Source organism: Jaculus jaculus, chromosome 1 (genome assembly GCF_020740685.1).
Source record: "Jaculus jaculus isolate mJacJac1 chromosome 1, mJacJac1.mat.Y.cur, whole genome shotgun sequence".
In the NCBI taxonomy this organism is placed as follows: Eukaryota; Metazoa; Chordata; class Mammalia; order Rodentia; family Dipodidae; genus Jaculus; species Jaculus jaculus.
In genome coordinates this window covers 65,409,152-66,483,108 of record NC_059102.1, presented here as the reverse complement: position 1 = coordinate 66,483,108, position 1,073,957 = coordinate 65,409,152, and the positions used below count along the sequence as shown (strand labels likewise).

General features: G+C 40.7%; 3 protein-coding genes, 1 non-coding gene and 5 pseudogenes across 7 annotated transcripts; 5 read left to right on the top strand and 4 right to left on the bottom strand.

Annotated features, from left to right (window-relative positions):
• Positions 1-6,176: 6,176 nt before the first annotated feature.
• LOC123461674 lies at positions 6,177-16,320 on the bottom strand (annotated as a pseudogene).
• A 63,980-nt stretch (positions 16,321-80,300) lies between these two features.
• On the top strand, positions 80,301-81,094 carry LOC123457689 (annotated as a pseudogene).
• An 18,712-nt stretch (positions 81,095-99,806) lies between these two features.
• On the top strand, positions 99,807-100,549 carry LOC123457686 (annotated as a pseudogene).
• Positions 100,550-175,549: 75,000 nt separating this feature from the next.
• Gcnt1 (glucosaminyl (N-acetyl) transferase 1) lies at positions 175,550-219,321 on the bottom strand. 2 transcript variants are annotated; one of them, XM_045133370.1, is made up of 3 exons: positions 219,254-219,321; positions 180,473-180,685; positions 175,550-177,368 (listed from the first exon to the last, which is right to left on the bottom strand). In XM_045133370.1, exon 3 carries the CDS (start codon positions 177,229-177,231, stop codon positions 175,945-175,947), a length of 1,287 nt encoding a protein of 428 aa, XP_044989305.1. In that variant the 5' UTR covers positions 177,232-177,368; positions 180,473-180,685; positions 219,254-219,321; the 3' UTR covers positions 175,550-175,944. The 2 variants fall into 2 exon arrangements, with proteins under 2 accessions (XP_044989305.1, XP_044989308.1); XM_045133373.1 differs by lacking the exon at positions 219,254-219,321 and adding an exon at positions 219,044-219,143.
• A 16,478-nt stretch (positions 219,322-235,799) lies between these two features.
• Positions 235,800-236,017, top strand: LOC123458052. Its single transcript, XR_006635370.1, has one exon. It is a non-coding gene; the product is annotated as a small nucleolar RNA U3 (small nucleolar RNA).
• A 42,452-nt stretch (positions 236,018-278,469) lies between these two features.
• On the top strand, positions 278,470-289,545 carry Rfk (riboflavin kinase). The gene is made up of 4 exons (XM_004653098.2): positions 278,470-278,808; positions 280,003-280,154; positions 286,963-287,065; positions 288,760-289,545. Exons 1-4 carry the CDS (start codon positions 278,727-278,729, stop codon positions 288,888-288,890), a joined length of 468 nt encoding a protein of 155 aa, XP_004653155.1. The 5' UTR covers positions 278,470-278,726; the 3' UTR covers positions 288,891-289,545.
• Positions 289,546-315,523: 25,978 nt separating this feature from the next.
• Positions 315,524-812,204, bottom strand: Pcsk5 (proprotein convertase subtilisin/kexin type 5). 3 transcript variants are annotated; one of them, XM_045145561.1, is made up of 38 exons: positions 812,007-812,204; positions 765,878-765,982; positions 720,874-720,987; positions 677,756-677,899; positions 675,378-675,454; positions 634,274-634,362; positions 630,198-630,370; positions 598,205-598,417; positions 585,608-585,708; positions 554,247-554,350; positions 530,204-530,321; positions 528,258-528,446; positions 515,372-515,508; positions 508,232-508,375; positions 501,280-501,382; positions 496,453-496,646; positions 493,259-493,343; positions 491,650-491,747; positions 491,114-491,243; positions 490,336-490,451; positions 443,949-444,051; positions 435,756-435,892; positions 431,817-432,023; positions 430,253-430,321; positions 376,285-376,327; positions 372,964-373,100; positions 371,758-371,958; positions 367,398-367,469; positions 356,580-356,648; positions 353,921-354,116; positions 344,522-344,739; positions 342,236-342,472; positions 340,455-340,685; positions 338,103-338,280; positions 334,158-334,375; positions 324,012-324,127; positions 320,903-321,089; positions 315,524-317,256 (listed from the first exon to the last, which is right to left on the bottom strand). In XM_045145561.1, the coding sequence occupies exons 1-38, from the start codon at positions 812,202-812,204 to the stop codon at positions 316,856-316,858; spliced, it is 5,652 nt and encodes a 1,883-aa protein (XP_045001496.1). In that variant the 3' UTR covers positions 315,524-316,855. The 3 variants fall into 3 exon arrangements, with proteins under 3 accessions (XP_045001496.1, XP_045001506.1, XP_045001516.1); XM_045145571.1 differs by lacking the exon at positions 342,236-342,472; XM_045145581.1 differs by lacking the exons at positions 315,524-317,256; positions 320,903-321,089; positions 324,012-324,127; ... (13 more) ...; positions 435,756-435,892; positions 443,949-444,051 and adding an exon at positions 485,360-487,182.
• Positions 798,706-798,803, top strand: LOC123457959 (annotated as a pseudogene).
• A 27,538-nt stretch (positions 812,205-839,742) lies between the features above and the next one.
• Positions 839,743-839,835, bottom strand: LOC123458364 (annotated as a pseudogene).
• Between the last annotated feature and the right edge of the window lie 234,122 nt (positions 839,836-1,073,957).

The following is a 1,073,957-nucleotide window of genomic DNA, read 5'->3' as shown; positions in this document are numbered from 1 at the left end:
ATAAAATACATGCTTAGAGTAGGTAAGGTTCTGGGCTTGATTCTTCAGGGTCACACCACATACACAGGATTTAATATCATTTTAATCTCAGTTATTTTTTCTCTCTTAAATTATTTTTAACTTTCCTAACCTTAAAAAAAAAAAAAGCTGGGTGTGGTAGCGCATGCTTTTAATTCCAGTACTAGGGAGGCATAGGTAGGAGGATTGCCATGAGTTCAAGGCCACCCTGAGATTACATGGTTAATTCCAGGACACCCTGGACCAGAGTTAGACCCTACCTTGAAAAACTAGCAAATAAAAAAAAAAAATCAGACCTGGCTAATAATCAAACGTGAGAGGTGGAGATACAGCTCAGTTGGTGGAAAGCTTCAATCCCCAGCACTGCACAACGCAGGCATGGCGGCACACACCTGTAACCCCAGCACTCTGGAGATAGAGATAGGAAGTGCAGAAGTTTAAGGTCATTGTCAACTGCACTGTGAGTTCAAAGTCAGTTAGACATACATGAGACTCTGACTAAATAAACAAACAGATATACATTTATAATTCCTTGAAAATTGTTAGACTAGCCCAGTGAGAAGTTGCTTTACACAAAGTGAGATCCTGTTTAATAGAGTGCTTGCCTAACATGCGTGAAGCCCTAAGTTTCATTCCTAATACCACATAAACTGGAAATGGTGGCAATGGCCTATAATCTCAGCATTCTTAGTATATAAATAAACACAAAAAGTGAAATCTCCTTGTGATCTACGAATGAGTTTTGTTGGCTCTTATCTTCTACTCAAGGAAGAGGGGACTCAACGGAGAAGACTGAGAAGTACTCACAGGCCAGTGAATGCTGTGGACAGTTAGAGTCCTGCATAACTTTACCAAAATGGTGGAAACTGGAGCCGGGCGAGGTTTCCAGCACAAGAGGAAAGGACAGTAGGCTGAGTGGAATGAGGTGCATGGACTGTACACCACACAGCTGTAAGAAGAAATAAACACACATTCAGAGCAACACTAAATCACAGGGTAAAGTTGGAAAATTAAACACAAACTGAATATTCATAGCATAGTGTTATTTGCATAATTTCAAAACATATAAGTGCTAAACAAAGCTAGGCATTACGCAAAACCCATGTGTATTTAAGAATTTAGCATACTCTTTAGAGAGTGTATAGAGTATGAGATCAGGGATGACGTTGGGAACTTAATTTAAAATCTAAATAAAAATGAGGTTTTACGGGCTGAAGTTAAACTTGTTATAAATGAAGACAATTTAAAACTTTCAGTCATCAGACCCAGGACTTTAAGTGACAGATTGTGGAAAAGCTGCGTTAAGGCACTTGGCATTGCTGGGGTTGGCTGGGTCTGTGCAGCGGCAGCCAGGAACACCCTGGCTGCTTCATCCCAAATAGACGTGGAGCTTTTAACTTAGCTGACACACTGGTCTTCACACAGCTCTGGGCTTCATAGAGCGCCAAATGCCGCCTGAGTCTAATTCTCCCAGATAGTTTCACTCGTGTTTAACCAAGGTAACATTCTTTTCCAGACAAAATTAGGTAGTGTGTGCGTGTGTGTGTGCTGGCATGGAACCCAGGCACTCACCTGCCAGCTCTGCTTGCTTGCCTACAGTGACAGGAGGATAGTGTCAAGGATCTGTCTCTTATCACCTACCTGCCTGCTTTCCTCAGGATGGATTCTCTTGCTGATTCTAGAGCTTGCCAGAAGCCCCAGCTATTTATGTGAGATTCAAACTCGAGTAGTTTTAGGCCCTTCAGGCCTGGGAGATGAATTGCTCAGTGTTCCCTCCTATCTATTATCTATCATCATTAACTGGTCACAGTCCATTTTCACTGTCCATTCAGTTGTATCCTATAAAGTCAGCAGCTTGAATTAGTATACTCAGACCCATTGCTGCTGTAGGAAAGACAAGGTTAGGATCCTGTGAGCCCCTGGCCACAGCATTTCCATCAGCCAATCAACACATAAGCTCATTTCATATGCATTTTTGTTTAAGAACACCTAATTTAATATGTATTGTTATCTTGTTAGCACACTGAATTCATAGCCAATAGCATGACTATCTCCCACGACTGAACAAAAGTACATGTGTTTTGTCTGCAAGATGTGTCACAGGGGTGGGGATGTATCCTGATAGAGCATGTTCCTAGCATCTCAAAACCCTTAACCAGGCATGGTGGCACACACCTTTAATCCCAGCACTCAAGAGGCAGAGGTAGGAGGATCACCATGAGTTCCGGGCCACCCTGAGACTACATAGTAAATACCAGGTCTGCCTGAGCTACAGTGAGACCCTACCTTGAAAAACAAAAACAAAACCAAACAAACAAAAAACCCTGGGTTCAATGTACAGCACCAAAGCAGAACCACAGGCAAAAATTTAAAAAATATATTATAAAGACATGTCATAGCCCTCTTATATTTAATAGGTATCACTTTATCACTAAACTGGTGGGTCATTTTAAACAGTAAAATCATCAAAAAGCACAAAAAGGAGAAAAAAACACATCAAGCTAGATTGGAAGGGGCCTCATATATACACATGAAAGCTAAAACAAGAAGGCATAGCTCAGCCAGGTATGGTGGTGCAAGCCTTTAATCTCAGCACTCGGGAGGCAGAGGTAGGAGGATCACTGTGAGTTCAAGGTCACCCTGAGACTACATAGTAAATTCCAGGTCAGCCTAAACCAGAGTGAGACCCTACCTTGGAAAACCAAAAAAAAAAAAAAAAAAAAAAAAAAAAAGGCATAACTCACCTGTTTAACCCCAGATGGGGCATGTAACTCAGGCGACACACATTTTTCACTCTGTCCATGTCCAGAAATGACCCATGAAAGTGCCATTGAGTATTGATTTAAGGGATATAAATAAATACTAGTAAATGGACTTGTCAGAATGGAGTCCCTGGATATTGAAGATCTACTCTGTTCTATAACCTGGTAATTTATACTTACACTCAGTCCCTGTGGGACAGAAAGCTGTGTACACTAGCAGAATCTCTCACAGGTACAATCAAGGTGTTGTCCCAGGATCTCTAATAAGTTTCCATCAAGGTATTGGACAGAATCCGCTCCAAAGCTCCCTTTCCTGGCTTTTGGTAGGGTTTATTTTATTGATGGATGTAGGACTGCAGGCCTAATTCCTTGCTGCTTGTGTGAAGCTGCTATACAATGTAGCAACTTGTATGAGAGAGAGAAGAGAAAGGGAGAGAGATGGACAGAATAAACTAGTAAGATGGCAGGTACATTATTTATAATGTCATCACAGATATGACAACCCTAGCTTTTGTTTTATTGTTATTAGCAAGTCACTCAGACCACTCAGTGGGAGACAATTATACCAGCAGCAAATGCCAGGAGGTGTGTGTTGAAGGCCACCCTAAAAGCCTATCTTGTGCTGAATTTCTCTTTAAGCTCCTCTTTGTTCATATTGGTAACGAAGGTGCTTCTCCATGTTTCTCTTTCCCTTGGTTTTCCTTCTGTCTCCCCAAGACTTCAACTGACTATTCCCAACCTGGCTTTCAGTCTCAGTATTAAACAATACCTTCCCTTCTAAGTGTCTATGTCCTTTCTAATCTCCAAGGGGAAGAAAAAAAAAAAAAAAACCACTAAACTAAAACTGTCTTACACCTGAGCTGATGAGACTGTTTCCCTACCATGTATATTGGGGTTGAACCCCTGATTCTGCTTCCTAGCTGTATTTTTTTTTTGAATAATTGCTTAACTTTGAACCTGAGTTTCCCCATTTTAAAAAATTGGGTCAAATATTTATCTGCCACATTTATGTAATGATTAAATGGCTGCTAAATGTCCTTCACAGCCTTTAAATTTTTGTTTTTTATTTATTTATTTGAGAGCGACAGAGAGAGAAAGAGGCAGAGAATAGATAGAGAATGGGCACGCCAGAGCCTCTAGCCCCTGGAAAGGAACTCCAGACACATGTGCCCATTGTGCATTTGGCTAACATGGGTCCTGGGGAATCTAGCCTCGAACCAGGGTCCTTGGGCTTGACAGGCAAGTGCTTAACCGCTAAGCCATCTCTCCAGCCCCTTCACAGAGTTTAATACAGAAGAGTATTTTTTAAAAGTTCTCTTCCCTTCACCCTCCCACTCAGCCAGCCTTTCTCTGTTCATCTGCCAACATGTCGAAGTCCATTCCTAGCTCCACCTTTGGTTTCTGTCCACTATGTCAGCATCTCATTTCCTCCTTGTGCCTCATCCAAATAGACAAATTGCTTTAACTCTGGCCTCCATATTACTCCAACCCCTACCATACTCCTCCCTAGCACCTTCTAAACTAAGTCTCTTATCATTGTTGTTTGCATCTTAGTTTTAGTTTCTATTTAATGACAATCCCAAACATGCAACAACAGAGCTGCAAGTGTAACTTAGGAACATGGGACATATCAGAGACCCTAGGTTCAATTCCCAGTAGCAAAGGAGCAAAGGAAGATGAGAAGGAGAAAAGGGGGAAGGCGGGGTGGGGGGGGAGAGAAGGAAGACATTTATGAATGGATTGTTTACAGAATGCCTCACCACCTGCAAATATTTAGTGTATATTTCCTGTAAAGGCATTCTTTTCATCTATGAAAACCAGGAAATTAACAATGGAACATTACAACCATCTAGTCCTCAATAAATGTTCTTTGTAGCCAAAAGATCTGGCCCAATCACATTTCAACTTAGTTGTCACATCTGTTTGGCTTCCTTTAGCCTGGCATAACTCTTCAGTCTTTCCATGATTTCCACACCCTTGACACTTATGAATGTTACTCATAGTTATTCCATCCAGTGTCCCCTGACTTGGATTTGGCTGTTAGATTAAAGTTATTCATCTTTAGAAGTAGTTCTTCAGAACTGATTTATGATTTTTCTCGCTGTACCCTGTTGATGCTTACTTTGAACAGGTGATTAAGGTAAATTTGACAAGGCTTTCCCCACTGGGAAAAGTAGCTAGATTTTGAAATTAATATTTTATTAAGAAAGTGGTCTGTGTATATGTAGATAGCCTGTTGCCCATCAATTTTAATTTCTTAATTTATTTATATTAGCATGAACTTGTAGAATCCTACTTTATCCAATAAATTGTTAGTGGGATTATATATTTTTGTCTTCAGATTGTCCTAATCTATCAACTTCAGTCTGGCTTCTGTGAGCTTTGGTAAAACCTCACTTATCTTTGAGCAGTCCTTCACTCTGTCACATGATAGTCCAGGTGCAACTGTAATTTTCCCCAACCTCAGACTGGGACTCACCCATTTCTTTCTAGAGCTCTATTGGGATGTTCTCATTGCTAACCAAGAAGTCACTGCTCCTAGAACTGTTGGTAAGCCAAGCTAGAGAATATTCACAAACACACATGTACACACTCCAATCTTTATTTCTGCATCAATATTCTCAACCTCATTAGTCCACATTGACATTTCCCATCCTGCCTTTGGTACCTAAAGAAGGATGCACGCCAGTCCTATAGCCTGAAAACAAAACTGATACAAATGCCTCAGGCAATAAAGTAAGCCCTGGAGTTGTGGTAACTCTCCACAAAGCATACTTTTCAACAACCAGGTCTTTATTATAATACATACATATATATACATATAATCTCATGCTATATGTGTCTCATTGAATAGTCCTTCCTTTTCTGCCATTTAGTGTCCAAATCCACTAGGCTCCAGACAAACTGAAGCTGTAAATGCCATCTACTCCCACCATCTACTGCCTTCACAGCCAAGAAGCAAAGACCTTATGGAAGTTAATTCTGTGGCCAGAATAATAGAAGATAGATTTTTTTTTCAATATTTAAGACCTTTATTAACAGGTGCTTGCTTGCAGTTTGTGGACTTTTTTTTGGAAAAAATCAAGTTGTAAACTTTTTATTACAAATTAAAAGTGAAGTTCTTAAAAATCTCAACTTGACCAGATGTGAAACCATTTAAAAACCTTTAAAGGTATATTGAGAAAAACCAAGCTTTTTAAAAAAACACGTTTGTCATTACCAAAAAGAGACATCTTTAGGTAAAAATAATAAAAACTCCATGATGCTTAGTCAATGCAGATAGTTCTAGTTTATCTGGTCAATGGACAAAAAGCAAGCACTTAAGGTCTTCAGCTCCAATCTTTTGTTCATTTCTTATTGCTGGAATTTCATATTCATTTCTTCTTGTTGGATGACTAGAAGGGATGATGGTAAAGATGATAAGCCGGCATTTACTCAGCCCCGCCCTGCTCAGCCTCGGGAGCGGACGAATTTTCAGCTGGTGGATCGGCTGCTTTTGTCTCTTTGCCATCTTCTGGTTTAGGGTTCTCTGGGCACTTGCCTTGGTAATTGAAGTTGCGGCGGTACCGACGTTGAGGTGGCTGCTGACTTGGGGTGTCATCTCCTCGATTTTCCTTGTCCTCCTCATTGCCATCCTCTCTGAGCTGTCTTTGGGAAGGAGGAACCCTGCGGAATCGTGGTCTATAACCGCGATACATATTCTGTCCCACAGGCCTGCCTTACTTTCCTGCACCCTGGTTGTCAGCACCCTCCATCACTTCTCCCTGCACAGGAGGCTGGAAGACTGTGGTCTGCGCGCATAGGGCCTCTCATGTGGTCAGGTGGGAGCCTGGCCCGCGGAAGGGCCAGCGTCGTTGGGCCTGTCCTTCAGGAGCGCTCTCCATCCCTCATTCTTTACCCCACTCTCACTATTCTGGTAATTCTGGTAATTGCGTGGAAGCCCCCTACCACGTGGACAGCGTCTACAGTGGTTACGGTCTGCTGCACGTTTACTGCGATGACCTGGACCTCCACCGGGGCCTGCAGCATTGCCGCCTCCGCACCTTTTCTCCTTCAACATCAGACTGCAGTCTCTCCATCCCCTGCACTGCCAAGGTGCTTCCTGGGGTTACTCTTCTTTGTGGCAGTCTGGTGTGCAAATACATCTTCCTGTTGATGAAACCATATCCATCCCTGACATTGAACCATTTTACTGTTCCCAAAACCTTCCTTGCGATGACCTTGTTGTCCCCGCTGGCAGGCGCCACCGACGTGAGCCCGCCCGGGGTGCCCGGCTTGGTGTCGGCCGCGCTGAGGGCGGCGGGGGGCGGCGGGGGGCGGCGGCGGCTGCTGGGCCTCGCCTCGCTGCTGCTGGTCGCGGTGATGGTGACTGGCGCCGATCGAACTCGAAGGTAGATATTGATAGTATTCTTTCTGCCAAAGTTCTGAACCAAAAAAAAAAAGTTCTGAACCGTAAATATTAGAACTCCTGGTTTATTTTACGAGCAGGAATCATCTTGAATTCCCGTAGGCTTTGAGATCCGCACGTGAGAAATGGCCGTTGTGGCCGCAGTGCAGTAACTCTGTAGGACGCAGGAGAAGACGGACTCACAGCAGAGAGCCCGTGGCAGAGTGAGGTCGGCCTTAGAAGACCAGGCTCAGTGCCACAAGGGGTCAAAACACCAAGTTAGAAGGCTATGGAAAAACGTCCTACAAGGGAACACTTAATAATCAAATCCTTTCAGGAATCAAGTGATAAAACCCAACTCAAAGTTAATTTAAGTCAAATGAAAATTCAACTCATTTTAATAAAAGACCATGATCAACACTTGGTTTAACTTCTACAAATGATTTCATTTTGAAGCAGTATCTCTGGAGGGTTACTACCACACTCTGGAACTTGGGTTCCAGAGCTCATCTATTCAGCACTAGGAGAAGGTCAGTTTCTTCTCAGCAGTGCCACTGAGGAAAACTGGCCTTCTTTTCATTGGACTGGCGGAAGTTCTGACACTGATTAATACCTTTGTGTAGTAAGCCTCAACAGAAAAATGATTTCCAGAGATTTCCAATATAAAAGACATTTCCCTACTTTATGTTTGAAATTATTTTATCTTTATAAAAATGATTTTCAAGCTAGGTGTGGTGGTGTATGCCTTTATTCCCAGCACTAGGGAGACAGAGATAGGAGGATCGCCTTGAGTTCAAAGCCACCTGGAGACTACATAGAGAATTCCAGATCAGCCTGAGCCAGACTAAGACCAAAACTCATACTGGTTGCCCAAAGTTTTCTTTAAAAATACCTTTGTGTGGGCTGGAGAGATGGCATAGTGGTTAAGCGCTTGCCTGTGAAGCCTAAGGACCCCCATTCGAGGCTCAATTCCCCAGGACCCATGTTAGCCAGATGCACAAGGGGGCGCACGTGTCTGGAGTTCATTTGCAGTGGCTGGAGGCCCTGGCCCGCCCGTTCTCTCTCTCTCTCTCTGTATCTGCCTCTTTCTCTCTCTGTCACTCTCAAATAAATAAATAAATAAAATCTTTTAAAAATACCTTTGTGTGTTTTGCATGTGTGTATATGCATGTTGATAATGTAATATGGGCATGCATGTGTGGGGCATGCATGCATACGTGTATGTGTGCACATGGAGGCCTGAGTGTCTTGCTCAATTGCTTTCCACCATATTTTCTGAGACAGCATCTCTCCATGAACCTAGAGCTCACCAATTGGACTACAGCAGCTAATCATCAAGTCTTAGAAAAACAGACAGACAAAATCAAAACAGGAAGAAAAAAGTGAAGGTAAAAGCCATCCAAACCCACAACTCAATCATAACACCACGTTCAAACGATTTAGGGAAATTTTCTGGGTATATGTCTACAAAAACCACTTATACTTATAGAAAGATATCATGTACAGCTTATGTTCTTATGTCTTAACATATTTAAAAATCTTTTTAAATAACTTTCTAGAAACACCCCAAAATGATCCTGAGCCATAGCAATACATAGACATTGTTTAGGGCTGGAGGAGGAGTCACAACTGTATGCCCTTTAGTGAGCGCTCAGTGAGAGGGTGCTCATGCCTGTATGGCAGACTATTCCCTTGGCAGCCTTGAGCTTCCTCAGGCAGGCACTGAGGTCATTCTGGGGAGTAGCGTGAGGTGCTGGAAACTTGATTAGTGTTTGTGTCATTTGGGCTGCAAAGACTATAATTTGCAGCATAAGGAGGAGGAGGCCCTCATGGTCAGAAGAGCCTGGCTGCAGTTTGATCATAGAGGGGATCTTTACCTGAACTCACCAACATTTGGCTCTGAAAGCTTTTTGATCTTGATCATTCTGAAAGGTAAACAACACACACACAATTTTTTTTAAATTTTGTGTTTTCTCAAAACTAGTAAAACTAAGCACTATATATCTATATATATCTATATCTATATCTATCTATCTATCTATCTATCTATCTATCTATCTATCTATCTATGTATATAATTGTTGTGTTTTGTTTTCTTGAGGTAGTATCTCACTCTAGTCCAGGCTAACCTGGAATTCACTATGTAGTTTAAGGCTCACCTCAAATTCACAGCAATCCTCCTACCTCTGCCTTCTGAATGCTAGGATTAAAGAAGTGTGTCACCATGCCTGGTTATATATTTATTTTGAGTGCCTTTTGTTCTTTATTCATTTTTCAGTTGAAATAATCATTATTTGGGGAGGGCTAGAAGAGGCTCAGTGGTTAAGGTTCTTGCCTGCAAAGCTTTATGACCTAGGTTAGATCCAGCAGTGCCCACATAAAGCCAGATGCCAAGGGTAGCACATGTATCTATCTGGAGTTTTTCAGTTGCTGGAGGCCCTGGTGTGTCCATATTCATAATCTGTGTCTTTGCCCTTGAAAATAAATATTTTTTAAAAGAAATAGTCTTTTTTTAAACTGATTTGTTTGAGGTTTTCAGTTTGATAACTTGAATTGTTAATACACTTGCCACTTTGTAAGTTATCCCAGGCCACAAGTGCCCATTGACTACCAAGTACCCTTCCTGCACCCTTAGCACCGAACCAACAACTGTTCTTAGCAACAGACCCAGTCATTTCATTTCTCTGCTTCTTTTTTGTGTTGAGGTGCTCTGAGAATCAGAGGCCACAAGGGGAACCCTAGCTCCTAAATACATGTGCATGGCCTCTGGACGATGGAGCACACGCAGCTCAGCCAGTTGTGTTTCTTTGAGTTATGGCCAAGGACAGCAGTTCTGACCCAGGCAGTTCTGCTCCCTGCCTCATCCCCTCCCCCAAGGATGATGGGGGTAAGGATCCTTCTGTGGTAGGAAGCATGGCCATAGTGAAGAGCTGTGTACCTCACTTTTTCTTCTCGTTGATACTGGTATGCACAGAAAGCTCTAGATTCTGGTTTATAGAATTGTTACTTCAGTGTGTTTGTAGCCACAATGAGAAAAAAATAAAAGGTACAGTTGAACAACTGATTTGTTCCCATTTTTCTTCATGTAAAAGAAAACAGGAATACTTTGGAACTCCTTTGGGAAGGGGACGGACACCAAAGGCCAGCCACCCAAACTCAGTACTCTCTGAAGTCACATGGAATATTCTCTTCCCAAGATCCACCAATAAACACAGAAATAACTAATTAACACTGAAGACAAAGACAGAGTCATTCCCCAATGTTTCCAGTAAGTGGAGGTAGCTTATCCATAAAATAAACAATGTGGAAAAGACTTTCTTCAAATACCAATTCTGAGCCAACCCACTGTCCTCAGGTTTGGAGAAGGAACCATCAGCAAAGAAAATAAAATGGCACAAAATTCAGCACTTAAGAGATATGCTGTCTTTATAATTCACAAACAGTTCCCATTTTCCCTCTGGCCCCTATTCACCACTGTATAAAATGACCAAAGGGATCAAGTTACTGTCATTGCCATAGTGGATCAAGAAACATCTTTGACCACTATATGACTTTGAAATGGAAATCACTTAGGGTATTGTGGTAGTTTGAGTAGATGGCTCCCAATATATTCAGTGTTTTATTAGTTTGTAGTTTGCATCTGCAGCCACCTGGCTGGAGGCAGTGTCACTGGGCGGATCTTGAGGTGTGGCGGTGGGTTTGAGATTTCAATCTAAAGATATAAAAAGTGTGCCTAGTGGGAGTTCCTGAACTGTGCTGTGCTGTGTGGCTTTTGAGTTTTAGGCTGTGCTTCTCTCTGTGTGTTTGGTCCTGTGAAAACAGGCCAGCTCTTTCTGCCATTATGAAACTTTCCCTGGTCTATAAGCTTCAATAAATCTCTTCTTCCACAACTGTGCCTGGTCTGGAAGTTCATCTCAGCAAACCTGAAGCTGTCTGCTATAGATGCCAAGGAATGGAAACAGGGCTGGAGAGATGGCTTAGTGGTTAAGTGCTTGCCTGTGAAGCCTAAGGACCCCAGTTCGAGGTTCAATTCCCCAGGACCCACATTAGCCAGATGCACAAGGAGGTGCATGCATCTGGAATTCATCTGCAGTGGCTGGAGGCCCTGGCACACCCATTCTCTCTCTCTCTTTCTCTGCCTCTTTCTCTCTCTGTCACTCTCAAAAAAATAAAAATAAATTAAAATGAACAACAAAAAAATTAAAAAAAAGAAATGGAACCAAACAGAAACTCTTGCTATGTTTTGAATTATAATCTACCCAATTTGCATATACCTTGAAAAATAGATATAATGCATTTGTTATAAAAAATTCTGAATAATTATTAATACTCTTAACCAGCATTGTACTCTGCAAGCTATACAACTGGCCAGCCAAGAAAGATGTGCCCACTAGTGGAATGGTGACATGATTGTTATGGGGATAATCAGCTCCTCTCTGATTGGTTTAGAGGCTTGCTCCATGGGATAGAATTCAGCCCTAATATTGAAAATCTAGTCACAAGCCTATGGCAGGATGGTTATAAGCCCCAGGGGAGAAATTACTACTATTTGGCTAAGTGGACATGTTACGCCTACCAAATTACCTTCTAAATCTTCATATTTATGCCACTATATTAGTGCTATTCTTACTATTGATTAGAGAAGCTTCTCTTTTCAGATAGCCATGACTACTATAAAGACACAAAATTCCCTTTAGAGCAGAGAAGAAATGACAGTTGAGTTATCAGCATTGATGAGACATCTCTGTCTACTATACTTTTCCAAGGCTCAGGGATTACTGCAGAAGAGATGATGATAAGAATTTAACAGGCAAAGGATGGAGATAAGTGCTTAGAATGTTGTCTTCAAGACACAAAAGGGCAGGTACATACATGACCTCATAATAAATGTCATACCTTCACAAGACCTACATAATATTGGGCACTCATCAATATGTTGTCATGGATGAGGAAGAAGGCAAAAAAAAAAAAAAAAAAAAGAAAGAAAGAAAAGAAAGAAAGCCCTGCTGACATCAAAATAGAAGAGAAATTAGTTTGAAAGAAGGGGCGTAATGAAAGGGGTAATAGGGCTTTGATCAGAGTATACTTTGTATATGTATGGAGGTTGCCAATGTTAAAATACTAAATAAATAAAAATTGAAAAAAATTAAGTCCAAAATGTATATAAGGAAATTCCATTTATATCATGCATTCCTTGTTATTTTCATATGGCTCCAAATGCAAGTGGCTTAAGGAAATCCCATTGATGTAGCATGTTCTTAGTCTACAAGTCAATCAGGAAGAACTCAGGAGGAATGGCTTGTCTCCATCTCACATGGCATCTCAGGGAAGCTGGCCAGGGACTGGATAGAGAAGGCACTTTCACAGAGCCTGATTAACCTGGAAGGCAAGTTGTTTAAAATATTTCGAAAATTTGGGCCGGAGAGATGGTTTAGCAGTTAAGGCACTTGCCTGTGAAGCCTAAGGACCCATTCAACTCTCCAGATCCCATGTAAGCCACATGCACAAAGGTGAGGAAAGTGCAAGGTCACACATGCTCACTAGGTGGCACAAACATCTGGAGTTTGATTACAGTGGTGAGGCCCTGGCACACCAATTCTTCCCTCTTTCTCTATCTCTAAAACTAAAAAAAAAGTTAATAAAATTTAAACTATGAGATTTTTGAAGTTCAATACTATCAAGTGGCTTGTAAAAGAAAAGGAGAGTCATAAGTAAAAGGAATAAACAACTTCCTCACTTTCTAAAATACAATTTTTAAGAAGTTAAAAACATGACTGTCATACACAATGACTTGAGTACATATCAGATTTATTTACCTCATTTGTTAATTAAATTAAGAAATATGTTACTAATTAGAAGAACAGAATAGTGAGAGATAGCTAAGTATACAGGCTCATAGATCAGGAACTTTTTGCATGAATTATTTGTGAATAAAGGCCTATTTGTGAATCAAGTACTAATCAATACAACAATAAATTGTAATGGTTGGAATTATCATTCTCCTTATGAGAACCAATTGTATCTGTAATGAACCATATTTATATCTAGGGCAATTACCTCCATTCTTCAATGTAATTCATGTATGGATGGAGTTGTTTCCATAATAACCCTTGCTGTTCAAATGGGGTGCCTCCTAGGCCAGGGCAAAGAGGCTATCCCATTTATCAGTGATAGACTGAGAGAAGGATGGTGGCTCAACTGGAGCTCCAAAGACACAAATAGCTTATTTAGGGCCTTTATTAGAGCTACCATGTTCACAAGGGCAATTGAATCTGGAAGGCTCTAGTGTGAAGTTGCTGACAAATACTCTAGTAGAACCAACAGTTAAAAACAAAGAGGCAAGCCGGGCATGGTGACACACACCTTTAATCCCAGCCCTTGGGAGGCAGAGGAAGAGAAAGATCACTGTGAGTTTGAGGCTACCCTGAGACTAAATAGTGAATTCCAGCTCAGCCTGAGCTAGACTGACACCCTACCTTGAAAAACAAAAACAAAATAAATAAATAAAAAGCGGCAGACACAGAAGAGAAGAAAAAAGTTGAGTCCTGTAATCAGCTGTGAAGCCTGACTTTTCCATTGCACTAGTCAGTATGTTTCCTTTTGCTTTTGCGTTTTTTCTTTTCATCCATTAAAAAAAATTATTTATTTATTCATTTGAGAAAGAGAATGAGCATGCCAGGGTCTCTAGCCACTGAAAATGAACTCCAGACACATGCACCACCTTGTGCATCTGGCTTATGTGGGTAGTGGGTAATCAAACATGAGGCCTTAATCTTCGCAGACATGCACCTTAACCACTGAGCAATCTCTCCATCTCCTCTTCCATTTTTTGTAGGCTCTTCTTAACAGCCCAGGCTAGCTTTGAATTTGTGATCCTCCTGCCTCAGTTTCCCACGTACTGAAATTATGCATCTGTGCTCTCATGCCTGAAGAAATAAAGTTCTATTGTTTATAAACTTCCCACTGCAATAATATTGTTATAGCAACACAATGGACTAAGATATAGCCATTTACTAGGATTACAACACTAAATACTGGCATTACTAGGGACTCTTCTACTCCTTAGTACTATAATCTGTCTAACACTGCCTAGGAAATTTTGGTCTTTGGTAAATTGTAGTTATGACTATGATATTCATTGCTCAAGACCACATGGTCCAAGAAAAGGCAGGTGGCTTCACAAAGTCATGCTATTTACAAGAACTGGCATCTTTACCAGACACAATGGTGTTAGGCACATAGTGTCACCAAACACACAAATGTACACAATACATCAGTGCTAGAAATTGATGGTTAGGCTTTTCTGAAGTCCCTGTATCTACTACTAACCTTGGACAGCTCTTACTCAGAGAGCCTCATCTCCAGAGACTTCCACTTTTCTCTAAGATCATCCAGCTAAATCCACTTCCCCAAACAGGAGCCTGAATAGTGTTTCATAAAAGATCCCTGTGATTCTGTATTGGAACAGGAAACATACACAAAAAATTATTACCTGATGCCCACAAAACATTACAAGTTATTGCCAAAGCTCTTGGTTTCCCACCAGGAATAGATGATAAGACCCTATTGCTGAATGCTCCACATGCTTGGGCTGCAAGGTCACTGCAAAATCCTGCTGGAACTGAGCTGAAAACCTCTTCCGTGTTGACCAGCTATGGTTTTTATCAGTTTACAGAAAACTGGTAAAAAGCTATGCTGCATGCAATCCTATGGGAAAGAGAAGTCATCAGTGGAGATACTCAACAGTGGACACTGCAAGCCTAAAATTCGGCCAGCCAGGCCAAATGAGCCAACAGATGTACTACTGGTATGTCTGTTGTGGGGGAAACTAACCATTCTCTAACTGAACTGGAAGCCCGCTCCACAAGAGGGAATACAACCCTGATATTGAACACCTAGTCAAAAGCCTATGATGGAGGAGATCATGAGCACCAGGGGTATAATGCCTGCTGGTGTCTGGCTAAATGCATATATTATGCTCACCAAACTGCCATGTAAGCACAGAGGAGTGTTCACCACTGAAGCATCTCTATCACACCTTCCAAGGCTCAGGGTCCATTGAAGAAGAGGTGGCGGGAAGATTGTAAGAGCTGAAGGAAGGGTAGGAAAACTTGCAATGCAATGTTCTAGACAAAAAGTAGCCCGAATATTACCAGTACCTGGTATTAGTAGCTACACAAGACCCTCATAACAGGAGGAAAAGATGATGATATCAAGATGAAATAGAGACCAACTGAGAGGGGGAGTGCATATGATGGAAAGTGGATTTGTGAAGGGGAAAGTGAGGGAAGGGAGGGAAATGTCATAGTTTATTGTCTATAATTATGAAAGTTGTTAATAAAAAAGTTAAAAATCATTACCCACATGTGATAAGCAATCTTGATCCTGATCCTTGAACAACGATCCCTGCCTCCTGGTATTCATATCCATGTGCAATTTCTTCCTGGGTGTAGGCTGGACCTAGTGACTCACTTCTCACAAACAGAACACAGCAAAAGAGACAAAATGTCACTTCTAAAATTAGCTTATTAAACAACAGTAACTTTGTTGCTCTCTCTCTTTCTTGTTGCTCTCTCTCTCTTTCTCTCTTTCTCCCTTTCTCTTCCTTCCTCTCTGAAAGATGCCAGCTGCCATATTGAGAGCTTCCCCACAGAGAACCCCACATAACAAGGAACTGCTCTCCAGGACAACAGCCAGAGAAGACCCAAGGCTTGCCAAAACCACATGAGTAAATTTGGAAACAGATGGAGACTCCCCAAGCTATGCTTTGAGGTGTCTGGAACCCTAGCCAAACCTTGCATTGAGCCTCAAAAAAGACCAAGCCAGCTAGGCAGCTGATGCTTAACTCATATACTGAAAATAAAAGGCATTTCTCATCTTAATCCCTTAAGATTTGGGATAATTTGTTGTGAAGCGACAGATAACCAATGTACCACCTGCAAGATCACCAGCATAGTATTTCCTTGAAAAAAGTCAAATTTGAATCTCTTCCAGCCAGGCATAGGAGACAATAATAAATAGCTTGGTAAATAACCCCATGATAAACAAAAATTACCTGAAGTAAGTAATGCAGATAGAATTGGAACCACCACACAGGGATATTGCCCCCTTCTGTCCGTCGCCTACACTCTGCCCACATTGAAGAGCTGCCATGTCCTCTATGCTGAGTGGTAATCAACACTGCCCCTAACACAGGGAAGGAATGGGGTCTGGTGCTCAGGACACAGGTTTGAAGGCAGCTGCAGGGACAGAAGTTTCTAAATAGTTCCTTGGCTTCTCTCGATCCAATCTAGCTTTGCATGTTGGGCCACATCTGTAATCCAGCACTTGGGAGACTAATTCAGAGAAATTAAAAGTTCAAGGGCAGCCTGGGCTACATAGCAAGTTGGAGACAGAGACTATTAGGAACTGGAAAGAAGGGATGAAGGAAGGGAGGGAAAGAGGGAAGGAGGGAGGGAGGAAAGGAAAAGGAAAGAAGGGAGGAAAGGAGGAAGGAAGGAAGGAAGGGGAGTCAGTCCTATTCTATGACATCGAGAAAATAACAAGCTAATTTCAGCTTGGACTTCCAGGGCTAAAGGAACTTCTAGTTGAAAGTCCCCTAAAACTATGATCATTTTCTTACTGTGAGATACTGCCCTAAATTTAAAGATCCTGGGGTGGTGCAACAAAGGCTGCTTGCAGGAATGGAGCCTATACACAGGACCACAAAAAACTAGTAGCAGGAGAAGCTGGGCTCTTGGGAAAGTCTGGGCCAGTCTCTACGCATAGGGTGTCACCTCAGTCCCGCAGTGTCTGACATTAGGAGTGTGGTGAAAGACTTGGTATTTCAGAAGAAGTCTCATTGCTATTGGGTTCAATGTCAAGGACAACTGCTAAGGTACAACTTTGGATGAGGTGAATGGTTGGTCTGGGTTGATAGCATTCTGTGAACTCTGTGCATGTACAAGAGGATTTGAAATTGTTTTCTAAATAAAAACGTACTGACTTTCCATTTTAATTTGAATATGAAATGTCCCCCACAGGAGCTGCATTAAATCCCCAGCCTATGACACTATGTTGAGTGGTTCTGGAAAATGTAGGAGGTGGTGCCTGGCTGAAGAAAGGAGATGTGGGTCCTTCAGGTTACCTTGTCCCTGGTTCTTTTCTTTCTCTCCACTGCTTGTCCACCACGAAGTAAACAGCCTCTGTCACACGTTTCTGCTACCATGATGCTCTGCCCAAAACATAGAGCCCAGTGTCCAGGAGCTGCACCCTACAAAACCAGAGCCAAAAGAAATCTTTCTTCGAGTTGTTTTGGTCAGGCATCCTGTCACACACAGTAACATAGTCTAACCTTCCACCTTTACTCAATCAATGTGTTTTCCTGCTTTTGTAAGCCTTTTTATTTTCCCCATATGGACAAGAATTGCAAAGGCAGTGCTGGAACATGGCAAACTGGGCCATCTCTCTTGGACACTTCTTCGTCTCCATTTGGTAAGTTCTATACTAGATCCAGTGACTGTAGCAATTCAGTCTGTCACCACATCACATAGATGAGCAAAGGTGTGTGTTCAGCAGTTGAAGCCCTATAGGGATTCAAGACCTGTCTCTGGGTGTTTGGGCCTCCACCTCACCCTTGGTATGTTAAAAAGATCATTGCATGGTACTTATATTACCAGACTCCTCTGGCCCTTGTTTCTCTACCAAATGTGTGAGTGCCTATTTTGGAAATTCAATTTCCAAAGCTTGAGTTAAATGGGCTTCTAGCATCTGGTCAGGAACAGGATTTTGGGATTTATCTCTTCTGTCCACAAAAAAACAAAACAAAACAAAATACTTCTATTATAGAACTGAGGCCGTTCAGCAAGCAGCTGTCCCTGAAACTGGAGAGGCTGGTGAGCAGTGCAGAGTCACGGTTTAGCAGAATAGCAACTCAGGGGGCAGAACTCATACCTGGGTAGGAAAACCTTCACTACTAACCAACAGCTATGGGTTCAGTGTGCACAAGTGTGAAAGCTCAAAATTATAGGCAGAGACAAAGATACACTTCTGGCTCTTCTAGGAGCAGAAAAATATGGAGTACACCCATGTGGCTGTCCAGAGCAGCAGGAGTCCTGGTAGGCGCAAGCCCTCCTGTGAAATCAAACGTGCAAGCTTGTCAGCCTCTGTCTTTGCCCCACAGAGAACGCAGAGATTCAAGTGATACATGGGATGACGTTAGAGAAGAATCACACACCTGCCCAGCTCAGAGGGATCTGTCCACAGGAAGAGGGCAAGTAAGGATTCAGCTCCCCACAGAGCTGTCACAGGTGACTGCTCCCTGGAAGACTTTCTCACATCACCAATCAAGCCTACGTTACTGAACGCATCCTCCCCCAGCTATCTTCAGACTGGACATTTTCCCTTTGCCCCATAATCTCAAACCCTATATAAATGTCAGCTGTCTTGGCCATCTCTGATCCTAAGGCTCTCATGCCTGAGGCATGTAATACATTTTATATATTCTTCTGGTAAAAACACAAGTAAAAATGGGGGTAGAGAGATGGCTTAGCAGTTAAAGCACATGCCTGCAAAGCCAAAGTACCTAGGTTCAATTCCCCAGGACCCACGTAAGCCAAATGCACAAGGTGGCACATGCATCTGAAGGTCATTTGCAGTGGCTAGAGGCCCTGGTGCACCAATTCTCTCTCCCTCCCTTTCTCTCTCTCATTCTCTCTCTCCCTCTTTATCTCAAATAAACAAATAGAAATTAAACAAATTTAAAAAGTAAGTAAAAATGACTAGGGATGTAGTTCAATGGTAGATGCTTCACTAGCATGTGTAAAAAGCCCTGAGATGAACCTTGGTACTGCTAAACTAATAAACAAATTTGAGGCAGTTATAGAAAGGAACCCACATCCTTGAGTTTTATCCCCTGAGGCTATACTTGAGGCTCACAGTGAAGATCAGAGAAACATTTCCAGTGCTTTCTGCAGGGAGTAAAGCTATTTTCTTTTCTTTCTTTTGTTTTTGTTTTTGTTTTTCGAGGTAGGGTCTCACTCTAGTCCAGACTGACCTGTAGTCTCAGGGTGGCCTCGAACTCACCTCTGTCTCCCAAGTGCTGGGATTAAAGGCATGCAGCACCACCACCATGCCAGGCCATTTCATTTTCATTTATTTATTTATTCTTTCATTCACTCACTTACTTTTAGGCTTTGCTTTGAAGTAGGGTCTTACTATATAGTACTATAGCTGACCTTAAATTCTTCATCCTCCTGCCTCAGACTACTAATGCTGGGACCACAGATATGTGCCATCATACCTAGCTGTTATTTCTAAATATTCCAGAACATTTTGTTCTTCAATGAGGTCTGTCCTCAAGATAAAGGAGTACCTAAGGAACCTGAGGGAAGGAAGACACCCAACTACCAGCCCACTAAGTGGGTGGGGGCGGCACCAAACAAACGAAGAGGCCTTTGTAAAGGCCACAGCTCAGGGTCACAAGGCTCACATCACAGAAACACTGAGACCTACACGTCGGCCCACAGGACACTGTCCCTACTCACCACTACATCAATAGGGCTGCTGTGTGAGGACTTGGAACACAACTAAAATAATGCTTTAATAAGTCCCCAGACACCACTTGGACAGTCTCTAGGGAGGCCAGGACAAGAATACCACATGAAAGCTTAGTTTCTAACACCTGCAGTTACACAAACAGTAAGCTGAGCGTGTCACCTAGCCAGACAAACCAACCCTCACAACAATGGCCTATTTATAGAAGTTCCTTTAACTAAAGTAGTGATGCCCAGAAGTCACCCAAAAGAGAAAAAATTGTAAGCTGTGCTATAAAACAAAATGATGAATATGCAGTATTACAGAATTGATTATTATATTAAAAGTAGAAGTTAATCTTTCCCAACTCTGAGGTCTTTTCCACTTAATGAGAGCTAAAGGTTATTGTTTTTGTTTCGTTTTTTGTTGTTGCTTTATTTTTTTTCAAGAACTATAATACAAAAACTCTGGCAGGTGGACAGCTAGAGGGAAGCCAGGACTGGGACTAGGGCTTCCACCTGTCTACTCCTCACAGATGAAGGACAGAGCAGATGCTCTGGTGGCATTTTTATTACAATTTGCTGCGTGACCAGCTTCTTCTGTGGTGGGGGTTCCTTCTGTTTCTCCACTTGCTGAGAAAAAAATCCTACATCACAGGAATTATGGAAAAACAGAGACAACTTGGAACAGATTCAAACAAATGTCTCAGGTAAAGTAACTAGGTAAGAGTTAAAAGTTAAATACTCCTTGAGGTTTCATTTCTCTTTTAAATTCATGCCATCTCTCTCACAGGAGATAGAGTTGACTATGTAGATCCACAGAGGAAAGGTATATGTGTGTGTGTGTGTGTGTGTGTGTGTGTGTGTGTGTGTGTGTATATATATATATATATATATATATATATATATATATATATATATATAAAATGTGTATATATATATATATATACACACACACACACACACACACACACACATATGTTTTTATTTTATTTTTGTTTTGTTGTGTTGTGCTTTTCTCAGTGCTGGTGATCAAACCCAGGGCCTTGGGTATCCTTGGCAAGTGCTGTACCAATGAGCTGCAGTCGTCAGCCATACTTTTTTTTTCTTTTTTTTTTTTTTGGTTTTTCGAGGTAGGGTCTCACTCTGGCTCAGGCTGACCTGGAATTCACTATGGAGTCTCAGGGTGGCCTCGAACTCATGGCGATCCTCCTACCTCTGCCTCCCAAGTGCTGGGATTAAAGGCGTGCGCCACCACGCCTGGCAACCTTACATATTTTTTAACATTTAATACATTTAGTAAAGTTTATGATTGCCATGAAGATCATCTGATATACAGAAGTTATAAGACTGGAACTTTTAGGCTACATTTGTATATTATTTTTACCTTGTAAAGATAAAAACACCATAATAAAAAGCAAACTAAAATAATTGTCTATTTTATTGTATGACTTGCTTTTTACTTTATTGATAAACAGTTTTGTTCATTTATTCCACTAATATTTAATAGTTGAGTATTCTAGATATACTTATTCATGATCCTATTAAAAATTATAGAAGTGTCGGGCGTGGTGACGCACGCCTTTAATCCCAGCACTCGGGAGGCAGAGGTAGGAGGATCGCCATGAGTTCGAGGCCACCCTGAGACTCCATAGTGAATTCCAGGTCAGCCTGGACTAGAGTGAGACCTTACTTTGAAAAAGAAAAAAACAAAAAAAAATTATAGAAGGACATCATTTTGAGCTAAACTTTGGCACTGGACTCAGAAGGATTTGACTAAACTCAAAATATTCAATCATGCCACAGCTCCATGTCACCACACTGAATTCAAGCAAGCAAGCAACCCTTAGCTTCTGAGCCACTCTCCAGCCCCGAGTGGGCCAGATTCAGCATAACAATGTGTTCCCTCTGTCTTAATTATTATTATTATTATTTTGGTTTTCGAGGTAGGGTCTCACTCTAGCCCAGGCTGACCTGGAATTCACTATATAGTCTCAGGGTGGCCTTGAACTCACAGCAATCCTCTTACCTCTGCCTCCCAAGTGCTGGGATTAAAGGCGTGTGCCACCATGCCCAGCTTAATTCTTTTTTTTAAAAAAAATTTGTTTATCTTTATTTATTTATTTAAGAGTGACAGACAGAGAAAGAAAGAGGGAGAGAGAGAAAATGGGCATGCCAGGGCCTCCAGCCACTGCAAATGAACTCCAGATGCATGTGCCACCTTGTGCACCTGGCTTACATGGGTCCTGGGGAATCGAGCCTCGAACCAGGGTCCTTAGGATTCACAGGCAAGTGTTTAACCGCTGAACCATCTCTCCAGCCCCTCTATCTTAATTCTTACATAGAAAATGCACCCTAATGTTAACCAACAAGTTGCATTTCTCTAATTTCATTTCCTTGTCTTCTCCTTACAAGGAGAATAACTTTGAAATGCCCAGTCTGCATCCCCTGTTTTTGCCTTTTTCAGTTCCTCTGTCCCTATGCAACCTCTGCCCCTCCTATCTGAGCACTCATTCTACTTTAGGGAATGAAGCATTGTCTAATTCTAGAATCAAAAACATTTTTGTCCTTGGTCCTAAATTAAGTGCTGTGATACAGACAGAACACAGTTTTTGACCCGTGGAAAGTTAGTGTCTGGAAGGAGAGAAAACATATAAGCATGAACTGCCTGAATTGTCTCATAATGTAGTGCAGTGTAATCAAGGGTCAGACTTTGCCATTAACTAGATGTTGAGCATACCCCCCCCCCATTTCCCAATGGAGCTCATTTCTTTATATACAAAATGAGGAAAGTCAGGGAACTCTAGTTCAGTGGCAGAGCACTTTTCCAGCATGCACAAAGCCTTGTATTCCAACACTACAAGTAAAATGAAACAAAACAAAATGCCTCAGCAACATCACTTCCTGCTTGTCAGATTATCATAATTTTTTTCTTTTTCTTTCCCAAGGCAGGGTTTCACTTTAGCTCAGGCCAACCTGGAATACACTATGTAGTCTCAGGGTGACCTCTAACGCATCCTCCTACCTCTGCCTCCCGAGTGCTGGGATTTAAGGCATGCACCACTATATCCAGCTAGATTATCATAAATTTAAGGTAATCAACTTCTAGCATGACTCCATTAAGATTTTTTTGATAGATCAGCCAATCAGAACCAAGGCTGGGGCTCTTCCTGGTACACACATGTCCCTCCTGGGCCATGGAAAGTTTGAGAATGCTGTAGACATTGACCAGTGAAGAAGAGGGAACCAGTGAAGAAGAGGGAACACTAGCGGAGGGAGAGATCAAGACACTAGAAGTAAAACAACCTGAGCTATGATCAAATTCCCCAAACAAGTCATGGGGTCAGTCTTTGAAGGGTAAGTGTGATTGATGATTTAGATAAGCAACAGGAATCTGGAGGGAATATGCCATACATCTATATTTACACTGACATTTTGTGATTATTTTTAAATGCTTCCCTTTGCTGGGACAAGCTTTTTTTTTTTAACTGATTCAATAGAGCATAGCTACACTATGCTAATATTAATTGTATGGTATAGGTTTTCAAGCATGGGTTCAGTTTACAGCCATATGTTCCAGTTTGAGTAGAGGCAGACTGGGAATCTGGGAATCTGCCACAGTAGAGGAAAGAGGATGCCTGCCTTCAGAATCAGGGGATTGGGAAGAAAAGTAGAGTCTGGATTCTTTTCTGGGGGAACTTATTGCTCACATCACATAGATAAGGAGAGATAAATCATGGGAGCATAAATGTCACACGCCAAGTTTGAAAACTGTCATTATTATTGGTAAGATAATTACAGAAAGATAATGCCTTGTCTTTCTGTTATGTATAGCTTCCAGGAATGTCTGAGATCACAAAAACCACCAGGAGATAGTGCAATCTACATTTATGTACATTAAGGTCTATCTTCAAAATATAGTCTCTAGCCAATACAAGCACAGGGCCAGCTACATAATTTGTATATTATAGTGCAAAATAAAAATAGAGCCCCTGTTCAAAAATCATGGGAAACATACCATTAAACATATCAAGATAACAAGCTTCATAATTGGTATTTAATGTGATTCTATGTAGAGAAATGCTTTAAGTGTCCAGCATGGATTTACCATTTATTGTGTGTGTGTGTATGTGTGTGTGTGTGTGTTTCTATGTGTGTTCATGTGTGTCTGCAGATGTGCGCACTCAGTGAGAAGGCATGTGGAAGCCAGAGTAGAACACTGGATGTCCTCTATAGCTCTTCCACTTTGTTTCTTTGAGACAGTCTCTCCCTGAATCTGGAACTGCTGTTTTTAATCAAACTGACCAGTAAGCCCTCGCCATTCTCCTGTCTCCATTCTCCTCAGTGCTGGCTACAGGCATGGATGTCTAGCTTTCTACATGGGTGCTAAAGATCAAATTCAGGTCCTCATAATTGCCACCAAACATTTTTAATGCTGAGCCATCTCACCAGCTCCACCTTTCATCCTGTGTCAAGTGATACCACATTTGTTTATTTATTTATTGAAAGACAGGGGTCTTGCCATGTAGCCCAGGCTGATGTTGAACTTGCCCTGCCTCAGCCTCCCAAGTGCATGGGCTTACAGAAGTATACCACCATGGCAGCCAATTTTAAATGCAAACAAGATGAATATTCACTTGCAATGTGGAATTATTAGAATGACATGATTTCATTATGTTGTAACTTACCACATATGTAAAAAATAGTAGCATTGAACAAATCAAAGTAACTTGTTTTTAGCTTACAATGAGCATATATTGTACCAACCATTTGGGCCTTTCCACTTTCTGATGGGTAGAGAAGGAAAGCGACTTTCATTTTCCTTCTTTACTTTCAGCATAGTGAGTTGGACAACACAGGAAGTAACTCAAGGAATGTGATCACATTCTGGTTTGTTCATGTTTCCTAGAATACCACTACCTCTTTTTGTGTTTATAGCTACCTCTGGTGTCCATAGAAACCCAGCCTCTTCCGACCATTGGTGCCCTGGGCCATCCTAAGTCACAGACACAGCACTTCACCATGCACTGGCTCTGAACTATGCTCTTTCCCATCAGAATTTCGTACAGGGAGGGCATCTTCAACACTATGGAATGGGGTGGCAAGGAGATAGGAGAGTGGGGCAGAGGACAAGGTCCAGAAGGCTTTGAGCAGAGGTAGCAAATTAGCAAATGAAAACAAAATCAAACAACAAATGTTGGTGAGGATGTGGGGCAAATGGAGCCCTCATTCATTGTTGGTTGGAATGTAAACTTGTACAACCACTATGGAAATCAATATGGAGACTCATGAAAAAGATAAATATAAAGCAACCAACAGATCCAGTTATTCCCTTACTGGACATTTACTCTAAATGTTCCATGCTTCACTACAGAGATATTTGCTCAACCATGTTTACAGGTGCTCAATTCATAATAGCTAAGAACTGGAATCAACCCAGGTGCCCATCACTGGATGAATGGATAATGAGGTTGTGGTATAACTACATGATGGAATTCTACTCAGCAATAAGGAAAAACATGATAAAATGAAATTGGTAGGAAAAGTGATAGACTTGGAACAGATCACACTCAGTGTACACACACAATCACAGAAAGACAAACATGGCATGTTCTCACTCATCAGTGGTTCCTAACCTGAATTAGCTGGAGCTGCTGGCCTACCTGATAGGCAACTCATGGCCCAGACAAGAGGGATGGAAGGGCTTGGGGGGAGGGAAAGTGGAGATTGGGGGGGGGAATAAACACTAAATGAAACCCAAAATGGACTTGTACCATAATAACATTTATCCTTGAAGGTAGACTAATAGATTTAACCTTCAGTAGGAGTATGGGGGTTGCACCTGGAGAGGTGGGATGGAACCTAACCTTAAAAAATGTTTTTGAGGCTGGAGAGATGGCTTAGTGGTTAAGCACTTGCCTGTGAAGCCTAAGGATCCCGGTTCGAGGCTCGGTTCCCCAGGTCCCACGTTAGCCAGATGCACAAGGGGGCGCACACGTCTGGAGTTCGTTTGCAGAGGCTGGAAGCCCTGGCGCACCCATTCTCTCTCTCCCTCTATCTGTCTTTCTCTCTGTGTCTGTCGTTCTCAAATAAATTAAAATAAAAAAAAATTAAAAAAATATTTAAAAATAAATGTTTTTGAAGCCAGGCGTGGTGGTGCATGCCTTTAATCCTAGCACTCAGGAGGAAAAGGTAGAAGGATTGCTGTGAATTCAAGGCCACCCTGAGACTCCATAGTGAATTCCAGGTCAGCCTGGGCTAGAGTGAGACCCTACCTCGAAAAACCAAAAAAAGAAAAAAAAAAAACAAAAAAAAACTTTTTTTTTTGGCTCTGGCCTGTGATTCCCAGTACCAGAAATCAGTTCCATCAGTTCCTAACCACAACGAGCTATTAATCAGAGAGACCTACAAGGTCCCCAAAACAAGACAGACTGTCACAGCACTTGATTAACTACCTGTGATAAATACTGCGGACACAGAACATGGAGAGACCTGGCTGGAATCCAGAAGACAGCCAGGCCCCAGGCACTTAGCTCATGTAGTGCTTTCCACTTTGTTTCTTTGAGACAGTCTTTCCAGCACTAGATGAGCTACTGGGGTAAAGCGGCCAAAAACAGTGTGAGCAAGAAGAGGTCTAAGCTACTCAGAAGCAACCAGTATACACACCAGTGCAATGGTGGCACACAGCATCAGTGGGTAACCAATAACTTTCTGATTGGCCAAGAGATCCACTCAGTGGAAAAGGAGACATATCTGGAAGTAGGAACCAGGTCAGAATCCTAAGGAGACAAAAATTATGCTCTCCAATGACAAGCTCCCTCTAGTCTTTAGCTAAAAGAGGGGCTATAGCCATCGAATTCTCCCTAAATTATTAACACTTATCCAATGTAACCTATGCTGACTTCATTCTCTGTTGCAGAATCTGTTTGTCTTTTTCAGAAGGTAGTGATACCTAAGGAGATAAACCACCCCTCTCATTTCAGCCATGGCCCAGGCAAAACCACAGAGGATCTGGTGAGACAAGCAAGAGTGCTATTTCCATGGTGAACCTGACAATTAGCACCAGGGTGAAAGAAATAGATGCTGAGGATACTCAACACATATCAAAGCAGAGATCCAGAGGTTCCTAAAAGTTCATCACTGAAGTAGACATAAAACTCACCCACCAAGGCTCAGGGAGTTTTGCTGAAGGGGGGCAGAAAGATTGTAAGAGCTATTGGTTGAGATGTCATTCCCAGAGGCACTGCCTTGCCCCAATAACAACTGACTGCAGCATCCACAATGCATAACCCCCAACCCTATGGGAAATACCAGCAGCCCAATGAGGAGGGGCCCCAGTGGAATGGGATGAAGCAAAGGATGATACCAATACATGATGTGTCCATACTAAATATGTCTGTAATAAAAACAAATTAGCAGATGAGAAAAAGCTGTTGGCAAAAACCCAGGTGAACTAGAAGTGGCTGGAGACACTGATGCAGGTGCAAAAGCACTCTAGAGTGTGTGGCATGACTTTGAATCACCATAGCACTAAAACACACAACTGTAGGAGGAGATTTAAAATGCTAATGAGGGCTGGAGCAATGGCTTAGCTGTTAAGGCACTTGCCCGCAAAGCCAAAGGACCCAGGTTTGATTCCCCAGGACCCATGTAAACCAGATGCACAAAGTGACACATGTGTCTGGAGTTTGTTTGCAGAGGCTGGAGTCCCTGGTGTGCCCATTCTGTCTGTCTGTCTCTCTCCCAAATAAATAAAGAAGGCTAATAAAAAAAATCTTAAAATGCTAATGAAACATGTGATGCATGAAGATATATTTAGCAGATAGAGCATGTGTGAGAAGGTCCACACTATGCAAATGGCCCAAAAAGCTGTTGTAGTGTGATATAATGTAAGGAAAGTGTAAGAGAAAAGCAAGAGAAAATACTGGACTTGATCTCTACATAGAGACTGTTCATTGAGAGAAACAGCAAGGGGCCTCAGTTTTTCCACAGGATGAAACATTGGGCCAGGCTGGGGTGCAAGCTTATAAGGGTCATCCTAAGGAAAAAAAAAAAAAAAGACTGTACCAGCTTCAGGTCTAAGGGAAGTAGATGAGAAACTGTAGTTTTCTGAGCTAAGGGAAGTTGAGTTTATCATTTGGCATATACAGACCTGACAAGGCCATGCTTCTGAAGTTTCTTTATTGCCTGCTGGTCTTAGGGATAGTTATTAACTCTTTAGTTCCCACTAGTTTTCAGAGAAGCCTATTAACCCTTCAGTCTAGAAAGATACAAAAGATTGGGGAGAACTAGGGATGTGGAGGCATTTAGTGGAGGAATATGTGGGCAGGAATGGGGAATAGGGGTGGTGACTCATCTTCCAACTACTTCAAGCTTGGGGGTGGGCAGTAGATCTCTTAATGTGTCCCACACAGTTGGGTGGAAGTTGGAGTCTCAGAGGTTGATATTCAGTGGCCATGAGGAATTCAGTAAAGCGCTGTGAAGTTAAGGCTTGTATTCTGTCTTGGAGGAATTTGGTGAGGCATCTGTGTATGCAAGGATCAACTGAGAGGGTGAACGTTATCATAATCAGCAGAATAAAGTACATGTAATAGACAGGATAGGCTTGACTTGAAGAGAGTAGAGCTGTGAGGTTTTTTTAATTTGTAGTAATAGATACCTTAATTGGTCACAGAGAGATGTCAGGTCACATGTACAGAAATATTATTGGCCACTAAAAAGGCTATTATAGCCCAAAATATTATTGGTTCTGGATTGGTAACATTTATCTCTCCACATTCATTGTAGTCCACCACTGAAGTCTTAGTCATACAGGGGTGGCTTTGGGGAGTTTTAGCTTTCAATTTTCCATTTGCCAAACTTCATTTTTGTGCTCTGTGTACATAGTAGGCTATTATCCTGCATCAACCTTATGAATAGACAAGGAGGCAACTCTAGGGAAGTGATAGTGATCAGAACCATTAGGAAAGAAACACCTAGGTCATGTCAAATCTATTAGCCATTATGATCTAGTTATTATCTATGTATGAGATTTTTGCATGTGACATGGCATTTAGAGATGACATAAACTATATATATATATATAATATATAATATATATATATGTATATATGTATATATATATATATATATGTGTATGTGTGTGTATGTGTGTGATTTATTTGACAGAAATAGAGATAGAGGAAGAGAGACAGAGAGAATGGGCATGCCAGGGCCTCCAGCCACTGCAAATGAACTCCAGATGTGTGTGCCCCCTTGTGCATCTGGCTAACGTGGGTCCTGGGGAATCAAACCTGGGTCCTTCAGCTTCGCAGGCAAATGCCTTAGCTGCTAAACCATCCCTCCAGCCCTATATTTAGGGTAGAATAATAATAATAATATAGGAGGAGGGTAAGGAAGAAGGAATTGTTAACTTGTATGGGAGGTTAATTGGGATCTGTTCAAATATAAAGATTTGGTTTAGGTAAGATAAGAAGTATAAGAGATTAGTATTGAAGCAATATTAGGTTTGAAGGGTGTGTGTGTGTGTGTGTGTGTGTGTGTATGTGTGTGTTAAGTCTTTGATATAGAAAGTTTATGGTCCTTACTTACTTTCCAAAGATCAAAAAGTTTTATTTGACCAGGTGTGGTGGCACACACCTTTAATGCCAGCACTTGGGAGGCAGAGGTAGGAGGGTAACTGTGAGTTTGAGGCTACCCTGAGACTACATAGTGAATTCTAGGTCAGCCTGGGCTAGAGTGAGACCCTACCTCGAAAATCCAAAAACAAAGTCTTATTTTTAGGAGAACTAATGAAAGTACATTAGGCTGAAAGGCTAAAATTTTGATTAGTCTTGATGATTTGTTATTATCAGCTGATTATTTTATAATCATAATAAAATTGTTTTCTAGAATTATACTGGTTACATAATACAATGAAATATGTTTTGTAAAATTAGACTTAGTTTTATTTATTAAAATAAGTTTATAGCAAATACATAAAAGTCCTACCCAATGGGAAAACTTATAAGAATATAACATTTAAGAAATTTATTGGGCTGGAGAGATGGCTTAGCAGTTAAGTGCTTGCCTGTGAAGCCTAAGGACCCCGGTTCGAGGCTCGATTCCCCAGGTCCCACGTTAGCCAGATGCACAAGTGGGCGCATGCATCTGGAGTTCGTTTGCAGTGGCTGGAAGCCCTGGTGCACCCGTTCTCTCTCTCTCTCCCTCTATCTGTCTTTCTCTTTGTGTCTGTCACTCTCAAATAAATAAATAAAAAATGGAAAAAAATAAGAAATTTATTGCTATAAACAGGTGTCTTCTGTAAAAAAAATAAGAACATAGTTTTGATTTTATGTCATATTCAGATAGAGTTTAAATAAACAAACAAAACTAGTTAAAATATCTTGATCATGTTAACCTTGATATTGATATGGGAAACGAAGGCTTACGGAACTGTCATCAAAAATGGAGTGGAGAATCAGTCTATTTTCACATCAGTGTGAGTCCAGGAGAATCTCATCCAAAGCCTGTTAATTAGTAGAGAGATATCTGTAGCTGTGTTGTGGAGTTAAGAAGAAACATAAGATAATTTTGTACTAGCCAGAGCTGTCATACTATGGCCTTGAAATAGTACAAAAACTACAGCATCAGTACAAAAGACTATGTAGTATGAGGCATAATTAGCATGAAAGTTTATTACAGTACAAGACATAACTTTGGGCCAGAGGGCTTTAACTTTTGTTTTATTGATAATATGAGGTATGATATTATAAATAAATGTATCACCTTATTATAGAGAATTGCTTGAACTATGTAAACAATTAAGATAAGAGAAATACAGAGAAACAGCTTTTTGTAAGGTAGGCACATCTTATTTTTTTAAATGTGTAATACTTATAAATACAGGCAGAACACATCAAGTAAGACCGCATAAAGTTTTGGCATTTGTATTTGGTAACATCTTTGATTAGTTTAGATACCTGTGTGGGTACCAATTACCCCACAAATTGGAAGCAGAACAGCAGCATTTAAGATCATTTTTCTAGAGCAGGGAACATGAGTTAAGTACCAACATATCTATAAGCAATGAACGTAAGACATAAGAAATGAGACAATTATTTAAGAAAAACCTTGTTTGACACTGGGTATACATTGCTTAAGAATAAAGCCAAACCTGGTCATTGTTGAGCTAAATTAGTCTGATTTTAACATATACTAGAGGCATTATGATAGACATAAAATAATTTTTCATTAATTATCTTTAATTGGCCCATTTTTAAAATTTAATGTGAGGTAATATTTACAAATGGTAGATTATATGAAGCCCAGACAAATTATATTAACATTGTTTGTATATTGCAGGCTTTTCTAGGACAGGAGTAGTTTCCTCAGTTTTCCTAAGAACAAAGTTATAATAACTGAATCACCTTTTATAAGACTTATACAATAATCTCAGTGATAATATAAACAAAATATTGGAATTTAAAATTAAGAATTTCAGGCTAGGAATGTAGGACAGTGTTAGAGAATCTATTTAGCAGGTACAAGCAGCCCCTATGTTTGATTCCCAGCACAAGATTTACAAAGAATAAAAAGAGAGAGAAAAAAAAAAAAAGGGTTTCAAGAAGGTGACAGAAAAGCAGTAAGGCAAGCTTAGGGTCCTTTGGTGATTGTGTTTCATGAAGCCAGCACTGCCTAGGAGCTCATTTAAAGTGCAGGTTTTTCCCACCTCAAGCACTTCCAAGCCCACTGAATCATAATCTACCTCTTAACAAGATTTCCAGGTCGACAGATTTGGTTGTCCTGAAGTTTGGAAGCTCCAATCTAGTACAGACCTCAGAAGACTAGGGTGGATGGAAACCTACTCACTGCAAGCATGTGAAAGTGGTTCCTGACCAAACCCCTTCTCTGGGCCTCCTACAGTTCCCCAGGATGTCACTGACCCATATTACAGGCTGCGTTTTCTGAAAACCTATTTATAAATCTTGTTCTGAGCTAGTCTTGTGTGCTTTTCTGTCCAATGCCTTATATGGTCATAAAACTCTGCAAAAAAAAAAAACAAAAAAAAAACAAAAAAAAAAAACCTGTAATAAGAGCTTTTCTTTTAAAGGTAGGTTTTAGGAGGTAGCCAGAGGCAGAGTCCCTAAAGTATGACAGCCTCATTAACTAACATCCCAATATGTTGCTGAAATGCTTTTGTTACTTGATAATTCACATCTATTTACTATTTAAATTCCATTACTTTTCTGACTTTTTCTAGCTTCAACATTTCCCCCCAGTGGACAAGGATTCACTATAATCTTTCTACTCTTGTTTGAGATATTTCATGATGAAAATTTAGAAAAATAAAAATAGTCCTTTTCATTTAGCATACCAATAACTGGGGACTAACTCCACAATGCACGACCCATTTATATCAACAAGGAAGGTCTAATGGGAGGGGATAGATCATAGATGAGGCTAAACAATGGTACCAAACTGCCTGTATTTGGTGAAAAGAAAACTAATAAATCAAATTTTAAAAAAAAGAGTTAGGTAACATGCACATGTATTATCAAATTGTGCCCCACGAACATATACAATTTTATGCATCAATTTTTTTAAAAAAAATATGTATACATTATGGTACAAAGTTCTGTAGAAGGGCAGGCCCAAGATGCTGGCAATTTACAGTTTAGGAGTCCCTCATCAAATTGGAAACTTAAATTTCTCTTGAAGCTTCTCCCTAGATTTATAGTTTTGGATGAGCCTTAACATGATATCTGGGTTTGAGTTTGTTATACACTCTATCTACTGTTGAATTTTTCCATAATAAAAGTTCAGAAATACAGTAAAAAAGACTTAGGAAGAATCCCAGTAAGAGAGTAAAGTTGCATCGGACTATGGTGTTCAGACTGTGTACAATGTTATCTTTGTCCAACTCTTACACAGATATTTTCAGTGTGCTATAATGAGGAAGCCCAAATATACTATGCAAATATATTTCCCATTAAAAAAATCAATAAATAAATTCTTAAAAAAAATAGTCCTTTTCTGAAAATCTATAAAAGAAGAGAAAGAACAGAGGGGGGAAAGAAAATTTCTCTGACATTTAAGATGCCCCTAAGACTAATTTCATTAAAGAACTGTAGTCAACATTGGGAACTGTCACCTCCTTGTTTCACTTTTGACCTCAGGAGTAAAACTGAACCACCTCTCAGCAAAAATAGAATGGGCCCTCAGTTTATGAAAAGAGTTTTGACTGAACCTCAGGGTTGGAAGTCAGAACAGTGTTTCTTCTCTCCCTCTCCCTCTCCCTCTCTCTCTCTCTCCATTCTCTCCTGTGCTCTCCTCTCTTCATCTTGTCTTGTCTCTCCTCTCCTCTCCTCCCTCCCCTCCCCTCTCCTCTCCTCTCCTCTCCTCCCCTTCCCTCCCCTCTCCTCTCCTTCCTTCCCTTCCCCTTCCCTTCCCTTCCCTTCCCTTCCCTTCCCTTCCCTTCCCTTCCCTTCCCTTCCCTTCCCTTCTCTTCCCCTTTTCTCTCTCTCACATAATCCAGGCTGGCCTTCAACTCAGTATGTAGCCATATAACTTCTAATGGCCCTTCCTCTACCTCCCAAGTGCCAGAATTATAGTCATGTGCCACCATACCTGGTTTGTGCAGTACTGGTGATCAAACCCAGGGATTCGCACTTTACCACTGAGCTGTATTCCCAGCACCCAAGACAGTCTTGCACAGAAAATTCTGTTAGTTCCCCAACTAATATTTTATTATTAATTAATTTATTTATTTGAGAGAGTTTTTCATGTACCCTAACCAAGACTAAAACTAGTAAACCACAAAAAACAGTGCTGGAGAAATGGATTAGCAGTTAAAGCACTTGCCTGCGAAACTGAAGGACACAGGTTCTATTTCCCAGGACCCAAGAAGTCAGATGCACAAGGGGACACGTACTTCTGGAGTTCGTTTGCAGTGGCTGGAGACCCTGGAACACCAATTCTTTCTTTCTCTCTCTCTCTCTCTCTCTCTCTGCATTTTTTTTCTCTCTCAAATATTTTTTTTAAAATAAAAACAAAAGACTGCTTTGTGCTGCAGGCGAGGAAGAGAACAGAGGCAATGAGGGGTCTGACTCAGACGCTCTGAAAATCTGGGGCCTTTTAGCGGCTCCTCTTTTCCTGCCCCCAACCAAAGCTGTAGCAATGCAATTTGCTCCTTGTGGTTGAGTTTTTACTGCATTAACTATGTGCTATGAAGTATTTTCTTAAAATGGTCCTGCTTGCACAATGATCATATTGTTTTTTGAATTACCAGCTCAGTACATTTGGTAGCATGAGTGACAGGAACATTTTAAATTCATGGGAAATACAAAACGCCCTTTGTGGGAATTGGTTTCAGCTGCCGCCTCAGGTAACAAGAGTTGAGCTAAGTTTTCCTTCTTTTCCTTTCCTTATCCATTGATTCTCTGGCCAAGGTGCTATCGAGTAGCCTGGTGACCTGCAGGCCAAGGAGATGAAAAGCCAACTAATTCACCAGATGGAGAGTTGGACCGTGTCATGGGAGGCAGCTATCTTTCCTAAGCCAGATCAACATCAGATTCAAGCAGTCCTATTTTAACAACATGAAGGCATGGTGATCTGAGTGGGCCTGACAGGAGCTGGAGCCCGAGACAGAGAATTCTTCTGTGGCATTTCTCCAGGCCCCGGTCCTAAGACGATGGAAGCAGGAAAGATCCCACTGGCTGTGTTCTTGGGTCTTGTAGTTAGTCTTTCAAATCCTGCTTGAGGGCATAGCTCAGTGGCAGAGCACAAGCATTGTACAGGTGAGGTCCTGGGTTCCATCCTCAGCACCCCTGAAATTTGTATTTTTCACACCATACTCAAATTCTGTATCTGTCCTGAGCAATTTTAACTTCACTCTGAACCTCAACCTCTACCTGCAAAATAGGATCAATACTATCACCTATTTTATTGGCTTTCTGAGAGAAATGGCTGATGGGAAATACAGGGACATTATTATGAAGACTTAGTAATGGTAGTCATTGTGGTTTTTAAAAAAAGAAGCTAGGGGCTGGAGAGATGGCTTAGCATTTAAGAAGCTTGGCTGGCAAAGCCAAAGGACCCAGGTTTGATTCCCCAAGCCAGATGCACAAAGTAGCACATACATCTAGAGTTCGTTTGCAGTAGCTGGAAGCCCTGGTGTGCCCATCTCTCTCTCTCATAAATAAAATATTTTTTAAAGAAAATAAATGGGGACTGGAGAGATGGCTTAGCAGTTAAGGTGCTAGCCTGCAAAGCCAAAGGACCTCAGTTTGATTCTCTAGAACCCACATAAGCTAGATGCATAAGGTGGCACATGCATCTGGAGTTTGTTTGCAGTGGCTGGAAGCCCTGATGCACCCATTCTCTCTACCTATTTCTCTGTCTTAAATAAATCAGTATAAAATATTTTTTAAAAAAAATATAGGGAAGCTAGTACCTAGACATTTGGCTTCTGGTATTTCTAAAGAATATTAGGTCAACATTTCTCTCTTTCTCTTTCTCTCATTTTATGCAAAAGGTCTTACTATAGCTCAGGCTGGCCTTGAACTCTTGGCAATCCTCCTGCCTTAGCCCCTCAAGTGCTGGGATTACAGGCATGAGGCACTATGTCCAGCTCAAACATTGGCTCATTTCTTGAGAGGCCAAAGGTCTGTGCAAGCTACAGCCTTGGGTCATAAGTAGGCAGCAATACTTTTTCCTCAAGTTAACTATTTCCCTTTCTTCTTCCCATCTATTTTTCCCTTCCTTCTTTCAACTCCACTCTTTCCTTACCAAGCACCGTAAGAAGTCCTCTCACAGTCTTGACAATGAACAGTGCTCTCCGAGCTCCTGTGGGATCAAGCACACAATTACCCATTCCTCTTCTCTACCCTTCTCTTTTCTTGGCCCCTTTGGATAAGAAGTAATAAATTTTCTCTTCTTTTGCAGGTTCCATGACTTAAATCTATTAAAAAAATGGGTAGCGGACCGATTAATAGGAGGAAAAGCATCCAGAAGTATTGATGTGCAGAAACAGATGAGACCCAAAGAAAGAGACACTTAGCCAAGGTTTAAATAGTGTTTTAAACTACCAAAAGAAATACACTTGAAACTACTGGAGAATGGGTGGAAGTGGTAATGCAGGTTACAGAAAGAGCAAGAGAGGAAAATGCTCAAAATAAAGTTGTGTCATGATGCAGATAAAATCTTACAAGTACCAGTGATCAGAAAACCCCTCCAAGTAGGGCTTGTGTGGACCAAGTGTCAGACCTTCAATCTTTGCTTCCTGTAGAAAGATCTTTCTGAGGCAGATAGGATGAGCTTAGATATAAAAGTGTCTGTCAGTGTTTACTACATATGACTTTCTTCTTACAAAGGTACAAAAGGACAGCCCCACCATCCTTGTGTCTGCAGCATCACAGATCAGTCATTAGGAAATACACTTATATGAAATAGAAGAGACCTATTCTGATCTCCCTTAATTCTAACTCTGGTTAGAAATATTGAGGCTGGTTCAGCTTTGGTTCATGCTGGTTGCTAAAGGAATGGTAAAGTAAGAGAACAGGGTAGGAACCCCTAGACCTGGGACTTCCTTAGTAGAAGACAGGGTCTGGCTTTTAAAACTCACTTGAATGCACGATCTACGTAAGACAAACAGGTAATTTCCCAAAAGTAATCAGAAAGAAAGAAAGAACTACATAGTGAATTCCAGGCCACCCTGGTCTATAGTGAGACCCTACCTTAAAAATCCTATGAATATATATAGAAAGAAAGAAGGAAGGAAAGAAAGAAAGAAAGAAAGAAAGAAAGAAAGAAAGAAAGAAAGGAAGAAAGAAAGAAAGGAAGAAAGAGAGAGAGAGAGAGAGAACAAAATAAATTTGGATGTATTCTCTCTTTTTTGCATTCATTTATTTCTTTGCTTATCTGGCGTGTGAAGACCACTGGAAATGCAATCCTTTGCTGAACTTAAGCATGTTAGAGGCATGTGGTGAGTGTCATCACATAGGATCTGCTTAGAAAGCAGAGTAGATCAAGAATGTATAGTACTAAACATTCCACCATGTACAAGACAACCCAGCAAAGAATTATTGTGCCCCAAATGCCACTAGTACCAAGCTGGGAAATCCTTAGCATGAACAGAAAAGCCTTTTAAGGCCAGTTAGCCTGAAGACTTCCATTGAGTCAGAACCTTCTCTTCATCAGTACTAACTACAATGACCATACTCTAGTCCCACTCAACTAGACTATAAATTCAGGTATCAGCTCTTCCTGGAGGATCCCTGTCCAAGATCCTTTCACTTGCCAATCTCAAACAGTGAAGGAGTAGTTTCAAAATCAAGTTCATTTGGTCTGAATTTTCCAGTTGGGTTCTCCATATGTGACCTGGACTAACTATGTCACTGAACTAGAACCAATGCGACAGTTTCATGGGTAAATTGCTATGATGACTAAGAAGGAAAACCTCCTCTTACCTCTGGCTTCCAGTGATTCACTAACTGCTAGTGATTCTATCTTCTGACTTGTTTCCAGGGGTGATATCTCCTCTCCTGCCAACTACTGTCACTCAGCTAGTAACGATGTCATATAGTCCTGTAACCTCTTAACTGGTCAACTTTCTCAGACTAACCGGTTCAACTCTATCCCTCAGTCTGATTCTAGAAAAATCTATTTAAAATTCAAACCAGTATCAGTCCATTGTCTGAAAGCCTGCAGTGGTTCCTGGCCTTCATAGATGCCATGAACCCAAGCATATGAACATAAACTCATGTGTCGCCTACAAAAGTGTTTAACAATAGGGACACTGGGGCCTGGGTGAGCTGGAAGACTCACAGTCTGCTTAAAAGTACTTAGGTTTTACTCAAGGACTGTGCCAGTCAACAAAATATCATCTGTAGGCTAAAAGAAATCTATAAGCTATAAATTTGATACCTCAGAAAAGTCCCCTTCTGGTTGTGACGTAAATGTCTTTCCTGGCCTGACTTCTATTTTTGTCTCAGCTCCAGCTCCAGCCTGACTCATGCTTCAAGCCCAGCATCCCTGTCTGCTTGAGTCCCACTGCTTCCTGCCTTCCACTTCTGTTCATCTTCATTTTCCCATCTCCTGGTTATTTTTACCATACCTCTCAAGAAGCCTTCCTGGATCACCCACTACTGCTGGGTTGATCAACATTTGTCTTCTGTGACTATCAAACTTTATGCTGGCCTCTATCATTCCATCGATTACAGTGTCTTAAAATTATTTTTCTAGTCTGGTTTCTCCAAAGTATATCAATTCTCTTAAGATCAGGAATAATGTGACACTTGTACATGCCTGTGCCCATAATGACCACTCACCAAATATTTGCTGAACCAAATACTAACTGGAGAGTCCAAAAGAGTTCTGTCTGAATCCAGGGGTCATTATTGTTAGCTGGAAATTAGTTTAGTTGCTAGAGGTGGACTTCTGGTCAAGGTGGCCTCTGCCTAACCATGCCTCACCTCCCAGGGAAGGAAAGGTGGACGTAGAACCTGAGGAGAGAATTAGCCCAGTGCACCTCACCAGGACCCCAGCTGAAACCATAGAGTAACTGGGAAAATGAGCAAGAGTGCTACTTTCTTGGTGAACCTGGTATCAGCACAAGGGTGAAGGAGAGAGTCACAGAGAACAATCAACTCCTACCAAACCAGAGATCCAGAGACAGAGGCTCCCAAGACCTTATCACTGAAGTAGACCTAAAACAAATCCAACATGGCTCAGGGAAATTTGTGGAAGAGGGGACAGAAAGATTGTTAAAGCCACATGTTGGGGCATTATGCACAGAGACAGTGCCTCTTACCCATATCTGATGGCTAACTCCACAATACATGGCCCACATTCCCCAATGAGGAGGGTCCCTGCAGGGGAGGGGTAGGACAGGGAGGAAGCTAATGATGGTACCAACATGGCTGTATACACACTGTGTACATAACTAATAATAACAATAAAAAAAGATATTTAGTTGATGTGATTTCTAAGTGAGGTCTAGAAAATAGCCTGCCCAGGGCTAAGAGTGAGCCAGGACAACAGGTTGCAGAGAGATTAGGTATGTGACTTACAAATCTGGTTAGTCTTCTGAACAGGAGCCAGGAAGAGATGTCACTGTCCAGGAGAGACCTGCGGAGACCTCTCATGTCATTGTTTGGGTCCCTGGATTACATGACACACAAACAAGGTTTTTGAGAACAGTGCAGCAATGGAATGCTGCCTATCCAGACTGAAATGGACAGAGATGAGATCAAGCCAAGTGTGGTAGTTCACACCTATGGTCCTAGCACTACAGAGGGTAAGGAAGGGGAATCTAGAGTTTGAGCAGCCTGAGGTACATAGCAAGTTCCAGGCCAGCCCGGGCTGCATAGTAAGACCTTGTCTCCAAAATATATATAATAAAATAAGCTGGGCTTGGTGGTTGTGGTGGTTTGATTCAGGTGTCCCTCTTAAACTTAGGCGTTCTGAATGCTAGGTTTCCCAACTGATGGAAATTGGAAATTAAAGCCTCCTGGAGGCAGTGTATTGTTGGAGGTGAGCTTATGGGTGTTTTAGCCAGTTTCCCTGTGCCTCCTGTTCCTATTGTCCACCTTATGTTGGCCAGGGGGTGATGTCCACCCTCTGCTCATGTCATAGTTCTCCCCTGCCATCTTGGAGCTTCCTCCTCAAGCCTGTAAGTCAAAATAAGCCTTCCCCCCCCACAAGTTGCTTTTGGCTAAGTTATTTCTACCAGCAATGTGAACTTGACTGCAACAGTATTTTTGGTACTGAGAGTGGCATTGCTGCTAAACACCTGTCTGTGTGGCTTTAGCCTTTTGGAACTATTTTCAAGAAGAATGTGGAAGGATTTCAAACCTTGGCCCAAGAGACACCTTGTACTCCTGTAAGTACAGCTTGATGGATTCCTCTGGTCAGAGTTGCAAGACCTAAATGCAGTAAGAACTATGGACAGTGAGTTGGTCTTATGAGGGTGAAAAGGAGCTTTGGGCTGGGCTGGAAGCAGTTTGTGTGAGAAGCTTGATGTTATACCCATGTCCTGAGAAATTGTGCAGGGTGGCATTGCTTAGAAATAGAGTGGTATGTGCAGAGGGATATGGCACAGAAATGAAATCTTTGGCCTGAAATTTCAGCCCCTTCAGCTGCAATTGTATGAGAGATTACAACCTTTGAGATTGGGCCAACTGACCTGCACTGGGGCAACAGGAAAATTGTAGAACTTTTGAAGGGGCCTGAGTGCTCAAGGAGTATCCTGTTCTTCAAAGTCTGCTTTATTCCTCCCTGGATTAACAAATTAGCATCCTACTTGGTATTGTGGAGTGTAAGAAATGCAGAAAAGAGAGGGTCACTGAGTTTGCAATGTGGTCTTGTGTTTTGGAAATGGCCATGGGCAATGTGAAACAGGTTTTCTGGATGCCTGCCTAGAGACCCAATATTGCTGTGGATGAACTGTGGCTTGCAGTAGAGACTCAGTGGAGATGCTGGGACTACAATATGGCTACTAAGGAGAGCTGCCAGCCATGGATGAAGATTTCCAGGATTGTGAGTAGCCTAGTCTGGAGGGGTGGAATTAGAATACTAATTAGAATTGGAATTAGAAACTTGTTGATGGTTAGAATTATCCGACTTGGAGATTTGTTACTGACTGTGGTTGTTGGACTTAAAGCTACGAAGTTTGATGTTTGCCCGAGTTGTTTTAAATCTTGTTTTGGCTGAATATTTCTTTGCTATGACCAATGCCATCTTCTGCAGTGTGAATGTTTCTTCTGTGCCATTATGGGTTTTGGGGGGAATTTTGGTATTATGGCTCAGTTAAAAGATCTTGGACTATGAGGATGTATAAACAACATTGCAATTGATAAAAACTATGGTGATTTTTACAGTTGGATGAACAAATAGAATTTTACATGATGCATGGTTATCAGTTTATGGGGGCCAGGGGTGGAATGTGCTGGTTTGATTCAGGTGTCCCCCATAAACTTAGATGTTCTGGATGCTAGGTTCCCTAGCTGATAGCAATTGGAAATTAAAGCTCCTGGAGGCGATGTATTGTTGGGGGTGGGCTTATGGGCATAATAGCCAGTGTTTGACACACTCTCCTGTTCCTGTTGTCCACTTTATGTTGGCCACGGGGTGATGTCCATCCTCTGCTCATGCCATGGTTTTCCCTGCCATCATGGAGTTTCGCCCTCAAGCCTGTAGCCAAAATAAACGTCTTTTTTCCTACAATCTACTCTTGGTCTGACTGCAGCAGTGGCACACACCTTTAATCCTAGCACTGTGGAGGCATAGGTAGGAGGATTGTCATGAGTTCAAGGCCACCCTGAGATCACATAGTGAATCTCAGGTCAGCCTGGGCTAGAGCAAGACCCTACCTCTAAAAACCAAAAATAAAAATAAAAATAAAAAAAGTTTCTGAAAGGCACTGAGTAAACAGCTATGTAAGAAAACAACCCAGTAATAAATAGACAATAGACTTGCATAGACTCTCCAAACAAGACACACAAACTGACATTGGGTACATGAATCATCATAGAAATGTCAATCAAGACCACCATGAGAGATCACCTCACTAGTGTTATCTGAGTATTATCAAAAGGGAGAAAAAGCAACAAGTGCCTGTATGGATATGGGAAAGGAGAGCTGTGAAAAAGGGCAGCCATCATGGAAGACAGTGTGGAATTTTCTCCACATACTAAAAATATTTCTCAAAATATGTGACTAGTAACCACTCCTAGGCATTCATCTGAAAGACTTGATAAGCGAGCAATTGTTTTCACTTCAAAACTGTAGCATTTTTTCACCGTATCCTAGATATGAAAACTACCTGTTTGTGTATCAACAAACAAATAGATATAGAAAATGTCACTGTGGTAAATAAGATAGTCACAGAAGGACACATAGTACATAATTCTTTTGTTTGAGGCACCCAAAATAGTTAAAGGTAATACACAATAGAATGGTGGTTATCAAGCAGTTGGGGAGGTGACATAAGAAGCTGAGCAGATATAAAATTACAGTTATACAAGAGATCTCACATGACACAATGCCTATAGTTAACAGTAAGCTTAAGCGTGCAACTTAACACAGTGTGTGCATGGAGTTCAGGGCCTTCAATGCCAATTATACCTCATAAAGCTATAATGTTAACTATATATATTTTTAAAGTCTGTGGCTATGTGGGATGGCTTATCCACCAAAGACTTTCCTGCAGGGTGACTTGGCTATGCTCATTTCCTGACCGAGTCTCAATTATTAGAATTTGACCGGGTTCACCCCTCCTCAAGTAGCACTGGAAGCAGACACACACCCAGTGCAGTTAGATTTTTAGAGGTGATCTCAGGAAACATGGTTATGGAAGCAGGAAAGCAGGAAGGAGGGAGAAGGAGGCCTAAGGGCTGAACAATAGCTTACAAGGATTCTTGGAATCAGTTCAGATGTTTTGATGCCGGGTTCACTCCCCCATAACAAAGCAAGGAGCCAGGCTCTGTATTGATCAGTAATTAATAGACAACAGACTTGAATAGGCCAAGATACTTTATATATGTCTAAATGAAAACATATACTATTATGAGGAACTTTTTAAAGCATTGGTTTATTTATTTATTTGTAAGCAGAGAGAGACAGACATATATACAGACAGAGAGAGAATGGGCACTGCAGGGCCGCTAGACACTGCAAACAAACTCCACATGCTTTGTGTATCTGGCTTTACATGGATACTTGAGAACTGAACCCTGACCATTAGGCTTTGCAGGCAACCACCTTAACTGTACAGCTATCTTCTCAGCCCTATGAGGGACTTTTAAAATTCAATAATTAAAAACTTTAGAACTGCTACAGAGGTTTTTCCACAGTGAGCTCTCAAGAGACAATGCAACCAAAAATTTCACAACCAACCAAGGCTCCCTTCAAACTGTAAGGAAAAGATTGCTCAAAATATTTTAAATTTTGCTTGCTATAAAAATAATGCTAAGCCAGGTGTGGTGGTGCACACCTTTAATCCCAGCACTTGGGAGGCAGAGGTAGGAGGATCACCTAGGGTTCAAGGTCACCCTGAGACTACATAGTGAATCCCAGATCAGCCTGAGCTAGAGTGAGACCTTACCTTGAAAAACAAAAAATAAATAAATAAATAAATAATGCTGTTCTCAATAAACAAAAATTAAAAATAAATAAATAAAAGTGGGCTGGAGAGATGGTTAAGTGCTTGCCTATAAAGCCTAAAGACCCCTGTTCAAGACATAAAAGCCAGATACACAAGTATGCACATGTGTCTGGAGTTCATTTAAAGTGGCTGAAGGCCCTGGCACACCCATTCTCTATCTCTCTTTCTCTGTTGCTCTCAAATAAATAAAAATAAAAAATAAAATTTAAAGATGATGCTGATATTGAGCTTTATTAAGCTAAAAATGAAAATATTTTGTTCTTACATTAATCATGTTTCTAACATAACTGTTTGCTTACCCAAACCTCCACCTTATATAAACCAAGTCCTCATATTTAAAAACTTCAACTAATTGTTCTTATCTGAAGTAAAATGCCTGCTTTCCTCATTTATTGCCTTCATTTCTTTTTTTTAAGATTTATTTTTATTTATTTATTTATTGGACACAGAGAGAGAGAGAGTTCATTTACAGAAGCAAGAGACCCTGGCATGCCCATTCTCTCTCTCTCTCTCTCTCTCATACACACACACACACACTCTTTCTCTCTGTCTCTCACACACACACATACACACACACACACACACACACACACACACACACTTTCTCTCTCCTCATAAATAAATAAATTGCCAACCCACTATCTTCCTGTGTGTGACTTAACATCTCTGTGACAATCTGTGACACCCCCTGTTACAGTTAGGTTCACATTGCTGGCAAAAATCAATCACCTTACTAAGAGCAGCTCGTGGGGAAAAAAGGGTTTATTTTGGCTTACAGACTTGAGAGGAAGCTTCAGGATGGCAGGGGAAAACTATGGCATGAGCAGGGGTTGGACTTCTCCTCCTGGCCAACATAAATTAGACAATGAGAACAGGAGAGTGTGCCAAACACCGGCAAGGGAACACTGGCTATACTACCCATCGGCCACAGCTCCACCTCCGTGTTATGCTCCGGCCTCTTCTCTACCACGAACATTTCTCAGTAAACTCTACCTTCTCCAATCTCTAGCACACTTCTGCTTTTGAAAGATTTGGAAATTTTTCTTCCTCCTTTTCTGTAGTCTTTTGTGTTTGTTGATCTATCTGTCTATATTTTTCTTTTAATTTTAAAGTATTTTTATTTATTTACAAGGAGAGAGAGAAAAAAAATGCCAGGGGTCCAGACACATGTGTCTCCCTGTGCATCTGGCTTTATGTGGGAACTGTGAAATCAATGTCATGTCATTAGGCTCTGCAGGCAAATGCCTTAATGACTGAGCCATCTCTCCAGCCTTCTGTTGGTTTACACAGGTCTTAGTTATGTTGTCCATTCTGGCTTCAAACACATTTACCTCCTGCCTTGGCCTCCTCAATGCTGGGGTAACAGGCATATGCTACTACACTTGACTCTCTAGTGTTATTTAAAAAGGAAGCTCGTGCTTGCTTTGGCAGCACATATACTAAAAAGGAAGATACAGGGGACTGGAGAAATGGCTTAGCTATTAAGATGCTTGCCTATGAAGCCTAAGGACCCAGGTTAAGTCCCCCAGTACCCACGTAAGCCATATACACAAGGTGACACATGCATCTAGAGTTCATATGTAATGACTAGAGGCCCTAGCGTGACCATTCTCAATTATTCTCTCTCTTAATCTGTTTCTTTTTCTATCTCTTTCAAATAAATAAATAAATACATATTTTGAAAGGAAGCTAGGTATATTGAAACACAGAGAAGCATTAGAGTTCAATCTTCCTGGGTAATCTATATTAGACTGGTAGCATTTGTTCTTTTTTTGGTTTGGTTCTGTACTTAGTAATTTTTTATAACCCAAGAATAAATAAAAAGCAATTTAAATATGTAATAGACTCATAAAAATGCCAAATATAGTAAAGTGTGGTGTCAGGTACCTATAACCCAACACTTAGGAGGTTGGAACAGGAGGAGTGTGAGTTTGAGTTACACCATCAAGGGCTGCCCCAGAGACCCACACGTGTACCAGGGCTGTCAGAGGAATGCAAGGAGGGAACAAAGCCATAGTAAGTAACTGCATGCAAAAATTTTGCATTGTGCCGGGCATGGTGGCGCACACCTTTAATCCCAGCACTCGGGAGGCAGAGGTAAGGGGATCACCACGAGTTCGAGGCCACCCTGAGACTACATAGTGAATTCCAGGTCAGCCTGAGCTAGAGTGAAACCCTTACCTAGAAACACCAAACAAAACAAAAAAAATTGTATCATGCCTGTCCTGTGACAGGGCATTAAGAATGATTACAATTGTTTCCCACCACAAAGAAAAGGGCAACTGGAAAACGGCCTATGTTCTCTCTAAAATAGGCATAGCCAGAGAGATCCCAGAGGAAGTGCTTTTCTACACAGAATAAGAATTTTCACATCTGGCTCATAGTTGACTGTCTTAGTGGAAAGAAAACCTATGCTTTTGTTGCTGTTGTTTGTTTTGTTTTGTTCTAATTCTGTTTTCTGATGATACTTGCAGGTCATATCTTTTTGTTTTGAATATTTACATACTTGGCAGGCATGGTGGCACACACCTTTAATCCCAGCACTCAGGAGGCCGAGGCAGGAGGATTGCTGTGAGTTTGAGGCCAGCCTGACACAACAAAGTAAATTCCAGGTCAGCCTGGGCTAGAGTGAGACCCTACCTTGAAAAACTGAAAAGAAAAAAAAATAATGATAATGATGTTAGTTACATGCTATGGTCAATTGAATAGATGGCCCCCAATATATTCACTGTTTACAGTTTGCCATTTAGATCTGTAGCCACCTGGCTGGAGGAGATGTCATTGGGACCCTAAGGTGTGGTGGTGGATTTGAAATTCCAATTTAAAGATATGCAAAGTGCCTGTAGTTCCAGAAGTGTGCTATGGGATTTGGCTTGTGGCTTCTCTCTCTCTTTCTCTGCTTAGACTTGTGAAAGCAGTCCTGCTCCTTCTGCCATTATGGAAATTCTCTTGGAACTGTAAGCTTCAAATAAATATCCCTTCCTCCATAAATGTGCCTGGTCTAGAGGTTCATCTCAGCAACCTGTAGCTGTCTACTACACATACTTTATTCCCTTTTTCCTTATTTCCCTTATCTCACCTCTCATTTTTCTTATTAATGTTTATTTTTAATTTTCTTCTTTTCCTTTTCTTCCCTCCACTCCCTTTAATTCATTAATTGCATTCTCCCTCTCTTATTTATCTTCTTTCTCACTATTTCTCTTTTTTCTAATTATGTTTCATATTTGTCGCTTGTTTATTTTATTTTGAGTCTGGCCTTAAGCTTGCAAAACTCCTGGCTCACCCTCCTGAATGCTGGAACATCAGACATGCACCATAATGCCTAGCTTATTTCAATTAAAATTTGTTGTTGTTGTTGTTTTGGCTTTTCAAGGTAGGGTATCACTCTACTTCAGGCTGACCTGGAGTTCACTATTTAACAGTCTCAGGGTGCCCTTGAACTCAAGGTGATCCTCCTACTTCTGCCTCCCAAGTGCTGGATTAAAAGTGTGCGCTACCACGCCCAGCTGTTTTAAAAATATTTTTATGTATTTGAGAGAGAAGGGGCATGAATACAGGGCCTCTTGCCACTGTACTCAAACTCCAGGATCATGGTCCACTTTGTGTGTCTGGCTTTACATAGGTCATGGGGAACTGAATGCAGGCTGCAGGATTTACAAGCAAGTGCCTTTAACTGCTGAGCCATCTTCCCAGCTCTTGCCTTAAGTTTTAAAGTATTTAACTGGATCTTTTCTCTTTTGTTTCTCCTCATCCCTTGTTTTTGCTTTAAAAAAATTTCTACTTTTCAGTATTTTTTTATCTTTATTAAGTGACTAGTTTTAGTTAATTGTACATTATCTTTGCTCCTCTATTATTATTTGTATTGTGGTGATAATTGTTTTTAACTACTTATTATTTTATTTCTATATTTGGCTTTTCTATATATTGTGATTGGTGCTATAGTTTGCTTCTTTCTTATTGGTTCTGGGATACAGCCCAGTATCTTGACTGTATTATGTGTGTTATGCTACTGACCTACACCCGCAGCCCAGTTCTGAAATCTGTACTTCAATCCAGCTATGACTCAGTCCCTTCCAAACTCTGGTGAATGTTTCAACTTAAAGAATATGAGAGAGTGAGCCAGGCATGGTGGCACACACCTTTAATCCCAGCACTCAGGAGGCAAAGGTAGGAGGATTACCATGAGTTCGAGACCACCCTAAGACTACATAGTGAATTCCAGGTCAGCCTGAGCTAGAGTGAGACCCTAAACCAAAACAAAACAAAAAAAGAAAGAAAGGAATATGAGAAAGAAAAAGTTCCAGTTGGCCATTAAGTTTCCCTGTGATTATTGAAGTTTATGCACATAGATTAGTACTTCCCCCATGTTTGGTCAGAGAAAGTTCTTCTTGAAGTTTAAGGACTACTAGAGAGACTCTAAATGAGACATCCACATCACCCTTTTCTAAGGTGCAGAGAACAATGTGGAAAAGGGTAAAGAAAGAATATAAAAGCCAAATAATGGAGTTCTATGGAATGCTGTCTTCTAGAGATGATGCGGTTATTGCATTCATGACCTCATAGCAACTGTCATTATCTTAATGAGACTTGCACCATATTGGTCCCATTACATTCACCATGGATGGTGAAGTAGGGAATGAGGTACACATCCCTTCCTGATGAGTTATTGGCAATTAATGGTTGCTGTGAGAGAGACATTTTCTTCAATGGTGTAGTGTTGTAGTTACCTTCTCATTGCTGGAACAAACACCTGACCAGAAGCAGCTTATGGGAGGAAAGGGTTTATTTCAGGCTTAAAGATTCCAAGGGAAAACTCATCATGGTGAAGGAAGCTGTCTCACATTATCATACATCCACAGCAGAGAGACAAAGCCAACACCAGCAAGCATGAACAACCAGAGACCAAGTGGGCTCTGAACACACCTCGTAGGGCTGGACACAAGGTCCACCTCCAGTGACACACCTACTCCAGCATGGTTTTGTGTGCTGAGGACTAAGTAAGAAGCTTAATCAAAAATGCCTAAGGTGGGGCTGGAGAGATTGCTCAGTGCTTAGGACTCTAGCCTGCCAAGCCCAAGGACCCAAGTTCAATTCCCCAGAGCCCATGTAAGCCAGATTCACAAGCTGGTGTATGTGTCTAGAGTTCATTTGCAGGGGCTGGAGGTCCTGGGGCACCCATTCTCCACCCCCCCCCTCTCATTCTATTTTTCTCTCAAAAGATAAATAAAATATTTTAAAAATACCTAAGGCTATGAGGGACCTATATTACATTCAAACCACTGGATGTAGACAATGGTCAGTTACCCATCTCAAGCAAATACTTCTCCCCCATGCTTACGCAAGCAGTCCTAATTAAACTCAGTGGGTCTCTATTTCTCTCCCTCTTTCTCTCTCATACACACATACACAATGCATATATCAAAATATAAGAGGAACTAGTTGGGAAGAAGGGATTATGTGGGAGGAAGAAAGAAAAGAAGAAATGAGAAGGTAATGGGAGGCAATAATGATAAAAATACATTATATACATGTATAAATTTTTTCAATAAATAAAATGAAATAAAAAATACTTCTAGCTGGTAACTTGGCCCCAGGTGTGCAGGTCTCAACTTATAAACACAAGAAATATAGAAAATTAAGGTAACATGATTCCTCTGAAAGTTAATCCAATAATGATATTGAAATGGTTTAAATGATTATTAAAGAATTCAAAAGAATAATTACAAAAGTGATTAATAATTTTTTTGAAGTAGTGTCTTGCTCTAGACCAGGTTGACCTGAATTCATTATGTAGCCTCAGGCTGGCCTTGAACTCACAGTGATTCTTCTATCTTATCCTCTGAGTGCTGGGATTAAAGGCACATGCCACTATGCCCAGCTTTATGGTTAGCAAAATTTAAATGGATATGAATAAAGAGCTAAATGAAACAAGAAAGGCAATACATGCTGTAAAAGATCAAAGCAATAAAAATTTTTGAAAAACTTCAGCAAGAAACTTGGAAAGGAAAAAACTTCACATGAAAGCATCACAAATAGCTGGATCATGTAAAAAGCAGAATGTCATGACTTGAGGATAAGGTGATGAATTAGAACATTTAGATGGTATTTAAAAAATGGAAATTATGACAGAACATGAAAGACCTTTAGAACACAATTTAAAGGCAAAACATGTATATTTTCAACATAACCAGTATGCCAAAAAAAAAAAAAAAAACCACAGACTAAATGCATAGAAAGCTGTACACTGAGATAACAGAAAACTTCTCAAATCTTTAGAGAGGTGTGGGTGTTCAGGCACAGGAGGTATATTAGGCTCCAAACAGACATGACAGAAAAGAATCTTTCCATGTACTATTATCATGATAATGCCAAGAGTACTGATAGGAGCATATTAAAAGACGCAAGAAAGAGGTAAAAAGAAATCACTTTTAAATAATAGCCCATTAGAATGGCATCAGATTTCTCAGCAGAAGCTTCAAAGACCAAGGACAGCACAGAATATTTTTTAAGTTCTGAAAGAAAATAACTGCCAGTTCAAATTATTATGTCTAGCCAACTTAATCTTCAGAACCAAGGAAGTATAAAAACCTTCTAAAATAAGCACACACACAAAGAACACTAAGCCAGTATTATAAAAATATACTTAAATAAATTCTGCACACAGAAAATGTTAAATAAAATCAAGAGAACATGGGGAAGAACAAATCTCAGAGGAGTAAACAAAGCAAATGAAAATTAGGAAAAAATGGAAATAACTAGTACATATATTTCAACCTTAATCTTGAATATAATTCTCTAATTATAAGAAAAGTCTAGCTGAATGGCTATTTAGAAAGTCACAACTACTTGCTGTCTGCAAGAAACTCACAGAAAAATAGAAGTGTAAAGATGATAAATGATATTCCAAGAAAATGGAATCCAAAAGCATAAGGGGGTACCTGTATTAATATATGGCAAAACAGACAGTAAGCAAAAACCAATCATAAGAGACAATGCAAGGCTACTACATATTGACAAAGACAACAATCCAGCAAGAGAACAGAGCAGTTATAAATATATGTAGAGAAAATATTGGTATATCAATTTCAAAAAGCAGACACTACTAGACAGAAAAGGACAGACTCAATAATAGTGGGTTACTTCAGTACCTCATTATAACCATTTGATAAGTCATTCAGACCCCATAAAAAATGACAACAACAACAAAATGAAGAAACATCAGGATTAAACTACATTGCAGAACAAATGTACTTGACAGACATCTACAGAATATTCCATACAATGGCTACCTATCTTTTTCAGCAGCTCATGAAACTTTCCCCAAATAGATTCTACTTTATGGCTTAGAGCAATTCTTAACAAATGTAAAAAGTATAATTTATTGTGTTTTATAAGATCATAATAGAATGCAATCAGAAAGTAGTAGCAAACGGCAGGCATGGTGGCACATGCCTTTAATCCCAGTACTTGGAAGGCAGAGGTATGAGGATAGCCATGAGTTTGAGTCTACCCTGAGACTGCATAGTGAATTCTTGGTCAGTTTGGGCTACAATAAGACCCTACCTCAAAACAACATCAACAAAAGACATTAATAACAAGCAAAACTTCAGAAGATATACAAACACATTAAATTGAAACAATAAAGTAAATCATTGAAAAATAAAAGAATGTAAAATAAAATAAAAATATAAAACTCTGAAATAAATCAATGGATAAACCAGGGAGGATATTAAAAGTTTTCAAGAATTGAGACTTCTACATAAGATGGAAGACCAGAAACACTCTCAGTGCATGAAAATAAAGAGGAAAATCAAAATAAGAACTAAATCACAGTCAAGCCAGGCATGTCAAGTTCCAGGTCATGCACTTGACACAGCTCAGAGAGCTCAGCCACTCTCAGCCACAGAGCAAACTGCCTGGGGACTCCAGTATCTGGTGCAACTGGAAACACTAATCTGAAGTTGAAAGGTCCCCAGGAAAGCAAAGCTGCAGTGGTTTGAATTAGTTGTCCCCATAAACTCCTGTTTGTGAATGCTTGATTCCCAGATGATGGCAATTTGTAACTGGATCCTTACTGGAGGAAGTGTGTTTTGGGGAGCAGGATTATGGTTGTTATAGCCAGTTCTGCCTTGCCAGTGTTTGGTGCACTCTCCTGCTACTGCTGTCCACCCGGTGATGGCCAGGAGTTGATGTCCAGCCTCTGCTCATGCCACATTTCCCCCTTCCATCTTAGTTTCTTCTTATGTCTGTAAGCCTAAATAAACCCTTTCCTTCCATTAACTGCTTTTGGCTGTGTGCTTTGTGCAAGCAACCAGAAGGTAACTGCAACAACATGCAAACAACAGATTACGGGTTTGGAAACTTGAAATTAAGAGACTTCCAATACTAATCCTCCTTCCTCCATCCTGCCACAACCTAGAGAAGAAAGGAACTGCTTGCAGACGCTAGGTTCCCAGATTCCAGAGAAATGGTTCAAATTTCTGAAGCAAGAGAACTCCCCAGCAACAAATAACCAGGGAACTACCCACAACTAGGGCCTGGGTTCCAAAGAAAGGGAAGTTTGGAACTCTGTGCAGTGGGCCAACAGTAGAACAAAAACTATGAAGTTACAAAGAAACTGTCCATGAGAGGCAAGAGGGGACATGCTAGCAGAGGAGTCACCATTCTAGGAGCTGAGGAAATCCATAGGTGAGTCAAATATCAGGCCAGCAGTATTCTACTCAAGGGAGAAGGCTGAGGATAGAGACTGGTGCCCTGAACACAGATCTAGTAGAAGACAGCACCTCAACCCTATTGTAGCAAATTGTCCATCCAGTGAAACAGCAGCCTACAGAATGGGAGAAACTTTTTGCTAGCTATACATCTGACGAAGGAGTAATATCTAGATTATTTAAAGAACTCAAAAAACTAAACATCAAGGACACAAACAACCCAATCAAAAAATGGGTTATAAAGCAGGGCATGGTGGCGCACGCCTTTAATCCCAGCACTCAGGAGGCAGAGGTAGAAGGATCGCCATGAGTTCGAGGCCATCCTGAGACTACATAGTGAATTCCAGGTCAGCCTGGGCCAGAGTGAGACTCTACCTTGAAAAAAAAAAAAAAAAAAAAAGAACGGGCTAGGGAATTGAACAGAAAGTTTTTAAAAGAAGTAACACAAATGGCAAATAAATATTTTAAAAAGTGTTCTACTTCCTTTACCATCAGAGAAATGTAAATTAAAACTCCTTTGAGATTCCATCTCACTCTAGGCAGAATGGCTAGCATCAAAAAGTGAAAATAAATGACATCAATTTCTGATGGAGGTGTGGGCTCCCAGAAGCCATGAATTATAAATTCAAGTGCCAAGAATGAGATACGTGCAAATGAGTTGTGGGCACGGGAGCTACAGAGGTGCCTAAAACAATATGGGATATTGTCATTGGTCTTGATTGCCCACCAAACTAGACAATAAGTGCCTGTTGCTGGACAGAATTCATGCCTGACATAAATCTGGCCACAAGCCTATCGCTAGGCACATAGACCCTAGTGGGAAACCTATTACTATGGTTATGCTAAATGGACATGTGTGGATCCTTGGCTCCTCAGGGGACCATTGTGCACTAGCTCCCCGGAGGCATCCAGGCAACTGTGGCGTAGGGTCTTAGGCAGCCATGAGTGCGATGAGAAGAAACACCTGGGAGACAGCTTCAGAGAATAGCTCATTTGTCAGGGGACTGAATTTTTATGGGCAGTGGAGAGAGAGCATGGGAAGAGGGTCCTAAGGGGTTGGTAGGTTCAAAGGTTGCTTGCTGATGCTCAGTTGGCCTATAGGAGCATTCCAGCACAAAGGGAGAGAGTCAGGTGACCTATGTAGTTGTGGGAAGAGGTATAGGGTATGGGTCACAGGGGGATGGGGCTGTGTGAAGACTGCTGGCTGATACTATATAAGGAGTTTCCTAGGCAATTGGCCAAAGGTTACAGGGCTATGAGCAAAGTCTAAGTCTTATTTGGATGTCCAGCACCTCCCCCCCCCCCAGCTGCCGGGGCGGGGGGGGGGTGGCCCTACTTCCTGCAGATCTGGGGGCCAAGATTTGTCCAAGGGTCCAGGCTCTCTGTGACCCCTGAGAATGGCAGGGGGGAGCCTTCCTGCTGGTCTGGGACCTGAGATTTGTCAGGTGGTTCAGGCTGCTGTGACCTCTCCATAGCCTGGGGACTCTAATTGTGTCTGATAGCCTAGGCTTGTCTTAACCCTGGGCCCTGCCTATACCTGATAGAAATGTTAAACTGGCTTCTAAATATTTGTTCCCATAAATTAGTGCTTTTTTAAGCCTCCATCACAGGAGTTTCTTACTACAGTGTGCAGAAGTTAATGCAAAGATGCATAGCTACCTAAACTACTCAGAATAGGTGAAATCTATCTGTCTATATACATACACACACACACACACACACACACACACACACACATATATTTGGGTTTTTAGTTTGTTTGGTTTTTCCAGGTAGGGTCTCACTCTAACCCAGGTTCATCTGGAATTCACTGTGTAGTCTCAGAATGGCCTTGATCTCAAGGCAATCCTACTATCTATTCCTCCCAAGTTCTGGGACTAAAGGCATGCACCACCACACCTGGCTGTCAACTGGCCACATTTAAAGAGTAGATCTTAACATCATGGTGCATTCTAAGATCTTAGAAAACCAAAAACAAAACAAATGCAGAACCAGTAGAAGAAAGAAAGAGTAAAACTCAGACCTGAAATTAGTAAAATAGAGATTAAAAAAAGTACAAGTGACCTATAACTTATGAAACAGCTAACTCTTTTCATTTATTATTTATTTATTTATTTTGTGTTTTGAGGTAGGGTCTTACTTTAGCCCAGGCTGACCTGGAATTCACAATTCACTGGGTAATCTCAGGTTGGCCTCAAACTCATAGTGATCCACCTTCCTCTGCCTCCTGAGTGTTAGGATTAAGCAAGTGTATCACCACTCCTGGCAGAGTCTCCTAATTTCTACAAATGCAGCACAGCAATCCAATAATGGAACTTCTTTGATATAAATGGCACTGAAAACAAATGTATATTAATATGGGGAGGGGCAGGATATAAACCCTTTCTCACACCACACATACATCAGTTTTACAGAGATCAAAGATTTATATATCAGAATGAAAATTATAAAGCCTCTAGAAGAATACAAAAAGATATCTGCATGATCTTTAGTGAAGGCAATAGCAAGGGCAGATTTTGGTTCTTATTTGGTTTGGTGTTTTGTTTTGTTTTGCTTGTTTGTTTTTCGAAGTAGGGTTTCACTCTAGCCCAGGCTAACCTGGAATTCACTACATAGTCTCAGGGTAGCCTCAAACTCTTGGTGATCCTCCTAACTCTGCCTCCAGAGTTCTGGGATTAAAAGCATGTGCCATAATGTCTAGTTTGCTTTAACTTTTATTAATTTTTATTTTTATGGACAAGTTTCATAACTGTAGAAAATAAACCATGGTAATTCCCTCCTACTTACTTTCCCCTTTGCAACTCCACTCTCCATCATATCCCCTCCCCCTCTCAATCAGTCTCTCTTTTATTTTGATGTCATCATCTTTTCCTCCTACTATGATGGTCTTGTGTAGGTAGTGTCAGACACTGAGAGGTCATGGACATCCAGGCCATTTTGTGCCTAGAAGAGTGCACAGCAAGGAGTCCTACCCTTCTTTTGGCTCTTACATTCTGTCTGCCACCTCTTCAGCAATGGACCCTGAGCCTCAGAAGGTATAATAGGGATGTTTTTGTGCTGAGCTCTCCTCGGTCACTTCTCAGCACTATGACGCCTTCTGGATCATCCCAAAGTCATCATCTGAAAAGACAAGCTTCTCTAACCAAAAGTGAGGGTAACATTATTACATGGGGATGAATAGTAAGAGAAGTGCTTACTGGGAAGTTTGGTGAGCATAATATGTACATTTAGCCAGACACCCACAGATGTTACACCACTAGGGCTGATGACTTCCCTCATCATAGGTTTTTAGTATCAGGCATGTATTCCCTCCTCTGGAATGGGCCTCCAGTCCAATTAAAGAACAGTTAGTTTCCCCTATAACAGACATGCCACTATTGCACACATTGGCTCATTTGGCCTGGTTGACCAAATTTAAGGCTTGCAGTGTCCATTGCTCTTTGTCTCCACTGGTAACGTGTGTCTCTCTCATGGAGCTGCATGCAGCATAGTTTTTCTTTAGCTTTATGCCAGCTGGTCTACAGAGAAGAATTTTTCAGCTCAGCTTCAACAAGTTTTCTCAGTAACCTTGCATCCCAAGTATGGTCAGCCCACACTTACTGATTAAACAAAGTGGAACAAGGCTAATAAAATAATATTACTTCAATACCCACAGACCCAAGCCAGCAGACCCACCTAAAACACACCTGATTGTCTACACACCTTGTTTAAGGGAAGAAAGAATTGTGCCTGCAAAATCATATTCTGAAGTTTTAACTCCTGATCCATCATAACCTATGTTTGAAGCTAGGACCTTCATCATGCTGAAAGGTCTGACAGGATAGATAAAAGTGACACACAAAATAAAGGAGGGATGTGCATTTAGGAAAGAGGCCACCCAAGAACAGAATGAGAAGGCAGCTATGAATGAGAGACCTCAGCAGAAGCCAACACTGCCAGCCTCCTTCAGGACAGTGAAAAAATTTATGGCTTCTGGGTGGTTCATTGTCCAAAACAGTAGGTTTCCATATGACTTATTCATACCCTCTTAGATTTTGGTCAACCCTTCTCCCACCCTTCCTTTGCTCATTCTTCCCCTGACATCACTTAAGTCTTTCCACCCCCAATAATCTATACTTCTACTTACATATATACACTACCACCCCATTAAGTCACCCCACCCCCGCCTCCTTACTCACTTATATCTCCTTTCTAGTTTACTTGCCTTTGCTAAAGAGTTTTATTCCAACTCACATACAAGTCCAAACATTTTTAGCCAGGAACCTCAAGAAAGAAAACATGTGGTGCCTGGATTTCTGGGCCTGGGTTACCTCACTAAGTATAATACTTTCCAGATCCATCCATTTCCCTGCAAACTTAATAATTTTGGGGGGAAGGGGTCCTTTGTATACCCTGGATATCGATCTTCTGTGAGATGTATAGCTGGAAAAGATTTTCTGCCAATTTGTAGGCTGTTTCTTTGCTCTATTCACATTATCCTTTGCTGTACAAAAGCTTTGTAATTTCATAAGGTCCCAGTGGTTGATGAGTGGTGTTACTTCTGACCAATTTGGGTTATATTCAGAAAGTCATTGTCTATGCCAATATGTTGAAGCATTCTCCTACTTTTCCTCTAGCAGTTTCAGAGTTTCAGGTCTAATGTTAAGGTGTTTGATCCATTTGAACTTAATTCATGTGTGTAGGGAGAGATAAGGATCTATTTTTATCCTTCTAATATAGATATCCAGTTTTCTCAGCACCATTTGTTGAAGAGGTTGCCTTTTCTCCAATGAGTATTCTTGGCATTTTTATCAAAGAGCAGATGGCTATAGCTTTCAGGGCTTACATCTAGGTCCTCCATTCTGTTCCATTGATCTACATGTCTGTTTTTGTGCAAGTACCATGTTGCTATGGTTCTGTAATATAGATTAAAATAAGGTATGGTGATACCACCAACCTTATTTTTGTTGCTAAAATTTCTTTTGGATATTTGAGGGGTGTTTTGTGCTTCCAAATAAATTTTTGGATTGTTTTTTCTATTTCCATGGGGAATTCAATGGAATTTTAAATGGGGATTGCATTAAATGTATAGGTTGTATTTGTTAAGATTGACATTTTCACAATATTGATTCTTCTAATCCAAAAACCTGGGATGTCTTTGCATTTCCTAGTGACTTCTTTAATCCATCTCTTGAGTGTTTTAAAGTTTGCATTGTAGAGATCCTTCACTTCCTTGGATTGGTTTATTCCAAGATGTATTTATTTATTTATTTGAGACAGTTGTAAATAGGAATGATTCTCTAATTTCATCCTCAGCATGTTTGTTGTTACTATATAGGAAGACTACTGGATTCTGTGCATTTATTATGAATCCTGCAATATTGCTAAAAGTGTTTATCAGCTCTAACAGTTTTCTGGTACAACCTTAGGGTCCCTTATGTATAGAATCATATAATCATATAATCTGAAAATGATGATAACTATATTAAATAAAAGTGGGAACAGTGTACAACCTAGGCTTGTTCCTGATTTTAGTGGAAAAGTCTCAAGTTTTCCCCCATTTAGTATTATGTTGGTTGTAGGTTTGTTATAAATACTCTTTATAATGTTAAGCTATGATCCTTCTATTCTCAGTTTCTATAGGACTTTCATCATGAAGAGATGTTGGATTTTGTCAAATGTTTTTTCTGCATTTATTGAGATGATCATGTGATTTTTGTCCTTCAGTCCATTTATATAGTGTATTACATTTATCAATTTGTGTATGTTGAACCATCCCTGATTTTCTGAGAGAACACCTACTTGGTTGAGGTGAATGATTTTTTTTAATATATTCTTGTATTCTGTTTGCCAATATATCATTGAGATTTTCACATCTATATTCATGAGGGAAATTGGTCTATAATTTTCTTTTTTTGTTCTTTGTCTGGTTTTAGTATCAGGGTGATGCTGGCTTCATAGAAGGAGTTTGGTAAAATTCCTTCCTGTTATATATCATGGTGAAGTTTGAGAAGCATTGGTGTTAGTTTTTCAGTGAAGGTCTTCCAAAATTCACCTGTGAATGTATCTGGGCCTGGACTTTTTAGTTGGGAGATATTTAATTTTGGTAGCTCATATTAAACAAAGTAATCATCCATTTTTTTTTCAGATTTTCAAACATAGTGGAGTGTATGTTCTTAAAGTATGCCCTTATGATTTTCAGAATTTCTTTGATATTGTAATGGTGCTTTTTTATCTCTAAATTTACTAATTTGTATCGTATCTCTTCTCTCTCTCTCTCTCTCTCTCTCTCTCTCTCTCTCTCTCTCTTTCTCTCTCTCTCTCTCTGACTCTCTCGGTCAGATTCACTAAGGGTTTATCAATATTCTTTATCCATTCAAGGAGCAAACACTTTTTCTTGTTGATTCTTTGTAATTTTTTGTTTCTATTTCATTAATTCCTGCCATAATCTTTATTATTTCTCCCTTTCTAATGATTTTTTTGGTTTTCCTTGTTCTTATTTTCCCAAGGCCTTAAGGTGAAGCATTACTTGTGACCTTTTATAATTTAATATAGGCTCTTAAAGCAATGATTTATTTCCCTCTGCCTTCGTTGTGTCCCAAAGGCTTTGGCATGTTATGTTCAAATTATCATTTGTTTCTATGATTTTTTTTATTTCCTCCTTGATTCTTCATTGACCCATTTATTATTTAGTAGTGTATTTAGTTTAGTTTCCATGATTTTGTGTATGCTCTATAGTTTTCCTGTTTTTAAAAAATATTTTATTTAATTATGTATTTGAGAGAGATATGCAGAAATATGCATGGATAGAGAGAGAGAGAGAGAGAGAGAGAGAGAGAGAGAGAGAGAGAGGAGAATGGGCATGACAGGGCCCCTAGTCACTACAAACAAACTCCACATGCACGTGCCCTCTTGTGCATTTGGCTTACATGGGTCTTGGGGTAATTGAACCTGGGTTCTTTGGCTTCATAGGCAAGTGCCTTAAGTGTTAAACCATCTCTCCAGCCTCCTCTATAGTTTTTCTTGCTGTTGATTTGTAGTTTAATTACATTGTAATCAGATAGCATATAAGGAATTATATCAATTTTCCTGTATTTTTAAGGTTTGCTTTGTGACCTAATACGTGGTGGTCTATTTTAGAGAATATTCCATGTGCTGCTGAAAAGAATGTGAATTCTTCAGGATTTGATTGAAATATTCTATAGATATCTGTTAGGTTCATTTATTCTATGACCTCATTTAATCTAGATACTTTTCTGTTTATTTTTTTGCCTGGATGTCCTGTCAATTGATGAGAGTGTTGTGTGGAAGTCACCCACTACAATTGCATTTCATGTTATCTGTGAGCTGAATTCTAATAGTGTTTATTTGGTGAAATTGGTAGCCCCCATATTAGATGCATATATGTGTATAATTATAATGTACTCCTGTTGGAGTGTTCCTTTAACCAGTATAAAGTGACCTTCTTGCCGGGTGTGGTGGCACATGCCTTTAATACCAGCACTTGGGAGGCAGAGGTAGGAGGATTGCCATGAGTTTGTGGCCACCCTGAGATTACATAGTGACTTTCAGGTCAGCCTGGGCTATAGCAAGACCCTACCTCAAAAAACCAAAAAAGAAAAAATAAGTGACCTTCTTTATCTGTCCTAATTAATTTTGGTTTAAAGTCTACTCTATGAGATATTAGGATAGCTATACCTGCATTGAGGCCATTGATATTAAGAGTTATTATTGAAATGTGTGTATTTATTCTTGGTGTTCTTCTTATTTCTGTAGTTCTTGAAAATGCATAGTGAATTCTAGGCCAGTTCGGGCTAGAGTAAAATCGTACCTCAAAAAAAAGATCATTTACTCCCAACCAAGTAGGCTTTATCCCAGAGATGTAGGGATGCTTCAACATATGCAACTATGTAAATGGACCAAAGGACAAACATCCCATGATCATCTCAATAGATGTAAAAAAGTTATTTGACAAAATCCAACATCCTTTCATGGTAAAAGTCCTACAGAAACTGGGAACAGAAGGAACATAGCTCAACATAATAAAGGCTATTTATGACAAGCCTACAGTCAACATAATACTAAATGGGGAAAAACTTGAAACTTTTCCACTAAAATCAGGAACAAGCCTAGGGTGTACACTGTTCCCACTTTTCTTTAATTTAGTACTGGAAAGTCTTAGCTATAGCAATAAGGCAAGAGACACACATAAAAGTGACACAAATTGGAAAGGAAGAGATCAAGTTATCATTATTTGCAGATTATATGATTCTATACATAAGAGACTCTAAAGATTGTACCAGAAAACTGTTAGAGCTGATAAACAATTTTAAAAACATAGCAGGATACAAAATAAATGCACAGAAGCCACTAGTCTTCCTATATAGTAACAACAAATATGAAATCAGGGAATCATTTCCATTCACAAATGCCTCTTAAAAAAAAATAGATAAAGTACCTTGGAATAAACCTAACCAAGGAAGTGAAGGATTTCTACAATGAAAACTTTAAAACACTCAAGAGATGGATTACAGAAGACAGTAGGAAATGAAAGGACATCTCAGGTTCATGGATTGGAAGAGTCAATATTGTGAAAATGTCAATCTTATCAAAAGCAATCTACACATTTAATGCAATCCCCATCAAAATTCCAGTGACATTCTTCACAAAAATAGGAAAAATAATCCTAAAATTCGTTTGGAATCCCCCTAAAAACCTTGAGAAACCAAATCAACTTTGAGCAATAAAAATGAGGGTGGCAGTATCACCATACCTGATTTTAAGCTATATTATAGAGCCATAGTAACAAAAACATTATGTCACTGGCACAAAAACAGACACGTACATCAGTGGAACAGAATGGAGAAACCTAATGTAAATACAGGCAGCTACAGTCATTTCATTTGCAACAAAAATGCCAAAAATATTTATTGGAGAAAGAGCTTCTTTAACAAATGGTCCTGGAGAAAGTAGATATTTATATGTAGAAGGATAAATATAGAATCTTATCTCTCTCCATGTATAAGAATCAAGTCAAAATGGATCAAAGACTTTAATATCAGACCTGAAACTCTAAAGCTGCTAGAGAAAAAAGTAGGAGAAACACTTCAACACATTAGCTTAGGCAATGATTTTCTGAATATAATCCCAGTTGCTCAGGAAATGAAACAACTAATCAATCACTAGGACCTCATGAAATTAAAAAGCTTTGATACAGCAAAGGACAATTTGAATAGAACAAAGAGGAAGCCTACAAAATGGGAGAAAATCTTTGCCAGCTATACATCTGACAGAGGATTAATATCTAGGTTATATAAGGAACTCAAAAAGCTAAATAATAAGAAATCAAACAATGCAATTAAAAGATGGGCTATGGAACTAAATAGAGAGTTCTCAAAAGAAGAAATAAAGATGGCCTATAAACATCTAAAAATATTTTCTACATCCTTAGCCATCAGAGAAATTCAAATTAAAACTACTTTGAGATTTCAGCCCACTCCAATCAGAATGGCTATCATCAAGAAAACAAATGACAATAACTGCTGGCAAGGATGCAGAAAAAGAGGAACACCTCAACTGATTAATGAGTAATGAATGTGTGATACATTTATACAATGGAGTAAATTCTGTGGTAAATAAAATGAAATTATAAAATTTTCAGGGAAATGGATTGATCTGGAAAGGATTATACTAAGTGGGGCGACCCAGGCTCAGAAAACCAAATGCTGTATATTCTGTCTGTATGTGTATCCTAGCTACAAAGGTTTAGGCTTGTATGTGAGTCGCACTAAAAGTTGGTAGCAGAGGACAGTAAGTTAGAAAGGTGTATAAGGGAGAGGGAAGAAGAGAGGACTTAAGGGGATGGTATTGTATATATGTAAGTAGATGAACAGACTACGGGGGGTGGAATAGTCTAAGTGAAGTCAGGGGAAGAAAATGAATGAAGGAAGGGTGGGAGGAGGGGTAATCAAAATTTAACATAGTGTGGTGGTTTGATTCAGGTGTCCCCCATATACTTAGGTGTTCTGAATACTAGGTTCTCAGCTGATGGAGATTTGGGAATTAACACCTGGAGGTGGTGTATTGATAGGGGTGGTTTTATGGGTGCTATAGTTAGTTTCCCGATGCTAGTGTTTGGCACACTCTCCTGTTGCTATTGTCCACCTTATGTTGGCCAGGAGGTGATGTCTACCCCCTGCTCATGACATCATTTTCCCTGCCAATATGGAGCTTGCCCCTCTAGCCTGTAAGCCAAAATAAACCTCTTTTTTCCCACAAGCTGCTCTTGGTTGGGTGATTTCTACCAGCAGTGCAAACCTGGCTGGAACACATGGTCTGAATAAGCCATATGGAAACCTACTTTTTTGGACAATGATGTATACAGAAGCCATAGGATATTGCTAGAAAACTTTCAGTGCTAGGGATGGGATACCCTTCTGAGTATTTGCTTTTGGCCAGGGAGTTCCCTGATGTCCCAAAACATTCCAGGCCATTGCCAAGGCTCTTGGTTTCTCACCAGGAAAAAATGGTAAGTCCCTATTGCTGAAGACTCCACATGCTTGAGCTGCAAGGTCACTGAGAAATCAAGCTCAAGATGAGCTGGAAACCTCCTCTGTGTAGACCAGCTGATAGCTGGAATAAGCTATGCTGCATGCAGCTCCATTGGAAGGAGAAAAGCCATCAGTGGAGATAAACAACAGTAGACACTGCAAGTCTTAACTTTGGCCAGCCAGGCCAAATCAGCCAACAGGTGCAATAGTGATATGTCTGTTATGAGAGAAAGCAGCTGCTCTCTAATTGTGCTGGTGGCCCACTCCATGGGAGGGAATACATGCCTAGTACGGAAAATCTAGTCAAAAGCCTACAATGGAGGAGATCATGAGCCTTAGGGGTATAATGCCTGCTGTTGTTCAGCTAAATGCATATACTATACTCACAAAACCACTCTGTAATCACTTTTCTTAACATTCATGCCCATGTGTTAATGCTACTCTCACTTTTGGTTAGAGAAATTTCTCTTTTCACATGGTGGTGACCACTGGGATGACTCAAAAGGCACCATAGGGTGGTGAAGAAGTGACAGAAGAGTGTTCAGCACTGAAATATCTCTATCACACTTTACATGGCTCAGGGTCCATTGCAGAAGAGGTGGCGGAAAGAATGCAAGAGCCAAAGGGAGGGTACCACTCCTTACAATGCAACTGTCCAGATACTAAATGGCCTGGATCCCTATAACCTGCACAAGACCCTCATAATAGGAGGGGAAGATGAGGACATCAAAATAAAAGAGAGACCAGTTGAGAGTGGGAGGGGATATGATGGAGAGTGGATTTGTGAAGGGGAAAGTGAGGAGGGGAGGGAATTATCATGGTTTATTGTCTATAATTATGGCATCAATGAAAAATGTTTTTAAAAGGTTAATTAATTCAAATTTCTTCAAATTAACTGTTCAAAAGAACAATTCAATTAATTCAATCAAGAAATGGGCAAATGACTTGAAGAAATACTTCTTAGTAGAAGTACAAGTGGCCAATGAATAATTTAAAAAAAGAACAAAACTTCTACATCTTTAGCTGTTAGGAAAATGCAAATCAAAACCATAAGACAGTTTCTGGTCCTCTCAGCCAGAATGGCTATCCTCAATATAACAGAAAACAACTGCTGGAGGGGTGATGCAGAGAAAAAACAAGTCATCTACTTAGTGAAACTATAAATTAGTCCAGCTACTATGAGAATCAGGAAGGAGGTTCCTCAAATATCTAAAAGCAGAACTTTATGTTCTAGCTATACCACTCCTGGGCATACAGCCAATGAAATCAAATAGCATGCAACAGAAATACCTGCACACCCATGTTTGTTGTGGTATTGTTTTAGGTACTAATAAGGAACTGTGGTATGTATAAACAACAGAGTACAGGAAATCATGTAATTTGTACCAGAGAGATAAAGAGAGAGAGAGAAGGAAAGAGGGAGGGAGAGAGAAAAGAGAAGAAGGAAAGAAGAAGCGAGGAGAGGAGAGGAGATCTGGCAAACAAGCCAGGCCTGGAAAGACAAGAATCACATATTTTCTCTCATATGTAAAATCCAGTGGTGAGAGGGAGGAAAGGAACGCAAGTAGAAGGTGACTATTAGGGAAGGAAAGAAAGGAAAGGGTTGTAGAAGTAGGAAAGAAAATAAGAGGGTAAGAGGAAGACTATTATCAAAGTATATTATGTGTATGAAAATGCCACAAACCCTTCATTCTGTACAACTAACATATACTGGAAAAGATAGAAGGTCGCACTATGCAGAATTCATTCCTTTTACATAAATGTAAGCCTTAAAAAGCAAGGAATTTTTAGTTTCAGAGATCTCCTTGAGTAGGTAGGAGGTAAATACCATGATGCCTGGACAATAGGAGTAAAGAAAAGAGAAGTATCAAAAGTTGTTACTATGCTGTCAGAAGAGAGGAAATGTCCACATAGAGAAATAAGCAAGCTAAGGTATCACTGAATGCAGTCTCTTTCTCTTAACAAAGTTTAGAGTAAATGGTTCAACAAATGAGAAGTGGATTAAAGCAGAAGTTCTTTAAAGCACTTCCCTCTCTTACTGGGCTTCATGCTGCTGGCCCAGAGATCCCTTAATTGATTACCCTCACACATATGTGCAGCTCTGTGTACTGGGATATACTTTACTCACATCAACTTTGTAAATTATCAAGAAACTAGAATTTCCCTATTAAAAATTTGCACTAAGGAAGCTGGGCATGGTGGTGTATGCCTTTAATACCAGGATTTAGGAGGCAGAGGTAGGATAGCTGTGAATTCAAGGTTAGCCTGAGACTACATAGCAAATATCAGGTCAGCCCAGGATAGAGTAAAATCTTGCCTGAAAAAAAAAAAAATTGCATTAAGGCAGGGTGTGGTCACACATGCCTTCAATTCCAGCACTCAGGAGGCTAATGCAGGAGGATCACTGGGAGTATAAGGCCAGCCTGGGCCTACAGAATAAGTTCCAGATCAGCCTGGGCTAAAGTGAGATCCTATTTAGAATACCCCCTCCCCTCAAAAAACAAATATATTATAAGCCAGGCCTGGTGGCACAGGCTTGTACTCAGGAGACTAAGGCAGGAGGATCACAAGTTCAAGATCTGCCTGGGCTATGGAAATGAGCTCAATGCCAGCTTGAGCAACTTAATGATATAAATAACAAACAAACAAATAGTAAGAAGGCTAGAGATATAGTTCAATGGTAGAGCACTTGCTTAGCATGCATGATGCCCTAGGTTCAATCCCCAGAACCAAACAAAGTTGTATAACTTTAATATTTATTAACAAAATAGTTTCTTATAAAATATATTTACATAAATTTTTATAGTTTCCAAGACATTTCAGCATATCTTAATCTACTTAATCTTCATAAACTACCACTATTTTATGTAAGCAGAAAATGGGACTCAGGCATCATATTTATTGCTTAACCAATTAATTAATTTGCTTATCACTTCACTTACAAAGGAGTAAAGGTGGAACAGGCTTCCTACAGCTGGATAAATGAGGGCCTATGTCTAGAAGTTCTACATGGACTGCCTATCCACTGAAAATTTTTGTTCCTTAGTACTTGACGCTGAACCTAGGGATGGTCTCCCAAATCAAATGCCAGCACCTTTTTCAACCTAAGAGATAGATATGCATTTGTCATGGTGATGATTTGTGGCTAAAAATGAAAATGTTCCCCCTATTGTTTGTCCTCTTCCTCTCCATTTTTCTATGGGAACATTCACTCAAAGGCCAGGGGAGCAGAGTGCGTGGCGCATCTGTTCTGAGATGGAGATAGTGGCTCACGGCAGGGAATCGCTATTCAGGGTAAGAGGGATATCCATAACTAGGGACAACTTCTACAGACTATACCAGAACCTAAGTAGATAAGAGAGTCTCCAGGTAAGAGGGATGATCATGCCAGTCATGGGAAACCTAGCATGGTGAGGAGGGCATCCCCATCTAGGAAGAGAGTGCCCAGAATAGAAACAGACAGTCAACTTGGAAAGGACAGTCCAGAGGGGTATCTTGGGCTGAGTGGGCTCAGCAGGACTCTGTGTAGCTGCTATTGGGATCTGGAGAAGCAGCTGAGTCACCATGGCAGGAAGTGCCAAATTAGGTGGAGTCACAGCCCAAGAGGAAAAGAAAACCAACATATGGGCCTGTGGCCCTGGACAGGAAATTAAAAGCCTGGTGGAAAGAGGAGGATGCCTGCTTGGTCTTGAATGTGGTTTGTCCTCACCAAAACTCATGCTGAAGCTTCTTTTCCCAATAGAACAGTATCGAGGTCCTGAGAGATTTACTTCATGAATAGGTTAGTGTTTTTCTTGAGAGCTGGGGTGAGTTTACTGAAGATGGATTTAGTCTTGAGGAACTAGATTAGATACCATTGAGAAGGTTATTATAAAGTGAGTTTGGCTTCTTGGTTTCTTCCTTACTTCTTACTTTGTCTTGTGATCACTGTTTTGTACATGCTGCCATGGTGAGATGCTGTGCCCAGGAGGCACTAGCTAAACAGCAATACAAGTGCCATCCTCCAGGAGCTAAGCTAAACCTAGTTTCTCAACTTAGGTCTTTTGTTATAGCAACACAATATGGTCTAAGACAATGTTTATGTGGATTTGGGAGTTGATGGCATGTTATGGATTATCAAATTAAGAGTGGGGTAAGGACCATTTCAGCCTGGTAGTGGCAGGTTGGAGTGTGTGGAGTGGTGTGGATGCTCACAGGGTCAAGAGAGACAGTAGCCATGGTGGTTTGAATGTAAATATCCCCCATACCCTCAGGTGTTTGGCATGAACTCACAGCTTCCAATAGACAGTATTACGTTTGCATTTCTGTGGCAGAAACAATTTAGAAGAAAGGTTTATTTTGGCTCACAGTTTCAGAAGATTTGACCCATTGTAGTGGGAAGGGTGTGGTTTACATCATGACCAGCCAGAAAGCAGATAAACAAAATGCCGGCACTTACTTAAAAAGGCTTTCTCAGTCTGGCATGGGGGCATACTCCTTTAATCCCAGCACTGGTAAGGTAGAGGTAAGAGTATCACTGTGAGTTTGAGGCCATCTCAAGACTACATAGTGAATTCCAGCTCAGCCTGGGCTAGCATGAGCCCTACTATGCAAAATTAAAAAGTAAGAAAAGAAAAAGAAAGAGGTTTCCTCCTTTTTTTTTTTTTTTTATTTCCTTTCAGTCTATCTGGCTCCTAGCTTATGGAGATGGTGCCACACACATTAAGAGTAGGTCTACCCTCCTCAGTGAATTCCTTGGAAATCCTCCACAGACAGACACAGAGATGTATTCCAATAGCCTAGGCAATTCTAAATCTAGTCAAGTTGACAGTGAAGATTAGCCATGATAAATAAATAGATTTACTCATCTATTTATATGAAAGAATGTGCACATATGTGGGGATATATATACATATATATACATTCATATTAGAGTTACATACACAAATACATATATATTTCCTTCAGCTTTGTCTAATAAGAGAGCTTCTGATAGTCTTAAGTACAGCCCTAGTTTTATCTTCTAGATAAAATTCTCCACAAAATGGAGCAGTGCTTTTGGAAGAAAAATTCCAGGACTGAAGCAGGAAAGATAAGAGTATGAACTTTATATGCAAAAGGAAGGCAGTGCTGAGGCCATAGTAAAAGATAGTGGTCATCAAATAATTATCACAATGTACTATAATCTTCTTAATAAAACACCATCACCAGTTCTTGGTAATATAAATGTATAAATGAAAAGTTTAAAGAAAAATGGTATATTTGCATAGACCTTCCCACGCAGAATATTTTTACAACAGAAACTCTGTAGTTAGACTAACAATGAAAACAGTGGGCTGGCTGTGTGTGAAGGCACACATCTTTAATCCCAACACTCAGAGGCTGAGGTAGGAGGATCTCTGTAAGTTTGATGCCAATCTGAGAATACACAGTGAATCCCAGGTAAGCCTGAGACCCTACCTCAAAAAAAAAAAAAAAAGGTATCCCTAGTGGAGAGGGGTGGCAGATACCAATGTGATGGGAAATGGAAGTTATCAGCTCCTGATGAGGACAGGAATATGGGGTGAGAAATTCCTGCCAAACAATCTTCTAGCAAATCCAAATTGAGTGATTGCTACAAAATAATCAATTTATAATCAAATTTTAGGTATCTGTGCTGGCTGATTTTGGGTGTCGCATGACTGCATTGAGGAAAGCCTAGATGATTAATGAAGCATTCTTCTTATAAGAGTGTTTCCAGAGAAGTTTGTTGTCTGAGTCATTGAACTGAGCAGGGAAGACCTGCCCTGAATAGAGGTGATATCATTGGCTGGGGTTCCAGATGAAAGAAGAAGGGAATAGCCCTTTCCCCTTTCTTCTGGACTTGTACCAGAGTATTTCCAGGGCGTTCAGGCTATAGGCTTTAGACTAGGAGCTACGCTATCTGCCTCTGTCATTCTGAGACTTCTGATTTCCTGGGCTGACTCAGTATTGCTTCCCTAGCTCTCCAACCTACAGACAGCTATTGTGGGACTTTGCAGCCTCTATGATCTTATAGGCCAACCTAACAAATGCATGTCTATGTCAATATATCAATATATTACAAATTCGTCATATGTTCACATACATATATTGTTATGTTTCTCAGGGGAGCCCTAATACAACATCAAAATTCAAAAGATCAATGAAAGACTTAGGAATAAACCCTTGCACACCATAAGAAACTAACATGATTGACAACTAACTGCAAGAAGAGCTTCTCAAGTGTTACAGTGATGTCAGCAGACAGTTGATGGATCTGAAATGGAGTCTGGACTGGGTATAGTGGCACATGTCTTTAACCCCAGCACTCTGGAGGCTGAGGTAGGAGGATTGCTGTGAGTTTGAGGACAGCCTGAGAATAATTTCAGGTCACCCAGGAATAGAGCAAGATCCTATGTTGAACCCCCTCTACCCCTAAAAAGAATGGAATAGAGTCTGGGAATTAGTCAGTTGTAATGGAGAAATATTAATTTATAAATTTTAATGAATAGGTTATGTTTATTAGTGAAAGAATGTCCAGCGGGGGAGGGGGGAGGGAGGGTATTACCATGGGATATTTTTTATAATCATGGAAAATGTTAATAAAAGTTGAGAAAAAAACACACAAAAAATAAAAATAAATAAATAAATACAAAAAAAAAGAATGTCCAGGTTTATTTTTGTATTGTTTTGTTTATTGAGGTAGGGTCTCACTCTAGCCCAGGCTGACCTGAAATTCACTACATAGTCTCAAGGTGGCCTTGAACTCATAGCAGTCCTTCTACCTCTGTCTCCTGAGGACTGGAATTAAAGGCAAGCACCACCATGCCCTGCCCAGCATGTCCAGTTTTTAAAGGAAATATCCACTCAACTGTACAGGGAGCACATAATCTACTTATTGAATAGCTCAATGGCACAATATTTTTTGTATTGACCTTGCAATATTTCTGTAGGCTTGAAATTGTTCAAAATAGAACTTATATTAAAATAAAATCATAGCTTGTTTGTTGTTTGGGGTTCTAGAGATGAGACCTAGGGCTTGCACATACCGAGAACACCTTCCACTATTGAGCTACACCCCAATCCATACTTGTCAGTTTTAACAAAAACACCAGAAGAAAAGAAATCTCTTTCTATCTTCCAGCACACAAGAGATACTGTAATGGTGGCAGGAGAACATTAAGTGGTATCTAATCTGCACACGAGTGCTTTCCTCACAAAGAAGGGTTCTTTGCAGTGAGCTCCACACTCAGGTAGAGAAGAGACAGAGCTTAGCAGATCTTAATGCATATGGAGGCCTCAGGTGTTGTTCTGTTCCTCAGGCACCATGTACATTTTGTTTAGACACGTTCTCTCATTGCATTAGAACTTTCTAAGCAGGCAAGAGGGTCTGGCTAGTAGACCTTAGCAGTCTACCTGCCTAGTGCTGGGATTACAAACTCACACTACCATGTCTGGCTTTTTTCATATCTCATGTCTCTATACTTGCAAATCAAGCACTTGACACACTGACCTATCTCTTTATCCCTACAATAAGACTTTATGATTTATTTAGTATTATTAGATAATTGTTACATGTTACCTATGATATGATAATAAAAATGTAATGAATACACAACAGGTGCCGTGTGTGGTATGTCATTTTACTTAATCCTCCACTAAACCCAGGATAAGGAAGTATATTGTTCCGGTTTGTATAGGATGAAAAGTGAGGCTTGTGACAGGTTAGGATAACTCAAAATAACTTATAGTGGCTGAGGACCCATGTGGACTTGATCACTCAGCCTCAAAGCCTTAAAGCCTGCATGTCATCACTTTGTCCCTATCCTGCAGCACAGGCCAGCATCCATCTGCATGCTAGGACTATAGCCGTGTAAAAGGAGGCACATAAGTAGACTCAAAAGAACATAAAATGGGGCTGAAGAGATGGGTTTAAGGATTTTGAGGCACACATTTGCATGGGCATCTCTCCCCACATGCACCTACACATAACACATGAACACACACACAAGTCATATCAAAGAAAATAAAACAGCCAGGCATGATGGTATATGCCTTTAATCCCAGAATTTGGGAGGCCAGGGTAGGAGAATCACGGTGAGTTCAAGGGCTCTTACATTATTCTGCCACCTTTTTGGAAATGGACCCTGAATCTTGGAAGGTGTAGATAGAGATGTTTTGGTGTTGAGTACTCCTCTGATATTTTTGATTCATCTGAGAGTCACCACTATCTGAAAAGAGAAGCTTCTCTAACCAAAAATGAGAGTAGCATTAATATATGGGTATGAACATTAAGAGAAGTGATTACCAGGCAGCTTGGTGAACATAATATATACTTTTCATCAGACACCAGCAGGTGTTACACCCCTAGGGCTGATGACTTTCCCTGTCATAGGTTTTCAGTATCAGACATGTGATCCCTACCACTGAGCAGGCTTCCAGTCCAATTAGAGAGCAGTTGGTTTCCCCACGACAAACATGCCACTATTGCACCCATTAGCTCATTTGGCCTGGCTGAGCAAATTTAAGCCTTGCAGTGTTCACTGTTGTTTATTTCCTCTGATGGTTTCTGTCCCTTCTACAGAGCTGCATGCAGCATAGCTTCTTCCAGTTTTCTATCAGCTGCTCTACAGGGAGAAGGTTTTCAGCTTAGCTCCAACAAGATTTCTCAATGATCTTGTAGCCCAAGCATGTGAAGTCTTCAACAATAGGATCTAACCATCTATTCCTGGTGGGAAAGCAAGAGCCTCAGCAATGGCTTATAATGTTTTGGGGGCATCAAAGACTTCCCTGGCCAACAACTCACTGGAAGGTATACTAACACTGAAATTTTTTCTAGTAATAATATATGGGTTCTGGATGCACCATTCTCCAAAAAAGTAGGTTTCCATATTCATACCCTCTTAGATTTTAATTAACCTTTCCCCCACCCTTCCTTTACTCAGTCACTTCTCCTGACCTCACATAGGTCTTTCTACCCCCAGTAATCTGTTCTTCTACTTTCATATATAAAATACTATCCCCTTAAGTCTTCTCCTCTCCTCCCTCCTTTATAGCCCCTTTCTAACTTATTGGCCTCTGCTGCCAAGTTTTATTACAACTTACATTTGTAACTAGGATCCACAAGAGAGAGAACATGCAACACCTGGTTTTCTGGGCCCAGGTTACCTCACTTAGTATAATCCATTCCAGGTCCAGCAATTTCCCTGCAAATTTCATAATTTCATTTTTCTTTACCACTGAATAGAACTCCATTGTATAAATGTACCATATATTCATTATCCACTCTGAGGGACATCTAGTGAATTCACATTGTGAATAGAGTGGCAATAAACATGGATGTGCAACTTTCTATAAGGTAGTGAGATGAGTCCTTAGGATATACTCCTAGGAGTGGTATAGCTGGGTCATATCATAAACTTATGTTTAGCTATCTCAGGAACCTATACACTGATTGCCACAATGGCTGTACCACATTACATTGTCACCAACAGTATAAAGGGAACCTCTTTTTCCACATCCTCACAAGCATTTATTGTCATTTGTTTTCTTGATAATTGTCATTGTGACAGGAATGAGATGGAATCTAAAATTGTTTTAAATTGCATTTACCTGATAGCTAAGAATGTAGAGCTTTTTCTTTCTTTCTTTTCTTTTCTTTTTTTTTTTTTTTTTTGTGGAATTACAATCTTGCTCTAGCCTGGGCTAACCTGGAATTCACTGTGTAGTCTTAGGGTGACCTCAAATTCATGGTAATTCTCCTTCCTCTGCCTTCTGAGTGCTGTAATTAAAGATGTGCACCTAGCGAGAACCATTTTTTAGATGTTTATAAGCCATCTTTATTTCTTCTTTTGAGAGCTCTCTATTTAGGTTCATAGCTCATTTCTTTGTTCATTATGGATTTATTTATTTGAGAGCAACAGACAGAGAGAGAAAGAGCCAGATAGAGGCAGAGAGAGAGAAAGAGAGAGAGAATGGGCATGCCAGGGCTTCCAGCCACTGCAAATGAACTCCAGATGCGTGTGCACCCCCTTGTGCACCTGTATATCACCCCCTTTTTTCTTACTGGATTGTTTGATTTCTTATTATTTAGGATTTTGAGTTCTTTGTATATCCTAGATATTAATCTTCTGTCAGATAAATAGCTGGCAAAGATTTTCTGCCATTTTGCAAGTTGCCTCTTTATTCAGTGTCCTTTCTATATCAAAGTTTTTTTTTTTAAATTCGTAAGGTCCTAGTGGTTGATAAGTAATTTTACTTGTAGAACAACTTGGGTATATTGAGGAAATTCTTGCCTATGTCAATATTTAGAATGGTTTCACTTTCTTTGTCCTCTAGCAGTTTCAGAATTTCAGGTCTGATATTAAGGTCTGTGATGCAGTTGGACTTGATTCTTGTTGTAAAACTGATACATTTTCATTCTTTTACATATAGATCCCCAGTTATCCAGCACCATTTGTTAAAGAGGCTGTCTTTTCTTCAATGAGTATTTTTGGCATTTTTGTCAAAGATCAGGTGTCCATAGCTGCCCAGATGTACATCTGGGTCCTTTGTTCTATACCATTGATTGCCATGTGTGTTCTTGTGCCAGTACCATGCAGTTTTTATTACTAGGACTCTGTAATAAAGGCTAAAATCAGGTATGGTGATAACCACTAGCCTTATTTTTGTTGCTTAAAATTGTTTTGGATATTTCAAAGGGCTTTGTGCTTCCAAATGAATTTTAGGATTGTTTTCTCTATTTTTGTGAAGAATGCCATTGAAATTTTTATGGGGTTTGCATTAAATGTGTAGATTGCTTTTGGTAAGAGTGACATCTTCACAATACTGATTCTTCCAATCCAAGAGCATGAGATGTCTTTTGGTTTCTTAGTGTCTTCTGCAATTTCTGTCTAGAGCATTTTAAAGTTTTCATTGTAAAGCTCCTTCGCTTTCTTGGGTAGATTTATTCCAAGGTGCTTTGTTATTTTTTTTAGAGGCAATTGTGAATGGAAGTGATTTCCTGATTGCATTCTCAGTATGTTTTTTGTTAGTGTAGAGATAAGAAGACTGCTGGTTTCTATGTTTATTTTGTATCCTGATATGTTGTGAAAACTGTTTATCATCTCTAAGTTTGCTGGTAGAGTCTTTACTTTGATCTCTTCCTTTCCAATTTGTGTCACTTTTATGTGTGTTTTTGCCTTATTGCTATAGTGAAGACTTCCAGTACTATATTAAATAAAAATGGTACAATGGATACCCTTGTCTTGTTCCTGATTTTAGTGGGAAAGCTTCAAGTTTTTCCCCACTAAGAATATGTTGGCTATAGGTTTGTCATAAATAGCCTTAATTATATTGATATATGCTCCTTAAATTCCTAATTTCTCCTTATATTCCTAATTTACAATGAAGGGATATTGTATTTTTTTCAAATGCCTTTTCTGCATGTGTTGAGATGATCATGTAAATTTCAGTCAATTTATACAGCATATTACATTTATTGATTTGCATATGTTCAACTGTTCCTGCATCTCTGGGATGAAGCCAGGTCAGGGTGAATGATCTTTATGAAATATTCCTGTATTTTGTTTGTCAACATTTTATTGAAAACTCTTGCATCTATGTTCATGAAGGAGATTGGTCCATAACTTTCCATTTTTGTTCTGTCTTTGTCTGATTTTGGTATTAGGGTGATGCTGGCATTGTAGAAGGACTTTGGTAGTATTCTTTTCTTTTCTATTTTATGGAAAAGTTTGAGAAGCATTGGTGTGAAGGCCTGTTAAAATTAAGCTATGAATCCATCTGGGCCTAGACTCTTTTTTTTTTTTTTTCTGAGGAAGGGTCTCAATTCAGCCCAGGCTGACCAAGAATTCACTGTGCAGTCTCAGAGTGGCCTTGAACTCACAGCAATCTTCCTACCTCAGCCTCTCAAGGGCTGGGATTAAAGGCACCAACTTGAACACCACCTGTCTTGCACAAACGTCCTTACTTGTTTGGGGATTTTTTTTTTTCTTGGTCTTTTGAGGTAGGGTCTCACTCTGGCCCAGGCTGACCTGTAATTAACTATGTAGTCTCAGGGTGGCCTCAAACTCATGGCAATCCTCCTACCTCTGTGTTGCAGTCCGGTTTGCATTGCTGGTAGAAATCACCCGACCAAGAGCAGCTTCTGGGAAAAAGAGATTTATTTTGGCTTACAGGCTCAAGGGGAAGCTCCATGATGGCAAGAGAAACTGATGGCATGAGCAGATGGTGGACATCACCCCCTGGCCAATATAAGGTGGACCACAGCAACAGGAAGGTGTGCCAAACACTGGCAATGGGAAACTGGCTATAAAGCCCGTAGGCCCGCCCCCAACAATACACTCCCTCCAGGAGGCATTAATTCCCAAATATCCATCAGCTGGGAACCTAGCATTCAGAACACCTAAGTTTATGGGGGACACCTAAATCAAACCACCACATTCCGCCCCTGGCCCCCATAAACTGATATCCATACATGATGTAAAATATGATGCATTTAGTCTGACTTTAAAAGTCCGCATAGTTTTTTATCAATCCCAATGATGTTCATACATCCCCATAGTTCATGATCTTTTAACTGAGCCATAATACCAAAATATAACCTCAAAAAACCCATAATGGCACAGAATAAATATTCACACTGCAAAAGATGGCATTGGGCATATCAAAGAAACATTCAACCAATGCAAGATTTAAAACAACCAGGGCAAACATCAAACTCTGTAGCTTCAAGTCCAGCAACTCTAGGCAGTGACAAATCTCCAAGTCCGATAATTCTAACCAGCAACAAGTCTCTGGCATTCCAATTCTACCCCTCCAGCTAGGCTACTCACAGTCCTGGGAAACTTCATCGGGGCCGGCAGCTCCTCGGCAGCCATCTCATGGTCCCGGCATCTCCACTGGGTCTCCACTGCAAGCCACGGTTCATCCTCATGGCCCCATGGGGTCTCTATGCAGGCAACCAGCAAACCTGCTTCACACTGCCCATGGCCATTTCCAAAACAAGACCATGTTGCAAACTCAATGACCCTCTTTCCAGCATTTCTTATACTCCACGATACCAGGTAGGGTGCCAATTTGTTAATCCAGGGGGGAATAAAGCAGACTTTGAAGAACAGGACTCCTGGAACACTCAGGCCCTTTCAAAAGAGTTGACATTCTTTCCGTTGCCCCAGCACAGGTCAGCTAGCCCAGTCTCAAAGGGTGTAATCTCTCAGTTGCAGCTGAACGGGCAGCAGTTCACCCAAAGATTTTCCTTTCTGTGCCATATCCCTCTGCGCACACCAGTTCATTTCTACGCAAAGCAACCCTGCACAACTTCTCAGGACATGGGCACAAGAGCAAGTTTCTCACACACACTGCTAGCCCAGTCCAGGCAAAGCTCTTTCTCGCCCTCATAAGCCAAACCTCACAGTCCATAGTTCTTACTGCCTTCAGGTCTTTCAGCTCTGACCAGGATAGACCATCAAGCTGTACTTACAGCACTGCAAAGTATCTCTTAGGCCAAGGTTGCAACTCTTTCCACATTCCTCTTGAAAACCAGCTCCAAAAGGCCAAAGCCAGTCAGGTGTCTAGCAGCAACCCCACTCCTCGGTACCACTTTACTGTTGCAGTCCGGTTCGCATTGCTGGTAGAAATCACCCAACCAAGAGCAGCTTCTGGGAAAAAGAGATTTATTTTGGCTTACAGGCTCGAGGGGAAGCTCCATGATGGCAGGGGAAACTGATGGCATGAGCAGAGGGTGGACATCACCCCCTGGCCAATATAAGTTGGACCACAGCATCAGGGGGGTGTGCCAAACACTGGCAATGGGAAACTGGCTATAAAGCCCGTAAGCCCGCCCCCAACAATACACTCCCTCCAGGAGGCATTAATTCCCAAATATCCATCAGGTGGGAACCTAGCATTCAGAACACCTAAGTTTATGGGGGACACCTGAATCAAACCACCACACTCTGCCTCCCGAGTACTGGGATTAAAGGCATGCGCCACCACACCTGGCTTCTTTGATTTCTTTTCTTTTTTTTTAATTTTTTATTTATTTATTTGAGAGCGACAGACACAGAGAGAAAGACAGATAGAGGGAGAGAGAGAGAATGGGTGCGCCAGGGCTTCCAGCCTCTGCAAACGAACTCCAGTCGCGTGCGCCCCCTTGTGCATCTGGCTAACATGGGACCTGGGGAACAGAGCCTCGAACCGGGGTCCTTAGGCTTCACAGGCAAGCGCTTAACCGCTAAGCCATCTCTCCAGCCCCTTCTTTGATTTCTTTAAGCATAGGTATAATCATTTTATTTTGAAATCTTTGTCAGGCATTTCATCTAAAACAGTCTCACTGGAGGTCATTTCTGATGAATTTATAATTTTTGGTGGAATTTTATTATCTTCTTATTTTGTGGTTTTTGTATTATAATGTAGAGATTTTTGCATCTTGAGTTAAGTTGATGCTTGGTGTTTCTAATTATCTGAGTCTTGCTAAGTCTCTCCTGCTTCTCTGCTATGATTGATAATAACTTACACAACTTCACTTTTTCGTGTGTAGTTTGCTTTCTTTTCTGCTTATTTCCCTCCCCCGGCTGCTTTGGAGTGGCTACTATGCTGCCATCTTAGAAGTCAGCCTTCTGGATTTGGTAGCCTGTGTCCCCTTCTTCTAGCTTTAAGGGCTTTCTCAGTTTCTGCTTCTGTCTTTATGTCACCACCTTTTCTTGTTCTGACTGTTCCTCTTTGTAAGAGTCTTCTTGTCTATGGGATAATTCCAAATAGTCTACTCATTGTGAAAACATTAGCTTTTGGAGAGATTTCTCAGTGGTTAAAGTGCTTGCCTACAAAGCCTAGTGACTTGGATTCTATTCCCCAGTACCCATGCAAATCCAGATGCAAAAAGTAGTGCATGCATCTGGAGTTCATTTGTAGAAACTGGAGAGCCTGGTGAGCTCATTATATCTGTCTGACTCTCTTCTTCCTATCTCTCTCTCCACTTCCAAATAAATAAACAAAAATATGTTTTCAAAAAAAGCATTAGCTCTAATCACATCAACAAAATTCTTTTGGCCCTGTAAACAACATTCGCAGGCTCTAGGTACTAGGTTCATGGAAGGAGAGTATTATCAGTCTGCTACAAACACCACAAAGTTCTTAAAATCATTATGGAACAATGAGTGCACAAGAATATCCTATTGAGCTGGATGCCTCAGTGGTTAAAGATGCTTCCTGAAAAGTCTGCCAGCCCAGGTTCAATTCCCTAGTACCCATGTAAAGCAAGCTGTATGAAGTGGTGCATGTATCTGGAGTTTTCAGGGCAAGAAGCCCTGGTATGCCCATATACCATCTCACTCTCTCATTCACTCTGTCTCATCACAAATAGATAAATAAAAATATTTAGAAAGAAAGAAAAGTCAACAATGTAAAAAAGAACAGAAAGGTACTACAATAAGATCAATATTACATTGTAGAGAAGCTGATTAGTGGAGAATAGAGTCCAGAAAGATAGCTCCCATAAAAAATTTAACACTTGATAAAAGCCTTATTTCAACTAAAGGGGAAAAGGGTGAGTTATAATAAATGGTGCTGATATGACTGTCAACTCACAGAAATAAAGTGAAAGTAAGCCTCTAACTCACAAAAAACAAAAAATAGTGAAATCCACATAAAGAATGAAGGCTCAATTGCAAACCAAAGGGATGGGTGTTTGTGATCTACAGATGAGAGAGTTTCTCTCAAGACTGGAACTCCAGAGCTTTGCTTACTCATGGGCTGGAGAGGTGGCTCAGCACTTAAGGCACTTGCCTGATAACCCTAACAATCTGGGTTCAGTTCACTAGTACCCACATAAAGCCTATACCCAAAGAGGCCCATGCATCTGGAGTTGTTTGCAGTGGCTAGAGGCCTTGGTGCACCTGTTCTCTCTCTCTCTCTCTCTCTCTCTCTCTGTCAATCTCTCTCTCTCTCGCCCCCACCCCCGCAACCCCTTCTATATCTCTCTGTTTGAAAATAAATAGAATATTAAGAAATAAGAGGAGCTGGGCGTGGTGGCGCATGCCTTTAATCCCAGTACTTGGGAGGCAGAGATAGGATCACCATGAGTTCAAGGCCACCCTGAGACTACAGAGTTAATTCTAGGTCAGCCTGGACCAGAGTGAGACCCTACCTCAAAAAAAAAAAAAAAAAAGAGGACTTCACTCTTCCACTCTTCTTCTGAAAAGTGAAGGTGTATGATAAATTATCAACCACAGCAGAGAAGTAGGAGAGATCCATAGTGTCTGGAGACCACAGAAGCAGCAGCAGTGGTACCAGGTCTGCACAGTTGTGGTCACCAGGCTCAGCCTGAGCAGCAGGAAAAGCCAGGTGAGTGGATTTTTCACTCACACCAACCTCCTCAAAAATGCAAGAAACTGAAGGGGACCAGCTGAGTGGCTTGTGAGGAAGAGGATCACAGAGACCAACAGTACAACTTCAGCCACCATCCACAGCTCCCCCTACCCCCACTGCCAGCACAAGCCTCAGCAAGCACCATAGACCTAGGGAAGGGAATTCACCTACACAGTACCCAGCGCAGGCTATCAGAGCAGTGACCCACTGACCCAGCCAGCCTACCTGAGCCCACAGTACAGCAAAGAGGGATCCAAGAGGGCATGTAGCATAGCTGAGACCAAAGCCATCCCGAAAGGTAATAGGACATACTTACACCACATCAGTACCTGCCACAAAACCTAGTGTATAGACCTGTGTTGAAAGTGCTAAGTGCACCTTCCATAGCAGGGTAGTTTATGTGTTAAATCTGATGGATGGTTGGATTCACCATTCTTAAATAAGCTATATTTTGGGGTTGTCATTTGTTTCTTCCTGATTTATAGTGCCTTTGTCTCCTCTTCTGTCATCCATGAAGGCAGGGTCTATCTTGGTCACCAGCTGACTTGGAACCCTCTACAGACTAGAAATCTCAGCCTCCCAATGGACAGGAGTAAGGGTGTGGGGCAACACACATCCTTAGGGACTCTGACTTTGTTAGAGGATCTGTTTGTTTTAATATCCACTTTTACATAAATACCCTATGCTGGTTTTTATTGTATGTGTATATTGTTCAGTTAAATTTTAGAATTTTCCTGTATTTTGCTCTACCCAGCCTACTATAATACTTGCATAGTATAGCAGGCAAACCCAACACCTAAGGTCACTTTTGTTATTACTCTGAGAGTCTTTTAAGAGCCACTCCTAGCATCTTAAGTTCCTAGCCTGAAGATATATAACAATAGATTTATACATGTAAGCATACTATAGAGAATTAGAAAACCCAAGCATCAAACTAATCCAAGATGCAAAAATCTCTACATTATAATACAAGAAACACAGAAAAAAATCAAGGCAATATAATTCCACCAAAAATTATAAATCCATCAGAAATTACCTCCACTGAGATTTAGAGGAAATGCCTGAAAAAGATTTCAAAAGAATGATTATAACTAGGCTCAAAGAAATCAAAGAGGAAATAAAAGGAATCAAAGAAGACACAGGTAACCAATTCAATGAAATAAGGAGATCGATACAGGACCTGAGTAAGAAAATAGAAATAATAAAGAAAAACTACTCAGAAATACTACCATCAAAAACCATAGTAAATTGAATTAAAAAAAAAAAACAACTCTGTACTTTAGGGCTAGGGAGATGGCTTAGTTGTTAAGGTGTTTACCTATGAATCCTAAGGACCCAGGTTCAATTCCTCAGTACCCACATAGGCCAGATATACAAGGTGGCATATGCATCTGGTGTTTGCAGTGGCTAAGGCCTTGGTGTGTATTCTACCCCTTTCTTTCTCTCTCAAATAAATAAAATATTTAGAATTAAAATTAAAACAATTGGGCCAGGCATGGTGGTGCACGCCTTTAATCCCAGCATTTGGGAGGCAGAGGTAGTAGGATTGCTGAGAGTTTGAGGCCACCCTGAAGCGACATAGTTAATTCCAGATCAGACTGAGCAGGAGAAAAACCCTACCTTAAAAACCAATAAATAAATAAATAAAATAAAAGTAAATATTTAAAAAATTAAAACATTTATCTTCATCTGGGCATGGTGGCTCACGCTTTTGATCCCAGCACTCAGAAGGCAGAGGTAGGAAGATCACTGTGATTTCGAGGCTAACCTGAGACTGCACGCTGAATTCTAGGTTAGTCTGAGCTAGTGCAAAACCCTACCTTGAAAAAAGAAAATTATGGGAAAAGGCCAAAATGCAACAGCACCACGCAGCTCGGCCGCTCCTGTCCTCGCCATGAGGCTGCAGCAGGCACTGGTGTCCGGGAAGGTCTTCATCCAGACAGACTACAGCAGCGGCACACGCTGCCAGTTCCAGACCAAGTTCCCTGCCGAGCTGGAGAACTGGATTGATAGGCAATAATTTGAAGAAACAGTGCAGACTCTAAATAACCCTTATGAAGAAGCAGAGAAGCTTGGTGGCCAATCGTACCTTGAAGGCTGTCTGGCTTGTTTGACAGCATACACCATCTTCTTGAGCATGGAGACCCACTATGAGAAGGTTCTGAAGAAGGTCTCCAAATACATTCAAGAACAGAATGAGAATCCCAGCACTCGGGAGGCAGAGGTAGGAGGATCGCCATGAGTTCAAGGCCACCCTTAGATGACAGAGCTAATTCCAGGTCAGCCTGGACCAGAGTGAGACCCTACTTTGAAAAACAAACAAAAAAAAAGAACAGAATGAGAAGATACATGCTCCTCAAGGCCTCCTCCTGACAGACCCCATTGAGAGAGGACTTCGAGTTACTGAAATTACCATCTATGAAGACAGAGGCGTGAGCAGTGGAAGATAAACAATAGAATTACAGATCCCACCTCCAGCTGGGACCCTCGTCTGTCCACTGGCCAATGGCAGAGTGTCCCTACCTCCTCTCCAGAGCATCATTCCCTTGTATCTGCTGCCAGAGCCACGGTGCCATTTACTCCAAGGACTGACTTCCTCAAATGCCACACCCGGAGTGACCTCCAGTCACTCTGCATCCACTTTGTGTTTCCAAGTTGTGTTGACTTCTATCATTTGATTTGTTTCTGAACCCCGCCCACACACACACACACAAAATGAAGCAGTACACTTTTTTAAAATCCAAAGCCATTTAAAACCTACGCAGCTGTGAACCCATACAAGTTTACTTCCTACCAGAAAGTCAAGCATCACATGTTCTCTTTCATGTGGATCCTAGTTACAAATGTTTGGAGTTGTATGTGAGTTGGAATAAACCTCAGTAGCAGAGGCCAGTAAGCTAGACAGGGGCTATAAAGGAGGAAGGTATTGTATATATGTAAAGTAGAACAGATTACTGGGGGTGGAAAGACCTAAGTAAGGTCAGGGGAAGAGATCGAGTAATGGAAGAATGAGGGTGAGGGTTAATCAAAATCTAAGAAGGTATATAAATAAGTCATATGGGAATCTACTTTTGTGGACATTGGCTCATCCAGAAGACACAAATTCTTACTAGAAAATTTCCAGTGCCAGGGATAGGATACCTTCCAGTGTGTTGTTGTCCAGGGAGGTCCCTGATGCCCCCCAAACATTATAGGCCATTGTTTCTTGGTTTCTCACCAAAACTGGATGGTAAGACCCTATTGCTAAAGACTCCACATGCTTGGGCTGCAAGGTCACTGAGAAATCTTGTTGGAGCTGAGCTGAAAAGCTCCTCAGTGTAGACCAGCTAGCAGAAAGCTGGGACAAGCTATGCTGCATGCAGCTCCATGCAAGAGAGAAGTCAGCAGTGAAGATAAACAATAGTGGACATTGCAAGTCTTAAGTTTGGCAGGCCAGGTCAAATAAGCCAATGGGTGCAATAGTGGCATGTCTGTTATAGGGGAAACCAACAACTCTCTAATTGTATTGGAAACCTGCTCCACAAGAGGGAATACATGCTTGATACTGAAAACCTATTATGGCAGGAGTCATGATCCCTAGGGGGGTAATATCTACTGGTGTCTGGCTAACTGCATATACTATGGTCACCAAACTGCCATGTAAGCACTTTTCTTAACATTCATACCCATAACTTAATGCTACTCTCACTTTTGGTTAGGAAAGTGATGACCTCTAGGATAACTCAGAAGGCACTATAGTCCTGTGAAGAAGTGACAGCACTGGAACATCTCTATTACACTTTCAAAGGCTCAGGGTCCATTGCAGAAGGGGTGGTGGGAAGAATGTAGGCACCAAAGGAAGGATAGGACTGCACTCTTCCAGACACAAAATGGCCTGGATATCCATGACCTCACAGTGCCTGGCATTACCTACACAAGACCAGTATAATAGGAAGAAAAGATGATATTGTAATAAAAGAGAGACTGATGAGAGGGGTAGGATGACATATGATGGAGAGTGGAGTTGTGAAGAGGAAAGTGAGGGGAGAGGGAAATATCATGGTTTATTGCCTATAATTATGGAAGCAGTCCATAATAAAAAATTAAAAATAGAATAACTAAATAAATAAATAAAAGACCTACATATTTGAACACCTCTGAAAAACACTTCTGTGGAAGGTATGCTATACACAAAATCAAACAACATGGTTAAAAAAGTTTGCAGTACACAGGGCTTGGTAACTCATGCCTTTAATCCAAGCACTCAGGAGGCAGAGTAGGAGGATTGCTGTGAGTTCAAGGCCAGCCTGGGAGTACAGAGTGAGTTCCAGGTCAGCCTGAGGTAGAGTGAGACCCTAATTTGAAGAAACACAAACAAAATTTTTATGATGTCAAAGGCAAGCGTTAGCGCCCAGGCATGTGAGAGCTCCTCTGAACAGAAGCCAAGTGAGACAAACAAGTCCAGCCAGCAGCCTTCCATGGCCTGTGCTCCACTGCCTCTATTTTCTATCTTTCTTTCTATCTTGAAGAAAGGTTGCCTTAGCTTTAGGCAGAATTTTCAGAGTCCTAGAATGTTATTATTTTGAAATTGTTATCCATTAAAATCAGGGGAATGATGGCTTTACTGGTGACTAGTTAAAAAAAAAAAAAAAGGTTATCTTTTACTCACAGAGTTTTTACTTCTCTCTGGTATCTTTTGAACTGAATGAAAAAAAGAAGGTTTTATCCACTTGTTCATTTGGTTTGTTTCTTTCTTCTTAAGATTTGCTTAAAATTTTCCAAGAAGTGCTAACATTTTTTTTTTTTTTGTAATGAGACACAATATTACTTTACTTTGTGGAGTAATTCTACCATCTGAATTTCACATTTTAAAGTTGTTAGCTACAGTAGGTTGATTTTTTATTCAGTAAGCTTATGCTAGATTTGAAAGGAAAGAAATAATGACCCAGAGTTGGCAACACAGGAGGAAAATACAAGCTCATCATGTGTCTCAGACTGTGTGATCATTGTAACACTCAGGAAGGAAACTCTGCCTTGGTCTCCTCATGCATAAGTCCAGACTGAAGATAATGTGCATGTGCTGTGGATGCCTCTGTTGAAATCCAAATCTACAATCCAAAGAAAGACCCAGTGACAGCTGTGGTGATGAGTCAGCCAGAGACCTCAGCTTTCTTCAAATATGGTGTGGTCACAGAAAACAGAGGATGGGGCTGCAGGGTATCTGCTCCAAGACCACACTGGCTTCTTTTTGTTGTTGTTGTTTTTGTTTTTGTTTTTTCGAGGTAGGGTCTCACTCTGGTCCAGGCTGACCTGGAATTAACTCTGTAGTCTCAGGGTGGCCTTGAACTCACGGCGATCCTCCTACCTCTGCTTCCTGAGTACTTGGATTAAAGGCGTGCGCCACCACGCCTGGCTCACACTGGCTTCTTATCAAGTTCCTCACCCCACTTTGGAGAGCTGTCCTGGAGAGTACAGCATATTGTAAGATCACTACAAATGTTCTCCGTTACCATTTCAGTTCTCCATAAAGCCACGAGTCCTGAATCCAGACAGTGGCTATGTTTCCACGTCTCTTCCAGAGCATCACGTTGTCTCTGCTCTACACTATGAAGATCAAGCCTGCAGAGATGTTCAAACTCTCTATCAGAGATCGGATGTCACCAAGGAGCCTTGTGGGATGGGGAGGATCAGGGAAAACTATGGTTATGGTAAGACTCTATGCCTCTACTAGAGTATTTTGTTTTTTTGTGTTTTGAGCTGGGATCTCCTGCAGCTCAGGTTGGCCTTGAACTCACAAGGTAGCAAAGGATGGTCTTGAACTCCTGATCATTCTGCATATAACTCCTGTCTACTTCAGTTTTTTAAAATATTTTTATTTCCGGGCATGGTGGTGCACACCTTTAATCCCAGCACTTGGTAGGCAGAAGTAGAAGGGTTACTGTGAGTTCAAGGCCACCCTGAGACTACATAGCTAATTCCAGGTCAGCCTGGGCCAGAGTGAGACCCTACCTCAAAAAACAAATAAAAATACATACATATATACATACATATATATGTTTGTGTGTGTGTGTGTGTGTGTGTGTGTGTGTGTGTATATATATATATATATATATATATTTGAGAGACAGAGAGAGCAAGGAATGGAAAGAGAGAGTACAGGAGCATTAGGGCCCATTCCCACCCCAAAGGAACTCCAAATGCATGTGCCACCTTGTGAATCTGGCCTTACATGGGCACTGGGGAATTGAACCCAGGCTTTCAGCTCTACAAACAAGCACCTTTAACTGCTGAGCCATCTCCTCAGCTCTACTTCAGTTTTTTTTTTTTTTGTTCTGTTTTTTTATATAAAACAGGGTTGCCTATGTTTTTACTTCAAAACCCATAACTCTTTCAAGTCTGCAAGGACATTACAATTTTATTATCCTATAAGCATTCCAGCTTTTTAAAAAGACCCCTCCCAATTTCTTAGTACTCCTTTCTCATCCATCCTTAGACACCTGATCTCTCCTGGATGAAAGAAAGCATTTTCAAAGCCACATCTGTTTTAGCTCAATTACCGTGATGTATTTTACAGCGTGGGAAGCCCTTATACTCTGTGTCAGCACAAGAAGAGGACACAGTGGCTGGTATCGTGCTTCTGGCAGATGACTGAAGACTGTTTTCGCCACATGAGTGTTTCCTGGGCTGCTCAGGGAGGCCCTGCTTGGATGAGCGAGTGGCCTGAGCTGGCAGCCTTTCCCCTGACTCAGGGCTCTGGCTCACTCCCTGGACCTCTCTGAGTGCAGGCAGCCTTCAGAACCTCGGAGCAGACATGGGATAGACAGCTGGAGGGACTGAAGGCTGGCTTTGCTGGTGCTTCATCCTAATAAAGGAATGGCTGTGGTAGACATGTCAACTCTCAATGAGCCCTTTGTGCACACAAATTCCAGGGGTTTTATGAGCGATGGTTGCAGAGGGCTGCTTCCCCTCCAGCAGTTATGGTCAAAAGGTTACTGTTTCAACCAGTCCTGGCATTCTTCCAGAAAACTCATGGTCACATGCAATATGTGAATTTAGTAGACTATGAGAAAAGGAGATAAGAAAAAGCCAAGGAAATCCAAGAAGCCTTCGTTTTTTTTAGTGAGTGAAATGTTCTCGCTATCATAATCCTTGGTGACAAAACATTAAAAAGTGCAAAAAAAAAAAAATAAACCTAAAAATCACTGATTATTAGAAGAATGTATCTGTTACTTTCTCATTTCTGTGACAAAATACCTGCCCAGAAGCAATATAGGGAAGGAAAGGGGTTTACTTCAGCTTGCTGATTTAAGGTGGGGTCCATCAAGGCAAGAAAACCTTGGCAGAGGCAAGAGCCTGCATGAAGTGGCCACAGCAGGGAGGAAGCAGCGAGTGGTGAGCAATGCTGCTCAGCTAGCTTCCTCCTTTGTACACAAGCCAGAAGCCCTGGCCACCTGATCCCATTACCCACAGTTAGGGTGGGTCCTAATCTAGAAAATGCCTAGAAGACAAGAGATTTATTTCCATGGTGATTCTAAATCCTGTCAAATTGACAACTGGAGATTGACCATCACAAAAAGGATTCCTTTTTCTTTTATATTTATATAAAACAAAGATGCCTGAATTGAAGGACATTCGGGATGGGAGGGTTCTTTTAATTTTTTTAAGTCAGGGTCTCACAGTAAGACCTGTAAATGAGTTGTTCATGAAGTATGAGAGTCAAGAATGATTCTGACTATAGAATTTTATGAAGCCAGCTTCTGAAGTGGATGAAAATTTGGAAGCAAGCAACGGTGGAATTAAGCATGTTGTTTTGGAGGAGGATGTAGCTCAATGGTACAGAATATGCAGGCCCTGGTTCCAAACCCCAATACACACACACACACACACACACACACACACACGAGAGAAAGAGGAGGAGAAAAAGAAAGTTTTGCTTTGTTTTTGTTAAATTTCACTTGCTTAGTAAGCATCCAAATAAAGATGTTGTGGGGCAGTTGGCTGACTATGGGATACATTGGGCATAAGTTTGGGGTTTAATCACTATGAAACTAGGATTCAAAGTAGAATTTGGTGAGATCATCTGGGACGTGACTGCTGATTACTAAACTCAGGGCAGGGGAGCTCATGCCACTCTAGCCTGCCAGTGAGAGCTGACAGAGCATATCTTTTCAGCCCTCCATACAGTGATATCATGACAATGGCTTGAATTCAACCACAAAGGAAATAGTGACACCATAAAACTTGTCAAACAGTACACCTCAGAGTACATTTTTCCCCATCAAGGTACTTGTTAAACATTCACCAACACACCTTTGCTGGTGATCCTTGCATTTGGAAATCACTAAAACAGAAAAAGAGTATGAAAGATTGAGAAGGACTGAGACATGAATGAGGTAGGAAGAACACCGAGTAGTGTGGTGTTTCAAGCACAAGTCCAGAGATAACTATACTGTTTTGTTCTTTTCTCCCTTCACAAAGAATTTCAACACTTGCAGTAACTGGAACATAGCACATCTGGAAACATAAATCTTTTGTTGAAATTTTTATTCCATATTTCACTTAATGACTTTAACTTAACTCATATAAGCTCCAATGCTTTACAAAAAGGTCAATGAAAAAATATCTCAACATAAATAAATACTTAAGCAATTTCTGCATGTAGAAATATTGGCAAGGGAATCTGAGGGTGTCTTTTGAAAGCGATGGAGCCTTTCTTATCTCCTGGTTGAGAATTAAGATCTGCAGACCAGAGGATAAAGCTTACAGGTTTTTATGATTATAGATAGAACTTAAGGAATGTAAAAATAAGACCAGGTGTGGTGGTGCATGCCTTTAATCCCAGCACTCAGGAGACAGAGGTAGGTGAATTGCTATGAGTTCAAGGCCACCCTGAGACTACATAATGAATTTCAAGGTCAGTTTGGGCCACAGCGAGATTCTACCTCAAAAAACCAAAAGAGAAAAAGAAAAGGAAAAGAAATGGAAGAAAGATAGATCTCTTGGCCAATAAATGGTAAGAGGGGGACCCCAGAAAATGGGGAAGCCCAACCCAAGCTCTTTGAGACCATCTTTATGTCAGTCCCCTGGATGAGCTGCTGAATTGGTTTGTTTGTTCCTGCTGCAGTTGTCTGGGGTCAGATTCTGAGAGGGATTAGCCCTTTTATGCGGGGCTCCTTCCTGGTCAGGTAGTGCTGAAGGAAGGACCGGGCCTGTTGGTTCCTCTCTAGAGGTTGAGGGGATGATGAGCGTCAGACGACTCAGAAACCTCTCCTGGCCACTGGAGAAAAACCATACTGAGTCGGGAGTCTTTTCAAAGCAGGAACCCACAGAAACAACTCACTTTATTACTCTGAGCAGTTGTCTATATCATGTTTGGGATGAAGGCGGGGATTTTAGGATGGGGGAAGAGGTAAGGGCCAATAGTAAACTTTAACTATTGAAATGGTAATTACAATTGCCATGCAGAAGTAGCAGGCCAGAAGCCATTAGGTGTCTTGCTGATCCTTGCTGGCCAGAGACAGGTCACCAAACTTTAGCTAGATCAGGAAGTTCCACTAGGCCTCACATCTGGGCCTTTCAGAGCCCAACACCTTTACATTCTGCCCTCTCCCAGGAAAGGAAGAGATAGGAACAGAAGCATTTCCTCACCTCCTCTAGGAGATAAGAAAAAAGCCAGATTCTCCTTTCTGATATTTCTAACCTGTAGCAAAGTGGAGTGACCTAGTTTTTCACCCTACAGGCTTAAAGACATTCCATTTTTACTTTGGGGGCCCTTTACCCTGAAAATGCCTCACAATATCATTGATCTGGGCATGGTAACACTCACCTGCAATTCCATCATCATTTGGGAATCAGGTGGAGGATAACAGCAAATCTGAGGCCAGCATAGGCTACATTATCAAGGTCAATGGTAATCTAAAGTATCTAGCAAAATTCTACCTCAGAAGACAAATAAGCAATGAACCCCCCCCCCCAAGAAAAAGAAAGAAAAGAAAAATATATTAATTAACCATTGAAACCAAGTTTAAGAAATAATAGAGAATGTTAAAATGTATGCAATTTTTAAAATATCTTGAGCTGGGCATGGTGTCGCATTTCTCTAATCCCAGCAATTGGGAAGCAGGTAGGGAGATTGATGTGCATTCAAGGACAGCCTGGGACTACCAGGTGACTTCTAGGTCAGCCTAGGTTAGAGTGATATTTTGATTTGAAAAATTAAAATTAAATAATAAAAGATCTGAAATTTTTAAAATACCAACAAATTGAGGAACATCAGATCACACTAGCATGATAAATCATGGGGGCCACTGTTTAGGGGGAAAAAGAAAAAACAAAATAAAATTATTTTGGTTTCAGTTACAAAATTTAGCAATAAAATTTCTCTTTGCAATATCCCTAATTACATAATCATTAATTGGCTGCTTATGATTGACTGGGGTTGAGTTTGGTTTCAGTCTAATTGCAGGCTTTACCAGAAATGACACCAATTTCATTGTTTGAAGTTTAAATGACTAAGGCTAATTTGAAGGTCTAGTTGGTTTTGCTTACTCAAGATTTTTTCAGTCAATTTTTATGCCACTTTAAGAATTGCCTTCTTTAGGTATCATGGTGATGGAAAGAAATGACCACAGTACTCAGTACTGCAATATCTCTATCACACCTTCCAAGGCTCAGGGTCAAATGCGCAAGAGGTGGCAGAAAGAATGTAGAGCCAAAGGAAGGGTAGGACTCCATACAACATGCTCCTCCAGACATAAAATGGCCTGGATATCCATGGCCTCACAGTGCCTGACACTACCTGCAGAAGACCATCATAAAAGGAGGAAAAGATCATGACATCAAAATTAAAAGAGAGACTGATTGAGATGGGGAGGGGGTATGATGAAGAATGGAGTTTCAAAAGGGAAAGTGGGGGGGGGGAGGGGTATTACCATGGGGTACTTTTTATAATCATGGAAGTTGTTAATAAAAATTTGGAAGAAAAAAAGAACGATTTGCCTTCTTTGGATCATCTTGGCAGCAATCTGCTGGTGTTACCAAAAGAACACAGCAGTGACTGATGTTGGCTTAGTTATCAGAAGAAGTCAGGTAGATGTTGCTGTCTGTAGGTACTTGTGAGATCAGAGTTACAAGGACATTTAGTGATAACATAACTAGGGTGGGTTTCCTGAATTGTCTGATCTTGCTTCCAATCATTTGATATGCTTGTGGCTTCAGGAAGCACTTGAAATCCCTTGAGAGAATTCAGTTCACCCGTGTGTGATCACAATAACAAGAAGAGAACGATAGCACAGGACTGGAAATTCCTCTGAGCCACTTTAACTTAACCAATTGACTTAAGTCAATGCTTGTCTGAGGAAAACTCAGGATTTGGTCTGTAAGGTCCTATAAATTTTGGGCAACAATTGCTAATTTTTCAACACAGTCATATTTTTTATGAAGAAAAGCACAAACTCCTCCTTGTTAAATTGTTAAAGCATCACCAATACTATCTTAGACTATATTGTATTGTTTGGAGAGAACTCAAGGTATAATTTTATGCAAACATAAGAAAAACAAAGGTGAAGGAATATTTGGAATGTAAAGTTACTCTTTACCAGAAAGCAGCTAATCAAGAAAAGGTCTAGATATGAGTTTGAAGCATCTTTAAGACTCTTCATCTTAAAATGAAGAGGAAAGTAGCAGTGTGGTGGAGTTAACATCTCTGCTTCAATCACTGAGTTTTCCAGTGAACTCTGCAAATAACCCATGTAGCAGCAGACATGACAGTAGTCCCTACTTTTTTTTATTCTTATCTTTTTAATTCTTTTTTCTATCTCTTTTCTTCTCTCCTCTCCTCCTCCTTCCTTCTCTCTTTGTGTACACATGACACACACACTCATACATACACACAAACACACGAACAATTTTGTCCCCTGAGACTGGTTCAGACTCCTGCACATCCCTGCATATAGGCATTGAATCATTTAAGGAGCATTCCTCAAGCACTGACAGCCCTCTCCTCCTTTAGGCTAATACCATAATTGATAGATTACCAAATATCATCTTTTACAAGCTCCTTTTCTAGACTATCAACTCACTCCTAACTGAAAGACGACCAAGTCATTGCCTTAATAGCGTTTTCCACCTTACCCTCCCCTGTTCTTCCTGAACCATTCTCCAGCAGATTTTGGAACCACAGATCTGATTTAAAAAACATCTTATGGCAAAAGTCAAAACCACCCTCATCCCCAGACAGCAGTAACTTATGGCCCACAAGACTCGGCTTGACTCATACAGAGATACTGGTCAACCAGGTCACGGTTTGACCAAGACTGCTGGACCAGCCTGCAACCTGGTTCTTCTCTGTGTTTGCTCTGCACCCATGTGATGTTGGTGCTAGTGCCAACACCCCAAGGACAAGGCTGAAGTCATTGCTCCCTGTTCTCCTTCCCAATATGGTCACACTACAAATGCCCTACTTACTTCACCAGCACTTCTCTGTGGACTTTTGAAGTGAGTGGCTAAGCTTGTCTGGTGGAACCACCCAAAGTGGGACATTTGGCCTAAAACTTAGGTATGAGGTCAAAACTTTGCTATGAATTGAGGAGCATATGCAAAGATTATTCTGAAATTTAAAGTAATCAAGTTTCAGCTTGTAATGTTAATTAAAATGTTTAAAATAAATAATGATGTAGGAATAATAGCATGTGCCTGTAAACCCAGGATTCAGGAAACTGAGGCAAGAGAATAGCAAAGTTGAAGTCAGCCTCAGCTACACGGAAGGACCCTCTTTCAAAAATAAATGAATCATGAGCTGGGTGTGGTGGTGCACGCCTTTAATCCCAGCACTTGGGAGGCAGAGGTAGGAGGATTGCCATCAGTTTGAGGCCACCCTGAGACTGCAGAGTGAATTCCAGGTCAGCCTGTGCCAGAGTGAGACCTACCTCAAAAGCCAAAAAAATAAATCAGCCAGGCATGGTGACGCATGCCTTTCATCCCAGAGATGGGAGGATCACCATAAATTCGAGGCCACCCTAAGACTATATAGTGAATTATAGGTCAGCCTGGGCTAGAATTAAACCCTACCTTAAAAGCAAACAAAAATAAATCAATCAATAAATAAAATAATTGGGAAGGTGGCTCAGTAGGTAAAGACCTGAGTTTGGAGCTCCACCTCCCACATAAAAGCCAGACACAGTGCTGAGAATCTCTAAGCCCAGCACTGGGGAAACAGACACAGAGGAATCCCTAGAGCTTGCTGGCTAACTAGTTCAGAAGCACCAGTGAGTTCCTATCTCAAATAATAAGATAGAGAGTAACTAGAGAAGACACTGGTGTCAATCACCACTTTCCATACTTACACACCCACATACATGCATGCATGCACACACATGACCTGCACACTCATATGAATATGCATGAACATACAAGCACCCCCCCAAATAAACCTAAGCTAATAGCAGGGCTAATTTGACAATGGGTGAACTATAATTTTCTGTTTAAGAACAATACTTTATAGTCATTCCCATTTTAACCAAAATAATCAGTTACTTCTTTTTTATGAAATAATCTTAGTTTCACCAAACTTGGCTTGATTATTTATAATAATGGTAATTTTATGCATTTTTTAAAATTTATTTTTATTTATTTATTGGAAAGAGAGAGAGCAAGGGAGAGGAAGAGAATGGGTGCATCCGGGTCTCTAGCCACTGCAGACGAACTCCAGATGCATGAGCCACCATCTGGCTTACATGGGACCTAGAGAACCGAACCTGAGTCATTAGGCTTTGCATACAGACAAGCACCTTAACTGCTAAGCCATCTCTCCAGCCCTATGTGTATATTTTTAAATACGAAATTTAATTAGAGCTTTAATAACACCCAATGGGCTTTATTGACTTAATATTGGCCAACTATAGTATTATTGATTTTATTTTATTGTTTTGGGGGGTTTTTTGAGGTAGGGTCTCGCTGTAGCACAGGCTGACCTGGAATTCACTAATTCACTATGTAGTCTCAGAGTGGCTTTGAATTTACAGTAATCTTCCTACCTCTGCTGCTCAAGTGCTGGAATTAAAGGTGTGTGCCACCACTCCCAGTCTGTAGTTTTCTTTTTAACTTTTTTTTTCCTTTTTCTTTTCTTTTTGTTTTGTTTTGTTTTGTTTTGTTTTGTTTTGTTTTGTTTTGTTTTGTTTTTGAAGGTAGGGTCTTGCTCTGGCCCAGGCTAACCTGGAATTCACTGTGTAGTCTCAGTTTGGCCTCAAACTTATAAGGATCATTCTACCTCTGCCTCCCAGGTGCTGGTAATAAAGGGGTGTGCCACCATGCCCAGCTCTTATTCTTATTTTATTTTATTTTTGAAGTAGGGTCTCACTCTAGCCCAGGCTGCCCTGGAATTCACTCAGTAGTCTCAGGGTGGCCTTGAACTCACAGTGATCCTCCTACCTCTGCCTCCAAAGTTCTGAGATTAAATGTGTGCACTGCCACACCCAGCAATTTTTAACTTCTTTATTGATGATTTTTATACATGTACATAGTGTATATAAATCATAACCCCATTCCATTACTTTCTTTTGTTCCCCATTCCTCAATCCATCGAACCCCTTCTTCTTTCCAACTAGTACCTCTATATACTTTGATTTTTTTTCTTTTTCTTTTTCTTGCTTTCCTTACCATCTGTGACAGAAGGTTGGTGAGCCCAGTCTTCTGCAGGACTTGCAGATACCAACAATCACTGAGAGGTAATGAATGCAATGTTCTCTTCATGTCCAGAAGACAGCATGCCACAGCACTCCTCCCCATCTTCTGGCTCTTACATTCTTTCAGTTCTCTCTACCACATTGTTCCCTGAGCCATGGAGGGCATGGTAGGGACATCTCAATTAGTGCTAAACATAATATCCACTTGCTACAAGTGGCAGCTATAGTTTTTAAAACTATCTGAAAATGTATGAAGATGCTATGAGGAAACTACTATTTTTTTTTTTTTTTTTTTGTTTTTTTTCAAGGTAGGGTCTCACTCTAGCTCAGGCTGACCTGGAATTCACTATGTAGTCTCAGGGTGGCCTTGAACTCACTCACGGTGATCCCCTTACCTCTGCCTCCCAAGTGCTGGGATTAAAGGAGTGTGCCACCATGCCTGGCTACTACTTTGTATTCTTACCTAAAAATTCATTAAAGAAACATTTTGAGGGAAAAATCTATCTGGTAATTAGAAACATCACTTCAGACGTTTACAGACCTCTCCAGGGTAAGAAGCCAAGCTAAGGGTTTGCTTATATTCTGCAACAAGGGGAACAGATCCTGACTTAGAAAATACCATGATACAAATAAAGACATTTACTGAGAGCCCCCAAATTCTGGAGTGACCAAGCAAGAAGAAAAACATAAATGTTCCACTTTGTCTAAAAATTTATAAGCTATAGATGGCTAAGGAAAATTTTTAAAAAAGCTCTCTCAACTCTGAAAAGCAAGACATCAAAGAGCCAGCAATACTTCAAACAAGAAGACATAAAAATTATAATTACCCTAGTTTAATTCAGCCCCATATAATTAATTTTTACATTGCTTAATATGTGGTTAGCAGCTTTATGAATCCATAAGTATTCCATTAGAGTTGTCAGTCCTTTTTTAAAAATGAGTACCTTGCATTTTGTTTCACAGCTGCTCTCAAAATCTTTCAGGAGGGAAATTTGATGGTTTCTGTGATAACACTGTAAGATAATAATTAAATTTATAACATTACACCAGAATATGTCAGAATGTTTTATAATTTCTAGAACACACATATCAATCACAAATATAATTTAAAGGCAGGTTAACATCTCTTATTACTTCATACAGTTTAATATGAAATAAGTGTCATTAATTTAACATTTTAATGAATTAATTTTTGTCTTTTTTTTTTTTTTTTCCAAATTAGGGTCTCCTCTAGCTCAGGCTGACCTGGGATTAGCTATGTAGACTCAGGGTGGCCTCAAACTCATGGTGATGCTCCTACCTCTGCCTCCCGAGTGCTGGGATTAAAGGTGTGCAACACTATGCCTGACTGGGTGTTTTTCTTTTTAATATTTTTATTTATTATTTTTTATCAGAACGAGAGAGAGAGAACTGTCATGTGTAGCAGTCAGCTTCAGGTTCACTGAGATGAACTTCCAGACCAGGTACAGTTATGGAGGAAGGGATTTATTGAAGCTTACAGATCCAGGGGAAGTTCCATAAGTGACAGAAGAAGCTGGTCTGCCTTCACAGGTCCAAGCAGAGAGAGAGAAAGGAGCATAAGTCAAAAAACCAAAAGCCAACTTCCGGTTAAGATGGTGGCGGAGGTACCATGCCAAAGCAGCCTGGGGGGGTGGGGGAAGAACAAAAAAACTCAGCAAAATACACACTTTTTACTAAAAAGCAAGGTGTATAGGAAATTGAAATGGCAGTGGAGAAGTAGAAGAGATCCAGAGCAACCAGAACCTGCACAGGCCAGCAAAAGTGGCCCTGGCAGGTCTGCGGAATGCGGCGGTGGCAGCGGCGCACCAGAAAGCTGCCACGCTTGGCTTGAGCTCCCTCATATGATCCTAGCTACAGATGACTGGGCTTCTGCGTGAGAATGAAAATACTTGGTAGCAGAGGCCAGTAAGTTAAAAAGGAGATATAAAGGGAAGAGAAAGGAAGGGAGGAGGGTACTTAATAGGTTGGTATTGTATATATGTAAGTAGAATGATTGAGATGGGGAGGTAATATGATGGAGAATGGAATGTCAAAGGGGAAGTGCAGGGGGGGGAGGGTATTACCATGGGATATTTTTTATAATCATGGAAAACGTTAATAAAAATTGTGAGAAGATTAAAAAATAAAAGCCAAAACCAAAAGCCACACATCACACTTCAGGAACTCCAGCTAGGCACAGTTTGCATATCTTTAGATTGAATTCTGAAACCCACCACCACACCTTAAGATCCACCCAGTGACATTGCCTATAGCCAAGTGGCTACAGATGTAAACTACAAACAAATAAAAAACTAAATATATTGAGGGCCATCTATTCAAACCACCACATTCCACCCCTGGCTCCCAATAGATTTATAACCATCACACATTGTTAATTGTAATCAGTTAAGTTTCAAAGGTCCCCACAATCTTGAGCAATTTAAGATACTAAGACCTGTAAAATCAAACAAGTAAAACACTTCTAACATATAAAGGCACAGAGTAAACATTTTCAACTGGTATAAGGCATAGCAAGGAGAGACTAGAACAATGCAAACTCAACCACCATCAAACAAACATCAAACTTCGGCAGTTCAAGTTCAATATAACCAGAGACTGACAGTCTCCACATTTTCCAATTCTGCCCCTCCAGCTGGGTGGAGTAGCCGGGGAACACTTCCATCCCAGGCTAACAATGTGCTTTATGGTAACCCTTGCATAGTTCTGGTATTTCCAAAACATTTCAGGTCTTTGTGCAAACCACTACCCATCTTCCCAAGGCTCTTTCAAACTATCAAGGCATCAGGCCCTGCCTCATTCTGCATCTCAGCTCCTGGAACCATGTGCAATTCATGACCACTCCATGCATTTTTCAAGCTTCTGAAACCAATACCAGTTGTGCAGGACACAGCCATATTATTAATTCATGGACAAAACAAATCATAGCTTTGAAAAGCAGGTTCCTTCTCCAGTCAACTCTTTCCAAGACTTTGCATTTTTATAATAGTCTTTCCCCAAGCATCCTTTCCATTGTTTTAATGTAAAGCAATTGGACCATCTTCCTTAAGATTGCTAATGTGTTGACAATAGCAGGTTTAGTAACCTAAAATTAGTCTCTGTGCCAGTAAATTTAACTTGCTAGAGATTTTCCAGCTTAAAAACCTTAAATCTCTCAGTCCAATATCTTCAGCCAAGCACCTCAGTCCATTACAGATTTAACCTTGATCAAACCCTTTGGGCCTGGGCAGCAGGATGCAGCCTGCCCTTATGCCACTTGCCCAGTTCCAACAAAGTCCTTTGCAGTCTTTCCTTCCCCTTAGAAAGCTCATAAGCCAAGCTTCGAAGTTCAATATTGTCTGCCCTTTGAATTCTCAAACTCTCATCAGAATAGTCCATAAAATTTGGCTAACCACTCCAGAAGCCATCTTCATTTGCAAGTACTAAGTCCATGTCCATTTCCCCAAAACAAACTTTCCAAAAGATCAACATCCACATGGACTGGTTCATCTCAGTCCACTCCTCAGAACCAAGTTCTATAGCAGACAGCTTCAGGTTCACTGAGATGAACTTCCAGACCAGGTGCAGTTATGGAGGAAAGGATATTAATTGAAGCTTACAGATCTATGAGAAGTTCCATAAATGGCAGAAGCAGCTAGCTTGCCTTCACAGGTCCAAGCAGAGAGAGAGGGAGAGAAGCACAAGCCAAAAATCCAAAAGCCAAAAGCCACACAGGACACTTCAAGAACTCCAGCTAGGCACATTTGCATATCTTTAGGTTGAAATCTGAAACCCACCACCACAATTTAAGATCCACCCAGTGACATTGCCTCTAGCCAGGTGGCTGCAGATGCAAACTACAAACAAATAAAAAACTGAATATATTGGACCATCTATTCAAACCACCACAGCATGCCAGGGCTTCCAGACACAGAAATTGAACTCCAGATATGTGTGCCACCTTGTGCACATGTATGACCTTGTGCCCTTGCATCATGTTTTGTGTCTGGCTTACATGGGACCTGAAGAATCCAACATGAGTTCCTAGGCTTTGTAGGCAAGCACCTTAACTGCTAAGCCATATCTCCAGCCCTGTTGTTTTTTAAAAAAACATTTTTAATGTTTTACTTTCATTTATTTATTTGAGAGACAGAGAGAGGGAGAGAGAGAGAATGAGCACACAAGGGCATCCTGCCACACTGCAAGAGAACTCCAGACCCATGCACGACCTTGTGCATCAGTCCTATATGGGACCCAGGGAGTTGAACCGAGATCCTTTGGCTGTGCATCCAAGTGCCTTAGCCAGCAAGCATCTCTCCAACCCTGTTGTTTTGTTTTGAAGATAGGATCTCATGTATCCCAGGCTAAGAATGACCTTAAACTCCTGAACCTTTTGCCTCCACCTCCCAATAGGAATTATAGGTATGAGAAATCATACCCAGTGTACATTTTGTATGTGTGAGATATATGCTATGTATGCACACATGCAGAGGACATCAGGTGTCCTCTTTTGCTTTTCTGCCTTCTTTTCCTGAGACAGCCTCACTGAACCTGAAACTCTGTTTTCTGGTTAGATTGGCTGACCTGGAAACCCTACTGATCCTCCTATCTTTATATAAACAGTCATGCCCAGCTTTCTCAGTGGACAATAGGGATCAAACTCAGGGGCTCATGCTTGTTTAGCAAGTGTTCTTACCTGCTGAGCCCCCTCCTCATCCCACAGATAATGATCATATTGTGACTGTGGACTAAGGTTTAGGTGAATGACACATGTAACTTTTTTTACTACCAGTCTTTATCTTCTGCAGCCTTTGGCATTTTCTTTCATACTCGCTGAGACTTGTGTGCAGAACCAGTTACATTTAATTTTTGCTAATGACCTTGTCTGCTTTGAGGATCTAATCTTTAAGGGAAGTTTGTTGTGATAGATTAGGACATAACAGAGTAAGAAGAGACCAACAGTACAACTTCAGCCACCATCCACAGCTCCCCCTAGCCCCACTGCCAGCACAAGCCTCAGCAAGCACCATAGACCTAGGGAAGGGAATTCACCTACACAGTACCCAGCGCAGGCTATCAGAGCAGTGACCCACTGACCCAGCCAGCCTACCTGAGCCCACAGTACAGCAAAGAGGGATCCAAGAGGGCATGTAGCATAGCTGAGACCAAAGCCATCCCGAAAGGTAATAGGACATACTTACACCACATCAGTACCTGCCACAAAACCTAGTGTATAGACCTGTGTTGAAAGTGCTAAGTGCACCTTCCATAGCAGGGTAGTTTATGTGTTAAATCTGATGGATGGTTGGATTCACCATTCTTAAATAAGGTATCTTTTGGGGTTGTCATTTGTTTCTTCCTGATTTATAGTGCCTTTGTCTCCTCTTCTGTCATCCATGAAGGCAGGGTCTATCTTGGTCACCAGCTGACTTGGAACCCTCTACAGACTAGAAATCTCAGCCTCCCAATGGACAGGAGTAAGGGTGTGGGGCAACACACATCCTTAGGGACTCTGACTTTGTTAGAGGATCTGTTTGTTTTAATATCCACTTTTACATAAATACCCTATGCTGGTTTTTATTGTATGTGTATATTGTTCAGTTAAATTTTAGAATTTTCCTGTATTTTGCTCTACCCAGCCTACTATAATACTTGCATAGTATAGCAGGCAAACCCAACACCTAAGGTCACTTTTGTTATTACTCTGAGAGTCTTTTAAGAGCCACTCCTAGCATCTTAAGTTCCTAGCCTGAAGATATATAACAATAGATTTATACATGTAAGCATACTATAGAGAATTAGAAAACCCAAGCATCAAACTAATCCAAGATGCAAAAATCTCTACATTATAATACAAGAAACACAGAAAAAAAATCAAGGCAATATAATTCCACCAAAAATCCATCAGAAATTACCTCCACTGAGATTTAGAGGAAATGCCTGAAAAAGATTTCAAAAGAATGATTATAACTAGGCTCAAAGAAATCAAAGAGGAAATAAAAGGAATCAAAGAAGACACAGGTAACCAATTCAATGAAATAAGGAGATCGATACAGGACCTGAGTAAGAAAATAGAAATAATAAAGAAAAACTACTCAGAAATACTACCATCAAAAAACATAGTAAATTGAATTAAAAAAAAAAAAACTCTGTACTTTAGGGCTAGGGAGATGGCTTAGTTGTTAAGGTGTTTACCTATGAAGCCTAAGGACCCAGGTTCAATTCCTCAGTACCACATAGGCCAGATATACAAAGTGGCATATGCATCTGGTGTTTGCAGTGGCTAAGGCCTTGGTGTGTATTCTACCCCTTTCTTTCTCTCTCAAATAAATAAAATATTTAGAATTAAAATTAAAACAATTGGGCCAGGCATGGTGGTGCATGCCTTTAATCCCAGCATTTGGGAGGCAGAGGTAGTAGGATTGCTGAGAGTTTGAGGCCACCCTGAAGCGACATAGTTAATTCCAGATCAGACTGAGCAGGAGAAAAACCCTACCTTAAAAACCAATAAATAAATAAATAAAATAAAAGTAAATATTTAAAAAATTAAAACATTTATCTTCATCTGGGCATGGTGGCTCACGCTTTTGATCCCAGCACTCAGAAGGCAGAGGTAGGAAGATCACTGTGATTTCGAGGCTAACCTGAGACTGCACGCTGAATTCTAGGTTAGTCTGAGCTAGTGCAAAACCCTACCTTGAAAAAAGAAAATTATGGGAAAAGGCCAAAATGCAACAGCACCACGCAGCTCGGCCGCTCCTGTCCTCGCCATGAGGCTGCAGCAGGCACTGGTGTCCGGGAAGGTCTTCATCCAGACAGACTACAGCAGCGGCACACGCTGCCAGTTCCAGACCAAGTTCCCTGCCGAGCTGGAGAACCGGATTGACAGGCAATAATTTGAAGAAACAGTGCAGACTCTAAATAACCCTTATGAAGAAGCAGAGAAGCTTGGTGGCCAATCGTACCTTGAAGGCTGTCTGGCTTGTTTGACAGCATACACCATCTTCTTGAGCATGGAGACCCACTATGAGAAGGTTCTGAAGAAGGTCTCCAAATACATTCAAGAACAGAATGAGAATCCCAGCACTCGGGAGGCAGAGGTAGGAGGATCGCCATGAGTTCAAGGCCACCCTTAGATGACAGAGCTAATTCCAGGTCAGCCTGGACCAGAGTGAGACCCTACTTTGAAAAACAAACAAAAAAAAAGAACAGAATGAGAAGATACATGCTCCTCAAGGCCTCCTCCTGACAGACCCCATTGAGAGAGGACTTCGAGTTACTGAAATTACCATCTATGAAGACAGAGGCGTGAGCAGTGGAAGATAAACAATAGAATTACAGATCCCACCTCCAGCTGGGACCCTCGTCTGTCCACTGGCCAATGGCAGAGTGTCCCTACCTCCTCTCCAGAGCATCATTCCCTTGTATCTGCTGCCAGAGCCACGGTGCCATTTACTCCAAGGACTGACTTCCTCAAATGCCACACCCGGAGTGACCTCCAGTCACTCTGCATCCACTTTGTGTTTCCAAGTTGTGTTGACTTCTATCATTTGATTTGTTTCTGAACCCCGCCCACACACACACACAAAATGAAGCAGTACACTTTTTTAAAATCCAAAGCCATTTAAAACCTACGCAGCTGTGAACCCATACAAGTTTACTTCCTACCAGAAAGTCAAGCATCACATGTTCTCTTTCATGTGGATCCTAGTTACAAATGTTTGGAGTTGTATGTGAGTTGGAATAAACCTCAGTAGCAGAGGCCAGTAAGCTAGACAGGGGCTATAAAGGAGGAAGGTATTGTATATATGTAAAGTAGAACAGATTACTGGGGGTGGAAAGACCTAAGTAAGGTCAGGGGAAGAGATCGAGTAATGGAAGAATGAGGGTGAGGGTTAATCAAAATCTAAGAAGGTATATAAATAAGTCATATGGGAATCTACTTTTGTGGACATTGGCTCATCCAGAAGACACAAATTCTTACTAGAAAATTTCCAGTGCCAGGGATAGGATACCTTCCAGTGTGTTGTTGTCCAGGGAGGTCCCTGATGCCCCCCAAACATTATAGGCCATTGTTTCTTGGTTTCTCACCAAAACTGGATGGTAAGACCCTATTGCTAAAGACTCCACATGCTTGGGCTGCAAGGTCACTGAGAAATCTTGTTGGAGCTGAGCTGAAAAGCTCCTCAGTGTAGACCAGCTAGCAGAAAGCTGGGACAAGCTATGCTGCATGCAGCTCCATGCAAGAGAGAAGTCAGCAGTGAAGATAAACAATAGTGGACATTGCAAGTCTTAAGTTTGGCAGGCCAGGTCAAATAAGCCAATGGGTGCAATAGTGGCATGTCTGTTATAGGGGAAACCAACAACTCTCTAATTGTATTGGAAACCTGCTCCACAAGAGGGAATACATGCTTGATACTGAAAACCTATTATGGCAGGAGTCATGATCCCTAGGGGGGTAATATCTACTGGTGTCTGGCTAACTGCATATACTATGGTCACCAAACTGCCATGTAAGCACTTTTCTTAACATTCATACCCATAACTTAATGCTACTCTCACTTTTGGTTAGGAAAGTGATGACCTCTAGGATAACTCAGAAGGCACTATAGTCCTGTGAAGAAGTGACAGCACTGGAACATCTCTATTACACTTTCAAAGGCTCAGGGTCCATTGCAGAAGGGGTGGTGGGAAGAATGTAGGCACCAAAGGAAGGATAGGACTGCACTCTTCCAGACACAAAATGGCCTGGATATCCATGACCTCACAGTGCCTGGCATTACCTACACAAGACCAGTATAATAGGAAGAAAAGATGATATTGTAATAAAAGAGAGACTGATGAGAGGGGTAGGATGACATATGATGGAGAGTGGAGTTGTGAAGAGGAAAGTGAGGGGAGAGGGAAATATCATGGTTTATTGCCTATAATTATGGAAGCAGTCCATAATAAAAAATTAAAAATAGAATAACTAAATAAATAAATAAAAGACCTACATATTTGAACACCTCTGAAAAACACTTCTGTGGAAGGTATGCTATACACAAAATCAAACAACATGGTTAAAAAAGTTTGCAGTACACAGGGCTTGGTAACTCATGCCTTTAATCCAAGCACTCAGGAGGCAGAGTAGGAGGATTGCTGTGAGTTCAAGGCCAGCCTGGGAGTACAGAGTGAGTTCCAGGTCAGCCTGAGGTAGAGTGAGACCCTAATTTGAAGAAACACAAACAAAATTTTTATGATGTCAAAGGCAAGCGTTAGCGCCCAGGCATGTGAGAGCTCCTCTGAACAGAAGCCAAGTGAGACAAACAAGTCCAGCCAGCAGCCTTCCATGGCCTGTGCTCCACTGCCTCTATTTTCTATCTTTCTTTCTATCTTGAAGAAAGGTTGTCTTAGCTTTAGGCAGAATTTTCAGAGTCCTAGAATGTTATTATTTTGAAATTGTTATCCATTAAAATCAGGGGAATGATGGCTTTACTGGTGACTAGTTAAAAAAAAAAAAAAGGTTATCTTTTACTCACAGAGTTTTTACTTCTCTCTGGTATCTTTTGAACTGAATGAAAAAAAGAAGGTTTTATCCACTTGTTCATTTGGTTTGTTTCTTTCTTCTTAAGATTTGCTTAAAATTTTCCAAGAAGTGCTAACATTTTTTTTTTTTTTGTAATGAGACACAATATTACTTTACTTTGTGGAGTAATTCTACCATCTGAATTTCACATTTTAAAGTTGTTAGCTACAGTAGGTTGATTTTTTATTCAGTAAGCTTATGCTAGATTTGAAAGGAAAGAAATAATGACCCAGAGTTGGCAACACAGGAGGAAAATACAAGCTCATCATGTGTCTCAGACTGTGTGATCATTGTAACACTCAGGAAGGAACTCTGCCTTGGTCTCCTCATGCATAAGTCCAGACTGAAGATAATGTGCATGTGCTGTGGATGCCTCTGTTGAAATCCAAATCTACAATCCAAAGAAAGACCCAGTGACAGCTGTGGTGATGAGTCAGCCAGAGACCTCAGCTTTCTTCAAATATGGTGTGGTCACAGAAAACAGAGGATGGGGCTGCAGGGTATCTGCTCCAAGACCACACTGGCTTCTTTTTGTTGTTGTTGTTTTTGTTTTTGTTTTTTCGAGGTAGGGTCTCACTCTGGTCCAGGCTGACCTGGAATTAACTCTGTAGTCTCAGGGTGGCCTTGAACTCACGGCGATCCTCCTACCTCTGCTTCCTGAGTACTTGGATTAAAGGCGTGCGCCACCACGCCTGGCTCACACTGGCTTCTTATCAAGTTCCTCACCCCACTTTGGAGAGCTGTCCTGGAGAGTACAGCATATTGTAAGATCACTACAAATGTTCTCCGTTACCATTTCAGTTCTCCATAAAGCCACGAGTCCTGAATCCAGACAGTGGCTATGTTTCCACGTCTCTTCCAGAGCATCACGTTGTCTCTGCTCTACACTATGAAGATCAAGCCTGCAGAGATGTTCAAACTCTCTATCAGAGATCGGATGTCACCAAGGAGCCTTGTGGGATGGGGAGGATCAGGGAAAACTATGGTTATGGTAAGACTCTATGCCTCTACTAGAGTATTTTGTTTTTTTGTGTTTTGAGCTGGGATCTCCTGCAGCTCAGGTTGGCCTTGAACTCACAAGGTAGCAAAGGATGGTCTTGAACTCCTGATCATTCTGCATATAACTCCTGTCTACTTCAGTTTTTTAAAATATTTTTATTTCCGGGCATGGTGGTGCACACCTTTAATCCCAGCACTTGGTAGGCAGAAGTAGAAGGATTACTGTGAGTTCAAGGCCACCCTGAGACTACATAGCTAATTCCAGGTCAGCCTGGGCCAGAGTGAGACCCTACCTCAAAAAACAAATAAAAATACATACATATATACATACATATATATGTTTGTGTGTGTGTGTGTGTGTGTGTGTGTGTGTGTGTATATATATATATATATATATATTTGAGAGACAGAGAGAGCAAGGAATGGAAAGAGAGAGTACAGGAGCATTAGGGCCCATTCCCACCCCAAAGGAACTCCAAATGCATGTGCCACCTTGTGAATCTGGCCTTACATGGGCACTGGGGAATTGAACCCAGGCTTTCAGCTCTACAAACAAGCACCTTTAACTGCTGAGCCATCTCCTCAGCTCTACTTCAGTTTTTTTTTTTTTGTTCTGTTTTTTTATATAAAACAGGGTTGCCTATGTTTTTACTTCAAAACCCATAACTCTTTCAAGTCTGCAAGGACATTACAATTTTATTATCCTATAAGCATTCCAGCTTTTTAAAAAGACCCCTCCCAATTTCTTAGTACTCCTTTCTCATCCATCCTTAGACACCTGATCTCTCCTGGATGAAAGAAAGCATTTTCAAAGCCACATCTGTTTTAGCTCAATTACCGTGATGTATTTTACAGCGTGGGAAGCCCTTATACTCTGTGTCAGCACAAGAAGAGGACACAGTGGCTGGTATCGTGCTTCTGGCAGATGACTGAAGACTGTTTTCGCCACATGAGTGTTTCCTGGGCTGCTCAGGGAGGCCCTGCTTGGATGAGCGAGTGGCCTGAGCTGGCAGCCTTTCCCCTGACTCAGGGCTCTGGCTCACTCCCTGGACCTCTCTGAGTGCAGGCAGCCTTCAGAACCTCGGAGCAGACATGGGATAGACAGCTGGAGGGACTGAAGGCTGGCTTTGCTGGTGCTTCATCCTAATAAAGGAATGGCTGTGGTAGACATGTCAACTCTCAATGAGCCCTTTGTGCACACAAATTCCAGGGGTTTTATGAGCGATGGTTGCAGAGGGCTGCTTCCCCTCCAGCAGTTATGGTCAAAAGGTTACTGTTTCAACCAGTCCTGGCATTCTTCCAGAAAACTCATGGTCACATGCAATATGTGAATTTAGTAGACTATGAGAAAAGGAGATAAGAAAAAGCCAAGGAAATCCAAGAAGCCTTCGTTTTTTTTAGTGAGTGAAATGTTCTCGCTATCATAATCCTTGGTGACAAAACATTAAAAAGTGCAAAAAAAAAAAAAATAAACCTAAAAATCACTGATTATTAGAAGAATGTATCTGTTACTTTCTCATTTCTGTGACAAAATACCTGCCCAGAAGCAATATAGGGAAGGAAAGGGGTTTACTTCAGCTTGCTGATTTAAGGTGGGGTCCATCAAGGCAAGAAAACCTTGGCAGAGGCAAGAGCCTGCATGAAGTGGCCACAGCAGGGAGGAAGCAGCGAGTGGTGAGCAATGCTGCTCAGCTAGCTTCCTCCTTTGTACACAAGCCAGAAGCCCTGGCCACCTGATCCCATTACCCACAGTTAGGGTGGGTCCTAATCTAGAAAATGCCTAGAAGACAAGAGATTTATTTCCATGGTGATTCTAAATCCTGTCAAATTGACAACTGGAGATTGACCATCACAAAAGGATTCCTTTTTCTTTTATATTTATATAAAACAAAGTTGCCTGATTTGAAGGACATTCGGGATGGGAGGGTTCTTTTAATTTTTTTAAGTCAGGGTCTCACAGTAAGACCTGTAAATGAGTTGTTCATGAAGTATGAGAGTCAAGAATGATTCTGACTATAGAATTTTATGAAGCCAGCTTCTGAAGTGGATGAAAATTTGGAAGCAAGCAACGGTGGAATTAAGCATGTTGTTTTGGAGGAGGATGTAGCTCAATGGTACAGAATATGCAGGCCCTGGTTCCAAACCCCAATACACACACACACACACACACACACACACACACGAGAGAAAGAGGAGGAGAAAAAGAAAGTTTTGCTTTGTTTTTGTTAAATTTCACTTGCTTAGTAAGCATCCAAATAAAGATGTTGTGGGGCAGTTGGCTGACTATGGGATACATTGGGCATAAGTTTGGGGTTTAATCACTATGAAACTAGGATTCAAAGTAGAATTTGGTGAGATCATCTGGGACGTGACTGCTGATTACTAAACTCAGGGCAGGGGAGCTCATGCCACTCTAGCCTGCCAGTGAGAGCTGACAGAGCATATCTTTTCAGCCCTCCATACAGTGATATCATGACAATGGCTTGAATTCAACCACAGAGGAAATAGTGACACCATAAAACTTGTCAAACAGTACACCTCAGAGTACATTTTTCCCCATCAAGGTACTTGTTAAACATTCACCAACACACCTTTGCTGGTGATCCTTGCATTTGGAAATCACTAAAACAGAAAAAGAGTATGAAAGATTGAGAAGGACTGAGACATGAATGAGGTAGGAAGAACACCGAGTAGTGTGGTGTTTCAAGCACAAGTCCAGAGATAACTATACTGTTTTGTTCTTTTCTCCCTTCACAAAGAATTTCAACACTTGCAGTAACTGGAACATAGCACATCTGGAAACATAAATCTTTTGTTGAAATTTTTATTCCATATTTCACTTAATGACTTTAACTTAACTCATATAAGCTCCAATGCTTTACAAAAAGGTCAATGAAAAAATATCTCAACATAAATAAATACTTAAGCAATTTCTGCATGTAGAAATATTGGCAAGGGAATCTGAGGGTGTCTTTTGAAAGCGATGGAGCCTTTCTTATCTCCTGGTTGAGAATTAAGATCTGCAGACCAGAGGATAAAGCTTACAGGTTTTTATGATTATAGATAGAACTTAAGGAATGTAAAAATAAGACCAGGTGTGGTGGTGCATGCCTTTAATCCCAGCACTCAGGAGACAGAGGTAGGTGAATTGCTATGAGTTCAAGGCCACCCTGAGACTACATAATGAATTTCAAGGTCAGTTTGGGCCACAGCGAGATTCTACCTCAAAAAACCAAAAGAGAAAAAGAAAAGGAAAAGAAATGGAAGAAAGATAAATCTCTTGGCCAATAAATGGTAAGAGGGGGACCCCAGAAAATGGGGAAGCCCAACCCAAGCTCTTTGAGACCATCTTTATGTCAGTCCCCTGGATGAGCTGCTGAATTGGTTTGTTTGCTCCTGCTGCAGTTGTCTGGGGTCAGATTCTGAGAGGGATTAGCCCTTTTATGCGGGGCTCCTTCCTGGTCAGGTAGTGCTGAAGGAAGGACCGGGCCTGCTGGTTCCTCCCTAGAGGTTGAGGGGATGATGAGCGTCAGACGACTCAGAACCTCTCCTGGCCACTGGAGAAAAACCATACTGAGTCGGGAGTCTTTTCAGAGCAGGAACCCACAGAAACAACTCACTTTATTACTCTGAGCAGTTGTCTATATCATGTTTGGGATGAAGGCGGGGATTTTAGGATGGGGGAAGAGGTAAGGGCCAATAGTAAACTTTAACTATTGAAATGGTAATTACAATTGCCATGCAGAAGTAGCAGGCCAGAAGCCATTAGGTGTCTTGCTGATCCTTGCTGGCCAGAGACAGGTCACCAAACTTTAGCTAGATCAGGAAGTTCCACTAGGCCTCACATCTGGGCCTTTCAGAGCCCAACACCTTTACATTCTGCCCTCTCCCAGGAAAGGAAGAGATAGGAACAGAAGCATTTCCTCACCTCCTCTAGGAGATAAGAAAAAAGCCAGATTCTCCTTTCTGATATTTCTAACCTGTAGCAAAGTGGAGTGACCTAGTTTTTCACCCTACAGGCTTAAAGACATTCCATTTTTACTTTGGGGGCCCTTTTACCCTGAAAATGCCTCACAATATCATTGATCTGGGCATGGTAACACTCACCTGCAATTCCATCATCATTTGGGAATCAGGTGGAGGATAACAGCAAATCTGAGGCCAGCATAGGCTACATTATCAAGGTCAATGGTAATCTAAAGTATCTAGCAAAATTCTACCTCAGAAGACAAATAAGCAATGAACCCCCCCCCCCAAGAAAAAGAAAGAAAAGAAAAATATATTAATTAACCATTGAAACCAAGTTTAAGAAATAATAGAGAATGTTAAAATGTATGCAATTTTTAAAATATCTTGAGCTGGGCATGGTGTCGCATTTCTCTAATCCCAGCAATTGGGAAGCAGGTAGGGAGATTGATGTGCATTCAAGGACAGCCTGGGACTACCAGGTGACTTCTAGGTCAGCCTAGGTTAGAGTGATATTTTGATTTGAAAAATTAAAATTAAATAATAAAAGATCTGAAATTTTTAAAATACCAACAAATTGAGGAACATCAGATCACACTAGCATGATAAATCATGGGGGCCACTGTTTAGGGGGAAAAAGAAAAAACAAAATAAAATTATTTTGGTTTCAGTTACAAAATTTAGCAATAAAATTTCTCTTTGCAATATCCCTAATTACATAATCATTAATTGGCTGCTTATGATTGACTGGGGTTGAGTTTGGTTTCAGTCTAATTGCAGGCTTTACCAGAAATGACACCAATTTCATTGTTTGAAGTTTAAATGACTAAGGCTAATTTGAAGGTCTAGTTGGTTTTGCTTACTCAAGATTTTTTCAGTCAATTTTTATGCCACTTTAAGAATTGCCTTCTTTAGGTATCATGGTGATGGAAAGAAATGACCACAGTACTCAGTACTGCAATATCTCTATCACACCTTCCAAGGCTCAGGGTCAAATGCGCAAGAGGTGGCAGAAAGAATGTAGAGCCAAAGGAAGGGTAGGACTCCATACAACATGCTCCTCCAGACATAAAATGGCCTGGATATCCATGGCCTCACAGTGCCTGACACTACCTGCAGAAGACCATCATAAAAGGAGGAAAAGATCATGACATCAAAATTAAAAGAGAGACTGATTGAGATGGGGAGGGGGTATGATGAAGAATGGAGTTTCAAAAGGGAAAGTGGGGGGGGGGAGGGAGGTTATTACCATGGGGTACTTTTTATAATCATGGAAGTTGTTAATAAAAATTTGGAAGAAAAAAAGAACGATTTGCCTTCTTTGGATCATCTTGGCAGCAATCTGCTGGTGTTACCAAAAGAACACAGCAGTGACTGATGTTGGCTTAGTTATCAGAAGTCAGGTAGATGTTGCTGTCTGTAGGTACTTGTGAGATCAGAGTTACAAGGACATTTAGTGATAACATAACTAGGGTGGGTTTCCTGAATTGTCTGATCTTGCTTCCAATCATTTGATATGCTTGTGGCTTCAGGAAGCACTTGAAATCCCTTGAGAGAATTCAGTTCACCCGTGTGTGATCACAATAACAAGAAGAGAACGATAGCACAGGACTGGAAATTCCTCTGAGCCACTTTAACTTAACCAATTGACTTAAGTCAATGCTTGTCTGAGGAAAACTCAGGATTTGGTCTGTAAGGTCCTATAAATTTTGGGCAACAATTGCTAATTTTTCAACACAGTCATATTTTTTATGAAGAAAAGCACAAACTCCTCCTTGTTAAATTGTTAAAGCATCACCAATACTATCTTAGACTATATTGTATTGTTTGGAGAGAACTCAAGGTATAATTTTATGCAAACATAAGAAAAACAAAGGTGAAGGAATATTTGGAATGTAAAGTTACTCTTTACCAGAAAGCAGCTAATCAAGAAAAGTTCTAGATATGAGTTTGAAGCATCTTTAAGACTCTTCATCTTAAAATGAAGAGGAAAGTAGCAGTGTGGTGGAGTTAACATCTCTGCTTCAATCACTGAGTTTTCCAGTGAACTCTGCAAATAACCCATGTAGCAGCAGACATGACAGTAGTCCCTACTTTTTTTTATTCTTATCTTTTTAATTCTTTTTTCTATCTCTTTTCTTCTCTCCTCTCCTCCTCCTTCCTTCTCTCTTTGTGTACACATGACACACACACTCATACATACACACAAACACACGAACAATTTTGTCCCCTGAGACTGGTTCAGACTCCTGCACATCCCTGCATATAGGCATTGAATCATTTAAGGAGCATTCCTCAAGCACTGACAGCCCTCTCCTCCTTTAGGCTAATACCATAATTGATAGATTACCAAATATCATCTTTTACAAGCTCCTTTTCTAGACTATCAACTCACTCCTAACTGAAAGACGACCAAGTCATTGCCTTAATAGCGTTTTCCACCTTACCCTCCCCTGTTCTTCCTGAACCATTCTCCAGCAGATTTTGGAACCACAGATCTGATTTAAAAAACATCTTATGGCAAAAGTCAAAACCACCCTCATCCCCAGACAGCAGTAACTTATGGCCCACAAGACTCGGCTTGACTCATACAGAGATACTGGTCAACCAGGTCACGGTTTGACCAAGACTGCTGGACCAGCCTGCAACCTGGTTCTTCTCTGTGTTTGCTCTGCACCCATGTGATGTTGGTGCTAGTGCCAACACCCCAAGGACAAGGCTGAAGTCATTGCTCCCTGTTCTCCTTCCCAATATGGTCACACTACAAATGCCCTACTTACTTCACCAGCACTTCTCTGTGGACTTTTGAAGTGAGTGGCTAAGCTTGTCTGGTGGAACCACCCAAAGTGGGACATTTGGCCTAAAACTTAGGTATGAGGTCAAAACTTTGCTATGAATTGAGGAGCATATGCAAAGATTATTCTGAAATTTAAAGTAATCAAGTTTCAGCTTGTAATGTTAATTAAAATGTTTAAAATAAATAATGATGTAGGAATAATAGCAGGTGCCTGTAAACCCAGGATTCAGGAAACTGAGGCAAGAGAATAGCAAAGTTGAAGTCAGCCTGAGCTACACGGAAGGACTCTCTTTCAAAAATAAATGAATCATGAGCTGGGTGTGGTGGTGCACGCCTTTAATCCCAGCACTTGGGAGGCAGAGGTAGGAGGATTGCCATCAGTTTGAGGCCACCCTGAGACTGCAGAGTGAATTCCAGGTCAGCCTGTGCCAGAGTGAGACCTACCTCAAAAGCCAAAAAAATAAATCAGCCAGGCATGGTGACGCATGCCTTTCATCCCAGAGATGGGAGGATCACCATAAATTCGAGGCCACCCTAAGACTATATAGTGAATTATAGGTCAGCCTGGGCTAGAATTAAACCCTACCTTAAAAGCAAACAAAAATAAATCAATCAATAAATAAAATAATTGGGAAGGTGGCTCAGTAGGTAAAGACCTGAGTTTGGAGCTCCACCTCCCACATAAAAGCCAGACACAGTGCTGAGAATCTCTAAGCCCAGCACTGGGGAAACAGACACAGAGGAATCCCTAGAGCTTGCTGGCTAACTAGTTCAGAAGCACCAGTGAGTTCCTATCTCAAATAATAAGATAGAGAGTAACTAGAGAAGACACTGGTGTCAATCACCACTTTCCATACTTACACACCCACATACATGCATGCATGCACACACATGACCTGCACACTCATATGAATATGCATGAACATACAAGCACCCCCCCAAATAAACCTAAGCTAATAGCAGGGCTAATTTGACAATGGGTGAACTATAATTTTCTGTTTAAGAACAATACTTTATAGTCATTCCCATTTTAACCAAAATAATCAGTTACTTCTTTTTTATGAAATAATCTTAGTTTCACCAAACTTGGCTTGATTATTTATAATAATGGTAATTTTATGCATTTTTTAAAATTTATTTTTATTTATTTATTGGAAAGAGAGAGAGCAAGGGAGAGGAAGAGAATGGGTGCATCCGGGTCTCTAGCCACTGCAGATGAACTCCAGATGCATGAGCCACCATCTGGCTTACATGGGACCTAGAGAACCGAACCTGAGTCATTAGGCTTTGCATACAGACAAGCACCTTAACTGCTAAGCCATCTCTCCAGCCCTATGTGTATATTTTTAAATACGAAATTTAATTAGAGCTTTAATAACACCCAATGGGCTTTATTGACTTAATATTGGCCAACTATAGTATTATTGATTTTATTTTATTGTTTTGGGGGGGTTTTTTGAGGTAGGGTCTCGCTGTAGCACAGGCTGACCTGGAATTCACTAATTCACTATGTAGTCTCAGAGTGGCTTTGAATTTACAGTAATCTTCCTACCTCTGCTGCTCAAGTGCTGGAATTAAAGGTGTGTGCCACCACTCCCAGTCTGTAGTTTTCTTTTTAACTTTTTTTTTCCTTTTTCTTTTCTTTTTGTTTTGTTTTGTTTTGTTTTGTTTTGTTTTGTTTTGTTTTTGAAGGTAGGGTCTTGCTCTGGCCCAGGCTAACCTGGAATTCACTGTGTAGTCTCAGTTTGGCCTCAAACTTATAAGGATCATTCTACCTCTGCCTCCCAGGTGCTGGTAATAAAGGGGTGTGCCACCATGCCCAGCTCTTATTCTTATTTTATTTTATTTTTGAAGTAGGGTCTCACTCTAGCCCAGGCTGCCCTGGAATTCACTCAGTAGTCTCAGGGTGGCCTTGAACTCACAGTGATCCTCCTACCTCTGCCTCCAAAGTTCTGAGATTAAATGTGTGCACTGCCACACCCAGCAATTTTTAACTTCTTTATTGATGATTTTTATACATGTACATAGTGTATATAAATCATAACCCCATTCCATTACTTTCTTTTGTTCCCCATTCCTCAATCCATCGAACCCCTTCTTCTTTCCAACTAGTACCTCTATATACTTTGATTTTTTTTCTTTTTCTTTTTCTTGCTTTCCTTACCATCTGTGACAGAAGGTTGGTGAGCCCAGTCTTCTGCAGGACTTGCAGATACCAACAATCACTGAGAGGTAATGAATGCAATGTTCTCTTCATGTCCAGAAGACAGCATGCCACAGCACTCCTCCCCATCTTCTGGCTCTTACATTCTTTCAGTTCTCTCTACCACATTGTTCCCTGAGCCATGGAGGGCATGGTAGGGACATCTCAATTAGTGCTAAACATAATATCCACTTGCTACAAGTGGCAGCTATAGTTTTTAAAACTATCTGAAAATGTATGAAGATGCTATGAGGAAACTACTATTTTTTTTTTTTTTTTTTTTTTGGTTTTTTTCAAGGTAGGGTCTCACTCTAGCTCAGACTGACCTGGAATTCACTATGTAGTCTCAGGGTGGCCTTGAACTCACTCACGGTGATCCCCTTACCTCTGCCTCCCAAGTGCTGGGATTAAAGGAGTGTGCCACCATGCCTGGCTACTACTTTGTATTCTTACCTAAAAATTCATTAAAGAAACATTTTGAGGGAAAAATCTATCTGGTAATTAGAAACATCACTTCAGACGTTTACAGACCTCTCCAGGGTAAGAAGCCAAGCTAAGGGTTTGCTTATATTCTGCAACAAGGGGAACAGATCCTGACTTAGAAAATACCATGATACAAATAAAGACATTTACTGAGAGCCCCCAAATTCTGGAGTGACCAAGCAAGAAGAAAAACATAAATGTTCCACTTTGTCTAAAAATTTATAAGCTATAGATGGCTAAGGAAAATTTTTAAAAAAGCTCTCTCAACTCTGAAAAGCAAGACATCAAAGAGCCAGCAATACTTCAAACAAGAAGACATAAAAATTATAATTACCCTAGTTTAATTCAGCCCCATATAATTAATTTTTACATTGCTTAATATGTGGTTAGCAGCTTTATGAATCCATAAGTATTCCATTAGAGTTGTCAGTCCTTTTTTAAAAATGAGTACCTTGCATTTTGTTTCACAGCTGCTCTCAAAATCTTTCAGGAGGGAAATTTGATGGTTTCTGTGATAACACTGTAAGATAATAATTAAATTTATAACATTACACCAGAATATGTCAGAATGTTTTATAATTTCTAGAACACACATATCAATCACAAATATAATTTAAAGGCAGGTTAACATCTCTTATTACTTCATACAGTTTAATATGAAATAAGTGTCATTAATTTAACATTTTAATGAATTAATTTTTGTCTTTTTTTTTTTTTTTCCAAATTAGGGTCTCCTCTAGCTCAGGCTGACCTGGGATTAGCTATGTAGACTCAGGGTGGCCTCAAACTCATGGTGATGCTCCTACCTCTGCCTCCCGAGTGCTGGGATTAAAGGTGTGCAACACTATGCCTGACTGGGTGTTTTTCTTTTTAATATTTTTATTTATTATTTTTTATCAGAACGAGAGAGAGAGAACTGTCATGTGTAGCAGTCAGCTTCAGGTTCACTGAGATGAACTTCCAGACCAGGTACAGTTATGGAGGAAGGGATTTATTGAAGCTTACAGATCCAGGGGAAGTTCCATAAGTGACAGAAGAAGCTGGTCTGCCTTCATAGGTCCAAGCAGAGAGAGAGAAAGGAGCATAAGTCAAAAAACCAAAAGCCAACTTCCGGTTAAGATGGTGGCGGAGGTACCATGCCAAAGCAGCCTGGGGGGGTGGGGGAAGAACAAAAAAACTCAGCAAAATACACACTTTTTACTAAAAAGCAAGGTGTATAGGAAATTGAAATGGCAGTGGAGAAGTAGAAGAGATCCAGAGCAACCAGAACCTGCACAGGCCAGCAAAAGTGGCCCTGGCAGGTCTGCGGAATGCGGCGGTGGCAGCGGCGCACCAGAAAGCTGCCAGGCTTGGCTTGAGCTCCCTCATATGATCCTAGCTACAGATGACTGGGCTTCTGCGTGAGAATGAAAATACTTGGTAGCAGAGGCCAGTAAGTTAAAAAGGAGATATAAAGGGAAGAGAAAGGAAGGGAGGAGGGTACTTAATAGGTTGGTATTGTATATATGTAAGTAGAATGATTGAGATGGGGAGGTAATATGATGGAGAATGGAATGTCAAAGGGGAAGTGCAGGGGGGGGGAGGGTATTACCATGGGATATTTTTTATAATCATGGAAAACGTTAATAAAAATTGTGAGAAGATTAAAAAATAAAAGCCAAAACCAAAAGCCACACATCACACTTCAGGAACTCCAGCTAGGCACAGTTTGCATATCTTTAGATTGAATTCTGAAACCCACCACCACACCTTAAGATCCACCCAGTGACATTGCCTATAGCCAAGTGGCTACAGATGTAAACTACAAACAAATAAAAAACTAAATATATTGAGGGCCATCTATTCAAACCACCACATTCCACCCCTGGCTCCCAATAGATTTATAACCATCACACATTGTTAATTGTAATCAGTTAAGTTTCAAAGGTCCCCACAATCTTGAGCAATTTAAGATACTAAGACCTGTAAAATCAAACAAGTAAAACACTTCTAACATATAAAGGCACAGAGTAAACATTTTCAACTGGTATAAGGCATAGCAAGGAGAGACTAGAACAATGCAAACTCAACCACCATCAAACAAACATCAAACTTCGGCAGTTCAAGTTCAATATAACCAGAGACTGACAGTCTCCACATTTTCCAATTCTGCCCCTCCAGCTGGGTGGAGTAGCCGGGGAACACTTCCATCCCAGGCTAACAATGTGCTTTATGGTAACCCTTGCATAGTTCTGGTATTTCCAAAACATTTTCAGGTCTTTGTGCAAACCACTACCCATCTTCCCAAGGCTCTTTCAAACTATCAGGGCATCAGGCCCTGCCTCATTCTGCATCTCAGCTCCTGGAACCATGTGCAATTCATGACCACTCCATGCATTTTTCAAGCTTCTGAAACCAATACCAGTTGTGCAGGACACAGCCATATTATTAATTCATGGACAAAACAAATCATAGCTTTGAAAAGCAGGTTCCTTCTCCAGTCAACTCTTTCCAAGACTTTGCATTTTTATAATAGTCTTTCCCCAAGCATCCTTTCCATTGTTTTAATGTAAAGCAATTGGACCATCTTCCTTAAGATTGCTAATGTGTTGACAATAGCAGGTTTAGTAACCTAAAATTAGTCTCTGTGCCAGTAAATTTAACTTGCTAGAGATTTTCCAGCTTAAAAACCTTAAATCTCTCAGTCCAATATCTTCAGCCAAGCACCTCAGTCCATTACAGATTTAACCTTGATCAAACCCTTTGGGCCTGGGCAGCAGGATGCAGCCTGCCCTTATGCCACTTGCCCAGTTCCAACAAAGTCCTTTGCAGTCTTTCCTTCCCCTTAGAAAGCTCATAAGCCAAGCTTCGAAGTTCAATATTGTCTGCCCTTTGAATTCTCAAACTCTCATCAGAATAGTCCATAAAATTTGGCTAACCACTCCAGAAGCCATCTTCATTTGCAAGTACTAAGTCCATGTCCATTTCCCCAAAACAAACTTTCCAAAAGATCAACATCCACATGGACTGGTTCATCTCAGTCCACTCCTCAGAACCAAGTTCTATAGCAGACAGCTTCAGGTTCACTGAGATGAACTTCCAGACCAGGTGCAGTTATGGAGGAAAGGATATTAATTGAAGCTTACAGATCTATGAGAAGTTCCATAAATGGCAGAAGCAGCTAGCTTGCCTTCACAGGTCCAAGCAGAGAGAGAGGGAGAGAAGCACAAGCCAAAAATCCAAAAGCCAAAAGCCACACAGGACACTTCAAGAACTCCAGCTAGGCACATTTGCATATCTTTAGGTTGAAATCTGAAACCCACCACCACAATTTAAGATCCACCCAGTGACATTGCCTCTAGCCAGGTGGCTGCAGATGCAAACTACAAACAAATAAAAAACTGAATATATTGGACCATCTATTCAAACCACCACAGCATGCCAGGGCTTCCAGACACAGAAATTGAACTCCAGATATGTGTGCCACCTTGTGCACATGTATGACCTTGTGCCCTTGCATCATGTTGTGTGTCTGGCTTACATGGGACCTGAAGAATCCAACATGAGTTCCTAGGCTTTGTAGGCAAGCACCTTAACTGCTAAGCCATATCTCCAGCCCTGTTGTTTTTTAAAAAAACATTTTTAATGTTTTACTTTCATTTATTTATTTGAGAGACAGAGAGAGGGAGAGAGAGAGAATGAGCACACAAGGGCATCCTGCCACACTGCAAGAGAACTCCAGACCCATGCACGACCTTGTGCATCAGTCCTATATGGGACCCAGGGAGTTGAACCGAGATCCTTTGGCTGTGCATCCAAGTGCCTTAGCCAGCAAGCATCTCTCCAACCCTGTTGTTTTGTTTTGAAGATAGGATCTCATGTATCCCAGGCTAAGAATGACCTTAAACTCCTGAGCCTTTTGCCTCCACCTCCCAATAGGAATTATAGGTATGAGAAATCATACCCAGTGTACATTTTGTATGTGTGAGATATATGCTATGTATGCACACATGCAGAGGACATCAGGTGTCCTCTTTTGCTTTTCTGCCTTCTTTTCCTGAGACAGCCTCACTGAACCTGAAACTCTGTTTTCTGATTAGACTGGCTGACCTGGAAACCCTACTGATCCTCCTATCTTTATATAAACAGTCATGCCCAGCTTTCTCAGTGGACAATAGGGATCAAACTCAGGGGCTCATGCTTGTTTAGCAAGTGTTCTTACCTGCTGAGCCCCCTCCTCATCCCACAGATAATGATCATATTGTGACTGTGGACTAAGGTTTAGGTGAATGACACATGTAACTTTTTTTACTACCAGTCTTTATCTTCTGCAGCCTTTGGCATTTTCTTTCATACTCGCTGAGACTTGTGTGCAGAACCAGTTACATTTAATTTTTGCTAATGACCTTGTCTGCTTTGAGGATCTAATCTTTAAGGGAAGTTTGTTGTGATAGATTAGGACATAACAGAGTAAGAAGTTACGGGAATTAGTAGACTAAGCATATTTTTTTATGAATGCACTGCAAATACTCCTGTAGAGAGACAGTCTCAACAAGGTACACTACTGTGACCAGCCATGTAAGTTGTTTTGTGTGCAAACTGCCACTTCTAGTCCCCAGTTACCCTGTCTAGTGCTGGAAAGTGCTACATGAGCAACTGGGGGAAAATAGCCAAAAATAGTCTGCACACCCAGAGATCTCAGCTACTCAAAAGGAAACACCATGACACTATCTATGTACATGCCAATGCAGTAATGGCAAACAGCCTCAGTGGGTAACCAATAGCTTTCTGATTGGCTAAGAGATCTTCTCAGTGTAAAGAAACCCATATCTGGAATTGGGAGCCAGTTCCGAATCTTATGGAGACAAAGATATGTTCTCCATTGTCAAGCTTTCACTACTTTTTGGTGAAAAGAGGGGTTATATACGCCAAATTCTCCCAAATTAATAATGCTTATCCCATTTAACCTATGCTGGCTTCAGTCTCCATTGGAGAATCTGTTCTTCCTTTTTCAGAAGGCATCAAAACCTGAGGAGATAAACTACCCCTTGCACTTCAGCCAAGCCACAGTTGAAACCACAAAGGAATAGGGGAGACAAGAAAGAGTGCTGCTTCCATGCTGCTCCTTATAATCAGTGCCAGGGTGAAGGACCTTGAGGATACTCCACACATACCAAAGCAGGGATGAAGAGGCTCCTAAGAGCTCATCACTGACGTAGACTTAAAACTCACCCACCACGGCTCAGGGAATTTTGTGGAAGAGGGAGCAGAAAGATTGTAAGAGCCACAGGTGGAGACATCATACCCAGAGGTATTCCCTCCCCCCAAAATACCTGTCTTAGAAGTGGCTGGTGTTGAACAGAAAGTGAGTAGAATCAGTCTTTGGGACATACATGCTTTTTCTTTAAACTTTTTAATATAATTTTTTTGTGCATTTGTCTTTATGTAGGTACAGGGAAATCAAACCAGGACAGGCATGCTTTGCAAGGACGTGCTTTTAACTGCCTTTTCATACAATTTTTTAACCTTTTTCACTCAGTTTTTTATTTGTATACTTTTATTATTTTCTCTTTTTTTGTGGTAGGGTCTCACTTTATCCCAGGCTGATCTGGAACTCACTATGTAGTCCCAAACTGGCTTCAAACTCACAGTGATCCTCTTACCTCTGCCTCTCAAGTGGTAGGATTAAAGGCATGCTCCACCACACCTGACATTTTTATTTTTGTTTTGGGGGTTGCTTAGAAAATTGGTTTGCTTTTTTGGTTAGCAATGTTCACTTAAATAGTAATGTTCATAATAATGCCCTAACATAAGACAGACACATAGATACAAAGAGAACATATACTCATAGCAACTTTTACTGCCATTCCTTGTAGTTTTCTCACAGACAAACTGTACTTTATGAGAGCTGGGTGTGGAGGCACATGCGTTTTTAGTCCTAGCACTAGGAAGTTTGATGTAGAATTTCTGTGAGTTCGAAACCAGCCTAGGGCTACAGAATTCCAGGTCATCCTGGACTAGAGTGAGACCTTGCCTCAAAAAAAAAAAAAAAAAAAACCTAAAAGTTAATAATAATTTTTTTTTTTTAAAAAAGGAGCTTGGGAGATGGCTCAGTGGTTAAAGGCACTTGCTTGCAAAGCCTTCCAACTTGTGCTCAATACCCCAAACCACCCACATAAAGCCAGATGCAAATGGTGCATGCATCTGTATGTGCACACAAATAAATAATATATACATAATAATAAATACATAAATAAAATTTCCTTTAGTGTACTTACAATCAGAGTAATAATAGTACAGGCTGGGTGTGGTGGCACACACCTTTAATCCCAGCACTTGAGAGGCAGAGATAGGAGGATCACTGCAAGTTTAAGACCAGTCTGGAACTATAGAGTCCTAGGTTAGCCTGGGCTACAGTGAGACCCTATGTCAAAAGTAATAATAATAATGAAATAAATAGAAGACTACAGCACACAAAAACACATTAAGGGACTTCCGGCCAAGATGGCAACCATCTAGCTGCACTGCAGATCCTGGGGAAAGAAAGGCAAGATGTTAACAGTGCACTGGGTCTTTCAGGGGAGAGCAATCTCCAACAGATTGCCAGTGGGAGGGCACAGAGGGGGAAAAACAGGAAATCACTGATTCCCTCTCCCTCATCACCCCTCCCCAAACTAGTCCCCATATCCACGGCACCGCCTTGCCGATAGATCCCTGCATGTGGAAGCTTAGACTGCTCTGCCCGCTTGCTCACTTACTGCTCCAGCCACCACACATGCAGCGAGCCCAGGCCCACAGCAACGGCCACGCAAGCTCAGACTCTGTCTGTTGCTTGCACCAGCTCAGGTGCCATCCCCTACCTGTCTGCCATGCCAGCTGTCCCCCACTGTCCTGTTGTGGAGGAGGGCAGACTGCTTCCGGGTCCCAGTATTCCCCCGCCAGAGTTTGGGCTGCTTCAGCACTTGGTGCCTCAGTGTCCCTCCTAGCATGAGTGCAGGCAGCTTTGGTGCATTACCGCTTGAAAATTCAGGCAACTTTGGCTCCCCGGCCAGGCAGTAAATCAGGTAGCTTTGGCAAGTGACAGCCAAAGCCCAGGCTGCTTGGCAACTGCCTCAGGCTGCCTCAGATTCCCATTGTGCTTGAGCCCAGGCTGATCCACCCACCTATGTGCCCATACACTGTGATGGGCAGGCCACAGTGCAAAAGAAATAACATGAAAAATCACATGCAAGAAAATCCAGTTAGATCACCCAGTCCTACAATGAACATCTCTAATCAAAACATAGAAAAGTCATTAGGATCAGAACACCAAAATGAAGCTATGAGCAATGCAACCCTGACCAAGGTACTGGTAGAACTTGCAGAAAAGCAACAAAGGACCGATAATTGTGTGGATGCTGCCATCACTAGACTAGACCTAATAGATAAGAAAATGGAAGGAGTTCAAACACAGTTAAGAGATGTGAGGGAGAGTGGAAAAAAAAAAAAAAAGACCTCAAAAATCAGCTGGCCATGCTAAATGAAGACATAAAGAAATGCAAGGATGAATTCCAAGAATCATCAAGAAAATCAGAAAATGAGGTGAAAAGGGAGCTTGACAGAGGGATGGAAATTATACATAGAAAAGCACTAGAAAATGCAAACCTAAATGAACAAGTCCAAAACTCTCCAGTCAAGAATAGAGTCAGCCATGTGGAGGATAGAAACTCTGATCTGGAAGAAAAGATGGAAGAAACAGTTCAAAAGTTCAAAAATTTCAGTAAGTTCAAAAGTTCCTGTGAACAGAACATGAGGGAATTGTGGGATACACTTAAAGTTCCTTATATCAGGATCACTGGAACACCAGAAGGAGAAGAAATTCAGACCAAAGGCATGGAGAACTTACTTAACAAAATAATTGAAAAAAAACTTCCCCAGTCTCTTAAAAGAAAGGCCCATCAAGATACAAGAAGCCAACAGAACTCCAAACAGACTGGACCAAAGGAGAAACTCTCCAAGACATATTGGTATTAAAACATTGGAGAAAATTGGCATGGTTGGTTCATACTTAACATAATAAAGGCAATATACAAAGCTCCAAAGGCCCAAATAATACTTAATGGAGAGAGACTGGAGGAATTCCTATTAAGATCAGGAACAAGCTGGGTGTGGTGGTGCACGCCTTTAATCCCAGCACTCGGGAGGTAGAGGTAGGAGGATTGCCATGAGTTCAAGGCCACCCTGAGATGACAGAGTTAATTCCAGGTCAGCCTGGACCAAAGTGAGACCCTACCCCGAAAAAAAAAAAGATCAGGAACAAGACAGGGTTGTCCACTCTCACCTCTGCTTTTCAATATCGTATTGGACATTCTAGCTCAAGCAATAAGACAGGAGAAGGAAATAAAAGGGATACAATTTGGAAAGGAAGAAGTTAAGTTAGCTCTATTTGCTGATGACATGAGTTTATATGTAAGAGACCCGAGAGACTTCATCCCAAAACTCCTGAAGGTGATTAACTCCTATAGCAAAGTAGCAGGATACAAAATCAATGCACAAAAGTCAGTAGCCTTCTATATGCAAATGTCAAAGATACAGAGAAAGAAATAAGGGAAATGGTCCCATTTTCAATAGCAACAACAACAACAAAAAAAAACCTTGGAATAACATTAACCAAGGAAGTGAAAGATCTATGCAGCGAAAACATAAAAACACTCAAAAAAGAAATTGAGGAGGACTTGAGAAAATGGAAAGACCTCTCATGCTCCTGGATATGCAGAGTTAACATTGTGAAGATGGAAATCTAACCAAAGGCAATATATAGATTTAATGCAATTCCAATTAAAATCCTTAGTGTTCTTCACAGAGATAGAAAAAATGATCTCCAATTTCATATGGAAAGGCAGAAGGCCTCCAATATCCAAACATATCCTCAGCCAAAGAAATACTTCTGGAGGCATCACCATACCTGATCTAAAGCTATATTACAAAGCCATAGTAATAAAAACAGCATGGTACTGGCATAAAAACCGGAGTATAGACCAATGGAATAGACTTGAGGACCCAGACTTTGGGTCAAACAACTATAGCTAATTGATATTTGACAAAGTCCCTAACAATATAGGCTGGAAAAAAGACAGCATCTTCAACAAATGGTGCTGGACAAACTGGATAACCATATGCAGGAAACTGAAACTTGATCCACACACTTCACCATGCACTACACTCAAGTCCAAATGGATCAAAGTCCTCAATATAAGACCAGAAACTCGACTACTACTGGAAGAAAATTTAGGAAGTACTTCCCATGATATAGGAATGGAAAATGACTTCCTGAACAAAACCCCAGCAGCTCACGATCTTAAACAGTCCCTCAACCAATGAGATCACATGAAGCTGAAGAGTTTCTTTACAGACAAGCATACAATAAGCAAAGCCAATAGATTACCAACAGAATGAGAGAAAATATTTGTGGATTATCCAACTGACAGAGGCCTAATCTCTAGAAGCTACAAAGAACTCACAATGTTCATCATCCCTAATTATCAGAGAAATGCAAATTAAAACAACTATGAGATTCCACTTTACCCCAATAAGGATAACAAACATAAAAAAAAAAAATCAAATGAAAATAAAGGCTGGCAAGGATGTGGAGAAGTAGGAACACTCATTCACTGTTGGTGGGAATGTAAGATGGTACAACCACTTTGGAAAGCAATATGGAGACTCATGAAAAAGCTGACTATAGAGATACCAACAGACCCAGTTATTCCCTTACTGGGCACCTACCCTAAAACCTTCAAACCACAGGCCAGAGAGATTTGCTCAACCATGTTTGTAGCAACTCAATTTGTAATATCCAGGAGCTGGAACCAACCCAGATGTCCATCACTAGAAGACTGGATAACTAAGATGTGGTATATGTACATAATGGAATTCTATATAGCAGTAAGAAAAAAAATGACACAATGAAATTTGAGGAAAAATGGTTGAACTTGGAACAGATCATTCTCAGTGAACTTACCCAATCACAGCACCTAACCTGAATCTGCACAAGATGCCTTACATACCCAGCAAGCATCTGGTGGACTAGACAATAGGATGGGTGGGGAGGGGTGTAGGGTAACGGAGAGAGGCAGGAAACACAAATCTAGACCCAAATGGCAATGGTACATAAAATTCTACTCCCTAAAATGCAGACCAAATGGCTAAACCTTCACCAGGCCCTTAGAGGGAACACCTGACCCACAAGACCCTGGAGAGGGTATGATGAACACTGACCTTAATCTTCTATAGCCTCTCTCTCTCTCTCCTCTCTAACTCATGTATATTAGTTATCTTTTTCTTCCTTTTCTTAGTGGGCACTGACCTGTAACTCCTAGTACCAGCATGTGGCTATCATCCACAATGAGGTTTTAATCAGACAGACCTACAAGGTTTCCTAAAAGAAAGACAGATTTCTGTCCAAGTACTTGATGACCCACCAAAGGTTAGTGGTAAGACCCTACTACTGAAGACACCTTATGTGGTCAACACGTAAAATGGAATGGCATGGCTGGAAGCTAGAAGAGAGTCAGTCCCCAGACAGTCAATGTGTCTAGTGCCAGAAGGTGCTACTTGGGCGACTGGGGGAAAATGACCAATATCGGTCCAAGCAACTCATGGTCCAACCTACTTAGCAGCAAATAACCTGTTGTGATGCCCAGACAACTGTAATAGTGACACACAGCCATGGTGGGGAACCAACTGCTCTTGATTTGGCTAACTGATCCCCTCAGTGGTACAGGACCCATAGCTGGACATGGGAAACAGTCAGAACCATATCCAAATATAAGCTCACTCTCCATTATCAAGCTACCATCAATCATGGGCTACAAGAAGGCCTACTCCTATTAAATTCTCTATAAAAAAAGTAGGGGTTATCTCATTTGTCCTAACTTACTCTCCGTTGGAGAATCTGCTTATCTTTTTCAGACAAAAGTAGTTCCTAAGGAGAGAGCTCCCTCATCATACCTCAAAAGGGCCCTGCTGAAACTAAGAAAAATTGGTGAAACAAGCAAGGGTGCTATTTTCCTGATGAACTGGGTACCAGCACAAGGATGAAGGAGATCAACACACAGAAAACTCAACTCCTTCCAAATCAGAGATTCAGAGACCCAGAGGCCCCCAACACCTCATCACTGAAGCATACCAAAAATGAACCCAACATGGCTCAGGGAAATTTTGTGGAAGAGGGGGCAGAAAGAATGTCAGAGCCACATGTTGGAAAATGATATGCAGAGACATTTATCCTACCCATAACTGTGGGATAACTTCACAATGCATGACCCATATACTTCAACAAAGAGGGGCCAAGGGGAAGTCATAGGTCACGGATGAGTCTAATAATGGTGCAAAACTGACTGTATTTGCTGAATACAAAACTAATTAGTAAAGAAATTAAAAATAAATAATAAGGGCTGGGCAAATAGTTTAGTCAATAAAGTTCTTTCTTGGCAAACCTGAAAAAAAAAATGCATTAAGGGGGCTGGAGAGATGGCTTAGCGGTTAAACACTTGCCTGTGAAGCCTAATGACCCCAATTTGAGAATTGATTCCCCAGGACCCACATTAGCCAGATGCACAGGGGGCACATGCATCTGGAGTTCGTTTGCAGTGACTGGTAGCCCTGGTGTGCCCATTCTCTCTGTCTCTTTCTCTCTCTCTGCCTCTTTCTTTTGCTGTCTGTTGGTCTCAAAGAAATAAATAAAAATACCAAAAAAAATAATAATAATAATTGAAAAAAAACGTTAAGGGCTAAACAAAGGCTAAATGTGAAATTGCTCTAGAAGCATCATTTGTATGGTTCACTTCAAGATTCCTTTTGAAACATTATTCCTGTTGTGGCAGTAGTAAGAGTTGACGCCTTCTTTTATAATTCCCTATGGAGTCTCAGGGTTGCCTTGAACTCACATTGATACGCTTAGTTCTGCCTGCCAAGTGCTGGGATTAAAGGCATGCACGAGCACGCATTCCTGGCTCCTGCTTTCTTCCTTTCTTATTCTTTTTTTCTTTCTTTCATTTTACTTTTTGGCTTTCAAGATAGGGTCTCACACTGGCTCAGGCAGACCTAGAATTCACTATGTACTCTCAGGGTGGCCTTGAACTCACGGTGATCCTCCTACTCTGCCTCTGAGTACTGGGATTAAAGGTATGCACCACCATGCCTGGTTTATTCAATTACTTTAAAGAAAGCAGCAGGAGCTGGGCGTTCTATATATATGTGTGTGTGTGTATATATATATATTGTACTCACTTGCACTGTGGTCTAGCCATCTTTTCCCACCCCAGTTCTTACCCAATTCCCAGCAGAGTGAAAGGATTGCAGAGATATAGCAGTTGCATAAGAAAAGGGAAACCCTTGTATGCATGTTGTTTCAGAGGTTTGTGTCATCTTATAATAGCTCCCTAGGTTTGAGGTTGAGTCTTCCTTTTCTTCTGTCCACTCTTGCAACCAACTTAATCAAATGTGGCAAAATTTCAAGGGTTTCTAGGAGGAAACTTCTAGACCATGCCCCAGATACAATCAAAGGAGTGTGAAAAGATGCTACCAGCTGTTGCTCCCGGACCTCCACAGCCACATCCCCAGCATGACTGCAGCCAGTGCTGGAGCCAGTAGGCTGGAGAGAAGGCGCTCTTGCCCTGTAAGGCTACCTTGAAACACAGCACGAAGAAATCAGGAGAAGAGACCACAAGTTCTGAAGGATTCATTATTGTCCTAACTACTGCATTGTTTCATGTGTTCATTTATTCATTAAATAGTTACTGGGACCTACTATGTGCCAAGCATCATTTTCATTTCAGAAATATGATTGGAAGAGCAAAACACCTCGACGTGTAAGAAATCTAAGATTAAGGGCATATGAGGTGATGCTTGTCAACATCTTGACCTCTAAAATACTTAGTGCATAGCAATATCTACCTTACATGTAATGATGACAATTTTAAAATACACACAAAGAGTTGTGTGGCATCAAAAACAGGGTATGCAGGTGTTTCCATCAGGTTCGCATTGCTGACAGAAATCACCTGACCAAGAGCAGCTTGTGGGGGAAGAAAAGATTTTGGCTTATAGACTGAAGGGGAAGCTCCATGATGGCAGGGGGAAAAAATGGCATTAGCAGAGGGTGGACATCACCCCATGGCCAACATAAGATGGACAACAGAACAGGAGAGTGTGATCAACCCTGGTAAGGGGAAACTGGCTATAACACCAGTCAGGCCCCAACAGTACACTCCCTCCTGGAGGTGTTAATTCTCAAATCCCCATCAACTGGGGCTGTAGCACTCAGAACACCTAAGTCTATGGGGGACTACTGAATCAAACCACCACAACAAAGGATACATTTCAGCCTTTTATTATAATATGCCCTTCTTTTGTTCATGTATTTTGAAAGGTCCTACCTCAGTTAAGTGAAATCCTTCCAAAACTGTCATTAACCCTGACAACCAATGGTGTGCTTGGTTTGGTGCTTGTGCCCTGTGATTTTAAAGGCATGATTGCTTCCCGGCTATGAACTGGAGCGAGTCCCTAAAGCATAAGCCTCCTGCAATACAGTCAAGGAGCTTTGGAGAGCATTTAAATTGTCTGGGGAGCAGACATTTCAAACCTTGCCTGTGGGAAAGGTACCTGAATGTCTCAGGCACATGAGGCTATCTAAAAGCGAGGCCCTGAAGGCTTCCAGTGCACTCTTGTAGCATTTAGAGAATGTAAAATGCCGAGTCTTTGTCTTGCTATGATCCACTAAGTACTGGGTTATCATCAGTGCTCATCAGTTGGGATTTTCCAGTTTCTGCTAACTTGTGGTAAGATCTCAAGTTTAAGTAAATATTTATGTTTCCAAAAGTTACCTGGCATGGAACTTAATCTGGAAGGAGAAAGGGGGGATTTTTATTCCAAGGTACAAAATGCATTGTAGAGCTGGTTGCGTCATTTTCCCTGCCCCCACTTTTTAAAACTCTTTAGTACAGATGTGAAACAAGCCTGGCTTTATGCTTGCCCAAGGAATAACGTGGCTTTCAGCCAAAAAGTAAAAGGCAATAATTAAGTGTGAGGCAAAGAGCATTCTGGGAATATTGCTTTGTATCTCTACAGGTTAGTGGGATGGTTGTGTGAGTTCTTGAATGTTCCAGTTAAACAAATAACCAAGTAAAGAGGAGTTTTTGCTACAAAAACCTCTGACCAAATTAGAAACAGGTTTGATGTTCATCCAGGGAATTGTTTAGTCAGGTCCAGCCGACTCTGGAAGATTACTCAGAGCGCGTTTCTTCTCAAAGAGGCACAAGCAGAATCACACACCATATGGCAGGCTCTTTGAGTTGAACATATCAAGAAACTTACTGTTGTTTAGTGGGGCTTTATTCTTATTTTTAATTTTTTTTTCTTTTGGTTTTTTGAGGTTAGGGTCTCACTCTAGCCCAGGCTAACCTGGAATTCACTATGGAGTCTCAGGGTGGCCTCGAACTCATGGCAGTCCTCTTACTTCTGCCTCCCAAGTGCTGGGATTAAAAGGCACGTGCCACCGCTCCCTGCTTTGGTTTTGATTTATTTGCTTTTGTGTATGTTTGTGTGTATGGTGTGTGTCTGTATAGATCACAGGACAACTTTGGAGTGTTTCTCCTCTTCTTCCACTTTCTTGAGATGACAGACATGTGGGCTACTTGGTGTCAGGCTGTATGTGGATGCTAAGGATCAAGGTTTGCCACTGAGTGATCTCTGCAGCTCCACTGTGAGCTTCTTCCAGAGCAATTTGTGAAATGTTTCTGTTTCCTGATGTTGAGAAGGAATTCCTGTTTCAAAACTGTGACTGTAAGTTGATAAAAACTAAATCTTTGGATTGTTTTGGTGGGGAGAAAGAGAAGGACTCAGGAGCCAGAGCCCTCATTGGGATTCCAGAAAGTTTCCTGCAGGGAGTTCTAAATGGTGGTTTAGAGAAACACTCTGGCATGAGATTCCTGGAGCCACACTGTGTTGAGAGTTGGTCACTGTGGCATATCTGCATCGACCAAGCAGGAGGTAGGGTCAGTGGGGTAAGTCAAGTCGGACGTAGCTATCCCATAGGAAGTCATCAGAGGTCATCAGGAGGTGGTCACATATAGCAGGCATCTGGATGAACCACCTTGAGGAGTGTGAGGAAGTGGGAACTTGAAAACTATGTCAGGGGTGACTGTACTCTGGAGACTGAGACAAAAAGATCACAGACCAAGGCCAGCCTGGGCTATGTTTTCCTGTCTCAGGGAAACAAGTCAGGGAAACAAAGTCAAGGAAACAAGTCAGGGGGAAAAAAAAAGTGAATTATCCCTGATTCTGATACAATAAAGTCAAACTTCTATTCAAAATGGATATTAAGCAGCACAAAACTATAGGAATTTACCTCAGAGGGTGACTCTCCTCCCTGCTCAGAATTATACCTGAGATCACAAGCTTGAAAAGGCACAAATGCTGGCGGGGGGGGGGGGGGGGGAGGCGGAGTTCAGTGGTAAGAATAATTTGTTGTCAGAGCTTGAGGAGCCCAGTTCAATTCCTAGCACCCAGCTAGAACAGCCGGGTGTGGCCAGACATGCCTGTATAACCCAAGTGAGGGGGATACAGACGGGATGATCTCTGAGGCTCACTAGTCAGAGTGAGAAAAACAAAAACAGATGATTTTTGCATAACAACCTAGTACAAGCATGCATTTTCCATGATTTTGAGAGAAAGTAAAAACAAAAAAGAAAGATTAATAAAACAATACCCACCTTTCCAATGTGCATTACATTTTGATTCCCTTTCATTTTCTAGTGATGATTCTGAGCTACTGAAATTCATTTCCCAACCCATTAAATGTGTCATGAGGCAAAGTTTCGAAAGCACTGACCTACGCCTGTCATGCTAATGCTATGCCTCTTGGCAATGGGTTAGGGTTTAGCAATGCACAGAGGCTCGTGAGAGATGGGGGGATCTGCCAAGGATTTTTCTTCAGTTTTTCCTTCCTGCCTGAAGAGAAGTAAGATCTCATTAATCTGAATTTATGGACCAGAAGAATTCCGAATTGTTATTGGATCCACAAAATGTGTTATACATATATTAAGAAGCTGATTTTTCAAGCTACATGGGAAGATAAGGTAGTAGGCTCATCAAAACAAGTTTGTGTTTGTCTTAGTTTGTTGGAAGCAGGGTCTCACTCTAGCCCAGGCTGCTGACCTGGAACCAACTCACTCTGTAGCCCAGGCTGGCCTCAAACTCACAGTGATCCTCCTACTTCCAAGTGCTGAGGTTATAGGCATGAGCCACTACACCTGATTTCCCATCAACCAATTTTGAAGATGAAAAAGATAAAAGCCTCATGCTGTTAAGTAGCTAGTCTGATACTAGCAGGTCCTTGAGGATAGACCCTTCCCCCCCCCCCCCCCCCCCCGCTGTAATCAGCGGCTTGTAAAACCAGGAACTGGAACTGCAGGTGGTGGGGGCACAATTACTGGGCAAAGAATGAAATCCAAGTCTGTCTCTTGCACTGGGTGGGGACATAACATTCTTAACCACTCAAAGGATCATATGATCACAATGTAGCTCGGGACTTTCTGGTAAGGAGCAAAGTCATGCTACTGTTCCCTACCCCCGGAGTTAATACAAATATCAATCATCCTGAGCAGGAAAAATACTCCTCAATCTGGAGCTGGAGAGATTGCTTAGTGGTTAAGGCACTTGCCTGGGAAGCCTAAGGACCTAGATTGGATTGCCCCTAATCCATATAAACCAGATGCACAAGGTGGCACATGCATCTGGAATTTGTTTGCAGTGGCTAGAGGCCCTGGTGTATTCATTATCTCTCTATCTCTCTCTCATAAAAAAATATAAAATAAAATTTAAAAACAAATGCTATCTATTACAGACTTTAGAAAGGAACAGGGAGCCTACCTAAACATGGATGCTAACAAAAGGTCCTCTCTGGCCATTGTCCACTATCACCTACCAAAGTGCTTCCCTTCACAATGGCCCTTGCCCATGCAAACCTTTGAGAGTGTTATATCTCATTCTATAATAAAACCTGCCTTTCTTCTATACTATTCTCTGTATTCTTCTATACTATTCAACGGAGAACACAAGTACCAGAAAGCTAAAGTAAGCCAAAGCCAAGCTTTAGGGAACGTATTGGCGACACACACACACACACACACACACACACACGATTTCAACAGGCATCCTCTGAAACCATCCTGTTCCCACTCCCTTATGCCCTTCTATCCTTCCCTAATTCTTTCAACAGAAGGATCACTAAGACATTAACTGTTAAAGGACTCAGAATATCTGGTGGATTCTACAATACCCTTTTCCCTAGTTCTATAGTAAGCACAGCATATCAGCCAGCTTGCAGAAAAGTAATGCGGATGTCTGAAAAGATGGATGCCTAGAGAAGGAAAAGGGAGAAGCAAGCATGGAGGAGGAAGCACGCACAATCACATGGCCCTGCTGCCCCATCTCACCCTCCAGTACATGAACTTGCTGCCTGCTGTCACCTGCTGGTGCTCACCCCTGCTGTTCCATATCTCAATATGTTTATACTCTTTAGTTGCTCCTAAAAGTCCTCATGTCCCCAAGCCCCTCACCATAGAGCTCTAAGGGGAAAAGGCTACTCTATCTCCTTTAGGATCAGCTTTGAATGAACCTGATTCTTTCACCAACTCCTGTCTCCTGCTACGAGCAGCAGTGCATTTAAACCAATATATGGAAAGAACACTCAAAATTCAGTAGTAAGAAGGGGAAATGATGAACACATTTTAATAAGACTTTCACTGAAGAACTACAGGGCTGGAAATGCAGCTCAATGATAGAGCACTTGCCTAGCCTGCATAAGGACTTGGGTCCAATTCCAAGCACTGAGCGTGCACACACAGAGCACATGAAAGATTGTTAAAATCATTATGCATCATTAGGGAAATGCAAATTAAAGCCAAAGTGATATACTGTTATACTCTTGTTTTTAAGTATTTTTATTTATTTATTTAAGAGACACACAAAGAAAATATGGGTGTGCCAGAGCCTTCTACCCCTGAAGACTCAAAACACATGTGCCACTTTGTGTTTCTGACTTTACATGGGTACTAGGGAATCAAACCTGAATCATCAGGCTTTGCAGTCAAGTGCTTTTAACTGCTGAGCTATCTCTCCAACCCAAAAATATCTCTTTTTTTTGGTTTTGATTTTGGTTTTGGTTTTAGTTTTTTGAAGTAGGGTTTCACACTAGCCCAGGCTGACTTGGAATTCATTATATAGTCACAGGCTGTCCTTGAACTGATGGTGATTCTCCTACCTCTTGTTGTTTAAGGTAGGGTCTCATGAAGGTGAGGCTAGCCTTGAACCTATTATATAACCAAGGCTAGTCTTGATCTCCTAATTCTCCTTTTTCTACCTCCCAACTGTTGAGGATTGCCACTGTGTGTTGTCTCACTGGACCCATTTTACTATTATGAATGGCTTTAATAAAATGTCAGTGATAATATTAAGAATGACGAGAATGCAGAGCACTTAGAATTTGCTCATACTGCTCTAGTAGCTCAAAGTGATGCATCAGCCACTTCGACACAGTCAGACACACACTCACCATACAACTCAGAAATCACTCCTCTGGGGATGATTTTTTACCCAAGAAAAATATAAGTATGTGCACATACACATGCAGATGCGTACACACACAACCTGTAAACAAATGGGTTTTTTTTTTTTTGTTGTTGTTGCTGTTTTTTTGTTTTTTGGTTTTTCAAGGTAGGGTCTCACTCCAGCCCAGACTGACCTGGAATTCACTATGGAGTCTCAGGGTGGCCTTGAACTCATGGTGATACTCCTGCCTCTGCCTCCCAAGGGCTGGGATTAAGGCTATGCACCACCATGCCCAGCTGTAAACAAATGTTTATAGTAGATTTATTCATACTTGCCCCCAAATGGAAACAACCCAAGTATGATTTAACTAGTGAATAAACCAATAAATTGGTATGGGAGTATATATCTCAGTGCAAGGCCCTGAACATAACCTCCAGGATGACAGCAAAGAAATTGATGCACTCATGTGGGAGATCAAAATATGACTGTAGGAGACTGAAACATGCACCCCCCACATATGCCTCCTTGACCTAAGGACTGTTATGCAGAACTTGAACCACAGGACATGGTCTGCACAAAAAACAGAGCATCAGCCCTTTTAAGGGAATGCTATCTCTGTTCAGGAGATGAAGCTCATTCCAGTAATTAAATACATGATGCATGATGCATACATAATGAAATTCCAATAACTCAGTGCAGGCCAGGTGTGATGGCACACGCCTTTAACCCCAGCACCGGAGAGACAGAGGTAGGAAGATCACCATGAAGTTGAAGTTACCCTGGAACTACATAGTGAATTCCAGGTCAACCTGAGCTACAGTAAGACCCTACCTTGAAAAATAAAACAAAAAAAGAAAGGTTCATGGTTGGTACACAGGGGTGCCCTGGGAAGAAGAATTGCTCTGTTCCCCCAGGAAAGGTCAGAGCAATTGCTTTTAAAGCCCTTTCAAACCTCACCCTGTGTGTGCCTTCATTTGTCTCTACCTAAATTATATCCTGTATAATAAAACTATAGTCATCATTGTAATATTTTTGTGAGTTCTGTTAATTATTCTAGTGAATTACTGAACCTGAGGGGTTTTTCAAAAATATATATTTATTTCCACATAGTGTGTGCGTGTCTATATGTCTATTTGTGCCCAGGTCTCTTGCCACTGCAAATGAATGGCTATTCCTCTTTACATGGGTGGCTGAAGAATTGAACCTGGGTCAGCAGACTTTGTAAAGAAGAGCCTTTAACTGCTGAGCCATCTCTCCAGTCCCTTGAGGGGCTCTTGAGGCCCCTGGATTTGTACTCAGTTGATCACAGAGTAGGCAACCTGGTGCCCTTGACCTTGCAGCTGCATCTGCAACCAGTTGTGTTGGGGATGGCCCTAGTAAGGTCTGTGCTAACTGCGAGTGGGCAGAGCAGATGAGGTACAAGACAGCAATGTGCCCAGAAAGTGAAGTAAAATAAAAACAAGGAACCTTTGCAAAAGTAACTGGCCTGAAGTCTTCAGAACAAGCAATGTCAAAAACCCTGCACACATATACTCATGCAAACAAATACACACCTCATAAGCACATACACACATAAACACATATAAAGACTGGGGATGCATTATAGATTCAAGCATGTTAAGGAAACACAACAATGACAATATGCTGTGATCTGTAGATTTTGAACCCTATAAACAAATGAGGGCTAGAGCTATGGCTTAGCAGTTAAGGCGCTTGCCTGCAAAGCCAAAGGACCCAGGTTCAGTTCAGCAGTACACACATAAATCCAGATGCACAGGATGGCACATGCCTCTAGAATCCATTTGCAGTGGCTAGAGTCCCCCCACCCCCCACCTTTTCTCTTTCTCTCTCTCTCAAATAAATTAATTAACTATTTAGAAAAGAGCCAGAACACTGTGAGGAAGCTCCTCATTTTTAGAGTCCCACTGCTGGGTGTGGTGGCACATGCCTTTGATCCCAGCACTCTGGAGTGCTGAGTGTGAGGCCAGCCTGAGACTACAGAGCAAGTTACAGATCAGCTTGGGCTAGCATGAGACCCTACCTCATATGCCCCTGCTTTGTACCCTCACGGTGGTATTGAGATGGGGAAACCTTTGAGAGGCAGGCCCACTAGAGGGTAGGTAGATCATAGGAATCCTGTCATGAGAGAGGCTAAATGTGAAGTGGATTACTGCCAAAGCTGGAAGAGAGTCAGTCCCCAGATAGTCAGTGTGTCTAGTGCCATAATGTACTACATGGGGACTGGGGGAAAATGACCAATATCTGTCCAAGCAACTCACAGTCTAACCTTTTTAGCAGTAAATAACCATGGCACACAGCCATGGTGGGAAACCAACTGCTCTTGATTTGACTAACTGATCCCCTCAGTGGAAGGGGATCCATAGCTGGAGCTGGGAAACCAGTCAGAACCATATCCAAACATGAGCCCACTCTCCATTATCAAGCTACCACCAATTATGGGCTACAAGAGGGCCTACACCTATTAAATTCTCTATTAAAAAAATAAGGATTATCCCATTTGTCTGGTGCTAACTTTACTCTCCATTGGAGAATCTGCTTCTCTTTTTCAGAAAGATGCAGATCCTAAGGAGAGAGCCACCCCATCATACCTCAAAAGGGCCCCAGCTGAAACTAAGAACAATTGGTGAAACAAGCAAAGGTACTGTTTTCTTGGTGAACTGGATACCAGCACAAGGGGGAAGGAGACCGACACAGAGAAAAATCAACTCCTACCTAACCAGAGAGCCAGAGCCTCAGAGACCCCCAACACCTCATCCATGAAGCAGACCAAAAATGAAACCAACATGGCTAAGGGAAATTTTGCAGAAGAGAGGGCGGAAAGAATATCAGAGCCACATATTGGGTCATGATATGCAGAGACACTTATCCTACCCATAACTGTGGGCTAACTCCACAATGCATGGCCCATACACCTCAACAAGGAGGGGTTCAGGGGAGGGGGTAGGAAATGGATGAGCCTAACAATGCTACCAACCTGACTGTATTCACTGAGTACAAAACTAGTTAATAAAAAAGTTAATAAATTAAAAAAAGATATCCTCTTCACCAAAATATTATGTTGAGCACAATGTGAATGCATTTAATACCACTAAAATACACACCTAAAAGTGGCTAGTCAATTTTATGTTTATTTTACAATTGTTTGTTTGCATGTCTATGTGAACATGTATATCTGTGCCAAGGTCATTTGTTACTTATGAACACCAGATACACATACTCTTTGTGTCTGACTTTACATGAGTGGCTGGGGAATTGAACCCAGGCCAGCAGACTTTGCAAGAAAGTACCTCTAATCACTGAGCCATCGCCCTAGCCACCCACATTTTTTTAATGCTATGTCAGAATGTTTGTATCCAGTCATGCCCACTCTGTGCAGGGGGTGAAGCAAAGGTAAAAGCTACCTGGTGGGGATATTCTATTTGACTGGCATAGGGAGGAGAGTCAAGAAATGAGGCCTGAGACGAAGGCCCAGGCCAGAACAGGCACAAGCTGTGGAGTCATTGTTTCCCAGTTCCACAGGGACCCTGCTTTTTCTAGACTGTTCCTCTGGGCCTCAGTGGATGCTTTGTTAGCAGTGGTGTCTGTCAGGTCAATGCTTCAGTGTGTGAGCCTCCCCTACATCCCTCCCTCCTCTCCAGTGGGCACGCAGCCAGGAAAAGCTTGCTGATGTCAGTCCTAGTGTATGGGACCCAGGTGTCTGGAACATTTTTATTCTGTCTCATTTTTTTTTTAGTGGAAAGACTAGTGAAATTGCAAGGTGGGCACAGGTCCAGACAGAACATGCTCCTGGCTTGGCAGCTCCTGGGAGCAGCCTGCTTGGGTTCAAACCCAGAGCCAGGTTCTGCAATGGTCAGTGGCAGACCTGGCTGGGGTTGCTCTTGCCCTACTCCCGGCCAACTCAGAAGCAGGGCTATGGTAAGAAATGCTCTCTCATTGCTTAGTGGGTGTGTACAGTTGTCCAAGTAGCACATATTTCTTTTTGTCACCAGGAACAACTTTAGGATAAGAACAATTTTATATCACTTCTCAGTCTCACACTTACTTATCTACATATACCTTGTTTCCTTTCTCTTTCTCCCCTCCTCTTTTTGTTTTTAGTTTCTTTACTTTTCTATTCTCCTTCTCTTCCTCTGTCCCTCTTTCCCTTCTTTTACAGAGTGGTAAAACACACAATAAAGATTTACCATTTTGACTAATTTTTTTAAAATTATTTTTATTTATTTATTTGAGAGTAACAGAGAGAGGGGGGGAGGGGAGGGAGGGAGAGAATGGGTGCGCCAGGGCCTCTAGCCACTGCAAATGAACTCCAGATGCATGCGCCACTTTATGCATCTGGCTTACATGGGTCCTGGAGAATTGAGCCTCGAACCGGGATCCTTAGGCTTTATAGGCAAGCCCTTAACCACTAAGACATCTCTCCAGCCCCCACTAACTAATTTTTTAAGACAAGTTCTTAAGTAGTCCAGACTGGTCTCAAACTTCCTGAACTCTCAATTCTCCTGCCTCTACCTCCTCAGTGCTGAGATTGCAGACATATGAACTCAGGACTTCGTGCATGCTAGGTAAGCATTCTACCGACTGACCCATGTACCCAGTCCCATTTTTACTTTTCTTTTGTTGTTGTTGTGTTGTTTTGTTTTTCAAGGTAGGGCCTTGATCTAGCCCAGTCTGACCTGGACTTCACTATGTAGTTTCAGAGTGGCCTTGAACTCATGGCATCCTCCTACTTTGCCCCCCCCCCCCTCAAGTGATGGGATTAAAGGCATGCACCACCATACCTGGCCCATTTTTACTATTTTTAAGTGTGCAATTTAGGTGGCATAAAGTAACCTTATTTTTAAAAATTTCTTTATTGATTTATTTGAGAGAAAGAGAGTGAGAAAGAATAGACATGCAAGAACCTCCAGCCACAAACTCCAGATGCATGCACCACCTTGTGCACCTGGCTTATGTGGGTCCTGGGGAACCAAACCTGGGTCCTTTGGCTTTGCAGGCTAGCACCTTAACTGCTAAGCCTTCCCTCCAGCCAGTACCCTTATTTTTAATCCAAATGTTTGTTTGTTTGTTTAATTTTCCCTAAAAGTGTAATTCACAGAAATGATTGTTTTAAAGAGCAAGCTCTCTGGAAGGAACAATGAGAAAAAAAAGTACCCAGAGTTGACACTGTTTGTCAACCTGCACAGAGTAGTAATGACCATCACTAGTGACACAAATATTCACTCTGTCCTCAGACAGGAGCCTTGGAAGTTAATGGCTAATTTTCTTACTTGGAGGTAGCTTTTCTTACACACCCATGCACATCAGGCTTGAGTACATATGTGTGCATGTTCTCTCTCACACATACACACAAACCTGATCACACTCATAGAATGCACTCGCATATTCTACAAATATGACCAAGAACACTCTTTCTCTCATACACACAGAGGTCTGGGGTGTGTGTGTATGTAAGAAAGAGCATGCATGCACGTGCTCTGTCACTCTTATACGAGGGTATGTTCTGAGTGTGGTCAGTTCCTCTACCAAATCACCCACTGGGCTAAACCAGCTGGCCAGCAAGCCTCAGGGAGCCTCCTGTGTCAGCCTCCCCAGTACCGGCATTACAGGCACGCACTATCTTGACATTTTAAGTAGGAATTGGGGATCTTTGTGCTTCTGGGCCAACTACTTTACCAATTGAACAATCCTCCAGCCTCCAATAGTAGCAGTTTTTGCTACTTGTTTCAATTCTAGACTTACTTCTGAGTAGTATAGTCATGATCCCTTCAATATCTTCCTCTCTCTTCCTTCAAATATTGGTTATTTATGTCATTATTACTTTTATATTGTTAAGGTTTATAAGATGTATCATGGACTGAATTATAATTTATAATAATTAATTATAATTATACATATATATTATAATTTATATAACATACAAGGTCTCCCAAAATAAGACACACTTCTGTCAGAGCACTTTATTACCCACCAGAGGTTAATGGTAAGACCTTACTGCTGAAGACACAATATGCTTTTGGCAGGGAACATGGAGAGACCTGGCTGGAAACCAGAAGAGAGCCAGTCCACAGACAGTTAACCCACCTAGTGTTGGACGATGCTACATGAGCTATTGGGGGAAAGTGACCAACATGGTCTGAGCAACTCAAGGTCTAACCTACTCAACAGCAAACAACCTGATGTGATATTCACACAAAGGCAATAGTGGCACACATGTATAGTGGGTAACCAACCACTCTCAGATTGACTAACAGATCTGCTCAGTGGAAAGGAACCCATATCTGGAACTGAGAAACCAAGTCAGAATCATAGCCAGATAATTATTTTGCTCTCCAATATCAAGTTCCATCCATTAAATGCTCTCTAAATTAATGATGCTTATCCCATTTAACCTGTGCTGACTTCACTATCCAATGGAGAATCTGCTTCTCTTTTTCAGATGGGTGTGGGACCTGAGGAGATAAACGACCCAGCACACTTCAGCTCAGCCTCAGCTGAAACAACAGAGGAATAGGGGAAATGAGGTAGGGTATACTTTCTCAGTGAACTTGATTGTCCGCCCAAGGGTGAAGGACTAGACACTGAGGAGACTCAGCACCTACCAAGGCAGAGATCCAGAGGCTCCTAAGTGCTCATCATTGAAGTAGATTTAATAAACACCCAACATGGCTCAGGGAATTTTGCAGAAGAGAAAGTTTGTCAGAGCCACAAGTGGGAACATTATGCACAGAGGCATTATTTCTCCCACATAACTGACTGCTGCCCCCGCAATGCATTGCCCACAATCCCCATGGAGTTGACCTGCATCCCTAACCAGGAGGGCTTCTTCAGATAAGGGGCAAGGATGAGGGAAAGAATGGCACCAACATGTGTTGTTTACATACTAAGTATGTCCACAGTGAATAAAAATAAATTTTAAAAATCATAGGCTGGAGAGATGGGTTAGTGGTTAAGGCACTTGCCTGAAAAGCCAAAGGACCCAGGTTTGATTCCACAGGATCCATGTAAGCCATATGTATAAGTTGGCACATGTGATATGAGTTTGCTTACAGTGGCTAGAAACTCTGGCATGTGCATTCTCTCTCTCTCTCTCTTTCTCTCTCTCTCCCTCTGTCTTCCTTTATCTCAAATAAGTAAATAAACATTTAAAAGATATATTTTATATATTTGTATTTCTTCTTTTCAGAATTTACCTGCTCATTTCATTAGTACATTTATTGGCTGGCACTCTTGCGTTGTTTGTTTGCTTGCTTGTTTAGGTGTTTGGTTTTTACAGTTCTTTACATATACTACATATTAGCCCCTGTCAGAAGAATAGTTGGCAAGATTTCCTCCCATCATGGAGACTTTCTATTTGTCCTGCTGATAGTTTTCATAGAAAAGGAACTTCTTAATTTCAAGTAGTCTCATTTGTTGGTTCTTGGGAAGATTTTTTGTGCTATTGGAGTCCTTTTCAGAAAATCTTACACCTCTAACTTCCTGTGTATTCCCTGTTTTTGCCTAGCAGTTTCAGTGTTTCAGGAACTATTCAATGGTGTTTTTATTTTCATTAATTTCTAGGATTTCCTCTCTGATTATGTCTTCAACAAGCCACTGTTCATTCAATAGTGTAGTAGTTAGCATCCAGTTGTTTGTATAGTTCCTGAACTTTCTTCTATTGCTGTTGATTTATAGTTTTATCACACTGTGGTCTGATATAGGATATGTAGAATTTTTTTTTTTTTGGCATTTGTTAAGGCTTTCTATTGCAGTCTTAAGACCCTTTTCTTACAAGTTGTTTTCTGTGAATATGACACCTTCTTTCCATGTGTAAATGGAACTTTCCTTATTTCAGTCAAGTGTTTGTTCTTTTTTGACACCTTTGCATTTGCCTGTTTCTCTCTTCTTTTAGTTTCCTTTCCCAGGGCCTCAGCTGTTTTTCTCTTTGTTTCTTTGTGCATCTTTCTGAGAGGATTGTTGATACTGTTATGCTTTCTCAGTTCTGCCCATGTCATAGTTCCCCCATCAGATAACAGGTCTCAAGAGAGACTTGTCATTAGCAAAACCATCATCTTCTTCACTGTCCACATTGTATAAATGTCCTGGACATTTGCTAAGGGCCAAGTATGGTGCATGTCATCTGAGTACTTTGTCATGTCGCTGTTGGATAAACACCATGATATATGTTCCACTGTCACCCCATTTTAGTGATAATAAAATTAAGAAGCTGATAAATGACACAGAAGGCATTTAAACCCAGTTCCTCTGAAAGACCATCTGAGATTTTAATTCCTCTAGCACATTTATTTTCATGGGTGTTATTTCACTGCATTTCCCTTGGGCCCACCAAAGCTTTGAACAAAGAAGTACTGAAGTGACTTTGTTCACTTCTTACTAGTAAAACCAAGAAAGAAAATGAAAGAGAACATTTGTTTCTTTGCTTAAAAAAAATAAAGTTTAGAGAAACTTTATTAGCCTAAGAGAAGGAAAGAGGAGAAAGTACAGAGAGCTCCTGCCCTCAAGAAGGTAGGAAAAAGTAGAGCCCTGTGGTTTGTTTGTTTGTTTATAATCTTTTATTTCTTTATTTAAGAGACAGGGAGAAAGAGGCAAGAGAGAGAGAAGGAGAAAATGGGTGTGCTAGGGCCTCTAGCCACTGCAAATAAACTCCAGACACATGCACCTCCTTGTGCATCTGACTTATGTGGGTACTGGGGAATCGAACCTGGATTCTTAGGCTTTGCAGGCCTTAACTTCTAAGCCATCTCTCCAGCCCCCCTGTGTTTATTGTTGTTTTTTTAAATGAAGGATCTCACACATGCTAGGCAAGAGCTCTACCACCAAGCCATATGCAAGTCCTGAAAGGGAGCATGCTCTTTCATTTTTATAATAATAGTTTCAGGCATCCAAGTCATAGGGCACATGAAATCGCATGTAAAAGACAGGCAAGTCATTTGGCCTGGTAGTGTTGACTACCATCTGTCCTCCATGAATACTTCTACTCTAGAAAAGGGATGCTGATGATTTTCAAGGCTCTTGAGATGCAACATATACTCAGATTAAATGCACCGTACAATGCCTATATCTTACATCAGCTACTTATTTTGTTCTGATTCAAGTTTGAGGTTCATAGATTATAAAACTATTTTTTTGTTGTTGTTTTTTGTTTTTTGAGGTAGGGTCTCACTCTAGCCCAGGCTGACCTGGAATTCACTATGTAGTCTCAGGGTGGCCTTGAACTCACAGTGATCCTCCTATCTCTGCCTCCCAAGTGCTGGGATTAAAGGTGTGCGCCACCATGCCCAGAAATAAAAGTATTCTTTTAGTACAAATGGCCAATAAATACATAAAAATGTTCAAAATCCTTAGCCATCAAAGAAATGCAAAATAAGGCAACACTGGTATATCATCTCAGCTCAGTCAATAAATCAGACAACAGTAAATGCTGGTGAGAATGTGGATGGGGAAGGAAATCTTATTACACCATTGATGGGACTATTAACTAGTATGGACACTATGGAAATCAGTATGGAGAGTCCTTAAAGCATTAAAGGTACAACTACCATATGACTGAGCGATCCCTGTATATGCTTGGAAGGAATCGAAGTCAGCATACAGCAGCAATAACTGCATAGGCATTGCACTGTGGTACTGTTCACAGTAGGTAGATTTTGAGATTAGCTTAGATGTCTGTTGACACCCAAGTGAACAAAGAAAATGTGACATATATGCTCAGAACAAAATTATGTCATCTGTATGACAATGAACAGGAGATCATCAGGTTAAGTGGAATGAGCAAGATTAAAAAGGCAAACACCACATGTTTTCTTTCATATGTGAAATTTAGACTTAAATATGTATGTATGTATGTATATGTGTATATATACATGGATATATATATGTAGAAATGGGGATCAGTGAAAGAAGAGGGGGACAAGTGAGTGTAATGGGGTAAATATAAGCAAGGCACATGCTATCTATGTATGAAATCCATCATTTTGTACAATGAATGTATGATACTTTAAAAAAATCTATTTATTTATGCCAGGTGTGGTAGCACACTCCTTTAATCCCAACACTTGGGAGGCAGAGGTAAGATCATTGTGAATTCCAGGTCAGCCTGGACTACAGTGAGACCCTACCTCAAAAAAATCAATATATAAGAGGGAATGGGTACACCTGTGCCACCAGGTGCATCTGGCTGATGAGGGTTCTGGGAAATTGAACCTGGGTCCTTAGGTTTCCCAGGCAAGTGCCTTAACTGCTAAGCCACCTCTACAGCCCTACAATATTTTTTTTTAATTTTTTTTATTTATTTATTTGAGAGCGACAGACACAGAGAGAAAGACAGAGGGACAGAGAGAGAGAATGGGCGCGCCAGGGCTTCCAGCCTCTGCAAACGAACTCCAGACGCGTGCGCCCCCTTGTGCGTCTGGCTAACGTGGGACCTGGGGAACTGAGCCTCGAACCGGGGTCCTTAGGCTTCACAGGCAAGCGCTTAACCGCTAAGCCATCTCTCCAGCCCGCCCTACAATATTTTTAAAAGACTATTCTTCTACTTTGGTTTCCTTCTGCAGGTATGAAAGCAAACCCGGAGGATGGCTGAGGACCGCAGGTCTATTGACATTGCTCCCTTTTAGAGAAGCTGTTCAGCCCCTCAGCCTTTTTGCCTTTTACCAGCATGACATGAGCTAGCAATAGGAGAGAGGAAAGAACAGAGCTAAACTTTCCCTCCACACACAGCCTTTTGGGTTTGGGCTTGTTTTTAATCTGAGAGCAAACCCTGCTGGCTCCCTCCCAACAGGAGTCAAGAGAATGGTGCCTGGGGCTGCTGGGCAGAAAGGTGAGGTGGACTGACTCCCACTGGGCTTTTCTGAGCTCATTCCACAGGTCCACACTCCCTGGCTCTGCATCCCAAGCACAGCCTGGCCTCTGGAGTTAGGGAGAAAAACACAAACAAACAAACAAACAAACACCTGAAAGTTCTCAGGATTGATACACACATATTTATAGAAAACAGTAGCTTTCAAATTTTATGAGGAATCATTTTGAGCAGGTAGTTGATATCTTTTTCTAAAAGGAAAATTCATTTGAGGAAACAGTAATTGGATAACTTGATGAGCATGCTAGGGTTTTGTTTGCTTTTAAATTGAAATAATGAGATTAAGCATGACCAATGTACATAAAATTTTCCAATTTTAGTGAAAAGACCAGTTTGGATAAAACTCAACCAAAAGTCAGAAAGTGCCACAAACAAGGAAAAGGGGAAGAAGGTACTGGGGAATAAAAACAGAGGAAAGCAGTTGCCAGGGACAACTGTCCATTAGTCACAGTCAACAAAGTGCCTGGCTCCACAGTACTGTTAGAAACCTACCAAAAAGATTTTAATTTTCATTTAAATTCAGGAAAGAATGAATATATTTTAATAAACGTAACCTGGATTAGATCCATACTTATAGTAATTTTAAAATGCAACTTTTAATACTCTTTTTTTTAATGAAGGAAGGAGTCTGCAATGGAACAGTGCTCCGGGCCCTTCTGTGGCTCTGGTGGTTACTATGTTGACACAAAGGTCAGAAATCATGAGCATGTGTCACGTAAGGCCGTCAGCCCCACGAATACTAATGATGCCCACACTTCCCTGGCTGGGTCTTCGCTTTGCAGGGCCATAGCTCTCAGCCTCCGTGGAAAATTTTCCTAACTAATCTGGAAGCTTCTTTCCGCACTCAGTCACAAGGCCATCATCTTCCACTGCTCAGAAGACACCTCGCCAGCACAGCTCCAGCAGGCATCCACGTCAGCTTCTCTGTCCAGCGGTTGTTCCCATGATTTCATCCCTTCAAGGTTCCCAAACAACTCTGCGGAAGCTTCCATCCTGACCCAATGCTGGGCTGCACGCTCACGACTGGGGGCTGACAGGGCTGGGTCTGAAAATCTGGGCGTGCTTCTGAAGTCCTGAAATGATGTAGTTTATAGCTGCTGTCTCCCAAGGTCCGTGAGTACTTTGCAACTCTGTGTAATCTCTGTTCTCTGAGCCGGGGCTGAGGACGAGAGAATGCCCTGCCTTCTACTCCCTATTTATATCTGTGTCCCATGCATCCCGATGCGTTTTCCACCATTCCAGGAAAATGTACACATGCCACTCTGGTGCTGCCCCACACAATGTTGATATTTATTCTTGATTATCCTCCCCTCTACACACACACACACACACACACGAAAGGAGTAAAATCTTGCAAAAACAAGTACCAACTTTTAAATATTTCAAACATGGATATAGAGATACATAGCCAAGAAAGTACATAATTATATGACCTCCTTTTTACTGTTTTTCTAAGCTACTGCGGCCAATGTTGATCCATTATACCTAACAGAAAATGCACAAATCATCATTTCAGCCCTACACCTAAGAGATAAAGGAGGAAGATAAAGGCAGGAATGTTAAAGTTCAAGTGGCTGGCAGTACCAGGCACCTTCAGAGAAATGGCTAAGGAAATGGGTGAAGATCAGCTGGAAGGACAGTGAAGGAAATATTTTTATGTAATAAGAATACCTTAGATACCAGTACAGCCTGGAAAAGCTCACTTTCCTGAGAGACAAGTTCTAAATCTCACCCCTTAACCGCCTGCCTCCCTACTCCATCGCTACAGCCCCTCATAACCTCTCAGACACCCCTGAAACAACTGGGACACCATTAACACAACAGTCACCACCCAGCCTGCTACCTTCCCTTTGGGGGCCTTTGTATTTGATTAAAAAAAAAATAATAAGCATTGACATGCAGTGGGCAAAATCAAAAAATGCTAAATGACCAGGCGTGGTGGCACACGCCTTGAATTCCAGCACTCAGGAGGCAGAGGTAGAAGGATCACTGTGAGTTCGAGACCACCCTGAGACTACATAGTGAATTAATTCCAGGTCAGCCTGAGCTAGAGTGAAACCCTACCTTAACCCCCCTCCCCAAAGAAAGGCTAAATGTCTTGCAAGAATAGTTGTCAGTAGAAGGATTTTTCATTTCTCCAAAATTAACACCCCTATTAGTATATATTTCTTTCCCCATTGTGGAATTAAATTGAGGGAACTTCCACACAGAGAACAAAAGAAGGCACTCCTTCTGGGTTCCCCTTAGATCAGGGGTCATGGAGGAAATGTACTGGTCTTCAGTGTATAGGAAAGAAAGTCAGGAAACCTCACTGGAGCCTAGACCAGGATGAAGGGACACACAAGAAAGGCTAAGGAGTGTCTTTTCCTTTCTGAGATTCAGATGAGAATGAAGTTTAGGGCTGGAGAGATGGCTTAGCAGTTAAGGCATGTGCCTGCAAAGCCAAAGGACCCAGGTTCAATTCTGCAGTCCCCACATAAACCAGATGGGCAAGTACATCAGTCTGGAGTTCATTTTCAGTGGCTGGAGGCCCTGTGTGCCCATTCTCTCCCTCTCTCTCTCTCAATAAATAAATAAAAATACTTTTATAAAAGAATGCAGTTTATTGTGAATTGGCTGAAATAATTTAGTCATGCCCAAATCTTATGTTTCTGATGGGAAATAGTAGGCAGTAAAGAAATTTGAGGGGGTGATTTTTAGCTACACTCCCATAATCTCACTATTAAATTACAGGAAAAGCAAGTTCAGATCAAATTCTACCACCTATATAAATGTTTGTTATACAAACATCCATTAACTTATCACCAAACAGTTGGTACTGTCATTACGTGTGATAAAAATCCAGTTACATGGGCTGGGGAAATGGTTTAGTGGTTAAGGTGTTTGCCTGTGAAGCTTAAGGATCCTGGTTCAATTCCCTAGGACCCATGTAAGCCAGGTACACAAGGGGGAGCATGTGTCTGAAGTTCATTTGCAGTGGCTGGAAGCCCTGGCATGTCCATTCTTTCTGTCTCTTCCTTTCTGTTTCTCAAATAAATAAAAATATTTTTTAAAAATCTAGTTACACATGTTAAGCAGTGTTTCTAAGCAGCAGGCAACAGTTAATGATCAGGATTTCTTGCCTTCTAGCTAAAATCATTCAGAAATGTCCTTACCCCATTAGTTGAGAATAGGACAGTTAGTAATCTAGCTATATTTTGGGCCTTCCTAAATTCAAACACCCCCAATCATATATGATGTGATGATTTGATTCAGGTGTCCCCCGTAAACTTATGTGTTCTGGAAATTTGGAAATTGAATCCTTCCTCCTAGAGACAGTGTGCAGTTGGAAGTGGATTTATGAGTATTATATGAGTATATGAGTATTATAGAAGGAAGGAAGGAAATGAAAGACATGTGCCAGGGCCTCCCAAATCTGCAAATAAGTTCCAGCTGTACATACCACCTTGTGCTCCTGGCTTTATGTAGGTACTGGGAAATCAAACAGGGTCTTTAGGCTTTGCAGGCAAGTTCCTTAACTGTTGAGCTATCTCTCCAGCCCAGAATGAAACCTTTTTCTAATGTAATACTAGTTGATTACTCCTTGACTAAATATGGATTACTTAAGCTTGGGGCTTAACAGTAATAACACATGCAAAATATCACCATAAAAGTAAATATAAGCTACAGATCTCCAACTACTATAAAGAAATGTCTTCATATTTTAGAAAGAAGTGCAAACAGATTCTGGAATGGAAAATAATTCACAAAGAAAAGTTGAGCCTGGGGAGATGACTCAATGGTAAATGCTTGCAAAGCCTGCCTAGGTTCGTGTCCCCAGTACCCATGTAAAGTCAGATGCACAAAGTGGTACATGCACCTGGAGTTTATATGTAGCAAAAAGAGGCACTGGCATGCCTATAATCTTTCTGTCTCTCATTCTCACAAATAAATAAACATTAAAAAAACAAAAGTTACCTATTGGTTTGCACTCTACATGGTACAGGGCAGTTAGGGAGAAAAATGACTGAGCTTGAAAAATCAGTTAGACCAAAAGTGAGAGCTATGACCAAACAAAATGATCATGTCCCTGTAGAATTAGGGTGGGATATTTCAACTCTGCAACTTCTAACTTAAATGGAAGTATTTTTCTGCATCTTACACATGCATGCACACATGCATCTGAATGGTGTTCTGGTGCTGGTGTCTTGAACAGGTAACAGGATGGAACTTTCATAGTGGATTTTGCTTCTGTGGGTCTCCATCACTGGATTAGTGTAATGGCTATCTGTAACCTCTCCCCCCACCCCTCGTTTGTTTTGTTTTGTTTGTTTTTCGAGGTAGAGTTTCACTCTAGTCTAGGCTGACATGGAATTCACTCTATTCTCAGGATGGCCTTGAAATCACAGCGATCCTCCTCCCTTTACTTCCCAAATGCTGGCATTATATTTCTCATTTTTATTATACATTGGGGGAACAAGCTTTTCATAGCACCCCCTTTTTTGCTAAGACAATGGGAAACTAGATAATTTTTGGAAAAAGTGAAATATATGTAGCATTTGTATTATTCATCTCCTTTGCAGATTTAAAGTCTCAATACCACACTATATAGTGGTTAATGTCCTGAATGTTATCTAGGTCCATTTCTATCCGTAAAATAAGAATGTTATCTCATATGTCCCTGTTAAACAAAAGAGAGAGAGAAAAAAAAATGTGTGTGTATCTACTTTGTAAATTGTACAAGTAGTGCCTCTGTGAGCTTGCTCTGTTCTGAGCATAAATGGGAGAAGTGTACATTTGGATTATGCATAAAAGTGTTTTACATGATGAAAAATGGGTTGAGGGCTGGAGAGATGGCTTAGCAGTTAAGTGCTTGCCTATGAAGCCAAAGGACCCTGGTTTGAGGCTTGATTCCCCAGGACCCACGTAAGCCAGATGCAAAAGGGGGCACATGCATCTGGAGTTCATGTGCAGTGGCTGGAGGCCCTGGTGCACCCATTCTGTCTTTCCCTCTCTCCCTCTTTCTCTCTCAATCACTCTCAAATAAATAAACAAACAAAAATAAACAAAAAATTAAAAATGGGTTGATTCTTTAGAGAAATTACATCTACTTTTTGAGATATCCATCCATCTTGTTTCTATCCATTACATTTAAACCTCATATGGCAGCAACCAAGAATATTTGGTTAAGCAGGGTAACACCTATATTCAGTAGTTCTCAATTGGTATCTAGAGGGTAGAGGCCAGGAATGTTGCCAAACAGCCTACAATGCATAGAATGGTCTCCACCCACATAACCCAAAATGTCCATTTTGCACCTTTAAACTGGGCATTCTGCTACATGACTTTAATCCTAGCACTTGGGAGGCAGAAGAGGTAGGAGTTTCAAAATGAGTTTGAGGCTATCTTGAGACTACATAGTGAATTCCAGCTTAGCCCGGACAAGAGTGAAACCCTACCTCAAAAAAAAAAAAAAAAGAAAGAAAGAAAGAAAAGAAAAAGAAGTGAAAAGCACCTTTAACTGCATGTCATGATCTCAGGAGGTAATTTCTCGCTTTTGAACCAGCTTCTACTTTTACATAACAGAACAGTACTGGATCACTGTCTTCCTGTAGTCCCCTATCACATGGCTGTTATGTGGAAAGATTCCTAGGGAAGGTTTTTCTGTCTCCTGTCCCACTAGCTAATTGTTGCATATTAAGCCAAGAATGCAGTCGTTTTTAAAAATCAAATTTGGGCACATGCATATCTCTGTTTTTTTTCACTGCCCATCCCTATTTCCTTATTTGAACTTTATTTCAGTTCAGGGTTGTAGGAAGCAGGTGCACACTGACCTTGGAGAAGAGGGCAACAGGAACTACCTACGTGGACTCTCTTCTCGTTCTCCTTCTCTCCTAGTGAACAAAAGGAAGTCAACTTGCCAGAGACCTGCACTCTGTTACCTCATGGGAGAGATCAGTCCTGCTTTCAACTCAACTCAGTCACACACTGAGGTTCTAAGGAGAGGACACAGAAAGCCTGAAGATCAAATTTCCTGAGGAGAAATATGTGTGGCAGGATATAAAATGTCAGGACACTTTAATTCAGTGTAGCAGTTAGTGCTCAATTATGTTTTGTTTACCAAGAGAATTGTAAAAAGCTGAATTTAACTAAACATTAGAAAGTTATAGTAATTCTATATTTTTATGGGGTTGGTGATCAGGGGGGATTATTTTGAGGTTTTATTTTTATTGACAACTTCTATACTTACAGACAACAAACCATGGTATTTCCCTCCCCCATTTTCCCCTTCATAACTCTGCTCTCCATCATATCCCCTCCCACTCGCCATTAGTCTCTCTTTCACTTTGATGTCATCATCCTTTTCTCCTATTATGAGGGCCTTGTGTAGGTGTTGGTAGGCACTGCGAGGTCTTGGCTATCAGGCCAAGTTCTGTCCAGACAGTTGTATGTAAGGAGTGGTGCTCCTCCTTTAGCTCTCACATTCTTTCCACCACCTCTTCCACAATGGACCCTGAGCCTTGGAGGGTGTGAGATGTTTCAGTGCTGGACACTCTTCCATCCCTTCTTCTCAGCACTCTGTTGCCTTTTGGGTCATCCCAATGATTATCATCATGTGAAAAGAGAAGCTTCTCTAACCAGAAACCCACATAAAGCAGATGCACAAAGTGGTGTATGCATCTGGAGTCCATTTGTAGTGGCTAAAGACCCTAGAGTGCCCATGGTCTTTCTCTCTGCTTGCAAATAAAAGTAAATTAAAAAAAAAAAAAAAGATTAGCCAACCACCACAGCTCAGGGAATTTTTCAGAAGAGGGGGAGGAAAGATTGTAAGAGCCACAGGTTGTGATGCCATACCCAGTGCCATTGCCCCCCTCCCCAGTATCTGATTGCTGCTCTCACAACACACAACCCACAACCCAATGGGTTATACCAGCAATCCCACTGAGGAGCCTCCCAGTGGAATGAATGCTTACTAAATATAATGTTCTATGTGAATCCTGGAAATGCATAGCAGAGAGGACACAATGACCAACTACAGCAATTAATTTAACAGTTTGATATTCCTTTTTCTGTTAAAATATAGCTACAGATGGCCAAAAATGCAAAACCTATATCTAAAAAAGGACTGCCATATAAAACACACAAAGAATATTCAAATTCAACCATAAGAAAATAAATAAACAACCTGAATATGAAAATGGCTAAAAGACTTTAAGGATGACATTTCATGGAAGATGGCATATACATGGCAAGTGCATATATGAGATGATGACACACATGTCATTAGAAAGCTACAACTCAGGGGCTCGAGAGATGGCTTAGCAGTTAAGATGCCTGCCTGCAAAGCCTAGGGACCCAAGTTCAATTCTCCAGCACCCACATAATCCAGATGCACATGGTGGTACAGGCATTTGGAGTTTGTTTGCGGGGGCTAGAGGCCCTGGTGTGCCCATTCTTTCCTTTCTCTCTCTCTCTCTCTCTCTTTCTCTCTCTCTTGCTGCTTCTTTCCTCTCTGTCAAATAAATAAACATAAATAAATAACATTTTTAAAAAAGAAAGTTACAACTCAAAACAGTAAAACATACATACAATGCACAAATGAGATGATGGTACACATGTTACTAGAAAATTACAAGTTCAAACAGACAGTAAAACACTACTGTATACCTGTTAAAATGGAAGAATATAGAACACAGGTAACTCCAAATGTCAGGAAAGACTGGAGCCCCAAGAGTTTACATTCATTAATATGGGAATGCAAACTGGTACAGCCCCATTGAAAGATAACTTGGCAGATTTTTCTTTTTGTTTGTTTGTTTGTTTATTTTTTATTTATTTATTTGAGAGTGACAGAGAGAAGAAGAGGGAGAGAGAGAGAGAGAGCGAGGGAGAGACAGAGGGAGAGAATGGGCGCACCAGGGCTTCCAGCCACTGCAAACGAACTCCAGACACATGCGCCCCTTTATGCATCTGGCTAACATGGGTCCTGGGGAATCAAGCCTCGAACCAGGGTCCTTAGGCTTCACAGACAAGCACTTAACCACTAAGCCATCTCTCCAGCCCAACAAATTTTTCACAAAACTAAATATATTCTTGCAATACAATCCAGCAATCAGTATCCTTGGTATTTACCAACATCAGCTACATGTAGATGTATACACAAAACCTGGCACAGGTATGTTTACACTAGTTTTATTCACAGTTGCTAAAACTTGGAAACAACCAAAATGTTCTTAAGAAGATGAATGAAAAATTAAACTTTGAGGGCTGGAGAAATGGCTTAACAGTTAAGGTACTTGCCTACAAAGCCTAAAGACCTCGGTTCAATTCCCCAGTACCCACATAAAGCCAGATGCACAAGGTGGCACATGCCTCTGGAATTCATTTGAGTGGCTAGAGACCATTGTGTGCCCATTCTCTCTCTCTCCCTCCCTCTCTCTCTTTCTCTCTCTCTCTCTTTCTCTGTATCACTGTCTCAAATAAATAAATAAATATTAAAAAAAATAAACCGTGAAAGTCTGGGGAGATGGTTCAGCAGTTAAAGGTGCTGGCTTGCAAGGCTTGCCACCCTGGATTCGATTCTCAGCACCTACATAATATGAGGAGGGAAATATAAAATAATGACATCAAAATAGAAGAAGAGCTGGGGGTGGTGGCACACGCCTTTAATCCCAGCACTTGGGAGGCAGAGGTAGGAGGATCACTATGAGTTCAATCTGGGACTATATAGTGAATTTCAGGCAACAGTGAGACCCTGCCTCTAAAATAAATAAATAAATAAAAGAGGCACTATTTGAAAAGAAGAAAGGGTTCTGTGAAGAGGGGAAAGGACAAAGAAGGTTGGTGGGAAGGGATTGTGGCCAGGGTCCACTGTGTATGTGTATGGAGGTTGTCAATAAAAAGTTGAAAGAAGAAAGTAGAAAGAAAAAAAGAGAGAGAGAGAGAGAGAAAGAAAGAGGGAAGGAGAGAAGCGGGGAAGGAGGGCAGGGCCTACAAAATGGGAGAAAATTTTGCCAGCAAAACAAATGACAGGAAATTTTTTGTCACACACACAAAAATCTTTACACACCACTGAGGCACGGTGCCACACATCTGTAACCCCAACACTTGAAAAGTAGAGGCAGGAAGATGATCACAAAAGCCAGCCTAGTCTACATAGTGAGTTTGAGGCCAACCAAGCCTTACATAGCAAGTACAAAGTAAAAACAAACAAATAAACAAATTATACCATAAATAGTCCAATCAATAAATGGCCAAAAGAACAGTACAAGTGGGGCTGGAAAGATTGCCTAGCAGTTAAAGCATTTGTTTGAGGAGCCTAAGGACCCCTGTTCGATTCTCCAGGACCCACATAAGCCAGATTCACAAGGGGGCACATGCATCTGGAGTTTGTCTGCAATGGCTGGAGGCCCTGGCTCGCCTATTCTCTCTCCCTGCCTCTTTATCCCTCTGCCTCTTTTCTCTCTCTCAAATAAATAAATAATGAAATATTTTTTAAAGAAGAATAATACAAGGGCCCAGCAAATATATGCAAAAGTGTTGAACACTATTAGCCATCATAGAAATGCAAGTCAAAACTGTACTGAGATTCTATCTCTCTCCACTCAGAACACCAGTCATTTAGAAAACAAACAAGTCCTGGCTGGATGTGGGGCAAAGGAAGCCTTGTACACTGCTGGTGGGAATGTGAATTAGTCCAGGCACTGTGGAGAGCAGTATGGTGAGTCCTGAAAATGCTTCAAACAGAACTGCCATTTATATAATTCAGACCATCCGTGTCTGGGAATATGGCCAAAGGAATCTGAATTGGTTTATGTCAATTATCAACTCTTTGGATCTGAATAAAATCAGAAGCATGGCTTTAGGTGAATCTGTGAGGGTATTTCCAGGAAGGACTGACTGAGGGCTGAAGACCTTCTCCCATGGGCCACCAGATGCAGAGATCTGAAGAGAAAGCAGTGCTGTCTGACGGGCTTGGCCTCTTGCTGGAGAGTGTGTCCATCCTCTGCCACACTTTGCTGACATCTGACTCCAGCTTCTTTCACTGAAGACCAGTGTATCAGTTACCCTTCTCATTGCTGTGACAAAATCACCTGAGGAGAGGGTTATTCAGGCTTACAGTTCAAGGTTCCAGTCCATCACGAGGACGCTCGGCAGCCGCTCATGAAAGTCATATAGTCAGGAAACGGAACGTGATGAACACTCGTGCTCAGCTAGCTTTCGCCTCCTCATATGGTCTGGTGCTCTGGCACCTCTGGAATGCAGGAATGGTGCCACAGTTAAGGTGGCCTTCCCACCTCAGTCAGCCTAGTCAAGCTAATCCTCCAGCGGAAGGGCGGGAGGTTCACTTCGTGGGCGATTCTAGCTCTTGCGAAATTGACAATCACTCTAAACCATCACTAGCAGCAATTATCCAAGGTTCTTCTAGCCCTGCAGTACCAGATGGGGACTGCTGAGGCATGCATCCAGATTCAGGAAGCAGTAGTTCCCGGCTTCTCAAGCTCTCCAGTGCACACGTGACCACTGGACTGCGGTTCAGGCGTTTGCCTGCAAAAGCCAAAGGACCCAGGTTATTTATTACCCAGGACCCACATAAGCCAGATACACAAGGTGGGGCATATGTCAGGAGTTTTGTTTGCCGCAGCTCAAGGCTCCCAACGTGCCCATTTTCTCTCTCTCTCTCTCTAAAATAAGTAAATAATAATAATAATAATACTTTAAAAATCTGTTTCCCCCCCTCTCCCTCCCTCTCTCTCTCTCTCTCTCTCTCTCTCTCTCTCTCTCTCTCTCTCTCTCTGTTTTGTTTTCGTTTTTTTTTTTTTTTTTTGAGGTAGGGTCTCACTCAGTCTGAACTGGAATTCCCTAGATAGTCTCAGGGTCGCCTTAAACTCACTGCAATCCTCTGCCTCCCAAGTTCTGGGATTAAAGGCATGCACCACCGCACTTGGCACAGTAATCCAGACCCAAACGGCAATGGTACCATAAAATTCTACTTCCTAAAAGACAGACCAAATGGCTGAACCTTCACTAGACCCTTACAGGAAACAACTGAACCACAAGACACTGGAGAGGGTAGGATCAAGACTGACCTAAATCTCCTACATCTTCCCTCCCTCCCTCTCCCCCTCTCCCCTCTATCTCTCTCCTCTCTAACTCTTGTATATTAGTTATCGTTTTCCTCAATTTCTTAGTGGACACTGACCTGTAACACCCACTTCCAGCTTGGGCCTACCATCCACAATGAGCTTTTGATCAGAGAAACCTACAAGGTTTCCCAAAACAATGACAGACTTCTCTCAGAGTACTTGATGACCCACCAAAGGCCAGTGGTAAGACCCTATTGCTGAAGACTCCATACACAGCTGACGCGTAAAATGGAATGACATGGCTGGAAGCCAGGAGAGAGTCAGTCCCCAGACAGTCAGCGTGTCTAGTGCCAGAAGGCGCTACATAGGCGACTGGGGGAAATGACCAAGACCTGTCCAAGCAACACATTGTTTAACCTAATTAGCAACAAATAACCGGATGTGATGCCCACACAAGTGCAATAGTGGTACACAGCCATGGTGAGGAATCAATTGCTCTTGATTTGGCTAACTGATCCACTCAGTGGTACTAGACCCATAGCTGGAGCTGGGAAACAGGTCATACCCAAACACAAGCCCACTCTACAATATCAAGCTACCATCAATCACGGGGTATAAGAGGGCCTAAACCTATCATACTGTCTATCAAAAAAGTAAGTATTATCTCAATTTTCCGGATGCTAACTTACTCTCCATTGGAGAATCTGCTTCTCTTTTCCAGATAGATGCAGATCCTAAGAAGAGAGCTGCCCCAACATACCTCAAAAGGGGCCCAACTGAAACTAAGGACAACTGACAAAATAAGCAAGAGTGATATTTTCCTGTGAACCAGATACCAGCACAAAGGGGAAGGAGATCAACGCAGAGAGAAATCAACTCCTACCAAATCAGAGAGCCAGAGCCTCAGAGGCCCCCAACACCTCAGCACTGAAGCAGACCAAAAATGAACCCAACATGGCTCAGGGAAATCTTGTGGAAGAGGGGGCGGAAAGAATGTCAGAGTCACATGTTGGGTCATGATTTGCAGAGACATTTATCATACCAATAACTGGGGGCTAACGCCACAATGCACGACCCATTTTCATTAACAAGGGGGATCTAATGGGAGGGGGTAGATCACAGATGAGCCTAATTAATGGTATCAAACTGCCTGTATTTACTGAAAAGAAAACTAATAAATTAATTTAAAAAAAATAAAAAATAAAATAAAATAAAAACACTCTTTCTTTCTACAGAATTACTTTTTCAAAAAGATGAATGTAGCACTGGCACTTGTTCACAAAACAACTGGTCTGGGTTTAATTCCCCAGCATCTATGTACAGCCATATAAAAGGGTGGCATAATAGGGCTAGAAAGATGGCTTAGCAGATAATGCACTTGCCTGTGAAGCCTAAGAACCCAGGATAATTCTCCAGAACCCACGTAAACCAGGTGCACAGGTAGTGCATGCTCCTGGAATTTGCAGTGGCTGGAGGCCCTGGTGTACCCATTTTCTATCTGCCTCTTTCTCTCTCTCATAAATAAATAAGTAAATAAATAGGACTGGAGAGATGGCTTAGCAGTTAAGGTACTTGCCTGCAAAGCCAAAGGACCTTGGTTTGATTCCCCAGAACCCACTTAAGCCAGATGCACAGGGTGGCACATGCATCTGGAGTTTGTTTGCAGCGGATAGAGGCCCTGGAATGCCCATTCTGTCTCTCTCTCACTCCCTCTCTCTCTCTCTCTCTCTGTCTCCCCCCCATTTCTCCCCCTCTCTCTCTCTTAAATAAACAAATGTAAATAAATAAAAAAAAATTTTTAATTAAATGGCATAGCATCTGATATTCATTTGCAATGGCAAGACACACATACATACAAACAAATAAAAATACTTTTTTTTTAAAGAAAAGATGGATTGGCTGTAGAGATAGGATAGTGGTTAAGGTGCTTGCCTGCAAAGCCAAACGACCCAGGTTAGACTACCCAGGACCCACATAAGCCAGATGCACAAGAGGGTGTACACATCTGGAGTTCATTTGCAGTGGCTGGAGGCCCCGGAACACCCATGCTCTCTCTCTCTCAATCTCTCTCTCCCTCCCTCCCTCCCTCCCTCCTTGTGTATTTCTGTATATCTCTCTCTCAAATAAATAAATTATATATATATATATATATATATATATATATATATATATATATATATATAAATAAATATAAAATGGATGAATAAAGAAATTGTGACACATATAGATAATGGCATTTTGTTCAGCCATAAAACACTACAAAATAATGTTATTTACAGAAAAATGGATGGAACTGGAGATGATCATATTAAGAAAAATAAGACTCAAAAAGGTAAAACATCATTTTTTCTATGTGAATCCTAGATTATATATATATGTGTGTGTGTATATATATATGCACACACATACATAAACACATACATATACATATATACATACATGTGACATGAAAATAGAAACAGGCCTATTTTAGGAAAAGCAAGAAAGTTACTGGGAAGAGGATGTGGAGAGAAAGGAGGACATATGGAGATGAATGCAGTAAAAGTAGATGATATACTTGAAAGAAAAGTACAGTGAATGCATGCTAATAAAAAATATAAAATAGCCGTGCATGGTGGTGCACACCTTTAATCCCAGCACTTGGAAGGCAGAGGTAAGAGGAGTGCTATGAGTTCAAGGCCACCCTGAGACTACATAGTGAATTCCATGTCATCCTGGACTGGAGTGAGACCCTACCTCAAATAAAATAAAATAAAAAATATATAAATTAGGCCACGCATGGTGGCATGCACCTTTAATCCCAGCACTCAGGAGGCAAAGGTAGGAGGATCACTGTGAGTTTGAGGCCAACTTGAGACTACATAATGAATCCAGCTTAGCCTGGACTAGAGTTAGACTCTACAAAAAAAAAAAAAAGAAAGAAAGAAAGAAGAAAGAAAGAAAGAAAGAAAGAAAGAAAGAAAGAAAGAAAGAAAGAAAAGAAAAGAGGGCTGAAGAAATGGCTCAGCCTTTCCTTGGGCTGAAAGGATAGCTTAGTGGTTAAGTCATTTGCCTGCAAAGTTTAGATACTAGCCTGAAAAGCCAAAGGACCCAGGTTCAATTCCCCAGGACCCACATTAACCAGATGCACAAGGAGGCACATGCATCTGTAGTTCGTTTGCAGTAGCTGGAGGCCCTGGTTTGCCCATTCTCTCTCCCTCTCTCTGCCTCTTTCTCTGTCAAATAAATAAAAATAAAATTACAAAAAAAAAAAAAGCCTTTCCTTGGAAAGTCTGATGGCCTGGGTTCCATTTTTTAATACCCACATAAAGCCAAATGCACAGTGCACCTGGAGTTTGTTTGCTGAGGGAAGAGAGCCTGGTGAACTCATTCTCTTTCTTTCTTTCCCTCTCCCTCCCTCTTCCCTTGCCTTCCTCCCTAACTGCTTGCAAATATATAAATAAGATATTTTTTAGAAAAACAGAACTTAGTTCTCAAGGTATGGAAAAAAATGTGGTGGAGACTGAATGTATATTACTAAGTGAAGTCAACCAATCTAGAGGGCTGGGAAGTTGGCTCAGTGGTTAAAGGCACTTACTTGAAAAGGTTGTTAATCCATGTTCAATTCCCAAGCCACCCAACTAAGCTAAACACAAAAAATGGCACAAGTGCCTGGTGTTTGTTTGAAGCAACAACAACACACACATCAAATATTTGAAACTATGAGCCAAAATAACTCTTTCCTCTGAATACTTCAGGAGTATATCACAGCAGCCTAAAGCTGACTAATATAAACTCCCTTAAACAAAGACAGAACTTACTGACTTATGAGTAATGAGTCCTGGGTTTGGCTACTCAGAGTGCAAAACATAACTTTGGGCCAGGCATAGTGGTGCACGCCTTTAATCCTAGCACTCAAGAGGTAAGAAGTAGGAGGATCACTGTGAGTTTGGGGCCACCCTGAGACTACATAGTGAATTCCAGGTCAGCCTGGGCTAGAGTGAGACACACCTCAATAAATAAATAAATAAATAAATAAATAAAGATAACTTTGGGGCTGGGGAGCTGACTCAGTGGATTTTTGCTTGCAAGGCATGATGGCCCTGGTTAAAGTCAGATGCATAAAGAGCTGCCTGCCTCTGGAGTCTATTGGCAGTGGCAGGAGGCCCTGGTACACTCATAACTTTATCTGTGCCTCTCAAAAGTGAACAAACAAATAAATAATATTTTTAAAAAGACAGCTTCAGGCTGGTGAGATAGCTTAGCAGTTAAGAAACTTGCCTGCAAAGCCAAACAACCTCATTTTGATTCCCCAGAACTCATGTAAGCCAGATGCACAAGGTAGCACATGCAACTGGAGTTCATTTACAGAGTCTAGAGGCCCTAGCATGCCCATTATTTGCATTTATTTATTTATTTATTTATTTATTTATTTATTTATTTTGGTTTTTTGAGGTAGTGTCTTGCTCTAGCCCAGGCTGATCTGGAATTCACTATGGAGTCTCAGTGTGGCCTCGAACTCATGGCAATCCTCCTACTCTGCCTCCCGAGTGCTGGGATTAAAGGCGTGAACCACTATGCCTGGCTTATTTATTTATTTTAAGAGAGACATAAAGAAAGAGATCAGTAGAGAGGGAATGAGCATGCCAGGACCTCCAGCCAATGCAAACGAATTCCAGATACATGTGTCACCTTGTGCAGCTGGCTTACATGAGTCCTCGGGAATCTATCCTGGGTCCTTTGGCTTTGTAGGCAAGCACCTTAACTGCTAAGCCATCTCTCCAACCCAATAAAACAATTTTTAATACATTTTATTTATTTATTTGAGAGAGAGAGAAAATGAGCATGCCAGGGCTTCCAGGCACTGCAAATGAACTCCAAACACATGCACCCCCTATGCATCTGGCTTAGGTGGGTTCTGGAGAATCAAACCAGGATCCTTTGGCTTTTCGGGCAAATGCCTGCTAAGCCATCCCTCCAGCACCCTCCCCCCCATAAAATACTTTTCTGGAACGATAACTTCACAATACCCCATCTGTATTTGCCTGTGCTTCCTGGTGCTGGGTCATTCTCGCATTGCCTGAGAGAGGAGCACAGTAACCGGAACACCTCATTACTCTCGGTTCCCATGAAAGGAGAGCACCACAAACAGCCAGTGAGTGAAGAGAGAGATTGTTTCCCCAGGATACTGTTGTATCAGATAAGGTGATGATTAGGCACCAAGGGCCAAACCTCCCAAGTGAGTACTGTTCACAGGAGCCAAGAAATAAAATTAGGTGCTCAGAGAAACACGAGTGGTCCAAGCATGTGGGCAGAGACAACGCCATGCGGGGCCATGTGTACCACTTGAAGAAATCTGGACCTTTCCTTTTAGGCAAGAGAGAACCACTGAAACTGGGCATGAGTGTACAAGTCAAAATATTTGCTTTTGAAAGATGAGTCTGAAAGTGGGGAGATGCGGTGTGACTTGCAAAAATAACTCGACCTCCCTGAGCAGATTCAGTGCCTACATGTGTGGAATGTAGACAAACCAGTGCTCACAGTATAAAACCATGGTAGGAGTAAAATGAGCTAATATTCATCAAATGCTTAGAAGAGTTCTTGGAGTATAGTAAGAACTAAATATTTGTTGTTACAGCTATTGTTACTCTTGTTATTACTACCCTTGTTATTAGGGTTGACAAGTATGAGACTGGAGGCGTAGCATGGAGAAGCAAAACCACCGACAGCCCAGGTTGCTGTCTTCCTCAGCAGCTCTTTCTTATTCCTCAAAATGCCTGACCTGGAAGATCAAACTTGCAAATAGCTTCATTTTTCAGTCCAGGAATGAACAAACTAACTAACTAACTCTCTCTCTCTATTTCTCTTGTATGTCCTGCCATCCTAAAGTATTTCATCATGACTATTATCCAAGAGCCCACATTCACAGAACCTCTCCCCCCCCCTCTTAACTAGACTTCAAAAGCTCAGCTTGGCCTTCCTCCCACTGGAAGGCCACCAAGACTCTGAAGGTAGAGCCTCCTTCACTGCCGTGTGCAATAGACGCTGCTTTGTCTAGCCCAGGTTGTTTTGGTGGTAATTTCGGGAAGCCAGTGTTCAAGAGCAGGCAGCTCAGAAACTGGCCATAGTCCAGGTGAGGGATTATGAGGGATGAGCAGGGCCTGATGACAGGAGAGGAGCATTTGAATAGAAGTACTATGTAGGAGAGAGACTGGCAACTGGGATGGGGACAGAGGGTAAATGCTAGGATGCTCTTGAGCTCATAGCCTCAGTACCTGGGATGACTTGAGAGGATTTTGCAAAGTAGAAGCTACAAAGTCTGTTAAAGGCCATTCATTACATACATCATACTTGGAACCAGCTTTATCGAATGGATCCTGACTTCTAGCCATCCAAAACTGTGCTCTCAAAGACTCCTTCAGAGGCCATCTGACTGCAAATACTGTGGGTTAGGCAAACGTTCCATAAAGGGGTAACAGAATCCTCTCCTTATTCAGAGCCTATTGATGGAGAAGTCTCCTCCTGAAAGCACATCACCTGCCTGTGGCTAGGCCTTCTGTGTCCCATTCCCCTGCTGTTCTTTCTGTTTCTGTGTACAGGCCAGTTTCTAGAAGACAGACATGCTCATCATTATACCACCTCCAATTCAGATATAGGCCAATTTCTGAATTGCTAAGGCCACAAAATTGAATTCTACTTTCAAATGATTAGTGCAGATTATACTGAATATTACTGAGGAAAAATAAAACCATGAGGGCTGGAGAGATTACTTAGTGATTTAGGCACTTACCTACAAAGCCAAAAGACCTAGGTTCCCTTATCCAATATCACGTAAGGCCAGAGGCATGAGACAACACATGCACCTGGAGTTTGTTTACAGGGGCTAGTGATCCTGGCATGCCCATTCCCTCCCTATCTCTCTCTCTCTCTCTTCCTCTCTCTCTCTCTCTCTCTCTCTCTCTCTCTCTCTCTCTCAAATAAATAAATAAGAAAAAATTTGAAAATAAAAGCATTACTATCATCTCAGCTTCCTGTGCTCCCAAGTCCAGTGTCCCAGAAACTTTCAGTCCTAGAAATAACTGAGATGATCACCTATGATGAAGCAGAAAGCTAAAACTGCCTTTATTGCAGGGCATGGTGGAGCACACCTTCAATCCCAGCACTTGGGAGGCAGAGGTAGGAGAATTGCCATGAGTTTGAGGCCACCCTGAGAGTACATAGTGAATTCCAGGTCATCCTGAGCTAGAATGAGACCCTACCTCAAAAAAATTGCCTTTATTTATTAAGATATATTTTCTTGTTTATGAGAGAGAGATTATGGGTGTTTCAGGGCTTCCCACCTCTGGAAACAAACTCCACATGCATATGCCACTTTGTGGATCTGGCATTGTGTGTCCTGGAGAATTGAACCTGGGCTGTCAGGCTTTGTAAGAAAGTGCTTTTAGCCAATGGGCCATCTCCTTAGCTCTAAAATTGCCTTTACATTGTTCCTACTTGTGAAGTTCATGACTAAAGTAAGAAAAATGAACTAACCTTTCTGTGTTCTTCCCATGTGACATAGGATATCCTGGCCTGTGTGTATATTCTAAATTACATATATTCTACAAATTAAATTTATTTATTTATTTGCAAGCAGAGAGAGATAGAGAAAATAGATAGATAGAGAATGGACATGCAAGGGCCTCCACCCACTGCAAACAACTCCAGGTGCATGTGCCACTGTGCATCTGGCTTTACGTGATTACTGGGGAATCAAACTCGGGTCGTTAGGCTTTGCAGCCAAGTGCTTTAACTGCTGAGCCATCTTTCCAGCCCCCAACTAGGGGGCTCAAATTTAGTTTGAAAAAAAAAAGGAAAAATGGGGTCTGGGGTGATGGCTTAGCAGTTAAGTGCTTGCCTGTGAAGCCTAAAGACCCTGGTTCAAGGCTCGATTCTCTAGGACCCACGTTAGCCAGATGCACAAGGGGGCACACACATCTGGAGTTCGTTTGCAGTGGCTGGAAGCCCTGGCGAGGCCCATTCTCTCTCTCTCTCTTTCTCTCTGTATCTGCCTCTTTCTGCCCCTGTCACTCTCAAATAAATAAATAAATAAAAATGTTAAAAAATAAAAAAAAATGGCTGGGTGTGGTGGCTCACGCCTTTAATCCCAGCACTCGGGAGGCAGACATAGGAGGATTGCCATGAGTTCAAGGCTATCTTGAGACTACATAGTGAATTCCAGGTCAGCCTGGGCTAGAGTGAGATCCTACCTTGAAACCACCCCCCTCAAAAAACAGAAGAAGAAAAAAAGAAAAGAAAAATGAAAGTGCTTAAATAAACCAATTCTATACCTCATGGAACTAAAAGTGAACAAACTAAGACAAAAGAGAAAGGAAAGTGTGATCAGAACAGAAATATGTCAAGGCCAAAGGAATTAAAACAATGAACCTAAGAGATGGGTTTTGTTTTGTTTTTATGGATTTTTTTCAGGGAGTTATAAGCATGAAGAAACCCTTAGCTAGACTAAGAAAAACAATCATAAGCAAGATGAGATTCAGACATCCTGGGATGCTGAGATGTGCGCACGCAGCTGCCACACATTCCCACCATAATGGAGCCACCAACCACCAGAACCTCCCCACAATAGTGCGGGTTCACGCATTGGGACAGAATTCCTGCCTGGTACTGAAAACTCAGTGAAAAGTCTTCTGAGGTCCTAAACCTTAGGGCAAAAACTACTACTAGATGGCTAAATAGAAATATTATACCCGCAAACTATTCTCTAAATACTTATGTCTATGTCTATATATTAATGTTACTCTTATTTTTGGTTAAAGAAACTTCTCTTTGCAGATGGTGGTAACTACCAGGAGACTCAAAACTCACCAAAGTATTGAGAAGTGATAGTGGAGCAGTCAGCACTAAGTGAAACATTTCTATCACATTCTCCAAGACTCAGGGACAATTACAGAAGAGATGGCAGAAAGAATAGAAGAGCCAAAAGAAGGGAAGGAGTGCTTATAGTACTTACAGTACACAAAGTGGCTATGGTATTCATGGCCTCAAGATGCTGACACTGCCTACACAAGCCCAGTATAATAGGAGGGGGGAAATGTGACATTAAAATAGAAGGAAGACTAGTTAGAAAGAATTCAGTGGAGGTAGAATTTGGAAGGGGGTGGGGGGGAAGGAGGGGTGGTAGCGTGGGATGATGATCATGCTATATTGCATATATGTATGAAAGATGTCAAAAGTGAAAGCAAGGTCTGGAGAGATGGCTTAGCAGTTAAGGCACTTGCCTGCAAAGCCTAATGACCTGGGTTCAATTCCTCAGTACCCATTTAAAGCCAGATGCACAAAGTGGTGTATGCATCTGGAGTTCATTTGTAGTGGCTGGAGGGCTTATTGTGCCCATTCTGTCTGTCTCTTTCTTTCTCTCTGCTTGCAAATAAGTAAATAAAATTTTAAAAAATTTTAATGTTGAAAAATAATGAAATAAAGAAACAGTAATGTTGAAAACATTCTTTATGTTACTGAGTAGAATATGGTTGAGTGGATTTTAGTACATTCAGATCATGAATTTTTATACCATTGACAAAAATTCAATAATTTTTGGAGTGCTGTTCATGTTACATGAATAAATAAAAAATGCAATTTGCAAAATTAAGAATAAGACTAAAATAGAGAAATTCTTGTTCGGGCCTTTTTGAACTTAGAAATATAAATGATATTTGTGAAGGTGTTAACATCAGCTGCTGCACAGAGGAGACTAAGGTTTTACATTACTTATTCATTCATTCATTTATTGTTGAGGAGTGTGTGTGCTATGGCATCTGTAGGAGATCAAACTTGAAGTGCCTGTACTCCCCCCTCTTTGAACAGTCTCTTGCTACTTCAAACAAATTACAAAACTGCAGATGAACATCTGACTGCTGGCCCATGAGCTCTGGATTCATAGGGACCACTGGGATCACAGATGAATGCACTACTTTGAATCTGGCTTGATGTGGTGCTGTGGAAGTTGAATCTTTAAACAAAGGCCAGCAGGCTTTACAAGCAAGCACCTTTAATCACTGAGCCATCTGCCCAGCCCACAAAAGTCTTGTTGCTGTTGGTTTTTGTTTGTTTGTTTTTGTTTTTTTAAGGTAGGGTCTCATTTTGGCCCAGGATGACCTGGAATTCACTATGTAGTCTCAAGCTGGCCTTGAACTCACAGGGATCCTCCTACCTCTACCTCCTGAGTGCTGGGATTAAATGTGCGTACCACCATGCTTGGTTTTCTTGCCCCCCGCTCCCCACCAAGGTTTTATTTTTATATATTTATGCTACTGCTTTCTTATGAGGCGTAAAACTACTATTGTTTGAAAAAAAATCCAATAAAATGTTTAAAGGAAAAGAATCAAACAAATCCTAAAATATTATTGCTATAAAAGTAAAACACAAGATGAGGCATCGAAGCACATAGCTATAATACTAGCATCAGCAAAGAGGCAAGAGGTTCATCAAGGCTTTAAGGCAGATTGATGTAGAATTCCAAGCCAGCAAGGGCTACATAACAAGATCCAGTTTCAACACAAAGACAACTCTGTTTAGAGGTATATAAACCAGAAAGGGACTTAGTTACTCAATAGTATATCAAAGATATCTTTCTATGTTAATAAAAATATATCCTGTGTACGCTGTTTATTTTGTATTTTCTTCTCAGTAAAGTGGTGTCTATATGTATATATATATAAATATATATATATTATATATATATATATATATTCTCTAAATTATATGCATATATATAATTTAGAGAATTTTTAAAGCCAGGCATGGTGTGTACACTTTTATTATTATTATTATTATTATTATTATTATTATTATCAATTATTTGAGAGAGATAGAGAGGCAGAGAGAGAATGGGCACACCAGGGCCTCCAGCCATTGCAAACGAACTCCAAACGCATGCGCCCCCTTGTGCATCTGGCTTATGTGGGTTCTGGGGAATCGAACCCAGGTCCTTTGGCTTGCAGGCAACCACCTTAACCACTAAGCAATCTCTCCAGGACCTAGAGAATTTTTTCTCAAAAGCAATAAAGAGAAGACATATCTCTGAGAAAAGGTAAAATGTCTGGAACATATTTCTTTAGTTCATATACAGAGAAAATGTAGCTCACTACAGACCTAGAAAGGACTTTTCTTAATTACTTCTTTTCATTGCTGTGACAAAATACCTTCAAAAGGAAACTTGAAGAAAGTGTTTATTTTGGCTCACAGTATAGTCCATTCTTGTGGGGAAGACAGGGCAGCAGGAGCTTAAGATAGCTGCTCACATTACATCTGCATTGAGGAATTAGAGATGAATGCTGGTCTTATTTTCTCTCTCCTTTATATTCAGTTGAGGACCCTAGCCCATGGAATCATATCACTCACATTTAGAATGCATTCTCCCATTTCTGGTAATGTAATTAGACTCCTTCATAGACACTCAGAAGATTAACTATGACATGGCTCTAATGAAAAGCTGTCCTTCATAAAAGAAATTTATACACATCAACATTCAGCAATAGACACAGGCATTCCTATCTAATATCACCATTTCTTTCCCTAAGGAAATGGAAATTTAAATCTGACTCCTGGCCCAGACAGATGACCACAGGTGCCTGTTAGCTGGGGGACTCACCTACATGACAAGACAACCCTGGTTCATCATATGAAAACTTTTATACATCTTGTGCCACTTCCGTTTTGTATAGAAGGCTAAGCCCTGATTTCTTTGGTAAAGGCTGTATATAGTCTAGCCATATTGCCTCTCTTTTGAGTTTTATATTCTGATAGGAGGTATGGAATAAAATTTGTATGTTCTTTTACTTTTGTTTGTCAGTTTATTTTATAGAATAAAATTATCAAACCTTCAGAGGGAAGAATTTATTTATTTATTTGGGTTGGTAAAGAGACTATATAGCTTAAGCTGGCCTCAACTGTGGCAATCCTCCTATGTCAGTCTCCCAAGTGTTAGAATCATAGGAGTGAGTCACCATGCCTAGGAAAAGAGTACAATTGAAACTTTTCTACTATAATTCTGCAGAATCTCAAAGGCACATACGATACTATAAGTGAATAATTATATACTAACAAGTTAGATAATCTAGAAAAAAATGGACACATTCTTAGAAATATACAGCTTATCTAAGACTAAATAATGAAGAAATTGAAAACCTGAACAAATCAATAATGAGGAAGGAAACTGAATCCAAAATCAAAACTTCTAAAACAAAGAAGAGCCTAGACTTAATAGTTCCACAGGTGAATTTGACCAAACATTTAAAGAATCCATAATGATTTCAAACTTTTTAAAAGAAATGAAAGAGACTAGGACTGAACATATGGCGCAGCAAAGAAGACACTTGCCTGCAAAGCCTAACAACCCGGGTTTGATTCTCCAGTATCTACAGAAAGCCAGATACACAAAGTGGTGCATGCATCTGGACTTTATATGCATCGGAAGAAAGACAGATGGTATATAAACATTTGAATAAGTGTTCTACATCCTTAGCCATCAGGGAAATGCAAATTAAAACTACCTTGAGCCAGGCATGCTGGCGCACACCTTTAATCCCAGCACTCACTCCAGAGGCAGAGGTAGGAGTATTGCCATGCATTCAAGGCCACCCTGAGACTACGTAGTGAATTCCAGGTCAGCCTGAGCTAGAGTGAGACCCTACCTCAAAAAGAAAAAAAAAATAAAATAAAACTACCTTGAGATTCCATCTCTCTCCTATCAAATTGGCTACCATCAAGACAATAAATGTTGGCAAGGATGTAGTAAAAGGGGAACCCTTCTACACTGTTGGTGGGAATGTAATCTGGTACAGCCATTGTGGAAATCAGTGTGGAGGTTCCTGGGACAGCTAAAAATAGATTTACCATAGGATCCAGCTATAGGACTCCTAGGCATATATCCTAATGACTCTTCTTACTACCTTAGAGATACTTGCACAACCAGGTTTATTGCTGCTCTATTCACCATAGCTAGGAAATGAAACCAGCCTACATGTCCCTCAACAAATGAATGGATAATAAAGAAGTGGTACATTTACACAATGGAGTTCTATTCAGAGGTAAAGGAAAATGAAATCTGTAGGGAAATTGATGGATCTGGAAAGGATTATACTAAATGAAGTGGCCCAGGCCCAGAAAGCCAAAAGTCACATGTTCTCTCCTATATGTGGATCCTAGCTACAAATGTATAGACTTATGTGTGAGCTGGAACCAAAAATCAGTAGTAGAGGCCCATAAGCAATCAAGACTATAAGGGAGGGAGGAGAAAGAAGGTCCTAAGGGGATGGCATTATATATATATGTAAGTAGGCAAAGAACAGATTACAGGGAGGGGAAAGGCCTAAGCAAGGTCAGGGGAAGAGATTGTATGAAAGAAGGGGAGGGGAGGGGAGGGGAAGGGCCAATCAAAATTCAAGATATTCTGAATAAGACATATGAAAATCTACTTTCATGAATGACAGAACATCCAGAAGTCATAGATTATTACTAGAAAATTTTCAGCACCAGGGAAGGGATACCTTCCAGCGAGTTGTTGGCCAGGAAGGTCCCCATTGCCTACAAAACATTATAGGCTATTGCCAAGGCCCTTGGTTTCCCATGAGGAGATGGAAAGACCCTATTGCTGAAGACTTCACATGCCTGGGCAGCACTGTCACTGAGAAATCAAGCTGCTGCTGAGCAGAAAACCTTCTCTCCATATCCCAGCCAACTGAAAGCTGGAAAAAGCTGAACTGTATGCAGCCTTATGGGAGACAAAAGTCATCAGCAGTGAAAACAGTGGACACTGGAAATCTCAAGTTTGGCCACACAGGCCAAATGACTAAACTGTTGCAATAGTGGTATGTCTGTTCTGGGGGAAACCAACTGCTCTTAATTGGACTGGAGGCCCACTCTATGGGAGGGAATACATGCCTGGTACTGAAAACCTAATCAAAAGGCCTATGGCAGGGGAGGTTATGAGCCTTAGGGGTGTAAAGCCTGTTCTTATCTGGCTATATGCAAATATTTTGCTCGTGAAACTGCCCTGTAAACACTATGTTTAGTGTTCATATTCATATATTAATGCTACTCTCACTTTTGGTTAGAGAAGCTTCTCTTTGCAGATGGCAGTGACAACTGGGATGACCCAAAAGGCAACAGAGTGCTGAGAAGAGGTGATGAAGGAATGTCCAGCACTGAAACATCTCTATCACACCCTCCAAGGCTCAGCATGCATTTTCAGATGAGGTGGCAGAAAGAATATTAGAGCCAAAGGAAGGGTAGAACTGCTTAAAATGCAATTGACCAGAAAAAAATTGGATTTGATATCCATGACCTCACAGTGCCTAGCACTATCTTCACAAGACCCTCATAATAGGAGGGAAAAACGATGGCATCAAAATAAAAGAGAGATTAATGAAGAGAGGGAAGGAATATTATGGAAAGTGGAGTTGTGAAGGGGAAAGTTGGGGAGGTGAAGGAATTATCATGTCTAATTATAGAAGTTGTCAATTAAAAAAAATTATACATAGCCAAGTGTGATGGTGCACGCCTTTAGTCCCAGCACTCCAGATGCAGAGGAAGGGGAATAGCTTTGAGTTCAAGGCCACCCTGAGACTAGAGTGAATTCCAGGTCAACCTGAGCTAGAGTGAGCTCTTACCTCCAAAAAAAAAAACGAAAACAATACATAGGCATGATGGTACACGCCTTTAATTCCAGCACTTGGGAGGCAGAGGTAGGAGGATCACCATGAGTTCAAGGCCACCCTGAGATGACATAATGAATTACAGATTAACCTGGGCTTAAAAAAGAAATAAAAGGAAACTTGGAAAATCAGACCAATGTTTAAAATATTTAATCAGCCCAGTATTGTGGCACACACCTCTAGTCCCAGCACTCAGAAGGCAGAAGTAGGAGGATAGCTGTGAACTCAAGGCTACCCTGAGACTACAGAGTGAGTTTCAGGTCAGCCTGGGCTGGAGTGCAACCCTAACTTGAAAAGCCATATCAAACAAACAAATAAAATATTTAATCATCTAAAAGTAAAGTGTATTTTTCCATTTATGTTTATTGGTTTTTCTTCATGTATGTCTCACAATATTCAGTTTGTAAATAAATTTTATAGCTTGTTATCATAATGAATGGTAATAAATTGCCATTACCTTTAAATTATCTTTTTCTTAAATATATAAAAGCAATTTACAATATTCTATATTAAATTCAATATTTCAACATTATATTATATGCTAATTTCATGTTAATTTTTGGATCCCAGGGATCCAAAAACTTCTACTTGGACAATAATACTATCTGCAATAATGATGAATTTTCTTTCCCAGTAGTTTTTCTTTTCTTCTTCTCCTTCTCCTTCTTCTTCTTCTTCTTCTTCTTTCTCACTCTCTCTCTCCCTCTGTTATTTTGTAGTAGTGGGGATTGAACTTAGGGCTTTGCACATGCTAAGCAAGTGTTCTACCACTGAACTATACCCCAAACTCTCTATTTATTTTTTTTACATATCATTTATTTATTAGAGTCAGAGAGAGGAGAGAGACAGTGAGAATGAGAATGGGCATGCTAGGGCCTCCAGCTACTGCAAATGAACTCCAGTCGTGTGTGGCCCCTTGTGCATCTGGCTAATGTGGATCCTGGGGAATTGAACCTGGGTACTCTGGCTTTGCAGGCAAGCACCTTAACTACTGAGCCAGCCCTTCTTTTTGTTTTTAAATATTTTATTTATTTAAATTTATTTGACAGAGAGAAGGGAAGAGAGAAAGAAGTAGAAAGAGAGACAAAAAGGCATGTCTGGACCTCTAGCCACTGCAAAGTGCAGACACATAGGCCACCTTGTGCATCTGGCTTACATGGGTACTGGGGAATGGAGCCTGTGTCCTTAGCCTTTGCAAGCAAGCACCTTAAACACTAAGCCATTTCTCCAGCCCTCTTTTTCAGATAGGGTTTAAGTTGCCAAGCTGGTGCTGAACACACAAATAAGCCCAGGTAAGCCTAAGACTTGCGAATGTCCTGCCTCCCTCTCCTGAGTAGCTAGGATTACAGACCTGTGCCATGGGAACCAGCCTAAAATTTATTTCAAATTTAGGTCTTAATGTACCCTCAACCCCCCCCCCCATAAAAAAACCCTGTTGGTGTCATCACCTGCTGGTGCCAACTGAACCTGTTGAAGGTCCTGAGTGACTGGTGTCGAGGAATTGAACTGAGTGTGGAGCAGATCAACAAAACCAGAGGACTCCAAGAGATTTTCTGTGTAGGAACCTGGAGGCAGCAACTTGCAGGAATTTTATTAGAATATCTCCGCGTACAGAGTTCACGCAGAGTTCATGCAGATACGGCTTCTATAAAACAAAGTAGATGGCAACGTCCATATCTCAGAAGCAGGAGACATCTTTGGCTAACTTGAGGCTACAGACGAATATTAGACCACCCTAACAGCTGGAGCACAGATACCACAAACACTGTTCCCAGCATTCCGGGATCAGGCATAGGTGTCCTTCTCAAAACAGTGTCAGCAGAATCACAGTGTTCTGCAAACAGAATGCAACAGGCTAAAAACCATCTACACAACCATCCATGTCAGCATCCTAATAAAAATAAAGACCCCCAAACCTTGTGTACATAATAAACATGAAGTCTGATGGCAAGTAGGCACTTGCTTGTAATTCCAGCACATGCTTATAATTCCATGCTTGAGGCCAACTTGGAATACAAAGTAAGACTCTGTCAAAATACATAAATATTTAACTGGTGCTGACGGCATTCTCTGTTGGAGAATATGCTTCTCTTTTTCAGACGGGAGCTGGACCTGAGGAGATAAATGACCCAGTGCACTCCACCCTGGCCCCAGCTGAATCCAGAGGAATTGGGGAAATGAGCTAGAGAGCTGATTTCTTAGTAAATCTGATATCAGCACAAGGGTGAAGGAGATAGACACTGAGGACACTCAACACATACCAAACCAGAGATCAAGAGGCTCCTAAGTGCTCATCACTGAAGTAGACTTAAAATGCACCCAACATGACTCTTTTGCAGAAGAGGGGGTGGAAAGATTGTTAGAGCCACAAACTGGGACATTTTGCAGAGGGACACTTTGCAGAGACATTGCCTCCCCCTACCCACAATGCATAACCAACAATCCCCATGGGGTTGATCTACATCCCCAACGAGGAAGGCCTCATCAGAAAAAGGGGCAGGGAGAAGGGAAAGGATGGTACCATGTGTTGTTTATATACTAAACATTTCCATATCTAATAAAATAAATAAATAAATCTGGGACTGGAAGGTACAGCTCTGTGGTAAATCCTTAGTCTGCCTAGTAAGCATGAGGCCCTGGGTTTGATCGCCAGCACATGAAATTAATAATACAATCTCCTAAAAGTACGTTTGCAAAGTACTTGAGCTTTGAAAAACAGGGCTAAAACCCATCCATTCTGCCACTTTCTAGAATGCCACAATGACCCAAGAGGGATTGACAGGTCTGTCGTGATGAGATTTGGATGAGGCATTCAATATTTGGAGTGAGGATTCCCTTTTTCCCTCCACTGTGCTTCTTCTGTTCACGCCTCAGCAAGTGACAGATCCTGTAGTCTTTGCAGTCATTGAACAACCTGTGGAAAGCTATTCTCCACAAGTAGACACAAGCAGAGTCTATTGCCTTTGGACGCAATTCTGGCCTGTGGCGGTTTGAATCAGATGTCCCTAAAGAGACTCATGTGTTTTGAATGCTTAGTCACCAGTTGGTAGTAATTTGGGAGGTGGAGCCTTGCTGCAGCAAATGTACTGCTGTGGGCGGGCTTTGGCCCAGCTTGCCAGAGCTCATCTCACTTGCTGCTTCCTGCCAGCTGGTATGGCAAGACATGATGTCAGCCTCTGCTCTTCCATCCTCTCCCTGCCATGATAAAACTTCCCTTTGAGACTGTAAGCCAAAATCAACCTTTCCCTCCCAGCAGCTGCTTTAATTCGAGTGTTTTATCACTGCATGGTAACCACAATATAGCCATTCTATAGCATGCTTTTGAAAATTCTGTATCTTCATTTTTTTACATCATCTATCTTACTTTTTTTTTGAGGTAGGTGTCAGGTAGCCCAGGTTGAACTAGAACTCACAGCAATACTCCTAGCTCATTCACCTGAGTGCTGGGATTATAGGTATGCACTACACATGGAGCCTTCTATGTTTCTGTTCTGTGTCTTTCTCTCTTCCATCCCTTACCCTCACACATCTCTGCCATACATATATATGGTATTTTTTGAAGTTTTTAATATTTTATTTATTTACTTGAGAGACAATAAGAAAGAGGCAGATAGACAATGGACATGTCAGGGCCTCCAGCCACTGCAAATGAACTCCAGACGTACGCACCCCTTTCTGCACCTGGCTTATGTGGGTCCTGGGGAGTTGAGCCTGGGTCCTTTGGCTTTGTAGGCAAACACCATAAGCACTAAATCATCTCTCCAGTCCTTGATCATATTTTTTAAATTTTTTATTTATTTATTTGAGAGCGACAGACACAGAGAGAAAGACAGATAGAGGAAGAGAGAGAGAATGGGCGTGCTAGGGCTTCCAGCCACTGCAAACGAACTCCAGACGCGTGCGCCCCCTTGTGCATCTGGCTAACGTGGGACCTGGGGAACCGAGCCTCGAACCGGGGTCCTTAGGCTTCACAGGCAAGCATTTAACCGCTAAGCCATCTCTCCAGCCCCCTTGACCATATTTGTAATCACTGTTTGCAAATACATAAACTATTAACTTTATATTGATTGCTGGAAGCTAAGGAAAGAGGAATAATTTATGCAGACACAGAATTGGTTTCTGAATGGCTGATTTTAATATGACTGATTCATTCAAAACATAAAACTGATGGCAACAATATTTACCATGAAATTTATTATTTTGCGTTTATTTTGTACTTAACATAATGAAAATGATTGTCTTTAAAGCAATTGAAAAGGTTCAGTTCAATTGACACTACACATAAAATAAGAAAATGGCCCCTTTTTACTCAAATCACTTCAAGAGAAATTCTTCTAAAATGAATTCACTATCACGAATTGTACTTGACAAATAACACAAATACCAGTTGAAAAATGATAACATTCCTCATTTTCAAGACATGGTCTTAGAATAACCTAGGTAACTGCCATAACATAAAGAATCTCTTAAAATCAACTCTTACCTGTAACAAGCCATGTGTAAACCGTGACTGATTCAATAACTAGAATACTTCTACCCAAAACTCCAGATTACATAAATATAAGAACTTCTAATTTTATGTGTGAACATGATTCCTAAAGGTTTTCTATAAAAAACCTTAAATGTACAAAAAATTAGCATTTACTAACAATATGGAGTAATTTAAATAACTTTTCTCTCAAAGAACTTAAATTGTGCTCCTCTGGAGTATGTCACTGGTTTCACTTTCAAGTGTTCTTTTTAGTTCTTCAAGGTGTTTGTCTCAGTAGTATTTCATTTGCTTTATGTTATGCTGAAAAGTTTTAACAGTAAGGAATCTTGACTCTCAATGGGCAGCTAAGTGTACAATCCCTCTAAAGGCCTTATAGACAGGGTAGTATCCTAGAAAAACGAGGTAGCAGATACAAAATACAGTGGGATCACAGTTTTAATGTGGGGCTTTGGTACTCTAAATTTCTATTTTTTACATTTATGGTGACAAAAATTCCTCTAAACTTGCCATTTAAACAAATCAAATGCAGCCACACATAATAGCATCAAGGTAACATTGTATTGTATAATTAAATAGTTTTATTTCCAATTCTGATAAGTTTAAAACTACATCTAGTGTAAAACAAATAGGGATGAATGATAATAACTGGTGACTCCAATTCAGGTTTGCGTGATGTACTCAATATAACTTTCCTGTACATTTGCCAATATTCAAAATGAAAGAACCTGTTAGAAATCATAGTGGTTGGCATAGTACATGCCATTAAGCATCATTCATTTGAGGCTAAAAGAATGCCCCACATCAAGGTTGAAAAGCTTTCTACTGAAAGAAGCATGTAGGGACAAACGCTGGGCATCATTAAGAGAAACTAGAAACCAGCACACACCACAGCACACCCACCGCCACTGCCGTTGATATCTCCCCTGAGTTGCAAAGCAAACATGTTGCTATTGGCCCAACTCTGGCTGTTTGATTTCTTGGTGGACACAAAACAGCTTACTCGGTGACTCCTGTCTTCAAATGGTGATAAATGTTTGACAAACACTTCAGTAAAACACAAATGTTTTCTAACCGTGAGGAATAAAAAGTGCTTTTATAGCGGAATGCCTTACAACTGTCTGATAAGATGAATTTCTCTTAGACTACTGAAGTTAGCTATGCTTTATAAGTAAAGTTTGTGGCTTTTGATTCTTGTTTAAATGTTTGATACTAAATGACAAGTCTTTAGCATTCATTAGAACTCTGGCTGAACACTACCAACTTAGTAAAATCCTAAGATTTCAAAAAGAAATCTTCCTTTGAGATGACTGACAGAACTACAGTAACTATTCCTTGTCTTTTAGTAAAAGTAGCAGAAGGGGGCTGGAGAAATGGTGTAGCAGTTAAGGATCTTGCCTAAGAAGTCAAAGGACCCAGGTTTGATTCCCCAGGATCCACATAAGCCAGATGCACAAGGGCATATGTGTCTGGAGTTCGTTTGCAGTGGCTACAGAGTGCCCATTCTCTTTCTCTCTCTTTTCTCTCTCTGTGTGCTTGCAAATAAATAAATAAATTTTTTATAAAAGTGGCAGAAGCAAAAACTGTGCGCTGAGTTATACCAGTACTGAAACGGTCTGTAATTGAAAGCTCTCTCCTCGGGCCTTCTAATATGCACACTTCCCATGGCAGAGGAAAAGATGATGGATAGACAAAACTCAAAATCAAGGCCCAGGTCCTTTCAAACACAGGCATGATGACCTGAGGATGCCACCACCTTGGACACAAGAGGATCCAAATAGCAGAAAATGTAACTTTTTAGTACAGCACCAATTGTTGGTTTAAAAAATGTAGTGTGGGCCTTGGACATGGTCTGAATAGATTCCTTCTCCCCACCTTCCTGTCTAGTTCTCGGCACTGGATCACATCAGAAAATGAAGAAAGAGATGTAAGACCCTAAAAAATTTAAGATTTGTTGGGCCTACAGCCCAGATGCGAGGCCTAGTGGAACTTCCTGATCTAGCTAACGTTTGGCGGCCTGTCTCTGGCCAGCTAGGACTCAGCAGGATGCCCAATTGCCTCTGGCCTGCCACTTCCGCAAAAAGGTTAAGATTTCTGCGCCTGCACACTTAGAACCAATCAGTTCAAAAGTCAGGACAAGCTACTGGCCCTTACACCTCATCCTCTCCTGAGATCCCCGCCTTCATTCTCAACGCTAATAAACACCTGCCTGTTACAATAAAGTGGGATCCTGCTTCCACGAGTCTCCCAACAGTCCGGTGACTAGGAGGAGGTCTGGGCCGTGGACACTCTCCATCTCGCTCAGCCCCAAGGAGAGAGCGGCGGACCGGCTCTCCTACAGCCCTCCCTGCCGGAGGAGCCGGCAGATTTATACAGCTTGGTAGCATAGTCTACAGAGATGGTGGGAGGGGGCGGATACGGACAACAATCTTTGAAAAGTCTAGCTAAATTTCTTGTCCCCTTCATCCTCGAGGCAGCTATGTTGTCCAGCCTCGCCTCGAATGTCTGGCCTTAAACACTGCTATCTTGCCTTAGTCTGCCAAGTAGATAGGATTACTGACATGATGCCTTAAATTTTCTAATAACCTAAGGTGAATTTTTAGAAGTTAAATAAACTAGGAATTGTCCTTTCCTTTCTCTTGCAAACATATGTGCACTGTTATAAGCAAAAATTAAGGTAGAACTATAAATGTTCAGCTTGTATTTAGCTCCCTGATATGATACAGACACCACCCAACATTATGTTAAAGCAGACAGAAAATGATTTACAAGGATCATCTAGAGTAAATCAAGTTTTTATTCCAGCCAATGAGATAAATCTTAGCTTTATGATTATTTTTTGCTTACAAGTTTATTCATATCAAGAAAATTGTATTTAAAATATTTCAAAATAATTTTGGCACAAGTCAAATCTTGTCATTTTCTTAAGTCCCTGAGCTCCCTTACAGTCCTCATGGCAAGGCAGCCACCCTCCCTGGCCTCCCAGCCCCCCTAACTGCCCCTCACATTGACTGCACGGTTAGCCTCACCCAACGACTACACTCTGAGGAACGTGTGCAGCTTCTCCCACTGAAGACTTAGGGGTCTCACCTCAAAGAGGGCTCTATACAATACACAGCAGCAGATGGGGTACATTTTGTACACCTTTTTTATCCCTAAAATTCCCCACAGCAGTCAGTGTTCCAAAGTCTCCAGGGCTTTATGCCGCAGATGCTCATCCAAACAGTGGATGGCAAAGGGGTCGATATCCATATCAAACTTATTGGCAAAAAAGTGGTGTTTTCGCAGCATCCAGCTCAAGTCCCCAGCTCCAAAGATGCACACGGAGCGCACGTGGACCCCACTGCAGGGTGGGTAGGGGGCTCCCTTAGAAACATCACCTTCAAAGTACTGCCACTTGACAAACCTCACAACAGCATTCATGTCAGACAAGTCGTATTTGTGGCTTAAGGAGAGTGAGCCAGGGACCTCAGGGATCCTTTGGATAGTGGCCCAGAGGTACTCATCTGGGCTATAAGTGTCCTGCGCCCATTCCATAAATCTCTGGATGTTTTCATTCTCTAGCACATAGCCCACATATTCTCTACTGACCACAAAGTAGGCACTGCCTGAAAACAGAGGGGTTTGGAGTGGGGGCCGCACTTTGGCAGTCCCCATGTTCGTCAGCTTCCCATTCACAATGGCATAATGCTTTTTCCACCTTTCTTCTTTATTGGATGGCATCTTCTCCGTTTCTAGGTTGTTTTCTCCCATGAGTGACTTGAGCTTCCTGACAATCTCGAGGTTGGTTTTAATAGGAAAATCCATCCCACACAGATTGATCAAGTATCTCCAGCGCGCACTCATTCGGTAGAGGTCCTGCATGCAGTTGAGGTCGGCCTGAACTCGGCTCCATGATGCATAAACCACATTCTCCAACTGGCTGGCCACAAAGACGTTACTGAAACAGGAGGCAATGCCCTTCACCGCAGCTAAGAAGGTCTCCTCTGATTTCTTGTCCACGTGGATGCAGTAGAAATTCTGAGGCATGTAGATGGCCCTTAGGAGCCTGTCAAGCATTTCAATCTTGTGATGAACCACTATGGAATATGCAATTGGGAAGTTCGCTTCTTCTCTACTGAGGGGTTCTGTAATATATTTGCGCATCTTGATGAAAGAGGTGCAGTCGCTGGTCATGTTTATATAGTCATATGGTGTCCACCGAGGGCGTTTTCGAAATTTCACTGTTAGTATCTCAAGCTTCACCTTGTGGATTTCATCTCCATCACCCTGTAACACTTTAGTGCAATTAATATTGCTACTAGGATTCTCTCCAACAAGCTCCAAGTTTCTGACACTAACAAAGTCAGGCTTCTGATGAATTCTTAAAACAGAGAAAGTAATTAGAGAGAGAACAAGACCCATGAAGTAGTACTTGGCAGGATAAGAGAAAAGTCTTCTCCGCAACAAGTTTCTCAGCATCTCAAATGACAGTGAGCGACGTGCTTCTGTCAAGGGCAATATGCTGGGCCTCCCCTCCAATCTCCCTTCTGTCACAGCCTTAAGAATTGTCAGTCAGTTTATCAGAAGGGCAAAGCATCTTGAAAGGAGGGAAAGCACTAAAAGAAAAAGAAAAGACAAATGTCATGTATAAATACAATCACTTACAGAATCTTCCCAGGCTCCAAAGTATCCCCTTTGCCATGAGGCCTGATGTTTAAAACAAAAACAAGCTGGTTTAGTTGCAGGTGAATAGAGACAGCTTTGAAGGAAACACATGCTCCGAATATTGAAGCTACAAATTGACTGGGGAAGTAACCACCAAGTCTAGCATAAGGATATCCTAAAATATCTTGCGGTAAACATTCGACCTTCGGGTGTACTAACGTGCAAGAACCATGAACCTGAGCTACGTATTACTGAACTGTCTACACTTGGTCAGTTTGGGCTACTAGGCCAGTTCTGCCTGCCTTTTGCTGATTTAGGGATGCGGGCCACATATGGCAAATAAGGTGGAAGAAGTTCAAAATGGGCTGTGACTTTCCCAAGACTATGAAAGCAGAGCAATTCAATGGAGTTTTCAAAGTGGACTGGAAAGCTTAGCTAGCTGGGGAGATGGCTCAGCAATTAAGGTGCTTGCTCTGCAAGCCTGCTGACCAGAGCTCAAAAGTTTGAGCACCACCAAATACAAAGTGGCACGCATATCTGTAATCCTAATGCACCTGTAGTGATAGGAGGCAGAGCCAGGAGAATTTTGATGCTAGCATGGCCAGCTAATCTAATTTTCCCAGTAGGTGGAAGGAAAGGAAAAACACCTTGAGGTTGTCCTCTGAACTCTACACATACATCATGGAACACATGCATGCACATACATATGTACATACACACACACACACACACACACACACACACAGAATAAAGCCTGGCTGGAATGAGGCCAGATTTGGAACCGTGTTGGATTATCTCATTAAGAGTGCAGTTCTGTAGCTGGAGAGATGGCTTAGCGATTAAGGCACTTGCCTGCAAGGCAAAAGGACTCAGGTTCGGTTCCCCAGAACCCACATAAGCCCGATGCACAAGGGGGCGTATGCATCTGGAGTTTGTTTACAATGGCTGGAGCACCTGGCATGCTCATTCTCTCTCTCTCTCTACCTACCTATTTCTATCTCTCCAATAAATAAATGAAAATTTAAAACAAAGAGTGCAGTTCCAAGGCAGGCACTACAGGAAAACAATATATACAGTCCAAAATACATCTTTACATATCCTACATTGGCTATGATGAATTACACAAAAATAAAATATTTGGTAAAACAATACTTGACTTGTATATACGCTGTAACTTTTGTTTTTTTTTTTGTTTTGTTTTTTTTGGTTTTTTTTGGTTTTTCGAGGTAGGGTCTCATTCTGGTCCAAGCTGACCTGGAATTAACTCTGTAGTCTCAGGGTGGCCTTGAACTCACGGCAATCCTCCTACCTCTGCCTCCCGAGTGCTGGGATTAAAGGCGTGCGCCACCATGCCTGGCACACTGTAACTTATGAGAGACCCTTGTCTACACTCAAATTCTAGAAGGACAACCAATTTTTGCTACATAAAATTATTATTAACATGCAAATATTGTTGTATTTTTAGAAACAATTTTGTAACATAGCAATTGGTTCTGTAATAAATACTGTTCTAAAATAGAAGCTGGGTGTCGTGGCGCATGCCTTTAATTTCAGCAATTGGGAGGCAGAGGTAGGAGGATTGACATGAGTTTGAGGCCACTCTGAGACTACATCGTGAAGTCCAGATCAGCCAAGACTAGAGTGAGACCCTACCTTGAAAAACAATATATATATATATATATATATATATTATAATATATATATACTATATATATTATATATATATATAATATATAATATATATATATTACATATATATATATATACATATATATACATATATATATATATATATATATATATATATATATATATATATATATTAGGCTTCACAGGCAAGAGCCTTAACTGCTAAGCTATCTCTCAAGCCCTTTAGTAATATTTTTAAGGTAAGGTCTCACTATACCCCTGGCTGACCTTGAACTCACAGCAATCTTCCTACATCAGCCTAGGATTAAAGCCATGTGCCACTATGCCCTGCTTATTGTTATATTGTGGAGCCCATAGCCTTGAACCATTGATTTTCGTGGATCAGCCTCCCAAGTGATTGGATTGGGGTTTCAGGTATGCACTACCATACCTGGCTTGATGTTTATTTTCTTATTTTGTTTTGTGGCAAGGTCTCTGCTCTAGCCCAGCCTGACCTGGAATTCACTGTGCAGTCTCAGGCTGGCCTCAAACTCACAATGTCCTCCTACCTCTGCCTCCTGAGTGTTAGGATTAAAGATACAAACTACCAAGCCCAACTTGAATTTTTTTTTTCTTTTTGGCTTTTCAAGGTAACTCTAGCTACCATGGCCAGCTTGAAATAAGTTCTTGATACTAGAACCAACAATGACACTTTCAAATATTTCATCAGGAAGTAATTAACATCAAGAATAGAAATATAGGGCTGGAGAGATGGCTTAGCGGTTAAGCGCTTGCCTGTGAAGCCTAAGGACCCCGGTTCGAGGCTCGGTTCCCCAGGTCCCACGTTAGCCAGATGCACAAGGGGGTGCACGCGTCTGGAGTTCGTTTGCAGAGGCTGGAAGCCCTGGCGCGCCCATTCTCTCTCTCTCCCTCTATCTGTCTTTCTCTCTGTGTCTGTCACTCTCAAAAAAAAAAAAAAAAAAGAATAGAAATATAAGTAAGAATAGAAAAATAAGTAACCAGCTGGGCATGGTGGTACATGCCTTTAATCTCAGCATTTGGGAGGCTGAGGAAGGTTGCAGTAAGATGATCACCATGAATTCAAGGCCACCCTGAGACTACAGAATGAGTTCCATGTCAGCCTGGGCTAGAGTTAGACCCTACCTCAAAAAACAAAGAAATAGTAACTGTTCATCATGAGTAGTAGAGAACTTTAAGAAAAGCATCCCCCCCCCCAACCAAGGGGGGAAAAATTAGTGGTGATGCTTGTCTTTAGTCCCAGCACTGGGGAGGCAGAGATAGGAGGATCCTTGTGAGTTTGAGGCCACCCTGAGACTCCATAGTGAATTCTAGGTCAGCCTGGGCTAGAGTGAGACCCTACCTTTGAAAAAACAAAAAAAGGAAGAAAAGCACTTGGGGTTTTTACCATTTAGAATCCAGGGAAGTCTGGATCACTTTGTGCTCCTATTCCAGGTAACTTCCTGAGATGAGCGTTGCGTGCAGAGGAGTTGTCACTGCTGGGGACAGGCTCAGTGGTTAAAGGCTCTTGCTTTCAGAGTAGCTATCGTGATGCCAGGTCTTTTCCATGTGCCAGACATCCAGTGATCATGACATATCTCAGGTGGCTTTTTAAAGTACTCTGCGAAATAAAAAGAAGTGTGTGAAGGGACATGGATTATAGTAATCCCTGCATGCAGAAGGCTGGCTAGGAGACCGATCCTGAACATTTACTTTCTCCCCCTCATATTTCTAGTTCATTGATATCTAATCTTAAAATTCACTTCTGGGCTGAGAAGATTGCTCAGTGGTTAAAGGTTCTTGCAAAGCCCATCAGCCTAAGTTCAATTCCCCAGTACCCACATAAATTCAGGCATATAAAGTAGTGCAGGTGTCTGGATTTTGTATGCAGTGGCAGGAGGCCCTATTACACCCATTCTCCATCCCTGCCACCCACATACAATACACAGAAATATAGTTTTTAATTTCCTTCTCTGTAATTTTTTTCTAATATTGTTTATAAATTTTTGTTATGCTTTCTTCTTCTCCCTCACTTTTTTTTTAAGTTTACAGGTGTTATTACAGAGAGAACTTAAGAGAAGGAAAGCCAGGCATGGTGGCTCATACCTTTAATCCCAGCACTTGGGAGGCAGAGGTAGGAGAATTGCCCTGAGTTCGAGGCTACCCTGAGACTACATAGTAAATTCTAGGTCTGCCTGGATAGTAGCAAGACCCTACCTCAAAAAAAAAAAAAAAAAAAAAAAAAGAATTTAAAAGGAAGATAACTCATGTCCAAGAGGAGCAGGAACTGGGTTCTCACAAATGAGAAGCCCAGAACTGAAAAGAAGGAAGAAATGCAGAGCTCTTGTCCAAGGAGTCAAAAGGAGTCTGAGAAGCAGGCATCTACACTAGTATACACGTCTGTGCCAACCTACATGCAGACACAGAAGCAAATCCCATGAATGACTGTCAATCAAGAATCCATGCTCTTGCCGGGCGTGGCGGTGCACGCCTTTAATCCTAGTACTCGGGAGGCAGAGGTAGGAGGATCGCCATGAGTTCAAGGCCACCCTGAGACTACATAGTTAATTCCAGGTCAGCCTGGACCAGAGTGAGACCCTACCTCGAAAAACAAAAAAACAAAACAACAAAAAACAAAAAAGAATCCATGCTCTTGCTGAGCATGATGGCACATGCCTTTAATCCCAACACTTGGGAGGCAGAGATCGGATCTCAATGAGTTCAAGGCCAGCCTGGAACTACAGTTAGTGCCAGGTCAGCCTGAGCTAGAGTGAGACCCTATCTCAAAAGAACAACAACAACAAAAAAAAAAAAAACAGTTCTATGATCTGGGACTAGGGAGATAGCTCAGCAGTTAAGGAGCTGGCTTGCAAAGCCTAACAACCGGGTTTGATTCCCCAATATCCACATAAAGCCAGATGCACAAAGTGGTACATGCATCTGGAGTTTGTTTGCAGTGGCTGGAGGACCTGGCACACCCATTCTCTGTGTCTTTCTTCCATACATATATATCTTTCTTCTCTTGGTAGGTAGATAGATATAAATATGTGTGTGCATTTGAAAAAAAAAATCTATGATCAGACAAACTACTCAAAAACATTGAGAAATCAGTCACTCCTTGCTTAATAAAAACCAAGAATTCACACTAACACAAGTACTTTCCAAGGAATAACAAATGGAGCTGTCCTGGATGAAATGAAAGGATGCTACACAGTAACTGAAGTCTATACGGGGAAAAGGCAGTAGAAACAGAACACACATGAAAAATTAGAAGACACCACAAACATGTTTTCTTGTCACTTTTCCATCTGATTAAAGGACAAGTACAAAAACAAATAATGCTTTTGATTGTCATAGAAAGCTGACCTGGCACATGATGAAAAGTCTTCACAAATCATCTTGGCTTCAAGTACCAGAACATTCTCCTTAAAACTTGGTGAGGAGACAAAAAAACATGATTTCACAGAGAAAGGGATTTCCATGAAGAACAAAACTTTAAAAGAGAAACCTGTGCCCACATTACACTAGCAACTTAGGCACCAAAGAGTCTTAATTAAAGTGAGCCTACAACTTAATAAGAAATCAAAGTAAAGTGGACACAGTGGTGCACGCCTTTAATCCCAATATTTGGCAGAGGTAGGAGGATTGCTGTGAGTTCAAGGCCAGCCTGAGACTACACACTGAATTGCAGGTCAGCCTGGGCTAGACTGAGACCCAACCTGGAAAAACAAAGAAACAAAAACAAGAAAAAGAAATCAAAGGAATTCTTCCATAAGAAGAAAGGTGGCACCTGAAAGTGGTTATTAATACATGATTTTAAAAAGAAACAAGACGGGCTGGAGAGATGGCTTAGCGGTTAAGCGCTTGCCTGTGAAGCCTAAGGACCCCAGTTCGAGGCTCGGTTCCCCAGGTCCCACATTAGCCAGATGCACAAGGGGGCGCACGCGTCTGGAGTTCGTTTGCAGTGGCTGGAGGCCCTGGTGCGCCCATTCTCTCTCTCTCCCTCTATCTGTCTTTCTCTCTGTGTCTGTCGCTCTCAAATAAATAAATAAAAATTTAAAAAAAAATTTAAAAAAGAAACAAGACATGTAAGATTAAGTTCTAAAAAAAGATTATCCCTTTTTTTAATCATGGGCATTTGTGTGTGGGTGTGTGCGTGTATGAATGAGTGTGGGACCATGTATTCCATAGCATGTGTGTGGAGGTAAGCAACTTCAGATGTTGGTCCTCAACCTCTACCTTATTTTTGTTGTTGTTGTTGTTTATTTTTACTTATTTATTTCAGAGCAACAGACAGAGAGAGAGAGAATGGGCACACCAGGGCCTCCAGCCACTGCAAACAAACTCCAGATGCATGTGCCACCTTGTGCATCTGGCTTACAAGGGTCCTGGGGAATCGAGCCTTGAACCAGGGGCCTTAGGCTTCACAGGCAAGGACTTAACTGCTAAGCCATCTCTCCAGCCTTAATCTCTACCTTATTTGAGGCAGGCTCTTTGTCAGACTAAATGGCCAGAAAGCTTTCAATCTTTCTGTCTCTGCTGCCCATCACTGCCACATCTGGCATTGACATGGGTTCTGGGGTTACAAATGCAAGTACTCATGCTTCTAGAAAACACGTTAGCCCCAGCTTGACTCTGCCCTGTTTAGTAGTAGCAATAAGGAGAGCTAGTCAAGGAACGGGGACAAGAAGAGAAGTACTGGACAGGAGAGATGGCTCACTGATGGCCAATACTTCCTGTGCAAGCATAAAAGCCTGAGGTGGCCCGAGAGACAGCTTGAGTTTGATCCCCAGGACCCACATGAACAGCTGGTGTGGCCACACATGTCTAAAATCCCAGACCTAAGAGTAACAAGAGACTAGAGGGGGAAAAAATAAACAAATAGCAAGTTCTAAATACCAGTAAGAAACTAGAGACATCAGCTAAAGTGAGAATGGGCAGAAGAGAGATTGAGGGTGACAGTCCCCTCTGTCCTCCTCAAGTGAGCACACCTGGTGCAGGTTAGCACACAGGAAACTGCATGGGCACACACGTGTACATACACCACACACACCACATTACACACGTAGATTGAAAAGAGTAGCATCAAGTGTGTCACAAGTGGCATGTTTACACCATGAGTAACAGCCAGGTCAAGGTGAGGATGTGTGTGAGTACTCAATGGAATGGGAAAAAAGACACATGGAAGAGGACAGGGTCAAAGAAAGCTAGAAAAGCAGGTAGAAAGCAAGGGATGGGGAGGGGAGGGAATTATAATGGTTCATTGTCTGTAATCATGGAAGTTGTCAATAAAAATAAGTTTTAAAAAAAGGGGACCAATTGAACAAACTACATAATCCTAAACTGATAGGAGAAGAACAAGATCTATTTACACAACAGGATCTTCACTTGAATGCCTTTGAAGGAACCTATTTCCAGAGCATTTGGGTTTCCAACTCAAGCCTAGTAAAGACCCAAGGTTTCTTGTCTATAGGTGGTCCCCAGAAAAGGGGCTGAGAATGTAGCACAATGCCCTGAGTTCAATCACTAGCACTGCATAAAAGGTATGGTCATGTAGGTCTGTAATCCCATCACTAGGAAGGAAGATTAGAAGTTCAAAGCCATCCTCAGATACATAGCAAGTTCAAGGCCAGTCTGGGCTACATGAGACCCTGTCTCAAAAAAACGAAAGAAGAGAAAGAAGGGAGAGAATGAGGAATAGAGAGAAGAAAAGACTGAGGAAACAGACAAGCAAATTATATTGTTAGAGGACAGCCCAAGCAATACTTGCACCCCCACGCTCTTCTGCAATATGACCTCGCCAGTCCCCAATCAAGGAGTGGTCCATTTCCCTCACCTTTCAACGTGGTGGGCTTACAACTATGTCAAGCACAACAGTTTGGCAGGAATGATACTGACCAGTGAAACTAGCTCAGGAAACATGCAGTTTCCCCGGTTGCCTTGAATAATGGACTCTCTTGAAACTTCTTGCCTCTAGAACCAGCTTCTATGCTGAAAGAAGCCACGTGAAGAGATCAAACAAAGGTACTCCAGTCAACAGTTCCAGTCAACCCCAGTACTGGACGTGACTGGAAATACTATCAGATGACACTACCTTGATCCACAGAATAACAAAAGAATAAAATGGCAGTGTTGGATGTTACTATGCCCTGCCCGAGGTGGTTTGCCTCACAAAAATAGGTGAGTTGAACAGGAAACCACAGAATGCCTCGCCTGTAAAAATGGGCCTTGAATGCTAATTGTCATTGACTTCCAAAACAGAAATACTCAGTAGAAGGGGTGGATAATCAAAGTTGAGGAAAACACTCAAGAGTCAAGCAAATTGACAACTGATGGAAAAAGTAAGAGATAACTTATAGTAATTTAGAGACTCAGCTTAGGAAATCCATCACCTGAGTGACAGGAGCTCCAGAGCTGGAAACAAAGTTACTAATATTCCATACCATACTCCTCAGAAGCTGCTAGACCACGGGCTCCACCAGCCACCCGGACCTGGAACATCAGGAATCAGGGAGCAGATCTCACACACAAGAACAGAAAAGCAAATCCCAGAATATGATGAGGGGACATGGTGGGCTGTGTAAGAAGCCCACAGACAACCACATCATGTCAGAAGGTCCTGGAAACAATGTCTTCCAGAAAATAAAAATGTTGAAAGCCAACATTAACAACTTCAGATTTTGTGGTTGAACTTATAGAAACTACTTCGAAAACAAAGCAAATAAAGACAGAGACATAATTACAGATTCCAAAGCTACCACTGAGCCACACTCCCAGATCCTGCTGCCACTGAGCCTCACTCCCAGATCCTACTGCCACTGAGCCACACTCCCAGATCCTGCTAACACTGAGCCTCACTCCCAGATCCTGCTAACACTGAGCCTCACTCCCAGATCCTGCTGCCAATGAGCCACATTCCCAGATCCTGCTAACACTGAGCCTCACTCCCAGATCCTGCTGCCACTGAGCCACACTCCCAGATCCTGCTAACACTGAGCCTCACTCCCAGATCCTGCTGCCACTGAGCCACACTCCCAGATCCTGCTAACACTGAGCCTCACTCCCAGATCCTGCGGCCACTGAGCCACACTCCCAGATCCTGCTGCCACTGAGACTCACTCCCAGATCCTGCTAACACTGAGCCTCACTCCCAGATCCTGCTGCCAATGAGCCACATTCCCAGATCCTGCTAACACTGAGCCTCACTCCCAGATCCTGCTGCCACTGAGCCACACTCCCAGATCCTGCTAACACTGAGCCTCACTCCCAGATCCTGCTGCCACTGAGCCACACTCCCAGATCCTGCTAACACTGAGCCTCACTCCCAGATCCTGCGGCCACTGAGCCACACTCCCAGATCCTGCTGCCACTGAGACTCACTCCCAGATCCTGCTGCCACTGAGCCTCACTCCCAGATCCTGCTAACACTGAGCCTCACTCCCAGATCCTGCTGCCACTGAGCCACACTCCCAGATCCTGCTAACACTGAGCCTCACTCCCAGATCCTACGGCCACTGAGCCACACTCCCAGATCCTGCTGCCACTGAGCCACACTCCCAGATCCTGCTGCCACTGAGCCTCACTCCCAGATCCTGCTAACACTGAGCCTCACTCCCAGATCCTGCGGCCACTGAGCCACACTCCCAGATCCTGCTGCCACTGAGACTCACTCCCAGATCCTGCTGCCACTGAGCCTCACTCCCAGATCCTGCTAACACTGAGCCACACTCCCAGATCCTGCTAACACTGAGCCACATTCCCAGATCCTGCTGCCACTGAGCCTCACTCCCAGATCCTGCTAACACTGAGCCACACTCCCAGATCCTGCTAACACTGAGCCTCACTCCCAGATCCTGCTGCCACTGAGCCACACTCCCAGATCCTGCTAACACTGAGCCTCACTCCCAGATCCTGCTGCCACTGAGCCACACTCCCAGATCCTGCTAACACTGAGCCTCACTCCCAGATCCTGCTAACACTGAGCCACACTCCCAGATCCTGCTAACACTGAGCCACACTCCCAGATCCTGCTAACACTGAGCCTCACTCCCAGATCCTGCTGCCACTGAGCCACACTCCCAGATCCTGCTAACACTGAGCCTCACTCCCAGATCCTGCGGCCACTGAGCCTCACTCCCAGATCCTGCTGCCACTGAGCCTCACTCCCAGATCCTGCTAACACTGAGACTCACTCCCAGATCCTGCTAACACTGAGCCACATTCCCAGATCCTGCTGCCACTGAGCCACACTCCCAGATCCTGCTGCCACTGAGCCACACTCCCAGAGCCTGCTAACACTGAGCCTCACTCCCAGATCCTGCTAACACTGAGCCTCACTCCCAGATCCTGCTAACACTGAGCCTCACTCCCAGATCCTGCTAACACTGAGCCTCACTCCCAGATCCTGCTAACACTGAGCCACACTCCCAGATCCTGCTAACACTGAGCCTCACTCCCAGATCCTGCTAACACTGAGCCTCACTCCCAGATCCTGCTGCCACTGAGCCACACTCCCAGATCCTGCTAACACTGAGCCTCACTCCCAGATCCTGCGGCCACTGAGCCTCACTCCCAGATCCTGCTGCCACTGAGCCTCACTCCCAGATCCTGCTAACACTGAGACTCACTCCCAGATCCTGCTAACACTGAGCCACATTCCCAGATCCTGCTGCCACTGAGCCACACTCCCAGATCCTGCTGCCACTGAGCCACACTCCCAGAGCCTGCTAACACTGAGCCTCACTCCCAGATCCTGCTAACACTGAGCCTCACTCCCAGATCCTGCTAACACTGAGCCTCACTCCCAGATCCTGCTAACACTGAGCCACACTCCCAGAGCCTGCTAACACTGAGCCTCACTCCCAGATCCTGCTAACACTGAGCCTCACTCCCAGATCCTGCTGCCACTGAGCCACACTCCCAGGTCCTGCTAACACTGAGCCACACTCCCAGATCCTGCTGCCACTGAGCCACACTCCCAGGTCCTGCTGCCACTGAGCCTCACTCCCAGATCCTGCTAACACTGAGCCTCACTCCCAGATCCTGCTAACACTGAGCCACACTCCCAGATACTGCTAACACTGAGCCTCACTCCCAGATCCTGCTAACACTGAGCCTCACTCCCAGATCCTGCTAACACTGAGCCACACTCCCAGATACTGCTAACACTGAGCCTCACTCCCAGATCCTGCTAACACTGAGCCTCACTCCCAGATCCTGCTGCCACTGAGCCACACTCCCAGGTCCTGCTGCCACTGAGCCTCACTCCCAGATCCTGCTAACACTGAGCCACACTCCCAGATCCTGCTAACACTGAGCCACATTCCCAGATCCTGCTGCCACTGAGCCACACTCCCAGGTCCTGCTGCCACTGAGCCTCACTCCCAGATCCTGCTAACACTGAGCCTCACTCCCAGATCCTGCTAACACTGAGCCACACTCCCAGATACTGCTAACACTGAGCCTCACTCCCAGATCCTGCTAACACTGAGCCTCACTCCCAGATCCTGCTAACACTGAGCCTCACTCCCAGATCCTGCTGCCACTGAGCCACACTCCCAGGTCCTGCTGCCACTGAGCCTCACTCCCAGATCCTGCTAACACTGAGCCTCACTCCCAGATCCTGCTAACACTGAGTCACACTCCCAGATCCTGCTAACAATGAGCCACACTCCCAGGTCCTGCTAACACTGAGCCACACTCCCAGATCCTGCAAGGACCCAGGACCCATGTTCTGTGATCAGAAGAAAATACCAACTCCTGTGACTGATGCCTAGCTATACAAGTGTCCCAAGATTATGAGTCCAAAGCAGATTGATTATGTGATGAAGGAACAGGAAAGTCAAGCTATGTCTCCCTTCTTCAGACCTGTCACGCTACGGCCAAGTCTAGAAAAATCACTTAATGATGCTTGCTGAATGAATACAATCTCTGAGCTGCAGCTGGTATTTCTCTGTTAAGAGTGTAATATCGGCTGGGTGTGGTGGTGCACGCCTTTAATCTCAGCACTAGGGAGACAGAGGTAGGAGGATCGCCTTGAGTTCAAGGCTACCCTGAAACTACTTAGGGAATTCCAGGTCAGCCTTGGCTACCGCAAGACCCTACTTAAAAAAAAAAAAAAAATCCAAGCTGGATATAGTGGTATATATCTTTAATTTCAGTACTTGGGAGGCAGAGGTGGAAGGATCACTGTGAGTTCAAGGCCAATCTGGAACTCCAGAGTTCCAGGTCAGCCTGGGCTAGAATGAAACCTTACCTCAAAAAAAAAAAAAAAAATACACACACACACACACACACACACACACACACACACACACACACATATAAACAAGAGTTAATCATGGTGACACACACCTTTAATCCTAGTACTCAGGAGGCAGAGGTAGAAGAATTGCTGTGAGTTCAAGACCAACCCGAGACTATAGAGTGAGTTCCAGGTCAGCCTGGGCTAGAGTGAAACCCTACCTCAATAAATAAATAAATATTTTTTAAAAACCCAAAAAACACAAGAGTTAATCATGGTGACACATGCCTTCAATCCTAGTACTCAGGAGGCAGAAGTAGAAGAACTGCTGTGAGTTCAAGACCAACCCAAGACTACAGAGTGAGTTCCAGGTCAGCCTACTACAGAAAAATAAACAAATAAAATAAATACAGGGACTAGAGAAATGGATCAGCAGTTAAAGGTACTTGCTATCAGAGCCTGACAGCCCAGGTTTGATTCCCCAGTAACCATGTAAAGCCAGATAAACAATGTGGCATATGTATCTAGATTTCATTTACAGTGGCAGAAGGTCTGGTGTGTCCATACTCATTCTCTCTGTGTCTTTCTCTTTCACTCTCTCTCTCTCTCTCTCAAATAAGCAAAATTAAAATTTAAATATTAAAAAAGTAAAAACAAAACTAGACCTGGAAGTACTGGCTAGTAATACCAGCACTTGGAAGGCTAAGGAAAGAAGATCAGGAGTTTAAGGCCAGCCTCAGCTACATAGTGAGTCTTAATTCAGCCTTGCTACAAGGCTCCCGGCCTCAAAAGAAAACAAAACAGGGGGCTGTAGAAATGGCTTAGTGGTTAAGGTACTTGCTTGCAAAGCCAAAGGACCTGAGTTCAATTCTCATGTAAGCCAGATGCACAAGGCAGCACATGTGTCTGGAAGTTGTTTGCAGCAGCTAGAGGCCTTGGAGTGCCTATTCTCTATCTGTCTGCCTCTCTGTCAAGTAAATAAATAAAAATTAAAATTTAAGAGCTATCTTTAAAATATAAAGGAAAAACTTGCAACAATTGTGGGGTCCTAGATTCCATATCCAGTAGCACAGAAAGGAAATCAATATTTCTGTTTTGATTTTTAATGGAGTACATATCAAGATATCTAGTCCCCCAACAGAAGATATTTATAAATAAATAAATAAGTATATATATATATATATATACATACATACATACATATATATATAAAACGAGTATCTTCCTTCATCACTCTCCACCCACAACTCACTGATACAGCTAGTCTAGGTAACCGGTTTGCCCAGGAGATGCCCTTTTTCCACCTCAAGAGAGCTGGGATCACAGGCAGGCTGGCATTCACATGGGTGCTGCACACTCTGGTCTTCACACTTGTGTGCCCAGAGTTTTACCAACTCAGCCATCTCCCCAGCTCCAATAAAGTTTTTATTACACTAGTTTAAAGATAATGCAGGTTCCATATTCCTTATTTGAAATGCTTGGGACTAAATGTATTTTGCACTTTCGATTTTTTTTTTTCAGTTTGGAATATTTGCCATGGGGGGAGGGTACCCAGGTCTGAACAGGAACTTCATTTACGCTTTATTTTAAATGCACCTTAAACACACTGCCTGAGGTAATTTGGGTAATATTTTTAGTCTGCCTCTGAGGTCAGCTGTGGAATTTTCCCCTTGTGGTATCGTGGCAGGGCTTGACACAGTTCAAGTTTTATAGCATTGCAGATTTTGCATTTTCTTATTAGAGTTGCTCAATCTGTATTAAAATTGACTTTTACCTGTTTCCTTTTCTTTTTCCTCAAATACTGCTTCTAGAAAATTTCATGTGGTACACGTTGTCTTTTTCAGTGGATAATGGGGATTAGGAAGTTCTGGTAGCCATTGAGAGAACATTGCCTTCCATAAATGCAACTTGCTGTTCTGTACATCTCATGAACTAGGTGTTGTCTTTTTTGCTGGGCTGTTTTCAAGGCCATTGTTTACAACAAACCTTGAAAGACAAGACATGCTATTCTACTCCCCAACAAAAGACCAGTTTCCTTACTGGCTGGGACATCAAAAGGCTTAATAGTACAGAGCACTTCTAACATGCCCATAGGCCTGGGTTCTATTCCAGCAGTGCAGAGAGAGAGGGGGGGGGGGAGGTGAAGGGAGAGAGAGCATATGTGTTGCAGTCAGGTTCACATTGCTGGCAGAAAACACTCAACCAAGAGCAGCTTGTGGGAAAAACGTTTTATTTTAGCTTTCAGACTCAAGGGGAAGCTCCATGATGGCATGGGAAAACGAAGGCATGAGCAGAGGGTGGACATCACCTCCTGGTCAACATCAGATGGACAATAGCAACAGGACAGTGTGCCAAACTCTGGCAAGAGGAAGCATAAGCCTGCTCCCACAATACAGGAGGGCTTGATATCAGCTGGGTACATGGCATTCAGAACACCTAAGTTTATGAGGGACACCTGAATCAAACCAGCATGAATGAATGAATGGGAATGTGCACAGGACTGATTTGAGTTCCCTGCAATGCTCCCCCGTTCCTGCAGTCATCACCTAGCCATCTCCGCTTACCACTGACAACAGGGCTCAGGAAACCTACAGAGAGTAGAGGCTGGCTAGTATGTGCCTGTAATTCCAGCACTTGGCTGGTAGAACCAGGAGGACCAAAAGTTCAGGACCAGCTTAGGCTACATGAAACCTTGTTTCCAAGGAAAGATTGAAAGAGAAAGGAAAGAACAGGAGGGAGGGAAGAAAGAGAAAAGAAACTTATGGTGGAAAATGCTAGTTATTTGCTGCCATTCTTCCTACTCCTTCCCTGCTGGCCCAGGAGCCTTATGTCTTCTGCAGGATCCAAACCTGGAAGAGTCATGTTAGCTTTCTAGTATGGTAAAATCTAAAACCCCTCGTAGTTTGTGATACATTTGTTAAAACCTCTACTTTTTTGTTTGGTTTTGTTTTTTCGGCAGGGTTTCACACTAGCCCAGCCTGACCTGGAATTCACTACATAGTCTCAGGATGGCCTTGAACTCACAGAGATCCTCCTACTTATGCCCCACGAGTGCTGGGATTAAAGGTGTGTGCCACCACGCCTATCTCCAACATCTGCTTTTGAAAATAATGTGTGTGGGCAAAAATAATGTGTAGCTTATAACTCTGATTAAAATACTTTTGTTTTATTGCTGAAGACTCCACATACTTGGGCTGCAAGGCCACTGAAAAATCCTGCTGGAACTGAGCTGATAACCTCCTCCATATAGACCAGCTGACAGAAAGTTGGAAGAAGCCATTCTACATGTAGTTCAATGGGAGAAAGAGATACTACCAGTGAAGATACTCAACATTGGACATTGCAAGCCGTATAATTGGCCAGCCAGGGCAAATGAGCCAACGGGTGCAATAGTGGCACATCTGTCATTGTGGAAACCAATTGGACTGGAGGCCAGTTCCATGGGGGGTTGGGAATACATCCCTCATACTAAAAACTTAAAACAGGGGTAGTCATGAGCCCTAGTGGTGTAACATCTGCTGATGCCTGGAAAAATGTATATACTATGCTTATCAAACTGCCCAGTAAGCACTACTCTTAATATTTATACCCTTATATTAACGCTACTCTCACTTTGGGTAGAGAATCTTCTCTTTTCAGATGGCAGTGACCTTGGGATGACTCAGAAGGTATCATGGTGCTGGAAAGAAGTGACTGGAGTACTGAGTAACATCTCGATCACACCTTCCAAGACTCAGGGTCTAATGTGGAAGAGGTAGAGAAAAGAATGTAAGAGCCAAAGAAAGGGTAGGACTCCTTACAACATGCTCCTCCAGACACAAAATGGCCTGCATATCCATGACCTCACTGTGCCTGACACTACCTGCATAAGACCATCATAAGAGGAGGAAAAGATCATGACATCAAAATAAAAGAAAGACTGATTGAGATGGGGAGGGAATATGATGGAGAATCGAATTTCAAAGGGGAAAGAGGGGCAGAGGGTATTACCATGGAATATTTTTTATAATCATGGAAAATGTTAATAAAAATTGAGAAAAAAAATCTTTTGTTTTTCTAAAACAGGATTTGCTATGTAATCCAGGCAAGCCTCAAACTTGCCATCCTCTTGCCTCAGACTCCAAATGCTGGGATTACAGGTATGTGCCACTATGCAGGGCAAGGACTGAATATTTTTTTCACGTTTTAAGGTAGTGATGAAGTTAAGCATTATGACGATGACTAAAAGTCTTTAACATGACTGGTCTAGACCAGTATCCTTCTGTCTTCATAAGCACAACAGGAGTTGGAATGGCTTTGCTTCCCACATGTTTCTTTTCTTTTTTATAATTCTAATCAGTAGTCCTTTTCTCATTGCTATTACACACACACACACACACACACACACACACACACACACACACAGCAACTTCCAGAAGGAAGGAATGTTCAGACTCAGTTGGAAGGAAGGAAACTGTTGAGGCTCAGTTGGCAGATCAGCCATCGTGACTGGCAAGGGGTGACAGCTGAGGTGGAGTAAAGGAGCTGCTGACATCACATCCATCGCAGGAAACAGGCTCAGCTGGCTCCACTGCAACCCAATCAATAAATTTCCTCGGGCTGGAGAAATGGCAGTAAAGGCACTTGCCTAGAAAGCCAAAGGACCCAGGTTCAGTTCCCCAGGACCCATGTAACCCAGATGTACAAGGTGGTGGTGCATGCGTCTGAAATCCATTTGCACCAGCTGGAGGCCCTGGCATGCTTATTCTCTCTCTCTCTCTCTCTCACATACACTCTCAAATAAATAAATAAAAGCAAAACATTTAAAGAAAAAGTAACTTCCTCACAGATATACTCCCAGATGATTCTAGATTCTATTAAGTTGACAATTCATTTTCACCATTACACACTTTTCACTTAGTCATATATAGTATTTTAGGATATAAAATTTTAAATGTGGGCTGGAGAGATGGCTCAATGGTTAAGGTACTTGCCTGCAAAGCCTAAGGACCCAGGTTGGATTCCCTAATACTCACATAATGCTAGATGCACAAGGTGGCATATGTGCCTAGAGTTTGTTCATTGCAGTAGCTAGAGGCCCTGGCACACCCATTCTCTACCTCCTCTCTCTCTCTTCCTTCCTTCCTTTCTTTCTTTCTTTTTTTCTTTCTTTCTCTCTCTCTCTTTCAAATAAAATTTAAGAAAAACTAAAATACATGATGTGTAATTATTGTTTTCAATGTCCTCTTGCTAATTTTAAGTTAGATGAAATAAAGTAATGTTAGATTTTAACTGTGTATCACATGCAGAAGAAAAACTGGTTCCCCTTGTCTGAATTAGTAGAATAGAAAATTCTAAAATGTGTTTCACTTATTCATTATAATACTTAGAGAAATGTCACTTGAACAGTTACCCTTGCATTTCACTCTGTAGCTAGTAAGAATAGCACTCATTCCTTGCATTTCTTACCAAGGCACACGGAGGGACACAAGCAGCTGACTGCCTAGCCAGGGAGCAAACTTTGCCCTTTCTGCTCACACACCTAGCAAAAAAAGATGAGGCAGGCGCTGTGAATGCCACCCAGCAGAAAGAAGACACCCACAGGATTCAAGGTGTCCTCAATTACAGGCAACCTGAATCTCGCCAATGGGAAGGATTTAGGCTTGAGAAGAGATGAATGCATTCCCTGTTTGATGCCTGGTTGGGAAGCAGAAGCTGGTATAATCAACAGAGTTTAAGAGGAAGGTGAATAAGAGGTAACAGTTAATGCTCACTCACGTTGGGTAACCTTAACGTCTTCCTTCCCCTCACTGTCACTAAGTCTGTTTCTCACTGTGGTAAACAAGGTCACTTACTCACATACTTGCACACAAATGAAATGACTCATGAGAATGTGTCCACCCCAGGCGCAGGCTGCTGATAAGTTCTGCAAAGAGCAAGGACCACCTAATCGCTGCCCTGTCCCTGGATTCCCCAGGCTCACCCACCTGTAAAACGAGTCATGCTCAGCAAGCATAGAAACATGCGAGCCATTTTGGACAATGAAGGGATTGGGGAAAAAACCAAGACACTGTTCTGGAAATTTCCTTTCCAAACAGCAAGTCCACAGAAACCACCAGAACAGACTACACTTTTTGTTTACCTTCCAAATGTCTTCCTATACCTACAGACACACAGATAGTTTTGAGATGAGCTGAACCTGTGCTCTTAGTTTACAGTTCTCTTTAACCACACCCAGATCAAAAAGTGAAAGAGACCAGAGACTGGTTTGGGTGAGTCCTTTCCCATAAACCTGGACACATTACAATAACGAAATCAAGAAAAGGAAGGGCTGAGTGTTGTGGCACACACCCTTAATTCCAGCATTGGGAGGCAGAGGTAGGAGGATCTCTGTGAGTTCGAGGCCACCCTCTGTTCTTGAAAGGCTGAGGCAAGAGAATCAAGGTAGGAGAATTGCTGTGAGTTCCGATGCCACCCTGACACTACAGAGTGAATTCCTGGTCAGCCTGGGCTAAAGTGAGATTCATGGCCTTGCAAAGGGCCTCTCTTCACAGGGCCTCCTTTTCTGGGCCCCATCAAGGGGTTCCCACAATGGAACAAAGGATAGGGGCTTGAAGCCACCAGCTCCAGCTCAGAACTAATGTCAAGGTGGAAATGCGGAAACGCAGGGGCAGGTTCCCCTATTCAATGCATAAAAGGCCTCAAGACTTGGCACACTCTTGTGTTTTCTACAGCAAAGCCCATTGGAAGCCAGCCTCCTCCATTATTAACACCCTCAGTCAACATGCTCTTTGAAGTTAAAGTTTTGTGCTGCAAATATATAGGCTTTAACCATATCAACTTCATACACTTTCCTGAAATATATAGGAATACCCATGACTATGTAATAACAAAATAAAGATGGCATATTAATAGTTAAGCAAAGGACATGAGAAGCTTAATAATGTGGTCTATTCACACAGTAGGAACAGGGTGCAGCTCTCAAGAGGGATGAGATGCTGGTATGTGCTGCTACATGGATGAATCCTGAAGGCACTACGTTACCTGAAGCACACAGGTCACAAGGGACAGGTCCTATGCAGGTCTACTTATACAAGGTACTGTAGTAGCCAAATTCATACATGCAGAAAGTGAATGGGGGTGAGGGGTGGGGAGGGGAAGTCACTATCCAACAGGTGTAGAGCTTCTAACTAGGATTCCAAAAGGCTCTACAAGGTGACAGATCAGGACACAGCTCAGCCCTGTAAACAGACTCTCTCTGAATTTCCTCATCCCATCTGTGAATGGTTTTATACCCAGGGCTGTTTCAAGATGTGGCTGGCTCACAATTTGACTAGATACACTTTTAGACAGCTGAGTACAATCAAGTCAAAGAATGTCAGACTGTCTATAAATCTATCAGTTGCAGTGCTAGGGATTGGACATAGGGTTCTTGCTCAGGCTAGCAAGTTTTCTACACTGACCTAGACCCCTAGACCCAAAGTATGTTCCTCTGAAGTTATTTAAAATTCTTTTTAAATTTTTAATTATTATCCTTGGTTTTTCAAGGAAGGGTCCCACTCTAACCCAGGCTAACCTGGAAATCACTAGGTAGTCTCAGGGTGGTCTTAAACTCATAGCGATCCTCCTACCTTGAGTGGGTGCTGTGATTAAAGGCATGCGCCAACACCCCTGGCTTTAAGATTACTTTAACAGACATAGAAGGGAATTATTAGCAGAGTCTTATGACCCCAGGGGAGAAAAAAAGACTCTAAATGGGGGTTGGGGGAAAGACCTTTTGACTTCAGTAAAAACTCAGAGCTCAAGGCTGGGGTATAGCTCAGTACTAGAGTGCTTACCTAGCACACACAAGGCCCTCCGACACCAGGAAAAGAAAAGTCAGAGATCAGAAACAAAGATGGTTGCATCCTCCTGACTATTTCTACTTACTTACTTACTGCTGACTGTGCTTTTACTTATCGGGCCTAGAACGATCACCCTAACTTGCCTGAAGCCTGAGTAATAATGAAGCTTTCACAAGGAAACCCATCTGGGCATCAGGGTTCATTTGCAGAGGCTGACTGACAGACCCAGCGGAACTGCATCTACTTACATGCACACAGAAAAGTTTGCCTTTTTTCCCATGTGCATGTGTATGGTGTTCAAATATGTGTGAGTCCATGTGTGTGCAAATGCACATACACATGTGTGTGCGCGTGTAGAGGCCAGAGGCTGACACTAGGCATCTTACTTGACCATTCTCCACCACACTTTTCGAGACAGTCTCTCACGGAACCCACAGCTCACAGACTCCGCTTCATGTGCTGGCCAGTAAGCCCCCGGGAGTCTCCCCAGCACTGGAGTTACCAGTGAGTGCTGCCACTCCTGGCATTTTAGGTGGATGCTGGTGACCCAAATTCAGGCTTTTGTGCTTGCACAGCAAACATTTTACCTACTGAGCCATCTCTCCAGCCACAAAACAAGTAAGTTTTTAAAAGGAATCCTCGCGGGCCTGGGGAGATGGCTCAATGGATAAGGTGCATATCTTCCTGGGGCTAGAACCCAAGTTCAATCCCCAGTACCCACATAAAAATGCTAGGGGCAGTAGCCAGCCAGCCTAGTCTAACTGGCAAGCTCAGGGCCAGTAGGAGATGCTGTCTTAAAAAAAAAAGAAAAAGAAAAAGAAAGCTTTTAAGGGGGTGAGGGGCTGGAGAGATTGCTCAGCAGTTGCCTGCAAAGCCTAAAGCCTAACAACTCAGGTTTGATTTCCCAGTATTCACATAAAACCAGATGTGTGTAAAGTGGCCCATGTGTCTGGAGTTTGTTTGCAGTGGTTAGAGGCCCTGGCACACCTACCCACACACACATACGCTCTCTCTCTCTCTCTCTCTCCACTTAAAAATATTAATAAAAAGGAAAAAGAAAAAGAGGAATCTGACAAGAATGACACCTCAGTTCCTCTGGCTTCCATATGCACATGCACATACACACATACACATTAAAAATTTAAAAAGGAGCTTGAATTAAATTAAAAAAAAAAAAAAACATGAAAGGAATCCTCAACCTCATTATCATCACAGGCCAAAGAGCAGTACACACGCACAATCTTATTTTCCACTTCAAAATTTCAGCTTGTAGAATATTACACTTATTTAAAATCTAAAATTAGGCAATTCACAAGTCTGCATATGGCATCAGTTTTATGGAAACAAAATTCTAGACTGGAAAGTCAAAAGTTTACTTTGCCTACTTTGGGTTTTAAAGATAAGGCAACTGGAAAACATGTCAGAAACAATTCCTGTGCAGGGACATCAGCTGGCCCTGGTGTTTCCACCCTGAGGACCCAGAGCAGGAGGTACGTGCAATCCATCCTGTTTATCATGCAGACATTGGTCCTGGGGATCTGAACAAAGACAATTTTAAATATCCTGTGCCCCAACCCTTAGTTCCCAAAATGTTAAATGATAACTTCCAAGTCCTTTCTTCTATTTTGATTTCAGAGGCAGCCTCCAAATTCTATAGTTTTGATTTGGAGTGCTCTCATTCCAAATGAGGAGATATAGTGCTAACCACAATCAGAAGTGGTCTTTGCCTAATTCCCCCTAAATGTTCAAAGCTGAGCTCAGCCTCTTCCACATGGAACCTTCCATGAGTACCCACCACTCACTATTAGAGGTCATAGGGCTATCAGAAATGTGAAATCAAACAAAAATGTATATAAATCCTATGTTACTTCCTAATATGTGGTGTAAAGAGCTTGCTTAACCTCAACACTATATGAGTCAGTTGCAGGGTGACAGGATCGCAAAGTAAATAGCTTTCTCCTTGACTAAATGAGAGAATTTTCCTTGGGCCTCTTGGGGGAAATCTAGGTCATTTCATATTACTATAGGTCAGAAAAGTCAGAAGAGTCTGGCCTTTCCTCATCTCTACCCCCTTAGGGAGTCCATCCACTCCCTTCTGGGAAGGCCCTTCATAGAGGATTAAGATTTCTGGGAAGTTTGTTCTTTTCCAGAAATTCTGACCCCAGATACCTGAGGTCAAGACCACACTGGCTATACCAGCTGCCCATCCATGGGGCTCATATAAAATTTCTCAACCTGGGGGGATGGCTTAGCAGTTAAGGTACTTGCCTGCAAAGCCAAAGTCAATTCCCCGGGAACCACATAAGCCAGATGCACAAGTTGACACACGCTTCTGGAGTTTGTTGGCAGCGGCTGACAGCCCTGGAACACCCATTCTCTTTCTCTCTCAAATAAATAAAAATTCTCAACCTGCATCTCCAGGTGGGCTTCTCAAACCCTTCTTGCCTCCATGCGCCAGATCTCTGCTTCATTAAGTAAGCTCTATGCTATACTTAACCCTATCCTCTGGTCTGTAGTTCATTCATGGAATTCATAAGATGAGAAATCAGGGGACACCCAAATTGATTGGTGCATTGGTGAGGAACTCACAAATCCTGTGTCAATTAGTTTCCTCACCTGAAAAATGGAGATCGATCATGGGGCTGGGAATGTAGCTTGCCTTGCATGTTCAACCCACAGTGCCCACCCCGACCCCTGCAAATACCCATCTTATTTGATAAGGATTCGGTAACCTATAAAATGCTGACAGGGCAATACTCAGTACACAGAAGATGTGGGTCACTGTAAACTGATCCTTCAGTGTGCTCAGGGGTGCGCTACAGGCCAGGGATGGTCTTGGGCTCCTTCCCATCTCCCTCTACTCATTTTCACCCTAAAGCTAGCATAAGCTTATTTAAGTAGTAAAGACTAAAAAAAAAAAAAAACTAGGGGCTAGAGAGATGGGTCAGCACTTAAAGCATTTATCTGCAGAGCAGTGACCCAGGTTTGACTCCCCAGTACCCTAGTAAAGCCAGATGTCCAAAGTGGCACATATGGCCGGAGTCTGCAGTGGCAGAAGGCCTTGGTATACTCATTCTCTGTTGTCCTCTGTCTCTGTCTCCCCCTCTTTCAAATAAATAAATTAAAATATTTGAAAAAAATTCAATTATTGCAAACCACTCCTACTCCCCTCCCCAAAAAGCAGGGCACTCCTTGGATATTATTTGAAGCACCCAGCCTTCTAATTCAGTCTTTTCCAGAAAAGGAAACTAAAGTTCAGGACTTGGTTGCTGCAAATTACAGTGTCTCAGAGAGTGGAAAATGAATTCAAAGCACTCACTGTGAAGTTCTTAGAATGAGTCTTTAGAAAGAAACCCCAAACCACTGGCCTGGTATCAGCTAGTGTTCTCCTCCTGTCTTTGGGATTGCCTTCACTTTCCTCAACTTTGGTCGGAAAGGAGTAGCTGGATTAGAGAGGGGTCCCCAATTCCTGAGTGAGCAAGTACTTAAATGGTCTTTAGCAGATACATGATAGATGGTGCTTAGAAGGCTGACTGTGTCCTGGGCCAAGTAGACCTTTTTTATCCAGGGTGAAAGGGCAAATTTAAAAACATCTCATATTGACAGGTTTTGAAATTTGACCAATGAATGAACACTGAATATATTCAGGACTCAGTAGAAAGTGTTGCTTGTTTTTCTTCTTATGAGGAAGACAGCAAATGGATGGTGCTTGTACAAAGCAAGTACTCTGCATGTATTTCTATCAATTCTTATGTAGTTCTCATAATCACCATGTAGGTGGCTATTTTCATTCTCACATAACAGATAAGGAAACCTAGGCTTCTGCTCCAGTTAACCAGCAGTGAGGGAGGGCGGCCTCCCTGGGGAGCAAGAACAGACCCCTCTTTCTTTCCACATTCTTTCTTTCTGGCCAAGAGCCACACTGCAGCCAGTTATTAACAGCTTCCAGGCATACCTGGCCCTGCTTGCCCCACAGGCTTTCACTGAGCTCCTGAAGATCCCAGGTAAACATCACAACCTCTCCCCCTGGAGGAACCAGCTCTAAAACCCATCCACCAATCTCTTCAGCCCTCAAGGGACCTCTGTGATGTGGGCTGTGGAGGTGCCCTTTAAGTTGCACCAAACCTCAACTGACAAAATGCACACCCACCACTTTCATTTCAAAAATTACATTTAGATGTAGTTGCTAAATCATTTCTAACACCAAGAATGAAGTACTCAAGAGGTTTGTGAGAAGAAACGGTGTTTAGAGTTGTGATATATTCAGTATGCACAGGACAAGCTTATTGGTGGGGGTGGGGGAGCAAGCCTCCAAACATGTACATTGTGTGCAGCGGGTGGAAAAAAACACAGGAAGCACACAAACAAAACTATTCAGTGAGCACTTTTTTGAGGAGGGGAATATGATGTTTCTTCAACCTTTTATGATGCTTGAATTATAAATTTTTCAGTCTTTTTTTTTTTTTTTTTTTTTGGTTTTCAAGGTAGGGTCTCACTCTATCTCAGGCTGACTTGGAATACATTATGTAGTCTCAGGGTAGTCTCAAACTCATGGCAGTCCTCTTACCTGTGCCTCCCAAGTGCTGGGACTAGAGGCATGCGCCCCATGCCTGGCCAGTCATATTTAAAATTACAAAGGCACCAGTGCAGCAGCACTCCAATTTAATATATTTTAAAAATTATAATAAAGATTAATTATCAAAAGCAAAAAGGACATTCCCAATCCATTTTATATCCTTTGACTTCAATCCTTTCCCAGTAGTTCAGGGAATCCAACTGAGGATCTTATCTGTAGGGAGGGAGTACAAAGGAGACCTCTGACCCCGGGTTCACTCTTCATGGTCCCTCTGGCTCCTGTCTCTGATCACTGCAGTCTTACAGAATTCCTCAGGTAAGACACCAGCATGAATTCAGACCTCTACTTTTTTTCTTCAATTTACTTGGTATTAAAGAATCTTCATTGCTGTCACCACAGTTTAGATTGTTGTAGGGTTAACTATATTAAGAGCATTTCCAAATTGTATTGTTATGAACATGAGCTATGAATAATCTTTGTATACTCAGTGCCTTATTTTCTCTTAGTTTTAGATTTCCTTGGAATTCCCCATAGCAGTGTCCTTAAGTCAGTATTTGTAAGTCTCTGTCACTTGATTGCCCTCCAAACAGGCCACATATAACATGCCGTCACAGTAATAATGGTCGGCAGCCCTTCCTCTACACCTCCTCTACCGTTATCGTCATGGTATTCGGTGTCTGCACAGACAGTATGACTACTTCTGTCAACATTTCAACTGTAATATGGTAGACCAGTAAGGCTTCCTTCTGCACTCTTTGGATCACCCCAGCTAAATATCTTCTCTTGAGTTTGTTCACATGTGAGAAGCAAGAGTGTCAGAACAATGACCTTGGAAACTGGCCGGCCCCAGAGGAACCCTGGGAACCAGCATTCAACAGCTCAATATCCAGTGTGTTCTGAACATCTCTAAACTGCAATGCATTCTTTTTTGTTTTGTTTTTCAAGGTAGGGCCTCACTCTGGCTCAGGCTGACCTGGAATTCACTATGTAGTCTCAGGATGGTCTTGAACTCATGGTGACCTCCCATCTCGGCCTCCCAAGTGCTAGGATTAAAGGTGTGCATCACCATGCCCAGCTTAATGCCTTCTTTTAAAAAAAAATGTAAAATGGGCTGGAGAAATGGCTCAGTGGTTAATAGCGCTTGTTTGCAAAACCTGATAGAGATATTGAGGTTTAATTACTCAGCACATGGGTAAAGTACAAAGTGGCACATGTGTCTGGAGTTCATATACAGTGTCAGAAGGCCCTGGTGAACACATACTCATTCACATTCTCCCTCTCTCTCTCTCTCAAATAAATAAAAATGTAAGCTTATCTCTTTCACTGGTACAAAAAAAAAAAACATGAAAAATGCACATATTAATGTGCTATAAGGAGCTTATGATACAAGTATACATTGTAGAACATCAGCTTCTGCACTGGAAAAAAGTAATTTTAACCAATTTAATTATGAAAAATGATCATATATAGTTTCAGAGTTTAAATTTTTTATTTATTTTTAAAAAATATTTTATTTATTATTATTATTATTTATTTGAGAAAGAGGTAGATAGAAAGAATGGGCGTACTAGGGCCTCTAGCCACTTCAAATGAATGCCATATGTATACACCATCTTGCGCATCTGGCTTTATGTGGGACTAGGGAACCAAAGCTGGGTCCTTAGGCTTCATAGGCAAGCCCCTTAGCCACTGAGCCATCTCTCCAGCCCCAGGGTTTTTATCAATAATAAGTGAACTGCCAGGTGTGGTGGCACACACCTTTAATCCAGCACTTAGGAAGCAGAGGTAGGAGGATCACCGTGAGTTCAACGCCACCCTGAGACTCCACAGTGAATTCCAGGTCAGCCTGGGCTAGAATGAGACCCTACCTTGAAAAACCAAAATAGATAAATAAATAAATAATAATAGTAAGTGAAGCAAGTGTGGTGGTACATGCTTGAAATCCTAGCACTTGCAAGGCTGAGGAAGGAAGCCTGCTACAAGGTCAGGGCCAGCCTGGTCTACTGAGGGAATTCCAGGCCAAGCAGGGCTGTCCAGTATAGAGCCTGTTTCAAACCCTCCACAAAATAAACAATGCAGTGAAAGAGAACCCCTTCTAAGAATCAGCCATGCATCACTGTTTGTATTTCCCTCTTATTTAACCTTGATTCAAATCCTTTTGGTCTGCTTTGTTTCGTTTGGAGACAGAAGCTCTAGCTTTGTAGTGCAGGCTGGCCTCACTCCCAATCCTTCTACCTCAGCCTCCTAGGACAACAGATCAAAACTTTAAATCATATCTAAAGTCATCTTTTTCAAAATGACACACAAAAGAGAAGAATCTGTATTTCAAGTACATAATCAGATCATTCAATGCACTCAATTTTTAACATACTTCAATTTTAATAGCAAATATTTCAATGCATGTAATTTAATTCCACACCAAGGACAAATTCCTAGGCTCCTAGGAATTCCTAGAAAAAAATACTAGCACAAATAATGCATATTTCTGGCTCCCAAGGAATACAGTGGTAATTTGCTTCTGGGGGAAATTACAGACTCGGTCAATATAATTAAACACTATTTTTAGAACAATGTATCATTGTAGAATTGAAAAGAACTTGAGAGAGCTTAAGATCCTGCTGAAGTCTCCTGCCTTCAGAATGGTTACTGGGTCTTCTGGGTGTGGGCAGATTCTGCAGTCCAGAAAATTAAGAAAAACATAGACATAAAGAAACTAAAAGGAACCCAGCTATAGCACTCCTAGGCATATATCCAAAGGACTCATCTCATTTCCTTAGAAATACGTGCTCAACCATGTTTATTGCTGTTCAATTTATAATAGCTGGGAAATGGAACCAGCCTAGATGTCCCTCAACTGATGAGTGGATAATGAAGATGTGGCACATTTATACAATGGAGTTCTACTCAGCGGTAAAGAAAAATGAAGTTATGAAATTTGCAGAAAAATGGATGGACCTGGAAAGGATTATACTTAGTGAGGTAACCAAGGCCCAGAAAGCCAAGCGCCACATGTTCTCTCTCATATGTGGATCCTAGCTACAGATGATTGGGCTTCTGCATGAGAATGAAAATACTTAATAGCAGAGGCCAGTAAGTTAAAAAGGAGACATAAAGGGAAGAGGAAGGAAGGGAGGAGGGTACTTAATAGGTTGATATTGTATATATGTAATTACAATGATTGTGATGGGGAGGTAATATGATGGAGAATGGAATTTCAAAGGGGAAAGTGTGGGGGGAGAGAGGGAATTACCATGGGATTTTTTTTATAATCATAGAAAATGCTAATAAAAATTTAAAAAATAAATAAATAAATAAAATTTAAAAAAAAAGAAACTAAAGGGCCAGGCATGGTGGTGCACACACCTTTAATCCTAGCACTCAGGAGGCTGAGACAGGAGGATCACTGTAAATTACTGGCCACCCTGAGACTACATAGTAAATTCCAGGTCACCTTGGGCTAGAGTGAGACCCTAACTCAAAAAAAAAAAAAAAAAAACCCTGATACTACCTAAAAGGCTTTAGTATAAAGTTATTTCTTTCCATTGGTACAAGTTTTTTAAAATCCTGTAGTTTTGGCCATATTTCATATATTCAAGGAATTGAGAAGTTACATTATATTGTGTATAATTTCAACAATACACAGCAGAAGTCTGGGGGCTTAGCACTTGGCTACCATGCAGCAGGCTCTGATTTGGTCCTCAGCAACACACACACACAACCACACACAACAGTAAGATAAATATGTGTGGGTGTTCACCTATACTATATGGTATGTGGAGACTTGGAGCCTCAGGTAGGAACAGTTTTCTGGAATGGTCAAACACTGGCTAGGAGCAGCTATGGTAGAGGCTTCTTAGGGTTTTAAATTCCAAACCAAAGGTTCCGTGAATCAGCATAAGGAGTGTTAGAACTGGCCTCACTGGTGAATTCTATGACAGATGGGGGGGTGGGGCAGGGAGGTCATGCCCTATCCCTACTGAAGGATTAAGGGTATTGTACAAGGAAATTACATCAAAACTGCAACAAACTGGGCGTGGTGGTACATGCCTTTAATCTCAGCACTCAGGAGGCAGAGGTAGGAGGATCACTGTGAGTTCAAGGCCACCCTAAGACTACATAGTGAATTCCAGGGCAGCCTGAGCTAGAGTGAGACCTCGAGAAAAACAAAAGAAACACACAAAAATGCAACAAGCAAACAAGCCTGGCACAGCCCAGGACAGGCTTCCAGGCACATTCCTACATCCAGCTGCTGACTTCAGAACATTCTTGACCATTGGACTTCAACTCCACCATTCCTTGACTACTTCCCGGGAGGTGCAGTGGGAGGCAGACACTGCAGCAGTTTGGACACTTGCCTTGCCACGCTGGCCTTCACCTGCTCTAGCACAGCAGCCCTCACGCAACCAGAGCAGCTCAGGCTGGCTCTCAGCAAAACAAACTAACAAGCAGCACTTGACAAGCGAGATGTTGAAATCCATGTAAGCATGGATGCACCATGATTAAAGTAGCTTGAATAAAGGAAGGATTCATTTTATTTTGGTTTGGTTTATTTATTTCTTATTTATTTATTTATTTTGGTTTTTCAAGGTACGGTCTCACTCTAGCCTAGGCTGACCTAGAATTCACTATGTAGTCTCAGGGTGGCCTTGAACTCATGGCGATCCTCCTACCTCTGCCTCCCACGTGCTGGGATTAAAGGCGTGCACCACCACGCCCGGCTCCTCTGCTTATTTTGTAGTGGTATTAGGAATCAAAACCAACCTGGCACAGCTAGGCAAGCATCCCACCACTAAGCTGCATCCCTATCCTACAAATAGACTGTCACTGACAAAATATTTATCAGACATAACTGATATATTATGCATTATGGAATAATAAAATACACACATCCCAAGAAACACAAAACACTCTCCCTAGTCTTGAGTACTGATTTAAGTTGCCCAGCAATGATTCTTCTGCTCTACTGTCTGAAATGTATCATGAAAAAGATGCAATCTTAGTCTAACAAGCACGCATTTAAATCATTGTATGTTCATATGCGTATGCTTACATTCAAAAAGCATACATTTAGATATAAATAGGTGTGTGTATATATACACTCCATATATATAATTATATAGCTTAAAGTCATCTACACAAAAATACAATTTTGAATCAGTTATTGTTATTTTCTTGATACTAGAAACTGAACCTAAGGCCAGGCACATGCTAGGGAAGTGCTCTACCGCTGGCCTTGAATTAGCTTTGTTGTCACTGATGATCTTGAACTCCTGATCCTCCCGCTTCAGCCTCCTGAGTACAGGGATTATAGCAGGGCACCACCACACCCAGACCCAGTCCTCTTTGGAGCTTTCATTTTGAGACAGGTTCTCACTAAATTGTCCAGAATAGCCATGAACTCACTCAGTAGCCCAAGCAGGCTCTAACTTGTGATCATCCTGTTTCAGCCTCCTGAGTACCTAGAAATGCAGACCTACACAAGTTTTTAAACAATGACCTTGATAAGATTGAGGTAGGGTCTCACTCTAACACAAGCTGACCTGGAACTCACTCTGTATCCCTAGGCTGGCTGAACTCAAACACACAACAATCTTCCTACCTCTGCATCCTAGAGTGCTGCGATTAAAAGCCTGCACCACTATACTTGACCTCTCAGCTTTGTTTTCTTTCCTACATTCTGACAAACATACTACATACTGACAAATATCCAATCTAAGTCACAGGGGCTGGAGTTCAATGCAGTAGAATGGCTTTAACTGTACTCAGACACATTTTTTACTAAATGGCTCTCAACCTTGGCTATAAACTGGAACTACAGATAAGCTTTCAAAAAAATACTAAGGAAGGGGCTGGAGGGATAGCATGGTGGTTAAGGCATTTGCCTGCAAAGTCAAAGGAACCTGGTTCGATTCCCCAAGACCCATGTTTGCCAGATGCACAAGGGGGCGCACACTTCTGGAGTTTGTTTGCAGTGGCTGGAGTTTCTGGAATGCCCATTGTCTCTTTCTCTCTCTCTCCCTCTTTCTCCATCAAATAAATAAAAATAAAATATTTTTTTAAAAATACTGAGGAAGCCAGGCATAGTGGCACATGCCTTTAATCCCAGCACTTGGGAAGCAGAGGTAGGGTGATTGCCGTAAATTGGAGGCTACCCTGAGACTACATAGTTAATTCCGGATCAGCCTGGACCGGACCCTACCCTGAAATCGCCGAACCCCCCCACAAAGAAAGGCAGCTGGAGACCCTGCATTGCCCATTCTGTCTGTTTCTCTTCTCTCACTGTCTCTCTGCTTGCATATATAACTATATATATATTTAAATTCTCCAGTGTTCACCTCCACAAGCCTTACCTCAGATGAATTTCATGTCTATCAGAAAACTAAACTCATGCCAGGAATGGTAGCTCAAACCTGTAATCCCAGCACTTAAGAGGCAGACAGGAGAATCAAGAGTTCAAGACCAGCCTTGGCTATACAACAAAACCTTGTAGAGCATTATTGACTTTACTCATCAGGCATAAAAAGTTGGAAGGAGAGCTATCAAGCTACGAAATGAAAGAAGAAACTTCAATGCATATTGTCATTAACAGGGACACACACAGAGCTCCACACTGCCACCACACAGCCTGAGTTCTTTTCACTTTTCAGATACTGCCAGTCAAGTAGAAAGGAATTTCTGGACATGCCAATATGAAGCAGAGTTAAGTTTATTAAACATGATTTTTGAGGGCTAGAGAGATGGCTTAGGTGTTAAGGCATTTGCCTGTGAAGCCTAAGGACCCAGGTTTGATTTCCCAAAACCCATGTAAGGCAGGTGTACATGTTGGCGCATGCATCTGGAGTTCGTTTCCAGTGGCTAGAGGCACTAGTATGACCATTCTCTCTCTCTCTCTCTCTCTCTCTCATATAAATAAATAAAACGAATTTGCACTGGACCTTGTGGCACATGCCTTTATTCCCAGTACTTTGAAGACAGAGGTAGGAGGACTGCTATGAGTTTGAGGCCACCCTGGGACTACATAGTGAATTCCAAGTCAGCCTGGGCTACAGACCCTACCTTAAGACCCTACCTTAAGAAAGCAAAGATTTTTAGGGCTGGAGAGATGGCTCAGTGATTAGGACACTTGCTTGAAAAGCCTAACGAGCCAGGTTCAATTCCCCAGTACCCATGTAAAGCCAGATGCACAAAACGGCACTTGTATCTGGAGTCTGAAGTGGCCAGGTGCACCCATATACACTCATTCACTTTTCACACATACACGCACTCTGTCTGCTTACAAATAACTTTTTTGTTCAAGGCTGACCTGGAATTCCTACCTCTGCCTCCCAAGTGCTGGGATTAAAGGTGTACGCCACCACACCCAGCAATTTTTTTAATTAAAAAAGGAATTTTAGGGCTGGAGGGATGGCTTTGCGGTTAAGGCTTTTGCCTGCAAAGCCAAATGACCCAGATCTGATTCGGCAGGATCCATGTTAGCCAGATGCACAAGGTAGCACATGCGTCTAGAGGCCCTGGTGTGTCCATTCTCTCTCTCATACCCTCTTTATGTCAAATATATATATATTTATAGGATTTTTAGGGGGCTGGAGATACTGCTCAATGGCTAACAGTGCTTGCTTGCAAATCCTGATAATTGGGCTGGTGAGATGGCTTAGCGGTTAAGGCATTTGCCTGCAAAGGCAAAGGACCCAGGTTCGATTCCCCAGGACCCACATTAGCCAGATGCATAAGGGGACACAAGTATCTGGAGTTTGTTTGCAGATGCTAGAAGCCCTGGCATGCCCATTCCTTCCCTCTCTCTCTCTGTCAAATAAATAAATAAAAATTAAATTAAAAAAAATAATCCTGGTAACCCAGGTTCGATTCCCCAGTACCCATACAAATCCAAATGCACAAAATGGTTCATGAACCTAGAGTTCATCTGCTATGGCAGGAGGCCCTGGTACATACATACACACATTCTCTGCCAGGCGTGGTGGCACACGCCTTTAATCCCAGCACTCGGGAGGCAGAGATAGGAGGATCGCCGTAAGTTCGAGGCCACCCTAAGACTACAGAGTTAATTCCAGATCAGCGTGGACCAGAGTGAGACCCTACCTCAAAAAACCAAAACAAACAAACAAACATACACACATTCTCTCTCTCAAATAATATACACATATTTTTTAAGAATTTTTTCAATTTTTAAAAAATACTTTATTTTTATTTATTTATTTGACAAAGTGGGAGGGATGCAAGAAGGGAGGGAGAGAGACAGAGAGAGAGAATGGACACACCAGGGCCTCCAGCCACTGCAAATGAACTCCAGATGTGTGCCCCCCTCCTTGTGCATCTGGCTAATGTGGGTCCTGGGGAATCAAACCTGGGTCCTTTGGCTTTGCAGGCAAACACCTTAATTGCTAAGCCATCCCTCCAGGCCTTAAAGAATTTTTAACATAGATTTAAACACAGGGTTAACAAAGAGAGGCACTCGGGAAAAAAATAAAAAGATACACCCAAATTTATATATCTATGATATTGGTGGCTTCTGAAATTCTATCACCAAGGGTTATTAAGGGTGATTCCTAAGCATGGGCTAGGATCACCATTGGTCAGGTAAAACCTTAGGTTCCAAGGGATCCAGAAGAAGTTAAGATGTAAGCCAGGCATGGTGGTGCACACCTTTAATCCCAGCACTTGGAGGCAGAGGTAGGTAGAACATCATGAGTTTGAGGCCACCCTGCGAGTATATACTGAATTCCAGATCAGCTTGGACTAGAGTGAGACCCTACCTTGAAAACAAAGAAACAACAACAACAAAAAGGAAGATGTCTCTATGTAAAGCATCTTTATAGTAAATGTTAACTTTGACAGAATTCTTCATTCTTAGCTGACAAAAGGACTCTAGAATAAGGGGCCTTCCAATTTTCTGTTTCTCTACTCTGCCTCACATATGAGTAAGGGAAAGAAGCCTGTCTGAAAACATGACAAACTGCATGATCTCAAGTACAAGCCTGCTTGGAAAGTGCAAAGGATGAAGACAGCAGAAAGGCATGCAGTTGAGAGATTAAGAGAGAGATGACTAGGAAGAATGTTTCAGGCAGTGAAATGACATTGTTTGAAACAATAACAGATAACAACCCTCTCTGGGGATGCTGACAGAGAGATATGCACACGTGGGGACAGGAAGCACATGGGAAACCTGCTTCTGCTTAGTTTTGCTATGAACCTGAAACTGCCTTTGTATATGGTCTCTTTTGATTTCTTTTTAAGACAGGAAGCAATCTGTAGAAACCTTAGTTAGAGACTATTTCCAGTATTTAGGACTAAGATTAATGATAACCTGTCTGGCTTTTTGCTGGGGCATAACAAAATCATCTCAGAGTGGAGAACCCCTCCCCGCACCCCACCAGGCCCTGATAACCATGGCAATCAAATAAACACAATAATGTAATGATAGATGGGTCTCTGGTAATGACAATCCAGCTGATAATACTCCTTAGTAAAGGGAGGGAGGTGACCTGAGATTCCAAGCATTACTGCCTCCAGCTACACCCCTCACCTCCCCCAGCTGTAAGTGGGATCTAGAGTGTACAGGAAGTGAAAGGTGAGCGCCAGTGTCGTGACCGCCCCCATCCCATCCCACTCAGTTGTTCATGCCAGAAATTTCTGCATCATCCCTGTTACCTCCCCATCAACCATGTCCATCCTCCTCCTCCTAATACCAACTCAACTCGGCCACCACTCTTGGGCGACTGAAAGAGCATTGGGTGGCACTACTTGCTGTCACCCATTCTCCCCTCCTGGGTGGTCACATGCCTGCACAGGCTGTGCAACCAACTGGCTGAAAGGACTGAAGCTTCTGGGGCTGGTCTAGCTGGGTGTGAACAGTGTATCTGGTCAGGCTGGCTCTTGGGGAAAGCCTGTTCTGGTTTGCACAACAGCACCGTGAGTGCCAGCAGCTCCTGCCCCTCCAGACCATTCTCTAGGAAGTGCTCATCTGCAAAGGTCAAAAGCTTCGGTTTTCTGTTTTAAAAACCCTGCAGGTGAGTCTGAGCTGTGATCCAAACTGCTAGCCCAGGCCACCTGTGGCCAAGGAGACTATAAATGTAGCTCAATGGCAAAAAGCATGCTTAAACTGTATGAGTTTATTTTTTTTTCATGTGTATGTGTGTACGTGGTGTGTGTGCATGTTCACGTATGTACGTGCAGCTGCACATGCACATCTGTACACACACCCATGGAGGCCAGAGGTCCATGCCAAGTGTCTTCCTCAATCACTTTCCATCTTACTCTTTGAGACAAGGTCTCTCAGTGAACCTAACTAGAGCTGATCACATTACAATAAATCAGCTAGCCAGAAATCCCCAAGGACCCAGTCTCCACCTCCCAATGCTGGGATTACTGGCACACACACAGCACCTGGATTTTAGGTGAAGCTGGTGACCTAAGGTCAGGTCCTCATGTTGGCAAGGCAAGCTCTTTACCAATCAGGCCATCTCCCTGGTCCCTACGATGCTGTTTTTGAACTAGGCTGCATGGTTCTTGAGTATGGACTTTGTACATGACAGCATGGTGCTACAATGTCAAAAGGTTGGACACATCTGACTGTGGGTTCCTACTACCCACATTACTATATTATATCCAAGTCAAAAATCCTAAAAAAAAAAAAAAATGACCCAAAGACCCCATCCCAGCCACATTTCCCTCTTACTCCTCTGAGAAATTCATCCCTTAGTTGACCTGGTTACTTTATACTCATTTTTCAGATCTCCTGATAAATAGTAAAGCTCCTTACTTAGGGAGACCTTTCATAAGAAATCTTCTCCCCTATATCTGACCAGGGACCTATGCTCAGCTAAGACCTCAACTAACCCTCTGTGCTTTTTGAAGCACCACGTAAGATTGTGGTAACTATGAATGAGTGCCTGTCTCCTCCATCAGACAGGAGGATGCGTAAATGCACAGGCATTCACTCATGTTCGTCACAGCTGTTGCTCCAGAGTCAACAATGCCTGGCATCTAATATGCTGGGTAAATAGTTGTTCAGTAAATGCCTGAGTGAACAGGCAGGTGGCTCAGGTAACCAGAACCTTAAGGAACAATGTGACAACTGCTTTAACAAAAGAAAATTAATCATGGGAGGATTTCTTAGGAGCTTCCTGGTTGGAAGTAGAAGAACAATCAATGACTCACAAACTCCACATGGGGCTAGGGATACTGCTCGATGCTCCAGTGACTCCCTGTCATGAGGCCAGCCTGGTCCTAGAGTGAGTTCAAGATCAGTCTGGGCTAGAATGAGACCTTACCGTGAAAACAATGAGTGAATGAATGAATGACTAAAGGGGCTCATGGGCAGAAGTAGCGTCTCACATCTTGGATTTGCGGCTGAGATCACAGTCCTCAGCTCACCTTTGGACAAGGCTCTACCTGAGTCAGCTTCCCTGGTGTACAGCCTGTGCAGTCACTCACAGGGCCTCCCACTTGGCTTTATACTGTTGTCACCATCCTGAAAGTCTTACATTATTTCATTTGACTTCTGGAATGGCCAATAAATAAGCAACCCCTGATAAAGAACGCATCTTTAGGCCAGGCGTGGTGGTGCACGCCTTTAATCCTAGCACTCGGAAGGCAGAGGTAGGAAGATCGCCATGATTCGAGGCCACCCTGAGACTCCATAGTGAATTCCAGGTCAGCCTGAACTAGAGTGAGACCCTACCTTGAAAAAACAAGAAAAAAAAAAAAGAATGCATCTTTGCTGGGCATAGTGGTGTAATCCAGCACTCAGGAGGCAGAGGTAGGAGGATCACCATGAGTTCAAGGCCACCCTGAAACGACAGGATAAATTTCAGATCAGCCTGAGCTACAGTGAAACTCTATCTCAACTCCCCACCCCCCCCCAAGAAAAAGGGCAGGAGAGATGGCTTAGTGGTTAAGGCGCATGTCTGAGAAGCCTAAGGATCCAGGTTCAGTTCTCCAGGTCCCACATAAGGCAGTGGCGCATGCGTCTGGAATAGCTAGAGCAGTGGCTAGAGGCCTTGGCACAATCTTTCTCACTCTATCTTTCCCTCTCTTTCTCTAATAAATAAAAATAAATCTTAAAAAAAAAGAAAAAGAATGCATCTCTAGCTGGGTGTGGTGGTGCATGCCTTTAGACCCAGCACTAGGGAGGCAGAAGTAGGAGGACTGCTGTGAGTTTGAGGCCAGCCTGGGTCTATAGAATGAGTGCCAGGTCAGCCTGGGACACACTGAGGCTCTACCTTGAAAAAAAAAAGAATGCATCTTTCATAACCAGGGCTGGTTTTTGCATATTTTTCTAATCTGTTTGAGTTTATGTAATGCCTTTTGTGGTTATTTTGTTTCTTATTTTGTTATTTACTAATCAACCCAGGATAGCCTTTAATTATTTTTTGTTTTGGCCTTGAAGTATTGATGCTCCTGTCCCAGCCTTCTGAGTGCTTGGTAGACTGGTGTACACTGTCTAGTTTTGTTTGGGGCTCTGATCTTAAAGATTGTGCTGATTTTCCCTGAACAATAAGCATGGCCAATTGATATTTTATCACCTTAAAAAAAAAAAAAAAAAAACCTGAAGGGCTGGTGAGATGGTTTAGCTGTTAAGGCATGTGAAGCCTAATGACCCAGGTTTGATTCTCCAGGTCCCAAGTAAGCCAGATGCACATGGTGGTGCATGCATTTGGAGTTTGTTTGCAGTGGCTAGAGGCCCTGGAGCACCCATTCTCTCTCTAATAAATGAATAAATATAAATAAACTCTTAAAATTTTTTTAACCTGAAACAGTGAATATACTAGATGAAAAGACCAGAAACTACTTTAGTATTTCTTTTTCATTTTCAGTTTTTAATTTCAAACTTTATATGGTTTTACAAACACATTAAATGTGATATTTCTTCCAATTTAAATATGGCAGAGCACATCAGCCATTCACAGAGAATAGTAACTTAGTCCTCTTTATGATAAAAATGTTTTAAGGGCTTCCCTGCAAACACTAACAACCAGAGTTCGATTCTCCAGTCTCACATACAGCCAGATGCAAAGTGGTACATGCATCTGGAGTTTGTTTGCAGCTAGAGGCCCATTGCACCCATTCTCTCTCTCTCTCTGTCTCACTCCCTCCTCCCCCATCTTGCTTTCTGCTTGCAAACAAATAAATAAAAATTAACTTTAATCCCAGCACTCAGAAGGCAGAAGTAGGAGGATTGCTGTGAGTCCAAGGTCTACATAGTGAATTTCAGGTCAGCCTGGGCCAGAGTAAGACCCTAACTTGAAAACCAAAATAATAATAATAATAATAATTATATATATATATATATATATATATATATATATATATATATATAAAATACATATATATTTTAAAATGCCAGATGTTTAAATATATGGGTAACTTCTCTGGTAATTTAAGCTATGAAGAGTTGTATCTAACCTATAGCTCATAAACAATACCTATAGCATTTTCTTTTTGGTTTTGTTTGTTTGTTTGTTTTTTGGTTTTCTGAGGTAGGGTCTCACTCTAGCTCAGGCTACCGTGCCCAGCTAACACCTATAGCATTTTATACACGGGCCTGCTTGTCGTTTTCCTCAACCAGGGGTAGTACTCTTTCCCACAAAATCCTTGGAAGTATCTGGGGTAACTGAAAAGAGGGCTACTGACATCTACTAGGTACAGGCCAGAGGTGCTGCTAAATGCCCTAGAATGTACGGAAGACCACCTGCCACAGAAAGCTGCCTAGTCAAGCAAGGCCTGGGGCTTTCTACAGCTCAGTTCATGCAGTGTTTTCCTACCATGCATGAAGCCCTGGGTTTGATCTGAAGCCCACAAAAGCTGCCAGTGGTGCTGCATGTTTGTAACCCCAGCACTCAATAAGGTGGAGGCAGGAGGATGAGAAGTTGAGTCCTCTTTATCTGCCCAGAGACCTTAAGACCAACCTGGACTACAAGGAACCCAGTAACATAACAACAAACAAACAAAACACATGGCCAAAAAAAGTCAAAAGCACCAAGATTAAAAAATGCAGCTCTGGGGCTAGAGATAGTTTGATGGTTAAAGTGCTTGCCTGAGAAGTCTAAGGACCCAAATTCAATTGCCCAGGACTCATGTAAGCCAGATGTAAAAGGTGGAGTGTGCACCTTAGTTTGCAGTTGCTAGAGGCCCTGGTGTGCCCCTTCTCTCTCTCTCTCTCTCTCTCTCTCTCTCTCTCTCGCTCTCTCTCTCGCTCTCGCTCTCTCTCTGTCATGTGCCTAGTGTGCTCTCTCTGTCTCTCAAATAAATAAATAATTTTTTTAAAAAATGCAGCTCTGTGCAAGGCCACTGAGAAATCCTGCGAGAACTGAGCTGATAACCTCCCCCATGTAGACCAGCTGACAGAAAGCTGGAAGAAGCCATTCTGCATGCAGTTCAATGGAAGAGAGAGAAATCACCAGTGAAGATATTCAGCAGTGGAAACTGCAAGCCTTATATGAGCCAGCGGGTGCAATAGTGGCACGTCTATCATGGTGGAAAACAACTGAACTGCCCTCTAATTGGACTGGAGGGCTGCTCCATGGGAGGGAATACATCCCTGATACTGAAAACTTAAAACAGGGGGAGTCATGAGCCCTAGGGGTGTAATGTCTGCTGCAGTCTGGCTAAATGTATATATTATGCTTATCAAACTGCCCAGTAAGCACTTCTCTTAATATTCATACCCTTATATTAATGCTACTCTCATTTTTGGTAGAGAACCTTCTCTTTTCAGATGGCAGTGACCTTGGGATAACTCAGAAGGCATCATGGTGCTGGAAAGAAGTGACAGGAGTGCTCAGTACTGCAATATCTCTATCACACCTTCCAAGGCTCAGGGTCTAATGCGGAAGAGGTGGCAGAAAGAATGTTAAGAGCCAAAGGAAGGGTAGGACTCCTTACAACATGCTCCCCCCAGACACAAAATGGCCTGGATATTCATGACCTCATACCTCACAGTGCCTGACACTACCTATACAAGACTATCTCAAGAGGAGGAAAAGATCATGGCATCAAAATAAAAGCCAGACTGGTTGAGATGGGGAGGAGATATGATGGAGAATGGAGTCTCAAAGGGAAAGTGGGAGGAGGGAGGGTATTACCATGGGATATTTTTTATAATCATGGAAGTTGTTAATAAAAATTTGAAAAAAAAATGCAGCTCTGGCCAGTGTGGTGGTACATGCCTTTAATCCCAGCACTACAGAAGCAGAGGTAGGAGGATTGCCATGAGTTCAAGGCTACCCTGGAACTACAGAGTGAATTCCAGGTCAGCCTGAGCTAGAGGGAGACACTACCTCAAAAAACAAACAAACAAACATACATTACTCAATGCAGCTAAAATAGTACATACTTTATTTTTAAAAGTTAGCATTTGAGCCAGTTCATGTCTGTATTAGTACCACTCTGGAAGTTGAGGCCGTAGGATTCAGTTTGAGGCCACTCTGGGCTACATAGTGAGGCCCTGTCTCAAGCAAATAAACAGTCTAGTCAGAAAAGATTATTCCAAATAGCACTAATTTGTTTCCTACCACCTAGTTTCATGAAAACTATGCAATACCTACATCACAGTTCAAAGTTACTCATTCACTTGAGGATAATCATTATATATAAATAGCCTTGTCTAAGGCAGAGAGTAGCAAATAATGCAGAAATCAAATCTGATCTCCTGTGTTGAGGGGGAGGAAAGTAGGGGAGGAGAGCCAACATAACATCAAATTTGACATTTTCCCAAAAAGCCAAGTTTGAGGCTGAGATGTAGCTGAGTGAGTAGAGTGCTTACCTAGCATGCAGAAATGATGACTTTCCAGCACCACATAAACATGGCATGGTGGCACATGCCTGTAATCCCAGCACTTGGGAAGTGGAGACAGAAGGATCAAAAGTTCAAGGCCAGCCTAGGATACACGAATGAGACCTTGCCTCAAGGCAACAATAACAACAAAAATAAGACTTTCCAGCTACTTTTAGGGATAAATGAATAAACAGTAAGCAAGCATCTTTAACCTCTGAGCCATCTCTCCAGCCTAAAATAAAGAGTAGATACACTGGGCCAGAATTCTTGCATGGTAATCAGGTGAGGAGTGACCACTATCTGCCCAGACTTGACAAGGGCCCCCTCCAGCACACCTGGTCCCAAGCAAACACGCCTGCGCACTACTCTTCCAGACCTGTAGATAGATTTTGTGATCCCAGTTTTGTGAACAAGAGTTGCGAAAAAGTTTTGTTGCTGTTAAGCAACCAAGTTACAAGCAGAAGGGTAACTTGAGGTTATGGTAAACCAAGGATAAAGTGTGATTAATGAAGAATGCTCTTCGGTACAAACTGGGCAGAAACTAAGATGCTTCATGATCAGGTTGAAGGAGATGGCAGGTCATAACCATCATGACATGGAGGGAGGAGAAAACAAGCAACCTGCTTCATGTACCTACAAGCTACTCTTTTAGAGTAAATTCGTGGCATGACAGTGTTGCGTTTAAAACAAAGAAGTTAGCCATTTCTAAGAAAGCAAAACTACGATTTAGAAGGCCTGAGGGGTCGGCGGGGAGCAGACACTAAGTTTTTCTAAAAACTGAACTGAATGAAATCTGTTACCAATCTTCCGGCAGGAGGTCCAGTCTGCAACTACCTAAGGTCCTAGCAGGTAATTTACAGATCTTTAAAGACCGTTTAACCCTCCTCTTTCCTTCCATAAAACAAACCGGCCTTTCAAATTAACATGAAAATGTGGGCAACAGGCTGCAGGACTCCACATGACTCCTCCCAGAGTCACGAATTCAGACCACATTCCTCACTTCTCATCAACGTCCCACTGTGCTCTCCTTCCACTTGTCTCTGGTCTCTATATTTCAAACGCCGTGACACTGGGCGCGCAGGGCATCGTTTAGACGCATCTATCGGATGCCCAGTGTCTACAGAGCCCAGCTTGGCTGGGGAAGTCGTGTAGCAGGCAAGGGTACCCGTGCTTTGCTCTGCATGGAAGGGCGAGAATTGTGCAAAAGCTTCTTCAAAAAGCTAATAACCCGAAACTGGAAGAAACTGACTCAGAAATTGGCTACGAAAGAAAAGAAAGAAAGAAAGAAGGAAGGAAGGAAGGAAGGAAGGAAGGAAGGAAGGAAGGAAGGAAGGAAGGAAGGAAGGAAGGAAGGAAGGAAGGAAGGAAGGAAGGAAGGCTTGTTGCGTTTACAAACCACCTGTTTCCATGTCAGATACAACAGGCCGAGGGAGAGGAGACCCAACTGAATGAACTTCAAGTCCTTGGCCCCGGGAGATCGCGGTTCTCTGCTCGCCCTGGCCCTCCACGCCCGCAGCGAGCCACTCCGGCTGCTAAACTCTTACCGAGGTCAGGAAAGGAGGCCAGAGAGTGACTTCCAGCGTCCAGCGCCCCGGCGTCCCACCAGGGACCCGCGGAGCATCGATCACACCGACCCGACGTCCGCTCCCTCCCCGCAGCGCCGCGCCCTCTTCCCCGGCCGGACCCGCGCAAGCCGGCCTCCCGCCCCCATGCTCCCCGGCGCGGCCCGGGCCGCGCGGTCCACCCCGCGTTACCTGAGGCTGGCGACCGCCGAGCGCACCGCGCGCAGCCCCAGGCCGCTCCGAGCGCGAGGAGCTCGCAGCGCAGCCCGCGGCGCCTCCAGACCTCGCGGCCCGCGCCGGGCGCCCCGCCCTCCCCTCGCGGCCACGCCCCGGCCACGCCCCGGCCACCTGCGTCCCGGGCTGGGGGCTCCTGGCCGAGGTGAGGGCGCCCTCTGGGAACTACCGAGGTCCTCTTTCTTCCTACCTGCGTCCTGGCTTCTTGGTTCTCTGCCCGAGTGCTTGCGTGGGGTCTCTCACCCTCCCTCCCTCTCTTTCTCTCTCTCTCTCTCTCTCTCTCTCTCTCTCTCTCTCTCTCTCGCTTCCTCCCTTCCTCCCTCCCTCCCTCTCTCTCTCCCCCTCCCTCTCTCTCTTTCTCTCCTGTGTGTAGAGGGTTGGGGAGGAGGAGGAAGATGAACCCCTGGGCATCACACAGGTGCCCTACCGCTGAGCTGTACTTTCAGTCCTGTTCACCTAACTTTAACATGCATTGTTTTCGCAGGAAATTTAATGCCAAGATTCAAACAATTGAACTATCAACTTTTAGAGTAAGTCTTATCTGCTGGTTGGATATTATATACTATAAATGTAATTCATTTGTCTTTCAAATACCTTTGATCCCAGCACTTAGGAGGCCAAGGTAAGCTTGGAGTTGGAGGCCAATCTGGGGACTACATAGTGAGTTCCCCAGGCCTGAGCTAGAGTGAGACCATTCCTCAAAAAAATAAAGAAAGAGGGCTGGAGAGATGGCTTAGCGGTTAAGCGCTTGCCTGTGAAGCCTAAGGACCCCCGTTCGAGGCTCAGTTCCCCAGGTCCCATGTTAGCCAGATGCACAAGGGGGCGCACGCGTCTGGAGTTCGTTTGCAGAGGCTGGAAGCCCTGGCGCGCCCATTCTCTCTCTCCCTCAATCTGTCTTTCTCTCTGTGTCTGTCACTCTCAAAATAAATAAATAAATAAATTTTTAAAAAATAAAATTAAATTAAAAAAAAAGAAAGAAAGAGAGAGAGAGAGAGGGAGGGAGGGAGGGAGAGAAAAGAAAGAAAAGAAAAGAAAAGAAAAGAAAAGAAAAGAAAAGAGAAAGGAAGAAAAATGAAACAGTTGGTACTGATTCAGAAAGTGATTCTGGATAGTGTAGAGACTCAGTGAGGAAAAAAAAAAACACAGAAATCCTAGCCATTGTTTTTAACAATTTAAGGAATTGCTGAAATTGCTAACAGAGGTGTAGTCATACTATACGCTGTGATTGATACAATCATGCACATTTTATAAATGCTGCAATGGAACTATAGTGATAATTGCACTCAAGATATCCTGGACGAGTTTTCTTCCTACTCACACAGAACTCCAGTCATCTGTAGATAGGATCCACATAGGAGAGAGAACATGCGACATTTGGCCTGCTGGGCCTGTGTCACTTCACTTAGTATAATCCTTTCCAGATCCATCCATTTTCCAGCAAATTTCATAACTTCATTTTTCCTTACCGCTGAGTAGAACTCCATTATATAAATGTGCTATATCTTCATTATACACTCATCAGTTGAGGGACATCTAAGCCAGTTCCATTTCCCAGCTATTGTGAATTGAGCAACAATAAACATGGTTGAGCAAGTACCTCTAAGGAAATGAGATGAGTCCTTAGGATATATGCCTAGGAGTGCTATAGCTGGGTCATATGGTAGATCAATTTTTAGCTGTCTTAGGAACCTCCACACTGATTTCCACAATGGCTGGCCCAGATTGCATTCCCAGCAACAGTGTAGAAGGGTTCCTTTTATTGCCTGAGCAATTGGGCTTATATGGGTTATATTATTATGAGTGTTATAAACGTGTGTGTGCAGATGTGTGCAATCCAACACGTGTGTGGAGGCCAAAGGAAAACATTAGGCATCCTCTATGGTTCTTTTCCGTTGTTTCCCATGCCACCACCTCCCAGTTTCTGGGGTTAGAGGCAAGCACCACACCCCCAAACCAGTTTAATGCCTTCAGGAATGCCAGAAAGTTACTAAAAACACTTTGAATTTAAAGTCCTCTTAGAAACTATATCCAGATGCACGAGAAAGAGGCAGAGAGGAGGAATGTGGATACCAGGGCATCTAGCCACTGCAAACTAACTCCAGACACATGTGCCACTTTGTGCATGTGGCTGTATGTGGGTACTGGGGAGTCAAGCCCAGGTCGCTAGGCTTTGCAGGTAAGTGCTGCTATAGGGCCCAGTGTCACACAAGTAAGACCACTGACTCACAGAATGTGAGGCAAAGTTTTATTGGGTAAAAAGAAAAAGAAGAGAGTCAGTGTGTCAGGACTGCATCCCAGAGTTCGGGATCTCAAGATGCAACCCTGATCTGTTCAGAGTGTCAGCTTTTATTGGAAATAACCACATGATGTTTATAGTAAAAACAGGATTGGGAGTTAAACCACAAAGTAGCATACTGTTAAACAGGGGGTGGGGGGGCTATTACAAGAAGCCACAAGGCTATATAGGTCACATAGGCAGAACTGAGGCAAGAAACATTATATGCTATGTAATCACAAAATATTTAGAAACAAAGAGATCCTGGGAGGTCATGGTACATTGCACAGAGGGATCATCCCATTCCTTTCACATTTTATTTTCCAGTGCCTTAACTGTTGAGCCTATTCAGCCCCCCTCAAGATTAGGTTTCTTTCTTTCTTTCCTTTTTCTTTTTAGTTTTTCAAGGCAGGGTCTCACTCTAGCCCAGGCTGACCTGGAATTCACTATGTCTTTTCAGGGTGGCCTCAAACTCATGGCAATCCTCCTACCTCTGCCTCTCGAGTGCTGAAATTAAAGTCATACACCACTATACCTGGCCTAAGATTTATTTTTTTAAACCTTTTATTTTATTTTATTTGTTTGAGAGAGAGGGGTGCAGATAGAGAGAGAATGGACACACCAGGGCCTTCAGCCTCTGCAAACAAACTCCAGATGCATGTGCCACCTGTGCATCTGGCTTACATGGGACTTGGAGAATCAAACCTGGGTCCTTTGGCTTTGTAGGCAAGCACCTTAATAGCTAAGCCATATCTCCAGCCCAGATATCTTTTTTATATAAAAATAACTTTTATTTGATATATATAAAAATAATCTTTCAAAAAATATTTTAAGTATACACTTAACAAAAATATTCCCTGAGAAGCTTCTGTTTTTTAAGTCATGCCTCTCACTATACCTCCCTAGCCCAGATATCTTTTTAAAGAGGCCTTTAGGCCTGATGTAGTGGCACACAACTTTAATCCCTGCACTTGGAAAGCTGAAGTAGGAAGATTACCATGAGTTTGAAGTGACCCAGAGACTACATAGTGAGTTCCTGGACAGCCTGGGCTATAGGGAAACCCTACCTAAAAAATAAATAAAAGTGGAGGGGGGAGGATTTAACACGGGATTTTTTTTATAATCATGGAAAATGCTAATAAAAATTTTAAAAAATTAAATTAAATTAAATAAATAAATAACCCAAAAGAGGCTTTCAGTAAAAACTAGAAGAGGCAAACAGGGGAAAGTGTATGTTGGACAAGACCTGGCTATGCTGAGTTTGCTGTGATCTCTTCTGGGAACACATCTGATTGGCAGGGATTTCTATGTGGAAGACCAGGAAAGGGAAGGGAAAGTAGATGTATGCCTCTGAGAGCAAGGGTTACGGATGACAATCTCCGTGATGGCTGGGACTCCGGCACAGCAAAGGTGAGGGAGAGGGCAAGGGATAGAAGAACAAATGAACACCGAGGAGTGGCAGTCTGTGTGCTAAAAGGACAATAAAGCCATGTGTCTCACAAATTTCTTTCTTTCCCATCCCCCCCCCACCCAAGGATGAGCCCAATAATTCCCATGCTAACTGAAAAGTGACCCAGACATAGTAACTGTTTCATAAACTGCTTAGATGCTGCTGGCTTGTGGATGATCCATGAAGTGTGGCAGAGGTGCCCTCTGCTGGCAACACGCACAGTCAAATGTACACAGTTAAATACGAAAAACTCAGGTGCTGGGAGTGTGCAGACATTAAAGAATTTAGCAAGCCCTGCTGTTTTAGTCCGAGTCCTCTAGAGGAACAAAACTCGTAGAATGAATTGTACTAAAATGGAACTTATTGGATTAATTTAAGGCAGTCCAACAATAGCAGTTGCAGGCCTGAGGGTCAAGGAACCCAGTAGCTGTTCAGTCCACGAGGCTGGATGCCTCAGCAGTCCCGATCCGACACTGAAGGCCTGGAGAGACGCTGCTCTTCAGTCCACACTGGAAAGCAGCACCGGCAGCCAGGTGGGAGGAGGCGATCCTTTCCTTCCCAGAGCTTCCTTAGATAAAGCCCGCCTGGGAGAGGGGCTCCCCACTCTGGAGGAAGGGCTCACCGTGGGGGAAGGGTTCCTCCTTTAGTCCTTCCTGGAAGCAACCTCAGAGAGCCACTTATGAGGCAAGCGTGTGGCTTCCTAAACAGATCAAGTTGACACAAACTTAACCATCACAACTGCCTAATCGATTTGGTGTTCTACCTTGCACTTTCAGTTAGCACATTTTGGAAATCACTTCAGTTTACGGAAAACTGCTGGTTCTGTTCTCTGCACAGCAGAGGGCCTATATCACAATATTGAAATCAGTCCCTAAGGAGTATGAAGGCTTTTCTGAATATCTTCATATGTGTGACCTCTATGTGTAAAGTAGAGGGCTAGAAATGGTATTGCTTGGTGAGAGTTTAAAAATGCTTATCCTTTTGGCAAAGTTGATGGGCTTGTTGTGTGGTTTCCTTTAAGAGGGGAGATAAGAGCCCATCTGACACAGGTAACAGAGGCAAGTTTCCTAAACTTAGGGAAAAGCTGTAAGAACACCTCTAAGAAGCTTTCACACAGCAGGAAGAGACTCTTGCAGCAATCTCTACCAAGAGCCCAAGCTCCCTGGGTCCCATCAGATTCCTCAAAATATCTCCCACACTACAAAATGTCCTGGACATGCCAAATCCTTCCAGATAATCAGTGCTAGGGTGAGTTGAAGATAATTTCCTGGGGTACATTTTCTAGGTGGACATTAAACTCCCAGGCTTTGGGTTTCTAGTAACTGCTCATGTCTTCAACATAGAAATTGTACAAGTTACACTCTCACCAACAATATATGAACGCTCTGCTTCCACATACGCACCAAAAGAGGAAAGCAGAAACTTCTTTTTTTTCAATTATATATTTTGATTTATTTGCGAGAGAGAGAGAGAAAGAATGGGTGTGCCAGGGACTCCTGCCACTACAAAGAAACCCAAGACTCATGTGCTACTTTATGCATCTGGCTTTAGATAAGTAATGGGGAATTGAACCTAGGCCATCAGGCTTTGCAAGCAAGTTCTTTTAACCACTGAGCCATCGCTCCAGCCCTTCATTTTTTTTTTTTGTTTGTTTGTTTGCTTTTGGGTTTGGTACTGGGGATAAAATCCAGGCCCTCCTGTCTATGAGGTAAGCTGTCTACCACTGAGCTGTATCTCAAAGTCTCTTTGGCAATTCTAACAGGTTAATAACCAAAATATAGTGTTTAAACTTTATGTTTCTTTCATACTTAAGGTACCACATCTTTGTTTAAAGTGATAGTAGGAGATGTAGGCATTGTTGGGAAATGATAAGGCAGGGGCTTGGGGTGACAGAACCTCAGAGTGAATAGCTTTCTCTTAGCTAAACACAGGAATTGTCTCTGGACCTGTTGGGGCAAATCTAGGTCAGAAACTTCAGAAGGCCCTGGCCCTTCCTTATCTCTGCTCCCTTAGACAGTCCTACAAGGCCCGTTCCTACAAGGCCCTCCCTAGACAGTTAAGATTTCTTGGAAGATTGCCTTTTTCTAGAAGTCTTGACCTCAGACATCTGACAGCAAGACTGTCTAAACCAGGGGGCTCATATAGCCTGAGTCTCTTGAGGAAGCCTTCGCAAGGCCGTCCTGCCTCCCTCTTCTTTTATAAAGTCCCCACTCCTTAAAGCTCTCAGCTAGAGTAGAGCCTTTCTGAACCTTACCTTCTGGTCTGTGGATTTCATTCTTTGAATTCATAAGACAAGAATCTGGAGACATCCCAGAATTATCAGTGTGTTGCCATATACTGGTGCATACACAAGGAGCCCCCAACTTCCTGTATCAACAAGAGCAACCCTTCATTGGGGCCCTTGACCCTCAATCTCTGGTATCACTTTCCAATTCTCTGTCCTGCAACAACTCTCTTTCTCTCTCTTTATATATATTTGAGAGAGAGAATGGGTATGCCAAGGCCTCTTGCCTCTGTAAACAAATTCTAGATGCATGCAACACTTTGTGCATCTTGCTTTATGTAGATACTGTGGAATGGAACCTAGGCCATCGGGGTTTGCAAGCAAGCACCTACATTGTTGAGCCATCTCTCTTCAGCTCCCTAGTAGCCTAATTCTTTCCATCACTCCATCCTGCTGTTTTTCTCCCCTGAGTTTCCCTTTTCTGGAAAGAGCCACTTAGTATGTTGAACACTGTGACTGGTATGATTTCTGTCACAATTGTTTAACTATCCCTCTGGGGTCGCAGTAATCTTAGACGACTCCTAAATGCACGGGTGTTTCATAGTGTGCCACTCTGCTTTATAGAGCACTGACCTTAATTCACCCTGGCTGTGATCAGTGAGGAAAGAGCTACAGTTGTCACTGCACCTTGGACTCTTCACAGGCGTATAGCTGGGGTCTCCCAAATAACATGGAGGGGCCAAGAGGGCATAAATCTCCTCAGGAGTAGGACAAGGAAAGTCTGGAAGCATGTGATTGTCAGAACTGACTTTATCTGCAGCCTCTAGCCAAGGTGCTTGGCCATGCCTCTGGGGCAAGCCTGCTCCAGTAACTCTTGAGGACTTTTATCTGAACTATCTCACTGTCATCTCAGCCCCATCTTACACAATTTACACAAATACTTGAACCAATTCCTTCCTTACCTGGCTCCGAGCCTTGGCCTGTCCATCTCCCAGACCTCTTAATGATATATATCTATCTATATCTATATCTATAGATATATAGATATATATATAGATATATATATATACATATATTTTTTTTTTGAGGTAGGGTTTCACTGTAGGCCAGGCTGACCTGGAATTCACTATGTAGTCTCAGGGTGGCCTTGAGCTCACAGCAATCCTCCTACTTCTGCCTCCTGAGTGCTGGGATTAAAAGCATGCACCACCACACCCGGCTTTAGTTTCTTTATGCCTATGTTTTTCTTAATTTACTGGGCAGCAGAATTTGTCCACATTCGCGGTAATCCTCATACCTCTGCCTCCCGAGTGTTGGGATTAAAGCTCATCCCTGGCCTCTGATACAGAGCTGTCTAGCCTCAAGCCTCACAACTCATTGCTGTCTCTACAGTCCTTCCTGGCTACCTCACTTCATCCAGATTCATGCTGTTAAATCCATCTCGATTTCTCCTGGACAGCCCCTTCTATTTTACCCCTACTGTGGCCCCATTCTTTAACTTCCAGACTACTTCCATGTTTGGTTGCTATTTCCTCTCAGAGATTAAATATTTCATATAAGCATGTCCAACAGTCAGCCCTATCTTCTCCCTCCCTCAGTATTCCATCTTTCTTTCCCCCATCCATCCATCCATCCATCCATCCATCCATCCATCCAATTTCTCAGGCCAATAATCTTCATTCAGCCCTGTCTTGTCTGGCTTCCCCTCTCTCACACAACTTAATTCACCAACAAATGCTTTGACTGCATTTTTAAGATATATCATATCCAGATATTGATGATTTTGAAGCAGATTGGCCCTTAACATACAACCCAGTTCATAATCCCTTTCTACTTCTTTCACTGTCACCCTGAACGGATATGTCACTTCTGCCTCTGGCAAGCTTCTGCTTCCTCTCATGCCCCATAGAGCCTACCATTTACATAGCAACAGTAAGTATTTTTAAATGTATGAGAATACATGGACTCATGACTAGCTTTCCACTATAGGGTAAATGGCAGTGAGAGACAATGGTTCCCTCCCACCCAGTTCAGCCTGGCGGCCTTTCCACTCTGATTCCCATACACAGGCCTCCCTTTAGCAGCACATGAGCTTTTTCCATCTCAGGTTTGTCCTGGGTCTAGACTGAGCCCCAATGTAACTTTGCACTACATTCTATTTAAAATTGCAACTTCCCAGCTGGGCCTGGTGGCACAGGCCTATAACACCAGCTACTACGGAGACTGGGACAGGAGGTTTGCAAGTTAAAGGGCTGCATCTATTTTTAAAATACCCAAATTATTACTATTTTGAGACAGCCTCATGTTGACAAAAAAACACAGCTTTCATCTCAGTGAGGTTAAGAGATGGTTTACTCTGGAGCCAAGTATGAGTGACCATGGCCTCAAAACACAGATTCAGGTTGCTCCAAATACCATGTTCCAATGTGGTAACAGTTTCACAAAGTTTTTATAGCTGCAGAACCAAAGAGAGTCATAAATCAAGGTACTTTTCAAATCCATCGCTGGAAGCATTAGGTAAGTAGGTTACAATGGAGAAGTTTTGGGGTTAGTGAAAGCTAATGGTAATGTAGGTGAATACATCTGTTGCAGTTAACTTTGTGTTGGTAGACAAAGGTTTTTTTTAATTTTTAATTTTTATTTATTTGCAAGCAGAGAACTAGAAAGAAGAGAGACAGACAGAGAGAGAATGGGCGCGCCAGGGTCTGCAGCCACTGAAAACAAACTCCAGATGCATTCGCCCCTTGTGCATCTGGCTTATGTGGGCCCTGGGGAATCAAACCTGGGTCCTTTGGCTTTGCAGGCAACCATCTTACCTGCTAAACCATCTCTCTAGCCCAGATATCTTTTTTTGATTAAAAAAACTTTTATTTGATCTATATAAATAATCTTTCAAAAAATATTTTAAGTATATACTTAACAAAAATATTCCCTAAGAAGCTTCTATTTTTTTAAGGCATGTCTCTCACTATACCTCCTCAGCCCAGATATCTTTTTTTTTTGTGTGTGTGTGTGTGTATGTGTGTTGTTCTTGTTTGTTTGTTTGTTTTTAGGTTTTATTGAGGCAGGGTCTCACTGTAGCCAAGGCTGACCTGGAATTCACTACATAGTGCCAGGGTGGCCTTGAACTCATGGCAATCCTCCTACCTCTGCCTCGTGAGTGGAAGAAAGGGTTTATTTTAGGCTTATAAACTCCAGGGGAATGCCATCAATGGCAGAACAAGCTGGCTGATTTCCATAGATCCAAACAGAGATACCAACAAACAGATAGCAAATATCAAAATGCCAGAGAACCAACTGTTCTGAGCACATTTAGTAGAAGTGGACTGACGATACATCCCCAGTGACATGCCTCTTGTAGCAGGGTTCTCTCTGTGAGGGGCTCACGTTGCAAGTTCAATTTTAATAAAACAGCAGAGTCTATAAGGCCATACATTCAAAGAGCAAGCACAGAGGGGTCTCAGAAAGTGGGTTGCTGATCAGCACTCTGGATGGACAGGTGTTTATTTTATTTTATTTATTTATTTTAAAATAATTGTATTTATTTACTTACAAGCAGAGAGAGAGAGAGAAGAGAGACTGAGAAAATGGGTGCACACGGGGCCTCCAGCCCCTGCAAACAGACTCCAGATGCATGTACCACATTGTGCATCTGGCTTTAAGTGGGTACTGGGAAATCAAACTAGAGTCATTAGGTTTTGCAGGCAAGTGCCTTAACTGCTAAGCCATTTCTCCAGCCCTATTTTCTTTCTTTCATTTTATTTTATAAACATTTTATTTATGTATTTCAGAGGGGGAGAGATAGAGGAAGAAGCTGAGAGAGAGAGAGAAAGAGACAGAGAGAGTGTTTCAGGGCTTCCAGTCAATGCAAACAAACTTTAGAGGCATGTACCACCTTGTGCATCTGGCTTATGTGGATACTGGGGAATCAAATCTGAGTCCTTAGGCAGACAAGCACCTTAACTGCTAAGCCATCTCTCCAACCCACCCACCCCCATTTTAGTTTTCAATTTATCTATTTGTGAGAGGGGAGGAGAGAGAGAGAGAGAGAGATGGGTATCCCAGACTGAACTCCAAATACATGCACCATTTTGTGCATCTGACTCTACATGGGTACTGGAGAATCAAACTCCGGTTGTTAGCTTTTGCAAGCAAGCACCCCCAACCACTGAACCATCTCTCCAGCCCATATGCATTGTAGATTTCAAAAGTTATTTATTTATTTAGGTTTTGGGTTTTTTTTGTTGTTTTTTTTTTTTTTTGAGGTAGGGTCTCACCATAACCCAGGCTTGTCTGAAACCCTATCGCAGCCTCCCAAATGCTGAGATTACAGGCATGCATCACCTCACCAGCTCTGGATGTGTGATTATATACTGAGAACAAGTCTGTCCTTGGCTTTGCTCCCACCAAAAATGTCAAGGGGGTGGAAGAACCAGGAAGTTAAAAGAAGCAGGGCTAATTGTCAGTGGACATCTTGATGAATTAGGGCTTTTTTAAATTTTCAGCTTCAGAGTTTCCTGTTCTTTGGGCTCATTACCAACTGTGTGCAGAATTCATTATAAAACCCATGTGTCCTCAGAGTTGGCTACCTGCTCCACATGGGCATGTAACTATTTTCTCTTTTGTGAGCTTATACCCTAAGTAGCTATATACAAAATGGAGACTCTTTACTCTTAATTCCTATCAATTTTCTATGATAGTAACAAGGATGTAAGAGTGGCTATTAAGAGGACTGAAGATAACCCAAGATAATTTGGATCTGCATCATTCCAATTCTCCCCTGTAATAAAGTTCTAACCAGCGAATCATCTTCACAGAATCTTTAACATGGGTGTAGCTTTTCTGGGAATTTCATTTCAGGCTGGCTGCAGATTGAGTTCAAGGTCAGCCTGAACAACTTAGTGAGATCCTATCTTAGAATAAAAAATTAACAAGGGAGAACTGGAGAGATGGCCCCATGGTTAAGAAACTTGCCTACAAAGCCTCATGACTCAGGTTCAATTCCTCAGTACTCACATAAAGCCTCTGGCTATTCCCTCCCACCCTGTGCTTCTTACATTTTTCCTGCCCCCTCTTTCACAAAATTTCCTGAGCCTTGGAGGGCGGGCATTAAGAAAGACAATGTCTTCAACAAATGGTTTTGAAGAAACTGGATAGCCCCAGGTAGAAGATTGGATTTGGACCTCCTCATCTCATGTTGCACTAAAATCAACTCCAAATGGACCAAAGGCCAAAATATAAGACCTGAAACTTTTAAGTATACTAGAAGAGGGGCTGGAGAGATGGCTTAGTGGTTAAGGAGGTTGCCTGTGAAGCCTAAGAACTCCAGTTGTTACAATCCCGCAGATCCCATGTACAGCCAGATGCCACAGTGACACAAGTGTGCAATGCCATGCATGTCCACAAGGGATGTGTGTGTCTGGAGTTCATTCACAGCAGTTGAAAAGCCCTGGATCACCCATTCTCTCTGTCTCTCAAAATAAAAACAAAAATAAATATTAAATATGCTAGAAGAGAAGATATGGAGAACACTCCAAGATACAGGCATAGGAAAAGACCCTCTGAAGAAGACTCCAGTTGTCCAGGGAAGTAGGCAAATACTCAACAACTGGAACCTCATGAAAATAAAAATCTATTGTGCACATAAGCAAACTATCAACAGAGTTCATATACAACCTACTGTATGGGAGAAAATCTTCACTGGCAATAATGGTTTAATGTCTAGAACCTATAAAGAACTCAAAAACCTAAACAAACAACAAAAATAAATCAAGCACCTCACTCAAATAAATGGGGCAGGCAATTAAAGAGAGAGTTTTCAAAGGAAAAAAATATAAAATACATTAAACACCTAAAGAGATGTTCAACATCTCTACTTACCAGGGAAATGCAAATCAAAATGACTATGAGATTCCATCTGATTCTAATCAGAACGACAACCATCAAAAACTCAAATGACAGCACATGCTGGTGGGGATGTGGGGAAAGAGGAACCCTCATCCACTGCAGGGGGGAGTGAAAACTTGTACAGCCACTATGGAAATCAGTATGGACGCTCCTCAAAAGGCTGAAAATAGAACTACCATTAGATCCAGCTAAACCTCCTTTGGGAATATAACCTAAAGACTGTACGGTATACCACAGAGACATTTGCTCAACCATTTTTTATACTTTTTTATTAAAAATTTCTATGATTGTAAGCAGTATCCCATGGTGATTCCCTCCCTCGCCCCACTTTCCCTCCACTCTGTATCATATTCCCTCCCCCTCTCAATCAGTCTCTCTTTTATTTGGATATCATGATATTTTCCTCCTATTATGATGGTCTTATGCAGGTAGTGTCAGGCACTGTGAAGCCATGGATATCCAGGCCATCTTGTTTCTGAAGGAGCACATTGTAAGGAGTCTTACCCTTCCTTTGGCTCTTACATTCTTTCTGCCACCTCTTCTGCAATGGACCCTGAGCCTTGGAAGGTGTGCTTGAGATATTTCAGTGCTGAGCACTCCTCTGTCACTTCTTCTCAGCACCATACTGCCTTCTGAGTCTTCCCAAGGTCACTGCCATTTGAAAAGATAAGCTTCTTTAACCAAAAGTGAGAGTAGCACTAATATATGGGCATGAAAATTAAGAGAAGTGCTTACTGGATAGTTTAGTGAGCATTTTAGCCAGACACTAGCAGACATTGCACCCCTAGAGCTCATGACTACACCTGTTGTGGGCTTTCAGTATCAGGGATGTATTCCCCCAATGGAGCAGGTCTCCAGTCAAATTAAAGGGTGGTTGTTTTCCCCATAACAGATCTGCCACCATTGTACCCATTGTGCTCAACCATTTCTTTTTTTGTTTTTCTTTTTTGCTCAACCAACCATTTTTATTGCTGCTCTATTCACAATAGCCAAGAACTGGAAGCATCCCAGAGGCCCATCAATAAATGAATGGTTAATGAAGATGTGGTACACATACACAATGGAATTCTACTCAGCAGATTTGTAGGAAAAAGGAAGGACTTGAAAAAAATCATACTGAGCGAGATCACACAGGCTCAGAAAGATAAATGCTACATGATCTGTTTCATGTGCAGTTTATAACCTGGCCCAGTGTTAATTAATTATAAGCCACAATAGATACCTACAATATGGATATGGCATTAGAATGAAGATAAGAAAAGGGGGAGATAGTGAGAGAAGAGCTACGCAACAACAAATCAATGATCAGGAAAAATAAAAAAAAAGGCATGGAAAGGCCTCAGGTATAGAGGAAGGAGAGGGAGTATACATCAAACTAATGGCAACATGAATCAAACCCCGAATACCACTCTACAAGTTATTGCTCTTACTAAGGGTGAGGGGGCCTGAACAGAAGGGTTCCATAACAGGTAGAGAAAGCATTACCCTAGAATCATGGACACTGGCTGGTAATTCCCAGGACCAGAATTAGGTCCCTCCACCACACACAGTGAGCTCTTGGCCAGGGAGACATGAGGTCCCCAAAATAATACAGGCCATTGCCAAAAGACTTGGTTACCTGCAAAAGCTAAAAGATAAGTCCCTTTTTCTGAAGATACCACAGTCTGTGGCTGCAGGATGTCAAGTGATTATGGTAGAACTTAGAAGGAATCCAGTTCTCTTCTAGCTAGTCCTCATAGTGCTGGAAAGTGCGATTAGAACAGCTGAAGAATAACCATTGCAAACAGATTGATCAAGCAGGAGATCCTGCCAGTTACAAAATCAACCATCTGAGCAAGAAGTATACACGTGTGCAACAGTGGCACAAAGCCAATGTAGGTGATCAACTGCTCACAGATTGGACATGAAGCCCATTCAGCCATTCAGTGAGGGTGAACTCATATCTAGCTCTGGGAACAAAGTCAGATTCCCCAGGACAGGAAACCAACAGGCTCCAGAGAGAATCTCCACTGCTCTCTAACTAAGAAAAATGGATAGACACATCAAAATCTCTTTCTAATGACTAGGTTTGTCCCATTTTATCCAAACTGTTCTCACTTTAGGTTGGAGAATCTATTTTACAGATGAAGGAGAATATGGGAGAGAATAAGGATACATCAGTACATCAAGAAAAGAGAGTCAACTGTCTACCAGAAGACAGGTCACCTCCACCTCATCTGCCCAGGCACAGAAGTTATTACAGAGGAAGCAGTAACAGGAATACTGCTCTTAAGGTTAGCCTGAAAACCAGTTCCAGAGAAATGGCAACAGATAATGTGGTCAATCAAACCTCATGAAAACAGAGATCCAGACTCTACAGAGAAAGCAACACTAAACCAGATCTCTATCTTGTCCACTAAGGCTCAGGGAATATTGTAGAAGAGAGGGCAAAAAGACTGTAAGAGCCTCAGAGTGGGTGAGAATAGCCTAAGACACCATGTTTCTCTCATCCCTTCAGAGACTTACTGAGGCATCTTTGTCCTCACAATGAATACCAATAACCCTTCTGAACACTCTCAGCAGAACTGGGGCAGGGAGGAAGGGGTCTATGTGTGCAACCTTTTTATAAGAAGTCAATAAATTTAAAAAGAAACAGTGAAACCATTAAAAAGGGTTAAGAAGAGGGAGGAGAGCCAGAGCAGTCAGCTCCATATTGCTGCTCCATATATAACATCCAACCAGATACAGCTTATGAGAGGAAAGAGGTTTATTTCAGGCTTATAGCATCCAGGGGAAGTTCCATCAGTGATGAAAGAAGCTAGCTCATTCCATCACACATCAGCATAGCAGAGAAACAAAAACCAACACTAGCAAGAAGGAGCTGCCAGAGCTCAAATTGCTCTGAACATACCAGTAAGGCTGGACTCAACCACTAAGCCATCTCTCCAACCCTCCATTACTTTTAAATTCAACCTTGCTCAAACTCTTCAGACTCAGGCAGAAGGATGGAGCCTGCCTCTATGGGCAGTAGAACAGTCCCAACAAAGTTCTGTTGTCTTTCCTTCCCCTTTGGAAGTTCATAAACCAAGCCTCCAAGCATAATTTTCTCTGCATTTAGCATTTTCAAACTATCACAAGTATAGCCCATGAAACTTTGCTAACCACATTGTGAGGCTGCCTCAGTCCCAAGTTCCAAGTCCTTCCACATTCATTCAATATACAAGTTCCAAAAGATCAAAATTCACATGGTTAGGGCTGAAGAGATGGCTTAACATTTCAGGAACCTGCCTGCAAAGCCAAAGGACCCATGTTCAGCTCCCCAGGACCCATGTAAGCCAGATGCAAAAGGGGGTTCATGCATCTGGAGTTCATTTGCAGTGGCTGGAGGCCCTGGAGTGCCCATTCTCTCTTTCTCTTTCTACCTGCCCATTTCTGTATATCTGTCTGTCTCTAAAATAAATAAGGGAAACATTTTTTTAAAAAATCACATGGTCAGATTCATAGAATCAACAGCCCCACTTCTTGGTACCAAGTTACTGTTGCAATCATCTCCATGTTGCTGCAATAAACATGCAACCAGACACAGCTTATGGGAGGAAAGGGGTTTATGTCAGGCTTACAGCATCCAGGGGAAGTTCCACCAATAGTGGAAGAAGCTGGCTCATTCCATCATATATCAGCAAAGCAGGGAGGCAAAAACAAACACCAGCACACAAACTGCCAGAGCTCAAACTACTCTGAACACAACTAGTAGAGCTGTAGTCATATCCACCCCAAACCACACCTTAGGGTTGTACTCCAAGATCCACACCTAGTGACACCTCTTTCCTAGTAGGAGTCCACCCACTAGAGACTCAATATTCAAGTCTGACTCTATGGAGCCATACATTCAAACTACCTCATAACTCAAGTGCTATAATGTATGCTAGACATTCAGGAGACCCTGGGATCAATCCCCAATAACACACAAATATACCACATGCACACACCAAGTACCTACTTCCTCGGCCCCTTATCACTTTCATTGTTTGACTCTTCTACAGGACACATCAGCTAAAAGTTAAGGATAACAAGCTGGACATAGTAGCACATGCCTTTAATTCCACGACTTGGGAAGCCAAGGTAGGAGGACTGCTCTGAGTTTGAGGCCAGCCTTTGACTACATAATGAATTCCAGGTCAGCCTGGTTAGATTGAGATCCTATCCAAAAAAAATTAATAATAATCAGCCAGGTGATGATATACTCCTTTAATCCCAGCACTTTGGAGGCAGAGGTAGGAGGACCCCCTGTGAGTTCAAGGTCACCCTGAGACTCCATAGTGAATTCCGGGTCAACCTGGGCTAGAGTGAAACCTTATTTTAAAAAACCCAAATAATTATAATAATGATGATATGTACTACTGCCCCATCTAATAAATAGTATATATATGTACATAAATAATACATAAATAAGTGATAGATAGATAGATAGATAGATAGATAGATAGATAGATAGATAGATAGATAGATAGATTTTTTGAGGTAGGGTCTCACTCTAGCCCAGGCTGACCTGGAATTCACTATGTAGTCTCAGGGTGGCCTTGAACTGACAGAGACCCTCCTACCTTTGCCTCCTAATGCTGTGATTAAAGGCATGTGGCACCACACCGAGCCTCAAAAATACTTGTGTAAGACTATACTTTCAGGGATGACTTCTATAGTTTGTTACTAGAGAAGTTTCTCTGACTGTGTAGAGCACCAGAACCATGAGGAGAAGGTATAGGTAGCGTTCTTTCCCAAGCATGAAGCTGACTCTTGGTGCAGTTTTGCTGTAACTGCCACGTGCTATTGATGCTCATTCTGCTCTCCTTCAGGAGAGGTGGAGGGAGAGGATGCAGTCTGAGTTGGAGGAAAAGGAAGTACTTTCATAAGAGTGAAAGTCTTCTAGTTATTGTTATTGTCTGTTTAAGACAGAGGGTTTTTTTGGCGGGGGGGTCGAGGTAAGGTCACACTCTAATCCAGGATGACCTGGAATTCACTATGTAGTCTCAGGGTGGCCTCGAACTCACAGGGATCCTTCTACCTCTGTCTCCCAGTGCTAGGATTAAAGGTGTACGCCACCACGTTGGGCAAGACAGACAGAGTCTTACGTGTCCTAGGCTGGCCTGCAACTTAATATATAGCTAAGGATGACCTTAACCTTCCAATCTTGCTTCTACTTCTCAAGTGCTTGTACTAGAGTGTGAGCCCCACATTTGGTTTATGCAGTGCTGGGCATCAAAACCAGAGCTTTGTGCATGCTAGGCAAGCACTCTTCCAAGTGAGCTACATTCCCAGCCTTTAATTTTTTTTTGGTGGTCCTGAGGATTGGACCTAGAGCTTTGTATATGCTAAGCACTTTCTGTACAGCTGAGCTGTACTCCCAAGCCTTTTATTTTATAGGTTTCTTTTATTAAAAACTTACCTTAAAATAAAGGCCAGGCATGATGGTATACATCTTTAATCCTAGCACTTGGGAGGCAGAAGTAGGAGGATCTCTGTGAGTTCAAGGCCACCCTGAGACTAAATAGTGAATTCCAGGTCAGCCTGGGCCAGAGTGAGACTCTACCTCGAAAAACAAAACAAAACAAAAAGTACACATACACACACACACACACACACACACACACACACACATCATGGGTTGAAAAGATGGCTTAGTGGTTAAGGTGCTTTTGTGTGAAGCCTGAAGACCCAGGTTTAATTCCCCAGTACCCATGTAAGCCAGATGCACAAGATGGCACATGTGTCTGGATTTCATTTGCAGTGGCTGAAAGGTGGCACACCTTTCACTCTCTGCTTCTTTCTCTCAAACAAATAAAAAGTGATTTATTGACATCAGAGTGGCCATGGGATGGTGAGCAGCAGAGTCACCAAGGGCTAGTTAGTGGCAGACGGCGGAGCCCGCGGGCTCTGCCAGGCATGTAGACTCAGGCGCGTGACAGCAGCAATATCCATGCTTTTCTCATTTATAAACTATGGAAGTGGAACAAGAAAAGATGAACCTGAGTAAGGAATTGAGTCCAGACTCAGCCTCGTATCACTACTCAGCATGTCATGGAGATGAGACCTGGAGCTACCATCACCCTATATGGGGCCCAGCCATTTTAAATTCTGTGTATGCTTTTTAGAGATCATTTTTAACTTTCTGAAGTGCTTATGTGCATATTTTCTTGTATGCACTTTGTGAAGATTTCAAGGGGTGATGCCTGTTGTCCAGTATTTACATTGAATCCAGCCCAGTGCAGAGGGTCCAGGCCAGCGCTCAATGCTTCCACCTTCTTAATCTGCAGTGGCCACCAGGATTTTGAGATAAACTCAATACTGAGGACACCCAGTCCACGGGCCTGTGCTCCTTCTTCAAGACTCTTGGTTTGTGTCTGAACAGCAGCCATTTGGAGGTCTGAGTGAGAAGGTACCAGTGGCACACAGGCCCTGAGCCCATGTAGTCCGTGGTCAGCCGGAGCTCAGCGGGGTCCTCTATCAGTTGTCTCAAAGTCAGGCACCTGCCTTGAGTTTTGCCCTCACCTATTAGAGTAGCAGCAGCAGGAAGGGAGAGGCCGTACAGTCTTGTACTGGCTTCCAGAAGGAGCTGGGGCTCTTGTTTCATGCCGCCAGGAAGCTGCAGGGCTGTCTGTCCTGAGATTTCTTCAGCCTGTTGACTTTAGGGCCCGCCATCTCCTCTGGCCCTTGCTGGCTCCTCAGCACCCGTATGGCTTGGGGTGTGGTCTGGCTCCAGAGCTGTCATGCTGAGATGACCTGTCCCCAGGTGTCTGTGCAGGCCACCTGTGGCCGTGAGCACAGCAGGGACCTGCCTGAGGTCCAGAGAAAAGTAGTGTCTGGGATGTGGGTTATGCATCTGAACAAATGCAAGTGTTGACAGCTCCTACAGCAGCTGCTGCCAGACTCATGTAGAACACATGGAGCTTTGATATACATTCTTAATGTTTCATACTGTTACTATCTTGAAAATTTGTTAATTGTTGATGAAGGCCTTACTACTATTTTCAGATCCTTTCAATCAATAGACTTATTAAAAATGATTTATTTATTTAAGGCTGGAGAGATAACTTAGTGGTTAAAGTATTTGTCTGTGAAGCCTAAACACCTAGGTTCAATTCCCTAGTGTCTGGAGTTCATTTGCAGTGGCTGAAGGCCCTGGCATGCCCATTCTTTCTCTCTCTCTTTCTCAAATAAATAAATAAAAATAAAGTTTAAAATTCTGTTCTTGATGCATCCTCACATCTATAAATGTGCTATGCTTAAAAGCAGCTCAGATGGGCATAATGGTGCATACCTGGAACCCTAGCACTTAGATGCAGGAGGACCAGGAATCCAAAGTTATCATCTACTAGAGTTAGATCAAAGCCAGCCTAGACTCTATGAAATCCTTTCTTAAACAAAAGAAAGCAAAACAAGAATAAAAGCACGTAAAGAAGTAAGAAAGAAGTTCAATATTTAATGAATAAATAGGGGAATTGATTAATAAAAGGATCATTTCTATGGCTCTTTGCAGCTTCAGAGCCATTTTCATTTCTTTTTTTTTTTTTTGGTTTTTCGAGGTAGGGTCTCACGCTAGCCCAGGCTGACCTGGAATTCACTATGGAGTCTCAGGGTGGCCTTGAACTCACGGCGATCCTCCACCTCTGTCTCCTGAGTGCTGGCATCAAAGGCATGCGCCACCACACCTGGCCATTTCTTTGTTTTTAAAAATATTTTTATCTATTTGAGAGAGAGGATAAGAGAGAGCATCAGGGCCTCCTGCCACTGCAAACGAACTCCAGACACATGTGCCACTGGTGCAACTAGTTTATGTCGATACTGGGGACCATTAGGCTTTGCGGGCAAGCACCTGTAACCACTGTGCCATCTTTCCAGCCCCTACCCCTATTTTCCTTTCTTTCTTTGTTTTCGAGATAGGCTCTCACTCTGGCTCAGGCTGACCTGGAATTCATTCTGTAGTCTCAGGGTGGCCTGGAACTCACAGTGATCTTCCTACCTCTGCCTTCCAAGTGCTAGGATTAAAGGTGTGCACCACCACACCCGGCTTCCTATTTGCATGTCTTAATGCCCTCCAATAATTGTGAGAAAACACTTCACTAGTTTCTTTTTGGTACTAAAATTAACAAATTATCAAAACTGTCCTGACCTTAAACAGCACAGCTGATCATGTCACCCTCCTGTGGGTTAAAATCTGAAATGGTGCCTGGGCCAAAATGTCAGCAGGCTGTGTCCATCTGAAGGTTCCAGGAAAGGACGGGTCTTTTTCAACCCTTATAGGTGCCCACATCCCTGACTTCGTGACTTCCTCTCTCCACCTTCAAAACTAATAGTGGGCCTGGCAGTGGCGCACGCCTTTAATCCCAGCATCTGGGAGGCAGAGATAAGAATATTGCTGTGAATTCAAGGTCACCCTGAAACTACAGAGTGAATTCCAGGTCAGCCTGGACTAGAGTGAGACCCTACCTTGAAAAAAAAAAAAAAAACAGCAGTGGTTCCCGTCACATGAAGTCACAGCACCTCCACCCTGTGTTTAGGTCTTCTGAGATGGACACTGTGAAGAGTGAGTCCTGACGGAACAAGGGTGAGCTCTTTATGTGGACCATGACCAGGTGGGAACTATGTCCACAGCTCTGGGTCAGATTTCATTGTTTAAAAAATTTTTATACATATAATTTTATTTTGCAGTGCTGTAGGAATTTCATTCTAGACCAGGGGAGAAAAAGAAACAAAAAAGGATAAAGCTACCACAATGAGTAAATACTAAAGCTTTTCTACTTTTTAACAGGATTTCCATCTGCTAGATTTATTTTCATATACCCCCAAAACAGGCAAGATGCTTATCATATGGTAAAGATTATAGGTTTGCACTGAATGAAAAATTGCACACAGTCACTGTACATCGAGGTTGGAAAATTGTCCTGCGTGAAAAGTACCCTTAGAAATCATGTGAGTAAAAGAAACATTATCATGTTTAAGGAAAGATTAAAGTTCTCATAATGTGTCTTCTAAATGGAGGACATTCTTGGAGTCACTGAGATGCAAGCATTTCTGTTTCTCCCCTTCCCACTCATACTGTGTTTTTACCCAACAGCATTCATTAAAGCAAACAAATCCTTTTCTGAAGAGGGCTTAAGGAAATTGTGAACAAATAGCAAACTTTTGGCATTAACATAGGTTAACACACACCTAGCCTTTAGTAACATACATTAAGCATGTTTTTCTTGGACTGGTGACAAGATAACACACATGCTTGTTAACAATGTCAAAATGTTTAAAACTTAGGGCTGGAGAGATGGCTTAGAGGTTAAGCGCTTGCCTGTGAAGCCTACAGATCCAGGTTCAAAGCTCTATTCCCAAGGACCCACATTAGCCAGATGCACAAGGGGGTGCACACATCTGGAGTTTGTCTTCAGTGGCTGGAAGCCCTGGTGCGCCCATTCTCACTCTCTCTCTCTATCTGCCTCTTTCTCTCTGTTGCTCTCAAATAAATAAAACAAAACTAAACAAAAAAAATTTTTAAGTTTAAAATTCAGTGTCCAAGCAATTCCTAACAATGCTTTTGTAGCAATAAGCTCTCAATGGCATAGATTTTATGTAAATGCATTAAAAATTCAAGCTTGGCAAGTTACACCCAAGCAAGTTAAACTATATATGTAGAAAGTAAATGATAAATGCAGAATTAAGAGTCCTTCTGTGTTTTTTTTTTCCTTATAGCCTTAAAAAAGGACAAATTTTCTGAGACAGTCCTACAATATTAAACATTAGGTAACCACATGTGTTAGGAAACCTAACTATACAAACTGATTGTAAATACTCCAGATGACTTTCTAGTATTTAATACAATTCAGCTTCTTTCTCAAAGAAATAAATAATATTAAAAAAAAAACTTGAGCTCATACATGAAAAGACCTGGAGCTCAGTGGTATGTACTGTGCTTAGCACATTGTATGAGGCCCTGTGATCAATCTCCAGAACCAAAAGAGAAAAGAAATGAATACATGACGAGTCCTTTCCAATTGCCTGCATCACTCATTAAGATTTTCCAACTCTTTTCTGGCCCCAGGAATCCCCAAAGCATAATGCTTCATTTACTATTTCACAGGCCTTACTGGAAAGAGTCTGGTAGAAGGTGGCACCAAACCTTACCCACTTTAACAGTTTGTCTGTAGCCTTTCCTATGTGAATCACATTGTCTTTTGTGCCTCACATTTCCTGACTGTGAAATGAAAGTATAACTGGTTAGTGATCTGAAGTATTTTGAACAAAACTGTTATAACAACTTAAGACTGTGTATGATTTTGTTCACAACCTTGTCTGTGGTGATCAAACATTCTACACACTGGAATTACTTAGAGAGTTTTTTTTAATTAACTTGTTTTTTATTAACAACTTCCATGATTGTAAACAATATCCCATGGTATTGCCCTCCCTCCCCCCAACTTCCCCCTTTAAACTTCTCTCTCCATCATATCCCCTCCCCCCTCAATCAGTCTCTTTTATTTTGATGTCATGATCTTTTCCTCCTATTATGATGATCTTAAGTAGGTAGTGTCAGGCACTGTGAGGTCATGGGTATCCAGGCCATTTTGTGTCTGGAGGACGCACGTTGTAAGGAGTACTACCCTTCCTTTTGCTCTTACATTCTTTTCGACACCTCTTCTGCAACAGACCCTGAGCCTTGGAAGGTGTGATAGAGATATTGCAGTGTTGAATACTCATGTCACTTCTTCCCAGCACCATGATGCCTTCTGAGTCATCCCAAGGTCACTGCCATCGGAAAAGAGACAGTTCTCTACCAAAAATAAGAGTAGCATTAATATATGGGTATGAACATTAAGAGAAGTGCTTACTAGGCAGTTTGATGAGCATAGTATATACATTTAGCCAGACAGCAGCAGACATTATACCACTAGGGCTCATGACTACCCCTGTTTTAAGTTTTTAGTATCAGGGATGTATTCCCTCCCATGGAGCGGGCCTCCAGTCCAATTAGAGGGCAGTTGGTTTCCACCATGACAGATGTGCTGCTATTGCACCCGTTGGCTCATTTGGCCTGGGTGGCCAAATATAAGGTTTGCAGTGTCCACTGTTGAGTATCTTCACTGGTGATTTCCCTCTCTTCCATTGAACTGCATGCGGAATGGCTTTTTCCAACTTCTTAGAGAGTTTTTTTCTTTTTCTTTTCTTTTCTTTCTTCATTTTTTTTTTTTTTTTGAATCCCTGATACCAAGGTTTTACAGCATGGATTCTGATCTAACCAGTATGGGGTGTAGCTTAGGGTGGGATAGTTTCTCTTCCCAAATGACTCAGGGTGTAACAAAGCCTGAGAACCAGGCCCACACCCCAGTAGCTCTATACACGCCTCCTGTGGATAGATATGGCCCCCCAAGCCCCCTCCCCCATGCAGCCTTTCTCTGGGATCTGCTCTCAGAAACCAAGGCTACAGGACCAGGCCACACTGAAAACACTCAGCCAGAGAGGAACTCGAAAGCAACGCTGACTGTAGATCTCATCTGAACAAAATAGAACCTGAAGCCAGATGTGGTGGGACATGCCTTTAATCCCAGCACTTGGGAGGCAGAGGTAGGAGGATTGCCAGGAGTTCAAGGCCACCCTGAGGCTACATAGTGAATTCCAGGTCAGTCTGGGCTAGAGCAAGACCCTATCTCAAAAAGAAAAAGAAAAACAAAAATATTTTTAAAAACAGAGAGAGAGTAACAAAATAGAACATGATAGAATTCTAACCCAGGTTTCTTCTCTGCCAGTGTAAACTGGGGAAATGTAAATTGATGTCACCCTCATTCAGTGCCTCTCTGCAGCTCTGGTGACACCTGTGGACTGCAGGATCTTTTGTTCCTATGACAAACAAAGCCTTCCACCTCAATAGAATTCCCTCAATTTCCTTAAGATTGTATTAACTGGTGGGTGGAGATTAAAGTGCACTACTTTTAGAAGAAAAGGTCAGTGCAGGTGTGGAACCAGGAGGAAGAAGAGAAAGGATAAGCCAAGCAGCAATGTGGGAGCTGAGAACCAGCTCAGGGGCTGTTTCTCTGGCTTGGTCTTTAAGTGAAATCTTGGTAGCAAAGCTATACAATTCTCTCCTTCAAGGCCTTTCTAAAATCTTGAATGAATTTGAAATTCCTTATTAATATACAAGTTTAAGGAAGGTATTTTCTCAAATAATTCATAAATGAAAAAATGAGAGTTTGAATCACAGCATGAAGAGCACAATGCTTTAAACAATAAAAAAGTTTACGTCACCCCATTAAATGTTTCAAGGTAAATATTTAAAGTATAGCTTAAATGCATATCACGTGTCAACCTGCTTATGCACACACGTTTCAGTTCTTCACTGGCAAAAAAAAAAAAAAGAAAAAAGAAAAGAAGTGGGAAGGGGAAGTTAGAGTTAGCAGAATGCTGACAGAATTGCCAGTCGAACTGGGAGGGGGACGTAGTGCTTGCCTAGCATGCATGAGGTTCTATCCCCAGCACTGATGGGTCGAACGAATGGCGACATATCAGTTACCAGGAGAGTAGATTAGAACAGACCACTGACACTACCCAGAGTGCGTGACTGAGTAAGAGAAGCCCCACTCGTTAACAAGTTCCCAGTGATACAGAGCTACCTGTCTGGAGGCATCTTGCTCTGACTGCTGTCTCACAGTGTTCTCATAAAAATGATTTCATGTCATACAGTTTATCATTACTTATTTTCTGAAACATTAACAAGTGCTATAAGAAAAGAAAATCAGGGGCTGGAGAGATGGCTTAGCGGTTAAGGCATTGTCTGTGAAGCCTAAGGACTCAGGTTCAGTTTCCTAGGACATCTGGAGTTTGTTTGCAGTGGCTGGAGACCCTGGTGCACCCATTCTCTATCTCTCTCTCTCTCTCAAATAAATAAATATTTTTAAGAAAATAAAAGCCTGTGTTAGGAAAATTATGGATTAAGTAATTAAAATTCTTTTGAGAAACCAAAATCAATTACTATCTATATGCATACAACTTAGTCATTGTCTGTACTTACCTGACTTTTTTGCCCCAGGAAATTCAAACCCAGGAAGATGATATGGCAAATGGTGGTATTGTGTGTTCTTAGGAACTTACTGAAAACCCACTAAACACTAGGCTACTCAATTTAACTTTAATTGAATAAATACCATTTTCCCAGAAAATAGCCCGAAAAGATCATTTACTCTTCAAGACTGCTTGGAAACCCTCAGTCTGCTCTGCCCAGTTCTGGTCACCACAATGTCTGACCACTTGATTAGAGGGTTAGGACATTGTCATCAGCCAACCTCCTGACATCTAAAGGGTGGAGGGTTGGGGATAGAGTTCAATCATGTGTGAACAGTGATTAACTCCATCATGCCTACATAATTGTTGCAGTCGGGTTCACAATGCTGGCAGAAATCATCTGACCAAGAGCAGCTTTTAGGGAAAAAAGGGATTTTTTTGGCTTACAGACTTGAGGAGAAGCTCCATGATGGCAGGGGGAAACGATGGCATGAGCAGAGGGTGGACATCACCCACTGCCCAACATAAGGTGGACAGTAGCAACAGGAGAGTGTGCCAAACACTGGCAAAGGGACACTGACTATAATACCCATAAGCCCACCCCCAGCAATACACTGCTTCCAGGAGGCATTAATTCCCAAATCTCCATCACCTGGGAACCTAGCATTCAGAACACCTAAGTTTATGGGGGACACCTGAATTAAACCATCACATTCTACCTCTGGCCCCCATAAACTGATAACCATCCATGATGTAAAATGCAATGCATTCAGTCTATCTTTAGAAGTCCTCATAGTTTTTTTTTTTCAAGTTATATTTTTCTATTTTTATTTTAGTGAAATAGTCATTATTTGGTGTTTTCTATTTCAGTGAAAATATCACAATCCTTGATTATAATAATGCTCACATTAATAGCCTCTTCAAGCAGTCTTTTTTTTGTATTTTTTTTTTAATTTAATTTATTAGTTTTCTTTTCAGTAAATACAGACAGTTTGGTACCATTACTTAGGGAAATCTTGCGGAAGAGGGGGCGGAAAGAATGTCAGAGTTACATGTTGGGTCATGATTTGCAGAGACATTTATCATACCAATAACTGGGGGCTAACTCCACAATGCACGACCCATTTTCATTAACAAGGAGGGTCTAATGGGAGGGGGTAGATCACAGATGAGTCCTCATAGTTTTTATTTATCCTAATGATGTTCAAACATTCCCAGAGTTCAAGATCTTTTAACTGAGCCATGATACCAACCCCCCCAAACCCATAATGGCACAGAATAAACACTCATATTACAAAAGGTGGCACTGGGCACAGCAAAGAAATATTCAGCCAATACAAAATTTAAACAGGGAAAACATCAAACTCTGTAGTTCCAAGGCCAACAACTCTAGTCAGTGAAAAGTCTCCATGACTGATAATTCTAACCAGCAACAAGTCTCTGGAGTTCCAATTCCACCCCTCCAGCTAGACTACTCACAGTTCTGGAAAACTTCATCCAGGACCAGCAGCTTTCCTTAGCAGCCATCTTGTGGTCCTAGCATCTCTACTGGGTCTCCACTGCAATCCATGGTTCATCCTCATGGCCCCATGGGGTCTCCATGCAGGCATCCAGCAAATCTGCTTCACATTGCCCATTGCTGTTTCCAAAACACAGACCATGTTGCAAATTCTGCATTTCTTTCTTTCTTTCTTTCTTTTTTTTTTTTTTTTTTTGAGGTAGGGTCTCACTCTAGTGCAGGTTAGCCTGGAATTCACTATGTAGTCTCAGGGTGGCCTCGGACTCATGATGATCCTCCTACCTGTGCCTCCTGAGTGCTGGGATTAAAAGCATGCACCACCACATCTGGCACTTTTCTGCATTTCTTATACTCCACAATACCAGGTAAAGTGCCACTTTGTTAATACAGGGGGAAATAAAGCAGATTTTGAAGAACAGGGTACTCATTGGGCACTCAGGCCCCTTCAAAAGAGTCTACATTTTTCTTGTTGCCCCAGTGCAAGTTATCTGGCCCTATCTCAAAGGTTGTAACCTTTCATATAATTACAGCTGAATAGAAAGAAGTTTCAGCCTAAAGATTTTATTGCTGTGCCATATCCCTCTGCTCACAGCAGTCCATTTCTATGCAATGCAACCATGCACAAGATCTCAGGACATGGGCATAACAGCAAGCCTCTCACACAAACTGTTTCTATCCCAGTCCAGACAAAGTTTTCTCACCCTCACAAGCCAAACCTCACAGCCCATAGTTCTTACTGAATTCAGGTCTTTTAACTCTGACCAGAATAGTCCATCAAGCTGTACTTACAGCATTGAAGGGTATCTCTTAGGTCAAGGTTTCAAATCCTCCCACATTCCTCTTGAAAATCAGCTCCAAAATGCCAAAGCCACACAGTTGGGTGACTAGCAGAAAATGACACCACTCCTCAGTATCAACATTACTGTTGCAGTCAGGTTTGCATTGCTGGCAGAAATCACCTGACCAAGAACAGCTTTTGGGGAAAAAAGTCCTCATTTTGGCTTACAGACTTGAGGGGAAACTCCATGATGGCAGGGGAAAACAATGGTATGAGCAGGGGGGGGGGGCTATCACCCCCTGGCCCATATAAGGTGGACAATAGCAACAGGAGAGTGTGCCAAACACTGGCAAGGGGACACTGGTTATAATTCCCATGAGCCTACCAGCAATACACTGACTCCAGGAAGTATTAATTGCCAAATCTCCATCAGCTGGGAATCTAGCATTCAGAACACCTAAGCTTGTGGGGGACACCTGAGTCAAACCACCACAATAATCAAACTTCCATAAAACCTCTGTACATGGACACTCAGTGGAGCTTCCTGGTTGGTGATACACTGACATATGAGAAGGGAGATATGAAAGGTACTCTGTAGAGTGAAACTGTTGTGCCACACTGTGTTCTGTTGGTTGTACCGGTGAACTGCTGAGCCTCAGTGGATCACGGAAACATCCAAACCAGAAGAGAGTATGTGAGAAGTACACCTGGCCTGGGGCCAGCCAGAAAAGAGCAGTTCTAGCCTTACAGGAAACAATGTGGAGGAGTGAAAGAGGATACCAGTGTTCTACTCTAGCTTCAGCACAGTCACATTGGGCACACTGCATCTGCATACAAGCTCACACAAATGCACACACTATACATGCAAGCACATGCCACACACACCATTACAAATAAAAAAATATGATGCTGGATGAGCTCTTATACCATCAATGAAAATGAACTCAAAGTGATCAAACTTGAGCGAGGTATGCTGGGACATATCTGTAATCTTAGTACTTGGGACACTGAGGAAGGAACATTGCCACAAGTTCAAAGTCAAACTGAGCTACACAGCAAGTACCAGGCCAGCCAGGGTTATATAGTGAGACACTTTATATAAAATTAAAAAAATAAAAATAAAAGAATTGCAAGCCAGGGCTTATACCTTTAGTCCCAGCACTTTGGAGGCTGAAGTAGAATCTCTGTGAATTCAAGGCCAGTTTGAGGGTACAGAGTGAGTTCCAAGTCAGCCTGGGCTAGAGTGAATAGAGTGAAACCTTGCCTTGAAAAAAATAAAATAAAATAAAAATTTTCTAAAATCATAAAATGATTAGAGGAAAACAGGCACATTCTTCTTGACATTGAATTTGGTGATGAAAGCACAGGCAACAAAAGAAAACATGAACTGAGAATGTATCTTTGATAAGTGGGCCTCCAAACATGCTGGGGTTTGATACTCACCACTGCAGGAAACACTACATTCTACTTCACATGCCTTTAATACCCGTACTTGGGAGGCAGAAGTAGGAGGATCTCTGTGCGTCTGAGGCAAGGCTGACATGACAGAGTGAGTTACAGTCAGCCTGAGCTAGAGTAAGACCCTACCTTGAAAAATCCGCACCCGACTTCTGGTTAAGATGCTGGCGTAGGTAGCACGCCAAAGCAGCTTAGGGGGGAAAAGACCAAAAAAACTCAGCAAAATACACACTTTTACTAAAAAGTGAGGTGTATAGGAAATTAAAGTGGCAGCGGAGAAGTAGAAGAGATCCAGAGCATCCAGAGCCCGCACAGGCCGGCAAAAGCGGCCCTGGCAGCTCCGCCAACCACGGTGGCGGCGGCGCACCAGAAAGCGGCCAGGCTTGGCTCCAACCGCAGGAAAAGCCAGGTGTGGGAGCTTCCCCTCACACCGCGCTCTCCGCAACTCAGGAAACGTGAAGGGAGAGCAGCAGTGAGCAAGGGAAGAGCAGACCATGAGGTAGAAGAACACGTGGAACTGCGAGAGAACCAGAGCAGCTGTGGCTCCCTCCCCTCCCCCAACGCCTGAACCCAGCTCCAGTGAACAGAGCAGCGGTCCTGGGACCCGGCCATGCCAACTTGAGCCAACAGCTGGACCCAAGCAGGAGCAGAGTCCAGCAGCAACATCAGCAGCTCCGGCGCCAGTAATAATGGCCCCAGCAGTAGCAGATCCAGTAGCGGCAGCAGTGGCAGAACCAGCAGCAGCAGCTTCAGAGGCAGCAGCAGCAGTGGAACTAGCAGCCATATAACAGGATATAAAATAAATACACAGAAATCAGTAGCCTTCATATATGCTAACAACAAACACACAGAGGATGAAATCAGAGAATCACTCCCATTCACAATTACATCAAAAAAAATAAAGTACCTTGGAATAAACCTAACCAAGGAAGTAAAGAATCTCTACAATGAGAACTTTAAAACACTCAAGCGAGAAATTGCAGAAGACACTAGAAAGTGGAGAAACATCCCCTGTTCCTGGATTGGAAGAATTAATATTGTGATAATGGCAATCTTACCTAAAGCAATCTATACATTTAATGCAATCCCTATCAAAATTCCAAAGGCATTCTTCATGGAAATAGAAAAAACAATCCAAAAATTCATTTGGAACCACAAAAAACCTCGAATATCTAAAATAATACTGAGCAACAAAAATAAGGTGGGTGGTATCACCATACCTGATTTTAACCTATACTACAGAGCCATAGTAACAAAAACAGCATGGTACTGGCACAAAAACAGACATGTAGATCACTGGAACAGAATAGAGGACCCAGATGTAAGTCCAGGTAGCTATAGCCACCTGATATTCGATAAAAATGCCAAAAATACTCATTGGAGAAGAGACAGCCTCTTTAGCAAATGGTGTTGGGAAAACTGGATATATATCTGCAGAAGGATGAAAATAGATTCTTCTCTCTCACCATGCACAAGAATTAAGTCCAAATGGATTAAAGACCTTAACATCAGACCTGAAACTCTGAAACTGCTAGAGGAAAAAATAGGTGAAACCCTTCAACATATTGGTCTTGACAAAGACTTTTTGAATACAACCCCAATTGCTCAGGCAATAAAACCACAGTTAATCACTGGGACCTCATGAAATTACAAAGATTTTGCAGTGCAAAGGACACAGTGAAAAAAGCAAAGAGGCAACCTACAGAATGGGAAAAAATCTTCGCCAGCTATATATCTGATAAAGGATTAATATCTAGGATATACAAAGAACTCAAAAAGTTAAATAATAAGGAATCAAACAAGCCAATCAAAAAACGGGCTATGGAGCTAAATAGAGCATTCTCAAAGGAAGAAATACGAATGGCATATAAGCATCTAAAAAAATGTTCTACGTCACTAGTCATCAGGGAAATGCAGATTAAAACTACATTGAGATTCCATCTCACTCCTGTCAGATTGGCCACCATCATGAAAACAAATGATCATAAATGTTGGCGGGGATGTGGAAAAAGAGGAACCCTTCTACACTGCTGATGGGAATGCAATCTGGTCCAGCCATTGTGGAAAACAGGGTGGAGGTTCCTAAAACAGCTAAAGATTGATCTACCATATGACCCAGCTATAGCACTCCTAGGCGTATATCCAAAGGACTCATCTCATTTCCTTAGAAGTACGTGCTCAACCATGTTTATTGCTGCTCAATTTATAAGAGCTGGGAAATGGAACCAGCCTAAATGTCCCTCAACTGATGAGTGGATAATGAAGATGTGGCACATTTATACAATGGAGTTCTACTCAGCAGTAAAGAAAAATGAAGTTATGAAATTTGCAGACAAATGGATGAACCTGGAAACGATTATACTAAGTGCGGTAATCCAGGCCCAGAAAGCCAAGCATCAAATGTTCTCTCTCATATGTGTATCCTAGCTACAGATGATTGGACTTCTGCATGAGAAGGAAAATACTTAGTAGCAGAGGCCAGTAAGTTAAAAAGGAGATATAAAGGGAAGAGAAAGGAAGGGAGGAGGGTACTTAATAGGTTGGTATTGTATATATGTAGGTACAATGATTGAGATGGAGAGGTAATATGATGGAGAATGGAATTTCAAAGGGGAAAGTGTCGGGGGGGGGAGGGAGGGAATTACCATGGGATTCTTTTTTATAATCATGGAAAATGTTAATAAAAATTTAAAAAAGAAAAAGAAAAATCCACACACACACACACACCCCCAGCAAAAAAAATCGGGACTTTCTCTTTGTGCACCAAAGAACACTACGAAGACAGCAAAAAGACAATCCAGGGAATAAAAGAAAGGGTTAGCTAAATAATTGATAAAGGCTTAATATCTGGACTATCTAAAGAAGTCCTTTTGTTGTAGAAGTTCTCTGGAAAGATCACTCCAATGTCAGTATGAATGAAGGTAGAGAAGTTTTTTATGCTGGGGCCAAGGAGCTTGAGGTCGCCCTCCAAAGAAGCTCGAGCTGAGATTTTATTTTATTTTATAGTTTCTATAGCTAAGGGAAGAGGTAAGTGAACAAACAAGATGTGGCAATTTGTATATAAATCATTTTTATAGTCAGGCCACCAGAACAATGAACTCCATCTTACTTTATTTTAGCCTAACCTGTCTTTCCTTCTTATCACCCTTTCGGGCGCTTTCTGGCAGTTCCTTCTTTGGGATTTTTCCATCTGCTGGCAAACATAAGTTTTAGCTCCTCAGCAATTAACTTTTACACTAACTTAGTAAATCAGTTCAACTTCTAGCTTTTTTCTTTTTTTGTTTGTTTTTGTCTTTTTTTTTTTTTTGAGACTGGGTCTTGCTATGTAGCCTAGGTTGACCTAGAAATGACCTCCTTCCTCCTCCTCCACGATGCTGCTGTTACCCGTGTGTGCCATCCCAACCAGCTCAAACAACGTGATATAAGATGTGAGCAAGGAATGTGAACAGACATGTCTCCAAAGAGAATGAGCAGAGGAAAGACAGGGGTCATTAGCTTCCATGGACAGAAAACACCACCTCTTGCCATCAGAGTGTGGAACTAACACATGTGTTGAGAATGGACAGTAAGTGGAAGCCTTGTCCAGCTAGTAGGAGGATGTGCCAGCTCTGTGTTGCTGTGACCAAAGTGCCTGATGCAGGCTGGGTGGCCTGTTTTACTTACTGCGTCGCAGGCTTCATTCCATCATGGCAGAGAGGATGAATGCCAGCATTCAGCCTTTCCCCTTTGTGGACCCTCAGCTCCAGATGGGTCTGCCTTTCTCAGTTCCTCCTCTTTGGAAAGGTCCTCACAGACACAACTCTCCGAGTGCACTCACCATCCCCTGGGAGGTTGTAAATACAATCCAGTTGCTGCTGAAGGTGAATCATCATAGCAGGGCTTGGTGGCACATGTCTATAGTCCCAGAACCTGAGAGCCTGAGGCAGGAGGATTGCTACAACCTGGGTTACATAGTGAGTTCCAGGCTGGCTTGGGCTACAGAGTGAAACCCTGACTCAAATAGTAATTAGGGCTCTGTAGGCTGTTCCTCTCTTTTGAACTTCCAGTTCCCTGCTCTGACAAGCCCCCTCATCGCAGCCCATCTGGGATAAAATGGGGGTCGACTCCCCCTGGGCTCTCTACCTCCTCTTCTTCCACATGGCAGGGGCTCTCTGTACTTTCTTTTCTTCTCTTAATCTAATAAAGTCTCTCTAACCCTTAAAAGAGCACCAGGAGGGCTGGAGAGATGGCTTAGCATTTAAGAACACTTGCCTGCAATGCCAAAGGACCCAGATTTGATTCCCTAGGACCCACATAACCCAGATGCGCATGACGGCACATGTGTCTGGAGTCTGTGCACAGTTGCTGAAGGCTCTGTTCTCTCTCTTTCTCTCTCTCTCTCTCTCTCTCTCTCTCTCTCTCTCTCTCTCTTTCCCTCTCTCAAATAAATAAAATACAATGAAAGAAATTTTAATCTAGGAAAGAGAATGCTTAGTGCATGGTGAGGGGAATATATTAAAAAGCTTACTTTAAGCCTGGTGTGGTGGCACACACCTTTAATCCCAGCACTGGTGGGGGGGGGCAGAAGTAGGAGGATCACCATGAGTTCGAGGCCACCCTGAGACTACATAGTGAATTCCAGGTTAGCATGAGCTAGAGTGAGACCCTACCTCGAAAAAATAAAGCTTACTTTAGAGCTGGAGAGCTGACTTAGCAGTTAAAGCACCTGCCTGCAAAGCCTTAAGATCTATGCTTGACTCTCCAGATCCCATATTAGCCAGACACACAAAGGGGTGAGGCAAATGCAAGGTCACACATGCCCATTAGGTGGCACAAGCTTCTGGAGTTCAATTTCAGTGGCTGAGGTCCTGGCACACCAATTCTCTCTCATTCCTTCTCCCCCCCCGCCCTCTGAAATAAAAGTTTTTACTTTTCAAATTTTTTTTTTTAATATTTTGTTTATTTTTATTTATTTATTTGAGAGCAACAGAGAGAGAAAGAGGCAGAGAGAGAGACAGAGAGAAGGAGAGAATGGGCATGTCAGGGCTTCCAGCTACTGCAAACAAACTCCAGATGCACGTGCCCCCTTGTACTTCTGGCTAACATGGGTCCTGGGGAATTGAGCCTCAAACCAGGGTCCTTGGGCTTCACAGCTAAGTGCTTAACTGCTGAGCCACCTCTCCAACCCTAAATTTATTTTTATTGACAACTTCCATGATTGTAAACAATATCCCATTGTAATTCCCTCCTTTCCCCCACTTTCCTCTTTGAAACTTCCACTCTCCATCATGTCCTCTCCTCTTCTCAATCAGTCTTTCTTTTATTTTGATGTCATGTTCTTTTTCTCCTGTCATGACGGTCTTGAGTAGGTAGTGTCAGGCACTGTGAGGTCATGGATATCCAGGCCAGTTTGTGTCTGGAGGAGCAGGTTGTAAGGAGTCTTACCCTCAGTTTGGGTCTTACATTCTTTCTGCCACCTCTTCCACAATGGACCCTGAGCTTTGGAAGGCGTGAAAGAGATATTGCAGTGCTGAGCACTCCTCTGTCACTTCTCAGCACCATGGTACCTTGTAAGTAATCCCAAGGTCACTGCCATCTGAAAAGAGAAGAATTTATAATCAAAAGTGAGAGTAACATTAATGCGTGGGTATAAATATTAAGTGAAATGCTTACTGGACAGTTTGATAAGCATAGTATATACATTTAGCCAGATAGCAATGATGTTACACTCCTAGGGCTCATGACTACCCCTGTTGTAGGCTTTTAGTATCAGGGATGTATTCCCTCCCATAAAGCAGGCCTCCAGTCAAATTAGAGGGCAGTTGGTTTCCCCATAACAGACATGCCTCTGTTGTACCCGTTGGCTCATTTGGCCTGGCTGGCCAAATATAAGGCTTTCAGTGTCCACTGTTGAGTATCTTCACTGGCAATTTCTCTCTCTCCCATTGAACTGCAGGTGGCATGTTTTCTTCCAGCTTTCTGTTAGCTGATTTTCATGAAGGAGGTTTTCAGCTCAGCCCCAGCAGAATTTCTTAGTGGCCTTGCAGCCCAAGTATGTGGAGTCTTCAGCAATAGAGTCTTACCATCTATCCCTGGTGGAAAACCAAGGGCCCTGGCAATGGCCTGTAATGTTTGGGGGGCATCAGAGTCTTCCCTGGCCAACAACTCACTGGAGGGTATCCCATCCTTGGCACTGAAAATTTTCTAGTAACAGTTCACAGCTCCTGAGTGTTCCATTGTCCAAAAACGTAGGTTTCCATATGACTTATTTATATCCTCTTAGATTTTGATAAGCCCTTCCTCCACCTTTCCTTTATTCAATCTCTTCCCCTGACCTCACTTAGGCCTTTTCACCCCCATCAATCTGTTCTTCTACTTACATGTATACAATACCATTCTATTAAGTCCCCCCTCCCTCCATTTCTATTCCCTTTATATCTCCTTTCTTGCTTACTGAACTCTGCTATTGAGTTTTCTTCTACTTACATAAAAGTCCAATCATTTGTAGTTAGGATCCCACAAATGAGAGAGATCATGTGACATTTGGCTTTCTGGGCTTGGGTTACTTCACTAATCTTTTCCAGATTCATCCATTTTCATGCAACTTTCATAATTTCATTTTTTACTGCTAAGTAGAACACCACTATGTACATGTGCCACATCTTCATTATCTACTCATCAGTTGAAGAACATCTAGGCTGGTTGCATTTCTTAGCTATTTTGAATAAAAGCTTACTTTAAAATGTTAAAACAGGGCTGGAGAGATGGCTTAGTGGTTTAGATACTTGCCTGCAAAGCCAAAGGACCTTGGTTCCATTCCCCCCAGGACCCACGTAAGCCAGATGCACAAGGGGGCACATGCGTCTGGAGTTCCTTTGCAGTGGCTGGAGGCCCTGGCATGCCAATTTCCTCTGTCTCTCTTTCTGTCTGTGCCTCTTTCTGTATCTCAAATAAATAAATAAATAAATAAATAAATTTTTAAAATGTTAAAACAACAACAACAAAATCACAGAATTACTTTGGGTTTATAAATGTTATTTCTAGATTCAATTGAATGCAGGAGCATAAACAAATAATTGTATACTGTTTATAACAACACTGTTCACAACAGGACCAAACTGGAAAGCATCTCAATGCCCATCTTCAGCTGAACAAATGGAAATTGATATCCAGGCACAAATGGATAGTCACTTAGCCTTGAAGAGGAATAAAATCTTGATGTGTGCTTCAACATGGATAAATTTTGAAGACACTGCACTAGGTGAAAGAAAACAGGCACAAATAAACAAATATCACATTATCCCACTTATTAAGAGATACAATAGTTAAATACTTAGAGAAGCAGTTTAGGGGAGATAAGCAGGGCTCCAAACATAACAGTAAGGAATGTCTTGGAGCCTGTAGGGGGAGAATGTAGGTCATTTCTACTTTGCTACAACTCAGAAATGTCAGCATCTGGCCTTTGCTTATCTCTGCCTCATGGGGGAATCCTTTAACTCAAAGAAGCCACTTCCTGGAGAATTATGATTTCTGGAAAGATTGCTCTTTCCCACAAAACCTGACCCCAGAAACCTGATGTCAGGATTGGACTGACTAGCCTAGTTGCCCATTCAAGGGGGTTCACATAGAAGACCCCAAACTGAGTCTCTAGGTGGGCTTCTCATTTTCTGGGAATCTCCTTCGGCCCTATTCCTGTGAAAGAGCTCTGAATCAGGTCTTTCTCATAAGCATTTCTTCTATTAAAGCTCTCCATACTAAAGCTCTAATTTACAGTAAAATCTTTCTGAACTGTATCTTTTGCTCTGTAGATTTCAATTCTTTGAATTAATAAGACAAGAATCCAGAGGCCTCTGGCTCAATGGAAGTTTTGTGTGACTGTGATAATCTGGGAGTAACTGCCCACCTAAGAGCAAAAATAAGGCTCCAATGCTCTCAAAGACTCCCCAAAATTCTCCCCTCAATAGAATGTAGAATAGAGATTATGTGGGGCTAGGTAGCAGACCACAGAGAGTTGCTGATGATGGGGACAGAAGGACAGTGGGAGAAAGAACACCACGTCCTGACTTGATTCTCTCCCCACTCTGGTGCAGCCAGGGTGCCGGGCTCTAGCGTGCTGCGGCTGCAGTCACTGGCTTCCCCCGCCCCTGTCCGTGTTCCAGGAGCTGTCTGAAACTAGGTCTGCATTGAAAATGATTTCTGCAGCTCCATCAGGAGGTGCTTAGGTGCCTGTCAGCACATTTTCTGTAGAAAATGTTTCCTGACTGACATAAGGAAATCCATTGTCTCCCAGGTCATGAAAATGTGACTAGAAGAGACAGGGCATGTCCAGAATGGGTCTTAGATCTTGAAGACATAACGAAGTTTTCTGGTAGCTGCAGATGCTGTGTGATGAAATGCTATCACATGAGACATTGTTATAAATCTGGAGAGAAGTACTAGGATGAATATGGTGTTTCTTCTGTCATCCCAACTCTCAGATTCCTCAAGATTCAGAAGGGAACAGTAATATGAGTGAATTATCCTATGTGATAACACAGAAACTTCCTTTGAAAATATAAATTCCTCTCGGCATCCCACCTTTGAGGGCCTGTGATGCCAATGATCCAGTTTTCCCAGACAGCATTTACTGGATCTATATAGAAATTGCCACCTGTCTCAGAAAGTTCCTCTGACTTGTCCTATTTGTGTCTCTTCTTTGAGGTAGGAGCCAGAATGTGCCACATTGCATTAGTCATCTAAAAGATACCAGTATAATTCCAGAGAATCTGTGTAACTTCAGCAAAATGAGGAAACCCAATATCAGACGGTTGTTGAAGAATCTTTTCAAGTAAATATCTCAAGTATTAACACATCTCTGAATCGTTGTAGCTGCCAGAGTCATTTTTAAGGGGAAAAAAAAATGAAGTCACTGATTCAATAACTTGACGCACACATCAAGTGATGTACACATTAGTGAAACTAATACAGTTTTTTTAAAAAAAAATAACTTGGGCTAGAGAGATGGCTTAGTGGTTGTTGAAGTCAGGTTCATGTTGCTGGCAGAAAACACCTGACCAAGAGCAGTGTGTGGAAGGAAAGGGTTTATTTTGGCTTAGAGACTCTAGGGGAAGCTCCATGATAGCAGAGGAAACAATGGCATGAGTAAAGGGTGGACATCACCTTCTGGCCAACATCAGGGGACAATAACAGCAGGAGAGTGTGATAAATACTGGCAAGGAGAAGCTGGCTATAACACCCATTAGCCCACCCCCAACAATACATCACTTCCAGCAGGCTTCAGTTCCCAGTTGCCACCAGCAGGGAACCTAGCATTTAGAATACATAAGTTTATGGGGGACATTTGAATCAAACCACTTGATGGCAAAGCCAAAGGACACAGATTCAACTCCTCAGTAGCCACAAAAAGCCGGATGCACAAGGTGGTGGATGTGTCTGGAGTTCATTTGCAGTGGCCAGAGGCCCTGGTATGCCTCTCTCTCTCTCTCTCTCTCTCTCTCTCTCTCTCTTTCTCTCTCAAATAAATAAATTGTTAAAAAAAGTAACTTAAAGACTTGTCATTGCCAGTAATAGTGGCACATGCCCATAATCTAAGCACACAGGAGGCAGAGGCAGAAAGATCTCTGTAGTTCAAGGCCAGCTTTGGATACATAGTCAATGCCTGTTTCAAAAATACCAAGGACTAAAGAGATTGCTCAATGGTTAAATGCACGTTTTTGCAAAGCCTGATGGTCTGGGTTCAATTTTCCAGTACCAGGAAAGCCAGATGCACAAAGTGGCGCATGTATCTGGAGTTCACTTGCAGTGGCAGGAGGCCCTGGTGGGCTCTCTCTCTCTTTCTGTCCTTGCATAAATAAAATATTTTTTTAAAACGCCAGAAAGGAAAAAAGAGGCTGATAGGAGATAGGGAAAGAAGGGAGGGAGGGAAAAAGGAGAGAGGGAGGGAAGAGAATTTGTCATTAGCACTAATATTGGTTTTAATTGAGTGTGTGCGGCAATGAGTGAGGCAGGCCTTCCTCGGCATCAGTTTGTACTTCTACCAGCAGATGTGAAGCTGGGCGTGGTGTCAGTGCTGTAATCTCCACACTCAGGAAACTGAGGCAGGCGGATTACAAATTCAAGGCTGACTTGGGCTACATAATAAGGTGCTGTCTCAAATAAATCAAAACAAAACAAGAAAAAAGATACAGCCTTTGCCAACAAAGAAAAATATAGTTGTTTATTTTGTTTTAGGAAATTTGAGAGTTGTAGTTTCTGGGTGTTTTTTGTTGTTGGTGTTGTTGTTTGTTTATTTGTTTTCCACAGTAGGGGCTCACTCTAGCCCAGACTGACCTGAAACTTTCTCTGTAGTCCCAGGTTGGCTTCAAAAGTGAGTGATTCTCCTTCCTCTACCTCCTGAGTGCTGAAATTAAAGGCATGTATCAGGTATCCAGCTTAACTTCTGTTTGTATTTAAATTATTATTTTTTTTCTTGGTTTTTCTAGGTAGAGTCTCATAATATTTTTTATTGTGGAGCCAGTGCATTTGTTTATTAGTGCTGCTCTCTCAAAGTGCTGCAGACTGAGTGATTATCCATTATAAGTTTATCTTCTCACAGTTCTGCAAGGTACAGCTTTAGATCATAGTGTTGACAGCAGTGGTATCTGCTAAAGTCTGGCATGCAATGGCTGTCTTCTGTGTCTTCCCATGGTCTTCTTTCTGTGTAGTCTGTGTCCAAATTCCTTTCTCATATAAGGAAAGGTACCAGTCCTGTTGAGTTAGAGCCTACTGTGGTGGTTTGACTGTAAATATCCCCATTGACTCATGGGTTTGAATACCTAATCTCAAATTGGTAGTGCTGTTTCAGAAGGTAGTGAAACCCTTAGGAGATGGAGCCTTGCTGGAGTAAATGTGACACTGGGGGTGGCCCTTGAGGTGTTTTATCCCAGTCCCTTTTATACTTTACTTCTTTTCCACTGGGGTGAAGATATGACACTGGCTGTTTGCTCCTGCCATGCTTCCCCTGCCATGGTGAAAATTCTTCTACAAACTAAAAGCTGAAATAAACTCTGTCTGGTGAGATATTTTGTCCTCAAAGTTTGAAAGTAACTGACACATCCCTAGTAATCACATTTTAGCTTGACTACCTTTTTAAAGATCCTATTTCCAGTGGACCTGGTGGTATAGGCTTGTGATCCTAGAAATTTGGGAGGCTAAAGCAAGATGACAGTGCAGGGAAAGGGGGAAATGATCATGGGTATAAGAATATAAAGAGAGTCATGAATACTTCCCCAAAATTTGCTCTTATGCACATGCTGAACAATTTCTACATGCCTAAGGTAATCATAAATGGCTGGTGCCTCCTCAGTGAGTCACCAGGCCACCACCACTACCACTAACCTTCACAGAAAGAAGGGGGAGGGTAGTGGAACATTAAACAATAGTATTTGAAAAGCATTGAGTCCAGATGAAATTGATATGGTCCATATTATGAAGTATGAACCTATTTTGCAAAAATAAATATTAAAAATATCTTAGAGATATAGCTCAGTGACAGAAAGCTTGCTTAGCATGTGTGAGGCTCTATGTTTAATCCCTATGACTATAAAAATAATCTAAAACTACAAATATTGTCTTCTATTTACCTTTTGATATTTTTAAATATTTTATTTATTTATTCATTTGAGAGAGAAGAAGAGGGAGTGGCTCTGTTTCCTGCCAAGCTCCCGTCAGAGATTTTGTCCCTGAGTCCAGGCTCATTGTGATACCAGAGAATGGGGGGAAAGGTGTGGTTCACTGTGACCCTTGAGAATGGAGGGAGGAGCTACCCTGCCAGTCTGGTCCCGGAGATATGACTGCATATCCATATCCTGGGGCCTTCGTGCCAGACACCTCAGGTTTGCTTTTAACCTGGGGTCCTACCTGTGTCTGACAGTATCTTGCAGTGTATCCCAGGCTGGCCTCAAAATTGTAATCCTCCTGCCAATGTCTTTTTTGTGTGTGTGCACCCACAATTTTGGATGTCTTTTCTCAGGCACCATCCGCCTCCTTTGAGACAGGGTTTCTCATTGCCTTGGAGCTCAACAATTAGATCAGACTGGCTGGCCAGTGAGCCCCAGGGATTCTCATATCTCCATAGTCCCAGTTCTGGAAGTGTAGGTCCTTATGGTTGAAAAACAAGCCTTTTATCAACTAACCTATCGCCCCACCTCACCACACCCCACCTCCACCTCATTCTCTTAAGTTCTTGGATCTAGGGATACACCACCACACTTGGCTTCAGCGTTTAAATTTGTTGTTGTTTGTTTGTTGCAGTAGGGTCTCCCTGTAGCCCAGGCTGACCTGGAATTCACTAGGTAGTTCCAGGCTGGCTTCAAACTTACAGTGCTCCTCTTACCTCTGCCTTCTGAGTGCTAGGATTAAAGGCATGCACCACCCTGTGACTACACAGTGAATTCCAGGTCAGCCTGGGCTAGAGCAAAACCCTACCTAAAAAAAAAAAAAGTTTTATTTATTTATATGTTTATTTAAGAGGGAGAGAGAGAGAGAATGGTCAGGGCCTCTAGCCACTGCAAATGAACTCTAGGTGCATGTACCACCATGTGTACCTAGCTTACATGGGTACTGGGGAATTAGCTTTGCAGGCAAGTGCCTTACCTGCTAAGCCATCTCTCCTGCCCAGCATTTAGAATTTTAACAAGTATGGAAACCACGTGTCTGTATGTAGAACACTGGCTTATCATGTTAAGGCTTTAAATCTGATCCCTAACACTGCAAAGAAAAAAAAAAAGGTAAATCTCATACTAATGGCAGGTAAATGGTGTTTGTAGCATTTTAACCATAGATTCCACCTATTTAGTCACCTTTTCTTAGTTTGGTAGAGAAGTATTTTTTTGGTTTGCTTTGTGTTGTTTTTGTAGAGAAGCATTTTTCAGGGTGCCGGTCTTTTAATATATATGCATGACCTTATGTGACTATAGGAATCACAAAAGATCACATTAACATTCCAAGTTGGCACAGGATAGCCAGGCTTCATGGTTCACACCTATAATCCCAGTACTTGAGAGGTAGAGGAATGAGAGTCAGAAGCTTAAGATCATCCTCAGGTACATAGTGAATTTGAAGATAGTCTGGGTTACTTGAAATTTCATCTCAAAAAAACCTTGAAACCTCAAACTTACAGTGCTCCTCTTACCTCTGCCTTCTGAGTGCTAGGATTAAAGGCATGCACCACCAACCCGAAACAGCACAATCTATTTGTGGGGATAGTGTGTCACCAATCTGTCTCAGTGCTGACTTCTCCCAGGTGTGGCACAGTGGTTGATGGAAACAATCTAATTCTCTGACTCATTGATTCTCCATTTGCCCTTCCAACACACAAACACACAATTTTAATTTTTGTTTATTTATTTCCTATTTATTTATTTATTTTAAGGCAGGGCTTCCTTGTAGTCTAGGCTGACCTGGAATTTACTCTGTAGCTCCAGCTGTCCTCACATTTATGATGATCCTCTTACCTCAGTATATATGTATACTAAGGAGGGTAGCCCTCCCTGTCTGACCTGGAATTCACTACGTAGGCGCAGAGTGGTTTTGAACTCACGGCGATCCTCCTACCTCTGCCTCCCGAGTGCTGAGATTAAAGGTATCCACCACCACGCCCAGCCTTATTTTTTATTTTTAATTAATATTTAAAGTATTAGGTACCATTATGCCATTTTCAAACGCAATTTGTTTTCGCTAATCCTCTCCCACATCTCCGCATGCCCTCTTGTATTCTAATCCCCTCTCTGCTTTCATGCCCCACATGTCCTTTGGCCCCCTTACCCTTCCTCATTTCTTTTTACCCTCTGTGAGTCACCTTTCTAGCTTTTTAAGTTTTATCCACATTTGCCTTGTTTATATACATTCATAAATACTGCAAGCTAGATCCCACATATGAAGGAGAATATGTGGTTTGGGGATTTCTGAGTTTGGGTCACTTTTCTTAATATAACTCCTATTTCTAATATCTAATGTCAGTGACATTAAGGGTGTTAGTATGCCACCCAGTGGAGAAATGAGGGATGCAATTCTTATAGGATTAGATTTTTCTTATTTTGCTTTTTTTTGGTGATTGTGTTTTTAAGGTTGGGAGATGGCTCAGTGGCTAAAGGCACTTTCTTGCAAAGCATGATGGGCTAGGTTTGATTCTCCAGCACCCGCGTGAAGCCAGATTCACAATGTGGTACATGCTTCTGGAGTTTGCAGTGGCAAGAGGCCCTGGTGCAATCACACTTGGTTTCTCTCTCCCTCCCCTCTTGCTCTGCCTGTCTCTAGCTCTCTCAAACAAATAAAAATATAAAAGAAAATTGTACTTTTAAAATATGTACACTAAGTCAGAACATTATCCAATAGTTACAAAACTATTTTTTTTTTCAGAATTAGTATAAAATAGCAGTTGAAAGGCTGGAGAGATGGTTCAGTGGTTAAAGATTCTTACATGCAAAACCTGACAGCCTGGATTTGATTTCATAGCCCCAGATAGAGCCAGGTGCTCTGTCACGTACACATGGAGTCTGTTTGTAGTGGCTTGAGGCCCTGGTGTGCACATTCTCTTTCTCTCCTCTCTCCCTTTGCAAGTAAATAAATGAAAATATTAAAAACTGAAAATAAATTAAAAAGCAGTTGATTATTTTATAATTATGACAATTACTTAGGCTTGCAGTCTTGGCCAAGTGGGGCTGAAATCAACAGAAGATTTCAGAAATCGTCCTTTAAAAGCCACCTCGTTCCTATCTATCACGCTTAGCTCTGATGAGAAGGCCGGGTTAAAAAACAAGTCTCTGCCTTTATTCACTCTCTGGAGGCTTGAAGTGAACTTGGAAGCATTCATTAAACACCTTTCGGCTCTTGTCATTTACTTTTTCAACATTCATATAATTGTTTTCTTATTTATTTATTTATTTGAGAAAGACAGACAGAGAGAGAGAGGGAGCGAGAGAGAAAGAGAGAGAATGGGCACACCAGGGCTTCCAGCCACTGCAAATTAACTCCAGACACATGTGCCACCTTATGCACCTGGCTTATGTGGGTCCTGAGGAATCAAACCTGGGTCCTTTGGTTTTGCAGGCAAGTGCCTTAACTGCTAAGCCATCTCTTCAGCCCTACTTCTTCAACATTCAATTTCAACTGCACCCATTTCAACTTCGTCCTTTTCGATATTGCCTTAATAACATTATAACATCTAAATTCTTTTTTTCTCTCTTCTTGGAGGCTTTGTATTTTTAGAACAACAGCAAAATAAAATTCCGGTTTATTGTTGGACATTGTTTCACACATACATCAAACATGCCAAAAAAATAAACAGCAACTTCATAGACAAAAAAGGAAAAAAAGAAACCTTTTATCTTTGGCCTTCTTAACCATCTCATACAAACCAACGACCTTTAGTACAGCTAGGTGCATACACAAAAACAGTTACTAGAATGCTCGGAATAAAATTGGCTTTTTTTGTTTGTTTCTTTGTTTTTGCAAGGTTTTTTTCTTTTCTCCTTTGAAATTATAATGAGCATGGTCACACCACAAAGTCAGAAGTAGGACAAAGAACTCTTTAAAGGCTGGTCTGGTCATCCGTTATCATTAAAAATGGCTGACCCCTAACAATATGTACAAAAATATAAAATGTAAATAAAAATACAAACAAATTTTCCTTTTAAAGTACTTTTAAGAAAAAAAGCAGGGCCTCGGAAGTTTTGGTTTTCTCCTCCCCTGTTGCAAATTCTCACTGTGGTTTTGGTGGGGAGGTGAAGAGCGCGTCGGCGGCGGGCGGCGCTGCCCGTGGTTGGCGGGCGGGCTGCCTCTGTACTCAAGGGGACCACGTTGAGATTCTGAGACGGGACGAGGAGGGTGAATAGGTCACGGTGGCCTTTTTTCAATAACTTTTCCTGTTTTGCTGTCTAGTCATCCTCATTGGTCTTCTGCTTCTTGGTATCAACATCGTCATCCTCATCATCTTCAGCTGTCCGCTTGCACGTAGCTGCCTGCGCATCCTCACCTTCATCTCCATCCTCTTCCTCCCCATCACCTTCTTTCTTCCTCCTCCTCCTCTTCCTCCCCACCTTCTTCTTCTTCATCTACCTCATTGTCAGCCTCCTGTTCTGCCTCCTCCACAACTTCCTTCTTTTCCTTCAAATCATTGGTGGTGATCTCGGAGCTAGCGTCCACAGCCGCGCCTGACACGGTGGTCTTTTCGGCGCCCGCAGCAGCCGGAAGAGAAAGCGAGAGTTGGAAGACTGGCGGCCGGAGAGAGGGAGGGAAGGCAGGCGGCGGAGGCGTCTGCTGCGAGCGGAGAGACGGAGGCCGGGAACAATGCAAAGATGGCTTTTCCGAGCAGCCGGTTTGGAGTTTTTTTTGTTTTTTTTTTTAACTACTTTTGATGCCTGTGTCGTAAAGTATTTTATAGCCCTGTGTACTGACATGAGCTGCCATCAAAGACTGGGCACAAGGGAGACTCCACTGACAGGCTGCACCAACAAGGCTTCCCATGCATTTGCCACCGCAGAGACACCAAGTCCTTTCCCTTTCCAGTCATGGTGGTACTCACCTGTAATCTCAATACTCAAGACGATTTCAAGTTTGAGGCCGGCCAGGGCTACACAAAACATGTTTAAAAACAACAAAAAAATAGGGAAAAAGTCCTTTTCTTTTGTCTAGTCCTTTCTCTAAAAATTTGATGTTTGGGGGCTGGACAGATGGCTTAGCGGTTAATGCACTTGCCTGCAAAGCCAAAGGACCTTGGTTCAAATCCCCAGGACCCACATAAACCAGATGCACAAGGTGATGCATGTATCTGGAGTTCATTTGCAGTGGCTGGAGGCCCAGGCATGCCCAGTCACACACACACACTCTGCCCCCCCCCTCAAATAAATAAAATAAAAATTTGATGTTTTCTATGGAAGATTTATGTAACCTAGAGGTCTAGGTCGCTTCAAGAACAACTCATTCCCTGGGATCCTCCTGTGCGTACATCAGTAAGCTTCCACTAGTTCTTGGCTTATTAATCTTTCTTTTGTTCCAGAAGTTTGTAATAACTAAGAATTTAAGAACTCACTAGGATTGATGGAAAACTTACTTTCCTCCCCACACTGTCAACATGTGAATGTGTTCTCACTGAATAAATTTGCACTACCTAAAGTAAATTTCATAAGTTTTTGAACTACAAAACTATATTTGTGGTAGTAGGATACTGTTTTTATGCTGAAACTTCATGAGGACTTTTCATGTTTGATTTCAAAGGGGGAATTCTGAAGTCTTATAAAATCTCACTGCCTATTTACCTTCTCATTGCTGCACAAAGCACCCAGCAAAAAAGTCACAGGGGGTGGGGAGGTAAGAACTGGACATAGCATGTACTAGTGTAGGGTATGGAAGAAAGAATTCTGGTCCTTTCCACTGCTGCCCAGTAGCCTTCATTGACTTCCATCTAACTCTAGAATAAAATTGCCCTGCCCAAGGTTCTATGTCTAGGAACTCTGCATAATATAATATAATATAATATAATATAATATAATATAATATAATAAATATAATGTGACCTTTATCTTTCCTAACTAATGTTGCTTTGACATCTACCCCACTAGATATTAGGATAGCAACACCTGCTTGTTTTCTAGATCCATTTGTTTGAAATACCATTTTTCATACTTTCCATCCTAATATAGTGTCCATCTTTTATGGAAAGGTGAGTTTTTTGGAGACAACAAACAGAAGAATTCTGCTTTTTTTGTTTGTTTGTTTTGGTTGGTTTTTGAGGTAGGGTCTCACTCTGGCTCAGGCTGACCTGGAATTAACTATGTAGTTTTGCAGGGTGGGACTAATGGTGTGTGCCACTAGCCTGGCTGACTTTTTTCTTTTAAGGTAGGATCTTGGCCCTAGCCCAGGCTGTCCTGTGTTGGTTTGGAATGAATGTGTATATTGCTCAGTTGAATTTTAGAATTAGTCTCAGGGTGGCCTCAAACTCAAAGTCATCCCAAGCCTACCAAGTGCTAGGATTAAAGGCATGTACCACTATGCCCAGCTCTTTAGGACATTTATCATGAAAGGATGTTGGATTTTGTCAAATGCCTTTTCTGCATCTGTTGAGATGATCATGAGATTTTTGTCCTTCAGTCCATTTATATGGTGTATTTCATTTATTGATTTGCATATGTTGAACAATCCCTGCATCTCTGAACCCATTTAGGCCAAATATCTCAACCTCCCAGTTGATAGGGTTAAGTGTGTGGGGAAACACACACTGTTAGGGACTTTGGCTTTAATAGATGAACTGTTTGTTTTAACCCCACTGTTGCATAAATCTGGTCTGGAGAGATGGCTTAGCAGTTAAGGAGCTTGCCTGTGGAGCGTAAGGACCCATGTTTGACTCTCCAGATCCCACATAAGCCAGACACACAAAGGTGAGGCAAGCAGAAGGTTGCATATGCCCACTAGGTGACACAAGTGTCTGGAATTAGATTGCAGTGGCTGAGACCCTGGTGTGCCAATTCTCTCTCTCTCTCTTTTTGTAAATAAAAAAAATGAATTAGTTTATGACAGTCCAGCAATTGGAGTTTGCAGGCCTGCGAGTCAAGGAACCTGGTAGCTGCTCAGTCCATGAGGCTGGATGGCTTAGCAGTCCCAATCCGGCACTGAAGTCCTGGAGAGACTCTGCTCTTCAGTCCACACTGGAAAGCAGCAAGGAGGGAGGGGGGATACTTTGCTGGAGCCTCCTTAGATAAAGCCCCCACTGCTCTAAGAGGGGGCCGCACATTCTGGGGGAAGGGTTCCTCCTTTAGTCAATTCTCCCTGGAAGCAACCTCAAAGACCCACTTATGGGTAATGTCTGTGGATTCCTAAACAGATTAAGTTGACACAAAACTTAACCATCACAAGGGCTAAGCCTTATTCCCTTTTACAATGATGGCTTTTATAATAATAATGGCAGTGTGCTTTGCTTTTTGTAAAAAGTACTTTGTTTTTATTTTATTTATTAACTTGATTGAGAGAGAAAGAGAGAGAGAGGCACATAGAGAGAAAGAGAATGCGTAAGCCAGGACCTCCAGCCACTTCAAATGAACTCCAGATATGTGTGCCACCTTGTGCATCTGGGTTATGTGGATCCTAGGGAATTGAGCCTGAGTCCTTTTGCTTTGCAGGCAAGTGCCTAATTGCTAAGCCATCTCTCTAGCCCACTTAAAAAAGAAAAAAGGTCTATGTAGCCCAGGCTGGTCTGGAATTCCTGCCTTAGCAGGACCACAGGTGAATACCATCATGCCTGGCTAAAGTTATTAAATCAGCCAGGCAGTTTTTTAGTTTTCACACAGAATCTCATTTACTGCTCACAACACAATTAACATGCCAATTTTACTGAAAAGGACACTGAGATTCAGGCAATGTACAATGTCTAAGGTCACCCAGCTATTCGAAAGCCTGGATCCAAAATCTGGTTTATCCAGCTTCAAAGCACTCATAAGTGTAAGGTCTGTTTCCCATCTGTCCCCCTGCCCTTCCCATCTCTTCCCCCATTAGCCAAACTCAGAATAGGTCTGGGATTTGGGGATCACCTACTGCTCTTATGGTAATTGAGTATGCCTGAGCTGAGAATGGGGAATACCACATCCCTCTGTCCCCACTTCAGTCACAATCACCCAAGAGCCCTCCCTCACTGGGCAGTTTCCTTCCTTTTCTGCCCATAACCCTTCAAATCCCTCTTCCTCCTCTCACACAGGGCTCTGGAACTCTTTCCTCTTTTGCTTTGGATCATGCCATTTTTTTTGTTTTCTTGAGAAACAAGATCTCATATAGCCCAGGTTGGCCTTGCTGTGAGTTGAGGATGACCTTGAAATTCTAATCCTCCTGCCTCCACTTCCTGAGTGCTGGGAACACAGGGTGTCTTTGAAAGCAACAGAGCCTTTCTCAGTTCTTGATTAGGCTTTTAACTTTGGAGTTAGGTGGCCAGATGGTCTGTCACACAAAACTTCCACTGAATCAGTAGCCTGTAGGCTATTGTTCTTGTCTGTGAATTTGATGAAGGGGACCCACAAACCATAGAAGGTGAGGTTTAGAAATCTTTTATTATAAAGCTCAAGAGAAGAAGGCAGAACTCATGTAACAGGAGGGCCGGCCCAGGAATGGGATAGTAGTTACTAGGATTTGGTTTAGGAATGAAAGTAAAGCAGAAGGTTCCTTGAGTTGGGAGGGTCCCTAAGCAGATAATATACATGGTGACTTGGATCAAGGTTTTTTCTTTTTCTTTCTTTTTTTTTTTTGTGTAAGCTTGAAGATATAAATCAGGTATCTAGTTGGGGTGAGATTTAATGGTTTAGGAGCTTGATTGATTGGTGGATCAGGGAGAAGAGCAAAGACAAAAACAATAAGGCTTTACTGGATGGATTTGGGGATAAGCTGATCAGTCCAGTTCCCAAGTCAGGTGTCACACCTAGTTTCTAGAAAACGGGAACTTAACCAAACCCCTCCTTATGGGTTCAAGGACAGTCCCTGCTTAGTTAAGAAAACAAAACAAAAAACTGTTCACTTGAGATCTTGCTAACCTGAACAACCCAGTCAGCTTCTATCTCGTGTTATTCATCAACACCAGGGTTTAGGCAGTGCTGACGATCCACACGGGACCTCCTGCATGTGAAGAAGGCACGCTACCAACTGAGCTGCAGCCCAGGCCCTCAACTAGCTTCCCTCCTGCTTTTCTTTTTTCTTTCTTTCTTTCTTTCTTTATTTTTTTTTTAATTTTTATTAACATTTTCCATGATTATAAAATATATCCCATGGTAATTCCCTCCTTCCCCACCCCCACACTTTCCCGTTTGAAATTCCATTCTCCATCATATTACCTCCCCATTACAATCATTGTAATTACATATATACAATATCAACCTATTAAGTAGCCTCCTCCCTTCCTTTCTCCACCCTTTATGTCTCCTTTTCAACATACTGGCCTCTGCTACTAAGTATTTTAATTCTCATGCAGAAGCCCAGTCATCTGTAGCTAGGATCCACATATGAGAGAGAACATGTGGCGCTTGGCTTGCTGGGCCTGCGTTACCTGACTTAGTATAATACCTTCCAGGTCCATCCATTTTTCTGCAAATTTCATAACTTCATTTTTCTTTACCGCTGAGTAGAACTCCATTGTATAAATGTACCACATCTTCATTATCCACTCATCTGTTGAGGGACATCTGCTGGTTCCATTTCCCAGCTATTATAAATTGAGCAGCAATAAACATGGTTGAGCATGTACTTCTAAGGAAATGAGATGAGTCCTTTGGATATATGCCTAGGAGCGCTATAGCTGGGTCATATGGTAGATCAATCTCTAGCTGCTTTAGGAACCTCCACACTGTTTTCCACAATGGCTGGACCAGATTACATTCCCACCAGCAGTGCAGAAGGGTTCCTTTTTTTCCACATCCCCGCCAACATTTATGATCATTTGTTTTCATGATGGTGGCCAATCTGACAGGAGTGAGATGGAATCTCAATGTAGTTTTAATCTGCATTTCCCTGATGACTAGTGACGTAGAACATTTTTTAAGATGCTTATATGCCATTCGTATTTCTTCCTTTGAGAACTCTCTATTTAGCTCCATAGCCCATTTTTTGATTGGCTTGTTTGATTCCTTATTATTTAATTTTTTGAGTTCTTTGTATATCCTAGATATTAATTCTCTATCAGATATATAGCTGGCGAAGATTTTTTCCCATTCTGTAGGTTGCCTCTTTGCTTTTTTCCTTGTGTCCTTTGCGGTGCAAAATCTTTGTAATTTCATTAGGATCCCAGTGGTTAATCTGTGGTTTTATTGCCTGAGCAATTGGGGTTGTATTCAGAAAGTCTTTGCCAAGACCAATATGTTGAAGGGTTTCCCCTACTTTTTCCTCTAGCAGTTTCAAAGTTTCCGGTCTGATGTTAAGGTCTTTAATCCATTTGGACTTACTTCTTGTGCATGGCGAGAGAGAAGAATCTATTTTCATCCTTCTGCAGATATTTATCCAGTTTTCAAAACACCATTTGCTGAAGAGGCTGTCTCTTCTCCAATGAGTATTTTTGGCATTTTTATCGAATATCAGGTGGCTATAGCTACTTGGGCTTACATCTGGGTCCTCTATTCTGTTCCACTGATCTACATGTCTGTTTTTGTGCCAGTACCATGCTGTTTTTGTTACTATGGTTCTGTAGCATAGGGTAAAATCAGGTATGGTGATACCACCAGCCTCTTTTTTGTTGCTCAGTATTATTTTAGATATTCGAGGTTTTTTGTGATTCCAAATGAAGTTTTGGATTGTTTTTTCTATTTCCATGAAGAAAGCCTTTGGAATTTTGATAGGGATTGCATTAAATGTGTAGATTGCTTTAGGTAAGATTGCCATTTTCACGATATTGATTCTTCCAATCCAGGAACAAGGGATGTTTCTCCACTTTCTAGTGTCTTCTGCAATTTCTCGCTTGAGTGTTTTAAAGTTCTCATTGTATAGATTCTTTACTTCCTTGGTTAGGTTTATTCCAAGGTATTTTTTTTTTTTTTTTATGATGCAATTGTGAATGGGAGTGATTCTCTGATTTCATCCTCTGTGTGTTTGTTGTTAGCATATATGAAGGCTACTGATTTCTGTGTATTTATTTTGTATCCTGCTACATTGCTGTAGGTTTTGATCAGCTCTAACAGCTTGCTAGTAGACTCTTTAGGGTCCTTTATGTATAGAATCATGTCATCTGCAAATAATGATAACTTGATTTCTTCCTTTCCAATTTGTATCCCTTTTATGTGTGTCTCTTGCCTTATTGCTATGGCCAAGACTTCCAAAACTATATTAAATAGAAGTGGGGACAGTGGACACCCTTGTCTTGTTCCTGATTTTAGTGGAAAAGCTTCCAGTTTTTCCCCATTTAGTAATATGTTGGCTGTAGGCTTGTCATAAATAGCCTTTATTATATTGAGATATGTTCCTTCTATTCCCAGTCTCTGTAGGACTTTTATCATGAAGGGATGTTGGATTTTGTCAAATGCTTTCTCTGCATCTAATGAGATGATCATGTGATTTTTGTCCTTCAACCCGTTTATGTAATGTATTACATTTATAGATTTGCGTATGTTGAACCATCCCTGCATCTCTGGGATAAAGCCTACTTGGTCAGGCTGAATGATCTTTTTGATATACTCTTGTATTCTGTTTGCCAATATTTTGTTGAGAATTTTTGCATCTATGTTCATGAGGGAGATTGGTCTGTAATTTTCTTTTTTTGTTCTATCTTTGCCTGGTTTTGGTATCAGGGTGATGCTGGCCTCATAGAAGGAGTTTGGTAGAATTCCTTCTTTTTCTATTTCCTGGAAAAGCTTAAGAAGCAATGGTGTTAGCTCTTCCTTAAAAGTCTGGTAAAATTCAGCAGTGAATCCATCCCGGCCTAGGCTTTTTTTAGTTGGGAGATTATTGATAACTGTTCGGATCTACATGTTTGTTATAGGTCTATTTAAGTGATTAATCTCATTTTGATTTAATTTAGGTAGGTCATATAGATCAAGGAAATCATCCATTTCTTTCAGATTTTCATACTTTGTGGAGTATATGCTTTTATAGTATGTCCCTATGATTTTTTGAATTTCTCTGGAATCTGTTGTGATGTTACCTTGTTCATCTCTGATTTTATTAATTTGTGTCTCTTCTCTCTTTCTTTTGGTCAGATTTGCTAAGGGCTTATCAATCTTGTTTATCCTTTCAAAGAACCAACTCTTTGTTTCATTAATTCTTTGGATTGTTCTTTTTGTTTCTATCTCATTAATTTCTGCCCTAATCTTTATTATTTCTTCCCGTGTACTAATTTTTGGTTTGCCTTGTTCTTCTTTTTCCAAGGCTTTAAGGCGAAGCATTAGGTCGTTTACTTGCGACCTTTCTAATTTCTTAATATAGGCACTTAAGGCTATAAATTTACCTCTTAGAACTGCCTTCATTGTGTCCCAGAGATTTTGGTATGTTGTGTTCTCATTATCATTTGACTCTATAAATTTTTTGATTTCCTTTTTGATTTCTTCATTGACCCACTCATCATTTAGTAGTGTATTGTTTAGTTTCCATGATTTTGTGTATGCTCTATAGCCTTTCTTGCTACTGATTTGTAGTTTTATTCCATTGTGGTCAGATAGAATGCAAGGAATTATTTCAATTTTCCTGAATTTGTTAAGATTTGCTTTGTGTCCTAATATATGGTCTATTTTAGAGAATGTTCCATGTGCTGCTGAAAAGAATGTATATTCTGCAGCCTTTGGATGAAATGTCCTGTATAAATCTGTTAGGTCCATTCCTTCTATGACCTCATTTAGTCCAGATGCCTCTCTGTTTATTCTTTCCCTGGATGACCTGTCAATTGATGTGAGTGGGGTGTGAAAGTCACCCACCACCACTGTGTTTGGTGTTATCTGTGACCTTAGTTCTAATAGTGTTTGTTTGACGAATTTGGGAGCCCCCATGTTAGGTGCATATATGTTTAGGATTGTAATGTCCTCCTGTTGGAGTGTGCCCTTAATCAATATAAAGTGACCTTCCTTATCTTTTTTGACTAACTTCGGACTAAAGTCTACCCTGTCTGATATTAGGATAGCAACCCCTGCTTGTTTTCTAGGCCCATTTGCTTGAAACACCGTCTTCCAACCTTTCACCCTAAGATAATGTCTATCCTTTGTAGAAAGGTGAGTTTCTTGGAGACAACAAATTGTAGGATCCTGCTTTTTAACCCAGTCTGCAAATCTATGTCTTTTCGTTGGGGCATTGAGACCGTTGATATTAAGAGATATTATTGAAAGGTGTGTATTTATGTTTGCCATTTTTGTGTGTGTGTGTGTGTGTGTGTTACTGGTTCTACCTGTGCTCTCTTCTGTTAACTAGTATTTGAGTATAGCTTGTTTTTTCTAGGTTCCTTATATGTGTGCTTTTCCTTTTGTTCAGCATGGAGGATTCTATCAAGTATTTTCTGTAGAGCTGGTTTTGTCTTCAAATACTCCTTTAACCTGCTTTTGTCATGGAATGTCTTTATTTCTCCATCTATTTGAATGGATAACTTTGCAGGATAAAGTAACCTTGGTTGACAGTTGTTATCTTTCAGAACTTGGAATATATCACTCCAAACCCTTCTGGCTTTAAAAGTTTGTGTTGAATAATCTGCTGTAATCCTGATGGGCTTGCTTTTGTAGGTAACTTGATTTTTCTCTCTAACTGCTTTCAATATTTTTTCTTTGGTTTGTGTGTTTGGATGTTTGATTATAATATGGTGAGGAGAGGTTCTTTCTGGGTTTTGTCTGGCTGGGGTTCTAAAGGCTTCCTGTATCTGTATTGGCACCTCTTTCCCAATTTGGGGGAAATTTTCCTCTATGATTTTGTTGAAGATGCCTACTATGCCTCTGGAGTGGAGTTTTTCTCCTTCTACTATGCCCTGAATTCTTATATTGGATCTTTTCATAGTGTCCCGAATATCTTGAAATTCCCACTCATAATTTTCTATAAGTTTGTCTTTCTCTTTGTTGGACTGCATTAGGTCTGCCACCTGGTCTTCTAGCTTAGATATTCTGTCCTCTCCCTCATCCATCCTACTGGTGAGATTTTTCTACAGAGTTTTTTATTTCATTAACTATGTTCTTCATTGCTAGTAATTCTGACTGGTTTTTTTTTATTATTTCTATTTCCCTATTTATGTCTTGTATTGCCTTCTTTATTTCATTAAATTGGTGTCCTGCCTCTTCTTTGATTCCTTTGATTTCCTCTTTGATTTCCTCTTTAGTTTCTTCTTTGATTGTTTTCATGTGTTCTTTGACCTCTTTGAACATATTTATAATTATTCTTTTGAACTCTTTCTCAGGCATTTCCTCTAACTCTTTCTCACTGGGGGACATTTCTGATGCATTAATACTTTTAGGTGGATTTATATTGTCTTGCTTTTTAGTGTTTCTTGTGTTATAATGTATATATTTTTGCATCTTGGATTAAGTTAATGCTTGGATTTTCTAGCTAGCTGTGTATTCTTAGCTGTATCAATTGATTTGATGTAATATATTTTCAGGGTAGGACCTTAAGGCATTAGGTGTGGCTCTTCAGACTCTCAGAGTATCTACAAAGATGTTCTTAGGGGTTGAGTTTCCCTGCTTTAGGAGTATTCAAGCAGGCTGAGTGGAATAAAATACAGGTAGATTCTAAAATTTAACTAAACACTGTACACAATCAATCAAAAACAGTTCCGAGTATGTATGCAAGAGTAGTTATTATAATGACCAGATCCTCTATCAACAAAGAGGTTTAGATTTCTGGTCTGTTGAGGGATCCAAGTCAGCTTGTGACCAAGTGAGACCCTTCCCTGGTGCAATCCCAGTTACCTTGGGTGATTTTGGTCTCAGTCAAGTTGCTGCCTGGGTCGTCGGGCTGCTGTTCTGATTTCTGGAGCTGGGCACTTGCTTTTCCTACGGGGCAAACCGAGTAGCTGCTGCTGCCTCTGCTGCTGCCGTAGCTGGCCCCACCGGAGCCACCACCGCTGCTGAAGCTGCCGCTGCCATGTCTACCGCCGCTGCTCCCCCCGAAGCCGCTGCTGCGGGATCTGCCGCCGCTGCCGCTCCTGGGTCTGCTGCTGCTGGGGCCGCTGGTACCGGTGCTGGAGCCGCTGAAGTTGGTGCCGAACTCTGCTCCTGCTTGGGTCCCGCTGTCAGCCCAAGTTGGCGTGGCCGGTCCCGGGACGCTGCTGTGTTCGCTGGAGCTGGGTTCAGGCGTTGGGGGAGGGGAGGGAGCCGCGGCTGCTCTGGTTGTCTCACTGCTCCACGTGTTCTTCTACCTCGCGGTCTTCTCCTCCGCTGCTCGCTGCCGCTCTCCCCTCACGTTTCCCGAGTTGCGGAGAGCGCGGCATGAGGGGAAAATCCCGCACCTGACTTTTCCTGCGGCTCGAGCTGAGAGTCTGGCGGCTTTCTGCTGCGCCGCGGTTGCGGCGGTTGGCCAAGCTGCCGGAGCCGCTTTTCCGCCTGTGCAGGCTCTGGATGCTCTTTCTACTTCTCCGCTGCCGCCTCAATTTCCTATACACCTCACTTTTTAGTAAAAGTGTGTATTTTGCTGAGTTTTTTTGGTCTTTTTCCCCCCTAGGCTGCTTTGGTGTGGTACCTACGCCGCCATCTTAACCGGAAGTCCCTGCTTTTCTTTTCTTTTTCTTTTTCTCTCTTTTTTTTTTTTTTGAGGTTTCATTGTTAATGACTTGGAGTTCACCCTGTAGCCCCATGGCAATCCTCCTACCTCTGCCTCCCAAGTGCTAGGATTAAATGTGTGTGCCACCACGCCTGACTTAAAAATAAACTATTTTAAAAGGAGATGGAACATCTCACAAGAAAAGGTGTGGGGAGTATCATCAGATGCCCACCTGACATCGAAGGCAACCCTGTGCAGGTGTATGCAATAATGAATGCAGTCTCACGCCCTCAGAAGGAGACAGCATCATAGTGTGCTGAGAACTTCTTGTCAATGTAGTATGTTCTCAGGGTCTCCTCGGAGATCCTCTGCTTCATTTGCTCCATCTGCTCCCTCTGCTTCTCCCCCTTCCTCATCAGATGCGCTTCTTGGCCCGGTGGGTGGGCCACCATGCCCAGCCTTAATTGATTCTTTCTACAAATATGGACCTGGTGGTATACTACTATTGGGGAAATAAAGCAGCTTTGCCAGCAAAGTTCTTTTCTGTACCAGAATATGCATTCTCACTCTTATATACGTGTAAGGTAAAACAATGTAGCTTCAAAGCCTGGGCAGAATTTCATACAACTTTATGGAGGAAAATAGATCAATTAAAACTTCTCCTTGAGAGGATGCAACATGTTAGTTTTGTACCAGGGATATATCATTTGAGCAACCCCTCGGTTGCAAGGCCAGGTCTCTATTTGCTTTGTAGTAGAGGGCAAGCTAAAATCTCAGGTTTATTGAATTCTTAAGGACACACCCTAAAACTAGAAGCTGGGTGGAGAGGCAGGGCATTCTCTCTCAAGGAAAATTCCATCCAGGTAATCTCCCTGAGGCCATGGTCATGGACATGACAGGTTAGACTAGGGCAAGTCTCTGTAAGGCTCTGTCTCCTGGAGCTCACAGTCTTGCGGGTGGGGATAGGGACACTCCTGGTAAAGTGATCTTTGAGCTGAAATTGTGGAGCTTTGATAAGCATTTAAGGAACAAATGATGACCTGTGCCGTGGGTTTTTTTTATGGCGGTTCAAATGCAAACCCCATACCTGACCTTGAGTCTGTCTTAAAGAATTGAGAAAACACACTGAGAAGGATGATTTTTGTAAACCATTACATTTGTTCCATTCCAGGGGAGCTTAGGTGGTTGCAGTCAGGGTCACATTGCTAGCAGAAAACACCCCATCGAAGAGCAGCTTGTGGGAAAAAATTGTTTATTTTTGGCTTACACACTGGATGGGACGCTTCACCTCCTGACCAACATCAGACAGATAAGAGCAACAGAAGAGTGTACCCAGCACTGGCAAGAGGAAGCTGGCTATAATGTCCCTAAGCCAGCCCCCAATAATGCACTGCCTCCAGGAGGCTTTGATTCTTAAATTTCCATCAGCAGGGGACCTAGCATTCAGAACACCTAAGTTTATGGGGGACACCTGAATCAAATCACCACAGGTGGGGAAAGGAAAAGTCCAAGAACCAAAGGATGAGCAGTGGAAACATCCACGTGGTCTAAGAGTCCATGGGCCTAGGGAAAAACAAAATTTCTCTTTCCACGCTGGGTGAGAAGGACAACGAAACTTTACCTGTGGTGAAAACCTCAGGTGCTGGGAGATGAACAGTCCCAGGAGCTTGACAAGAGGATAAAACCCAAAACCCTGGTGAGCCAGTCTTTTTTTTTTTTTTTTTTTTTTGGCAGGTGGGGTGGGATAGGAGTCCTGGGCTGAATCTAGAAGGAGCTGGCAGCACACTTGGGAGCAGTATAGGGAAGGGCTGGGCTTGAACTCTGTAGATATCTGGCTGAATGTGTGACCTAAGGAGCATGGCTACAGGAAGTCACAGCAGGCCTCGGCCCCATAACCTCTGTCCCAGACCTGCAGGAGCGAGGCCCCGCTTGCTCACCCGCCCCCCCCCCCGCCCCCGCCCTCCAGGTCGCTGCCAGCCTAGACCCTTATAACCTTGGTCCCCAAGACCGGCAAGAGTGAGGCCACTCCCTCTCCCCAGCCTGGGGCACCTGGATGTCCTGATAAGACTTAGGTTTAGCTTTCCCCAAAGCCTTGTGACCTCTTGCCTCTTGCCCAACAAGTCAATGAGGTAGCAACCAGCAGCCTTCACACAGCCAATCCCCCTACTAACTGTACCCCATACCTTTTCCCGCCACTACTTAGACCCTATGACCCTTTCCGGCTCACCCATGACGTCACTACATGCTAATTAGGCATCAGCAGGACCTTTGAACTAACCAATCCCCTTATGACCCATGCCTACCATACCTCTTCCGGCTCTTTCACAAACGCTTACTAACCCATTCCCTTGGCACATAATCGAGCTGTTCTGTGAAGCTGTCTCTCCGGTGTTTCTGACTCCCATCCCCCCCACCGCACTCAGGCCGCTGAGACATAGCTCTGCAGTTGCCTGGCTGCCCCAGGAAACCAATGGGCAGCAGCTCCAGGGCGACCAGGAGCCACAGCAGCCCAAAATCAGTGTAATATTTCTCTAATGAGCCCTTTTCTAATTATCCCTGTCATTTCATTTAGTCAGGATATTTACTAAGGAAGTCTCGCTTGGCATCAGGATGATGATGATGATGATTTAAGGTAGGATCTTTAGCCCAGGCTGACCTGGAACACAGTGATCCTCCTATCTCTGCCTCCCCAGTGCTGGGATTAAAAGCGTGGTCTGGTTTGGCATCAGGATTAAAAATATTAAAAAAATATATTTTTATTTGGGCTGGAGAGATGGCTTATTTTGCTTGAGGCAAAAATAAAAGACCCAGGTTTTATTTCCCAGGAACCACGTAAGCTGGGATGTACAATGTGTGCCGATTCTGTCTGTCTCTCAAATACACAAAGAAAAATTGAAAAGAGAAAAAATCTTTATTTGCAAGCAGAGGTAGAAGACAGAGATGGTGCGCCATGGCCTCCAGCCCCTATATACGGACTCCAGATGCACCCGCCACTTGGTGCAGCTGGCTTTGCATGCGTACTGGTAAATCAAATACAGGGCTTTAGACTTTGCAGGCAAGCACCTTAACTGCTAGAACAGTGCTTCGGTGGTGGCCCAAGCCAAGGCGGAGGAGAGGGGTTCATGGCTGCGCATCTGCGCAAAGATTAGGTGACTGAGGCTGAACGGGGCGGTGCCAACACGCAGGAGGCTGAGGCAGGAGGATTGCCACGCATCAGAGGCCAGTCGGGATACGTAGGTAGCACTATGTCCGCCAAGATCGTGTAGTAAGTCTAGGTCTCATAAAAGAAACAATAGGATAGCAGAGTAGCAGCCGCAGCCACGGAGGAAGGGGGGAGGGGGAACCCGCGGCCGGGGGCGGGGCCACGTGATGGGGCGGAGCCAGAGTGGGCGGGGTCTACGGAAGCCGAGCAGGCGCAGGTTGCGGCCGCGGAAGCGCCCGATCCGCGAGCCGCAGGCTGTGCTGTCCCGCGCTCCTGCCCACCGCTGCGCTTTCTCCTGCCGTTGCTGCAGGTTCGGGTGCGAGTCTCCTTGCGGGTGGGGTTGTGAGGAACCGCTACGCACTCGAGAGTGTCCCCGGGCCTGTCCGGGGTGCCGGCGCCGTTCCTTCCTACGGCGGCTCCTGCGGCGGAGCGGACCGGGCAGCAGCCCGCGTCCCCAGCGGTTGACGACATGCGCAGCCTGCCGTACTTCTGCCGCGGCCAGGTGGTGCGGGGCTTCGGCCGCGGCTCCAAGCAGCTGGGCATCCCCACAGGTGAGCGGGGCGGGTCACGTGACGGCGGGGTGGGGGACGCCGGAGTGAGGTGACCCCTGTCCTCAGCCCCGCTGCTTTGGGCCGAGGACTTTGATCGCGTTGCTGGAGCTCCTCCCTGCTCCCCCGGGATCTGGGTGGAGATCACTGGAAGCCAGGTCTAGTCCCAAGATGCCCTTTCCACCTCCCTGTTGAGAGCTGGCCAAGCAGAGCTTGTTCCACCCTTGCTTTTTTAAACATCGGTTCATATGTAGTGATCAAGTGATGACACGGGCAGTCCGACCACAGCCGACTTTCATTTGGTCGGTCTACAATCCGTTTCAGTAACCAAAACTCTAAAAGTACATCCATGCGCTGTACCTTGACCAGTGAAATTGGTCTTTGGGCCTGGGTTTGGGGTTTGTGTGTGTGTGTGTATATATATATATATGTGTGTGTGTGTATATATATATATATATATATATATGTATATATGTGTGTGTGTATATATATATATATATATATATATATATATACACACACACACACACACACACACATATATATGTTTGTTTTGTTTTTTGAGTTAGGGTCTCACTCTAGCTCAGCAGCCTCAGGATGGCCTCGAACTCACAATGATGCTCCTATCTCTGTCTCCCAAGTGCTGGGATTAAAGGCCTGCGTCAGCACGCCTGGCTGGGTTTGTGTATTTTGAAGACTCTTCACATGACTCAATCTACTTAGGAAAGTGCAGAGGGCTTTTTGTTGTTTAATATTGACTGTTTCACTTTGTTATCCAAACTGTTGCCTAACTTGTGGACTCAATTGTTTTAGCCTCCTCAGTGGGACTAGAGGCATAACATTTGATGCACTTAATAGCATTTATTTCGTAACTTTTTTTTCTACTAAGTGATCTCTCTGTGGCTTTAAAAAATATTTACTTGAGAGAGTGAGTATGGTGTGCCAGGGCCTCTTGCCACTTTGTGCATCTGGAGAATCAAACTCAGACTGTCAGGCTTTGCAAGCAAGGGCCTTTGTGTGGCTTTTTTTCGCCTGTGCCTTATTCCAAGTCATGTATGTAAAAAGGGAAGAAATCCAAGCCCGTGGAAGGCATAGGGTGGTAATCATATTCAAAGGCCTAGAAACTGTGTGCATGTAATGGTTCAGGCTATTTAATAGGAAACAGGTAACCTTGAATGTTTCTTTACTTCTGTTTAGCAAATTTTCCTGAACAAGTAGTAGACAGTCTTCCAGCTGATGTGTCCACTGGCATTTATTATGGTTGGGCCAGTGTTGGAAGTGGAGATGTCCATAAGATGGTGGTGAGCATCGGATGGAACCCATACTACAAGAATGTTAAGAAGTCCATGGTAAGAATTGCATCGTGCTCTGACTAAACCTGGGAGGATGGTCTAGAGGAATTCTTTATTAAATGCATACAGAGCTCAGCTCATTAGCATATTTGAAGGATTTAAAAGTGAAATATATATTTAAAAAATCAAAAGTGAAGTATGGCCAAGCATACTGCAAAACCATCCTGGGTTATATAGCAATAACTAATTTCATTTCCTTTCTTTTTGAATGATACATTTTTTTCTCTCCTTTTTAAAAAATTTTTATTTACTTGAGACAGGATCATATGTAGCCCAGGCTGTTCTGGAACTCAGTATACAGTCAGGGATGACCTTGAACTTCTGATCCTTCTGCCTCTACCTTCTGAGTACTGAGATTATAGGCATGCACCACCATGGCCTGGTTAATTTGGTGCTGAAGATAGAACCTAGGGCTTTGTGTATGCTAGGCAAACATTCTACATCTCCAGTCCCTCCATCCTGTTTCCTATCGATCTAAAATGAATCTCCTGCTATAGAAAGCATGTAGTTGGACAATGTTTGTTCTACTAATCTCTTTGCCTTTTGTTTTGTTTTCGAGATAGGGTCTGGCTTTAGCCCAGGCTGACCAATCACCATATAGTCTCAGGGTGGCCTCAAAGTCACAGAGATCCTCTCACCTTTGCCTCCCCAGTGCTGTGATTAAAGTCATGCACCACTACACCTGGAGTTCTCTTTTGCTTGCTTTTTTTTTTTAAATTATTATTTAGTTAGAGAGGCAGGCCGACTAAGAGAGAATGGGTGTGCCAGGTCCTCTAGCTGCTGCAAACAAACTCCAGATGCACATGCCACTTTGTGCATCTGGCTTTACGTGGGTGCTGGGCAATCAGGATCTGGTTCTTTTGCCTTTGCCAGCAAACACCTTAACCGCTAAGCCCTCTCTTTGCCTTTTTTTTTTTTTTTTAATTTTATTTTATTTGAGAGTGACAGACACAGAGGGAAAGACAGATAAGAGGGAGAGAGAGAATGGGCACGCCAGGGCTTCCAGCCTCTGCAAACGAACTCCAGACGCGTGCGCCCCCTTGTGCATCTGGCTAACGTGGGACCTGGGGAACCGAGCTTCGAACCGGGGTCCTTAGGCTTCACAGGCAAGCACTTAACCGCTAAGCCATCTCTCCAGCCCTCTTTTTGCCTTTTTATTAGAGTTTAACATATTTATATTTAAAATAATTGCATGCAGAGCATGACTTGGAATTGAGGTCAGTCTGGATTACATCATGATATCTCCCCCCCCCCCCCCCCCCCGCAGTAAAAAACAACAGAAAAACAGTGATTGCTACTAAGGGATTTCCACATGCTGCTCCTTATTTTTTCATCTCCATGCCCTATAACGTTTTTCCATTTTTCATTATTACTTTGTGTATTAGATGGAGTTTGGTTATTTCCTTTTTTTCCCCCCAATATCTTTTTATTTATTTACTTGAGAGATAGAGAAAAAGAGAGAGAGAGAGAGAGAGAGAGAGAGAGAGAATATGGACGTGCCAGGGCCTTCAGGTGCTGCAAATGAACTCCAGACGTGTGCACCACTTTGTGCATCTGGTTGTATGTGGGTACTGGGGAGTCAAACCTGGGTCCTTTGGCTTTGTAGGCAAGCACCTTAACCACAAAGCAATTTCTCCAGCCTGGTTTTTATTTCCTTTTGAGACATGGGAGATGAGTAGATTTTTTTGTTTTGTATTTTTTCTGAGGAGGGTTCTCTCTCACTAGCTCAGCCTGACCTGGAATTCACTATGTAGTCTCAGAATGGCTTAGAACTCACAGCAATCCTCTTACCTCTGCCTCCCAAGTGCTGGGATTAAAGGTGTACGCCACCACACCCTGCCTTGAGTAGATCTTTTTGTCCCTCAAGTGCGGTGATGATGTTAGGTGTGTTCTAATACTATTGTAATTATTCATGTATTTACATTTATTGAAAATGAAAAGTGAGGTGCTTATTATCTTTTTTATGTTTTTTGTTTGTGAACAGACTGGCCTAGAGCTCACTGTGTAACTCAGAAACTCAAGCTTCCTGCCTCAGCCTTCTGAGTGCTACTCTTACAGGCAGGAGCTAAGCTGGTCTCAAAAGTGGGGTTTTAAAAAGCATTTCATAAAATTGAGTTTTTAGTTAATGTGGTTCAAGGAAAACTTAATTGCTTGCTGTCCTTGTTAAGATATTTTAACTGCTTATATTATAGGGCTAGTGCAACATGATTTTTTCTCTTGTCTTTGTTTTTGGTTTTGCATTGCTTGGGGTCACGCTGGGCCTTCCACCCAGGGCCACAAGCAGGCTAGGCAAGTACTCTACCATTGAGCTACCCCCCCAGTCCCTCTCCCTTTAAAATCATTTGAGTATAGTCTTTTTCTGCCCCACTGTTGTCCACAGCTTAAGTATTTTTTTTTGTTTATTTTTAGTTATTTATTTGACAGAGACAGACAGAGAGAGGAAGAGGCAAGGAGAGAGAGAGAGAGAGAATGGGCGCGCCAGGGCCTCCAGCCACTGCAAACGAACTTCAGACGTTTGCGCCCCCTTGTGCATCTGACTAACGTGGGTCCTGGAGAACCGAGCCTCGAACCGGGGTCCTTGGGCTTCACAGGCGAGCGCTTAACTGCTAAGCCATCTCTCTAGCCCTTAAATATTTTATTTGTTGGATTTGGGTTAATGTTTTGTCAGCCCAACTATGTAGTAAGAACAGACAGTGATTAAGTTCTTTGAGGAGTTAAGAAGTGCATCACACAGAGCTTAGTGCTGATGTATGTAACACTTTGCTTAGTGGTTCACTCTGAGAATTTAGAGTCCTGAAAATTATTTGTTGGAAGAAATAAGGAAAAGAATCGGTCAGATAACACAAAATGCTATTTTGTAGAAAGAGGAAGGAAAAGGGAGGAGAGGCCTGTCAGGTGACTAATCTTTATGAGCTACTCAGATAACAGAAATTATAACAGGGCATTTAAGAAAAGCCTTGGAATTCCTTTGATAGGAAAAACTTATATTTCAAGGCTGTCAATGCAAAAAAAGCGGGGCGTGGGGAGCTTTACCTAAAAAGGAATAAGAGAGTTTACTTTGGAACCAAATATGAGTAACCATATCCTGAGAACACAGAGATTTACATGACCTGAAATTACACATCCCAATGAGGTAACAATTTCATGAAGTTTTTCTGGTAATAGAACAAAGAAAGTCAAATCAAAACACTCCAGATACCTGGGTGGGTAAATCAAGAAGGCAGGCTCCAACAAAGCAGGGAAGTCTTCGCTGTAGGTCTCAGATGCTCTTCGATAACTTTCTTTGCTTTGGGGTTGGTGGAAGCTAAGGGTCTGTGTACATTCCCAAAAGATTGACATGGTCACAAAGATGAGTAACAGTTAAGGGGCCTATGATAGCCCAAGATAATGTGGCTTTGGGCCAGCAACATTCCAACTTCACAGGATCCAATCAGCCTTGAATTTTTTTTTTAATACTTTATGTATTTGTGAGAGGAAGAGAGAGTGGGAGTGAGGGAGGAAGAGAATGGGCACACTGGACCCTCTAGCAACTTCAAGTGCACTCCAACTGTGTATGCCACTTTGTGCATCTGGTGGGTACTGGAGAACCAAACCCAGGCATCAGACTTTGCAAACATGCATCTTTAACAGCTGAGCCATCCCTGTAGTCTCCGGCCTTGAATTCTATTATTTTAAATATTTGTGTATTTGAGACTGAGAGAAGCAGAGAGAAAGAGAGGGAGGGAGATAGAGAATGGGCATGCCAGGGCCTCCCATCTACTGCAAACAAACTCCAGATGCATGTGCCCCCTTGTGCATCTGGCTAACATGGGTCCTGGGGAATTGAGCCTCGAACCATTTAAACAAGAGAGAGAATGGCAACTAGAGACAGTGGGTGCACCAGGGCCTCTAGTCACTGCAGATGAACTCCAAAAGCGTGTGCCCCCTTGTGCATTTGGTTTACGTGGGTCCTGGGGAATCGAGCCTGGGTGCTTTGACTTTACAAGCAAGCACATTAACTGCTAAGCCATCCCCAGCCCATTATTTACCTTTTTTTTTTTTTTTCCAAAATTTTTATTTTTTCATTTGAGCGAGACAGAAGAGGCAGATAGAAAGAATTGGAGCCCCAAGGTCTCTAGCCACTGCTAACAGACTTCAGACGCCTGTACCACCTTGTGCATCTGGCTTACATGGGTACCAGGGAATCAAACCTGGGTCCTTAGGCTTTACAGGCAAGCAACTTAAATGCTAAGCCATCTCTCTAGTCCCGGTGTGGTTTTTTTTTTTTAAGATAACAAAACTTGCTTTAACCTAAAATGACATTTCCTTCCCCTTTTTGGTCTGATTCCTGTTTATTTTATTCTTAGTTATTTGTAAGCAGAGAGATATAGAAGAGAGATAGACAGGAGAATGGCTCACCAGGTCCTCCAGCTACTGCAAATGAACTCTAGGCATGTGCCTCTTTGTGTATTTGGCTTTACCATGGGTACTGGAGAATTGAATCCTGGTCATTAGGCTTTGCTGGCAAGTGCCTTAACTACCAAGAAATCTCTCCAGCCCCTGATTCCTATTTTTAGTGAATATAGTTAACCGTACTATGTTTTGTGTTAGGAGGTTAGGAAGAATAAACATGTTCTTGTATTTGGCTTATTGTAAGTAGATCATAATTTGTTGTTAACATATATTGTTTTTATTACTCTGAATGATTTTAGTTGTACCCTTGGGTTTGTGATAGGTATTTTAGTTTTAAGGATAAGTTCATAGGTTAGATATTCTAAAGTCACATAAAAATAGTCAATGTAAATGTTTCTTAATAGTTTACACGTAAAATTCCCATCATCCTGTGGCATTCTGTCAAATCCCATCCTCCTAGTCTAGACTTCGTTGTCAGAAGTGTTGGTCTCTTAGTTGAATTGCTCTTTCTGTTTATTTTTTTTTTTTAATTTTCTTTCTGGTTTTTTGTTTACTTGTTTTGTTGTTTGTTTGAGACAGGGTCTCACTTTATACTAACAAGCCAGCCTGGAATCCGCCAGGTAGCCCAGGCTGGCTGATACTGAACTATAGATCCTCCTGCCTCAGCCTCAGAGTGCCTGGATTATAGCTGTGCCCCACTCACTATGCCTAGCGTTTTCCTCTTTCTCTGTTTCTACTTTTGAGACTGGCTCTCTTTGTAGCCCAGGCTGACCTCTTAACCACCTTTTCTTTTTTTCACTTGTGTGGGCGTGTGTGTGGGTTGAAGGTTGATGGTAGGATGTCTTCCTCAGTAGCTCTTCAACTATTTTTTTTTAATGTTTTTTACATTTATTTGCAGAGAGAGAGAGAGAGAGAAAACGAATAGGTGTGGCAAAGCCTCTAGCCACTGCAAACAAACTTCAGATGCATCTTTGTTCATCTGGCTTTATATCGATACTGGGGAATTGAACCTAGGTTGTTAGGCTTTATAGGCAGACACTTTAACCACTGAACCAGCCCTCTATCCTTTGAGACAAAATCTCTCCCTGAGCCTGGAGATCATTAATTTGGCTAGAGTTGCTAGCCAGTAAGCCCCGGCTATCCTTCTGTCTCCACTTCCCAGCATGCTGCACTGTACCTGGCTTTTCCATGGGTGCAGGGGATGTGAACTTAGGTCCCCGTACTTGCAGGGCAACTCTTTACTGAGTGAGCCATTACTCCAGCCATTCTACCTCTTCTAGTCTGCCACTGCCTCCTCCTAAGTGCTGGGATTACAGGCACATGCCACCATACCCAGCCTCTTCTGCCTTTTGATTTCAAATGTATTCTTTTGGAGAATTTTCCAAATAAAATGATTTATCTGAGCTGAAAAGATTCTGCAACATATTTTATCTGTTTTATACATGAAATCATGCTAGATTGGTGATACAGCATACATTTTCTTTTACCTAGGGATGTATAAAGTTGAGATGGAAATTGGAGTGATAGGGCTGGAGAGCTGAGGTGGCTCAGAGGTTAAAAGCACTTGTGCTTACAAAACCTGTCTGTCCAGGTTTAATTCCCCAGCACCCATGTAAAGCTGGATGCAAACTGGCACATATATCTGTGATCCCAATGTGCCTATTACCAATAGGAGGTGTAACCAGGAGACTCCAGTGCTCTGCAGGCCAGCCAGTCTGCCATTCATTTGCCATCTGGCAGTTGGTTTGTGTTGGCAAGAGGCTGTCTCAAAGAAGGTGGAATACAGTCGCCTTGAAGTTGTCCTCTGACCTCCACACATTCAAGTGCATACAAAAGTAAAAATTAAAAAGAAAAAAACAACAGAAGTGATGGAGTAAGTTTTTAAACTTTTAATGAGGATTAAGATAATCCTCATTTAAATTTAAATTTAGTTAAAAAATTAAATTAAAGCTGGGCGTGGTGGTGCATGCCTTTAATCCCAGTACTCAGGAGGCAGAGGTAGGAGGATCCATGTAAATTCGAGGCCACCCTAAGACTCCATGGTGAATTCCAGGTCAGCCTGGGCCAGAGTGAGACCCCACCTCTTTTTTCTCTTTTCTTTATTTATTTAATTGAGGGAGAGAGAGAATGAATGAATGAGCATACCAGGGCTTCCAGCCCCTGCAAATAAACTGCAGACACATGCACCACATTGTGCATCTGGCTTATATGGGTACTGGGGAATCAAACCAGGATTCATAGGCTTCGGAGGCAAGTGCTTTAAATACTAAGTCATCTCTCCAACCCTCTTTTTTCTTTTTGATATAATAAAAACAAGATTTTTTTTTCATATATATTTGGATAACTGTCTTCCCTAGCCCTCTCCTAACCCCATTTAAGCCTGATTGTGACCTTTTAACCTTTTTATTTTTAGGAAACCCACATCATCCACACCTTCAAAGAGGACTTCTATGGGGAAATTCTCAATGTGGCCATTGTTGGCTACCTCAGACCAGAGAAGAACTTTGATTCTTTAGGTAAAACTTTTGTTTCTTTGTTTGAGGCAGGGTTCCATTTTATCCAGATTGATCTGGAACTCAATCTTTAGGCCAGGTTGGCCCCCAGCTCAAAGTGACCCTCCTCCCTCAGCTTAGATGTGAATCGCCATGCTTGGCTCTTTTTCTTTTTTGACAATTGTATTTATCTATATAATGTATTTTGATTTAGGTAAGATCTTTTTTTTTTTTTTCTTTTTCTTTCTTTTTTTTTTTTTTTTAATCCAGGCTGGCCTCGAACTCCTGATCCTCCTGCCTCTGCCTCTTCAGCATTCCTTACTGGCATGCACCACCACAACCAGCTTAGATAAGATTTTGTTTGGATCTCAATATTACTATACCTGTAAAGCTACTAGTAGTAGGAATGAGGGCAGGATTTAATTTCTTTGCCTTCCCTTCCCCACAATAACCACATGAGGAATTATTTTGCTCATTTCATAGATGAGGAAATTGTCACAAGGTTAATTAATTTATCTCAAATCTTTGCTTTGTTGTTTTTGTTGGCATGACAGAATGCCAGTTATTTACTTAGTTTGTGTTTCTGAAGGCTGGGAGCCCAAGAACATTGGGCGAACATATGCTCAACACCTGGTGATAGCATTCTTGCTGCATCAGTGGAAGAGTGTCACCAGGTGAGACAGCTGGAGTGCTTGGGAGAGCTTACTTTTCCATCATAGTCACTCCCTTGATAAGCCATTAACTGATTACACCTTCATGACTCCCTAAAGTTTCTACCTCCAAGTTCCTTCAATCTGTAGCTTTTTTTGGAGATAGGGTCTCACTCTATCTCAGGATGACCTTGAACTCACGGCAATCCTCCTACCTCTGCCTCCCGAATGATGGGATTAAAGGCATGTGCCACCACACCTACCTGTTCCCACTTTTACTTATTTATTTTTATATTTATTTTGTTTTCTGAGGCAGGGTTTCACTCTAGCCCATGCTGACCTGGAATTCACTTTATAGTCTCAGGGTGGCCTTGAACTCAAAGTAATCCACCTATCTCTGCCTCCCAAGTGCTGGCATTAAAGGTGTGCACCATCGTGCTCAGCCGGTCTGTAGCTTTCTTGATTGACACATGTCCAGCACATGAATTCTAAGAGACTACAAGTCACAGCAGGCAGGTAGTAAGTGACCTAGTCTAGCATCCCATCCATGGGTAGCTGGCTGAGAGGCATGGCATACACCTGCCATTCTCGGGCTTGGGAGGTGGAGAAGATGATCAGGAATTCAAGGCATTCTTGAGCTACACAGTCTCCATAGTGACTTCAGTGGCAGGCTGGGCTACGTGAGACTGTCTCAAAAAACTAAGAGGTCATGTTTGGGGCAGGGATAGAGGGAAGGGAAGAAAGCGAGCAAAAAAGCCTACAGTCTGGCTGTCTCTCTCAAATTGTATAAAGTTAATGAAATCTTTCAGAATGCTTGAAGTGTAAGAAACAGTAATCACCAAGCATTTGTTTGAAGTGTCATCAGTGCCTGTGGTATAGTGTGACAGTTTCAAACCTGTTGAATATTTTTGTTCCTAAGAGTAAGTAGCAAAGAGGAGAGGTGGCAAAACATTCATTTTACATCTACCTTTTACCAGAGACATGGCCTGTGAGTTTAGGAGAACCAAGGAATGGTAAAAACATACTTACAGCTTTTTCTTACCTTTGTAATGTGTGTTTTCTTTGCAGAGGCACTCATTTCAGCAATTCAAGGTGATATTGAAGAAGCTAAGAAACGACTAGATTTACCAGAGCATTTGAAACTCAAAGATGACAATTTCTTCCAGATTTCTAAAGGCAAAATTATGAATGGCCATTGATGAAATACTACCTTATTTATTCATTCACTGTTTGCTAAAATGTTGCTGTTCATAACTGCAGTCAAATCTTAGTTGTATTTTAAAATTTTTGTCCCATAGCTGTGAATTAGTTTAAACAGTACAAGGTAGTTTCTCTGTTAATTCTTCAACTGTTAAAATCTATCATGCTATAGTACTAAAAAAATTCACTTAAAAGTCAAGATTCTTTTTATGTTATATGTTCACGAAAATGAACCCAAGAAACATGTTAATTGTCTTATAATGGAAATACAAGAATATATGTAAGAAATATGGGTGTTCAGCAAGTGTGTCGAGGCCAACCTGGGGCTAGCGTCAATTCCAGGTCAGCCTATGCTAGAGCAAGACCTTACCTCCAAAAAAAGTCACTAATTTGAAATGAAAACTCTGGCTTCTTGTGGTAAAATACCAGTGTGTTTGTATGTATACAGAATCTGTTGCTAAACAGAGAGGGCCTTAAAAGTAAATGCATCTAAAAATGTAGCATCATTATTACAGACATGAAGATGTGCGTCGTGTGTCACTTGTTGCCCTTGTGAGGTCATCCACCCTAGTGTGTCTTTTTTGGGAGCTGCGTTAAGTTGAAGTGGCCTAGACGCTGTCAGAGTTTTTAAGACAGTAAATGATCTTGTTTTTGTATTGTGTTTTTAGCGTATTCTTGTCATTTAGCATTTTTCTTGACTTCAGCTCTTTTGTTTTAAGTGATTGTCTCCCCTACAGCCACTGGGAACAGCCTACAGTGTGCACCTCAGAGATCACCTGTGACTGTGCCAAACGTTCCCTCACTGTGCATGGTGGAAAAGTGCATCTCTGCCTTGCACTTTCAGAATCACATTCTCTCTCTCTCTCTCTCTCTCTCTCTCTCTCTCTCCCTCTCTTCCCCTCTCCCTCCCTCCCCCCCCCCTCTCTCTCTGTCATTTACAGGCTGCCTTTCTCAGGAGGTCCTGAGCACATAGCCATTAATTTGTATATACAACTTTCTTAAACAAAATGCTTTTTCCCCATAGGAAAACTGCTTATTAACTAAGTATGCCATGAAATGGAATTTTTTTTTTTAAGTTGTGGTTTTGTGTTCCAAAGCAAAATCTAAGCCTGGGTAGCTTTGTATTCATAGCTAAATCTAATTGAAGGTAGGTTTTCATTAAACTTTGTAATTCGGATTTTTCTTCTAACTTTTGGCTACTTGAGTCCTTTTTGTTTATATTGACAGAAATAGGGACTTGTGGGTAGTCAGGAACCTAGACTGCAGATGGCTTTGTGTCCCACGCGATGGTGCGCTGCATCAGTGCGCACGGGGCGTAGAGGCTTGCTGGGGGGAGGCAGCGGGGGAGGGTCGGCACTGAAGTGTGTGGAAGGTCATTGTGCAGATACATATGCATGTAATGTATGTGTATATATTTATGTGATGTCGACGGCCCAGGGCTTTCAAACCAAATGTAGACACCTAGTGCTCTGTACGTCCTCAGCCCTGAAAATTCATATTTTAATGTTGGAAATTTTATACTTGAAAAGTCTCAATTATCAGTGGCTTTATGGAGCAAAGTCCAAAGCATACAGAGAAAGTATAAAAACTGATATGTGCTGTTTAGTCTGAATAGTTTGCTGCTCATTGTGTTCTCATTAAGTGTGTTCACTGATGTTTCCTTACTTTTTGTTAAATAGCCATTGCTTTTGGAAATCATAATATGTTCTCGAGGGGTTGTCCGAAGTTTTAAAACTATACTACACCCGGTGTGGTGGCACACACCTTTGCACTTTTGGTCTTAGCACTCAGGAGGGTCACAGTGAGTTCAAGACCAGCCTGGGCTAGAGTAAGACCCTGCCCTGAAAATAAGTAAATAAATGAAAACTATGTTGATTATGTGTTTAGGAAATTGCAGTACCATCTTGATTAAACATTCTCGGGCCTTAAAATAAATCTTGACTCATGTTTTTTTCATTTTCATTTTTTTACTGTGTCAGGTTGAATCTTCTATATTTTTGTTTCTAATTTGTTGGCTGGTGGTTATTTTAAGGTGTGTTAAGGTCCTGAGTAGATCTATCTGGCTGTTATAGCACACACAGCAAAAAGCCTTGCTTCCAAGAACCCTACTTATCATTTCTATAGCAGGGTATCTGGGTATTTTGAAAGCTTTCAGAGAACTAGTGCTCAAGCCCACTTTCCAGGAATGAAAGTCCCTTTAGTTACAAGAGATAAAACAAGTGTCAGTAGATTTGGGTCCCTCATAGTACCCCTCCAAAACAGCTCTGTTGCCTTCATGACTCGTCATGACCCTATACACATTATTGCAGCGCAGCGCGCACTAGCCTATGTGATGCGTGCAAGCTCTCCTTCAGTTCTCGTCGCCAACACGCTCTTCCATGGTGAAGGCATAGCAGCTTGCAGTGAGGACAATTTTGTAGCAGAATTCTGATCAGGGATCTGATAGGTTTACTTTTCTGGTACACTTGCTATCTTGTGCTTGGGAAATAGATGTGAAGCTAGTACAGAAGTTTATTAGTAACTTTCACATTATGAGCAAATACAGAACCAGAAGCACCTTAGGGGAGGAAGGCTTTAGTTTGGCAGGAGTGCAAAGCAAAGCTGATCATATCCTCAGGCAGGAAGCAGAGACTGAATTGGAAGTTGGGCTGGGCTATAAAACCTCAAGGCTTGTCCCCAGTGACCCACTTCCTCCAGCCAGATTCCACCTCCTAAGATTCTATAACCTTCTTATTCTGTGCCACCAGTTGGGGATCAAGAGTTCACACACATGAACCTATGAGGGACATTTTACACTCAGACCACAAAACTCAGTCTTCACTTGAGGCTGAGCTAGGAAACAAATGGACCTTGTCAAAGATGGTGTTGCACAATGGTGTTCGCATTGCTGGCAGAAAACATCCGACCAATGGCAGCTTGTGGAATAAAAGGTTTATTTTGGCTTACAGACTTGAGAGGAAGCTCCATGCTGGCAAGGGAAAAACGAAGGCATGAGCAAATGGTAGACATCATTTCCTGGCCAACACCAGATGGACAACAGCAATAGGAGGGTGTGTCAAACACTGGCAAGGGGAAATTGGCTATAATACCTGTAACCCATCTCCAACAATACACTCCCTCCAGGAGGCTTTAATACCAAATTACCATCAGTGGGGGAACTAGCATTCAGAGCACCTATGTTTATGGGGGTGTCTGACCACACAGATGGTCTCATTTCATCCACAGCAAGAGTTGGCAGGAGCACTGGAGACTTAAATTACATAGGTGGCAGATGCAGATTCCTAGATGTAGAAATAACTAATACATGTAGAGTCTACCAAAAATAGTAATATGTAAGCTGGGTGTGGTGGTGCATGCCTTTAATCTTAGCACTCAGGAGGTAGGTAAGATTGCCTGGGACTATAGAGCGAGTTCCATGTCATCCTGGGTTAAGAGTGAGACCTTACCTTGAAAACAAAAAAGTAGTATGTAAAAATTGGGGAGTTGGCTTTCTTGTAGAGCCTGCTGGCCTGCATTCAGTTCCCCAGAACCCACATAAAGTTACATGCACAAAGTGGAGCATGAGTCTGGGAGTATGTTTGCATTGGCCAAGAGGCCCTGGTGCGCCTACAGTGTTTGCCTCTTGCAAATAATCTTCATATATATGTGAAATCCCAGGTACAGTAGCATGCACCTTTAGTCCCATCACTGGGGAAGTTAAGAAGATCCCTTTAAACCAGGAATTTGAGGAGACCAACACAGTGTTAGGTGTGTTGTTCTTTTCATGGGGTCAAAGAGTGTAACCTGTGTTACATAAAAATTGGGTAGGACTGGGTGTGTAGCTCCATGGCAGAGGGTGTGTTTAGCATGTTTGAGGCCCTGGGTTGGGTTCAATACCCAGCACCAACAAAAACTGTGTGGATGGTGTTGAAAACTTTGGGAAATACAGGGTGAACTTGGGTGTGTGTGCACAGGCATGCATGCACATGTATGTTTGAGACAGGGTCTTGCTATGTGTCTAGTCCAGGCTGGCCTGGAATTTACTACAATCCTGTATCAGATTCCCAGGGCCTGACGTGGGTACCACCATGCCTGGCTCCAATGGTGTATTTTTTGTTAGTGCTGGCGATCAAACCCCAGACCTCATGCATTTGTATATGTGCATTACCAACTGAACTTTATCCCTAGCCCCCTGAAAACTTGAAGTAATTGTGTTGGCATTGATTTTCTTAGCCATTAGTTTGAACTCTAGTTTGTTTTTTGTTTGTTTGCTTTTTTCAAGGAAGGGTCTTGCTTTAGCCCAGGGTGATCTGGAATTTACTTTGTTGTCTCATGCTGGCCTCGAACCCATGGCAATCCTTCTGCTTCAGCTTCCTGAGTGCTAGGATTAAAGGCATGCACACCATGCCTTCTTCCCAGTCAGAGACTAGCTGAATGTCACCATTAACCATACTTCAGAAGAAGAAACCGTTTGGGCTGTCAGTGGTAGTGAAGAGTCTTGGCAGAATAAGGCTTAGCTTCCTAAGTAAACTAGGTAAATTCAGATGGTATCTTGGTCTAATGCTTGTTTTCTTCATATGTATTTCCCTTCAACAGCTTACCCACAGGCAATGCATGAACTTTTGCCTGAATAATACACAGGAGTTCTGATGTGCAGCAACAAGCCTCAAAGTTGGAGTTGGCACACTGCCTTCCAGTGATACAGATTGTGCAAGGTGACATAGCATACAGACCAAAGATACTGAGAACAGACTCCATGCTAGTAAAGATGATGTCTTGTAAGAATTAGCCAGGATACTGACATGATGTCAGTAAGATTTAACAGTCCCTATATCACTTCATGGCTATAAGAGAAAATGAAATTTAATGGAGTTAGGGAACCAAAGATTTTAGAAATTCTATAGTATTAAGGGATGTCTGAAAGTGACAGAGCCTTTCTTGTTTCTTGGGTGGACTTTTGACTCAGGAGTTAGGATGCCAGATCTCAGTGACACAAAACTTCCACTGAATCAATACCCTCCAGGTCCTTGTTTTGTATTCAGTGAATAAAATCCACAGACCATAAAAGGTAAAGTTTAGAAAGATTTTATTATAGAACTTTTTTCACCACCAGTGGGTCCATTCTCAGTGTGGGCTTTTCTTCTTGGCCCACCAACCAATCAAGGGCCTCTACATACATTTAAACTTAACCAGTAGAGCTAATCTCAACTCAATGCGTAATTTATATCCTCAAGGTTATAAGACACCTGGATCCAACTCGCCGAATGGTTGCCCAGTTGGGACCCCTCCCAACTTGAGAGCTTTCTACTATCTTTCCTAAAGTGAATCTTAACTTGCCCATCCACCATATCTGCACTTGCTAATTGTTAGTCATACGACAATTGACTCAAGAGCCCTGGCTTGAGAGGCTCAGTTGTTCACAAAACTGGAACATTAGGACAGTAAAAGGATTAAATGAGTTGACCTGAGTCAGTGTGTCTAATGGCACCTGGAAAACAGTATGTTTTCATCAAGTGTTACAGTTTTGTGGGGATTTTTCCATGGCTAAAGATAGCATTGACATCTTAAAGGTACAACAAAATTGTTCCTAGGTTATTTTGCTCAGCCAATTTTGTTTAGCTCAAGGCAGCGATTTATGTGAGCAAATGCTACTTACTTAGGCATTAGCAGGCTTAGAGGCCATTAAAAATGGTCCCTCCTTCATGACCAGCTTTGCCCCTCTTTTAGATTTAAAATGTCAAAATGAAAGGGAAGAGGGTTTATTTAGGGCACTGCAAAGAAAGTTCTTCCTGGTCAAAGAAACAAAGTCTGGACCTTTATGGAGTCCTGACAATATAAGCAACTGAAAATTCAGGATTACAAAGACATACTATTGTCTCCTCCATTAATCCAACTGAGCCTGTCAATCAAATGTCCAAGAGATCACCTCTAAAGAAAGCTGATTCATCTGAAGACATGCTGAGGGGATAAGAGGAATAATTATCCCTTAATGAAGTTCTTCATTTGAAGCAGTTGAGCCTGCCTACTGTTCTGAGTTCTAACTGAAAAAGTCCTTTTCCTTTTCTTCCCCTACTTCTCTCTCCTTGACATAACAACCCAAACCCTAAGCATATTTGCCCTGACACTCTGGGCTTTCTTTAAATATATTTTTATTTCATTTTATTTAATATTTTTAAATTTTTATTTATTCACAAGCAGATAGAAATAGAAGAGAGAGCCGGGCGTGGTGGCGCACGCCTTTAATCCCAGCACTTGGGAGGCAGAGGTAGGAGGATTGCCATGAGTTCAGGGCCACCCTGAGACTACATGGTGAGTTCCAGGTCAGCCTGGGCTAGAGTGAGACCCTACCTCAAAAAAAAAAAAAAAAAAAAAAAAAGAAATAGAAGAGAGAGAAAGAGAGAGAGACACAGACATAATGGGCATGCCAGGGCCTCCAGAAACTGCAAACAAACTTGACACATGCCCATTTTGTACATCTGGCTGTATGTGGGTACTGGGGAATTGAACCTGGGTCATTTGACTTTGCCAGCAAATGCCTTAACCAATAAGCCATCTCTCTAGCTGTCATCTCACTGTGTTCTTAATAAGTCTCCTTTGCTTCCTTCACTCCTAATTGCCTAATTCTTCCTGGTCTTGATTGACAAGGACTTGAAGGTAAAATCTGCAACTGTACTCCACAGATATTCATGGGGAAGCTATTGCATACAGCTCTCTACTGTCTGGCGTGGAAGTTGTTACAGAGTGGAACACACAATCTCCCAGAGCAATTCCAATATTCCAATATTAAAAATTCAGTATTTTAATGTATTTCTGTTGTTCTCTGTGGTCTGTTCAGTGTGTTTCCATAGAAGTATCGGCAGCAAGTGGGACATGGAGATGGCATTCCTGGTTACTCTCAGCCCTAATCCATTAGTCCTTCCAGTAGCCTGAGGAGTCCTTTTCAGAGACCTCCACTCAAGTGAAATGCCAGGTTTCATGTCTCTGTTGCTAGAATGAAATTTTCTAGGAAGAGCTAATTGGTGAAGCAAAGTTGGAGACTTTATTCAAAGTAGAAAGAAGGGCTGGAGAGATGGCTTAACAGCTGAGGCACTTGCCTGCAAAGCCAAAGAACCCAGGTTTTTTTCCTCAGGTCCCACATAAGGCAGATGCACATGGTGGCACATGTGCCTGGAGTTTGCAGTGCCTGAATGCCCATTCTCTCTCTCTCTCTCCCTCCCTCCTTCCCTTTCTCTGTCTCTGCCTCTTTCTCTCTCTCAAACAAATACAAATATAAAAAATAAAATTTTTAAGAAGTAGAAAAGTGTTCCAGGAAAGAGAAAATGAGAGAAAAGCCCACCTGATAAAACAGGTGTGGGCTTCTCCAGAGTTAAAGTCACCAAGGAAAGAATAAGACATTCAGGAGTGTGGGTACAGCTCCTCAAAGAGTCACACTTACATGTCTGTGTATTAGATATGAGAGGTTTGGAGGCTCCCTAAAGGTTGCTAGGAATACCACTACGCCCTTCTCAAAATTGATCTAAGAGTGTAATATGGAACAAGACTTTAAAAAATTTCCCTAGTAAACAAAGTTGGAAGATGGATTTCTTTCTTTCTTTATTTTTTTAATGAAGTAGGGTCTTGCTCTAGTCCGGGCTGACCTGGATTTTACTATGTAGTTCAGGCTGGCCTTGAACTCATGGCAATCTTCCTACCTCTGCCGCTGGAGTACATGCTACCACACCCAGCTATAAAGTGGATTTTTAAAAAACTTATTTATTTATTCATTTATTTATTTTTTTTTAAATTTTTTTTATTTATTTATTTGAGAGCAACAGACACAGAGAGAAAGACAGATAGAGGGAGAGAGAGAGAATGGGTGCACCAGGGCTTCCAGCCTCTGCAAACGAACTCCAGATGCGTGCGCCCCCTTGTGCATCTGGCTAACGTGGGACCTGGGGAACCGAGCCTCGAACCGGGGTCCTTAGGCTTCACAGGCAAGCGCTTAACCGCTAAGCCATCTCTCCAGCCGAGAGAGACAGAGGAAGAGGCATATAGAGAGAGTGATTGCACCAGGGTCTCCAGTCACTGCAAATGAACTCCAGACATACGCACCGCTTTGTGCATCTGTCTTACATGGGTCCTGGGAATCGAACATGGGTCCTTAGGCTTCGCGGGCAAGCACCCTAACCACTAAGCAATCTCTCCAGTCCTGTAAAGTGGATTTTTGAGGGGTATTTAGATATAGAAGTGGGAAGTGCTAGGGACTTAAAGTTATAGATCATTATGTCCCTAAGTAAACACAATAGATTTATTGTCTTTGACAAGGTGTCTTTAGGAAAACATATATTGTCTCATGGGCCATCTGCTTTTATCAGTGGCACCTGAAGTTTCCTGGCTTTATCAGCAGAAAGGGCAAGGCTTTCTCTTACTTTTCTTCCCAAGTTAATTTTCCCCATCTTTCTATCAGGCCTCAGAAGGAATCAGGAACTCTCCTTACCATAGCTAGCTGGAGCAAGTAAGGGAATAACATGCCTACTTCCTTTCCAGTACCTTGGAGATGTAAAGGGCAGAATCATAGGAGATTTCTGTAAATGCCAAAGTTTTCAAACTTATTTGAGGAAAGATGAGTTTGCTATCTTGTGCTATTACATACAATTTATTTTAAAACTTTTCCTTTGGTTGGCGGGGGCGGGTTTTCCTCATTTCCTGCTCCTGGTATGTTCATCTTTTAGCATCTGAGGTTTTCACCAATGGCCAAGGTTTTAGCCTTCCCACCCTGGCAGCTTAGTTTAGAGAAGGATATAAATGGGCCCTTAGACCATGTGGATGTATCCTCTCCTCACCCTTTGGTTCTCGGACTAACCTCCCTTACCATTCCCCCTTCTTTGGTCCACAGACTCTCCTTCACCCCGCCTGAGTTCTGAATAACTATAATAATTCACAAAAATTTTTTAAAAGTTTCCTGGGGGCTGAAGCAAGGGCTTAACAGTTAAGTCAGTCGCCTGCTGGTAAAGCGAAAGGACCCAGGTTCAGTTCCCCAGTACCCACGTACAGAAGGTGGCGCCTGCATCTGGAGTTTGTTTGCAGTGGCTAGAGGCCCTGGTGTGCTCATTTTTGATCTGCCTCTCTCACACATAAATAAATAAATAAATAAATAAATAAATAAATAAATTATTGTAAAAGTTTCCTGGGCAGGAGAGGTGGCTCAGCAATTAAAGGTGCTTGCTGGCAAAGCTTGATGACCAGGGTTTGATTTCCCAGTACCCATATAAAGCCAGATGCACAAAGTGGCAATGCATGTGGCATGTCCTTCCCCTCTTCTCTCTCTCTCTCTCTGTCTCTTTCTTTCTCAAATAAGTAAATAAATAAAAATTGTAAAGAGCTTTATAGAAAGTTTGCAAGCAATGAGAAATGGTTCCACATACAGAGAAAAACAGTAAGAAGTAAGCTAACCAGCCCAGTGGGAAAGAAAGAAAAGCAGAGGATGTATGTGTTCTCTTGACTCTTTTACATAGTCTCCTCTTTCCATCCCGACATTCTGGGCACTCACCTTTGTACACAGAGCTCGGATGTCACAATCCCAGGAAGGTCAGGCCAGGTGACTATGCCCAGCCTTTCCTCCCATTCCCTGCCCTTCAAAACATGAAACGACATCCAAGTGGGTTACATGAGGAATTAACCACTTGAGAGTGTGTGGGGGGGGTGGGTGTGCAGAGACTGATTTGAAATGATTTAAAGCTCTCCTCAGTGACTTCCTGGAAGGAAAATAGAGCTGCACTTAGTGAGGCTCAGGGACAGAGAGACCGTATGTTTCCTACCTAACCACTTCCTTTACAAATGGCAGCAGGTGGCATGTCTGTTATGGGGGAAACTAACTGCTCTTTGATTAGATTGGAGGCCCACTTCTGGGATGGGAATGTCTACCCGATACTGAAAACTTAATCAAAACCATATGGCTGGGGAGGTCATATATTCTAGGGTGGGATTTACTACTATTAGATATATTATGCCTACCAAACTACCCTCTAACTACTTATATTTATGCCCATATATTATGCTGCTCCTACTTTTGGCTTTCATGGGTCTTGGGGAATTGAACCTGGGTCCTTTGGCTTTGTAGGCAAATGCCCTTAACCAATAAGCCATCTCTCCAAGCTTGCATTTGTCAATTCTTGGTATTATTTCCAGTGCTATTGGAGTCCTGTTCAGAAAATCCATGCCTGAGCCTACAGCTTGAAGTTTTTCCCTATATTTTCCTCCAGCAGTTTCAAAGTTTCAGGTGTTATGTTAAGTTTTTAAATCCATTTTTAACTGATTTTTTGTGATAAGAGGGATATGTATGTAGTTACATTCTTCTGAATGTGGAGATACAGTTTCCTTAGCACCATGTGTTTGGATGTCTTCTCCAATGTGTGTTTTTGATACCTTTGTCAAAAATTATGTGGTTTACCCTTTGGTTACAGGTCACCAAGCAATCAAGCTGCAAAGGAGCTGACAGCCTTCTCTCTACTGGTCAGCTGTCATAGTGTAGAACGTGCTATGCAGACTGCTTGGGGAGAAATGTCATCAACAATCTTAACCAGTGGCAGACCCTGTGAGCTACACAACTGACTAGCTAGGAAAGATAAGTCGTCTTGTGCAATAGTAGAATGACTGTTCTGTTGTGTCTGCATGTAGTGGGGAGGTGGTAAACACTTTCTGTTTAGATTTGTGGCCTGCTTCTCAGGAGAGAATTCATGCTTAGTACTATAATCCTGGTCAAAAGTTCAGGGCTAGGGAAGTCATAAGCCCTAGGTGGGAACCTACTAGTGCTATTATATTAAATAGACAGGTGATCAAACTGCCTTCTACATATTTATGCTTATACCCATCTAGTGCTGATCTCAGCCTCACTGAAGTTTCTTTCTGAATTGGACAAAGGTTAATGCAGACATATAGCTGGCAAAATTGCTAAAAATAAGTGACTATTGTATGCTCAGCCCCAAATAGGACGTCTACACTACTTCTTCCAATGCTCAGGCAACGTCATGGAAGAGTGAGTAGGAAGAATGTAAATGAGACGATGGGGAACAGTGCAGTGGAGTGCAGTCTTCTGGAGATAACATGACCATTAATTATACTCATGAACTCACAGCAGCTGTGGTTTCCTGCATAACACTGAAAAAAAGCAACATTTCATCATGGATGGGAAGTTGTTCACAATAGCCCCTTCCTTCCAGAGTAACCATTGGCAGTTAATGTTTATGGGGCAGGCGTGGGGGTGAGAAATAGTCATGTTCTTCAGTGGTGTATCTCCTGATAAGTGGCCCCATCTGTGGTGGTTTGAATGTATGGCTTCATATACCCAGGTATCTTTATTTTTAAAAAGAAACAAACAATTTATTTATTTGAGAGACAGAAGAGAGAGAGAGAGAGAGGGTGGGGGAGGGAGAGAATATGTACACCAGGGCCTCTAGCCATTGCAAACAAGCTCCAGACACATGTGCCACCTTGTGCATCTGGCTTATGTGGGTTCTGGGGAGTCGAACCTGAGTCATTTGGCTTTGCAGGCAAGTGCTTTAACCACTAAGCCATCTCTAATCCATCAATCTTTTTTTTTTTTTTTAATTAAGATTGTGCTTGCAACTTGAGTCTCCTGAGAACAGAGCCCTGCTGGAGAAATATGTCACTGGGTGTGGATCTTGCAATCTAGCCCTGCTAGGTGTATACAAAGCAGTTTGAGCTCTGGCTGTTTATGTTTGCTGGCCTCTTTCTGCTTGGATCTATGGGAGCGAACCAGCTTCTTTTGCCATTGATGGTGTTTCCCTGGAATCAATAAGCCTAAAGTACGCCCTGTCTTTCCATAAGCTGCTTCTGATCTGCTGTTTGTTCAGCAGTGTGAAGGTACCTACACCACCACCTATGCTCACATAAACAACCTTAATTTAACTCGGTGGCTACACACACACCCAAGACAAAAAAAAAAAAACGTAGGAAGGGAATTAGTTGGGAAGGAGAAAGGGTTTAGTGGGAACTGGAAGGGGATAAAAGGGGTTAATAAATGGGTGAATATAATCAAAATACATTATTTACACCATGAAATTGCCCAAAATACAAGTTTTTTTTTAAAATCAATTTCAGAATGAATCAAAGACCTTAATCTGCTAGAGGAGAAGATAGGAAAAACACTTCAAGATACAGGCATAGGCAAGAACTTTCTGAAAAGGGCTGTCATAGCATAGGATAGAATCTTGAGAGTTAAAAATGGGATTATATGAAATTGCAAAGCTTCTGCAAAGCAAGGAAAACAGCTGAATGCAGAGATAGTCCATCAATTGGGAGAAATCTTTGCCACACCACAGGGGGTTAATACCTAAAATTGATAAAGAACTCCACAAATTAAACACCCCATTCCTAAATTCTCTAATCAATAAATGGGCAAAAGAAGAGATACTTCTCAAAGGAAGAAATATACTGGACATGGTGGCACTTTTAATCCCAGCATTTGGAAGACAGAGGTAGAAGAACTGCTATGAGTTCAAGGGCACCCTGAGATACATAGTGAATGTGAATTCCAGGTCAGTCTGGGCTACAGCAAGACCCTACCTCAAAAAAAAAAAAAAAAAAAAAAGAACAGGAAGAAATACAAATGCTAACGAATATTAAGTGTGCAAACTCTTCAATCATCTGGGAAGTACAACATTAAATCCTTAAAATGCCATCTTACCAGTTAAAAGGCTATCAACAAGAAAACAAAGCTGTGGAGAGATGGCTCAGCGGTTAAGGCACTTGTCTGAGGAGCCTAATAACTGGGTTCAATTCCCCAGCACTCATATAAAACCAGGTGCAGAAAGTGGCACACACATCTGGAGTTCATTTGCAGTGGCTGCAGGCCCCGGCATGCCCATTTTCTCTTCTCTGTCTCTGTGAGTGCAAATAAATGTTAAAAAAAGAAAAAAGGAAAGAAAACAGGGCGAGATGCCTAAGTGGTTGGAATGCTTTCCTGTGAAGCCCAAGGACCCATTTTTCACTCTCCAGTTCCCATGTAAGCCAAATGCACAAGGATGAAGCAAGTGCAAGGTCACACATGCCTACTACAAGGTGAAAGCATCTGGAGTTCAGTTGCAGTGGCTGAGGTCCTGGTTCACCAATTCTCTCTCTCTCTCTCTCTCTCAAAAAAAAATAAAACAAATGGTAGTGAGGTTATTACAAGGAACAAGGAGCCCTTCTACACTGCTGGTATGCATGTTAATTAGTGAAGCCACAGCGAGAATTTGCTTGAGAGTTCCTCACTAACAAGAGTGTGGATGGGAGAATGCTCAGAGCTTAAAGATGCTTGCTTGGAAAGCCTGCCAGTGTGAGCTCAATTGCCCAGCTGCGTACATAAAGCCAGATGGGCATTTGTTTATAGAGCATGAGATGTCAGCACACACACATGCTCATACTTCACCGCCCTCCCCACAGTGGTAGATTCCTTGGGTGAAATGCTTGATGTCTTAGGTTTAATTCCTAACACCACCATCTATGTGTATAATACATACCTGTATACACATATGTGTAGGACATGAATGTACAAAATGGACTATGAGAGGGGGAAGAGCTTGGGGGAGGGGAACAAGACAAGATAATGGAATACATATGTCATGAAAGTATGAAGCCCTAGGTTGGATCCGGAAAATCCATGTTTAAAAAAGCCAGTCGTGGTGCTGCACACTTGCCATCTGTGGTGGTTTGATTCGGGTGTCCCCCATAAACTTAGGTGTTCTGAATGCTAGGTTCCCTGCTGATGGAGGTTTGGAAGTTAATGCCTTCTGGACGCAGTGTATTGTTAGGGGCGGGCTTGTGGGTATTATAGCCAGTTTCCCTGTGCCAGTGTTTGGCACACTCTCCTGTTGCTATTGTCCACCTTATGTTGGCCAGGGGGTGATGTCCACCCTCTGCTCATGTCATCATTTCCCCTGCCATCGTGGAGCTTCCCCCTTGAGCCTGTAAGCCATAATACACCTCTTTTTCCCACAAGCTGCTCTTAGTTGGGTGATTTCTACCAGCAATGCGAACCTGACTGCAACACCATCCAGCACTGTGAAGGCCAGTAGATCCATTGAGCTTTCTGGTCATCCAGTCTAGTCTATTTGGCCTGAGAGAGACCCTATTTAAAAAAAAGATGCACCAAAGCAGAAATCACAAAGCTGCTGAGAGCTCAACACTTAAGTAATCTTAAAACACCCCTACCAAGACTCCTGGAATTTTGTGGAAGAGCAGGAAAGAATGGAAGAGCCACAGGGTGGGAGAGAATATCCAGAGGCATTGTTCACCTTGGCCCCCATTACTGTCTGCTGCTCTCATAACTCATGACCCACAAGTCCATGGTGAATACTAGGAAGCCAACTAAGGGGGACCCTCAGTGGAGTGGGGGCAGGGAGGAGAGAAATGATAGTACCAACACATGATGTGTCCATACAAAGTTTCTACTTAATAAAACAAAAAAACCCAACATGGATGGCACCTAAGGAACAGCTGAGGTTTTACATGCACAGGCCACATGAACATACACATGCACAAGAGTTTGAGTTCAACCTAAATGACATAATAAGTTTAAAGCAAGCACGGGCTACAAGATGAGACCTTATTTCAACAACTCCCCCCACACACTCAAAAAAAAAAAAAAAGCAAAATAAAGTATTCTCCTAGTTTGGAGGCATAGAGCTATGATTACTTCTTTAAAAAGTTATTTATTTTATTTATTTGAAAGAGAGAGTCAGGTAGGGAGAGAGACAATGGGAGGCATAGAGCTATGATCACTTTAAAAATTATTTATTTAATTTATTTGAGAGAGAGAATGGAAGCAGGGCCTTCACCCACTGCAAATGAACTCCAGATCATGCACCACCTTGTATGTCTGGCTTATGTGAGTCCTAGGGAATTGAACCTGGGTCCTTTGACTTCGCAGGCAAGTGCCTTAACCACTAAGCAATCTCTACAGCCCTGTGATCACTTTTTAAAAAGCTTTTTTATTGACAACTTCCATAAGTGATTATGATTATAATACCTTACCACTCCTTTCTCCTTCTCCCAGATCACCCTTCCACTGAATCCCTTCTTTCCAACCACTGTCTCTTCTATTGGTTGTGACCACTTTACAGAAAGTGAGGTGTGAGACATTATTCTCCTGGGATGGAGGCATCAAGCTATGGCCACCTTACAAAGAGTGAGTTGTTGAAGATAATAGATTTTACTAGAGGTCAAAAAGCTCATCAGTGTATTCATTGAACTTGTGGTCCCTTCATTAAATTTTTTGAACACTTCAGTAAATGATGAATTTTGTTTTCTTCTGCTTTAGGAGTAAACACTGCTAGAGTTTCTGAAAGAGAGGTATCTTGTTTCGTAATCTGCTGAGAAATCAAGTAAAAATATCCAGTTAATTCTGGGCTAGAGTGAGACTATACCTCGAAAAATCAAAAAAAAAAAAAAATCCAGTTAAAAATCTGGTTACTTGAAACCCAGTCATTAGGAATGCATTTGCTTTTTAGAGGAGAAAAGCAAGTCATTGTTGGAAGATTGCTGGATGACTGTGTTTGGTTCCAGATTAGGTTTATAGAGAAGGGGTTAAGTTTCATTTTCTCTTCCTCATGGAATCTTGCTTCACAAATCCTATCGACAGAGCAGGTTCCCAGGAGGAAGGAGACTGAAGCAGCTAGTTCATCTGGAGGTGGAGGGGAAGTTAGCAGTTCCCGAACCGTCCACCAGGCATACTGCATTCATTCCCATGACAGCACCCAGCAAACTCCGGGGTCTGCAGGAAAGTTTCTCACATATAGCAGGGAATCAGAGCAGCTCTGGAACTTGCCCAAGACTGGCACTAGAAAGTGTCACACCCCCAAACAAAATGAGTAGGGGTTCTGACTTTGTAAAAGGAAGAGCTTCATTCTTAGGCATGGTTTATGAATGAACCTAATGAGATGGAGTTATTCAAGCAGCTCTTCAAGCTGGCACTGGCACAAGTACCAATGGGCTGGTGGAACTCTTCCACTTCAGATCTTCAGTGCCTTGGAGACAAAAGCATGAGGATGTGAGAAAACAAAGTATAGTCCATCAAAAGCACTCCTTAGCCTCACAAACTCTGAGGGGTATGGGTTTCCTTGTTTACTTGAAATTGACCTGTGATTTCAAGTTTCTGTGAAGCGTGTCCATCATTTCATATTATAGACCACAGGACAGTCAAGCTGGAGATCTGCTCCTTGCCATTGCTAAATTGCACAGATCAGCTCATGCTCCTCAAGTGCTTTCCTTACTTAGACCTCCAAAACCCTGAGCACCTGCATTCATTTGATTTTTTTTTAATTTCATTTATTTATTTTTTAATTTAACTTTTTTTTGACAACTTCCATAATTATAAACAATATCCCATGGTAATTCCCTCCCCCCCTCACTTTCTCCTTTGAAACTCCACTTCATCATATCCTCTCTTCCTCTCAGTCTTTGATGTCATGGTCTTTTCCTCCTATTATTATGGTCTTGTGTAGGTAGTGTCAGGCACTATAAAGTCATGGATATCCAGGCCATTTTGAGTCTGGAGGAGCACATTGTAAAGAGTCCTACCCTCACTTTGGCTCTTACATTCTTTCCTCCACCTCTTCTGCAATGGACCCTGAGCCTTGGAATTTGTGATAGATATAGTTCAGTGCTGAGCACTCCTCTGTCACTTCTTCTCAGCACCATGGTGCCTTGTGAGATATCCCAAGGTCACTGCCATCTGAAAAGAGAAGGTTTTCTAACCAAAAGTGAGAGTAGCATTAATATATGGGTATGAACATTAAGAGTAGTGCTTACTAGGCAGTTTGGTGAGCACAGTATATACATTTAGCCAGACAGCAGCATACGTTGCCCTCCTAGGGACTCATGACTACCCCTGTTATAGGTTTTCAGTATCAGGGATGTATTTCCGTCCATGGAGTGGGCCTTCAGTCGAATTAGAGGGTGGTTGGTTTCCCCATTAACAGACAAGCCACTATTTCACCTGTTGGCTCATTTGGCCTGGCTGGCCAAATATAAGGCTTGCAGTGTCCATGTTGAGTATCTTCACTGGTGATTTCTCTCTCTCTCCCATTGAATTGCATGCAACATGCCTTTTTCCAACTTGCTATTTACATGGAGAATGTTTTTTGCTCACCTCCAACAGTATTTCTCAATGACCTTGCAGCCCAAGTATGTGGAGTCTTCAGCAATAGAGGCTTACCATCTATTCCTGGTGGGAAACCAAGGGCCTCAGCAATGGCCTGTGATGTTTGGGGGGCATAGAGGACCTCCCTGACCAACAACACTGGAAGGTATCCCATCCTTGGCACTGAAAATTTTCTAGTAACAATCTATGGCTCCTGAGTATTCCATTGTCCAAAAAAAGTAGGTTTCCATATGACTTACTTATATCCTCTTGTATTTTGCTTAGCCCTATCTCCACCTTTCCTTTACTCAGTTTCTTCCCCTGACCTTGCTTTGGGCCTTTTCACCCCCATTAATATGTTCTTCTACTTACATATATATAATACAATCATATTAAGTCCCCCCTCCCTCCTTTTCTATTCCTTTTATATCTCCTTTCTAGCTTACTGGCCTCTGCTACAGAGTTTTCTTCCTACTCACATAGAAGTCCAATCATTTGTATCTAGGATCCACTATGAGAAAGAACATGTGACATTTGGCTTTCTGGGCCTGGGTTACCTCACTAACTATAATACTTTCCAGATCCATCCATTTTCCTACAAATTTCATAACTTTTTTTCTTTACCGCTGAGTAGAACTCCATTGTGTAAATGTGCCACTTCTTCATTATCCACTCATCACTTGAGGGACATCCAGGCTGGTTCCATTTCTTAGCTATTGTCAATAGAGTGGCAATAAACATTGTTGAACAAGTATCTCTAAGGTAGCAAGATGAGGATATATACCTAGGAGTGCTATAGCTGGGTCATATGGTCAATCTATTTTCAACTGTTTCAGGAACCTTCACACTGATTTCCACAATGGCTGGACCAGACTGCATTCTCACCAACAATGTAGAAAGGTTCCTCTTTTTTTGCATCCTCGCTAGCAGTTATGATCATTTGTTTTCATGTTGGTACCAATCTGACAGGAGTGAGATGGAATCTCAATGTAGTTTTAATTTGCATTTTCCTGATGACTGGGGATGTAGAACATTTTCTTTAGATGTTTACATGCCATCTGTATTTCTTTTTTCTTTCTTTCTTTCTTTTTTTTTTGAGAACCCTCTATTTGTTTCTTACAACAGCTTTGCCTCTTGTGTTCCAGAGGTTTCTTTCCCCTCTGAAGTGAAGCCTCACTCCACTGTGTACTGATTATCGGTACACATGTTTACCTTGAGGCCAAGCTCCTCAGAGAAAGCCTCTCTTCTTTACCTTTGTGTTCTACAGTTCAGCTTGCATAATCCATATCACTTTTTTTTTTTAAATTTCAGAAATATACTCAAAGTGGTAGCATACATAAATTTTTACTTCTTGTTTGTTATTACATGTAACTACTATACGGTATTTTTATTATCTTTGTAAACTTATTTTTAAATCATTGTAAAGAGCTTTTAAATTATGAAACACTGAACACTATTTTGTGAATGCTTTGATTTTGTTTGTGTTGTTTTCCACTGTGGATGAATTCAAGTAGAACAAACATTTAGAAGACAATATATTTTTCTAAACTGATTTAAAAATGAGCTTTATTGGCTATGGTAGGCAGAATCCTAAAGTAATCCCCGGAAGTAGGCAACCTCAATAAACTGAACACTGAGGACATGTCTTGTGTGTAGTCTTTTCATAATCAAAAAGAGATCATCCATGAGAACTTAACCTGATCCTCTGAAAATCAAGTGAGCTAGCAGGAGGCTTGAGAGTTTGAGGTGAGCCTAGGCCACATTGTGGGATTGAGGTCAGCTTAGACTACATAGCTGGACCCTATTACAAATGGGGTGGGGCTCCCCAGCACTGGAAGAAGGGAAAGTCTGAAGAGCTCAGAGTTAAAAAGGATTCAATGCACACTCACTGGCCATGACCAGGAGCCAGCCATGCACAAGCCTACAGAGCTGCTCCGAGGGGCTGAAGTGACCCCTGGTAAATAGCCAGAAAAGAAGCCCTGGTAAGATAGGCACAAGAAACAGACCCTACTCACACCTGAAGACTAGGAAAGCAATTCTCTCCCAGAGCCTCTGCTAAGAGCCCAGCCTTGCTAACATGTGACTTTGACTATTTATTTATTTTCAAGGAAGGGTTTCATTCTAGCCCAGGCTAACCTAGAATTTACTGTGTAGTCTCAGGGTGGCCTTGAATGTACAGTTATACTCCTACTTCTGCATCCTGAGTGCTGGGATTAAAGGCATGTGCCACCATGCCTGACTTTGTTTTTATTATTATTATTATTATTTTAAATTTTAATTTACTTGCAAGGAGAGAGAGAGAGAGAGAGAGAGGGCGGGGGCTGGGGGGGAAGCCAGGGCCTTACAAATGAACTCTGGATGCATGCACTACAGCTTTATTTGGGTAGTGGGGAATCAAACACCTTAACCACTGAGCAATCTCTCCAGCCCTGTGACCTTGACTTTAAAAGGCCCTGAGTAGAAAACACAGAGGAGCCCATCTGGGATTTTGACTCATGAAACTGTACAAATGTAAATGAATAAGTGTGTGCTATTCTTAAAATTTTTTTAAAATATTTATTTATTTAGAAACAGTCTTATGTACCTCAGGCTGGCTTGAACACCAAATATTCCTGCCTCTTCCCGAGGGCTGAGATTACAGATGCACACCACCACAGTGGGGTGATGCAGTGCTGTGGATTGCACCCAGGCCTTCATGCATGCTAGACAAACACTGTACCAACTGAGACACACTTCCAGCCACAAATGTTGTTTTTAGCAGTTTAATTTTTGGTAATTTGTTATACAGCCATGAAAAATGAATGCCTTAGCTTATTGTGCTGCCAAGCATAGTTGGTCCTTCATATCTTCAGGTTCTTGATATGTAGAAGCAATCAAGTGCTGATTGAAAAATATTCCTGAAAAAGTATATCTGTTCCTTAAATGTACCTACTTTTATTTTTTATTAGCACATATTAATTATGCACAATAATGCATTTCACCATGACATTTTCATGTATATATGTGATGTAATTTGATCATATTCTGTCTTCATTACCCTCTCTTGTCCCCATCTTACCCCCACTAATTCTTTCTCACCCAACTAGTCCCCAGAGATGATTAATCTTGATGGTCAACTTGATGGCAACAATTCTCGGAGCAAACTGTGAAGCAGTTTCTAGATCAGGTTACTTGAGGTGAGAAGATGCATGGAAATTGCAGGAGGCACTATTACCTATTCGGGCTGACTAGAAGAAGAATAGAGCTCAGCAAGAGCATTGATCGTTGTTTCTTGATGCTCCACTTCCTGAAGGCCTGCCTTCCCCACGATGATGGGCTGCAACCTCAACTGAGAGCCAAAGTAAACCTTAATCTGCTTTTGTTGGGCATTTTGTCACAGCAACCAGAATAGTAACAAATATGTCCCACTTATACTTCGTATTTTTTTTGGTGACCCATTACGTTTCATTAGGGTTGTTTGCAAGAACATGGGTGAGGGCTTGTCTACAGAAGCATGGGCAACTTATAGTGGGTCACCACTGAAGAAAATGTTTCTCTTTCTCTAAGCAACCATTAAGTGTCTCAGGGAGAGGTGGGGCTTCATGATCTCCTCCCTGACTCCAGGAGATGGTATTGATGGACCCAATCCAAGTCTTCTGGATGTAATCATAGGTGCTGTGAGTTCAAGAGTGCAATGGTCATGTCATGACTGGAGTGTTCCACAACACTTCTTCCTCCAGATCTTATATTCTTTCCACCCCATCTTCTGTGCTGCTCCTGGAGCCTTAAAAGGGTGATATAGATATTCTATTTATGGAAGGGCAGTCAACAGTCACTTATTCTCAGTACTTTGACCTGTTAGGAATCTCTGCAGTTCCTACTGCCCTTTGCAAGAGAAGGTTCTCTGACCAAAGCTAACAGCAATGCTAATTTATAGGCACAAACATTTAGAAGATGGTTTTTATTTATTTATTTTATTTTTTGAGAGCCATCTATTTTTTCTTTTTTTTAAATTAGTTTTATAGTCAGTGAATGCAGTCAAGTTGGTACCATTTTTAGCCTCCTCCATGTCCCACCCCCTCCCCCGGGCTCCTCCTTGTTGAGGTATATGGGTCATGCATTGTGGAGTTAGCCCACAGTTATGGGTAGGAGGAAATGTCTCTGTGTATCACATAATGGAGAGTGGGTTCATGTTTGGATATGGTTTTGACTTGTTTCCCAGCTCCAACTGCGGATCCCATTCCACTGAGGGGATCAGTTAGCCAAATCAAGAGCAGTTAGTTTCCCACCATGGCTGTGCTTCACTATTGCACTTGTGTGAGCATCACGACAGGTTATTTGCTGCTAGGTAGGTTAGACCATGAGTTGCTTGGACAGATATTGGTCATTTTCCCACAGTCGCCCATGTAGCACAGAAGGTGATTTTTAATGGTCACATAATGTCCACTAGCTTCTCCACTAGGATGTACGGTCTTCCCAACCATGGGCATTTGACCGCATTTACCAGATGTGAATTCCTCCTGTGGTGGGAGCCTCAAATCTAGTCATGCCACTATTGTACCAGTATGCACATTTTGCCTGGAAGGTCTGTAGTGCAGCAAAATATATGTTCTTAGGGGTTATTCTTCTATAATAAATATAGCATTACAACTATTTACATACAGGTTACATGGCATTGGCTGTTACAGTTAATTGAGAGATTATTTAAAGTTAACAGGAAGATGTGGGCAGATTTTATGCCAATATTATGCCATTTTATTTATTTAGATTTTTTTTTTTGAGACAGATGTATGCAACCCAAGTCGGCCTTGAACTTACTATGTAGCTCAGCTTTGCCTTAAACTCCTCATACTTTTTCTCTACCTCCCAAGTGCTGGGATTATAGGTATGCACCACTGTACCTGGCCATAAATTAAGGATCAGTACCAAGGATTGAACTCAGAGCACATAAATGCCAGGCAAGTGTTGTATCAACTGAGCTATATTCCCCAGCCCGTATTATGCCATTTTATTTTACTTGACTTTATTTATGCCAATTTTATGCATGTATATATTGTGTTTTGATCATAGCCCCTCCCATTACCTTCTCTTGTCCCTTCATCCCATCCACATTCTATTGAACTCCTATGTCTTCCCATCTAGTGCCAAGAGGATCATGAGTTCAAGGCCAGCCTACATATTGAGGTCAGTCTGGGCTACAATAAAACTGTGTCTCACCCCCAGTCTTACTAAGAAAAAGAAGAAATTATTACTGAAAGCTTTGAGGCATTATGTCATGGATTGGAGCCAGCATTGACCATGAGAAAGTCAGGCTGCTCAGAGAGGCTGGCTCTTGCCTGGCTGAGCAGCTGTCATCATAACGTTCAGTCTGCTGCAGTTGACTCGAGGGCACAAGGAAGGGCTAAAGAAAGTACATCTGCACTTGAGGATGAATGTGCTAGGGATGAAGGGGCTTATTTGCCTTCTGCACTCCTGTGGTGGTCCAAAATACTCTCAAAATTAGTACTGATTACTTGTATTTTTCTTTGCTGGTAGAGGTGAGCAAAGAGAGGGGAAAAAAAAAACAAAAATGAAAATGAAAACAGGACTAGAGTGATGGCTCTGCAGTTAAGATGCTTGCATATAAAGCCTAACAATCCAAGTTCAATTCCCCAGTACTCATGTAAAACCAGATACCTGGAGTGGCACATATGTCTGGAGTTTATTTGCAGTGGCTAGAGGCCCTGGTGCACCTACTCTCTCTTCTCTCTCTCTGTATCTTCTTGTAAATAAATAATAAGAAATAGTGCTGGAGAGTTGGCTTAGCAGTTAAGACGCTTGCCTGCAAAGCCAAAGGACCCAGGTTTGACTCCTCAGGACCCACATAGCCAGATGTACAAGGTGGTGCATGCATCTGAAGTTCATTTGCAGTGGCTGGAGGTCTGCGTGCCCATTTTCTCTTTCTCTCTCTGCTTATTTCTGTATCTCTCTCTCAAATAAACAAATAAAAATATTTTTAAAAAAGGAAGAAATAAAAAATCCACTTAAAAAATAAGGAGCCATTTTTAAAGATATATGTTTATATATTTGAGAGAGTATGAGGGAGAGAAGGAGAGAGCGCACCCCAGGGCTTCCTGACGCTGCACATGAACTCCAGATATATGCACCACTTTGTGCATCTTTTCATGGGTTTTACATGGGTACTGAGGAATCAAACATGAATAGTCAGGGTTTACAAATAAGTACCTTTAACTGCTGAGCCATATCCCTAGCCCTATCTGAGGTTTTGAAACAAGTTGATCTTGAACTCATGATACTCCCAGTGTTTCAGCCTCCCCAAATTATAGGCATGAGCCACCATGACAGTTTTTTTTTTTTAATTTTTTTAAATTTATTTTTTATTTATTTATTTGAGAGCGACAGACACAGAGAGAAAGACAGATAGAGGCAGAGAGAGAGAATGGGCGTGCCAGGGCTTCCAGCCTCTGCAAACGAACTCCAGACGCGTGCGCCCCCTTGTGCATCTGGCTAACGTGGGACCTGGGGAACCGAGCCTCAAACCAGGGTCCTTAGGCTTCACAGGCAAGCGCTTAATCGCTAAGCCACATCTCCAGCCCTTCTTTTTTTTTTTTTTTTGAGATAGGTTCTTATCCACCTGGCACTGCTTTAACCTCCTGAATGCTGAGATTACAGCCTGTGCCATAGTGCTTAGTTAGAAATGACTTTTACTACCAAGGTTGAACAAAATGGAATAAAAAAGAAACTGTTCAGCAATTAGTTCAGATGAGATAGGTAGTTGTGATGGACCTGACAGGTAGATTTGACAGGACAAAAAATTCATAATTGGCATTGCTTGCTTAGTCATTAGATGTTAAAAGGTGGAAAATTCCCCAGAAGTTTTGTTGTTTTGCATTGCTTACTTAGTATAGCACAATACTGATATGGATGAGGAACAAGGTAGCTTTTTCTGTGGACAGTCAGCTAGGGACTGGCCCAAACACACATGATGCTGCCCTGCCCTGTGCAGACTAGAACTCCAGTATGATTCAGTTTCTTCCAAGACTGCAATAAAGAGCACCTCCCTTGCTGATTCTTTGTGCACTTTCCCAGGCTTAGCACCTGTAGGTGGGCCATTCCTGAGTCAGTATTCCTTCTGGGCCCAATAACTAATCAAGATCCTTCAGATACATTGAGACTTTGCTATGAGGCACATTCTAATTAATGCTTAGTTCATATAAATGGACCTTAGCCAAGTCTTCACGTGAAAAAGATTTTTCTGGGTTTATTCTGCCCTTTTAGCCAGGTGGGAGGGATGGAATTTCTCTTAGCTTGGGGCTCCTTTTTCTTTTTTTCTCTCATATTTCACCTCTCCCTTACAGAGGGAGAAAGATTGAGATGGGTGGGTGGGGGGAGAATGGGTGCTCCAGGGCCTCTAGCAAATGAATTCCAGATCCTGTGCCACCTTGTGCATGTGGCTTACATGGGATCTGGAGAATCAAATCTGGGTCCTTAGGTTTCTCAGGCAAGCATCTTAACCACAAAGTCATCTCTCCAGCCCTGAAGAACTTTAACCACAGTCATATCTCCAGCCCTGAGGAACTTTTTAAAAAATTAGATATGAACATATTTTGTATGAAAACAACACATGTTGGTACTATCCTTTTCCTCCTCCCTGCCCCTTTTCTGAACAGGCCTTCATCATTGAGGATGCAGATCAACCCCAGGGGAATTATTGGTCATGCATTATGCAGGAAAGAGAGGCAATGTCTCTGTGCAAAATGTCCCAACGTGTGGCTCTAACAATCTTTCCACACTCTCTTCCACAAAATTCCCTGAACCATGCTGGGAACATTTTAAGTCTATTTCAGTGATGGGCACTTAGGAGCCTCAGGATCTCTGGATCTCTGGTTTGGTAGGTGTTGAGTATCCTCAGTATCTATATCTGAGCCAGGCGTGGTGGCACAAACCTTTAATTCCAGCACTCGGGAGGCAGAGGTAGAAAGATCATTGTAAGTTCAGGGAAACCCTGAGACTACAGAGTGAAGAACTTTCTTTTTTAAAATATATTTTATTTATTTATTTGATAGAGAGAAAGAGGTAAAGAGAGAGAGAGAGAATGGGCACATCAGGGCCTCTAGCCACTGCAAAAGAACTCCAGATGCATGTGCCCCCTTGTGCATCAAACCAGGATACTTTGGCTTTTCAGACAAACTCCTTAACCACTAAGGTATCTCTTCAACCTGTGAAGAACTTTTAAACATAAGGTTCACTAATATACTATAGCCCATTGGCCAAATCAGACCCACCACTTGTTACTGGACTTCTATTGTTGAAGCAAAGTAAAAAAATAATATTTCATATGTGACATTCAGATTTTAGTGTTCATAAGTAAAGTTTCACTGGAACATCGCTTACCCATTAATTTTGTACTAGCTTTATTCATATTATCATGGGAGACTGAATAGTTATAATAGAGACCTTTTCGCCTAAAAAGCTTGAAGTACATAAAAATCTGGTTCTTTCTAGAAAATATTTGTTGGGCCCTGTTTCAGGTACTTTACGGAAACACAAACATGGAGATTTACCATGTGAAATGTGTGTGTTTGTGCATTTCTACATATATATGTATATGATTTGTATTGATTGTCAATCTCTGGGCATATCTGTGAGGGAATTTGTAGGTTAATTGTGGTAGGAAGATTACCCTAAAAGTGGAATTCCATGAGCTGGGGGCCTAGAGTGTATAAAAAGGAGAAATTGAGCTAGGTGTGTGGCATATACCTTTAATCCCAGTACTTGGGGGCAGAGGTAGAGGGATTGCTGTGAGTTCTAGGTCAGCCTGAGCTAACTTGAGACCCTACCTTGAAAAAAAAAATAGAAACAAAAAAAAAAAAAAAAAGGGAGAAATTGAGCTGAGCACCATCATCATCTCTCTCTGATTCCTGACTGCGAATGTGATATGTCTAGCAGCCACATGTCTCTGCTCTATGTCTTCCCTGCTGTGATGGACTGAACCCATGAACTGTGGGCCAAAATAAACCCTTCTTTCCTTAAGTTGCTTTTGTTAGACATTTTGTCATAGCAACAGGAAAAGTAACTAATAAATATATGTAGACGTATGTATGTGAATTAAGATACTCTAGTTCTTAGAAGACTACTAATACAGAATAATCGACTTTAAAAAGTATATTTAGGCTATTTATTTTCCCAGTCTGCTAGTAATGTACACTTTATGGTCTTTATTTATTATTGATATATTTTTAGGTAGGATCTCACTCTAGCCCAGGCTGACCTAGAATTCACTGTGTAGTCTCAGGGTGGCCTGGATCTCATGGAGGAGCTCCTGCCTCTGCCTCCCAGGTGATGGGATTAAAGGTATGTGTCATCACATCTGGCTAGGGTCATTCTTATTGTTTGACTTGAGTAACTGTTTATGTACGTTGAACTACTGACCAATCCTCTTCGAAGCCTCAGGCTTCTTATAAGATAATGGAAATAATAGCATCAACCTGTTAGAGTTCATGTTAAGTCTGACGTAGACAAGATAAAGTAATTAGCTCAGTACCTGGTACATGGTAGGTGTGCAATAAATTTTATTACAATTATCATCATCTGAAAATGTCACTTTCACTTATTGTTATTCCACTCATAACATTGCCTATAACAAGGAATCCCACATGATTCTTCTTACATAATTTTAGAGTCATAAATCCTCCCTGTGTATTACTATCTTCAGAAGATAATCACAGCTTCATGAATTAAACAACAACAACAACAACAACAAAAGCTTAGGAGCCAGGTGGGGTGGCACACGCCTTTAATCCCAGCACTGGGGAGGTAGAGGTAGGATGATCACCATGCGTTTGAGGCTACCCTGAGACTATCTAGTGAATTCCAGGTCAGCCTGAGCTAGAGCAAGACCCTACTTCAAAAACTGGAAAAAAAGGGGAGGGGGTGCTTAGGAAGTCTGGAAATAAAACCATAGTGCTAATAATTGTGGAGCAGCTGTTTGGGAGCAGCTGTTTGCAGCTGGACTGTGGCATGTCAGGATTTAAAACAAAATAATGGTTCTTAGAGAGAATCCATGGTTCCGCGATGAGTTGGTGACAGAGGCTACTACTCTAACTTAGCAGCTAAACTCTTTATTTGGAGTGGATGAAATTCTTGTCATTTATGTTAGGTTGCTATTTCCAAGTTTTTCTTTTATTATTTCCTACCACGAAAACTCTTAGAAAATCACGAGGGTAAAACCCTTGGAAGCAGGGTAATTTCCTTCACGCTGGGCTGGCTGCCATCTGCCTTCCACCAGCGCCTGCTCTGCTCTCGTGGATCATTCCGGCCTCTGGGTTTCTGCAAGGAACCTGAGCCCAGTGAGCTCTGGTCTGTCCGCTATGTTGCCATTTTCCCTTCATTTCCTGGGAAGCCACCGGACAGACGTCCCTTCTGTTCACCAGCGGCAGATCTTCCTTAAAACACAACAGAAAGAGAGACCCCCACCCCAACAACTCTTGCACCCGCACCTCCCGCAAGCTAGTGAAAGTGAGGACAAAATTCCAGAAGGTAGCAGAGGTGTTCAACGTGGAAACCAAATGCCTCTAGGTCCTCTGTCCCATCTCCTTTTAAAATCACACAGGAAGCCGGGCGTGGTGGCGCACACTTTGAATCCCAGCACTCGGGGAGGCAGAGGTAGGAGGATCGCCGTGAGTTCAAGGCCACCCTGAGACTACAACCAGGTCAGCCTGGGCTAGAGTGAGACCCCACCTCGAAAAAACAACAACAACAACAACAACAACAACAACAAAAATCACGCAGGAGTTTCGACGAACCTCTCTTGTTTCCCCATCTCGCGCTCCGTGTGACTCGAGTTTTGGGGGAACGCCCCCGACTTTCACGCCCCGCGGCCGCCCGCTAGTAGGAGTAGCTCTCGTCGTCGTACTCCAGCTCGTCCGCTTCCTCCGCGCGCAGCAGCCCGTACTGGAACCTCCGGTAGACCGTGCCGTCCTGGCCCATGTACACGATGTCGTCCTCGTCGTCCGTGTCCGCGTCGCCGTCGCGGTCGCGGTACTCGATCACCTGGTCCTCCCCCAGGCCGCTGCTCTCGCCGCGGTACGAGGAGGAGGGCGGCTTGCCCGGCTCCCGCAGCTTCTCGTAGCCCGCCCGGCCCGCGGGCTCGGCGGGGCCTCGCGCCTTCCTGCGGACGAGCGCCGCGGCCGCCAGCAGCGCCAGCAGCGAGGCCGCCGACGCGAGCAGCAGGGCCGTCTTGGTGCCGCCCCCCGCGCCGGCCGCCCTCGCGGGGAGGATGCACTCGTCTGCGGAACACCGCCCGAAGCCGGAGGAGAAGGGAGAAACAAAATTAGAACACGCTGGCGAGGTAGGGAAGTTCACAGCTGTCTTTTACAGCCCTCACCGTCACTGCTCTCTGTACCCCACAAGAAACCCAGTCCCTCTTTGACGAAACCAACAAATGCTTCTAGAAAGGTCAGTGTGCCCTCCAAAGGGAACCTTTATCCCCGCGTCTCAAGGGCGAGTCTCTAAGGGTTCAGCCATATCACCTGATTCTTCCATACCCCGACCCCCGCCCCACCAGGGCTTATTTCATCCTAGGTCATGCTTTAGCTGTTGCTAAATGCAACTCTGATTCTGCCTAAGTTAGGGGGGTCTTCTCTCCAGCTTGCTTTTGGACTGGTCCGCCATGATTGGTGCCCGCTTCAAGGACAAAAGAGGATGCTTTTCAAAACCTAAAGACTCTTAACTGCCATCTGTGGCCTTAGAAATGACCTAGTCCAGTGTTTTTGGTAGTTACGGAAATTAAAGCGTACAGACAGTAGGGAATGTTCACATTGCCACGGACAAGACCTAGTTTGTTGAACAAATACAATTACAGTTCCATGTAGGAGTCTAGAGATGTGGGAATTAAAAGCTCTGACAGGCTAGGTCAGGTGTGCACTTTAAACAAGGAGGTACTCCATAAATGCCCATGAGCCACGTGGATTTGCCCCCTCTCCATTCTTTTATGAGAGACTCGTGGGGCATTCTACCCACTACCTTAGTGGATAATAGCACTGCGGCCAGATACAATGACTTGTTGCTGTTGTTGTTTGTTTGACTGACCTGAAATTCACTAAATAGTCTCAGGATGGCCTTGAACTCATGGCAATCCTGCTACGTCTGCCTCCCGAGTGCTGGAATTAAAGGTGTGCGTCATCATTGGCAGATACAATGACTTTTGCTCACTCAGTATTGAATCTCTTCTCTTCTCCCCCTTCCTCAGTCCCCTCTCCTCTCCCTCCTAAAAGGGTCCTACAAACATTCTCACAACAGAACTACAATCCCAGCTATTCGCTCACTCTCTCTTCGTTTCTTTTTTGGTAGTATTAAACAAATTTTCTTTTTCTTTCTTGTTTTTTTTTTTGTTACTGTTTTTTTGTTTTGTTTTTTGAGGTAGGGTCTCATTCTAGCTCAGACTGTAAACATTTTCTATTTCATTCTCATGGGATTTTACCCATCAATCATTATTATATATCATTATTGGGTTCATCATTACCAACATCAGCACAGAATTTTCTCCTGGAGGAAATATTCAAGCACCAAAGGGCTAGCCTGGCAGTGTGTGTGGTATATATACTGCCCGAAGCAGGAGAGTCAATACATGAACTTTGGCTTCACTTACTCTGATGCCGCAGTCACCTGGTACTATCCCTGATTGTAGGAAGGGTTAGGGCTAGTCTCTGCCACCAGGCTTCTTTGGAGTGAGGGTTGGAGCTCGCTGAGTAATGAAAGAGCAGGTAAGCTTGGGTATCTGGGTGTTTTATTTTTCCTGGTGCACGTGCTGGGCCAGCATTCTATCACTGACTACATCCCTGCCCAAGAGTATTTGGAGTATTGTAGAGTTGCCCCAGGTGGCTTGCCAAGAACCATAGAGAATCCAGGAAGCCTGTGTAAATGGTTCTTTCTGGAAACTGGCTTTCAGAAAGAAAACACACATCCAACATGCTTCTGGTTTCCTTTAAAGGTACCAGTACAATGAGGGCTGTTATTCTCAGCTGACACCGCTATGCCACCAGAGCCTGAAGGTAGGTTTGTATGTGGAACTAGGGAAAGCGGAAGAAGGGAAGGACTAGATTTTGGAAACATGATACTTGGAAACCAATTGAAAAGGCCAATATATATATATATTTTTTTGCTTGGAATGTCTAATAAAATTGTATCTTACTCTCTTCAAGGACTGTTCCCACTGCTTCTTTGGATAGGTATCTTAAGTTCATTCATCATGTTAGAACTTTGGCCACATAGGACTCTTTTCATTTATTTTCTGTTTATCTGCAACAGACTGTATCTATAACTGACATAATAAAATAGTCATCTTTCTTTGCAAAAAAAAAAAAATGGTTGTAGCAGGGATTTTCTTAAAAATAAACAGATTCCCACAAACATGAATGATCAGGAATAATACATCTGAACCCGAAAGAGCTAGGAGATTATGTATATAATTTTTTTTTTTTTGAGGTAGGGTTTCATTCTAGCCCAGGCTGACCTGAAATTCACTATGTCATCCCAGGCTGGCCTTGAACTCTGCAATCCTTCTACCCCTGCCTCATGAGTGCTGGGACTAAAGGCATGTGCCACCATGGCCAGCTGGGAACATAGTTTAAGAATATGTTTTCTGTTTAGAAGGGATCACCCCATTCAGGTTCTTTCTAAATCTTAACCAGCTAGAACCAAATACCTACATGAATGAGGATAAAAGACATTTGGGATTAGGGATTGGTTAAAAAGTCTCTTCTTAGCCTTCAATGAAAACTCATTTCTAAAATGTGTTAAATCTCTAATAAGAAGGCTAGAGTAGGTCTGACTTTGATAGAAAGAATTTTTAGTAGCATCAAGACAATATAGGCATCAGCCTTCTTGGTAACCAATTCTTTTCCTTTTTTTCCCCCTCAGGAACAAAGAAAAGAAGGAATAAAATAAATTTACAGATATTTAATTTATTTGCAAAATAAATTTACAAGTGCCAAATTCTAGACCTACTTAGGTTACAGTTTAGAGGGCAGCATAGTAGTAGAAAGCATGTAAGTTTTGCAGCCCAACAGGCCCATCCTCAAATTCCAAATGAGTGTTTTGTGCACATATGCATGTGTGCATATATGTATCTGTGAATTTTTTGAGACAGATTTTTATGATTCTGGCTGGCTTCAGACTTGCTGTATAGCTGAAGCCAACCTTGTATGCTGATTACCCTGCTCTACCTCCCAAGTGCTCAAGCATGGACCACCCAGTGCATATGTACCTCTCACCTGAGCCCAGCTCCACATGCATATCTTAGTACTGCTGTGGACTTGGGGATGCTAATCCAGACTTTGAACCTCTGACTCTGTGGAAAATGGAATCTACCTGTATTGAGGTTTGAACTTGATATGTTCCCCCCAAGACTTAGGAGCTCAGTTGCCAGCAGGTGAACTTTTGGAGAGTGGCCTGATGGCTGTGATCTAGTCAATGGATGCTTCCAGTGATGGATACAAAATAAGTTGAAATTATTCAGAGGTGATGAAAAGTAGGAGCTGGGTTCCACTTAGAGGAAGTCGGTCATGGGGACCATTCCCCCATGTGTCTTTTCAACTTCCTCATTCCTAGCTACCATGAAGTGAGTGAGTTGCCTCACTCTACCATGTGCTCTCATGATTTTAAAACTCGCCCTTGCCTAAAACAATAGGGGCATGTGATCATAGGCTGAAATCTCTGAAACCATGACCCAAAATATTTTTTTCCTCCTATAACTTGTTTTTCTCAGGTATTTACCCCACTGATGGAAAAACCAAGACATTTTGTGAACTGAGTTGATGGACATCCATGCACTCTGTAAAGAGATAGCCTTAATTGACTTTCCATCTTCTCCCCCCTGCTTTCACTGCCTTCTGAGGACATGTCATTCCTCTGTAGCCACTCTCCTGCCCTCACCTGTGCTGCTCTGGCAGTCACAGCACTCCTGGGAGGCGGCAGTATGGGAGGCGTTGCAACAGGGGAGACAGCGGCTGTCATCCATGTGTAGCAGCAGGCTGGCAGAACATACGGTGCAGTTCCTGGAACTGGGTCCTTTGCATTCCAAACAGCTCTCATGGCATTTTTTACAATTAAATATCTCTCCCTGTTAAGAACAGTAAAAAAGAGGCTCATTTTTTCATGCAGAGATAATAACAAGGCCTCGGAGTTGTGAAGTGGGAATTCCCTCTTGTCTCTATGAATCTGATAGCATGTGAGAGACAACAGAAATATGACATGATCTAGTCTCTTTTATCTCTGTTGGGCAAGAGACCTAACCAAATATGTGTAACTACATAAAACCATTGCTGGGCCCTGACCTCTAAGACTTATTAGGAACAATAGTAGAGCAATAGGCTTCCAAAATATTCTGTCAAAGGTGATAAGCTTCTGTACTCAAAGATCATCAAGGACTAGTTTTATCTGGGCTATACTATATAGACTTTCACAGGTAAAGCATTCCACATCATTTTCCACATTTCCAAAATAAGATATTTTACATGTAAATCAGTTCTTAATTTCTTTTGAAAATTTAAAAACCTGTGAGAAATGGGGTCATCACTCCCACTTGGTTTCATCATTAGCAGAGTTGTATGACAGTGATCCCCTTTTTATATTCTCCCATTCAATATATATAGCTCCCAGCTATTGTGTCACTAACACATAGGTGACACGTCAATTTCTACTTTGTTTCTTCTTTGTGTGGTGTGTGTATGGGGTCGGGGTCTTGCTATATAGGACGGGTTGGCCTCAAACTTACGATTTTTGTATCTCAGCCTCTTGAGAGCTGACAGTTTGCTCTTTTGATCAAATTACTGCTATGGGGCTGGAGGATGGCTTAGCAGTTAAGGTGCTTGCCTGTGAAGCCTAAGGATCCAGGTTTGGTTCTCCAAGTCCCACCAAATCAGATGCACTAGGTGGTGCATGTGTCTGGAGTTCGTTTGCAGTGGCTAGAGGCCCTGGTGCATCCATTCTGTCTGTCTCTCTCAATCTCTCTCTCTCTCCCACCCTCTCTTTCTCTAATAAGTAAATTAAAAAAAATACTGTTATGGTTTTCTTTGACCCATCATCCTACACTCATTTGTATTAGTTTGGCTTCTACTGTTACTTGATTCTGACTGCCCAGGCCCAAAATACAATTGGTGGTTGTAACTAAAGTAGTTAGAGGTCCACAGTGCAGAATCAGGCTTTGCCCCTGCCCCCACACAAAAGTTACTCCTTGTCTGGTTCAAATGTGGTTAGGAAAGATATCTCATTGTTCATCTATACTATGGTAAAATAAAAGATAGAAGGAGGTGCCGGGTGTGGTGCCTCACGTCTTTAATCCCAGCACTCAGGAGGTAGAGGTAGGAGGATTGCCATAAATTTGAGGCCACCCTGAGACTCCATAGTGAATTCCAGGTCAGCCTGGGCTAAAGTGAGACTCTACCTTGAAAAACAAAAAACAAAAAACAAAAAAAAAATGAAGAAGATAGAAGGAGGAATGAAAGGGCCATGGCCCCAGGGTAGAGCTTTTGCCTGGCATGTGCTACTGGATTTTATCTCCTCTGTTTCCAACAATGAATAAATAACTAGCAAAGAAAAAGAAAAGAGGGTTGGAGAAATTGTTCAGTGGTTAAAGCCACTTTCTTGCAATACCTGATGGCCTGGGTATGATTCCCCAGAATCTCACTTAAAGCCGGGTGCACAAAGTGGTACATGCATCTGGAGTTTATTTGTAAGTAGAAAGAGGTCCTGTCTCACTCATTCTGTCCCGCCCTCCCTCTCTCTGCTTAAAAATAAATAAAAATGTTTTAAAAGGTAAATATAACAAAGAACAAGTAAGCTATAAAAAGAAAAGAGAAAGAGTATGCTTTTAGGCTGGAGGGATTGCTTAGTGGTTAAGATACTTGCTCGCAAAGCCAAGGGTCCCAGGTTTGATTCCTTAGGACCCATATAAGCCAGATGCACAAGGTGGCGCATGCATCTGGAGTTCGTTTGCAGTGGCTGAAGGCCCTGGTGTGCCCATTTTACCTCTCTATCTGCCTCTTTCTCTTAAATAAATAAAATAATTTTTAAAAAATAGTTTTCAAAAGAGTAGCCTTTGCCTTTCAGAAACACCTTGGTGTATTAGAAACCACTGAAATATTTTCTCAGTTGCTGCTGCCAAATTGAATCCTAAGTTCAGTTCTGGCATTGTTACTTTCTATTCATGTGATCATTTGAAAAGTTATTCATTAGCTAGAGAGATTGCTCAGTGGTTAAGGTGCTTGCCTGCAAAGCCTAATGACCTGAGTTTGATTTCCCCAGTACCCACATAAAAGCCAGATGTCCAAAGTGGCACATGCATCTGGAGTCTGTTTGCAGCAGCTAGAGGCCCTGGTGTACCCATTTTCTCTTTCTTCTATCTCTCTCTGCTTGCAAATAAATAAATAAATATTTTTTTTTAAAAGAAAAGGTGTTCATTTCTCTGAATCTCACTTTCTGTGAAGTATAATTATGATGTTACAATTCAGAGAGTGTTTATTTGTGAATATGCTAGTTTGTTTAACTATAACCAGGGAAAGTTTGGAAATATAATCCCTAAGAAATGAGTAGATTTAAAAAATAAGCCATGGCTTCTGTGAAAGCAAGTAAATTTTGAAAATTCTGTGAAGAAGTAGAGGAAATGAAAGATCAAAATCACCATGATTGCTTCCTTGCTCAGATGTTTCTGGTTAGACAGATGAGAGAAGACTTTGAATTTCTGAGATAATAGTAGACTGGAATTTCTATAACCATGAATAACAATTGTGGGACTTGCTTGAGGCCTGACTTCTCTATTAGCTATCTTATATCTTTTCTATTAGCTATCCCAGATCTTTTCAGGTCCTGTGATCTATGTGAAAGTTATAGGTGAGCAGTACCATTATTTCATGATGTGATGGCAGGTGAGGTTAAAATATTAAACCCAAGCTGGAGTGTGTAGGAGTTTTAGGATCATTTTGATGGTCCAGAATGACATACAAGAATGAGGCTCAAGTTCCTGTCTGCAAGGGTTGGAGGGTACCTTAGCTTTCAGTACTTCTCCCTCTCTGTATTCCCCTGAGGGGCAGTCTGGGGTGCAGAATCCTCCCATGAGGTGGTAGCTCCACACACAGGACAAGCAATCCCAAAGCTCTTTTCCTGAAAGAAAAAAGAAAAACAATTCCATATAAGTTAGACCTCAAATTATGACCTGTGCTTCAGTGCCAGAACATGTGGATGTAAGGAATATGTCAAATAAATTGAAGCAGAAAGGTGATTGAGGACAGGACCAAAAACGTCTATAAACAAAGTGAAATCCTACAAATTACCCAATTTGTTCAATCTATGCAGATGCTCAGTTAGATACTGAGAATTGAAGATGAAAGATCTTGTATTACAACAAAAGACTCAGAAAATGAGAAATAATATGGGGAGTTTATGAAATTTAAGTGGCCAGGATACAGCTCAGAGTGCTTGTTGTAGCATGCACATGGTCTTGGGTTTGATCCCCAGCACTCTTCAGAGAAGTTACAAGACTTCCATTTGTCCTCCTGTTTATTGTCTTAACTAGTGGAGAGGACAGCAGAGATAGAGGCTGGTTGAATGGTCTCAATACTTAGTGGTGAGTAAATCATAAACATATGGTCCCTCCCAGCAAAGCAGTGCTAGATCTAGAGCTTGAAATTCTAGTCTAATGAGATTTTGTAAGCTTAGGATGGATTTCAATTGGTGGAGAGCTTGCCTAGTATGCATGAGGCTCTGGGTTTGACCTCTAGAACCACATAAAGTCAGGGGTGGTGCCCCATGTTTGTAATCCCAGCATTCAGGAGGTGGAGGCAAGAAGATCAGAAGTTCAAGGTTGGGGCTGGGGAGATGGCTCAGCAGTTAAAACTTAACAACTTGGGATTGATTCCTCAGTATCCACATAAAACCTGATGCACAAGGTGGTGCATGTATCTGGAGTTTGCTTGCAGTGACAAGAGGCCCTGGTATGCTCATATTCTCTCTCTCTCTCTGCTTGCAAATATATATATATATATATATATATATATATATATATATATAAAATTTCAAGGTCATCTTTAGATACAAAGTGAATTCAAGGCTATTCTGTCTATAGGAAACCCTGCCTCTGAACAAATGAACATTCTTTTAAAAAAGATGGTGCAGGGCTGGAAAGATGGCTTAGCAGTTAATGCACTTGTCTGTGAAGCCTAAGGACCCAGTTTTGATTCTCCAGTACCCACAGAAGCTAGATGCACATGGTGGTGCATGCATCTGGCATTCTTTTGCAGTGTCTGGATGCCCTGGCATGCCCATTCTGTTTCTCTCTTTTTCTCAAATAAATAAATAAATATCAAAAAGATAAAAACAAAACATATTGCAGATCATTTTGTCCAGGCTGCTTAATTTTGGGAGTGATGGTGGTGGCAGATATTTTTGAAACTCTTGGAATCTATAACCCTTTTTCTCAGAAATTTGACATACTGCCTATTTTTTTCTGCACAGACAAAGGACCCAAGTTCAAGTTCCAATGAACCACATAAACCAGATGTACAAGATGGCAATTGTTTCTGGAGTTCATTTACAGTGGCTGGAGGCCCTAGCATGTCCATTCTGTCTCTCCTTCTATCTACCTTCTTTCTCTCAAGTCAATAAATAAAAATAAAGTTAAAAAATCTTCTTGGCCTGGAGAGATGGATCAGCAGTTAAGGTGCTTGCCTGCAGAGTACAGTGATATGAATTTGATTCTCCAGTACCCATGTAAAACCAGATGCACGAAGTGGCACATGAATCTGGTGTCCTGGTGTACCCATTCTCTCTGTCTGTTTCTTTTATCTCTCTGCTCACAAATAAATAAATAAAATATCTTTATTTTAAAAATCTCCTTTTTATAAAGCTGGGTGTGGTGGCACATGCCTTTAATCTGAGCACTTGGGAGGCAGAGGTAGGAGGATCACCAAGAGTTCAAGACCACCCTGAGACTACATAGTTAATTCCAGGTCAGCCTGGACCAGAGTGAGATCTTACCTCAAAAAACCAAAAATTAAAAAAAACACTTTTTTTAAATGATAGGGCTACATGTAGCCCAGGCTGGCCTAGAATCCACTAAGTAGCCAAGGGTGATTTTTTTTCAGGAAAAGAAAGCTTTTAGGTTTAATAGATTTTTGGAGATGTGACTCAGATTCCATAAAGCAAAATCCAGTGTCTTTAGAGAATTATACAATTATTCCCCCAAAGAAACTTTGAACTCATTATAAGTCCCTGTGCCAAGAATGCCTTTGAACCTCTGATCTTCCTGCTTATTTACCCAAGAACTAAGATTATAGGCATGCTACCTCCAATTTATTCAGTGCTGAGTGTCAAATCTAGGAATTCATGTATGCAAGGCTGGTCCTATATACCAAATGAGATATGCCCCCAGCTTCATATTTTATTTAAGACATAATTTTTTATCTATTTGAGTGACAGAAAGAGGCAGATAGAGTGAAAGGGGGCTGGAGAATGGGCATGCCAGGGTCTCTACCTACTGCAAATGAACTCCAGATACATGTGCCACCTTGTACATCTGGCTTATGTGGGTCCTGGATAATTGAACTTGGGTCTTTTGGCTTTGTAGGCAAGTGCCTTAACTGCTAAACCATCGCTCCAGCCCCATATCTATTATTATTTATTTTATTGTATTTTTTGTTTTTTCAAGGTAGGGTCTCACTGTAGCCCAGGCTGACCTAGAATTAACTATGTATTCTCAGGGTGGTCTTGAACTCACAGCTATCCTCCTACCTCTGCCTCCTGAGTGCTGGGATTCAAGGCATGCACGACCATGCCTGACTGTATTTATTATTTTTAAGTTCATGAAAACCAAGGCAAAATCATAGTGCCAAGCCCATGATCCTCTCTTTCTTGTATTTGTTGTACTCCAAAGTACCAGGTGGGCTACCAAATCTGTAAATCCAGGGGTGAATAAAGCCATCTTTGAAAAACTGGACAATCAGCATTCAGTTTCCCTACTTTCAAAAGAATCTGCATTTTTCTTGCTGTCCTAATGCAAAACAGCTGGCCCAATCTCAATGGCTATAATCTCTCAAATAATTGTATCTGAATGGATGCTGTTTTGGTACATATTTTTTCATTTCTTTTTCTGTGCCATAGCTATCTGCTTACTGACCAGTCCATTTCTAATCAGTGCAACCCTGCATAAGTTCTTAGGACAGCAAGCCTCTGATACAAACTGGTTCTAGCCTAGTAAGGACAAAGTTCTTTCTTTCCCTCATAAGCCACCCTTACAGTCCATAGTTCTTTTTTCATTCAGGTCTTTCAACTTTGACCAGAATGGTTCATTAAACTGCCTTCGGCATTGCAAGGCATCTCTTAGAACAAGTTTCAAATCTGTGGTGGTTTGATTCAGGTGTCCCCCATAAACTTAGGTGTTCTGAATGCTAGGTTCCCAGCTGATGGATATTTGGGAATTAATGCCTCCTGGAGGGAGTGTATTGTTGGGGGTGGGCTTATGGGTTTTATAGCCAGTTTCCCCTTGCCAGTGTTTGGCACACCCTTCTGTTGCTGTGGTCCATCTTATGTTGGCCAGGGGGTGATGCCCACCCTCTGCTCATGCCATTGTTTTCCCCTGCCATCATGAAGCTTCCTCTCGAGCCTGTAAGCCAAAATAAATCTCTTTTTCCCAGAAGCTACTCTTGGTTGGGTGATTTCTAACAGCAATGCGAACCGGACTGCAACAGTAAAGTGGTACCGAGGAGTGGGATTGCTGCTAGACACCTGACTATGTGGCTACGGCCTTTTGGAGCTGGTTTTCAAGAGGAATGTGGAAGGATTTGAAACCTTGGCCTAAGGGATGCCTTGCAGTGCTGTAAGTACAGCTTGATGGACTGTTCTGGTCTGGCTGCAAAACCTGAATGCAGTAAGAACTATGGACTGTGAGGTTTGGCTTTTGAGGGTGAGAAAAAGCTTTGCCTGGACTGGGCTAGCAGTTTGTGTGAGAAGCTTGCTCTTATGCCCATGTCCTGAGAAGTTGTGCAGGGTTGCTTTGCGTAGAAATGAACTGGTGTGTGCAGAAGGATATGGCACAGAAAGAAAAATCTTTGGGTGAACTGCTGCCCATTCAGCTGCAACTGAGAGATTACAACCTATGAGACTGGGCTAGCTGACCTGTGCTGGGGCAACAAGAAGAATGTAGACTCTTTTGAAGGGGCCTGAGTGCTCAAGGAGTCCTGTTCTTCAAAGTCTGCTTTAATCCCCCCTGGATTAACAAATTGGCACCCTACCTGGTATCGTGGAGTATGAGAAATGCTGGAAAGAGGGTCATTGAGTTTGCAACTCGGTCTTGTGTTTTGGAAATGGCCATGGGCAGTGTGAAGCAGGTTTGCTGGTTGCCTGCATAGAGACCCCATGGGGCCATGAAGATGAACCGTGGCTTGCAGTGGAGACCCAGTGGAAATGCCGGGACCATGAGATGGCTGCCGAGGAGCTGCCGGCCCCGATGAAGTTTTCCAGGACTGTGAGTAGCCTAGCTGGAGGAGTGGAATTGGAATGCCAGAGACTTGTTGCTGGTTAGAATTAGCAGACTTGAAGATTTGTCACTGGCTAGAATTGCTGGACTTGAAGCTACAGAGTTTGATGTTTGCCCTGGTTATTTTAAATCTTGTATTGGTTGAATGTTTCTTTGCTATGCCCAATGCCATCTATTGCAGTGTGAATATTTATTCTGTGCCATTATGGGTTTTTTTGAGATTATTTTTTGGTATTATGGCTCAGTTAAAAGATCTTGAACTATGGGGATGTATGAACATCATTGGAATTGATAAAAACTATGGGGACTTTTAAAGTCAGACTGAATGCATTATATGTTATATCATGTATGGATATCAGTTTATGGGGGCCAGGGGCGGAATGTGGTGGTTTGATTCAGGTGTCCCCCATAAACTTAGGTGTTCTGAATGCTAGCTCCCCAGCTGATGAAGATTTGGGAATTAATGCCTCCTGGAGGGAGTGTATTGTTGGTGTATTGTTGGGGGCGGGCTTATGGGTATTAAAGCCAGTTTCCCCATGCCAGTGTTTGGCACACCCTCCTGTTGCTATGGTCCACCTTTTGTTGGCCAGGGGGTGATGTCCACCCTCTGCTCATGCCATCGTTTTCCCCTGCCATCGTGGAGCTTCCCCTGGAGCCTGTAAGCCAAATAAAACTCTTTTTCCCAGAAGCTGCTCTTGGTTGGGTGATTTCTACCAGCAATGCGGACCGGACTGCAACAAAATCCTTCCATGTTCCTCCTGCAAATCAGTTCCAAAAAGTCAAGACACATAGTCAGGTTTCTAGCAACAATGACCATCCAGTCTGTACCAACTTTCTGTTGCAGTTACCTCTGCATTGCTGGGAAAAACATCAGACTAGAAGCAGCATATGAGAACAAAATATTATTTTGATTTCCACACTTGGCAGGAAGTTCCATGTTGGCAGGGGAAAATATGACATGAGCAGAGGCTGGGCACCACCTCCGGACCAACATCAGGGGAGTGTATCAAATACTGGCAGTAAACCTCAAGATCCACCCCCAGTGACACACCTCCTCTAACAAAGCTGTACCTCCCAAATTGCCAGCAGCTGGGAACTAAGCATTAAAAATGCATGAGTTTATGAGGGACACTTAATTCAAACTACCACAACCTATTCCTAAATTTTATATCTATATGCTACAAAACCATAGCATAGAACACAATTCGCTAACCAGCAAAGCACAGTATAGAACAAAATTCAATAACCAGCAAAGGCTGTGTGTGGTATGTGAGGAAAGCACAGCAGAAGAAATTAACATCAAGGCCAGAAAACTCCAGCTGGGCAAGTACCAGCATGCCAGCCAAATACAGGAGGAGGCTGGAACACTGGCTCTCTTCCAGATGCAGTCAGCCTTCCACCAGTCGTCCCTGAATGCTGTCTTGGGGATACTGTGTAGATGAACCTAGGCTGGGAATGCACAAACTATTATCCGTAATTCATCAGGAAATTTCAACTCCAATTTGAAAGATGTAGTTTGCCAAACTGTGCTTATGACATCACAAATAATTTCTTCAATCCCTAAAAGAATCTCTAAAGATTGCTTCTGTCTTGCTTTGATGGGCCTTTGCTAAGAGACATTAACTTACCCAATGATGGTTGCCTGACCTTAATTAGAAATCAGCTGCCCTCCCCTAGCTCACTGTACAACTAATGGATTGGAACTGGGGCTATCTGTGTTAGCAAATGACAACAGTATTTTGTCTAGCAGTTTTTGTTGTAATAAAGGCCTCACTTTCAGTAATGTCAGAAACACCTCAATTTAAGAGAAAAATCTGATAAGATTATAAGGTTAATGGCAATGTCAGTCTTTGCTCATTCCCACCTCATTTCAATGAAGTCTTTTATTATGTTTTTTTAAATTCTGATTAGAAGTTATGAGTATCAATCTTATATGTCTTTGTAATGAATGAAGGGAATTCAGCTTTATTTCTGCTTGCTTTTTCTTCAGGGTGTTTATTATATTTATTATTAAATTCCATTGAATAAAGAAGGTGTTTAGTGGAAGGAGACAGGAATAGAGGGACAAAAGAAGATAAAGGAAGAGGACTGGAAAGATGGCTTAGGGGTTAAAGTGCTTGCTTGTAAAGCTTAAGGACATAGGACGGATTCCCCAGTACCCACATAAACCAGATGCACATGCATGTGGAGTTTACTTGCAGTGGCTAGAGGGCCTGGTGTGTCCATTCCCTCTCTCTCTCTCTCAAATAAATAAAATAATAGGAAGAAATTGTGATCAAAATATATTATATTCATGTATTAAAATTGTTAAGCTGGGTATGGGGGTGCATGCCTTTAATCCCAGCACTCAGGAGGCAGAGGTAGGAGGAACACTGTGAATTTGAGGCCATGCTGAGAGTACATAGTGAGTTCCAGGTCAGGCTTGGATAGAGCAAGACTCTACCTTAAAAACCCACCCAAAAAAATTGTCAATGAAAAGTTAAAATTTTTCAATAAAGATTTCAAAAAAAGAAGGGGACTCATTGATGGTTGATTATTACTGACTAGTCTGCTTAGGAGGGTACTTCTTTCAAAAGTTGGAGGTCACTGAGGATACTCAATGATAGGGTCATTCTGTACTAGTCCAACCCAACCTAATTCAACATATTATTTCATTTAAGTTGTTTTGTCTAACTTTGCTTTGTTTGAGAAAGGTTTTACTTTGTAGACCTGGCTAGCCTGGAACTCACTATGTAGGCTGCACTGTCCTTGAATTCACAGCAACCTTCTTGCCTCAATCTCCCATGTTCTGGGATTATAGATGTGAGATACCACAACTATTTTTTAAGTTTTTTGTCTTATTTTGATATGAAGCTTTACTTAAATATTTTTACTGTTTATTCGAGAGAGGGAGGGATAAACAGAAAGAGTATGGGTGCATGACCACTTCTTGGTGCTGCAAACAAACGGAAGGAACATGTGTTTCATTGTGTATCTGGCTTTACCAGGACACTGGGGAATTGAACCCTGGCCAGCAGACTTTTCAAGCAAGTGCCTTTAACCACTAGGCAATCTCCCCAGCTCTTTTTTGAGGTTTTGAGCTGCAACCATATGTGTCTCTTGAAAGAGTGGAGAGCGTGCAGTCATGGCTCCTTCACCTACTTTGTGTGGAGGTTACTTCTCTCATACCACCACTGCAAGAAGCAGCAGCATAGGGAACCATTGCATGGTGAGATCTGTATGGAGCTCCCTTGGTGGTGCTGCAAATGCTGCTTTTCAGGCAAATGCCTTAACCACTAATGCATCCCTCCAGCCTGAGTGGCACATTTCTTAATCCTAGCATTCAGTCAGCAGAGGCAGGGAGATCATCACAAGTCTGAGGCCAGTCTGGTTAACATAACATGTTCCAGGCTAGTCTTGGCTACTTAGTTGAGCTCCTGCCTATAAAAACAGAAACAAAATAAATAAAGAAATATCAATAAAAATTACACAGAGCCAGGCATGGTGGCACCCCCCCCCCCATTTAATCCCAACACTCAGAAGTCTGAGGTAGGTAGGATCACCATGAGTTTGAGGCCAGTCTGAGACTACATAGTGAATTCCAGGTCAGTGTGGGCTACAGCGTGACCTTACCTTGAAAATAAAAATCATGCTGGGTGTGGTGGCGCACAACTTTAATCCCAGCACTCAGGAGGCAAAGGTAGGAGGATGAATTTGAGGTCATCCTGAGAATACATAGTGAAGTCCAGATCAGCTTGGGATAGAGCAAAAAACCCTACCTCCAAAGATATTACACAGAATAAACTAACCTGTGCTTCAGGGACCTGGTCAGTTTAACTTGTATGAACTTTGATGGGCAACAGAGCAGAGTAAATGTTAGTTTAGTAAAACAGTATAACAAATGGATGAGTGGATACACAGAGTTCTAAGGGAACACCAGATTGCTGCCTGGGGAAGACCAAGCATGGGGGAGATGGAATTAGGAGATGGGACAGGATTTAGGGACAAATTGAGAGAGTGAGAAGAGTTTCTCCTATCTTTAGCACCTGGAAGTGTGGTTGAGCCATGTATCAACATGGGCAACATGGACTAGGGAGATGACTCAGTGGATAAAGCACTTGTATACAGTTCTAAGAATCAGAGTTTGGATTCCCAGCACCCACATAAATGCCAGGTGGGCTTGGCAGCTGGCCTGTAATCCCCTTACTCAAGAAGTAGAGGTAGAATCCCTGAGCAAGCTGGGTAGCTAGACTAGCTAAATCATCAAGTTTTAGATTCAAATGAGAGGACTTATCCCAGTAAATAAGGTCGAGAGTAACTGCAAAAGACATGTATGGTAGTTTGAATGAATGTCCCCCAATAGACTCAGGAGTTTTATTTAAGCTTGTAACTTGGTGTCATTGGGCGGACCATAGAGTCCAGCCCTAAGATGCGGGTGGATCTGAATTCCAGTGAAAAGGTGTGCGGAGTACTTGAGCTCTGCCTGGGGTTCTTGGAGAGTGCTCGCTTGTAGTGTTGCTAGTGGTGGTATTTCACTCTGTATGGACTTGTGAAAGGGGCCAAGGATGGAATGTGGAAGTTTGGATATTTCCCAAGAGACTCAGGAATTTTATTCAAGCTTGTAACTTAGCGTTTCTATGTGTGGATCTTAGGGTACAGCCTTAAGGTGTCGGGATGTATCTGGAATTTCATTCTAGTGGTACGCAGAGTGCTTGAGCACTGTCTGAGGCAACAACATGCCAAGTTGGCTTCTGGCCTCCATCTTCAAGTGCACATACCTGCCCGCCCCCACACACATATGCAAAAAATATACAAAAAGAGAGGGAATATGTGAAAAGATAACCCAAGAATGATGTGAGGTATTTGAAGTATCTTTTGGGCATCTAACTTGAGAGATTCATCCAGAAATTGGATGTTTGGAAATGAAGCTCATGAAAACCACTGGGAAGGAAAAGTAGCCATGGAAGCTTCAAGGCCTAGATAATAATGGCTGGATGTGGTGGCCCACTCCTGTAGTCCCAGCATGGAGAGGCAGACAGGAGGATTGTGTGGTCAAGGACTGAACTACATAGCAAGTCCCTGTTTCAAAAAAGAAAGGAAAAAAAAAAAAAACACAAAAAAAACTTCCCCCAGCCAACCAAACAAACAAAGAAAAATAATAACAAAACTTCAAACAAGCTCTCTCTCAGAGTGGCTTTGGCTTGCTTCATCTAAGCATTAGGCATCCCAGTCCCAGAGAGTAATAGTAACCCTTTTTTTTTTTTTTTGCATTTGCAGAAAGAGAGGGCAAAAATTCCTGTTTGGCATGAGCTGAGCTGCTGTACTCTACCACATATGGTCATGTTGCTCTGTCTTACCACAGGCCCTCAGCCATGGAGCAAGCTGACTGCAGACCTGAACCCTGAAACCCGAGCCAAAAGAAATCCTTCTTCCTTTAAATTGTTTTTCTTAGGAACTTCTCACAGTCACGAAGAATCTCTCTAATGCAGGTACAGAAGGAAGTTGGAGAGAGTGCCTGCCTGGGGGCTTGAGGAATAGGAATGTGAAGGGCAGCAAGGATGATGTGGAAGCGGAAGTGAACAGAGGTCGCTGCTGGGTAGGATTTTGCTAGGGGTAGGGAGGGAGGCGCAGGGCCGGGAGGAATTTTCCATTTGCATATGCAAACCATAGGTACACTCTTACCTTTGCATTCATTGCAAGTTGGATGGCATCTCTCACAGGTCTGAGTGTGTTGCTCTGCGTAGTAATGCTGTGGGCAGGTGCGGTGGCACTGTCCTTTGGAGCGGAGTAGAAAGAAAAAGGTATCGCAAGACAGGCAGTCTGTGGCCTGTGGGCCCTGGCATGACTTGCAGCTCTTGTCACACTTCTCACACTGACCACTGGTGCTTTCTCCATAATATCTGAAACCAAGGTAGGAGGTGGTAAAGATGGAATACAGCTGTCCCTCAGTATCTTCAGGAGATTGGGTAGGCAGACACCAAAATCCATATGTGCTCAAGTTCCCCTACATAAAATGATATTGTATTTGTACATTACCTATGTATCTCCTTTTGTTTTCAATCATTTCTAATTACTTACAGTACCTAGTACAATATGACAGCCATATAAATGTTATGCTGTATTGTTTCAGGAACAATGACAAGGAAAAGGTTCTGTACATCTGTAGTAACAGATGCATTCTTTTCTGACTATTTTCAGTCTTTAAGCACATCAGAAGTAGAGGACACAGAGATCTACTTGATTAAGCTCTGCTCCTAAATTGAATGTGGGAAAACCATGCTTAGAGAGAGTTCATTTGGAAATGGAGTAGACCTGGCCTTTTTATTCACCCTTACATATGTAGTTCATTACCAAGGTACTAATGAATTTAGTGAGTTTCAGTTTTCTTACCTGTACATGGGCGGTTACAACCCCTCCCTTACTATTTTTGAAGAATATGTTGGAACACTGAGGCAAAGACATGTCACAGTCATCATGTCTGGAAGTGGTTCAAGAACTATTCCCTGTCATTACTGCCCCTCTAGTTCAAATCCGAGCCTTAACCCATGCCAAGTGAGGTTCTGGAGTAGAAAATCTTTCCTTTGGTGCCATTTTATTTATTTTTTGAGACACTGTCAGTGTAAGTCAGGCTGGTCTTGAACTCTATGCAACACAGTTTGGCCTCATATTTGCAGTAATCCTCTTGCCTCAGCCTCCCAGGTGCTCAGATTAGAAATGTGTGCCAACATACCCAGTTTGCATACATTTTCACATGTATCTCTGAGTGATGGCTCCCACTTCCCAATTTTTTTTGTTTTGTTTTGTTGTTCAAGGTAGGGTCTCACTCTAGCCCAGGCTGACCTGGAATTCACTATGGAGTCGCAGGATGGCCTTGAACTCATGGTGATCATCCTACCTCTGCCTCCCAAGTGCTGGGATTAAAGGTGTGTGCCACCACGCCCAGCTCCACTTCCCAATTTTAAACCATCTTTAACTATGAGGTGATGTGATTGATGTTGACCTTTATATGACAAATAAAAGCTCCTTTGGAAAGATGTTCAGAGATGAAGTGTAACCTATAAGCACTCTCCATTAGGCTCTACTGTACTTCTGATGGCACTCTCCTTTTTTTTTCTTTTTTTGGTTTTTCGAGGTAGGGTCTCACTCTGGCTCAGGCTGAGCTGGAATTCACTATGTAGTCTCAGGGTGGCCTCGAACTCACGGCGATCCTCCTACCTCTGCCTCCTGAGTGCTGGGATTAAAGGTGTGCGCCACCACGCCTGGCTACTCTGCATTTTTTTTTGTTGTTTGTTTTTTCAAGGTAGGGTCTCACTCTGGTCCAGGCTGACCTAGAATTAACTATGTAGTCTCAGGGTAGGCTTGAACTCATGGCGATCCTCCTACCTCTGCCTCCCGAGTGCTGGGATTAAAGGTGTGTGCCACCACACCTGGCTGGCACTCTGCATTTTCACAAGCATTGTTGCATCCTACTAATCATGACAATGACACACTGGAGAACAGTGCTTAGGAGCTAACCCTCTGGGATAAGTCTGTGCCTTCCGATCTCAGCTGTACTGGTCAGGAGCTTGGGCCAGTCATGCAGCATCTTTGTGTTCCATGTTCCTTAGTTGTATGTGGAGCTAATATTACTACTAAGCAAGTGGTTACAATAGTGCCAAGAACATTATAAATAATGTATAGCAGTGTTAATTATAACCAATCCTCTTAGCAAAGCCTTATAAGTTAGCTATTATTATACCTGTTTTATAGATGTAAAACCCATGGCTCAGAAAATTTATATAATTTGCTTAAGGTCAAACAGGAGATAATATGAAAAACATTATCTGGTAAACCCAATATAATAATAGAATACACTGGTTAGAGGTAAACAAATATTTTCCAAATAAGAAAAAAAGAGTTTGAAGAAAGTTCTAGAGGCTGTGTGATTCATCTCTGGACCTCAGGGCATCAGCACATCCTTAGTCATTGACCTAGAAACTTAAAGGTTTCTCTTTGGCTTCTCTGTAGCAAAACCACTGACACAGAAGTCTTTATTTTATTTTATTTTTTGTGGTCTAAATCAGCTCTATGAATTAGTTGAAGATATATACCATGCCTAGGTAATGCTGAGCCCTGCCTCTGTCTAGCTGCCTGCCTGTCATCTTAGTGAGTCAGTTTGTACCCAGTGACCCAGTTTGTGGCATCACAAACCCATCACATCACATTCTGTGGCTACATGGAGAATAAGTACTTCAATTAACCAATTGGAAGATCAAAGTAGTTGAGAGAAGATGCAATGAAAAGAGATAAAAATAAAACATTTATCAGGGAAGCATCAGTTAGCCCCTTAATCTTGTCTGACGAGATCCTGTCTTCATAAGTGCACATGGCTGATGTTTTCTGAAAGCTTCTGAAGTGAGTGACTCTGTGCTGAGTATATGAAAAATAAGATATTTTCCCCACAGAAACATGATTTTCTTGGGTAGACTGGAATAAAGATGCACTCTTGAAGACCAAAGTATTTGAGAGACAATGAAATGAAAAAAGATAAAAATAAAACATTTATCAGGGAAGCGTCAGGTAGTCCCCTACTCTTGTCTGATGGGATCTTATCTTCATAAGCGCACATGACTGGTATTTTCTGAAAACTTCTGAGCTGTATGACTCTGTGTTGAGTATGTGAAGAATAAGATTTTTTTTTTTAACCCCAGAAACATGATTTTCTTGGGTAGACAGGAATAAAGATGTGCTCTGGAAGACCAAAGTATTTTTCTTAACATCTTATTCAAATGTACAAGGTACTCTTAAGTAAACTAACTAGGTGAATTAATGAATCAGGTACCTAGGAAATCAAGGCAGCATATAGTACTGACATGAATGTGTAAATTGAGATTGAAGGGGTGTGCCAATTTGGGTGAAAGCATTCAGGGAAGTTCCTTTGGTTCAAGTCTGAGACCTCTCAGCACCCTGGGTTACCAGTTGGGAAGGAGGAAACAGCAATATGGTCTTTGTTAATTTTTCTCAGAATGCTGGGGAGATGTGACCCAGTCAATTACCCAAATATACTCCTTAATATGCTTGAGACCAGACCTTCCGATAAACACACTAGCAGAGAAATATGCATGAAATGCTTTAATAACAGTTATTTTGGGCTGTTCCTGATAAGCAAATCTCTAATTTGTGTATTTATGGGAGGCCTGACAGGTTGGAGAATTGATGGGGTATAAATGGTGATATAAACGGAAATTGTTTCCTTTGGAAAATACATGTTCCACATGCATTGCTTAGATCTTGAGTATTCTGAATTAGATCACATCATGAAACTGAATAAAAAGAGGTCTCTGCTAATGGGTGTAGATGGTTTTGAGAGAAAGAGGGCACCTCTGCCCCTCTTGCTCATATCCTCTGGTCCTCAATGAGGTGGGCCTCTGGGACCATCAATTACTCAGTGACTCGTACAAGTGTGATGTGACATCTAACCTTGTATGCTTTATCATTGGGACACTTGGTTTCTCTTCTCCCTCTTCTGTCACTCCCTACCAGCCATGAAGTATCTCATTCTCTGGGGCTTAGTTTTCTCATCTTCAAGATGGGTTGACACCTGGAGTGGCTGTGGCATCTGCTTGGGGAGTATACTGAGCACCTTACCCATCTCTGCACTGAAGCAGGCACTCTTTGCCCAGCTGGAACCAGCCAGGTCGGCAGGAGTGGCACTGCATGCTGTGTCGCCCTTCGCAGGTCCTGCAAGAGCTGTGGCAGGGCACACACTGATGGCTGTCCTTCTCGGCATAGTAGCCCTCTGGGCAGTCTGCCACACAAGTCATGTCTGTTAAGGAAGGAGAAGAGTCACTTGACATCAAGCCTGACCTGAGGCTCCACATCTACTCTATTTTAGGGGACAGGCAGTATTGAGGAAGGAGGTGATGTCCAATGGGCTGATGGGTGTATTTGGGAGTGAAGACTTGACCATAAGGCCACCAGGGGAAAGAGAAAGCAGAAGTCAGAGTGGACAGGACACATTTGATAGATCAGAAAGCACAGGCTGCTAGCTATGGATGCTGTGAATGTTTCATTGCTATTGTGGAATGACAGGAAGCCCTGGCCCCAAACAGCACCTCTTTTCTTGCTTTCTACTGTTGTTATGACAAATTGCCATCAACTTGGAGGCTTGCAAACAGAGGTGGACAATCTTCCTATTATGTTGGCAAGAAATCCAAAATGAGTGCACAGAGCTTTGTTCCTTTTAGAGGCTGAAGAGAAATCTGTCCCTCCCCTTTCCCTTCTAGATAGTGCCTGTGCTTGTGAGTTCAGGATTCCCTCCTCCCATTTTAAGGGTAGCACCTTCTTTGCTTCTGCTTCTATCAACACATTATCGGCTACCAACTCTGTTCCCCTTGAATTTCTCTTATTTGACTCCTATGATCATGTTGGGCCCATTTCTTTAAGCCAGGAAAATATTCCCATGCCGATATCTTTCATTCGATTGTAGCTACAAAGCCTCCTTTGCCATGTAAAGTAAAGTATTTGCAGAATCTAGAAATGAGGATGTGACATCTTCAGGGGAGTGTTATTTAGCATATCACAATCTCCAAAAGTTTATCTAGTTTATAAATAGTCTGACTCTCATGGAGCAGGGTTGGGGGAGCAGAGAGTATGAGATGACAAGGCCAGGGCAAATCCTGTACTCAGCCCTAGGACTATCTTTGTGCTATATACCACTGCTAAAGTCTTAGCTCTAGTTAAATTTATCAAGCTTAAGGGAAGAGGGCCTTAGCTACTGAGGTTTCTTCCTCCAGGTAAGAAGGCATCTAGGTAAGAAGGCATCTGAGGTGACCATTGATGACAGCCTAGATTGAATACAATTAGGAGAGATGATTCTACGATGTAGGATGAAGTAATAGCTTTGCTTGGAAGGACTATTTTTATAAGAAAGTAACTATTGAAAGGAGGGTCACTGAGCAAATATGATGGATAATGAAGACTGTGTCTCCTATTGTGAAGTGGTCTGGAGTGGTATTGAGGATGGGTACTGATGCCTTGCTGATGATGTCTATCTTGCTGATGATGCCCCCCTTTGTTTTCTTTTAGGCCAGCATGCTGCTTCCCCATGGCTAGATGGGATTTGCTTCTTCAATCAGAAGATGTGGGCTGGGCTGGAGAGATGGCTTAGCAGTTAAGTGCTTGCCTGTGAAGCCTAAGGACCCCGGTTCGAGGCTCGGTTCCCCAGGTCCCACGTTAGCCAGATGCACAAGGGGGCACACGCGTCTGGAGTTCGTTTGCAGAGGCTGGAAGCCCTGGCATGCCCATTCTCTCTCTCTCCCTCTGTCTGTCTTTCTCCCTGGGTCTGTTGCTCTCAAATAAATAAATTAAAAAAAAAAAAAAACACAGGGGCTTGCATTCTTCTAAAGCATTCACCTTACAAAAGACAAGGAGTCAGCAGACACGCTCTAGATCGAGGAGCTAAAGAGACATGGAAGCTAAACTCATTTCTAACACTACACTGAACCTGCTCCTAATGGGTGCTGGGAACATTTTAATAGGAATAGGATGTTGAAAAATTGTATCAATCTAAATTTATCAAAGTTGACAACTGCCCTGTGGTAATGTAAGAAAGTGTCCATGTAGAAGGAAACACTGTAAAGTATTCATGGGAAAGGGACCATGATGTATCAAACTTACCCTCCAAAGCTTTGGAAAAAGGTAGATTGTGGATTAAGAAAATTATACACATACACACATATGCTTTTTTTTTAGAGAAAGAGAAGAGTGGTAGTTGGAGAAAATAAATCATAAAGTTTTCTAGTGGAAAAGTGGGTAAAGTGTGATGTTCTTTCTACTATTTCAAGGCTTGATTTTCTGTAGGTTTGAAAATTTTCCAAAGGAAAATCACAAATTACAAGAAAGAAGGACATGAATGTCCACTGGGCATCTGCCATCTTGCCTGGTGAGTTTCCAGAGTGAGAGACAAACAAAGCCATCTTTGGGGTGCTTGTAACTCACTGAGAAGAAGACTGTCCCTGGGGCAGGTGTGGCACTGGTGCTCGGAGGGCCCCGAGCAGCTCAAGCACTTCCTGTGACATGGCTGGCACCTGTGGGCCCCCTCATCCCAGTACTCGATGCTGGCACACTCGCTGGGAGGCACACAGGCCATGTGCTTGCTCATCTTCAGGCCTTCTGCACAGCTCAAGCAGGTCCAGGATGATGAGCAGGTTTGACAGGACTCGGGGCAATCTGCAGGCATGTGAGGGAGAAAGGCTGAGAGAAGGCCACAGCTAGGGCATGCTTCTGGAGAACAAATTCCATTCTCATGGAGACTTCTAGGGCTCTGTGCCTAGAGTGTGAGTAGAGCATTTTCTGCTTCTCTGTCTATGTGTCTCTCTTTCTCTTTTGTATGAGCATGAGCTTTTTTTTCTTTCTTGTTCTCTCCCCCACCCCCAACCCTGCCAAAAAGGTAGGGTCTCACTGTAGCTCAGACTGATGTGAAATTCACTGGGTGGTCTCAGGATGGCCTCAAACTCATGGCACTCTTCCTGCTCAGTCTCTCAAGTGAAAGGATTAAAGGCATGTGCCACCATGTCCTGCATAAGCATGCACACTTTTTAAGACAGGGTTTCACTGTAGCTCAGGATGACCTAGTACTCACTATATTACCCAGCTTGGTCTGGACCTTACAATCCTCCTGCCCCAGCCTCCCAATTGCTGAGACTACAGACTTGGGATGAAGTGTTCCCATTGCAAAATGAGAACAAATGGCTATTTGACTTTGTGTGTAACATTAGAGTGCTCTATCCTATAAAGGCCCCCTCAGACGTACCTCCGAGCCTATCAGTGGCTTAACACCTTAGCAACAATGTCTCATTTAGAGCAACTTAAAAAAAAAATTTATTGGGCTGGTGAGATGGCTTAGTGGTTAAGGTGCTTGCCTATGAAGCCCAAGGACCTAGGTTTGACTCCCCAGAATCCACATAAGCCAGATGCACAAATTGGCACATGCATCTGGCATTTGTCTACAGTGGCTAGAGGCCCTGGTGTGCCCATTTATTCTCTCTCTTAAATAAACAAATAAAATATTGAATAAAATATTTTATTTCATTTTGAGAGAGAGAGAGAGGTAGATATATAGAGAATGGGCATGTCAGGGCCTCTAGTCACCACAAATGAATTCCAGATGTTTGTGCCACCTTGTGCATCTGGCTTACTTGGGTACTAGGGAACTGAACCTGGGTCCTCATGTTTTGCAGGCAAGTGCCTAAACTGCTAAGCCATCTCTCCAGCCCTAGAGCACCTTTTGAAAGCTCATCATCTCTTGGAAACCTTTATATGAAGAATCTTTTTTTTAATTTGCAAGGAGAGAGAGAGAGAGAAGAGAAGAGACAGAGAATGGCCTCACCAGGACCTCCAGCCAATGCAAACAGACTCCAGATGCATAGGCCATTTTGTGCATATGGCTTTATGTGGGAAATCAAACCCCAGTCATTAGGTTTTGCAGGCAAGCGCCTTAACCATCCCACCAGCCCGCCAATCCTTCTGGTTGGGTAGTTCACATTCATTATCAGTAGGGTCCATGTGATCTATAGCTAGTGAAACTGGCCTGTTCAAAGCTTATGAATAATACATTAAAAACTAATTAGACTCCTTTCAAAACTGGCTTCCTTTAAGTAGGAAGGTTAAGGGTGGGCTGAGAGCTCTGGTGTGGGAAGTAGGCAGGCTCCAGAGCCTGTTTTATGTCAGCAGAAGGCTCCCTGGGTACCAGGCTTATCTGTGCAGCTGGGGATCCTTACCTCTGCAGTCCTCAGTGTCAACTTCATAGTAAGTTCCACTTGGGCACTCAGTCAAGCACAGTCCGCCATAAAGGACCATGGCCGCATCGGCACAGGCCTCACAGTCATCAGCCTTGGGGCCACTGCACTCCAGACAGTTTTCATGGCAGGGAACACACTGGTGCAAGTCTGGATAGAAGTGCTTGGGACAGAACTCATGACACTGGTCATTATGCAGGAAGAAGTCAGGCAGACATTCTGGGGAAAGGATGAGGGAGGAGGTTATCCCCTGGAGTGGTAAGAGGCACTCACTGGTCTTGTGGTGGGTTAGTCTGTTTCTCGGCTCTTGGGATCATTTGACCTGGCTCTACATTTGCTAGTCTTATTTGCCAGGGAATATTCTCTATGCTTATGAGCCCTGCTTTGGGAGGAGGAGGCCACATGTGCCTGATCAGATGATCTGTATTTGTGCGGAGAAATGGCCTGTTCCTCTCAGGTGCAAAAGGTCACAGTGCTGTGGGAGAGAGTGCTAGCAGATGCTGGCAGTATTATTTAGAGAGATGAAAAGCATGAGCAGATATTTAAAACTATGTCAAACACCCCAGGCTTCACTTCTATGGCAAGCAGTTTAAGAATTTCTGGATTAGTTAATTTTTCAATTCATTGATAGAGTAAAGAACAAATGTTTGATTAGCATGAAGAATGCATTGTAAGTTTATTTTGTATTCCTCTTTGTATTTGAGAAAGGATATGGGGAAACACCGTAAATCACACAAAGAGAATTCTTTGGATAGAAAAGCACTGAATATGTGAATCTGTCTCATTTTGGTGAGGAAATTGAACACACTTCTGGGGAGACAATTCAGGAGAAGTTTTCTCTTGTTCACAGTGTTACCACTATCTCAGTTTAAAGTTGCTTGACCTTTTCTTTTTTTTTTAATTTTTTTTGTTCATTTTTATTTATTTATTTGAGAGTGACACAGAGAGAAAGAGGCAGATAGGTAAAGAGAGAGAGAGAGAGAGAATGGGCGCGCCAGGGCTTTCAGCCACTGCAAACGAACTCCAGACGCGTGCGCCCCCTTGTGCATCTGGCTAACATGGGTCCTGGAGAATTGAGCCTCGAACCAGGATCCTTTGGCTTCACAGGCAATCGCTTAACCGCTAAGCCATCTCTCCAGCCCAACCTTTTCTTTCTTATCCTTATATCTGCATTTCTCTAATCACCTGTGTTCTTGTTTTTGAGACAGGATTTCACTATATAATCCAGGCCTTATATATATATATTTTTTTTTTGAGGTAGGGTTTTATTTTAGCCCAGGGTGACCTGGAATTCACTATGTAGTTTCAGAGTGGTCTCAAACTCATAGCAATCCTCCTACCTCTGCCTCCCTAGTGCTGGGATTAGAGTGCGCCACCACTCCTGGCTTTAGGCCTTAGGTTTTTGATTCTCCTGCCTCAAAGTCCAGTGTGTTGGGATTTCAGGTGTGCATCACCATGTCTGGTTGTTTAGCAATTCAATATGAGACTCTGAACTCAAAGAATGGGAATGTTGAGTTCTACCTGTATCTCTAATGCCTAGGGACATGCTATGTGTGACTGAAGTTTCCAGAAAAACACCATACAGATTCTGCAATGAATCACAATTTGTGACTGTAGTGAGTTGGAATGTTGCAGATTCAGAAGCCAATTATATTGGATTATCTTTGGCCTCTCAATAGCCATTCATTGCCAACTTCTGTGTCTGGCCTATCATCCTTGTGACTACCAAGATAAATCCTTTTGGAATGTATTAATAGAACTTCTACCAACACAAAATCTGAGCGTATCATTGTCAGATAGTACCTAAAATCAATAACAGATTTCCCTGGTTTTATATAAGCCATCTACCTGTTTCCACCAGTGCTTTTGAACAGTGCCTTGGTTTATGACTTCCTTTTATTCTGTAACTATAAAACCTTCATGAAATAGTGCATTAGGACATGGTGTTTGGAAGAACTTAAACCTGTGTTTCTGGAACATGGCCATTCATATTTATCTCCCCAGAATAAACTATTTCATTTTCTTTAAGGTGAGAGTTGTGTTCAAGTTAACTTTGTGTGTACATGTGTATATGTAAGACAATATATTTGACTTAGCTTATAGAATCTGTAAGGAAATCATTAATTTCCTTAAGAAGAGGCAGGGAGACACAGTAACGGTGGAAAGAATGATTCTCTTTGGTGATGATTCTCATTACCGTCCCCAAGTGATGGCCCTCAGTTGGGTGGCTCATCGAGCCCAGCTCCCCCCTGGGATGCTCCCAGGTACCTTTGCATGTTTTCTCGTGGATGCAGTCCTGACACATCTCTGGGCAAGGCCTGCACACCCCTTGCACAGCCACATGCCTTTCGGGACAGGTTTCCCAGCATGTTCCTTGGTCCAGAGCGAACCCTTCTTCACAAGAGTGACAGTTGGTGGCATTTTCCCCACAGGTTTTGCAAGGAGAGCTACACTGTTCACAGACACCATCTTTTGCATAGAAGCCCCTGTGGAGGGAAGAACATACTTGAAGAAGCTGACCAGCTAGAGTTAACAAAGAATTCCAACTGAAAGAACAGTGAGTGCTTCTGCTCTTGTCAACCAAAATAGATCCACATCATCCACAGAGGAAAGACTGAGGAAAGACTGTCTAGAAAAATAAAATGAAAGGGATAGGCATTCTTGGCAATTACTGTTAGTTTTATATAACTTAGCTATTTGATGATTCACTATTTTTAAAAAATATCTTATTTTTATGTATTTATTTGAGAGAGGGAAAGAGGGAGAGAGAAAATGGGTGCACCAAGGCTTCCAGCCATTGCAAACAAATTCCAGATGCATGCACCACCTTGTGCAGTTGACTTACATGGGTTATGGGGCATGAAAAGTCCTTTGACTTTTCAGGCAAGTGCCTTAACCACTAAGCCATCTCTCCAGTCCACGATTCACTACTTTATCTCCTAATTGTCATTATTTTCTGCTTTGCAGTAGAGGACAACTTGATCCAACTTAATATTATTTGAAAAACATTTAATACATTTAAAAATATTTTTAGCTGGGCATGGTGGCGCATGCCTTTAATCCCAGCACTCCGGAGGCAGAGGTAGGAGCACTTCCATGAGTTCAAGGCCACCTTGAGACTCCATAGTGAATTCCAGGTCAGCCTGGGCTAGTGTGAGACCCTACCTTGGAAAAAAAGAAAAGTAAAAATATTTCCAAAATGTTCAGAAGTGTTCATGGCCTGAAAATTGCAACCTCAGCTGAGCATAGTGGCACCCGCCTGCCTGTAATCCCAGCACTCAGGTGGCTGAGGCAGGAAGATCTGGAGTTCCAGGCCATTCTCAGCTAGTGTATTTGAGGCCAGTTGGGCAGCTTGAGTTTGAGACCCTGTCTCAAAAAAAAAAAAAAAAAAAAAAAAGAAGGAAGGAAAGAAAGAAAGAAAGAAAGAAAATTTCTCATTCACTTTTGGATGCTCTCAGCCAACCACGTGGCTTCTTTCATGTGTTCATGTACAAACACACATACTGCATTCAAAATGAAGGTGCTCTGAGTACCTGTTACAGGAATCTTTGCATGCCTGTCTTTCTTCCAGAAATCTGCTCTCTACATATACTGACTTTCCAAACATGCCTGAACCCTCACATTCTAGGTTCTTTCTCAGGTAAGATCCAGGTCATTCTGGGCTAGAGTGAGACCATATCTCAAGAAAAAAAATTAACCCAGGTACATGTAATAGTCCTTTTTCATTTATTTTCATTCAGTGAACATAAATGTATCGAGTGTGACAGGAATAAGATAGTCATGAATAAATGTCACACTTGAAATGTGATTTTAAGAAAGAAAAGTGAGAAAATGAAGCAGTTTAGATAGAGGAAGAGGACCTAAATAGTATCCAGAAAAAGCCAAGAGCATGTTTCTTTACATACAAACGTTCAGCTGCTTTGTCTAGCCACGTCTTTCTTAGTCATGAGCATGATCCAAACATTATATTAGATACATGTTTGAAAACTTCACAATGAAACCTACTATTCTTTAAAATTAATTTATACTAATAAAAATTTAACATTTAAGACATGAATTTGACATTGGATAGAAATGTATTATATGCTCACTTCAAGTTTGACTGGATTTGAAGATTTCAAAATTAAAGAAATGCAATGCATTCTCAATTATGTCTTTAACGTGAATGGAAAGTCAGTGGATTAGCTGTTCCTTCATGTGAAGAAAGGGATTTGTGGTCACAGGAATAGACGTGTTGTCTTTCTCCCCAGATCTAAAGACTTGGAATGTCTCAAGGGATAGGAGTGTCTGTTATTCTTGGTGGGCCCCTACCTAGTAACTGATGATTTGGTGATTAAGCCACACCAGTAGTCTTGGGCTGGGCAGGCCACTCCCAGAAGTAAGCATGTGTGTAAAAGATGGGGGCTTTGGGCAAGGGGAAAATGGGAAAGGGGCCCAACTGCCAGAGATTTTTTTTTTTGAGGTGGGATCTTACTCTAGCCCAGGCTGGCCTGGAGTTCAGTATGTAGACTCAGGATGGACTCGAACTCATGGCAATCCTTCTACCTCTGCTTCCTAAGTGCTGGAATTAAAGGCATGCACCACCATGTCCACCCAGAGAATTCTCAGTGCTAGGCATGGGCAAGGTCTCCAGAGAACACTGCTGACCCATTAAGTAGGCAGATTTTACTTCTGTTGGCAAAGTGCTGTGTAGTTAGACTTACTGTCATTATTTTTTGTCATCATACCCTAAGCAATGCAGTACAATAACTATTTACATAGCATTTGCATTGCAGAAGGTATATAAATCATCTAGTGATGATTTAAAGTTTGAGGGAGGGTGTTCTATCTACATTTGCATTGCTGGTATAAAACACCTGACCAAAAGCAGCTGAAGGGTGGAGCATTTTTCTTTTGGCTTACAGTCTTGAGGGGAAGCTTTGTGATGGCAGGCAAAGCATGGCCTGAGCAGAGGTTGGACATCACCTCTGCCACAGCAGGATGAAAACAGCAGCAGGAGAGTGAGCTAAACTGACACAGGCAAGCTGGGGGCTAATAACCCTCAAGGCCCACCCCCAGAAACACCCCTCCTCCAGCAAGACTCCACCTCTCAAGTTGCCATCAGTTGGGGACCAAATACGCAAAGCACATGAGTGTATGCGGGGCAGGGGGGGCATCAGATTCAAACCACCACAGGGGCCATATGTGTAGGTTATATGAAAATACTATGCCAAATTATATAATGGACCTGAGCAACGATAGGTTTTGGTATCAGTGGTATGTGTGTGGGGAAGAGGTGCTCCTGGAACCAGTCCTCTGTGGACACTAAATAGCAGCAATTCTAGTAAAGAAACTAAAGGGAAACAGAAAAAAAAAAAAAAAAAACAACCCTTCAGATTCTCCCTATTCTCGAGAGGATTAGAGGAGGGTAGATGAAATGCTGAAAAGAAAGGCAAGAATTCAAGCAAAAAGCAAAAGAGAAACCTGTTGAAAGTGCTATTAGCTTAGTAAGTGGGAAATAGAAACTGTTGGGAGGCAACAGAGCCAATAGGCAAAAGAAAGGTATTACTTTTTTATGCTTTACTTCCTTTCTTTCTTTCTTTTTTATTTTGAAGTAGGGTCGCACTGTAGCTGAGGCTGACCTGGAATTCACTGTATAGTTCCAAGCTGACCTCAAACTTATAGTGAAACTCCTAATTGCTGGCATTAAAGGCATGTACCACCATGGCCGGCCTGCTTCATCTTTTTTTTTTTTTTTTCCTGAGGTAGAGTCTCACTCTAGCCCAGGCTGACCTAGAGTTCTCAAGGTGGCCTCAAACTCAGGGTGATCCTCCTACCTCTGCCTCCTGAGTGCTGGGACTAAAGGCATGTGCCACCACACTCAGCCATCCTTATCTTTTTGTGGCTTGATAGCTCACTTTTTTTTAGTGCTGAATAAAAGTCCACTGGTGGATGTTATAAACAATTCAGTTGGGATGTCACTACCGCATATGCCAACCAAAATCCAATGCAAATAATAAAAGGAAGCATTAGCTTAACCCATCAGAAGTTGCCAAGTAACCTCTGACATGGAACTTCCCACTTTAACCAGTCAATCATTCTTCTTTGTCTTGCTTCTGACAATACCTTATGCAATTCCTCACACCACAGGGGAGCAGTCTGGTGCCATCTGACTTATGTATGTCTGGATGCTCAAATGAACTTATTAATATTTTAATGTGCCTTAATTTATCTTTGTTTGTTTGTTTGTTTGTTCTTTCGAGGTAGGGTCTCACTCTAGACAAGGGTGACCTGAAACTCACTCTGTAGTTCTAGGCTGGCCTGGAACTCACAGTGATCCTCCTACCTTGGCCTGGCTCAGTTTATCTTGATTTATCCATTCACTAGTTTGCATCATCAGAGTCTAAAAGGCGTAGAGGGAGTGGTTGGCAAGGTGGCACTACTGGAGGTGGTGGAACTTCTTCAAGGTGGGCCTAGTAGGAGATGTTGAGGTCATTGGAGGAGTGCTTTCTGAAGGGACGGCAGAAAGCCAGAATATTTGTTGTCTCTCTTTCTGTTACCTGGCAAAGAGGTCATCACTCTTCAGTACACATTGCCACAGCTTCAGAGCAATGAGGCCAAGGATTATTGGGGTGGAATTTCCAAAGATATGAGCCAAGAGACACTTTCCCTCTTTATGAAGTGATTCTCTCAGCTCTTTTGTTACCATGATGGGAAGCTAACACACCTGCTAAAAGCCATCATGGTTGTTTCTAACCTTTGACAATTATGAATTAAGTGGCTGTAATCATTTCATATGCGTAGGCTTCTCAGACAACCATTTTTGCTGAAAGTATTCTCCAGAAACATGCCAAATTATAAATTAGTCTGTCATTTACAAACAAAAATGTCAATGATTTATTACTACTTCTATTTAAGAAGACAATTCTTTCAATAAGAAATGGGTAGCTAGGCATGGTGGCACATACCTATAATCCTAGCCCTTGGAAGGCTGAGGCAAGAGGGTTATAAATTTGAGGTCAGTCTTGGCTAATTATATAGTCTCAAAGAAAATAAAAAGGCTAGACTATGTGTGTTAAATTCAAAGTATTTAATTTCAAAAGATTTCGGCCCAGATAAGTACATTTCATGTAAGAGCTGCATGGCTTTAGGCCTCATCCAAGACAGTGACCGCCAGGGCTTCATGAAAAACACATTTCCAACCATCAGAGCAGTTTTGAATGCACCTTAACTTTTTGGGTTGCCTTTTTTGTTTTTCTGAGACAAGATCTTACTATGTAGACTGAGCTGACCTCGGACCCCGTGATCCTTCTGTCTCAGCCTCCTGAGGGTTGTTTTTTTGGCTCTGAAACAATTACAACAATGCTACATGTTACTGCTAAAACCTTTCCTTAATAAGTATTCACCATATTTTTAAAAATGCAGTTGCCTCCAATGCTGATTTCATTTCTGAATACCTAGTGCCATTTTATTACATGTTATGATCTCATTAAAATTTTCTTTTATTTTTCTTTCTGGATTTTCAAGGTAGGGTCTTGCTCTAGCCCATGCTGACCTGGAATTCACTATGTAGTCTCAGGGTGGCCTCAAACTCTCAGTGATCCTCCTACCTCTTTCTCCAGAGTGTTGGGATTAAAGGCATGCACCACCATACCAGGTTTATTAAAAATTTTAAAAACATTTTGTTAATTTGAGAGAGAGAAAGAGGGAGAGAGAGAGAGAATGGGCATGTCAAGGCCTCTGGCCATTGCAAACAACTTCAGATGTGTGTGCCACTTTGTGCATCTGACTTCACATGGGTACTAGGGAATAAAACTTAGGTCCTTAGGCTTTGCAGGCAAGCACCTTAACTGTTGAGCCATCTCTCCAGCCCCTGATCTCATTAAAATTTTTATTGCTTGGAGCTCAGGAAATTTCTCAGTGGTTAAAGATGCTTGCTTAGAAAGCCTGCTGGTCCAGGCTTAATTCCCCAGCACCCATGTAAAGCTGGATCCAAAAACTGGCACATGCATCTGGCATTTGTTTTTAATGGTAATAAACCTTGGCTCACCCATATATACCACACCTCCACATAAATAAATAAATAATTATTTTCCTTTTTTATTATTAGATAGGAATATATTTTGTATATAAACATCACATGTTGGTACCTTCCTTTCCCTCCTTCCTGCCCCTTTTCTGAAGAGGCCTTCCTCTTTGGGGATGCAGGTCAATCCCATGGGGATTGTGGATCATGAATTATTAATATTTTTATTGCTGTTCTAGCATACATCACAACCAAGAGGGCAGTTGCTCAGAGTAGCAGTATAATCCCTCAAAGCAAGTTCAGTCTTATATGGTCCACAGACTCTGTCCTTTGTTTTTCTGGTCAATACAAATATACACCAGTACTGCAGCTGCCATGGAAGCTGAGGTGAGAGGATCTCTTGAGTCCAGGAGTTTGAGACCAGCCTGGGCAGCATAGTGAGACACTGTCTCTTTAAAATAAATCAAAGGGCTAGGAAGGTAGCTTAGTTGTTAAAGTGTTTGCCATGCAAGCATGAAGACCTGAGTTTTGTACCCAGAATCCATTAAAAATAGCTGGGTGAGCTGGGCGTGGTGGTGTACACCTTTAATCCCAGCACTCAGGAGGCAGAGGTAGGTGGATTGTCATGAGTTTGAGGCCATCCTGAGACTACACAGTTAATTTCAGGTCAGCCTGGGCTAGAGTGAGACTCTACCTCAAAAAACAAAACAAACAAACAAAAAAAACAGCTGGGTGTGGTGATATTTACTTGTAATCTCAGTGCAGGGGAGATTGAGACAGGTAAATCCCTGGGGCTCACTGACCAGTCAATCTAGTCTATTTGGCAAGTTCCAGGCCTGCGAAAGACCCTGTTTCAAAAAAAACAAAAACAAAAACAAACAAACAAAAAAAAATCATGGTGGATGGCATTCCTGAGGAATAATATCTGAGGTTTCCCTCTGACTTCCACAAGCATGTGCATATACTTGCACATGCACCTACATGCACATGTGCATGGGCACATACACGAACATACATATACACACAACATCAAAGATGGGCCTTGCAACAATCACATTACTCAAAATAGGGGACACACACTCATATTCTATCATGTGCAGGACTCCAAGGCCATTGTCTAGATTTTTTTACTGATCACATGGGTAGGCTAGTGACACCTCAGTATCCCACTGCTCTGAAAGAATTGCTCCTCCCAGTCTTGAAGGAAATTGGGGCTGAATGGTCAACTAACTGGGGGAAAACAAATGCTTCTCTTCTGGCATTAATGCCTTTTTAATTTGTGGGTCATCTAAAGAGGTCAGAAATGAGTTGGGAAAAGGTAGTTACTAATGGCTATATAAGGAATAAAAAGAGACAATAATTCAACTTCAACAGAGCAAAGGTTGGTTAATGAAGAAGCACTGACAGATTGGTATGAGTACACTTCCAATATTCACTTGGTCTTTTAAGATATGCAATTACTTGTTTATTTATTTGCATGGAGAGAGAGAGAGGGAGAGAGAGAGGGAGAGAGACAATGGGTCTCTAGCCACTGCCAGGGCCTCCCATGGCTGCAAATGTGCATCAGGGTTTATGTGGGTCCTGGGGAATCAAAAATGGGTTGTTAGGTTTTGCAGGTAAGTGCGAGCCACCTCCACAGCCCTTCACTTTGCCTTTGTGGCCTCTGTGCTGGGGCATGCTACTTTCCTTACTTATAAATTGGGGAGCACAGTAAGATTCTGGTGAGTGTTAGTGGTAAGATACATGTGCAGCTTCTAACTCAGTGCCTAGATGGCGCAGGCCCTCAGAAATATAGCCGTTTCCAAATCATTTATGTTCCCCCGGGACTTCTTAGCCGTTGGTGCAGTAAAACCCTGAAGAGCAGGACAACTGATGCAAAGCACCCCTTCTGAACTGTAAGCCTTTGCAAGTTCATGAAATCTCATACTGCCCTGCTCCATCCCGGCAGGGAATTGGGCCATCTCTTTGTCCAGTGTGTCCATTCTGTGACGTGCATCTGTCCATCAGCAGCTCTCGCTGCTATTAGGTTGGCTGCTGTGGTGTCACTGGTATCATGGTGCTTGTGATATCACAGTTCAAGTAACCTTTAACAGTAGCCTAATCCTATGTCATAATGCCTACGTTATTCTCCTCACTCCATCTCACCACAAAGCCATTGTATCATGTCATATCACCCAAGAAGAGATGTGAGTACAGATATTTTGAGAGAGAACACATTTATATAACTTACTACAACAAATTGCTATACTACTAATATTTTATTTTCTATCTTTTTCTATGCCTAATTTATAAATCAAACTTTATCATCAGGTACCTACAGAGGGGCCTTGGAGTACGTGCCCCAAAGATAAGGGGTACATGAGGGTACTTTCATTCTCTTTGTCAGAAACTGGTTTACAAAGGTATAAGTAATACTTTTGGCTAATGCCAATAGGAAGGGAAGTCTAAGGGAGCTTTCTCCCTCACTCTCTTTTTCTTCCTTTTAAAAAATAATTAATTAATTAATTAATTTGAGAGAGGGAGAGAGAAATAGGCAGACATAGAGAGAGAATGGCCACACCAGGACCTCTAGCCACTGCAAATGAACTCCAGACACATGCGCCACCTCCTGCATCTGGCTTACGTGGGTACTATGGAATTGAACGTACGTCCTTAAGCTTCGCAGGCAAGTGCCTTAGCTGCTAAGCCATCTCTCCAGCCCCTCCCCCTCTTTTTTGTCTGTAAAAGCTAGAGACAAACCAGAACAGTCATCCCTTTTCTGCTTCTGGTTGTGGTTGTGTGGGGTGCTGCTCTCATGGCTGAGCCAGACGAACTCAGGAGAAGCCAACCAAGGAGGGCAAGCTAAGGAGCAGACTTGAATGACACTGGGCTGTTGGTGACCTTGTGGCCACTGAAGTTCCAACCATGGGCTTTCTGACGTCATTTTGCAGGTGCACCTCCCACTGGCTCTTTTCTCCCCTCTTTGGAAAGTCCTCAAGGAGGGATGGTTGGGAGGAAGAACAAAGGAATCATAAACAAGAGGATTGAGAAAACCATGGGATTTCAATAAATCAGCAGAGAGTATAATCTATTATTTATAACTAATAACTCACCTGCCTTAAAATTAGAAAAAATTCCCATCATGATCTTGCTTTTTGGTGGAAAGAAAGAAGCTATAATACTTGATTATTCATACAAGGAACAGCTGTGCACCACATAACGACAGACCTCATATAGGACAGTGCACACAAATGGAGGCATGGTGTATAGTGAGCTATATTATCTAGGGTTGTATAAGAACGCTTAGTGCACACAATGATGAGGGCCTCTGCCCGTGGATTTCTAAGATCATGTTCACATTGTTATGCAAAACATGATTGAAAACCATTTTTATAAAAGTATACATGTATGCATAGAAAATTCATTCACAGGGAAAAGGGGCATCTGGCCTTATTTAAGGTTTAGCTGTTGTGGTCCACAGTGATATCTGACTGTCAACAAAGTATATTTATGTGGGTGCTTTAGCCATGGAGGAGAGAGGGAGGGAGGGAGAAAGAGAGAGAAGGAAAAAGGGAGGAAAGGAAGAGAGGGAGAGAGAGAGGTGTCTTGGGTGAGTAGGACGGAACTCCCCCCTAAGGCTAGGTGGAGAATGAACAGGGAGCAAAAGGAGGGAAGAAACTTACTCTGGGCACCTGGAGTAGCACATGCCTGCGTACAGGAACAGAGAGCGGTCTGGCTGGCTCAAGCACTTTTTGCACAGGTTGGCTCCTGAGCAAGAGGCACAGTCCTCTGAACAGTTTTCACAGCTGCCACTCCTGACTGAGGGCCAGGTGCCTTGGGGACAGGAGGACACACAGGACTGCAACCATAGGAATGCACCTAGAAGTCCAGGAAAGAGGGCAAAACAGCCATCACTGTCTGCTATGGCATATACACTGCTCAGAGAACGGACACCCTCAGTGGTTTCTGTAACCCTTTCAAAGCCCAGGTATTTGGAACACTTAGATTATGCTTTAAAAATATTGACTAGTGGTGCGCACTCCTCCAGCATGAGCTAAATATTTGGAAAGAAAACTGACAACATTTTTTTCACTACTTCCTTTACTCTGGTCTGGTACTAGCTGCTGATTACGCAGTGCTTTCCTTGCCCAGCTGCTAAGTCCTGTCTCGTGGCGTGAGCAGCTCCTCAGCCCCCTCTCCCGCTTCCCATGCCCATCAATGATGACGGTAAAGGGCAGCAACTTCCCCAGTCTCCTTCCCCTCCAGTGGCTGTTCCATCTCCTACTTATGTTTAATGGATAAAAGTAGGTATTGTTATTAGTTTTTTAATCACCTCAACAGTTCCAAGATATACTATTTTAGTCTTTAGGTATAGCCTTTCATGTGATCATAATTCTGATACATTGGTATTTTCAATTATACTGATACATTTGGTATTTTCAATTCTGCTTTGGCACCATAGCTCACTACAATAGTTTCACCTTACCTGTGGTTTTACTTTTGCTTGAGGTCAGCCAAAGCCCAGAATATTAAGTGGAAAGTCAGAAATAAAAAAGTTCCCAATTTGGCCAGTTACGGTGGCACATGCCTTTTGTTGTAACACTTGGGAGATAGGGTAGGAGGATTGCTATGAATCTGAGGCCAGTCTAAGACTACAGAGAGAGTTCCAGGACAGCCTGGGCCAGAGTGAGACCCTACCTTCAAAACAAACAAACAAACAAATCCCCAACTTATAAAAACTTTTTTTTTTTTCAAGGTAGGGTCTCACTCTAGCTCAGACTGACCTGGAACTCATTCTGTAGTCTCAGGGTGACTTCAAACTCACTGTGATCCTCCTACCTATGCCTCCCAAGTGTTGGGATTAAAGGCGTGCACCACCATGCCCAGCTATAAAAACTTTTATTACAGTCTATTGTTAGAACTTTACATTTTATTATAAGTATTACTAATCTCTTATCATGGCATATGTGTGTGTGTGTGTATATATATATATATATATATATATATATATATATATATATCTATGTATGTAGTATATATGAGATTTGGAGCTATCATGGTTTCAGACACCCATATAAAAATGGGAACAAATTTCTAGAGAATGAGAGGCAATGACTATGTTTATGGGGGGTTAACTATTAGCATTGCACATTCCTACATAGCTCTTATGATAATCACTTTAGTGGGAACATAACACTTTATGTTAATGTACCATGTAAATAAGATATCCTCTTAATTTTGGAAATTATGTTATTGATTTTTTTAATAAATGATGAAGAAGTTGATAAATAATGGAGTTGTTATGTCATTGCCATTAAATTGAATGTCAATAACAAAGGGAATCACATGCAGTGGGTTTTTTTTGTTGTTGTTTGGTTGTTTTGGTTTTCCAAGGTAGGGTTTCACTTTAGCCCAGGCTGACCTGGAATTCACTATGTAGTCTCAGGGTGGCCTTGAACTCACAGCGATCCTCCTACCTTTGCCTCCCAAGTGCTGGGATTAAAGGCATGCACCACCATGCCCGGTCTACATGCGATGTTTTTTTTTTTTTAATTTTTAAAAATATTTATTTATTTAAAAGCAGAGAGGGAAAGGGAAGGAAGGAAAGAGAGAGTGATAGAGTGAATGGACATGCCAGGGCCTCTAGCCATTGCAAATGGATTCCAGGCTCTTACACACTTTGAACATGTGGCTTTATGTGGGCACTGGGGAATTGAACCCAGGCCAGCAGCTTTATCAGCAAGCACCTTTCCCTGCTGAGTCATCTCTCCAGTCCACATGCAGTGCTTTCACGCTCACTCATATCCTTTACCTTTTCTTTTGTTTTAAATAGTGCATTTTATTATTTTAATGTTTTATCTATTTGAAAGGAGAGTGTATGTGAAGGAGAGGTAATGGGCACACCAGGGCCTTTGCAAACAAATGCATCCACCACTTTGTGCATCTGGCTTTACTGAGGAACTGAACCTGAGTTGTTAGGCTTTGCAGACAAGTGTCTTAACTGCTGAGCCATCTCTCTAGCCCTAGATAATGAATTTTTAAAAGAACAAAGGATTCTGTAAAATTATAAAGTACCCATAGATTTTGGCAAATTCTGTGGCCAAGCTAACTCAAACTTCATCATACTTTGGAAAGAGAAACATTTCTTTGTCCTTGAAAGTCCAATTTTTATTATTGCTCAGTGCTTATGTCCCTGTCTGTGTCTTCACAGAATCCTTTGTGATGGTACCTTTTTGTAGAAAGATCACTTGTACTATGCCAAAGACATACAGAAATGACAGACAGATGACAGTGAACTGCCTGGGCCACTGCCATTCCCCTCCCCCTCACCACAACACTGACCTTTTGGACATGAAGTGCAGAGAGTTTCAGATCCATTGCAGGTTTGACAAGAAGGATGACAAGGCACATCTGTATGGGCAAGAAACAAGTCAGACTTGGCCTTAATGACCCCACCAAGTGAGCTCCACAGTGCTTATTGAGGAGAGCCCTTAGGGAAATGGAGACCAGGAATGAGGGGATACAAGACTATGACCCACATAAAAAAGTACATATATATGAGTGTATAGTGTTACAGTGCTGGAAAAGGCCTCATGGGTAACCTCAGATCCTTTTCTACCCCAGGGGACTCCTTCTGCTTTTACGTTAGCTAATTGTTGTCAATTGCTTATTGCTACTAGGTAGACCCGGTATTCCTTTATTTTTCATTTACTCTTTCACTGGAAAGACACTCTTTGTAGCCTTGCAGGTACAGAGAATGTGGATCTCACTGGATAGTTATAAATACTATAAGGATATTTGAAGTAACAAATTATACTCGCTTCACATGTTCAAAAGGTATGGGTATGAGTTTCTGCTTGTCTGTGTTTGCAGCTTTGGTTATTGGTCAATGCTTGAGTCCTTGTGTCCTGCAGAGCAATCACTGTAGACTGCTATTTAAATTTAAATCACTTTAAGTTAGTCCCAAGACATTGTTAAATTTCAAAATAATCAACCCACACGTGGGCTTTCTCATTGTTCATGTTTTTGATGGTTTTCCAGGTGAATGCACCCCTAACTTCAAAGATAGTACACAGGTCCTCTCCCCCATCCCTCTCCCTCCAACAGCTCTTGATGGCAGACATTTCCAGGAAGTCATCTTGGCAATCACATGGGACAATCTCAAGCATACAAAGCAGTCTCACTGACACCACTCAGTCAATTCATATTGAGATCCTGACTGATGAAGGAAGCAGCCTGCCTCCTACAGGTGGAATTTAGAAAAACAGGGTTGGCTCTGACCCAGTGATCTGAAGGGCAGGGGCCTCCATTGTTGATATCATAGGACTCCCTTCTACCACCCTTCTTCTCTGCTCTTTCCCTCCTTTTCATTCCCCTTTTCTCTTCCTAGGAGTTAGTCTGGCATAGGTGGCTCCCCACTCACACCTGCCTTCTGATCCCAGCTGTGTGGCACAGGGTAACCATGGATACAGTAATTAAACTCTCAGAGTCCTACTTTCCATGTCTCTAAAATGAGAGAAAATGGCACCTCCCTTGTTGGATTGCTGTGTAGCTATATGAGACAATGTGTGACAAGGACATAAGACAGTCGCTCAGTAATGGTAACTATCTGCTTCCTTTCTTCTCTCCCAGTTGTCACTCCCCTACCCCATTGCTGAAACCTTGTTTATTCCCCATTCCCTTTCTGCTTATTACACAGTGAGACCGACACCAGGATACCAGGCTTAGATTCTATCATTTCTGTTATGGTTATAAAGCTACTGAATCCTGTTGTAGAGGGCACTAGGGTGGAAATCAGATAGATATAAACAAAAAACGTTGATACACATGCACACACATGTGTAGTACATATATAGTGATATACATATATAACACATACACACATATGTATAAATGATTAATTACTCCTGTTGCCATGATGCATGAATGAATTTTTTCCCTAGTTTGGAGAGAAACGTTTGTCCTGGCTTTCCGGTATATGATCAAGGCTGGTGGTTGACTGATGTTTCCCTTGGGGGAGGGGCACCTGCTAAGAGCTGACTTCGCCTGTGCAGAGCCTGCAGCCACAAGTGTCACATAGGCGGTCTACATGCCTCCCAGCATGGCCGATTGTGTTCCTGGGCCTCTCTCAGCTGGTGACAGCACCTGAGCATGAGAAGCAGCAGCAGGACGACATCATGCCGAGGTGCCCTGAGTGACTGAGAGACGTGTCTCTAGGAATGGCACACAGAGCTAGGACAAGCTGTGTTTGGGCCACACTGACTTTCCTTGGATGTACTTCTTTTGATACTAAAAAAAGCATTTTTCCTGGGGGTAATTTAAAAAAAATTAAATATTCTTTATTTTTATTTGATACACACACACAGAGAATAGGCTCACCAGGACTTCCAGCCACTGCAAATGAACTCCAGATGTGTGAGGCACCTTGTACATCTGGCTAACGTGGGTCCTTGGAATAGAACCTGGCTCCTTTGGCTTTGTAGGCAAATGCCTTCACCACTAAGCCATCCCTTCAGCCCTTCCTGGCGGGGGGGGATTTTTGAGGTAGGGTCTCACTCTAGCCCAGACTGACCTGGAATTCACTCTGTAGTCCCAGGCTGGCCTCAAGCTCACAGCGATCTTTCTTTCTAACTCTGTCTCCCAAGTGCTGGTATTAAAGGTGTGCACCACTACATCCAGCTGATACTAAAATATATTACCTATAAACATATGAATTTTATTTCTTCACATGTTTATATAACGTGATGGCTATCCACACAGAGATAATTGTATAGTTTTGGCATTCTGGCAGTTTGCTATTTTAACTGCATCTACTTGGCATAGAATTGCGTAATGCCACCATATGTCCAGCAGAGGAGGCTCTATACAAACAGATCAGAGGAATTAAGCAGTAACTGCATCCCTAGCTAGACTCCATTATAAGAGATAGTGGATTGCTGGGTGTGCTGGCACATGCCTTTAATCCCAGCATAGAGGAGGCTAAAGTAAGAGGCTAGCCTAGAGATTGATGAAAGTCTAGCTACTTCGTGACTTTTCAGGTCAGTTAGGACTAGAGTGAGATCCTGCTTCCAAAAATAAATAAATAAATACACAAATAAATAAATAAATACTAGCAAAACCAAAAAGAAACAGATAGTGATATAATCTCAACAAATATATACATTTTTTTGTTTTTTTGAGGTAGGGTCTCACTCTAACCCAGGCTGACCTGGTATTCACTATGGAGTCTCAGGGTGGTCTTGAACTCATGGAAGTGCTCCTACCTCTGCCTCCCGAGTGCTGGGATTAAAGGCATGCGCCACCACACCTGGCTTCAATAAATAATTTTTGACTTTGTTCACAGTTCCATTTTTTTTTCAGTTTTATGTAGATTTTTTAATTACTTAAAGCTCTTCTTTTTAATTTTTTTTTTAATTTTTATTAACATTTTCCATGATTATAAAATATATCCCATGGTAATTCCCTCCCTCCCCACCCCCACACTTTCCCATTTGAAATTCCATTCTCCATCATATTACCTCCCCATTACAATCATTGTAATTACATATATACAATATCAATCTATTAAGTATCCTCCCCTCTTCCTTTCTCTACCCTTTATGTCTCCTTTTTAACTTACTGGCCTCTGCTACTAAGTATTTTCATTCTCACGCAGAAGCCCAGTCATCTGTAGCTAGGATCCACATATGAGAGAGAACATGTGGCGCTTGGCTTGCTGGGTCTGGGTTACCTCACTTAGTATAATACTTTCCAGGTCCATCCATTTTTCTGCAAATTTCATAACTTCATTTTTCTTTACCGCTGAGTAGAACTCCATTGTATAAATGTGCCACATCTTCATTATCCACTCATCAGTTGAGGGACATCTAGGCTGGTTCCATTTCCCAGCTATTATAAATTGAGCAGCAATAAACATGGTTGAGCACGTACTTCTAAGGAAATGTGATGAGTCTTTTGGATATATGCCTAGGAGTGCTATAGCTGGGTCATATGGTAGATCAATCTCTAGCTGTTTTAGGAACCTCCACACTGTTTTCCACAATGGCTGGACCAGATTGCATTCCCACCAGCAGTGCAGAAGGGTTCCTTTTTTTCCACATCCCTGCCAACATTTATGATCATTTGTTTTCATGATGGTGGCCAATCTCACAGGAGTGAGATGGAATCTCAATGTAGTTTTAATCTGCATTTCCCTGATGACTAGTGACGTAGAACATTTTTTTAGATGCTTATATGCCATTCATATTTCTTTCTTTGAGAACTCTCTATTTAGCTCCGTAGCCCATTTTTTGATTGGCTTGTTTGATTCCTTATTATTTAACTTTGTGAGTTCTTTGTATATCCTAGATATTAATCCTCTATCAGATATATAGCTGGCGAAGATTTTTTCCCATTCTGTAGGTTGCCTCTTTGCTTTTTTCACTGTGTCCTTTGCGGTGCAAAATCTTTGTAATTTCATTAGGTCCCAGTGGTTAATCTGTGGTTTTGTTGCCTGAGCAATTGGGGTTGTATTCAGAAAGTCTTTGCCAAGACCAATATGTTGAAGGGTTTCCCCTACCTTTTCCTCTAGCAGTTTCAGAGTTTCAGGTCTGATGTTAAGGTCTTTAATCCATTTGGACTTAATTCTTGTGCATGGAGAGAGAGAAGAATCTATTTTCATCCTTCTGCAGATATATATCCAGTTTTCAAAACACCATTTGCTGAAGAGGCTGTCTCTTCTCCAATGAGTATTTTTGGCATTTTTATCGAATATCAGGTGGCTATAGCTACTTGGGCTTACATCTGGGTCCTCTATTCTGTTCCACTGATCGACATGTCTGTTTTTGTGCCAGTACCATGCTGTTTTTGTTACTATGGCTCTGTAGTATAGGTTAAAATCAGGTATGGTGATACCACCAGCCTCTTTTTTGCTGCTCAGTATTATTTTAGATATTCGAGGTTTTTTGTGATTCCAAATGAATTTTTGGATTGTTTTTTCTATTTCCATGAAGAAAGCCTTTGGAATTTTGATAGGGATTGCATTAAATGTGTAGATTGCTTTAGGTAAGATTGCCATTTTCACAATATTGATTCTTCCAATCCAGGAACAAGGGATGTTTCTCCACTTTCTAGTGTCTTCTGCAATTTCTCGCTTGAGTGTTTTAAAGTTCTCATTGTAGAGATTCTTTACTTCCTTGGTTAGGTTTATTCCAAGGTACTTTATTTTTTTTGATGCAATTGTGAATGGGAGTGATTTTCTGATTTCATCCTCTGAGTGTTTGTTGTTAGCATATATGAAGGCTACTGATTTCTGTGTATTTATTTAGTATCCTGCTACATTGCTGTAGGTTTTGATCAGCTCTAACAGCTTGCTAGTAGAGTCTTTAGGGTCCTTTTTGTATAGAATCATGTCATCTGCAAATAATGATAACTTGATCTCTTCCTTTCCCATTTGTATCCCTTTTATGTGTGTCTCTTGCCTTATTGCTATGGCTAAGACTTCCAAAACTATATTAAATAAAAGTGGGGACAGTGGACACCCTTGTCTTGTCCCTGATTTTAGTGGAAAAGCTTCCAGTTTTTCCCCATTCAGTAATATGTTGGCTGTAGGCTTATCATAAATAGCCTTTATTATATTGAGATATGTTCCTTCTATTCCCAGTCTCTGTAGGACTTTTATTATGAAGGGATGTTGGATTTTGTCAAATGCTTTCTCTGCATCTAATGAGATGATCATGTGATTTTTGTCCTTCAACCCGTTTATGTAATGTATTACATTTATAGATTTGTGTATGTTGAATCATCCCTGCATCTCTGGGATAAAGCCTACTTGGTCAGGGTGAATGATCTTTTTGATATATTCTTGTATTCTGTTTGCCAATATTTTGTTGAGAATTTTTGCATCTATGTTCATGAGGGAGATTGGTCTGTAATTTTCTTTTTTGGTTCTATCTTTGCCTGGTTTTGGTATCAGGGTGATGCTGGCCTCATAGAAGGAGTTTGGTAGAATTCCTTCTTTTTCTATTTCCTGGAAAAGCTTAAGAAGCAATGGTGTCAGCTCTTCCTTAAAAGTCTGGTAAAATTCAGCAGTGAATCCATCTGGGCCTGGGCTTTTTTTAGTTGGGAGATTATTGATAACTGTTCGGATCTACATGTTTGTTATAGGTCTATTTAAGTGATTAATCTCATTTTGATTTAATTTAGGTAGGTCATATAGATCAAGGAAATCATCCATTTCTTTCAGATTTTCATAATTTGTGGAGTATATGCTTTTATAGTATGTCCCTATGATTTTTTGAATTTCTCTGGAATCTGTTGTGATGTTACCTTGTTCATCTCTGATTTTATTAATTTGTGTCTCTTCTCTCTTTCTTTAGGTCAGATTTGCTAAGGGTTTATCAATCTTGTTTATCCTTTCAAAGAACCAACTCTTTGTTTCATTAATTCTTTGGATTGTTCTTTTTGTTTCTGTTTCATTAATTTCTGTCCTAATCTTTATTATTTCTTCCCGTCTACTGATTTTTGGTTTGCCTTGTTCTTCTTTTTCCAAGGCTTTAAGGTGTAGCATTAGGTCATTTACTTGCGACCTTTCTAATTTCTAAATATAGGCACTTAAGGCTATAAATTTACCTCTTAGAACTGCCTTCATTGTGTCCCAGAGATTTTGGTATGTTGTGTTTTCATTATCATTTGACTCTATAAATTTTTTGATTTCCTTTTTGATTTCTTCATTGACCCATTCATCATTTAGTAGTGTATTGTTTAGTTTCCATGATTTTGTGTATTCTCTATAGCCTTTCTTGCTACTGATTTGTAGTTTAATTCCATTGTGGTCAGATAGAATGCAAGGAATTATTTCAATTTTCCTGAATTTGTTAAGATTTGCTTTGTGTCCTAATATATGGTCTATTTTAGAGAATGTTCCATGTGCTGCTGAAAAGAATGTATATTCTGCAGCCTTTGGATGAAATGTCCTGTATATATCTGTTAAGTCCATTCCTTCTATGACCTAATTTAGTCCAGATGCCTCTCTGTTTATTCTTTCCCGGGATGACCTGTCAATTGATGAGAGTGGGGTGTTAAAGTCACCCACCACCACTGTGTTTGGTATTATTTGTGACCTTAGTTCTAATAGTGTTTGTTTGACGAACTTGCGAGCCCCCATGTTAGGTGCATATATGTTTAGGATTGTAATGTCCTCCTGTTGGAGTGTGCCCTTAATCAATATAAAGTGACCTTCCTTATCTTTCTTGACTAACGTTGGACTAAAGTCTACCCTGTCTGATATTAGGATAGCAACCCCTGCTTGTTTTCTAGGCCCATTTGCTTGAAACACCATCTTCCAACCTTTCACCCTAAGATAATGTCTATCCTTTGTAGGAAGGTGAGTTTCTTGGAGACAACAAATTGTAGGATCCTGCTTTTTAACCCAGACTGCAAATCTATGTCTTTTTGTTGGGGCATTGAGGCCATTGATATTAAGAGATATTATTGAAAGGTGTGTATTTTTATGTGCCATTTTTGTGTGTGTGTGTGTGTTTCTGGTTTTACCTGCGCTCTCTTCTGTTAACTAGTATTTGAGTATTGCTTGTTTTTTCTAGGTTCCTTATATGTGTGCTTTTCCTTTTCTTCAGCATGGAGGATTCTGTCAAGTATTTTCTGTAGAGCTGGTTTTGTCTTCAAATACTCCTTTAACCTGCTTTTGTCATGGAATGTCTTTATTTCTCCATCTATTTGAATGGATAACTTTGCAGGATAAAGTAACCTTGGTTGACAGTTGTTATCTTTCAGAACTTGGAATATATCACTCCAAGCCCTTCCGGCTTTAAAAGTTTGTGTTGAATAATCTGCTGTAATCCTGATGGGCTTGCTTTTGTAGGTAACTTGATTTTTCTCTCTAACTGCTTGCAATATTTTTTCTTTGGTGTGTGTGTTTGGGAGTTTGATTATAATATGGCGAGGAGAGGTTCTTTCCATGTTTTGTCTGGCTGGGGTTCTAAAGGCTTCCTGTATCTGCATTGGCACCTCTTTCCCAATTTGGGGGAAATTTTCTTCTATCATTTTGTTGAAGATGCCTACTATGCCTCTGGAGTGGAGTTCTTCTCCTTCTACTCTGCCCTGAATTCTTATATTGGATCTTTTCATAGTGTCCCGAATATCTTGAAATTCCCACTCATACTTTTCTATAAGTTTGTCTTTCTCTTTGTTGGACTGCATTAGGTCTGCCACCTGGTCTTCTAGGTTAGATATTCTGTCCTGTCCCTCATCCATTCTACTGGTGAGATTTTCTACAGAGTTTTTTATTTCATTAACTGTGTTCTTCATTGCTAGTAATTCTGACTGGTTTTTCTTTATTATTTCTATTTCCTTATTTATGTCTTGTATTGCCTTCTTTATTTCATGAAATTGGTGTCCTGCATCTTCTTTGATTCCTTTGATTTCCTCTTTAAGTTCCTCTTTGACTCCTTTGATTTGTTGTCTGACTTCTTTGAACATATTTACAATCATTCTTTTGACCTCTTTCTCAGGCATTTCCTCTAACTCTTTCTCACTGGAGGACATTTCTGATGCATTAATACTTTTAGGTGGGTTTATATCGTCTTGCTGTTTAGTGTTTCTTGTGTTATAATGTATATATTTTTGCATCTTGGATTAAGTTAATGCTTGGATTTTCTAGCTAGCTGTGTATTCTTAGCTGTATCAATTGATTTGATGTAATATATTTTCAGGGTAGGACCTTAAGGTGTTAGGTGTGGCTCTTAAGACTCTCAGAGTATCTACAAAGATATTCTTAGGGGTTGAGTTTCCCTGCTATAGGAGTATTCAAGCAGGCTGAGTGGAATAAAATACAGGTAGATTCTAAAATTTAACTAAACACTGTACACATTCAATCAAAAACAGCCCCAAGTATGTATGCAAGAGTAGTTGTTATAACGACCAGATCCTCTATCAACAAAGAGGTTAAGATTTCTGGTCTGTTGAGGGATCCAAGTCAGCTTGCGACCAAGTGAGATCCTTCCCTGGTGCAATCCCAGTTACCTTGGATGATTTTGGTCTCAGTCAAGTTGCTGCCTGGGCCATCGGGCTGCTGTTCTGATTTCTGGAGCTGGGCACTTGCTTTTCCTGCGGGGCAAACCAAGCCTGGCAAGTGTGGCCCTGCAGATCAGCACCTTCGGCTGCAGGAACTTCTGCTGCTCAAGCTGCCCCTGCTGGGCTGTAGCCACTGCTGCTGAAGGTGTTGCTGCTGGACCCACAGCTGCTGCTGCCTCTCCTGCTGCTGTAGCTGCCACTGCTGGAGCCACCACTGCTGCTGAAGCTGCTGCTGCTGTGTCCAGTGCCGCTGCTCCCCCTGAAGCTGCTGCTGCCGAGTCTTCCGCTGCTGCCACTCCTGGGTCTGCTGCTGCTGGGGCCGCTGTTACCAGTGCTGGAGCCGCTGATGTTGCTGCCGAACTCTGCTCCTGCTTGGGTCCCACTGTTGGCATGGCCAGTTCCTGGGCTGCTGTTCTGTTCGCTGGAGCTGGGCTCAGGCAGTGGGGGAGGGGAGGGAGCCGCGGCTGCTCTGGTTCTCTCGCTGCTCCAAGCGTTCTTCTACCCCGCGGTCTGCTCCTCCACTGCTCGCTGCCGCTCTCCCCTCACGTTTCCTGAGTTGCGGAGAGCGCAGTGTGAGGGAAAGCTCCCGCACCTGGCTTTTCCTGCGGCTCGAGCCGAGTCTGGCGGTTTTCTGGTGCGCCCCGGGCGCGGCGGTTGGCCGAGCTGCCAGAGCCGCTTTTCCCGCCTGTGCGGGCTCTGGACGCTCTGGAACTCTTCTACTTCTCTGCTGCCGCTTCAATTTCCTATACACCTCACTTTTTCATAAAAGTGTGTATTTTGCTGAGTTTTTTTGGTCTTTTTTCCCCCCCAGGCTGCTTTGGCGTGGTACCTACGCCGCCATCTTAACCGGAAGTCCACAGTTGCAATTTTTTTCCACTCCAGAAATTACAGATTTGATAGGATTGATAACAAAGAAGAAGATAAAGCTAGGAAATGTCTTCAACCAGGAAAGGAATATTCAAGTGAGGATGACTAAACCATAGGAAGCCAAGGGTCTATTTTATTTTATTTACTTTTTAGTTAATAATTAATGATCACATAATCTACAATGCAGGCAGGCATAGTCTGTCAAGTCTGCCTCCCAATCCCCTTCTATGTCTTTGTAAATACAAACCAAATCTATAGACTCTACTTATTCACACTGCTTATCATTTTGCCTTTAATTTTTTTTTCCTTTCCAAAACAGAATCTTGCTACATAGCTGGCTGGCCTTGCACTCATGATCCTCCTGCCTCAGCCTTCGAGTGAGTGGGTTGTGTACCACTCTGCTTGTGGTCAGGTACCACTTTCTCTTTAAAAACTTATTATGGGGCTGGAGAGATGGCTTAGTGGTTAAGTGCTTGTCTGTGAAGCCTAAGGACCCCGGTTCAAGGCTCGACTCCCCAGGACCCACATTAGCCAGATGCACAAAGGGGTGCACGTGTCTGGAGTTCGTTTGCAGTGTCTGGAGGCCCTGGCATGCCCATTCTCTCTCTCTCTCTCTCTCTCTCTCTCTCTCTGCCTCTTTCTCTCTCTGTCACTATCAAATAAATAAATAGAAAGTAACAAAAAATTATTAAAAAAAACTTATTATATCTTGGATGGTATGCTTCGTCAGCACATGAGCAACCACCTCATTCACTTGAGAGTTCCGTAGTGTTCCACTATAGGCATGTCACACTTCATTTCTTGTCTATCATTTGCTAGTTCATATAATGCCATGGTGACTGGAAGACAAAAATAGTTTCTTCAGCCTATCAAACATCTGCAAGAATAGAGTCTTTTTGTTTGTTTGTTTTTGTAATACTGTGGATTGAACCTTAGGCCTTTTGGTTGCTGGGCAAGTGCTTTACCACAGAGCTGCAACCCCAGCTTCAGCTCCAAGTGACTTTTTTGCTGAAGGCTAACAAACATATTACAGAACTATTCACTGCTGATTCCTCGGATTCCCCTGGTGCTCATCTGACTCTTTATGTCTGTGGCCTTTCCCTTTCTATTTTTCTCTTACAACTTGGGGTCCCCCTTGCCCAACATCCCAGCTCCTGGGGTTTGTTTCTATGCCATGGAGGTGGATTTGGGATGGTGAGGATCTCCTCCCTGTTTCCCTGTTACCTCTTTTGATTTGAACCTTCCACCTTCGTCGTTCCTGCAGCAGGCTCTTCACCAAAGATGTGGATACAGCTTCTTTTTTATTAAAAAAATAAAGTTTTTTTTTAATGAAAAAGGAGAAGAAAACCTTTACCTATAACCCCACCACCTGAAAATATCTTCTTCTTGGGCACACAGACTTCCCATGCTGGTATGGATTTATGGATATATGGACATGTAGATGTGGGGTCACTTACACCTACATATGTGACAGTGAGCATCCTGACAGCTCATTATCTGACTTCTTTCTGGAACTCATTTTTCTAGACCAGTTTATGCTTTAGGACTCCTCCAATCACTGCAAATTGTTTTCTTTTATGAGCTAGGGAGTGCTGTTTTGAAAGGGAACTAGCATTTCAAGTGGAAAACCTGGATCAGGTCAAAGCGATAGGGAAGCTACCTATTTTTGGCTTTTTGAGGTAGGGTTTCACTCTAGCCCAGGTTAACCTGGAATTCACTGTGTAGTCTCAGGGTAGCCTTGAACTCACAATGATCCTCCCACCTCTGCCTATAGAGTGCTGGGATTAAAGGTGTGCACCACTACGCCTGGCCTGACTTTTTTTTTTTTTAATTTTTGTTAACATTTTCCATAATTATAAAATATATCTCATGGTAATTCCCTCCCTCCCCACCCCTACACTTTCCTATTTGAAATTCCATTCTCCATCATATTACCTCCCCATTACAATCATTGTAATTACATATATACAATATCAACCTATTAAGTATCCTCTTGGCCTGACTTTTAATGTAAGTATATACTTTTGATTTTCAAGAGAACTGTGTGAAGTGGCTTCATGCTCTTACTTTATAGATGAGAAAACTGGGGCTCAGAGTAACTTGCTTAAGGTCATTTTGGCAGTAAACGTAAGTCAGGATTTGAATTCATGTCTTTTTGTCTCTGGAGTTACTATTATTAGTACTACTACTATCTTGTAGTGCTGAGGATCTAATCCAGGGCCTTGTGCTTGCTGGGCACCTGTGCTACTGTTGAACCATACCCTAGTTTCTAGGTCTTCCCCACTTGCAATAGAGATTTTGAAGCAAGTTTTAAAGTAGTTTGAGAGAAGTCAAAGTGGTGGTATGTTGGCACAACAGCTACTTAGAAAACAATAAACTTGATTTGTAGCATTGCCAATTTCTGTGGTGTAAATACTTCTACCATAACCAATTTCAAGTTGTCAATGGCTTAATAGTACACTTATAAAGTTCCTGGATGTCCAACAATCAGTGTTAGCCAATACAAATTGTTCTTTGGACCCTAATGTTTTATTATCTACCAATGGCTTTTGGTTTCTGCCCTCCACATTCAGCTTGGGTAACTTAAAAGGGCATCCTTCTTTGCACATGAAGGATATACACAGATGTGTCAAGTCTTTCTAAAAACTGGGTTTCTATGTCGTCTTTAGAGTCTTCTCTAGTTCAGTTCCTGTTACACAACACATCTCCCCACAATTGAGATTCACTTCCCCCTGCCAAACATGTGGCTTTCTAGTGTTTGTGATTGACTCAGGGATTCCAGTCTTTTTCAGAGCCTATGAATTAAGATCAAAAGACAGGCTAGTGATGAATTGTTAGGATGTGGTCAAAGATAAAGGAGTCAATTCACCAAGCCTGTACTTTGGAGATTAGACTTCCATCAGAATCTATAATCAGAGTCTGCTACAACCTGGTTCTAATCAATGAGGCAACAAGGTAGGATGGGGAACTTTCAGAAACGACCCCTAGCACTTTCCAGAGAGCCAGGGGGAACACCACTTAAGATGATCTGAATGCTTTCACAGTGGCAGAGGAAACTATGTCCATTCCCAGCAATGGCTTCTGAACCCAGCGACTCATGTCAGCCATACTCTGCAGCACCTGGACATTGCCCACCATTCTGGTTTGTGTGCCACCTGAGCCACTGCCAAAGCCTCTGGTGGCCTGTTTTAGTATGGTTTTATGCCTGTCATTTAGGAACACTGGACTAGGTAATCTTCATAATACATTTGTGAGTGGCCTGAGGACCTGGGCTGATCGGAGTGTTTATGCAGGTCTGGTGGCTGCAAGAGCATGGGGAGTGGCCATCTTTGGAGCTTTCTGGTTTGAGCTGGAAGGCTTGACAGGCATGGCTGATGTGTGGAGCAGTGGGCAGTGTGTTTCCATTCTCTTAATAGTTGACAAAGAAAGAGGAGTCTCTCATTGCTGCTGCCACTGTTATTGTGACTGGCCACAGGATTAGCAAAGGAGTTCAGTGAACCCACCTGGGGCTTTGTTCCGAGGGTGTTCTAGCATGCCCTGGCCTGAGCTCATGGGGTGGGCATTATCTTTGGGTATGAGCACAATCAGAGAGCTTTCTTTGGGGAGCAGTAGGAGTGTACTAGTGGGGTAAAGTTTGTGCCATCCTTCATTTCCTACCAGAAACTGAGTCCATTTAACAAAGCAAAACAATAAACAATGAAAACCTTGCTGGTATCACCTAGGCAGCTCCATTCTTTCATAAACAAACTGTAATTTGTCTTAGCTTCCTCTAAATTGACCCAGAATGACTGAAATCTGCTTTCCATCATGTGAAAGGTGTGGCTGCTTAGTGCTTGCTCCGTGGAACCCTCCACTCTCCTATTACACTCCTGACCTCATTTCAAGGGGAAGAAGGCAGGGGAAGATGGGGGCATTGGCTCCAGTCCTCTCAAGGCTCTAGGGAATGCATTTCCCATTTACTATCCATTTTGTTCCTTCAGCTGTGCAGGGGAAGCGGTGCCGTGGCCTCACCTTGCTCAGTGAATAAACGTTTTTCTCTTTGTTAATGCTCTGCATGTCTTATTTCATAGATCATAGAAATGGAAAAGTGCAGCTATGTCATTGACTTTATTGCTTTTGTCCAGCCATGAGAAACATTCTCATCTGCTTCCCGAATCCCTTATTAGTGTGAAACCCCCAAATGGAATAAATCCTGCCTCTCTTCAAAAACATTACATTATGATTGCAGAAAAAAGTAGAGGGGTGGGTGTGGTGCTTTGACAAAGGGAAACAATCAAAGTCTGATTTTTGCTTGCAAAATGCGTAGTCCAGTTGAAGAGACATGTAATCATTTGGGGAATCAAGTCGGCTCTGACTCTTGGCTCCCTGCACCTCTTCATCATCTGGACGCCAGATAAAATACAGATGTTCTGAGCAAGAAACACAGCCCCAGACTATTTCCCTCTTGGCTTGCACCACCTCTTAAATGCCTGAATGCCAGACAAACTCGTTTTCAGCATTTTGGTTCGGCTATAATTCATGGAAGATATCCCAATCTGGATTGAATAATTTTCTTCCTAGCCCTGTCTCTGAAACAGGCCCCTGTGCTCCGTGGCTTTTGGATGCTGAGTTTCGGATGGCCTCAAAGCTGCCCTTCCTTTATGGCATGTGTGCACAACTGTCATGGTAGGCAGCAACTAGGGGCACGTTCCTGTGAAACCAGTCTCACACTTCTCTCCTGCCTGGGCCTGCCACTCTCAGCTGTCCAAAGGGTTGTTTAGTAATGCTTTCTTCAGTTGCCACCACCTCCAGAGGAGCAGCCCAGCCTCCTGATAGTGGAAGGCGGAGAGTACCTTTGCTCTCCAGTGTCTCTGCATAGCAAGTGAATCAGAGATTTTTATTCCTGACAGGAGAGGCTTTTATTACTTAACCTCCTTAGATAGGAGCATTTGTGGAAAGCAGGGGTGCAGGGGTGAGGAGACCGCATCTAAAGACCGGGGAAGAGTGAATAGCAGGTCTTCACTCAAGAGTCCAGCTTCCACACACTTCCTCCCTCCTGCCTCTTTGGAAGGCTGAGGCTTTTCCCATGTGCAACTGGGAAGGACCATTTTTCTTTTAAATTAAAATTATTTTGCAGTGCTGGGAATCAAATTCAGGGCCCTGTGCACACTAGCAAACTAGGCAAAGGCTCCACCACTGAGCTACATCCCCAGCCCAGGAGGGCAGCTTCTAAATAAGACCAGCTTGGAGGATTTTTCCCCAGCAAAATCATCTGGTTTAGCCTAAAAGTTTCCCCGAAGAGTGAAGTTTTCTTTAACATAAGAGATACATGCAGGTGAGAGAAACTATTCTGAAACTTTTGAGAAAATGGTAATGGGGCCACTTCCTACATAATGTCAAGTTCTCTGGGGCTTCTTCCTCCAGACCTTGCCTTCTGGATGCCCTCCGTCAGCCAACAGTAGACTGCAGACTTGGTGGAGGTGGAAGTCTGTGTCTACTTAATTCTCTCAGCAAACTCATTTCTGAGGAACAAGTGCTGTGCCAAGGAGGAAGGGAGACATAGCATGAGCTGCCCTGATGCCATCCCTCTCTGGCAGGTACCTACCATTCCAGAACTTGTCTTCCACCTGCGGCTGGGCAGGCTGCACGCACATCCCGAGCCTCAGCTGCAACCCTTTTCGGCAGCTGCTGCATTGGTCATAGGCAAGGCCGGTGCAGGTCTCACAGGCTCGGTGGCAGCGCTCACACTCTCCCAGCTCCTGGTCTGCATAGAGGCCAGGGCCGCATTCCTGCACACAGCTGCCATCTTGGGGAAGAACAAGGGAGGAAGCGTGAAGGGAGGCTCTGGAGGGTCGAGCTGGATGTGCTGGGTGTGAGGTCAACCTGTAAAGCAGCTGTCAGGAACTTTTTTATTTTATTTTTTATTTTTGGTTTTGTTTTTTTGAGGTAGGGTCTTGCTCTCGAGCCCAGGCAACCTGGAATTCATTCTGTATTCTCAGGGTGGCCTCAGACTCACCGTGATCCTCCTACCTCAGCCTCCCACGTGCTGGGATTAAAGACATGTGCCACCATGGCTGCACAGGAACAGTTTTGATTATGCTTGTTTTTGAAGAAATCAAGAGTGCTTCAACATACCTCAATCCAGGAATGTGTTTTCATAAGCCCAATAACTTGTTTCTTTCAACTTAAATTGGTCTGAAGGGTAAGGAGCTTTGAATAAACTTTGAAAAGGTAGCTTTGAAAAAATGAGCCTCTCGAGAACCACTGGACGCCTGAGGGCTGTCTGTCTTCTCTGTCCTCAAACACTCAAGAGTACTGGGCCATTGGTTCTTCAGCTGAAACATGACAGTGTATTTCTTTCCCAACTATTCCCACTAGCCAATGAGTTGACTGAAATGTAAGACAAAGGATCATGTTCAACTCTTAAAGCACACAGAAATTTGTAACTAGGATTTCGTTTCAAGAAAAGGGTCTGAATATTTGAGGTGAATTCAATTCTAAGACATTTATCTACAGCATCCCTCCCCACATCAACCTCGGACTCCCCTGTCTCTATGGGACTCACGCTGTTTCCATCCACGTGGAGATATTTGAGATCAATCAGTGAAATATGAACTAAGCCTCAGTACTAAAAGCAGAAGGAAGCAGTTCAGGCTAATGTTTACTTTCAAACCAAATTAAAATTCCTGTTTGGATCAGAGGCGCCGGCATGCAGACTCTGAGACCAATCCCAGGATGCTCCTATCTCAGTGACTGTCGCTGCAGCCCGCAGAGCCTTGCGCTTCAGTCAGGACATCATTCTCTGGCTTACCTGAGAGAAAGAAGCCCTGCTCACACCAGTAGCACTCGTTCTGGTCACAGTTTCCGCAGTTAGGGTCACATGCTTTGCACTGCCATTCTTCGCCAAACGTCTTCTCAGGACACGTTTTATAACAATGGTGTTGAAACCTAGGGGATGAAGACAGAGCGTCTTCCGTGAGGCAGGCTCACGTCCTCCTCTGAACGGCCACGACTTGAACTCCTCATGCGCACTTGTACAGCGTGTTGAACGGGCTCCATAATTGGTTGTCAAGGGCAGAAACTATGACTTCATCCACTCTGCTCTGTCAAACTAAATTGCTCACCACCTCCTCTGGACCCTTTATCAGGGAGGAGGGGGAAGGCTGGTAAGGGGAAGGGAGGGCTACTAATGTTGGTTTGTGCAGGGCTGATTATGTTAAGTATCAGCTCATTGAAATTTCAGCATAAATCACACAGGGTAGATGTTACTTGGTTTACTGAAATATCTGTCATCAGACTGTTAACAATAACAACAGGGTGCCCCAGCACCTGCACATGTGTGTGCGCACGCACACACACACCCTATACACACACATGCACACACATGAATTCTTGCAGATATTATCTGTTATTTCATTATACAGTAATATGTTATAATTCAGGCTCCACTGAATTGCAGGCTCACTTGGAGGGGCATAGAGTGAACCTAACTCTTACCCTTCGAGGAATTTCAAAGCTTCAATAAGATATCAAAGGGAAATGCTTACATTTCTTCTTTAATGACTTATATTGGACAGCATTTTATTGGCTGCATTCAAAGGCACTAAATATTCTTAGAGGTTATAAATGTGTGTTTCTTGAAACAATTATCTCATGTTTTGCCTTCAAGCCATTGGCACGTGCTATGTCAGTGTATTTCTTTTACAAAGGGTTTTATGAAATGTATTCCCTGGTGAGCTGGAGAGGGTCATGTGTCAGGGAGGTGACGGAGGAAGCAGGTTCAGGTGAAGGGTGCGTTCAGAGGTCAAAATGAGAAACAGGGTAGAGTTAGACCGTTGGGGTGCAGAGCTATGAGGACAAAAAGGAGACTTTCTCACTGGCTTCTGTGTGGTCCTGTGTGTGTGTACCTAAGCTCCCCTCCAGTTCTTCATGGAACAGTTTGTGCCTTTACCACATGACCTCACTAAGGAATGCCTGCATTTCTGCCATTCATTTTTGCTTAGGATCCTGTGGTGTTACAGGGATTCTGCCAACTCCTAAGTGTGTGTATCCCAACTATTCATTCTGAGACTGTGAAAATAACTCCAGGATGATTTGGGGATCCAGTGTCAGTTGAACATGTGCCAAAATTCCTGACCTCCAAAAGCACCTACTTTAACTAGAGGACCATGATGCTGTTTGGAATCTCCTGGAATCAATGTCAATTCAGAGCCAGTGTCCAGTAGGCCCTGAAAGATCTGATTATTTCCTTTCTCCCAATGCAGTTACCTTAGCAACAGGTGAGAGGTCTCTTTGAGGAAGATAGGAGTAAGCTTTATCAAAACATTTTGGGGTGGTGGAAGAATCCTTCCTCAACACTCAATGATCTCTGGGTCTATAAACTGACTCAAGTTTGGAAATTGGTTAAGAGGCCATGATTCTCTGTTGCTATAATTCAAAGTAGCCTTTCATTCCTGTGCTCTGAAACTTTTCTGCTTATACACATAAACCAAGAATTTAGCTTCTTACCTATTACACTTCTGGGAACACCATGATTAATTGGCCAATACCAAAGGTCTTCATAAGTCATACCATTATAAACATGCTGCCAGATTTCTTTCTAGTCATTAATTGTCATGTGGTCTAATAATTATCAACCTTGGGCATCTTCTCCATTCCTGTCTGACTTATTTTATTTTATTTAACTTAGGGTCATGCACATGGGAGACAAACGCTTTCTCACTGAAGTGTATCCCAAGCCCTTCTTCTCTATTTAAATGTCACAATTAATTTAAATCCATGAGTCAGGAATGCTATAGGGAGTCAATGGGCATCAATGTACAGACAAGCCATTTTAGAAAAATTACAGTAAAGCCATAAGACTGAGTTCAGGTTGTGCATACTGACTCCCGTAAGTACCTAACGTAACACATTATGACATCTGAAAATGCCCCCAAATTCAAAACTTTTTCAGTTCTGATATGATGCTATAAATTGAAAATCCCATACTGAAATATTGTTTCATGCACAAAATTGCATATGAAATATAATGAATTCTATGCGTAGACTTGGTCCCATTCCTAAGATATCTCACGTATATGTAAATCCTCCAAAATCAGGGGAAAATGTCTAAGATTTGAGATACTTATGGTCCCATGCCTTTCAGCTTAAGAGTCACTCGGTTGGTAATGATAAAGTAGCTCATTCTTTCAGTGTTCAGTTTCTGTTTGTTGAATTTCCCTTCTCTTCTCATTTTCTTCATCCCTTTCTATCTTCTCACCTACTAACTACCATGTTCTGAGTTTTTGGAGTCTGCTGGTGGTTGGGACACAACAATTGTGGTGACAGGAGGAAGTGACCCACTGAAGCTGAGATGAAACAGGTTTGGGCCTGCCACTAGCTTGTGGCACTGTGTGAGGGGAACTAGCATGTCTCTGGCCATTCCTTTTCTCTCCTGGAGATGAAACTGAGTCTATGCCACTGACTGATGAATGATGAAGGAGTGGGAGTGAGGGCTATGGGTCACAGAACATTCAGCCCATGTGCCCTCCTGGGTCTTCCTTTCCTTTCATTTTTCGGCCGCTTAAACATTCTCCTAGCACAAGCAACAATGCAAGCCAGAAGACAGTAGAATAGGAAAGGATGTGTTGTTGAAACATACCACCTTTTCGTGGCTCATGTTGGTGCTGATGGCTGTCTGTGTTTCACTTAACCCTGTGGTAACATGTCTCTCATCACCCAGAGGATTATTATGAAGTAATATCTCACCTGGCTTCTTCCTGGAGACCATACTCTGGTTAGGGACAGAGTTTCCACACAGACATTTGGAACTAGCTTACTTGGGGTCGAGCATATTGCTAAGACCTGTCCACAAAAAGCAAGGCCTGAGTCTTGGTAACCCATGGCAAGATTCCTAGACACCAGTGTCAGACTGGATGACTTCCAGGATCAAGAAAGAGAAGGCCTCCTTTCAAGGCAAGAGAAACAGCTGGACTCTTACTGCTAAATCCAAGAACTGCTCATTAATAGCCCACAGGACAGAGTTGCTTCAGGCTGCAGGGCCTCTCTGCTTTAATCACTGGGTTTAGGATTAAGTCAGTAATGCTTAAACTGCAGAAAAGTTAGTGTCATGAAAAAGGAAGGCCAGACTTACATGTAATACCCCACAGCACATGAGGAACAGGTTCCTGGATCATCTGGAAAAAAATTACAATAATGAAAAATTATCATTGCCAGGAGTTTGTTATTTGGAAAAATGGACTTTGGAAAAGTTGTGGTTTGAGACATTATCTCCTAGGATAGATTTATGAAATTCACTGCCCAGAAATGATATTTGAACAGACTGCACCACTTTAATTAGTTACATAAAGCACATTGCAATTCATCTTTACCAAGGGTAATAAAATAAGATTTCTCATAAAAACTTGGCCTCAACTTTCAAGGAAGAATGAGGCCTAAGCTACTGAGTCTTCAAATTATTGATGAACTACCATTCACGTTATGAACTTCCTGGTCTTGGGGCTGGGAGTTGAGTTCAGAAGTAGAGTTACTTACCGACCATGCAGGAGGCCCTGGGTTTGATACCCAATGCTGTAAAAACAAAATCCCTAAAATCCCTGGTCTTTACTGGGGGAGAGGCATCAAGCATGATGCCCATACACATATTTGAGTAAGACTCTAGGCTTCTAACCCTGAGCTGTGGATTTCATACACATCTCTCCAAATGCCTGCCAGTGGGAAGGAATGTCATTTGGGAGTCTCCTTTGAAAATGGAGCAATTATTCTTCCCAATACAAGCACCCATTTTGTGTTGTACTTCACAGACTTCTTAAACTCTTCTGTTCTCATTAAGTGCAATGACTCAGTGTCCGTATGGTCAGAGCAGGGGTCTGTGTTGTATTACTATGGAGACTTAAAGAGAGAGAGAGGATTTTGAGAGAACCTTCTCAGTTTAACCCCAATACTACCCAGAAGATTCCACTCTTGGATCTGATCACGAAGGAAAGTCTATCAATTTTGTTGGCCCATGATTCTTGTAAGCAAGCATTATCTCTGGCAGGCTAGCCTATGATCTGACATACAACCCAGCCCTATATTTCCCATTTTAGTAGGAGATTAAAAACAGCTGCTCATTCTTCTCCAACCATTCCTCTTGATACATGAAAATTTTAGGTCATCTTTAATTTAATTTAAACTAAATAAAACTATGTCTTTTGAACTCTGCCATTTGTAATGTAGTCTAGATTTATTTTGCTTATCTCAAAAGTCTGGCACTTGTAATGCAGAACCCCTTCCCCACGTCTCTAATCCAGTGTTTGTCTTGGGTCCTCCTATGGATGCTGCATGATGGCACTATCATACATTGCACACATGGCTCCTTATGCATGGCAGAAGTTCCAGTAAGAAACCTCCATATGGATTGCTGGCCAAGGAGGCCAACAAAATAATATAGGCTATTGACACTGCTGTTGGTTGCCCACCAGAACTAAATGGCCAGATCTTATTGCTGAAGACACCACATGCTTGGGCTTCAGGAAATAAATGAAACTGGAAATGAGCTGCAAGCTTCCTTCTTGCTGGTTAGCTGTCATGGTGCTAGAAGGCTGCTGGGGAAGAATTCTCATTCATAGTCTTACTCAATAGTGGACCCTGCATGATACACTACCAACCTGTCAGGCAAGCTGTGCCCATGGAAGCAATGCTGGCATGACTGCTGGCATGACTGACAGCTTTCAAATTGGATTGAGACTCACTCCACAGAAGGGAATTCATGTCTGGTCCAAGGAGAGATCATGGGCCCTAGTGAGGGAAGCTACTACTGTTGTTTTGTAAGCAATGCAATTTAATATGATGACATCATTTGACACGATGTATGTGTTAACAAGACATTTAGCTATTTATGCTCATAGATCAATGCTTCCATTAGCTTTGGTTAGAGAAGCTTTTTATTGTAGTGGGAAGCAATTATTACAGAGACTCATATATAACTGGCCAAAATGCTGAGAATAAGTGACTGTTGAAATGCTTAGTCCTAAGTGGGATATTTATTTCACACCACCCCAAGGCTAAGGGAACATCACAGAAGAGGAGGTTAATAAGAGGCAAAAGAATGGGTGGAGTGTTGTGGAACACGGTCTGCTGGGCATCATGTGGCCATAGTCCTCTTGACTCTCAACAGCTGTGGTTACCTGCACAAGATTGGACCCACCAGCATTTCATTATAGAGGGGGGAAGGGGATCACAAGGCCCCTCCCTGAAGGTTTACAGGTAGGCAATAGGAGCTGGGAGGAGACATTTTTCTTCATTGGTATATTTAGCCAATGGTAAGTTGCCCATGCTTCTGTAAGCAACCTGAATTAAACTCAGTGAAACACACACACACAGTAGAAGGGAGACTAGTTGGGAAAAGGAGAGGATAAGTAGGAGTGGGACAAGAAGCAGTGTGGTTAGTGGACAAAAAAGGCACAACAAAAGTTATAGTGAGGCTACTAGATGAAGGTCCGCTACTTAAGCAGGGATCCTCAGAATGCCTCTACTTAAATAGCCTGGTGATGGTTAGTAGAAAGAGCACTGGCCTTAGAACTAGGATACCTTTTTCCACTTTCAAAGTTTAACCCTGTCTTGTGAACTTGCAGAAAAGTCCCTGTAAATTTTCTGGGTCCTTGTTTCTGCAGGTACAAAAGAGCTCATTGGACAAACAGTTCTTATGACTTCGTAAAAGCCATAGATTTCAAAACTGATTCTAGCAGGAGTTGGGAAACTATGGTCCTACCCAGAACCAAAGCCAGCTTTATCCATTTGTGTGCATATTGTGTATGAACAAATGCTTTCATGTTATAACATCAGCATTGAGTACTTGCAACAAAGACCCAAATATTCATTATCTGTTTCCCAACCATAGCCTGCAGCACTATCAGCTAAGACTTTATAGAATTCACCCTTGTCAGGACACTCAGGCACAAATGTCTGAACAGATGGCCCCAGGCTTCCTCTTAGGGAGCAAACTATCTATATTTAGCAAACACCCTACTAAGCTCCTTAGCGTAGAAATTTAGTTGGAAGGGTTGAAAAAGAGCCAAAATAACCAAGGAGAAAGAAAGGCCATTTTACAGGAGGTCATGATCTGTTAATAGGCGAGAAATGCTTTTTAATGCCCGAGTCAATGTGGTTTGTAATAAGGTGTGTAAAATAGGGCTGCGGCATGAACTTAAAATCAGGTTAAGGAGTGGCACCGGGAATGTGAAGCATGGGGTGCTGGAGAGAAAGAGAAGGTCCCTAGTATTCTTGTAAATCCCAGGGTTGGCTTTCTTTTATTATCTTGTATGGACTGGGGATCTGAATCCATTTAACGGGTTCTAGTGTCCCAGTGGACACAAGAGTTCCACAGGGCTAATTAACTTCCCACTCTGAGTCTGCTTCCACATCTCCATTCTTTTCAGTTCTTCTCTCCAATAACTTGCTACTAGTATGATTGCTTTAGGCAATTCACTCTTCTCTGCTGTCCCCCTTGAGCGCACTTGACTTTGACAGTTTTGCTAATTTGGCAAGGTCTTAAGAAATTCTAATCCTGTTTTCTCATGTTCTGGTCATCTCTCCCATCAAGGAACTTAATGAGCTTGCTCTCTGCTCCTTTAAGCAGGTCACTGATGAAAATGTAAAACAGAACCAAGCCTTAGAAATGTGCATACCAATACAAACTTAAACTCAGGACTTTTCTAGCCCAGTTGCACAGAGAATTTAGTACCTTTAAAACAGTTTGCACTACATGAATAATGCATGGGGTAGGAACTGAGTCTTATAACAGTTTACACAATGCCCAGTAGTTTTTCTCATGATTACCAGTTGTTCTAAAGAATGAAAATTATTTTAAAAATGTTTTTCCACCCCAGAAGATCCACAAGTCAGATATGAGCTAAATGATTTAACTTGACCACCAAGAAGCAACTGTTATGGGATTAAGAAGAAGGTAATAGTCTCAAATATACAAGTTGACTCTCAGTCAACTTGGTATGCAAAGGTGGCTTCAGGAGAAGGATGAGTTTTCCTGGCTTCTATTGTGTGTTGTTGTGGAGTTGGAGGGAGGAGGGGAGTATAAAAAACTAATTGTTAGCTGTTTTGGAGGTGTTATCCAAAGTAGGGTGCTTATAGAACTCTGGTTATTTGATCTTGTCAAACTTGTGAACTGAGAGAGCATATTTTTATCAGTAAGAATACAGAGACAGGCTCAAACATTTGGATAAAAGCCTTCAGCAACAGTTACTGGGGGGTTGATAGATGGCTTAGTGGTGAAGGTACTTGTCTGCAAAGACTAAGGCATATGTTCAATTTCACAGTACCCATGTAAGCCAGATACATAAGGTGGTGCATGTGTCTGGAGTTCATTTTCAGTGGCTGGAGGCTTGGCACACCCATTCTCTATCTGCCTCTCTCACTCTTTCAAATAAATAAATAAAATATTTTTTTATAAAAAAGAAATAGTTGAGGGCTGGAGAGATAGCTTAGCAGTTAAGCGCTTGCCTATGAAGCCTAAGGACCCTGGTTCAAGGCTCGATTCCCTAGGACCCACGTTAGCCAGATGCACAAGTGGGCGCACGTGTTGGGAGTTCGTTTGCAGTGGCTGGAGGCCCTGGCGCGCCCATTCTCTCTCTTTCTCTGCCTCTTTCTCTCTCTGTCTGTCGCTCTCAATATAATAATAAAAATAAAGAAAAAATATTAAGAAAAAAGAAATAGTTGAGAAGGGTCTGCTGTGTTCTTGCTTTGTGTTGTCCAAAATGAATAAGTATTAAAAGGAAATCTTTTTTAAAAATGGAAGAAAAGAAACAGTTGTTGGCTTCTAGCTGCTTGTATCTTAGCTAAGGACAACGTACAAGCAGATGCCTTGTCAAGATGGGGACACAGCCTTCCTTCTTGAGAAAACTCAACTTTATTGCCTTTTTTAATGAGGTGGATAGGTAAGAATATAATGTCTTCTATGTCCTTGGGGAATTATCAACCCTGGAACTCATCACAAGCTCACTGTTCCTGAGAAAATATTGATACCTGCTCTGAACAGCAGCTTAGTAGCCAGTGATATTCTCTATCTGTTTAGCTCTCAGTAGTACCTACAGCCTTTCCCATTGAATGGAGTGAATCAGAGCCATGAGAGGAATAAGATATAGTTGAAAGGATTTTTTTTTTTTCCTGTTTGAGATGGAACTAAACATTTAAAAAACTATCATGCAAGCATGTAAGGTTGCACATGGCACAAGGTGGCACATGTGTCTGGAGTTCAATTACAGTAGCTAGAGGCCCTAGTAGGACAATTCTCTCTCTCTCTCTCTATTTCTCTCACTTTATCTCATAAAAAAGCCAGTCCATTGGGCTTGCCTCAAAAAAACAATTTTAAGTAAGCCAGTTGTGATGCTGCACACCTGTGAACTCTTAAAAATATTATCATATACCTATAATGGACTATGTGGGCATAAATTATTAGCTATTAATTATTATTATCAATTCTGTACTAGTGCATGGATATTTCACACACATTTTTAAAAGTGTGCTGTTAATACATATAATGATACAACATAAACAAAATGTGAATACGAGTGCAATTTTCTCTGTAGTCCAGTGGACTGTCTGACACATCCATCTCTCTTTGGAAACCAGTGCTCAGATTACATTTGTGCTCCAGAATTCATATTTAATCATGGCCAAAAGCACATTTTAGTTTTGGTTTCTTGATGTTACAACTGAAAGGGCTGGCTGGCTTGCTTGCTTCCTTCCTTCCTTCCTTCCTTCCTTCCTTCCTTCCTTCCTTTCTTCCTTTCTTCTTTCTTTCTTTCTTTTTTCAAGGTAGGGTCTCATTCTAGTCCAGGATGACCTGGAATTCACTATGTAGTCTCAGGGTGGCCTCAAACTCATAGTGATCCTCCTACCTCTGCCTCCTGAGTGCTGTTATTAAAGGTGTGTGCCACCACACCCAGCAAAGGTCTGGTTTTCTCATAGGGTCATTCACCGTTGGGTCCGCATTGGATTCTAACACTTTCTAATTTATACATACACTATTTGATTATAAATAACTTTCTCACTTAACATTTTTAGGCAATAAGTGGGGAAATATAGCTATAAAAGAAAAATTTTGAATGATATGATTAGCTTCTACTTTTCTACCTCACCACCACCACCACTAAATAAATAAACTTGTTCCTGAGAAGAAATTGTCCAGTGAAAATAATCAGAGATCAAGTCCCCCCCCCAAAAAAAACACAAACAATGTGAAAGTTCATCTATTGAAAAAAATATGAGCATTGACTTTGGATGAGCTAGTAGACATTCATTAAAATTCTATTTCTCAAGTATATTTAGTAACATGGGAGTAAATTCATGAAAGGCTAACTTTGGTGGTTTCATTCAGGTGTCCCCCATAAACTTAGGTGTCCTGAATGCTAGGTCCCCAGTTGATGCAGAATTGGAAATTAAAGCCTCCTGGAGGCATTGTATTGTTGGGAGCAGGCTTATGGGTATTATAGCCAGTTTCCCCTTGCAAGTGTTTGGCAACTCTCCTGTTGCTGTTGTCCACCTACTATTGGCAAGGAGGTGATGTCCACACTCTGCTCATGCCATTATTTTTCTCTGCCATCACGGAGCTTCCCCTCAAGTCTGTAAGCCAAAATAAACATTTTTCCCCCAAGCTGCTTTTGGTACAGTGTTTCCTGCCAGCAATGCAGACCTGACTGCAACAGTAATGTTGGTACTAGAGGAGTAGGACTGTTGCTTCTAGGAATCTGACTTTGTGGCCTCAGCCTTTTGGAATTGCTTTAGAGGAGGATGGGGATGAATTTGAAATCCTGGCCTAAGTGAAACCTTGCAATGCTGTAAGTACAGCTTGATGGACTGTTATGGTCAGAGTTGAAAGACCTGAATGCAGTAAGAACTATGGACTGTGAGGTTTGGCTTGTGAGGGTGAGAAAGAGCTTTGCCTGGACTGGGCTAGAGGCAGTTTGTGTGAGAGGCTTGCTGTTATGCTCATGTCTTAAGAGTATGTGCAGGGTTGCTTTGTGTAGAAATGGACTGGTGTGAGCAGAAGGATATGACACTGTTGGGTACTTCCAGGCACAGTCTGAAGCCTTCAGGAGAGGGGCCTGAGCTGCCAGGCATGGCTGAAATCCCCCAGGCTATAGGAGGCCACTCTCTCTCCAAGCCTGGCACACCCGAACTTAGGCTCTGCCCATAACCCTGTTACCTTTGGCCAGTTGCCTAGGAAACTCCTTATCAGCCTGCACACAGCCCATTCCCCTGAGACCCTAGATCACCTGACACCCCCTTTGCCCGCCACTGCCTATGTGCTAGAATGAATGTCCCCATATGCTAATTAGGCATCAGAAATGAACTTTGTATGTCCAATCCCCTTAGGAACCTCCCCCAACCCTCAGATGCTTATAAACCCATTTTCCCTGACAATAAACTGAGAGAGCTGCTCATTGGAACTCCTCCCCAAAGTCCTTTACTTTCACATACTCACCCCGGTTGTCTGGGCACCTTTGAGGGGGCCATGGCTGGCCCCTGGATAAAGGACCCAGGAACCCGCAGTTGACACCTGAACAGGGACCCTATGAGATGAACAGGGTAGATGAGTGTTCTCCCAGATTGACTGGGAGACATCAGCCCATGCGGCCTTGCCTCCACTTTTTTGAGGGCTGGCAGGTTTCTCTTTTCCCTCCTTTATTTTTGGTTTGCACCATCATGTGGGGCCAAACGTGATGAACTGGCAACTGAAGTCTCTTGGCCAAGGCCACTCTTCCGTATTGACTGAAGGCCAGCTGTCCTCTGCTTGGACCCTGACAGCCCATTGGGTGTTGGCAAAAACCCTCTGTCTATTTCTCTTTCCTTCATCAGATGGAAGCTACTTTTCTCTTTTTCCTTTTTTACTTTAATATTGTCTCCCACCAAAAGGAATCATCGATTCCTAGATTATGGGCACTTCTGAAAGTTAAGGAAATTTAGCTCTCCTGGAGGGAGGCCAGATCCTTTTGGGAAGTCCTCCAGGTCACCCCCTGGATGATTTCTGGGCATCCATGTGGCCCAGACATATGGACCCGCATAGCTTATCTTGTTAGGAAATGAAAAGTTCAGGAAGGAAATTTCCCCTCTCTCCCTTTAAGTGGCGAAACTTCAGGCCTGCTTTGCAAGTGCTCCAAAGTGGCTTGAGTCAGAATCAGGCGGCATGCTCACATGTGCCCAGACAAATGGCACCTTGGCCTGTGCAAGCACCATGTCTCCACCTCCTTCTCCAGTGGCCTGGGTGGTCCCAGAATCCCTTCCCCTCCTTTGGCCTCCTCTGTGGGCCCCCTCCTTTTCCAGAGGCTCCCTTCAGGCAGCTGCACTTAGACTCTGGCAGTTGTCTCAGCCAGTCTCAGCCATTATCTACACGTGTACCTGAGCTGACCCTGGGTGAGTGCCTGGGAGCAGGGCGGGCTGATCTAAAGGTGTGTGCAAACCCTGCCCAGCCACCCCAACACTAGCACCAGGAACAAGAAGGTCACATTTAACTAAAGCCTCTGGTGAACTGAAATTTTAAGTAAACAGTGCCATACTTTGTTTGTTACATGATGTCATACTGACCTGACCTCTAGGCAAGCCTGCCTCAAGATAGCAACAAAATTTGCCTAGTTACTCCTAATAAAATCATTTCCAAGTGTGTTATTGGTATTAATGACATAAAATTGTCTTTAGATTACTTGCTTGTCAGTGAGTAATAGGATTAATCAATTTGGTGTAATTTTTCTTAATAGCCTTATAAGAAAGATGGTTAATAATGGGGTGAGATGAATTGATTGAAGGAACCAGGAAGGAAATTTTATATATATATATATTTAATTTTTTATTTATTTATTTGAGAGCAACAGACACAGAGAGAAAGACAGATAGAAGGAGAGAGAGAGAATGGGCGCGCCAGGGCTTCCAGCCTCTGCAAACGAACTCCAGACGCGTGCGCCCCCTTGTGCATCTGGCTAACATGGGTCCTGGGGAACCGAGCCTCGAACCGGGGTCCTTAGGCTTCACAGGCAAGCACTTAACCACTAAGCCATCTCTCCAGCCCCGGGAAGGAATTTTAAAATGTTGAGACATAAAAAGCTCATTAAAAATGCTTTTTGGGATATACTTATATCAGAATGTTAAAGTATGTGGATAAAGATGTACATATGTAGGAAAGAATTTTCAGGCTAAACCTAAACACCATGCCTAAAGTTAGAGATTTTTCAACTGTTTACAAATTTTTAAGTAACAAAAACCTAATTTTCAGGCTAAAATATGTTGGGATAGCTTGCTGAAGCTTAAACAAATTTAAGTCAAGGGTTATATTAGAATTTAGCTAGTTGTTTTGGCTCAAAAAAGACCAGATTCTGCTCTATTGTATGTTAAGTAACTGTCTCAATGAAGTCCAGTGATATAACAAAATTAATTCTTAAGACATATTCCCTGTTTTAGGGTATAGCCTTATACTCAAATAATGGTCCTCACCTAAGAACTGTGGTTCTGTTTCCAATATACTCTGGGTAATTAGTACCCACATAGGTATCTGAACTAATCAGAAATGTTTTCAAACACAGGTGCTAAGATTTTATGTTGTCTTATTTGTCCTTTCCTGACAATTTCTAGGTTAAATGAACTAGTTTGTTTGTAAATTAATTGGTATTGTTTTCAAGACTGGTAACAGGTTCTGCCTGTACTTTTAACTGTTAGATATTTCAAGTATAAGATGTGCCTACTTCCTATGCCTCAGCTACACAGCTTATGCTGCCACAGTACAACAAAAATTTAGAAGATTAGACAAAATGATTTTAGAACATCTTTTGCCATTCTTTTACTAAATCTCCTCAGTAATCAAATGTGCTCTATATGTACATATATCCAGGCTGGTGTAACTTCCTTTCTAAGTGTGTTAATCATCTATGTAGAAGCCAAAGGCAGTTGAAATTATAGGATCAAAAAGGGCCAATATTTTGGCATGTGCTCCCAGGTCATGAGGCCAATGGAGATGATAAGGACACTTCTACAATAATCCCCTAGTAAGTTACCTTTCTTCCTGAGCAGGGGGGATACAGAGACCCAAACAAAATTGGTGTACATTCTGAAACAGAAGAGTCACAATTGTGAAGCAATCAGTCCTCCCGACTTCCCAAAAAAGGGAAAACTACTTGGCCATCACAGTCCTGACTCATCCTAACAGACAGAAAACACCAGTAAGCTATAGGGCTACTCCTGGGTCCCTAAAGTTTCTTTAGAGAGCCATTAGTGACCTTCAACAGTAATTAATCCTTAATTAAATTTTGGTGATCTGCATGGTATTAAACACTCAGAGAGGAATGTATAACCAAAGATAAAAATACCTTAAATATATGAATGGCCTATTAAGTAATACATGAGCTTTCCAAGAGGGGAAACAAACATTAAACATATTTTCCCCATAGTTCTAATTCTATAATAAGAAAAACAACTATCAGTGTCAAAAGGGTTATTTTCTTTTTTTAAAAATTTTTATTAGCATTTTCCATGATTATACAAAAATATCCCATGGTAATTCCTTCCCTCCCCCCACACACTTTCCCCTTTGAAATTCCATTCTCCATCATATTACCTCCCCATCACAATCATTGTACTTACATATATACAATATCAACTTATTAAGTACCCTCCTCCCTTCTTTTCTCTTCCCTTTATGTCTCCTTTTTAACGTATTGGCCTCTGCTACTAAGTATTTTCATTCTCATGCAGAAGCCCAGTCATCTGTAGCTAGGATCCACATATGAGAGAGAAGACATGGCGCTTGGCTTTCTGGGCCTGGGTTACCTCACTTAGTATAATCCTTCCAAGGTTCATCCATTTTTCTGCAAATTTCATAACTTCATTTTTCTTTACCACTGAGTAGAACTCCATTGTATAAATGTGCCACATCTTCATTATTCACTCATCAGTTGAGGGACATTTAGGCTGGTTCCATTTCCAAGCTATTATAAATTGAGCAGCAATAAACATGGTTGAGCACGTACTTCTAAGGAAATGAGATGAGTCCTTCGGATATATGCCTAGGAGTGCTATAACTGGGTCATATGGTAGATCAGTCTTTAGCTGTTTTAGGAACCTCCACACTGATTTCCACAATGGCTGGACCACATTGCATTCCTACCAGCAGTGTAGAAGGGTTCCTCTTTTTCCACATCCCCGCCAACATTTATGATCATTTGTTTTCATGATGGTGGCCAATCTGACAGGAGTGAGATGGAATCTCAATGTAGTTTTAATCTGCATTTCCCTGATGACTAGTGACGTAGAACATTTTTTAGATGCTTATATGCCATTTGTATTTCTTATTTGAGAATGCTCTATTTAGCTCCATAGCCCATTTTTTGATTGGCTTGTTTGATTCCTTATTATTTAACTTTTTGAGTTCTTTGTATATCCTAGATATTAATCCTCTATCAGATATATAGCTGGGGAAGATTTTATCCCATTCTGTAGGTTGCCTCTTTACTTTTTTCACTGTGTCCTTTGCAGTGCAAAATCTTTGTAATTTTATGAGGTCCCAGTGATTAATCTGTGGTTTTATTGCCTGAGCAATTGGGGTTGTATTCAGAAAGTCTTTGCCAAGACCAATATGTTGAAGGTTTTCCCCTACTTCTTCCTCTAGCAGTTTCAGAGTTTCAGGTCTGATGTTAAGGTCTTTAATCCATTTGGACTTAATTCTTGTGCATGGAGAGAGAGAAGAATCTATTTTCATCCTTCTGCAGATATATATCCAGTTTTCCCAACACCACTTGTTGAAGGGGCTGTCTTTTCTCCAATGAGTATTTTTGGTATTTTAATTGAATATCAGGTGGCTATAGCTACTTGGGCTTACATCTGGGTTCTCTATTCTGTTCCACTGATCTACATGTCTGCTTTTGTTCCAGTACCATGCTGTTTTTGTTACTATGGCTCTATAGTATAGGTTAAAATCAGGTATGGTGATACCACCAGACTTATTTTTGTTGCTCAGTATTATTTTCGATATCCGAGGTTTTTTTGTGATTCCAGATGAATTTTTGATATGTATTTTCTATTTCCATGAAGAATGCTTTTGGAATTTTGATAGGGCTTGCATTAAATGTGTAGATTGCTTTTGGTAAGAATGCCATTTTCACAATATTGATTCTTCCAATCCAGGAACAGGGGATGTTTCTCCACTTTCTAGTGTCTTCTGCAATTTCTCGCTTGAGTGTTTTAGAGTTCTCATTGTAGAGATTATTTACTTCCTTGGTTAGGTTCATTCCAAGGTACTTTATTTATTTATTTATTTTTTGATGTAATTGTGAATGGGAGTGATTCTCTGATTTCATCCTCTGTGTGTTTGTTGTTAGCATATATGAAGGCTACTGATTTCTTTGTATTTATTTTGTATCCTGCTACATGGCTGCAGGTTTTGATCAGCTCTAACAATTTGCTAATAGAGTTTTTAGGGTCCTTTATATATAGAAACATGTCATTTGTAAATAATGCTAACTTGATCTTTTCCTTTCCAATTTGTATCCCTTTTATGTGTGTCTCTTGACTTATTGCTATGGCTAAGTCTTCCAGAATTATATTAAATAAAAGTGGGGACAGTAGACACCCTTGTCTTGTTCCTGATTTTAGTGGAAAAGCTTCCAGTTTTTCCCCATTTAGTAATATGTTGGCTATAAGCTTGTCATAAATAGCTTTTGTTATACTGAGATATGTTCCTTCTATTCCCAGTATCTGTAGGACCTTTATCATGAAGGGATGTTGGATTTTGTCAAATGCTTTCTCTGTGTCCAATGAGATGATCATGTGATTTTTGTCCTTCAACCTGTTTATATAATGTATTACATTTATAGATTTGCGTACATTGAACCATCTCTGCATCTCTGGGATAAGCCTACTTGGTCAGTGTGAATGATCTTTTTGATATACTCTTGGATTCTGTTTGCCAATATTTTGTTGAGAATTTTTACATCTATGTTCATGAGGGAGATTGGCCTGTAATTTTCCTTTTTTGTTCTATCTTTGCCTGGTTTTGGTATCAGGGTGATGCTGGCCTCATAGAAGGAGTTGGGTAGAATTCCTTCTGTTTCTATTTACTGGAAAAGCTTAAGAAGCAATGGTGTTAGCTCTTCCTTAAAGGTCTGGTAAAATTCAGCAGTGAATCCATATGGGCCTGGGCTTTTTTAGTTAGGAGATTATTGATAACTGTTCGGATCTCCATGTTTGTTATAGGTCTATGTAAGTGATTAATCTCATTTTGATTTAATTTGGGTAGGTCATATAAATCAAGGAAATCATCCATTTCTTTCAGATTTTCATACTTTGTGGAGTATATGTCCCTATGATTTTTTGAATTTCTCTGTTCTGTTGTGATAATACCTTGTTCATGTCTGATTTTATTAATTTGTGTCTCTTCTCTCCGTTTTTTGATCCGATTTGCTAAGGTTTTATCAATCTTGTTTATCCTTTCAAAGAACCAACTCTTTGTTTCATTAATTCTTTGGATTGTTTTTTTTTGTTTGTTTGTTTATTTCTATTTCATTAATTTCTGCCCTGATCTTTATTATTTCTTCCCATCTACTGATTTTGGGTTTGCCTTGTTCTTCTTTTACCAAGGCTTTAAGGCGAAGCATTAGGTCGTTTACTTGCGACCTTTCTAATTTCTTAATATAGGCACTTAAGGCTATAAATTTACTGCTTAGAACTGCCTTCATTGTGTCCAAGAGATTTTGATATGTTGTGTTCTCATTATCGTTTGACTCTATAGACTTTTTTGATTTCCTTCTTGATTTCTTCATTGACCCATTCATCATTTAGTAGTGTATTATTTAGTTTCCATGATTTTGTGTATTCTCTATAGCCTTTCTTGCTACTGATTTGTAGTTTAATTCCATTGTGGTCAGATAGAATGCAAGGAATTATTTCAATTTTCCTGAATTTGTTAAGATTTGCTTTGTGTCCTAATATATGGTCTATTTTAGAGAATGTTCCATGTGCTGCTGAGAAGAATGTATATTCTGCAGCCTTTGGATGAAATGTCCTGTATATATCTGTTAAGTCCATTCCTTCTATGACCTCATTTAGTCCAGATGCCTCTCTGTTTTTTTTTTTTTCCGGGGATGACCTGTGAATTGATGAGAGTGGGGTGTTCAAGTTACCCACCACCACAGTGTTTGGTATTATTTGTGACCTTAGTTCTAATAGTGTTTGTTTGATTAATTTGGGAGCCCCCATGTTAGGTTCATATATGTTTAGGATTGTAATGTCCTCCTGTTGGAGTGTGCCCTTAATCAATATAAAGTGACCTTCCTTATCTTTCTTGACTAACATTAGACTAAAGTCTACCTTGTCAGATATTAGGATAGCAACCCCTGCTTGTTTTCTAGGTCCATTTGCTTGAAACACCATCTTCCAACCTTTCACCCTAAGAAAATGTCTATCCTTTGTAGAAAGGTGAGTTTCTTGGAGACAACAAATTGTAGGATCCTGCTTTTTAACCCAGTCTGCATGCTTATGTCTTTTTGTTGCGGCATTGAGGCCGTTGATATTAAGAGATATTATTGAAAGGTGTGTATGTATGTTTGCCATTGTGTGTGTGTGTGTGTGTGTGTGTGTGTGTGTGTGTTTCTGATTCTACCTGTGCTCTCTTGTGTTAACTAGTATTTGAGTATTGCTTGTTTTTTCTAGGTTCCTTATATGTGTGCTTTTCCTTTTCTTCAGCATGGAGGATTCTATCAAGTATTTTCTGCAGAGCTGGTTTTGTCTTCAAATACTCCTTTAACCTGTGTTTGTTTTGGAATGTCCTTATTTCTCCATCTATTTGAATGGATAACTTTGCAGGATAAAGTAACTTTGGTTGACAGTTGTTCTCTTTCAGAACTTGGAATGTATCACTCCAAGGCCTTCTGGCTTTAAAAGTTTGTGTTGAATAATCTGCTGTAATCCTGATGGGCTTGCTTTTGTAGGTAACTTGATTTTTCTAACTGCTTTCAATATTTTTTCTTTGGTGTGTGTGTTTGGAAGTTTGAGTATAATATTGCGAGGAAAGGTTCTCTCCAGGTTTTGTCTGGCTTGGATTCTAAAGGCTTCCTGTATCTGCATTGGCACCTCTTTCCCAATTTGGGGGAAATTTTCTATGATTTTGTTGAAGATGCCTACTATGCCTTTGGAGTGGAATTCTTCTCCTTCTACTATGCCCTGAATTCTTATATTGGATCTTTTCATAGTGTCCTGAATATCTTGAAATTCCCACTCATACTTTTCTATAAGTTTTTCTTTCTCTTTGTTGGACTGTATTAGATCTGCCACCTGGTCTTCTAGCTTAGATATTCTGTCCTCTCCTTCATCCATTCTACTGGTGAGATTTTCTACAGAGTTTCTTATTTCATTAACTGTGTTCTTCATTGCTAGTAATTCTGACTGTTTTTTCTTTATTATTTCTATTTCCTTATTTATGTCTTGTATTGCCTTCTTTATTTCATGAAATTGGTGTCCTGCATTTTCTTTGATTCCTTTGATTCCCTCTTTAAGTTCCTCTTTGACTCCTTTGATTTGTTCTCTGACTTCTTTGAACATATTTACAATCATTCTTTTGAAATCTTTCTCAGGCATTTCCTCTAACTCGTTCTCTCTGGGGGTCATTTCTGATGCATTAATACTTTTAGGTGTATTTATATCATCTTGCTTTTTAGTGTTTCTTGTACTATAATATATATATTTTTGCATCTTGGATTAAGTTAATGCTTGGATTTTCTAGCTAGCTGGATATTCTTAGCTGTATCAATTGATTTGATGTTATATTTTTTCAGGGTAGGAGCTTAAGGTGTTAGGTGTGGCTCTTAAGACTCTCAGTGTATCTACAAAGGTGCTCCTAGGGGTTGAGTTTCCCTGCTATGGGAGTATTCAAGTAGGCTGAGTGGAATAAAATACAGGTATATTCTAAAAGTTAACTAAACACTGTGCACATTCAATCAAAAACAGCCCCAAGTATGTATGCCAGAGTAGTTATTATAACAACCAGGTCCTCTATCAATGTAGAGGTTAAGATTTCTGGTCTGTTGAGGGATCCAAGTCAGCTTGTGACCAAGTGAGACCCTTCCCTGGTGCAATCCCAGTTACCTTGGATGATTTTGGTCTCAGTCAAGTTGCTGCCTGGTCGTTGGGCTGCTGTTCTGATTTCTGGAGCTGGGCACTGGCTTTTCCTGTGTGGCAAACTGAGCCTGGCAACTGTGGCCCTGCAGCTCAGCACATTTGGCTGCAGGAACTGCTGCTGCTAAAGCTGCCTCTGCTGGGTCTGTTAGCAGCTGAAGCTCCTGCTGCTCGGCTCACCACTCCTCCTGCGTCTGCTGCTGCTGCTGCTGAAGCTGCCACTTCTGGAGCCACTGCCGCTGAAGCTGCTGCTGCTGGGTCCACTGCCGCCGCTGCCACTGAAGATGCCGCTGCTACCGCTACTGTGTCTGCTGCTGCTGGGGCCGCTGTTACCGGTGCCAGAGCCGCTGATGTTGCTGCCGGATTCTGCTCCTGCTTGGGTCCCACTGTCGGCCCAAGTTGGCGTGGCCAGTCCCGTACCGATGCTCTGTTCCCTGTTGTTGGGCTCAGGCGGTGGGGGACAGGAGGGACGCTGTTCCACGTGTGCTTCTACCTCACGGTCTGCTCCTCTGCTTCTCACTGCCACTCTCCCCTCACATTTCCTGAGTTGCGGAGAGCGCGGTGTGAGGGAAAGCCCCCGCACCAGGCTTTTCCTGCGGCTGGAGCCGAGCCTGGCTGCTTTCTGGTGCGCTGCTGCCCCTGTGGTTAGCGGAACTGCCAGGGCCGCTTTTGCCGGCCTGTGTGGCCTCTGGATGCTCTGGATCTCTTCTACTTCTCCGCTGCTGCTTCAATTTCCTATACCCCTCACTTTTTAGTAAAACTGTGTATTTTGCTGAGTTTTTTTTTTTTTTTTTTTTTTGGCCTTTTTCCCCCCAGGCTGCTTTGGTGTGGTACCTACGCCACTATCTTAACCAGAAGTCCCAAAAAGGGTTATTTTCAAATCTTGAATATATAAATAAGTTCTGAGACCAAAAATAATATATTTTTATAGCCTTCAGTTGCACCCAATAGCTCTCTATTATCAAGGTTAAATGTTGTGTATCTGTTTCTGATAACTCTGTTAATATCTCATGTGTCTTACAAGCCATGTTGAATACTACTGTGCCATTTGATTAATAGTTTTGGAAGAAAATCTCAGCCAGCTCATCCTCAGATGAGCCTGAGATAATCCAAGCCTGTCTACTTGGATTTCCTAGACCACAAAAGGACCAGTTTGCTCTGTGCTCACTTCTCATTAAGTCCTTGCTTTTATTCTTTCTTCCCAATGTCCTCTTCCAAGATTATCTTCCTACACTCCGGGGTCCATTAGAGTAGTTCCCCACTCTGGGAGAGACTCTCTACCTGCAACAAGTCACCACTTCATGTCCCGTTCAGCAGGAAGTAGTAAGGATCTGAAGTCTTCATCCTTGTCCCCTAAAAGCACTTAGAGTGTCTTCTCTTGAAATGGAGAAATAAAGGGGGATAGAATTAGGGTGACTGGATCCCTGAAGGTAAAAAGGACAGGAAAGTTTTTCTTATCTCTTGCCCATTTTCAAAGAACTGTTTCCCCATGTGTGCTCTGAGTCGCTGGCTCTGCAAAGGACAGGCCTCGCCCTCTTTGATGCAGGTCAAGTTATGTCTCTGCCTGTCCAGCTCTAAGATGACCAGAGCCGAATGCCTGCTCAATATTTCCATAATCAGGACCAGTTGTGACAAGACACCCGCTCTCCTTTGGTACAAAAGGAGTAACCAGCCCATACATAAATATCTCCTCTCCCAGTTATTGTTCCCCAGTCTTAATTGCTTCACAGGTGTATCTCTACAAGAAAAAATCTATGTACTCCGCCTGGGCCAACTGTCAGCTTCAACCAAAAGAGAACTTCACCCCTCTGCTGGTGGGCCTCAGTGTGACACGGTCTGTCAGTGTCTCTGGTGACCAACAGCCTTGAATCTCTCCAGAGACAATTGAACTTTCTCGCGGGTGTGGGATTTCAAAACTATCTAGCCTTGGACTTCATTACTGCTGAACTCAGGGGGCATGTATGGTCTTGAGACAAGAATATTGTTTTCTTTGTTAATGAGTCAAATAGGACCCCACACCTGGTTATCTAACCCTTTAGTTACTTGGCTTCTCCTTAGGCCCTTCCTTACTATAGGAACCATATTGCTTGTAGCCCCCTGTCTCATCAAATTTCTCAGATAACAAATGACTAATATTGATAAGGTTGATATTAATCAGGTCCTTGTATACCACCTAACTCTATTTCGACCTATGGTATATTATAAAGAACTCATTTGGGATGACGCTGCCCCATTATCAAAACAAAGAGTGAGTTGTCAGGCACTGCCTGGCACAGGCTGGGGCCTTCAGGAGAGGGGCCTGAGCTGCCAGGCATGGCTAAGAATCCTCAGGCTACAGGAGGTCACACCCTGTCCAAGCCCGACACACCTGAATTTAGGCTGTGCTCATAGCCCTGTAACCTTCGGCCAGTTGCCTAGGAAACTCCTTATCAGCTTTCACTCTTCACACAACCTATCCCCCTGAGACCCTAGATCACCTGCCATCACCTATGTGCTAGAATGAATGTCCCATGTGCTAATTAGGCATTGGAAATGAACTTGGTATGTCCAATCCCCTTAGGGTCACCCCCACCCTCAGATGCTTATAAACCCATTTTCCCTGACAACAAACTGAGAGAGCTGTTCACTGAAACTCCTCCCAAAAGTCCTCTACTTTCACGCACTCACCCACCCCAGTTGCCTGAGTGCCTTTGGGGGGACTGCGGCTGGCCCTCGGAGCAAGGTGCCAGGAACCCACATAGCACAGAAATTAATTTTGGGGGCTGAAACTTCTTCCCATTCAGCTGCAATTGTAGGGAAGATTAAAACCACTGAGATTGGGCCAGCTGGCCTGCACTGGGGCAACATAAAGAATGCAAAGTCTTGTGAAGGGGCCTGTATGCTAAAGGAGTGTCCTGTTCTTCAAAGCCTGCTTTATTCTCCCTGGATTAACTCATTGACACCCTGCCTGGTATTATGGACTATAAGAAATGCAGGAATGAGAGGGTCACTGAGTTTACAACATGGTCTTGTGTTTTGGAAATGGCCATGGGCAGTGTGAAGCAGGTTTGTTGGTTGCCTGCATGGAGACCCCATGGGGCCATGAGGATGAACCCTGGATTGCAGTGGAGACCCACTGGAGATGCCAAGACCACAAGATGGCTGCTAAAGAGAGCTGCCAGCCCTGGATGAAGTTTTCTAGGACTGTGAGTAACCTAGCTGGAGGGCAGAATTGGAACTCCAGAGACTTGTTGCTGGTTAGAATTATTGGACTTGGAGATTTGTCACTGACTAGAGTTGTTGGACTTGGAGCTATAGAGTTTGGTATTTGCCCTGTTTAAATCTTATATTGGTTGAATATTTCTTTGTTATGCCAAATGCCATTTTTTGACTGTCTTTTCTATGCCATTGGTTTTTTTCGGGGGGGGGGGGATTTTTGGTTTTATGTCTCAGCTAAAAGATTTATGACTATGGGAATGTTTGAACATCATTAGGATTGATGAAAACTATGTGGACTTTTAAAGATGGACTGACTACATTGCATTTTACATCATGGATGGTTATCAGTTTATGGGAGTCAGGGGCAGATGTGGTGGTTTGATTCAGGGGTCCCCCATAAACTTATGTGTTCTGAATGCTAGGGCCCCAGCTGATGGAGATTTTGAAATTAATGTCTCCTGGAGGCAGGAGATGGGCTTGTGGGTATTATAGCCAGTTTCCCCTTGTCAGTGTTTGGCATACTCTCCTGTTGCTGCTGCCCACCTGATATTGGCCAAGGGGTTGTCCACCCTCTGCTCCTGTCATCACTTTCCCCTGCCATCATGGAGCTTCCCCTTGAGTCTGTAAGCCAAAATAAACATTATTTTTTTTTTCCCCCACAAGCTTCTCTTGGTCAGGTGTTTCCTGCCAGCAATGTGAACCTGACTGCATGCTAAGCAACAAGGATAGTAGCCCAGAGCTGTGTGCATGTGTGCACAGCTATCTGTATGGATAGACAGAGCTTGGCTAAAGTCGACTGGGATTTTACTTAAGTGAGCATTCTATGGGCTTATCTTCTATTTCTTTCTTTTCTTTTCTTTTTTTTTTTTTAACAAATTTGTTCTACAAAATTTATTGAAATAAAAAGGCTACTATGGGAGTAATGACTGCTGTTGTGTCACTAAATGCATATGTTATGCCCACCAAACTGCCCTGTAAACACTTATGTTTATGTCCATATATTAATGCTACTCTCACTTTTGGCTAGAGAAGCTTCTCTTTACAGACAGAGGTGACCACTGGGGTGACTCAAGACACACTATAGTGTTAAGAAGTTACAGTGGAGTGTTCAGCAATGAAACATCTCTATCACAACCTCCTTAGGATCCAATGCGGAAGAGGTGTTGAAAGAATGTAAGAGCCAAAGGAAGGGTAGGACTGCTTACAATGCTGTTGTCCAGACACAAAATGTCCTTGATATCCATGACCACACAGTGCTTGGCACTACCTTTATAACAGGAGGAAGAAAATAATGACATCAAAATAGAAAAGAGACTAATTGGTAAGAAGGGATTAATTGCAGGGTGGATTGGGAAGGGGAGCAATGGGAGTGGGGGTGGGAATTATTATGGTTTATTTTCTATATTCATGGAAACTGTCAATGAAAAGTTTTTCAAAACAGCTATTAATGAAAGGAAGATGCTGGGTGCAGTGAACTGCACCTGTAATTCCAGCTACTTGGGAGGCTGAGGCAGGAGGATCACTTGAGTTCAGCCTGACAACACGGAATCCTGGTCTAAGAAGCAAAAATAGAAATCAAATAGCGCCCACAAAACATCAGAAAGGTGAGAGAGAAGGTGCCCAAGCTCTGAGTTCCACATGACATTTTGGCTATGTGCTCAAAAACAGTATCACTCCCACAGAACCACCCTGAGTTGTCTTGTCATGTCGTTGTGGTGGCTTACTGAAAATGTCCTCGACAGACTCAGGTATTTTTGACTAAGCTTCCTTCTTAGTTCCCAGCAGGTGGTACCCTGCTGGAGGAGATGCTTCACTGGGGCAGGTCTTGAATGTAGTCTACTGTGTGTTCTGAGACAGCCAGAGCTCCTGCTGTTCTTGCTTTGCTATGGAAGTATGATGAAATGAGCCACTTTTCTCCACCATAATAAAGTTTCCCCTCAAAACTGTAAGCCTAAAATGGACCTTTTCCTCTTTGAAGTTGCTTTTGGTTGGATGGTTTTTAAAAAGTTTTAAATTTTATTTTCATTTATTTATTTCAGAGAGTGAGAGAAATAGGCAGGGGGAGAGTAAGAGAAAGGGAGAGAGAGAGAGAGAGGAGAGAATGGGTGCACCAGGGCCTCCACCCACTGTAAACGAACTTCAGACACATGTGCCCCCTTGTGCATCTGGCTTATGTGGGTCCTGGAGAATTGAACCTGGGTCCTTTGGCTTTCCAGGCAAACACCTTAATCTCTAACCCATCTCTTATCCTAGCAGTGAACTGGTAGCTGTTACAATAGTTATGCTCTTTATTTTTCCTCCCTTCTCGGTTCACCTCTCATCTTTCCATTTTGTCTCTAAGTACATCCTAATTCTACACCATCAGGACCAGACTGACACTCTTTCTCAGGGTGGGGCTTAAGCAGAGGCAGATGTTTGTGTAAACTCCTTAGAAAAATTCACTTTAAAGGAATTGTTTATCTGATATGACTGTGCAAGGAAGCAGAAAACTGGAAAGTGAGGTTATTTTTGGCACTTCCTCAGTCATTTAATGACACCAGATGGGCCCCTTGGACCAGGCATTCTACCACCACTCCTTCCCCCAAGTGCCAATGACTGCTGGGGCAGCAGTGAAAGACAAGCTAATGTGTTCCTAGGCTTGCTCTCAGGGCAGAAGCAGCACTAGGGAGAAGCTAGTACTTGAATTGCTTGGAGAAATAATTAAACAAATTGCCAATAATGCATCTTCTCCCTGAGTAAACATGTATTTAGTCACTGTACCATGCTGTACAGATTTGCAGAAGAGTCACTGACATTCTTAAGTCCTCCCAAGGACAGTGAATTGGGTAAGAGATTTATATGCCCAAAGAGTACAGCTAATTATAAGCCCCAAAAAGCACTAAGAAGTGCATAATTCAAATAGGCCTTGTACTTAGAACTCCTTCAAATAGTTATTATTCAAGCACAAAATGGATCTCTGATGGCTTTGCCCAAAGCAGAGTGTTCTGGAAGGTTCAGTGGTGCTGAGATACAAAATATTTGGTTAGAAAAGCTGTTGATGCTTTTCAATCATTTTGTCCTCAGTGGTGTCCAAGGACAATGAATTAATATTTGAATTGGCAGCAATGCAGATGGCGCAGCTGATGGCAGGGCACAGCCCCCTGGGGAGCCACAGTAGCCGAAGGGACCTGAATAAATAATCAAAGTCATTGTCAACAAAGTTGCCTAAAAGAGGGCTCTGTACTCCACTGTACTCGCAGCTTTACCAAGTCCTCAGAGTCCAACAATGGAATGTCACAATAGGTAGGTTGTTGTGGCTTTCTGTGCTTCCTGAGGTCCTAATAGGTGGAAGTGATGAATGAATACATACAGCTTATCCCTACAAGGCCCATTCACTATAGCTCTGAATATATTCATGCATTCATTTACTTTCTAGTTTACCTTTTAGGAGGGAAGATACACATTTAAAAAAAAAACTCGTTATTTATTAGAACTATAATAATTAGAAGGTAAGTAAAATGTAATTTGTCTTAAAGACAAGGATTTTTTTTTTCTTCTTTTGGTTTTTCGAGGTAGGGTCTCACTCTAGCCCAGGCTGTCCTGGAATTCACTCTGTAGTCTCAGAGTGGCCTTGAACTCATGGCAATCTTCCTACCTCTGCCTCCTGAGTGCTGGGATTAAAGACGTGCACCACCACTCCTGGCAAGACAAGGATTTAAAAAAAAATTTTTTTAAAAAAAATATTTTATCTACTTGAGAGAAAGAAAGAGAATGGGCACACAAGGGCATCTAACCACTGAAAACGAACTTCAGATACCTGTACCACCTTGTGCATCTGGATTATCTGGGTACTGGGGATTAAATTTAGGTCCTTTGGCTTTGTAGGCAAGTGCCTTGACTGCTAAGCAATCATTCTAGCCCAAGACAGGGGTTTTGTTTTGTTTTTGTTGTCCTGTGTCCCCAGTATCAGGAGCATTACCCTGGCATGGGTGAGTGAGGAAGACTCACAAACCTACAAATGCAGAGCAGGATTGAAGGGTGAGAAAGGGAGCAGAGAAGGACCTCATCTCAATACACTAACTAGTGAGAGAAAGTGTCCTTCAAGAATTAACATTTAGGGGCTGGAGGGATGGCTTAGCAGTTAAGGCATTTGCCTGCAGAGCCAATGGACCTTGGTTTGATTCCCCAGGACCCATGTAAGCCAGATGCACAAGGTGGTGCAGGTATCTGGAGTTCGTTTGCAGTGGCTGGAGGCCCTGGCACGCCCATTCTCTCTCCCTCTCTCTGCCTCTTTCTCTCTGTCTCTCAAATAAATAAATAAAAATAAAGTAAAAAAATTTAAAAAAAGAATTAACATTTAAATACACACCAGAATCTTAACAAAAAGCTGGCAACATGCTGGTCGGCAGACTGAGGCCAGTGAAGGTTGACCTATTCAAAGAATACCATGAAGGCCAGTGTGAACCAGATGTGTTGGTATGTGATTATAATTCTAGCATAGGTGAGGCAGGAAGAATGTGAATTTGGGAGCTAACATAGCAACAGTTATACCCTGTGGCCAATAGGGCAAGCTAGAGAAAGTCAGGTCATGACAGGACCAGGTCAAATAGTCTTGATTCTCCCTCTCTCTCTCTTTCTATACCAAGGATTGAACCTGTGGTCTCACACATGATAGGTAAGTGTTTGCCTATGAATGGGGAACTTTATCCAAAACTGTCCCAATGTGATTTGAAACCTAAGAATATCACTGTGGGTACTATGTGGAAAATGACTTCATATAGAAACATTTACACCTGTTGCATTATGCTGAACTCCACTAGGAGTCCATACCTGAGAAGCATGTTTTAGAGGAAGATAGAATAGGATAAATGATTAAGGATAAATTAAGATGGTGGCTTCAGTAGCTAATGGTTGCTGGGAGAGGAGAAGTCAGGTTTATCAGTTGTATAACTACTGATAAGTTGCCCATTTTCTTTTTGCGCCATTAAAACGTATGTTATTTATTTATTTGCAAGCAGAGAGATAGAGACACACCCATGGTGGAAGGGGGATGGGATTATGGGTATGCTAGGGACTCCTCCCTCTGCAAAAGAACTCCAGATTCATGAGCTACTTTATGCATCTGGCTTAACGTGGCTACTGGGAAATCAAACCTGGGTTGTTAGGCTTTGTAGGCAAGTGCCTTAACAACTGAGCCATCTTTCCAGCCCCTCATGCCCTTTCTCCCTTCCTTCCTCCTTCCTTCCCTCCCTCCCCTTCCTTTCTTCTTCTTTTATTTTTTTTTTTTTTAATTTTTATTTATTTATTTGAGAGCGACAGACACAGAGAGAAAGACAGATAGAGGGAGAGAGAGAGAATGGGCGCGCCAGGGCCTCCAGCCTCTGCAAACGAACTCCAGACGCGTGCGCCCCCTTGTGCATCTGGCTAACGTGGGACCTGGGGAACCGAGCCTCGAACCGGGGTCCTTAGGCTTCACAGGCAAGCGCTTAACCGCTAAGCCATCTCTCCAGCCCCTTTTTTTATTTTTTTATTTCTCTCTCTATCTCTCTTTTTGAGGTAGGGTCTTACTGACCTGGTGTTCACTATATAGTGTCAGGCTGGCCACGAGCTCACAGCAATCTTCCTACCTCTGCCTCCTAAATTCTGGAATTAAAGGCATGCCCCACCACACCTGGCTGATGAGAAGTTTTTGAGGCTTTTAAAAAGACATCAATAATTAGTTATAGGAAGGAGTATAAAGATTTTTTAAAAATCTACATGAGGGCTGGAAAGATGACTTAGTGATTAAGGATCTTGCCTGCAAAGGACCCAGGTTTGATTCCCCAGGATCCATGTAAGCCACGTGTGCACAAGGTGGCACACGTGTCTGGAGTTTGTTTGCAGTGGCTGGATGTCCTGATGTGTCCATTCTCTCTCTTGTTATAGAAAAAAAGGCAATACTTTGAGAAAATGACTTGAAAATTTGGTGGATGAAAGAACATTAGTTATTTTTGAAAAACAGTAAAATAGTGTCTTTGAAATTTGAATGAAATAACTAGAATTTAAGAGTAAAAGGGAAACTCAGGCTCAAGGCCAAGTTCAATTATGATAAGTATTGTTGGTTGTGTAGGTCTTTATGGTTATCTGAAAGCCTGGGTCACTTTATTTCTCTGCTATTAATAAATTTTTAACAGGTACTACAGCTATTATCTGGCTGGGATATAATAAACTCTTAATGATCTGTTCCAGTTAGGAAACACACTTTATCACTGAAACCATACCATAGTGCCTAGTGTTTTGCTCCACCTTGATTCATTCCTTTCAAACCACACACACATATACATATAAATGCATATTTGATACATATTAATAATATTTAATATATAATACATATTATTTCATATATATGTGTGTATGTGTTTTTTGGGGTAGGGTCTTGCTCTAACCAAGGCTGACCTGGAATTCACTATGTAGTCTCAAGCTTGCCTTGAACTCACAGCAATCCTCCTATCTCTGCCTTGTGAGTGCTGGAATTAAAGTCATGAGCCACCATGCCCAGCCATATTTAATATTTTTATTTTTTATTTATTATTTATTTGCAAGCAGAGAGAGAAAGAGAAACACAGAGAGAGAGAGAAAGAGAGAAAGCATACTATAGCCTCTCACCCCTGCAAATGAACTCCAGACACATGCCACTTTGTATATCTGGCTTTATGTGGGTACCAGAGAATTAAACCAGGGCTGTCAGGCTTTTCAAGCAAGCACTTTTAACCACTGCAGCATCTTTCCAGTCATATATATGTGTGTGTGTGTGTGTGTGTGTGTGTGTGTGTGTATACATATGTATGTGTGTGTGTGTGTGTGTATTTTTTTTTTTAGATAAAGTCACACACTATAGTTCAGGCTGGCCTGGAACTCGTGGTGATCCTCTTGCTTCAGTTTCCCAAGGAGAGGGATTAGAGATGTGAGCCACTATACTCATCGCACAAATATATTTTGCATCCCAATATAAGCTAGGGCAAGGGTGGTCAGTCATTCCTAAGGTAATGTAGAACTCATTGTGGGGGTGGGGCAGTGATGAAGCAAGTAGCAGTCTTTCAACAAACACTGCGTGATCATGGTAACTAAGAGCATGGTGGGTCAGAGAATAGATGCTAAGAAGGGAAAAGAGTGCTGCCCAAGCTAGCTGTCCTGTGTGAATGTGCAGACGGTACACTTACAAGAGAATTCCTTGAGAAAGTTAAGGGAAGGCAGAGACCTGAAAGATGAATTGGAGGAAAAGAGACAGAGAGAGGTAGAGAAGGCATCCCATGTGCGAATGCCTGAAGGTAGAGAAAGGTAAAGCCATGGAGAGAATTCCTTTAGTGAACAGACTCATGAGACTGTCCTTGAAATATAACACAGCTGACAAAGAAAAATGAAATTTTTAGGGAAATAGATGGATCTGGAAAAGATCATACTGAGATAACCCTGGCTCAGAAAGTAAAACACCATATCTTTTCTCTCATATGTGGATCCTAGCTTCAAATTTCTAGATTTGCTTGTGAGTTGAAGTACAAGGCAGTAGGAGAAGCCAAGAGGCCTGAAAAGGAGCATGAGGGAAGGAGAATAGCAAAGGGCTTAAAATGAGGGGACAGTAGATATGTAAGCAGAGAGGTGAAATACCAGGGTACAAAAAGAAAAACAGAAATATATCACAGTTGCCCTCAGTTTGAAGACATACAGGTTTTGAAAGGATGGCAAAATGCCAAAATGAGTTGGGTGTGGTGGCGCATGCCTTTAATGCCAGCACTCAGGAAGCAGAGGTAGGAGGATCACCTGGAGTTTGAGGCCACCCTGAGACTACATAGTGAATTCCAGGTTAGCCTGAGCTAGAGCGTGAGACCCTACCTTGAAAAACAAAATGCCAAAGTAGAGAGAAAGGGTTTGGGGTAGCTAGAGTGCACAGTAGATGTCAGGCCCAAGGAAAGAAGAAGAGACAGGAGAGAGCAGCAGAGATCTGTGGCTAGACTGCAAAGACGCTTTTAAGGATGCTCAGAGGGACCATGGGCTTTTCACAGGGGCGTGGGAAAGTATCTGAGATCTGTAGGTGGCTGCCATCCTTATGTTTACGTTTCGAGAGAGCACCATTATTACGGTGTGGGGATTACACTTGGGGAATGGGAATATGTTTCAGTTCTTTTTCTTATTGCTATGACCAAACACCTGACAATGGCAAAGGAAGGTTTTGTTCTGGGTCACACTGTGAGGGTACAGTGCATGAGGGCCGGGAAGACAGCGTGGCATGAGTGTGGGAACATTACACCTGTGTTCAGCAGGCAGAGACAGGTGACGCTGGCACTCGCCCAGCTGTGTTTGGAGTCGGCGACTCAAGGGTGGATGTTGTCGGCGAGCTAGGCAGAAGATGCCAGCACACAGAAGGCGCTCCATGCATTTGCTGAACTGAAGCTTGTCCAGCTCCTCATTTAAATGGCAAGTAAATCCAGTGTGGTAGCACACACCTATAATCCCAGCACTTGGGAGGCACACTGAGGCATAGGCAGGAGGATTGCTGTAGTTCAAGGCCAGCTTGGTCTACATAGTGACTTATATGCCAGCCATGGCTACATACTATGACTCTGTTTCAAAAAACAAAACAAAACAACAATTTAAAAAATAAACAAAATGGACGGCTGGTGGTACTGGTGGTGATGGTGAGTAAATTGAGGCACAAGGAACTTAGGTGTGCAGCTTGGATGTGGTTTGTTTTCCAAAAGGTTTATGTACTGGAAGCTTGGTCCTCAGTGTGGCAGGATAGAGGTGGTAGATCCTTTAAAAGGTGGGGTTTAGTAGGAGGTAGTTAGGTTTGGGGGACCACTGCCTTCACAAGAGACACAGTTTGTTGTTATGGAGTGCTGGTTAGTTAGCTAGAGAGTGGGCTCTTCTGGAAGGTAACAATTGGCATCTTGGTACCCTCAGCACTGGATCTCTCCATCTTGTAGGGGCCACAGTGATTAGGACATCACTGGAAGCTGAGTCAATGGGTCCTCCAAAAGTGTGAGCTGAATGAACCTTTTCTTTACATTGTATCAAATGTCCGGTGATGGAAAACGAACGAAAACACCTACTTATTTGTCCAAAATGGAACAGAACCAATGTAGATTTGGGGATTTCTTTTGCTGTGGTTCCAAGTGATACCTCTGTATGTCCTCTCATCATTAGCTCTATTTAATATAACACGGGCCCTGTTAATGAAAATAGTCGCACACAGTGTCTCAAAATCCCATTGTGCAGGTTTAGAATATTACTTGAGATTAGTCATCTGTCTACTGGTGATCAAAAGTCCACATCACATTTTCAGCTGAAGAATGTCTACTGAGCTGGGGATCCTACAGCTGGGTCCAGTGCCAACAGCACTGTGCCACCCCAACAGGGCATCCAAGTCATTCAGTAAAGAGTTTTCGTCCCCCACCCAAGGGTCCTCAGGGTACGCTGACATTGCAGTTTTCAATACCTTGCTTGGAATCTCTGTACTACTCAGGCTATGGTGCCAGAGTCGAACCTCTGGACCAAACAGAACAATTGTGTTCGAGTCTAAAGTTGCAGTCCTGCATTCTAGGAGAAAGGCTGGAGAAGGTCAGAGCACACAGTCCCGCTAAGGCACAGTTTTCATTACCTCCCTGTTCAGAGCCGCAAGGGGAGGCTACAGCAAACACAGTCTTCCAGTTTTTGACTTCTCAGGTTCCTGAATCCTTTTCAGCATCCAAGGAAACTCTCCAACCAAATACATTATTGGAAGAGAGGACAAGACAACATCCATTTATCTCACTTACCGCTTGAACAGAAACACAATTACTGAAAATAAGCTTTATTTTCCAATAGACTTATTTTCTGGTCATTGCTTTTGGCTCAAACTGCTGGTTTATGTAAACAAACTAGGGTTTCTGTAAACAAGTTCTATTAACTGGAAAATAGTCTACGAGCCATCCTGTGTGATTTGCTCTTTACGAAAAAGAGTCACTCATTTTTTTTAAAAATAGATATTTTGAAAGACTTCCTATTCATCATCAGAAGTGATGTTTTCTTTTGTGTATCTTAAGGTTGCCATGGCAACAGGATCAGTTACTACTCATTAATCAGGAGGCATCAGACAGAGAATCCCTCCCCTCTCCCTGGGTTTGCAGCTTTTGACTATGCCCTACCTTTAAAAACTTCACAGATTTGAAAATAGTTTTCTTCAAAAACATTTTTCTTCATCTGAGAGCTTTGTTGTGTTCTCTGTGTTATTTATCACTACTCATTTCCACCTCTATGTAATTTGATGACTCCTGTGGAATACTGCACATGTTATGATTGCCTCGTTCTCTGTATATCTGCGCTTTATTTCTTACAGCTGTGGGAGGTTTTGCTAAGTCTCCAGACTTGTGTGGTAAATCACAGAATCCTTCCACTTGCTCTTCCCTGTGGATGTCTCTGGCTAGACATGCTTTGTAGTTAAAAGTGGAGTTTTGCTTTCTTTAATGCTCTGTCTGAGCTACTCCTCCTCCTCAGGGTCAGCAATACTGCCTCGGTTTTCATTAGAACACTTAGACCTGCTGAAACCAAACCGAGATATTGGCACAAGTCTTACATGTAGCTGGAAGGACTTCATGACTGTCTTTCCTGGGTATACACACTGCTGTGAATACTTGGTGCAAGCCAATTGCTGGATGGCTTTGAATGCCACACAACGTAGGGAAGGCAAGACCCCAGAAGTAACTGGCTGGAATTTAGTTTGCAGAAATTATTTGTTTGGCCAGCATAATACTCTTTTAACATGATGTTTAAAGAAATCAAAAAATATGGGCTCCAAGCATAATTCAAATGTAGAGTGTATCATTATGTACAAGGCCCTGGGTTCAATTCCCAGTACACACGCAATGACTTCTCTTAGAATTGTGTCTGACCTCATGTGTTGCTTGCAATGGTGATCAGGGTTAAGTAGCAAATGACTCCTGCAGATAGGTGCTCCTTGGGCCTCCTTCCATCCTGGCTTCCTTGACCATGGTGCCTGTGTGATATCTGTACAGGGTTTATTTAATATTGACACTTATAAAATTTTGTAATATATAGAAACAGATCCAGAAATCTTCCAGAATTTGACCAAAGCCAAACAGTTAATTAGTGGTAGCTTGATAGCTAAATGTAGTTTTACTGGCCCAAACCCCAGAATTTGTAATTCTCTGAAGATCCAAACTATGTCTTTTAGTGTTTCTACATCCTGCACAGAGGGGGATGCACTAAATAATCAGAAAATATGCTTACGTCAAGTGTAACTATAGGTTATACAAATCTATGATAGTGACCACCAGGCATCAGTGTAAGGGGATTAGTCAGGTAGGTTTATTTTCAGGTAGTCAGCTAGGGATGGGCCCAAGGGGAATTTAGCTTTGGATCCAATCTCATCCAATCAGCTCTTTCCCCCGACTCAGGTGTGCTGACCTCTTTTTGAACAGACCTTCTGAGTCCAGCTCTTTCAGTCTCACCTGAGCCTGAGGGTAAAACCCACCACAATACACATTATGAATAGAGGTTTGGAGATGCAACTTCCTCTGTTTCTACTTCTTTTTTGGTTGTTCTTCAGGTCCCGGCTATGTTAAACTCCCCCATCCCCCACCCCCATCCAGGCTGGGATGGGGGAGGGGCTTTACTATCTGTCTTCTTAACTTCCTTTCTTTCCTTTTTTTTTTTTTTTTTTTTTTTTTTTTTTTGAGGCAGGGTCTCACTCTAGCTCAGGCTGATCTGGAATACACTGTATAGTCTCAGGGTGGCCTGAACTCACTGCAATCCTCCTACCTCTGCCTTCTGAGTGCTGGGATTAAAGGCGTGTGCCACCATGCCCGGTTTAACTTTCTTTGCTAAGAAGGCAAAAGGCTTATATCCTTTGGTTCTACTTCCAGTGTGTGCATGCGTGCATGTGTGTGTGTGTGTGTGTGTGTGTGTGTGTGAGAGAGAGAGAGAGAGAGAGAGAGAGGGAGAGGGAGAGGGAGAGAGACTTTAAGCTCTAGCCCTTTCCTGACTTCCCTAGCAAGCTTCCCACATTAGCTTTACCTTATCCCACCTCCCACATGGTGGGAACTCTCTGTACTTCCTCCTCACTCTTCTCTTAACCTAGTAAAGGCTATCTAAACTTTGCCCTCAAGTTTGTGGATTTTAATTCTTTAAATTGACAAGACAAGGGTCTGGAAATACCCCAAATTTATTGGTGCATTGGCATATATTGGTGTATTTGAAAGTAACCTTAAGACTCCCGTTATAAATGTGTTGACTTTGTGGTTATGGGTTTTTGAAAAAAAAAAAAATGCTCAGTAGTGTTTAGAATAGGAAGAAAATCCTTATTCTGGCACTGAGATATAACACCTTGCCAGGGAATAAGCCTGGGGAGGTGTGTTCATGCCAGCTGCAGTGGGCAAGCAAAAGGGAAGACCATTGCAGTGTATTCCCAGCATTTTCCATTCTCAAAAGTAGCCATTTTTGGACTAGAGAGATGGTTTAGTGGCTAAAGTGTTGGCAAAGTCTAAGGACCCATGTTCATCTCTCCAGATTCCATGTAAGCCAGATGCACAAAGGTGAGGCCAGTGCAAGGTGGCACATTCCCACTAGGTGGTGCAAGCATCTGGAGTTCGATTTTAGTGGCTGAGACCCTGGTGCACCCATTCTCTCTCTCTCTCTCTCTCTCTCTCTAAAATAATAAAAATAGAAATAAAGGGAAATAAAGCTGAGCACCATGTTTTAAAAAAAAAGGTAGCCCCTTTGAAATGAGGCTGTTCAAATGTAGTATGTTTAGGGAATGAGGCAGCTTAGGTTGACTGAACCCCAAAAGTAAAAAAGCAGGAATGACCTTGAGCCTGCCCTTGCAGTCTTCGCTTTGCTAGAGATCAGAGAAGGAACTGGCTTCTCCTTATCTCTTGTTTCAAGGAGCTACATAGATCTGCTTTTCCAGAAACAACCTGAATCCCTCCCTGGGAAAGAATTCCCCTTTCCTGGAATTAGGGTTTAAATCTGATCCTGGCACTATGGTTGCTTAAACTCAGGTTCAAAACTTAGCATCACTGTGGCTAGTCCAGCCTCCATTCAGAATCTACAAAAGACCCCACTTTAGGTCACATGGTGGGCTTTCTACTTGCTCCTGCCTTTCATATGGGAGGAGCTCTTGTACTTTCTTTCCTTTTTGTTTTTTTGGGTTTTTTTTTGTTTTTTGTTTTTTTTCAAGGTAGGGTCTCACTGTAGCTCAGGCTGACCTGGAACTCACTATGTAGTCTCAGGATGGCCTCAAACTCATGGTGATCCTCCTACCTCTGCCTTCCTAGTGCTGGGATTAAAGGCGTGCGCCACCATGCCCAGCTTGTACTTCCTTTTCTTAATCTAATAGTCTTCATAAACTTTACCTTCTGGTCTGTGGACTTCAATTCTTTAAAAATTCATAAGAATGCAGGGATACCCCAAGATTATCAGTGTGTCGGTGTATTGGTGAGGAACCTTAAGATGTCCATTTCAGGAAGTTCTAGGACTCATGAGCAAGGTGAAAAGTCAGAAACAGTGCTGTGAGTAGATAGCTGATGTATTTTGAGAAGGCAGAGAAAGATTGGAAATACTTCCATGTTATTTTTCCCTCCTGTCAGGTAAGGAATACACCCCAGGTTCAGGGACAAATCAGTCTATCCACCCTGCAATCCCCTGTTTGAACATCATAGTGGGACCTAGCCCTATAAGCATGTGTGTTTTTGTGTGTTCAACCATGTTCATGTCCCTGCACCCATAAGCATGTGTGTGGGCTTTGTGAAGGTGGGGATTGCATTATGAACAAGGGACACTCCTACCTCTTCCATTTTTAGAGCCTTTCTTCTTTTATACATTTCCAAATAGTACAAAAAAAAATATAAATAAGTCCTGCTTATTTTGAAGCTACAGTAAATAAAGAGAAAATTTAGTTATAAATGAGAACTCAGGCTGAGGCAATATGTAGTCTAAATGATTCACAGTGAAACAAACCATTACAATAATAAAAATAAAAGCTTAGCACCTGCCAATGAGTCAGGCCACCACTGAGATATTATGTCTTGCTGGGCTGGGAGATGCTCTGCTCCAGTGCCTACAATGGCCTTAACACAGGAGCTTTGTGACACTAGAGAAAAGATTCCAAGGAACAGCCAGACACCGAGGCTCTACAAAGGCAAGCTCCCACTCCTAATGAACCTCATGTGACCACTCTAACAGCATACCAGTAGCACTTGGGTCTGAAGACAAGAGGGATTTCACAGTATGATTAAGTCTACACAATAACACATAAACTAGACAGCAGGCTGACAATTATCTGCTAAATTTGAGGCGAGCTTTACCCCACCATGAAATTCCTTAAATTGGCTACTTATCTAGCATATGATTCTTTTGGATAATTGCTGGCTATCTCTCCCCTTCATTTTGAATTTTATGGGTCCAGTTGTTTTATAAAAGCTCTTCTATTGGCCTCCTCTATGGCATGGGAACACTCCAGGATCAGGTTTTAGGGTTCACTTACAATGAGAGCTCCATTTTACTAGGCTGGCCATTCTGCAGTCTGCAAAGGTAACTCTCTCAGACATTAGATTCTCTCTCCAAGACTATTGTTCTTCCTGGCATTTTTACAACCCTCAGGGGAATTTTCCTTCATATTGGCAGATGATGAGCTATTTTCAAGTCATAGGTAATCATGGTAATTTGGCAGTTTCCTTATTAGCGCCTCTGAAAGGGGAAGGTGCATGGTAACTGCACTGTCTCCTTTCTTAGGCTGAAAGCTTTTGTGCTACAAATGGGCTATGCTGTTAGCCCAAAGGGATACGATGAAAGAGCATCTCCCAGTCTTTCTAGTGGGAAAATTGCAGGGATGTGGGTGCTCTGCATTCCTCTCTTTGCTTTGTGAGAAGTCACTGGCCTTTTAGGAAAGCCATTGTTGCTTTTGCTCCCATTCTGGAGACACTGCTGAATGATAGATGAATATGCAACTGTTCCTGCTTGGTGATGAGACAATTTTCCAAAGCATGACATATTTTAGGCATTTCTAGTATTTTATAAGCGAATGAGATCAGTCATAGAAGAGAAGGAACAAACTTTACCAGAGAAGGTATGTGTATTTTGACATATGAATAGAAAGGGACAGGACTCAGTATCACCATCATGACACCACTGTTCTTTACTAACAGTATGTAAGGGCTTAGTTTGCAATGTGAATTAAATAGGCACACATTTAGAAACATTTGAAGACACCTGTGATATACCCAAGCCACCAAAACCCATTATTGCCAATTCTGCCTACACAGAGTAGGTATAAAATTATTTTTTTAAAAAATATTATATTTGAGAGATAAAAAGGCATAGAGAGAGACACAGAGAGAGAGACAGAGAAAGAGAGAGAGACAGAGAGAGACACAGAGAGAGACAGAGAGAGAGAGAGAGAGAGAGAGAGAGAGAGAGAGAGAGAGAAAGAAAGAAAGAAAGAAAGAAAGAAAGAAAGAAAGAAAGAAAGAAAGAAAGAATAAAATGGGCATAGCAGGGCCTCTAGCCACTACAAATAAACTCCAGACACATGCACCACCTTTTGCATCTGGCTTAGCTGGGTACTGGGGAATCAAATCTGAGTCCTTAGGCTTCACAGGTAAGTGCCTTGACTGCTAAGCCATCTCTCATTTTTTTTTTATATTCATCTAACAGTTTTGATGAAAGCTTTGTCATTTTTCTGAGGAAATATACTTAGCCTGATAGACATTTCTAAGCACTATACTAGCATTGCAATGTCTAAGAACTATATTATTTAAAACAAGTAGGTCACATGAAAATTATACTTTCTTTGGCCAGAACATACATTAAATGTACCTTTATGGAAGTTTGAAGATATTTTCTGTCTGCATACTAATTTTGAAAATGATCCTTCTGAAAGTCTAAACAATGGGTAATCATGATAAGATTGGTAGGGGACAGAATTATAAATTAAAAGAAAACTATGTTTATCTGAATGAAAAATGCTAACAATAAGTCTTCTAGATTTATTACCCTATCTCTGTCCACCCCTCAAATCCATGCAAGATGTCTTGAGTAAGTTGGGACTGTGGGGAAAGGTCAGATCCTCATAGAACATAGTGGGCAGACTACTGACCTGGCCCTACCCCCTGCTCCCCTGTGCTTCTTGAGGACATAACTAGTTTGATATGACATTCCTAGGGAGCTCTGGGACTGGATCTTCTTTCACTTTCCATAAAAGCTTCAGACCCCTCTCCACATAGTCATTTGGCAGGACTTTGCCACTTACATCTTCAAACATTGTGGATTGATTGCCTACAGGTGGTAAGTACAATTCAATGTACAGATTGTACAATCATAAAAATTATTTCTCTGCCTGTGTGAAAATTACATTGTGAGGGAGGAACTATAGAACATCCATTACAAATGAAGCTGAGTATCAGATAGTTACATATGATCTGCCAGAATTAAAACAACATGAATTATGTGCACATCTAGCCAGAGAAAGGGGTGGGTAGAGTGTACTAGGAGTTGCAAATAAGTCTCTTAGGGAGTGTTGCCATTACCTTCTGAGACAAAACTAGAACAAGCTGAGGAGAGGAAGAGTTTATTTCAGGCTTGCTGTTTAGAAGGGACGTTTCACCATGGTGGAGAAAGCATGATAGAACAGAAGTATCACATTGTGCAATGGCAGCTGGCAGAAAGCAGCAGGCGAGAGCTAGCTTACATATCTGGGTGGAAATAATCTAAGCACTGGGTGACACAACTCCTCCAGGAAAGCTCTAGCTCCCAAAGGTTCCACCAGCTGGGGATTGAGTATGAGACTTCTGCACAGACACTTGAGGCTTTGGGGATATTTCACATTCAAACTACCATGAGGTGGTGGGTGGGGTGACACTTAAACTGCCATGCAACATCAAGAAGAAAGTCACATTACGATCATGAGAATCATTCCAGATGAAGACGCAGCTAGAGCAGAGGACTGGGCAAGACTGGGCCAGAAGTGATCAAGAGACTAAGATCTCCTCTCCCCTCAGTGCAACTGGAGCATGAGAGTGAAGAGATGACCTTTGGTGAGATCAGAGAGGTGTAGGAGACTGAACTTAAGAAGGTTACCTTGAGTAAAGCACATAGCTGTCAGTTGTCTAACATTACCTGCTAGTACTAGTTAGACACAGGCACAGAATTCCCAGGGATCAGTAACACCATGGCAGAGCAACAGCATGGTGCTGCATCAGAAGACATGTTGTTACTTGGGCAGGGCTGTGAAACTTCCTGTTACCTACTAGGTTTCCAAGTTGTCTATCTTATTATGGTGGTTTGATTCAGGTGTTCCCCATACACTTACATGTTCTGAATGCTAAGTCTCTAGCTGGTGGCCTTTGGGAATTGGAGCCTCCTGGAGGCAGTGTATTGTTGGGAGTGGGCATAGGGATGTTATAGCCGGCTTTCTCTTGCCAGTGTTTGGTACATTCTCCTGCTGCTGTCTATCTGATGTTGGGCCAGGAGTTGATGTCCAGTCTCTGCTCATGCCATTGTTTTCTCCTGCCATCATGGAGCTTCCCCTTGAGTTTGTAAGCCAAAATAAATCCTTTCCTACATTAAGCTGCTTTCAGTCAGGTGCTTTCTGCCACCAATGAGGAGTTGACTGCAAAACATATTAATGAATATTTGAGCACATAATATGATAACTAACAATGGCTTTGGGTAATTGCTGTTAAAACCATATGTATAGCAAAGTTAAACCAAGTTAGGAAATCTTACAGATTTCATGGTTCAGGTCTGCATTTCAATATCCAAGGGTATAATTACCATTCCCAATCACAAAGAATAACTGACATATTTTATTCTTAAGATCTCAGGAGGGTCATCCCTCTTATTTGTAAAAGTTTTCAGTTGCTTCTCTGCTGGGCACATAAAATGACTTTACTTCTGAACTGAGTCCTTGTATGCCAATTTTTTACAGCCTTAAATATAGTATTTTATCACTACTATAAATGGCTCTCAACTTACCTCTTAGAAACCCTTTAGTGCCGAAGGCAAGAGGCCTTCCTAATTTACTTGTTTCAATTCGTATAGGATTTCTAAGTTGAGACCAGGTCATTTGGATAATATTTCAAACAAATAGGCTGAATTTCTGCTAAATATAATAAATCTGCAATTTTACAATTGGCTTGGGCAGCTAGCATGATTGTATTAGGCTTTCCAATAAGCACCCCTTCAAAACAACTTCTGTTCTCTTTTAAGATTCACCAAATCTGACCCAAAGGCTCAATGTCATCACTCAAACATCAAGTCATGGTAATCTGGAGTCTACATTTTAAGGTTGATTTATTTTTCTAGTGGAACATCCAGGTTTCTGGCAATTATTTGAGGGCATAAAATTCCATCATGGTGATGAATCAAGCTGTCAGCTCTTTTTGCCTCAAATCAGAGGTTAGAGAGACTGAGAAACTTTTCTAATATTCTACCACTTGCTTCTCCAGTTATACTTGCTATCTATGTAAACATTAATGCCATATCTGTTTCTGGTTTACTGTTGCTTTGTTGACCTGACTGAATGGGAACAACTTTCCTAGTGTTCTCATGGGCTCCTTTGTCCTAGAAGTTATGAAATATGGACCTGAGAGCATCCTTGAATGTCAGCCAGCATTTCATCACTATAGAAAAATACCTGAGATAACCAACTGAAAATGAGGAAATATTTGTTTGGCTAATGGTCTCATAGTATGCTCACTTGGCCATTGCTTTGGGCCTTTGGTAAGACCGACCTCATGACAGAGAGTATATGATTGGTCAAAGGTGCTCACCTCAGGGTGGCCAAGAAACAAACAGAGAGAAGGAGACTGGAGTCCCAGTAGACATGCCCCAATGACCAAACACTCCCACTAGGCCTTATCCCACCCCCAAAGGGCCCATCACCACCTTATATCAGCACCGTCAGCTGATAAGCAAGCCTTTAACATATGAGTATTTGGGAAATGTTTATGATCCAAACCATTACCTGCCTACGTTATACAAAACAGTACACATTTGTCTAACCTGTTCAGATGTTTGAAGGTATTCAGAACAAATAAATTTATAGAAAAGATTTTGAAGAGGATAGGGAGATGATTTGGAAGATTAATTGCTTGTTACACAAATGTGAATTCATATACCCTGTACCCACATAAATGCCAGGTGGGTGCAGTGGCCTGCCAGTAATCCCAGCATGAAGAAGGTGGAGACAAGGAATCCTCTGGTATTTTCTGCTTAGCTAGAGTAGCCGAATTGGCAAACCCCACATTTGGTTTAGAAATCCTGCATTAGTAAATAAGAGAGACAGTGATTGAGGAAGTAAGTCAACATCAACCTCTGGTCTTCACATGCATACACACACACATACACACACACACACACACACACACACACACACACCTGCACACACCTGCATAGTTATATATCAATTCCTTAGAATTAAGTTTCCTTCCTCAAGAAAGAAGGGAGGTTCAAGAGACTCAAGAGTTCAAGTCTGAGATAGCTAAAAATTTAAAGGTTACAGGACCCAAGGCTGTAGGAGCAGTTGAGGGCCATACTCTAATCAGCATTATGTAGCAATTTTCTCTGAACTGAAACATTACTTCCTGGAGGAAGGAGGGAGGCTCATGAGACTCAGGAGGTCAACAAGTCTGGGACAAAGGTTGCAAAACCACTCCTTAAGGTTATACAAAGGTTAAACAACTGCTTGGGAAGAGACTCTCCAACTGGCCATTAGTTGTCACCAATGTCAGGGTTGGCTTTTGGTGATGCAGCTGTCTTTGAGTCAGCCATGCTTCCATAAACAACTCCACACTCTGCTCTGTAAGTAAACCCAACCAACTTGCTGGTTTACCTAAACTGGTTTGGTGTAATCATGCTGTCATCTGGCCCCTCTCTGGGGTGACAACATATATTTATATCTCCCCAGGGAAAAAGTTTCCCATGACATGTACCCATACACACACAAACATGTATATGCATGTAACACACACACACACAGAGATATTGAAAAACTTTGAGGTTGCCTTTACAGATGTCTGCATGCATGGCTGGGAAGGAAAAGGTTGAACCAAACCACTGACATCATCAGTAAGAATGTGACCAGTGTTCTGAGATATCAACATGAATGCTCCTTGCTTTCCAGTGATCCAACTCTGGATATTTGGCCAGAAACAAGGGAGGCATAACCCCTGCAGGATTCTGCCCCTGATCCTCCCGCCTGCTTTGTTGTGCAGTGCTGATTGGTCTTCATTCTTCTTTCCATGCTTTGGCTGGCCCATAATGCTGAAAGCTGAGCAGAGGGTTGTTGGGAGTGCTCTAGCCAACATTTCCCTGGTGCGAGTCACAGGAAGACTTTGTGGAAAGGATGAGTCTGGACTCCAACCAAATTGCTTTCCTGTTGATTTTCAGAAAGCCACACTTTCAGGCTCTAGAGGGGCAGAAGCAATTTACTGGCGCTCATGGTTGGCCCAGCTCTCAGTTGGAGATCAGCCTATTGAACAGGTGGGCACCAATGTGCAGATGCTTCTGCATCACCCACACTCAGTTTATCTCTCTTTTGGTGTCTGCTCTGCAACTTAAATCAATTTTTCTGCTCAACCAGTGGAGCTTGAAGCTCTTGCTGCCATCTGGTAAAAGACTATGAAGTAGGAGTTTGCTGGTGGCATGGTGAGAGGGATAGTTAAGGGTTGAAATGAGGACAGCTAGCAATGGGCAGAAGCCACAAATGTTTCCACACAGCATGGTCCAAAGCTGATCATATGGCTTCAGATATGCTATAGGTTTCATGACAGTGGCAGATAGGATAGGAAAGGAAAGGGTAGAAATGGAAAGAAAATAACAAAATAAAAGAAATTTCATTTTGCCATTAGTAACAAATCTTGGTTCTCCTTTCTTAAAGATTCCAGATATGGTCATTGTATCAGACAGCTTCAGGTTCCCTGAGATGAACTTTCAGACCAGACACAGTTATGGAGGAAGGGATATTTATTGAAGCCTACAGATCCAGGGGAAGTTCCATAAATGGCAGAAGAAGCTGGCCTGCCTTCACAGGATCAGGCGGAGAGAGAAGTACAAGCCTAAAAGTCAAAAGCCACAGCACACTTCAGGAACTCCAGCTAGGCACACTTTGCATATCTTTAGATTGAAATCTAAAGCCCACCACCACACCTAAAGATCCACCCAGTGACATTGCCTCCAGCCAGGTGGCTGTAGAATGCAAACTACAAACAATAAAGAACTGAATATATTGGGAGCCATCTATTCAAACTAGCACAGACATCTTCCTAGCTTTCATTTAAATCTGTAGGGCCTTACTGGGAGGTAAAAGGAAGGCAACTTCTATGATGTCTTCCTTTATAAAAGCAATAGAATTAAGAAACAATGTATGAGACTGGCTCAAGATTTGTACAGTGGTAGGGGAAAATGAGGTGAATGGATACTGAGATTTCTGACCCTATTTTCCACACTCTGGCAAAAACAAATACAACCCCATCATGGGAAGTTTGTGTCACTACTGCTGGTCTCATTGTTATTTTTGGTTAAGGTTAATAGGCAGATCAAGCAAAGGTCTTGGTGGTCTAAAGGTTTCAGAAAAACAGAACTTACTTTACTAGAAGGAAATAATTTGGTAATGATTTCCCAGTTAATTCTTAGCCACACAAAAGAAATGCTTCTCAATTCTTCTGTGGAAGTGAAATCCATTCCTCCAACCATTGCTTTCCTACCCCTAGTCACTGGTAGCTGAAAATTTCAGAGCCCTATTGCTTTTAGGAATGGCAGACAGTCTTCGGAGGCCCCCTTACTGAGTGTTGGGCTTGACTATACTCAGAACTTTTGTTTAACTAGGTTTACTTTGGATGTACTTAGCTCTATTCTTTTTTTGAAAGCCTACGTGATCCAGACAGCCCTGGCTCATAGCTTAACTTTGCAGGTCAGTTACACAAGTAGAAAAAACTTTGAGTGTACCCAGCTCTGGAAGAAAATAGCATAATAACACAAAGAGCCAAGATGATGAGCTAATTGATTTAGAATTGAGCTTGGGCTATCTGGCCAGAATGACCTCTTTCATATCCATAAGAATGTGAACTTGGGTGTAGGAGAAGGAGCAAGGGAAATGTTAGGAGACCCAAGTAGGGAACACAGGAAGGAAACAAAGAATGAAACAAATACAGGAGGTTGGCTTTTCTGAAATTTTAATTTATCTCCCCTAGGAAAAATGCTGAATGAGTGCAGTCTGCTCTGGAAAAGGAACAAGTATTTAGATGGTGGGGCTAGAGCCAAAGTTTGAATTTGACTCTTAAAACATGCTAAGTTGCATAACTTCAGGCAAATTACACAAGTTCCTTGAGCCATTGGTTTTCTCATTTATCAAATGAGACTAAGGGTTTTAAACTGAGAGGGTTCTATTAGGGGTCCAGATCATGTGTGTGAAGTACCTACTTAGCTCAACTTCTAGCATGGAAAGAAAATTAGTTTGTAATTACTCTAACATCATCTATCTGTGTCTGCATCAGTTTTCACCATATCTGAAACCATATAAATACAATGTTGAAATTATCTGTTTATATATCCATCATAATCAACTCTGATATCACACTAGAATCTGAGAATTGTTTTTTTTTTTTTTCTTTTTAAATAAGGATGCCTGAGTTTCACTCCAGATCCGTCAGGCCAGAAGCACTGGGAATGTGTGTGACCATTGGCCTATTCCCCTTCCCTCAAGGAGGTCCTTGAGAATAGAGAACAAGCTTTTCGTCTTTATGTCTCCATTCCTAGACAGATGTAGTTAATAAATATTTTTTCACCCTCCCTGTGGTAGTTTGGATGTGTTACTTTGAATGTAGGGTCCTAGTGACTCAGGTGTTTTATTAAAATTGAGCTTACAATATAAGCCCCTAACAGGCAAATTCCTGTTACAGGGGGTATGTCACTGGGGACAGATCTTGAAGTCCATATCTAAGGTGTGCTTGAGGGGGATCTTAGGTGTGTGAATAGTTTGAACTGTGGCAGTTTTGTAATGCTGGCTGTTAGAGCTGTCTCTGCTATTGATCTATGGAAGTGAGTCAGTTTCTTCTGCCATTTATGGTATTTCCCTTGAATTTGTAAGACTGAAATAAACCCCTTCCATAACTGCTTTGTTTTTCCCAGCAATGTGAAGCTGACAGCAACACTCACTCAACAACTAAGAGAAAGTTGTTCAAATTTCCAGGACTTGTGTCATGCAGGCTGATACATGCCTTAGACAGCAAAGGCAAGAACTAGCATTCTTTCCTGGTCATGATGGATGTATTAGTTACTTTCCTCTGTGCTGTGACCAAATGCCTGACAAGAAGCAGCCTAAAGAAGGAAGGACCTGTGTTGGCTTATGGTTTAAGGAGATGGCAGTATCGTCCATCATGGAGAGGAAGTCATGACAGCTGGAGCGTGAGGTGTCTGGTCACATTGTGTCCACAGTCAGGAAACACAGCTTCTCCTTTGTATTCCACATGGTGCCACACACACTCGGGGTGGGTAACCCTCTCACCTAAATCTCTGCAAACTACCACACAGACACACATAGAAATGTATCTCTAGTCAAGAGGACAATAAAGATTAACCATCACAATCTGAGAGTCAAGCAGAAAGAAGGGTCCAAGCTTTTTCATCACCAGCCATTAGCCACAAGGCTGTGCTCAATGGCCTTGCTCCTGGGGCATCAGTTACCAGAGAACAGAGAAATGGATAGTAGAAAACATTGGGAAATTCCATCAACTTATAAAACAAAACAAGGGGGCTGGACAGATGGCTTAGTGGTTAAGTGCTTGCCTGTGAAGCCTAAGGACCCTGGTTTGAGGCTCAATTCCCCAGGACCCACGTAAACCAGATGCACAAGGTGGTGCATGCATCTGGAGTTCATTTGCAGTGGCTGGAGGCCCTGGCACACCCGTTCTCTCTTTCTCTGCCTTTTTTTCTATCACTTTCAAATAAATAAATAAAAATAAACAAAACAATTTTAAAAAACAAGGGGCTGGGAAGATGGCTTAGCTGTTAAAGGGACTTGCTTGCAAAGCTTGCTGACCCTGATTCAATTCCACAGTACCCAAGAAAAGCCAGATGCCAAATTCTTCCAACAGGCAGCTGTATATAACACCCCTAAGCCCAAATCCAGCAACGCACTTCCTTTAGCAAAGCTCCACCTCTCAAATTGTCATCAGCTGGGGACTAAACATTCAGAACACATGAGTTTATGGGGAGGCATCTGATTCAACCACCACACACTCAAATAAATTAAAATGAATACTTAAAAGTGTTTATTTGAAATAGAAAAAGTCACTACCAAAGGCAAGTAATGGACAAGGTCAGAGGTGGAAAAGAGAAACCATATAGTAAAATCAAAATAGACACACATTTGGGACATTATCCCTCAGAATCTGTGAAAGATTCTTTCCAGAATCCTCCATGGATAGTGAAATCTGCAGATGCTCATGTCCCTTATATAAAATGGTGTAGTGTTTAAATGTACTTTGTGCCTTCCTCTCATGTACTTTAAATCATTTCTAAGCTATGTAGAATGAACACAAAACATACATGCTACATAAGTAGGTATTATACTACATTAGTTTTAAAATCATGACAAGAGAAAATGTGTATGCAAGTAGTACAGATGCAGGTTCCCCCCCCCTGGGTATTTCTGATCCATGGTCAGTTGAATGTGAACCCACAGGTATGGAAGGCTGGCTATGATTTGTTTTTTTAGAATGTACCAGTGAAAGTCCAAGTCATTGCCATGATGAGACTCCCCCCTGTTCACAATGATTAGAGTCTGTTTTATAGACACATGATGAGATTGCCCACTCTGTTATCTTGGGCATGCTTAGGTGACTTGGTTTGACAAAAAAAAAAAAAATTATATGTGCAAGAGGTATAAGTGCCACATCCCAGAGATAACTCTTAGAGTCTGTACATGCCTAGCATCTGCTGTGGCAAGATAGAAAGACAGGTTGAAGACAACACAGAACAAAGTTCTCACTCACACATGATGAAGAGGTGGCATGAGAGAGAATAAACATCTTTGCTTGAAGACAATGAGACTTAAAAAAGTTATTTTAATGAGAGAGGGAGAACAAGGATGAGGAGGGGGAGAAGGAGAAAGAAGAGAGAAGAAAGAAGGGAGAGACAGAGAGAGAAAGAAAGTATAGGCATGGGAACATCAGGGCCTCTTGCTGCTGCAAATGAACTTATAGGTACATGTGCCACTTTCTGTATGTGGCTTTTATGTGCACCGGGCAATCACACCTGAGCCATCAGGCTTTGCAAGCAAGTGCCTTTAATTGCTGAGCAATGAGATTTTTCAGTATGTCTGTTATTACAACCCAACCCTGTCCATCTAAATATTCATGAATTTATACCAAGCATGAGTTTCTAAACTAATGACTTCCTTTGCAAGGATAGATTGAACAAAGTAATATGCAAAATTGCTTTCTGGGAACTTGATTTAGTGGATAAATGTGCTTGCTTGCAAATGCTTACCAACCTAAGTTCAGTTCCCTAGCCACCCATGTAAAGCCAGACACAAAAAGTGATGCACCCTCACGTGTAGTTAGGGTTGCTCCTTCAGAGGAGATTGAGGCAATTTAGGGTGACTGTGCAAATGTTGGGCCTTGAAAGGCCTGGACGCAAGGCCTAGTGGAACTTCCTTAGCCTAGCTAAAGTTTGGCAATCTGCCTCTGGCCAGCTAGGACTCAGAAAGACGCCTGATGACCTCAGGCCTGTTACTTCTGCACAGGAGTTGGAATTCCCACGGCGTGCACTTAGAACCAATCATTTCAAAAGTCGTGGTTTACTATTGGCCCTTACCTTCCCCCCCATCCTAGAATCCCCGCCCTCATTCTCAACGCTATATAGGCAACTGCCTGTAACAGTAAAGCGAGTTCCTGCTTTGACAAGACTCCCGGCTTGGTGGTGTGTTCTTGGCCATCGACACTCATCCTCCTCCTCAACCCATTGGGAGGAACCAGTGGGCCTGGTCCTTCCTCAGCACTACCTGCTGGGGCAGCACAGCATGAAAAGAATGCCCTTAGCCTGCTGTTGCAGTGTCCATCTTGCTAGAGGTCAGAGAAGGATCTGGCTTCTTCTTAGCTCCTGCCTAAAGGAGTTCCCAAGATCTGGCACAGGCACAGAAAATACACACACACACACACACACACACACACACACACACTTTCTGAACTGACTCGTTTTCTGTACAGATATATTGGATGAAATTCAATAAAAAATCCTCAATTTCCCCAGCTGCAAAAACTGTTCTACTGTGAATGTGAAAATGTCATCCACATTAATGGTTTAGCAGAATGCTGGGTAATGATGATGGTTGGTAAATATCAGGTTATTTGAAGAATAACTTGAATGAATGATAGGAAATCAGAAAACAGAGAGCATGCTACAAATATTTGTTAAGTGAATTAATGAGGGATGAGGAAACTATGAAACATCTGCAAATTATTTGAATATTGTGCTTGCTTTTTAGGGGTTTATGTCTTTCTTCCATTTTTTTTTAAACCTCCATCTGGGAAATGAGGTATCATTTAAGGAATGAGAGGAGAGGAAGTCACTAGTGAATGAAAAATAAAATTAATGCACTTATTTCTTTAAAGATAGCATGATCTAATGGAGTGTGCTTGTTTCTCTTTTCTTCAGTAATCTGTTGACAGTGCATTCATATTCTAGTCCTTTCCTTGAAGCTGGATCTATGTTTGGTCTTTTAAAGTCAAGGATCACTATGAATGTTTCTTTCCCATCTGTCTCTGTAGATGAGGGTTGGTGACTATCTAGGTCACACACTGAGACTAGCTAAATAGAGCCTGAGCCCAGAGCTCTGGAAAGATCTTGAATGAATGCAGAATTTCACTGTTATAGGCAGCTTCTTTCTAATTTAAAGGAGTCCTTTTCACAAACTTTCAAAGGACAAGAAATGTCAAACAATGCTGGCACCTTCTAAACCAAAAGTGTTCCAGACTAACCCCCAGTCTTCAATGAGCCCGGCATTTTGGCTTGTGATGGTTCCTACCTGCACAGAATTCCGCCGTGGACATTTCAGGGTCTGCTTGCTGCCCCTTATTCCAGGTTTTGCTTTTCAGTTTCAGTTACTCGATGTCAATGACACTCTGCAGGGTCCTTCCCGGGATGTGACTTGTCCTTTCGTATGGAATAGGCTGTATATGATACTTGCCTGCTAGTGACCTTGGTTATCAGGTTAGTGGCTGCAGTATCACGGGGCCCCATTCCCTTATTTAATTTAACAATGACCCCTAAGCTTAAGAGTGGTAATGCTGGTGACTTGTGATATGCCAAAGAAAAGCTATTAATTGTTTCTTTTAAGAGAAAAGGTGAAAGTTATTATTTTAAAAGGATATTTAAAAAAAGTACGGACAACTTGCTAAGATGTTTTGCCAGAACAAATCTTTTCTCTGTGAACTTGTGGAGACAGGAAAGGAAACTGGTGCTAGTTTTGCTGCTGTACCTCAAACTGTCAGAGTTGCAGGCCGAGTGTGTGGCAAGTACTTAGTACAGACAGGAAAGGCATTACATTCAGGATACGATATTGCTGCGATGTTTCGTACCCACTCAGAGTCTTGGGATATGACCCTGGGGATGGGGTAGATTATGGGATGTTGTTTGGAACTGTGGATGTGTGCTCTAAGGGTTTATCCCTAGAAGAGGTATTGTGGGCATAAAGTCTTCATGCGTATGCCATTCTGTTTTCAATAGTAATCTCATTGTTGCCCCATAAGGTACAAATGAGTACTTGCTTTCCTACAGCCTTGCTTAGAGAGCTGATACGCTTTGGATTTCTTGCCAATGTAAGATGTATAAAATGGTGTCTCATCAATGGTTTGTGGCCGTTTCCTTGGGGTTGGATATGACCATTTGCTGTCTTGAATTAGAGCAGCTGTGGGTCACTCCCATGAGACCCTCACAAGATTGGGCCCCTTATCCCTCCATCCCAGAAGGAGGGGGAAGGCTCATGAGGCTTAAGGGTCCCACTTCTCCCTAAGGATGTATGGGCTTAACAATGGCTTGGTGGAGCAGACTGGTTGTATAGAAGTCCATGCATTGCCAGAGCATCTACAAGCCCTCGCCCTGGCTCTTTTAAGTAATGCCAATAACTGCATTGATTGATCAAGATAGTCTTGTGGGCAGAACCACTTATTTGGTCTCTCACTGCACTCTCTAGCATGGGTGAACAGAAATAGACCCCCTGGGTCACAACACATGGTAGTTGTAATTTGTTATTTCCCATGTGATAACCAGATGTATTTTCTTATGCTTGAGGACGTTGAAAATGATTCTGAAAAGCCTATTCCTTTCCTCACAGTTCCTTTATGGGCACCACCTTAGGTTAGCCTGCTTTTACTTCCTACTTGGCTACTGAAAGAGGCTTCTGCATGACATCATTATTACAGCCCCTCTGCCTGTCAGTTTCCTGCCACACTATTACCTTAGCAACTTCAGATCACAACACCACTTCATAACACGACTATGATTGGTTGATTTGCATCACAGTGCTGAGGATGGAACTCTGGCCTCACACCGGCTGGGCAGGCTTTCTGCTAAGCTGCTTCTCAGAACAGGCACAAGAGCTCTCTCTCTCTCTCCCTCTCTCTCAACTTTTAGTTGTTTTTTTTTTTTTTTTGCCACAGAACATTTTAAAACAGTCATTAAATTTAAGATTTGGTTTTCAATCACTTCTCTAAACTTTTCTGTGCCTGTTCCCTTACATTTGCTCATGTCTTCTGCAAAATTCAGTGACACAAAGTCCATGGCACCAATTCTTGCCTCCAGCCTGTGTTCCCATCCTTAGGTTGAAGCACCCACAGACGGCAGCCTCCCTTCTTGCTCCTGCTGTGGACAACCCTGCACACTCCCTTGCTCATTCCCACCCCTTCCTCCCAGCAACCCTTGCTTAACACTTCAGAGCATGAATGTCTCTCCCTTTCTGGAAATTTTTTCAGAGAAGTAGGCCAGTAAAGAGACCTTGTAGAAGTTGGTTAAAACCCATCATTAAGTTAATGGTGACATAGGTATAGACTGCAAGTCTTAGGTTATACCTATTACAATGTTCTCTAAGTTAAAACACTAAAGGATGCCTCAAAGTATTCAGTAAAATTTATTCATTTACTTCCCCTCCTCAGTTAGTGAAGAAATATAATCCAAAGCACTTGGATTTGTCATTGTGAAAATTCCTATTGAAGAAACTGATTAAGAAGGCCAAGAATTTGACATCAAATGCTCTTAGAACAAAATATAATATGTTATTTGTTTATAGCTAGATAAAGGAGAGAAACCTACCCTGGCGATAATAAAAATGCCCTTGGTTCCATTCTGGAGTATCAAGTTCAGTATTTTCTTCTAGACAAACAATTTCTTTTTGGTCATGAGTTCAGTTTTCTGTCTCCTTTACAGGAATGACAAAAACCTAACTCCACCTGGAAATCGGACACCTATCAATGTGGAATTTGTGTTTTTCTTTATTAGTTGTGAACCTATTGAGTTCTCATTAATTTATAGAGGTCTAAATGTCTGAAAAGAAATATGAAGGTCGAAAAATATCTCTAGTCTTCAAAATAGCTATTTATGACCTACCAGAGATAAAATGTCTCTAAGTGATTGTGATATTCATACTCCCCAAGTCCTCTAGATAGTGTCAAAACCAGGTTCAAAATGAATCTCCACTAAAACAGAATAAAGCCAAATCTTTTCTAAAGGATGATGTTTTGTTCCACCAGAAGCATTTCAGGGGAATCTGTGATCAATTATTCATCATTATCATTATTGCAATAATTGGTGAGTGAGTATGTGTGGTGTGTGCATTTGTGTGTACAGACACTGGTGCCTGTGTGTGTGTGTATAGACCAGAAGAGGACATCAGTGTCCCCTTTCACTCTTCTGTCTTGTATCCTTGGAACAGATTCTCTTCCTGAACCTGGAGCTTGCTGTTTTTGATTAGACCATTGAACTTCGGTGGTCTTCCTGTCTCCCACTCCTTAGCACTGGGATGAAAGGAGTGGGCAACCCCGCCAGGCTCTTCACTTGGGTGCTGGGGGTCAAATTCAGGTCCTTGTGCTTACACTACAAGTACTCTTTACCACTGAGCCTTCTCTTCAGCCCAGTGAATTGTTCTTACCTTTCTCAGTTCACTTTCTTTTTTTTTTTTTTTTATAGTTTATAACAGCCAAAGCAAGACAAAGCTGATCGATCAGGGACAGAGCCAGACTCAGGAGCTGGAACTATGACCCTGAAGTAGTGGCTCACAGGCTTTTGTTGTTGTTGTTGTTCATTTTTATTTATTTATTTGAGAGTGACAGAGAGAGAAAGAGGCAGATAGAGAGAGAGAGGGAGAGAGAGAGAGAGAATGGGTGTGCCAGGGCTTCCAGCAACTACAAAGGAACTCCAGATGCGTGCACCCCCTTGTGCATCTGGCTAACATGGGTCCTGGAGAATCGAGCCTTGAACTGGCATCCTTAGGCTTCAAAGGCAAGCACTTAACTTCTAAGCCATCTCTCCAGCCCATCAGTTCACTTTCTTATCTTATTAAAATTACAAAATTTAATAAACCATGTTTTCTTCAAATTTTTCTTATATTCCAAAAATCATTTCTTTTTTAAAAGATTTATTTTTATTTATTAATTTATTAGCGACAGAGAGAGAGAGGGAGAGAGAATGGGCATACCAGGACCTCTAGCCACTGCAAATGAACTCCAGATGCATGCAGCACCACGTGCATGTGGCTTATGTGGGACCTGGAGAATCGAACCAGGGTCCTTAGGCTTCACAGGCATACTCCTTAACTGCTAAGCCATCTCTCCAGCCCCCAAAATATCATTTCCTATTGTATCATTTCTTTTGTCTTCAGCTATATACAAAATTTGATTGGAGAAAACATGAACTCTGAACTGATGGGTTTCCTGAGAAACCCTCAAATTCAATCCAGTAAACATTTATACAAATTACTTATTTTTTTAGTTAAGTAGAAACATTGTATGAACAAAGCATCATTGGTACCATTCTCCTCCCTGCCCCCATACCACTGAGGGCCCTCCTTTAACCCCCTCACCTGGGGATCTATATTATGAAATCAGCAGTCAGACATTATGTGGGGAGGGCAATGCCTCTGGACTCCTTCCATCCCCTTTCCACACTGTTCCTTGAGCCTTTGCCCATTTATAAAAATTATTCTTTATGTACAATATATTATGTCCTAATTAAGCAAACCTACATTTGAGAATATCATTAAGATAAAATACATTTCCTATTCCTAACCTATCAAAATCATAACATAGCCTGGTCTGTCTTATGTGTTCCCAGTACAGACATATTAGCTTACACTTGTACAAAATCTTCAAATAGGACTATTTAATAATGAGGTATTGATTATCTAATGTAATTTATTGAAATAAAATTTTACCCTCAGACTCTAGCCACAGAATTTACTTCAGAGTGTTGGCTGTTGACTATAAGCATTTGGCCATCTGGGAGCTGTGGTTTGTTACCTGAGGAAGTTGTGTTATGTTGCTAGTGCAGAAAAAGATCCAAATTCGAAACCCCAAATTTAGTTTCTACTCAGTGTGTATAATTTTCACACCATGGTAAAGCCAGAACATTGTGAGCCAAGCCATTACAAGTCAGGGCCACTGTAAATTAATTCTGCATGTGTTATGTGCTTCCTGTGGGAGCAGAGAATATAAGTCACAGAGCTTTGTCTCATGTCATTTAGTGTTTAGGCAGAGAGACATGCAAATACCAAATGTTAGGCCAGTAAAATAACCTACAAATAAAGTCAACAAGGAAGACTATCTTTCACTAGCAAGATCAACAAAGGGTTCAGAAATAAAATCATGGTTGAGTTTAACCAAGTCAGTTTAAGAACACACAAAAACCTAATATATAGAGACTCTTAAATTTTAAGAGAAATTTTAGAGTTTAATATGTGAAAACTAGCAGCATTTAGAATGTTCTTGTCACCCTGTCTGGTAATCCCACTCTACTTTGTACCTGTCTGTTCTCTGGCAGGGGGCCACGTAAAAAGATTTTACTTCAGGTATGCCACTTATGACAGCAGGATCCCAGCCATACCACCTTTGAATTCCCAGGGCCAAGGTGAGCACCTGGCACTCACAGGTAACTGAAATTTCCCAAAGGAAGGAATGGGTGGCATCATTAGCATTTTTCAAAGTGAATTTATCTCTTCTCACAGGCCACTCCTTTTGTACTTTGTATCCCTGGTTGGCCAGAGTCTGCTGTGGAATTAATTTTCCAGTTGCTTCACCTTGAGGTTATCTTTAGCCAGCTCAGCCATGGGGAGGGTAGGCATGGTGCAAAAGCCGGTGACCATGATTGTCTTGCCACTGTTTCTTCCTCCATGCTAAGATAATATATGACCTGGTGTGAGTTCACACATATACATTCCTTTTAAGGTATTTTTTAAAAATATTTTTTGTTCATTTTTTATTTATTTATTTGAGAGCTACAGACACAGAGAGAAAGACACATGGAGAGAGAGAGAATGGGCGCGCCAGGGCTTCCAGCCTCTGCAAACGAACTCCAGACGCGTGCGCCCCCTTGTGCATCTGGCTAACGTGGGACCTGGGGAACCGAGCCTCGAACCAGGGTCCTTAGGCTTCATAGGCAAGCGCTTAACCACTAAGCCATCTCTCCAACCCCTTTTAAGGTATTTTAAACATGTGGAAGGATTCAGGCCCCTCCCCACACATAGTGACTGGCTTCTACTTTCACCCACTACCCCATGGGGAATACCAGCAACACCACTGAGGTTGGCCCTCAGTGGACTGGGGGCAGGGAGTGGGGAAATAATAGTACCAGTACATGGTGTGTCCATACACAGCATATTCTTTTTTATTTTTGGTTTTTCGAGGTAGGATCTCACTCTAGCCCAGTCTGACCTGGAATTCACTATGGAGTCTCAGGGTGGCCTTAAACTCGTGGCAATCCTCCGACCTCTGCCTCCCAAATGCTGGGATTAAAGGCGTGCGCCACCACGCCCAGCTACAACATATTCTTTTAAAAAAATTTTTTTTGTTCATTTTTATTTATTTATTTTGAGAATGACAGAGAAAGACAGGCATATAGAGAGAGAGAATGGGCGCGCTGCAAACGAACTCCAGATGCCTGCGCCCCCTTGTGCATCTGGCTAACTTGGGTCCTGGGGAATCGAGCCTCGAACCGGGTTCCTTAGGCTTCACAGGCAAGCGCTTAACCGCTAAGCCCTCTCTCCAGCCCCTGCAACATATTCTTAATAAAATATACAAATAAGTAGAAAAGAAGGATAAACATTAAAAAAAAAAGATGTAGGAGGAGCATCTTCTTTGGTCTTTGTTTAATTTACTTAGTGGGTTGCCCTCACTGAACACAGCAAAGAGAGCCACAAATCTCAAGGTGAACAGCCTCCCCTAACACCTCTCCTCAATGCACAAAGAATCACAAAATACACAAAGACATTCACAACAGTGAAGGTACCAAATGACACTATACAAATCATCTATGTAAGGGGAAAAAAGTTGAAATGGACAAAGCTGAGCAAAAGTCACTTATTATTGCTGCTGGAAAAATCACCTATCACTTCTCCAGAGACACTGAAATCTGCATATATATGCAAAATAATAAAATACATGATTAAAATATTCATAAACAAAGTATATTTGGTACTTAAATATTTATTTTAGTTATTTTATTACTTACATTTAAATTTACTTTGGCTTCCCAGATAATTATCATTTTACCCTTAAATCTCTGACTGTTTGCTTCTGAAGATGTACTGGAGGCCTTGGCATGCCCAATCTCTCTCTTTCTGCCTTTTTCTCTCTCTAACATAAATTAAAAAGTATTTTTTAAAAAGAGAAATCTTCCAGGCATGGTGGCACACGCCTTTAATCCCTGCACTTGGTAGGCAGAGGTAGGAGTCTCACTGTGAGTTCGAGGCCACTCTGAGACTCCATAGTGAATTCCAGGTCAGCCTGGGCTAGAGTGAGACCCTACCTTGAAAAAGCACAAAGAGAGAGGGAGGGAGGGAGGGAAAGAGGGAGGGAGGGAGGGAGAGAGAGAGAGAGAGAGAGAGAGGGAGAGATCTTCCATCTGTCTACTTGCTTTTGTGTTTCACATCTTTCTATTTTTAAATTTATTTTATTTAGAGGGAAAGAGAGAGAGAAAGAGGTAGATGTATATATAGAGAGAATGGGTGCACCAGGGCCTTCAGCTACTGCAAATGTACTTCAGACACATGCACAACCTTGTGCATTTAGCTTATGTGGGTCCTGGGAATCGAACATGGGTCCTTTGTCTTTTCAGGCAAGCACTTTAATCATTAAGTCATCTCTCCAGTCCTGTTCTTCACAACTCAAATGAGTTACACAAGTATTTATTTGCCTGAGTTTATTGGTTATTTGTTGAATCAAGAAGCTAAGTGTCCAAGTCTCAGGCACTTTGAAATATTATTGCTAAGAGCATCCCATTTCCAACATCAATTACCCATTAACCAGAGGGGAAAACACCACCAACCTTCCTTAACCTCAACTTTCACAAAGACAAGTGACCTATTGTTTCAAAGCATCTCCTCATTGTGACTTTGTTTGTACTGGAGTAAGTTGACTTTATGGATAGTGATGGAGATACTGATGAGGATTCCATGGCAAGACCTTATGCTGAAGCAATGACAGGATGAGGATGAGAAAGGAAACAAGATAGTCAAACTTGTGTAACGAAGGCGGGTGACATACCCACAGTGCATCCGAGACATCCTTCCTCACAAGGCATGCACCCTTCGTAGTCTGGATCCTGGACTTCACCTGCATAGTAAGAGCAGAAACACAGCTCACTTTCACTGGGTAGAGACAAGTAAATCATAGAACAACTGGGAAACCCAAAAATAGCCTTGAGAATATGCATACCATGCACTTTAAAAATCTTCTTATGTTAATTTAATAAATTGAATTAGCTTGATTAGGTAAGAATAGAACAAAGTTGGACTATATTCCATGTAACTACTTTTTCTGAGGCAGACTTTTGCTTGTAGTTCAAGCTGGCCTTAAACTCATGGCAATTCTCTTGCCTCAGCTTCCTGAGTATTAGGATTATAGATAGTAGCTACCACTTTCCTAAAACTAGTTTTGAAGTCAAGCTAATATGTTTTACTTATTAAATAAGTCAGTTTTGTATCAAGGATATTAATTTGGAAAGTAATTAGGCACATAAATGAATAGACTGTATCTTTCTAACAGAACATATTTTAAACACTTAAATTATTTTATATCCATATTCACTGCATGTGTAAACATTGATGAGAAATAGGTGTTTTAATTACTTTCAAATTATCTTAAAGATTCCTCAGCACTAGACTCCTCAGCATAAACCTTACACAGAGCTGAGTCCTTGGCATTCTTATGTAAAATACAGAAAACTTTAAGTATTGGGGATGGGAAGATTGCTCAGTGGTTAGCCTTCTTGTAAAGCCTGTAGATCCAGGTTCAGCTCACAGCCACCCACATAAATCCAGATGGGCATTCCTTTGCAGCAGCAAAAGACTCTGGTATTCCCATTTCCCATGCAAATAAAAAATTTAGTGCTGTTGTTTAATTTATCTTCATATAATATAATGAATTGATCAATATCAGTAATATATGTCTTACAGATCATTGAAATATTTTTTTCCATTTTGTTTGAGGTAGGGTCTCACTGTAGCTCAGACTCAGCTGAAACTCACTATGTAGTTAGTCCCACGCTGGACGCCAACTCACAGCGATCCTCCTATCTCTGCTCCTTGAGTGCTGGGATTAATGGCATGTACTACCATGCCTGGCACATTTTAATACTGAAAGTAGTTTTGGGCTGATTCTCACTGGCTTCTCTTCGAGATTCTGCTTGTACTATACTTTCCCTTCAGGAACAAAGACCTCAAGGCATGGAGAAATGACATTAGTTTTGTCCAGGTTCTCATACCTACTGATTGTGAAGGAGGAAACTGTTGGCCAAGACTTTGAGACTCTGACCTCACTTTTTCTCTTCTATGTGCTGTCCACAAGCCTCATACTGATCGTTTTCTCTATGATTGGTGGCTATATTGTTCTCTCTTTGGATTTTGTCTTGGGGAAAGCTAGGGAAAAGGTGTGAGGTTGGGTGAGGGAAGGGATGCTACCACTGTCCCCATTTGTCTACAGAGTTATCCAAATTCATCCCTGGTGCTGATATTAAAGCCAGGAAGGTCAATGAAGTCTTTGGAACACCCAGAGGTGTAGTCCTCATCCCACCTGCTATTACGGAGCAGGGGCCCCAGAGCAGCCTCACCTCCTCCGCACTCCAACTTCTGGCAGGTGTGATTGGTGGGCACAATGAAGTAACCACTCTTGCATCTAGTGCAGACACCTGGACTGTGGCAATGTTCACAGCTGTCTGGGCAGGGCAAGCAGGCATACCCCTCAGCGGGATAGTGGCTTGTAGGGCAGCTCTCGCGACACTCCCCCTGATATAGGAAGCGCTCTTGTCCATGCTTGTCTGACCAGTTACAGGAAAATTGGAAAGAGAAAACACAAAATCAGCCATGAAGGTAATATGATGCAGGACATTTTATTAAAAAGAGAAACAACTGAGTGCTTTGGTTCCTAGGGGACCAGGAGTATAAAGATAGATTTAATGAAAAGTGCAATATCTATATCCTTGTCGTTGAAGAGTTTTCCTTGCAGGGAATCATTCTACAATATTTTATATCTGAATGAACAGCAACTGCTATTTGGGATGCCACTGCAAAACCACAAACCATGTTCTGTGAAGAACTATAATTCAAAATGTTTCTTAACTTTTTCAGGGGCTCTTTTTGGTATCCATGGACCCTCTCAGATGTGGCGGTTACAGAGATCCCTTAAGAATAGATACATGCTTCATGATATATGTTTTATAAAAGTGTAATCTTTTGATATGATTGGCAATTGTTAGCAAAATAATATGCTTGTGCTGTCTGAGGACATTCAGGGCTTCAGTGGTCTCTCCTTAGTTAAACCTCTCTGGAAATAATCTCAAAGAATCATCATAGAGGTTTCCACCACACACTACACCAGGCACTTCTCCATTCAGCCAAGCTAACAAAAAGGTTAACAATCACAAGCATCATGCTTAGCATTTATTTTATTTTCCATGGTATCCAATGCAGAATCACTTGTGCATGGGCAAGGTGCACATAAATAGTTAAGATACTAGATTAAATGCTGCCCTTCAATTACAAAAATATGGAAATACATCAAAGAATTTTTCAAGTAGATAGGTACAGGTAGTGGTAAGAATCTTAGACTAGTTGACATTTGTTAGCACATAAACTCTTTTTGATGATATATGTTGAGATGTAGAGTGTTTTAGATATGAAAATGGTTTTAAATACACATGTATCTTTTCTCCTTTGAACATTTTTTCACATACATGTGTTTAATAGGTGAAATGTGCATGTGGTGTACTACACGTGAGTGTAGATGCAGTGCCCTGCACTTGCATGAAGAGGCCAGAGAAGAATGCCAGCATGTCTCTCCTCCATCACTCATCTACTTGTTTTCTTGACATGGTATCTTCACTGATTCTGCAGTTAGGCACTTTTTGTGTGTGCGTGTGTGTAGAATTTTTTTTTAAATTAAAAAATTTTATTAACATTTTCCATGATTATAAAATATATCCCATGGTAATTCCCTCCCTCCCTACCCCCACACTTTCCCATTTGAAATTCCATTCTCCATCATATTACCTCCCCATTACAATCATTGTAATTACATATATACAATATCAACCTATTAAGTATCCTCCTCCCTTCCTTTCTCTACCCTTTATGTCTCCTTTTTACCTTACTGGCCTCTGCTACTAAGTATTTTCATTCTCACGCAGAAGCCCAATCATCTGTAGCTAGGATCCACATATGAGAGAGAACATGTGGCACTTGGCTTTCTGGGCCTGGGTTACCTAGTGACTCTTTGGTTTCTGCTCCCCACAGGACTGGGGTTGTAGATATGCATGACCACACCCCATTGTTTATGTGAGCTTTGGGGAATTAAACTTAGCAGTTCAGAACCTCTCTGGTCCTCCTGCTTATTTCATCTCTCCAGCTCCCTAATTTTGTTTATTTATTTATTTTTGGTTTTTCCACCCAAGGTGTGACTTAAAGAAGTTAAGTAGGGTATGGGGAGATTGCTCAGCAGGTTACAGACCTTGCCATGCAAGCATGAGGGCCCAAGCATGAACTAGCATGAGCTCAATCCTAGGCACCCACATCAAAAGCTGGGTATGGCCACACGGACCTATAAATACAGTGCTGTGGGGAGCAGAGACAAAAGACTTGCTGAGGCTAGCTGCTCAGCCAGTCTGAGCCCACATGGTAGCTCTGGGTTCTGTGAGAGACTCCATATCAAGATAATGATGTGGAGTAATGGTAGAGAAGGATGCTCTATGTTCTCCTCTGGTCTCTGCACACCTTCACACTTGCATACACGATACATATACCACACTACACATGACATATGCACATGCATGCACCAGAAGAAAAGAAGTAAAGTGAACATTTTGACATCTTGCACTAGAAAGCTGGGCTGGGGACTGGATCAGTATGTAGAATGCTTGCCTAGCATGTATAAGGCCCTGGGTTTGATTCCAGCACAGCACAAAATGAGGCATGATGGCACAAGACTGTTATCCCACCACTTGGGAAGTGGAGGTAAGAGGATCAAAAGGTCAAAGTCATCCTCACTACATAGTGAGTTGGAGCCAGCCCCAAGAAAGGGAGAGGAGGAGGAAGAAGAGGCAAAAAAGAAAAAGAAAAGAGGGCTGAAGAGATGGCTTAGTGGTTAAGGAGCTTGCATACAAATCCAAAGGACCCAGGCTCAACTCCCCAGGACCCATATAAGCTAGATGCATAAAGGGGACGCATGCTTCTGGAATTCATTTGCAATGGCTGGAGGCCCTGATTCATCCATTCTCTCTCTCTCTCTCTCTCTCTCTCTCTCTCTCTGTAAAATATTAAAAAGAAAAAGAAGAAAAGAAAAGAAAGCTAGGACAAGAGCCAATTTTCTGGTTGTTGGTCTTGACATTCTTCCTGCAGAATCATGCTCTCACTCTGCTATCTACTGCACACTTTCTTTTTCTAATTTATTGTTATGTTTGGAGGTAGGGTCTTGCTTTAGCTCTGACTGACCTGAAATTCACTATGTAGTCTCAGATGTAGTCTCAGGCTGGCCTCCAACTTAAGTCAGTCCTCCTACCTCTGCCTCCAAAGTGCTGGGATTAAAGGCGTGCACCACTATGTATGGATCTTCTTATAAAATATATTTATTTGTTTATTTGTAAGGAGAGAGAGAGAGATAGGGAGAGAATGGGTGCATCAGGATTTCTTGCCATTGTGAATGAACTCCAGATGCATGCACCACTCTGTGCACCTGGCTTTACATGGATACTGGGAAATTGAACCCAGGCTGTCTGACTTTGCAAGCTAGCATCTTTAACTGCTGAGCCATCTCCCCAGCCCTAGTACACACTTTCTATATGCCAGAATCTGCCTTTATGCTCAGGCATTAGCAGAAAAGATGGCAGAAGCCATTCACTGCTGTTCTGGGAATGGAACGGACAAGACAGGTACAAACATGATAAGACTTGTGAACGGAGACAAGCAGGGAGACCTTCCCAATGGGTGTGTGTGGGGGGGGGATAAACATTCAAACCAAGGTGGAACAGGATGAAGTCAGTCAGACCATGAGCAGAGACATGTCAAGTGATGTCTTGAGGCTAGGGAAACACATATGCCCAAAGGAGGAGAAAGACACAAATATAACAGCAATAGAAATAAAAATATGGGGCTGGAGGGATGGCTTAGAGGTTAAGGTGTTTGCGTACAAAGCCAAAAGACCCAGGTTTGATTCCCCAGGACCCATGTTAGCCAGATGCACAAAGGGGGCACAAGTGTTTGGAGTTTGTTCGCAGTGACTGGAAGCCCTGGCACACCCATTCTCAATCTATCTCTCTCAATCTCTCTCTCTCTTTCTCTGCCAAATAAATTAATAAAATATTTTTAAAAGAAATGAAAATAAGATACTTAAAATCATAGAGTGCTTATGATGTTTCTAATCATGATTGGCTAATGAATAGCTGTCCGGTCTGAAGCCTCAACCCCAAGACCAGGCTTCTGATCCAAGCCAAATGCTGGCTGGTGAGAGAACGGCCTGAGGTAAGGAAGGAAGGCTGGCTAGCAGCAGAGGGGCTCACCTGCTCCACAGGAGGTACAGTCAGAAGACCCATTTCCTTGGCACTGCTGGCAGGTGTGATGGCATGGATGACACTGCTTCTTAAATTCAAATTTCCATGAGGGGCAATTCAAAACACAGCGGCCATCATCAAAAACCCTGGCAGAAAGGCAAGTTTATGGAATGTGTCAGGGTGACTTTGCACAGGGTCCCAGGGAATCAGAACATGTGGCAATCATGCTCTGCTGTACAGCTTTGGTTTCATTGTCCCAGAAATGAACGATATGCCTGGAACTGGCCATCTTGGACCATGTTAGTTAGAAATGTTAGTTACAGACTCATCCTTGGCCCAAGATTTGGGACCAACAGTAGGCAAACCAGAGAGGAATTAGAGATCCCATACTGAGCCTGGTCCAAATAAGCTGACTTCTGGGGTTTAAACTCATGCTATAGGCTCCTGCCAAAACCAACTAACAGGCAAACAGTCTCTGACCTTTCATGATACCAAATGGGCCTCTGAAAGCAAAGGCCTTAGAGAAAGCATTCTTCCTTATTATCAACATGCCCATACTTGTCATGGGACATGCCAGGTCTAAGTGTCCTGAAAGGGTCGAATTAAGAACCATCCTGAAGGCTAGTCTTATGCATATGGAAAACAATCAATGAACACGGACTTTATCTGTCCATACGTGGGGTACTAACAACTTTTGTTTTCAGATCATGTTTGCAAACACCTACAAAGGCCCTGTAAATAAGTTAGTAAATAGGCTTCTAAAACTTTTGGTTTTACATATGCACAATATACATCACAGTGGTATTGCTAATATTTTCATCCTTTTGTTTCAAAGTAATCATAAGAGCAGATGGAATTAAATCAATTGCATCCAAGCATTCTGCTTAGAAAAAGGCAAAATGTTGATCAAATAAATGTAGGAATCAGACAGGTAATGTGGGTAGATGGAGTGAGGCTGGGCTCAGTTCTACCTCAAGTCCTTCTAATTCATCAGGGCTTAGGGAATGAGCTGAATATTTGGATTTCTGACAGGTTTTCAAGTGGTGATAAAAATACAGAGAGCACAGTTTTTAATTTTTTTATTTTTATTCACATTGTTTTAGTCTTAATCTCCTAAAATAGATAGCAATTACTCCTGAGAGCTTGTATATTCAGGCTAATCAGGTGACCTTCCCTCCATTAATGGAAATAACATGCAGACAACATGGAATTTAGTTAGCATTATTTAATTAACCAATAACCTTTCATGTCTTCCATAGTAACAAAAAGTCAAACATTTGAACACCTTTTAAAAATTTTGCTTTCCTTTCAAATAGCTAATGTGATGTATGATGTATAAAGTAGTCCTTCCTTGGTGAGAGGCCACTAGTAGAAATGCTCTCTCTCTCAGAGAGCAAACTTTAAAAATATTTCATTTGTTATTTTGTTTTAAAAATATTTTATTTATTTATTTATATTTTTTTGAGGTAGGGTCTTACTCTGGCTTAGGCTGACCTGGAATTCACCATGTAGACTCAGGGTGGTCTCAAACTCATGGCGATCCTCCTACATCTCCCTCCCGAATGCTTGGATTAAAGGCTTGCACCACCACATCTGGCCAAAAATATTTGATTTATTTATTTATTTGAGAGAGAGGGAGAGGGACAGAGAGAAAAAAAAAATGTGCATGCCAGGGCCTCTAGCCACTGCAAACTCCAGACACATGTACCACCTTTTGCATTTGGCTTACGTGGGTACTGGGGAATTGAACCTCACAGGCAAACACTTTAACTGCTAAGCCATCTCTCCAGCCCTAAAATATATGTTCAATGGTTGATATTAATTAATTATGTGATATTTCTGCAATACATTTAGCATTTTCTTCTCATATCAAGGTTATTGTCATTTCCATCTTCTTCTTATTTCTTTATGTTTGACTCTTTAAGTTCCTCTCTTTTAGATCTTCATGAAATATATACCTGTTTTTTTCTATTTATTTGGATTTTTGATGTAGGGTCTTGCTCTACCCCAGGCTGACCTGGAATTCACTATGTAGTCTCAGCGTGGCCTTTAACTCACAGCTATCCTACTACCTCTGCCTCCTAAGTGCTGGGACTAAAGACGTGTACTATCATGCCTAGCTTTATACTTGGTTTTTGAACTATGGTCACTCCACTGTGCTGTACCAGAACTTGTGTCACTTGTGTTCTGGTACCTATTATCCATTATTTCCCTATCCTGCCACCCTCCCCAGCCTCTAGTAAACACTTATCTAACTTCAGTTTGACTCCTTTTGGTTTCCTCATATGAAGGAAAGCATGCAGTATTTGTCCTTCTGGATGTGTCTCATTTTATTTAACACAATATCCTGTGGTCCCATCTGTTTTGCTACATATGGTGGGATTTCATTCTTCATGGATGAACAATATGTACTGTGTAATACCTATCATTTTATCAATTCATTTATCTATTGATGGGTACCTAGGTTGATTACATAATTTAGCTATTGTGAATGCTGATCAATCACCATGTGGGCATTTCTTCACTATACTGATTCCATTCACTTTGGCTGCTGGGTCATCTGAAGAGAACATTTTGAGAACTTCTGCTCAGTGACTATGTAGATTACTGTGGAGTTTGCTGAGTGATTCCTGTGGAATGCAGGCAATATTGACCTGGGGTCTTGGTGTCCTTCCTTAGAGAAGTAGTTATTCTGTTGGTTGAAGGGCAAACTGAGCACACAACAGGTATGTTGCCACTAGACCTAGGGGATGAATGGGCCTGTAAAGAGGTTTCCTTCTCTCTGTATTTCCTCCCTTCATGTTGGACACTAGACAACAGACCAGATAGAGACCTCCATCAAATTTTTCCTGGGGCAACACTGGTTTATCTACACCCCAGTACTTCAGATCTAGAGCCAACCATGCTGGCGAGTGGGCCACATCACTTCCAAGTTTTGTGGAAATTGGGATGGAGCAAGACATTCTAAGTAGTATGTCATACACAGTCTTCCCTTTTGTCATTTACCACACCTGAAAGTGCACATGCATCTGTTTGGAAATAAAGTGAGACTGAAGAGCCTAACACAGACTTCCACCTTGCTCTTGGCTCCTTGGATCCCTAGATACTGTCACTATACCTTGAATTGCTAGAGGAAATAATACTTTTTTGGTCCTTCATGGATAGTATGGAGTCCCAGCCTTAAAGTGACACTCATGCACATATGGCTAACCATGTCAAAGTAGATCCCCTCACCATGGTATAGGATGAGGTACTTGGTCTCCCAACTTGAGAGTTTTAGCTAATGGCAATGTCAATGGGAGGTATCGCTGGAGACTTTCCAAGCTCCAGCCCTGCTCTAGATTCTGAGTTAGAAGATTTTTTTTTTCCCAAGGGGTAATTTGGATGGAACTAGTTAACAACAACACACCAAACCCTTTTTTGAGAGCTTTATGAGGAGTTTAAATAAGGAGGTCACTCAATGTTCTAATGAAAAAGAGACAGAGCCAAGTCAACCATGGGGAAAGGGGTATTGTTTTTCTTGCTAACTTTAGTTGAGAAAAAGATGTGAAGCATCTCACCATGTTCTATTAGTAAGTTGGCTGTGGGCAGTTTACTTTGGTGACCGACCACTTTCAGTGGAACTCATTTAAAACCACCCAGAGCCTATGGAGAGGAGGTGCACTAGAGAAAATAAGGCCTTCATGTTCATGGGGGAAAGGCACTGCTTTTCCAACCTGATTTTTAAGAAGGTATCAACCATATAGCTGTAGCTTTGCTTTAAACCAACCCTATACCTGAAAGAAAGCACAGGTAGCTTGCACAATTCTGTACTTTACCCGTGTTCATGCAAGCAGTCACAGCCAACTTAATGCAGGGGGTCACAAGGAACAAAAGACATAAAAGTAGGAGTGGGGTTATTTGGAAAGAAGAAAAGGTTTAATGGGGGTGGGGATGGGGTAAGAAGAGTAATGTAAGGTAAATCCGATCAAAATGCATTACAGGGCTGGAGAGATGGCTTAGCGGTTAAGCACTTGCCTGTGAAGCCTAATAAGGACCCCAGTTCGAGGCTTGGTTCCCCAGGTCCCACATTAGCCAGATGCACAAGGGGGCGCATGCGTCTGGAGTTCGTTTGCAGAGGCTGGAAGCCCTGGCGCGCCCATTCTCTCTCTCTCCCTCTATCTGTCTTTCTCTCTATGTCTGTCGCTCTCAAATAAATCAATAAAAAAATGAACAAAAAAATGCATTACATACATGCAAATATATGAATTAAGATGTCAAAAGTAAAAGAAAGTCAGGAAAGCAAAGACGTTTAACTGAAGGCAGTGAATCATATCACTTCTTGCAGATTTTATTTATTTATTTGCAAGAAGAGAGAGAGAGACAGAGAGAGAGAGAAGAGAGACAGAGAGAGAATGGGCACACCAACCCCCATAAAAAAATTCAACCCAGGACAATCTAGGCTACAGAGTAAGACCCTGTCTCCAAATAACAACAATGGCACCAACAAAAATGAATTTTGAAAATGTAGTTTTTGGTAAATCAACTTCAGGGTTGAATTCTTATATTTTCAAATTTTTATTATGGGGGTTGGGGAGATGGCTCAGCAGTTAAACATACTTGCTTACAAAGCCTTCTGGACTGGGTTCAATTCCCCACCTAAAACCAGATGCACAAAGTGGTGCATGCATCTGGAGTTCGCTTGCAGCTGAAAGAGGCTATAGCATGCTCACTCTCATCTCTCTCTGTTTCCTTGTAAATAAATAAATTAATAAATAAATAACCAACCTTCAAAATGTTGTATTATGGGAAAAATTTAACAGATATAAAAGCATCATATATTTATTATATATTTAGTAATCAACAGATGCAGTTATTTTGTGCAAGATGTGTACATATATAAAATGCATAATAGCTGGGCATGGTGGCACATGCCTTTAATCCTAGCACTCGGGAGGCAGAGGTAGGAAGATCACTGTGAGCTTGAGGCCACCCTGAGACTACAGAGTGAATTCCAGGTCAGCCTGAGCTAGAGTGAGACCCTACCTCAAAAAAAAAAAAAAAACCAAAATGCATAGTATATATTTCATTATTATTTTGTTATGTAAGATATATTAATATATCATAATAATTAATATATTAATATAATATATTAATAATTATGTATATATTATTAATACCTGGCCAATCTTCCCTCATCCTCACCAATTTATGTCTCTTGCATTTAGTTTTGGCATGAAGCAAGACTGCAAGTGAGATGCTCACATTCTTTTGGCGAGTGAAAACTCTTTGAAGACCATCTGTTTCAGAAGGGCTAAATGTATCCAAATGGTTACAATCAGAAAGAAACTCAGAGACACAACTTCCTTAGTAATTTGTCTCCCCTTGTTTCCTGCCCAGGTCCATCTTATTTATTTATTTAATTTATACATGGTAGAGACTTGCTCTAGCCCAAGCTGACCTGGAATTCACCATGTAGTCTCAGGGTGGCCCTGAACTCACTGCAGTCCTCCTACCTCTCCCTCCCATGTGCTGGGATCAAAGGTGTGCACTACCAAGCCCAGCAGGTCCATCTTTAGTATTCTCTGTCCTGCTAGAAATGAGACCACTAAACTTGCATCCCAAACTCAGCTATCTTCACTTGAAGATGGATTTCCCATTGGATTCAAGTTAGCTTCAAACAAAGGGAAATCTCAGCCAGAGATCTGAGGGTGAGATGAGAGCGACTGGAGTGTTCAGCCCAAACCTGCTTCCTCCTTCCATGACAGGGCATGGGCTTTGTGGTTTTCCAGGTATCCCTTCTTCTTCTTATTTTTTTAAAATTTAAACCACTTGCTGTAGTTTGCATGTGTTCTTCAAAGTCCCTGGCTGGAAAGTTAATTCACAGTGTTACCGAACTGTGAAGTAGCGCTTAAAAAGAGGTGATTGAATAATGAAGAATCTTGTATTGTGGCTGTGATTGTGGGAGTGAGATAGCTATCTATAGCAGTAATGTCATCTTCCTTTTGCCTGTTTACCCTCTTGCCACACATCTTCTGCAGTGTAATGGCTCAGCACAGAGACCCTGTGCCATGGACATAATTTTCCCAGCCTCCAGGACATTCAGCCAATGTGATCTTGTTTATAATTGATTTAGCCTCAAGTATTGTATTATAACAGCAACACAAAATGAGCACAGACACCTATCCAGGAAACACTTGGGAAAATATGTTAAAAAATACTTTTTATTCTTTCAAGAACAAATAAGTCAGAATCACCATCTTTTCAGGTAGGTTTTCTTTTCATCTCTTTAACTTCCTTCAAGGAAATACCAGAGAAATCAGAGGTAAGGTAGTGCATTGCCATGTTGCATTACCTCTTTCTTGGACTTATTTACATTTAATTGACATCAAGGAAGAAAGATGTGGGAAAAAGTGGAATGTTTGGGTGGTATGAGAAGAAATTCTTCTTGAGAAGTAGTATTTTCTTAATATGCCCTGGTCCATTTATGGACATGCATTTCTTCAAAAGTTGGAACTCTGGCATAAACAAAACCATCAAAATGTCCAGCCAGGTCACCTCTCAACTTGCACCAGTAGACCTTGTTTCCTTCCTTCTTTCCTCCCTAATTCCCTTCCTTTCCTCCCTCCCTCCCATCTTTCCTTCCTTCCTTCTTTCAGTTTCCTTTATTTCTCCTATTTTTGAGACAAGGTCTCATGTTTCACCATGTAGTCCATACTGGCCTCAAAATTCTGCCTCACCCTGATGAGTGTTAGGACACATATACTACTATGCCAAACCCTTTGCCTAGATTTATGAAGTGGCCATTTATAATGGTAGAATTTTTTTTCTGTCTTCTCATTTCTGTTGGACTGGGGACCATCATAACCACTGCAGTGCATACCAGATGAGAATAGTTGGCGCACTCACTCAGTAACCAAGTGCTGAAATATTCCTCTAGTTCAAAGATGTCCAAACATGTAAAGGAATTTAATTATTGATACCAATACAAATGGGGAGTAAGAGGAACAGAACCCTGTTTTCGTAATGTTTGTATCTTAAAGTATGCTTTGAAGTTTTATAGCAAGCTCAATATTTAGAGATCTGGCTGTCTTAGAGACACTTAGGACATGCTCTCATGGTCAGCACTGAGACTCCTTAGGATTTTCATTTTTGTTTCCCTCCCTTTCTCTCCTCCTCTCTCTCCTCCCTGTCTTACTTCTTTCCTTTATCCATTCATTTCTTTCTCTCAGGGAACTATTCAGGCAATCAGACTTATGATACTGATTACAAACATTAACAAGTTCAGTGAACACACCAATATAATTCTATTATATATTGATCACTGTGAGGAATAAAGGAAAAAGTATACCACAGCCCCTGCTCACAGGGATGTTATAGTCCTGTGGAGGAATGAGGACAAAATGACCACTGTGCAAAGCAGAGAGAATGTCTCAGTAGTAATCACGTAATGCAAAATACCAGCCACCACTTCAGCTTCAGCCACTGGTCTGGGTATACTCAGATTCCTGCATATGTAGCTGAGCAGGCATGAGACCCTTCATTTACTCTCTCAGCAGACACCAGGACCAGAGGAACACTGACCAAAAACTATACCAGGCCTTCAACTCTCTTCTTTAGAAATGCGCAGTGGGTCAGCAGTGTGGCTCAGCCATTCCCATGTCAGCTATTCTTTCTAGATATGTATTGAGTGCCTCCTGTCTTGCCAGCACTGTGGGTGTATAGAAATAGGTCTGTGAGTATCCCAAGGACCTTACAGTCTGATGAGGATATTTGTAAATAGATTCCTCTGAAGGCGTGGCTGATGTTGCTATAGAGCAGCAGGGATAAAGAGAGGAGGTTAACTCTCCTATAAAGAAGAAAGGTTTTCTTTCATTCAATAGCTCACCCCTGAATGAACTCTAGTGATAACATCTTTGTCCAGACCATAGAAAGGAATGTTTGTACAGATAGAGGTGGGATTCCATTCATCAAAGTGACAACAAAGGCAACATCTTCATCTAGAGAAAGCCCTTCAGTGTGTAGGAAACTGGTCCTTATAGAGAGTATTGTCCCCATGATGGAGGAGAGGCTACAGAGGTAGGCTGTGACCAGACTCAGAAGGATATGTTTCATAGGCACGAGTTAGGTTCAGTTTCCCATAGGCTCACAGGGTACCACTAAGATGAGTAATACCTCCTTCCTCTCCACCTTATCCCCAGGAGATGCTGAGAGACCACTCACCTTGTCCTGGGGCAGCTGGTGCAGTGTTCTGGGTTTGGCCCCCAGCACTTGGCACACGAGGCTTCACAGCTTTGGCAGCTGCCTTGCTCATCAGCATATTCTCCTAGGGAACAAAATCTAGACATTAATTTCGTTCCACATGGCTGGCATTACCTGAACCCTCTGTTGCCTGAAAGTCTGGTGATAATGCACAAAGAGTAAAAGAAGGCCTTGATGACCAGTCCAGGGTTCTGACCCTGACAACTGCAACTGCTCCATTGCCAGATGCCCCAGAAGTGTACATCTTAAATATTTATGAGGCAATGGCATGTCTTTGGATCCATTCAGCATGTGTTACTGAGTTTTTAAGTAGGGGAGTGCAAGTAGTTTGCCACCAGACCTTTGTTCTGAGCTCCTACTGACTGTCCCATTGAAAGCTGAGACCCAGGGTCATCCCATTTATGGTTGTGGAATTAAACAATCACCAGGACCTATCCACATCTCGTCTACCACACTGGAGAGGGAAGGACTGTAGTTTCTGGGAAAGAATGGGGGTTGAGCCTTGGTTGACATTTGGCAGACAGGAGCTACATCTTATCCTGAAAGATTATGAGTGAAGAGATAACCAGGAATTATTCCTTGCTGGAAACATGGCATGTCCCTTGGAAGACTGTACATTTGTTCTTGCCACAGAACTAAGTATAGCCTCACAAACTTATCTTAAACATTTAGGTTATCACTGTTAGGGCAAAGGTGGTAGACAGGGAGCAACGTCAGTGAAGGTGAACATCAAGACATTACTCCAGCCCTCTATCCACACCACTTTATTACTATTTTTTAGCCTAATCCAAAGTCTGTGCTTCCTTCCTCCCTCCCTCCTTCCCTCCCTCCCTCCCTCCCTCACTTCCTCTCTCCCTCCCTCCCTTCCTTCCTCCTTCCCGCCTTTTCTTTCTTTCTTTCTTTCTTTCTTTCTTTCTTTCTTTCTTTCTTTCTTTCTTTCTTTCTTTCTTTCTTTCCTTCCTTTCCTTCCTTCCTTTCTTCTTTCTTGTTCTGTCTCTCTCTTTTTCTTGGAGACAGATCATGTTCAGAATAAGACATAGTTTCAGATTTTGTCAGAGCCATCCCTCTCACTACCTTCCCCAACTTTGACAGCTGTTTAGACATCTGAACCTTGTCAATCTGACATCCAGCTGGCATGGTGAGGTAGGATGACCCACCCATGGTTTAATCAAGCTGCCTCCCTGGATTTAGAGTAGTTGTATTTAAAAACAGTTATGCAAACACGTGCTTGATGAGGGAGGTTGGAGGAAAATCTTGGTCTTCCCCCACAGTTTTACTGAACCTGTATAGTTAGGAAAGGTAAGCCTTCCAGATACAAATCTTTCACTAGCTTATAATCAAACCACATAAAAAGAAATGAAGTGCTTGTTTTAGTTAGGTCTTACATAGCCAAAAATGCTTTTTATGTAAAGTTATTCTATTAGTTTTGTTAAATGAGGAGGAATAGGGCATGTTCTGAATGATGCAAATATCTCTTAGCAGCGTGTCGTCCTAGTTGTTACCAGGGGATGTGACCCAGGAGTCCAATACAAAGCTTTCGGAATGGGACTGTGGTCCTTCCCTTGGGAGGCATGGTCTGGGCTCACAAGAGTGAGGCATCCATCGGGGCCAAGGACTGCAGAGATGTGGGTGATGTCTCTCTGCCCAAGTGGCCAAATGGTGACTGGAATCCAGCCGTTCTGTGTCTTGTCATGCTGTGCTTTCTAGTCAGCTTTCTCCACCTCTATGAGGACACCTTTTGCTAGTTCACATAAGAGACTTGAATGGATTAGTTGTCTAGGAAATCAGCAGTCTCAAAGCAGAAAAAAATGGTAGGACTTCTGTCTAGCAGGAGTGGTGATTTTAAGATTTTACCTAATAGAAAACTGCTAAATATGGCCTCCCCTGCCCCCAAGCATGTTTTCATGTTTTTCATGGTAGAGCGTCACTCTAGCCCAGGCTGACCTGTAATTCACTCTGTAGTTCTCGGCTGTCCTCAAACTCATTTCTGCCTCCCAAGTGCTGGGATTAAAGATGTGCCCCATCATGCCCCGCTTCCCTGCTTTTTTTGGCGCAGGCCCCATCTGTCACATATTGCCTTTGCTGTAACATCACCCATTGTTGTTGTAGAAGGCACACTAGTTGAGCAGTGAATGGCTGGGTACCAGAAAAATGAAGAACAGAAAACTCAGGATAGACCCAGTAGGAAGCACACTTTGCTTACAGCAGTCAACAAATTTGTGCCTAAGGAGTTTCAAAAGATATATTCTGACTGGAAGAGGAATAGGAGAAAGTCAGATACTTTAAACCCATAAAAAATATATTCTAGAGAAATGTGAGCTCAGAATGTGTACCTTCTTCATCCATTCTTTCCATGAATGTTTTCTGAGTATCTCCATCTATGTCAGGTATTAGGTGAGATTTTGAAATATATAAATTTAAAAGGCTCTGCCCTTGGGTTTTCAATGAGTTTTTCTTTTTGAGAGGATTTTTGAGTAAACAGTTGTGAAACTAATGTTAGTCTTCTACTTCTTCAGACAATGAAAAGACCAAGAAGAGAAAGGAGACACAGAGAACTCTGATAGACCTTTGCAGATCTACAGAAACAAGAAAACTCTTTGGCTTATTGTCGGTCTCTGCAGAGGGACCCAGTGCTTTGGTTCTTCTAGCTTGGAAGTAGCAGATCCAGTGCTAGGACAGGGCTCCTACCCAATAACACATTGTTCTGCCAAATCAAAATCCACTTAGGTGGTTCTGAGCATTTTCCCGTATCCACACCCAAAGTCTTTATAATCTTAGATGGTGCTTTGCTGGTCAAGCAGTGGCAATAAGATATTCTTATGAAATTTTATTTATTCTGGGTGTTTTTGTTTTTATTTATTTTTAATTTTTTAAACAGAGTCTCACTTTGCAGCTCAGACTGTGCTGATCTTGCTACGTAGGTCAGGCTACCCTTGAACTTGTGACCCTCTAGCCTTCTTGTTCAGCATCCTGTGTAACAAATTATAACAATGCACCACCACACCTAGCTTAAAACTTCTACATATTTACCTATGAATTTTTAATAATTTTGTGTGTGTTCTCATGAGTGAATGTGGGTGCACACATGTCCACAGAGTATGTGTGGAGGTCAGAGGACAACCTCCAGTGTCGGTTCTCACCGTCAAGCTTATTTTGCAGCAGCCTTTCTTGTTTGCAACTGAGTTCACCAGGGTAGCTGATCTTCAAGGTTCAGGATTCTCCTGTCTCCCTTCTCCCAGTACCTGTGCTAGGATTCCAGAGACACTTTACATAGGTTCTGAGGACCCAACTTTGGTTGTCACCAGACTTGTGCATCAGGCATTTTACCCACTGATCCACTGTTTCCTGACCTTAGTTTGAAACTTAAAATTCTCATTTGCCACCTCTTCATTGGTTTCCATAATCCAGGAGGGGGCATCAATGCCTTCCTTGAATATGTATTTTCGTGACCTGCACAAACATAATGATCTCTATTCAGTAGCCACAAAGTGCCACCTTAGACATAATGACCATTAAGCATTCTCTCTGGTCAAATATTTTTTTAATGGTTAAAAAAATGTATTTATAATTAGCCAGCTGGATTCAGCTTAGATGATCCCAACTTTGTTGGCAGCATCCAAAGCATCGTAATCAGGAGCCAGCGAACCTACACCTTCTTCTCTCCATCAGGCCTGATCAAGGTGTTGGCTTTGGCCACATCAATGTCTTCACAGTCTCTTTGATCTGTGCTTGTTAGACTTGACATCCACCATGAACACAGGTGTGCTGTCTTCTGTCTTCATCACAGCTGACTCCGTGTACCGGGGACTTGATGATGGCATGGTGGTCAAGCTTGTTTCTCCTGGAGGCGCTCTTCTGAGGGTCTTTAGGCTGCCTCCCTCCGGAAGCGCAGTGTCTCGGGTCACCGGAAGGTGGGTGCTGTGCGGTCTTCTTTTTGTGGTTGTGGTTGTCGTTGGGCACCATTTAGCACTGCCTTTATGGCTTTGGCTTCAGCTTTGGGAGGAGCAGGGGCTCCCTCCTTTGCTTTTGGCACCTGCCATCTTGTCAAAAACTCTCTCCAAGATTTTGAAAACATGATCCAAACACAATCTTTTAATGCTTTTAATGTCTGATTATGGTTTGGCATTATCCACCTCCACAAAATACTTTTGCCTAATCTCTCTCTCTCTCTCTCAATCTCTCTCTCTCTCTCTTTAAGCATATATATTATTAGCTAGTGAAGAAATAAGGTTCCATATGGCTGATTCATAAATATTAAATTTTAGCTAATCCTCCTCCCATATCCTTCTCTTCTCCATCCCCTCCACTTAGACCACTTACCACCCCCCCACAGTATTCTGCTCCCTCTACTTATATATCTACTATGCCCTCCCCTTAAACTCTCCCCTCTCTTCCCATCCTTATACGTGTTATTCTACATTACCACCCCAAGTGGCTCCTTAGGACTGATCATCCCCTTGCATTCCTCGCTTGGGCTGGGCCAAATGTTTTCATGCCCATAAAGAGACATCACCTAACTTGCTGATAAGGTATTTGAGCTCCCTCAGCTTCCTCGTTCTAAATGCTAAAATTACTGTCCATCTTCTCCTGGATTCTTATCTTATCCCCTGCCTTTGAGGAAGGTGTATTTCCCCTTCCCCTTGTCAACTCTCCATTCACTGGCAGTCACCTGCTTTTCTCAGGAGCTTTCTGGCCAGTCCCTTTGTCTTCAATCTCTTCTTTCTCTCTCCATTGTTATAGGATCTGCAAAGTTTCTCCCCTAATCTAAAACCTTCCCCAGCCTTGTCCTTCCATAATAAATGACTCTTCAAGTTTGTTTCCCCCCATCTCCTGTTACTTGGAAACAAAATGGAGAAAATTTCATGACCTTGAAGCTTATGTAAGAGAGTCAGCGAAGGACAGCTAAATGGCTCAAGCCTTTCCAGTCTGCATGCCTCTTCACTTCAGAGCAAGCTCTGGCTTGAGAACAGATGACAATAGAGGGACCTGCCCCAATTCCCATATTTATGTACATGTCCAATTAGTTACATAAACAACTGCCCCCAGCCCTCGCACACAGGCACAGATTTTCCACTGCGCATTTTGAGCTAAAGAAGTCAGATTCCAAGGACACAGGCAAATTGCTTCCCCCCACCCTTTGGTTGTTGGAGCAGCAAATTCTTGTCATCTGTCTTCATTGCACAATGAAGTTGAATGTTTATGACAGGCGTGATATACAAAATTCTTAGAAAAAGCCACTTTTAGCAGAGACCTCAGGAGCCAGTATTTAGTTCTCCTCCTCATCCGACAAGCTCTTCTTTCTGGCATCTTCGTCTGTTATTATGATGTCCAAACCATGTTTGTCCAGTGATCAGAACTTCTCTACTCCCCCGTTAGTTCCTACCTCATCATATTCAGCATGGCACCAAGGAAGTGGAGTCATGTGTGGAGGAGTGATGCCTTGAGAACTGAAGATTCAATTTAAAATTAATATCTATAAGTTTAAAAAAATCCAAGTAAGTGGCTTACTCTGCTTGCTTCATTACTTGATAATGTTGAAGAATTTTGTATTGAAGTTTGGATTATGAAGAAATATTATGAGGTTATCTAGAATAGGTATATGTGTATAACATCATCACATTTACAAAATGCAGTTGAGGGCTGGAGAGATTGCTCAGTGGTTAAGGTGCTTAACTGCCAAGACTAAGGTCCTAGATTCAATTTCCCTGTACCCATGTAAAGCCAGATGTACAAGGTGGCACATGCATCTGAACTTAATTTTTAGTGGCTAGAGGCTCTGGCATACCCTATCCCATAAAAAAATAATAAATAAATAAATAAAATATTTTTAGAAAAACACCATTGAGGCATAGCAATATCTCTTAAGTTTGCATGGCCAGAGAACTAACTGACTAACTAACTAACTTTCTTTTTAACTTTCCTTCTGTCTTTTTGTTTTTTTCAGGATAGGGTCTCATTTTCTCCTAGGCTTATCAAGAACTCACTCTGTATTTCCAGGCTGGCTGCAAATTTACTATATAATGGATCATGGCCTTGAACTCCTGATTATCCTGTCTTTATTCCAGAGTAATAGGATTATAGATATGTTCCACCATGAACTCAAGAACTTTATTTCTCCTAAAGGAATATCCAAAAGAAATAATTATTTCTTTATTGATTCAAGCCCAAGCTATTATAGAATTATGCATATAAATATGTACCCTTATAAATTAATAAAGACATAAGTAGATAATGGACTGCCTTTAAAGCAGCTTGTTTTTTTTTTTTTTTTTTTTTTTTTAGCCCATTGACTAGTAAATCAGTGAGGAACCAGTAGTAGGAACTCAGGGGTATGATGTTTGTCTGGTTATTTTACTAAGCAACCTTTAGTATTGAATTATCTGAAGACCTCAGTGTGAAGCCTATTAATGTTCCTTATCATTCAGATGCTAGGAACCATAGTGTGACTTTTTTATTGAATAATTCTACAATTCCAAGTGTTAATTAAATAATACTATCTCTTTGCACAGATGCCAATATGTAGCTTCCAACTTAAAATACCATTGTGTAAAGATAATTCTCATGAAAAGAACCATGCCTTTGTTACTTCATGCCAGCTCCAATAAATGCTCAGCAACACTTTCAACTAATTATAAGCTAATGAAATAAGTTAGTTTTTAAAGCCTCGTTAAACTGAAGTTTTATAGCAAGGCTCAAAATAATGAGGCCATCAACTGAGACTGCAGCACCTTTCCTTTAAAGTCTGTATGATCATTCAGTCTTGAAAGGGAAGGAGGTTCTGACATGGGCTATAGCAACCTTGAAGACATTATGCTAAGTGAAATCTTTCTGTCACAAAAGGACAAGTATTTTATGAGGTCCCTAGACTGTAAAAATCATAAGGACAACATAGAATGTTGATCTCCAGGAACAGAAGCAGGGCATGGGGAGTTATTGATTTGGGGGGGCTAGAGTTTCAGTTTGGAAAGATGAAAATGTTCTGGAGATCGATGGTGGGGATGGTCATACAACAGTGTAAGTGTGCATAGTGTCACAGAACTGAACTATAAGAGTTAGGATGGAAACTTATTTGTATATATGTATTATATATATGTATATGTATATATGTATATGTATGTATGCATATTCTCCACAGTTTAGAAAGTATACCTAATACACACGCACATGTATATCCTCCACAGTTTAAAAAGTATACCTAATGAGTCTGTTTCTTAATACTTGATATTGAAATTAAGGGTTGCCTGCTCTTTGGGGAGGGGTAAAAAAGAATCAATTATCCTGAGGTGCCAATCTGTTGAATTGAAGCTTGAGAGAGATGTTAATGGGAGTAGATGGATACACGGATAAAGCCTGCCATAAGGAGTCATCTGGTTGATGGAAAGTTGTGTGCTGCTCCTACCTCAGGAGCCACCACAGGGAAAGAATATGATACTGTTAGAAGGAGAGTGTACCCACACTTGGCCTGGAGGCCCACTGCTCTTATCTTATTTTCTCAACAGCTTCATGGTACCCCCCCCCCCACCCACCATACACACACACACACACACACACACACACACACACACACGGACTTTTTGAATGATGAGGCCTGTCCTTCCTGGCCCCTTGATTTTCTCATTCTCAGGAATGGGCATAGATCTGTGTGGTGTGTGTAGACACTTGGTATGCTACTCTGTGGTATGCTACTCTGGCATGCCCAGGGCTGGCACTTCTGCAAGATGGATGGGCCATAAATTGTGGATCCAACACACATGCAAATATTTAGCTTCCTTTAGCTGGTACATTCTTCAAAGAGCAGGACTAAGAGTTGATCTTTTTACTTTCTACCCTTGTTTGAGACTTGACCACAGTCTGAGGGCGAAGATAATCCAGAGGGAACTCTTGGCTAACACACTTGAATACAGTGGTGATGTTGTAATCACACAAGCTCTTATTCATCAATACTCACCATATTACAAGTGCTGTACTATTTAATATTTAATCCATACAAAAACCCTTTTATGAATGAGCAAAGGGTCTTGCATAAATTCATTCAACTGGGCAAGTGACAGTTGAACTGTGCCTTAGGTGTGTGTGAGCCTATCCCATGCTCCTTCTACTACATTTGCCATGCAATGGATAGATTCCCCTTTCAGGGTTTCAAGTCGTTTTGATGTTTACATATTGAAAGAACTGAGAACATGCCTCATCTAAACTACTTAGTGAGGTAACAGTGTCACAAAGGAGGTCACTATGAACATAAAGGGCCACTGAGCAGGTATAGTGCATGGATTGGATTTACTCAATGATTCAATATGCCCTCCAAATTTATTTTCTCTGATAAAGTTACCACATTTCATTAGAAGGAAATTTTGTATATCAAATAAATTGAGCTTTACAAGCAATGTATTCACTCATTAGGTAATTACCTCCTAAATGGAAAAAAAGTCTGTTTCTTATTAATAAAGTAACTTGATCAGCACTCTAGATAGGGATTTTTTTTGGCATATGTGTGTAAGCATAGCATATGCATGAATAGGGGCAGATATACATATTCTGCATGCACACTTGCTGAGTCCAGCAAGAACAATGAGTGTCCTTGTCCACTGTTTCCCATGCTATTTCCTTGAGCTGGAGTCTCTCATTGAACCTGGAGCCACTGTGTTTTCAGTCGGATTGTGTGACCTGAGAGCTTCATAAATTCTGTCTCCACTCCGATAGGACTAAGGTTACAGGTGTGCATGGTCATGCCAATCCTTTTACATGGGTATTTGGGGACTGAATCATGCTTGCTTGGCAAATACTCTTAGCTGCCGAGCCATCTCCCCAGCCTCCTTTTCTTGTTTTTTTTATTTTTGTTGTTGTTGTTTTTGAGGTAGGGTTTCACTGCTGACCTGGAAATCACTATGTAATCTCAGGGTGGCCTAGAACTCACAGCAATCCACCTACCTCTGCCTCCCAAGTGCTGGGATTAAAGGCATGTACCACCACCCTCTTCTTTGTTTTTTGAAATGCTGGAAATTGAACTCAGGGCCTTGCACATACCAGACAAGCACTCTACCACTGATCTACACTACACCCCAAAATCCCTGGACAGGACTTTCTATGCTGCTTAAATTCCAAAAATAAAACAAATTTGTTGCCCGAGAAATAGCTTACAACCAGAATCATCTAACAGCTCTCTGGCCCTCAATTTACGAAATTTACTACATATGGAGTTTCATGTTTATCTTCCTTAGGAGAATTTGACATTGCATCTGTGCTCGTGAGAGCTTACTTTAAGGCCTATCATGAAAGTGTTAGAATTAAAAGGAGAAATATCGTACAATCTCACTTATATGTACAGTCTTAAAAAGTTGAGCTTATAGAGGCAGAGGATAGAATGTTGGCTTCCAGGGTCTGGAAGTAGAGAGGATGTATTGATACTGGTGAAAAGATGCAGAGTCACAACTAGGCAGGAAGCCCTATTGTACAGCATGATTGCTAAGTTAAGAACAAGGTATATCTTAGCCCTATCCCCAAGTACTTACTATTTATCCTCACCACAAAAAGTGTATGAGAGGTCATGCACATGCTAATTACTTCAATTTGGTCATTCCACAATTATGCTATTTCAGTGCATTATGTTGTATACTGCTAATAGATACAAGTTTTGTTCGTCAATTAAGAAAAAATAAAAATAAAAAAATACCAGGCAGCAACATGTTTGCAAGACCAGATTCAAGGGAAGAAAAGGTATGAGTGACTGTTACCTGAAATTAAAAATAAACTTACAAACTTTGCCATGAAACTTGTGGGTGAGTAAAATCATGGAAGAATTCTCTTAAGTACAGTGTGGTAGATAGACACCTACTTAATGTCCATTTTCCATGCAAAATTTCTTGACTGTAATGAGTGGGCTGTCTTTGTGTTCCTTAAGTGAGTTAGAATTTCTATAGGTTCTCTAGTATATTCACTCTTACAATTCCTCTTAAAAAATTTTACCCCAATTGTTTGATCTGTTTGTGACTACAAAGGGACCCTCTCAGAGAAGGCAAGGCACAGTATCTAATGCATGCAAATGAGGGGAACATCTGGGTTCTGATACATAGTCGCAGAAGCCAGGGACACTGATCTGGGAGAGTAATTTACTGTTTGGAAAGCATTGCTAACAGAAGGACATAGGTCACCCTGGGGAAACACGGAGGAAGTGAGTGACTGTTAAGGGCTGAGGCCCAGGAAGTGGTCGTCTCATTGAGAGATGCAGGCTGGCAAGAGACAGATGGGCTGTCAAGTGGTTCTTCTAAGTCACTCGGTGAGGGAGCAAGCCACTTCCTTTCTCTCTGAGTGATATCAGGGGTCACCATCGGGAACATGGCCCACAGAGCCTTCCAGACATTTATGATGCAGGCAAAGGCACTAGCATGCAGATGGTTAAATTGCAGGTCCTTCTTACAAAGCTCAGTGAGGTCAAATCTTCCAAAGTCCTGAGATACACCAATGAAACTTGCTATAATCCATTTTTATTTCTGCAGCAAGTTAAAGAAGCTCCCTGCAAGCTGTTATCACTTGCCCTTAAAACCTTGCAAAATACAGTTGTCACTTTGCTGGCTGTGGGAAGGAACATCTTCAGGTCCCCCTCCTCTAAGTCCTTTCCACACGCCCATCGACTCTCTTGTCCGGTCTCGAGGTGCTTCAAATATGTCAGCTGCCTCTGTAATTAGGAGGAGAGGGAAGCTCTGGGGAGAGAAGGAATTGCATTCCTCAGCATCACAGCCTGGCCCAGCTCTAACAACTCACAACTGAGCATTTAATTGGGTCACTATTAGCGCTCTCCCTTCACAGGCATGGGTGCCACTCTTCAGAAATCCGCTAGTTCAGTGGCCGTTCCCTGTGCAGCTATACACCCAGAACGCTTCTGTCCCCTTGTGACTGGGGAAGCATTTCATTAGTCGGGTTGCCATATGTTCCTTTGGGAGTGACCAAATTATACTTTTTAAAAAGCCCAAGTCTAAATAAGGAAGCCAAAGATGGCTTGGAGCTGTGTGTCAGCATAGTAGGAAGCATGTTGGGGAAATGAAGAAAACCTGCAATCAGCTGACCTGGACTTCATTATTGACTCCTTTCTCCAGCTGTCTGAAATTGATCAAACACACATTTCCTGACATTCTTCTTCTGTAAAATGTGGATGATCTCTGTCTCATAGAATGTGGTGAGGATCAAATGAGCAAACAGACCTAAAGCACCGTGTAGAGCATATGGCAAAGTGTTGTAATGAGCAGGTACTTTACCTATGATATGCTGTTAAACTTTTGATAACAATGTAGGTTTGCTTCATTTGTCAAAATTAGAAATTAAAGCAGCAGAATGTTAATTGTCTGAACATCATTCAAACCCTGAATGAGACTAGATTCTAAATTTTGCTTTTTCTTCCATTCCCAGGAGGACTTCAAGAATATATTGGCTGCATAGGTTGACAACGAGGCAATGAAAACCCTGTAGACTGAGAACAATGACCTCTCAAAGCAACTGAGCTGTAATATGCAAATGCACATTATTTAATTAATTTATTTTTTATTTTTATTTTTTTTTTGATTTTTAAAATATTTTATTTTTTTATTTTATTTTTATTTTTTTATTTATTTATATATTTTTTTTATTAACATTTTCCATGATTATAAAATATATCCCATGGTAATTCCCTCCCTCCCCACCCCCACACTTTCCCGTTTGAAATTCCATTCTCGATCATATTACCTCCCCATTACAATCATTGTAATTACATATATACAATATCAACCTATTAAGTATCCTCCTCCCTTCCTTTCTCCACCCTTTATGTCTCCTTTTCAACTTACTGGCCTCTGCTACTAAGTATTTTCATTCTCACGCAAAAGCCCAGTCATCTGTAGCTAGGATCCACATATGAGAGAGAACATGTGGCGCTTGGCTTTCTGGGCCTGCGTTACCTGACTTAGTATAATACTTTCCAGGTCCATCCATTTTTCTGCAAATTTCATAACTTCATTTTTCTTTACCGCTGAGTAGAACTCCATTGTATAGATGTACCACATCTTCATTATCCACTCATCTGTTGAGGGACATCTTGGCTGGTTCCATTTCCCAGCTATTATAAATTGAGCAGCAATAAACATGGTTGAGCATGTACTTCTAAGGAAATGAGATGAGTCCTTTGGATATATGCCTAGGAGCGCTATAGCTGGGTCATATGGTAGATCAATCTCTAGCTGCTTTAGGAACCTCCACACCGTTTTTCACAGTGGCTGGACCAGATTGCATTCCCACCAGCAGTGCAGAAGGGTTCCTTTTTTTCCACATCCCCGCCAACATTTATAATCATTTGTTTTCATGATGGTGGCCAATCTGACAGGAGTGAGATGGAATCTCAATGTAGTTTTAATCTGCATTTCCCTGATGACTAGTGACGTAGAACATTTTTTTAGATGCTTATATGCCATTCGTATTCCTTCCTTTGAGAACTCTCTATTTAGCTCCTTAGCCCATTTTTTGATTGGCTTGTTTGATTCCTTATTATTTAACTTTTTGAGTTCTTTGTATATCCTAGATATTAATCCTCTATCAGATATATAGCTGGCGAAGATTTTTTCCCATTCTGTAGGTTGCCTCTTTGCTTTTTTCACTGTGTCCTTTGTGGTGCAAAATCTTTGTAATTTCATTAGGTCCCAGTGGTTAATCTGTGGTTTTATTGCCTGAGCAATTGGGGTTGTATTCAGAAAGTCATTGCCAAGACCAATGTGTTGAAGGGTTTCCCCTACTTTTTCCTCTAGCAGTTTCAAAGTTTCCGGTCTGATGTTAAGGTCTTTAATCCATTTGGATTTAATTCTTGTGCATGGTGAGAGAGAAGAATCTATTTTCATCCTTCTGCAGATATTTATCCAGTTTTCAAAACACCATTTGCTGAAGAGGCTGTCTCTTCTCCAATGAGTATTTTTGGCATTTTTATCGAATATCAGGTGGCTATAGCTACTTGGGCTTACATCTGGGTCCTCTATTCTGTTCCACTGGTCTACATGTCTGTTTTTGTGCCAGTACCATGCTGTTTTTGTTACTATGGCTCTGTAGTATAGGTTAAAATCAGGTATGGTGATACCACCAGCCTCTTTTTTGTTGCTCAGTATTATTTTAGATATTCGAGGTTTTTTGTGATTCCAAATGAATTTTTGGATTGTTTTTTCTATTTCCATGAAGAAAGCCTTTCGAATTTTGATAGGGATTGCATTAAATGTGCAGATTGCTTTAGGTAAGATTGCCATTTTCACGATATTGATTCTTCCAATCCAGGAACAAGGGATGTTTCTCCACTTTCTAGTGTCTTCTGCAATTTCTCGCTTGAGTGTTTTAAAGTTCTCATTGTATAGATTCTTTACTTCCTTGGTTAGGTTTATTCCAAGGTACTTTATTTTTTTTGATGCAATTGTGAATGGGAGTGATTCTCTGATTTCATCCTCTGTGTGCTTGTTGTTAGCATATATGAAGGCTACTTATTTCTGTGTATTTATTTTGTATCCTGCTACATTGCTGTAGGTTTTGATCAGCTCTAACAGCTTGCTAGTAGAGTCTTTAGGGTCCTTTATGTATAGAATCATGTCATCTGCAAATAATGATAACTTGATTTCTTCCTTTCCAATTTGTATCCCTTTTATGTGTGTCTCTTGCCTTATTGCTATGGCTAAGACTTCCAAAACTATATTAAATAGAAGTGGGGACAGTGGACACCCTTGTCTTGTTCCTGATTTTAGCGGAAAAGCTTCCAGCTTTTCCCCATTTAGTAATATGTTGGCTGTAGGTTTGTCATAAATAGCCTTTATTATATTGAGATATGTTCCTTCTATTCCCAGTCTCTGTAGGACTTTTATCATGAAGGGATGTTGGATTTTGTCAAATGCTTTCTCTGCATCTAATGAGATGATCATGTGATTTTTGTCCTACAACCCATTTATGTAATGTATTACATTTATAGATTTGCGTATGTTGAACCATCCCTGCATCTCTGGGATAAAGCCTACTTGGTCAGGGTGAATGATCTTTTTGATATACTCTTGTATTCTGTTTGCCAATATTTTGTTGAGAATTTTTGCATCTATGTTCATGAGGGAGACTGGTCTGTAATTTTCTTTTTTTGTTCTATCTTTGCCTGGTTTTGGTATCAGGGTGATGCTGGCCTCATAGAAAGAGTTTGGTAGAATTCCTTCTTTTTCTATTTCCTGGAAAAGCTTAAGAAGCAATGGTGTTAGCTCTTCCTTAAAAGTCTGGTAAAATTCAGCAGTGAATCCATCTGGGCCTGGGCTTTTTTTAGTTGGGAGATTATTGATAACTGTTCGGATCTCCATGTTTGTTATAGGTCTATTTAAGTGATTAATCTCATTTTGATTTAATTTAGGTAGGTCATATAGATCAAGGAAATCATCCATTTCTTTCAGATTTTCATAATTTGTGGAGTATATGCTTTTATAGTATGTCCCTATAATATTTTGAATTACTCTGGAATCTGTTGTGATGTTACCTTGTTCATCTCTGATTTTATTAATTTGTGTCTCTTCTCTCTTTCTTTTGGTCAGATTTGCTAAGGGTTTATCAATCTTGTTTATCCTTTCAAAGAACCAACTCTTTGTTTCATTAATTCTTTGGATTGTTCTTTTTGTTTCTATTTCATTAATTTCTGCCCTAATCTTTATTATTTCTTCCCGTCTACTAATTTTTGGTTTGCCTTGTTCTTCTTTTTCCAAGGCTTTAAGGCGAAGCATTAGGTCGTTTACTTGCGACCTTTCTTATTTCTTAATATAGGCACTTAAGGCTATAAATTTACCTCTTAGAACTGCCTTCATTGTGTCCCAGAGATTTTGGTATGTTGTGTTCTCATTATCATTTGACTCTATAAATTTTTTGATTTCCTTTTTGATTTCTTCATTGACCCACTCATCATTTAGTAGTGTACTGTTGAGTTTCCATGATTTTGTGTATGCTCTAAAGCCTTTCTTGCTACTGATTTGTAGTTTAATTCCATTGTGGTCAGATAGAATGCAAGGAATTATTTCAATTTTCCTGAATTTGTTAAGATTTGCTTTGTGTCCTAATATATGGTCTATTTTAGAGACTGTTCCATGTGCTGCTGAAAAGAATGTATATTCTGCAGCCTTTGGATGAAATGTCCTGTATATATCTGTTAGGTCCATTCCTTCTATGACCTCATTTAGTCCAGATGCCTCCCTGTTTATTCTTTCCCTGGATGACCTGTCAATTGATGAGAGTGGGGTGTTAAAGTCACCCACCACCACTGTGTTTGGTGTTATCTGTGACCTTAGTTCTAGTAGTGTTTGTTTGACGAATTTGGGAGCCCCCATGTTAGGTGCATATATGTTTAGGATTGTAATGTCCTCCTGTTGGAGTGTGCCCTTAATCAATATAAAGTGACCTTCCTTATCTTTCTTGACTAACGTCGGACTAAAGTCTACCCTGCCTGATATTAGGATAGCAACCCCTGCTTGTTTTCTAGGCCCATTTGCTTGAAACACCGTCTTCCAACCTTTCACCCTAAGATAATGTCTATCCTTTGTAGAAAGGTGAGTTTCTTGGAGACAACAAATTGTAGGATCCTGCTTTTTAACCCAGTCTGCAAATCTATGTCTTTTCGTTGGGGCATTGAGACCGTTGATATTAAGAGATATTATTGAAAGGTGTGTATTTATGTTTGCCATTTTTGTGTGTGTGTTACTTGTTCTACCTGTGCTCTCTTCTGTTAACTGGTATTTGAGTATAGCTGGTTTTTTCTAGGTTCCTTATATGTGTGCTTTTCCTTTTGTTCAGCATGGAGGATTCTATCAAGTATTTTCTGTAGAGCTGGTTTTGTCTTCAAATACTCCTTTAACCTGCTTTTGTCATGGAATGTCTTTATTTCTCCATCTATTTGAATGGATAACTTTTCAGGATAAAGTAACCTTGGTTGACAGTTGTTATCTTTCAGAACTTGGAATATATCACTCCAAGCCCTTCTGGCTTTAAAAGTTTGTGTTGAATAATCTGCTGTAATCCTGATGGGCTTGCTTTTGTAGGTAACTTGATTTTTCTCTCTAACTGCTTTCAATAATTTTTCTTTGGTTTGTGTGTTTGGAAGTTTGATTATAATGTGGCGAGGAGAGGTTCTTTCTGGGTTTTGTCTGGCTGGGGTTCTAAAGGCTTCCTGTATCTGTATTGGCACCTCTTTCCCAATTTGGGGGAAATTTTCCTCTATGATTTTGTTGAAGATGCCTACTATGCCTCTGGAGTGGAGTTCTTCTCCTTCTACTATGCCCTGAATTCTTATATTGGATCTTTTCATAGTGTCCCGAATATCTTGATATTCCCACTCATACTTTTCTACAAGTTTGTCTTTCTCTTTGTTGGACTGCATTAGGTCTGCCACCTGGTCTTCTAGCTTAGATATTCTGTCCTCTCCCTCATCCATCCTACTGGTGAGATTTTCTACAGAGTTTTTTATTTCATTAACTGTGTTCTTCATTGCTAGTAATTCTGACTGGTTTTTCTTTATTATTTCTACTTCCCTATTTATGTCTTGTATTGCCTTCTTTATTTCATTAAATTGGTGTCCTGCCTCTTCTTTGATTCCTTTGATTTCCTCTTTGATTTCCTCTTTGATTTCTTCTTTGATTATTTTCATGTGTTCTTTGACCTCTTTGAACATATTTATAATTATTCTTTTGAACTCTTTCTCAGGCATTTCCTCTAACTCTTTCTCACTGGAGGACATTTCTGATGCATTAATACTTTTAGGTGGATTTATATCGTCTTGCTTTTTAGTGTTTCTTGTGTTATAATGTATATATTTTTGCATCTTGGATTAAGTTAATGCTTGGATTTTCTATCTAGCTGTGTATTCTTAGCTGTATCAATTGATTTGATGTAATATATCTTCAGGGTAGGACCTTAAGGTATTAGGTGTGGCTCTTAAGACTCTCAGAGTATCTACAAAGATGTTCTTAGGGGTTGAGTTTCCCTGCTATAGGAGTATTCAAGCAGGCTGAGTGGAATAAAATACAGGTAGATTCTAAAATTTAACTAAACACTGTACACATTCAATCAAAAACAGCCCGGAGTATGTATGCAAGAGTAGTTATTATAATGACCAGATCCTCTATCAACAAAGAGGTTTAGATTTCTGGTCTGTTGAGGTATCCAAGTCAGCTTGTGACCAAGTGAGACCCTTCCCTGGTGCAATCCCAGTTAACTTGGGTGATTTTGGTCTCAGTCAAGTTACTGCCTGGGTCGTCGGGCTGCTGTTCTGATTTCTGGAGCTGGGCACTTGCTTTTCCTACGGGGCAAACCGAGCCGCTGCTGCTTCCTCTGCTGTTGTCGTAGCTGCCACCACCGGAGCCACCACCGCTGCTGAAGCTGCTGCTGCCATGTCCACCGCCGCTGCTCCCCCCGAAGCCGCTGCTGCAGGATCTGCCGCCGCTGCCGCTCCTGGGTCCGCTGCTGCTGGGGCCGCTGGTACCGGTGCTGGAGCCGCTGAAGTTGCTGCCGGACTCTGCTCCTGCTTGGGTCCCGCCGTCAGCCCAAGTTGGCGTGGCCGGGTCCCGGGCCGCTGCTGTGTTCGCTGGAGCTGGGTTCAGGCGGTGGGGGAGGGGAGGGAGCCGCGGCTGCTCTGGTTGTCTCGCGGCTCCACGTGTTCTTCTACCTCGCGGTCTGCTCCTCCGGTGCTCGCTGCCGCTCTCCCCTCACGTGTCCGGAGTTGCGGAGAGCGCGGTGTGAGGGGAAAATCCCGCACCTGGCTTTTCCTGCGGCTCGAGCCAAGAGTCTGGCGGTTTTCTGCTGCGCCGCGGTTGTGGCGATTGGCCGAGCTGCCGGAGCCGCCCTTCCCGCCTGTGCAGGCTCTGGATGCTCTATAACTCTTCCACTTCTCTGCTGCCGCCTCAATTTCCTATACACCTCACTTTTTAGTAAAAGTGTGTATTCTGCTGAGTTTTTTTGGTCTTTTTCACCCCTAGGCTGCTTTGGCTTGGTACCTACGCCGCCATCTTAACTGGAAGTGATTAATTTATTTTTTATTAGCAGTCCTTTATCAGAATGAAACCAGGTTTTCCTGAACTTTGCTGTGGAAAACTCCAGAGCCATAGTTGTGTCTTTCTCAGGCTGTTGAGGTCAAAGTCTCATAGAAATGAGTGTCTGTATCACAGGGGGCTTCCTCTCAGCTTACCTTCACCAAGTCAGGCTCACAGTTTGGTGTGCTTGGTCCCACTGTAGTGATAATTATTCATGAGCCACTTGCTTCTTGTATTTGCTATTTGGAAACAGGGATCATGTAGTACAAGCTGGCCTTGAACTCTGTAGTACCCAAGAATGACCTTCAACTACTGACCCTCTTGCTTCTACCTCCCAAGTGCTAGGACTGCCAGTGGGCACCATCATGCCCAATTTATTTTCTTCTACCTCTTTTTTCTTCTTATTTCTCCTTTTCTTCTTTTTCCTCTTCTTCTTCCCTTCTTTGGTGTGCATATGTTTATGCATGTGTGTACAGTATATGTGGTATGATGTGTACACCCATGTGGGCATGCATAGCAGTCAGAGGAGATTGTCCTTCCTTTGTCTTGAGCGGGAGTCTGTCAACCTGCAGCTGCTGTTTTTTTTTTTTTTAATTTTTATTTATTTATTTGAGAGCGACAGACACAGAGAGAAAGACAGATAGAGGGAGAGAGAGAGAATGGGCGCGCCAGGGCTTCCAGCCTCTGCAAACGAACTCCAGACGCGTGCGCCCCCTTGTGCATCTGGCTAACGTGGGACCTGGGGAACCGAGCCTCGAACCGGGGTCCTTAGGCTTCACAGGCAAGCGCTTAACCGCTAAGCCATCTCTCCAGCCCCAGCTGCTGTTTTTTGATGAGCACACCCAAGCAAATTCTTTGGTCTCTGTCCCCTATGCATTCTCCAGCTTGACTGGGGTTGCCAATGCTGGGAAATTGAACTCAGATCCTCTTAAGTCCTCACACCTACATGGCTAGTGCTCTTTTGTGTTGAGCCATCTCTCCAGCCCCTCATTTGCTTCCCAGAGTCAGTGGGCAGATGACATCTGCTTCCTTATTTAGTACATATCAGAACCCATTGTACAAGAGTCTCTTATGGTAAGATGGAGCCCATCAATAGGCAAGCATGGAAATGGGGGCGCATGCCTCTGGAGTTCACTTGCAGTGGCTAGAGGCCCTGGTGCACTCATTCGCTCTCTTTTTCTCCCTTTTTCATTCATAAATAAATAAATAATTAATTAAAAAACATATTTTAAAAACATGTGTTGAGGATTGGGAATGTAGCTCAGTTGGTAGAGACTTTCCTACACTACATGAAGCCCTGGGTTCAATCCCCAGCACTGTGTAAACTAGGCATAGTGATGAACCCTGCAATCCTAGTACTGGAGAGATGGAGTCAGGAGGGTCAGAAGCTCAAGGTTATTCTGGGCTATAAAGGGCCTTTGGGGTCAGTTTGGGCTACATGAGACTGTGTCTCAGTGAACAAAGAAAATGCTTTGAAATATGCAAGAACTCTAGTAAGTGCTCAATAAATGTCAGTTATTGCTTTCCCAATGAATGCGCACAGCCGGCTCCTTTGGATTAGCCACATGAGAGTGAAAAGAAACACTCAAATCTCACCTCCCCTTCTTTTGAGACACTGTGGATAAAACCCAGGGCTGTGGGGCCTTGTACCTTCTAGGGAAGCACTCTGCTACTTTTTGCTGTCTGATGGCCTTAAGCAACTCATTTTTCTTTAACTTCATAAAATAAGAGAATTGTTCCAACTTTGTAGTTCTCTGTTCACTTCCCTGCCTAGAATCAGGTAATGTTCTTTTTTATGCTATTACTGATTTAGAAATATGTGAGTAAATTTAAATAAAATATCTAGAAAAGCATTACTTTTACCACAACTCTTTAGGGCACAAGTACAAGAATGAGCTCAAGTTTTATTACCATTTTGTTGACTTTTTGCAACTAAATAGGCATCATCTTTTTTGATTGGCAGCAAGATCTCCCTTAGTACTCAATGCCTAGATTTCCAATCCTCAAACAACACAGCCACATCTTGCTCCTATGTCTGCTCCTTCAGCCAATTCATACAACTGCAACTCATGCTACTGTAGGAAACAGTTGCTAGTCCATAGAAAGTTTCCTCGTATAAAGTTCTTTTAGAAAATTACAACCTCAATTACACTTGACAACTGCATAAGCCAAAGGCGTTCGAGTTCCCACAGCCACAGGCAGCTTTCTGCAGCCTGTCCTTGCACATTTTGGTCAGTGGTAAGCAACAGAGCAAGGGGATCGGTCCTCTCGGAGAGAATTTGGGGCCCCAGGCAGGCCACATAATATGGCTAAGATGAGAATGGGAGAGCAGCTTTGAAAGCAAAAAGGAGTCAAATCAGGTCAGACAGCAGCCGGAGGGATCTGGTTAGGGGAGGAGAGCCTGACTCACGAACTCAGCCTGAGGGCAGGATCACCACAGAACCCAGTTTCCAGAAAGCAGCAGTGTGTGTACTGACTTGCTGCTGGATACTGCAGACACGGGCTGGGTTCCACAAAACCCAGAGTCGTGTAAAGTGGGTCCCTGACTAGCTGCTCCCTAGGGAAAGGTGACGTCACCAGTTCTGGAAGGTGCAGTGGCACCCAGGGGAAAAGTTAACAACCAGGGAGCCAGTTTTGAGGTGAACTTGCATCTTAGACACCTCAGTCACGAGATTCAGAATGATTAACTCATGAAAATGTTCTCAGGGGCTGTTGAAGAAGCCGCAGTATTGGTGCTCTGTGGAACAGAAAATCTGCTCACCTCAGTACCAAGAACATAAGACTCTGTGGAGTCATGTACCTGAAATGCACTAGTTGCCTATACCATCTGGTTGTGTGTATGCCTCTCTGAAGACAGGGTCATTTCTTGTTTGTATTGGATTCCCATGGCCTCACTGCACAGATTGTTCCTGGATTTAAAAAATAAAGTGTGTGTGTGTGTGTGTGCGCGTGCGTGTGCGTGCGTGCGTGCGTGTGTGTGTGTGTGTGTGTGTTCTTATATGAGTGTCAGCACGTGTGTGCCACAGCGCACCTATGAAGGTCAGAGGACAACTTTTGGGTCAGGCCTTGATGGCCTGTCTCATTTGAGGCAGGTTTTTGTTGCTCTGGATTTTAGCTCTGCTGTTCTTTGCTGGGCCTGCTTCCAGCTTCTGTGCAATTTTGTCTCTGCCGCCCATCCTGCCACTAGCATTAGCATGCTATGGTAAGAGAGGTCTGCCGTGGCTTCTGGCTTTGTATGTGGGGTCTCGGGGTTGAGCCCAGTGCTCCAGCTTCAGCAAGGAGTGCTTTAGCCACTGAACCATCTCCCCACCTGGCTTATTTACTTATATATATATATATATATATATATATATATATATATATATATATATATATATATATATTACTTTTATTTATTTATTTGCAAGCAGAGTGAGGAGAGACAGAGAAGAGAGATAGACAGAGAGAGAATGGGTGTGCCAGGGCCTGTAGCCACTGCAAACAAACTCCAGATCATGTGCCCCTTGTGCATCTGGCTAATGTGGGTCCTGGGGAATTGAACTTGGGTCCTTTGGCATTGCAGGTAAATGCCTTAACTGCTAAGCCACCTCTCCAGCCCTATTTACTTGTTTTTTTTTAAGGACCTGTCTAAATGGGCAATGAGGAAAATGGAGACTAATTCAGAAGGAAGAAGAAAGCAAAAACTTGGAGGCTAGAATGAACAAAACAGGCAGATTATTGGACAGAATAAAGAAGAAACTGGGTTGGAAGAAATGAAGAGGGATTTTGGATAGCGAACACAGGCAACTGGGTGTCAGATGCAGGTGACCCATGGGTGTGGCTGACTAAAGGGAGGTATTAAAGATTTAAGTGAAGACTGAAATCTACCACAGGCACAGTTCTGATGGAAGACCAACTTGGTCAGGTGAGACTGAATCAACTGGGATGAAAAACCTAAGACATCATCAAGGAGATGACTTTGTTGGGCCATGTCTGAGGGACAGAAGCTTACCGCAACCAGAATGAAGACAAGTCCCCAGAAAACACAGGTGTAGGATCTTAGGGAAAAAACAAAAACAACAACAACACCCCCCCCCCCCAAAAAAAAAAAAACAGGCCTTAGAGCTCATCTGCTTCAGATGCCCTCATTCTCCTTTCCCCAGGGCTGGACTGAATTTCCTCAATGATTTTCTAGCCTTGTATTGAATGAACACAAAGGGGCAGGAGAACACTACTTCCTGTTTGGAAAATGCTGGCTACCAGAGTGTCTTTGAAGTCATCCAAAGCTGGCCTTGTAGGTGATTTCACACAAGCTCTTTCAAGACAGCAAATAGCTGCTGAGGTCAAGCATAGTGTTTATGTTCATTCACCCACATGCCCCAGGCAGTACTTTTAGAATGACTGTTTTGGGACCTTCTTTACATTGAACTACTGTCTCCTCTCTATGACATACATTTAACAAGAGTTGATGGGAGTACAATGTAGTGCAGACATTCACAGCCCATTCTGCCTACAGCCATGCCATAAACTACTGGGAGCTCAGTTTATTGTTGCCAGATAAAGTGTCATGTATAGATGCCAAGATAGTGAGAGAAATGTCATCACCTCCGCTTGCTCACGAAGAGGCTGTTCTGTCCTTGGTCAGCATAAGTGTTCAGCAGAAGAACCGTACATCTGTGGACACTCAGTGTTACACTGTCTTAGAGGCAAGGTGAATGCTTACAAAGGGCTGCTGTCATCGCGGCTCTGTTCGCTTGCCTTTTGTGATAATTCTTAAGGAGGGTCCCAAGGGCAAGCAAGTCTTAGGCAAACCTCAGCAGGTTAAAGGCACATCACTAGCAGAGAGCTTCTCCCTTAAGCTTAATTGCCTTGCAGGGAAGGGCATGAGTTTCATCTGTTATGGTCATGATAGAGTGAGCTTTGCAAGTTCTGTCTTTTAAGAAAGTTTCTTCAATTGACCTACAGACAAACTGAGCCTTACCTATAGGGGCCCTACTTTACACATGCAAAGGATGATAATTTGAGTTTACACAGTTTTCTCTGAATGACATAGTTCACCTTGTTCTCTGTTCATGTTCAACTGTGCTGATGGGGAAACATAGTCTTTTTTTTTTTGAAAATGTGAAGAAATACCAAAACAAAGCAATACCCAAGGATGACAGAAGCATGTGAGTTGGGCAAAGCCCTTGATAATAGGGAAATGTTGAGAGTAACATCCAATCAAATCATCCCACGTGACCAACCTTATCCTAGACTTTCTTTTGCATCCTTGAGCTTGGTACCTCCTATAAAGTGACCATATCTAGAAAGTTCTGTTCAGTCCAGGAGACCCTGATCCAACCAGCACTGGACTGTCTGCTTGGATGCTTTCTTGACCTCCACCTCCCTGGGTTCATCTAGACTTAACATCTCAAGCCAGGTATGGCAGTGTACATGTATAATCCCAGCCCATAAGAGACTGATGTGGGAAGAGTGCTATGAATTCCAGACTAGCCTTGCCTATAAAGTGAATTCATGTCAGCTTAAGCTAGAGTGAGACTTTGCCAAACAGCATGCAAGCCAGAAAATACCCAAACCAAAAGACGCCTCATCTCAGTCCAGTGTTCATTTCCTTCCTGTCCTTCCTACCTAGATCAATGTCACTAACATCCAGGGATCCAGCACAGGAAAGCATCTTCAAACTTCTGTCTCTCAGTTCTATCTCCAGAACTTTCATCTTCACATTCCCATCTCCAAACAAGACTTCCAGCCCCTTCACTCTTATTTCATCTGGTGATTTAATCTTCCTAATTGTTCTCATCATTCATTCCCTCCTGCCTCCATCCTCACTCCCAATTCTATTCTTCACTCTGCAGACTACATGGCCTTTTTCAGTTTCTGTCCAGGTCTAACCTATCCTTGGTACAAAATGAGCACTTGGTAAAAAAATGGCCACATTGTGGTTTGAGGCAGATTTCCTGTTATGAATCTAATTTTTAATGCGAAATATCTTTACAGCACAGAAATTCATGACCCAATTATCGAAGCCCATGGATCAAATGCTCCCAGTTAACAATAGCGAATTAGAGAGAGGTGCTATGCTGCAGGAGATATGACAGACCAGAAAGGAAGCATCTAAGGGAGCTGAGATTTAACTGTTACTGTCTGTCACTTCTAGCAAAACCATCCAGGTGGACAAAACTTACTGCATGAGCAATTGGAATTGCAACTACCTAATATTTTAGTAACTAATATGTCAAATTTACATTTTGAACATCTTTATATAAAAAGAACTACACAAGCAAGGAGTAAAATGTGACCTAGAGGTATTAGAATATTTGTAATAACAAATGATTTACAAATGAGATTCTAAACTACTAATGTACTGAAGATATAAACCACAAAGGTTTCAATGACAAAAACAGACAAGGGGTTTTTAAACTGCTAAGGCATCCCCCCAGGACCCAGAGAAAAGGCTCTTAAAGAAACCACAGCTATTGACCAGGGACCTGTCTGGAACTTTGATGTTTACATATTGGTAAGGAGGCCAGAGTGATCTGGGGTTCCTTGTGAGGGGTCGTTATATCCAGAGGAGCAGCTTGCCACTTCTTCACGGCTTGGTGGAACATATTCCATGATCTACCCTCCTCTCTGATCCATACTCTTTTCTTTTTTTAAAAAAAATATTTATTTATTTGAGAGTGACAGAGGAGCAGGCAGATAGAGATAGAGATAGAGAAAGAGAGAGAGAATGGGCGCACCAGGGCCTCTAGCCACTGCAAATGAACTCCAGACACATGCTCCCCTTGTGCATCTGGCTAACGTGGGTTCTGGGGAAAAGATCCTCAAACCAGGGTCCTTAGGCTTTACATGCAAGCGCTTAACCACTAAGAAATCTCTCCAGCCCCTCCATACTCTTTTCTATAGCACCTTCAGACCCATTCACTCTTCTGGGCATCATTCTCATTTTTCACTCCAACCCTTTGCCCTAAGGCTTTAGGAGGGAGAAACTCCTGGCACTTCCCAGGTGCTCAGACTGTTTTGCACCGTCTTGTCTGCTTCTGGCCTCTTGTCTCAGCTCTTTCCTACCACTTACCCAGGGGAATGAACAACCACTCTGTTCCTCCTAGTAACATTTGTAGAACATTTCCGCTCCAATTTCTTTTCATGGCATATGTTCACCTTAGGGCATTCCCCCTATTTATCTATCTCAATCACAGTACAAAAGTCAGAAAGGCAGGGGAGTATGCTATACTCATTACTCTGTGCCTAGCACACATTAAATATTTACTAAATGTTAGCTGAGTTAATGTAAAATAAGCATAAAACAGTAAGACAGGAAGCATTTAACAATTCAGCAGACATGTCTTTAGTGACTTAGAAGGTAGTGCATAGCAATCTTCCTATAAGGAGATATTATTTCCATTTCATGGTTGATAAAATGGTGACTTTGAGGGTTAGAAGACAGATATAAGTGTCATAGGTTGAATAATGACCCCAAAAATATGGAGTACCTCTCACTTGTGAATATTACCTTATGTGGCAAAAGTGATTTTGTATATGTTGTTGAATTAATATTTTGAGATAGGGAGATGATTAAGGAAAGCCAGACTGAGCCAGTGTAATCACAAAGGTTCGCATGGGAGGAAGATAGACAGATGTTTTACTACAGAAGAAGGTTATGTGATGAGTTCAGCAGAGATTTAAAAGCACATTGTTGGCTTTGGTGACAGAGGAAAGGGCCATGAGCCAAGGAATCCAAGGAATGAATCTCCAAAAGCTAGAAAAAATAAGAAACAGGTGGACCATCTGGGAAAGTAGCTTGGCTGACACCTTGATTTTTGACCCAGTGAGACCCAAGTACTGACCTCCAGAGCTTATATGTACATGTGTGTGTGTGTGTGTGTATGTGTGTGTGTGTGTATGTATGTATGTATACATACATACACACACACACACACATACACACACATACATACACATACATCTATCTATCTTCTGTTAAGTTACCAACTTGTAGCCATTTGTTATAGCAGCCATAGTAACCAATAAAGCAAGGGTATAACTGTGAGTCACTAGGGAAGGGTCACCAGGCAGTTGTGTTGTACCTAATCTCTTAGCCTTAGGGTTAGGGCACAGAGCTACACGGGCACGAGCCTGCAGGACATGGGTTGGGCCGTATCTTGCTTGCTCTATAAGGAGGCGCAGGCGTGTCCAGATACTCACGTAACACTGCCTGTAGGCAGAACACACCTGGAGAGAGTTGACTCTCCCCCTACTCACATGTTCCCATAGCAGCTTTGAGAGAGTCACACCTGTATCCTTTTCTTTAAATTGTTTTTTCTTTTCTTTATTTTTTGAGACAGACAGAGAGAGAGAGAGAGACAGAGAGAGAGACACAAAGAGAGACAGAGAATGGGCACACCAGGGCCCCTAGCTACTGCAAACAAACTCCAGATGCATGTGTCACCATGCGCATCTGGCTTTCATGGGTTCTGGAGAATTGAACCTGGGTTCTCAGGCTTCGCAGCTAAGCACCTTAACATCTAAACCATCTCTCCAGCCCATACCTATAGCCTTCTGTTATGGTTTGAATCTGAAATGCTCCCCCTCCCCCACCCAAGGATCATGAGCTAGAAGCTAAGCTGCCAGCTCACTGGCTTTGGGAAGTAATGCAATCCTGAAGACTCTGACTTCACCTATGAATTAATCCTTTGATGGGCACATGGCAGGATGGCGTTATCAGAGATGGTGAAAAGTAGAGGGTGGGGCCTATCTAGTAGAAGCAGTCCACTGGGGCTGTACCTTAGAAAGATCTACTTCATCCCCACCCACTTCCTGGCCCTCTCTGCTTCCTGGCCACTATGAGTTGAGCTGCCCTTGCCATGAGTTTGGATTGAAATCTCTGAAAATGTGAGCCAAAATAAGTTCTTTCTCCCTTAATTGTTCTCTCACACGCATGAAAAGTAGGAGAGAGCAGAGGAGGGGTATTTGGGAGGTGCTTTGTGTAAATCCACCATCATTGTTTCATTTCAATATCAAGGTATCATTGTTACTTCCCTTCTACACCTGAATGGACTCTAGAGATTAAGTGATTTGCCTAAGGTATTGAGTAGCTGAGCTAAGACTTGAATCTAAGCCTCCAAGGTAATGAGTGGATGTGTTGCTAAACATTAGTGTAGGTGCTTCTCAAGGGGGAGACCAGCAGCATCAGTATTCAACTGGCCCTTCATTAGAAATAGGGACTTTCAGGTTCCACCTTTGGATCAACTGAGTGAGAAATTTAGAGGTGGGTTAGAATCTCTTTGAACAAGGCCCCTTGGAGATATTCAGAACCCCTGGTCCATGCTAGTCTCTTAGAGTCCCTCAGGATCATCACCATCTTGGCCTATGATTAGGTTGCTTACTTCTCTGAGACACTGCGGCCAATACTGCAAGGTTATTCCCAGATCTAACATCTGGAGTGGTGGTGGCAGTATATGCCCCCTTGCCATCTTCATAGATTAGCAGAGAACTGAAGGAGGGCCTCTAGCAGAGAAGTAGAAGTTCTGCTGAGAATCTAGAGAGTGAGTTTGAAAGGAAACAGTAAGATACTTGTGAGTACATCTATTCTGTTTTAGAGTTGTGTGATAATTAGCATGGCACAACCAAAAAACTCCAGATTAAGCATACGTTGTTGAGCACCTGCCTATCCTGGGTATATTAGGTAGTAGACATGGTTCCTATGCTTTTGGCATTGATCAGACAGGGAGACTGGACTGCAATGATCTAATGTCTTGAAAACACAAATCATAAATGGGGGAAAGGAGTGAACTAGCATCTGGAGGTGAGTCCCATGCCTCTGTATTCCACTGCACTCAGAAAATAAATATTTGGCAAGTTTAGCCATTCCTGGAAGTGACAGCTACTCATGTATTTTTTTTTTTCACAGAGATCTCGATCAAGTTGCTCCAGTGCCCCTGACTGTCATCCACAGCCTTTTTTGCTGGGTCTGCAGGTATGCCATAGCTAGGTCTTCATTCTCCAGCTGTAGATTATTGTTTTATCTGTGCAGAGCTTCAATCAGGAGGTGGTAAGTAATGGGATGGGGGATAATAAAGGCTAACTTAGTAGCAAAATACTAATAAATTATGTTTTATCTATTTTTATGGGAAACAATTTGAAAATAGATCTTTGTAGCAGACCTAAACAAATGACAGCTATTGATTAATGATGGTATAGAAAGAGCCCTTTCAGTTTTCACTGAAACCTTTTTATTTTTATTTTTGCAAGCTGTGATGGAATCCTGGGCTTCACACATGCTCAAATGCTAGGCAAGTATTCTAGCACTGAGCTATATTCCCACTCTAACCACCTTTTAGTTATTATATAGCCCTTTATACTTATAGCATATTTTCTTTTCTTTTTTCCTAAATGCTGGGGATCAAAACCAGGGACTTATACATGCTAGACACTGTACCACTTAGGTAAAACCTTAGCCTGGAGATTTTTCAGATAGGGTATCATTATGTAGCCCAGGCTGGCCTCTAACTTTCCATCTTCATGTTCAGTTTTCTAAGTGCTGAGATTATAATACCCAGCTTTAGACTTCTATCTTGACACCACCATATTGTCTTTGCTGACTGCTCCTACTAAGTTCAGCTGCTTCCACCATAGTTTGCAATAGATATGAAAAAGGCTGCATGTACTCAGCAGTTATCTGGCCAATAAGTTGCTATTTTTGATCCTACATAGATTAATTTTCAACTTTCCTACCTTTAAGCAGAAATCAAACAGTTAAAAGTATCAACATCTTACTTGGCCTGGCCCTGTAGTTGTACCACAGTACATAATCTTTCAAAAATTATTGTGCAGAGCTGGAGGGATGGCTTAGTGATTAAGGCAGTTGCTTGCAAAGCCAAAGGACTCAGGTTTGATTATCTAGGACCCACATTAACCAGATGCACAAGGTGGTGCATGTATCTGGAGTTTGTTTGCAGTTGTTGGAGACCCTGGCACACCCATTCTCTCTCTCCCCCTCTTTCTTTCTGTCAAATAAGTAAATAAAATATATAAAAATTATTGTGCAGAGCCAGGCTTGGTGGTGCATGCCTTTAATCCCAGTACTAGGGAGGCAGAGATAGGAGGAGGCCACTCTGAGACTATATATACATATGTTTTATAGATATACGTATGTATACATATATATATATATATATATTTATGTAAATAAATATTATGTGCTAGTAACAGTACTAAGTATGAGGCAGACAATGGTGAGAAAAAGCATGTGACCTTCTGGAATTGCAATAACGCATGTGAACTTTTGGCTTCAACCATGCTGAGGGAAGAGGTTACTAGGACGGGGAATGAGGGCTGGCACAGTGTGAGGTGTCCACATGGGGGAGGCATGGCCAGTGTGAGGGACTGAAGAAAGACCAGTGACCATACAGAAAACAGAGGGAGAGAAGACTGAGGGGGAGATAGAGAGAAGGGGAGGAGGTCACATTTTGTGGGACTTGTTAATAGATCAGTCTCAATAAAAGTATATAATCAGATCTGCATTTGGTAACATTTCCTTGTCTTCTTTGAAAAGCAGGGTTAGCAGGATGGTTGGTAGGCTGCTAAGGCCAGTGATTCCTATAGCTAACCTAGAAGGGGGGTGGGAACAGAGGAAGGAAGACAGACCCAAGAAAGCGAGGAGGTCGGGTGACTGACTAGATTTGGTTCTGGACATGATATAGGTAGAGGGGTCACAGATGTATCTCAAATCTTTGATAGAGATAATATTAAAAGCAACTGGATATTGTACCTAACATCAACATCGTTCTTTGTGCTTTATATACATTGCCACTTAATCCTAACAATGTCCCTGAGAGTGGTAGAAATGTTACTATTCACGTGGGGAAGTAAAGGCACAGTGAGGTTAAGTGTACTTCCTATGATCACATAGCTAGGAAGCAAGAAAGCATTTAACCACAGACAGCCTCCTTCCTGGTTTTGTGATGGTAATTATAATGCTGCCTTGTCTCTTGGAAAGGATGGGTAATCTTGAAAACACCCTAGGGCCAACTCTGTCTCTTTCCATAGCTCCATAAGTAAATGAGCAGAGTTCACACAGCCTGGCTAGCCCAGCAGGAGGATGGGCGGGGGAGGGAAAGACCATTCAAGGCTGGGAGCAGGGAGAGGAAGACCTGGCTGAAGACACGCCCTTCAGAGAAAACTGGCCACTCTTAACTTAACAGGGGCACAACCACTGAAAGCTGGATCCTCCTGCCTGCACCCAAGACCTGCAGTTGCATGCATGTATATCACCACACTTAGCTTGAACATCAAGTTCTTAAACAATGGGCACTGAGGAGCCAGGTAGCTTTGTGCCAGTCCTTGCCCAGCAGAGCTGTGGCAAATTAGTGTCTCTTCGGATTCCTTCAGGAGGGACTAATGAACACTGAGGACATCCAGGGTGCAGCCTCGGAGCCAAGTCCACCTGGGCTGGGTGCTGAAGACGTGCACTGGTGATTGGGTAGCTGGCTGCTAAGCCTGGCTCTCAGCAGCTGACCAGCAGCATCTGTACTCAGCAGCTTGAATAGCCCGGCCAGTTCACCGCGAGCTCTGCCTTCGTGTCTTTGCAGCCACTCTCCAGGCCTGTTCTCTTGAACGAGTAGCTTACCTAGTGCTACTTTTTGACAGATGGGCAAGATGTGAGCACTCGCCTTCTCTTCTTCCTTCTCTGCAGATTCAAATGGAATTTAAATGCATTTCCTGATGCCATGTAGACCATATGTTGAGCTTGCTCCCTCTGTCTTCTATTTCACCTTCAAACTCAGCACGTGGGAGATAATGGTAGAAGCATCAGGAGTTCAAAGCTAGCCTTGGGAAATGGTGAGTATGAATTTGGGGATATCCTGGGCTACATGAGATCCTTTCTCCAAATTAAAAACAAAACACTGAAGAATATTATGCTCATCATAGTGACTTTCAATACTCAAGGTAAGCACCTAAAACTCAGGAATGGAGCGTCACCATAGTGGTTCATTCTCAACTAGGATGTGCTCATACCATGGATCATCGTGGAACCTGGTTGAAATGCATCTTTCAATAAGGTATGTTGGGGCTAATCGTATTAACTTTCTACTGCTGCCTTTACAAGGTAGAAGTTTAATGGCTTCAAAATCCACGTGTTGGTTCATATTCTGTAGGTGGGAAGCTGGGCAGAGTGGCTCAGCCACCTCTCGAATCTGGATTTTACAAGGTTGATGTCAAGGTGTTTGCAGACTGCATTCCTCCTGGAGGCTCTGAGCATGAGCACCCACCAGGTTCCTTTAGTTCTTAGCAGAGTTCTGGGCAGGTGCTGGATGACCGTTGGTGGCAGGTTTATCTAAGTATCTGGAGGTGTTTGCATTTCCTGGCTTGGACATCCACTTCCAGCCTCTTTCAACTAGCAGCTATGGATCAAACTCTTCTCTAGCCTGAAGACTCTCCCACCTTTCTTTCTTTCCCATGTCACTTCCTCCTCCTCCCCCTGCCAGATGTTTGTGATCAACTCAGTCTTGGGCCCACCTGAACAATGTGGTCCATCTCCCTATCTTTTTCTTTTTTTTTTTTTAAACTTATTCATTTGTAAGGAGAGACAGATATATAATTAGCACACCAGGGCTCTAGCCACTGCAAACGCACTCCGGATGCATGTGCCACTTTGTGCATCTGGCTTTATGTGAGTACTGGGGAATTAAACCTGGGTCATTAGGCTCTGCAGGCAAGTGCTTAACAACAGAGCTATCTTCCAGCCCCCATCTCCCTATCTTAAGGTCAGTTGTTCTTAAGCTGTAATTTTTTGTTTTCCTTCCTCCCTCCATCCCTTCCTTTCTTTCAGGTAGGCAGAGCAAAGTATAATTTCTTCTGCAAATTCCCTTTGCAGCTGTGAATGACTAGGGAATGGGAAGGAATCTCAGGGGACATGTTTAGGATTCAGCAGCTACACTGTGATGGATAAACTTCATTGTCAGCTTACTTGATTTAGAATCACTATGTAAACACACCTCTTGGCTTGTTTATGAAGGTATTTCCAGGAAGGCTTACTGAAGAGAGAAGACCTGCCCACAGGCTATGGTCCAAACTGAATGGAAAGCGGAAAGTGAGCTGAACACTATTGTTCATTTCAGCTTCCTGACTGCTGAGATGCGGCCAGCTCTCCCACTCCTGCTGCTGGGACCTGTTTGCCATGATACACTGTACCCTCAACTGTGAGACAAAATAAGTCCGGCCTTCCTTAAGTTGTTGGAGTATTTTGTTACAATGAGAAAAGTGATGAATATGGTAGGTAATAACTAACCCTTGTCACTGTGGTTGGCCCCTATTTTAATGAGGGACGAGGGGGAGGGAGAGAGAATGAATTGGCATGCCAGGGCCTCTAGCCACTACAAACAAACTCCAGATGCATACTCTACTTTGTGCATCTGGCTTTATGTGGGTATTGGGGAATTGAACCCCAGTCTATACACTCTGAACATAAGTGCTTAACTGCTGAACCTTAATAAAAGCTACACTTTAGTGTCCTGGTGCTTTTGTGCTTTGGGAATCAGTGACAGACCTCTGTGAAGGTTCCTGTTATTTTCTCCTTACAGTGAACACTGGGCTGAAGGATTGGCAAGGACAGCACTGAATGAGGGGAATAAGGTAGAGGCATGTTGAAAACTATTCTGAAATTATCTAATATCAGAACTTAGTTAAAGTATATGGTTTGTGGTTATCTTTTCCTTATTATTTGCTCAATTATTCATTCGTAGATTTTTTTCAGCTATAGGTGAAGCTATCAAATACCTAGTCCATGAGACATATTGTAGTCCCATGAGATATAAGGCATTTGCTAACTTTCCCTTCTTGGAACAAACTCTGTTCCAAGATAGTGAGAATTAAACTCATCAAATACTCCTGCAAGGATTTCCAGTTGATATGAAAGAAGTACAGGCTCCCTTAACAGTTCATAGGGGGCATGGGATTATCAGGACACAGAGTAGGGAGCAGAGACAGGTGGTGGGGAATAAGATGGGGAAATGTGAGAGCAGGTATGGTAAAGGAACACTATACTTACACACACACACACACACACACACACACACACACATATATAATTACACACACTATATGCAAACCCCATTGTTTCGTGTAATTAATGTATACTAACAAAAAAGGAAAAAAATAAGGAGATCTCACCTTGTCTTATATATATATTTTTAAATTTTTTGTTCATTTTTATTTATTTATTTGAGTGTTTCAGAGAGAGAAAGAGACACATACACACACACACACACACACACACACACAGAGAGAGAGAGAGAGAGAGAGAGAGAGAGAGAGAGAGAGAGAGAGAGAGAGAGAATGAATGGGCGCTCCAGGGCTTCCAGCCACTGCTAACGAACTCCAGATGCAAGTGCCCTCTTGTGTATCTGGCTAACGTGGGTTCTGGGGAATCAAGCCTCGAACCGGGGTTCTTAGGCTTCACAGGCAGCACTTAACCACTAAGCCATCTCTCCAGCCCTCACCTTGTCTTTAAGGTTCAGGAAATGGAGAAATAGCACTTATACTGAAGTCCAGATAATGCATGTCAGCCAGTGATGGAGGACTGGGTGGGGTACTACTCAATTGGGGGCAGGGGGCAGGAAATGCCATACGGGGAAGTTGTCAAGCACAGAGCACAACAGAAGAATCCTGGAGATTCGCAGCGGCCAGATGATGCGAGGGAGGGAGAGGATGTTGTAAGATCAGTGTAGTGAGGTGGCACTGATCAGATTGACCAAGGCCATGGAAAAGGATCTCAACTTTATTCTAAAGATGTGGGAAGCCACAGGAAGATGAAGTCTCACCATGAGTTTTGAGTTGTTGAAAGAGCATTCAGAACGCGATGGAGAATGTGACATGGGGGGGGGGGGCATTGCAGGCCTCACAACAGTCCAGTCTAGTAAGGTTGTTTGGTCCAGGGTGGCATGGATAGAGGCAATGAAGACCAGAAGGTGAGCCTGAGATAGGTTCTGGAGTCTGTGATGGCTCTGGGGCAGGATGGAGGCAGAAGAGGACCAAAGAGACTTCTGGTCCCTGTCGTATTGATGGTTCTTCTCATGAGCCTGTTACACATCACACTCCTATTGATAATAAAATGCCCTATAATGTTTGATAGCTTAACTTTTATTGTATTATAAACATTGTGAATTAGGAGGCAACAAGATCCCGTTTGGTACCCCTGCGAAAGAGTTTCACCAGATGTGTTAGCTCACTGGATTTGTACTGTGTGAGGATGCACAGCACCCATGCACTCAGAGGTGAGATCACAACTTCATTATTCTTAAGTTAAACTTGGGCTGAAAAATATAAACACTGGGCTTCCAACAGTGAAAAACCATCATGAGGGTGGTATCATATCCCCACTTATTCCTTCTGTCCCTTCCTCTCCCTCCTCTTTCTTTCTTTTAATTTTTTAAAATTTATTTATTTATTTGAGAGAGGGAAAGAGGCAGACACACACAGAGGGAGAAAGAGAAAATGGGCATGCCAGGGCCACCAGCCACTGCAAATGAACTCCAGACACATGCGACACCTTGTGAATCTACTGACATGGGTCTGGAGAATCGAACCGAGTCCTTTGGCTTTGCAGGCAAATGCCTTAACCATTAAGTCATCTCTTCAGCCCCTTTTCTTCCCTTTCTTTCTTTCCTTCTTCCCTTCCTTCCTTCCTTCCTTCCTTCCTTCCTTCCTTCCTTCCTTCCTTCCTTCCTTTCCTCCCTCCCTCCCTCCCTCCCTCCCTCCCTCCCTCCCTCCCTCCCTCCCTCCCTCCCTCCCTCCCTCCCTCCCTTCTTCCCTTCCTTCCTTTTTTGTTTTTTCAAGGTAGGATCTCATTCTAGCACAGGCTGACCTAGAATTCACTATGTAGTCTCAGAGTGGCCTTGAAATCACAGTGATTCTCCTACTTCTGCCTCTTGAGTGCTGAGATTAAAGGTGTGCGCCACCACACCCGGCTGAAACTTTCTTTTTCTTTGTTTTTCCCCCATAGAATGTCACTGTGTCACCCAGGCTGGCCTCAAACTCCAAATTCTATTACCTTAACTTACTAAGTGCAGAGATTGCAGACATGTGGTGCCATCCTGCCTCATTCCCTTGGGTACATTCAGTTTTTTTTTTTTTTTTCAAGGTAGTGTCTCAGTCTGGCCCAGGCTGACCTGGAACTCACTATGTAGTCTCAGGGTGGCCTTAAACTTATGGCGATCCTCCTACCTCTGTCTCCCAAGTGCTGGGATTAAAGGTGTGCTCCACCATGCCCGGCTTTATTCTGATTTCTTTTGCTCATCTAGCACATTGGTTGCTATCAAGTCTCCTGATGACGTTGGCATTGACTATTGTATAGGAACGGCAGGTATTCCTGGGTGGGCACTGCTCTGTCCACAGAACAGAGTCTGGAGCTGCAAGGACAGCTAACACTAAAACGTGAGGCACACTATTGTAACAGCAGACTTCTTTCTTGTGCTCACATTGCTCTTTTTGGGGTACCACTGAGTTGTCTTAGATATTCACCTTTTCTGCTTCATCATTGGTTAAAAAAGGTGGGAGACAAAATCTGCCTTCTGGAGTATTAAGGGTACCAATTCATGTAAAGTGTTTATCTCAGCACACGGGCAGTACTCCATGGACAGTGATCATCGTCATCGTTTTTACTGTCACAGAAGAGGGGTGATAGCACATCCCTTGACTTTTCCTCTCTTTCTTCTCTGATAATGATGGTTCAGAGCCCAGAAGGTCTTAGGAGATAAAGATGGCCCCAAACAGCCTGTGCTCCCATGTCTAAGAAGGCCCAGTCTATTTCTGTGGCTGTGAACATGATGCTGAAGGGCAGCTGTAGGCTGCCTCTCTCCTGTGGGCTCTACTGAGTCCCTGTCCTTTCATCAGCGGGCTCAGAGTGACCACCAGTCCTCTGGGGCCTGAAGGACAGCCTCCTCAGCATTCTGTCTGAATGGCCAAATATGTTGGCCAGAGGCCAACTTGATGGGGTCCTTGGCAAATCAGTTACCTCTCTCCTCCATGATTACCAGATCATTTTCAAGGAAATATTAAGAGCTCTAACTTCTGGAGGTTCCACATCATCTCACACATTGAAATCCACCTCTACCTACATTAATTGAATGTGCCTTTAAAGAGCAGAGTTACAGCTGTCTAGTTTGACATGTTGGAATTTATAGACATCTAATTAATGCATAATTTGATTTTGACTTTTGCAGTTTCCTTCCTTCCTTCCCTTCCTCCCTCCCTCCCTCTCTCTCCCTCTCTCTCTCTCTCTCTTTCTTTCTTTCTTTTACTTCTGTTTTGTTTTCCAAGGTAAGGTCTCCCTCTAGCCCAAGCTGACCTGGAATATGTAGCCTCAGGGTGGCCTTGAACTCACTGCAGTCCTCCTCTGCCTTCCAGTTGCTGGGATTAAAGGGTGTGCCACCACACCCAGCTCTTTCATATATGCATGCATGTGCATGTGTGGTGTGTATGAGTATGTGGTGTGTATGAGTCTGGAGGCCAGAGGTTGATACCAGGTATCTTTCTTAATTGCCTTCAGCTTTATTTACTGAGGCAGAGTCTCACGTGAGCTCAAAGCTTGGTGGTCTGGCTTGGCTAGCTATCCAGCTTTACTCTTGCCCCCCTGCCTCCTTTGTGCGAGGTTACCGACGGGTCTCCATATCCACGAGGCATTTATGGGGAAGCTGGGGATGAGATCTCTATGGTCATGCTTGCACAGCAAACACTTGGTCCACTGAGCCATGTCATCACTACTTGTGTTTGCATGCCAGGCACTTCCTGCACTGAGCCACCTCCTCATCACTACTCACACTTTTTTGTTTTTTGTTTTCTTGAGGTAGTAGCTTGCTCTAGTCCAGGCTGACCTGGAGGTCACTATGTAGTCTCAGTGTGGCTTTGAACTCAGCATTGATTCTCCTGCCTCTGCCTCCTGAGTGCTGGGATTAAAGAAGTATGTCCCCATGCTTGGCACTCCTCACACTTAAAAAAATATATGTATACTTTTTATTTGCAAGCAGAGAGTTAGAGAGAATAAAGAATAAAAGAATAAAGAATGGGCATGCCAGGGCTTCCAGTGACTGCAAATAAACTCCAGATGCATGCACCACTTAGTGAATCTGGCTTTATGTGGGAACCGGGAATAGAACTCAGGTCACTAGGCTTTGCAGGCAAGTGCCTTAACTGCTAAGCCAACTTCCCAGCCCTATACTTAAAAAATATTTTTTTAATTTATTTGCAAGCAGAGAGAGGCGGGAAAGTGAACATAGCAGGTCCTTTGCTGCTGGAAGCAAACTACAGATGCATGCACTACTTTGTGCATCTGGTTTTACATGGGTATTGGGGAATTGAACCCAGGCCATCAGGCTTTGCAAGAAAGCACCTTTAACTACTGAGCCATGTCTCTGTCCCATTACTTGAACATTTTCAAGCCAACTTTGTGGTGTTTCATGACATGTAGCACCAGCACTTCCGTGGTAAAGTGCGTGACTGGTTCCTTACACTCCCACTATTTCATGCAGTCTAAATGCTCTCAAGTTGTAACCAGGTGCTCTTGTGTGTGCACCCCCATTGGAAACAAACCTGAAGAGGGCAGGAAAAACCCGAGCTTAGTGTGTGGCAGGGACTCAATGATTTTTTTTTTGTTGTTGTTTTATCCAGGTAGAGTTTCACTTTACCTCAGGCTGACGTGGAATTCACTGTGTAGTCTCAGGGTGGCCTCGAACTCATAGCCATCATCCTACCGCTGCCTGCCAAGTGCTGGGATTAAAGGCGTACACTACTACACCCAGCTTCCCAATGATGTTTTTTCTTTTATGGAAGCAATTCATTTGCGTTCATAAGTATAACAAGCCAGGTTCAAGGATACAGTGTGTTTTCTATCCTCACTTGGGAAAAGGCTCTTATTCTGCCTCCCACCCTGTGTAATGTGAACTTGGTTCACTCTGGCACCCTTAAAAGGAGGCACTGTTGTGAACAAGGTTGAAGTGATGGCTTGAGTCCCAACCACATCTACCAGCTATGACTCTTGCAGTAGAAAATTCATCTCTACAAGGCCATCTTTGTGAAGCCCTTCAAGCCTTAAATCATTGCATCCCTCTAATATCTAGTTTACCTTTATTGATAAAAAGTTTATTCAGGCCTCAAGGGAATGTGTCTGGAATTTTGAAGAAATGAGCTGTAAAATATCTTTTGTTGCTTAATTCATTTGCTCAGAAAAATCAAAACAAAACAGTTGTATATCCAAGTAATGGTTCATTACAAAAGAGATTTTGTAAGAAAACCCTTAGTAACCTAGCTATAGCCAGGTGTGGTGGCTTATGCCTACAAGCCCAGCATTTGAGAGGCAGAGGGAGGATCACCATGAGTTTGAGGCCAGTCTGAGTTACCCAGTGAATTTACAGATGAGCCTGAGCTACAGTGAGTCCCTATCTCAAAAAAAAAACCCAAACCAACCCCCAACCCCAGCCCCCAGCCAAACCATCTTTCAAAGTCTTCTGGAGGTAGAGAATGGAGATTCCTGGCCAGCCTAGGTCATATTCTAGCCCTTTAAGTCTTTGTAATTCTTGCCCAAAACCCAAATCCAGCCCAGATTGTCACCTCTTGTGATGATGAGACGACATGATTATGTGGATTACAGTCTGCTACTAGGTGCCAAGTAGTTCCAATCAGCCAGACTGAAATACAGCCCATCTTGGCACGGCCCTGCTAAGTATGTCAAAGGCTTTAAAGTGCTATGTGGAGAACTTCAGATTTTATGGGTTGGCCACAAAAATAACATTTGGCAAGGGATGTTAGCCAGAGGAGAGAAGCAGGTTTATGCTTCCGTGTGGTGTACACATTGAGTTTAGGGCCCAGGTCCTACCTTAGGCCAGGTGAGGTCAAACTGTGTCTGGCTTCTGTTCCTCTCCACCACTGCATCAAGCTGGCCAGACCAAAGCTGCTCATCACCCCTACATGCCATTGCTCTAGGTGAGGTGGGCAGTGACACACTGAAGAGTAAGCTTACTTTACATAGCAGCATGCTGGCTCTGGTTGAGTAAGGAGTTGTGTAGTTAATACTCAGATTTGCCTAAAGTGTTGATCATATAGACCACAAAACTTGAATTTTCCAGTTACCATCCCTTGACTACTAAGCGCAGAGTTTGCAACTTCTTCAAAGTGAAGGGTAACATGTTCCAGGCGATGAAAGGAGGTGGCCTGGGATAGAAGGAGCAAGAATCTAGATTGTCCGTGGATGGCAGCTACTGCTTAGCAAGGTCTTCCATGGGGGTGGGAGTTGAGAACAAAGCACTACCCACAAGTCAGAGGTACAGAAATTACATGTACAGTACTTTTCAGTAAAGAGGGTTTAGATTTAACAACAGGTCAGGTCACTTTCCATTAGTGAATTAAAGATCCTGACAGACCCATCATGTGTCCAACTACTGTCCTTTGTAGCAACAAGCTGATCAGATTAAAACCATGAAAACCTCCTGCGCTAAACATCTCCTGGCTGACATATCTACTAGTGATGTACAATCCTAATTTCCATCGGCTCAGGAGAAATTTACCACAAACAGTTCAGACTGACCTTAACAACTTAGTGAGCCACACACGATCTGCAATTCATGGCTTCCTCTGGTCTGATAAGTTTTACTATTGCTATTATGGGATGGTCATCCCAATCAGTCTTCAGTGTATGCACCTTGGTTTTCTTGGGGGTAAAAAGGAAGCTGTGCATCAATCAGAGGAGGCTCGGTGTATACTAGGGTGTATGTGTTATATAGTCTCACATGGGGTAGCACAGTTGGTGGTCAAAAAATTCATATTTTTCCATAGACGTTTATATCTTTTTGAATCTGAGCCTGGATGGAACTCAACTTGCTACTCTGTCTGACTCCTCATTTCTCCCCTCCAAGGGCAGGACCCTGAGCCTAGCGGCTGCGTCCCCAGCGGCACACCAAGAGGTATGTCCATTGCTGCTGTTAGCACATTGCCCAGTCCCCCGCAGTAGATTCTGGAGATTTCTGTTTGGCAAAGTCTTCTTTTAGGCATGTAGGGTTAAAGCCACTGCCAATTTTATACAAGATGTCCACTAAATGAACAAAGCCAGCTTTCTTTTTTGCAGCTCATACACATGACACCTCCTTGTCCTGACCCGAACACACACACACACTGGGAGAATTGATGGTGCTACCATGAACAGAGCTGACCCAGATGCCCACCCCCCCATTGCTACCAACATCAGTACAACGTGATAAAAACTATGCCAGCTTTTGTTTGCAGGGGAGGGGCACAGGGAGTGTCAAGGTAGAGTCTCTCACTCTAGCCCAGGCTGACCTGGAATTCACTCTGTAGTCTCAGGCTGACCTCAAACTCATAGCGATCCTTCTACCTCAGCCTTCTAAGTGCTGGGATCAAAGGTGTGCCACTATGCCCGGCTTCTCCCTCCTTTTCAGTTCTCACCTTCTGCTCACTCTTTTCCTAACTTTAGATACTTCATTTGACTCCACCCATTCCTTCACATTCTGTTTCTCTATGGAAACAGAGAAGTTTCTCATCAACTTCCTTTTCAGAGATGTTAATACATGGGTATGAACAGATCGATTAAACAGGAACTTAGGTTAATTTAATAGAAAAAATAAAATATGGAATAACATTGATTTTGGCCAGTATCAATTACAACTGTTCTACTAATTTTTACAAAAAAAAACACCCAACTGAACACTTTACACATGTACAGTACTTTTCAGTAAAGAGGGTTTAGATTTAACAACAGGTCAGGTCACTTTCCATTAGTGAATTAAAGATCAAAAGACAAAAGAGAACCGAAGATAAGACTTTTGTCTCCAGAGGGTTAGAGCATTTGTCACGCCTTCAAACTTTGTACTATCTATTACATATATCTCATTATGAATATATATATTTATACATAATATATAACATTAACTTACACCTTGAAAGCATTATGTTCTATTTAATAGTGTCATGTAGATGGATGAGGCACACACACTAGTCGTTAAACCAGGATTTCCATGATGTGCAAATGCCTGGCTAGTGGGAACCAGAATGCACGCTGGAGGACCCCAAGGAATTGGCTGTCATGTTGATGATGGTTCAAGGACACAGACATCATTTTTATCTCATCACAGTGACCTTGTGCCTCAGGTGTTATAGGCGGGTTTAATCAACTGGATTCCTTTGCTGACAAATCTTGTTCTGCCATCTGCTTGAGCTTGCTTTAGACTTGCACTTTATATCTATCCAGTTAATGACTTTAAATGCACAAAGTCTATGCCACGCCAGGACTAACATTGCTATTCATGTCTTTATAACAATGTTATAAAGAGTAAAAATGCTCAGCAACATCTGTCAGATCCTTAGCTATTTATTAATGGGCTCATGTGACTCAGAACCATTGGAATGATATGAAGTTCAATAGATGATTTGCTTATTATGCACTGTGCATTGGAAGTAAACTTTGAGGCCTAAGAATATTTTCAAGGCAGGCTGTTTACTAGTGTGCTGCTTGGATCAGGACTACAGCATCAACGCCCCAGGATCACCTGTATTGAAATCCTTTCACTTCTCAGTGGCATCTTGCAAGGCAAGCTTTCCAAAGCTTTCAGTCTGTAAGCTATCCAGTCACTTCCAAAGCAAATGAGGTCAACATGAAGCTTTGATATGAGAAATGAAGAAATTATATCAGTCTACCCCCCCCCCCACTTAAACAGCAAAATTGTGAAGAGACCTACCAGGCTTCCTCTTTTCAAATCACAGATCCAAAAGAGTTTCTTTACAATTAGGTATGCTAGATTCCATGAAATGTTTATATAGTCAGAGAAAACCAGTGAATAAATTTCTAAAACAAAATGAAACAAACGAACAACCCCTAGCTCAGCAACATTTTGTGGATACATGTGTGAGCATGGCCTGGTTACAAAGACAGGAGAGCAAGAAAATGTAGAACTAGGAGGGTACAATCATGCCACCCATACTCAATTTCCAGTTTTATTTTGTTTTAAATGACAAGATGAAAAACTTGCAATAAGCACCATTGAAAAACACTGCCCGGCCAACCTGAGCACGAGCTTAAATATTATTTAAATAAATTCCATTTCTTAAAAAATACAAGACCTCTTAGAAAGTTTTGATTGCTGCTAGGAATTCTCTGCATCATATCCAAAATGCTTTCCACCATGACAAATGGAATTTCCGATGGTCTTTAAAAAATGCTATGGGAATAATGGCTAGATAGCACCAAGAGCTTGTGCAGGGTGTACAAAGTAACATTCTGTGTTTCTGTGGGGGCGGGGGGGGGCTGGGTCAGTGTTCTATATACTTATGTATCGTTTCTACCATCAATTTGATTCTACAGAACAATCCATTTGATCAGCTGTGCGTAAAATAACGCAGTTGACAATGTTTGAGAAGCCAGAAGCAGCAAGTCTACCTCATTAAGCCAGTGGGAAAGACTGATCAAATGTATGAAGTGCAGAAAACAGCTCGTAAGGAGTGAAGAAAATTAGGTTTGGGAAGGATCAGTGTCTCACCGTGAGGTCCTATGACAAGTAAGGAGCACAGCTCTGCAGGATGCTCTTAAAGTCCCACGACCCAATTTCCTGTCATCTCCCTCAGGTGCGAGCTCAAGCATATGCGAGCGCTTTCCATTCATGGTGATCTATGTGTGTTCTTGTGATGTTTCGGAAAATATTTTTAGGCATTTGAGTGCAAAAAGAATAAAACAGACCTTCAAACCCAGGGCAGGAAATCAAATAATTACTTTAACGTCAAATTTTGGCATCAAATACTTTGGTCATACAATACTGTCTCTGTAATTCTGGCTGTTTAGCACTAAACACCCAGTTATAAAAGGTAGGCTTGTTGTAGATTTATTTTTTTCCATATAAGTTTTGACAAAACAGTTCACCATCTCCCTGCACAAACTTGAGAGAGAGAGAGAAAAAAAAAAGATAGCAAGAAAGAGAGAGGTGGCTTGCATTTTTTTGGCTTTTTTTCTTTTTAATAATATGGAATAATCTATAAGTCTACACCAACAAAGAAATCTAAGATGGCTGCTCAGCCTTGGAACGTGCATGTTTTGCAGCAAAGTTGTTGAAGAACCTTCCGCTGACACAGATTGTTCTTTTTCACAAGCATACAGAAGCCTCCTTCGGCCCAGGACTCTTCCGTTGCTTCTCCAGAAGTCAGCAAGAGACAGGGGGAGTGGAGGTCAAGAGCAGCAGGGTGCACACACATGGAGGAAGATTTTGATTGGTCAGAGAGGCAGATGGGGGTTTGGAAGAGATCATTCGGGAGTAGTCAACAAGGAAGAAATTTGGTTCACCCAAAGCGATTTCAGTCAACAGCATTGTTTTTCAAGGAGAGACATTGCAGTCCAGTGGTACATGTGATTGGTATCCATTGGTGAAAGGAAAAAAGAGACCAGAAAAAAAGAATAAATTAGAAGCCAATAATATCACAAGCAAGGAATTTTTCTCTTCTGAACTGCCTAGAGAAGAAAATATATAGTAATTTGTGCCATATTTCATTGACTCCAAGACCCAGAAGTTAAGATGTACCATTTTTTTAAGTACCACAAAGGAAATAATGCTTAGTAAACAGTGACATCATAATCTCTTATCAATTTGGATTTTACTTTTATAATTAGTTAATAAAAGCATGTCTTATGTTTAGTTTTGTTTCTGTGTTTATGCAGTCCTCCCTCCTTTGTATACTGACCAACTGTTTAATTTTCTGAAATTGTTTTGAATTGGTGCTTAATGTTGCACCGGAAGCCAGAGTCACGTGTGTCATGCAGGTGAATGGTCATCTCTGCGGCTAAGTCTCACGTGCAGGCAGCGATGCTTATGACCATCAACCTCATGGTCAAGAGCGGCAGTAAACGATGAATTTATCAGATGAATTTTATTACAAATATTAAAATGTGAAAACATAGTGTGTCTTAGAGTCATAGAAATATGGCAGTTGAAAGGGAACAAACAGCACATTTTGAAAAGTAGTGGCCTTGTGAGTTGAAAGCTCAGTGAGCCCTCCAGGACTTCAAGCTTTCACTGGTAAATAATGGCTCCTCAGTTTTCACTTATGCTCACAATCCTGAAACTCCTCTCTTACCAAACTGCCATTTGGCACAACTTAGTCTGTGGTTTAGCAAAAGTAGAAGCCCTCACAAACCTTGAAGGCTAGAGGTGAAAAGTTCAAGGTGCAATGTTCTATGACCACCAGTTACCTTCTGCTAGCTCACTTAAAACAATTTGGGCTGCGTTCAGATATAAAGGATCCGAGTTTTTAAGTATAAGTAGGAAGACACCTACTGGAAACTGGAAACTGATGGGTCTCCCACCCCAGAGTGGTACAATGAAAATTATCTCTGGCAGGAAATGCCGAGATCACAGAGCCTGAGAGGGTCCTGCCCATCCATGTCAGACAAATCATGTACCAGAAACATGATGAAGGCACAGGCATCCACAGTGCTCCAAGGAAGTGAGACCATGATGCCTATTTGAGGTTCCTAAGAGGAGCTGTAGAATAAGCACCCAAGGTAGGCACTAGAATTTTCTTTATTTTGTGTAGATGAGGGAAATGAGCCTGGAAGTTCATTACTTACCCTAGGTCTGGACTGCAGGTCATTTGAGCTAAAAGCGCCCTGACTCAAGTCCTCATTCTGCCATACAGTCTCAGCACTGCCTTTCCCTAAGACCAACCCCACTACGACTATTCCTAATGTGTTCTTTCTACTTTAACAAACCCAAAGATGTTCTGAATAATTAAATAGTTCTATAAAGACATGCATCTTTAGCATAACGTTTAGGGCCCCTCAGCTCACTAAGTGTTGAAATTAGAATGACTTAAATTTACAGAGTCTGCAGGGGGAGCAGATAAGTCTAGAGGATCAAGTGAACAGGGCTTTTACCATGCTGGCCGGGGAATGGGGCAGTGCTGTGGGTCTTCATCCTGGATGTACACTTGAAGTGCTGATGTCTCTAAAATACCTGCTCAGGCTGCACTTCTGGCCAGTGTACTCTGAATCTTAGGGAAAGTGTGCTATTCTTTCATCTGGGTTAAGAAGCACTGGGGCAAAGGGAAGAAAGCTGACCTGAAATACAAGGGTCTTCAGTTCTAGGCTGACTGTCCAGTTCTAGTATCACATCTTGGGCTTTCCTCTCTAGAAAACTGTAATATTAATTCATAGCCTGACAGAGTTTGTCAAAAATTTCCATACTATTTGACTGGTACATGCATATGAAAATAATAAAATCCAAATAGTAGGGGAGTAGCAAAATTATGTAGCAGTTATGTGGTTAAATTTTATGATGTTATTAAAAGTTAAGTTTTGTACAAGTATAAAACACAGGCATTAATAGAACATGTATGCAAAACAAGAAAAAAAAGTTAAAAAGTATGCAAAGTCCTTAGTGCACAAAGGGGATATAAAACTCTATGCATATGGCATTAAAACACACAGTGAAAAGTATATATAACAAATGAATGGAAAGAAATAAAGTATTAACTGGAAAAGTCTGTTTAGTGTATGAACCTGATTTTGCAAAGGGAGAACCTATGGAGATAGTAAAACGAGAAGGTCATAGATCTCGAGGAGTTGGGGTAGGGACACAACAGTGGTAACCAGGCAGAACACAGAAGATTTCCAGGGCGGGAAAACTGTCTTGTGTGATACCATGAAAATGGACACGCCATTGTACTCCTGTTCATGAGGCTGCGTCACACCAAGAGCTCCGCCTCATGTCAGCCATCAGCTTCGCCTCCGAATGTGTCAATGTAGGCTCATAAGCTGCAACAAATGTGCCACTCTGGGGCGGGGAAGAAAAGGCACGTGTGCGGGCATGGCTTGTGGGGACGATCTGTAATTTTTGCTCAATTTTTCCAATGAGGCTAAAGCTGCTCTAAGAAATACTGTCTATTACTTAAAACGACTGGCGCCTTCTTGGTTATTGGGACTATAGGTAATTTATATCTTCTTGCAAGTCACCAATAAAAAGGAAGAAAAACAAAACAGCTGGGTATGGTGGTGCATGCTTGCAATCCTAAAAAGCTAAGGCAGAAGGATGATGAATGCAAGGGCAGGCTGAGTTACGCATTGAGATTCTGTGTCAAAGAAATGAACAACAACAAGATGATCAAACAAAGCAAAAACATCACAACTCAGTAAAGTTAGAAGTTCAAAATGAATCCATGTTAACATGACATTGATTGGGCATATCTTATCTGATACATGCTTGTTAATTTCTTCCTTTAAAAAAAAAACTGGAAACATGTTAGATGTTAAAGTAGAAAGTTCAGAGATCGAGATGAACAGTTTTACTCACCATCCTTGCAGATGGTTCCCATCTGACACACTCCTAAGTCTAACTGATACCCACTGGGGCAGCTTGTACAGTTCTTAAACCCTGGGCCACTGCACGTCAAACAACTGGTATCACATCTAGAGGAACCAAAATAGAATTTATTAAACCTCTTATATGTCATATATGGAGGAAGGAATATTTACTATTAACTGGTTGGTGTCTTAGAATTAATTTTCCATTGACACAATAATCTTTTCTTATAATACCTTCTAGGATTGATAACAATAAAGAAAACTTATCAAGTAGACACAACAGTATGCACTGGAAACAGAAATATTACTGTAAGGCTTTAAGGTACTCCTGAAACAAACAAAAATATCATATAGCTTGCAGTAATTCTGTAGACCAGTGTCCAAATATAAGTGACTGAGTGATTCATAGTTTTTAAAATTATTTATGAAAGTGGTTCTACAAGGAACTGAGGTGCTAAGTGCTAGGATGGGTGGCAGGCAGGGTGGGCGGCAGCTGTATTTACTTTTTTCTATTTTATTTGTGTGTGTGTGTGTGTGTGTGTGTGTGCGAGAGAGAGAGAGAGAGAGAGAGAGAGAGAGAGAGAGAGAGAATGAGAATGAGAATGAGTATGGGTGTGCCAGGGTTTCTTGCCGGTGGAAGAAAACTCCAGATGCATGCACCACAGTGCATCTGGTTTACGTAGGTACAGGAGAATCAGAACCAGGTCATTAGGCTTTGCAGGCAAGTGCCTAAACCCCTGAACCATCTTTCAGGCCCCTGCACTTACTTTTTGCAGGATCTGTATCCATTTTCTGAAGAGTGCTCTAAGTAATAACCGAGGCTGCAGCTCTGCACGCATCTCCCCTCCTCCATGAAAAAACCCTCTGTGCAGTTAATGCACCCATCAGCTCCGGCCCCTTCAGTGCAGGAGACATGCAAGAAACAGAAACTAAGTCTCAGGATAGGTGCAGCATGGGCATCTTAGTCTGTGAAAATGGTGTTCATCCATTACCTTCCTAAGAATTCACAATTTAACTGTGTGTACTTTATATTTTTACATACTTTCTCTCAGTGGAGGAAAGGGAATTCCTATTTTAAATGGAACCTATTTGCCAAGAACATCTGTTCTCTCTAGAAAGAGAAGACGGCACTAGACTGTTTAAGTGAGGAAAAGAATGAATGATTGACACACACAATTCTCAAGAAAATCATTCCTTTACACGTTCTTTAAACACTCTTGAGTAGCTACATGAAAGATGGCTCAATCCAAACAAAACCAAAATTACAAAGAAGAAAGTGAAAGGAAGAAGTGGGTGGAGGTACCAGCACAGGTGGCGCAGAAGCGGTGGCAGGGCTGGCAGTCCTGGCCATTGAAGAACCGCCCGTCCTCACAGGTGATGGAACAGCGGGAACCCTGCAGGCTGGGACAAACAGGAACAAGCCCTTAACAGACTGTTGTCAAGCATGGCAGATGTGCAGTGACTCATTAACTTCACATGTAACACCCCCCCCCCCCCCAGAGAGCAGTGGCTTCGCTGAAGCTTCCAGGCAAGGGAAATGGCTCGAGACCCTCCTTTTCCCCCACTCTTCTTGCTCACCATGGCTTCTATGGCATGTGTAAGTGCTGCTGAGCTCAGAGACCCTTTCCTGAAATTGTTACAGTGAAAGAAATACTTTCCATTTACTCAACATCTTACAAACCAGAGTCTTGAAAAGTATCCGACAGAACAATTATATAACCTGTCAATATTCTATTACACGTTTACTTCTGTTTGTTGGTTTATTCACTTAGGACACTCTAGTGAGGACTCTGGCCAAATGCAGCTTCCTCAAACATCTTGATGTTCTTAGCTATACTACTGCTTAGTATTTCCAGGAGGTGTTTTGACCACACGAAATAGTTCCTTTCATTTTCTGTTTTTCTACCTAGTACCCATGAAACACTATGGAATGAGTTACTGAATAATGTAAGCTTTTCTTTCCTTCTAGTTTTTATGAGCTATAATTTTTATCATAACTTATGTTTTTTTTCTTTTCTATTTTCTACTGTTTTGTTCTGCTGTTCCTCCAAGAAAACTAGGAACAAACTAATATTTATCAAGATTAAAGTGTAAAGATGTAAAGTGCTAAGCAAACTAACACCAAATGCATTTGTGGGGAAAAGAAGCAACGGTATAGATAATAAATGTAAATAAAGACTGTAATATTGAGTAGCATGAAGGAATATCTGCCTGGAAACTGCCTGGATTTGCCAATTTTACCACTAATGAAAGGTGGCACTACAGGTGCCATCACTGCTTAAAAGGAATGGCAGGAGAACCCAACTCCAGCCCATCACTCACTGTAGAAGGAACTGAGCTCTTCTGAGGTCAGAGGACTTCAAGTTCCATTGCACTGCATATTGTCCTCTTATCAAGTCTACTGAATATTATCTTTGGCAATGAGTAATTCAACCATTTGTGGAAAATATCTCCTAGTGTTAAATCTGTGTGTATATCATTGATAACATAATGGAACCAAACTTGTGGTATTTAAGATAAGCAAATGAGTTGATAAGTGTGGAGAAATAATAAAGATAAGGGAATAACTTTCCACCATCCACGGAATTAATCAGGCAGATTAAAGAGAATTCACTATAATTCTAGACTAGCACAACGCAGGTCACAAAGTATGAAGGATGTGTCACAACTGGTCATTCTTAGTGAATTTTACACAGATAACTTATTTAGATAGAAACCTTTCCTTAGCCAAGATGACATCCAATTGTTCACATCTAGTGGTAGAAGATAATGCAAATAGCAGTTAAATGTGTTGTGTGGGCCAAATCAAGTGTAGATGGCGAAAGAGTGATTTATTTACTTGTTTATTCTTATTGGTTATGTAGAGATGTTCCTTGGGAGATATCACTTGATGATTTTCCCTGCTGTCTTACCTTAACCCATCCCTGCATTCTGTGCAATTATGGAATTCAGTACATGTTTTGCAGTTTTCGCTGCATTTCTGGCAAAGATTTTTCTCTGTTAAAAAAGAAACAAAATAATAAATCCATCAGTCAAAAGCATGTGAAGATGTTCTAATGTCTACTGGTGTGTGCTATAGTGCCCATAGTCTGGACTGGAAAACTGTGGAAAAACTCCCAAGTCATTATGTGTTATTATTGCTCAGCAAACTGAATATCGACAAAACTGTAATTTACTGTCACCTTGAGGAGAAGAGAACTACACGCCACTGAGTTCTTAGTTAAGTGGTTTATGATTTAGTTTTTTCTTTCCTTCTCCCCCCTCCCTCCCTCCTTCCCTCTTTCTTTTTTCCCCTTTCTCTCCCTTCCTTCCTCCCTCCCTTTCCTTTCCTTTCTCTTTCTTTCTTTCTTTCTTTCTTTCTTTCTTTCTTTCTTTCTTTCTTTCTTTCTTTCTTTCTTTCTTTCGCTCTCTCTCTCTCTCTCTCTCTCTCTCTTTTTCTTTCTCTTTCTATTCTCTTTCCCAAGCAGAGATTCCTGACTTCTAAACTGAAAATACCACGCATAAAGTTATGGATTAAAAGGCAATGCTGTTACGGGCAGGTAAACCTCCAGGCCTGCAGCTGTGAGGACCATCTGATGAGCTGTGTGAGGAAAGGAAGACAACACTGGAGATTGTAAGGTAAAGGTTGCTTGTTTCTTGCATTGTCTAAAATAGTGTCTTGGATTTTATAGCACCCCTGGAATTGATATAAATATTATTATACCTCAGATGACCTCTCAATTCTTTAGAAGTGTATTGATTTGAACAAATATACTGAGTAATGGTTTTCCTGTTCAGTACCAAACCCAGCAAATGCACAATAGTTCTATCATGAAAAGAGTGATTTAATGTATTAAGGAAGAACTTTTATCTTGGATAACACTTTGCTAGAAACTTAGTATTGTTCTGATATGCAAGTAGATAATATTCACACATGTATGCAGAACTAAGGGCTTGCCTTTCTCATCTGCTCTAAATGTTGGTTTTCATTAAGGTCCACAATGAAACACTACTTCAAGGACTCCTGTGAGGACATACTGGATTCTGAGCTTCTCAGCAAGAAGGGTACAGCGTCTGGCAGTGTGATGGTAGTTGAGTCGTAGCCCTCACTATTATGTCATTAGAGGACTGGCCATGGCTGGGATCTGAAGTCTGTGGTCCTAGATTTGCATTTTTCTTTGAGCAACTCCAGTAAGCAAGCTCAGCATCACTCATCTTTCACTTAGTGAGTGAAGAAGACAGTGAAATCTCTCAGCTTATTTGACAAGTTAATGAAATTATTTAATGGGATGACATAAACAATAAAGCAGTCTAAGTGGGTTGTCGGTAATAATTACTAGTCACAGGCTAGAGAGATGCTCAGCAATTCAGGAACTTGCCTGCAAAACCTACTGACTCAAGTTTGATTCCCCGGTACCGACGTAAAGCCAGATGTACAAAGTGGTGCATGCATCTGGAGTTTGTTTGCAGTGACTAGAGGTCCTAATATGCTCATTCTCTCCCTCTTTCCCTTCCTCTCTCTTTATAAATAAGTAAATAAATAAAAATATATAAAAAATAATTAGTAGTCATGGTTGTACTGGATCACCATGTTATGTATATTTTGCACTCATTGAAGGAGCAAACTACGTCAGAAGACAATATGAGAGAGATATAGAGCACTTCAGCCCACATTATGTGACAGTGAAGTAAGTGAACAGCTTTCCTCAACTGTCTATACCCAGGCTCAATAAAAGAAATAGACTGGTGGAGAGTGAGCTGACACTCAGTGGGGGGGCACCCACGGTAGAGGAGCACATGCAGCATGAGCAAAGCACCTGAATGAAGACTGCACATTTCATGGATCACTTTGGCCCCTTCTTAGTTCCTGATTTTTCTTTTCCAACCACTGGGAATCATGGTGCAAGTAAGAGCCAGAGGACCATCCCCAGGCATTACTCCAAAGGGCAAAATGAGAAACCAATTTACATGGAAGACTGCCTGGCTTTGTCTGAGCTTCTTGTTTGTTTAGACTTGAGTTTTCCATTTTTCAGCTTGGGTAGCAGAATGGCATCTCAGTGTCAATACATTTCACAGTATGGTATTGTTATCATGATAAATTATCTAGACTTAGGAATAAAGCAAAAGCTGTCCACAGCCCTTTGAGAATCACAACTAGAAATAACACCCCCCTCTTCAGACCCTCTCAAAACCAAGAGATATTTCCAAGTAGAAAATTATCTAGTTTATATCTAATTCAACAAAGGATTTCTTTTTGTCCTTCCTGAGGGACTATAGTCCCTGATTATCTTGGAACCCTTCTGTCTACCTATATGTTCCATCATATATGGGTAAAATGTTTCAGACACCTATTCATTTTACATTTATGCAAAAGTCATGCTTTTGAAACCATTCAGTGATTCAGTGCATGTTGGGAAGTGAGCAGACCTGGCTGCCATCTTTTGTAATCCAAGCCTGCTAATCAGGTTGGCACATAGCTGGTATTTGGGAACTCAGTTAGAGAGGGTTCTCATCACTCTGGTGAGTGTGAAAACTGGACACTGTGAAAACTGTACATATGGCATAGTTCACAGTGACAACCTACTTTCCTTCAAGAGTATGAGATTTTGGTATGTGCCAGGCAGACAGCATCTACCTGAGCAGCTGCCAAAAATGAACCAGGGCCTTCAGTCTCTACTAATGCCCCCTGGTGGATAACATTTCACATATTATCACTAATGTGCTGGAGAGTTAAACACTCTTGTGTGACTCTATTGAGACGGCACTCTCAGAATCTTGCATATGCTCTCCTCTACACATCTCTGCTTTCTTTCCCAGATTTTGCTTCTTTTTTTTTTCCCCTTCTATATCTTTCTGCCTTAATAATTCCTAACTGTGATCATAGAACATGACTGTATTGAGTATTTTGAGTACTCCTTCAGCCAATCACTGACTAGGGGAGGGGATGTCTTGCAAGTCCCGTTAAATAGCTAGTTATAGGCCTTTTTACATAGCGCTTCTAAAAGTGTCTCTTAAAATAAGTTGGCTAGATCCAGTTTTATATGAAAGAAAGCTCAGATGTCACACAGGAAGAATTTCCTTCCCAAGGTGACTCCAATGAAAACCTACATATTTGAAAGCAACTCACTGGTGTCCTGGTATGACCCATCCGGGCAGTGGTTAACACAGGTGCTGGCCTCTTCATTCAGGAAGTACCCGTATTTACAGGACAGGCACTGGTCAGTGTGGCTGCCGAAGCAGGACTCGCAGTTGGGCGCGCACTTACGGCATCGCTTCTTGTCAGCATGGTAGTGGCCAGCAGGGCAGCTGGAGACACAGATCCTGCATTGTAGGATGGAAAGAAAGATCACTCATCAGCAGCCCAGCCCTCAGCCTTCTCTTAGAAAATCTGACAATCAGCTGTCTCCCAAGATCACTGTCCCACCAGGATGACAAGCCCAAACCTTAAAGGCCAAATGCTGTTGGATCGAGCATCTTGCTGTGTGCATTGCTACAAGAGCAAAGCGGTTGGGCAGCACTACATGCATCAAGCAAGGCTGTTCTTGGTCCACCTCCTAATAAGGTCTAGCTCTCTAAAAGAATTACGTGAGTCTCAATAGCAAGCTTGTGGTGATGAATGTGAGGGAGACTTGTGCGAATCATGACTTTATGGAAAAAGATCATGCTAATTAGGGGTTTCTTTCCTTTTTGTGTGTTGTCATATAGGTGGTACATGTGAGTGGTGGCTGAGATTACATGTTTTTGTCTAAATTAATATAAATACATTTAAATTTATGTTGCTTACCAGAAACTGATTTTACTAAAAAATGCTGCTTCATTTATTTATTCGAGAGAAAGAGGTAAATAGAGAGAGACATACACATAGAGAATGGGTGCTCCAGGGACTACAGCCTCTGCAAATGAAATCCAGATACATGTGCTACCTTGCACATCTGGCTTACATGGGTACTGGGGTATCAAACCTGGGTTCTTAGGCTTCACAGGCAAGTACCTTAATCACTAAGCCATCACTCTACACTGCTTTTTAAAAAATTCCTTATTTGCCCATAGCTTTATTTACTCGTTCAGTAAATATATGCTGAGCACTAATTGCCTAGCATGCATATTGGTAAGTACAACAGATAGAAGGCACTGGTCTGTGGCCTGGCTCTGTGGGGACTCTGGCACTGGGTCCAGAGTCAAGGAGACATAGAGACCAGTACCTTTGATACATGGATGCCGGGTATGTGAAGGAATATGGGAAAGTATCAACTTGGCCCAGACACTGACATTTCAATGAAGGGAAAACAAAGCCAGGGCCTCAATACCAACTGGACAGAAAGGACACAGGAATTCAGTTAAGAAAATATTATATATTTAAAAATTGTTAAGAGTTCAACTTTAAATATTCTCTCCACAAAAAATGACAAGTATATGAGAAATTACATACATTAACTTGCTTGATTTAGTCACTGTACAATGCATGCACATTTCAAGACCTCATGTAGCACCACACATACATAATTTTTACTTGCTACTTGAGAAGAAGAGAGAGGATTAGAGTAGAAATATGCCGTGCACACAGCGGGTCTCACTGCATCATCTCTTGAACAGTGAGAGCAATCATTTTCAATTACAGGTCATGAATTCTGTGATGGTTACTCTGCACTGTCAACTTGACTGGATTGGGATCACTTATGAGACACAACTCTGGGAGTGTCTATGAGGGGATTTTCCAGAGTTTTAACTGAAAACAGAAGGCACATCCTGAATGTAGATGGCCACATCTCATGGATTGGGGTCTAAAACTGAAACAAAAAGTCCTTGAGTACCAGCTTGCTTTGCTTTCTGGCTACTGATGTAATGTGACTGGCTACCTCATGCTCCTGCATCAGTTACTGTCTTGTTGCTATGAGTCAAAACCTAACTGGAAGCAGTTTAAGAAAGGAGAGGTCTTACTTTTGACTCACAGTTTCAAGGGAAAGTCAATTATGGTGAGGAAGGCAGACAGAGTGAGCAACAAATGCTGAATGTTCAGCTAGCATTTTCCTTATGATGCCATCAAATAACCCAGGCCATGGGACAGTTCTGCCAACAATTACAGTGGGTCCTCTCATCTCAATTAACCTAAATCTAATAAATTCCTCACAGATAGCCAGATTTGTTCCCATGGTGTTTTTCACTCCAGTCAGGTTGACAAAGAGATTAGTCATCACATCTTGCCTGTATATCTTAACTGCATGATGAACTGTATCCTTTCAAACTGTAAGCCAAAATAAACCTTTTGTTGCTTTTGTCATGTATTTTGTGTTATTACTGAGAAACAACTAATCTAGAAAACTGGTACCAAGAATGGGGTTGCTAGCTGCTCATGGCGGTGCACACCTTTAATCCCAGTATCAGGAGGTAGAGGTAGCAGGATCACCATGAGTTCAAGGCCATCCAGAGACTACATCATGAATTCCAGATCAGCCTGGACTAGAGTGAAACCCTACCTCAGAAAAAAAAAAAAATGGAGTTGCTGCTATATGCGATGTGACAAACATGAGCATGTGAGCAGGTGGTTTTAAAGACTTTGGAATTGGTTTACAGGAGGAATGTGGAATTGTCTGGAGCTACAGACTGGTGAAGCACCATAATGCTTTAAGCATAGCTTAATATTCCATTCTTCTTTGAATCACAAGAAAAATGTAGACAGTGGAGGCCTGCTTGATAAGGTTTCTGAGGGGAGCAAGGACTCCACTGGGAAGTGGACAAGAAGTCATTATGCTAAATTCTGGCAGAATCTGACTGCATTACTCTTGTGTACTGAAAATGCGAGTGAGGCTGACATATCAAAAGTAAAGGATGAAGTTGTTGCAGAGGAAATTTCAAGGCAACATAACTTCTAGGCTGTGACATGGCTGATGCTCATGGCTCTTGGAGGTACACTGAGAGAACAGAAAGTATGAAAAATATGCAGCTTGTCAAGGAAAGTAGTATAAGTGAGTTTAAAGCTTCAGACAAGGACAGTCCAGAGAGAAGACTTTCCTGGTACCATTAAAGTGCAACCTTGTACTCTGTATGGTGATAACAGTAAAGGTGTCCTGAAGGCAATACTGATGAAAATGCCAAATCATTTGAAAGGAGAGACTGAACTGGTTAAAGAGGTTCCCTGCTAAAAACAGACCTAGCTGCCTAGTGAGCTGTTTTCTCAGGTCCAGCCTCCAAAGCACAAAGAGGTTACAGCCACTACTGCAAGTGGGGAACAGACTACATTTTGAGTTAGCAGCAGAACTTGCCAGCATTGTCTACATAGTGCTGACATTGCAGGCATGTGAAATACAACGTTTACAGGGTCACTAAGGCTTGCATTCAAGGTTCCCAAAAGCCACTGAGGCCAGATGATGTGTGGCAAGGCTAGAGGCCTAGGGAGGTGATGTGTGAGGCTATGAAGGTGAAGCCTCTGTTGCAGTGGAGACCCGGGGATGTTGGAGACACTAGGTCTGTGGGATGTCCACGAAGGAATGCTGCAGGCACTAAGTGAGAGAGAGGTATGTGTGCTGCAGGTGACCAAAGAGGAGGGGCTGACTACTCTAGACTACTGGAGTCTAGTCAAGGCCACCAGGAACCCAAGGTGTTGGACTTGGAGGTGCCAGATTTAGTGTCTGTCCTGCTGGGTTTGGGTCTTGCTTTAGCCTTATTTTTCCTTGTTATGCCTACATTCCTACCTTTGAGGATAGAAATATAGACTCTAAGCTATTGTATATATTGCGTGTGTAACTTAAAAAATGTAACTTAAATTTTTTAAGGCATTACAATTAACGAGTCTGAGACTCAGAAAAATCTGAGGGCATTTAAACAATGTCAGAATTGTTAAGAGTTTGGGGGATTTTACAGATTTTCTGAATAAAATATGCATTATGAGATGGTTATGAGCCTTTCAAAAACAGGGGAGGAATGCTATGGTTAAAATCAGTTAAGTGTGCTTCCTGTATGCAAGCATGAGGGCCTGAGGCAGCCCAATTGCCTGAGTTCAGATCTCCAGATTCCATGTCACACAGTGGAAATTGACTGTATGTGTCCATAAAGCCACAGGGAACAGGAGAGTCAATGGCACCCCACAAGTAGAGAGACATTTTGGCTCAAGAACAAGACCACACAGAGGAATGATGGAGCAGGACATTCAATGTTCTGCTCTGACCATGGCAGGCAAGTGATTCCTACCAGCAGGCGAGTTTATTGGGTGTCACAAGGTCACATGCACATGCATATACCACACAAGTCACACTATGCAGACACATGCACACATATATACATACAAGCAAAAATAACAATAAATAAAAACTTAGAAAAAGTGATGTTTGGGCTTTAAGTTAACAAGGAGTGGATCTGTGACAGTTAATCTTCATTGTTAACTGGATTCCAGTTGGAATCACTTAGGGGTGATATCTCTGGGTTTGTCAGTAACAGTATTCACATCTTTGACTCTACTGTGGCCAGAAGTCTCATATTCCTATGCCCATGCTTTCTCTGCCATGAAAGGCAGTCTGAGTTCAAAAACAAAACCACTCCTAAGGCTGGGAAGATGGCTTAGGGGTTTAATATGCCTGCTGCAAAGTTTGCTGGTCTGGGTTCAATAACGGAGCCACCTACATAAAGCCAGATGCAAAAGTGGTACAAGCATCTGGCATTTATTACAGTGGGTGTGGCACACCTATACACAAAGCAAACAAACAAACCCATTTCTTCCTTAAGTTGCTTTTATGAAGCATTTTGTCACAGTCATAAAAAAAGTAACTGAAATTTTGCAGTTTGTAACTCATCACTGCGAGTGGCGTGTGCAGTCAGCAGGCCGGGGCAGCAGCCTCTTGTCTGTGAGGAGGTTTCCTAGGAAACCACAGGAAGATGGTCCTGTCTGAGCACACTCTGTGTTGGTGACAGGAATGTCTGGGACACCTGGGGATTTTTTGTGGTCTGTCTATCACTTGCTTACCTGGTGTTGTTTTTCAGCTTGTAGTAGTAATGCAAACAGTCATTGCAGTGGTCTGGTCCTGGCCCGTCACAGCCCACCTCACTGCATTCAGGATCACAGGGGCCTTTGCAAAAGAAATTAGAATAAAAGTCAGAAAAAAAAAATTCCATTTTATTTTGGCTTTGGTACAGAATAGGACTTTTTGTTCATCTCATTCATTGAAAATTTGTTTAAGATGGAGTCTATGGGGCTGCAAACTTAGAGCTGAGCTCTTGACTTAGTAAGACTTGAATTGCCTAAGTATGAAGAACAGAAATTGTAGACATAAGCTGGCCTTCAAAACACAAAGAATTTCCTTGGAAGAGATAACATTATTTTAGATTCAACTGAACAATGTTACCACAGCAAATGGAAAAAAAGTCAACTGCAGTTTATATATGCATTTTTTTTTACATGGAATGAGAATAAGGGGAAAATATCAGAAAGAGAGAGCCATTATGTGACTGATGAAAAACTTTCTAGTGGCATAGGTTATTTATATATTTATAAACAAATGCCTTTAACCACTGAACCATCTTCCCAACCCAAATATACATTTTTACTTCTTTTTCCTTGATCTCCACATTCTGAGACATTTGGTTTCATAATCTTAAGCTCTTTACCACTGACAATTATTACATTTTTGAACTAGTATGAAATGTGTACTTTGTAGGTTAAAGGTGTTGGGAGTGTTTTGAATCCTGCTTACTTTAATGAAAAGGGCTTACTGTTGAGCTTTGCAAAGTCTCTTTTAGTTATGGAGCTACATTGTATAATTACTGAATCGCACAAACAAAAATGGTTAGAAATGGGTAGAAAGAGTTATGTATTTGAGGGCTGGAAGGATGGCTTAGAGGTTAAGGAGTTTGCCTGCAAAGCCAAAGGACCCAAGTTTGATTCCCTAGGACCCACGTAAGCAGATGCACAAGGTGGCACATGTGTCTGGAGTTCATTTGCAGTGGCTGGAGGCCCTGGCACTCCCATTCTCTCTCTCTGACTCTCTCTCAAATAGATAAATAAATAAATAACTTAAAAATTAAAAATAAAAGAGTTATGTATTTGAAATGTTCTCTTGGTCTGAATGGACAAAATCATTTCAAGATGTTGAGAGTTTGGGATGTATGTATTCCTGATTAATTGTAAGTCATTTGATAGAACTATTTCTATTTTATAAAAGCCTTATTTCATAGAACTATTTCTATTTTATAAAAGCCTTAAATCAATTTCCAAATTAAATTTCACAGATAGAACAATGGGACAGTTAGGCTGCCTACCACTGTATACCAGGAGAGTGAAGATCGTCTTGTGAAAAGGTTCAAATTCAGCCACTGGCTCCGGGATGTGAGAAAATAGTACAAGGATATGATAATGTCCTCTGTGCCTTTCGTCAGACCTGGTTTCTAAATGAAACTAAAAGAAGATCACACTGAAGAGGAAAGGAGTCAGGTGTGGCCCTAAATTTTCACTAGTCTGTACAATTAAAAAAATAAAAACCTTAAAATATATTTTGAATATATATCCAAAGAGCTCTATATGCCAGATTCACACACTATCATATGTTGTATCCTTTCTGCACTTCAATTGTCCCAGTTATATTCTAGCATCTTAAATTTCAGGATAGTAATAAAATAATTATTTTGTTCTCTCACAAGTGACAATGGGTATATTTTAGAGGTGTAATCTCAAAGACGTATAACTGTCTTCACAATTTTTACACTGTCAAAATTTAAATTACAAAGATCATCAAAATTTACATATTCAAAAGACAATATGGTACTATTATGCTCCATTTGTGATTTTTGTATATACTTTCTCCTGTCAGAAAAGATAAAATTGTTTTTTAGTTACAATATAAACAGTAATATGACATGTTCAAAGCAAAATAAGAACAAGTCTAGTGTACTCTAGCTCTAGTTAGCCCAGTTGGTCTTAATTATTCAAGCATGCTATTGATCCTGGGGTAGAAACTGTTTAAAATAAAGGGACCTACATGCATACTTAAAGATATTTTGTTCAAATTAATAAAGTACATTCATCTCAGTTACTGGAGAAGACTTCCTAAACTGCAGGAACAAGATATTTCTAATTTAAAATACGTTACACTTTGATTTATAAACATGTTTCCATATTTTAGAAGAGAATGTTCTTAGAAGTGATAGTCAATGCAAGAAGATAGGAATCATAAATACAGTGAAGACAAAAACATGATTTGCAGATGACAAGGTCATAGCAAATGCCATCCAGATATTCTACTCTCAAATATATAAATTAATGAGAAATTTAGCAATATGGTCAGATATAAGATAAAAATAAATCAAGCAAATAAACGCTCTAAATGCTAGTATGCAGTAGTGAGAATGGATGGAGTATTTTCCTTTATGAGCAGTGAGATATTACCTAGATAGGATAGTAACGAGAGGAAAATCATGAAAAGTTAAAACACTCCAGGGACCTGGTCTACATTTAACATGGAAAGACTTTTTATTATAAAAACAGATTTTCCCATAAGACAGCACACAAATTTGATTAAATTCCAATGGGATTTTTAATGTAGCACTTAATAAATCATTTAAACATTCAACTAAAGAATAGTAGGGCAATAATTTCTATGTAAATGAGAAGCAGATGTTTAACATACTAAAACATATTATGAGTTGTTTTTTTTTTTTGAGGTTGGGTCTCACTCTAGCCCAGGCTGACCTGGAATTTACTATGTAGTCTCAGGCTGACTTCAAACTCAAAGCGATCCTCCTACTACAGTCTCCCAAGTGCCAGGGTTAAAGGCATCACCACCATGCCCACCTAAAACACATTATGAGAGCTGAAGGCATAATGCAGTGACAGGGCAGATGTTTATAATGTGCAAGGCTGTAGGTTTGAACCTCAGCACAAAAGAAGAGAAGAGGTGAGGGGAGGAGGAAGAGTACGAGAAGAAAAAGATTAATAACATAGTAGATTAGTAGAGACTCTCATATAAGAACACATGATATTGATATTGTTGTAAAGAAAGCATCATAGCTAATTAAAGGGCCAATTTACTCAGCCAATAATGTAAATTTGCTGGAAAACAATTAGAGATAGTTTCAGTTTGAACTACATATGAAGAAACAAACTAAGTTAAAGACTAATGCCAAATATCAATAAAGCTAAACCAACCAACCAACCAATCAAACAGACTTCGAGCAAGCAAGCAGAAAACCCCAAAGAGTTTACCAAAATGAAATGCGTGAATATTTAGCTGATATAAAGAATAACATTTCCAAAAAAAGAGATGGAGCTTTTCACATGAGTTCCATCACTCAGATTGCGCTTGGTGATCCTCATTCCCTTACAGTGCAGGCACCAACAATCTGCCATTGGCGCCGAGACTCTCAGATGAGTTTCAGAACTTGGATTCTTCCTCTCAGCGATCTGCTATTTTGTGATCCAAGTGGAGTTCAGGCACAGCTGCAACTGAACTGAGGACACCTCTCTGACCCCGTCCATAAACAGTATCTCCAAGATTGAACTCCAAGTGCCACAAAGCAGGAAAAAAGACAAGCAAACACAGAGAATCATCAAATACCATTCCATGTACTCACTTACCACAGGTATACTGAAAAGATCCAACTAGGACACTACCTTCAGGTGTGTAAGCTTCAACATAAGACGGACAACCTAAAAAACCACGTCGGTATGTCCCTCCCAGAATTCGCAATCCTATACTAAACTCCAAGGAGCTCAAAAGAATAATTACAAATATGTACAAAGAACTCAAAGAAGACTTAGATAAGCATATAAATGAAATCCTAAATAAATTCAAAGAGGATACAAATAAATACCTAAATGAATTTCAAGCAGCCAGATGAAATGAAGTAGAAACAGTAGGTGAAAATGGAACTCAATAATGGGATAGAAATTGGTTGTTGAGTCAGAAGCATTGTAGTTGGCTCATCTCCACAAAGGCCCTGGGCCCCAGACACAGATGGCATCAAATACTGGAGACACTGAAGATTCATCACAATGACAAGACAAAAAAGCCCAGGGCTTAGCACTGGACAAGTCATCTCTATCACACCAACCAGGGCACAGGGGACATTGCAGAAGTAGTTGTGGAAAGAATGAGTGCTTTTTGTCACTGCTAGCTAGAGAATCATCTGTATGGAGATGGTGGTAGATACTGAGGAGACTCAGAACTCATTACAGTAGAAAATAAGAGGCCGCTGAGGGTTCAGCTTGCACTCCAAGACTCAGAACATTGTGGAAGAGTGGAACAAAAGAATGTAAGAGCCATGGGGTATGTAGGCAAACTTTGGGGTATTGTCTTTCCAACACGAACCAGTTGATGCATTCGTGACAACACAGTGGCTACTGATATCCTAATAAGATCAACATGGTACGGAGCCCATCAACATTTTGACATGGAGGAGAACAAAAAGGAGACAGCAAAAGCAGAGGAAGACCATCTTGAAAGAGGAGGGTCCTTAGGGGGTGGGGGTGGGGGAGAGGGGACAAAAGAGAATAAAGGGATGGGAACATGATCAAAGTACTGCACGTTCATATATTGAAGTTTTCAATAAGAAAGGGAGATAGAAATCATGAAAAAATACAAACTGAAACGAAGCTGGAAGTAAAAAATATAGAAAGTCACACCAAAAGCTTAATGGAAAGCTTCAGCAATAGAATAGACAAGTTGGAGACAGAAATCAGGTCTTCAAGACAAGGGAGGAATGGAGGAGAAGAGAGGGTTGGGGAAGGGCTAACCAAAACTAAATACATTTTGAAAAGTGCCATAGAGTAACTCGTTTGTTAGCTAACTAAAAAAATATAATTAAGGGGCTGGGAAGATGGCTCAGAGGTTAAATGTGTTTGCTTGCAAAGCCTGCAAGTCCATGTTCAATAACCAAACTATCCATGTAAGCCATATGCAAAAAGTGGTAAAAATGTATGGTGTTCATTTGCAGTGGCAAGTACGTACATACATCTGTATGCATGCACACAAATAAATAAAATAAAAATTACAAAATATAATTAGGATTACCAGTAGAAGGCAGAGAGAATTTGGGAAAAATCTTCCTATGCACATAGGCAACATTGCTTTCTGAAGCTGTTTGTTGTTGCAGGAAATCCCCAGTACAAGGGTGGGACACCACCCAGTTAGTTGTTAGGGAGTTACTATGGGCCCCAACATTCTACAGGTGATTGCCAAGGCTCTTGGTTGCCTACCGGGACTGGACAAGAAGACCATATTATTGAAGATACGTGTTTGCAGGACACTGAAAGGTCAAACTGGAACTTATATGGATGTCTTATTAATGCTGGCTACCTGTCACAGTGCTGGCAAGTGCTCTGCAGGCTGCTGGAGAAGAAAAATCTCCTACCCAATGGTGGATCCACCCGCTGTGCTGCACAACAGACCAGCCTGGCAAGTTATGCTTACTAGTGCAATAGTGGTATGACTATTATGGGATAAGTAACTCCTCTCTTGATAGGGTCTGAGATCCAATTCCACAGCAAGGAATCCATGCCTGATACTGTAAGCCTGGCCAAACGCACAGGATATGGCGGAGAAGTTCATAGACACAAGGATATGTGTGGTCATCAAACTGTCCCCTAAAAATGTACATTATGTTCATGCCCATAGATTAACACTGCTCTCACTGTTAGCCAGAGAGCCAGAGCAGCTCTTTTTGTCCTCATAAAGCAGTGAATACTGGGGGATCCAAACTTGCTAAAGGGCTGAGTATAAGTGACTGCTCAGTGGTAACTGGAACACCTCTGCCATGTCCTCCAAGGCTCAGGGAATGTTGAGGAAGAGGGAGCAAAAAAAAAAAGAAAAAGAAAATGTCAAAATTAGTGGGGAGGCATAGTTAGGGACACTGACCTCTGGACATGAAATGACTTACATTAAGATCTCATGGCAGCTGTTGACTGTTGTGACCTCCTCAAGATCTGCACAATATTGAGGTCAACAACATTGACATGGGTGATGAAGGACCCATCACCAAAATACACCAAACAGAAAGCCTAGTTGGAAAGAACAAGGAGTCCATTGGAATGAAGGTGGTGAAGGGAGGGAATTAGGATCAAATGAAAGTATGTTTTTGTAAGGAAATTCTCAATAAATAAGTTAAAAATAGAGATAAAGACATTATATCTGAAACCCTAAACCACATTTTCTAATTGCATTTTCTGCCAAACAACACAAAACAAACAAACAAAAAATTACACTTGGGAGGCAAGTGATGACTGGTGTGTTTTTCGGTACTGTGAGACAGTGGAAAGACATTAACATACAGATGCTTAGAGGCAGAGAAGACCACTGCTGCCTCTGTGGATGGGAGAATCATCTAGTTCCCAGAAATGTTTAGATTTACCAGCAAGCAAAGCTATAGACACTTGGGGATGTTGCTTCTTCTTTTTCTTCTTCTAGGCTTCCCCTTTCAGTCAGTGCTGGCAAGAATGAAAGCACAGGCCACTGTGTAGAGTGGAGGGCGTGTCTGCATAACAAAGTGACCTAATGTTTCCAAATCCTGAAACTTACTATCCCCCCCCACCAGCCTTTTTTTTTTTTTCTGCTGCAGTTAAACTCAGAACAAGTCTTTATTCTAAAGAAGTAACTGAAAGCATGTACAATGACTGTTAATGATGTTCATCCAAACATGTTCAACATGGTCTTCAACCCTAAACAAAGTATGTGTCTTGAATCATGGATTATATACATCATAGTCCAATCATATTATGGGTCACTAGATTGACAGACAACACAGTGAATATATTCATTTATCAATAAACCATTTTACACACAAATATATGGAGGATGGAGGAAAATATATCAGAATATGAATAGTATGTTAAGTATTTTATCACATCTTTCTATCATATTACATTATACTATATCACATTACTCCACACATCAGGAATATGTTAGCCTGTCTGTTGACAACTAGCTCACCTGAGTAGTCTTCTGAGCCGTAGTCATCTGTGGGGTCCTCAACCCGGGTATAGCGGAAGCGTTCCACCTTTGGAAACTCGTTGGTAGGGGAGTAGGGCTGTACAGAGGTGCCGTAGAGGACCAGAGACCACTCCTTCAGTTTACCTTGAGAAGTAACAAAACCATAGTATGACGGGTTATCTTTAGCTGGTTAGATTTTTCAAGTCCTTCTCATGCAAGAAATTCCAGAAGGAGAACTGTGGGAAGTAGATTGCTAGGAATCATTGCATCAGATACCAGGCCAGGAATGCACATGCCTCACCACATATTTATTGAACATCCACCACAGAAGGACTGGGAAATAAACATACTTCAGATTCCTGGCCCAAGGGCTGAATTTCAATTTAAGAATATTTGAGACTACCAGAAGTTTTTAGAAAGCTTTGCTATTTTAGGTACCAAGGGCTTTATGTGAGGGTTTTAGATTTTTTTTTTTTTTGGTCATCTGATGTATTAACAAATAAACATCTGACGTGTAGCACTTAAATCCTATATCAGTCATTCAGTATTAATGATTCATCATATATGATAGCCACTAGACAATTTGGCTATGTAAATTTAAATAAAATAAAATCAACTGAAATTTAAAATTTAGAATCAAGGGCTAGTTCAGAGGGCACTGGCCTTCAGCTGTCAGTCTTCCAATGACGAGTAATCTGTAACCACTATCAAGCTGCTGCCCAATAGTTTATGTATTTACCATATGCTAATAACAACAGGACTAAATGCTGTGTAGTATTCCATTCAATGTGCACAGCAACCCTCAGGTAAAGATGAATATCCCAATAAACAAATGAGGAAACAGACAGAGGTGTTGGGAAGAAGGAAGTCAGAGTAATATTAAGTCCATTTTGTATCTACAGTGTCCTAAGTAGAAAATGTGTTCAACCCAACTAATGACATCATAGCTGAGCTTTGCCTCCTTTACACATGTTTAGAACACTTGCCTTAGCTTTCAGTTGGGCAAAGTCATCTAACACAGAGCTTACTTTATAATAAATGAGAGCAGTATGTGACAATATCTCATGTATACTCATTCGGTGGTTGTGTCATAGACATGATGGGATGTGGAGACACAAAGCAGAATCTTAGAAACAAAACAAAATGCTGGTGACAGATACAGTAGAAAATGACAGTGTGACTTACTAGACTATGGTTTATGGCTACTGACCAGCATCAGGGGATTGAAACAGTATCACTGTGTAGCCATCTCCTCTGAACTGGCATTTTTTCTCTCTCCTTCCTTCCTTCCTTCCCTCCTTCTTTCTTCCCTCCCTCCTTCCCTTCCTTCATTCCTTCTTTCTTTCTTTTATCCCCTAATCAGGGTCTTGCTCTAGCTCAGGCTGACCTGGAATTTACTATGTAGTCTCAGGGTGGCCTCAAACTCATGGCAATCCTCCTACCTCTGACTTCTGAGAGCTGTGATTAAAGGTGTGTGCCGCCATGCCTGGCTTGAACTGACATTTTCTATTGGAAGGAGGAAGGAAGAAGGGTCATAAGATTGGGACTCTAGCCGGTATCCCTACTCCTGGCTTTGGGTGGCCTGGGTCCTGTGTGGGTGTTGCTGAAGCAGGTCTTTTGCTCTGTCTTCCTGATTGACCTGCCTCTTGATCTTCAACTACTGGATCCCCTGCTCCAGAGGATGCACTCTCAGAGTGAGCAGAACAGAGCTCCTTGTTCACTCCCCACCTCCCAGTTCCTTGATCCCTGGTCCTGGCACCATTGCTGATGTCTTGGGGTGGCTTATTCCCTGTGTATGTGGCAGAAGTAGCTCTTTTGCTCTAGCTTCCTGATTGACTGGCCTCTGGGTCTCCAATCACTTTCCCTTTGAGCCAGAGGGTGTACAGGCCACTGTGGGGCCTGGCTTCTTGCCCCTGGTTCTCCAGCTTTCTGGCTCCTGGTTCTTCAACCCCTGGTTCCCTGGTGCTGAAGAGTTGTGCAAGTGGAATAAGTAGGCCAGAGTCCCAGTTCCCTATGTACCTTTGATGTACTTGCAATCTCCATAATCTGCACATCTGCGGTTATAACCCCATGCTACTCCAATCGGGCTCACATTTAAACAATACTCACTGAAGATCCTACAAGGGCAAATACTTGCTTGCCCCTCCATAAAATAAGACTTTTACCCCAAGATGGGTAAATTGCAACAACAACAACAACAACAACAACAAAACAACAAAAGTCAGAAAACTGAGAGATCTCCAGCAAGAATGCCTAGTCCTACCATGGAAGCCTCCAATGAAATCATAGAGAAAACAACAGAAATTGAATTCCAAAATGAAAACACAACAAGGTATGTCACCCTGATCAAGAGAATTGCTGAGCTGGAAGCAAAGTATCAAAATGCCAATAATCACATAAATTAAATTGAACACAATTATCTCTTAGAGAAGTTGTCTTTTGTCACTAGGTTTAACTTAATTGAAGAAATACAGAGAAACCTCAAAAGGGAGATAAATGAATTGAAGGTGGGTCAGCAAGTAGTGGGAGCTCAATAATCAGCTAATAAAGCTTAATGAAGATGTGATCAAAGGCAAGGATGAATTCTAACTGAAACTGAACTTTAAAAAGATAGACATGATTCACAAAATGACATCAGAAAACAAAAATCAAATAGAGCTTTTTTTTAAAAAATATTTTTTGTTCATTTTTTATTTATTTATTTGAGAGTGACAGACAGAGAGAAAGACAGATAGAGGCAGAGAGAGAGAATGGGCGAGCCAGGGCTTCCAGCCACTGCAAAAGAACTCCAGACGCATGCGCCCCCTTGTGCATCTGGCTAACATGGGACCTGGGGAACCAAGCCTCGAACCGGGGTCCTTAGGCTTCACAGGCAAGCGCGTAACTGCTAAGCCATCTCTCCAGCCCTCAAATAGAGTTTTTAAAAACCTCTATAGAGCCCTTCACTAACTCATGTGGAGGACAGAACTTCTGAGTGGCTAGATAAGACAGAAGAAAGTGATTGGGAGTCCCAAAACTTTGCCGAGTTCAAAAACATGTGACCAGGACATGAGGGGACTGTGATACTCTAAAATGACCAAACATCTTGATCATGGGTATACCAGAAGGAGAGGAATTCCAGGCCAGGGCCATAGAGAACATAGTCAACAAAATTATTTAAGAAAATTTTTCCCAATTTCTTAAAAGAGAGGCCAAACCAGATATAAGAATCTCATAGAACAGCAAAACAGATGGGATCAAAGAAGAAACTCTCCAAGGCACATCATAGTAAAAAAATTTAACAATGAAAACAAAGCAAGAAGGGCCTGGAATGGACCACTTCAAAGCCTTCCAACCCAATATACTGTACTTAGTGAAAGTATCCTTCATAATAGATGATGAAAGGAAAACGTTCTGTGAAAAAAAATCAGCTTTATGATTATATGAACACAAAGCCAAACTTACAGAGAATACTTCAGGGAATAATACTCCACACATTCTAGTCAAACAACCAATCTCAAAAGTTTGCAAGAAGAAGATTGCAACAACCAAAATTAGACCAGGGTCAAACAATTACAAAGTCCAAGAATGCACAAAACCCTATAATGTATCTCATCATGGCAGGGATTAAATCAAACCTCTTAGCAATAACCTTAAATATTAACAATCTTAATTCAACCATCAAAAGTCACAAGTTGGGCTGGAGAGATTGCTAAGTGGTTAGGCGCTTGCCTGTGAAGCGTAAGGACCCCGGTTTGAGGCTCAATTCCCCAGGACCCATGTTAGGCAGATGCACAAGGTGACATATACGTCTGGAGTTCATTTGCAGTGGCTGGAAGCCCTGGTGTGCCCATTCTTTCTCTCTCTCTGTCTGTCTCTCTCAAATAAATAAATAAATAAATAAACACATATCTTTTAAAAAGACACAAATTAACAGTGTAGATCAGAAAAATGGTTCCTTCTATCTGCTGTCTTCAAGAAACCCACCTCACCATTGAAGACCTCCTTGGGTGAAAAGATGGAAAATGATATTGCAAGCAAATGGAAATAAGAAACCAGAAGATGCTGCTATATTATTATCTGATAAAATAGACTTCAAACCAAAAGTAATCAAAAAAGAGAAAGAAGGCTACTTCTTACTCATCAAGAGAATGATCCAACATGAAGACATCACAATCATAAATCTATGTGCATCAAACACAAGTGCACCACAGTTTACAAAACAAAACCCACTTGACACAAAGCAGAAAATAAACATCAACACCATCATAGTTGGGGACTTCAATACTCCATTATCATCAATAGACAGATCATCTAAGAAGAAAATAAACAGGGAAATAATAGAGCTCAACAACACAAAAGATCAACTAGATCTAATGGACATCTACACAACTTTCCACCCCAATTCTACAGAATACATTCTTCTTAGTAGCCAACAGAGCATTCTCCAAAATATAGTCACATATTAAGCCATAAAGCATGTCTCCATAAATTCAGGAAAATTGACAAAACTTCCTGCATCATATCACATCACAATGTTTAAATCTAGAAATTAACAATAAGAGAAACATCAGGAAGTCCAACTCCTGGAGACTGAACAACACACTTTGAAACAATGAACAGGTTGTGGAAGAAATTAAAAAAGAAATTGTAAAATTCCTGGGATTGAATGATAATGAAACTATAACCTACCAAAACTTATGGGACATAATGAAGGCAATGAGCTCTAAGAACACAGCTTTTGTGACAGTGCTGGATTTTGGGTGATGCAGCTGCCTTTGAGTCACCCACATACTTATAGGTAACCCTTCACCTATGTTCCTGTGGGTAGCCCAATAAACTTAACAATTTGGTTTTGGGATTATTTTCTTTGGTTTATTGTTGATACCCTGTTAGGATGAAAAGACATTTATTTACATGTCCCTAGGAAATGTTACCCATCACCAGCCTGGAGAACAAAAAATCAAATTCATCTTGATACTCTTGTTTTTATGATCACAAAGTCCAATATAGCAATCATGCTGCCTCAGCCACCCATGTGCTAGGTTTACAGTTGTGATCCATCACATCAAACAAGGCACTCTTACTATGTATGTATTTAGAAAGTGATAAAAACAATACACAAATATGAGCTCAATGTGGTGATCGAAATCTCTATATTTAAACACGATGCTACCAATAAATTGGGCTAGAAATGTTCTTTCTACGTGTATATATGGTATGTTACAGAGATAAAGGCAGAAAGATGTATATGGAAACACATACCTGAACACCTATATTTGGAAAATCAGAAGTCATTTATCAAGTTTGAGAATAGAGACATGGTTCAGTGGTTAAAGGTGCTTGCTCTGTAAGCCTGCTGACTGAAGCTCAAAGCCCCAGTACTCATTAAAGCTGGATTTAAAGTATTGTATGCATCTGTAATCTCAATATGCATAGACAATGAGAGGTGGTTCAGGAGAACCCAAAACTCTCACTTTCCCAGAGGCAAAAAGAGAAACAAGAGAGACCTGGTCTCAAAAATGTGTAGAGGACCAACATCCTGAGGTTGTCCTCTGATATCCCAAAACACACTGTGGCATGTGCACACATTTGCACATGTGAACACACAATAATAATTTTTTTAAACAAAATCCCTAACTAATGGTGTAAATCTGAAATGAGAGATAGAAGGAAGAAAGGATATGCAAAGAAAATATGTTTGTATTTAGCATCAGAGTGTTTGTCTACTGGCAACAATAGGGATCATGTTCAAATTTTTGGAAGTGACTGTAATAAAATGATTATTCTCATTATCTTTAAGGGATACATTTCATGACCCATTACAGATGCTTAAGTCTCTTCCATAACATGGAACAGTATTAACATAGACAATATATATATATATATATATATATATATATATTGTGTATATATATATGTATGTATGTATACTTGTAGATGTTAAATGGTCTATGTGTTACTTATAATACCAAGTACAATTATCACTCTTATACTATATTGTTTAGGGAATTAAAAGTCTTTGCATGCCCATATAGATTCAATTTTTTTCCTGAATATTTTTGATCCAGGCTTGGTTGAGTCAGTGGATGTGGAACATGCAGAGTGTAGTCATGGAGGGATGACTGTATAGGGAGAAACCAATGGTGAGAAGACACTGAGCCTCACAGACAGCAGATAGTCATAGGAAGATCAGGGCAGACTGAATTCCATGAAGGCTGAAGGACTTATAGTCATAGCTCATGATCCTTGCACTCAGTGACTGGCTGACTAGGAGGATGATTTGAAAAGTAGTCTATACTTGCTGGGGGTGAAAAATTGCTTCTGCCTGGTGATAATAAACAGGGGCACTTTTGGTTAGCTTTATGTCTCTTTCAAATTCTCTACAGATAATCCAACCTTCATATCTTCACGTCTCTTGGTACACAACTGCCACATTTTTACAAGCTTTATTTCAATGGAATGTTTTTACACGAAAGAGCCTTGCTGTGGCACCAGCTCATGGATCGATATCAAATGGAAGCTGCTGGAGTCACAGCACCTCAGCATGCTGGGGTCACTATGCTTCTCCTATTCTTAAGTTCCATGGCCCTGTGTATCCCATGTCAGGGTCCATAAGCAGGAGAAAAGGAGAAGATGGTCCAGGGAACTAAATGGATATTGGCAGAAATCCGTCTTCTCTAGCAACTCTCCCTTAGGAAGAAAACATTTGATTTGGATGTGGTATGTCCCTCAGGGAGTTCAAGCTCTGGAAGCTTGGTCTAAGTGTGGTGGAGTTGGGCTTGAACAACCTTGAAGAGGTGAGCTTAGTGGGGCTATTGCATCATGACTGTAGGTGGATCTTGCAGGAATGAATTAGTTTTTGAGAAAGACTCAGTTGTTATAGAGGACATTCCTCAGGCCGTGCCTGCTCTCCCTTGCACTGCTTTTAGCCATTCAGACACAAGCTCCTACTACTGTGATGTCATCATCCATGAGGCTGTCACTAAAATTGAGCAGATGCCAGGATCATGCTCTGGAACCTCCAAAACTATGAGCTAATTAAACAGCAACAAAAACAAAAACCCAGGGCAGGGCAAGTACAAAATATTCTTGGGCCAAAATATATTCCATAATTTTTCTTCTACACAATAAACTGAGTGGTAGGAAGGGGATTCTCACCGGGAGTCTTGAAGTTCCTCAGTTGAGATGGAGTATCATAAACTTCAAGGATCCAGTCACCAGCAGCCCGTTCTCCCCAGCAATGAATGGTCATGAACTCCCAGTTCTTAAACCCTTCCATGGAATGATCAAATAGCCTGAAAAACATCAAATACTTTCTGTTTTATTTAAAATCTAATGAGGGCACAGTTAAGACCATGCTCAGGGATCTTTTCATATCCATTGGCATCTTTAGCTGTCCACTGGAACTTGTCTTGATCCTGGACGTCACCAATGATCAGATGTGTACATAGCATCATTGATGTGCAACAAGGAAGCAGACCTGGGCCTGACCAAGCATTAGCAGATCCTCAAGGGATAGCCATTTGGAGAGTAGAGAAAAGAGGCTAAGGCTTGGTTGGCAGGACTGACAGTGGAGTGTGGATGGTGTGGAGCAAGCAGAGTCTCTCCCAGTGGTGAAGCAAATGCAAACATTATCATAGGAGTTCTAGAAACAGCTTCATAGAGATGTAAAAATTAAAATTAATAATCTCTTCTAGACATTTATATAAATGAAATAAAGAAATATTTTCATAGAAACAATTCCATCTGAGGGCTGGAGAAACTGCTCAGTTGTTAATGTGCTTGCGTGCAATGCCTAAAGACCTGGGTTCAGTTCTCTAGTACCCATGTAAAGCCAGATGCACAAAGTGGTGTATGCATCTGGAGTTCATCTGTGGTGGCTAGAAGCTCTGGTACACCCACTAATTCTCTCTCTCTCCTTGAAAATTATATATGAAGAATTCTAAATGAATACTCATTATTTCCCAAAATAAACAAATGAAGTGACTACCAACTAGTAGATAAGCAAATAAGTATGGTGCATCCATACAGTGAAATACTAGACAATAAGTAAGAAGTGAACTGCTAACATATACAATGACACAAGTAAATTAAAAACATGCTATATGAAAGAAGCCAGATATAAAGTATACATAGTGGATAACTCAATTTATGCATGTTCAAAAGAAAAGCAAAACCATGTGACACATGCTGATAGCTGCCAGGCGCTAGAGGAATAAAGAAGGGAGGAGCATGGGAGCATTTTGAGATTGACTGAGCTGTTTCATATCTTGAACGTGAGAAGCTGTCAGTGTACAAGTATAGAGGTTTGGGTATCAATTACTTTCTTGTTGCTGGGACAAAATACCTGACAAGAAGTAACTCAGGGAAGGAAAAAGTTTACTTTATTTTACAGTTCTGAGGGGATGCCCATCATGGTGGAGAAAGCATCTCAGGGACAGGAAACCAGATCATATGGTCACATCAACTTCGAGGAAGGGGAGAGAGAGAGAGAGAGAGAGAGAGAGAGAGAGAGAGAGAGAGAGAGAGAGAGAGAGAGAGAGAGAGAGAGAGAGAGAGGAGAATCAATAGCAAGTGGGCCTATGCTAAAAAGACTCATGGCTCACCCCCAGTGATATACTTCCTCTAGCATGGACTCTACCCCCTAAAGGTGCCACAGCCTTCCCAAATAGCATAACTAAATATGGATTACGTACTTAAATGTATGAGTCTATGGGACACATTTTACATTCATAATTTGTCAAAACTCACAGAATTATTCTCAGAAAAATATTATATTTAAAATAAATTTGTCTCAATACCAATCCACCAGTGAAATCTACCAAATTTAATTCAGAGTTGCTCCTGGAATCCTAGCTGAGCTCCCGTTCTTCTGCCTCTTCTAATGATTATCTAACTTCTTGATTCCCTATGTGAAATAAATTTCTGCTTGAAATAATTAGAATTGTACTGTTTTGTATGATGGAACCCAGAAGGTATAGAATATGAAGGAAAATAACATAAATGGAATTGTAATCAAAAGAATTGAGAGAAGTATTAAGAGGTAATGTATAAATAAGCACCTGAAGAAAAAACATTTATATATCATAGAATGTAGATTTTTCATTGACTACTCAAATATGTTTATTAAGATGAAATCTACCTACTAGAAATTGAAAAATAGGTCATGACACATATTTTTTATTTTAAAGCTTAAAAAATTCATCACAAACACATAATGTTGAGTAATAAGTTGAGAGTCAGAGAGGCAAAAGGAAGGAACATTATCTCACATCATTTCAGGAGCAACCATGACCAGTTACAGGTATGCAGTCCCTGTCTTCATAGCACTGGTTCGCCATGGTATTCAGAACACAAAATAAACTCTCCTTGGTTTAACTCTATGTGTGCTAAGTAAATGGGGTGGTTATACTTTGACATTCTATGCAGATCTTTTTTTTGGGAGAAAATGTATGCCTCTACACCCAAAATAAACATTTTTATTTCCTAAAAAGATTAAAATTATAAATCTGACTTAGACAAATACTTTTTCAATATGCTTGAGGCTACCTATAAAACAGTAGTTGGCTTTCCAAGCTGAAGGATTCAGGGGCACAAGTTTGGACTGTATCAGTTGGTAAATGCTGACACAGCAGTATCCCTTAGAGAAAAGCAATAAACAGGAAAATCACCAGCTCTGTGTGTGTTCCAGAGCCTTTGCAAGACAGAAAATGAAAATGATTAAGCCCCATTCTCAAATTGTCTCTTGGAAAACCTCTGAATGCCTGAAATCATCAAAGCTGCACAGACAATCCTTCAATGCTTGTTTTCCCCACTGAATATTGACTGTTTAATAGACCAAGAATTATTCTAGAATATAGTATAATCAATTGCACAATAGGGCTAATTTCACAAGTTTATGGCTAAAAGTGGATTTTGGGTGAAAAGAAATTGCTTGGTCATTAGGTGACTGACTTATATCCACACAGTCTTCCACTTAAGCCTTAGCATGGGGGCTTTATCCCTCTCACCTCTCTCATGGTGCAATCTCTTTGTACTTCCTCCTCTTTCCTTCTCTTAACCTCTAAACCTTAAAAATAAAACCTAAGATGTCCATGAACATGTTGGGATGGGCACCAACATGGGGAGAGAGGAGTTGCCTTGGGAAGCCCTTCCTACCAGGGATGCTATCAAAGGTAATATGTGTGAGAAGGAAAGAGGAGGAAGTACAGATTTGGGTTCCTTTCCACTGAGTGGATCTCTTAGCCACCAAGGCTGTGTGCCACTATTGCATTTCTGTGTACATTGGTCACGGTGTTTGCTTCTCAGTAGCTTAGACCTCTGGATACTCAGACAATTGGCCACTACCCCCCAGTAGCTCATGTAGTGATTTCCAGCACTAGATCGGCTAACTGAGTCTGGCTGTCTTCTGGATTCCAGCCAGGTCTCTCTGTGTTCCCTGCTGGCAGCATATGGTATCTTCAGCAATATGCTAGATACAAGCATGGCATTTTACTGAGAGTGGCTGGAAAAGCTTGGTGTTATGCAGAAATGAAACTTCTAATATAACAAAAATCAAGTGTGAAACCACAGACACCAGTAAAACTCTAACTGTGGGCTCTCCTTTTACCCAGTAAAAAATCTAATGCTCGGTTTGAATGTGCTCTGTCAACCATGCAGAACTGATACACATCAACATTATCAATGTGGAGAACAGAGCAGTGTCTGAGGAGCTAAAGTAGGTAAACCCTATGCCAGAGCCACTTCTGTTGCCATGAAACTCAATTTTGTCAAAGTTGACTTCATAATCATGTGCTCAGTGAAATGGTGGATAAAGTTGCACAAATTACAACCTACTTGTTACAAGTGTCCCCAGTGCTATACCTGGAATAGTCTTCACATAAATTACTCTGGATGAAGGCTGTTGGAAAAGCCTGACATTATATGAAGTATATATCCTTTTGAGAAATTAACTCAGGACATAATTCATGGAATTAGTGTGAGATTTCTTCCTTCTTTTGTTTACAGAGTCTAACCAATGGATTGTGAGGCTTTCCTTCCAAGATGGCATGGTAATTAGATAAGACAAAACTGGATCCACACTGCAATGGTACCATACAATTCTACCTCCTAAATGACAAACCAAGTGGCTGAACCTTCACCAGGCCCTTAGTGGGAACTCCTGAACCACAAGGCCCTGGCAAGGGTATGATGAAGACTGGCCTTAACCTCTTTCTGTCTCTGTTTCTCTCTTTCTCTCTGTCTTTCTCTCCCTCTTCTCTCTATCTCTTTTATATTATTTGTCTTTTTCTTCTTTCTCTTCTTGGGTACTGACCTGTAACTCCCAGTACTAGCATGTGGCTATCATCTACAATGAGCTCTTGATCAGAGAGACCTACAAGGTTTTCCAAAAGAGGAACGATTTCTGTCAGAGTACTTTATGACCCACCAGAGGTTAGTGGTAAGACCCTACTGCTGAAGACACCATAGGCTGTTGGTACATAACATGGAGTAACATGGCTGGAAGCTGGAAGAGAATCAGTCCCCAGACAGTTAGCGCATCTAGTGCCAGAAGGTGCTACATGAGTGACTGGGGGAACATGGCCCATATTTGTCCAGGCAACTCATGGTCTAAGCTACTCAGCAGTAAACAACCTGATATGATGCTCCACATAAGTGCAATAGTGGCACATAGCCATGATGGGAAATCAACTGCTCTTGATTTGACTAATGTATCCACTCAGTGGAATGGAACCCATAGCTGGAGCTGGGAAACAAGTCTGAATCATATCCAAAAATGAGCCCACTCTCCATTATCAAGCTCCCACCAATTGTGGGTTACAAGAGGGCCTACACATATTACATTCTCTCTAAAAAGCACACACACATACAAGGGTTATCCTATTTATCTGGTACTAACTTTACTCTCCATTGGAGAATTTGCTTCTCTTTTTCAGATAAATGCAGAGCTTAAGGACAGAACCACCCCATAATACCTCAAAAAGGCCCCAGCTGAAATTAACATAATTGGGGGAACAAGAAAGAGTGCTGTTTTCTTGGTGAACCCGGTACCAGCACAACAGTGGAGATAGACACAGAGAATAATTAATTCCTACCAAACCAGATATCCAGAGACATGGAGTCTCTCAAGACCTCATCACTGAAGCAGACCTAAAATGAACCCAACATGGCTCAGGGAAATTGTGGATGAGGGGGTAGAAAAAATGTCAGTGCCACACGTTGGATACACAGAGAAACTGCCTCCTTCTCATAAGTGATGGTTAACTCCACAGTGCATGACCCATATTCCACAATGAGGATGGTCCCTGCAGAGGGGGGAGACAGGGAGAAGGCCAACAGTGGTACCAACTTAACTGTATTCACTGAGTACAAAACTAATTTAAAAAAAAGAAAGCATTTAAAAAAGAATGGATAGCAGGCTATGGTGATGCATGCTTTTAATCCCAGCACTCAGGAGGCACAGGTAGGAGGATCTCTGTGAGTTAAAGACCAACCTGGGACTACAGAGTGAGTTCCAGGTCAATAGTCTACAGTGATGCCCTACCTCAAAAGAACCAAAAGAAAACAAAGAGATTTAATAACTGACATGTGTTATATAATTGTTGCTTAAATTATACATGAATCATAAGCTCAGATTCATCCTCTATTAGTAAAATAGTATTTGTCATTACAGAATTAGACATTAGACCTACAGTCCCTTTTTGCCATGTGTATATATGTGTATAGTATATGCATGTGTGTGTAGATGTGCATGCCACATGTGAGCTTATGTGAAGGTCAGAGAAGAACATATGGCATCTCCCTCCATCACCCATGTGTTTCCTGGAATTTTCATCTTTCATTAAATGTAGAGGAGTCATTTTCAGTCGCATCTCCCCAGCAATTCTCTAGTCTTTCCCCACAGGAATAGGGTTACAGGCGTGTGTGGCCATGTCCAACTGTTTACATAGGTGCAGGGAATTGAACTCAGGGTGAACAAGGCCCTCTCAGACCCTCATGCTTATGTGACCGGCACTCATTTGTTGTGCCATCTCCCCAACCTGTAGGACCTATATTCCTTGAAGGGTTTTCTTTTCCTCTGTTCTCTTAAATTTTAAGTGCTTCACCACAATTTATAGCTTACTGATGGCTCAGCAATTACTGAACTAAATTATAATGGAGTGTTGAGTGTCTGTAAGGTGTACATGACTTGTTTTTGCAGGAAGATATATAAAATATATAAAACATACTATTTGGTTTCCTCTTTTTGTTACTTGAATTGCTTTTTTAAAAAAGGATGAGAGAAAAGTACCAGTTCTGGAGGTTTAGAATACTTAAAATGAAGAGTCTTTTTAATGTTTATTTTTATGTTTAAAGTTTAATCTCAAGTTCTTCACCTACACCAACTGTATTCCTTCTATTGGGTATGTGATATAAGGACTTCATCTTATTTCATTTTAGAGTGGATTTTTTTAAATTTAGGAGTGTCTCTTGCAATATTATTATATAGAAATTACTTGCATCGCATCTGGCAAAATACTACTTATAAAACATTTTATATCACAAAATGAGAAGAAAATGTGAGTGCTCTTTTAAATTGGGCTTGAGGTGGGGTCTGTGGACAGACAGATTCCATCTTACCTAGGAGCTTAACAGAAATGGAACTCCTTGGTCCTTGATCCAGGCCTACAGAGTTGGAGTCTTTTTTTAAAAATTTTTTTGTTCGATTTTTATTTGAGAGCAACAGACACACAGAGAAAGGCAGAGAGAGAGAGAGAGAGAGAGAGAGAGAGAGAGAGAGAGAGAGAGAGAGACAGGGAGGGAGGGAGGGAGGGAGAGAGAGGGAGAGAATGAGTGTGCCAGGGCCTCCAGCCACTGCAAGCGAACTCCAGACACGTGTGCCCCCTTGTGCATCTGGATACCATGGGTCCTGGGGAATCGAGCCTCGAACTGGGGTCCTTAGGCTTCACAGGCAAGTGCTTAACTGCTAAGCCATCTCTCCAGCCCAGTCTTTTGACAAAGCCCAGGCATTAGCATTTGAGAGATCCTCTGACTGGATGTTTGGAGAGCACTGTGCAAGCAGGGCACCACTTATTAAATGTTGACCATGCAGGCTTTGAATTAAGTCTTCAGTCTGTATTATTTTGAAATTTGCACCAACCATGTGAAGCAGATACCATTATACTTTTTTTTTTTTTTAATAAATGAGGAAACTCGGGCTGGAGAGATGGCTTAGCAGTTAAGCGCTTGCCTGTGAAGCCTAAGGACCCCGGTTCGAGGCTCAGTTCCCCAGGTCCCAGATGCACAAGGGGGCGCACGCGTCTGGAGTTCGTTTGCAGTGGCTGGAAGCCCTGGTGCGCCCATTCTCTCTCTCTCCCTCTATCTGTCTTTCTCTCTGTGTCTGTTGCTCTCAAATAAATAAATAAATAAATAAATAAATAAATAAATAAATGGCATGTGCCACCACGCCCGGTAGGTTTAAAAAAAAAAATGAGGAAACTCACTTCTGTAAATTAAAGCATAGACACTAGTGAAGTGAAGAGAAACTCAGCCTACAGAACTCCAAAGGCTTTTTTTGAATAAAGACAGTAGGTTCTCATGGTGGGGCAGAATATAAACTTTCACTGTCAATAGTACAATTTTTAGTGCAAGACATAAATGCAGTTACACTCTGTGATGCTTTAAAAAGGTGAGTACCTTCCACTGATTGTTTAGGAAGCACAGTAAAAAAAAGGTGACTAAAGTATAGTTACTCCGTTTTCTGTGTGTGTGCATGTGTGTTTGTGAGTGTATTTACCTACATGCAGGGGCTGGGATTACAGGCCACACTGCCATCCGGAGCATGGATTCTGAAGACTGAACTCAGGTTCTCATGCCTGTGAGGTGAGCACTTTACCAGCTGAGATATCCCCCCAGCCTTAGTTACTACATTTTAAACAGAATTATTGAATCCTATGGTTTCACAGATGAGAAAGAATACCTCTCTAATTAAAACTGTAACTAGAAGCAGAGATATACTTCCATAGTCAAAACTAGGAAAGGTGGCAGTTTCAGCTTTCAGTCTAAGGACAAAAATTGAAACAGAGAATCAATATACTTGAGCTAAATCTAAAACTCAGTGAGCTGGAGATGGGAAAGATTTACAGGAAAGGGGAGGCAGCTTTTCAGAATTCTAACAAATGTAGTTGATGGAAAAAATTAGGTCGGACAAAGTATTCTTTGAAAAATTAATACACAGGCAAAATTTAAATGTTCAAAGTATTTTTGTCTGAAAGTGTTTTCAAAGAATTCCAATTCTACCAGCTTCTCCTCATCTACCTGACTTCTACATTCTCCATCCAAGGAGGGAGCCATGTTCACTGAATACCCAGTATAGGTTTTGACTAGGCAGGGGATAGGGATAGTGGCCAAGAGGTGGGAGGACAGAGGAAGAACACAGGGGAGAAGAAAGTGCCGCTTGTCCACTCCTGACTGCTCTGTTGACCCCTGGCTCCAACTCACTAAATTACCATGGTGGCTTGCCAGGCCAGCCTGCCTGCTGGGCTAATGGGGCAGGCAGCTCAGGCTGCGCAGGCTTCTGACTGTTTCGAGTGCCGTCCAGTGCTCAGCGCCTGCATGTGCTTCCGTAAACCATTTTCCCTCCAACAGCTGTTCTCCACAGGAGCTGCCTGTCACTGGGGACAGGGAGCCACTGAGGGGCTCCAGACGGCCCACAGAGACACAACCAACACATTTAACACTGTGTAGGAAACACTGTCCAGGAACTGCGCTGCTCAAGTGACGAGCAGTTCTGAGGACATTCCTCACTGAAAGGTCTAGGGAAATGAGGCCATGAGGGGAGCAACACACAGGGAAAACAACCCTGAGAGAGCCCAAGCTAGGAGTCTGAGCTTTCTTGGTACCTTCCTTCCTTCGCCAGCTCTGAGCAACCCGCAGACAGAGGGATGGCCTGCAAAGCCCAGGGGAGTCTGGGGACAGAGCTCTGTCTTCTGGAGGGACAGAAGAGATGACAGAGAAACTTGGTTTTGGATTTTTGACTCTACTTTTTGACTGTGATCTTAGCTTAAAATGATTTTTTTTGGAAATCCTTACTTGTTTTTTGTCATTTTGTTTTTCCCTTACTTGTTTTTAGAGAAAGTGTTCTGCTATGTAGGCCAGGCTGGTGTTGAACTCACAATTCTCCTTCTGCAACCTCTACTAGTTCTAGCTAGAAATCCTGGCTTTAAAAAAAAAACAAAACTTTGAGTGTCCAGCACAGGACCCATTTATTGTTTTTATGAACAGTCTTGAACACACAGACAGACTCCTTATAAATAATTATCTATTCACCTCTTCTTAGGACAAGTACTGACCTTCAGGCCAGCCAGAAGGACAACAGGAACACATCATGGCTTTCCTTCACCCTCTTCATCCCTTTCTGTAACCCTGGCTCTCAGCGCCCCATCCTGGGCCTGGGCCTGGGCTTTGAATCCAGGCCAAGGTGAGAGGATAGGAGGCTCCTTGCCACCAAGTCAGAGACGGAGGTTTTGAGTAGCAATTTCCTCTAATAAAATGGAAGCCTCAGAATATGCCAGACGAAAGGATTGCCAAAAGAAACTGTCTTTCTTTAGCTGTCGGGGTAGGAGAGACAACTACCAGTGTCAAGCACAACATGAACAGCGGGGCCCTGGGCTCTACTGGGACCAGGTGCAGCTGCCTCACATTTAAAGGGCCAGCTGCTCAGAGCAATGATTTGGGGGAGCTGCAGACAAATGGATTTCATAACATTCTTTGTATCTCTAGGTGCCTCCAGCCCGGTCCAATGTCCAATGATGGCTAAGTATTGTGAAGACTCAGGGGTAAACACCATAAGCATTGCTTTAAGAAGTATGCAGAGCAAGGCATGCTGGGCGAAGATCTGAATGGGGGAGATTAAGGTAAACCACAGAGCACAGGTCACTGAGCACATCAGACACCTTAGCCTCACCTGAGATTAAAGTTCACTTGCAAAGAGAAACACACGTGGGGGAGGCATGCTGGCCTGAAAGAGGTGACCCGACAGCCCACCGAATGCCTGTGATGCAATCCACAGCTCTCAGCTCATAGCTTTTCTCTCTGAAGTTAGTATAGACAGTAAAGTGCAGAAAGAACCCAGAGTGGTGGAGAAGACTGTTTCCTAAGCCAGCAGTAACCGCGCAGAGGGTGATCTACTACATGGGAGGGGTGGCACAATGCAGCGTGTTGGTAACTCTTTGCAGTCCACCACGTTTCATCAACTTGCTCTTTCGTATTAGACCCAGACGAAGAATGAAAAGGAACGTTAAAAAAAAATAGAAGCAGGAAATAGAGGCCAGCCTGCCTTTGGTAACAACTGCTGAGGAGCCCTCCATTAATCATGAGATTGCTTGCTGGAAAGAAGCTTCAGGCGGGTAGTGACAACTGCCTGTGAGGCAGCAGCTGAGACGCCCTTTGTCTACAGAGGAGGAGGGCATGGAGGAAGTGCCCCTGGGCATCTGATGCCAGGAATCCTCAGTTCTTTCCACCTGCATACTTACTCTGGCAAAGCCGCACTTCATTTCTAGAGCATTAAGCCTGGTTTTCCTCATGCCTTGATGGAAAATGTTGGTTCTGTCAGAACATAGCAAGTCCCAGCACAGAAAGTAAGCATAGGTAAAGGCCTGGGACTCTGCACTCCTGGTCAATCTTATCTAGAAACACTCCTTCTTTTTGTCTTTTGTTTTACTCACCTTTAGAAAAATATTTTTGTTTATTTGTTTATGTGAGAGAGGGGGGAGAGAGAGAGAGAGAAGGAGCACACAGGGGCCTCCTGATACTGCAAAGGTTTTATGGGGGTACTGGAGAATTGAGCTTGGGGCCCTCAGGCTTTATAAGAAAGTGCCTTAAACCACTGAACCATTTCTGCAGCCACCAGATATTTTGTTGTTGTTGTTGTTTTGATGTAGGGTCTCACTCTAGCCCAGGCTGACCTAGAATTAACTATGTAGTCTCAGGGTGGTCTTGAACTCACAGTGATCCTCTTACCACTGCCTCCTGAGTGCTGGGATTAAAGGCGTGCCCCACCATGCCTGGCTTCATCTTTTTTTAACAGTAGATGGAGTTTGCTATTTTTTCTCACTTTTGAAAACTGTAGATGGAGTTTGAAGATCATAAAATATCAACCAAGCCTGGAAAGTTAAGTCTCTCATTTGTTCTTCAGACTTGCATCAAACCTGGCCTTTCAGCTCCACTAGTCTATGTTCTAACTAAGATCACTATGCCATGTCACCGGGTATACACACAGTGGCTTTGTCTACATAAAAGGTGGACTTTCATTTGTACTAAATATGTCACTGCTAAGGTTTTTGCTCTCATTAAGTGTTCTCCATGATGAAGTGTTTGGTCTTACAGTGGTACACACTTTAGAAATGTGATGGGAACCATGCCTGCATCTACCTACTAATAACCCCCACTCTTCACACCCAAATGCCAAAAAAAGTCAATGAAGTAAAAGAAAACTGTTCTAGAACCTCCTGACTTGATTCTTTCTGCAGGATCCTGACTTATTACACACTTGTGGGTAAACTATTTTAGCGGAAGAAGGAAAGAGGCTAAGATTCCAGGGCAATGAAGGGCCAACCTTAAAAATAGGCATGATAGTTTGAATCGAAAGCATTCCCCAGAGCCTCAGACTTAATCCCCAGCTGGTGGAGCCTTGTTGGAAGAGGAGTGTCACTGGGGTGGGCCTTGCTGGAAGCATATGTAGACCAGCATTTATTCCCAGGGCTAGCCAGCTCACTCTTGCTGCTTCCTCCCAACACACGTGATAAAATGCAATTCCCCGATGTCTCTTCCTGCCATGCTTTCCATGCCATGATAAAACTTTCCCTCAAAACTATAAGCTTTTCTCCTACAAATTGCTTCTGGTTGCATGTTTGGTCTCAGCAACGAGAAAGTAACTGCAGAGTGCGGAACTACAGTAAAGTTTTACTGGAACAGTCATGCCTACTTGTGTCCATTCTCTACGTGGCCTCTTTACTCTACCAGCAGAGCCAAGTAAACAGGATGGAGATATGACCCATAAACTGCAATGTGTTTTCTACCTAGCTCTTTGCTGAAAATATTTGTCCAATAGCTGCTTTTAATGAATAGAATTCCCTTTAACTTTGGAAAGTGCTTGCTTGGGAAAGGTGATTCAGCTCTTTGGTAAATCTATGTCAGCAGATCGTAATAGGAGTGCATCTCAGAGCTCTCTATTTATTTTTTTCATTATTTATCTGCAAGGAGAGAGAGGGAGGGAGGGAGGGGGGAGAGGGAGAGAGAGAGGGAGAGGGGGAGAGAGAGGGAGAGAGGGGGGGCAGAGAGAGAGAGAGAGGGAGGGAGAGGGAGAGGGAGAGGCAGAGGGAGAGGGAGAGGGAGAGAGAGAGAGAGAGAGAGAGAGAGAGAGAGAGAGAGAGAGCGAGCGAGAGAGGAGAGAATGGGTCCACCAGGGCCTCTAGTGGCTGCAAATGAACTCTAGATGCATATGTCACTTTGTGCATCTGGCTTTATGTGGGTACTGGGAAACTGAACCTTTGTCATTATTTGCAGGCAGACACCTTAACCACTGAGCAATCTCTCCAGCCCTATTTTTTTAAGTAAGAAAAAATAAGTATCCTGTAGTATGTTTTCATTATCCAGGTATTCCAAACATTCCCATGCTTTTGGCTACTAGGCAGCTTCTCGCTCTCTATGAAGGAGCAAAGAGATCAAAACACTGAAGGGACTTCTCAGCTGGACTCTTTTTTAGATATATTTGTTTATTTTTCAAGTAGACAGAGAGATAGAGAGAAGAGAAACAGAGAGAATGGGCCTCGAGCCACTGCAAAAGAACTTCAGATGGATTCTCCACTTTGCACATCTGGCTTTATGTGGGTGCTGGGACATTGAACCCTTGGTTGTTAGTCTTTATGAGCACATGCCTTAACCACTGAGCAATCTCTCCAACCCTCCATTGGCCTTCTAGAGGAAATGTTACTCCTTTGTACCTTGAAGGACAGCTCAGTGTGGCTGTGGATCCCACCTTGCTGGGCAGAGGCTCTTACTGTACCTGTTGGCCAAAAGCTGGGATCTGGTTCCTGATGGTGAGGTCAGGTAGATGGCCAGGTCTCCCCTCCGTGGGTGGGTGATGGTAATGCGCACAACTACGTGTTCCAGGTAGTTGACATGGTGGTTGGGGTTATCTGAGCATCCGGAGGCTTTGTAGATGGAGCGTACTGCACTGTTGGGGCGGATAGTCCTGCACAAGAGAGACAGACCAGGTTTGAGCAAACTGTGGCACAACTCAGGTGAGTGAGCTTAGAGGCTTGGAATGAAAATACCAGGTAAATTTAGCACCATAAAGGGCAACAGCATGAACATCTAAATGACTGGTCAGTTAAAAGATCCAAGGTTAGATCATAGGAAAGGTGAAGGTGAGGAAAAAAAGGGAGCCACTCTTCTTTGGTCTGTATGCTGGGAGTGGGTAGCTAACTTGAAGTGCATTGAAATTACCTTCTTAAAACATAGCTGAGTCATTGATGGTAGAGATCTGGAAGGGATCCCAAGAATTTTCATGTGTAGGCAGTTCTCAAGAATTCACATTGAGAACCATTATGTTGAAGTACGGTGAAGGCCAGGGAATGAGCGTACCCTTGGATCAAATCATTGGGCTACCAGCTCCTTGCTTCCATGGGTGCCATTTCCTCTTTCTTCCAGGCTGCTGTCTCCTAACCATAGGCCCTGAAGCTCTGGATTCCAGCTCTCATGTAGTGACCCGTGCTTCCCACCTTCAGGCCCACATCACTTTCCCTGGAGTACTTCATTTTTGTCTTCGATTCTGGCTAACTCTTTTTTCCCCAAGTCAAAGCTTAAATGTCACTTCATTAGAGCCTGTCACTGATCATAGCAAAATGGGCTCCCTACTGTTTCTTTCTTACCTTTAGCTTTTTTTTCCCCCACCAGTTAGCTTATAATTAATTTGCAGTCACTTACTTGATCTTTCTTTTATGTTTAAAATTTATTTATTTATTTTGGTTTTTCAAGGTAGGGTCTCCCTCTAGCCAAGGATGACCTGGAATTACTATGTAGTCTCAGGCTGGCCTTGAACTCACCTATCTCAGCCTCCCGAGTGCTGGGATTAAAGGTGTGCACCACCACCCCCAGCTGACATTTTACTTATTCTTGCTTGACTTTTTCTGTAGTCTAAGTTCCAGATGAAGAGGAAAGTGTTCTTATTCACCCTTTTTATTTAATATCTAGCAGGTATAAGAAATATAGTGGCCGAGTTTATGAATGAATACATAATCACACTGACTTTATTTTCTAATTGTCAAATAGGAACAACACCCAAATTCTTAGAAACTTTTAAGGGGAAACCACACAGGGAGTTTTGAGCACTAGGCTTGGTATGTAATAAATGCTGAAAAAGTGCTAACTTGCCCTCCTCTGTTTTAGTTTTCATTCTATGCCATTAAAGTGTAGAATGGGGATGAAAAGATTTTTCCATTTTTTTGCATAAATATTTTTCACACAGAGGAGTCTCTGAGAAGAAAGCCCAGAGCACTAATAGGATCTTGGGACTAGATGTTGATCCTTCTGAATTTTGTACCTGAAAGTGACTTCACAGAACTGTCAGGTGAATGCTGTGAAGGCAGCTCCCAAGTCTGCTGCACTGGCTGAGCAAACAACACTCGTGGGAGAACTACATGATATATAGATAAGTTTCTGGAACATTATGTTCAGTCTTTGAAGTACTTGCTCCATCAAACAGGGTTACTGACAATAGAAAAATCTGGTTTGGACTTTGGTAAGGAGCTCCTTAGATGCTTTGGAATCTTCCTCGAAGGAAGATTGTGGGTTATACTAGTATGGATTTAATACCCCATCACATCTTATAATTACACTAGAAAGAAACTACATGTTTTCCGCTTCTATGTGCAAAAGGGGTTAGAGTGGACACTTGCGCTGGCCTTGGTTTTGGGCATTGCCAGGCTGTCTGCTGGCAGCGAGCATTACTTGATTTGTCGGTCTGTGCTTTCCACACACACATGCTGCTGGGGTACAGTGGTCCACTTCTCTGCCTCCATCACCATGGCCTCTGCATCCATCAGTCCAAATCCATAGAGATGGCTCACTGTGGAAGATAAGAGACTGGTCAGCTTCTCTGTGGCTAGTTCAACCTTTCAGAGATTCCAGACATATCCCAGAGGATCCTAGCTATCTTTCCAGAAAGCAGTTGAACAGCAAACACAAACAATCACAATAAAAAAGTCAAAACAATGTGCATTTTCACTGATTCCGTATTCTTTCTAGGAATGCACAGTCATTTATGAATTACTATTGCATGCTGGATTCAAGCCTACATTTGACACTGAATCCTCCCTTCTTCCCTCCCAACAATCTGAAGATATTAGTGTGACTACTGTCATCACTCATGGAAGAAGAAATGGAAGACAGAGAGAAAAGTGGCCAAATTGATCATTAAGTCAGTGATTGAGCTTGATTCCAACCCACAGTGCTTTGCTCCAGGACCCGACTTTTAACCACTCCTATTTAAAAATGATGACATCCCTTAATTTTGAGATAAAATACTAGTTTAAAGAAAAATGATAATGTGGAAAATTTCTCACAGTGCAAGTGGAACTCACACGCACGAAATATCCTATCTTTGACATCTCTAATAATTAGGCTAAATACTCTCAAAGACATAAATTATCTTTCTTCTGGCACATAAAAATTCATTAAACTATATGCATATAATATTTGGAGGTTTTTAGATTTTTATGCCAGCTTCTTGTCATCAAATCCATTAGTTCTTAACTAGAAGAACTACTGATCTAAAGGTGAATTTGATATCAGCTGTCTCAGAAATGACAATTAAGTACAGGAATATTATAATGATGATGTCGCAAAACCTAGATGTGCAGGCCTTTCTAAAAATATTTTGGGGGGCTGGGAGATGACGGCTTGTTGGATAAAGTTCTTGCCTGTGCAAGCATGAGCACTTGACTTTAGCAGCCAGGTAAATGCTGGGCTTGGTGGTGCACATCTGTAATCCCAGTACCCCCAGTACTTGAGAGACAGAGACAGGCAAGCTGGCTAACTGGACTAGCCAAATCCGTGAGCTTTGGGTTTAGTGAGAAACCCTTGATCAATAAATAAGGTGAAAAACAATAGAAAATATACTAATGTTGTCCTCTGGACTCTACATGCATGCAAACAGATATACAAGCATGCATGCCACACATACATATGTGAAAATAAACAGCTTAGAATCCTTGTTGAACACTTAAAGTCTCCATTTTGTAGTAAATCATCATTTCATTTAATTTCTTTCCTTATTTTTATATCTTTTATTTTTATTTTTTATTTAACAGAGAAAGAGAGGGAGAGAGGGAGAAAGAGAGAGAGAATGGGAACTCAAGGACCTCTAGCCATTGCAAAAAAGGAACTCCAGGTGCATGCACCACCATGTGCATCTAGCTTATGTGGGTACTGGGGAATCAAACCTGGGCCCTTAGGATTCGCTGGCAAGTGCCTTAGCCACTAAGCCATCTCTCCAGCCCATCATCTCCTATCTTTATAGTCAACATAAAAATAATTTTTATTAAGGCATTAATTACTTTATGCAAAAAATCCTATAGCTTGTTATGTTGTCAATTAGGTACCGAGAATTTGAAATCCATGATGTTCTGTGATGTTGTCTTGGGCTACACTGAAAACAGTGTCCTCACTATGCCTTTTGCTTCATAGTAAAGCTCCTCTGCTACAGTCCTCAGGCAGAATTTGATCTTCCAGCCTCGCTACTTTTCCTCAGGCTGAGTCCTTGGTCTATAATTCCCTCATACCTCCTTTCTTCAAAGAAGACTCAATCTAAGTTTTAAGTTTCTGAATGCCTAGTCTATCTTGTAAGTCTTGTTTGCACATCCTGAAATAATCACTGATCAATAGGAAAGTCAACTAACAGAGTAACTGAATTTCCACCAAAGCTGACCAATTAACTTTTCTTCTATGTATTCCTATAACTAGCCAAGACCTTCTGGTATTTTGTGCATCCACCCACCCACCCATCTACCTACCATCCCATTGCTTTCTATGGGACAGGCAAAGCCTTTTAAATCTGTGCCATTTCTTGAGCTGCTAATTCAGAATGTGTCCATGTGTCCCTTCACTCAAACTATACTTTAAACTGCTTGACAGTGGGAAATGGGTCCTACGTTTCTTTGTAGGTTTCATGAGAATTTTATGAACATGGAAATTCAAAGAAATTTGATCACCTGAAAAATAAAAATTGGGGGATTGGTGCAATGGCTCAGTGGGTATGGTAAGGACTTGTGTTTGGATCCCCAGTAAAATCCTGGGCCATGTGGCATGCATCTGTAATCCCAGGGCTGGGGAGGCAGAGATAGGCAATCCCTTGGCCTCACTGGCTAGCTAGTCTACCCAATCTGTGAACTCCAGGTTCAGAGACTCTATCAAGAATAAAGTGAGCCGGGCATGGTGGCGCACGCCTTTAATCCCAGCACTCGGAGGCAGAGGTAGGAGGACTGCCATGAGTTTGAGGCCACCCTGAGACTCCATAGTGAATTCCAGGTCAGCCTGGGCTAGAGTGAGACCCTACCTCGAAAAAGAAAAAAAAAAAAATAAAGTGGCGAATGGTTGAAAAAGACACTTGAACTCTCCATATAACTTGTACACAGTGCACCTGTTCTTGCACACATTTGTGTATCCATGTACATATCACACACACACACACACACACACACACACACACACACACAAAGAAAAACCACAATAGGACTTTGTCATAGTTCAATTTATACTTGATTACCACATAATTCATGAAGAAAATTTCTCTGTTTTGGGTTATGATGTATGCTATTACTCAGTTAATTGGGTATAATGTGTGCCCTGTAAGAAAATCTGTGTCAAAGGCTATACAAGTGCAAGGACTCATTATTTTACCATAAGATACTGAGTGAGATAGATCATACTATATATGTAAAAATTAACCTACTTTGCTATGGCAAGGATATACATGGGGTTTTTATACATGTACTTTTGTAACTCTTATTATTTATGATTTCTCTTCATTTAAAATTAATGTAAGTACACTGTAGAAAATCTTAGCCTTTCCAGCAAGGAATAAAAATGTAATAAATGATCTTATCAAAACTGGTAATACCGGGCTGGAGAGATGGCTTAGCGGTTAAGCGCTTGCCTGTGAAGCCTAAGGACCCCAGTTCGAGGCTCAGTTCCCCAGGTCCCACGTTAGCCAGATGCACAAGGGGGCGCACGCATCTGGAGTTCGTTTGCAGAGGCTGGAAGCCCTGGCGCACCCATTCTCTCTCTCTCCCTCTATCTGTCTTCCGCTCTGTGTCTGTCGCTCTCAAATAAATAAATAAATAAATAAATAATAAAATAAAATAAAAACTGGTAATACCTATGACCAATTCCATTTATTTTGTTTCAGGTGGTAGCTTATGTAAAGGGCGGTGGTGGGAGGGGAAGAGGTTGGGAGACAGGTAAATGCATCTGACAGGAGAACAAAGAAAGTTCTAGTGTTCGGTCGCACAGTGCAGAATATAGCTTGTAATAAGCTTTTATGTTTGATGTGTTTTAGGAAATAGGAGTTTCTTCTCCAAACATAAGGAAGAAATAAGGAGATAAAAATGCCCACCACCCTGATTTGACCCATACCTCTTATCTGAATTTATTGAAATACCCCATAATCATGTACAATTATTACATGCTAGTTAACAAGAAAAACTGTTCTTGAAATAACACTATGAAGTTGAACTAAAGGAAATGGAATTATGGAGATTTTTTGTGGAAGTTCATATAATTCACATGCCCTCCCTCATCATTTAACCTCAACATATAGAATTTTCTCTCTCACATTGTATAGTAGTTTCTTTATCTAGGGAAACAAAGATGTAATTTTTAGACCTTCTACTTTTGTTCAGGAGAGTGGAAAGTAGTTTTAATCCAGTGCAACAAATCATTTTATCTCAGTTTAGTAATAACATGAAAGAGGTGAGTGGTTTGTGGAGGGTGGGGCAGAGGGAGGAGGGAGGCCAGGGCTCTGGAAGGACACTGCAGTGCTCGGTCATCTGCGCATGCTCGCTGAGCCCGCGTCCGGCAGTACTGTCGCGTTGCTTCTCTGCTCCACCTTCCTCCCCAGGAACTACCGCCCAACACTCATTAGAGCAAAGCTAACAAAACAGGTCATCTAGTGCTACCAGCACCCACACTTGTCAGAAACCTCTTGGGTTTAGTGGAAAAGCACCTTGTACCTTCACGCAGGCCATAAATTTGTTTTCTTTTCCCGTTCAATTTCCACTCTTCAGGGACAAGTTCTATTCATGAAACTCTCAAAGCAATATAAAGAAAAAGTGGCTCACTATCTACAGGTCAACCTGGTGTGAGACTGTGCCAATATTATCACTGAAGAAACAGGATTATATCAATGAAAGTCACTGAGTCAGTTATGGGGATTTTCTTTTTTTTTCTAACTTGTGTATCTATCCATATTATAATACACAGCTGAAGAAAAACACATTAATGTTTTTATTCATTTATTTTATGGACTGCAAATATACCAACTCCATGTACCTTGGTTTGGTTGGTAAGTACTAACGAGAAAATAATTATACAATGAATGTGTTGGGCAGATAAGCTCTTTCAAAATATGGCGTCAGTAGGGAAAATGACAGTCTAGAAGCAATAATAATTTTTTATGTAATATTAAAATTTTACACAATTAAAATGACTTAAGTGCAGAAATTCTGCTTTTGCTTTTTGTAACTGGGTGATTCATTTTGACTTGCTCATCTGTCACCACCATGGGCTGCAGGCTCACAGCCCCATTTCTCTCCCTGGCTGAAGCATGCCTACTTTACAGGAGGACTGACAGATACTTGGGAAATGCATGAATGGAACAGATAAAAAAAATACTTAATTCACCAATGGCATCATGTGGATAATAGAAAACTGTATGGAACTTTTGCTTCCCCCACCCAATTTCTGTGAAGTTATCAGTTAATACTTAAAATTTGTTCAGGTATTGAGTCAATTTTCTTTCTTTTTAAAATTTTTAAAAATTTATTTTATTTATTTGAGAGAGAGAGAGAACACAGGTGTTCCAGAATCTTCATCAGCTTCAAACTCCAGAAGTATGCACCATCTTCTGTTTCTGACTTACGTGGGTCCTGGGGAATTGAACCTGGGTCCCTTGGCTTTGCAGGCAAGCGCCTTCCCCGCTAAGCCATCTCTCCAGTCCATTGAATCAATTTTCATAATTTACACATGTACAACGATGGAAAATATATGCAAAGAAATGGTTGTGAAAGGGTCATCTTTATAACTAAAGAAGACTTATTTATGCACATTTCTGATACCAAGCTCAGAGCAAAACATCATCCCCCAAATAATTTTATAATGGTCAAGTTGAACCCACCCTCTCTGCATGCACTATGTAAAACAAACAATTCTGTGAATTCAGAGCACTATTAACATGGGAACAGGAATCCCAACGACTCTAAGAACTTTTCGTTTCTATGAAAGGGGCGAACCAATACCTACTTCCAACTTCACATTAATTAAGATTCAAAAATCAAATATTAGAAAGATAATGAAGGTTATAATACAGCATGTATATAGAATCCTTAAAGATCTTGAAGCAAAGTTAAATATACCTATTTCAGAAAGCAAATTAATTACTTAGTAGAGTGACAAAGGACAGGTACTGTTTTAATAAGAGGCTTTTGACAAGGGGCAGGACACTTATATCATATCATGTTATATGTGTTCCTTTGGGCTATGTGCTCATTTATGTTTTAACATATGTAAGATAGCAACTGTGACGTCAGAAATAGGCTAAGCTCAGGAAAATGGTTGTGTCTTGTGCCAGAAGCATAGTGAGTTTTAAGTCAAAGCTATCTAAAGACCTACTTTCAGGGAACACAGGAAAATAGCTAATGCTATCAGGCAGGTATATTTCCATTTTCTAATGAGACCAGAAATGCTGAGAGAAGCTAATTATAGCTAGCCATACTGGTAGGTAATTGCCCAATGTGAAAGAAGATACAGCTAATTTCAGCAGCAGCTGAATTGTAAAGAAAAGCTAGAACACTCAGTAGGAAGAAAAGAAATGTTTCTGAGCACAAGAAGGTATAAACAGGGAATTTTGGTTCTTTTTTTAGTGGACAATCCTTTTGAAGCCAGCTATTTTAAGTCCTTTTTCTTGTTAATATTATACTGAATGGACATATCAGGGCACTAAGAAGACTATTAGCAAAGCACCTTCTCCATTATCAAGGCGTTGATTGCATTTTTTTTTTTAAAGAGGATTTCTTTGTAAGGTTTTGAGCTACCTAAAGTGAGGAAGAGACTTTCTGCTTGCTCCCAGCTGTCAGAGGCACAAGATGTCATATAGCCCCCAGTGTAAAGCAGGGTAGGCATCCCATGACAAAGCTTCATATATGGAATCTGGCAAGAAATTTCAAAATTTGTCCATGACTGTGAGATAGTTCAAATAAGTGATATCTATCCATAACTGAACATTTAATATGAAGTCAAGCCAGTATCTTCAATTGAGGAGATCATGACTCTCCAGATAAGATCTCTGAGGACTAAGTGTCCAGGTTTGCCCAGGGCTGTCCTGATTTTAAAGTCAAAAGTCCTGTAGTAAATACATTATTTCTGGATAAACTAAGAGACTGGCCACTCAGTACTATCATGGAGTGGTGCTCTCGTGTCTCTATGTGTCAAATACCTAGTAACCAGAGGGCTTCTGGTCATCCTGAAACTATATTTATATTTGGTAAGACACACCTAAGCACCAAATGTACAAAACATGCTGACCAACAGCTTTAATTATTATTTGAAAGGGATTATTTCAATGTACTCGACAGGTTGAGCAATCTTAATCTGAAAAATCTTAAATCCAAAGTGCTCTAAAATGTTAATTTTATACAACTGTAAAGTCCCACAGCTGACCTTATGTGACTGGTTGTAGTCAAAATCTTGGGGCACCAAAATGCATAAAATTATGTTTAAACCACATGCATAAGGTATACAGGAAACATGAATTTATTTCCTGCTCACACTTAGAACTTCTTTCTATTTCATCTTGTACAGGCAAGTATTCCAAAATTCAAGTGTCTGAAATTCAACTGTGTCTGCTTGCAAGTATATTCAGCCTGTATGAGCTAATAATTACTTAATTAATTACTGTATCACTTAGATTGTTGTGGAACACCTACTCTGGATTCAACAGAGCCATGAGCAGGTTAAGTCCAAAGGAAATAGAAAATGATTTGTGTTCTCAGTGAACTGGGAGATGAGACAATACTTTATGAGCTAAGGAAAACAAAAACATCAAAGTGTGTAATTACTATAAGCATAAGTCAAAAGAGTAAGACATCTTTCAAAATGACAATGGGTACAAAGGAAGCTATCACAGCCTGGTGTGTGATAAGCAGTCTGCTTATGCTACCAAGATGTAGCAGACATATCAGGTAAAGTGAGGAGAAAGTGCCATTGGGTTTGTGCATTAGTGAGATGCACATGCAGAGAACACATGCCCTCTGGTAAAATAATCACTGAAGTTGGCATGTAGTTCTTTGGATCAGTGATGAAACAAGAACTGCAAGAAAGCATGGGCTGGGCATGAGTGATCAGCCTGGGGTAGGCGGAGTGAGAAGTATCTCAGGAAATAAGGGGCGGACCCTACTATGGCTGGATGTCACCCATCATCAATCAATCTACCTGTAAATAAACCACTAGAATAAACAGCAATTAACCAACTCCTGGCTTGAGGGAGGCTGCTTGATCTGTGAGGTGGGGAGACATCAGAGCCAGATATCAAAGAGCTGCAGCAGTTCTTGAGGTGCTTGCACCTTTGGGCTCTTTGATCCTCAGTGTGCTCAACCACCTGCTCCCTATACAGCTCCTCTACCTGAATCAAATGAGGCTAAATGTAGAAGAAAGGAGGCAGGCTTGCAATCAAAAGGGCCTGGAAAACTGTCTTAAGCCACCATATCACATGTGCAGAATATAAAACTGAAGAACTGCTCTTTTAAAGGAAAAATAAACAGCTAAATATGAAAACACATTATGTAGGCTTCACAAGAGTATCTTAGAGCGAGGCTCTCAAAATCACCATTTCTTTTCTTGCCCTCCTCCCCTCCTCTGATGCTCACTCATGGTCTATCTTCAGACTACCATGGGAAAGGCAGGTGAGCTTCTTAGAGAATCTGAACTAGAGTTCTAATATTTTTTGTCTCCCTCAGAGTAAGACGTGCAGACTTTTGTGAGGTAGGGAAGTGGAGCAACTGGCACCTGTGTTCTGTTGCCTGGTTTGTTTTTATTTTTCTCTTGCTTGTTTTGAAACTTCAGGCTCTAGTCACAGCTCTAGCCAGATCCATACAAGCCAGCCGTCACCAGGACTACTGACAGCTGGCATGTGGAAGCTTTCCAGTTTCTTGGCTGTCTGCTGGGGATGAACTTCAAAGCTCCCCTTGGGATGGGCTTACTTAGCAGCTGCAGGTAGTCACACAGGCTCATCACTTCAGAGATGAAGCAGTCACAGTTTAGAAAACATTCTGGGCTCTTCTTCCACACAGTGTAATTCACACATATGTCTGTATGCATGCATAGATGCGCAATTTGTTATAGAGTCATCTATAGAAATGTTTGCTATTTACTTAATGTGCAGAGATAGCTATTTTGGAAAGACCTGGTCATGTAGCCTAGGGAATAGCCACATCAGTTTTGCTTTCTTTCTTCTTCTTTTTCTCAGGAAAACAATATTATCTAGGTAAAGAAAACTAGATGAAGAAGGTATTCTACATGGGTCTCTGGTCCAAGGCTAATGGAAGGTTGGATTGACCACATATCAGTTTCTCATACTGCATTTTTCCTGATACAAAGCTTGTTACACAATAAAATTTTGTAGTTAGCATTCCTATTTGTGGGTTATTCACATTATTTGCATGTAATTCTTCCTATCATTTCTCTGTGATTTTACATTTTCCCTCATTTTTACTGTTTTTTTTTTTCCCTTAAATTCTCATAAAAGGAAGTAGAGTTGCTATTAATACAAGTGGAGTACCTTCACTCAGTGCTGAAAGTGGTGATGCAGACTGGGTTATTCCATCCACGCACAGAGCCAGCTATCACCCGCTGTGGAGGGTGCCGGTCTCAAAGCAAAAAGAAAGCACTCCTCACAGCTGACAGTGCCACTCTTCCAGGAGGAAAGCTATCTCACATTGTTCTTCGGCTCAAGTACTATGCTAGATCTCTCATAAGTACTCCTTTTCATCTACATCTACATGAAACACAAATCGCTTTTAAGTTTAAAGGTGTGCTCATTATAATGAAAAGCAATTGGGGTGGGAAACAAAACAAAGGCAGTGGAATAGAAAGGAGGGAAAGTGGACACACACATACAGAAAAAAATATATATAGAGAGAGACTGACTAACTCTGCTTTCTTTTTAGAGCTCACAAAGTAACTGACCTTGGGGAATCTTAGGGAATGTATATGGCTAAAGGAAGGTAGGAAGGAATTCATGAAAGGTCAAAGAAAGAGAAAGACTATGTCCCTGTTTCACACAAGGCAAGAAAATGGGTGTAGAGTAGGGAGATTTAAGAGCAGGAAGTGCTAGAGGAAGGCAGAGCCTAGACTGGGCCAGCAGGAGGTGGGCCAAAGCCTTTTCACTTTAGAGGAAAAAGGACAGCCTTTAAGGAAGTAGAGAAGGAACTACTCATCCAGATGATTGGGGAAATTCCAGCAGTAAAGCAGAGGTGTTTTCCTTCTTTCAAGTAGGGCAAGATGAAGTTTTCAAATAGGCCATGGTCAAAACTGTCAAGCAAAGGAACAAATGAGGCTGAGCAACTGACGGAGACGTTTGGGAGCAATACATTCCTTAGCAGACTGCAGGGAATGCATGCTTTCAGAGACTTTTGCTTTGTTTTGTTTTGTTTTGTTTTCATTTCCTCTAAGGATGACATTTCATTAGCTCCATTCCAAAGTTCAGGGAACACAAGAGTTCACTGTGTACATTGGGAGAATGTGGTCAGTGATTCTCAGGCTTGCCCCTGTAGCCGGATCATTAGGACTGGTTAAAGCAGGCTGCTCTACAATCCCCAATTTGTACATTGTGACTCAGTAGTGCTCCAGCATCCATAACTTGTATTTCTAACACGTTTGCAAGGTGTGCTGAGATTACTGGCCTTGGGACCACTTTGGAGGACCACTTTGTTTAGGGTTAGCCTCTTGCCAGGAAAAGCCTAGCCAAATAGGGTAACATCCCCATGACAGAGCATGAGCTTCTGTAGGCACAGTCTCCAAATGTCCATTTCTTCATGGCAGGAGAACAAGGAATGAGAGTTGGCAAGTATAGCAGCTATCTTCTTCTAGCAGGGACAGAAATCCAACCCAAAACAGCTTGTAGGAGTAAAGAATTTATGTCAAGCTTATAGTTTCGAAAGAAAGTTTCATTAGGACAGAGAAAAGCGTACAACTGGCTTACACCTTCACATACCTTCAAGAGAGAGAGCTGAGGATAGAGGGCAAAGAGGGGATAAAGGACAAGCTGGCTCTAAGTGAATGCACAGTGGGCTGGACTAATCAACTCCAAGGTCTCCCTCCAGCAGCAATTCACCTCCTCCAGCAAGACCCCACCTCTCAAAGGCTTTACCAGTTCAGACTAAATAGGAAGCTTAATCACAGACACTTGAGGCTGTGGGGGACATTTATATTCAAACCACCACAGCAATACAATATATAATGCCAATTATATTTCTGTATCTATGTACTGTCGTAACATTTTTGCTTCTTTTGTAAAAATTTTCTTAATTAGCTTATGCATAACTTTTTCTTAATTCACTTATGCATGCATTATTTCTCCCACTTCAAGGATAGATACATCTTCCTTCTTTATATGCACATTACCTTAAGGCTGTGAGTTCTATGCATTATTCCAGAGTCCGCCCTCTCTTGAAGGACAAAAATGTCCTGCTCAAAATCAGTCCTTAGAAGCTAAAAAGATGGCTCAGTGGTTAAGAGTGCTTGCCACGTGAGCATAACGGCTTCTCAGGCTGGAGAACAGAAAGTTCGACTCAGGTTCAAATTTCTAGAATCCACATAAAAAGCTATCCACACCTGTAATGCCAGTCTGAGTGTGGGGTAAGGCAAGACTAAAGAATCACTGGAGCTCACTGATGGACAGAAGAGCTGGGGAGAGAGAGAGAGAGAGAGAGAGAGAGAGAGAGAGAGAGGGAGGGAGGGAGGGAGGGAGGGAGGGAGGGAGGGAGGGAGGGAGGGAGGGAGGGAGGAAGAAGAAGATGAAGAAGAAGGAGGAGGAAGGGAGGGAGGGAGGGAGGGGGAGGGAGAGAGAGGCCTCATCTCCTGAAAACATGTGGATGACCAATAAGGGAAGGACACAGGATGCTTTCTTCTGGCTTCTGCTTGCACACACCTATGCTGTGGGCATCTGTGCACACATATACTTACACCACATAATGCATATACTGTATGCATGCACACACACATGCAAAAATGTGTTTAATAATGTTGGTGGCTTTAAAAGAATCTCTTGCTACACAAACACTGAAACAGAAAACACACTAATGTAGCTTTCTGCCCCCCAAAATGAAGCATTTCATGCATCAAATATGCCATTCAAAAATAAGACACAGGACTGGAGAGATGGCTTAGCAGTGAAGGCTCTTGCCTGCAAAGCCGAATGACCTGAATTCAATTCTCTCCTACCCACATAAAGCCAGTTGCACAAAGTGGTGCATGCATCTGGAGTTCATTTGCAGTGGCTGGAGACCCTAGTACACCCATTCTCATTCTCTCTCCCGCCTCCCTGTTTGTAATAAATCAATAAAAATATTTAAACAATAAGACCCAAAGATGAAATTCTAAATGGGTAGGAAAAATAACATGTAGCATATGTAATTTATTACAGATTTGCAAGACAGAATCATCACGCTGAAAAGATGGCATTATTCACATTTATTGCAGAAAAAACTAAATCACATCGACATGAACAGAACTTGAAGTGCAAAGTCATAGGCCCTACAGCTCACGTCTTCACGCTCTCTTCTACATCTATATCCACTGATTACTGCTGCCTGAGTCACATAGTATTTCAACTAAGGTACTCAAACCAGCTACATCCTCAAAATAACTCTGTAAATCAACTGAATAGAAACTGTTCTCTTTCCAACTCATTAAAATATCATGCGTAGAAAAAGAAATATGTGTGGCTTAGAAAGCAAGCTGAACATCTGGCCCTCACACCTTCCCGTTCTTGCTGAGAAGTAACCTTCTTCAGTGCTTTTTAAAATTCAGATATTTTCATGGTGTGTGAAGATGTTCATATGGAAAAGATACTTTATTTTATATTCCTACTTAGGGCAGTTTTTATTAGCTCTAACCAGGCATGCACAAATGGGGTACATCAACTGCCAACAAGCATCTGCCTGTTTGTGAGCATCCAGCAGTGATCACAATACAGTCTCTTTGGCTCTTTCAAGGATGACTGGAAATTTCAGGGCGTACCATCTCTCATGGTGCAACACTATAAAATGAAGTCTGTTGAAACCATTACTGGGATGTGTGATAGAAATTTAATTACGTTGAAATGCCATAGGCTAGCAAGATGTGAACATGTGTCAGGAGTCTGAGTTAAGGTTCTAAGGAAAAAATAAGTCTGGAGCTATTTATTTCACAGCAGATGTATCCAGATGGATTCTGAGAAGTGACCGTCTGGCATGCTGGTGTACCCTTGTAGCTAGTTGCATAGGCACTAGGAAGTCAAGCACAGAACTAACATAGGATTCTTAGTGTTTCTGTCTGACTCTTGGGATCTGGTCTATATTAAAGACATTAGCACAACCAGCAAGTTCTTTCAATTGCAAAAAAAAAAAAAAATGGGCTAAGTGATTGTTACTCATATCATGCTTTGCAAAGATGCCTTTTCCAGGTGCTTTTTGTCTCTTGTTTGTTCATTTCAGTGTAGATACACGAGGGACATCATTAGTGTTTTAGACATGAATGCCAGAATTCAAGTTGATCTGCACATATGAATTTCAATAAGAGCTTGTTCTATTCACTTCAACCAGTTTTCCCTTCATACTTATCCTTACTAAAGTATAAAGGTCTTTTCTGTAGGAGAGACCTGCTCAAGACTGCTTGATGGTGATCACAGAAAACTTTGCATAAAGCCCCCATTCCTCTTGTACCTTCATGCATTGCTATTTATGAGGATTCTTCACCCCAACTAGGAATGCTATTCTTCTGGGTGCCAAATGGCATGACTGACATTTAAACTTGTGATATGTCAATCATATTTGGTTGCAAAAAGGGGAGAATATATACAAAGATATGAGGAAAGTAATAGATTTAGGCTAAGCATTCACAGCCATTTAAAAATTAGACATTTGTCTTCAGGCTCCTTGTAGCAATACAGTGATGGAACAGTTGCAAATATGACCATAGTAATATGGAGAAGCAATGGGACTTTATTAACACTGCATTGCTGTTAGGAGGGCGTTCTGAGGGGCAAGATTGAAGCAAAGGGACAAGGTTAAAATGAATGAAATCATTTCTCAACAGCTACTTTAAAAGGTATCTGTATGTTTGACAATTTTAGGATAAATCACAAAATTTCATGGCACAGGGCTGCCCATGTAAGACCTATGTAAATTTTTAGTAAGAGAACATGACTATGGGTATCTACCTCCCAGTCTAGCTTCTGTACACAGTTAATAATGTGTGCAAACAACTATGGTAGCCTGTCAAACACTCATAGACATTGCTGACAATTTTTGTTATGTCCTGTGATATTCAGTGACATGTAGCTGGAAAGCAGTGAGGATTAGAGACTTCTAGTTGTGCAGTATTGAACTCTGTAAGAAAGTTGGACACAAAGCCTAAGCTCTGAAGGTGCTTTTGAGAGTAAAACAGACAACAGTATATTACATAGCATATTAGCAAAGTATATACCTTGTGACCTCTGGTATGTTCAAAATAAACATGAATTCTTAATTGTATTGACAATTCTAAGTAGGTTTTATGACAGAGAAAAATTAAATGTAGAACTTAAGAGCATTATAAACTAAATTTGTTAGTATTCCTGCCTAATAGTCAGTATGCAAATTGCAATTATTTTGCTTGCTTTCTGAAATAATCGGAAAATCACATGGCAAACCCAGATGAAATTCCTGCGTCACAAGTTAAGTTTCTTAGGAAGGCTGTAGTGAACAGGAACAAGCAACAAAAGGACTTTAGTCCAGAGAAAGTTGTGACGCCTTCTCAATGCACAAGTTCTGGTCTGACATTTTTTTCAGGAAGCAATCTTGTCACCATGCCCTTTGTCCTGGGCTTACTGAAAACTCATTTTAAAAAGTATTTGTCTTAAAAAAAACCTAGCAAATATTATTATTTATCAAAAGTCTACAAACACCCTCATTTAGAAGATGGCTAGAAGAGGACAACAAATTTTAATGAATGTCATAATCCCTGAGGTCACGAGTACATAATTGCATACTAGCATAATGTAAAGTGAATTTTCATACACTTCCAACAAGTTATGTTCATGTAATTTTTCATGATGTATCATAAACTAATGCATTCACATGCCCACCTTAACAACTTAAAAATGGGGCTAGAAAGATGACTTAGCAGTTAAGGCACTTGCCTGCAAAGCCTAACAACCTGGGTTTGAGTCTTCAGTACCCATGTAAAGCCAGATGCACAAAGAGGCCATGTATCTGAGTTCACTTGCAGAGGCTGGAGGCCATGGCATGCCTATTCTCTCTGTCTGTCTGTCTCTCTCTCTCTCTGCTTGCAAATAAACAAATAAAATTATTTAAAATTAAAAAAAGGATTAAAACTCTTACATCATATTACCACCTAAGAGTCACCTGCCTCGGTTACCCAGCTCACTTTCTTGAAGCAATACAATGGCTCCAAAACGCATTTAAATTCAAAATATAACTTCCAACTTGAACCTTAATATAGCTTTGCTCTTTGTTACTTTTAAATTACTTTTCTTATCATACCATGTCTGCCCTTTTATTGCATGCTGCCCCCTCCTTTCCCTGGGCCTGAATGGCAGCCTTCACCAGAGCTGTCTTTTCCACCCCAGCTCCCAGTGCTCCAGGAGCACGAACAAGATGCATCTGTTATCCAGCAACTTGACACAGTTTGGTTCTCAAAGACTGAGTGGCCCAAAGTTCTCAAACTTCTTCATACCTTGTCTACATTTATTTATGCTTCTGATTTAGGTTATTCACATGGCATCTGTAACTCATGACCGTTACTATGCTTTGGTTTTTCAAACACTGTTGAATCCATTTATTTTTTTCTCAAAATCCTAGCAATCTTGTACAGAACTGAAAACACAAACAAGGAAGCTAACCATTTATCCAGAATCATCAATAAAAATCACTGATAATGTGAAATGAAAACAAGAACCTAAATTAGAGAAAACTGCATACAAAGATGAGAAGTGTTACAAGAGAGATGAGGCTCCAGCAAAAGTGATGACAGGGTTGATAACGTTTGTAGGTTGCACATTACTTTTATGCATATGTTTCTATGCATTACTATATCTACATGCTCAATTTTTCAGTCCAAAACTGTGGCAAAATACTTATGAATTATACTGTATTAGAGAAAGAATCCAGCTATACAGCTCACACTGGCATCAAACTCATGACCCTCCCGCCTCCATCTCCATGGTGTGCACCATGAAGCTCAGTTTGGTCATGTCTTATGCATGTAATTTGCCTTTTCTGCAATGGCCTACAGCTTGTTAGCCATTTGGATCACCCCTTACTCTTACAAGGCTCCATTGAAATGACATAGTTTTTTTAATTCAATAGTTTTTAAAAATAGAATTTGTCCATACAAAGACTTGTACATGATTACCCATAGAAGTTTCTTCCATAGTACTCTACATTGGAAGCAAAAAAGCTATCTATGAGAAAGTATAAGATACAAATTGCAGCACATTCATGAGGTGACTTTTAGTTAACAAAAGGAATGGACTTTCAACACAATAGCATAAAGATATCTAAAAACGTTAAATGGAGATAAAGAATCCATACTCAACTAACCTTAGTTACATGAAAGCCTACAGAAAATATTCTAATCTCTAGTGACAAGTGGAAGATCAATGGCTGCACAGTGCATATGAATCAGGGAACAGGAAAGGGAAATAAGAATTGTTAGGACTACAGAAATGATCTTCATCTTGACTGTGGTGATGGAAACTTACATACATAGATTTATTAAAATGCATCAAACCATAAAACAGTGCTTTCACTACAATATACTTGTCTTAATAAAGTTGGGTTAAGCATGAAGATGACCAGATGTACTGTTGAAGTGTTTTTTTAAAAATTTCTTTGGTTATTTATTTATTTGAGAAAGACAGACAGAGAGAGAAAGAGGCAGATAGAGAGAGAGAGAGAGTGAGAGAGAATGGGCACGCCAGGGCCTCCAGCCACTGCAAACAAACTCCAGATGGGTGTGCCCCCTTGTACATCTGGCTAACGTGGGTCCTGGGCAATCAAGCCTCAAACCGGGATCCTTAGGCTTCACAGGCAAGCACTCAACTGCTAAGCCATCTCTCCAGCCCTGAAGAGTTTTTTAAAGTGGATTTAATCTCAGGTTGTCTAACTATAGCACAAGCTCTGAAACTAGTATTCTGGGTGAGTTTCTTATTTCAAACAAATAGGAAAATGATTGTTAAATTCAAGAGAGATCTTCTGAAGACAATATGAGTGTATTCTGATAATATTTTTGTTTTGTCTTAAATTATTTATATCTCATTTTGTAAGTGGATTTCAGAATCAGTGGTTTAAAGACATTTACTGCATTGCTGTGTAGCCCAGCACACTTTCTGACCAGCAGCAAGGCTCTGCTAATGGCTCTGTAATCTCTGTGCTTAGGGGCAGTGGTTTTATCATTGCATAAAATATCAACTGTCACTACAGCATATCATGATGTGCTATTCTTTATTTTTTTCTTCTTTTTTGAGGTAGGATTTTACTCTAGTCCAGGCTGACCTGGGTTTCACAATGTAGTCTCAGCGTGGCCTTGAACTCAAGGCAATCCTCCTACCTCTGCCTCCAAAGGGCTGGAATTAAAGGCGTGCACCACCACACCTGGCGCCATGATCTGCTATTCTTAAGGACAGTCAAACTTGTGTACTGAGAGAAGAGTTCCATCCTCTTTAAAATTTGTAATTTGAGTTCTTTAGGTACTTATACAAAAGAGGTATAAACTTTTTCTTAAGGACAAAAGCTTTTGAATATTGTCAAAGCAAATTTTCTACTCATGGTTTTATATGGTATATTGATTACTAATAACAATCAGCAGAATGCCTGATAGTATGTAACTATAGTACATTTTCTATCCATTCCTATCCTGATGCCATTAATTACAACTTTGGGGATGTCCAAATGATACTCATACATTTCTAGAGAGAGCTCAAGTTGCCTTATTGGTATAAGATTGTGGGAGGAAAAAACATTTAAATGCATATTAGCTCTCATTTTAAATAAAATATATTATCCTCTAGCCAGTTTAAGGTCCCATAATATAATTTCTACTCCTAAAGAACACAGCAGTTGACAACATAGTTGTGTACCTTTATCTTCTAGTGGAAAATGTACAAAAATATATTATTAGGACTCTTTTTATGTTGGCATTTTCCATTTTTAATCAACTCAGCTTTTTCATTATGTTTGGTATTAGCTACCCTTATTCCACAGAAACCAAAGTACAAATTCTGAATTGGCTTTTTCAAAGACCACAGTAAATGTCATGGGGTTCTGAAGATTGTGGCAGACCCACAAAACCACTCCCAAAACTCTCCTCAATTAACTAATTATATCTTGCATTGAAGTAACAGGGAATAGGAAAACCATGATTTTAATTCTACTTTGTGGTGTGTGTGTGTGTGTGTGAGAATGTGTGTGAGGCTAGGGCTTGGAGCATCATGTTAGACTAGAGCTTTGCCACTGAGCTATGCCTCCAGTGTTGGAGGTGAATTTAAGGATGAAACTGTGTGCATTCAAATTTCTCTGGACACAAACACACACACACAAAGCACCAATTGTACAAGTCTAGGAAATCAAATGCTACTCAGTGAGAGACCAGTGAACAGGAAATGCAGTCAATGCTTTGAAGCCTCAAGTACTTGGTAGATGTGAGATGAATATTTTGAGGTCAAGTAGACATTTTGGAGTAATAAAAAGTAAGCAGGGCTTCTTCTCAGTGTCTCACTATTGCCATGTAGATGAGGTAAATCATCCACCAGACAAAAGAAAACAGGTAAATATTCCTAAATAAGCTAGAAGATAAGCTCATATATATTGTCAGTAAATTAAAAAATTAGTCAATAGAAATATGTCTCAACATGATACATACATACATATATGAAATGAATACAAGTTCACAGAAAACAATGATAGAAAAGATAGAGCACTGAAAAAAATCAAGCGGCATTTTCTGTTAGCAAATTTGATCAGTATTATCATTCCTATTTAATCCCCTTGTCTTTCCAAGTAATAAGTGTCTCTCTTGTGCAAATGGGTTAGGACTGAAGTCAAGCATCTGATTCTAATCCCATTTTTGACATTGACCAGATGAACAACATGTCACTTTGACCTTTCTTCAAAAACATGATGTGCAGATTATCATTTAAAGCATTACACATTAGGACATTATGTGGCTTTGATCACAACCACCAACAGTGAATCCCCATGCTGGATGGCAAAGAAACATTATTTGAACAGTGAGTGAAATAACGAAATAAAATGAAAATTTCCCCTTTCAAAGGCAACATGTTAGAAATCATTTCATACTTTCAAACAAAAACAATTAAACAAAAACCTTTCATTTTTGATTCAACATATGGCATGCTTAATACTTTCAACACTTAATTCTTTTTAATAAGTGTTACAAATAAAAAGCAAGACAGGAGACATTAAAATATATTGGAACATATTAAAATTACCATCCCTACCAGTGGAAACAAAATGACAACTAAAATGGCAACAAAAAATAATAAAGGTTATTAAAAGTTAAGACCTTGGATGCTAAGAAGTCATGTTAGACTGTCCACTGTTTTTCCCACAGTGGGGGAAATCAACCAGTTAGAAATTTAAAAAAAAATCTAGTAGTTTAGTTGTGGTCACAGAGTCAGTGGGGGTGGGGAAGGTTTCAGCAACATGCTGGTAGAAAAAAAGAGACTTACATAGTCTGGGAGGGCAGTGAAATGGAAGGCGTGGTAACCTCTCTCACTTAGTTGTCATTTTTTGAGTTTCAATGACATTTTTTTCATTCTTTCGCCTAGTAAAGATGACAGAAGGTCCTAATTTATTATCTGATGTCTATTCCTGTTCCTAGATGTAAGAGACTTTAACTGCATACAGTCACATCATCCAAATACAAATACCTTGACACAAAGCTTGAGCACTGATCATGCATTTTAATATAATCACAACTGCATCCTTGACCAAAGCTCTGGATGCGGGGTGCAGAATCAGCCACATAGCCCAGGTGTTGTGAGGGTGCAGGGATGGTTGGTTGTGGTTACCTCAGAGTAAAGCAGCAGAAAAGAGGAGATCCCTAGAAAAAGCTCGCTTCTTCCACAAATACTACAGTCTCCTAACTCTAAGGGAAGTCTGAATGAACATCTTGGGCATGACCTTCTGGGGGTACACTTCCCACATGGTAGGGTAAGGAATTCAAAACACATATGAGATACAACAGGTGCTCTCTGCCTGAGATGCTTGCTGCTGTGGATGGCTGCAGAATCATCAACGCAACCATCTAATGTCATCGGCAGGGATTGATTAGGCTTAGACTGACACTCAAAATAGGTGCATGTCATTGGACATGGCACACATCTACATTCTCAGTATTTGGGAGGCTAAGATAGGATTGTTGTGAATATGAGGCCAGAGCCAGCTACTTAGCAGGTGAAATATTATCTCAAAAACCCGAAAAGGTCTATGTTAGTTTCTGTGTCTCCTTGTAAATTATGGGATGCCAGATAACACTGGGCAAGGTCATGGTACTCCTGTCAATCTCTTGACTGTCTGGGTTCATTTCAATATATGTTGGTCTAGAAGGCTGAAGGTGCCCAGGGAACACTTATGGATCCATAAGTCATGAATTAGATTTTGTAAAGAAAGCCACCTGGGCGGTAAAGGCCCTGCTTTCTGAAATAGCTAATTGGTTGGTGCATGTTAAGGAGCATGGGGGAGGGTTAAAATGTATGGAAAACAAAACCAATCAGAAAGGACTTTTCATGAGAGCAAAGGGGAGGGATCAAGGGAGAGAAGAAATAATCCTGATAAAATCCCAAACAGTTAATGCCACAGTCATCTTCTGATATTGTGAATGCTAGTCAGTAATAACATACTGGGATTTGAATTTTAGTTCTCCAGTGATAGAATAACACATCTGCTCATCTGGATTATGATGCATAAATTCCTATTCACACACACAACCTTGGGTAGAATCTTACAAGGGTGCATTATATTCACTCCCTTTTTTTTTCACGAAACTATCTCTGGAGGTGCTACAATTCAAAAGGTGCCTGGGGTTTGGCTAGAATTAGTCACAAGATGGACAAGGAGACTAGACAATTAGTCACTTTATATCAGTGTGTATTCACTCCATTATGCCTTAAAATATGAGCCTGCTGGAAAAGATACTATAATTACATTGAGATGATGATGATAATTATATGCAACAGGCCAGAATAATCTTAGTTCAATTAAAGCTGCTAACAGGGCTGGATAGATGGCTCGGTGGTTAAAGGTGCTTGCTTGAAAAGCCTGCTGACCCGGGTCAGATTCTCTAGTACCCACATAAAGCCATATGTGAAAAGGGGTTCATGCTTCTGGAGTACTGCAGTGGTGGGAAGCCCTGGCATGCCCATTTTTTTCTCTCTCTCTCTCTCTGCTTCTTTCTCAGTCTGTCTCTCTGAAATAAACAAAAATAGTAAAAAAGAAAAAAAATTGTTAACAGTTAGATAGCATTAGCCAAGGAGCAGTGACTATTGACTGTGGTTTATACCTTTGGGACATCCCTCCCTATGAACTAATTTTGCCTAGGGGGCATGAGCAGAGTACTATTACAGGGAGATGGGTTTGCAGCGAGCCCCATTCTTGAGGTTCCCAAATGGGAACCTGAGCACAGGAAGTTAGCAGTAGCAGCTGCTAGGGAGGGCATTTCTTCTCCATGCCAGGCCCACAGCACACACGCTGAGTAAGGATCTCCTTCAAGCGAGCCCCACACCTGTGTAGTGCGCACAGCTCCCAGCTCCGCTGTCTGCTTACTGTGTGTGACATATGGACATGCCTTAAACAGGGCAGGAAGGCAGTGCAAAATAGTTTGGCAGGATGTGGTGAGAGACTGTTATTCACTCAAGGAGTCGGCTTTTCTGATGTTAAAACCCCAAACAGAACTGGTTGCTACTCTAAGTGGCTCTGCTTTTCCTGATGAGAAGAACCTCTAACTTGGATACTGGAGGGTTCATACCTCATATGGACCTTCTAAGCAGTTTGTGAAATTGCACCCCCATTTGTTAATATTCTTTAAGCCAAGGGCTCAACATTAGGGGACCAAAAAAATGCCCAGGAAAGCACAGGTGACTTTTTACTTGCACACATTTCAGGCAGTGTTTATCTAAGTGGAGTGGTAAGTGCGCACCGGGGCCATCCTGCCATCAGGCCACTTCTGCTTTCCCTGCCAAAGGAGAAAGGTGTGGCCGTGGAGTTCTGCTAAGCATGCCCCGAAATCACTGATTGACTTTATATTAAGGGAAGCTCTTGCTGAGCTCTAGTTATGTGAACCTCTTCTGAACACGAAGTCTTTATGTTCCTCTAGATTTTATTTCATAAAGTCAGTCTATTTTCCTCCAGTCCTGGTGGCCTGAATTCTGTGCTTCCCTAAAGCATGTTGCCTCTCCCCTAGTCATTTTTATTTGTGGAACACGTTGGAGGGGATAGCAATGTTTAAGAGTAAGAAAGAAAATAACTCCTATAAAATTCATCTTATTATGATCATGTTTAGATGAAATATGGGGTTGCCATTAACAAAATTACAAAACAATTCCACTGGGAGCCCAGACTGTGCAGAGTAATTCATCTATGAAAAGGGGAACTTCAATTGTTATTCTTGGCAGCCATCTCAGAGAAAAGTGAAATATTATACTAAATATTGCCACGTGCAAAAGAAAAATACAATTTCCTCTTTGCCAGAAGCCCCCTTCAGATTCATGTTTGGGTCTGGTGACTTAGTCTAAATCCTCTGCTTTCCCGGATCCAAAACCAATAGAGGTTTTCAAAAGAGCTGCATGTTTTATTAGAACCATTTGCTCTTTTTAAGTTGCCAAAAAGGAACAAGTAAAACGAAGACGTTTATTTGGGATAAAGTTGATTCCTCAGCTTCACGGAGGTCAATGGGCTTAGTCTGTGAACTTCTACTACGAAGTTCATTCCAGCCTTGAACCAGCCAAGGCTGTTGTTGGTCTCTTGTTCCCCACATGGACTCATGGATTTGTATAGCAGGCCTCGAGAGCACGTGGAAGATAATCAAAATGAAATACACATGTGACAAATTACAGTCTAGATTTTCTGGAAGAACTGAAATTTCAAGTAATTTTCATGCTGCTTATACAACTACAATCTGGGGATTGGAATATCTCAACGTGGGCATTAGACAGTAGGCCTACGGTAGGAATTTGCCATTCTTTAGTTCACAAAGCTCACTGACAATAGCTTCATTGTACAGCTGGCAATCAAGGAAATAAATGGCCACACTCCACACCAGAGAGATAGTCTTCTTTCCCTAAGTACAGATGAAACCTTTGCTGATAAAGTTAACCAAAGAACTGTTCATGGGGTGTTGGTTACTTGATATATTCATAAGTTTTGACTAAGCATGAGTTTCTAATAAGCAATTTGCAAAATTTTTAAAAATAATACATTCCAGCATGAATAGTTGCATTTATTAGACATAGTTCCTTAAGGCTATTTAAGCTCTTATGTAAAACATCATATGAAGATGTTATTCATAGTGTTTACATATGGGTTAATTAGGGCTCTTAACAATGAAATGATTTCCTCAGGATTACTGAACATGTTTATAATGGCCCAAGTGCCAGAATTTTAATTTATAAGTAGATGTCGCCTGTAGTATGGTACACTGTTCTTCACTCATAGGGACACGTATTATGATATAAAATTATTTGAGAGTATATTTAAGTCTGCGGACCCGACAAAAAGTAATTTTTGTTATAACTTAATAAATACCCTCATCATAAGAACTGCCTTACATAATGTTCTATTAAATTACATAGTATCGGTGACAATAAAGATAATGGCCATTGTTAAGAAGACCTCTGGAGGGAAATATACTCTATATCAGCTATGGGGAACATTCATCTTTGCTGTATATGGCAGACAACTACAGGATTATACGTTTTGGAGCTTTGTAAGAAATTTTGTTTTCTCTCTGAAAAGTTAAGCCTGATTTTCTGTGGAAGTATTAAAGTAAGTAACAACATGCTGTTATAGGATGCATGGTCTAACCGTGATATTACAGTTTCCTAAAGTGAACACTTTATGCCAGTTACTGTTTATGTGGAAGCAATCATTACGGAAGGTGAGGAACTCAAGAACACACAGTTATAAATTCTACTCTGATCAGCAATGTTAGCAAATAATAAGCTAATTAGGAGTCCCATAGGCCAATGATACTTGGGAATTGGTTGATTTCTTAAAAAGAAATGACCTATGATGTAGGAAGTCAAGGCAATCTGCTATATATGCACAGTTTTAATTTTAAAAAAATTCCATCTGCCTTTTTCTTACTAAAAGATCAAGAGCTCTTTGTATGTGAGCACAAAATTTAAAAGTTTGTTTCAGGGGTTCAGTTTCCTGCTCTTCCTTTAAAATGAGGGAAAAATAAAAATATTTTGCCTGTGACAGAATATGAAAGAGGTTCTCACCCTTAAAACCAGCAGCATTGGTTTTCCAGTCATTAGCGTTCAAATGTCCCGCACGGGAAGTCCTGACAATAACATGCTGCACGTCTCTCCAGGTCAGAAACGGACTGGGGAAAGACAAGGTAAGAATCATTGTACCAAAAAAAAAGGTGGGGGAAGCAGAGAGTCACAAGCAAATTAAAAAAGCAAAATAAAATGGCAAAGTATTAAAAACAAGAGGTCAGAGATTTGGGTTTGGATATCCAAATGCCAAATGTCACTCTTGATCTCACCATGGAGATGTGACAGTAGTCTATGGGAGGCAGAAAATGTAACCTTAAATTGAAGAAACAATATGCTTGAAGTCAGTAGCTCAGTTCTTGAAAGGGTGAGGGTTTCCCATTTTCTCAACAAAATGGCTGCCCAGTATGGTGCCGCTGTCCTCTGTGTAAAAGCTTTCATCATCATCAGAAACTTATAGTAAGGGAAATCAAAACAGAAGACCTCTGGAACATTCTTTATTTAACCATATAGCTAAGTAATCGACTTGCAGTTTACAAAAGAATAATGTTTAATGCTGTATAAATATGAGAAGGATATGGAAAACTCTCAATTGAAATTTAGTCCCATTTTTCAGTGTTCTTGAAGGAAAACGATGTGTTATAGCACCCAAAGTTGGGCTCTATGTTATAGAGCCATGACAGTGTAGTGAGTGGTCGTTACAGTAATTCACTGGACCACTAACACTGCCATTAGCACTAAAGAGCACAAGGAACACCTGAGTGGCACACATTCAGGGAGGAAGAGCTGGAGTGCTAACCGTGGACATACACAGAACGAAGCCAGGCATGTACGATAGTTATGGTGTTTTCCCAAGACTAAGTGTGTACTACAAGGCATTGACTCAGCACATACATGTACTCCTCCTAGGGACACTTACTTGAGACTTGATGTCTGCCATGGGCTGAGCTGTTACCTAACATGACTCATGGTACTCAGGATCACACAGCCTATGTGCTCATTGTCATTGTTTTTCATTTCCCACCTTCTCTTTGAAAGTAGTATTTGCAGAATGGAACCGAACATTTGAAGAAAAGGAACAAATTACTCAATATGTATGTCATATGCTCATATATGGATATTCTTCTACCCTGAGGAATACTATCTTAATCACCACTAATATTTAATGGTGAAGCCTACACAACAGATTTACTTTGTTCTTTTCTTGAACACAACTACCATATCTGCAATTTGGAGGATGTTATCCTAGAAAAGAGGGGGGCACTGATCAGATCGTAGCTCCTTCATTTCCTTTGTAAAATTAACCTCTCAACTCTCAATTTACTCATTTGCTATGTGGATGCTAATATTGACTTTACTTTGTGTGCTAACTGAATCACTTAAAGAGGGTCAATTAGCAGTGGTGTATAATAAACTCTTAAGAAGTGAGAGGCAGAACACAACTGCATTGCTGCTCTTATTTGGTGGTTTGATTATCATGAAAACAGGCAAAGACAAGAACTATTGAGTTCAGATACTCATGTTTTACACTCTCAGGCTGAAAATAGGGAGTTGGTAGTGACCTGGTCAATGTTTTCGGAGGGGTAAGATTATATAGCCTATTTTTTTTTTTTTTTAAGAACTTACAGTTAGGAAATTAAAACCCAACTTTGTGGACTTTAAGAATGTAAGAACTGGGGTGCATAGATGGCTTAGTGGTTAAGGCAAAGCCAAAGAAGCCCGGCTCAATTCCCCAGGACCCATGAAGCTAGATGCACAAAGTGCCACATACATCTGATGTTTGTTTGCAGTGGCTAAAAACCCTGGTATGCTCATTCACTCGTTCTCTCTCCCTCTCAAATAAATAAATAAATAAATAAATAAATAAATAAAAATAACATTAAATGCTATAAGTTTTACATAAAAGAATATGGTAACAATGAAAACAGAATTCTCATTCTGTTTAAATATAACATTTATTAAGAACCAATTTTAGACACTCATAAGTAGGAAACTCTCAAGAAAAGGAGAGAGATGTGTGGTAGATCCCAGAAGGAAGGGAAATTTTGTTTCTAAAATATATAACATGTTTTGGCCTTTATTGACTTGAATCACTGCAGGAGATATGAGGAAGCTAATTTTGAATGCTGACCTTAACATACAATGCCCTGCCTCTGCCTGTGATGGGATGCTGGTGACTGAATGTTCTCTTTCCTGTTATAGATACATGGGTGAAAGGCCAAAGTGACCACAAAAAAGCTCCTTTTGCAAAGATCTCCCTGCCACTTATTCCAGGTTCAGTACAAGCCTCCCCAATGAACATACATTACCTTTATTTGTTTTTCCCACAAGCAAATAGTGTACCAAAAGATTTTAAAAATGTGTAAATTGATCTAGTAATTTAAACAAAACATTAACACACAATTAAAATGTCTGTATTTGAGGAAGTTTTACAAAAACAGAGAATAGAAATAACTTTTCCATATTAACTATCACCAGGCATGATTTCTGCAGAAATATCAAAGATAGGCTCTGACCATTAGGAGACATGCATCTTTCCTTAGCCTCAGTACAAAAATGTAACAGTCAGTTGTACCTGGAACAGCTGAATCCTAGCAGTTTTTTTCAGAAAGTCTCCTGCATTGAACTGAGCCTGAAGAAATAAGTTACTGGTTCTCAGCTGAGTGCTTGGAATCAGAAGGAAGAACTCAGCATAAGGAAACTGGAACTACATGTGGAAAGAAGGAGGTGACTGGATGATTTTACTCGGATACCTGATAATGCATCTGACCTTGGAAATGATCAATTAAAAAAATTCCCCCAAATAGGGAGGATAATACAAGAAACCAATAAATTTGGCATAAGTTATATTTCTGTCTCTGGGAAGATAATTAATTTACTCAGTAGTTAGTCATAGGTTAATTTAGGAAGACAAGTTTTAGTTACTGGCAGTATCCCAAGAGGATTCCTGGTTGTGGGAAGGTATGATCTGTATATTTCTTTTTATTGCACTTATGCTCATAGGGAAGATGTAGAGGTGAAGACTGAGTTATACTTTCAAGATTCAGGAACAGATCTTTCTGGTAATACACAGAAAAAGGGGCTGGAGGGCTGAAGAGATGGCTTAGCGGTTAAGCACTTGCCTGTGAAGCCTAAGGACCCTGGTTCGAGGCTTAATTCCCCAGGACCCATGCTAGCCAGATGCACAAGGGGGCGCATACATCTGGAGTTCATTTTCAGTGGCTGGAGGCCCTGGCACGACAATTCTCTCTCTCTCCCTCTTTCTCTCTGTGTCTGTCCTCTCAAATAAATATATAAAAATACATAAATTTAAAAAGAAAAAAAGAAGAAGGGGCTGGAGAGATGGCTTAGCAGTTAAGCGTTTGCCTGTGAAGCCTAAGGAACCCGGTTCAAGGCTCAATTCTCCAGGACCCACGTTAGCCAGATGCACAAGGGGGTGCACGCGTCCGGAGTTTGTCTGCAGTGGCTGGAGGCCCTGGTGTCCCCATTCTCTCTCTCTCTCTTTCTCTCTCTCTGTCACTGATAAATAAGTAAAAATAAACAAAATAAACTTTAAAATAATACATAGAAAAAGCACAGAGAAAAATCTGAGTGCCCTCTGTGGAGATGCCATAGCCACAATGGTAAGATAGAGTCCTCTATGAATATCATGCCCTTCTGCAAAACCTTTGGCTTACACTCCCTGGCCTGGCAAAGCTAAGACCATTCATTTCTAGTCAGGATGAATGTTCAAGACTTTTGCAGCAAGCAACCACGAAAAGGCAAAATCTTACAGACAGAAAGGAAAAGAGGAAATTGCTCCTCTTGACTCTTGATCCACCCATAACATCTGAACAGAGTTTCTTCCTGGGATGATTAACAATTACTCTTTGTGGTGGTTTGATTAAGGTGTCCCCTATAATCTTAGGTGTTCTGAATGCTAGGACCCTAGCTGATGGAAATTTGGGAATTAACGCCTCCTGGAGGGACTGTATTGTTGAGGGAGGGCTTATGAGTGTTATAGCCAGCTTCCTCTTCCCAATGTTTGGCATGCTCTACTGTTGCTATTGTCCACCTGATGTTGGCCAGGAGGTGAAGTTCACCCTCTGCTCATGCCATCGTTTTCCCTGCCATCATGGAGCTTCCCCTCGAGTTTGTAAGCCAAATAAACCCTTTTTGCCCACAAGTTGCTCTTGGTCAGGTGATTTCTGCCAGCAAGGTGAACTTGACTTCAACACCCTTCAACAATACATACCTAAAGAATGACTTCTAGGTACCTTTTGTGCACGATCTTTTAAGGAAATGAAATGGACTTGACATTCTGAGGAGTTCTGTAAACAGAATCTGTCTCAATTAAGAAAGTATAAATCTTTTTGTTTCTCCCAGAGATAGGGTCTCACTGTAGCCTAGGCTGACCTGGAACTCACGCTGTAGTTCCAGGCTAGCCTTGGAACTCTCAGAGATCCTCCTACCTCTGCCTTCTGAGTGCTGGGATTACAGGCATGTGCTGTCATATCTGGCTGAAAGTGTACATATTTCACTAAGCTTGTAGTAACAAACAACACATAGTGAGCACTAGTCAGTTCTAGGGACTGTTGTTTTATATGCAATACTGTCATATGTCTTGAAAAAATAGTATGCAGGAAACAGTCTCATGACCATTTATCTATGGACAAAACCGAGGCTTTGGGTTTCACAGTCATTCAAGCATACAAGTCAATGGTAGAGACAGATTCCATAGCTGTGGTGCTTGGCTGCATAACTCATGTTAGCAATCATTAGGCAATGCTGTTTCCAGAAGGGATCCACAAAGGTGCTACAGGAACACAAACACTGGCTTCTCAAGTTGTTTTTAGACATTTTGAATCAAGAAGTCAATCAAGAAGGGAACATGTTCTCGTGATCGCATGATCTTTGTAGACATATTTAAAAATAATGTAAAAAATTTATTCATCTTTAAAAATAAATGAGCATTTACCTCATTTCCAATTCTATTCTTCTTACAATGTTGTATGCACATTTTCTTAAGTTGATCTGTGGAGTTTTATTTACTGTGCATTTATTTGCTTTGTATGTTCTAAAAGGTCTAATTCTTGTACATTTAATCAAAGGTAAAGAGAAAAATATCATATATGAAAACTCATTTTTAATATATTTTGTGTTTTAACTGTCATGTTATTCTATTACTTTAAAACCTTATTATGACTTGTTCCCCTTCTCTGCCATGGCTTTCCTTCGATGTGGCTTATAGTCTGGTAAATTCTAGATGAATTTTCTCAATGAATCTGCTGAAGTTATCCCTCTCTACCATTAGGTTTTCAGCTGCAGAAACAAGGCACTGACCCCATGATTATCCCTGTTTGCCATGTCCTTCTGGTTGTGTGAAACCCCAGGGGGATGATGAGCCCCATGCTAGGTTTAGCAGAAGCTGGGCATGTCCCCAGGAGTCACTGTGAGCAGTGCTTCTTATTAAACTTCTAAGTGTAACTACCAGCACTTACATCAAAACAGATAACTGAAAGAGGTGCTGGAGGGATGGCTCAGTGAATAAAATGCTTTGCCATATATGTGTGAGGACCAGAGTTTGGATCCCCAGTAACCAGTCAGGTTGGGGTTGGCATGATGACCCACTTACAATCCTAGTGCTTGGGGGTGGAGACAAGCCCCAAGGCAAGGCAGCCAGAGACTAATCAATAAACTCCGACTTCAAGTGAGAGATTCTGCCTTCCATAAAAGGAAAATGGTTGGGGAAGGCACCTTATGCCAACCTCTGGCCTCTACACACATGTGTCTACATGGGTATGCACACATATGTATTTGCACACACATTCACTCACATGACTATAAACATGCATACATGCATGCACACCACATCTACACATGCAAAAAATAAAAAAAAGGTCACTCACCAAGAGTTCTTGCAAATAATTCTCAGATGTGAGTGTTGGAAATGAACCTCTACTTGGTGATCCTTAAACAGAAGGACCAAATTTATATCTTGGGCAAATGAAGAAACTGCCCTGGTTAAAGAGAAAAAGTTTCCTTCCTCTACATAAATCAATCATCACACTCAATTCAGTAGCCATTGATAAAGGAAATACAAGACACTTATCTTCAGAGAAGAATGTATCTACAAGAGCAGGAAGACAGAACAGATAATGAAAATGACTTTCTGGGTAGGGAAGGCTTCCTAAAATGAAAGAGTGAATTTTAGGTAGGATCTCACTGTAGCCTGGGCTGATCTGGAATCCACCATGTAGTCTTAAGGTGGCCTCAAACTCACAGGAACTCATAGCAATCCTCCTATGTCAACTTCCAGAGTGTTGGGATTTAAAGCATGAGTCACCACACCCGACAGAAGAAAAAGTGATTTCTATCAAGCAAAATGACAAGGTTTCACCCAGATCAGTGGGAAAATTAATTATAGGACTAACCAATTATCCAAGTTGCAAAGTAAAATCAACAACAATCCAAGACCCCTTTCATGTTTCTTAAGTGTATATAAAATAATAATGGGGATATGAAGCTAGAAAGTTAATGTCATTGTATGTACGCTAAAGAAATCAGTAATTATAAGAATAGATTGATTGTACGCTGGAGCAACAGAAATGAAGAGAAAAGTGTTTAAAACCTGCTGAGAGAGGTAAAGCACATTATTCTGACTGCAGCCGCTGCATACAAATGACAATTTACAATACAATAGGGAATTTTCAATAAAATAATTCAACCTTCTTCTGTCATGTAAGGAAGACCCAAAAGGCCATTAATTGGCAGCTCCTCTTGCAGACAGGAGTAACCCCTACTGGGGGTGCACTTGTTTGCTGTTTTAGCTTAATTCAAAAGTTCTAGGCTTTAAACTGAGTTTTAGTATAGGAAAATACAATTACTAATGCCTCAAAATTTAGAAATATCACTTGTATTGGAATTCTCTAGCTAGTCAAATAAGTCAAGCAAAACAAAAGAAACAAATAAAGAGAAATTGGTCCATAACCACCCACGCTCAATTTTTATGTTCCTTAGAAAACCATTTTCTTGTTCTATGAGTTTAGTCCAAACCAAGGTAAAATTATCTGGTGTTAAAACACATTTCAGGATGGACCCTGATGTATGATGAAAAGTTTTGTCACTGACATTAAGAGAACTTCCCCTTATAAATCCTAGCTTATCACTGCAAGTACTTGCTACTAACACCCAAACGACCACAGTCATGTTTCCTGCTGCCTGTACAAAGACCTGATGGTTTTTTATTCATTATTTGGCATATTCAGTGTTCACTTCCTTGGAATACTTTGCTGCGTCGTACGTTCTTACAGCAGCAATGTGAGTGTGAACAAGACTAGGCACTCAAGAGCACACACCGAGAAACGAAGACAGGATGGTGACGCTGTCCTCAGGGTTCCAGGTGCCCACGTGCCTGAGGGCCTCAGTCTAGGTCTGGCCTGCATTTTTGCCCAAAACGTGAAAATCTTTGCAAGTCAGAAGTATGCGAAGTGTAACTACATCCTCGCTAACCCTTTAGCCTGTGGAGCTCGCGGCCATGACGCCTCCCAAACAGACACCAACCAGGATATGCATGGGGAATGCACAATTCTACGCTAACTGATTTGCTCTTCAGGAAGATACCCACGGTCCTTTCATTCCTATTTCTCATCCAAACCTGTTCTCAAAAATAATAAATAGCAAATTTAGCCAAATGAGAATGGTATAGATAAGATGCAGGGCATGTATTGACCCAGTTCCTGTCTTAGCATCAGACAATTTACTGACCTTTTCTGGGACTGTTCCCTTTGCTGTGGTGTAAGACAGTAATGTTTACTCAGTGATGTGGTTGCAAGATTCTGAGAAAATAATTATTAAGTGCCAGACACACAATAAGTCCCCCAAAACAATACCCACTATGATTAATGGAGATTAGGAACCCACCATACTAGGAAAAATTGAAGGGACTACTTTCTGCACTTACACCAGCATTGCATTTACACTAGCATTTACAGAATCTCGTTTAATTAAATTATGTTTCCTTCACTTTTAAATTTTAATCATGTTTTTTTTTAACTTTCTCTAACACATAACAAATAGTACTTTTAGCATTTTGGTGTATTTCTACTTTGTAGAATTATAATGCTAGTAAGATCTGTCAGACAGATCGCTTTAACAAACCCATGGGAAGTCAACTATTTATAACGCACTCTGATGGTAATCTGTCCCTCGGTTTGTGAACCCTCTTCCTTCTTGCTGGCTGGTCACTGATGCTGATGGTGAAATGCTCTTTGGTTTGACATCAGAGAACTCACAGATGTTAGAATGAGGTGCTGCAAACATACTTATTTATTAGCTGAATTTTCAGGTAGAAATGCTTTTGATATTGTTTTCCTCAGAGGTCAGAGACTGGCAGGGCTTTCAACTCAAAAGCTAACAGTTGAAATCTTGGACAGGCACCAACATAGGTGTTTGGATCTCAGTGATTATTTGCAGTGCTAGGGCCTTGTGGATATTAGGCCAGTGCTCTGCTACTGAGATATACCCAGCCCCTTGCTATTATTACAGTAATTCTAAGTTATTTTATAACACCTTTATCACAGTTTCCATCTATTATTTAACAGGTGTAAAATAAATAAAATATTAAATAATGTTTTTCTCTAGGTTCACAGCAGAAGTAGGTTGTTAAATAACCACTTTGAAGTTTTTTTGCATGTCTATCAGTGTATGGTGTGTGTATGAATGTTATACATGGGTGGGCATGTGTGTGTGGCAGCCAGAGGTCGATGTTGGCTGTCTTCCTCAGTTGTTCTCCACTTTATTTTTTATTTTTCTCCTTATTTTTACTTATTTGAGAGACAGAGAGAAAGAGAGGGAAAGAGAATGGGTGTACTAGGGCCTCTAGCCTCTGCAAACAAACTCCAGATGCAGGCGCCACCTTGGGAATCTGGCTTACATGGGTCCTGGGGAATTGAACAAAGGTTCTTTGGCTTTGTAGGTAAGTGCCTTAACCACTAAGCAATCTCTCCAGCACCTTCCACCTTATTTTTTGAGAAAGGGTTTCAAACTGAACCTAGAGCTTGCTGATCAGCTGTTCAAACTGAAGAGGGATCCCGGGATCCTCCCATTTTTGCCTCCCCTGGTGGGATTATAGGTGCAAACAAATGCCAGCTTTTACATGTGTGCTGGGGATTCAAACTTAGTTCCTCATGCTTTTGCAGCAAGCACATTACTGAATGAGTCATCTTCTCAGCCTCTCAGTTTTAACTTTAAACTTCACTGAAACTCATCAAGCATTTTAGATTCAGAACCAAGTACATATTGTGGCCATGTCAGAAACAACTGACTTACTGTATAAATTGCTGGCAGTCTTCCTAATTATTACAAATTCAACAGCAACTAGTATTTAAAAAATTATACATGATATTTACACACACAGGAAATGATCTACAAAGACTAAGCAGCATCTAACACAAAATGTGTACAGGTCTTACAAAGAACCTCAGGCTGCAGTGTCCACTGCCTCCCAGAACTATGCTGTTCTATATTCTCAGGTAGTGGGCTTCCCAGGAACAAGGTTTTAACTAGTGAAGCATAAACATATTGGGCATTCCTAGAGAGACCATTGCTCTCTTGCTATAGGCATTGATAATCCTACATCATTCTTTTTGTCCTATTGCTAAAATGTAGATGTGATGGTCAGGCTATAGCATCCATTTAGAAAATGCTATTGTTGGCACTGAGCTTCTGAATAGGAGATTTGTGAATTTCTTGTTGCATGACCCCTCCCATCTGGCCACCTTCGATCCCTTTCTCCTTCTCTCTCTCTTTCTGTTCTTTTTCTCTTTTCCTCCCCTCCTCTCAAGACTGACTTGCTTGGTAGCCTAGGATGGCCTTGAACTTATGGGAATCTTCTTGCCTTAGTCTTCTAGGAAAGAACTGGGTTTATAGGCATGCACTGACAGATTTGGTAATCTACCCCCCTTTCTTACTATTGAAAAAAAACTTTCCTAGAAAGAATACTCACAGTGTGGACAGGCACACTGTGAAAAGTACTATGTATTCATATTCCTTGAGAGCTAGGTACAGCTACAAGTTTCATTTTGAAAACAAGGAGACATCGGAGTACAGGGATTTCAGTAAGCCTGCTCAGTCCTGCAGCACAAACACCACCCCAGGGAAGCAAGCAGTTGGCGGTAACAGAAAGGCCTGACTGCAAAGCCTGGAGCTCTGACAGCGGGGGCGGGACACGAATGGCTTCTGGGCACTCCACAGGTAGGGGTGGGACAGGACCCCTCACACACCACACTCCCTCCACATGCGACTTGGTCAGGACCTCAGGCCTGGACTGGGATTTGCTGATCATGCCATCTCCAGTGACAGAGTTGAGTAAGCTGGCATGTGTTGGGCACTGCTACAATTTGGAACTTGAATGTTACCTAAAAGTAATGTGCTAAAGGCTTGCTCCCCAAGGTGGCACTACTGGGATGTCCTTCTGACCACCGAGGAACGGGAATAGTGAGAGGTTTTAAAGTTATTGAGGGCATGCCTCTGAAGGGACCCCAATCTTTTTCCTGGCCATGATGTGAGTAGCCCAGGTCCACCCCGTGCTCCCACCATGATGAACTGCCTCTCCAAAGGCCCAAATCAACACAGCCATCCACCCATGAACTGTAGCCAACATAAATCTCTTCCAATACTGTGAGCTAAAATCCCTTTTCTCTCAAAGTTAATTACTGTAGATAATCTCATTATAGTAATGTAAAGGTGATTAATCCAGAGGCTAGACAGAGCAAAGGTGCTGTTATACATTTTGTGAAGCTAGACATTTTTACTGAGAATGAATTCAAAAGAAAAACCAACCCAGAATAGAAAGAAAAGTAGGGAAGAATGAAATTAAGTAAAAAGAAAAAGAAGTAAGTACAAGGGACAGAGAAAAGAGGCAGGGAGAAAAAGAAGAGTACAGAGAAGAATAGCAATTACACTGAATTTGCACAAGACAGGATGGCAATTGAAAAGGAATCCATTAAAATCCAAAGTGAGCTGTGAGCCAGACTAGCAATGGAGGGATGAAGGGGCTAGGAGTAAATTTTGCATCTGGGTAAATTGATACTGATGTGAGATGGCAGACAGATAATGTGGAAAATTGAGTTAATGATGTGGAATATACATTTGAGAACTTCCAGGAATTTTCTTGCAGGAAGGAGATGGCAAGGTAAAACAGGAGAACAGAGGCCCAAGCTGGGAACGGCAGCTTGGTTTTCCTGTGAAGGTAAGAGTTACTGACTCTGTCTTCACCAGGTCTGCCCTGGGTGACTCAGTACATTCAGTGCAAGGAAAACAGCTGCACTACATGCACACACCACCATCATTTCCATTTTACAGACAGGGAAACTGAATGTTAGAAAGGTTTTATGTATTTCCAAAGCCATACACTGAGAAAGAATGAGAGCCAGTACTGAAGCAGGGTCTGACCTCTACAGGACAGGCTCTGATCAGGGACCTCACCAGTCATCAAAGTGACATGTAGTGGAAACATTCAGGAGTGGGGGATGAACAAAGACCCCACATGTTCCAGGAATATTAATAATCATAATCCAGGGCTGTCGAGATGGCTCAGCAGTTAAAGGTGCTTACTTGCAAAGCATACCGGCCTGGGTTCAATTCCTCAGATCCTCATAAAGACCAGATGCACAAAGCGGTGGCAAAATTGTACAAATGTTTGGTGTTTGTTTGCAAGACGCCCTGGTGCATCCAATATTTGCTCTTTCTTTCTTACAAATACATAAATCAAAACATTAAAAAAAATCCGAATCAGAATCCCTATATTGGTCATAAAGTATATACATTTCATTTTAAATACAACGGAAAGTTCCTGAAAGCTTTTACTCAGGAATTTTAAAAATAAACGTAAATAAATTAGAATCTCTGGCCTAAGATTTTCTCTGCAAAACTAATTTTAATTAGTTATAGCTATTTAGGATTAATAAGGCAATGAAACTAATTACAACGCTATAAAGTGTGGAACTGATTCATAGTATGAATGATTTGGGTGATATGTTAATGGTAGAAGTATAATAGTGGAGTTGATAAATTTTTAGCATTGTAGGAGGTTTAAGTTTTAGACTTTGTCATTACCACATGTGTTAGAAATCATTACTAAGCAATAAAGAATAACTTGTGCTGCCGAAAGGAGATGAATCCAACAGTTTTACACTTACTTTGTTCTTTACTAGTGAATGCAAAGACATTCCTGGGCAGGAATGAAGAAATATACTAGTTTGTCTACACACATATAATCTGAGGGCCCCTCCAAAATAGAATAGAGAAGTTTATTTTAGCCTTTGGAAAAATAATCAGAAATGAAAAACTCTTGACTGAGTAATTCGTGTTGGAAGAGACATGGTGATGATGAGGATGAGAATGATGCTGATGTCAGGTACACAGAGGTGAGTCTTAATCATGCTCTACTTGAATTAATTCAACTAAGCATCCTGTGGCATAAACACATTGCATTAAAAAGAAAGCCAAACACAGTCACAAAATAAGGAAAGCCAAACAAAAGTGCGGAAAGGGGTTAATTTTACACTAGTAAAATAAATTCTTAACATTAAGACTGTGATGAAAACCAACACTAGATGGGCTGGGGAAATGGCTTAGCAGTTAAGGCATTTGCCTGTAAAGCTTAAGGACCCAGGTTCGATTCTTCAGTACCCACCTAAGCCAGATACACAAGGGGCAAATGTGTCCAGAGCTCATTTTCAGTGGCTAGAGGCCCTGGCATGCCCATTTTCTCTGTCTGTCTGTCTCTCTCTCAAAATAAATGATAAATAAATTAAAGACACAACACAGGAGATATTAAAAGTGCTATTAAATACTGTGCATGTAATTGGCTAATAAATTTGAAATACAAAGGAAATAAACATGGTTCTGGAGAATATAAATTTTAAAAAGCTGACCTAATTTATCAATGAACTATCTCATAAAAAATCTTTAGGGACATTGTTTTAAATTAAATCACATAGAAACATGAATCCTAAGGCTCTCCAGAGATGACAAGCTGAACATTTCCACAATTTATTTTTTGAATCAACATTACTCCAAAACAAAACTTTGTAGAGACAAAGGCCAGTTTCATGGCAAAAATAACCTGGGTTAGCACCGCTGACTCTCCATTGTGGTCCTGCATTCAATGATTACCTCAAGGTGTACTCTAAAAGGTGTGCTTTATCTGCTGTGTAAACAATGTTAGCTAGTGCTGTAATCAGATAAAATACATGCACACATACTAGATAAAGCCAGTAAAATGAATATATATATATATATATATATATATATATATATATATATATATGCTATAAATCCCACTCAAGAAAATAACTCAAAGACATAAAAATATGTTAAAATAAAACCAAAAGCATATTAAATAACTAAGTTTCATTCATCAGTGGAAGCACAGAATAAGAACTTTATTACTATAATAAGTCACGTTAACAAATCTAGATGTGTGAGAATCTACATTTTAAGCTCAACAAATACTGAAAAAGCCTCAGATTCCATTCACAATGACAGGTTCATAAGCACAATGAAGAACATCTAAAAGAGAAGCAGATGTCAAGAAAAAGTGAAACAGAGGCTGAAAATAATCCAGAGAAAGCCATAGCCTAGACATGAGTGCTACTACTATCCTTGATATTTAACACTGAATGAATAACTAATGTGATGGAAACAATACTGTGATATCAGCTTCCATATTTTTAGTATTTTCCATAGAACAAAGTATATTTAATGTTAGCAATAATCTGATTTCAAATTATTGGCTCAAATTTCAGAAGAAACTGAAACTCAAGAAAGGTAAGGGACATACTTTTCACTCGTTCAAGGCCTTTCAGGTAGATTGGAACTGAGATCATTGTGGTTTCCTAACCTGAGAGACCAGCCTACAAAAACTCTCCAATAAGAATGCATATGGAAAATATTCATCACAAATGAACAGAGATGATAAAACTACTATAAAATGTCATGCATACATTCTGAAAAACAAAATGAACAAGGTGATTGGCTATAAAAAAAACTATGATTTAAAGGAGTAAGAGAAAAGAAAAATACACAGAACAATGGCACTGTTATTGACATGCAGTAGTAATAATTTAACTATATAATTGTAGTTTAAAATGATCAAACATTTGCTGGTTCATAAAAGTAAATTATAAAACTAAAGACTAAAACTTTATTATGCCAATAAAAACAATCTGAATAATTTAGAGAGAAATTTTCTTGAAGAGGAAAAGCAGTTAAAAATAAACCAAAAATTACACAATTCACTGTAGTTTTTCAACAACAGAATGGTTCTAAATTTTATCTGGACAACTAAACAGGTAAGAATGGTTAGGAAAGCAATGTACAATAAATTGCTTTTGGGGATGAATTACTTCACAAATGATACTGAGCCAATGGGATAACTGAAACAATTCAGTTTAGATCTTCATACCAAGTTAATTATAGCTGAACAAAAACCTGTGGTGAAAAATGAAACAAGAAAGCACTAGAAGAAAATATCAATAGTTAATGAATAGGCTTTAGGTGAGAATGAAGTTTTCAACCTAAGACTTCCTTTTTTTTTTTTAAATTGTTCCTTTTTATTTATTTATTTGAGAGCGACAGACAGAGAGAGAAAGAGGCAGATACAGAGAGAATGGGCACGCCACTGCAAACGAACTCCAGATATGTGCCCCCTTGTGCATCTGGCTAATGTGAGTCCTGGGGAATTGAACCTTGAACCAGGATCCTTAGGCTTCACAGGCAAGTGCTTAACCGCTAGCTAAGCCATGTCTCCAGCTCTCAACCTAAGACTTCTTAATGTGGGGTACAGGGATGGTCCTAAGTTACAGAGAATGCTTTAGACATTCTCAGATTCACTTCAGGGGAAAGCATTTATAGTTTTCAATGGCAGAGTTAAGACAAGGTGTACAAAAAGACCAGGTATAGATATCTAATTAAACAATTTGTAAAGAACACATGTATTTGCTTGAATAATAATAACTGAAAAACAAAAATAATGTGTGTCAACAGTATGAAGAAACCTGAAAGTAAATTAAAAACTGAGAAAATATTTACAATAACTATGGAGGAGCAATATTCTGAATATTTACATGCAGAGATTATAAAATACTAATGTGAGCAACAGGCAATTTATAGAAGATTCTTGATATTACTATTTTTTGAGTGACTTTTATTCTCCTGAACTTGAACTTGAATATTAGTTCTTATAATCCAGAAATTCCTCAGTACTCAAATTCTGACAGCTGAACAGCACATACCAAGACCTGAGTTTTTTACTCTAATCTCTCTCCACTCCAGGGTGGATAAGCATTTGTTTTTTTGTTAAAAAGATTACATAAGTAACACTAACAGGGGGCTTGAGAGATGGCTCAGCAATTAAAAGTAAGCTCACAAAGTCTGCTGGTGCAGGTTCAATTTCCCAATACCCATGTAAAACCTGATGCAAAGTGGCATATGTGCTGGCATTTTGAACTGCAAGATACAGGCACACCTATACAAACATGAGTTAATGCAAATAAATAAATAAAGGTTAAAGAAAGGAAAAAATTAACAGGATGGGAGAAAGAAAATTATAGGATCTGAACACAAAGCAACACACAGAGTAAATAAAGTATGACATATTATGGTCCCAAATTATTCATTTATATTGTCCCACCTCAGTATTGTAGTGCCCAGGTTTATTACATTATTCAAGCATAAAATGGCTGCTGAATCATCACTAAATAGGAAAGCTTTCATTATGGATCTATACATATACATATTTGAACATGATGTATATATAATATATATTTTAGAAAGGGTATGAGGAAAAATAGGAGTCAAGTAGTTTATTGGTAGACTACTAGGGAAAGGCTTAAAGAGAAGTAATGAAGTGATGTAATCCCTCCTGCTTTGGCAGGACTGGAATTCAACATCTGATCCAGTCTTATCCCTCAGTGAGAGTGCCCTCTACTTCCTCCCCTATCTGACACATTCAGGTATGCTGGCCTCTTTTGGGTCAGCCCCTTGAGTCCAAACCAATCACCTCTCACCCAGACTCACCTGAGCCTGACAGTAAAGCACACCCTAAAAAACTTGTAACAGCAGTTTACCAGAAGGGCAGGACCTTCCTTTTGCCTGTTCACTTCTTGCCTGAACCTCAGGGTCCCTGGTCCAGTACGGCCTTCCCCGATCCCAACAGCCTGTTGCTGGGATGGGAGTGTGGAGAAAATTTTTTCCTTCTCATTTTGTTACTCTCTTCTAAGTTACAGGTTCTTTACTAACTCTTAGCTCCCCCCTTCCCTTAATGTAAGGAAGACAGCTTCTACTCTCTTCTGCTTCACTTCATGTGTGTGTTTACGTGTGCGCGCACGCATGCATGACCCCTTCCATCCTCTGTCGCTTACTCCATTTCTCTGGAAATCCCCTTCAGGTTTCCCTCCACTCCCATGCTCAGCTTGCCACAGGAACTCTCAGGTCCTGCCTCCACGTGGGCGTGTATATCTGTTCCAACCTCTTCCCTGTATTCCTAATTAATTTCCCATTATATATAAAGACAATGATTTATAATCTATCTTTCTCAGACTGTTCTTTTAAATCATTTGTTTAAAATAGACAAGAGGCCAAAAGTTGGGTCTGATAAGCCTTCCCTGAACTCCAAAACTCTGGTATGACGTATGTTTCCATTCTGATGATGACCAGGCATCTATCAGTGTAAGAGACATGTTAATTTGCTCCTAAGCCAATGTGACGAACTGGATGAGTGGGATGTTTACAAATACCACTAGGATGAAAAAGGCTCTCACTCTTCAGTTTTCAAAGTCTAGCACTCTGGTTTTCTATTTGGGAATCACTGTGAAATGGGTCACTTTAAGTTGTTCCAAAGAAAGATGCAAGTATGAAAGTTTAATAATATTAAAATAGTACACAATTTACTATAAAATATTTTTTAAAAACACACCTTTATTTTCTTTCTTCTGAGGCAAGCCCAACAGACTGCCTTTTTTTTTATATGAGAATGAGAAAGAGAGAGCGCGCATGCAAGAGAGAGAGAGAGAGAGAGAGAGAGAGAGATAGATCTGGAGAGTTGAACATAAGTCCTTAGGCTTCGCAGGCAAGTGCCTTCATCGGTAAGCCATTTCTCCAGTCCATACCTTAATTAATTAATTTATTTTTAAATATATTTTATTTATTTATTTGAGAGAGAGAAAGAGAGAGAATGGGCACACCAAAGCCTCTAGCCACTGCATATGAACTCCAGATGCATGTGCTGCCTTGTGCATCTGGCTTATGTACGTCCTGGAGAATCAAAGTGGGGTCCTTTGGTTTTGCAGGCAAATGTCTTAGCCACTAAGCTATCTTCTCTAGGCCCACAGCTTTATTTTTAAACTAAACTATTATCGTTGTTTTCCTTTGTCTTGTGATATCTGAACACTCTTGGCAAATAGCTTCTCCCAGACCAGAAGTTCTCTGGGCAAGGTTCCAATGTTATGATTCTCAGAAAAACTAATTATTATTTTATATTTCAGGTATGAATGAGATCCTGTGTAACTGAGAATTTTAGCACAATGAAAATTATAAAACATGAGTGCATCTGCTACAGAAAATGAGGCTACTAAATGTCCATTCCAGTGACACCTACATGCAGGCAGAGAGTAAGAATTTGGCATACCCTTTCCAGGAAACAGCCGATGATATGCTGGCTGGTCATTTGTAAATGTCTCTACCAGTTTAAACATGCAGGCTCCCCTGAGAGCTGCTAAGATAACATAGCTCTGTGCTTTGCATTTCACTCATAGGCTCTTTCCCTGGATGTGCATTAAATATCTCAGATAGCATGCCCACTGGACATAGAAAAACATGTTTGTTAGTGTATTTGTGCTGACTCAATGTACAGTTTGCATCTTGAAAGCAATACCAGCTCTCACCCTGTTTGTAATCACACAGGCATGCTTTAGAATTTTCTGTTGGAACATTAAAATAAAGGACAGACAATTCAGGCTTTCTTCTTCCTTTGTCATGAATGCAAGCACCAATGGATGACTTTATTAGGTGAAATATGGTTAACGTTACCTTCAAATAGCCCAATAAACTGACAGAAGCCAATTATAAAATAAGTTGGATTACTCTGTAACTTTAGTCACAGCCCAAATGCTATCATCCCCTTGATAGCTTTTCCTTAGCTATTATCATAATTCATTCTTTCCTACCCTAACCTGTCACCCTGCATACAACACAATGCTAGATTTTGCCTTTTCCCTTCACATCAGGTATAAATGTCTTCAATTTGTGTCCTTGTTAATAGGAATGTAGATGGTACTGGAACCTGGTTCAAAGCCAAATACACAAATGTGCTTACCCCATTCTGTTATGCCTGTCAGCTCTGGCATGGACCACACATGCTTACTCAGAGGAATTCCAGTTCTTGGCCCAGTGCTAGGCTCACACTGAATTACATTAAAACTAAGATGTTACAGACTTGCATCTATGACATGAGAAGTGAAAGATATCTGCTTCAAAATACAGAAGTTACACTAGCAATCATAACTTAACAATATTTATTGAAGAAACCAATCAACACTTTGAGTCAAAATGAAACTTGTTGGTCCATTATCTACATATAAATAGATAATTGTACATACTTCCTCTCTCCTCTTCTTTCTTTCTTCCCTCCCTCTCTCCTTCCCTTCCTCCCTCCTTCCCTCTCACTTATTGTATACATGTGTAATTTTTTGCTGTGTGCTCTAGATTGCTTTGGCACTGGAGCTGAAGAATAACACTGATTCTCATGGTGGTATGATCAACTGGGGTTTCTCACTGTGATCTATACTTCCAACTAAATAATCTGATTTATTTTAAAGGCTATTAGAAATGCGTTTTAAATAATATCCCACATTGATTTATACAAACAGTAACTTTTAAGAAAGATCCTCTAAAGTATATCTCAAACACTAACTGTTCTGTAAAGTCTTCCTAAATAATCCCTGTTTAAAATTTTGTCTTCTTTCCCAAAGCTCACAGTGCCTATTGTCTATGACAATGGTTCATAATTAGCCAGGTCTGATTTCTGCTCTGAAAAACAGAAAGGTAATGTGGTAAGATGGTGACTTCTTCTGTCACATTATTTTGAATTTAACTTCCACACCTATCCCTTATGTTCTGTGTGACTTTCAAAGTTTTGTTTTCTATATCTGACATACCTGTTTTGAGGGTTAAATCAGAGTACAGATGTAAGAACACTGTTCAATATTTGGTAAAAAGCAAGCACTCAGGGAAAGATGACTGCTGGCTTTTATTTTTTATTGTTTGCCTTTGGAAAAAAAGATATTGTACCTCCATACTCATGTGGGGCCAGTTAAGAAATAATACAATGTGGTAAAGATACTATGCGTTTCATTTTGTGTGACATGCTGTACCCCAAGTACCATATTTATTTCATGATGAACATGTTGTTTGAAGCTTTCAACACATCAAATGCCATAACTGACTTATTGATGTCAGGGTGACTAAATCTTGTGGTAGTTAGAAATGAAATGCTTCTCAATCTGTCAGTTATATATTTCCTTTATTTAGCTCTCTCATATTAATGGAAAATGCATTATGACTTTTTTTTAATAGAAGAAATGAAGGAAAAAAACCTAGTATCAGTCAAAGTGGATAACTGGGCTCCACAGAAGGAGAGAGAAAAAAAAGAGAATGCAAAGGGTGGAAGGTCTTGGGAGGTCAGGAAGCAGGAAAGGTGGGAGGGTGGGAGGAAGAAAAAACTAACAACAACCTGAATCAGTACCATATAAATTTTGCTCCTGGATAGCATTCTACAAGATATAACCCTCAATAAGAGGCAGTGGGTGATGGCCTGGACAGGAGTGCCATGTAGAAGGCAGAGATAGCTTAATCCTCAAACCATGGGCTCTGGCTAGCAAATCCCAGGGCCAGAGCTGGTTTGCCCCTTCTCCCTTCACCACACAGTGAGCTATTCACCAGGGAGACTCATAAGGTCCTCAAAAGAATGTAGGCTAGTGCCAAAACTCACCTGCCAGAGCTAAAAGGTAAGACACTATTGCTGAAGACATGACAGCCTGCAGACACAGGGCAGAAAATCTCTGCTGGAACTGAGAGGGAAAGACGCGCCTTCCCAGCTGGCCTTCGTGACATGAGTCGCTGGGGGCGGGGGGCTGGAATAATGGTGACCAACAGCATGAATAAACAGGAGAACCCCAAAGCTAAAAAATCCATAAGCCAGACAAAAACATACACCTGTGCAACAGTGGTACTCAGCCTATGCAGGTAACTAACTGCTCTAGAACCGGACACAAGACCAGCTCTGTGGGAGAGAACTGATACCTGGTACTGGGAACCAAGTAAACATCCCGTGGATAGGAAACTTATAGATGCCAGAGAGAACATCCTCCGCTCTTTGGCTAAGAAGAGTGGACAGACACATCAAAAAATCTTGGGCTGGAGAGATGGCTTAGCGGTTAAATGCTTGCCTGTGAAGCCTAAGGACCCCGGTTTGAGGCTCAGTTCCCCAAGTCCCATGTTAGCCAGATGCACAAGGGGGCGCACGTGTCTGGAGTTCGTTTGCAGAGGCTGGAAGCCCTGGCGCGCCCATTCTCTCTCTCTCCCTCTATCTGTCCTTCTCTCTGTGTCTGTCACTCTCAAATAAATAAAAATTAAAAAAAAAAAAAAACTTTCAGATAACTATGTGTATTCCCTTTAATCTAAGCTGCTCTCACGTTTGGTTGGAGAATCTATTTCATTTTAAAGATGGCAGAGAATACTGGGGAGACTGAGGATCCATCAACACAACAAGAAACCGCTTATCACAAGATGGGTCACCTCTACCACAGCTACAGGTGCCCAGAAGGCACTGTGGAGGAAGTATGAGTACTGCTCCTACTGGTAGCCTGACAACAAGCTCTATGGAGATGGTGACAGACACTGTGGTCACTCAAAACTCATAAAGGCAGAAACTCAGAGGCTATAAATACCCCAATACTGAATTAGATTTCTAACATGCTCATCAACATTATGGAAGAAGGCAGAGGAAGATTGTAAGAGCTGTAGGGTGGGTAGCATTAGCCTAAGGCAGTTACCACCACCCCAGACACTGATGGAGGCCCTGAGAACCCTACAGTGAATACCAATAACTCCACTGCACAGGGTTCTCTATGGAATGGGGGCAAGGGAGAGGCGATATAAGTATAACCTTTTATAAAAGTAAATTTTAAAGTTAGGTCCATGTGTCTTTAGGAATGATTATTCTCTTTAGAATGAAACACACACACACACACACACACACACACACACACGGGGGGGGGGGGGGAGCGCTTCTAAGTTTTATAAAATAGAAATGTCCTGAGTGGTCAAAGTAATAGACCAAGATAACATAGGCATAGGCTAGAATTATTTCAAACTCAGCCCAGAATCAGGCATGTCTGTAATCTCAGGCTACAGCAGGAGGATCAGAACCTTGAGGCCAGTCTGGGCTCTGGTCTGAGCTAAGAGACCTTTTCTCAAAAACCAACCAAACAAAAACAATTAACCTAAAGCAAAAAAAAAAATCTTAACAAGCAAAGAACAATATAGACCAACAAACAGAATCTCTTTTGTAAAACCTCAGCCTAGGAGGAAAAGCCTGGCACACAACAGACTTTTCTTTTAACTGGGTTTCTGGATAAACTCTTCAAAAACAAGATGGTCACACTTGATGAAGCTAAGCAGTCAGTCATTAGGAAATTGCCTTCGAATATTCTTTGATGATGGTGATTAAGTCGGAAGCAATGGTGAGAAAGTAATGAGCCTTGAGCAGAAATGAATTCTCTTTTTTACAGCAAGAAGAGTTAGGACTTGATAGTATTTGAGGAGTAACCATAGGCATTATCAAGAACAGAAATGTTCTGGCAGTGAGGAAAGCTTAAGAGCTCTGAAAGCTCTTAAGAGATTAAAATGAAATACTATATCCTTGTATATCCACTGTAAACTCACGAAGACATTAGTTTTCTAAGCAGTGTTACTGGGTGACTGTATAAAGGTTAGTTTGCTGTTAACACTGTACTATACTAATAGAATCAGACATACAATTTGTAATGCAAACATAACCATATTCATAATTTTCTTCCACATGTTTTTATTTATTTTCTTGTGAGAGATAAAGAAGCAGAAAGAAAGAAGAGGAGAAGAAAGGAGAGGAGAGAAAAATGAGAAGAGAAGAGAACAGAAGAGGAGAGAAAAGAGGTGCATATGGGCATTCCAGGGCTTCCTGGCACTGCAAATGAATTCCAGAATGAATGCCACTTTGTGCCTCTGGATATATGTGAGCATTGGGGAATCAAACGCAGACAGTCAAGTTTTGCAAGCAAGTGTCTTTCACTACTAAGCAACCTCTCCTGTCCACTTTCACTTTTTAAAGAACTAAACTGTCCATCATAGCATTTAGGAATTCAGAAACAGACATTTTCTGAGGATTAATAAAGCTTTGTATGGAGCCAGTATACTAAAACACAGCCAGTGATTGAGACATTTGCTACAGTTTACATGGCAAGGTTTGTAGACCCAAGAATATCTTGTCTCATCAGGTTTTATGCTTCTTACAATTCTTCAATTCTTAGAATTCCATGGGAAAGACTAAGGGGTATTTATTTCTATAAATGGCACCACACTCTACCAAAGTTCCACAAATTCACTAGACCTCAGCCTTGCTTTTCTTCTATTTCCTCAAGACTTACTCAATTTCATTTCCTATTGGCTGTTCCTATATACCAAATCTATCTTCTTCTGTCTTGTCCATTATCATCTCCTTGACCAGACTACCCTATGTATGTCTGACCCTCTCTATAGCTTCCCAACTAGTTTGGCTATCTCTTCCCACACATAGTGGATATAGTTAACATGAGATCCTTCTGTCATTCGGTCCTTAAAAATGAAATTTGATGGCCTCAGGAGGTAGATCAGTGAGTAAAGTACTTATCTAGCAAGCATGAGAACCTGGGTTCTCTCCCCAGTAACCACATAAATGTGCTGGTTGTGGTAGCATGCAACTGCAATCCCAGTGATGTGGAGGTAGACACAAGAGGATCCCTGGCATTCACCGCCTATCAGTCTAGCCTACTTGGTGAGCTACAGGCCAGCCAGACCTTGCTTCAAAAAGAGGTGGATGGCATTCCTGAGGATAAACTCAGGATTGCCTCTTGGAATCCACACACATGTATATAACATATGTCCACCCACTTGTACCCCCACACATATGAAGTGTATACACATGCATGCAAATACACACACATGAAAAAATAAATAAATGAAATAGGATTCAACCAGCCATACAAGGATGATGATTACTCATCAGGGCAGGAGAGAGGGGATATAAGAGTACAACATTTTGATATAAAAAAAGAGCTAATCATATTTAAAAATTAAAAGAAAAAGAATCACATATTTTTAAGTGAAGCACATAATCTTATAAATATGGCTAAGCAAGAAGAGGCAGAAAACAATCCCTAAAAATATTTTCATCTTCAGTTCAGCTCAATGTTGAACATGTTGCTGTTTCCTTACCTAGGGAAGGAGATGGAAAACACTGGCTGGTTCTCAGTATGCTCTGGGTGAATGAGCCTGCTGAACAGGGCTTTTCCAGTCCTAATGGACACCTTTGGAAGTTGTCCTGGTTGAAACCATTACTTAAGGTCCAAAGTCAAGCAAGTCCAAGGAAAATTGGCTTCCACATAATTTGAACTTCAAGTGCTAGAGGACAGAGTGTATTGTCTGTGTGTATGTAGACATAACAGAGCTATTTTCATGCATAGTCCTGGCAGGAGGCCCGGGGTAACTGCTCTGTGGGTCTGGTTACAATTATTTCACTACAGGGAATTATCCAGGACAGTACATCCCTACCCTGTCCGCTCAGCTTCAAGTTGAAATGTGTGCTGCTTTTAGCCCCACAAACCTTGTCAGCTCTCTTTCTTGATTCCTTTTTAATTCACTCACCCTCTTCATGCTGTATATCTCAAAAATCATGCCAGAAACCTCAGCTGCATTGTAGGCCCAAACTACATTACAACACACAAGAAACGGAGTGGGTGTAAAAGAGGTGGTGGATGTGATACCTGCTCCTCTGCTCTGTGACTGCACGGAATTTGGGCACACGTGCTTGTCTGTCCCACTGATCGCGCATGTGCTTTCTGAGTTCTAATGGAAATAAACAAAAGTCTCCTACACGGAATGGGTTGGTGTGTCCTCTGCAATTTTACCTTCATAACCAAACACACTTGTGCTCCCCACCCACTGCAACATTTCATGCAGCTGAATGTGGCCCTCGGGAAAATCCAAAGTAGAACAGTTAATACAAACGTGTGTTTTTAATTAAAATAACAAAAAGAAGATAAGGCTGGTTACAGGATATCAGTTCGTAGCCGCTAACCCTCACAGTGAGATATGTTTGTGGCCATCAAGTCCTCCTTGCGTTCCCCTCATTATGTTCAGACCTAGAAACTGGAAGTCCCCAAGAGTTACATTAGCTCAGACCTAGCTTTGTATGAATCTTCTCAACAGCACCACGCATGACTTTCTTATAATAACTGGATTAAACATATTTGTGCGTTTCTCTATATTTTTCTTGCATTGGAAATTCACATCATCAGTACAACAGGTTATAGTGAAAGGTGAAGCCAAGGCGTACAGGGGTTCTCTTTGAGAACTGCATGTCGTCTACACGGATGGCTTTTTAAGTTTACAAAAGTAGTACATTGATTTCTTAGGAAAAGATTATTCAGGGTGTTGTTTTGAAGTCATTATCATATGGTGTGAATTATCCTTTGGCTCAATAGTAACTTTTCACACTTTGACCTTTCCATGTCTGACATGGTCTCTCCCAGGGACTTTGCTGGAAACGCAGACAGAGAATCACAGTGAGGCTTAGTTCAGCCAGGTGAAACACGGCTCTAGTGTTAGTCAAAAGTGAGGCAGCTCCGGGAAAAGTCACAAACAAAAATTAGCCAAAGGACCTGAGGGTAAAAATAATTTATATGTGAAAGGGAGTAGTTCTGCTAATTTCTTTAGGACTCACTCCTCTTAGAGGAAAAAAAAAAAAAGGTTTTAATAGCGTGACTAATCTATATTTGTTAAGAACGAGCCATCTCATGGCAAGTGCTCTTCGTACTCTAGGCTTTTATCCTTCTTCTGCCTTCTCATGGGCAAGGGTTCTCTGTATTCTCCTTTCCTTTCTTCTTTTAAGCTCTGGGCTTCCTTATTTCTGGGAACCCTGAACATACTTCCTGGGCATGAGCTCTGTCCTTTCTTCTCTAAAGTTCTATCTATAATCTAACAAAACATGGAAACTTAAAAAAAAATCAGGCTTGTTAAAAATATCATGCTTATAGCTGGGTGTGGTGGTGCACACCTTTAATCCCAGCACTCAGGAGTCAGAGATAGGAGGATCAACCGTGAGTTCAAGGCCACCCTGAGAATACAGAGTGAACTCCAGGTCAGCCTGGGCCACAGTGAGACCCTACCTCGAAAAAACAAACAAACAAAAAATCATGCTCAGGTGTCATAGAAGATGCAAAGGGTGAGAGCACCATGTTCCAACTTGAATCAAAGTTAATAATTTCTGTTCTCAACCAGGCCTCCCATGTCCCACAGTCCTTCTCCCAAGACTATTGCTTTGGCTTTCATAAATGAATTGCTTATATCTACTGCTCAACATTTGCTTACTTAATGAGTCATAAGAACTGACTTTGTCTTTTGACTCATATCTCAATTTTCCCCTAGCTAATTCTCTTTGTATATACCATGTTGCCTTAAGTTTAATGTATGTTATCTATGTTTGTTGATTCAAGCCTCATTTGTAAAGTAGCATATATGAAAGCATCTATAGTAAAATGATGATCTATACAAACTAGAATTATGTTCCACATATTCCATGTATGCTTACTATGTATCTATATGGGACATTCTATAAATCAATAGATGCATGAAGGAACAGACAGTTAATAAAGAGAATGTAGAGAAACCTATCTGTAACTGTGCCAGAGTGTGTATGTGTGGTGCACACAGTGCACCAAAGGTATGAGATACACCAGGCATATGTAACCAGCTTCTCTCACAGTGTACTTTTTCTCTGACTTTACATCTAGACATATTTTATTTTTCTCATAGTAAGTTCCTCTAGTTCCCTTAGAGCTGAAATTTCAGAAAAAGGCTTTTGGGTCTTCTAAGGAATTGTGGAAGTTTCCTTCAATCCATGCCCTTGTTAATTGGTCTTAGTCAAAAGGCTGAGATGTGATACCCCAAACTCTTGTTCTATGTCCTAAATGATTTTAGCAACCTCCACCTAACTCATCCCTTCTATTTATACTTACTATGAAAAATAATACTTCACAACTGCTGAACACATATTCTTCAATTTTCCAGTGACAGACCATTTATAATTCTAGTTAACAAGGCTCCTTTGGTGAACCTAACTTTTGAAATTTGAATGTATGAAACACTCCTCTGAAATAGCTTTTCTTTGTTAACAAATGCATACTCTGGTCAGGAAGATGTCTCCCAAAATACTGTCTGTTGTTCCTAGCACTCTACTTTTATGAACACCAGTTGCTGTGGTATTTTTTTTTTCAGTTTTATAAGCCATTTTTTGTGAACCATTATTGGCTACTAAGCTCCATTTTTCTCCTTTGTTATTACATATCTGCAGTATTGGTGATGTGTCCTGAGGTCTAGATGCAGAACACCATGCAGACATGACTCAGGCCTTTCCTAGTTTGCTTACCTAGAATGAGAAGTCACCTTTCCCCACTTGCTCTTGTGGGAAAGAAAGTCACTTCCAGTACACTCATTTCAACAGAAAGACACACCCTTTCAAGTAGTAATGGCCCCAACAGCAATTCATTTCCTTGTAAATACTGATAATATATTCCTTAGTCCCTCAGACCCATGAACCTATATTTAAAATTCAAAACATACAAAATATTGAAAATTTAAAAACCTTCTGAATCAATAAAAATGTGCTGAGAACATTTCAATACAGTAATTAGGTTTTCTCCTAATCTTTCTCTCTCTTTCTTGTACATGTATATATGTGTCTGCGCGTGTGTGTATGCACGTTCTTGTGTGTACGGGGGCATGTGTGTGCAGGTGCATGTGGAGGCCAGAGGATAACCTTGGGTGTTATTCCTCAGCAATGCTGTCTACCCTTTTTGAGATAAGGTCTCTCATTGAAGTAAAGCTCACCAATGTGGGCTCTGTCCTCTTGCTTGTGTGACAAGTACTTTACCAATTAAGCTATCTCTCCAGTCTTCCCCAACCCCATCTCTTTACAATAACAGTATTTTGACTTATTCTGAAGTTGTGGTTTTGAGAAGCACATGGGAAGAAATTGCCCTATTTACCACAACAGCAGGGTTCCTGATGAGCCTTTCAGAGGGTGTACAGCGTGACATAGCCCTGACTAAGAGGCACAAACCCAGGAAGAAGGGAGGAAGCAGACTGAGGTTCATCATAGATGCTGGGAATTATCCCAGTCGTGGGAACAGGATCTAATCATTCTCAGGATCTGTGGGTGCTTGGTTCCAGGACTTCTCTTCTCCTCCCCCTGCCAAATAACACAGTCCACAGATGCTCACTTCCCTCATGTAAAATGCTGTGACAATTGCAGAGAATCTAAGCACATTGTTCAGTACACTTTGAGCCATCTCTAGGTTTCTGTCATACCTAACAAAGGGCAAATGCAGTGCTGAACACTGCTAGCCTGCATTGTCCACGGAATAGCGACAAAATAAATTTCTGTACACATTCAACATAGACATAATAATTTTTTTCTTCAAGTGTTTTTGTTGGCATGTGTATGTGGTGTGTGTGTGTGTGTGTGTGTGTGTGTGTGTGTGTGTGTGTGCATGTGTACATGTGAGGGTCCACAGCTCGGGGATACCTGGTGTCTGCCTCTTCAAAGATGAAATAACGGGTGTGTGCCACCACGCTTGGCATTTATGTGGATGCTGGGAGCTGAACTCAGGTCCTCATGCTTGAGTGGCAGCCACTTTAACAGGTGAGCCATCACCCCAGCCCTCTTAAGTACTTTGGATCATGGTTAGGTAAATTACTGAATGTAGAAAGAGAGGTCTAAGTATCCTTTCAATCATGATTCTGGGAACGTAATACAGGGACATTTATTTTTGTAATGCATGGTAATATACCTTATAGGCAAAGGATTTCCATGGACAGTTGACACAGAAAGTTATTTTGTTCCCAAATGGCTGCTAAGTTTGGGCACTCTCCTTTAAGTTTCTTTGATTCTATTTTGTATTTGTTCTATTTCTTCTTAGTTTCCTGACAAGGGTTTGGCATGGCAGAAGTGGTGTCTGCAATACAGTTCACATTCCTACTGATTCAGACAAGTCTCCCGATGCAGGCAGGCACAGGAGAGCACAAAGGAAGGGGCTGGGGAAGCGCAGGATGTGGGGTTTTCCCAATGTCCCCTTTACAAAAAAACATGGCATCTCATGTCACTCAGAGAAAGGCCAAATTTCTCTTCCTTGTGCAGAAAGAGGGGGGCCATGTGGTCATGCAGTCACGTGGGCACTAGCGTTCCCACAGCACTAGCGAACCCTACTGTGAAGAGGACGACAATGGCGCGGGCCATCCTTCTGTAAGCAGAAGCTTCTCTCCCCTTCCAAGGGTGCCATGAGCTTTGTGGGAGTAAAGGTTAAGTTTCAGAATGCCAAGGTCAAATTACTGAGAAGTACCAGGGTAAGAGATGATTGCACGGTGAGGACTGGGCCTGGCTCAGCTGAGGACAGCAATTGCAGCCTTGTGCACTGTTATTTGAACTCCTCTCCAAAATGCCTCACTTTCAGATAATTTTCACTCAAACTGCAACTCAGTGCTTATTTTGTTGCCTGACCCACTCTTAAAAGTACTCAGTTCTCTTTCCTGTAATGTTCAGCTTCACTTACAGGCAGACATGGGCCTGTAGGTCAAATCAATGGAGTTAGTTTGTTTAGCCTTTATGTTAGGCCAGTGATTGAAGTGGGTTGATCTTAAAATACATTGTAATTTCCAGGTAACCTACATTTGGAGACTATAGGCTACTTTCTACTTCCAAGTTTTGGCGGAAACAAATCTTTGAAAACATTCTTAACATACAAAAGCAAAAACAAACAAATAAACAAAAAAAAAAACAAACCCTACAACAACAACAGCTTGTCGTCTTGCCAAGCGTCACTCCCCCAATGACCAAGTCTCACGGAGTGTGCCACTTAAGTATTTTACCTTAAGTAACACTTAAAAGTTTTATTGTTGATAAAGTTGTGTTACGGTAACATCTGAAATAACTGAGCACCGCCTGGGCCTCTGAGGCACTAGCCCCATGACTGAACGTCACAGCATGGCCTTTATGTGCATGTTTGGGGAGGGAGCGGTGGGGAAGGAGGGGGGGAAAGGGTAAGGTAGTCAGGAAATTCTGGTCTTTTTTGGTTGCTATTTTTTTAATTCCTCACATTTATTCCTTTTTAATAGTTTGCAGATAAGAAACCACCGAGCATTTCAGAAACACTCTTTTTCCAAAAATCCGATTTAGAGTCACCAAATTAAGAGCACAGACATTTAGCTGAGAAGTCTGCTGCCAAATCACTCCAGTAAGAAGTTGTAAAGTGAGGATGTCGTGGGGTAAGTGCCAGTTCCTTGCTAAACCTGAACTTATAGCACCTTAACAGATACAATATGTTTGAAATGACCTCACATTTAGCATTGTCGAAAAGAAACTCAAATGTTCATGGGGAGTCAGTTGGAAGCCACCCAACGCAGCGGCGCAGGCAGGCCACCCAAAGTAAGCTATTGCAGCACAGCGGGAGCCAGAGTTCTGCTCTGCGTTTCAGCTCCGGGATTTACATGACTTTGCAACGGACTGTGGCCACACTGTGCTAAGGCCCAGCTACACTAATGTTGGTCCTACGGACGTATGCTTGCAGCGGAGCATGGAAATGGTGAGAAGCCCCGGTGCTGGCAGCGAACAAGCATATTCTCACTGCGTTGCCCGGGCCCCTCGGTATACTGAGCTCCTTCCCTGTCATCTGCTGTGGTCCACCTAGTGTGTAGCTCGTCTGGGGGAGGAGCTTCAAGATTGTTGTTAAAAATATGTTGATGTCATTACTCTATTTCTTTTTTCTTAGTGTCTTCAAGCAGGGAGAGCCTTGAAGAACAGACTTTTAAAGCTGCTTCTTAAAGTCCTTGAACCAGATATGTTTGGAATTCATTTTTTTTTTCCAGAGATGTTCAAAACACATGTTATACAAAACCTTCCAGTGGGGTCTGAGCTAGTCTCACAATTATATTTATGAATATTCCTGCACTGAAGATAAGAACTTGCATGATAAGTGGAGTAAGTAAAGACTGTAAGTAGCAGTAAATCACTTTGCCAAATGAATCCGAGTGTTAACTTTGTAAAGGCACTTCCAGCTTTCTAAACCTTTCAAGTTTTGAAGTTTAGGCCATGAGATTTTAGATCTATATTAGCTTCTTAAAACGTTATGACAAATTAACCTTCTAATTTGGAGTGAAATGAGTGCATGACAATAGCGTATGGATGCCTTACAAAGTGTTCCTTGGAATTTGATGGTGTGGAACAGGAGCTGAGATAAATGGGCTGTCCTTCTCCCAGGGTTTTTGCCATGTGACCTTGACATAGTCTGTCTTCTAGTGTCAGTCCATGACACACTGTTGTCAAAGAGCCTGAGCTGCCTCACTGTGCTATGGAGAAAGGGACCAGAGATGGGTTGACTTAGCTTCCTGAGACTTACAGGAGTATTCTCAGACTACAATGAAGACCTCAGCGAGACTGGAGCGGAGCGTGGGGGCACCAACTGCTCTCCATGCTCACTGTAACTCCATATTACACCCATTGTAGTTTGCTTTTTAAAGCAAACCAACCAAAAACTTATCTTCTGAAAATGGGTTATGTATTTTTATATTATTTTATTTTTTGTTAATGTTTGTTAGTTTGAGATAAGGTTTCATTATGAATTGTATATATGTGCCCCATGCTGCTCTGGAACTGAGCTGGTTATATAGCCTAGGCTGGTCTCAGATTTGCAATCCTCCTGATTCAGACTCCCGAGTAATAGGATAACAGGTATGAGCCACCATTGTTGGCTGGCAATTTTAAACATGGGCTGGCAAGCTTATCTCCTGGGCTTGATGTCATTACTCTATTTCTTCTTACTTAGTGTCTTCAAGCAGGGAGAGCCTTGAAGAACAGACTTTTAAAGCTGCTTCTTAAAGTCCTTGAACCAGATATGTTGTTACACAGGGGAATGGATGACTTTCCTGGAGACCAGGGTTGTCACCAGTAAGAACATATAGAGAGCCAGGCTTACTTGGCTTCTAGGGCCAGTGCGATGATACCAGCAGCCATGGGGGCCGAGGCCGATGTTCCCGTGTGATTGTCTGTGCATCGCTGCCTTAGGTCAGTCGTGATCTGAAAAACAAGTAAAAACTTGTGAGGTAAGTGGGAGTCATATGCAAGCAGAAAAAAACTTATTCATAAATGTGGATGGAGAAGTATTGAAAGATTCATGTTAAATTTGCTATTCTCACACCTCTACAGCCATTCTCTTTCAAAGAATCACGGGGGTAAATCAGCTTGGACCATGCAAAGGCTTGGAAATCTACTCCACGTCTGCTAAAACCAGGCACAGAACTAGAGTGAGCCTATGGCTACAAGCATCAAAGTTGTCCAAGTTCCTTCTGACAGTTTGCACTGCAGGGACCTCATGTGTGTCGCCTTAGTTCCTGCTCAGGTTAAAGCTAACATTCTTATATGGACCAAACATTTTAACATAACTAAACAGCCAAGTGTGGAACTGGGAGCTGAAGAAATAAGAGTACGTAGTTCTCGTCCTCCCCAGATCATTACCTTGCGAGAGCTAGGTTTCATAGCAAAAGTAAGTGCCCATACGAGTAACTTAGTGGTGCAGGCCTTTCCAGAAGTCACAGAACTGTTGCACACATGAATCAAGCATCCTCAGACTTCACAGGGACATGAATAGCCTAGTGTGTTTCATATGCAATTACAGCACAAAGTGTCTCCTTGTGCGCCACAGGAGTTTTTTACTCTCTAATCAAAATGTCAAAACTACATCATTTTTATTTTCTTGGCTTGACTTCAGTTCACTTCAGCTCTGACTGACATCCAGCAAGGACAATGGCTCTCAACCCTTGACTCACTATTGTCTCACTAAGAAAATTAAGCTTAAATTCTCCTGAATAAGCAATATTAAATTCTGTGAATATGATTGTTAAAACCCATTGTAATATGTCTGAGATTAAAAGAAAAACCTCTTTCCTGGATAGGAATCTATTTTTGTCCCCTTGGGATTGAGCTAGTGTTCACTGAGAATGCACATGTCCATGACATGAATTAGTGGAGTTGTAGCAGCTCCCAGATGACATTAGTAAATCTATCTTTGGCAATATGACAAGTCTATCACCACATGTGACAGACGAGAATGCTGATGGGAAAGGTCAGCAGCAAAGAGCAGAGGGTAGAGACGACAGAAGCAATGGCTGGGGGTGAGGGGCCGCGAAGGCTCAGCAGAAAGGCAGAGAGGGAGGAGTCAGGGCTTTGAAGGTGAGGTGGACGTGGTGGCGGTAGAGGGACCCTCTCTGAAGCGTTTTCTCTGTGTCCCATGAGGCTTCCCAAGAGAAGTAGACTCTTCTTTTAAGGAACTAGAACAGCATCCTGGACCATTCACTTTCCCAGGAGACAATCTGTTCTTATCATCTTTTTCTCATTTCTTTTTGTCGCTTCTAAGTACCAGACAACCTGTACCACATAGGCATGAACACTGACACAAGAGAACAGAATAAACAAAAACATATAGAACCACATTGATTTGGCTGGATGGGGAAAGAGGACGACATCAACTTCCTGCTAAGAAACTTTCAACTATTGACTTTAAAAGGGTATTATTATATTGTGTTAAAAACAAATAACATAATTTTGCCCTCCTACCAAATTTTATATGTATTAGATTGTTAACTATATACACTGTGACCCACTACATGACCTTCAATGCAATCTTTAACTGCAATCTCCATTCTACTTCCCATTTGGAGGTATTTGATTACTCTGAGTACTTCACATGCATGAAATAACCTGGTACTTCTCTCTTTCTCTCTCTTTTGAGGTAAGGTCTTGCTGTAGCCCAGCCTGACCTGAAATTCACTATGTAGTCTCAGGGTGGCCTTGAACTCATAGCAATCCTCCTACCTGGGCCTCTGGAGTGCTGGGGTTAAAGGTATGTGCCACCATGCCTGGCCATGCATTTGTCTTTTTACGATTGGGTTATTTCACTTGGCATGAAGTCCTGAAGGTTCCTTCATGGTGCAACACATGGAAGATCTCCCATTTTTACTGGGGTGAATAATATTCCGTTGTGCTAGCTTTCTGTGTCACTCATCTGTGGATGGACACGGGGTTGCTTCCATACCTTGTCAGTTGTAAATAGTATTCCAAGTACACATGAGTGGGGAAAGTCTTCTGAAGATCCTATTTCTAATTCTCTTGAATATTTTATCAGAGTTAGGATTGCTGAATCATTCAAAAAGTCTTACTATCTTATTTGAAATCATGAGTGAAGTTATACCCTTGTTTTTGGAATCATTGTTCCCTGAGTCAATGCATCTGAAGCAGGGTTTTCCTGGGTTTCCAGAGTTGCTGTTGTGGAGAGATGGCCTTGTCTGCATTCTTCTCATATCACCTCGCCCTATGGCCACATTCCTCTGTTGCAAGTGTTATTTCTTTTCAATGACTTGTGCCTGAATTGGAGAATTTTTTGTGATGTTTCCTCCCTTGGCTCTCCTTCTCTGTTCTTCCACTGCACCAAACACACACATCCAGACACACATACCCAGAACAAATGCTCAAGCATTTGCTGCCCTCCTGAGTACCATAAACAACCAACTCCAGGCAAACAAGCACAATGTGTGCTCTATGATGTTGGTGTGTAGCACGTATATACATTTATACAGTCAGCAGGCACACATATAACCTTTACTTACATAAAAATATTTAGTATTTTTATAGTAAACACCTAGGAAGTGTTAAATGCTATTAGTGAAGGCAAGCTTGTGAAATTCCACCTCACAACCATGCTCTAATCTTTATTTAATCATTTGAAGTAGATGAAGGAGGTCGGGGGGGGGGGGCAGTGGACCAGGAAGGTGATGAGAAGGGGGAAGGTTATAATGAATAGGTAGAAAAGAAACAACATCTTTCCCCTTCACTACTTTCAGTGCAACTTTCAGCTGGGTCATGTCAAAGGAACATTGCCAGTGGAGGAGTAATTTAGGTCTAACTTACCAAGAACATCCAAGGTAGGGCTTTCATCACTAGGAGAAGCTAAGGTACCACAGGATTTTTATGTCTATCTTTAGAAATAAAAAGCAAAGACCACCAAAAAACATGTATTTTTGAAGAAAAACAATGTCTCCCAAATTGGAATCATGTGGGATAACACCATCAATTCCTAAGTGTCGTATGTGCATATCTCACATGTGCCTCACCAGAAAGTGTCATTCTGTGTTCGGCTCACAATGCGGAGACCAGCAGTTAGCACTAGTTAGCACTCAAAGCCCGAACAGAGACATTTCAACTCCAGGCATTCAAGATAATGCCTCAGAGCTTCTTCTTAATCCTGGCAGCACAGCTTGAATGCTCCAAATTTCCCCAATTCATCACCCAAATAAGAAATGGAATCTGTCTCCAAATAATTCAAATTGCTCAATAAAATATCGTGTATCCACAAAAGACAGGGGAGCTGGAGAGGACACAGATCCCAGCAGACCAAGGAATCCTGTCAGTGAGTCAAGTTTGCAGCCTCCGAGATTCAGTAGCACAATGACACTGGACTCCACACAGGGGTGGCACCTTCCCCTGTCAGGAGGGGTGGATATGGTTCAGGCTTCAAGGCTCCTTATGGATGGCCATCACTTTCTCTCACTAAGCTCTTATTTCCATATACTTCACATTTCATTATTTGAGCTGGTTGGACTTTAGACTATTGCTTGTGGATGCAATTCTCCAGGGAATCTGAGATTGGATTGGCTCAGGCCCTAACTGACGAGCTTTTCTATTGCCCAACAGTAAGTGTCCTTTCTCCCATATGTCTTATGGTATTTTATTTTGAGAGTGCCATATTGTCTCATACCTGTTATTAGAACCACTGAGAAGATATTTTTAAACTATGAAATGATCTTGCTGTCAGGTTGAATTTGCTTCTAGTGTTGACTTTGATTTGGAGTAGGAATGTGACCAAGAGAGATGTTGCAGACTTGGCACTGGGAGAGAAGGGCAGAGAAGGAATCTTGAACATTGCAAACAGTATAACAGAAGGGGCTGATTTGATAAGCACAGTGACACACCAAATGGGGACAAGTGGATGCCTTTGGTGTCCACAGAAGTCGCAGAGACTGACGTAGGATTCAATTACAAGTGACAATTCAGTTCAAACTCCACTCCCGTGTCACTAGCAGAATCTATACATGTGAAATGTAAATGTATTTGCTTACATATATGAAGGAATATCACTAAAAAGGCTACTCATCTTCTGTCATTTTACATCCGTATAATGTATAGCTCAGTTCCAAGTCCCAACAGTAGCATGACATTTATCTGCTAAATTCAAACTCTTTTAGAGACATTATATCTTATTCTTTAAACTCTCCCAGTCATGTGGAAGAATTTCAAGGTCATGTCCTTTTTGACAGTACAAACAAGATTCAAGGAAACTTAGCATCGACCTGTGAAAGTTAGATGTATTCATGGATGCCCACAATCCTAGAATAAAGGGCAGGTTTGTTCTCACACTACTGAAGCCTCATGGTGTCTACTCAAAGTACCACCATACAAGTAAGTGAGAATGTGCAGGAATATGTGTGTACATGCATAACATTTCATCCCAACACACAGGAACTTTATGTTATTCTTTTAAAAAATATTTATTTGAGAGAGAGAACTTTTAGAGAGAGAATAGGGGCAGCAAGGCCTCTAGCCACTGCAAATGAACTCCAGACATACATATCACCTCATGCATCTGGGCTACTTGGGAATTGAACCTATGTCCTTTGGCTTTGCAGGCAAGCACCTTAACCTCTAAGCCATCTCTCCAGCCCAATATTATTCTTTATATGAACAAGGACTGTGGTGATTTGATTCAGGTGTCCTCCCTAAACTTAGGTATTCTGAATGCTAGATTCCCAGCTGATGGAATTTGAAAATTAATGTCTTCTGAAGGCAGTGTAATGTTGGGGGTGGGCTTATGGGTATTATAGTCAGTTTCCCCTTGCCAGTGCTTGGCACACTCTTCCTGTTGCTATTGTCCATCTTCCGATGCCCAGGAGGTGATGTCCACCCTCTGCTGGTGCCATCGTTTTCCCCTGCCATCATGGAGCTTCCCCTCAAGCCTGTAAGACAAAATAAACTGCTTTTCCCACAAGCTCCTCTTGGTCAGGTGGTTTTCTGCCAGCAATGTGAATCTGACTGCAACAGGGAATTGATATCATATTATGTGTAATATAATATTTACATTATAGTAATCCCTTATGCTGCTTGCCAGCTAAGGACAAGGAGGCTCAGAAAGGCTGATTTTCTTATTTCAGGACACAAAGTAGCAAAGGGTTAATAAGTGGTGAAGATATTAAATCCTGATTTAGCAGCTGAATAAATAGCTGAGTGTCTAAGCGTAGTCACCCGTGAGGAGAGCAACAACAGAGCCCAACCCCAGCCCCAGCCACGGCAGTGTGTTGCGGGGCCCAGCCTGCCAGCAGGTGGGTAAAACAATTCTCCTTCCGAGCTTTTCAGGAACAAAGTTTCCTTTTAGCTTTCTAACAATCTGTGGAGAATGTGGTTCGAACCTCTACACACATGAGGACTTGCTAGGGTTTTACTCACTTCTAAATGGAAAGGGGAAGCTGAGATGGTAATGAATACTGTGGTGCCAACGGTGACTGCATGTGAAAAACGCATGAGGTGGAGGGGCAGAATGCTTCTTCAAAAGGAGCCATATTGTTGTGAGGTAGGGGGCGGGGGAGTTTCTCAGTAGTCAGAAGCGCTTCCTGCACAAGCATGAAGACCCATATTAAAATGTAAATGGTTGAGCTCGGTCACTCATGTCTGGAACCCAGTGCTGAGGGGGAAGGGCAGAGACAAGAATTGCTGAGGTTTGCTGGTCAGCCAGTCTGACTGAAAAATGACAGCTCTAAGTTCAGTCAGTGAGAGACTACATTTGAAGGAAACAGAGTATAAGAGTTGTAGGGGAAGACACCTAACTGTCTTCACTGGCCTCTGCATGTATGTTTATGGAGTGTCCAAACATATGCATACAATGCACACACACACAAACACACACACACAAACACACACACACACACACACACACACACACACACACAAAACAAACAATAGTGAGGTACTCCTTCTGAAATTGATTACTAAGGCCATTCTCAGATATCTCACAGAGTAAGTTTGTTTTGAACACAAACTAATAAAATGCTATCAGGAGAGGTTGAGATAGACCATATAGTCTCCCAATCATGGCCAGGGTAGCCCATACCAGGATAATTATGAGAAAGTTGGCCAGTATCCTAATCGTTGAGACAAATGACTTGGAAAAATAGATAAAGGCTAAACAAATCTCAAATGAAGAGTTTTATGATGGGACTGACTGGAGAAAGAGTAGAATTTCATCTTTAAAAAACAAAAAACAGCATGGCAGAAGTTTGGGGAGTATGGTGGTTTGAATGTAAAATGACCTCCACCCAGACTCTGTGTTTGAATAGCTAATCTCCAGTTGATAACACTGTGTGGAAAGGCTATGGGTTCTTTAAGAGGTAGAGCCTTGCTGGAAGAAGTGTGTCACTGAGGGTGGGCTCTGAGAGGTTCTACCAAGTCCTGCTTATTCTGATCTCTTGCTGTTGATGTGAAGATGTGACACAGGCTTTCAGCTCAGTCCTGCCACACCTTCCCTGCTACAGTGGACTCTAACCTCTGGAATTCTAATCTACTTCTGTTCAGTAGTGTGTCCCAGGAAGGAGAAAGTAACTGATACAAGGAGGCAGTGAGGGCTACCAGACAGAATCTTCAGTGCTTTTTCAATCAAGGAAAGTCACAGTTATCACTTTAGTATGTAAAGCTTATGTAGGAGGAACCCTGTCAAGTTTTGATTCTAAATATCCAGTCTAATGTCATTTACCTTCCACAGAAAGGAACAGAGCAGTTCTCTTTCTTCTGGCAGCTGCACACCAGCAACCTGTGCAGCCTCTGTTCTTCCAAAGTCTGATAGCCAGTGTTGCTTGACTATTTGTGGTGCTCCAGCTCCAGAAAAGTGCACAGATTCTCATGCTCAAGTGGTTTTCACTCTCCCAAGAAAATCGGACAGTAAATGAGAAAGCCTAGAGGATCATGTTAAGTGGGCATAAGTGCACTAAAAGGAAAATGGAATAAGACACAGGAGAGGAGGATGGTGGAGGGGGCAGCCCTATGTTAGGGAGCATATAGAAAGCATCCTCTCTAGGATGACCTAGGTGAGAGTGCTGTCCCACGCAAGCTGCTCCCAACAGGACCCAGCTCTTCCTAGATCACATAACCTGCATAACTTTGGGAGTCTGGTGTTAACACTGTGCTTTAGATCTGTACAGGAGGTCTAACTGAAGAGGTTATGAAACGATTTTTATCCCTCCATGGAATTCAATTATAAGGACTAAGTAGTAAGGGACAATGGACACCATGAAGCAAGAACAGATTGTGAAATCAACCTCCTCTACATAGCCCCCCACCGGATGTCCCCAAGTGTCAGGGGCATGATGGCACACTGGTTACAGAGGAGCACGGGGCCTGTAGTGACTGAATGGAAGCTAGGCTCTAGCCTTTTCTTTTTTGTGCAGTAAGCACAATAATCCTTCTACTCAGGGTTTCAAGGATACCACAAGCTAAAGCAGTCAATAGGCAAAATGTAGTACTATATTCTCATTAGGAGGTTGCCATCATGTCACTGTAAAGGCATGATGCGATATATAGACTATGATAAATACAATTGTGTTCACAACATTACTTCATACAATGTCTTTAAAACAGCTCTTTAGTCTGGTGTGACAAATTGCATCTGTAATCCCAGTACGCATGGCTAAATGAAGCAGGATGATCATAAGGCCAGCTTGACTAAATAGTGAGGTTTTATCACAAATGAAAAACATGATAGCTTGTCATTTTGGATGATTCTATTTAGCTTAAAAAGAGCTTCATATCATACTCCTGACAATGTAGAGACTTCATTTGCTGGAATAAGGCCAGCACTTCCCCAAGTCTACGAACTAAAGGCAATTCGAACATCCACTGTTGCACTAATCATCAAGGCAGGCACCTAAGGGTGGAGAGAATCACAATGTTTTGAAGCTCAGAGCAAACTTTTCCCTCTTGCAAACCGTGAAATGGCTTTTTGTCCCAGGAAAGCTGATTTAACATAGTGCTTTCCCAGAGGCAGAAGGGAGTTCTCTCCTGTCCCTCCAGACTCTCCGCAGCTACCTTGCCTCAAATCACAAAGGTGTACTTAGGAATGAAGAATGACAACTGTGTCTTCTGGAAAGGCTGCAAATGACAGAGAAAGTGAATGGTTCCGTGAAGGGAACAAAGGAAGACACTGCACTCCTGCAGCACTCAATCACAGATGCCACTAACAGGATGCAGGCGCCACTCGAGACCACAGGCATCCAGGTTCAAAGCCTGGTGGAGGGAAGGTCCCGGGTGTACCCCTGGCTTATTCATCATTCTGACATCTGGAAGGAAAGGGGGTCAGCCGGACTATAAAAGGCTAATGTTGCTGCCAACTCCACTCATGTTCAGGCTGTTAACATGTTCCTGATCACAGTGCCTTTCTTTATGGGGTGGGTGAACAGGCCATACTATTTTATGGGTTGAAAAAAAACCAAGGTGCAACAAACCTCTCTGTTAAAAACAGCTGACCAGGGCTGGAGGGATGGCTTAGCACTTAAAGCATTTGCCTGCAAAGCCAAAGGACCGAGGTTCGATGCCCCAGGACCCACGTTAGCCAGATGCACAAGGGGGTGCACGTATCTGGAGTTAGTTTGCAGTGGCTGGTGGCCCTGGTGCACTCATTCTCTCTCTCTCCCCCTCTTTCTCTGTCAAATAAATAAATAAATAAGAAAATATTAAAAACAACAGCTGAGCAGCTACACTATCTGGATGTAGAAGGAACATGGGTGCTGGCCACTCACACAGCGCACGTTTGTATGCACTCACACCGAAGGCATGGCTTCCCTGCTGTCTCACTGTCCCTCACTCTCTGGTGTGCCCTCCCTTTTACAGCGGAGGAAGATACGACATTGTAGTCTCTTAGCACTATGCAGTCACTTTGAAGCCAGAGATAGATTTCAAATAGCTTCCAAATGTTCTCTTCCACTGGGCATGATTTGGAGAAGCAGGCAAAATGAGACAGCTAAATAATTGGGGGAAGGGAAGGAAAAATTGCGGAGATGAGAAAGTTTTTTTTTTTATTTTTTATTTTGAAACTGAACATCCACATGATATTGAGCCTTTAGTACTGGAAAACTGTCATTCAAAATTAATAGTTTTGCTATTAGCTAGATCTCATATTTGCAAGCCAATGACCAGTGTCCACCAGTGAAGAGTGATACCCGTTATTCTGTTTCCTGTTTTACCTCCATTCTGAAGGCATCCAGAAATAAGCAAAACAGTAGAGTGCTAATTACTAGGGAATGTACAAGGACAAAGTAAACATCAAAAGCTCAGTGAAGTTTGTGATATCAGAAACTGTAACTGGAGATAAATGAGATAAACATCCCCACTAAAGGACCTGACATTAGTCGTGGTGCCCAGGTTCTGGCTCCAGCTTTCACTCTGATGACAGAGTGGATCACTTTATTTATCTATGGGAACATCCTCTCTATGGCCCTGCATGGTAGTCATGAAAACTACTACACAACCAAAGGAGAACATGGAGATGGTCCAGTAAAGCATAGGGAGCAAATCTCACAACAGCAATTGTGAGAACTCTTGGAGTCATTAGTTTTCAATTAAGCAAACAAGGAATTACCAAATGTTCACTACTGCATTTATTCTGTTTTGAATTTACCTTTGTTTGGAGTTAGGGTTAGTGATGAATGATAGAGAAGTTCCTGACAGGTGGACTTGGGTGTATTTTTAACATAATCATTATAAAGGAATCAGGGAAAGATGAAGACATCTTAATAACAAAAACAAAGTCAGTAGAAAGGTAGCTGGGAGGGGGCTGGAGAAAGGGCTTAATGGTTAAGCACTTGCCTATGAAGCCTAAGGAGCCCAGATCAACGCTAGATTCCTCAGGACCCACATAAGCCAGATACACAAGGGGGCACATGCATCTGGAGTTTGTTTGCAGTGGCTGGAGGCCCTGGTGCATCCATTTTATGTCTATCTCAAACAAATAAATACAAATAAACAAAAGAAAATTTAAAAAAGTAGCTGGGAAGCAAAGCCAACAAATTCTATAATAACCAAGCATCAAGAGGAATTGAACGGATGTGACATGAATATAAATGGAACAGAATAAGTACACTTATCCAAAGTGTTATGAACTAACAAGTGGTATTTGTTTAAATTTATCTGTGAATGTACATGTGCCTATTTTTGTGAGTGTGTTAGTGTGGGTCACACATGTGGCAGTTGGAGGACAAATTTCAGGCCAGTCCTTGCCCCTCCAGCGCATTTGAGGTGGGGTTTGTTCTCCGGATTCTCCCTCCGCTGTTCTTCAGCTGAGGCTGAAATCCCCGTCTCCACTTCCCATCCACATCCACAGGCTGGATAAACTTGCTTGGCTTCCAGCTCTTAGCTGGGTTCTGAAGATTGACCTCAGTTACTCCATCCTGAGCAGTGAGCACTTTATCCACTGAGCCTTATCTCTAGCCCTAGAACTTCTAAAGTCACATTTTGGAATATCTACACATAATAAGATATTTTGGGGTTGGGAACAAATTCTAAACAGCATTCACTTGTGCTACATATGTACACAGACTATATATAATTTCACATAATATTTTAAAGCATGAAATTGTCTTATGGAGTGTAATGTTCCACCTGTGTCCTAGAAGAACTACAGACCTTTCAGGTTTGGAGTGAGTGTTTTAGGTATGAGGTTAGGCTGCTCAGCCTAAAGGGTCCTATGAGCAATTAGGCTGCTCAGCCTAAAGGGTCCTATGAGCACAGCTATGGGAAAGTGAGATGTGCTGTTAGCAGGGACACCTGTCTGTCTGTGTTGCTCCCTGTGCTCTAATGCAGCATCTTGGGGAAAAGTTAAGGAGTGTCAAGAGCAAAGCCTCAGTTGAATTCAAAAGTCACGTCCTGGGCTGGAGAGATGGCTTAGTGGTTAAGCGCTTGTCTGTGAAGCCTAAGGACCCAGGTTCCAGGCTCGATTCCCCAGGACCCACGTTAGCCAGATGCCCAAGGGGGCACACGCATCTGGAGTTCGTTTGCAGTGGCTGGAGGCCCTGGCATGCCCATTCTCTCTCTCTCTCTATCTGCCTCTTTCTCTGTCACTTTCAAATCAATAAAAATAAACAAAAAATATTTTTTAAAAAAGTCAAGTTCAGGCTGGAGAGATGGCTTAGTGGTTAAGCGCTTGCCTGTGAAGCCTAAGGACCCCGGTTCGAGGCTCAGTTCCCCAGGTCCCACGTTAGCCAGATGCACAAGGGGGCGCACGCGTCTGGAGTCCGTTTGCAGAGGCTGGAAGCCCTGGCGCGCCCATTCTCTCTCTCTCCCTCCATCTGTCTTTCTCTCTGTGTCTGTCGCTCTCAAATAAATAAATAAAAAATTAAAAAAAAAAGTCAAGTCCTAAGAGTTTACCAACCCATTATCAGGAGAAACAAATACAGGTGGAAAGTAGTTGACATTTAGTGTTAATAGCACAGAGTTGAGCAGGCTGAGTCAGAGCTTTGCTAAGCCCTAACAGGGGTCATGACCCCTGTGCTATGTACTACCCACTGACTTCCTAGTAATAATCTCTGTAATAACTCCATGACCTACACACTGTTAAGGACAGACATGGACCTAGTCAACAAGCAGCTCAAGAGTGAGTAAACCTAATACAGGCTAGACTGACAACCTGACCACTTTGATTATATGGTGAACAGGGGACTCCACAGGACTTCTATAATTCTCTATCCAGCAGACGGTGCTATAGTCTTAGAAGAAGTGTCTTTGGTACACTATTGTTTCATGTTAGGTAAGTACAGTGGTCCCTTCCTATCTGCAAAGGATTAGTTTCAGGGATCAAAAAATCTGTAATGCTAAAGTCCCTTATATAAAATAAGATAGAATAGCATTCACATTTTTACTTGTGCATATCCTTCCTTGTGCATTAAAGTTATCCAAGTGTACCATACATCATCCTAATACTATATTATTTAGGTGATAAAGGCATATAGAAAATCATTTTCCTAATAAGCTCAATGCTGTGGTTAGTTAAATTTGTAGATGTGGAACCCATGGACACAGAAGACTGACTACATATTTTAAATGGGACCTTGGGTTTTCCTACATTTGTTGTTCAGTATGAATTAACTGCACTAAGAACCAAGCATTAAATCAAAAGTTAAAAGATAGTGATCAAGGCACCAGGATGAGTCAGATGTAAATTCTAGGCTTTTTCTCTGTTGTTACCTATCTATGTAAATGAGGATTAATCATGTGTTCTCAATAAACTGAAGCTTAATCATGTGTAAAGTTATCATGACACAGGCAAGCATTCTCATGAATAATAGAATGTTAGCATTTAGTGACTTGTGCTGAGACTCAGCAGCTAAATTCTGACCTGTTATTTCACTATGTTAATTCTGCACATATATTTATATTTCAAGGTGATTATTAATAAATAAGCAGTGAGAGGAATGTAAAAGTGACATACTATTTTCTTATCATAGGACTCTCCACTGCTGTAGGTTGTGGCTAGTGTAGATGAACACTCCTCCAGGTACCAAGGCTTCTTTCCACTTTCTGCTGTGCTGCTGATGGAGATGGTGTAGATGCTGTTGGTGTAGCCATCACAAGAGCAGTGGTCTTTGCTCCTTCCGCCGTTGCCAGATGCCCAGACAAACACAGAGCCAAGACCTCTTCGTCCCTGTTTACAGACAGAGAAAGTTAAATGGTGGGGTGAAAGGAAGAGATCCCAGGCTCTGGACAAGGAGATCAAATACAACAAAATCAATTATTTGCAGGATGAAGGTTATGCTATTTTAAGACCAGATGGGGGTTAAGCTGCTGGGCACGTGGGGAGGCAGTAGAGAAGTACCAAGAGCACCAATGTGGACAGTAAGAATGGTTGATGTTTATGGAGTGAGCCCAATTCGAACTGCTGTACCTGAATATGATTCTTTCAATAACCCTCTGAAATGGGCACACATTTTTGTCTCCATGTTACAAATGAGGATCATTGGTATATAAGTAATGTGATGGTATAGGAACATGTCAGGGTAGGTTCCAAATTTGAATCTGAGCATCCAGACCCTAGAACTGTATGCTATTTCTTCTCATAAACTTAGTGACATATTTCTCAGATCATCACATCTACCATAAACAGGTCAGGCAACTATGTTGAATTCTTTGTCAGTAAGCAACAGAAGAGGGTAGTGGCTATGTACCTCCACTAATGGTATGGTGAAAAATCCGAGAGCTGACAAGGACTCTATAATAATAAAAATTTCAAGATTATGTATGCTTGGGAAAACTAAGTATGCTTTTTGATTGTAAAACCTCTAAGAACTTTTAGTAAATGAATGCTTATTGCAACATGAAGGACTAGAGTCTAGTCTAATGTGATATCCAGTCACATTTTTGGCCATATGTTCTACAACCACACAGACCCGTCTTTACTTACAGTGCTAGGAACTGGAGTCACTCTATGTCAAAATCAGTGGTTTAAAATAGCTAGATGAGTTCCTTAAGGTCCTAAATCATTTAATGAATAGACACAAAGGAGATAGCACATGAAGTAAAGCAGCTCTTTGGTAACTGAGTTCTTAAATTTTTTAAAAATAAATCAATCTAAAGCTAGAGGCATAGTGAACATCTAGGACAGATCCATCATTTTCTAGTTCAAAGATGAGAATAAAACCACAGAGGGGCTGGAGAGATGGTTTAGAGTTTGAGGCGTTGGCCTGCAAAGCCAAAGGACCCTGGTTCGATTCCCCAGGACCCACGTAAGCCATATGCACAAGGGGGAGCATATGTCTTGAGTCTATTTGCGGTGGCTGGAGACCTGGAGCCCCTATATTCTCTCTCTCTGTCAAATAATAAAATATATGTTTAAAAAAAACCCCACAGAGCAGAAGAGGAATAAGCCTCTTTCTTCCTCTAAGGCCATGACCTTCTAGCCACAGATAGAAGGAAACATTTGATATGCTATGGTTTGAATCTAAAATATCCCCTGTATTTTGAACACTTGCTCCCCAGATGCTGACCTTATCTGGGGAGGCTATGGAATCTTCAGGAGGTGGGGACTGGCAAGTGGAAGCAGAGTCCTAGAAGCAGCCCACTGAAGGCCATGTGCTGGGCCTGGTTCCTAGGTCTGGTCCTGCTTTGTGTCTTGGTCTGACAGGATGAGAAGAGCCCCGGCCTCATGCTACCTCCACGGTGGACAGAGCGGCTCCACCATGCCTTTTCCAGCCTAACAGACCAATGCTCTCTGAACCTGTGAGGCAAAAGGAACCTTTCTTCCTTTCAGGTGTTTCTGTTAGGTATTGTTGCCATAGATGCTGGCATGCAGCTAATATAGATACTGCCTTGGAACTTCTGATAAAGATCCAAAGAAGAGTGCAAGGGATCTGAAATTTCCATAATAAACTCTTCTAGATCTTGAATCAAGTAAAAGAATATTTATGACATGATTAGTCTTTGAATTGGAAAATGCAGTATATTTATACAGGAATGGGAAGAGTTTATGGAGAAAGAGGGGAAAAGCGACAGGAAGAGAGAGAAGGAAGGAGGTATTGAGGGAGGGAGGATAGAGAGAAGGAGGGATAGAAGGAGAGAGGGAGGAAAACCAGCTGGTAGTACTGCTGGATAGCTGAGTCTGGGTTGTCACCCTTCACTTCCCTATCTCAATCTTCATGACATGACCACCCCCTTGCCCCAGAATCGGAATAAATGCTTTGTGAAGCACTAGCAGGAATCATACCTCCCTTTTCAGACACCAAGGGACTATGCTGCAGGGCAACTGACGCCCCATTTGTGCCTTATAGGAGCTCAGGCTTGTGGGTGGGTGTAAAATCAGAGCACAGAGAAAGCAAGCCTGAGGCTGTCCAGCCTCCAACTTCCACTCTGAGCCATCACCAAACCAGCCTTGAAACTGTTCCCACAGGAGTGTCACCTTCCTTCTCCCCCCACCCATCGCAATCTCTGGATAGCACTGTCATTGTGATCTTATTGGCACCTATCATGGCCCCTCAAACCTGGATCAATGACTGCTCCCATTGGTCAGAGGAGGAAACTTAGAATGGGAAAGGCAAACTCTTTAGGTCACATTGCTGGACTTAGATCTGTCTGACTTCAAAGTCTAGATTCTTGGTTATTCTGTCAAGCTGCCTGCTTTGAGATAGAAGATAAACATGGATGGATAACTTTTTCTCTTATTTGCAAGCTGTCTTGAAGACCAACCCCAGATGGCAGGAGCTAATGAGGTCTCTGGCATGGGCACTGCCTAACGGTTGCATCCCAGCCTCATGTGACTAACAGACACTTCTGGATCCCCATGGGTGTGGAGGGCCCAGAGCCAAGTTTCCCCCCCGCCCCCCACAAGTATCTCAGTCACAAGGCCAAGTTAATCTCTTACTTCCAAAGTTGCTGCCACTAAAAGTAGTAGCTTTGTTGGAGCAGCTCAGAGGACAAGGTCAGTGGAGCCCCTGGTGTGCAGAATTCTCAAAGAACAGGTATTGCCCAGTTGTGAAATCTGGCATAGTTAGAATCTCAGAAACAGGACACTTGGACCCTCTTACCCTCATCTCTAGGCTGTACTATAAGGTTGGTTGTCCATGAATTGATTGCCCTCCCTAAGAAGCTCACCCCTGTTTCATGAGAGTCCAGGAGAAAGCTGGATGTGGTGGTGCACACCTTTAATCTCAGCACTCAGGAAGAAGAGGTAGGAGGATCGCTGTGAGTCCAAGGCCACCCTGAGACTCCATAGTGAATTCCAGGTCAGCCTGAGCTAGAGTGAGACCCTACATTGAAAAAAACAAACAAACAAAAAAAGAGTCTAGGAGAGTCCATTTTGGGGGGTCTTGTTTTCTCAGCCCTCATGCCCTCTCTAGCATCCCATCATAACCTCAACCCTTGCACTGACACAGAAGCCCAGGCCTGCTCCCTGAGCATTTACTCCAGGGCTTCGGGAAGGTGTCACTGGTTTCTGAGGGAACACTTCAGGAATGTATGGAGACAGCTTGCATTGTGATCACAGGGGAAGGAGATACTGGAGTTCTGGGAGCAGAGGGCATAGATGCTGTTCATCATTACTGAAGGTCCTCACTCCAGAGAATGGCCCTGCCCAAATGACAAGATTTAAAACAACTCTGCTCACACTGAGCTGTATTGGACCAGGTCAATAGATCACAAGGGACAGTGCAAGATATACTGTAACAGATGAATAAGAACCACAGAGAAACAAAACAGCACATGATCATCATCAAACTTACCTATTTAAATTTATGACTGTTCCTATGGTTAAATTTTTACTAAAATACTTTTACAACAATTTTATTTCAAAGAATATTTAATGAGATTATATTCAGAAAGTATCTGAATTCATGATGTCATAATCATGAATATACAAATCAGAATTATGCATTCATAAATATATAATCAGAATATACAAATGGACACAGGATGTCTTAATTGAGAAATAGGTATGTGTTAGTGTATAGAAGTACATACATGAGGTTTGGTACATAAGGTGGTCACACAATTTAATGTAAATTACCCTGCTCGGTAAGATAAGGACTGTTGTTTTCTTCTTTATACCAAGTTTTCATAACTGTGTATTATTTTTTATAAACAGACAAGTACAACAGTCCCTATTAAGAGGGAATACACAGCTCAATTCTTTTTAATCTTCCTGTGTTTCTTCAGAGTCTCAGAATATAGCCCCATGTTGACCTCAAATCTATGATCCTTCTGCCTCAGGTTCCAGAATAATACAATTGTAGGCATGTGCCACCATTCCTAGATAAAAGAATTTTTTTTCAGTGTTGGAGATGGAACTTAGAGTCTCTCACATGATAATGTGAGCTCTCTGCCACTGAGCTACATCCTAAACCTTTGGTGAAGGTTGTACCCAAAAACTGTATCCTTAGAAACAACCGAGGCCAACATTTCTACACACATACCATATATCAAGCACCAAACAAACATAATTCTGCACAATCCATACTCCTAATCTTCACTGTCATTTGCTTCACAGATAATACAACTGCATCTCAGAAACAGTAATCGATTCCGGAATCAGACCTTGACACCTGACAGAAGTCAATGCCTGAACCATTAACCTTGATGACAGACTTCTTCTGGGCTAAAAGAGATCTGGGTTTGTCTTACTGTTCTTAGCCAATTTTCCTGTATCTTCACTGACTAATCCGTGTTCCTTCTGGATTCAGGGCAGAGTTAGGGTTGGTAAACAAAGGTTGAGAACTTCTCCCTGAGCACTGCTAACAGGAGGACATATGCTTGAGCTTCAACTCCTCCTGGGTGCCTCAGCCCTAACATGCACCCCTAAGGAGGATGCACTTGGTTTATTCTATCCTAGCAACATGCACAGAGGATATCACAGTGCAGAAACAATTACATGCTCAGGTGTCCTGTGGGGACTCAAGCCCTGAGATGAGAGGAGCATGGGTGGCTGCTGTCCTGAAAAATGTTCCTCCCACAGGTGACAATCTTATATTAGATAATTCAAGGTAATTATTTTTTATGAATGAGAATGGAAACCTGAAAGGACAGTGTGGGTTCACACACTTTCAAAAGTCTGAAAGGACAATGGAGAGAGGGGAGACACTGATACTGGAGATGGTGGGCTACTGGACACTGGCAAAGGTCATGCCAACTTAGCCTGCATGGGAGTGGGTAGGCATAGAGATACTGAGACTCCTCCTCCCATAGCTATTTCCTGCCAGTATATGTCACAGGCAGATCCAGGCCAGATGCTGGTGGACTGGCGAACCCATAGACAAAGACCACAGATGTCCATGTTCCAGAGTTCAAGGGTTGGGACAGGAGACCCAGAGGGATAGAGCTACAGAAAAGTACCCAGCATAGTCTTTTAGGTGTCCTAGGGACTAAATCGTGTTCATATATATACACATACACACACATATATATATACACAATATAATCCAATATAGTCCAATGTGATAGTATATCTATAAGAATCCTTTAGTGAGATATTTAAAGTTAAATGAGAAATCAGTAGGGGCTTGAACTGATAGGCCCTGGCATCTTTATAAAGAGGGAAGGAGCTAGCAGCCGGCTCTTTGAGTGTGGATAAGAGGAAAGGCCATGTGCAAACACACCAAGAAGCTGGCTGTCTGCAAGGCAAGGAAGGTGTCACCTGAACACAGTTTAGCTAATCCCTGGAGCTTGGAATTCTAGACTGCTGGCCTCTAGCAGAAATACAGTCTGTTGCTTGAGTTAACCCATCAGTGGTGGTCTGATATGGCAGCCAGAGCTGAGTAACACAAGCAGAGCAGAGGTGACAGTGTGACCTTGTGAGGGCTACAGGGTCCACACTCTAGCCACTAGGCAATTCAACCCTTAAGCCTGCGTGTACAGCTTATTATCCAAGTCACAGAAACAAGCATTGATGCTGTGGACTGAAAATGCTTTATAAACTGCTGCTAAGCACTCCAGGGTTAATCTGAAACCTGTCTACTGCAGATGCACATAGGATATTCATTAGTGGAAAATATTCAGAAACTAAAACATATGTCTTTTTAAAATGTTTTGGACATTTTTCTAAAAAAAAATCAGAGCAATTAAAGAATTAAACCTTAATTTTCAGGGTTCAGGGAGAAGAGAAGTTGGACAGAATAGTATAATGAGAAAGATACCTTGAGACATGTTGGTCCACAGAAGTAATGACATTTCTTAGCTTGGTTAAGAAGTATAATTGTGCTTGGTTACTCAAATGTAGCTTGGTATGGAAAAAAAAATACTTCAGTATAATTGAGTGTCAAGTAAAAGTTAATAAGCTTCAGGAAAAATGTAACCTGAAACTCATGCAGCATCTATTCAACCAAATGCTAAAGTCTTTCTCATTGTATATCTAAATGTTCATGTTTTTTGTCATATTGATACTCTACAAAAAACAATTTATATAACCCCATAACCATTGTTATTAAAGTTTAAAAGGGAACTAGATTTTCTTTTGGCTTAAAAGGTCAACAAAGGCCAATTTATGCTGGATTTCTAATTATATCATATACCTCAGGACAGGTTTTGAGAACTTTTGTGAAACTAAATGGTGTGGCCATTTTCTCAGCCAACAATGCTAAGCTTTTATTTGGTAAGTTAATGTTACATTATTCTCCAACACTGATTAGAGAGTCTTCTTAAAGGGCCAAGAATAAATGACAGAGGCTTCTGGCAATATAAAAACAGAGGAAGAAAGTATCATGTATGAATCCCATTAATTTTAATTGAGAGCAAGACATAGAGCAATATCAGCAAGGTAGATAATACTATGTACATTTTTAAAATTTTTTTTTATTATTTATTTATTTGAGAGCGACAGACATAGAGAGAAAGACAGATAGAGGGACAGAGAGAGAATGGGCGCGCCAGGGCTTCCAGCCTCTGCAAACGAACTCCAGACGCGTGCGCCCCCTTGTGCATCTGGCTAACGTGGGACCTGGGGAACCGAGCCTCGTCCTTAGGCTTCACAGGCAAGCGCTTAACCGCTAAGCCATCTCTCCAGCCCACTATGTACATTTTGCAGACTAAGAAACTATGCCATTTAACCAGAAAGCCCAGTGTCTAAACAGAACCTATAGAGGTTGATACGAAGACATACTGTAAAATAACTTTAGAATTTGGAACTTATTTTTCTGTGAGGTTCTCCAAGGCTGGAGATGCAGTGTACCCAGGTCCCGTGCTATGCTTCTCCCCACATGCCGTGCAGTGCAGCTCCCTCTCTCCACTAGCAAAGGACACGAGGTAACTGCACAGCCATGCACACAGGGCTCCGGGGTAAGTTGAAGACACTGTGCAGGAACAATGACACATGCAAGAAACGACCCTAGTAGCCGAGAGATGAGGCAAGAAGAGTTTATCCTGTTCAACCCTAAGGATATTATGACTGGCATTTCCAAAGTCCATCTTGCTCCTTCACAGAGCAGGGTTCATTCAGAGAAACAGTCCACATCGAGAAATGTAGGTAAATGCAAACAAAGAGACAAACAAAATACATTAGAGTCCCCACATTTTAAAAAAAAGTAAAAAAAAAAAAAACCACCTATTTTAGCTATCATAGAATTTTAAAATATATTGTTTATTTAAGCAGTTTTAATAACTTTTTGAACTACTGTCATCCACAGGACAGATGATTAACATGAACCATAAAGGTCATAACCAAGGTAAACAGAAAAGAAACCTCCTCACATCTAAGCACAGCTCAGAGCAGACAGCCACCACTTGCAATGCTTGGTGGCAAAACTGGTCTAACTTGTGTTGAAAGCTCTTTGGGATTGAGGCAGGGAATGAAGTCCCAGGACAGATACAGTAAGATGTCTTTGGGATAAACTCTTAGCAAAGCAGGAGTTTTGTTCTTTGATAAGTTCATTTGAGTTGGGGTTAGGGAATTTAAAGAAACCAATTAGATCCACAGAAAAAGTGGGCTGCCCCACCCTCAAAGAGACTTGAATAAGACAAACATGAAATTTTTAGGAATTAGGAAGTTAAGTTTGCTATTGCCAAGAACAATCCTATACCAAGATCCTCAATTTTTCCAGGTCTTAGCATTATACCCAAGAAAATGAGTATATGAGACTCCCCTTTTTTAAAAAATAATTTCTTCCTATATAAAGAACACACTGGGGCTGGAGAGATGGCTAAGCAGTTAAGCGCTTGCCTGTGAAGCCTAAGGACCCTGGTTCAAGGCTCAATTCTCCAGGACCCACGTTAGCCAGATGCACAAGGGGTTGCACGCATCTGGAGTTCACTTGCAGTGGCTGGAAGCCCGGGCGTGCCCATTCTCTCTCTCTCTGCCTCTTTCTCTCTCTCTGTCTGTTGCTCTCAAATAAATAAATAAAATAAACAACAACAACAACAAAAATTTAAAAAAAAGAGAACACACCGGCCAGGCATGGTGGTGCACTCCTTTAATCCCAGTTCTGGGGAGGCAGAGGTAGGAGAATCACTGTGAGTTTGAGGCTACCCTAAGACTATGTAGTGAATTACAGGTCAGCTTGGACCAGAATGAGACTCTACTTAAAACAGCAAAGCAAAACAAAACAAGCAAACAAATAAAAAACACAGGTCTCACTTGAGTCTACTTCTTCCCTCAGACTTTGCATTATTGTACTTAAAATCATCAAGGTAAGTGGAGGAGGCACTTTGTATGTTTTAAAACAAAACTGTAATTAATTTCATTTAATGATTTGATGAAAACAACAGTTCAGTAATTCTTCTTGTCTCCAAAGGAGGAGAAACAAGATGGAAAATACTAACCAATAGAAAGCAACATGTTCTTAAATATGACTTTCCACAGCTAGATTCTATCTGAATCTGCTGATATACACTCTCCTCAGTCCTCGCAGGGTATTGCTGGGCTCCAGCTATCTGTCTGCTTCTTGCATGAGCTGCTTGCACTACCTATGTGGCCTCTGGCTTGCAGGGGGGCCATCTGGGCATACACAGACTGACACATCAAAGGCTATCCATGACACTGTTTCCATCGGTCTCATTCCACACTACTTCTATCAAAAACAATCTGTGTAAAAAGTCTGTAAATACAATTATTTTCCACTTTCCCTAAAAAAAATAACAGAAAGTAGAAGAAAGGCTTTTGTGAACTGGCACTATTTCTCATTTTTGTCTTCCTACCATTTTTAGGACTTCACTCTCCTCTTCCTCCACATCTCAGCTCCACACCAGTTGCTCTGTATTCTGACTTCCGGTGTACAGACTATGAAGCCAAGTATATGAAGTAAATTTTTATGTTCTTTGACTTTTTAATAATACACTGAAATTATTAGATGCAGTTATTAGCAACCATATTAATTTTGCACAACCATACACAAATGAAAATCCATTTTATATGCTTGCTGAGCATACCAAATGCAGTTGGCTTCATTTTTAAAGGCCTTGAAAGCCCAATGATGATTATGGAGTAAGCTGTTGGTAATTGTTGCAAGTATTTGGGATAAAATAAAATTTTTTATTGTTTCATGCCTAAACATTTTAGCTTAAAATGACAAAATTTAAAAAAAATGATCTGTTAACAGGTTTGTGCATTAATATACTGTAATCTTATTTTTGAACATTTTATTTATTTATTTGAGAGAGGGGAGCACAGAGAAAGAGAGAATGAGCATGCTGGGGCCTGTAGCCACTAAAAGGTGCTCCATACATGCACCACCTAGTGCATCAGGCTTTCATGGGTCCTAGGGAAATGAACCTGGGTCCTTTGGCTTTGTAGGCAAAGGCCTTAACCACTAAGCAATATCTCCAGCTCTTATAATCTTATCAACTGCCATATCTTTTCCTTTCTCCCATCCTCTTGATGAACTTTTTCTTCTTTCTGATTTGTCCCATTTCTACTTTGATGTCTGTGGGCCATTGAGCCTAATTAATGTTGCTGACTTGAACATGGATGTGGGGTTATATTGATAAGACTTCAGAGGATGTAGTACAGATGGCCCATGAGATGCTATCACTTGTGGAGTCTGGGTTTCATATGAAAGAAGAATGTCTGTGATTCTATGAAAAGGCCACTAAAATGCTTTCCCCTCTTTGAACTACATATGCATATGAGGTCAGAGTTTCTTTCTCTCTTTTTTTAATTAGTTTTGTACTCAGTGAATACAGTCAATTTGGTGCCTCCTCCCTCTCCTACCCCTTCCGCAGGACCCTCCTCGTTTTCTTATAATACACACTTAATATCACTTCACAAGCTTGTTCATGGTCTAGGCCAAGATAGGCAGCATGTTTTCCTGGATTCAACAGCACCTGTTTTTAAAAATGCTATTTGATGATGGCAAGTTATATGGCCAAAGACTAGCACAGAGAATGATTGATTAGCATAGATAATGATTAATGAGCATAAAAAATGATTGAAGCCGGGTGTGGTGGCGCACGCCTTTAATCCCAGCACTCGGGAGGAAGAGGTAGGAGGATCGCCATGAGTTCAAGGCCACCCTGAGACTACATAGTGAATTCCAGGTCAGCCTGGACCAGAGTGAGACCCTACCTTGAAAAACCAAAAAAAAAAAAAAAAAAAGATTGATAAGTGCTGCTACAGGCCCTTTGGGTAGCATAGAGAACGACTGATCAGTGCTGCAAATACAGAGCTCCCTACTTTCAAGTTCCTGAGAAAGAGCTAGGTCTGTGTTTACTATGTGAATAGGACTTTTTTTTTTCTTTTTTCTTTTTTTGGTTTTTCAAGGTAGGGTTTCACTCTACCTCAGGCTGACTTGGAATTCACTCTGTATTCTCCGGGTGGCCTTGAACTCACAGCAATCCTCCTACTTCTGCCTCCCTAGTGCTGGGATAAAAGGTGTGCACCACCACGCCGGGCTAGGATTTCTTTAAAGTTGTTTATCCACTTTACCTACAATGCTCTAATTCAGTAGAGCAGCAAATCACCAAAGCCTTGGTAGAATTAGCTGGTCATAATGGTGAAGCCTGTATTCCCAGCCCTCAGGAAGCTAGGGTAGGAGGCTTTCCATGAGTATGAGCCTAGGTTACACGGTGAGTTCATGAACAAGCCTGGGCTACATTGTGAGACCTTGTTTCAGAAACAAGAAAATGTGAACTAAAGGTTCCAGAAAGTAGCTGCACCTACTTCAAACATGTTGTAAAAGAACATTAGCTTCCACCTACCCAAAGAGCCTGGAGCAGATTTCCCCACTTTGCTGTAACCCACCTACCAGATGTTTCCAAAAGTGTATTTGAAAAGTACACCTTGGTTTGTTACCTTCTGTTGTCACTGCAAAAATTTCATAAAATTATTAACGTGTTGGAACATAGAATTTGGGGGTCACCTAAGTCTGTGTTCCCAGGCCATGTCCACTCATTTGGCCCCAGAATAAACTATGTCATATGTCCTTTGAGGTGAGAGATATGTTTTTCATCGACAGAAATAATTAAACACCTTAAAGCAAAAATAACAAAACTTAATAAAAACAAAGGTTTAGTAGAATCGGTCTTTTAATAATTTATTTATTTATTTATTTGAGAGCGACAGACACAGAGAGAAAGACAGATAGAGGGAGAGAGAGAATGGGCGCGCCAGGGCTTCCAGCTTCTGCAAACGAACTCCAGACGTGTGTGCCCCCTTGTGCATCTGGCTAACGTGGGACCTGGGGAACCGAGCCTCGAACTGGGGTCCTTAGGCTTCACAGGCAAGCACTTAACCGCTAAGCCATCTCTCCAGCCCTAGAATTGGCCTTATTGTCAGATATGCATACACATGTGTGCCTCTTCTTGTGACACTTTATCATGAAAGTACATAGGGATGAGATTCTTAGGTTCTGATATCAAATCATAACAATGAGGTGAAAAATTTATTTCATTTATATGAAAGGAGAGAGAATGGGTGCACCATCGCTCCAGCTACTGCAAATGAAATCCAGATGCATGTATGGGCCACTGTGCATCTGGCTTTAAATGGGTACTAGAGAATTGTACTCAGGTCGTTAGGCTTGTAGGTGAACACCTTGGCAGGTGAGCCATCTCTCTAGCCCCTTATTTTACTTATTCTGACCGCATAACTAGAAGAAAAACAGAACTCTCCCATGCTATATATAAAGTATAGTAGAATACAAAGAAACAGACACTTAGGTGTGTTCACTAATAGAGGTTTTTTGGGCAAGTTATTTTACTTATTAATTTTAAGATATTCTGTCAAGAACCTCGTATATTAACAATTTGGAGCTGAATAATGCACTCTGAATATTGTCTAGGCATGAACACATAGAAGGTTAATTTAATGGACTTTTAAATTTCTTCATAAGAAAATGAACAAATCAATGTGAAGAGACTCATCACAACTGGGATCTTACCTCACTACTGCTGACACTGGCTCTTCCTAAAAATGTCTACTGATGGCTGCTTTAAATTCTGCCTGACAATGGAGATTAAGCATATGTACACACATAAAACAAACAAACAAACAAACAAAAAACCCCAAAGATACACTTCTTTTCTACTTTATCTCATTTGCCAATTCAAGAATTCCAAAATAGGGCTGGAGAGATGGCTTAGCGGTTAAGCGCTTGCCTGTGAAGCCTAAGGACCCCGGTTCGAGGCTCAGTTCCCCAGGTCCCACGTTAGCCAGATGCACAAGGAGGCGCACGCGTCTGGAGTTCGTTTGCAGAGGCTGGAAGCCCTGGCGCGCCCATTCTCTCTCTCTCCCTTTATCCGTCTTTCTCTCTGTGTCTGTCGCTCTCAAATAAATAAATAAATAAATAAATAAATAAATAAATAAATAATTCCAAAATAATTGGCTGCTTTTCACATCCTATCTCTGGTTAAACTTGCTTTTCTCAGATTACAGAAGTCTCAGCAAGAATAAAGCCACATCAAAAGCTATAAGAGGCCAGGCATGGTAGCACATGCCTTTAATCTCAGCACTTGGGAGGTAGAAGTAGGAGGATCACCATGAGTTCCAGGCTAGTTTGAAACTCCATAATGAATTCCAGGTCAGCCTGGGCTAGAGCAAGATTCTATCTCAAACAAACAAACAAGAAAAGCTACAAGGAAACATTTTTGTTATTGTTTGAAAAAAACACCTGCTTTAAACATTACACGGCATCTACATATAGGAAAACATTGCATTGTACTTTATTGATGTACACATAATTTATGTTCTTATGCATCAATTAAAGCAAGCTTAAAATTTAAAAGACACAGGTTATTATTTCCTTTGGTCACCCCACAGTCTTCCAAACTTTGAGGTCTTCACAAGCTGTTGTCCCATGGTGTGCGGATGACGAACAGTGGCTAGAAGAGAGATCACAGGTGAGGTCCTCTGATCCTCATTCCAATTGGCCAAGAGGACATGTGTATGTCCTATCCTCTCTGAAGTCATTGCCTTGAGAATTAATAGCACCAGCACAATTGTTCTGGGTAATCAAACATTCCAAAATTCCAACTTTCTTTTTCTTTGAGAACTGAAGTGATCATCTCACCTACCAAAAGTCGCTACATCCCGGCTCATGCTGGAGCAGAGGCAAAGCTGCATTCAGAGCCACGTGTGCGAAATTCAGAAATATTCATAGGATCAAGTACCAGTATTTTTAAAAAAGTTTTGTTTATTTTTATTTATTTACTTGAGAGCGACAGACAGCCAGAGAAAGAGGGAGAGAGGAGACTGAGAGTGAGAGAGAGAGAGAGAATGGGTACGCCAGGGCCTCCAGCCACTGCATACAAACTCCAGACGTGTGCACCCCCTTGTGCATCTGGCTAATGTGGGTCCTGGGCAATCGCGCCTTGATCTGGGGTCCTCAGGCTTCACAGGCAAGCGCTTAAACTGCTAAGCCATCTCTCCAGTCCCCAAGTACCAATTTGAAACTGATCCAAATTATACCATCACCATTGAATTTTTACTTTGACAGATTCAAATTTGAAAAATTCCTTTCATAGAGACCCAAAACATTTATTAGTAGCAGGGGTATAAAAAGAATTTACTGCAAATGTTTGGAAAGTAATGAAAAGTTTATACTCTTGTCTCAGTTAGCTGTACATTATGAATTCTCACTGTGAATGATTCCAACTGCCAGCTCAACTTTAAATGAACAAAATCACACCTATCTCTATAGCCCACCCTGGGGCTCGAATAATGCCACAGGCTTCAAGCACATGAAGCAATAGCTTTCATCTTATATAGTAGCTCACAACATTTCTGAAATAGGAAAAAAAAAAATCAATTCATTGCATTTTCCCCCATGAACACAATATGAAAACAAACCACACTTTTGTAAACATTGAAATTTTTATTAGACTCATTTTCTTTTTTCAAATAAGACACTATGGTGAATGCGTCTTAAAGGCATATCTAATGTCACCTTTCTTTGAGGAGGAGACTAGCTGCTGGGCCGAACACTGATCCATTAGAATGAGGCTTGTAATGGCTCCAGTAGAGTATAACAGCCTTTGCTAAGGGGAACAGAAACCCTGGTCACTCTCCACATCACCCTGGGACTCCTGCAAGGTTGAAGAGGAAAAGAACGCATCTAATGAAGCTCAGGATGTGCCTAGATGATGTGGCTGGATGGCAAGTTCTCTGCAAACTCAAAGAAAGAGCTCTTTGTTGACCACAATTCAGCCAAACAGGCATGAATGGGTATATATGACCTACTTAGCTGAAGCTGGTATCACAGGGTGGCAAAGAACACAGGCTTTGGATAGAGATTTGAGTCTGAACCATCGTCTTGCTTCTTAATGGCAAATTACCTAACTTTGCCAAGACTCAGTTTACATACCCATAAACTTCATGTATCTATGAGGTCATCAGAGTTATAATCATAACAATGTTTTGTTAAATCCCCAAATAGTAGGTTAGATTGTGTTCATAATACACGCAATGAGGAATGTCGGTGCAGACTATATGGACTAGAAAATCTACTATAGAAGTAACATGTTCTTTCAAACATTTGTTTTTAGCAACTCAGGTAAATTAATCTTTGCTTATTGGTATGGCCTATGTTTTCTGCCAGCTATCATATTATGTGGAAGGAAATCCATCTGTCCTCATCAGCTTGAACAAATATTACATTTGGAATCACAGAAACTGGTATTTGGTATGGATTTTGACTTGACCCATCCAATCCCATTATTCTGAATCTTTCCTTTACAGGAACCTCCAGATCACAGTAGAACAACTTCTAGAAGTTTACATGCTCCACAGGTAGCTCATACTCACTATAATCAGAGACAAATCAACTGAAAAACAAGAGTGCTATTGGTATCAGACTAAGGCAGGAGTAGAGAAGTCTAACAAAGGGATTTAGATTTAGATTTGCCATAGAAAATTTAATTCAACATAAGTATTAAGGAATCTCTAAACTAAAACCAAATGAGACGGCAATGAATATGTGAAAATTTAACAGGTAATGCTATTATAGATTTGTATACCCTTAAAATGCATAAATATTATATCATAGTCATCTATGAAAATAGCAATTAAATTTGATACTCAGGCCTCAGACAACATTGATAATTATAGAATGTATTTATGAAAGACATCTTTGTTTTAAAAAATAAATTATATTGAGAATACTTGAAAAGTCACTTCCTAGTTTTTCTACAGTTCCAAATACATATAATTCTATTTACAAAGACATAGTTAAGTCCTGTGGGAAGATTTTAAAAGTAGACCTTATTAAAAGTAAATTTTCATTAAGTAGAACCAAATTAAAATAAGTTTTTTTTTTGTCTATCTTTGTCCACCCATATATCATTTTAAGATTTTACAACAGTCAGCAGCTAGTTTAGAGGCATTATCTCATTTTAATAAAAATGAAAACTGGTACCAATCTGGCTACATCTGGGTGTATATCAAAGAAAAACATCTTTTTCCCAGGTGGAAACTGTTAATTTTATCATGATTAGGATTGCTGCTTTATTATACATACTATGTCTCTTCTCTCCTTTCTTGTTCAACATATGCCTTTCATTTAAGGGTTAAAAGAAAATGTTTATGTGTGATATAAGTGTATTCAACAGGCATTATGTGACTACAGAATGCTTTTATGCTTTTAGCAAATGCTTCACATATCAGTTCTGCGCTGACCTCTGTTGAATGATGCTGAGAAGAGAAAATGGTAAGAAGGGTCATGCCCACTAAAGGTCATTGAGGGAGGCAAGTACAGGGAATACTTGGTAAGTTGGGCACTTCTTGGCTTGGGGAATAAATGCATGTGTTTCCTGTTCATGCATCTACTACCCATCAGTAGAATGGCAAGCTCTCCTGCATCAAGCAAGCTTCACATATACTACTTCAAACAGTGGAATAAGTACTCCACTTAGCAAACCCTCAACAACATCCCATTTTTATCTAAATGCATTCCAGGATATAGCTGAGACGAGGAGATATGGGGCTCATCCATCCTGGATTAGTTTTGAGTGAATGCACAGTAAAAGAAAGTGTTCTCAAACTATAGGGGATGAGAAGAATCCCCTACATATAATCTTATGCCTATACATAATTAGGTGTACATGTGAGTAAAATGAGATGCATCATGGAAAAAGGCATGTGCAACAGAGAAAGGCTTACATAACCCAAGCAGACTGGTCAGGCTAAGCCAGTAGCTAGCTCCTCCTATAAAAGAGAAGTGCCAAACAGTAATCCACTGCTCTGAGCAGTCTAACTCATGATGCCCACTGCTCTGTGGCAGATTATTCTTCCATATATATATACACACACATACATACATACATATATACATACATATATATATATGTGTATATATATATGTATACATATATATATATATGTGTATAAGTATGTATGTATATATGTATTTGGTTTTTCGAGGTAGGGTCTCACTCTGGCCCAGGCTGACCTGGATTTCACTATATAGTCCCAGGGTGGTCTTGAACTCTCGGTGATCCTCCTACCTAATTAAATTAAAGGCGTGTGTCACCATGCCTGGCTCTTCCCTTTATATATTTACTCTATTCTTTAATATAACTTCTTGCTATTTTGTTATCTGTGTACACTTCTTCAGTTATCTAATTAAGGCCCTTAGAGGGAAAACCTCAGCCAAATGACACTGGAGACTGTATGATGAAGACTGACCTTAATCTTCTATAACTTCTCTCTCTCTCTCTCTTCTCTCTAACTCTTTTATATTAGTTATCTTTTTCTTCCTGTTCTTAGTGGGCACTGACCGGTAACTTCCAGTACCAGCATGTGACTATTATCCACAATGAGCTTTTGATCAGACAGACCTACAAAGTTTCCTTAAAGAAAGACAGATTTCTGTCAGATTACTTGATGGCCCATCAAAGGTTAGTGGTAAGACACTACTGCTGAAGATACCTTATGTGGTTGACATGTAAAATGGAATGGCATGGCTGGAAGCTGGAAGAGAGTCAGTCCCCAGACAGTCAGTGTGTCTAGTGCCAGAAGGTGCTACATGGGGAACTGGGGGAAAATGACCAATATCTATCTGTCCAAGTAACTCATGGTCTCACCTACTTAGCAGCAAATAACCTGTCGTGATGCTCACACAAGTGCAATAGTGGCACACACCCATGGTGGGAAACCAACTGCTCTTGATTCGGCTAACTTATCCACTCAGTGGTACGGGACCCATAGCTGGAGCTGGGAAATAAGTCAGAACCATATCCAAACATAAGCCCTCTTTCCATTATCAAGCTACCACCAATCGTGGGCTACAATAGGGCCTGCACCTATCAAATTCTCTATAAAAACGTAAGGGTTATCTCATTTGTCTGTTGCTAACTTACTCTCCGTTGGAGAATCTGCTTCTCTTTTTCAGATAGATGTAGATCATAAGAAGAGAGCCACCCCATCATACCTCAAAAGGGCCCCAGCTGAAACTAAGAAAAATTGGTGAAACAAGCAAGGGTGCTGTTTTCCTGGTGAACCAGGTACCAGCACAAGGGTGAAGGAGATCAACACAGAGAAAAATCAACTCCTACCAAATCAGAGATCCAGAGACCCAGAGGTCCCCAACACCTCATCACTGAAACAGACCAGAAATATTCCCAACATGGCTCAGGGAAATTTTGCGGAAGAGGGGGCAGAAAGAATGTCAGAGCCACATGCTGGGTCATGATAGGCAGACATTTATCCTACACATAACTGTAGGCTAACTCCAGGATGCATGACCCATATACCTCAATAAGGAGGGGCCAAGGGAAGGGGGTAGGTAATGGACGAGCCTAATAATGGTACCAAATTGACTGTATTTGCTGAGTACACAACTAATTAATAATAAAAAAAGAAACCAAGAACCCAGGAAAACACAGTTTCCTTTTGGACCTTTGGTACAATGAATGGTGTGAGGATGGAAAGACTGCAGCACTTCAAACAGGAGACTGAAGATCAGGAGCAGGGGAGTTGGCTCTGTGGTTAAAGGTGCTTCATTGCAAGGCCTGCTGGCCTAAGTTTGAATTCATGATACCCACATAAAGCCAGATGCAGAATTGGCACATGCATATAGCATTCATTTGAAATGGCAAGAGGCTCTGGCACACATATACTCACTCTCTCTCTTCCTCCCCATAAATAAATCAATCAATGAAATCAGTGATTTTGATCTCTGTGACTTGTTACTATCCTTGCCATTCTCTCTCTTATCATGATTATCTTAGGTACTTTAAATAATATTCCCAAAGGAAGCAAGCAAGTAAGCAAACAAAAGACATCCAAGACAACTGACACAGTCTTGAAAGTTTAGCTGCAGATAAAGTGACAGAAACTGACTTGAGATGAGCTCCTCCAATATCTGCAATGGTTTAGTGCCATAAGTTCTCCAAGGGAAAATATCAAAGACAAATGCCAAAACATTGATCAGTCCATAGTCAATATTTAAGAAATAAGCACTGGGGAACATAAGGTAGACTTTCCTGATTACAGAGATTAAATCCCAGAATGTAACTGAATGTACTTGTCAGGAAATGCTGTACTGTATAAGCCACCTCTGATGATACCAACTGTAAGTCTAATACACCAAAGTGTGGGTGGGGATGGGGTGATGGATCAGCAGTTAAAGCACCTGCTTACAAAGCCTGCCAGCCACGTTCAATTCCCCAGCCCCCTGTAAGGTGAGAAACAAAGTGGCACAAGCACCTGTGATCACCAAATGCCCACAACAAAGCAAGGTAGAGCCAGAAGAACACAAACTCACAGGCAGCCAGTCTGACACTCATTTCCAGTCTGGCATGTTTGCAGTGGAAGGAGATCCTGCCTTAAGGAAAGTAGAGCATGGCCACCTCAGAGCTGTCCTCTGACCTCCACACATGTCACTGCACATGTGCCTATGACATATGTGCACACGTGTGTGCATGTGCACACACACACAAATAAATAAAAATTTTTAAAGAACCTCCAAGTGGACAAAAAGATGGTTCCAAAGTGGTCTAGAATGGTGTGGGCAAGCAGGATATAAGCTAGTCTGAAGCAACCAGCCTGATAAGAAGAAGCACACACCAGTGCAATGGTGGCACACAGCCTTGGTGGGTAACCAGTGGCTTTCTGATTAGCTAAGAGATCTGCTCAGCAAAAAGGAATCCATGTCTCTAACTGGGAACCAGGTGTGAATCCTATGGAGACAAAGACTATGCTCTACACTGTCAAGCTCCCTCTAATCTTTGGCTAAAAGAGGGGCTACACCTATCAAACTCTCCCTAAATTAATAATGCTTATCCAATTTAACCTGTGCTGACTGCACTCTCCACTGGAGAATCTGTTTTTCTTTTCCAGAAGGCAGCAAGACCTGGGGAGATAAACCACCCCTTACACTTCAGTCAAGGCCCATGTGAAACCACAGGGGAACTGGGGCGACGCTGCTCCCACAGTGAGCCTGACAATGAGCACCAGGGAGAAGGAGACAGATGCTGAGGATACCCAACACTTACCAAAGCACAAATCCAGAGGCTCCTAAGAGCTTACCACTGAAGTAGACTTAAAACACACCAACCAAGGCTCTGGGAATTTTGAGGAAGAGGGAGAGGAAAGACTGTAAAAGCCAGGGGTTGGAATGTCAGGCTTAGAGGCATATCTTCCCCCCAATAACTGACACTGGTCCCACAACACATAACCTACAACCCCATGTGGAATAAGAGTGATCCCACTGAAAAGGACCCCCAGCAGAATGGGGGCAGGGAGGAGGGAAAAAAAGTGAGGTATCCAAACACAGTATGTTATTTAAAAAAAGTATACTAAGCAGACAAAAAGATGGTTCCAAAGGTAATAGATTATATGATCATAATAAATTTTGTTACTGTTTTTTATTATTTTGTTCTGTCTTACCAGATATTGCAAGTTGAGTGGACTTTGGGAGTCACTTTTCACCTTATTTAAACCATTTATTCACTATTATATAGAGGTCTTCCTTAAGGTAAGGATGGAGTATTTGCTGTTCAGCCTTCCCTGCCACCTAGCAGGGTGCCTGCAATATCCCAGGCACTCAGTGGCCACCCCTGATGAAAGTGGAAATAGACACATGAAGGTAACTCTAGGCTCCTGGCTTCTTTCTCTGACACTAACCTGCAGTCACTTGTGTCTGAAGCCTTGTCAGTGAACTCACTTGATTTTTCAGGTCACATTTTCATAAGATCATTTAGGACTTATTAGGAAGACAAAAATGAGGCCATGAGCATATCCTGAGGTACTGTTTGCCAAGGGGCTGTACCCAAGCCACAAGGCCAAGTGGTGAAGGGGTTAATGAGAGGAACATTTCAATTGCTCTTTTGAAAAACTGACATGTAAAATTTCTATTCTGAGACCTTGTGTGCTCTGCTAAGAAGCCTTGAATATTCCTTGTCAGTCATAGGGAACACTGAGGAACTTTAAAAAAAAAAAAGAGATAATATTTGAATATGAAAGTACTTCTTAGACTGGGGTGTTCATTAGAGATCCCCTTTAGCATTACCTGGGAAGTTCTGAAGGTATGCTATTGCAGAGGTCTGTGTGAGAGATGATTGTTTTAATCGTGAGGATAGGATGAGTCACAGAATTTTAGCAATCAGTGTTGGTAAGTCATTTATTAATTGAGTAGGATTAAGAGAGAAGAAAGTCATAGGGAAGGGTGACCAAGAGTGGGCCATCAGCATATGAAGAAATGCGTGAATATTGGTAAAAATGTAATCACTAAAATCATTTCTAGTTCCAAGGTTTTGAGTACAAAGATACAGAAAGTAAAATGAAATTAAATTTAAAAACCATTTTTTAAAATTTTAATTTATTAGTTTTCTTTTCAGCAAATACAAGCAGTTTGGTACCAACCAATTTTTTAAAATAAAGAAATGTTTGGTCAGGTATGGTGGTACATGACTGAAGCAAAGAGATTGGGTTTGAAGTTAGGCTGGGACACATGCAAGGGAAGGTGGGCAAGAAAGGGAAAGCTGTGTGGTTAAGGTTGAGAACCCTGGTTAAATAAAGTTAAGGATATCTCTTTAATTTGAAGCCTCTCAGAGCCTTTAATATGCTTTCAAATTTGCAAAGGAACCATAGAATAAGTGGTCTCTCTCAAGGGTATTTGATAGGAGAAAATAAAAAAAAAAAGCAAAAACATTTATTCCTAAATGAATGTTTTGTCTAAAATTTTTATTAAATTATTGGCTTCTGGACTAAAGTTTAGCAAATATTCTCAAGTAATTTTCTTCAACTTATAGAGATCATTCATTAATAATAACCAGAAAATTATACAATCATCTTCCACCATTCCATTCAGCAATATCAAATTGAATAAACACATGTATGAACAAATACTTTCATGGTATTTTTACATTATTAATTAGTAGTTCATTTTTATTGGCTTTACCTTCTTTGGGTGTAAAGATGATTAAGATTAATAATATTTACATTGTTTTGGGAACTCTGCAGGATATTTATACGCATAAAAATATGATCTTTTCCAGTAATGATTAACACTTAGTTCCATTTATAGAGAAATAAACTGAGTTAGGAAGCTAATTTTAGCTTGACTGGATTAAGAAAGAACTAGAACCCACATCTTTAAACCAGAAAGACTGAATCCATAAGTCTGGCCACTTTACTTTTCATGGATGCTAATAGTTCATTTTCAGTCTATTAGCCTATTTACTATTTATTAGTCTGTTAACAGTCAAGTATGATTATTGAGTAAATTAACTCATGGCACAGAGCAAGTAGGCATGGACGTGACTCTTCACTAACCCCTTCCTGAGTACCTGGTACTATTGTGGACGTGTGAAACACAGGAAGAGCAGTCAGACTCAGCCCTGGAGATAGTCTGCGGTAAACAAATGTAAGAAGCACAAGAAGGCAAAGCATAAGAAGGCTCTGGAGGATGGGGCTGTGTGTCTATGTGCCGCATCGTGCACAGGTAGAAGCAGGCAGGGCTCTGTGAGAACAAGTTAGATGAGACCTTAGAGAAAACAGCCCAGGACATTGACAGAGAAACTTCAAGCTACAGTGGACTGCTGGGGTGAAGCCCTGACACAGTGGCTTCCAGAGCCAATAAAACCAGTTGGTAGAGGACAAGTATGAAACTGGCCACAAGGAATTATACTCAACAGGAGAAAAAACAGAAAAGAATGGAACATGAGGGAAGAGATATGAGACAAGAAGGAAGAGAGTCTTCAACCATTTTTAAGGTAGGAGAATTAATGATATGAATATATATATTCAATTTGATAATAGAGTTGAAATGGAAACCTTGATCATTTAAAGAAATAATAATTGCTTGAGACATATCTTTAATGAGGCAAATAAAGACAGGGAAGCCCTAGGTGGAAGATGAACAATTATTTCACCAGAATAAAAGAAAGAGAAAAGCAAGCTGAAGGTAAGAGTCAGAAGCGCCAACTAAAATAGGTATGACACCTGAAGCAGGCTTTGCCAGATTTCTTAGAGGCCCATTCCTAACTTCTGTAGTTGTGATATATTTCTGTTTTTCCTGCCTGTCATGTTGGAAAGACAGCAGTACCTATCTTACAAGATTATTGAGAAGGTTTAAAATAGTAGTCAGTCAGGGTTAAAAGAGTGACGTTAACATAACAGATTGGCCAAATGTCAAATATTGTCCCTGTTGCCATCATCACCATCATCATCATCTTTCCATTATCTGTAATCAAAATTATTTAATTCTAAAACCTTCACTTAATTTTCATAGCCCTTTGCCATCAAATAAAATGTGATCCTTGCAAGAAAGAGCAAGTTGTCAACAATGATATAGTTTGTTTAACATAGTTTCTTTGGTGCAGCTTTGGCACATTAATTCTACAGCAGCAATAAACTGAATCAATTCTGATTTTGTTAACGTCTCTGAAAGTGCTGTTACATTCTGTTGAGCCAAATGCTTATCTTATAGTAAACTAATGGGGAACACTTGGCAACTCAATACGTGCTACGTTTCTGATTAGCAAGCAGAAGGAATGGACGCAATTAATCCTTGGACTCCCTGAGCAAAATGTATTTATTTCCTCTGTGAAAATCTTTCCTGATACTTGGCCATCTCTACTACTGTCTGATCGCTCTGGTGGTCTGGATAGAGCTGCCACTGTCTCAGCTTTCTCCTAGACCACTGTTATCTTGCACACTTGCCTCTATTAGCCACAGATGGGCCCTCCTAAATGGCTACACTTCTGTTTAAAATCCCCAGTGACTTTCTACAACAGAATGCAAACCTTGCCATGAATTAGAAAGCCTTGGCCAACCCTCCTATATTCATCTTTCTCCTACTGCTTTCTGTTCACATTTTCCCCAAGCTTTAAGTAGCATTCTGTTCTAGAATATGTTGAAATCTTGGCTTTTTTCCCCTGCAACTTCTGCACAGATTCTCTGCAGCCCAGAATGTATCTCCAGCATGCATCCCCATACAGACATGAATGCAACCCAATACAAAACTGTAAACTTAAAATATTGAGTTTTTTTATAACTCAGTTGAGTTGTTCTTAAGTGTGAACATTGTAGATGGCAACACTATGTTATAATGTCATACAAACACATATGTTCTCATATGACTTGAATGATATAGTGGCGTGCAGTTTCTAGTGTATCACCCAAGTGCAATGAAATTGGCACCATTATCTCCTCAAAGTAAGATGGCAAGTAAAATTCAGTGATTATGAACAAACTTACTACTGCAAACGATAGATGCTTAATGTTATTTAGAAGACAGGTAAGAATTTTTATTTGATTATAAAGGGTACTTTAGACTCTTAACCATAACCACACCTCCTACTTTATATTACATTGGCAGCTGGAACCTTGCTTTATATTTTCCTATTAAATGTCATATAACATAAAAAATATATCCCATTATATATTATTAGTTCTTTAACCCTAGTTCTAAAGTATCTTAAAAACAGAACCTCTCCTAGAAAAAAGAAAAATTATAGATGAAGGAAGATTATTTAATGAAAAGTTGAAACTTTTTTTTTTTTTTTTTTGCTGAGACAAACCCAGTAAGGAACTCTGCTTAATTTGTAGGGAATTTTTGTGAGTTTTCTAAGCCTCGAGTTGAAAAATCATTACATGCAAAAATATGCTGCCAAATTTGTTGTGTATGGATGACTAAATAGTGAAACTGAAAAAAGTCCGTCTTCTTAACAAAAATTTACTTTATGAAGTCACAACTCAGACTTGATTGGAAAAGCTAGTTAGATGGTGGCATATTTATTACCAAAATAACCATTTGTAATGGTAGGCTCATTAAGTAATATATGGAGGGTATGGCAAATACAATATGCACTGAACAAGAGAAAGGGACATTTCTCTTTTGTTTTTAGTTGTGTGTGAAAGAGTGAGTGAGTGTACGTGCACGGGTAAGTGTGGACCACTGGGCATGGTTAAGTGTGCATCACTGGGCATGGGTACATGTGGACCACTGTGCATATGGAGGTTTGAGAATAACCTCCAGGTGCTGTCTTCTCCTTTCCTCCTTCCTTGGGACAGGGTTTCTCTTGTTTCTTCTCTTGTGTGTGCTCCAGTCTAGCTGGCTGGATTCTCTTGGCTCCACCTGCCATTGCCACAGGCATGTTGCTTTACAGACACATGTGGCTTGGCCATGCTTTGTCCAACTTTATGAAGATGTTGGGGAAGTGAACTCAGGCAGGCTTACAACAAGTGCCTTTAATAGCTGAACCATTTTCCCAGGCCCCAAAAGGGTATTTATAAAATTAGTTTGTGTTACTAAATGGTAGACAAGCAAATTAAATAAATTGGGAAATCTATCAAAATAGTTTTCTGGATAGACCTGCTAATTAATATTCATTTTTAAGCTTTGGTGGTGGATTGATGCTACAAATATGGCTTACCTTGCTATTTTTATTAACAGTATTGAGATGAATATAAGCCACTGAAGAAATAGCATTTTTAGTGTGCCTTTAAAAGAAACTAAATCAAGAGATTTGTATGAAGTAGTAAAAAATACTGCTACAGCAGTAAGAGGTAAAATTGTTAGAAGATAATGCAATTGACACTCACAACTGACATCTAATGAAATATCATTGCACCAAGAAAACAGAAGCAAAAGCATCAAAATAGACAGCATCATGGAAATCATTATCAAGATGATAAATTTCCCAAGAACCAAGGGATTAAATGATCATTAGTTCCAGGAATCCTTTCAGAATGTTGATGCTGACTATTATGACATCATTTACATTTTAGAAGTTAGGTGGCTAACTCAAGGCCAGATGTTAAAAAGATTTTATGATCTGCAACATATCATTTATGGTAACAAAAGTATTTTATGGAATCAAAAATAAAATTTGTGCCACAACCTGATGAGGATAACTGGCTTACAAATTTAGCCTTTTTAGTGGATTTATTCGCTTATTTTATTAAGTTCCACATGTCTCCAAGTTGAAAACCAATCTATCAATACAATGTTTCAAGTTGTAACATCCTCCAAATAAAACCCAAACTATGCCAAGCTCAAATCAGACAAACAACTGAATCTACTTCCACAGAAAAACTATGTAGCCTTGCCTTTTGATTTGATACAAGAATTTGAAAACAGTTCTCAAGATTTTCAGAAAAATAATCAATATTTTGGTATATTTGTGACCCGGTTTCAGTCAACATAAGTAAGTTACCTGCCAATTTTCAAATGGAATACAAACACCTACAATCTGTCATTCAGCTTATAGAAGCATGTGATCATGTCTCCTCACTAGACTTTAGTAAGTTTCATTTTCTCAAAGACAAGTATCCTCCCTTCATGATCATGCCTTATTCATGTCATTTTGCTTCCTGGCAGCACCTACATTTGTGAGCCACTGTTTCCAAGAATGAAACATGTGAAGTAATAGGAGAAGTGAAATATCTGATATACAATTTAAGGACTCACTGAGAACTGCAACTACTTCTGGCATACCAAATAATGATGCATGAGTTTCTCAAATATGTCACATACTAGTTTTATACAGTTCTCTTTTACTTTTATAGAAAAAGCATATCAAAATAGTGAAGTTTTATTGCTTAAGTATGTTTATTTTTTATATTCCAAACCTAGGACCTGCTAAACAAAGTTAAGACTCTTAGCATGATGCAACATAATTATGATTATTATGTGAGGACATATTTGGTTATCTGGTATCATGAAAATCATGCTCAGCCTTTTTACATTAGTGTTTGTGTGGTCCAAGACAATCCTTCTTCATCCAATGTGTCCAAAGAAGCCACCAGGCTTAACCTACCTGTGAACATTCCTCCCCAGCTCTTCCTATGACTGGTTCATCATTTATCTCTATCCAGACACCATCCCCTAAGGGGGACACCCTTTCTTTTATAACTATAGCAGCTCTGACTCACACAGTGACTACTAGTATGTTAGTAATGACATGTAGCTTCAGCTACACTAGTTGTGGTTGTTTCCATGTTGTTTTCTCTCTTGTTGCTACAGCACAGGATCTGTGTTGTTGTAATGTGTTGCACATAAAATGTCCCTTTATTTACACTTCCTACAAAATGGCAGCTCACTAAACTTAATGGAAGAAACAACAGCAAATTCCAGTTCCTGCATGATGCACAAGATATAGCTAGGCAGCAGGCAAAATAATATCAGGCTGCTGCATAGGTTTTCCGTTGGCTACCTAAGGCAATTTTTACCAGCCATTTATTCCTTAAATAAATTTAAAAAATACAGTTCTGGGCTGGAGAGATGGCTTAGCGGTTAAGGCACTTGCCTGCAAAGCCAAAGGGCCTTGGTTCGACTCCCCAGGACCCACGTAAGCCTGATGCAAAAGGGGATGTATACATCTGGAGTTTGTTGCCAGTGGCTGGAGGCCCTAGTGCGCCCATTCTCTCTCTCTCTCTTTCTCTGTTTACTTCTGTATCTCTCTCTCTCTAATAAATAAATAAAAACAAATAAAACAAAACACAGTTCTTCTGTTCTATTCTTATCTATGTGACTGTCCCTCCTTCCCTCCTTCCTTCTCTCTCTCTCTCTCTCTACACACACACACACACACACACACCCACACCCACACACACACGTCACAAATTAGAATGATCTCCAAGAAGATAAAATGTAAATTTCACTTGGTGCTTGGTGCTTAATAACAGAAAAAGCAGTAAAACATTTCACTTTCCTGGAAAAAACTACCCAATAATTACTTTAAATATTAAATTATGTACTCATAGTTATCTACAGAAGCACCCTTTGGCAAACTATCAACTTAATTTGAGATGATAAACATGGATACCTTGAATGAATGTCTGTGTATATAATATTTATATGCATACATATGCACACACATGTATGTATGCATGAATAATAATTTAGTAGGGCAAGTGAAATTGAAGTTGTGAATAGACAGAGGAAGAACAAGCAAATGATCCCATCATAGTTCAGAGGATCTGTGCTGACTTACATAAACGTATTTCTAATGTACCTCAGCAAGTAATCCAGTGAAATCACCTAGAACTACATAGTGTGACATGATTTAGATGAGAAGGATGAGGACTGAGGACAAATATAAATTGTCATTTTAAAGAATGTGATCTTTTCTCTTTTTAAAAAAGGGCTTTTATTGAGCAATGAATATACTCAAGCATCACATTAATTTCTTTGTAGCCCTGTTATTTCACTCACAGCTTGTAACATTGCTATGAGTAAGTAGTATTCATTAATGACCTACCTTAGAAAATGGAAGCAATAGTGATCTAATTTATATAATCTAAGAAGTAAACACTGGATTTGAGTTTGGCTTGACTTGAAACTCTCTATGTATTAAGAACAGGAAAATGCTATCCATCCATCCATATCTCATTCCAATTGGTCAGTACTGTATTTTCATGTTTAGTGATAAGAGAAAACAGATGATATAAGTTCCGTCCTTTCCTTCCTTTGTTTCTTTCTCGCTTTTTTTTTTTTTTCAAAGTAGGGTCTTGCTCTAGCTCACACTGACCGGAAATTCACTATGTAGTCTCACAGTATACTCAAATTCACAGCGATCCTCCTACCTCTGCCTCCTGAGTGCTAGGGTTAAAGTATGTGCCACTATACCCGGCTCTTTACTTATTAAAAGAGGTTTCTCAGGTTATTATATCATCTCTAAAAGTTGACAGTTTGTTTAATATTAAAACTGTTGGGGGACTGAACCCAGGGCCTCATGCATGGTAAGCACATGTTATACTGCTTACTTGCACCATAGCCCCTAAGTCATGGTTTCTCTCTACTCAAAAAAAAAAAAAAAAAAAAAAAAAAAGAAAGAAAGAAAGAAACATGGAAACAAATAAGCTATATCTTTTAAAAATATTTTATTTTTATTTATTTATTTTGAGAGAAAGAAAGAGAGAGGGAAGGAGGGAGAGAGAGAGAAAGAATAAGCATGCCAGGGCTTCCAGCCATTGCAAACGAACTCCAGATGTAAGCGCCCCTGTGTGCATCTGGCTTACGTGGATACTGGGTAATCGAACCGAGGTTCTTTGGCTTTGCAAGTAAGTGCCTTAACCACTAAGCAATCTCTCCAGCCCCATGAGCTATATCTTTATGGGCTTCCTTGGAATGATGCTCACGGAGTACCTGCAGAGGTTCAATATGATTCCCAGTTGGCATGGTAATGTCTGGGATTATGGAAAATGCCTTTTTGTTTAGCAGTGGCTAGGTAGTTGTGTGGGGACATCTATTATTACTTCCATCACAGCACACATTCTGTGTGTGATCATTCATAAGAAACACAGATCACTTATGTAATTAAGAGTGAGGTTAGGGCTGGAGAGATGGCTTAGCGGTTAAGCGCTTGCCTGTGAAGCCTAAGGACCCCGGTTTGAGGCTTGATTCCCCAGGTCCCACGTTAGCCAGATGCACAAGGGGGCGCACGCGTCTGGAGTTTGTTTACAGTGGCTGGAGGCCCTGGCTCACCCATTCTCTTTCTCTCCCTCTATCTGTCTTTCTCTCTGTCTGTCACTCTCAAATAAATAAATAAAAAGTGAAAAAAAATATTTAAAAAAAAAAGAGTGAGGTTAATTCTCCCATTAAATTTATTTCTCAATATCATCTTCCTCTGTGTATATATGGTTTCTTATATGACAGTCTACATACCTTTTTTTTGTCAACCACGCACAACCTTTTCATTTTTCAGAGTAATATTACAGCTTATTTCCACTGAGCAACAGATTCTCCATCAAAAATGAGGAGACCTGTGAGTCTGTTAGGAAAGTGAGGCGCTGGGCCTGGGCATTCTTTACATGTACCTGTATAACCATGAGGCTAGGTCAGTTACTAATATAACACTTTCATAGTCATGAGCAATTCCAAGTCACTATGTTTTTATTTTATTTCTTAAAAAATTAATTAATTTTTGACAGTTCTGAACATGTATATCATGTATATTGTTGTCAAACCACTTCTTTCCAAGTATTTACCGTTCTCTGATTTCAGTTTTGGTGAAGCACCCAGTTTTACTAGGATCACTTTTATGAATGTGAGTGGGGGTTTTAATGGAGTATTATGGACAACCTAACAGTGGCCATGCCTTTCTCTTCCCAAACACAGGTTGTTCTCTCTCTCTCTGTCTTTTTTTTTTTTTTTTTTAGGTAGGATCTCACTCTAGCCCAGGCGGACCTGGAATTCACTATGTAGCCTCAGGGTGGCCTCAAACTTGTGGTGATCCTCCTACCTCTGCTTCCCGAGTGCTGGGATTAAAGGTGTGCACCACCAAGCCCAGCCAAATTGTTCTCTTTGATATGAATGCCATACACATTAAATTTGAAGATTCACTGAACTAAACTTGGTTTACTTAACTACAATTACTGTCCTACTGATGGCATAGAAAACAAGGATAGATGTTTGTAGTCCACAGCTTTGGTAATAAAATCACCATGTCACTTAAGGTATATCCATTTAGTATTAAGGCATTTTGAAAGGAAAATTTTAAGCAATGTATTAAAATATGGTCCTATATTTAAAAGGGTTATAAATTAGCTGAAAATAAATAGTAAAGAAAATGTCTTCACCAAACCTGAACTATTAGTTTAAAAGTGCTTATAAAATAAATATGTAATATTTACTCTTAAATCCATTTCAGAATAACCAAAAGATAGTTTAAATTAGTCTTCTGATAAAACTCTAGTCCTTGGGAGCAGGAGAGATGGCTCCACAGTTAAAGGTGCTTGCTTGTAAAGCATGATGTCCCAAATTCGATTCCCTAGTACCCACATAAAGCCAGATGTACAAAGTGACACATGCATCTGGAGTTCGTTTGCAAGAGGCCTTAATATGGCCATTCTCTCTCCCTCTCTCTTTCTGCCTCTCTCTCCCCTTGCAAATAGAAAAAATGAAAACAAAACTATAACCCAATTCTTCTAGAATGTACAAGATTTGTTATTATTGTCATTCCTGCTAGAACATCTCATTAATCAGCGGAATCCACTGCTGCAAGTCTGGGCTGCATATAACTGTGTTCTTAACCTCACTCAGGGTAAACTAAATTTGACTCAGTATTTGTGGAATACTCAGGAGAATACAATGGACTCTTGGTTCTCCAGGAACTTAAGTTTCAGAGAAGCTATACTCAGAACAAACTAAAGCATCAAATATGTTGGTATGTCTGTGTTAACACCAGTGAGACTCCAAAGAGACAGTAAGCACAGAATGGAGATTGGTGACCATTAATTGTGGTGGGTGTGGGAAAAGCTGTCTGGGAAGGGGTGACCTTTGAGTAGAGGCTTGACAGTCAAACAAGGGTTGGTCAAAAATGGTAAGACTTGGGAGTGTGATAGGGAAAAAGTGTGCTGACAGGCAGTGGAGATATAGGATGCTGATCTGACAGAGTGAAAAGGGATGAAGAAAGCAAGGGAAGTTAGGGCCAGATCAAGGAGGGCCTTCAGGAAACTGCATACTTTAAATTACTCATAGGTCTATCATAGGTCTACTCCTGAGGAAGGAAGAAAAAGAGTTTGCTTTAGAAGGAGTGCTCTTCCTTTCACTAACACTAGTATTAGCGTCTTTATTTAACTGAAGACAGACTTTCTTAGGGTCTGTAGTGTGACAGAGACATTTCCTAACATTAGGTGAGGTGATCAGTGCTTTAGAGGACAGTGCTCAGTGAGTCAGTGAGTCAGAGAAAATGATGTTCCCCACTTAGAGACATTTGGTGACAGTAGATAAATACATGGTCCTGGGGAAAAAGTGAGAATAGACGAGGGAAACAAAAGGGAGATGCCCAGAAGGGCATTGTTAAATGACCCAGCAGTGCCAAATGGAAACTGTGAATATCCCCATGTAGTCTCTAAGCCTCAGGAATTTGCTTCTCTTACTGTCTGTCGGTTAACATATAAATTAATGTAATTCCTCTGAGTGGATCTAAGCATCCAAATGCATGTGTTTTTGTCAGAGGAAACTCTAGTTCTGAGTCCACTCAAACAGAACCAACTGACACCATCAGTGCTCAACAGCTCCATTGTCAGAGCTACCGGCTCAGCCCAAGAGCTTCAACATCTCCCTATCCCGAGGGCACTGGGCCCACGAACCCTGAGTGTCACCACCTCCGACCAGTGTGGGTAAACATACCATTCTCACTCCATTCTCAAAAGCTTGTCGGGTGAGGGGGGCCGGTCCATCAACAGTCTTGCCATCATCATCCGGACCCCAGCTGGCGCTGTATATGTGCACATGCTGGGGATTGTAGCTGACCGACTTTGCTTCCACCATGTCTGTGACATCACCATCCAGCATTCGCACACCTTCAAAGAGAAAGATTGGAGCTCAGAACGAGGGCCCACTAAATAGTACCCAGTCTTCCTGCGAGACTTTGGGAGGTGAATAACACATTTTTTTAAAACATTTCATTTTTATTTATTTATTTGAGAGAGGGAAAGAGGCAGAGAGAGCGACAGAGCGAGAGCTTGCACGCGCGCACGCGCGAGAGAGAGAGAGACAGAGAGAAAGAATGGGTGCACCAGGGCTTCCAGCCACTGCAAATGAACTCCAGGCACATAACCACCTTGTACATCTGGCTTATGTGGGTCCTGGAGAATAGAACCGAGGTCCTTTGGCTTTGCAGGCAAGCACCTTAACCTCTAAGCCATCACCCCAGCCCCAATAACACATTTTTAATCAATACTTCAGTGAGCAGAGCTGGTTAAAGGAGGACATATACTTTGCAAAAACTATCTTGGGAAGAAAGGAAATTACATTCTGTGTAAAAGAAAAAAAAATTTTAAATCTTTTTTTTTAAATCACTCCCCTTTTTTAATGCTCGATGCTTAAGACAACTGCCATAACCTCTCCTTTCTGCCTACCCGCCCCCACTGAGTACCCACAGGTCCACATGCCGTCCACCGCCCTGTACTTCTGCACACTGAATACATGTGTTCCTAGTCGTATAAAATGTTCAGACCTTAGTATATTTGTAGAAGTTGGAAAGCTGCCAACTTAACCTGGTCTCATTTCCTAAATATCCCCTAATCTAAGAATGATGCCAAGTTATTTACAAGTCAAATAATACACAGGAATGCATTTAATACTTCAAATAATTCTCAAGGGGTTTTAGTAATGTTTAATCATTAATCTTCATTTAAGCACGTTCCCATCAGGCAGATAGAAATTTAATATTAGCCCAAATTACAGACAGTCTCTTGTATGGGAAGAAATAAATAACCTGTCTAATTCCCATGCCATGTTTTCCTTTTCCTTCTGTATCTCCGAAACTTGTAACAACAAAGTATCAAAGCAAGTGAACAAACCTCACTGCGACATTGAACAATCTTAAAATTACACCTGCACAGGGCAACTTTACTTCCTAGGAAAACCTTGTCATCCCAGCAGGATACCAAGTTTTGATTGGTTACGAACATCAAAAGCAAAACCAAAGCTGGCAGTCTTAGGTAGAAACCATTCTCTCTTGCACGTGTGGCTGCGTGGTGCTTTGCATGTGAATATTCTTGCGGGTGTGGGCGCATGTGTGTGTAGAGGTGTATATGTGTGGATGCCAGAGGCTGATATCTGGTGTCTTCCTTCATTGCTCTTATTTTTGAGACAGGGTTTCTCAGTGAACCTGGAGCTCATCAACCCAGCTAGACGAGCTAGTAAGCAAGCCCCAGGAATTCTCCTGTCTCCACCTCCACAACAAGGGGATTCCAGGTACGTGGTGCTGCACCCAGCATTTTGTGGGATTCAAACTCAGGTCCTCATAACTACATGGAAGCACTTACTGACTGGGCCACCTCCCCTGCACGCAGAACTACTACTTTTGAGGGAACTATATCTTTTAACTTTATAAAATATATGCATACATCTTGCCAATAAAGAAAGTAGAAGCAATGAACATATATATAACCAGTACACACAACTGTTAAAATTCTACCCCATTTTCTTCACCTAAAATCACAAATTTTAGGTTACATTAAATAATTTTAAATTCTATGACAGATATTATATAAAGGAAATGGCATATTTTAATTATTTTTTTAGAAAACCAGATATAAGTGCCTACTGTCATGTAATACCCCAAGCCCATCTAGAGATGCTGTATTTGGTGCTGGTGAGACGGCTGAGTGTTAACCAGGAACTTGCTTGCCAAGTCTGACGGCCCAAGTTTAATTCTCTAGTACCCACATAAAGCCAGATGCACAAAGTGGCACATGTGCTTGGAGTGCGTTTGCAGTGGCTAGAGGCCATGGCATGCCAATTAGATCCATCTTTCTCTACAATAAATAAAAATGTTTAAAAAAGGAGGTGCTGCATTTGTTTGTTATGTCTATGCTTACTCCTGTCAGTGATAATGGACTGAGCTGTAATTAAGATAGAGCACACCTGCATGTATGCCACAGGCCTTGCCAGAGAAGACTGGCACAGAAACTATGGTGGGGGGCAGACCCACCCTGAATGCCAGCCTCACTTTCCATACGCTAGCAACAGCAGACAGCGGCAGCATGCCACGGTGAGCAGGCTCAGTTCTTCCTGCCTGTGAATCCACTGCTGCTGCCATCACGCTGGACATCAGCCTCCTGCTTCTGTATCCTTCCAGTGAGAAATCTCATCAGTGAACTTACCGGTCTTTACCTTGGACTGAAAACTACACCACTGCCTCAAATTTGTTCAGGTTTCCAGACTTTTGAACTGAGTAGCTATTAGATTTTCTGGCCACTGTGGAACTAACCAGCTTCCATGTGTGTCACTATTTACTGAATCATCTTTGATGACTGTTATACACACAGGCCTAGGTGGAGAGATTTTTACATACATGTGTGCGTTCTGCTGGTTCTGTTCTACAGAACTTAGAATAATATGTCTCATGTCTTCCTCTGCACTTTAAAATAAACTAGTGTTAGTTGACACATAATAATGATCTAGATCTACATTACTGTATGATATTTTCACTTTCAGACTTCTAAAAGAAAATGTATGTTAACAAGCTATGTGGAGAATGAGGACTATGGACAAAAGTCTTCTAACAGTGTGGAATGGAAGTGGGAATGTCCTTGGAATGCTTGAGAGAGGGCTGTTTTGTAAGAGTGGATGAAGCAGGACAGTGCTCAGTCCTGAATAGCCATTGATTTGTTTCAATGTAACATGAATTTTTAGAACAAACATGTACTCTTTAATAGCTAAGACGAATGAAATCATCTTACTTTCTAATTTAAAAGCAGAATATGGGGCTGGAGGGATTACTTAGCAATTAAGACATTTGCCTACAAAGCCAAAGGACTCATGTCCGATTCCCCAGGACCCATGTTAGCCAGATGCACAGGGGGTGCACACATCTGGATTTGGTCTGCAGTGGTTGGAGGCCCTGGCAAGCCCGTTCTCTCTCTCTCCCTCTTTCTCTCTCTCTCTCCCTCTTTCTCTGTCAAATAAATAAATATGAAGAAAATGAAGTATTTGACCTGTGTGGTGAGTTCTGAAATAAATGCTGCAACTGCCCAGACCCATCTCACTAGAGTGTCTGAATGCCAGCATGATTATCAATGTAACGACTGGGTTCAGTTTTTATATAACGCAGTTTATGTGACACATGGGAAACCAAGTGTCGGTTCAACCACTCAGAGGGTCATGTTTTTTTTTTTGTTTTTTTTTTTTTTACTGAAAATAGACAAAGAATTTCATTTTTTCTGCCAAGTTTACAGGTAGACGTCTGTTTCTTTTTGTCTGATTTAATTATGAGCCTCATGCCTTGTGTCTAAGGGGTTAAACTCATTGTGCAGAATGCTTTATTTTATAAATTAAAAAAATATTTTATTTATTTATTTTGAGAGAGATAGAGAGAGGAAGAAAATGGACCCACCAGAGCTTCTAGCTGCTGCAAACCAACTCCAGATGCTTCTTCCACAAAGATAGTATGTCCTGATGTTTCTGTTATTGGTTCTTTCTGACCCAGAAACTAATTTTAAATTTGGATACAAAGGTCAATCGTATGGGTATCTTCTGTACTGAATAACATTTTTTTCAAGCTTGTTTAATAAAATTGTTTGTAATACTTTAAGGATCCTGTATCAACAGTCCCTGACTTGTACTGAGTAACCAAATTACACGTGGTCACTTTGTTACTGGCAGCAGCTGCACATATTGATGCAAAGACACACCCATCTTTAGTCTCACAAAGATTCTGCAAACACAACTATCTCCAGGAAGTGAGTTTCCCATACCTCCAATTTTAGCGTTGAAAGCAATTCCAACGGTGCAATGAGAGTTGTTTGCAGTAGCTGCCACTTCTCCAGCGCAGCGGGTCCCATGCCTGCAGGCAGAACACACTTTCTTAAGTGAAACACGCCCCGTCCTCACAACCTCAGCACACCCTGCCACCACTCAGGCTTCAGAGTGGTGAAGACAGTATCCAGCTGTGGGTCTTCCCAGAACTTCTTACCCAAGTAGCACTCAGTCTGCCTATGGCAAGGCTTTAGCACTTCATTATGCTGTTTTGGATTATATCTTTGAATGTTTACTTTTGAGGTCTATTTTTGATTTTCCCTAGCTAGAACATCTATCTCCCTACAGGGTGAAACATAATCATACAGCTTTTTTATTTTGTTTTGTTTTGTCTGTATTCTCAAATTTTCTGATGATCAATAGGCTAGCAATAGCCACATGGGGCTACTGAACATTGAAATTTGGCTGGTGCAATCTCATTACAAATTTAATATTATTTCATTTTAAATAAATTTAGAAGTAATATTTGGTTTAGTATTAGAAAAGTTAAGTGTATGAGCTCAAAAAACAGCATTTCAGACTGTACTCTTAAATGCAGATTAAGTATTTCCAATGAAAAATTATCTAAAATGTGATAAATTAGAAACACACATTAGATTGCAGAAATATTGTATGGTGCATATTGTTTTATATCAATTACATATGAAAATATTAGTAAAATATATCAAGATTTAGTACACCTAATTGTTTTCACCTTTCATTTTCTTAACATGGCTATTAAAATGTGTTCTTTGTTTTTGTTTTTGGTATTTTGAGGTAGGGTCTCACTGTAGCCCAGGCTGACCTGGAATTTACTATGTAGTCTCAGGGTGGCCTTGAACTCACAGCACTTCTCCTGCTTCTGCCTCCTGAGTGTTGAGATTAAAGGCATGTACCACCACACCCAGCATTGTTTGTTTTTTCTGAAAACCATTCTTTGCTATTTATTGCTACAATTCTGTTCCTTGATCAGAAAAATCTTCCAGCTAAAACAAAATTATATAACTTGTAGGAAAATGGATAGAACAAGAAAGTAGCATATATATAGAATTGGCAGTCTCAAAGAGACAAGTATTGCATGTCATCTCTCATTTGTTGGTGCTAGGTTTTATAGACATATAAAATCATGTCATAAAAATAACACAAAGATAGAAGTGAAACAAACTGCCTATCAAAGAAGGGAGACTAAGGAGATGGAGAGGGATAATAAGAAGGAGATGGATTCATGGGGAAGCTATGCTCAATGTATATTATATACTTGATTGGAAATGGCATTATGGTGTCAAGTACCATGTACATTGAATATATACCAAGTGGAAAAAAAAATCTGACTGGATGCCCTTCTAAATCATCTTGTCCAAGAGTGTGCTTTTTATGCTACAAGGTGTTGCTTACAGTAGTGTAAGGAGAGAAGTGCTGCATCCCAGCTGAGCCCAGAGAAAGAACATTGGCACATAGCACTCATGCCTGTCACAGCTGCAGCAGAGAGGCAAGGACCACTGCTAGGGGGCATTTGTTCCCAGTAATGATGTCTCAGGCTTCTCTCCTCCCTCCTCCTCCTCTTTGTTTCTTCCCACTCTTTCTTTCTTTTTTCTTCCCTTTCCTCTCTCCTTCCTCCCCTCTCGATGTGCGTGTCTGTCTATACATATATACACACATACACCATTTTTATTATTGTTATCATTATTATTTATTTGAGAGCGACAGGGAGAGGGAGAGAGAGAGAGAGAGAGAGAACGGGCATGTCAGGGCCTCCAGCCACTGCAAACAAACTCCAGATGCATGTGCCATATTGTGTATCTGGCTTACATGGGTCCTGGGGAATCAAGTCTCAAATCGGGGTCCTTAAGCTTCACAGGCCAGCGCTTAACCACTAAGCCATCTCTCCAGCCCCACCATTATTTTATTAATATATTCTCTCTTCCTAGAAATCTATCCAGTTTTACATTAACATGAATAAGGATATGAAGAGTAATTTTGAAGTGTGTGTGTGTGTGTGTGTGTGTGTGTGTGTGTGTAATTGAAGAAATAGAGATTAATTTCTGGCAGAAGAATTATTGGACCCAAATCAGATATAGTTGCAAAGTGATAATCACACATAAGTAATATAAACAAATCATGTAAGTTCTACAAAATTAAAAATATTAGAACAAAATAGAAAATATCAATAGCAAAATTATGTATATGGTGTGTATATGAGAGTAAGAAGGAAAGGGAGAGAGAGAGAGAGAGAGAGAGAGAGGAGAGAGACTATGAATAAGTCAAGTTGAATGCCAGTATAATAAACAGAGAAAATAAACACCTTGATAAGACCTGTGTACACATATCCTTAAGTAAGAAAATTTCAATATTTTTCTTCCTTATGTGACATGAAACATATTATCTCATTTTTTGTTCTTTTTTTCTGTAACTATATTAGATGTTAGACTTCTTTTAAAATGTTCATTAATAATTTATACTTCTTCTTTTTTTTTTTTTTTTTTTTTGGTTTTTCGAGGTAGGGTCTCACTTTAGCTCAGGCTGACCTGGAATTCACTATGTAGTCTCAGGGTGGCCTCGAACTCACAGCGATCCTCCTACCTCTGCCTCCCGAGTGCTGGGATTAAAGGCGTGTGCCACCACGCCCGGCAATAATTTGTACTTCTTAATTTATGAATGGTCTTTCTGTAGCCTTTGCCTAAATTTGTTATTGCCTTTCCTTTCATATATGTTGTATTTGTATCCTAGCTTGAAAAGAATCTTCCTTACTTAGAGGAACTCCCTTCTACCCTTCGGTTTATCACTTTAACCAGTAGAAAAATACTCAAGTGTAAGCTATTTCTTCTGAGTCCCAAGCTAAATTAATAATTTTCCACAGAACCTAGATATTATTAACTATAATTCTTTAATAGCTCTTATTGAATACTGCCTCATGGTATTATTTTTATTAAAATGTCCAATTCCCTTATTGTAAATACTGTTCAAATATTTCATTGTATCTATTATTAATTAGTGCTGGGTGTTACTGGAGAATAAAGGCCTGTATTTTTACAATCCACTCTGGTTTATTCTTTTACACATAGGTTACTCATAAGTATGCTTTAGTATTTTCAAATGTATGTAGGTAGCTTTGTAAGGTATCAACTGCAAACTTCATTAAGTTGTGACATGAGGATATAATTTTTTAACTCTGAATTTTGTAAGGAATATAATGAGCAAATTCATTGCCAATATTAATGTATTAATGTTCTACGTGCTTGAAAGTAAGGTATTATATCTTCCAACTGTATTTATCTATACATTATGTCAAGGCCATTTATTATATGTGGAGTTATTAAAGTTCTTCACAGTTTTGTGTATTTTGTCCTATTCACACTAAGTTAATACTCTATTTTTGTAATAAAATATTTTAGGAATAAGTTACAATACTAAGTAGTTCTTATAGTTAAAATATCTGGTTAATATTTAAATTATTTATTACTTTATTCTTTTTTCTTTCATTGTATACTCATATTAATTATGTCACATAAAAGAATACTTTTTAGCTAAGCTGTGTTTCATGGTAATATTGTTTACTAATACTTCTGTATCTATAATTTTCATCATGCCAGTTTTGTCACCAGTTTCTATCATTAAGTTGGAATTCCTGGAATTCAGTCATAGGAATCTAATGATAGATGGTCATTAACAATGCCTATTTCTTCTTTTCACAAACATTTGGCCAAATGTTTTGACACAGTGACATGATATTGTAAGATATGACTATGTTGGGCTACATTTAGAACTATCTTGAGATGCACATTACCAATGGGCAGCAGTTATGTATGTTTGATTAGCTGTGATTACCCATTTCTCAAAACCATGTCTGAGCTTCATACAATTATAGCAAAATCTTGCATCTTTTAACTTTAGAACTTATTACTGTTACTACTTGGAACAATCAATGTTCATCTAGAATTACAAACACATTCTTTGCTCTATTTCTTTTTGTTGCTCATAATTTCATCTGCTATCATTGATTTCCATCTGAAGAAATGCAGTAGATATACCCTTCAAAGACTTTTGATAGCATCAGAAATTAATTACTGCTCTTGAAAATAAATTATAGTAGTTCAAGGATTCTAGATTAATACCACTTCAAAGACATTGTTCTACCGTCCTCCTGCTCTCAAAGCTTCCATCAAGAAGTCAATGATCTGGACAACCGTTACTGTATGCTCTATAAATTTTTCTTAGAACTTTCTTAAAAATTCCTTTTGCATAATTCATTAAACCAGTAATTTAATGTCTACTAGCTCAGATTTTTAAGCGATTATCTCTTAACCCTGCCTTTCTATCATTTTTTCTCCCTCTGCCTTTTTGGATCCCAATGAAATAATTAATTATATTTTGTCTTGGTATCACCTTAGTGGCTAATATCGCATACATTTCACCACTTTTCTTTATGCATTACATTCTGTATAACTTCTTTAATTCACTTATCCTACTTCCAGCCACGACTAATCTGCTGTTGAATCCACTCACTGTGTTATTCACTTCAGTTGTTTTCATTTTTGAAGTCCTTTTTATTTATTTTATAATACTTTCATTTCATTCTGATGACCTCTTTCCTTAAAATATTGTTTATGGCCATGAACATTTATAAAATATGAGGGCAACAGCCAATGAGATCTCTCAGTGGGTTACGTGCTTGAAATATAAGCGTGTAGATGTTCGTGCAGATCCCCAGAACACATGCACAGTTGGACACGGCACAAATTGTAAAGCAGCAGCATACATGTCTGCAATCCCAGCACTCCTATCATGAGATGCAAGGTTAAGCTACAGGAATCCCTGGAAGCTCGGGGGCCAGCTAGCTTGACGTGGGCATCAGTGAACAGTAAGACACCCTGTCTCAAACAAGGTGGAAGGCAAGGACGGAATCCCAACGTTGTCCTCTGACTGCCACACATTTGTCATGGCGCGAACACACACACACACACACACACACACACACACACTCTATACACAGAAAAGATTATAAAATTACACATAAATATATTTCTATCATTGTGCTTGCTACTAGATGGTTTTCATGGCGTTATTTTCCTCATATACCTGATGAATTTACCATTTAGGAGGTCATATTGCATGGGCTTTTTTTTCTTTTTCTTTTTCTTTTCTTTTTATTTTTATTTTTTTTTTGAGGTAAGGTCTCCCTCTAGCTCATGCTGACCAGGAATTAATAATGTAGTCTCAGGGTGGCCTTGAACTCACAGCAATCCTCCTACCTCTGCCTCCTGAGTGCTGAGATTAAAGACCCATGCCACCACACCCAGCATGGGCTTTTATCTTGATGAATTCTTTGTGGCTAAAATGAAAAACTCATTCTTCCATGAAATATTTATATTTGTCTTGCCATAAATTTGGTCTTAAATCAGCCAGTACCAGATTAGAACCAAATAGATAGTATGAATTAAAAATGTGAATCCCATAAGCATGCTTAGTGTTTTTAACAGATATTTATGTTTATCTTCTTGTTCCATATGTCACTCAGGCTGAGAAAGCCAAATGCATCCTCTATTAATTGTAGGTAAAGTCTGTAAAAAGAAAATTATTTATTTTTTTGAAAGCAGAGAGATATAGAGACAAGGGAGACACAGAAACAGAAGGGAGGAGGGGGGGGGGAGGGAGAGAATGGGCACTCCAGGGCCTTCAGCCACTGCAAACGTACTCCAGATGCATGTGCCACTTTGTGTATCTGGCTTTTCGTGGGTACTGAGGAATTAACTAGAGTCATTAGCCTTTGCAGGCAAGTGCCTTATCCACTGAACCATCTCCCCTGTCCAGGTTTTGTTTTTATCATTAAGGAAATGAAGATAATGCCTTAGGAGTTCTGCTGGGGTTTTTGTTTGCTTCTTGGTTTTGATTGTTTGTGCAGGAACTCTCTCTCTCACACCTCATTAGATTGCATCAGTCTTATGTTTGCCATCTCTGGATTTGCTAAAACATAGCTTCAGTCTACCTTGATTTGATTATTCACCTGAGACAAAGTATGCTTTCAGTCAATATTTATGTATTTAAACCTTTTCAGAGAAATTCTCTCTGCTGTGTCACTAGCTCAGTCATTCGCCCAGCAGCGCATTAGTGCTTTCCCACAAGTTTTATGTGTACTATAATAAGACAGATCACTGAGTATCTATTCTAGTATACTACTTGAAAATGGAAGACATTTTTATGAGACAGTAAAACTATCTAAAGTGAACACACCCTTCTGCTGAGTCATAGTTTAAAATATCAGTTAAATTGTTAAATAAAATACTGCGGTGTGTGTAGTAACTGATAGTCCAAATGCCTCGCTTGACTACATTTAAATCGTTCACACTCGTCAGGTAACAATGATCATTACCTCAAGAAATGTTAATGATATTTTTTATATTTGCATGTTAATTGGACTCAGTATTTTATTTTATATATATTTTTTGTTCATTTTTATTTATTTAATTGAGAGTGACAGACAAAGAAACGCAGATAGATAGAGAGAGAGAGAATGGGCGCGCCAGGGCCTTCAGCCGTTGCAAACGAACTCCAGACATGTGCGCCCCCCTGTGCATCTGGCTAACGTGGGTCCTGGGGAGTTAAGCCTTGAACCGGAGTCCTTAGACTACACAGGCAAGCGCTTAACCGCTAAGCCATCTCTCCAGACCTGGACTCAGTGTTTTAATACTGATTTAAAACAAATCATAGAGGGATACTTGTCATCATGAGTGGTTTGAAATCCGTGTGTGTGTGTGTGTGTGTGTGTATGTGTGTGTGTGTGTGTGTGTGTGTGTGTGTGTGTTCGTGTGTGTGCGTGTGTGTACACATGCACATGTGCAAGTCTGAATTTTTTTAAAGTCCTAAAGGACAAGGGTGGGCAGCATGGGTAATGGCATGTCACTTAAAAACAAAGGTCAAAATACAAGTCTGTTTTCAGATACAGTTCGATTCAGAGATGACAAAATAACCACGAGGGTATTCTCAGTATACTGAGAAATGGTTGGCAGCTTTTACTCTAGAACATATTCATTATATTACAGTATAAAACAAGATGTACCTAAGTGTGAATGTGACTAGCCAATTCCCATTTCCTAAGTGCTCCCTTGACATTCAGGCATGATGATGCTCTTGTGCAAGCTTACACTATTATTACTATGGCATGCTTTGAGAATTTAAAAAAACCACAACCAATTATGAACATTACAATTATTCTATATATAGTGAGAGATATAATAGATACATACAAATTAACAATTTAAAAATGTTTCTTTATACCTAACTTCACTGATTCTATGTTACTGTCACATTTATAGCAAGTGTAATATTTTCTTACATTAATTTTACCTCAATATACCATTAAACTCTATAAAATCATCTACACTTAATGGTCTTACCAGTGTTTGATATACTGCTCACTTGATAGGCTGCAAAGTGAGTGCAACATGAATCCATCGTGGTTGCACTTTGCTAGGTGGTCAAAGCCATCTTACCTCCTTCACTGGCTCTCTTCTCGTGCTCTCACCACAGCACTGAGTGAGTGCCGCCCCTCTTCCAGGAGCTAGTGGGGATATGGACATCGACTTATGTGATCTTTTACCACAGATCTGAAGATGAAACACGGCGAAGCTCAGCAATGAGCTGGAGAGATCACAATGCATGCAGAAGCACACGATGAATGACTACTATGTCCTCCTTGTGAACAAATGTCTCCACTATCCATGGATTCTGCCAACCCTGACCACAGCTATGCCTATCTCACATCTGGTATGGCCAGTGTTCTTGCAGGTTTTGATTTTGTAGAAATCTGAGTGAAAACTACTTAAGCTATTTCAAAATCCCCCTCAGAAAGGGAAAGGACAGCAAGAAATATTTTCCCACATAGTGTTCAAAAAGAATGTCCTTGAATTTTCTTTTCAAACATATTTATATATTTATTATATATTATAGTATTATATGTATATATATATGTATATATAAATTTATATTTATGGTATACTCTCTGATTCTCAAAGTATTTTGCCTTCATTTTGGTTCACATATCAAACTTGTGAAGTAAGTAGAACAGACAAGTATAGCTTTTTTTTAGATGGTTATTAGGTGTAAAATATGTCAACACGACGATTAGACTATGGTCTACTGGTGTATGCACGAGGGCTTTCCAAAACTCCACACAGACACTCATAACCTTTGTTCCCAGAGCTATGAACGGTGACCATCTATTTTGTGGTGATTAGCTTTGTAAATAAGTTAAGACAATAGGTTCTAAAATGAATGAAGTTTTACAAACTCCACAAAGTTTCAAACCATTATATTTATTATAGTGGAAAAAACAGCAAAACCCACTCAAAACAACAGACAAAAAAATAACATGTTTGTGACCACACAACCCCTAATAACCTATTATTGAAGAATCTTAAACATAAACTTTGAAGTTATGGTATTTTTAAAAACATTTTCTTTATTTATTTGAGAGAGAGAGAGAGAAAGACAGACAGACAGACAGAGACAGAGGAAGAGACAGAACGGGCACACCAGGGCCTCCAGCCACTGCAAACGAACTCCAGATGCATGCAACCCCTGTGCATCTGGTTTATGTGGGTCCTGGGGAATTGAACGGGGGTCCTTAGGCTTTGCAGGCAAATGCCTTAATGATTAAGACATTTCTTCAGCCTTTTTAAAAAAATTTTTCTTTATTTATTTGAGAGACAGAGAATGAGGCACAGAGAAAGAGAATCATGGTAGTTTTTAAACTTAGCAACAGGAAAGTGAATTCTTTTGGTCATCAAAAACGAACACACAGGGTTAGAAAGATGGCTTAGCAGTTAAGGTACTTGCCTGCAAAGCTAAAGGACCCAGGGTTGATTCCCCAGGACCCACATAAAACAGACGTACGAGGTGGCTGGAGTTCATTTGCAGTGGCTGGAGGCCCTGGCAGCACATTCTCTCTCTCCCTCTCTCTGCCTCCATCTCTTTCAAATAAATAAATTAAAATATTTATAAAAATGAACACATAACATTTTAAGGCATTAATAAAAATTAGTGTTTGGCAATTATTCCACTGTTTGACATGAAACATGTTGTAGGCAAGGGAAGAAAATGAAAATAGCCCATTTTATAGTATTATATAGGTAACTACTGATATGAAGTATTAAATATATCAAATGTAATTACTAATACTTTTTAAAGCAGAAAACATTTCTTTTGATATGAAATCTTAAGAAATTCTATAGATTATATTAGCAATAGTTTCCCAGTTTTGATATTGTACTTTTATTGTACAAGTTAGCACAGGGAAACTACCTGATGGTACAGAGGACCCACATATTATTTTTTGAAACTTTCTGTGAATTTATAATTATTTCCAAAAAGCATTGAAAATTGTTTTATCTCAGAGCTGGTGATTATTTGTAAAATTAGTTGTAATTCCAAAAAATTATTTTGAATTAGGAAGACTTCTCGGTGGCTAAGGGTCCTTGCTTGCAAAGCCTGCCAGCATGGATTCAATTCCCCAGTCGTGGTGTAAAGCCAGACACCCAAAGTAGTGCATGCGTGGAGCTTGCTTGCAGTAACAAGAAGCCCTGGGATGTCCATTCTCTTGTTCATTCTCAGCCCCCATCTCTTTCCTCCCAGATAAATGATTTAAAAATAATGTTACTGCACTCGGAACACATGATAAATATTGACAATAAAAGAGCATCAAAATAAAGTGCGTATTACCAGCATACTACCTTAAGAGTGTTTTCTTGCCTGTCACTTTCTTTTTTTTCCTTATCCTCTCCAGCCTAAACTTTTGACAATTTTTCTTCTCTTTTTGTCCAGCCTAGCCTACAAAAGTAAATCATTTATTGTTAACTGAAAAATCTATTGAAAATGCTAGCCCATAACTAAAAGAATATTGAAGTAGCGTTGTTAATCAGAAAACTTTACTTTGTCAAGCACAGTTTCATGGAGTGAAAAAAGTGTAACTCATGCATGTTTCATGCACAGCCCTGGATAGATAGCCAGTTGCCTCCTTATCTACCTTTCTTTCCTGCCTATTACTGAGGGACCAACATCAAAGTGACAGGGTGAAAGATAGTCCTGTCGATGAAATATATAAGTCATGGCAATGGAACAGACACATCATTGGTTGCCTGATTAATAATACTCCCAAAACACACCTGCCTTGCTTTTTGGTTTTAAGTGATTACTTGTCTATGTGATATTTGGATTGATTTATATGGAGTAAGACTGCCCATGTCTGTCTGTGTCTCCCTGGGGCTTCATGATGTTCCCATCCTTCTGCTAATAGTAGTCTTAAAATCCTGGTCTCTTATGAGGGGGGTTCTCTTTAGTCTTCTTAAACCTACTAATTTACGTAGCTTAATGTCATTATTTACTATAGAGCACTAAGAAATTGTCCTTATTTATCCTTTGACTATGAATAAATAGAAATCACTTGTTCATTTATTTCAGGTCTGTTTTCAGTGAACTGGGAGTCAAGTGTTTCCTTTGGAAAGTTTACTAATGTAGATTTTATGAGGTTTCAACAATTCCTTGGAACTGCAGGGTCCAATACGTTGTCCATATTTTCCCCTGCATATCTTCTTCCTCCTTCCTTCCCCCATTATTTTATTTTTTGCTTGTTTCCTTGATTGATTGATTTTCTTTTGATTTTTCAAGGTAGGGTCTCACGTTAGTCCAGGTTGACCTGGAATTCACTATGTCATGTCAGGGTGGCCTCAAATTCATTTGGATCCTCCCACGTCTGCCTCCCAAGTGCTGCGATTAAAGGCTTGAGCCATCACACCCAACATTTTTGGTTTTATGAGACAAGTCTTCACTCTGTAGTGCAAGGTGGCTTTAAATTCATAGCTTTCCTGTCTCAGCCTTTTTGCGCAGCTCTTATGCCTTCCTTAAGTAAGCTATGAACTTCTAGAAATGTTTTGTTGAAAATTGGCCAATATCTCCTAAGAAATACCTTATTTGACAGCATTAGTCCCTCCATGCCTCACTCCTTCTTTCCTTTGTACTGTCCAAATAATTTATGCTTTAAAAGCTTAGAACCTGCAAAGTTCAGTGATCCAAGGTTCACAATGTAGTTGAAGACTCTGAGTAAAGGATTAACAGAGCTTTTGTTTCTAAAAGGAGAATTTTATAGAAAAATGTAGTTGAAATTTCTAGCTGTTCTGCTTGATAGCTGATAAAGGCAGAATGTCAACTAGCAAGTAATGAATGCTGGGGCATGTACTGTGGTTTAAAGTTATAATCTGTGCACCTAGGAGGTTAGGCAAGAGGTTAGTTTGAGGCCAGTCTGAGCCATACAGATAAGTCCTGTCTAAAAAGCAAACCAGAGGGTTGGGGAGGTGGTTGAGCCGTTAAGGTGCTTGCCTGCAAAACCCAAATGAAATGGGTTTGATTCCCCAGTACCCATGTAAAGCCAGATTCATAAATTGGTACATGAATCTGGAGTTCATTTGCAATGGCATTATGTTCTGGTGCATCTATTTATTGTGTGCCTCTCCCTGTTTTTCTCTACTTGGAAAGCTACACACACACACACACACACACACACACACACACACACACACAGAGAGAGAGAGAGAGAGAGAGAGAGAGAGAGGATAGAGATCCACAATCTGGATATTGAACTACTATGAACTAGGAGATCTGTGGTGGGAACTATAAATACATGATGGGAAGTCTTAGCTTTCAAATTCTGAGAGTGGACCTAGGAAGCGGAATGTATTTTCCCTTCTGTGGTCCTACAAGCTACATTATTAGGCTACTATAAGAAAGACTCTCCCTATGTATAAATGCTCGATGGCAATGTGATTTTGATAACTGCCCATACAATTTGTTATGACATGTTGCTTGAGAGACAGTGGTAGGTCAGCAGAGGAGTAGAAAATAGCTAGGGGACTGGTAATCACTCTTGCATGTTATGTCTCCATCCTAAGAGGATAGTAAAATTGCCTCTGGAGCCCTAATGAGCTCTAGAGTTTGACTAATTGACCCTGAATCCATTGTCATGTGTGTTGCAAGACCTTTGCAAATATTGTGGTACATGCTAAAGGTTTCTAAGTGAAGTAGACTTTCCCCACTAGTTGTGCTGGTGTGGGATTGGTGCTGGTAAACAATGCTTGGCATGCAATCTGAACAATTGCCTCCTCTTCACACCTGAACTGATTTTCCTATAATTTTACATTTTACATGATTAAGAGAGAATTTCATAATTAGAAATCAGTAAAGCATGAAGTATAAAATATACACTTAGTGCATATACCGAGACTTGAGAAAGACCAATAAAAATATTAAAGAAATAATGACCTGTATAAAATTATAATTTTATTTTTTGTGGTCTATTTCCTTCTATATAGTTTCCTCTTCCTCAAGTGTATAGCAAAAGCTACCTTACATGACTATTTTTAAAGTAGCAAAACAATAGAGATGAGGATGCTAGCATGTACCCTAAACACAATATTTCATATAGTTTGTGAATACTGCTATAATGATCACTGAACTATACTTAATAAGACTATTCCTGTGACCTGACTTGTAACTAATTTACTTTTCTGGATCATTCATTGAACATATGTCTATTGAGCACCAAATCCTGAAGGGCATACTTGTCACTAAGACTCAAGTATTAGAAAACTGGACAGCATATGACAAGTATCAATTTTTTTGGCTAAGGAATTTTGAACTATAGACAATAATGTGTAAGTCTACACTCATTTAATAATATATTGGTCTTCTGTTGACTCGGGGTTTAATATTCTGAAAAATATGCAATTCAATATTGTACAAATAGTTTGCATAAAATCTTCTAAGGCTACCTGGTGGAAAAGGTAAGATTTAGCTATTTGACTTCACTTAGATTGAGATTTCTTCCAGATCATGACCAAAATGTCAAAATAGTTCTGAAGACAGTAGTCTTACTTTCTAAGTAATGAGTGTTGAAAATTCATGACAGTGATGCATTTCCACTTATTAACTAACATAAACATATACACACTTATATACATACATACATACATACATACACACACACACACATACAAAACTAAACAGTGATTACCATGTAAGTGAGTATAGAAGTATATATGCAAGGAAGCAAATATACAGGTATATGTACAAGTAAACAGTGGTCAGGAAGTTCTGACCCAAAGACACTGTTAGTGCTACTATAGTTTTTCTTCAAGATGCCCAGACACTTCAGGACAGGTAAGTACAATGATGCTTATGAACAGAGTTAACTTGTGATCTGGATAAAACTCTATAAAAACATAGCCAATGAGCCCACATGTCTTTTATGCACTGAAATAACACACCACCATTAACTTAACAACGCAGAGACCACAGCCTTGACTTATTGATCACAGCTCCTATCTCCTGAGTTAATCAGTTATAGAGGCACTTAATGAAAGGTTTTGATATTGTGTAAGCACTAACTCAACAAGTAAGAAATACCTCTTTCCAAAGATGACACCTAATTGTCAATGTGGCAATTCAGTATATATGCTATATTACATGAAGAAGTGGGATGTAGGTATTTGCTTGAACTTATGGATGGGGAAAACCTTTCTGTAATTAGTTACACCATAAATAAATATTCTTGGTTTCATGGGGAACATGAAGCCTCTCATGCATATCTTTTATCTTTTATGTTAAACTTGACATGTAAAAATCGTTCTCAGCTAGATGACCTTTGACACCCTTGACACATAGTCATTAGTCTGCTCACCTCTGGTATCTGGCACAGGAATAATCACAGTCAGTATGTCTTCTTGGGGTCAGAGGATGGGTCTCTACCTTTCCTACCTCTACCTGCTATGTGTAAAGTTTTATGCAAGTTAATCACATCAGTAAGTACCATGGATAGCCCCTGACATGATGATTTCTATTGAAATAATGCTTCCAACAGTATGCAATCTAAACATCAAAGATCTCATCTGTTACTTGATGGATGGTTTCTCTTCCATGCTCATATATAATTGTATTTAGTATCCCTAATGATCTTGTACTATATGAATTTTTATCTCCACTTTACAGACAAGGAAAGTGATTTTATGGGTAATTAACTTCCCCAAACTAATGCAAAAATGACCTTGAACTCAGATATCCTGATATCAAGCCCTATGGTTTCCACAACAGCAAACACACAAAGTATTTAAGGAGACCAGGCATATGGATATCACCTGGAGTGCCCATACACATCACAGTTTAAAAAAAAAAAAGTGATGGGCTGGGCTAGAGAGATGGCTTAGTGGTTAAGTGCTTGCCTGTGACGCCAAAGGACACTGGTTCAAGGCACGATTCCCCAGGACCCACATAAGCCAGATGTACAAAGGGGCACACACATCTGGAGTTTGTTTACAGTAGCTGGAGGCCCTGCCATGCCCATTTTCTCTCTCTCTCTCTCTCTCTCTCTCTCTCTCTCTCTCTCTCCCTCTTTCTCTCTGTGCTGTCGCTCTCAAATAAATAAATAAATGGAAAAAAAGAAAAAGTGATGGTAATTTGAGACCCTTCCTGAAACAAATGCTCCTAGATTGTACCTTTAAAGCTACCTGGATCAATGTCTATAGTTTCTTTGAGGCACAATAATAATTAGGTTTTCCAAGTGAGAAAGAGAATCTGCACAATACCAGGCTAGGAGTCCAGTGGCTAAGTGAATGCTTAGCATGCATATAAGCATCTGGGTTCAATTTCTTATCACCACTGGCAAAAAACTAAAACACCCCAGAAAAATATTTATCACTAGTGAAAGCAGTGCAGATTTAAGCTTTCCTCTTCTTTATAGTTTACATTCACATCTCTATGAACACATCAAATACAGACAAGTAATACAGAGAAATGCAAGCACATTAAATTTCTTAACAAACTTCCAAACACGTAGGATTTCATGCAATGAGTGAAAATAACAGTTGAAATTTCCGTTTGAAGGCACTCGGAAGAAGGTTTGGAAGTCCTGGACTGGGACAAATGAAAGGGAGGGAAATCAAGGATGGCAAGATGATGGGTACATTAAATGAGAATGGCTTGTCAATAAATGGTCCCTGGAAACACTGAAAGCCAGAAGAAGGGCCTGGAATGAAACACTGCAAAGTCTAAGAACCTATGGCTTCCAACCCAAACTACTCTACCCAGAAAACATATCCCTCATAATAGATGGTGAAAGAAAACCTTTCCATGACAAAACTGAGCTTTACAATCACATGAACGCAAAAGCAAACCTACAGGGAGTATTTCAGGAAATTCTCCACAGAGAAGAAACAAATAATCAACCTCAAATGCCTACAAGAAGCAGATCACAATAACCAAACTCAGAGCAGGAAGAAATGTTCAAAGTCCATAAAACCACCAAACCAAATATACCATCACAATATGACAGTGATCAAATCAAATCTCACAGTCATTTCCCTAAATATCAATGGCATTAATTCACCCATCAAGAGACACAAGCTAACAGGGTGGATCAAAAAATTAGACCCCTCAATCTGTTGTCTTCAAGAAACCCACCTCACCACTAAAGACAGACACCTTCTCAAGGTGAAAGGGTGGAAAACAATATTCCAGGCAAAGGGAATAAGAAATAAGAAGGAGTAGCTATATTAATATCAGATAAAATAGACTTGAAACCAAAAATAATCAAAAAAGACAAAGAAGGCCACTTCCTACTTATCAAGGGAACGATCCATCAAGAGGATATTACAATCATAAATCTGTATGCACCAAACACAGGGGCACCAAAGTTCATAAACCAAAACCTACTTGACAATAAAACAGAAATAAGCACCAACACCATCATAACTGGGGACTTCAATACACCATTATCAGTAATAGATCATCCAAGCAGAAACAGAAACTCAACAGGGAAGTAAGAGAGCTCAACAAAACCATAGATCACTTAGACCTGATGTACATATACAGAACTTTCCATCTCAAATCCATAGACTACATATTCATCTCAGCAGCTCATGAAACATTCTCTTAAATAGACCATATACTGGGTCACAAAGACTGCCTCCACATATTTAGGAAGACTGACATAATTCCTTGCATTATGTAAGATCACAATGCTATATTGCTACAAATTAACAACAAAAGACCCACCAAGAATCCCAACAGCACCTGGAAACTGAACAGCACACTTTTAAACAATAAATGGATAGTGGATGAAATAAAAAATGAAATTGCAAAATTTCACAAATTGAATGACAATGAGAACACATTGTACCAAAACTTATGGGACACAATGAAGGCGGTCCTCAGAGGAAAATTCATAGCACTCAATGCCTTCATATAAAAAGACAAAGAGGTCCCAAATAAATAACCTAACCATCCACCTAAAGGCACTGGAAAAGTAAGAAAAATACAACCCAAAGAGTTCCAGAAGGAGAGAAATAATTAAAATCAGAGCAGAAATTAATGAATTGTAAACTAAGAAAACAATTAAGACAATTGACAAAACAAAGAGCTGGTTCTTTGAAAAAAATAAAGAAGATAGACAAACCCCTAGCCAATTTGATCAAGAAAAAAAAAGATGCTTCAAATTAACAAAATTCAAAATGAAAAAGGAGAGATCCCAACAGACATAAGTGAAACTGGGAAAATCATCATGACCTATTTAAAAATCTTCTATGCTCTACTCCACAAAACTGGATAATGTGGAGGAGATGGATAAATTCCTGGACATATATCCATCTATCAAACCTAAACTCAGAGCAGATTAATCTCCTAAACAAACATATCACACTCATTGAGATTGAAGAAGTAATAAAAAACATCCCTAAATAGAAGAGTCCAGGATCATATGGCTTCCCAGCTGAATTCTATCAAATCTTCACGTAAGAACTCAAATCAATCTTCCTCAAACTGTGCCACACAATTGGAGAACAGGGTAAGCTACCAACTGCTTTTATGAAGCTGGTATCACCCGAATTCCAAAAACAGGCAGAGATATCACAAGAAAAGAAAACTACCGACCTATTTCCCTGATGAACTTAGATGCAAATATCCTGAACAAAACCCTCACAAACCGAATCCAACAACACATCAAAAGCATTATCCACCTTGACTACGTGCGATTCATCCCAGGAACACAGGAATGGTTCAACATATGGAAATCTGTCAATGTAACACACCTCATAAACAAGGTTAAACACAAAAACCACATGATCACTTTGATAGATGCAGAAAAGGCCTTTGACAAGATACAACATCACTTCATGATCAAAACATTGGAAAGAATTGGTATGGTTGGTTCATATCTTAACATAATAAAGGCAATATACAAATCTCCAAAGGCCCAAATAGTACATAATGGAGAGAGACTGGAAGAATTTCCATTAAGATCAGGAACAAGACAGGAGTGTCCACTCTCTCCTCTGCTCTTCAATATAGTACTGGAAGTCCTAGCTCAAGCAATTAGACAGAAGAAGGAAATAAAAGGGATACAATTTGGAAAGGAAGAAGTTAAGTTAGCTCTATTCGCTGATGACATGATTGTATATGTAAGAGACCTGAGAGACTCCATCCCAAAACTCCTGAAGGTGATTAACTCCTCTAGCAAAGTATCAGGATACAAAATTAATGCACAAAATCAGTAGCTTTTCTATATGCAAATGACAAAGATACAGAGAAAGAAATAAGGGAAATGGACCCATTTTCAATAGCAACAACAATAACAAAATACCTTGGAATAACGTTAACCAAGGAAGTGAAAGATCTATACAATGAAAACATAAAAACACTCAAAAAAGAAATTGAGGAGGACTTGAGAAAATGGAAAGACCTCCCATACTCCTGGATAGGCAGAATTAACATTGTGAAGATGGCAATCCTACCAAAGGCAATATACAGATTTAATGCCATTCCAATTAAAATCCCAATGGTGTTCTTCACAGAGATAGAAAAAATGATCTCAAATTTCATATGGAAATGCAGAAGGCCTCGCATATCCAAACATATCCTCAGCAAAAGAAATATCTCTGGAGGCATCACCATATGTGATCTAAGGCTATATTACAAAGCCATAGTAATAAAAACAGCATGATACTGGCATAAAAACAGGAGTATAGAACGATGGAATAGACTTGAGGACCCGGACTTTGGGTCAAGCAACTATAGCTATTTGATATTTGACAAAGGCCCTAACAATATATGCTAGAAATAAGACAGCATCTTCAAGAAATGGTGCTGGCCAAACTGGATAACCATATGCCAGCAATTGAAACTTGATCCACATATTTCACCATGCACTACACTCAAGTCTAAATGGGTCAAAGACCTAAATATAATACCAGAAACTCAAATACTACTGGAAGAAAATTTAGGAAGTATTTTCCATGATATAGGAATGGAAAAAGACTTCTTGAACAAAACACCAGTAGCTCATGATCTTAAACAGTCACTCACCCAATGGGGTCACATGAAGCTGAAGAGTTTCGTTACAGACAAGCATACAGTAAGAAAAGCCAATAGATTACCCACAGAATGGGAGAAAATGTTTGCTGGTTATTGAACTGACAGAGGCCTAATCTCTAGAATCTACAAAGAACTCAAAAGTCTACACAGTAAAAAGTCAAACACCCCACTCACAAAATGGGGCAAAGAGCTGAACAGGCAGTTCACAGAGGAAGAAATACAAATGGCAAACACACACTTAAGAAAATGTTCATCATCCCTAATCATCAGGGAAATGCAACTTATAACAACAATGAGATTCCAACTAAGAGCTGGAATCAAACCGCGTGTCCATCACTAGAAGAATGGGTAATTAAGATGTGGTATATCTACACAATGGGATTCCATACAGCAGTAAGAAAAAAATGACACAATGAAATTTGAGGAAAAATGGTTGAACCTAGAACAGATCATTCTCAGTGAACTTACACAATCACAGAAAAAAAAAAAAATCACCACATAGTCTCACTCATCTACAGCACCTAACCTGAATCTACCCAAGATGCCTTACATACCCAGCAAGTGTCTCGTGGACTAGACAATAGGAGGGGTGGGGAGAGAGGGGAGGGAAAAGGAGGGGATGGGAAACACAAATCTAGACCCAAAGGGCAATGGTACCATAAAATTCTATATCCTAAAAGGCAGACCAAATGGCTGAACCTTCACCAGGCCCTTAGAGGGAACACCTGACCCACAGGACACTGTAGAAGGTATGATGAAGGTTGACCTTAATCATCATCTTCTCCTTCTCCTTCTCCTTCTCCTTCTCCTTCTCCTTCTTCTTCTTCTTCTCTCTCTGTCTCTCTCTCTCTCTCTCTCTCTTTCTCTTTCTTTCTCTCTCTCTCTCTCTCTCTCTCTCTCTCTCTCTCTCTCTCTCTCTCCCTCTTCTCTCTATCTCCTTTATATTAGTTAGCTTTTTCTTCTTTTTCTTAGTGGACACTGACCTGTAACTCCCAGTATCAGCATGTGGCTATCATCCACAGTGAGCTTTTAATCAGAGAGACCTACAAGGTTTCCTAAAGGAAAGATTGCTGTCAGAGTACCTGATGACCCACCAAATGTTAGTGGTACGACCTTACTGCTGAAGACAACTTATACGGTCAACACATAAAATGGAATGGCATGGCTGGAAGCTGGAAGACAGTCATTCCCCAGACAGTCAGTGCATCTAGTGCAAGAAGGTGCTACATGGGCCGACTGGGGGAAAATGACCAATATCTGTCCAAGAAACTCATGGTCTAACCAACTTAGCAGCAAATAACCTGTTGTGATGCTCACACAAGTGCAATAGTGGAACACAGCCATGGTAGGAAGCTAACTGCTCTTGATTCGGCTAACTGATCCCCTCAGTGGTATGGGACCCATAGCTGGAGCTGGGAAACAAGTCAGAACTATATCCAAACATAAGCCCACTTTCCATTATCAAGACACTACCAATCGTTGGCTACAAGAGGGCCTACACCTATTAAATTCTCTATTAAAAAGTCAGGGTTATCTCATTTGTTTGGTGCTAACTTACTCTCTGTTGGAGAATCTGCTTGCCTTTTTCAGATAGATGTAGATCCTAAGGAGAGAGCCACCCCATCATACCTCAAAAGGGTCCCTGGCTGAAACTAAGAAAAATTGGTGAACAAGCAAGGGTGCTGTATTCTTGGTGAACCGGGGTACCAGCACAAGGGTGAAGGAGATCAACACAGAGAAAAATCAAATCCTACCAAATGAGAGATCCAGAGACCCAGAGTCCCTGAACACCATATCACTGAAGCAGACCAAAAATGAACCCAACATGGCTCAGGGAAATTTTGTGGAAGAAGGGGCGGGAAGAATGTCAGAGCCACATGTTGGGTCATGATATGCAGAGACATTTATCCTACCCATAACTGTGGGCTAACTCCAAAATGCATGACCCATATACTTCAACAAGGAGGGGCCAAGGGGAGTGGGTAGGTGATGGCACCAAATTGACTGTATTCGCTGAGTATGAAAGTAATTAATAAAAAAAAACAAATAATATACCATTATAATATAACATAGTAAATATATGTTTCAAATAGTATGATTTCAACTATACCATATAGTAGTGAAGAAAGCTTCATTGCCTCCATAAGATAGTTGCTTTAAATCCAGTTTGCTTGTTTATATTACTTAACATTCCGGATTCTATTTTCACATCTATTAAATAAAAAGGTAGAACTCAAAATAAATAAATAAATAAATAAATAAATAAATAAATAAATAAATAAATAAATAAATAAATGGTCCCTGGGATAGTGGATGAAGAGTCTTACAAACTTAGTCTGTTTATGACCCTACTAAACTTAAAATTTTACATTACTTCGAAAAAAATCACAACTGCATTCATGATTCATGTTTACAATGGAAGAATGACTAAGTGCATGTTATGTTAGATAACACTGTATGTTCTCTGGTTATCCCACTTTCAGTGTTCAAACAAAGTGTCATCAGCTGCATCCATTTCAGTGGATTCATTCCTTGAATCAGCTACAGATTGAATCACAGGTCAACTTGGATTAACTCTTGTTTGGGCAGTAATTAGATCCTACATGACTGAATTGAAAGCTACTTGTATCAGTCTCTGAGTAAATCATCTAATGATTATACCCAAAGCTTCACTTGCATCAACCACCGATTAGATCAAACACAGAATGGGCTAACATACCACTAAGAACAATCGGTGATTGGATCAAATGGCTCCGGTTGGATCCACTGCTGACCAGATGAACCAGTGACCCATCCTCACTCCCTGATAGACACAGATGTGTGCAAGTACTGACTGGATCCCACTGTGAATTAGATTAAGCAGTGTTTAGCTCAACCACTGATTGAAATTGCTTCTTGTTATATTGACCATGCGTTATTTTTTAAAAATAATTAATTTTAAACTGGGTGTAGTGGTGCATGCCTTTAATTCCAGCACTCGGGAGGCAGAGGTAGGAGGATTGCCGTGAGTTCGAGGCCACCCTGAGACTCCATAGTGAACTTCAGGTCAGCCTGGGCTAGAGTGAGACACTACCTCGGAAAACAAACAAACAAACAAAAAAAGAGTTAATCCAAATTTTATCCTTCAAAAGTGGTTTATCTTGGTAAATCTCTCCCAATTAAGCACGTTGTGAGGAACTTGCTGTCTTATGTTGAAAGTGCAGAAACAATGATGAAAGAAGTTCAATCACACTCCTGATCCAGGTTGGTTGGCTACCTTGATCTGAATGAATATTTTATGTAAGGGCCTAGTCACTTGTTAAAGACCTCTTTCCCAAGTCACTAGAAGGCACACAGTGTTTGTACTAAAACAGTTTCAAAGTCATAATCCCCATAAATAGAATGTGATAATAGAAAATGTCAGGTCCTGACTTCCATACCCAGCAACATTAGGACTTCCCCTAAAGTACTCCTGCAGTTAGGTAAGTCTAGCAGGAAGGGTCGCATGTGACACACTGCTGTCTTGGGTAGTTGTGAGGTCACCCTCAATGACATGCAACAGTCATGGCTGGAAGTAATTATGTCTAGTTTTCTTCCTCAAAGGTAGACATGGCTGCATGGAGAACTCCTTTATATTCCCCCGGGAGGCATGTGATCACAGATGTGTGCTACGTTTATTTTGGAACTAGAATGCATTACTCCACAATCTAATATGTAAACAAAATATAAAAGAGCAGATTATGCAATAATGCCATGAAAGTTTCATTCTAGTATTCACATTCATTCATCTGTTAAAGTGCCATAAAACTAGACTATCTTGCTGCTTAACCACATTATATTAAAGCATTTACTTGTAGTAGATTTCATTCTTGTTTCTAAGTTCCGGAAAATGTAGTAGTTATAAATGACAATCTCAGAAACGGAAAATCATTATGGCAAATGAACATTCTTTCAGAAGTCAGAATTTTTTTCCATCCCCCTTCAACTTCCTCTAATGAGAGACTGTGTTTTCCTTCAGGTCAGGGATAATTGAGATTACTAAAATGTCTCCTTCCAAAATTTTGACCATTTTCCTGTTCAGTGCCCATCACATGCTCAGCAGGTGGACACCTGGGAAGGCCATCACAGACCATTTAGACTGCAATGAGGTAAGGAACTTTGTGAAAGATGGAAAAGCAATTTAAGATTGATTACTCAGGAGAGGCAATATAAGACCTTGTATATGTCCCATATTCATCTGTCAGCAGTTCAATTATAAACTGGTATTCTTTTCAAAAAGAAGAAAAGTGAAATGACTCAGCAAACATTTTCTTTTCCTCTCACTCTGCCACTTCAAAATGGAAGAATTCTGAATCCTCACTATTAACCAAATGGCATTTACAGCTCTAAGTTGGCATGGGGCAGCTGAGATTCTAAAATAAGTAATGCTTATTCCATTTCCATTGCCATGGAAACTAGTCACCAACTGGTGAAAACAAGGTATATCAAATTGTTGAACAAGGATGTTGAAATTTGTTTCAAAACTTTTCTCTTTCCTCGTGACAGTCTGCGTAAACTATTCTCACACAGAGACCGCCTGTGCTATACAACACCTCATGGCGTCATGGTGACAATAAATAATAAGATATTCTTGTGCACTTCTGATCAACCTTTGAAGGACAAAGTGTTGTATATGCAATAATTACATCATATAATAAAATGTGACAGTTTCCAACCAAAGATTTCCTTCAGAACTTGTGACTCAATTCCTCTCCTGCTACCTCCTGCTGGCACCTGGCTAAAGAAGAAGCATGCAGGGTTCCAGAGGAAGCAAAAGACCCGCTTTTGGAAGGAGATTTAGAAAGGATACTCTGTGTTGTTGTTTTCTTTTAAGTCGTACTGTGAAAATCAGACTTTGAAAAGACTGTTCAAATAACCCGTCACTATAAAGTAGAGATGACTACTGTAGAGATTTAAGATCATTCAAACTTTCCAAGAGACTTGAAAGGCACCTCCCTCCCACATCTGAAAAAATAAAATGAATTAAGATATTGAAAAGCCAACATACATATACTCTCATCCATTTTATAGTTAAAAGATAAGTATTCTACAATAGGTGGAGATAATTTCTCCCATCAGAATGACAAATGGCAATGTTTTATGTAACTTGGATTTACCACTAGGCTTTCCCAAGGACAAACCTCAAAGTCCATTCCAATACCAGGGGTGACTGCATGTGATATAGGCCTATGGTGGTCTGAACATTCAGAGTACACTATCTATAATCCTCGCAGCAAACTGTAAGCAGCTATTGTGTCTCTGTTTTATATTCAGGAGATAGGCCAGCATCATAGCTAACAAGAATTTCCCAGGGTAATTCCTATAACCTCTGAGCTTCTTCTTTTCATGTTCACAATGCTTCAAGTTGCTAAAGGAATAACTAAACACAAATGTGAAGATGGTCTGTTTCTGATTTGTTCCTTGTGCTCAAAGCATGCTATTTAAATACCTTAATATCTAGGATAAGCATATAGTTAATAGAGAGACAGAAATAAAAAAGTTGATAAAGAAATAGGAATGACTCAAAGCAAGTGTGTGTGGGGGGTGTACAGTTGACATGCTAGGTAAACACTAACACAGAAAACACCTTCAGCCCACATTCTTCCATTAAAGAAATATTTTCTCTAGTTATATTTAGAGAAAAGACAGGCAGACAGAGACAGACAGACAGACAGATACACACACACACACACACACACACACACACACACACACACACACACACAGAGAGAGAGAGTGAGAGAGAGAGAGAGAGAGAGAGAGAGAGAGAGAGAGAGAGAAAACGCGCGCGCGGAAGGAATGTTGATTTTATGAGACTTCAAATATCCTAATGAATTATGTTAAAGGTTTAACTAAGCACTAATTATTACCTTTTCACCATAAAATTACTTAATGATGAACTTTATTTAAAATTTATTTTTGTTTATTTGAGAGAGGAGGGGAAAAGAGAGACAGACAATGAATGGGCAGGCTAGGGCAGCCAGCCACTGCAAATGAACTCCAGATGCATGTGTCAGCTTGTGCATCTGGCTTATATAGGTCCTGGGGAATTGAACCTGGGTCATTTGGCTTTGCAGGCAAGCGCCTTAACCACTAAGCCATCCCTCTAGCTGGAGGAATATTTTATTTTTTGAATTGTCAACCACTAATTTACATCCTTTATTTGAAGCAAGGCAGCTCCATAACACCTGAAACAAAATCCCCTCTAAACCAAAGGTTAATTAATTCATAATTTTATTTCAGGCAGCTCAGAGAAAGGATTAATCAATATTAATGAACACAGCCCCAGGTAACTTGCAACATGTTCAGCTTATAGTCTTTGTTTTCAGAGTCTAAATGGACCTCTTTCTTTTCATATCTGGAAATCTCATGAAAATGTATTTCTTTAGCATCTTGTATTCCTGCCCGTTAGCCGTAGAGAAGCTTAGCAGACTGAGCTTCCACGCCATGGTCTTCAGTTTCACAAACACTACACAGGTCCCATGTGCCTGAACCTGTTGCCACTGTCCCTTTGGAGCAGATGCCCTGCAGGGAAGAGATGTGGGCCATCTCTGGGCACCTTCATCACAGACATCCCAAGGAACATGACTCTCTGACTGTACCAAGAGAGAACTTTAGGTAAGAATCTGAATAAACTGTAAGTTGCTGGAGAGCAGAGGGTGGAGAGCTTCTTAATTCCAGTTTTGGAAAACACTGGAAAATATAAATTTTTAATATCCAGCAAAAATTATTTCTCTTGCTAATACTTTTATTTCCTTATAATTCTTAGTTAATTATAAACACAAAATATAAACAACAAATAAACCAGAAATGACAGTTAAGGCATTCAAAATACTAGAATAAGCTTCATTTAATATTACCTCTGTCAAATACTTTAGATTGTTCATCATAAAACTTTAATACCTTAAATTTTATTGTCATTCTTCTTTTTCTTATTTGCTCAAAAAATGAAAGAAACGAGCAGTGATCCCAGCTGATAGCAGGAGCATGGCAACACTCATCACTCTCCCAGGTTAGATGAGCAATGCTAACATATACCAAAATAAGAGTCTACAACAGTATACAGTAGAATACCACTATCTACGTTGAGCGACTACTTTTCACCACTCTTCATTATGATAAAAAAAAAAATGTGGGCTGGAGAGATGGCTTAGCGGTTAAGTGCTTGCCTGTGAAGCCTAAGGACCCCAGTTCGAGGCTCGGTTCCCCAGGTCCCACGTTAGCCAGATGCACAAGGGGGCGCACGCATCTGGAGTTCGTTTGCAGAGGCTGGAAGCCCTGGCGCGCCCATTCTCTCTCTCCCTCTATCTGTCTTTCTCTCTGTGTCACTCTCAAATAAATAAATAAATAAATGAATAAAAATTAAAAAAAAAATGTGCCATGAACCCAAATAACTATTTTGTCTTTGTACAATGTTATCTCCAGTGTTTCTCACAGTGATGAAAGTTGACTCACAATAGAATGAAGACAAAGAAATACATGTCCAGATTTGAGTTTTAGATAAAGGCAAAGCTCTGGGGAAAATAAATATCGAAATACTCCCCTTTACAAAGAAGAAAACCCTAAAAGGCTAAGCAAAATGACATCTTTGTCCCAGAGTCTACAAGGAGCTGATCAACACCATGGCACTGCCAGTCATTATGGATGCGGGCTCACCCATCAACTCCATGGCATTTCCAGTCACTACAGATACCATCTCGCTCATGAACACCATGGCATGGCCAGTCATTACAGATGTGGACTCAGGATTGGTTATTTGCTTCCATTAGTCAAGGTTTGGGTCAAAAGCTTTCATTTCCAGAGGTCTCTCAATTTACTCTACAGTGATGAGTCTTTACCACCACATCTCTCAAGCTTGAGTTTGGAATTTTTCTCTTTAGTTTTGCACAAAAGAACTTTTCATTTCCAATACAATTCTAAGAGTAATTTGACTACATAATAAAGGCTTTTAAATAGATAGTAGTTGTTTTTTTTTTTTTTTTTTTTTTTTTAAGTGAGAGAGACTTGTATTCCACCCAGCCTTCTGAGCTACACTACGACATTCTGCGAGATCCATCAACAAAGCCAACATGTTTCCATGGAACGTATTTGGAAAACCAATGGTTTTTAAGTCATATCTTTCCTAGTGGCTTTCTTTGGGCTCCACTGTATAAGCTGAGTGGCAGATCAATGTAAGTATATCAGGAGTTCACATTTTAAAATATGACCAAAACAGTAATATGTTCCTTAGTAGGTATTCAAAACATCTTTCAGAAGTATATGAAATAAGTACTAAACTCTCAAAAATGAACTGAAATTGTGACTTTACTTATAAGGACTTTACTTATAAGCACTATGGTTAGAAAATCATAGCTAATAACCTGTTCCAAGTTAGAATTTACCATGTGAAGCAAAAAGCAGGAGTTTGGAAGCCAGACTCACTTCCATAAGCTATGTGAACCTTTAGCAGGTGCTACTGACTTTTAGAATGTAGACAACATAGAGTACCCCAGACTAACTACAGTGAGGAAAGCTTGCGAAGTAAAGTAGTTTCCAACATTTCTAGTGGCCATATGCAAAGGGAGTCCTTGGCCTCCACTAAGACTCATAAGCAAGATGCATAGCATGTCTAGAATAGAACTCAGATAAGACAGAATGTGTTTAGGGTAGTATGGTCATAGATAAGAATACAATTCAGATACTGGTGGGGGGATCAAAATGATAACTTAGTCTACCTATTGGGTATGTGATGCTACAACTAAAAGTACCTCATGAGCTGGAAAGTCCTGGGCAAGTTGCCATTCTTCAGATATTTCTTTCATGCCTGAGAGAGTGGGATCCACTGAAGGTGGACTGAAAGGACTTGTGTCATTCAAGAGAGCCAGGATCTGGCTTTTTTAGCTCATTCGCCCATGAATACATAATGACTTCTCTGGAATACTTATACTTCACATGAATCTAAGGACCATGACAATAAAAAACAGCCAAAATTCCTCAGGGAATAAAGTTATTCTCTATTCCCTGACTCACATCATGTACCAAGCTATTTAGCTGCAGAACTGCTCACAGGAAAACTAAATGAGTAACTTATGTAAACTGATATGCAAAAATTAGTGCAATGCTATAACAATATTTCAAATACCAACATGTGATGTCTATCCATGTGTTAGAACAAGACATTTTTACAGGGTACTCCTCAGTACAGTCTCACAGTATGTGAAAGGATGTCACACTTATGACGCAAGCTATCTGGGAGTACTTGGTCCTCCCTCTCCCATATGCATTTTCTGAATTTATTCCAAATGTGTATCTGTAACTATATACATCTCAGAATCCTATAAATCTCTGAAGAAAAACAGTATGTGAATTTAAGACATGGGTAGCAACATCCTTAACAAAGGAATTTCTCAGTATAACATCATTTTAACTAAAAAGAAAAAAAATGTTATAACAGATATATGAAGAATAGGTATTTTCTTTCAAGTAGGATTAATTAAATATGATTTAGTATCACTCATAATTGAAATAAGTTTCACAGTATAGATTCTCAAAGAAGGCCATACCCAATGAGAAAATTGGTTAAGCATAAATGGAGTGGATTGGTGTAATAGTATCTTAAACTGAGTGTGGTGGTGCATGCCTTTAATCTCAGCACTCAGGAGGCAGAGGTAGGAGGATTACCTTAAGTTCAAGACCATCCTGAGACTACATAGAGAATTTTAGGTCAAAAAGCCAAAAATGTATCTACAGACAAAATATGGAAGAAATAACATCAATGTAATTTGCAATGACACTCAAATAGGTCCTCATATTTGCATTTGGGCCACAGAGATTTCAGGGAACATGAATGGATATACTTAAATACAGCAGTGAAAAGGGGTTGTTTTTGTACCTGTGCTGTTGCATGTAACTCTAGCACAACAATTCCACCAATGTCTCCCTACAGGGGACTGAGCAAATAGAAATTAATCCAGTCTATGAATTTCCAGTCTATGAAAGAACTGAGTTCTTTGTCATCTCTGTAGCGGGAATGGCAGGGGCTTCCACTGTCCCATAAATGGGGTACTTCACAGTGTGGCTAAGAAGGCAACTGGGTAGTTGTTAGCTACTCTGAGAGTGCTCCTTACTCTGAAGCTTTTGTCTCCCTTTGAATTAGGGAACCAAGTCCTCTAATATTTGATCTCTTCATTTCTGACCCGTTACCTGCAGACTCCATTGTTCAACTTTTTCCATTATTCTATATGTGATACATGATAGAGGTGGACAAGAAATACAAAAACAGGGGCTGGAGGGATGGCTTAGTGGCTAAGGTGTTTTCCTGAAAAGCCAAAGGAGCCAAGTTCAATTTCCCAGGACCCACGTTAGCCAGATACAAGAGGACACATGCATCAGGAGTTTGTTTGCAGTGACTGGAGCCCCTGGCACACCCATTCTCTCCCTCCCCCCGCCCCCTCTCTCTCGCTCTCGCTCTCTCCCCCTCTCCCTCTTCCTCTGTTAAATAAGTAAATAAATGAGATACAAAACAGGTGTTTGTTTCAAGTACAAGATAAAATATTGCCTGCTCCTTTGGAAGGCATTAAAGAGATCTAGAACTGAAGAGGAAACACAAGTAAAATAAAGTTTATGAAAGAGCCTGATATCCAATAAAGTTAAGAATTCAGGTAACAATGGTAACTGCAGCCTGAAGTAAGTTCAAATCAGGTCACCTAGTATCAATAACTACTAATTGATGGGGTAAATGCTGGAGACAAATGTGTGTTTCTTTTCAGCCATGATAACAAAATACTGCTAGTATCAATGGCAAGATCATGATATCAGGATGGCGGAAAAAGAAAGGGACATGAGACATCCTGATACATGGGGCTGGAAGGCTTGGAGGAAAGAGGATTCCATGTTTGGTAATTGGAACAGGTGTGGGAGGAGCGATTCTATGAGGAATGAGGATAAATGTCAGAAGGAGGGAATGTCAAGCAAAACCAAAAAGGTCATACAAAAGTGTTGGGAGCTATGAACCAAACCTCAGCCATGTTAACAGAAACTGCCATACAGCAAGTTAAGTTTCTATTTCCTCATCTAATGATCTATTACCAGAAATGAAGGAGCCGTTACGCCTGGGTGACAGCCTCTCCTGGTGCTGCTGGTAATTGATGAAGAAACAAAGAAATTACATTTAACCAGCAACCCTGTGATCTCTGGCCTGGTTATGATTCCTTCCCCCTACAGCCCTATAAAAACCTATGTGTAAAAAATAAACTTTGAGACCTTGACAAATACCTAGCTTGGTCTCCTTCTTGTGTCTGTTTGCCTCCCCCATTCAGGTTGGCTTCTCCCCGAGTCCTTGTTCAACTCCCCGCTGGCCGGGGCACAAAAGTTATGGAAGTCAGCTAATCTCAGCCAAGGATGTCACCACAAGGCATTTTTTTGCTGTTATTTATGCAAATTCAAATGCATCTACTAGCATATGGAATTTTTATATGCGGATGATGTATGGGTTTCCAAAAGCAAAAGAGGTAAACTCCTATAACAAAGATAACTCTTCCAAAATTCATGTGATGGCAGCTTGGGAGGACAGCGAGGAAGAATTCAGGAGTACCTGAAGGAAAATCCCAAGTGGTCTATTGTGCTTTTCAATTTCTTGGAGCTATCTTAGGTTATTTACAGGGAATCACGTGTTTCAGAAATCCTCAAAGTTGATCATATCTTTAATACTTATTCCTGGGCTGGAGAGATGGCTTAGCAGTTAACGCACTTGCCTGCAAAGTCTAAGGACCCAAGTTCAATTCCCCAGTACCTACATAAGACAGATGCACAAGGTGGCACATGTGTCTGGAGTTAGTTTACAATGGCTAGAGGCCCTGGCACACCTATTCTCTCCCCCAACTCTCTCAAATAAACAAACAAACAAACAAATAAATTTTAAAGAAGTCAATTCTGTCTATGATAAGGGAAATCTTCTTATTCTCAGGCTCTCCTTGGGCTCAGACTTCTATAGAGAATCTTTCTTTCATTCTCAGCCCACTTCTAGAACATTCACATAGCTCTTCACTCAAATACAAAAACATTGGGTAAGTGACTTTTACCTTATGTGTTTCCAATTTCAGAGTTCACATCCCCAAACAGAAATGTGAGCACAGACTGACTTGCTTCTGAGAGTCAGACTAAAATTTTACCTTAGTACATACTTATGACCACCTTAATAATAGTAATGACATGCATACATGTGGCATTTTCATGTAGTTTTCAAAAACATTTTATCATGCTATGGCCAGTTGATACTCATTAAGTTTAATTTTCAAAAATTGTTGGTCTATACTTACAGGAATTTTTTTGAGAACAGAGAAACCCAAGCTGTAGCTTTCATCATGCTAACATCAATCAGACTAAACCTGAACACACTTCTCCCTCCCTCCCTCCCTCTGCACTTGTCCCTTCTTCCATCCCTTCCTTCAACTATAGAGCTTTCCCAGGGCCATGCTGTCAGCCTTTGCATGTCTGCAAGTGACAGTAGCTACCTCCTTGCTGCAACAAGCTCTGAATAATGACATTATGGCCTTATTTGGGTTTCTTTCATTTATTCTCACTTAATATATACCACTGTGGGGCCAGATTTATATAACCATTTACTAAAATGAATGATGATTGTTTCTGATTCAAAGCCAGATTGCTTAACCTCTCTGGACTTTCTGAATGTGAGTTCTGAGTAGTGAATGAGACTTCATGCAGATGTGCTAATTGTATTGTTTTATGCTTACATTGTAACCAAACAGAAACCCCACAGGAATATAAGATTTTATAGTTTAAGTGAAACAGGAAAACTGAGATACTGATGTAGCAAGGGAAGTTCTGAAAAGAATGCTTCTCCAAGGTCAAAGGCATAATGGACAATAGGCTAGGGCTGATATCCAGGCCTTTTCTACAAACAAGGCATTGTGTGCTCTATATCAAACTGCTGCTTTGGTGACCTGCCTTCTGTGAACTAATTAACTATGTATTTATCTGATAAATGGCATACTTTATACCCTTCCACATTTTCCTAAAGGATTATTCTAGTTAAATACATACCTACTATTGACAGATACACACACACACACACACACACACACACACACACACACAAACGAGGCTTCTATTGTAATAGGCAGAATTACTTACTATACATAAAAATCATGGCATCTCTCCAAGCTTATAAGGACAAAATACAAACTTTAGCGTTTTAACATAGAAGACATTTGATATGAATGAAAAGGCAACCAGAATATAAAATAATAGCTCAATAATATCAAAATAAACAGTCTAAAAAGCTTGAGGTTTTATTAGTTTTTCATTGGGCTCTTGGTTCTGCTAGGCATATAGGGAGTAAATAAATAAAACAAGTTTTTTTCCTCAACTTAATTTCTTGTTCGGCCTTCACAAGAGCTTCCACTGCTGGCCAGCTCAGAGGGTCCCTGGGTGCCTTTGCTAATGCATGGTAAGAACAGCAACAAGACACTGCTACACTGACCTCTCAAGGTCTTCATACTCTATAAATTTTAAATATTTGTAGATTTAAGAAAACAACAGAAAATATAAGTATCCATGGGGAGAGGTTGGAGGAGATGATTAAAAGAGAAAGATAAATAAATACACCTGTCTGGAAAGCCTGCTCCAATGCTTAATTCATTATTTAAAAAGGATACTTATCTTTTTCCCTTACTGCAATTTCCATCTGCTTTAGAGCACTAGGAACTTGTGAGTTTGTTTTTTAAATAAGAAATTTAAATTCAAGCAACTATCAATTATTCATGATAACAGTGCATGATGTTTGCATAAATTATACCCAAATTTCACTTTCACCTATAGCATCAATCAGACTCTTTATGAGAACTCTTACCTGGAGCCCAAGAGACTAAGTCCCCAAATCCTGGAGGAGAAAACTAAAATTGACAGAACAGAACAAAGGAGTCTGAAGGTGGCATTATCATGACTATAAGCTCTCAAATAATTAATGCATTTTAAATAAAGATTTATATGTCAGGTAACAGCCACACAGAAACTTGAGGTTAGACAACCATTTTCTGTATTAAGCTTTTATTTAAAAAATAAACAGCTATGTAGGCAACTAATTAATTTAATTAGTTTTTATTCTCAGAGGTATTTCACCATTTTCTCTCCCCCCACCAAAGGTAGCAAGCTAAATAAAGAACAAACACAACAGGGTCAGTCTTGGTCTCTCCCAGGACAATATCCTTTACAATACTGAGTTTAGTGGAGTGACACATACAGATGTAGGCAAGGCTGGGGTAACCAGTAGGGGATCCTGTAGTATGCTGGTTACTGATGCGTTTACTATACCCAGAAGAAGCAGTTTCTAGGAGACCTCCATTAGCATCACTGAAAGGAATTAAGATCTTCAGGAATACATCTAATGCCAGAGAACCAAGCAGGAGAGAAGGAGAGCATAAACACACCTTCCAGCTGCTGCTTCACCTGGGGTATGCACATTTGGCTATTTCACCTAGGCAAGCCAATCAAAGCCAAGACTCATAATTATTCTAAGAAAGACCAAATTTTATTTGGTCATTTTATATCCCAAAATAATCAAAATTATCTCCATATCTTCTCATGCCATCCTCTCTTAATTGCTAAGTGTCACCCACCTAGAGTAGGAAACACTTTATAAAAGAAATGGCAAGTTCACAGGTGCAACTGAAATTTTTCCAGAGGGACCAGCTCAGTTCAAGAAGGGTGAGGGGGCATTGTAGGCAAGTGACATGAGGAACACAGAACACTTCAGGAGCCAGTGATGGCATTTTCAGGGGACTCCACAAGTTCTGGAGGACTGAGGAATGAGGCAGAAGGAGGAGGAAACCCAAAGCAGAGAAGAGGTAACAATGAGGGAGAACTGGGGTTACTGTATTTTTATGTACGTCCAGACACAAAAGGATTTTGGTGTTCCTACTTCGGTTCACAAAGATTGCTCAGGCAGGAGGTAGGGCTGAGACCAAACAGGGAAGCTATTAAAGAGACTTAGAGGGATATAGGTAAGAAAGAAGGAACAATGACACAACAGCCCATGCAGATGGGTGAAAGATTGTATATGAAACTTTTGAGAGCTGTGGGAAAGGAAGAATTGAATGGAGAGATGTGTTGGACCTTGAAGACTAACACGTCTACTGAGAGAAAGTATAGAGTACCTGGCTTCTGGTCTACCTTACATCCTCCCATGTGAGACCACTTGCAAAAAGGTAGGATATGATTTAAATGTTCAACATCCCTTGCAAATTAAAACAACTATGAGATTCTACCTTACTCCAGGAAGGTTGACAAACACTAAAAAATCAAATGACAATAAATGTTGACGAGGATGTGAGGAAAGAGGAACCCTCATCCAATGTTGGTAGGAATGTAAACTTGTACAACCATTATGGAAATCAATTTGGAGATTCCTAAAAAGGATGAATATGTAACTACCAACAGACCCAGCTATTACCTTACTGGGCATTTGTCCTAAATGCACTATGCTTCACTACAGAGATATTTGCTCAACCATGTTTATTGCTGCTCAATTCATTAGAGGTATGAACTGGAATCAACCCAGGTGCCCATCAATGGATGAATGGATGACAAAGTTGTGGTACATTTATACAGTGGATTTCTACTCAGCAGGAAGAAAAACAATACATTTGTAGAAAAAAAATGGACAGATTTGGAACAGATCATACTCAGCAAACTCACCAGGTCACAGAAAGACAAACACCACATGGTATCACTTATTTGTGGCTCCTGTCCTGGACCTGCGCAAGTTGCTGTCATACCTGAAAGGCAACTCAAGGCTCAGACAATCAGGATAGAAGGGCTTGAGAGGATGAAAAGGGGAGGGTGGGAAAAAAATAACCACAAAACTAAATCCAAAATGAATGGGTTACCATAAAAACCTTTATCCTTGGAGATAGGCTAAAAGATATAACCCCCAACAGGAGTAAGGGGGGAACACCTGAATAGAAGGGCCCTGGAGAGGGTGGATAAAGCCTAAGCTGACAAAAAGTTTTGTGTGTGTGTGTGTGTGTGTGTGTGTGTGTGTGTGTGTGTGTGTGTCCTGTAACTCTCAGTAGTAGAACTCAGTTGCTACCCATAGTGAGCTGTTTATTGGAGAAACACACAAGGTCCCCAAAACAAGACAGGTTTCTGTCAAAACACTTGATTACCCAACTGGGGCAAAAGGTAGGATCCCATTGCTGAAGACACCATATGCTGCGACACAAAACATGGACAGACATGGCTAGAATCTAGAACAGAGCCAGTCCCCAGTCAGTTAGCCCGTCTAGTGCTGGAAAGTGCTACATGAGGGGTGGAGGGAAGTGGCCAGCAATGGTGTGAGCAAGCAGGGGTCTAAGCTGCTCAGAAGCAAACACCTTGGCAGGCTGTACATACTAGGGCAATAGTGGCACAAAGCCTCAGTGGGTAACTAATAGCTTTCTGATTGGCTACGAGATCTGCTCAGTGTAAAGAAACTCATTATCTGGAATTGGGAACCAGATCAGAATCCTATGGAGATAAAGATTACGCTCTCCAGTGTCAAGCTTTCACTAGCCTTTGGCTAAAAGAGGGGTTATGGTTATATACACAAAATTCTCCCTAAATTAACAATGCTTATCCCATTTAAACTATGCTGACTTCACTCCATTGGCAAATCTGTTCTTCCTTGTCAGAAGGTAGAGAGACCCAAGGAGATAAGTTGCATCTCACACTTCATCCAAGCCCCAGTTGAAACCACAGAGGAATTGAGGAGATGGGCAAGAGTCCTGCTTCCATGCTGATACTGATAATCAGCACCAGGGTGAAGGAGGCAGACATTGAGGAGCTGTCTTATCGCTTAATAGGCTAGACAAAGAAAAAGAAAGTAGGCTACCAAAAACAAGTATCATCATCAAGCTTGAAATTTTCCTCTAAATATATAAACTGCCTAATAGTTGCTTAATCTGAAATTATCAAATCAATTCATGTAAAATGGACTATAAATAAACATTTACAAGAGGCTTAACAAATACGCATTTATGGAAAATATTTTTGGGCTTTTCACATTCACATATAACGTCCATAGTCCTTGTACAGCATGTTTGATCAAATCCTTTAAAGGAAGAAATAGGGCTTATGCCTTCTAAAGCCACAGATCTTCCAATGTGGGATTTCTACTCTAGTATTAAATTCATATATATACCGCCTTTGTAAACAGAAACTCTGGCTGCCTACATTTCCTTTGATCTGGAACACTATGTCTTGAAGAGGGTCAAGCAAGAATGAGAAAAAGGACAGAGTTCTGTGTAACATGGCATCCGTTCTTAAAACCAGAAATGATGTGTGAAAGATTTAAAAACCAGAGCAAATGTATTTCCAGCTGCCTTGGTTAAATCATCCTCACAAATGGAGATAAGAAAGAAAATGAAAAATCCATTCGTTTTAGAAAATGAATCTTTAACCTATGGGTTGGTTTATTTTGTAAAGCAATTAGATTCTAAGACCACACACCACCTATCCAAAATGAAATGCACCATTCTCATCTCCTATCAAATAGTTTGCTGTGGCTTAAGCAGAGTAAACATTCAACCGGAAGCAACCCTGGGCAGGACTGGTCTAACTCAGACATCAATGATGCATTTACTGGAAATAGGAGTTGTGGTACGAAACACTAGGATACTTTCATTTGTAAGAAGACATTGTTTTAGGCCCACACAATGCAAGTTTATAGGAACGAAGGTATAAATGAATCAGACGCCAGGTTTTGGTGGTCACCTCTCATTATGTTACCTTTCTAGTCTCAGTAGCTTAGATCTGACATATCATCATCTGGGAACGTGAAAAAGTGATGAGAAAACAAATTTCATAACTTTGTCCTTCTGAGGGGATTTCCTTCCCTTCAAAGCTTTGGCATTAATTATAGTTTTGCATGTCCAAATGAGAGAATTTGTAAGAGATTTTGAGGATATATTTTTCTATTAAGACTGAAAACTTGCTAGCCCTGGGTGACTTACTAAGTCATCTCCCACTTCAGCCCAGTAGCAATCCATGTTAATTTAGTCATCATAAAGTCACAGTACAAAGCTACTCATGAAGCAAGCTCTCAAGCTTTTTGTAGCTGAATGAATAGATGCACCCACCAAGCATGGGAGAATTCCAAATATTCACCTAAGACTAGTGAACCGATCATCTAATTGAGGCAGCATGGCATAGTCTGTGCTTCAACTTCCCTTTTCTGACATTTCTGATAAGAAATTCTTCCCAATCCTACATCCCACTCAAGCACCCATTCTGCACAAGGACTATGGGCTGTAGGAGGCATGCCTCCCATACTTCAAAAAGAAGCAACATCTATCTCAACTCTCCCCCCAGAGAGAAAGACTTACTACACTTAGATTTGAAATGTTTGCACACACCATAGAGATAACTGTTAATTTCCAGTCAAGACAGTGGATTAGGAGCCAGGCTGGAGCATAGGGGGAGAAAGGAGATGACAGAGAATACTGGGGAGAGCTACGATCCATCAATAAGACAAGAGAAGACAGCTGACTGCTCACCACGAGATGTGTCACGTCTACCTCATTTACCAGGGGCCAGAAAAAACTGCAGAGGAAGCAGTTCCCAATGCTGGCCTGACAATGGCCTCTAGGGAAACAGCAACTGTGATGAACCCTGAAGTGCATCTTGTCAGAAATGCAGAGGCTACAGAGAACTCAACACTAAAACAACCTGCTAACACACCTACCAAGGCTCAGGGATTCTTGTGGAAGAGGATGGAGGAAGACTGTAAGAGCCACAAGGTGGTAGAAATATCCTGAGGCACAGCCTCCAACCCCTTGGTCTGTCAGAGGCCCTAATTACTCCAGAGTGAACACCAATAACCCCACTAAGGATGGCCCTCTGGGAAAGGAGAACCAGAGGACTAGGAATATAAGATTATAACCTATGTAAAAATATAAATAAATATAAAAATCAATATTTTAACAAAAGAATTAGAAATATGAATAGTTCACATAATAATGGCTATAGTTATCAAGCACATAGAATGTAGGCAGCTTGGTATTTTTATTTATTTAGTTACTGATCTGAGAGAGTGAGAGGGGGGACAGAAAAAGAGAGAGAGAGAGAATGGGATCATTAGGACTGCTAGCCACTGTAAATGAACTCCAGATACATGTGCCACCTTGTACAAGTGGCTTTATTGTATTCCATTCTGAGAATGGAACCTGGGACCTTAGGTTTCACAGGCAAGTGCCTTAAGTGTTAATCCAACTCTCTAGTCTGTAAGTAAAGTATTTAAATTCAAAGTATTTAGAGTCAAAGATCACAGAGCTAATTTCAAAGAGCTGGGATTGAAAGACATCTAACCTCAACTGTAAGTTCATTCTTATTTCTCCCATCCAAGTACTAACCAGGCCTGACCCTTCTTGGCTTCCAAGATCAGACAAGGTGGGGCATATTCAGGGTGGTGTGGCTGTAGATTCCGCTCTTATTCCTAATGAGGAGAGACTATCATCAAAACAGGGTCTTCTACTCAAGAATTCACAGTTAAAGATGACGGCATGAATTATACCTGACAGTGTGGCTTAGTGAACCCAGATATTTCAATTGTAAATGCCGAGATATATACTATTGCGCTACAAAGAAAAGCTAAAGAGACACCTGATAACAAAGACTTCCACAAAGCAGATGGAGAGAAAGCAGGTATGGAATCTCCAAAAGTTCTGTATTTTGTTGTCAGACTGCAAACGCATATGGAGCAATGCCAGGATATTCAGATATTCAAGCCATCCTGTGGCAAGAAACCACTGGAAGCGCTGGAATGGCTAAACTGGACTACACTAGGGCACATCAAGGGACCAACCTACAGCGATTCTTGAACAAAGGACCTGGGGAGTGGACCAGTTTAAAAGGAATTCTCACATTTCAACTCATTAACAATATACATTATTTTATTATAATATTCAAGAACACAGTTTTAAAGGAATCACCTGCAGAAAGCCATCAAAGCCAATATTCAAAGAATCACGTTTATAGCACATTAGACATACTGGAAGCAGCGCTGACTCACACATGTCCTTGGTACCTGTCATCAAGACAGGTTTGAATGAAAAAACCCCACCCCAAGTAGGTTCAGAAACAACTAGCTGCTCAGATCAACACAAAGGTTTTTGGTTCCTATTCACAGTGGCTGCATCTTCTGCACAAGGACACTGGACATTACTATCATCTAGACTTTCTTATAGATTATCCTCATCTTTTTTTCTCTCCATAAACACTGATGTAATGAGTGTAGTGAATGGATATGATTCAGTCCACTTTACTTGTTTTGAAAAAACTCCTCCAACATGATTGATAGATTAGGGAATATTCTGAGCATGAGTGAAAATTGCATTTGGGTTGTGGTTCAGTTTTGTCCTAGAAACTTGAGATGAATCCAAGAAATGCTCCAGATGAACTCAGCCCTACAGGACACAGAGCTGCCCCCTTGGGGGCTCGATGGCACACATGCAGCCTCCCTTGCTCTCAGGCCAGCCTCCTCTCAAGTCACAGTAAGGCACGGGCGAGTTGTCACCTACCCAAGAAGGAGGCCCTGGAGTCACCTCCCTTTTCTATTCTCTTCTGTCTGATTTGTATTTTTCCTTTCCATTCTGCTCTATACCTTTGGTTTTAATGTTTTTCTCTTTTTTTTTCCTCTCTTGCATGCAGGCATGTGAGTGGGAATAGGTGTGAATGTTTGTAAAGAAAATAAGCACCCTTCAGGTTTTCTTCCAAGGCAAAGAATCACCTTTATTGCACTTTTTATGACTGAACTATTTAACATACATAAAACTAGGCAACCATTTTATTAGTTCCCTACTGTGTGTGCTCAATGATATTTTTGACTATTAAACTTCAACTTTTGTTATTGCTTGGTGTACTAGTATTCTGCCAAGTGCTATTATTTTTAGGAATGCATATGTTGCATTATATCAGAACAAACTGAGGACTGAAATTTATCAGGAGTCTTGTTTTTGTTTCAAACACTATTTTTAGAAGTTTTAGATTCACAGCAAATTTTAAAGGAAAGCAGAGATTTCCCATATTCCCTCTGACCCCCATATGCACATACCAGTAGTGCATTTTAAAGTATCAAAGGATTCCAGTTGCCAGTGTTTTATGCTAGCTTGTAATTAGGTTAGAAAATATCAGCTCACATTGCCTGCAACTCTAACACCCAGTGTGAAATTCACACAAAATTACAATCTAGACCAAGAAGTCAAGTTTGAAAGGAAACTATCCAGGTGAACTTAGTCCCCCTCAGTTTTTGTATGGAAGTTCTGAAAAAGTCTGTATGTATATTAATTTGCTTATTAATTAATGCTTTTGCCACAGAATCTGACCTGTCATATTCATTTGGTTGCTCAAATTAATAAGTAGCTTATTTCTATAGCTAATTGTTGAAACTTCTTTATAGCTGGTAAAAATAATTGTCTAGGAGTATCTAAACGCGTAGATTTATCATTACTCAAAAATATTACCCTAAAGAAAGCGAGCAGACTGAAAGCAGCACATCATAAATTGTCAAAATGGTTCTCTTTCTAAGTGCTGTGATCCTAACCTATAATATGTAAAGCAAATTCTCATGACAGTATCTAAATCACGTCATTATCTTGGGAGAGATTTGAAATAAAATGAGGAAAAAGGTTAATTAATATGATGTAAGGATCAGGAGTATCCCCTACTCTTAAAGAATCGAGATCATTTCAAATAGGAAAAAAAAAAAACCAAAAAAAAAAAACCAAAAAACCACTGCCACTTACTCCCTGAAGAATTTCAATATTCTGTGTCATCAAGTGGATGTACATTTTCATTTATATTCTCTGAGAACCACTGTGCTAACTGGAGAGTGAAACTGTGCCTCTTGACTGGGGAGGGGCTAGGAAAGATGATGCCACTCACAAATAATGGGAAAAAAATCTTTCAATGTTTCCTGTGCACTCTTGCAACACCCTGGATTGGAGAGGGGGCTGGGAAAGATAATGAGCCCATAAATGACTATACTTCTTCTCACTGTTTCCTGTGTGCTCAAGAGCACTCGGTCACTCACAGAGAGCAGGCAGCAGAGGAAGAACACAAGAAAGGCTCTGGCTGGCTGGAATCAAGTCTGCAGAATGTAACAGTCAGGGAAGTCTTGCTTGGCAGAGGTACTTTGTTTTGCTTCACCCACCAGCACCCACGTCTCTGAACAAATGGGTGGGGCCAATTATCTCCTGACATCAGATCTTCTGTCAAGATTTGGAAATACTGAGCCATTCTCCAGGAGTTTCTCTGTAGCCAATTTTTCCTATGGGGACCACCCCATCCCCTTATTCATAAACTTCAGTAGGATGACACTTGTTTAGCTTGCTGTAAATTAAGGATTATTTGCTACCAAGATTCTTAAAGAAAATCCAGGTGGGCATGGTGGCACGCATCTTTAATCCGAGCACTCAGCCGGCAGAGGTAGGAGGATCATTGTGAGTTCAAGGCTACCCTTATACTACAAAGTGAATTCTAGGTCAGACTGGGCTAGAGTGAGACCCTGCCTTGAAAAGCAATGACCGAAATAAATAAAAAATAGAAAATCCCTCCATCAGCATGAGGAGAAGACAGCTTGCAGTCAGCCACCTCTCATCTGATCCTTACTTGTTCTCATTGCTTGCATCATAACGAGGCATTGGGTCCAAGTCATTCCCATTCACATCACAACTTGCCAGAGCGTCCTATGGGGCCACAGAGGAGAGAGAAAAGAGACATTAATTAGCCATTGACCCACAAGCTCATGTATTCTTAAACACATTTCTGCAAGAGAGTAATTAGGTTAACTTGATACGCTCATGGTTCTCTGGTGTCAGGAAGCCTGAGGGAGGGATTGCTGCTGGTTCAATAATAATCAGTGCTCTATTTTGTTTTTCCTTTGCGGTGACGAAGTAATGTACATAGATGAAAGGGACATCTAACAATTATGACCACACTTTCCTCTTCATACCTGGTGTGACCAAGTTCATTAAATGTTTATCCTTCAAAGATGTCTTTAATCACTACATGTTTTATTAAGTATTCCTTAGATACACACATGCAGCAATTTTATTTTCCAGATTGTCTTTATCCTATTTTAAAGATTTTAGAAGAAAAAAATGTTCACATGTAATTGACAAGCCACTTAAAATCAACATTATATATTTTTGTTGTTGTTGTTTTGAGTAGGGTCTCACTCTACTGACCTGGAACATACTGTGTAGTCTCACGGTGGCCTAGAACTCATGGTGATCATCCTACCTCTGCCTCCCAAGTGCTGGGATTAAAGGTGTGTGCCACCATGCCCAGCTAACTTTCTATTTTTGTTCTATCAGTTTTCTTAGGTTTTGTAGTAGACTATCATTCTGGTTTCAGGCATTGTCTAGGCTATAAAAGAACCTACAATTCAGACTTTTACTGTTACTCATGGCAAAACAGTGGGCAAGATTTTTTCCCAAGCTAAAATTTCAAAATGAGGAAATAGGACCTCCAATGATCCAATAGAGTTGGTCTTATTTGCCATTGTGGGGCTGGAGGGATGGCTTAGCAGTTAAGGCACTTGCCTGCAAAGCCAAAGGACCCAGGTTCAATTCACCAGGACCCACGTAAGCAGGTGCACAAGGGGGTGCGTGCCTCTGGAGTTCGTTTGTAGTGGCTGGAGGCCCTGACATGCCCATTTTCTCTGTCTCCCTCTCCCCAATAAATAAACAAAAATAGTTTTAAAAAACCATTGTGAAAAATCTCTAAGGCACAAAAAACTTCACTGGGTGCCTGCCATTGTTCAGACACATATCACTGTACATGGCCCAAGTGATTAAGTCCCCTGTGCTTTATTCTAATTTCAGAGTCAGCTTTATCTTGGTTTCTTGTCTCTGTCAAATGCTGGTGCTCCAGAAAATAACCTCAGTAAACAAAATTTGAAATGTCTGGGGAAATTAAACAAAATACATAGTGCATGTAAAAGTGGTAAGCTTCTGGGCACTCTGTAGCCCAGTTGCTATTAAGAGCATGAAGGATTTCTGAGTGACTCCAATTTTACTTATATGTAACAAAGGCCCAATAAGTTTGATTTTTATCCTGTTTTGACATAAAACAAACTACGTCTAAGGCCCATCTTTTGTTTGACATCTTATCCAATGTTTTTTTTTTTTTTTGTCAGCTCTAATATGAAGACTGAGATAATAACGGGGTTGCTAACTGTACATGTAATTCTAGAGAATGTGCTTTTATGAGGGAAACCTCAAAGGGGTGAAGACTTCCGTCATGATGAGAATCCATGCTTACTTAATGCAGTTCAGTCATCTGCAGCAAGGAGCAACAGCTCCCAGAAAGACCCCCCTTGCATGTGACAAGACACACATTCCTGCTGGAGGACAAGGAGTTCTAATCTCAAATCTGACCCCAGATAATTCATATTTGGTCTTCAGCTTTCAATTTCTTCACCTAAGCCTGGAGACTAAATTGAAGTTCTTTTTAAGCTTTCAAATTATTTCCTGCCAAGAGGCACATGTGATCTGAATGGGCTTGGGTGCTGGGTGAGGTCAGCCACAAGTCTTACTCCAGGCAGAACTAAGTCAATCTACAGTTCCTTCTTAAGGAAGCAGCTGACGCCCGCCACTGCCCTTTAGAAAAGAACTAGCGATAAAGAGTTACCAGAAAAATAAATGGACGAAAGTTCTGAGTCTCCTCTTTTCCACAAAAGCAAGTGTTGCCTGGCTGGCTGGCTGAACTGTGAAGAAGAGTCTTTGTTGGTAATACACAGTGTTGGTGGCAGGATTTTGGCTACTTTACTGCTCTTTTTTTGAAGGTCAGAGCATCAAGGGCACTGGAAAGTGGAAACCGTTATCTTGTGCTTCCTAGATGCCAAGAGCTCACCTTTTGTAAGAACAAACACAGAGCCTATTGTATCTGTTGCTACCTTCTTCCGCAGCCCTCGCCCTTTATGATAATCCTGTCAGGAGGCCTGCTTCCAAGGAGGGAAGACTCCAGCCACAGCCCTCACTCACATAGTTTTGCATCAGATCAGGGTGGGTTCTCTCAATGCCATCATCAAGGATAGTCACCACGATGTTCTTCCCCGTGTAGCCTCTCTTCCAGGCTCCTTCAATATTCATGTCTGACTGGCAAGGATGTGTGTTGTCACTGCAGTGCTGAGGAGGGAAAAGAACACTGAAGTTACTGAACAGCGAGGAGGGGCGGACTACTCACTTGTTAAGATAAAGTATTTTTGTGAGCAACAATCTAGCAGATTTCCTGGTAGAAGAGAAAACAGTCTCCAGAAAGAGAACTGAGAAAGACACAAAAGAGATATATGGGGAAGCAAAGAGAAGTCTGTCAATATTGGGTATCAGCTTGCACACCATAAAATTCGAGTGTATCAACAACATAAAGAATATCATAAACAGTTACCATGTATTAATGAGAATTAATGAGACATGGTCATTGCTGCACTTCACTTATAAACCAAAGCAGACCAGTGAAGAAGATATATTCTATAGTATGTGAGCAAGACATCTAGGACCCATTCCAGCCACAGTTGGAACTGACTTAGGTGTCATTTGCACTAACCCAGAGGTGGTCTGCCGTAAGACAAAAGACATTGTGTAATCCAAACTTCCTCCAATAAGTTAACAATGGAAGGTAGGCTCATTCAGAACTACCATGAGAAAGGAAAAAATAGGGCAAAGCCCTAAAAGATGCTCCACACAGGAAAGTGTGTGTGAGGGCTTTCAAGGGGCAGGCTTAAACACAATATGGCTCATTAATTGCAGAAAGAAATCCATTCCGCAAGAGCTAGAATGTCTAAACATACTGTACAGGAAACAAAACCAGCAGCTTTTCCTGGTATAATTTGCTCACATTTGTTCAGCCCACACAATTGTTCCTTTAAAGTTCATCTCTTTGAAATGTCTTTGAGCGGTACTGTTTTCTAGGTTCTTTAGACGTGGGAGAGGCTCAAAGAAAAGAGATGTGCACTTCCAAGATATCAAGGCAACAGCAGCCACCGCAGGTGGTCACCAGTCACCACTTTCCTCCTTCACAACCATAGGAAGTGGAAAAAGCAAGGCAAGCTTTCTCTGCCCTAAGCAAAGGAGACCCCTATGCCACTGAGCCATTCACTTAACTCACTTTACTGAGCGTCCACTCCACGCAGAGGACGGCTGTGAACAAAGCCCCAGGGTAGAGACACAGAAAATGGAGAATCAAACAAGACCACTGAGGGCATTCATTGTGTTGAAAGGAGTAGAAAGAGGGTCACATGGTGGCGAATGCTGAGGGGTGTGAATACCCCACGTCAGGAGGGACATGCAGAAAAGACCGTACTGCCTGAGAAACTGAAATGCACTGCTGAGGAGGAGGTGATCTGCCACGGAGCCGCGAAGCAGGTGTCCCACTGGGGATGCAGCCAGTGCTGCCCAGGGACATAGACAGTGTGGGTTCTGCCAGAAAGAACGGCAAGAAGATAGCACAGTAGAAAGGCGAGCCAGTGGGTCACTAGGGGCTCTGTCAGTGGATGGGTCTTCACTCCAGGGACGTCCTCAATGGATGCTCCTTCCTTTCCAAACCTGTCCCTCCAAGTCAAATGCCACCCATGAGGGGTGTTTTCAATGCCTCTTGATCTGAATTTATTCATTAATTTATTCCCTAAATGAGGCTTCCTTTTAGTAAATGTTTTAAATGGATTTGAATAATTTCTTTTAAAATATTTATTTATTGGGCTGGAGAGATGGCTTAGTGGTTAAGTGCTTGCCTGTGAAGCCTAAGGACGCTGGTTCAAGGCTCGACTCCCCAGTACCCATGTTAGCTAGATGCAAAGGGGGCGCACGCATCTGGAGTTCCTTTGCAATGGCTGGAGGCCCTAGCTCACCCATTCTCTATCTATCTGCCTCCCTCTCTCTCTCTCTCTCTCTCTCTCTCTGTCACTCCCAAATAATAATATTTATTTACTGGGCTGGAGCAATGGCTTTGCAGTTAGGGCACTTGCCTGCAAAGCCAAAGGACCCAGGTTTGAGTCCCTAGAACGCCCATAAGCCATAATCACAAGGTGGCACATGTGTCTGGAGTTTGTTTGCAGTGGCTGGAGGCCTTGGCACACCCATTCTCTCTCTCTCTCCTCCTCTGTCAAATATATATATATATATATATATATATATATATATATATATATTTATATTTATATTTATATTTATATTTATATTTATATTTATATTTATATTTATATTTATATTTATATATGAAGCAGAGATAATAGATGCATCAGGGCCTCCTGCAATGGTTGCAAATGAATTCCAGAAACATACTTTGTACGTATGTCTAGATTATGTGAATACTGGGGAATCAAAGCCGGACCACCAGGATTTGCAAGCAAGGGCCATAACCATTGAGCAATTTCTCCAGCCCTGAATAATTTAAAGGATTTATTCAAAGAGCATTCCCACATATTCCTGACAGACATTAGTTTCATAGAGAATGCAAGTTTACTTATAATTTTAGGAATATCTACATCTTTTTCTCACCTTCTGATTTCTTCCCATGCACGTGTGCTTGTGTGCATACACACACAAACATGTGCACACATGCATGTGCATGTGTCCCAAACAATCCAATTCACACTCACTGAATACTGTTGAACTACTTTTGACTGTTGAATCTTGTAAATTAAGCTCCTTGACTGACTTATTGACTTCAGTTAAGTCTAATCTAGGATTTCAGAAAGATTGATAAATTAACACAGCTGGAATGAGTTCTTATTTTCAATTGTATTTCCAATTCAAAATTGCCATTCCCAGATACCCAGGCAGCTAATTAACATTTGGTTAAAGGAAATTATGATGAAAAAAATGAGACTGGAGTACTAAAACGCCCATTTTTTCAGTAGTCTCATTGTGGTTAACAGTGTGGGCTCTCCTCACCAGATATTAACACAAGGCAGCCTTATTAGGGCTCCCTTTCATTTTCTTCTCAAAACCTGCTGTGACCACCTGTGACAGGAAGTGATGCTAATGTGGCCAAGAGGTGGGCTGGAGGAAGGAAATACATAGGAAATGGGCAGCCCACAAATGGGATAACCATTCTGGTATGGAGGGAGCAGTCTGAAATGGTAATTATGAAAACTGAAGGAAACCAGCTCTCTATGGAAAACATGTGTTCTACAAAGTATAGCAACGTTTTTTTCTCTTCCCGCCTTTGCTCCTGTTGAGTCTGACTCCATGGTTAAATGTTCTGGTATCACATCCATCACCATGGCACGGGTGTGTGGGGGGAGGGGATACCCAAGTGTTATTCTAATATGACATGTTGCCAAAATTTCATAGGAAAAATAATAATTAATAATAGTATATAATACTAATAAATATGATGATGAAAGAGTTGATAAAAGCCTAAACTGTTTCTTACAAATGAGGCCACTTAAACCCTAAATTCTACCCTAAGCAGGAAATCCTCCATGTGAACTTTTGATCTGTAATGCATTTTAAGTATCCCAGACTTCCAAACATGCTATAGCTGTTTCATATAACTAAGGTATTCAGAGAGCTAAGACTATGGAAAATATTAACATCATCCAACATAGATGGGAATCACTCATTTTCTTTTTTTTTTTCATTTTTATATATTTATTTGTGACAGAGAGAGAAAGAGAGAATGGGAATGACAGGGCCTCTAGCTACTGCAAATGAACTCCAGATGCATGCACCACCATGTGCATCTGGCTTACATGGGACCTGGAGAATCGAACTGAAGTCCTTTGGCTTTGCAGGTAAGCATCTTAACTGCTAACTGCTAAGCCATCTCTCCAGCCCAGGAATCACTCATGTTCTTAAATGCCTGATTAAAATGGTCTTTGAAGGGGGCCTTTTCTTCTTGCTAGGTGGCCATGTTACAGTAGGATGCAACAACAAAGGATACACTCTAGCCATGAACCTTCAGCACTAGTCAACCCCAACGCAGAGCTCTGATGGACCCGGAAGAAAAAAGACTGGTGTCTGGAATCATGCCAATGTATGTGCAGCACACAGACCAGACCTCACCAAGGGGCCAGTCACAGAGTTTGAGCATATGAGAGCTAAAGCACGCAGTATAAATATTTATACTTACATGTGCACCCCCACTTCTGAATAATGCACTGTATTCAGTGGCTCATGCACGATGGGCCGAGTACTTAGAAACAACGCTGAGTATATGATACAAAAATACACTGCTGAAACAAAGCTGACTCCAGCAAGGTTTCCCACCTTTTCTGGAAAACACTTATATATTCTTTTGATAAATGAAATTTTAATGAGATTTTTCTGAATTCAAGGAATGGACTTTTCCACACCAGGAATATGAGGTAGTCTGCTCATAAGCCACTAGGGGTGTGTCCATGCTTCTTGTGTCTTCATAAACTTATAATAGTATTTGCTCAAACAGGAGTAGTTTATACCCCAAATAAACATCTCATACTTTTATCATCATTTTCCTCAGTCTTAGGAGGGGAAAGTCCTTCATGTCATTCTTTTGAAATGTCTCTAAGTTCTAACAGACTCCAAAGAGCAGCCTTTGGTTCTGTCAGGAAGCACGTGTGAGGCAAGTGTTCTTCCACTGAACTGCATCTTCTGCCCTTGAACTGCCATACTGTATGTTGTCAATAGTCTGTTGTCATTGAAAATGTCTGTTGATAGGTTTGGGAAGATAGTTCAGTGGATATAGTACTTGCTGCTCAAGTGTATCAATCTAAATTTGGATCCCCAAAACCCAGATAAATCCTGATGCAGTTGCACAGTGTCTATAATCCCATGTTCCTATGGCAAGAAAGGAGGTGGAGACAAGAGAACCCCCAGAAGTACGGGGTTGAGGGTGGTAAGCTAGTCTGGTAAAATGGTGAACAAGAGACCCAGACCCAAACAAGGTGGAAGGCCAGGACTGATATTAGAAGTTGTCATCTGACATCCTTGTGCCATGGTACATGCATGCCCACACTTACATAGTGTAAGTAACATATGCAAATCAATACATACAAAGATAAAAGAATCGGTTATTTATTGTTATTGATAGTCATTGTGCTGTATGTCTTAAGATAAAAGTGAATACATAAAAATCGGTGTAAAAGATACATTAAGAATCATCAAATTGAAGTGTATGGGCACTTGAAATTCTTCATAAAAGTTGTAACAAATTGGGCTGGAGACATGGCTTAGTGGTTGAGGTGTTTGCCTGTGAAGCCTATGCATACAGGTTCAATTCTCCTGTATCCATGTAAGCCAGATGCCCAAGATGGCACATATATCTGGAGTGTTTTGCAGTGGTTGGAGACCTTGGCATGCCCTTCTCTCCCTAATAAGTAAACAAAATAAGACACATTTTTTTAAAAAAAAGTTTTAATAAAATTAAAAAAAAAACTGTGAGGTTGAGGAGATAGTACATTCAGTAAAGTCCTTGCTATACAAATATGACGACCTGAGTTCAATCCCCAGAACCCTCATAGAAAAGCTGGGACTGGTGGGATGTACTTGTAATCCCAGCACTGGGGAGGAAGAAATGTTCAGATCCCTGGGGCTTGCTGACCAGCCAGTCTGGCCTACTTTGTGTACTTTAGGCCAACAGAGACCCTGTCTCAAAAAGGTGGACAGCATTCCTGAGGAACAACATGTGAGGTTGCCTTCACACTTGCACATATGTACACAGGCACCCATACACTTGCACCTGCACATCATATATGAACGTGCACACACAGATAAACCCATATATAAAATAAGGTCAGTCTGTTTTAACATGTTTATTATCATATGTTATAGCCCTTAGAGAAAATAGATCACAGGATTACGTATCAATGTGTGGATGGCACAAAATTCCAAAGCAGCTCACTCCATGTGTTTCAATACTACCAAACTCAAAAATAACAGCTGAGGACATGAGCTAAGGGGAGCCAGACAGAGGAGAACTTGAATTCCACCTCCAGTGCTCTCTGGCTGATTTTATGAAGTCACTTAAAGCTTAAGACTTTATCTGTAGTTTGAACATAAAGAAATAGCAATATTATTATGATCCTGCTGTTGGTAACAGCACGTCCTACAAGTCCTCCAGATTCCCAGCAGATTAAAGAAAAAAGCCTCAGTTTGGAAAATAACAGGGAGAGGATGGTGGTTCTCCTTTCCTGGAGAACAAGATTAAGCAACCTTGAAATGGCAGTTGATCATGGTTGGGGATGGCTGGGATGATGCAAATATTTTATCTCTGGTCTTGGGTCTGAGGTGGGTATTGGAGACTGAGAATGGTGTAAACAAAGAAGACAGAATGGGACAGTGGGGAGACATTTTTACTCTATACTTATACCAGTATTCCCATGCAGCTAGAACGTTGGCTTCCATTAGTTGAAATACAACTTTGATTATTACTCAAGTTGAGTAATCTTAAGGTTCTTCCAGATAATCCCAAGGAAACACCAGAAAACAGATGTGGAGAAAGTTGTGGCATACAAGTGAAAAACAGAATAAATACAGCTTCTAACTTCCATGAGGGGGAATCATGAAGGCAGGGCAAAACTGCCAAAGGAAGAATGATCAGTCATCACTGAGACATTCCCTCTGAACCTTCCCAAATCTAACTTCATCTTGGATATGCTTCAAAGAACAAAAGAAAACCAGCATACTATACAACAAGCACTCTGCTATAAAGATCTTCATATTCTCATAGAACTATTTCGAGAACTGCTTGCAGCCATATTAGCTGGCCTTAATGCTAAAAGGTAGCTAGCACCTCAGAAACTATGGCATGAAGAACATGCACGCGGTTTACATGAATAGCTCTCTGCACCTGCCAGTCACAGCATGCTCGGGTCTCAACTCACAGTTGTGTTTTGGAAATTTGGATCTCAACTCATTTCTTTCTCTTTTGCCATTTCTCCTTAATCCTGACAGTGCCCCTGTTGTTACCATTCAAGTCTAGTCTATGTCTTAGACAAAGAAGCCATTTTGAAACCACAGGCTAGTTATTATAGTACGGGTAAGACATAGAAAGGGTAGTATAAGAAGGGTAAAAGCTGGGCTGGAGCGATGGATTAGAGGTTAAGGAGCTTGCCTGCAAAGCCAAAGGACCCAGGTTCGATTCCCCAGGACCCACGTGTAAGCCAGATAAGGTGGTAAGAGATAGCATTTGAATAGACTGAGGAAGAAGACTGTTCTCACGAATATAATAAGCATCATCCAGAACAACGAACAAGGTCACAGGAAGGGTGCGTTTACTTTCTGCTTGAGCTGGGATATCGGTATTTTCCTGACCTTGGAGAGTGGTGCTAGTCTTAGCCCTTCCAGGCACGGAGTGGAACTGTACCACTAGCATTCCTAGGCCTCCAGATTGGAGGCAGCATTTGAAACCTTGTCAACTTCCAGGACCACATGAGCCAGACCCTCACGACTCCTTCTCTCTTCCTCTCCTCCTCTTCATCTTACTCATATATAACCTATTTTTAGTTCTGTTTGTTTCAAGAAGCCTGACTAATGTAAACAAACTTAACAAATAAAACAAAGTGAATTCTAAAACAAGATGTACAGGAGAGCAAAGTGTGGTCATGCATACCTGTATTTTCAAGCTCTTGGTAGGTAGACTCAAGGGACTGACAAATTAAAGCCACCTTTGGCTACACAGTGTATGTGAGGCAAACATGGGCTACATGAGATCCGGTCTCAAAAACAAAATCTACATGAGGATACTTAACATAGTCAACCATGTAATGCAAGTAATAAAAATGTTCAAATAGATGTACACTAATATCTTCTGCACACTGACTTTCAACAAGGTATCTGCTTATTAAATTTTGACAATGAAAAAGTGAAAGAGCATGGCAAATGTGCAGAGGTTAAAGCCTTTACTAGGAATTATATTTAAAAAGAAAAGGGCATTCATTTGGGGTGCCAATTATTCCACTGTGCCTCTAATAAAGTTCACTACTGTTCATAGAAGTGAAAAGAGATGTGACAGTGGCAAGTGAACCATTATCCCCATACACGATGGTGAGAAATTTATCCTGGCAGGAGGACATCTCAGAGGTAAGAAAAACTGTTTCCTTTGGAACAACACAGGACATGCTGGAAGCCACTGTTTCTTGATTTTTTTTTTTGGTTTTTGGCAGCTAGCTCAATTTGAGTAATTGTTCCTTTATAAGTGATGAAGCAAATTCTTCTAAGTAGAAAAGATAGTCAGTTTTACTGAACAACTTTCTTCCTGAAAAACCATAAATTAAGAGCCTTCTATTTCTTAATATACCATTCTCGATCCTCAAGTACTGAGATTAGCAAATTAGTGAATTGCTTGCTTAGGGATGATCTCAATTAAAATGTTTTCCTTAAGAGCCTATAAGTCAAGAAGCAAATCCTATGCTAAAGCTCATAAAAATGAACTTTATAAGCAGTGAAATTGCATTATTTAGTAATTATGAAAACATTAGCATGGAGCAAACCTTATTTTTTTTTTCTCAAATGTAACCTCTTTGTTTACATTGTTTACAAAATTCTGCTTACATAGAACACTTTGCCCTCTTTGTTTCTTCTATACATGAATTTGTTCAGAGCCTCCTGGGTTCCTTTTATTCTCCAAGTGCTGAGAAGTTTTTTTTTAATAGAATTGGAAGATTATTTCAATTTTTTTAAAAAAAATGTGTAGGATGCAGAATGGCTCAGATAAGCATGACCAACTGAATCCAGAGCTCATGTTTCAGAACTTATGTTTTCACTCGGAAAATATAGGAGAATACTGATTGATGGAAAACATTTTCCCCCTAAGATGGACACACTTAGGAGGTCAAAGAGGGAGAATATGAATATCATTTGAGAATATATGAATATAAATTTATCACCGCGTCATCTTTCTTGATTTATATTAATTCATGAATGATGATATTATTGTAGAACATAAGGGTAGGAGCAGTGACTTGTGAGAAAATAAGCCAGTTTTCAGAACAAGTAGTGAAGAACAGGAATATACCTATACACCATCTTCCCAAACTTCAGTCATTCAACTTTGAAAACATAGTTATGATCTTTTATACAGACAGATAGAAGGGTGAATGAAAACAACGAAGGGCAGAAAGACAAGCCAATACATACAAAAAGAATACACGCAGGTCTCCGTAAGCTCCTACAGAAGGTTGCATCCCTTTCCAGAACTCTGCAAGACTACTGAACAATGTAACTCAGTAACAGAGAATCAACACTTCCCAACACCAAAATATTAATACTAATACTAATAATAATAATAAAAAATAGCATCTAATAGATTAGATACTCTCAATAGATATGTTCAGTCAAAGCCAAGTCACAGAGGAGCCATACAGAGAAGACAGACACAAGGACTGGGGAGGAAGGAACAAGGAAGTTTTCATGGTAAAGTGCTGCTTGTGCCGTTTGGGAGCCTTATGATTTCAAAGGGTATGTTCCATATGAACTGTCTTATCTGAGCAGAGAGATTTGGTCCATTTAAGCTCCACATCAGAGGACCAGAACTTTTCTCTGAAACATTAACAGTAGTTCCTCTCATTTTTGACAGAAAAGCACTTGGGGACTAGGGATGTGGCTCAGTGGATAAAGTACTCACTACACAAGTGAAGGACCCAAGTTCAATCCCCAGATTCCACATGAAAAGCCACAAGCCATGGTGGGCTTCTATAATCCCAGCACACTGACAGGGAAATGGGAGACACATACAGGAGTTTCCCAGAAGCTCCTGGTAAGCACAGATATTGGTAAAAACAACCTTGCAGGGCAAGAAGGATTTATTATTGCATTAGAATAATGGTTAAATATAAAGAAGATATGGACTGTCATATAGGTCATTCCATGGTTTTATATATGTATCTATTCACCTTTCTCTAGGTCTCAGTTACAAACTCAATATTCTGACTAATCCAAAGACCAGAAGGGTTTCCACCAGGCTCATCAATAAGCTATTAACTCATATATTTTCATTTCTACAAGTAATATGCAACAATCATGATACAAAGGCCATGACCCCAGTAAATAACATTATCAATATTTCAATATTCTTATTCTTTTTTTAATTTAAAAAAATTTTTTTTGTTTATTTTTATTTATTTGAAAGTGACAGACAGAGAGAGAGAAAGAGGCAGATATATAGAGAGAGACAGAATGGGCATGCCAGGGCCTCCGGCCACTGCAAACAAACTCCAGACGCATGCGCCCCCTTGTGCATCTGGCTAACGTGGGACCTGGGGAACCGAGCCTCGAACTAGGATCCTTAGGCTTCACAGGCAAGCGCTTAACTGCTAAGCCATCTCTCCAGCCTTCTTATTCTTTTTTTAATTTTATTTTTATTTATTTATTTGAGAGAGACAGTCAGAGGGAGAAAGAGACAGAGAGAGAAGGGGCGTATCAGGGCCTCTAGCCATTGAAAATGAATTCCAGATGCATGCACCCCCTTGTACATCTGGCTAACATGGGTCCTGGGGAATCAAGCCTTGAACCAGGGTCCTTAGGCTTCACAAGCAAGGGCTTACCTGCTAAGCCATCTCTCCAGCCCAACAATCTTATTCTTTAAACTAACTAATCATATCAGAAGATGTAGGGTAGTGAAAACCTTCACAAACCAGAACTAGCTGCAGACAAAACATGAATGTCCCCTTGTGACCCTGCCAATTCAGAAGCCCATTTAGATCCACTCTTATTTTTTCCTAGTAATATGAATTCTTCAGGCATAACTAGACTAACTAACTATTTTTATAAGATTAAGTATATATAAAGACCTTTAATGTATTGCTTGCTAAGGGAGAAAATTTTGTTAAGATCAATAGCTGAAGCCAACTTTCTTTTTTTTTTTGAAGTATGAAAATACTGTATTTATGCAAGCAAAAGAGCCATCAATAGTGTGAAAATCATCAATATTCAAGTTGCTAGATAAAAATTTATTTACTTTCTGTTTATTTATTTATCTACCTATCTATTTTGTTGTTGTTGTTGTTGTTTTTGAGGTAGGGTCTCACTCTGGTCCAGGCTGACCTGGAATTATCTCTGTAGTCTCAGAGTGGCCTTGAACTCACGGTGATCCTCCTACCTCTGCCTCCCGAGTGCTGGGATTTTAAAAGGCTGGCGCCACCACGCCCGGCTCTTTTTTTTTCCTTTTTTTATTTATTTAATTTTTATTAACATTTTCCATGATTATAAAAAAAATCCCATGGTAATACCCTCCCCCCCAAAACTTTCCCCTTTGAAATTCCATTCTCCATCATATTACCTACCCATCTCAATCATTGTACTTACATATATACAATACAAACCTATTAAGTACCCTCCTCCCTTCCTTTCTCTTCCCTTTATTTTTTTTTAATTTATTTATTTACTTATTTGAGAGAGACAGACACAGAGAGAAAGACAGATAGAGGGAGAGAGAGAGAATGGGCGCACCAGGGCTTCCAGCCTCTGCAAACGAACTCCAGATGCGTGTGCCCCCTTGTGCATCTGGCTAACGTGGGACCTGGGGAACCGAGCCTCGAACCGGGGTCCTTAGGCTTCACAGGCAAGCGCTTAACCTCTAAGCTATCTCTCCAGCCCTCTCTTCCCTTTATATCTCCTTTTAACTTACTGGCCTCTGCTACTAAGTATTTTCTGAAGCCAACTTTCTAAGCTACTCTCTTCCCTGTGTTGTACAAATGTTGACTTTAAAAACTTATGGCTAGAAGCAATAATTTCTTGTTTTCACTCACTGTTCTATGGGATAAGTAGGCTCAGCTGGATGGTTCTCACTTACGGCTGCCCATGGAGCTGTAGACAGACTACACATATATGGTGGCTTGAATGACATGGAAGTTAGTAGGCGTTTTCATTCACATAAATACCTAGAGAACTTCCTACTTTGTGTAGCATTTTGTTCAATGTATATTTATTTCACTTAAGCCCTATGGAAATCCTTCTGAAGAACATAGAGATGCTTCTCTAATTTGTATGATATTACCTCTCAACTGACCAACATGGACATCAAAGTTTAACACAGCACCACACCTGTACAGCATGGGCTGCTTGCCATTGTAATCACATGGCTTATTGGGAGCTGTAACTCACTGCATTGCAAAAGAACATCCCATTGAATACGTTAATGCAGGAAAACATCAAATATCAACATCAAAGCTACTGAATACAGGTTGCTTTTGTACCACTGTAAAGTTGAAAACTCTTAAAATTAGGCTACTGTAAATAGGACTACCAGTATATTTGTGAAATAATCATTTTATCCCACAAAGAGTAAGAGAAATGGCAGTTACATCAAAGTTACTCTATGCCTTTTAATTGCCAAAGTATTTATTCACTCATTTATGTGATTTATTCACTGTGTGTGTTTTTTGTATGTTTTCTGTACATTATTTTCCAACCAAGACTTAATGGTGAATCCATAAAAAAGTTAATGAGAAAACACATGGCCTTTGCAAAGTTTATGTCTGAAGTGGAATATATAACTAAACAAGTAAGACATGTGGAGTAAACAGCTTCCTCATTGCTGGGATAAGCATATGGCCAAACACAATTTTATGAGAGGAAGGGATTTAGTTCAGGCTTACATATTCAGGGGAAGTTCCATCAATGGTGGAAGAAGGAGGCTCCCATTCATAAATCCAAGCACAGAGAGAAACCAGTAGCCAGCAACCACCGAAAAGCGGCAAGTACGAGCTGGCAGTAAGCAGGAGCCCCACGCTCACACTGCTCTCCACATCTTTGGGCTGTAATAAGATCCACCACTAAACACATCTTTGGACTGGATCCTAGGATCCAATTCCATGACGCTTTCTCCAGCCAAGTAACTGGTGACCCAAGTGACAAGCTTCAATGAAACACCAGAGGGCTGGAGAGAGGCTTTGAGGTTAAGACGCTTGCCTGTAAAGACTGAGGACCCAGGTTGGATTCCCCAGGACTTACATAAGCCACATGCATAAGGTAGCACATGTGTCTAGAGTTCATGTGCAGTAGCTTGGCGGCCCTGGAGCACCCATTCTCTCTCTCTCTCTCTCTCTCTCTCTTTCTCTCTCAATCTTTCTCAAGTAAATAGATGAATAAATAAAAATTTTTAAAAATATCTGACTCTATGGGAGACATACATTCACATTCAAACAACCACAACATGAAATAAAGGTACAGATTGCAGCAATGGTTATAAAAGGAAAAGAGACTTTAGAAACATGAAAAGAAATATGTTCTTACAGTTTCAAAGTTCTTTACAATTTTGCTATTACACTTCATGATCACAGAGACTTCACTGGAATAGTGGCTTTTATAGTTCTTAGATAATAAACTCCAGCCTGAAAGAAGAGGTTATTCCCATTTAATATTTGAAAAAATTCACAAGGAAACTTTCATGTTTCAGGTAAAAAACTAAAAATAATATATTTCTTAGAACATAAAACTTCCTTGGAATAAGAAAGTGTGATGTGGTGGGCTGCAGACATGGCTCAGTGGTTAATGGTGCTTGCTTGCAAAGCCTGATGGCCCAGGTTCAGTTCCTCAGAACCTACATAAAGCCAGATGCACAGAGTGGTTCATGTGTCTGGAGTCAGTTTGCATTGACAACAGGCCCTGGTGCACCTTGACTCTTTCTCTACGTCTGCCTCTTTCTTTCTGTTTCTCTGTCTCAAATGAATAAATAAATAAAAATTTTAAAAGTGTGGTGTACATGAATTACTGTGATGTGGCCATAGGAAAAGGAAAAAAAAAAATCATAAGCTCTGAGAGTCAGCAAAATCAATTCAGACTAAAAGACCACTCTAATACTGTTCCTTCTACACTGAGCCAAATTAATACTTGATATCTTTGCTTTCATTGTCCACTTGAAGATGTATGGAAGAATAATCTACAAAGTTGATTTCAGGGAATATTAAATATTTTGCTCAGATAGGCCAGTAATATGTTCAGGGTTTCTATGGTGGCTCATAATAGTGGCTTCAGAAGAGATAAATGATTCCTCCATGTGTCTGATTATCTACTCAATGAAGGACCCTACAGAAAAGATTGCCTCTTCCACCTAGGGAGAGTCTGTCTAGGCCTGCAGCACAATAAACAAGGAAGCATGGTCATTTTTACCCTCCACTTGCAAGCGAAACTATAAATGGTTTTCTTATTAATAAAAAAGTCATATCATTCCAAAAGTATAACCCAACAACTTGCTATAATAGCCAAATAATTCTAGAAAAGTAGCTCTCCAAACACAGCAGGCACATGTTCACTTATAGAGCAAGGACACTGAACTTTCTCCTCAGTAATTTTTGCCTCTCACGGTGGCAAATTTGGAGTAAAATGGAAGGTGATTCCTATAGCATGAGCTATCTTTTTTTTCCCTTCACTAATGAAAGGAATACTGTTAACACAATTAAATGCAACATGAGGGTAGCAGCTTCCCACAGTTGCACTCACTGGGCTTTTCAGACGTATTTCATGCCTGTTTTCTAAGCACTGGCTATTTCTTCCATCTATCTCATCAGCAAGCTTTCTGGAGTAGCTCATCTGAGTGCTTCACAGACAAGCAGGTCTCAAAGAAGCCTTAGCTGCCATGTCTAGCTGTTGACCTTGTGGTTTCTGGCAGTGCCTCTTGGTAGCACAGTATCCACCATGGTTCCTCATGTTGTATTTGCTCCCCAGAGTCCCAAGCAGAAGGAAAGTCACACAAAAGACACGGAAGGAAGAAGGCCCATGCATCACTGAACTGGGTGACCCGGGCACTTCACTCCCCACTTCTGGGTATGAGCACATGAGTCACATAATTGGTTCTGCCCCTTCAATGCCTCCCCAGGGGCTAAGTAATGGTTCATTTTCTCTGAGAACAGCTACACAAACATAAACTGGGGTCACTGAGCAAGGAATGATGAAGTATGGTCACAAGGTAGGAAAATGACAATGGACATCTGGTTAATATGGCAGCATAGGAGCCACACCAAAGCAGCCTAGGGGAGAAAAAGCCAAAAAAGCCAAAAAAAAAAAAAAAAACCCAGCAAAATACACTCTTCTACTAAAAAGTGGGGTATATAAGAAATTTCCAGTGGCAGCAGAGAAGTAGGACAGAGCCAGAGCATCTAGAGCCCACATAGGCAGGAAGAAGCAGCTCCAGCAGCGGCACCAGGTCCACAGGACCACAGCTGCAAGGCTCAGCTTGAGCCGCAGGAAAAGCCAGGTGAGGGGATTTTCTACCCACACCTTAGCACCTCACAAACTTAAGAAACGTGAAGGGAGGACCGCAGTGACCAATGGAGGACCAGGTCATGAGATAGAGCCAGTATCCACAGCCTCCCCTCCCCTATCACCAGCACAAGCACCAGAGACCTGGGGAAGGGAGACCACAGCACCGGTGACCACAGCAGCAATCCAGTGACCCAGCCAGTCTGCTTGAACCCACAGAGCACCAAAGAGGGACCCAAGCAGGCACCCAGCCAGCCTAATTGAACCCACATGCACCAAAGAGGGACCCAACCAGGAGCACAGGATAACTGGGATCAAAATCATCCCAAAAGGTAACTGGGATTACACCAGGTCACTACACACCAAATAAGCCTGCTATAGGCTTGAATTGGAAGTGCTAATTGGACCTTCCATATCAGGACAAATTATATGTTAAATCTGATGGACGGTTGGATTTGCCATTCTTAAGTAAGCTATATTTTGGGATTGTTATTTGTTGCTTCCTGGTTTATAGTTGCTTTGTTTCCTCTACTGTTGTTCATTAGGGAAGGGTCTCACTTGGTTACAAGCTGACTTGGAACCCTCAACGGGCCAGAAATCCTAACCTCCTTGTTGACAGGAGTAACGGTGTAGGGCCACACACACCTAAGAGATTGAGACTTTGTTAGAGGATCTGGTGGTCATAATACCTACTCTTGCATAAATAATCTGTGCTGTTTTTCATTAAATGAGTACATTGTTTAGTTAAATTCTAGAATCTGCCTGTATTTTGTTCCACTCAGCCTACTTGAATACTCTCATAGTGGGCAGACCCAACATCTAGGGTCACTTTTGAACATACTAGGAGAGTCTTAAGAGCCACACCTAGCACAGTAAGCTCCTACCCTGAAGATATATAACATCAGATTGATTGACGCATCTAATAATACTGCAGCTCACTAGAAAATCCAAGCATTAAATTAATCCAAGATGCAAAAATATGTACATTATAACACAAGAAACACCAAAAATCAAGACAATATAAATCCACCAAAAGTCCAACATCCCTTCATGATAAAAGTCCTACAGAGACTGGGAATAGAAGGAACATATCTCAACATAATAAAGGCTATTTATGACAAGCCTACAGCCAACATATTACTAAATGGGGAAAAACTGGAAGATTTTCCACTAAAATCAGGAACAAGACAAGGGTGTCCACTGTCCCTACTTTTATTTAATATAGTACTGGAAGCCTTAGCCAGAGCAATAAGGCAACAGACACACATAAAAGGGATACAAATTGGAAAGGAAGAGATCAAGTTATTATTATTTGCAGATGGCATGATTCTATACAGTATATATGTAAGTTGAAGGACAGATTAATGGGGATGAAAAGGCCCAAGTGAGGTCAGGGGAAGAAATTGAGTAAAGGAAAGGTGGTGCCTGGGTTAATCAAATCTTAAGGGGAATAAATAAATCATATGGAGACCTACATTTTTGAACAATAGAACACTCAGGAGCCAGAGATTTTCACTAAAAAATTTTCAGCGCCAGGGATGGGATACCTTCCAGTGACTTGTTGGCCAGGGAGGTCCATGATAACTCCCAAACATTACATGCCATTGCTGAGGCCCTTGGTTTCTGAGCAGGTATAGAAACTAAGACCCTATTGCTGAAGACTCCATGTACTTGGGCTACAAGGCCATTGAAAAATCCTACTGGAGCTGAGCAGATAACCTCCTCCATGTAGACCAGCTGACAGAAAGCTGGAAGAAGCCATTCTGCATGCAGTTCAATGGGAGAAAGAGAAATCACCAGTGAAGATACTCAACAGTGGACATTACATACTTTGTATTTTGCCAGTCAGGCCAAATGAGCCAATGAGTGCAATACTGGCACGTCTGTCATGGTGGACATGAACTGCCCTCTAATTAGACTGGAGGCTTGCTCCATGGTGAGGAATACGTCCCTGATTCCAAACACCTAAAATAGGGGTAGTCATGAGCCCTAGGGGTGTAACGTCTGTTGCTGTCTGGCTAAGTGTATATACTGTGCCCATCAAACTGCCCAGTAAGCAATTCTCTTAATGTTTATACCTATATATTAATTAACATTATACACACACACACACACACACACACACACTAATGCTACTCTCACTTTTGGTAGAAAACCTTCTATTTTCAGAGGGCAGTGACCCTGTGATGACAATGAAGGCATCAGGTCCTGGGAAGAAGTGACAGGAGTGCTCGGCACTGCAATATCTCTATCACACTTTCCTAGGCTCAGGGTCCATTGTGGAAGAGGTGGTGGAAAAAAATGTAAAAGCAAAAGGGAGGATAGAACTCCTTACAATGTGTTCCTCCAGACACAAAATGGCCTGGATATCCATGACCTCACCGTGCCTGAAACGACCTACACAGGACCATCATAATAGGAAGAAAAGATCATGATATCAAAATAAAAGTGAGACTGATTGAGAGGGGGAGAGGATAAGATGGAGACTGTAGTTTCAAAGGGAAAGTGGGGGAAGGGAGGAAATTACCATGGGATATTATTTATAATCATGGAATTTGCTAATAAAAATATTAAATTTTTTAAAAAGAAAAATGGCATGAATATTAGCTTTTGTGACTGTTCTACATACTATCAGTAGAGTATTCATTATACTTCTTAGGACACATGCAATATTTGTCTTTTATAAATCTATTCTAATTTGAGAGGTAGAGTTTGAGGAAGATGGCTTTTTATTGACAATTTTCATACATGTGCAAAATGTATATATATCATAATCACTACCCATTAAATTTTCACTGATTTTATTTATTTTTATTGTTGTATGAGAGAGAGAAAGGAGAGACAAAGAATTGGTACATCAGAGTCTCCAGCCACTGCAATGGAACCCCATATGTTTAAGCACCTTGTATGTATGAGTGACCTTGAGCAGCCGTGTCACCTTGTACGTCTGGTTCACATGAGTTCTGGGAAGTTGAACCTGAGTCCTTAGGTTTCACAGGCAAGCATCTTAACCACTAAGCCATCTGTCCAGCCCACATTACCATTTTTTGTTCCTTCCTCCTCCGTCTCCCTTTCACTGAACTGCCTTCAAAATTTAATTTATGAAAAATCTAACTTGAAGAACATTAGATGCAGTATCTGTTCATGTAATCCAGAAAAAGAAATATCTTAATCTAACATGGATCAAAATTGAACGACATTGAAATGAATATTGCTTTTTATTATATTCTCCCATCTCATTAGGAAATACATGTTATGCTCATCAACTTTGTAATTAAGTTTGCAATTTTATGTCAACAAATGTTTTGCATCTTTTTTGAGCTCAGTCCCATTCTAAGCATTGTATCAGTTACAACAGGCCAAGTGAAAAATTACTGTAATGAAATACCTAAGGCCAACTAATTTATAAAGAAAAAAGGTTATTTACCTCATAGTTTGGGAAGTCACAATAGCATGTTCTGACTCTGGTGAAGGCCTCATAGAAGACGGGGGACATGAACACATGAACAAATAGGAAGCCAGAGAGGCAGCAGCCTCACAGTGCTTTCCATGGGCCTGTCCTCAATAACCTAAGACCTTCCCACTAGGCCCCTCCTCTAAAAGCTTCCATACTACTTTTCAGGTAAAGAAAGACACCTAAATTGTAGTCTTTCCAGGCAACATTCAGAATAAATATGCAGGTCAACCAAAGAGATACATTAAAATGAGTTCAGTATAACTAACTGAAAAAATTCCAACAGTCCTCAAACTGTACCAAGAAGTAAACACTCAGAATACACCAGAACCACCTGTTGGAGCCCTTGGGATCAGTGATCCTCTGGTGAGGATGGAGCCAAGATAAAGAGCTCCATAGAGAAGAAGCCCCGTCCCCTGCCCAGGAGCACTGAGAACAACCCTTAGACCTGCATGGAGCTCCAAGCACAAAGAAGCAGAGAAGGCAATCATAGGGGATAAAAGAGCAAAACAGACATGCCTGTTCCTTGAATGCCTGATGGAGGTCTAAATCATAAAACAATAAAAAGCAGATAAAAGAGTAACAAAATCCAACTCCCCTCAGTACACTCCCTCTCTCCAAAAACATAGGTCAAAATACATCAACCTTATTGTGCCAAAATACTAATGTTCTCTTGCACCAAGGCATAAAGAAAGATATGGTGTGACAAAACACTGATAATACCCTAAATGTCCACTGGTGCCCAGTAGCATCATGGTAACCATAGCACAGCAAAGATGAGAACAGAATACTACAAAATAATGGGAGGTGATTTTCAATAATATTAAATGAAAAATGAAAACTGGAAAGTCACATATACACAGGACCCTATGTATTTTACTTTAAGAAATATGCCAATATCAATATAAAATTAAGTAATAAGATTAAATATATAAATGAAAAAAATGAAATTATATAAACTGTATGTCATAATAATGGTGTGATAATGGACAAAAGAAAAAATGTATTTAAGTAACCTCTGAACTAGGCAGAGCCTTACTGTATCAACTGAATGTATTCTAAAGGCAAAAAGGAATTTTTAATTTTCCTAAGGCAGGTCTGTTGGTAATTAATGTGGCAATTCTACTGTTGGAGTGTAAGACAGCAAACTTATTGATATTTTTGAGAACTATGGTTTGCATAGTGGGAGAAACATGGATTGGTTAGTGAAAGGCAAACCCTACGACACTGGACTGGAAATGGAACTGCCACTCTAAACCTCAGGTACTTACAGTCAGCCCTCCACACTCATATGAGTTCTGTTAGTGAAAACCAACAGCAGATCCAAATTGCTGGGAGAACACCTATGTATGCCCTGAGCATGCTCAGACTTCTCATTCTCCAATCCACAGGCAGAACAGCTAGTCACCAATGTTATTACTGTAAGTCATCTAGAGATGGTTAAGAACATGGGTACTGGGATAGATGAGTGAAGGTAATATGTGATATTCCCTGTGCTACTGCATATAAGGGATTTTGACTTTGGTCTCTGTGAAGCCTGGAATCAAACCTCTAAGGATTCTGAAGAAAGACAGTATTCTTAGCTCTGTTCACTGAAGAGGTATATTCTTACCACCCAATATGTTGATTTTTAGATGCTATTACTCAACAAAAGAAAACAGCTATTGGAGAAAGAGCTTCTTCTATGTCTGTGACAAAGAAAATACAACAGGGATATTTTACTGAGACATGAAGAAGATAATGGGATTTTTTTTAACACACACACACACACACACACACACACAAAACCAACCTGATGAGATTTCTGAAAAGGATTCAGGAACTCACTCCTCAAGCTAAGACAATTTAAGAACCCCAAAACTGTAATGTCAGAAATGACTCATTACATTTACAAGGAGTCCATGAATTCGTGGTGATATTTAGGGAGGATGGGAAGTAAGAAAGAGAGCACAGATTTAGAAAATCACCTTGCAACACTGATAAGATGATTCATTCAGATAGGAATCAACAATGATCATTAAAACCTTGGCAAAGATTGTCTAGAAACAGTATATTCATACCTTAAAATATCACTTCTCTGGTCTTTTTTAATTGTAAAGACAAACTGAGCCTTTTCAATAAAACAATCTAGCAGATACTTCCTTAATAAGCCAGTGAATAAACTCAACATTGCCACGGTGGCGCTTGCAGCCATGCACCAGACAGAAGCACTGAGAGAGGCACACTCTCACCTGTGTAGGTTTGTGCCCCAAATATGGAACTCCTCACCTGACTTTTCATCCAATTCAAAGTGAGATTTATTCTATGAACTATAAGCCTGTCTAAACTTAAACAATCAGCATTGGGAGATAGAAGGAGAAAATCAGTTTCAGTTTGAGGCCAGCTAGGGCTCCATAATAAGACTCTGGCCCAAAATACAAACAAACAAAACCAATAAAAGCCATGAACACAGAAGGCTGAGGTGGACCTCTCTCCACCCTGCCTATGGGAGGCAGGTAGCTCTTCTAGGTTGAAGGACTGTGTGAGGGTGGAACAAACAATAGCAAGGTATTCTCCCAGGTACTGCCTCCAAAAGGACGGATTTGCCAATAATACCACTGTGACAGTTAAAAGATTCCCCATGTGTGTTTGTGTGCGCCTGTGCATATGCATGTATACAAAGAAAGAGAGACTATTAACTTTTGGTGAATTCAGGCAAGTGACATATATGGATTCATTATACTATTCTTCTAACGTGTCTGTAGATTTCAACAATATCAAAGGAAACTGTTGGAAGGGTTAACTCATCACAGACAAACCTTTTAAACAGTTGTCTAAAGGGCAGATCTACGGGGCATATGGAATAGAGGTATCCAGGGCAATGACCAAGAGAGGCCATTCTGTCTGACACTCCAGGAGTTAAAAAGAAGCCGAGCCTCTGCCCATCCGCTGCTTTGCCTACCAACACCAAGCCTGGCATAGTTGAGCAGCTCCCCAGCTGGCACTTCTGGAAAACTGTGGTTTGCTTCTGTTTTGAGGCCAAGGAAAAGACATACACCCCACCCCCAGATTTGGGGGAAGAATTACACAGTCCTCTGTGGACTCTGCCCTCCTCTTCCATATGACTTGCTGAATCATGTTGCCCAAGAGGTATCGAACAAAGCAGCCAAAGGCTGATGGAAAAACAAGAACAGGATACAGAAAGAGATGAGGAAGGTAGAAATAAAAGTGTGAATTCCAATTTTTTTTCTTACCATAACAAGCCAAATGCTTGTACTTTTTCCATTACATTTGAGCTATGAACTATCGACAGCACCTACCTTGTAACCATGATAAGAAGGCTTATCAGGGAATGAATCCAGTAACTGGAAGACTTAAAGTTATGTCACAGTAGCTAAAAGAGGTGGGATCCTGGACCTCTGCATTTTCTCATGGATCAAGTTGGGAGTTACATAAACTGAAATATTTTCATGGTCGCTCTTTTTTCCCCTGCCTCAAATGCAAGTAATTAAGTTTTCAGATCACTTACAGTCTCAATTAAAACAATACTGCGTAAAACATTTCCTCTGAACAAACAAATTAGGGAAACAAATGCTGCCTGTTCATAGTCTTTGTAAGTTACAAAACAGATCAGGTAAACAAAGTCTCTGAGAGGTCCTGTAGTAAACAAGTTATTTGCATTTAAAAATTATATTTTATTTTTATTTATCTAATTGAGAGAGAGGCAATGGGCACACCAGGGCCTCCAGCCATTGCAAGCGAACTCCAGAAGCATGTGCCACCTTGTTCATGTGGCTTACGTGGGTCGTAGGGAATCAAACCAAGGTCCTTTGTCTTTGCAGGCAAACATCTCAATTGCTAAGCCATCTCTCTAGCCCTCGTTTGCATTTTGATCAAACCAGCATGGCCCAAATGACTTAACTTTGGAAGTTCCTATTAAAAATTCTCCCAGGAGGCCTGGAGAGATGGCTTAATGGTTAAGGCACTGGGCTAAGGACCCAGGTTTGATTCTCCATTACCCATGTAAACCATGCACAAGGTGGCATATGTGTCTGCAGTTCATTTTCAATGGCTAAAGGCCCTGGTGTGTCCATTCTCTCTCATACAAAAAATTAAATAAATAAACAAAACAATTCCTCCCAGGAAAGCGAGGTGTGGTGGCTCAGTTGTAATTCTCAGAGGCAGATCAGAAGTTCAAGGTCGTCTTCAGTGACACAGTGAGTTCTACACTAGCCTGGGTGGGAGGGAAGAGGGAGAGCAGAGGGAGGAAGAAAAGGAAGAGAAAAAGCAGGAGCAGGACGAGGAGGAAGAAGAGGGAAGAAAGGGAGTGAAAGGAGGGACAGTGAGAAAAGAATTCTGCAGAGTATGGTGGCACACAGCTTTAATCCTAGCACTCTTTGGAAGTTGAGGTAGGAAGATCATTGTGAGTTTGAGGCCAGCCCCGAGCTACAGAGTGAGTTATAGGTCAGTGTGGACTATAGTGAGACCCTGCGTCAACAAACAAACAATGTTCTAAGTGATAAATGTGTGTAAATCATTCACCTGCTTACAATGAAATTCTCTCCTGTATCATTACCTAATTCCAACACATGACAGACAACTGTTTCCACATTAGAAACTTGAGACCCATCAGGATGCCTGTCTGTTAGAGAAAACATAAATTTAGCTATTTTCCAGTTTGACTATGACCTAAGACAGGGCAAAAGTACAATACTCTCCTATTTGATTCACAGCACGCTGACTTGAGCCTGATAGTTGGGAGGTGCTTAGTGGTTAAATGAATAAAATCATTGCCAATTTACTTTTTCTGTAGGATTTACAACTTCTCATTTCTCTCCTTCATTTTCCTTTCTGTTACACATTAAATTAATGCCTTTATTGAACAGGCTGCAGTAACTCTCGGTTTTTAAGTCCTGGAAGGATTGAGCAAATTCAATGCTCATTAGTGTGTACAACTAGTTCAAATGACTTGCTCACTGCACAATCCCTACACTTGTCCAGAATAAATAAGGTTTGATCATTACAGATCTCTTTAATCTGTCCGTCTCTAGTCCTGCTTTGCGTCTTCCTTCAATTTAATAATGAATAGCAAGTTTAGTCCTCTTCCAAAGTGGGCCCATTAGAGAAAATAATTACAGGCTATTGTGCACAGACCTAGTACAACGAATTTCACTCCTTCAAAACAGATGGATTATTTCCTGGGTGTCAGGTTACTGGAACACACCCTCCATCTACTGCCTATACAAATGAAAACAATCTTAATAGTATTTTCAAACCTCCAATGACAGCACAGAGATCATAAGTGAAACATGCTAACAACAATGACAAGAAAAGCACATGCAGGTAGACCTGAAAGTCATGTAATAGTCAACATGTCATTTTTGAAGAACAGGGAAGACATTTGGGCTTCATGAGAGTTATTTGAAAACTGCTCTGAGAAGTATGGAGATAGAGTTCAGTGGTGGAGTGGTGGAGTGATTGCCTCGTATGTGTGTGCCGCTAGCTCCTAGCTTCCATGCTGAGTCTTGCAAAAAAAAAAAAAAAAAGAAAAGAAACAACTAAAATGTTTTCCTGAGAACTAGAGCAACTAGATTATTTATAGTTACCACAGTATTTGCAGTAGTACAGTTATACTGGGATAAAGTATATGTAGGGTGAGATAAAACTAGAACATTTGTGCTAGCATTGCTCAGAACAGAAAACACTATGTACATGCGTAACTGATGAAGGCTAAAATTTAAAACCCCATAAAATTGATTTCCAATAGGAAATGTCTATATAAACCCTATATATGTTTACTGATGACTTCTAAAGACTAGCCCAGCTGCTATTATCTCAGTATTTACAATGCTGTCTCCAAAAATCCAAATAAAAACAACTAGTATGCAGGGCGTGGTGGCACACGCCTTTAATCCCAATACTCAGGAGGCAGAGGTAGGAAGATCACTGTGAGTTCGAGACCACCCTGAGACTACATAGTTAATTCCGGGTCATCTTGGAAAAATATAAACAGTAAGTAACAAGGGGTCTTTGGAGAAACATTTCATTCCAGGCCTGGAACAGGAAATATACAAGAGAAGTAGGGAAAGCTCGTCATATCTAAATTAAAATATAAAATACAAAGGGAATAGAATAATGTTATTGGCATTACATTGAAGGATCTGAAAGTGAACAGGCATGGCTCTCAATTGCTGGAGCTGGAACAATTGAGGTAAGAATAACATTTATGAACCAGTGTGCATACCTGTGATCTCAGTATTTAGAACTAAGGATTCAAGACCATCCTAGACACAGACAGTGATTTCCAGGCCAGCCTGGGGTATATAGTTAGACCCTGGCTGCAAAGGCCAAAGAGGATTTACAAATTCAATGATTTAGAACATCTTAAACATGTCTAATCTCATGTATTTTTAATGAAATTACAAAAAATAAAACAATTTTAAAACCTTCATTTGTAGTCTCTACTGAATGCCAAGGGAGTAATCCCCTAATGAATTGAGTTTATCTTCCTATGGGCAGTGCATCTTACAGACCAAATAGCTGATGAAAAGTTCCTCCAGGAATACAAAAAAGGAAAAATAAATCACAGGACGAGAATATGTCAACCTGGTATGACAGAGAGAGACAACAAGCTTTTCCAGACAGAAGAACACACAACCAACTAGAAACTAGTGTTCTCAACACACTCAAAAACAAAATCAAACTTGAATTTTTACCTTGAGCTCTTATTACCAACTAACTTACTGATAATAACTGAACTGGCTAAGTGATGCCTAAAATGCAGCCAGCAAAATCCATATCACAAAGCCTGAAATAACTTTAATTATTCATCCATCATTCCAAGAAGAAAAACACGGAAAGGCATCTGTAGAGCCTAGAAGCCTTAGGAGCTTTCTGTCCATCATTCACAATGTATGAGCTTTATGTGAAGCTGACTCAAAATAACTCAGACAGTATTATGAGGCAGTAAGAATATCTGAACAGTAACTAGATATTTAAATATATAAAGAAATGTGAAATTTGTACATTGATAAGGATTTGTTACAAAAACGATGTTTCTCGTCATTTAAAAGTAATACCCTGAATTATGTTTCAGACTCATTCTAATTTGGTGGTCTATGGGCTTTTTCAGTATCATCTTCCTAAAAAATCACCTGCTTCAAAGTCAGCCATTACTGAAAACACATGTACATGTCAGTTGATTCGGCACAAAGCAGAAGGGCTCAAGTACCAGAGTCAGGTATAAAGAAAGGGAGGATGGGTACATTTCAGTAGGCTGGGCCTGGGGGTGCAGATTATAATCCCAGCTACTGAGCAGGCCAAGGTAAGAGTACTGCAACTTCAAGTCCTGCCTTGGCTACAGAGTGAATTCAAGAGCCAGCCTGGGATTAGACCTTGTCTCAAAATAAAAAAAAATATGAATATGGAGGCTGGAGAGATGGCTTAGTGACTAAGATGCTTGCTTAAGAAGCCTAAGGACCTACGTTTGATTCCCCAGTATCCACATAAACTAGATGCACAAGGTGGCACATGCATCTAGAGTTCATTTGCAGTGGCTGAAGGCCCTGGTGCATCCATTCTCCCCCTCTATCTGCCTCCTTCTCTCTCTCATAAAAAAATGAATAAATCATAAAAAATTATGATAATGATAGGCATGTAGCTGAGTGGAAGAGCACTTCACTAGCATTTTTGAAGCTCTAGATTCAATCCCTAGTCATACAAAACAAAACTCATTTCAGTGAATAGAAAGAGGTCAAAATCAATTTTATGCTTAACTTACTATGTCTGAGAGTTACACTGAAGTTCTTTTAGTTTACAGCTAAAAAAAGAATGACTTCACTGTCACTAGCAACAAACTCAAAGAACAAGTTTTCAGGTCACATGTTAACTACATTCCAGGAACCATGCAAACAGCTCTCTCTCAGTCCAGTTCAGTGCTGCCTAAGTAGGTAACCTTTGTTTTGCTTCACATAGAATAATAATACAGTACATCTGGATGAGAACTTTGATAATAATAGATTTCCTACAAAGACTGAATAAATCACTATGTGTAGTGGTTTGATTCAGGTGTCCCCAATAAACTTAAGAGTTCTTAATGCTTAGGTCTCCAGCTAATGGCAGTTTGGGAACTGAATCCTCCTAGAAGCAGTATATTGTTGGGGGCGGGCTTATGGGTGTTATATCCAGCTTCCTCTTGCCAGTGTTTGACCCACTCTCCTTTTGCTGTTGTCCATTTGATGTTGGCTAGGAGATGATGTCCATCCTCTGCTCATGCCATTGTTTTCCCCTGACATCATGGCGCTTCCCCTCGAGAATGTAAACCAAAATAAACCCTTCTTTTTTCCACAAGCTGCTCTTGGTCACATGTTTTCTGCCATCAGTGGGAACCTAACTTCAACAGTAAAATTGGTACCAAGAAATGGGTTCCCTGCTGCTAGCCACCTGACTGTGTAGCTTTTGGCCTTTTGGAGCTGGTAGTTTTTAGATATTTTTATTTTTATTTATTTATTTGACAAAGAAAGAGGGAGAGAGAGAGACAGATAGATAATGGGCATGCCAGGGTCTCTAGCCACTGCAAACGAACTCCGGACGCATGTACCCCCTTGTGCATCTGGCTAATGTGGGTCCCGAGGAATCGAATCTGAGTCCTTGGGCTTTGAAGGCAAATACCTTAACTGCTAAGCCATTCCTCTAGCTCTGAAGCTGATTTTTAAGAGGAATGTGAAAGGATTTGAAACGCTGGCCTAAGAGACACCTTGCAGTGCTGTTAATACAGCTTGATGTACTCTACTGGTCATAGTTGGAACACCTGAATGCAGCAAGAACTATGGAGTGTGAGGTTTGGCTTGTGAAGGTGAGAAAAAGCTTTAGTTGGACTGGGCTAGAAGCAGTTTGTGAAAGAGGTTTGCTGTTATGCCAATGTCCTCAGAGCTGGTGCGGGGTTGCTTTGAGTATAAATAGACTGGTATGAGCAGAAGGATATAGCATAGAAATGAAATCTTTGAGCCAAAGCTTCTGCCTCTTCAGCTTCAATTGCATGAAAGATTACAAACTTTGAGATTGGGCCATTTGACCTACACTGAAGCAACAGGAAGAATGTAGACTTTTTTGAAGGGGTCTGAATGCTGAAGGAGTGTCCTGTTCTTCAAAGTCTAATTTATTCTCCCCTGGATTAACAAATTGATAGCCCACCTGGTATTACGGAGTATAACAAATGCAGGAAAGAAAGGGTCACTGAATTTGCAACACAGTTTTGTATTTGGAAATGGCCATGGGCAGTGTGAAGCAGGCTTGTTGGATTATCTGAATGGAGACACTATGGAGCCTTGAGGATCAAACTTGGGTTGTCGCAGAGACCTAGTGGAGATGCCAGGGCCCCAAGATGGCTGCTAAGGAAAGCTGCTAGCCCTAGATGAAGTTTTCCAGGACTGTGAGTAGCCTAGCTGAAGGGGCATAATTGAATTCCAGATACTTATTCCTGGTAAGAATTGACTTGGAGACTCATCACTAACTAGAGTTGTTGGACTTGGTGCTACAGATTTTGATGTTTGCCCTACTTAAATCTTTTATCGGTTGAATATTTCTGTGCTATGCCTAATGCCATTTTTGCAGTGTGAATGTTTATTCTGTGCCATTATGGGTTTTTTATATTTTTTGGTATTATGCCTCAGTTGAAAGAACTTGGACCATGGGGATGTTGGAACATCAGTGAGGACTTTGAAAGCTGTGCTGAATGCATTGAATTTTATATTATGTATGGTTATCAGTTTATGGGGACAGGGGCAGAATGTGGTGGTTTGATTCAGGTGTCCTCCATAAACTTAAGTGTTCTGAATGCTATGTCTCCACCTGATTAGAGATTTCAGAATTAATGAGGCAGTGTGTTGTTGGGGGAGGGCTTACAGGTATTACAGCCAGTTTCCCCTTGCCAGTGTTTGGCACACTCTCCTGTTGCTGTTGTTCACCTGATGTTGGCCAGGAGATGATGTCTACTCTCTGCTCATGCCATTGCCTTCCCCTGCCATCATGGAGCTTCCCCTTGAGTCTGTAAGCCAAAATAAACCCTTTTTTCTCACAAGCTGCTCTTGGTCAGGTGTTCTTTTGCCAGCAATGTGAACCTGACTGTAACACTAGGAAACCAAAAGAGAAAAAGAATATTAAGGTCACATTTCTGTTGAATAATCTTTTAAGACTATCCTGTGTATCTTGTACCAAATATTTCAACAGACACATTCCAGAAAAATGGGCTATTTTTTTAACATAAAGAAAGAAATTGGGTTTTCATGAAGTTCTTCTCTTTCTTTTATTATAATTATTATTATTTATTTATTTGAGTGAGAGGGAGAGAGAAAGAAACAGAGAGATAGAGAAAGACTGAGCATGCCAGAGCCTCCAGCCACTGCAAATGAACTCCAGACAGATGTGCCATCTTGTGCATCTGGCTTATGTGGGTCCTGGGGAATCAAAGCTGGGTCCTTTGGCTTTATACACAGACAACTTAAAAACTAAGCCATGTCTCCAGCCCAAGTGCTTCTGTTTGAGATCAGCAAAAATAATAATCAGTGAATGCATTTACTTAATTCTGTCCATACCATCTATCATCAAAAATAGCACCTTTGCATTCTAAGCCTATTTTTGATTCTTTACTATGAAATTACTAAAACCCTAGTCACAGAAATCTTGCTCTACCTATCTAATTTGACTTCAACTAGTGTTTCCCAGCTCCTTCAGCTTGGGATTTATTTTATTTTATTTTATTTTATTTATTTGAGAGCAACAGACAGAGAAAGAGGGAGAGAGAGAGAGAATGGGTGCGCCAGGGCTTCCAGCCACTGTAAACGAACTCCAGATGTGTGCGCCCCCTTGTGCATCTGGCTAACATGGGTCCTGGGGAATTGAGCCTCGAGCCAGGGTCCTTAGGCTTCACAGGCAAGTACTTAACCACTAAGTCATATCTCCAGCCCCCGCTTGGGATTTTTACATGTTGGATTATTTACCCATACCTGACCTAGAATTCTATCCCTGGACTGAAAGAGCCCACCAAAGATTTCTTACATTAGATAAACTAAAAAGTCACATTGATACACTTGTACAGACGCTTGAGGATAGATATTTAGGACTTTCTCTTCCCTAGTATTTTAGGCATTTTCATCTTTTTTATTCTTCTCATCAGCAGACAGCTAGGAATTATTCATTTTCCTCCATTAATTCCCAGGCCAAGTTCACTGCCAAACAAAATTAAGGAAGAGAAACATTCCAGATGCCACTGTCTCATTTAATTTTAGAATTTGAATTCATTGCCTAGCACATTTGAAGCCACCATTGTCTTTTATGTATACCCAAAATAGTTCTCTGAATATGGACCATGTTAAAACGTAGATGACTGATTATATTACTAACTTTCTCGTTGCTGCAACTAAATATCTGACCAGAAGCAAGTGAAGGAAGAAAGAAAGAGTTTATTTCAGCTTACAGTGTGAGGTTAAAGTCCATTGTGGCAGGGAAGGTCAAAGTGGCAGGAGCTCCAGGCAGCTGTTCACATTCAATTCACAGTAAGGAAGCAGAAATTAATGAATGCTGATGTTCAGCTCATATTTTCTTTATCACTCCAAGACCCAAGCCCACTGCATGGTGCTGCCCACAGTTAATGGGTTGCTCCCACCTCAACTAACCTAATCTAGAAAATCCCTCACAGACATTCCCAAAAAATTGTTGCCATGGTGATTCGAAATCCTATCAAGTTGACAACCAGAGATGAACCATTATACCAATTCTCTCTTTACTTTTTCCCAACAAACAGTTATTAAGTACTTTGTAAAAGAAAACTATTTATTAGCACAGAGACAAGTGACCATAAGGTAAATACTATCTCTGAGTCACAGCATTTAATCGCAATCTTGGTGAAAATCAAATTAAGAAATGAGGAATTCAAAGAAGCTGTTTGTGAAAAGTAAGACAAAATATAAATCAATATGCTCAAGAAGAAAACACAGACTAAAAGAGCTCAAAGGTTAATCCTATCTGCCCTGTAATATAAAATTAGTTACTAATTAAAGCCTTGGTGAAAATCTTGATTAAAAACTACTTTATTAATAGACCTGCTCATCATGATAGAGTGGGTTCAAAGGGCTAGAGTACCCATTTATTTTTCACTCTCTGATAGGAGCCAAAAACACAGATCCCTAGAATAAAGTTATATCCTGCTCAAGAAAATCATTAACAAACTGTAGTAATGTGTATTGGCAGAAAAACTGAGGTTATCAAAAGTTATTAATCTGGAAAGATAGTTCAATTGTTAAAGGCACTTGCCTGCAAGCCTACCCACCCCACTTCCCACCCAACAGAACGTGATTTCCACATTTGCGACCCCAGTGCACCCATGGCGATAGCAGGAGGTGCCAGGAGAATTCAGAAGTCTGTGGGCCAGCTAGGCTGAAGTCACGTAGGAGCAAAGCAAGAAAGACTGTGTCTTGGGCTGGAGAGATGGCTTAGCAGTTAAGCGCTTGCCTGTGAAGCCTAAGGACCCTGGTTCGAGGCTCAGTTCCCCAGGTCCCACGTTAGCCAGATGCACAAGGGGGCGCACGCGTCTGGAGTTCGTTTGCAGTGGCTGTAAGCCCTGGCACGCCCATTCTCTCTCTCTCCCTCTATCTGTCTTTCTCTCTGTGTCTGTCACTCTCAAATAAATAAATTAAAAAAAAATTAAAAAAAAAAAAGACTGTGTCTTAAGAAGATGGAAGGAAAAAAAGTTGTCCTTTGACCTTGACACATATGCTGTGACATGCAAGTTCACACGCATGCAGGTGCACATACACACACACACACACACACACAAAGTAATTTTCCCAATTGGGACATTAATTCTTGGCTTCTTTGGAAAGTATTTTGACTAGTTATTTACAGGTTTACTGAACATTCATAATATTTCCACTCAGATCATGAAGGACAATGAAATCAAAATTAACATAATCATCCCAAATTAATTAATTAATTGAGGGTATTAGCTTATTAATTAATTAATACCCTTAGTTAATTAATGCCCTCAATGGGCTAGCATTGATTGATTAGGCAAACTGACTAAAATTATCCAAAAATGTCCTCCACAAGTTGCATTAAACAGGGCAACACAGACACCTGGTTTACTATTTTATCTTTGCATTAGGAACATTACTGGTGCTGAGAGGAAACATACAAACCTTTAACAATTAAAAATGAATGGACGAATGAATGAACATAGTGTGACTAGTGTGACTTGTATGTGCTGTATCAATGAGGGTTTCCCTCACCAGTGGCATATATGGACACAGTCTTGCTTTTTCTTAGAGTTACTGTGTTTGAGCATTTTTATTTTGTGCTCCTTTGTTGATTTTATAAGCACAATGTTTTCAAAAATAAGATGCTTTTCTCACTCAGTCTTTTATGTGTTTGGCCCCTAAATATTCTTTGTCAAGTTGTTGTATGCCCCACATTATTTAAACTTCATAAGAAGATGATGAAAATTTTCAAAATGTCATAAGGATGAAGTTTCATGAGTCATGCAATTATGATGAAGACTTCTGATGAACTTAATTGTTCGAAAACCAATGGCAGAAACATGATAAAAACACTCAACTGCTTGGACCTGGAGAAGTCATCCGCAACGGGGAAGAACCAAGATGAGAGAACACGGTGTGATCTGACGGGTGGGGATGGCTCTGGCGGCTACGAACAAACTGTGCCACTAGCACAAGAAGAGTTCCAAGCTGAACCAATGTCTGTGACTAGGGCAAAGCAGGGCAGTGCGATGCTCCAGGTATAAAGACCAAATAGTAAGGACACCTCAGGAACACTGTGCTAAGTTATGAAACTGATAAAATGGGGCCGAGGAGATGGCTCAGTAAGACCCAAGTGAGGAACGTGGCAACACGTGAATGATGGGTGTGGTGGTGTGCAGATCCCAGCACTGGGAGGTAGAGGTGGGATTTCTGGGGCTTGTCAGCAAGCCAGTCTAACTAACCTCTGGGTTCAGAAAGAGAGAGAAAAAAACAAAGGAAGGAATGTGATGTCATCAGCAATAAGATTTTACCATCTGGTTCTGGTTGGCAACCGAGAGCATTAGCATAACCTGTATTGTTTTCTGTTTTACAAGGGAGGCTCAGGGGGCCTTGCTGACCAACAAATTACCTGGGCACTGGAATTTTCCTGTAACATCCTAGGCTTGTGGGAGCAGCATTAGCCACTCCCGCAGGTTACTATTGCCCCAAATTACCAAACTAATTGCGATTCTCCTACCTCTGCCTCCCGAGTGCTGGGATTAAAGGCATGCACCACCACGCCCTGCTAATTATCTTTTTTATAAATTATATATATTTAAAATATTTTTGTTTATTTATTTTCAAACAGAAAGAGAGAGAGAAAGAATGGGCATATCAGGGTCTCTAGCAGCTGCAAATAAACTCTATACTTGTGCCACTTTGTGCATTGGGCTTTATGTGGGGTTGTTAGGCTTTGCAGACAAGTGCCTTAACTATTGAACCATCTCTCCAGCCCATAAATTATATATTTTTAATTATCTAACAAAGAAATATGTTTCCATGTAGCTTTTTTCTCTCATCCATCAGCCTCCCATAACAGCACTTACACCTTTCCACCCTCTGTATACAGCCCCTCAATTGACCTAATATTCCTTCTCCATAAGCCCCCACCCCCATGACTCCAATGTAGATGTTTGGCCTCTGATGACTCTTACTCCAACTTACATACAGATCTAAAAGTCCACAGCTAGGATCCACATATGAGAGAGAACATGTGGTATCTGTCTTCCTGAGCCTAGGTTACCTCACTGAGAAAACAAGCGGAAACTGAGCTAGAAGCCTTCTCCACACTGGCTAGCTGTCATAATACTAGAAAGTACTATGCATGCTTCTTAACCAACAGTCTTAACCAGCAGTAGACCCTGCGAGCTACACAACTGACCAGCAAAGCAAGATGTACCTACTGGTTGGTGCAATATTGGCATAACTGCTATGGGCATAATCAATTGCTTTCTGTGGAGTGAGGCTAGTTCCAAAGGAGGGAGATAAAGCCTGGTACTGAAAACTCAATCAAAAATCTATGGCTGGGACTTCTGGTTAAGATGGCGGCGTAGGTACCATGCCAAAGCAGCCTGGCGGTAAAAAAGACCAAAAAAAAACCAGCAAACTACACACTTTTACTAAAAAGTGAGGTGTATAGGAAATTGAAGTGGCAGCAGAGAAGTAGAAGAGATCCAGAGCATCCAGAGCCCGCACAGGCCGGCAAAAGCGGCCCCGGCAGCTCGGCCAACCGCCGCGGCCACAGCGCACCAGCAAGCCGCCAGGCTCGGCTCCAGCCACAGGAAAATCCAGGTGCGGGAGCTTCCCTCACACCGCACTCTCCGCAACTCAGGAAATGGGAAGGGAGAGCGGCAGTGAGCAACGAAGGAGCAGACCGCGAGGTAGAAGAACACGTGGAGCAGCGAGAGAACCAGAGCAGCTGTAGCTCCCTCCCCTCCCCCACTGCCTGAGCCCAGCTCCGGTGAACAGAGCAGCTTCCCGGGACCTGGCCACGCCAACTTGAGCCGATAGCGGGACACAAGCAGGAGCAGAGTCCGGGAGCAACATCAGCGGCTCTGGCACCGGTAACAGCAGACCCAGCAGCAGCAGACCCAGGAGTGGCAACAACAGCAGACCCGGCAGCAACAGCTTCAGCAACAGCAGTGGCTCCAGAAGTGGCAGCTACAGCAGCAGCAGCAACAGAGGCAACAGCAGCAGTAGCTTCAGCTGCTGACAGACCCAGCAGAGGCAGCATTTGCAGCAGCAGGTCCAGCAGTGGGGGTGCTGATCTGCAGGGCCACAGTTGCCAGGCTTGGTTTGCCCCACAGGTAAAGCCAGTGCCCAGCTCCAGAAATCAGAACAGCAGCCCGACGACCCAGGCAGCAACTTGACTGAGACCAAACTCATCCAAGGTAATTGGGATTGCACCAGGGAAGGGTCTCACTTGGTCACAAGCTGACTTGGATCCCTCAACAGACCAGAAATCTTAACCTCTATGTTGATAGAGGATCTGGTTGTTATAATAACTACTCTGGCATACATACTTGGGGCTGTTTTTGACTGAATGGGTACAGTGTTTAGTTAACTTTTAGAATCTACCTGTATTTTATTCCACTCAGCCTACTTGAATACTCCCATAGCAGGGAAACTCAACCCCTAGGAGCACCTTTGTAGATACTCTCAGAGTCTTAAGAGCCACATCTAACACCTTAAGCTCCTACCCTGAAAATATATAACATCAAATCAATTGATACAACTAAGAATACCCAGCTAGCTAGAAAATCCAAGCATTAACTTAATCCAAGATGCAAAAATATATACATTATAACACAAGAAACACTAGAAAGCAAGACGATATAAATCCACCTAAAAGTATTAATGCATCAGAAATGACCTCCAGTGAGAACGAGTTAGAGGAAATGCCTGAGAAAGATTTCAAAAGAATGATTGTAAATATGTTCAAAGAAGTCAGAGAACAAATCAAAGGAGTCAAAGAGGAACTTAAAGAGGAAATCAAAGGAATCAAAGAAGATGCAGGACACCAATCTAATGAAATAAAGAAGGCAATACAAGACATAAATAATGAAAAAGAAAAAGCAGTCAAAAATCTATGGCTGGGAAGGTCATAAGCCCTAGGGGGAAACCTAGCACTCTAAATGGTACATTGGACCCATAACATTGCATAGTAAATATGTATGTTTATGTCCATAGATTACTGCTGCTCTCATCTTTGTTCAGAGAAACTTTTATTTTTTGCCGTTGACAGTGATTAATGAGGAGACTCAAACTTCATCACAGTGCTAAGAATAAGTGACTGTTGAGTGCTCAATACTGAATGAGACATATCTAGCATGTCGTGCAAGGTTCCAAGGGAGAACTGCTTTGAAACACTGTCTTTCAAACATGAAGTGGCTATTGCATTTATGACCTCACAGAGACTGTCACTACATGCACAAGACCTGTGTTACACTGGGCCCATCAACATTTTGCAATGGAGGAAGGCAAAATAGTTTTAAGAAGACATCAAAGGGCTGCAGAGATTGCTCAGTCGTTAAAGGTGTTTGTTTGCAAAACCTGACTGCTTGGGCTCGGTTCCTCAATGCCCACATAAAGCCACATACTCAAAGTAGCACATGTGTCTAGAGTTCATTTTTAGTGACAACAGGCCCTGGCATGCCCATATTCATCGTCTAACTCTGTCTCTCAGAAAAAGTAAGTAAAGGCTGGAGAGATGGCATAGGCATTAATCACTTCCCAGCGAAACCAAAAGGACCCAGGTTTTCTTCCCCAGGACCCACGGGATGCCAGATGCACAAGGTGTCACACGCATTTGGATGTTGTTTGCAGTGGCTAGAGGCCCTGGCAACCCATTCTCTCTCTATCTGACTCTCTGTCTCTCTCTCATAAATAAACAAATATTTTAAAAATTAAATAACATACTTTTTAAAGACATTACAATATAAGAGCTAGTTGGGAGGAAGATTCAGTGGAAAGAAGAAAGACAAAAGAAGGTAATGAAGGGGGATTATCATCAAAATACATTTCATATCTGAATTAAAACTGTCAATAAAAAGGTAAAAAAAAAAAGGGACACGCCTGATATCATCAACCTCTCTCTTCCAAATGCATGTGCACCTGTGCATGCACACCCTCCCACACACACATACACACCTATTAAAAAAATAAGACCAAAAAGAAAACACTTTTAAGTTAAATTATAAGCACATAAATTCTTCAAAATCAAATTATAAAATACTCATTTCTCTTTATTACAGGTTTGTTAATAATTTCATAAGAAATTGAAGACATAGCATCATGAAAACATTAATACAAATAAAATAGTTGTTTCTTTGAGCCATTAATTTATTGAGTTACTGAGGATTCCACCGTGACCTTCTTCCATTGTTACTTCCTCCATAGTATTTACCGAGTGGGAAGGGTAGTTATCACATGACCGGACGGAGCTGAACGTGTTTAATTGTATTTACAGACATAAGCGGTGATTTGGCATAAACAATGAAGACTCTGGCTACTCCAGGCAGATTGAGAAAGATATTATGGTAAGATGGAGGGAAGTGTGTGTGGGAGAAGCATCCAGCCACAGGAATTGGGGGAAGATGGAACTCCACTACAAATAAAGACAAGTGGAGACTGAAGGCAGGCACACAGAAGTCCTAAGCAAGGGAATGGGGGAAGTGTTTTCTTTGGTCTGTGAGTATGCCATTTTAATGACCAAGTTGACAACAGACAACCAAATAGAACCAGGGAGGCAGATCAACAGCTACTGCAATAGCCTAGCTGAGCACAGGTAGTGGTTTATACTAATAGACATGACAGGGAAGGAGAGAGGTCACTGACTACAGAGTGGCTTTGACTAACTGACCTTGCTTTTAAGGAGGAGTCAAGGGTGACATGCAAGTCTCTATCTATTCAGTGAGAGAAGGAACAATGACACAGGCAAATTATACGTGTGGTTTGGGAAAGTGCCGAATAGTGCTAAGTACTGCAGGCTTCAGACTAGTATTCTCTGAAAGGCCTTTTGTAAAGATGTCCCTTGGCTGGCACCTGGGGTCTTGGATGTTAGGATTCTGACCATTCCCTCTTAAGAACGTCTCACTGCACCTAACTTGTTGAGCACAGTGTGGCTTGTGATGAAGCGCCGGCTTTCTTTCTGAGTGATGGCAGTGGCGCGCTGGCAGCAGAGAGCTCGACGCTCCTGCTAGCAGTGTGAGGCTTCCCTGGTAGGCAGGATCTCCCATGTGTCGTCACTCCCAGTGCTCTCTAGGGGACGTCATGTAAAGTCGTCTCTCAGAAGATAGAGACTGGTTTCCTCTGGACTCCATCCTATCCCATGTCTTTTCAGTCTGCTACTTTTGTTCTGTATCCTGTCACTGACACAAACCACTGCTATGAATGTGACTACATGGTGAGTCACCGGAGCCCTCCTAGTGATTCAGTGACCCTGTGGGTGGTCTTGGGGACCTCCAATACAGTGTCTTACTAAGTTTGAAGCAGAAATGCAATGAAAATATGCTACCCAGGTATTATGCTCATGGGGTAACTCCTGATTAGAAATCAAAACTGTTGATTTGTTCTCCCTGGACTCAATGCCCAGCACATCTTAACATGTAGAACTAGAGAAAAATTCAAGTAGGTACAATCTTAGGAAACTATCAATCCACACTTCATATTTTTCTGATGAACTAAGGTTATAAAAAATAAAATACTTTTCAATAGGTCCCAAAACTAGATAGTGGAAAATACCACTGCACGAAGACCATGTCTCCACTCCCAGAAGTTCCCCAAGTACACCAGCCACTGCTCGCTGCAAGCTCTCCTTCCCCCAAAGCCACTGGCCTACATCGAAACATGCCACATCACTGCAGTCTTCCGCCATGTCGCATTTTCAATTAAACCAGCTAAATGAGGGGTCTTAAAAGAATGATTTCCAAACTACTGAGACAATAATGCCACAAACACGACCAGATTTTGTTAGAGTCAAATGGCAGTATAACTCAGGAGGAAAATGTGTGCCAACCACAGACACGGCAATGCCTCAAACTCTTGGAGTACTGAACACTGTCCAGTTGGCTAAGAAAGAACCATGTGGCTTACAATCATTTTTCGCAATTACTATACTGGCTTGTTCATCGTTTTTGGCAGATAAGCCCCACACGCATAAGTGAACTCAGCTAATTTTCACTCTGCTGATCAACAAATATGATTTCCCCCTCCAAAGAGCCACCCAGAGAGCCTTCATGAAATCTGAGGCAGTGCATCAAAAACATGAGCCCGTTTATTACCATCAGTCTGGAAACGATGCATATTAAGCAGGCCACCCAACATTCATCACAAAATGATCCAAGATGGTTAGTTCAGAGTGCCAGTCCAACTAGCGACTCGTGTCAACAGGCCAAACACCAGAAACTCCAGGTGCTTCTTTCCTCTTATTTCCCTCTCCCTTTTCAAATTTTATTTTTAACTGACACATTAAAATTTAAATATATATGGGTTACCATGTGATGTTTTAATATATCCTCAAACATTTATGATTTCTCTGTAGTAAAATATTCCAGATCCTTCCTTCTAGCTCTTTGATATATATCACCACTACAACAGTCACTGTTTTCTGATCTACAGCATGGAATTTCTTTTGTCTACCTAATTATATCTTACTGCCCACTAATTAACCTTCCCCTTCCCTGCCTCTGTACAATTTTTCTTCTAAGTCGATATTACTTTTCTTTGGTTAAAAAAGAAAAACTCATTTTTTAAAAGTTACTTACTATGAGCTTCTCCAAAATTCATTCATATTATTTCTTAACCAATAGGCAATAGTTCAAATGGTCCTTCAATTTCCTTAAGCATTAACATATTTATGTGACTAAAGGAATAAAAGCACTTTTCTATTTTCATACAAGTTTCATTTCCAAGTTGTATTCTTGGACCGGTTTATCAACAGTGAACTGCTGAATTGCAATAGGAATATGTCTTTTATGGTAATTTCAATCAATTATATTACCCTACCACCACCACAAGGAGAAATCTCCCACCAAGAAAGGAAAACTTCCACAATGCTTATGCACCATCATCTGTGATGATTCTGGGGGAGATGAATACATGCTAATTAAAATGGGGAACTTCAATAAATGAACCAAGTTCTATTCCTTAGGTTTGGGAGGATGAGTGGACAAGTATTTATGGTGTTCTTTAAACTTTTTGTATGTCATAATTTTTTTTATAATGTTGAACTCAATGCTTTATATAACTGGCATTCTAAGATCCAAGTCCTGCTTATCTTTGCTGGCTCTAGAGTCAAATAAGAGTATAAAAATGGCCTATTACATCACCTGCGTAAGTTAAAACCAGTTCTATCATACTGAATTCCCTAAAATGAGCCATATCCTCACACCATTTCTATCAGACACACTATATCTCTGGAACAACTTGAAAGAATGTTTAAGCCATCAGTACAGGTTAAATAAAAATACATTTTCATAATATATTTTCATATTAAACATGCCAGCTTCTCAAACAGAAAATGCTATAAGTAAGAAAAAGATAAGATCAAGAAAAATCTGACTTGGGAACTTCCAGTGAAGGTAAAAAACGTGGAACCATGCTAGACCTCCAGGGGTAAAATCGGAAAGCCATGGGAGCCGAGGACAACCAAAACCTATGAACGAGACAAGATAGCTGACTCCCCAGCAGGAGAACTACCCCTTGAACATCAGCTAGAGATCAGGTGAAACCACAGAGGAATTAGAGAGATGAACAACAGAGTGCTTCTTCCATGGCAAGCCTGAGAACCTGTGCCAGGATGTTGGAGACAGGCACTGAAGATACACAATATATATAAACAGAAAGCCAGAAGCTGCTAAGAAACCAATGATAAAAGAGACTCAAAACACACCCACCACAGCTCAGGGAATTTGGTGGAAGAGGGCGAAGAAAGATCTTAGGAGCCACAGGGTGGGAGGGGATATCCAGAGCCAGTACCACGCCCTGCCATGGCTGATTGCTGCCCTCGCAACTCATAGCCCACAACTCCATGGGGAATACCAGCAATCCCACTGAGGAGGGCCCTCAGTGGAATGGGAGCAGGAGGAAGGGAAATGATAGATACCAACAATGATGTGTCCATATACAGTTTCTACTTAATAATAAAAAAAGAAAAATTAAAATTGACAAGATGTGTTTTCAAATGTCCCACTGAAGTTGAAAGCCCTCCTTCCCCATCTCATAACTGGGAGGCAAAGCAAGCTGTACTCATGTAGCCTTGTGTTTAAAGAAAATGTAGAGAATTGGTTTCTCAAAGAACTTCCTGCCTGGACTCAGCATCACATCAGTAGGGACCTTGTATGAAAAACTAATTCCCAGACTCTGCTGATGAAGAGGGATGGAGGATGTGCAGTAATCCGCTCTCAATAACCTCTCCATGTGATTTTGCTGCTTGACAGCTTAGGAGATGTACAAGGAAGTTGGAATCCTGGGCCTCTAGGTATAGTAACTTAGCTTTGAGTATTAGGCTCCATCTCTGGTGAGCAGTGTGAAGCAAGAAAAGCTTCTTAATTTTTCAAATTTAAATTTCCTCATTTATAACGTAGTGATGATGATTTTTCACTGCTAAAACATTGACAATAGTATACTACATCCTAGAATTTAGCAAAAGGATGAACAAAACATGGGGAACTCATTAAAATGTGGGAGATTTTCTGTGCTGAGTGATCACAGCTTTTTTTATTCATTTCTTTATTTTTTGATTTAAAAAATTATTTTATTTATGTATGTATTTATTTGAGAGAGGGAGGCAGACAGATAGAAAGAAAGAGAGACACTGGGCACATGAGGGACTCCAGCCATGGCAAACAAACTCCAGATTCATGTACCACTTTGTATATATGGCTTACATGAGTACTGGGGAATCAAACCTGAGTCCTTAGGCTTTGCAGGCAGGTGCCTTAACCACTAAGCCATCTCTTCAGTCCATTTTTTTTTGACAAGTTCTATACACACACACACACACACACACACACACACACACACACACACACACACACAATTTTTTATCATATTTAACCTCCATTGCCTTCTCTTCCTCCCTTCCCCTCTCTTCTTCTTTCCAACTAGTCCATCTTCTACTGTGATGTCATTTTTGTGTGTATGATCCACCAAATTCAATTACCTATGCATGGGTATGGGTGTAGGGGGGCACTATTTACAGGAGCACGGGGAACTCACCAGTGGCTACATCACTGAAGAAAACGTCTCTCTGCTCCCCCAGCAATCATTAAGTAACAATGACTTCTCAGGAAGTGGTGGGGGCATCATGAGCCCCTCCACTACCTATGATAGAATGCCGACAGACCCAATTTTGTGCATGCTTTGTGTAAATAACCACAGCTGCTTTGATCTCATGACTGTAATAGCCCTGTCATATCCAAAAGACAACATTCCACAGTTCTACTTCCCATCCTCTGGTTTTCACAATCCTTCTGCCCCACATTCCACAATGTTCCCTAGCCCTTGGAAGGGGATATGATATAGATATCCCACTTAGGGCTGTTGCTCATCCATTTCTGCAACTAGAACTTATTTGTCATTTATTGCATACTACATATTAGAACCAATCTATGGCCCAAGGCCTACTTGCCACCAAAACATGAAGCATTTCTATTTGATGGTGAGGCCAAGACTCTAAAGGGACAATCAAACCTGTAAATAAAAAATACAACCATTGTTCAATAACCAGCGGCTCACTGAATGCTCATGACACAAGGAAATTTTGATGTAGGAGTCACTTGCCTCACAAGCTCTCTCTGGGCCTTTACTCATCTCAGGATGCACAAATCATGTCTTTCTGAATTCCTAGTGTTTCATCATGATGCTTAATTGGATAAAGGAAGAAGCTTGTTGATACAATAAGAAGTGAGGTATGTTTCTAGGACTGAAACTGTCAATGCCTAGTAAGAAACCTGAGCAGAATGTGTGAAAGCAGAGAGAGAATTGCACAGCTATCATATCTATCACAACCTCTCTAAATGCACTGTCTCCCTATACTAGTGATTGAAGCCTCAAGGCTAGACAGAATGGTTTTGTATACCAATTTGCAAGGAAAGGAGTGATATGAGAAAAACTTTCAAATCAATTAAAACACATATTGAAGCATACTTCACCTTTAATCCCCATTCTCTTCTGGTCAATACACAATGAAAGGAATGGGCCCAGCATAATGAGCTAGAGGCAGGACCCAGCACACAGCTCACAGACACTGCAGCAGGGACCGTGGTGCAGAGGAAGGACAAAGGAAATGAACACCTGCGTTCACTGTGTCACTAGCTGCCAGCACGAATAATTGAAAATAAGCCCATTAGACATGGGCTCTTACTCTTCATTAACAAGAAATAACTAAAATAAAAGGTAAAAGAAGATAACATGGGGGTCGACTAATGAGAACAAAGTATAATGCATAAAGATGGCATTGTGAGAGCGGGTGTGGTGGATTAGGGCTTTATTCCTAGCACTTGGGAGGCAGATGGAGGAGGATCACCATGAGTTCAAGTACATCCTGAGACTGCCTATGGTAAACTTTAGGTCAACCTAGGCTACAGCAAGACCCTACCTCAAAAGAGAGAGAGAGAGAGAGAGAGAGAAAGAGAGAGAGAGAGAGAGAGAGAGAGAGAGGAGAGATGGCACGATGAATTGTATTGATAAAGACACCTCAGCATGGCTTTCCATCTCCAGATCTGAAATTAGAAAGCACATGCAAAGCATACTCTCAAACCCGGTGTCTGTGACTTGGAGATTCCTTATCTTTCTCCTTAGAATCAAAGAGTACAGTTCACCAAAGCCCCAGACAACTATTTTCATTCAGTGAGTATAAGTAAAGCACAGAGTCCACAGATTCTTTCTGTGCCTTCCCGGAGCATAGAGCAGATTTTCCTCATTCAACACAAAACTGGACAAGGTGGTCCCAGGACAGACTTCTTCAGTGGGCTTACCATGTACCACATGCTTGGCCACTTGGGATCGTTGAAGTAGGTAGACTGGGCCCGGCTGAAGTCATAATCCCTCTTTGTCCGTTTTTTGACAACCTGCTGTTGGATCCACTCCACCTTTCAAGAAGTGGGACATTTGGTGAGTGTTCAAGTTCCATCACAATTAGCATAACATAAATGAGTCTCAGACATTTCCCGTTTTTCAGTCATTGTTATTTAAATCAGATATCCCTGTGCTAACTAAAATCTTGAAGTCCTAGAGTTCAGGGATTCCCTAGAAAGCAAGTCCTTTATTTTCAATGTGAGCAGGTGTTTTAGTCTTTTAAAGACATATCACTTATATTTATCTCAACACCAAGCTCTAGCCTTTAAACTTAAGAAAACACATGTTACTCACAATTTATTCCAAACGGAGAGTGGAATATATTTCCATTCCTATTTGGAGTTGGCAAGCTTTTGCAGTATAGGTTAAAGTAGCAAATATTACAGGCTTTGCAGGCTGTATGATCTCAGATGCATCTGTTCATGCTGCTACTGTCACACGACAGGTACATCTGTGCTCAGTAAAACTTCACGAACATGCTGACCTTCACTGATATGCCCCTGACTTCTACTATGCTTCAAAATTTTAAACGTTTTCGGATCATGCACCAGCTTTTTTCAAATGTCCAGGGACCAAATGTTTCAGGGCAGATAGACAGATGATAGATAGATAGATAGATAGATAGATAGATAGATAGATAGATAGATAGACAGATATATAGATAGACAGATAGACATATACATAGAGAGATAGATAATAAATTAAATAGATAGGTGTATATGTAGATATAAATTATACAGAAAGAGATAGGTATTTTATCTTGGTTGTGTCTTGCTTATAGTGTTAGATGGCCTCAAACATGCTATGTAGGCCAGGCTAGCCCTGAACTTGCACTAATCCCCCTGCCTCTGCTCTCAAGTGCTGGGATTATAGGTGTGCAGCATCTTCACATAGCTATGATTTTGAGAAAAAAAAAATGGTGTAAGATAACTATTTGGTGAAAAACCCAATGCTCCACTCTTTCTTATCTCTTACACAAGATTAGTGAATCACTCCTGTTTCTTGAGTTGTAGGCTCCATACCAGCTCTAAAATTGGAAACTGCAACACTTGAGAAAAATCAACTTTTAACTATGATCTCTGCTTAAACCTTGAATTTAATACATCTGAAATCTCATGGCAGAGCTAGGTATGGTGTTATTTTTTAAAAGTTTATTACGACAGCAACATGAAAATAAGCATATCTCCGTTTCAAAAGTGCATTTCAAATGGATCAGCTCTAATGGAATTCAAGTTGTTCCTAAAACTGCCTTTGGCTGATACTTCTATTGATATCCCTAACTAAGTCACAATATTTTGAAATGTTCTATCCAGCCATTCACACCTGATTTCACACAGGAAGTAAAAATTATTGTAGGGAGCCTTTGTAGTCCACCACGGTAATTGCTCATCTGCCCCTAGACAAAGATTTCAAATCTCACTCGCTTACCTCATTAAAAGATTGCTTAGGCACTTCTCTTAACGTTCATACCCACATATTAATGTTATTCACACTTTTGGTTGAGAAGCTTCTCTTTACAGATGGCAGATGGGGTAACCATCGGGATCACCCAAAAGGCATCACAGTGCTGAGAAGAAGTGATAGAGGGATGTTCAGCACTGAAACATCTCTATCACACCCTCCAAGGCTCAGGGTCCACTGCGGAGGAGGGGGCGGAAAGAATGTAAGAGCCGAAGGAAGGACAGGAATGCTTACAATGCAATCAACCAGACAGAAATTGGCCTTGAATATCCATGACCTCACAGTCCCTAGCATTATGTTCACAAGACCCTCCTAGCAGGAGGAAAAGATGATGACATCAAAATAAAAGAGACTAATGGAGAGAGGGAGGGGATATGAAGGAGTGTGGATTTGTGAAGGGAAAAGTGGGAGAGGGGAGGGGAATTATCATGGTTTATTTTCTGTAAATTTTGAAGCTGTCTATAAAAAGGAAAAAAAGGATTGCTTAGAGGAGCAGGAACACTATGGTATCCTTCTCAATGAAAGTACAAAATACTCTGATTGCCTACTTCCTAGTAACATGCAACCTCTTCATTCCAAGTAACCTTTCTAGAGAATGAGCTTCATTTACTTATTTGTTCATACAATAACTATTAAGTACCAGTCACTATGAGGGAAGTATGAGTATGAATACTAAGTATGTTTATTTTTTAATGGCTTATATTTTCACAGGGAAATTTAGCAAGCATTTCCCCATTTTCTCTAATTCATAAAAATAGAGTTATATCCATAAGTGACACGTAACAAAAGCCCTGTCACTGTATAATCTATACCATTTATAAGTTTGACTTTATATTTCCAACCCTCATATTACCATCTGTAAATCTCACTCCAATAAGGTTGATCTAGTTCATATGTCTATGCTAGGTAAAAGAAGGCTTCAGATCTGTTTAAACAGAAATCTTCAAAGCTGATCTTATACTGGCAATGACCTTTCCCACTGGAAGCTTCACCTATTCCAGGCTTCCAACTTGTGTGTATGCAAATATCAGGATGTATCAAATGTCTGCCAGTGTGGACTCATCGATGAAGTTCCTTAAAGTCAGGAATATTTACTGGGCTGGGACGGATGGCTCTGCCATCAGAAGTGTGCACTTCTCCTTCCACGCACACAAATGGGAAGAGTGAGAGAAAAACCACGTGACAGCCATTATCCTAGATGAACTGTGGGCATTAAAGTGGAAAAATTATCTTGCCCAATGTCATCTCTTCTGTAATTTTACCAAACATAAACGCTTTGTCACAGGGCTTGGTGGACAGAGGTGACACAGAAGCTTGGCATCTAGGTTTGACTTAAGTCCCTCTGGCTGATCACAATGCTGCAGTACTCAAATAACACAGTCTTAGTCTACTTTTTGGAGAAGGGGAAACCACCTCTTGAATTGGATGGTGTATATGACTATAAATGCTATAGTTATGCTTTTTACCTGTTATCCCTATGTCCATCCTTAAGCTCTTTAAGGAGAGCGAAGAAGCAGTATGCTATACAGATACGTCACATCCACGAAGCCTGCTACAAAGAAGGAACACTTAAAAATTCACTTTCGGGCTGGAGAAATGACTTAGCAGTTAAGCGCTTGCCTGTGAAGCTTAATGACCCCGGTTTGAGGCTCGACTCCCCAGAATGCAGAAGGGGGCGCACGCGTTTGGAATTCTTTTGCAGTGGCTGGAGGCCCTGGAGTGCCCATTCTCTCTCTCTCTCTATCTGCCTCTTTCTCTCTCTGTCTGTCACTCTCAAATAAATAAATAAATAAAAATAACCAAAAAATAATTTTAAAAAAATTCACTTTCATACAACTGGCCCCAGTAGAGAAGAGACTTACAATGTGTTATTTCTCACTGGCTTAACTTCTGTTCCAATGCATTAAAAGTAAATGCAGAGTGTATAAACAACAGAAAGGGACCTTAAAATCATGCCTGTCCATCCTTACTCAACATAAGTATGCTACAAGGTTTTACTCAGTCTCCATCAACGTTCTCCTGTCTCTCCACATGTAGACACTGGACTTTTACTTCTTAGGAGACTCTTCCTTTTTTAAGGAAACTCCTCTACTCTTACTTGACAACTGAAGTACATCAATTGGTAATTACTAGAAGCATGACCAACAGCCTCGACTGAACACCTGTTTAATTACTTTCAAATTTTCAACTTTCTAATCCTACTAATGGTGTAAATAATTTATCAACAACAAAAGAAAATAAAAAATATATTATCAAATGAGTATATACTCTAAGTTATGGCTTCAATGTAAATGAGAAACAAATGTGGTATCACTTTATATCTTCAGTAAGGAATAAATAAATCTATAGATACTCAAATATACTAAAGATCATGATTAGAACATACTGATACCAAGTATTTTCAGGTATACCAATGGAGCCAACTACAAGGTACAGAAATTGACTCAAAATATATAGAAAAACAAAGGATGCTGTAGACCCTTTAACATATTCCTTAATAAATTATGGTGTTAGAACAACAGCCAACAAAAACAAAATAAAATTGAAGTTACTCCCACATCTTAGATCAGGATCCATTACTAATGGATCAAATATTTAAATATAATGGTAAACCTATCTATAAGAAATATGTGAAATTTTTAAAAATGACCTTGTAGTGAAAGATGTATGTCTATGTATAATGTAAATTTAAAAACTGATACAGAAATGCTGATAAGTTTAACTATGTGAATAAAGTGTAAATTTGCCATAACAAAAAGTATGAAAAGAAAAGTAAAAAATTGATAGTTATTATAGGCGATGGGCTTTCTCTCTAATACATAAGGAATTATTATATTCAATAAGGTAACAATTCAACAGAATCATAGGCAAAGGAGAAAAGTAGAGATCCGTGGAATGATACATCAACATTTTTAAAGATCTCACATTGTTCCTAGGTTCGTATGGGTATGGCTTGAGTATGGTTGGTGTTTCCCAAAGGTTCACTGACAGAAGATCCCCAGGAAGACAGTGAAGGAAGGAGGTGGAACATTGACGATGTGGAGCCTAGTGCAAGTTCAAATAGAACTGTGTCCTCAAAGGGAATTATGGGATCCTACTAGCTCTGCTTCCTGTTTCAGATGTGACTGCTTATCCCTACATATGCTCTCACCATCATCATCATTTGACCTTACCAGAGGCCAGCAGGATTGCCAGATCTTGACCCTCTAGCTGTGCTTATAAACAAATTATCTTCTTCTAAGTAGCCTGTGTCAGATATTTCACATCAGTGACAAAATATGACTAGAATAAATACAAAGAAAAAAGCAAACTGAAAACCTAAAATATGACTTTCGCCTTCCAAACGCCATCAATGTAAAGATTGATCACAGTGTTAGTATAGAGAAGTGTCATGCTCACACAATGGTGGGGGAACCTAATGTTGTACAACTCTATGAAGCATAACTGGGAAATATCTACACAAATGACAAAATAGGTAAATCTGCATCGTTGTTTATATGCATATGTAGGAAACCTTAACTGAAGCCTACTACTTAGTAACTAAAAACTGCAAACAAATGAATTTATGTTAATGGGATTAAATAAATAATGACATGCAAAATGGAGTTGAAATTTAGGGATGTGGTTTAATATCATTGCCACCAGCAGACTATGTGATCTGTGTGTAACACGAGGGGAGAAAGACTAAGCCTATCTTCCAGTCCCCTTGTATCATTTACGTTCTTGCTGCTATGAACAAATACTTAAACAAAAGCAGCTCTGGAAGGAGAGGGTTTAATCTGGCTTATAGATTGAGGGGAAGGTTCATCATAGTGGGGAAGGCAAGGCAGGCCACAACAGGATTCCTGCATTGCATTGCTTCCTCAAAAAGGAAGCAGAGAAGGGCAGAAGTAGTTACAGCCTGTCTACAGCAACCTCAGGCCCATCCCCACCGACTTCCTCCCTCCAGCACAGACCACCAGCTGGGAACCAAGGGTTCCAACACATGAGCTATGGGGATCATGACATTTGAACCAACACAGCAACACAACCCTTTTAGTTTTTAGCTATTGTCGAGTTTGACACGAAGAAAAAGTTATTAGATGCTATAGAGAAGCGGGGTTGATGGTCCAGCTGCTAAATTGTCTTGGCACGCTATGAAAATGCTAAAGTGGTATTTAGGAAAGAGGACAGTGAACTATTTTATTCCTTTCATGATTTGAATGAAGCAGGTTGGAGAAAATAAATAAAGAGTTCATATTTGTGTGGTTTTGAAAGTAACTTTAAAAAACAGAAGGTAAGAAATTGAAAGGGATTATCCTCTTTGTTTTCTCCACTAACAAATACATCTAATTTGATTAAGAGAAAAAAATAGGAGTCAAGATCATAGGGAAATGCACTTTTTTGCTATGAAAAAAAAAACAACTCAGTGAAGACATTCAATCATTAATATGCAACTCCTAACTACTAAAATTAAAGGGCAACAAATCCTAGCATCATTCTCTGGTCAAAAAATCAGAATTTCCCAATGAAAAGATCAAGCAATCTAGTAGAAGCACACGGTTAGACAAATATACTCTATTCTTTAAATTTTGCTCCATTTAGTACCATGAAAATATGGATTATTAAATAGTGACATTATGTTGTCATTCTTGAAAAAAAAACAATAGTTTGAAACCAACTTATTTCAGATATCTACCTGAGAACAAAATAAAACATATTCTTCTTGATGAAGAAATTTTGCTTGATCTTCTTAGAATAAGTATTTTGAACCTGTTTAATAATGGCACACAGCTAATGTTTCAAAATACATCTGGTTAGGAATACAAGGGATCATATAATTTTTGAAACAACATGTGAGAGAGAAGTTGTGAAATAAATACTACATATACATTTAGAAATAGTGTTACAGAAGGCAATACAGGGCACACTTAAAATTAGATTCTTCCATAAAATATATTTGGCCTTTTTTAAGAGCCAAACTTTTAGAAATGTATGATATGAATTTAATCTTGCTATACTGTGTTTATTGAAAAAAACGATAGCATTATTGTTAGAATACTATTCACACTTTGATAACTCAGATCATATTTCTCCATTTAAAACTATTGCAGGGCTGGAGAGATGGCTTAGCGGTTAAGAGCTTGCCTGTGAAGCCTAAGGAACCCAGTTCAAGGCTCGATTCCCCAGGATCCACGTTAGCCAGATGCACTAGGGGGCACACGCATTTGGAAATCATCTGCAGTAGCTGGAAGCCCTGGCATGCCCATTCTCTCTCTCTCTCTCTCTGTCACTCTCAAATAAATAAATAAAAATAAACCAAAAAAAATTAAAAATAATAAAATAAAACGATTCCATTATTAGCTATACACCTCTAAAAATTTTTTAACTTTTTACCTGTTTATCCCTCTACTTCTATGATTATTTGTGGAAGGGAAAAATAAATGGTTATATCAGATTAAAACAGTAAAACTTATTCTCCATCTTCAAAGCCTTTCACTTACTTTATTTTCCATTTGACTACAAAAGTATTCATTGAGCAATTATTATGTGGTAGGTATTATTTTATACGCAACAGAATGTCAGTAAATAAAACAATTTCCTCAGGCAGTTTCCATTCTAGTGAGAATCAGACAGCAACATGTATGTAAATAAAGATTATAAAATAGATTGTCATAAGGTCAAATGATGCAAAAAGCAAATGCTATGAGGAGGTGCAGTGATTATGGAGCAAGAAACTATTTTAAGTAAGGTTATCAAGAAAAATCTCTTGGTTATCCAGCCACCAGAGCTAGATGGTAAGACACTACTGCTAAGGCACATGTCTGGGCTACAGGTTACTGAGAAATCAAGCTACATCTAAGCTAGGAACTTCCTCCCTATTGACTACCAGTCAGACTGCTGGAAAAAGCTATGCAGCATGCAACCTTTTGGGAGAGAGAAGTCACCAATGGTGTTAACCAGCAGTTGTCCCTGCAAACTTTATGATTGGCCAGCCAGGCCAAATGTACCAACTGGTGCAATAGTAGCGCATCTACAATGGGAGAAACCAAAACTGTTCTCTGATTGGATTGGAAGACAACTCCATAGGAAGAAACACATGCCTGATACTGAAAACTTAATCAAAATCCAATGGCAGAGATCATTAGCCCTAGGGGAGTAATGACTACTATTTTCTGGCTAAATGGATATATCATGCCCACCAAACTGCCCTCTAAGCACTTATGTTTGTGCCCACATATTGATGCTACTCTCTCTCTTTTGGTTTGAGAAGCTTCTCTTTTCCTATGGCCATGACCTCTGAGGTAACTCAAAACTCACCACAATGTTGAGAAGTGAGGGGAACATTGAGCAGTAAGATGTCTGTATCATAACCCTCCAACGCTCAGAGTTCATTGCAGAAGAGGTGTTAGAAAGAATATAAAAGCCAAAGGAAGGGTAGGGCTGCTAACAATGTTGTCTTCCAGACACTGTCATTGATATTCATGATGTCATGGTGCCTGATGCTATCTATATAAGACCTTCAAATTAAGATGAAAAAAAAAAAGATGCCATCAAAATAAAAGAGACACTAACTGCAAATAATAGTGAACTCAATGGAGGGCAAATTTGGGAGGGTGACAATGTGGCTGATGGGAGGGAATTACGGTTTATTGTCTAGACCTAAAAAAAAACTGTCACTAAAAGCTTATTTTTTTAAATACCTAATACCTACATAAAACCAAATGCACAAAGTGGCACATGCATTTGGAGTTCCTTCGGAGCAGCTAGGGGCTCTTGTGCACCCATTTTTTTTCTTTCTATTTCCTTTGTTCTCTCTCTTATGGCAAATAAATTAATTAAATATTTTTTAATTTAATAAGAAAATACCCAGGTATGGTGGCGCACTCCTTTAATCCCAGCACTCAGGAGGCAGAGGTATGAGGATCACTATGAGTTCGAGGTCAACCTGAGACTATATAGTGAATTCAAGATCAGCCTGAGCTAGAGTGAGACCCTATCTCGAAAAACCAAAAAAAAAAAAAAAAAAAAAAAAAAGATTATAATGAAGAGTCTCTTGGAATGCTAGGTATTTCAGCAGAAAGTTGAATACAAAGACACTAGCTGCATAAAAATCTCAAGAAATGTTACAGACAGTATGACAAGGTAATGGGAAAGCTCAGAATAATGGTTTAATTTTGTTTGTAGCTTGTCTGTAGACCACAGATGTTTGTAGTAATCCTCAAGCATGCTGGCATTGCAATTTGTCCTCTAAAAAGAGAGCCTATGCAGTTCTCATGGAAGCAGATTTCCTGACATCAAATCAACCAGTTCAGAGCTTCCATGTACCTTGAATGTATTTTTGAAGAGAAACACAGATTTAAGGTAAACATGTCCCCACAATCCCATTTCTTCATATGATGAAAACAAAGTTAGCTTAAACAAAGAACAAGCAATGGTCCTCTTAAGTATAAGGCCAAATGCAAAATCTAAGAGTACTTTTGTAATGTTAGTCCATGTAAACTAGTTTATTTAGTAAGCAAACTTAGTTAAGGCATTTGCCTGTGAAGCCTAAGGACCCAGGTTCAATTCCCTTGTACCCACGTAAGCCAGATGCACAAGATGGAACATGCCTCTAGTGTTCGTTTGCAGTGGCTAGAGGCCCTGGCACACCCATACTCACTCTCTCTCCCAGTCTCTCAAATAAATAAAAATAAAATATTTAAGAAATTATAGGTTCAATGTTGCAAACCTCTTTATGTTGCTAGCAGACAACACCCAGCCAACAGCATCTTGTGAAAAGGGTTTATTTTGGTTTATAGACTAGAGGGGAAGCTCCATAATGGCAGGGGAAAACGATCGCATGAACAGAAGGTGGACATCACCTCTTGGCCAACATCAGGTGGACAACAGCAGCAAGAGAGTATGCCAACCACTGGCGAGAGGAAGCTGGCTATAACACCCATAATCCCACCCCCAACAATATATCACCTCCAGGAGGTTCCAATTTCCAAACAGCCATCAGCTGGGGTCCTAAGCATTCAGAACACCTAAGTTTATGGGGGACACCTGACTCTAACCACCATAAATGTCATCTAAATAGTAGAGACATTATGAAATAATTCCTACAATAGGAAGGGTTGCAAGTATGAAACATTCCAACAGAAAGTATAAAATGGAGTGTAGTTTAGAAGATATAAAATACTGTCCTAGAAATTAGTAGTCATAATTACTTAATGCTTTCATTGTGAGTATTAACATCTCTGAAACTCTAAGAGGAGAGCAAATAATAGCCATTGTTTGCTGACTCTCATAGGACAATAAATAATGTTTTATAAATGCAAAATACTTATTTACAGAGCTGTTTCTAAGTAATCAGTGTGTGCGTGTGTATGTTTTGCAGGTCCCCCAGCAGCATGATGCTCTCTGTGTCCAGAGGAGATGGCATGAATGAGTGTGTGCCACACAAAAGCAGTGCAAAGCAAAGAGGGAAACGATGCTTCCCAAGTTCCTGATAGAGTGTCACCAACCACTAGCTTGGCCAGTTTGGGGAGGAAAAATAAATCACTTACACTTTTGTATTCTACAGTTTTTAAAATGGCATTGACAAGAGAGTAGAACTATGAAGTGCAAAATACAGGCAGGTTCCTAAAGTACTTCATACATTGCATTTTAACTGTATGCTTTGGGGGAAAGAAAATAGGTGTTAGTATCTACAGTCCCAAAGGTAATGGTTGCCAATAAAATTTCAAATATTGGTGTGAATTAACAGATATTTTTTACACTGTGTTAATCAATGATATGTCTAAGTTTTCTATTAAGTAGAAGAAAAAGAGTAACAGAAAGTTGTAACAAGAAAGTGGTATAACAGGAAAGCCGACATCTAGTCTTAATCCTACAAAGTTATAAGAGGATTTTGTATTCTAATCACAGAAAGTAGCACAAAGTTGACTGCACTGCTAACAATGAGCAACATAAATTAAAATGTTCATAGAAGATATAGCCCTTCCATTCATTATTCTTGTTTTCAATGTGTCACTGCACCCTACTGTTTGACCTCACCTACTTGAAATACACTCTTGTATAGATTTTTATCATTTCACACAGAGCATTTCCTCCATCTCACCAGTCTAAATTTCAAAAGCAATAAAAGGTAATGTGTACAGATAAATACAAAACACAAAGTAGTTGCTAACAGAGGTCACGCACCTGGACGACTACTGCAGACACAAGCGGTACAAGGTCCTGGACAAGGCGTTGAATAAAGTCAGTTAATCTCATGGTGCTAAGTGTTGCCATCTCAGAATGAATAAAGGACATTGCCTGCACTTTAACAGGACAAACTAATACTACCATCAAAGCAGACAACAAACATGTAGAAATTATTAAAGAAGAAAATCACAGAGCAACAAAATAAGTGGAAACCAACTCATGAAGCTAAACAAAAAGGAGTATCAAATATCAGAAAAAATATGCCATATTTCCTTAACACTTAAACATTAAATATTTTTAACATTTGAATTTTAATAATCTAATATTAAACATTAATTTTCAATAAAATACATTATATTTTAATGAGGATATTAATATAAGTATGAATATTTAATAAAATATTAAATTTTAAGCACTTAAATTTAAGATGGCTTATGCTAGCCATTGGTAATAATACACTTAAGTAATAAGTTTTTCCTGATGTTTCAAGGAAGACTGTGTATGTAAGTACACACACACACACACACACACACACACACATACACACTCACACATTATTCGATGTTTTACTTTCTGAGAAAGATGATCTCAGAATATTACCAGTTAACAATCCCACTGATGATGTCACTCCATAAACTTCCTTTAAATATGGTGAAGGCAGGATGCTTATTTATGCTTTGTCTTGTGTAAAACATGACCCCCCCTCCTCATTGCAAAAGATATTCTAGTGGACAAAGAAAACAGAGAAAAACAAAGAAAAAATCCAAGTCTCTCTCTCCCTCTATCTTTATCTCTTGGTGTGGTATATGTGTGTGTGTGTGCGCGTGTGCACACACGCATACAGATGTGTGTCTGTGGTATGGCTGGAATGATGTGAACTTATTATGTACTTATTAAATATGAACTTATTAAACACTTATTTAATGGCAAGATCATGTCCCAAAGATACCTTCATTTTCTGAACTTTATATTATAAACTTCAGTGTAATTAATTTAAACAAGATATTTGAAAACAACAATGATTGCCCAAGTATTAAAAGGAAATAGAATTCTTAAGTAGCTAAAACTAATTCTACTGGTTGAATGCCACCTGGGGTTAAATTCACACTTCTGATTAAATGCAATCTCTTAACATAATTCCTCTATTTTCACTCCAGGATCAGGATTATCACTGCATCAAAAACACGGTGGTCTCACTTCTTTCACATGTATTTGTGTTGTGAATAACCATCCTCTAAGTGATTTGGAATGTAGTGAATGAAATCCACTTTTGAAAACTTAAATACAAGTTACAATTCATTCTGGCCTTATTATAGTTGAAGTTTTAGAAAGTGGCAAGAATAATAAATTTCCTCTAAAAAGTGTTAATCACATGACAGCATTTTGATTCTCCTTGACCAATCCTGTAACAATGTACATAAATTATTCAAGATATTTTCAGACATGTACTTGTAAACACTGGATTCCCTCGAGTTGTATCAACAGTGATTATTGTGCAGAGTGGATACATCTCTCAATTCAGCTGAGATTAATATGCAAAAAGAGTCAAACACTGGCAAAGAAAAGGGCATTTATCACCATTAATTTCTCTAAGCAAAGCACATGAGGTGATCTATTGAATGTGGAAGTGTGTCAGCATCTCTCCCCATATAATATACCACTTAACTTTCACAAGGGATCATGAGTATATCCACATGGAGACAAACCTTCTTCCCTTGTGAATAATTCAAGTCCATCACAATATTGCCCTATCCACACCCCCCCAGCCATTTAATTTAATTTATTTTTTATTTTAAATGACAATGGCTTTTGTTTCTAAATCCCCTACACTCTTCTACTGTGATTTTGATTATGGTAACAAAACTGAGGAGGAGTGATTTGAGCAGGTCAGTTCAAAACTGGGAACCTGAAGTTTTAATTTTGTCTATTCTTTTCACTTTGACTGAGAGGCATTCCCACTAATCTGATAGTTTTGTGCACCAATCTTCCCAGAATCTTCAAATCTTACCATTGTCAGGACTGAAAACTTTGAAACTAAGAACTTACACCTTGTCAAGCTGACAATTTCCCACTGTATGAATCAAACATGGTTGAGAAAATCTGCATACCATTTTTTCTGTTGCTCTAAGAAGAACTATGCAACGATTAGGTAGAATGTATAAAGGCTACACAAGTGCTCTGTGTTAAGCCATATTTCCAAATCCTAAAATGAGTTCCAATTCAATAATGTATAGATATTATAATAGAACTGGAGAGCAGAATAAAAGAAGCCCTTTTCGTGGGCCCCACAATCAACAGAGAGAAATGAGAGCCATCAGGCTTGGGACTAGGTCTCTGATGTGGGTTTCTATTATATTCTTCTCTTTTTCAGAAACTCTAAACTTATATTTGTCATAAAGGGCAGTGATGTTGTGCAACCAAAAATACTAGGATCGTGGCAGCTTTTAAACACCATCATCACTGTTTCAAGTATTCAGCAAACAGCTACTTTGGTCAGGGTCAGGGCAAAGCATGCCTTTCAGACTCTTGGAAAACCACTGTCCAAAGACCCTGGGACTTTGTCTCCTCTAAATCCAGTTGCCTGAGGCAAACCAAATATTTTTCTCAAACTGACTTCCATTCCTTCACCTCAGAAACCACATCTGGTCTTCCAGAAAGGTGGTACTTGACATGACTTGCAGGTCAAAACACAGAAAGCTCTGGAATGAGGAGGGCACTGAATGGAATTCACACTACAGGAAGGCAGGCTTGTACTGACTTCTAGCTTCCTGGCAGTCACCCTATGTGACACACAGTACTGCCAAGTCACTTCCCTGAACCTCTGTCTCCCTGAACTCATAATCGACGCCCACCACAGTCAGGTATAGGAAGGAGCCCTGCAAGAGTGGCTGGTGCAGAAGAGAGAAAACAGGGGTTAACTGTCATCTGATTTGATGCATTCTCAGTGGAAGAGCCACAAGAAGCACATTTCTGTCACTGTGTGTCCTTATTTTCAGGCTACTGGATGCATGAATTTGGGGTCAGCCATGTCACTGTGATGTTCACTGCACCTGAGGTAGGGATCTGCCATCAATTCTCTCCTTCCTCGACCCTCTATCTCCCAAAGAGTTCCACTCTGGCACATTCAAGACCATGGAACTGGATGGAGTGCTGGCCTCGGCCAGAGTTCCCACCAACACTATGGGGTCTTGACAACTTGAGGAGAAACAATGAAGGTTCAAGTACCTGTGGGTGGCACTTCTCTGACTTTGTTCAGTAAATTACTGAGCAGCTCAAAGAGACCGAGACCGAGAGCAGGAAGGATGACAATGGAACTACTGGTGAGAGGAGGTCGGGGTGGTGTCCCTGAGGCTCACCTTCGGCCCCAACAGCTGCGCTGGGCCTTAACTAGATGGAGGCCACCATAAATATTTAGAGAGTGGCTTTATGATCTGCTCTTTAAGTAGAAGAAACAGAAAGCCTTTTTTTTTAACTATTTATTTTTTCATGAGAAAGAATGAGGCAGACAGAGCAAGAGAGAGAATGGGCACACCAGGGCCTCCAGCCACTGCAATGCATGCGCCACCTTGTACATCTGGCTTATGTGGGTCTTGGGGAATCGAACCTTGGTCCTTATGCTTTGCAGGCAAGTGCTTTAACTGTTTAGCCATCTCTCCAACCCAAAAGCCCAGTTTTCTTTAAGACCCAAACATAAAGCAAAAAGGCAATCATAACATTACCTAGACTCTGGAAAGATGGAGAAAATAATCCTATCATTTTCTGTAGGAAGCCTCTGGGACTGGGATCATGACAATTTGTCACAGACTCAAGGTTTAAACCTTTGTGGTGACGTTGTCTTCCTGGCATTCAGTTTTCCAAAGGGTAAAGAAATCACTGATCATGATGATTTTGCAAATGCAATCATTTGATATTTTTTGTTCTTTTTTTTTTTTCCCCAAATGGACTCTTTCTCTTATTGGTTCCTTAATATCAAACTCTCCCCAACCCCAAAGAATCCCTTTATCTGCAGGAAGACTGAGGCACAGTTTGATTAAGTGATTTGATCGAGTCCCACAATGGGGCAGGGACCGGAAACAAGAACACTGATAATATACATCTGTGCTCCAGGTTTCTGTCCATAAAGCAGTGACCTCCTTCTCAACTGAGGGGATGTTAAAGGGCACATAATTTTCCCCCTCCTTTGAGGCATTGTAGCATGCCTATGCCTGGCGATTGATTCGATAAGCTGATCAAGCACTTTTCTAGAACCTTTATCTGTGAAAGATGACAGAAAGGAAAGAAAATAGAGCAGAGAATGATACAGACCACAACGTTCTCATCCTTGCAAGAAATCTGGGGGATCCTCCATCACTCAACTGCAAACATCTTCCAGTGGGTTAAGAGACTCATTTAGTTTGCAAATGACATAAGAATTATCTGATGTGTGGAGAATAAAAACCTGACATAGGCAAAAGAATTCTTAGGCATTGACTTGGCATTGGTGACAGAAATCCTTTTCACCTCAAGGACACCTGCTGACTTGTCATTTAAGAGCACATGAAGTTCAAGTCCTGAAAATTTCCCAAACTGATAGACAAAGCAAATTAACAAAATCCTCAAACAACAAAACAAAAACCCCTTGTAACAATAATCATTCATTTCTCAGTTCTTCAGCTGCTCTGACCTAGAATGAATTGCCAAGATGAAGCCAAGATAGACACGATGAATAACAAGAAAAAGTTGGGTTCTACAGTACAAGCTGAGAATTCCTGTTCAACCAGTGGAAAGCAAAGTGACATCACAAGTGAGAGCTAGAACTCAATCTGAAGACTAAATAAGCTGATTCACATCAAATTCTCAGCACAGTTCTTGGACAGGCAATGTCCACCAAGAAACCATGGTGTTCATGTGCCAAATCTGCCCACTATGTAGTTCATCTCTTTCATTAGCCACACACTGCAGGCTTGAGCTGATTCATAACTGACCAGAGTGAATCCATGCAAGTCATTTTACAAAGAAACTGGAAATCAGGAATCTGTACTAACTAACCCAGTTACTTCTTTGATTTCAATGTTCATAGAGATAAGCTTAGGAATGTCACCAGGTCAGAACAATTATCATTCCTGCCCACCTTTCTCTCACTCACAGGACCTGTTTTCATATAGTAGCTGTTCCTTTAAGTCTTCAAGTTGATTCAACATGCATTTATGGAGGCATCTGCTATGTATCAGATACCGCATTAGGCAATGATGTTGGATCAACAGACCTCTGTACTCCCGACTTCCCAGACCTAGGAAGACAATTTAGTAGCTGGTCCTTCTCCTGGAGATACTCACAGTCTTGTAAGATATTTAGCAACAAGGATTGCCCTTTGTCATACAGAAAATGAGAAGCCAGCCCTCACCTAAAAGATCCATGTGTAAAGCTATAAATTGAAAGTATAACGTAGTGTTTCTGGGCTCTACATAAAAAAGTATCACCCTGTGCTTACATCAAGACTCAAGAGAAAGGAGCTCAGCCTTCACCTCTGGAGGTAGTCTACTGCCCAAGGCCAGAACAAAAAAGAGAGGCAGCATTAGCTTTCATCACCTTGACAGTACAACCTACAGTGATAGCTGTGTTTTACAATAAACATCATGGAAGAAACAGGGTGGACAAAAGGAGATGGTTCTAGCTGTCATTCTAGGAGGTCACATATACTCTGTAGCCCTCCCCAAGCAATGGAACTTCCCTAGTTTGTTCTCTCCTCATTTTGTTGTGCAGGGAACATGGTCGGAACTTGTCATAGGCAGAAGCTCCTCAATTCACAGTGGGATTACATCCCATTAAACCGCCATCAGCTGACGGTATCTTAAGTGAAAATGTATTTCACACATCTCATCTCCTGAACATTATAACTCAGCAACATAGAGCACAACCGCTCATCTGTCGTTTCCCCTGACGGCTGTGTGGTGGGTGGGAGCTGCAGCCCACTGCTACGTCTCAGCTTGGAGGAGTGCATTCCCAGCCTAGGAGGAGCTCCAGCCTCAAAACTGGGAATACAGTCACTACTGACCATGTACTGCTTGTGAGTATTCTGTCTGGAAGATTCTAATTAATCACTGTATGTCAGAGACCATCCATGTTGATAGACAAGTGAAGGGGATGCACTTGGGAGGTAAAACATGGGTAGGTTCAACTATAATTAATTAAATTTTATTAAAATCTGCATGATTAAGCCAGGCATGGTAGCACATGCCTTTAATCCCAGCGCTCAAGAGGCAAAGGGAGGAGGATCGCCATGAGTTTGAGGCCACCCTGAGACTACACAGTGAATTCCAGGTCAACCTGAGCTAGAGTGAGACCCTGCCTCGACAAACAAAACAACAACAACAACAACAAAAAATGTATGATCATTGAAATAATATTTACCTTTATAACAGGAAGATTAATTTTTTTGAGAGAGTATACTCTCATTTTTCATGAGGTACACTCACTCCCTGGCCAGTGTGGTTAATAATAATTAACCTATCTTTAAGTAGCTTGGTTTAAACAAAAACGAACTTTACAGAAGGGAAACACTGCAAGTCACATTCATGATGTCACTTTTCACTTTAGGGCTGCTGCACACTCTTTGGAGTATAATTAGAGTGTTAGAGTTTTGGTCTCCCAATCACTACCATAAGACATCTCTGAGGCATTTTAGCCACTTCCCACCAGTAGACAATCTGTCTTGAATGACTTCTGTAAGGACTTCGAGACATAGCTCCTTTTTCTGACAGACCTTCAATGGCTTAGGGCCAAGGGAGGACAGGCCAACACCCCACTGGCAGCTGAGACCCTTGCTTCCATGCTTGTACATCTCCCCTTCCTCTACAGTCCTTAGTCTCTTTCAAATGTGCCCATGTCTCTTCTGTGTGCGTGTTCTGCAATCAATGACCTCATTACAAACACTGATTCTAATGGACTTTGGTCCTAACTCTACCCAAGAATTCTAAATTACTCTAGGATAAGCAAATGAAACAAGCCAAACATTGAGGAATCCTTGCAATCCAACCCTTGCAAGGCTGGGCAGGAGAATCAACTCGAGTTCCAGGCCAACTTGGGCTATATGATGACACCTTGTCTCCAACAAATGATAATATTTTTTTCAAAAGTAGCTGAATACCTGCATCTTTGTCTTTGCTACATAACCTTAAGAGAGGGGGAAATAACTTTACTAAAAAGCATGTATGGTGGCTAAATTTCTGTGTCCACTTGACTTGGCTACAGGTATGTAGATAAACTATTACCTTGGTGATAGCGTGAGAGTGTTTCTAAACAATACTAGCATTTGAATCCATGGGCCTAGTAAAGAGGAGTGCTTTCCCAATGTGAGTGGGTACCACTCAACTTACTAATGGTCTAAAGGCAAAAGGCAGAGAGAGATTTCCCCAGCTTGGGTCTGCATTCATACTAGGTGCTGCCCTGCTTCACAGACATTTGGCTGGAGTTAGCACACCAGCTTTCCTACTATTAGAAGGTAGATCGTGGGACTCCTGGATCCCAGTTCCTCATTCATAACTCTTCCCTCTCTCCTGACACACACACATACTCTTAGGCACATGCACATGGGTACCTGTTTATCTAGAGACCCTCTGGTTAACACAGTACTTAACAATGGCCTGTACAAGACTCCAGTTGGTAGCCTACTGTTCTCTACTGACTCTGCTTTATAGGTGGGAATCTTTTTTTTTTTTTTTAATAGCTTCTTCTTGTGGTCCTTTACCACACATGCAACTTCTCTTTCTTTTAATTATTTTTATTTATTCGTTTGAAAGTGACAGAGAGAGAAAGAGGCAGATAGAGAGAGAAAGAGAGAATGGGTGCGCCAGGGCTTCCAGCCACTGCAAACGAACTCCAGACGTGTGCGCCCCCTTGTGCATCTGGCTAACGTGGGTCCTGGGGAATTGAGCCTTGAACCGGGGTCCTTAGGCTTCACAGGCAAGTGGTTAACCGCTAAGCCAAGTCTCCAGCACTATTGGTGGGAATCTTAATGATGTCTAGTACAACCTTTTCATCTGACAAATGAGGAACTTGAATTCAATTGAGTTTATAATTTATTTGTGACAGAAAATGTCCATTGTTTTCAAGCCTCCTTTTAACCCCTATCCCACCACTATTTCAATCAACACATGATGATTGACTTTGACATGCACTTTTGCCAAAATGAATGAATAATCCTATGTGCTTAGATAAGAAAAGAAAAAGTATTATTTAAAATAAACTTCTGACTTACTAAAATGTGAGAATGAAGTATTGATTTGTAATGTTGGGTCTATAAGAAAAGTCTTGTTACACATACACAATGAATACATAGTGAGCATATAAGTAGTCCATGAAATTGAAATTAACTGTAAATTAATAATGGTACTCATTGAGCCAAAGTTCTGCCATTCGTCTCTCTCGTGAGCATCGGTGGGCTTTAGCCCCTCAGCCATATAGGAACATGCACACACCCAGTAACCACCTCATATCACAGACAAACACCCCACGTGCCAAGTGCAGTTTCGGGGCTTCGTGAAGACAGGAAGCCTTTGGTGGAGTAGTGCCACCCAACCCTTAATGTTGTTCTGTTGGCACGTATCTTTTTCAACTATGTTCCAACTTCCAGTTTTAATTTTTTTTCCTCCTCCAAAGTGTGTTTTAAATACGACGACACTGTGTATTGCTAGAAAGAAGGTTCTCAGGCCTTCTCTGAATGTTCTCAGAATTCTCAAGCACAGTTATCAAGCAATGTAAATATTCACTGTGTTGAACAGAAGAGTCAGAGAAAGGAAAACACTGTCATCAAAGGAACGCTTTGTGCCCTGCCCTGAGGACTTTCACCCGGTTATGATCTAACCCCCCTAAGTGTGAGGACTGCATTAGATGTACTGGCATCCTAGAGGGGGCCATCACAAGCCCACATATTCAATTAAGTACAACAGAAGAACTCCACCACTACGGGGTCAGAAGATGTGTTCATCAAGAACCACAACGGCCCCCAGGCATTCTACCTACATGGCCTTTAATCCTCTCAGCAAAGGAAAGATAGATATTATTTTCATCTTCCAGAAAAATAAAACTGAGAAACAGTAAGTGTCTAAGGCTACTTATAAGGATGTACTCTGCTTAAATATAATAAAATCATTCCCAATTAAGCCTATGCTATATATAATGTATAATGAACATATATATTCATTATTTCACTAAAACCAAAATGCACCTAAAAAGGTACTATCACACCATCCCACTACCGCTGGCCTTTGCCTGGAACAAAGTATACGTCCTCCGTATGTCGGCCAAGTACCCCAGGAAATGGAATATCGTGATGTCCTACGTGGCAGACATTGTGAACAAAATGATTCCGGTGAAGATGCCTCTGTATGTCTTCTTCCAAGTTTCTTATTTTAAACATGAAGGCTCCCTAAAAACTTTTACTGTAAATTGTTAGAATCAGAAATATGAGAATAACTTCAGAGGAAAGCTGTGATTTCCATGGGTTTGCCAAAGTCTGCTGCCTAAAAGAGCCAAGATTTTGTTATTTTCCCAAGTATTATGTTAGAGGACCTCTTGCTTGGCTGTGTTGGATACAGTGTTCCCAGACACTAACCTCTGAGCCATGGCCGAATCTGATCATCTAATTTTACTTTTATGTAACAGGAAAAGGGGGAAAACTAAAAACAAACTTAATGCCAATAATAATAATAGCTACAATTTATCATTACTTTAATCTTCATAAAAGTCCTAGGCTTACGGTTAGGAATATGTAAATGACATCACTATGGAAAGGGAAACTGGTCTCATAAAGGTTGAATTCTTGGCCCATGTTCCAACAGCTAATAATTGGCAAAGTCGGATTCTGACTTTCAGAGCCTGTGTGATTAACCATCACACACATCACCTCTGATGAAGCAAGACAGGACCAGTTCTGGACATGGAGGAGAGGCACATTTGGGAATCTGCTACTACTTATCATTTCTCTTGGTCCAAATTCAACTGTGGTCAGTCAGGTGTATGTAATATCTTACTAACTCCCTGACAACTGCCAATATGGCCACTATCTACGGATGAATCAAATTATGTGTGCTCATCAAAATGCTGGTTCTTGGCCCGCTTCCAAGTCTCTGCTGAGTACCCCATAAGCAAATAACAATGAGCATCTGTCCCAGTGCACGGTGACCCATTTTACAGTTTGGCAGCATGGTCGAGCCAGGGACACCCACAGCACCATGATTTAAAACCAAACTGTACGTTCTGCTGTGCATACCAGATGCCCCAAGAAAAGCGTTCTGATGGAGTGAGCCACCCTGTCACATTCCGCCCCTGACATCCAGCTGGCTCCAAGGTGAAAAATCTGCCAACAGGCTCTTGCCCATGTGCTTGCCGACTGCCTGGCCTTTGGCCCAGAAAGATCTGTGCTTCTCACTTGCCAGGCCTGGTCCTTAGCCAACAGTGTTCTTCCTACCCTCGTGTCGCCCAGTGGCTGAAGTAGTCTTGCGGAATAAGCTAAAGAATATGACAAGCTTACCATTTAGGGCTGAAACTCCACCATGCCTCACAGACTGCCCTTGTCCTTAAGGCAGCTCAGGGAGGCCTTCCTGGATACGCTGTAAACATGGCTTCCTCCTGCCCATCACTTGAGCACTACTTTTTGTGATTGTTTATTGGGATTTAGCACAATCTGACTTCAGGTCGATTACTTATGCCTATCTTTATTGTGTCTGGCCCCACAGAAAGCCCAGCTCTCCTGAGATGGGGCAGTAACTTCACAGACACTACTGACCATGGGGAGTCCAGTGCTGATGACATAATGGACAGTCAATTCCTGAACAAAAAGGGAAGCCACATGTATCACTTCAACTTTGCTCATGGCCATATTCACAAAGAAAAAGAATCAGGTGAGATGATTTATAATATCCTTTCTTTAACCCATTATATCCAAAATATGAATTTAATATATAAGCAATGCAGGAGCTGTGTATCAGGTATGTTTTTGTATTGTCTTCAAAATTAGTTATGTATATTATACTTGTAATACATCTGTTTGGATGCCAAGTTTTCATTGGAAATATTTGATCTCCTTTTAGAACCCATAAAACACAGACTCACATGTCCAAATTGTATGAAGTGTACTCAAAATATTTTTTAGTTAATAAGATCATGTCAGTTTTTAAATATACAGTTAGTAAAATTAAAAGTCCAGTTCCTCTGATGTGCCAGCGGCATGCCAAGCACACTCTGGCCACATTTGGGTAGTGGCCACTATATTTGAGAGTCCACTTTGAACAATTAGATCAAAGGATGAATTTAAAGTACCATTTGTTTAGTAAACTGACTGCAAAGAAAATGTTAATAGCACCAAGCGATTGACTGGTCTTAAAATTCTTGGATTTTCTCTGGAGCTTTAATCACTTTGCAATTTCCCATGTAGGGTGAGGCACCAGAGTAGAAGGTGAACAGAGGCACCAGGTGCAGCTGGGAAGCCTGGACTTCAGACTCAGCTTAGTCACAAGAGCTCCTTTCAGTTCAACAGCAACAATAAATGGTGGAATAGTTACTATTGAGCACATAGTTTTTTTGTTTGATTAGCAAGGAGTTCTACTTTTAGGCAGATTTTGTCTGATGCCGTTTTACCACATTTCACTCTCCATGCTAACTGATTACATACCGACATCCATTGCTCTCATAGCACACTTGACACCTTGAGAGGCTGAACAGGGTGACCAGATGTCCCCCATTTGGCCAGGATGGCTGTGGTTCAGGCCTCTGACCCTGGTCACCTGTCTGGGAAGATTGTAATGTATGGCAGAACTGTTCTTGGCAGATGACCAGGAAGCTGCTGTCATGAGCAAGTGGGTGGAACATGGCAGGGACCCCAAAGAGGTTTCAGGAATAATAAACAAAACAACCCTGTGACATATAAAAAGTTTAAACTGGCCTGAATACTCATAAGATTCAGTTTGAAATTTGGGGCAGTTTTTAAATCTTCCCTTTGGTCTTTTCATATTCTTTCCCTTTCCCTCCCCAATCATGTTCCCTCTGTTACCCTGAATACTAAAATTAGTTTTCTCCTCTGATGGTCTCTCTCAATTACCACCCTCCTCCACTTCCTTTCAAGGATTAACTGCCCACCAAGCATAAGATTTCTCACTCAGTCAGAAGTCTAAGCACTATCAACTGCCCTGACCTCTGGGTGCCTCAAAGTAATCCCATTCCCCAGGTCTTTCATTTCCTCTTCAGTTCTCTGGCTTGTTAAAGAGTCAAGCTTGCTGTGATTGATTTTTCTGACCTATGATTTAAGAAATGTTGGCAAAAGAAGAATGATTTCTGTTTTATTTTTATTTTATAGCAGAAAAAGGACCCTGGATGAACATGGTTTCCTCAACTTCCTTCACGGTCCAGGTCTTCACCTTAAACTGTGAGTGGTAAACACGTCTCTCTCATGGACCAAGACTGGGCTTACAAAATGTACTTGGGTGTGCAGCATAGGAGCAGGAGAAAAGCTGAAACTGAGTATATCCAACTAGTTAGAATCCTGTGGATGGCAACGTCTACTTCAGCCGGTTTTAGAACGTTTACGTGGGTCAGTGCACATGCAGCACTTTGAACCACCACACTGCACAGGCAGCTGCTATTATCATCCCTGCAAGAACCTCACCAAGGCTTCCTCAATCTTAATCCCTCGCCCCTGCACTTGGCACAGTGCTGTGCCCAGGACACAATTGAAGCACAATAAAAGGTCTTTGGGGTTAACTATTGGTTGCTACATGGGGATGCATAAGCTTTGCCTGGCAAGTTTGTTAATGCCAAAGTTGTAGAGTCCTGTGTGCCCAGCCACACTGGAATGCAAGTAACTACCAGATATGGGTGAGTGAAAGGAGTTAGTGCAAACCCTCCAGCCTGGGGTGCAGGCACCAACTTACATGTGCAGCCCATGATATATCAACAGCAGCCCCTTTTAATATGAACGCAATATTCTATAGTAGAATATGATATCCCAAACTGAGCAAGATGAGGTTCAAATTTATGAGCAAAGAGTAAGCAGATCTTTGTGTCAAGGCTCCTAGGGTATCGACCTCTCCTGTTCCTTGATCCTTCACTCCTTCTACACACACCTAAGCTCCACAGTGGCATGGGGCTTACACAGCACCATGCTGTCGCATCTGAAGCTTTGCCGTCTTCTGCCTCACGTGTTCATTCCTGTGCCACTTCAGATTCTTGTCCACTGACAAACTTCTATTCCAAGGGGTTATTAAACAGTCTTCCTTCATCTGAGCAACTCTGGATTCTGCATTTTACTATATAATACATTCTTTCTCAATGTTTCCCTTCATGTCATGGGAACAACGTCTTTAGCTATAACATTAGTATGCCAAAGCCCTCAGCTTGCACATCTATCTGCCCTGTTACCAATGCCCTGTTAAGACTCTAAAGTAAATGTAGAGGGTTGATTAAATCATGAATGAATGAAAATACTGCTTTCAAATTTATAATGATCAAATTAACCTCTCTAACCTTAATATTACTATGAGTTCTTATTAATATGATTTCCATTTATTATAGGAAAAAGAAAACACTGCTTGCAGAATTAAAATCACTTGTTTTAATACTCACTGTGAAAAATAAACATAAATAGAGTGAGTTAGAGAGAGACAGATCAGGAGACACAAAGACAAATACCACATGAATGAATGAATTAGTTCTTCTGAGTCCAAATTAAAGGTCTATAGAAAATAATTCCATGTACCTAATTTTCAAAATAGAACAATGCTGCAGCAGAGAAGAAACAGAGTTGCAATGTCACAAATCTTCCCTCAGTAGATACCTGTCAGTAGATACCTGTGTCCTGAGCACATTTTGGCGTCTAGTGCTCATGTTCTTCACCCAAACCAAGCTATCTCCAAGCTTCAGTCAATGGATATGCTCAACAAGGTACTCAAAAAAAAAAAAAAAAATTCTCACTGTTGCTTATGGTTAGCTACATTGGATCAACCACTCTTAAGTATACAGAGTGAAATGTCCCAGTAAGTGTGCTCCATTCTCCACCCTGAAGTCTGTTCCAACTGGGACAGAAGCTGCAAGAGGTCAGGTCCTGAACACTGCCAAGCCAGGGCTGGACTGAAGGCTGAGTTCATCCCAGGCCTGTTTCAGGGTTTGTTCTCCAGCCAGGCATCATTTTTGAAACTCATGCCAATTCAGACCCGAATTATTAATAATATACACATTACTTTTTACACCACCTTTTCACAATTATAAGGCAGCTTTAATCTCACGTGACAGCTTGACAACAAACCACTGGATAGTGTGGATAGTACAGTCCTAATGACTGACTGCACAGAGAATAGCACAGGTCCGGGATGGAGACGCAGGGCTCAAAGTCACTGTTCATTGTTCTGCACTCTGGCATGAGAGGGATCTGTGAATTGGCTCCTATATGCTTTGGTGGAACACTAAATGGGAATGGAACTTCTCACAACAGTGTTGCCTAGAAGTAAAAACACTTCATGCCTTCATGTCATATCACTAGAGAAGCAACTGCTCCCTACAACTGTCTCACTGTTTCCAGTAGGAACACTGTTCAACTCAGGACTTTCATTTTCTCTTCCTGCTAAATGGGAAATGCAGGCAATATTGCAAGAATTCCAGCAGAGTATTTTGAAAATGGTTTTATAAAAATTTGAATTAGTGCTGAAGCAATGACTCAGCAATTAAGAGCGATTGCTGCTCAAACATGAGGGCCTCCCAGGCCATGTGGACTCCCTAGAACCTAAGGAAAAAGAGCTGGACATGGCCACACCCTTCTATAACCCCAGTGGGTGGAAAGAGGTATACATCTGAGAATAACTGAGGCTCACTGAAGAACAGCAGCTCTAGGTTGAGGAAGAGACTCTGCTTCAAGGAAAGAAATACACAGGTGAGAAATGAAAGATACTGGTTTTCTCCTCTAGCCTCTGCACACATGGTCATGGGGTGCACACATCTGTGTGCGCATGCACACACACAATCACACATACACATGCAAACACCACCATCGCGTCACCACACTTCACACATGCACATTCAAAAACAATCAGAATTAAAGATCAAAAACAGAAATACAGGTTAGAAGCCCTGTGGCAGTATCACCGAGCCTTTCATAATTAGGAACATGTCAGCTTCTCTTACAGTAGCCTTCCACAGAGTCTCAGCAAATGCTACCAAAACTACTAAAATCCTGTTTCTGATCGAAAATAAGATAGGGGATTTGTTTTCTTTCCCTAAAGACAATTTGTGATTCTTCGGTAGAGCCGCACACAAGTCATCAAGTTCAGGAAATTGAAGCCAGAGTCCCTAATTTGCTATTTATTGTAACAACACTGCTGGTGTTTATACAGCACATTCCACTCTATGATGTCCAAGAATGTTACAATCTTTTCCAATGAAACAGGGAGAGAAACTAAGGCACATGAGACCACCCACCCTAAGGAGCCAAGAGCATCTTACTGACTGACTGGCACCTGGTCCTTCTGCCAGCACCAAGTCCATGTTCAACTTTTTAACAAGGTCCAGTAACAATAAGGTGAGCTTCACTGGAAGAATGGGGCATACAACAAACCAACTTCTTTCTTGGACTTATAACCTGAGGACAGGTCCATAGATGAAGCCAGAGACTTGGAAAGGTCTTCCTGTGAAGTTCTCCACCTCTAGCCTCAAGTGTCATCCCTATGTTTTTATCCCATAAGTTTTGATATCTGCCAAGTTGCAAATCCTCTGAGGAAATATAATAATATTTTAAGCTATTACTGTCTTTTATAACTTATTATGAATTAAGCTTTTGAGCATCATCCTGGCAGCTGAAGAAGAGAGCAAGAGGATGACATAGAAGAAAAAACAAGAAGCAGAAACAGAGGAAGGTGACGACTTCAGCAAGAGACTGACTATCAAGAAAACCTGAATTTATCTGGTAACCAGACATGTTTTACCTTCCTTGTAAATCAATCTTTAGCCAGTAGTGTCTTCCTAGACTGTATTTTAATCTTTAAAAAAGTCATATGTTAAATAATACATAACTCTCTCCATAAATCTCTTAGGTTTCCAAGAACATTAAGTTTTAGTCACTCTATTTGCTCCTTGAATCTTTAAATATTTAAAAGGAATACTTGAATGACGTGAATATATCTTGAAATATGCTGTGAGACATTTGAATCTGCCCAGAGGTTGCCAAGGGACATTATCTGGAAGGTGACCAGGGGCATGCATGGGTTTTAGAATATAACCAATCAGGAGTGCTTGCCTAGTTCCCCAAGTTACCTGCCCCATGGCCTTGAGTGGGTTGCCCAACATCTCATCACTAACCTGGGTTATCTGAAAAATGAAGGCAACAACACCCACTCCACAGCTTATCAGAGGACTAAGTGCAATAATATCCTGAAGCATGAGTGAAGCAGGGCTGTGTTCACACCCAGAACCACAAAGGACACTGTGGGGCCAAACTCCAAATACCTGTTAACCACGAAGTGACATACAGGTTCACTCAGACCGATCATACTACTATAAAAGGGACTGTTTTGAATATAAAATGTGCATAATGTGCTGGTATAGGAACAGCTAAAAAATTAGAGGCACTTGAGTGTGCCAAAAAGAAAAACCTAGCAACTTTAGCAACTTGTCAACTACCCCTTTAGCAGTTTCCTCACCACTCAAGACCTTTATCTTTTATTTTATTTATTTGAGAGAGAGAGAGTGGATGAAAGAAGTAGATATATAGAAAGAGAACGGGCGTGCCAGGGCCTTCAGCCTCTGGAAACAAACACCAGAAGCATGCACCTTATGCATATGGCTTACATGGGTCCTGAGCAATCGAACCTGAGTTCTTTGGCTTTGCAGGCTAGCACCTTAACTGCTAAGCCATCCCTCCAGTCCAAGACCTTTTTATTTTGCATGGTGGGAAGACTAGTAACAGAACCGACTTCTTAGGATGATCCAGAGAATTAAATGATTGTTATGCTGTTAACTGACTTGGGTTAGTCCTGCAATCTCAACAGGGGTCTAAGCACTGGGGGCAGAGGTAGTCTTACACAACAGAACGGCAAGTGATCCAGGAAAACTTAACTGAGCCTCATACAAATGGATTCCTTGGCATTCAGTTTCTCTCCTTGTGGATAAATTACATTGACTTCCAACTAAGGTGTTCCAACTACCTTAGTTAACTTAAATTACATTTTTCTTCTTAGTGGACAATAAAGAGGGATGGGGGCAAAGGTCTAACAGCCACTAAACATCCTAGAAGTACCTGGCATTCCATTCTACTTCAGTGGTGGGTCATCTCATAGCTCCAGTCATGTATCTCATAACTGAATTAAACTGCAGTTTAAATCTAGAGTTTATGTGTTTTAACCTACTTAAAATTATATAAATCAGTAAAAAATCACTTTGATGTAAAATGCTGGTAGAAAAGGACTTTTCAAAAATTTTTTTAAATTTTATTGATTAGAGACAGAGAGAGGGAGAGAAAGATGGAAAGAGAATGGGTGCACCAGGGCCTCCAGCCACTGCAAACGAATTCCAGACACATGTGCCACCTTGTGCATACATGGCTTACGTGAGACCTGGAGAACTGAGCCTAGGTCCTTAGGCTTCGTAGACAAATGCCTTAACTGCTGAGCCATCTCCCCAGTCCTAGAAGAGGACTTTTAAGAGTGGGAGAAAGATTTTTTTTTCAGCCAAGTCTGAGAATTCCAGCTCACATAATGCTCACCTCTCTTAACTGCTACTTTTTACCTTCTACTTTTTTTGGGGGGGGGTTGAAGTAGGGTTTCTCTCTAGCCCAGGCTGACCTGGAATTCACTATGTATTCTCAGGGTGGCCTCGAACTCATGGCAATGCTCTTACCTCTGCCTCCCGAGTGCTGGGATTAAAGGCGTGCACCACCACGCCTGGCTACTTTCTACTTTTTATCTTTGTCAGAAAGAACAGTAAATGGAAGACACCACCCACTGCAATGGAAGCCACAAGTGCTTTGCTAGTTACTAGTTTCTCTGACTTAATTTCCTGGCAAGAAGCGCACTGCCTTGAAAATGTAACAGCACCCAATCACAAGACACCTATGAATAAAGGTGCATGCCCAGCATGCAGGAGCTGCTTGACAATTTCTAGTTTTCCCTTCAAATTATGTCATTTGAACTTCTATGAACCATACTGTCTTTGAATAAAATACAATTTTTCCTTTAAACCTGAAATACTTCCAACTCATTTTTAAAAGCAGTTATTTATTTTAAAATAAAGGAAAATAAATAGGCCTCATGGTATAGCTGGAGCTAGAACATGGAGGATTTCAAAGAGATGTATGGGCAACCCTACAAAAGACAATTCTCATGCGCAGTCTCTGTTCCTTCTTTGCAAGGACTAAACAGACCTTGTCTCTTGGGCAAAGTCCCTAGGCCAACTCTTCAGGCCACACTACCTCTACAATAGCTAGGTTGTCTGAGAGAGGCTTCCATGGGATAGGCTCATTTTCTTTTTGGTGTTCCAGATGTTTAAATCCACTTGATCCACGCAGCCAAACTTCCACTTTTATCTATTAAGAGTGATGTTCTGGAGAGCCAAGCATTTTGAATCGAACAAATTGTCATTGTAACAGCTACAATTATGAGTAAATTTGATCGTGAAAGAAACCAAGGCACTGTAACTCGCTAACGTTGTAACAAGCTATCACTGCAACAAGAAGAAAGCTCCTCTGTGTCTTCCTGTATGCCCTCTCAGTTCCGTGATGAGGGAAGTGGAAGAAGGAGGAGATACAAAGATGTACTTCTCGCTCCCTCCCAGGATGCTCATGAGTTCATAAGCAGCTTGAAGTTTTACAAAACAAGGATTAATTATTAATGGGACTGGAGCATTAAAGTGAATAATGAACCTGATGCTAGTCTCAGAAATGGCATATAAGCTCTGTGTGAGCAAAGTAGCAGACCTCTTTCTACCAAGGAAATATCTGATATAATAACAGATCATTACATTTTTTGTTTCCATATACTAGTCAGCCATGTATTCAGGTAGCCTGCAGTTTCCTTTTAATCCTATGTGAAGTTTATTAGTACAACATCTTCCCATGTGAATGTTAAACACCAAGTTCTATAATACCTTTCTCACTGTCCTTTCTCAGCTCAAAGCCCTAATTGCAACTTTCAGGAATAAAAAGGGGAGGGAAGATGTGGGGACTCAATGAGATCACACTGTAAAATTGCATCTCTACTCTTGATCCTTAGAAAACCCACTTATCTTTTCTTTTACCAAGGTCTGATTATTTTACTTGTGAAATTGTAGGGACTTGATAAGTGCTTACCACTTTTCTGTGGGATAATGGAGAAAAAAACAAAGAAACAATCTCTAACTTCAGTGGAAACAACTTCAGCAGTAATGCACATAACGGGTCTTTGCATACATGGCAGCATGGTCATGAAGAAAACCATCAAGTTGTCTCTGCTTTTACAGAAAATTCAAGAAACAAGAAATAAGCAATTCTCTGCCAGAAGGTATCTGGCAGCTGCATGTCCCATTTGGTATTGGATCTCTGGCCAAAGCCAAACCACAATCTGATGGGGAAATTCACTCCTCATCATTCTCTCATAACTAATCCCTGTATCAACCTGACTTATTGTTAAGCAACTTGACCTGGAGAAAGGGAAAACCACCGCCACATAGCAACAACATGAAATATTTATCAGTGTTGCTACTGCTCCTGGGAGCCCTTGCCTCTCCTCATCCATTCCTGTTACCCAATCTCACTTTTATTTTTGGCTCCTTATCATCAAATCTTTTAACTTTGGTACTCATAGGACAAAAATAGATCATTCATGCTTGCTCCTGAGATGAGACTGAAAATTTAAAATATTTGTTCTGCCCCAGAAAAGGAAAATGTAGGCTCTAAGTCCACTTAAGAAAAAAGTCACTCATGACACAGACACTTCAGATAATGAGATTGTTGAAGTTAATGATATTTTTTCAGGTCCCAAGTCAAAATACAAAATGTAATGTTATATATATTATCAATCTGGTTCTACATGCTACAGATGTCACAGGAGTGAGAGAGCTGACAATTTTCTCTAAATCATATAATTCATTCCCCTAGCCACCATTTGTATCTGGTAATAGATTTGAGAATTTACAAATAAACAGCAAAAGGTGGATAGCAAATCCATTTAATAGCAAATTTAAAAACAAATGTCATTCAGCTTACAGCAGCTACATTCTTAATGAAACCTAGAAAATAACCCCAAGTGTCCTTCAAATAGTGAATGGGTAAACAAACTGTAGAATACCTATCACAGAATACTAAGAAAAAAACAAACCAACAGAAAACACTGAAAAGGTAGGAACTCTGCCAGGCACAACCTCCAGGATGTAATCTCAGATAGATTCCACCAAAACCGAAGGAGAGAATTCAGACTCCAAAGACTCCACACTATATGACTCCATGCATATGCCATTTTAGGAAAGTTAAACTACAGGTTCAGAAAACAGACCAGTAAGTTACCCAAGGCTCAGAGAAGAGAAGGTAGCTGATGAGAAATGCTATCCAAAATGAAGATGAGGGATGAGAGAACTGGTCACTATCTTCATTGTGGCTGTGGTCACACCACTGAACAGGTTGTCAAATTTCAACTGAACTGCATCAGATTAGATGTCATTGTACATAAATGAAACGTTATTTTGTAAAAAACAAAATGTCATTCGCAAACATAGTAACACATAGTGGCAAAAATTGCAAACAGAGCCTATCTCTGTATAGAAACAACTAATTAGGAAGGGGTGAACATTTTTATAGGAAATAGACTTCTGAAAACACTGAGATTCAACACAATAGCACATTTCTAAGTATATAAATTTTACATCCAAGGGAGAAAAGGTATGAATAGGAGTTGAGTTTCATGTAGTTAATGATCATGCACACTAGTAAAGTGGACTGATGTCATCACTTTACTTTGACCACATCAAGAAAACAGATAGCTTAAGGGACAGTTCAAAGGAAGAGGTGCACATCTAGGAAAAGGAAATATGCATGCTCACTATAGCACGAGGTGGCCATGGGCAGTTTTTTAAAATTATTTCAAAATTTTGCTAATATTCAAAATCTTAATAAAATTTTAGAAGGGAAATCAGAACTTTATATTTTATTTTAGAATCTTATTCTATAGCCTATGCTGATTTGGAACTCATTACATAGTTCAGACTGACCTCAAACTCACGGCAATCCTCCTGTGCCAGTCTCCTAAGTGCTGGGATTACAGACATGAGCCATCACACTGTTGGAAAATCACTTCTAAAAAATCAAGATATGGGGCTGGAGAGATGGCTTAGTGGTTAAGCGCTTGCCTGTGAAGCCTAAGGACCCCGGTTCAAGGCTCAATTCCCCAGTACCCACGTTAGCCAGATGCACAAGGGGGCGTATGCGTCTGGAGTTCATTTGCAGTGGCTGGATGCCCTGGCGCGCCCATTCTCTCTCTGTCTCTCTCTGTCTCTCTGTCTCTCTCTCGCTCGCTCGCTTGCTCGCTCTCTCTCTCTCTCTCGCTCTCTCTCAACTAAATAAATAAAAAAGGAGCAAAAAAAAATTTTTTAAAAAATCAAGATATGCATAGAACACAATAGGTTTAATAAAAATCCCAATGATCCTTAAAAGACTATGAGCTATTTTTCTAAGTACTATCCTCACTTAGTCACATGACATACTGTTCAGATCCAAAGCTTGGACACTGTGGCATAAATGCCGATTTGTCCCTGTCTCATCACAGCTTGTTTAACAGCAGACCAGATTTGGACTTCAGAAGCCACACATTAGCTTGGCTTATCCACTGATTATAAAAGGAAATGGAGCTGGAGAGATAGCTTAGTAGTTAGGCACTTGCCTGTGAAGCCTAAGGACCACAGTTCCAGGATTGATTCACCAGTAACCCACCTAAGCCAGATGCACAAGGTGACACAGGTATCTGGAGTTTGTTTTCAGTGGCTTGAGGCCCTGGTGCACCCATTCTCTCTCTCTCCCTCTGTCTCTGTCTGTCACTCTCAAATAAACAAATAAATAAATGCAATTAAAAAATAAAGAGCAAGTGACTCTTGTAGGACTATATCGTGGGTCTCTGCCCCTGTATCTGCACACTCACCATACAAGTGCTGAAGCTAGTCCACTGGGGAAAAGCCAGGGCTAAGTTCATTTCCAATGATGTCATCCAATGTCGTCCAAAGTTTGAGCTGCAGAATCATGAAACCGGAAAAGGCCAGCTTTATGTGCTGGTGACTCATCTTCTTATCTCCACTGAGAAGCCTTTGCCCTCTCAGGGTAATTTAGCGATCTCAAACTTGATGTCAGGCCATACTCCTGACCCAGATCCTATCAGTCAGTACTAAATACTGACTAGTACTCATGCCTTAGTACTTGGCAATTTCTCCTCTGAAGGAACAGTTTGACAACAGTGCTGCTCTTATGATTTCCCAAATATACAAATCTTCAACTGCTTCCTTCACCTATAGTCATACAGCTGATGAGAAGGCTCACATTTAAAATGTGTTTGTGTGGCAACTCCCAGGTGAGCTGTAGTGATCCCTCACCCAAAGACACACACACACACACACACACACACACAGAGGGAGAAAGAGAGAGAGAGAGAGAGAGAGAGAGAGAGAGAGAAAGCTAGAGAGACTTTACTACAGGGGCAGAGGGGTCAAGTTTACAGAAGCCCACTTTGTGAAATAGGGTCTCCTAAGGTGCTGAAAGAGTTTGTCTTTATATTAAATAAAATAGAGATAGTCACCATGCAAAGGGGACTTAATTGCTTTACTATGGATACTATTATAAACTGAGAAATCAATCTAAAGGCCCACCACAAAATTATGCTTGCTCCACACATGTACCTTTACAGCAAGGAAACTACCAAGACATGCAGAATGAGAGAATGTACTGACTTACTGTTGTCATGGATACTGAGATTTGATGAGGTCCTAATTTTTAGCTGTGCCTAACTACTTTATCATGGTCTCAGTTTGGGTATTTTTTTTTTCAAACTCCAATACCTAATAATTTAGGGATAAATTGAAGTTGCCAGATTTACCAAATAATGATATAGGATGCTGAGTTAAAGATAAGGGACAAATATTTTAGTGTAAGTAATAGATTCAGTTAAAAAGCATTACCTTCTTTGGTAAATACAAGCTTGGGAAGTGTGTTAGTGAAAGCTTTTTAAAATATATTAACTGTTACCTTCATAGAGTTGCCGATATTGCACACCAGTATATAAACTGATGCTGCAGACTGGCTGTGGTTTACAGTGGAGTCCAGATGACCAAGATGAAAAGCCCTGTGCAGACAGACATCTAGCTTGTGCCTTGTATGTAACAAATTTTGTAATTGACCAAAGAAGAAGCAAAGGGTTGACGAGTTGGTTGACTTAGATCTCTTTCCCATCCTCTCAGTTTTGGGAAACTTTGGCTAGGCCTATGTTAAGAAATGACCCCATTTTCTCCAATCCTCCAAGAAGTCTCCATCTTCCTTTTTTTTTCTCAGGGTGTGCAAAGATATACTAAAGATCATTCTACTGGTCCTAATAGATTTCTAACTTCTAATTTTTGTGGCTAAATGGAAATGAGTTCTTAAAATGTGTTCCATTGTCTATGCCTTTTAGAAAGCATTCTATTTTTCCAAATACCACACTAAATATTTACTTAGAAGAATCCCTATTCATTGTTACATCCTCTAGAACTTCAGAACCATCCGTCCTGGTGGCATTTTTTATTATTCTCATTAGCATAGTCTTGAATCAGTGGATATTGTGCTTGTGACAGCAAGCAACAGGACTTGTTCCTCACTTCGTAAGCGCGTAGCTGAGTGAAGCCCACATCTCAAGTCTGCATCCAGCTCCACACTAAGTGGGCTAATCTCAGGTCTCATTGCAAAATCAGCTCTTTTAGGCAAACATGTCTGTAAACAGAAGTAAATGTAATAACAAATATTCTAAATATTGAGGAGAAAAGTGGAGGATGTTCATAAATGAAGTAGAAGTGGGAATCAGAAAAAAAAAATGGCATCTGGGCTGGAGTCGTTAAGGTATGTGTGCCTGCAAAGCAAAACAACCCAGGTTCAATTCCCCAGTACCCATGTAAAGTCAGATGTTCAAAGCAGTGCATGCCACTCTTTTGCAGCGGCTAGAGTACCTAGTGTGCTCATTCTCTCTCTTTCTCTCTGTTTGAAAATAAATAAATAATTTTTTGAAACATTATATCTGACAGGATTGCGGACTGCAAGTAAAATCAAAAGTGACATTGACTCAAGCTGGTAATTAATGGTTCAGAATGGACATTAGGAAATGCTCACTTGCTCTGTGATTAGACAAGTGAAATGAGCCCAGTGAGGAATGATGTGCTAATGGCAACTCTGGGCTGGTGGTAAAGTGCACACAGAATCCAAATACCCTAACTTAGGCCACATTATCTTCACTTTACATTGCAATGTCTTTCCACTGACTGATCTTACATGCATACTTGAAATGAGCAAGCACTGTGTGTGCTATTAAAACATAATCTAGGTTCTGGGGGAATTAAGTGAACATTACTGCTCTAAGTTTGTTTATTGCCTTCATCACTGATCTTCCTTTAAAAACTAATTAAAATATCACTTATGTATTCAAGCATTGGCTTGTTCTCCTATATGTCTTCCCATGTGCTATGCAGAGTTTTGGGTCAGGGGAATATCACAGTTAACAAGATCCACTGGATCCTTACTCACCATGAGTTCATATTCCAGAAAGAGAAAACTGACAACCAAAAGACATGAACATGTGGAAGCCAGATAGCTGGTGGGAAGGAGAGATTAAGGATCTACTTAGCAATGGTTATGTGGAAAGTCTTCTGAAGGAAATAACATACGCTTTTATACATATAAAGTGTGGTTATTTTCCAGTAAGCCCAGCACTCTGGAGTTGTGGTCAGCAGAATGAGGAGTTCAAGGTCATCCCTACACTATATGAGGCCTTGCCTCAAAACAACAACACAGAGAAAGGGAAGAGGGAAGGAGGAAGGGAAGCAGGGATAGAGGAAGAGACCCTCATGCAAAGACCAAATGAGACATATTCCAAGCAAAGAGACAAAAGGAAAGAGGTTTGTGTATTTGTGAGACATAAAGTAACATAGGAAAACATGGGTATGATGTGCCAAACAATTTCATGAAGATAGTTAGAAGTCAGATCACAAGAGCCTGTGATCACGAAGAAAAACTTGGAATGTCATTTGAAGGTCAGTGGAAGGCCACTGAAAAGCTTGATCTTTCCCATCTTTGGAAGCCGGTCTTCTGTGGAGAAAGATCAGGAAAGAATAGAAGTGAAGACAGTCGCTATGGACTAGGTCAGGGGTGATGGTGGAATTAACCTGGCTATTTGCAGTGGAGAAGAGAAAAATACACAATCACATCATCAAGATAAATTATAGTGGTCTATAAAACAGTATCACGGCATGATTCAGAGAGGGAGGAGGAGGGGAAAATCAAGAATGATGACTCTGTTCTTGAGCAACTAGATTAATGATGGTTACCAACTGCCAAAGAGGAAGAGGCTTGGGGGCCATTTGGTGGATAGTAGTGTTAACTTTTGTATATATCATCTTGGGTTTGATAGGTAAGAACTATAAATTTGAAGTAAAAACATCAGCATGAAGATGGTTATTTTAAACAATAAAAGTAAATTCCATACTCTGGAGAGCTAACTGATCCCTGTCCTCTCTAGATGTACATGAGGGAGAGGAGGTGCCATCAACACAAACAATGTGCCCATCACCATGGCCCCAGACCTTTGCCTTCCTTGGCTAATCTACTTGGCCAAGCCAGAAACTGAGTGGACATTCTTTCTAAAATTTATTTTGTTTTATTTTTATTTACTTTGAGAGATAAAAAGTAGCATATAGAAAGAGACTTCAAATGAACTCCAGATAAATGTGCTACCTTGTGCACCTGGCTTACGTTGGTACTGGGGAATTGAACCTGGGTCCTTAGGCTTTGTAGGCAAATGCCTTAACCACTAAGTCATCTCTCCATCCCAGAGTGGACATTCTTGATTGTCTCCATTTTTTTCCCTTCATGGAATCTCCCAGAAAGTTCATGTTGGTACAGAATGCAAAGGAGAAAGAATGCTGTGGAATGTGTTCACAAGAATCTGAGTCAAATATTTCAAGGTGTCCCATGATGTCAAGTAAAAAGCAGAGGGCAGAATGGATCCACTACCTGTGAAATATTCAAGCATTATTGGGGTCAGTAAGAAAAACTTCACCATAAGCAGTTCTGTAAGGAAAAAAAAAATTCAGACAGGGTGAAAAAGTTATTTTTACTTGTTTGTACATCCTTCCAGCCCTATCCTGCACAGTTATCACAGTCATTTGGGAACACACTGCACATGCTTATAGTATATTGCTTGTTAAGCCTTACATATTATTTTGGATATCTTTCATAATCCCCATGTATAGATTTATATAATTATTTTAACATTAACTTGCTTTTGTTATAAGAATTTAACCTGAAATTTTTTATCTTTTCCTATATGCCCAACTCATTATATTATATTATGCCATATACTCCTCTTAAGTATAGGCCTGAACAATGTTGAGTCCTCAAACAGAAAAATGTTGTTGATAGAAGCTAAGCACTTACACTACAAATCAAAAACTCAAAGGTTCCTTTTCCCACATTATAGTGTCCCTTTTTGTAATTTTAAGAACTGGCTGACATTCAGGAAAACTGTGCATAGAAACAAAATTCACAAGCATTTATTAATGAATCAGGTCTTTTCCATGGTAATATTTTAATTAGAGTTTTCATTTATTTTGCATTAATATAAATACATGAACTAAAATAGTCTCTCTTTAGAGCCACACAATTAAAATTCAGAGTTTTTTATTGTGGAGTATTTGTATGTTGCACAATTTATTCTTTAAGTTTTTGTACCTATTTTATTCTAATTTATCAGAGTTTATTCAATATAACAGGTAAAATCAAAATTCTCTTCTTAAGCCCAATCTAACAATTCAGAATATTTTATTATTCTTCTGTTTCCAGATACATCACCTATGACTTTAGAATCTATTACTTTAGAAATACTGTATCTACTAAGAAACTGACACACTTTGCAACTAGCACCCTTCCTTTAAGCAGCTAAAGAGGCTATGTACAATCTGTAGTCAACCCCCTCCATGATGCCCCTTGTAGCTCAGTTGGTAGGGTGCTCCCTGGCATTGCATAAACCAAGCACAGTGGCACGTGCCTGGCATTCCAACACCTGGAAGACAGGCGGATCAGAAGTTTGAGTCATCCTGGGCTGCATAGGGAATTGTGAGGCTAACCTGAGCTACCTTAAACCTGAAGAAGGAAGAAGGGAGAAAGCGAGGCTTGGGTGGAAGAAGGGAGGGAAACAGTCCTCGCTCTATATTTTATGACTGTCACTTCATTTCCTATATTTGGTTTTTCTTTGGCTTGTCCTGTTTCCTCCAAGTCTGTTGACTCTCTCCTCCAGAGGAGTAAGAGATCTGAATGGAAAACTAGATGGAGTTCAGAAGTACAAATGAGCCCTCCATGGCTGTCACTTCTGGTAGCCCTGGCAGCCCTGAGCCTATCATGCATTCCCTTAACAGACACTCAGGCTTACTGCACTAAGGACATAAAGTCAGTGGTGGAGCACTTGCCTCCCCTGAGCAAGGACCTGGGTTCTATTTCTAGCACCACAAGGAAATAAATTCTTAAGCTGTAATTTAGAGACCAAGCCCCAGAGACTGATCATGCTCAAGCCCCTATATAGAGTCGGAACACAAGTAAAACTACGAAAACACTGGGACCACCCTTTATGCCTTCCTCCAGTTCTCCCACCACAGCCAGCCCAAGAAGTCACAAGCTGCGATACCTCTCCAATGTTTCTGGTTGGGGCCCACAGAAACTTTTTAAAACTTATAAATGGTTTGCTAACTTGGAACACTGGGAAATCTTTTTAAAATGGACACTTAAAGATTCCTTTGAACTGGCAGCACGAGGCCCTTCACCAACCTGAGGATGCCAGGACACAGCTGCACCTTCCCCATTGCAAGGGTAAGGCACACTGCTGTGTGCACAGAGATTCCCTGACTGCTCTTCTCACTCCTTCTTGTTACCTGCACTCCCATGGCAGGTATGTGAGTTTATGACATTTCAAATGAAATATCACCAAGAACTCTCTAATAAACACTCAGCCAGCTTTAAAAAAAATCATTCCTATCTCTGATGCACTTGAGCTGTGAGCTAAACTTTCCCATCAGCAATCCCAGCAATGCACCATCTGACCTTCTGCTCACTGACATCCGGGAAACCTGAAAGCAAGACAGAATGGAGGGAGGTGGAGGACACAGTGAACTCTGCGCCCACACAGCTCCACACGGCTCTCCCACACTCTAGCCATCTTGCCATAAATGCATCCCAGATTTCAAATCCAAAGCTGAAGTGCTTTTCACAGGAGAACATGTGGCCTCAGAGATGCTCACAGAAGTCAAAGGCAGGGATTGGCTAGCGTGCTCACATTTCCTAGCTGATAAAATGGTGGCAGTGGCAAGAGAGCTGAGGGGATTTCTCAGTGGGTAAAGGCACTTCCTTGCAAAGTTTACCAGGTTCTATGCCCCTGTTGCAATGTGGAGTGTGTATCTGTGATCCCAATGCACCTACAACAATGGGTGAATATGAAGTTCAAAGATCAGCTAGACTGACATTAGTGTCCAGCCTGACACTTGATTTGCAGTGGCAAGAGACCCTGCCTCAAAGAAAATGGAGCACAGACACCTTGAAGTTGCCCTCTAACCTCCAAACACATGCCATGGCATGCACGCCCACACACATACACACAGGAAGAAATGAAGTGAAAAAACTGTGGGTCCCTCAAATCCTTCCTGATCATATACATAATCCTCTCTACTCAGCACCAAATCTAAGCTTCCAGAAGCCTTCTTAAGATATTTAGTAAGTACTCCACACAAATGTGATGAGAGGCCAATGTGAACTGACATACACATGACACCGTAAGCAGCACGCAGCCTGGAGAACCTGTCCCAGAGAGCACAGCTACACTCCTGTGTGGAAAGGCAAGACAGCAGCTGCAGACCTCAACTCATCCTGCACCACGCCACTCGGGGGAGGAGCACAAACCCCAGAATATTCGACAGAAGTTCACAAAGGAGTCTGCACAAAAAAGTCAAACCATCAAATCACTGTCACATTTAAAAATGAGGAGAAGAATAGCAGCTTGACAGAGGAAACACACTGGAGCACCAGCTGGGAAGGGGCAGCGGTCTGTTCAGGAAGCACTTGGACGTGGGGTGAGATTAATGTCTCAGTTGCAACTTACAAAGGCTGACTTCAGGCACCTGCGCATACTCACTTCTACCCACAGAAGATTTTCTCATCTCCAAAGTTCTCCTGGGTTGGTTGGAAGATTTTTTCCTATTTGATTTTTCTGATTAACTCAAATATGACCTCCTCTAATAGAAAGTTTATGATTTGAGTTTTTCTTGGTAAAAAGAAAAATGAAAGAAAATTCTCTTTCCTAGCTACCTTCCTACCCCATGTCTGCCAGGGCAGGTGAAGAGTATGCAAAGGGCTTCTATCTTCAGATCACAATCCCCTTGATGACCAAATGTTTGTGGGTAGCAAGGACAGAAAAACAGAGTATTCAAGGGCTCTGAGATGTGACTGAAGACTACTGATTCTGAAATTGCTTTCTTGGAGAAAGGGTGGATATTCAAAAATGAAAAAGGAAAACATGGTGGCCCGTTGCTGTAAAATGTACAACACTTTGTGCCAAACTGCTATCCCTGTGCTGGTGTTGCTGTCTTAGAGCTCTGTGAATCCCTATCATTTAAAATGAGAATCATAACATAACATTAACACATGGGAATCAAGGCTATTTTTGTTCACAGGACTCAGGAGCTCTAAGTGACCACAGCACTTTCTTAGCATCTACAGGCTTGTTATGACAATATTGCTACTTTGCATTTCCTTCTCTGGAATGCTCTAAGTCAAGACACAGCTAGCCATGTAATTTTCTAGAAAAAAATAAAAGCCAAGTCTAGTGAGTGTGTGCATGCCCTGCAACTCAACATTGTATTTTCTCCTTTTTGAGAAGATCGTGGCTAAAAAGAACATTACGTTCATGCTGCCAGTGTCCTCCTCAGTCATTTCCCATGGGCCTCGCCCACCTACCTCTCACCATGCACATAGCCAGGGTGAAGGGAACGGAGACCTGCTCAAGGAAACAGCCTCGCCAGCACTGGCTGTGTGCCCTTGGTGAGGTTAGCTCAGAGTGGAGAAAAAAAAGCGACATGTATACTGCAATGGGCCAGATGTAGTTTGCCCCAGAGGTCATTAATGTGGCAGTATCACGTCATAATGAGACATGTAACATTGAGGGGGGCTTGTAGGAAGGAAATCACTAGGTCATCAGGGGTGCTACCCTCACTAGGGATTAAGCTAGTTATCATGGGACCGTGGTCAGTTCCCATGAGAGGGTTGTTTTAAAAGAACAACACAAGGGTGAAGGAGATCAACACAGAGAAAAATCACCTACTACCAAATCAGAGAGCCAGAGCCTCAGAGGCCCCCAACACCTCATCACTGAAGCAGACCAAAAATGAACCCAACATGGCTCAGGGAAATTTTGTGGAAGAGGGGGCGGAAAGAATGTCAGAGCCACACGTTGGGTCATGATACATAGAGACATTTCTCCTACCCGTAACTGTGGGCTAACTCCACAATGCATGACCCATATACCTCAACAAGGAGGGGCCGGGGGAAGGGGTAGGTCATGGATGAGCCTAACAATGGTACCAACTTGACTGTACTCACTGAGTACAAAACTAAATAATGATAATAATAATAAAAAAAAAAAGAGCACGCCTGTCCCAGTCTTCCTCGCATACACTCTCACCATGAGTCTCCATGAGGTAACACATTCAGGAGGACCTAACCAGAACTGGTACCATGCTGTTTGAAACCATGAGCTAAATAAACTTATTTTTTTATTTCCCAGCATCAAGTGTTTTGCTATCCAACAGAAAACAGATTAACATAAAGTCTTTACATATGTCATTAAGCACTTATTTATTAAGAAAGGGAAAAAAACTACATATTTGTTTATTAGTTACAGACATACCATGTAATCCTGGCTGGGCTCAAACTCAAACCTCCTGCCTCGGCTTCCTGCGTGCTGAGAGTACGCGGCAGGCACCATCACACCCCATGGAATAGCAGTTTTAAGGCAGACAGAGCGGCAGACACTGCTCAAGCCATGTAATTACAGATAATGCAAATGTGGAAAAGTGGCCTCCTGTGCTGTCCAGTCTGACACACTGAGTGAGATGTGTCACTTCTGTGGTGCTCCTGACCAAAAAAGTTCCCATGAAACTTCAATGCAGCCACAAGAACAGCTAGACCAACTTGAAATATACTCTTCCAAATGACTGTAAGTTTCTAGTGAAACAAAGAAAAGAAAGCTGAACAACATAGCAAAGTAAAAAAGGCTAGGGAAGCATGATGACAAAATGTGATTCTGGCCCAGAGAAGAGTCACTGAAAAAGGGGAATGAAGCTTTGATATAAAATAATAATACTGAATCAATGTTGGTGTTCAGACTTTTATTATTGTGCATATGGTTACGGAACAGAATGGCTGTTTTAAATAAATATGTGGTGATGTACTGATTTATTATTAATATTTTTGCAGTGGTGCTGGAGCTCAGGACCATGCCTTTATGTTTGATATGCAAGAATTTAATCCCTAAACTATATGCCCAGCTCCTATAGTATTTAGAATTAAAGGATACTGGTAGTTCACTTCCAGATGTTCAGAAAACATTTCAATACATGTATGTCTATATAGATTAAAATGATCAAGTAACTGTGGGGAAATTGACTAAGGTATATAAAAATTCTTCATATCATTTTTACAACTGCTTTCCAAATGAGATTTTTTTACTTTGAAAAAAAAATTAAGGTAATTAGGTCTAAGCTTATTGAGGAGGGAACCAGAAGAGGAAGGCAGTACAGCCCAGATCCTCTTCTCCTCTGATCTCTAGCACCGTGAACCATCACGCTGACCTGCATGACCTTGAGAGAGGCTCTGGGAGACTCCTTAACAGGGAGCTCCCTCAGAGGGCACTATGTTGCCAAATCTCCAGAGCCTAGCACAGACGCACAGAGCCAACTAGACATCAGGGGCTCAAGAAATGGCCAGTGATTCGATGGACTATGAGAAATATGTGAAGGAAGGCATGGCGAAGTTCCTGTGTGGTTCTCTAACTACAAAGCAAACTGTAAGCGGCTGGGTGCGGCAGGAAGCAAGCAGTGGAGAGGAGAGACAGCCCTGCTCTCGGGTATTTGCTTCCATGAGCAGCAGGAAGAAAGGGCTGACTTGACTGGTCTTGCACTCCTGCACTGAAGGGGAAGGCTGGGCATTCCAGGTACGGGGTGTCCCAGGATCCAAAGTCTCACGCATGAGATAAGAAGAAATGAAAACCAAGATGCTCAAGATAACAGTAAGGACTGAAGTAGCTCCATATTTGGGAAATCCTTCAGGAACACAAAGTCTAGTTACATTCTGTTCTTAATTCCTAAACTGACTTTTCAAATTCACTTGGACTTTGCACATGAGGTCTGAAAGTGAAATCATTTTAATTGCCAAAGGCTTAAAAGATGAGGAAATGTGGTTTTGCTTTGAAACTGTAGCTAATTCTAAACTGTTCCAACCCATTACTTTCCCAGAAAACTTAGTCTCAATAGAGATGTAAGTATATATATATATATAAAATCTACAGGCCACTGAGGTATAAATATTAGGGGATATCTCTATATCACCCAGAAAATTGGAGCCTAAAAAAGGTTCTATTTTTAATTACTAAGATACACTTTTCCAATTGTGAACTCGGACATGATATTCCAGAGAAAATTAAACAAAGTAAACCATGGCACATAACTGAGGCAGGAATCTAAGCTACATACTGACTTGCATAGGAAACCAAATAGGAATTTTTCTCTTTAACAAAGATACCATTTTTCAACATCTCTAGCTCAGGCTGCTCTATTTGCAGATTTGCTGTTAGGGACTTGTTGACCAATTTATGTGGAAAGGAGTTTCTCTTTTACTTTTTTTTTTTTTTTTTTTTTTTTTTTTTTTTTTAGGCAAGCCCCAAAGCCCTTTTTTGTTTTTTGTTGATGTGAAACTGCAAGAGAGAGAGAAAGGGAGAATGGGCATGTCAGGGCCTCCAGCCACTGTAATCGAACTTCAGATACATGTGCCCCCTTATGGGCATGTGTGACCTTGTATGCTTAGGTCACTGCGCATCTGGCTTGTATGGGACCTGGAGAGTCAAACATGAATCCTTAGGCTTCACAAGCAAGTGACTTAACCACTAAGGCCTCTCTCCAGCCCTGGAAAGGAGTTTCTATGGAAAACCAAAATTATAATAGAGATAAAAGGCAAAAATACCCAAATCAGTAAAGAATACACCGTGAGCTAATAGAAGACCTGAGGCAGGCTGGCATGGCTGCCTCTGACCCCTCTTACTTGGCATACCTGGGAACCAACTAGCTCTTAGTAGAAGTTAGCTCCTTCCTCAAACTTAATAAGGACATATACTTGAATTGACATCAGATGCTTCTCTGTCTTCTATTAGTTTGTCCGTAATACCCTGTCAAAGCTGCCCACCCTTACTACAATGGGTGATCTATACTTGTCACTCTTCCACTGAGGGGTTCCCATAAGTATACCTTCTACACAACCCAAAAGGCTTTGGTGTAAGAAATATATGGATGAGACCTTAAAAGCAAAGCTGACTTTTGCCCCTCTGGGTTTAGGCATCCCTTCCATCTAGACATGGTCTAGTCCTCAACTATCACAGCCAGGGAAAGAGCAAGTATTAATGTAACCTGAGGCCTGACTTAAGGGTTTCAGAAAAAAAAATTCTTCTTGTGGCGCTCACAGTACTTCAGAACTGCATGCAAGCTGGACAGCTTGATCCTCCTTCAGGCATGTTCAACAGACCTGTCTTCAAGCTACAGACCCCTTGCACTTCTGAGAAAACCTCTTGTCTACAACTAGCCCTGGCACATCAGTAAAAATCAGTCATGTTGTCTGAAGATGAGGAACAGATACTGAACCCAAGGATAGTATGACAGGTCAAGAAACAGGAGCTCCATGCTGGCCACTGGCTCTTAGCGCTATCACCAATGAAAAATGCAGAAGCTCTGCTTTTGGGTCCCCAACCAACTGGGTCATCTTACCTTTGGTTCCATTGAGATGAAACTGTGGGTTCCTCTACTGGAAAGAACTGACCTTTTAATGGTCCTGCTATGGTAGAAGTGATAGTAGTCCTTCAGAGCACCAATCTGCAAAGACAAGGTGAGAGGGAAAACAGTCAATGTCTCAAAGCAGTATTTTCCAGTTTTTCATTAAAATAAGAACACAAAACAAAAGGTCTATAAATTATGCAGCTGCCTGCTGTGCTTAATTGTCACCTGAACCTTGGAGATCACTTTTCAAAAGAAGGACATGTGATATGAACTGGAGTGTCCTTCAGGCAGTGACTGCAGAACTAAAGATTCTAATGGGGCGCTTAGCCTCTACATATCCCCTGCCTAATGTTTAATTTATATGCAGCATTTTAAGTCATTCTGTATCAATCTATATCCCAGTGTGGGAAAGAGGAAAAGCTCAAATAGCTCTCTGGTTATAAAACAGGACTGTATTTGGCTTACTTTGAGAAGTGGACAATAAAGGATGCCTATAGATTATTTGTACACTTAATTTGAAACATGTCTTAAGTAGATGACTGTTCACAAAGATAACAGCACTAAGTAGGTCCACTTTAGGAGCAGATGCATAGTTCTCATTTGCTTAGTGAAAGACTCAATGTGGAATGGGAACTTCCAGAGCTAGCTACATATGACTTGGTTTACTTTATCTTATCCTTTTAACATTTTAGGCTTTTCATTTTGTCCCCAATTTGTTAGTTACAAAGTTACATCTGCAAATATGCCCAAGTTCACTTTGGAATAACAAATGAACAAAGTCCAAAAGTACCACATTCTCTTAGCTTTAACATGTGGACTGTAGAATGAAAATGGAAACCCACCCTACACAGGAGAGCATCTACTTTCAACTGATACTCAACTCACTCAGCTCAGTCAAACATGCTCACTAGGCCTGCATTTCCTGTCCTGTGAGACTGGGCTCTATGCTACTGAATTTCTTAGACTACCGCAGCATTCGTATTCCATTCTGACAGTGATACTTTCTTACTCTGGGAAAACACACTAAAAGACTGATTTGCAGATCACTCCAAGCTCTGCCCCAAAAGAATGACCATTGTCAGGATGTAATCCAGTTGGTACCATTTAAAATATCTAGGTCTTATTAAAAATTATATATAAAAATCAATGGTCCAGGTTAATGTTTTTTTCTGATCAAAAGTTCATTTATAAATTCCTTTCTCACTCTCATGTCCTGACTCAATTTCTATGCCATTTAGAAATCATCTCTCCATTGGAACTTTAGGCTGTGAGTAAATGTTTCAACAGCATTAAACCTCAAAAATGGGGCTGGAAAGATTTCTTAGCCATTAAGGCACTTGTCCTGTTAAGCCAAAGTACCCAGGTTCAATTCCCCAGCACCCACATAAGCCAGATGCACAAGGTGGTGCATGCTTCTAGAGTTCGTTTGCAGCGGCTAGAGACCCTGGTGTGCCCATTGCCTCTCTCTATCTGCCTCATTCTCTCTCTCTCTCAAATAAATAAATAAAAACTTTGAAAACAAACCTAAAGTCTCACATTTTGATGTATACAGAAGGATGGTTGCAGGAAGGCCCAGTTGAGCCCCTCTGAACTCCATCCCAGCTGAACCCTAGACCTCCGTGGTGGTTCTGGCCTCTGAGAAAGCAGCACGTGATGAGGAAGAGGACACCCAACCAACCCAAGGGGGCAGGAGTATCTCCTGGACAGTGGGAAGATGCTGGTGTAAAATTCAAGGGTAGCTGTATATATATAATAAATTTATTTTCAAATAGAGAGAGAGAGAATAACAATGAATATGGGCATACCAGGGCATTCAATCACAGCCCAAAGTTCCCATGAAGACATGATTTCTAAACAGTATAGAAATTGAGTCAGGACATGAAAATGAGAAAGGAATTATAAATGAACTTTTGATCATTAAAAAAAAAAACAACATTAACCTGGGCCAATGACACAAATTCCCCAAAGCTGCGTTTCTATCCCATACAGCCTTGGCCAAATCTATACGCCTTGTTAAGTATAGTAGTTGGGAAGGAAAGAATCAAAGAGGCTGGAACCTTACAGAGAACAGATCCTAAGCAGGCAGGGAGGCACGCCTGGCACCTCAGCACTCAGGAGACAGAGGTAGGAAGGTCAGAAGGTCAAGGCCATCCTTTGTTACACAGTGAGGTCAGCTCGGGCTACATGAGACCTTTTCTCACAAAAACCAAAAGAGGGCTCAGTGGTAATGCACTTGCCTGCAAAGCTTAACTACCAGGATTCGATTCCTCCATACTCACTCTAGGTGCATAAAGTAGCACCCACACCTGGAATTTGTTTGTAGCAGCTAGAGGCCCTGGAATGCCCATATTCATTCATATTCCCTCTCTCTCTATTCATTCATATTCCTTCTCTCTCTGTCTCTGTCTCTCTCTCTCCCTCCCACCCTCCTTCTTTTTCTATTTGCAAATAAATTTATTATATATATTTACATAAAATAAATCTTTTCAATAAAACTGAAGTTCACTCATATGAAAAATGTGTATTAAGGTCACAGCTTCAAATTGTAAAGAAATCTCTCTGGTTATAGGAAATGGCTGAATTTGACTCAATAGTTAACTTTAAACTGTGGTATGGATGTATTCAGAGTCTCTGTGCTCTCCCTGGTTCTGACTGGAACCTTGGTCTAAAGTAGTATGTAAAGGGCAGGGAAATGGAATCTGGCCAAATTTAAACTGATTCAGGGCCATGGAAAAGTCACTTAACAGAGATGTTCAACCCACAGCCAAATACAGCTCAACACAAAATCATTAACCTGCTGAAAACACTGAAGGGTCTTGTGTATGCACGTGTGTTTTCTTAACTCAATTATGTGGTTCTGAAGCATGATCAAGCAGATGACAAAAGTGTGTCATGCTGTCACTCAAAATAAAGTTACGCATGCTCTCATCATTGTTTGTACTTGTATGGCTTCAGTTTTACAGTGTCATGAGGCTTCTACCATGTTATCTTCCAACCAGACAATCAAATTGACAGCATCAGACATTACATGTGCTGGTGGTCACTTGGCAAGTGAAATGACGTGATTATCAGTAATGCTGTAACCTTACCATTCCAAATGCTGGGTGGTCATCTATTTAGAAGACAGGTTAGTATTTCACTGGGTTACTAAGGGCAATTCCTCACACACACTGCCCTCCACCCATTACAATGGGCCTTTCTCTTTGTTCTGCAGCAGCAGCTAAGATACATAAGAGCTCAACCATGGCTTTGTATTTTCCAGGCAATTAATTGCCCCAATAAAAGTCCTGTATAGGTTATTTTTTTAATCCCAGCATCTCTCCCACAATGTCTCAAAAGGAAGTAAGTCCCCAAAAGGAAAAATTATATATAAAGGAAGATTGCTCAATAACAAAGGGGGGGCTGCATTTTTGTTGAGGGAAACAGTAAGGCACTCTGCTTAATTTACAGGGAGTTTGGCAACTTTTCAAAGACTACAATTTGCAGTCAAATGCTCTATTACTGAGCTATACTCCCAAAGACTACAATTTGAAAAAGCATCATATTCAAATGTATGCTGTAAAATTCAGTGTGTAATAAAGGCTGTATCAGATGAACAAAACAGCACAGCTGAAAAAAAGTCAGACTTAAACAAGATATTTTTAGAAGTCACAACTCAGATTCTATTGTAGAGGCTAGTTAAATGGTAGCATATTTAACAACAATAAAATAATAATAATTACAAGTTACTTATGGTAAGTTTATTAACCAATATATGGGGATTATAGTAGATATATGTGAATAAGAGATATTTCTAAAATTATGTGCCTCAGTAGAATATAGCTGGAAAAAATAAAGAATTTGGAAAAACCTATAGAAAGAAGTGTGGAGCCACTAATTTTAAATTTTGTCTTGGTAGTGGATAACAGCATTGATGCTACAAATATAGCTTAACTTAACATTTTCATTAAAAGTACTAAGGATGAATATAATGTCACCGAACAAATGGATTCTTTGGTGTCATTAGAAGACAAATCTAGAGGCTGGACAAATGGCTAGTCAGTTAAAGGTGCTTTCTTGCAAAGCCCAGTGGCACAGGTTTGATTCCCCAGCATCCACGTAAAGCCAGATGTCCAGTGGTGCACACATCGGGAGTACGTTTGCTGCGGCAGCAGGTCCTGGCGCGCCCACACTCACTCCCTCCTTGTCTGCTTCTCACTATTGTCTCTAGCTCTCTCAAATACGTAATTTCTTTTAATAAAAAGAGAAAACTGGACAGTAGAGATGGCTCAGTGGCTAAGCTGATTACCTGCAAAACCTAACATCCCAGGTTCAATTCCCTAATATCCATGTAAAGCCAGATGCACAGGGCAGCACATGCATCTGCAGCTCATTGGCAGTGGCTGAAGGCTCTGGCACATCCATTCTATCTTTCTCTGTCTCTCTCCTCTCTCTCCCGCTCTCTTTTTGCTTTCAAATAAATAAAACAATATGATTTTTCTCTGTCCATTGTCAACCCGTATGGTCTAGTTACAGATGTTATCCTGGTGAAGGTATATAAAAAAACAGAGACATAAAATTAATAAAAGGGTGAAATTACTACTCAAAGCTCACATTTAATGAATTATCAAGGCATAATACATGGAGAAAATTTTTGTGCAAAGGCATTAAAAATGGATAATGTCAAACAAATCATTAACAAGACTGATTTAAAAAAAATGAAGGGCTGGAGAGATGGCTTAGCAGTTAAGGCGTTTGCCTGCAAAGCCAAAGGACCTTGGTTCAATTGACCAGGACCCACATAAGCCAGATGCACAAGGTGGTGCATGTGTCTAGAGTACATTTGCAGTGGCTGGAGTCCCTAGGGCACCCATTCTCTCCCTCCCTCCCTCCCTCCCTCCCTCCCTCCCTCCTTCCCTCCCCCCCCCCCCAAATAAATAAATGATTTTTAGAAACTGAATTTCCTAAGGGCAAAAGATTAAATAACCACCAATTCCAGGAATTCCTTAAAGGTGCTAATGATAGGGTGTAATTGTTTATTTTCAGGAAATAAGATGGTTAAAACCTAGATCAAATGTTGAAAAGATTTTATGGTTTGTAATCAAGTTGTTATGGTATCAGAAACAAAATTTATGCCAGAACTTGATGATGAAATCTTAAATTATAGATTTAGAATTATTTGCAATTTTAACCATTCATTTAAGTAAGTTAATCATGTCTTTAAGATGAAAACTAATTGACCAATACAATGTTTCAAATCATAACAGCTTCCAAATGAAAGTGAAATTATGGCATGCTCAAAATAAGGCAAACATGCACTTCAACACGTTGGCTAAACACAGTCCTATGAATTGTGAAAAACACATAGCCTTGCTTTTCTATGTGATTCAAGAACTAGAAAAGTTGAGATTTCCTAAAAATTAGTATTTTGGTATATAAGCACCTCCATTTTTGGTTGACATAAGCATGCTACCTACTAACTTTCAAAATAGATGCATAATTGCAATTATGTCCATCAAAGCATTTATTTATATAATTGGCTTATGTTGTCTTCTTACATGTTATTTTTAAAAGCTTATGAAGTTTTACTACTTAAGTTTTATTACTTTTATTCAATAGTGCTCACAAACTTGGGATCTATTGGCAATTTTAAAAGAGTCTCCAAAAGGGGAATTGCATAATTAGAATTATTATGTCAAGGCTTTTTTGCTTATTATCTGTTCTGCCAAATATCACAAAAATTATACTGGCCCTTTCTTTTTGATTACCTTTAACAAGTATTTGTACATTTAATGTGTGGTCCAAGACATTTCTTTTTCATTCAATGTGGCCTAGAACCTTAACAGAAGGATCCTCTTGATTTAGTAGTCTCTCTTCAAGTGTTAGCTTGGAAATACCCAAATTCACACAGCTGGGACTGACTAACGAAAAAACATGGCACCTTGATGAATGTCCACTAGCATTGCAATGAGAACAGTTAAGTTCTGTGGTAGACCCTGTGTACGGCTTCAAATGATGTAGGGTGATGCCCTTCCCATGACTCTTCTTGTATCACATAACTGAGATGCTAAATATTACTTATGCCAGTAGGGTCTGGACACAACACAGGTTGTACCACTCAGATACAGAGTAAATCTGAGCATCATGAGGCCTGCTCTTAAAGGCAGTACATGCTCATGAGTGTGGCAGAGGCCTCAGCATCTCCTTCCTAAATGCCTGGATATCCTTTTATACATCCTGAATGATGGGGTTTCTTTTATTGTTTTGGTAAGTTGGGAAGAGACTGTAGCCAGACAAGATCAGCCTGTGGCTATGTTTGGCATGCATTTCAGAATAGCTATGAATGCAGCCTGGCACATTTGTGGGTGGCAACATCATGCTGCAGTACCAAAACATCGAATACCTGCTGAAGAGCTTCAGTGTGAAGAGCAGCAGAGCTCAGTTTTCTGATTGAGACCATGGGAGTTACAACTGGGAAGAATAAATAACATTACCAAAAGCTTGGCCCTCCTTGTTGTTTTCACAGGCTATATATTAGCCTAAACACCTTCCAAATTAACCCAACCAGTAGGTTTAATTCTCTGTAGTAGGTTCCCTTGACAATTCCAAACTGGATATACTAAAGCTTTTTGTTTTTTTTTAAGCCGCAGTTATACCTTTCAAAAATCTCACTTAACTCAAAGATTTTCTGTCACACATCACTGGGTCCATGGGCACATGTTACTAGATGGCCCACTGCGTTCACTCTGGCACCCTGTTAAGCGAGAACGGCTGAGATCATCTCATAACCATGTGTACCATGCTTCTCTTTTTACTACATTAGCTAGAATGATACAAAATGCAACCTGAATACACGGTGATGTCATATCCCTGTCTAACATCCCTTTATGACTTCCTTTTGCTATTAAGCATTAGTTAAATTTAATGTCCTTATAGTATCTGAAAGTAATGAATTACAAGTCCACTCCCACATGAGGTCAGCTCAATTATATCATCTCCAAATCTTAAGAAGATACACATTCAGTTAAACCCAGGTTGATAGCACTGTCAGGCTAAGGTGGGCGTCCTCACCTGCCTGTGTGCTCGACTAAGGCTGTAGCATGTCTGTATGCTCCCAGCTCTCAGTGAAGATTACTGAATGATCTACAAGTCAGAATCTTGAAATGACTGAAATCACATATAGTAGAGGTACATGTGGGTCACAGTCTCTAGTAGGCATATCACAGAATCATCAACTGAAAGCTGATATTAGCAAAAATAACTTCATTTTATCTGAACTGAAAATGCAAACTCTGCCGAGATTATGGTTTGCAAATTTGTGGTTCAGACATCACTAAACTGTTAATCTGTTTACAAAACAGCAGCAATGTAATAGCATGTTAAGCCGATTATTTTCCCTCATCTTCTAAAATAATTGATCACCTTCCAGGAAAATATATACATATATAATTAAAGAGTCTTTATGTCACATCTATTAATATTCATGTCCCAAATTGGAAAAAAATATGTCTTTTATATACCTACAACAGCATGGAACATGCTGAGGGCATTTAACCAGTACTGAGAAGAGAAATGCTGTAACCCATGTTGGGAGTTATTAAAAAGAAAGACAGGGCATGAAAGCAGCACAGTAATATTATCTATAAGCAGACCTCCTCCTAGCTTCTCTAGGGTAATGTAAGGTGATGACTGTTGATGTTGTACAAGAGCAACAAGGGCTGAACCAGTGAACAACCTAAGACTGACAGAGGCATTACATAAACAGATCAGGAACAACAGGAATATATGAAGTATGAAATCAATGACATATAGATAAAGCCCAACCTTTTCCTGATCTATATATAAAGAGAATAATGGTCTTGGCCCTTTTAAACTCACATTTTTTATAGCCACACAGCATTTTCTTGTCTAGCAACACAGCTCTACATAAAACACCAACTATATCAATTTCATCTTATGTTTCTAATTTTGTCAGGCTTTTATTATTTTGTTTGTCCTTAGTAGTACCTCTCATTGTGATATCAAGACTCTTCTTATCTCTACACTCTATGAAACCAAAGGATAGTCTGAGGAAAAGCTTTTGCAAACTATTTTACAGTTAAAACTTTTTTTGTTTTTATTTTTATTTATTTATTTGAGAGCAACAGACAGAGAGAGAAAGAGGCAGATAGAAAGAGAGAGGGAGAATGGGCGTGCCAGGACCTCCAGCCAATGCAAACGAACTCCAGACGCGTGCGCCCCCTTGTGCATCTGGCTAACGTGGGTCCTGGGGAATCGAGCCTTGAACCGTAGTCCTTAGGCTTCACAGGCAAGCGCTTAACCACTAAGCCATCTCTCCAGCAGTTAAGTGTTAATGAATGTCAGTCGTCCAGGGATAACTGCATTTGATTAGAAAAGTATGACCTAAGAAAAATAAATGTGTCCATAGCGCTTGTAATTTTGGAAAAGAATCAGTGGAGTTTTCCATTTTGTCCTCTCCTAAAAGCAGAAGGCAACCTTTCTTATGCCCCTACTTCCTACCCCACGTAAGCTAGCTGCAGAGCACCTATGGGCAGCCTTTGCTCCCAGTGAAAAGCCGAGTGGTTCTAGAAGTCATTGGGCACTAATACTGCACTAGCTGTCTCCGTCTCACTGCAGATGGTTTGCATCTTCCATCCACATAGTTCTGTAACAGCAACCTCCTCCGTGTTGAGGGTCTGCCCAGGACGATGCCTGTCCTGAACACTGGAAACAAGGACAGTACCAAGCACAACGGAGAGACTGTCAGCCAGTTATGAAGGACTGAGGTTACCAGGGCTTGACAGCCCTGCCAGCTGTGTCTGGCTGCCCATCCGCTGGACTTTCCCTCCTTCCTCTCCAACTGACATATGCCCTCAAATTGTGCACTTCTTTTTGAAAAGTTATTTATCTCTGACCTACAAACCAGGCACCACAAGATGGGCAAACATCTGAATAGAGTGCACAAGGGAAAGCAAACAGGTGCCATTCAAAACATGAAAAGATGTTTATATGCAAGTTAAAATCATCACAAGCCAGAATGGCAATCTAAAAGACTAACAATGCCAAACATCAGAATTTTACATTGAAAAAATATTTAATAGCTTCTTAAAAAACCTTCTAAATGAATTAAAACTTTTATTTCTAGGAATTTTTCATTAAAATAAATGACATGTACAAATGTTCACAACACCTTTGGTGAGACTGAAAAGAACAGAGTCACTAAGGCCACTGTCTTTCCCATGACGCAAACTGGAAAGTCTGAAAAGTCTGTTAAACTTATTTACTTCTGAGTCAAACAGAGTGAAATAGTAAATTCTTAGGGTACTGGTTGCCCTTTACTGAGGTCTTATATCTGAGGCTTCCCTAGCACATCTCCATATATGAGTACGTCAAAATAACTATAACAACCCATCTTCTGAGGCCCAGACTCGGTAAATCTCAACAGAGAACCAAAGAGAAGATCTGATTTAGTTATTCAGTCACCAAAAATACTCTCAACCTCATGGCCTTTGCACCTGCTTCCCTCTACCTGGAATACTCCAGAAATCTCTGACCTCCTTCCTCACTGCCTTGGGTCTTTACTCAAACATCACCTTTTTAGGGAGAATTTTCCCTGGCCCCCAAGTGGAATGGCATACCTCATAGCGACTGATTTTCCTTCCTAACATTTATCATCACCTAACATCATGCATTCTTTATTTGCCCCATTCACTGTTTTACTTTCACCTCAGGAATATTAGTTTTATCCACTGCTAGAATGGCCTGAGCCAATCACACCAAATACAAAGAACAGATGGCCTGTGCCCTTAAGGAACCCACAGCAACAGTGGTCATGATTTTACCTTAGGAATGCTCACCTTCACGTGCATCTTCCTTAACAGACCACTAACAAAATGTAGCATCACATGCAAACATATGAAATTAAGAGTTTATCACCAAAAACTATGTGATCACCAAAGTCTGCCTCTACATGTCTTCAACTGCTCTCTGAGCTCCTCAGTTTATAACACTTCACATAACTGCACAAAAAAGTGATATTTCTCACAAAACTGTTGAGTTAGTTTTAAAAGATTAAGTCAGGAGGTAGGGAAATGCAAAGATCTGGTGAGCTACTAAAATTTGTGGAGGACAAACCAATTCAGATTCAGATTCATGGTAGCCTCAGGGCAGGAGAAAGCAGATGTCATCAGCCCCATTTTCCCCAAGGGAAGGCAGCAGATCACAGAGCTTAAGAGTGTACATGGAGCCATACAGTCACACAGGGAAGCTAAGGCTGGCCCTGGGCAACCTAATTCCACAGTATATTCTCTTAACTACTTTAAAATACGTTGGAAATTAAGTTTCTAAGGATGAATATAAAACTAAACCTCCCTTGAGATCTCAGTTATTGTCCAAAACCCCTATTATTCCTATTAAGGTTGCAAAGTCTTCCACCCTTTCAAGTTCTTTTGCTGAGGATATTTTTAGATACCTGAGGCCTTAGAAGGAGCTGGGAGCATTCCCTGTTCTCCAATTATGTGAAAAATCTTGAGCTTTGAAGAAGGTTTGGTAGAATTCAGCTGAGAATCCATCAGGTTATGGACTTTTCCTTTCAGGGAGGTTTTTTTTTTATTACACTTTCAATCTCAATAGATGTAACAGGTTTGTTTCCAGGTTATCCAATTTTGTGGAGTAGAGGTTTTGAAAATATTTTCTGATGATTCTTCCAATTTCATTGATGTCTGTTGTTACTGCTCCCTTTTCATTTCTAATGTTCATGTGAGGCTTCTCTTTTTTCCCCCCTTTGATCAAATTGGCCAGAGGTTTGGCTCTGTAGTATAGTTTTAGGTAGGGTATGGTGATACCTCTAGAGGTTCTTCCATTCATATTCTTAAACACTGAGCTCCTGTCTGATGCTTCTATCTTTGGAGGCTTGGGGACCTCTGGCCCAGCCTTTGAGGGTTGAAGCCTGGCCCTTCTTCCTGCTGGAATGCTTTGTTCCTAATTTTCCAACAGCTGATGAAGCTCCCACTTCCCCAGAGAGGCCACTCCAGCCACTAGGCACTATGCCTTCACTGTCAAATTGGACTAAAATCCCTTACCCCATAAGACAAGATGCAGCATTCCTCCCCTAACTTGCTGAGGTATTTGGTCATAGTGCGGAAAAAAGTAACTATTACAAAATGTAAACATTATATAAAGTGGGGATTGATTTTAGGAATATCTACATCTACTTTAGCTGCAAAAAGGAAGTGCTGACAAGTGTCTCCAAGTCCAAAAGAAACATCTTTCCTGTAGTCTGTGGGGCCAAGAAACCTGGTACCCATATCCATCTCTAATGTAATGGAATCCATGCTACTGTCTCAGTAAGAAAGTATCTATAAAGCACTGCAGGACTCCAGATGTACGCTATCAAAGAAGCATGCCATGTGGGCACCAATATTCACAGATGGCATTGTACTGTGCAATGAAATGCTGTGAGTGCCACTCAGATGTTTTCTTAGATGTGAATTTCAAGTCAACCATTCAGAAAACTCCGGTGATTTCTTCCTTAATTCCTTCAGGTTGAGGCATAGCATTTGAGTTATTCAGAAACTGGCACTAGAAGCCAGGAGTGGTATTCATGCCTATAATCCCAGTACTTGGAAAGGTGAGGAGGGAGTATTAACATGAGTTTGGGGTCCACCTGGGCTACAGTGAGACCCTGGCTCAAGGAAAAGAAAAGAGCTAAATGAAAATGGTATGACAGTGCATGAATGCGGAGCAAAATTTTCACAATAATCTTGTTGTAATCAGGATTCTCAAGGGAAGATGAAGAGTGCACTTCGCATAACCTCTCTAAGACAGGCAGGTGTGTGGCAGACAAAATATCTACATCTTGAGCTGCAATGCCCAAAATATGACTTCTATGACCAAAGGGGTTTTACATACACAATTAAACACAAATCTTGAGATGGGGAAATTTTCTTAGACTCTAGGGACTTCATAATGTACCAAGGGTCCTTGTTAAGGAGAAGATGCCAGGCTTGGCACATGCCTGTGATCTCAGCACTCTTGGGAGGTGGGAGTAGGTGATCAGGACATCAAGATCATCCTTAGCTACACAAAGTGCACAGACAGCCCATAAGACCCTTCCTCAAATATCAAAAAGGAAAGAGAAATGGAGGGGAGGAGACAGGGGATGGGGGACAGGGGCAAGGAAGGGGAGGGGAGGGGAGGGGAGGGGAGGGGAGGGGAGGGGAGGGGAGGGGAGGGGAGGGGAGGGGAGGGAAGGGAAGGGAAGGGAAGGGAAGGGAAGGGAAGGGAAGGGAAGGGAAGGGAAGGGAAGGGAAGGGAAGGGAAGGGAAGGGAAGGGAAGGGAAGGGAAGGGACGGGAAGGGAAGAAGAAAGAGATGGGAGGAGGGAAGAGAGACAAGAAGGGAGAGACAAGGAAGTGGTGGCGCACGCCTTTAATCCCAGTGCTTGGAAGGCAGAGGTAGGAGGATTGCAGTGAGCCCAAGGCCACCCTGAGACTACATAGTGAATTCCAGGTCAGCCTGGGCTAGTGCGAGACCCTACCTCAAAAAGAACAAAAGAAAAAAAAAAAAAGCAACAGCAAAATTAAAGAAAGGACTATGTCACAGATATAGAGGTCAGGAAAGAAGAGAAGGCTGTAATGATGAGATGAGAAAATGCTGTCTTTGTAGACCACAAGCCTTGGAATGCAGAGGCCCCCAGAGGCTAGCAAGGTGAGGCAAGGAAGTCTCACCTAGGAGAGAAGGATAACAGGCTCCCTGACACCTCGACTTTGGGTTAGGACTTGGGACTTCCTTAACTGCAAGATGATACTAAACCTACATCGTTTTAAGCCACTAAATGTACGACCATTTGTCACAGCAGCCATTGGAAGCCAATTCCAGGCAGAACTAGAACCTCCAGACACTCGTGAGAAGTCAGGGCAGTGAAGCAGGTGACTTGTACTTGGCTCTTTTTCTTCTACATAATTTTTTAGCACTCTCTGGGTATTCCGTATCAATTTTCAATTAGCAATGGCAACACAGTAATTATGTTTAGCATCACTGAGGGACTCTGCTACTCACTTTTAACACGATCTTAATCGTCAGAACAGAGATCCAAACTGAAGGAACTTCCTCAGAATGACAGAACCAGTCAGCAAGCTATAAACCCATCTTATAATAAAAGCAAGCAATAAACACTGGTGCTTACCACAGGCTTTTCTGCATTGTGTCTAATCTTCCCTACACCTCTACAAAGGAGAGTTGTTCTCGTGCTATGCCTAGGAACCTGAGTTTACACCAAAGAGAACAGATTGTGTAACATGTCCAAGAAAAGAAGGCACCAAGCAAAGGTTTGAAGCCAGGTAGGATGACTCCAAACATCTAAGCATTTTCTGGCCTCAGATGTGGGTTTCATTTGCCATTGACTCGTGGCGTTTTACAGAGCTACGCGCACTTCTCTGGGCAGACTTACTCGTCCATCCCACCTCTCGTTGCCTACACACACCAGCATAAGGCTTCGTTATTTTATTCCAAAATTGCCTGATCAACAGAACTTAGACAAATCTTAGTCCTAAGAGGCTTTCCTAAAAGTGAGCAATCACCCATACCTGACTATGAGAAACAACTTCACCAAGGAAACTTAAGACTCAACAAGCAGAGAAAGTGCCAAAATTTCCCCAAGTTCAAGTGAGCCCATTAGAGTTTGTCCAACTAGTCAAAAGGGGAATGAAATTTACCCCAAAATAAATCACAGAATCTTAAGAGTTAGAAAATATCTGAATGGGATTCTAGTCTAAATTTCCACATGGATGCAGGGACCCATTCTTCACAGTACTGTATTTTCTGGGGTAGCCTATTTGAAGAGAATTCTTCCCAATAGCTAATATAAACCCATGGCTTTAAGCTTGCAGCAACAACGCGCTGTCCCTCTTCTCCCAGACAGTCAACACAGCTCCACTGGCTTTTCTGTGTTTCTGGCTAACCAGCTAAGCTTCTCCTCTTTAACAACCTTTTGCAAGTTGCTTCTCCTAATGAACCAACATCTGTAATGTCTCTGCAGAAAGCTCCAAACCTAGAACATACCACATGTCCACTCAAGCATGGTGGGACCAGGACAAAGTCCATGATACCTTGACCAACAACTTCTGACAAAATAGCTTAAAACAATATGTGTTTAGCAGAATGAAAGAAAGAGTCCTTAGAAAGCCTTTCTAAATTGGTTCTTGTCCATTCTATATTTTAATTTCCTCAATTCTGCGTTTTAATTGCCTAAATGTAGATGATGGAAATTTACATTTCCTTTGAATGCTGAATTTTCATTTTCTATATTCTACCCTCATGCTTTTATAGCCTGTCTAGACATTCCTTTATTTACTGAGTATTTGCTGTGTGCCAAGCACTGATCCCAAGACACTACAGAGTAAGGGAACCAAGCAAAAGCCCTGCCAACACAGAGATAACATTCTGACTCAGTTTCATCAACCCCACTGCGTCAACAAGTATGAGATTCATGTCTTTTCTACTAGATCAGAGTTTTTGAACTAAGACAAAGCAAATAAACTTTCACTTTTCTGCACTACAGAGGAGGATTGGGTTCAATGTTCATGTTCCCCTTACAAAATGTTTGTAGCAGTTATTTAAGTATGACTTAGCATTTAGATTTATTTATTTACTTACTTACTTCTTATTTGGGGAGAGAGAAGGAGAGAGGGAGGCAGAGAGAGAGAATGGGCATGGCAGGGCCGCTAGCCACTGCAAAAGAACTCTAGATGTGTGCACCACCATGTGCCTCTGGCTTATGTGGGTACTGGAGAATCAAACCTCGGTCCTTAGTTCACAGGCAAGTACCTTAACTGCTAAGCCCACCACTTACTTTGTTTAACACAGTTTTCTCTAAAATGAATTACTGTGTTCTCAACATAAAATAATTCTTATATGATAGTCCTCAGAAAGAACATTCATTACTGTTACATGTAGTCATTTATTTTAATGTTGTTTTAACCCCCACTTGTAAATAATTCTGAAATAAATTAAATTATTCGTTAAAAATTAAGCGACCCCACCCGCTTGTTACACATACATATACTTACACACCCAGAGACCAGAGATGCTAAGAGACAGCCAGCACAAGGGGTGTACATTGGGTCTGTACTTTCACTAAGGCTCACCCTGGAAGCCTGAAAGATGCCTATGTGTGGAAGTAAAGAGAAAACAGTGCGTAGTTTGACAGGTGGAAATATTGCTAGAATCAGTCCCTGGAACAATGTGTTTTTTCTTTCAGATTCACTGATTCTCAGCCCTATGCATCCATTAGGATTACATGGGGACTTACAAAACTGCTAATTCCGAGTCCCCTTCCCTCACTGAGGGCCTAAGTTAGGGCCAGTATAACATGTTTTGTCACACACACACACACACACACACACACACACACACACAAAGATCTCTGATTCTGCAGTACCGCGAAGGTGGAGGACTGCTGTTATAAGCAATTCACCTCACCTTGCGACAATACAGCCGCTGACTGAATTCAGTCACCAAGGGGGAAAACTACTATTCCAGGCCATTTACCTCATCCTGCAGTACTGGCTCTGAATCTTGTGACCTCCACTCAAACACAGTTAAATGTTAAAAGTTTATCTGATTATTATGATGCTGGAGGTCAAATGAGTGACTTGGACATGCTAGGCAAGTGCTGAGCTATGTCGCTAGCTCTAATTTGATTTTAGAACTAATGTAATTGAAGTTGGAAATGGAGGGTGCATATCTGGAATCCCAGCTCTATCAGGAAGCTGAGGCAGGAGGATAAAGACTTTAAAGCTAGTATAGGCTACATAGTAAGACCCTATCTCAAGCAACAACAACAAAGAACATAAAACTTAAATACTAAGGATTCCCATTTTTAGCTGGTCCTTTTTATTTTTTAATTATTTTTAAAAGCTCCCTTTTCCTACCAACAAACGTTGTTTAGAAAAAAAAAACTGTATTTAGCATAACCAATACAGCATTTCCAATGTTTTATTATATAAGTTATCTTCTGAACTCAACAGCATCTTAAATAAATGACCCATTTTATTCTTCTTACAGGCTAAGTGGCAGCTGTGAGCATTAAAGTTGTAATGAAGAGCTGGAGAGATGGCTTAGCAGGTAAGACACTTGCCTGCAAAGCCTAAGGACCCAGGTACAATTTCCCAGTGCCTACATAAGCCAGATGCACACAGTGGCACATGCATCTAGAGTTTGTTTGCAGTGGATAGAGGCCCTACTGCACCCATGTTCATTCTTGCTCTTCCTCATAAATAAATAAATAAAAATAAAATATTTTTTAAGTGTGATGTAGACTAAAAGGTGTTAAGTCTCAGGACAGCTAATGTTCATGTGCCACCTTGATACTTCTGTTTAATAAGCCTATTAGAAGAGATTCTTGACATTTTTCATTAATGGCTATTCAGCAAGGCCTTGTTCATCTTGGCCCTCATACGGGCTGGCAGGGTTGGCGTGCATGGTAGGGCCAGGGCAGGATGGAGGGCAGTAGCAGAGAGTGGAGGTAGGTTGGAGTCAGGCCAACTGCTGTTCCGCAGAAGTGAGGTGAGTCCCTCCTGCTCTTGGGCCCCAGCCTCTGGGAAGCAGATACTGGCTTATCATTCAAGATGCCACAAGTACACAACTACTAGAATAGATAAACAGAAAACACAAAACAACAATACCAAATAATGTTGAGGATGGGAGGTGTGACAAACACACATCGTTGTTGAGAACGTCTGGAACACTGGCAGTATTTTGTAAAACTAAATATTCATCTATTATAAGTTCCAAAAACCTTACTCCTAAATATTTACCCAGGGGGAAAAACAAAACTGGTCCATGACTATTGTAATGGCTTTAATTATAATCACTCAGAAGTGAACAGCTCAATGTCCTATGTCTCATGAATAAACACATGAGCTGGTACCTCCACACAATGGGTTAGTCTTAGTCAACAAAGAACACACCACTGATGGCTAATCAGAGGGGAATCTGAAATGCGTTGTAACAAGAGAAAGAATCCAGGAGCACCGGGATGCTCACCGTCTTACTGTAGCTTCGTGACAGAGTAAAGGTAACAAACTGCACGTTTTCCTCTAGCACTTACAGCATTTTTGGCTTTAAATTAAGGCTTCCAAACCACTATGAATTGATTTTGGGGTACTATGGATACCTACTTTTGCCAGAACCAATCGTTGAATAGATTGAACTTTATCTAGTGTGGGTTTTCACCACTTTTTCAACTATTAGGTGGGCCTCGCTATTGCCTCTGGGTCCCCTATTCTGTGTTATTAGTCCACACCCACGCTCTGTGCAGCGCCATGCTGGTTTTGTCACTGTAGGTCTGTGATAACATCTGTGGTCAGGCATTGAGCTGTCTCTAGCAGTTTTCTCTCTGCTTAGGATTGTTTTCGCTCTCCGTGATCTTTTGTGAATTCTGGGGTTGTTTCTTGCAGTTCTGTGAAGAATGTCAGTGGAATTTTGACAAGGATTGCAGGGTATCTGGGAATGTACCCAAAGGACTCCAAATCCTACCACACATGTATTTGCACATCCAGGTTATTGCTATTCTATTGACAATAGCAAAGAAATGAAATCAGCTTGGATGTCTGTCAGTAGACGACTAAATAATGCATATGTGGTACACACACACTCTGAAATTTTACTTAACTATAAGGAAAAATATGAAATTTGCAAGAACACTGATGGATCTGAAAATTATTACATTAAGTGAGTGACATGACCTAGGCTCATAAAGGCAAATACAGCATGTTCTCTGTCTCGCATGTGGATATAAACATATATATAATATGTGTGTGTATATATATACACACATACATACATACATGTATGTATGTAAAGATGTATATACATATATATGTAGTATATGTATATACATATATATGCATATATATGTAGTATGTATGTGTATATATATATGTACATGTATTTATATGGCTATGAGAATGGCTATAGTGCATGAGACTGGAAAGGGGACCACAGAAGGAGGGAAGGTAGTTGAAGGTTTGGGAGGTAGTAGAAGACATATGACATGAACACGGAAAGGGGAATAGTGGAGGTTGAAGGGTACATATGATAGGTGGACAGGGGAGAAATGAGGAGGAGGATCAACAAAAACAAATTATATCAAAAATGAAACTTAACCCTTTGTATTCTAAATTAAAAAAAAAACAAATTACAAACCAAATGAAACAACAAACCACTTTTCTCTACTTTCAAACATCACATAACACTTATGAGGCTGAAAATGGGAGAAGCTGTCTCCTCACCAGTAAGAAAGCAATTCTGCAGCAGACACCAGATGTGGGCCTCCTAACTGAATTACATTCTTGCACTATCTACCTGGAGGTGGTGTAAGATCCAACAAGATGAGAGGCCATGCCCCAAGACCGCTCTGTCCAAACCTGAAGCACCACTCACAAGACCTACTCTGGCTGACAAGACGAGAAAAGATTTCAAGAGGCTGCTTACAAAGCCGCACGAAGGCACATGGCGTCACATCACTAGATGCACTTGTTGAGGCTCATCGCGTTATACAATGAATTGTACCACATGCAAAGGATTGTCCAGGAAACCTGACTTTCAAAAGTCCTGAGTGAAAATCCCATTTGTCAAGGAGCTACTTGAAAAAGCGATGCAAATGGAGAAACACAATGTAAAAAAGTTGTTTGTTTAGATGTCATGATGTTAACAAATCAGCCAAGCAGTGCAGCAGCCATTTCAACACTGGGACTACACAGCACAAACATCAACCCGCTGAACAGTGCACAGTGTGTTGAGCTTCTCTTTTATGAAATAAAGGAAATATTCTACAATGATAACTAAAGCACTGTTTTCCATCCACATGACCATCTTAGTCACTGTACTACATGATGGGGGTGATTAGGAGTTACTATATACTCTGGAAAAAATGGCTGGCAATTTTGAAAGATGAAAATGTACAAATGGCCTGGAGTCTCCTAAAAGCTATTAGCAAATATCTGACATCATTGTCTTGAATACAAGGAAGACTATAAACCAGGAAAGCTGTGGGGCCAGCAGCAGCAGCACCTCACACCACCACTGATCACCCACAAGCATGGTAGAAACACTACACACACACACACACACACACACACACACACACACACACACACACCGTGTCCACACGTTAACAAGAATCTAGTCAGCTTCCACTAAGATGCCCCAGGTGAAGAGGCAAGGACCTGGCTACCTGAAGTGATTTACGGGGCAACATTCAAAACAGGAGGCCAGTACTGGTGTCTATCCTGACCTGTGCAATCAAGATGTGGAAATGTGGAATGGAGAGATGGATAAGCAGTTAAGGTGCTTGCCTGCAAAGCTAAATTACCCAGGTTAAATCCCCCCGTACCCATGTAAAGCCAAATGCACAAAGTAAAAAAGTAGCACATACATTCAGAGTTCATTTGTAGTGGCTAGAACCCTGGCACACTCATTCTCTCTCTCTCTCTCTCTCTCTCTCTCTCTCTCTCTCTCTCTCTCTCTCTCGCTGTAATTAAATATATATATGTGTTTGTGTGTGTGCTCATGCATGCATGTGTGTATGTATATGTTTGTGTATGCATATATGTGTATATATATGCCTTTTTCTCAAATAAATAATAAATGAATAAATTAATTTTAAAAAAATTATGTGCAAATGCACCATGTTCTGCTCAGTCTATACTCATCATAAGTTCTAGGTTTTACCCTCTTTAATGATTTGAACCAAATTAATATTTGAAATGAAATTGAATTTCAAGAAATTTTATCCAAATCCAACTCTAGGCAATAATTAACAAATGGCACTAGTGATAATGGCAGCAAAGGAAGAAAAGTTATCTGGTAAATTATATCTCAGTGAAACAGTCCACTCCCTGGACTTGGGCTAAAGTGTCAAGCTTTTATTTACTTATTTATTTTCTTAACATAAAAATTCCACTGACCTTGGTCTTAAATGCATACTACATAAATTTTAAAAACGAGTTTAAATAACCATTATACCCACCAAGTAGAAGTTTGTATCCATAAACCAGAAAGTCAAAAGTAATGTTTATGAAATTGTACTTGGCGCCACAGATTTGAGTTTTAAGTATCCCTCTTCTATCATTCCTAAGTACTTACTGTTGACATGAAGGATAAACGTGATATGGTGTTTTACCAAAGGATCATTGCAGTGTTTGCAGATGGCTGCAGTAACTGAACACACATGCCTATCTGCACAAGTACATCATAGCTGGGAAAATGAAGAAACGGCATGCTCATTTAATAGATAATAAGCTTCTACCTGAGGCGTCCAGAGGACTGAAAACTAGTCTGTGAATTGTGGCAACATTCAAATTAACACTAATTACTGTCTCATTATTACATTTCCATTGTTCAAGCAGATACAAACATTTGGTGGAGGGAAGAGCAGAGCTTCTGAAGTTGGCGTCCCTCTGAGTCCTACCATGCCAACACTCCACTGCTAAACCCTGAAATAGGCTGGAAGCCCCAATAAGCCACACTGACAAAGACCTGTGAGGAGTGTGGTTTAGGCAGCCACAGGCATGGACTCCCTTTTCAAATGTGTAGTGAATCTGAACTTGAACACTGACTACATGGGCCAGGCTATGTCTCTAATCTGTCACTGTAACACTTACTCAACTCTACTGACCTATGAAGGGACCTTACTCTGTGTGTGATGGTGGATGCAGCACCATCCCCCTCCCCAGTTTCGCAATCCATAGGAAACTGTTATGATCAGTTGACCACAGCCACCTTTAGCTTGCTGGCCCTAAGTCTAGCAGTCACAGGTAAAGGAGACAATACAGTCATATTCCTCTTTGTGAAGGAAACAACTATGTCCTCTACCCCTCAAAACAAGCCTGCTGGGGCTGGAGAGATGGCTTAGCAGTTAAGCGCTAGCCTCTGAAGCCTAAGGATGCTGGTTCAAGGCTCGATTCCCCAGGACCCACGTTAGCCAGATGCACAAGGGGACACACGCGTGTGTCTGGAGTTCGTTTGCAGTGGCTAGATGCCCTGGCACGCCCACCACGCCTGCCCGCCCTCTCTCTCTCTCTCTCTCTCTCTCTCTCTCTCTCTCTCTCTCTCTCTCTGCCTCTTTCTCTCTCTGTCTGTCACTCTCAAATAAATAAATAAAAATAAACAAAAAATTAAAATAAAAAACAAGCCTCCTGACATTCTCAGGACAGAGGTCTCTGGTTTCAAGGGCTCATCTAAGATGGCCATGCCTTATCCATTTGATCAATCATGTGATGCCTTACCCATCTGATCAATAATTTAGCCTACTTCTGGACAGTAACCAGGACAGAACTGGGAATGAACCCTTGTATCTAAGTCAGGAAAAGTATCCATTGTTTCTTATCAAGACGGTATAATGAAAGAGACAGAGTCAGATTTTCACAGACCTATGGAACAACTACTGCCTCCGCAACTGAGTTATCTTCTTATTGCCACATTCCTACGACACAACTTCCTTGACCACACTCTTCTCACACACACATTTCCTAAAGAAACAGGGCCCAATGAATACTAAATCTATTACCAGTAATTCTTAAAGAAATATATTTGTACCCAACAAATCATCAAGATAGACAGAAAAGCCTCAACATTTTTATTTATTTATTTATCTGTTTACCAGCTAGACTCAAACTCACTAGCTGAGAATAACACTGAACTTCTGATACCTGCTCCTGCCTCCACCTCCCAATGCTAGGATTACAGTGGTGAGCCCATTACTCCCAGTTAGCTGTATATAGTGCTGGGATCAAACCCTGGGCTTTGTGCATACTACGCAAGCACTCCACCAACTGAGTTATAGTTGTAACATTTTCTGAAAGAGTGAGAGAGAGAGAGAACTGGTGCGCCAGGGCCTCAGCCACTGAAATCAAACTCCAGATGCTTGTGGGCATGTGCAACCTGGCACGTGCTTCACCTTTGTGCATCTGGCTTACACTAGATGTGGAGAGTCAAACATGGGTCCTTAGACTTCACAGGCAAGTGCCTTAACCTCTAAGCCAGCTCTTCAGCCCTGGAACTTATTTTTTTGAAAGAGAGTTGCACAGAGCCCAGGCTATGTAGCCAAGGATGATCTAGAACTCCGGATTCTCCTGAGTCCACAGCTCAAGCTCTGGGATTATAGGCCTAGGCTGCTAGCTTTGTCATTTGTAATAGCAATTTTTTTCATAATCAGTATGGAAATACTAGAACTTGGGACTGCCAAATACCAAGGCAGTGCTCTGGCTACACATCTTTCTGGGCCCCATTCTCTTCATTTTATGGGTAGCTAGGTGATATTATTACTACCAGCTCTAAATGCATAAAGGGTCTAACTCCATAAGGGTAGTTACTGTTTTAAAAAATGTTTATTTCTCTATTTATTCGCACATGTGTGGGGGAAGAGGGAAGTGCCACTTTGTGTTTGGCTTTACATAGGTGCTGGGGGAACTGAACCCTTGCAAGCAACGGTCTTTAACCACTGGGCCGTCTTCCCAGCCCGGGTATTTATATTTTAGGAAATTAATACTGGAGCTGTAATTATTGGAAAGGGTAATGCTTATTAATTACAACACACATATATATACATGTGCACACAAGTGCTCAAACTTTCTTCCCAACAGTAAATAACAACCAAATCCAATGTGGTAATGTGGGCAACACCTTGATGGAATCACAGGATCTAGAAAGATTCAAGCAGTAAATCTTATGACTCTTCATGATATCCTCACATCCCTGAGCACTTACAACAACACTCAGGTCAACCCAGCAGGCTATGTTAATAATGAGTTTCAATTTATCACAAGGTAATGTTACTCACACTAGGCATTCCTGGTCACAATGATGCAGCAAGCTTGTGGCACAATTTGCAGGTTATGCAATGCAGTATCTCATACATTTACTTCCTATTCTAATTTTTTATTTAAGTTCAAAGTTATTTTTTAAAAGCCAGGCTTGGGTGGGAGAGATAGCTCAGTGGTTAAAGGCACTTGCTTGCAAAGAAGGAAGGGAGGGAGGGAAGGAAGGAGGGAAAGAGGGAGGGAAGAAGGAAAGAAGGAAAAAAAGAAAGAGTGAGAGGGAGGGAGGGAATAAGAAGGACAGAGGGAGGGAGGGACAGAGGGGGGAAAAAAAGTCACTTAAGAACAGACAAGAAGCCAGTGTGATTGCTCACACCTAATCCCAGCAATAAGGAGCTGAAGCGAGAGGATTGCTGTGTGTTCAAGGTCAGCCTGAGCTAGAGAGTAAGATTTTGTCTCAAAACAAGGAAATAAAAAACAGAACCCTTAAATAAAGCGTGCGTGCGTGCGTGCATGCGTGCGTGTGTGTATCACAATGCACACACATATAAACAGGATTGCCTCCTCATATAGTAATTGAGTATACATCTGGGCTAAGAGGAGAAAAGGTCACTTTCCCCCAACCCACATCTCTGCACACCACATAAGGCCCCTCCCTCACAGAGCAGTTTCTGGGTTCTTATAAAACTCACTCCCTGGCCTATCATTGTTCTCTTTTGGGGTTCTCTTGCTTGCCAGGGGCATACAGACCTCTTTATCTCTCACACTCTCTTCCTTCATTCTTTCTCTGGTGCATGCATCTCTCCATTCTCTTCTTTCTCTTTCCTCCTTTTCCCTCTCCCGTGTTACAACATAATTTTAGATAAAGATGAAAAGGAAGGGAAGAGTTTAAAGAACCATGAGTGCTTGGAAACACCTGCCAGAGGGTGGGCCAGACCCAAACCACTTGGAATATCCTGAGGTTCCTGCTACTTAACAAAGTAAAGAAATGCCACATACCTTTTAATCCCAGTACTCAGGAGCTAAAGTTAGGGGAATCACTGTGAGTTTGAGGCCATCCTGAGACTACATAGTGAACTCCAGGTTAGCCGGGGCTAGAGTGAGACCCTTCCTCAATAAAAAAAAAAAAAAGAAATGCCACAGTATGAAATTTATTTATTCAAATATTTACATGTAACACCAAAATATAACTATGCTATAGAGAGATCAGTAATGCCACTGAGTCCTTGTTGGGACCTTAACACCTTGCCCCGAGATGCACAGTGTTGATTATTTCCCAGTGAACTATAAACAATAAGATGGAGCAGTAAGACAAGAAGTCAAAGTTTTCAAACTCAAATGGTACTCCAATCCAGCCAGGACCAAAACTACCTACCACTCACTGGAGATGTCATATTGTACTGCAATCCAAAGCACCTACCACTCGTTGTGGATGTCAGTAATGGGCATCCTGGAACTCAATCATCTTCAGTCCATGCTTCCAGGGTCCTGTCTCTCGGGGAAGAGCCTGACATCTACTTTGAGATTTTGTACATGGACAGGGCCACTCAGCATTAATTGTACAAAAGAAGCATAAATATGTTACACTGAACATTACCAAATACTTAGATATTCATGAACCTGTAGAATTTCCTTGACTCAAAGGCAAAGGTTTGGAAGTACATACACACACACACACACACACACACACACAATCTAACCAAATCTGACTCCTGGCATCAAAACATGCTAGGGATAAAAATGAGCTGATGAGTCATGTGTTTTGATGGTAATGAAAGGGCTGAGTGCATGGTGGGGAAGGAGATACAGCATAGTGCATCGCAGCCCAGCAGACAGCCAGCCTACCCACCCACAGCGGACCAGTGAATGCCTGAGGGAACAGATAGCACCAAACTCTACATACACGGTTTATCCTATAAATGCATACTTAGGAAAAAGTCAAATTATAAATTTGGCACAGTAAAATAGGACCTTTTAAATAACATAGTATAATAAAAGCTATAGCACGTTTATGAATTATTTTAAAAGTTCTAACTTAATGTTTTCAGACCAAGGGTAACCTTGATGCTACTGAAATATCAGAAAGCAAAACTACCGGTAAGCAGGAACTGCTGCAGGATGGGCTGCCGGGATGACTAGCCTGACTCCTGGGAGGCGTCTGAAGACACCCGGTGTTCGCAATGCACAGCCTGGGCTGAGAGCCAGTGCAGGCAGCAGAGTGATTATTGGGGGAATAAAAGGCTAAGTGAGAAGAGCTCTAATAACCAGAATTTGGATGACTGTGAACAGACAGACCAGGTGCATCTTACAGTAAACCTGCAGAGAAGTGGGGTGAGGAGGAATACAGAGTTAGGCCTAGAGCAGACACGGTAGAGAAGTGGGGTGAGGAGGAACACAGGCTTGGGTCCCACTGCTTACCGAAAGAAAAGGAAATGTGTTCTGAATAAAAGGCCACTCCAATGATCCATGCCATACACACACACACACACACACACACACACAACAGATAGAGAGAGAGAGAGAAAGAGAGAGAGAGAGAGAGAGATGGCATGGAGTGAGGGTAGGAGAGAAACAAAGAGGCATAGAGGCAGAATGAATGGGCCTGCTAGAGCCTCTAGCCACTTGTACATCTGGCTTATGGGGGTATTATCTAGGTCCTTAGGTTTCACAGTCTAGTGCCTTAACCACTAACCTATGTCTCCAGCCCCTGTTCAGAATTTTTGCAAATGAAATCCAGTGCTCTTCTCCACACTAGCACTGCCATCTCCTTAAGCTACATGTCGGTGTTTCCACATTCCCCACCAGCACCTTGTTTTGCCATGCAGTGGAGAATAACTCAAAGCTTTACTCAAAGTTGTCTAAGAGCCACTCTCCTCACTCAGGGAAACTCCCCAATCCTTATTCCTATTTTGCATAGTCTGCAAAGATCACGCCTTCAAGTGAGTCCCATGACCACCAGTAATAGCGTTAGCAGCATAGTGCTGCCAGCTCAGAGGTCATTAGAAATGCTGGATCTCAGATCTATTAAACCAGAATCCACACTTCAACAGCATCTCAATATAACTTAGTGAATATCAAAGTGCGAAAAGCATCAACCACCCGCACGACCTTCCCAGCCCACCTACTTCAGCCCTCTGCACCATCTTTGACCATGTTCATGCTCACCCAGCATTGCTGGTCCTCCAACATGCCCAGGCTCTCCCCTGGACTGGGCCTTTGTTCCTTCTACTTGAACGATCCCCCCACAGGTGTCTCTAAGACTGGTTTGTTTCTTCAGCTTCCCTAGATCTTTGCTTGCCTACTTTCTCTGTAGACATATCCTTAGTCATCTGGCTTACAATTGAAAAGCAAATGTCCAGACATTCATTTCTCTGTTCCCTGCTTTTGTTTTATGTTCTCCCTTCCCTACTTTTTTGTGGTAGGTTGGTTGAATGGATGGACGGATAGTCAATTTGTTTTCTTTAAAACAGAGTCTCATGTACTCCAGGATAGCGTCAAACTTGCTATGTAATTGAGGTAGCCTTGAACTCCTGACTCTCTTGCCTATATCTGTAAACTCACACTTGGCCCTACTTCCCTATTTTCTATCCATGGGCACTTACCATTACTTGATGCACTCTTGTTTCTGATGACCTATGCTACATCAGGAAATCTGGAAACACATTATTTGTGAGCTCCCACCTTGAAGAGGTGAAACTCACGTTTCCATTTCTTGAAGTTGTGACTTAATAATGACTTGTTTTGACCTATGGGATGTTAGCAAATAAGACACAAACATAAATTTTAAAGGTCTTGCATACCGGGGCCTTCCATCCTGTTTCAGGAAAATCTCTGAGTCAATATAAGCAGCTTCTGCTAGTCTGTTGGATGTTGAGCCATGTGGCCAGACACCCATCCTCACCTAAGCCAGCAGCTAGCACTAACCACTAGGTGTATGAATAAAGTCACCCTAGCTAACCAGGCCCCACTGATCCAACACACAATGAAGAACCAACCAATTAACCCAGAGCTCATGAGCAATAGTGATTGTAGTGTCAAGCCCATAACCTATACACAAGGCACTGCCCCTATGAGTGTACTGACTCTACAGTGCAGGTTAGTGTGCACGTCTTTGTACAGAGTGCAGTATGAAGTGGGAATTCTAATGTATTTTCAAAGAATGGTATGGAGCAGACTGAGGGCCAAGAGAAGCTCAGAGTGTTATCAGTAAACACCTGCCAAAGACAGCCTCCAAACCCAAGGGGCTAGAGGGTGGCTAAATGCCTTCCTGGGTTCATTATAGCTTCTGTCTTTGCAAAATTTGGTTGAACAAGATAAAATTTTGCCTACTTAGTTTAGATAAAGAACATTTTAGATTTAAAAAAATCTATATGACCACATTCAGTGTATCAACTTTTTCTCAAAACAGTTTTACTTTCTTGGTGTCTAACTTGCCTAATTGCATCATCATGTGCCCTTTAAAATATCTTTCACATTATGGAGCGCTTACTCTCTCCATTTTAAGTGATTCCAGTTTTTAGCAGCTTGTGAATCGTGAATCGACGAACCACATCCCTGCATGTGGCTTTAGCTCTGTCTTGCCAAAGAAGAAAAATCTGCTGCTTTGGATTCATTTCAATAGTTGGAAAGTCAGGCCATCACACTGCACATCTCAGATGTTCCCTACTGCGTCCACATCACATAAATCAGCAAGCACAAGATAGCCACATGCTTCAAAGCCAGTTCTCCAACATGGAGCCTCACCCTCTGCAAAGAAGCGGGAAATGTCAGTGGATCCTACAGCCTGGGGACCACAATTCTCCAAGTGCAACATGACCCTTGGAAACTAATTTTTTTTTTCTTTTTCTTTCTACTGGGCTGAATTGTCATTTTATTGCCCAGACTGGCCTCCAATGCCTAGGCCCAAGTGACCTTCTAAGCAGTAGGAACTGCAAGAACAATCTTTTGAAATATAGAATTAATAAATTATTTTACTTAGTGAGGAAACATAAAAGACAATCTGCCACAAACTAAATGTTTGCCTTCCTATGATAAAACAACTGCTTACCAGTCATGACCAGTTCAGGTAACTCACAGAACAAACCTCATCCAAGAAACAGTGAGGCCAGTATATAACAAAAGTACAGATCGAGTGCCCCTGAGCTCTGGGATCTCAGGGTTTCTTCCAGGAATGAGAATCTCCTCTAAACAGTAGAATCACATGTCAACACATCTGCCAAAACCTAGTACCTGCCTCCTTATTTTATGGTCTTGACACAAAATTTACCAACTGAATACGGAACAAAATGTAAACGAGAAGTCATTCCGGTCTTCCTTCAAAAACACAGGGTTCTTACCCCCATCATTTTTCCACCTTCATCACACTTGTTAGTCTGTACTGCATACAAGTAAAAGGAGAAAATTCACTGAGATTGGACTGTTGTATTCACCAGGATGGGCCAAGTTCCACTGCAGTAACAAATGACCCCATGAAACAGTTATGTGAAACCACAAAGGTTAATTTCTATTAGACCACTGTGCACCAGCTAGCTGCTGCTGAGATCTCCTCAAGGACTCAGACTAAAGAAGCATCCACCACCTGAAGCTCTGCCAATTAACCAGACTGTTAATGAAGGGGCATGTGTCACTTTGACTCACATTTCATTAGCCAAGTGAAGTCACTTGGCCACACTCAACTCCACATATAAGAAAATTCAATTGCATTACATGGACAGCAATGACTTCAGTGGTCTCTATATACTCCCATCACTCTGACTTAGAGCCATTTATGTATTTAAGAATATGGTCCTGAGACCATTTGAACTGAAGAGCACCCTCCTAGATGCCAGATGGAGATGAATATGAACAAAACATAAACCCTGTCTTTAAAGGAAGTACTGACCAAGACTAGTGATGCAAGGTGATAATCCCACCTGTTTGGGAGACTGAAGCAGGAGGATAATTCAAGCCCTGCCTGGGCAACTTAGTGAGAGAGATCCTGTCGAAAAATGAAATTTAAAAAAAATATCAAAAGGGCTAGGTATATAAGTCACTGGTAATATATTTGACTTGGATGTGTGAGACCCTGAGTTCAATCCCTAGTAACTAACAAACACACACACACACACACACACACACACACACACACACACACACACACGGAGTTGATAACAGGGAAGATTAAGCAAAGATGACATGGATGAATAGAAAGAAAATAAGATAAATTGCAATCATGATAAAAAATGCCCATTGCCAATAAAAAGAAACATACAAGTTTCAATGACAGCCTAAATACTGTCAAGTTTTAGACACAGACAAGTTCATTTAAGGAAATGACATCTACAAATGGGCAAAGTCTAAGCATGAGGATGTTCAGACAGAGAATGGCATGTGTGGAGGCAGCAAGCGAGGACATTTTCATCCATGGGCAAAGGACCATACAAAGAGGGAGAGTGAAGTTCAAGACACTAAAGAAGAAGAGAGGAAGAGAAGGAAGCCAAATGTTCTTGACCAGAAAAGAGAAGGAAAAAGTGGAATAGGGTAAGACTCAGGTAGAGGTCGAAATGAAAATGGAAAAAGGCCTTGGACCATCACAAGTGAGGGGGAAAGAGCTCTTCTCTCAACCCATACATCCCCTAAGAAAATTCAGCTTTCCCAGCTTTCTTTCATCTGACCCGTAAAATGTAACTCATCTTTCCTTCTATCTGCCCTTCCCTGAATGAAGGCTCAGTCATTTGAGGCTTGGATCTGATAAAACCAAATAGGTCAGATGGGGAGACCCATCTCAGTTAAGAGACTGGCTTCTGGCCATGCCCCCTCCCACTAAAAGAATGATCCTTTGTACAACTAAAGGGAGTTAACTCCCAGTGAATGTTTGTTCTATTTGTCCTGAGTTTGTTTCCTATCTCCCAGGATATTTTCGAAGCCACTCCTTAAGTACTAAGCCCAAGGCTTGATTTATATCTGTTTGTACTGGAATCTGCAATCTTTCTTCTTCAGAGTTTTGGCCCTTCAAAATGGCCAATCCAGGTTAGCCCTGCCATAAGTGTCTGGCCATCAAAAGACTCAACTGCTTATTTTACACAGAGCCTGTGATCCTTTAAGTGATCAGAACCTACTTGTTGTCACCAACCCCACTGTTCATACACAAATAGTCACATCTGCCTGTGACCTGAATGTGCATGCTTCCTTACTGCTGACTCATCCTTTCACCAGCAAGCCCAGTGCTCTATCAGGCAGAAGACTCCTGTGCCATTGTCAGGGCACTTGTCATAGCCAGTAGGCTAATTAGGGTTCACTGGGATCCATAAAGAAACAACCCCATCCCTAGGACAAGCTGGGAAGTGGCACTCACAAATGGATGCTTTCAAACTGAATACTGTGTCACACAAAGACTGTCAGGGCTTTGCACACAGAAATGGAACTGCTGGATCATAGAAACCTTATATTTAATCTTTCAAGCAACTACTAGGCTATTTTCCAATGCAGTTACACCACTGTACATTCCCATTAGCAGCATGTGAAAGTTCTAGTTTCTCAGGCTAGAAAGATGATGTAGAGGTTAAGGTACTTGCCTGCAGAGTCTCATGATGCAAAACAACCTGGGTTTAGTTACCCAGTACCTACATAAAGCCAGATACACAAAGTGGGGCATGCATCTAGAGTTGCTCTGCAGTGGCTAGAGGCCCTGGCAAGTCTATTCTCATTCTCATTCTCATTCATATTCATAGTCTCATTCTCATTCTCTCTCTTCTTGCAAACTAACAAATAAATAAATAAATAACAAACAGAAACTTGGGAATTGTATTTTTAAAAAGGAAATTCAAGTTTCCCTTCATTCTCATCAATAATTGATTACTGCAGCACTCTAGTGAGTGGAAACAGTATCTCACTGAGATTTGGATTTACAAATCCCTGATAAGTAATGGTCTTGAGTATCTTTTCATGTACAGACTGATCATGTGTGTATCTTCTTTTGCGAAATGCTGAGTTCTATTGCACCCATTATTAATTCAACAATTTAACTTTTGATTATTGACTATAAGTGTTATTTATATGCTTTTATACAAGCACTCAATCAGGTATGATTTGCAAATATTTTCCCCATCCTGCCCACTTTTGCTATTGTTATGATGTAGGCTTTTGGGGTTCAGAGGTACTGTGAACCCCAACTTTTGGATCCTTACCCTATTTTAGCAAAACAGTGATAAAAATGGATTCCGAGCAGGATAATTTATGAATTATTAGGTTTACTTAGGGAGAAATTATGAATGATGAAGTTTATTGTAGGGGGAATTAAGATCCAAGTAGGAAGCTAGCTGAAAAACTCAAGCCAGAGAAAAATTCTCTTCCTTTCCTGGCTGGAAAGGAGAGGGGAGAAGGACAGACCCTCTATCACAGAGAAATCTCCTGGGGTAAGTAATATGGGCTCTGCAAAAGCGACCCACACCCACATATAGAAGGCCAAGCATAAGAACCAGAAGGTCTCTTTCACATAAAAGATCAGAGATTAAGAAACAGTGAAGCACTCGGACATCAAAGAAAAATCATATACATAATCAAAGAGAGAAAGCACCCCAAAGCAAGACACATGCAGAGGGCAAGCAGGAAAACATTCAGGCCACAGAAGTCTCCCCCTTCCTACACTGGAGACAGACTTACATGCAGTTCAGACAAGGACACAGAAAAAGAGAAGGGATCCATCTGGTCGACCTCCTTTATACATCAGACATCCAGTTATAGTGAATCTTGCCATTAGACTCAGGTGTGTAAGGAGAGACCTAACTGGTTCACAGACTCAAGGGGATGACCAAAAAAGGGCCAAGATCTGACTGGTTAGTAGACTCAGGAGACTGACCCAGGGAGTTGAGGAAGAAGCAGAAAGTTCCCGCTGGGGGCGGGTCACTGGCAGCCATCCTGGATGAGAAGAAGCAGATGTGAGTTCCAGTTTAGCCAGGAAAGACAGAATGCTATCTCCTTGTTCCTTCTTTGGGCTTGTGTCCTTAACTACTATCTACATGTAAAAACTATCTTACTCCTGCTTCTCCTTAATCCAGTGTCCTTCAGTAATTATTTTTAAATGAATATAATTTCTATCACAAAGAAAACCTATGACCAGCTCATAAGAACATGGTAAGTCAATGAAAGAGCAGGATGTAGAAAGGTGGCTCAAGTCACCTGTTTCTGGCCTTGAGTCTCCTTCACTGGACCCCAGAAGCTCCTCTGGTTAAAGCAGTTCATGAGGATGAACTAAGACAACAGAAGGATGTCCTACAATTAAAAAAAACAAAAAAAAAAAAAAAAGAGGCTTTGCTGGAAGCTAACCTATAGTAAATCATAAGTAGTCTACAATTTGTTTTTTTCTTGAAAACCACTGAAATTGGTGGCTAACACCACCTTTGCCCCCAACATACACAGTCAAAACAACTAGAATAGGCCCAGCATGAGTAAGCCCTACTGTAAGCTTATACTTACAAGTATTTGCCCCACAGAGTTAAAGGCCCTGGGATCATCTTCCCTCCCTTCCCTCCCTGTACTGAGACGAATGAGCACTACTCAGCTTTATTTTGGTTGAGGAATTTCAAATACAGAAAACAAGGCACAAGCCTGGGAACATCATATGGAGAGAGGTGTGTGTATTTTTACAGCTGTAAGAGCTCAGTATAGAATAATACCCAAACCTTTCATGTAGGTGATGCTTGTTATAAAAAAAAAAAAAATCAGCCTTCTATGTACATACACACACATACACACACACACACACACACACACACACACACACACACACACAGTCATGCTGGAAGAGTGGAAAACCATCAAGGAAAGATGTGCTTTTAATAAATCTGTTTTAATGCTGGCATGGTATTCAAAATGTAATTTTCCCAAGAGAAAATTAACCTCTCAGATAATGTACAGAACATCATCATAGTAACTTAATGCTTCCTTTGTGGTGCTGACTCTAAATTAACATACAGATTAATATACAAATGAAAACAAGATTAACCTATTATATGGAGCAATCTCAAAATGCTATTAATTATAAATTCTTTACTGGTTCATAAGCAGGATGACTGAATGTTCATACCATTCTGTGACATATGCATTCCTGGTAACCTTTATGATGTCAGTGCCCATTTTACATGGAAAAAATTCTAATGAAAAGAACAATCTATAAATAATTTTAAAATCTACATCCTATAAGCAGTAGTTTATGAAAAGATTTAAAAACTATGTTCAAAACTCAGTTCCCCTGTGCTATTTAAAATATGTATATAAAGGGAAGACTATAAGACATGTGAATGAATTATAATCATCTATCATAATTCAGAGATAGAAAGTAAGTTATATGACAACTAAGATGGAAGTAACCCTAAAATGTGACATAGTACATATAATTTAAAAATCATTCAGTTTTTTTAATTTTATTTTTATTTTAACTTATTACAGAGAGACGAGGAGACACAGGGAGAGGGAGAAGGAGAGGGAGGGAGGGAGGGAGAGAGAGAGAGAGAGAATGAGCATGCCAGGGCCTTCAGCCTCTGCAAATGCACTCCAGACACACATATCCCCATGTTCATCTGGCTTACATGGATACTGTGGAATTGAACCTGGGTCCTTACGCATCACAGGCAAGCGCCTTAACTGCTAACCCCTCTCTCCAGACCCATTAAAAATCATTCTTAAAGCCAGATGTGGTGGCACAAACCTATAATCTCAGCACTTGGAAAGATCACTGTAAGTTCAAGGTCAGGCTTGGCTACATAAAAACAAATATGGTACAGATGTTTCCTAAGAACTGAAAACCTTCCTCCTAGAGGGAGAAGCAATTCTCATAGAACTCTGGAAACTCATGAAACCTGCCAGGCTCAGGAAGTTCACTGTGGTGGTCTCAACATAAAATGTCCCCCATAGCCTGAGATGTTTTGAATGCTTGGTTTCCAGCGGGTAGCAATCTGAGAAGGTTGTGGCACCTTTGGGAGGTACAGCCTTACTGAAGGAAGTGTGTTACTGAGGATGTACCTTGAGTTTTATTAGTCCAGCCCACTGGCTGTTCAGAGCTGGCTCACTAAGACAACTTCTTTCCTTGTCTGTGACAACATGGGATGACCCTGATGGTCGCTCAGCCATGCTTCTTCCACCATGATCACACTCCCCTTGGAAACTGTAAGCCAAAACAAACCCTTTCCTCCCATAAGCTACTTCTGGTTGGATGTTTTTCCCCAGAAAAGAAAAGGTAATCATAACACTCTGAAAAGTTACAGGATTCACAGTCCACTCACCAAGATTATAAAAGGAGTAATCAGGCTGGCAACCAGTTGCCTGATATGCACAGCCCTGGGTTCCATTCCTAGTACTGCATAAAACCAAGTATGGCTGCCCATGCCTGTCACGCCAGCACTCAAGAGGTAGGAGAAGGAATGCTGGAAATTCAAGGTCATCTTCAAGCCAGTCTTCACTGCATGTCTCAATAAAGCACAGGGTGGGATGGAAATATCTCAGCTGGCAAAGTGCTTGTTTTGGAAGCATGAAGACCTGAGTTCAGATCCCTCAAAAATGCATGGAACCTAGGCATGGCTCACACGCCTACAATTCCAGTACTAGGGAGCCCAATCAGTGAGAGACTCTCCAAAAAATTTTTTTAAACAAAAATAGGGCTGGAGGGATGTCCTAGTAAAAGGCAAATTGCCTGGGAACCTTAAGGACTCAGGTTCAATTCCCCAGTACCCATGTAAGCCAGATGCACAAGGTGGCACATGTGTCTGGAGTTCATTTGCAGTGTCTGGAGGCTCTGGCATACCCATTCTCTCTATCTGCCTTTCTCTCTCTCTAAAAAAGAAATAATTTTTTTTGTTTTTTTGAGGTAGGGTCTCACTCTAGCCCAGGCTGTCCTGGAATTCACTATGGAGTCTCAGGGTGGCCTCAAACTCATGGCAATCCTCCTACCTCTGCCTCCCGAGTGCTGGGATTAAAGGCATTCGCCACCACGCCCAGCTGAAATAAATATTTTTAAAAATTAAAGTGGAGAGCAACTAAAGACAGCCAATGCCAATGTTAACGACTGGCTGCTTACACACACACACACACACACACACACACACACATATGCACAAAAAATTATAAAAAAAATTTAAACCAGAGGCAATTGAAAGGGGTGAGAAGATGCTTTAATGGAGACGTCTACAAATTGTACAAGCAGCTCTATGGATTCAGCTTTTGTGAGTGGTCACCCATTCTGGGATGGGCTTTGGGGTGATGCAACTGCTTTTGAGTCACTCATGCTTTGTAAGTAACCCTAATAAAACTCTGGCTCAACAAGCCAGAACTGGATGGAGTTGGTTTTTGGGTCTTTTGTCAGTGCCCAATCTGAGGTGAACAGACATTTGTTCCATCTCTCCAGGAAAAGTCACAGAACCAAAAAATAAATAAAAAGTAAAAACGCCTCGGTGTCATTTCTGGTTCACATTCTCTGTGTACACAATGTTTCTTCTACCAGTGCTCAGTGCAATCTTCAGTGTTTAAGTCAAATAAAGAAAAATGCATTGGGGAGTGGAAAGCAATCGCCTGTGTGTCTGTCTGTATCCCTTAAGTTGGCACAGGACCTGCAAAGTAAATAACAGCACACAGCAGTGTGAAGCAGAAATAATGCCCACATTTTTCCAAGGAGAACTGAAATGGGAGGCAAACTTCATGTTCATAGGCCCAGTGGGTATACCAGCAAAATTACTTCAATCCTCATCTTACACTGACAACCAGTCTGATATCTCATCCTCAGGTTCCTGATACCCTCCAACCTTTAGGACTCATCTGTTCTCTATCTGTCACCTACCTAGGTGGCCACAGCATGGATCTTACATCATCAATCAGAACAGCTCTAGGTCATAGCTTACAAACCCCTCTGGGGCCAGATGTGGTGGTGCACACCTGTAATCCCAGCACTGAGGAGGAAGAGGGAGGAGGATCACTGCAAGTGATTTCAGGCCAGCCAGAACTACACACATACGCACGCACGCACGCACACACAACCACCACCCTGGGATAGCGCTATTCCCCCACATCTGTGATTCTTATCAAATTGTCCCTTCATTATTTGTCATTAACAGACCCTATACCTACCCTATTCCTTTGGTCCACAGTCCCATTTTGCCTCCACCACTAACCCATCCACTTTCCTCACTATCTGGACATTGAGCAATTATGTCAAAATGTTTATCCTCGTGTTCAAGAACTACTGCCCCCTAGTTTCTCACAAACTCTCTTTTGCCTTTTCTTTTACCCTGATAAATTCTAAATCCCACACGGGTCTCTTCCTAATCAAGGTTGGAGTCAATACTCACTGAGCAGTAAGTACACGAAGCAAATAATCTTCCATATTTATAGTAATATATCTGATTGTATCAGAATTTCCTAAAAATGTTCAAAAACACTGGAGCGCCAAGACATCACTCCCATCCGTCCCCTGCTTCTCTGCAGGTGGCCAGCACCTCTTCTGGTAGTTCTACAAATGTAACCCCCCTTTGCTCCTCAGCATGAGCTCCTCAGAGTCTTCATCCTCCTTTCAGTCCTCTGTGGGCTCAGAGGCATCATTGTCTCTCTCTCTCTCTCTTTTTTTTTTAGTCTCCCTCTGTATCTAAGCTCTTTGTGTCTCTGATCTCATGCACCTACTGTTTTGCACTACTCTTGGTGCTGGGGACACAAACACAAAGAAGGTGCTGCCCTGAACTCAAGGAGCTCACTAGCTAGTTAAGTGATCAATGTGTGAATATATGGACACCAGAAAAACACTCAGGGGTAGACATTACCCCTTTTCCAATCTTGGTCATGCCAAAGAGCAAAAGCAAACACAAAAGTAATTATGGGAGTGAACTGTTAATGCAAAGTAAAACAATTTAAGAAAAGATACACCTGATATTAACTAAGGATGTTACATGTGTCAGGTGCTATTAACTAATCCTCACCAAAATCCTATAAAGGAAATATTATCATCTCCTTTCACACATAAAAAAAAAAAAAAACAAAAAAAACCTGAGGCACAGAGAGCATGAGATGTTTTCCTAGGATACCCCAACTTGGAAGTAACAGCATTAGGGCTCAGTGTTCTTTGATCTATGTTTTAAATATAGTGTACTGAAAAGAGATGAAGGGCGATCATAGGTAGGTGGATGTGGTGTTTAAATGTGAATGTATGTCCAATGTTCATTCAGGTGTTTTATTAAGCTTATATCTTGGATATAGCCATCTGGAAGGAGAAGGTGTTGCTGGGGGGCTGATCAAGTCCATCTCTAAGGTGTCACTGTGATCAGATCTGAATTCCAGCCTAAAGGTGTGGAGAGAGCTCTGACAGTTCTGTGTTTTGAGCTCTGGCAGTTTTGTGGGTGCTGGTGCTGGTGTTTTGTTTGCTGCAATTTTTCTCCCAGCTTGGATGTATGGAAGCTTCTCTAAACTACTAATGTACTCATTCTTTAAGGCCTCACAATCCAATTCCACTCTTCCCTTTAATGGAGCATTGGTGCTACAAATGCTGGAGCCCTCCTTAGTCCCAATCCTCATCCTGGTGGATTCTCCTCACAGCACATGTCACTGTTGCAGCCACCTCTGATGGGCGCATCCTTTCTCCCTGGAGCTCTTCGAGTCTGGGTCTCCATGCCTCACTTTCCCCTTCACCTTCTCCCTTTCACCTTCGCTACTTAAGTGCAAGCATGATTCCCCCTCCTTCCATGCTCAGCCCCACTTCTCTGTCCGTGATCCTCCCCTCAGCGATCCGATGCACTTGCACAGCTTCCGGGTGAGCATCTTCCTGAAGTTTCTCTCGCCCACCTGCTGCACTTTTCTACCTGAATGTCTTATCTGATGCAGAGGAAATCGCTTGCATGTAGAATCTGAATAGGAGAAACATCAGCTATACAGAAGGAGTGAAACAGTGACTACCAAGTCCATGGAGGGAAAGAAATAGGGCGAGTACATCAGAGAACAGTTTTACGTGTTGCAAACATCTAGAAATCTAACACACAACAGGAATATTAGAGGTGATAATGCCACATTATCTTTTGAAAAATTGTTAAGAGACAACATTGTAGGTACTCTAATTTTAAAAAAATAATAATAATTAAAAAGAGATAACTATGGGAAATGACAAATAGGTTAATTTGCTCATCTGCAGTAATCACTTTCCTATGTGGATATACACACATATATCAAAACATGTTGTATACCTTAACATATACGATAAATTTTAAAATAAATTTTGAGAAACTAAGACTTAGCGTGTGTTTTGTTCATAAAAATGCTCCTGTAAACTGTTCTAATTCTACCAGTGAGTTCCCCATTCTTCATGTCCCAAGGCTAAGGCTTTGCAGCTATATTCACATTTTTCCCCTTATCCCACACTTCCACTAAACCAGCAAGCCCTGAATCTATGCCCATATGACATGCCAAATCATTCCATTGTCACATCATCTTGTTTCATTACCAATAACCGTTACCCCTCTCTGCCTACTCCAGTTCATGATGCATACGCCCCTGGCATGCCTGAACATCTTACTGAACCATAGCTATGGGGGAAAGTGCCTAGCCCCCTGAGAACTGAGGAGGTTTCATGATCAGGTCATGTTTTCTCCTCCTCATAGCCCTTCAGCGTAATTTCCTATCCGCACTGGGACCACTGGAACGAGCCTAGGCACTGTGACCTTATGTAAGCTCATCGGTAGTGCTGTCATTCCTTGTCCCACATCTGTTTTCTCTTACTGTAGTAACAACGGCATTTCATTTTCCTTCAGGGAACTGTCCCTTCCCAAATGTTGGACTGCTCAGCAAAGGTCAACATCTCCCTCACTTCAAGGGAGATACGGGGCCCAAGCTGACGCACCCAAGTACTGCTCCCACCCTGGTCAAAGACACTGACCCAAATGTGGGGACATGACCTCCTTCAGCGAACGGGACCCACTGCAGTCCTTCTTAGGAATTAAGTTCATTACTGTGCAAGAGACGTACTAAGACTCACGTGACCTTTTCTGCTTTCTAGAAAACACCTGCTTGTGATTGAGGCTGACAAAGGGACATAGAGGCACAGTGCCCATGACTAGCCTCAGGTTTTTCATCTGTACAAGCCCAGAAAGTACTCGTGCCTAAGAATTTATGAGGTGCACCTGCTTGTGTGCATGAGATAGACCTCTACCTGGACCATAAGCAACATTCCCATAGGTACAGTCACTAATATTTCTGCAACAAAATGAAATAATGCCATAATTAATGATGTCGGGTCGGGTCCAGATAGGTTTTGCTATGAAAATATACTGATAGGACATGGTTTGACCATAAAAAACTTCACTTACTGTACTCAGAACTGCACACCAAGTCATGTGGAGCTGTTTCAACTAACAAAGTCCCTGTGTCTTCAGCTGCTTATTTGTTCATTTAAGTGACAGCATAATCAGTTGAGGTCTGGACACTTGTACCTGAAAGAGTCTCATCTTTGTTCTCCATGAGCCTATTAATGTTTCCATTTTATTTCCATACGTGCATGGGGGTTGAATTTAAAAGATGGCATTTCGATTGTCTAAACTAAACAGCTGGCCATCTTTATATTGGATACGCCTTGTAAACACTAATGCTCTCCAACCAGGAGACAGCATGCTTTAGTTGGCACATTGTCTGGTCAGCTGCTTCAGCCCCATACCTGCCCTCACTAATCTTGGGGAAAGCATAGCCAGTCCTCACTCGGCTTAGGAAGGACCAGACACAAAACTGCCTCCCCTCCCTTTCTAACCCTATTATAGCCTAAGGGCAATCACTGACTGGAAAATCACAACTGCTCCATGCAGAAGTCCTCACTGACCACAGCATTCTTTCATTTTCATTGGAGCTGTGTTTGCCACTCCTGGGAGTCCTTGTAGAGCATACAATGCTTTCTTTGTGTTGTTTCAGCCATATATCCACCATTATCATTAGGACACCTAATTTCTGCAGCAATCCCTGAGGTGGACTGAACAACTATTAAGGTGGCCTATTTTGGAAAAGAGGGAAAGGAGAGTCAGGTTGTTTAACAACCAGTCTATCCCAAACCCAGCATGACAACATAGGGGAAAACAATGTAACCAGTGGCCAAGTACACCAAATACTGTGTGACATGCTTCAAGAAGTTTGTAAGTGGTCACGTTTCCAAGGGCTATGATAGCACAGCCGCTGTTACACAAAGCCATGACCAGAAAACCTTCAACTGCTGGCACACCTAGTCGGGACCATAATCTTTCTTAGTCATCTGCACATTCTACACTGTAATAACTATATGGTTGGACTTTGGGTGTGTTTGTTAAGTCAGAGGTCAAAGCACAACTTGGACACTTGTGATATATCCATTTTAGTTCTCAAAGACAAGCTTATTCCCTCAACAATTCAGCTCTTAGTAAGGCGTCTAAGTACTTCTCTTTCAAAAAAAAATTAAGTTGGAGGGATGGCTTAGCAGTTAAGCACTTGCCTGTGAAGCCTAAGGATTCCAGTTCGAGGCTTGATTCCCCAGGACCCACGTTAGCCAGATGCACAAGGGGGCGCACATGTCTGGAGTTCATTTGCAGCAGCTGGAGGTCCTGGCACACCCATTCTCTCTATCAGCCACTTTCTCCTTCTCTCTCCCTCTCTCTCTCGGTCACTCTCAAATAAATAAATTAAAATAAACAAAAAATCTTTTTTGAAAAAACTTATTCAGTTCATGGTGTATTATGCTTGCATGCACACTTGTGTCCCCGCACGTGCATGCAGTATGTGTGGTGTGGCCTGTGAAGTAATGTATGGTGCACGCCTATGTGGACAGGGCATGGAGACACATGGCCCAATGTGCATACAGAGGTCAGAAGAGAACATCAGGTATCCCAACTCTATCACTCACCAGCATGTTTAAGACATATTCTCTCACTTAACCTGGAGCTGCCTTTTTTGTCAGCAAATCTCAGCGCCTCTCCAGTCTCCAATACCTCCCACCCCAACACACGAGATTGGTGTCACAGATGAGCATGGCCATACCCAGCTATTTCCATGAGTGCTAGGGAATGGAACTGAGGCATCTCAGGCCTCCATGTCTTCATGTGTATGTGTCAGACATTCTCACCCACTAAGCCATCTCCTCAGATTGATTATGCTCTTTCAACTAACTATTCAAGTCCTTTTTTCTTGTCACGATTTTAAAAATAAAGTGTTTATTCCAGGTGTCACAAATGAAATAAAATTAAGTGTAAAAAAGAAGAGAAAGATCCTAAACTTTCACTCCAACCTCACTCTCGTTCCTTCTTCTGGTCTCATTTTCCTCCTAGGATTAATTCAAACCCACAAGTTTATTGATGTTAGTTGCTCCTTTCTGGAACTCTCAGATGCAGAGAGGTGTGATCTGCAAAACTAGTGAAAACACTGCAAGAGTAATTTCACACAAAGCTGTATATTTTATTTTGATAATAATCAAAAGGACAAAAGCATAACACATGTATACGCATGTATGTATTGTCCAGCATGTGTGAATATCTATAAGCATTCATTTTTACCATTCAGGAAGCCAAAGTTGGCTTCTTTATCATTGGATACAATTTGAAATAGCTCAGTAATAGATTCCCAAGGCACAGCTATAATAGGGAAAACCCAGACACTGCTTCATAGACCTTGAACCAACAACACAATACCCCTCCCGGCCCAGGGGATATTTCTGGGTCAGGACTCCCTCAGCCAGTCGCACATAACTGGACAATTTCCCAGCACACTACCCTGCTTCTCTGGCTGACCTTTAAGGCTAAAACCTCTCTGGATAAAAGTCCATGAAAAATAGTGATAAGGCAAATTCAGCTGCTTTGGGGATCACAAAAATGCAGTTTCTTCACTTCACACAGAACCCCAAAGGCCACATACAAGCCATTCCTTGTCTATGAGGTTAATGCAATAGACGCACCATCCTCTAATGTTTTTTCCAGTTCCCTTCCCTTACTCCCCCATCATTTGCCTCATCATGAGAAAAATGCACGTGAGAACAACCAGTGAAGGTCAGGGCTGACATTCTTGGATGTAAAGAGGTGTTCTGTGCCTAGCCAGATGTATCACACAAGCATGAGCCTGGGATTAAACATCCATTTACTCTCCTGCTTATAAAAGGCCTATGAACTTTTTAGGGAAGTACATTCCACTGCCATCCAACCCTCCAGACAAGCCACGTCCCTTATTTCCAATGTCGTCCATGAAAGCCCAATACTCACTCCCCATCATTTTTCAACCTTTCAAGTATCCCCTTATACACAGGTCAAAATTAATCATCAGAGTGGTGGCTCCCAGACATCTTTGAACAGATTCCTCCTTCTTACCTGGAAAAATCCTTCTTCTGACCTTACTCATATAAACTACATTCAGAATTAAATTCAAGTACAATTTAACATAACAAGCTTTATAATTGTTTTTATATTGATCTTCCCTTTCCTCTACCTCCAGCAAGCTTACCCTATATTTAATGGGCTACACTATGGATAAATGAGGGAAGAAGGCCATAAACTCCAACATAAAACTATTTTTAACTACTTAAGCTGTTTTAAAACTGTCTATAAAGCTCGTATAACTTGGCCATGAAAAATTCATTTTCCTGATCTTTAAATTTTGCACTTTCCATTTTTAAAATACCTATTTCCATATCTAAATAAAGTTTAGATCACATTTATTTCAACCTTTCTCCTCTGATTCCAATTCAGCAAACCTTTTTACAGCAGGCCTAGCTATGTGCTGAGCAATGCATAGTTAACTCGCTCTATTATCTCGAGATTTATCATTTTACAGATGAAGGAGCAGGGGCACCATTAAGTTCAGTGACTTTCCCATTTCCACAGCCTTGCTCACTAAGTAGCCAAGTGGAGGGGAGGTCCAGGTAAAGCATCTCCCCAGTCTGGCTTGCATCTGGTTTTACTCTATGAAGTCTTGTTTACAATAATTTACGTGAGTGAGGAGGTTACTATTGGTAACCTTAGGTTTATAATCAAGACTTTTAGGCAATTCATAGAAGATAAATACAGCAACTGAACACTGCAAACCATCTGTTCACAAGATTGACTCCCTAGATTCAAATAATCCGAAATTAATTCCTTTTGGTATAGTTTTAGTCCACCTACAATTGTCAATAAGTGTCTAGTCTTAGTTTGTCACTAGCATTTTCTAACCAGTAGACTGCTAGCTCCAAGAGCCAGAGCAAAAGATTAGTGACACAAGACAAAGGCTTCTTTTTTTCCCTTGTCCCATGCACACCTCCTACCCTCAGGCAGCCCAGCAGGAGCCAATAGTACATGATATTAAGGGCAGGGAGCTCCCATTCAGAGCTGAGCTGGCCCTAGAAGGCAGGGCATTCTATAGCTGACAATTACATTAAGAAAAATATGGTATGTGCTGATGTACTAACAGCCACTGACAATGATTATGGTCGGCCATCACTTCAGGATTTCAAAGCACAACCATTCACAAATTGCAAACATTTTGTGAAAACCTAAGAAAGCATAATGCTATCTCCATAACCAGAGACAAAACATTGTTCCCTTCCAGCAGTCAAGCATGTCCGTCAGCTTGTATGATTCCTTCTGTTCCTCTGAATACAAGATCTTTACTGAACAGAAGAGACCCACCAATGCTTTACCCTCCCCCAGCCCATACAAATATTCAGGCCAAAAATTTTTTACCCCTGCTAAGATGCCACATAAAACATGACACTGATATTCAGGGTAGACATCAAAATTGTAGCTTTACTGTGGTGAAAATCCACTATCTTACTCACCTGGAGTATTACACTGAAAATATGAGAAATACTCCCAGGGTCATTAATCGCTTCAAAAATAATAAATTTGCTGGGCGTGATGGCACACACCTTTAATCCCAGCACTAGGGATTTAGAGGTAGGAGGATCACAGTGAGTTTCAGGCCACCCTGAGACTACATAGTGAATGTCAGGTCAGTCTGGGTTAGAGTGAGACCCTACCTCAAAAAAAAAAAAAATAATAATAATAATAATGTTTTAGTTCCAATTTGCAATATGTTGAGATTAGACCTCCTTCAAGACAAATTTGGTGGAAAGAGGAGAACATCAGAGACATTTGCAAATTGTTTACTGCCCACAGCTGTTTTATTGCTGGAAAGAAAGAATAACAAAAGGATGTCCAAAGTGTTAAAAGGTTAGTGCAATAAGGGCCAAATAAGACATACATTTGGCTTTTACAGTGGGTGATTTCTATTCCTGAACTCATTTTACCACCCTGGAGATTTGGCCCAGGATTATGCACCCAGGATCTCCAGGGAAATGCTTCATGCTGTATAATAGTAGATCTTTTTACTCTGGTTATGGAATCAATTCCAGGGGCCTCTGTAACCTCAGAGAGCACTGTATCTCTTCAGTGGGGTTGTAAATACCACAGTAAGCAGTACTTGGTGCAATTTGTATGTAAACTTTCTTAGTGCACATTTGACATGAAAATCCATAAAAGTCCTTTGTCAGGACACTTTAATGTTTTCTTGGTGTAAAGTGACAATTCTTCCTCTCACTACATATTGTAGGACTCTGAAACATCTAAGCTCTAGGGTTCAGGAGGACATGGAGTCTCTGCCCTCAAGTCATGAAGCTCTCTAGCATCCACAGGTCCGGGTTTGTCTGAGCTAAGTAACTAGGAATTACAACTGTATTCTTGTTTCCAGTCTGCAGAGCCACTAAATTAAAATTCAAGGGACCAAGGATATCACTCTTCTCTTCCCACCTGATTGAGAAAGTCACTAAAAGGTAGGATGTATGAGTGAGCGAATCAAGACCAGAGCCTTGGGTCTCTGTCATGGCTTTGCCACTGCCCAGTGGAATCTACTTCTCCCTGCCCCGGTTTCTTCCTCCAAACAAGGGCCTCTTTAAAATTAAGAAGGCTTCTTTCCAAATACACAATGTTAGCAGAACTGCAGAGAACTCTCTGGAAAGATCAGAGACGACTGTACTTTCAGCTTGGCTGCACTAGCAGAGTTCGTGTTTCTTCCACAGTAGAAGAAGCCAGTAGAATCCAACAGGCAATTCTGCAGGTGACAGGCACAAAATTTGACTGGCTTCCCTTACTTCTTTGGTGGGGGGGGGGAGGAAGGGTGACATAAGAACTCGCGTTTCTTGCCCTGGTCTCTGTCCTCCACCACACTGGCTTTTCTGGAGTAGTCCTCCCTCGGAGAGGGTAAAGGTTTAGACCTCGCCCCCCAGTCCCTTGAGCGCCCCCAGGAGGCGCGGGCCAAGGTGGGGACTGTCCGGTCAATTTGGACGTGGAGCGCCTTCGCAAAGGGTGTCAGAAGCGGTCTGTGCGCTCTTCTCCAGCCGCGCGGACCCGCGCCTTCCCGTCCCTCGGCCACCCACCGCACGCCGGCTGCGAGGCCAGCGAGCACCCCTCCCCGTACCCCTCGCTTCGCCAGTCGCGTTTGAGTCCGGTAGGGCTGTCCCCTGGTCAGCGCAAAAGAAGTTGTGAGGTCCTTATGGGACCCAGTTACGGAACATAAGGGAAGAGGACATAAAACGAAGTCAAGGCCATTTAGGACGTAATACTTGCGAATAGGTAGTGCTTCCAAGTATCCCATAATATCGCCCCAATTTATTAACATTTTACCATGGAAGGTAACTCCGCGGAAAATCCGCCTGAGGCATCTCACACGAACTCTGCACCCCCGGAGGCCACTCAAGCCCCGTCTCAGCGCAACGCAAGTGGGTACCCGCCCGCTCCACCCATGAAGACTCCCGAGTTCCCCACGTAGAACTGGGTCCGAGGTCTCCAAGGTCTCCCTCGTCCCTCTCCACCCCGCGGCAGAGCCGCCACCCGGATCCCCCCAGCCCTTCCCGGGTCCGGGGTCCCGCCCCTCTGCCCTCCCCCCTTCCTCTCTCCTCCCATCCCGCGCCGGTCCCTGTGCTCCAGCGTCCCCGGTGCCCCGCGCTTCCCTCGGCCAGGTTAAATCCAAGCGCACCCTTCCAGGCCGGGCCCAGGGCTAAGCTGACCCCGTGTCCCCCAGAGGACTTAGCCTTCTCAGCCACCCGCAGGGACCATGCCTCCAGCTCCCAAGACCGACCCGGTCGAAAGGTTCAGGCCAGTGTGAGACGTCGCGGGGACACTCCGGATTCCCAGAGACCCTGACCTGTCCCCCAGAGCTTGTACAAACAAGTAAACAAAACCCTAATCCCGGCAACTTTGGCAACGAGTGCAACGGAGCGCGCGGGCGAGAGGGCATCGCTGCCCAAGAGTTCGCGCAGCAGCTCGCCGCGAGAGCACATCTGGAGGAGGGGGAGGGGTCGTCCCCGACAGCTCTGGGGCGACGGGCCCCAGCCGCCCCGGGGTTCCTCACCTGTCCTACGTTGATGAAGCCGTACTTGTTGGCGATGCGGTCGGCCTCGGGGAAGCCGCCGGCGATCTTCACCGCCCAGTGGTTGGTGTAAACGCGCGCGCGGCACACGGGCAGCAGACAGCCCGCGAGCAGCGCCAGCACGCACAGGCGGTCCACGCGCCCCGGCCGGCGGCACAGGGTCCCCCAGCCCCAGCCCATGGTCCCGGCGCCCCGCTCGCCGCCTCGCCCGTTCGCCCGCCGGCCCCGCGCGCTCAACGGCACACACAACTAACTTCTCCGGCCTGGGCGGCCCCGGCGTGCAGCCCGGCGGCGCGCGGCCCCGGGCGCTGGGCTGGCTGGAGACGGGAAGTCCGTGCGAGGACCGGGGAGCGGAGCCGCGAGCTCAGCGCGGGCTCCTAGAGCATCCCTGGGGGCTGCGGGGACCCGGGCTCCCGGCTCTCCGGCCCCGGAGGCGGAGGAGTGCAGCTGGCGCCCGCCAGCAGTTGGGTCTCGCCGGCTTCTCAGCCCGGACTCTCCGTTTCGCTCTCGCTCCTCCCAGGGCCCCCGAGAGCTCGGGGGAAGACTGGGGCGGGGGGCGGGCGGTGCAGGCAGCGTCCCGGCAACCCCTGGGTTGGCCCGGACTCCAAGAGCAGGCTAGCCTGCTCCTTGCGCTCCTCCGCCTCCGAGCTGCGCGCGGGGAGTGTGGCGACGGCAGCCGCGCCTGCACGGCATAAATGACTCCCCCCCCCGCCCCCTGAGCACCCCTCCTTTCCTACATTCCCCCCTCCTCCTCTCCCTCCTCCGCCCTCCCCTAGCGAGCGCGGCCTGAGCCAGGCATCGCCCAGGTCCTAGCGCCTCCGGGTTCTCCCAGCTGTAACCTCCAGGGTCCCTGGCAGCAAAGGTGAGTCTTTCCGAAACCTCTGACACCAAAATTCTGGGGTCGTGATTTTACTTCCTTTCCTCTCCCCCTCCCTTGCTGCCTTTGTATTAATTTACCGCCACTTCTAGAAAGACTTAGAAATGTACAGGATGGCGAGAGGAAAAGTGCAGGGAAGCATTCCTGCATCCTCCTCCTAAACACGCTAAAACCACGAAACGCGGAAGCTCACGTGTGTGTCGATTGCAGAACAAATAACCCGAGGTTTTCACCTCTGTTATTAATTTTTCATACTTTTCAGGAACTGTTTGTTTTGCAGTCTGCTCAGGGGAAACGCTGCCACAGGGGACAGTGAGTCGCAGCTACTCTCTCAAAAGCCAACCACCGTGGCTCCAAAGCCAAGTCTGTCGCCTGCTGACTTTCGAAATCAACCCTTTTGATACTAAGGCGCACCACGGGACAGTGAAATTCCAGTCATCGGGTTGAGGAAAGATATTTCTATGAATATTTGGTGTGCGAGAGGATGGACGTGTGTTGGTTCCAAAGGAATAATAACCATTCATTTTGTGGATTGCGTCTGCTGAGGGCTTCCTTTTCTCCATCAAAGAAAAAGTTTTCCAACTTTTCCAGGCACAGCCCTGGAACAGTGGAAGGCTTTAATATAGAAAAGGACCACAGAGGAAGTTGGGATGAAATATGTTTCCCTGTCGTGCACTTCGGCAGGAGAAGCAGCAGGGAACTACAGTTAAGCCCCTCGCTCCTGGAAGCCAGCCTCCTAGATCTTTTTCTTGTAAAAAGAAAAATTCAACCTTGTGAAATAATCCAACTAACCTTAAAAAGAGGCACTATCTCCCTTCCACATCCTTACTCTTTCTCCTGCTTGTATTCCTTATGTTTCTTTCTTCCTAAGAACTGGTTGAATGTGTTTGAGATTAACCCATCACTGAAAAAAGAAATTGAGGCAGGATCTCACTCTCGGCCAGGCTGACTCACTCTGTACGACTTTATATGGAGCACACCTACAAGCTTAAATTCTAGCACCTTGCAGCATGAATTTTATATCATCTTGCTCACTGCATAAGTATGCTGTAACATTGAACCTCCCCAACAAGCCCATAAAATACGATGATCCCTATGTTACTGATCAAAAGAATTGAATCATTTGCAAGCAAAAGCACGGATGCCATTTATTTATTTATTTATTTGGCTAATTTGATACAACTCTTTTGAGCACCTTGTATGTTTCTCATCATATTGTCCTGAAAACACTAGAGAAGGGAGAGTTGGCCATGGGGAAGCACAAAAAGATTGATGAAGTTCAGACTCTGAATTATCTATAATAAATGTAGCTCATTACCACATTGCATTATTTTTATAAGTGGAAAAGCATAGGCATGATGTTAAGCTTTCACATGTGTGTAAAGTTTACCTACTGGCCAGTCCCTCCATGTGCAACCCTGGAGTCCAGAGAGATCACTTTTAATTGCCACCCTCAGCATTTGCAGCTATACCCTTGTGAATGTTGATAGGTTTCAGAAAGAGCAAGAAGGGTTCAATGATGAACCAAATCTTAGAGCCCAAAAGATGGTGCAGTGGTTGAAGGCACTTGCTTGCAAAGGCTACTGGCTTGAGGCCAGTTCTCAAACCACCCACATAAGCCAGATACAAAAAGTGGTACAAGTGCTGTTCATTCATTTGCAGCAGCAAGAGGCCCTGGCACACCCATGTACACATGCATATACACACATGTGCAAAGAATTTTTTTTGTTTGTTTTTTTGAGGTAGGGTCTCACTGTAGCCCAGGCTGACCTGGAATTCACTATGTAGTCTCAGGGTGGCCTAGAACTCACTGTGATCCTCCTACCTCTGCCTCCCGAGTGCTGGAACTAAAGGCGTGCACCACCACTCCCGGCTTATAAATGCTTTTTTGTTAAAGATCCAAATCAGGCCCCTTCTTTTCAGAATTGTGAGTATTTGTCTCCAGGTCTGCAGGAGAGCCTGTCTAACCATCACCCTCAGGAGAGTGTCCACTAACTACACATGTGCTTTGTCAGTCCAGTTTAAAGCATGGCCTGCAGATTTCTCTCTGGGACTACAAAGGCTGCACAAAATGCTTCAAAGCCACATTGCCTGTGGATTGCAGCATGAAAGTGAAATGAAGAGGCATCACTGCCTTGGTTCTCCTGAGGTCTGGAGGTTATTTCCACAGGATGACAAAATTGCTCATTAATAATTTTTTTCATAATGTGTCTTTTTCTTTCCACTACCACACTTGTATTCTGCAAGCATGCACTGCTGAGCATACGCAAACATAGCACTCACTTCAATGAACATGACAGAGAACTGGAAAAGGAGGTAGGAATTGGGAAAATCACTTTTCTGTGTGCTGAGCCAGTCCCTGGACCAAGATTTGGTTTCTTAGAGGTAATATTCCTCAGTTTGGATAGATGTGTTTCTGAAAGGGAAAACCTAGCTGTTTTTGTTTTGCTTTGTTAATTTGGTCTTTTGAAACATTTAGACCTCTCATTCATCCTTTATATATATGAATCTATTCTCCTCCTAGCCATCATTTTCACAGTTATCGTCCAGTTCAATTATAAGTAAGTTCTTAGTAGTGGAGAGATGACTCAGTGGTTAAAGGCACTTGCTTGCAAAGCTTGATGGCCTATGTTTGATCCCCCAGTACCCACATAAAACCAGATGCACAAAAGGTGCATTTAAATGGAGTTCACTTACAGTGGCATAAGGCCGTGGGGTGCCCATCCATCCTTCTCTCTGCTTGCAAATAAAAATAATTTTTAAAAGTGATCTGTAAGCCTGAATGTAAATGACATCAAAGTTCCATGCTTCCTGCTTTGGGATCTACTTTATATCTTTCTATATTTATTTATTTATGCTTGCATGTGTGGGAGTAGGGGATGGCACGCCAGGGTCCCTTGCCAATGCAAATGAACTCTAGACAAATGTGCCTCCTTACACCTAGGTTTATGTGGGTGCAGAGAAATCAAACCCAGGCCAGCCGGTTTTGCAAGCAAGGCTTTTAGCTCCCCCAGTCGTCTCCTCAGAACTGGGATCTACTTTAATGAACTCAGTAGCTTCTTTGGCTGAAGCTACATTGGCCAAAAGTGAAGCTTCCAGATCAGGATCAATAACTTGCAGTAGAGGACTGTTTTACTCTGTCACCTGGGACATGTTGATTGTGACAGCCAGACTATTACAGATCCCTTGGGAATGGAATAGAGGAGGAACTGAGAGAGTAGTAGCAGCTAGTACAAAACCATCAGTGACTTTGACAAAGCAGCCTAAGTACCAGCCCTGCATGAACACTTCCTTTCTGTATTCAAAGAATGGCACTGCAAGATTTGACCTTACATGCTTACTGTATAACTGCCTTATCAGGCTGGCTCTAGTTATACTCTACCTTATACTCAGCAACATACTACTTGATAATGAGGGCCCATTTTTGTTTGGCCTCTGTGCCAAGGACTTTTTCAGCTCTAAAAGAAAATCTCAGTGAAGTGCAATGAACAGAAATTTAAACAGCTTAGAAGGAGAGTTGAACAAGAATGTCATGAAGGAATATCTTGAAACTCTGCAAAGTGGAATTATCTAAGAAGTTTGCTTCATAAGATGCCTCATTTCTTCCTCGGCTATACCATCTCCTGAAAATTAACTTTTAAGGCCTTTTTTGGGCTGAAGTTCTGTAAATCACTGGTACACAAATAATAAGCACTTTGGAGCTGACGAGGGTGGAAAATGTCATTGGATATTTTACAGCCCAGTAGAGGAGTTACTGAGTTATAGCATCCTAAACAGTTTTCCATTACATCAAATTCAAGAATGGCAGTAAAAATTCATCAATCTTAATAATGGTAATAATAATTAATTATGACAATAAGCTCCATTTTTTATGTCAGACAGTAGGTGACATACATCTCAAGTTTTAATCTCATTCATAGAACATCAAAGCAGAGGGAGACTAGATATTACATAGTCTAGCTTCTTTAATTAATAGATAAAAACAGTATTTTATTGGCTTCTTTATATTTTTGGGGCATTACTGGTGTACACAGGGTCCATTCTGAATGAAATGTCACTATGTAGTCTACAATTGTATTATACTTGTCATTTCCAGAATTGTATATCTGGACCATTTCCATTGTATTAGACATAATTTCATTCTTCCTGTGTCATGTAGTGTTGAGGTTGTAGTTATTTCATAACCGCAGTGCTGTTGTATTGAGGTTCTACTTATTTCACACCAATTTTGCAGTTATTGTTTATGTCATTCTCTACTAAAGTTATATTCTTTCATTCCACTCCTCAGTAATACACCCAGTCCTCGGATTCATGGTAAAGACATTTGTCAGTAAGGTATGCTAGAGCCAAACATCTCTGCAACGGTTTTCCTGGGTGAAGAGCTCAGTTGAAACTGACATCAATGACTTTACATATCAAGAATGGCAAGTATTTCTTTTTTCAAAGCAGTTATTCCTATGCTGAGGAATTACTTATCAATAAACATTTGCTTTTCTAAAATTTAATTGAATCTATTGATCCGAAAGTTTCTCAGAGCGTTCAGTGTTGAAAAACTGCATGGCATTTTTGGCTCTGTGTTTATAAGTTTCTTGTTATTACTCAAAACAAATGTGGGGACTGGAGAGATGGCTTACAGTTAAGGCCTTTGCCTGAAAAGCCTAAAGATTCAAGTTCATTTCCCCAGTACCCACGTAAGCCAGATGCACAGGTAGCACATGCATCTGGAGTTAGTTTACAGTAGCTAGAGGCCCTGGTATGCCTATTCTCTCTCCCTCTCCCATCCTCTCTCTCCCTCAAATAAGTAAATATTTAAAAAAAAAATACGGGGATGGCAAGATTGCTCAGTGGTTAAGGCACTTGCCTGAAAGCCTAAGGACCCTGGTTTGATTTCCCAGTACCCATGTATAGCCAGATACACAAGATGGCACAGGCATTTGGAATTAATCTGCAGTGGCTAGAGGCCCTGGCATGCACTTGCTCTCTCGCTCTCTCTCTTTGCTGTTTGCCTTTCTCTCCCATAAAAATAAATAATTAAAAAAGAAATAGTGCATAAATTTGAATTCTAGTTTGAAATGTGGTAAGTCCAGTCACTTAGTTGAAATCTCTTGTAATTCATGAATGAGGAGTCTAATTAATGACTAGAGACCGCAAGGCAAGCCCTCTTTAATTTCTTTTCCAAGTCAAAATAGCATGCACCTGTTTCATAGATGTACTAAATAAGATTCCAATATAAACCATCTTCATATATATATATATATATATATATATATATATATATATATATATATACACACACACACACACATACATATACATACACACACACACAGAGACATATATATATATATATATCCTTTTGTGAGTGAAGATGAGACCACATTTTATGAAAACACTTTGCAACATAGATGGGTTCTGGTGATGAAAACTTCACTCTAGTACTGCTCTTTATTTACAAGTAATGAAAGCACTGTTTTCAGTTCTGGAAGCATATTGAACTGTGAAAAGTGAGCAAAGATTGAATCCTATGTGGAAAGAATAGGCAATGTATTCATTAACATTTATAATTTTTTTTTACTTTGTCTTTGTCATACATTGTGTGTGTATGTGTGTGTGTGTGCGCACACGTGAGTGTGTGTGTGTGTGTATACAGATACAAGTCAGCAAGTTTGTAGGATATTTGCATGTTGACATTTTGGCAACAACATGAAAAATGAAAAGAATTTTTCAGAAAATGTCAGCAATGCAAAATTTAGTAGCATTCTATAAAACTAGGGTAAGCATTGTTATGCAGAAAAAAATCCTAAGGGACAGTTGTTTAGTCTTCTGGTCTCCATGGTGCCATTTCGTACATGTTAGACAGAAAAAAAAAAAAAATTCAGGTGACAGTGAAGAGGTCTGTAACATCCTCAAGGCCACAGCATTGACAAGATTGGGTCTATGTGGAAGGGTATTGCAGTTAATACCATGGAAACTTTAGAAAACAATTTTACTGACCAAGTGAGTGAAGAAGTTTGGGGTTAAGCAGTTTGAGTCTCATGATTTGAGCTCTGTGAACCTCCAGAAGTGGTTCAGTTTTGTGTGGAAACTAATGAATGTGAAGCAAATTATCTAATCAATATTCTATTATCTTGTAGCCCTTTTACTCACATTGGGTCTAGAATGCTGCAATCTCTCCTGTTATTTATCCCACTGTATGTTTAAAGATAAACTCTCTGCCAAATGGTATTCAGAAAAGAACAGGCCTTTTCCTTCCTACAAATTCAAAGTAAAATTCCACAGCATCATTTACATCAAAGGAAAAGAGAAAGTTGATAAATCTATATGTTAAGGGTGACAGTGGACCACACCAATTAGATAATGACCCTGAGTGATCTTGGTAGTGAATATCCACAGAACACTCACACACATTTCATATACACTTTATAAAGGGCTTCCCAGTTATGACCACATTTGCTCTTCTCAGTAACATATCACATTAATGAAGGCATAGTCACTAGTTTAACACTACCTTAGCTACCAATGTCACTACAGAAAGGAAAAGTGACTATGAAATGATTTGTCTTGCTGTATACAACTAATATGTGATGGCACTTGGACTGGCATTCATACTTTCTAAATCCTGCATGTGTACTAATTCCCAATTGTCAGAGTTATAGCAATGTCTCTGCAAAGATAACCCCTTGAAAATAAATACTTCTGTCAGGTATCTGCATTACCCAGTCACTGAGGAATGTTTTTGTCATCCTATCAGCTGAGAAGAAGGGAATGGAGAATTCAAAACTAAGTATCTTCCTTCACAGCCTCCCCAGGTCTTTCATCTCATGTTTTCACCTCTTCCCCTCAATTCTCTTCACCTCAGAGTCTAGTAAGTGCTCAGCTGTGTCCCTCGATGGATTTGCAAACCAAACCTGCCCAGAAGTTTCTAGGCTAGAAATGGAAGTTGTTTTATTGTGTCTCAAATGAGTTTCCTGTCCTGATGGAATTTAGATGTTTTCTTTTCACTTGCTAATCACCCAAATCCTGAAAGAAGTCTGGTGAATTGATTATAATGTAGTCATTGGGATGAAATTCTATGTATCAAGAGAAACAATTGAGAAGTCTGTTGGAATTCATTATGACAGATACTCATTCTTATAAAGGATCCTCTTAAGACTTCCAGTAGCATGTTTATTTTATAAGTGGTTCCTATTATCATATCTATTCTTCCGTAATGGTCAAAGGTGCATTGGCTCCTCCACCTTACACCATACCACAAACACACACACACTTGCATATACCACTACTATATGGATAACTACTAATAGAACTTTGATTTTGCAGAATAAGATTCATACAAGAGTAAATGGTTGAAACTAGGTGTGGTGGTTCACACCTATATTCCCAGCACTCCTCAAGGTAGGAGGATCACAAAGCCAAGGTCATCCACAAGTCTATAAGAAGTTTGAGACCAGCCTGCCTGGAATACATGAAACCTTGTTAGGAATAAGGAAGGAAGGAAAAGAGGGAGGGAGTAAGGGAAGAAGGAAAGAAAATGGTTAGTTCAGATGCTGGTTTTTTGTTTTGTTTTGTTTTGTTTTGTTTTTGTTGTTGTTGTTGTTAAGGATACCATTGTTAGCATCCTCCCTGTACTTCCCCCTCTGCAGCGACCCTCCTTGTTGGGGAATATGGGCGTGCATTGTAGGGTTAGCCATCAGTTATGGGTAAGAGGTAATGGGTGTGTGCATCATGACCCAATGTGTGGCTCTAACATTCTTGCCTCCCCCTCTTCAACAAATTTCCCAGAGCAATGTTGGGTTCATTTTAAGTTTGCTTCAGTGATGAGGTATTGGGAGCCTCTGTGTCTCTAGATATCTGATTTGGTAGGAGTTGAGTGTTCTCTGTGGCTATCTCCTTCACCCTTGTGCCGTTACCAGGTTCACCAAGAAAGTAGCACTCTTGCTTGTTTCCCAATTACTTTTAGTTTCAACTGGGGCCTTTTTGAGATATGATGGGCTGATTCTCTTCTTAGGATCTGCATCTATCTGAAAAAGAGAAGCAAATTCTCCAACAGAGAGCGAAGTTAGCACCAGATAAATGGGATAACCATTGTTTGTTTAGAAAGAATTTAATAGGTGTAGGCCTTCTTGTAGCCCATGATTGGTGGGAATTTGATAATGCAATGTAAATGAGCAGGATCATTTTTGGACATGATTTCCCAGCTCCAGCTATGGGCTCCATTCCACTGAGCACTGATCAGTTAGCCAAATCAAGAGCAGTTGGTTTCCCACCATGGCTGTGTGCACTTGTGTGAGCAATCATGTCAGGTTGTTTAATGCTGAGTATCTTAGACCATGAGTTGCTTGATCAGATGCTGGTCATTTTCCCCCAGTCACTCATGTAGCACCTTCTGACACTAGACGAGCTAACTGTCTGGGGACTGACTCTCTTCCAGGTTCCAGCCAGGTCACTCCATGTTCTGTGCCAACGTCATATGGTGTCTTTAGCAGTAGGGTCTCACCACTAACCTTTGGTGGGTCATCAAGTACTCTGGCAGAAATCTGTCTTCTTTTGGGAAACCGTGTAGGTCTGTCTGATCAACAGCTCATTGTGGATGTTAGTCACATACTGGTGCTGGGAGTTACAGGCCAGCACCAAGGAAAAGAAGGAAGAAAAAGATAGGTAATATAAAAGAGATAGAGAGAAGGGAGAGTGAGAGAAAAACAGGAGAAGATTAAGGTTAGTATTCATCATATCTTCTCCAGGGCCCTGTTGTATACATAACTAATAAAAAAATTAAAAATAATAATCGTACATCTAACACAAGTTTAAATATAGATGCCAATAGTATTTTTGAAAGCAATGCTATGTAATGCTTTTGAATCCATTAGAAGACATATTCCCCATACACCTAGTATTTTTACTAGATTATAACATGTGGGAGCAAAATATATTCAATCATAAAATTATAGAAAATTAAAAATTATGTATTTAGGAAGTTTCCTATTAATATATAGTTTTGAAAATATAATATAATATTATATCCACCTAACTTAAATGGGACTTCCTAAATTGATTTAAAGGAACTATTTACATAATAATTATGAAAATTTATACTCATTGAAGTATTACTATTAAAAAAGGAGAAATAATGGATTCAGATGAGAGATGTCACAATGTCACAATTGAAATTCATCAGTAGTGAAACAGATTTAAATGAATTTCCTTTCCTTTATGGAAAATTTCATTTCTTCATCTCATATTATTCCAATTTTCTTTAAAATTTTCCTTGTTCAAAGTTCTACCATATGCTTATTCAGTACATGTTGTCTTTCACAATTCTGCTCTTCATTGGAATAAAATAAAAGAAAAATATTTAGGATGATTTGGATAGAAGAGCAATACAATGACATTTCTCCTGCTAAAACACAGCTGTTTCCATGTTTCCATATTCTTTTCTAGTCCTAGACTGAAAACAACCTTTCTTAACTTGTCTTTATTCTTTATTAACTTATTAACCCACAGCACCTATAATACCCTGTGATTTTCATAAACTATATGCTTAAGGATTGATACCCTCTAGAGGTGCTGGGTTTTTGGCTCTGCTGATTAAAGAATTAAAAGGCAGGAAAGAGTTTAAAAGAATAATGTTTATATTTCAAAGAAAGAAAGCAAAGAGAATAGACTCCTCTGGGAGGAGGGCATTACAGAGCTGGAAAATCCAGCCCCCAGCGGGAACTAGCCTTTTATCAAATGAGGGAAGCACACTCATGCAGAGTCCATGATTGGTAAGCTGAAGTGAAGGTGAAGGTGCTGGTTGGTCCATGCTGAATCCAGTACTATGCAGACCCCAGAAAACGCACCAAGCAGGAAAAGTTCACTTAGGCCAGGAAGACGGAAGTGGGGTCACCCTCTTGGCTATCTTAGGTTTGAATATAGCCCCTTTAAAGGACCCTTTTCCTTTATTTGCCTGTCTAGCCAAGAAAATCACCTATTTTTACATTGTGTCAGTATGCTGCAATAGTGTTATTTTAATAGTCCTGTTTTAATAACCATATTCCCATGGGTTGATATATAATAATCTACTAAACTTTCCTGTTAGACATTTAAATTGTTTATGTTTCATTGTCAGAAATACTACAGTGTATCTTCATGAATAAAAACTGCATATATTTTAAATGTTTCCCCTAAAATGACAGTATTGAGGTCTATCAGCCATGACATTTTCTGAGTCTACTGAACTATGAAAGGTGATCGTTTCCTCCATTTGTTCATCCATCTGTCTGTCAGCCAATACTAAATAACAAACTTAGAATTCACATTTAAAAAAAAAAAAAGACCTTTAAGCCATTTGATAAGATGCTTGAGTTACTAAACTACTGTTTAACTTGTTGAGTTGTCAATGCTGGGTACTAACATTGAGAGATCATCAACAGAAGGGTGACTAATGAAGCTGCCACTAGAATACTTGGAGAATTTCATGGAGAAAGCTGAGCTAGAGGTAAGTTTTGAAGGGTGGGCTGGGGTTGAGTTTGAGTGACAGCATCACCTCATTCAAATAGGTGATGCTTTTCAGTTGCTGCTTAGATTAGATTAGATCAGATCTTGAGATTTCTAGAAGTCATAAATATATGTAATTTTTGAAAAATTTTAAACCAAAGTTACTGACCTCTCTAAACTGAAAAGTACCAAGTAATACCTCTTCAGTTAAGAGACCTGAAGACTTTATATTCTTCCCTTAAGCTTAAAAGTCAACTCAAGGCAGAGTGTGAAGTCTGAGGTCTTAATTGGATTATGGCAAAGTGGAAAAGGAGCTCGAGAATATTTTTCTCCCGGAGACATTTAAAATCTAATCAAAATTATCTCTTAGTCTTCAGCATAGCAGTAAACTAGACTTGGAGAGAAATGGAATACTATGAACCTTCCCTGTAAAGACATTTGTCTCAGGCCCAGTTTTGCAATATGGATTCTCCATAACATATCTTTGGGTTCCTGCAGAACCAGAGAGTGGGAACAGTTTCTAGTAAACTCAAATATATTGAGCAATGACTTTATAAAGTAATTTAGCTGGGCAGGGTGGCTCACATTTAGAATATCAGCACTAGAGAGGCAAGATCTAGTTCAAGGACCACCTAGGATACACAGGGAATTCTAGGCCAGCCTGGCCTACTGAGTGAGACTCCTCCAGAAAGAAAACCAACCAACCAACCAACCAACCAGAAAGAAAGAAAGAAAGAAAGAAAGAAAGAAAGAAAGAAAGAAAGAAAGAAAGAAAGAAAGAAGAAAGAAAGAAAGAAAGACCAAACAAGTAAAGCAATTTAAGATCACTTGTATGCTTCACTTCAGCAGCCATACACTAAGCTTATTTGAGCCAGGTGTGGTGGCACACATTTGGAATCCCAACACTTGGAGGATGAGGTAGGAGGATCACTGTGAACTTGAGGCCAGCTTGGGCTACATGGCAAGACCCTAATATTGTGCTGTTGTTTTACTTGAAACACTGCAATCTAATCACTCACATCAGGACTTATTCAAATAGAATAATCAATAAGATAACTGATTTCCTCTCTAGAAAGGAATGCCATTTCTCCCATCCCTTTAGTCTCATTTACAGGAATTTTCCCTTTACTGAGAGATGTACTCAAAAGGTTCAACTGTTCTCTAAAAAGGTACATTTCTTTCCTTTCAACTTTCCCCCCTTTCCTGCTTAAAATCTTTAATGCTTCTTTCCTCCAGCTTTAATTATTTAATTTCTTCACTGCATTATTTAAAGAACAGGCAGTTTTGAAGCTCCAGTATGCAAGAAGTACGGCTCTATGCAAAATTGAAGAAATCCATCTAGCACTGCACTGCAGCACATAATTCAGTACAGAATAGTCTGCAATCTCTAGTCCTCTTTTATCATAATATGTCCCCTTGTAAATAGGAGCTTTAAATAATCACATTGTTTCAATATGTCAGATAAATATCAATGAAGAAAAGACTTTCCAGGACTTGAAGACAGGAAATATATATGAGAGCGTATCATTTGCTGTTAAAATCATTTATAAATGGGTCAAAATATAGAAAAGACTAGAAATGTTTATCACAGAATTTAAATATAGAATTTTCTTTCAGTCTTCAAGCATAAAAATAAAGTGGAATTGCAATAGCACTGGAACACAGCACAATTTTTAAAAATGCATGGTTCTCTTAAACTTATGATCCATTTTTTAATTCCAAATTTTAACTATTTTAAAAGTTGAGACAGATATACATAAATGTGGAAGTTTGAATATCTTCGTTGTCTCATGTTCTTCCCACCCCCCCTTGGTTTTACAAGGTAGGGTTTCACTCTAGCTCAGGCTGACCTGGAATTTACTCTGTAGCCTCAGGGTGGCCTTGAACTCACAGTGATCCTCCTACCTCTCCCTCCCTAGTGCTGGGATTAAAGGCATGCCCCACCATGCCTGGCTTCATGTGTTCTTGATTAAGCCTCATATTTTATCCTCACTTGGTGAACCCAATGGGAGGTGGAGACTTCGAGGAGGTGTGTTACTAGGGTGGGCTAGAAGGGTCATTTATCTGGCCTCACTTGGTATTTGGAGCTCACCCCTGCTTCTTCCTCCCCACTGAAGGGAGAAGATCTGCTGCTCGGCAGTCTGGTCCAGTCTGTTCCAACTACCCTTGCCCCTCTGTGATGAAACTGCTCCTTGAAACTTCAAGCTGAAATAAGCCCTTTCCTTTCATAAGCTGCTTTTGGCTGGGTATTTTGTCCTAGCAATGAGAAAGATAACTGTTGCAATAAATATTTTTTAAATGTTTTATTGTAGAAAGCAGTGATATAAATAAAAGTATTTTATAACCTCACTTTTTAAAAAGTATTTTAGGGCTGGAGAGATGAGTTAGTGGTTACGGGACTTGCCTGCAAAGCTCAAGGACCTAGGTTCAATTCCCCAGTAACCACGCAAGACAAGTGCACAGATGGTGCATGCATCTGAAGTTTGTTTCCAGTGGCTGGAGGCCCTGGAGCTCCCATCCTTTTTCTTTCTCTCTCTATCCCTCTTTATCGCTCACAAATAAATATACATATAAAATATTAAAAATAAAGCATATTTTATATTTTTCTTTTTTTAGTTGAGTGAAAGAAGCAGACGAGAGAAAGAGAGAGAACAGGTATACCAAGGCCTTCAGCCACTGCAAACAAAGTCCAGGTGCTTGTGCCACCTTGTGCAGCTGGCTTTATGTGGGTGCTGGGGGCTTGAACCTGGGACCTTTGGCTTTGTAGGCAAGTGCTTTAACTGCTAAGCCACCTCTACAGCCCATTTCTTTTCCAGATAGGGTCTTACGTAGCTTAAGCTGGCCCTGAACTCATTGGGTAGCCATAGCTGACCATCTCCCAAATGCTAAGATTATAGACATGTACTACCATTCTGGGTTTTAACACTTTTTAACTTCTAGTAACCATCTTGCCATATCTTTATTCAGTTTCTCTGTTAGACAAATTATACACATATATGTATAGATATGCATATACACATGTATGCACATATGATTGTGCATAAATATAAACATATGTAGTTTTTATCCTATTTTAATACTTTCATAATTTTGACTTAACAAATTTCAAATGTATTATTTCTATTTTCTGTTTCCCTCATTTATTTTGTGGCCATAAAAATATCATATGCTATAATGTAAATACATGATGTACACACACATAACAATTTCTCACTATATAAACACCGATTTGGAGAGGATGTGGCAGATAATGATGTACTGATACATGTACAGAGTCACACTATTTTGGTAGTAAGATAGTACAATTAAATGATTTTCATAGAATAAGCTTGAGAAAGTCTCCAAATGATTCAATAGGCCTTCTTTATTTCTTTTCTTTCTCTCTTTGTTTTATTGTTTGTTTTCAGGGAAGGTCTCACTCTAGTCCAGGCTGACTTAGAACTCATGTGATAGCCCCATTCTGGCCTTGAATTCAGTCCTCCTGCCCCAGCCTCCTGATTGTTGGGACTGAGTACACCCAGCAGGCTATCAGCTTTATGGTGTACGTGGGTTTGTTAACAATATCTGAAAATCACTACCAAGGGCCTTGAGGCATCTTTCAGAGGGAGGCTGTCATGGATGGCACTCACCAGCAGCAGGGTGGCCAGGTAGAGCCTCTGCTACAGCTCCTACATGGCGTTTCAGTACTTGGTGTAGTGGGCTAGATCCCACCCATGCACCTCCATCAAGTCCTGGCCAGTAGTCTGAAGTTAGGATGATACTACAGAAGGTCTTGCAGCTCTCTAGCTTCTCTAGCTGATGCTGAGCTTTGGAGAAACCCCAGGCTGATTGCTGTGTGTGTATGGTGGTTCGGGTAGGTTTTGAACTTCATTGTCATGAGCTCTGCAATTCCAGCTAGCTCTAACCAGCACTAAATGGCTTGTGAAGCACAAGCATCTACCATCTCCACATGTCCAAGCTGGATCCCATGTATAGCAGGACACCTCACAGCCACCAGCACCATCTTGAGCACCATAGGTTTTCTAAATATTCCTTGTATTACTTTTACTACATCACTATGAAAAAAAAAAATAATGACCTTGATCCCCTGCCTCCATCTTAAAGTGCTAGGTAACTATAAGAGGTTCCACCACACCCATCTATTCTTATATGACTTCTGAGATAATCTGACTCTATAAGAAAATAATATCAGTGTCAAAGCATGCATAATGATGATGCCATGCATAGTCTGAATCCCATGGATTCTGAAACAATACTATCTAGGTTCAAAGTTCAGATTTACTGCATAGTCTGTGTGTGAGATTATGGCTAAATTCCCTAAGTGTTTTGTCTATCTTAATCTGTAAAATGAATATAAATCTATGATCTACTTTGTAAATATAATGTGTAGATAAACTAATGAAAATTTAATATGTATATCATATAATCATTTTGTGTAAATTTGGTAAATGCATTTTTTATTAATACTGCAGACTATGAAGTATCATACATCAAAAATACTATGATCCTGTGTGAGGAATGCTATGCCACTTTCCCCTGAAACTATTTTTAAAGGTTCTCGTTGTCTCATATATTTATGAATCTACTTAACATATTCAATTAGTATGTTTTCTATCATTTATATACCTTTTCATGTTTTACTGAAAATACTTTTGATAAACCCAGTGCACAAATTTCTACAGAGATAAAGGCTAAGCCTTCTAATTTACTTGCATGCACATACATCTTCTCCCATGCAGTAGCTACTGAGAATTTTCCCAAAAAGGCTATGGATTCAAGACAAAATTAATTACTTTCTCACTGCTCTGACAAAATACCTGATAGAAGCAACTTAAGGAAGGAAGAAAAACAAAACATGAGCTTCAGATGTTTAGAATTTAACCAATAAACTTCATTTGCAAAGTCCAGGGAGATGGCTGAATGGCAGAGGTGATGGTGGGCATGTTTATGTTGGCTCCTTCATGCCCCACCCATCTTAGCCTTCTCTAATTAATCCCTTTGGAACAGTGGTGGCTGAAGCTTACACTTGACTTGTCCCATGCTAACCAAGTGGAATTCTAAAACACTTCACATGTTAAGGGATGTTATTGCTCTTCAGACTTAAGAGTAATACAACAGGCCTAGATAGTGCAGCCCTGACTGTACATAGCACTGCAAGTAGAAATGGAGTAGAAGAATCTTTATATTCACTTCACATGATTCTACTTTGCTAGACAAATATTTCAGATGCTGTAAGACAGTAGCCTCAAGCACAGAAAGATGTTATTAGTATTAAGAAAGGAGCAAGTCAGTTGTATAATAGGCTACTACAGTGGATATGGAGGTGTGCTATCCAGGTGCTGCCCCTCCACCTTTTTATGACCAAGGCAGTCATTCTCTAAACTTCCTTTCCAAGAATGATTGAAGAATGTAGGCTCCTTACAGACTTCAGTCCCTCTCGAGTGTTGCCTAGGTCCAAGGAAGTCACCTCACTCAAGGTTGTTCTTGTGTCCTAAGGGTGCTCCACAGCCAATGGCTCCATGGAAATGATGCTTAGCACCCTCACCTCCATATAGGACACCTTTGAAGCATTTTTGTGAGAGCTTTCCCTGGGATCAGTTGAGCTCTGGTTGCAGTTGCATGACTGGTCAATTCTCCTTGTGGCTGTTCTGTGTGGCCATGGTGCCTCAGCTTTTCAGAGAGAAGCCATTTTCTACAGCTTCTGATCTAGGGTCATTTTCAGGCTTTTCTGAAATGCTTGCTTAGCTCTAATGCTACCTCACTTGCCTTTTTCAGGAAGAGCCAAAACACTCCTGAATTTGCTTTGTTGAAAATCAAGTTAGACTGTGTGTGCTGTTTTAAAAATTCTTGTAGCCATCACAGATGTAAAACTCAGGCAATGACCCATAATAAATGCCTTCAAAACATTGTAAGTAGGAGCAACATTTACCTATGCACATACTACAAATCAGCAAAGATAATTGCAAATAATCACAAGGGTTACTTCTCCAGATGTCACCAGAATCATGTGTTAATAGTATTTATTATTTTAGCAGTGTTTGGAATTCTCAACATATTATCCCTTCAGTGGCTATCAACGATGACGTTTTCTCTTCTCAACTGCCTCACTTCCTGAATTTTCTCTGCTTCATGACTGATACCAGCAGAGACTAATGGAAGTCTGTCTTGTAAGCTTTTTGAGAATAGGTCTTCAGGGGTCAGGGCAACCTATGCATTTATCTACAGGAGATAGTAGGAAGTAGGAGTGTAAATCTGTTGGGCTTTGATCTTACTCTAAGCAGCAGCCTACCGTGTGTGTCAGAGGTTATGTGATAGACTTGATGGTATGATGCATGGGCAGGGAAGAGATATATTACAGAATCCAAACATTAATGTCTTCTACATTACTCGTTGATGACTAAGATCTACCTGGAGCAGAGTATACTTTACTTGGCTAGGTTGGTAATGTCTCTCTTCCCACATGTATGAAATCTAAGAGCTTATCATTTCCTTTGATGAATAACTTTCAGGATGTACTCAGTCACAGAACAAACAGAATTGGTAGTTGTGCTTTACAACTTGGGATGGTACCTTTTTCACTCATTTATTTTTGAGACAGGGTGTTATGTAGCTCATGCTGGCCTTGCACTTTCTAGGTATCTGAAGATGACTTTGAATTCCTGATACTCCTGCCCTCCACCTCCCAAGTGCTGTGATTACAGGCATGCACACCGCACCCAAGCCCAGTTTTGGGTTAGGCAATTTACTGTAGACTAGTCTAAGTGTGAGATGTAACCCAGCAACACTGATGTCACCTAAGAGTTTGTGAGAAATTTAGGACTCCAAAATCAAAGTGTACTTTTATTGTCAGGGCAGGGGAGGGATGCTAGGACAGAACCTCAGGAATTTTTTCACCTTTTGGGCAAAAGCTCTATCACTGAGTTCAGTTACAACCCCAGCCCCAAGTGTACTTCACAAGATGTTTCTGTATTTTTAGGAATCCCCAGGTGATATTGGTGCTACTGATACAGCAAACACCTTCCTGTTAGTAGCTCAATGGAATGCTATCATACTTGTAGTAATTATATTTTTTATCCTCCGCAAAGCAGGTTGGGATTCATTTTTCTTAATCCTCCCATGTCAGGAGGATAAAGGCTTGGATAGTGCTACAAGATCAACATACAAAATGAGGTGATGGCAAGTGAAAATGGGAAACCTTTGCAATACTGGCTACATGTGAAACTTGAGCATGCTGGGCGGGAGAGGGATCATGATATATAAATGCAGGAGAGATGGGTGTTATGTAAATGATCTATTTATAAAAAGCTATGAAGCTATGGCTTGGGGCTTTTGGGGTATCTTTTCCAACTCAGTGACCTATCTCCATTCTCTGGAGTGATTTTCTCCTTCTTTAATAACTATCACCATTTATGTTACTTTACTATAAGTCTATGAAACAATTTATTGTCAAGAAACATAGGACTTTGGAAATTTCAGTTTCCAAAACTGACTCAGACCTGTGCCAACCTGTGCTAATGTCACCTAATATACTTCAGTGCTTTTCTTATTGCCCTGCTTGTCACAGAAGCCAAATGAAAGAGAATTGGATAGCAAGCATCATCCTAGAGATGACAAAAGGTGGCTGTTTCCAAACATATGAAGCAAATGCTTGTCCAGCTCTTGGAAATGGTGAAGTGAAAAACACACCAAGAAACATTTCCATGTGGAGAATGTTGTTCAGAAAATGTCAGCAGAAAGTGGAATGTTGGAGAGAGGAAACACAACAGTAAGGACATTCCTGAACCTTCTACCATGTGGAGGAAAAGCTCTCATTTGGGCACAGAAGATCTTTATAGTGAGTATGGGCTGGGCAGTAGCCAGATGTAAACATGGGTAAGTTATGTGTTTTCTCTAGAGTCCAGCCACTCTTCTATAAAATACAAGTTTCTAAGACTAAACATGTGGGAACTCATTGGCTGCAGAAACAGCTCTTACCACAAGAGGGAGGTCTCTTTCTGAAATCATAGAAATTCTAGGCATAGTCTTAATCAAAGATTAAAGCAAACAATAACATCCAGAACTAAATGGTCTTTCATAAACAATTAAAAAGGTTTAAAAGGACCATTATTTTTTAGTTAGATTAAATTAAAATGAATCTCTTGCTAGAACAAAGCCAGAAAGGATAATACTGAAAAAAAAACCGAGCCGGCAGATGACAGGCATCCTGAGGACACAACCATGAAGCGCCCTAACTTTGCTCAGCCTCACTGAGACCCGGGTGACTGCTCAGCGTTTATCTCCTTCAGTGTGTGTCTCGTGGTAAATGTAGGACTGGAAATGTGTCTAAATCACATAAAATAATTCTCACAGGACATAGATGGCGCAAAAGATGATAAATAGTCCTATTTATAGGATTCCAAACATCTACAAGAGAAGTGAAACATGCCATCACAGTTTAGTGTTTACCTCCACAAAAGTGTGTTCACATGCCTTTATGTCAGGTGTGATGCGACCCCAACACAGATCTGTACTGCTAAGATTTTCCTTCATTTGTCTGGGATCACTGGAGAAATATAACTTCAGTCTTTTGTTTCTTCTTCTTCCCTGTAGTGTTCTGTGTTGTCAAAGGGACTTTTCTGGGACAAAGGAGAGTGGGTTGCCTTCAACAGGGGGTTGACAAAAACCAAATGTAAAATGTAAAACCAAATGTAAAGTCTAGCCAAGGCCTTGGGGAATGGGAAGTACTGTCTGACTTTGGGTATATAACTTGCCCATGAGCTTCAAACAGCATCTCTCCCCTCTTTCCCAGAGTCCATGGCATTCTCAAAATCAATTGAGTAAAGTATGTCCAAAGTATATATTTTATATTCGTAAAGAGATTATTTAGTTTATGCATGGATGTAGAAACAGCACTGAATAGCAGAAGTGGTTATAATAATGACCTCAAGGACGATACTTCATTCTTCTACAAGACTATCTCTGAAACCCTTTAATAGTAGAGAGTCAGTCTTTATGTCTATCTATCTATTATCTGTCATCTATCTACTCTTTTTTTTTTTAAAGAAAGACCACTTCTCAGCAAAGCAAAGCCTTCATCAGGTAATAACAGCTAGCATATAAGTATGGTCTAATTTGCTGTATTGGTTTTTGTGGCATGTTATTTAGAGGAATGATTTTTTTTCTATTCCTAATTACATTAAATTTTCTTTTACTTTCTTTTTTTTTCTGGGGGGGGGGGGTGGGTTTATCAAGGTAGCATTTTGCTCTATCCCGGGCTGACCTGGAATTCACTATGTGGTCTCAGGGTGGCCTCAAACTCACAGTAATCCTCCTACCTCTGCCTCCCAAGTTTTGGGAATAAAGGTATGCACCACCAGGCCTGGCCAAATTTTCTTTTTTAAGTAAAAAAGTGAATTGATTTGAATAAAATATTGCATAAATAATAGCATATTTAGTGTACAAATAAGCAAAAACTTGTGCAGCCAGTACCAGCAGGTAGTGGGATTTTGTAAGAAAGCTAGTTCCACAGTAAATTCTCACACATGTTTTGTATCTACTTCTGATGGAACCTGACCACTAATGAGTTACTTAGGTCGGGCTGACATGGAAAAATAAATGTGACCTAATTTCTTTTCAACTAGTGAAGTTTCAACTTCATTATATACATTAACTCATATTACTCCTTAGGGAAAAAATGGGGGAGGGGAGAGGGGAGAGTACCTTCTACACCCAATAATATGGTTCTATGTTAAATCCCATTGCAGGCCAAGGGCAAAAATCCCACAACTGCCCATGCCTTTTCAAAGAGTGTCTCTAGTGCCATATCCCTGTAGCTCAGAGTTAATAGCACTTGGTTTACCTAATTACACTAAAGTCTTTGCAATAATAATCCTCAAGACTAGTGCTTTCCCTGGCTCTGAACCAGTAACTCAATAAAGCAAAGACCTAAATGTTATTTCCTCTAGGCAGGAAATCCTTTGTCTATGACCTCAGATATTTCTTAATGGCATTTGTGTGTTTATCATCAATCAGTGCAGTCATACTCCTTGAATTTGTGAGCTCCTTGAAGGCAGGGGTCTCATCTGTTTCCTTCACTGTTATATCTTCAGTACTTTGGCATAGTGCCTGCTCTTCAATAAACATTTGTTAATTAACTGCCATATTAATTAAATGTACACGTGGGAGCACATCTTGATTTGGGGGAATTGCTTGTTTATGTAAAGCCAACTGGAACATCTGTTCTATGTAGGTAAACCTCACATAAGCAGCTTTTGTCTTAAAGTGGCAGATAAAGAGTGGGCCTGGGATGGAAGGTATGCCTAGCTTAGGAAATCTTAGATTCCAAATAGCACCCGAAGTGTTATCTATTCTGCATGGAGCAATGAAATCATCCCAGGTAGAAAAATGCCGACTAATTGTTCAAAGTCTCGGGTAGGTTGCCACAAGTTCAATGCCAGCCTGGGCTGAATGATGAGCTGAAGACCAGTCAAAGATACACAGTCAGACCCTTTTCTTTTTGAACGTTTTAATAACAACTTCAATAAATACAGGCAATGTACTTTGGTCATAATCTCCTCCCACTACCCTCCTTTTCTCTCTCCCAAATCTGCCCTCCACTGAATCCCATTGTCTTTCCATTTAGTCTCTCTTCTACTTTGATGTCATCATGTTTTCTCCTATTATGTAGGTCTTATGTAGATAGTGGCAGCCACTGTGAGGGCATGAATATCAAGGCCACTGTGAGTCTAGAAGGCACCACTGTAAGAAGTTCTACTTTTCTTTTGGCTTTTACATTCTTTTTGCCACCTTTTCTACAGTGGTCCATGAGTCTTGGAGGGTGTGATAGAGATGTCTCACTTAGTTCAAAACACTCCACTATCACTTCTCCGCACAAAGAGTCATCCTAGTAGTTACTGACATCTAAAAAGAGGTGCTTCTCTAACCAATAGTGAGAGTAGCATTAATAAATATATGGCCATAAACATAAGTGCTTAGAGGATAGTTTGGTGAGCATAATATATGCACTTAGCCAGACAAAAGTATAGTGTCCTTCCTAGGGCTTATGACCTCCTAAGCCATAGGCTTTTGATGAGATTTTAAGTACCATGTAGGAGTTTTCTCATGTACAGCAGTTAATCTAATTAGAGAGCAGTTGGGTTCCCCCATAACATACATGCCACCATTGCATTAGTTGGCACATTTGGCCTCAGGTGGTCAGCTATAAGTCGTTCAGGGTCCACTGCTTGGTTCATACCATTGATGACTTTTCTCCCTAAAACTGCTGCATGCTACATAGCCCTTTCCAGCATTATAGCAGCAAATTGACAGGAGGAGACTTCTAGTTCAGCTCCAGCTTGGTTTCTCAGTGACTGAGGTCCAAGAAATAGAGTCTTACCATGTAGTTCTGGAGGGCAACCAAGAGCCTTGGCAATAACTTATAATGTTCTGAGGAGATCAGGGTCTCCCTGGCCAACAACTCACTAAAAGGTATCCCAGCCCTGCCACTGAAATTTTTCTAATAACAATCTATGGCTTCTGGGTGCACCATTATCCACCTATGCAGAATACTTCTGCTCAAAAGATCTTTGGTTATTTTTTTTTAATATGTGTTATTAACCAGTGAAGAAGTAGGTTTCCATATGGCTTATTCATAACATCATAAACATTACATTTTTAATTTAATTCATGTAGTGGGGGAAGCTAGAGAGAAAGAAAATGTGCATGCAAGGGCTTCCAGACACTGCAAAACAACTCCAGATGCATGCACTACCTTGTGCATCTAGCTTATGTGGGTCCTGGGAAATTAAACCTGGGTCCTTAGGCTTTGTGAGCCAGCATTTTAACCACTAGGCAATCTCTCCAGCCCAACATCATAAATTTTTATTAACCTTCCTCCCTCTTCTTCTCCATCCCCTACTTGTCCAGCATTAGACCATTCCATCACTAGTATTCTGCCCCTCTGCCTTATTTCAAAACCAAACAAAGAATACTCTCCATAGTCATCATGGTAAATTTATTGTACATGACCTATAGATAAATAATCTTCTTGGGAAATAATAAAAGTTTATTTTCTGTTTCTCTCTCTCTCTCTCTCTCTCTCTCTCTCTCTTTTTTTTTTTTCAAGGTAGAGTCTCACTCTAGCCCAGGGTGACCTGGAATTCACTATAGAGTCTCAGGGTGGCCTCAAACTCATAGTGATCCTACTATCTCTGTGTCGTGAGTGCTGGGATTAAAGGCATGCACCACCATGCCCAGCAATAAAGGGTTTTTAAAGCCTCCCAAGGTTATTATGATTTATAAATGTTGAGTTAGCTAAACATTTAAGCAGTCAAATGTGTACTTTAGATTTGATATTGACCACAAAATTGGTTAACTTTATGAATTTTTTAATTTAAAAAAAGAGGTTTTTTTTTGAGACAAGATCTCATTTAAACAAGGCTGGCTTTGAATTCACTATGTAGCTAAGGATAACATTTCTTATCCTCTTGCTTCTACTTCCTGAATGCTGGGATTATAGGTCTGTGATATCATAGATAGTTTATGTGTCATTGGGGATTGTGCTGAGGGTTTCATGCATGCTAGCTAAGCACACTACAAACTGAGCTACGACCCTAGCCTAAACATTTCACTTCAGTTCAGTGGACAACAAAACTTCAACAACAACAACAACAAAAAAATGTATGACCTTAGAAAGAATTGTACTTAAGAAAAGACTGGTCCTTTGAATCCCACATATGGCCACACTACTTTTTTTCTCCACCAATCTTTCCTAATTGAAGTTCACTGGGAATATGTTTACTTCCTACCCTTGAGTAGGATAATCACAACCAAAGGGGGAAGACAGGTAAACCAGTAGCTACAACCCAAATGCCACAGATCCTACAAGAGAAGAAAGTGAATGTTGATATTAGAGCATGCAGGAGGGACAGCAACATGGCTTTTCTATGTGTGCTGAGAGGGTGAGGGAACCAGGCAGGGCATCTGGAAACAGTAAGTGTTGCATGAAGAGGGAGGACTGTGCTCTCACTGTACAGTCTCATTACTGCCAAGATCAGGGATGACTTCTACATTGCTAGGCATGGTTATTCTCCTGTTGAGGTGTCTTGCAAAGGAAAGAGAAGTCCATATCGATGTTGGAATGCAACCTGACCTGGTGCTTCCACTCTAAGAAGTGATAATGTTTTCTGTATTGTTTTAATAAGACCATTTGTAAGTGGAGAGTGAAGTTTTGGCAGGGGCCTGGGGTATACCTTGGCTGGGTATTTGGGAGATAAATGGAGAATGGACAGATATCTCATCCTTTCAGACATCATGGAAGCTAAAGTGGCTGTGAACAGTTTGCTGTTAGTGTGAATATATTTTTCAAGCCTGAGTCTTGTTGTCAGGTGATAAAAGATAAAACTGTATATCAGGGCTGGAGAGATGGCTTAGCGGTTAAGTGCTTGCCTATGAAGCCTAAGGACCCTGGTTCGAGGCTCAACTACCCAGGACCCACGTTAGCCAGATGCACAAGGGGGCGCAACACATCTGGAGTTTGTTTGCAGTGGCTGGAGGCCCTGGTGCGCCCATTCTCTCTCTCTGTCTGTTTGCCTCTTTCTCTCTCTGTCTGTTGCTCTCAAATAAATAAATAAACAATTAAAAAAATTAAAAAAAAACTGTATATCATAGGCATTTCATTTTTTGAGGCAATATGTCCTATGTTGACCAGGCTGACCTTGAAGTCACTTTGGATCTGAGGCTGGACTTTGACTCTTGGTTCTCCTGCTTCTACTTCTCAAGTGTTGGGGTTACAAAGTTGCACCATCATACGCAACTATCTTTATGCAAAAAAAAAAAAAAAAAAAAAAAAACTTTCACAAATGTCTTGGGATGACAGACAGAGGGGAAAATGTATGTGACAATGAATAATTACCTTCTAAATTTTTCAAGAGACTCTTGGAAGATGTGACCTATTCTTTAAGAGAAAATAGAACAACTGATTTTATTTATTTTTATTTTTTATTAATTAGTGTTCTATTCAGCAAATACAGGCAGTTTGGTACCATTATTAGGCTCATCCGTGACCTACCCCCTCCCCATTGGCCCCTCCTTGTTGAGGTATATGGGTTGTGCATTGTGGAGTTAGCCCACAGTTATTGGTACAATGAATGTCTCTGCATATCATGACCCAACATGTGGCTCTGACATTCTTTCCACCCCCTCTTCCACAAAATTTCCTTGAGCCATGTTGAGTTCATTTTTGGTCCGTTTCAGTGATGAGGTGTTGGGGCTCTGGCTCTCTGATTTGGTAGGAGTTGATTTTTCTCTGTGTTTGTCTCCTTCCCCCATGTGCTGGTATCCGGTTCATCAGGAAAACAGCATCCTTGCTTGTTTCACCAATTTTCCTTAGTTTCAGCTGGGGCCCTTTTGAGGTATGATGGGGTGGCTCTCTCCTTAGGATCTGCATCTACCTGAAAAAGAGAAGCAGATTCTCCAACAGAGAGTAAGTTAGCACCAGGACAAATGAGATAACCCTTACTTTTTTATAGAGAGTTTAATAGATGTAGGCCCTCTTGTAGCCCATGATTAATGGTAGCTTGACATTGGAGAGTGGGCTTATGTTTGGATATGGTTCTGACTTGTTTCCCAGCTCCAGCTGTGGGTCCCATACCACTGAGGGGATCAGTTAGCCAAATCAAGAGCAGTTGGTTCCCCACCATGGTTGTGTGCCACTATTGCATTTGTGTGGGCATCACAACAGGTTACTTGTTGCTAAGTAGGTTAGACCATGAGTTGCTTGGACAGATATTGGTCATTTCACCCAGTTGCCCATGTAGCACCTTCTGGCACTAGACACGCTGCCTGTCTGGGGACTGACTCTCTCTTGGCTTCCAGCCTTACCGTTCCATTTTATGTGTCAGCTGCATATGGTGTCTTCAGCAATAGGGTCTTACCACTAACTTTTGGTGGGTCATCAAGTACTCTGACAGAAATCTGTCATTCTTTTAGGACAACTTGTAAGTTTCTCTGATCAAAAGCTCATTGTGGATGGTAGCCCAATGCTGGTACTGGGAGTTACAGGTCAGTGTCCACTAAGAAAATGAGGAAAAAGATAACTAATATACAAGAGTTAGAAAGGAGAGGGGGGGATGGAGAGGGAGAGGGAGAGCGAGAGGGAGAGGGAGGGAGGGAAGATGTAGAAGATTTAGGTTAGACTTGATTCTACCCTCTCCAGGGAAACACCTGAACCACAAGACACTGGAGAGGGTAGAACAATTGATTTTAATTTTTTAAAACCATGCTGATTTTTGAATGATTAATGGGAAATTAATGTTACATGAAGTTATTATTTTGTTTAGACATATTTAAAAGTATTTCTATACTGATATTGTTGAAGGCTCACAAGAATTTACCAAAATAGAGCCAAGGGTTCCTGTGTTCTTCACTCAATTTCCACCGAAAGACAATGTTAACATAATCCCAGTATTGCTAAAAAAGTTTTCTCTAGTCTAAACTGATAAAAACAGATACTACATGTGATCTCAGCCAAAATGCTAAGAAGTGAATCCTAACAGATTTATAGGCTTATTTTCTAAGATAGAACGTTTTTGTTTTTTTTTTTTGTTGGGGGTGTAGCTCAATGATAGAGTGCTTACTTAGCATTTATAAAGCCCTGGATTTGATTCCCAGCACCCTAAAAACTATATGTGGAAGTGCATGCCTATAATCACAGCACCAGAAGGTGAAGGCTAGAAGATCAAAACTTCAAGTACTATCATGTACTCCACAGCAATTTAAAGAATAGCATGGAACAGATGAGATTCTATCTCAAAATTTTAAAGTGTAATTTTTATGATTGATTTTTAGGTTAGACAACAAAGTAATAGGTTTTATCATGACATCTTTATATGCATATAAACATATGTCATCGTACTTTGTTCTCATTAATTCCTCTACTCCTTTGACCCCTCTCCATTTCCCTTTCCAGTTCCATATGGTAGTCTTTCTACCACCAGTTATGTTCCTTGCTGCTTTCCTATTACATGTATTCTATTAGCCTCCCTCTTTCCCACTACTCTTAAGATTTCTTCCTTCCTTTTATGATCCCTTTCCTAGTTTTGTCACCTACAAACACACATATGTACACACACACATGTAATTTTAAAACCTGTATATTTGTATTTCTGGATTTGTCTTATTCTGCTTAAAATTATTTGCATGTTGGGGCTGGAGAGACGGCTTAGCAGTTAAGGTGCTTGTCTGCAAACTAAAGGATCTCTCTTCAATTCCTCAGGACCCACCTAAACCAGATGCACCAGGTGGAGGTGGCACATGCGCATGGAGTTTGGTTTCAGTGGCTGGAGGCCCTGGCATTCCCATTCTCTCTCTGAAATAAATAAATAAAATAAAAAACTTAAAAGATTATTTGCATGTCATCCTTGTACAGAGATGACACTAATATTCTCTGTATCTTTCAAACTTTTGTACATTGAAGTGAACATAAAAAGTTTTCTTAGGGGCTGGGGATATGGCTCAGCAGTTAAAGGTGCTTGCTTGAAAAACCTGACAGTCCCTGTTTTATCACTCAGCACCCAGGTAATGCCAGTTGCAAAAAGTGGTGCAAGCATCTGACATTTACCTGCAATAGTAAAAAATAAAGTGTTTTAATAGAAAGCTTTCTTAAGCCAGGCATGGTGTTGCACACCTTTACTCCCAGCACTTGAGAGGCAGAAGCAGGAGGATTGCTGAGTGTTCAAGGCCACTCTGAGACTGTTTAGTGAATTCCAGGTCAGCCTGAGCTAGAATGAGACCCTACTTCAAAAAACCAAAATAAATAAATAAATAAATAAAATAAAATAAAACTTTCCTTATTTAAAAAAAATTACAAACCTGAGGCCTTGCTCATGCTAAACAGATACTCTACCACTGGAATATACCCCCAGTTCACATTGGTTCTTTTATAAATTTTTTAACCTTCACAAATATTTAATAATGACTTATTTGATTCAAAGTATTGTAGTAGGTTCTAGTTATTGCATGTTAATTTAAACATGGTTTATTTTATCAAGGAACTACAAATCTCATAAGAGAAATAGACAAGGATATAAGTTTAAGGTTCAAGAATTTAGGACCCCAGGGACCAGGCATGGTGGCCTACGCTGTAATCCCTTAGGACCCCAGGGGGCCAGGCAAGATGGTCTATGCCTTTAATCCCAGCGCTCAGCACTCGGGAGGCAGAGGTAGGAGGATTGCCATGAGTTCAAGGCCACCCTGAGACTACATACTGAATTCCAGGTCAGCCTGAGCTAGAGTGAGACCCTACCTTGAAAAACCAAAAATAAATAAATAAATAAAAGAAAAGAAAAGAATTTAGGACCTGGGGCTGGAGGTATGGCTTAGCGGTTAAGGCGTTTGCCTGCAAGGCCAAAGTACCCAGGTTCAATTCCCCAGGAACCACGTTAGCCAGATGCACAAGGGGGCAAATGCGTCTGGAGTTTGTTTGTGGTGGATGGAGGCCCTGGTGTGCCCATTTTCTCTCTCTCTCTTGCTCTCTCTCTCTCCTTTCTCTGATAAATAAAATAAAATAAAATAAAATAAAATAAAATAAAATAAAATAAAATAAAATAAAATAAAATAAAATAAAATAAAATATAATTCAGGACCCAGAGATGAACTGTTTCTTGGTCTCAAGATTTTTATTTCAGGCTAGATCCAAAGCAGAAGGAAGGAAGCTTTGGAACTCATAGTAAAGGGAAGGTGATGGTTTTAAGGCTTTACAAGAAGAATCTGGGGTGATCTTACAATGTGAGGGAGAGGCATGCAGGATGTGAGGTTTGATCCAAGCCTACATAATCAATGATCAGGTCATCTGAACCATCTGTTGAACTCTGGCAGAAGTGAGGCTTGGAATGTCATCTCCACCTAGGACCACAGAAGGTGTCTAGGAGGAGGTCTCACTCATTCATTCTCTAAGCCCTGGGGCAGTAAGGCTTACCAGTGACAATTCACATGCATGGGAATATCTGGAGGTGCCTGGCATAGCTGTAGAGAAGGGCAAGCATTGCAGCTTTCTTAAAGTCTAACACAGGAGAGCAATCAACCTTAGGACTTAAAAACGTGGTACTATCGCAACCAGAGGCGAGACATCTCCATCACAATGCTTGCTGATCAGGGCCCCTCAAAAGTAAGCCTGACTGGAATTGTAAGGGCTAAGCAATCTGTAATTGCTAAAAGGGATTTTATTTATTTTTAATTATTTTTTCAAAGGGATTTTAAATATGTAAGGTAAAGGGACTGCATGTGCTAATTCAAGGCAGGGTTTTTTCAGAGAATGAAGCAAAAATCAGTTTGGATAGACCAATAAATGTGTGTGTTTGGTAAATGGTGGTGGGGAGGGGAAAGAAGAAAAAGAAGAAATTCTAAAAGGGCATTGTATTACCCAGGTTTGGGGGAAGGGGAGAGGCAACAGCAATGAGTTAAGTGAGCATGGACTGAAATCTCCAAAACTGAGCCAAAAGAAGTCTTCTTCCATCTCAAGTTGTAATGCTTCCTTAATCAAATATTTTTGGTACAGTACTGTAAAGCTAATACAGTGATAAAATGTTACTAATTTATTATAGGTTTTACCTTTATGTGGTGAGAACTGTAAATCAGTTTAATGTGAGTTTCCAATTTCATTGTTTCTTTTATAATAGTATCCAGATGGTAATTATGAATCTAAAACTTATATTAGTAATAGGCTATTATAACTTTATTATAATTTGCAGTTTTTTCTAGTGATCGCCACAGAATGGTCAGAAATGAGTCCATCAGGTGGCTCCACATGGCTTCCAATCTTTCAATTCATTCTGCTCCTTTCACCTCTCTCAAAGAAATGAGGCAGAAGAGTGATAGAGGAGGACAACTGACATCCTTCAAGGCCTCTAGCCATGTATGTATAGGACACGTGCATCAACCCCCCCACACACACACACACACATCTGGAGTTCGTTTGTAACGGTTGGATACCCTGGCGTGCCCATTCTCTCTCTGCTTCTTTCTCTCTCTATCAAATAAATAAATAAAAATAAAGTTAAAAAATATACACTCCTTATCAGAAATGCCATTAACTCTGGGGTAGTATCTGATCCACATGCAATTGGTCATCACTGTCGTTGCCATTATCTGTATGGCATGAGACATTATCCACATGTTTGCACTACCCCACAAGAGAATTCACAGAGGACCAAACTCAGGATGCAACATAAATACAGACAGGCAATCTGATAGTTAAGCATAAGGTTGTTGGCATTGAGTACTCTAGTGCCTGGAGAAAAGTATAGGTATAAAGAAGACAATATCACTTATGAATAGACAAATTGTTACTTTTAAAATGAAACTCAGAGCAGGACCTGATGATATACTCTTGCAATCTCAGCTACTCTGCAGGCTGGTGTAGGAAGCTATCAAATTCAAGGCTTATCTAGGGCAGAGAGAGTTCAAGGCTAGCCTGGGTGACTCAGTGAGACCTTTAGCAAATAAAATGTTGGGCTAGGGAGATGGCTCAGTGGATAATAGCACATGCTGCATAAAAATCAAGACTTGCATTTGATACCAAGTACTCATGTATAAAAAAAAAATCCAGGCATGGCCATGCATGCTTCTAAACCCAGTGTTGAGACAGGTGGATCTTGAGCTCACTGAGTAGACAGTCTAACTAAAATAAATAAATAAAATAAATAAAAATAAAAAGTGAGCTCCAGATTCAGTGAAAGATTCTGTTTCAAGAAAATCGATGCACTCATGTTGTCTGAGAGCTCATGTGGGGAGTTGAACATGGGCCTTGGGGGATGGCATGAAAAAGGATTTTTCTAAAAATGCTTATCCTTTACAATATTAAAGGGCCATAACAATAGTAAAAGAACATCTTTTCCCATTCTGGCAGCTGCAGCATATGGTCCTACTGGTGGTATTGGGAGCCCTGAGACTCAGACTTGGAGAGATGAGTAGCCAAGGAGCTGGAAAAGGATAGAGAAGGTGCCCCCTACTCTCCCAAGTGCCTATTTATTTGGAGTCAGGGTGCTGTCTCTGGATGAGGTTGGCACATCTGGGTATGGAGGGAGAGCCAATTGGCCTGCACTTAGAGAAGAAGTCCAAGTATACCTGGTAAGATGACGGGGAGAGAGAGAGACAGAGAGAGAGAGAGAGAGAGAGAGAGAGAGAGAGATTGATGACTGGTGAGAGTGGAACAGACACTGAATTCCAGGTCTGCTGCAGCAGACGGGCAGTGTGACATCCTCTGGAGTGATTCCACTGTTGAGAGCCTTCTCCTAACTGACTACCTAATAATAAAGCTACATATCCAGTTCCCTCTCAGTTTATCACAAAAGCAAAGCAAAGCAAAGAAAAGAGCTGGCATGAAAGTAGAAGAGGTCAAGAAGGGATCGGTGGGAGTGGAGCAGGACAAGAGGTCAAGGCTCGAATATGACCAAAATACAAGTTATTGTTTCCTTTATAATATTTGAAAACAAATACCAGCTGGCAACTGCATGAAGCTCCTTGCCACATATAATTAGTCAGTTATATGTGCCCAGTATATAGCTATATATGGCCATTGAAGTTAGAGATTTTGTTTTTGTTTTTGAGACAAAGTCTATAGCCCAGACAGGCCAGAAACTTGTGATCCTTTTGCCTCAGCCTTCTGGCATATGCCACCATGCCTGGCTGAAAGACAACTTCTGACCCTGAGATCTGTTGGAAATCCAGAAAATGTGCTATGACATTGGTAGCCAATGCTTTCTTAAACATCTAATAAACATGATTCAGTTTTATGCAGATAATAGTTGAGTCTCTCCATACCAAAGTTATTGAAGAAATTGGTTTTGTTTGGAAATATAATCTAGAATATTTTTATGAGGACGATTTGTAGGATGGAGGAAAAAATAAAGGTCCTCACCATCAGACCATTTTTTATAGTTCTTTGGGTCATGAGACTTTAGAAAGACAGTGGCTCCCTGGATAGCTGTTATCATTAACTTTCATGTGTAAAATGAGCTTTGTGTCTCCTGTTGCTTATGTTTTGTGTTGATTGAGCTAATAAAAAATAAACACAGAAAGAAAATTATATTGTCAGTAGGATCCCAGCAAGAAAAAATACAGGCAATATGTAAGGCTGCTGCTATCTCTAATAGAGAGTGGTGTGAAAAAAAAAAAAAAAAAAACCTTTGATGTATCTATGTTCATATTTCTGGTTGCAAATATGATTATAATTATGGTTATGTTTCTGTCTTTCCAGACACCTCTGAGAAGATGGCAATGCATCTTGCATAATGTGAGAGTATCTGAAGCTATGGTTTAGCAGAATGATTTTCTCAGGGCCATGGAGGCCTATGACTGAGTGAGTGGGTAGTGAAGCTGTTGATTTTCTGAAATTTGTCCTTCCCTTCTTGCTGGTTTCAGAATGTTTTAGAATGGCTGTTATTTGGGAAAGACTTATTCACTGCATGAAAGTGTGAGGTCATTGGAATGCTCCCACCCTTCCTACACTTACAATGCTGAGACTTTATACACCAGTGTCAGATGCCAAAACCTGGCAAGGGGTGGAGTCCACTGACCACACTCAAGCCCTTGTCTGGAGGAAGAAAGTTCATTCTCATGCTTGGATAAGAAAAATTGCAGTTGCATAGCATTTTTGAATAAATGAGAATGGAAGAGGTCACCCAGTTCAACTCCACTGAGCACCAATGGGGTAAACCTTCAAGTTCCCATGGCTATCTTGTTGCTGTTAAGCCAATAATCAACAGTAGAGAAAAAAGACTATTTTGAAGTATTAAATGCAACAATCATTAGCTTTAACTGATAAAAGAAATTTTCCAGTCTGGTTCACATTATATAAGCAAGTTCCTTCCCCACATTCAAATCTGTAATCCAGCTTCTTTATGCCTGGGGGTGTGGGGGAACCTGAAATTTAAATGTTAGGGCTGTTTTCCTGATTTTTACATTCAGCACTAATAGTTCTTGATGTGTCCTCAGTGTGTATGTGTGTGTGTGTGTGTGTGTGTGTGTGTGTGTGTGTGTGTGTGATTGTGTATTCCAGACAGGGTCTCACTATGTAGCCCTGGCTAGCCTGAAATAAGCTATATAAACCATGCTGGCCTGAAACTTGAAATTCTCCAATCTCTGCTTCTGGAGTTCTGAGATTACAGGCATATGCTACCAAACCCAGCCTCCATGTGTGCAAGTGTGTGTGTGTGTGTGATGTGATCATATGTGTGAGTACATGTGTTCACCTGCCATGACATGGGCATGCATGCAGATCAGAGGACAACTTTTGAGTGTCATTCTTCACTATCCACTTCCTTTGAGACAGGGTTTTACATTGTTCTGTGCTGCTTTCATCAGGTTATCTGTCCCCCAAGATTCCAGCATATTTATCTATCTCTGCCTCCTGTCTTGCCTGTAGCATGGCTGAATTGATTATACTTTTGTGGTTACCTTCTTGTTGCTGAAACTACCAAAAGGAGCTGATAGAAGGAAAGCCTTTTACTTTGGTTCGTAGTCTCAATAGGAACCTTCATGATGGCAGGGGACAGCATGGATTGAGCAGAGGCTGGACATTACCTCTGCCACCACATGTGGAAAGCAGCAGCAGGAGAGTTGAACTATAGCAAGGGGGAGTTGGCCATAACACCCCTAAGCCCACCCCTAACAGCACACCTCCTCCAGCAAGGCTGCACCTCCAAAATTGCCATCAGCTGGAGACCAATCATTTAGAACACATGATTTTATGGGGGACATCTGTTTCAAACCACCACAGACATTTGTCCCAATGTCTGGCATTTTACCTGGGTGTGGAGTTCTGCGCCGAGGTACTCATGCTTGCGTGGTAAGCACTTAATTCATGGAGCCATCTTCCTAGACCTCAACATGAGATTTTTCATGAATGAATTACTTAAATAGCTGAATAATTTGTGCTAGGTACTTGATCAAGGCCAAAATGAAGTGGCTAGTTCTTAGTCCCAATGAAACCACAGGCTGCTAAAAGAACTGTACATCAGTAGCATACAAAACAGGAAGTGGAGTAGTAATGTGGCCCCATGCTTGTCTGGTCATTCAGTATGTGTTATGTGTTTTATTGCAGCCTGTGTACTATTAGAACTTCCTTCAAATGGTGAGGATTATCATCCCCATTTCTTGTGTTCTCGACTTGCAGCTCAAGCTATGTTTGATATCCTGATCCTTCTGCCTCGTAAGAATCTGAGTGTTGGGGTTATTGGAGTGTGTGCTATGCACAGTTCTACCATCTTCATTTTTTTTCAGTGGGGAAACTGAGGCTTAGACAAGTCTAATACTTGCCCCAAAGCTACAATGCTCAACAGAGATAGAAATAGGATTTGAATCAGGTCTACACTTTGCTAACAATGCCATTTCCAAGTTGCTTTGAGGTTAAAAAAAAATAACTGTTTTGGCTAAAAGAAGGCCTGCTGCATACATCAAATTCTCCCTAAATTAATAATGCTTATCCCATTTAATCTATGCTGACTTCACTGTCCGTTGGCGAGTCTGATTTTGTGTTTCAGAAGGTAGAGAGACTGGAGGATGGAGACTATCCCTCGCACTTCAGCCAACTCACAGCTGGAAACACAGAGGAGCTAGGACGACAAACAAGGGTGATGCTTCCATGGTGAACCTGACAATCAGTGCCAGGGTGTAGGAGACAAACCCTGAGGATACTCAGCACTTCCCAAAGCAGAGATCCAGAGGCATCTAAGAGCTCATCACTGAAGTAGGCTTAAAACACACCATGACTCAAGGAATTTTGTGGAAGAGGGGGCAAAATGAATGTTAAGAGCCACAGGTTGAGACATCATGCCCAGAGGCATTGCCTCCCGACCAAAACTGAGGCTCCCACAACACATAACCCACAACCCTATGGGAAATACCTGAAATCTTACTGTAGAGGGTCCCCAGTGGAATGGGGGTAGGGGCAAGGGCAAAGGAGGTACTAACACCTGATGTATCCATACAAAATATGTTGTTAATAATGAATTAAAAATAACAAATTAATGGTTGATGAATATATATATATTAACTAATTTAACTTTGAAGGCAATTTAAAAAGGTAGATACTATCATCACCATTATTATTATCATCATGATATCTATTTTAAAGCTAGGGAAAAAAATCTAGCCCAACACCTTTATGCAAGAGAAGCAATTAACATAAACTACTGTTTTTTCCACAGGAGGATCTCACTTTAGCCCAGGCTGACCTGTAACTCAACCTGAGGTCCCAGACTGGCCTCAAACTGATGGCAATCCTCCTACCTCAGCCTTCTGAGTGCTGGGATTAAAGATACGTGCCACCATACTCAGCAAACTTTAATATATATATATATGAATTATTAGCCAGGTGTGGTGGTACACGTCTTTAATCCCAGCACTCAGGAGGCAGAGGTAGGTGGATCACCATCAGTTTGAGGCCACCCTGAGACTACATAGTGAATTCCAGGTCAGCCTGGGCTAGAGTGAGACCCTACCTTGAAAAACCAATATATATATATATGTATATATCTATATCTATATCTATATCTATTTATCTATCTATCTACATAATTTATTTGTTTGTTTATTCATTTGCAAGCAGAGAGAGAGGGAAGAGAGACAGACAGACAAAGTGGGCAGGTCAGGACTTCCAGCCTCTGCAAACGGACTCCAATGCATGCAGCACTTTGTGCATCTGACATTATGTGGGTACTAGGGACTCAAACTCAAGTTGTCAGGCTCCGACGGAGAGCATTTTAACCATTGAACCATCTCCCCAGCCCAAACTTTACACTTACATTTAAATTTAATTTTTTTTCAAGGTAGGTTCTCTCTCTTGCCCAGGCTGACCTGCATCTCACTCTATAGCCCAGACTGGCCTCCAACTCACAGAGATTCTCCTCTCTCTGCCTCTCCAGTGTTGAGATTAAAGGCATGTACTGTCATGCCCAGCTAATTTATGTATTTTCTTTTGAGAGTGTTTCACTCTGTAGTCCAGACTGGTCTAGAACTTACTATGTTGACCAGGCTGGCCTCAAAGTCATGGAAATCCCCCTGCTTCAGCTTCCCAACTGTTGGGATTATAGATATGAGTCATCACACTATGAAGTAAGCCTTAAATGTTAAGTAGGATATGAGTTGCAAGGGATAAAATAAGTGTAAAAAGCTATGAGAGGTCTAAAACTTACTGACTTGTAATCTAATTAGTCTGTCTGCTCCATGTTCATGAATGCCAAGATCCTAGGGTTACAAAACAGTGTAGTGTCATTTTTTCATTATGATATTTTACTTGTTTTTCAAGACAAGGCTTCACTATAGCCTCTTCTAACTCAGAACTTGCTGTTGAGTCCAGGCTGGCCATGAATTCTCTATTAACTTGGCTCAGCCTCCCAAATGGTAGGATTGTAATGGCGCTGTATTTTTATTTTCATTTTTAAACTCCCTCTCTCTCTCTCTCCCCCCCCCTTTGTGTGTGTGCATGTATGCATGCATCCCATGGCACACATGTGAAGCACAACCTCAGGTGTCAGTCCTTGCATGCTACCTTGTTTAAGCAGGGTCTCTGATTGTTTGCTGTTGTGAATACCAGGCTGTCTCGCCCACAAGCTTCCAGGGATTCTCCTGTCTCTGCGTCACATCTCACTATAGGAAGTCTGGTATTTCAGCTCCACACTGTTGCGTCTGTGGGACTACGAATCTGAAATCAGGTCCTCATGCCTGCACAGCAAGTACTTAACCCACTGAGCTGTCTCCTCAGCCCTGCAATGGCATTTTAAAGTATTGATTCCTTGATTCCTAATCCTCTGCCCCCAGGGCATATTTGGAGCAGCATATGCACTTCTAGTGGTAGTATAAAAGGAAAACTTTGAATTCATGGGTCTTTTGTAAAGCCACTAAGTTTCTTCACTCTGAAGGAGACATTAGCTCCTTCCAATGCTGCTCTTTACACAGATCTGTGAAAAGATAGTCCAGGGCCAAGTGTGATTAGTGTCTTTGGTCATAAAACATGTGGGACAATGGGAAAACTCAAGGAGAAAGATGTACCAATAATAGATGAGGGAAGGAAAAGTTACCAAGGAGAAAAAAAGAGAAAAATCTGACAGAAGAAAAAGTATAAGGTGCATACCACATAGCTGATAGTTGAGTACTTTGAGGGAAGGATCAAGAAGTAATATGCAGTGTTAAAAAAGATTTTATAACTTACCTTGCTTCTAGTATTGCCAAAACTTTAGCATTTTGGGGGGAAATCCAGGCTCTAGCTCATGGAGCAGGAATTCCTTCCAAGGTATCTCTCTCTTGGAAAAACATTTCTTCCTTTGAAACTGGAGACTGCTTCATAGGATGCAGGAGTGTCCTCACCTTTGTTAGGTACAAGTTTTGTGCAGGGAAGAGAGAAAGAAAGGGAGGGAAAACAGGTGAACAGTGGAAGGGGTCTCTGGCAGATGATGTGGAGTAGTTATAGGAGCCTTAGGAGGAAGGAAGTATGGTGATGGGGAAAGTTTTGCAGTGGGCCAGTCCCAGTAGAGGAGGAAATGGGGGTGGTTTTTACTGAACCCATTAGGAGGAAGCAAGTGGGGGTAGAAAAAACTAGATATTCTGGTTTTGGAGCCTTACTGTGGAGAAAGACGGAGGTTGGTAGAGCTAACAGCCTTGATGTGAGAGGTGATATTCCAGTCATGACATTTCCTATGATGAGAGTGAAATGAGCCAGCCGATCACATACTCAAACATGCTTGCTTCCATGCCTGGACACTGGTGCCACATGTCTAGTTCTGCCAATCAGATATTTTCTGTGTGCTGTCTGCAGAGGTGGCAGTGAAGAGTCACCACCCCACTTACCATGATAACATCTTACTTCCATTCCGAAATCAGTGGGGAGAACATCACAATGATGGGCCTAGTTAATTATCACCCTAGAACTTAGAGGAAAAGATATAGGCTTAAGTTTGTCTCATTGCAAAAGATATCACCTTGTGTTGATTCTGTTACCTCCAATTTGAATTAAACTCCTAACAATAATTCAAAAATTAACATATTTTTAAAAATCAGGGTAGGGAAAGCATGAGAAGGAGAAAGAGATTCTCTTTAAAATCTTATTCAGATTTCATTGAAATTTAGTTATGCTATCTGCACTAGTCAGCATGGACAAAATGTCACCAGTTGGGTGGCTAAAACAATAGGAAGGAATTTTCTCACAGTTCTGGACTCTGAAAATCTGAACTCTTGGTGCCAGCAGGGTGGAGGCTGGTATTTGGATTACAGACAGCTATATTCTGTGAGTTTTCCTATTCTTTTCCTGATGCTGGGGGTCTCCAGTTTCCCTCCTCATGAGGGCACTAGGCACACTGGATAGCTCAGAGGGATTCCCTAAGCTGTTCAGGGTTACAAAGTGGAATAGGTGGAGATTGACACCAGTGTTGGGACTTCAAAGCCATTTTGTTGGCAACATCACAGGCTACTTTACAGTGTCCATCAGTGGTATCTGTCAGATATGGAACAATTAGCAGTTTTACCAGCTTTGTCCAGGGCTGGACAACATTTACATTTTTGCCTCAACAACAAAGAGAAAGTGTGTGTGTGTGTGTGTGTGTGTGTGTGTGTGTTGAGGGTCTCACTATAGTCCAAGCTGATCTGAACCTCACTCTATAGCTCAGGTTGGCCTCAAACTCATGATCAACCTCTTAGTTCATCCACTTGCATGTTGAGATTCTAGATGTGCGCCAACCACACTCAACGGAGGAAAATTATGTATTTGTTCCACAGATAAGAAAATGTGACACAAAGAAGTCAAGTGACTTCCCCAGTTAGCACAGTTAGAAAGCAGAATGGCCAAAACTGCGGTTAATCTTAATTAAAAGCTAGTAGGTTTTTATTTCTATATATTCTTGGGGTTGGCCAACTACTCACTAATCAATATTCAAACTTTCTGAAATCATGGGAGCTTGTGACAATGGGAAACATACGCAGAAGATCTGATCAGGCTGCAAATGTCAACATATGTGAAAGTAGTGATATTGAAATTAAACATGTTCTGGTGTATGCCTGAATGTGTATGTTAAAGAAAGGTTAGTACAAGTTGTAATTATGAAGAATAAACATTTGTATTGGCTGCTGGCTATGAGAGTTTCAGTAAGCTATCTCTCTGGCAAGAAATTTGAATTGGATCCAGATTGCTATGAGCTCCACCCAAAGGTGGCAGGCAGCAAATCGACTACTATTTTTTTGCTGTGCTTGTGATTGCATTCCGCATAAGGGAGTCTTTGAGAGCTGCAAAGGACCTTCAGGGCCATTTAGAACAGACATCCACATAAAGGTGAAGCTGAGAAATTGAGCTTAAGAAAGATTCTACTATTTTACAGCTTTTAGAGCCACAACCCAAACTAGAACCCCAGTAAACTGACTCCTTGATGTGTATTTGTAATACTAAGCTCTTTTCAACTTTATAGTACTCATAGTTAATAGGGGAAGATGCAAGAGTAAACTTGAGTTGAAAATGAAAAATGGAAGGAAGAAATGAAAACTAAAAAAAAAAAACAAAAAAAAAACAAACTAGTAGTTTTAGGAAAATATCAACAACAAAATCCTTGATACAAAACTAAAGTTTTGAAGCATTCTATGTTTCACAGAAACTCTAAGACCTTGATTCAATTTCAAAATAGATCTCATGTTTTTAGTAATTTGTCTGTTATCAATTTCAATACCAACAACAAATCTATTTGGCCCAGATAAACCGAGTCAGCAATGCCAGACAGTTAATCCTTTCTCCTCTAGAATTACTGGATCAGATCACACATTTTAAAAGACTGAGGAGCAATCATGGCATATTGACATGAAGAAGCTCTGTTGTCCTCAAGATTCCAGATCACAGCGTGGTGTGGCCAGCGGCATTGCCAACAGCTTGTAACTAGTTAGAAGGGCAAGTAGTCAGCCCCACTCAACAACTGAGTCAGCAGTTCTGCTGGGCAGAAAGCTGTCTACTAGAGGCCTTCCAGGCGAAGCACATCTCACAAGATTGGGGGAGCCTCTCTCTGAACTTTGTTGATTCCTTTGCTCTCAAAGTCCCTGGTGACTGTATTTGCTGAACTTGCCTGGAGTTGTTTTCTCTCTCTGATGTCATCCTCTCACTTTTCCATTTGATTGAAGGGTTTATAGCAGGCTTGCTCAAGTCACTTGGCATCTATTTCCTGACTAAATTTCATATGCACTCTGTGTGTGTGTGTGTGTGTGTGTGTGTGTGCGTGTGTGTGTGTGTGTGTGTGTGCGTGTGCGCGTGTGTGGTCTGATAAACCAGAAGAAATGCTCGTCATAGCACCACTAGAAACCATTGCTATTTAAGGAAAAAGACAATACCTGAAATGAGACTATTCAAACTTTTAAAATTAACAAAGGAAGAGATTGTGATAAGATTTGTCATTATTTTTTCTGGCCCGAGTACTCTTTTCACAAACTGAGATGGTTGCATGGCCCTTTTGTTCTCCTTTTGGGAACCTAAGAAGTGACCAAAAGTCATAAACATTTAGTAATAAAACTTGAATTGGGGTGCACTTTCAAACATTCATGAAAGAATATGCTAATAGCTTCTGTCCCCATAGAAGCATATTGAAAATAAGAGCTTATTAAGGGAAAGTGGGCCTTCACAATGTATTCATTCTACACATACTTATTTTTGGAGAAAAGGCAATATGATCCCACACAATGTACACAAAAGTTTAAATGAAGCAAAATGTTCTTATGTAATAGACCCATCATGGGAACTGTGTGAGAAGAGCTCTACAAAGCCATCCGTTGGAGACCTTCAGGAACCAGCCTTATAGTACAGGCTAAAGATGTGAGGCTGAGAGTTTCTATTTTTTTTTCTACTTTTTTTTTTTTTTTTTGGTTTTTCGCGGTAGGGTCTCACTCTGATCCTGGCTGACCTGGAATTAACTCTGTCATCTCAGGGTGGCCTTGAACTCATGGCAATCCTCCTACCTCTGCCTCCCAAGTGCTGGGATTAAAGGCGTGTGCCACCATACCCGGCGAGAGTTTCTATTTTTGTTCAGTAATCTAAGATGTCAAATTACAAAGAATATTTTTTACAAACAGTCACATATGGAGATCAGGCTAGCCTTTCATTGAATATGTAATTTATAATGCCCTCTTAACTGCTGGGACTACAGATGTGTGCCACCCTAGTCTGCTGAAAAAAATATTGGACTGGAGAGAAGGCTCTTGGATAACACAATTATAATGCAAATGTGAATACCTAAGTACCTGAGTTTATATCTTCAGACTTCATGTAAGAGCCAGAAACCTATGGTGGGCTTCTGCAATCTCTGTATGTAGATGGCAAGATGGCAAGTTGAGGCAGGAGAATGTTTCAGAAGCTCACAGAGTAGCTAGCCTGGGGCTCAACAAGGAGAAGGTCAAAGACTGACACCTGAAAGTTGTCTCCTGACTTCCACATGCACTTTCCCATACTACACATGAATACACACACACAGACACACACACAAATTATCTCCAAAAAATGTCACCTTCTTTATTTCTTCATTCACGGTATGGACACCAACCTTCCCTGCTTACTTTGTTTAGATATTGATAGAAGTGATTTTATAAAAATTCTGTAAATATACTTTTTTATATTCACATATATCAACAAAGGTTTGCAGTATAACATTATTGCAAAATATTTTTTTTCTGTTCCTAGGATTTTCAAAGCATCTTTTCCTTTTCCCTTTCAAAACTAAGAAATGCTGTGGTTTTTCTCAGTTTAAACTGTAGCAGAGGTCAGCAAGATTAGTTCCGTGAAATGCCGGATAGTAAACATTTTTGGCTTTGTAAGCCAGATGGTTCCAACTACTCAGCTCTGTTATTGCAGCCAGAAAGCTGCTATCGACCCCATGTAAACAGATAACATGCTGTGTTTCTGTAAATCTCTACTTACAAATAACTGGCAGCAGGCAGAATTTGACCTTACAGTTTGTCCACTTCTGACCATGACTATTGGCTTTAGTTTTCATTCATTTGATAAACCTCTGTGGCACTTGAAAGTCCAGCAACAAATGAGAAGGAAAGAATAAATATTTTTCTCCTTTCTTTTAGTTCAGACTGACTTACAGCTCACTCTATACCACAGACTGGTCTTGAACAGCTCTTCTGCCTCAGCCTCCTGACCTCTGGGATTATAGGTATGAGACACCAAATCCCAGCTTAGAACAGCTAGTTCTTTTTTTTTTCCTTTTTTTTTTTTTTTTTTAGCATATATATATATATATATATATATATATATATATATATATATATGGTGACAACTTCTATACTTACAGACAACAAACCATGGTATTTTCCTCCTCTCTCAAGTCCAATTTCTGTCCTGACAGTTGTATGTAAGGAGTAGTACCCTTCCTTTGCTCTTACATTCCTTCTTCCACTTCTTCTGCAATGGACCCTGAGATTTGGAGGATGTGAGATATTTCTGTGCTGGACACTCCTTTGTCCCTTCTTCTCAGCACTATGTTGCCTGTTGGGTCATCCCAGTGGTCATCAACATCTGAAAAGAGAAGCTCCTTTAACAGAAGTGAGATTATCATTGTTATATGACTGTCATCATTAAGTATAGTGCACTCAGGGTGATTTGGTGAGAGTAATATAGGCATTCATCCAGACATGAACAGGCTTTATATCCTTAAGACTCATGACCTCCCCTGCCATAGGCTTTTGATTAGGTTTTCAGTACCAGGTATGTATTCCCTCCCATAGAGCAGCCCCTCAGTCCAATTAGAGAGCAGTTGGTTTCCCCCAGAGCAGGAATGCCACAATTGCACTCGTAGAACAGCTAGTTCTTAATGTGACACTGAGGAAGAGGAGAGAATGGCTTTTGACACAGGTGTTGAGTTATTGCCTGTGGCTCTTCGCATGCTACTGTGTGGTTCACCAACACCCTGGGCTGTGGGAATCTAAAGACAAATAAGACATCCCTGTTGCTCATGGTATTTGTGGTCTAGGTGATAGCACAGATGCTCTCTGTGAGAATTCATGGACTGGCTTAGACATAGAACTAGAATAGGTCATTTTTGAGCAATTTGTATATTTTGGACTATACTGATTATGGGGGAGGGGGGGAACTAGCTTGGAATGCTTGTTCAATGAGTTTACTATCTAATGCCACTCATCACACAACTAGATCAAACATGAAAGACAAAAATAAGGGGAAAGGTCTAAATTGAATATGAGACTATTGTTACATAGGGAAAGTTTCATTAAGAAGGTTAGTTTGGGGGCACAATGGGTCTTGGAAGCTAAACTTGCACTTCTGCACTTGGGGCTCAGGCAGAAAATGATCAGAGAGAAAACATGAACCTCCTCTGTTATTGCCTATCAATACTTATAAGAAAGATATACCAACCATTTATTTCTACACCTAAAATAACTAATCTGGTATTGTGTAAAATATGAGCTATGTCTTTTGGCTGTTTACTGTTTGGGGGAAAGAAAAGCCCATTCCAAGTATTTTGTTGTTTTTTTGTTTGGTTTGGTTTGGTTTGGTTTGTTTTTCGAGGTAGGGTCTCACTGTAGCCCAGGCTGACCTGGAATTCACTATGGAGTCTCAGGGTGGCCTCGAACCCATGACAATTCTCCTACCTCTGCCTCCCGAGTGCTGGGATTAAAGGCGTGCGCCACCACACCCAGCTTCATTCCAAGTATTTTGCATCCTAGCACAAAGCCATGCCACATGGTTTAGAGTCTGCTGAATCTACAGGTCTCACATATCTGAAGCCTATCACGGCAATAGCCACACATGCTTTTTACCCACCTCTCCCCTCAAATGTAGTGCCTAGGGCATGAAGGCCAGTGCTCTACCACTAAGCTATGCTTTCATCACCCCCTTTTTCTTTTTGTTTTGTTAAAAGTTCTTTGAGTTACCCAAGCTGGCCTTGAACTTGCAATCCTCCAACCTCAGCTTGTGTTAATAACAATATCTGTTTGCTATTTATTTGCCAACCAATGTGTAGGGAGAGGCTTTATGTTAATGAGCTTATTCTTTTAAATATTTTAATCAGTTAATATGCATGTGTGTGTGTGTAGACGAATCAGGAATTCTTTTGGCTACAAATGCAGTTCAAACACACGTGCCACTCTTGTTTATGCTTTTACATTCGTATTGGGGGAATTAGACCCAGGCTGCACACTTTGTAAGCAAGTGCCTTTGACTGCTGAGCCATCTCCCCAGTCTGAACTCATTAATTCATTTAGTACTTCCATGAAGTTTTTGATATTATTCAGAGGGATGAAATTAAGGCTAGCAGGGTTTGTATAATTTTCCAAAGGCTCCTATATGGGAGATCCTTTTGAAGCCAAAACTTCAAGCACAGTGCAAGATTGCTTTGAGTGTGATCAAGGTACAGTATGGCAAAGGCATGCTAAACAGAGGATCTTCTTAGTGAATCATGAGAAACAAGATCCAAGTAACCCCAGTGTCTACAAACTGGATCCTAACTATTGTAGTCCAATGAGAGGGTCACATAACATGTCATTTCCCAAGTCTCCTGACCTCACTTACTGGAATTTCCCATAGTCTCTAAGGAACTTAAACCATCAGTTACTTTGCAGGATGATGCTTAGTGATTTGGGAGGAGTTGGTGAGTCCCCAGCTGGTGGTAGCCGCTGGGATTATTTGGTCCATATTCCCCAACCTTTTCTAATATATTTCAGTCATAAAAGGGAAAAGCTTCTATTTCTTTTTATAATTAAAAACATTCTATTACCTCTCTTTAAATATTCCTTAGTTTCCAGGTTGGAGATGTATAGCCTTGTTCTTTTAAAAGAATGAAACCAGTATGTGTTCATTGTATACAGAAGAGAACTGAAGTGGTACCTAATTAAACTCAAGGAGATCAAGTACTTTGTCCAAAAGCAAAAGGGCCTTCCTGGAAGCTGTAAATACTGTGCTCCACACCAGTTCCAGGGAGGAAACAGTTTCCAGGTACCTACTGCAATTTGCTCTTATCTGAGTTAATCATTATAGCATCACTCTAACACAGGATCTATGATTCTTTTTCAGTTACCTAGAGCTGTCTACTCCAGACTTTTGGTTCTAACACTTCATTCTTCCCTATAATAGCATTTTCCAGGTCCATCTATACTGTCATTACATTCCTACAACTAATCAGTGGCAGGATTTGGGTATAAAAATATTATCGTCAAAAAGTTTTTTTTTTTATTTTTAATTTTGTTTTTCTAACCTGACCTGGAACTTAGGCTATAGCCCCAGACTGGCCTCCAACTCAGTGTCAGTCTCTTTAATGCTAGGATTGAAGGTATGTGCCACCACTCGTGCCCTACACTTTTGATTTTTATCTATTTCAATCCAAGAAAATATTTCAGTAGGCTACAAAGCTCTGCAAGAATACCATTCTCCGGAATGATCACAGGTAAGGCAAGTGGGGATGAGGCTGACACATCGGAGCACACTTACAGAATTCTTCAGGACTCACAGAGCACTTTCCTGACTTAGTCCTACTCATTCTTCTGCAACAGATGGCAAGGAAGGTAGTGGAGATGACCCAATCCTGCCTTAACTAAATCTCAAGAGGGCCTTTATACCTCTCACCCTCACTTCTACTTTACCCCTCCTGGCCTTTCTGATCCTCTCACCCTATTTCTTTATGATTTGGAAATTGCTCAATGTAAATTTATAGCACTGATTTCCTTTTTTGTTTTTTGTAAGGTCTCATACAGCAGAGGTTGTTTTTGATTTTACTGTATAGATAAGGACGACATCCCCAGTTTTATGAGGTGCTAAGGATCGAATCCAGGGCTTCCTGCCTACTCTTCAGGCACACTACCATCTGATATATATCCCCAGCCCTATGGTAGTGATTGTATTTTTGAGGAAGGGTCTCACTGTAGTCCAGGCAAACCTGGAAATCCCTGTGTAGCCCAGGCTTACCTCAAATTCATGGCATTCCTCTTATTTCAGCCTTTAAAGTACTGGGATCTATAAAAATGAACCATCACATATAACTTTATGTCAACAATTTTGAAGGTAAATTAATATGGTATCAATTGGTTTAAAATAGTCTCTTTCTCCCTCCCTTTCTCTCTTTCTCACCAATGAGCTCCCAGAGTACAGTGACTTGTTCCAGTCCCAACACTCATGAAAAGAAGCATTGGCATTAGAATCCAGGGCCTTCAAATCATCCCACATCCTCTACTCAACCATGTTATCAGTAAATTTTCTTCTGTTTTTATGTATGTTATTTATGTGAGAAAAAAAGATGCAACAGACAAAAAGAAATGGACCTGGATGTGCTCATCTGAATTTTTATGTATTAAATATTTTTTTCATTTCATTAAATTTTATTTTCTATTTATTTACTGATAATTTCTATGTGTATATGACATATTTTGATCACATTCACCTCCTCATTGCCCTCTCTTAGTCCCTTCTCACTTTCAATAACCTTTGCTTCCTAACTAGACTTCTTTCTACCTACAACATAAAAGATACAGCTCTCACCTCAAAGGGGTAAGAGATAGTTTATTGTGGAGCCAAATATGAGTGACTATGACCCAGGAACACAGATTTAAGTTACATGTTACAAGGTGTTAACAATTTCATGAAGGTTTTATAGGTACAGAAAGAAGGAAGTCATAAATCAAGGCACTTTTCAAATACATTGACTGATCATCAGGTAGGAGGGTTGTAGCAAAGTAAGGGGAATTTCCACCATAGGCTTCAGATGACATTCTTAGACCTTGACTTTGGTGGAAGCTGGGGGTTTGTCCTTAAATACCTTAAAAGAATCACAACTGATCAACTGATAGTCACCAGGATGTTAGGTCAGACATAGACGTGGGCAATGGCAATAAATGGCTAGTGAGGGGCCAGAGATGGTCCAAGGTAATTAGGCTTTGGTCGTGCAACATTCTTTCTGTGATCACAGGAGTTTTATCAGTCCATTCAGCCTTGCTGGAATTAGGTTAAGCAGATGCAGCACTTTTCTGGGAACTTTAGTTCACAGTACTTTCCTATCTTGTGGGATTTTGTTGTTGTTGTTGTTGCTGTTTTTTGACATACTAAATTAGAGTTGTTTGCATGAGCATGGGAAAGGGTTGGTTACCAGAACATGGGCGACTTACATTGACTGTACTACTGAAGAACATGACTTCCCTTCCCCTAGCCATACTTAGCCAATACTTCCTCAGCGAGACTGGGGCTTCATGATAGAATGTTGATGGGCCTAGTCTTGTGCAGGAAATCACAGCTGCTGGGAGTGCATGATTGCAATGGTTATGTCATGTATAGAAGACAGAGTTCCACAGCACTCTTCCCCACCCTCCAGCTCATATTATTTTGACCCCCTCTTTCATAATGTTCATTGACCCTTGGGGTGGGGATGATATCATTGTCCTACCTAGGGCTAGGTACTCAATAGTCACTTATTCTCAGAACTTTGGTAAGTGAGGAGTCTCTGCATTATAAAATTCCCATAGCAACAAAGTACTTCTCTGTAATCAGCGCTTAGAGCAGCACTGATTTATGGGTATAAACATAAATATTTAGAAAAAAGTTTTAACACTTGTCTGTTTAACAAAACAACAATAGTAGATTACACCCAGGATATATGACATTCCTATCCATGGGCTTTTGAGCAGGTGTTCAGAACCAGACTAAATTCCCTTGGTTACTCCAATAATAGTCATGCCACTGTTGTGCCAGTGGGTACCTCTTGCCTAACAGGTTGGTTGTATAGCATGCAGGATCAAGAGCTGGGTAAGACTGCTGATGATTTTGCTTCCTTAGCAGCTTGCATATTAGCTTTTGGAGCTATGAAAGCTAGCTCACAGGGAGAAGCTTGCAGCTCAATTCCAGCTTGAATTCTGTGTACCCTACAACCAGAGTCTGTGGTATCTTCAATAGAGGAACTTTCCATCTGATTTGAATGAGAAATCAAGAGCAATGACAATTTTTGTTTTGAGGAGTTCTGGAACCCGCCTGACCAACAATTCATGTGGTGGTATCTTAAACCTTGCACTGTGATTCTTGGAGTAGTATTATCCACTTATGAAGGGCACTTTCATTAAAGCTCTTTTAAAAATTATTTTTAATTAGCTTATGCATTACTTGCCTTTATCATCAAACTACCTGATAAAAGCAACTTAAGGAATAAAAGACTTGTTTTGGATTACAGTTCAAAGTAAACCCCCACACAGTAATATAAGAAACACACACACAAAGCAAGGCAACAGAACTCCCCCCAAAATTACAACTCCTGTATAATAATATCCAATGAGAGTAAATTGGATGAAATGTCAGACAGAGAACTCAAAAGAATGAGTAGGAGTATATTTAAAGAAATCAAATGAATCAAATCAAAGAAGAAGACAAATTCCTAACAAAATTCCAGGATTCAAGTGTTCCCCCTAACGTCCTCTTGAGGGTTCCACCTTTTAGTCTGACTTCCAGAATATAGGATTCTATGGTACCAGTTCAATGGTAACCTTGAACCTTCAAGAGGACCTTAGGGAGAGCACCTGAATCGAAGGGCCTTGGGGAAGGTAAAACAAAACTGAACCTTAAATTTCTCCTGTTTCTTTTCCTTGTCTGGCTTTTTCTTTTTTCTTTTCCCTTGACACTGGCCTGTAATTCCCTATACCAAGATGGGGTTTACATCCACAATGAGCTATTGATCAGAGAGACCTACTAGATCTCCCAAAACAAACAAGACAGACTTCTGTCAGAGCACTTGATTACCCATCAAAGGTTAATGGTAAGACCCTACAGCTGAAGACACCATACACTGTTGGCACAGACCATGGAGAGACTTGGTTGGAATCTGGAAGAGAGCCAGTACCCAGAAAATGAACCCATCTAGTGCTGGAAGACCTTACATGAGTTATAGGCAGAGAGGAATGTGGGGAGTGGGAATGGACCACATCTGTCTGAACAACTCAAAATCTAAATGACTCTCAGAAGCAAGCAACCTGATGCCCATGCAAATGCAATAGTGGCACACAGCTATGCGGGGGTGGAGGGTAACAAACTGCTGTTGGGTTGGTTAACAGATCTACTCAATGGTAAAGAAACCATATCTGGATCTGGGAAACAAGTCAGGATCATATCCAGATAATAATTCTGCTTTCCATTTTCAAGCTCCCAATAATTCTGGGCTATAAAAGGATCTATACCCTTTACATTCTCTCTAAATTAGTAATGGTTGTCCCATTTAACCAGTGTTGACTTCACTATCCATTAGAGAATCTGCTTCTCAATTTTTAGATGGAGCTGGACCTGAAGAGATGAATGACCCACCCCAGCCTCAGTTGAAACAACAGAGGAATTGGGGAAATGAGCAAAAGTGCTGCTTTCTTAGTGAATCTAATATCAGCAAAAGGGTGAAGGAGATACATAATGAGGACACTCAACACCTACCAAACCAGAGGTGAAGAGGCTACTAAGTGACCATCTTTGATGTAGACTTAAAATGCTCTCAGCATGGCTCAGGGAATTTTGCTGAAGAGAGGGCAGAAAGACGGTTAGAGCCACAAATTGGGACATTCTGCACAGAGACATTGCCTCTCCCCACTCATAAGGGAACAATCCAATAAGAGGACATTACAACTGTAAGTATATATGCACTGAAAAGACATTACTATGAATAAAATCATAGATTAACTTGCTACAATAGTAGCAGGCAACTTCAATATCTCATTCTCACCAATGTACTGGTCATCCTGGTAAAAGCAAAACAAAGAATCATCTGGATTAAATGACATCATAGTGAAGCAGTTCAGGGTGACTGGGCCCCTGAAAATAATAGGCAGGGATGTCTTTGTGCCTGTCTTTGCAGTCTCCTCTTCACTAGAGATCAGAATCTGGCCTCTCCTTATCTGTTGCCTAAAGGATTTCCTTAGATCTGTTTTTCCCTGAACAACCTGCATCTATCCCTGGGAAGGAGTTCCTCTTTCCTAGAATTAAGATTTCTGGCAAGTGTAAATCTGATCCTGGCATTGTGGTTAGCTTAGCTAAGCCCCCAAACTTGGCATTATAGCTGGTTAGCTTAGCCCTGTTCAAAATCTAGTTTGGGTCACAGTCAGGCTTTACTCCTTCCTGCCTTTCAAATGGAAGGAGCTGTATGTCCTTACTTCCTTTAATCTACTAAAGTCTTCTAAACCTTACCCTTTGGTCTGTGGATTTTAATTCTTTAAATTCACACAATAAGAATCCAAGGACACCCCAAATTATTGGTACATTGATGTATATTGGAGAGGAAGTCCAAGTTTCCCATTCCAATAAACCGACTAGAACTAACAGACCTTACAGAACATTCCATCCAAATGCTGCCAAATATCCATTTTTTTTAGCAGCATATGAGACATTCTTTATAATAGACCATATATTAGGATACAAAGCAAATATTAGCAAATATAGGAAAATTGAAATATTTCCTTCTACTCTGTCTGATCACAATGGCATACAACTACAAATCAACAGCAAGAGACCTTATAGAACAGGCATAAACTCATGGAAATTAAACAATACCTTATTGAATAGTGAGTGAATCCTATTCATTAGGATTCTCTGGAGGAAAACAAGTGATAGAAAGAATGTGTGTGTGTGTGTGTGTGTGTGTGTGTTGCAAAAGAGGGTTGATTAGATTGGCTTACAGGATACAGGCTGAGCAATCCAACAATGGCAGGTCATAGGCTGGAGAGTCTGAGGATCTGTAACTACTCAAGTCTTCAAGGCCAGATGCTTCAACAGTCCAGTATGGCATCAAAGGCCTGGGAGATTCCTGGAAAGCCTCTGGTCTTTAGTTCAGGGTAAATGCACAAACCAGCAAGTAGAAAGGTCAGCCAGTCAAGCGTCACTATAGTTTCTTGGAATGAATATATATATACACACACCAAAAGGGCTGCCCCCTCTGGTAGAAGATGATCCTGACATTGACCCTTTCTGTAAATGTCCTTGTAAATCTGCTCAAGGGCATGTTTCATACTTAATTTCTGATCTGATCAAGTTGGCAATAGAATGTAACCATGACAAGGTCATTGAAGAAACCAAGAAGAAAATAAAATAATTCGTAGACTCAAATAATGAAAATCAAACATATGAGATCCTATGGGACACAATAAGGGCAGTCCTAAGAGGGAGGTTTATATGTCTAAGTGCCTACAAATTAAGAAATTGGCATAATGGAACACCTTAGATAAAAATAAAATGCTACACCAACAATAAGTACAGGAAAATAAGCAATAATATTACAGCAGAAATGAATGAAATGGAAACAAGAAAAAAATTAATGAAACAAAGAGCAATTCTTTTTTTTAAATATTTTAGTTATTTATTTGAGAGTGACAGACACAGAGAGAAAGACAGATAGAGGGAGAGAGAGAGAATGGGTGCGCCAGGGCTTCCAGCCTCTGCAAACGAACTCCAGACACGTGCACCCCCTTGTGCATCTGGCTAATGTGGGACCTGGGGAACTGAGCCTTGAACCGGGGTCCTTAGGCTTCACAGGCAAGCACTTAACCTCTAAGGCATCTCTCCAGCCCCAAAGAGCAATTCTTGAAAGGATAAACCATGATCGAAAAAAACAGCCACAATTTTGTTCGTTATTGAAACTAACCAAAAGAAACAAAGAAAATCTGGGCGTAGTGGCACACACCTGTAACCCCAGCACTGGGGAGGCAGAGATAGGAGGATTGCTGTGAGTTTGAGGCCACCCTGAGAGTCCATAGTGAATTCCAGGTCAGCCTGGGCTAGAGTGAGACCCTACCTTGAAAAACCAAGAGAGAGAGAGTGAGAGAGAGAGAGAACCCAATTAATAAAAATCAAGATGAAAAGGGAGCCATTATGATAGGAAATTCAGAAAATCATAAAAACATGCCTTAAAAACCAAATTAGAAAATTTAAAAGAAGTGAAGGAATTTTATATAAGATCTACCAATATTAAATTGAGGCAAATAATTGAAGCAGACCTATAACAAACAATGAGATAGATGCAGTTTATAAAAAAAAAAAAATCTCCAAACTAAAAATGTTCAGCCCCAGATGAAATTACTGGTACATTTTACCAAACCTTCAAAGAGAACAAATGCCCATGCTTCTCTAGTTATTCCATAAACTAGGAAAAGAAAGAACACTACCAAACTTCTTTCACAAAGCTAGCTTTACCCTGGTCCTAAAAAGGCACCACAAAAAAACAGAAAATCATACATCAATCTCTCTCATTAATCTGAAACTTCCCAGCATTCAGGAGGCAGAGATAGGAGGATTGCTGTGAGTTTGGGGCCAGCCTGAGACTACACAGTGAATTCTAGGTCAGCCTGGGCTAGAGTGAGACCCTACTTCAAACAATCAAAAAATAAAAACAAAAAAAAATTCTAAACAAAGTACTTTGTAACTAAATACAAAAACATATTAAAAAGATCATTGCCCACAATCAACTTGCTTTTATTCAAAAGATGTAGGGATGGTTCAACATATGCAAATCAATAAATATAATATATATTTAATAAGTATATGTAACATAAAATGTATTTAATAAAATGTAGCATATTGTATGAACTTGACAACAAAAATCATACGGAAATCTCTGCTGATTAAATTCTACTGTCAAGTTGAACAGATTAGCAATTAAGAGATAATTTCCTTTGGGTGGATTTGTGAGGGTGTTTCCAGGAAGAATTGCTGGAGGAGGGGAGATCTTCCCTGAGAGTTGGTGACCCTTCCAGTGGTGGACTATATATGAAGGAGCTCCAAGAGAACATAGCCTTTTGCCTGGATGTCCAGACTATGCACTGGTGTGGGCATCAACCCTGTTGCTCATCTCCTTTGCCAACATTGTAACCCAGCTTAGCCTTCCAATGTGGGCTGAACATTAGTGGCTCTCTAGGAATCCTCCAGGCCATTCATTGCCAGATTAGGATTGTTGAGGTACCCAACTTTGTGGACTGAGTAACTACCACACTACCCAACTCTCTATCCTGAAAACAGTCATTGCTGGACTTTCCAGTCCATATCCTGTAAGCTAATCAAATAAATCCCCTTTGTGATAGTTCCTCATTTTATCATTTCTACTCCTCTAGAGAACCCTAAGTAATAACATTTGAGTCAGAAAAGACATTTGACATAATCAATATCCCTTCATGATAAAAGCTCAGAAGAAGCCAGGAATAGAAGAAATTATCTTAACATAATACAAGCTACGTAAAACAAACCTATATCCAACATTATATTAAACGTGGAACAACTCAAAGTATTTCTGCTAAAATCAGCAACAATGCAAGCTGTCCATTTTCTCCAGTCTTGTTCAACAAAGTACTAGATGTTTTAGCAAGAACAATAAGGCAAGGGGAACTAATAGATGAACATAAACAGGAAAGGACAAAGTCAAATTATTCTTACCACCAGAAAACTTCTAGTGCTAATAAACACTTTCAGCCAAATGGCAGAATGTAAAATGAACACAGAAATCAGAAACCTTTCTGTAAACCAATAACAAACAAGCTGAGGATAAAATCAGAAAAATCAACAATCCCAATTAATGTGTGCCTCACACACATAAAAATAGCTTACCTTATAATAAACCTAACCATGGATGTAAAAGGTCTATATCTAGAATGAAAACTTTAAAACACTTAAGGGAGAAATTGAAGAGGACGCTAGGAATGGAAGTATTTTTAATGCTCATGGATTAGAAGAATTCATGTTGTGAAAATGGCCCTCACATCAAAACAATTTCCAGATTTAATGCTATCCCCATCAAAATTCCAACACCATTTATCAAAAAAATAGAAAAAAATCTTGAAATTAATTTAAAGCTCAATAGGCCTTATATAGCCGAGCAAAAATATTAAGGCTAGTGGTATCAACAGACTTTACTTAAAGTTATATTACAGAACCACCAGACAGAAACACCATGGTGCTGGCACAAAACAGATATGTAAAGTAATGAAACAAAATAGATGATCTAGATATAAAACCACGCAGCTACAGCTATATGATTTCTTTTTTACTAAAATGCCAAAAATATTCACTGGAGAAAAGATAGCTTCTCTAACAAATGATGCTGGGGAAAATATCTATGTACAGAAAAATGAAACTAAATCATTATTTCTCACCACTAGAACCAACTTCAAATAAACCTTAAAAATTCCTTAATTAAGATCTGAAATTCTGGAAATGCTAGAGGAAAAAATAGAGAAAAAACTTCAAGATATACACATACATAAGGACTTTCTGAATAAAATTCTGGTAACTCAGGAAATAAGGCTAATAATAAACAAATGAGACTTCATGACAAACAAAAAGATTCTGTACAGCAAAGGAGAGTATTAATTGATCAAAGGTACAGCCTAAAGAATGGAATAAATTTTTTTTCTGGCTACACATCTGATGAAAGATAAGTATCTAGAAAATACAAAGAATTCAAAAACTAAATAAGAAATCAAATGAAACAATTAAAAATGAGCTATGGAACTGAACAGAGAATTCTCAAAAGAAGTAATACAAATAACCAATAAACATTTAAGAGAAATGCTTAGCCATCAGGGAAATGCAAATTAAAGCTACTTTGAGATTCTATCTTACTCTAGCCAGAATGGCTATTGTCAACAAAGCAAATGACAACAAATGCTCATGAAGATGTGGGGAAATGGGAAACATTATTCACTGTTGGTAGAGTACAAACTGGTTCAGCCATTATGGAAATCAATGTGGAGATTTCTCAGAAAGCTAACAAAATGCATGATTAACAGCCTGAGGTAAAAGGTAAGACCTTCTTGCTGAACATCCAGATATCTGGCTGGAATCTGGAAGGAAGCCAGTTCCCAGATTGTTAGCCCATACAGTGCTGGAAAACACTATATGAGCTGCTGGGGGAAAGTGGCCAACAACATTGTTAGCAAGTAGGTGGCACTGCTATTCAAAATCAACTAGCCTGACAAGGCATATACACCCATGTAATGGTGGTTCCTAGCCTCGGTGGGTAACCAATGGCTTTCTGATTGGCTAAGAGATCAGCTTAGTAGAAAGGAATGCTTAGCTGGAACTGAGAAACAGTTTAGAATCTATCTATGGAGACCAAATTGTCGTGCTGCTTCATGGTGAGCCTGACAACAGAGCCAGGGTGAAGGAGACAGACCTGGAGGATACTCAAAATGCACCAAAGCATAAATGCAGAAGCTCCTGGGAGATCAACACTGAAGTAGACTTGAAACACACTCACTGCAGCTCAAGACAAGATATTTTGTGAAAGAAGGGGTGGAAAGATTGTGAAAGCCCCAGGGTGAGAGGGAATATTCAGAGGCCTTGCCTTCTCCCCACATTGACTGACTGCTGCTCTCATAACATGTAGCCCACAAATCCACAGGGAATACCAGAAATCCCACTGAGGAGGGTCTTCAGTGGGAAGGAGGCAGGGAGAAGGGAAATGATGGTACCAACACATGATGTGTCCATACACAGTATATACTTAATAAAAAAGAAACAGTATTTTGCTACTGTTTATGTATGTAACAAAAAATAAAATTAACTTAAAAAGGTATGCATGACTACATCAGGCTTATAAAAAAAAAAAAAAGCTAAAAGTACAACTACTATCTGACCCAGCCATATCAATTCTAGTCATACACATAAGGACTCTTAGACTTTGTCATAGAAGTACTTGCTGTTTTGTTCACAATAAGTAGGAAATAGAATCTGCTTAGAAGACTATTAAATGCTGAGTAGATACTGAAGATGTTACACATGCACATAATGAAGTTTTATTCAGAAAAGAAAAATTCTGAAGTTTTCTGGAAAATGGATGGAACTAGAAAATACACAAATGAAACAACCCAAGCTCAGAAAGAGAAGTGCCCACATTCTTTCTCAAATGTGCATCTTAGCATTCAGTGTTAGATTTGTATGTAAGTTGGAGTGAGGGTAGTAGATTCTAGGAAGCCAGAAGCGTCATGAGAGGGGTAAGGGGGGGTGCTTAAGGTGAGAGGATCGTAGAATATATGAGATATGACAGTAGAGGGGAGGAAACTGGGGTGGGGGTGGGAAGGTCAGGGAGAATAGGATAACAGACAATTACCTTAAACTAAAGACATGAAAAATTCATACGGAAACCTACTTCTAGCTAATTAAAAGTATAATCAGAAAAAAGCGTTTCAATAAAAATATCCTACTTGTATGTATAATGATGTATTAAAAAACACTGTGGAAAATACTAGTGCCAAGCATGGGATATGTCCCAGTGTTGATAATCAGGGAGGCCCTTGAATTTCCCAAAACAATATTGGCCATTACCACTGTTCTTGGTTGCCTGCTAGAACTCAATGCTAACACCCTATTGCTAAAATCACCACATGCTGCAGAATAAAATTAAATAAATCTGGAATTGAGCTGGAAGATTGCTCCCTGCTAGCTAGTAGTCACAGTGCCAAAAGTTGCTTCACAGGCTGCTGGTAGGGGCAGATAATTCATTAATAGTTGTTTGTTTGTTTTTTTAATGTAGCTGTGGACCCTGAATGCTATACAACTGACAAGGATGTGCCCAATAGTGCAATGCTGGTATGACTGTTATGGGGGTAACCAACTGCTCTCTGATTGGACTTGAGGCCTACTCCATAGGAAGAAATTCTTGTCCAGTATGAAAATCTAATATAAAGCCTGTGGCTGGGAAGGTCACAAGCCCTGGTAGAGAAGCTACTACTGTGGTTTGGCTAAATAGATACATTGTGCCCATAAAATTGTCCTCTAAATATTTATGTTTATGTCCAGACATTAGCACCACTCTCTACTTTGGCTAAAAAAGATTCCTTTTTCAGTGAGTGGAGACTACTGGGAAGATTTAAAACTTGTCAGACTGATGAGCTTAAGTGACCATTGAGTGCTCAAGACTAAATAAGACATCCATTTTCACTCATTTCAAGGCTCATGAAACATTGCCAAAGAGGGCTTGGAAAGATTGTAAAAGTAAGAAGCTGGAGAGGAGTGCCAGTGAACATTATCTTCCAGGCATGACATATCTATTGCATTCATGATCTCACAGAGACAAGAAGTGTCACTATTGGGCTCACCAATATTCTATTGTAGATATTGGAGGAGCTTATGAAGCCCACATCTCTTCATGAGTAGTTATTAGCAGTTAATGGTTGCTGATTATTCAGTGACATAGCTGCTGGTAAATTGTCTGTGTTCCGGTAAATACTCTCCAACCCATGATCATATAAGTAACCCTAGTTAGACTCAGTGAATCAGAAAAAAAAGACATTAATATAGCAGTGAGTCTAGTGGAAATGGGGCTAAGCAAGAGATGGAGGGACAAGGGAAGGTAATGGGAGGTGAATGTGATTCATTATACATATACATCAATATTACTGATAAACAAAATAAATTATATAATTGATGGTTAACCCAACAATGCATGACCCATCTTCCCCAATGAGGAGGGGTCTTGAGGAGGGGGTAGATAAGGAGGAGGCTAACAATGATACCAACTTGACTGTCTACACTGAGTACAAAACTAATAAAGTAAATAAATAAATAAAATTATAAAAACAATTACACCATACCTTCTGTATTGTCCCCATAGATTCATGGCCATTAATGCCCACTAGAACTCAATGCTAACACCCTATTGCTAAAATCACCACATGCTGCAGAATAAAATTAAATAAATCTGGAATTGAGCTGGAAGATTGCTCCCTGCTAGCTAGTAGACAAAAGTACAACTTCAAAAGTCCCCTTAGTCTTTGACAATTCCACTTCTCTTCAAAAGTGTAAGAATAAAGTTTCTTCTGGGACTTAAGCAAATTCTTTACTGTGAGCTTGCTTCTATAAAATTAAGAAACAAGTTACATATTCTCAATCTGCAATGCCATAGGGAGACATAAGAGCATACAACTAGATACTAGACCAAAACTAAACTAAAACCCAGCAGGGCAAACTTCAAGCAGCTCCATGAATGGTATCTGGGATTCATGATGGAATCCCCCTACGAAGGGCTTAGGAAGCTCTTCTCAGCTTCTGCCGCCTGCAACACACATAGATGCTTTCTTGGGGCTGCTTCTCTCTGTACTGAAACTTTCCTTTCCAGATGCCCTATGATTCTGGCTTCTTAACATCATGGAGTCTCTTGCAACTAAAAAATCACCTTCATAGTTCTATGCACTGACACATTGCCTAGTGTCAGTGACTCTCTGGAACCATGGAACATAACTCCATGAACTTTTCAGTCTTGCATCTTTCATGCTTCCAAAACCAGTGATGGTATTGACAAATTCTACTGCCACCTTGAGATGCAGCCGGGCCCCCTTGGACCACAGCTGTAATACCATTTGTGTACGATGGGGGCTAGATCTATTTGTGAAAACACTTTGCTAGACAGTTGTTTTTGAGCAGCAACTTCCTTCTGCATCTTCGTATTTTCAATTCAGGTCCTCTTCTTTCAAAATAACTGAAATTCTCCAAAATGAGAGTCTTCAGTGGGTGAGTTTGGGGTACCAGCTCTACTGTCCCAACACAGAGCACAGTGTTCCTCTCTAACTACAGCTGCTTTCTCATCATGCTTCTTGAGGCAAACTTTACACTTGTTCACAACCCTTTCCTTAGGAAACTTCAGATTTTTCATGCTGTTCTGCTCCACTGTTGCTGTAGATCTGAATAAAAGCAGACAATTGTAGCTATTCCATAGCTGAATGCAGTCTTGCATTGAAATTTCATTTACCAAACTAATTGTACCATTAATGTTTTTTTTTTTTTGTTTGTTTAGTGGACCATTACTGTTGAATTCAACCTCATTCAAGTTATCAGAACAAGGGAAGAATGCAGCCACATACTTTACCTGAATGTAGCAAGAATGGCCTCTAGCTCACCTGATAGAACTCTGGATCCTCTCTGAAATTTCATAAGCTTGGTCTCCACTGTGTGCATTTCCTTCAACATTCTGGGCTTCCAAACTCCCACCAGGATAGCTCAAGTTATGCTTACAGCACAACAGGGTTCTTCTAGCCTGAAGTCCCAAACACATTCTTCCTCTTAGAAACCAGTTCCAAAGGCCCAGGAATCCCATGTTCAAGTTTATCAGAGCAATAGTCTCACCTCTTGGTACTAATTTTCCATATTAGTTACCTTTCTCATGCTGCAACACAATACCTAACACAAGTAGCTTATGAAAGAAGGGCCTATTTTATATAATAATTTGAGTTCAAGTCCTTCAGGGCAGGGAGGCCACAGCATCAGGAGCATGAAGTGCTTGTTCCCACTGCATCCACAGACAGGAAGCTGAATGATGAAGGCTGGTGCTCATCCAGCTTTCTTCTTTTTTTGGGGGGGAGGAGTTTGGTTTTTCGAGGTAGGGTCTCACTCTGGTCCAGGCTGACCTGGAATTAACTCTGTCATCTCAGGGTGGCCTTGAACTCATGGCAATCCTCCTACCTCTGCCTCCCGAGTGCTGGGATTAAAGGCGTGCGCCACCACGTCCGGCTCAGCTTTCTTCTTTAATGCAGTCCTGGACCCATATTGCATGGAGTGGTGATGCCCTCATGTAGGTGGGTCTTCCCACCTCAATTAACCTAATCTAGAAAATACCTCACAGACATGCCCATAGAGTTGCTTCTAAAGTGACTCAATTCTGCCAAGCTGATGACAGAGATTAACTGTCCTTCCATACAAAGTACAAAGATTCAATATAGCTTTTCAAGGTAGGGTCTCATTGTAGCCCAGGTTGACCTGGAATTCACTTTGTAGTCTCAGGTGGCCTCAAACTCACAATGATCCTCTTACCTCTGCCTCCCGAGTGCTGGGATTAAAGGCATGTGCTACCACACCTGTCTTTTTCAATATAGCTTTTTCATCCTTCCTTAGTTCATCTGTTCCTCTATACCCTCACCAACTATTAAACCTTTTCAGCCACCATATTTATCCCTCCTCCCTTTTCATATCACATATATTTTACTCTCTCTCCACATACTTTAATGCCTCTTCTCTGCCCATGGATCCTTTCAATTTGCTTGTCCTCTACAGACTCTCACATGACTTAGGTAAAAACAATCATTTTAGAAACTCAAAGCTGGGCTGGTGTGATGGCTTACTGGTTAAGGTACATGCCTGTGAAGCCTTAGGACCCAGGTTTGATTCTTCAGGTCCCACATAAGCCAGATGCACATGGTGGCACATGTGTCTGGTGTTCATCTGCAGTGGCTAGAGGCCCTGGCATGCCCATTCTCACTCACTTTCTATCTCTCTCTCCCTGTCTCTGTCTCCAAAAAATAAATGAAAATAAACAAATCTTAAAAAATTCCAAAGCTAAGATCCACATATGAGAAATAACATGCAACATTTGTCTTTATGGGCCTAAGTTACCTCACTCAGTATAGTATATTTGAGTTCCATCTATGCTCCTGAAAATTTCATACTCGCATTTAAAAGAGAAAGCTGATTAAAAGTCCATTGTGGGTCTGGAGAAACGATTTAGAGGTTAAGGCACTTGCCTGCAAAGCCTAAGGACTCATGTTCAACTCTCCAGATCCCACATAAGCCAGATTCACAGTGACACAAGCATGAAATATTGCACACTCACACAAGGGGGTGCATGCTTGTGGAGTTTGATTACAGTGGCTAGAGGCCCTGGTATGCCAATTCTTTTTCTCTTTCTCTCTGTCTCTCTCACACACATACACATGAACAAAAAAGGCCAGTCTGTTGGGCTTGCCTCAAAAAAAAAAAAAAAAAAAAGACCATTGTGTATGTACACCACATTTTCATTATCCATTCACCTTCTGGACATCTAGGGTGATTCAATTTTTTAGCCATTGTGAATTGGGAAGAAATGAACATGGATGTGGCAGTATCTTTTGGTAGCATATAGAGTCCATTTCTCTTCATAGATGTCAGTCATGGTAGCAGCCTGATATGTTTATCTTAAAAGCTTTTCTTCTACCTAATGAGTTATTAGTTATCATCTAAAATAACACAGGACATTAGTTATAGTTGTAGCCTATCATGGCAAATAGTACTGTTGTTACAACACTAAAGATTGTATTTTACTGTCAAGGAAAAAGGAGACACAATGATAGTATTGATGATGATTATAAAATAAATTTGAATTTGTGTCCCTTTTTCATACTTCACGGCTTCAACTAGGTAACTACATTATATCCATCCCTAATAAAAAAAAAATCCAAAGTTACAAGCCACCTTTGGTTTCAACCATTCACACAAAGAATAACTCAATTTATATAAATACATGTCTCATAAATCCTATAATTATCTTGAAATTACAAGAAGGCTTTTCAAAATGTTCAACCATGACTTTAATGTCAACATGTAAGATCTCACATAAAGTCTGTGATTCTATTTCTAGCAATCTTCATTTAGTAATTAGCCATGTATCTACCACCAGCTCACTGTGGGACAGGGGCTTATTACACATACAGGCTTCTCTGGTCTTATCTTTAAAGGCCTTGTCTGAGTTGGATCTTGGGAGTTGACTTCCTATCTACTTCCCTTAATATGATTACAGCATGACCCTTTCCTTTCTCTGTCAGAAAGATGCCAATGTGACTCTGCCTTAGATGTGTGGAGGCATATACTTCTGGCACTTGTGGAAGGGGCTGTTCTAGACAAAATGGTCAATGTAAGTAGCAAACAATTCATTTCCTACCTGTCTACGTCCACACTCTACTATCTGATTTCCTTCCACATTTCTCTTCTACTTTCTCCTGCCCTCTTCTTCCTTTCCCTTCACTTCCACTTCCATTTTGGAGGTAGAGTCATACTATGTTGCCTTGGTTAGTCTTAAACTTTTGGGCTCAAGTGACTCTTCTGTCTGCCTCCTGAGTAGCTGGGATTACAGGTACATGTTTTCACACTCACACTCTACCATCTCTTACATCTTTATACGTTCAAAAAGTCAAAGAAGAGTCTATGTTGCCAAGTGATTTTAGATCACTTTCTGGTCTTAGTTTCAAAATGAGAGGGTCAGACTTATCTTAAAATCACCTCTCCCAATTTTATGTGAAGTATATCTATTGCTCATTTATTCTGTTCATATTTCTGTGCAGACTATTATTCATTCACTCCAAAGCTTCTTCCTTATTCACCTGTTTACGTTTGTCTTGAGTTAGAGCTATATATTTTCTCATGAGAATATCTAAACATCTCAAGTGACATGATATTTTTAACTCACAAAGCTGCTCAAATTATTAAAGTAACTTGTGCACTTGTTATTAATCAGAAATAATTTCACAACTGAGACAGATTTTGCCTCTTTGCCCTGCTGCTGAAAATTAAACCTTTTAGAACATGGGGAAAATATTATTTGCTCTGAAAATTGAGTTTAATTTTCACACTTCTAAATGTTAGCAAATTTCAAGACCAAGGTTCTGACCAATCCGAGTCCTGATGTGTGCTCTCTTTCTACATTATAGGCAACTGACATCTTGCTATGTATTCATCTGTGCACATGTGAACAGAGAGGGAGTGAGGTGCTCTCTTCTTAAAGAGCACTAATATCCTCAAAAGAGCCCTATCTTCATGACCTCATCTATCTCTATTTACCTAACAATGGCTCCATGTCTAAGCACAATCACAGTGTGGTGAAAACTTCAACTTATGAATTTGTGGGAGATAAAAATAATCAGCCTTAATCATGACATGCGGGCATGCTGTTTCTCTTTCATAAGTAATTGGGCAGATGATAAGGCTTTATCTCCCTCTTGCATTTCCAGAGAACTTCAAGGTATAGAGCCAACTCCTTCATTGTCAGTTATACTGAGAGGTGAAATTTCAGAAAAATCATCACATGCATTTCCTTTCTCCTAATCCAGGTTAATATAAAAGTTAGCTCATTAAAAGCCAAATGTTATTGTGGTGTTTTAAATCAGATGTTACCCATAAATTCATGTGTTCTGAATGCTTGGTACCTAGTTAATGCCAATTTTGGAGGTGAAGCCTTGCTGGAGGAGGTGTGTTTTGGGGGGCAGGCTTAGGGGTGTTATACACAGCTCCCCCTTGCTAGAATCTGGCACCCACTCCTGCTGCTATTTTCCACCTGCTGTGGAAGAAAGGATGCCCAGCTTCTGCTCATTCTATACCTTCTCCTGCAATCATGAAGTTTTCCCTCAAGACTGTAGACCAAAATAAATGAATAAATAAATAAAATAGATAAAAATAAAATAAATATATAAAACAAAACAGGACTGGAGATGGCTTAATCATTAAGCTTTCCTATGTAGCCTAGGGATCTAGGTTCAATTCCCCAGTACCCAAGTGATATGCACAAAGTGGCACATTTTCTGGAGTTTGTTTGCAGTGGCTTGGGGCCCTAGTATGCCAGTTCTCTTTCCATCTCAGTAATTTGATTTTTAAAATAAAATTTAAAAAAAAACATAACTTCTTCCAACAGCTGCTTTTGTTCATGTGATTTATCCCTACAAAAAGAAAGTAATTGCAACAGAGGAAAATTGGTACCAGAAAAGTGGGGTTATTTATGATAAAAATCTGATCTTGTGGCTTTTGGAATGAATTTGTGGGAGGAATGTGGATAAATTTGAAAGCTTGGCCTATGAGAGATGCCTTGAAGTGCTGAAGTCAGAGTTTGATGGACCGTTCTGATTAGAGTTGAAAGACCTAAATATAGAAAGACAGAAAGAACTATCTACGATAAGGCTTTGCTTATCAGGGGAAGAGGACTTTCTCCAGGACTGGGCTAGAGGTTGATTATGTGATGGGGCTAAGTTGTGTTATGCCTGTGTCCTGAGAACCTTAGCAGGATTGAGTTCCAAAGAAATGGAGTGATATGAACTGATGGATGTGGCACAGAAAGAAATGAAAGTTGGGTATGATGTAGCCTGCTTCAGCTTCAATTGTTTCAGAGATTACCAACATTGAGATTGGGCCTGTTATTTTGCATTGGGACTGTAGTAAGAATGCTGAAGGTGTTTTCCTGCTCTCGAGAATCAGCTTTATTCCCCCAGGATTAACACATTTAGTAGCCTACTTGGTATGACAGGACTATAACAAATTCAGGAAAGATAATGGATTTATAATGAAGTTTGTTTTTTGGAAATGGCAACTGGGCAATGTGGTGCAAGATCTTTGGGTCTTATGTATGGAGATCCAGTGGAGCTATTGGGATGAAACACAGGTTACAGTGAAGATCTGAGAATTTTTTTGGAATTTCCAAGATTTTGTGATGGCTGTCTAGGAGGGCTGCTGGTGTGTTGAGGGAGTTTTTGCCAGGACGTAAGAAGTTCAGCTGAGGGGCCAAATTGGAACCCTAGAGACTTTGCCACTCATTACAGAAGTCAGATTTGGAGCTACAGGATTTAATATTTTGCCTGTTTGTTTTAGATCTTGCATTAGTTCAATATTTCCTCACAATACTATCTTTTACAGTGTAAATGTTTACTCTGTGCCATTATATGTTTTTCATTTTACAGTTAAGAGATCTTGAACAATGGGGATGTTTGAGTAGTACCAAGATTGGTAAAACCTATAGAGACTTTTAAAGTTGGACTCAATGCATTGCATTTTATACCACAGATGGTCATGAGTTTATAGGGGCTAGGGACAGAGTGTGGTAGATCAGATGTCCCCTATAAGCTCAAGTGTTTTGCATGCTTGGGCCTGAGCTGATGGGAATTTGCAAGATAGAGCCTTGTTGGAGAAGGTACATTTTTTGGGGAGGGTCCAGGCCTATACTTTGTGTTCCCTTACTAGAATCCAGCTTACTCTTCTGCTGTGTTTTCCACTGTGGAAGAAGTAATGCCCAGCCTCTGCTCCTGCCATGATTTCCCCTGCCATCATGAAGCTTCCCCCAAGACTATAAGGCAAATTGTAAACAAAACAAAACAAAACTCCAACAGTTTTTTTTCCATCAACTGCTTTTGGTACATTATTTTATCCACAGTTATTTTATATGGAAGATATACATGTGGCTTGAATATGAAATGTCCTGTGTTTGAACGTGTCCAGGTGGTGGTGATGTTTGGGAATGGGGTGGAGCCTTGTTGGTAAGTCTTAGTGTGGGACCTACCTTATGGTTTTGAAACCTGCCCCACTTTCCTGTGGGTTTGTGCTTCTTGATGATGTATGCAGTTTGACCAGCAACTTCTTGCTCCTGCCACCATTTCTTCCCCCTTTTTGATGGACTCTTTCCTTTTCAACAGTAACTCAAAATAAACCATTCCTTTCTTAAGTGGCTGTTTGTCAATTATTTAATCACAACAATGAGTAGAGTAACTAATACAAAAATTGATGCCAAAGTTTTGCTGTTGCTGTGATAAACCTAACCATGTGATGCATAGGCCTTTGGAATTGGTTTCGGAGAGGAATAAGGAAGAGTTTGGAACTTCGGACTACACAAACCCTACAATGTTATAAGCAGAACTTAAAGAGCCATTCTAGTGGAAGTTTAGAATAACAGCATACTGTGAGAAACAGAGATAATGGAGGTTTCAGAGGGATCAAGCAATTTTCAGACCTGGGCTAGAAGCAGTTCAAGTGATTTTGGCAAAGAATTTCTCTGAATTCTTCCTGTGTCCTGAGAATTTGCATGAGGTTGAATTTAAATTTAAAAGTAATAGACTGATTCATTTATTGGAGGAAATGCCCAAACAGTATAGCATTCAAGTTGTGACATGGTTACTTCTAACTGTTCTTATTCAGGTCTACAGTGAAAAGAGCAAAAAATGAAAAACTACAAGAACTATGTCATTCGCCTTGAGGTTTTATAGCTTAGCCTTGCTTGCTGTTCTCTCGCTCTCTTCTTGCTCCATGACGATGTGACAAGGTGATGCCAGTTTACTGCTCCTGTAATGTTTTCTCCCCCATGAACTCTAGCCTCTAGAACTGTAAGGAAAAATCAACTATTTCCTTCCCTAAGCTGCTTCTGGTAGGATATTTTGTTCCAGCAATGAGAAAGTAACAAATATAAGAGACCATTGCAAGAAGCTTTGAAGAAAAAGCCCATGTTACAATGGAGATCCTGAGATGTCCCCTAGGAAAGCTGCAGTCTTGGGAGGAGAGGGCACAAGAGAGAGGTTAAATAGGATACAGGGCCAAGAGCCGGTGGGGCTGAAAAACACAAGCCTTTTGGACCTCACATGATTCTGTGATGAGCCCCGGATGTCAGACATGTAGCTATAGGATTTGTGATTACCCTACTGAGTTTTAGTCTTGCTTTCATCTGACCTTTCTTTGCTATGTGCTCATGTTTACCTTCTGGAATGGGAATGCCAACCTTGGGCAATTATATGCTGGAAGTATGCAGTTTGGTTTTAGATTTTATAGTAGGTTATAGTTAAGAGTATGGGTGCTTTGGAAGTTGGAATGAATGCAATTTGAATGATGAGATGACCATGAGTCTATGGAGGACAGAGGTAGAATGTTGTTGTTTGAATGGGAAATGTTTCCTATATGCTCATGTGTTTGATCACTTGGTCCTTAGCTGGTAGTACTGCTTGGAGAGGTTGTGTAACCTTTGAGAGGTGGAGCCTTGCTATAAGAAGTAGGTAATTGGACCTTGTGGTTATGTAGATTGGTCTCCCTTTCTATGGGCCCTCTGTGTGCTGTATATGGATGTAGTTTGACCAACCACCACCTGCTTCTGCCACTATGCCTTACCTGCTGTGATGAACTGTTTATCTCCTTGAACTGTGAGCCAAAATAAACCCATCATTCCCAAGTTGCTTCTTGTCAGGTATTTGGTCCCAGGAACCAGTACAGCAACACATGGTGACCATATTTTTGCCCTCTTTTAATGTACATTTGGACATGCAACATAAGGCATACATGTATATACAAATATACACACACATTTATAAAAAGCTATAGTTTATTGTATAACAAAGCCTTATATCCTTACTGCATCAAAGAATTAACCTTTTTTTTTGTATTCCATAGATCTGAATGTCTGTTTTTATACTTCCTTAGTTGGAATGAAGAGGGGAAGCTTTTGTATTTATGTGACAATGTAAAGAATGATAATATTCTTTAACTTTCTAACTCCTGAAATTGGTATTCCAAAATATAAGATATAAGTAAGAGGAATTTTAAAATTGTGCTTCTTCTGAATACATTGGATTGTATTTTCAGAGGAAGTGGATTGAAGATAAAAATTCTTGCTTTAAATGGCAATTATGACTTTTATCAAATAGGGCACATAGGGCATATGACAAAGAAAAATGTGACCCAAGCAACTTTATTTCTTCAATTTATTAAACCAACTATGAGCCAGACACCATGCTAATTGCTAGAAGGATGCCAAGAAACACGACTTAGTTCCTTTCCTTATGATCCTTAAGGTAATGAGGAAGATTAAGATAATCAGTCAGGATAATAGCTTCCCTTTATGGGGAATGTATTCCATTCTACAAACTATGCTCAACACTTTACCCAGAATATTCAAGGCCCTTGAGATCCTAGGAGATAAATAACTGGGTACCTGTCAAAGCAGAGATTAAATAGGATTTAAGGTGATGATGAGAATCCCAGCTTCTCCTTAATTTAAGGGTGCAGAGAGCAGGCCATGGGAGCAGCCCTTTTTATTCTAAATAGAGACATTTAGATTGCCATTCAGTTTCTATGAAAGACAGTATTATGAAACATTTTCCCTGTTTTGTTCCTCCCTTGTGGTGCTGGGGATTGTAGACCAGTAATCATAACAGACACTGACTCATACTTGAGCATTGTTCTTGTTATGATTCTCAACTCCTCACTCCTTTTCCAGGCAATCCTGTAAGGTATTTACATATAATAGCTCATTTGGTAAGATCAGTTGTCTATTTCCATTTTACAAATGTAAAATGAAAACAAAGGACTGGAAAGATGACTTAGCGGTTAAGTGCTTACCTGTGAAGCTTAAGGACCCTGGTTCAAGGCTCAATTCCCTAGGTCCCACATTAGCCAGAATGAGGGGGTGCACGCATCTGGAGTTCCTTTGTAGTGGCTGGAGGCCCTAGTGTGCCCATTCTCTCTCTCTCTATCTGCCTCTTTTTCTCTCTGTCTGTTGCTCTCAAATAAATAAATAAATAAAAACAAAAATTTAAAATGAAAACAGAGAACTAAAATTTGCTGAGCTTTCTCAACTCAGTGAGCACAAGAGCAGTACTGTGGAATTCTGGCTTTGGAGTCTTTCTTTTCCCTGCTCAGAGAGATGCAGGCAATCAGATGCAGATCCAGGAATCAAGGCCAAAAAAAGCAATAAATGAAAATAATAGGAGCTCTAATCTAAAATATATATATATATATATATCCATGGGTTGTAGAGATGGCTCAGTGGTTAAAGGCACTTGCTTGCAAAGCCTGTCACCTCAAGTTTGATTTTCATTACTCACATAAAGCCCATGCACAAAATACCTCTTATGTCTGGAGTTCATTTGTAGTAGCAAGAGGCCCTGGCTATCCCATACTCTCTCTCTCTCTCTCTCTCTCTCTCTCTCTCTCTCACACACACACACACACACACAAATAAGTAAATAAAAATATTTTAAAATTAAATAATAAATAATTCTCAGCATGAATTTCTGAGTATCTTCAGGAGAGGGAAAAGGAAGGGCATATACTTGTTTATTCCTATTTTGCTGGTAAAACTACAAGTATCCAGTAAAAATCGAGGAGGTAGGTTTCTATACAGACAGGCTAATTATCACAGCTTTTCAAAAGAGCAATGTCCTTTCCTAGTACTGTTCAACTGGAATGCAATGGTCTTCGTAAGTAGGTGTCCCATGGAGATAAAGCCATCATGACAAACAGCTTCAGTTCATTCAAGAAGCATTTTGGTGCCAGATATTGTGCTCAGTGGACTCAGCAAACCAGGCATGGTGCTGGATCAAGGTTATGGTCCAATAAATACAGAGAAGGATTAAACAAAGAAGCCATGCATGCATGCATGTGTGTGCATGCGCATGCATGTGCGTGCCCACACACACACAGAGTAAATACTCTAAAGGAAAAGAAAGAACATGACAAATCAGTGACCTCAGGAACACTTTCATTATTACTCAGCATCTGGTGCAACACTTCTGGATAAATGTGAGTTTTCTGGGTGACCTGATGGCCTGATGCCATACTCATCACAGCTTGAAGACAAGAAAAGGAGAAGCATTAAAAGTCTGCAGTCAAATTTACACATGTCACTCATATATTCTTTCTCATTATTTAAAGAGGGACTGGCTAAAATGTCATATACTATCTATGAAGAAATAAAGGAAATATGGAAGAAAAGTAATTGGTCAAAAATTTAGAATGTCTTCAACTTATATAACCTTAGGCAACACAGATAACTTTCTGAGTTTCAGTTTTTTTCTTTTCATTGAAAATAGATGAAATAAAAATTCCTCATTCTCTCTCAGACATGTCTGGGCCCTAGTAATGTCTGTGACAGTACCATCCAATGGGAAGCTTCACTTGGGGCTGTTTTTTCATGAGCTACATTGTGTGTGTATATTCAGGGATGCAAGACATGAGCTAGCAAACTTTTGTTGCTGGTCGTGTGTTTGTGTTCGTGTATGTAAGTGTAGACATGCACAAGGAGTGTGAAGTCAGAGGACAGCCTCAGGTAGTTGTACTTATCTCCCGTCTTATTTGAGGCAGCATCTTTTCTTATTGGCCACTGTGCCTACCAGTCTAGCTGGCCCTCAAGCTCTGCCTCCCATCCAACATAGTAGCACTGGGATTTCAGATATCTGTGCTATTGCATCTGGATTTACACGGGCTCTGAGATCCAGATTTGGGTTGTTGGGCTTGGATAGCAAATTGCCTTTAACCACAGAGCCATCTTTTCAGCTCTGGTGCTGTGTTTTCAGACTGGGTCTTATTGTATAGCCATGGATGGCCTAGAATTCATGGCAATTATCTTGCCTTAGCCTCCAAGTGCTTAGATTACAAGGTGTGTACCACTGAGCTCAACAGAAAACTAACATTTCCTACCTTCATTTTCTCCCTCCCTCCCTCTCTGCCTTCCTCCCTCCTCCTTCCTTTCCTTGCTCTCTTTCTCCCTTCCTCTATCTGTCTCTCCCTTCTGAGTTTGTGTCATGTGTACATGTGCAGATAGAGACCAGAGGTATATGAAGGGCAGAGGACAAACTCAAATGTCATTCCTTAGGCTCTGTCCACTATTTGTGAAACAGGGTTCAACACCTGGATGTTTTACATGGGTTCTGGGAATCAAACTCAGTTTCTCATGTTTTCAAGAAAAGTACTTAACAAGCTTCACAGCCTACAAATATATATATATATATTTATATATATATATATATATATGGTTTTTTTGGAGAGAGAAAGGGAGAGAGAATTGGCATGCCAGGGCCTCAGCCATTGTAATCAAACTCCAGATGCTTGTGCCACCTAGTGGGCATATGTGACCTTGTGCTTGTCTCACCTTTGTGTGGCTTATGTGGGATCTGGAGAGTGGAACATAAGTCTTTAGGCTTTGCAGGCAAGAAATTTAACTATTAAGCCTTCTCTCCAGCCCTAAAAATTTGTGTGTGTGTGTGTGTGTGTGTGTGTGTGTGTGTGTGTGTATGCACTATAGTCTCTTGCCATTGCCAATTGATACTAGATGCTTGCATCACTTTTGTGTCTAGCTTATGTGGTTGGTGGCTTGGAAACTGAACTGGGGATATTAGGCTTTGCAAGCCATCACCTTTAACTGCTCAACCATCTTCCCAGCCCACAACATAAACTTTTTTTTTCTTGGTAAGGGTCAGATAGGAAATACTTAACGCCTTGTGAACCAAATGACCTCCAATTCAATTAGTTAACTGTGCAGGTGTGGTGCTAACACAAACACTGTTAACCCATCACAAATGGACATGGCTCCATTCCAACAAAACTTCATTTGCAAAGCAAGCAGCAGGCCAGAGTTTCCCTCGGGGCAATTAATACAAATCCTCAATGTAATCCAGCTTTAATATGAGTCATTACTTTTTTTACATTGTCAGTCCAAGACTCAGCACCGGACTCCTCTTCCACCATATTCCCTGCAGACATCTACATTTCTGTGCTCTGGTACCAGGGCCTGCAGCTCCATTCTACACAGGCAGACAGACAGTTAGAAGTTCTGTCTATCGCTGCTTGACTCCTTCAAGTATTTCACAACCACCAACAAGACAAACTTCTTCTAATATTGATTATTTCTATAAGCGTAGCTTTCTTAAAATATTTATTACTCTGCCATTTATAGAAAAAGTTTGTCAACCTCAGTTTTCTATCTACCTTTAGGATCAGAACTGTTCTCAGACCACAAAGCCCTGTGATGCCCTGTGTCAGTGGCACTCCTGTTCCAGATCGGTCCCCTGGCAACCACTAATCTGCTCACCATGTCTGTTGTTTATAATCATCTCTATCATCTTTGTATCACGTTATTTATCACAATAGTGTGACACACAATTACTTAAGAACTATTTGCTAAAGGAATGAATAAACAGAAATGATGTTAAATAATCCTTTGTAAAATAACACTTTAAAAATGGAACATGCCACATTCATTAACAAAGTACTGACTGGTTGAAAAGTATGAGGATTCAAAATCATTAAAATCACTCAGGCTAACACTTTAATTTTATTCTGAGTATGCGGATAGAATCCACAGAAAAAAATGAATTTTATGTGGCTAAGACATGGCAATGACCCCTTCAAGGGGTCACTTATTGTATTATAAAGGAAATGTCCTGGCACTTCACAATGGGCAATTTTTCAGCTCACACCCAAGTCAGGAAGAGACTGTGACCTGAAGTTTAGAGCAGTTTACTGGACCACAGCGGGGATGTGCAGCTGGTCTGTGAAGACAACCAAATCTGTGAGCTGTAACTTTACTGGCATTTCTAGGACCAACCATCAGGAGCTCTGGAATAGAATGTTCTCTCTCTCTCATTCTCTCCCAGTTTTTATTCTTGAGACAGGGTCTTACTCTATAGCCTGGGCTGCCTCCAAACTCAGTATGTAGCCCAGGGTGGCCTCAAAACTATGGCAATCTTCCTGTCTCAAACTTTCAAGTTCTGGGATTCCAGGCATGAGCTAACTTGCCTGGCTGCAGCAAGATTCATATGTGAAAAATCTTGGGACAGACAGTTTTAAGTGAAAAGGACTCCTTCCTGGATATTACTTAACATACAAATAGCAAAAACTACACAAAGGGCCATTGACTAAACATACACTCTGCCAAGTGTCAAATTGACCATGCCACTGTTCTACAATATGGGCCACATCAATTTTCTAATGGCTATAAACACACAGATTTGGTTAAGCAAGTTTAGACCTCCGATGTCAACATACAGTCTCTCCTAACACTGCAGGAGCTGAGATGGTCTGAGTTCACAGACTCCTCGTATGTGAAAAGGCAATGGCACTTCTTATCTATCCAAAAATCTTTCCTAGTGGAGAAATTTCAAGAGTGGTGAGAGAGAGAGAGAGAGAGAGAGAGAGAGACAGAGACAGAGACAGAGACAGAGACAGAGACAGAGACAGAGACGGGGGGGGGAGAGGGGGAGGGAGAGAGAGGAGGCTATGTTAATGGTCAGTCAGGTGGCCATAGCCTGACGCATTATCTAGGTTTCTCATTACTGTGAAAAATACCTGGCAGTAGCATCGAGGAGGGAGGCTCATGGCTTCAGTCTATCATGGGGGGAAGCATGGTGATGGCAGCAACTCAGTATTTGACAGAAGGAACATATAGCAGAGCTTTCCCGTGGCTTCTGGACCAGGAAACAGAATGAGGCCATGCAAGGTCATGCTACAACCATCAAAAGTACCTCCCACCAGAGAGCTCATGCTCTAAATGTTCTACAAGAATCCAGAGTTGTGCTAAGTGTTCAAATACATAAGTCTGTTGGGAACACTTTTACAGTCAAACCATTTTACCTGGGAAGATTTCTTTCTGCCTTAAGTATACTGCTTTTAAAAATAAAGCTAGATCCTGGAAAACTGGTTTTACTCCTTCTTGGCATATCAAGAATTCAGACAATGAACAGAGTAGGGCAGCAGTATAGTAATCAATTTCCTCAATTTGCCATCCATTAAGAGAAAAGCAAAACAGTATAAGCTATTGATGAACAGAACAACTTTAAAAATGTCAATATGAAAGCTAGGAATGGTAGAGCATGTCTGTAACCCCAGCCCTTGGGAGAATGAAGTAGGAGAATTTCTGTGAACTCTATGTCAGTCTGGGCTAAAATGACACCCTGCTACACATAACCAAAATCTAAACCCAAATAAAAAATAACAATATGTAAGCTCATTCAAGCTATTTTCCATAGTTATCTTTATGACATATGATTAGCTGAAAATAAAACCTCTTTCAATGGCCAGAACAGTGTATACTGCTGCTATGGATTTTTAAAAACTATAATTGTAGTACTTCCCAGTACTATCAAAATTTACAGTAAAGAAATAGCTACCTTATCAAACTGGGTTTTGCAATGTTTATTTCAAACACAGTAAATCTATATTTTATTTTATCCTACAAAATATTTATTATTTACTTCGCATATTCACAAAGATGTGAGCTAGCCAATCATCTAATTCGTTTTTAGTAGTCAATATGTTCTTCCACAAAATATGTAACTATAGTGTGATGTAATATCTAAATAACAAATGTATTTACTTCTGATTTAAAAAATTTGAGCAATTCTTATTTAATTATTCCTGAAAGTAAGACATCAGAGTATATTTACTGAATTCCACATGTTTAAAATTATACTTCTTAGTTCATGAATAACAAGATATTAAAAACATGTTATATTCTCATTTGGTAAAAAAAAAAAGGAGTAATTTGCTATAGATTTGTTTTCTTATAAACATGATGGAGTAGATATTCATTCGATATATAGTAATTTAATCATAAATCATTTTAGTAGTATATTTTATAAGATGTGTTCTGTTGCCCTTGAAGTTACCTTCTCATTGCAGGGACAAAACTTCTGTTCAAAAGCAGCTGGTGAGAGGAAAGGGTTTATTTTGTTTTATATTCTTGATGGGGAGTTCCAGCATGGGAGGGAAAGGATGATAGAACAGAGGCTAGCTGGACATCATATTTTGCCATAGCAGTTGGAAAAAATAGTAAGAGGAAGCTGAGCTCTGGTAAGGGGGAGCTGGATATAACACCTCTGAGCCTGCCACTAAGATCATATTTCTTCTAGAAAGTCTCTACTTCCTAAAGTTCCACCCTCTGGGGACCAAGCATTCAAAATGCATGTGTCTGTTGGGTCATATGATTCAAGCCATCACAATTACTTTTTCTGTCTTGGACCCAGGTTCAATTCTCCAGGACCCATGTTAGCCAGATACACTGGGTGCACACAGCTAGGTTTGTTTACAGTAGCTGGAGGCCCTGGTATACCCATTCTCTCTCTCCTCCTTTCTCTGTCAAATAAGTAAACAAATAAAATATATATTTTTAAATTTTTATTTATTTATTTGAGAGTGACAGACACAGAGAGAAAGACAGATAGAGGGAGAGAGAGAGAATGGGCGTGCCAGGGCTTCCAGCCTCTGCAAACGAACTCCAGACGCGTGCGCCCCCTTGTGCATCTGGCTAACATGGGACCTGGGGAACCGAGCCTCGAACTGGGGTCCTTAGGCTTCACAGGCAAGCGCTTAACCGCTACGCCATCTCTCCAGCCCAAATAAAATATTTTTAAAGTGCATGATAATGTCCTTGTTGCAACTGAAAAATAGTATTAGATCTTTTTTTTTCTTTGAGAGGGACTGAGTCTTACGTGGCTAATGGGGACTTCCCCAGGTAAGTATATAAGTAAAACCTGTCACTCCAGATCTAAAGCTTATAACTCAATAAAAATATTTTTCATGAACATATTGCAATTTTAAAAGTGTGCTAAATTTTTGGCATGTGGTAGCTGCTAATGCCTGTAATTCCAGCACTCAAGAGGCCAATGCAGGAGGATTGCTTTAAGTTCAAAGCCAAGCTGATCTATACAGTAATATTGGTGGTTTGAATGTAAAATGTCCCCTATAATCTCATGTGCTTGTGATTAAGCCTAATACCCAGGTGTCAGTGATAGAGCCTTGCTGGAGGAGGTGTGTCACTGGAGGTGGGCCTAGGTATTTTATAATCCAGCCCACTTTCCAGTTCTGGCTCATTCTTGCTGCTTCCTTACAGCTGATGTGACAAGCTGCGATGCTCAGTTGTCAGCTCTGGCATGCTTTCTCCACCATGATAAGAATTTCCTTCAAATCTATCAGTCAAAATAAACACTTTCCTTCTGTGAGCTGCTTCTGATCAGGTGTGCTGTCCCAGCAACAAGAAAGTAATTGCAACAGTGAGTTTCCAACTAAATAGAGGTAAATAGTGAGACCTTGTCTCCAAACACCAACAAAAAGTGATAAACTTAAAAATATTCTTATCAATTCCTTCTAAAGCTAAAGAAGATTCCTTTTACCTGAGGAGTAATTGGTATAACAATAGGGATTCATTTTATAAGCTTGTATATAAAGACTCTCTTTCCTAAAAGTGAGTGGCACAGATACATAGGCCACAATTTTATGTAGTTATTCATTCGATATATAGTAATTTATTCATGAATCATTTTAGTAGTATATTTTATAAGATGTGTTCTGTTGCCCTTGAAGTTACCTTCTCATTGCAGGGACAAAACTTCTGTTCAAAAGCAGCTGGTGAGAGGAAAGGGTTTATTTTGTTTTATAGTCTTGATGGGGAGTTCCAGCATGTCTTACATTTCATAAACAAATCTTTTGAGGATAGAGCATTGTATAATTTTTTTTCTCACAAACAAAAAAGAATTCAAAGTGTGTTGCATTTTAAAAGAAAAAAAAAAAGAGCTGGAGAGATGGCTTAGTGGTTAAGTGCTTGCCTGTGATGCATAAGGACCCCAGTGTGAGGCTCGATTTCCCAGGACCCATGTTAGCCAGATGCACAGAAGGTGCATGTGTCTGGAGGTTTTTTGCAGTGGCTGGAAGCCCTGACGCGCCCATTCTCTCTCTCTCTCTCTCTCTCTCTCTCTCTCTCTCTCTCTCTCTGCCTCTTTTTCTGTCTCTCATAAATAAATAAATAAGTAAATAAATAGAATAAAGGCCAATCTGTTGTGCTTGCCTCAAAAAAAATTTTTTAAAGAAAAATAAAATCCCTCATGTCCACATGCCCATTCACATACTATTTATGTGAGGGGGAAAAAAGTAGAAATAAAATAAACGCTGACCCACTTTTCACTTATCAGAAAGGCTTTTACTTTTAGATAGCATGTTGTTCTCTTAATTTATTCCTTTTTAGCCCAGGATGGCCTTGAACTCATAGCAATTCTCCTGTCTCAGCCTTCTGAATGCTGGGATTACAGGTTTGTGCCACCATGTTTTGTAATTACCTGTTTTTATCCATAGATATATGAGCTATTGAGGGGAAAAACAACAAATTTATCTAATTGGAAAGTATTTGCACAAAAATTTACTCTATAGTTTCTGTTGCTTATTAATATTTGTAGCATATAATGTTTAGCTTCAGTGTTCGAAAATAGTAATTATGATGACAACTCATTTCAAAAGAAATTCCATCTTAATAAGATTTAGAGTTCCAGGAAACTAAATCAATTAAACCTTATAGATCCAGATATTGTGGTGAGTAACTATAATCTTAGCACTTAGACATAGATGTGGGAGTATTGGGACCCTCCTGACACATAGTGAGTGACTTGCCTAGGGAACACGAAACTCTGTCTCAAAAAACAAACAACACTTAAGTACCTAGTTTACTATACAGGTATTTGATAGGATGAGTAATGAAATAATTTTTTTTTTTCTTGAGGTAGGGTCTCACTCTAGCTCAGGCTGACTTGGAATTCACTATGTAGTCTCAGGTTGGCCTCAAACTCACAGTGATCCTCCTACCTCTGCCTCCCAAGTGCTGGGATTAAAGGAGTGTGCCACCAGGCCCGACTTGAAAGACTTTAAATATTAAGTATCTATGAAATTGTGTAAGGGAAATAGAATGAAAATTTGAAAAATCCAGTGGATAGATAAAAGACCAGTAAAAATTCCAATGGTGGAAATCATTTTTTTTTTTTAAGGATATTGCACTATGCAGTCACTATTGGTTTTGTATTCATCAGATGGGAGCTGGGGCCACAGAAGGGGTGCTTGCCTGTGGGGAACAGGAACCAAGGAGGAAAGCGGTGGCAGCTAGTAGCAGAGAAAAATGGGCTGAGGTGCCCTAGATTCTTCCTTGTGCCACTGCTTCTCACCAAATGAATCTAGTCCAGACTATGATGACAAGGAGGCTGAGAAATAAGCTTTGCAGGGGAAAAGTACTGATCAAGATCCAACAAGTGAAATGATGGGACAGATGGTAGAACATCTGAATACACCTACTATGAGCCAAACCTATTTGCTCCTACTCCTAGTAGAGTTATAGCATACTTCTGACCATGCCAAAGAAAATACTACACTAACATGTTTAGGAAATGTGATATAAGGTGATTTAATTCCATTCCTGAACTCATCTTTCTCTCTTTCTTTCTTTTTCTTTTTAAAATTTTCTAGGTAGGGTCTCACTCTACCCCAGGCTGACTTGAATTCACTAGGTAGTCTCAGGGTGGCTTTGAACTCACAGAATTCCTCCTACCTCTGCCTAGGCAGGGATTAAAGGTGTGCACCACCATGCCCAAGTTGAACTCACTTTTTAAAAAATTTTTTTACTCTTTAGTAAAAACAAAATTCATTCACACATCAAATTAAAAGAGAGACAAATGAAAAGAGGGAGGGGATATGATGGAGAGCAGAGTTGTGAAGGGGAAAGTGTGGGAGGGGAGGGAAATATCATGGTTTATTGTCTATAAGTATAGAAGTTGTCATTAAAAACAAAAATTAAATTCCCATAATAGTACAGCAAACCTATAGCATCCAAATGTCTGGTTACAAAAGTCATTATATCATAGCCAATCTATTCGTGTTTTACTTCTCACGATATTTTGTAGTGGAGGCAGGGGGCAAACTCCAGAAGAGTATTTGCTTATTTGACCTCTTATATGTAAATTATGTCTCATTAATTCATTCCTAACTCTTCATGGGTTATTCAACTCCCTTCTCAAGACCCTAGATATATCAATTGCTCCATCAATTTCACATTCAAAGGCTTTCCTGGGATCTTCTCAACTGCTTCAAACTGTGCACACTTCTTTCTCTCTTGGTCTGTTTTACATCTGCTATTCTGTGACTTTTCTTTTTCTACTTTCTCCAGTCCTTTTTATATGTGTATGAATTTATTTGGCTTTTAGACAGATACGGCTGCAAAATTGTATAAGTATGGTAAACTTTGAAAGAAATTAAATGCCTGAAAAGATCCTCAGCCTCAATACAAGTATGGTTATGCAAAGAGCTCCATGTTGAAAGGTGTTTGGGAACAGCACTAGCAGGAGAAGCATACTCAGGTGCCCAAATAATGCAGTCTTGTTCATCTTTTCAAAGAGCCAACTCCTAGTTCCATTAACTTTTTGTGTATTTTTTGTTTCATTTCCATTTCATTAATTTCTGCCTGATCCTTTTTTCCCCTGTCCTGTCTGTTTACTGATTGTGAGTCTCATTTGCTTCTATTATATTTACATTGTTAAATTAATAATTTGTGATCCAGATAAACTTCTTAGGTCTTCTTGCTAGAGTTAGTTGAGATTAGCTTTCATTTGAGCAGGGTGGGCTTGGAGGCAGTTCCTTGGGAAAGCCCTGCTCCCTTCACCTTTCCATCCCTCCCTGGGGCTATGCTGCTCATCTCTGGCTGCTCTTTCTTTCTACCAGTTTTCATGCCTTCCACCACCTGTCCTCCAGGAGAGCCAGTGGTGGGGTTTGAATATGAGGGCCCCTAGAGTCATGTGTTTGAACGCCTGGTCTCCGGTTGGTGGACATGTGTGGGAAGGTTGTGGAACCTTTTGGAGGTGTAGCCTTGCTGGAAAAAGTGGGTGGGGAGGTGGACCTTGAGATGATCCACACCAGCCTCACGTCCTGTTTGTCCTCAGCTTCTTGGCTGACAATGTGATGTCGGCTTCTCTTGTCTGTCATACTTTCCCTACCGTGATGAATCTTCCCCTCAAAACTGGAAACCAAATTAAACCCGTTTTCCTTCCATAAATTGCCTCTGGTAGCGAATGTGTTCACAGCAACCAAAAAGTGACCGATACAAGCGCATGAGTGGCTTTCCATTTCCACCCTGCTCTGTGTTTGAGTCAGAGGGTTCCTTTGTTTTCCTAGATCTTGACATAGTTTTATGTATTCTTTATTTCTAGTCTTGAGAGAGTACAGAAAGGCAAGTGTTAAAGAAGTTGAACATGGCAGTTATAATTTCCCCTGAGTGGCTCACATTTCTGCACGCGCTGTTTGCAACACTGCTCACATCTTCATTGTTCTGGGAATACTGGCCCTGTGGCAAATTAAGTTATTAGAAATGATAATGGTTTTGCGTTTATACTGCAGTTTATTTGTACTGGTTCAGAATACTTGTCTGTGGCTGGTGAATTGCTTTTGTTTACCTTTATGAGTATATTTCTGAACATATCTTTGGGGGGAACAGAGTTTCCCAGTATTTTTGTTGAACGAATGAGACCATGCGGACCAGGAGATTTGGCTTGCTGAAAATGCTGGTGGTACTGAGCACGGCTCCTTCAGTTAGTAGTGTCTCATCTCATCTTCAGCATGCTACCTCACCTCTCCGTGCTACCACTTCCTGTATTTTTGAAAAGAAGAATGGCGTGGAAGCTCACGCCTGTAATGGCAGCATTGGGAGGATGAGGTTGAGGATTGAGACCAGTTTACGGTCAGCCTGGGATGCACAGCGAGGTCCATCCTGGAATATATTGTGAGAACCTGTCTCAGAAACAACAACAACAACAAAAAACAACCAAGCAACCCACCCCCACCTCCCCCAAAACAACAGAGAGAATATGACAATATTACCATATCACAGAGGTTTTCAGAAAGATTACACTAATTAGTATTTACAAATATTACTAATAATTATTTCTAAAACTTGAAATTAGTTTTCAAAGAAGGAAGGTTAATTCACCTATTCTGGCTTCATGTCCACAGGTCTATGTTCAAAGGAGCAATGTGCCTATTAAATATTTACCCATTCGAGGATGTTCTTGAAGGTGCTAGGCCTTACAAGAAGGTTGCTTATTCACCTTGGCATCAACTTGTGAATTTGTGTCAGTGCCACTGAATTCTTGAGGCATGCTGGCTCAGATGACTTTCTCTTACCATCAGCCACTTTCTAGGTGCAGTGGGCTCAGCACCTTAACCTAACATTAGGAATGTTCTATATAGAATCTAGTCGTAACTGTAAACCAAGTATAGTAATATATTATTACCCATGACTCACCATCTTCTATTAATTCCAAATATGTGTTTTTGATAAATTAGTCATCTGTGGTTATAGGAATTGTGATGATATTGAACACTCTCTGTAGTAATTTCATCAGGGCATAATGGCCTGATAATTCAATGTCAATCCCAAGCCACCAAGGGTCCCTAGTTGGCCAAGACTGAGCACAGGGTATACACAAAGGAATGATTCTTAGACCTCATGTCTCTGGCTTCTGGCATCATGCCTAGCATTACTAAGGCACTGAAGAAATGCTTGTGAGAACGAACAGATATCTTTTAAGGAACAAATGCACTGCTCGGTGAAGGCAGTTCTGAATTGTACTCATTTGTTAAACACAGTATGGAACTCTTTCTAGAAGCCAGAAACTTTTCGAGGACCCAGGGAGGGAGCAGGTCTTAATAAGGGAAGACTGATGTAGATTATATTTTGTAATAGTCAGAATATAAGTAAGATCATTTTAAGTAATGTTAGATATTGATTCAAATCAACATTATGTGAGGGATAGACGAGTGGGCATGTATTACCAAGGATACTGTTAGGAGGTCATCTTTGGGCTGAGACTTGAAATGACCCCAGAATGTGTCAGATAGACAATGACCTAAGATATTAATGATCTTAGCATATGTTGTCTCTTGAGAGTAAGTGGAAAACGAGACCAGACAAGGAGGCATGGGCCTGATAGAACCTAAATAGGTTGATTTTTTTTTTTTATGTATGATAAGAAATTTTGGGAAGATAGGTTGGTATGGGAAACATGAAATTGTCGTTGGATACCAATATTGTTTCTCAGGAGAGTTTACCACAGTGGGTTAAGAAAGGAACCACAGATATTAGTTAGGACTTGGAACAGTAGGTCTGGGCAAGAGACAACTAAATGAATTAAAGAGGTACTTTAAAGTTAGGCTACAAGGGTTTCATGGGTTCAATGTTGGGGGTGAAAATGGGAGGAATAAGAATATCTGTTGGCAGTGTTCCTGAAGAATGACACCCAAATTTGTCCTCTGGCCTCCACATTTATGTGAATTTGCATGTACGTGAACACACACACACAGACACATGCACATACACTATAAAAGGATATATGCTGATTTTAGCTTTGGTCATTATAGGGTTTGTGGTGCCATTTCCTGAAATGGAGAAGAGAAGGGGAAGAACATGTTTGGAAAGGTAAAAAATCAGTAATTCTGCTCTGGCCCTATGAAGTACAAGATGTAATTCTGTTTTCGTAGTTTTCAATTTTGATCTCAGTGAACTACATGCCAATTCACTGGAGAAGGCTTATCTGTTAAATTTTTGTGGGGAAAGTGATTATTGGAGAGACTGACAGAAATGGCTTAGCTCTCTGTGAGCATGGGTAGGAGTCTGTAAGGACACCTTCCATTCTAATGAGCCTTGAGGCTCCCAGATGGGATCTAAAAATCCAATCCCAGATTTCTCTCCAGCTCATTGTGACTTTCTCAGAACTATTTTATTCAGGAAAAGAAAAGGAAAAAAAATGTGTTTATACCATATTGCACATTCTTTTCCTGCAACAATCAAAATTGTGTTTATTTCCCTGGCTTGCTGTATATGGAAATGGGAATTCTCAAGTAATGCAAATGATAACAACTTGTTTCAGCACACAGGGAACCCTGAGTCTTAACACATCCCTTTAGAAGTTAGTTTCGTGATCTTATCCCCAGGCCTTTCAAGATAGGGAAAATTTCTTAATTTTTGTATAAATATTCTTTTCTAAGTGGATTTTATTATCTATCTTATGTAGATTTTCCCCTTAGGTCTCTCTAGTCCCTTTTCAGGTTTCATACTTTCAAGTATTGCACTATGAAGTCTAAACTGCAAAGTGCTCAACCTCTATGTGAACTGCAGAAAGGCCCCACCTTGTAGTATTACCTCAATGATCGTGACATGCCAACACATCCATGTAAAGGACACAGACATTCAGGCCACATGTAAACATTTTCTTCCTTACTTCTTCCTTTCAGCCAATTCATTGCAAACACTTCAAAGGGAATCTCAGGGAAATCAAGTGTAGGCACCCAACTGTTAAACTACCGTATACAACAATAAATAAAATAACTTCTCTAGGCTTGGGAATGTGAAGTAGGAGGATTACAACTTTAAGGTCTACCTGAACTACAGAATATGTTTAAGACCACCCTGGGCAATTAGTGAATGTCAAAATAAAAAGGGGATGTGGTATAGTACATGCATATAGAAAAATCTTATTTCAAGCCTCAGGAAAAGAGTAATAATAAAAATTAATAATATATAAATTTACAGTACAATATGTGAACATTTATTCCATTTAAGAGGATAAATGCATTATTTTCCTTCAACTGTTTTTGTTTTTTTTTTTTTTTTTACATAAATAGCACTTATCTTTGTACAAAAGACTTCTTTTTTGGGTTCTTTTTGAGGTAGATTCTCGCTCTAGCCCAGACTGACCTGGAATTTACTATGTATTCTAAGGCTGGCCTTGAATTCATGGAGATTTTCCTACCTTGGCCTCCTGAGTGCTGGGATTAAGTGTGCACCACTATGCCCTGCCAGATTTTTTTTTATTTTTTCCATACAGGGTGTTTCTCTCTGTAGCCCTTTAGGCTGGCCTGGAATTCATGATGTAGCTTCAATGGGCCTCAAACTTATAGCAATACTCCAGGTTTAGCCTCTCAAATGCTGGGATAGGTTCGAGCCACCCTGCCTACCTTAAGAGTGTTTTCTTTTTCTTTCAAGTCTATTAATTAGTTATGTACTAGTATTTGTTATTTTGGGCTTGTTTTCTTTGGCATGAAATATGCCATTTAATAATTAGTTTCAAGTCACTTTTAGTTTGGAGGATATTTTCTTGAATTCTCTTTCAATAGTTGTTGCAAGAGACAGAGAAAGTACATAGGGGAGTCAGGGCCTCTTGCTGCTGCAAACAAACCCAAGACACATGTGCCACTTTGTATCTGGCTTTACATGGGCACTGAGGGATTGAACCTGGGCTGGCAGCTTTTATACCTTTAGCCATGAGCAGTCTTCCCAGGTCCCCAAATTCCATTTTTGTAAAAAAAAAAAAAAAAAAAAAAAAAAAAAGAACACCTTTCTCATTTACTTTGTGGTTACACTGAAGATTAGAGTGAACATCTTGAAAAAATCAGTCAAACTAAATTAATATCAATTGAATTTCAGTACTGTCTAAAAACTTTGCTCAGGGGTTGAAGATAAAAGAAAAACAGATTAAAGAAAAACAGCACCTCCCTATGGAAATATGAGAGAAAGCACCAATTTGTGATGCAGAAGGAGGTGAGAAGCAGAGAAATAAAACAGAGGGTAATGGTAGCAGCAAAATGAGAGACTAGTTAATATTGAAATAGTGGATATTAGATGTATAAAGGAAACACTGAAAAGAGATAATGAAGGGAGAGAATGTACTCTTCCAGTATGCTTGGCCTGCAAATAAAAAAATAAAAGGAAAATGTCCCAGGTTTGATTCCCCAGAACGAACATTAAGTCAGATGCACAAAGTGGCACATGCATATGGAGTTTGTTTGCAGTGACTAGAGGCCCTGGCATGCCTGTTCTCTCCTTCTCTGTCTCTCCCTCTGTCTGTCTGTCTCTCTTTTTTCTCTCCAAGAAAGAAAGAAAGAAAGAAAGAAAGAAAGAAAGAAAGAAAGAAAGAAAGAAAGAGAGAGAGAGAGAGAGAGAGAGAGAGAGAGAGAGAGAGAGAGAAAGAAAGAAAGAAAGAAAGAGAGAGAGAAAGAAAGAAAGAGAGAGAGAAAAAGAGAAAGAAAGAAAGAGAGAGAGAAAAAGAGAAAGAAAGAAAGAGAGAGAGAAAAAGAGAAAGAAAGAAAGAGAGAGAGAAAGAAAGAAAGAAAATATTTAAAAATTTAAAAATGATGATGAGGCTATGGGGAAAGAAGAATCCTACTCATTGTAGGTGGAGATATGATCTAGTTCAGCTCCTATGGAACAACTAACAAGATCTTAGTCAGTGTACTGCAAAGAGAATTGCCCATCCATGCACAGTGCAGCACTTTTCAATATAGCCAAGTTCTGGAATCTGTCTAGATGTCCATCAGCAGATGAACAAATAAAGGAAAAATCAGTACATAAGCACAATGAGTTCTATTTGGCTACAAGAATGGACTTATATTATCTGCAATAAAATGGATGGAAATGGAGATTACTGTGTTGAGTGAAATAATTTATACTCAGACAAATACCACATTTCTCTCATATGTGGACTTGTATTTAAATTTGTATGCCTATATTTTCTATTTTGTGGATATCATTTTCATATTTCAGCTTTTCATCATGTCTTTCTTTACTAGAACATACTTAATGCCCTGTGTAGTAAGTTCAAGCTTGGATCCTTGCAGTCATAGTTTCTATTGTCTGCTTTCTCTCCTCTGTATGACCATGTGCTCTTTCTGATTTGTATGTCTCAGAATTTGTTATTGAAATCTAGAAATTTTAAATAACAACTAGTGTGGCAATTTTGAAAGTCAAATCCTCTGTTGTTTTTTCAATTATTGTTATGTGTTTCATGACTTTTCTGGAATAATTATGCAAATTTCCTGTTAGGTGTTTTCTGTCCTCTTTGGAATCTCTGCTTGGTTGCTATAATAGGACAGAGATTTTTTTAAATGCCTATAACCAGTAAGTCTCCTAGACTTATGTGTCTTATGTGCACATCTGAGCACACTGTCAGCATTCAGGCAGTTTATTGCACTGCCTTGTCTGACTCTGCTGGCTGACAAGAGACTCCAGTTGAGTTTTGGATGAGTGCTCCAGGTCTCAGGACATTCTTGAAGGTGTATATAGCTCTCTGGTCATACACCATCTAGATTTCCAGGAATGCACACATGATTATTTATTATTATTTATGTATTTAATGTATGAATATGGGCATGCATGCCATGTCATGCATGCGAAGGAGTCTGTTCTCTAGCTTCTTTGACCCTGGATTTCTTGCCATTGTAAACAAACTTCCAGACAGCTAATGGATACCAGGCTAGCTGGCCTGCAAGCTTCATATGCTTCTTGCTCTGCCTCCCTCATTGTTGAAGGTACAAGTTGGGATCATAGATACATATGTGACTTTGCATCTGGTTTTATGTGGTTCTGGGAATTGAACCCCTAGTCAGCAGGTTTTACAAGTAAGAACTTTTAATTGTTGAACCATCTCCCCAGCCTCTACAAGGGAAATATCTTTCACCATGGTTCTTTTTAAAATTAAAAACATTAATATCTAAACATACTATATTTTGCTTGTTTTGTCATTCCGTTCTCTGCTTTTGTCTCCTGCCTCCACTTTATTTTCCTGAACACCCTCCTCTTTCAAGATTGTCCTTCCTCCCCTTTTGTGTCTCATTCCTTCCTTTTGTCCTCCTTAGTCATCTATGTCAAAATACTGACAGACTCAGCACACTGCAGATCTTGTGAGGGTATCAGAAACAACTGTGGGGGTATGTGTGAGGGTATGAATGCATCAGTCAGCGTATGTCAGACAGACAGTTTCCCAAAGTAGTCCTTCACACCCAGTGGCTCTTGCATTCTTTCCACTCTTCTCCAGTGTCCCCTGAGCCTTGGAGGACATAATAGAAATCTTGTTTAGTCTTGATCTCTTGATAGCCTCTGATCTTTTGCTTTGATGTGTTGAGGCTTCTTAGTGTCTTCTTCCATCTCCAGAGAAGATTCTTTAGCTAGCAGTGAAAGCAGCACTCATATTCTTTGAGCCACTTTATGTCCAAGGTTCCCTGAGAGGCCTTGTGAGTATAATAGAGATGACATGTACAGTACCTTTTTCTTCATCATTTTGATGACTTTTGAGTCTCCACATGGGATATTACAAATATGTATAGTATAGTTTTTGGTTTTTCTGAGGGAGGGTCTCACTCTAGCCCAGGCAGCTGGAATTCACTCTGTAGTCTCCTACCTCTGCCTCTCAAGTGCTGGAATTAGAGGCATGTGCCACCACACCCGGCTTACCACATGGGATATTTTTAAAGCTCTTTACGGACACTGCTTCCTCTAACTTTATTAACCAGTTTTCTCTAATCACTACTTCAAACAGTCATACTATTAAATAATTGTCATACTGTTTTTTTTGTTTCATTTCCCAAGTGATAAAGAGCTGTAAGTCACGCCAAATAAAGACAAGCCATGAACATGAGGTGTTCTGGGAAGCTGTCAGTCAACCTAACGATGATGCTAACAATGGTGGTGGGCTTTCGCAGGAATCTCAACTCTTCCTTAATCTACAGTGGTGCCAGGCCACATGTTTCCACCATGATTATGACATAGCATTCAAGGTAAATGTGGAAAGGTAGAAAGGGAAATTAAAATAGAGCCAGTTCAAATGCTACAAAGGGGGCTAGGGGATGAAGTATTGCTAAAGCCTCTTATTCTACAAGCCTGCTGACTAGAGTTTGAATCTCCAGATCCCATGTAAAAAACTGGATACAAATGTGACGGTTTGCAATAGGTGTCCTGAATAAACTAATGTGTTCTCAATATTTGGTTCCTCAGCTGGTGGCAGTTTGGGAGGAGGAGACTTGTTGGAGGAAGTGTGTTTTGCTTGAGGGTGAAACTTGAGGCTTATTATCCCCTAGCTTGCCAGTGTTGGCTAGCTCCTTCTCATGCTGTTATGTTCTACCTGCTGTGGCAGAGGTGATGTTCAGCCTCTACTCATGCCACCCTTTACCTCTGCCATCATGAAGCTTCCCTTTAAGTCTGTAAAACAAAATGAACCTTTTCCTCCTACAAACTGATTTTGGTAAAGGGCTTTGTAGCAGCAACAAAAAGGTAGTTGCAACACATTGCCACATGCATCTGTAATCTCAGTATGCCTACAGCAATGGGAGGACAGCCAGGAGAATCCTGAAGCTCACCTGCCAGCTAGAGCAGCTTTCCTAGTGGCAAAACAAGACAGACCTGATTTCAAATAAGATGAAAGGGAGGATCAACACCCATGGTTGTCTTCTGACATCTGCATGTGTGTCGTGGCACATGTAGACACATACACACACGCTTTGAAAAATGCTCCAGAGCTTATTGTTTCTACAAACATTTCAGTGCTATTCTTTTGTTTGTTTGTTTGTTTGTTTGTTTTTGTTTTTCGAGGTAGGGTCTCACTTTGGCCTGGGCTGACCTGGAATTCACTATGTAGTCTAGGGGTGGCCTCAAACTCACGGCTTCTGCCTCCCGAGTGCTGGGATTAAAGGCATGTGCCACCATGCTGTTCTTGAATGGCTCTCCTTTGATCACTGAAACTTATTGGTAAGCAACATAGCTCTGAAAATTGATTTCCTGGATTTCTTATCAGTGCTTTTATGCCTTTATGGTGAAGAGGATTTTCAGAATATCTTACTTGATCATTCTCACTTAACATTATTTAAATACTTCTGCTTGAGAATTTTTGTCTGGAATGCCTGTGGGAATGAACTGTGAAGATACTTCTTATGGACTTTACAAGTAACTTTTCTGCGAACATTTCTATGAGGTGCCCTTTCTGTTAAGCACTTGTCTTATGATCTGTCATTACTTATAACCATTTGCTCAGCCTGCTTAGAACAATGTAGTTGGTTTCTTATGTCTCATCTTGCCTATGCTCCTGAACAACCAAGATGATCAATATTGACAATGAATGTTGGATGTGCTGACTTGACCTTAAGCCATGCTCTTTGTTTTAGCTCCCCAGTGACCTGGTTGTAGTCCTTGCCCAGAACTATGTGTGCGTGCATGGGATGTGAAGACAGCTCTGCTGAGGGCAAGGGCTGTTGAAAGCAACACATTGCCCACAAGAATGTTGACGCATCAGGTGGGCTTAACATCTGTGAATAGTAAATAATGTGTGTGTGTATGTGTGTGTGTGTGTGTGTGTGTGTGTGTGTGTGTGTCTGTTTGTCCATCCGTCCGTTCTGACTCAATAGAGCTTGCCAGTCTTGCTCCTAAGTCCTGTTCCTTGGAGCATAAAATGCATCTTTGGAAACACATGATACAGCTTATGTAATCTTCACAAAATATGAATTATATATAACAGCCTTAAATTTTAACAGGGGATTTGTTTTTTGAGACAAGGTCTCTTGCTGTAGCCCAGCCTGATCTGGAATTCACTGTGTAGATCAAGATGGCCTCCATTCAAACTTGCAACAATCCTTCAGCCTCAGCATTTTTAATGCCAGAATTACAGGCCTAAACCATTATACCTGGTTTATCAGAGACAATTAAAAAATACACAGGGGCTGGAGAGATGGCTTAGCGGTTAAGCGCTTGCCTGTGAAGCCTAAGGACCCCGGTTCGAGGCTCGGTTCCCCAGGTCCCACGTTAGCCAGATGCACAAGGGGGTGCACGTGTCTGGAGTTCGTTTGCAGAGGCTGGAAGCCCTGGCGCGCCCATTCTCTCTCTCTCCCTCTATCTGTCTTTCTCTCTGTGTCTGTTGCTCTCAAATAAATAAATAAATAATTTAAAAAAAAATACACAGATGTTATTGGAACTTTATGGTAAACCCTAGGTTACTTTTACTCATTTTTCAAAATTATTAATATCTTTTTTAAAGCCTTCCTTTAAAAGTGCTTTCTTTTCCTAAATCTTAAAATTACCCCCAAATAACACATTTTTTCACACCTAAATGCTCTAAATGAAAGGAATATGAAAAATGTTTTACTAGATGAATACATTAGCAAAATGCACATCATAATTACTTTACTATTTCTTCTAAGAAAATTAGAACTATTTCTTACACCATTGCTTCCAATAGATATTTGGATGGCTACTATGTAAAAAGATAAGTATTTCAGATAAATAAATTCAACATAATGTGAAATGGCCACAAGTTGTAACAAGATGCAATGGAATGCTTTAGAAAGGAGGCAAGCTCTTGTCCTGATTATTTTCAAAATACAAACACACTCACACACACACACGTGCATGTGTACATATATATTTGATGACACTATATATATAACAATATATAGAGACACATATATATCACTTGTCTGTTAGCTTGTATGAGAGGATCTTGTTTTTTCCTTATATCTTTTTCCCCTCAACCTGACAGTAAGGTGTGAATATGATTACTAAGTACTGAAACATATGGAATGGGATCTGGTTTTTCCTTAACTCTTCTGCCCTAAAGGAGTTCCCCTTCCCTAGAAATCTGACAGGAGGAGGTGAATAAGATTATAAACTTCTTGGACACTTGGCATAGGAGCTGGACAGACCAGCTCAGCCCCCACCCACTGAAGACACCACCAAGAATCACCAGGTTGGATTTTCCATTTCCAAGAGCCCCTCCTGCCTATAGAAGAAACTATGCCTTCCTTCCTTCCTTCCTTCTTTCTCTTAAGCTTCAGAATAAAATCTTTCTAAACTTCACTGTTGCAGTCAGGTTCATATTTCTGGTAGAACTCACCCAACTAAGAGCAGCTTGTGGGAAAAAAAGAGGTTTATATTGGCTTACAGGCTCTAGGGGGAAGCTCCACAATGGCAGGGGGAAATGATGGCATGAACAGAGGGTGTACATCACCCCTTGGCCCACATAAGGTGGATAATAGCAAGAGGAGAGTGTGCCCAACACTGGCAAAGGGAAACTGGCTATAATACCCATAAGCCTGCCCCCAACAATACACTCCCTCCAGGAGGCCTTAAAATCTCCATCAGGGGCTGGAGAGATGGCTTAGCAGTTAAGCGCTTGCCTGTGAAGCCTAAGGACCCCGGTTCGAGGCTCGGTTCCCCAGGTCCCACGTTAGCCAGATGCAAAAGGGGGCGCACGCGTCTGGAGTTCGTTTGCAGAGGCTGGAAGCCCTGGCGCGCCCATTCTCTCTCTCTTCCTCTATCTGTCTTTCTCTCTGTGTCTGTCGCTCTCAAATAAATAAATAAAATAAAAAAAAAATCTCCATCAGCTGGGAATATAGCATTCAGAACACCTAAGTTTATGGGGGACATCTGAATCAAACCACCACACTTCACTCTTTACTATCTGTGGATTTCATTCTTAGAAATTCATAAGATAAGAACTTGGAGGCCTCTGACTCAGTGGAAGTTTTGCATGACCATGAATGTCTGGCACCCTAACCCTTTGATTAATGCCCAGCCCCAAACTGAGAATGGATCTGTTGCTCTCAAAGACATCCCAAATTCCTATATCAGTGTCATGGGGTACTCCATCTAAACTATCCACTATTACACTGCTGACTACACTTATCAGACTGCCAAATGGCTGATAATGCTGAGCTGGGGTTCAATAACACATTAAGTTCTGTCTGTGGGGGCAACCTAGGGAATGAAACTAACCATGCTAGACTGGATACCTGCCATATACAAGAAGGTGAAAGCTGGTCAGTGATGAGAGAACATGGATGATACTCTGATATGTATAAAGCAGAGGTGAGAAATGGAGAGGAAGGAATGGCCTGGACTTCTGCTAAATTCCCAGTTCTCAGTTCAGTTACTTGTTAAGTCTAACCTTCCAAGGCTTTGTAAAAGGACTCAGTAACTTTCCAATAAACATATTGTTCCTCCACAAAACTTGAGTTACTATCAACTACTTGTAGCCAAAAAAATCTTGAGTAAGACAGTTTGTCTATATTTTAGGGAGAGATGGAATAACTCCAAGAGTCAATTGTACACATTCATGAAGAGTCAGTTTCATACAGACATTTCTTGGAAGTCAAGTTTTTATTTCACCAGCAAAACCACCAGTCTCTCTTATTAGGTGTTGTCAATAATGCACTATATCCTTTCCTTTGAGATGAGATTCTCAATGCTGTCAGCAAAGTCATTTGGAGGCAGGGTGATGATCCAAATCCCCTTACCCCATGCTGATATATAGAAATTAAAAATGACATGAAGAACAGGGTTTTATTGAACCCTGGTCTTTTTCAGATTAAAGAGTCTTATTAAAATGCCAAGTCCAACAAAGCAAGATGGATCTTTGTGACAGAATGATGGACATATATCCCTTCATGTGAATTAGTAATCTTTTTTTTTCTTGTGCAAAGGGGGAGTTTTAAAAATCTGTATTCTTTTTAAACAAGGGGGCATTTTATTTTATCGGATGAAATGTTGAATGAGAACTCAAACCAATTCTATAATTCAGTAGCTAATGAGAGCTGATGGGTACAAAATTAATTTGTAAAAGGACCAAGGGGGCCTTATCATCTTCATTATTACAGAATTAATATTACTTAATACATTTTAGATTTCTGTTTTGGACAAAATATTTTTCTCAAAAACACACTTTTTATTAAAGATCTAGATTATAGTGACAATATAGCTTTTTTAAGGAAATACAAAGGGAAGCAGAGTTAGTTTACTCCTCAAGGAAAGCCTTGATTGAATGTGTTTTTTACCAGAGGAACCTAGACTCACTGTAAAAGTATATAACAGGAAGAACCTGGGTCGTGGCTCTCACAATAGGTCAAAAACTTCTCACAGGTGACATTTATTGAACATGAGGTAATTTGAAGATTATATCTAGTAACCAGAATCTCATAGAACTCTCTTAATCAGTAGGATTGTGACAATCCATTTCCACTTGAGGAAACTGAGGCAGAGAACATTCACGTAACCCACAGAAAACCGTCCATCAGTGGCAGAGCTCAGCTTTGACTCAGGCTCTTGGAGTTTTACGTCTTTGGCAAGACTCAATGTGCTTTGGTGCTGACTTTTTATTTTGAATATATTGCCTCTAATATTTTTTAAAAACACAATAAGGTGGTTAATTTACCATTTGTATAGTTTAAGAAAGAAACTAAACATCAAGTAAAGTAAGATATTCAGGGGTGTAGGTAGAAGACTCAGTGGGTAAGAATGCTTCTTAGGCAAGCATAGAGTCCTGAGAGAGCTAGTTCATTTTGAGTTAGATTCCTGAGCACCCATGTAAAAAGCTGAGCAGAGTTATACATGAATGTTGGGAACAGAGACCAGAGAGTCTCTGGGGCTTGCTGCTTAGCCAGTCTGACTGAAAAACTGGCAGCTCTGGGTTCAGCAAGAGAACATGTTTGAAGAAAATATATGAATGAATAACATGTAAATGAGTAATATGTGGTAATGGGTAATGAGTGGAAGAGGATGAAATGAGACATTCATCTTCGACCTCCACGGGCATCTGCATAAGGCATGCATATCTGTATACACACATGTGTTTACCACATATACTATACACAATATTACAAGTGGAATATTCAATCTTTATCACTGGTTCTCAGCAGTTTGCTTGAATAGTCTTTTATCTCTTCTCTTTGTGTTTATTCTGCCCAGGGCTGGTTAAGATTCTTCAATCTGTAAGTTTACTTTCCATCCAATTCTGGAAATAACCAACTATTATTTTCTCAAATATGCTTTTCAGTCTCCTCTTTTCAGACTCAAAACATAGGCATATATTTGTTTTTTTTGTTTTGTTTTGTTTTGTTTTTCAAGGTAGGGTCTCACTCTAGCTCAGGCTGACCTTGTGTAGCAGACAGCTTCTGGTTTGCTGAGATAAACTTCCAGACCAGGCACAGTATTGGAGGAAGGGATTTATTGAAGTTTACAGATCCAGGGGAAGTTCCATAATGGGAGAAGAAGGTGGCCTGCTTTCACAGGCCCAAGCAGAGAGAGATAAACACAAGCCTAAAGGTCAAAAGCCACAGCACACTTCAGGAACTCCAGCTAGGCACACTTTGCATATCTTTAGATTGAAATCTGAAACCCACCACCACACCTTAAGATCACCCAGTGACATTGCCTCCAGCAGGTGGCTACAGATGCAAACTACAAACAAAGAAACAACTGAATGTATTGGGGGCCACCTATTCTATTCAAACCACCACAACTAAAATTCACTCTGTAGTCTCAGGGTGACCTTGAACTCTTGGCAATCCTCCTACCTCTGCCTCCCGAGTGCTGGGATTAAAGGCATGAGCCACCACACCTGGCTGAAACATAGGTATATATTAAACAGCCTGCTATTGTCCCACAGGCTTCAAAGGCTCTCTTTAGCTCTTTTAGTCTGAGAACCTGGAGTTGTGGATACACATAAATCTTAAGTCACAGCAGCTGGGCATGGTTATCAAGTTGAGGAACAACTTGATTTTAAGAGTTCAAGCCTATGGTGGTTTGAATAAGATATTTTCCCATATGAGTATGTGTTCTGAATGCTTTGTACCCAGTTGATGGTGCCTTGGGAGGCAGAGCCTTGCTGGGTGGGGTGTGTTGCTGGGGGCAGGCATAGGAGTGTTATAGCCAGCTCCCCTTTGCTAGCACTTGGCTCACTCTCCTGCTGCTGTTTGCCGCCTGTTGTGGCAAGGAAGTGATGTCTAGCCTCTGCTCCACCATCTTTCCCCTGCCATCATGGAGCTTCCCCTGGATGATATAAACCAAAATGAGCAAATTTCCTCCAATCAGCTGCTTTTGGCGTGGTGCTTTGTCCCAGCAATGACAAGGTAACTATAATAGAAAATTGGTACCAGAGGAGTGGGGTTATTACTACTAGAAACCTCACTGTGACTTTTGGCTTCTTGGAACTGTGAGAATAATGTGGAAGAATTTGAAACCTTGGCCTAAGAGACACCTTACATTGCTGTAAGCAGTGTTTCATGGACCATTCTGGTCAGAATTTGGGAGACCTAAATGCAGAATGAACTATGGACTGTAAAGCTTGAGTTATGAGGGGGAAAGAGCTTTGTCTAGATCGGGCTAGAGGTAGTTTGTATGAGAGGATTGTTGCATTATCCCTATGACATGAGAACATGTAAACGGTTGTATTTGCATAGAACTGGACTGGTATGAGCATATGGATATGGCACAGAAAGAAATGAACGTTTTAGGCCAGAGAAAGTGCCTATTCAAATGCAATTGTTTGAGAGATTGTAACACTTGAGGTTGAGCCAGGTGACCATGGCTCAAATTTTATAGCTAGGGGCTTAAAGTGGGGAGATGATTTAATGAGTAAAGGGCTTGCTTTGCAACCACAAAGACCTGAGTTTAAGTTGCCAGCACCCATATAAATTTCTGAACATGCTGGAGTGTACCTATAATTTCAGTGCTGGGGAGGCAGAGACAGGTAATCCCTGAGGTTTACTGCATAAACTAGCTGTATACATGAGTTCTAGGTTTAGTAGTAGACCCTCTCTCAAAGAATCAGATGCAGAATGACTGAGGAGGACACCTGACGTCAACCTCTGGTCTCCACACACATGTGCACACATGTTCATGTACCTGCTCACACATGTGTCTATACATGTACAAACATACATACACACTACACACACACACACACACACACACACACACAAGTGCAGAATCAATATAGACAGAAAAATGACCTGTTCAGAGTGGTGAGTTTTGCCATCACAAAAATATTCTATATTATTTAATATTATAATTCCATTATCTTTTCCATGTCTTGCTGGAAGTTAAAATTCATAAGAATTTAGTGCATATAGTTTTCTCTTTGAGATCTCTTCTATTTCATGAATAAGCTATGCTTGTAAGTATATATTCGTAGTGTGTTTTTCATTTTTTTTTATTTACCTCTTCTTTGTGAATTGTATAATGAAGAAATCATCATCTATTAGGTACCTACTGTGTGTAAGACATTGATCTGGTCCTTTTGTGAGGAGAAGAGGGTCCCATGCTGAAGGATGAGATACAGTCCTCACACCCAGGCTGCTTTCTACTGGATACAGAGGGATGGAACACACATACACAAAGCTATATGACAGGATGCTGCGATTGCTCTGTCAGAATGCCCATGTTTTCTCTTCACATCTCAATATCATTTCTCCATCTGCCACTCCCTCCCATCCATTTGTCTTGATAATCTTTTGCAAAATGCTTTTTTGGTCCCTCTTTGTTTGGGATAGAAATCCTTTCTAATTCCCCTAGACTTCTTTACATATCTCAGTGTATTGAACACTTCATTGAAACAACATATACTTACTGAGAAATTAATAAGATGCAAAGCCATCACTAACATATTCCCCTGTCCTCATAGACCTTATATTTTTTGTGTGAATATACTGTTGCTAATGTTATTGCCCCAGCCATATAGACTTTAGGTTCATTTAAATCAACTTTTATCCTAATGCATGGAGTTATAGAATCTAGAGCAGTTATATGTTTGTTTTATAAGTGGTGAATGAATAATAAAGGAATCTATGAATGAACTGGACCAGGGTTTCTCAATCATAGTTGTGTGTATATTTTATTTCTGACAATTCCTTGGTGGCTGACCTATGTACTGTAAGGTTTTGGCACTATCTCTGGTTTCTACCCCCTCAATACCCTGAGCACACCTCTCCATTTTCATGAAATGTGAAAACTAAAAATATCTCTGAAGAGTAAAGTCCTTCCCAGATGAGAATCACTGGACCAGATGATAAGCACATCAGCAGTTCATACTAAAGTTCTAGCACTGGGTAGGGAAGCTATTAGGGAAGCATGAGTGTTTGGCATGGGTCTGGTTTGCGGGATGAATAAAATGTACAGAGCAAGGTGGAAAGAGACCTCCCAGTGTAGTGTTGCTGACATGTGGTGGTCAGAGAGCCTAAAATAATTTCACTTAGAGGAGCCTTTATGAATAGACAATGTGTGTTGTTGAGTTGTCTGAGTGTATTTAAATTAAGTAAGTTTCCAGATCTAATTAATGAATTACCTGATTGTATCAAATAGGGGATAGAGCACTGAGGAGGTCACAGGGGAGCATCTGTCTGCAGGAAAGCTATTTGTATCCTCAGGGGACACTTGTGGGTCATAAAATGGATGACATGCAGTTTATAATTTCTACAAAACAAATGATCTAACACTAATCCTCACTAGATGTGCCTAATTTTTTTGTTTTAAATAATATATGAGTATGTGATTAGTTCACTTAGCTTCTTTGTTTCTTGCTCTCCTCAGGTAAAATATAGACAATAAAGTTTTCCTGCTTCAAAAGTTCTTGTAAGGGTTCAACAAGGTAGGAGATGCTTGGAATCCATCACCGATAAAATTTTCTTTCTTTCTTTCACTTTCTTGCCTTGCTGTGTACCCCAACATGGCCTCAATCTCACAATGTAGCACAGGCTAGCCTTGAACTTTCAAAGGTCCTCAGCCCTTTCACTGCTGGGATTACAGGCATGTGCCAGCATGTCTAATTAATCACTATCATTCTTAAATAAGAAAAGAAACCTGAAACACAAAAAATATCATGGAAAATCTTCTTGTTAGTTGTTTGGTTCATATGTAAAGAAAATTTAAAAATTGATTGTCAACATAATACTGAAATAAGGGAAAGCTTAAATAAATCCTGTAGCATCTGTTATACTTACTTTTCTATTTAATTAATTCATTAATTAGCTTCTGTTTTTCAGTGTTGGAGAATGTCTAGTGTATGCTAAGAAAGTCCTTAACAACCCAGACCCTTGCTTGCTTTTAGTTACTTGCTTTCATCATTGATTTTAGAGGTCACTAGCCAAGAAATGCATTCCCACTAGCTTTGCTGTGGGCAACACCACTGATGTGTGATTACTATGGTAACGATTGTTTGGGTCAATTTTCAGCAACATTGAGGCTGCTTTTGTCTATCTCAAACTGTTTGAAGGCCCTAGCCCTTCATGTGGGCCTGGTGTAGAGGGCCAAAATACTACCTTCAGATCACGCTAAAGCTGCCAGTTGTTTAGACATATACAAAGTAGGAAGATGGGCTACATGTATGCAGAACACTGATCCCTAATCACTACCTCTCCTTACCTGAATCACCTTTGCCATACCTCAGGTCACCTTGCTTCCTAGGGAGCTTAATTCAAGTCTGAAGACTCCCTTTTCATGAATAAAACCCTCTCTTTCTTACAGTACTTCTTGTCTCAGGGTTGGAAGGCTGTGTGGTAGACAAAATGAGGCTAACTTCAGTAACAGCACAGCTAAGTCTTATTACTTTGATAGTTAGCTTCTACAGAGCTGTCATGAACACTTAGGAAAGTCTGAACTCTTGCTTTATGGGAAATACAGTTCTGGTTGCTGTGAGCCTCTAGTTACAATGTTGGCTTGAAAACCAACACATGGTCTTGTGTGTGTGTGTGTGTGTGTGTGTGTGTGCTTGTATTTCTGTTTAAAGACACGTTATTTACTATATATTGTTGATGTATTATAATTAAGTATATTTATATATGTTTTATCAACAATTGAGTTATAGTGCTGCTGGCAGACATGTGAGAGTGTATATGCACATTATATATTCACACACATTTTCTGTGCAAGACATATCATAGCCTTCTGCCTTTGGGAATATTAGACATAAATTTGGTAGCGTGGTTAGTAGACATCTTCCACAGCCAAATTACCAAGAAAAAGTTCAAAAATGTGGTGCAAGGCTTACTGAAAATGTACTTGTTTGCAATGGGAGAATTGCAACAAGAAGACAGAATACCTCTGCATTCAATCTCAGTTGAGAATGTGCGCTGGAAAATGTTTTACTCTCCTTGCTCGTCTGTGAAGAACCACAAAATACACTCTGAGTACTTATTTTACAAGTCAACAAGTAAATTTTAGTAAATAGGCAGATTTGCAATCATGGAATACTAAAACAAACAAACAAACAAACAAACAAAGAATTGACTACAATTGATTCAACATTCCACTGCAGTTAATGATTTTTTGAGTTGGAATGAGAATGAGGAAAAGACTGTAAATGCCTAAATGTAAGCAATCAATTTATAAGTAAAGATTCTTCCAATTTCTATGTAGGTTAATATTTCCTCCCAATACATTTAAATGCATTGAGTAATACCAAACTTCATTCTGTATTACAGCAACCCTTAAAACATTTAATATGCTAATGTGCATTATGAAGATTTCAAAATACTATAGGATTTCCTAAATTTAATCACTAAACACTTTAGAATACTGCCATATGATGCTTCGGACAAAACTATCTCATAAAATCCCAGTGCTCAGAAAATTTCTATTTCAACAAAGGAATCATTGCATTGTAAGGACTGGCATTAACATGGACAAATTATCAGCCTCTGGAATATTTCTCAGCTGAATGTGTGGGGAAAGTCTATTTAAGGCCTGTTTCCCCTAGACGTAATTGTCTTTTCCCTCCTCCCTTGTTACATTTGATAAAGTCAAATTTCTGTGAGTGATGCAATTGCTAGGAGCATTCTCAGCAGGAAGAATGTCAATTGAAAATTTTGAATTGTTGCTACTTTTCAACATTGGACATTTTCAACCTTAATAAGCAGTTAAAATAGTTAATATTAAGAGATAGCACATAGGCATTGCAACTCCAAACTCTGCTAGAAGAGAAAAGATTGAAAATGTGATGGCTAAAGATGGACAACTACTCAGCACCCCAGGAATTACCTTAGAAATGTGCCCTGTGAGAGGTAAGCACTAGTTTAGCCCTTGGAAATGAAAAATGTTTTCACATGTCTGCAATGTGTGCCTCCAAAGTCCATTGTAAGGCAGATCTTCTGCTTCTTAATTTGGGATGTTTGTTAATAGCTTTTATATCTTTCCTAAAAGAAATGTCATAGTTAATTTATTTTTGACACAGTGGTCTTTATCTTAATATATTGGAGATTCCAAGTCCATTTTGGGCATTGGCATCTTGTCTTTCTCTGTCTTTCAACCAGAAAATTAGGATGACCATATATCAGGCTTTGAAAAATGAATTCAAGCCATGAGGATCTATGGAAGACAGGCCAGAATGCTGGACATGAAGCTCCAGGAGCCACTCATTGGCATCATTGGCATGGTCTCACATTCCCTCTCTCCATATCCTTAGCTAATGCAACATGTGGGTCAGCTTTCATCACTGTGACACAACTTGAGGAAGCCAACTGAAAGGAGATGAGCTGCATTGTGACCCACAGATTCAGAGCTTTCAGTCCATGGTTGCTTGCTTGTCACTTTGAGCCTATTGTAAAGCAGAATGTCATAGTGAGGAGTGCACATGGTTGGACAAAGCTGCTCACCTGATGGCAACCAGGAAGCAGAGAGATGCAGAAAGTGACATTGGTCCCAATATCACCTTCAGGGGCATATCTCTGGTAGTTAAACTTCCTCCCACAGGCCCTGCTTCTTAAATGATCCATCATCTCCACAGAGCACCACAGAATGGTGACTGAGTCTTCAACACACAGCCTCCAGCACTTGACATTCAACATACACTTCATAATACACATAAAATCTCATTGTGTTCAAGGTGCCAAGTGTGTGTTTATGGAGATTTGGGTTTAATTGCATGTGTTCAGTGGCTTGTTCCAATAATACTTCTCTTTCTGGGCAACAACGTGGTAAGAGTAGGCAGTTATAAATGGCAATGACCCCAAGAAATCACGTGTGTTCCAAATCTTCCCTGCTGTTTTATGTACTTATCTTTAATTGATAGAACAATTAGGTAACTTTTAAAGTTGCAGTGTCAAGATGGTTCCTTCACCTACAGATATTCATACTCCATGCAAAATGAATGATAAAGTGAAAAGAGGTAATGGGGAAAAAGTCTTCTTTCAATTTTTTCCCTTAGTATTTGCAATATGTATTTGGGATGGGCTTAGAATCCAAGTCCTTCCCCAAATTTCTGTTTCTATGTTATAGAACTGTATTATTATATGACCACATTAACAAAGGCAGGAAATTTCACTAATTTAGCTATCCATATTGCTATCCACAAACAAAAAGCATAGTTTTATTTATGTGGGAGAAGTGAGGAAAATGGATATTAGAAAGCAAAAGGTTTCTGACACACTTGTAATGAGGTTGCATGGGTCAGATTTTTAAGAACCATAAAAGAATATGAGAAGTATCCAATGGCCACTAGTGTATGTTTATAAAAACCTACACTGAAACAAATATTATATATGGATAGCTTTTGAAAGAAATGAAACTGTCTTCCATATTAAATTTTAACACTTATCAAACTAGAAGGAATAGATTTGTTTCATTTTTTTTTCAAGATAAGGTTGTTTTATTGCCCATGGTGGCCAAAACCAAGGATGGTCTTAAACTTCTGTTTATTTTGCCTCTACCTCATAAACTCTGGGTTTACAAGCATTCCCAGTACATGCGGTACTGGAGATCAAACCCAGAGATTCATGAGTGTTGGGCAAGCACTCTACTAGCTGAGCCAAATCCTCATCCCGCTTCCTATGTTCTTGTCTCCAAATTTTCAGATAGTCGAAGATGTGTCATCCTATGATATGGTGACTTTTGGCCCAAGTCTCTATGGGAAAAAGTTAACTCATCATTTTTTTTTTTTTTTTTTTTTTTTTGTGTGTGTGTGTGTGTGTGTGTGTGTGTGGCTGGCATACTCTTTGTATTGGAGGAATGCATCATTAGCAGTAAATACTAGCCTGATGAAACAAAAATGCTTTTGATGGAGTCAGATACATGGACCCAATAAAATGATATTTCTCAGCATGGAAGCAGGGTTAACTTCCCAATATGTCCTGAAACTTATTAAACACTGCACAAATGAAATTTTTACCTAGTCTTTTCCAGTAATATTTTGACATAAGGTAGTTTCTTAGGCATCATTGCCAAATACATTCATACTCTGGCTGTTGTTGACTTTTATGATTCTGTGAAGGAAATGAGTACTCTTTCTTGGATGTATAAAGAAGATTTTTGTTAAATACTTTATTTACCTATTTGGTACGTGTATGGGTATGCAGGTCTTACTCTCACCATAGGTACTGGGATTACAGAAGCCTGTCAAGATTCCGGCTTTTATGTGGGGTGTAGAGATCTGAACTCAGTACTCCTCAGAGTCACGTGACAAGTACTTAACCTACTGAGCCATCTCTCTAGCCCCTGAAGAAGGCACCTTCTTTCCTCTTCCTCATTTCTTCACTAAAATTGTATCGAGCAACCACTGTGAACCCAATAATAACATTCAGACTGGGGAAATGGAGGCTTCCTAAGTCATAGTTTATTAAGTCATTCTACAAGTACTGTGTGTTTCTTATGTGGTCCCTTTACCAAGTGATTAAGATACAATTGTTTGCAAATAAAAGAACAGGACAAGGTCTGAACCTTGAATTTCCACAGGAGGGAGATAAGTAAATCACAGTACAATGAAACAAGTAACATGATTAAATAGACACCAATGTCAACTAAAAGTTGACTGGATTTGGTTTAAGCTGAGAGTAATCCACACTGCTATCTCCTTTAAAAGAATAGCTATTTAACTAATATGATTCTTTATTTAAAATTTTAATATTTTGTTATGTTTCATTTATTTGAGAGAGAGAGAGAGAGAGGGAGGCATATGAATATAGGTGTGCAAGGGCCTTCAGCCACTGAAAATGCTCTCCAGACACATTCACCACCTTGTGCATCTGGCTTACATGGGTCCCGGGGAATCTAACCTGGGTCCTTTGGCTTTACAGACAAGTGCCTTAGCTGCTAAGTCATCTCTCCAGCCCTAAAATGATGACTTAAAATAGCAGAGAAATTGAAAAATCATTCTCTTCACTTAAATTTGCTTTATATTACATATAAAAATTGTATATTTAGAGCTGTATACTTTCTTTGCTGAGATACTTTGAAGCTATAAAGGTGTGAGCTATAATAATTTGCCTTCAAGTTATTTATAAAAATCTTGGCTTTCCTATCAAGTTTTGCCCTAAGAAAAACACAACTTTTCATGGAGAAAAAAAGGATATCATATGTATGTTATTATTTGTTGCCTGAAGGATGTTTCAATTTTATCTTGTCTTACAAAAATAAATTAGATTTTGAAAGTATTCATCAGGGAGATAGTGGAATAATGATTGGAGAAGTGATAGGGTGTTTTTTTAAGGAATAAGCCTGTAACTTGGAAGAATCATAGAAATTCCAGCCTACCCCTGGTATGCTATGTGTAATACAATATGTAAAGATGACAAAAAAGTCAACTAGTACTATAGCATTCTATGTTTTTAAAAATTATGCTTACAATACAGAGTGCTTTGGTGTAAATATGATGAAACCAAATGAGTTTATCTCATGTCGACTAGAATGAATTACTTCCCATGTCTATGTGAATGAATTACTCTAAACATCATGGTTCTGTTAAAAGAAAGGAAGCCCTTAGATAAGCTATGAACAGAATTTAAAATTTTAGTGTTAAGTAAGGAAATTCCTTAGCTTCTGTGTGAAATATGTGAAGTATAACAAAATATATGAATACTAAAGAGCTCATTTCATGTGCATATGCATGAATGTTATTAAATCATGTATCATGTAATGTTAAAGTATATTTTTTGACATGTGATATAAAGACTATAATGAAAATGAGTAACAAGAAGTGCAATGTGCATGCTGTGGCTTGAAGAAAATTACTATGACAACCATAACTTTTGCATTTCCTAATTTTTTATTCAGTTTGAATTTGCAACTTAAATGTCACATTATCATAGGTTTTGGGTTTTTTTCTTCACAAAGAAAAGTCATGCACCATTGCTCCTGTTAAATCCTCATTTAATTAAGTGTACCTCTTGAGGATGTCACACTTGTTCAGAGATCAAAATCAGGGTGGATATCTTTTCAGTTAGGAGAAACAAAAGGGAAAAGAAAGAATCCAGTGAAGTCTTACAGTAGGATTTGCAAAATACTTTTATGTTTAATTAATAAACAATGTACCTAATTTTTTTTTATTACTGATTTATTTCTTCTAAAGGGATTTACCAGTAGAAAAATATAACACAAGAAAGGGGCATAGAATTTACTCTTAGGATATTAAACCAAGGGAATTTTATTTCCAGATTATTTAAAAAATACGAATAGAGAATAATTATTTTAACATGTTAAGGGGATGCATGACCAATTGTATCATACATTTAACTTTATAGAGTGATCATTTTTTCCAGTTTGACTCTCTTTGTGCTTGAGTCTTCAGAATTTAGCTTTTTTTCTTGGGGTCCAAGTATATCACACAAAATCCTATAAATTGCCCCTGTATGATGGGTAGATTAGACATTTCTTTTTTTTAATTTTTTTTGTTTATTTTATTTATTTATTTGAGAGTGACAGACAGAAAGAGAAAGAGGCAGATAGAGAGAGAGAGAACTGCAAATGAACTCCAGATGCGTGCTCCCCCTTGTGCATCTGGCTAACGTGGGTCCTGGGGAATCGAGCCTTGAACTGGGGTCCTTTGGCTTCTCAGGCAAGCACTTAACCATTAAGCCATCTCTCCAACCCAATACATTTCTTCAGTGCAATTCTGATGATGAGAATAGTCAGAGCAACAAGGGAGAAACTATATTCCAAGGAAAGGAAGAGGAGGAGCACTGGGAATCAGAAATGTAAGAACAACCATAAAGAAGATACAGAGACCCATAGGAAAATCTCCACAACTTCATCTCTGGCTCCCTAGAATGAGGAGAACCTAAAGTCTAACCACAAAGTAAGCCTGCCAAGTTCTGGTCAACCTGGCTCACAGCAAGCTAACACTTCTAGCTTCAAGAGAAGCCAACAGTACCCACAAGTTTTAAATCCTATAATGGGATTTGGTGTGGCATTGACTTTTCCAGGATGGAAAGCTAACATTGGAGAAGAAACCCCGCCCGTTGCTCCTCCTATGTCAGAGCGCTCGAGCCACTTGCTCCGAAAAGAGGAAGTCCATTATTTGACAGTGGGCTCTTCTGGGAATCTGAAAGGATGGAACAATCCCAAGTCAGGGTACCTGGAGACACCCTGCTTCAGTGTTTGGGTAGAAATGGCCATGAGAGTCAGTTGAGGAAATACAGAGGATCTTATGCAGACCTGCTGAGTACTTCATGGCCCACAGCACTCTTCATGTGTAGGCTGCACTAGTCAATAGCTCTTCCCTCTGTGTACTGTGTGTAAGGTTCGGGAGTGACTGAGACCACACAGACCACTCTGAGGCAAAGTTGAAAGCTTTTATTCAGGGAAAACCACAAGCTGCTAGGACTGACCCTCAAGAGTGGAGCACAGCCAACTTGAAATTCCAGATAGTGCACTAGATAGGGCCCTTCAGTTGGGAGAAGGTAAGGAAGGGAAAAGAACTCCAGGAAGGGAAAAGAACTCCTTTGTTCTTTACATTAGCCATTTCAAATAGCTAGGGTGTGAGAACAGAAGTGATCAGGTGACCTGGGAGATAAGAGGGCAGGAAACCTAGACCTGGGGCATCATTAGGCAAGGAAGGGATAATGGCTAGATGGTTTCTTGAGGAATGTATAATGTCTCTGTCACCACATGGTGACTCTATCTTGGAATCCTATCCCAACTTAGCATTCCAGCCTTTTGTTAATGATAAGAGAAAAAGGTTAATTTCTTTATGCTGACCATAAGGATGATGAGTTCTTATGGGAGAGGCAGGATAATGAAGTCGGTAGGTCTCTCTTTAGGGCAGGTGCTGAGGAGGCAGTTTCATGGTGGCTAGAGGTGACAGAGTGGTGAGATCAATAGCGTCAGTGTAGCATGTTGTTATGACTTGGTCCTCAGCGAAGCAGAGACTTCTCTCATACCATCCATGTATTGAGCTGGGTTCAGGGCAGTCACTGGCAGACACCTGTTATAGAGAAGGTGAGGGAGGTGGGCTCTGTGTACTCTGTGAGAAGACAAAAGGGAGACTAAGGGAGCTTGTAACTCTTGTCAATAGCTATGACATCAAAATAGCAGGTATAAAGGGAGGATGAACATCCACAGACAAGGAATAGAGGGCTTGGGGCAAGAGTGGAGGCAGAGGGGCATTTTGGAGATTAAGGAAAGAGTAGGAACACAGAGAGTTTAAGTTTGAGAGTGCCCATTGGGGTGTCAGTGTACTTATCCCTGGATAAGATAGGGTAAGGGTTAAGAAAGGAGGGGAGCTGAGAAATAGCTCTGATTCTGGCTAAGGCAAGTCGGAGGAGCTGGGGTCAGAGTAGGTGAAGTTAATTAGGGACAGATAGAGGTAGAAGGCATGAGTTAATGTTAGAGTTTAGTATCATAAGTCCGCATCATACAGGGGAACCTATTAGTCTGACTCATTGTTTATACTATAGTTATATTTTTCTCATTGGGTGATTAAGATCATGTAGGCTGCCAGAATTAACTGTATATTTTGGAAGTCAATAATGGCACTGTAGGAGAGACTTTTAGGGACCTGTGAGGAGTTCTATGACTCTCAGCATTGTCATCTGATAGGATAAGTCAAAGCCATGCTGACAAAGTGGCCCTCCCTCTTTTGGGAAGCCTGGGGGACTGATTTTTCTCTGATAAGACTCTCCTGTTGCAAATACACTGACTTGGAATTCATCTGTGGGTCTCCATATCATCTCATATCAAGAGGACAGGTAACTTCCCAGAATCTAGAAGTTAGTACTGGCCCATCATCTGTGGCCTTCTGACCCAGGAGCAGAAACCAAAATATTGGTTATCCTTTTTAAAAAATATTTTAATTGATTTATTTGAGAGTGACAGACAGAGAAAGAGGCAGATAGAGAGAGACAGAGAATGGGCATGCAAGGGCCTCCAGCCTCTGCAAACAAACTCCAGATGCATGCGCCCACTTGTGCATCTGGCTAATGTGGGTTCTGGGGAATCAAGCCTTGAACCAGGGTCCTTAGGCCTCTCAGGCAAGTACTTAACTGCTAAGCCATCTCTCCAGCCCCTTGGTTATCCTTTTAACTCCAATGTTTCCAATTGATTTTGTCTTCTACATATGGTTATTAGTCAGTCAGAGAGACTATACATACCTGATTAGCCAAACATATTAGTTAAAAAGGGTACAGTCATATCTGGTTAGCAAAGAAGATCTGGTTAGAGAATGACACAATAGTTTAAAATCATTGTGATTAATATTTAAGTTTAGTTGTCAGGTGACAGTGTAAGCTATATCTGGGACATAGAAAGCATATACATTCTATCTTTTAAGTATCTGTCAGTTGTAAGTATAGGCAGAACATTTTATTATCCCTGAAAAGAATATTTTATCAATAACTTTAAGGCAATTGATTTCAAACTAGAAATTGTATGCCAAGAAAAAAGACAAGACAATATAAAAACAGCATCTGTGTTTAAAAACAACTTTGGTTAGTCTATATACCAATGCAAGTAACAGTTATTCCCAAACTGGAAGCAGAACAGCAATCTAAGATTATTTTTCTAGGGCAGGAAACATGTCTTACATATTCATATCTCTATAAGCAATGAACTTAAGATACCAGAAATGAGACAATTAGCTAAGTGATACCTTGACTGAGACTAATTACACGTAGAGCAAGAATAAAATAAAACTTGGTCATTATTGAGATACATTAGAAACACAAAGTAATTTCTTAAATAAGTACCTTTTACCATTGAACAAGTTTAAGTTTTAAATAAAGAAATATTTATGACTGTTATATGAAGCTTAGAAAAACTATATTAACATTGTTTTTAAACAGTGGATTTTACTAAAACATGGGGAGTTTTTTCAGTTTTCCTAAGAACAAAATCACAATAAGTAGCTTTTCATAAGATTTATATTACAACCTAAGTGATAATCATCCAGCATGAACAAGACAAGAACCATTTTAAAATTACAGAATTCTAGCCAGGCATGGTGACATGGTGATGCATGTTTATTGATAGGCAAACATCATAGAATTTGTATAAATGAAATTACAATATTCTCATATTGAAAAAGTCTGATATTAACAAAAAGTAGAGTTTACATATTTAAGGAACCTGAGGCTATAGAGAGTAAACTACGAACCAAAGATCTGCTGACGGAATTTAAAATAAACAAGAAATCTATATTATGTATTAACATTTTGGCTTAAATATGAAGACATGAAAAGTGGGGCTGTATACACACACACACACACACACACACACACACACACATATATATATACACACACATACTGATTTTTGGTTTGCCTTGTTCTTCTTTTTCCAAGGCTTTAAGGCGAAACATTAGGTCATTTACTTGCAACCTTTCTAATTTCTTAATATAGGCACTTAAGGCTATAAATTTACCTCTTAGAACTGCCTTCATTGTGTCCCAGAGATTTTTGTATGTTGTGTTCTCATTATCATTTGACTCTATAAATTTTTTGATTTCCTTCTCGATTTCTTCATTGACCCATTCATCATTTAGTAGTGTATTGTTTAGTTTCCATGATTTTGTGTATGCTCTATAACCTTTCTTGCTACTGATTTGTAGTTTAATTCCATTGTGGTCAGATAGAATGCAAGGAATTATTTCAATTTTCCTGAATTTGTTAAGATTTGCTTTGTGTCCTAATATATGGTCTATTTTAGAGAATGTTCCATGTGCTGCTGAAAAGAATGTATATTCTGCAGCCTTTGGATGAAATGTCCTGTATATATCTGTTAAGTCCATTCCTTCTATGACCTCATTTAGTCCAGATGCCTCTCTGTTTATTTTTTCCCAGGATGACCTGTCAATTGATGAGAGTAGGGTGTTAAAGTCACCTACCACCACTGTGTTTGGTGTTATCTGTGACCTTAGTTCTAATAGTGTTTGTTTGACGAATTTGGGAGCCCCCATGTTAGGTGCATATATGTTTAGGATTGTAATGTCCTCCTGTTGGAGTGTGCCCTTAATCAATATAAAGTGACCTTCCTTAACTTTCTTGACTAACGTTGGACTAAAGTCTACCCTGTCCGATATTAGGATAGCCACCCCTGCTTGTTTTCTAGGCCCATTTGCTTGAAACACCATCTTCCAACCTTTCACCCTAAGATAATGTCTATCCTTTGTAGAAAGGTGAGTTTCTTGGAGACAACAAATTGTAGGATCCTGCTTTTTAACCCAGTCTGCGAATGTATGTCTTTTCATTGGGGCATTGAGGCCGTTGATATTAAGAGATATTATTGAAAGGTGTGTATTTATGTTTGCCATTTTTTTTTTTTTTTTGTGGTTCTGGTTCTACCTGTGCTCTCTTCTGTTAACTAGTATTTGAGTATTGCTTGTTTTTTCTAGGTTCCTTATATGTGTGCTTTTCCTTTCCTTCAGCATGGAGGATTCTATCAAGTATTTTCTGTAGAGCTGGTTTTGTCTTCAAATACTCCTTTAACCTGCTTTTGTCATGGAATGTCCTTATTTCTCCGTCTATTTGAATGGATAACTTTGCAGGATAAAGTAACCTTGGTTGACAGTTGTTATCTTTCAGAACTTGGAATATATCACCCCAAGCCCTTCTGGCTTTAAAAGTTTGTGTTGAATAATCTGCTGTAATCCTGATGGGCTTACTTTTGTAGGTAACTTGATTTTTCTCTCTAACTGCTTTCAATATTTTTTCTTTGGTGTGTGTGTTTGGAAGTTTGATTATAATATGGTGAGGAGAGGTTCTTTCCAGGTTTTGTCTGGCTGGGGTTCTAAAGGCTTCCTGTATCTGTATTGGCACCTCTTTCCCAATTTGGGGGAAATTTTCTTCTATGATTTTGTTGAAGACACCTACTATGCCTCTTGAGTGAAATTCTTCTCCTTCTGCTATGCCCTGAATTCTAATATTTGATCTTTTCATAGTGTCCCGAATATCTTGAAATTCCCACTCATACTTTTCTATGTTTGTCATTCTCTTTGCTGGCCTGTATTAGATATGCCACCTGGTCTTCTAGCTTAGATATTCTGTCCTCTCCTTCATCCATTCTACTGGTGAGATTTTCTACAGAGTTTTTTATTTCATTAACTGTGTTCTTCATTGCTAGTAATTCTGACTGGTTTTTCTTTATTATTTCTATTTCCTTATTTATGTCTTGTATTGCCTTCTTTATTTCATGAAATTGGTGTCCTGCATCTTCTTTGATTCCTTTGATTTCCTCTTTAAGTTCCTCTTTGACTCCTTTGATTTGTTCTCTGACTTCTTTGAACATATTTACAATCATTCTTTTGAAATCTTTCTCAGGCATTTCCTCTAACTCGTTCTCTCTGGGGGTCATTTCTGATGCATTAATACTTTTAGGTGGATTTATATTGTCTTGCTTTTTAGTGTTTCTTGTGTTATAATGTATATATTTTTGCATCTTGGATTAAGTTAATGCTTGGATTTTCTAGCTAGCTGGATATTCTTAGCTGTAACAGTTGATTTGATGTTATATATTTTCAGGGTAGGAGCTTAAGGTGTTAGATGTGGCTCTTAAGACTCTGAGAGTATCTACAAAGGTGCTCCTAGGGGTTGAGTTTCCCTGCTATGGGAGTATTCAAATAGGCTGAGTGGAATACAACACAGGTAGATTCTAAAAGTTAACTAAACACTGTACCCATTCTGTCAAAAACAGCCCCAAGTATGTATGCCAGAGTAGTTATTATAACAACCAGATCCTCTATCAACACAGAGGTTAAGATTTCTGGTCCATTGAGGGATCCCAGTCAGCTTGTGACCAAGGAAAACCCTTCCCTGGTGCAAACCCAGTTACCTTGGATGATTTTGGTCTTAGTCAAGTTGTTGCCTGGGTCGTCGGGTTGCTGTTCTGAATTCTGGAGCTGGGCACTGGCTTTTCCTGTGGGGCAAGCCAAGCCTGGAAACTGTGGCCCTGCAGATCAGCACCTTCGCTGCTGGAACTGCTGCTGCGAAAGCTGCCTCTGCTGGGTCTGTCAGCAGCTCAAGCTGCTGCTGCTCGGCCCACTGCTGCTGTTGCCTCTGCTGCTGCTGCTGCTGTAGCTGCCACTTCTCGAGCCACTGCTGTTGCTGAGACTGCTGCTGCTGGGTCTGCTGTTGTTGCCGCTCCTGGGTCTGCTGCTGCGGGGTCTGCCGCTGCTGCTGCTCCTGGGTCTGCTGCTGTTGTGGCCGCTGGTACCGGTTCAGGAGCTGCTGATGTTGCTGCCGAACTCTGCTCCTGCTTGGGTCCCACTGTCGGCTCAAGTTGGCATGGCTGGGTCCCGGGACCGCTGTTCTGTTCACCGGAGCTGGGCTCAGGTGGTGGGGGAGGGGAGGGAGCCGCAGCTGCTCTGGTTCTCTCACTGCTCCACGTGTTCTTCGACCTCGCAGTCTGCTCCTCCGCTGCTCACTGCCACTCTCCCTTCACGTTTCCTGAGTTGTGGAGAGCATGGTGTGAGGGGAAGCGCCCGCACCTGGCTTTTCCTGCGGCTGGAGCCGAGTCTGGCGGTTTTCTGGTATGCTCCACCGCCGCTGCCTTGGTTGGCAGAGCTGCCGGGGCCGCTTTTGCTGGCCTGTGCGGGCTCTGGATGCTCTGGATCTCTCCTACTTCTCTGCTGCTGCTTCAATTTCCTATACACCTCACTTTTTAGTAAAAGTTGTATTTTGCTGAGTTTTTTTGGTCTTTTTTCCCCCCAGGCTGCTTTGGTGTGGTACCTACACCGCCATCTTAACCGGAAGTTCAAAAATTATTTTTATTTGTTTATATTTAGCACTTTTGAAAGGTAAATAAGATGTCAATCCAATCTACAAGAATAGAGGAACTAGATTTAACTGCCTTGGTCTAATGAAAAAGGGCAACAAGTTTCATGGAAAAGAGAGGGCATGAGCACGCCAGGACCACTTGCCACTGCAAACACTGTCCAAATGCATGCTTCACCATGTGCATCTGGCTTTGCAAATATGCACCTTTAACTGCTGAGTCAGAAAGAAATATGTTTAATCTCAGCATACAGAAAATTTTATGGCACAATCTGTAACTATTCAAATCTTAATGAACTCTATAATTCTGTGTATAGTACTTTGGTAAACTTGTTCAGTAATGATGTAAGTTATATCTAAATTATTAAGATGGATTGTTGGAGGAAGTGAGGAATTACATCTTAAATCACAACATAACTTTGTTTAGAATTTTCTTTTACTCTTCACCACAAAGTAAATAGTTTTGAAGTGGGCGATGGATAAATACTGTTTAATGTTTCAAATGTAGCCTATTTGCCTTATAAAATAGGAAAAAAGAGTAATTCCTCTTTGAGTTATTTTAGGCAGGGTTTTAGATATAATAACATTAGGAGAGAATTAAATATTAATGGGTCAGTTTTAATCTGATTAAGTACTTTGTCTTTAACCTTCTGTTTATACTAACTCATATCTTCATCTAAACACTTAACTCATACCTTCATCTACATATGTTTACTTTACAGTCTATGTAACCACTCTGTAAAATCATTTTCATCAAACATTTAACATCCAACATATAAAGTATTCTCTCCAGTTTATCTTCTTAAGTCAGTTCATCTCATAACTACCAACAGAAACTTTCATTGTCCTTACCATAAGACTTTTAACATGACCACTTTTTTCTCAAAGGCCTTTTGAAATAACTTTTTTTAAAGAAAGAGTAGATCAGATTTAACTTATACTATTTACCCTGAATAAACATAGACTTTGGAACTTTGTTTCTTATTACTTTCCTAAAATAACATTTATTAAAAATATTTAAGGGCTGGAGAGATGGCTTAGCAGTTAAGCGCTTGCCTGTGAAGCCTAAGGACCCTGTTTGAGGCTCAGTTCCCTAGGACCCACATTAGCCAGATACACAAGGGGGTGCACGTGTCTGGAGTTCGTTTGCACGTTTGCAGTGGCTGCCCATTCTCTCTCTCTCACTCTCTGCCTCTTTCTCTCTCTGTCTGTCACTGTCAAATAAATAAATAAAAATAAACAATTTAAAAAATATTTAAGCAGATTTGAACATTATTAGAATATATTTTTACAAATTTAGTATCAAGTACTTCTAACTTAGAATAGAAATCTGAGGCTATTGTCTGTTAATAGTTCCATAGAAGCATAGAAAGATAAAGTAAATGTAAAAACAGTTTAAAAGTTCTTATTTTATTGACAGTGGCTTGGCATTCATTCATCATTAAGTTGGGGCCAGTATCTTGAGATTCCCTGTGCTTGCAAGGCAGGGAAGCTCAGAAAGATCCATTTTTGTTTTTCTTCCTAAATTCCATGGAGAGTTTTGGATTTCTCTCAGGGCTACACGGCTGCTTTCTGATCCTGCCATTTTACAACTCTTTAAGAGTAGGAGAATCCTGCTTTTTTTTTTCTTTTTTCCCTATGATCTTAATTACTTTTAGTGCTCCTTCTGGGGGACACTCAACAGTAAAAATTGGGTGTGGCATCTAGTACAGTTGGCTTGGTGGAGAACATCCCCCACAATGCAGCCACACTGCTCAGAACAGAAATCATTCTGCAGCCTTAAGGCTGTGAACCACATACATACTCATACACACACATTCATTTTGACTGTACATTTCATATAGACTCTAGACAACCATTTCCCCTTCACCCATTCATTCATTCATTCAGAAGTTATGCATTCCCATTTTAAATTTCTATTCTATTTACAACTCCAGAGACCAAAATCAAAACTTGTTACCAGGTAGGGGATCATGAGAGGCTGAGGGAGCTGGAGGAGCTGGAGGAGCTTTTGGGGGGAGGTGGCTAGTAGGACCTGCTGAGAAAAGCAGGTAGAGCAGAGAGAAGGCTGTGCACACAGAGTGAAAATCAGAGTATTTTGGACCATTTGCCTGTACGTTGGCAGAAGTTCTTTTTTTTTAAATCAATGAGAATTTGGAAATCAAAAGTACCATGTTTAGGCCATTTGGACCCATTGTCCAGCTTATATTGTGGCCAGGCAGAGTTGCAAAGAAAGATATGTTGTCGTCCAAGAGTTGAGGAGTCCTTAAGTTCTTAAGGAGACAGGGTAAGAGTAAAAACAAGGGTGAGAGAAAGGAACCAGGGCTTAAGCTGTGTTTACACAGAACACCAAAATGACCCCCTGGCTTGGTAGGGTGAATGGGTCAGCACCTCACATGTGGGCAGAGGCTGTACAGGTCACAACAATCAGCTTTTTAACCTGGTAGAGAGCAAGGAGGGTGAGTGTTTTCCTAATGGTGAAAGCAGCTGGCAATGAAAGATGAGATATCAGGAGTGAGAGCAGGGAAGGGCAGGGAGTATCCTGAGATGGTACCAGAACCAAAAGGTGTCCCTTAGGGTATGGTAGACTAGAGAGCAAGAGACCCGAGGTGTCAACAGTGTGTCTTTCTTGAGACCTGGAGTTGGGGCCTAAAAGCAGCAGAAGGTTGTAGCCTGGCATGCCAGCACAGCTTCCATGAGGAAGGATTAAACCTCAGACCAGACCAACCTTCGAGGGATATTTACCAAGAAGGAGGCCAAATTGTGGTGGGTGTGAAAGCCAGTACCAGGCAGAGATCGTCTGAAGCCCTCAGAGGGTCAAATGGCAGCTTGGTGGTCTGGTCAAGGGAAAGGAGGTCTAGCCACCCAAGAGGGCAACTAGAAGCCTCCTGCGAGTCCTGAGCACCAGATGTAAGGTTCTGGAGTGGCTGAGACCACTCTGAGGCAAACATGAAGGCTTTTATTTATGAAAAACATGAGCTTCCAGGACTGACTCTCAAGAGCAGAATACAGCCAGCTTGAAATTTCAGATAGTGTGCTATATAGGGCTCTTCAGTTGGGGGAATGTGAGGAAGGGAAAAGAACTCCTTTGTTCTTTACATGAGCAATTTCAAATAGCTAGGGTGTGAGACCAGAAGTGACCAGGTGATCTGGCAGATAAGGGGACAGGAAACCTAGACCTGGGGCATCATTAGGCAAGGAAGGGTTAAAGGCTGGATGGTTTCTTGATAACCTACTTCCTTATGTCTCTGTCACCACATGGTGACTCCATCGTGGGAGCCTATCCCAACCTAACACTATGAAGACTAGAGCTCCCAGCCTAACTCAGTGAGTCACTGTGTTTCCAGAGATGCCTCCATGCTATAGAGTGGTTTCTTAGGGAAAAAGGTTTGAAAGTGCTGAGACCAGAAGCCAGAATGTGCCATTCACTGGACTGCAGTGTGTTTGGGGATACCCTTAACTTGGATGTTTGCTATCCTGTGGGAAAGCTACAAGACAAGCAGGCTCTGGAGTGAGTGGGAACTTGCCCAGCCCACAGGCTGCAGGGGCTCCTGGTTAGCAAGGAAGGGAAGCCTTTCCAGTGAATGCAACCTTGTTACTGACATCTACTTTTATTTTATTTTTAATTATTTATTTATTTGACAGAGAAAAAGGGGGAGAAAGAAAGGGAGAGAATGGGTGTGCCAGGGACTTCAGCCACTGCAAATGAACTTCAGACATCTGCACCCCCTTGTGCATCTGGCTAATGTGGGTCCTGGGGAATCGAACCTGGGTCCTTTGGCTTTGCAGGCAAACACCTTAACTGCTAAGCCATCCCTCCAGCCCAACATCTACATTTATATACCTAGTTTTTTTTGCCTTTATTTTGTAATAGGAATTTTAAGTCTCTTGTTTGTTTCCTCACATTTTTCCATTTTTGCATTTCTTTTTTTTAAGAAAAGTTGTTTTTAATTTTAAAAATATTAATCTTATTTTATTTTTTCTCAATTTTTTTAAAATTTTTATTAACATTTTCCATGATTATAAAATATATCCCATGGTAATTCCCTCCCTCCCCACCCCCACACTTTCCCATTTGAAATTCCATTCTCCATCATATTACCTCCCCATTACAATCATTGTAATTACATATATACAATATCAACCTATTAAGTATCCTCCTCCCTTCCTTTCTCCACCCTTTATGTCTCCTTTTCAACTTACTGGCCTCTGCTACTAAGTATTTTCATTCTCACACAGAAGCCCAGTCATCTGTAGCTAGGATCCACATATGAGAGAGAACATGTGGTGCTTGGCTTTCTGGGCCTGGGTTACCTGACTTAGTATAATACTTTCCAGGTCCATCCATTTTTCTACAAATTTCATAACTTCATTTTTCTTTACCCCTGAGTAGAACTCCATTGTATAAATGTACCACATCTTCATTATCCACTCATCTGTTGAGGGACATCTAGGCTGGTTCCATTTCCCAGCTAATATAAATTGAGCAGCAATAAACATGGTTGAGCATGTACTTCTAAGGAAATGAGATGAGTCCTTTGGATATATGCCTAGGAGTGCTATAGCTGGGTCATATGGTAGATCAATCTCTAGCTGTTTTAGGAACCTCCACACTGTTTTCCACAATGGCTGGACCAGATTACATTCCCACCAGCAGTGCAGAAGGGTTCCTTTTTTTCCACATCCCCGCCAACATTTATGATCGTTTGTTTTCATGATGGTGGCCAATCTGACAGGAGTGAGACGGAATCTCAATGTAGTTTTAATCTGCATTTCTCTGATGACTAGTGACGTAGAACATTTTTTTAGATGCTTATATGCCATTCATTTTTCTTCCTTTGAGAACTCTCTATTTAGCTCCATAGCCCATTTTTTGATTGGCTTGTTTGATTCCTTATTATTTAACTTTTTGAGTTCTTTGTATATCCTAGATATTAATCCTCTATCAGATATATAGCTGGCGAAGATTTTTTCCCATTCTGTAGGTTGCCTCTTTGCTTTTTTCACTGTGTCCTTTGTGGTGCAAAATCTTTGTAATTTCATTAGGTCCCAGTGGTTAATCTGTGGTTTTATTGCCGGAGCAATTGGGGTTGTATTCAGAAAGTCTTTGCCAAGACCTATATGTTGAAGGGTTTCCCCTACTTTTTCCTCTAGCAGTTTCAAAGTTTCCGGTCTGATGTTAAGGTCTTTAATCCATTTGGACTTAATTCTTGTGCACGGCGAGAGAGAAAAATCTATTTTCATCCTTCTGCATATATTTATCCAGTTTTCAAAACACCATTTGCTGAAGAGGCTGTCTCTTCTCCAATGAGTATTTTTGGCATTTTTATCGAATATCAGGTGGCTATAGCTACTTGGGCTTACATCTGGGTCCTCTATTCTGTTCCACTGATCTACATGTCTGTTTTTGTGCCAGTACCATGCTGTTTTTGTTACTATGGCTCTGTAGTATAGGTTAAAATCAGGTATGGTGATACCACCAGCCTCTTTTTTGTTGCTCAGTATTATTTTAGATATTCGAGGTTTTTTGTGATTCCAAATGAATTTTTGGATTGTTTTTTCTATTTCCATGAAGAAAGCCTTTGGAATTTTGATAGGGATTGCATTAAATGTGTAGATTGCTTTAGGTAAGATTGCCATTTTCACGATATTGATTCTTCCAATCCAGGAACAAGGGATGTTTCTCCACTTTCTAGTGTCTTCTGCAATTTCTCGCTTGAGTGTTTTAAAGTTCTCATTGTATAGATTCTTTACTTCCTTGGTTAGGTTTATTCCAAGGTATTTTATTTTTTTGATGCAATTGTGAATGGGAGTGATTCTCTGATTTCATCCTCTGTGTGTTTGTTGTTAGCATATATGAAGGCTACTGATTTCTGTGTATTTATTTTGTATCCTGCTACATTGCTGTAGGTATTGATCAGCTCTAACAGATTGCTAGTAGAGTCTTTAGGGTCCTTTATGTATAGAATCATGTCATTTGCAAATAATGATAACTTGATTTCTTCCTTTCTAATTTGTATCCCTTTTATGTGTGTCTCTTGCCTTATTGCTATGGCTAAGACTTCCAAAACTATATTAAATAGAAGTGGGGACAGTGGACACCCTTGTCTTGTTCCTGATTTTAGTGGAAAAGCTTCCAGTTTTTCCCCATTTAGTAATATGTTGGCTGTAGGCTTGTCATAAATAGCCTTTATTATATTGAGATATGTTCCTTCTATTCCCAGTCTCTGTAGGACTTTTATCATGAAGGGATGTTGGATTTTGTCAAATGCTTTCTCTGCATCTAATGAGATGATCATGTGATTTTTGTCCTTCAACCCGTTTATGTAATGTATTAATTAATCTTATTTTATTTTTTCTCAATTTTTAAAAACATTTTCCATGATTATAAAAAATACCCCATGGTAATACTCTCCCTCCCTGACTTTCCCTTTTGAAATTCCATTCTCCGTCATATCCCCTTTGCCATCTCAATAAGTCTCTCTTTTATTTTGATGTCGTGATCTTTTCCTCCTTTTATGATGGTCTTGTGTAGGTATTGTCAGGCACTATGAGGTCATGGATATCCAGGCCATTTTACGTCTGGAGGGAGCACGTTGTAAGGAGTCCAACCCTTCCTTTGGCTCTTACATTCTTTCTGCCACCTCTTCCGCATTAGACCCTGAGCCTTGGAAGTTGTGATTGAGATGTTACTAGGTATTCTAGTCACTTTTTTTCCAGCACCATGATACCTTCTGAGTCATCCCAAGGTCACTGCCATCTGAAAAGAGAAGATTCTCTACCAAAAGTGAGAGTAGCATTAATATAAGGGTATGAATATTAAGAAAAGTGCTTACTGGGCAGTTTGATAAGCATAGTATATACACTTATCCAGACATCAACAAATGTTACATCCCTAGGGATCATGACTATCCCTGTTTTAAGTTTTCAGTATCAGGGATGTATTCCCTCCCTTGGAGCAGGCCTACAGTCCAATTAGAGGGCAGTTGGTTTCCACCATGACAGATTGCCACTATTGCACCTGTTGGCTCATTTGGCCTGGCTTGCCAATTATAAGGCTTGCAGTGTTTACTGTTGAGTATCTTCACTGGTGGTATCTATTTCTCCCATTGAATGGCATGTAGAATGGCTTCTTCCTGCTTTTTGTCAGCTGGTCTACATAGAGGAGGTTATCAGTTCAGTTCCAGCAGGATTTCTCAGTGGCCTTTCAGCCCAAGAATGTGGAGTCTTCAGCAATAGGGTCTTACCATCTATTCCTGGTGGTAATCCAAGGGCCTTGGCAATGGCCTATAGTGTTTTGAGGGCATCAGGGACCTCCCTGGCCAACAACTCACTGGAAGGTATCCCATCCCTGGCACTGAAAATTTTCTGGCAATGATCTATGGCTCCTGAGTGTTCCATTGTCCAAAATCAGAGAATTACTTATGATTTATTTATATCCTATTAGATTTTGATGAGCCCTCCTTCCACCTTTCCTTTACTCAATCTCCTCCCCTGACCTCACACTGGGCCTTTTTACTCTAGTTAATCTATTCTTCTACTTATATATATACAATACCAACCTATTAAGTACCCTCCTCCCTTCCTTTCTCTTCCCTTTGTACTTCTTTTTTATCTTACTGGTCTGTGCTACTGAGGTTTTTCCTTCTCACACAGAAGCCCAGTCATCTGTAGCTAGGATCCACATATGAGAAAGAACATGCATCGCTTGGCTTTCTGAACCTGGGTTACCTCACTTAGTATAATACATTCCAGGTCCATCCATTTTTCTGCAAATTTCATAACTTCATTTTTCTTTACCGCTGAGTAGAACTCCATTGTATAAATGTGCCAATCTTCATTATCGACTCATAAGTTGAGGGACATCTAGGCTGGTTCCATTTCCCAGCTATTATAAATTGAGCAGCAATAAACATGGTTGAACACATACTTCTAGTGAAATGAGATGAGTCCTTTGGATATATGCCTAGGAGTGCTATAGCTGGGTCATATGGTAGATCAATCTTTAGCTGTTCTAGGAACCTCCACACTGTTTTCCACAATGGCTGGACCAGATTGCATTCCCACCAACAGTGTGGAAGGGTTCTCCTTTTTCCACAACCCTGCCAGCATTTATGATCATTTGTTTTCATGATGATAGCCAATCTGACAGGAGTGAGATGGAATCTCAATGTAGTTTTAATCTGCATTTCCCTGATGACTAGGGATGTAGAACATTTTTTTAGATTTATATGCCATCTGTATTTCTTCCTTTGAGAACTCTCTATTTAGCTCCATAGCCCATTTTTAATTGGCTTGTTTGATTTCTTATTATTTAACTTTTTGAGTACTTTGTATATACTAGATATTAATCCTCTATCAGATATAGCTGGTGAAGATTTTTTTCCCATTCTGTAGGTTGACTCTTTGCATTTTTCACTGTGTCCTTTGCAGTACAAAATCTTTGAAATTTCATCAGGTCCCAGTGGTTAATCTGTGGTTTTATTGCCTGAGCAATTGGGGTTGTATTCAGAAAGAATTTGCCAAGACCAATATGTTAAGGGTTTCCCCTACTTTTTCCTCTAGAAGTTTCAGAGTTCCTGGTCTGATGTTAAGGTCTTTAATCCATGTGGACTTAATTCTTGTGCATGGAGAGAGAGAAGAATCTATTTTCATTCTTCTACAGATACATATCCAGTTTTCCCAACACCATTTGCTGAAGAGGCTGTCTTTTCTCCAATGAGTATTTTTGGCATTTTTATTGAATATCAGGTGGCTACAGCTACCTGGACTTATATCTGGGTCCTCTATTCTGTTCCATCAATCTACATGTCTGCTTTTGTGCCAGTACCATGCTGTTTTTGTTACTCTGGCATCTGTTGTGATGTTACCTTTTTCATCTCTAATTTTATTAATTTTTGTCCCTTCTCTCTTTCTTTTGGTCAGATTTGCTAAGGGTTTATCAATCTTGTATATCCTTTCAAAGAACCAACTCTTTGTTTGATTGATTCTCTAGATTATTTTTTAGTTTCTATTTCATTAATTTCTGCCCTAATCTTTATTATTTCTTCACATGTACTGATTTTGGGTTTGCTTTGTCCTTCTTTTTCCAAGGCTTTAAGGTGAAGCATTAGGTTGTTTACTTGCGACCTTTCTAATTTCTTAATATAGGCACTCAAAGCTATAAATTTACCTCTTAGCACTGCCTTCATTGTGTTCCAGAGATTTTGGCATGTTGTGCTCTCATTATCGTTTGACTGTAAAAATTTTTTTGATTTCCCTCTTGATTTCTTCATTGACCCACTCATCATTTGGTAATGCGTTGTTTAATTTCCATGATTTTGCGTATGCTTTATAGCCTTTCTTGCTATTGATTTGTAGTTCGATTCCATGTGGTCAGATAGAATGCAAGGAATTATTTCAATTTTCCTGTATTTGTTAAGATTTGCTTTGTGCCCTAATATATGGTCTATTTTAGAGAATGTTCCATGTAGTCCTGAAAAGAATGTATATTCTGCAGCATTTGGATGAAATGTCCTGTGAATATCTGTTAGGTCCATTCGTTCTATGACCTCATTTAGTCCAGATGCCTCTTTGTTTAGTTTTTCCTGGGATGACCCATCAGTTGATGAGAGTGGGGTGTTGATGTCACCTGCTACCACTGTGCTTGGTGTTATCTGTGACCTTAGTTCTAATAGTATTTGTTTGATGTATTTTGTTAGGTACATATATGTTTAGAATTGTAATGTCCTCCTGTTGGAGGGTGCCTTTAATCAATATAAAGTGGCCTACCTTATTTTTCTTAACTAATGTTGTACTGAAGCCTACCGTGTCAGATATTAGGATAGCAAGCCCTGCTTGTTTTCTAGGTCCATTTGCCTGAAATTCCATTTTCCAACCTTTCACCCTAAGATAGTGCCCATCCTTTGTAGAAAGGTGGGTTTCTTGGAGGCAACAAATTGAAGGATCCTGCTTTTTAACCCAGTCTGCAAACCTATGTCTTTTGGTTGGGGCATTGAGGCCGTTGATATTAAGAGATATTATTGAAAGGTGTGTATTCATTTTTTGCCATTTTTTTTTGTAGTTCTGGTTTTACATTTGCTCTCATGTGTTAACTAGTATTTGAGTATTGTTTTTTTTATCCTGGTTCCTTATAAGTGTGCTTTTCGTTTTCTTCAGCATGGAGGATTCTTTAAAGTATTTTCTGTAGAGCTGGTTTGTCTTTAAATAGTCCTATAGCCTGCTTTTGTCATGGAATGTCCTTATTTCTCCATCTATTTGAATGGATAGCTTTGCAGGATAAAGTAACCATGGTTGTCAGTTGTTATCTTTCAGAACTTGGAATACATCACTCCACGCCCTTCTGGATTTTTTTTTTTTAATATTTTATTTATTTATTTGAGAGCGACAGAGACAGAGAGAAAGCTAGATAGGGGGAGAGAGAGAGAGAATGGGCACGACAGGGCTTCCAGCCTCTGCAAACGAACTCCAGACGCGTGTGCCCCCTTGTGCATCTGGCTAACGTGGGACCTGGGGGACCGAGCCTCGAACCGGGGTCCTTAGGCTTCACAGGCAAGCGCTTAACCGCTAAGCCATCTCTCCAGCCCCGCTTCTGGCTTTTAAAGTTTCTGTTGAGTAATCTGCTGTAATGCTGATAGGCTTACCTTTGTAGGTAACTTGATTTTTCTCTCTGACTGCTTTCAATATTTTTTCTTTGGTTTGTATGTTTGGTAGTTTGATTATAATATGGTGAGGAGAGGTTCTTTCCAGGTTTTGTTTGTCTGGTGTTCTAAAGGATTCCTGTATCTGCATTGGCACCTCTTTCCCAATTTGGGGGAAATTTTCTTCTATGATTTTGTTTAAGACACCAACTATGCCTTTGGAGTGAAATTCTTCTCCTTCTACTATGCCCTGAATTCTTATATTTGATCTTTTCATAGTGTCCTGAATATCTTGAAATTCCCACTCATACTTTTCTATAAGTTGGTCTTTTTCTTTGTTTGAATGTATTAGATTTGCCACCTGGTCTTCTAGCTTAGATATTCTGTCCTCTCCTTCATCCATTCTACTGGAGATTTTCTACAGAGTTTTTTTATTTCATTAACTGTGTTCTTTATTGCTAGTAATTCTGACTATTTTTTCTTTATTGTTTCTATTTCCTTATTTGTGTCTAGTATTGACCTGTTTATTTGATTAAATTGGCATCCTGTGTCTTCTTTGCTTCCTTTGATTTTTTCTGTGAGTTCTTTGAACTTATTTATAATCATTCTTTTGAAATCTTTCTCAGGCATTTCCTATAACTCATTCTCACTGGAGGTCATTTCTGGTGCATTAATACTTTTTTGTGGATTTATATTGTCTTGATTTTGGTTTTTCTTGTGTTATAATGTATATATTTTTTCATCTTGGATTGTTTAATGATTGGATTTTCCAGTTAGCTGGGTATTATTAGATGTATCAATCAATCTGATGTTATATACCTTTTAGGTATGAGCTTAAGAGCTAGGTGTGGCTCTGAAGACTCTCAGAGTATCTACAAAAGTGCCTTTTGGTGTTGGATGTGCCTTCTATGAGATTAATCAAGTAGGTTAAGTGGAACAAAATACAGGCATATTCTAAAATTTAACTATACATTGTACACATTCAGTGCACAATACCACATTGTATTTATGCAAGAGTAAGTATTATGACTACTAGGCCCTCTGTCTGTCTCTTAGGCTGTGTGGTGCCTCACCCACTCCCTTAATCCTAACAACAAGGTGGTTAAGATTTCTGGTCTGTAGAGGGTTCCAAGTCAGCTTGTGACCAGGTGAGACCATTCCCTAATGTGTAACAGAAGAGTAACAAAGCCACTATAGTTCAAGAAGCAACAAATAATAAGCCTAAAATACAGCTTATTAAAGAACTGCCAATTTGACCATCCATCTTATTTAATATATAATTTATCCTGATATGGAAGGTGCAATTAGCACATCTGGTTCTGGCTTATATACCACTTTTACTAGGTCGATACTGACCTGGTGTAATCCCAATTACCTTTTGGGATGATTTTGCTCTCAGTTGTGCTCTTGATTGGGTCCCTCTTTGGTGCTCTGTCAGTTCAAGTAGGTGTGGCTAGGTCCCTATACCACTGAGCTGTTCCCCAGGACTGGGCACTGATGGTGGAGAAGGGGAGGGAGCCGATGCTGCTCTAGTTTTCCACTGTTCCACACATTCTACTACCTTGTGATCTCCTCCGTTGTTCACTGCTGCTCTCCCTTTGTGTTTCTCGAGTTTGTGGAGAGCTCCAGTGTGAGTGGAAAATTCCCCTTGCCTGGCTTTTCCTGAGGCTCAGGTGAGCGCCACCACTACAGTCTGGCATGCAGACCTGCTCCAACGGAGGTGCTTCTGTTGGCCCGTGTGGCCTCTGAATGTTCTGGATCTCTCCTATTTCTCCCCTGCTGTTTCAATTTCCTATACACCTCACTTTTTAGTAAAAGTATGTATTTTTCTGTTTTTTTTTTTTTTTTTTTTTTTGGCTTTTTCCTCCCTAGGCTGCTTTGGTGTGGTACTTATGCTGCCATCTTAACCAGAAGTCTTTTGCATTTCTTTCTATAATATTCTTCCTTCCATTTTCTACTTCCCTGCACCCTTTTTTTAATTTCATACTTCTGTTATTAATACTGTGTGTGTGTGTGTGTGTGTGTGTGTGTGTGTGTGTGTGTGTGTGTGTTTGGGCATGCAGGTATCATAGCAAGCATGTGGAGGTTAGAGGACAATTTTCAGGTTGGTCTTCACTTTCCATCTTGTTTGAGTAGAAGCCCTCATTGTTCACTGTGCTGCATTCACCAGGCTAGGTGACCCAAGAGCTCCCAGGTAATTCTCCTTCTCTGTCTCTCTTCTCATCCTAGGTGCATTGAAAACACAGATGCTATAATAACAGTGTTTGCCTTTCCTTGGAGTCTTAGGATCTGAACTCAGGTACTTATGCTTGTGCAGCAAGTACTTTATCTAGTGAACCATATTCCTAGCCATATTATGGCTTTTATTTTAATTAAATCTTAATATCATAGTTTATTCTCTATTATTTTTGCATATTTCTTTTCTGTGACTATTGGTAGTATAATAGTTGCCTTTAACTTTTAATGGCATTTCTGCATGTCGTTTGATTCATTAAAATGGTTTGTCTTCTTATGTGTGAGTGTTACTAGTGATTGTGCCCAAATGAGAATGCTGGTCATAAAGAAGACCCTCACATAAAATTAGAAGAGATGTCAATCCTAGGAGGTGAACAAATCACAACATAGAAACACAAGAAACATGAAAAAAATGCAATCTGAAGCCTTCAAAAGCCCCAAACTTCAGTACCTGAATCCAAACACATTAAAGTGTATGAAGTGACAGAGTTTAAAATGCTAAATTTAAAATGATCAGTGACTTCAAAGACAATCCAAATGCACAACTGCAAGAGGTAAGGCACAACCCCAATTGCTCAGGCAATAAAACCACAGATTAATCACTGGGACCTCATGAGATTACAAAGATTTTGCTCTGCAAAGGGCACAGTGAAAAAAGCAAAGAGGCAACCTACAGAATGGGAAAAAAATCCTTGCCAGCTATATATCTGATAGAAGAGTAATATCTAGGATATACAAAGAACTCAAAAAGTTAAATAATAAGGAATCAAATAAGCCAATCAAAAAATGGGCTATGGAGCTAAATAGAGCATTCTCAAAGGAAGAAATACTAATGGCATATAAGCATCTAAAAAAATGTTCTACATCATTAGTTATCAGGGAAATTCAGATTAAAACTTTTAAAAGTGAGATTCCATCTCACTCCTGTCAGATTGGCCACCATCATGCAAACAAATGATCATAAATGTTGGTGGGGATGTGGAAAAAGAGGAACACTTCTGCACTACTGGTGGGAATGCAATGTGGTCCAGCCATTCTGGAAAATAGTGTGGAGGTTACTAAAACAGCTAAAGACTGATCTACCATATGACCCAGCTATAGCACTCCTAGGCATATATCTGAAGGAATCATCTCATTTCCTTAGAAGTATGTGCTCAACCATGTTTATTGCTGCTCAATTTATAATAGCTGGGAAATGGAACCAGCCCAGATATCCCTGAACTGATGATTGGATAATGAAGATGTGGCACATTTATACAATGGAGTTCTACTCAGGGGTAAAGAAAAATGAAGTTATGAAATTTGCAGAAAAATGGATGGACCTGGAAAGGATTATGCTAAGTGAGGTAACCCAGGCCCAGAAAGCCAAGCACCACATGTTCTCTCTCATATGTGGATCCTAGCTACAGATGATTGGGCTTCTGCGTGAGAATGAAAATAATTAGTAGCAGAGGCCAGTAAGTTAGAAAGGAGACATAAAGGGAAGAGAAAGGAAAGGAGGACGGTACTTAATAGGTTGATATTGTATATATGTAAGTAGAATGATTGAGATGGGGAGGTAATATGATGGAGAATGGAATTTCAAAGGGAAAAGTGTGTGTGTGTGTGGGAATTACCATGGGATATGTTTTTTATAATCATGGGAAATGCTAATAAAAATTTAAAAAATGGTTTTGAAGAAAAAGATTAAATAAATAAAAAATAAAATAAAATAAAAGATAAAATAATTTCAAGATATGGATAAAAAATAAAACAAAGAAAGACATCCTGAAAATAAGTGGAAAACTTAGAAAAGGAAATTTCAATAAATAAAATTCTCAATGAATAGAACCAACAGGCTCTATCAAGCAGAGTATATATCTTTGGTTCCCAAAGACAAGTCTGATGAATCACTACACTCTACAGTAAATAAAGAAAAAATAAGAAATTAGGTATGTTGGCAATTTGTGTAGATTCAGGTTAGGAGCTGTAGATGAGTGAGACTATGCAGCAATTATTTTTCTTTGATTTGGTGAGTTCACTGAGAATGATCTGGTCCAGGTTCTTCAAAGTTCATTGTGTCGTTTTTTTCTTACTGCTGTGTAGAATTCCTTTGTGTAGATATACCATATCTTAGTTATTCATTCATCTAATGATGTATATCTGGATTGATTCCTACTCTTAGCTATTACTAATTGAGCAGCGGTAAACATGGTTGAGCAAATCTCTCTGAACTGAGACATGGAGCTTCTAGGGTACATTCCCAGTAAGGGAATAACTGAATATGTTGGTAACTCTATAGTAAGCTTTTGCAGGAGTTTCCATATTGCTTTCCAAAGTGGTTGTACCATCTTACATTCCCACCAACAGTGGATGAGGGTTTCTGTTTCTCCACATCCTCACCAGCAGTTATTTTCATTTGATTTTTTCATGTTTACTATCCTTACTGGGTAAGGTGGAATCTCATTGATGTTTTAATTTGCATTTCCCTAATGATTAGGGATGATGAACATTTTCTTAAGTGTGTGTTTGCAATTTGTATTTCTTCCTCTGTAAACTGCCTGTCCAGTTCTTTTCCCCATTTTGGGAGTGGGTTGTTTGACTTTTTATTGTATAGGTTCTTGAGTTCTTTGTAGATATTAGAGATTAGGTCTCTGTCAGTTGGATAGTCAGCAAATATTTTCTCCCATTCTCTGGGTAATCTTTTGGCTCTGCTTATTGTATATTTGTCTGTGACGAAACTTTTCAGCTTCATAAGATCCCATTGGTTGAGTGATTGTTTAAGGTCCTCTGCTACTGGAGTTTTGTTCAGGAAGTCTTTTCCCATTCTTAGATCATGGAATGTTCCTCCTATATTTTCTTACAGTAGTAGCTGAGTTTCTGGTCTTATATTGAGGTCTTTGATCCATTTGGACTTGAGTGTAGTGCATGGCAAAATGTGTGAAACAAGTTTCAATTTCTTGCATATGGTTATCCAGTTTGTCCAGCACCATTTGTTGAAGATGCTGTCTTTTTTCCAGCCTATATTGTTAGGGCCTTTGCCAAATATCAAGTAGCTGTAGTTCCTTGACCCATAGTCCGGGTCCTCAATTTTATTCCATTGGTCTATACTCCTGTTTTTATGACAGTACCATGCTGTTTTTATTACTATGGCTTTGTAATATAGCTTTAGATCAGGTATGGTAATGCCTCCAGAGATGTTATTACAACTTTTTTACTTTTCAACATACAGTCTTACTCTAATCTAGCCTTCTCTCTAATGCATGGAAATTTTCCTGAGTAAAGAGATGAAAGATGTGAGCCACCATGCCTGGCAAGATCACAATTTCTAAGACTACTGAAGCTAAATAAGAAACCAAACTTATGCATTTATAACATATAAAAAGGGGTACTAAGGTATAGAGTAAATATATATGAAATCATCAGAGAAACAGCTGAAGAAGCCTCCCCAAATCTAGGGGAAGATATGGACATCCAATTGCAATATACATAAGCAATCCTAAATTGTCTGTAAAGAAGTCTCCATGTCATGTTAGAGTCATCATGTCACAGAATACAGCACAAAGAATTCTGAAAGCAGCAGAGAGGAGTGCCAAGTTTCTTAAAAAACACAAATCAGGGCTGGAAAGATGGCTTAGCAGTTAAGTGCTTGCCTGTGAAGCCTAAGGATCCCGGTTCGAGGCTCAATTCCCCAGGACCCACATTATCCAGATGCACAAGGGGGTCCATGCATCTGGAGTTCATTTGCAGTGGTTGGAGGCCCTGGCACACACATTCTCTCCCTCTCTCTGCCTCTTTCTCTCTCTGTCTGTCTCTCTCAAATAAATAAATAAAAATAAAAATAATAAATAAAAAACCACAAATCAATCTGTACTTGCATCAAGCCAATTTTCAGCAGGAATCCCAAAGAGAACATGCAAAAGTATATCCCAAACCCTGAAAGAACATAATTGTCAACTGAGATGACTATGTCCAGCAACGTTATAATTTAAAATCAAAGAAGAATAAAGACTATCCACAGTAAATTATGGCATATGCTATAACAACTCAAAACAAAATTCCCACCATTGTACAAGGCAATTGAAGGAAAACAATATACAGAAGAAGGAGATAGATATATGCAAACATGCCAGCTCAGGAAAGAATAAATCTCACTAGAAGTGTAGATAAATGAGTATTAATAAAGAACATTAACATGATCAGCTGAGTAAGAAACCTATAGATGAATAATGGAGTAAGAAAAGATCATGGGATATGCAATGTACTTTAAAACGCTGGGAATTGGTATATTCCTTATAATAATTAAAAATGTGAATAAACATATCACTGTAACCAAAAAAGTAACACTGGTTGATTGGAATGAAAACAAATCCAAACTATTGTCCAGAAATTCACCCCACTGGCAAAGACATCATAAACAGACTTAAAATGAAAGGATTGATAGTCAATGATATTCCAAGAAAACTGAATCTGAAGCCTATTACATTCATTCTGACAAAGTTAAGTTAAAGTCAAAATTAGAAAATACAAAGTTACTGTGTATTAATAAAGGAAATACATATCAAAAGAAATAACAATTAAAAGTGTATATTCACCAAACTTTGGTATAAAAATTTCATAAAAAATGATACTAGACATAAGGAGACAGACATTTCCAAATACAATAACAAGAAGCACCTTCATTATTCCACTCTTATCAATAGGTGTATCATTTAGACAAAAAAAGCCAACAAACTTTAGAGCTGACCTGTATCACAGGCCAAATGCACATAACAAAGATAAACAGATTATTATACTAAGAATATACATTATTCTGACCTTTAAAAAATAGCTTGGCATGGCTTATAATAATCCCAGAATGCAGGAAGTTGAGACAGGAGGATCATTGTGAGCTCAAGTCCAGTCTGGGATTTAGTGAAACCATACCTCACTAACCCACCACAAGGAAAGGCCATGGTACTTTCTCTAAAATAGATTAAAATTTTGGACACAAAGCAAGTATTCACATATATAGAAAAAATTAAATAATTTTTGTATCTTATTAGAAAATAATGGCATAAAACTAGAAATGAACATATACAGAAAATATACAAGATACAAACATATGCATGATCACCATGTATTGAGGATATCAGGAATAAAATTTAAAATCTAGAATTTAATGAAAATAAAAACATAGTTTTTCAAAGAACCTGTGGAAATCAATTGAGCTTATCTTAAAATAGAAAATTTTACCATGAGTATCTACATTATATTGTCGGTGATGCTTCAAAAAAATAACTTAGTCATGCACCTCAAGACCTTGAGAAGTCACATAAGCCAAAGTAAAAATTAGCACATGAAAAGAAATAATACAGATTACAGTGAAAAATGAATGAAAGAGAAAATCATAGAATTATACAAAAGATCAATGAGCTGAATTTAAAGCACATTTAAAAAGCACTATGATAATTTGGTTTCATTGCAGGGCTGCATGGGTGGTTCACAAATCACTAAATACAATATAGGACATATGAAAAAGTAAGGGAAATATATAACCATCCTAACAGATATAGAAAAAGCCCTTGATAAGACTGAACATCATGATAAATCCCCCGAGTAACATAAGAATGGAAGCTGTGGTAGTTTGAATTTGGTAGTGTAAATGTATGGCCCCACAGACACAGGTGTTTTATTAAAATATAAACCTGTAACTTGTGTCTGCAGCTGCCTGGATGGTGAAGGTGTCACTGGGCAATGGTCCTGGGGTATAGCCTTAAGTTGTGTTTGGAGGCTGATCTTGATTCCAGTTGAAAGGTGTGAAGATAACAGTTTGAGTTCTGGCTGTTCATGTTTGTGATGCTGGCTGTTGGTTTCTTTCTGCTTGGATCTGTGAAAGGGGTCCACTTCTTCTGCCATTGTGGGAACTTCCCCTAGATCTGTAAGCTTGAAATAAATCCCTGCCTCCCATCAACTGTGTCTTGTTGGAAGTTGATCCCAGCAGTGTAGAGTTGCCTGCAACAGAAGCATTATACTTCCACATAATGAAAGCTATACATGACAAGCCTGTGCACTATATCATATTGAATGGGGAAAAACTGAAAACATATTTTCTAAAGCCAGAAAAGAGGCAAGGTTATCTTTGACCAGTTTTATTTTCCAATGCAGTGCTTGAATCCTTATCCAGAGCAAACAGGCAAGAGGAACAAAAAGAATACACATTGTAGAGAAAGATGTCAGAGTCTTCTAATTTACAATGATTGAAATCTGTAATTAAATGGCCCTTAGACTACATGAGAAGACTTCCTGGCCTGATGAAGACTTTCAGCAGAGTAGTAGTGTATGACAGAGCACAAAATTCAGGAGCTCTTCCATATCAAACCACTGATATAATATTTTCTATAAATTCTATAAATGATATTTTTATAAATATCAAATATATTAATAAATAAAGAAAACATAAAGTTAAAATAATATAAAAAAACTGGAAATAACCAAGAACATCTACAATGAAAATTTTGGAAACCTGAAGAAAGAAATTGGAGAAGACAGGAAGACACCCATGTGCTTGGTTTGTCACAATTAATATCATTTAAATGGCTATATTACAAAAAGTAATCTAAAAATTCCAAGGCAAATTTAATTCATACCAAAATTCAATGGCATTCTTCACAGAAATAGAAAAAAGAAAAAATTCCAAATTTGACATTAAAGCACAAAAGATTAAGCCAAGCACAGTGGCACATGTCTCTAAGCACTGAAGAGGTGGAGGCAGGAAAATCAGAAGTTCATGGTCATCCTCAGTGGCAGTGAGTTCAAGGTCTGCCTGGGCTACATGATACCATGTCTGTAAAGGAAATCACTAATAGGCAAAGCAATCCTGAGCAAAAAGAGCGATGTGTGATCATACCTTCTTTTAAATTATACTGTTAGGCCAGTTGCAAAAAGCTTAGTTCTGGCATAAAACAGACATATGAAACAACAGAATAAACTAGAGAGCCCAGAAATAAACTGTTGCAACTGCAGCAATCTGAATTTTAAGAAAACTTGAAAAATTTACATTGCAGAAAAGATAACTTCTTTAACACTTGGTGTTAGAAAAACTGTATAACCACTCATAGAAAAATAAAACTCGATTCCAATCTCATACCTTCTACAAAAATCAACCAAAGTGGACCAAAGACCTTAAGGTTAATCTGAAACCTTGAAACCACTAGAGGAAAAAAAAAAAAAAAAAAAATGGGGAGTGACACTTTTGTAGGCCTAGGCATTGGCTTTCTAAATAGGATGCTAGTAGCTCAGAAAACAATAGCAAGCATTGGCTAATGAGAATGCACTAATTGAAATGCTTTTGCATGGAAATAATTACCACAATGAAAAGACTACCTGCTGACACTCATTCACTGTTGGTGGGAATGCAGGATGGTACAACCACTTTGGAAAGCAATATGGAGACTCCTGAAAAAGCTGACTATAAAAATACCAACAGACCCAGTTATACCATTACTGGGCATCTACCCTAAAACCTTCAAACCAAAAGCCAGAGAGATTTGCTCAACCATGTTTGCAGCGGCTCAATTCGTAATAGCTAAAAGCTGGAATCAACCCAGATGTCCATCATTAGAAGAATAGATAACAAAGATGTGGTATATCTACACAATGGAATTCTATACAGCACTAAGAAAAAACGACATAAAGAAATTTGAGGAAAAATGGTTGAACCTGGGACAGATCATTCTCAGTGAACTTACCCAATCACAGAAAAAAATCGACACATACTCTCACTCATCTGCAACACCTAACCTGAATCTGCCCAAGATGCCTTACATACCCAGCAAGCACCTCATGGACTAGACAATAAGATGGATGGGAGGGCGGGGAGGGAATCGAAGGGTGGAAAACAGTAATCCGGACCCAAACGGCAATGGTACCATAAAATTCTACTTCCTAAAAGACAGACCAAATGGCTGAACCTTCACTAGACCCTTACAGGAAACACCTGAACCACAAGACACTGGAGAGGGTAGGATCAAGACTGACCTAAATCTCCTACATCTTCCCTCCCTCCCTCTCCCCCTCTCTCCTCTCTCTCTCTCCTCTCTAACTCTTGTATATTAGTTATCTTTTTCCTCAATTTCTTAGTGGACACTGACCTGTAACCCCCACTACCAGCTTGGGCCTACCATCCACAATGAGCTTTTGATCAGAGAAACCTACAAGGTTTCCCAAAACAATGACAGACTTCTGTCAGAGTACTTGATGACCCACCAAAGGCCAGCGGTAAGACCCTATTGCTGAAGACTCCATACGCAGCTGATGCGTAAAATGGAATGACATAGCTGGAAGCCAGGAGAGAGTCAGTCCCCAGACAGTCAGCGTGTCTAGTGCCAGAAGGTGCTACATAGGCGACTGGGGGAAATGACAAATAACCGGATGTGATGCCCACACAAGTGCAATAGTGGTACACAGCCATGGTGAGGAACCAACTGCTCTTGATTTGGCTAACTGATCCACTCAATGCTACTAGACCAATAGCTGGAGCTGGGAAACAAGTCAGAACCATACCCAAACACAAGCCCACTCTACAATATCAAGCTACCATCAATCACGGGGTATAAGAGGGCCTACACCTATCATACTCTCTATTAGAAAAGTAAGTGTTATCTCAATTTTCCGGGTGCTAACTTACTCTCCGTTGGAGAATCTGCTTCTCTTTTCCAGATAGATGCAGATCCTAAGAAGTGAGCTGCCCCAACATACCTCAAAAGGGGCCCAACTGATACTAAGGACAACTGGCAAAATAAGCAAGGGTGATGTTTTCCTGTGAACCAGATACCAGCACAAAGGAGAAGGAGACCAACGCAGAGAAAAATCAACTCCTACCAAATCAGAGAGCCAGAGCCTCAGAGGCCCCCAACACCTCAGCACTGAAGCAGACCAAAAATGAACCCAACATGGCTCAGGGAAATTTTGTGGAACAGGGGGCGGAAAGAATGTCAGAGTCACATGTTGGGTCATGATTTGCAGAGACATTTATCATACCAATATCTGGGGACTAACTCCACAATGCACGACCCATTTACATCAACTAGGAGGGTCTAATGGGAGGGGGTAGGTCACAGATGAGCCTAAATAATGGTACCAAATTGCCTGTATTTACTGAAAAGAAAACTAATAAATTAAATTTAAAAAAGAAAAAAAAAGACTACCTGCAAGACAGAAGATATTTGTTCTCCCAAAAATCATTAACATCTTATATATAAAGAATATATTAATATCTAGGGCTGGAGAGATGGCTTAGCGGTTAAGCGCTTGCCTATGAAGCCTAAGGACCCCGGTTCGAGGCTCGGTTCCCCAGGTCCCACGTTAGCCAGATGCACAAGGGGGCGCACGCGTCTGGAGTTCATTTGCAGAGGCTGGAAGCCCTGGCGCGCCCATTCTCTCTCTCTCCCTCTATCTGTCTTTCTCTCTGTGTCTGTCGCTCTCAAACAAATAAATTAAAAAAAAATTAAAAAAAAAGAATATATTAATATCTAATATATAAAGTTCTTTAAAAAAATAAAAGAATAAATACTCTAAACAATAAATGGACAAGTAAACTGAACAGCTATTTCTGAAATGAAGAAGTTCTAATGGCAAATAAATAGATTTTTAAAAAGTGTTCAGCCTCACTCACAATGTCAGCACACTTTGATTTGCATAAGAGAAATGCAAATCAAAACTACATTGAGACTTCATCTCACCACAGTCAATATTGTCATCATCAAGATAACAAAAACAACAAATGCTAATGAGAATGCAACATTTGGTGGAAATTCAAATTTCAGCCACTCTGAAAATCAGCATGAAGGTGCCCTGAAATCTAAAAGTTGAACTACAATGATCCAAGTACATCATTTCTGGCTATATATCTAAAGGAATCAAATTTAGCACACAATAGAGATAGTTGGAATATCCCTGTTTATTGTGACATGATCCAAAATATCCAAGTTATGCAATCAGCCTAGATTCCCATCAGAAGACTCGATAAAGAAACGGTGGTACATAAGACATACAAAATAATATACAACGCCTTCTTGGGGGACAGATCTTCACACCATTAGAGCCAGGGTTCTGTGTATGAGCTTGGGCATAGTAGCTTGCCTCCAGAATCCTCTCCCTTCTCTTTACCAGACAGTTTCTATCATTGGATCTAGGGTGCTGCATGCGAATTTGTCACTGCAACTTGCTCCTAGTGCCCTGTTCCATCCCCTTTCCATAATTGGAGCCAGAGTTCTATGCATGAGATTGGGCCCGCAGTCAAAGTGAGGTCACTTAGCCTACTCCACACACGAAGCATCACAAACAGAGGATACTGGCAAACAAATACAGGCAAAAACAAAGAAATACCAAACACATTTCCAAATCTTTGGCATGGGGTGTCAGAACAACCTGTCCAATACAATAAACACAATTATCTCCAACAAATCTCAACACAAATCACAAATATCAACACAAAACAGGTAACATAAAAAAAACAAGCTAGTGTGCCTCCCTCCTAAAGTACGAATCTCATAGTAGAAGCCTTCCTTCCATTAAAGTTACTTAGAGAAGATTCCAGACAAAGAACTCAGAAAAATGATTATAAATATTTATGAAGAACTCAAGGCACAGATGAACATATGAATGAAATACTTCACAAATTCAAACAGGATATGGATGAATGCCTAAATAAATTCCAAAAGAATACAAACAAATAGTAAATGGAATGGGTAAATCAAGCCAAGGTATACAAATGGAATTCAATTGTTAGAAATTCTGAAGAAAAACCAAACTGAAATAAAGTTGCAAATGAAAAATATAATAAGTCAAATTAAAATATCCATGGAGCAGTACTCCAATAGAAAAGGTCAAGTAGAGGACAGATCATTTGCACCTGAAAGACAAGGTAAAAGGATTGGATCATATAGTCAAAACTAGTGAGAAGTTTCATAAAAGTGTGAATGAAACATAAGATACGTGGGGCATCATAAAAAGACAAAATGTTTGAATAATAAGCATAGAAGGAAAATAAATTCAGGCACATAGCATAGAAAGTATTTTCAATAGTTATCGAAGAAAATTTCCCAAATCTAGGGAGATGCCCATGTAGGTAGAACATGTATACAGAATACCAAATATACAGTACCAGAGAAGAAACTCCTCACATCTTATTAGTCAAAATACTAAATACAGAGAACAACTAAAAGCTACTAAAAACCATGGAGAGAGACATTAAGTCACAGATAAAGGCAAGATCATCAGAATAACAGGTGATTTCTCAATGAAAATTCTAAGAATGAGAATGGTTTAGAATGATGTAATTCAAGTTCTGAAACACTATAGCTGCCAATCCAACTTATTGCACTCTGACTCATTATCTCATGTAGTAGAAGGAGAAAGAAAAAGTTTCCATGATGAAAGCAGACTAAAGGAAGATACTGGACAGAATATATTGCACTGCAAGAGAAGAAAGATCACATTCAATAGGCTATGGAGCATAAAATATAAATGTTACAATAGTTATTCAGCAAATGAACAACAAGCACTACAAAATAATCCACCTAGCAAGGATTAACTTATAGTTTTTTTTTAAAAAATTTGTTTATTCTTATTTATTTATTGGAAAGTGACAGACTGAGAAAGAGGCAAGGAGAGAGAGAGAGAGAGAGAGAGAGAGAGAGAGAGAGAGAGAGAATGGGCATGTCAGGGCCTCCAGCCACTGCACACAAACTCCAGGCATGTGTGCCCCCTTGTGCATATGGCTAATGTGGGACCTGGGAAATCAAGCCTTGAACCGGAGTCCTTAGGCTTCACCGGCAAGTGCTTCACTGCTAAGCCATCTCTCCAGCTCTAACTCACAGTTTTTAATAATCACTCTGAATATTAATGGACTAAATTATCCTATCAAAATATAGACTAACAGACTGTATCAGAACTCAGGTTTCATCTTTTTGCTGTCTTCAAACTCTCCTCACCATCAAAGACTGATGGCCTTAGGATAAAATGATGGAAAAAGATATTCCAAGAAAGTGGAAACAGGAAACAAGAAGGTATTGCAATTCTAATATCTGAAAAATAATAGACATCAAACTAAAACTAATCACAAGATATAAAGCAGGTCACTTTATTCAGAAAAGGGAACAATCCATCAAGAAGACTTTACAATTATAAACATATATGCACCAAACACAGGTGGACCTAAATTTGTAAAATCTACTAGATACAAAGCCAGAGATATATCCCAACACAATAACATTGGGTGATTTTAATATCCCACCATCATTAACAGACATCTGGATAAAAACATAAGCAGAGAGACATTGAAGTTAAACGATAAACTAGATCAAATGGATCTAATACACATTTTCAGAACAGTCTATACAAACACTACAGAATACAGATTCTTCTTAGAAGCCCATGAAACTTTCTCTGAAATGGATCACATATTAAGACATACAAGTCTCAGAAAGCAGAGGAAAACTGAAATAACTAACTTCTTGTATTCTCTATGACCACAAATCTAGGAATCAACAGTAAGAAAAAGTACAGGAAATAAACAAACACATAAATGTTAAACACCGTGCTACTGAAAATTAATTGTGTCACTGAAGAAATCAATAACAAAATAAAAAAGTTCCTATAATTGGATGAAAATGAAAGCAAAACATATGTGATACAATGATATCTTTGGAAGGAAGTTTATATCTCTATGTGCCTCCATTACAGAGACCTCAAATAAAAAATTCAATGATGCATTTGAAGGCCTTAGAAAAGCAAGAACAAACCAAAACCAAAAGTACTATAGGAAAAGAAGTAAGATCAGGGCAGAAGTCAATAAAATATTAACAACAATTATGATGACAAAAATACCAGAATGAAACAAAGAGTTGTTCTTTGAAAAGATAATTAATATGATGAACTTCTAGAAAGAAGACTGAGAAGATTCAGAACAATAAAAGTAGAAATGTAAAAGGGGACATTACAACAGGTATCAGTGAAACTGAGAAAAATCATAAAGGACATATTTTAAAAACCAGTATTACACCAAACTGGAAAATGTAAAAGGGACTGAGGAGTTTCTAGATGCACATGACCTACTAAATTCACGCCAAAATGAGATAAATGATTTAAGCAGATTAATAGCAAGCAATAAGATGAAAATGGTGTAGTGGTTTGATTCAGGTGCCCCACATAAACTTATGTGTACTGAATGCCTAGGTCCCCAGCTAGTGGCAATTTGGATATTGAAGCCTCCTGTAGGTACTGTATTGTTGGAGGAGAGCTTATGGGTTTTATAGCCAGCTTTCCCTTGCCAGTGTTTGGCACACTCTCCTGCTGCTGTCCAGATGTTGGCCAGGAGGTTATATCCACCCTCTGATCATGTCATCATTTTCCCCTGCCATCATGGAGCTTCCCCTTGAGTGCAAGCCAAAATAACCCTTTTCTTCCACAAGTTGCTCTTGATCAGTTGTTTCCTGCCAGCAACAAGAATGTGATTCCAACAAGTGGCAATAAAAAAAATCTCCCAGTCAATAAAAACTTGAAATCCTAATGGATTCAGTAAAGAATTATATAAGACCTTCAGGGAACAACTGAAACTGGAACAGGGGAGATGACTCAGAGGATAAGACACTTGCCAATCAAACTGTATTACCTAAGGTCAATCCCTGTATCACATATAAAAACTGGAGTTCTGTAATCCAGGCATGCTGATGCTGACATTGGGATGTGTGGCAGAGATAGGCAGATTTTCCCCAAAGCTCAGAAGCTTGTGGCAAACAGTAAAGGACAGCAGAGTGAGATTTCAGATTGTGAGGTGGACAAGCAAGGATCAACTCAAAAGGTGATTTCTAACCTTCACATGAATTCTAGGCCAATCTCTCACACAAATATGCACACAAATAAAAAAATAAACAATTGAAAATATTAAAAAGGAATAAGTGAAACCAATGCCTCCCAAATTGTTTCATAAAATTAGAAAAGGAAAGAGAACTTCTTAACTCCCTTTATAAAGCAGTATTACCTTAACACCAAAACCATATGTAAATCCCACAAAAAGTAAACAATAGGCTAAAATCCCTGGTAAACATAGATGCAAAAATTCTCAGTAAAATTTATGAAAAATGAATTTAAGAACATATCAAAATTATTATGCACCTTGAACATATTGGCTACCATCAACAGATGTATGAATAATAAATCATTAAATTTAGTACATCACATATGGACAGTCAAAGACAAAAATCACATGATCATCTTAGTTAATGTAGACAGTTTGAAAAAATCTAATATCACTTCATGATAAAAACCCTAGAGAGACTAGTGATAGAGGGCACATATCTTAATATAATAAAGGTTATAGATGACAAACCTATAGTCAACACTATTCCACAAAGATTTGGAACAAGACAAGTGGGTCTACTTTCTCTGCTATTTAATATACTTTTTGTGAAACCCTGCAGGTGGTTCTCAGAACTGATACCACAAGAATAATCTGTACCCCTTTGGAACTTATGATTTGTGGAGGAGACATATTGAGGTAGCCCATAGGAAGAGCAGTCTCCTTTAGGTTCTAGAGTAGCAGGACAAATGAGGTTCCATGGGTGCTCAGACAAGGAAGAGATACATTCTGAGTAGTGCAGGAAAAGACTCGCAGGAAGACCATGGAGTAATGTTTAAGATGAGGTTCAGAAGAGCCAGACTACTTGGGTTCAAATCCCTGGATCACTACTTAAGTGCCCTTCTCTCCTTGGGCAATGTATTTATCTTCTCTTGCTTCAAATGACCCCAGCTATGACATTTGAATGATAATAGTAACTTTTTCCTTTTAACTTTATATTGACAATTTCTGTGCATATTGACAATATACCATGGTTATAATCCCCTCCACCAATCTCTATTCCCCCCTCTCTGGAATCCCGTCTCCATTGAATATTTTCTTTTTTCCAACTGGCCTCTTTTCTATTTTGATGGCATATTTTTCCTCCTCATATTGTACAGGTCTTTTGCAGGTGGTGTCAGCCACTATGAGATCATGAATACCATGGCCACTTTGTGTCTGGAAGACAATATTGCAAAGCACTTGTCCCTTCCTTTTGGCTCTTACATTCTTTCTGACACTTCTTCTACAATGGTTCCTGAGCCTTGGAAGGTGTTATAAATATCCCTCACTTCTATTACTATCTCTTCTCAGGACTTGAATGAGTTTTAAGTTACCCTAGTGGTCAGTGCCATCTGTAAAAAGAAGCTTCTCTAACTAAAAGTGCAAGTAGTATTAATACATAGGAAATATATCCTTTAACCCTTGTAGTAGTTACAAGTATTAGTTAATATTTGTAAAATGTTACAGATTTATTCTATTACTCAATGTCAGCATTATGGTCAAAGTTTATGCCAGTAGCCAGGGATGATAGTCACTTAGAAGCATCTGGATCTCTGGTTTGGTAGGTGTTGAGTGTCCTCAGTATCTTTCTCTATCACCCTTGTGCTGATATTAGCTTAACTAAAAAGTAGCATTCTTGCTCATTTCCCCAATTCAGGTTTCAGCTGAATTTCAGCTGGGGCCCAGGGCAGAGTGTGCTGGGTTATTTATCTCCTCAGGTCCAGTTTCCATTCCAGACTGCCTTGGTCTGCCCACATTCTGACCGTGAAAGGCTCAAAAACACTTTTTTAAAGTAGAAATAAATAACTAAAAAATTATACAAAAACTTAGGAGTTATTTCAACATAATTGGAAGTACTGCTGATGACAATTTGAAGTATGCTACTGAGTACAAATGAAACAGAAATTTATAATCTTAAGTTGTTATGTTAGAAAACAAGAAAGGCTGAAGATTAGTGCGCCAAACATTTATCTTGGGAAGTAGAATGATAAAATTAACACCAAAAATCAGAATGAAGAAGATAATGAATAGAAGTGCATATATTAATGGAGTAGAGCTGACAGGATAAGGATCAGCAAAGTTAATAGATCTTTAAAAAGAATAGATCTTTGAAAAGTGCAGTGAGATGAGCTAAAATTTGGTGGGGGCAATCAGGAAGAAAAAGCACAAAAGAAGAATGATTAAAGGACTGAGAAAGGTCAGAAAAGAGAGCTTTAAAAATAAGAAAATGGTATTTTGAAGGATTCTGTAGAATAATCTAAAATTTTTTCCTAACATATACAATTATGAGAAAATATACCTTCTATAAAAGATCAAATAGAAACACAAAGCAGAAATGCTGCTCTAGGGCGGGAGAGAAGGCTCAGTGGTTCAAGGCATTTGCCTGCAAAGCCTGAGGGCCTTGGCTTGATTCCCCAGGACACACATAAAACCAGACAGATGCATCTGGAGTATTCAGCACCAGGAGGCTCTGGCACATGTATTCTCTGTCTCTCAGAGATAAATAATACAAACAAAAAGAAATGTTCCTTTAACCATTAACAAAATAGAATGAAAAAAGTCTTCCAAGACAGTTGCTCTGGTAATCCTAACAACACTATTAGGCCAAATAATTTCATATATACACCAATGCTTCCAGAGATCAAAGAGGACATTCCCTGATTCATTTTTAGATGTTTATATAAATTTAGTATTGTATTAAGACACCAGGCTACTAACATGTAGTAACATTACAGGCTAATCATACTCATGAATATAGATGCAATCAAATTACTGGCAAGTAAAATCTGTATCTATCAAAAAGTGATAATAATTCTGAGGGATAAAGTGATAAAAACTGAAATAGCTTTATGTCAGGAATCTATTGTTGGTACAGTGTTGGTAAACATATAATTCACCATGTTCAGATATGAAATGAGATCAACTAGGGACTAAGGAAATGGCTTAAGGGTTAAAGGTACTTGCTTGTAAAACCCGATGGCTTACACTTGCTTCTCGAGTACCTATGTAAAGCTGGATGCACTAAATGGTGCAGGCATCTAGAGTTCACTTGCAGTGACAACAGGCCCTGGTGTAGTCATAGTCCCCTTATCTTAAATAAATAAATACAATAAATTTACAAAAAAACCCTTTGAGCATTCTAATCTTACAATTTTGCACTTATTTTGGCATAGGTGATTGTGCATATCAGCTAATGCACAATGAACAAGTATTTACCACTGTGATGGTTTGAATTCAAATATATGCCTCCAGGTATTGTTTTTGATTAAGATTCCTACTTAGTCTTCACAGGAGGATCCATGCTGAAGGAAGTCTGTCACTGGGGGTGGATCTTGAGTCCAGCCCTACTAGGTGTGTAGAGAGAAATTTTGACTTCTAGCCGTTGGTACTTGCAGGTGTTGGCTGTTGTCTTTCTCTGCTATGGCTATGTGGAACTGAGTCATCTTCATCAACATGCTGAAGCTACCTCTGGAATCTGTAAGCCTGAGATACACCCTTTTCTCCCATATGCTGGCTGTTTCTGGTTGGGTGTTTGTCTCAGCAACAAAAAGGTAACTGCAACAATCATTGAGCTATCTCCCCAGCACAAGGTTTACTTGTTGTTTTAAGACAAATTCTCACTAAATTGCCTAGGTTGGCCTTGATTTTTTTCTGTAGCTCAAGCCAACCTTGAACTTGGGATCCTTCTGCCTCAGTATCCTTAGTACCTGGGACAGAAGGCCTGTGTCAAAGGCCTGAATGCCACTTGCTAAAAACAGGTATCATAGGAGAACTTCTTCAATAGAAAAAAAAAAGGAACTATAAATACCTCACATCAAAGACATTATGCTTGATAATAAATAGTTAAAAGAATTTGCTTTAAAGTCAAAAACATAGGAGGGATTATAGTTGCCACTACTTATGTCAATAAAGCAATAAAAGAGAAAAATAAAACAGAAAAGTCAAAATGGCATAACTGTTTACTTTGAAAACTAAAACACAATACTTGGTAAAAGTCAATATAGGACTTTAGAAGGATTTATAGGTAAAATATCTATATATAAAGTAAATGATATTCCCATGTGTCTTTAACAAAATATTAGAAAATGGACTAAGAAAGGCACAGCTTGATAAAGGAACAAAAATTCAAGACATTTAGAAATAGACACTTAAATCCTCCAAAATAGAATTCAAAACTTTATTATGCACAAATTGAGAGATCATCCATAGGAGGCGCAATGATCACAAACTAAATATAAACTAATTCCAATAATAATTTAAAAGAGAGTGGTAAGTTCATGTCTTCTTACTATGACCAGCTCAGTCCTCTACCTGCCCCGCCCCTCCCACTCCTACGTGTCAGCCACTACTGAGCTCAATTCTAGCCTTTCTTTTTTAAAAAATACTTTTATTTATTTATTTACTTACAAGGGGAGAGAGAGAGGGGGAGGGAAATAGAAACAGAGAGAGATTGAATGCATAAATATATATATGGGGGTGCTAGGGACTCTAGCCATTGCAAACTAACTCCAGATGCATGTTCCACTTCGTACATCCAGCTTTATGTAGGTACTAGGGAGTCAGACCCATTAGGCTTTGCAGGCAAGTGCCTTAACTGCTGAGCCATCTCTGTAGCCCTCAAGCCCAGCAGATCTCTCATGACTACTTCTGTTCCTCCAAAGCTCCCTTGAGACAGCCACAAGTGACTTAAGTCTGGCTTTTTTCCTGTGCTGCCTCTTTTGCCCTAGGTTCCTGTGGATTGGCCATTGCTGAGCTCAGGTATGGCACTCCTCCCACACCATCTGTGTGGTTTGATTCAGGTGTCCCCCAGAAACTCTGGTGTTCTGACTGTTAGGTCCTCAATGGCAATTTGGAAATTAAAGCCTCCTGGAGGCAGTGTAATAATCGGGGCAGGTTTATGGGTGTTATAGCCAGCTTCCTCTTGTGAGTGTTTGGCACACTGTCCTGTTGCTGTTGTCCATCTGATGTTGGCCAGTAGGAGATGCCCACCTTCTACGCATGCCATCATTTCCCCTGCCATCATGGAATTTCCCTTCTAGTCTGTAAGCCAAATAAATGGTTCCCCCCCCACACAAGCTTCTCTTAGTTGGATTTTTTTTTAAATTTTTTATTTATTTATTTGAGAGTGACAGACACAGAGAGAAAGACAGATAGAGGGAGAGAGAGAGAATGGGCGCGCCAGGGCTTCCAGCCTCTGCAAACGAACTCCAGACGTGTGCGCCCACCACATTTGTAAATACCCGCTTAACACGGATGTGCTGGGGGGCATGATGAAGTACTATCTCTAGATGGTTAGGCCTCAAAGCAAAACAGGTAACATGAAAATCAAAGTCAATATGTCTTCTTCAGGAACTAAAGATACCACAGTAATACACACCTATAGCAGCTGCTTAGAAGAAACTCTAATGAAAGAACTCAAAAAATGATTATAGATATGTGTGAAAAAAATCTCAAGCAAGTCATGGATAAATGCATGAATGAAATCCTGAATAAATTCATAGGACACGAATAAGTGCCTAAATGAATTTCAAGAAAGCATGAACAGTAAAATGAAAACAGAAGTCAGTCCAGGATATCAAGAAGGAACTCGACAGAGAGAGAGATCCTAAAGAAAACCGAAACGGAAAGATGGAAAGAGAAATACAGTAAGCCAAGCAAGAAGTGTCATGAAAATCCTCATCAATAAGTGGATCAATGAAAGACAAGGTACCGGGCTGAGGAGCCAGTGAAGAGTAATTGGATCAATTAGTCAAAATCAGTGAGAAATTCGTGGCACACCCATTCTCTTTGTCTCTCTTTTTTCATACTCTCTCTCTGCTTGCAAATAAATAAATAAATAAATAAAATGCTTAAAAAGCATAAGAAAGGGACATGAAAGACATGAGAGATATGTAAAGCACCTAGAAAAGAACAAATTGACATAAAAGATCTGAAATCACTGCTACTAAAGCAAGTCCATAAAAATATATTCTATGGTACATTCCCTTTATCCTTCTATGAAGCCATCATTAGACTACAACCAAAACTAGGTAGAGATATAACAACAAAATACTATAGATCAATATCCTTGATGAACATAATACATCTCATAAAAGTAGAATCAAGGAAAAAAAATCAAATGATCACCTCAATAGACAAACAAATGTCTCTGGCAATATTTCACATCCATTCATGCTACAAATACTGGAAAGAAAAGTATTGAAGAGGACATACCACGACATAATAATAACAAAGGCTACATACAATAAACGTATAGACAATTTTATTCTAAATGGAGAAAAACTTAAAGCATACCCTCTTACATTTCAAATAAGACAAGGGAATCTACTCTTTCCACATCTATTTAATATTGTGCTAAATACTCCACCAAAAAACTCCTGAGCTAATAAACCCTTTCACCAAAGTGGTAAGATTCAAAATTAACATACACAAGTCAATAACCTTCTTATATAAAAATGACAAAAATACTGAGCATGAAGTCAATGAAACAGTCCCATTCAAAATATCCACAAAAATCCATATCTTGTAATATCCCTACACAAGAAAGTAAAACCTCTACAATGAAAATTTTAAGTACTGGAAAAAGAAATTGAGGAAGACACCAGATAATAGAAAGATCTCTCATGTTCATATATTGAAAAAGTTAATATTATGAAATGGCTATTGTACTTAAAGCAACATACATATTCAGTTCAATCCCAATGAAAATTCCAGTACCATTCTTCACAGAAATTGAAAAATTATTCTTAAAATCCATATGGAAGCATGAAATATCCAGATATCCAAAACAATCCTGAGCGTGAAGAATACTGCTCTAGGTATCATCAGATCTTGCTTCCAATAATCCTACAGAACCACAGTAATAGAAAGAGCACAGTACTGGCACAAGAACAGACACATAGATCAGTAGACTAGAAGATGCACGTAAAAGTCCTTGAAACTACAGCCACCCAATTTTTGACAAAGCATCCCAAAACACACATTGGTAAAAAGAGAATTTTCAACAAATGGTGCTGAGGAAGCTGGTTATATATAGGTACAAGAATGAAATTAATCCCTTATCACTCACCTTGCATGAAAATCAACTCCAAATGGATTAAAGACTTCAATGTAAGACCCCAAACTCTGGAACAGCTAGACAAAAAAGTATGAAGGTGTAGGGAAGGACTTTCTGTGTAGGTCTGTAACTGAAAGAATAAGGCAATCAGCAAATGTGACCTCATTTGGAGTTGATTACATCAAAGGAAATCATCAAGTGAGTCAAGGGACATCCAACAGCCTTCCCCACAATGAATGACTGCTGTTCTTATAATTCATAACCTGTAAATCTATGGTTAATGCCAGTGATTTGACTAAGGGGGTGCCTCAGTGGAGTGGGGACAAGGAGGAGGGGAATTATGGTACCAACAATGCTTCATGTATCCATACAAAGTTTCAACTTAATGTAAAAAGAGGCATCCTAAACAATGGAAGGACATCTTCACCAGCTATTCATCTGACACAAATTGAGATACAAAGATAGAATATGAAAATAGAATACACATAGGACCCTCTCATCATAACACAGCAGCAAGGAAGCAGCAAGAGTGACTAGCTAGCACTGGCAAGTAGAACCGAATTATAAATCCCAAGGCCTGCTCTCAGGATTATACCTCCTCTAACATGACTCCACTTCCCCAAAGCCCCACAACTGTAACAAACTGCCACCATCAGAGGATCAAATATTCAAAACGCATGAGGCTATGGAGGACATTTTACATTCAAACCACTACATAGAGCTAATCCTAATACATTATTAAGACTTTATTTTTTGTTTTTTAAAAATATTAAAATTGGGCATGGTGGCACACACCTTTAATCCCAGCACTCTGGAGGCAGAGGTAGGATTGCCATGATTTCAAGGCCACCCTGAGACTACATCATGAATTCCAGGTCAGCCTGGGCTAGAGTGAGATACTACCTCGAAAAACCAAATACATGTATGTATGTGTGTATATACATACATACATACATGTGTATATATATATATATATATATATATATATATATACATATATATATATATGTATATATATATGCGCACATACATACACACACACACACACACATATACACATATTTGCAAGCAGGGAGAGAGGATATTTTTATTTATTTATTTGTTTATTTATTTATTTGCAAATAGAGTGAGCAGGAGGAAAGGAGGGAATGAGAAAAAGAGAGAGAAGAGAAAAATCCGAAACGAGAACAAAGAGGAGAATGGGCACACCAGGGCCTTCAGCCATTGCACATGAACTCCAGATGCATGTTCCACCTTGCGCATCTGGCTTACGTGGGTACTGGGGAATGAGTCTGGGCCATGAGGCTTTGCAGGCAAGCCCCTTAACTGCTGAGCCAGCTCTCCAGCCCTGAGAGTTTGTTTTGAATATATTTAGTATGGTGTCATCTTGGTTTAAGAGAGAAAAATAGAAACGGATTTAGGTATGCATACAACCTTGCAATATGGAAAAAAGTGGTGTCATAAATCTGTGGGCTTAAAATAAGTATTCAATAAATTGTTCTGAAAAAACTAGTTATACCTAGGAGAAGCACAAAATGAACAAAAGGTAATTGAATCTGTTACTTATCCTCTATCCAAATATTAATTTTACATGTTTTAAATATTTTAATGTAAAAGTCAAAATCTAAAGCCTATTCTTATAGAAGCAAGCATCTAAGAATATATTTGTGTTTTTATGTAGAAAAAAATTAATATAATACTTCTAAAATGTACAGAATATATTAACAAGCTTGAAAATATTTTATATTTATTTTGGATCAAAATAGCCCAATGGAAAAAGACAAAGCATAAATGAATACAGCAAAGTTTGCATATATTTCCAGTAAAAGATTGCTCTCCAAGAAATATAGTAAAGGTATAGGACACAAAAATCACACAAAATAAGTAAGTCATATATTCCAATAATGAAATTATCAAGAATGAAATTAAGAGAAGCATCTCATTTGCAATTGCACCATCCAAAATAAAATACTTAGAAGTAATCCACACCAAAAATGTGAATAATCTATACAAGTTAAATTTTAAGACACAGAAAAAAGAAATAAAAGAAGGCGCCCGATATTGGGAGACCGTCCATGCTCCTAGATTGGCAAAAATCAATATTGTGAAAATTGATATATTATCCAACATAATCTACAGATTTCATGTCATTCTCATCAAAGTTCTAGTGATATTCCTCTCAGAGCTAGAAAAAACAGTCTAACAATTTGTACAGAAACACAAAAGATCACACACAAACTAGTCTAAGCAGAAAGAACACTACTGGAGGTATCAGAGTTCATGATCCAAAACTGTACTACTGAGCAATGGCGGCAAAGACAGCATGGTCTTGGTACGGAAAGGGACACATGGGCCAAGGGACTAGGACAGAGAGCCCATAAATAAACTCACATAGATCCAGTCACCTAATTTTCAGGAAAGGCATCAAAAACACAGTGGAAGGAAGCAGCTGACTCAGCAGATGATTCTGGCAAAACTGGAAATAATCCTTCAGAAGGATGAGAGCAGATCCAATACTCACCCTACACAAAGAGCAATTAGTAATAAATCAGGGGCTGGAGGGGTGGCTCAGCAGTTAAGGCACTTGCCTGCAGAGCCTATTGACCTTGGCTCAATTCCACAGTACCCACATAAAGCCAGATGCACAAAGGGAGCACACATCTGGAGTTCCTTTGCAATGGCTAGAGGCCCCCATTTGCCTATTCTCTCCCTCTCTCCTCTGTGTCTCTTTGTGCTTTTGAATAAGTAAATAATAATAAAATTAATCAGACCTTGAAATCAAACTAGAAATGCTGAAAACACAGAGAAAAACATAGGCCATGCACTGGTAGTTGTAGGTGTAGGTAAGAACTTCCTGAAGAAGATGCCAGTACACATAGGAAATAGTTCCAAGAATCAACAAATGGACTGCATGAAATTAAAATGTTTCTTCACAGCAAAGGAAACTATCAGCAGAGCAAATAGGATGCCTACAGAATGGGAGATTTTTGCCAGACCTGAAAGGAAGTTGATATCTAGAATGTAAAAGGAACTATAAAACCTAACCTCTGCCAATGAACAAATGGGCCAATGAAATGAATACACAGTTGTCAAAAGAAGAAGCACAAATGGCCAAGAGATATTTTAAAAAATATCCAATATCTTTAAACATCAAATAAATGTAAAAAAAAAAAAAAAAAAAAAAAGCTATTTTTGGATTTCACCTTACCCCAGTCAGAATACTATCAGCAAGAAAAAAAAAAACTGACAATAAATACTAGAGAGTGTTGTGCCCCTCGGTGTTGAGGTATATGGGTCATGCATTGTGGAGTTAGCCCACAGATATGGGTAGGATAAATGTCTGCATATCATGACCCAAGATGTGGCTCTGACATTCTTTCCACCCCCTCTTCCCCAAAATTTCCCTGAGCCATGTTGGGTTCATTTTCGGTCTGCTTCAGTGATGAGGTGTTGGAGTCTCTAGGTCCCTGGATCTCTGATTTGGTAGGAGCTGGTTTTTCTCTGCATTGATCTTCCTCTCCCTTGTGCTGGTACCTGGTTAACCAAGAAAAGATCACCCTTGCTTGTTTTGCCAAATGTTCTTAGTTTCAGCTGGGGCCCCTTTGAGGTATGATGGGGTGGTTCTCTCCTTAGGTTCTACATCTATCTGAAAAACAGAAGCAGATTCTCCAATGGAGAGTAAGTTAGCACCAGGACAAATGAGATAACCCTTACTTTTTAATAGAGAATTTAATAGGTGTAGGGCCTCTTGTAGCCCACAATTTGTGGTATCTTGTTAATGGAGAGCAGGCTTATGTCTGGATATGTTTCTGACTTGTTTCCCAGATCCAGCTATGGGTACTGTACCACTGAGGGAGTCGGTTAGCCTAATCAAGAGCAGTTGATTCCCCACCATGGCTGTGTGCAACTATTGCACTTGTGTGGGCATCACAACAGGTTATTTGCTGCTAAGTAAGTTAGACCATGAGTTTCTTGGACAGATATTGGGCATTTTCCCTCAGTTGCCCATGTAGCACCCTCTGGCACTAGACACACTGACTGTCTGGGGACTGACTCTCTTCCAGCTTCCAGCCATTTCATTCCATTTTACATGTCGACCACATAAGGTGTCTTCAACAGTAGGGTCTTACCACTAACCTTTGGTGGGTCATCAAGTACTCTGACAGAAATATGTCTTTCTTTTAGGAAACATTGTAGGTCTGTCTCATCAAAAGCTCATTGTGGATGATAGCCACATGCTGGTACTGGGTGTTACCGGTCAGTGCCCACTAAGAAAAGGAAGAAAAAGATAACTAATATAAAGGAGTTAGAGAGGAGAGAGAGAGAGAAGCTGTAGAAGATTAAGGTTAGTCTTCATCATACTCTTTCCAGTGTCTTGTGGCTCAGGTGTTCACTCTCATGACTTAGTTAGGGTTCAGCCATTTGGTCTGCCTTTTAGGATGAATAATTTTATGGTACCATTGCTGTTTGGGTCCAGATTTGTGTTTCCCACCCCTTCCATTGCCCTCCTATCCCTCCTTTCCCTCCCTACCCATCCTATTGTCTAGTCCACGTGATGCTTGCTGGGTGTGTAAGGCATCTTGGGTAGATTCAGGTTAGGTGCTGTAGATGAGTGAGACTATGTGGCAATTTTTTTCCTGTGACTGGTTAAGTTCACTGAGAATGATCTGTTCTAGGTCCAACCATTTTTCCTCAAGTTTCATTGTGTCATTTTTTTCTTACTGCTGTATAGAATTCCATTGTGTAGATATACCACATCTTAGTTATCCATTCTTCTAGTGATGGACATCTGGGTTGGTTCCAGCTCTTAGCTATTACGAATTGATCTGCTACAAACATGGTTGAGCAAATCTCTCTGGCCTGTGGTTTGAAGGTTTTAGGGTACATGCCCAGTAAGGGAATAACTGGGTATGTTGGTATCTCTATAGTCAGCTTTTTCAGGAGTCTCCAGATTGCTTTCCATCTTACATTCCCAACAACAGTGGATGAGTGTTCCTACTTCTTCACATCCTTGCCAGCATTTATTTTCATTTGATTTTTGATGTTTGCTATCCTTACTGGGGTAAAGTGGAATCTCACTGTTGCTTTAAGTTGCATTTCCCTGATGATTAGAGATGATGAACATTTTCTTAAGTGTGTGTTTGCCATTCATATTTCTTTCTCTGTGAACCACCTGTTTGGCTCTTTGCCCCATTTTGTGAGCATGGTGTTTGACTTCTTACTGTTTAGATTTTTGAGTTCTTTGTAGATTCTAGAGATTAGGCCTCTATCAGTTGGATAATGATAATCCAAGCAAGTGGGAATTAGAATCAGGCAGGCATAGCCATACTAGTATTGGATAAAATAGACTTCAACCAAAAATAATCAAAAAAGACAAAGAAGACCACTTCCTACTGATCAAGGGAACAATCCAGCAAGTGGATATCACAATTAAAAATCTTTATGCATCAAACACAGGTGTACCACAATTATAAAATAAAACCTACATGATAATAAAACAGAAATAACCACCAATACCATCATACCTGGGGACTTCAATACACCATTATCAGCAACAGATAGATCATCCAATCAGAAACTTAGCAGGGAAGTGAGAGAACTCAACAAAACCATACAACATTTAGACCTAACAGACACATACAGAACATCCCACCCCAAACCCACAGACTATACATTCTTCTGAGCATCACACAGAACCTTCTCTAATATAGATTATATACTCGGTGACAAAGCCTGCCTCCATATATTTAGGAAGATTGACTGAATTCAGTGCATATATCAGATCACAATGCTATATTGCTAGAAATTAACAACAAAACACCCGCCAAAAAATCCATTGGCTCCTGGAAATTGAACAGCAAATTTTTAAAGAATAAATGGGTAGTGGATAAAATAAAAAATGAAATTGAGAAATTTCTTGAAATGAATGACAATGAGAACACATCATACCAAAACTTATGTAACACCATTAAGGTGATCCTTAGGGGAAAATTCATAGCACTAACTGCCTTCATAACAGAGAGATCCCAACCTAACCATCCACCTGAAGACACTGGAAAACCAAGAAGAATCCAACCGAAAAATCTCCAGACAGAAAGATATAATTAAGATCAGAGCAGAAGTTAATGAATTGGAAACTAAGAAAACAAATAGAAAAATGATGAAACAAAGAGTTGGTTCTTTGAAAAAATAAAGAAGATTGACAAATCTCTGGCCAATGTGATCAGGAGAAAAGAAAGAGGTGCTTCAAATTAACAAAATTAGAAATGAGAAAGGAGAGCTCACAACAGACATAGGTGAAATTGGGAGAATCATGAGGTCTTACTTCAAGAACCTCTCTGCTCCACAAAATTGGAAAATATGGAGTAAATGGAGAAATTCCTAGACACATACCATCTACCAAAGCGGAACTCAGAGAAGATTAATCTCCTAAACAAACCTATCACCCCCATTGAAACTGAAAAGTTAATAAAAAGAAACCTCCCCAAAAAGAAGAGTCCAGGACCAGATGGCTTCTCAGCTGAATTCTATCAAACCTTCATGGAAGAAGTGAATCCAATCTTTCTCAAACTGTGCCACACAATTGGATACCAGGGAAAGCTCTCCAAGTCCTTCTGTGAAGCTACTATCACCCTGATACCAAAACCAGGTGCAGAAGACACAAGAAAAGAAAAGTTCTGGCCTATTTCACTGACAATCTTAGACACAAAGATCCTGAATGAAATCCTCGCAAACCGAATCCAGCAATACATCAAATCCATCATCCACCTTGATCAAGTTGGCTTCAATCCAGGAACACGGTGGTGGTGGGGGGGGGTTAAACACACAGAAATCTGTCAATGTAATACATCACATAAACAAGGCTAAACACAAAAACCACATGATCATTTGATAGATGCAGGAAAGGCCTTTGACATAATACAGCATCACGTCATGGTCAATACGTTGGAGAGAACTGGCATAGTTGGTTTGTATCTTAACACAATAAAGTCTACATACAAAGCTCCTAATGGAGAGAGACTGGAGGAATTCCCATTAAGATCAGGAGCAAGACAGGGTTGTCCTCTCTCACCTCTGCTTTTCAATATAGTACTGGAAGTCCTAGCTCAAGCAATAAGACAGGAGAAGGAAATAAAAAGGGATACAATTTGGAAAGGAAGAAGTTAAGTTAGCTCTATTCACTGATGATATGACTGTATATGTAAGAGACCCAAGAGACTCCATCCCAAAACTCCTGAAGGTGATTAACTCCTATAGCAAAGTAGCAGGATAAAAATCAATGCACAAAAATCAGTACTTTCTATATGCAAATGACAAAGGTGCAGAGAAAGAAATAAGTGACATTGTCCCATTTGCAATAGCAACAATAAAATACCTTGAAATAACATTAACCAAGGATGTGAAAGATCTATACAATGAAAACATAAAAATACTCTGGAAAGAAATTGAGGAGGACTTAAGAAAATGGAAAGACCTCCCATACTCCTGGATAGGCAGAATTAACATTGTGAAAATGGAAATCCTTCCAAAGGCAATCTACAAATTTAATACAAATCTCATCAAAATACCAGCAACATTCTTCATAGAGATAGAAAAATTGATCTCAAAATTCATATGGAAAAGCAGAAGGCCTCACATATCTAAACATATCCTCAGTACAAGAAATACCTCTGGAAGCATTACCATACCTGATCTAAAGCTATATTACAAAGTCATATTAATAAAACAGCATGGTACAGGCATAAAAACAGGAATACAGGCCAATGGACTAGAAATGAGGACCCCAGTTTTGGCTGTAGTAACTACAGCTACTTGATATTTGACAAAGGCCCTAACTTTATAAGCTGGAGGAAAGACAGCATCTTTAACAAATGGTGCTAGACAAACTGGATAACCATATGCATGAAATTGAGACTCTAATGAATACATAAAAGAAAGTTAAAAACCCCAAGTAATCAAATTAAGAAAGATTCACAGATATAGAAGTAACATGCAAAAATCCATTATATTTGTACATACAAGCAATGAAGAATGTGAAAATGAGAAAGTTAATACCTTTAGGATGTTACTATTTCCACAAATAACTTGCAAAGTCAATGTGATTTCCATTACATTCCTAGCTAGCTTTTTGCAGAAATTTAGGTATGATTCTAATATTCATATGAAAATAAGACAACCAAAATAGTCAAAACAATTTTAGAAATAACAGAGCTGGAGCCCTCAGGTGTTCCAATTGTACAGCTTACTAAAAGTAATAGTGATCTCCAGGATAGTGTATACCAACCTGAAGATGGATGTGAAGATACATGGAATGGAACTGAGAGTCCAGATGTGAACCATCACTTTTATGACTAATTGAATTTTGATAACGATGGTAAGATAAATCAATGGAGGTGGGAAGGAAGAATAGTCATTCCAACAAATATTGAGATTACAGACATCCATATGCAAAAGAATTAAATTACACACCTAATTAATATTGTACCAAAGACATAAATAAAAAAATTTTAGACAAAATATAGGAGTAGTATTTGTGACATTGAGTTAGCTATGTTTTTATAGCTGTAACACTGAGAATATAAGAAACAAAAGGTAAAATAAATTGTACTTTATCAGAATTAAGTTTTGTGGGGACTGGGGCCACAGCTCACTGGGAGAGCACTTTCCAAGCTAACACTGGATTCAAGCCTCAGTATATACACTCAGAAAGGTCTGTGCTTCATATGACACTGTGGCAAAAGTGAAAAAAAGCTATGAAATAGGAGAAAAAATGCAAAACATTTATTTGATGGAGGACTAGTATGCAAGTATGAGAAGAATTTTTATTACCCAACAATAATAAGACAGTTTAGTTTAAAAATGGACACTGCTTTGAATAGACATTTCTCCAAAGAAAATACAGCATTGTCACTGGGCACATGAAAAATGCTTTCATGAGTCATTAGGGAAATACGATTCAAAACTGTAATGAGATACCACTTCACAGTCACTAGAATGCACAACTCTAAGAGCAGGGCATAGCTGTTGGCTCTAATGTAGAGAAATTTAACTCTTCTTATTTTTCATGTTTCTGTCACTGTGACACAATACTGGAAGTAATTAGCTTATAAGAAGTAATGATTATTTTGGCTCATGTTCTCAGATGTTTCAATGCACAGTCTCTTGGTCCCATAGCACTCTGACAAGGCAGCACATCATGCAAGGGAGCATGTGGTGGAAGGACCCTGCTCCTCTCATGAGACACTGGGAGGAAGAGGCTTGGTCCCAGGATCTCCTTCCAGGGTATGCTCCCACTTACTGAACATCTTTTCTCCAGGCTCCACTTCCTAAAGTTTCATCTCCCAATTGCACCATAGGACCAAACCTTTGGTGCATGGGACCCATTCAAAATCCAGTTATAGCACTGCCACCTGTTGCCAGTATGCATAACATCATTGAGAAATCAACTCGTGGCTTTGAAGATGCTCTTTAAAAAAAAAATTGTTCATTTTTATTTATTTATTTGAGAGTGACAGAGAGAGAGAAAGAGGCAGATAGAGAGAGTGAGATTGAGAATGGGTGCGCCAGGGCTTCCAGCCACTGCAAATGAACTCCAGACGCGTGTGCCCCCTTGTGCATCCGGCTAACATGGGTCCTGGAGAATCAAGCCTCGAACCAGGGTCCTTAGGCTTCACAGGCAAGCGCTTAACCACTAAGCCATCTCTTCAGCCCTTGAAGATGCTCTTGCATTTTCTTCTTGTGTTTATTTTTACTGAAAAAAATCAGCTGTCAGAAAATGAGTGTCATTTTTTTATTTTTGGAGGTATACATTTAGAATTTTGTGGTGTGGTGTGTGATGTGTACTTGTGTTTGCTGATAGATGCTCTGTGCTGGAAACTTAAGGAGAATGTCTTATGTCTACTGTTCATTTACATAAGTCCTCATGAGAGAATATCTCATTCAACTTTGACCTGATATTTTCTGACACTCACCCCAACAACTCTCCAGTCTCTTCCTTCTGCTGGACTGGGATTTCAAACGTGTGTGGATATAGCAGTTTTCTCAGTGTGTGTTAGTGACTCCTGGTCCTGTCTCAGGCCTTCATGCTCACATGTCAGGTGTTCTTACCTGCTGAGCCATCTCTCCTTCCAGTCTTTATTTATGCATTTTTTTGGCTATGACAATACTCTTTACATTCTATATGATGTAGGTTTTGTTATTATTTCATTTTGGTTTTACCTTTAACATATTTAGTTTTGAAGGAACCATTTTTTTAAAACCCTGAATAATAGGAATTTGTGGGTAGGAGAAGGTGAGATATACAAGCCTACATGTGGATGAGAGTTCAGATGAAGAAAGGGGAAAAAAGAGTAAAGTCATCTCTTATAGCGGCACATAAGCTGAAATACAAGTTCTTTCTGATGGTGTCTTAGGTGAGGCTATGAGTGCCCAGTAGGAGGGATGAGTAAAATTCTCACCAGTGGTGACCAGGGATATCAGATGAGCATCTCACTAGAAGTCTTTGAGCTGCATATAGATATGTCTACACAGATTTATAAATAATATCCATATAAATAGAAAAATCATTTCCCAGATAATTTTATATAGCTAGCTATGCAATATATGTTATCTCTAACTGTGATGTTATGAAGCATACATATGGTTTTTCAGCTTGTTTCCTGGCATATACTTGATAAAATTCTTGGAATCTTGACAACTGTCTTTTCATGTGCCAATGGTTTACTGATGGCTGACATCCTTTAGGTAGCTTAGGGATTTGAGCTGGAAGGAAAGCTGGAAGTTCTTTTGGGAACGAAAGACCAAGGCATACTTAAGGAGTTGAGATGTTCAGCCTCATACAACCTTTGGGGAGGGATAAAGCCTAAGTTTGGTCACTACTGACCAGTGATTTAGTAAGTCATCCCCATATAATGATTCCACCATAAAAACCCAAAGGACAGTGTTTGGAGAGTTTCCAGATAGTTGACTCTGGACATCTCTGGAAGGTAGTTCACAAGGATGGCTTGGAGGCTACAAACCCCTTCCCAGAACTACTTTGACCTTTGTGTCTGTGTCCTTTGGAGTGTCCTTTATAACAGACTGGTGAATGTAAATAAATGTTCAGCAGTGATTGGCTGGAATATAAGTTATTTGAAGCTGAGGCTGTAAGAATTCTGATTTATAACCAATGGGTCAGAAGCATGGGGTAACAGAAGTGAGGGCATCTTTGTGGGACTGAGTCCTTAGTGGGGTCAGTTGTTATGTCCAGGCAGATCACATCAGAACTGAACTGAAGTGGACAATACCCAGCTGCACTTCTCTGCAGGAAAGCTTTCCCTGATGACTGCTGGCCTGGACAAGTCCCTGTATACCTTCTGCGGGTCAGCAGTCACATAAATGTTCCTTGCTGAATGTATTATCAGAGTTGAATAAGAAAGTATTTCGCTCTCACTGCTATCATATAGGTGGACTTGTATCTATGGAAAATAATATCCATGTAGATAATGTTGTAGATGATATCAATATCTAGTGTGGCTTAATTTCTATACCATGTCTTATCTATATGCATTACTATCATTTATATCACTCCACATTCCTACATATAAGGTTTAAACATTAATATATTTGGTTTTAATATCAGAAAACAATTGTAAAGTTATTTTATGCTTTGTATTTTCTCTTGAAATAATTCTTTTGTCTTTTCATAGATTTTTAAAACTTTAGGACACTCTACATTTTGAAATTTATTTAAAAACTTTTTTTTGTTAATTAGTTTTGTATTCAGCAAATACAGTCAGTTTGGTACCATTATTAGACTCATCTGTGACCTAACCCCTCCCCTTAGCCCCTCCTTGTTGAGGTATATGGGTCATGCCAAATTTATTGATGAGTTATTTTTTTGCAACTTCCAGATTTTGCAGCCAGTGGTGTTGCTTCTTCTCTCAGTTGGTTAGAATGTATCTGAATTTTTTTTAACCAAGATAAGTATGTGAGTAGTAGTCCATTTTCTGGGCTCTTTCATACCTAAGAATGTCTTTCTGCTGCCTCTATGCAGGAGCAGTTTTTTTTTTTTTCAACAGAAAATTATTTGTTCATGGCATTTCTCTGAGAACTCCAGGTGTTGTTCCATTATTTCTTGGAATGTAGTATTATAAAAAAGGACTTGGGAGGTAAATTGATTATTACTTCTGTTAGAAATGCCTTCTTTTATTCTGTCTGAATACTAGTAAGGTATTTTGTCTCTATCTTTGTTCAATTTTTTTTCAGTCTGTATCTAGAAATAAGTCTTTTAATTAATTTTGCCTATAGCAAGCTTGTTCAGAGCATAGTTCTCTGTTTACTGTGCTTTCATTCTAGGCTTTTGTTTTCTATAAGTTCTTTTACATGTCTCCTATTTTCACTTCTTTACAGAAAAGTATGAAAGTTTTGCTTCTATAGAATTAGACCTGATCTTCACTGAACTGAGAGTGAGATTTTACTCTGACATTCTTAATGTTTTTACTGTAGAGTATTTAATGGATAAAATAAAAATATATGAATTAAAAAATAAAAATTATATATATCTTTATGTGTGAGTGAGAGAGAGAACACTAGAGCCTTCTGCTTCAGAAATTGAACTACAGACAGGTGCCACTTTGTGCATATAACTTTACATGGATACGAGGGAATCGAACCCAGGCCACCAGGCTTTATGTGAAAGTACCTTTGACCACTGAACCAGTTCTCCAGTCCATAATCCATCTGCTTTTAACCAAATTGTTTTATTTTCTTTCTGTCTATATTAGAGCCCAGTTGCCTGCATTTCTAGTTGTTCGTGTGTATCTTTGGTGTTTTTTTTCTTTTGAGCCTCTGGATAGTGGTTTTTCTCCTTTCAAGAGTGATATGTTTTCATGGGGTTTGCATTGGTTTCTGAGAGCTGCCCTACTAAAGTATCTTCTATTGATGCCTACACTGCAGGAACTTCTTTGTTCATAGTTCTGGGGGCTGGAAGCCTAAAGAGTATATGTGGTAGAGGCTATACTTCATGGTACAAAGATTCTAGAGGAAAGCCCTTCCTTGTCTCTTCCAGCTCCTGGAAACCCAGACAGGCCTAAGCCTGGGGCAGTACAGCTCCCATCTCTGCCTTTATGTTTCCCCATGTCAATGTGTACACGGCATCCTCCTCTCTGTATTTGTGTCCAATTTTTCCTCTTCTTACAAAGACACTAATTATATTAATTTAAGGGCCTCTCCCACTCTAATATGACCTCATTTCAAATCAATTACATTCAAAGCAACTTTAGTCTGAAGAGGTTCACATTCATAGTACTGAGACATAAGGAATGCAATGTCCATCTATCTATCTGTCTATCTATCTATCTATCTATCTATCTATCTATCTATCTATCTATCTACCTACCTACCTACCTACCTATCTACCATCTATCTATCTAGTATCATCATCATCATCCTCTATATCAATTTTTTGGTTTTATCACGGCAGGGTCTCACTGTAGCCCTGGTTGACCTGGAACTTACTGTGTAGTGATTCCCAAGCTGGCCTTTTATTCACAGTGATCCTCTTACCTCTGTCTCCTGAGTGAGTAAAGATGTATACCACCACACAGGGCCAGCAGCATATCTTTTGTTTCTGGGGAGAGGTGGGTGGAGACAGAGTGTAGCACACCCCATGCCTCATACTTGTTTACTTTCCTCCTTACTTCTCTTTGAGTCAGTGGTTCAGCCTGTTTAAACTGTTTATCTCCAGTGGATTTCCCTTGGTGCTATAAATTTCCTCAGTGATGGCTGAAGAGCAGCTTGACTATGCAATTTCCATCACAGTTTCTGATTTCCAGGCTCACTGCTGCTTTTGCAGGTGCACATCTATCTTATTTTATTCCTGGCTCTTCCCCTTACATCTGGACCAGTACAGAAATCCATGACATTTATTACAGGATCTATATTTTCACTTATCTCCATCTGACTTCTGATCATGTGTTTTCTGGGAATTTCTATATTTCTTTAATGACTAGACTGCAGGCATTGGAAATAAAAGATGGAGAAAGAGTACATTGTAGAACCTGAAGGTAGGCTGTGGATACTAATGTCATTTTTTATTAATTAAGAAGCAGAGGAAGGGGGTGGTGTGGGTCTGGTGTGGGAGTCAAGCACGTGCTCACATTCTTGCGCATGCACGCTCACCTCAAGTCCTGAGTCCAAGTGAGCCTCCAGTCTTAGAACATAGTGTCACTGAGAATCTTTGTCTCCAGTCTTTAACTTGTATCTTCATAATAAGTTAAATATTTACTAAGAAGTGGGATGTGTGGCCAGGTACAGCAGACAGCTTCAGGTTCACTGAGATGAACTTCCAAACCAGGAACAGTTATGGAGGAAGGGTTTTATGGAAGCTTACAGATCCAGGGGAAGTTCCATAATGGCAGAAGTTGGCCTTGTTTTCCTAGGTCCAAGCAGAGAGAGAAAGAAGCCACAAGACAAATTCCTACAATCACATCACAAACAAGCACACTTTAGGAACTCCAAATTCTTTGCACATCTTTAGACTGGAATTTTAAATCCAGCACTACATTTTTGGGCTGGATCCTAACATCTACCCAGTGACACCTTCTCCACACTCAGGTGGGTGCAGATCTAAATTACAAACTGAAATAAAACAATGAACATTTTGGGGGGGGCAACTATTCAAACTACCACACCAGGTAAGAAACTGTACTCTGCAGACAGTTCACTTTTCAACCTTGCTCTTTTGAGTTGGCAGCTAGAGAACTGAGACTTTTTTTTCTTTTTTAAGTATAAACTGTCCAGTGGGGAAACTACTGAGCACTGTGATAGTGCCCTGAGATGAACCATAAGAAATGAGGAGGCTTAAAAGAAAGGAAATTTATTCTCCTCCAGCTTTGAAAGTCTGAACTGTGAAATCAGTGCCCCTGGGCTAAAATGAAGGCATGCTGGGGTTGTGTTAACCACCCCCCACCCAGGATCTCAGAGATATCAGATGACAGCCTTTTCTATTCATGATGACATTACCAGTCTTTGCATGTGGCAGTGCCCTGGAATCTCTGCCTCTACCTTCACACCTCCTTCTCTCTGTGCAAAATCACTCTTTGCTTCCTTCCTAGAAGGACTCCTGTGCATTTAGGACCTGTAGCAAAAATTCTCTCCATTTCAGTGTCCCTTAACCACATCTGCAAAGTCCTTCCATTTATGAAGGGAAATCTGTATTTTCTAGGGCTTAGGAATTTATATAAGTGGGAGCCATTACTCTGCCAAACACAAGCCCAATATAGCAATTGTGTGTGCATACACATGACACAAAACACACACACACACAGTTTTCTCTCGTTAAAGGCATGCAAAAGTTGTTCACTAATACTTAAGTCCATCAGCAATACAGAGGCAAGTAACTCGTGGCATAGTCATGCAAAAGCACTAAACTATACTCACCAAGACAGGTAAGTCTCAAACACATGGCGGAAAGGAAGTGAACATAGCAGAGGAAGGTCCTGGATGGACTCAGCGGTTGAGTGCTTGTCTTGAGCAGGGTTGTGAATTTGATCCCCCATGCTATAAGATATACAAGAGTAAGTCCTCAAAGAGTCCACGTACATTATAAGAAAAAAGATTCAAGATGAATCTGTGGTTTCAAAGTAAAGAAAACAGTTACTCCAGAAGACGAATGACCTGAAGAGAATGCAGAAGGGATTTTAAAGCACTGGTTAGATTTCTTGATTTGAGTAGTTTCCTTAGATAAACTCACTTTGTGAGCATTCAAGGCATCTCCCACTGAATATTACAAAAAGTGGATAATTAAGTAGACAAAAGGTAACAGTTCGTTCAGACCCAGGCAGAATCTCCAGGGTGGAGGTCAGACTGCTAAAGCCAGAAAGGGACATGATTTTAGTCAAAGTGAGGTTTTAGAATTTCGAGGTTACTAGAACCTAGGACAGAGGAGTTGAGGTAGGTGCTTTTGAGAAAAGAATCAACGTTTCTTAAGCACCTTAGGAAAATGTTTAAATAAATGAATTAGTTGATAGACAAATTGGCAGATGGATCACTCAATAAAGCAAAAGTGGTGTGAGAAGGGAAGAAGTTGTATCAGTTAATCCAAGAATTATACTGTCAAATGTGATGGCCAATAAGCGCAAGTGACTTAGTTTTTTCTTTTTCTTCCTCCCTTCCTTCCTTTGTCTCTTTCTTTCTTTCTTTCTTTCCTTTTCTCCTTTCCTTTCCTTCATTTTCTTTTATCTTTTCCTTGCCTCCTCACTCTTTACCTTTCTTCTTCCCCTCCTCCTTTCCTCTTTTCTTTTTTCCACTCTCCCTTCCTTCTTCCTTTCTTGTCTTTCTTCTTTTCTTCCTTTTGCTCATCAGATTTTTAACTACATAATATAAAAAAGGAATAATACCTGTGGTGGTTTGATTCAGGAGTTCCCCATAAACTTAGGTATTCTGAATGCTAGGTTCCCAGCTGATGGAGATTTGGGAATTAATGCCTCCTGGAGGCAGTATTATTGGAAGGGGGGCTTATAGGCGTTATAGCCAGTTGCCCATTCCAGTGTTTGTCACACTCTTCTGTTGGTATTATTCACCTTATGTTGGCCAGGGGGTGATGTCCACCCTCTGCTCATGCCATTGTTTTCCCTGTCACCATGGAGCTCCCCCCTCAAGACTGTTAGCCAAAATAAACCTTTCTTTCCCCACAAGCTGCAGTTGGTTGGGTGATTCCTACCAGCAATGTGATCCTGACTACAGCAATACTTTTTCATGTTGATTATATGTTGAAAGATAGCTGTTGAATATAATAGGAAAATTTTGAAATATAGTTAAATACCATGTTTCCTTTTATTTTTAAAAATGTGGCTACTGGGCTGGAGAGATGGCTTAGTGGTTAAGCAATTGCCTGTGAAGCCTAAGGACACTGGTTCGAGGCTTGATTCTCCAGGACCCATGTTAGCCAGATGCACAAGGGGGCACATGCGTCTGGAGTTCGTTTGCAGTGGCTGGAAGCCCTGGCGCGCCCATTCTCTCTCTCTGCTTCTTTCTGTCTCTGTAACTCTCAAATAAATAAATAAAAATGAACAAAACATATAAAAAATGTGGCTACTGGGGTGATCAGCATCACTGGATATGGCTACCATTTGTGATATGCATAGTTGGTTTTTTTTTTTTTTTTTTTTTTTTTTTGGTTTTTCGAGGCAAGGTCTCACTCTAGTCCAGGCTGACCTGGAATTAACCATGTAGTCTCAGGGTGTCCTCGAACTCATGGTGATCCTCCTACTTCTGCCTCCCAAGTGCTGGGATTAAAGGTGTGCACCACCACGCCCGGCTAAATATGCATAGTTTTTAATAGACAACACTGATTCTAGAACATGGTGAATTTGAGAAAGTGTCCTTGCTCTTCTGCCAACATAGGATTTGAACAGAACCTGATTAGCTTTACTCCCACCTGAGTTGGCAGTGAGAAAGAGAAATATTATTTCTGAGTTTTCCTAACCATGGGAAACAAAATTGTCTAAAATGGTGAGTTCCAAACTAAGGAATGACTGCTGATCTGCTTGTTCCATAAGCACTTACCAAAGCCAGCCAGCATCCACAATATTACAAGCATATTTTTGTGAGAAGGTAGTGCTTGAAAGTGGGCTGAGGCCAGTCATAGGAGTCTAACCTCCCCAAATTCTGACAGAGATTGTTTACTTGCAGGTTAGGTGGCCTAAGCCCAATGACATCATTTCTTTTTTTAAATTTTTTTTGTCGTTTATTTTTATTTATTTATTTGAGAGCGACAGAGAGAGAAAGAGGCAGAGAGAGAGAATGGGAATGGCAGGCCTCCAGCCACTGCAAATGAACTCCAAATGTGTGCGCCCCCTTATGCATATGGCTAATGTGGATCCTGGGTAATCGAGCCTTAAGCTGGGGTCCTTAGGTAGGAGCTTAACTCTAAGCCATCTTTCCAGTCCCAATAACATCATTTCTCAGAACCTCATATTTAACAGTTGAACAGTGGCTTGCTAATGCCTCCTGGCTAGGGTACCTCTTTGGTTTGAAATGCCACCTGCAGTACCCAGCACATCAACCTCTGCCAAAATGTTGTAGCTGCTTTCATTCTAGTGCTTATGACAGAGCATAAAGAAAACACAACAAAAGTTCCTGATGAGAAAATTCTAACAGTTCCTATTGTATATCCTTGAGATACTCTAGCTATGGCAAATATTTGGTTTCCTTAACAACACAGATAAGCTGTCACATAGAAACACAGGTCACAGGACACCTGTTTCATCAGTGTACCTTCAGCTGCAAGACCTCAGCACTGGAAGAATTACCCTGCATGCAACCCCTCAGGAACAACAACTCCGTTCCGTGTGTCCCAGATGCAACAGCCACTTCATCAATCATCCTCACAGCTCCCCATCAGCATGTCACCATGGCATCAGAGATCTGTTTTGGCAGGCTCGCTGCAGGGTGCATGTAATCAGGAGATACGCCACACTTAACAGTGACTGATGCCAGTCTTTTGACAATCTCTCCTGCCAAACCCTTCCATCATTCCCCAGCAATGTTTTCCTGATGCTAAATAATTTCTCTGAATTATTATAGCTGCTTCACAGACTGACTTGCAGAGATGTCATTTGTCACAGCTGCCTCAGAAGGGTTTTTATCTTATGTTTCTTTCTTTCCTTCCTTAACCTTGGACACATCTTTACACATTTTCCCCATTCTCTTTAGTCATCACATTATGGCTTTTTGAGGGTGAATAAAAGGGATGCCTTCATTAGTCCAGATTGGCAGATGTTTAACATCCATTTCCAGTTCATGAGGCTGGTAGTATGTCCCTAAAAACATTATTATCATCATTATTATTATCCCTTCAATTTTCCCCTTTAAACTTGATTTTTAAGAATTTGAGATTTCAGATACACCCAAATCATATACTTCCCTTATGATCTGGCATTTGATGTTGGCCATATAGGCTTTTGGCTTCCAATGTAGAATTTATGTGACATAGCCCTAATTCCTCTTGCCCCTTCTCCACATTCCCTGGATTCATTCAAACCCCACTGTAGGAACCACTAATGTATCTTATACTTATTTTTACTGGGTATTTCATACCAACTGAATCAATAATGTTTTGCATGTATGGGTTTTGTAGAGGGCTTCCTGCCTTTAATAGAATACATGCAAAATTATGTGGAATTTATTGTCTAAATTACATTTTGTTGTCAGGTAATATTCTTTTGCAATATAAATAGTACATTTTATTTATCAGTTCATCACCCAATGAACCAATGAACACTTGAATTGTTACCATTTGGGGTTATTATAAATAATACTGCTATTAATAGGTGCATGCAAGTTTGTGTGTATGCGTGTATATGTGTGCAGTGTATTCAAATTTCAATTTCTTTATATCTTTGTCAACACTAGTTATTAACTTTTTATTATAATGATAATAGTATTGCAGTTACCTTTCCTTTTTTTTTTTTTTCAAGGTAAGTTCTCACTCTAATCCAGGCTGACCTGGAATTCATTATGTGGTTTCAGGGTGGCCTCGAACTCACGACAATCCTCCTACATCTGCCTCCTGACTGCTGAGATTAAAGGCATGTGCCACAATGCCCAGCTTGCAGTTACCTTTTCATTGCTATGATAAAACACCCAACTGCCCTTACCTCTTTTCATTTGAAGTACAGAAGTCTTAATTTTGACGACATCTAATGTAGCTCTTTTTTATTATTTATACTTATCTAAAAAAACTATTGCATAGTGCTCAGCAAGATGATGACATTGAGCAGTTCATAGCTTTAATTCCTACATTTAGGTCTAGGATCCATTGAGGTATTTTTTTATGTATGATAGAAGATATACCTGCCTTCTTTCTCTCCTTTCCTTCTTTCCTTCCTTCCCTTTTTTGTGGTGCTGAGGCTGGAACCCAGGGCCTCACATATATTAGGTACATGTGCTCACACTGTGCAATCTATATTCCATTTTTTTTTCATTTGCATGTAGATATATAACTTCCTTTACCAACATTTGTTTATAAAACTATTATTTCTTTTTATTAACAACTTCCATGATTGTAGACAATATCTCATGGTAATCCCCTCCCTTTGAATCTCTACTCTCCATCATATCCCCTCTTTCTCTCAATCAGCCTCTCTTTTATTTTGATGTCATCATCTTTTCCTCCTATTATGGTGGTCTTGTGTAGGTAGTGTCAAGCACTGTGAGGTCATGGATATCCAGGCCATTTTGTGTCTGCAGGAGCATGTTGTAAGGGTCCTACCCTTCCTTTGGCTCTTAAATTCTTTCCACCACCTCTTCCACAATGGCCCCTAAGCCTTGGAAGGTGTGATAGAGATATTTCAGTGATGAGCACTCCTCTGTCAGTTCTTCTCAGCACTGTGATGCCTTCTGAGTCATCCCAGATGCTGACAATATTTGTTCAAGGGGTTTGATTTAAATATGATATACATGGCCCTCCACAGAGGCTCATGCTGAGACCTTAGTCTGCATGATGGCGCCTTTGAATGATGAAAGAATCTTTAAGAAATTGATTCTACTGCCCAAGATGCTAACATGCCTAATAAGCATCTCGGGGACTGGACAATAGAGAAAGTGGGGTGGGAAGGGATGGTAAGTAGGGGGGGACACAAGACTGGATCCAAGTGGAAATGGTACCATAGACTAAAAGGCTGAACCTTCATCAGATCCTTAGAGGAAACACCTGAATCACAGGACCCTAGAAGGGTATGATGAAGACTAACCCTAATCTTCTCCTGTTTCTCTCTCTCTTCTCTCTTTTATATTACATATCTTTTTCTTCCTTCCTTTCCCTTGGTGCTGACCTGGAACTCTCAGTACTAGCATGAGGTTAACATCCACAGTGAGCTGTTGATCAGAGAGATCTACAAGGTTTCCCAAAAGAAGACATATTCTGTCAGAGCACTTGATGGCCCACAAAAGGTTAATGGTAAGACCCTGCTGCTGAAGACACCATATACTGTTGGTACAGAACATGGAGTGACCTGGGCTGGAATCTGGAAGAGAGTCAGTCTGCAGACAGTTAGCTTGTCTAGTGCCACAAGGTACTACATAAGCTACTGGGAGAAAATGGCCAACATCTGTCCAAGCAACTCATGGTCTTAGCTACTCATCAGCAAACAACCTGGTGTGATGCTCACACAAGTGCAACAGTGGCACACACCCATAGTGGTAATCAACTGCTCTCAATTTGGCTAATGGATCCACTCAGCAGAACAGAATCCATAGCTGGAATTGGGAGACAAGTCAGAACCGTAACCAAGAAATGAGCTCACTCTTCAATATCAAGTTCCTATCAATCATGGGCTACAAGAGGGCCTACACCTGTTAAATTATTTCTAAAATAATAATGCTTATCCCATTAATCTGGTGTTAACTGCACTCTCCATTGGAGAGTTTGCTTCTGTTTTTCAGATAGATGCAGATCCTGAGGAGAGAATCAGCCCATCGCACCTAACCAGGGCCCCAGCTGCAAACATAGAGTAATTGGGGAAATGAGCAAGAGTGCTGCTTTCTTGGTGAACCTGGTACCAGCATAAGAGTGAAGGAGATAGACACAGAGAACACTCAACTCCTACCAAACTAGATATCCAGAGACACAAAGGTTTCCAAGACCTCATCACTGAATTAGACCTAAAACAAACCCAACATGGCTCAGAGAAATTCATGGAGGAGGATGTTGAAAGATTCTTAGAGCGATAAATTGGGACATTATGTACAGAGACATTGCCTCTTACCTATAACTGATGGTTACCCCACAATGCATGACCCACATTCCCCAATGAGGAGGGTCCCTTTGGAGGGGGAAGGACAGGGAGTAGGATAATGATGGTACCAACATGGCTGTATACACACTGTGTACATAACTAATAAAAAAGAAATTTATTCTCAGGCTGAGCATAGCTTAAGCAACAAAGTGTTTGAATGGTCTTAAATTCACTCTCTGAAATCCAAGTTATAAAACCTAGTTGTTATGGCATAGGCACATATTCCCAGCTTTGAGGGGCAGAACCAGGCAGCTATCTGGGACTCACTGGGTAGGCAGTATAGCTTACTTGTTGAATTTCAGGCCAATGAAAGCCCTATCTTTGAGAATTGACACTTGATTAACATTCCTATGCAAGCACACACATGCACATACACACAAAGAGGTGGAGTCTTTTGTGGGAGGTCCTTAGTTCTATGAGGGCATGTTTTCTGGAAGTAGTTCTTATTGAACTCCCTTCAGTTCTTATGGGTGGGTTGTTATAAAAGGATAAGCATGGTCTCTGCTTCTTGATGAGTGATATAAGGGGAAAGTGATGTTTTCTGTAGCTGCAGGCAGTCCATAGGTGTTGCAGTTGAGCACAGTAGACACTCATCAGCACGTGCACCTGCATAACTCCCTCTCTCTCTCGCACATACCCAAACACACACCACGACCACCACCATTACATATACTATGCACCTTCCTACCTATCTTCCATAAGTTGATGCAGCCAAGGGCTGGCTCTCTCCACACAGCCTGTACTATAATGCCTGGACAGCTCCAGAACTGTGAGCTAGACCAATCTTTTTTATTAGCAGGGTTGGTCAAGTGTTTCATTGTAGTGATAAAAAGTGGTATAATTCAATGGTCTCATCTTTTTATTCTCTGTTCTTACTGCATTGATCTGTGTGTTTATCCATTTGGTAGTGCCACACAGAATTATTAATCAAGCTCTGTAGTAAATGCTACAGTGGAAGTGTGAGTCCTCTAGATGTCTCATCTTCTTAAGACTGCTGTGGCTACTATAGGTACCTTAGGTTTATGTATGAATTTTGGGATCAGCTTAGCTTCTGGAACACAAAATACACATCTGTAATTCTAGTAAGGAGTGCATTGAATCTGGACATCAAATGTTATATTCTGGTCTGTTTATTTACATTTAACTTCTCTCAACAATTCTATGTAGCCTTCACAACATAAGTTTGTACTTTTTGGTTAAAATTATAACTTGGTATTTAATTATTCTTGATGCTTTGTAAATGGAAAAAGTTATGTCATTGAACTTTTAGATATTTCACTCAGGGACTTAGAAATATAAATGGAAATACCCAAGATATTGGCTCAACTTTATGAATCAGTTTAGGGGTAGATAGACCCTGAGGGTAAAAGCAAGGAATACCCCCGAGTTTGTATGGGAGAAGGATATATTTTTTTTCCTTATCTGCTTTCTCTTAAAATCTGACTGGTGGATGTAAATAAGATTACCAGATACCTAAACATATGGCATGAGCTCTGATTTTTCCTGTTTCTTTTTGTCCTAAAGGACTCCTTGAAGTGCTCTTATAGCTTCTACCTTGCTGGAGACCAGAGATATCAAAAGAATAGCCTCTTCTATGAAGTGCTTGGATACCTGGCACGGGGGGCTAGAGTAATCAGCTCAGCCTCCAGCCTGGAAATTCCCATAAAAGTCCCCAATCAGACAGCTGTGCTGTCCCATTTCCTGAGAAACCCCTCTACTTTATGGCAGAACCTGTTCCTTCTTTCCCTTTAGCTCTATAATAAAATCTAAACTTCACCATTTGTGTTCCATGGATGTGATTCTTTAAATTCACAAGACAAGAACCTAGAGGCCACTGACTCAGTGGAAGTCTTGTGTGGCTGTGAATACCCAGCACCCTTTAGTTACATCCCAACAAAAAGGTGAGCAAAGTTCTGTCACTCTCAGAGATACCTCAAAGTTCTATATTATTAAGTGTCCATGAATAGATGAACTGGTAAAGAAAATATAGTATAGTAGTTAGATAATCGAATCAACTTAGATGTCCACCACCTAATGGCTGCCTAAGGAAATGTGATATATATGCATAAAGGATTTTTACTCAGCTACAAAGAAAAGTGAAGTTATGGAATTTTCAGAAAATGGATGGGTTTGGAAAAAATACATTAAGTAAGGTAGGTAACCTAAGTCCAGAAAGACAAAAATTGCATATTATCATTCATATATGAATCCTGACTTTAATGTTTGTATGCATGTAAATAAGAGGATATGAGATTGAGTACAGGAGACCATGAGAGAAGATGAGATTGGGGAAGGATAAAATGAATATGTAGTATGAAAGCAGAAAGGAGGCTAAGTTGCTGGATGGGGGGAAGAGGTAGGAGCCTATGATAAGATGGTGATGAAAGAAAGGGAAACCAAAAATTTTGAAAACACCATAATGAAACCTAATTCTTTGTAAGATAATAAAAATAAATAAAAGAAAATGGGATATATATATTTATATGTATATATATAACCCATTTATATGTATATATATATAATACTATTTGACCTGTTTATCATGTGTTTTTGTTGATTTTTTTTTTTTTTTTGATGCAGGATCTCATCATGTGGCACAGGCTGGCCTGGGGCTCACTTGCAGCTCAAACTGGCTATGCACACATATCCTCTTGCCTCCACTTTTTAACCACCGGTTACGGTCATGGTTCTGGGCTTTGCTCAGTCTTTATAGTTGTTAGACAGTTATCAAATGTTGCCAACCATTCTTAATTAATTTTGTAGTTAGGTCTTTTATAAATTTACACGTTTCATCTAATTTATCTGATTTTTAGCATGCAATTGCTAATTACATTTCCTTTCAATTCCTTGCAATCTGTAAGTTTGGTAGTAATGTCCTATTTCATCTTGACTTTTGTGAAATGAGTTTTCTGTTCTTTTTGATTATTTAGTCTACTTAGATTTCGTTAATTTTTCATTGAAGACAATTTTTTTTAAATTTAATTTATTAGTTTTCATTTCAGTGAATACAGGCAGTTTGGTACCATTATTTAGGCTCATCTGTGATCTACCCCCTCCCATTAGACCCTCCTTGTTAATGAAAATGGGTTGTGCATTGTGGAGTTAGCCCCCAGTTATTAGTATGATAAATGTCTCTGCAAATCATGACCCAACACGTAACTCTGACATTCTTTCCGCTCCCTCTTCCGCAAGATTTCCCTGAGCCATGTTGGGTTCATTTTTGGTCTGCTTCAGTGCTGAGGTGTTGGGGGCCTCTGAGGCTTTGGCTCTCTGATTTGGTAGGAGTTGATTTTTCTCTGCATTGATCTCCTTCCCCTTTGTGCTGGTATCCGGTTCACAGGAAAACATCACTCTTGCTTATTTCGCCAGTTGTCCTTAGTTTCAGTTGGGCCCCTTTTGAGGTATGTTGGGGCAGCTCTCTTCTTAGGATCTGCATCTATCTGGAAAAGAGAAGCAGATTCTCCAACGGAGAGTAAGTTAGCACCCGGAAAATTGAGATAACACTTACTTTTTTGATAGACAGTTTGATAGGTGTAGGTCCTCTTATACCCCGTGATTGATGGTAGCTTGATATTGTAGAGTGGGCTTGTGTTTGGGTATGGTTCTGACTTGTTTCCCAGCTCCAGCTAAGGGTCTAGTACCACTGAGTGGATCAGTTAGCCAAATCAAGAGCAATTGATTCCTCACCATGGCTGTGTACCACTATTGCACTTGTGTGGGCATCACATCCAGTTATTTGTTGCTAATTAGGTTAAACAATGTGTTGCTTGGACAGATCTTGGTCATTTCCCCCAGTCGCCTATGTAGCGCCTTCTGGCACTAGACACGCTGACTGTCTGGGGACTGACTCTCTCCTGGCTTCCAGCTATGTCATTCCATTTTACGCGTCAGCTGTGTATGGAGTCTTCAGCAATAGGGTCTTATCACTGGCCTTTGGTGGGTCATCAAGTACTCTGACAGAAGTCTGTCATTGTTTTGGGAAACCTTGTAGGTTTCTCTGATCAAAAGCTCATTGTGGATGGTAGGCCCAAGCTGGAAGTGGGGGTTACAGGTCAGTGTCAACTAAGAAATTGAGGAAAAACATAACTAATATACAAGAGTTAGAGAGGAGAGAGATAGAGGGGAGAAGGGGAGAGAGAGGGAGGGAAGATGTAGGAGATTTAGGTCAGTCTTGATCCTACCCTCCCCTGTGTCTTGTGGTTCAGGTGTTTCCTGTAAGGGTCTAGTGAAGGTTCAGCCATTTGGTCTGTCTTTTAGGAAGTAGAATTTTATGGTACCATTGCCGTTTGTGTCCGGATTACTGTTTTCCACCCTTTGATTCCCTCCCCGCCCTCCCATCCATCTTATTGTCTAGTCCATGAGGTGCTTGCTGGGTATGTAAGGCATCTTGGGCAGATTTAGTTTAGGTGTTGCAGATGAGTGAGACTATGTGTCGATTTTTTTTCTGTGATTGGGTAAGTTCGCTGAGAATGATCTGTTCCAGGTTCAACCATTTTTCCTCAAATTCTTTATGTCGTTTTTTCTTACTGCTGTATAGAATTCCATTGTGTAGATATACCACATCTTTGTTATCCATTCTTCTAATGATGGACATCTGGGTTGATTCCAACTTTTAGCTATTACGAATTGAGCTGCTACAAACATGGTTGAGCAAATCTCTCTGGCTTTTGGTTTGAAGGTTTTAGGGTACATGCCCAGTAACCGTATAACTGGGTCTGTTGGTATTTCTATAGTCAGCTTTTTCAGGAGTCTCCATATTGCTTTCCAAAGTGGTTGTACCATCCTGCATTCCCACCAACAGTGAATGAGTGTCCCTGCTTCTCCACATCCTCGCCAGCATTTATTTTCATTTGACCTTTTGATGTTGGACATCCTTATTGGGGTAAGGTGGAATCTCATAGTTGTTTTAATTTGCATTTCTCTGATGATTAGGGATGATGAACATTTTCTTAGGTGTGTGTTTGCCATTTGTATCTCTTCCTCTGTGAATTGCCTGTTTAACTCTGTGCCCCATTTTGTGAGTGGGGTATTTGTCTTCTTATTGTTTAGACTTTTGAGTTCTTTGTAAATTCTAGAGATAAGGCCTCTATCAGTTGGATAACCCGCAAATATTTTCTCCCATTCTGTGGGTATTCTATTGGCTTTGCTTATTATATGCTTGTCTGTAAAGAAACTCTTCAGCTTCATATGATCCCAATGGTTGAGTGACTGTTTAAGAACTTGAGCCACTGGGGTTTTATTCAGGAAGTCTTTTTCCATTCCTATATCATGGAAGGTACTTCCTAAATTTTCTTCCAGTAGTTTTCGAGTTTCTGGTCTTATGTTGAGGTCTTTGATCCATTTGGATTTGAGTGTTGTGCATGGTGAAATGTGTGGATCAAGTTTTAGTTTCCTGCATGTGGTTATCCAGTTTGTCCAGCACCATTTGTTGAAGATGCTATCTTTTTTCCAGTCTATATTGTTTGGGCCTTTGTCAAATATCAAGTAGCTATAGTTGCTTGGCCCAAAATCCGGGTCCTCAAGTCTATTCCATTGGTCTATACTCCTGTTTTTATGCCAGTACCATGCTGTTTTTATTACTATGGCTTTGTAGTATAACTTTATATCGGGTATGGTGATGCCACCAGAGGTATTTCTTTTGCTGAGGATATGTTTGGATATGCGAGGCCTTCTGCCTTGCCATATGAAATTTGAGATCATTTTTTCTATGTCTGTGAAGAACACCGTAGGGATTTTAATTGGAATTGCGTTAAATCTATATATTGCCTTTGGTAGGATTGTCATCTTCACAATGTTAAATCTGCCTATCCAGGAGCATGGGAGGTCTTTCCATCGTTTCAAGTCCTCCTCAATTTCTTTTTTGAGAGTTTTTATGTTTTCGTTGTATAGATCTTTTACTTCCTTGGTTAACGTTATTCCAAGGTATTTTATTTTTTTGTTGCTATTGAAAATGGGACTATGTCCTTTATTTCTTTTTCTGTGTCTTTGTCATTTGCATACAGAAATGCTTCCAATTTTTGTGCATTGATTTTGTATCCTGCTACTTTGCTATAGGAGTTAATCACCTTCAGGAGTTTTGGGATGGAGTCTCTCGGGTCTCTTACATATACAATCATGTCATCGGCGAATAGCGCTATCTTAACGACTTCCTTTATTTAATTTTGTCTTGTATGCTTTTTTTAACTTCGTATTAGTTTACATATATATGTATTTGGATATAACTGAAACGAATTACATCTCATAGACACTCAAGCCTTGATGATCTGACTGATCGCACATCTGGTATGGGCAAGATTTTTCTCCTGGGACCCATCTTGGAACTGGCAGAGTTCTGGCTTATTTACAGGAAGTGCAGTTGCCTATTTTACTTCGGGCTTGAATGGAGAATCTGTGGGCTTAGAGGAGACTCTTGGTACAAAAGTTTCGAGGAAGCCCAAGGTCTGAACCTGAGTGGTTCTCTTTAGCAATTTTTATAGGAAAGAACTTTGCCAATGAATGATTGCTGCATGCTCAGATGCAGGAAGAAGTCACTCCACCTTCCACAGAAGGAGTAACATGACTTCCAGCAAAGCTAGGTTTCTCTGAATCACTCCATAGGCAAGTGCCAGGGAAGCAGCCAGCACTGAATGGCACAGCTCTCCTAATTAAGCTGAATTCAAATCTAAAATTCAGGCTTGCAAGGTGGATAATAATCAGGACACAAACTATTTCTCTATTTAGAATACTAGTTCTTGAAATATCAAATTCCACAACTAATAGACTTCAACAAAATGAGTATAGACAAGCAGTTTTCTCAAAAAAATATTTAGTACCATATGAGCTCTGTATTTGATGGCCCCAAATTCAGGGCCCAGGAGGGATCTGAAGGCTGGATGAGGCTCCCAAGTTTCACTAATTCTCTGTGTGAGACTCTAGCCTGTGAGAAGATAGCCAAGGAATTCCATGGCTGTGCAATTACAGATTATTTTTTCTCAAATCCTTGATATCTAGGGCCCATTTTATAGAGGAAAAGCTAATTTACTATAAAACCCTTAATAAAGAAAAGACAACAAAGATAATCCTCCTTAATCACATTGCATGCTCAATACCATTCCAAATGAGAACTGCTAAATTTAAACCACAGACAAAGATGTGCTAAAATTTTTCTCTGGATTTGTTTCAGGGAACAAAAATAAGTACCCACTATTCACCAGGCACTGGAACAAGCATTGTTTGCACTACAGGAGAGAGGTGGTCTCTGAATGCCTACTGTGCATGTTGTTATCTAGGAAACACATGTGAGGTTTCCTCAGGCAGAATTATGTAAATACCAAATTGAAGCACATGGAAAATGTTACCGACATCCAAATGTCATTATAAAGACAATGAGGATGGGAGAGACTGTGGACTATGAGTAATCAGAGAGCTACATGTTTTAATCGTAGGTCACTATATTAAGTGAATTATCTTCATTGTAGTGTTGAGTATTCACAAGAATCCTGAGGCACAGATACAATTATCAAGTCCATTTTACAAATTAGGCATGCAGCCGGGGACATAAACAAATGGATCTGAAATAACCTGGGAAGATGAGTGTGCTTTAGACAGATGGAGGAAGATGAGGAGAGAGAAGGGCGGGAGGTACTCTGGGCCCAGGAAATAGCCTGATATGGAAGAAGCAAAGGAATGAAAGACATAATTGAAGGAGAAATGTGCCGAGAATTGGGAAAGGATAGCATTATAGTGGACAAAGACAAGAGGTGCATCTGCACGGTGGCATACTGTTCAGCCATAACAACCCTTGTTGTTGTATAGGCTCTCGTCTGGACAGCATAGATGAACCAGGAGGATGTTAGGTCCAATGAAACAAGCCAGGCACAGAAATATAAACACTGCATGATCTTACTCATAAGTGTAATCTCAGAAAAGTTAATCTTAGAGGAGTTGAGAATACAATAGTAGCTAACAGAAGGTAGGAAAACAGCAGGGAGGTGGGAGAGGTCAGTTGTCTGGCACAAGGTTACTGCTGGGCAAGGCAAGGTTTGATATTCTGTGGCACAGTAGGATGAAGGTAAACAGCATCAATACATTATTTATCTAAGGAATTAAATGAATTCACTATAAGTAAAAGATAAATGCCTAAGGTGCTGGGTATACTAAGTTCCCTGAATGCATAGTGTGCAATATAGGTGTGAAACAAGCATTTTAATGTCTCGGACATCTTAGAAAACAAAGTCAGTGTCACTCCTACAGCCTTTCTTTGGTTTCCATAGCAACAGAGAGGGGCGTGACCTGAGATTGCCATTTTAAAAAGTGCCAGATGGGTTCTTTTTATCAGCAATTTTGGAATATTCTATTCATTCGGAAAATATCTCATTCAGTGTAAAACTACTCATTTCAGGATAGTTTTCTATGGAAATTCAGGCAGAACCAAGGATGGATAGAGCTTGGACAGGTGTTAAGTGAAGACAGAGTGCCCCAAGTGGTCAACATATTTATATCATGCCCCATAAGTGAAAGAAAGTCTTACTCATTCAAGCGGTTTTGACTTGCAGGTAGGTCTTAGGGGGAAATGGGAAGAGAAGAGATTCCAAAAATATGATGCCTGAATATTAGGATTTGGGTATTTAAGGTGGTGAGAAAGTAGAGGAAGGTGACCACACTGACTATTTAGTGTAAGGCGAAGGACATTGTAGACAGGCAAGCTCAGGAGGAAGCTGTTTTAACAAATCAGGTGAAGTATGGCCCAGCAGAGAGAACAAAAAGTCATCATGCTGCATAGAAACAATATAGTATTTGGTGTGCTATGAGGAAGAGAGAAGGAGAACATCAGAGAGAATAACAGTAATGAACCATGCTCAATGCCCTAAGTGGGGAAAGAAGGCTGGTGGTGACTTTGAGGGCCTTGTGGCATATGTAAGTGGAAGTTTTGGCAGGTAGTTTTCTGATTGTGTCTGAATATCCAGGCTAGAGTGAGACCCTAACTTGAAAAACAACAAAGAAAAAAAAAGGAATTGAAGGAGATTCCTATGGAAAATTATAAAACTCCAGAAAGGTATGCAACTAAAACAAATCAAACTGTAGATACGGAAGCTGAGAAGATGACTGTACAGTTAAAGGCATTTGCTTGCAAAGACTCTTGACACAGGTTCTATTCCCCAGCACCCATGTAAAGTCAGATGCACAAAGTGGTGCATGCATCCATAGAGGCAAGAGGCCCTTGTGTACCCATTCTCTCTCACTCTCTTTCTCTCTTTCTCTATCTGTTCACAAAGCAAACAAATTAAAAACTAGATGCAGTATATAGAAAAAGGAGTAGATCACACAAAAATTTTATGTTTGTACTTTTCAGTAGTTATAATTTTGGTAATAGTATTCTTATCTTGATACCATCCTATGAATAAATAAAATAACTTAGTTATATAATAGACAATTTTACATTCTTAGTGTAAAAACTTATAAATAAAACAAAAGATGTTAAGTGAAATTCCTGCAATCTTGAATTGGGATTAGAAATATTAGAATGAATTTAAGAAGTAATCCTACCCCCTTATAATGAACAAAATGAGAAACAAGGACCACTCCATTGGTCATGAGCATCACTATAGTCGAGATGTGGTCTTGAGCACCATTCTTTATGGAAGGAAATTAGAACGTCTAAAGTAAGAGGCTGTTTCCAAATCTAGTTCAAGAAATCCACAGGATGAGTCTTGAGTACCATATCATGCCAGTGATTAGAGTCTATCAGACTACTCGGGCCACCAAAACAGTCATTAAGATGCTAACCAGAAGAGATGTCCACTGGTCAAATCATCACAAACACCAATCTAATGAATTGCAGTACATTGAAGCACATCTATATGTGCCAATCATAAGAACATGATAATAAAATAGTTAGCTGTTCACATTTGAAATCTGCCTGGAAACTCATTTACTATTATGAAAACTAGTAAACACAAGATAGAAAAAGGAGAATGAAATTGCATTAATTATGCAGGGAAATCATCTCCAAGCAATCCATTTCTGAGGTGAAATGAAGGAAAGATAACAAAGTTTAACAATAATAGTAAAACTGTGCTCTGTTTGGAGGCTTGTCTATGAATCTCTCTGTTTCAAAAGCTAGTTATGTTGATTTTCATTAATACACATGACATAGTAAAAATTTATATATAACTCAGGCGACTAGTCTGAAGGCTGAATATGGTAGAACCCATGTCTGACGTCAAAAGCAGGTGAAAATCAATGTCTAGTATGAAAAAGAATTGGGTAGAATTCATTCCCATTGTTGGCTTTTTAAGTTTATTCAGTTATTCAGTTAATTAGGCGAGGTCTACTATATTCAGGACAGCAATCTGCTTTACTCCATCTACCAATTGAGATATGAGCCTTACCCTCATACACCCAGAATTGTGTTTGACTAAGTAACTGGGCATACCATAGTCTAGTCAAGTTGGCCCATGAAATTGTCACAGGTGCAATTACCTGGTTTTCACTGTTAAAGTTACTACCTCTAAGATATAATAAGTATACTGCACATAAAAGTATGAAGATTGGGAAAGATATGGAAAGGATGAGGAACCTTTTTAAATCATAGAAAACCAAAGTGAAATGAAAATCATTTGCATTTGGAGTTAGTGAGTGGAATTATGCAATGGAAAAGAATCTTAAAAAAATAACTTTTAAAGTATATTTTTAACTTCATTTATAAGAGAGAAAGAGAGAGGAGAGAGAGAGAGAGAGAGAGAGAGAGAGAGAGAGAGAGAGAGAGAGAGGAAGAGAGAGAGAGAGAGAATGGTCACACTTGGGCCTCTAGCCAGGGAAAATGAATCCCAGATGTGCATATGGCTTATGTGAATACTGGGGGATCAAACTTGGGTCCTTAGGCTTTGCCGGCAAGTGTCTTAACAACTAAGCCATCTGTACAGTCCTGAAAAAGAATCTTTAAGTTAAAAAACTGAGGAAGTGATATATAATGTATAGTTTAATAAATTAATAGCTTGTATGGTGTTAATTTCAAGAAGTTGATAATTGTGCCGTTTTTATGTAAGATGCTGATATTCAAGGATGGTTTGTATAGAAGCACTCTGTAAGTCTCAAATTAGTTCAAAGTAAACCTTCTTCAAAATTTGAATGGGGGATGGAGAGATGGTTTAGCTGTTAAGCGCTTGCCTGTCAAGCCTAAGGACCACGGTTCGAGGCTCGATTCCCCAGTACCCACGTTAGCCAGATGCACAAGGGGTGCACACATCTGGAGGTCCTTTGCAGTGGCTAGAGGCCCCGGTGTTCCCATTCGCTATCTATCTATCTGCCTCTTTCTCTCTCTGTCTGTCGCTCTCAAATAAATAAAGAAAGAAAAAACAAAAAATTTTAAAAAATTGAATGGTTCTCACTGTTACCTTCATATACATACAGCATGATATGGTACATTCTAGAGGCCTGCTGTTCTTTGACTTTCTAGCCATTGATAGGGCAGCCATGTTATTAGCCCTGAAGGAAACATCAGATGATGAAGGACAGCTTTCCAGGCTTTCTGTCCCTTCAGAGGAAGTCAGCAGCTCTGTCACATTCCATACAGTTTGCCAGAGGATTCTGTGCTGGGTTGAAACTCAATTGTCACAGCAGTCATTACCATGGAGTGCTAGTAAATATTCAAAGGACTCTTAGAACATGCCCCAGTTAACAACATTTAATGACCCCAATCATGGCTGACATAGTGACCAGTTTGATATCACTAAATATGGAGTTGACAAAGATATGCAGAAGCATGCCTTCGACTTCTGCCATACCTACAGTGGGCACTAGTCAAACCAGGAGCAGTGATGGCAAATACGTTTTCTATATTTTATGTGGTTTGGGGGATTGAACCTAGGGCCTCACAAATGCGAGGCAAGTGGTATACCATGGAGGTACACCGGCAGTCCAGTTTCTTTGTATTTTTAAGCCTAATTAAATTGAAAATTTATACATTGTCACACTGCATATAATGATGGTCAATGATGGTGATCTCCTAACACTATAGGGGGCTCAAAAGTTCCAGCCTCCTGGGAGTATCATGATCACATTTACACATGTTTACACATATAAAACATTTACTGTAATGTAAAGTGCTCTGTTATGCCAGCAGCAGCCTCATCTTTCTCCTATTTACCATGTTTCTTGACTGCATCATTTTCTCCTGTGATTGATTTAATCTCATGTCCTCTCATTCATCATAACCTCAAAGTGTATAAAATCTTAATATTCATAGTAAATGGCAGTGCCATAGGAATGAGCCAAAAATGGAAACAAAAGTGATTAAGGACCACTGAGGGGAAAAAATCAATGATAGGTATTTTTTGGGGAAATGTAAGTGCCTCATACCACCACATGCTATCAAGGAACAAGAACACAGTGGCAGACGCTCCTATTGAATCTGCATGGCTGAATACACACTGATGACAAAGAAGAGCCTCCTCTAGAAATATAGAAACTTCTAGCAATTTGGACTGGAGACAAGATCCCAAGGCTTATTTGTCTATTACATGATAGCCAAAGGAACACAGAAAAGAATAAAAGAAACAAATAAACATGCCAGTTGCAATGTGGAATTCACTGCAAGCTCTGGGGAGTCCACATGATTCAAAAATCAGTATCTGTTAGCTCCCATGAAAAGAACTGATGAGCCTGCCAAGCTGATGGGAACAAAGGCAGCTGAAGAGTCCCCGGGACCTCTAGATAAGCTGGTGGAGAAAAACTGAGTACACTTCCACATGATTGAACCTGCCGGTTAGCATTCCCCCTACTATGAAAACAGTTGTGAAAGCCAGGTGTGTTGTAGAATATACCAGCCTGGTTTGTGTAAGCACTGTAATTATGTTCAAATGCTTTCCTCAGAAATGATCTCTGCTCTTAACTGATACAAGAGTGAAATTTTTTTCTTAACAATGGCCTTGTTTAACAACTGGCTAGCATAACTTTTAAAACTCAACCATTGGCTTCCATGAGATGGCTTCTGCAGGTGACTAATTTGTGCCCCCTTCACTGGCATGGCTCTTTCCTTGCCCTTGTCATTCTCTCATCCTGCTTCCTGACATCAAGTCCCAAGTCAGCCACTTGCACCTAAATCATTTATTTCATCCACTTTTTGATGAATCTAAACTGGTCAGAAAACTTAATTTTCAACTTTAGACATTTTACTTATTAAAACTAACCCAAAAGCAACTGTTCTGTGGTGCCAGTAAAAAGTAACTATAACAGGTAACATTTATGAACACAGTTGGCACTCTATATCCATGAGTTCCAAGTCGACAGACTTAACCAACTGTGGAGTAAAACTATTAGAAAAAATTAATTGTATCTGTCCTGAACATATCATTTCTTGTCATCATTCCCTAAGCAGTACAGTCAAATGACCATTTACACAGTATTTACAATTTATTTGATATTATAAGTAATATAGAGATGATTTAAAGTATAAATGAAGTGTACATACAAATACAAAGCCATTTTATAGAAAGGACTTGAGCATCCTAACATTTTGGCATCCAGATGGGTGCAGGAGCCAATGTCTCACTAAAGGGAAATTGTATCTACTTTTCATCAAGCATTGAGCTAAACTTCTTGGTCCAAACACAAGCCAAACAAGATTAGCACTTTCATTTCCCTTCTATTACAATTACAGATCCTTTCCATGTCCAAAATCCATCAAATTAGCAGGAAGCCAAGCAGATCAGTATGCAGGGAGTTTATTGCAGGCAGATCTGTGTTATGGGCACAGGTAAGATGAACATTCACTTAAGAAACTAAGCAATCTGGTTGGAATCTGGGATCACATAGATGAACCCATGTTGTTGGCAATCAGGTGATAGAGTTGCCATGTTTGGTGGGGAGCTGTTGGCATCAGTTGGCTATTCAAGCTGGGTCTGTGAGCAGGAAGCAACACCCTTCTCAAGGCTTCTGTGTTTAATGTATAAGTAAATAATACAAATGTAAATTACAACCCCACAGTGCCATCCTTTGTTTTCTGCTTTGTGAAATAAAAGCATCAACAAACATCTGTTCCTGCTGGATGGTTCTCTGTGGTGCCTTCTTCACTGTAACACTTAACAAACAACAACCTATCATCTCTGGCACATCAACTAGGGCTGGGGTGGAGTGCACTTGGTCATTTATCTCCTCAAGTCCAGTTTCCATCTGAAGAAAAAGAAGCAGATTCTGCAATGGAGAGTGAAGTCAGTGCCAATTAAATGGGATAACCATTATTAATTTAGAGAAAATTATAGGGGTTTAGACACTTTTATAATGTAAGGTTAGTGGGAGCTTGACAATGGAAAGTAGAATCATTATCTGGATATGATTCTGACTTGTTTCCCAGTTCCAGATACGGTTTCCTTTCCACTGAGTGGATCTGTTAGCTAATCCAAGAGCAGTTGGTTACCCACCATGACTGTGTGCCACTATTTCACTTGTGTGAGCTTCACATCAGGTTGTTTGCTTCTGAGTTGCTTAGACTTTGAGTTCCTGGGATAGATGTTGGCCACTTTCCCCTGATAGCTCATGTAGTGCCTTTCAGCACTAGATGGGCTAATTATCTGAGGACTCGTTTTCCTCTGGATTCCAATCAAGTCTCTCCATGGTTTGTGCCTACAGTGATTGGTGTCTTCATCAGTAAGGTCTTACCATTAACCTCTGGTGGGTAATCAAGACCTCTGACAAAAATCTGTCTTGCTTGTTTTGGGAGATCTAGTAGATATCTCTGATCAACAGCTCATTGTGGATGTAGACCACATCTTCATCTTGGTATAGGGAATTACAGGCCAATGCCAAGAGAAAAGAAAAAAAGCAAAATCCAGAGAGGAGAGAGAAACAGGAGAAATTTAAGATTAAGTTTCTTCTTACTCTCCAGGACCCTTCAATTCAGGTGCTCTCTCTGAGGTTTGCTTGAGTATTCCACCTTTTAGTCCAATTTCCATAATAGCTAAAAACTGGAATCAACCCAGGTGTCCATCATTTGATGAATGGATAACCAAGATGTGGTATATCTATGCCATGGAATTCTATTCATCAGTAAGAAAAAAGGAACCATTGAAATTTGTAGAAAAATGGTTGAACATGGAAGAGATCATTTTAAGTGAACTCACAAGATCACAGAAACACAATTATCGCATGATCTCACTCATCTGCAGTTCCTAACCTGGATCAGCTCAAGTTGCCAACATAACTGAATAGCATCTTGAGGCTTGGACAATAGGGAGGGCAGGACTTGGGGAAAGGGAGGGGGCACAAAATCTGAACCCCAATTGAACTGGTATCACAGAATCCTACATCCTGGAAATCAGACTGAATGTATTTTTGCATCATGAGGTGGTCCTGAAGCCTATGGAGGTCAGGGGAAGAATGTGAGCTTTGAATGTAAAATGCTCTTTTTCTACCCTAGGCTCATTTGTTTGAACAGTTGATCCCAGTAAAGTGCACATGTTTGAGAAGGTAACAGAACATTTAGGAGGTGGAGTCTTATGGAAGGACATGTGTCACTGGGAGCTGACCTTGAGGTGTTATAACTAGGCCCCATGCATGCTTAATTCCCTGCTGGTTTGATTTTGACTCCCCACTTGGCCTGACATGCCTCCCCTACCCCTTGAACTGTCAGCTGAATTAAGTGCTTTTTCTTTCATAACTGCTTCTGGTTGGGTATTTTGTTTTATCAATAGGAAATACAACCAGTATTTATTGAGCATTTGACATATGTCTTCTTAACCTATGTGTCCAGTTGACAAAGTAGTTTATGCTCCTCATGTTTTGCTAAGGGTACAGAGATGATTTAAAAAATGAACGTTGTTTTAGCATGTGTATGCATGTGGCATCATATATGTGGATATGTGTATGCATATGAATGTGGACTTGTTTGTGGGGGTGCATGTGCATGTGTGCACACATGTGTATGGAGATAAGAGGTCAATGTCAGAAATTTTCAACTGCTCTCCATATTATTCTTTGAGACAGAGTCTTTTGCTGAACCTAGAGCTCACTGATTCAGATAGACTAGCTAGCCAGTGAGCCCCAGATATTCCTTATCTCTGCCTTCCCAGTGCTGGGATTACATGTCCTGACATTTTATGTGGGACCTGGAGATTCAAACTTAGGTCCTGAGGCTTACGTGGTAAATACTTTCCTCACTGAGCCATCTCCTCAAGCCCCTAAAAGAAACATTTCAAATAACAGTGGATATGGTTTATCCAAATTGTATACTGGATAAGTGAAGAAAAAATAAGGGAAACTAAAAGTATCAAAAAGAGCTACAGTTTTTGGTGAAGATGTGTAGATTTTATGGAGATCATTGGGCACCAGTAAGAAGACGATATTTGATTAATGACTTGAGAGAAATGAAAAGTGAGCTAGTTGCATGGTGAGATAGAATTTCAGGCAAGAGAATGGTCAGCTAATAGTAGGGTAGGATAGCTAAGTAGCATGGTAAAGAATGGGAAAAGTATAGCCATAGATATAAGGGAGCATAGCTTGCACTGGCTGAACATTGAACAGAACGTGAAATGAATTCTCAAAGATGTGGCCACTATAAGGTTTTGGTCAGAAATTCTAAGTTTAGCAAGACAATTCTGGCTGTTTTTTGGTAATATATTTGCATAGTTCATAGAATCAAAGTGTCAAAGTGAGGAAAGCAGTACAAAGGCTACAGAGATATTATTATAAGCCAAAGACAATGGCAGGTTGCTGGCTGGGTTCTGAGGTAGAGTCATCAGAACTTTCAGGATTGGCTATGGGTGAAACAGTAGCCAAAGTAACTCTAAGGTGTAGAGTGACTAGAAGGGAAAATTTTCTAAGTACTGATATGGAAAAGAAATATGGATGAGCAAATGTATAGGTGAAGGCCTGTGTTGTAATTTTGGACAAACTTGAGAAGTAAGATGCTCACTAAAGTTCTTGAGAGATCAAAGCTGAAAAAAGCATTTTGGAAACATCAGCAAGAAGAAATTACCTGAAGCTAAGTGAGATTACTAAAAGGATAGGAAAGGGGAAAGTGTGCAGAACAGACCTACGGAATTCTGGAATCTCCTACATCAATGGAAGAGGAAGAACAAGTATGAGGTGCAGATGGGCGAAGAACCTAAAAACAGGGACTAGAGGAAATCTAAGCAGGCAGAGAATTACCAAGAGGAGTCATGTAAATATTGCTACTGTCATGCCTTACAGTGTGAGACTTGGAAGCTCATTTGTGAGCTATGTGGAGACCATCATGACTTTAAGAGAATTGGACATAATATGATTGAAAATTTTTTCATGAAGTTTTGATGTAAAGGAATGTTGGAGAAATGGTAGGTACAAAGGCTTTCAGGACAAGTCAGGTGCAAAATATTGATAAAAGATCACATATAACCTATATAGCTACATTTGTGTGTGTGTGCGCACTTACTTTAAACATAGAAAAATAAGTTGGAAAACTTAAAGATGAAAAAATAATAGCATGCCTGTATTCTGCTAGGCATTGACTCTTGCCAGTCTGAGAACACTGCTGGGATACTTTACCATTCAAACCCCACTTTTGAAATATCTTTATATACACAAAAAATAGTTTAATTCTTTTCATAGAATATATGAATTTGAGATTATTTTAACAGGCTGTTGGACATTAAAATATAATTTAAGAATCTTAAAATTAGCTTCATGGGCTAGGAAATTGGTTTGCACATAGGTCAGGAATCTAGAGAGTTCTAATGAAGGTGGAGAGGATAATAAAGCAGTAATTATATGTTTTGTAGGTGATGAATTGCTGTGTGCAAAATTCATCATCATAGGGATTATGCTATAATGATCCTAATCTAGTTAGGGTATATAGATCCTCATATTTTAAAACCTAATCATGGTTTTCAAAAGGAGCTCTTCATGTGGAAGTGATGCCTCTGAACCCAAGAAAACAGCAGCCATGGACTCACAGCTGCCAGGGTTGTATGCAAGGCACTTTGCTTTTTCATTCAGTGTTTTCCATCAAATGCCTAATCTTATTAGGGTGGGGAGCTATTCCTGAGGACTCCCATCCTATCAAGAAGAGGCAGGCTTTACACAGGGTTTTAGATAACGTCTTTTGCTGATGCTAATCTTCTTGGGTTACACATTTAGATGTAGACCTATGGTGGTCACACTAATGTTCCTATGGAGACAAACCCAGACCATTAAAAATGGACACCCAAGAGCATGTTTACAGAGTCTAGAAAACCATATAACTAGCCCTTGTTCACACTTAAAGAGAGCTGTTGTTATTTCTAGTTTCCTTGTCCTGGGATAAGAAACAATAGGAAGTGGGAAGGAGAGATGTTGGTAGGGTCCCTGACAGAGCACAACCTTCCTCAGTCTTGGACAATTTCTCACTCCTCCCTAGTGGCTTCTCCCTCTACTTCAACTGATATTTTTCTCCATCCCCCTTGCATCAACCAGCTTAGGCAATCTCGAAACTCCCACTGGGAGCACAAGGCTGAGTTCTGTTTACATCTTAAGTCAGTTGCAGACCAGCCATGTCTCTAGTCCATTCCTTGTACATTAGTGATGAAGGTTGAGTTGCCCCGTGGCCTCATAACAGAGAGAAAATCATGCTGTAACCATGAAGTAGCCTTATAAAGTTTCGGTTTATGAATTCAATAGATCACTTCTGCTCACAGCCTCCTGTCCAAAGCACATCACACGGCCAAGCTCGCTGCTGACTAACCACTGGAAAGGACACCAGAGATTAGAAAGTCTAACACAGTTGTTATACTTTCCCTTTGGGGACATTAGGATAATAAAACATCAAGTTTCTTTTCTGGCTATGGAAATGGTAACAATGAGAAAATAAAACCAATTAGCATTTTCTTTCTTATTAACTCAGTTTGCTGTGTTAGCAACCACTTTGAGGCTATCTTGATTCTAGAGGAAATTGGGAAATTGTCCCTAACAATTCTGTAAGGTTACCAATGAAACTTTCATCAAGCATAAAACACATTAACTCATCTGCCACTTAACACAATTCCATGAGGTAGCTACTATTTTCAACTCTCACTTTTTTTGAAGTAGAGATTTTGGGCAGGACAATAAAATAAGTTCCTAGGAAAGAAAAAAGTTATTGATGCAGACTTGGGACTTTATGCTTTTTATTCATGGTTCTGACCTCTTACCTGCCATCTTACCATATTATTGAAGATGGGACCTGGTCAAGCGACACTTTTGGGATTCTAATAGACTTGTTGGCAAGCACCCTGCTTCAGCTCATACAGTATTTTACTAAAGACGTATGGAAAAAAAGATGTTTCCTGCTCACTCCTGGGTGCCATTTAAGACTTAAAGTCTTGCTATTTCACTTTCATATTAAAGCACAATTAAGGGAATCAAATGTTCATGGAATTTGACCTGGCGAGGAGGTTCCCGCTGTAATCATTCACTCCTAGGGGCCAGTTATATTTTCAGATGCTCAAGTGTAACCTTTTATTCATTTTCGGGGATTCTATAGCCCAAATATAAGCCATAAAATGTCTTCTGTGACAAAATTACTCAGATTACTAAGATTATATATGCAAATATATCTGAAATTTCTACTTTCTATTCACTCCTTTCTGTCTTTTCTATGTCTGATATGAATAGCAGTGTTTATGAAAATAACAATCTAAGCATGTGATGTTCTAGGATTTTTTTTCTGCCCTGTGTTGGCTACTTTTATCATTGCTGCATCAAAATACCTACAAGAACCAAGTTAAGGAAAGATGGATTTATCTGGGTTTTCAGCTTGAAGATACAGCTCATCATGGTGGGGAATTCATGGTGGCAGGAGCATAGGGCTGGTCACATAGCATCCTCAGTCAGGAAGCAGAGGGAGACGAAAGCAGGTTAAACACCTAAGAACCTGTCTGCCTTCAGTCTAAAAATACTAGCCATCATATGTTTAGGGAAAACAATAATTCACTGAATATTTAATATTATATTGAATATTGTCAAAGGGTCATTATCTAAGTTTACTCTTTTATAACTCCTATGGGATAAGAGGGTTTTATTTTCTAATCACATCTTCTATGTTGCCTAGAACCTTTCTTTTTTTTTAATTTCATTTTTCAGATCTTCATGTTGTCTTCAATTAAAACAAATTTCTCTTCATCCAGATCTAACCTGCTAGTAAACTAGGATAATGAGTTTTTAATTTAATCCTCTGTATTTTTCAATTCTAAGAAGTTTAGGCTAATTGTTCTTTATACTTGCACATTCTTTATAAAAATATGTTTTTTCCCTCAATGTATTCTATCTCTTACATTCAAACATGTGTAAGAATATTACTAAAACATTATAAGTTTGGGCATGTTACTTATGTTAATTGATGGCTTTGCTTATGCTATTTTTCATGTACTTTGTCATTTTTGAATGAGAGTTAAACTTTTCAAATAGAAGTCTTTCATCTTTGTAAATCTACCACTTGTGTATGTGTGTGTCAGTGTGTGTGCACGCATACAAATGTGCCCATGTATGTATATGAGTTTGTGTTCAGTAATGCCGGGATATTATACTACAAATATATGCAGCCCTCCAAAGAGCTGTTGCTTGAGAGTGTCTGAATTAGCTTAGTTTTCCAAGTTACAAGAATTGGAAGTAAAGTTAAACTATTCTGCTTGCATCTTTCCAGTCAAATCTTTCAGTATTGATGAACATTTCATGACAGGCAATTCTTGTGGCTGTTTGGGGGACATTTCATTTTTTAATTTTATCATTAAACACCCTGGGTTAAAAGATCAGTCGCCTCACTGATAAAACAAAACAGAATTGAACAATCCATCTTTCCCTTACTAGTGTGATGATTCTGGCCAAAGTCATGTTGGTCAGGCTACTTAGCCTTCTGGATCCTTTGCTTCTCACATGAAAGATAAAGAAAAAGAAAGAAAATTTTTAAAAAGACAAAAGATACACTACATTGAATTGCAAAACATATGTATATAAAGCATTTTGCAAAATGCTTGGCACATAATGTGAATTCAAAACATACTAGCTCTATTCTCTCAACAGAACTAACTTAAAACAGAGTGAGCAACTACTTGATACCATATCACATACTCACTCATATGTGGAAGCTCAGATCCCCAATGTAATAGCATTTGGAGATGGGGAGGTCATTAAGTCATGAAGGTGAAGCCCTGGTAATAGAAATCAGTTCTACTCATTCATTCATTCATTTTCCATTGAGACAAGCTTCACTATGTAGCCAATCCTGGTATCTTACTCTTGATAGTTTTACTTCAGCTTCCTGAGTGCTGGGGTTAGTGCTGGGATGTCAGACCCGCACTACAATGCCCAGGACAAATGAGTGTCCTTTTAAGAACACCCTGCATCCCTTTTTCTGCAAGTAAGGACATAGCAAGAATATGACAAGTTCACACCAGGTCACAGCATTGTGAGTTTAGACTTCCAGCCTGTGGATCTGTGAGAAATATGCACACGCTGACTATGTCACTCCATGAATGGTAATTTATTCCACCAGCTCAAACTGGCTAAGATACACATCTTATGCTAATTTATAAACCAGGTTGTTGTGCCAGCTAATTAACAAATTGTGTTTCCTCCTGTGACCAGTTTCTTTATGGTAAAGATGATTAAACAGGTCTCTTCTATGTCTTAGACACTGTGTGACTGAACACACTGTCAGGAAGGGTGGTATTTACATTTCATTTTATTGATGGGCAAACAAGTTTCACAAATGACTTTATAAAAATTGTGCATTTCTCTATTTGGTACGTTACAAAGACTTAGTCTTGGATGGAAATGGAGTTGGAACTGAAAGGATAGGCTCAGGGCAGGGTTGGGGCAGCAGATACCTGTTTGAAACTGTCCAGCACAAGCTGACAGCGATACTACAAACATCCTTTCAATGATCCCTGTCCCTTTCATCCCGAGGAAAGTACAGTTCTTGTCAGCTGTAGTATTTCAAAGAGGGATTGCTTAGATTTTTATAAAGATCATGAGAAACATTTGAATGTCATGAGTGAAAGAGCTTGAATCGACTGGCACATCACATTAACAGAAGTAAATTCAAAATAGACATTCATCACATTTATTGCCTTCCCCCAGAGAACTGCAGAGCAACAAAACACACTGGTAAAATTCCCACCCAAAGAAACAACTGCTCAGCAATCACCACCTTATCTGCTGATGTTTTATGCAAGGGACACAGAAATATGATTCTACCTTTAAGATGTAGCAAACCTAATGTATAGGATTCTGATAAGAAGATAAACTTCCCATGGGCAAGGTTGCCTTTGATTTCTTTGAAACATCTGTGTTATTTTTGCACTTGTATATCTGCCCAGAAAAATATTTACTTTCATTCTCTTCCTAAGAAAAAATTAAAATTTTAAAGGCTTTAATGGGGAAAAAGTGATAATAATACAGATAACCAAAATAAGAAACAAGGTTCAATTTCACCATCATTTCCCACATTGCTCCCAATGTAACATTTACCAAGAGGGACTAATTTGGTGGATAAACTGAACATCTATGCTTTGTATTAAAAATATCAAAACAATATTAGTTTGCAAATCATAGCTGAACTATAAGGAAGTCATTCCTCACAACAGAGGTCAATCTTCTACTGCCTTTTTTGAGGAGCATGATTTTATCTTCCTAGATTAAAATATTCCCCTGGTTACTTGTCAGAGATCATTGATCAGTAATGAGTGTCACATAACACAGGGTGGAAGCACTCCTTAGAGAAGACTACTTTATGGAGGTGTAACCAGACCTGAGCAGCGTGAGACCTTTACTTTTGTGTCTGACTCATAGTAAAAGACAAGTGACAGTCTTTTGGTTTCCTAGCTTTGATTAGAACCATATTTTTGCCTTAGACTCTTTTAACTCTGCTATCACTTCCATTCCTTTCCAGGTCTAGGCTATGGAACAAATTTATGATTTTGTGTTTACTTTGCAGTGACTAAATTAAGCAGGCACAAATTCCTGTGATCCTCACAAGTGAAACAGAAAAGGCAGGCTTACCAGCAATTTATGACCACATGAACCCATTCCTGACTTCTGTCTACCTAAGGATTATACTGCAATGCACGTTCACACACGTGTGTGTGTGTGTGTGTGTGTGTGTGTGTGTGTGTGTGTTGGGATGGGAATGAGAAAAATAAAACTGTTTAGATCAATATAACTAAAGCTAAAAGGGTATAAAGTCAAAGAACCTGTGCTGTTCTTAAAAAATTATAGTTTGTCAGAGTATGGCAAAGAAAAGCACAGACTGATTAGGAGAGAGAATAATGCTGAGGGGTGAAGACTGGTTCCAAAACTTTGGAAATTTGAGAAAAATAATATTCTTTCATGATTGAAAATACTATAGAAACGTGGCTTAGAACATATCTCACAAGGATTGAGGCATGTCTATTCTTAGTAACAACTTTGTGGTCTGTGCCCATGCTTGGTATATGAATTCTCAGTATCTGAATTACAGAAATGTCAGCGAAGCACAGCTGATGCCTTGCCTCTCCTACCAGCTGCTCTTAGGGTCTTTCACTTCAGGCTGCTCTCCACATGCTGGTAGCAGCTCCAGTCTGTCCAGAACATTGACAGACAGTAGTAACATGCTCCATGGCTTCCTGATGCCTGACTCAGGACAGAACCTTCCAGAACACACACTCATCTTGGGCCGTACCATATCCTTTGGCTTTAAGTATAAGAGTCTATATCACTCTTCTGTGCTCCCAACCCAATTAGAAACTAAGACATGGTTCTTCTGGGCTTGGGTCACACTCCCCTTCTTCTCCAACTGTCCATTTATACTCTTCTCTGATAAGAACTCCTGTCTCTAAGACAGAGGCATTCAAGAGCATCTAGTGACAGTCTGGAAACCAATGAGTTGTTAATTTACTCTATTACTAAGGTAAGGAGTCCAAAAGAGAACTTTGTAACTGTTGTTCCAGAACACAACTAGAAAAATGTGTGCTTTAAATTCTTCTTGGTATCCTATAGCAAATGTAAGACAGTGAAATCTTAAACTCTCTTGTTCCATAAGCCATAGTGAGGAGCTGCACTTTAGGGCTGCTCTAATTTGCTTTCTGAAGAATGAGATGTCAGGAAAGAGGAGAGACTTCAATATGGAAGCCATCCTTCGAGGCTGTATTCAAATCCTCTAAGAAATCTCCTGGAAGATGAAGGCCATACAAGATCACACAAAGTAGGCTTCTTTAGGCCAAAAGGAAAGGGATGCCACAGAAGAAGACGAATCACAGAAAGAATGAAGAAGGCAATTTTCAGACAAGTAGAAGAAGGGCAGGGAGAACCATGGGAGAATTACAACCTTGAACATGGTGGCTAACTATTTAAGAATCAGAGCCGCCTTTTAAATTCAATTAGTAAAAATGGCACCTCAATAGTGATACTTCAGTGGTCCCTCTGCCTACCATGAGCTGGCAGCTGTTTCTATATTTTCTACTTCCAGCCGGGATGTTTGTCAGAGCAAGGAGAAATGATGCACTTGTGTCTGTGTAATGGGGATGCTAAAGCACATATCATATAGCATTACTAAGATAAGACATAATGGGTATAACATGCCTGGAATATTTCCTGGAAATAGTAGGCACCTGTCAGTGACCACGCATGCACTCATGCACATATATACACACACTTCAAATGGCCACATAAAGCAAAATATTCTTCTGTTTTCTTCTTTGCTTTGTTAAACAAATTGGCCAGTAATATGTTTCTTTACACTACATACATTTTTTCCTACCCACTTCCACTATGGAAAGAAAGTGTTTCAACAAGCACAAGTTGGCTAAAAGAGAAATTTGGAGCATCAAACTTCATACATAATACTTCTATAGAGTTATTTTATGATGATGACCTCTTCTGTTAATGAGTTATGACTAGATTAGAAAACTTCAGATGAACAGAATTTGTTTCCCTTGGCATTCATTTCCATGGCTACTCATGTGCTTTTTTTCCTGAACATTTTTTTTTTTTAAGAAATGTAAAGTTCTCTGGTCTTAGATAATCTCAGTGTGATTAACCAAAAAAGCTTAAAACAAAATTAGGAGAATGACATGTTTCCAATGCCTGTGTCTTTGTGGGTGTGAAGTGACTTCAGCATGATCTTGGGGTACTCTAGCTCACTGTGGGAGCTGCTAAAACTGTGCCACTTTCTTGTTGCTTTTTCATTATGGATTTAGTTAGTTAGTTTAATTTTTTTTCTTCAATCTTTCTATGTAGGGTCTCACTCTAGCTCAGGCTGACCTGGAATTCATTCTGTAGTCTCAGGCTGGCCTCAAACTCACAGTAATCTTCTTACCTCTGCCTCCCGAGTGCTGGGATTAAAGGTTTATGCCACCACACCCGGCTTTAGTTAGTTTAATTTTTTTTTTAAATTTTTATTAACATTTTCCATGATTATAAAATATATCCCATGGTAATTCCCTCCCTCCCCACCCCCACACTTTCCCATTTGAAATTCCATTCTCCATCATATTACCTCCCCATTACATTCAGTGTAATTACATATGTACAATATCAACCAATACTATTTATTTATTTATTTGAGAGCGAGGCATAGAATGGGCAGGCCAAGGCCTTGTGGCTACAAGCAAACCCCATTTGCATGTATCACCTTGTGTATCTGGTTTACATGGGTCTGGGGGATTTAAACCGTAGTCCTTTGGCTTTGCAGGCACATGCCTTAATAGCTAAGCCATTTATCCAGCTCCATTAGTTTAATTTTTAATACATACTTAGTTTTTAGATAACTCACATCTTGTCATTTCCCCTTCTCTTTGACCCCCCTCCCCACTTACACCCTTTCATCCCCGCTCCCCTCCCCATTCACTTTCACATCTCTTTTACTTTCCTTATATCTCTCCTTTGAAGCATCTTTTCTTTCCCTCTCATGGGTTCCTTTCTAGTTTTCAGGCATCTACACACCCTCATTGTTGCAATAGCACAACATATATAAAGGTTCTGAGCTAAAATAAATATGTAAAAGAGAGCATGCAGTATTTTCTGCACCTGGATTACCTCACTTAATATAATATTTTCTAGTTCCATTCATTTTCATGATAATTTTGTTCTTCTTTTCAGATGACTAGAATTCCAATGTGTACATGTACCACATTTTCATTATCTACTCATTTGCTGACTGACATCTATGCTAACTCAATTTTCTTGTTACTGTGAATACAGCAGCAGCAATAAATATGGATGAGCAAGTATCTGTATAGTAGAGTATGGAGTCCTTTATGCATATGAGTCATAGTGGTAAATAACATCCTCTCACAGCTCTATTTTTAGCATTTTGATAAACCTCCACATTGATGTCCATAGTATCCTCACCACTTTACATTTCTACTGACAGTGAATAATGATTTTCCTTTCCCCACAGTCTCACTAGCATTGTAGTCACTTTTTTTTATATAACCATTCTTACTGGGGTGAAATGAAATCTCAAAGTAGTTTTAATTTGTATTTCTCAGATGGCTAAAGATGCTTAACACTTATAAAAATATGCTTATTTCCCATTTGTATTTCTTTTAAGAGCTCTCTGCTCAGTTCCTTAGCCCCCAAATTAATGTGGGCCATTTTCATGTTGCTTGGTTTTTGAGTTCTTCAAATATTCTGATATTAATCTTCTGTCAGATGTACATATGTACAGCCATTTATATATCTGGCAATTTATTTTTCCATTATGGAGGCTTTAGCTTCACTTGGCTAACAGTTTTCTTTACAGAAGCCTTTTAACTTTATAGGATCACATTCATCAATTGCTGGCTTATTTCCCAAGAAACTGAAGTCCTAATTAGAAATCGCTTACCTTTTCCTATATTTTGAGGTGTTTCCTCTACTTTTTTTCTAGCAGTTTTTGAATTTCAGGTCTTATGTTAAGGTCATTGATCCATTTGAGGTATATTTTTGTGCAAGATGAATATATAAGGATCTACTTTCATTTCAAACATGGTTATCCAGTTTTGCTAGCACCATTTGTTCAGTAAGTATTTAAGGCAATTTTTTTTGGTAAAAAAAAAAAAAACAAAAACATGTATCTGCAACTGCATGGGTTTATTTTGAGATATATTCTGTTCCATCAATGTACCTTGTTGATATTTCTTTGCCAGAACCACACTGTTTTTGTTATGATGGCTCTACAGTACCACATTAAGTCAGGTATATTGCTATCACCCAACGTATCCACCCCCATCAAAGATTGCTGTAGCTATCTGAGATCTTTTGTGCTTCCAAATGAATATTCACATTGACTTTTCTATTTCTGCCAAGATGGCATTGGAATTTTTATGGGGATGGCACTGAATCTGTAAATTACTTTGGTAAAATAGCCATTTTCACTTTGTTAGTTTTTCTAATCCAAAGGAGGCCTTTCTATCTTCTAAGGTTTTCTTCTTTATCTTTCTTCTTTATCTCTTGTGTGGTAACATTTTCATTATAGAGATTGTTCACTGTGGTAATCTGAATGTGACAGTTTGAATGTATGATTCAAAAACCTCAGTTAATTTTTAGATTTATTTATTTATTTATTTGAGAGAGAGAGAGAGAGAGAGAGAGAGAGAGAGAGAGAGAGAGAGAGAGGGGAAGAGGCAGAAAAAAAGAAAGAATTGGCACACCAGGGCCTTCAGCCACTGCAAACAAACTCCAGAAGCATAAACCTCCTTGTGCATCTAGCTTACATGGGTCCTGGGAAATCAAACCCTGGTCCTTAGGTTTTTCAGGCAAACAGCTTAACTGCTAAGCCATTTCTCCAGCCCATCAGTCTTTTTTTTTTTTTTAATTAAACTTTCCACTTGAGCTCCTAGTAGGCAGATGCCTGCTAGAGGGGGTGCAACACTGGGGACAGATCTTGGAGTACAGCCCTAAGGCATGTTTGTGAGTGGATCTGATTCTAGCCCTACTGGCTCTTGGTGTTTGTTGGTGTTGATTATTTTTCTTTCTTCTGTGCTAATGTATGATGGAGTGACCCAGCTTCTTTTGCCATTGATGGAACTTCCCGTGTTTCTGTAAGCCTGACATAAGCCTTTTCCTCCCATAAGCTGGTTGGATGTTTGTCTAAGCAGTGGGAACATGGGAACTGACTGCAACACCCACATTTTTTGTTAGATTAATTCCCAGATTTGTATTTTATTTGATGCAATTGTGAATGGGGATATTTCTTTTTCCCCTCAACTTGTATGTTACTAGAATTTACTAAGTTTTTATGTTAATTTTTGCATCTTGCTATTTTGTTGGAAGTATATACAAGTTTATAATTATATATTTTATATGATTTTTATATAATTTTTATGTATTTTTATATAAGTTTTATATATTATATATATAAGTTTATACAGTGCAAAAGGTTTCATAATGGAATCTTTAGGATCTCTTTTGTACAAAATTATAACATCTGCATGCCAGTCTTGGTGGCACATGCCTTTAATCCTAGCATTCAGGAGGCAGATGTAAGAGGATTGCTGTGAGTTCAAGGACAACCTGGAACTGCAGAGTGAGTTCTAGGTCAGTTTGGGCTAGCATGAGACCCTAGCTCAATACCCTTCCCCAAATGAGATAAGATTATAATACCTGTGATTAAGGATACTTTGACTTCCTCCTTTCCAATTTGTATCATTTTTAATTGTCTTAGAGCTCTATGAATTTTAGTACTATAGTAATTAACAGTGGAAAAAAATCTAAAAAGAGTGGAGAAAGTGGGCAGCCATGTCTTGTTCCCAATTTTAGACTTGTGTCACTTTCAATGAAGAACTAAACACTTTTCCAGTGAACTGTGTACAGAGAAAGACCAAAAGCCACAATGACTTGGATGTATGACATTAGTTATGAATGCAGAGGTCAGAGAGGAATAGCAGGAGTGCCTCACCTCTTTGATGACTTTTCTCTAGGCACCCATGTAACTTTTAACCTATTAAAATAACTTTCAAATGCCAATTTTTACATTAAAATGTTGTGAATTACATCATAAAATACAAATGCATGAGAAAAGCACATTTTCAGGGTGATGATATGTGAGCGTTCATGAAGTTGGCCATCCTGATGAAGCAGCGCACAGTGTTCTGTACATCTCCCGAATGTGTCTTCTTTCTCTCTGTCCCTAGTAGATGTCACTATTACCTTGATTTTTCCCCTTGGCTTTATTTTTAAATGACTGTAGTAGTCAAGGCTGTCCACAGAAACCAAACCAATAGCATGGATATAAACATAGAGAACTATTATAAAGAATTGGCTCATGTGTGTACAGACATTGGCAAATCACAACACCTGCCGGCACACTGTATAAGCCACAGAGCTAGCGGAGCTGGTGGTGTAGCCCAGTTTGATATCAAGCTCAGGATGATATCAAGAAGGGCTGATGTTTGTGAAGGCAGGATGAAAGCCAATGTCTACTCTGAAAGCTATAATACTGGGAGAATTCTGTCCTATTTGGGGGCATTTATGTTCTATTTGAACCTTCAATTGGCTGAATGAAGATCACTTACATGATGAAGACCACCTGATTTACTCACTGTAAAAATTTCAATATTAATTTTATCTGAAATCTTCTAGAAATATCCAGAATAGCATTTGAGCAAACATTTAAAACCCCATGATACAATCAAGTTTACATAAAAAAATAACCAAATCAGTGGTTGGATCATAGATGGATGCTTATATAACAAAGCTTTTAGTTTTGCATTATTTAAAGTTTTATATAAACTTCTACATATTGCTGTAAGTATAATTACTTGACATGCTTATTTCTGTGATCTTTCTTTTGTTTGACATCATAGTTGTAGCATGGCCAGTTTGTACATTCATTTCCAAATTATTAGTATTTCATTATCTGATATACCTTATCGCATATCCATATTGTTATTGATGGATATCTGTATTTTTATAGTACCAACCATAGCTGTGATGACTAATCCTATGCAAGTCTCTGCTCTTTTCAGTTTCTGTACTATCCTGTTCTGAATCCCCAAATCCTCCTTCTTCTCTTCAGGAGGGAATATTTCAATTCAGCAGTATCTGCTGCACAATAGTAGTTAAAATACAACAAGTGTTCTATATAAAAGCAAGAAAAGAGAGAAAGAGAGAGACCCTTAATCCAAAGAATGAATATCCTAGTATGAACCTGTGCAGCAAGCCTGGAGTCACACAAAGCTCGGGTAGCTCCTGTTCCCACCATGGCAGCAGACAAACTGCAATGCATGGAGCATGCAGGAAGGTATTCAGGAGCCTATGGCACCAATAGCAGGACAACATTGCCTCAAAATAAAGGCTGCTCTGATCCCACCTTTCAAAACTTAAAAGCAAGCTTCACAAACATCCAAGATTTTCCAAGAAACTTACCTGGATCCCAGAACAAAGGTTTTGGGTATTTTTTGAACTAACAGAATATTTGACATCCATAGAGGTAAAATTCAAAGCATTTAGAATAGAATAAAAATTATCAGACATGAAATGAAATAGGAATGCATAAGGAGAAAAATCAACTATTGAAAAGTGACTGAGAAATAACAAAAATGATAGCAAAAGCAGTTACTGCAACTGAACGTTATATGTTCATGAGGGCAGGGGATACATGAACAAGCTAAGAGACATCAAACATAAAAGGGAGCCCAGGTGGTCTTTTAGGAATGTAAAAATGCAATGTCTGAAATGAAAATTAGAGCAGTTGAGATTAAAAAGGATACTAGACATTACAGAAGAAAATGTTAATGAGTTAAAGATAGAGTGGTAGAAACTATTCAAAATTTCAGAGGGAACAAATACCACTGAAGAACAATGAAAAACAGTTTTAAGAATACCTAAGATATGCACATTTTGATGTGATTTTTCTATATCCTGATTTTGGTTGCAGTTGCTTTGAGTGTGTTTGCAAAGTTGTAAGATTGTCCATTAATATTTAAAGATGGGTCTGACCAGTAGTAAGCAACTGGGCCAAGTTTCTAGCAAAATAATCTAGAAGTTTGCATTTGGTGTATCTTTATGTTCAGTTCAGTATTTGCTTTCTATACTTTACAAGAAGACAAAGGTTTTCTATCTCAGCTCTGCCTCCTTGGGACTCACTTTTCTTCAAAATGGAGACATATTGATCCCTTCACTTCCTTGGTCAGTCACACAATGAATAATACAGTACGCAATGGTTGCCTACCCAACACCAGTTACTGTGGGAAAAGGCATAGTAGTGGCCCTAGAGGTAACAGAACACAGAACTGCAGGACAAATAGAGCTGCAGCAGTAGCCAGAGACTATTTGACCTGACATCAAGTGAGATCCCAACAGTGAGGATGACTTTCTCAAAGGTCAGAAAAAAAATTCTACTGATGTTTTCCTGTTGTGAACAACATGTCTGAAACTAGAAGGCTCTTTTTAGCCCTCCCCAAGCAGAGGAAACTTCCTCATTCATTTTGAGAAAAAAAGTTTAAATCAATAGATGCTAATAAAAGAAAACCTTACTTGATAATTTTACTTGAGTTGGGTTTCCAAAGAATTTTAGTCATCTACATTTTAAAATGCAGAGATTTTATAAAACAGTTGTTGTTTTAAAAGAATGTTAATAACTGACTGCTGGTGGTGGGTGACACATTCAGATGGGAGGACACCTACTGAAAATAAATAATGGAGTTCTGGCTTTCTACCCTTATGCTATCTGCCTCTTCTATTTCTGTTACCTGTGTGGTCACTAGTAGGCATTCTATTTGTAATCCTTAACTAAACCCAAGAAACTTATTACTTAACCAATGGTTGGAGCTAACAACCAAGTGAGATTCTTTGGGCATCGTAATCTTTCTAACAGATAGGTAAAACAGGTAATAGCCCAAGTCAGACTAAAATAATACTGTGTAGTTGTGGAACCTCAAGACAGCAGCTAGATTTCTCCAGGTTACACATAGATACAGGGAGTAGAAAAAGATGCATTCAGCAATGGTAATTGCATGGCTCTCCTATTTCAATGTGTGAATTAATTTTAAAAGCTTTGATTTATTTGCAGTTTTCAATTCAGGAGTTCATACAGAAAGACATCATTTCTTTTGCCCTTTGCTGGCCTTTTCTTTCTGGCTTTGCCTTGAAGTTTATTCTAGTTCCATAAATCTGCTTTACAGAGCAGAATATGAGCACAGAAAGATACCAATAAGTCAAGTTGACTCCTAAGAACTTGACTCTTCCTTTATTGATATTACAGAAATGTTTACACCACTGTCAACTGGAGCTGTTCATGTTCTCTGAAGGATTTTATAAAAGGATAAAGTAGATTATGCCTTGGAGTTGATGGACCCTGTCTGAATAGCTGGCTACTCAGTGGGGTTTTAAGGTCATAACTGTAGCCACTCAAGTTGCCACAGCATCATTCCAAAATCTCCCCACACCTTGTAGGGTAAATGCTTGTCTGGAAAGGTATAGCTGGAGTGTCAGGCCAGCTGAATGCCTAATATTACATTGTGATAGCAGCACTCAGGAGAGCAGTGGACAAACCTAAGTCTATGTTCTTTCAGACTCAATGGAATTGGCAGCCTTGCCATAATATAATGTCTTTGGGTAAAGAAAGAAAGAAATGCTTATGGCAATGGAACTGAATGGAACACTAGGCCCAGTTCTGCCTCCCAAAATCCATGGTGCCTGGAAACTCAGGTTGTGACCCAAATTTGAAAGGAGAGACTGCAGGAGTAATTAGTTAAGTTGAAGAGAGGTCACATTGCATTATGGTGGACTTTAGATCCAATGATTGGTATCTTTATAGGAGTAGAGAAGCAGGAAACATACATAGGAAGAAGAAGGTCATATAAGGAAAAGAAATTGGATGATACAGATACTTGCCAGTGACCAATAAGGACCCTCTGGCAAGCACTAGAAATGAGGAAGAGATGAGGAAAACTCAATCTCTAAAGCCTTCAGAGGAGAGGAGCTTGGCCTTCTAAGTGGCTGGATTTCAGACTTGTATTCTTTCTTTTAAAAAATTTTTTTTGTTTATTTATTTATTTATTTATTTATTTATTTATTTATTTGAGAGTGACAAACAGAGAAAGAGGGAGAGAGAGAGAGAGAGAGAGAATGGGCTCTCCAGGGCTTCCAGCCACTGCAAATGAATTCCAGACACGTGCGTCCCCTTGTGCATCTGGCTAACATGGGTCCTGGGGAATAGAGCCTCGAACCAGGGTCCTTAGGCATAACTGTGGGCTAACTGCTCAATGCATGACCCATATACCTCATCAAGGAGGGGCCAATAGGGAGGGGGTAGGTCACTGTTGAGCCTAATAATGGTACCAAACTGACTGTATTTGCTGAATACAAAACTAATTAATAAAAAAATTTAAAAAAACACCAGCTTAAAAGGTGAACTTTTTGATCTTTGCCATTAAAAAAAATCCAAATGTGTGCTGTCATCCTGTGTTTAATACTGTCTCCAAGGTGAATAACATTTGCTGGGCTCATTAGGATAGTATGAGAGCGTCCAAAGGAAAGCATAACACTATGATTCTGGAAAGATGGCCTGAGCACCTTTCCATCACAAGCTTGACCTGAGGGTGACCTCACCTTGGGGCCCAGACAAAATCCTTTCAGCCTATCTCTGCCTTCAAGGGCAGTTCTAATCAGTGAACACTCTTATGTGGCACATTTTAGGGCAAGCGGCAAGTTTTCTCCACTGGTCTTACTAGGTTTTTCCTCAAAGCTGCATGAAAAGGAGCAACAGAAGCAGATTCCCAGGGATGTTAACACCTCTAGGATCAACATAATACAGTGAGGTTGTGGGGGGTGCAAGAGCCAGAGAAGAGACCTCAAGAGTGTCTCCCTAAATGTTGCATCCTGATTGACACAACTGCTTTTCTTCAGCCAGGTCTTTATGTTGTTATACTGAGCAGTGGTAAAAGTGCCCCACGTTGGTAAGGCCAACATTGAACTCTACCCCTTATTTCTTTGACATCTCTGGAAATCTATTTTAATACTTCTACTTACTAATTCTTCTCCGTTGTTCACCTTGTGTGTGTCATTTGCTTTGTTCTGTTCTGATTTGTATGTGTACATGAGGTGAGCAAGAAGTAACCTTCAGTGTTATAATGAGGGGCCAGCTCTAAATACCTCACTTGAACAGTGCCATTTGAGCACTCAAATATCCCATGCATTTTCAAACAGTGATAGGCAGAAGGAAAAACTTCAGCACCTGACTCAGGTTTAAACTCTCCTATGATTGGAACAGAAATGCACTGCTGACCTGCATGGAAAACATACTTCCCTTGCTTCTAAGATGTATCTTGAAGAATCTGAGTCTTGTAGAGAGAGAATGGACAAACAAAGCTGCATAGCAAAGTGAAGAATGATATAGATTCCCAAATCAATGGTTTATCCTTATCAAAAGAGTACAAACTTCTGTCATCGTCCTGGACAAAGCTTTCAAAAGCAAATTGCACTTGATTAGAAAGAAGAAAAGAAAAAATTAATATTCACTGCAGTATGTATTTTCCATACTTTTTCTGATTAGTAAACAGTTCAAGTATTAGCTTCCAAAGATGATTGACTTTAATTTTATTCATAAAGTTTGGGCTTTTATTATGTGAATCTTTCTGAAGTTGTTTTTTTTTATGGAGAAGCAACACTGTTAAATAAGTTCATATTCCCTGAGTGAGACATCACTCCAGATATGAAACAATATTAAACTTGACAAGCTTTTCCCCAAAAGTAGTTTGTTCTTGTTTTCATACATATGTAAAATTATATCATGGGAATTTCACACAGACCTCAATATAGCAAGTTCCATGATGTGATGATTAAAATAATCTCATGGAAAACCACTTGTTTTCTATCTAAAATACATTGTAAAGAATTTATAGGGGCCACATTAGATTTGTGCTAGAAGAGATTATAGACATAACTCATGAAAACATAACATTTGAAAAAGAGATGGTCACTCTTGGTGGCCACTAGTCCTGGGTAGATCTCTGGTCCATGGAAGTGAATATAAGATGGCAAGGAAGCCAGCTCCTTCAAGCCTAACTCCTATGCTTCTCATTAACATTATTAATAATTGTCTTCTCAGATTTCCATGGTTGCTTTCAATAGTAATGGATTAAGTTAATTTGATCACAACTATATCAAAACAGTGTTCCCAAAACATAGGAACAGATATTGTCCTGTAAATGTCAATCAGACTACAAATTACCTAGGGGCTGAATTAATAAGAGCTGGCAGTCATTCTCTGAGAGAGCATGTTTGTGGAGGAGAGAGCTTGTGAGTTTAGCATGGTACATGATGTCCTGGCTCCCTGGTCATAAGGGAGATCAACTCCACCCTTTGTAAATCAGTAATTCTTCCTGTAACCTAAACTGTCTCAGCTGCTTTTTAAAAAAATTATTTCCAACTCATGGAATCCTGAATAAAGGCAAAAGACCTCAACTGGAACTTAGAGTTATTTATTCAGTTATAGAGCTACTTCTCAGGTATATCTACTTGTCTTGGGCACACTGTTGGAGCTTCAGGGCTCAATTTCTGATGTGGTCATAGGAGAACACATAACTGCAGATGCAATAGTAAAATACCCTCCAAAAATTTGAACTGAGTATTTTCCTTTGGGACTCAAGATATAAATTCAAGGCATAATAAGTTAGTGTAGTAAAGGGATTGTACCTGAGGTTGTCTTGAATATTGAATTGAAATTAATCTCTCTGAAATGACAAAAAGCCAAAGAGGGAGATGGATGGAGAGGTAGAGATGGAAGGCAGGGCTAGAGAAGTAATTCCTAAATATTAATGTGAGCTTGAAGCTCTAGTAATTATTAAATGCAGTTGGGTTCAGTAGGTGTGGGATAGAGCCCAGGATCCTCCATTGCCAACAGAACCCACTGACATGTAGCACCGATTGTGCTTTAAGGAGTAGAAAGTCTTAGCCTAGCAATAATATTACTGTATTAAAAAACCTAATGGATGATGTTAGCTCTAAACAAAGAATGTAGACTTTAGCAGGCAATGAAGGAATAGTAAAAAATATATACAGACAAAAGAATCAGCAAAGAAAGAAAAGTTCACTAAAACAGGGTCCACAAAGCATGTCTTCATGGCAAGAAATCTTTACTGTAGTTATTTTCTACTGTGATACGTCATTCTCTCACTTTCCAAAGAAATTAAACTTTTGTTATTCATATTAACTTCCATACTCATGAAGCAACCTTTTGAATTTTATTAGTTTCTTTGTGTGGCCTTTCAATAGGAAGAAAATGGCTCTCTATGGGAAGAAGAATGATCTGCCCCTTATGAGAGTGATGTTATTCACTGTAAACTATTAAACTGTCATTGTGGTTTACATATCACAGCCTCCTGTGAGCTTAGTGGTGTGACTAGGAATACCTAAGTCCAGTCAAATCTGAAGCAGGGATGAGTTGGAGTTTCTGAGCCTAAAAATCAGAGGTTTTGAAATGCTGTTTCAGTCAGCTCCAAGTTGCTGTCAGAAAACACTTGACCAAGAGCAGATAATGGGAAGAAAGGGTTTATTTTGGCTTACAGACTCAACAGGAAGCTCCATGATAATAGGGGAAAAGAGCAGAGGGTGGACATCAGCTCCTGGCCAACATCAAGTGGACAACAGCAACAGGAGAGAGCATGCCACATTCTGGCAAGGGGAATATGGCTATAACACCCATAAGCCCACCCCCAACAATACACCACCTCCAAGAGGATCCAATTCCCAAATTTCTACCAGCTGAGAACCTAGTATTCAGAACATAAAAGTGTATGGGGGACATCTAAATCAAAGTACCACGTTCAACCAAAGTGCAGTGCATTCAGTCCAACTTTAAAAGTTCCCATAATTATTTTTAGTAATCTCAATGCTATTCAAATATCCCCAGAGTACGAGGTCTTTTAACTGAGCCATTAGACAAAAAAAAAAACAAAGCAAACCATAACAGCACAGAATAAACATTCACACTGCAAAAGATGGTGTGGTGGTTTGATTCAGGTGTCCCCCACAAATTTAGGTGTTCTGAATGCTAGGTTCCCAGCTCATGGAGATTTGGGAATTAATGCTTCCCAGAGGCAGTGTGTTGCTGGGGGCAGGCTTATGGGTATGATAGCCAACTACCCTTTGCCAGTGTTTGGCACACTCTTCTGTTGCTTTTGTCCACCTGATGTGGGCCAGGACATGATGTACACCCTCTGCTCATGCTGTCATTTTCCCCCTGCCATCATAGAGCTTTCCCTCAAGTCTGTAAGCCACTATAAACCTTATCCCTCTTATAAGCTGCTCTTAGTCAAGTGTTTTCTGATAGAAATGTGAACCTGACTGCAACAGCTGGCACTGGGCATGGCAAAGAAATATAGCATTTAAAACAAACAGGACAAACATCAAACTCTGAGGCTTTAAGTCTGACAACTCTAACCAGTGATAAATCTTCAAGTCTGATAAATCTAACCAGTGATGAATCTCTGGAGTTCCAGTTCCACCCCCCAGCTAAGCTACTTACAATCCCAGAAAAAAAATCATTTAGTGCCAGCAGCTCCCCTTGGCATCTCCACTGGGTCTCCACTACAACCCACAGTTCATCTTCCTGGCTCCATCAGGCATCCACACAGGGAATTCAACAAGCTGATTCACACTATCAATGACCTTTTCCAAAATACAATACTGTGTTGCAAATTCAATAACCCTCTCTTTCCTGCATTTGTTATGTAGTACCAAGTGGCTACTAACTTGTTAATTCAGGGGAGAATAAAACAACTTTGAAGCATTCAGCCACTTTAACATTCAGGCCTCTTCAAGAGTCTACATCCTTCCTTTTGCCCCAATGCAGGTTAACTGGTCCATTCTCAATCTTATAATCTCTCAAACAATTGCAGCTGAATGGACAGCAGTCTCAGCCCAAAGATTTCATTTCTTTATTTGCCATATTCCTCTGCTCACACAAGTCCATTTCTATGCAATACAACCCTCCACAAGTTCTCAGGACACAGGCTTAACAGCAAGCCTCTCTCCCAAACTGCTTCTGGCCTAGTCCTGACAAACCTTTCTTCCCCTTATAAGCCAAACCTCATAGTCCTAGTTCTTACTGCATTTAGGTCTTTCAACTCTGTTCATAATGGTCTATCAAGCTGTACTTCCAGCATTGTGAGGCATCTCTGAGGTCAAGATTTCAAATCCTTACACATTCCTCCAAAAATTGGTTGCAAATGACCAAAAGCCACACAGCCATATATCCAGCAGCAATAGCAGTTCTTGGTATCAATTCTTACCAATTCTACTATTGCAGTCAGCTTTGAGTTGCCATCAGATAACACCTGACCAAGAGCAGATTGTGGGAAGAAAGGGTTTCTTTTGGCTTACAGACTCAAGGGAAATTTCCATGATGGCAGGGGGAAATGATGGCATGAGTAGAGGGTGGACATCACCTCCTGGCCAACATGAAATGGCCAATAGGAACAGGAGAGTGTACATGCTACTGGCAAGGGGAAACTGTCTATAAGGCCCATAAGCCCACCCCCAACAATACACCACCTCTAGCAGGATCCAATTCCCAAATTGCCACCAGCTGGTAACAGCATTCAGAATACATACATTTATGGGGGACACCTGAATCAAACCACTACAAATGCCCAGTTTAAATACTGCCACTTTGAGTCTACTGACAACAACTGAACACCTACCTGCCCAGTGTAACCTAAATAAGACACAACTGGGTGCTTTCTTTGAGATGTGATGTGTTTCCTAAGACAGCTGGGAAGGCAGTGCTATGTAACTAGTTAATTGGTGTCATTTCATAGTTTTCTCTTTTTTTACTCGTTAAGTAGATCTTTATAATAAAATATAATTTTGCCCTAATTTTCTGCATCATATTTTGGTAGAATTAGGAGGGGGAAGCTACTTCCTCATTCATCATTTGCTTTTCCTCACAGCTTTATCAGGTTTTATCATCTTTTGTTCCAGTATGCTATATCCTCCACTTATTCTTTTTATTTCTTCTTTCTTTCTCTTGACAGAAGCAAGAGAGCTGCTCAAATGCCTTTCTAGATTACAGGTTATGGGTATGGGCTTAGAAGACAGACAGCAAGATGCACCTTTGCCGCTTATAAACTTATACCAGCATGTCACACTAATTAGAAACGCTAAGAAACAGATACATTCATTCTCTGAAATGCTGTCACAGTTTGGCTGATAGATGCCACTAAGCTTCTTGCTTTTGTGTCCACACAAATGCTACTCTTTAAGCTGAGTTACAACGGTGGTATCTTGTCAAATAATCATCCAAAAGTACAAAAGGGGCACGGGGCTTTTCACACACTCTTGTTTATTTGATAAGTTAATATGTACTGTTTCAATTACAAGACCAAATTAGCTTTGAAGCCAATATTTTCCTTTATTAATTAATGAAAATAGGAAGAATAGAAATTGGGAAGATGGGTGGAAGAAAATATAATAGTTCATTATTGAACCTCCCAGGAGAAAATGAGCAAGGAACGACAATGATCTTTTGCCCCGGTGAGTGTGAGAGTGGCGGCAGGGTACTTTCAGTTGAGAAGCCCCCCCTTGAAAGAGGAAATGGCCTGCTCATCGCTTCAGACAGAAAAGCACCGGGCAGGCTGCTTTGCTCTTCCCAAACAATGGAGACACAAAAGACATGTTCTCATTTTAAGTTTTCTGTGTCCTTATAAATCAAACAGATTTGTATTAAAACTTTACATATCTGACTTTTTATCACTGAACCAAACTCTGGAGCTGCATATTAAATGTGGCTTCTTTCCTATTGCACATGTACTTCTCATTTCCTTTTTGCTATCTGCATGTATAGTCTTTTAGATAGGGCTTACATTTTGGCTTGTGGAAGTCTTAATTTCACATTATATTAATTGTTAGACCTATCTACTAGCTTTATCTTTTCAAAGGACATAGGAGAATTTTTTTTTTATTAAATAGCTAAATATGTTCCACATGCCCGTTAGAGCTACTTCTGCTACTGAATTCTCATCACCACTCACATGCCACATGTGCTAAGACCTTCTGAAGTCCCTGCTCCTCCTCCTCAGACATGGCAAACTTCAAAGAGAAAGATGTTCACCCACTACACATGGAGTTTCTTCCTACAGACTTCCAGAGTGATCCTTTTACACAAACATGAACATGTGAGCAGAACATGTGAGCAGAACACCAACAACAGAAAGAGCATAAAGATATGAGCCACCCTGTGTTTATTTTTTACTTATTCATTTTTAATGTGTACATGTGTGTGTGTTCATTCTACTTTGTGTGGGTACATGTGTGTGAGTGTGTGTGTGTGTGTGTGTGTGCGAGTGTGTGTGTGTGTGAACATGCAGGTGTGTGCATGTGAGGATGCACGGGGAGGCTAGAAGACAATTTCAAGTGTTGTTCCTTGGAGATAGGGCCAACCTTATCCTTCATTGTGTTTGAGATAGGATCTGTCTCTGGCCTGGAGCTCACTGACTAGGCTAGACTAGGTCGCGAGTAAGTCCTAGGGATTCACTGTCTCTGCCTTCCCAGAACTGGGATTACAAAATCTCACCCCACACCTGGAATTTTTATGTGGTTCTGGGAATTAAACTCAGATCCTCATACTTACAAGGCAAACACTTTTCTGATTGAGCTCCCACGCTTCATTTAAATACTTTAAAAAGGAAAACTGGAGAACTACACAGAACACTTTCCAGAGAGCACAGAGGGTAGAAGATTCAGGAGTTGTAGGAGGAATTATAGACATACCACCATACACATAACAGTAGGTGGCTGCATGATTATCATTCACCTGAACTTGCTGAAAAGCAACTCTGCTGTCAGGAGGCCAGATTCAGAGAGTTCTCATTCAGATGTACTGAAGAATAGTCTCCATTCAGTTAAGAATGGCTTCTTTTTCTTTTTAAAATTTTTATTTATTTGAAAGAGAGAGGAGAGAATGGGCCTGCCAGGGCCTCCAGCCACTGCAAATAAACTCCAGACGTGTGTGCCCCCATGTGCATCTGTCTAACATGGTGCCTGGGTATTCAAACATGAGTCTTTAGGCTATGTAGGCAAATGCCTTACTGCTAAGCGATCCCTCAAGCCCCAGTGAAATGGAGTTTTATTAGACACTTCAATGGGTTTCTTTCCCTTCAACTTCCACTTCTGCTTGACCAAGAAGGTGCCAGGAGAAAAGCACTGCAGAGGGAGCTAGTATAGGAGAGCAATGCAGAGGGAGGGTAGTATAGGAGAGCACTGCAGACGGAGGATAGTATAGGAAAGCACTACAGAGGGAGGGTACTACAGGAGAGCACTGCAGAGGGAGGGTAGTACAGGAGACCACTGCAGAGGGAGGGTACTACAGGAGAGCACTGCAGAGAGAGGGTAGTACAGGAGAGCACTGCAGAGGGAGGGTAGTACAGGAGAGCACTGCAGAGGGAGGGTAGTACAGGAGAGCACTGCAGAGGGAGGGTAGTATAGGAGAGCACTGCAGAGGGAGGGTAGTATAGGAGAGCACTGAAGAGGGAGGTAGTATAGGAGAGCACTGCAGAGGGAGGGTAGTACAGGAGAGCACTGCAGAGGGAGGGTAGTATAGGAGAGCACTGCAGAGGGAGGTAGTATAGGAGAGCACTACAGAGGGAGGGTAGTACAGGAGAGCACTGCAGAGGGAGGGTAGTACAGGAGAGCAGTGGAGAGGGAGGATAGTGCAGGAGAGCACTGCAGAGGGAGGGTAGTACAGGAGAGCACTGCAGAGGGAGGGTAGTATAGGAGAGCAGTGCAGAGGGAGGGTAGTATAGGGGAGCACTGCAGAGGGAGGGTAGTACAAGAGAACACTGCAGAGGGAGGGTAGTACAGGAGAGCACTGCAGAGGGAGTTAGTATAGGAGAGCAGTGCAGAGGGAGGTAGTATAGGAGAGCACTGCAGAGGGAGCGTTGTACAGGAGAGCACTGCAGAGGGAGGTAGTATAGGAGAGCACTGCAGAGGGAGGTTAGTACAGGAGAGCACTGCAGAGGGAGGGTAGTACAGGATAGCACTGCAGAGGGAGGTAGTATAAGAGAGCACTGCAGAGGGAGGGTAGTACAGGAGAGCACTGCAGATGGAGGGTAGTACAGGAGAGCACTGTAGGGGGATAGTATAGGGGAGCACTGCAGAGGGAGGGTAGTATAGGAGAGCACTGCAGAGGGAGGTAGTATAGGAGAGCACTACAGAGGGAGGGTAGTACAGGAGAGCACTGCAGAGGGAGGGTAGTACAGGAGAGCAGTGGAGAGGGAGGATAGTGCAGGAGAGCACTGCAGAGGGAGGGTAGTACAGGAGAGCACTGCAGAGGGAGGGTAGTATAGGAGAGCAGTGCAGAGGGAGGGTAGTATAGGGGAGCACTGCAGAGGGAGGGTAGTACAAGAGAACACTGCAGAGGGAGGGTAGTACAGGAGAGCACTGCAGAGGGAGTTAGTATAGGAGAGCAGTGCAGAGGGAGGTAGTATAGGAGAGCACTGCAGAGGGAGCGTTGTACAGGAGAGCACTGCAGAGGGAGGTAGTATAGGAGAGCACTGCAGAGGGAGGTTAGTACAGGAGAGCACTGCAGAGGGAGGGTAGTACAGGATAGCACTGCAGAGGGAGGTAGTATAAGAGAGCACTGCAGAGGGAGGGTAGTACAGGAGAGCACTGCAGATGGAGGGTAGTACAGGAGAGCACTGTAGGGGGATAGTATAGGAGAGCACTGCAGAGGGAGGGTAGTATAGGAGAGCACTGCAGAGGGATGGTTGTACAGGAGAGCACTGCAGAGGGAGGTAGTATAGGAGAGCACTGCAGAGGGAGGTATTACAGGAGAGCACTGCAGAGGGAGGTAGTACAGGAGAGCACTGCAGAGGGAGGGTAGTACAGGACAGCACTGCAGAGGGAGGGTAGTACAGGAGAGCACTGCAGAGGGAGGGTAGTACAGGAGAGCACTGCAGAGGGAGGGTAGTATAGGAGAGCACTGCAGAGGGAGGGTAGTACAGGAGAGCACTGCAGAGGGAGGGGAGTACAGGAGAGCACTGCAGAGGGAGGGTAGTACAGGAGAGCACTGCAGAGGGAGGGTAGTACAGGAGAGCACTGCAGAGGGAGGGTAGTAAAGGAGAGCACTGCAGAGGGAGGGTAGTATAGGAGAGCACTGCAGAGGGAGGGTAGTACAGGAGAGCACTGCAGAGGGAGGTAGTACAGGAGAGCACTGCAGAGGGAAGGTAGTACAGGAGAGCACTGCAGAGGGAGGGTAGTATAGGAGAGCAGTGCAGAGGGAGGGTAGTATAGGGGAGCACTGCAGAGGGAGAGTAGTACAGGAGAGCACCGCAGAGGGAGGTAGTACAGGAGAGCACTGCAGAGGGAGGGTAGTACAGGAGAGCACTGCAGAGGGAGGTAGTACAGGAGAGCACTGCAGAGGGAGGGTAGTACAGGAGAGCACTGCAGAGGGAGGTAGTACAGGAGAGCACTGCAGAGGGAGGGTAGTACAGGAGAGCACTGCAGAGGGAGGGTAGTACAGGAGAGCACTGCAGAGGGAGGGTAGTATAGGGGAGCACTGCAGAGGGAGGGTAGTATAGGAGAGCACTGCAGAGGGAGGGTAGTACAGGAGAGCACTGCAGAGGGAGGTAGTACAGGAGAGCACTGCAGAGGGAGGGTAGTATAGGAAAGCACTGCAGAGGGAGGTAGTATAGGAGAGCACTGCAGAGGGAGGGTAGTACAGGAGAGCAGTGCAGAGGGAGGATAGTACAGGAGAGCACTGCAGAGGGAGGGTAGTACAGGAGAGCACTGCAGAGGGAGGTAGTATAGGAGAGCACTGCAGAGGAAGGGTAGTACAGGAGAGCACTGCAGAGGGAGGTAGTATAGGAGAGCACTGCAGAGGGAGGGTAGTACAGGAGAGCACTGCAGAGGGAGGTATTACAGGAGAGCAGTGCAGAGGGAGGGTAGCACAGGAGAGCAGTGCAGAGGGAGGGTAGTACAGGAGAGCACTGCAGAGGGAGGGTAGTACAGGAGAGCACTGCAGAGGGAGGTATTACAGGAGAGCAGTGCAGAGGGAGGGTAGCACAGGAGAGCACTGCAGAGGGAGGGTAGTACAGGAGAGCACTGCAGAGGGAGGGTAGTACAGGAGAGCACTGCAGAGGGAGGGTAGTACAGGAGAGCACTGCAGAGGGAAGGTAGTATAGGGGAGCACTGCAGAGGGAGGGTAGTACAGGAGAGCACTGCAGAGGGAGGGTAGTACAGGAGAGCACTGCAGAGGGAAGGTAGTATAGGGGAGCACTGCAGAGGGAGGGTAGTACAGGAGAGCACTGCAGAGGGAGGGTAGTACAGGAGAGCACTGCAGAGGGAGGGTAGTATAGGGGAGCACTGCAGAGGGAGGGTAGTACAGGAGAGCACTGCAGAGGGAGGGTAGTATAGGAGAGCACTGCACAGGGAGGGTAGTATAGGAGAGCACTGCACAGGGAGGGTAGTATAGGAGAGCACTGCACAGGGAGGGTAGTATAGGAGAGCACTGCACAGGGAGGGTAGTATTGGAGAGCACTGCAGAGGGAGGGTACTAAGGGGAGCGCTGGGGGTGGGGTAGTATAAGGGAGCACTGGAGTGTGAGGTTAGTATAGGAGAGCCCTAGAGTTGGAGGGTAGTATTTGAGCGTGTCTACTTGCTACATGATTACTCAGTGCATGCATGATTTGCTCTGTCTTCCTTAAATTTCCAGGATGCTTCTAACTTGGGTCTATACTTGTAGTTTACTCTATAGCCAGTTGCAAAACAAATTTCTGTGCTCAGGTGTAAGATAGCATGGTGCATTTCTTACTTTTGCTTAATGGCCCTCTCATATATTTATGTCTCTCTGTAAATCAAAGAGCCACTGGGGCTGGAGGGATGGCTTTGCTGTTAAGGGCTTGCCTGTGAAGCCTAAGGACCCCAATTCTAGGCTTGATTCTCCAGGACTGATGAAAGCCAAATGCACAGTGGGTCTCATGCATCTGGAGTTTGTTTGCAGTGGCTAGTGGCCCTGGCAGGCCCATTCTCTCTGTCTCTCTCTCTCTCCATCTTTCTCTCTGTCTGTCTATTTGTCACTTTCAAATAAATAAATAAAAATAAATGAAAATAAATTATTTTAAAAGTCAAAGAGCCACTTGTTCCATCTCCTTATCCCTTCAGGCCCAAGGTAACAATGGCTCTCCTAGTTGATAGTTTTCAAGGCTCTGAATTATTCTCAACAGTCCTTACTAAAATCTGCTTTCTTACTTCATTTCAGTGTGCCGTTTATTACCTATTTTCTAAAGAAGGGCTGGGTGCATTCTTTCCCTCCATATTCTTCTTCCTACTAGTTGGAATGCAGAGGGAATGAGTGAAGCAGAAGCAGCCATCTTACTTCATAGAAGAAAATAATAGAAATAATATAATAATAGAAATAGTAGGATGGCAAAGACTCTTAGTCTGGGAATCATGGACTGATGAATCAGCTCAGAGATACTGATTTCCAATTGACTTTTACTTCTAGTTCCAACCCTAGTGAGATCCCTCAATGTTTACTGCTCCTATATCTCCAGGTTGGTTTTTTCCATATCAGATATTCTCACTTGCTCAGTGGATTATCTGTAGCTTTAGTCCCCTGAGGCAAGGCTGGTATTCCTATTTAGCCCCCATCATGTATAGATAGCAAAGAGGCATTGTGATCTCCCCTGTGTCTCCAGCTGTTGAAATTCAATGGAGCAGACTCACAATGTCGCTTTTGCTTATATTGTGCCTGCAGTTTTTCCCACATCAGGGTTTCTAATGGAGTTCTGGGATTAAGCCCATTAGGTCCCATGTGCTATTGAGACATAAAGCGGTGTAGAAATTCCAGTTGATCATTGTGTCTTAGACTTAGAACATATTTTCATTGTCCAGTTGAAATGGTATCTGTTTTCTCTGAACAATTAACTCCAATTATTATAGTTGGTGTAGAGATCCTAGAAGAATAGAACTTGGGTAGGAAAACATATTTGGAAATATGTTTTTAAAAATCCAATTTAATTAATTTACTTGGAGATAAGGATAAGCAGAGTCATGATGGATATTGTTAACTGGTGTTATGACAACCAACGTGGCACTAGTATGACCTGGGGTAGAACTGGAATCCAGTGTTACTTCCTTAGCAGCAGAAGCTCTACTTGGGAAAAGAACAGTAAGTGACAGTGATATAAACAGTGGGTGTTTGGGAAGAATGTGTCCCCAAATGCCAAATCAATGTTCATTTGGAACATTTGGGGATTTGTTAAACTGTAGAATCTGGCTGAGTTGATGCGTCTTGCAGCCAGTAGATTATGCTCCTTAGGCTCCCGTGTGGCACCTGAAGATCAATGCTCAGGATGTATAGTGCAGTCAGAAAGGACCGATGATAAAAGAACTTCACAAGAAAGATGGGATTGATCTGAACACTCAGGATAAACGAGGTAAAAATCTGGTATAGTGGTTCATGCCTGTTATCCCAGCATTTAGGAGGTAGAAGCAGGCATTTAAAGCTAGTCTTTGCTACATAGCAAGTTGAGGCCAACATGGACTACATGAGCTCCTGTCTCAAACAAAACAAGAACAGCAGAAAGAAAGAATAGAATATAGAGAAGCTGAAGACAGACAGACAGACACACACACACACACACACACACACACACACACACACACGAGAGAGAAAGGCATACAAGAGGGTGTGAGCAAGTGTTTGCAGGTAGGAATGAGAATCTGTGAGCAGATGAATGGAGAAGATTGGTAATGGGACTAGGAAGAAAGGTGGAATAAAATGCAGACAGTGACTTCTGAACAATGCATAATTGAGTAAATATCATAAGTTGGCTCTGCCAGCAATGCCATCAGGTCAGGGCTATCCATGGGTTTGATGCCTTTGCAACAACTAGACAAAGGATGACTTGACCATAGGCCATAATTCCAGAACATAGCGTTGTAGTTACCTTTGCATTGCTGGGATGAAGAACCTGACCAAAAGCAGCTGATAGGAGGAAAAGGTTTTTTTTAATTTTTATTTTTTATTTATTTATTTTTACTTGCAGTCTTGAGGAGAAGCTTTATGATGGCAGGGAGAGCATGGCATGAGCAGAGGCTGGGCATCACTTCTTCAATGGCAGATATAAAATAGCATCAGGAGGGTGAGCCAATCTCTGGCAAGCAGGAGCTGCTATAACACTCAAAGCCTGCCTGCAGCAAAGCTCCACCTTCCAAATTGCCACCAGCTGGGGACCAAGCATTCAGAACATGTGAGTTTACGGGGGACATGTGGTTCAAACTACCACACATTGTCTCTGACACTATATTCCCAAGTGTTGAATCCCTAGTGTCTAGGAGCTGTGAGCATAGCTCAGTGGTACATGAAACAGTACATGTTAGGGTCTGGGTTTGAATCCCACCACCAATTCTATTTTTATTTATTTGAGATAAAGAGAGGCATATATATACAGATAATGGGCACACCAGGGCCCCCATTCACTGCAAATGAACTCCAGATGCATGTGTTACCTGTGTACCTGGCTTATTTGGATCCTGGGAAATGAAACCTGGGTCCTTTGGCTTTGTAGGCAAACATCTTGACCACTACACCTTCTCTTCAGCCCCCAACACCAATTTTAAATAACAACCAGTCTTTAAAATCTAAAATCCTAGATGCCAAAAATTTTAAACAGTAAATTCTGGAAAATAATTTAATTTTTTTAGTTTTTTAATTTTTTTCTATTAACAACTTTAATAGTTGTAAACAATACCCCATGGCAATTCCCTCCCTCCCCCAATTTTACCCTTTGAAACTTCAGTCTCTATCATATCCCCTTCTCTCTTAAATCTTTTAAAGGAATTTATTTACACAGTATAAAAAGGAGGACTTATTAAAATTTGACAGAATGCATCATAGACTATATACAACAGGCTGTGCTAAAATGCATATAATTTAGCATAAATTCCCAGGGATACTCACAAGAGTGTTACTCACATAACAACTATGAAATGAACTTTACTCATAAAATTAGAATAAAAAGTGAAATTAATAAATTTATAACATTTTAGGGAGTACCTTTGTGCACCCAGATTTATAATCATAATCACCTAGAATGCCATGGTAGACAAGGTTAGTATTTTTTGGGAGGGCAAGATGTATATGTGTGGTATGTATGGGTGTGTGTGTCGTGTCTCTGTATAGTGTGCACGTGGTTTTGCCTGCTCTATGTGCATACAGGTGGAGGTCAAATGAGATTGCTAGGTGTCCTCTTGCATTGCTCATCTATGTTTTCCCTTGAGATGTAGTCTTTCAATAAACCCAGAGCTGCTATTTTTGGTGTGATTGGCTGTGACCAGCAAGTCATAGAAATCCTCCTGTTTATACTTTCCATGGATGTTTATATGAGTGTTAGGGAATCAAATTCAGGGCAAATCAGGCCCTCAAAGCTCTCATTGCAGGTGCTGTTACCCATGGGGCCTTGCCCCAGATTGCCCATGAATCCTGCTGGGTCTTTGTGTACATGTAGTCACTCTAAGGGCACAGTCTCTAGGAACTTTGTTATTCATAAATTCAGAAGTATGAACGGGACATCTCTTAATTACCAGAGAAATTTCAAGTGTTTAGATTCATGCATAATGTTCACAGACAAAGTCAATGTTCACATACAAAGTCAACATTGTGATACTGTATTTTCAAAGATTCAAATTTGCAAAGATGAATAAAGCACATTAGTATTCTCTAAAAGTTTTTTTTTATTTTGTTGTTTGTTTGTTTTCAAGGTAGGGTCTCACTGTAGCCCAGGCTGACCTAGAATTCAATATGTAGTCTCAGGGTGGCTTCAAACTCATGGCAATCGTCCTACCTCTGCCTCCTGAGTGCTGGATTAAAGGCGTGCACCACCACCAGCTCTCTAAAAGTTTTTATGTGACTTATACTTCCACTGGAAATGATGAGGGAATGAAATACAAAGTAAAGACACTTAAAAATGATGTTAATAATTTTAAATCAAAATAAACTTCCTAAAAAGAAAAATAAATCTAAAAAGGAAACTAGAGACATGAGGAAAGTGTATTACAAGGACAGATTCTGGGCAATTGCCTAGAAGAAGTACCAAAGATCTGGCTAACTTTTGTCATTAGCTATGTCCTGAAAGTGTGTGTCATGATGAATAACTGCTGTTTCTCTGTCAGGGCACTACTCACTGGAGAACACATTGACATTCATTTCTACACGGCAATGCTCTGTTTGAGATTCATCTATGATTCGGTACCCAGCAAGATGAGCAGTACCTGTCAGATGTTCCCATTTTCTATGCCAGGCTTCTACATTGAGCTGGGTACTTGGGAATCCATTCTATGCACACTTATGTACAGACTAAATATTGAGTGGAAACAATACTGTATATGGAGCAGATATAGATATGTCACCTACATATTTCCTTATCATACAGGGCAAGTAATTATTCTCAAACCTGTCAGTAACTTTCCTGCCTTCTTCAGGTAAATGTGATATTCAAACTCCTGGAATTTCATTAGCTGAAAGGAAAACCAAGAATTAACATATTTTGAGCTGATGTAATTGCTACATCTCATGATCTATCTTTGTCTTGGAATTCTGCATTCAACCTCTCCTCTGAGATGCATTTATTTTTTGTTGGTGATTGTCTTATCAGGATTTGCACTTGAAACTATAGTGTCCTATATTTTAATCCTCTGCATTATAACTTTCAAGATTTTAGAATTCAGAGATTTTGATTTTTGAGGTTTTCAGCATTTGGGATTTTGGCACTCAGAATTGTATCCTTCAGGATTCTGTTTGGCACCAATTGAGCTTCTGTGGGCAGAATCCAAGCCAGAAAGCCTAGGTAGTCATCCACTCCTGCTCAGTGTAGGAGACATGCCTTAACAGTCATACAGAACAGCGTTTCTTAAATGTTTTATACTTGCAATTCCAGGTATATAAGTCTATGAGATTCAAACATTTACTGATGATAAAGGAAATCATTTTTAAAAGGATTCTTTAAAAGATGATGGATAACACACATGGTCTGCTAGAATCCCCAGGGAATAAACTGGGGAAAGTCGGATAACAGCTATCAGAAGATGGGAGGGGTGATGTCCTAATATCTCTGGCTTTAAACAAAGTAAAATAGGGACCTTCACAAGGTAGGGATGCCCAGAGTCTGCCCTGGAAGGACTGGGTCATTTCATTGACCTCTAAGCTGGAGCACCACAGTAGATAATGAGCCACAGCTTACAACAGAGGCTGAGAAAATTGGCACTGTACTGTACATTCAGTAATGGAATCTTACTAAAGGGATGAATAAGAGGGAAGATCCAGACCAGGGGTGGGCAGTGGGTCTAGCAGAGGGAGAAGAGATATCAAGAAAGCCTTTTCTTCTTGACACATGGAATTTGACTTGGGGCAGTGGCAGCCGCAGGACACTATTTTGAAAAGGGTCCCTACTGCATCAGTACTATCTGCCTGAGACCCTCTGGAAACCATACTCTTGAGAAACCCAGAGCAGGCGTCACAGGAGTAGACTCTGAAGCCTGGCCAGCAGAATACTGCTAAATGGCAGGGAAGAACCTGAATCAGGGCTGTGCAGATTTAGCAAGGTGGAACTTCTATCAGCAGTAGAATTTAGACCCTGGTTCCAAGCAGTGCCTTGGACATGGGGATAGATTGCATGGGACAAGGGGCAACATTTGCAACCAGATTCCCCAAGGACTGTCCTGCCTTGTGAGTAGCATCTGAGGTGACATGTGAAGGGAATGTCCACTAACCAGACCTACATCTGTAATCTCATCTAGCAAATGAAGGCCTATAAGGAGAAAATATCATTCACACCATCACTTCAAAGAACCACTCCGCAGTGTGATCAACATCTATTACCCAACATCCCACAGAAATGCCAAAGAACATGACAGGTTTCTAGGAGCCAAGGAAGGAATGCTGAGTTACTTGAGACCAAAACCAGCAAGCAGGTCAGATTCTATTCAGACTCCATTTCTCGACCCAGCTCTTTCCACTTCATATTTACTTGACTTTGATTTGATGCCCAATGTCCATTTATCAAGCCAACTCTGTCCTGTTTGGTTCTTGTCCTCTCTCTATCTTGTACTCTTTTCTTTAGTTTTTTCCTTTATTCTTTCTTTTTCATTTTTGCCCAAAGAACAGAGGAAGAAGAGAGTTATGTCATTTATGGGAAAAATGCATCCAAGAATCTCACAAAGACAAATACCATGCATTTTTTTCATCTGTGTTTACTAGATTTTACATGGATATATAAAATCATTTATGTGTATGTGACATGAAAGTGGATGTGAAACTGTCTCAGGGACAAAGATGACTAATGGGAGAGGGAAAGCATGAGAGAAGGAAGGGTAGGGGAAAAGGGCTCAATGAAAAATATGTATATTTGTGAAAAGTAAATAAAAAAGAATTACTTGGTAGATATATAAATTTTGCATTCATTAAAGATGACAGTTAAATTTGCATACTAAGGAGCTGAGTATGCCTGTTTATTTTTACATAGAGAATTAAATTTTGGCTGAATATTTGATATTGCAAGATATAGAACAGCAGCACTGTTTTTTAGAGCTGATTGACATTTTGATTTTATAATTATCAGTGCTGAGGAGGTTGTTTTACATAAATTTGTATTCCAAAATGGCAGAAGCATGTTTAGGGCCATTTCAGCAATTGTTGGAAATGCAATTCTACTTCAAAGCCAAAACCTATTTAATATTTTTTTATGAAACTTAAGTCAACAACTTACAGAGCATTCTTTAAAACCAAACATAAAATAATACAACCCAAAGACATACTGATCTGATAATTACAGGCTGAAGAATGATGATAGGAAAATATTAACAGTCTTTGTTTTCTGAACTGGAACATACTTCAATATAAAGGTACAGGCAGGAACAGGACTTTAGTAGTTTGGAGGTAATCCCAAGTATAAACAAATGGGACTACATGAAATTAAAAAGTTTATGCACAAACAACAGAAACTATCAGCAAAGCAGACAGATAGACCCCAGAGTAGGAGAAAAATCTTTGACAGCCACTTATTCAAGGGGTTATTTTATAGAATGAAGAACTGCAAAAACGAAACACTGAGAACTCCAAACTGCTAATAAATAGGCCAATAGATAAACAAATAATTCTCCAAGTAAGACACAATAATCTTTTATGTTGTTTTTTTAAATCCAACATTGTTAGCCATCAGGGAAATGCAAATCAAAACTACTTTGAGACTGTCTCTCACTACATTAAGAATAGCTATCAATCAAAGAGAAAATGTTGATGAAGATTCTGGAAAAGAGAAACCCTTATTCACTGCTGGTGAGAATGTAAACTGCTGTGGTCAGTATAGAAAACACTATTTTTTTCAGAACAATTAAAAATAGAACTAATATATGACTCAGCTATACTGCTTCTAGACATATACTAAAGGATTATATCCCACCACAGAAATATTTGCAAATCCATGTTTATTGTTGCACTATTTATAACACTGAAGGAACAAAACAAGCCTAGATATACACCAACAGATAAATTAATAATGATACATGTATATATATATATGTATATGTATATATGTGTATACATATATATATGTATATATGTGCATACATACATATATGTATATATATATATAAATTTTATAGGAAAATGAATGACTCTGGAAAGTATTAAGTGATATTACCATGACTCAGAAAGACAAATATTGCATGTTCTTTGTCATATAAATATATATTATATAAATAATATGTTATACATATATTTTGACTGTATGTATATATATGTATATATATATATATGTATATATATATATACATACATACACACACACACACACACATATATGTATTTGAGTGTGGGTATAGTATAGGCTGGAAAAATGAAAAAGTGTCCAAAAGAACAAAAGAAGTACTGAATGGGAAGAAGATCAATAAAATACATGGAACAAAAGGCTACTGAGGGTAGAAAGGTATAAGGGGTAAAGGGGGAAGGAAAATCAACAAAACAACAATTTTTTTTTGAAAATGCCACAATAAAACACAACACTTTGTGTAATAATTTTAAAGGCCTTTGTTTTCTGTAATTAAGCTATTATGTTTCTATAAGAGCAGAAAACTTTGTACATTTGTAGAAGCAGAAAATCACTATAGTCTGAAATCTGAGCCAAAGTGATTCAGATACTCTGCCTTGGTGTTGCAAGGTATGGTAGAGCCATAAATTAATCTTAAGTAATAGCATAAAATTTGACTGCCAAAACATTTTTTATCCAAAAGAACACTGGCTACTGGTCTGCAGATCATTCTCAGCGAACTTACCCAATCACAGAAAAAAAATCGACACATAGTCTCACTCATCTGCAACACCTAAACTGACTTTGCCCTAGATGCCTTACATACCCAGCAAGTACCTCATGGACTAGACAATAAAAAACTAAATATTCAAGTGGGCCTTGCCTTTCATTCTTTCTGCAGTTGTCCTCCCAATTCTCCTGTTGATACATTTAATTGCCAACACAACTCAGAAGAAGACATGCTTGGCAAGTTATTTTTCCTTCTATTGCAAATAAGACATGTACACTCCTCAGGCTGGTACTTACTAGTAGGAACATTGGGCAAATGCCTACCTGATGTACATGAGGATTGTGAGAGGGCCTGCTAATGCTGCCCTCCATGACCTGCTCTCTAGAGAATTGACTCACCCATTCCTGGGATATAGGATTCCTATCTGAAAAATAAAAATAATACCTTAATCATGAGTATTCCCTTCTAGGATTACTTGTGGTGATTGCTGGCATCAGAGATGAGTATGCTGAGATAATGGGCCAAAAATATACTTCAGGGCTGGAGAGATAATTTAGCACTAAAGGCATTTGCTTGCAAAGCCTAAGGACCCAGGTTCTATTCGCCAGTACCCACATAAGTCAGCTGCACATAGTGGTGCATGCACCTGGAGTTTGTTTTCAGTGGCTAGAGGCCCTGGTATGCCTACTCTCTCTTTGTTTCTATGTGCTTATTTCTTTCTCTGTCAAATAAATAAAAACATTTTAAAAAAATGTATTTGAGTAATGCTTAGTAAATAGAAGTTGGACAACAAAGAAATAGCATGGGGATAGGGAGTACCTGTGGAATAGTGGAAATCCATGACCTTAGAGAAGAAATTTTTCAGAGCACAACATACTTTCATGAAGGGGTCATTTGACTTCTATTTCACAAATATCAAATACGTAACTGTAAGTTCCTAGTGCCCCACGAAGAGCATTCCTACTGTCACCTTCCTTAGTCTTTGAAGTTACAAGGGACAGAATTTATTTACTTTTGATCTCCTGTGTCCCTTACTTCCTGCTGCTCCTGATAGTCAGTTCTGGGTTTATCTGTCCAACCCTGTTGCTAAAGCAGGAACATCAAAGCTCGAAGCATGAAGGGTGGAGTATGTGATAGATGATCAAAAGAATCTATGGACAAGGATAAGCAGATGCAAGGAGCAGAGACATCAGGAAAAAGAACACTAATGGTAGCATGGAAATAAACATTCTTGGAGTGATTGTGAAACATTCATGCTTGTCAAATTGAGGATTCACAATCTATTTTTAGAAAAAAGAGCCCGCAGAATCACTGAGGTCTTAGGATCCTTCATCCTCCCTCACCCTCTTGACAAAATCACACCATTCCACTTTGGAAACCAGAAAGGTAACCACGAGGAGAGATCTTAAAGTGGTGGTGGTGAGGGAAATAGTGGAATAGTTTTGACAAGAAGTTAGAAAGATAGTCTATTTGTGGAAGGCATACAGCCAGAGGAGGAGGACCCTGGGGGAAAGAGGTAAATTGACACAAAGTATATAATGACATATACATATCAAAATGCCATAACAAAGCCCATTAATATGTATACTGATTAGCTCAATTTAATAGTAAATAAAGTTCCTCCTTATGTGTCCAACATAGGAAAAAATATATAATGTAATGCATGGCTTTAATTTTACATATAATATCAAACTTAAAATACCAAAAATAAGCTATTGTCCCTTGAGCGATTACTTCCAGAGTGTTGCTCACATTTTACTGTGAGGCTTCAGTGACTGCATAGACTCATTTTATCTTGCTTATGTTGATGTCCAGAATGTTACTAATGTTTCTATTTAGAAAAAGTTAGATCAAAGAGGTAAAAGCAGGGAAACCCCACCTTCTCTAAAGAATCCTATGAACCTAAGATATCTGCATATTTATTTAACCCCATTCATGTGGGGAAAAGCTAAAAAACATACAGATAACAGAAAAATATACCTTAATTTTCTGTTTGAACAAATTCTACTCTATATGATATTTCACAATAAATTCATACTTGATAAACATATACTTTATAGATTTCAGACAAATATAAAAAGTATTAAATGCATTATCTTATTGAAAAACTCAAAAATTATTAATAAGTAATCTCAGATTTCCCAGGTATTTAAGCATATTGCTCTTCATTTTGAATAAGTCTCCACATGCATTTTTTTTTAAAGCAACAGATAAAGGTTGACACAGAAATTTGTCCTGTGACTCCCATTTAATCATGAGAGAAAACAATGGTGATAAGCAGACTGGCATGGTTGGCTCAGGGGCATCTTGGAGACCCTGTACTACTATGCAGATCATTCTTTAGGGCTCCTCCCTCCCACATGAACTCTGAACAGAATTTCAACTAAGGAGGCCACGTTCCAGAAACTTGTATGCACAACAGCTATCCATTCCATAGTGTTGTTTTACCCACTCTTATCCACAGACCACTTTTAATAACCACTAGAAGGACAGAAGGACTGGACCAGGAGAAAGATGGGGCTGCTTGTCCTCCCAGAGCCACATCCTGAGAAAGGGCTCTAATAGGAAGGCAATACTCTAGGAAAGGTTTCTATGCAATCCTTCACTGAAACCTCAGAGTGCAGGCTCAGAGTGTGCTTCTGTGGTGCATTTGCCTAAGGTCTTTCACAATGTGTAATAGGACTTCCCACACTCTAGCCATAGCCTTTGTGACACCTGGATGTCACTCCTGACATCCCCTTTCTCAGCAATCTGACAGCAATTCCAGAATTCCTTCTGGCTAAAGTGTCCAAGTCATAAGGAGGGTAACATTGAGTGCAATTATCAACAACAGGAATGGAATTTTTTGTTTTAACATCAAGTGCAATGGAAGGAGTGTGCAGCTCATAAGAAAGAATCATTGACTCTGTAAACTTAGCATAACCATCACACACTGGACGTCTTAGAGACAGTCGCCTATTTACTATCCTATACTTATGCACAATTTGATGTAATTATGATTAAAGTCAAATGCAACATGGGAAGGGACATGCACAGTAGAAAAAGGTCATATAACCTAAGCCTGTCAACCAAAATAGAGAACTACCCTCACTATATATATCCCTTACTAACCAACTCCTCCTCTCCCTATGCACAATGGCCCTTGAGTACTCAGTCTCTCAAAGAACCTACTGTCTCCCTTGGCAGTGTATCTGAGACATGTGCTTTTATTTTGATCTTGATAAAACTTCTTAGCCTTTGATGTTCTGTATGAGCATCTTTCCTAAGTCTTAGCAAGATGCCAAGAACCAGGGAACACCTAGACATAGACTGCTGATAACGGTAGGGAAACTGCAGGTGGGCAGTGATATGTCCTCCTATTCCTTCTTTTGAGGGCATGGTAAAAACCTTACCCAGATCATGACTTGAAATATTTCTGTCATTAGTTTGGTCACAATCTTCTCATCTCTTGCTCCATCCCATTGTCTCCTTCCTCTCCTCCTCTTCTCTTTCTCTTTATTTTATTGTAGTCTCCCTCCCTCTTCCCTCCCTCCTTCCCTAACTTTTTCTGTTTCCTTTCACCTCCCTTCTTCTTTGTTTTTTATTTTTCTCATTGATTCTGTTATTTTTTCTTTCCTTTTCTGAAACGATCCATATCTTTTCTCTCTCTTTTAATTAGCATGAAGTGGCCCTCTTTATTTTTATTTGATTAATTTTATTTTGAAGCCCATTTTGTCTCCTGTAAACAAATATGTAAATTAAATAGATTCCCTCCTTTTGAGAAGAGCCTATGAATTAAAACAGCCAATGCTAATACTGGTGCATGCTGGTATTCTCAATGCATTAGGAACGGAAAAAGTTTTTTTCAATCATTTGGGAAATTGTCTTTGAAGAAAATAGACTTTAAAGAAGCTATGAAGATTTGAAGGGTAATTAAGAAGATAAATTTGAAAGAAGTAATATAAGTCTGTTTAAAATAGTTTTTTAATTGTGTTTATTTTATCTGCAACCAAGAAAATGTCTACTTTACAGAGTAAAATAATCTTATGATCACAAATGACTCATTTTGGTAGAGGAGGAAAGGTCAAAGAATTGAAGTTAAGGACTTTACTTAAGGACTTTAATTTAGTGTTAGAGATTTGGAATGTCTCTAGAAAAAAACCTAGCTTGGAAAAATATGTTCTATATGTGTCCAAATTTTAAGGTAATGCAGAGAAGAGTAAAGTTGCTTTATTCTGAGCCAGAAATGAGGCTAGCAAGGTCGGAGATATTGCCCAATTCAGTGGTGCAATTCTTGCCCAGCTTTTGTGAGGTGCTAAGATTCTGGGTTCAATCTTGAGTTGGGGCAAATGGGTAGGAGAGGGTGTGGGAGAGAATGGGAGAGGAAAGTGAGGGGTAGAGAGGGACCAGTGTCCTCAAGAAATCATTTCCAGGGATGGGAACACCTGAGCATGGTTTTCAGATGCAACAAGGGATCATAGAATTAGAGCTAGGAAAAGACAAGATTAGGGCAAAATCAGAATCATTTGTCGAGGTATGGGAGTTAATACATTATACTCTTACTCATTCATCTGAAAAGAGCAGGAAAAGGGGACTTTATCTGTGTCAAACTGTCTCTTCAGCTTGCAAGTGGCCTTTAAGAGTTTGTCAAAATTTGAGGGGATTATTTTAAAAGCACGATGGAGGGTGCCCTTTCCTCTCTCTAGTATTCTCTAAAGGGGAGTAGTTCAGGTTGTACTTAGAGGTAGTTATCCTTCTCTGAAAACAGTTTCCTACTTACTTCGAAACCTCAGATCTCTGCAGGGCTGAAGGTATGCTCTGCTTTGCCCTGTTCCCATCTCTAGATTAAAAGGGATGGTCTTTACAGAACTCTGGATCCTAAGTAGATGCTGAAGTTATTTTTGACTGTTAGAAATAAAGTAGCTCTGAATACATGTGACCAAATCTTTGTGTGGACACTTGTTTTCTTTTCTCTTGAGAGAATGAATGGAGTTGTTTGGCAGTTTGTTAAATCCATGTTTAACTTATTAAGGAACTGTAGACTCATCTTCCCAAGTGGCTGTATAGTTTCACATTCTCAGCATCAACATAGTAGAATTCCCGTTACTCACATCCTTGGCTGTGCTTGCTGTTATCGATCTTTTTGATTTTGCTAGTTATTTCATGGTTGTATGAGGAGCCATGTCTTACTGTGGTCTGAATTTTCATTTTCCTATTGATTAATTATTTTGTACATTTTCTCATATAATTATTACCCACTCCTATAATCTTCCCTTTGTCAATATTTGGAATCTTTTTCTCATTTTTTATTCGTAATGAGTTAGAAATCTTTACATAGTACAGATACAAGTCTTTGGTCAGAAACAAGCACACATATTTCAGATATCTTCTACTTGTTCTCCTCCTCCTCTACCTCTTTCTCATCTCCTTTTTCATCCCTTTTTTTAGCTAATTTTTTTGCCATCCTGGGGATCAAACCCAGAGACTGCATTCTAGACAAATATTCTACCACTGAACCATTTTCTTTATGGCCTTTCTAAGAGCTAACTCCCTTAACTTTTGAGAATCTAAATTCTCAATTTTTTTTCTTACATTTCATGCCATTGTTATTCTAAGAAATATTTGTCTACTCCAGAGTTACTTGTATTTTGTACTGCTTTCTTCTGGGAGTTTTATATCTTTAGCTCTTTGCAACTTTTGAGTATATTTAATAATTATAGTAAATATATTATATTTACATAATCTTATATATACTATATGTATAATATAATATATAGAATATAATATATATATATAATATACAATAATCACAATGAATATTATATATGTAAGTCGTCCTTCAACTTAATTATTATTTGTAGTATATGAGTTGATGTTAATCTTTTTCCACATAGTCCAGTTATTCCAAAAGCACTTGTTGAAAATAATATCTTTTTCCCACTATATTGCCTTGATATATCAGTCAAAAATTAATTCATGGGGCTGGAGAGATGGCTTAATGGGTAAGGCACTTTTCTGTGAAGTCAAAGGACCCTAGTTTGATTCCCCAGTACCCACATAAGCCAGATGCACAAGGGGGCATCTGCGTCTGGAGTTCGTTTGCAATGGCTAGAGGCCCTGGCATGACCATTATCTCTTTGTCTGTCTCCTCTCTCTCTTTCCTTACAAATAAATTAATTAAATTAAAAATTACTTAAAAAATAATTCACTGTATATAGTTTTACTTTCTCAACTCTGTATTATCTTCCATTCATTTTTTAACTAAGAGCAAACTGTTTTAACTACTATTATTTTATAACAGTCTTACAATCAACTCTTGTTAACTCTTCCGTATTCCTTTAGTTATAAATTTGGCTTTGGTATTTTTTATTCATTTGCATTTCCATATACCTTTCCCAATAGCTACAGAAAGTTCATCAGGATGTATATTATAGTTTTCCAGGGAAACATCCAATAGGATATAGGTAGATACCAAAGGACTTTCTTTAAGGGGACAGTATCACATGATTACCAAGGCCTAGAGGTGTCATGGTAGGCTGCCTGAAAGCTGGAGAAGCGAGAAAAGAAATACTTGACTCCATCTAATGAGGAAGGCCTGAGCACTGAGGAGATGAGAGTGTGAAGGTAAAGTGCTGTCATAAACCCTGACACCCAAAGGCTGGTGAATCAGGAATTCCAAAGCTCAAGGCAGGAAAAGATTAAGAATCCAGAGAAGGAACGTGCTCTTCCTCCACCTTTTTGCTCTATCTAAGTCCTCAATGGAAAAGTAAGGTGTCAGCCACATTGCTCAGGAAAGAACTTGACTTTATCCCCCAATTCAAATATAATATCTTCCAGAAATATTTTTGTAATCACACCTTGAAATGATGCTGTATCAGCTATATGAACATCTGTTACTTAGTCAACTTGATATGTCAAATTACCATGATACCATATTGAATTTGTGGATGAATTTAGGAGATTGTGGCATTTAACAATATTTAATCTTCCTATCTATAAACATGATATATGTTTTTTATTTATTTTGTCTCCATTGTGCCCACTAATGCCCTACTATTTTTAGCATATACATGATGTCTTCTTACATTTATTATGAATGATTTGGATTTTATACATTATTATAAAGGATTACTATTTTCAAATATAAGTTTACCTTTTTTCCAACTAACATATTTAAAGGCATTGTATTATTCTTACAACTTAGAGTCAATAAACCTTCACAAATTTTAGTCTTGGTACAATTATAAGTGCTCTGGTAATTGTTTAATACAATTGGTATAAAATGCATACCATCACTTGATATATACTAATTGATAATTGCCTCACACATTAGTGCAATAATAATTATAATTACAATAGTAATTGTTTGATAATTGATTTGGATCTTTTGAATGAACAGCCATGCCGTCTATGAATAGAGATAGTCTCACTTGTTTTATTGTCTTAGCTAAAAACTCTGATACAATAGGTATGAATACAAAGGAATCCTTAGCTCTTTTCCTAATCTTAGGAGAGAAGAATTCATATTTTCCTAATAAATTACATGAGCTATATTATTTTGCAAATGTCCTTCATTAGATTGAGAAATTTACTCAATACTTTAATTATTTAAGTATGTATTCTAAATAAATATTGTTTTTCAACTATTTTTGTGCCTATTAAAGTAATTATATATTTACTCAATTTTGTTATATTAGTAAGGTATATTATGTTTTTTTTTTCACTTAAATCATCTTTGTATTCCTCAGATACGCTTTACCAAACTGTAATGCACTCTTTGTGTGTTATACAAATTGCAAGTACCAATTCTCTGATATATTGTCAAGTAATTTGTGCATATATATATATATATATATATATATATATATATATATATATATATAATATTTATTACCATTCATTTGATTTTCATCAGATTTTTTTCTCAAGGCAGTGTCATTCTAGCCTAGGCTGGTCTGGATCTCACTCTAGTCCCATCCTTGAACTCATTGTGATCCTCTTTGCTCATCCTCCCAAGAGATCGGATTACACACCTGCCTTTTTTTTCCCCTCTAATTTTGACTCTCAAAATGTGCTCTGACAGGTTTCTTATTCTTTCCTGAAAGTTTTGGTGTATGATTGGTATTGCTTTTCCTCTAATGTTTTGTAATATTTTTAAGTTAATATGTAGTTAACAAACCCAGCATGGTGGCATATGCCTTTAATGCCAGCACTCAGGAGGCAGAGGTAGGAGGATCACCATGAATTCGAGACCAACCTGAGACTCCATAATGAATTCCAGGCTGGCCTGGACTAGAGTGAAACCCTACCTCAAAAAACAAAACAAACAAACAAAATAGATAGTTAAGTTAATAGATAGAAGATGTAATCAGATACTTCCTGTCTCACCTCTCTCTCTTTGTATATAGTGTTTCATCTTTGTTGATTTTGGTAAGCAAAAAAATTTAATAAAATTTTTCTTATTCTTTCTAAGTAGTGAAATTTGTTAGAGAAGAACTATTATTAGTTTTTATTTAAAAATATTCTGGGGCTGGAGAGATGGCTTAGTGGTTAAGCACTTGCCTGTGAAGCCTAAGGACCCCGGTTCGAGGCTTGGTTCCCCAGGTCCCACGTTAGCCAGATGCACAAGGGGGCGCACGCATCTGGAGTTCGTTTGCAGAGGCTGGAAGCCCTGGCGCACCCATTCTCTCTCTCTCTCTCTATCTGTCTTTCTTTCTGTGTCTGTCACTCTCAAATAAATAAATAAAAAAATTAAAAAAAAAACTTAAAAAAAAAATAAATAAAAATAAAAATATTCTGGATATGCAATGATAAATTTTTCATTCTTGTTACTTATGAGTTGATTTTTTTCTTCATAAGTTATATACATACTCAGTGTGTAAACAGCCATGTTGGTCCCATTGTTAGCTTCCTCCCTGCCCTTCCCCCTCTGAAGGGCCCCTCCTAGTTGGGTATTTTAGCTATTATGAACTGAGCTATAAACATGGTTAAGCAAATCTCTCTGAACTGAAGCATGGAGCTTTTAGGGTAAATGCCCAGTAAGAGAATAACTGGATCTGTTGGTAAGTCTATAGTCAAACTTTTTAGTAGTCTCCATATTGTTTTCCAAAGTGGTTGTATCATCTTACATTCCCACCAACAGTGAATGAGGAATCCTATTTCTCCATATCCTTTCTAGCATTTGTTTTCATTTGATTTTTTTCATGTTTGCTATCCTTACTGGGGTAAGGTGGAATCTCATAGTTGTTTTAGTTTGCATTTCCCTGATAGTTAGGGATATTGAACATTTTCTTAAATGTTTGTTTGCCATTTGCATTCCTTCCTCTGAGAACTCCATGTTCAGTTCTTGGTTCCATTTTATTAGTGGGTTGTTTCAATTTTTATTATTTATGTTTTTGAGCTTTTTTTTTTTTATAGGTACTAGAAATTAGGCCTCTGTCAGCTGTATAGCTGTCAAAATTTTCTCCTATTCTGTGAGAAATCTATTGGCTCTGCTTATTGTATGTTTGTGAAAAAACTTTTCAGCTTCATGAGATCCCAATAGTTGAATAGTTGTTTAATTTCCTAAGGTACTGGAGTTGTGTTCAGGAAGTCTTTTCACACTCCTATATCATGGAAACTTCCTCCTATGTTTTCTTGCAGTAGTAGCAGAGTTTCCAGTTTATATTGAGGTCTTTGATCCATTTGGAATTGATTTTTGTGTGTGGTGAGATGTATGGATGGAGTTTCATTTTCCTACATATGGTTATCCAACTTGTCCAGCACCATTTGTTGAAGATGCTGTCTTTTTTCCACTCTATGTTGTTAGGGCCTTTATTGAATATCAAGTAGCTGTGGTTACTTGACCCATAGTCTGGGTCCTCTATTTTGCTCCATTGGTCTATAGTCCTGTTTAATGCCAGTACCATGTTTATTTTGTTACTATGGCTTTATAATATAGCTTTGGATTGGGTATGGTGATGCCTCTAGAGGCATTTCTATTGCTGAGGATATGCTTGGATATCTGAGGCCTTCTGCCATTCCATATGAATTTTGAGATCTTTTTTTCTATCTCTGTGAATAAAAATGTTGGGATTTTTCATTGGTTTTGCATTAAATCTATATACTACTTTTGGTAACATTCCCATTTTCACAATGTTAATTTTGTCTATCCAGGAGCATGGGGAGGTCTTTCCATTTTCTCAAGTCCTCCTCAATTTCTTTCTTGAGGGATTTTATGTTTTTATTATATATGTTTTTCACTTACTTGGTCAATGTTATTCCAAGGTGTTTTATTTTATTTTTGTTGCTATTGAAAATGGGACAATGTCACTAATTTCTTTCTCTGTATCTTTGTCTTTTGCATATAGAAAGGCTACTGACCTTTGATTTTGTATCTTGCTACTTGGCTGAAGGAATTAATCACCTTTAAGAGTTTTGAGATGGAGGTTCTCATGTCACTTATGTATAGGAACATGTCGTCTGCAAATAGGGCTAAATTAACTGCTTCTTTTACAATTTGTATCCTTTTTATTTCTTTCTCCTGTCTTATTGCTTGAGCTAGGTCTTCCAGTACTGTGTTGAAGAGCAGAGGTGAGGGTGGACACCCCTGTCTTGTTCCTTATCTCGATGGGCATTCTTTCAGTCTCTCTCCATTAAGTATTATTTAGGCTTTAGAAGGTTAATATATAGCCTTTATTATGTTGAAATATAAACTGTCCATGTCTATTCTCTCCAATGTTTTGATCATGAAGTGATGTTGTATTATGCATCTATTGAAATGATCATCTGTTTTTTTTTGTTTAAGCTTATGACAGTTTTTGATATGTTGCATCAACCCTGTGTTCCTGGATGAAGCCTACTTGATCAATGTGGATAATGCCTTTGATGTGTTGTTGAATTTGGTTTGTGAGGATTTTGTTCAGGAACTTTACATGTAAGTTCATCAGGGAAATTGTTCTATAGTTTTCTTTTCTTGAGGCAGCTATGCCTGTTTTTGATATTTGGATGATACTAGCTTCATAAGTGGAGTTGGGTATCTTTCCCTCTTCTCTGATTATGTGGCACAGTTTGATAAAAATTGGCTTCAGTTCTTCCATGAAGGTTTGATAGAATTCAGCTGAGAAGCCATCTAGTCCTGGACTCTTCTTTAGGGGAGATTTTTGATTACCTTTACAATCTCAATGGTTGTGATAGTTTTTCTTAGGAGATTAATATGTGTCCAGTAATTCATCCATTTTCTCCACATTACTCAGTTTTGTGGAATAGAGTTTTTTGAAACAAGTCCTAATGATTATACCAATTTCACTTACGTCTATTGTGATATCTTCTTTTTAATTTCTAATTTTGTTAATTTGAAACATCTCTTTTCACTTGATCAAATTTGCCATGGGTTTATCAATCTTATTTATTTTTTTCCAAGAGCCAGCTCTTTGTTTCATCAATTTTCTTAATTGTTTTCTTGGTTTCCAATTCATTAATTTCTTCTCTGATCTTAATTATTTCATTCCATGTGGATCTTTTTTGGTTTGGATTCTTCTTGTTTTCCCAATACTTTTAGGTGGATGGTTAGATTATTATTTGAGATCTCGCTGTCTTTGTTATGAATGCATTTAGTGCTATGAATTTTCCCCTGAGGACCACCTTCATTGTGTCCCATAAGTTTTGGTATGATGTGTTCCCATTGTCATTCAATTCTAGAAGTTTTGCAATTTCATTTTTATTTCATCTACTACCCATTTATTGTTTAAAAGTGTGTTTTTCAGTTTCCAGGAGCTGGTGAGATTCCTAGCACATCTTTTGCTGTTAGTTTCTAGCAACATAGCATTGTGATCTGATATCATGCAGGAAATTAGGTCGATCTTCCTAAATATATAGAGGCAGGCTTTATGGCCCAGTATATGATCTATTTTAGAGAAGGTTCCATGGACTGCTGAGAAGAATGTGTAATCTGTATTTGGGGTAGAATGTTGTGTTGTGTAGATGTATGTTAGGTTTAATTGATCTATGCTGTTATTGAGCTCTTTTACTTCCCTGTTAATTTTTTTTTTTTTTTTTTTGGATGATCTATTGCTGATAGTGGAATACTGAATTCCCCAACTGTGTTGCTGTTGGTGGTTATTTCTGTTTTGTTGTCAAGTAGGTTTCGTTTTATGAATTGTGGTGCACCTGTGTTTGGTGCATAAAGACTGATGATTGTGATCTCCTGTTGTTGGATCATTCCACTAATAAGTAAGAAGTGACATTCTTTGTCTTTTTTGATTTCTTTTGTTTTGAAGTTTATTTTATCCTATATTGGTATAGCTCCTCCTGCTTGGTTCTTATTTCTGTTTGCTTGGAATATCATTTTCCACTCTTTCACCCTGAGGAAGTGTCTGTCACTAGTGTTGAGATGGGGCTCTTTAAGAGAGCAGATTGAGTGGTCTTCTGATGTGTGAATTAAGGCCACTAATGTTTAGGGTAATAACTTGAGGATTCATTTAATACCTGCCTTATTGTGGTGGTTTATGTGGCTTGGTGTTTTCTTGGACTTTGTAGTTTTTTGTACCTTCTCTGAGTTTGGTTATTGTGATCTGCTTCTTGTAGGCACTTGACATTGGCCATTTGACTCTTCTGTGTTGAGAAGTACTGGAGTATTTTCTGTAGGTTTGGCTTTGTGTTCATATATTTGTAAAGCTGACTTTTAACATGGAAAGTTTTCTTTCACCATCTACTTTTGCTGGACACAGCAGTTTGGGCTGGAAAGTTCTTAGACTTTGCAGTGTTCAATTCCAGGCCCTCTGGCTTTCAGGGTTTCCATTGAGAAGTCTGAAGAATTCTGATGGAGTTACCCTTATATGTAATGTGTTGTTTCTCCTTAGATGCTTCTAGAATTTTCTCTTTGTTATTGATTTTTAGGGTCTTAATGATAATATGTCTTGGAGAATTTCTCCTTTGGTTCAGTCTGTTTGGAGTTCTGTTAGCTTCCTTTTACTTGATGGGACTTTTTTTGAGAGGGTAGGAAAGTTTTCTTTGATAATTTTGTTGAAAAATGTAACCATGCCTCTGGTCTAAATTTCTTCCCCTTTTGGTATCCCCATGATCCAAAGGTTAGGATGTTTAAGGGTATACCATATTTCCCTCACGTTCTGTTCACAGAAATTCTTGAACTTATTTAAACTTTTTGACTCACAAACTGTTTATTCTGTTTTGTCTTCCAGTTCTGATTTTCTATCCTCTACATGGCTGACTCTATTCTTGAGAGCTTCCATAGAGTTTTGAGCTGTTAAATTTGGTTTGTAATTTCTACTGCCTTTTTATGCAGACTTTTCATCTCTTTGTCGAGTTCCTTTTTCATGTCATTTTTTGATTATCTGAATGCTTCTTGGAATTCATCCTTGTATTTTTTATGTCTTAATTGAGCTTAGACCACTGATTATTGAAATCCTCTTATTTTTCATTCTCCTTCAGGTCATTTGCCTGTCTTTGGAACCCTTCCTGGTTCTATTCTATTAGGTCTAATCTAGAGTGGACAGCATTCATACAAATATTGGATCTTTTTTTCTTTTCCTACAAGTTCTGCTATTAGCTTGGTCAGGGTTGTATAGCTTGTATCTTCATTTTGGGGTTCTGATCCTATTGTCTCTTCTAAGTTTTGATTAGAGACATCCATTGATTTTTCATGCTATTCCTTTTGCACTGTGGTCTGCCTATCACAGTGTAAAAATCTTAGTTAATTTAGGAGGAAACTGTAGTTTACCCTTGAAGTGTCTTCAGTGATTATTCCCTTTTATGTTTGCTTTAATCAGGTTTATAATGGCAAGGGGGGCTGTCTCTCAGAGGGAAGTAGCCCCAGTGGCTCTGGTGGGCGAATGAGGACCTGATGAAGGTGTTTGTTGGTCAGTAGTTCAAGGTATGGGACTATGTGTTCAGGTGGCCCAAGGGGACAGTGGATAGTGGGGAATGGGACCAAGCAGACTATATTGTGGTGGGGTGATGGAGGGGGAGGATAAACTTGTGTGGTGGCTCTGTGATGCTGAGGGGTGGTAGGATGGGACAGTGGGGTCCACTGGGACAGTGTAGCTGGAGGTGGATGGGAGTGCCGGGATCCTGTGACTAGGCAGGGTGGGGATATGGGGCTGCTGTCACAACCACTGTCCCACCTGCTACCCTGGTGCATGGTACTTCATTTTTATAGCAACTTTAGGTATACAAAACTGAGAAGTCTCAGAGACTTCCTACATGCCCTTCAATTACCAACAGCCCCACAGAATAACTTTTACATTGATCTATCATTATCAATGTTTTTTCTCCTTTCAATTTTTTAAAAAGATTAAGAACTTACTTTGTTTGGATACATCATGTATTGATACTATCTTTTCCCTCCTCTGTATCCCTATTACACAGGATGTCCTTCTACATGAAGTTGCTGGTATTCCCCATATTTGTGGGTTATGCATTGTGAGAGCAGCAGTAAGTTATATGGGGGAAGCTATGCCTCTGGGCATGTCATCCTAACCTGTGACTCTTATAATAATCTCACCTCCTCTTCCACAAAATTTCCTGAGCCTTGGTGGGCATGTCTTAACTCTACTTCAGTGATGACCACTTAGGAGCCTCTGGATTTCTGCTTTGGTATATGTTGAGTATCCTCAGCATCTGTCTCCTTCACTCTAGTGCTGATTGTCAGGCTCACCATGGAAGCAGCACTCTTGCTCCTCTCTCCCATTTCTCCATGGTTTCACCTAGGCCTTGATTGAGATGAGAGGGGTGGCTTATCTCCTCAGGTCACACTACCTTCTGAAAAGGAAAAATAGTTTCTCCAGTGGAGAATGAAGTTAGCATATGTTAAATTGGATAAGTGTTACTAATTTAGGGAGAGTTTGATGGATAAAACCCATCTTTAAGCCAAAGACTAGCTGAAGCTTGACATTAGAGAGCATAATCTTTGTATCCATAGGATTCTGACCTAGTTCCTAGTCCCAGATATGGGTTCCTTTCCACTGAGTGGACCTCTTAAGAAACAGAAAGCCATTGGTTACCCACAAAAGCTGTGTGCCATTATTACACTACTGTGTACTTCTTGTCAGGGTGCTTGTTTCTCAGTAGATTAGATTCCTTGTTGCTCACACTGTTCTTGGCCACTTTTTCACAGTAGCTCATATAGCATTTTCCAGCTCTTGGATGGGCTAACTCTCTGGGAACTGGCTTTCTTTGGGATTCTACCCAGGACTCTTTGTGTTCTGTGTTGGCAGCATACACTGTCTTCAGCAATAGGGTCTTACCTTTTACCTCAGGCAGGTAATCAAGTGCTTTAACAGAAGCCTGTGTTGTTTTGGGAGCCTTATACTTCTCTACAATCAACAGTTCAATGTGGGTAGCACTTATTTCTGCTACTACAAGTTACAGGTCCAAGCCAAAGGGTTTTTTGTTAGTTAGTTAGTTTGTTTTTTAAAGTTGGGCTTTATTGCGACCTCTCCAGGCCCATCTTTTCAGGTGCCTCACCTATACTCCCGTTGAAGTTTATATCTTTTAGTCTACTTTCAAGGATAAAGGTTTCTATGGTACCAGTTCATTTTGGGTTTAGTTTTGTGTTTATTTCCCCACACCATCCCCTTCCTTTCACTTCCTATTGTCTGGGCCTCAAGTTGCCCATCCAGTTTGCCAGCAACTAAAGGAGATCTAGGTTAGGCGCTGCAGATGACTAAGGCCATGCAGTGTTTATCTTCCTATGATTAGGTGTGTTCACTAAGTATTATCTGTTCTAAGTCCAGCCATTTCCCCAAAAATTAATTGTATCATGTTATTTCTTACTGCTGAGTAGAAGTCCATGTGTATATGTACCACAAATTCATTATCCATCTTTCCAATGAGGGGAACCTAGGTTCATTCTAGTGTTTAGTTATTATGAATTGAACAGCTATAAACATAGTTGAGAAAATATCTCTGTAGTAAAGCATGGAACATCTAGGGTAAATGCCAAGTAAGGGAATAACTGGGTCTGTTGGCAGTTCTATATTCATCTTTTTTCAAGAATCTCCACATTTAATTCCATTGTGATTGTACAAGTTTGTATTCCTACCAACAGTGAATGAGGGTTCCTCGCTCATCACATCCTTGCCAACATTTGTTGTCATTTGATTTTTTAAAATTATTTAGTTTTGAGAGAGAGAGAGAGAATGAGAGAGCAAATAGGCATGCCAGGGCCTTTCAGCCACTGTAAGTGAACTCCATACATGTGTGCCCCCTTGTTTGATATTGCATGCTCATGTCACTATGTGTATGGCTATGTGGGACCTAGACATTGAAACATGCATTCTTTGGCTTCACAGGCAAGTGCCTTAACTGCTAAGTGATCTCTCCAGCCCATCATTTGATTTTTTTAAAATGATAGCCATTCTTACTGGAGTAAGGTGGAATTTCATAGTTGTTTTAATTTTTATTTCCCTGATGGTTAAGGATATTGAACATTTTCTTAAGTGTGTGTTAGCTTTTTTTGGTTCTTCCTTTGAGAACTGCCTACTGAGTCCTCTGCCCCATTTTTGGAGTGGGTTGTTTGATTTTTTTGTTTGTTTGTTTGTTTATGAGGTAGGGTATCACTCTAATTCATTCTAATTCATTATGTAATCTCAGGGTGGCCTGAAACTCATGGCACTCCCCCTACCTGTATTTAGAGTTTTGAGTACTTTGTAGATTACAATTAGACCTCTATCAGTGGTATAGCTGGCAAAATTTTTTTCCCACTCTGTGGGTAATCTATTGGATCTATTTATGGTATGTTTGTCTGTGCAAAAGATTTCTAGCTTCACGAGACCTATTGGTTGAGTGATTGTTTAATTTTTCTGGGCTACTGGGGTATTGTTCAGGATATCCCTACTCTTATATCTTGAAGAGTTCCTCCTATTTCTTTTCCAGTATTTGAAGAGTTTCAGGTCTTATGTTGAGGTCTTCAATCCATTTGGAGTTGTGTATGGTGAAATGAGTGAGTCTACTTTAAGACAGCAGATAGAAGAGTCATTTTTTCTGACCCACCTGTTAAGTTGTGACTTTTGATGGGTGACTTAAGACCATTAATAGTTAAGGTTATAACTGTAAGGTTCAATTTAATCCCTGCCATAATGGGATACCTTATGAGATTTTGTACTTTCTCGGGCTTTGTACTTTTGAAGCCTGGTCTATTTTTGATTATTGTGATCTTATTTTTGTAGGCTCTTGAGATTGTTTGACACTTCAGTGGGGAGTACTCCCCCAAGTATTCTCTGTAGGTTTGGTTTTGTGTTCATGTAATCATGAGCTGATTTTTTTCATGGATACTTTTACTTTCCCCATGTATTATGAGGGATTCTTTTGCTGGGTACAGTAGTTTGGGTTGGAAACCCAGTTTTTTTAGACCTCTTAATTTTCCATTCCAGTCTCTCCTGGATTTCAGGGTTTCCATCAAGAAATCTGAGGTAATTCTGATGAGATTGCCTTTGTATGTAGTGAGTTGTTTTTTTCACTCTTAGTGCTGTCTCTCTCTCTTTGTTTTCATTGTTAAGAGTTTTAATGATGATGTGCCTTGGAGAGTTTCTTTTTTGGTCCTGATTATTTGGTTTTCTATGGACTTCTTTTATATCAATGGACCTCACTTTTATGAGATTGGAAAATTTTTCTTCAATAATTTTATTAAATATGTTATCTATGCCTCTGGCCTGGATTTCTTACCCTTCTGGTGTACCCATGATGAGGATGTTTGGTTGTTTTGGGATATCTACAGTTCCTTCGTGTTCTGTTTACATAATTTTTTTGAAGTTAGCAAGATTTTTGAACTCCTGATCAATTTCTTCTGTCTTGTCTTTCAGGTCAGAGGTTCTGTCTTCCACTGAGTAACTCTATTAGTCAGAGGTTCTAGAATGATTTTTTTAAAGCTCCATTTGATTTTTTTAAATGTTGTATTGTTTTGTATGGTGTCAATCTCTTTTTTAAAATACAATTTCATTTTGAAGTCTTATTTTTTTTAATGTTTCCTGGAATTCATTCTTGCATTTGATAAAGTCTTTATTTAGCTTAACCAGCTGGTTATTGAGATCTTCTATTTGTTGACTCAATTTCAATTCATTTATACCTCTTTTGAGGCATCTCTGGTTTTCTTCAATTAAGTTAAGCCCAATGACAAAAGCTGAGTGCACTAAGAGATGATTCTGTTCAATTTCATTTATGTAATTGTTGGTTTTTTTCAGTCCTTTGCTTCCAGTTCAGCTATTCTCTTGATCAAATTCACAATTTTTTTGTGTTTTCATTTTGGGATTCAATTTCTATTGATTTCCCTTTTTTAAAAAAATTGAACAGGAAGCAAAGATTTGTCCTTGTAGGATCTCCAGTGAATATCCTGTTTTAAATGTGAGTAAGATTGGTGTACAGTGGGGTTACAATTGCAGATGCAGAGATTGCAGAATTGCAAGTACATCAAAGGTACCTGGGGAACTGAGAAGTGGGAAACTGAGAGCTCAGGCATACTCACTCTACCTGCCCTGTACATACAGGAGCATACAGGAGCCAGGGCTGGGGAACCATGAACCAGGAAGCTGGGAAGCCAGGGGCAAGAGGCCAGTTTCCCCAGTGGCCCATGCACCCTCTAGCTCAGGGTAAAAGGGATTTGGGGACTCAGGGGGTGTTCAATCAGGAATCCAGTGCAAAAGACTTTCTTCCACAGCATACATGCATGGTCCAGGCATCTACCATCCTCTAGCAAGGATACTGGAACTAAGAGATCTATCATTATCAACTTAATCAATACTTTAATTCTTCGTTGTACAGGTTTGAAAAACTGTGCATTGAAAACATGTTGATTACAAAGCGTTTTTTTTCCATGTACCCTATTCTGTACTCCACTTATTAGTCCCTCTATCTAAGTGCAGCTCTACTAGGAACAAAATTCCTCCATTCTTGTTCATCTGAAAAAGTTCCAATTTCTCTTTTACTTTGAGGTACTATTTTCATAAAGAATTTTAGAGTGTAATTTTCTCCCTGAACACTAAATATTTACTTCATTTCTTCCCTAAGCAGTTTTTGGATCCCCTGCCTTCCATCACAATCTCTTTATCTTTGATTTTCTCTTATTTGAATATAAGATGTGTATTTTTTTTTATTTACACTGCTTGATGTTCTTTAATCTTCATGGATCTGTAGTTAGATGTTTGACATTAATATGGGCAAATTATTATTCTTATTGACTGAAATTTTTCTTCTGTTCTTTTCTGTCTTTCATCAACTTTGGGGTTCACTGTAAGATATACCTTTTGTAGTTGTCTTAACATTTTTGCTTCTTCAATTCTGCTTTCATTTCAGGGTTATGTTTTCTCTCTCAGCTCTCTTTTAATTTAAAAAGGTTTTATTGAGGCATCCTCAAACACAAAACATTTTTCTCAGCCATATTTAGTAAGCCTACCAAAGACATTTTCTATTTATATAATAGTTTCTTACCTCTACCATTTTGTTTTGATTCTTAAAATTTCAATGTGTCTGGTAACATTATCTATTTTTGTGTGCTATGTACTTCATCCCTTGAAGACCCCAGCATCTTAGTCATAGAATTGCTAATTCCAGCAACCTTAATCTATGCATTGGGTTCAGATGCATATGCTCTGATTTTTTCTTAGGAGACATACAAGATGTATTACATAAATTGGATAGCTCATACAGGATTAAAAACATGGTAGTAAATTGAGGGGGAAGGGAAGGCATCCTGTCATCCTAGGATTAAGCATCCATCTCCTTATGAGCCTGTGGCTTTGCACTGTGAATCTGGCATATATTCCTCTGATAGAATCTTTGATGGACAGCGAGTGCAATGGTGGACTTGAGGGGTGTGCTTGTTTTCTTCCCATGGAACAACTAGGGGATTGGGAACTGGTTAATTTGTCTGTTATCTGCTTGTTTGTATTCTCCTTTGCCTCATTGGACATAATTATGACAGCTTCCTTAAAGGTCCTATCTGAGTAAATCTGCAATTGGGGTAACTTATAGTTTGTGCAGGTAGTAAAGTAAGTGTCATTCCTTGTGTGCTATTAATGTTGTTGTTGCAAATAATAAACCTATACTCCCTCCACAAATTTTGACTCCACTTAAAGTATGCTTGATTTTTGTTAATTTTTAAGAGCCTATGGGTAGTTTTTTTTTTCATATTTTGTCTAAGTTTATAGATGTCTTTTTTGTGAGAGTATTGTTCTGTTGTAAGTTTCTTCCACCATATGGGAAGCAGAACCTCGTGATTGTTTTCTTTGGAAATGTCCAAATAATCTTATAAATAAGTTGTGTTAGTGGTAGATAAGCTAGTAATCTTATTTTTATAAAAATCATAACAATAATGGGTGGTTTTCTAGAGAAGGTGGGTAAAAATGCCAAGATCAAGGAAGAAATAAGACTTTTCAAAGGCTGTCTAATGAATATTATCCTATCATTGGTCTTATTGCCTAGACATATAATTACTGCAGATGTTATTAATGTTCCACTGAATTTTCAAAGCTAATACCTGCCATTTTTCATCTTTTCCATCTGTTTGATCAGAAGATTAGGGGAGACTTCCTAGAGGCACAATCCATGTAACCACACCCATGGGTGTACGAACAGCAAAGCTCACTCACTCTTTGGACAAATCAGTGCAGGAGCATCCTCCCTATAATCCTTCACAATTCATCAGTTAGGAAGCATAGATTTTTGTTCCTAAACAATGCCTTTGTAAGATATAATACACATTCATTTTCTTCTCGTGTTAATGTCAACTTTCTATGGATGTTTACAAATGCTTGACCTCAATTTCTAGATTTATCTCACTGTTAACTTATAACCAACTGGTTATAAATTGACTTCATCTACAGCTGCTAATCATGGAAATTGGCTCCCTAAACACATTTTTATTGGCTTTATTCCTCTTCTTGTCTCATATTTCCACTTTCCTCCTGATGTTTCCTGGGATAACCTCCCAAACAACCTTGTTTCTCTCAAATTCTTGCCTCTAGTCTACATCAAGAAGATTCTAATTTGCAACAGAAATAAACCAAGATAAAGCATACAGTGTAACAGTAACAGGAGTGGTTTGTACTGAGTCAAGAAACAAATTAAAGTGTTCTCTTTTACTCAATCAAAAAAAGGAACTTCTAAACTTTACATGTTAAACCATTGAATAGAATTTTTGAATTTGGAAGAAAAAATTAAAATAAAACACATGTGACTAAAACCCATAATTTTATTCCTAATTAGAAGAAATGTGATCTCCAAATTCTGATCATATGCTGCTACTATCATACGGAGGAAGAATGCCCTTTTTGTGAGTCATGTGATCTGATGATGTCTTTTGTAATATTACAGTAGGATATCAAGACAATAGCTATTGTTCTGGCCTCAATGGTGGTTTAAAATTGGACAAGAAATGTTTCTATATCTGTTAAAATAAATGCAATCCTTTTTGTCCTAAGATGCCCTTTCTCATTTAATCACTTTTTTTTGGGGGGGGGTGCTTAAGGTAGGGTCTCACTTTAGCCCAGGCCAATCTGGAATTCACTCTTTATTCTCAGGGTGACCTCGAACTCCCAGCAATCTTCCTACATCTGCCTCCAGAGTGTTGGGATAAAAGGTGACCACCACGCCCAGCTCATTTAAACACTTTTGACTGTATCTTTCAGTTTGAAAAAGAAAGCTGGGCATGGTGGTGCATGCCTTTAATCTAGCACTCAGGAAGCAGAGATAGGTAGATCGCCATGAGCTCGAGGCCACCCTGAGACTACATAGTGAATTCCAGGTCAGCCTGGGCTAGAGTGTGACCGTACCTCAAAAAAGAAAATAAAAAACCCCAAAACCAAAACAAAAACGAAAAAGAAAAAGAAAAAGAAAAAGAAAAAGAGTGACCTTGGGGTCCAAAGAACAAAAATATCTTCCACTTTGGACTGGAGCTTTTAAATAAAAAGTACCCAGGATGTGTTCTTAGTAGCAAAGAAGTCTTTTTAGTACTGATGTGTACTGTATAGTGAAACTCAGTACAATACTCACATCATGTAATGAAAAGTGCCTGTTTTTTTTCAGTTCTAATTCTGCTGTTCTGGCTTAAAGTATGATTTTTTTCAGTTATTAAAAAGTTCTTATAGTAGATTAAATGATTGTCTTTATATCTCAGGACTATTGAGTATTGTTATATTTGAAAATGTCTGGCTCAAGTGAATAAACAAAAACATAAAAAAAATTCTAATGCCACTGACTGGAAAGATGGTTTAGTAGCTAACGCACTTCCCTGCAAAGTGTAAGGACTGGGATTCTATTCCTCAGTACCCACATAAGTACAGATACACAAAATGGTGCATGCACCAGGAGTTCATTTACAGTGGCTTGAGGACCTGGTACACACATTCTTTCTCCCCGTTCTCTCTCTGCTTGAAGATAAAATTACATTTTAAAAGTTCTAATGCTTATAATGATTTTTTTTTCTAATATGCAGTTGAATATCTGGATGCTTTTCAGCGTAATGTCTTGATCCCCCCCTCCAATGGTGGACACCCAACATGCCTAGTTACTTTTTCATAAGCAGCCACTGGAAACATAGAAGAAGCCAATAGGTTATCAGAAAAAGCAACCATATTTCAAGCAAGAATCTGATTCTTCTAATTCAAAATGTGTGAGTCATAGCTAAAAGAGCTATGCCAAATATCACCTAGCTTCTGACTACCGTGAGTTCCTTTGTATCCAGTCTGCTTCTTTTCATATCTGGGTTATGTATCCTTAACTTTCTGGTCTCTGTCATAAGTGAAAGGTCTGATAACCATGATAACCATCAAACTTCAGATTTCTTAAGGATGGGAATAGCTGGAACTACAGCCTAGTGACAGTGTAACTAAGATTTTCTTGGAAAAAGTTTGCTTTTCTAACTAAGACATCCAGTGCTAAGCAGCTTCAGTAGATGGGCAATGACTTCTGCCTTCAAGGATGAGGACAGCCAGAAGAGGGATTGTCAACAGCCTGAACCCTGAAATTACTGACAGCCTGTTGTCTTATCAGGTCTATTTACTTACAGTGCCACTTGCTTGTACAAGTTAAAACAAGATGCTGATCATCCCTGGCTTCCAATTGCCAACCAACTAGTCACCACTTGCTGAGGGGGGTCCCAGGTTGGCTCCATACTTTTCAGTACCATGTTGACACCTCAAATGACCTTGGAATCATTACAATTTCATAGAAAATGTACCCATGTCAGATCTGACCGTAGTGAAATCAGGGAAGAAAAGAAGTGGCACTCTGATTCCTGGAATCCCTTCCTTTCTTTCTGTAAAGGTCTGGTTACAAGATGGATACTGCACCACATCATAATTCAATGTTAATGCAAATTCAGACTCCAAACATGCTATGGAGAAGATGCCTGTAGAGATGAACTTTCCTTCTCTATTCATTAATCAGCAAATAAACTGCCCTGTCTGCTCTAGAAAAGAATGATTTCGATGCAGGACTCTACTCTTCTTTATATAATTGGGGAAAAGCACAAGGGAGAAAAGACATCATATAATGTAGGGGGATAAAGGATAGTATACCAGCAAAGATGAAAATAGTGTTATTTATTATTGTTTTACCAGGTAAATTTCCCAATTCACTTCCCCCCTTTCTTCTTTAACCGAAAGGAGTTTTGTACTTAGATGGAGTAAGGTGCATTATGTAGGAGCATATCTGGTTTTCTTTGATTGTACCCTGCAGGATGAAATGAAGCTCAAAAAAAAAAAAAGAAAATCAAAGCGATGCCTGCTGCATATGAGGCTGCAAGGACACTCAATGTAACCATATCATAAATCATCAAAGAGAAATGCCAGGGAAGATCTATGTCTCTAGGACAGCTTGCCTCATTCAATGTATCTAATGTGGCCATTACAGCAACTCTTTAGTTCCCCTTTTCTTTTGTTCAGTGGTAATTATCCTTTTGCTGGACCATTCATCTCTCACAAAGTTGTCTCCTGACTAAGAGATGCTTACAGCCAGTTCTGAGTTATGGATGATTAGCCTGGAAACCTTTACATTCCAGTTCAGTAGTGTTCAAAGTTAAATAAATAGAAACAAAAGCCATATATGAAACAAAATGATCCTTGAAAAAGCTGGCTGAATCAGATGACAAAATTTTGAGGAAAACACATTAAATTTTTTGCTATGCCTCTTTAGTAAATAATAAATTATGAACTCATTTTGGATAATAAGTCTAAGAAAATGACCATAGTTTGATAAAAGGTCATGAACTTGCCAATTTTAAGAGCTCAAATATCGTAGTATATCATAGTCCTTCTATGCTTATAAATAGGTTGCAATGAAACCTTGATACTGTAGTTTGCAGTGAGTAAGTTAAAAATGACAGATGTATTTTCATCTGAAACCTGTGTAGTGAAAGCAATCACATTGTACAAAATTCCTTAGGAGGCACCATATCAACTAGGAGGACTTATAGCTCAGAAACTGCTCTGAAGATTTCAAAGGTTCAGTCCTTCTCAAGTTGGTAGCTGAATCTCCCATTGGAGACCTATTTTATGCACAAAAGAGATTAATAGATTTAGCTCAGAATCTGAGGGGGAAATCTGAACAAAATGTAAAGGCTCAGCCCAAAGCAAAACTATCAGTGAATAAAAATAGAACAAATAGCATTAGTATTCTGATTTTCCCCAGTGCACTACTTATGAATCCTTCAGAAATAAGACACAAAGAAACATTACAATAACATGAGGGATTTGTGTAAGCCTACAGAAGGAAAAAATTAAAAGCTATTAACATGAACAGGCAGCATTACAAGATTAGGTGAGAACCCAGAGCAGTTGCTTACATGTAGAAGGCATAACAAATACCTTTTCTGATGAGGTGTGCAGTCAAACCTTTTCCCTGATTTGTAGCTACAATAGCTATATGGATTTCCTTATTCTTATTCACAGCAGTATGTGATGCAAAGATAAAAAACCAGCTTTCCAGAGGCTAGGATACATTTAGTTTAACCAAAGCAGCCACTTCATCTTCCAGAGGACTGAGGCAATATCAGCAGACAGTAAAGCAATACTCTGCAGATCTGAAGCATTCAAAATCTTTTAAAATGCATAAGCACCTCTGGTATCTTGACTGTTTAAATGGCTTCATCCAAATTCTCTAGCCTTGTTGGGCTAGGTGTACTTTAATTGATAACCCATAGAGTTAATTATCATAAGTCAGTACCTGCACTGTTCATAGGGCCAAGTCCAAGATAATTTATTACTTCCTTTTGCCTCCACTCTTCTCTCTTTAAAGGACATGCCTGGCCTTATACAGGCCTTATACTCTCTTCCTCTTGAGGATAGAAACAGGGCATTAAGCCTTGTTATTATTAGCTTGCAGTGAGTATTTCACAGCCTACTCAAGGATATTGGGAACCAAACTCAACCCACCAAAGAAAAAATTATAAAAAGAGAAAGAAAGCACTGCTTTAGTAAACAGCATGAAAATTATCCCTTCACCTTGTACTGACTACCATACCTTCCATACATTGAATGAATACATGGTCCTCATAGCACAAGTTGTTTTATGGTGCGAGCAGTTCAGTCACATCCAACTCCACATAGAATCACTGTATTTTACAGGCATTGTATTTGGCATGTTCTAGATAGAGGGGGAAGGGCTTTAGAGAAGCTTGATTCATGCAGGAGGCAAAGCCAACCATCAAGGATGGTTTGCTTTCTAATTATCATCACCAACGTCATTTGATATCTGCAAAGGAGTTGATGTTCCTACCTGCTAGATCTGTCCCTGCTATAGTCATGTGGACATGAAGTCAAAGTGTCATACACCATTTCTTTTCATCCCTTTAGTCACCATACTGCACCATAATTCAGGGAATGGGCTATGTTTATCTATTTAACTAGGACAGGTGATTCCCGCCAGAATTCCCAAGGTTAACATCTAAAAAGTTTTAGTTCAGTGCTTTAGCATTTCTTTTTTACACTTAGTCACCGAGTCTGACAAAATCTCCTTAGTAATGTGCTCAGAAAAAGAGAAAAAGCAGAAAGTCCAATGCTTCTAGTACAAATAATTCACTCATTAACTTTCTCTGAATTTCTACCTGCAAAATGCTAAACAAGACCTGAATCAAAGGGCCCGGGGGAGGGTATCATGAAGAATAACCTTAAACTTCTCCTGTTTATCATATCTTTCTTTCTCTTTTATGTTACCTATCTTTTTCTTCCTTCTTTTCCCTTGGTGCTAGCCTGTAACTCCCAGTAACAGGCTGTGGTTAGCATACACAATGAGCTGTTTATCAGAGAGACCTACAAGGTTTCCCAAAAGAAGATATATTTCTGTCAGAGCACTTGATTACCCACCAAAGATTAATGGTAAGACCTTACTGCCAAAGACACCATATGCTGTTGCTACAGAACATGGAGAGACCTGGCTAGAATCTGGAAGAGAATCAGTCCCCAGACAGTTAGCTTGTCTAGTGCTACAAGGTTCTACATCAGCGACTGGGGGAAAAAAATGGCCAATGTCTGTCCAAGAAATTCATGCTCTAAGCTACTCAGCAGCAAACAACTGTATGTGACACTTACCCAAGTGCAATAGTGGCACACAGCCATGATGGGAAAACAACTTCTTGAATTGGCTAATGGATGCGGTCTATGTAATGGGACTAATAGCTGAAACTGGGAAACAAGTCAGAACTTTATCCAAAAAATGAGTTCACTCTCCAATATCAAGCTCCCACCAATCTTGGGCTACAAGAGTGTCTATACCTATTAAATAATCTCTAAAATAATAATGGTTATCCAATTTATCTGGTGCTGACTTCTCTCTCCATTGGAGAATTGGCTTCTCTTTTTCAGATGGACATAGAACCTGAGGAGAGAATAAGCCCATCACACTTCCCCCGGGCCCAGCTGAAACCATAGAGTATTGGGGAAATGAGCAAGAATGTTGGTTTCATGGTGAACCTGGTATAAACACAAGGGTGAAGGAGATAGACACAAAGAACACTAAATTCCTACCAAATCAGAGATCCAGAGACACAGAGGTTCCCAAGACCTCAGCACTGAAGTAGACTTAAAAGAAACACAACATAGCTCAGGGAAATTCATGGGCAGACAAATTGTTAGAGCCACAAGTATGGACATTGTGCACAGAGACATTGCCTCTTCCCCATACATGATCACTACCTCCAAAATGCACAACTCACAACCCCCATGGGGATAACTGGCAAACCCAATGAGGAGGGTCCCTTCAGAGGTGATGACAGGGAGGAGGCTAAGGATGGTACCATCATGTGCTGTTTACACACTATGTACATATCTGAAAAACAAAAAAAGAAAAAGAAAACCCTCAGTAGAATGAAGGCATGGGAGAGGGGGTCTAAGAGTACAGCCCTTTAAGAAAAATATCAATAAATGATAAAAAAAAGTTAAAAAATAAAAATTAAATTTAGGCAAGGTCTGGTAGCACCTCCCTGCAATCCTAGCACTTGGAAGGCTGAGGCCAGATGATCATAAGTTCAAGGTTGGCCTGGGCTACATGATACTGTGTCAAAATCCAAATTGTATGTATTTGGGGAGGGGTTGACCTTGAATTTAGATTTAAACAAAGTTGATTAGTATAAAGAGTTAACTTATTTCTTTTTTATAATGAAATTATATTTGTTTGAACAAAAAAAAAAGAAAGAAAGGCATATCAATCCTTACTATAGCCAAAACACTGTATAATTACAGATGTGACAGTTGGGCCAATAAATTTTCCAACTTAAAAAAATGAATAAATAAAACAGTGTGAGACTGCCTTCTAAGGAATAACAGGGAAAGACTGAAGGTTCTGAGGCTACATGAAAAATCCTTTTGAGACCAATACATGATTATAGAGACAGGGATCCAGAATCTTAAACAGGGGAAAGATATAATAAAAGTTTCTCAGTGGATGGAATGCAAATATATATATGGTGAATCTTGATGAACAACCTGTGTTTTTAAAGTTGGATAGACCTGGGTCCAAGTTTTGACCAACTTATTTTTAAAATATTTTATTTTTGTTTATTTATTAATTTGGCAGAAAAAGAGGGAGGGAGATAGGGAGGGAGGGAGGGAGGGAGGGAGGGAGGGAGGGAGGGAGGGAGAGAGAGAGAAAGAGAGAGAGAGAGAGAGAGAGAGAGAGAGAGAGAGAGAGAATATCTAAACTAGAAGACCAAGGGTCAGATCTAATACAGTCCAACAAAGAGAAAGACAAGCTAAAAGGAAGGTATGAGTGGACATTTCAAGATATTCATGAAGTAATACTAGGTGTTGAGTTTGCTGCTATTCAACTATTCTAGTGTGCTCTATGGAGCAATTTACTGGCAAATTCTAAATTCAACTGAGTAGTATACACATTCAATGAAAATGAACACACAGTATTCAAGTGCAGGGATTAAACAAACAGAGCCTTATAGAGCCAAAATCTGCAAGGGTGTTTGTTGCTCTACCCCCTTCAGCTGGGAGATTTCTGTTCTAAAATGGGTTCCAGATCAGCCTACTCCCAATAACAGAAGAAAAAGACAAAGGCCCTATGAATCTGAAAGCATCAAAGGCAACAATAGTCAACACCCAAATATAGCTTAATTGAGAATGGTAAAGGCAACAATGAATATGTAACCCATACCTCGCCCTGACATTTAAAGAGTGATTAGCACTTCTAGTGCAAGCCTATGTACCTACTTTTTTGTCATTAGTCTACTTTATCAAGGTGGATAATGCTTTTGAGGTACTGTTGAATTCAGTTTGCAAAGATTTTGTTCTGGATCTTTGTATCTAAGTTCATTAGGGATATAGGCCTATATTTTTTTTCCTTGTTGCATCTCTGTCTGGTTTTGGTATTAGGGTGATGCTAGCTTCATAAAAGGAGTTGTGGGGATTCTCTGGTCTATAATTATGTGGAGTAGTTTAAGAAAAAATGGTTTTAGTTCTATGAAGAAAAAGAAGGTTTGATACAATTTAGATGAGCATACATCTGATCCTGGATTTTTCTTTTGGGGGAGGTTTTTGATTATCTCTTCAATCTCCATGGATGTGATAGGTTTATTTAGGAGATTAATCTGCTCTGAGTGCTCTAAGTTTAGTTTTGGGAGGTGATATGTGTCTAGGAATTCATCCATTTCTTCCAGATTATTTAATTTTGTGGAGTAAAGGTTTTTCAAAATATGCCCTGGTGATTCTTCAAATTTTATTGTTGTCTGTTGTGATCTCTCCATTCTCATTTCTGATTTTGTTAATTTGAGGCTTAATTTTTTTTGGTTGATCAATTTGTCCAAGGGTTTTTGAAACTTGTTTATTTTTTCAAAGAACCAGCTATTCATTTCATCAAGTTTTAAAATTGTTTTCTTAGTTTCCAATTCATTAATTTCTGCTCTAATCTTGATTATTTCTTTTGGACTGGAGTTCTTTGGATTTGATTCTTCTTGTTTTTATAGCACCTTTTGGTGGACAGCCAGGTTATTGATTTTGGAACTCTATGTTTTTGTATTTTGTAATGAAGGCATTTAGGGCTGTGTATTTTCCCCTTAAGATTGCCTTCATTGGGTCCCATAAATTTTGGTAGGTTGTGCTTTCATTGTCATTCAATTCTAGGAATTTTACAATTTATTTCTTCCAGGACCCATTCATTGTTTAAAAGTGTGTTGTTCCCTCTACAGGAGCTGGTGACGTTCTTGATGTGTTTCCTGTTGTTAATTTCTAGCTTTAAAGCATTGTGATCTGACATGGTGCAAGAAGTTAGTTCAATTTTCCTGAATTTATTAAGGCAGCTTTGTGGCCTAATATGTGGTCAATTTTGGAGAAGGTTCCATGGGCTGCTGAGAAGAATGTGTATTCTGTAGAGTTAAGGTGGAAAGTTCTGTAAATACCCGTTAGGTCTAGTTGATCTATGGTGTTGTTGAGCTCTGTTATTTCCCTGTTGGTTTTCTACTGAAACAATCTGTCTATTGATGATATTGGAATACTGAAGTCTCCACCTATGATGGTGTTTGTGTTTATTTATGTTATATTGTTGAGTAGATTTTGTTTTATAAACTGTGGTGCACCAGTGTTTGGTGCATACATATTTATGATTATGATGTGCTCCTGTTGGATCATTCCCTTGATGAGTAAGAAGTGGCCTTCTTTATCCTTTTTGATTACTTTAGGTTTGATGTCTATTTTATCAGACATTAATATAGGAACACCCACTTGCTTTTCATTTCCATTTGCTTAGATTATTGTTTTCCAACCTTTCAGCCTGAGGAGGTGTTTATCTTTAGTCATAAGGTGTGTTTCTTGAAGACAGCAGATTAAGGGTCTAGGTTTTAAAAAAAATCTATCCTGATAACTTATGTCTTGATGGAAGAGTTAAGACTGTCAATATTTAAGGTTATTATTGTGAGGTTTGAATTAATCTCTACTTTGTTGAGGCATTTTATGTGGTTTGGTGCTTTCTTGTGTTATGTATGTTATGTTGAGCCTGGTGCATTTTGGTTATTGTGATCTTCTTATTGGCTCTTGAGATTCGTTGTTTGACTGTTCTGTGTGGAATATTCCCTCAAGTATTTTTTGTAGGTTTGGCTTTGTGTCCTTTTCATGAAAAGCTTTTCTTTCACCATCTATTATGAGGGATACTTTTGCTGAGCAAAGTAGTTTGAGTTGGAAGCTATCATTTTGAAGTGTTCCATTACAGGCCCTTCTTGCTTTCAGGGTTTCCATGGAGAAATCTGATATACTTCCGATGGGATTGCCTTTGTATGTGGTGAATTGCTTCTCTCTTGCTGCTTTTAACACTCTTACTTTGTTTTCATGGTTAAGAGTTTTAACTATGATGTGTCTAGGAAAGTTTCTTCTTTTGTACAGTCTGTTTGGTGTTCTGTGGGCTTCTTGTATCTTTTTTTTTTTTTTTTTCTAGGTAGGGTCTCACTCTAGCCCAGGCTGACCTAGAATTAACTATGTAGTCTCAGGATGGCCTTGAACTCACAGTTATCCTCCTACCTCTGCCTCCCAAGTGCTGGGATTAAAGGCATGCACCACCATGCCCAACTCTTCTTGTATCTTGATGGGCCCCTCTTTTGCAAGATTCAGAAAATTTTCTTCAATAATTTTGTATGTTCTCTATGCCTCTGGTATGGATTTCCTCTCCTTCTGGTATACACATGATCTGGATATTTGGTTATTTTAGGGTGTCCCACAGTTCCCTTGTATTCTGTTCACTTGATGTTTTTGAACTTAGCAAAGTTTTTGGCCTCCAGATCAATTTCTTCTGTCTTATCTTTCAGGTCAAAGGTTCTGTCTTCCACATGAGTAGATCTGTTGGTGAGTGGTTCTAGAGAGGTTTTTATGATTTCTATTTGATTTTTGTTTTCTGTTGTGTTATTTTGTATTGTGTCAATTTTTATTTTGAGGCATGATTTCAATTCAGATTCTGATTTTCTTGATGCTTCCTGTAGTTCATTTTTGCATTTGATCAAGTCTTCATTAAGCATAATCATCCAGTTGTTGAGGTCTTCCATTTCTTAACATACCTTCAGTTTGATCATATTTCTTTGGAGGGTTCTAACATTTTCTTCAATCATGTTAAGCCTACTGTCAAAAGTTGAACACTCATTGATATGATTGTTGGTTCTTTGATAGTTTACTTCAAGTTCAGTGATTTATTTTTATCAAGGTCTTATTCATAGTTGTGTTTTCATTTTGGGAATGAGTTTCTGTTGATTTCTTTATGATTTCATTGAAGGCTTCTGTAGTTAGACTAGGCATTCTTGGTGGAGATCTCTCAGTTTTCTGACTTTTGCTGGCTTTTTTGTGTTGTCTACTCATTTTAGGAAGACTCTTTATTTTATTGAGGAGGAAGTAAGTTTTTGTCCTTTGGCCTGTTCACCCTCTGACTCAGGAGAACAGGGATGTTGGTACCTAGTGGCCAGTAAGGATACCAGAGCATACAGCCTGATTCCACAGCTCACACAGGCATCAGGCCTCCCCAAGCAAGGCACAATGTGACCAACCAGGACCAGGGAACTGGGAGGAGCAAGGGAATAGGGATCTGGCCTACTTTGTGCAGCACCCTCCAAGACACAGACCAGAGCAGGCAACCTAGACTGAGGAGGTTCGATAAGACCAGATACAGGGGTCTGGCTTACTCACCCCATACAGCTGCACCTGCCCACACACTGTCTGTACAAATACATGTGAATTCTAAAGCCTTCCATGCCCCCACCCACCAAAAAAACCTAGGAATCCATGTGGGACTTGGAAATACCATTAAGTCAAGATGATTTCCATCATCTTAGTCTGGGAAATAATGTAACACAAGTTAGGAAGACAGGAAGAAATGTTTCTGAGCTGAAAAACATTCTTGGCTTTTCTTTCCAAATAATTATTTTATAGAAAAGCTAAAAATAGAAGTTTGTTCCTGGATATGTGACAGATCCTTCCTAAGTGACAAAATGGTTCATAACTTTAATGAACATTGTGACACACCTATCAATTATCCTTAGATGTGAATGTGGCCTCATGAGTTTGTAAAAGATAGTGAGTGGGTCATTTCAGTTAACTCATGCCTATATATCCACCTACAGTAGTCAGAAATCCAAATGGACCCCAGAGCATGAAATTAAATTTATATTTAAAAGAACTTCATCTGTATATTAAAAATATCTTGGGTTTAAAACCACACATAGAGAAAATTACAGAGCAGCACAATATATTGCAAAATTCTAAGACTGAAGCTCAATAATTGAAGAGAGAACACATTTTGTGATTCAGTGCTACAGATAATAAACTATCAATGTTTGCTCGTGTTGCCTTAGAATCCATTGTAATTGATGGCTGAGTAAAGCTATTGGCTAGCTACACCACACAGGAAAGTTAAGATGATGCAGAACAAGTGGGATCATCTCATCTGATGACTGTCCAAAAACCAGAACTGAGTTGGTAATGGATGCAAGATTTATAAATAAGGTATCTCAATAATGAAAGTAAAGAAATGAGAACTTAAGCATTCCAAAGTTGAAGACAAACAAAACAAAACCCTTGCTATACGAAGTATAATTGGGAAAGAACAATTAAAAGATGTTATATGGGCTGGAGAGATGGCTTAGTGGTTGAGCACTTGCCTGTGAAGCCTAAGGACCCCAGTATGAGGCTTGATTCCCCAGGGCCCACGTTAGCCAGATGCACAAGGGGGCTCATGCATCTGGAGTTCATTTGCAGTGGCTGGAGGCCCTGGCATGCCCATTCTCTCTCTTTCTCTCTATCTGCCTCTTTCTATGTTTGTCTCTCTCTAATATATAAATAAAAATGAACAAACAAATCTAAAAAGAAGATGTTATATATTCTGATAAAAATTAAAGATCTCATATGTTATAGAGAAAGGAAGAAAGTGGCAAAATCAACATTGTGCAAAATTATAGTATTAATTATAAAATAGCATATTAATTGTTCTTATATATTTAATCTCCTCTCTAGGACCCTCTTTTGAAAGGGATTGTGTGTTTATTATTACAATCCTCAGACCCAGCTCATGGTTGACACCCAACCAATGTTTGGTAATGGTTGTAATTGTTACTATTTATATGGACTGTATTACTGTAGCCAAAACATAGCTTATTTCATCCACTCTGTGCCATGTTGATGATACTTATATTTCATGAGGTTCAATTTGAATCTCAGAAAGTTTAAATAAATTGTAAGTGGTTGTATCACTTGTAAAATCCAAACAGGAATTTATATCCATATTTATTGATTGGAAACCACATGATTTTTTACAATATTCACCAATAGATTAAGAAATACAAGTTGCCAGGCATAGTGGTAAACACCTTCAATCCCAGCCTTCTGAAGGCAGAGGTAGGAGGAGCTATGTGAATTTGGGGCCAGCCCCAAACTACAGAGTGAATTCCAGGTCAGGCAGGGCTAGAGAGAGACTGTACCTTAACAAAAAAAATAAAACGAGTGATAGAGAGAGAGAGAGAGAGAGAGAGAGAGAGAGAGAGAGAGAGAGAGGGAACGAAAGAAAGGGAAATAGAAGTTAGTAAAGCGTCAACTGGGAAAGTCAAGCTCATAGGACTAGAACCATTGTTGTCATCCTTGGACTTCACATTGACAGGAAACCTGAAGACTCCTTAGATCCCTTTGTCCAAAGAGATGAGTGAATCTCAAGAAGAAGAAAAGTTTGGTCTAAGGTCACATTTTATGTCTTAAACAGTTACAAATGTGCTGTTTAATAATTATAATCTTGCTCAGAATCAGGAAGCCAATGGCACACAGCACTTAGCTGGGTCTGCAAATCTTTGTGCACACAGACCAAAGGTCCCTCCAGGAAGCCCTCTGCCTGTAGTGATAAAAGTAGGATCTGCAGCTATTGTTGCACATGTTGTATGCTTTTTAAACCAGGCAGATCTTTGTCTATTAGCTTCTATTCTTTACCCCATGATCATTTAGATGAAAGTTCTCTAGATTTAAGTAGAAAAAGTATAGTGTGATTTCCTAAGAATTTAAGTGACTGTGGAGGTGACTCAGTGGGTAAAATGTTTTCTGTGTAAGCTTCAGGACTTAAGTTTGGATCCCCAGACTTCATGTAACATGTTGGGCATGGTGGTTTGCTTCTCTAATCAGGTGCTGAGGATGTAGGTGGGTTCCTAGGGTTTGCTGAGTGGCTAGTCTAATCATATTTGTGAGTTCTAGATTCAGTGGCAGGCCTAGTTTCTAACATTGACGTCTGGTGTCTATGTGCATGTGTCCACATGTGTTACACACATATGAACATAAATACATACATACATGCACTCCATGTATATCTACACAGTCAAGAAAATTAAAAGTAAGTAGTAAAATGACTTTAAAATTTTGAAAGGTGGGGCTGGAGAGATGGCTTAGCAGTTAAGCACTTGCTTGTGAAGTCTAAGGACCCTGGTTCGTGGCTAGTTTCCCCAGGACCCACGTTAGCCAGATGCACAAAGGGGCGCACGCATCTGGAGTTTGTCTGCAGTGGCTGGAGGCCCTGGAGCACTCATTCTCTCTCTCTATCTATCTATCTATCTATCTATCTATCTATCTATCTATCTATCTATCTATCTATCTATCTTTCTCTGCCTCTTTCTCTGTCTGTTGCTCTCAAATAATAAATAAAATAAAAACTTAAAAAAATTTTGAAAGGTGTACAATTGGTTCTACTAGAAGAGCAGAGTTGCTTTTTGCTCATTGCTAGAGACTTATGGGTCCTCTAGATCTCTGACCACTCTTCAAGGCCCTCTTGTTTCCTGAAGCTCAGGAAGGGCAGCTTTGTACACTGATAGCAGCTGACAGGTTTTGCCACTGCCAGAGAAATTAAGTAATTATGGCATCGTGTCTGCGTGCTCTACAGAGAAATGATGAAATGCTAGGTCTGAATGGGTACCAAATCAGAATAAAAGATGTTGTCATTAAAATCACAAGGTGCATCATGTTGCCTGTAACCCTGACCTAGCTAAAAGAAGGAACACCAACTAAACTCAGAAAGTAGAGTGAACAGCAGTCATAGGGGCCAGGCTCAGAAAGAGAGCATGCTAAGAACTCACAGGAAGGCACTTCATGGAGAATTTAAGGCTCCTCTTTACTGCCTCTGAAGAAGAACTGTTAATGTTCTTTCTCTCACTGACATTTTTGTTCTCCTCTTAAGGGTTTGCTTCATTTCAATCCTCACTGTTAGTGACATTATTTCTGTTCTTTGTCAAAAGAGCTGGATGTATTCAAAGTCATTTTAGACAGAAGTACAGATTAATCTTGTTCAATGTATTACCTCACTTGCCTTATACCCTATTCTATATTTTATATTACAGTATTCACAATGGACATAATAAAATACTACTTATGCTTTTAAAAATATTTTTATTTATTGGTTGATTTGCAAGGAAAACAGAGCAAGACAGAGAGAATGGAAATGCCAGGGCCTCTTGCCACTGCAAATGAACTGCATACGCATGCACCACTTTGGCATATGGCTTTATATGGGTACTGGGGGATTGAGCTCAGGCCATCAGGCTGTACAAGCAAGTGCCTTATTCTCTGAGCCATCTTTCCAGCCACTTATTTATGCTTTTTTATGTTAGGTGATTTTATAAAGAATATTAACCTTATAAGCCTAGAGTGGTATTTGTCAAGTGTGGTAATTGGGTTGTTTTAGCCCATATTTTATACAAAGCATATATAACACTCAATAACATAAACTTTTGTATGTCCAGTACAATCAAAGTTCATAGATTTTGTGGTAATAATATCTGGTGTATCCCAACATTATTACCAACACAAGCAATTTCAAAACATTTCCACCAAGTGAAAAAGAAACCTTCTACCTACTGGGGATCACTTCCCATTTCTCTAACCCCTTCAGCTTTATTTGACACCTTATTTACTTTCTGCCCTTTCCTACTACCCAGGACATTTTATATAAATGGAATTATAAAATACATCTTCTTATGTGGACTGGTTCTTTCACTTACCATAGTGTTTTCAGGGTTTATTTGTGCAGAAGACTGTATTAGTACTCATTCCTATCACTGAGTAATATTGCATTGTACAGCCATATCACATTGTATTTGTTTATTAGTTAAAAGACTGTGGGATTATTTTCACTATTGGACTATCATGAAGAATGTTACCATGGATGTTTGATTACAAGATATATTATGATTTTTCTTAATTCTGTTAATATATGCTTAATAATGGGATTAGTGGATGCTGAAGAGATGGCTCAGTAGCTAAAATGCTTGCCAAACAGCCTGAGAACAAGAGTTTGGATTCCAGCACCCACCTAAATGTTAGGTGGGTAGGGAGCCTATAATTCCTTCCCTTGGGAAGTAGACACAGGGTTAGCTGGGGCAAGCTGGCTAGCTAAACTAGCTGACTTAGTGAGCTCTGTGAATAAAGTGGAAAGCTAGAAAGGAAAACATACAATGTCCACCTCTTACTTTCACATGCACACACATACACACACGCCTGTGAACTCACTCACACAGACACACATGAACATGCACTATACACATATTCATGCAAAAATAGAATGAGTTTGCTGATAAGTTTATGTTTCCAGAAACTTCAAGAAAGTTTCTAAATGGGCTGCAAAATTTTACATTCTTGTCATCAGTGTAAGGGTGCTAATTCCACAACCCTTGTTACATGAGTATATGAGTGTGTGTGTGTGTATGTGTGTGTGTGTGTGTGTGTGTGTGTGTGTGTCTAGAGGCTCTAAAATAGCATATTACTGTTGTAATTTGTATTTCCATGATGGATGGAGATATTGCTTAAGTGACCATTCGCAAGCTTAGAATGACCTTAGCTAAGAATCTCTGTGTCTGCACTTTAATGGGGCTTATTAGTTGTTTACTCCTGCATAGCACATATTTATTCTCTCACACAGATCCTGTGGGACAATACTGAGAAGTTTTCTGTCTCATGAAGCTCAGTTAGATATCAGCCAGGGCTTGGCTTGGATGTATCTGGGGTTTGCTTCATGGCCATGTAACAGGTATACTAACAAAATGACTCACGTTCACAAGGTCTTGCCTTTGGTTTAATGCCCTGCTGTTACCACTGTGAAGTCCCTCATAACTTTTTATCTTTGAACTTGTATTTTAGAAGTATAGTTCAATGGAAATGAGATTTGTGTGAGCAGGAGACACACTTGCAATAGGTGTGTCTGCTATTCCTTGCAGCCCCGTTGCACACAATGATGGAGATACTCCATAGAACTCTGGCTGACCTCCTGTGTGTGGAAGTTCAATGCAACTCAAAGTAAGTGCAAAGATCAGCATTCTATGGATATGACTTAATGAAAGGCATTGTTGATAATGCACAGATGCCAGACTTTCTGTTAGACCCAATAACTTGCTATGGACAGAGAGGGAAACACAGGTGTCCTTTCACAAATGTAGCATTGTTTAACATAACCACTTATGTTTCAAGTGTACACAGAAGGGAAAGCCAGGACAATCCATATCTTATTTTCTTTCCAGTACTTCCTTACTTGTCATGCTAATAGGCTGACCACAGTACTGGTGGGCAAATGTATCCTTATCAAGATGGTATAAGCAGAACGAAAACAACAACAAAGCACAAACAAGCCCCAACAACTAAGTTAGTGTGACATGGTGTTTCTGTTATTCTGGTAATAATAAACTTTATATATAAATGCATATATATATATGCTCTATCATTGGGAATCACTTTTTGTGTTGCTTGGGATTGAAACCAGGGCCTTGAGGAATCCAAGCAAGCACTCTACCATTGAGCTACACCATGGTAAGTTTTGGCTCTGGGATGGCCCTGTCACATTGTCCTGCAGCTAAGACAAGAACCCAGACCTTTTAGCCTTACACAATTACTGGATGTCAGCTGCCTCTAAGGTAGGACTCTAAGCTTAGCTTCCTTCAGTTGTTCAAGAAGCATCATCTGGGAGGTGTCAGCAGTCAGCATTCCTGGTTTCAAGGGAGAATGAGATACTCAGTCCACAGAAGATGCACATCTCATAGGCTGTAGTCTGTGTACATTGTGCTGGGAGAGCCAGCAGCATCATAGAAGTAAGATTTCCTAGGACTTAACTGCACTGCAGAATCAGTTCATTCCAATGCAGATTCTCAAAGACTTTCAGAGTAAATGCTAGTTTTAGAAGAGCATGTCACAGGTTTCTTAAGGACATGGCAGTGACGCCTAAGTAAATCTCCTAAAATGCCTCCAGAGTGTTCTCATAGAAGAAAAATATCAGTTTAAATCATGTGTAATGACGATTAGAGCAATTATGGTATCTACCTCACAAATCATTGAAGAGCATAGAAGCCAGGGTGAATGGCATGAAGGTTATTTTTTTTGTGTGTTTTTGAGAATAAATTACTGGTGATATTAATTCATAAAAACGATTATGCCTTTGACAGATCTGCTACCTCAACATTTCAGGTTTTCTTACCATTAAGGAATACATTTTTAAAAATATATATTTCTCATACTTTTGTAGTGCTTTAATAGAAGGGAAACAATGGTCTGCTATAGTCAGTATATGTTTCTGAAATTCACATTAAAATTTTGTTTTATCTAACAAGCCACTGAATAAAGACAAGATATTCTTTTACATTGCTGTGTACATGACACCCTATAGAGAGATGGATATAGTAGAGAAGATGTGAATGATTAGCACAATGCCTATCAATATAAAGTTCATGTACTGGGGTGGGTTAATAACATAAATGTGTTTCTAGGGCTAATTTTCCACTTATTAACATAAATTATTGGGACTTACTCAGGTGGGCAGGAAGGTATTAGGTAGAACTGAATAAGGGCAGAAAAAGTAACAAAATGAAAAAGAAAGAAGACTGATTATGATATGAAGTTCATTTTGATAGCCAAACTCTATGAGTCCCTCTCCCCACAATGTTTCTAACATTAGACAATTGTCTCATTTGGAAAGATCCCTGTTTGAATCTATTTGTGTTATAATAACCACATACCATACACTGGGTAGTTTGTAAGCAAAAGGAAATATTTCTCACAATCCTGTATGCTGAGAGGGCCAAGAGAAAGCCATTTTGCTGGGGTCTAGCCTCTCTGCTGCCCAGATATGTCTTGTTGCTCCACACTCCTGATATATGGCTGTGCTCTGTGATGGGCAGAAGGAACGGAAGGGGGAAACCAGCAAACTCTTCTCAACCCTGTAATGGAGACCACTTTCCTATTTCTGAGGGTGGAGCTCTCACACCTAAAGGCCACTACTTGTTATACTGCCTCATTGGGAATTCCATTTCACCTTAATCTCTGAAGGGATAGAAATATTGAAACTTTAGCTATCTCAAGAGTGAGTGAAGATATAATGGTGTGCCAGATGGAAAATGTGGCTTCCCCACCATGATTTTGTGTGCAGATGCTTACCTCTTAGCAAAATGTTTTTGCTATTTTATCTCTCCTGAATCCACAAATGTCTCCTCAATTCCATACAACCTGTTTAGTCCTTGTGTTCCTTCTCCCATTTAGTTAATTTATAAAGAGAGAACATAATGGATCACATATTCAAGACACATAAGACTCACTAGGGAGCTACAAAGCATATTAATGCCTGGATTCCTCTCCCAGGAAATATATTCTTAACTACAGTGAACCTGGCCATCAGGATTTTTGGAAGAATAGTAAGCAATCCTAACAAGTAGTACAGTATGAGACCCACTGGTCTTAACAGACAGGTGGTGCCAATGCCCAAAAGCACACTGTAGAGTCAGGAGCTCTAAACTCTGACAATAGCTCTAAGAATCATGGATTTAACTTTTCTCCAAATCTCCTTCTCACCAAAAAATAGGATTATCAAAAATTAGAAAATTAATTGGAGTATGAAGTAGTGATGGAGAAAACTACACTTGACGGTTTTAGATTTTCACATAAAGAGAGAGCTACCTACTGTTAGGATTCAAACTCAGATAGATGAGCTTTGGAAGTGCAAGGCTGTGGGAAGCCAGCCCAAGACCAGGACAGAATATACTTCGCCTTGGGTAGAAGGGCAAGAGAGTGGCAGTGAAGCCATTGGAATGCCCATAACCATGTTGTACACTAGAGGTTCTACCTTGCTTTCTTCTCAATCTCTAGAAAATCCACAAAACCTATGAGATGCTTTGCAAGAATGAATCTTTAAAAATCAATGAAAAATTTCAGTTTTGAGTCCTGGTGGATGTGGCGAGAAATGGGACATTGTGTGAGTAGATGCCAGTACTAGGGACAAAGTGAATCATGAAGAATTAAAGCTTTGGGCTGGAGAGATGGCTTAGCGGTTAAGCGCTTGCCCGTGAAGCCTAAGGACCCCGGTTCGAGGCTCGGTTCCCCAGGTCCCAAGTTAGCCAGATGCACAAGGGGCCGCACGCGTCTGGAGGAGTTCGTTTGCAGAGGCTGGAAGCCCTGGCGCGCCCATTCTCTCTCTCTCCCTCTATCTGTCTTTCTCTCTGTGTCTCTCGCTCTCAAAATAAATAAATTAAAAAAAAGAAAATCAAAAAGAATTAAAGCTTTTTAGGCGCACTGAATCATAGAAGCACAATTTTTTTTTTTCTCTAGCTGTAGAATAGGGAATAAGGGTTGAGACTGGGTCAACTTTGTGATCTCTAGTGGTCAGAAAAGTTCCACTTATACTTGGATTTTTAATATAAATTTGTCACACTAATCAAGCTGCATAGATTTTCTTTATTACCACTGGAGAGGGCCTACTTCTCTTTTATCTCAACATTTAGATGCCCTGGAGATGAAAATTTTGTGAGATGCAAATTCCTGCCTTTTGGAGAGGCATGCAAGCATGATGTTTATTTTCTTAATCAAAACTTTTATCATACCATAACGCACTCTGAATTAAATGTGTCATGTTGTGGGGTTGGTCATACCTCCAGCATAACTGAAATCTGTTGATCCCATAACCCTAGCATTATCCTGAGGCAGGAGAATGGAGAGCAGGCAGAAGGCTATGTTGAAGCTGTGGGATGGCTGCATGGAACTAACATCAACATGAAACACTGGCATTGGAGAAATAAGAAACAAAGGGAGAAGGAATGTAATGTTCTAGTCTGCAGGTGCATCACTGCTGAGTCTTGGCACAGTGTTCCCCGCAGTCCATTGCCATTCACTAATTGGCAGAATGTCCTCTTAGTGATGCTGGCTCCATTGAAAACCCACCACAGGGGCAGGGTTGCTTGTCAAAGCTGTGTCCAAGGACAGAGTGACTCTTCAACCTGCAGGGTCTTTATGCCTGAAAAATAGGTGCTGTGCATAGCCAGGCCAGTGAGGTTCAGTGAGGCCAACAATCTCACCACCAGTTAGTCTAGCTTTAGTGATAAACTCTGCATTGCTGTTCAAGTGACCCAGCATAAAGACAAATCCACCATAGCTTTGAAATAGTTTTTCTTCCCACAGCAAAGGCAAATTGTTTATAAAGAAAACTATTTTTTGACATATATTTTATATTTCAAAAGCAGTAAACTATTTGGTAGGGAAGAATTTTCACTATTACTTTAAATGTTGTTACATTAGTCAGCTTTATGTACTTTTAATTTTAATTATGTGTGTTGGCCTGCATGCACATATATAAACTCTTTACTTAACAAATTCTTTGGCCTCTAGATTCCTGGCAACCATTTACTCTCTGCTTTCAGTACCTAGTGAACATCTACAACTAACCACATCTCAAGAATAACTCTTAATTTCCAGTACATGTCTGCCCCAAACACTCCATTCAGTCCTCTGCTCAGGCCAATGCCTGTGATTCACCCCTGTACTTGGTACCCAGCAGGTAAAATTCTGGGAAAAGGAGTCTTGTTGGATGGGGTGTGTCACTTGGGTGGACCTTGGGATTTTGTAATCCAGCCCCA

Bases quoted from the DNA above. Each gene is read 5' to 3' on its own strand.
- Gcnt1 (XM_045133370.1), bottom strand. From the start codon at position 177,231: ATGCTGAGAAACTTGTTGCGGAGAAGACTTTTCTCTTATCCTGCCAAG.
- Rfk (XM_004653098.2), top strand. From the start codon at position 278,727: ATGCGCAGCCTGCCGTACTTCTGCCGCGGCCAGGTGGTGCGGGGCTTC. The intron at 280,155-286,962 runs GTAAGAATTGCA...TTTTATTTTTAG, and splicing joins AGAATGTTAAGAAGTCCATG to GAAACCCACATCATCCACAC. The intron at 287,066-288,759 runs GTAAAACTTTTG...TTTTCTTTGCAG, and splicing joins GAAGAACTTTGATTCTTTAG to AGGCACTCATTTCAGCAATT.
- Pcsk5 (XM_045145561.1), bottom strand. From the start codon at position 812,204: ATGGGCTGGGGCTGGGGGACCCTGTGCCGCCGGCCGGGGCGCGTGGAC. The intron at 598,418-630,197 runs GTATGTTTACCC...GTCTGTAAACAG, and splicing joins TTGAGAATGGAGTGAGAATG to GGACGAAGAGGTCTTGGCTC. The intron at 334,376-338,102 runs GTAAGGTGCTCA...CCTTGGTTTCAG, and splicing joins CTGCTTCAGTGCAGAGATGG to ATATTATGGAGAAAGCACCA.